Source organism: Eumetopias jubatus, unplaced genomic scaffold (genome assembly GCF_037043125.1).
Source record: "Eumetopias jubatus isolate StellerSeaLion01/CBP00866 unplaced genomic scaffold, mEumJub1_p1.0 scaffold_1, whole genome shotgun sequence".
Lineage (NCBI taxonomy): Eukaryota > Metazoa > Chordata > Mammalia > Carnivora > Otariidae > Eumetopias > Eumetopias jubatus.
In genome coordinates this window covers 197,841,268-198,857,532 of record NW_028274807.1, presented here as the reverse complement: position 1 = coordinate 198,857,532, position 1,016,265 = coordinate 197,841,268, and the positions used below count along the sequence as shown (strand labels likewise).

The window sequence follows — 1,016,265 nt, the reverse complement described above, 5'->3', positions numbered from 1 at the left end:
CCGGGGTTGTTCCTGGCAGAGGCGGGCAGGCGGACGGCAGGCTGCCATGGCTTCACGGGGCAGGGCTCGGCTCCGGGGTGATGATGAGCCAGGGTGTCAGGATAGCCTGTCCCCCCCTGCACTGAGATTCCAGCCGCCCAGGTGGCTGCATCCTTGGAGAAAAATCTTTGGTTGTGTGAGTACAGAGAAGCACAGTGTCACCTTCACTGCCCTTCACTTACCCAACTTAGGCAGGACGGCGATGGACATGACTGTCCAGCCAGAGGGCCTGCTCCCACCAGGAGCCCCTGTCTTGGTGGTCCCCATTCCTCCCCCCGCCCCCATAGCTGCTCCGGACAGTCTGCAGCTTTCCTCAGAGAGGTCTGGTCCAACCTCTCCTTTTACAGATGAGGAAACTGAGGACCAGGGAGGGGCAGGGCTTGTCTCAGGGTTGCGGTGGGCAAACGGACCCAGGCTGCAGACTCCGGTCTGTCCTTCGTGCCCCTCAGGGCATTCTCAGAGTTCCTCTTGGGAGAACCCTGACATGCACATCAGCCCCTGGCACTGCAGTGGTGTGCATGGCACAGTGGCCCAGATGCTGGTTTCGCCCCCTGGCCCTGAGGCCTGCATCCCACTGTGGCAAGAGAAAATGAGGACAAATAAAAGAGAGAAATTCTCCCCTCGGAAGAGCATTAGGTGTCTAAATGGCTTCCAAATAAATAAAAGTCTCCTCGGAGCCCCTGGCCAGCACTGACAGTGGCTCTAACTCTCCACGAGACATGTTTTTCTGCCTCCAGGTGGAAGTGAAGAGTGTCAGCGGTGGGTTAAGTCAGGCTCTGACGGAGGCTGCCTTCCATCACCGCCTAACGCCCCATCAGCGGAATGGCCACGGCAAATTGCCTCCTCTGATAGCCGCCCCCCGCCCCAGGCCCTCAGAGAGCGGAGATGAGCTGGTGCTGGCCTCCCCCACCGAGACCAGGAAAGAGAAACAACCTGTCCCCAACTTGCTCATTTTGCAAATGAGGGAACTGAGGCACGGAGGGCTTTGGCGACTCAATGAATGAAACCAGCAGGCCAGGGATGCGTCTCCTGAATGAGTTAGCTCTGCTCAATGTGAGCACAAAGTGAGAAGTCCATTTGCTGGGGGGCGGGGGGCGCTGTCTGAGGGCAGGTCCACACCTCATGCCATCCACCTTCCCCTCCCCAACAGCAGAAGGCACTTGAATGAGGGCAGTAAGTACTGATGGAACATAAGAGAGCCGGAGAAACAAACCAAGGCTAGACTCCAGGGAGTGACTCTTTGAGCAGTGGGCTAGGGAAACTCCCTGAGGAAAGTCCTTTTGCTTCTTCTGGTAAAAGCATCCCTTGGCTTTTGCCCTTCAACCCTGTAGTGGATTATCCTCTGCTAGATGGTTGAGGGGCGGACAGGACACAGCTCCACCCTCACTCCATTTAACTGATACCTGCCCTTCCTGTGAGGGGCAGTTAGCACTCCATTTGTTGAGCCTGGAAGACGGATGAGGCCGGGGGTTCTTCTTCTGTTACCGAAAGACGCTGATGCTATGGGGGGTGGCAGCAGGGCCAGGAAGAGCAGTGTGGTGTGAGAAGCTGGAAGGTCCCAGAGAGGCCGCCTGGTCCCATTTCATGAGGCCGCTGCCTCCTGGGGCTGGTGCTGGCACTCAGGACTCTCCCCCTGAGCTCCTTGGACACGAGGCAGGGAGGAGAAAGGAAGCTTTCTGCCAAGAACCCGTCCAGGTTTCCCATTAGCACAGGGTCTGAGTCTCCCCACTCTCAGAAGCACGGCTCTGTCTGCAGCCTCGCCATCTCCTGGGCTAGATCCTTTAAGACCTCTGCCTATTCTAGGGTCCGAGGTGAAGTGGGACAGGGAGCAGGGAGAAAGGAGGCATGGACTCCTCCCCCTCTGGTTGGAGTGGCCTGGGGTTGTGGATCTCAAAGAAGCCCCTCTCAGCCTGGACCTGTTGTCACAGAAGCCAGGACATTAGCCTCAAGCATCATGCAGGTGTACTTAGGAGGCAGCAACTACCTAGGCCCTTGGAGGAGCAGGAGATTTTTCCAACCCAGTCCCCTATGAAATCTTCAGTGGCACTGACTCAAGGAGGGGAATGGGTGAGCCATTAGGCTCTGCTGAGGAACGTTGTGTGGCTTGGAGGCTACTCTGCTGTCTAGGGGGTGCAGGGGAGACTAGGGGGCACTCAAGACAGATGGGCCCAGGCTGGGCAGGCAGCAGGGCTGGAAGCTCCAGCTCCTCAGGCCACACGAAGGGGCAAGCAGGGCTGTCCCTCTCCCTAGCCGGGGTGGAAACACGCTGCCCTCTTTCCTCAGCCAGCATGAAGTCGTACCAGGTTAGGCAAATGAGGGGGGCACCTGGTCTTGTTGAAGGCACAGCCTGTGCTGTGTGGCAGGAGACAGGGGCAGGGATGGGAGCTGATGGGACAGGCAGGGCAGAGGTGGGCCTGGGACCATTGTGTCCCAGGGGGGCTAGCTGACAGGGGGCATCACAGTCCAGAAGGTGTGGGGTGAGGGAAGGGAGGGCGTCCAGGCACAAGTACCACAGCTGACAGTGGCTTGCAAGGATTCTGGATCCCTTCCCAGCTGGGCCCAGGGTCCAGGCAGGTAAGAAACAACCTGGCTGTTCTGGAAATGATTGAGCCCCAAAATCTATTTCAAAGGACAGTAGGGAACCCCCAAGACAGAGCCAGGCCTTCTCTCTGCAGTCCGGACGTCAGAGAGCCTCGCTGGGCTCCGGGCAGGCAGAAGGGGCTGCTTGGGTGGTCACACCCAGGTAGGCCAGTGAGAGTCAGGGGGAAGACAAGGAGGCTTCTGCCTGTTTATATTGCCCCCAGCTGGAAGGGCTCCTCACCCGACCCACCCGGTGCCTACTGCCACGGCCTCGCTGAGCCAGGTCTGGCAGCTCCAGAGCACCATCTTGCTGAGGTCTTAATTTCTAAATGAGCGAGGAGGAGTTTTGGAGAGGCAGAGGCGGATGGAGAGACACACTGAGAGAGACCGAGAGAGACCTCGGGGAGGATCAGGATGTAGACTCAGCATTTTGCAAAAAGCCACTCAGGTCTTGCCTGAAAAGCCAAGCCAGCTGCCTTCGGATGGCGGGGAGCAGGCCATGGACAGGAAAGGCTGCCGATGAGTCAGGCATGGGGCAGGAGAGGGGGATGGTGAGCGAACCCAGGGGCAGTAGGTATGTGGGGCATGCTCCTGCCCCTCAAAGGGCAGGGAATTATCAAGTGTTAATGAATGACTAAATGACTATGTAATAATAGATCACCTCCATTGTGCTGGGGTCTGGAGTCAGGCTTGCCGTGTGACCCCTGCCAGTCCTACAGGTCAGATCCCCGGGAGTGAGATGGATGCTGCCCTCAGAACTCCGTAAAGCCTCTTCCCGGCTTCCTGTGCCACTCTCTGCCAGCTCCATGACTTTGATCGGACTGAGGGCCCCCGTAAGCCCCAGCCACTCAGTGCCCCCCCATCTGCACGCTATAGCAGTTCTGCTGCACACTCCAAGGCAGCTGTTGCCCATTCAGGCTGGCCTCAGAACACTGGCCTAGCTGCTCTTACAGGAGAAAGTTGGGCAAGTCTGGAATCTCCTCACCCCAGGCTCTGCGGAACCCCAGGCCTCCAGACCTGCTCTTGGCCGAGCCTGCGGACCATACTTTGACCTCACAAAGAATCTTGCTGCATCTTCCTGGTAAACAGGCGGTGAGGGAACTCACCCCACATCTGGAGTACCCCTACTCCCAGACTTCTCTGGGAACTGAGAACCTATGTTCCCTGTACAGAGGAAAGGCTTCCCCTGGGTCACTCTGTCTTTCCTGTGAATTTCCGGGGAGAATTCCTGACCCTTCCTCTTGAAAGTGAATGGGAATCATAAGCCCCATCACCATTCCCCCTCCCCTCCAGCCCCTCCTTCCGCACACATACCAGGCACAGCTGGAAGGATGCCTAATTCCCAAGTACATAGCATTGCCCCAATGAGTGGAGGAGGAAACTGAGGCTCCAATGGTTCAGAGTGAGTTGTTCCATTGGGCCTGGAAGCAGGGGAGATGGGATTTGACTCCCAATCCAGCTCCTCCTGGGTTGAATCATGAGGAGCCCACTGTGATCTTTAGAAAAAAATTTTAATAAGACCATCTTATCTCAATATGCAAAACTATGCACTTGGCATGCAAATTAGCACTTCCTGCCCACTTCCCGGGGTGACAGTGCAGACTTCGGGTTTGACCAGCATCTAACAGGCCTTGTCTCTCTTGCTTGGACCAAACCTCTCTGCTCCATTTGCACCCCCCCCCTCCACAAGGCACCTGCAGGCAGGGTTTGCAGGCAACAGTTGGGGATCTCTCCTCACGTGACCAGTGAGCAGGCCTCGGATCCCACTGGTGAGGCAAGGGCCCCTGCCCCACCTCCTCCCCCTCCCATCCATGGAGCCCCCCCCGCCCCGGCCCAGTGGAATTGAACATCAGTACTTTGGGGTGCATGAGAACAGTGACTGCTTTCTGCAGGGTGGTGGGGGGTGGATATGGGAAGGCTTTCTGGAGGTAGAGGAAAGGGATTCCAGGTGAAGGGAGCATGGGAGAACTAGGAAAATTGTGAAGGTAGGATCTGCTCCAGGGAAAGCCAGTGAAGCGTTTAAGGTCTGCTCTGTTTCGAGAAGTGAGTTCTCCATGATGGAGGAGCCCATGGCGCTGGAGCAGGCAAGCCAGGAAGCCAGGAGGCGGGTGGCAGAGCTGGATATCAGCTGTGGCTGCAAATCATAGGAGAAATGTCCCATGAGCACAGGGTGGAAAGGACAGTCATCCCCATGCTTGGTCTGATTCATGGCTGGGGAGGCAGCGGACATTCAGTGGGCCCAGGTGACCTTGAGCTCATTACCTAATGTCACTGTGCCTCAGTCTCCTTGAAAGTAATATGGGTCCAATAAACCCCCTCATCTTCTTCTCAGAGCTGCTGGGAAGCCACTGGGGGCTTGATCCATTGCTGAATCATAAGCAGGCATGGAAGGGCTGCCCCCGGGGCGGGGTGGGGCATGGAGAAAGGGGGGCGCCAGACCCATGGGGGGAGGAGGGGCAAGAGTACTGCTCCTCCGGTTGAGGCAGTGAGCTGGGCCCAGCACACACGGGGACGGCCCTAGACAGCTTGGAACCGAACCCCAAGCCGCGGTGGGACTGGGACCAGAGCACATTCCAGAGTGACGTGTCGGTGAGGTTGGGGTCATGTGCAGAGAACTTCTTGCCGCCCCTGAGGTACACAGGGAGAGTAGGGTGGCCTGTAGAGACAGGTGACAAATAAGAACAGGAGGTGGGCGGCCCAGGTCAGTCTGGAAGCTTATCTTCTGTGAGAGAGGGCCAGGGAAGGATCCCAGGGAATAAACAGATTTTTCTATGAAACGGGTCAGATGGGGGCAGCGGGCAAGTGGGAAGGGGTCCATGGAAATCTTGTCAGCCTCTTCCAGAACACTGGATTTCTAACTGTCTTTTTAAGCCATGTGGAATTAATTTTAAACTACATTTGATACAGATCCCCCATATATGACAGATTAAAGTGGGGCTGCTCTGATGGAGGATGGCAGGGGAGGGGGGCCCAGAGGCTTCCAGAACAGAGTTAGGGTGTACACCCCACCCCAAAGGTGGGTATGGGGAGGGATGGGTGCTAGGCACAAGGCCTTGGCTCCAAACAGGTCCTGACTTGTTTCCACCCTCTTTGGATGACCTTGGGAAAGGCCTTTTACAGCCGTGGGCCTCATGCTCCCATCTGCAGAATGGGTACCTTTCAGTACCTTTGTCCTCAGTTGCTAGAACAGAGGCAGAGACTTCTCCCCCCATTACGGAGAAGGGGTATGAGTAAATACTCATCTTCCTGAAGCACTGAAGTCTTGGGGAACTCATCTGCCTCCTGGCTCAGCTAATTGGAATCGCTTCCCCCTCTCCCCTGCCTCTCAGTAAATTATGCGAATTCCCCCAGTCAGAGGCCTGGGTGATGGACAGCCCTGTCACAGCAGTCTAAGTGTTTAGAGAGCAATTGTTCTGGGGAAGGCTGCCATTCCTCAAGCCTGTGCTGTGCAAGGCTCCGCGGGGAGAGCCAGCCTGGCCCTGCTCAGGCCCCAGCCCGGGCCCTTTCCTTGCCCAGCCGCCAGAGCCTGCTCCACCTAGCCCGCCAAGCACGGGCTTCCGGTACGTTATCCTTGTCATAACAATCAGAACAGCCGAGAGGTATTGCTCTTAAACCCTCAACACACATTTTTATAACCTTTCTGTTTAATAAGAAAGAGACAGCTCCAATTAGCTGGGAATATTCTGCAGAAATGGGATTATTTTAAAAGCTCCAGCAATATTATAAAATAGCTTCAGTAAGCGAACAGCTGTTGCTGGGCCCCGCCTGCCACGCACCAATGCTCCTCCCGTACCCTCTCACCCGGTGGGGGCCTCTCTCCCCTCGGCAGGCACCCCAGAGTCCCCAAGAACTCTACTCTGGTTGGCAGTCAGGATGTAAGCCATGGGGTGTGGGGTATGACGCCCTTGTCCTGGGCAGCTTGGACCTCCCCCTGTGTTGAGACTACGGCCTTACCGGAGTCCTGCCTTCTCTAGGAAAGCCTATGTGGGCACCCCAGCGTCCTCTCTAAAGGGCCTCCAGCCCACACTGTCACCCTGTGACCTGGATATATCCTCCTCTGTGGCAGGACCACCATCCACTGCTCAGACCTTCCTGGCCTTTCCATCTCTCCAATCAAAGGGGCAGGGTGGGGTTACCCAGGAACTTCATTATGGTTACTGTGCATATTCTGAGTCCACTCTGCCCAGACCTGCCCCAGGGCCAGGTGAGCATTGTATCTCAAGGCTTCCCCCCTCCTCTTTCTTGGGACCCATTGCCAACCCCTCTTTGGAGCCTCCTCTACTCCCACCCACATTCCTCTGCATTCCTTCTCTCCAGAAGGAATCTTCTCTGGGTCCCTGCCCACCACAGCTAGCAACTTTATTTCAACTGTATCTAAGCCTCCGGAGCCAAAGTCAAGGTCCCAGGGGTTCCGTCCTCTCCTCTTTCCACGTCTGCTGGCAGAGCTCTGCAGAAAGGGGTTCTCAGTTCCCATCTCCCAGTACTCTGGAGCCCTATCTCATCCACAGCCCCTCCATCGGCAGCCAGCGTCCCCTGGGCCACTCTGGGCCGTAGCCCCATGCTCCCTCCTCCCTGGAGCCAGCCCAGCCTCTATGGGGAGGGGCTGGAGGCAGGGGCTTTGGGAAGGCTGTGGGCCCTGTTTGGCCTGCTGGGCAGAGGCGCAGAGAGGTCTGCCTTCCCGCTACCTTCCCTCTCGCCCTGCCCACTTGCTCCTCGGCCCACCGTGGTGATGCCCTATGCTGCCGGGTCTCCCCAGGAGTCAGGCTGAGCAGCAGACAATACAGAACACCCTTCAGGGAAAGATAGACTTGCAACAGGCCTCAGTGTCTGGCTCACAGAACCTGCCGCTATATGGTTGGGGACACTGAGTCCAAGGGAGAGAAGGTTCCAAGGCTCTATTTCTAAGACAGGATGGGAGGCAGGACCCAGGCTGTCTGTGTCAGCTCTGGCAGTAAACCTGTGTAGGTGCCGGCACAAGTGGTGGGATCTGAAGCCTCAGCCCTGGTGTGTGGGACGCACTGAGCTCTGCCTCAGTTGCCCAGATGACCATAGGCAACTCCCTCCCCTCTGTGAGTCAGGAGCCCCATGAGGCCCTGCCTCTGAGGGCAGGACTCCTGGGGCTGAGATGAGTGATGAGACATTGGGGCAGCCTGCTGACCAGGTGGCCTTCTGTGGGTATTCTGTGTCAGAGCCAGGGCAAGGACTGGGCCAGAGAGGGCTCCTTGGGATCAGGCCCCTTCAGGCCTGGTCAGAGGGTGTGGAGCCTCAGGGTCTGCCTTGAGGCTACCTGGGTGGAACAGCTCCATGGCCCAGGGACCACCTAAACAGTCGGCCCCTCCCAGCCTTGTGGCCCTGGCCTCACCAGGTCCAAGTCTTGGGTGACACTGCCTGGGGAATGGGAACAATTTCAGGGCATCCTTGGGAGGAGACCGCAGCCCAGGAACTGCAGCACGATGCAAATGCACCATGTGCTAAATGGGGAAAAATGAATTTTACACCCAGACAAAGTGACTTTTATCATGTTAACGACCGTGGTTTGCTCATCATGTCTGCCGCAGTGAAATGGGGCCTGTGGATGTTTTTCTTTTAGTTCTGCTTTTAAATGGAGGCATTTTCCCCCCTCATAGCAGACAAGCCAAGCCCCTTAGATTGGGATGACAGAAGTGCCGATTCAGCAAAAACAAAATGGAGGGTTTTTTTTTTTTTTTTTAATCTTCATCTGTGCCTTCCAGCACAAATAAGCTCAGAATGAGGAGCTGGGGTGGGTGTGAGGAGCCTTGACCTGGAGAAAGGAACGTGGCTCTGGCCCAGCTCACCCTTAAGTCCCTGGGTGACCTGGGACACACCTCACCCCTTCCTCACCTCAGTATGCCCATTGGTACCAGGAAGGAGATGGGCTGGAGCCGCGGTGCTCACAGCCTCGCCCAGGTATCCAAGTCAAATTCATCACTCCTGGAGTGTCTGGGTCCAGAACTGCCTACTCCATTAGATGGACTCCCGGAGGGCAAGCCCGGGCAGAGTTATCACTGAGTTGGTGGTGCCCCCAGTGGCCGATACGAGGTCCTGCATGGATGGGACAACAGATGTTGGCTGCCGGAGCCGGGGCTACTTCCCTAACATCTGCAAGGAGTGTCCAAGAGAAGACTCCGTTAGCCAAGTCCCTGAGAGTCCCTCCCAGCCCTGTACCCCCACGCATATCACTGACACATGGCAACTCCATATTGTGCTCATCAAGAGTCAGGAAAACACCATCTGATGCTTTGTACAGCTGCCCAGCCCGGCACCCAGCTCCCCAGGAGGAGCCTCTGCTGTGCGCAGTTGGGGGGGGTGGTGCTCAGCTAAGGCAAATGAAGAGGTCTTTGGGACTGGCATATCTGGGAAACCTCTGCCCTGACACCATGCAGTACTGCTCTGGAAGGCTCGAACAGGTCAGGCGGGCAGGGCACTGGACGGGCAGAGATCAGCAGGCAATTAGCCAGCCCCAGCGGAGGTAATTAATCAACGTCCAAGGCCTTCCGTCTGGATCTGCTGTGATCACTGCTGTGCCGGTGCCCTGGAGGAAGTCAGGGCCTGGGCTAGGCTGACAGGGCTGGACTCCACTGCTGTCAGCACCCCAGGGCCAGCACCAACACTGTCACCAACACTGCCCCCTGCAGCTCGGCATTGCCGTCCCCCTCGCGGTCACCACCGTCATAGTGGCATCAACACCCAAGCAGGGACTCACTGTCCCCATCCCCATCCATACTCACCAGTGCTCACTCTTCCCGATTCAAGCTGCTTTCACACTGTCCCCTCATTTGTTTCTCCCCAGTCCCAAAGATACACAGGGGTCTCGCTGGTGGGGAGACTGAGGCATAGAGAAGTGAAGGCCTGGGGGGGGTGCTCCTGGCATACAGCCTAAACATCACTACCATCCCTCTCCTCCCCGCTCCCAGTACCACCTGCTCTCAGAGCATATCCCTCCTCCCCATACAAGTCAGGATAGGCTCAGGTAGGCTGCAGTAACAAAGCTAAAATCTTAGTGGCTTCAAATAATGAAGGCTTCTTTCTTTGTGTTGCTACCTGTGTCCTTCACAGGTAACCAAGGCTCTTCCCTATGTCATCCTCATACTGAGACCAGGCTGACCGAACAGCCAAAGTCTGGGAAACTGTCATGGAAGAGGGGAACAGGGTCCTGAAAGGTCTCACAGTGGCAATTAACTGCTCTGGCCTAGAAGTGTGGCTTGTGCTCATCATTCATTGGCCAGAACCGGACACGCAGCCCCACTTGACCACCAGGGGGCAGGAAGGGGCAACTCTACCCTTAGCTTGGAAGCAGGGAAACCGGGAATTTGGCAACTGCCAACAGGGGCCATGGGATTCCCCCTTCCTTCTCTCCCTCCCTTCACCTCCCAGACCCATGCACCCACATTCTCCAGCTGCTAGCCCAGCACGACTTTGAGGTTTGAGATGAGGCTTCCTCAGTACCCCTGGGGTCACAAGTTGGGCTTCCTGCTTCAGGAAAAGAAGGCCCCCCCACCCCTGCCCCAGGGGATGAGGCTGGGTGGACCAAGAGATCCCGGGAGCCCGTCCTGTCTTGGTGGAGCCTTGTGGGAACGGACGGAGGGTCCGTGCTGGGCTTCAGGCCACGAATGGCCCCAGGTGTGGTGACGGTTGGGATGGGAGACTGAGGCAGAGATCAGCCAGTAGAGTCTCATGGGGATTCCGCAAGGGCGAGGATGGGCTGGCTGCAGGTAGGATCCTCAGTACAGAGGCCACGACAGAGGAGAATGATGAATGAGGTGGCCAGCGAGGTGGCCAGCAGCTCTGGGTGACCAGCTGGCTGGCTAGTTCCGGACTGTGAGCTCATGGTCTGTGCCGGCATTTATAATCAGCCCCAGGGCTCCAGATTCCCAATCTAGTGTTCATTTTGCTCCACCACCATGTGCCAGGGCTGGAGGTGGGTGATGAGGTGGCAAGATGGGGAAGGTCTCTTTCCAGGCGAGGCCACATCTGGTTCTCCTGGTGCTGGGGTGCCTGTGCCAGGGCAAATGTGGCTCTTCCCACATCATCCATCACTGGGCCACAGAAGGCTGGTCATGATCAATAAAACAAACAATTATCCTGTCATTACTGATTGTGAGCCTGGGGCAGAAGTAGCAGTTGAGAGGGGAGCATTTGGGGTGTGGGGGAGTTTCTGATGAGGACAGCCCACACCTGGGGTGTTGGCCAAGTTTGGGGGCTGCAGGGGATGAGAACTGTGGAGGCTGCCAGGCAAGGCTGCCCAGGAGTAGGGGGGCAGAGCCCAGAACCGACAAAGCCGGAAGACTAAGCTCTGTCTGAAGGAGGTGGGAGGCGGGCCAGTCTCCACCTGGCTGGTGGAGGAGGCGGCTCTGAGTGGGCGGGCTGGCCCCACCCTCTTACCCACGCCCCCTCTGCTGGTGTCTAAGCACAGGGAAGGGGACCCATCAGGGAAGGTAGCAAATGTGAGCAACCCCAGCCACACATTAAGAACCATACTCTGTCCGCCTGTCCCACACCCCACATCTCGGGATTCCTAAATGCTCAGACAAAATAATCTTCCATCACCACTGCACCTGAAAGCATGTTGTCTTGGCTTTGCAGACTGGGGAGTACCCAAGGCAGTGAGTATGGGTCTGGCTGTGGGGAAGTGGGGGGGTGGGGAGTGCAGGGGGAGCAACCACCACTCTGGAACCTGGGTCCCAGTTCTGGAGAGCTGCTCTGCCTTCTGGCCTGGGGAGTGGAGGAACTGCTTGCTCTCTGAGCCCCTTGGAGGGTGGAGGAGGCCCAAGTCCTGCTGAGTCAGTGGTGAGGAGCCAGGGCAGCGGCACCACGGCCGCCTCAGTCCCCCAGTTCTGCTCCCTGGCCTATTCCAGCCCCACAGAGGGGAAATCTCTCTCCATCAGAGGGAAGGGACGAAAAGAGAAGTGATTTATTATTCTATTCCATTATGCCTGTTTCCAGAGAAACTAATTATGGTGCATTGTTGTATTAGATACTTTCAGAAAGATTACATTTTCTTACTTTGGCCGATAAAAAAATTAAATCCATCAGTTTTCCTAAACACATTACAGTAAAGACAGACTTGCTCCTTGTAATTATTAATCAGTCGGATTTGAGGATGCAAAGTGTTTGACTTAAGCTCAATACAGTCACGAACAATGTCCCAGGATCGCGTTTGGTATTGAAACAATTTTTCAATTTATTAAAAAGTCATTAAGGCACTTGGAGTGGGAGGTGCAGGGAGCTGGGCTAAGCCGCTGAGTCAGGGTTGTGGATCTGGGGGTGGCGGTAGGCAAGGGGACTCTGCAAGCAGGAGGAGGCCCCAGGTCTGTCTTGCTCCTAAGCCCAACTCTATCCAAGGGGCCTGTTCAAGGTGAAATGAGACCTTAAAAGTCAGTACCTGCCCCCACCCCTGTAACCCCGTCCTATGCCTATCCAGCTGTCTAGAGTCTGCCCCTCCAGACTGTGAGCTCCAAAGGACAGAGCAGTGGCAATAAAGGGTCCCTCTGGGAACAATTTGGCATACTGAGCCCTGAGCCCATTTTGCAGTGGTCCTGCACAGAGAGCCGAGAGTTTGCCTGACTCCTACCTCTGGCAGGGAGACCAGCCCCTCCTACCAGCTCAGGCTCTCAGAGCCCCCAGCTGAGGACATGTGGCTATTTGGAAGGACACCTGGTGTGGCCGGGTGCCTTGTTCCAGTCGCTGGCCCTGCTCACTCAATCATTTAATTACTCCTCTGACACTTCCTACTCCCACGAGGGATTTGCAGGGGTTTAGGATGCTGGCAAGCTACAAGCCCAGCTTAGCCTATGTCCTGGCTGGAGTGGGAGCTGAGGGGCAGCAACAGGACCTGGGATCAAGTCACAGCTCAAGCACTTACAAATTGTTGACCTTGGACAAGTCAGCTAACCTTGCCGCACCTCAGTTTTCATTCTGGGAGAAAGGGGGGGGGTTTCTGCCTAACTCCTCACATAGGGCAAGGGAGGTCACAAGATCTGGCTGTCCCTCCTGGTCTGGAACTCTGTCATGACATCCCTGCGCCCCTCTGCCATCAAGGCAAAGTCCTGGCTACTCCCTTGGGGGCTACTTTACCCGTATTGTTCCCTCGACTGGAACACCTGCCCTCTCCCATGGGTCTTACTTCTAGAGAATTCTGCCCACCCTTCCTTCAAGCCTCTGCTTTAAAGATCTTCCCTAAACCTGAATGGGGTCTCTAAGTGTTCCCATGGCCCCTGGGTGGTTCCCTTTTATCACACAGTGCCTGGCCAGGGCCTCATCTGCCCCCATTAGGAATGGCCTCAAGATAGTCAAGTCCTGTCCCTGACAACCACCGGCAGGGCCGAGACCTCATGCCCTCCCTCCACACGAGCCTCACCCTCACCTAGCCTGAGCCCTCTCTGGACTGAGCTGACCATTCTTTCTGGGGCTATGTTGGGAGGGTTAGAGCCAGAGGATCAGACAGTGCTGGGCCTTCACAGGCCGGCTTTATCCCGTGCTGAGAGACCCTACCCAGCAGCAAGACCTTACAGCTCTGTCCCCTACCATACCCCAGGGCTCTTCTCTGGTTGTGTTGCCAGGGAAGGAAGCCAACCCCACTCTCAGAATGTCCCATACCCACCAAGAAACTGAGGGGGGTGGGATTCAGGATGAGGCAGGGGCTGGGAACAGGACTTGCACTGCCACCAACTTCTGGGTTACCTTGATTAGCTGTGTCTCTATGTGTCTCAGTTTTCTCCACATTTATGTCCCCCCACCCTGTTAGCTGCACAGGGATGGAACCGAGAATTAAATATCTGAATGGAGGGAAGAGCCCAGGATAGCAAGGATCTGGGAGCAGGGCTGGGGTTTGAGCTTCAGCATAATCAGGGGTGACTGGTGAGGTCGAGGCTGGGCCTGAGGTACAGGGTTGGGTTCCAGGCCTGTCTGGGTCCCTATAGTCCTAGCCCACAGAGCCACAGAGAAGGATCTCTGGTGCTGGGCACCCTGTCCCCCCTCCCCAACTCCCTGCATCTCTCACCTACGGGCAGGTGGAATTGAGCATGTTCCAGACATTCCATTTCCTGGGAATTTATGGAGGATTTTATCTTCCCTCTTTGATCACCAGTGAGGGGAAAGAGAGGGCATGCTTGGCTCCCTCCTCTCCAGAGGGGCAAGGAATAGCAGCCTGGCCACCCTCAAGCTTAGAAAATACTGTCTGAATCCCACCTCAGCAACCCCCTCCCTTCCCCCTATGGGGCCTTGTCAGGGCCTGGCGAGTATGGGGAGGGGATGGCAGCCATTTAAGCTGTCACCAGCTCCATCAGAGGATTTAAATCACTGACACAGAGTAACAGCGCCGTAGATTACAGCACGTGAGCCACGCGGGCACAGCACGGCAGCAGCAGAGGAGGGGTGAGGGGAGTGAGGAGGTTCAGGCCAAGAGAGGCATAGCTTGGCACCTCTGTTGGGTGGGTGGGGGGCTCTCTGCAGCTGAGGCCGGCCCTGCAGGGAGCCCCTGAGCACCCTGCCTGCCCTTTCACTCAGACTAGCCCCCCACAGAAGCCTCCACACCTCTGGGCTGCTCCAGGGCCTCTCCCCAGCTGGAGGATCCATCCTTTGTGCCCTCCACATAATAGCTTGAGGCCATGGCTCATGTTTCTCCCAGGGTCTCCATGGACCTTACATTCAGAGGCCTCAGAGCCATGGGCACCCCTGTGAGTGGGTGAGGGCAGGAGGGGGGCTGGGGGCACCTGGCAGGGAGCTTGCCTGTTCCTGCTCACAGGCACCCAGCCATTGTCTCTGATTGCATGGTATTAGCCGTAAATTACAGCCTTTGGGAGTCCGCATGTAAAAATAAAACAAAATAAGTGTCAAAAGACAGAGAAAATATTGATTCTTCAGGGAGAAGAAAAGATGGCTTGGTTAAATTAAAACTTTGAGAGGAAGGAGAGTGTGGGAAGATGGTCCCCAGGACTAGAGAGCCGCCTGGGGCATGGTGCAAGTAGACTGGGAGACCGTGATTCAGCTGGTCAACAAACACACTGGTCCTGAAATCCTGGCCTGTCCTGGCCAATGTGCAGGAGACACAGGAAGGATGTGACACCACTCACTGAGGAGACAACAGACCCATGAGGGACCAGGAGGGACCCCAGCCACTGACTCACAGGTAGCGGGTTGTCTCTGGCTGGGGCCTTGTGGGTCTTCAGAGCTCTCCATGGTGCTGATGCCCATCTGCTAGGTGAAAGGGCTGCCCATTCTGACCTCCCAGCCCAGGGAGAATCCCACATCCCCACCTCTCTGCCTGGGTCTGGGACTTGGTGGGGAGTGGGGAACATGGGGGCCTAGTTTGTCCCACCTATCCGGTTCCCCCTCCACAAACACTCCTCTTCTGGTTCCTCCTCACCTTCTTCCCACTGAGAAAGATGGGATTTCCTAAGGCTGCCTCAGTAAGGGCAGAAACAATAGAAAGAGAGTGAAGGGTTGACAAAGGCCCTCACTGCCTGGGGCAGATGGACGATATCCAAAATGATGTTTCCATAGCAGGTGGTATTTCCCACTGGGGTCTGTTACAGATACTAGATGTACAGCACCTTGAAGCTAAGGCCAGGTACTTAGCATCCCTGCATCCCTGGGCCCGCGGAGTTGGGCTGAGGCAGGGAGGACACTCAGAGCATGGGGGTGGGGGGTTCAGGCCCAAAGGGATAGGACAGGAACCCCTACAAGTGTCGGCTGATAAGGGCTGGAGTGACAGTAATTGTCCTTCCCCCGACCCCTGCACAGATTGCCTGGACCTCTAGGGGGCCCCCTTGAAGGGACCAAGAGAATTCTGAGGTGGTGGCAGCTATTGTTCTAGAGGCTCCTGGGCCTCAGACTGGGGGACCCATTTGTTTCTTCGATAAGCAAAATGCATTAAAAGGACATCCCACTCCCAGCGATAGCCACTGGGTCCTTCACGCACCCCCCACAGCCATGGGAGGAGAAAGGCTCTAAGCTAGTCCTGCCAGGCTCCCTTTCCTATTCTGAAGGAAGCCACAGCAGGGACATCTGTAAGGTACTAGCCATGAAGGAACAATGAAGTGGGCACAGCAAGGGCTGTGTAGCTGGACAAGACCCGGGCTGTCTCCTGCCAGAGGTGGGGGAGGAGTTCCTGGGGGTGAGACACCTTGTCACCAGAAGCACCTGCCTGAACTTCTCCCCTTTCCCTCACCTACTGCCCCTGGTCCCACCCACCTAGCTGCTCCCACTTCTCAAGCCTACCGCCCAGTCCTGCTTCACCTCCAAGCATGGTAGGATGGGGCACTTGAGCAGGTCGGCTGGATAGGTCCTGGCCTGGCCTGCACTGTAGGGTCTGCCCCCCATCAGCAAGTGGGCTCCTGCCTGGGAATGCCCCCCTCTGGTGAAGGTGCCCACATGACACCAGGCATCTAGATGAAAGATGCCTGCCTTCCTGAAGTGGGGAGGGGAGCAACTTCTGGTGCCAGGAACATCTACTCACCTTCCTGCTCAGTAGCCTTGAAGGTGGTCATGTTTAATTCTCCACTGTCACTCAAGGCCAAAGCCTGGCTGGCCTCCTCTTTCCACTTGAGCTCCCTGACCCTGGAACCCATGTACAGCTGCCCTGGATGCCTGTATTGATGACAACTGCAGGACTCAGGAGGTACCAGGGGTGGGGGTCTCTTTGAGGGCCCCACAGAGATCGACCTCCGGTGGAGCCTGTCCTCCCCTCCCCATAGTTTGGCCCCCAGGGCAGCCTTTCCCCTCATCCCTCCTTCTTCAGGCTCCCTCACCCCAGAGCCCCTTTGAGTCCCCTTCTCTTAACCTCCTCCCCACTCTGAACTCCTCCCCTGCCCAGCCCAGGGGCCATGCTGGCTGATTTCACCTTGAAGCTCCCTTATCACAGCCTCCATCTCCTGTGGCCTTAGCTGGAGCAAATTGTTTTCTTTGTGCTTGCCCTGAGCAGTGGGGCCAGAGTGAGTGCAGGTATGAGACTGGGCCATGGTGGGTGGAAATTCAAGTCCTGAGCTCTAAGGGTCTCCTCTGCCTGCCTCTTCTTGCACCTGAATGCTGTCCCCCCACCCCACCCCCTGGGCCAGGCACAGGCCTGGCTTACCCCAATTTGCTATTCATGCCCACACTCATTCACTCCTTTCATCCTGGGCTGCATCCTGGGTAAACCCTTGGGTAACCCCCACCCCTGTGTGAACATGCTCCCCCCACCCCATGGGTTAGAATGCACACAGGCACATGCTCACGTTCCTTTGGGCCCCCATTTTGCACTTGTGCTCCCCACTAGGCAGGCACACGCTCCCCCCAGAACATGTACCCACATGCTTGTGTATATGCCTAACACAGGGCTCCAAGAAGATCAGAGCCCAGAGAAGCCCAGAAGTCTTCCACTTCCTTAACCCAGTCCAGATACCCTGTTGTACAGATGGGAAAGCAGAGGCCCAGAAGGGTGAAATGGAAGCAGGCATCCTGGGTGGGAGGTGGGGCTACAAAGTCCCAAGAAGAGGTTAGGATTAGGAGTCCACCTGGTTTCCCCCACTGCCTTCAAGACAGGCCTCTCCGCTGGGCTATTCACCTGGGCACATTCTCTCTCCAGCCTTTATTCCTGCCCAGAGCAATCAAGTTCTCAGTGCTCTGCCCTGGGGTGCGCTAGTCTCCCATGTTCCCAACCCCTGCCCTCCACTGTCTCCTCTCTATCCCTGGCTTTCTCTCAGGGCCACCTCCCCATCAGGAAATTCATCTCAGACCCCAGCCATGCTCTGGAGTCCCAGCTCCAGGATCCTGCTATATGACCTCTGGCAGGTCACCTCCCCTCTCTGACTCTCCATTTCTTCAGCAAATGCAGATGATAACAGAGCTGATCTCACAACCTCACATGATCTTATGAAGCTGAAAGACTTACCTGGAAAGGACTTAGTGCAGGGAGCAGGGTCCTGTCCCAATATAATAGTAAGAGCAATGGTAATAATAAAGCTGCTGGCCTTCCTGCCTGCCTGGCCCCGGCCCCACGCTTGAGGATAATTTCTCTATCAAACTTCTTGCAAGAGTTGCCTGCATCCCAGCCACCACTTCCTCCCGTTGCACAGACTCCTACACATGCGTGCCCACCCGTGGGAATGTGCCCATCAAATTCACATTCCCATCTAGTATTCACACATGCTCACAAACATGCACCAATGGTAAACCGAATATAATTCATTTGTAAAGGAGACTCCAGCCGCGCCATCCATCTTAAGCTAAAATTCAATACTTCCCAGTGTAGCCCGCTGGGTTTTGATGAATGGAGAGGACAAAGGCTCTGACCCACACTCCCTGCTCTCTGGAACATCTAAACACCAGCCACGAGGGGCCAAGTTGGGAGGGAGAGGCGGGGCAGCAGTCCAGCCATCCCAAAAGGGGGCTTCTAACTGCCTACCAACCCAGGTGGTGCCAGAGCAGGAATTATTCTGCATCTGTCTCCCAACTGCAGCCTCCCAGAGGTTCAGATGTTCCTTCTCTGATGCTGCATTTTTTTCTGGGCCTTTTGGGGCCAACGCAGCCTGACCAGAGGCTGGGTTGAGCCTCCTCCAATTACCTGGATGCCAGTCCCCACTCAATTCTACTCCTCTATTCCCAGCCTCTTCTTCCCTCAGCTACCCTCTCTGAAACAAAAGTTCCCCTCTCCCTGCCTGCACTCCTCCCCCTTAGAGCCTGTGGCCACTTCTCAAGTACCCCTTGCCTTTGCATTAACTGCCTGTTCCCCACCCCAGATCACCATTCCTTTCCTTCTTAACCTGGAGAACTCCTCTGTATGACTCAAGGCCCAGTTCAAATGCCCTTCTTCCAGGAAGCCAGCCCCGACCCTCCTGGAAACAAACAACTCCCAGGGAGCCCTGGTGACGGGAGCCAGGGGACTGGACACGCTGAGGGAGCACAGAGCCTCCGTCAGGGCTCCGCCCTGCAGGCCCCTGCAGGCCAGGGAGGGGGCTCAGCTGCAGTCCAGGCAATGGGGACCCAGGAAAAGGAGCAAGGGGGAACAGCGTGACCAACTGGGGCTCCTGGGTGTGGCTTTTAAAAGGATGACACCTGGCTGCGGAGCCCCGCCCGGGCTGTCAGGGTGCCGGGCTCGCTAAGTGCACATTCCTCGGCTTGGGGAGTTTGATGGCCCGCGAGGCTTCCTCCGCAATGGCCTGTGCTGTTTACGAACCACTCTCCAGCTTGGAAATAGACTGTCTTTCCTGAACGATTTTCTCTTTTCCCATTTACTAAACATTGATTTCCCCCCTCCTGCGCCTCTAATAGAGCAGAAACCAATACGTCTTTGTTTGCTTTTCTCGCGCGTTTGGGGCGCGGGAGGCTGCGGGGGGCGCCGCGGCGGTGGGGCCGGGCGGCGGCTCTGCGCATGTGCGTGGGTTCAGGTGGCACCGCGCCCCCCTGAGCCACCCGTCCGCCCCTGCACCGCTGCCCAGTGCCCGCAGGAGTCCAGTGCTTGGGGACACCGGGACGGGGGCGGGCACATGCGGGGCGGCAGAGCGGACCCGGAGCCCCAGTCCCCTGGGCTGCTGCGGGGGGTGGTGCCAGTGGTCCCGGCACCGGGAGGGCAACCTGTTCCTCACCTTCCAACTTTTCCGCAGTCAATTCCATTAGCATCGCCTCACCTCCAGATCCTCCTCTGAAGTTTTGGTGCTTCCGGAGGAGGGGTTCATTGAGTGCCTGGGGCTGCACTCAGTAGTGGCCCAGTGGAGCTGGGATATTCATTCCTTCTTACCTTCAAGCATTCAGTCACCACCAGACATGTCAGAACGTCTGCTCTGAGCCAGGTCTGTGCTGGAGGCTTGGCATGGAGGAGAGTGAGCCAGATCCGTGAGGTCCCTGCTCCAGGGGCTCTAAGGACAGACCCCACACTGCTTTGTCCTCAGAAGGGGCTGGAGCGGAGAGAATTCTCCAACTGAGGCCGTTCTGGCAGGGGAGTGAGGAGCATCAGATTCCCAGGGGTAGGCCCTGGGCAGGTCACCACTCCCTCTAAGCTTCAGGCTGTGCATCTGAATAGCTCCCTGAATAGTGTGGCTTCAGGAATTAAATGTTGCCCAGCATTGTGCCTGGCACAGTGTAGCTGCTCGATAAAAGTTCCTTTCCATCCTGGCCCTGCCCTCCCCCTGAAGAAGCAAACAAATCAGGGCAGGGAGGAAGGACAATGGAGTGTGAAGTCACCTGTGACCACAGCATTCTCCAGACCAGCCAACCATGCAAGCCCTCCCCTTGCATAGTGGGACCCATCTCCCTGCCACCAGGGAGCTGAGGAGCTTGGCAGATGGAGCCCCTGCTAGACCAGGATTCACATGTGACTTTGGCAAGTGCCTTCCCTCTCTGGGCCTTGGTGTCTCTATCTGGAACATGGGTCCAGGGTTCAGGTGAACCAACATTGCTGACCAAAGCTGGTGCTACCCACCCCCACCCTCAGGAGGACCCAGGCTCACCAGTACCCCCTAAACCCCCCACCCCCCAAGACGAGCTGCCACAGCTCTAGGATTAAATTCTACTCTGTTGTTATTGTCCTTTTTTTAAAAAAAAGATTTTAGTTATTTATTTGAGAGAGAGAGAATGAGAGATAGAGAGCACGAGAAGGAAGAGGGTCAGAGGGAGAAGCAGACTCCCTGCTGAGTAGGGAGCCTGATGTGGTACTCGATCCCAGGACTCCAGGATCATGACCTGAGCCGAAAGCAGTTGCTTAAACAACTGAGCCACCCAGGTGCCCCACCCCCTTTTTTTTAAGACTTATTTTTTTTTTTTTTAGAGAGAATGAGTGCATGCCCCAGAAGGAGGGGCAGAGGGAGAGGGAGAGAGAATCTTTCAAGCCGACTTTGTATGCTGAGCATGGAGCCCAACATAGGGCTTAATCTCATGACCCTGAGATCACAACCTGAGCCAAAACCAAGAGTTGGACGCTTAATCGACTGTGCCACCCAGGTGCCCTTCTGCTCTGCTATTATTAACTGTGGGCACTTAGGCATATCCCTTTTCTTTCTGGGCCTGCTGATGGTCCCTACTTCATAGGGTTATGCTGGGGATCAAATGGCATGAGATAGCCCAGTTCCTGAAACCCAGTAAAGACTCCATTTGTGGAGAGGTTCGAGGGGCTCAGAGAGCAGAAAGGTGGGCCTGGGTGAGCAGTCCCAAGGATAGGTTGAAAACTCAGCCCCTGGCCTCCCTGCCCACTAGTTATGTGGTTACATGTCCATCTAGAATGCCTATGAGCTTCCCAACAGCTTCCTGAGGGGCCTGGCAGAAACTGTGGTTTGTTCCCATTTTACAGATGAGAACGGCGGGAACTCAGAGAAGGGAAGGATCTTGCTGAAGTCACACAGCAAGAGAGAGGCAGACCCAAAAGAGGGCCCAGGCCTACTGACTTTATGTTGGGGTAGTCTGCAGCCATTGAATGGATCAAGGGGAAGAGCAGGCACATCTGGCAGAGATGCCTGCTGGGAGCAAAGATCTAGAGGCAAGAACATGTTTGACACAGGCTGGGGGAAGTCAGGTTCAATTCTGAAACTTCCAGGGAATTTGGCTCTGGCTTGTTGGTGACTGAGCAAAATGTCAGAGGGACCTCCATGGAGTTGTGCCTCATGGAGAAGGAAAAACCAGAAGTCTCAGGGGACAAACACCAAGGGAAGGAATGAGGCTAGGGCAGATGCAAAGAGGGGTTTGGGCAGACTGAACGGTAAACAGTCAGACTAAGAGACCCACTGATAAGCTGACAAACAGGCATACAGGCAGAGAGATGGACAGATAGATGCACAGATAGATCGGTTGACAATGCACAGATGGATAGACAAATGGAACGACCAATGAACAGAGAGCACTGAGCAGGATTCAGCAGAGCCGAGAAGAGGAAGGGTATCCCAGGCAGGAGTATCTGTGTGAGCAAGGGCTCCGAGATGTGAGGCTGAGAATGACCTCAAGGCTTTGGGCAGCTGGGGACGAGGCTGGTATCCCTTTCAGTAAACCTCGGAGGCCCAGGACCATGGGAGAGCAGGGCTGGGGTGGCAAGTGGTTGGGAGGTGGTTGCATCCTCCTTCACACCCCCGCCAACCCCAGGCAAGCCCACAACGGGACAAAGGCAGTTCTAGGGTGGGTTGGGTTACTCACATGCCCCAAGGATCACTGTACCCATAGCCCCAGTGCAGTCGGTGCCCAGTGTGTTTTGGGAGGATGGACCCAGATCCAGACGCCTTCGCAGCACCAGGAGCCGGGTGTGTGGCCGGCCTCCGGAGCAAGGCTGGGACCACCCGCGGCCGACTGGGGGCAGGTGGTGGGCAAGCGACAGCCACCCTGAGGGAGCCAGCTGCAGCCACCGCACAGGGAAACTCAGTGGGGGCCTGGACCAATTAGGAAGGAAGGGGAGACAGCAATAATTAAAAATTAAAAGCCAACAAGACAGCAGTTTAAAAATGGAAGGAGTGAGTAAAACAATTAGCAGAGATGAGGCAACAGGGCAGGCACCGTACAAATGGAGCTGATCACAAAGCACTAATGACATTGGGAAACCTAATTTTTACGGTGTCAGGCCTGTGTGATGAAGCACTGGGCCGGCTCCCTGGAACCAGCCTCGTGCTGTCTGAGATCGGTGGCATTTGGTCTCCCTCCCCACGCCTCCAAGGAGCCCGACCGGGGAAGCCAGGGGGCAGAGGGCACTGGCTGGTGGGGACGCTAGGAGGCAGGGAGGCCCAGAGACAGTGCTGGGGCCAGGGCCGCGAGTCTGGGAAACCGAGGCACGAACTGGGGGGGTGGACATCGGTGGTGGCAGATATCACCCCCTGGGTGGCGAAGTCACAGTCCTCCCCAGCACGCACCGGTTGCCGCGGAGACCAGGCGACCCTCCTGGCAGAGGGAGGCTGAGTCAGTTTGAGTAATGGCGGAGAACGCCGCCGCTGATGGGGAAAAATACATCTTCATAACAGGGTGAACCTTTTGGAAAATGGAATAAGTAAAATAATTGAGAGAAAGAAAATTGAGTTTTTATTGCTTTTTAAGTGTTTAAGTGGAGGTTTCATTTAGGGAAATTATCGTTGCTTTTATTTTTAGCCACCCGGTGGGGTAGGGCGGGGCCTGGGAGAGCTTTGATTCTGGCGGGGCCTGGGTTTCCTACCCCTCGTCCTACGGGCCCCCAGGGGCAGCTCCTTTCCCCCGGAGAGGAGAAGGCCAAGGCTCCTTCTGGATCCTGCCTTGCCTCCTGGGGTTTCTTGGGTCCTGCCATCAGGCTGCCCACCTCACCCCACCTCTTGTTTATTTCCTGACCGTGTTGGAATATCTCCCTTTACCCCCTCAGCTCTCGCTGCACAGTCTGGGAGGAGCTGCCCCCTCCTCCCCCCGCTGAGTCTCTGGATGCCTCGCTTTTAATTTCTTGGCTCCTCCTGACTGGTCCTGTGTCTCCTGTCCTCAGCCCTTGTTGAGACTCTCATCTGCTCCATCCCTGGTGGAGGAGTGGGGAGGGACTTAGTCTTTGGACCTGATGCCCAGAGGGTGCTTGTCGAACCTCTCTGATGCCCTCTGCTGAGCCTAGGGCTCCGCAGCCTCATCCAACGTCTTCTCATCCACATTTGCTCCCCTGTCGCCCCGTGGAAATGGCTCAGGGCAAGGCCACCAGGCAGATTGCACACAGTGGATGAGGGGGCCTGCCTCTCCAGACCCCACTGCCCAGGGGGTATAGCTCAGCGGCAGAGCATTTGACTGCAGACCCCACTGCCCTCGCCTTGCCCCGTGTCTGTCTGTTACTTGGGGTTCCATCTCTGGGATTGGTCTCTCCAAGGCTCCAGTCTTCCTAGGATCTTCCAGATTCTCTCCTGAGCCCCAAACAGAAGCCTTGCTGGCTGGTCTTCTTCACTCTTCACCAGACCCACCATCCCTTCTTGTTCAGTTCAACTACCCATTGGTTTGGTCCACAGACCCCCGTAGCTCTTGCCAAGATGGCAGCTCCAGCAGCTCCCTGGTCTCCTGTCTCCATCCTTGGGCTCCCTGCCCTGGCAGCTTCTTTCAATTCCTCAATAGTGTCAAGATTTTTTCAACCCCAGAGCCTTTGCTCATGTTATTCTCTCCGCTAAGAAAACGTTCCCCCCTCACTTGGCCTGGCCAAGCACAGGGGGGTACTCTCACCCTTTAGGTCACGAATTCGGAGGCAGAAACTATGACTCGTGTTACTGTAGTAACAAAATGGAATTTATTGGCACAAGTAACTGAAAAGTCCAGATCTATGAGCTTTGGGTGTGGCTAGATATAAGGGCTCAAACATTATTATCAGGACACAGCCTCTCTATCTTGTACTTCTCTGAATATGAACTCCATGTTCCTCCAGGACCTCCCAGTCCTGCCCCCTCAGAATACCTCATTCCTGTACCCCCAGCAGAAGCCTCAGTGTCAAGTTGGTCACCTTCCCATCCCTGAAAGTCACTATGGTCCTGAAGCTGGAGGAAGCTAATTGGCCAGGCCTACGCCAACGCAAGGAGATAGGGGGAGGACATGTGCTTGTCTCCAACCCATGGAGAGAGAATGATGGGGTCAGGGAGTCCCCGGGGATCCCGGGAGTGAGCACCTGATCAGGCTTGGCCTCTGCTGGGCCTATGCCCTGCCGTAACTTCCCTTTCCTTGATTCATTCCTCAGGGGGTGATTCTTTTCCTGTCTGGCCCCCTCTAGGTTGTGAGCTCAGAGGCAGGAACCAGGCTGTCTTGTTCACCACAGGATCCCCAGTGCCTATGATTGAGGGGGATGCCCCTCATGTTACAGATGGGGAAACTGAGGCAGCAGCCCGGCTAAGATCACACATTGCATGTTCGTGCTAAGGTGCCCTGTGCTCTGTTCCTCATGTCATCTCCGTTACCCTTCTACCAACCCCTCTTCCTGCCCTCCTCCCAGCCCTCCCACAGCCATCTCCCCCCTCCCAAGCCACCCCCATTCCCACACGTGCCCCCAGCTGTCTGCTTGTCTGTCTACTCATCTCTCCTAAACTCCTCCCATGGTGTCCACATTGTGATCTCTACTTCTTCAGTCCCAAGGCTGCCATATGCAGCTCCAAGGCCTTGGCGGTCCCCTGCTGATTCTGACATGCACACAGCAGCCCCTCACCGGCCTGTGGGTTGTTAGCGACTGCTTTCCACTTCACACAACTTCCTCCCCTCCCCACTTGGCTCCACTGCCTCAGCCCCTTCAGAAGTGTCTTCTTCCAGCTGTCCCTGGGTCATGCCCGTCCCAGGGCTCTGTCCCCGTGGCTGGTCTCATACCTTCTCTCCAAACCCATCCTTGCCTGTGGCCTCCCTCATTCTCATCCTTGGGCCCTAACACACATGTTGTTCTTCTGGGTCCTGACCTCTGATTCAAGTTACTCCGTGAGATACCTCCTCTGCTGAGCTCAGGATCGATGCCCAGACATGCTGCTCCCACCCACAACCAGGCCATCCCTCCTCCCAGCCCTGCACCTCCTACAGAGCCTCTGGCTTGGACAATCCAGCCTCCAGATGGGCCTTCCCATCCCACCTCCGTTCAAAACCATTCCCAGCTCCCTATTGCCCTCGTGACCAGCCTAAGCTCCTCTCTCCCACTCCCACCACGCTGAATGTTCCAACCCACCCACATGCCCTGACCCTGGCCCCTGGTCCCCACAGACGCAGTGCCACACGGAGGGTGTGCTCATTGGCCCTCTGCCCATGCCCCTGCTCTCTCCAATGCCTGAGTGCTTCCCCTTCCTGTCTTCTCCCGATACCCACTCCTTTCCCTGGTTAACTGCTCCTATCCTACCTTAGCTCAGAGATCACCCACTTGAAGGAGACTTCTGTGCCCCCTTCCCTGAGCCAGCCTCCTGTCTTGTCTTCTCCGCTGCTGTAGGATGTTTACCCGCATTTGCACTGACTCCTCTCGGTGTTTGCCTTTGCCAAACCCCGAGCCTGGTGCTTAGTGGGTGCTCAGTGCACATCATTGAATGAATGAATGAATGAATGAGTGAGTGAGTGAATGACTTTCCAGTACTAGGTGCTTTCGCACATGGGGCCAGTTCTCCTGTGTGCAAGATGTGGTCAGTCAAAGGGGCCTCCCAGGGCACCCTTGGCAGAGCCCAAGACCAGCACTGCCAACAGAACAGGTCCTAAAACATCCTGCAAGCTGGGTAATATGTGTGTATTCTTACCGCTGTCCCCTGCCCCACCAGGAGCGGACCCCTGAACAGCTGAGAGGGCACAAGCTCGTCCTCCGCCCACCTTGTGTCTCCTTTCCATCCTTCTTATTCTCTCTGCCACCACCCAGACCCGTTCTGGTCCCTTTGGTCAGTGACCTTGGTCATAGCTCCTTTCCCCTCCCCTTGGCTTCTGCTCTCTTCCCCAGGGTGCATTCCGTAGCTGTCTCTGGCAGCACCACCCCACCCCCTTTGCCCTGCTGGCCCCCATTCCTTCCCTGTGCTGCCTCTGTCTTCAGCAGCCCTGCCCTCCCTTTGCTGAGTACAGTGGCTTTCCTCTGAGAAGTTAAGTTGAATTGATCTTCTGTTTAATTGCCTGATGTGTTCATTGCCCACGTGGCCTACTGGCAGAGGTGGCTGAGGTGGTGGGCAGGCAGAGAGCTGGGACATTGCGGTGCCTGAGTGGGCACCTGCCTGTCCACCTGGGAGCACTACAGCACAGATGTGCCTCCCAGAGAGGCCAGGGCAGCAGCAGAGGAGTGCACACACCCACCCACCCATGCGTTCATGGACACACACAACACACACACACGCGCGCGCGCGCGCACACACACACACACACACACACACACACACACAGAGGCATACTGTGCTTCCAGCTGCAGCCAACAGCTGTTATCGCTGTCTCTCCTGGGCCTGGCATTCAAGGCCTCCATGATCAAGCCGCAACAGACCACACCAGCCACACCTCCTCAAGGTATCCCGGGACACACTGGGGGCATTTCATCTCTGTCCATCAGTCTGTCTGTGTGTCTGTCAGTCACTCTGGGGGCTCCACACTGCAGGCACTTCTCTCTGAGCCTGACAAGTGGGCAGGGCTGGGCCAGGCCTCCCGCTCACACACAATCTCCCCTCCTCTCTCAAATCAGCATTGGGCAGCACCTGGACTCTTCCCAGCCCTGAGCTGAGTCCAAGCTCTGGGGAAGGAGAAGGGGCGACCAGGAAGACATCCTGGAGGAGGCAGAAGTCAGGGGATGAGCCCTCCCTGAGCACCTGCTATGTGAGGAGCTTACACACCGGTATGGCTATTGTGTTTGGTTCTGGTCACAATCCCAGCCTTCCTGTCCCCTGCCTGCACACCTTCCGTGTCCCCCCCTTCCCCTTCCAACAAGCAGCGAGCTTCCTGGGGAGTGCCCTTCCCAAGTCACACGGCCCTGCTTCTCCCTGTCCAGCATTCCTTGGCTGTTTTTGCAAGGCCAAGGATAAATCCCAGTTGCATCTGCTCTTTGGGCCAAGCAGGAACCCCAGGGTGGGGGTTGGGTGTGGGCTCCATTGTCCCTTCTGCTCACTGCTAACCTAGGTTCATCTTGCCACGTCCCGCCATGATACTCTCTGGTCTTGCCTCCAATGGACAATGTCCACATGCCAGGCAACCCCTGAGTCCTCACAGGCCCTGTGGCAGAGGTGTGCCTCATGACCCCATTGTATACATGGGGAAAGTGAGTCATGGAGAGTTTAAGTGACTTGCTGGGGAGCTCACAGGTAGGAAGTGGCAGAGGCAGGACCTGACCCTGGGTCAAGTCATCATGGGGCTGGCTGGTATCCAACTCCTTCGACACCTTCTAGACAGGAAGATTGAAGCCCTGCAGCCAAGAGAAAGAAAGATACGGGGGGTCCCATGCACTGCAGCATGCATGGTATTCGATGCATGGTATTCTTTCCAAAGGACAAAGCTTCCTCCTGAGAATTTCCTGAGGATTGGATTCCAGATTTTTTTTTAAAGATTTTATTTATTTATTTGACAGAGAGAGAGAGACAGCGCGAGAGGGAACATGAGCAGGAGGAGTGGGAGAGGGAGAAGCAGGCTTCCCGCGGAGCAGGGAGCCCGATGCGGAGCTTGATCCCAAGACCCCCCGGGGATCAGGACCTGAGCCGAAGGCAGACGCTTAACGACTGAGCCACCCAGGTTTCCAGATCACAGGGAGTATGTCTAGGCTTCTTGGGGGTGGGATGCAAACCCTCCCAGGCCCCGCCCGGCTCACAAATGTATCCTGTGCCCTCTTACCTCCTCAGCCCCCAGGGCATCTCCTTTGTGGGGTGCCATTAGCTGTTCCTCCCCTTTGAAGGGAAGTGACCAAAGGGGTCTTTGTCCAGCAGCTGCCCTGGAAGACTGACCTTGGATGAGCAAGTACAGTGACCACAGTCCAACCCCCCCCCTCCCCCCGTCGGTCGTTCCCTAACTCCTTTCTCTCCCCTAGGGCGGAAGGACATGGAGGGGAGAGGAGGCGGAGGGGAGGAGGCTGGCAGGGAGGGAGGGGGGAGGGAGGAGGAAGGTGACGAGCGGAGAGGAAGCGGGAAGGGGAGGGAGGGGAGGAGGAGGCACCACCTGACCTGCAGGGAGGCCGAGGGAGGGGAAGGCTGGCCACAGGGGAGCCAGTCGTGGCTGCAGGAGATAGATAAGGTTGGGGAGAAAGACGTGGCTGATGGGAGCGCAGGGATTAGGGGCTCCAAGGGCCTGTCCTGAGCCTGTGGGTGGAAATTCAAGAAGAAGGGAGGCTGCCGTATGAGAAGGGATGAGAGAAAAGAGAGATCTTACTTCAGCGGGCCCTGTGCCCTTGGGGAGCAATGAGAAAAGCCCCCCACCCCATCATCTGTGCTGCCCAGTGAGCTGTCCAAGCAGGCTCAGACCTCTGGACCTGGGCCCTCGCCAGAGGCACAGGGCAGGCTGGAAGATCCCCTGAGCTCAGAACCCTCCCCTGTAAGGTAGGAAAAGTTATCCCTTCTTCCCCTGGGTTCTTTGGCTTGCCTAATAATTAAATTGACATAAGACTGATTAACAGGAGAAAAACATTTCATTTCATATGTATAGGAGCTCATAAAGTGTGAGACTCAAAGAAGTGACCAAAGCAGGCAGCTTTTATACCTTTTGGACAAAGAAATAATAAATTTGTGAAGAATTGACAAGACAAAGAAGTTTGGGCCAGGGGTAGGAAGTTGGTGAAGAAGTAACAAGTTGTGTTTATGCAGTCTTCTTGGCCCTGAATTCCCCATCTCTGGTGATAAGGATGTCTCTCTACCCCCTGATACAGGGAGGGTACCCTTCACATGGGAGATTTATTTCCTGCTTTCAGGGGGACAGAGGAGGGTCAGAGTGTCCTTCTTGCACCAACTGCTTCTTAAGTAACTTTAATTCAAGAAATCGGTATGCCAAAATGCCATGTTTCAGGGTGGCCTGCCCTGAACCCTATCACAATCAAAGAAGACAACTCATGGCTATGGCCCATCCACCACATGCCAGCCTGGCGTGCTCACACCCTGGCAGGCATGGGTGCCAGCCATGGAGGCAACAGGGACTATCCCTGCCCCGGTGGAGCTTAGCTCCCCTTTACACATGTGTCCTTTGCAACCGTGTCCTTACTGATGGCCACGCACAGTCTCTTGGATTCCCATACTCTGCTTGGAGCCTGTGGCCCCTCATCTGGGGCAGGGGGAGAAAAACCCATACCAGTCGGGCTGGGGCCCAGGACTAGGTGGGGTAAGAGCCCTGGGTGGCACGCTGTCATTCCCAGAGCTAGATTCTGAGGACATTCTTCCTCACCTCCTGAGGCAGGATGAAGCAGGCCCCTTGTGGAGGCCTATGGGCCCCTGGGGTTCCAAGCCAGAGGAGCCCAGCCCTGAGGCTCCCTGAGTTTGCACTGGTCATAAGGCTGGGCCTGGCAACCGGGTCCTTCCTGGCCAGGGGACACAGCTCAGTGTGGGTGAGGCTGGGACCCCTGCCTTGTTCACTGTGCTGTGCCCAGCACCCAACACATGTGGGCATGTGGTGGGCACTCAACAGATGTCTGGAGTGGATGAATCTTGAGCTCTTAGAAACTGGGTTTCCCTGGGGGCTTGGTGGGAAGGGTTTCCTTCTCCAGGCCCCTGCAAAACTGTGCAGGGACCTACCTGTGTGGCCTCCTCCGTGGGGGAGTCCAGCTGATGAGACTGGGAGTTAGGGAAGTGCTGCCCAGTGTCAGCCCCAAGGGGGAGATATAGGACCTGTTGGCTGAGGGCCTGGCTGCTGGGAGCAGCTGATGGAGATAAATGGTTCCTGTCTGGATGGGGGTCAGGGCTGGGTAAGGTGGCCTTGGGCCTGACAGATGACTGAGGGCTGGGCCAGGAAGCTGGGGAGGCCTCCTGCAGGAGATCTGCCCATGCAGCAGGGCCCCGGCTGTCCACAGCCTGCCTAGGCCACCTCCGCTGGGGGCTGAAGGCCTGGGGGAGGGGAGAGGCTGGCTCCACCCTGTCACAGGTGTGGAAGCTGAGGCCTTGCTGGGCCCACAACTGCCCAGTGGGCCAAGCCCCTGTCCAGGCAGGAAGTGGCAGGTTTTCCTGGACATATATGTCAAGTAGACCAAGACCCTCCTCACAAAGACCTCGGGGCGAGGGCTGGGCTGCTAGAGGGCCTGGCCCCAGGCCCCATTTGTTTGTTCATTCATTTACCTATTCATTTCTTCTCATGCCTGCCCCTGGTGTCCTTTCTGGCCTGCTCTAAACCCTTCTCCACCCAGTGACGCCAGGCCCTGCCCTCCCCTGGCATCTTCTGCCACATGGGCCTCTTGGCTATTTGCTCAAAGAAACCTCTAGACCTTTGCTTTTGCTGTTGTCATTTTCTCCATCTGGAACCATCCTGCCCCAGGTGCACGCGTGGCCAGCAACTCTTGATATTTAGATGTTAGCCCAGTGCTTCTGGTGCCTTCCCCTCCTGGAGCACCCATCTGAAGCTCCCCCTCCACTTTTTAGTTCCATACAGTCCTGTTTTGTCTCCTTCAGAGCCTAAAAGTACCTTGTTTATTGGTTTGTCTGTTTATTGGTTTGTCTGTTTATCATCTATCTTTCCCAGGCATTGGGGAACCCAAAGGAGCCATCACCTCACCAGGCCCTTCCTAGGAGCCAAGGCCTCAGCTGCTTTCCCTACTGGTCCATGAGTGGACCTTAAGCTTCTATGTGGGACCCTCAGACCCCTAGACCTTTGCTTTTGTTGTTGTCATTTTCCCCATCTGGAACCCTCTTGCCCCAGGTGCCCTGCCTGGATTAGGCCCCTTGGCTGGGGCGCAGAGACGGTGCATGTGGAGAATGGCACCAAGTCTGAGCGCCTCCTCATCCAACATGATAGAGATAAACGAGAGGCATCTGGAGCTGGAGTGGATGACAAGGAAGCTGGTGCAGCCTGAGTGATGCAGGGCTTGGGGAGGGGGGCAAGGCAGTGGAGGATGAGATGCTGGGAGAATCCATAAACCCTCCAGGACACCATCCCTCATCCTTTAGTGGAGAGAAGGGAGATGTGCTGGGGCTGGGGGAGGGGGCAGGGAGTGGTTCCTGGGCCCAGCTCAGCCTCAGCCCATGGATAAGGCAATACCGGAGCCTTTAATGCCAGCCTGGTGCTGAATTCTGGATGGGAGACCAAGCGGGGGGCAGCGGGACCTTGTCCAACAGTCCTGCTCCTCTCCCCACCCACCCCCACCCTTTTCCTTCTCCTTCCACCTTCCCAGGGTCCTAGGGCTCCGGGAAATATGCTCTCTGGCTACTGGCTGGGAATCAGTGGGCGTGGTCAGGGCATGGCTGTGGGTGTCTCAGGTAGCAAGCTCCTGAGGTCCACCCCAGGAGCCCCCAGTCTCTGTTCCCCACACCCAGCTACTGCTCCACAAGCCCCTACAGGAGTGGTGCTGAGAGAAGATTCAGGGCCACAGGCCCCTCATTCCTCTGAAATGGAAGGAGATCCTGTGCCTTGAAGATGTGACCCCATCTTGCCTCAGCTTATTGGAGGTCCAGGGCCACCAGATAACCTCAGGTTCTCTTTGGAGGTCAAGTCTACAGCTCCAAAGAGAACGGAGGGAACAAGGCACACTGTGGCTTCCACTGCTGCCACCAAGTGGCCGAAAGAGGTAAAACACTTGCTATTCCAATTTCCAGAAGGAGATGGAGGGAGGGACACTCCTCAAGGTTGGGGGCAGAGGCACAGGGGGTAAGATATGCACTCCTTCTCCCACCCCTCACTAGCATCCTGGCTGGAACCCAGGCCTTCACTTGTCCTGGGGCTCAGAGCAACCCCCGGTGCCATCAGACACGTACCACTAGAACTTCCCAGAATGCCTTCCAAGGAGATCTGGCATCAGAGATGGCCCATCCGGCCTCCACTGTATTAAGGGAGGACAAGGGGCCAGAGTGACATCCAGGATCACAGCTAATGGGTCTTGGTGGCAGAGAAGAGGGGCAGGAATAGGAGCCTAGAGGGAGGAGGGAGAAAGAGGAGCAGAGAGAAGGGGCAGCGGGGAGGTGGGTGCAGCCCAGCCAAGTCCTGCCTGTCTTCCTTGCCTTGCTCTCCAAGGCAGCTGGTTCTCTCTTTGCAGGATCTACAGTGAGTCCCATGAGGCTCTCCTCAGCACCCTGCAGCCCCTCACTTGTGTTGTAATAGTCTCCTTCCCTGCTCCAGAACTGGGGGGACTTGCACTTGCTCAGCACCCTTAGGCCTTGGCCAACTGGCCCCTCGAAGGGTCATCAGGAAGGAACAGATTTCCCTTCCTGCTGTCCCTTAATTTCCCACCACTCTGCCTGCGTCAAGGTTATGTCAAGGTCACAAAACTGACCGAAGGAATTCATGGTATGACAGGCAAAGTTAAAACTGGGTACCTAAAATGACTGTTTCCGGAGTCCGAGCAAAAATCAAATGCAGCCCCTAATGTGGGCTTCCCTCTTTTCTTAAAAGGGCTTCCCCTTTTCTTAACCTCCAAGGGATATATCCCACCTTGCCACCCTGTCCTACGGGGGCTCTTCTCCTGACACTGTTTGCCCCTGTCCACCCACCAGCCCACAGGACATGCTATTTCCCCAGTGGCACATTTCCCAAGTCTCAGTAACTCATTAAGATTAACCTCCAAGAAGAGATGGTGCTGAAATCACTGGGTGACAATTTGAGGGGAAAACTAACTTGGATCCCTACTTCACACCTTAAAACAAACACCAATTCTAGCTGGATCAAAGCTGGAGGAACCAGAAATGAAGAACACATTTCCAGAAGAAAACAAGGAGATTTTTGCATAGTTTTAATTTGATATGACTTTTTCTAAGTACGACCACCACAACAACAAACTCCAGAAAAGTCACAAGAGAAAAAAAAATGGGTACATTTGACTACATAAAAATCAAACATTTCCACATGAAAAAAATACAAGTTTAAAGACAAACAACAAACTGAGGAAAAAGTCACAAACTTCTATAATATATGAAGAGCTCCTATAATCTCGAAGGAAAGGATCAGCAATCCCACTGAAAAATGGGCAAAGAAGATGAACATACAGTTCACACAAAAGGGAATCCAAAAGACTCAACCACTGAAACCAAGCTCAACTTCATTCCCCTGAGAGAAATGCAAATTAAATAGGCAAAGCTGGGAAAGGTCACTTTGGCAGTTCACATTTTGGGAGAGCATGGGGGAGGCGGAAACTTGTAGGTGCTTCCTAGCGTGGAATTTGTATAACCTCCATGAAAGCAACTTGGCAATATCTATCCAAATTAAAAATGCACAGATCCGCTGACCTAGCACTGCCCACTTCTAGGAATTTGTCCTACAGATGCACTCACACACATGTGAAATTGTACCCCAGGATGTTCACTGTGTGATGTCTCTAAGAGTAATCGGTTGGAAACAGCCCGCCCTAAGGAGCCTGGCTGAGCGGATAGGGAGCATCCTCGTCCTACAGACACCACAACTGTTAGCTGTAGGCGTGGAAGAACAAGGTGTGGTATGTTACAGGATGCTAACCTCAGGCTTTTGTTTTGTTTGTTTTTTTCCAGTGTTCTGGAACACTGCAGTACCCTCCAGACCTCTCAGCCCCTGTCTTTCCTGCCCGGTCCGACGAAGTTGAGGTTTGCTGGGGTCTACTACCTGGCTGCGCCCACTGGTTTAGGGTCTGACCAATGAGAGCCCACCAGGAATTTAGCAGGAGGGAGGGGGAGGTCGTGTTTATTCCCTTGGTCCCTCCCAGGCCACCATCCTCCTTTTGATTTTTCTAAACAGAAATGTGGTCACATCCCTCCCTGTTCACACTCTGTGGCTCCCCGTCGCTCTCTGGATGGGAGCCAATCCCCACCTCTGACCATAAGGCCCCACATGGCCTTTGAGGGTCTGTTCCTGCTGGCTGCCCGTTCTCTGTACCTCCAAAACTCTCCCGGGCTCCTGGTCTCAGCATAGTTCCCTCTGCCTGAAATACTCCTTCCTACCTGAGGGGACAGCCTCAAAGGACCTCCTTGTCTTCTTCTGGCTGCTGTGCTCCTGCCCTCACGGTGTCAGCCCCCACTGTAGTGCCCGCTGCTAGGCTGGGCTCTGCCAGGAGGCTGAAAGCAGGGGCGCGGTTCCCTGAGCCCCACCAGTGCTCCTTGGAGTCTGGCCAAATGGACAGAGGTTCTGCAAGGCTCTTGGCCTCTGAAACCCTTCCAAGTCTGAGTTCTGTTGCGGGCCCAGCTCTGGTCCTTCCAGACTTTGGAAAGAAAGTGCCCTGCTTGACTCACCTATGGGAGGCTGGACCAAAAGAGTCCAGGGAGGACCGAGGGTACTGGAGACCAAGACTCAGGGGAGAGCCCTGGTAGGACAGCCTGTCTTACCAGCCTGTCAGGACAGGGTAAGGAAGAGGGCTGTGTGCAAACCAGAAGCCATGTTTTTAAAAATAACTCTGCTGTCGGGGCGCCTGGGTGGCTCAGTCGTTAAGCGTCTGCCTTCGGCTCAGGTCATGATCCCAGGGTCCTGGGATCGAGCCCCGCATCGGGCTCCCTGCTCCGCGGGAAGCCTGCTTCTCCCTCTCCCACTCCCCCTGCTTGTGTTCCCTCTCTCGCTGTCTCTCTCTCCGTCAAATAAATAAAAATCAAATGTTTAAAAAATAAATAAATAACTCTGCTGTCAGCAGTGGTGAAACAATATAATAAATATGAGAAATAATTCTCGTTAACATGTAATGAGCTGCCTTATTAATGTGTTAAACTTGTAAGAAATGCTTAAGTGTTTAATTGGCACCTAATGAGGGTGCCAATTAGGAATCATTATACATTTCTTTAAAAAATTCTAATTGGCAGGGGGCCATTTCAATCAATGCCATGGGGCTGGCTCCAAAGGGACTCCATCCTGGTCCCCATAGGGACCCCACTGGAGCTCACGGCAAGGGCAGGGCCCCCTGTGTTGGACTTGCCCCAGACCCCGCCAAGCACCGCAACTCAGTGGCTCCTGGGCACCGAATCCTACTGCTGATTAAAGCCCACCTGACACGGTGCCTCTGTCAGGAAGCCATCTCGTTCCTCCAGCCAGATGGGGGGAGTTGGTCTGTCTGGAGGCTTCGAGAGGCTGGGAGCTCATTGAGGACCAGGACTGTGGCTCTCCACCAGTGCCCAGCTCACAGGATCTCTGTATCCCTTACTCAGCCCTCCCAGAAGCCCAGAGCAGGAGGCTGAGCGAAGGCTGAGCTGGGGGGAGGGGCTGCCACGGGATAGTGAGCTCCGTGTAACTGGAAACAGTCAGACTGAGAAGCAGTGCTAAAGAGCATCCTGGAGCACCCCCAGGGCATCCCCAGAGGCGGAATCTGGGCCTCTCTCTTTCTCAGCTAAATCCCATCTTGGCCACCTTTACAAGCAGCCCCTCTGTGCCTGGCAGGGTCCAGGGGAGGGCAGGTGATGGATTCAAGGTGGATTCCATCCTCCTGCCTTCAGAGCTCAGCCCCCCTTCCCAGGAAAGTAAAGCCAAGCAGATCTATATTCCAGGCCAGGCCAGCGGAAGAGAATCGTCTTGAGCAGCCAGAGTGTGATTAATTACCAAATTAATTACCAAATTAATCACTCGGGTAATTGCCAGAGAGCTGGGAGGAGGGCAGGGAGGGAGGCTGCTGCCCACCAGGGGCAAGGTCCAGCCAGGGGCAGGGTGGGGCATAACCCCAGCCCAGGCATGGGGCCGGAGGACTGAGGGCTGTCGACGGTCTGAGCAGATGGCTTAGGCAGGGGAGGCAGCAGGCCGAGGGCCTTGGGGGCCAGACTGGAGGGCTCCAGAGTTCAGTGGAAGCCTTGCTGTCCTGTGAATGGAGGATGGAAGGGCCATGGGGGCAGTGTGGCAATAGGCATGGCTGGGAGCCCGGTTGGGGTGGCTGGGAGGCCCAGGGAAGATGACCAGGTGGTCTGAGTGGGCATACTTGTAAGACTTGGGTGGGAGGATGTACCTGGTCTTGGGGGCTACTGGTTGAGGGAGGGCCCCAGTTTCTGGCCTGGGGACTGGGAAGGCAGTTGGCATTCCGGAGCTGGAGAGAGAGCATGGTGGAACAGAGGCCAGCCCCTCCCCTGCAGCCTGCAGATGCCCAGGCCTCCTGGGCTCTGAGCACATCTGTGGCTCTTGTATTGGGAGTGACTGGGGAGTGGCCAAGCAGCCTGTGTCATCCTCTGGTTTTCAGGACCTGTCAGGAACTGGAGGGATTGCACCTGTCCCAGTGGAAAAACACTCGAGGTGGCCGCTTGGAGCCAGGTCAGAGGGCTCTCTGGCCCCGGAGCTCAGGCTCTGCCCTACTTGCTTGCCCTAGCTGCTCCCACTTGTTGCTCCCAGGCCAGATCCCAGAGGCTGAGCTGTGTTCCCAGGAGGCCCCAAGTCAGGTCAGGTTCGGAGAAGAGGAGCTAGGTGGGGCCATATGCACTGTGGGCAGAGGCAACGTTAGAACTTGGGCGACTCAGGAGGGTTTGGAGGGCAAGACCTTAGGAGGTGTAACCTGTACCAGTTGGACCTGTGGACCCCAGGGCTGCTGGAAGCCTGAGCCTATATGTGACTCCTCCCTCTCCTGCAAAGGCCCTGTACCCCGTCCCCCGCCCCCAGGGTCACCCTTTAGATCCTCAGTGTGTTATTTATTTACCTAGTGTTTCCTGTGTGTCAAGCACTGTTCGAGGCCCTCTACAAATATGAACTCTGAATTTTATCAAGTAGGGAGGGCCAGCCCCGCTTTACAGATGAGAAAACTGAGGCAAGAGGTTCAGAGACTTGTCTGGAGTTGCATAGTGGTTGAGCTGGGATTCAGAGTGGCTTGTTCATGCAGCAAAGGGCATTCAGGTGAGTCTGGTTGTCCCGGGGTCCCTGGGCCGGGGTCTCTGGGACCCCTGGTGGCAATGCCCATGGCGGAAGGCAGAGCAGACTCGCCATGAGTCATCGCTCCTCTTGTCGACTGGAAGAGGATCCGGGGCCAGTGGTACAACCAGCCCCTCCTCAGAGTCAGTCCGCCTGCTACCCTTGACCGCCAGTAATCACATTGCGGGAGCTGCTTGTTTCCTGCTCTCTGCCTTGTTGGAGATGATGTATGGGGCGGAGATGGCACAGCTCCTGCCCTCCCCAGCCATACAGCTTGGCTGCTGAAGGCAGCAAACGCCCCATCTCATGTGTTCACTCATGGGGATACTGGAGCTAAAAGGAGAGGTCCTCTCAGTGTATACCCAGGCATCTGCCCCAGGCTCGGACCGGAACGGATCCTGCCATGAGGGATGCAGGAATGAACCAGATCCATTCAGAGGTTGGCCACAGAGTTGGGCTCAAACCCTGTGTGATCTAAGACAAGTCACTCAACCTTACTGAAACTCAGTCACAGGCGGGACAGCTGATAGATCTCATGAGTTCAGGGGGAAAAAAGCCTCCATGGTGCGGGGGGGGAAGGGAGAGACATTTATCCTCTTTCCTTGTGATGCCCTGATGGGCACCGCAAGGAGCTAGGATTTGAGGTCAGGACAGGACCGGCATTTATAGTGAAGGCCGGGATAGGCACAGGTGGCAATGAGAAAGTTCCAGTAGGGAGTGATCTGCTGATCTGTGCACTTGGGCCATGACCACCAGAGGGCATGTCCCCCAGCTTCACCTCTGCCCAGCCTCCAGCCAGTTGAACCTGCCAGCGGGCCAGCCCTGTCAGGGACCCGAGAAGGCTGGCTCTGTTTCCTCCCTATGGAGCACTCCTGGTGAAGGTGAGGGGGCCCAGGCTCTCTGCCACCCTCAGTGCTTGGCACAGATCCCTGCTGTCCCCAAATATCCACAGGAATGCAACATGGAATGGTGAGGCCTTGGGGTTCAGTTTTTATTCCCTGCTGGGCAAAGCTGACCAGATCCTGGGGTGGGGCCCACAGCTTAGACCCCTAAGCCCAAGATGGGTGGGGCTTCTGGGGGTCTGCGCTCTGGGAAGAATCATCTTTCATAATAAAAGTGCAAATAACCACATACATTTATTGAAGACTCTCCATGTGCTTTTTATATGTTAACTCAATTTCATTCCCTATGAGGCAAGAACCACTTATCAATCCTCCATTCATTAAATAGCCCCGAGCACCTACTATGCACAGGGCTCATTCTGGAGGCTCAGGCCACAGACGTGAACCGTTTCCTTGACCCAGCAGCAGTCCAGACCAGTCCCTGGCAGGGAGGAAGTTCACAGCTTCAGTGCACCAGCCATCCAGAGTCCTGAAAAATGCCTCAAGGCCAAATTTCACTCAGAGCACAGCCCCCCCACCCCCCCAACCCCTCCGACCTCCACCTGCCGCCCCCCCCCCGCACCCCATAATCTGGGCCTGCACCGCCACCTGGTGGTCACATTGGGGAAGGGCTCCGAACTGAGCGCACTTGTCTCCCGGAAGGAGATGGTGCTGGCCCACGCACTCAGGCCTGGGAAGGTCACCACTTGGGGGTGGGAACAGTCCCTCCGGAGGCAGTGAAGATGGGTGTGGCCGGTCTGGGGGAGGCATTCAGCAGCACCACTGTCTGGGCGGTTCTCGCAGAGCAGTGTCTGATGGAGCTACTCTCGTACCAGCGCCAGCGCGAGGACAAGGGGATTACTCTGTAGAGGGGCAGGCGGTGTGGGCATGACATGTAGGCCTGGCCCGGCACAGTGTGGGCCCTCCATGCGTGCGGGGTCACCTGCTGAGCTCCCCATCCCTAGTGCCCTGGCTGTGAGGAAGCCCATTGTGCCTCACACCTTGCCCAGGCTGAAACATCCTCCACTCCCTGTGTCCAAGCCCGGGGCGAGGTCCAGCACAGAGAAAGCCTTGCATTGCCATGCCCCCAGTCAGAAGGGCTGCTCTTCCGAATTCTCCTGTCACCCGACCTGCATCTTTGTCACTCCCTGGGGAGGGGGTTGTTGTTGCTATCAGGGTCACTGTTCTGGCGTGCACATCAGGTGGGACTTTCCCAGGGCCAGCCCCTTCCGGGTGCCTCTCAGCTCTGGAGTCCAGCAGAAGGCCTGGAAGGGGACTTGGGAAGCAGTTGAAGGGAATGAGTGAGGGGCAAGAGGAGGGGCAGCTCTGTCTTCAGAGAACATTCTTTATTTCTTTGGGAGTGTTGGGTGGGAGCTCTGGGGTTGGCCATCTGGGGTCAAATCCAGGCCCTGCATCATGCTGAGCAACCCTACTGTTCTGTGCCTCAGTTTCCCCATCTGTAATATGAGGGCACACATGGGGCCCGGGCTCTGGGGCTGCTGGGGGATTATATGGGTTCTGATTCTGCCTGTGAGTGTCCCAGGTGGTTCACACACACACAGACTCCGGGTCGGGCCCACCCGCAGGGACTTACAGCGGGAGTCCTGCCCTCCTCCTTTGCCCAAGTCTTCACTTATTGAGTGTCACCTTACTGACCCGTTATCGAGCTGCTGCTAAGTCCCTTAAGTCTCTCATAATCTGGTGTTCTCAGCCTTCTCTGCATGAGGAGCATCTCCGTAAGCTCCAGCTAGGGCACAGGCCCTCACTCTCGCTGCATGGCCTCCTGTGGCCTCCAGGCTGCAGGCAGGGTAGTGGGGGTGCGGTGGGGATCAGTGCCTGCCTGCTGGGCCCTGACCAAGAGGGGCCTCAGCAGCCGGGCCGGGACGAGGATGAGGTGAGTGAGGCACCCGGGGCACAAACTGAGGGAGGCGCTCACACTCAGGTTGTGCCATGTCAGCCCCCGAGAGAGTGGCTGCTTACATTTGCAACCCTAGGCCCCCACTCACCTCAGCCTAGCCCTGGACTGTCCGATGAACCCCTGATGTGGGGCTTGCAGTGTGAGGGCGGTTCTCCACACCAAATGGGGGAGAGGCTGAGTGTAGGAGAGGGATTCAAGGATGGGGCCTGAGAACTGGGGCTGGTGGTGGTGAGCACCAGACACATGACTTGGCTGAGGGGTGTGGGGGTGGGGCGGCAGGAAGGCCCCTTGCAGTGCCTGTGGCCACCAGCAGGTTGCAGCACGGGCTGGCTTTGGAGGCTAGGAAGCAGATTGGGGACCCAAGTGGGCAGTGCCTTCAGGGTGCCCTGTCAGGCCCCAACACCCTCCTGTTCTTATGATTTGTCTGAGACTCCTTTCTGGAATGGCATAGGAGAAGAGCCAGGACCCTGGCTCTGAGCCTGATAATCTCAGTCTCTGGGCGCTGATCTCTTCCTCTGTAAGACGAATGACAGTCGGGTCTCACAATGGACACTTGGAATAAAGTGAGATTGTGTAGGATCATGCCCATCAGGGGTAACTGTTACGAAGACCAGGTTCTGGCCATTGTTGGGCTGTGGATACCTGTGAGCTGAATGGCAGTCCTGCCGGCACGGGGAAGTCTGACCCGGCCCTCCCTCCATGAGTGATCCACTGTGTCGGGCCCGTGGCGTGAGCTCCATAGATCACACGTCGTTATTATTTATTATTACTGTTATTATTAGTGGCATTGTTGTTACCCCGAGCTCTTTTATCTCTTGCTGCACCCCAGGAAGTAGAGCTGACTGCCCCTCCTAACCCAGGCCTCCAGGCCTCCCAAGGAAATGTACTAAGGGCTGGGTGGATTGCTAATGGCCAGGGCAAACACATCCTTCCTCCCCTGTTCAACCAGTAGCTAGAGGACAGGAGGCCCGTCAGCTCCAACGGCTAGGACGTCTGCCATTGTCCCCTCTCTACATGCTCCCAGGCCAGACCCCGGGGTGCAGCTGCGTATAGGAGAAGTTGAGGGGATTGGCTGGGCCTCACCCAGGAGACACTGGGGAAGCCCCAGCAAGTGGGCACATCAATCAGGAAGACAGGAGCGGGAGTAGTGTGAGAGACTGGGAGACCGGGCCTCCTTGACAGTGCCCTGTGAGGCCTGGGCGGCCTCGGGGGGGGGGGGGGAGATGCTGGCCCCTGGCGACCATGTATCAGGAGAACAGAGGACTGGTGGACAAGGTCATGGGTCCTCCCCCGCAATACTACACATGTACATGGACATGGGACCAGGATCCAGGCCGCCACGAAGCCTCAGAAGGGATCCAGTCCTAGCCCTTACCTAAGAAAGCTGGGCTGAATCTGGGGCCCTGTCCCTGGGATGCCCATTTGTAAGAGGTGTGGGGACATGCCCTGCCTCCTGCCAGGCTAAAGGACCAGGAAGGTGGAGGCTTGGAGGACTTTGCCCACCTCCCCACCCTCCCACCCCGTGGGTGCAGACAATGTTGTGCCCAGGCTGTACCAAGTTCAAACCCAGGCCCTGATGTGCCCTGCACCGACTGTACATGGAGCCCTGGGCTGCTTTCCCCTCATGGCTCAGTTGCAAGGTCCTCACTGATGAAATGGGAGTGAGACAGCCCACTTTCCCCAGCCATGGTGGGCATTAGACATGATGCATGTTGGTCCCTAGCCAGAGCCACTCTGGGCCTCCCTCCTTCCCCTGACCCCCAGCCCACACAGGAATCCCAGGCCTACCACCTTCATGGATCCATCCAGGCACCCAGAGAGTTACCTCTCAAACAGAACCCTGAGACAGAAAGGGACCCTCCAAAGCTGAGGGGACATCCTGCCCAGGGTGGGCGGTGTCTGCCCCAGAGTGCATTTCTCCGGCCAGGGGCTAGGAAAAGGAATCCCCTTCCCAGACAGGTCTCAGCCCCATCTGCCCCTCTGTTCCTCACCCAGACACCCTCCTGGCCTGAGTGAGCCTCTAGATGCCAGGGTTCCACTGTGGTGGAGGAGACTACCCCTACTCCTTGCCCCTCCCCCTGCACGCTTGCTGACCTTCCTCTGGCTCCCGCGGGTGTGTGGAGGTGGTCTCCCCCAGGGAGAACACACACCTGCCCTGAGCTTCCATGTGCAGAATCCAAGCAACCAGGGTGACGAGTGGGGGTGGGGGCCACTGCCAAGGGGCTTTGAGGTGGGGGCAAGGGAGGAGCTGAGGGCAGCCCCAGGTGCAGGTGGGATGGCATCCCAGCCTCACCCCTCTCGGCCTTACCTGAGGGTCTCCATGCTCTCCCCTTCCCCTTCTCCCTGCACCTTCTGCTTACATACTTCTTGTTCATTTCTCAGCATCGCTGGCCTTTCAAGAGCCATAGATGGCCCTGCACACCCAGAGATAGCCCTGCCCCCAGCTGTCCCCTGTCCCGAGCCCGCAGAGGCCAGCAGGATGGGGACGCCAGACCAGCAGCTCCTGCGGTTCCTTCGGATACCCTCAGCCAAGACCCTCCACACTGAGGACTGCTGAGGGGTGATGCCGGACAGGATGGGCTGGGGTCACCTGCCCTCGGCCTTTGACTGCTCCCCAGGCACACCTGGACCTTGTCCCTGTCTTCTTTTGCATAAAGACGCAGCTATAAAGACACAGACATGCAACGCGTGCATATATACACATCGCACACGCACACATTCATCCTTCGCTCCTGTTTGACACCTGCCTCCTCCCATCTCAAATGGAGATGCAGATACCAACCAATGGAGCTGGTTCACTGACAGGACCAGAGTGCTGGACTCAGTAATATTTCTGGAAGGAATCCACCACAAGGTCAGACTGCTCTACTGGAGTTTCTGGGCTCGCCTCCACGAGAACTTTCCTTTACATTCTGCAGGTGTTCCTGGCGTCTGCCTGCCGCCAGGCAACGGAATTACTGTATCCGCTTTGGCTGGAAGTTGACACTTCACTTCATTAAACTAGATGGCTTCCTCTGAAGGCATCCATCCACGTCCTCCCTCACAGCACCCACTGCAAGCTGCTGTAGCTTCTGCCCCGAAGCCCTGGTTGCTATTCATGAATAGGGGTTTCGCTGATGGATGTGTGTGTGTCCCGAAGGGGCGTTTCCCAAGGGCCTCCATTAGCAGCCGATTTCAGGAGCAGTAAGCATGGGCAGGTGACTGTCTCACTCTACTCTGTCTGCCTGGCTGAGGGCGGTGAGGGGCGTTCTGGTCAGCCTGCCAGGCCCACGGTCACAAGGACATGTCAACTGGATCCTTTCACCCCGATATCTATTGATCCCATGCTCTGTGGAAGACCTGGGAACTGGCGGGGAGTTCAGTTCTTCTCCAGGGCTGGGAAAGAGAGCTAGCAAGCAAGAGGTGGGGAGGAGGGAAGAGGAGGTGTCTGTGAGGGGACAGGGATGAGGCAGTGGCCCCGTCACCCACAGAAAGTTGCCCTGTCCACCACCTAGCCATGCCCACCCGTGGGAAAGGGGCACGAGGCGGGCAGCCCGAGAGAACGGGGATGGGGTCCTTCTGGAGCCTCCACCCTGGCCCTAGTCCCTAGCTGCTAGCCTTACTCTGCAGGTCCCATTTTTTTAGGGTCCCTCAGACATTGGGTCTTCTGTAGCTCCCACATTCTTAGATTGAGGGGTTACCCAATAGGATGGGGGAACAGAGCCCACCCATCCCTTCTCCTCTCACCCCATGGTCCTTAGGAATCCTTCTGTTAGTCTGCTGGGGGAGGGACGCCCCTCTGCAAGACCAAACAGACTGACAGGCCGGCAGTCTGACCCCAGTGTGGGCCTTTACTGAAGGCCCTGCCCCATAACCCTGGCTTCCAGCCCAACCCTCCACCCTGGAACTGGGGCGCTCACCCCGTCTTTGTTTCCTATACTGGCCTGAAGGCTCAGCCCTTTAGGAGAAGATCTGCATGTCACTTAGAGTCCTGGTTTGTGGGATTTCCTGTACTATAAATTGGGCAGCCCTGAGAGAACCAGGACAGTTGTTCACCTCAAATCCTTCTGAACCCCGTAGGTGGTTTCCACACAAATAACCTTAGCGCTTCCCACCCCCACCTCTCCCCTGCACCCTTGTGCTCCGGGAAAGACCACATTATTTTGTTCCCTTTTCTTCCACACCCAGTTCCTATGGATCCTGAGGCACCCCACCTCCCCCTGGACCTTGGGGCTCAAGCCCTCTCCCTCCTCAGGCCCCACAAGGTCCTGTCCACTTGGCTTTTCCACCCCGGGTGATGGCAGGCATTGTGATCCCATTCCACAGTTGAGACACGAGGCCCCAGAGCAGCCTGAACTCAGGGCCCGAGGCATTTCATCAGATAGATCGAGGAAAACCAGCCGGGCTGCCCGCTCATTGCTGGGATCCAAGTGACTGTTCCCAGGCCCCCCACAGCCCCTAACCCATCCTGTCCCTCCTGGGGTTTCACACCCCAAGTGTCACAGGCTCACACTCTCTTCGCGTAAACATCTTAATTACATCTTTAATGCTCTCACATGGAGGTGCCAAGTTCCGTTACAGCATCTGTGCGTCCCAAATCACCCGCAGCCCTCCAGTTGGTTCAAGTGCTAATGTATTTAGAGCATCGAGAGGAGGGAATACATCCCAAATCTTCCCCACATGGGTCTCCTAGCCCCTCCCCTCCTGACATGTGGTATTTGCCTGACAGAAGGTATGTGCTGCCACCCCCGTGTCCCCTTCCAACCAGCAGAGGACAGCGACGGCGGGGAGGCTGGGCACGGGGGCGGGGGGCATGCTTCTCTGCATGCTCGTGTGTGCATGCACGTCCAGAGGAGAAGGCTGCCCAGCTCTTGGGGTCTGGCTTGGTCCCATGCCTTGTCCAGATGCCCCAGACTGGTAGAAGAATTCCTGAGGGGTGTCCGGTGGGTGGACAATGGGTGGGTGGGCTGTGCTATCAAAAATTAGGTCTGTTTCCCATGGGGCCATCCCCACCCTCGTTTCAGGCACAGTCGGAATGTCCCCAGATAGCCCACAGCCTGGGACCACTGCCCTCAGACCAGCAGCCTCTCCTACAACCCTAGATCCCCCATATACACCAGGACAGGGAACCGTTTGCAGAAGCCGGTTCCCTGGCTTGTAGAGCCCAGTGAGGAGATGTGGTGGGCAGCAGGACCTTCACCTTGGCTTCCCTCTCCTTTTAGTCCTTGAACACTGAAGGCAGAGACAGTGGCCTATCCTGGTGCCCCTGCACACGTCAAGGGGTGGGGTGGACTTGGAGGGTGGAGCCCATGCAGAGGGTCTCCATCCTACCCTGTGCCAGGACAGGGACATATGCCTGCACGTGAACACATTCATGCACCTGCCTGGGGCCCTCTACACTATTCCCCCACCTCCCAGCTAGTGGCTGGCTGCCAGGGAGGGTGGCTGGGTGGCTTCGTGGACCCTCCAAAATACAGATGGGCCCCAGGTAGGAGCAGCCCTCTTCCTGGCATCCTCGCCCACCAGGCAGCTCTAGTCCATCCCTGGGCTTCTCCCAGGTGCCACCACATCCTGTCCCCAACACCTGGTTGATTGCCCCTTCCTACTCCAGAGGAGGCTACAGATTCCAAAGACATGTCTCTCCCTGACAAAGGGGAACCCCTCCCTACTCTCCTCCCCTGCCCCCTCCCATCCCATGTCTCCCCCCACTTCCTCCACATTAGAGGAGCAGACCGTGATGTGACAGGTCTGGGCAGGACACAAGGAAGCCAGCAGTGGCTCTCAACTTTCCTGATACGAAGGATGCCCTCTATGCCAGGGCCCTCAGATCAGGAGACCTCAGTAGCCAGATGTCTAGCCTGGCCAGGGCCCTCTCTTAGAGCCTAGAGAGTCAGCAGGTGGATCCTTGAAACAGCTGGGCCCCAGCAGGGCAGGTCCTGAGAGTGGGTCTTAACAATCAAGCTCAAGGGGCACGATGGCAGATGTCTTCATCAGAGGTCCGGGCCGGTCCTCGGGCCACTCACGCATGGATGGCATTGGCTACATCTGTGAACACCAGCCGGCTGGGCCTCTGCAGTGGGCCCTGAGAAGGGAGCGTGGTCTGCAGAGATACAGTCAAGGGCATTAGGGACCTCGACCAAGGCCACATACTCTCTGGCCCAGTCACTTCCACCCTTGCTTCCTGGTTTGCCTGTTTGCGCTTGGCACCAGCTATGCCTTCTGCTTGGAATGCCCCCCTTGCAAGCTCAGCCTGGAACTACCATCTGGCTCTGATGACTCCTCCCCGCCCCCCAGCCGTCACCAGCTTGCCAGCACGCGCTTACCCTGTGCGCCTAGAGGCTGGATGAACGATGCAGGCACTCCTCTCTCCCAGCAGAAGGGGGCTCACCTCTGCACCCCCCAGCCCTAGCACTGGGGCTGGACCAAGGGAGGTGCCCAGGAAACAACTGTCGAATTGTCAGTCGTCCCATGGGCTGGGTGGACCAAGGTTTTCAGCCTGATTTCCCAAATACCCCGAGTGGGGATGTATCCTGGTCAGTTGCCACAGAACTGGTGGCAAAACCAGGGGTTCTCTGGACTCCCAGTGTGGACTCTTCCTGAGTCCGGTCTCCTAATTCTGCCTCTGGCAGGGCCAGATGCCCCCAGCAACCTGTGGGGCCAAGGCAAGGAGAAATGCAAAGGGGTTTCATGGGTCAGGGAGAGACCAGGCCTCCTCATGGTGCTCTGGCCCTCGGGGATTTGGGGGGCTGTTGGCAACTGGCCACTGGCTCTGGCCCGGTGACCACACAGGTACCCAACCCTTTGGATGTAAGAGGCAAGTTTGGCTAGGGTCGCCATCCGCCCGGGGTCTGTCAGTTACTAGGACCCATGAACCTACTCAGAGGTGCCACTCTTCCAGAATCTGACCCCCACCACAACCGGCTCAGGAAACATGGGCCCTCAGGGGGGCAAAGGCACCAGGCTCTTAGCCCCCAACAATCTCTCCCATCAGCCCTCTCCTGCTTTCCTAGCCAAGCCATAGGGGCACAAAGGGCAAGAATTAGAATTTTCACTTGCAGACGAGAAAGCAGGGGCTCAGAGAGGCCAAGGGGGCTGCCAAGATCATGAAGCTAGCAGGGGCAAACCAGCTGGATCCCAGGGCTGCCCTGGCCTTGTGCAGTCAGTTTGTGGGTGGCCATGGAGAAATTCTACCAGTTTCTAAACAAACCTGACAAAACCTATGTACCTGAGAGCTGCCACCCAACCACATGGCGGGAGCTGGAAAGCTGCATGAGAAGGGAGGGAGGGTGGGGGTGGCAAAGTCCTGACCAGGCTGCTGGGGGAGCCCGTTAGTGCCCACCTTGCCCTGCGCGGCCTGCACAGAGGCGGCAGCCTGCATGGAGGCGGCGTCGCGCCCGTGTTCCAGCAGCTCCTGCTCCAGCTCATCTTGCTCCTCTGTAGGGTCGAAGCTGTACATGGGCATGAGCTGGTGGCGGAGCTTCTCCAGCCTGCGGGTGGGGGCAGAGGCTGCTGGGGGCACGGCAGGCCCTTCCCCTCCCGCCAGCCCTCCAGGCCCTGCTCACTAAGCGCCTGAGTCCTAGCACACAGCTATGCTGGGGGAGGCCCCCCCCCTCAGATTTCCCCTGGGATTAAATGAAAGACATTTTTTGTACTTGTATACCACCTCCACCCTTCAGATGGATAGTTACCCACTCCCGGGACCAGATGGGGCCATGGCCCACACAGGCATCATCTGTGGGATCCATGGGGACTGCCTAGGCCAGGCCCTTGTGTGATCCACAGCCTCTGGGGGCCAGGCAGGGGCGGGGAGTCAGTGACCTGGAGCTCGGGGCAGTGGAGCAAAAGTGGCTCAGCACTCCCCAAGGGCAAGCCGTCAACCCCAGCCTTCAGTGGGCAGAAGAGGAACTGGCTCTCTGACAACGGAGAGGGGCCCCGACGGTTGTGGGACTCTCTTTTCCCACCCACGGCCCCTGGAGTCCAGCCCAACACTGCCAACAGGCTGCAGTTTTGGGTGGCAACTGGGGAGTTACCTTTTCTTCTTCCTGATGTACAAAACCTGCAAGAGAAGGAGCAGTGTCAGATGGCTGGGCAAGGAGTCCCTGATTAACCAGCAGTTCCTTGGGACAAGGGACAAGCTGAGGCCAATGAACAGGAGAACTGTGGGTCCCCAAGACCTCTGGGATTCCCTCCCAGGGACACACACATCCTGCATTTGTGCTTCCTTTTGATGTGTACCAGATGCTGACGGTGCCTGGGCTATGAAGTGGGGAGCAGGCCTGCGTTCTCTCTGCCAATACAGACTGCAGCTCCAGCCACTCAGCACCTGCCTTGGACTCTTCAAGAGGGAGGGGAAGATTTCAGTGCCCCCCTTCCTCTCAACACCCCCCAGGCTTGGAGCCATGTATGGGAAAAAAGAACAGGGGACAGTAGTGGCCAGACTCTGCAGGGCAGTGCTTGAGGCAAGACTCTGGGTTTCTGGGGTTTCCATGGGAGGCTGATAGCCTTCAGTGGACAGGGGCTGGGGAGGAGAGCCCGAGTCCCTGGACAGCAGCCCAGACTAAATGGCAGAACCCAGATGCTGGAGGAAGGTAGGAAGGCCGCTGGGTCCTAACCTCCACTGTACAGACTTGAAGATAAAGGCCTAGGCAACCTGAGGAAACATACAAGACCCAAGTGCTCTGGGCTGGAGCAGGACATCCCTGTACAAAGCACTGAGAGATGGGGGAAGAAGGGGCTGACCACTAGGGCAGGGACTCCAGGGACCCCTGCCACCATCTGGCTGTTGCCTAAACTGGTAGTTTTTGGCCACCAGGAGCATGACCACTTCTGCCTGGGGGAAAGCCATGTCCCTAGACTCTGTCCCTAACTCTCTGTGGCTCTCTCACACCCTTTGTGCCTCATTCGCAGCTTGAATCTGGTTTGGTTTCCAGCCTGGCCCAGAGTTCCTCCTGCTGCTTGTTTCTTGGGAAACCCCAAAGGCCTGAAAAGAAACTGAGGTGTCCCTTGTTCTCCATCCCCTCCAGGAGGTCACACGTGGATGATACCCTTGCTCTCCTGTGGGCAGGATGCTGGAGGAGCTCCAGGTCTCAGACCCAGCCCCTACCTGCCCTGAACCGGCAGCTCCAGCCCCAGCACCCTGTCTCCCTCTACTCCCTGCCCTGTGGCCCTGTCCTAGAGAGGGATCTTCACAAGAGGCCAGAGCCTTTATCCAATCTCGTCTTGCCCCTGCTGTTCTCTCTGCCCCAGCTACCAACAGCACCTTCCCACATACCTTCCTTTCCAAATCTTCCCTACAGCTCACCATCCAGCTGCAGTCCTAACTCCTCCAGGAAGCCCACCCATACAACTCGGTCTCCGTGAGGCACACAGCCTGGCACTGATTTGCTCCTCCGGGTACCCAGCATGGCCCTGTTGTGGCCTGGCACGATGGCCTGGCACGATGGGGAGCCCTCAGGGAGCATCTCTGGACCTGTCCCCGAATGCCCAGGAGCTGTTTCCTGCCCTCCACTGCCTTCATCCCATAATTCTCCTACCTCTCTGGTTTGGGCAAGAAGGCCCTCTACCCTGGCCCTCTGAACGTTCCTCCAGAATGAAGCATCATGGAGTCCTCCTAAGTTCCTGGGACATAATCTCTGGCCTAGAGTTGCAAGGGCAGATTCCAGACCCCACTTTTTCCCTGAGGTAAGGCTGTTTGGGTTTGCTTCACTGCCACATGGGTGGCATGGGGAAACACTGGCGCTCCGCCTCGCCCCCGCCCCAGGAGGCCGCTCGCTCTGTGTGGTGCATCCTGGCCCTGCTTGCTGGCCAGCACTTGTTCGCTGACGGCGATCCGGAGCCTACAGGGCCCATATGGCAACCTTGGCTGGACAGCAGCTCCAGCCAGGTCATGGATGGACCATCCACAGCCCTATTTGCCAGAACAATGTGGTCCTGAACCTAAGGCTGGCCATCAGAGCCTGTGAGGGGCGGTGGCCAGGATGCCACCATTGTCAGGCTCCCTGGGGGACCTCAGGTGCACCTCCCCCCTTCCTTGTCTGAGCCAGCACCATCTCCAGCAGTCCCTCAGTGACATTTTGAGTGTCGTGTAGCAGATTAGGGGGAGGGCCCATATCTGCAGGGACAGACACCAGATCTGGAAACATCATATCCCCTATCAGGGGACACCTTCAGTCTTCACCCCAGCTCACCTCCGTTCAGAGGTCTGCCCAAGTCTGCCCCTTCTTGTGGTACTGGGGCCAGGCCTCCACCTGGGGCCAGGTCTCAGCTCTAATCTTGCCTCCTCAGTTTGTCCCTGACCACCTAGCCTAGAAAGTCTTCCTGCCCAATTCTCCAACTCAGTCCCTCCGGGCTTCCCTTGGCATCGTTGGCTTTATCGATCTCCTGTTCCCCGTAAGAACCGCCAGGCAGGCCTCAGTCTCCTTAGTCCCTGGGGACCTGAAGGTTCGGTCCAGGGCAGGGGCTTGGGAAATACCTGGCAAGTGAATGAAGGCTGCCAGCAGCCTGCCATGCCCGGAGCAGCCCACCCGCACTGTGGCCTGTGATCTATTCCGATCGCCTTCTAGCCTCTACTCTCACTCATCCCTCCCCGCCCTTGCCTCACTGTCCTGCCTGCTGTGCCCAGAAACTCCTGTCTGCCTCCAAACTTTCGCCCGTCAGGACCCTCCACCTGGAACGCCCTCCACCCCAACTCCTCCGTGGCCCTCATGGCCCAGTTCAAGATGCCATGTAGCCTCAGAACCCCCTCTGGTTCTTCCGGTTGGAGGCAGCGCCTCTGGTCTCCAGTGGACACATCCCTGGAGCAGGGGAAGACTGTGCTATCATTAACAGGCATTTGTCTTCTGATGAGAGTGTCCCCCCACCCCTCCAACCGACAGCCACCTGGGTCAGCCCCAGCCTACCAGCTCTTACCATGGCCACAGCCAGGCCAATCACCGTGATGATCCCAAAGGACAGAAGCATTGTGCCCACACCAGCTGTACCACCAGCCACATCAGGGATTCTGGTGTCATTAAAGCTGGTGGCTTCTGTGCTGAGGGTGGTGGTCTCAGAGGCTGGCCCCTCTGTGGCAGGCTCCAGGTCAGGCTCAGAGGTGGGTGGGCGGCTGCTGAGCCAGCCCCTGGCAGGCAGGATCCTGGAGTCCATGCTGATGCTGAGAGGGCCCTGGCTGAGAGACTGCCCGTGGTCAGTCAACCTGCCAACTCGCTCCTGACATGGGTAGTACCCCAGCCTGTGGCCCCTGCTATACTTCCAGGTTGCCACCTCCCAGGAGAAAGGGAGCTCTCCGGTCCCCTGGGTGCTGGAAGAGAAAGAAGGAAAAACACGAGGCTTAGGACAGGACTCAGTGGTGAGATCAAGTACCCCTAAGTTCTGAAGGTACTGGGGAAATAAAAGTTTGAGGGCAAGGGCAAGTTCAGGGGACATTAGGACATGTGCTTTACTTAAGTACAGTTCCCATGTAGATTTAGGAAGGTGAAAATGCCCCTTCTTTGAGGGTATGATAACATAGTGATCATACTTGGAAGATATGAAAGGTAGTCGGGAGGTTAGAAAGAAAAAGTCTCTCCCCTACATAATACCCATCCTTCCGCTCCCCTACTCCCCACATTTCCCACGCCCTCACTCCCTGCTCCCCATATCCCTCACCTCCTGCTTGGGGGAAAAAAAAAACACCGCAGCGTTTTCCTTTCCTGGAGGGAAACACTTGCCCAAGAGTCAGATGACCCTAGGCATGTCACTCCACCTCTCTGGTTCTCAGTTCCTCTGAGTCTAAGACCAAGATTAAAAACAAACAAACAAACAAACAAACAAACAAACAAACAAACAATACCCCACCTCCCTCACAGCCTCACAGGGTTATAAGGTCACTGAAATGTCAGAATGAACTGGTCCCTAGAAAAGACTTAGCTCAGAGTAACCCCTACCCACAGTAAGCACCCAGTGTATCGACTTCCCCCCCCGCCCCCGGCCAACACACTTGGGAAAGGGGGAGCCACAGGAGCCCCTTGACCTAGCCCGCTGTGTGATCCAGGCTGTGTTTGCAGGGGATGGGGGCCGGGGGGTGGATGACAGGTGTGGAGAGACCAGAAGACGGGAAGGGGAGAGAGCCTAAAGTCAGGTCCCCTGGTAGGGCTTCTCTGCAGGCTCTTAGGGTCACTGGACCCCCATAGGGGAGCTAGGGGCTGCCAGGGACAAGGAAGGTGCGCAGGGAGCATGGAGCTCCCACTCTGAGGTGCTTCTCCTCTCCCCTCCTCCTCTCTTGGGAACAGAGAATAAGAGATGTGGGGAGACCAGGGTGTGGCTTACCTCCTCCCAGGCCAGAGGCTCTGGGTAGGGCAAAGTGGGAAGGGGTCCCGGCCACGCTGCAGAAGGGTGGGCCTAGGGAGAGGGGGGTACACAGCTCATGGCTGCACACATACATCCCTGTGCTAGCTCATGGGTGTATGTGGGGTGCCTTCCTGTGCAGGTGCATGGGTGTGTGTGAGGTGTGTACACACTTATGATGGCTCCTTAGGAAGGGGCAAGGTTGGCAGAGGGATATGGGTGCTCATCCCTCTCTGCCCTCTCTCTCTCCAGGTAGGCTGAACACGTCAGCAATTCCAGGTTCTTTCTTGGCTCTGCCTCTGACCCCAGACATGACCTTGGGCCAGACCCTTAACTCTTGCTCTGGGCTCTGTTTACTCCTCGGTCCAAAGCAGAGAAAAGGCCCTGCTCATCACTGTCTGGTACTGCCTGAGGGTCCAAAGGGCAAGAGAAGGAAACGGCTGAGATGGGTTGGCACCGCGACCTCCGAGAACCCGCATACCATTCTCTACCAGGTTCCTCAGTCCTCCCTGCTCCAATCCCCATCCCCGCCTCTGCGACTCGGTGATTCCTCCATTCTTGCACAGAAGCTGCGACCTCAGCACTTACTTAATCCTCTCTGGGGCGCCGAGCTCAGCCGGAGAGGCTAGGGGTGGTGGCGATCGGCAGAAGGCCAGGGCCGGGGGCAGCGGGTCCGGGCCCAGGTCCGCCCTCCCAGTGCGCCCGGAGCCGCGGGCTGGGCCCGCTACAGCGCACCGTCCGCAGCCGCGAGAGCCGGCTCAGCCAGCCGGGGCTGGGACAGGCCGGGCCTGGACCCACCGCGGGGGTGGGGCCGAGGGGAGTAGCCCCGCCGGTCCCCCACGCTCCAGCGCCTCGCCTCCCTGCCGGCTCCGCGCCCCCGGCTCCCGATTGGCTGTCAGGCCCACAGCCTGCCCGACACTGGCCCGCTCGCCTGTCGCTGGATCTGGCTCCGCCCCCAGCAGGAGCCGGACACAGGGTCTCGGTTCGTGGAGACCACCCCTCACTACCTGTGGTCTACGCGGAAGTCGGGTACAGGGTCGTGGGTGGCCAAGCCCTTCCTGCACCAGAACTCGGGCGGAGCTCCACCTCCGCCGAGATAGATTCGTGCTCCCAAAACGGAGGCGGACGCTGGAGGCTCCGGGAGAGCCCTGGACTGGGAGTCCTTGGACCTGCGTTAACTCTGGCTCGCCGCTTTACTGCTTTGTGACCTAGAGCGAGATGTTTCCCCTCCCTGGAGCTCGGCTTCCTGCTCAGATGGGCTCTACTGAGAGGGTTCTTGGTGAACTACACCCAACCTGGGTTAGAAATGGGGTAGCTCAGTCCAGAGAAGTTGGGAGCTGTTGGTATTATTATTGGAGAGGTATTATTATTGGGCGGTCTGACACAGGCAAGGCTACATATACCCCTCACAATAGCCTCCATCTACGGCGCGATCGTCCCAGGGGAGGGGCCTTCAGATACCTTGTAATCCTTGGGTTCTCAAAGGATCTTACGAAGATCACCCCGAGAAGCTTTTGTTACAAATGTAGATCCCCGAGGCTCCCCTCCCCCCCACCCCCCACCCCCCCGTCTGGGACCGAGTCCGGGGAAACTGCATGTTTATTAGTTAACAGTGATCTAGTTAACAATAGATTCTGGTGGGGGAGGGCGTCGGCAGGCCACACTTTGTGGGACATTGCCATGAATTTTGTAGAAGGAGAAGCTGAGGCCCACAGAGTGAGCTGGCAACACTCAGGATTCGAACACAAGTCTCCTGTGTCCAGTTTCGAGTCCCCTGCTCCAAACCCTAAAACCCGGGAGCAAAAGGGTCAAGAGCGGCCCCGGGTTCCAGTGGCCACCTGGCCCCCAGCGCGACTCGGGCCACTTCCTCGGCCAAGTCCTGGACACCGGATCCCACCCTCAAATTGCTACCCGCCCCCAACACTGGAATCCGTCCACGTGCTGCTTGGCCGGCCTTGAGGCTACGCTCGACCACGCCCCTGGATCTCGCGCCCCAATTCTCAAACCCGGAGCTGGCTGGCGACACGCCCCCGCTCGGACTGACAACACACCACCGCGGCCGGGTACCCAAAAGCCAGGTCCGCGTAGTCCTCGCGGGCTGGAGCCATGTCCCTTCCGTGACCTTCTGGAAGAATCGAGGGCCCTGGCCCCCAGGGAGCAACCTCCCACACATCTATGCACTCTCCCACCCGTGGGGCTGCAGGCGTAGCCCGCGTGGCTTTCATAGCCTACCCAGCAGTCCGCTGGAACCCAGGAGCCCTAGGAACCCTGGAGCTGGGGGGTTGCTGGATCCGCCCGAGCCCTTTCTCAGACGCACCGACCCCGGAAGCGGGGCGTCCGAGGGAGGGCACCGCGAGTCATGCACATCCGGGAGCCGAGCCCCGGCAGTTTCTGCCGCCAGGAGGGCGGGCGGGGTAACTCTTCAGGCAGGTATGCCTTAGAAATGGGAACCGGGACGGGGGCCCCTGGACTGCAATACCTTTGGGACCCCCCCCCCCCACCCCGCGTTATGTAGATGAGGAAACAGGCTCGGGGAGAGGCGACCTCGCCTGGGTCATTAACGATACCTTGCAGAGCTGACAGGGAAGCGGCATCCCTGACTTCGGGCCTCGGCTCCTCCTGGGGCAACGCTCACGTGGTCAGAGCCGCCTGTGGAGTCCGGAGGACCTGGGGTTGTGTCCTGCCTGGGGCAGTTCTAGCTAGGTGATCTTAGGCAAGTCGCTTTCTCACTTGGAGCCTCCTTTCCCTCCCAGCTTGTTTTTGAAGATGTGACACCTAGCAGGTGCTCAGTACATGCTAGTTTGGACCTTGGTCCGTGTGAAGGGAAAGGGAGCCACTGATTTTAAACCTTCTGGTAAACCTTGTTTGTGACATCTTAAATATAAAGTTAACAAAAATTGTCAATTTTTTTTTAACCTGGGAATTTATGCTGATGTTTAGGCTTATGGGTCAAGTGGGGGTGGGGACGGAGAGTTTTAGCATACATATCAGTCACAATACAAGCAAAATGTCAAAAGCAAGGCCCCCCAAGCAAAGGCAGCCTCCTCTGTCTTGTATATTAGTTAAGAGCATGTAACACTGAGTCCCTTCTGTGTGTTGAGCCGGCTCTCAGGCCCTTGGTATTCATTGTCTAACGTACTGCTTGCAATGGAGTTGGTGTTATTTTCCCCATTTCATGGAGGAGGACACTGGAACTTAGAAATGATGATTTTTCCCAAGGTCACACACACTAGGTGGAACAGATCTGTTCAACCCTCAAGCCTGGGTCCGGATGCATCGCCAGGGACTGAGCTCTGGCTTCAGCCCACTTCAGCTAAAAACGTGAAGAAAACATAACTGGTCAAGACAAGAAGAATCAAATAGGTGGGTGAAGGTCTAATGGAGTTAAGGAGGTAGCAGAGCAAGAGCATGCCCTCTCTCAGGCAGCAGGTCAGAGGGGAGTGGGTCACATTAGGCTCAACTGTTCTTCTGGTTCTCCTTCCTCTCCCAGGGTGGCAGTCACATCTGGACCAAAGCCACCTTGAGGAGTCAGAGCCTGTGACCATCTCCACCTGGTTGGAGCCAGTGATCATCTTCAGCAGCTGATATCACAAGGAAGACTTAGGGACCTGGGAGCGCTCAGGAGAGTCTTTCCTGAAGACATGGAGCTTGGGGGCCGAATGCTCTGGGCCCTCCTGTCTGGCCCTGGGAGGAGGGGAGGCACCAGGGGCTGGGCCTTCAGCTCATGGCAACCCCATCTGCCTCTGGCTGGGCCACTGAATGCCACAGAGGTGGTCAGCCACTGGACTGCAGTCTTTGAGAAGAGGGGCATCCCTGAGGCCCAGGCATCCAGTGAGTACATCGTGGCTCATGTCCTTGGAGCCAAAACAGTTAAGTGCAGAGTTGTCAAGAGGGCAGAAGAGGGGGGAGGGAGGACCCTGGGGAAGAACATCTGGGCTTTTCTGCCCCACTGAGAGTGCTGAGAGTGATGGGAATTTTCTGAAGGAATGTCTTAGGTAGATACTTATTCATTCATCCAATGAACTATTACAGTGTGTGTCAGACGGTAGGGGTCCAGGGATGACCAAGGTGGCCAATGTTGGGCCCACAGGCATTGTCCACATAAACCTGGGTCAGGCCCCTAGATTGGGGAGCCAGCTGCTCACATTCTCTGTGGGGCAGTTTCAGAGCCTGAGACCAGTACTTTGGACCCAGCCCCTGACCTCTTGGCAGCTACAGTGCATCCAGGAGCTGAGTAGCCGCCGATTGCAAAGGTGAGCACCCATGGGCCAGACGTGAGGGCTCTGTGTGGGGAACAGGTGTCTGGTTTCCCCCAGCCCGACTAATTCATCGTCAGGAAGGAAGAAAGTATCCAACGACTGGGGAGGTACTGGTATGGAGTATTGATGAGAGGGGGATCATGCGAATGGAAAGGAAAAAGGGAGGGGGAAAGGCCTTGGCTTGGCGCAGAGTCCTGGGGCACAGGAGGCATGACCCGACCTGACATTTTTGGTATCCCACAAGTGGTATCTCTCAACCCAGTCATGGTCCTGTTGGTCCAGGCTCTGGCACTGATCACCCAGCTGCCCCCTTTGCAGGATGCCTTTGCAGTACATCCTCGGGGAGTGGGACTTTCAAGGACTCAGTCTGAAGATGGCCCCCCCAGTGTTCATCCCTCGCCCGGAAACAGAGGTAGGTGTGCCAGTAGGACAGGGCAGGATGGAGTTGAGGGTGGTGTTTAGGGCACCTGTCTTGCCCCGGACTTCCTCCAGGGGGTGCTGGGACCCCATGATTGTGGTTCTCAGAGGCCTTGCTCTTCCATACTGGTGTGTCCTGGTTGGCTGGGTAGGTGGGGCCAAGAGTGCAGGGGTCTCCTGCTGGCCTCCTTGACTGTCCTCATATCTCAGGCCACTGCCCCAGTACGCAGGCCTGGCCTACCCAATCCATGGTGGGAAAATGCCCTCCTCCTCCTCAGGAGGCATGGGTGAAGTGGATAGGGTTCCAGCTGGACACCCTGAGGCCTGGTACAGCTATGTGACCTCAGGTAAGTCACTGTCCTCTCTGGACCCAGATGATAAGAGGGTTGGGCCTTCGGACTAGGGAGGCTGTGGAAGGAATCTGTGACTTGGCAGTCCTCCTAGATCTACTGTCTGGTCAGGTAATCCCCTCCTATCTCTCAAATTACTAGGACTAGGGATTGTGTGGCCCTAGCATGCTGTCCCTGGGTGAGGCACCCTTATTCTGGGAGAGATGCTTTCTGTGGCCCTTCTTGGGCTTCCCCCTGACCTTATAAGGAGTGACAGAGAGCAGAGCAGGTGAATGGAGCCGTGTGTGGGCTGATGGGCAAGCTAGAGGGCACCAGGTTCTGAGGAGGGGTGTTTCTCGAAAGGTACCCAGGCATACAACCATTCCTGGGAAAGATCAGCCTTCATTCACCTGCCCAAAAAGGGACCCAGAGCCCCTCCTCACTTTCCTAGCCTGTCTCGCCCAGCCGAGAAACCCTCTGACCACATGCACTTCCACATCATGTGGTTGAGAAGCCAGGTCCTTGCCTTACAGCCCAGCGTTGGGAGGGACAGTAGGGAATCTGAGAACTTCCTGAAGTCACAAGGCTGCCAAGGGGAGGAGAATGGGGGCAGCGTTCAGACTTCCTGACTCTGGGTCAGGGCCCCAAACCTCCCGTGGGGCTACCCCATCTGGGATTGGACGAGCTGGGATGGGGTGCAGAGATCCAGAGCAGGATGTGGCCTGCCACCTGTAGCCTCTTGGGAGGCTACTGTGTGTCTTCCCCAAGCCTGTGACCTCTGGCTGGGAGGTCACTCACTGTCTCCTGAGGCTGCCAAGGGTCAGGGCATGGGAGGGAAGCAACCAGGATGACCTTTGAATCCCCTCAGGGCTGACCCGGCACCAGCCATGCGCTCCAGGGTTCTGAACGTTGGATGTGGACTTCTGGCTCCCATGTGGGGCCTCCCCCGCCATTCTTGTGTGGGTCTGGACCAGGAGAGCAGCTCTGCTGCAAGGAGGAGGGGGAGGGAAGATGGAGGGGGAGGCTGTGGTTGGGAGGTCAGGTCCTCACCTCACTGTACAGACATTTCTGAGAACTTGCCAGGTTTGCCCCAATGTGAAGCCGCACTGGGGGTGCTTTACCAAGAACTTGAGAGGACGTGGCCTGTGGCAGGGAGTAGGGAGAATGGGGGCAGGGAAGAGATCATGGTGCCTGTGTTCTTTCCATCCACCGAAGGGCAGTTTCTGATGACGGGGGCAGAAGTCAGAAATGCGAAGCTGTAGGTGGCATGTGGCCCGATGAGTTGGGCTTTCCCTGTGGGTGGGAAGGTGGCTCAGCCCTTAGCCTGGCAGTGTGTACAGTGGGAAACCCAAGGCTGGGAGTGTGAACCATTCTTATCCAGCCTGGCGAGGTGAGGCTCTGTGGGGTGTAGGAGGCTCAATGCCTTGTCTGTGATTGGCTTGAGGGAGGCAATGCCACCCTCCTCGGGCTGCCCACGCAGAGCATCCTAATGGAGGGTGCTCACAGCACTCAGGTCCTGCTGAGGCCTGGGCTGACCTTTTGAGGGGGTATAGGGTCCTGCTGAGACAGTGGCTCCAGCAGAGCCAAAAGCTCCCTGTTCCCCACATTCCCTCCTATCCCTATCCCATCATGGTTTTGGATTTTTCCCTTATTCACCTGGAGGAGGTGCCCTGGGTCTGTGACCACTTGGCTTTCAGCCTTCCCTAAACATTGTTTTGTTTTAAAGATTTTATTTATTTATTTGAGACATAGAGAGCATGAGAGGGAAGAGGGTCAGAGGGAGAAGCAGACTCCCTGCTGAGCAGGGAGCCCGAGGCGGGACTTGATCCCAGGACTCCAGGATCATGACCTGAGGCGAAGGCAGTCGCTTAACCAACTGAGCCACCCAGGCGCCCTCAGCCTTCCCTAAAGAGCCACCAATTTCAGACTGATGGAGGCTGGAGGATCTTCACTTGGTGAAGAGGAGAGTTTTTGGACTTTTGTGGGTGGTCTCTACCCTTAGACCCCAGGTGGTCCCATAGCCAAGATGATCCTCTGGAGTGTAACAGAGGGCACTGGTGGCAGTGGGCACCCAGTCTCTCAGCTTCACATGCTGCCCGGGGTGGCTGTTCATGTATGTGGTATGTGTCTCTCAGGTCAAGGGTGTCTTTGTGAGGAGGCTGGCCAAGAGGTCATTCTCCAACCAGAGTAGGTCTATCTGTGGCCAGGAAACCAGGAAATGCTCACACCCCTGACAAGTCTCAGCTCTCCTACCAGCCGCTCATACATGGCCTCAGCACTGAGACCACAGTCTCCACCACAGCCCTAGGCTGCTTGCACTATGTCAGTCCCAACACTGAGGGCCCAGATTGCTGCAAGCACCCTTAAATTCTCCAGTAGTGCCTGGTACAGGCCTGGTGGGAGCAGGTGGGGGGAATAGAAAGCGTCGGACCCACTGGCCAAGTTCTACCTGCCTTGGACTTGCTACCCTGGGGACAGGTGAGCTCTCTGCTCTGGGGATTGGGGGGCCTGGAAGGATGAAATGCCTTTTGGGACTCAGCACTGAGGAGCTTAAGTGAAAAATGGGTCTGAGCGATCTGGAGCCACTGAGCCTGACTGTTGACGTTGGAGATATGGGGGGACCTGGTGGGGGATCTGAGACTCAGGGTGGCTTCCCACAACCACTGAGAGCTTGCCAAGCCCTTGGGAAGTAGCCAAGAGGCCCCCTGAGGGTCAGACCTTGCCTCTGGGACACACTGATGGGTTGGATCCCTGGTCTTCCCATCATGGAGCCTTCAGTCTGGTGGGAGAGGCAAACCACATCCTAGACTTGAGACTCAATGGTGAGGAAAGCCATGAGAGAGAGCCTGGCAGGGAGTGAGGAAGCCTTTCCGGAGGAGGTGGATCTCTTTATAGATGAGGGAAGCACCCACTTGCTGATCCCTCTGCCCATTCCCTGAGCCAGCCCTGCCTGGGATCCCGGAGTCCCAAGTAGAGCGACCTCTCCTAAGGGCTGGCTGCCTTTGAGAATGAAGCACACTGCCCTTCCCCAGCTCCATGCCTGGCTACTTGGGCCCTCACTCCACTGCTCATTAGAAACAGTTGGCTTCTGGGCGGCAGCAGCCCTCCACCCTCACCTCTACCCTCTGTTGGCTTCCATGCACAGTCTCTGCAGGTGGCAGATGGTGGACAAGACTTGAAAGCCTATTGTTTCCAAAGTGACACTGTCTAGAAGTGTCCCCTGGCCCCCGAGACAGGTGTGGTGCAGTCAGGCATCTCCTGTCACATTGTGCCCACTTAACCTGCGCCCTGTGTATACCATAGTCCCTTTGGATATGGGGCTCAGGCAGGACTGTCTTCTCCCTACTGTGCCCCACCCCCAGGGAATTCCCTGTCCTTTTGGTCTAGAAACCTCCCTGGGGGTGTCCTAAGTCCAGCTCTGTGAAGAAGCTGGGAACAATCCGGCTCCTGGTAATTAGCAATTGTGAGCTGTAAGTTGGGCTCCAGGAGGGGACTTGGCTTCCTCAATGGCTGGTTGTGAGGATCCAACAGATTAATGGAGGGAAAGCTCTGGAAGCAGGGCCAGTCACAGAGGAAGTGGCCAGGGACCATCAGGTATGGTTCTTAGCATTGCCATGAGCACAAGATGGGAGGCTGTCTGTAAAGGGCCTCGCTGGGGTTTATTGAACACTTACCGTATACTGGGAATGGGATCCATGTTTCATGAGTGTGGTTCTGTTTAATCCCCCTGCCACCCGATGAGTTTGGTTATCCTCAGTTGCTCAGTTTTACAGATGGAGAATCTGAGGCATGGAGAGGCAGAGTGATCTACCCACGGCCTGACATGAATATCAGTCTGGCTTTAGCCACCCCTCTACCTTCACACAGGGCCTAACCATGCTTGGGCCTCTGTACCAAGACCCCCAGGGGGGCCAGGTTGGCACTGACTCTGATTCGGACCCCTCTGCCTCACAGGAGCTGGTTGAATGGGTGCTGGAGGAGGTGGCCCAGAGTCCCTGTACAGTGGGAGCCCAAGGTGGCCCCCTCATCCTGGAGGTGGGCTGCGGATCAGGAGCCATTGCCCTCAGCCTGCTGAGTCAGCTTCCCCAGGTGAGCCCCCTCTGCATCCCTGTGACCCCCCCATGTAGGCTGGGACTGCCACTCACTGCCCCTCCCACTGATCCCCCCCCATCTCTGCTAGAAGCACTTGGTGGGAGGTGGCCAGACATGGGAGGACAGGGCTGCCCCCAGCCCGTCATGGTCACAGCCCTCATCCCCTTTTGTCTGGCCAGACCCTGGCTACAAAGAGGGGACAGCTGTTGGGTATTTCCCTCCTCTCTGGTAGGGGGATGGAGGGGAGCTCTGGTATCCAGGCCTGGCTTCTCTGGGCACCCTGCCTCCTATGTGCCCTTCGTTTGTTCTTGGGGCAGAGCCGAGTCATTGCCGTGGATAAAGGAGAAGCTGCCATCTGCCTGACCCAGGAGAATGCTCAAAGGTAGGTGGACAGGGGTAAAAAGGGCCAGGATTGGGGAAGTCCAGCTTTGGGGCCTCTTCTCAATCCCTAGTTACCTTACTCACTGATGTCTGCTTTCCACTCCTAAGAAAGGGGAGGTGGGGTGGGGCGGCCTGGCATGGATCCCACAGGGTTATGAAGGACGGTGGGCACCAGAGACCTGTCAGTCCAAGAAGGGTTTATTCTCGTAGTCCTGGTAGCCATGGGTAGGAGTCTCCGCTGTGCTCACCTCACTTCCCATCTCTCCAGGCTTCGGTTGCTGGACAGAATTCGGATTGTCCCCCTCGATGTGACCTTAGGTATCTTCCCTACTGGCCTTCCCTGGGGGAGTGGATCCTGGGCACTGGTGCTGCTTGGTGGATGGGCACTCTGCAGAAATGGAAGGAGGGCTTTCCCACCATTCACTTATACATGCCCGTGCGTGCGTGTACACACACACGTACACATATGGGGGATCTCAGACCAATCCCTGCTCAGGACAGGCAAGTCCCTGTTGCCTTGTGGGCTGACCTGACCCGTGCAGGGACCGGCCACAGGGTCTTTCTTACTTTCTGAACCCCCCCATAACTAATGAGTTTTTAACTAGGTCTTGCTTGTTGTTGAGAGATAAGCAGAAGCTCAAGAGAAAGCCTTTAGGACCAAAATACTTTAATACTTTAGCTCCTGCCTACCCTGCCCCTGTGTCTGGCCCGGACACGGTACAGCTCAGCCACACCTTTGCAGAGTGTCCTTGGGTTCTGGCTCTGGTTCTGGCTGCATTACATATCCATAGGATCTTTGAGCCTCATACGTGCCATCCCTAGAGTGTGGTACACCTGGTGTAGCACACGGCATCTGGACAGAACCAGGAAACAGAGTTGCCAGGGATTGACTGACTGAAACCAGGCACGCCCTCCATACACTCAGTCCATATTTGCTAGGAGGCAGTGTATGGCAGGGCCAGTGGGGCTGCAGAGGACAGAGGCTCTTGCTTTGCCCAAGCAATCAGAGAGGCCTTCCTGAAGGTGGCACTTGTACTGAGTTTTGCTTATTGAGGAGGTTTTTTTTTTTTTAAAGATTTATTTATTTATTTTGAGAGAGTGAGAATGAGAGAGAGAGAGAGAGTACATAAGAGGGGGAGGGTTAGAGGGAGAAGCAGGTTCCTCGCCGAGCAGGGAGCCCGATGTGGGACTCGATCCCGGGACTCCAGGATCATGACCTGAGCCGAAGGCAGTCGCTTAACCAACTGAGCCACCCAGGCACCCTATTGAGGAGGTTTCTGACGGGAAGAAGAGAGGGCAAGGATATTCTAGGGGAAGAGCTGCCATGTCAGAGTGTACATGCTCCTGACCAGTCTGCTGGCTGGGGACCCTGGGCACTAATCTGCAAGCCTGGGTTATCAGGTCCAGAGATAGGCCCAGGGTGTGGCTTGGGGAGAGGGACTACCCAAGGGACATGGTGGCAGGTAGAGCTACCATCCATTCTCTGCTTTGTGTTCCCTTTGACTGTAGAGGGGAGCTGGGCGCACCTCCTGCCCTGGGGCCCCATGGACCTGGTCGTCAGCAACCCTCCCTACATCTTCCACCAAGACATGGAGCAGCTGGCCCCTGAGATCCGCAGGTGCAGGGTGTGATGGGAGGGAGGCTGGGCCTGAGAGGGCCTGGTAGGATGTGTCTGCCCTGGGGGACTACACCATTGGGAGGTACAGGGAGGGAGAAGGGACTGAAAGGGGCAGCGATGTTGAAAGAAAGGCTCATTCTGGAGCCCACAGACCTACTTGGTACAGCTTCTGCCTTCCCACTGAAGACCACTGGATAATCACAGAACCTCTCTGAGCCTCATTTCTGACCTTTGAAAGGGGAGTGGTAGACCTTTGCAGGGCCATAGGGAGGACCTAGCAATGACTCATGTATCAGATGTGGTCTAGAATACATAGAAGGTGCTCAGATGGGTACATCATTTTATTTTATTTTATTTTTTTTTAAAGATTTTATTTATTTATTTGAGAGAGAATGAGAGATAGCACAAGAGGGAAGAGGGTCAGAGGGAGAAGCAGACTCCCTGCTGAGCAGGGAGCCCGATGTGGGACTCGATCCCAGGATTCCAGGATCATGACCTGGGCCGAAGGCAGTCGGTTAACCAACTGAGCCACCCAGGCACCCCGGGTACATCATTTTACAGGAGATTGAGGCCCGGAGAGGAAAGATGTCTGGTCCAAGGTCATGTGGGGGCTTAGCAGGAAAGCTGGGACTAAGACCCTACTCCAGGCTTTGCACTGAACCGTCCTGTTCTCAAACGGTCTGAGAACCAGGGGTGGCCCAGAAGTCCTTGGACAGGCAGTGGTAATGTGGGTCAGGGTGCTGGCTCCCCTTTTCTAGGTTTTCAGGAGTGTTCTGGGCCAGCTCCAGGCCTCCCCAGACCAAGCATAGGAGCAGCCTTATTGTGGGGAGACCCTCATGCCCTGCTATCAGTCAGTGGGATTCACTGAGCAGCCCAGCACTGCCTGGTGGGGTGCTACCTGTAGGAGGTAAGAGAATCAGAGCTGCTATTTGGGGGTCCTCTCTTCTGGGCCCTCAGATTTTCTGAGGCTGAGAGTGTAAGTTCCACAGGGCCCCTTTGTGGAGGGCCCTGCTCTTCTCTTCCACACTTTTCAGAGGCTCTCACCTTCCTCTGTTTCCCCTTCAGCTACGAAGACCCACTAGCCTTGGATGGTGGGGAGGAGGGCATGGACATCATTACCCACATCTTGGCCCTGGCACCTTGGCTCCTGAAGGACTCTGGGTATGGATAGGGCAGGTCTCCTGGGTCTGTCCCAGTGTGTACTGGGCCTGCCCTAATAGTCATTCCTACCCCACCCCTCCCAGTCCAGGCAACACAGAAGTGCACGTCCCAACCCTGCCTGGTTGAGCTGACCCATCTCTCCCCCATGTAGGAGCATTTTCTTAGAAGTGGACCCAAGACACCCAGAGCTTGTTGGCAGCTGGCTTCAGAGCCGGCCTAACCTGTCCCTTGGTCTTGTGGCTGTGCGCAGGGACTTCTGTGGGAGGTGAGCTCTGCCCACCCCCACCACCACACTGGTCTTTCTACCCAGGCTGTCCGCAGCTCCGGCTGTGGGGCTGCAGGGAGAGTGCGCCGTTCCCACCCTGTGCATCCCCTGGGACCAGGCAGGAATCAGCCTCTTGCCCCTGTCTCCTTAGGCCCCGGTTCCTGCACATCCGGAGGTCTGGGCGACAGCGTGGCTGCCCCGCGGATGCCTGGCCAGGGCCTCAGGCTGCCAGAGTGCCTGGCTGATCGTTCTTCCTGGAGAGCCACTTGGAGGGAGGTGATGGTACCTTCCACAACCCAGATGCTTATGACATTTCCCACGGTTCTGCCATTCTACATTTCTTTACGTTCTAGGAGCCTTGGGGGTAGAAGCAAGGGTGGGGATATTTTTCCTGGGGTGGCACAGAACAGGGGCATCCATAGTTTGGCCCAGAGCTGAGCAGACCCAGGTTCCCGGTCTGGTTCCATCCCATCAGCGTTGCCAAGGGCAGGTTGCTCAATGTCTCTGTGGGTGGAATTGCCTTGGGGATGTTGGGAGATAGGGCCAATAAAGTGTCGAGAGATCAACAAGTAGTGATCTAATGTTTTGTTACTGTGATTTGTGGGCCGCCTGACCCCTTGTCCCCAGGCAGTGCTGGGGGTAAGAGCTTCCTCCTGCCCCAGCAGGGCTGGCCATCAGTCTCCCACCTAATGGGGGTGTGGGAACACGGCGTGGAAAAAGGCACATGGGTGCCCCTCCTGGGCCTTAGATGCCAGGGGCCTTGGCACTGCGCAGCTCACTCCTGGGGGTTGACTTAGCCCTCCACTGCCCTGGGTGTGCTCCCACACACTTCCCTGACTGGGCCTAGGCTCTGAGCACAGGAATGTCGTCTGAGCTTCAGCTCAGAGATGGCTGCCTGCTTGCTGGAGGGCAGTGGGCTGAGGGCCTGCACTGTTCTGGTATCACACATCCACGTTTATTTAACGGAAGGCTTGTGTCAGTGAGGAGTGAGCAGGGCTTATGTTTACTTTTTATTACCGTAGCTTTTGGTTAAAACATTCCTTCCAAATTGATCTTGGAGTTTCCGATCACCCCTCTGTCCCTGGTTGGGGCTGGGGAGAGCGAGAAGCCCAGAAGAGCGGGCACCTGGTTGTGACCTCCACCCCCGCTCTGGTCTGTGCAGATGTGTGGCCTCCTGGAGGCCTAGAGGCCCAGCCCTCCTGCCCACAGCAGCAGGAAACCTCCAAGTTGGCAGGTGCTGATGTGACCCTGCATCAGGTTGGGTCCTGAGGAACATGGCAGACCGAGCTGGCTCACCCCACTGGCACTTTCTTTTTCTTGTTTTTTTGTTTTGTTTTGTTTTTTGCCTTTTTAAAAATTATTAATGTATAACTTATTATTTATTTCAGGGGTACAGGTCTGTGATTCATCAGTCTTACACAATTCACAGCACTCACCATAGCACATACCCTCCCCAGTGCCCATCACCCAGACACCTCATCCCTCCCACCCCCCTCAACTCCAGCAACCCTCAGTTTGTTTCCCAAGATTAAGAGTCTCTTATGGTTTGTCTCCCTCTCTGGTTTCGTCTTGTTTCATTCTCCCCTCCCTTCCCCTATGATCCTCTGTCTTGTTTCTCAAGTTCCTCATATCACCCCCTGGCACTTTCAAGGGCCTGATCTGGTGGTGCGGTGGCCAGAGGCAGTGTGGTCTAGTGGGCGGCATCCTCTGCTGGGGCCAGGCTGCTGGGTTCCAGGGCTGTGTCTCCACTGGCACCTCAGGCAGCTCCTTTCTCTCCTGGTTCCAAGGGCAGCGCAAGGTAGCAGCTTCCTTTGACTCTCAGTCAGCCAGGCGGCATGGGTAGCTGACATCGGAATGCTCACTCTCCTGGCAGGCACTCCCCAAGAGAAGGTGGGGCCTCATACCCCATGGTGGGAGCTAGCCAAGTGGAGATGGGAAATAAGGTCCCTGCCTTTGGGGGTCTACACTGCTGGGGTCATACCTGGCCTGACTGACCCCCCACACACACACACTGTGGCTGGGGGGGTCACATGTGCCTTAGCAGGGGCCACACAGTGGCTCCCAGGGCTCCAGTATCCTGCCCCTTGCCCAGCCCCAGCTGCATGGACTCCTTTGAGGAGGAGCAGGAACTCCCTGTCATGGCTATCTGGAAGGAACCTGGGAGGGTGCTGTAGGGCAGAGTCAGAGTGAGGCTCCTGGCTTTCGGAGCCCCTTGTGCTCTCAGACCTCTGCCTGCGTAGGGCCTTACTGGTATTGCCCTTTTCCTCCTGCCCGTGCCCTTTGGCTCTTGCTGTCTTTGGCAGCATCTCCGGGCAACTGCCCTGAGCCAGCAGTCTGTTGCCCCTTGTCCCCCAGCCTGGGCCACACCTCAGCCAGTGCTGGCTTCCCTGATGGTCTCACTCTCCTGGCCTCAGACCCATCACTGAGGAAAGGTCTTGGCAAACATGTGGATATGGCACCTTAAGGTAACATCATGAGGACAGTAACAGTGTAGGGACAGCTGGGGTCACTGAAGTGGGAGCCATTTTTGGGGACAACCCTTCCCAGAAAACCGTGAGGCCCCTCCTGTCCCTCCTCACAGGGCTTGAATGCTCTGAGGTCCAGGCTACAATAGCCAATGGCTCTGCCTGGAGAAAGCCAGGCTCACCTGCCCTGTCTTCCCACCTTCCTGGGGCCAGAGCAAGAGATGAGTTACCCCCTCTAGCATGTGTCACGGAGCTGATGGTAGAGTCCAGGCTCTTCAGGCCCCTGAGGTCTTGAGGGATGTGTCTATTGCCCACCCAGCCTCCTTTAGCCAAGCCCTAAGCCTGGGCAGGGGGCGTAGGAGTCCTTGACTGATGTACTCTGAAAGCAACTCCATCCCCTCTGCTGACAGCTGAGGAAACTGAGGCTTTACCTCACAGCTGGATGCTTGTTCTAGCTGCCCATGGGCTTCTCCATGGGGGCCCATCTAGCTGCTCTATTGAAATGTGCCCCCCAAACCCTTTTCCACCACCCGCCTGTAGCTGGACCCTGGGCCATTAACTGCTGCCAATCCATGCCCTAAACCCTTGGCTGTCTCCTCATGACACGAGTGTGGTCGCTGTATCCTACAGAGTTCAGGTCTGAAGAGCTGGGGGAGGATGGCTCTGGGAAAGGCCCTGCAGACCCTTTCAAAGGCCCGTCAATGCGCTGAGTAAGCTTCCCTCAACAGCGGGTTCCACTGCTAACAGGCTTTGAGAACTGCTTTAACCTTTTCAGGCCAGCATGTCCTTCCCTGTCCGCTTTTGGATTCTTTAGTCTGCTGCCCTGGACCGCAGCCTCCCTGCAGAATTCTCCATTCCCTAAACACAACTCCTTCCCTTCACCCAGGCAGTGCCTTTCATCAGGAGTACCTTGCCCACCCCCGCCAGTCCAAATGATCCCCTCCTTCAGGCTGTAACACAGATGCTGCCTCCTCCAGAACGCCTGCCCTGACCTCTCTATTCTCGCCGCCAGCCCCTAGCCAACACCAGTGACATTCTGCCCCAAACCTCCCTCATCTCTCCGGGGCCCCATGGTCAGTAATATCCACTAATAAACCAGCAACGTATGTGTTTTCTAGAATGAAGCTGGGACTTCCTGTGCGGCTCACGTCTGATCTGACTGCAGCTTTTGCATACTTTGGCCAGTAGGGAGAAGAAGCCATGAGGGCCTGGCCGAGCTAGGCAGCTGTCCCAGTTGAACCATGGCTGCTAATGGGCTCAAGTGCACCTGATCTGTGCGCAGCAGCTGCGCCAGGAGTACAGGCTGTCCTTGGCGGCAGCAGGGGCAGGCGCCAGGTTTCCTGGAGCTCTGGGCTCCAGCCAGCCCCCAGCCAGAGTCTTGGCCGGAATAACGGCCTGATCCCTTGTCACTAATAGAGGCCTGATCCTCAGTCCTGGATCAGCCCTCTGGACGGAGCTGGGGACCGGCAAAGCAACCCTACCCCTCCTGTGGCAGATGGAAAAATGGCCCCAAAGATGCCTGTGTCCTAAATCCCCCAACCCTGTGAATGTGTAACCTTACATGGCAAAAGGAATTTTGTGGGTGTGATTAAGTCAAGGATCTTGAGATGGAAAGATTAGCCTGGATTATTCAAATGGGCTCAGTTGTAATCAACAAGTGTCCTTAGAAGAGGGGGGCCGGACTGTCAGAGGAGATGCGAGGGAAGCAGACGTCACAGGCAGCTGGGGGGAAAGGGCCGTGAGCCAAGGAATGCAGACAGCCACTAGACACTGGCAAGGGCGAGGAAATGGATTCTCCCCTAGAGCCTCAAGAAAGAACAGAATCCTGCCAATACCTTGATTTTCACCTAGTAAAGCTAATTTGGATTTCTGACCTCCAGAACTGTAAGATGATAAGTTTGTGTTGTTTGAAGCCACCAGATTTGCGGTAATATGTTATAGCAGCGATAGGAAACTACTACAGATGGTAGTACCTGAAGTGAAGTGCTGCTCTAACAGATACCTAAAAGTGGAAGTGGCTTTGGCAATGGGCAGGAGCTGGAGGGATTTTGAGGTGCATGATATTCAAAGCCTTGAATACCTCTGCTTTGAGAGCTGGGGTGGCTGCCGTGCCTGGGGTGGGGGGTGGGGAGCCCTGCTCCATCTGGAGACCTAAGCTGTCCAGGCCCCCCCATCCACAGGTCTCACATGTGGTAGAGAGCTGGCCCTTGCAGCGAAAAGGCTAGAAGAGTGCTCAGGGTGGGCCCTGGAGAGGCTGACCTGGCACCAGGGGCGGCTGGGGAATGGGACTGCGAACAAGGGAGGGGAAGCAAGGCTGGTGTCCACAGCCCATCTGCGGTGGCCTTCGGAGAGGATCGCAGAGACTGGATCTGAGCCTGGTCTTGGCCCCCGGGGAGTCACGTGGCTGGCCCAGCACCTCTTGAGTATGTGAACTCTCTGGGTTGCAGATACCATATCTGTGAAATGGGTACAGCAGTCCTTTACTTCAAGCTGATGGACCTGACCCCTCCATGTAAGCTGTGGAGGGTTCGGCTTCTTCCAGCCACCAGCCAGTGCTTAGCTCCTGCTACAGGCCTGGCCTGGGCTCTGTGGCTCAGTAGAATTAAGTCGTTCCTGGGATTTTCAGCCTGTGGTTCCCAAAGCTGAAGTGACAGAGTCCTTGACCCTGTCCCTGTCCAGGCTAGGACCAAGATTCCACTACAGATGAAGGGGGCTCGGGCTCTGCTGCAGGGAGAGCTACTGGGAGGCCAGACATGGGCTGGTGTGCCTCATGGCAGGTCTGAGAATGTGGATTCTCCGGATATACTTTGGACGAAGCCCAGAGGGGCCTGATCGTAATAGATGGGGTGGATTGTAGCAAGACTCATGTCTACTCCCTGATTCTCCCTCTTTCTATTTTTTTTTAAAGATTTTTTTTATTTATTTGATGACAGAGAGCACAGGTCGGCAGAGGGGCAGGCAGAGGGAAAGGGAGAAGCAGGCTTTCTGCTAAGCAGGGAGCCTGATGCGGGGCTTGATCCCAGGACCCTGGGATCATGACCTGAGCCGGAGGCAGTCACTTAACTGACTGAGCCACCCAGGCGCCCCCTCCCTCTTTCTAAACAGAAGGAAGGAGGTTACTCAGGGTCGCATAGCACTTGCCTCCTGACTCCTGGTGCAGTGCTCTCGGCCTCCATTGCTGCCAAGGGCCTGTGGTCATTTACTTGGGTGGTGTGACTCTTTCATATGACTCTTCAGGTAGCTCCTAAGGTAGCTCCTCATGGTAGCTTAACCATTGTTGAGCGACTGGATGGAGGAGGGGGTGGCCAGGACCACAACGGGCCCGTGACTCTGACTGGAGCCTGGGGTGCCTGGAGCCACCATAAACTGGGGAGTGGGGAAGTGGAGATAGTCAGCTTAAGAGTGTGGGATGCCATCAGGACATCTCAGAGGCAGCGTCGGGCAATGGGCAGGCATCGGGAGATCCAGGAGCGACCAGTGGGGGCAGAGGTCAGAGACAGCCCTTGAAGTGAAATTGGGAAGACCACTCTCCCACGCCTGAACACGGCCAGCAACAGTAACCGGGCATCTCCACGCGCCAGCTCGGGCCAGGTGCTGCACACCCTGGCATAAATCCTGTCTGCATATCAGGAATGGCGGCCTTGGCCGCTAGACAGGTGAAGAGACTAAGGCTTAAGTGGCCCAACGTCACACAACCAGGAAGTGGCCCATGGTGGGGTTTGAACCTAGTCCTCTGATGTCCCAGCTGGGGGCCAGGGGTGGGGGTGGGTGGGGGGAGGCGGTGAGCAGGCCCCGGAGGCTGACTACAGCCCAGGGCCTCAATTCCCAGAGAGGCTTCAATACCTGCAGGTGGGGGAGCGGCAGGGCTCACCGGGGCCTCCAGGCAAAGGGGAAAGTGGTGAATCATCCAGAAGCACCAGGTGTAGAGCAAGCTGCCTTCCCTCCCAGGTGCACAGCTTTCGTGCTAAGCAGGAGAGGAACCAGGCAAGGGGTCCTGCAGGCAGGGCAGGGGAAGGCAGTGAGAGTAGCTGCTACTGAAAGGAGACCGACGTCCTCCAGCTGTGGGGTGGGACTGACAGACCTCGGACTCTGCTTCTCGGCTGATAGGCAGGTGAGGAAAGTGAGTCCCATCTCAGCATGAGGCGGATGAAGCCTGCTGTGGCAGGCAAGGCGTTTTAGATCCCCAGGCCTGGGGGGTTCTGGAAAGAGGCGCCGGGTGGATGTGACTACCACCCTTCTTGAAGGTGTTCCACAGCTCAAGAACTGACTATATGTCCCTCTCTCCGCCTGCACAGAGGCCGCCTTCTCTTCCTCGTTCTGCCCAGCCACTTAGAGCCATGGGGCTTGTTCTTTCAAACCAAGTTCAGGGGGGAACTCAAAAATGTATTTTTACAAAGATAAAAAGTAGTATCTTAAACATAAATTTATTACTATTATTATTATTAAAAGATTTATTTATTTATTTGACAGCACACAAGCAGGGGGAGCAGCAGAGGGAGAGGGAGAAGCAGACTCCTCACTGAGCAGGGAGCCTGATGCAGGGCTCGATCCCAGGCCCCTGGGATCATGACCTGAGCCAAAGGCAGATGCTTAACGACTGAGCCACCCAGGCGCCCCAAACATAAATTTATTTTTAAAGTTCACATTCTCAACATCTCCTTAGCATTAAGTCCATCAAGAATAGCAGTGGGGGTGCCTGGGTGGCTCAGTCGATCCTGGGATCGAATCCCACGTTGGGCTCCCTGCTCGGTGGGAGGCCTGCTTCTCCCTCTCCCTCTGCCTGCTGCTCCCCTGCTTGCTCTCTCTCTCTCAAATAAATAAAATCTTAAAAAAACAAAAACAAAAACCCAGCAGTGAACACACGTTTGAACTGGGGGCTAGGATAGAAACCACCATCTTATGTCAGCCTCAGAGATTAGTTTCTCTCTGTGTTTGATTTCAGTGACACAGGACCAAGTGACCCCCGACTGTCACAGATAAGTGGTTACAAGTGGTGGCAGTGTTTCTGAAGGCCACCTCTCTGTCTCTTTCATTCACAGGGACAGCAGGAGAAGCCTTATTTCAAGCTCAGCACAAACACAGTTCTCTGGACACGTGTCATAATTTGGTGGTGTGCCCGTTTGAGTCTGTGTGTGGTTTTTTATTTTATTTTTTAAAAAGATTTTATTTGAATTTGTCAGAGAGAGCGAGTACAAGCAGGGGGAGTGGCAGGCAGAGGGAGAAGCAGGCTCCCAGCTGAGCAGGGAGCCCGATGCGGGACTCGATCTCATGACCTGAGCTGAAGGCAGACGCTTAACTGACTGAGCCACCGGGGGATCCTGTGTGTGGTTTTTTAAATTGGGCTCTTTATAATAACTAAAAATATGAAAAGAACAGAGAGGGAAAGCAAGAGGAAGAAGAAGAAAGGAGGAAGGGGAAGGGATGGGGGAGGGAACTCACGGGGCTCCTTTGGGTTCTTGGTGACGGCAGCCTCCGCCTCTGCCTCTCCCGGGAAGCCCGCCCTGGCTGGCCTACCCCTACACATCCTAGAGACTCCCAGAGCCTTCTTTCACCCAGCATCTGTCTCAGCAAGTGAATCTGGGCCACATGCCCCTGAGAAGTCTCAGGAATCCACAATCCCCTCTTGGCTCCAGTGTGGGTCTTCTAGGTACTCAGTCCCTGGTTCTGGGGCTGGGAAGAAGGCTCCAAGCAGGGGACAGGGACTAGGGGCTTCCCTGGGTCCTACAGTGGTGTCTCCAGGGGTGAGAGGACTGGGGAACCCAGTGCCCCTGAAAGCCTGAGGTTTCTGTAGTTCCGGGTACCTTCATTTCTGGGAACATGCTATGCTTTGGAAAGAGAGAAATGAGAAGCAAAACCCTAGGGCCCAGCACCACCCCCCCTTCCTGCCTTCCTTCCGCTGAGTCACAGCCAAGAGCCCAATACCTCAGCCTCCTCTTGGGGCCACTTGGGTGGGGTGGAATTCAGGGTCATGTGAGGATGCAGCATCTGGAACAAGTCCTCTTTTCCTGCCAATATCCTCTGTGAGGTTACTGAGGGCTGAGGCTACCTCCCAAGCTTGGGGAAGGGGTGACTGAGGTCCTTATCTGTCCTGACTCCCCTCCCATTGCCAGGCCCATTGTTCACCTGTAAGCACTGAGCACCAACTGTAAACCAAGCCATGGGGTGGGGTGGTTTAGGTGGGCCCTGTCAATGAGTAACTTGTGGACTTGGACAGGGACTCCTCCTGACAGGCCCCCAGTGCATGGCTGGGTCCTTAGGTTTTCTCTGGTCAGCAATGGGGAACCATGGGAGCCTTTAGGCTTTGGGGGAACCAGGCCACATTACACACATCATAGAGACCTGCACACCCTTAGGCAGGGACCCGTGTGCACATGCATATGCATAGGTGCGGGACTTGAGCGCTTTGCTCCATGTCCATGATCACAGGGGTCCATGCAGGGCCTCCCATGGTTGGGGGAGTTCTAGGCTCTGGGACCCAGGTCAGGACCTTGTGTGTGTGGGGGGGTGGGTGTCACCCTGTCTTGGAGGTCCAACCACTGTCTCTGAGTCATGGGAGCCCATGGGAGCTTGAGTACTGTGCCCCCATTTCACTGGAAAGAAAGCTGAAGTCCAGAGAGGGCCCATGCCTCAGCCAGGATCACATAGCAAGTTAGGGGAGATCTGGGAGGGGAGGGAGCCAGACCTGGGTGCCTTGCCCACATCCCTAACCTCTTTGACCTGGCACTTGGGGCTTGACACCCCCTGACAACCACACTGCATTAAACTCTGGGAGATGAGATCGGTGATTCTCCCAGCAAACGCACCTGAGGACCAATCCCAGGGTATCCCCGCTTTATGGACCATTGCCGGGGGTTTCCCAAACACCATGTCTCTGGTTGGGCTGTCCTAGATTCTTAGAATGCTCTCTCTTTCTGCCTCTCCCTCTCCCTCTCTAGTCCCTGAATGAAATCCAGACTTCCATATTCTAGTTAAATGCTTCCTCCACCTTCTCTGACCCCATGGAAGGTTCCCCTGTCTCTGGATTCCCCTGAGTTCTCTGTCTCTCCCCTTACTTCCACCTCCTGTTCACCCACCTACTAAACATAAAATTGACTAGAGGCCTAGGCTGGCAGTGGAGGGTGTTTGAGGCAGAGACAGTGGGAGCCACACCCAGGTCAGCCCAGCCCTTCAGACTTTGCCCCTGGCGGGGATGGGCCTGGAGCTAGGACGGGGAAACTGCATCACCTGCCCCCAGCTCCACTCCTTCTCTGAAGGCCCAGCAAGGCCCTGTGTGTCCTCTGAGGGAGGAGAAGACTGTCGGCTGACAGAGCAAGCCTGGGGCACTGCACTCGAGGCAAGATGGGCCCCTCCGAGTTTGCCATTCCGGGTTGTGTTTATTCCTCCGCACCCGGAGCGCCCCTCCGCACCCGGAGCGCCCCTCCGCACCCGGAGCGCCCCTCCGCGGTGGGCTAGGCCTGTGCCTGTGTTTGGCCAGATGAAGGGTGGGGGCTGACGACGGGTACAGAGCCCTCAGGTATGGTGGATGCTGTTCTTCCGTTAAATGGCCCCGGACCAAGTTCTCTGCTCCTTCGCAGAGCTCTTCCCTTCCACTTGGTCTCGGGAAGGGGACAGAGGGGCTGCCTTTGCCCCACGAGGCTGCCGGCCCCATCGCCACCTGGCCATGTCCTCGCTCCTCTTCACCCCTAAGAGCTAAGAACTCTGTCCAGGGCGACAGCGGGTGGCTTTGCTGTGTCTCCGGGAATGGACCCAGCTGGCCCAGCCTCTGGAACGGCTTAACTTGCGTCCAGCCTCTCGTGCAGAGGGGCCAGTGCAGGGGAGGACATCAGGATCTTGCCTGTGCACCTGGCTCGGGGCCCTGGAGAAAGTTTGGTGGCTCCTGGGGGGCAGGGGGGTAAACCTCACAGTCAAGAGGAAGGTGGTTTTCAGTTTCTCACGCCTCATTTCCTCCCCTGGCTCTCGGAGGCCCATGCCCCTCATGAAAAGTTAGCTTTGCTGCTTATCTATTATACAGTGTTTGTTGTTATTTATTATACAAGGGGATGGCCTAACTCGTTCTTGCTGATGCATGGGAAAGCTGTTAATTTCTGTATATTCTGTATATTTCTTATAACTGGCCACTTCTTGGTTTCTCTTAGATCTGTTGTTTGTTGCTTCTCTTGGATTTTTTTAAATTAAATTTTAGTTAGTTAAACATACAATGAGATATTGGTTTCTGGAGTAGAATTCAGTGATTCATCACTTACATACTACAACCCCCAGTGCTCATCCCAACAAGTGCCCTCCTTAATGCCCATCCCCCATCTAGCCCATCCCCCGCCCACCTCCCCTCCAGCAACCTTCAGTTTGTTCTTGTCGTTAAGAGTCTCTTATGGTTTATTTCCCTCTCTCCCTCTTTTCTTTTCCTCCTTCCCATATGTTCATCTGTTTTCTTTCTTAAATTCCACATGAGTGAGATCATAGGGTAGCATCTCTTTGATTTTCTACATTGATGTTTTACTACTGAAAATAATGACATATTTGCCTTTTCCTTTCTAATATTTATAGCTCTTATTTATTTTCCTTGTCTTTTGGCTTGGCTAACATCTTCAGTATAATATTGAAAAATAGTGATGGCTAGAGCACTTGTATCTTGTTTCCCACACATGGAGTGATGCCTCTGGTGCCTCTCTATCAAGTGTACCCGCTTTGATATTGGAGAGAGAGACAGTCTTTCTCTAGTTAAGGATGGCTCCATCTACTCCTGGCTGACTCCGCTTTGCTCATTTATTTTATCTTATTAATTTTTTTTTTAAAGATTTTATTTATTTATTTGAGAGAGAATGAGAGAGAGAGCGAGCACATGAGAGGGGATAGGGTCAGAGGGAGAAGCAGACTCCCCGCCGAGCAAGGAGCCCGATGTGGGACTCGATCCCGGGACTCCAGGATCATGACCTGAGCCGAAGGCAGTCGCTTAACCAACTGAGCCACCCAGGCACCCTATCTTATTAATTTTTTTAAAAGATTTTATTTATTTATTTGACAGAGAGAGACACAGCGAGAGAGGGAACACAAGCAGGGCGAGTGGGAGAGGGAGAAGCAAGCTTCCCGCGGAGCAGGGAGCCCGATGTGGGACTCGATCCCAGGACCCTGGGATCATGACCTGAGCCGAAGGCAGACGCTGAACGACTGAGCCACCCAGGCGCCCCTATTTTATTATTTTTTTTAAAGATTTTATTTATTTGACACAGAGAGAGAGAGTACAAGCAAGGGGAGTGGGAGAGGGAGAAGCAGGCCCCCCGCCGAGCAGGGAGCCCGATGCGGGGCTCGATCCCAGGACCCCGGGATCATGACCTGAGCCGAAGGCAAACGCCTAACCGACTGAGCCACCCGGGTGCCCCTATTTTATTAATTTTTAAAGAAGATTCTATTTATTTATGAGAGAGAGAGAGAGGGAGAATGGGCGGGGAGAGAGGGAGAAGCAGACTCCCTGTTGAGCAAGGAGCCCGATGCGGGACTCAATCCCAGGACCCTGAGATCATGACCTGAGCCAAAGGCAGACGCTTAACCGACTGAGCCACCCAGGCGCCCCTGCTCATTTATTTTAGAAGCTTCTTTACTTGCATCATTTGTGTAACAAACCTTCAGTGAATGTTTGCTGATGTCAGGCCTACCCTTGGTACCAGAGGATGAAGGAGACATTGACACAGATGCTGTCCATAGGGAGCTCACGGCCTAGTGGAGGATAGAGGCAAGTAAACAGGCCCTTGTCCTTGGGCCACATGACATGGCACTTGACAGCAGTCTGCTCAGCACCATGCGGGGCACTGGGGATGGCCAGTATTCAGATGAGGCCCTGCTCCCTTGGAGCCCCCGGTGGAGTCAGATCCTCTCCCACTGCAGTTCCCACACAGTAGCTGCCATGCTCAGCCCGAGGCCTTCTCTGATGCACAGGGCAGCTTGGTAAGTGGCTGAAAGCCCATCCCCTGGAGCAGCCCTAAGCCAGGGAAGGTGGGCATCGGCTACACACCCCCGCTTCCCCACTCCTTGGGTGGGGCAACAGTGAGGTGTGTTCTACTCCATCTCTCGGCTGAGGACTGTGCCTCAGTGGCCCACAGAGGGAACCCACTCATTAACACACCTGGCTAAGTAAGTATCCTTTCCTTTCCTGGCTCACCTCCCCTCTCCTTTACATCAGGAACTGGGAAGGCTCTGAGATTTTGCCCAACTCGCAGGCTAACAAGTTAGCCCCTTATATTCCTAAGGCTGCTGGCAGAAGGCACTAGACTCGTGGTTCGGAAATAAGGATCAGTTTGTTACAGTAACAGCAGGATCAGCATTTTCTTGCACCACTTCCCTGAACCCCAGTTCCCGCAGGGTGACCCAGGAAGCGCCAGATGGTGCCTGCACGTGCAGTGGGTTTGCATTACAGGAGAGGAGCCCTGGGGTCAGGGGCCTGAATGTTTTATAATAGGCTGCCAGCAAACTTGCCAACCTCGGACTCAGAGGGAGCTACAGTCTTTGCTGTGCTAGACAAGAAAGAAATCTGCCTTTTTCCCTAGAGGGAGATACTGTCTCTGTTTTCTAAGGCTGTTTGGTATAATAATCACCCTTGAAAAGATTGTTTGGACAAGGGAGTCATTGCCTCTAAAGGCAAGGATACAGAAATGGGAGAGAACCATGGAGAATTGTCTCCCAACGCTCTACTGGTGAGTCTTTTTAAAGTAGGCTCCATGCGCAGTGTGGTGTCCAATGCAGGGCTTGAACTCACGACCCTGAGATCAAGACCTGAGCTGAGCCGGGGTTGAACGCTGAACCAACTGAGCCACCCAGGCGCCCCCCTACTGGTGATTCTTGGCATCACCTTCCAAATAAGCTACTTGTATTTGGATCCTTGTCTTAGGGCCTATTTCTGGGGGAACTCTCTCCCCCCCTACCAGCTCTGGCAGGGAGATGACACTAAAAGGGCATTAATGATTTCTGACGTGACTCTCCTTTCCCCAGACTGACCTGCCCTGCAAATAATTCAGGGGAGCACATGAAGGAAGAAGAGGTTGCCTCACCCAGAATCAATACTGTCATGACCCTGAGGGAGGTGTTCTAAAGGGCTCTTAGGGTTTCTTTTTTCATGTTTAAATATTTAACATTTAGGGTGGTTGCCTCTGTGACATAGACATTGGACTTTTCTTTTTTTCCAGAGCATTCCAATACCATGTATTGGGTATTGTGCCCGGTCACTTACCGTTCTTTTCTCATCTGCCTCGGGCCTGTCATTTAGAGTGTATCACAAACACACAAATGATCGATTCACAATAAGTGGACTAAGACACATGGGCATCACCGACCCTGGGGATTTGATACTCAGCACTGACGCAGTGTGAGACAGACCCAAACACCAAACATCCACTCGTGGTGACACCATTTGGGCCCCGGGGAAGCGCAGGAAAGTTGTGACCCTGCCTCAGAGTTCACAGAAGATGTGAATGTGAATTGGGAAGGTTTACTTCTATAAAAATAGTTAACAGTGCATAAAAGTTTCAAAAAGTTAAATAAAGTTTTAGTTTTAAATCTTTTTAATTTACATGTTGACATTAGTTCACTGTAACTTACAATGTATATTTTGCCTTTTAATTTTATTAATTTTGATTATTGTTAAAAGAGCTTTGTGGAGTATATTTTAAATACTTTTCAGTTTTATTTATTTATTTATTTATTTATTTAGAGAGGGGCTGTGGGGAGGGGCAGAGGGAGAGAGAGAGAATCTTAACGGGGAGCCTGATGCAGGGCTCGATCTCACGACCCTGAGATCATGACCCAAGCTGAAATCAAGAGTCAGATGCTTAACTGACTGAGCCACCCAGGTGCGCCAATACTTTTCAATTTTTAAACATATTTAACTTAATTTATATTTTTGTGCTCTTTGAATATAATATTTCACTTTAAATCATTACTGCCAATAGGATAGTAATTATATGAAAAATCTTGATTATGATAACATAGCCAATAGTTTTACTGGAATAAAACAAGAACAGTGAATGTTACAGAACATAACACTTTATGAACTCGGTATGTCTTTATTTTCTTACTCATCTCATACCACAGTACACTTTGGACATGAGCAATAATCACGAACTCAATCATCTTTGATATCTGACTTTCTGATATTTTATGTGACTTCTAGACATAGAAAAACTACAGATTTATAGATTTTGTATTGTTATGAAAGTTTCTTTGCTGAATAGGAGGATAGAATATATTTTATTAGCAGTCCATAGCTTGATTTATGACGTAATATTTAGATTCTGGGGGCACCTGAGTGGCTCAGTCGGTTTGCCTTCGGCTGCCTTCAGCTCAGGTCATGATCCCAGGGTCCTGGGATCGAGCCCTGCATCGGGCTCCTGGCTCTCTCTCTCCTTTTTGCCGCTCCCCCTGCTCAGGCTCTCTCTCTCTCTCTGTATCTCTGTGTCTCAAATGAATAAATAAAATCTTAAAAAAATATTTAGATTTGGGGTGCCTGGGTGGCTCAGTCGTTAAGCGTCTGCCTTCGGCTCAGGTCATGGTCCCAGGGTCCTGGGATTGAGCCCCGCATTGGGCTCTCTGCTCAGCAGGAAGCCTGCTTCTCCCTCTCCCGCTCCCCCTGCTTGCGTTCCCTCTCTCGTTGTGTCTCTCTCTGTCAAATAAATAAATAAAATCTTAAAAAAAAATATGTAGAGGGCGCCTGGGTGGCTCAGTCAGTTAGGCGACTGCCTTCGGCTCAGGTCATGATCCTGGAGTCCCGGGATCGAGTCCCGCATCGGGCTCCCTGCTCAGCAAGGAGCCTGCTTCTCCCTCTAACCCTCCCCCCTCTCATGTACTCTCTCTCTCTCTCTCTCATTCTCACTCTCTCAAAATAAATAAATCTTAAAAAAAAAATGTAGATTCTGTAATGTGGGACTCCATGTGTCCTTTTGCCCAGAGCACTACGAGCGTCAGGCCTGAGCTCCGGTGGGAAAAGCAGACGTGTCTATGGGTACTTCTTGATGCAATGAGGGCCAGCGAAAGTGCGCTGCTGGGGCTCGTGTCTCCGTGGGCTCCTGTTAAGGGGGAGCGGAGGGGTGGGGTAGGACTAGGGAGGAAACCCCAAGGAGAAAGGAAATCACCAGATCTACATGTTTACTCCTTACCATGATAAAGGTGAGTGATAACATCGCCCCCACTTTACAGAGGGTGGCTCAGAGAGGGTTCGTGACTGGCTCAAGTCACGCAGGTTGCCTGGCTCTGAAACCACCTACAGCAGGTGTATCCCCCCTGCACCCGTATCCCCCTGCAAACCCAGTAGGTGCCAGCCAGCAGCTCTTCCCACTCAGGATGGGTGGGCTCCAGGTCCAGGTCTCTCATGGCAGCTTCTTCCCAGCCAGCTTGACCTGGGTGCAGGTGCCAGGGCCTCTGGCTGGTGGAGCACGCAGCCTTTCCCCCACCGCAGGCTTCCCCCCACTGCAGCCTTCCCCCCCACCGCCAGCTGCGTCAGGTAGCCTGAGAGTCAGGTAGCCTGAGAACCGGCACTCCCAAGCGCAAGCACAGTGATGAACTGGGTCCCTAGGCTGCCCCGCCATCCTCCTGCAGGGGTCAAAGGACCTCTCTGTCACAGCCCTGCCTCACAGCCCCAGGCACTGAACCTCAGGACTTCTCAATTCCACTTACTGGCCCTGGAGGATGGGTTGGGGGCCCCCTTCTCTGTGATGCGTTGGGGGTGGGTGGTAGCAGGCTTGGGGCTGTGCTCAGTGAGAGGCAAAGAGTGACTTGAGGGCATGAGGGGAGAGGCAAGTCCCTGCCCCCTGTCCAGTCTTGGCTAGGGAGGGTTCTCCATTCTTCTGAAGGCAAACATATCTTGAGTGGTCAGAAGGCTGCCCCAAGGCCACACAGCCAGAGAGGGAGGCCCTTACTTGCCTACTGCGCCGATCCTGACCTGCCCTCAATCCCCCCTCTGCCAGACTTCCAGGCTTCTGCTCTGACGGTGCTGACCCTGGGACCCCGTATTGGGGACACTGAGCCACACCCGCAAAGTGTAGCTGGACCCCAACCCTGCCCCAGACCCGGGTCATAGTCCCCAGGGCCTTCCTGGGAGCCCTATAGCATCTCCTCTCCATTACCCAGGCAGGGAAACTGAGGCTCCAACAGGCTGGATGTGTGCTGAAGGCTGCACAACTGGGCATTGGGCTGGGACGACTCTGCGTGGCCTGACGCTAAAAGCTGAGGCCTGTACCCCAACAGTGGGACAGGGATCTGAGGGAAAGGCCTGTACGAACGACAGGAGTGCTGGCCAGAGGCTGTCTGTCCCTCAGGAAGGGGAACTCTGTGAACCAGGCCTGGCCCCGCTGACCCCCACCTTGCTCTCCCTCCTACCCCCCTTAGCCCTTCCCAGCCTGGCTGTACATCCCACCCTCCCCTGTGTGCCCACACTGCATGCTGCCCCACTCCCCCCCGCCCCATGCACCCCCCCCTCCCCCGACTGTTTCTGGTTGTCCACTCTGTACCTATTCCTGGGCTGGACGCTGGGCACCGCAGAGGCTGTGCCAGAACTGGGCGTCTCCTGGGGCCCAGCAGACTTAATGCTGAGATGGCAGAGTCTCAGGAGGCACCTGCAGTCAGGTAGGGCTTCCTGGAGGCAAGGACCCAAGCAGAGGCCTCAGCACCCCCTCCCCCTCCCCGAGGTCACTGCCTGTCCTCTGAGCGTCTCTCCCTGGAGTGGCCCTCAGGTTCCAGGAAGTGTCCTCTCACCCTGCAGTGCTGATTCCAAGAACTACAGCTCCTGGCAGTGCTTGCTCAGGATCCTTTCCTAGAACACAGGCCTCGCCCCGCCCAGGCTGCTGGAGTCTCATTGGGCAGCTGGTGGAGGTAGTGGAGGAGGGGGGACCCTGGGAGGAGCCTCAGTAGGAACCAGACGCTGGGAGGGGGCGCCCAGGCTGCCAGCCCGGACGGGATGGAGGCCAGGAGGTCAGTGAGTGTGAAGGCACTTTGACCCCAGTTCACTGTGAGGGGGCAAGTCCAGTGAGTTCAGCTCAGAGCCTCCCCGCACACCCCAGAGCCTCGCTCCTTGGGCCCAGAAATTTGGCTGGCTGCTGCACATCCACACTCCATCTCCCTCTGCCCCCCCCCCCACAAGACCGGCACCCCAAGGTCCCACCCCCTGGACGAAATGCAAGGGCCTTACTCTGGCCTCAGAGCAGGCCTTCATCAGTGACTTCCAGAAGGACAGGCTGGGGACAGGCGTGGCAGGTTCTGAGCAGGGAGAGGGGAATGGGGCGGTCAGGCTTGGGGCCCTTGGAAGGATGTGACATCTATATTATTAATCCTGTTATAATGTCACCTAGCCTGGTTAGGACAGAGGAAGTCACCCCACCCCATACCTCAGCGAGTCAGGTCAGGCTGGTGGAGGTCTGGGGTGACAGGCTCGGATTCATGGGCGAGGACAGGGCCTAACTTCCCTCAAGGTCACTGGGCCTCTCCTCTGGGGCGAGTCCTCCACCCCCACCACCTCTGAGCTGGCAGCGCGCCTGCCTGCCTGCCCGCCTGGGACCTGCCAGATCACGTTGAGCAACCAGTTCCTGAGAAGCGTTGAAGGCTGTTTGGTTTAAAATTAACTCCCCCGCTCCTCCCTCCCCTGCCTGTGGGCCTCCTCTGAGTTCTTGGAAGAGGCGCTCTGCTCTTTCTTCCTGGGAAGAGGCCTCCAGCCACAGCTGCTCCGATTCTGGTGAAAACACCTCACCCCGGGTGGGGGTGGGGGTGCCTGCACCATGCCTTCTCTGCCCTCTGAAAGGCCCAGGGGTCCTCCTGGAGCCCAGCATGCCCTGGTTCACCCACTGAGACCCAGGGGAGAAAGGGGGTGATTGTCAAGGTGCTGATAGGGGTGCTACTGCCCCCAAAGTCCACAGCTACCAATCAGGGACCCGCTGGCCCCGAGTGAAGAGGTAAAGGGCTATAGAGACCCACCTTGGGCATCTCTGGGGTAGGGAGATCACGCACGCTGGCAGCAAACCCAGGACTTTGGGGACGCCTGGGTGGCTCAGTTGTTAAGTGTCTGTCTTCGGCTCAGGTCATGATCCCAGGGTCCTGGGAACGAGCCCCTGCATCGGGCTTCCTGCTCCGCGGGGAGTCTGCTTCTCCCGCTCTCTCTGCCCCTTTCCCCACTCATGCTTGCTAGCTCTCTCTCTCATAAATAAATAAAGTCTTAAAAAAAAAACCAACCCAGGACTTTGGCTACTTTGAGACATAAAGAGAGATAAACCAACATGCGCAGGGTCACCCAGCTTTGCTGGCCAGGCTGACAATAATGATGCCCAGGGGCAGCCCCCACAGGCACTCACATCCGGGCCAGAGTGCTCTCTGTGAGGAGGTCCTTGTCTCTTACCCACACTCCTCTAACTGCCCTGGGAACCCACCTTCTTTTCAATAGACCTTCATCTTCTAGTGTCTCCTTGGGCTCCATGTCTCTGGGGCTTCAGGAGAAAAGGTTTCCTGAGAACCTGCTCTCCTAATAGCTCCTCCTGCCATGGCCATCAACGCAAAAGAGCTGAGAAAAACAAAGGAATGTTGGCCAAGTGGAAAGGTCAACACACACACACACACACACACACACACACACACACAAGCTCATAGTGATGTTGCTAGAGGTGGGACTGGTGGGGGTAGGGTAGGGATCAGTGAAGTGCTCTTTGGGAGGAGGCTGAGGGCCTAGAGGCCCTTTCTAGAATAAAGTTTTGGCCCAGCCCAGACTATGAGTAAAAATTCTCACCTCTGATGGAGGAGGAGCCCAGCTCTGCTGAGGAAGAGCCCAATCTGGTTCACTGATGCTGTGTGAAGGGAGAGTCCTTGGAATAGGGTTCTGCCTGGGGAGCGTTTGCTGGGCACCACTCCCCTTCCGGCAATACCGCCCCAGGGTGGGGCTCGCTAGTGCGGACTGTGGTGGAACAGTCCTAGAGGACTGCCCGGAGGAGTCGTGGCAGTCCCAAGTTCCATCGACCCTCAGAGACCACTTCTAGCACTCTGCGCCCTGCCTGCTTCAGCCAGGCCAGGGTCATTGAAGCAACTATCTTTCCATTAAGCATAAAGCTTTGGCCACACCAAAAAGGCTCCCCCTGCTCCGGGCCTACCTCATCTCCTCTGGCTCATAGGTGAGCATCATTCCACTCACTCCACATTACCCCAAAGCCAGACCCAGCCATTCTCCAACCACCCTGGGGCACAGGCACTACCATTATTTCTGTTAGATGGGGACACTAAGACTCCGGGAAGAAAAGTCCAGGTCTGGACGAGTCTGAGGCGCCATGAACCAGGCTTTTCAAGTTGCCAGCTAGCAGGCAGCTGACTCCAGTTCAAGAGTTCTAGGGGGAAGGGGACAAGTCCTGGCGTGGGACTCAGAACCCTGGGCTCCAAGCCCATACCCTACTGCCTCTCGGTGACTATGGACAAGCAACTTTGCCTCTCTAGGTTTCAGGCTTGCATCTTTGAAATGGGGCAGACCCAGAGGCACCTGCCCAGCTCACCTCTGTCCCCTGTAGCTCACCTCTGAGGGCACAGACCACTGAGGGCCGGGAGAGGAATGGGCCTTGAAGGAGACCACCCCCAGGGTCTGGGGCAAGCGTAGCCAATGGCCTAATCTTCACTGTTGCTGTGAGAGAAGTTGCTAGAAGGTAGAGCTGGCCACACCTCCACCCTAGCCCATGCAGAGACCAGATCAAGGGGTCTGTTCACCAAGGACCAGAATCCCAGGTCATTGGCAACTGACGCCTGAGGGTGGAGGGTTGGGCTTAGAGGGCAGAGCTAATGGGGAGAGGGCCCATTTCTAGCTCCAGGCGGTCCCAGCCCAGCTCCCCTGCAGCCCCCATGGGGACCTCAGCAGACATTGACCCCCAGCCCTCCTCTCAAAAAAAGACAAAAACGATGGACAGGGAATAGTTACAATGACAGCTGTAGCAGCTCTCCTCAGCATCACCACATAAATCCTTCAGTGCTCCCCATGTCCTCTCCGAGGGAGGCCCTGTCACTCTCCTCACTTCACAGCCAGGCATCTTCTCAGGGTTAGTGAGGTTGAAGGAGACTCCTCAGAACCAAGTGCACGGCCCACAATCCAAACTGGAGTGCCAGGGGGGCGGTCGGAGTAAGACCGGGGTGGGGTCCTGTCGGCCAGGGCCTCTTCTTCTCGAGTCTCAGGTGTGGGAGACTCAGCCTGCTGGGCAAGGGCAGCTAGGCAGACCTCTCGGGTGGCTGGCTGCCTGGCCTGCCTAAGCTGGGGAGCAAGGCCCACACCGTGCAGTCGGGGTGGTGAGGACTCACTCACCGTGAGAGGTTGTGGAGTTTCTGGCAAAGCTCGAACCTGCTTTATATTAAAACTGGTCTAACAGGTTGGTGTGAAGGGACTGCCCAGGCCTGCACAGGTTCCACATCTCCTGGAGGAAGATGGCCTTTGCGAGGTCCCCAGAATCCTCCTGCTTTCTTGGTCGGGACTTATTTCAAGCGTCTGCCCTTACCCTTCACGGTGGGCCGCTGTGCAGGCTGGGAGCGTTCCTGCCTGAGAGTGCAAGCTGCCCAGCTCTGCCCCCAGCCTGATGCAGACTCGTGTTTGGCCTTGGCCCAGCGAGATTTACTCAGCTGGCAGATTAAAAGCTGAGCCCGGGTATAGGGGCACCGATGATCCTAGGGGTGTCAGGACGCTTGGTGATCGTGGGAGAAACATCCTAGTAAGACCTCACTAACGAGAGAAATCTGGATGGTCTGGTGGTATCTCTGTACCAAGTTCATTCCAGAAGGCTAGTATGAGTCTGGGGAGGGATACCACATGGGAGCATTCTCCAAACCCACCTCCCCATGGCCTGGCGGAATCCTCCAGGGCCCGGCCTCCAGCCCCTGCCCCTGCTGCCTCCTCCAGAAAGTTCTCCTGACCCCACTGGGTGAGCACTCAAGGACATAGGGGGATAAACCCAGCATCTAAGATCAATTTGCCGGAAAGCTGCCAACCCCAGCTGCCTGTTCTTTTTTTTTTTTTTTAAGATTTATTTATTTATTTATTTATTTGAGAGAGAGAATGCGATAGAGAGAGAGAACATGAGAGGGGGGAGGGTCAGAGGGAGAAGCAGACTCCCTGCCGAGCAGGGAGCCCGATGCGGGACTGGATCCTGGGACTCCAGGATCATGACCTGAGCCGAAGGCAGTCGCTTAACCAACTGAGCCACCCAGGCGCCCCCCAGCTGCCTGTTCTTGCCAGCTCATGTAGCAGCCCAGGGGCAGGGGGCCGTTGGGACCCCTCAAGGTAAGCTCTGCTCTGCGCCTCACTTCCCCAGCTAGTGCCTTGCCCCTTCTGGGCCTCAGTTTCCTCCTCCGTGGAGTATGGGTCATATTTAGGTCTATTCCCACAGTTGCGGTGAGCACCGCGTGAGGTGCAAAGCCCTCGTCCATTGCCAGCACCTGGCGGGCACCCTGAGTCACCCCCCCCCCCAAGACAATGAAGTTTGTGGGCCTCCTGCTACAGCAGCTTTCTGTCCAGGCCGTGGCACGAAGTGGGGAACACCCTGCCTTTGGCCCCTCTGTGTCCACTACTCACCCATTGGGTGACTCCGATCTGGAGGTGGGGCAGACAGAAGAGTCACAAAGGGGCTGAGATCCAGGCTGCAGCAATGAGGAATAGCAGATATCCCTGGCAGGGTCATGGTGACCTGGAGGAGGCATGCTGTCGGGCCCTGCAGCCAGCAACAGAGAGGGTGCCAGGCTGGGCACCTGGGCCTGGGCACTAGTCCCAGTAAAGTCAGCCTTCACTCACCTCTTATTCACTCTCATCCAGTATCAGCTCTATTCTTTGCTAGAACTATCTCCATGCCCACAAATTTCTGTGCCTCCACAGTTCTGGCTTTTTATCCCTTCCTGCTTCCTCCTTGTCATCCGTATACCACTCCTCACACCTTTCTGCTCAGTCTTCCAGCATTTGTCTCTTCTAATCATCTAATGCCCAAGAAAACTGGGAAGGTTAGAACTATTTCTAAAATAAGTGTTAAAAGGCTATAAATGAGTTTCAGAGGCGCTTTCCTGTGAGTTATTCAAGTGAAAGTGCAGAAAACTTCAGGACACAGTGGAATTTCAGGTACAGAAGTGTTACAAAGTCAGACCATCAGATGATGGAGAGTATTTTCATTTTAATCGCTCTTCCATCTACTTCTGGGGTATAGGGCCCTGAGAGGAGAGGGGTCCCCCCAACCCCAACTAGCCTGTGCCAGAACTCTTCCAGGTCCCACCTCAGGCCAGACCCTGCCAGCTTCTTGGCCACCATCCCCAGCTCCACTGTTCTGCCCCACTGCCCAGATGACCCTTCCCCATGCCTCCTTGTGGTCATGCCCTGGTACCTTTGCACTCCCTATACCTTTTTCTGGAATGATTGGCCCCGACTTCTCTGTTGGCCTCATCTCAAAAGACACTGCCTCCAGGAGTGGGTGTCCCCATAGCACCCTTCCCCCAGGATCCTCCACTTTGTCTTTAATTGACATCTCCTGTTTATACATGTCTCAGGTCGGGTGCTCCGTTGCCACCACCCCCAGCTGGCAGAGGCCTGGGCAGTGACCCTGCAGGCAGTCCTGCTGGCCTTCACCTCCTGCCTCCCGTTCCTCCAAGGGGAACAAGAGCTAGCAAGAGAGGAAGCCTGCTCCCTGTTCCCCTCCAACTTTTAGTGGGTCCCCTAGTAGGGCCTGCTCAGCCGTATAAGATCGCTGGGCCCCAGCTGACCCAGGTGTAAAGTGGGGGATAATAATAATATCAAACGGGACAAACTGTATAAGAACTCAAAAGAGGACCCACTGAGGGCTCCTTAAATGAAAAGTACAATTTTATTGTCGATACAGAAAATGTCAGTAGAAGAAAAAAAGACTACCGAACTGGGTTTTGCCTGTTATAATAATAATTATTTTATAAAGTCTTATCAGATACGTATTCCTTCCCCTCTCATGTGCAGGCGCCTTCCTGGGCAGGAAGTGGGCCCAGCAGACCCGGGGCCCAGCCAGACCAGCCCTGCGCAGGTAGGGCTCTGCCCTGTGAGGGGGTGAGCGGCGGGCTCTGCTGGGCACTGACACCTTGGCTCCATTTTCTTGTCCATTTACCCACCCTCCCAAAGCAGGGCTGGGGGCAGAAGAGGGGGGACACATTCACAGGTGGGTGGGTCAGCGCCAGGATATCCAGAACTGCCTTGGGTCCAGCAACAGGTCTCAGGATGGGGCTCTCCACAAGGAAGAACCAGAGAAGCTGGGGCAGAGCTGGGGTCTCCAGAGCACTCAGGGCTCAGGGCAGAGAGGTAGGGCTGGCTCACCTTGAGACCAACCCAAGGAGAATAAATAAATAAATACTGTATAACTTTGCCATCCCCCAGCCTGGTCTGTTCCCCCATCGGGGGACGGTCACTGCCAACCTCAGTTCCTCTGGCTGCTATCCCCCTGAGACAGGGTGGCTGGAAGGAGGGGGCCTGCCCCACCCTGTGGACTGAGAAACCAGGGCCGGCAAAGTCTACACAGTTCAGGAGGCCATAGCGGGCAAGTGGGGTCCTGGGCCCAGGCCACAGAGTGAGACAAGGTCCTGCCTGTCTCCCTCTCTTCTGACCCATGGCTCACCACAACGAGCCACAAGGGAGCTGGGGGGGGGGTTGACTTCCCAGCTGTGGGACACTTTTCCCTGCCCCTCACCCCCCAGCCTTTGCTCCTGCTGGCTCTTCCTGGTCCGGCCGCTCAGGGGCACGTAGTCACCGGGCTGACCGGAGGAGGGACAGCGGGAGCCCAAGTCCAGCTGGGGCCACTGTCCCCTCCGGGGTACGGCTGGGTGAGGCTAGGCAGACGCTCAGGCGCGTCAGAGCTGGAAGGGGTACTGTCGGAGGTAGTCGGCCATGCGCCGGGGCAGCGGCAGGCAGTCCACGTCAGCCGCCAGGCGGTTGATGACCAGGCGGCACAGGTGCTGCAGGCTGCGGGCGCTGCTTCGGCGCACGAACGGCTGCACCAGCTTCAGGTGCACGGCCGTGACTGCCGGCGCGGGTAGCGCCGGGTCTCCGGGCACGTCTTCCTTGGGGGTAGGCGGGGCCGGGGTAGGTGCAGGGTCAGGGCTGTCACTTCGGCTGTCGGCGGTACAGGAGGCCACATAGTGCTGCACCAGGCTGACCACGTCGGGGAAGGCTAGGATGCGCGGCCTGGATAGGCAGTTGGAGTCCAGGCGGAAGCTGGAGTCGGCGTACTCGATGCGCACGTTGGTGGGGCCTCGGGTGGTCTTGACGGACAGTGTGAATAGGTAGCTGGGGTGGGTGCTGTCTCGGACGAGGAACGTGCCCTCTGGCATCTTCTGCAGGTGTTGCCGGGCCTCGCTGGCCGTGATGGAACCCCAATACCAGCCTAGGCAAGTGGAGAGGGAGCCGAGAGACTGGTCACAGGGGAATTCAGCTGGGGGGCGCAACATAGGGCCGGGCAGGGCAGGACTCTGCCTCCCCCTTTACGCTTCCATGAGGGAGCACTGCACCTCCCCCATCAGACTCTCCTGGGCAGGGCCACATCTCTCAGATCAGACTCAACGGACAGAGCTAAGTTTTTCCCACCGGACTTCCCAGAACAAGGCCTGCTTCCCTCCTCAAACTCACCAGATTCCCGGAGGTAAGAGAAGGTCTTGGCTATGCACAGCAGATCCTCCTCAGGGTCCAGCACCTTGGGTTCACTCTCTGGCTGGGCTGGGGTCTCCTCTGCAACCTCCTCCAGAAAGGCCCCGGCAGGCAAAGGCTGCATAGCTGGTTCGGGCAGCTCCAGGGACTGGGCCCACAGGGGCCGCTGCCCGATCCGCTCCACAGCCAACAGAGAACAAGGTCTAGAAGACAGTGGATGGGCAGTGAGTGGAGGCCCTGTGCTCTCCCTATTTCCAGAGACCCCCTGTGCCCTGGACGGGCTACGTGACCTCTGGCCAGTCCATCTCGGTTTCCCTCTCCGCCCACTCGTGGGCTCAATGAGGTCAGCATACCACCTCCCAGCTGTCACCACAAAAGCCTCCTTGATGGCTTCCCCCAGGTGATTCTCTTTTGAAAGAGGCTTCTCCACCCTCCTGCATTTATTGAATAGTAATTAATCTCTCTATTGTGCACCAACCAAAAACACAGGTCATTCTCTATAGGCATTTCTAGCTCAGGATGGGCAACTGGTGTCCCCGCCATTGGTAGGATCCAGTGCAAAGAAGCCTCCCATTGGTGCCCTGTGGGCTGAGGGGGGGCCGATTAGATGGCACTGGTCCCACCTGAGCCATGGCCTGGGCCTTCATGGGGTGCTCCAGAGAGGCCCCCAAATTATGGTAGGATGCCTGAGGTCACATGCTACCTCCCCATGGATAGGGGTATCTGTCGGAGGGACCTAGGTCCACACTGGCCAGGGCTGAGAGGCTGGACCAATCTCCCCAAACAGGTCAGACTCCCATCCTGTTTTCTCCTCCTCCCAGCTGGGAGTCTGGGGTGGACACTGACCTCTAAAGGCCCTGGCAAGTCCCACCTCCCACAAACATAAGCTCCCCCCAAAGGGCAGGGTACTCACTCCACATTCCAGATCCCACCCTGGCAAGCCAGCCCTACTAGGCTTTATGATCTTATGCGAACGTTGTGTTCAGTTTCTCCACCCCCTAATGAGGGATGCTACCAGTCCAGATCCTGCGGGGTTTGGCTATACCATATTCTCAGGTGGCTAGAGTTGGGTTGCTGAGCCAGCCCCAATCTGAGCAGTAGCCTTTCTCTAGGGGAAGGTCACCCAGCATGGTGATCCTGGGGCTTCCCGGGAGTGAGGGGCATGGGCCCTGGATCTCAAGGAAGAGACTGCTGGTCCTTCCTCACTCCTCAGGAAATACATCCTCAGGCCTCAGTTCTGAGTCTGGTCCCCTGCTGGGCCTCAGGACACGAAGATAACAAAACCATGGGCCTTGCCTTCAAGGAGAACTTATAACCCAAAGTCATAAAAGCAAAGGGTGTCATGGGGGGTCAAGGTCTGCCTGTTCCTGAGCTGAGTCTGTGAAGCCAAAGGGAGGAGGAGGGGGAAGGCACTCCCTCCAGGCAGAGCTGACAGCACAGGTTAACAGTGCCAGGGATTTCTTAGGAGGCGGGAAGAGGTGGACAGAAGCCTTGGTGGGACGCAGGCAGACGAGCCAGATCTCACAGTGTAGGTTATAGGTGAGCATTAGAAGATTTTAACAAACCCGGAGAAGGGGTCACAAAACCCTGGTCCACCATAGTCTGTGTACTGCTTCTCCACAGCCACTCTGGGTGCATTACGGGTGCTCTGGAATCCTACTGGGGGAACCAGAGGCCAAGCTCTAAGCAACCAGCTGGTGGCCTGCCTGCTGGGTCCCCGAGTTCAGCTCAGGCTAGCCACCAGGCCAGTGCCTCCAGTGTGGCCATTTCCAGACAGCTTAGCAGGACACTTGTGGGTGTGGGCACCTCTAGGGTCAACATGGTGTCTTGGTGTGTGAAACAGCCGTACTGGTCTCTGCAAGCTCCTGGCCAGTGACCGTGTACCTGAGGAGGGGTGTGTCCACAGCTGTCATCGTCATGGCAGGGGCCATGGCTGGTGTGTTCCAGGTGTGGGTGGCCTGTACGTGTGTGTACCTGTTGTGGAGCCCCGCCTGTGAGTCCTGACTGGGGACACATGCCAGGGGAGCATACTCAGCCCTGAGGGTGGGCCCCTCAAGCAAAGCCGGCAGCTGAAACCTACATTTGGGAATCTCTGCTCCCTACCCCAGGAGGGCACCAGCTGGGTTGTGGCTGTGTATGTGGAGGTCTTAAAAATCTTGCTCCCTGACACCGCACACTGGCCCTGAGGTTCCAAGGGGCCTTCGTCTGGAACAAAGTAAAAGGAGAATGTGGGACCCCAGAATTGGGGGAGGGGTCCTGAGGACAAGGGTGTGGGGGTGTTCGGGAGTCCCAAAATTCAGAGGAGGGAGATGCTGGAGACAATCAGGGAAAAGTATAGTAGCATGGTCTTCCTAGGTTGCCTCCCTGGAAACAGGGCGGCTCAGGGCAAGGGGCACTTCAGCTTTGCCCCACCTTCCACCCTTCTTCACTTGGTACTATGCCAGTTCTGATAACAACAGCCACTGGGCCACCCAGCTCTCCCTGGGTGTGGACACTCACTCATCTCTCCTTTCTCTCTCCCTGGAGCTTTCTGAGTTCCTGTCAGATCAGTCTGGAGAACATCAGACCTATTGGTTGAAGGGGGATGCTGAGGCGGAAGGAATGTACCAAGAATGCTCAGCTGAGGCCAAGACTCTGTCTTATCAGCCCCCACCCCACCCCCGTCTTTGGGGAAAGTTGGAGAAGGGAGGCAGGAGCCAAGTCCTCACAACAGGATCCCAGACTGGGCCGAGAGGAGGGGTGACGCAATTGTGGGGGTACCACACACAAAATCAGGCCAAACTCAGGCTCTTCCAACAGCTGCTGGTCAGCAGGTGACAACCTGGCGGGGGGGGGGGGGTGCCATGGATCTCAGGCTGGCTTCCCAAGAAAAGCCTAATTGTTAGCCTGTGGCAGAACAGCGGATGATGGGACAGAGAGGGGCAGGGGCTAACCCAAGGTCATCAGTAGGCCCTGCGGCCTGCAGGCTACGGTAGAGAGCTCTGGGGCCAGAGGGGGTCTGGGCAGGTGAGCCACGTCTTGGAGTAGGCGCTTCGCGGGCGTTCAACTGCTCCAGCCAGAACCCAGGGTTAGGCTACCCCGTGTTCCTCCCGTCGCCAGCCGACCCCCAGTGTCACTACCCACAGTGAGAACAGAGGTAGTGACGGTGTTGACACCGCTCCCTGTCGTCACCGCGAGGTCCTTCCGCACTCGGTCATCTCCGACCCGTCAAGCCCTCTCACGGGCCCGCAGCGAGCACGAGGCGGTACGCTCCCGGAATGCCGGCCGCAGAGGCCGGGCGGGGGCGGCGAGCCGCGCTTACCCCTGAACGCAGAGGACCATGTCCCGGCAGCGGCAGCAGCAGCTCCGGAGCTGGGGCTCGGCAGGACGGCGGCGGCGGCTGGAGGGAGCCTGTGGGCGCAGGTCTCGCTCGCAGGGGAGGCTCCCTGGGCGCTCGGGCGGCGGGCTGGGACTGAGAGGCGACCGCGCGGGCGGGCCGGGAGGGCGCGGGGGGCGGGCCGGGAGGGCGGGGCGAGCCGCCTAATCTTTTGTCCTCTGTGTCCCAGCCCTTCCCGGAAGCGACGTCTTCCTAGAACCGCCGGCTGTGCTGCCGGGCCTGGGAGGGGCGTGGGCGTGGGCGCCGGCTCCCGAGCGTAGCGCTGAGGGCTGCTAAAGCCAACACCTTGACAGATTTCCAAGAACTTTCCAGGAAAATGGGGCGGGGTCCCGCTCGCCGACCAATCGCAGCTCAGGAGGCGGAGCCGAGTGGCCGGGGCGGGCCAATTGCAGCTTTGGGATCGTAAGCTGAGGAGCGAGCCGGGTTGAACGTGACCTAGAGACCAGTGGGGGAAGACCCGGTTGGAGGAGGCCAGGGAGGGGCAGGGGTTCTACCCGCCCGAGCCCAGACTACTTTTGGGCATTCTGTTTCGTTGGGGACAGTCCCCTTTGTCTCTCTGCAGAACTCATGGCTGCGCAAGGGCAGGGTCACGGACCTGTCCGCCCAGCTAGCGACTCCCCCAAAGCGGTCTGTCCGGTGCGCAAGCGCTCCCTGTGGGCCGCGTTTGGATCCCCGGACTCTGTGTGGGGTGGTGGGGAAGTCGGTGGCATCGGGTGGGGTTTGGAGAAGGACGTGGGAGGAGGGGAGGAGTGCAGAGGGGGGCCTCAGATCCGAACAGGTCCGCGGGGGTCAAGGATCCACCACAGCTAAAAGGATCCAGGCGAGAATGTTTTCTCTGAAAGAGTTGAGAGAGAAGGCACATCCCAATCTTGGGATACGGCAGGTGTGGCGACCTCATTATCCATTTGATGGCTGGGGCAATGGGAGACCCCATCATGGGGCACCTATGTAGGGTGCAGTCTCTTCAGTAGAAACTGTCTACCGCCCCATTACTGTGAAGACAAAGGGGCCTCATAGCTGCCAAGCAACAGAATTAAGATTTGAAGCTGGGTCCCTATGGGGCCAAATCCCAAGCTCTCTATCCCAGGACTACCTCTTCCCTTCACTGAACACTTTGGATGTGCCGTGTACTATCAGTGATTTCCAGCCTCATTCGTTGTCTAACCACTATATAATGTGTCCTCTTTACAGGTGAGGAGATGGAGGGACAGAGAAGTGAGAATGTACCCTAGATCTCACAGCTGGCAAATGGTGAGTTGGTGCTTGGACACCTGCGCCCACCCCCACCCCCCCGGGTTCCTTGACCTAACAACTCCTAGGTGTCCTTCAAGATCCAGCTTTAAGGTCCACAGTGAAGCTTCCCTGCCGCCAGGCCAGTCAGTGTCAGAGGGTTTTGCCCTCCAACCACCTTTGGTGACTTTGACAGAGTAATGCACCTCACCTGTGTGCATGGTCTATGGTGTGCCCCTGTTTTGCCCCAGGTGTTGTGGGTCCCTCTGGCCATCTCATTATCACCTCTCCTGCTCTGGCTGCTCCCTACCCACCCCTGCTCTGAGTGCTGGGCCCACAGTGCCACCCAGTGGCAATTCCTCTCATGGTTTCACTCGACACATTTCCTTATTCTCTCCAGGATAAGCCCTCCCCACACTCCAGGGATTGGCCTTGCTGCAGGATCTCCCTGCTCCTCCCCACCAGGAATAGTCGCAAGCTGGGTCAGTCACAATAATACACAGCGGTGCCTTCCTCAAAGTCTGGTTCATCTGGTCTCTCTGGTCTCATCATTTGCAGCCTTTCCTCTCCCAGAAGAAGAGTCTACATATGTACGTGTGTGTGTGTGTGTGTGTGTGTGTGTGTGTGTAGGGGCTATATTCAGTCCTTTACACTGCCCCCCCCCCGCCTCGCCTGATGCGTGCGCGCGCACACACACACTCACTGGACCCCTTCCTCACTGTAAGCTATTCCAAAGGCCTCAGCCCTCAGCCCCTTGGACAAATAGCTATCATGGAGGGCTGTGTGGCAAAGTCTGACACCATGAACCCACCCCTGCCCTGGCCCAGCTATCCCAAACAGTGAATTCTCCCATCAGTGTGCAAGTGGTTGCTGGAAAATGAGCAGCATTCTGAGTCTCTTGGGTTGAATGAACAGTTGCAAAACATCTGTCTATGATGGACCTACGAGGGAAATATGTGTGCTTGTGTAAGCATTGGCATTGGTGGTGGAGACTGCAAAGGGACAGGCGTCGCCATTGCTTACTTCTTACATTTCCCTATGGTTTGAATTTATTATAATAGGCAAGTTTTACTTATGCAATTAAAATTTGAATTAAAAAGAGATCAGTTTAAAAATATAATTTTAGGGGCGCCTGGGTGGCTCAGTCAGTTAAGCATCTGCCTTCGGCTCAGGTCATGATCCCAGGGTCCTGGGATCGAGTCCCACATCAGGCTCCCTGCTCAGCGGGGAGTCTGCTTCTCCCTCTACTTCTCCCCCCTGCTCGTGATCTCTCTCTCTCTCATGCTCTCCTTCTCAAATAAGTAAATAAAATCTTAAAAAAATACAGTTATAAAATGTTTAGAACAATTGTAATTTGATTCTGTTTTTAGAAAATAAGATAACAACTGCAGCATATACTGAGATAATTTGGCTGGGACAAGGAGCCAGGCCCCCCCCCTCTGCCAGCTGCCCAGCACTCTGCTTGTGAGTGGGACCCTGCTTGTCCAGAATGAGATCTTGCTCAGTTTTGGTTTCACCTGGCCCAAACCAGTCACCTCCAGAGGCAGGATCCTTCTCCAGTCTCCAAGCTGTGAAAGCTTCCAGATCACAGGGCTTCTTCCAAGTCTCTGAGATCTTGGATCAGATTCTCAGGTGGGGCTCTGGGACTGAGGTTCTGGGTCCTGCTGGGCATAAATGTCTGTATGCGTGTGGTGCACGTGCAAGCCCATGTATCTGGGCACATGTGCAAGTCTGCACTTGTGCATGTGTGTGCATCTGTGAACACGTGTAAGAGCATATTTGTACAAGTGGAGGTAGGAAGGGGGGCTGGGAGGCACAGGAGAGGAGGGTATCGTTCAAGGGTGAGATCGGGGCCCTGGAGTTGTTCTTTGGGGGTTGGGATGGAGACCCTGCCATGAGAGCTACTGATCTCAGGCAGGCTGCTTGATCTCTCAGGGCGTGTCTGTCCTGTGGCTATGTGGGGTGGGTACAGCCCTGCCTCTTCTGGTCCCAGTGAGGTCATGGAGTGCCCCGGTAGAACACCCACTCAGTATCTGGTCCGAAAGAAGGGTTTAGTCAGTTGAGGCCATCATCAGGGTCTCTGCTTCACCAAACCCTGCTAGCTTTAAGGTTGTCTCAAGGAGACAGGGCAGAGCCCTGGGTCCTTTCCTCTGGCTCTACGCCTGCACACACCGAATACCAGCTCTCCTGGGAGTGCTGGTCTGAAGAGCCTTGGACCTGCAGCCCAGGAATCCACGTGCATCCACATGCGTGCGTGCGTGTGTGCGTGTGTGTGTGTGTGTGTGTTGGAGTATGGGGAGGTGGGCGGGAGGATATCTGGGCCCGATCCCAAAGCCAGAAGAAGGGCTCAGAGAACCTGGTGGGACTGAGGCCTCAGTGCCTGCAGTCCTACAAGTGGCCTGTAGATGGCAGAAGAGGCCCGCGCAGGGACCCTAACCCAAGCCTCTCCTTCCCAGTCCCAAGTGAACCACCACATTCCAGTCCCTCAGCCTGAGGGTTGAGGAGTGGGCGGGGTGTGCAGGAGTAATGCAGATTTGTCACAGGAGAGAGCAACACCCCCTGCGGCTCTATACAAGTTGTTTCCTCTCCGGGGGCCTCAGTTTCCTCATCTGTGAAATAAGAGTTGTTTAACAGCCTGTGATGGGAAAACTGGTTCAAAATACCTAAGATCGTCTAAGATGGGCTCAGAATAGAGACCTAAAAGTGGAAGGGAACACCACATCGTTAATATAGAGTATATGGAGTGGGAGGAGGAGACTTTTTAAACAGGGCACCAAAAGCCCAAAGTAGAAGATGAAAAGTTAATGGATCTGACAAAATGGGAATTTAGGATATCTGGTCTAAGGACGCTGTATCCCAAGGGAAAAAAGCCACGGATATGAGCAGGAGATGCACAGAAGGTGAGAGACACCCAGAGCCCCCAGGAATTGGAAAGAGGCGAATCACAACGAAATGCCATTTCACTTGGCCTGATGGCAAAAATTAAGACTTTAGGTAGGCTGGCGGTGGGACACCACTAAGGAAGTAGCAAGCCTTACAAGCCTTGCTGGAGGGCCGTCTGCAGAGTGCAGGGAAAACGCCCGACTCAAGTGGCTTCCTGAGGCTCCGAGGGAAGCTAGACTTCCTGCACTGTCACTTCCTAGGTCGCTGGTAAACTCCGGGGCTCACACAGCCCTCGAGGGTGTCCCGAGCGCCTAGGTTTCCGCCCCCTTCGAGAAGCCACGCCCCCTAATCTGTCCCGGCGCCCGGGCGGGGCCAGCCAGGGCCTCCCTCCCAGCCCTGTCCTGCCAGGGCTCGCCTGGCCCTTTAAGGCCGACCGAGCCCGGCCCCAAGTCCAGGACTCACGGGGGATGGGGGGTGGGGGGGAAAAGGGGAGCGGTCACGTGGGTCGCCGCCGGCGCGACTCGGCTCTAGGAGCTCCCGCCGCGGGTTCCCGGGGCCCCGGTCCTTGCCCCTCGCCGGCGCCAGCCAGGTACCCTGTTGTCAGGGACGCTCTTGCCAGGTACGCCCTCATAGGGCTCGCTCCACCTCCTGCTCCCAGAACTCGCGGCCTCTCGGCGCCCAGTCCCTTCCGCTCTTGACAGGAGTCGGGCAGGACTCGCTAGTGCCGGGCTTCGCGACCACCGCCCCCCCCCCCCTCGCCTCCCGTCCGTACTCTCAGACCGTTCGCTTCCCACTCCCGGCCCTGTCTGCTGCCGGCCGCCCAACCAGGCTCAGGGGCTCCGGGCTGCGGTGTATTGGAAGAGTCTGAGCGGAACTCATTCTTCCCTTCTCCTCCAGGTGGCCCTGGACGCGCCAGGCTGGGGTCGCCTCTGAGCGCCCCGCGGGGGCCATGGATGGCGAGACAGCAGAGGAGCAGGGGGGCAATATGCCCCCGCAAGGTGCACCCTGCGGACCCGGCTCAGCCGGCGCTCCTGCCCTCGGGGGGCGGCGGGAGCCCAAGAAGTATGCAGTGACCGATGACTACCAGTTGTCCAAGCAGGTGCTGGGCCTGGGTGTGAACGGCAAGGTGCTGGAGTGCTTCCACAGGCGCACTGGGCAGAAATGTGCCCTGAAGGTCAGTGACCCCTCACTGCTCCGTGGGTGACCTGGAGGGCCCAACAGCAGAGGCCTGTGGGTGCACTGTGTACCCAGGACCCCTGCTAAGCTTCTTATGATCAGTATCTCCTTTCCTTCTTCTACTCCCCTGTAAGGTCAGGCTCCTGGTACTCCTCGCTTTACAGATGGGGAAAACAAGGCTTAGCCTAGCTAAGCTCTCTCTCCCGGAGAGCTAGGAGGTGGAGTCAGTATGAGTAGAGTCTGCTGGACCCGGAAACAGGGAAGGAGTGGTTCCTGACTCGGGTTATGGCTGGGCCTATGTGTTCCCTCCAAAGGGGGGGGTGCTCTCACTCAGTTTGGTTGTTCCTTCCACGAGAAGCTCTTCTTTTTTTCCATGAGAAGCTCTTCTGACTGGAATGGATCTGAGTTTCCCTCTACCTGAGGCTGAGTCCCCACCGAGGCTTGGGGTGGGGCTGCGTTGTCTTGTGGCCCCTGACTGCCTGGGCTGGAGTGCTGGGTGGGAGCCTCCCAGGGCTGGCTGGTGGGCAAGGATGGTGCCCATCACACCTGTGAGCAAGAGGTTGCTGATGGGCTCCAGCTGAGTCACCGGCCCTATGTCGTAAAGGGCAGGTCCTGCTCCAAGCCTGACTCACCCTGGTTCCTGGGCAGAGGGCGGGCCAACCATCTATCTGTGTCACACTATAGGCTCCCTGGAGGCCAAGAACTCACTGATATAGGTGGAATCCAGGGAGTTCTGGGGGTGGCTGATCTAGCCACATAGTTCTGGCTTAAGTCATTTAGTTCTGGGCCCAGGACCCTGCCCCATACCCAGAATGCCTTGAATCTGTTGTCACTGGGAACTTCACTCAACTGCAGTTTGTGCCAGTGGCCACCTGGACGGGTAGATCATGGCAAGGAAAGTTAGAATACAGCATAGGATCTCATTTTACAGACATTGCAATTATGAGCCTGAGTGCAGAGTTCTGTGGACGTGGCTCTAATCTCTGGCCTGCATTTGCCAGCTCCGTGACCTTGGACTAGGTCCTGGACTCTGGAAATCAGGTTTCTGCCTCTGTTCAGGGGGAAAGATAAGGAGTTGATGTGAACTTGGAATGAGATGATGCCTGTAGAGTAATTGGTACAGGGCCTGATGCAGGCCTGGAGAGGTTACAGGAATTATTTAGGGCACAGTGTCTGCAAGTATCTGAACAGGGACCTGGGTCCAACTCCCTGCGTCTTTCCTAGGGGCACGAGGGCTGATATGATGTGTCTGGAGGAGGCTCAGGGCTGGGCTGGTGAGGCTGAATCTCAGGCACAGCTTCTTCACCGACCAACCTAGCAGTGGAATGGGGTTGGGGGGGGGGCTTCTCTGAGTCCTTCAGGAGAAAATGGCTCTTCTCAGGAGGGAGTCTCTGCCCCTTCGCTCAGCACCACCTTAGCACTCTCACCTACACTGGGGTAAGGGGCAGTCTGGGTAGATAGACAAGGGGCCAAGTGAAGCCAGAAAACCTCTTCTTAATACCAAGGCTTTGGTCCTGTGGACCAGGGCTGAGCTCTGACCAGCCCTTGTGGTGTTCCAGATGCTGTGAGCAAGGCAGGGATGGAGTGGGAGGCCAGAGATCTTGGGCCCAGGCAGCACCAGCTTTAGGCAGGCCTGGGTCTAGGCCCTTCTCCATAGATGCTATGTCTGACAAATGACTTGGGGGAACTTCTGACTGTAACAGTTTCTAAAACACCTCCTCTTGAATCTGGGGCCTCAGTGCTTTCTTTGTTCCAGACTGGGAACTAAGACAGGCCTAGAACAAATTCCCCTGCTATGCCCCCTTAGGCTTTATGGGTGAGTGTGGCTAGGGCTACTGCCTTGGGACCTTCAGGAGCTGGCCCTAGGAGGACATGGATTAGATGTGGCTCCCACTCCAACACCTTTCTTGTCTTGCCCCCAGTCTCCCTCTGGTCTAGTGGGCGAGTCTGGAAGTTTTCTACCATCCGGCAGGTCTTTACCATCTTCCAAGATGGCGCTAGCACTGCTTCTGAAACATCATTTCTGAACTGTGAGTGGTGGCCCCAGCCTTGATGAGGAGAGTGGCATTTTTCTGCTTACCTTCTGCTCCCTGCCGTCTCTGCCCTTCTTGATAGTACAGGCCTAGGGCCCCGGCCTCTCTCCCGGCTTGTCCTCTCGGCGCAGTTGCTCCAGATGGCAGAGAGTGCTCAGCCTGAAGGCCGCTGTATCAGGCGCTCCTAAAACAGGAAGCGCTGTGGTCAGTGTCCCTGTAGCTGTTACTATTCCCTGGGGGCCCTGGAGGGAGGGCTCCTCCCCGGGGAGCTGAGCCTCTTCCCCTTAGCCCCTGACCACTGTTGTGGTCCATTTTGGCTTCGCTCCCACTCAGTGGCTCCTTCCCAAGGCCACTTCCGCTGCCGGTGCCATCCTTCCGCTCTCCATTCCTAAGCATGTGCTGCAGTCCCCTTGGCAGGACCTAGAGGGGACTGCCTGCCGGGTATGGGGGGCAGGGGGCCGCCTCCTACCGACATCTTGTGCCCCCTCCTAAGCCTCACTGATGAATTGGTACCCCTCAGTTTTACTCCTAGCTGGGCACAGCCTTGCATATCTGCCCCCCCCATCAGTCACCCCACCACATCCGAGACGCAACCCCTCCATCCTTATCACATATATGAAAACTGTGACTTGGAGTCAGTGGTCAGAAATCGTGTAGCTTGATTGGGATGACAGATTGTAGCAGAGGCCAGGGTCTCCTCCCCTCCCAACTTCCCGCCCAGCCCACTTGTGGTCCCCTGCCTGTTGGCAGGCAGGAGTGACCATGACACTTAGATAAATAAGCACGATGAAAGGTTTTGAGAGGACAGAGGGGTTCTGCGTGCGGGGAAAGGGGGGTCTTCTTTCCTGCCCCTGCTGTCCGGGCTCTGGGGCTTGGGGCCCTCCTCTCTGACCACTGGAGTATGTCGGAGGCCCCTGGGGCTCCCCGTGCCCTCCTCTCCTCCTCTTCATCAGACAGAGTGGAGTGGTGGGGTGCTGGAGCCGCAGGCCGGGGAGTTCCCCACATGGCTCCCTGGGTGGGGCCGGCCTGTTGAAGCTGGTGCTGCGGAGCTGGATTTGAGGTTGGGTGCGGCTGCCAGGCGGGCCAGGTACTTTCTCATTTAGCAGCTGCCGCCCCCTCACCTGCCATCTCCGGACCGGTCAGATCAGCCTTGGCAGGGCCATCTGTTACCGAGTCAACCAATCAGGAAGCGGGTGGAGGGGCTGGTAGCCCTGTCCAATGGAGGCCCCCAGTAGGGGTTTCACTGTACCCAGCCTCCTCCCCGGGCTGCCCCTCTGCTCGAAGGAAAGAATCGTTGGAGCTCGTGTGCTTCCAAGCCGGTGGAAGCTTCAGAACTGTCAGGGGTGGGCAACTGGCTGTTTAAACAAAGATCCTAGGAAGGGCATCAAACCCTAAAGAATGCAAGTAGTGGGGTTTGGGGCAGAGATCAGTTGTTTTGAGCTGCTTCACACCTGCCCAGCTGGCCTTGCTCACAGGTTTAGAAGCTGTGCTCGAAGCCTACACCTCTGCTGGGGATCCCCTCTGCTGGGAGTGCCAGAATCTTCCCATCCTATCCACGAGCTGCTGCTGTCTCTCCAGGCTTCAGGCCTTGGTGCTGTGGATTCTAATATTCTCATAGACGGCTAGCAGTTTTCCAGACTGTTCTGTCTGGCAGGCCCCGTCCCCAGTGCATGATACATGTTCTCTTACCTAATTCCTGTGGTTCCCATTTTATGGGTAATGTCGCTGATATTCAGTAAGGTGAACGACTTGCCCACAATGCACAGCGGAAGAGTGGCAGGGCTGTGATGTGAGCCTATGCAGTTTGATGCCAGAGTCTTCGCATTTAAGTCACCCCACGCCTCATGCTAGTTTCTGGGGACATGGGAGGGTCTCTAAGACTTGGCCCCTGGAAGTGTGCTGGCATCTTTGGCTCCACTGGGAGCCCAGGTGGTGGTGTTCATAGTTGTCTCTCTCTGCTCAGCTCTCCTCACTGTGCAAGACCCTGCTTGTGAGGGGACCAGTGGTCCCACAGGCCAGCACACAAGGCTGTGGGGCTGTCTCAGAGAGGTTGTGTGGTTCATCTCAAGCCTGGTGAGTCTCAGACAAGCCCAGCCCAGCAGAGCCCAGACTGCCACAGGCAGGAAGTGAGGTTGGTGAGTGGGCGAGAAGAAACTGTGTCTGGGCTGGGCGCGCCAGGGGAGACTTCCTGAGAGAGACTGCCAGCTTTAATCCAGGCCTCTGGTCTGAGAAGGATGTGGACGACAGAGGAGGGCACAGGATGTGTGGGACGGCCTGCCTGGTTTGCACCACTCAGCACCTGCTGCAGAGTACCATTTCCCCACTCCCAGCCGTGGGTCCTGGCAGGATGCGGCTGATCTCAGCGGGGCAGGCGTCCAGGCCCTGACAGATGCTGGGAGCCATAGAGGGTCTATGAGGACTCTGTGGAAGGAGAGGCTTTTACATAGGGCCCTTGAAAAAAGGTCAGCGACACCCCCCCCTCATTCTCCCACAACTCAGATTCATACTGCGCCCCCAGGGACCTCTGCCTGTCCTTGGTGTCCTCTCTCACTAAGTGGGCAGAAATCCTCCCTCCTTCCCCCAGAGCTTTCTTTCCTAACATCACCAGAACCCGCGTGGAGCACTGTTGCTTAGGGTGCTCTAGAGGCTCCTGGTCACCTGGACTGTCCTTTAGTTCAGGCCCTGTGGGAAGCGCCTGGTCTCTGTGACAACAGAGGTCTGTTATGTCTCTGCTGAGGTTTGCACTTGGGGAAGCTATTTCCCTACTTGGATCCCTCATCTTTTTCTCCAAGGGCCTCCTTGGGATATCATCACGGGACACCCCGGTGAGGGGGCAGCAGGTGGAGCACCTGGCTTTGCAGTCCCCTCACCTCCTTTGGTTCCAACCTGGTGACTGGCTGCTGGGTGTCCAAAGGTGGTGATCACCAGGCAAGAGTTGAAGACAGCGGCAATCCCTAGGTGTGGTAAGAGTGTGCTCCCAGCCCTCCTGTGTGTGTGGGTCTCCTGCTCTCGGGGCAGTAAGAATATGGCTCCCATCAGCCCCTGTGTTTTTCCCGGGAGAATTTTGGTTCTGCTGGCCTTGCTCCTGTCTATTTGAGATCTTACGTGTTCCCACGTGAGAGGCTGCCTGAGTGCATTTTGTTGGTGGCATGTTATTGGCCTTTAGGAGGATTCCCTTGGGCTCATCGTGCCCCTGGGGAAGCCAGCCCCTTGTGGGGTGAGAAGGAATAGTGTGAAAGGAATTTTGGGTCCTGGACTCCTCCCTACCCTCCCACCCTTTTGGAACTAAGTGGATTAGCCCTGTGTAATTGTGAATAAAATCCTGCTGCTGGGAACCTTTGGGGGGGGTGGTTTGCTTCGAGCAGGAGAACAAGAGGAGACTGCTGTTTGGGGGAACAAGAAGCCTCAGGAGGCCTTTCCAGCGCTGGACAGGCCAGAGATGCTGAGAATATTGATTTTGCGTTTTTTTTGTTTTGTTTTGTTTTGTTTTGTTTTTGTTGTTTTTTTTTGTGGGTTTTGTGTTAGGATTGCCTTTTTCTTTAGACTAGGGCTTTTGTCCTTGCTGCTTTCTCTCTGTGGTACTTTCTGTTCTCCTTAGCTCCTTGTCGCTTTCATTTCTTCTTTCCCCTCTCTGTTTCCCTTGATGTTACTTAGTTCCTCCCCTCTCTGGCCTTGCTACTCTCTGTCTCAGGAATTTCAGGCTTAATGGGCCTCTTCTCTGCAGCCCACAGGCTAAGGGCAGGCAGCGGGCAGATGGGGGCTGGTCAGGTGCTGGGGATTCATGCGAGTCACCCTGAAGGGCTCACCCTGAAGTCTCCCCCCACCAGGGTAGGGTGGGGTTAGGACAGGAAGGAGAAGCATCTGTACCCATGCCACTCACAATGTCCCCTCCTTGCTGCTGGCCTTGACCAGGTGCTGGTGGCCTTGGCAGCCAGAGAAGTGGCGTCAGGAACATTTGGGCCAAGCTTGTAACCCGAGGAGTCCCCTGTGGAGTGTAGGAAGTCAGCGTCGGCAGGGGCCTCCGCTGTTGGTTCTCCTTTTATGGCTCAATGGTCTGGGACTTTTGCTCTGGACAACAGTGTGAGATCAGGAGCACTGTGACTCCCAAGGATTCTCTGGCTGAGGCTGAGGAGAGAAGGGGCTGGGGTCAGAGCCAGAGCCTCAGAGCCAGTGGGAGGAACTTGTGGAGGGACTGGGAAGGCTTGGACATGAGGTGCAACCTCCCTCTACTCTAGGGGACAAAACTGCACGTGAGCTGCTGCGCACTTGCCAGGACGAGCACCCCAGAGCACCTGCCTGTCTAGCCTGCACTCTGCACCTGACCCCGTCACCTGTGACACTTGAGGCTGTTTTCAAGGGTGTGATGGGCCAGGGCCTGGACCTGCCACACTCATCACCCCATTCCTAAGGGTTCAGCCTCCAACAAGGGACTCACAACTTGTTCTGTAGATGTTCCCCCAACATAAACAAGCCCTCTTCTCAGGGTGTGGCAGAGGGACAGGCAGGTAGCCTCCATGCTCTCTGGCAGGCAGTGGCACATGGGGCAGAGGTTGGGGGTGGAGGGCGGGGATAAGAGCACCCACTTATCCCTTGAGTGCTTCCTACGTGCTGCACCCAGACACAGAAACATCTAAGAATGGATGTATCACCCCCGTGTCACGGATGCAGAGGCTGAGATTCAGGAAGGTGAAGTAACTCACTCGAAGTCTCAGAGTAGGGACATGCCCTGGCTGGGCTGGAACCCTTGGCCTTTCTGGCGGCCAAGTTGTGGCTCTCAGCTATCTTTGGGGATCAGGAGCCAGACCTCTCTCCCAGGCCACAGTCTACCCATCTATAAGATGAAGGGCTGGGCGCTCTGCTTGACAAGAGCCCCCCTTCTCGCTGTGCAGACCTTTTTAGTGGGCAGTGATTGTGGGCATTGCTAGGGAAGCAGGCAGGTAAATAGTGGTGCAAATAGACGGGCAGTGTGGAGACTGGCTAGAGGGGGCCCCAAGATGCCTCTCCTAAGCTAGCTGGTAAGTGGTGTTGCCAGGGGGACGGTCAGCCGTGTGACTCCACGAGCAAGGTCTGTGTTCAGCTACGGACAGGAGCTCTGGGGTTATGACTTAGGTTGGAAGACCCCTTTCCACTGTACTCCATTGCCCAGTTAAAGCCTGCAGTCAGGCTGAGCCTGTCCCAGGGCGCATCTTTACCCTAGGAAGGCCTGAGAGAGTGGGGATGAGTCACTGTTGCCCATTGCTATGGCAGGAGCATCCCTCAGTGGGGCCAGGCCACTACCCTGGCCTCTCCGAGGACTTCCCTTTCCTCACAGCTATGGCTCCATGGCATGATCAAAGACCGGGACATTTTCCCAGGAGTTGGAACACTCAGAGCCCTCTAGCAGAAGAGGAGCAGGAGAGGGAGAGCGACCAGGGGCCAGTGGAGGTTGGAAGCTCCTCTGGGAGGAGCCTGAGTGGGGCCATGGCAGCCTGTGCTCACCCAAGCCTGTGTGGGGAGCTGCAGGGACATGGATGAAGCCAAGGGAAATGGGAGAGATGCTAGGAGATATGATGTTGGCTGTTGGCTTCAGAAAGAGCAGGTCTGAGGGGTGGGGAGTCAGAAGGTTCCCTAGGGTCTCGGCACTATGCCTCTGGGAGTAGTCCAGTCTGTCTCCCCTCTCCCCCCCCGCCCCCAGCACACACATTTATTCCTTTGTTATCTTTGTGACACCTCCTCCAGGGGACAGAGACCAGCCATCGCTCTTCTCAGAGCTAGAGGGTGTTGGGTCTCCTGTCTCTACGGCTGGCCGGGGGCACGAGCTGCTGGGTGCCTCAGCAGGGGTCCCCCGGGCATGGCCTCACTTGCCCCGGTCGCCCCCTGCTTAGGGAAGGTAGCCACTGCCCTCTGTAGCCCCACTGGCTATGTGGGCATCCCTGTGGCACAACTGACCACTTGGGAGCACAGACTGTGGCTGGACTGGGGGTCTCTTCACGAGGAGGGACCATTAAAGGGACCTTGCTTCTGAGATGAGAATAAAACACTTGCGTTTGCTGAAATTTTCCACTCTTAGGATGAAAATGTCCTATTTTTACACTGTCATAGGAGAAATAGAACTAGGGTAATGTCTCACCGATAACATAGCTGATTTTGACAGGAAAAATGCTTTTTTCCCCTAAGAAGTTTAAGGGAGGGTAATAGAACCTGGACCCTCTGCGGAGGCGCTCTGGGGCCTCACAAGGCACCTGAGTGGCCTCTCCTCAAGCCCCTCTCAGAAGTCTCTGGGTGGGGTGCTGGGATCTGGTACCTGCCTCAGGCAAAGGGAGTTCTGGTCCTGCCACTTACTCCGGGTATAATCTCTGAGAGAGAGAGAGAGAGAGAGAGGATGTTGTAGCTCTCTCTGGGCCTCTTTCCCCTCCTGTGAAGTAGATGCTGGTAGTCACAGACCTGCCTGTCCTGTCTCCATTGCCATGTGTGAGGAGACTACACATCCATTTCCACAGACGGGGAGCTGGAGCTCAGAGAGGTTAAGGGATTGGCCTAGAGTCACCACACGCTTTGCAGAAAGGGACATTGCTCCAAAGGATGCACGGTGGCAGTTGCGGCGTCTAAAGGTGGCTGCCGCCTGAGAGAGTGAAGTTGTGCCCCTCCCCTAGTCTGAGAGCCGGGCTGCTTCCCTGGCTGGGGTCCCCAGGTCTCCACCTTGCTGCCTCACCCGACCCCTGGCCCCCTCCCCTGAGGTCAGCCATCTCATCCTCTCCCCACCCTGGAGGGTCTGTCCCTTCCCCACTGGGCCTTTCACAGCAAAGCAGGGTCCATAGACTCTTGATTCTTAGTCCATTTTTGCAAAGCCATGTCCAGTCCTGCCCCTCGCAAGACCATTTCCTGTGACCTGCTGGTTTGCAGGGGGTCTTTTTCCCCTTGATCCCAGAGGCTGCACCTGGATTTCCCCAAGTTCTGCAGGTGAAGAGTATGGGGCCACTTCAGGGCAGACCCAGGGGAATCCTGGAGCCAAGCAAACCTCAAGGCCCATTTCCACTCAGTAGGTACTTGGCACTGTGCTAATCTGAGCTCTCTCTGTGTTCTCATTCCGTCCTCATGGCCACCAGGGACCATGCGTACTGTCACTGTTCCCATTTTCCAGTTGGGACCAGTGAGGCTCAGAGAGGCTACATGGCCTGCTCAAAGCTAGGGGCAAGTGGAAGATGGCAGTCCACGTCTGTCTGCCCTGGAGTCCCGTGCCCACAGCTGGTCCTTCATAGTATATGGTCTCCGGGGGCACGGGGACCCCTGGGCCTGCCCCAGCTAGCACTTACGTTCCTGCTGTCCCTCTCCCTCCCTGCCTTGGAGCCCAGCTCAACTCCCTCTTTCTGGAAGCATTCTTCCCCTCTCCTACCCGTCTCCAGCCATCTCCCTCCCCAGACCTGGCACTTCTGCCTTTGTTTCCAGGTCGTCTGTGGCTGGTGGGAAACAGGTAAACTGAGGCTATCAAAATTTAGCAAGTGGAAGGAGTCTTGTGATCCTGAGACTTAACCATTTCCAAACGTGCGTTGGATCTCCTACAGGCTCAGAGCCTCAGCCATTCTCTCCTCTCCCGGGACTGTGGTGGGAGGCGCCCAGCCTATCAGCGGTCCTACCCTCCCTCCTGCACTCCACCCCCTGCCATCAGGTGCTCTGGCCTTGGCCTGGAAGGGGGTTGTTGTTTGGGGGCTCCTCTTCTTCCTGGGCTCCCTTGGCTGGGCTTCCCCGTCTTGTCTGCTCTGCCAGGTTCTGGCTCTAGAAAGAAAAGAAGAGGGAGAGAAGGAGCCAGGACCAGTTCCCTAGGGCTTAACATCCTCATCAAGCACTCTGATTGGCAGTAAATCATCCATAGACCCCCAAATCCTTGGGGGCAGAGTGCCCACGGCTGCATTCCTGGCCCCAGCTCTGGGCCTAGCCCTCAGGCAGAGCCAGTAAACGTTGGCAGAAGTGGGGGAGGGATCTATAAAATGGGCAGGCCTCCCTGGGCATGAGGGATGAATCTTGGTTCCCCAAAGACTCCCGGATGCAGAGGTGGCCATGTGTGAGCCGTGAGACCCCGAGAAGCCACAAAACCTCCCTGAGCCTCAGTCTCCTGGGCCACTGTTATGATAGCCACCAAGTGGCAGAGCCTTGTCTAGATCCCGAGGTGTGGGGCCAAACCCCACATACAAAAGGAGCAAAGCAGCCGTCAGCGTGGTCCCCACTGCCTAGAAGCCAACAGATGAGTTCAAGTCCTGACTCTCACTGCCCCACTGTGTGACTTTGGACAAGTCACTTAACCTCTCGGAGTCACAGTTTCCCCACAGTTAAAAGGATGATACTGGTTCTTCTCAGGATCTGGTGAACACTGAATGAGGTGGTGTCTGTGATCAGATGCCATGGCCAACACACCACTGCCCGAGCACCAGGGAGAGATAGCTGTCAGGAAGGGGTGGCTAAAATGGATCTGACGCTCTCAGTCCCTGAGCACCCAGCTGGGGCCTGGGCATTTGGGGTCAGTGGTGTCATGTGAGCTGACCTCCCTGGAACTTAGCCTCTGAGGAGGAGAGGTGAATGGAAAGGGAGAGCCAGAGGCCAGGACACAGCCAGAATGTAATGAAGTGAGGTCTGGTCTGGCATGAGGCCAGCTAATCCATAGCTGCAGAATTGGTTCCATTAGCGCCTTTAATGAGCTACAAAAGCTGAGGAAATGAGTGTATGTGGGAATAGTGGCACATGTCTGAGGCTCTAAATCGAAACTGTGGCGAAAAAGTGAGACTTGACACTGTCAGCAGCTCTCTAAATAGCACCGGCTCCCTCGGGTGGGTTTGGCGGGGGGCACAGCCTTGGCTTTATGAGAAGACACTGAGGCCAGAAGGCCTGAATCCTGAACTTGAGGTCAATCTATACCGTCCCATCCCTGAGGCTGTGGCCTCGGCCCTGAGGGGACGGAGCAGCTCGTGAGGATCAGGGGCTGGCCAGGGCCAGGGTGAAGTGTGCTGGAAGCCCTCACTGGTGCTAGCCGCACAAGGCAGGAGTGGTCTCAACAGCTGGCTATAAAATGAATTTAGCTATTCCAGTGGTGTGTCTCTCATAAAAGCAGAGCTCTGTCTAATGGGAAAAATAATCCTAAATAATCAGAACTGGGAGCCAGAAGGGACCTTAGACATGGCTGAGTTGAATGCTCTTGTCAAGGAGGGAGTGTGGTAGGTTCAAAGTGCTTTTTCTTACCCATGACCTCTCTCTGTGGAGAATAGAGGTTTCCCACAACGAACAAAATGGGAGTTGAAGACCTGTATTTTCCTATACCATTCCATTCAGTTCTGCTGCCCGAGCGTTTGGCGCTGAATGGGTGCACCACGATGCAATCCATAGCCCAGAAATGCCGCTCTTCAGTGTTCTGGTCTGCCCTTGCCTGAGGCTGGGATGAGGCTCCCAAGTGGGAGAAGGGGTGTTGTGGGGGGACAGACCGGTCCTTCTGCCTCTCTCTTCTCTGTACTCTGGCACAGGACAAAGCTGCAATCCCCAGAAAGTAGAGGGTCTGGCGATGTCACCTCAGGCTCCCGGTGGTTGTGCCAGGCTACCATGCCACACGCCGGCCTCAATTTTTAGGAGGGAATTTATATCAGATAAGTTCTTGTGAATCTTTCTGTATCTTGCAAAATTATTATTGAAGGTGTTGTCAGAATGTTATACTTTTCCCCCATGGAAGGTCTGATGTTAAATTCCTTTAAGAATTTGGTCTTAAGGGGCTCCTGGGTGGCTCAGCCGGTTAAGTGGTTAAGCGTCTGTATTCGGCTGAGGTCACGATCCCAGGGTGCGGGGATCGAGTTCTGCATCCAGCTCCTTGCTCAGTGGGGAACCTGCTTCTACCTCTCCCTCTGCCTCCCCGCCCCCGCCCGCCGCTTGTGTTCTCTCTCTCAAATAAATAAATAAATAAATAAATAAAATCTTAAAAAAAAAAAAAGAATTTGGTCTTGGAAAAAGTTCAATGAATGTCTCTGCTTCTCTTCATGGGGTGATAATAGCAGCAGAACCTATCTGGTTTCCTTCTTTGCCAAGACTCTCTGGAAGCTCAGAATTAAAAGATGTCCTCAATTATAGTTACGAGCTTACATGGGTTTCTGGTACATTTTATTTTTCTCTGTATTCTAAAAAGAATCTGACGTTTTTTGTTTTAGTCATGCTTTCAGGGTTATAAAATGCCTGAACTCCTGTTGTCAATGAGTAGAGCAGTGGAAATGATGAGACTTAGAGTGGCTCATTGGGCAGTGAGAGCACCTGGATGCCTGGCCTCCAGGAGGTTCTCTTTGCTGTAAGGATGATGTCTCTCAGGCTGTGGGTTGTCATGAAATCCGGAGTAGATATTTCTTAATTTGTTAGTGCCTCACTGATAGGAGAGATTGCAAGCCAGCTCTCTTCCCCCGGAAGGAGTGGGTGTTCCCACAGCGGCCACAGAGCAGCTTGGCCTGGGCTGTAGGTTAATTGGCTGGGAGTATGGAGGTTGGGTGAGGGGAGGCTTCCTGTCCAGGCTGGTGGCCTGGGGGACTCCTGTGTGTGAGACAGATGGGGAGACTGTGAACACTTTTTACTTGAGAAGAGCCCGGCCCCGGGGTTAGCTGGAGGTGGACACTAGATACATGGGTGAGCATAAGGGCCTGGGTAGGTGGCCCTTCTGGGGCTGGGAGGTGGCTGGAGTAGGGTGTTGGGGGCTTGTCCCAAAGTTGTCTCCTCACAGAGCCGCCACAGACATCCCAGTTCCGTGTGATGCTCTAGGAAAGCAGATGGAGTTCTTTCACACTGGGCAATGTGAGGTGATGCAGCAGACAGGGCCTCAGTGGGAGAGGAGGTCTGGGTGGAGGGGTCAGGGCTTGGGCAAAGCGGTCACAGGGTGAGTAGTGGCAGCAAGACCCCCAGTCTTCCTTGGGCACCTCTCTGTGCCCAGTACTCTGGTAGGCACCGGAGAGAGAGAAAATATTGGATGAATGAATGGACAGATGGATGGGTCCCACTCTCTGGGGGTTCAGAGTCACTGTTGCAGGGGTAGGACACACGCATGCCCATGGCCCCCACCCCCATGCTCCCTATACCCATGCATCCCCAGGACACACCCCTATACCTGCCTGTATCCATGTTCCCGTGCCCCCCACCCCCTGCGCACCCACACCTGTGCACACGTTCATTCCAGAGCAGGTCTCCCGAGGCCTGTAGCGGTAGTTTTGGTTGGTGCCACCCCATCCTCTCATTTCCCCTCAGGGAGGGGTTGTCTGGACACTCTCTTAAAAGTCCCTTCTTCTCCTTGTTCAGTCTTGCCACACTCCGGCTTGGTGGCCCCAGGGCTGTGACTTCATCCTCCTGAACCTCTCTTTCCTCAGTCTGTAGACTGGGGTTGCCGGCCCCACCCGGCTTGCCTCACAGGGCAGCGCCAGCATTCCCATGACATGAGGGGGGAGACTGTTTTGTAAACTGCAGTCCAATGTTGCTCTCGCTTTCCCCGCTCCTGGGCTGGGGAGCTCCTCCGCCCACATGTGAAGCCTGTCCTTGGGTGGGACAGGATGCGGCATGCAGGGAGGGAGGGCGCCCGGCTAGTCCTGGGCCTCCCAGTCTGCCTGGTGCTGCTGGGGGCGGAGCACATGGGCCCCTCGGCCTCATCCTTTGTCGGGGTCCACCAGGGGCGTTGGCAGGGGTCTTGGCCATTCGGCTGTAGGCTCTAGGGGCAGCTTGGAGAATTTGTCAAAGGAGAGTGAGGGAGAAGGGAGAGGTTGAACCGGCTTCGTCAAAGCCTGAGGCTAGAGCAGTGTCGTTTGTTCAAGGAAATGTCATCTCAGATTCGATGTTCATCTAACTTCACTGGGGGCCCACACCTCAAGTACAGCCAGGAGCCCCTCCCTTGGGAGAAAGCCAGGGTTCTGCCTCACGGGTGTGTGGGTACCTGCTGGGCGCTTGATGGAGCTGCCCAGGAGCCATCACAGACCCTCAGCTTTGGTGGAGCCCTAGGGGGCCCAGGGGACATGGGGTGGGAGTGAGGTTAGGGTGGGGTCTGCCAAATTGGCAGAAGGCCATGCCATCCTCTTTTCTTCCCAGCCGTAACTGGGAACCAGGTGGCACCCATCGGGTTCGGGCATTTGGATATGGGTCTGTGGAGCCTCAGGGACTGCTCCATGGGGGCGGTGATGTGGGAGGGGGGCTGCAGTAGTTACTTTGCAAGGAGCCCCTGACCAGAGGTTTCTGTTCCTCCAATCTAGCTCAAGCGCTGTAGCTCAACATTAGGGAAACAGAGGCCCAGAGAGGCAAAGGAGCCACCGAAGGTCACACTGAGAGTAAGGGTAGAACCCGAGCCTCCTATCTCCTAGCCCTGTGCTCATTTCCATGCCTGGGAAAATGGAGCTCTTGCTTGGGGACATCTTTTATGAAGTGTTGTGTGGACTCATGTACCCGTGTGAATTGCCATTTATAGCAATGGCCTTGTGGGCTGCAGCAGTCAGGATGGGCTCCTTGGGAGAGGAGGTACAGTCTGGTTCACCAGGGAGGGTGGGTGAGGTGGAGTGGGGAGCCAGTTTGGCCAGGTTGTCACGTCTCTCGTTGTTGAGCCTTCCTAGGTCTTCCTCAATTTAATCTTATTCTGTCCTCATGATGGGTTGTGAGTGTTTCTTCCTCTTAACCCCACTTCATGGATTTGTTCCATAAATCTACAAATATTACATCAGCCAATGCTCTGTGCCAGGCCCAGTACTGGGACCCAGGGATGACCAGGCAGGCTGGCGGTGCCCATTGCCCTTCCTTTACCTCTCTGGGCCTCTGTTTCCCTCCAGCCTGGCTGGGGCACCAGCCATGTAGTCTGGGATCAGTTAGTTCCCCTTGCTGTGCCTCCATTTCTCAGCTAAGGAACGGGGATAATGAAGCCCCTTGCTCCTAATATTTGTAAAGTGCTCAGAACAGAGCCAAGCACGTTGAAAGTGCCATACTTATATGTGTGTGTTTGTTTAAAGAGTTATCAAAGGAACACGCTAATTGTAGGTTGTGAGCCAGCGGGGCACAGGAGGGAGGTAAAAAGGGCGATGACGCGGGAGCTCGCTGGGAAGCTGGAAGTGTTTCTGTCTTGCTGGGGGTGTGGGTCATGGGGGCATGTGCAGCTGGTCAAAACTCATTGAGCTGCGCTCTTGAGACCTGTGCATTTTACTGTATGTGAGGTGTACCTCAACCAACAACACACACACACACATATATATAAAGAAAAGTTGAAGGGAGAATGAGGGATCCTTGAGGTCCTCTTCAGTCAGGGTGGTCAGGGAGGGCTTCTGAGAGGAGGTGATATTGGGGGGACTCCTGGAAGAGGAGAAGGCTCTGGCTATAGGGAAGGCAGATGAGGAAACTGAGGCTTAGGAGGTTTGGGGCCACACTCAGGGCCAAGCTGAGGGATCAAGAATGACAGCCCAGGAGGTTTCTTTGCAGCTGGGCCTGGGCTCTGGCCCCTGTGATCTCCCCTGCAGGGAGGCCAGTAGGGGCATTTACTGTGTTTTCTGGGGGCAGCCCTCTCCCCACTCCTGTGCCTGGTCTTAGGGTCTTGGCACTCAGAAAAGGACTATTTTAATCCATGTAGGAAATGGGTTCCTAAATATGGACTAAGTCGGGTGGGGGGCATTGGGAGGTTCCAGCTCAGGGCAGCTCCACCTGCTTCTCCACCTCAGCAGAGACAGGGCGCAGGCCCAGGCCATAAGGCCCTTGGGCCCCTCCTTGGTCGTACACTCCCCTCCTCCTCTCCCTCCCACACCTTCCTCCTAGCACCATGCCCACCCTCCCACCCTTTGTTTGTTCAGGAGCCCAGTGTTTTCTGTCCGCCCTAGCCAGGAACCTGCAGGCCAACCTGCCCTGATTTGCCCTAAAGCTGCTTTCAGCCTGGTGGGAGATATAGAGGCAAAAACCCTAGAGGGGAGGTGCCGTGAGGTCTTTCCAGAGGAGAAGACATCTGAACTGAGCCCAGAAACTTCCTCAAAAGGAGGGAGTTGACCCAATGGAGAAGGAGAATGGCAAGAGTGTCCGTGGCATAGGCAGAGTGTGGGCTGTTCGGGTCAGCAAGTACGTCATTCCGACCAGAACGGGAAGGGCCGGGGGCAAGGGATAGCAGGCAATGAGAGGAAGACAAGCCTGAAGGCCAGGGGAGGAGGTGGCCATTATTTGGAGGAATGGGGGTGGGGATGTAAAGAGTGGGGCCAAGGATAGGTGGGGCTGGGGACCCCACTGGGAGGTTTCCCGCTATGTACTTGGGAGTTTTTGAGAGGAGAGAGAGGACTCGGGGGCAGGGGTGAGATGCCAGAAGCAGGGCAGAGTGAGGAGGGGATCCAGGAGCCAGCCTGGAGACCCCTGCAGGACGCTGTCAAGTCAGGCCAGACTGGGGAGGAGATGGCAGGGGGCAGGGAGAGGTGTAGGGAGGCCATGCAGAAAAGGGTGCAGAAGAGACAGAGCAAGGAGGGAGGATGGTGCATCTTGGGTCCTGTGGCTAAAGACCGGGGGACCCCTGGCTAGAGTCACCTCAACACAGTGGGGGTGAGCTGGTGTGGTGAGTGGGGGTGACTGAGCCCCTGCCCCCAGCACTGTGAGCAAGAAGCTGGTGCTCAGGAGCTGTGTGGGCACGGAGCTGAGGACGTTCTGGGAGGCAAGGGCAGCATGAGCAAGGGACTCATGGTTTCCAGGCTGGGAGTCTGTCCACAGCAGCCTCTATGCACACCCCCATCCTGGACTGCTTAATGGAGCAGGGACCCCAAAACTGGTGGAGGGACTTGCCCGGCTTCTTGCACCCCCAGGCTAGGGTCAAGGTGTGCAGCTCCAGAGATGGAGGAACAGCCATGGGGCAGCAGATGCGAGAACCTACTGACTTCCCCCGTGCCTCAGTCTGCCTCTGCCTAGAGAGCTTGGTCCCAGAGTCTGCCCCACCCAGCGTCCTGGCAGAGGGAAAACCATCCTGCAGATGAGGAGACCAAGGCCAGGAATGGCCCCGGGTCCTGTGGGCGCTGAGCAAGACGAAGCTGCTCTTGAGCCCCAGGCTTGAGTTCTGACTCTGGTCCTCAACCCTGATTAACTAGAAAGCAAACGGGGTGGGGTCTCAGGTGAGCAGCCCTGTGGGAGGATGGCTTGTCCTGCTGTTCGCATTCTGGACCACCTCACCCTGCATGCTGACTTCTCCTCCCCTACACCTCCTCCTCTGAGCAGGACCACTCCGGGGCCTTGCTCGTTACTGGTGGTTGGCCTTCTGGTTGGCGGCCATAGCCTAGGGCTGAGTTAACCTGGGCAGGGATCCTGATGCCCGCCCACCCGCTGCGTGCCTTGCTGTGATGCATCCTGTGGGGATGGCTCTGTTATGACTCCATTTTACGGAGTTGTGGGCTGTGGCTTGGAGCTGTGAATGTTCACCCCTGAGGTCATACTGAGTCACTGGAAGAATTCAGCCCCAAACCCAGGCCTCACCTGACCAGGCTGTCACCTCCTTCAGCTAGGGTCCCTCCTGCCCCCAGACTCTACCTCTGGGTCTACAACTCTTGTGCCATCCCATTGGAAAAATGCAGTTCCAGGGATGTGTGGCCCCTGGCCTGGGGTCTCACATCTGATGTGTGATTTGTCTACAAAGCCCACGCAACTGCCACTCGACTTGCAGCCCCCAAGAAGGGAGGCAGGGCTTCTGTAAGCGGCCTCTGAGCCTTTCCAAGCTGTCAGCCACCTCCCAGGGCTTTCTTGTGGTCATTGGACCACAAGTCAGAGAGACCTGGATTTGAATCCTTATTCTGCCCTTCATAAGCTGGGCGAGTTGGGCAGGTCACAGGCCTCTCTGAGCTTACATATTCTCGTCTGTCACGTGAGGGCAGTGACATGAGTGGGGAGCTGCTGGGGAAGTGGGCTGTGTGCCTGACGCTCTCTGTGCCTACCTGCCCTCAGCTCCTGTACGACAGCCCCAAGGCCCGGCAGGAGGTGGACCACCACTGGCAGACCTCAGGGGGCCCTCACATTGTGCGCATCCTGGACGTGTATGAAAACATGCACCACGGCAAGCGCTGTCTCCTCATCGTCATGGAGTGGTATGCTGGCCCACCCTGCGTCAGGGCCTCACCGGTACTCCTGTGGCCCCCAGGCTCCCACCCTTCTTTAGGGGCCCTCTCTGCTCTCAAGATAGCAGCTGCGGGAGACACCCCAGTCCCTGAGGAGTAATGGAGGGGCAGTTGCAGGCCTTGCCCATGGAGCTGTGCAGCTGGCCACAAGGCCATTCCGTCCGTGTGGGAAGGGAACTCCAGGGGCTCCAGTATGGCCTCCGTGGATGTGCTCTCACTCTGTGAGGAGGGGCTGGAAGAGGGGTCGGAGAAGGCAGCCAAGCCCTGAGTGTGTGATGCTGGGCAAGGCCCTGCTCCTCTCTATGCCTCAGTCTCCCCCGCTGAACAAGAGAGGATGGGACAGTGTCCATACCCCAAGGACTTCTATGAATTCATAACACCTTGTCAGAGATGGACTGTCCCTGACCTTGAGATGGAGGCTTCAAAGCCTCCTACCTTGGGAGGAGCAGGACACACACCGTCACCTCCACCTTCTCCTTCCTACCTGGGTTTGGGCTCCCGTGGTCCCAGGAGACCACAGGGTAATCCAGGAGCCAGCAGCCTCTTCTACCTTGGGCTTCTCCCAACAGCACTGTGGCTCAGCCCTAGCCTTCCTCAGATGCTGGGTCTCGTGTCTGGACCTCGAGCTCCTCCCCATCCACCTTTAAGCAGCCTTCATCCTATAGGTTAGCAGCCCTTGAGTCAGATGTGAGGTTCAGATCCTGGCTCTACCACCCACCAGCTGTGTGATTTTGGGTAGCTCTTAACCTCTCTGAACTTCTGTAACTGCCATGTAAGAAGTGGAGGAAGATGTTAACGTGCTATTCGCCCTGTACCTGACTCCGTTCTTAGGGCTCCATGCGTACCGCTTACTCAATTTGCACAACTCTGTGAGGCTGGTGCTCTAAATCCCGTTTTACAAAGGAGGAAGCTGAGGCGCAGAGAGGTAAAGGGACCAGGCCAGGATCACATAGCGCTGTAGGTGTTCAGAAAACAGGGGTGATGATGATGACAATTGACATCTCCTCCCTTATTTGAGGGAACTGAGACTTGGATGAGGGTTGGGCTGCGCAAGGCTCAGCCAGGTGGGGGTAGCCCCCGTGGGAATACAAAGGTCCCCCCCTCCCCCCCTCGATGATCTGAGGACCTGAGCCTACCCTAGTTCTAAGAGTCCAGGTCAACCCACCCAAGCTGATGGCCTCCTACGCACCAGGTTCTGCAGGGCACAGGGAGGCTGCCCGTAACCGTTTCCCAGGGGCAGAGTGGCCGGGCCTAAGCTCTGGGCCCATGATTCAGGCCAGGGGCAGGCTGACACCTGATTCAGGGGGCCCTGCTTCTAGTTACTTTCTCTTCTAGCATGGAAGGTGGTGAGCTCTTCAGCCGGATTCAGGAGCGTGGCGACCAGGCTTTCACCGAGAGAGGTAGGTGTGTGCAGCAGGACCAGAGGGGGCATTCAGACTGAGACGGGCCGCACAGAGTTGCTGTGTGATGCTGGGCAAGGCCCTGCTCCTCTCTGTGCCTCAGTCTCCCCCACTGCACAAGAGAGGATGGGACAGAGTGTTCATACCCCAAGGACTTCTATGAGTTCATAACACCTTGTCAGAGATGGACTGTCCATGGCCTTGGGATGGAGGCTTCAAAGCCTCTTGATACCAACCAGCACTTGAGCTGGGAAGAGGTGGTCCAGGCCTGAGGAAAGAGGTCCAGGTGGGCTGGGACATCCCCAGAGGAAATCAGGATGACTGGGGTGGGGGTATAGGATGGGTCCTGGGTAGCAGGACTGCTCTCACCATCTTGTGCTGTTCCAGGGGGGATGATCGGGTGGAAGCCCCAGGCTGCCCGACCTTGGCCTGGCAACACTGGCCCTTCCTCTGTCTCTGTCTGCAGAAGCTGCAGAGATCATGCGGGATATCGGCACTGCCATCCAGTTCCTGCACAGCCAGAACATCGCCCACCGAGATGTCAAGGTGAGGCTCAAGGTTAGGGGACCAGAGAAGGGAGTACACAACCCCCAGTGGCTCCCAGCACCCACTAGATGGAGGCAAGCTTCCTGATTGGCATTCAAGGCCTCTGTCCCCTAGCCCAGACTGCTCTTCTCAGCCACTTTTCCCATGGTTCCAGCATACTTACCCTGCCCTAGCCAGACGGGTCTCCTTGTTTCTTTCAAACACTGTGTAATCCCAATAGGCTTTAGAACAACTGTGGGCCTACCTCAAGTCAGTAGGCCCTGACAAGCATCTTGTTTAATCCTCACATAACCCCGTGGGCCCGGCGCCATTACCCATTCTACAGATGAGGAAAGCAAGTCTCAGAGAGATTGTGTCTTGCCTAAGCCTGCGCAGATGCCACACCGGTATTCATTCATTCATTCTTTCAGCGAGGATTTTTTTTTATTTTAAAGATTTATTTATTTTTTTGAGAGAGAGAGGGTGAGGGGGTGGGCAGAGGGAGACAAACCTTCAAGCAGATGCCCCGCTGAGCACGGAGCCATCCCAGGAGCCTGAGATCATAGCCTGAGCTGCAATCAAGAGTCAAAGGCTCAACCGACTGAGCCACCCAGGCACCCCCAGCGCCAGCATTTTCAGGGAAAGAAGTCGTTAGCTGGGAGACGAGGGGGAACGAGCAGAGGTAGTTCCAGTTCCTGGGCCTGCTGGCCCTTTCAGTGGATGGGCTTCAGACATGTTCTGGAGGCTCAGCTCTCCAAATGTCCTGTCTAGGGAGGGCTGGGTCCTAGAGGTCATCTGGACCAGATGGGGAAAATGTGAACCGTGTGAGGCAGCCCCACATACAGACGCATGTATGTGTCAGCCACCATCAGAGCAGAATCTGCGAGTCCTTAGCCCGCTGCCCCAGGCCTAGAGCGTTACCCTGAGGCCTGTTTCATCCTGAGACTGGGCCGAGAGTTGCTGAGGGCCCAGCTGCGGCATCAGGTTCCTCCTCTGGCTGAGTACCAGCAGCCCGTTTATCCCTTGATTCTGGATGCACGTGGAGCCACGACAGACTCACCTTCTGAACCCTTGCTTTATTTTGGCCCTGCCTTTTTTTCCCCAAGGAGAGAACAGTCTTCTGTAGAGGTGACTCCCTTGTGTAGACTAAATGTGCTTTCCTGTTTTCACCCCAGTCCAAGGTCAGGTCATCTCAAACCGTACCAGAGAAAAGGCTTTCACTGGCCCCAAACTGGAACTCCATCCAACACCCTGTCCTTCTACCCCAGGTTTGCGTGAGGGTCCCCCCTTTCCTACAGGCCCTAGGTCCTACCCATTCATCAAAAACCAGCTTCAGGGCTGCCTCCTCCATGCAGACCTCCTTACTGTCCTCTCCCCTTAGGCCTCTCTGTGCTTTGCAACCAGGAAGAACTGCCTCTGTGCAGCTCCTGGGGCCTAAGGGGCAGGGGTCTTCTCCCTGAATGGCCTCAGGCAGGCTGCCCCACTGCCTTGTTCCGGTTTGGGTACCGGACAAGTGCTTGGCAACATGAGCTGCCTACCTTGCCTGGAACCCTCATTTTGGTATTTCATGGCAGCATCACCAACTCAGGCTCCGCAGTTCCTACCCCTGGGTTCTCTGTGGCACTTGGCTCTTCTCAGCTTTGGCTGAACACCTGCCTCTGTTTCCCTTCTGCTAAAGGAGGCATCACCTCCCAGCCACCTTGGTCTTCTCCATATCTGACCCACATTGTTGGTGACCAAGGCCAGGTCTTTTTAATGAGATGGAGCTGGCTCCTCCTGAATTGATTGGGGTGAAGGAAGTCTGCCTGAAGATCATCTTGGGAACTCTTCCCCCACCTGGTGCCTAGCTTCAGACCAATGCTTTATCTTCCTGGCCCAGCCTGAAAACCTGCTCTACACGTCCAAGGAGAAAGATGCAGTACTCAAGCTCACCGACTTCGGCTTTGCCAAGGAGACCACCCAAAATGCCCTGCAGACACCCTGCTACACTCCCTATTACGTGGGTGAGTCCTTGGGACGTGGTTTGTACGTCCCTACCTCCGCTGGACCCTCTTGCCGTGTGGGGCAGCCCGTGGGTTGCAGAAGCCAAAGGGTTAAAGCCCAGTAAGGAGGGAGGGAGGGATCCTGTCTTCGTGGAGGCGGTGACGTGGGGGGCCGGAGGCTGCAAAAAATATTCTCCCAAACTTCAGCTTCTGCTTTTGAAAATAGATCCAGGAAAATTCTGGCTGTGGCCTGTGAGCTGAATGACATCACAGCAGCTCTAAATATATATGTGATAAAAGGCTGCCACCAGCTTGGGACGGAGCCCAACCGCGGTTGTTTTTCTCCAGTTTTTATCTTTCTGGGATTCATATTCAGAAAGTAGGCAGGCCTTTCCTATTGCATTAGAAGGATACAGGGCACCAGCCCCTTGTCTTCAGGGAGAGGGTCCCTTAGGCCAGGGCAGGGATAGGCCTTGGGGGTGTCACATACCCATCCATGCTTTCTTCCTTGGAGAAGCTCCTTGCTCCCTTGTGAGCAGGTAGCCCAGATCTGGAAAAGCCCCTGCTGAAGGCGCTCCTTATCCAGGAGGGGTGATGACTCGCACTACAGAGGGTCTTTCCCCTCAGGGGAGACCTTCCAGGAGAACTGCTTAAGGAGTGGGGAGCCCCCGAGACAGCCGAAATGGTATCCTGTTTACCAGGACGTGTTTTGCAGTATTTTGGCTTAGAAATCCTCTGGCCTACCCATCTCATTGCACAGGTGGGAAGAGCAAGGCCCCATGGGATGGTCGCCAAGCTGAAAGCAGAAACCAGAGCCCTGCCCTGGCCCCTCCTTGCCCGTGGGCTAGGCTGTGCGTTCAGGGGGACAAGGGACACAGGGCTGCTGCGGGGAGGAGGCCCTCTTGCCTATGGCAGGACCCCACCAAATCCCAGACTGGCCTTTTCTCCCTTTCCTCCCTCAACAAAGGCCGATATCGGCCCAAAGAAGCTAGGAGGCTGTCATTCCTTACAGCCCAGCCTAAAAGTGGGTTTATTTTTTCTGGGAGCTGTTTTTCCTCCCCCAACTTCACACACATGCTGCCTTCCCAGAAGGTGCCAGACACCAGTCTGCTTTGCCCCGCCCCTCAACCCAGGCACCTGCTCCCCACCTTGCTCAGGCTTCAGGCTCCTGTCTGGGCCCCAAGACCCTTGGGGCTGAGAGCCCTCCTGTGCCCTCTGTCCTGGTAGCTCCTGAGGTCTTGGGTCCAGAGAAGTACGACAAATCATGTGACATGTGGTCCCTGGGCGTCATCATGTACATCCTGTGAGTACCACCACCTCTGCCTCCGTCGCCACCGGCCCCTGGTGCCCTCAGTACCACCGTCGTCACCGCCCCCTTGTGCCCTCGGTACCACTTCTGCCTCCTCTCCCCCAACCCTTGGTGAGGGACTTGAGTGGGTCATTCTCCATGCAGGCTGGGGACACCCCTCTTTCAGGGTGCCTGAAGGTCTCTCCTTGCCAAGGGCAGATGGCATTCCCAGGATGAGCCCAGAGTCCAGAGGGCTGGTCTTCTTGCCAAGGTGGCTACCTTGGTGGCTGCCTGTCTTCCCAGTCAGGGATGCGGGGAGGAGAATGGGTCCACCCTGGCACTGTCCTCACTCCTGTGCTGAATGCCCTCCACTCTCTCCCAGCCTGTGTGGCTTCCCGCCCTTCTACTCCAACACGGGCCAGGCCATCTCCCCAGGGATGAAGAGGCGGATCCGCCTAGGCCAGTATGGCTTCCCCAATCCTGAGTGGTCAGAGGTTTCTGAAGATGGTGAGTGAACCTCTCTGCCCCAGCTTGTTCCACCGGACCCCATTAGCCTTCATTCTGGGAGATACCACGTTGGTGTCAAAGCAACCTGTGTTCAAATCCTGGGTGCGTGACATCCCACATCCCATCTCCCTGCTAGGGACCCTAGGCAAGTCACCCAAACTTTCTGAACCTCAGTTTCTATATCTGCTAAATGGGCTCAAAACTTGCCTCCTCAAAACATCCTCTAACTCGTACCCCTTCTTAGTATTTTCCCTTTGGGGACCACAGACAAATTTGCCCTGTACCCATTCTCCATGGCTGCTTAACGAGTTACCCCCAAACACGTGGTGGCTTAAAATAAGAAACAGTTGTTAGCTCACTGTTTCTGTGGGTTAGGAATTTGGAAGCCCATGCAGACCTGGGGCGACTGGCTCTGAGGAACTCTGCAGCCTCCCCACTCCCCTGTCTTCCCCAGCCAAGCAGCTGATCCGCCTCCTACTGAAGACAGACCCCACAGAGAGGCTGACCATCACACAGTTCATGAACCATCCCTGGATCAACGTGAGTGCCTCCTCGTCCTGTGGTGGGCAGTGGCAAGCTGGAGGGGGGGCCGTGGGCAGGAGGGTGGTGGCTCCAGAGGCCCTTGTGCAGGCCACAGATATGCAGCAGGACCTCGCCGAGAGCCTGACTTTGCCCCTGCTCCAGTCAGGCTCCTTCACCTCCCTGAGCCTTGCTTCCCATATCTGAGACCAGGAGAGAGGGTGGGGCTGGGGAGCCAGTGCCATCTCCGGTGCTTGTTCTAATCCAAGGGTTTGGGGCTCCTTCCAGCAATCAATGGTGGTGCCGCAGACCCCACTCCACACAGCCCGCGTGCTGCAGGAGGATAGAGACCGCTGGGATGAGGTCAAGGTGGGTGGACGCTGTTGCTGTCTCAGTCTCCCAGGATTTTGGGAAAAGGGACTCCAGGGTGGTGGCTACCAAGAGCCTGGGTCATCATCCCCTCCCCCGGGGCGAGAGCCCGGGGTGTCACAGACTGCACCAGGGGTCCAGCTGGGGCACCCAGAGCACTGGGCCACGCTACTGCATTCAGGGTGGTGCTCCTGGCTCACTGGGACTTGGGGCCGGGGGCTCAGTGAAGGAAGGGGCTTTGGCATAACCCCCCTTACAATCTACATTGGGGAGGGTGGTCAGTCTGGTTTTAGCATAGGGGACAGCAGCTCAGAGCCCCAGGGCACCCCGGGCACAATCTTCAGGCTTTAGTGCCCTGTGTGCCCCACAAGTTGGTGTCCCCTGCAGGCCTGTGGTCCTTAGCAGGTGACGTTGGTCCAGGTCCCTGTCCTACTTACCCTTGGTGTGGTCACAGGGAGTCACTGCACTTTCTGTGCCTTGGTGGATAAGCTCAGTGTCCACCACAAAGCGCTGCAGTGTGGATTAGGGGACACAAGGGGATGGCCCAGTGCTGGGCATGCAGTGGGTGCTCAGGCAGCAGAAGCTGTTGCCACCCTCGTTGACATTAGTAAGGGGCTGGAGGCAGGAGGGTGATGGCTCTTGAGGCCAGTACATCCTGACCTCCACGGACATCTGTCACCAGGAGGAGATGACCAGTGCCCTGGCAACCATGCGTGTGGACTACGACCAGGTGCAGATCAAGGACCTGAAGACCTCTAACAACCGACTGCTCAACAAGCGGAGAAAGAAGCAGGCAGGCGGCTCCTCAGGCTCACAGGGCTGCAACAACCAGTAGCGCACCGGGCCTTGGATGAGGGCCTTGGATGAGGGCCTTGGATGGGCCCGGCCGCGCAGCCTGGGGACAGACAGGAGCGTGCTGACGCCCCGGGTCATTGTTTTTAACAAAAGGATCATTTTGTTGTGTTTTATTTTGTCACTTAGAACTTCAGGATGGGCGACCATGACTCCAAACCTCCTTAGAGAGGACCCAGGGCCCCGGAGTTAGGGAGCCACCTGCCACAGCTGCAGCGCCTTTGGCCAGAGCGGCCTGAGTGAGACGTAGCTCTGCTGGGCACGCTGGGGCATGGCTTTAGACTTCTAGGCCACCGGCAGTTGTGGCGGGCTTCCCTCCTCCCTTGGAGACACCCCCCTGTAGGGTGGGCAGATGGGCCTGGCCTTGGGAAAGGCATCTGGCCATTGGTTGCCATGGTGACCAGGGACCGGCTTGCTGTCTGTGAATGCTGAGTGAGAGAGCAAGGGAGGGAGAAGGGGCAATGGGGGTCTGCTTCTGCGTCCTTGGGGAGGCTGGTCTCCTTCACACTGCTCCACCCTCTCAGGCTCCCTCCCTTTGGTCTCCCGAGGCCCATGGTCAGTTTGCCTGCCTCGCTGGGTGGTCCAGCCCTATCTTGCTGCAACCCCGTCCCACAGGGCCCCTGGAGCACCCTCCCTGCAGAGTCCCTGGGCCTAGTGATGCTGTTACTACCCGTTACCCAAAGAGTGGCCTCTCATCTCAGGGGAGGGTGGGAGGTATTTTTAACCCTTTTCTACTTCGGAAAATGTCACTGTGACGAAAGCCAGTACACTTCTCCTGCCCCTACCCACTCACTGGTTCCCAGGCAGGAAAGCTTCTCTGTACCGGTTCGCCCTCCACCTTGTCCTGGTTGATGGCAGGGGCTGCCTCCTCGTGTACTTTTGTGAGAGTGGATGGCTGGGGGCAGGACCCAGGGGCTCCCCATTAATCAGGGATCTCTTTCTACGCTCTGGGTCAGACCCAAGGCAGTGGAGGGCTGCTGAGTGATGCTTAGAAGGTCTGGTTCTGGGTCCCAGCTTTGGCCTGAGTCGGACAGAGAGGATCCCTTCCTTGCCGGTCCAAGCTTACCCAGTCCCACGGCTGCCCAGGGTAGCCTCAGGGTTCTCAGTGCCTGATATGGGCCTGACAAGTGCCTGACACCCAGCCTGGTTCCTGACCTCTCTCTCGCTGGCTGGGAAACCCGAGCCCACGTCAGATAGGAAAACACTGCTGGGTTTTACATGTAGATAGTAATAAACACCATTTTGGCGTTTCCTCCTGGTTCCTGGGTTTCTCTGTCTACACGAGTGGACAAAAGTGGCCCAAGGGCAGCTGCTCACACCCACCAGTGATCCCCCTTTAGGCCTAGTAAGCATGCGGGCTGGCTCCAGGGCCACTGTGGCTTCGCCGGGCATGGAAAGGTCAGAGAAGCAGACGCATGGCAGCTTCCTCATGCCACCAGCTATGGGGCGCCCCGCGCACCGTGTGTGTGACACCCACCCCCGGGCCCCGCGTGCGCCAGCGTCTGCCCACAGCGGCCACCCCCAGCTGCATGCCAGCCTGCTGAAGGGCGGGCGGAGAGCCTGCTGCAGCGCTGAGCTATTTTCAGAAGCTGCCAGATTTCATTTGGCAGAGAGAATGTCGGGGAGGGGAGGGGGCGGGACGCTGGAGACTGTCTTTTGACTATTCCGGCAGTAGAGCACCCTCAGCCCTCGGAAGCCCCTGCGGGCAGCCTCGAGGCAGGGCCCTGACTGTGGCATATTCCCTCAGCTCCTATCTTGAAACCTCCCAGTTTCCCAAGAGCTCAACTGGCACCCGCAGCTCTCCCTCCACCTCCTGTCCCCTCAAGGCGTGGGGGAAGGGGTGGAGATGGTAGAAGGCAGGGAGAAGGCCAGCACTCCTGAGATGCGGGCTGCTTCCTAGCTTGGCGACCTTGGACAAGTCCCCCAGGTTTCCCACCTCAATTTCCTCAACTGCGATGGGGCGGTAGTGCCCACCCTGGGGAGTCATCTGGGGGATCCAGGCAGAGGATGCATGTGAAGTGCCTAGCAAGGTGCCTGGTGCATGGCTCGTGCCCAGGACCCATTTGCCACCCCAGCATCCTTAGCCATCAGGAAGGAGAGAGGTACCTGAAGTTGCTAGAGGGAAAAGCAACCCTGCCCAGATCTATCTCTGGGACTTTCCACCCCCCAAAGTCAGGCATTTGCCACCCATGGGGTTTTACTCCCAAGGGCTTGCTCTCCAGAGCAGCATCACCTGGGTTTCCTGAACCTCGGGCAAAGCCTTGGGCTTCAAGGAGGGTGGCCTACCCTTCTGAAGGGGCCCTGGGCTCCCCAGATGAATTCTGGGGACCTCGTGGAGCCTGTGGTTCAGACCAACCCTCGCCATGTACTCTGCCCAGTGCAATACTGGCCAGATGCAAAGGCAGATTGTCTAGCCACAGAGCTGCAGACAGACTCCCTTGCTGGGCCCTGAGCAGCCATGGCGCTTGAGTCCCCACGCTGGGTGCAAGGAAAGCATCAGTGAAAGCTGCACGCAGGGCTCTCACCTAAACTCCGGGAGAAGGACAAAACAGCACACAAATGCTACCAAATCTCAGGCTCGAAATGGTCTGTGGAGGAAGGGCGTGGCTTAAGAAGGAGGTGTCACGGGACTTTTAAGCCAAAGAGGGAACTGATGCAGCCCAGTGGCTGGGGAGGGTGTCTGATAGTTTATAGGACTGAAGACAGAACTGCAGGGACCTGGATCAGGGCCTTGGGGACAGAAGGACTCTACACCCCTCAGCTCTGCCTGTCTGTGCTTCTCCCTGGGGCTGATCTTGATCTTCTGTCCGTACAGCCTTCTCACATCCGGGACCGCAGCTTCCGCAGTTCCATCAGGGAGGCATCTGCCAGGGGCCTACACTCCAGGCCCAGGGAGGGATTCTAATTGGCCATACTTGGCCCATCGCTGTTGTGGGGAAGGGGGAGTGGCTAGGTTGGTGGGGGTGCAGCAGAGGGAGTTAGCAAAGGAGAGGGTTGGAAGGATTGCCCCCATATCTGCCATGTCTGCTCGGCCACTTCCAAGAGCTGAAGAGACGTGGGGTCCCCTGATCTCTGGCATCAGGCATGCTCTCATAGGCCAGGGCAAGGAGGCTGGGTGCCTGGCCAAGTCACACTCTTTGGGCCTCAGTGTGGCTATCTGTGAAATAGGAGCAAACCCCTGACAATCAGCTGGAATTAAGCTGTGTGGCCACTTGTTCTCATCAGCCTGTTCACAGGCATTTACTTGGCCACCATGCTGGCGTCCTGGAAGTTTTCAATAAAGAATCCATGAGAGGTGTATTCACATGTGTGCACGAGTGAGTGCACTTGTGTGTGTGTGTTTGTGTGTGACATTGCTTCCCAGTGCTTCCCAGGGATGCTCCCCTGACCCAGCTGACAGCAGAGTTCTCTGTCTTGCAAACCTGGTGCTGGCTGGCTTCCAGCAGCCTAGCTCATTGCTATTCCACACCAGCCCCTCTCTGCCCTCGATTCAGCCCCTCCACCGCAGCGCCAGAATTGAGCCTGGAATGCAGGCTGCCGCAACCTCTGCAGGGGGCTCAGTGCTCCCAGGCCTGCTGGAAACTCTCTCTCTCTCTGGGAGGTGTGGGGAGGGGCCATAGGCCCTGGGATAGCCATCTCTAGACCTGACTTCCTTGGGCTGAGCCTTTGCATCTCTAGTGGGTCCTTGCAGCTGCCTTTAAACCCAGCAGGGTAAAATTATTCCCTTTGTCCTACTGGGCATCCAACATATTAACCCCTTGGAATCAAAGGCAGGAAAGGGTCTGGAAAGTCCACCTCCCTCCCTGCGGGTGGGGTGGGGTGGGATTATTTAGCTTAGAGCCAGGATACCTGAGCTTTGGTTTACATGAGGATTTGGGCAAAACTGTTCCACTTTTTGAGGTTCCCCATCCTCATCAGTAAAATGAGACATTGATCAAGCAGGGCCAGATCCTTCCGGCACCCTGGGCAGACATGCTGCCACCAGTGGAAGGTTTTCTTGCCCCTTAAATGGGAGTAATCCTCACAAGGGTGGGCAAGGCTGTGGAAAAGGGGAGGGGGCAGCCAAGTCCAAAGGCCATGGTCAGCAATGTTGCCTAAGTGTCTGCTAGGCGACATGCCAAGGTGCCAAGACTCTGCCAGTCCTGCCCTTTCTCTGTTTCCCATGACCAGGAGAAAGCAGCCGGAGGCTCAGGGAACCAGTTTCCCAGGGCTCAGAGCATTTGGTCAAGGCAGGTTAATTGGGGTGTGGGGCCACCTGCTGGTCACCCGAGTGAGCATTCAGTAGATGCCTACTGTGTACCAGAGCCTGAGGGAACCATGGTCCCGCCTGGGTGGTGGGGGAGGCCATGACATCGCGATGAACAGCTACTGTTTATTAAGTGCCTACTGTGTGCCAGGACGGTGCTGGGACTTTACATGGACCATCTCAGTCCTCACAGTCCCATCTTACAGATGGAGAAACTGAGGCCCAGGCTCTCAGCCACTGTCCTCTCTGCTGGAGGTCAGAGGAAGAATGGTCAGAATGCTACTTTTGGCTGGGGACGAACATGGAAGGATTACCAGAACGCGGTGACATGTGAATTTGAAGGGCAAGTCAGATTTGGAAAGACAAAGATTTAGGGCAAAGGCGTTCCAGCTGGCAGGTAGAGGGGGAGGCAAAGCAAGGAGGCAGGAATGGGCTCGACCTGTGTGAGAAACAAGAGAACAAGTAGGTTTAATGGGTGAGAGGCAGCCATGGCAAGGAGATCTCTCAGTTTTTCATGCCGTCTCCTACAGGAAGGCAGAGTGGGGACCCCAGGGGTGAGGCAGTGGGCAGCTGATAGCCTCTCTCTCTTAGCGTTCCCAGGGCACTCTCGTGTCTTCCCCCCTCCCTGCATCCATATGCGCCTCCCCTAGAGATACACCCCATGTTTGATGCTAGTTTGTCAACCTGTCCACCTCCTTTTGCTGCCGTGGCACTTCCAGGTGGCTCCCGTGTTGCTTGTCAGGGGCCAGATCTTTTCACACCTACTCCCCAGGTCTTTAGGATGTGGTAGAAGAGTTCTAGGGCCCTCTACCCCTGCTTCCAACAGAGCTATTTTGTGTATTGGAGTTTCTTCCGAGATTTGAACAAGAGTTTATATGCTTAAAAAATTTTATGGACCATTGAACTAGACACGTAACAAACAATATTTATATCACATCCTGCAGGGAGGCATTATGATCCCATTTTACAGATTGGAAACCAAGGTTCAGAGTGGCTGAATGGCTTGCCGAGGTCCATGACTGGGCTCTGACGTGGCAAACGGACTTCAAGATTGTCCTTTCTCCACTGTCCCTGCCCTCAGAGCGTCCAGACTCCACGGGGACAGGCAGCAAGCCGCTGCCTGCACTGTCTGGTGGGCTGCAACCAGGTGCTGAGGGGAATCAGAGGTGACTGGTGATCATGGCTCTTGGAGACAGGCTTACTTTCCTCTTTCTTGTGGGGAGTTCAGAGAAAATTAGGACAAAGAGGAAGTGATGGGGATGAGGAGGCATTGGGCAGCCTACCTTATCCCCAAATACCTGCTCCTGTGGCAGGGGCATTGTGGATAAATCCACCTCCCCTCCCCGCCCCGCCACCCCAGCCTTCATCTGTGTTCACAGCAAGCCGATCAACTCTCAGACCTGGCCAGGATTCTCTGTGTAGGAACTCGGTGAGTTCTTCAGCCGCCCCATGGAGCAGCCCCATGTGGAGACCCTCCCCAGTACCTTCACTTCCAGCTGATGAGACTTTGACTCATGGGCCGTGTCTCCCCATCTGGGCTGCGGGGGCTGCATGGAAGGTCTCAGGGCCCACCAAGAAGAGGTAAGGTGGGTGAGAGGGCTGGGCTTCCCAGCTCTGGGCTTAGCCTTCCAGTCACATTTTGAGCCCATGTTTTGAGCACCTAGAGTGTGCCAGGAATGTCTCATACAAGATCTCCTTTACATTTCTTTCCTTCCAATAGCCCTCCTAGGCCGAGGTTATGCCCAGCTTGCAGACAAAGTCACTGAGGCTTGAGCAGATTTGGAAAGACAAAGATTTAGGGCAAGGGCGTGCGCTCTACCAGGATAGAGTGCACAGGTTCCTATATGTGGTATGTGGCAGGGCCAGGTCTGAACCTGGAAGTATGGGGCTCTATAGTCCCCTCCCTAAGAGGAACGCTATCTCTGTCCAAAGAGTCCCAACCCCCGCTGACCACTTCCCTGACCTGGCCTGACTGCTGGTGCCACAAACCTACCCCCTCTCTCCCCTGGTCTTCTCTGCCCCCGCTGCCAGAGGAAGGGCTCTTGGGGGTGACCTCCCATGCCTTCTAACCCCTGAACCTGGAAAGGGAACGCCAGTCCCCTCTCAGGATGGTTTAAGGTCAGGGCACCTCCCTGAGGATGAGAGAGAAGTTGGGCCGCGTCACGCAGCCTGGGGTCTCCTCCCAGCTCTGTTCGGTGACCTTGGACAACTCCCTTAATTTCTCTGAACCCATCTCCTCATTACAACATGTGGACAAGTGACACCTGTCCCCTGGACTGTGAGACTGTGAAAGGGGAGGCACAGAGCTCTGTAGAGCTCTCAGCATGTGTCAGGTCCTGAGAAATGTCCTCACACGAGAGACTGTGGGGTCTGATGTTGTCTGGGAAAGTGTTGAGTTTCAAGCTAAAAGCCTTTAGAAAGCAGGCTGTCTTGCTGGGAGAAGCTGCAGTCAGAGTCTGATTGAGCTGCCCACCTGCCCTTGGGGCCTCTCTCTGTCTCTGAAGGTTCCTGTCAGACCAGGGCCTAGTGGATTGTGCAGAGGGACTGGCCTGGGCTGTCAGGGGAGACAGGTGAGGCAGAGGAGGCTCTGAGCAATGGCAACCAGGCAAGTCCAGAGAACTCCTCCTCATGGGGTCATGAAGGGGCCCTGTGGGAAACAACACTGGTCACTACACCAGCCAGATGAGGGGATGAGCTGACTCAGAGTGTCTAATGTGGGCAAGCCTCTCTGGGCTATTGGGAGGGGCATGCTAAGCAGTTGGAACTCCTTTAGTGACACACCTCATAGCCAAAGTGGGGTGACAGACATAGAGAAGAAGGTCAGGGAAGGTCTCTGAGAAGGGGACACTCAGCTGAGGATGAATGACAAGGAGTTGGTTGTAAGAAGAGGAGGAGGAAAGGCATCCCAAAAAGAGAGAATAGCAAGTGCAAAGGCCCTGGGGCTCAAAAGACTTTCAAGTATCTGAGGAGCAAAAATGACCACAATGTGCCGAGAGAGTGCTGGTCTAGTTCAGCCTCCCTTAGACACAAGTGGATGTGTGGGCAGCCTTATGGAGCACCAGGAAATAGAAATTTTGGAGGTGTCTTTCTCCAGGCTCTGCCACTGACCATCCAGAATAGGGTCTGGCACAGGGCTCAGGACAGCTTAGACAGATCTGAATCAGCCCTCCCTGGGCCCTTGACTCTATAAATAGAACATCAGCTCTTGAGACAGCTTTAACATCTAATCGTTGGCAATAAATTGAGTCCGCTAAAGTGTGGATATAGAGCTTGCTGGGGCTGTTAACATCAGCAAAGCCAGTGGCCGTGTCTGTTTCCACACAGAGAAGATGCAGTAAGATATAATTTCTCTCTGGAGGCAGATGCTACAGAGATAGGGTGCAGCTCCTGGGCCCAGGAGACAGGGCTCGATTCCTGTTAATGAGCTCCTGTAACTGGGATTCACTCTTATTGGAGTTATGTGACTGCTCAGGTGGGAGATCCTGGGGTGGGGGGTGTGCAGAGATTCTCAGCAATAGTCGCTCACCATAATCTCAGCCAGGGGAAGAAAATGCCCTCCTCTCTCCAGACCATGAGTGAGTGCAGGCCGCCAGCCTGGGCTGGGAGCAATGCCAAGGGCTGAGGGGACCCCAAGGTATTCTTCCCAGGACAGGCACCCCACCTCCCACGCCTGCCCTTTAGGGCTTGACCCTGGAAGATTTTCTTCTTTCTGTTGCTCTTGAGGTCAGGTGGGTTTTCTCAGTTAATTCTGTGGAATAAATCCTGCCCACCTGAAGCTGGGAGGGCTGCCTGGAGGAGACAAAGGTGGAGTGGGTAGAAGGAGGTTTAGAAGAAGGGCAGGCAGCCAGGTTCTGTCCTCTGGGAAGGAGGAGGTCCAGAGGTCAGCTGGCTCATCCAATGCCACACAGAAGTTAGTAGTGAAGCTGTGAACAAAGGAAGGCTCCCTGGAAATGGCCATAAAGTTGGGGGTGTGGAGGAGAGCATCAGGATGGGAGGGGCCTAGAAGAGCTTGTGGGTTCCAGCTTCAGGGCTTCTCAGAGTCCGGTTATCTGGAGGGCAGGTGGTGCCTCTTCTCCTTGTGCCCTCCTGGATGGGCTAAACCCAGCCCTCCAAGTATGGAAGTGGATCCAGGGCCAGTGAAAGTCAACACAGATGTGGTTCAGACATGGTTTGGAGAGAAGTTTTAGGTTAGATCCAAGAAGGTCAGAGCTGGAAAGTGCCTTACTGTACTTAATTCCCATTTTATAAATGAGAAAGTTGAGGCTCACAGGACAGCCTCTCAGCCTAGACTGCTACCCCCACACTTCTACCCCCGCCTGTCCACTGGTTTGCCCAGGGGCCCTTCCCTGGCCTCAGAGGTCTCTCTCTCGGCCCTCTGGGCTCTCACCTCCTGCAGAGCTCTTTTCCCCTTTCACTTGCTCCTAAATAGGACTTTGTCAGCGACTTGCTTGGGGCTTCCATGGCTCTTACTTAGGCTTCCCTTCCAGGGGCCTTCAGGTGAGGGGAGTGTCAGTGCTTGGCTCTGGGAGCAGGGGTACGGGGCTGGCTATGCCAGGGGCATGCAGAGAGGGGCAGGTATGCGGGGAGACTGGTCCTGGGGGCACCAGGTTGCTCCGGCCTAGGATCCTGGAGGCCTAAAGGGGTGGGGGGGGCTTCTTTGAGTCTGAGACCTCTGGCTCCTGGGCTGGCTGCTGACGTCCCCCTCTCTGCCGCTCCCAGGACTGGGACTGCCTGAAGGCTAGGCATGTAAGCGATAGCCTAGCTGTGCCTTGAGAACGGAGAGAGTTGCAGCTATGGAAATGTTGGAAGCTGTGGCCTATTTGATCTGGAGTCCTGGCTTTGGGGCTGAAGGTGGGACTGCTCCCTGCAGGCTCCTTCAAGGTGGAGGCTCCAGAGAAGAGAACCTGCCTCAGCCTGGATGGCACCTACATTTATGACTAGCTCCTTGAGTGACCCCACTACTCAGCTTGGTTTGGAGACCTTGACCCCAACTGGCCGCCCCTAGTGCTCTCTCACTGGCCAGTTGTTGCCAGCACCAAGGGCCACCATCATGTTCCCCACTGCTCAAGAGGCCCTTGGGATTCTCTCTGCATCTGGGCAAGAGACCCCCGATGTGGACCACATCCTTGAGGTGGATGGGGGTGGGGGTGAGGGGAAAGCCTCCCCTCTTGCCCTCTCCCCCAAAGTATCTTCCAAAGCTTCCAGACTTCTCCCCGTGGATGTCACAGGGCTAGGTCCGCCACTGCCTATTCCAGGTTCTGCAGGAGGTTGAAGGCCAACCCCTCACAGACTGGCCACTGCTCTTTCCTGCTATAGAGAAGGGGTTTGGTGTCAGGAAACACCTGGAGCTTGTGGCTAGCTGCCGTGTGTGATCTTGGGCAAGACTCTTTCCCTCTCTGGAATCTTAGTTTTCTTGCCCATAAAATGGCCACAAGGATGCTCAGGGTTCTTGAGAGGATTCGATGTCAGAACGTAGGAGAAAACACCATAATCACAGAGTCTGCTGCTCCAAGAGTTGAGATAGTCCAACTCAACTGGACGGACCTGGGCGCTCTGGACTCTTTCTAGTGTGGGGAGGAGAGAAGGGTCTGGAGGGGAGGCGGCAACTGATCTGACAAGAGGGCCAGGGCAGCTAGGAATCCAGAGGCCCCTATGCCTTGTTAAGGGTTCTGCAGTGCAGACACTGAAGGTGATGTGCCATTTACCCAGAAGGGCTTCTAACAGCCAAAGCTTGGGGTCCAGGGAGCCAGGAGAAAACAGTGTTGGGAGCCAGCCTGGAGGAAGGAGAGAGTAGAGGGAGGGAGCAGGAGATGGATTCCTCTTCTCCAAAGACTACATGTGAACCTGAGTTCTCCCTCAGGCATTGGGTGTTGGAGAGTCAGTCTCCCACCTCCTGCCCACAGGACCAGTTGACAGGGATGACAAAGTTTCAGATTGGTGAGGGCCAAGGACCACCTCCAAAGCACAAGACAAACCCTAAGGGTACCAGCTGGTTCTAGGCCCAAGGGGGGAAAGACTTCGGCCCCAGGATACAGCCCACTACCTGGCAGTCTTGGTCCATCTCCTAGAGCACAGATCCATACCCACTCCTGCTCTCCAAGGTCAAATTTTCTTTTAAAAAGATTTTGTTTATTTATTTGTCAGAGAGAGAGCAAGTGAGAGAGAGCGAGCGAGAGAGCACACAAGCAGGGGGAGATGGTGGGCAGAGGGAGAAGCAGGCTCCCTGCTAAGCAGGGAGCCTGATCCAGGGCTTGATCCCAGCACCCTGGGATCATGAACTGAGCTGAAGGCAGCCGTTTAACCGACTGAGCCACCTAGGTGTCCCCAAGGTCAGATTTCTGAGCCCAGAAGTCAAGACCTGGGTTGGCCTGATGAATGAAGGCAGTCAAATACATGCTCTGTGTTCCCAGGCCTGATGTATCTAACCCTCCAGAGCACATCTGAGGTGGAGCTATGGAAACGTCCACACCTCAGTTCCCATGAGGAGTAGCATTGGGTCTGTGATGGGCTCTAAGAACAGTCCATAGGTTTGTCAGTTGGCCACTGCTTTGGTTAAACAAGTCGTTTCCAAAGTTTGTTTCTGCATTATAATTTATATAAAGTAAAATCTTAAGTGTAAAGGTAAATCATTTTATTTTATTTTAAAATATGTATTTATTAAAATATTTATTATATTAATTTTAATAATATTTTTAAGGACATACACATTTTTTCCTATTTTTCCAAGAGGTTTACTTTTTAAAAAATAATTTTCAAAAATCTGAGTATAGTTGGGGATCCTGGGTGGCTCAGTTGGTTAAGTGTCCGACTCTTGATTTCAGCTCAGGTCATGATCTCAGGGTCATGATGTCGGGCTTGTGTTAGGCATGGAGCCTGCTTAAGATTCTTTCTCCCCCACTCCCTCTGCCTCTCACCGCCTTCCCCTTCGCTCTCTAAAAAAAAAAAAAAAAAAAAAAAAATTGCATATAGTTGACATACAATGTCACATTAGTTTCAGGTGTACAACATAGTGATTCAGCTTCTATGTACATTATGCTGTGCTCGCCACAAGCGTCGTCACCGTCGTTCACCGTACAACGCTGTTACAGTACCATTGACTATACCCCCTATGCTGTGCCTTTTATTCCTGTCACTTACTTATTCCATAAGAGGAAGCCTGTATCTCCCACTCCCCTCCACCAATTTTGCCCATCCTCCCATCCCCCTTGTCTCTGGCAACCGTCAGTTTCTTCTCTGGATTTATAGGTCTGATTTGGCTAAGTTAGATCATTTTAATCTAATGCATATACTCACGTTACCAGGATCCCAGTCAGGATATAGGACATTTCCATCACCTCAGAAAGTGCCCCCAAACCCCCCATCACAGACGTTGATCTGATTTCTATCACCATATATAAGTGTTGCCTATTCTAGAAGTTTCATATAAGTTATACAAGTAGGTAAGCATGTAGCTTTTTGTGTCTAGTGCCTTTTGCTTCTTTTCAAGATGTATCCATGTTGTTGCAATTAGTAGTTCTTTCCTTTTTCTTATTGAGTAATAATACATTTTATGAATATACCACAATTTGATGGTTATTGGGCTGTTCCAGTTTTTGGCTATTATGAAAAAGGCAGCTATGAACATTCACGCAGAAGTCTTTATGTGGACATATGCTTGCATTTCTTTTGGGTAAGTATTTAGGACTGAAATGGCTCGTCAATACCTGGAGGTGAAATTTCTGGACATACATTAAGGATATATTTAACTTTTTAAGAAACGCCAGATTTCCAAAGTGGTTGTATCCTTTTATGTTCCCACCAGCAACTTATGAGACTTCTGATTGCTCTACATCCTCATTGACATCTGGTGTTATCAGTCCTTTTTACCTTAGCTCTTCTGATGGTGCATAGTATTTCATTGTGGTTTTTCATTGTATTTCACTATAGTTTTAGTTTGCATTTCTCTAATGGTTAACGATGGTGGGGACTTTTTCGTGTGACTATTGGCCATTTGTAAATCTGTTCAAGTCTCTAGACTATTTTCAAACATTGGATTGTTTGCCTTTTTATTATTGAGTTATGGGAGTTCTTTATATATTCTGGATACACATCCATTGTTATAGATATGTGATGGAAGTGTTTGGCTTATCTATTTGTTTTCTTATCCCCTTGTTTTCTTAATGGGTGCTTTTGATGAGCAGGAGTTTTTAGTTTTTAGTTTTTTTGAAGTTCAGTATTTATGATTAGTGCTTTTTTTAATCTTTAAATTTTTTATTGTTATGTTAATCACCGTACATTACATCATTAATTTGTGATGTAGTGTTCCATGATTCATTGTTTGTGCATAACACCCAGTGCTCCATGCAGAACGTGCCCTTTTTAATACCCATCACCAGGCTAACCCATCCCCCCGCCCCCCTCCCCTCTAGAAGCCTCAGTTTGTTTTTCAGAGTCCATATGATTAGTGCTTTTTATGTCCTCTCTAAGAAATCTTTACTTACCCCAAGGTCATGAACATCCTTTTATGTTTTTCCCCCCATAATCTGTATAATTTTAGCTTTTACATTTGGGGCCATGATTCACTCGCCATTGACTTTTTGAATGTGGAAGGAGCTTAGGATTGAGGTTTATGTTTTTCTTGAAGAAAAATAAACATTTCTTTCCCTGTTGAATTGCTATGGCACTCTTTCAAAAACCACTTGACTATATACGTGTGGGTCTAGTTCTGGACTCTGTTCTCTTCTGTTGATCACCTGGTTGTCTACATATCTGCCAATACCATATGGTCTCGATTACATTCAATCCATGAACATGGCATATCTTTCTATTAAGTCTTTTTAATTTTTTCTCAGCAGTATTTTATTGTTTGCACATCTTGCATTACATTAACTGCTCATCTTTTTAGTTTTTGGATGTTATTGTAAGTAGAATTTAAAAAATTTTAAATTTCCCAATAGTTTATTACTAGTTTATGAAAATACAATTGATTTTTTTATGTTAATCTTGTATTCGGTGACATTGCTAAATTTATGTATTAGCTCTAGTAGTTTTCTACATTCACAATAATGTTATCTGTGAATAAAGACAGCTTTTCGGGTGCCTGGGTGGCTCAGTTGGTTAAGCGACTGCCTTCAGCTCAGGTCATGATCCTGGAGTCCCGGGATCGAGTCCCGCATCGGGTTCCCTGCTTGGCAGGGAGTCTGCTTTTCCCTCTGACCCTCCCTTCTCTCATGTGCTCTCTCTCTCTCTCAAATAAATAAATAAAATCTTTAAAAAAAAATAAAGACAGCTTTTCTTGTTCCTTTCCAATCTTTATGCCTTTATATTTCTTGCCTGTACACTGACTGGGACTTCTAATACAATGTAGAATAGCAGTAGTGAGAGCAGAGTAGAGGCTTTGTTTCTTGGGAGGCCATTCTTTTGACGGGAGGAATGACATGCTGTGATTTACACTTAAAAAAAAAAAATTCCTCTGGCTGCCTGGGAAGAATTGTAGGGGCAAAAGTGGAAGCAGGGAGACCAACAAAAGGCTGCAGAGTTTTGAGTGAGAAAGGGAGTGGTTTGGCCTGGGATGGTAGGAGATCTGGAATATATTTGGAGTTGGAGTCATAGAACTCACTATAGAATGGATGGGGCTAGGGGAGGGAGGAGAAGGGTGTCAAGGATGATTGCTAGTGTTGCCAGGAGCTGTTGGGGTGATGGAGGTGTTGTCTCTTGAGATGAGGAGACTTTGGGGTATGCAGCTTTGGCCACCTTCATTTCAAGGTACTATTAAGACATGCCAGGTGTCAGGAGAGCAGCCTGAGTGATGGAGGTTGGGGCAAGGTATTGGGAGACAACGTGACTTAGATGGGATCCAAAGCCACAAAACCAGACAAGAAAAGAGAGAATGTGGAGGGGGATGGAAAAGGAGACTTAATCCTGGGGCAGAGGCCCCGGAGACTTGAAGGAGCCAGGAACATAGACTGAGAGGGAACCGTAAGGTAGGAGGAAAACCAAGCGTATAGTTTTTTGGAAGTCTCTTGAAGCCAGTGTTCCAAGAAAGGGATGGTTACTGTATTGGATGCTGCTAAGCAGGAAAGCGGGATAAGGACAGAGAGACAACCAACAGATTGTCCATCACGGACATCCTTGGTAGCCTTAACACAGGCATTTCAGTGGAGTGATAGAGCTTGAAGCCCAGCTGGAGAGGTGGGAGCTATAGGTAGGGCAGTGGAGACGTTGAGCTTAGTGAAGGGGAGTGGCAGCCTTTCTCCAAGCATCCAGTAGGAAGCCTTGCAGAGCTCTAGGTGTCTGCTAAGAGACCAAAGCCCTCACTGGCTGTGGGGAAAAAGAAAAATGGGCCCTGTGCTCTGGAAGTCAGGGGCTGCGCCAGCCAGTGTGGATGTGTAGACAAGACACCCTGGGGAGGGAGGAGAGGTTGAAACAAACTTTGGAATCCATGCCCAGTGCTGTCCCTGGCTCTCTATAATGGAAGTCCAGCTTCAAGAACTCCTCCGTGCTCGGGCGTCTGGGTGGCTCAAGTTGGTTAAGCGACTGCCTTCGGTTCAGGTCGTGATCCTGGAGTCCTGGGATCGAGTCCCACATCAGGCTCCCTGCTCAGCGGGGGGTCTGCTTCTCCCGCTGACCCTCCTCCCTCTCATGCTCTCTGTCTCCCATTCTCTCTCTCTCTCTCAAATAAATAAATAAAATCTTAAAAAAAAAAAGAACTCCTCCATGCTCATCACCAAGAGGAAATGAGCTCCAAGGAGGGTGGGAGGTGGACCCTAGGGCGCAGGGTACCAGAGTGCCCTGTGGTCCATTTCCATGTCCTGCCTGTGTGTGTTGTCTCCTGAGAAAGCTGCCAGCTCTGTACAGGTAAGTTTGTCCTAAAAGCAACACATACTCTGAGGAATTGCAGAAAAGAGGGAAAGGTTTACTTTTCGGTATATTTTACTTTGGTTTGTTTCCACATGCAATTGTTCTTGCATAATTCTAACTATGCTGTGAACAGAGTTTTGGGCATGATTATTTTTCACTGAATGTTATATAATAGGCATTCTCCATGTGGATAAATGACTTTCATTGTTGTTATTGGCTGCATAAAATTGCAGGGAGTAATGCCCCATGTTCAGTGAATTCATCCCCTACTAGTTAGTGGTCATTTGGGTTGCTTCCTATATATATATATAAAATATATACAGACTATATATATACAATATATGCAGTGAATATCTATGTGGATGGAGATTTCCCTCGATCCATTTTCTTTGTTTTGGTTTTATTTATTTATTTAAATTATTTTTTAAAAAATATTTTATTTATTTATTTGACAGAGAGAGAGCGAGCGAGCACAAGCAGGGGGAGAAGCATGCAGAGGCAGAGGGAGAAGCAGGCTCCCCGCTGAGTAGGGAGTCCGACATGAGACTCGATCCCAGGACCCTGGGATCATGACCTGAGCTGAAGGCAGATCCTTAACCGACAGAGCCACCCAGGCGCCCCTATTTATTTATTTTTATTTATATTTAATTATTTAACACCAGTATATTATTAGTTTCAGAGGTAGAGTTCAGTGATTCATCAGTTGCATATAACATGCAGTGTTCATTACATCACATGCCCCCCTTAATGCCCATCACCCAGCCACCCCATCCTCCCACCCACCTCCCCTCCAGCAACCCTCAGTTTGTTTCCTGTAGTTAAGATTCTCTTATGATTTGTCTCCCTCTCTGATTTTGTCTTGTTTTATTTTTCCCTCCCTTCCCCTATGATCCCCTGTTTTCTTTCTTAAATTCCACGTATGAAATCATATGGTATTTGTCTTTCTCTGATTGACTTATTTCGCTTAGCATAATACCCTGTAGTTCCATCCACGTCATTGCAAATGGTAAGATTTCATTTTCTGATGGCTGAGTAATATTCCATTGTGTGTGTTTGTGTGTGTGTGTGTGTGTGTGTGTGTGTGTGTGTGTACACACCACATCTTTATTCATTCATCTGTTGATGGACATCTGGGCTTTTTCCGTATTTTGGCTCTTTATTTTGTGGGTTTGTGATATCCACTTGCCTTATTGCTGGTGAGGGGGGTCAACTAGACCCACCCCACTGGGAGGCACCACATGAGGCAGCTTACTCTCATATACCTAACTGCCTGCACACTGTCATTTTTTTTTTTTTCTTTTTATTCGATGGACCAATGAAGAGGTCTTGTGGTTTCATTCTGTCTTTCTTTGATGGTTAGGGAAGATGCTCATTTTCCCATTTGTTCATTTACTTGTTCTATTTCTCTTCGCTGGGGGAGCAGATCCTATCAAGTGACCCACACTGTACCTTTCCCAGTGTGGCTCTCCCAGGGGCTTGACAGGCCCCGTCAGGGCTTTCCTCACCCATGACAGTGATCCACGGTCAAACCTTTGTGTCTTCCTGTACTGCCTCCCCCTCACCCGCTAGCCAGTTTTCATGGTCACATTCTTCCTCCTGAAGGCCTCTTGAGGTCTCTGCTGCCTGGTTTTCAGTGCCACTTCCCCAGATTAGGCCCAGATCCCAACATCAGGGACCCATGGGACAGTCACAGTAGCCTTTCAGCCTGCTCTGTACTTTCTCCTCTAAGCCATCCTCAACTCTGCCCCTAGTTACTTTCCCTGGACCTGGCAGAGCCCTTAGGTAACATGCCTTGACCGACTGACCAATCTAGTCTCTACTGACTGCTAGGGATTCTGTCATCTGCCTCCACCCACCTGCCACCTCTCCCAGAGAAATCTCAGGCTCTGGTCACACTGGCCTCATCATTGCTTTCCCCATGTCTTTGCTACTTCGTCTCTCTGTGCCTTCGTTCATGAGAACTCCAGCCAGAGTGCCCCCTTTACTCCTGAGCCATGTTCAGCCAGACTTAGTCCTCAGAGACCTTGCCTCCTCAGCCAAGCCGTCCTGGATTTTTCCTGTCCACTTGGCCTCCCTGCCTCTGAACATCCAACCATTCATAGTCTACGGGGGCTCCCTGAGAGGGCCCTCAATAAATTGTCCCCTTCTCCCATCCCACTTCTGAATAAGTTGAGAAATAAAATGCAGATGGAGGCTAAAGCATCACCTTCTTCACTGATGAAGGCTGGGGGGAGAAAGCAGCTTAGTGTGAGGCCGGTTGGACTTGTGAACTGAACCCAAGATGAAGCTGACCTCCTCCCTTCCCCTCTCCCCCCCCAGTGTCACTGCTCTGGGTGAGTGAGACCCAGGTATCACAGCCAGTGGAGACCAGCACGTGGAAACGAGCATTAGGAGTGAGAAGTCCACCCCTTCCCCACAGTCCGTGCCCCAGGGAGAAGTGCTAAATCCTGTCTTATTATTTAGTCACTTTCTGTGGGTTTCGTTGCTTCTACTCCACTGTGAGTTCCTTAAGTCTAAGGCCTGTATGGCTTCTGATCCTCACAGTGCCTTCAAGTGGGTGAAGAGAACTGGCTCTTAGCAAGTCCGTCTTTCCTCATGTGAACCCACTCCAGGGAGGTCTGCATTTCTGTTTGGGGGGCTTCATTTCTCCACTGATGCTGGCCTCAGTAGGTGGAGATCCCACGGGCGTAGGCAGCCGTGTAGCCACCACCATTCACTCAGGCTTCAATCAAGAGGGTAACAAGCCCTTTCCTTCCATGGGGGTGTTGGGTGTGGAGACACGATTACTCCTGGTGCTCTTGTACTAGGAATGAGAAGAGAACCAAACGAGCAGTTGGGGTGCTACAGACTTGCTTCGCTTAACTCACAATTGTGCTGAGTCTACTTTGGGCCTTTCTTAGACTGACTGATGAATGATTGGATCATCCAAGGCCTGGGGGATTAATTATTTTTGGCCGGGCAGGGGGTTCCATGGACAGAACCAGGTCACAAACTCCACTACTCCACTGGCTGCTGCTTTCTAGAGGAATCTGAGCCCTCACACAATTCGGAGCCCACCTGGTAACGCCTGGATCCCAGAGCTGTGGGTGCACACACATCATTGCACCATGTAGAGTTAGAAAAAGATTTCTCTAAAAATAACCACCGAGGAATATTTAATTTGATAGCAAGACTGTGACTAATGCATGAAACAGAGAGAGTCTGTGTGACAAGACACAGTACAATAATGGGGAAAAATTCATGTTTGACCTTTAAACCAGTGCAAAACGAAACGGATCTAAGCCTCGGCAGCTGAGGACCCTGGACTCTAGGGAAAGTGGCTATGAGCCGGGAATGTGATGGTCATGGAGGAAAAGAGAGGGGAATAGGTGGCTTTCAAGAGTGTTGCATCCTGGAAATAGATCAGGGAAATCAATACCTTTTGGTGTTAGATAGAGAGAAGGGGCTGGTGCTGAGCTAAGCGCTGGCTGGTGAGAGGCGGACGCGGGAGGCCAGCCCAGCTGGATGGGGGTGACTGAATCATAGGCTGGCTCCAAGGAGAAGCAGATTCCACAAAGACAAGGAGACCCAGCAGTTCCGGGGAGCGATTGGAGCTGGTGGGGTGGGGAGTGGGGTCCCAATGTTGAGCGAACACTTACCCTGTGCGAGGCTCTGTGTTGAGAGCTTCACAGGCATTCTCTTCCTAAACGTTCCTGACACGGAAGCTATTGTTCCCACTTGACAGAGGGCTCAGAGAGGTTAAGCTACTTGCCTGGGATCACCCGGTTGGGAAGTGTCTGGAGCTGGATGTGAACCCAGAGCCTTCAAGCTCTATTTGCTGCTACTAGGTCACTTAAACTTGAAATGGCCCATGAGTGACCGGCTGGGATTGGGGCAGGCTGAGTGTCGGTTGTGGTTTCAGCTGGGCCACATGGTGACGGGTTCTCATGGAAAATTGCCATGGATCCTGGCATGACAGGTTTCTGGACTGTGATCCTTACCCCGATCTTTCCGTAATTCATGACCGCATATGATAGACTCAGCTCCATCAACCTCAGTGCTAACTGGAGGAGAAAATAGTCTCCATTGCTTAGAGTTGCTCTTCTTCAGTGTCAATGGGAGTCCTGTTCCAGCTGTGCCTGGATGGGGGTCCTGCAGGTTCTGAGTACACAGCCAGGGTGTGTTCTCAGAAGAGAGTTCTTTGAGGATTTCTTTTTCTTGCATCCTCTACTATACAAATGTTCCTGATGGAAGAGATCAGCCCTGATTGGATTCAGGGCCAGTTGTTTCTTGGCATGCTTGGTGATGTTCTTTCTCTAGAAACCGTAGCATGGACAGGGCTGGACGTAACAAGCAAGGTGTTGATATTGCAGCTGAGGAAGGGGGCAGAGACCCTTCTAGACTTTGGAGAGTTGGCTTCTCTTCTCCTCTGAGCCTCAGAGATGAGGGCTGAGCCTATGCTCAGGTGTGCCATCAGGAGAATCAAGGAAGGATTGGCTTGAACAGGGGAGGGAATTCTGGCATGGTCCTGGGTGAGAAGTGGTTCTGTGCCACCTTTGTTGGGTGCTCCAAGGATTGGGGGGGTGTGCGCTGGTGCCTTTGAGCCCAGCACACAAGGGGATGGGCCTTTGCTTCTGTTGTTCTCCCATTAAGCCCAGGATCTCCTTGAGGATCCTGGTCTTAGGGCCTGGTCTTACTCACATCTCTCATCTCTGCTTCTGACCCAAGGCCTGGCAACGGTTGGTGTCCCAAGATCACGGGACCCAGCAGGGCCCCAGGACCTGGCCTGCTTTCCACACCAGCCACGTCTTTCCCCAATCTCCACTTGCTTGCTCACTTATCACATCCTGGTCACACTGGCCTTTCCATTCCTCAGAAACATCAAGCTCCTTCCTCACCCGATCTACCTCCCCAAATGCTGCTCCCTTTGCCTAGAGCACTTTCCTTCTTTACTTGGCTGATTTGTCTGCATTGTCAGGTTCCAGTATAAACACCATTTCCTCCAGGAAGTCCTCCCTGATTTACCAAACTAGGTCAGGCCCCTTGGCGGATGCTCCCTTTGTATACTGTACTCTTTTGTTCTAGTACTTAGGTCTCCAATTAGAGATGTGCTTGTGTGATAATTGGTTCAGTTCCTCTTCCCCCAACTAGGTGGTAAGCTCCATGATGGGAAAAACTGTGAACATCTACTCTGGACCTGGTCCATAACAGGTCCTCAATAAATATTTGCTGAATGAAAGGTCAAAATTTCCCACACTTCAGGGTGAAAAGTGTGAGGAGCTGGTGGGAATGAAGGTTCCCTTTCTAGCCCCAGCCCCATAGCAATTCAGAGATAAGGTAGGTGGTGCTACACCAAACAAACAGGTTTTGGTTTGCACTTAACTCAAGTGAATTAGTGAAGGCATTGCAATTGGTTGCTTTTTATGTGTAGAGAAATTACCTCTGTCCTGATTTGCAATATCCGTGCTATTTTGGGCTGTTTTTCTGTTTTGGGCCTATTTGTATTGGAGCAATAATTTCACCATTTGGCTACCCAGAGGCCCAATTAATATTACAAATATGGTCCCATAAAATTCACTTCTTGACATTAGAACGTTTTCTTGCTAATTACTCTCCAAGGTTTTTAATTTCAATTCCTCCTTGGTGACTGAGTGCAGAAATTCAAGGGCACAGTTATTTCCCCCAAAGGGAGAGGAGAACTGAGTAATGCCAAATTTCTATCTACTTGCCCTTCCTTCCTGGAGGGGGGAGGGGAGCGTAATTTGTTTTTTGTTTTTCATACTTTCTCCTCCCTCTTTCCTGGCCAGAAACAAACAAATAAAACCCGTTGTGTAAAAATGATATGCATTTCTGGAAAAATAAATAAAAGCACTCATTTGCTAATGTATTCATTCAAGCAATATTTACTGAGCACCTACTATGTGTCAAATCCTGTGTGGAAGGCACTAAGAACACCAGAAAGAACACAGCATGGTCTTGTCTCCAGGTAGCTCAGGGTCTTGAGTGGGCAGGGAATCTGAGGAGCCTGTGACATATCCAGGGCTGCTTCTCACGGTGGGGCTTGATAGCCACAGCCCATGCAGAAGTGCACATCAGGGAGGTTTTGGTCATTTCTCATTTGAAAGACCTGGGTTAACCGCAAGGAATCTGCATTTTAATAATATTTTGAATGGGTTGATAAAATAGGAACAGATGGTTAAAGTTTGTCATTTTAGGGAAAATAATGAAATATTGCACTGCTTAATCTGTCTCTTTTTCACACTCTTCCCTATCCCCTCCCCACCACGAAGATACTCAGATGCAGCAAAATTTAAAGCAAAATACTAATAATATCTTCTTAGTCACTTAGGTCTCTTACCTGAAAGGACCCTAACTTTGTCAGCCAGCTCTGTGTTAGCCTACTCTGTTAGCCCTTTGCTCCAATGTTGACTCCTGAGAGGAGGTTTCCAAAAAGGTGTTGCTTTGGGGGAACATAAGGGGTGCAGGTGAAGTGAGACTAGCTTCTGCATCTCTCTGCCATGAAGAAAACTAGCTTTGTAGATGCTTTGTTAACCAGAGCAGACTCACTCCTAGAGGATGCCAGCGGGGCAGAGGTGAGTGGGGTAGCAAGTGTTTCTGAGCCTCCTATCCATCTGCCCCTGGGCTGCATATGGGCATAAGCCCTCTAGCTGCAGGCACTGCCTGATGAAGAGAAGGCAGAATGTCACCACCATCACCTGTACTCTTAGATTTGCCTCTCTAGCCACTGCAGTTCTCTGAAATTTTCCCACCATTCTGCTTGGACAGAGTATCAGATGAGATCAACCACTGGGGGAGGGAGGTGGAGTGCTGCTCTGGCGCCGAGCACTGTGCGCCACTTGCCTACCACTCACTGACTTCAGTAGCCAGAGCCTCCAGGATGCTCCTGGATAAACATCATCTTTGTGGCCACACATTGTTTTATGAGCTGAGTCATCAGACTGGCTGACTCCTTAAATGCTGCTATCTGATTCTCCAGGCAGCAGAAAAAACAGGAGAAGATACGAAGTGTAGCTCATTGAGCTTTGTAGAGAGGGCTGGTCTCATTGGCCAAAAGTGATGGGGGGATTTATCATGATGGAGTTTGCTTATGTTAAAAAATTGTTGATTAACTTCCATTTGAGTGAAAAAGACGATGCTGTCTGCATTTCTTGTATGTTATATATAAAATCTGTTTGGTTATGGGTTATTTTTCATAGCCACCAGTCTTAAAGAACATCCTGCTGAAAACTTGATTCCTTCCTCAGTCAGCAAGTTGCAATTTATCATCTGAGGTAATGAGTTCAGTCCAAAAGTAATAGTGACATGTTAAGTCAAACTGTTTGCAGGGGAGACGAACCATGAGAGACGATGGACTCTGAAAAACAAACTGAGGGTTCTAGAGGGGAGGGGGGTGGGGGGATGGGTTAGCCTGGTGATGGGTATTAAAGAGGGCACATTCTGCGTGGAGCACTGGGTGTTATGCACAAACAATGAATCATGGAACACTACATCAAAAACTAATGATGTAATGTATGGTGATTAACATAACAATAAAAAATTTAAAAAAAAGAAAGAAAACTGTTTGCAGCCTTGTTTCTTAGATAAGAAACCATGTTTATCTTTTACATAGCTACTCAGTAAGATATCTCAATGAATTTTTAATTAAAGCCAATGTGCCTGTATCAAGGAAATTTACTCTTATTCATTCAAGTTTCTGAATTTGGAGACTTGTGACTTGCTGAAGTAAATTTCTCAGTTCTCTTTATAATGTATTGCATTATGGTCTCAGGAAACATACAGGTAGTTCATTCACCCAAGAGTATATGTTGACTTCCTGTTAGGTGGTAGGCATTATGTTAGTCTCTGTGTGGGGTAAAAATAAACGAAAAGCAATCTTTGCCACTGAAGAAGGAAACAGATGTTTGTCAACGTGCAAGGCAGACACATTTGATCTCTTGGAGGAAGGTGGGATGAGCCGGTGCTACAGGAAAGGTCCTCATGGGAGAGCAAAATCCCCTTCAGCAAAGGGCAGTTGGGGAAGCTTTCCTGGGGAGAGCGGCCCTTGGAGGGTGAGGAAGGTCCATGAGTTTCGAGAGGGGAGTACATGGGTTCAGGGATACTGTATGCAAAGGCCCAGCCACAGTCAGGGAAGGGCAGCTGCTCGTATCTGGAGTTGGGATGGCCCTGGGGACTTCTGGGAGAACAGTTTCTGGGAGGTGACAGGGTCAGAAACCAGAACTTCTGAGAGTCAAATGAAATTGCTTTGAAATAATCTGGAGTGGATGATTCTCTTTCAAAGACAGAGAGAGAGAGAGGACGGCGGATGAGGGTACCGACAGGGCAGATGTTCCTGGGACCACATAAGGAGCCTGTGGAGCAGAACTGGGTGAAAATGGAGTGCAGGTAGCAACAATGGTGTAGTGAGTTCCTGGGGATCCTGAGAAGGAGCAGATGGTGAAGGTGGGTGGTGGTGAAAATATAAGGAAGTGGATGGAGAAAAGGGGAGGGCAGGGCACTGAGGGGCCTGACTTTCAGAGGCAAGCTGAAGGTTGGCTCACATGCTGGGAGGGGTGTGTATGTGTGGGGTGAGAGTGGTCTGAGAGCATGAGGAAGGACTCAGAGTAGATGCTGTGGCTATAGGAAAGCAGGTGGATATCCCTGCTGAAGGCCGGTTCTCCATGATGTGCTCTATGCTCTTTGCTTCAAGAAAACAATCTAAATTTAGTACAAAGAGAAAGACTGTAGAGTCTGGGACTTATCAGATGTCCTTCTTCTCACCTTGGCCCCTTTTCTTTTCTCTTTTTCAGTTCGGATTAATGCATTCCCGTCTCTGAGCTGCGGTGTGTAGTTGTTGATTGGGACTGTCTTCATCCGGGGAAGCTGTCACCTAAGATGAATTCAGACTGGGAACAAGAGAGTAAACTTTGGGAAAACCAGTCCTTAGGCTCTGAGCCAGTGATCATGTAGATCAGCCAATGGGGAGGAACTAAGAGATGAAATAAGAGCTTTAAGGTTGTTTAGAAGGTCTGTATAACTTAACTTGGCCCACTTACTTGCTAGATAGCTCCCTGGAGAAAGCTATGTGGGAATGTGGCTTCATTCTATCATGACATTCCACAGTGGTACTGGGCAGGGGTCCTCCTGGAACAGTTAGCTACATAAATAAGGATACCTCTTTTATTATGTTCTTGGACTCCTCCAACCCCTCAGTGTATCTAACTGTTGAGAAACTCGATTATTTACAGAATATTTTCCCAGGACAGGAGTGGGCGGCCTTCGTTGCTGGGAGTCTGTAGGTCAGGAGTTGGAAGTCTGCGGCAACAATCCAGGTGAGCCTAGTTAGGCCTGGGAGGAGGAAATAATCATAAAGGGCATTATGAAAAAAGAAGCAACAGGATCTGTTTATTACCAAGATATTCTTGTATTAGTCTTGCTTCCTACTCTATAGGTGTGTGTCAGGTGTTAGGCAAGGTGCTGAGGGACCAGAAAGATAACTTTAGCCTGGAGCTTTTCTTTTGGGAGCTGACAGTCTTATGGGAGAAATAAGGCACAAATACACACAACTGGAATACTAGTCAAAAGAGGGAAGGATCCAGTCTGCTAGCTGTAGGATCAGGGAAGCTTTCCTGGAAGTTAGGCACTGATCTGGGCTTTAAGAGCAGGGGTGTTCAAGAGTGATATTGAGGGATGATGACACCAGGGTTTTGGCTTGCAAGTGCTGGTAACAGAGATGGATGGATCTGCTGGGATTAGTGCTGGGAACACAATGTGGTCCAGATGTAGGTGGAAAGGAGAAGTCCTGCAGTTGCCAGGATTATCCCGGTCTTTGGCGAATGGTTGACCTAGAGTCACAAGGTGATATTTGCAGAAGTAAGAGGGAACAGACTTTGTGGGGGAGGAAAGGGGAAAAGTTTTGGGACCGAGCCAGAAACTCTGAATAGCCTGAGCCTGTAAGGCAGAGACTTAGGGGCAGCAGAGGCGGTGCCCAGGGCAGGATTCAGACCCCAAACATTTACCGCATAGGCCAACTCAGCGACACTAGAACCAAGAAGGCGGCAGGATTTCGGCCTAGAAGGCATCCCAGAGATGAAGAGCGAGGGGCCTGAGTATGCTCCACCTTGTTCTTCCGCGGCGACTCCACCTTTCGGGTCTGGCGATAAGCAGGGTGGTTCCAGGGACCTTTCCGGCGAACGGCCGTGAGACCACGCTGTGGGTGACACTGGGATGGGTCCGAAGACAGTAGCCTTCCCTCTCTTTTCGGCCCTCCGCTCTCCGACAGGGGCCCCGCGGCAATCTCGGTGTGCCTGGCAGGAGGCACCGGACGCGCAAGCCTCTAGCGGCCTGGGGCTTCCCACCTGCCCAGCCCGCCTCTTCCAGCGCTTGCGGCCGCCAAGGGCGGGGGTCCGCGGAGGAGCCAGGCCTGGCCCCCGCGGGGCCGTCCAATCACCTCTCGCGGATTTCCCTCCGCTGGCGCGCGGCGGCGGCGCGTGGGCTCGCGCGCGGGCTCGGGCGGCGCGAGCCCGGGCAGCGCGAGCCCCCGCGCGCCGGGGAGTGGCGCATGCGCGGCCGTCCTGCGAGCCCGCTGAGGCGAGCCGAACCGCGGCGGCGCCGGGAGCCGAGCGGCGGAGCTGTGAGGGACTGAGCGGCGGCGCGGGAGCAGCGGCGACGGACAGGTGGAGAGCCCTTGGCTGCGCCGCCCGGGACTGCTGGGCCGCCCGCGGAGCTTCGCAGTCCGGACGTGGCGGCGGCAGCGGCATCCCGGACGGCCTGTGAGGGATGCGCCGCCCACTGCCCCGCGCCGCCTGACCGCCCCCGCTTCGGCTTGCGGTGCGCCACAGCCGGGCCCGCGGCCGTCCCCGCCGCGCTGTCGCCCGGCCGCCGGGCCCGCGGGGCCGCGCCCGGCCCGGCCATGTGGACCCCCACGGAGGAGGAGAAATACGGCGTAGGTAGGTGAGGCTCCGGCCTGGCCGCAGCGGGGGTGCCGGGGACGCGCCCGTGCTCTCGGCCCCGTGGCGGCCCCGCCTCGATTCGTTCCCGCGCGCCTCCGCCCCTGCCCGCAGGCTGCGCGGCCTCGGCGCGGGGCGAGCGCGGGGCGAGCTCGGGGCGAGCGCGGGGCGGGGGCGGCGCGGGCGGGGCGCGGGCGTGGGGGTGGGAGCGGGTCTTGGGGCGTGGGGAGGGCAGCAGGGGGCGCTGGTGGCGCGGCCTCGGCAGGTACGGCCCGCGGGAGGGGCGGGTAGGGTGGGCTGGGCCCCTGTGGCTGCGCGAGGTTTCTGGCGTGGGGCACGGGGCAGTTTTACCCAAGAAGCCAAATCATGAGAGTCTTGTTTTCTCCGCTCCCAAATCTCAATTTTAATGAGTTTCCGCACCTGAGTTGAGGAGCCCGATGACTATTTATTTTTGGTCTGGAACCTTTCAAATAAAAGGACAAAAAAACGTTGACATCATTTTTCTCCAGTTCAAAATTTTGCAGACATTTGACTGCAAATGTTTGATCTGTTTTAATCTGTTTTGCCTTCAGTATTAGAAATAATTACCTTACAATGGGAAGTGTTTTTGAACATGTCTCAGTGTTAAGTTTAGTATGTATTATGGTAACAGTTTTGTTAAAAAAAAACAAAACAAAACACCAACCAAACCTGTTTTCATGAGACCGTCATTTCTCTTAGAATCCTCTTTTTATCCGTTATAAGTGTTAAGCTCCTGAAGCTAAATAATTCTTGTAACATTAAACTTCTGTAAAAAGAATATTCGATAATTTAAGGGATTGAATGTTAGTTTTCCTTTTATAATGTTAGTGTTTTGTGGCAATAACGTGATAAAAGAGTTCAGCTACATTGCATTATTGTAAGTCATCTCTCATCTTGTTGGGTTAAAAACAGATTTAAAATGTTGAGTGTATGGGTTCCTCTCCCTCCCAAGCTTGTAATGGAAAACTATAGATGGGGAAACTGTCTAAACATAGACTTTTATTTTCCTTTTTTAACTGCAGTTCAATCAAGATTTAGCTCACAATTTACTACGAAATAACTTTTTAAACTGGCAGTAGTAACAAACATTTAGGAATACCATCAGGCAAGTTATCATGTGAAAATTGAATTTATTTAAATTTAAGGACCTGCAGAGAGATCTTCTGTGCTGGTAGAAAATCCTGTTTTGAAAGGTAACTTTCTGGAGTTTTTTTATTTTATTTATTTTTTATTTATTATTATTTTTTTTTATTAGCTGTGCTATAATGGCACGATTCCATACTAGGATGGAAGTGAAAAAAGGATCCCTAGTACTTGAGTCTCTGTTGAGAAGGAGTTAGGAAATGATGCAAAGAGCTAGGATTCACCTCTGGAGACATTTTACCCTTTTTCTTGGAACGTTCTCTAAATACTAAATAGATTTCATGATATGAAGAGTTGATGGTTTATCTTTTCCATACCTTGCTTTCAGGGCTGCTGAAGTAGAATAACAGATAATTGATGTGAAAGTGGTCAACTGTTCAGTGGCACCTAAGTGATAATTCCTTCTGGGGAAGAGCCCTTGAGTAGGGAATTAGCTGAATTCTGAGTCCTGGCTTCTCTTTTCTGGTGTTGTGGGCAAGTTATTTAACATCATTTTCTTAATGTGTAAATTGGGGGTAATATTTACCTACAGGGTTGTGAAAATCAAAGGAGAGCCTACCAAGTGCTTAAAAAATGTTAATTTCTTCTTTTCCCTCCAGTACTTAAAGTAATAGTAACATTAGGTATTTCCTCTGATGTGTTAGTTCTTAGAAGGAGGCAATGCAAGGTAATCAAGATAGGCATATGTGAATCTCAAAGCACTAGGATTTGGTGTGTGATTTAATCAGGAAGATGGAATGAAGTTCTTGCATTCTTAGGACTGTGAGTTTAGCTTTAGAAAAATGGTTATTTCCCGGGAGGGGCACTGCATTGGGCACAGGGCAGGACCTGAGTGCTTGGTAAATGAGAGAGACAGTTATTCTGATATTAACAGCTGTGATTTAGTGTAATTTAGATGCCTTTTCTGCCAAACAAGGCATCTCTTTTCCTGTTTCTCTTACAGCTCTCTTCTGTCCCTTCCTCAGTTATGATCTGAAAGATTGTTCAGAACTCAGGGTACATCTCTTTCCATAAACATGTTAGGGCTACACCCCTAGGCCTTTTGTTTAATAAAATCCAGTTCAGCCTATAAGTAGCTTAAATATTGTACTTATAATAAGAAAAACAGTGAATAAAAAATAGTATGCTAGCTGCATTATTTAATTGCTAGCTTGAAAATCTATTATCATTATTCCTATGAGAAAATATTTTGAGTTTCATCTTTGATTTTTATGACCAACTTGGAACACAGGTTTCTCTCTCTGCTTGCTAATCCATAATCCTTATAGCAGGGAGGGAAAACTTGTACCTACTTCCTACCAATTTGGAGAAACTGCTTGGATGTTAGTGAGGGAAGGAGTCCTCTGTTGCAGCTGTGCAAAGGAGTTTTTTTTTTCCTACCTCAGCTGTTCATCTGTATTTGACATTGGTAAGGTGTTTGAGATCCTGTAGAAATATCTTACTAGCTTTTAATTTTTTTTAAATATAGGAATTCTGTACAGTGTTTTCAAATTATTTGATTTATCCACTTCGAACTAGGTGATATCTGAGCTTTTGTTTTCCTTTTTATTTATTTTGTTGTTAGTTTTTAAAGATTTTATTTGTTTATTTGAGAGAGAGAGAGAGAGCAAGCGAGAGAGCAAGAGAGCATGAGCCAGGTGAGGGGTAGAGGGAGAGGGAGAAACAGACTCCCTGCTGAGCAGGGAGCCCAGTGTGGGACTCGATCCCAGGACCCTGAGATCATGATCTGAGCTGAAGGCAGACGCTTAACTGAGCCACCCAGGCACCCTATTTTTATTATTTTTTAATTAACATATAATGTGTTATTTTTTTCAGGGGTACAGGTCTGTGAGTCATCAGTCTTACACAATTCACAGCACTCACCATAGCATATACCCTCCCCAATGTCCATCACCCAGCCACCCCATCCCTTCCACCCCCCTCCACTCCAGCAACCCTCAGTTTTGTTTCCTGAGATTCAGAGTCTCTTATGGTTTGTCTCCCTCTCTGGTTTCGTCTTGTTTCATTTTTTCCTCCCTTCCCCTATGATCCTGTCTTGTTTCTCAAATTCCTCATATAAGTGAGATCATATGATACTTGTCTTTCTCTGATTGACTTATTTCGCTTTGAGCTTCCATTTTCATTGTAATCTGTGGTTGACTTTAGGTGAAGTGGAGGAAACTGTCCTTTTCTGAGGTTTAGTCATGGGCCAGTCAGTGTGCTGCTAGGGATTCTCACTTAGGTTGCACCATGTAGATTCCTAGAGCAGTTCTAATATAATCGTCATCATACTGATGAAGAAACTGGATCTTAGAAGTTGTTAGTGCTTTTTTGCCCTTCAACAATTGAATATTCCCCTTAATTTTCTTCCTGGCAATGGGCAATATTTTGTGATATAGTTGACTCTCTTGCTGTTCTTCTCTAGTATTAAAGGGACTTTTTTTTTTTTTTGAACTGAACTTGTTAGCTCAAGTTCTGATTCCTTATGTCTCTTTCCCTCTGAGGTTCTCTGCTCTCCTTCTGTTGCCATGAATGCTTGCAAAGCCCTGCATCTTTCCATTCTTTATTTTACCTTTCCAAGGTGCATTATGTGAGAACAATCCAACTATTTTTGTGAAACAGTCTTTTCCCATATTGATGGTGCCCAAACTACCAAATATGGAAACCAAAGACAAGAAAATACTTTTCTCATCCTTTAACCGCAGAAGCAGTAGCAGCAGCAGCAGCAAACACCAATAACAAATAAAACAAGAATGTTTATAATTAATTTCTAAAATAGAATAGCAGCAAAAGTTTGAGTACATATATACTAGTTTGGCATTTTAGAAGTGGAAGCTTGCCTCAGGTCATCATCTTATTTATTCTGCTGTCATAAGGTAAACATTTTTTAAATTTAAATTTTATTTATTATTATTATTTTTAAAGATTTTATTTATTTATTTGAGAGAGAGAGAATGAGAGATAGAGAGCACGAGAGGGAAGAGGGTCAGAGGGAGAAGCAGACTCCCTGCCAAGCAGGGAGCCCGATGTGGGACTCTATCCCGGGACTCCAGGATCATGACCTGAGCCGAAGGCAGTTGCTCAACCAACTGAGCCACCCAGGCGCCCTATTATTATTATTTTTTAAAGATTTATTTATTTGACAGAGACACAGGAGAAGAGGGAACACAAGCAGGGGGAGTGGAAGAGGGAGAAGCAGGTTTCCTGCGGAGCAGGGAGCCTGATGTGGGACTTGATCCCAGCACCCTGGGATCATGACCTGAGCTGAAGGCAGACGCTTAACCAACTGAGCCACCCAGGCGCCCCTAAAATTTTTTTTAAAATAACTCAGGGCATTTGTTGCTGATTTTCTAATATACACTTAGTAAACCATGACAATTTTTCCTTATTACTAACCAGAATACCTTATATTTTAGTTTTGTAATGTTTTGTTTATTTATTTGTTTAATTAAAAGATTTATGTTATATTTATTTTTATCTAATTTAAAGAGTAATTCATATTTTCTGCCTTACTTTTACCAGAATTTCTTTTGCTTGATTTTCCCCAGGTAGGAAATAAAAAGCATTAAAAAAAAAAAAAAAGCCCTGAGTCCTTAAAAGAAATTTACCTTGTAGAGATTCTGTGGTGCAGAGGCAGCTGAAGGTGGGGAGGGAATAGGTTGATGAAACCCAGTTGGAAAGAACCAGTGATCACAAAATTTCAGTAAACCTGTTGGTGAATAGGCTACAACTCACTGAAATAGTGTGAAGGCAGTGTTAGTTACTTGTTCCACGAGGGAATCCCAGTCTTTGAAGCCTCCAAAAGGGCCCCATACCTCTCAGAGGTAAAGACATCCACTAGGGTAGAGAAGATGTCATATACCAAAGACTTTATTTTGTCCTGAAAAGTGAGGATGTGCTTGATGTTTAATGATTGGGTTTTAGTGTTCACAGGGAACTTCCAAATCATGATTCTACTTGAACCTTACACCATAATATTACCTCTCCCCTCATTTTAAAACTGATGAGAAAGAAACTTTAGTTGAGAGAAGTTAGGTGACTGATAGAAGGAACTTAAGCCAGTTAGTGCTGAGTTGAGATTTGAACCTAGGATTTTGGGATTCTAAGCCACAGCTTCTTTTATTATATCATGTTGCTTCTGAAAGGAATTTGTCAGTAGTGTATGTCTTTTAAGACATTCTCTACAGACTTTTCTTTTTTTTTTTTTTAAGATTTTATTTATTCATTTGAGACACAGAGATAGAGAGAGCATGGGCAGGGAGAGAAGCAGAGGGAGAGGGAGAAGCAGGCTCCCCACTGAGCCAGGAGCCTGATGTGGGGCTTGATCCCAGGCCCCTGGGATCATGACCTGGGCCAGAGGCAGACGCTTAACCATCTGAGCCACCCAGGCGCCCTCTCTACAGACTTTTCAATTTAAATTGGATAGTTATACTTAAGGAATTTTATTTCTCTATTAAACATTTATATAAGACTACATGGTATTTATTGTTCTGCTTCTAATTGTAATGAGGTACATTGGTAATGAGTACACATTCAGGGCATGATGAGTCAGAAGGCAGGGTTTTTTTTTTTTTATGTTCAGTTAGCCAACATATAGCACATCATTAGGTTTTGATGTAGTGTTCAATGATTCATCAGTTGCGTATAACACCCAGTGCTCATCACAACAGAAGGCAGGTTTTTAAACAGCCCTGTAGAGTCTTTTGGTTGTATTGCCTTTTCTTTAGACACTGTTAGTTGAGAGGAAAGAGTTGAATTTAACAAATATTTATTGAGTGCCTTCTCAAACCAAGAGGTCTTTGTTTTGATCTGTCATTCTGTAAAGCAAACAGGAAATAACCAACAGGAAATTACCAACATTTTTAATAGAAAAGTCATTATGCAACTACAGAAGTAGTCTGTTCAAATGTTACAGTTCATTTTACCATGCAGTGTTACAAGAGATTGTGCTTTAGAAACATTAAACTAAATTATAAACATGACACCTTTTTCTGTCTAACATTTTTAGACACATTTGAAAGCATAACAGTCTCAAAATAATAGTCATTGAGGTTGAAAGTACTTTATATCATATTTTTACATTGGTGCTAAATTTTAATTTTTTAGTAGTTTGTATTTTAAATCTTTTTTTTGAAATTGTTTTTTTATTCTTGATGATAAGAATGATCTGAAATTGGGCGCCTGGGTGGCTCAGTTTGTTAAGCAACTGCCTTTGGCCCAGGTCATGATCCTGGAGTCCCGGGATCGAGTCCCACGTTCGGCTCCCTGCTCAGCGGGTAGTCTGCTTCTCCCTCTGACCCTCTTCCCTCTCGTGCTGTCTGGCTCTCATTCTCTCTCTTTCAAATAAATAAATAAAATCTTTTTTTAAAAAAAAGAATGATCTGAAATTATTCCCAATGTGTAAGCATTACTGCATATGCCATATTAGGGTTTTAATTCCAATGTTATGCTTTTACTCTAATGAACAAACCTGTTTATGATTATGTTCTCGATTCTTGCATAACCCCTCTTGACAGATTTTGTATGGAAAAGCAAGATTTTTTTCACATAAAGCCTCTAGGAACTTAAAACATTTTTCATAAACACACTGCCAAATGATGTTAGCTGTGGTCCAGGTACTTGCAGTTGATTTGCTATATCACACATTAGGATACTCTAGTAGAGATAATTACCATGTTGGGAAATGTCTTTCAAAGCTTCCTGTTTTCCTACTTTTCTGCAATGGAATAAAATCCCAACCTCCTGCTTCCATCTGTTTCCCCTTCTCTCTTAAAAACTCCTTCATGAGCTCTTACTCATTGGTGAGTGAGAACCAAAATTGATGGAATAATTAGTGTATGATGAATGCAGAATTTTATATTATAGACTTAGTATCATACCTCAGACAGATGTGCATTTGGCCTTTATTCAGATATATCTAGTGACAGTGCCTTCAGTGCCTTGTTTAAACAGTTATGATTTGAACATTCTTCCTTATTTAATAGACTCCCTGTAATTTCTTATAAGTCCATGTTCTGTGCCTACATTTAAATAATTTGCATCATAGCCCTTCAGTAATTCATAGCACTTTAGAACTGTAAAGGATCTTAAAGATACATGGTTTAAGACTCTAAAACTAAGTTAAGTCTAGTTGGAATAGTTAACATTCATTAAGTGTTTACTATGTGCCCAGCACTTACATATTATGGCTCAAATTTGCTTTTTTCAGCCTCATTTGCAGACCTACTTGTACTTTACACTTTAGCCAAACTGAACTTTCCCAAAGTCTTTCAGTCTCGAATTAATTATACCAGTGCTGCCATGTGCCAGAACTATTTGTCACCCATTAAACACTTCTTGTTATTTACTGCATCATGTCTTGTTCATGTTATTCCTTTTACATAGGGTCCTTTTTCTTCTCCATGTCTCAGATTTTTTCCTGCCTAGTGAGGCTCCTTTCATATATCTTTGTAAATCTTTTTCTAGACCCTTGACCCTCTCTTTCTTCAACCAGATTTTATTCTTTTAAATTCATGAAACTTTGTACCTTGCAGTGGTATATTTATTATGTCCTCTTCCACTAGACTAATGTCTTTCCAACTTTTGAATGTGCTCTACAATAAGAAATACATTTAAAATTGCTATCTCTTTTGCGTGTGTATCTACACATACACAGATGTATGTACATGTATATGAAAAAGTTAAAAGTTTGATGATATAGGACTGTGTACTTTGTACAGTGTACTCAGATATTTTCTATTCATTTCTACTTCATTAAGAAATATTGGTGTAAACTCACTCAGTGGATTTTGTGACCCATTGGATGAAAAAACACTGCTTTAGGCTATAAACTCTTAAAAGTAGGGATTATGCCATATTTATATTTATATTTTTGGCAGACATAACTCAGTGCCAGGCATGTAGAAGGTTTTATATATATTTGTAGCATTGAATTGGATGTTTTAAATTAATGTGGCACAAAGCCTGATCTTTGGCGACTTGGCTACCATTTCACACTAGTTATTCATATTGAAGTTATAGTAATTAAACTCTAGGTTTTATTTTACGTGAACTGAAGTCAAGCTAGAGCTTTTCAATCCTGAACTTCTATGATTGATAATAAACATAAATTTAAAATATTAGTTTCATTTAAAAAAGATTTTATATTTATTTCCACTACATTTCATCAGGGGGGAGCATATTTGATTTGCCCCTGTTGGTTCTAAGTTGGTAGGGGGCTTGATGTATTTGGCTCAGCAGTAGAACCTGTCAAATCTTTTTGAAACTTGAGTTTTTGATCCCACGTACTATCTTTTCTTTGAATCTTTATCTACACAATTGATAAACTTGTCTTCTTTTTCCAAGTGGCTGATAAAAGTGTTGAACAGAATCAGAAAAAATTTTATCATCTAGTGGGAAGTATCTAGTTTACATACAAATAGATTTTGCTATGTTGTGTTTTGAAGACAAATTATCTGGTTGACTACTGAACATTTTATGAAATTGACAGCTGTTGCCACCTTTGTGAACCTGATGGCGTTTGGGGTTAGGGTGGTCTTTATAGCCAAGGAAGAAAGATGTTGCTAAGAGGTCTGTGTGGCTGAACGTTTAAGTGTGGGGGACAAGGAAATTTTAGCATTAGAAAGATGTTAAGTCCATTTTCATCTTTTGTATGAAATTTCACGTACATTTCACGTACAGGAGAAAGGGTGGTACTAAACTTTCCTTGAGTTTTGTTTTTGACATTGTCTTCACATTTCCTACTCTAGATAAGGCTGGACAACTCAACTCACCTTTTCCAGACAGGCTTAGAACTTCCCTACCTTTGTCACTTCACTTAGGTTCTTATAATATGATGAATGCAATGATTACCTTTCCTGCCGGGGGAATGCCAACTTACAAAGCTTGAATTTCATCTCTTTGATGCTTTCTCCAGCTCTGCTGGATATAAATAAGTGCTGCTGCTTGCTCCTGCAGCAGTTGGTACCAACCTCTGGTATGGCACTTATCCCTTTAGGTGCTTAATTTTATCTCTTTGCCTCAGGGAATTGAGTTTCTCCAGGACAAGGAATTTTATCTTCATGTTTGTAACCCCGGGACCTAGCACATAGTGAGTGATCAATAAATGCTTAATTAGGAGTCCAGTCTAGTGAAGAGTTTTATTTTGCTTTGTTAATCCTGGTAGTATTTTATTTTATTTAATTAATTGATTAATTTATTTAAATAAAGATTTTTTATTTATTTGACAGAGACACAGTGAGAGAGGGAACACAAGCAGGGGGAGCGGGAGGGGGAGAAGCAGGCCTCCCGCTGAGAGGGAACCCGATGTGGGGCTCGATCCCAGGACCCTGGGATCATGACCTGAGCCGAAGGCAGACACCCAACGACTGAGCCACCCGGGCGCCCCTTTATTTATTTATTTTTAAAGATTTTATTTATTTGAGAGAGAGAGAATGAGAGAGAGAGCACATGAGAGTGGGGAGGGTCAGAGAGAGAAGCAGACTCCCTGCCGAGCAGGGAGCCCGATGCGGTACTCGGTCCAGGGACTCCAGGATCATAACCTGAGCCGAAGGCAGTCGCTTAACCAACTGAGCCACCCAGGTGCCCAATCCTGGTAGTATTTTAAACGTCAGGCTGTAAATCTAATAATATTTAGTTGTTAGAAATTTGTGCTTTCGTGAATACACATCTCCCCCCCCTCCCCGCCCCCAGCCTATTTCTTGAGCCTGTTAGGAAGGTTTACCCTGAGTTCAAATAACTGACTTTGGGTGGCAGCTTTAGAATTCCAGTGTGAATCCATTTCACCTTGAGTTTCACAGTTATCACAACAATGATTCAGAAATCTTGTAGCAGGTAATTGGGATGTAGTTTGAAATTACCCCAACAATTCTTCTTTCGTTTGACACCTTTGGGGAAGCTATGTTTTGGATGAATGACTTTTCCAGAGAACTCAAGGTTAAACCTTTAAAAGCACCAAGAAAAGATTTTGTTTTTTTTGTTGTTGTTGGAATTTTTTCTAAAGTATAATGTATTCTTTCCTGTATTGTGAATTCAGTATGTGGAATACATTCAAGCTTTCTCTTTTTCTGTGTAACATTTTCCTTTTGATTACATAAGATATATATTCATTAGAGAAATGTCAGTAAATATAGAAAAATATACAAAAAAGAACATAAGGGTGATATCTTACTTTTGTAACCCATATATGCCTCCTCTCAACCTATTAGTATATCTTTCTGTTTTTTTTTCTTTGTACACATTCAAATAGGCATTTAGGGGTGTCTGGGTGGCTCAGTCGATTAAGCATCTGACTCTTTTTTTTTAAATTTTATTATGTTAGTCACCATAAAATACGTCATTAGTTTTTGATGTAGTGATCCACGATCCATTGTTTTCGTATAACACCCAGTGCTCCATGCAATACATGCCCTCCTTAATACCCATCACCAGGCTAACCCTTCCCCCCACCCCCCTCCCCTCTAAAACCCTGTTTGTTTCTCAGAGTCCATAGTCTCTCATGGTTCATCTGTCCCTCCGATATCCCTCCCTTCATTTTTCCCTTCCTTCTCCTAATGTCCTCCATACTATTCCACAAATAAGTGAAACCATATGATAATTGACTTTCTCTGCTTGACTTATTTCACTTAGCATAATCTCCTCCAGGCCCATCCATGTTGATGTAAAAGTTGAGTATTCATCCTTTCTGATGGCCGAGTAATATTTCATTGTATATATGGATCACATCTTCTTTATCCATTCATCTGTTGAAGGGCATCTCGGCTCTTTCCACAGTTTGGCTATTGCAGAAATAGCTGCTATGAACATTGGGGTGCATATGGCCCTTCTTTTCATGAGGACAGCAGGGTACTGGCACAAAAACAGACATATAGACCAGTGGAACAAAATAGAGAACCCAGATATGGATCCTCAACTCTATGGTCAAATAATCTTTGACAAAGCAGGAAAAAACATGCAATGGAAAAAAGACAGTCTCTTCAATAAATGGTGCTGGGAAAATTGGACATCCACATGCAGAAGAATGAAACTCGACCATTCTCTAACACCATACCCAAAGATAAACTCAAAATGGATGAAAGACCTCAATGTGAGACAAGAATCCATCAAAATCCTAGAGGAGAACATAGGCAGTAACTTCTTTGACATCGCCCACAGCATCTGACTCTTGATACCAGCTCAGGTCTTGATCTCAGGGTTGTGAGTTTGCATCCTGCATTGGGCTCCGTGCTGGGCATGGAGTGTACTTAAAAAAAATAATATTAAGTAGGCATTTAAAATAAATTTAAGGCCATACTGTATGTATTATTTTATAATCTTTTATTTTTAAAATCTATTATGCTATGAACCTTTTTTAAAGTTTAATTTTGTTATGTTAGTCACCATACAGTACATCATTAATTTTTGATGTAGTGATCCATGATTCATTGTTTTCGTATAACACCCAGTGCTCCATGCAATACGTGCCCTCCTTAATACCCATCACTGGGCTGGATTGTTCATTGTTTTGATGACTGCTGTTCCATAATATGGACATACTATAGTTTACCTACTGCTTCTAAACAATTGGTTGTTTGAAATTAACTATTGCCAGGACAGTGAAGGTTATTATTTCTCTGCACCCTTGTCAGCTTAGGACATTATTTCCTTCACAGATTTGCATTTTTCAAAAATTCAAAATTGATATATGCTTGAGAGGGATAAATCCTTAAGCATTACAAAAATAAAGTGTTTCCTACTGCCAGTTCGATTTCTTGGGCATCAATTGTTTAACTGAACTTTCTGACTATTGGATATTATTAATAGAAACAGGTGATTATAATGTTAATACAGTGATACTTGTTTGCTTCCTTGTTGAAATCCCTAATTCTATTTAGTGATTCTCTTGTTTTCTCTTTTTCTCATCCAGCTGTGATGCTGTTAGAGAATTTGGGGTGGAATATGTGGGACTCTGACTCACTATTGATGACCTGAAAAATTCTTTTTTTTATTTCTGTTATTTCTATCTCTGTACATTTCTTTTCTTGGTACCTACTTTGAGTATCATCCTTTTCTTTCTCCTGTTTGTTAGCCACTCATTGCTGTTTTGCTTCTCTCTCCAGCCATACACTTGCAAGCTAGACCTGAATTGAATTTATTCAAGGGAAATTGAGTAATCAACCATGTGAAGAACTAAAGTGTGTCCTTTCCTCTCCTTTGGAGTGAGATTCAGTGCCTTTTTGATAGATTCAGTTCTTTTAAAAGAACTTTCTGACTCATGGTCAAGGCTGGGTTCTGTATGAAGGCCTGTCTTTGGAACAGAGGCAGTGCTCTGAGTGATAGAACCTGATGCAAATTTAGTCTGTGCAGAGGGCACTTTCCCTTGTGGATGGGTACATGTAGATAGGACATGATCTGGTACTGCTGCAACCTTTTTGTTATGAGGAGAGCTAGGAAGGTGGGGGTTTTGTTTTACTTTTCGGTATGGGAAAGGGAAAGAACCTTTGAGAAGAAAATCTTTTGATACCCTTTATTTTTATTTTTTTAAAGGTTTATGTAATTTATTTATTTTAGAGAGCGAGAGCACACAGAGGTGTGGGACAGAGGGAGAGACTCCTCACTGAGCACAGAGCCTGACCCAGGGCTTGATCTCATGATCCTGAGCTCACGATTCTCAGCTGAAACCAAGATTTGGACACTTAACTGACTGAGCCACCTAGGCACCCCTGATACATTTAAACATATTGAAATATTTAAGTTCTAACGAGACTGTGGTATATGACTATTAAGTAATGATACTGTGTTTGTCCCACAAAGCACTCATTGTTTTTATTGATTTGCTTTCTCAGATGCTGTAGCAGGTTTCTGTGTTAGTAGTGATCTGTTTTAATTGGTCACTTCTTTACTTCAGTATTTAAGAACTATTTTTATTGTGGAAAAATACATAATTTACTCATTTTAATTGTACAACTCAGTGACAGTACATTTAAAAATGTACATTTAAATTGTTGTATAATCATCACTACTATTTACTTCCAGAAATTTTTGATCATTCCAAACAAACTCTATACCTCTCCCTGCAGCTCCTGGAAACCTCTATTGTACTTTTTGTTTCCATAAATATGACTATTCTAGAAACTTAGGTAAATGTAATCATACAGTATTTGGCCTTTTGTTTCTGGCTTATGTTACTTACAGCATAATGTTTTCAAGGTTCATCCATGATGTAGCATGTATCAGACTTTCATTTCTTTTTATGACTGAATAATATTCCATTGTATGTATATATGACATTTGCTTATCTGTTCCTCTTACGGTGTACACTGGGTTGTTTCCACCTTTTGACTCTTGTTAGTAAAGCTGCTATATGCACACTGGTGTGCAAGTATCAGTTTTAGTCCTTATTTTCACTTCTCTTGGGTATATACCTAGGATTGGAATTGCTGGATCGAATAGTAATTCTATGTTTAGCTTTTTGAGAAATTGCCAAATCATTTTCCCTACTGGCTGTACCATTCGTTTTACATTACTAGCGGCAGTGTGTGAGGGTTCCACATCTTCACGAACATTTCTTATTTTCCTTTTTTGATAATAGCCATCTTAAGTGGATATGAAGTGGTATCTCATTGTGGTTTTGATTTGCATTTCCTTAATGATTAGTGATGTCAAACATCTTTTCACGTGCTCATTGACCATCTGTAGATCTTCTTTGGAGAAATATTCCATTGTATGTATATATTACATTTTGCTTATTCATTGTTTTTGGACACTTGGGTTGTTTCTATCTTTTGGCTATTACGAATAATGCTGCAGTGAACATTTGGCATGTGAATATCTGACTCCCTGTTTCCACATCCTTTGGATATATAGCTAGAAGTAGAATTATTTATCATATGGTAATTCTGTTTAGTTTTTTAAGGAACCACTATAGTTTTTTTTAAGATTTTATTTGACAGAGAAAAAGAGAGAGAGAGGGAGCACAAGCAGGGGGAATGGCGGAGGGAGAAGCAGGCTCCCCACTGAGCAGGGAGCCCGATGCGGGACTCAATCCCAGGACCCTGAGATCATGACCTGAGCCAAAGACAGATGCTTAACTGACTGAGCCACCCAGTTGCCCCTATACTTTTTTTTTTTTTAAAGTTTTATTCCAGAGAGAGAGAGTGAGAGTGAGTGCTGGGGGTGGGGGCCAGGAGGGGCAGAGGAAGAGAGAGAGAGAGAACCTCAAGCAGACATCTCTGTGAGCACGGAGCCCAATGCAGGGTTCGATCCCCGGACCCTGATACCATGACCTGAGCCGAAATGAAGAGTTGGACGCCCAACTGACTGAGTCACCCAGGCTCCCCCACTATACTGTTTTTCATAGTGCCTTCATTATTTTACATTCCCACCAGCAATGTGCAAGGATTCCAATTTCTCTAACTCCTTGCCAGTATGTTACTTTCTGTTTTTTAAAAACATGTCTTTATAATAGCTATCCAGATGGGTGTGGAGTGAGATATCGTTGTGGTTTTGATTTGCATTTCCCTAATAATTAATGATGTTGAACATCTTTTTATGTGATTATTGGCTTTTTATGTGATTATTGTATTATTATGTACACTCTAGCATTCTGGTGTTTTTATTTTTATGTAATAATTTCTTAAAACCGTTCAAGACAGAGAACTATTTAATTTTTTTGAAGAAAGTTGGAAAGGTCACTCCTCCCCAGGACTGTGGCTGGGAAGAGTCGGGCCCAGCGGCTCAGCATCCAGAAGCAGCCCCCCCCCGCCCCCGGGGCTGGCTAAGCATGTGGCAGCATGTACAAACAGGCAGCTCGGAGTCACCTGCAGTCTCTCCCCCAGGGATGGAGCCCAAACCCCCCTCCCTCTCCTTCACTCACCTCCCTGCTGCTGTTGCGACGAGGCTGTTCCGTACTCTCTATGGTGGTGTATATTGGGGTGGGGGGAACAGAGTGTGGAGGATGCTGATGGCCTTCATTTCTCAGCCAGCCTGACCTTTGAGAAAAATAAAAGTGCCCTTGTATGTTTTCTTTGGACAAATGTCTATTCAAGTACTTCGTCCATTTTTTTTCTTTTTCAAGTTTTTATTTAAATTCCAGTTAGGTAACATACAGTATAATATTAGTACCAGGCATAGAATTTAATGATTTGTCACTTACATACAACACCCAGTGCTCATCACAACAAGTGCTCTTCTTAATACCCATTACCTATTTAACCCATTCCTCTGTCCACCCTCCCTCCAGTAACCCTCAGTTTGGTCTGTATAGTTAAGAGTCTGTTTCCTGGTTTGCTCTCTTCCACCCCCCCACCCCGCCATGTTCATCTGTTTTGTTTCTTAAATCCCACATATGAGTGAAATCATATGGTATTTGTCTTTCTTTGACTGACTTATTTCACTTAACCATGGTACTCTCTAGCTCTGTCCATGTCATTGCAAATGGGAAGATTTCATTCTTTTTTATTACTTTGCCCATTTTAAAATAGATCTCTTGTTGTTGTTGTAGTTCTTTATATTTTCTGGGTGTTAATCCTTTATCAGATACATGGTTTGCAAATGTTTTCTCCCATTTCATGGTTTACCTTTTCACTCTTTTATAGTGTCCTTTGATACACAAAAGTTTCTAATTTTGACAGAGTTAATTTATCTGTTTTCTTTTGCTGTCTGTGCTTTTGGTGTCATATCAAAAAAAAAAAAAAACAAACAAAAACATGGCCAAATCCATCATGAGTCTTTCCCCATGTTTTCTTCTAAGAGTTATATAATAGTTTTAGCTTTTACATGTAGATCTTTGATCCATTTTGAGTTAATTTTTATATAGGTTGTAATGTAGGGGTCCAACTTCATTTTTTGGTATGTGGATATCCAGTTTTCCCAGCACTGTTTGTCGAAGAGTCCTTTCCCATCAAAAGATCTTAGCATCTTTGTTTGAAAATCATTTGACTGTATATGTGTTTATTTCTGGGCTCTCTAGTCCATTGGTGTATATGTGTCTTTATGCCACTACCACACTGTCTTGATTATTGTAGCTTTGTTTTTTTTTCTCTCTTTTTTTTAAATTTTATTATGTTTGTCGTAGGTTTTGAAATCAGGAAGTGAGTTCTCCAACTTTGTTTTTTCTCAAGATTGTTTTGGCTATTTGGAATTCCTTGAGATTCTGTGTGAACTTCTAGGATGAATTTTTCTATTTCTGCAAAAAATATTATTGGGATTTTGATAGGGATTGCATTGAATTTGTAGATTGCTTTGGGTAGTATTGTCATCTTAACAATATTAAGTCTTCCAGTCAATATCTGTGGATGATAACTTTATGTTTATTTTGACTCTCTTTAACTTCAACAGTGTCTTGTAATTTTCAGTGTACAACCCTTTCACCTTTTTGATTAAATTTATACTTATTTTATTTTCAGTGATGCTTTTGTAAATGGAATTTTTTCTTAATTTTGTTTTTGTATTGTTCATTGTTAGTGTATAATAATGCAACTGATTTTTGCATGTTAATTTTATATACTGCAACTTCTTAGTTCATCTGTTAACTCTGATTTTGGTGGCGGGGGTGGGGGGCGGGCGGCGTCTAGATTCTATAAGGTTGTCTACATATAAGAGCTTATCATTTGCAAAGAGAGACAATTTTACTTCTTCTTTTCCAATTTGGATGCTTTTTGTTTGTTTGTTTTTTTGCCTAATTGCTCTGGCTGGAACTTCTAGCCCTGTGTGGAATAGGTGAAAGCAGGAATTTTTGTCCTGTTCCTTATCTGAGGGGAAGAGCTTTCAGTATTTCATCACTGAGTATGATGCTAGCTGTGCATTTTTCTTATTTGTTATTTTTTTTCTTTAGCTGAAAATTAATTTCCATTTCACTTAGTTCGTGCTACTACTTGTTAGGGGCCCTGCCTTGCATGTTGTTTTAATCTGTGAAAGTATGTATCACCTGCATCTGGGCATTTGATTGATCGATTCCTTCCTCTCAGAATTCATGTCTCATTTTGCTGGTAGTTCTGTGCCCTTCCTCAATCCTGATTCTTTCTTACCATATTAGTTAATACGGTAAAGATACTAAAAACTTACTTATATAATTTTAAAGAATAATATATTTTTAAATAATTTATTTTATTTTTTAAACAATAATTTGAAATTACACAAGTTAACATGCAGTTATTGTTGGAAAAGTAAAAATAGAAGGATGGGTAAAACACACTTATTTAGCCCAGATCTTACAACCTAGAGATAGTGATATTATGGTTACCTTCAGGCCCTTTTAATCAAATGAAAATGATTTGAAAGTTGAATTTGAAGATAAGTTATTTAAAGTCAGTCTGATCTTCTTGAATCAACACATGAGTGGTTCTTGGGGGCCTGGGTGGTGCAGTTGGTTAAGTGTCAGACTCTTGGTTTCGGCTCAAGTGGTGATTTTGGGGTCGTGGGATTGTACAAAGTAAATAGTGGAATAATAATTTCAAACACTTATGTAGTATTTCCTTTGTAGTAGGTACTATTGTAAGTACTTTACATGCATTAACTCTTTAATCTTCACTGTAATTCCATGAAGTACATATTATTATTATCCCTGTTTTTAAAGATGAGGAAACTGGGACACAGGAAGGTTAAGCACCTTGCCTAAAGTTATACAACCAATAAGTGATAGAGCTAAGATTCAGACCCAGGCATTGGACTTATTTCGCTTAGCATAATACCCTCTAGTTCCATCCACATCATTGCAAATGGCAAGATTTCGTTTTTTTTTTTTTTTGATGGCTGCATAATATTCCATTGTAGATACATACCAGATCTTCTTTACCCATTCATCTGTTGATGGACATCTAGGTTCTTTTCATAGTTTGGCTGTTGTGGACATTGCTGCTATAAACATCGGGGTGCATGTACCCCTTTGGATCACTGCATTTGTATTTTTGGGGTAAATACCCAGTAGTGTAATTGCTGGGTTGTAAGGTAGCTCTATTTTCAACTTTTTGGGGAACCTCCATACTTTTTTACAGAGTGGCTACACCAGCTTGCATTCCCACCAACAGTGTAGGAGGGTTCCCCTTTCTCCGCATCCTTGCCAACATCTGTCGTTTCCTGACTTGTTAATTTTAACCATTTTGACTGGTGTGAGGTGGTATCTCAGTGAGGTTTTGATTTGTATTTCCCTGATGCCGAGTGATCTTGAGCACTTTTTCATGTGTCTTTTGGCCATTTGGATGTCGTCTTTGCAGAAATGTCTATTCCTGTCTTCTGCCCATTTCTTGATTGGATCATTTGTTTTTTGGGTGTTGAGTTTGATAAGTTCTTTATAGATTTTAGATACTAGCCCTTTATCTCATATGTCATTTGCCAATGTCTTCTCCCATTCTGTCAGTTGTCTTTTGGTTTTGTGGACTGTTTCCTTTGCTGTGCAAAAGCTTTTTATCTTGATGAAGTCCCAATAGTTCATTTTTGCCCTTGCTTCCCTTGCCTTTGGCGATGTGTCTAGGAGGAAGTTGCTGCGGCTGAGGTCGAAGAGGTTGCTGCCTATGTTCTCCTCTAGGATTTTGATGGGTTCCTGTCTCACATTTAGGTCTTTCATCCGTTTTGAGTCTATTTTTGTGTGTGGTGTAAGGAAATGGTCCAATTTCATTCTTCTGCATGTGGCTGTCCAATTTTCTCAACACCATGTGTTGAAGAGACTGTCTTTTCTCCATTGGACATTCTTTCCTGCTTTGTTGAAGATTAGTTGACCATAGAGTTTAGTGTCCATTTCTGGGCTCTCTATTCCGTTCCATTGATTGATGTGTCTGTTTTTGTGCCAGTACCATACTCTCTTTATGCTTACAGCTTTGTAAAAGAGCTTGAAGTCTGGAATTGTGATGCCACCATTTTTGTTTTTCTTTTTCAACATTCCTGTGGCTATTCGGGGTCTTTTCTGGTTCCATACAAATTTTAGAATTATTTGTTCCATTAATTTGAAAAAATGTTGATGGTATTTTTATAGTGGTTGCAGTAAATGTGTAGATTGCTGTAGGTAGCATAGACATTTTCACAATATTTGTTCTTCCAATCCATGTACATGGAACATTTTTACATTTCTTTGTGTCTTAATATCTTTCATGAGTATTCTGTAGTTTTCTGAGTACAAATTCTTTGCCTCTTTGGTTAGATTTACTCCTAGGTATCTTATGGTTTTGGGTGTCGTTGTAAATGTGATCGACTCCTTAATTTCTCTTTCTTCTGGCTCAGTGGTGGTGTATAGGAATGCCACTGATTTCTGTGCATTGATTTTATATCCTGCCACTTTACTGAATTCCTGTATGAGTTCTGGCAGTTTTGGGGTGGAGTCTTTTGGGTTTTCCATATAAAGTGTCATATCGTCTGCAAAGAGTGAGAGTTTGACTTCTTCTTCACCAATGTGGATGCCTTTTATTTCTTTTTGTTGTCTGCTGAGGCTAGGACTTCTAATACTATGTTGAATAGCAGTGGTGATAGTGGACATCCCTCTGCTGTGTTCCTGACCTGAGGGGAAAAGCTCTCAGTTTTTCCCCACTGAGAATGATAATCACTGTGGGTTTTTCATAGATGGCTTTTATGATATTGAGGTATATACCCTCTATGCCTATATTCTGAAGAGTTTTGATCAAGAAAGGATGCTGTACTTTGTCAAATGCTTTTTTCCTGCATCTGTTGAGAGGATCATATGATTCTTGTTCTTTCTTTTGTTAATGTATTGTATCACGTTGATTGATTTGCGGATGTTGAACCAACCTTGCAGCCCAGGGATACATCCCAGTTGGTCGTGGTGAATAATTCTTTTAATGTACTGTTGGATCCTATTGGCTAGTATTTTAGTGAGAATTTTTGCATCCATGTTCATCAAGGATATTGGTCTGTCATTCTCCTTTTTAATGGGGTCTTTGTCTGGTTTAGGGATCAAGGTAATGGTGGCCTCATAAAACGAGTTTGGAAGTTTTCCTTCCATTTCTATTTTTTGGAACAGTTTCAGAAGAATAGGTATTAATTCTTCTTGAAATGTTTGGTAGAATTCCCCTGGGAAGCCATCTGGCCCTGGGCTTTTGTTTGTTGGGAGATTTTTGATGACTGCTTCAATTTCCTTTTTCTTGTTCTTTCTTTTATTAATGTATTATTAATGCTTTAATTTCCTTGCTGGTTATGGGTTTGTTCAGGTTTTCTATTTCTTCCTGGTTCAGTTTTGATAGTTTACACTTCTCTAGGAATGTATACATTTCTTCCAGATTGTCTAATTTGCTGGCATATAGTTGCTCATAATACGTTCTTATAATTGTTTGTATTTCCTTGGTGTTAGTTATGATCTGTCTTTCATTCATGATTTTATTTATTTGGGGTCATTTCTCTTTTCTTTTTGATAAGTCTGGCCCGGGGTTTATCAATCTTATTAATTCTTTCAAAGAATGAGCTCCTAGTTTCGTTGATCTGTCCAGTAGTTTTTTTGGTTTCTATTTCATTGATTTTTGCTCTGATCTTTATTATTTCTCTTCTCCTGCTGGGTTTAGGCTTTATTTGCTGTTCTTTCTCCAGCTCCTTTAGGTGTAGGGTTAGGTTGTGTATTTGAGACCTATCTTGTCTTGAGAAAGTCTTGTATTGCTAATCACTTTTCTCTTAGGACTGCCTTTGCTGCATCCCAAAGATTTTGAACAGTTGTGTTTTTTTATTTTCATTTGTTTCCATGAATTTTTTTAATTCTTCTTTAATTTCCTGGTCGACCCATTCATTCTGTAGTAGGATGTCCTTTAGTCTCCATGTATTTGAGTTCTTTCTGACTTTCCTCTAGTGATTGAGTTCTAGGTTCAAAGCATTGTGGTCTGAAAATAGGCAGAGAATGATCCGTATCTTTTGGTCTCAGTTGAGACCTGATTTGTGACCTAGGATGTGATCTATACTGGAGAATGTTCCATGGACACTAGAGAAGAATGTGTATTCTGTTGCTTTGGGATGGAATGTTCTGAATATATCTGTGAAGTCCATTTGGTCCAGTGTGTCATTTAAAGCCTTTATTTCCTTGTTGATCTTCTGCATAGATGATCTGTCCATTGCACTGAGGGCGGTGTTCAAGTCCCCCACTATTATTGTATTGTTGTCGATGTGTTTCTTTGCTTTTGTTAAGTGGGCTTATATAATTGGCTGCTCCCATGTTTGGGGCATAGATATTTACAAATGTTAGATCTTCTTGTTGGATAGACCCTTTAAGTAGGATATAGTGTCTTTCCTTATGTCTTATTATAGTCTTTGGTTTAAAATCTAATTGGTCTGATATAGGGATTGCCACCCCACTTTCTTTTGATGTCCATTAGCATGGTAAATGGTTTTTCCATCCCCTCACTTTCAATCTGGAGGTGTCTTTGGGTCTAAAATGAAACAGCATATCGATGGGTCTTGTTTTTTTTATCCAGTCTGATATCCTGTGTCTTTTGATTGTGGCATTTGGCCCATTTACATTCAGGGTAACTATTGAAAGATATGAATTTAGAGTCATTGTATTGCTGTAAGGTGACTGTTAGTGTCTATTGTCTCTCTTCCTTTCTGATCTGTTACTTTTAGGCTCTCTCTTTGTTAGAGGACCCCTTTCAATATTTCCTGTAGGGCTGGGTTGGTGTTCGCAAATTTTTAGTTTTTGTTTGTCCTGGAAGCTTTTTATCTCTCCTATTTTCAGTGACAGCTTAGCTGGATATAGTATTCTTGACTGCATATTTTTTTTCTCTAGTGCTCCGAATATATCATGCCAGTCCTTTGAGGCCTGCTGGGTCTCTGTGGATAGGTCTGCTGCCAGTCTAATGTTTCTACCATTGTAGGTTACAGACCTCTTGTCCCGAGCTGCCTTCACGATTTTCTCTTTATCTGAGACCTGTAAGTTTTACTATTAGATGTTGGGGTGTTGATCTATTTTTTTTATTTTGAGGGGGGTTCTCTGTGCCTTCTGGATTTTGATGCCTGTTTCCTTCCCCAAATTAGGGAAGTTCTCTGCTATAATTTGCTCCAGTATACCTTCTCCCCCCCCTTCTTCTTCTGGGATCCCAATTATTCTAATATTGTTTCATCTTATGGTATCTCTTATCTCTCAGATTCTGTCCCCGTTATCCAGTAGCTGTTTATCTCTCTTTTTCTCAGCTTCTTTATTCTCCATCGTTTGGTCTTCTGTATCACTAATTCTCTCTTCTGCCTCACTTATCGTAGCAGTTAGAGCCTCCATTTTTTATTGCACCTCATCAATAGCCTTTTTGATTTCAATTGGTTAGATTTCAGTTCTTTTATTTCTCCAGAAAGGGATTTTCTAGTATATTCCATGCTTTTTTCAAACCCGGCTAGTATGTTTATAATCATCAGTTTGAACTCTAGTTCTGACATCTTACTAACGTCTGTATTGATTAGGTCCCTGGCAGCCGGTACTGTCTTTTGTTCTTTTTTTTTCAGGTGAGTTTTTCTATTTTGTCATTTTGTTCTGAGGACAACAGATGAACGAGAGAACAAAATGCTAATAGGGTAACAAGGACCCCCCCCAAAAAATACACAATTCCAGAAGGTGGTTGCTTTTCTGTTCATAGAGTTGCTGCTATTCTTTTCTTCAATCTCCTGTTGAGTTTGTAGGTGTTCAGAATGGTTTGATACTTATCTATCCGAATTCCAGGGACCAGATGAAATTTAGGTCTCCTAGTCCTCCGCCATCTTGCTCCTCCTCCTTTTTCTTTTTTTAAATATCATTATGTACTCATTGTTATTTATTTATTCCATATGACATAATCAGTCATTCTGATTGTAATTCTCAAATTGTTCTAATGCTTTTAAAGTTCTCCTGTGAGGATTTCTTCTAACTGTATAGACACCTGCTTTCATCTTTGTTTTGATTATTGACTGTATTTGGTCTTAGGTTCTAAAGTCTGTGCAGCATTACCTTAATCCCCAAACCAGGCAAAGACCCCATCAAAAAGAAGAATTTCAGACCGATATCCCTGATGAATATGGATTCCAAAATCCTCAACAAAATCCTAGCTAATAGGATCCAACAATACACTAAAAGGATCATCCACCATGACCAAGTGGGATTTATCCCCGGGATGCAAGCGTGGTTCAACATTCGCAAATCAATCAATGTGATAGAACACATTAATAAGAGGAGAGAGAAGAACCATATGGTCCTCTCAATTGATGCAGAAAAAGCATGTGACAAAATACAGCATCCTTTCCTGATTAAAACTCTTCAGAGTATAGGGATAGAGGGAATATTCCTCAAGTTCATAAAATCCATCTACAAAAAACCCACGGCGAATATCATCCTCCGTGGGGAAAGCTGAGAGCCTTTCCCTTAAGATCAGGAACACTCTCGCCACTGTTGTTCAACATAGTACTAGAAGTTCTAGCAACAGCAGTCAGACAACAAAAAGAAATAAAAGGTATTCAAATTGGCAAAGAAGAAGTCAAACTCTCTTTTCACAGATGACATGATGCTTTATGTGGAAAACCCAAAAGACTCCACCCCCAAATTACTAGAACTCATACAGCAATTCAGTAATGTGGCAGAATACAAATTAATGCACAGAAATCAGTTGCTTTCTTATACACTAACAACGTAACTGTAGAACGAGAAATTAGAGATACGATTCCATTTACAATAACACCAAAAACCATAAGATACCTCAGAATAAACCTAACCAAAGAGGTAAAGGATCTATACACTAGCAACTAGAGTGGGTGGGGGAGATGGGTTAGCCCAGTGATGGGTATTAAGGCGGGCACGTATTGCATAGAGCACTGGGTGTTAGACACAAACAATGAATCATGGATCACTACATCAAAAATAATGATGTACTGTATGGTGACTAACATAATAAAAAAATTAAAAAAGTCTTATGTATGTCCCAGCTTGTTTCTCAGAGTCCACAGTCCCTCATGGTTCGTCTCCCTCTCCGATTCCCCCCCCTTCATTTTTCCCTTCCTTCTAATGTCCTCCATGCTATTCCTTATGTTCCACAAATAAGTGAAACAATATGCTAATTGACTTCTCTGGTTGACTTATTTCCCTTAGCATAATCTCCTCCAGTCCCATCCATGTTGATGTAAAAGTTGGGTATTCATCCTTTCTGATGGCTGAGTGATATTCCATGTATATATGGACCACATCTTTATCCATTTATCTGTTGAAGGGCATGTCTGATCTTTCCACAGTTTGGCTATTGTGGACATTGCTGCTATGAACATTGGGGTGCATATGGCCCTTCTTTTCACTACATCTGTGTCCTTGGGGTAAATACCCAGGAGTGCAATTGCTGGGTCATAGGGTAGCTCTATTTTTTAATTTTTTCAGGCACCTCCACACTGTTTTCCAAAGTGGCTGTACCAAGTTGCATTCCCAACCACAGTGTAAGAGGGTTCCCCTTTCTCCACAACCTCTCCAACATTTGTTGTTTCTTTCCCTGTCCATTTTTGCCATTCTAACTGGTGTAAGGTGGTATCTTAATGTGGTTTTGATTTGAATTTCCTTGATGGCTAATGATGATGAACATTTTTTCATGTGTCTGTTAGCCATTTGTATGTCTTCTTCAGAGAAGTGTCTTTTCATATCTTCTGCGCATTTTTTGACTTGATTGTTTTTTGGGTGTTGAGTTTGAGAAGTTCTTTTTTTTTTTTTTTTAAAGATTTTATTTATTTATTTGACAGAGAGGACACAGTGAGAGAGGGAACACAAGCAGAGGGAGTGGGAGAGGGAGAAGCAGGCTTCCCGCCAAGCAGGGAGTCCAATCGGGGCTCAATCCCAGGACTCTGGGATCATGACCTGAGCCGAAGGCAGACGCTCAATGACTGAGCCACCCAGGCGCCCCGAGAAGTTCTTTATAGATCTTGCATACCAGCCCTTTATCCGTAGTGTCATTTGCAAATATCTTCTCCCATTCTGTTGGTTGTCTCTTTGTTTTGTTGACTGTTTCCTTTGCTGTGCAGAAGCTTTTTTTTTTTATTTTTAAAGATTTTATTTATTTGAGAGAGAGAACGAGATAGCACGAGAGGGGGAAGGGTCAGCGGGAGAAGCAGACTCCCTGCTGAGCAGGGAGCCCAATGTGGGACTTGATCCCGGGACTCCAGGATCATGACCTGAGCCGAAGGCAGTCGCTTAACCAACTGAGCCACCCAGGTACCCCTGTGCAAAAGCTTTTTATCTTGATAACGTCCCAAAAGTTCATTTTTGCTTTTGTTTCACTAGCTTTTGGAGATGTATCTTTTTTTTAATGTTATGTTAATCACCATACATTATATCATTAGTTTTTGATGTAGTGTTCCATGATACATTGTTTGCATATAACACACAGTGCTCCATGCAGAATGTGCCCTCTTTAATACCCATCACCAGGCTAACCCATCCTCCCACCCCCTCCCCTCTAGAACCCTCAGTTTGTTTTTCAGAGTCCATAGTCTCTCATGGTTCGTCTTCGGAGATGTATCTTGAAAGAAGTTGCTGTGGCCGATGTCCAAGAGGTTATGGCCTGTGTTCTCCTCTAGGATTTTGATGGATTCCTGTCTCACATTGAGGTCTTTCATCCATTTTGAGTTTATCTTTGGGTATGGTGTTAGAGAATGGTCGAGTTTCATTCTTCTGCGTGTGGATGTCCGATTTTCCCAGCACCATTTATTGAAGAGACTGTCTTTTTTCCATTGCATGTTTTTTCCTGCTTTGTCGAAGATTATTTGACCATAGAGTTGAAGGTCCACATCTGGGTTCTCTCTTCTGTTCCATTGGTCTATATGTCTGTTTTTGTGCCAGTACCATGCTGTCTTGGTGATCACAGCTTTATAATGCAGCTTGAAATCGGGCAACATGATGCCCTCAGCTTTGTTTTTCTTTTTCAACATTTCCTTGGCGATGCGGGGTCTTTCCTGATTCCGTACAAATTTTAGGATTGTTTGTTCCAGCACTTTGAAAAATGTCATTGGAATTTTGATCGGGATGGCATTGAAGGTATAGATTGCTCTGGATAGCATAGACATTTTAACAATGTTTATTCTTCCGATCAATGAGCGTGGAATATTTTTCCATCTTTTTGTGTCTTCTTCAATTTCTTTCATGAGTATTCTGTAGTTCCTAGAGTATAGATCCTTTACCTCTTTGGTTAGGTTTATTCTGAGGTATCTTACGGTTTTTAGTGCTATTGTAAATGGAATCATATCTCTAATTTCTCTTTCTCCAGTTGCGTTGTTAGTGTATAAGAAAGCAACTGATTTCTGTGCATTAATTTGTATCCTGCCACATTACTGAATTGCTGTATGAGTTCTAGTAATTTGGGGGTGGAGTCTTTTGGGTTTTCCACATAAAGTATCATGTCATCTGCGAAAAGAGAGTTTGACTTCTTTGCCAATTTGAATACCTTTTATTTCTTTTTGTTGTCTGACTGCTGTTACTAGGACTTCTAGTACTATGTTGAACAATAGTGGCGAGAGTGTTCCTGATCTTAAGGGAAAGGCTCTCAGCTTTCCCCACGGAGGATGATATTCGCCGTGGGTTTTTTGTAGATGGATTTTATGAACTTGAGGAATATTCCCTCTATCCCTATACTCTGAAGAGTTTTAATCAGGAAAGGATGCTGTATTTTGTCACATGCTTTTTCTGCGTCAATTGAGAGGACCATATGGTTCTTCTCTCTCCTCTTATTAATGTGTTCTATCACATTGATTGATTTGCGAATGTTGAACCACGCTTGCATCCCGGGGATAAATCCCACTTGGTCATGGTGGATGATCCTTTTAGTGTATTGTTGGATCCTATTAGCTAGGATTTTGTTGAGGATTTTGGAATCCATATTCATCAGGGATATCGGTCTGAAATTCTTCTTTTTGATGGGGTCTTTGCCTGGTTTGGGGATTAAGGTAATGCTGGCCTCATAGAATGAGTTTGGAAGTTTTCCTTCTGTTTCTATTTTTTGAAACAGTTTCAGTAGAATAGGTATTATTTCTATTTGAATGTTTGGTAGAATTCCCCAGGGAATCCATCAGGCCCTGGACTCTTGTTTTTTGGGAGGTTTTTGATCACTGCTTCAGTCTTGTTACTGGTTATTGCCCTATTCAGGTTGTCAATTTCTTCCTGTGTCAGTCTTGGCAGCTTATAGGTTTCCAGGACGACCTCCATTTCATCCCGATTGCTCAGTTTATTCGCATATAGTTGTTGATGATAATTTCTAATAATTGTCCTTGGTTTTAGTCATGATCTCTCCCCTTTCATTCATAATTTTATTAATTTGGGTCCTTTCTCTTTTCTTTTGGATAAGTTTCGCCAGTGGTTTATCGATCTTATTAATTCTTTCAAACAACCAACTTCTAGTTTCGTTTATCTGATCTACTGTGTTTCTGGTTTCTAATTCATTGATCTCTGCTCTAATCTTAATTATTTCTCTTCTAATTTGTGGCTTAGGCATCGTTTGTTGCTTTTTCTCTAGTTCTTGAGTTAGTTGGTGAAATCGGAATTTTTTTTTTTTTTTTTTTTTTTTTTTGCGTGAGGCTTGGATGGCCATGTATTTCCCCCTTAGGACCGCCTTTGCAGTATCCCATAGATTTTGGACTGACGTATTTTCGTTCTCATTGATTTCCATGAATTTTTTAAGTTCTTCTTTGATTTCCTGGTTGACCCAAACATTCTTGAGCATGTCTTCTGCCCATTTCTCAACTGGATTATTTGTTTTTTGGGTGTCAAGTTTAATAAGTCCTTTATATATTTTGGATACTAACCGTTTATCAGGTATGTCATTTGTAAATATCTTGTCCCATTCTGTAGGTTGCCTTTTAGTTTTGTTGATTGAATTTCTTTTGCTCTGTAGAAGCTACTTGCGAGAGAGCACGAGAGTGAGCAGGGAGAGAGGGAGAGAGAATCTCAAGCAGACCCTCTGCTGAGCACGGAGCCTGACATAAGGCTCAGTCTCACGACCCTGAGATCATGACCAGAGCTGAAATCAAGAGTCAGACACTCAAGGGACTGAGCCATCCAGGTGCCCTGCAGAGCTGTTTATTTTGATGAAGTTCCAATAGTTTATTTTTGCTTTTGTTTCCCTTCCTGCATGAGACATATCTAGAAAGAAGTTGCTATGACTGATGTCAAAGAGGTTACTGCTTGTGTTCTCTATGATTTTAATGATTTCCTGTCTCCCATTTAGGTTTTTAATCCATTTTTAATTTAGTTTGTGTATGGTGTAAGCAAGTAGTGTGGTTTCATTCTTCTGAATGTTGCTGTCCAGTTTTCTCAACACTATTTGTTGAAGAGACTGTCTTTTTTCCATTGGATATTCTTTTCTGTGTTGTTGAAGGTTAATTGACCGTATCATTGTGGTTTCCTTTTTGGGTTTTCTATTCTGTTCCATTGATTTCTGTGTCTCTTTTTGTGCCAGTACCATACTGTCTTGATGACTACAGCTTTGTAATAGAGCTTGAAGTCTGGAATCATGATGCCTCCAGCTTTGCTTTTCTTTTTGAAGGTTGATTTGGCTATTCAGGGTGGTTTTTTGTGGTTCCATACAAATTTTAGTATTGTTTGTTCTAGCTCTATGAAAAATGTTGATGGTATTTTGATAGGGACTGCATGAAATGTGTAGATTGCTTTGGGTTATAGAGACATTTTAACAATATCTGTTCTAATCCATGAGCCTGGAATGTCTTTCCATTTCTTTCTGTCATCTTCAATTTCTTTCATCAGTGTTTTTGGAGTACAACTCTCTCATCTCTTTAGTTAGGTTTATTTGTATCTTACTGTTTTTGGTGCAATTGTAAATGGGATTGATTCCCTAATTTTTCTTTTTGTTGCTTCATTTTTTGTGTATAGAAATGCAGTGGATTTCCATATATTGATTTTGTATTTTGTGACGTTACTGAATTCATTTATCAGTTCTAGTAGTTTTTTTTTGGTAGAGTCTTTAGGGTTCTCTACGTAAAGTATCATGTCATCTGTAAATTGTGAAAGTTTTCCTTCTTCCTTGCTGATTTGGATGCCTTTTGTTCCTTTTTCTTTTCTGATTGCTGTGCCTAGGACTTTCAGTATTGTGTTGAATAAAAGTGGTGAGAGTGGACATCCTTGTGTTGTTTCTGACTTTAGGGGAAAAGCTCTGTTTTCCCCTGTTGACTATAATGCTAGCTATGAGTTTTTTTTTTTTTTAAGTGGCCTTTATTATGTTGAAGTATGTTCCTTCTAAACCTTTGTAGAGGGTTTTTTTTTTTTTTAATCATGAATGGATGTTGTACTTTGTCAAATGCTATTTCTGCATCGGTTGAAATGATACTTTTCTTTTATTATAAATGACTTTTATGCTTCCTCTTGTTGATGGGGTATATGATGATTGATTTGCAAATATTGAACCATCCTTACATCCCTGGCATGAATGTGTGTGTGGTGAATGATTTTTTAAATATATTGTTGGGTTCCCCTTGCTAGTATTTTGTTGAGAATTTTTGTATCTGTGCTTATCAGAGATACTGGCCTGTAGTGTTCTTACTTGTTTTTGGTAGCAGGGTAATGTGGCCTAGAATGAATTTGGAAGCTTTCCTTCCTCTTCTATTTCTTTGAATGGTTTGAGAGGAATAGGTATTAACTTTTTTAAATGTTTGATAGAATTCACTTTGTGAAGTGATCTGAAAGGGCACTTGCACCCCAATGTTTACTGCAGCACTGTCCACAATACCCAAACTATGGAAAGAGTCCAGATGTTCATCGACAGATGAATGGATAAAGAAGATAAAATGTATTTGTATATATTATATATATAATGCCATCAAAAAAAAAAAAGAAAAAGATAGAAATCTTGTCATTTGCAATGAGAAATCTTATCGTTTGAAACAATGTGAGTGGAACTACAGGGTATTATGCTAAGTGAAATAAGTCAATCAGAGAGACAATTATATGATTTCACTCATGTGGAATTTAAGAAACAAAACAGGATCATAGGGGAAGGGAGGGAAAAATAAAATAAGACAAAATCGGGAGAGGGAAACAAGCCACAAGAGGCTCTTAACTATAGGAAACAAACTGAGGGTTGCAGGAGGTGGGGTGGGGGGGATGGGGTAACTGGGTGATGGGCATTAAGGAGGGCACATGATGTAATGAGCACTGGATTTTAAATACAACTGGTAAATCGCTGAACTCTGCCTCTGAAACTAGTAATGCACTATGTGTTAATTAATTGGATTTTTTCAAAATTTAAATTCAGTTAGTTAAGGTATAGTACATCATTAGTTTTTGATATAATGTTCAGTGATGCATTCGTTGAGTATAACACCCAGTGCTTATCGTATCACATGCCCTCTTTAATGCCCATCACCGAGTTACAGCATCTACCCATCCACCTCCCTTTCTGCAACCCTCAGTTTGTTTGAATTTATTTATTTATTTTTAAAGATTTTATTTATTTATTTGACAGAGAGAGACAGCGTGAGAGGGAACACAAGCAGGGGGACTGGAAGAGGGAGAAGCAGACTTCCCGTGGAGCAGGGAGCTCGATGTGGGGCTTGATCCCAGGACCAGGAGGGATCATGACCTGAGCCGAAGGCAGATGCTTAATGACTGAGCCACCCAGACACCCCTGTTTGAATTTAAATAAAATACGGTTTTTTTGAAAAAGAATTCACTTGTGAAGCTATTGGTCCTTGACTTTTGTTTGTTGGAATTTTTTGTTTTGTTTATTTTTAATTTTTTAATTTTTTTTTATTATGTTAGTCACCATACAGTACTTCATTAGTTCCCGATGTAGTGCTCCATGATTCATCATTTGTGCATAACACCCAGTGCTCCTTGCAATATGTGCCCTCCTTAATACCCATCACTGGGCTAACCCATCCCTCCACCTCCCTCCCCTCTGAAACTCTGAGTTTGTTTCTCAGAGTCCATAGTCTCTCATGGTTCATCTCCCCCTCTGATTTCCCCCCCTTCATTTTTCCCTTCCTTTTCCTAATGTCCTTCATTCTATTTCTTATGTTCCACATACAAGTGAAACCACATAATTGTCTTTCTCTGCTTGAGTTATTTCATTTAGCATAATCTCCTTCAGTCCCATCCATGTTGATGTAAAAGTTGGGTATTCATCCTTTCTGATGGCTGAGTAATATTCCATTGTATGTATGGACCACATCTTCTTTATCTTTATGAAGGTCATCTTGGCTCCTTCACAGTTTGGCTATTATGGACATTGCTGCTATGAACATTGGGGTGCATATGACCATTCTTTTCTTTACATCTGTGTCTTTGAGGTAAATACCCAGTAGTGCAATTGCTGGGTCACAGGGTAGCTCTATTTTTAATTTTTTCAGGCACCTCCACACTGTTTTCCAAAGTGGCTGTACCAACTTGCATTCCTACCAACAGTATGAGAGGGTTCCCCTTTCTCCACAACCTCTCCAACATTTTTTGTTTTTTGCCTTGTCAATTTTTGCCATTCCAACTGGTGTAAGGTGGTATCTCAATGTGGTTTTGATTTGAATTTCCCTGATGGCTAATGTTTGTTGGAATTTTTTGATTACTACTTCAATTTCATTGCTGGTAATAGGTCCGTTCAAATTTTCTATTTCTTCCTCATTCAGTTTTGGGAGGTTATATGTTTCTAGGAATTTATCCATTTCTTCTAGATTGTTCAGTTTGTTGGCATGTAAGTTTTCATAATTGTCTCATAATCCTTTGTATTTCTTTGGTGTTGGTTATTCTCCATTTTCATTTTTGATTTTGTTTGTTTGTCTTTTTTTTCTCTCTCTCTTTTGATACATCTCGCTGAAGGTTTATCAATTCTTACAATGATTTGAAAGCCCCTTGGAACTTTGGCTCCTGCTTACCTCTCCAGCTTCATTCTTTGTCACCGATTTATTAATCTGCTGTGTTGAACCTTTAAATTGTTTAAAAATTGCACCGTTTTCTCCAGCCTCTGGATCTTGGAGATTTGACCCTGCTGTATTTCTCTAACTACATAACTGCAAGCCTCACTCTCTTTAATTGTATTTAACCAGTCTACCATGTTAGTTTCTGACACTTTTTCTTTTTTGCTTTTTGTGCATGCTGTTCTAACACTTATTTTTTCACCCATTTTTGTCTTATTCATATTAATCCTTGAGTTTTCAGCTTAAGTTTCCTCATAGAGGCCTGCCTTGTCCCTAAACCAGGTTTGAGTACTCTGCTGTGTGCACCCATTGTACCTTTTATGTACTTAACATAGCACTGGACAGATTTTATAGGGATTGCTGGTTTTTCTTCTCCACTGAAATGTGAGCTCTGAAAGCCTAGCATCCAGGTCTGTCTTTTTCACTACTGTATCCTCTGCACCTGGCGTCTTGCCAGACACATGGGAAATGCTCAGTGTATATTATTGAAAGTTGACCAGTGAATGATATAATTAACTTTGCTTGTGTAGGTCAGGAATGTTTCAAAGAGAAGGAAATGCATGGGTTGAGGTTGCAAAATGAATAGAAGTTTTCAGGAGATTGGCATGAGAATGATGAGAGAAAGGGCATTTTGGAGAACACCATTTACAAAAAACACTATATAAAAAAGCTTGAAGTATAATGGAGCTGATTGCTCATAGTTCCAACCATGTCGGGTACAAATTTGAGGAATTGTTGAAAGATGAAGAGATCAGGTCATTGAAGGCCTGATACACTATATTCATTTATTGGTATTGGGAACCATTCATGTTGAGGGAATTTTACCATTTACTCAACTCTTACTATGTCATAGGATTTTTCTTAAAATATATTATCTCAGTGCTTAAAACAGTTTTCTTTTTGGCAACTGAATTTCATCTGAGCTGAGTAAAAGTTGCTGTCTTATTTATCCCGAAATACTTGGTGTTTATAATTATATCCTAAGCAAGATCATACTCTTTGAAGTCATGTTTTGTGTATTGCGCTTCTCTATATCCCACAGGGAGTTTAGATCAGTGTTGCTATAGTTTTATCTCTTCCTCTGGTTTTCGTATAGTCTTAGTATTTCTTTTAAAATGCCTCCCAGCTAGGCACAGCATACAAGATGTATCATGATCATTTATGTCAGAGTAGAATAGAACTTTTACTGTGTGTGTTCTGTGCCCTGAGTTCTTTGTTAATGAAGTTGACAATGACATTGACGTTTTTTGGGGTAGGCATTTCATGTTGTTTGTTTCTCTTAAATCACCAAATCTAACCAAGCTTTTCACATGAAATACTTTTTTTTTTTTTAATTAGGTAAGTTCTATACCCAACATGGGGCTTGAACTCAAGATCCCAAGATCAGGAGTCACATGCTCTATCAACTGAGCCAGCCAGCCGCCCCGAAGTACTTTTAAGATCTTTTGTATTTAAGTGATCTTTTGGAGCCTAAATTACGGATTTCCATCTTTATTCCTACTCAACTTCATTCTGTTGGTTTTAGTCCTGAATTCTAACTTATTTGTCTGTTTGGATATCTTTTAATTCATGTATTTGAATAGCTAATAGTCAGATGGCTTAAAAGTCCCAAGATAAAAAAAGCTACACCACCTAGTTCTTCACCTTTTTCACAGTTGTTCCATACATATTCTCCTGGAGTTTCTGTATGCATAGACAGAACAAGCAAATATTAATGTGTATTCTTATTTTTAATTATTTTTTAGCACTAAAAATTATACTTATTGTACTCCCTGTTCAGCACTCTTCCTCCTCCTACTTAATATTTCTCAGAGATATTTCTATATAGTCCATAGAGAGCTTCCTTATATTAGCATCTGCATAGTATTCTAGTAAATGGTTATGCCACAGTCCAATAACTGGTCCTTTTTTAATGGATGTTTGAACTATTTATATTTTTCACTAATCATTGTTGCAGTGAATTACCTTGAATATACTTGTCAACCTTTATTTACACTTGGCATGTGTATCTCTAGGATAAGATCAGAGATGTTAGAGCTGTTGGATATATGGGTATGTGCATTTGCCCTTCGTTGGTGCTTTAAATTTTTTTTCTATATAGATCTTGCATATTTTCTAAGTTTTTTCCTATTTATTTACCCTTTTGTTTGCTGCTGTAAATGAGATCTTTTAGATTGTTATATTTCTATTGATTCCATATGTTGATTTATATTTGTGTGTATATATGCATATGGATACAATCTTACTCTTTTTATTTTTTTAGTTTATTTTGTTGGTCTTCTGAGTATGTAAAATTAGTTACAGGATAGATTATTTTTTCTTTTTTCAAACTTAATTTTAGGGGTGCCTGGGTGGCTCAGTTGGTTAAACAGGTGCTTTCGGCTCAGTCATGATCCCAAAGTCCTGGGATCGAGCCCTGCGTCAGTCTCCTTGCTCAGCAGGGAGCCTCCTTCTCCCTCTCCCTCTGCCTGTGTGCCATTCCCTCTGCTTGTGCTGTCTCTCTCACTGTCTCTCTGTGTCAAATAAATAAATACAATCTTTAAAAAAATAAACAATGGATCGTGGATCACCACATCAAAAACTAATGACGTATGGTGACTAACATAATAAAATAAAATTAAAAAAATAAACTTAATTTTATTTTATTTAAATTCAATTAATGTATAGTGCGTTATTAGTTTCAGAGGTGGAGTTCAGTGATTCATCTGTTTGTATTTAAAATCCGGTGCTCATTATATCATGTGCCCTCCTTAATGCCCATCGCCCAGTTACCCCATCCCCCCCCCCAGCAACCCTCAGTTTCCTATAGTTAAGAGTATCTTACGGTTTGTCTCCCTCTCTGATTTTGTCTTATTCGATTTTTCCCTTCCTTCCCCTATGATCCTCTGTTTTGTTTATTAAATTCCACATGAGTGAAATCATGTAATTGTCTTTCTCTGATTGACTTATTTCACTTAGCATAATACCCTGTAGTTCCATCCATGTCGTTGCAAATGATAAGATTTCATTCTTTTTGATGGCTGAGTAATATTCCACTGTATATATATACCACATCTTCTTTATCCATTTATCTGTCTATGGACATCTGGGCTCTTTCCATTGTTTGGCTTTTGTGGCTATTGCTGCGATAAACATTGGAATGCAGATTCCCCTTCGGATCACTACGTTTGTATCTGTTGGGTAAATACCTAGTAGTGCAATTGCTGGGTAATAGGGTAGCTCTATTTTTAACTTTTTGAGGAACCTTCAATAGTGTTTTCCAGAGTGACTGTACCACCTTGCATTCCCACCAGCAGTGTAAGAGGGTTCCCCTTTCTCCACATCCTTGCCAACATTTGATGTTTCCTGACTTGTTAATTTTAGCCATTCTGACTGATGTGAGGTGGTATCTCACTGTGGTTTTAATTTTTATTTCCCTGATGCTGAGTGATGTTGAGCATTTTTTCATGTGTTTGTTGGTAAGTTGTGTATCATCTTTGGAGAAATGTCTGTTCATGTTTTCTGCCCATTTCTTGCCTGGATTATTTGTTTTTTTGGGTGTTGAGTTTAATAAGTTCTTTATAGATTTTGGATACTAGCCCTTTGTCTGATAAGACATTTGCAGATATCTTCTCCCATTCTGTAGGTTGCCTTTTAGTTTTGTCACCTGTTTCCTTTGCTGTACAAAAGCTTTTTATCTTGATGAAGTCCCAATAGTTCATTTTTGCTTTTGTTTCCCTTGCCTTTGTAGACATGTTTAACAAGAAGTTGCTGTGGTCGAGGTCAAAGAGGTTGCTGCCTGTGTTCTCCTCTAGGATTTTCATGCATTCCTGTCTCACATTTAGGTCTTTCAGTCATTATGAGTGTATTTTTGTGTATGGTGTAAGGAAATGGTCCAGTTTCATTCCTCTGCATGTGGCTGTCCAATTTTTCCAACACCATTTGTTGAAGAGACTGTCTTTTTTCCATTGGATGTTCTTTCCTGCTTTGTTGAAGATTAGTCGACCATGGAGTTGAGGGTCCATTTCTGGATTCTCTGTTGTGTTCCATTGATCTATGTGTCTGTTTTTGTGCCAGTACCATACTGTCTTGATGATTACAGCTTTGTAATAGAGCTTGAAATCTGGAATTGTGATGTCACCAGGTTTGGTTTTCTTTTACAGCATTCTTCTGGCTATTTGGGGTCTTTTCTGGTTCCATACAAATTTTAGGATTATTTTTTCCAGCTCTGTGAAAAATGTTGATGGTATTTTGTTAGGGATTGCATTGACAGTGTAGATTGCTTTGGGTAGCATAGACATTTTAACAGTATTTGTTCTTCCAATCCATGAGCATGGAATGTTTTTCCATTTCTTTGTGTTTTCTTCAATTTCTTTTGTAAGTGTTCTATAGTTTTCAGGGTATGGATCCTTTACCTCTTTGGTTAGGTTTATTCCTAGGTGTCTTACGGTTTTTGGTGCAATGGTAAATGGGATCGATTCCTTGATTTCTCTTACTTCTGTCTCGTTGTTAGTGTATGGGAATGCAGCTGATATCTGTGCATTGATTTTATATCCTGCCACTTTGCTGAATTCCTGTGTGAGTTCTAGCAATTTTTGGGTGGAGTCTTTTGGGTTCTCAATATAGAGTGTCATGTCATCTGCAAAGAGTGAGACTTTGATTACTTCTTTGCCGACGTGGATGCTTTTTTGTTGTTGTCTGATTGCTGAGGCTAGGACTTCCAGTACTCTGTTGAAAACAGTGGTGAGAGTGGACATCCCTGTCATGTTCCTGACCTTAGGGGAACAGCTCTCAGTTTTTCCCCATTGAGGATGATATTAGCTGTGGGTTTTTCATACGTGGCTTTTAAGATACTGAGGTATGTTCCATCTATCCCTACACCGTGGAGAGTTTTACTCAAGAAATGGTGCTGTATTTTGTCAAATGCTTTTTCTGCATCTCTTGAGAGGGTCATATGGTTCTTGTCCTTTCTCTTATTAATTGATTGGTTTGTGGATGTTGAACCACCTTTGCAGCCCAGGAATGAATCCCACTTGATCGTGGTGAATAATCCTTCTAATGTAATGTTGGATCCTACTGGCTAGTATCTTGGTGAGAATTTTGGCATCCAAGTTCATCAGGGATATTGGTCTGTAGTTATCCTTTTTGGTGGCGTCTTTGTCTGGTTATGAGATCAAGGTAATGCCTCACAGAATGAGTTTGGTAGTTTTCCTTCCATTTCTGTTTTTTGGAACAGCTTCAAAAGAATAGGTATTCTTCTTTAAATGTTTGGTAGAATTCTGCTGGGAGGCCATCTGGCCCTGGACTCTAGTTTGTTGGGAGATTTTTGATTACTGCTTCAATTTCTTTTTCTGGTTATGGGTCTGTTCAGGTTTTCTGTCCTTCCTGTTTCAGTTTTGGTCATTTATATGTTTCTAGGAATGCATCCATTTCTTCCAGACTGCTTGATTTTGGGGGCATATATTGCTCATAATATTCTCTTATAATCGTATTTCTTAGGTGTTGGTTGTGATCTCCCCTCTCTCATTCGTGATTTTATTTATTTGGGTCCTTTCTCTTTTCTTTTTGGTAAGCCTGGCAAGGGGTTTATCGATCCTATTAATTCTTTCAGAGAACCAGCTCCTGGTTATGTTTATCTGTTCTACTGTTCTTTTGGTTTCTATTTCATTGATTTCTGCTCTAATCTTAATTATTTCCCTTTTTCTGCTGGTTTTAGATTTTATTTGCTGTTCTTTCTCCAACTCCTTTAGGTGTAGGATTAGGTTGTGTACCTGAGACTTCTTGTTTCTTGTGAAAAGCCTGTGTTGCTATATACTTCCCTCTTAGGACCACCTTTCCTACATCCTAATGATTCTGAACTGTTGTGTTTTCATTTTCATTTGTTTTGAGGAATTCTCAAAAATTCTTCTTTAATTTCCTGGTTGACCCATTCATTCTTTAGTAGGATGCTATTTAACCTCCATGTATTTGTAGTCCTTCCGAATTTTCTCTTGCGATTGAGTTCAAGTTTTAAAGTACTGTGGTCTGAAAATATGCAGGGAATAATCCCAGTCTTTTGGTACCAGCTGAGACCCGATTTGTGACCCAGTATGTGCTCTATTCTGGAGAATGTTCCGTGTGCACTCATGAAGAATGTGTATTCTGTTGCTTCAGGATGAAATGCTCTGAATATATCTGTGAAGTCCATCTGGTCCAGTGTGTCTTTCAGAGCCCTTGTTTTCTTGTTGATCTTCTGCTTAGATGATCTGTCCATTGCTGTGAGTGGGGTGTTAAAGTCCTGCTGTTGTTGTACTGTTATCATTGTGTTTCTTCAGTTTTGTTATTACTTGGTGTATATAATTGGCTGCTCCCATGTTAGGGGCATAAATATTTACAGTTGTTAGATCTTGTTGGATAGAACCTTTTATTATGACATAGCGTCCTTCTTCATCTCTTACTGCAGTCTTTGGTTTAAAATCTAGTTTGTCTAATGTAAGGATTGCTACCCCAGCTTTCTTTTGATGTGCATTAGCATGGTAAATTGTTCTCTACCCCCTCACTTGAAGTCTGGAGGTGTCTTTGGGTCTACAACGAGTCTCTTGTAGAGAGCATATTAATAGGTCTTTTTTTTTTTTAATCCAGTCTGATGCTCTGTGTCCTTTGATTGGAGCATTTAGTCCCTTTTACATTCAGAGTAACTACTGAAGGATTTGAATTTAGTGCCATTGTATTACCTGTAAAGTTGCTCTTTCCTTAGATTGTCTGTGTTCCTTTCTGTTCTTTGTTATTTTTGGGCTCTTTCTTTGTTCAGAGGATGCCCTTTAATATTTCTTGCAGGGATGGTTTAGTGATCAGAGATTCCTTTAGTTTCTCTTTTCCTGGAAACTCTTTATCTCTCCTTCTGTTCTGAATAACAGCCTTTCTGTATAAGGTATTCTTACTGCATATTTTTCTCATTCAGTACCTTGACTATATCATGGCAGTCCTGATCTGTGTTCTGCCAGTCTTATGTTTCTGCCTTTTAGGTTAAGGACCACTTGTTCTGCACTGCTTTCAGAATTTTCTCTTTTAAGTCTGAAATTTACAAGCTTCACTATTAAAAGCTGAGGTGTTGACCTATTTTTATTGATATGGGGGTGTGTGTTCTCTGTGCCTCCTGGACTTAAATGCCTCTTTCCTTCCCCAGATTAGGGAAGTTCTCAGCTATAATTTGTTCAGGTAATCTTTCTACCTCCCTTTTTTCTCTCCTCCTCTTTTGGGATGACTGTTCTTTTAATATTATTTTACTTTATGGTATTGCCAATCTCTCATCCTCCCTTCGTGATCCAGTAATTATTATTCTCCATCATTTTGTCTTCTATATCACTGACTCTCTTTGCTGCCTCATTTACCCTAGCAGTTAGAGCCTCGATTTTTTCCTGCATCTCAATAATAACCTTTTTAATTTTGGCCTGATTAGATTTTAGTTTTTTTTTTTTTTTAATTTTTCCTGTAAGGGATTTTTAAAAAATTTTTAAGAAGAAAGTCTCTGAGTACTTACCTTTTCTTTGTTAAATAAATAACCTTATATTTTTTTCTTGATTTGTGTAGTCTAAATGATAAACTTTGGATCCCAGATGGAAGCAATCAGCAGATAACCTATCTCTCACCTTTCCCTTCCAGTTGTTGTTTTGTCATTTTACATTGCCAGGGCACGTAAAATTTATATTCTGTCACTTTCATTTCCACATTTGTTTTATCCTTATTTCTGCTGTTAAATATATTTAATATTTATTGTCAATTCTTTTTGTGAAGTTTCCTCAAATCTTCATCCTTTTATAGTTTCCTCATGAAAGGATCATGGACTATATATGCCTTGAATTTTGGATTGTTTAGAACATATTTGTAACTTTTGTATTTTGACTTCATGCTTTAAGAATACCTTTGTGGGATAGAACATACTTTACTTACACTTTCTTTCCTCCAGTTTCTTTAAAATGTTTCTCTAGTATCTTTCAGTGTTGACTTACTATCGAGAAATATGAGGCTAGTGTGATTTTAACCCCATTTCTTTCCTTTTTAAAGTTTTTAAAACTTCACTAAAATTTCTGGGCTACGTCTTATGTTGAGCATTCTGTATCGCTGTTTTGGCACAAAGTGTGTCCTTTAAATATCTCTCTTAAAATCTTTTTCACCCTCCCACAGGAAAACCTTCCCAAATTATATCTTTATAATTATATTCCTGAATTACATCTTTGTTTTGAGTTTAGGAATATCATTTAGGCACATATTGGATTCCTTTTGCCATTTCTCTAGGTATAATTTTCTCTTTAATTCCGTTTCAAATTTGTGGGTTGATGTTTTTAATCAGTTTTAGAAAAATGTCAGACATTATCTTTGTGAATATTCTTTCCTATTTTTTTCTGTCTTTTAAAGGGTACTAGTCTGTTTTTTAGGTCTTTTGTGTAAGTTCCACATGTCTGTTATATCCTTATTGTTTTTCCCCATTCTTTTCCTACCTGTGTTTCAGTTTAGGTATTTTCTTTTGATCTATTTTCTGTTTTATTTATTTATTAATTTATTTTTTAAAGATTTTATTTATTTATTTGACAGAGAGAGACATAGCGAGAGAGGGAACACAAGCAGGGGGAGTGGGAGAGGGAGAAGCAGGCTTCCTGCGGAGCAGGGAGCCTGATGCGGGGCTTGATCCCAGGACCCTGGGTTCATGACCTGAGCCGAAGGCAGATGCTTAATGACTGAGCCACCCAGGCGCCCCTGTTTTATTTTTTAAAAAGTTTTTAATAAGGTTTTTAGTTTGGAGTGATTTTAGGTTTACAGAGAAGTTGCATAGGTGGTGCAGAGGGCTCTTGTACCCGTTACTCAATTTCCCCTGAAGCCAGCTTCTCAGGTTTCCATAGTGCTTTTGTCCAAACCATGTAAGCAGCGTTGGTCCATTGACTGATGCAGGGCTCTTTTCCCTGGGCGTCCCTCTCAGGCCCAGCCTGGCCGGGCCCTACCTCACATGTAGCAGTTCTTCTGAGGCTGCTCTGGGCTGTGAGAGTGTATCTGTGAGCCTCATTCAGGGTCTAATGTAAGGCTAGGTTTTGGGCTTTCAGGGGGAAGACCACAGAGGTAACTGCCCTTATCACATCATAGCAGGGGAAATTTTGTAGTTTTAAATGCTTATATTGGAAGGAAAGAAAGATTTTTTTTCTTTTCAAGTTTTTACTTAAATTCCAGTTAGGTAACAATACAGTGTAATATTAGTTTTAGGTGTAGAATTCAGTGATTCATCACTTATATACAACACCCAGTGCTCATCACAGCAGGTACCCTTAATTCATGTCATCTGTTTAACCACCCCTCCCACCTACCTCCCCTCCAGCAATCGTCAGTTTGTTCCCTATAGTTAAGAATCTGTTTCTTAGGGGCGCCTGGGTGGCTCAGTCAGTTGAGTGTCTGCCTTCGGCTCAGGTCATGATCCAGGGTCCTGGGATCGAGCCCCACATGGGGAGTCTGCCCCTCCCCCGTGCTCGTGCACACGCTCTCTCTAATAAATAAATAAAATCTTGAAAAGAATCTATTTCTTGGTTTGCCTCTTTTTACCCCATGTTCATTTGTCGTCTTTTTTTTTTAAGATTTATTATTTATTTTAGAGAGAGAGCTCATGTGCAAGCATGGGGAGAGGGGAAGAGGGAGAAGAAGAGAGAGTCTCAAGCCGACTCTGCCCTGAGCACAGAGCCCGATGCAAGTCTTGATCCCACAAACCTGAGATCACGACCTGAGCTGAAACCAAGAGTTGGATGCTTAACTGACTATGCCACCCAGGCACCCCTTTTTGTTTTGTTTCTTAAATTCTACATTTGAGTGAAACCATATGGTATTTATCTTTCTCTGACTAACTTATTTCACTTAGCATAATACTCTGCCTCCATCCATGTCACTGCAAATGGCAAGATTTCATTCTTTTTGATGGTTGAGTAATATTTTATCACACACGTACACACCCCCCACATCTTCTTTATTCCTTTATCAGTTGATGGATGTTTGGGCTCTTTCTATAATTTGGCTATTGTTGATAATGCTGCTATAAACATCAGGGTGCATGTTTCCTTCAAATTAGTATTTTTGTATCTTTTGGGTAAATACCTAATAGTGCAATTGCTAGGTCATAGGGTCGTTCTATTTTTAACTTTTTGAGGAACCTTCAAACTGTTTTCCAGAGTGGCTGGAAGGAAAGAAAGATTTAAAGTGGACGACCCAAGCTACCTACTGGAGAAACTAGAAAAACAATAGGAAATTAAAATAGAATGAAAGAAATAAAAAATATGAGAGCAGAAATCAATTAAGTAGAAAATGGATGGAGACTAGAGAAATCTAGTAAAAGTAAAAGTGATTTTTTGAAAGGATTGTTAAAAATGATAAATCTTTAATAAGACTGAATTAAAAAATAGAATATATTCATAGTGAAAGGGGAAATTAGGGAATTTTATGAATCATCTTAAATTCCTTAAAAGGCACATTTGAACAAAATTGACATAGGAAATAGAAAATCAGAGTGATAAATACATTAAATAAATTGAATTTCTTTTTTTTAAAGATTTTATTTATTTGAGAGACAGAGCAGAGTGAGAGAGCACAAGCAGGGTGGGGAAGGGCAGAGAGAGAGGGAGAAGCAGACTCCCCCACCGAGCAGGAAGCCCAATGAGGGGCTCAGTCCCCCCCGGACCCTGGGATCATGACCTGAGCTGAAGACAGACACTTAACTGACTGAGCCACCCAGGTGCCCTGTGAATTTCTAATAAAAGAATTTTCTCACAAAGAATCAAGTCCCAAATGGTTTGACATGTGAATTCCATGAAACATACTTTTAGAAAGCAAAAGAGGATGAAACATTTCCTAACTCATTAGGAAGCCAGTGTAACCTTGATCTAAAAACCTAACAAGGAAATTAAAAGAAAATTGTAGACCAATATCTCCTATGCTTATAGATGTAAAAACTCTTAGTATAAACAAATATTTAATTTATATAAATATATGTAACCTATAAACTTTACATAATATTGGATTTATCAATCTAATAAAAGGCACATATGAAGAACCCACATCTAATGTTATGCTTAATAATGAATCATAGAATGTTTTTCTTCAAACTTCTGGAACAAAATAAGGACACCTGCCTTTACAGTTCTATTTAACATTGTTTTGGGAGCTTTGTTAGTTCCACAAATCAGGATTAGAAGGACAAGTATGCCTTGGAGATCTTGCAGGTTTGGTTTGAAGACCACTGCAATAAAGTGAATATCACAATAAAGTGAGTCAAATGAAGTTTTGGTTTCCCAGTGCGTGTAAAAGTTATGTTTACACTGTACTGTAGGCTATTAAGTGTGCAGTAGCATTATGTCTATGAAACAGTGTATACACCTTAAGTCAGAGAAAGACAAATAGCATATGATTTTACTTGTATGTGGAATTTAAGAAACAAACTGATAAAAGGGAAAAAAAAGAGAGAAAGGCACACCAAGAAAGAGTCTTAACTATAGAAAACAAACTGAGGGTTACCAGATGGGAGGTGGGTGGGGGAATGGGTTAAATAGGTGATGGGGATTAAGGAGTACACTTGTTGTGATGATCACCTGGTGTTGTGTTGGAGGTGTTGAACCACTGTATTGTACACCTGAAACTAATTATTACATTGTATGTTAACTAACTGGAATTGTAATAAAAACTTAAAAAGAAGAGTATTTAGAGTCCCCCTCCCCCATGAAGAGTGTCTGACTCTTCATTTTGGCTCAGATCATGATCTCAGGGTTGTGAGATTGAGCCCTGTGTTGGGCTCCGTGCTCAGCAGGGAGTCTGCTTGAGATTCTCTCTCTTCCTCTCCCCTTCTCCCCCTGCCCCCTGCTCGCTCTCGCTCTCTCTCTCTCTCTCCCTCAAATAAGTCTTACAAAAATGCTATCATCTGAGCTTTCATCAAATTACAGTATTTTTGCTGGTGGAGGGTTTTGTCTTATTAACAGCTGCTGACTGATTAGGGTGGTGGTTGTTGAAGGTTGAGGTGGCTGTGGCAATTCTTTAAATAACACAACAGTGAAGTTTGCTACATCAATTGACTCTTCCTTTTACAATGATTTACTCTGTAGCATGTGATGCTGTTTTATAGCATTTTAACCACAGTAGAACTTCTTCCAAAATTGGAGTCAGTCCTTTTAAACTCTGCTGCTGCTTTATCAATTAGGTTGATGTAATATTCTAAATCCTTTGTTGTCATTTCAACAGTCTTCACAGCATTGTCACCAGGAGTAGATTCCATCTCAAGAAACCAGTTTCTTTGTTCATCCATAAGAAGAAACTCCTTATCTGTTCAAGTGTTTTTTATTTTTATTTTTTTATTTTTTTTATCTGTTCGAGTTTTATCATGAAATTGCAGCAATTCAATCCCATCTTCTGGCACTTAACTACTAATTCTGGTTCTCTTGCTACTTATACCACATCTATTGTTACTTTCTCCACGAAAGTAGTGAATCCTTCGAAGTCATCCATGAGGGTTGAAATCAGCTGCTTCCAAACTCCTGTTCATATTGATATTTTGACCTCTTCCTATGAATCGTGAAAGTTCTTAACGTCATCTAGAATTGTGAATCCTTTCCAGAAAGTTTTCAATTTACTGTGTCCAGATAAAGGAGTCACTATCTATGGCAGCTATAACCTTACAAATTTGTATTTCTTTTTTGCCTCAAAAAGTGACATTTACTCAAAAAAATGACATGTCCATCCCTTGGCTTGCTTCTCTCCCCCTTCCTTGTCCTCTTCAGCCCCCCATGGACTGAACCCTGGGTAGGGCTAGGTAGCAGGGTAGCCCCTCAGATGAGGTCAGCAACACTGAGGGGCATCTCCTCAGTGGAGGTGTTTTAGATGGTCTCAATGTCTTGAAGAGGCCTCTTGTCTTCGTCTGTCACCATGTTAATAGCCATACCCTTACGGCACAATTGTCCACCATGACTGATTCTGTGGATGTAGTTTTCCCTGTTGGTGGGAAGGTCATAATTGTTGACTAAAGAAACCTGCTGCACATCAGTGCCTCTGGCCAGCAAATCTGTGATCAGTAGAGTGACTCCCTCGTGATAACATCTCATTCCTTTTGGTCCATATCTCGGTGCATGGTGGACGTGGTGAAGTCTTGGGGCTGTATCTTTTCAGTGAGCCAATCAACCTTCCTTTGGGTATTGATGAATATGACTGCCTGCATGATGGTAAGGGTTGCATACAAGTCATACAGTGTGTCCAGCTTCCACTCTTCTTGTTCCACATTCATGTAGAACTGGTGGATACCCTCCAGGGTCAACACTTCCTTCTTGACCAGAATCCAAATGGTATCCCTCATGAACTTCTTGTCACCTCAAGCATGTTGGAAGGCATTGTAGCTCACAGCAAAACTACCTGGGTATTGCTACTGAGCTTTTGGAATATGTCATAGATTTGGTCCTTGAATCTGTGGCTTAACATTTCATCAGCTTGTCTAGTACAAACATCTTGATGTCTTTGGGAGATAGTTATCTCTGGTTAAGCATATCAAACATGTGACCTGGGGTACCCAGAATGATATGGGGAACTTCCACCTGCAGCTTACGCACCTCAGCATGTACATTGGTCCCCTGAATGTAGGCATGGCAAGAGGCACCCATGTAATCTCCTAATGCCATGACTACTTTTTGTATTTGCTGAGCCAACTCTCTAGTGGGTGCCAGGACCAAAGCCTATGTAGCCTTTAGATCCGACTTAATCTCTTACAGGATCGATATGGCAAAAGTGGCTGTTTTTCCAGTCCCAGATTGGGCTTGAGCAATCACATCATAACCCTGATACAAGGAAAAATGGCTTGCTGCTGGATAGCAGAAGGCTTCTCAAAACGATACGAATAGAGGCCATGGAAAGGGACTCAGAAAGGTTCACATCATCAAAGCTGTCAATAGTTTCATTCCAGTTACTCTCAGTGACACCTTTGGGCTCCATCTCATTGGGGCCGTTGTGTCTGGATGGGGAATCTTGACCTGGCAGATATGATCTTTAGAAACTAGACAAAACATATTTCTTAAACAATAAGACTTGACAGTTGAAATCACTCCACAAACCATGGGCTGAAATGGATGTGTTAGCAGGCATGAAAACAACATTAATCTTATTGTATATCAAAGCTCTTGGGTGACCAGGTGCATTGTCAGTGAGCATTAATATTTTGAGAGGAACTTTTTTCTGAATGGTAGGTCTTAACCGTGGCCTTAAAACATTTAGTAAACCATGTTGTAAACTGAAGTGCTGTCATTTAGGCTTTGTTATTCCATTTATAGACACAGGCAGAGTAGAGTTAGCATAATTTTTAAGGGCCCTAGAATTTTCATAATGGTAAGTGAGCATTGGCTTCACCTTAAAGTCACTAGCTACATTAGCCCTTAACAAGAGAGTTAGTTTGTTCTTTGAAGCTTTGAAGCCAGGCATTGACTTCTTTCTACCTATGAAAATTTTAGATGCATCTTCCAATATATAAGGCCTTTTTGTTTACATAGAAAATCTGTTTGTTTAGTGTAGCCATCTTCATTAACTATCTTAGTTAGATCTTCTGGATAACTTGCCGCAGCTTCTATCAATACTTGCTGCTTCTCCTTGTACTTCTGTATTAGGGAGATCTCTTCTTTCCTTAAACCTCATGAACTAACCTCTGCTAGCTTCAAACTTTTCTTCTGTAGCTTCCTCATCCCTCCCGTCTTTGTAGAATTGAAGAGAGTAAGGGCCTTGCTCTGTATTAGGTTTTGGCTTAAAGGAATGTTGTGGCTGGTTTGATCTTTTATCCAGCATATATCATCCATATCAGCAATAAGACTGTTTTGCTGTCTTATAATTTGTGCATTCACTGGAGTGGTACTTCTGATTTCCTTCAAGAACATTTCCCTTGAGTTCACAACTTGGCTAAGTGTCTGATGCAAGAGGCCTAGCTTTTGGCTAGGCATTTTGCCTTCTTCACTAAGCTTAATCATTTCTAGCTTTTGTTTTTGTTTTTTTAAAAGATTTTATTTATTTATTTGACAGAGAGAGACAGTACAAGCAGGGGGAGCAGCAGAGGGAGAGGGAGAAGCAGGCTCCCCACCAAGCAGGGAGCCTGATGTGGGGCTCAGTCCCAGGACCCTGGGATCATGACCTGAGCCGAAAGCAGACACTTAACCGACTGACCCGCCCAGGGGCCCCCATTTCTGGCTTTTGATTTAAAGTGAGAGACATGTATCTTGAAAGAAGTTGCTGTGGTCAATGTCCAAGAGGTTACTGCCTATGTTCTCCTCTAGGATTTTGATGGATTCCTGTCTCACATTGAGGTCTTTCATCCATTTTGAGTTTATCTTTGGGTATGGTGTTAGAGAATGGTCAAGTTTCATTCTTCTGCATGTGGATGTCCAATTTTCCCAGCACCATTTATTGAAGAGACTGTCTTTTTTCCATTGCATGTTTTTTCCTGCTTTGTCAAAGATTATTTGACCACAGAGTTGAGGGTCCATCTCCAAAAGCTAGTGAAACAAAAGCAAAAATGAACTTTTGGGACTTCATTAAGATAAAAAGCTTCTGCACAGCAAAGGAAACAGTCAACAAAACAAAGAGACAACCCACAGAATGGGAGAAGATATTTGCAAATGACATTACAGATAAAGGGCTAGTATCCAAGATCTATAAAGAACTTCTCAAACTCAACACCCAAAAAACAAATAAGTCAAAAAATGGGCAGAAGGTATGAAAAGACACTTCTGTGAAGAAGACATACAAATGGCTAACAGACAACATGAAAAAATGTTCATCATCATTAGCCATCAGGGAAATTCAAATCAAAACCACATTGAGATACCATCTTATACCAGTTAGAATGGCAAAAATGGACAGGGAAAGAAACAACAAATGTTGGAGAGGTTGTGGAGAAAGGGGACCCTCTTACACTGTTGGTGGGAATGCAAGTTGGTACAGCCACTTTGGAAAACAGTGTGGAGGTGCCTGAAAAAAATTAAAAATAGAGCTACCCTATGACCCAGCAATTGCACTCCTGGATATTTACCCCAAGGACACAGATGTAGTTAAAAGAAGGGGCATATGCGCCCCAGTGTTCATAGCAGCAATGTCTGCAATAGCCAAACTGTGGAAAGAGATGAGATGCCCTTCAACAGACAAATGGATAAAGATGTGGTCCATATATACAATGGAATATCACTCAGCCATCAGAAAGGATGAATACCCAACTTTTACATCAACATGGATGGGACTGGAGGAGATTATGCTAAGTGAAATAAGTCAAGCAGAGAAAGTCAACTATCATATGGTTTCACTTACTTGTGGAACATAAGGAATAGCGTGGAGGACATTAGGAGAAGGAAGGGAAAAATGAAGGCAGGGGGGAATCGGAGGGAGAGATGAACCATGAGAGACTATGGACTCTGAGAAACAAACAGGGTTTTAGAGGGGAGGAGGGAGGGGGGATTGGTTAGCCTGGTGATGGTATTAAGGAGGGCACGTACTGCATGGAGCACTGGGTGTTATACAAAAACAATGGATTGTGGATCACCACATCACAAACTAATGTATGGTGACTAACATAACATAATAAAATTAAAAAAAATAAAGTGAGAGACCTGAGTTTTCCTTTCAGTTGAATATTTAAAGGCCATTTAGGGCTAGTAATTATCCTAATTTCAATATTTTTGTGTCTCAGGGAATAGGCCTGAGGAGAAGAAAAGAGAGGAATGGCTGGTTGGTAGAGCAGTCAGAACACACACATAACATTTATTGAAGTTTACCTGTCTTTTATAGGCACAGTTCATGGAACCCAAAACAGTTACAATAGTAACATCAAAGATCACTGATTACACTAATAATGATGAAAAAGTTTAAAATATTGCATAAATTACCAAGATGTGACGTAGAGACTGGAATTGAGCTAATGCTGTTGCAGAAATGGTACTGACAGACTTGGCTTGAGGCAGGATTGTCACAAAGCTTCAATTTGTAAAAAATGCAAAATCTGTGAACACAGTAAAGCAAAGTGCAATAAAATGAGGTATGCCTATAGCAAAGGTAAATACCAGAAGTAAAGAAGTAAAACCCTCGACTTCTAGATGACCATGATTATGTACATAGAAAATTGTAAATAATCTAAAAAGAGAATTAATTATGGAGTTTAGCAGGGTCTCAGAACAAGGCCAATATAAATAAAATGAGTTGTATATTTTTGTTTTTATAATGAACAGTTTGTGAAATTATAGAACATGCTTACAATAACATCAAAAACATTGACCACCTAGGGATAAATACAACAAAATTTGTAGGATATGTAGGAGCTCTGTTTTGAAAATAAGAAAACATTGCTGAGAAATTAAAGATCTAAATAAGTTGAGACATAGTATGTTCATAGGCTGGAAGACTTCATATTATTATCCCAATCAATATCTAGCAGACTTTTTTTTGCAGAATTTGATAAGCTAAAATTTATATAGATCTAGAACAGTCAAAACCGTTTTTAAAAATAGTGTTGGAGAGTGTATGCAGTCTGATTCCACAACTTCTTTTGAAGCTATAGTAAGCAAGGCATTATGGCATTGTGCAAAGATAGGCATTTAGATCAGTGGAACAAAACAGAGACCATATATACATAAGCCAGTTATTTATTTGTACATGGATTTGTGTGTACATTATTTATGTGTACATGGATTTATGTAATGGGGATTTTTGACAAAGAGACCATGTAATTCAGTGAATAATGAATGAACAATCTTTTAATCAAATGGTGCTAGAAGAACTTGATACTCATATGGAAAAAATTAGTCTTGACTTTTCCTCCACACCATACACAAAAACTAATTTGAAATGATTCATAGACTGAAAAATCCCCTTTTTTGCATTTCTGAGTCACTCTATTTTAGATGTGTTTTCTTTTTATATAAAGCATGTAGTTGGGTCTTGCTGTATGTATCAGACTGAAAATGTTTGTCTTTTAATGGATGAATAAAGCCCATTCACATTTATAGGTATGACTTAATTTTGGTCTCGACCCTGCTGTACTTTTTAAAAAATAATTACTATGTGAATTATATTTGTTATCTTTGTTATAGTGTGATGTTCTCTCCATCTTTTTGTGCCTTTTTTTCAATCTTGTGGATATTTAGCAACACTTATGTTTTTTATCCTAGTAATACTTTTTTTCAAATGCCCTTAATATCCTGTGTTACTATATGGTTTGCTATTTTCCAGTATTATCCTTTGTTCCTCACCTATTATACAATGAACAATAAGCTAATTTCACTTTTCTTCCTTTTCTCCCTTTCTTTAATATTTAGTTGCATTGTCATCAAAACGTATAACTTTTATATATTTACTCTCCCCTCTGACTCTTTTTATTATTAGATCTATAATTAAATATATTAGTTTTACAGTCATTTCCTTTATAGTTTTTTCTCCAGTCATCTTTTGGTTGGATGAGTCTTATTTAGTAGTTTGCTCAAGAAGGAGACATGGGTATAAAATTCTCTGAATTCTTGAATGCTCAAAATTTCAAAAAATGTCTTGGTACTTGAAGGACAGCTTGATTCATACTTTATTTCTTATGGTTTCTTGAAAATGCTGCTTAATTGTTACCTTATTTTTAAGAATTCTGATGTTAGTGTAGTTTTCTTGTGTTATTAACTGATTTGTTTGTTTTTGATGCGTTGAGGAGTTTTTTCTTTATCTTTAAAAGTCTAGTAGCTTTTTTAGGACATGTGTCAGAGTTTTTCATTGTGGGTCAGTTTCCCAGGTGCCTGATGAACAATGTCAATATGTAGATTCAGTTTTTATTTTATTTTAAGAAATCTTTCTCAAATTATAGTTTTAATTTTTAGACTCTTTCCAGTGTTTTGCTTTTAGTTTTTAGGAATTCCATTTAAACTTCCAAGTTTAAAATCTTGACTTGTTTTCCATTTCCTTTTTTTAAAAAGATTTATTTATTTATTTATTTGAGAGAGAGAGAGAGAGCGCGCACAGAGAGAGAGTGAGAGGGCGAAGCAGACTCCCTGCTGAGCAGGGAGCCTGATGTGGGGCTCGATCCCAGGACTCTGGGATCCTGACCTGAGCCGAAGGCAGATGCTTAACACCTGAGCCACCCAGGTGCCCCCTGTTTTCCATTTCAAGTGCTCTCTCTTTCACTTCTTAATCTCACTCATATTCTCGTTTCCTTGTTTTTCTTCAGAGTACCTTATGAAGTTTTCATTCAAATCTGGTCTTCATTTCCGATATGATTTTGGCTTTTCTTCTATTTTTCTTGGATTTTTACCAACTCTTGTTTCTTTCCTTCTTGTCTTCTGGTCCATTTTTGTTTTTATTTTTCAAATTTATAATTCAAGTTTTTTTTTTTTTTTTTTTTTTATCCCCATATATTAGATGCTACAAGTGTGTAGTAGTGAGTTTTCTTTTGCTCCATAGTTGGTTTTTTGGGGCAGGGGGAATGGGAGTTAAGACTTTTTTTAGTTGAAGTGTTTGAGCCTTTTCTTTTTCCTTATAGTAATTTCATATAGATGAAGAATGTTTCTGCTTTTGCATTTCATGAGCATGGCTGGTTTTTGGCATAGTTTATAAGATTCCTGGTTCAGAAGTAGTGTCTTATGCTGTAGCATAGTATGGTCTCTTTACTGGTTGTCTTTTGAATGGGTGTTGGTGGTGAAGGCTGTATGTCTTTTGACTTTTTTGTCTTTCTTTTTTTAAGTTTCTTTTTTCAGGACCCTAAATTTCCCCCTCTATTTTTTGTCCCTTCACTGTACCATTTAAAAAGATTGCCTCTCCATTATCCCCTGAATAAATCTCTTCCTAAGACTGCTCTTTTGAGTTCCATGTCCACATTTAAGCACTTTCTTTAAGTTTGCACTGATCTACCACAGCTCTTTTTCAGTATTTTCCCCCTTGGGATGGATTTTCTCTTTCTGGAGCTAATTTTTGTTCAATCTTAGTTCATCTGTTTTCCTCCCTTTTTTCCCCTGTGGCTCACCCCCACCACCTCTGTTTGATCTCTACATAGGGCTGGAGTGAGAATTCTAAAAACATCTCTGCTGGGAATTGGTATTTTTTTGTTCTACTTACAGGTAATTTGAAATTTGTAGTATTCTGTGTCTTCTAGTTGTGTTGACAACATGGAATTTTTGTGATTTTACTTCGTTTCCTTTTTGGTTTGTAGAGTTTGGGAGGATGTGTTGTAATTTGGATTTATGTAACTGCCATTACCTTGGCTACCCCAGAACTAAAAAATGGAAGCTAAATGACAGATTTGAAGGTTTTATAAACCTCAAAACAATATAAGAAGCAGTAATTATTATTATTACAGTTGCTACTGCTGTGTACCAAATGTTTATAATTATAAAAGCATTCAGATTGCAGTGGTGTTCAGTTGGTTATCCTTCTGCATTGTTGTCGTTTGAAAACTGCTTACTGCCCTGAATATACACTCTTGATTTCACAGTATGCCCTAGAACTCTTCTATGTAATGGGATCCTATTCTTGTCTTTCCCAAATAATATTGTAAACTATTTTCAAGTTACACATCTGATAACAGGGTAATATCTAAAATATGTAGAGAACTCATACAACTCAATAAAAAATAATCTGATTTAAAAATGGCCAGAGGAACTAAATAGACATTTTCCAAAGAACTTCTACAAATGATCAAGAGGTACATGAAAAAGGTACTCAACATCAATAATTATCAGAGAAATGGAAATCAAAACTACAATGAAATATCACCTCACACCTGTTAGAATGGTCATCAGTAGGGGCGCCTGGCTGGCTCAGTCAGTGGAGCGTGTCTCTTGATCTCAGGGTTGTGAGTTCAAGTCCCATGGTAGGTGTAGAGATTACTTAAAATCTTAAAAAAAATGATCATCATCAAAAAGGCAAGAGATGGGGCGCCTGGGTGGCTCAGTCATTAAGCGTCTGCCTTCGGCTCAGGTCATGATCCCAGGGTCCTGGGATCAAGCCCTGCATCAGGCTCTCTGCGGGAAGCCTGCTTCTCCCTCTCCCACTCCCCCTGCTTGTGTTCCCTCTCTCGCTGTGTCTCTGTCAAATAAATAAATAAAATCTTAAAAAAAAAAGGCAAGAGATAAGTGTTAATGAGGATGTGGAGAAAAGGAAACTCTGGTACACTGTTAGTGGGAATGTAAGTTGGTGCAAGAACTGTGGAAAATAGTATGGAGGTTCTTAAAAAATTGAAAATAGAACTACCATATGATCCAGCGATTCCACTTATGGGTATATACGTGGAGGAAATGAAATCACTGTCACGAAGAGGTATCTTCATTCTCAAGTTCATTACAGCATTATTTATGATAGCTGAGACATGGAAACTACTCTAAGTTTCCATCAACAAATGAATGGATAAAAAAATGTGTTATATGTACAATGGAATATTCAGCTATAAAAAAGAAGGAAATCGATGAACCATGAGAGATTATGGACTTTGAGAAACAAACAGGGTTTTAGAGGGGAGGGGGAGGGGGGATTGGTTAGCCCGGTGATGGTATTAAGGAGGGCATGTACTGCATGGAGCACTGGGTGTTATACGAAAACAATGGATCGTGGATCATCACATCAAAAACTAATGATGTATTGTATGGTGACTAACATAACATAATAAAATTAAAAAAAAAAGAAGGAAATCTTGCCATTTGCAACACGGGTAGGCCTTGAGGGCATTATGCTAAATGAAATAAGTCACACAGATAAAGAAGAATACTGTATGATCTCTAAAAAAAACCAAGTTCATAGAAACAGAACAGATTGGAGGTTGCTAGAGGCAGGGGATGGGGAATGAGGAAAATGGGTGAAGATGGTTAAAAGGTACAAACTTCATGTTATAAGAAAAATAAGTTCTGGAGATATAATGGGCAGCATGGTGACTATAGTAACAGTACTGTGTTGTATATTTAAAAGTTGTTAAGAGAGTAAATCTTAAAAGTTCTTACCACAAGAAAAAAAATTGTAACTGTGTGAGATGATGGATAGTAACTGAACTTACTGTGATAATCATTTATTTTTTATATATGTAATCATTAATTGTACAGCTTAAATTAGTATAAATTTATAGTCCGTTATATCTCAGTAACATTGGAAAAAAGATTAGAAAAACTAAAATACGGTTCTGTGAAATATTGACATAAACAAGGCAGAAAAGGAGAAACAGAAGAACAAAAAACAGGGGAGGTAAATAGAAAAATAACAAGGGGCGCCTGGGTGGCTCAGTTGGTTAGGCGACTGCCTTCGGCTCAGGTCATGGTCCTGGCGTCCCGGGATCGAGTCCCGCATCGGGCTCCCTGCTCAGTGGGGAGTCTGCTTCTCCCTTTGACCCTCTCCCCTCTCATGTGCTTGCTCTCTCTCATTCTCTCTCTCAAATAAATAAAAATCTTTAAAAAAATAGAAAAATAACAAAGGAACAATCCCAAACTCAGTTATATCAAAAATCGTATTAAATGTTAGTGCACTAAATATTCCAGTTAAAAGGAGGAATGAATTTTAAAAACAAGACCCAACCATCTATGAATGGACTTATATGTCTATAGACTATAGACTTACATGTCTATAAACAAAACTCACTTTAAATATATAAGTGGTGAAAGCAAATGGATGGAAAAAGATATACCTTGATAGCAGGAAGTATAAGGTATGGAGTGACTGTATTAATATCATAGAAATGATTTCAGGATAGAAAGCATTAACAGATAATGAACATTTTGTAATGATTAAGGGCCAATTCGTCAGTTTCTCCTTTCAGTTGCAATTGACATAACTAAAAAAGAAATCAGTAAAAACATAGATCTGGACATTATCAACTTACCTTGACATTGATATTTATAGGACACTATACTCAACAACAGAATGCAGATTCAAATGCACATAGTGTGTTTACCAGGACATATCCTATGTTGGAATTTAAAACAATATATAATAAATTCAGAAAGATTGAAGTCACAGAGTATGTTTTCTGACAACAGAATCAAGTTAGGTATCAGTAACAACTGGGAAAATCTCAAACATTTGGAAATTAAAACTCTTTTCAATAATCCATGATCAAAATTGAAATCATAAGTGATATTAGGAAATATTTGGAACTGAATGATAAATACAAAATATCAAAATTTGTGGGTTGCAGCCAAACCCAAAACTAGCAGGTAACGTATAGCTTTAAATGCCTATATTAGCAAACAAGAGATCTAAAATCAGTGATCTACAAAAAAAAAAAAATGATCTGAGTTCCCATCTTAGGTAATTAGAAAAAGGTAGAGTAAATTAAGTCCAGTGTAAGTAAAAGAATAAAGATAGGAGCATAAATCAGTAAAATGAAAACAGAAAAATAATACAGGAAATCAATGGAAATAAAAGCTTATATACTGAAAAGAGAAGGACACTAAGCTGACAGACTGATTTAGAAAAAAGAGTGGAGATACTGATTACCAATATGAAGAAAAAAAGAGAGTGTATCACTACAGATCCCACAGACATTAAAAGGATAATAAGGGAATATAATACATTTTATACCTTGAACTTTGCAACCTAGGTGAAATGGAAGATTCTTGGAACTATACAAATTAATAGAAGTTATTCAAGGAATAATAGGAAACTATGATAGCCCTATATCCACTAAAGAAATGGAATTTGTAATTAAAAACTGTGTCACAAAGAAAACTCAGGCCTTGATGGTTTCACTGACAAATTATATAAAACATTTAGGTAGAAATGATACCAACCCTAACAACCTGTTTCAGAAAATAGAGGAGAGAACAGTTCCCAGTTTATTATTTGAATTGATATTACCCTAACAAAATCAAACATATTACAAAACAAGACAACTACAGAACAAAATTCATCATAAACATTGACATAAAAATCTTTAATAGAGTTTTAGCAAACTGAATGCAAAGGTACATGAAAATGATAATACATCATAAGCATTTAGGGTTTATCCTGACTTACATTGAGCTACTATAATTAAGACGTGCGGTATTGGCATAACTATTGACATATAGATCAATGAAATTGGATAGAATCCAGAAGTAAACAACTGATGAATCACTAAATTCTACCTCTGAAACTAAAAAGAAAAAAAAAAGTAGACCCATACTTACATGCTCAATTGATTTTGATAAATATGCTAAGGCAGGTCAGTGGGAGAATGGACAGTGTTTTCAACAAAGGGTATGGGAACAGCTGGATTTCTGTATGAAAAATAAGATCCTCAGCCTTTTTCTTAGGGCAAAATTAACTTGAGATGTGTCAGAGACTTAAGAGCTAAAACTATTAAATTTCTAGAAGAAAATGAAGAAGAATATCTTTGTGGCTTTAGGTTGGACAGAGATTTCTTAAATAGGACACAAAAGGCACAAACTATAAAAGGAAAAATTTTGATGAAATGCACTTAATCAAAATTTTAAAAATTTGCTTTGCTGAAGACACAGTGGAGAAAGCTAAAAGGCAGTCATAGTCCTGGATAAATTATTTGCTAACCATTTATATGGCAGATGACCTGTAATCTCAAAACTCAGTAATAGGGTTTGTAGTAGGAAAAACAAAAAACAAAAATCTCAGTAACAACACAACAAAAGAATGGGCAAAAGACTTGAACAGTCTTCACAAAAGAAGACATACGAGTGGTCAATGAACTGAGCTGTTGGCTCATATGTGTCCCACATCTGCATCACCCAGTTGTCAGTTTGGCATTGGGTGAATAAACAAAGTGTGGTGTATCCACAGAATAAAATACTATTTAACAGTTAAGAGGAACGAACTGTTGATACATGCAACAACTTCAGTGAGTTTCAGGGGGGTTATGTTGAATGAAAGAAGTCAAAGTGGTTACATACTATATGACTCGATTTTTATGGCATTCTCTAAAAGGCAAAACTATAGTGATGGAAGACACATCACCAATTGCCATGGGTAGAGATGGGGGGGGAAGGAGTGACTTGAAAGAGATAGCATAAGGGAGTTTTTTTGGGGTGATTGAACTGTTCTGAATATAGTTTGTGGTGATAACACAAATCTATGCATGTGCTAAGATTCATAAAACTATATACTGAGAAAGAAAAAGTTTCAAATTGTAATTTAAAAAATAAATAATGTAAGTCTAAGATTCACCAGTGTTGTGCGTAGCTCTAATATATTGGACTTCATTAATCTTTCTGTCAGTTCATATTTATTTATTTTTTTCTTTTTTGTTATTAAGAACAGTGCTGCTTTGAACCTTCTTGTGTTGCCTCCTGGCGTACATGTTTATTTTTCTTAGGGTATGTGATTAGGAGAGGAGTTGCTGAATTAAGACATACGCATAGACCAATCTGAGAAGATAATGCCAGATTGTTTTCCAAAGTGCTTTCGGTTTACATTTTCCTCTATAGCCTTTAAACAATTTACATGTCTGAAGAGGTCTTCATTTTATCCTAACTCTTTATTAATAGTTTAGTTAGGTATAGAATGCTAAGTTAGAAATTATTTTCCTTCAGCATTTTTAAGGCATTGTCCATTGTTTTCTGGTGTGCAGTTTAGTATTAAGAAGTCTATGACTCCTGATCTTTTGGGTATGATCTATTTTTCCTATTTGGAAGCTTATTAATAGAACCATAATTCTGCTCCCAGGGTTCTGGGATTTCACATGTTCACAAATTTCACAGTATGTTTTTTAGGGTGGGTTTATTTTTGTCCAATATGTTGGGTCCTTGGGGGCCCTTTTTATTAACTATAAATGAATAGCATGAGAATGCCCGAAGGGTAAAAAGCCTAGGATACCAGAATTCTGAGCTAAGGTTGGAAGTTTTTTCTGTATATGTTCGTATAATCCTCCTTTTTTTTGTTACGCATCCTCACTCCTCAGATGAGCCAGGTGTCACCCAATCTTGGTAAACATCCATTCACTCTTTTGGAGAATAAACTTTCCAGTGGAGGAAAGGGGATACACTGAGATGTGGATTGGAGGAGGTGAATCTAATGATCTAAATGCTATCTAGAAATTTTAAATCAATCTTTTCTTATTTTAGCATCTCTCTTGAACTCCTTCCTCCTTCCCGCCACTTCCAGAGTTACGCGTTATTGCCAGTTCTTGAGCTTGTTAAGAATTTTGAGGTGTAAATTGGGTTGGTTCTTTTTACTCTTGGTGTGGGTTTGATTTTTCTCAGACTTGCCCATCTGTTTTTCAGCTTTTAAAATTATTTAGGTTTTGTTTCCTTTCCCATTTTCTTCATCCTGTGGGTTACAGGACTAAAAATAATTTTTTTTCTTAACTATGATTTTAGTTAGATTTTAGGAGGGAGTGAAATTGGATGCTTTTATTTGGCTAGCTTCCTTTGCAATTTAAATTTAAAAATTTTATGACCTAAGTATTTGTTGGAGCAGAAGAAAATGATGATTTCTAAACTTTTACATCCTAACAAACCCAGTAATTCATCAAGGAATTACTTCTTAGGTATTGGGATACTAATTATCAGTGGAGTATAGGGTGTGAAGAAAGAACCAGAAGTCCTATTTTCTTGAATGCTTGACCCAGGAATTTATGATCGAGTGCTATATTCTTGCAAGGTTTTTAGAAATCAGTGACTGTTTTCCATGGATGTCAGTGAACTTAGGTGCATGTTTCTCAAGGAATGGCCACAGCTTTCATCAAATTCTCAGGCAAGTTTCTCTGCTTGAGGCATGAAGTTAGGTTTTAAAGTGAAGTGACTTAGGGGTTTTCTTCTGTTTTCTATCATAGGTAAAGATTAGATCCACCCTTTGAATCCCAGCATTTTGTCAGTGTTGGCCTTTTATGCCGTCAATTACAGTGGAGGGACTGTTTCCAAATCACAATGGAAAATTGTAGGGTGTTTTTTTCTGCCTTAAATAAAGTATTACTTTATTTTTATTACTTATTTTCAGTTTATCTCTAATGAGCCTCATTTGTATTAATTTTCTAGGTTTGTGAGTTTGCATCCGTGGCCTTAAACTATCATATTTCAGATCTCAGTGTATGGTTGCAAGGTTTTTAAAAAAAATCATATTTTTTGTACTTCCAGGCAGAAACAATTCCTTATAATTATGCTACTGCATAATGACAGTTTTCCAGCTCAATAAACATCATATTGAGATTGTGTGCTATAATTATTCTACTAGCTTTTGGAGTTATGTTCTTTCACCTAAGTTTCTGGGGTTTTATTTAGATTTAGGTGTAGTGTATTTTTAAATAGTCCAGTTGAGTAATTTTCTCTAATATTCATCTCTTGCAGTTTTTTGTATCATCTTGCTCTCTTGTTTTCTCATTGACCTATAATGGGGAATGGTATAACTGTCCTTTAGACAGAACAGATATATACCAGGGAATTGAACAAAACTAAAATTTTTTTGTTAGGTGGAGACAGTTTACCATGTATCTTTCCCTTCTTAATTGTTTTTATTTTATTTTTAGACCAGCTGTTGTTTCATTGCTCCTCCATTCCCACCTGTCCTTTTCACATTAGTGACTGTGTCTTTGGTATTGTTCCTTTAAACATTTCTACTTTTAAAAAATTGAACCAACCCATTCCTTAACACTTCATTTTATTTTTCATCTTAACATGTACTTGACCATGTGATGTACCATGTAGTTTTGATTTTTTTGTAACCTGTTTATTCCCAGAATGTTTTAGCTCCACAAGTGTAAGGGTTTTTATATCATTTGTTGACTGCTATATCCCCAGAGCCTACAGTGGTGCCTGACATAATAAATACTTGTTGAATGGATCTCTTACCCATTCATATGCTTCTCTTCTTCAAAAGAAGTATGAAGAAAAAGGTCTTAATTACTACCCAGTCCTGGATTTGAATCCCGGTTTGACTTCTTACTAGTTTTGTGACCTGAGGTTGGCTGATTGAACAATTTGTTACCTTTTCCCTTCTCTATAAGACTTGGCAACTGAAACTTGTTGGATTTAAAGTGAGCCATTCCAGTTCACCTTGACTGCTTAAAAAAAACTACTTAATCAAATTCTAATTGACATACAATAAGTTGCCCCTATTTAAAGTGTACAGTTTGCTAAATTTTGACATATATATTCTTTTGAATCCATTATTATAATTACCCCCAAGAGTTTCTTTAATGCCACTCTTTCATCCCTTCTTTCCCTTCTTGTCCCTTTTCTCATCTTCAAACAACCACTGATCTGCTTTTTGTCACTGTACATTAGTTTGCATTTTGTAAAATTTTATAGAAATCAGTCATACTACATGTACTCTTCTTTTGCCTGCTTCTTTTTATTTAGCCTAGTTATTTTGAGATTAATCTATGCTGTTGCATGTATCAATAGTCATTCCTTGCTTAATAGTATTCCATTGTATGGACATACCACAGTTGTTTTATCCGTTCATCTGTTGATGGATATGTGGGTTGTTTCCAGTTTTTTGATATTACTATCTGTAAGCTACAGTGAACACCCATGTGTAGGTCTTGGAATGCTTTTTCATTTCCTCTTGGGGAAATAACTAGGAGTGGATGGCTGGATTATGTGGTAAATGTGGTTTAACTTTTTTTTAGAAACTGCCACACTTTTTTCCCCCTCAAAATGATAGTACCATTTTATAATCACGCCAGCAGTACATGAGAATACCAGTTCTTCCACATCCTTGCCAGTATGGTCAGTCTTTTTAATGCTAGCCATCTGTAGATGAGTAACAGTATCTCATTGTGGCTTTAGTTTGCATTTACCTAGTCACTAATGATGTTGAGGATCCTTTTATGTGCCATCTGTTTACCTTCTTTGGAATGAATTTCAAATCTTTTTGCCTATTTAAATTAGGCTATTTTCTTGTTGGGCTCTTTTAGTTGTCATTGTTTTTGAAGTTTTAGAATCACTTATTTAAGCCATGCTTTTTGTGATCTTAAAATTTTATGCCCCATATTTGGTTTTTTTTTTTTTTAAAGATTTTTATTTATTTATTGAGAGAGAGAGAATGGTAGAGAGAGAGCATGAGAGAGAAGAAGGTCAGAGGGAGAGACAGACTCCCTGCTGAGCAGGGAGCCCGATGTGGGACTCGATCCCGGGACTCCAGGATCATGACCTGAGCCGAAGGCAGTCGCTTAACCAACTGAGCCACCCAGGCACCCTGGTTTTTTTTTTTAACAATAGCTTTTAAAAATTATGGTAAAGCCAGCAGGTTGGGCATCGGTTCTGGTGCCTGTACTTGGGGAGGAGTAGGAGTGGATTTCAGATTTCTAGCATCGGCCTTTCTTCCTCCTCTTCTTCATTATTTTGACTGTTGGGAAGTGGGGGTCAGGTCAGGTGTGTTAAATTTTTGTCTATCTTGGACTGGTGGAGCAAGATGGCGGAGGAGTAGGAGACCTGGATTTCGTCTGATCCCAGGAATTCAGCTGGATAGGGATCAAACCATTCTGAACACCTATGAACTCAATAGGAGATCAAAGAAGAGAATAGCAACAACTCTGAACAGAAAAGCGACCACTTTCTGGAAGGTAGGACATGCGGAGAAGTGAATCCGAGGTGATATTCGGGAGGATAGATGGCGGGGGAGAGGGCCTCTGTCGGCAGCTTCTGGCAAGTGATAGAGCCACGGAGCACAAAATTGGAACTTTTAGAAGTCCGCTCTGCTGAGGGACGTCGCTCCAGTGGCTAAGCGGGGGGTGGAACCCTCATGGGACAGTGTGGTCTGAGGACCCTCAGGGTCACAGAAAGACTGGGGGTGCCTGAGTGCAGCAGAGCTCCCAGGTATCAGAGCAGGGAAGCTGGCTGCAGAGTGCCCATGGAACATTCTGCAGAATACATCCCATCCTAGGTCACAAATCAGGTCTCAACCGGTACCAAAGGACCGGGATCATTCCCTGCATATTTTCAGACCACAATGCTTTGAAACTAGAACTCAGTCACTAGAGGAAAGTCGGAAAGAACTCAAGTACATGGAGGCTAAAGAGCATCCTACTAAAGAATGAATGGGTCAACCAGGAAACTAAAGAAGAATTAAAAAAATTCATGGAAACCAATGAAAATGAAAACACAACTGTTCAAAATCTTTGGGATGCAGCAAAAGCAGTCCTAAGAGGAAAGTATATAGCAATACAAGCCTTTCTCAAGAAACGAGAAAGGTCTCAAATACACAACCTAACCCTACACCTAAAGGAGCTGGAGAAAAAACAGCAAATAAAGCCTAAACCCAGCAGGAGAAGAGAAATAATAAAGATCAGAGCAGAAATCAATGAAATAGAAACCAAAAGAACAGTAGAACAGATCAACAAAACAAGGAGCTGGTTCTTTGAAAGAATTAACAAGATTGATAAACCCCTGACCAGACTTATCAAAAAGAAAAGAGAAATGACCCAAATCAACAAAATCATGAATGAAAGAGGAGCGATCACAACCAACACCAAAGAAATACAAACAATTATAAGAATATATTATGAGCAACTATATGTGAGCATATTAGACAATCTGGAAGAAATGGATGCATTTCTAGAGATGTATCAACTACCAAAACTGAACCAGGAAGAAATGGAAAACCTGAACAGACCCATAACCAGCAAGGAGATTGAAGCAGTCATCAAAAATCTCCCAACAAACAAAAGCCCAGGGCCAGATGGCTTCCCAGGGGAATTCTACCAAACATTTCAAGAAGAATTAATACCTATTCTTCTGAAACTGTTCCAAAAAATAGAAATGGAAGGAAAACTTCCAAACTCGTTTTATGAGGCCACCATTACCTTGATCCCTAAACCAGACAAAGACCCCATAAAAAAAATTATAGACCAATATCCTTGATGAACACAGTGACAAAAATTCTCACCAAAATACTAGCCAGTAGGATCCAACAGTACATTAAAAGGATTATTCACCACGACCAAGTGGGATTTATCCCTGGGATGCAAGGTTGGTTCAACATCCGCAAATCAATCAATGTGATACGATACATTAATAAAAGAAAGAACAAGAACCATAGGATCCTCTCAATAGATGCAGAAAAAGCATTTGACAAAGTACAGCATCCTTTCTTGATCAAAACTCTTCAGAGTATAGGCATAGAGGGTACATACCTTAATATCATAAAAACCATCTCTGAAAAGCCCACAGTGAATATCATTCTCAATGGGGAAAAACTGAGAGCTTTTCCCTTAAGGTCAGGAATATGACAGGGATGCCCACTGTCACCACTACTGTTCAGCATAGTACTAGAAGTCTTAGCTTCAGCAATCAGATAACAAAAAGAAATAAAAAAGCATTCAAACTGGAAAAGAAGTCAAACATTCTCTCTTCCCAGATGACATGATACTTTATGTGGAAAACCCAAAAGGCTCTACCCCCAAATTACTAGAAGTCATACAGCAATTAGGCTTTCCTTTTTACACTGCATTTTGTGTCTTTTTAAGAAAAGCAGCTGCCTTTATATGTGTGGGTTTATTTCTGGACTCTATTCTGTTACACCGATCTGTTAGTCTATCTTTACATTAATACCATACTGTTTGGATTATTGTAGCTTTATAATAATTATTGATATAAGGTAGTGTTATTCTTGTTAACTGCTTTCTTTTTTATTGTTGTTTTGGCTATTCTATGTCCTTTCATTTCTATATAATTTAAAATATTGGTTTGTCAGTTTCTACAAAAAACTGGGATTTTGATTGAGATTGCATTGAATCTCTAGATCAATTTAGAAAATATTGTCATTTTAACAGTATGAAGTCTTTCAGCCAATGAACAGAGCATATCTCTCCATTTATTTAGGTTTTCTTTAATTTCTCTCAGAAATATTTTAGTTTTCACTGTACATATTTTTCCCCACCTATTTTGTCACATTTACTCCTATATGTATTATATATTTTGATGTTATTTTAAATGGTATTATTTTTTCAAAATATCCTTTTCTGTTTTCTGCTAGTATATGGAAATGTGATTGATTTTTGTATAGTGATCTTATAATGTGTAACCATACTAAACTCACTTACTAGTTCTAGTTACTTATTTGGTAGATTCCATTTGATTTTCTAGTAGATTATCCTATCATCTGCAAATAGAGTTTTACTTCTTCCTTTCCAATTTTGATGCGTTTTATTTCTATTTCTTTTTTTTATTATGTTCAGTTAGTCAACATATAGTATATCATTAGCTTTTGATGCAGTGTTCAACGATTCGTTAGTTGTGTATAACACCCAGTCCTCATCACCACACATGCCCTTCTTAATACCCATCATCCAGTTACCCCATCCTACCCCTCCCTTCTGTAACCCTCAGTTTGTTTCCTGGAGTCCAGAGTCTCTCATGGTTTGTCTCCCTCTCTGATTTTTATTTTTTTTTCTTGCCTGGCTGTGCTGGCTAGAATCTTAAGTACAATCTTGAAGGTGGTGAGAGTGGGCATCCTTTTTTCCCCCCCGATCTTAGAGAGAAAGGATTCAGTCTTGTAAAGTTGACTTCTGAAAATTAAACTAGTTATCACAGTAAATGTCAGCAGCCATTGTGGGGGAAAGCCAAGAGATTATGTAGAATGCCAAAGAGTTTGGAATGATCTCTGTAGGGAGCAAAGACTGCTGTGTGGTCACAACTGGGAAAGGAATGAATAAAGCCCCTATAGGTATAGCTTTAAATAGTCTTCCCTTACTCCATGGGGTACCTGGGCAGCATAGTCAGTTAAACATCTGACTCTTGGTTTTGGCTCAGGTTGTGATCTTAGGATCATGAAATCGAGCCCTGAGTCGGGCTCCCAGTGTGGTGTCTGCTTGAGAGTATGTCTCCCTTTCCCTCTGCCCCTGTCGTACCCCAATCCCCCTGCACCCTCACCCCCCACGCTTGCTCTCTCTTTCTCTGTCAAATAAATCTTAAATAATCTTCCCTTTCTCCAAATATCTAATTAAATATTACTCTGTTTCCACAGCTTAGGACAATTTAACATTTAATGTTTGCATAGCTGTAGACGATATGCTTTTTGTCACTTACGTTTTGCTGGAAGTACATTTCTAGTATGGTATGGCACAGGGGAATGGGAATAGGGAAGGAAAAATTATATTTAGGGCAAAGGGAAGTTGAAAGAAAAGTAAAATCTATAGTTTTCTTCTCTACCTGGTCTTTTAAATACTTTTAGTTTATTAGTAACTGTGTTTGTTTGGTTTAAGGGTGTAGTGGGTTATTAAGGATAGATAGTTTCATGAATCAATCTATAGTCAATATTCCTTTCCACACTTGTTTTTATACCTATTTTTCTCAGTCCTGTCAGTGGACATGATCTTTGATTACCTTTACCTTTCAGGATTAAGCATGACTTATAGAAAAATTCTATCATAAGTGCTCCGTATCACCCAGTAGCTATTCTAAAAAGAAAGGAAGGGATACCAGCCCTTTGTCTGTAGTGTCATTTGCAAATATCTTCTCCCATTCTGTGGGTTACCTCTTTGTTTTGTTGACTGTTTCCTTTGCTGTGCAGAAGCTTTTTATCTTGATGAAGTCCCAAAGTTCATTTTTGCTTTTGTTTCACTAGACTTTGGAGACTTGGCTTGAGACAGTGGTCTCTCTGGAGACCATTTATTGAAGAGGAGACTGTCTTTTTTCCATTATATATTTTTTCCTGCTTTGTCGAAGATTATTTGACCATAGAGTTGAGGGTCCATGTCTGGGCTCTCTTTCTATTCCATTGGTCTGTGTGTCTGTTTTTGTGCCAGTACCATGCTGTCTTGTTGATCACAGCTTTGTAATATAGCTTAAAATCAGGCAATATGATGCCCTCAGCTTTCTTTTCCTTTTTCAACATTTCCTTGGTGATTTGGGGTCTCTTCTGATTCCATACAAATTTTAGGATTGTTTGTTCCAGCACTTTGAAAAATGTCATTGGTATTTTGATCAGGATGGTGTTGAAGATATAGATTGCTCTGGGTAGCATAGACATTTTAACAATGTTTATTCTTCCAATCCATGAGCATGGAATGTTTTTCCATCTTTTTGTGTCTTCTTCAATTTCTTTCATGAGTGTTCTGTAGTTCCTAGAGTATAGATCCTTTACCTCTTTGGTTAGGTTTATTCTGAGGTATCTCATGGTTTTTGGTGGTATTGTAAATGGACTCTATTCTCTAATTTCTCTTTCTACAGTTACATTGTTAGTGTATAAAAAAGCAACTGATTTTTGTGCATTGATTTTGTATCCTGCCACATTACTAAATTGCTGTATGAGTTCTAGTAATTTGGGGATGGCGTCTTTTGGGTTTTCCATATAAAGTATCATGTCATCTGTGAAGAGAGTTTGATTTCTTCTTTGCCAATTTGAATACCTTTTATTTCTTTTTGTTGTCTGATTGCTGTTGCTAGGACTTCTAGTACTATGTTGAACGATAGTTTTGCCCAGTTTCCTCCTAGCCCTTGAGGAATATACAGTCTACTTCTTATTTTATTTTGCAGTGCTTCACTTGCTTTGCATGAGGTAGTGCTAAAGTAATAGTTATCATTTGGGAAAAAGGTGTGGATTACTTTGGCATTATTCATGGCCAGTTGTTTTGCCCCTTAAACCAGATTTTCTTTGCTATCCATGTCCTCCCAGGGTGTGTCCCTCCCTCATCCCATTGAAGGAATGCAAATTAACTTCATTATGGACCCAAACAAAACTTAGTTAAGAGGACGGTTTTCTAAGAAATCATGTATTGCCAAGCCAAACAAATTATTTTTGTTTGAACTATTTTTTTCTTCTTCTTATCTTTGGTATAGATAATACAGAAATGACTGTTATTGGGATTGCTTCTCATTTAATGTAATCGTCCTAGGATTAACTAAATAGCAATGCAGTAATGCTTGAAATGCAAACTCTTTTGATATTTTTTTGACCTAGAAGTAAGAAATATAGTATAAAATATGTAAGAGACTGATAATGTTTTTGTGAGTTTCTAAAGTATTACTAAGGTGATAATGTGGTACATAGTCTGTGTTAAAGCTATTTTTAAGGGGAAAAAATACCTTCAGGTGATTTTTTTTCATATGTCTTTCAACCTATAATGTGCTTGTTGCAAGGGCTTAAGAATAGTTGACTTTTTTTTTAAAGATTTTTATTTATTTACTTGAGAGAGAGAGAGAGAGCATAAGCAGGGGGATGGGCAGAGAGAGAGGCAGACTCCCTGCTGAGTGGGGAGCATGATGTGGAGTTCGATCCCAGAACCCTGAGATTGTGACCTGAACTGAAGGCAGATGCCCAGCTGACTGAGCCACCCAGGTGCTACAAGTTGACTTTTTATAATCAGTTTTATTATAATGAATACATAGGTATTACTGTTTATGTAAATAAATGTTAAGTGAAATTGATAGTTTTTCCTCCCTCCTATATTTGGTGTTACTTTTGTCACAAATTTTACTTTTCAGAATACTACAAATACACAACACGTTGGTCCTTTTTTTGTTTCAGACTAGGAGTTGGCAAATTTTTACTCTAAAGGACCAGATAGTAAAATATTTTAAACTTTACAGGCCAAGTGGCAAAATTGAAGTATATTATGTAGGTATACTTATTCAACAAAAAAGGAAATAAATTTCCACGTATTTTTTATTGATGAAATTGAAAATATAAAAATAATTGAGCACAACTTTTTTTGGTAATCTATATCTAATGAGAAGAATAGAGTTATTTTTTGGATTAATTAATTGTCTTTTAATGTTTATGTTCCCTATAATCAAAATCAGTCACAAATAAAATCTTTATTAATACTGATCTGTAATGAGGATTTTATGTTTTTCATCTTTATAAATACTTTTTCAGACAGGTATTGCCAATACTGATGTTTGTATATATTTTAATTTGAGAGTATTCATCACTTGGAAGGCATTTATGGAATTTATTAGCATCTTCTCTTGTTATTTGCCATTTAGCATGTAATTACATTGCAGATTAAAGTACTTCCAACTGATGGTTAGGTGGAAGTTCCTCAGTTGCACCGTTATATGGATTTTGAAATATGGAAATTTCCTCTGCAGTTACGTTGAAGTTTAAAAAATCTACAGGAACTGTATTTTGAACACAAAAATGTGTGGGATCCAAATTTGAGTTAGAATGGAGATGCTTTTTCTTTTCTTAACTTTTGAAAGTATGAAAAGTTTATAAAGCAGCTTAACATTAGTTGTGATTTGAATTGGCATCAGAGTATCTTTAATATAGGTGTAAGTTTCACAAGTTTGATTTTCAGTTGAATTAAGAAACATTATCAAGACTGAATCAAAAACTAATTTCCAGAGCCATTTATTGTTTAATTCACTACATCAAATCTAATGATATATTGTATGGTGACTATGTAACATAATAAAATAGAATAAAATAAAAAAAAATAGTGGATGAAGGAAGGGGCACCTGGCTGACTCAGTCAGTGGAGCATGTGACTCTTGATCTTGGGGTTGTGAGTTTGAGCCCCATGTTGGTTGTAGAGATTACTTAAAAATAAGATGTTTAAAAAAATAATGGATGAGGGAAGTTTTCAGTTACAGCTTGAAGTGCAATAAAATTGCAATAAAACTTTACTACTAAGCCCTCTTGCTGCTGTGCACTTGATCCAGTCAGGATACTTGCCTTCTGTTTTTCATAAAAATTCATGGAAGTGAAGATGCTCAAGTCCATGAGAGCAAATGAAGTTCTTTGTCAACTATTGGCAGGCTAACACATGAAAGAGTCATATAATTTTTGCAGAGTACTTGCTGATGAATCATACAATGAATAACCATAGATTTTAAACATCTTACATTTTTACAAGCTTTCTCAATTGGCCCAACTGTGTTATTTTCTGTCCATGTATATTTTCACTGCCTTTAATCATAACACATCTTAGTAGCTTCCACTTTAGATGGTACTGAGTTAGTGTTGTCTCAGCTTGTTCAGTCACTTCAGACCAGGAATTGACTTCTTGACTATAACGGAGCAGTATCAGTAACATTTGTTAAGTCAAGGAAAACCACTTGCATTTCTTTGCCTTTTAAAAAAGGTATTAAAAACTAATGATGTACTATACCCGGGCTAACTGAATTTAAATAAAAAGGTACACAGTTCAGGGTTTTAATGTATTTAGAAGGTTGCATAACCATCAACACTATCTAATTCCAGAATATTTTCATCACTCGATAAAGAACCCCTATACCCAACGACAGTCACTCTATGTTCCTCTCCAAGGATATGGCAGTTACTAATCTACTTTCTGTGTCCATGGATTTACCTATTCTGGACATTTTATATGAGTAGAATCATAAAATATGTGGCCTTTTGTGTCTAACTTCTTTAGCTTAGCATAGGTTTTCAAAGTTCATCCATGTAGTAGTATGTATCAGTACTGAATTCTTTTTATGGATGATAATATTCCATTGTATGGATATACCACGTTATTTATCCAGTCATCCATTTGATGGATATATGGATTGTTTCCACTTCTTGGCTATTACAAATTGTGTTACGAGCCTTTGTAGATAACTTTTTGTGTGAGCATATGTTTTCAGTTCTCTTGGGGTATATATGTAGGAGTGGAAATGTTGTATCATATGATAATTATATGTTTAAATTTTTGAGGAACTGCCAAACGATTTTTTACAGCAGCTGTACCATTTTACATTTCTACCAGCAATATATCCCTACAGTTTTATTGTCAATCTTTTTGATTATAGCCATCTTAATGGGTGTGAAATGGCATCTCATGGTTTTGATTAGCATTTCGCTAGTGACTAATGTTGAGCATTTTCATGTTTTATTGGCCACTTGTATATCTTCTTTAGAGAAATATCCATTCAGATCCTCTTTCCATTTTTAATTTTTTTATTGTTGTAAAAGTTCTTTTATATATTCTGTTTGCAAATCCTTTGTAAGATATATTATTTGCAATTATTTTCTCCTATTCCCTGGATTTTCTTTTTCACTTTCTTGATGGTGTCCTTTGCAGCACAGAAGTTTTTAAGTTTGATGAAGTTCAATTTATTCTTTTTTTTGTTTATGGTTTTGGTGTCATAATATAAGGAAGCACTAATTTAAGGTCATAAAGATTTACTCATATTTTTTTTAAGAATTGCATAGTTTAGCTTTTATATTGTCTTTGGTCCAGTTTGAGGTAAAATTCACATATATTGAATTAGTTGTACAGTTTTGCCTAAAGTCTTACACATTGTCAAACACTTTTCTGTCTTTCCAGAATATTCTTTTTGTGCTACCTGATCGGTCCATGTTTCTCTGGAGACAACTGGTGTTTTGATTTTATTTATCTTAATTTAGCCTGTTCTAGATCTTTTAGTAAATAGAACTATGTAGTATGTACACTTTTGCATCTAACTTCTTTTGTTCGGCATAATGATTGTGATATTCATCCAATGTGTTATTTGTATCAGTGGATCTTTATTTTTTACATCTAAGTGATACTGTATTTTTGAATATTGCATATTTTATCTATACTTATTTTGATGAACAGCTGGGTTGTTTCCATTTCTGGCTATTGTGAATAAAGCTGCTGTGAACATTCTTATAGAAGTTATTTGTTTGTTTTGAATCACTCTGATGAGGGGTTTATCACTTTTTTTGGCATCTTTTTTCACTAAAGTGTAGTTGACACACAATGTTACATTAGTTTTAGGTGAACAACATGGCTAGTGATCCAACAACTCTGTAGGGTATGCTATACTCATCACAAGGATAGTTACTGTCACCATATAAAATTACTGTAGTATCATTGACTAATATTCCCTATACTGTACCTTTCATTCCTGTAACCTATTCATTCCATAACTAGAAGCCTGTACATTCTACTTCCCTTCACCCATTTTATCCATTTCCTCAACCCTTGGCAATCAGTTGTTCTCTGCATTAATAGGTCTGTTTCTGCCTTTTTTGGTCCGTTTTGTTTTTTAGATTCCACACAGAAGTGAAATAATACGGTATTTGACTTTTTCTTTCTGACTTATCTCACTTAGCATAATACCCTCTAGGTCCATCCGTATTGTCATGAATGGCAAGATTTCATTCTTTTTTATAAGTAAAATTCCATTATACACACACACACACACACACACACACACACACACACCCCCCACATCTTCTTTGTCCATTCATCTACTGATAGACACTTAGGTTGCTTCCATACCTTGGCTATTGTAAATAATGCTACAATAAACATAGGGGAGCATATATCTTTTTGAATTAGTGTTCTCATTTTCCTTGCATAAATACTTAGTAGTGGAATCCTGGATCCTATGGCATTTCTATTTTTAGTTTTTTGAAGGGCCTCCATACTATTTTCTATAGTGGTTGCACCAATTTACAGTCCCATCAACAGTGCATGAGAGTCCCTTTTCTCCACATCCTCCCAACACTTGTTATTTCTTGTTGTTTTGATGCCACTCAAAGAACTGATTTTAGATTATAAGACTTGATATATGGTAGTAGAAGTCTTTTAAGATTGACAAGGCTATTCTTGTTTCTTTGTATTCTTACATAAATTTTGAAATCAAATTATCATTTTCCTAAAAAGAGGGGTTAAATTAAAAAATTTTTTTAAATTCCAGTATAATAACTTACAGTGTTACATTATTTTCAGTTGTACAATATACTGATTTAACTATTCTATACATTACTCAGTGCTCATCATGGTAAGCGTACTCTTAAATCGCCTTCTCCTACTTCACCCATCCCCCTACCCAACTCCTCCCCTCTGGCAACTACCAGTTCTCTATTTTTAAGAGTTTGTTCTTTTTTGTCTTTTTGTCTTTTGTTTTGTTTTTTAAATTCCACATATGATTGAAATCATACGGTATTTATCTTTCTTGACTTACTTCACTTAGCATTATACCTTTTAGATCAATCCATGTTGTTGCAAATGGCAAGATTTCATTTTTTATGGTCAAGTAGTATTCCATTGTGTGTATGTATATATACAGACATACTATATATAGATATATACACACACACACATACATATATATACACACGGATATATATACATACACACTACCTCTTCTTCATCCATCTATGGATTGACAATTGGGTTGCTTCCTTATCTTGGTAATTGTAAATAATGTTGCAATAAATATGGAATTCTGACTGGTATTATAGATTTTCTCTGTTGTACATTTGCTTTTTATTTCATGAATTTCTGTTTACATTTTTATTATGGGGACTTTGTTTCTCAAAGTATAATCATATTTACTTGGTGATTCTTTATAAAACTGTCTGTTTATATTAGATAAGAAGACTCCAGTGTTAATTTTTTCTTAAATAATTGAGACATATTTGCCCAGAAAGGACGGGTGAACACAAGTCATGCTGAGGGAAAGAGACTCTGTTTACAGAAGCATTTTCATACATATACTACTCAGGAATAATTTTGCCAAAATATACTTCAGTATACTGAGCTACTTTATGTTACTACTCAAAATATAGATTAAGTTGAAAGGGGCTTACATATTTGAAAGATGAATTAGTGAAGAAGGGAAAGTATATATTTAAGAAAATTTAGTGTTTGATTTCAATGACACTGACCTTGCTTCAGTATTTAAAAATGCTAATTGATGTGTTTACCTTTGTTTTCCTAGTGATATGCAGCTTTCGAGGATCTGTCCCTCAAGGGTTGGTCTTGGAAATAGGAGAAACAGTCCAGATTCTTGAAAAATGTGAAGGTAAGTATGGACCCATACAGTACACAAACAGTGATAATTTTGGGTAGTATTATATACATTTATTTTGTAGTGATAGATTATAAGCACTCATTTTGAAAGCATAATTAACCACATTATGATATATTGTTATAAAATCCTTCCTGATTTATATTTATCATAAATGTATGGGTTATTTTGGTTCTAATCTAATAAGAACAATTAAAGAACTCATTGTTGGCCCTCAGAATGTAATTTTTACACAAAATATGGTAAATGATTAATTTTGATTTTACAATTAAATAGATAATCTTCCACCCATGCTTAGCTGCATTTGAATAGAATTGAATTGTAATTAGTTCATTTGCATGTTTCTGTTTGATTGGCTGGATGTGATCAGTTATAATTAAAACAAGGCAGTAAATAATGCTCAAATGAAGTTTGGCTTGACTACTAGCCTCCTCTGTGATGTATATGGGTAGTTCTGTGGTAACATTTATGCATTATTGAAAAATGTAACATTTTTTAAAATCATGCACTTGGGGCTCCTGGGTGGTGCAGTTGGTTAAGCATCTGACTCTTGGTTTCAGTTCAGGTTGTGATCTCAGGGTTGTGGGATTGAGTCCCACATCAGGCTCTAGGCTCAGGACAGAATCTGCTTAAGATTCTCCCCATGGAGTACGGCTGGAGACCAGGGAGACAGGAGTGACTGACTGCTTTTCTCTGAGGGCTCACTGAGGAGTAGGGCCCTGAGTTCTCGGCTCCTCCAGGACCAGAGATTGGGAGGCTGCCATATTCATTCTTGTTCTCCAAAGCTGTACGGAAAGCTTTCAGGGGACAAAAGCTACTGAGAGCAAACCCAAGCAGATTACTTAGCCTGGCCCCTGGCAAGGGTGGTACAGATCCACGTCAGGCAAAGACATTTGAGAATCACTGCAACAGACCCCTCCCCCAGAAGATCAGCAAGAACATCCAGCCAAGACAAAGTTTACCGATCAATTAGAACGGCAAAACCCCAGAGCTAGGGGAATACAGCACATAGAATTCATGGCTTTTCCCCCCATGATTCTGTAGTCTTTCAAAGTTAATTTTTTTTTTATTTTTTAAAGATTTTATTTGTTTTTTGAGAGAGAGAGACAGCAAGAGAGGGAACACAAGCAGGGGGAGTGGGAGAAGGAGAAGCAGGCTTCCCACCCAGCAGGGAGCCCGATGCAGGGCTCGATCCCAGGACCCTGGGATCATGACCTGAGCCGAAGGCAGACGCTTAACAACTGAGCCACCCAGGCATCCCTCAAAGTTAATTTTTAAAAAATTTTCTTTATTTTTCTTTTTCTATTTTTTAGTTGAATTTTTCTTCTTCCCTTTTTCAAAAAACATCTTATCAATTTCTTTGTTAAAAATCTTTTTTAATTTTCATTTTTAGTCATATTTTATCCCTTCATTGAATTAAACCTTACTTTTTGTGTATATATAAATTTTTCTTTCTTTAAAATTTTGGGATACAGTTTCTTCTAACAGACCAAAATATACCTTAAATCTAGTGTATGATGTTTTCCTAGTCTCCCGCCTGATCACATTCTCTCCTTTTTAAAAATTTTTTTCATTCTTTTTTCAAGCAACTTATCAATTCTTTTTTTAAAAGCTTATTTAATTTTCATCTTTATAGTCATATTCCAACCCTTAATTGTATTTACCCTTATTTTTGTATGTATTTAAGCTTTTCATTCTTTAAAATTTTGGGAGACAGTTTCTTCTAACAGACCAAAATATACTCAAATTCTAGTGTGTGGCTCTGTTCTATTCACCAGCCTGATCAAATTCTTTTTTTGTTAATTGACCTTTCTTTTCCCCCCGGTTTCGAATCCCTTCTGATTTGCTTAGTGTATATTGTTCTGGGGTCGTTGTTACCCTGTTAGCATTTTGTTGTCTCATTCATCTATTCGCCTCTAGACAAAATGACAAGATGGAAAAACTACCTAAAAAAAAGAACAAGAGGCAGCACCGACTGCCAGGGACCTAATCAATACAGACATTAGTAAGATGTCAGAACTAGAGTTCAGAATGATGATTATAAATATACTAGCTGGGCTTGAAAAAAGCATAGAAGATACTAGAGAATCCCGTTCTGGAGAAATAAAAGAACTGAAATCTAACCAAGTTGAAATCAGAAAGGCTATTAATGAGGTGCAATAAAAAATGGAGGCTCTAACTGCTAGGATAAATGAGGCAGAAGAGAGAATTAGTGATACAGAAGACCAAATGATGGAGAAAAAAGAAGCTGAGAAAAAGAGAGATAAACAACTACTGGGTCACGAAGGCAGCATTTTAGAGATAAGTGATACCATAGAGCGAAACAATATTAGAATAGTTGGGATCCCAGAAGAAGAAGAAAGAGAGAGGGGGCAGAAGGTATATTGGAGCAAATAACAGCAGAGAACTTCCCTAATTTGGGAAGGAAACAGGTATCAAAATCCAGGAGGCACAGAGAACCCCCCCTGAAACAGGTATCAAAATCCAGGAGGCACAGAGAACCCCCCTGAAAATCAATAAAATTAGGTCAACACCCCAACATCTAATAGTAAAACTCACAGGTCTCAGAGACAAAGAGAAAATCCTGAAAACAGCTCGGGAAAAGAGTTCTGTAACCTACCTGATAGAAACATTAGATTGGTAGCAGACCTATCCACAGAGACCTGGCAGGCCAGAAAGGACTGGCATGATATATTCAGAGCACTAAATGAGAAAAATTCAACCAAGAATACTGTATCCAGTTAGGCTGTCACTGAAAATAGAAGGAGAGATAAAAAGCTTCCAGGACAAATAAAAACTAAAAGAATTTGTGAACATCAAACCAGCCCTACAAGAAATATTGAAAGGGGTCCTTTAAGCAAAGAAGGAGCCTAAAAGTAACATAGACCAGAAAGGCACAGAGACAATATACAGTTAACAGTCACCTTACAGGCAGTACAATGGCACTAAATTCATATCTTTCAATAATTACCCTAAATGTAAATGGGCTAAATGCCCCAATCAAAAGACACAGGCTATCAGATTGGATTAAAAAAACAAGACCCATCGATGTGCTGTCTGCAAGAGACTCATTTTAGACCCAAAGACACCTCCAAATTGAAAGTGAGGGGGTGGAAAACATTTACCATGCTAATGGACATCAAAAGAAAGTGGGGTGGCAATCCTTATATCAGACCAATTAGATTTTAAACCAAAGACTGTAATAAGAGATGAGGAAGGACACTACATCCTACTTAAAGGGTCTATCCAACAAGAAGATCTAACAGTTGTAAATATCTATGCCCCTAACATGGGAGCAGCTAATTATATATAAGCCAATTAATAACAAATCAAAGAAACACATCGACAACAATACAAAAATAGTGGGAGACTTTAACACCCCCCTCACTGAAATGGACAGATCATCTAAGCAGAAGATCAACAAAGAAATAAAGACTTTAAATGACACACTGGACCAAATGGACTTCACAGATACATTCAGAACATTCCATCCCAAAGCAACAGAATACAAATTCTTCTCTAGTGTCCATGGAACATTCTCCAAAATAGATCACATCCTGGGTCCCAAATCAGATCTCAACTGGTACCAAAGGATTGGGATCAGTCCCTGCATATTTTCGGTCCACAGTGCTTTGAACCTAGAACTCAATCATAAGAGGAAAGTTGGAAAGAACTCAAATACATGGAGGTTAAAGAGTATCCTACTAAGAATGAATGGGTCAACCAGGAAATTAAAGAAGAATTAAAAAAATTCATGGAAACCAATGAAAATGAAAACACAACTGTTCAAAATTTTGGGATACAGCAAAGGTGGTCCTAAGAGGAAAGTATATAGTAATACAAACCTTTCTGAAGAAACAAGAAAGGTCTCAAATACACAACCTAACCCTACACCTAAAGGAGCTGGAGAAAGATCAGCAAATAAAGCCTAAATCCAGCAGGAAAAGAGAAATAATAAAGATCAGAGCAGAAATCAATGAAATAGAACCCCCCCCCCAAAAAAAAACAGTAGGACAGATCAATGAAACTAGGAGCTCGTTCTCTGGAAGAATTAAGATTGATATGCCCTGGCCAGACTTATCAGAAAGAAAAGAGAAATGACCCAAAATAAATAAAATCATGATTGAAAGAGGAGATATTATAACCAACACCAAAGAAATACAAACAATTACAAGAACATATTATGAGCAACTACATGCCTGCAAATTAGACAATCTGGAAGAAATGGATGCATTCCTAGAGATGTATCAACTACCAAAACTGAACCAGGAAGAAATAGAAAACCTGAACAGACCCGTAACCAGCAAGGAAATTGAAGAAGTAATCAAAAATATCCCAACAAATGGGAGCCCAGGGCCATATGACTTCCCAGGGGAATTCTACCAAACATTTAAAGAAGAATTAATACCTATTCTTCTGAAGCTGTTCCAAAAAACAGAAATGGAAGGAAAACTTCCAAACTTGTTTTATGAGGCCACTATTACCTTGATCCCAAAACCCAAGACACCACTAAAAAGGAGAATTATAGACCAGTATCCCTGATGAACATGGATGCAAATATTCTGACTAAAATACTAGCCAATAGGATCCAATGGTACATTAAAAGGATTATTCACCAGGACCAAGTGGGATGTATTCCTGGGCTGCAAGGTTGGTTCAACATCCGCAAATCAATCAATGTGAAACAGTACATTAATAAAAGAAAGAAGAAGAACCATATGATTCTCTCAGTAGATGCAGAAAAAAGCATTTGATAGAGTACAGCATTTGACAAAGTACAGCATCCTTCCTTGATCGAAACTCTTTAGAGTATAGGGATAGAGGGTTCATACCTCAGTATCATAAAAGCCATCTAGGAAAAACCCACAGTGAATATCATTCTCATTCCCGTAAGGTCAGGAACACAGCAGGGATGTCCACTATCACCACTGCTGTTCAACATAGTACTAGAAGTCCTAGTCTCAGCAATCAGACAACAAAAAGAAATAAAAGGCATCTGAATTGGCAAAGAAGAAGTCAAACTCTTACTCTTTGCAGATGATATGACACTTTATGTGGAAAAAGACTCCACCCCAAAACTGCTAGAACTCATACAGGAATTTAGTAAAGTGTCAGGATATAAAATCAGTGCACAGAAATCAGTGGCATTTCTATACACCACCACCAAGACAGAAGAAATAGAAATTAAGGAGTCAATCCCATTTACAATGGCACCCAAAACCATAAGCTACCTAGGAATAAATCTAACCAAAGAGGCAAAGTATCTGTACTCAGAAAACTATAATACTCATGCAAAAAATTGAGGAAGACACAAAGAAATGGAAAAACGTTCCCTGCTCATGGATTGGAAGAACAAATACTGTGAAAATGTCTATGCTACCTAGAGCAATCTACACATTTAATGCAACCCCTATAAAAATATCATCAACATTTTTCAAATTAATGGTACAAATAATCCCAAAATTTGTATGGAACCAGAAGAGACCCCGAATAGCCAGAGGACTGTTGAAAAAGAAAACCAAGCTGGTGCCATCACAATTCCAGACTTCAGGCTCTATTATAAAGCTGTCATCATCAAGACAGTATAGTAGTGGCACAAAAACAGACACATAAATCAATGAAACAGAGTAGGGAGCCCAGAAATGGACCCTCAACTCTATGGCCAATCTTCAACAAAGCAGGAAAGAATGTCCAATGGAGAAAAGACAGTCTCTTCAACAGATGGTGTTGGGAAAATTGGATAGCCACATGCAGAAGAATGAAACTGGGCCATTTTCTTACACCACACACACAAATAGACTCAAAACGGATGAAAGACCTAAATGTGAGACTGGAATCCATCAGAATCCTTGAGGAGAACACAGGCAACAACGTTATCGATCTCAGCCGCAGCAACTTCTTCCTAGACAGATCGCCAAAGGCAAGGGAAGGAGGGCAAAAATGAACTATAGGGACTTCATCAAGATAAAAAGCTTTTTGCACAGCAAAGGAAATAGTCAACAAAACCAAAAGACAACTGACAGAATGGGAGAAGATATTTGCAAATGACATATCAGATAAAGGGCTAGTATCCAAAATTTATAAAGAACTTATGAAACTGAACACCCACAGAACAGTTAATCCAATCAAGAAATGGGCAGAACACATGAACAAACATTTCTGCAAAGAAGACATTCACATGGCCAACAGACACGTTAAAAAGTGCTCAACATCACTCGGCATCAGGGAAATCCAAATCAAAACCTCAATGAGATACCACCTCACACCACTCCGAATGGCTAAAATTACCAGTCAGGAAATGATAGATTTTGGCGAGGATGCAGAGAAAGGGGAACCACTCCTACACTGTTGGTGGGAATGCAAGGTGATGCAGCCACTCTGGAAAACAGTATAGAGGTTCCTCAAAAAGTTGAAAATAAAGCTACCCTACAACCCAGCAATTGCACTACTGGGTATTTACCCCAAAGATACAAATGTAGTGATCTGAAGGGGCACCTGCATCCCAGTGTTTATAGCAGCAATGTCCAGAATAGCCAAGTATGGAAAGAGCCTAGATGTTCACGAACAGATGAACAGATAACGATGTGGTGTATATATATATACAATGGAATATTATGCTTCCATCAAAAAAAATGAAATCTTGCCATTTGCAACGACGTGGATGGAACTAGAGTGTGTTATGCTAAGCGAAAGAAGTCAATCAGAGAAAGATAAATATCATATGATCTCATAGATATGAGGATTTTGAGAAACAAGACAGGGGATCATAGGGGAAGGGAGGGAAAAATGAAAAAAGACGTAACCAGAGAGGGAGACAAACCATAAGATACTCTTAATCTCAGGAAACAAACTGAGGGTTGCTGGAGTGGAGGGGGGTGGGAGGGATGGGGTGGCTGGGTGATGGTCATTGGGGAGGGTATGTACTATGGTGGGCACTGTTAATTGTTTAAGACTGATGAATCACAGACCTGTACCCCTGAAACAAATAATATATGTTTAAAAAAATAAAAACTCTCTCTCCCTCTCCCTTTTCCCCTCCCCTGTCTCTAAAATAAATAAATAAATCTTTAAAAAAATCATGCACTCAGATCAAGATATATGGAAAAAATAAAGTTGGAGAAATCACATAAAATCAGAGTATTGACAAAAGCAAAATTGATACCATGGGTAAGAACCTGGGCATCCTAGGCTGGCAGTTCAAATTACATAATAGAATGGAAATGTTGCTATGTGGGCATGGAGACAATGCCACGTAAATGGAGCTCTGATCCACTTTCCTACTCTTAAGATGGATATGGAAGTAAGTGTTAACCTACCATGACCCAGGAATTATGTAAGTTTGGGAGTGTACTTTTCTGGAAAGGGAGCTCTAGTGCAGCACTCATTCAGTATTTTCTTAAAACAAATGTAAATCAATACCCCTTCAGGATAAAAATTTTTAGCAAAATAATAGAGGGGAATTCTCTTTATCTGGTAAAGGATACCTGCTAAAAAGCCTACAGCAAATATCATTATCCAATTGTAAAATATTGAAAAATTTCCCACTGAGATCTAAAAACGAGACAAGAAGACCTGCTATAATCGTGTGTATTAAACATTATACTGGCAGTACTAGGTAGTGTGGTAAGAAAAATAAAATACATAGGGGTGCCTGGGTGGCTCTGTCATTAAGCGTCTGCCTTCGGCTCAGGTCATGATCCCAGGGTCCTGGGATTGAGCCACGCATTGGGCTCCCTGCTCCACGGGAAGCCTGCTTCTCCTTCTCCCACTCCCCCTGCTAGTGTTCCTTCTCTCACTGTGTCTCTCTCTGTCAAATAAATAAATAAAATCTTAAAAAAAATACGTAAATAATGGAAATATAAGATTGAAACTATCATTTGTACATGATATAATTGTATATGTAGAACATCCAATAGATTCTATAAAAAATAACTGGGAATAAATATGAGAACTTAAAAATATGATGGCTACAATATCAATATTTTAAATATATATTACTTTGTATTTGCAACTAAGAACTAGAAAATGAATTAAAGAAACAATGCTATTTATATAGTATCACAAACAATAAATGCCTAGAAGCAAAACTAATAAAAATGTAAGACACGTACATTAAAATCTATAAAAACATTGTTGATAAAAATTAAGGAAAATCTAAATAAATGGAAAGATATACCATGTTTATAAATTGAAAGACTCGCTGTCTTAAGATGTCCGTTCTTCCCCTATTGATCTTGGTTTAATGCAATCCAATAAAAATCCATCAGGTTTTTTTTCTTTTTTTTGGTATGGATATTGAACAGCCGATTCCAACATTTATATGAAAAAGCAAAAGGTTACAGATAGCCAAGACAATCATGAAGAAGGCAACAAAGTAGAAAATTTATGCTACCAGATATGAAGATTTATTATAAATGAAGACATTGTGGTTTTGGGGCAAAGACGGAATAATGAAACAGAATAGAGAGTCCAGAAACAGACCATCATGTATATCATGTATATCATCCAGTGATATATGAAAAAGGTAAAAATTGCAGTGCACTGGGGAAATGATATCCTTTGCAAGAGGTGATACTGGGCCACCTGGAATAAAAAATGATAGTCTATTCAATAAATGGTATTGTGTCAATATCAAAAGCAACGAATATTGACCTCTACCTCATAGTATTTGCCCCAAACACAGTTCCAGATGGATGCTACCTAAATGTGAAATGTAAAACCATAATGTACCTTGAAGGAAATATAGGAAAATATTTTTCTTGACCTTGGGGTAGACGAAGATTCTTCTTGACCTTGGGGAAGACAAAAGCACTAACCATAAAGGGAAACATTGGTAAGTTGTACTTTATTAAAATGAAGATCTGTTCAGAAGACATTAAGGAGAGAAAAAAGGCAAGTCACAGAGAGAGATACTTGATGAAGGACTTGTATTTAGAGTATATAAAGAACTATTACAAATCAAAAATAAGATATTCCAGTAGAATAATGAGCAGAAGGCTTGATTAGGCTCTTCACAAAACATATATTCCAGTGGCTCATAAACGTTCAGAAGGGTGTTTAATTTCGTTTAGCAGGGAAATACAAATTAAAACTACAGTGTGATAACACAACACAGCCACTGGAATGACTAAAATTCAAAACAGTGGCAATACCAAGTGCTGGTAAGGATGTAGAACAACTGTTACTTTCAAACACTGCTGGTGGGAGAGGAAATGGGATAACCAGTTTAGAAAAGTGTTTGGCACTATTAACTAAAGTTGAATGTACACGTATCTGATGATCCAGCAAATCTACTCATAGGTATGAATCCAACAGTAAAATACATGTATAAGATGTTAGTAAAAGCTTTATTCATAATTGCACAAACCATACTGGAGAAGAAACACATGTTCATCAACAGTAAATAAATTATGGTATATTCATACAATTGAATGTGACACAGAAAGGAAAATGAATGAATTACTATATACAATAATACAGATGATTATCACAGATCTCTCTTGACAGAAGTCAGATGTAAGAGTTCATGCTGTTATGGTCCTGTGCACATAAAGTACCAAATCAGGTAAAACTAATAACTGGTGATATTTATCAGAATAGTGGTTAAATAACCACTCTTCTATCTGGCTTCTTTTGCTAAGATTGTGTCTGTGATACTGTTGTATGTAGTAACAATCCATTTTCCTTTCTGTAGCACATTCAATTTAAGGGTGTGTGTGTTAGTGACTGAAAGAGACAGAAGTGGCATTTGGGATGCTGTTAATTTACTTATTTGAGTGGTGGTTGGGGGAAGGGTTAGCCCAGTGATGGGTATTAAGGAGGGCACGTATTGCTTGAAGCACAGGGTGTTATAAGAAAACAATGAATCTTGGATCACTACATAAAAGACTAACGATGTATGGTGACATAACATAATAGAATAAAATTTAAAAAAAGTTACCTATCAATAAAGAATTTAAAAAATAAAAGGACTTGGTAAAAAATTTTATGAAAAGTGTAGAGATGCTACAACATGGTTGCATCTAAAAAATATGTTGAACAAAAGAGCCAGGTATGAAAGATTACATTGTATATGATTCAACTTATATGAAATTCAAGAATAAGCAATACTACAAATCCTTGATGATAGAAGACGACAGCATGGTGGTTGCCTGGGAGAGTATTGGCTGGAAAGAGGCATGAAGGAGCTTTGAGGATGATTGAAGAGTTCTATGTCTTGATGAAATCCAGGTTACATGGGTGTTACACGTGTCAAAGCTTATAGAATGCTAAATTCACAATCTGTGCATGTCATTGTATGTAAATTATGCATCAGTGAGGTGGATTAATGTTAAAAAAGACAAAAGCCAACTTACTGGAAATTTTTTTTGAAATATAAATTACAAAGATAATAGAGAACTTTTATAAATCAATAAAAATAAACAACAGGTAAATAGAAAAATGAGCAGGGGCTCCTGGGTGGCTCAGTCAGTCAAGCATCTGCCTTCAGCTCAGGTCATGATCCCAGGGTCCTGGGATGGAGCCCTGCATTGGGCTTCCTGCTCAGTGGGGAGCCTGCTTCTCCCTCTCCCTCTGCCTGCTGCTCTGCCTACTTGTGCTCTCTCTCTGTCATATAAATAAATAAAATCTTTAGAAAAAAAGAAAAATGGACAAAAATATGACTATGGACTTCACAGAAATGCTCAATCTTTTCAGCAAAGAATAGCAAGTTAAAATCAGAGTGATGAACAAGTCCACATATATTAGTTTGAGAAGGCTAAAATGTCTGACATATCCAAATGTTGGCCCAGATATGTTTCAGTGGGAATGCTTATACACTGGGAGTATCTTGTGATGTTAGATGTGCATATCCTGTGATTTAGCAGTTTAACTCCTAAATTTATACTTTAGAGAAGTGTTTTTAAAGCTATCCTCATCAATCATTAGTGGGTTACAAATTCCATTTAGTGCTCACTATCAGCATTAATAAAAAATGTCAAGAGTGTGTTGCTGTATCAGTTACAATCCATTTATAGTAATAATTTGAATAGGGAATATTTAATATAAATGTTAACTGATAAAAAGGAATTACTAAAAGGGGTTAAAAACATTCAAAGGGTATAGAAGTAGCGGGTGTAAAAGTCAACAACTATTGAGGAAGAGCCAGCAAGCAAGGAACCAAGAATTTAAAAGAGCACTCTCTGCCTCAAGGCAAATATTCAGATCCTTTTGGAAAAGGGCATGGCTGCCCTAGGAACGTGTAGACTGTAAGTGGTGAAGAAACTTGCCCGAGGGCATGGAGGGCCTCCAACATGCCAGTCACCTGGCTAGGGTGCTGACAGTAACATAGCAGTGCATCAGAACCAAGAAGGGGAAGCTCCTTCTTTCGGCTATGGCCTTGCAGTTGTCCCATTAGTACCCTTTATTGACAAAGCTTAATGCTGGGTGAGTTGCCAAAGAAGAAATGTTGATATGGTCTATATTAGTTTGGGATTACCAGGAAAACAGAACCAGTAAGAGATACATTAAGTCTATGTATATATTTATTACAAGAAATTGATTTACATGATATGGAGTCTAAGAAGTCCCAAGATCTGCAGTTGGCAAGCTAGAGACCTAAGAGAGCCAATGTTCTAGTCAGATTCAGAAGGCCTGAGAACCAGGAGAGCTGATGGTGTAAGTTCCAGTCTGAGTCCAAGCCTGAAGGCAGGAGAAGGCCAGTGTCCTCGCTTGAAAATTGGCAGAGAAAGTGAAATCTCTCTTACTCCACCTATTTGTTGTATTCAAGCATTCAGTAAATTGGATAAGGCCCACTCATATTGGGGAAGACAATATGCTTTACTCAGTTTACCAATAAAAAATGTCAATATGATCCAGAAAGTCTCACATACACACCCAGAAAAATATTTAACAAATATCTGGGCACTGGGTGACCCAGTCAGGTTGAACCATAAGATTAACCATCATAGGGCTCAATTCCATTATTAAAAAACAGGATAGAGAAGGGTAGATTTGGTGCTGAGGGGTAGTCAATTGGTAACTGGCACAATTGCATGTAGCATCATTAAGTTTTTTACTTCATGAGATTTGCTTCGATTTTATGTATATGGGATTGTGATATAAAATCTATTTCTAAATCTGGGCCATGCTAAAAAAATATTTGTATTGATCTGGAGAAACTTTTGCATATGTACACATGAAGACACCTACAGCATTGTGTATAGTAGCAAAAAACTGATAACATCCTAAATGTCTACCAACAAGAGAATGTTAGCGAAATAAATTATGGGATCTAATGTACAACATGTGATTATAGTTAATAATACTGTATTACATACTTTAAAGTTGCTAGGAGTAGATCTCAAATGTCACTTACAAAAAAGAAATGGTAATTATGTGACCTGATGGAAGTGTTAGCTAGTTGCCCTATGGAGGTAATAATTTTGCAGTATGTAAGTGTATCAAATCAAAGTATCAAAAGTGTAATGTACACCTTAAACTTATACACTGTTATATGTGTATAACATATAACATATTGAGCTGTAATTGTACAGCTCAATAAAGCTGGAAAAGTGTAAAAAAAATAATAAAGAACACATGAAAAATAACATGCTTGTATTTCTATTAATCTTTTCCATTTTTTAAAAAGGTTTTATTTGACAGAGTGTGAGAGAGCACAAGCAGGGGGAGTGGCAGGCAGAGGAAGAGGGAGAAGCAGGCTCCCCACTGAGCAGGGAGCCCGATGCAGGGCTCCATCCCAGGACCCTGGGCTCATGACCTGAGCCGGAGGCAGGCTCTCTCAACTGACTGAGCCATCCACGTGCCCCAGTTTTTTCTTTCTTTAAAGTTATTTGAGAGAGACAGAGCAAGAACACGAGCAGTGGGGAGGATCAGAGGGAGAGTGAGAAGCAGACTTCCCATTGAGCAGGGAGCCTGACTCAAGGCTCAATCCCAGGACCTGAGCCAAAGGTAGATGCTTAACCAACTGAGCCACCCAGGTGCCCCTAATTTTTTCCGTTTTATTCTTATGTATTTACTCTGCAACAGAAGATAAGACTTTAGCTCTGTTATCCTTTCCCATCCCAAACAATACACAAACATGCTTCTTACTTCTTCCAATATACTTAGCATCCTTGTTAATTAAATTGGTATTTGTTTTTTATTACTATGATTAATTCATGGCTGATCTATATGGTATATTATTATATCTTGTATTACCATTTGTTTCTCTGGAATTAATATTTGACATATATTTAAAAATATATATAATTTATATATACATATATGACCTATTCTTGGTTCATTCATCCACTGATGGACACCTAGGTTGTTTCTTTGTCTTGGCTATTGTGAATAATGCAGCAGTGAACATGGGAAAAGAGATACCTAGTTTTAAGTTTTTGAGGAACTTCCATACTGTTTTCCTTAGTGGCTGTACCAATTTACATTCCCATTAACAGTGCACCAGGGCTCCCTTTTCTCCACATCCTTGTCAGCATTTGTTATCTCTTGTCTTTTTGATGATAGCCATTCTAACAGGTGTGAGATAATATCTTACTGTGGTTTTGACTTAAAATTTAGATTTAGAATTTTTATTTAGAAATTATTTTGTGAGAGCAGTCAGGCGGCCTCAGACTATTACTTGATTTTGGTTTGTTGGTTAACATCATTTTCCCTGTCATAAATAATGTCAGAATCTAATTGTTTTAAGAGCCTAGGTAGGTACTCTGTTTTCATTACATCCCAAGTCAGGAATTCCACTTAAATTCCTGGGCTCATGCTTATAAATGAAAGTGTGTAAGAAAATTCTCTGGCTTCATTATTGAGACAGTGTTTATTGCTTATGACATATGCTTTGTGCTGGAAGACTCATGTCAGTTATCCACATTGCGTCTGTTTGCTGATTTGTTGTCTGTATAGTTCTCTGAAGCCATCTTATTCATGCCCTGTTTTACTATCTCGATTCATGATCCATAGTCTGCTTTGACTTTGGGTTTTGTAAGTATTTGTGCTGTAGATTTCTCACTCAGTTCCAGCTTCCATTTTACCTTGAACATTTCTGTCTTCTATCCCCTTTCTCATGATCTTAGTCTGATTTGACTTAGCTGCCTATTCCTGTGCTGTCCTTAGCTCTAAAATTGATTCTGGCTTTTCTGTAAGAACATTTCCACAACTCTATGGTCAACTAATCTTTGACAAATCAGGAAAAAATATCCAATGGAAAAAAGCCTCTTCAGTAAGTGGTACTGGGAAAATTAGACAGCTACATATAGAAGAACGAAACTGGACCATTCCCTTACACCATACACAAAGATAAACTCAAAATGGATGAAAGACCTTGATGTGAGACTGGAATCCATCAAAATTGTAGAGAAGAACATAGACAGTAACCTCTTCGACATCAGGCACAGTGACTTCTTTCAAGACACGTCTCCAAAGATAAGTGAAACAAAAGCAAAAATGAACTTTTGGGACTTCATCAAGATAAAAAGCTTCTGCACAGCAAAGGAAACAGTCAACAAAATTAAGAGGCAGTCCACAGAATGGGAGAAGGTATTTGCAAATGACATTACAGATAAAGGGCTGGTATCCAAGATATATAAAGAACTTTTCAAACTCAACACTAAAAAACAACCCAGTCAAATGGGTGGAAGATATGAACAGACACTTCTCCAAAGAAGACATAAAAATGGCTAACAGACACATGAAAATATGCTCAATATCACTAGCCATCAGGGAAATAAAAATCAAAACCACAATGAGATACCACCATAGCCCCCAGTTAGAATAGCTAAAATTAACAAGACGGGACAGTAAATGTTGGGGAGGATGTGGAGAAAGGGGAACCCTCTTGCACTGTTGGTGGGAATGCAAGCTGGTACAGCCATTCTGGAAAACAGTATGGAGGTTCCTCACTGCCACTTTCTAATGGCATTTAAAAACTTAAGTTTTTGGATACTAACCCTTTATCAATATGTCATTTGCAAGTATCTTCTTCCATTCCATAGGTTGCCTTTTAGTTTTGTTGATTGTTTCCTTCGCTGTGCAGAAAATTTTTATCTTGATAAAGTCTCAGTAGTTCATTTTTTTGTTTTGCCCTGCCTTAAGAGACATGTCTAGTAAGAAGTTACTAGGGCTTAGGTCAAAGGGGTTGCTGCCTGTGTTTTCGTTTAGGATTTTGATGGCTTCCTGTCTCACATTTAAGTCTTTCATCCATTTTGAATTTATTTTTGTGTATAGTGTAAGAAAGTCGTCCAGTTTCATTCTGCATGTTGCTGTCCACTTATCAAATCAACACCCAGAAAATAAATAATCCAATTAAGAAATGGACAGAAGACATGAAAGACAACTTCCAAAGAAGGCATACAGATGACTAAAAGACACATGAAAAGGTGCTCAACATCACTCATCAGGGAAGTACAAATCAAAACTATGATGAGATACCACCTCACACCTGTTCAGAATGGCTGATGCAGAGAAAGGGGAACCCTTTTACATTGTTGGTGGGAATGCCAGCGGTGTAGCCACTCTGGAAAAGTATGGAGTTTCCTCAAAAAGTTAAGAATAGAATTACCTATGACCCAACAATTGCACTATTAGGTATTTACCCAGAGGATAAACAAATATACCCTGATGTTGATAGCAGCATTATCAACAATAGCCAAATTATGGGAAAGAGCCCAAATGTCCATCAACTGATGAATGGATAAAGAAGTGTTATCTATATATGGTCAAATATTACTTAACAAAAAGAATGAAATCTTGCCATTTGTAATGATGTGGATGGAGCTAGAGAGTATAATGCTAAGAGAAATGAATTACAGAAAGACAAATACCATATGATTTCACTCATATGTGGAATTTAAGAAACAAAAGAGATGAACAAAGGGTAAAGAAAGGGAGGTAAACCATAAAAGACTCTTAACTATAGAGAAAAAACTGAGGGTTGCTCGAGGGGAGGTGGGTGGGGGGATGGGTTAAATGGGTGATGGGTATTAAGGAGGGTATTTGTGATGAGCACTGGGTATTATATGTAAGTGATATATCATTAAATTCTACTCCTGAAACCAATATTGCTAAATGTTAACTAACTAGAATTTAAATAAAAACTTGAAAAAAAAATAAAGGCTGATTTTTTAAATTTATTTGACAGCACAAGCAGTGGGAGCAGCAGAGGGAGAGGGAGAAGCAGACTCCCCGCTGAGCAAGGAGCCTGATGCAGGGCTTGATCCCAGGACCCTGGGATCATGACCTGAGCCGAAGGCAGATGCTTAACTGACTGAGCCACTCAGGCGCCCCAAAAGCTTATGTTTTAATGAGACTTTATGGATAGGAAAATTTGCCTCTTATAAGAAGGTTAAAAGTATAAAAAGATTTTATTTCTGTTCACCTTAAGAAATAATTTATGTATGAAAATTGTCATAGAATTTCAAATCACAGTACTTATCGTACATTTATATAATATAGCTCTAAACACTTAACCCTGTTACTTTTAAATGACTTTGGCAGATTTTTCATTATGTTTGCAACTTAAGTTAATGTTTAAAAGTAAATAAGACTTTCATAAGACTCATTTGCTCTCTGCCTACCATGTTCTAGGCAATAGTGGTAGATATTATACATTTATTATTTCAGCTGATGCTCAAAATGACCTTTGAAACATCCCAAGCATGTATAGTAGGAATAGCTGGGAACCAACCTTATTAATACTGCAGATCCTCAAAACACATAGGAATTACAGCACCAGGTACTTTTGGAAATGAGGATGAAATTATATAGATCTTCTCCCTTACTTCATCTCATTTGGTGGCAGCTCCTCCCTCAACCTGGTAGAAGTTTTTTTTTTTTTTTTTTTTTTTAAGATTTATTTATTAGAGCATGCATGCAGTGGGGGAGGGAAAAGGGAGAGGAGGAGAGAGTACGAAGCAGACTCGGTGTTAAGCATAGAGCTGGATGCGGGGCTAGATCTTACGACCCTGAGATCATGACCTGAAATGAAGCCAAAGTCAGTTGCACCATCCTAGTAGAAGTTTTGAGGCTTATTTTTGATGGAGGTTAAATAAAGCATCTGTGGATTGGGAGACTTCATGCACAGTTCCATAGGAGATAGGCTTTGTATTGAAAACTGGGGATTAAGTGACAACATGCCTACTGAATACTGAATATAGAAACTTCTAGTCATCTCCCAGTTGGCTCTTGAAATCCTGGCAGCCAGACCTTTACCTTCCAAAACAGATTAGAGGACTCTTTCCGGACAGTCTGAATAGGGCAAGATGAGGGACTTAAAGATGTTGATTGTGCCAGTTATTGACTTACTGTCTCTGAGTTTTGAACCCGCCCTTCTTATCCCTTTATTATGATGCTAGAGCTGGAGATTTTGCATACCACGTTTCTTCTTTGCCAGCTGAATCTTTGTTAGGTTCTGCCAATAAAGAGGCACTGTAGGAAGACTACTTGCCTGGAGGATGAAGAAGGGACTTCGTTCTTCCTGTTTTTATTTTATCCCTGTAGAAAACTGCTCTGCAGGCAGTTGGTCCCTACAGTATTTTCCATGGCAAGCAGCAGTCTTGGTTTTGGTGAGTGGCCTCCAGAAATTCTCACTGTAGCAGTGAATATCATATTTCTGCAGTAGCCCACCATTTCATCAGAGATCAGTATCTTAGGTTTTTGGAATCCCTTTTATAAGTTACTAAGCTTTTTTTCTTGTTTACTTTTCACTTAGCTTTAAAGGTTGCAATATCTTTTCATATTTGCTACCTTGGTTATATCTTAAGAGTTCCCTTTTACATTTTAGTCATTTATTATCTTTTACCTATTTAATGATTTTTTTAATAATAAATGTTTTCCTGTTTGAAAGATTGGTTTTTGTCTCCTGACTAGACCCCAGTTGATACCCTGCTATCAGGATTTTCACAACAAATGGTAGCCAGATCTCCAAACAGTGAATCATAAGGTCAGCAAGATTCACCCATGCGTTTAGAGATTCCAGTTAACTTTTTTTTTCCTTTCTTTTAAATATGAGCAGACAACCAATGATACCAGGTATTTGAGGATGCTCTAATATGAAAGATGGCTCTTCTTCCCCCCCCAAAAAAGAAACTCATGGGAAAGAGACTACATAGGGTGGAGAAAGCTTAGAAAACAATCCTTATGAATAATTTCTTCAGAGATAAAGACATTGCATCCTTGAAACTAGAATAGGACGCTATTAAAAGGGAACATTAGACAACAGAAAGGAGTTCTTGGAAATTAAAAACATGATAGCAGGAATGAAAAATCTCAGTAGAAGGGTTGGAAGATAAAGTTGAGGAAATTTCCCAGAAAGTAGAACAAAAATACAAGTCATGGAAAATTGGAAAATATAAGACAATTCAAGGTCAGCTTCAAGAGGTCCATCATTTGGTGGAGGTTCAGAAACAGAGGAAAGAAACTGGAGAACAGAAATCAGCTATGAAATAACTCAGGAAAATTTTCCAGAATGGAAGGACATGGCTTTCCATATTGAAAGGACCCAGCAAGTACCTAACAAAAATGAATGAAAATAGACCCATACCATTGTGAAATTTCAGAATATTGCGACCAAGAAGAGTCAGCCAACATTCAAAGATAGAAAAGAGTATGGTATATACAAAGGACTAGACTTTAACTATGGAAGACAGTGGAGTGGTGTCTTCAAAATGTTGATGGAAAATGATTTATAACCTAGAATTTATCATTCAGCCAAACTATGAATTGAATATGAGAGTATACTAAATATATTTTCTGACATGAAAATTGTCAGTTGTCCTCCTATATAACTTTACTCATGAAGCTATGAGGGGATGTATTCCTGTAGAATAAAGCAATAAGTTAAAAGAATGGAAAGATATGGGATTCAAGAATCAGGAGAAACCAGCACAGGATAGACTCTTAAAGGTAATCCCCAGGATTGTTACACGAAAAAAAGCATGGATCACTACATCAAAAACTAATGATGTATTGTATGGTGACTAACATAACATTAAACAAAAAGGTAATCCCCAGGATGAATATAAAGGGTGATAGGATGACAAGTGAATACCAGATATAGAAAGTAATCAGGATAAATTAGAGCTGTGTGACTTAAGACAGAGACAGACCTATTGAAGGCTGTTTTACCATCTTCCTTGCTGCCATTATACTGCTTTTTAAAATCTGAGGACAGAATGACCAGTTGAGCTTGCCCAAGAATTTTACATGTACTTGACTTGTTTTTGACAAAGTTCCTACTCTGCTCCATACTCTGCTGCCTGTACAGCTGAGAATACTCATTCTACCACAGTAAGTCTGTGGGTAGAGTGCAAGGAGTAATCTGAAGAGTGTGTGAAAAAGAAGTGGCATCTAGAGGGGAAATAGGTAAGTAGGAGGAAGGTACCCTTTGGAGATATGGCAGTGAAGAGCTATCTAGTAGTGGCAGGAGCTTTAGAGTTACTTCTGTTGTAATATAGAATTTTTCACTGCGTAAATGTAGTTTGAAGTCCATAGTATTCTCTGACGGTAATGTTGAAGGCATTGATTTTATATGGCTTGATAAAGCTTTATACCCTCTATATGGTTTTATACCCTCTTTTTTGATCTTTTATATGTCTTTTTGGAGGCTATGTAGATTCAATGCCTGCCATTATTCTAGGGCCATGTGGAAATCAACCATTCTTTTAACTTTCATGTATTCTTATGTTTAAGTATGTGTGTGGTATATAAATAGCATGTAGTGGGGGGTTTATTTTTATTTATTCTGACAGTCTGGATTATTTAGTCTTTATGTAGTTGGTTTAATTATTTAGTTAGTTAGGTTTAAGGCTATCACCTTGGTCTTTGTGCCTTATTGCATTTCTTGACTTATCCTTTCTTGCATGCCTTATTAACCTATTTTGATTATTCTAGGTATTTTCCTCTATTAGCTTGTTGGCTTTAAAGTATTTTATTTGTAGTGGTCACTCTAGAGTTTATTTTTTATTTAAATTTTGTTAGTTTACATACAGTACAATATTGGTTTCTGGAATATAATTCAGTGATTCATCACTTACTTACAAAATCCAGTGCTCATCACAAGTACCCTCTTTAATACCCATCACCCATCTGGCCCATGCCCCACCCACTTCCCTCCAGCAATCCTCAGTTTGTTCTCTGTTGTTAAGAGTCACTTATGGCTTCTTTTCCTCTCTCCTTTTTTGTTTCCCCATTCCCATATGTTCATCTGTTTTGTTTCTTAAATTCCACATATGAGTGAGATCATATGGTATTTGTCTTTGATTGACTTATTTCACTTAGCATAATACACTCTACCTTCATCCACATCATCGCAAATGGCAAGATTTCATTCTTTTTGATGGTTGAGTAATATTCCATTGTGTATAGATACCACATATTTTCAGTCGATGGACATTTGAGGTCTCTCCATAGTTTGGCTATTGTTGATAATGCTGATATAAACATAGGGGTCATGTACCCTTTGAATCTGGATTTTTGTATCGTCTGGGTAAATACCTAATAATGCAATGGCTGGATCATATGGTAGTTCTATTTTTAACTTTCTGAGGAACTTCCAAAATGTACTCCAGAGTGTCTGCACCAGTTTGCTTCCCATCAACAGTGCAAGGGCATTTCCCTTTCTCTTCATCCTTGCCAACACTTGTTGTTTCTTGTGTTGCTAATTTTAGGCATTGTGACAGGTGGGAGGTGGTATCTCATCATAGTTGTGATTTGTAGTTCCCTGATGATGAGTGATGTTGAGCATCTTTTCTTTTTAAATTTAATTTAATTTTAAATCAATTAATTAACATATATTATTAGTTTCAGAGGTACAGTTTAGGGACTCATCAGTTGCATATAATCACCTAGTGCTCCTTAATGCCCATCACCCAGTTACCCCATTACCCTTCTCATCTCCCCTCCTGCAACCCTCAGATTGTTTCCTATAGTTAAGTGTCCCTTATGGTTTGCATCCCTCTATGATTCTGTCTTATTTTATTTTTCCCTGCCTTCCCTTACGTTCATCTGTTTCTTTTTTTTTAAGATTTTATTTATTTGAGAAAGAGAGCACAAGCAGGGACAGCGGCAGAGGGAGAGGGAGAAGCAGACTCCCTGCACTGAGCAGGGAGCCATTTATGGGGCTTGATCCCAGGACCCTGGGATCATGACCTGAGCCAAAGGCAGATGCTTAACCAACTGAGCCACCCCACCATGTTTTATTTCTTAAATTCCACGTGAAGTAAAATCATATGATAATTGTCTTTCTCTGACTGACTTATTTCTCTTAAAATAATACCCTCTAATTCCATCAATGTCATTGCAAATGGTAAGATTTCATTCATTTTGATGGCTGAATAATATTTCATTGTATATATATATACACCACATCATCTTTATCTTTTCATCTGTTGATGGACATCTGGGATTTTTCCATAGTTTGGCTATTGTGGACACGGCTGCAATAAACATTAGGGTACAGATGCCCCTTTGAATCACTGTTTGTATCCAGTGGGTAAATACCCAGCAGTGCAATTGCTGGGTCATAGGGTAACTCCATTTTTAACTTTTTGAGAAACTTCCCTACTGTTTTCCAGAGTGGCTGTACCAGCTTGCATTCCCACCAGCAGAGTAAGAGGGCTCCCCTGTCTCCACATCCTCTCCAAAATTTGTTGTTTCCTGCCTTGTTAATTTTAGCCATTCTGACTGATGTGAGGTGGTATCTCACTGTGGTTTTGATTTGTATTTCCCTGATGCCCAGTGGTGTTGAGCATTTTTTCATGTGTCTGCAATTTGTGTATCTTTGGAAAAATGTCTGTTCATGTTTTCTGCCCATTCCTTGCCTGGATTATTTGTTTTTAGGGTGTTGAGTTTAGTAAGTTCTTTATAGATTTTGGATACTAGCCCTTTGTCTGATAAGACATTTGCAGATATCTTCTCCCATTCTGTAGGTTGTCTTTTAGTTTTGTCACCTGTTTCCTTTGCTGTGCAAAAGCTTTTTATCTTGATGAAGTCCCAATAGTTCATTTTTGCTTTTGTTTCCCTTGCCTTTGTAGACATGTTTAACAAGAAGTTGCTGTGGTCGAGGTCAAAGAGGTTGCTGCCTGTGTTCTCCTCTAGGATTTTCATGCATTCCTGTCTCACATTTAGGTCTTTCAGTCATTATGAGTGTATTTTTGTGTATGGTGTAAGGAAATGGTCCAGTTTCATTCCTCTGCATGTGGCTGTCCAATTTTTCCAACACCATTTGTTGAAGAGACTGTCTTTTTTCCATTGGATGTTCTTTCCTGCTTTGTTGAAGATTAGTCGACCATGGAGTTGAGGGTCCATTTCTGGATTCTCTGTTGTGTTCCATTGATCTATGTGTCTGTTTTTGTGCCAGTACCATACTGTCTTGATGATTACAGCTTTGTAATAGAGCTTGAAATCTGGAATTGTGATGTCACCAGGTTTGGTTTTCTTTTACAGCATTCTTCTGGCTATTTGGGGTCTTTTCTGGTTCCATACAAATTTTAGGATTATTTTTTCCAGCTCTGTGAAAAATGTTGATGGTATTTTGTTAGGGATTGCATTGACAGTGTAGATTGCTTTGGGTAGCATAGACATTTTAACAGTATTTGTTCTTCCAATCCATGAGCATGGAATGTTTTTCCATTTCTTTGTGTTTTCTTCAATTTCTTTTGTAAGTGTTCTATAGTTTTCAGGGTATGGATCCTTTACCTCTTTGGTTAGGTTTATTCCTAGGTGTCTTACGGTTTTTGGTGCAATGGTAAATGGGATCGATTCCTTGATTTCTCTTACTTCTGTCTCGTTGTTAGTGTATGGGAATGCAGCTGATATCTGTGCATTGATTTTATATCCTGCCACTTTGCTGAATTCCTGTGTGAGTTCTAGCAATTTTTGGGTGGAGTCTTTTGGGTTCTCAATATAGAGTGTCATGTCATCTGCAAAGAGTGAGACTTTGATTACTTCTTTGCCGACGTGGATGCTTTTTTGTTGTTGTCTGATTGCTGAGGCTAGGACTTCCAGTACTCTGTTGAAAACAGTGGTGAGAGTGGACATCCCTGTCATGTTCCTGACCTTAGGGGAACAGCTCTCAGTTTTTCCCCATTGAGGATGATATTAGCTGTGGGTTTTTCATACGTGGCTTTTAAGATACTGAGGTATGTTCCATCTATCCCTACACCGTGGAGAGTTTTACTCAAGAAATGATGCTGTATTTTGTCAAATGCTTTTTCTGCATCTCTTGAGAGGGTCATATGGTTCTTGTCCTTTCTCTTATTAATTGATTGGTTTGTGGATGTTGAACCACCTTTGCAGCCCAGGAATGAATCCCACTTGATCGTGGTGAATAATCCTTCTAATGTAATGTTGGATCCTACTGGCTAGTATCTTGGTGAGAATTTTGGCATCCAAGTTCATCAGGGATATTGGTCTGTAGTTATCCTTTTTGGTGGCGTCTTTGTCTGGTTATGAGATCAAGGTAATGCCTCACAGAATGAGTTTGGTAGTTTTCCTTCCATTTCTGTTTTTTGGAACAGCTTCAAAAGAATAGGTATTCTTCTTTAAATGTTTGGTAGAATTCTGCTGGGAGGCCATCTGGCCCTGGACTCTAGTTTGTTGGGAGATTTTTGATTACTGCTTCAATTTCTTTTTCTGGTTATGGGTCTGTTCAGGTTTTCTGTCCTTCCTGTTTCAGTTTTGGTCATTTATATGTTTCTAGGAATGCATCCATTTCTTCCAGACTGCTTGATTTTGGGGGCATATATTGCTCATAATATTCTCTTATAATCGTATTTCTTAGGTGTTGGTTGTGATCTCCCCTCTCTCATTCGTGATTTTATTTATTTGGGTCCTTTCTCTTTTCTTTTTGGTAAGCCTGGCAAGGGGTTTATCGATCCTATTAATTCTTTCAGAGAACCAGCTCCTGGTTATGTTTATCTGTTCTACTGTTCTTTTGGTTTCTATTTCATTGATTTCTGCTCTAATCTTAATTATTTCCCTTTTTCTGCTGGTTTTAGATTTTATTTGCTGTTCTTTCTCCAACTCCTTTAGGTGTAGGATTAGGTTGTGTACCTGAGACTTCTTGTTTCTTGTGAAAAGCCTGTGTTGCTATATACTTCCCTCTTAGGACCACCTTTCCTACATCCTAATGATTCTGAACTGTTGTGTTTTCATTTTCATTTGTTTTGAGGAATTCTCAAAAATTCTTCTTTAATTTCCTGGTTGACCCATTCATTCTTTAGTAGGATGCTATTTAACCTCCATGTATTTGTAGTCCTTCCGAATTTTCTCTTGCGATTGAGTTCAAGTTTTAAAGTACTGTGGTCTGAAAATATGCAGGGAATAATCCCAGTCTTTTGGTACCAGCTGAGACCCGATTTGTGACCCAGTATGTGCTCTATTCTGGAGAATGTTCCGTGTGCACTCATGAAGAATGTGTATTCTGTTGCTTCAGGATGAAATGCTCTGAATATATCTGTGAAGTCCATCTGGTCCAGTGTGTCTTTCAGAGCCCTTGTTTTCTTGTTGATCTTCTGCTTAGATGATCTGTCCATTGCTGTGAGTGGGGTGTTAAAGTCCTGCTGTTGTTGTACTGTTATCATTGTGTTTCTTCAGTTTTGTTATTACTTGGTGTATATAATTGGCTGCTCCCATGTTAGGGGCATAAATATTTACAGTTGTTAGATCTTGTTGGATAGAACCTTTTATTATGACATAGCGTCCTTCTTCATCTCTTACTGCAGTCTTTGGTTTAAAATCTAGTTTGTCTAATGTAAGGATTGCTACCCCAGCTTTCTTTTGATGTGCATTAGCATGGTAAATTGTTCTCTACCCCCTCACTTGAAGTCTGGAGGTGTCTTTGGGTCTACAACGAGTCTCTTGTAGAGAGCATATTAATAGGTCTTTTTTTTTTTTAATCCAGTCTGATGCTCTGTGTCCTTTGATTGGAGCATTTAGTCCCTTTTACATTCAGAGTAACTACTGAAGGATTTGAATTTAGTGCCATTGTATTACCTGTAAAGTTGCTCTTTCCTTAGATTGTCTGTGTTCCTTTCTGTTCTTTGTTATTTTTGGGCTCTTTCTTTGTTCAGAGGATGCCCTTTAATATTTCTTGCAGGGATGGTTTAGTGATCAGAGATTCCTTTAGTTTCTCTTTTCCTGGAAACTCTTTATCTCTCCTTCTGTTCTGAATAACAGCCTTTCTGTATAAGGTATTCTTACTGCATATTTTTCTCATTCAGTACCTTGACTATATCATGGCAGTCCTGATCTGTGTTCTGCCAGTCTTATGTTTCTGCCTTTTAGGTTAAGGACCACTTGTTCTGCACTGCTTTCAGAATTTTCTCTTTTAAGTCTGAAATTTACAAGCTTCACTATTAAAAGCTGAGGTGTTGACCTATTTTTATTGATATGGGGGTGTGTGTTCTCTGTGCCTCCTGGACTTAAATGCCTCTTTCCTTCCCCAGATTAGGGAAGTTCTCAGCTATAATTTGTTCAGGTAATCTTTCTACCTCCCTTTTTTCTCTCCTCCTCTTTTGGGATGACTGTTCTTTTAATATTATTTTACTTTATGGTATTGCCAATCTCTCATCCTCCCTTCGTGATCCAGTAATTATTATTCTCCATCATTTTGTCTTCTATATCACTGACTCTCTTTGCTGCCTCATTTACCCTAGCAGTTAGAGCCTCGATTTTTTCCTGCATCTCAATAATAACCTTTTTAATTTTGGCCTGATTAGATTTTAGTTTTTTTTTTTTTTTAATTTTTCCTGTAAGGGATTTTTAAAAAATTTTTAAGAAGAAAGTCTCTGAGTACTTACCTTTTCTTTGTTAAATAAATAACCTTATATTTTTTTCTTGATTTGTGTAGTCTAAATGATAAACTTTGGATCCCAGATGGAAGCAATCAGCAGATAACCTATCTCTCACCTTTCCCTTCCAGTTGTTGTTTTGTCATTTTACATTGCCAGGGCACGTAAAATTTATATTCTGTCACTTTCATTTCCACATTTGTTTTATCCTTATTTCTGCTGTTAAATATATTTAATATTTATTGTCAATTCTTTTTGTGAAGTTTCCTCAAATCTTCATCCTTTTATAGTTTCCTCATGAAAGGATCATGGACTATATATGCCTTGAATTTTGGATTGTTTAGAACATATTTGTAACTTTTGTATTTTGACTTCATGCTTTAAGAATACCTTTGTGGGATAGAACATACTTTACTTACACTTTCTTTCCTCCAGTTTCTTTAAAATGTTTCTCTAGTATCTTTCAGTGTTGACTTACTATCGAGAAATATGAGGCTAGTGTGATTTTAACCCCATTTCTTTCCTTTTTAAAGTTTTTAAAACTTCACTAAAATTTCTGGGCTATGTCTTATGTTGAGCATTCTGTATCGCTGTTTTGGCACAAAGTGTGTCCTTTAAATATCTCTCTTAAAATCTTTTTCACCCTCCCACAGGAAAACCTTCCCAAATTATATCTTTATAATTATATTCCTGAATTACATCTTTGTTTTGAGTTTAGGAATATCATTTAGGCACATATTGGATTCCTTTTGCCATTTCTCTAGGTATAATTTTCTCTTTAATTCCGTTTCAAATTTGTGGGTTGATGTTTTTAATCAGTTTTAGAAAAATGTCAGACATTATCTTTGTGAATATTCTTTCCTATTTTTTTCTGTCTTTTAAAGGGTACTAGTCTGTTTTTTAGGTCTTTTGTGTAAGTTCCACATGTCTGTTATATCCTTATTGTTTTTCCCCATTCTTTTCCTACCTGTGTTTCAGTTTAGGTATTTTCTTTTGATCTATTTTCTGTTTTATTTATTTATTAATTTATTTTTTAAAGATTTTATTTATTTATTTGACAGAGAGAGACATAGCGAGAGAGGGAACACAAGCAGGGGGAGTGGGAGAGGGAGAAGCAGGCTTCCTGCGGAGCAGGGAGCCTGATGCGGGGCTTGATCCCAGGACCCTGGGTTCATGACCTGAGCCGAAGGCAGATGCTTAATGACTGAGCCACCCAGGCGCCCCTGTTTTATTTTTTAAAAAGTTTTTAATAAGGTTTTTAGTTTGGAGTGATTTTAGGTTTACAGAGAAGTTGCATAGGTGGTGCAGAGGGCTCTTGTACCCGTTACTCAATTTCCCCTGAAGCCAGCTTCTCAGGTTTCCATAGTGCTTTTGTCCAAACCATGTAAGCAGCGTTGGTCCATTGACTGATGCAGGGCTCTTTTCCCTGGGCGTCCCTCTCAGGCCCAGCCTGGCCGGGCCCTACCTCACATGTAGCAGTTCTTCTGAGGCTGCTCTGGGCTGTGAGAGTGTATCTGTGAGCCTCATTCAGGGTCTAATGTAAGGCTAGGTTTTGGGCTTTCAGGGGGAAGACCACAGAGGTAACTGCCCTTATCACATCATAGCAGGGGAAATTTTGTAGTTTTAAATGCTTATATTGGAAGGAAAGAAAGATTTTTTTTCTTTTCAAGTTTTTACTTAAATTCCAGTTAGGTAACAATACAGTGTAATATTAGTTTTAGGTGTAGAATTCAGTGATTCATCACTTATATACAACACCCAGTGCTCATCACAGCAGGTACCCTTAATTCATGTCATCTGTTTAACCACCCCTCCCACCTACCTCCCCTCCAGCAATCGTCAGTTTGTTCCCTATAGTTAAGAATCTGTTTCTTAGGGGCGCCTGGGTGGCTCAGTCAGTTGAGTGTCTGCCTTCGGCTCAGGTCATGATCCAGGGTCCTGGGATCGAGCCCCACATGGGGAGTCTGCCCCTCCCCCGTGCTCGTGCACACGCTCTCTCTAATAAATAAATAAAATCTTGAAAAGAATCTATTTCTTGGTTTGCCTCTTTTTACCCCATGTTCATTTGTCGTCTTTTTTTTTTAAGATTTATTATTTATTTTAGAGAGAGAGCTCATGTGCAAGCATGGGGAGAGGGGAAGAGGGAGAAGAAGAGAGAGTCTCAAGCCGACTCTGCCCTGAGCACAGAGCCCGATGCAAGTCTTGATCCCACAAACCTGAGATCACGACCTGAGCTGAAACCAAGAGTTGGATGCTTAACTGACTATGCCACCCAGGCACCCCTTTTTGTTTTGTTTCTTAAATTCTACATTTGAGTGAAACCATATGGTATTTATCTTTCTCTGACTAACTTATTTCACTTAGCATAATACTCTGCCTCCATCCATGTCACTGCAAATGGCAAGATTTCATTCTTTTTGATGGTTGAGTAATATTTTATCACACACGTACACACCCCCCACATCTTCTTTATTCCTTTATCAGTTGATGGATGTTTGGGCTCTTTCTATAATTTGGCTATTGTTGATAATGCTGCTATAAACATCAGGGTGCATGTTTCCTTCAAATTAGTATTTTTGTATCTTTTGGGTAAATACCTAATAGTGCAATTGCTAGGTCATAGGGTCGTTCTATTTTTAACTTTTTGAGGAACCTTCAAACTGTTTTCCAGAGTGGCTGGAAGGAAAGAAAGATTTAAAGTGGACGACCCAAGCTACCTACTGGAGAAACTAGAAAAACAATAGGAAATTAAAATAGAATGAAAGAAATAAAAAATATGAGAGCAGAAATCAATTAAGTAGAAAATGGATGGAGACTAGAGAAATCTAGTAAAAGTAAAAGTGATTTTTTGAAAGGATTGTTAAAAATGATAAATCTTTAATAAGACTGAATTAAAAAATAGAATATATTCATAGTGAAAGGGGAAATTAGGGAATTTTATGAATCATCTTAAATTCCTTAAAAGGCACATTTGAACAAAATTGACATAGGAAATAGAAAATCAGAGTGATAAATACATTAAATAAATTGAATTTCTTTTTTTTAAAGATTTTATTTATTTGAGAGACAGAGCAGAGTGAGAGAGCACAAGCAGGGTGGGGAAGGGCAGAGAGAGAGGGAGAAGCAGACTCCCCCACCGAGCAGGAAGCCCAATGAGGGGCTCAGTCCCCCCCGGACCCTGGGATCATGACCTGAGCTGAAGACAGACACTTAACTGACTGAGCCACCCAGGTGCCCTGTGAATTTCTAATAAAAGAATTTTCTCACAAAGAATCAAGTCCCAAATGGTTTGACATGTGAATTCCATGAAACATACTTTTAGAAAGCAAAAGAGGATGAAACATTTCCTAACTCATTAGGAAGCCAGTGTAACCTTGATCTAAAAACCTAACAAGGAAATTAAAAGAAAATTGTAGACCAATATCTCCTATGCTTATAGATGTAAAAACTCTTAGTATAAACAAATATTTAATTTATATAAATATATGTAACCTATAAACTTTACATAATATTGGATTTATCAATCTAATAAAAGGCACATATGAAGAACCCACATCTAATGTTATGCTTAATAATGAATCATAGAATGTTTTTCTTCAAACTTCTGGAACAAAATAAGGACACCTGCCTTTACAGTTCTATTTAACATTGTTTTGGGAGCTTTGTTAGTTCCACAAATCAGGATTAGAAGGACAAGTATGCCTTGGAGATCTTGCAGGTTTGGTTTGAAGACCACTGCAATAAAGTGAATATCACAATAAAGTGAGTCAAATGAAGTTTTGGTTTCCCAGTGCGTGTAAAAGTTATGTTTACACTGTACTGTAGGCTATTAAGTGTGCAGTAGCATTATGTCTATGAAACAGTGTATACACCTTAAGTCAGAGAAAGACAAATAGCATATGATTTTACTTGTATGTGGAATTTAAGAAACAAACTGATAAAAGGGAAAAAAAAGAGAGAAAGGCACACCAAGAAAGAGTCTTAACTATAGAAAACAAACTGAGGGTTACCAGATGGGAGGTGGGTGGGGGAATGGGTTAAATAGGTGATGGGGATTAAGGAGTACACTTGTTGTGATGATCACCTGGTGTTGTGTTGGAGGTGTTGAACCACTGTATTGTACACCTGAAACTAATTATTACATTGTATGTTAACTAACTGGAATTGTAATAAAAACTTAAAAAGAAGAGTATTTAGAGTCCCCCTCCCCCATGAAGAGTGTCTGACTCTTCATTTTGGCTCAGATCATGATCTCAGGGTTGTGAGATTGAGCCCTGTGTTGGGCTCCGTGCTCAGCAGGGAGTCTGCTTGAGATTCTCTCTCTTCCTCTCCCCTTCTCCCCCTGCCCCCTGCTCGCTCTCGCTCTCTCTCTCTCTCTCCCTCAAATAAGTCTTACAAAAATGCTATCATCTGAGCTTTCATCAAATTACAGTATTTTTGCTGGTGGAGGGTTTTGTCTTATTAACAGCTGCTGACTGATTAGGGTGGTGGTTGTTGAAGGTTGAGGTGGCTGTGGCAATTCTTTAAATAACACAACAGTGAAGTTTGCTACATCAATTGACTCTTCCTTTTACAATGATTTACTCTGTAGCATGTGATGCTGTTTTATAGCATTTTAACCACAGTAGAACTTCTTCCAAAATTGGAGTCAGTCCTTTTAAACTCTGCTGCTGCTTTATCAATTAGGTTGATGTAATATTCTAAATCCTTTGTTGTCATTTCAACAGTCTTCACAGCATTGTCACCAGGAGTAGATTCCATCTCAAGAAACCAGTTTCTTTGTTCATCCATAAGAAGAAACTCCTTATCTGTTCAAGTGTTTTTTATTTTTATTTTTTTATTTTTTTTATCTGTTCGAGTTTTATCATGAAATTGCAGCAATTCAATCCCATCTTCTGGCACTTAACTACTAATTCTGGTTCTCTTGCTACTTATACCACATCTATTGTTACTTTCTCCACGAAAGTAGTGAATCCTTCGAAGTCATCCATGAGGGTTGAAATCAGCTGCTTCCAAACTCCTGTTCATATTGATATTTTGACCTCTTCCTATGAATCGTGAAAGTTCTTAACGTCATCTAGAATTGTGAATCCTTTCCAGAAAGTTTTCAATTTACTGTGTCCAGATAAAGGAGTCACTATCTATGGCAGCTATAACCTTACAAATTTGTATTTCTTTTTTGCCTCAAAAAGTGACATTTACTCAAAAAAATGACATGTCCATCCCTTGGCTTGCTTCTCTCCCCCTTCCTTGTCCTCTTCAGCCCCCCATGGACTGAACCCTGGGTAGGGCTAGGTAGCAGGGTAGCCCCTCAGATGAGGTCAGCAACACTGAGGGGCATCTCCTCAGTGGAGGTGTTTTAGATGGTCTCAATGTCTTGAAGAGGCCTCTTGTCTTCGTCTGTCACCATGTTAATAGCCATACCCTTACGGCACAATTGTCCACCATGACTGATTCTGTGGATGTAGTTTTCCCTGTTGGTGGGAAGGTCATAATTGTTGACTAAAGAAACCTGCTGCACATCAGTGCCTCTGGCCAGCAAATCTGTGATCAGTAGAGTGACTCCCTCGTGATAACATCTCATTCCTTTTGGTCCATATCTCGGTGCATGGTGGACGTGGTGAAGTCTTGGGGCTGTATCTTTTCAGTGAGCCAATCAACCTTCCTTTGGGTATTGATGAATATGACTGCCTGCATGATGGTAAGGGTTGCATACAAGTCATACAGTGTGTCCAGCTTCCACTCTTCTTGTTCCACATTCATGTAGAACTGGTGGATACCCTCCAGGGTCAACACTTCCTTCTTGACCAGAATCCAAATGGTATCCCTCATGAACTTCTTGTCACCTCAAGCATGTTGGAAGGCATTGTAGCTCACAGCAAAACTACCTGGGTATTGCTACTGAGCTTTTGGAATATGTCATAGATTTGGTCCTTGAATCTGTGGCTTAACATTTCATCAGCTTGTCTAGTACAAACATCTTGATGTCTTTGGGAGATAGTTATCTCTGGTTAAGCATATCAAACATGTGACCTGGGGTACCCAGAATGATATGGGGAACTTCCACCTGCAGCTTACGCACCTCAGCATGTACATTGGTCCCCTGAATGTAGGCATGGCAAGAGGCACCCATGTAATCTCCTAATGCCATGACTACTTTTTGTATTTGCTGAGCCAACTCTCTAGTGGGTGCCAGGACCAAAGCCTATGTAGCCTTTAGATCCGACTTAATCTCTTACAGGATCGATATGGCAAAAGTGGCTGTTTTTCCAGTCCCAGATTGGGCTTGAGCAATCACATCATAACCCTGATACAAGGAAAAATGGCTTGCTGCTGGATAGCAGAAGGCTTCTCAAAACGATACGAATAGAGGCCATGGAAAGGGACTCAGAAAGGTTCACATCATCAAAGCTGTCAATAGTTTCATTCCAGTTACTCTCAGTGACACCTTTGGGCTCCATCTCATTGGGGCCGTTGTGTCTGGATGGGGAATCTTGACCTGGCAGATATGATCTTTAGAAACTAGACAAAACATATTTCTTAAACAATAAGACTTGACAGTTGAAATCACTCCACAAACCATGGGCTGAAATGGATGTGTTAGCAGGCATGAAAACAACATTAATCTTATTGTATATCAAAGCTCTTGGGTGACCAGGTGCATTGTCAGTGAGCATTAATATTTTGAGAGGAACTTTTTTCTGAATGGTAGGTCTTAACCGTGGCCTTAAAACATTTAGTAAACCATGTTGTAAACTGAAGTGCTGTCATTTAGGCTTTGTTATTCCATTTATAGACACAGGCAGAGTAGAGTTAGCATAATTTTTAAGGGCCCTAGAATTTTCATAATGGTAAGTGAGCATTGGCTTCACCTTAAAGTCACTAGCTACATTAGCCCTTAACAAGAGAGTTAGTTTGTTCTTTGAAGCTTTGAAGCCAGGCATTGACTTCTTTCTACCTATGAAAATTTTAGATGCATCTTCCAATATATAAGGCCTTTTTGTTTACATAGAAAATCTGTTTGTTTAGTGTAGCCATCTTCATTAACTATCTTAGTTAGATCTTCTGGATAACTTGCCGCAGCTTCTATCAATACTTGCTGCTTCTCCTTGTACTTCTGTATTAGGGAGATCTCTTCTTTCCTTAAACCTCATGAACTAACCTCTGCTAGCTTCAAACTTTTCTTCTGTAGCTTCCTCATCCCTCCCGTCTTTGTAGAATTGAAGAGAGTAAGGGCCTTGCTCTGTATTAGGTTTTGGCTTAAAGGAATGTTGTGGCTGGTTTGATCTTTTATCCAGCATATATCATCCATATCAGCAATAAGACTGTTTTGCTGTCTTATAATTTGTGCATTCACTGGAGTGGTACTTCTGATTTCCTTCAAGAACATTTCCCTTGAGTTCACAACTTGGCTAAGTGTCTGATGCAAGAGGCCTAGCTTTTGGCTAGGCATTTTGCCTTCTTCACTAAGCTTAATCATTTCTAGCTTTTGTTTTTGTTTTTTTAAAAGATTTTATTTATTTATTTGACAGAGAGAGACAGTACAAGCAGGGGGAGCAGCAGAGGGAGAGGGAGAAGCAGGCTCCCCACCAAGCAGGGAGCCTGATGTGGGGCTCAGTCCCAGGACCCTGGGATCATGACCTGAGCCGAAAGCAGACACTTAACCGACTGACCCGCCCAGGGGCCCCCATTTCTGGCTTTTGATTTAAAGTGAGAGACATGTATCTTGAAAGAAGTTGCTGTGGTCAATGTCCAAGAGGTTACTGCCTATGTTCTCCTCTAGGATTTTGATGGATTCCTGTCTCACATTGAGGTCTTTCATCCATTTTGAGTTTATCTTTGGGTATGGTGTTAGAGAATGGTCAAGTTTCATTCTTCTGCATGTGGATGTCCAATTTTCCCAGCACCATTTATTGAAGAGACTGTCTTTTTTCCATTGCATGTTTTTTCCTGCTTTGTCAAAGATTATTTGACCACAGAGTTGAGGGTCCATCTCCAAAAGCTAGTGAAACAAAAGCAAAAATGAACTTTTGGGACTTCATTAAGATAAAAAGCTTCTGCACAGCAAAGGAAACAGTCAACAAAACAAAGAGACAACCCACAGAATGGGAGAAGATATTTGCAAATGACATTACAGATAAAGGGCTAGTATCCAAGATCTATAAAGAACTTCTCAAACTCAACACCCAAAAAACAAATAAGTCAAAAAATGGGCAGAAGGTATGAAAAGACACTTCTGTGAAGAAGACATACAAATGGCTAACAGACAACATGAAAAAATGTTCATCATCATTAGCCATCAGGGAAATTCAAATCAAAACCACATTGAGATACCATCTTATACCAGTTAGAATGGCAAAAATGGACAGGGAAAGAAACAACAAATGTTGGAGAGGTTGTGGAGAAAGGGGACCCTCTTACACTGTTGGTGGGAATGCAAGTTGGTACAGCCACTTTGGAAAACAGTGTGGAGGTGCCTGAAAAAAATTAAAAATAGAGCTACCCTATGACCCAGCAATTGCACTCCTGGATATTTACCCCAAGGACACAGATGTAGTTAAAAGAAGGGGCATATGCGCCCCAGTGTTCATAGCAGCAATGTCTGCAATAGCCAAACTGTGGAAAGAGATGAGATGCCCTTCAACAGACAAATGGATAAAGATGTGGTCCATATATACAATGGAATATCACTCAGCCATCAGAAAGGATGAATACCCAACTTTTACATCAACATGGATGGGACTGGAGGAGATTATGCTAAGTGAAATAAGTCAAGCAGAGAAAGTCAACTATCATATGGTTTCACTTACTTGTGGAACATAAGGAATAGCGTGGAGGACATTAGGAGAAGGAAGGGAAAAATGAAGGCAGGGGGGAATCGGAGGGAGAGATGAACCATGAGAGACTATGGACTCTGAGAAACAAACAGGGTTTTAGAGGGGAGGAGGGAGGGGGGATTGGTTAGCCTGGTGATGGTATTAAGGAGGGCACGTACTGCATGGAGCACTGGGTGTTATACAAAAACAATGGATTGTGGATCACCACATCACAAACTAATGTATGGTGACTAACATAACATAATAAAATTAAAAAAAATAAAGTGAGAGACCTGAGTTTTCCTTTCAGTTGAATATTTAAAGGCCATTTAGGGCTAGTAATTATCCTAATTTCAATATTTTTGTGTCTCAGGGAATAGGCCTGAGGAGAAGAAAAGAGAGGAATGGCTGGTTGGTAGAGCAGTCAGAACACACACATAACATTTATTGAAGTTTACCTGTCTTTTATAGGCACAGTTCATGGAACCCAAAACAGTTACAATAGTAACATCAAAGATCACTGATTACACTAATAATGATGAAAAAGTTTAAAATATTGCATAAATTACCAAGATGTGACGTAGAGACTGGAATTGAGCTAATGCTGTTGCAGAAATGGTACTGACAGACTTGGCTTGAGGCAGGATTGTCACAAAGCTTCAATTTGTAAAAAATGCAAAATCTGTGAACACAGTAAAGCAAAGTGCAATAAAATGAGGTATGCCTATAGCAAAGGTAAATACCAGAAGTAAAGAAGTAAAACCCTCGACTTCTAGATGACCATGATTATGTACATAGAAAATTGTAAATAATCTAAAAAGAGAATTAATTATGGAGTTTAGCAGGGTCTCAGAACAAGGCCAATATAAATAAAATGAGTTGTATATTTTTGTTTTTATAATGAACAGTTTGTGAAATTATAGAACATGCTTACAATAACATCAAAAACATTGACCACCTAGGGATAAATACAACAAAATTTGTAGGATATGTAGGAGCTCTGTTTTGAAAATAAGAAAACATTGCTGAGAAATTAAAGATCTAAATAAGTTGAGACATAGTATGTTCATAGGCTGGAAGACTTCATATTATTATCCCAATCAATATCTAGCAGACTTTTTTTTGCAGAATTTGATAAGCTAAAATTTATATAGATCTAGAACAGTCAAAACCGTTTTTAAAAATAGTGTTGGAGAGTGTATGCAGTCTGATTCCACAACTTCTTTTGAAGCTATAGTAAGCAAGGCATTATGGCATTGTGCAAAGATAGGCATTTAGATCAGTGGAACAAAACAGAGACCATATATACATAAGCCAGTTATTTATTTGTACATGGATTTGTGTGTACATTATTTATGTGTACATGGATTTATGTAATGGGGATTTTTGACAAAGAGACCATGTAATTCAGTGAATAATGAATGAACAATCTTTTAATCAAATGGTGCTAGAAGAACTTGATACTCATATGGAAAAAATTAGTCTTGACTTTTCCTCCACACCATACACAAAAACTAATTTGAAATGATTCATAGACTGAAAAATCCCCTTTTTTGCATTTCTGAGTCACTCTATTTTAGATGTGTTTTCTTTTTATATAAAGCATGTAGTTGGGTCTTGCTGTATGTATCAGACTGAAAATGTTTGTCTTTTAATGGATGAATAAAGCCCATTCACATTTATAGGTATGACTTAATTTTGGTCTCGACCCTGCTGTACTTTTTAAAAAATAATTACTATGTGAATTATATTTGTTATCTTTGTTATAGTGTGATGTTCTCTCCATCTTTTTGTGCCTTTTTTTCAATCTTGTGGATATTTAGCAACACTTATGTTTTTTATCCTAGTAATACTTTTTTTCAAATGCCCTTAATATCCTGTGTTACTATATGGTTTGCTATTTTCCAGTATTATCCTTTGTTCCTCACCTATTATACAATGAACAATAAGCTAATTTCACTTTTCTTCCTTTTCTCCCTTTCTTTAATATTTAGTTGCATTGTCATCAAAACGTATAACTTTTATATATTTACTCTCCCCTCTGACTCTTTTTATTATTAGATCTATAATTAAATATATTAGTTTTACAGTCATTTCCTTTATAGTTTTTTCTCCAGTCATCTTTTGGTTGGATGAGTCTTATTTAGTAGTTTGCTCAAGAAGGAGACATGGGTATAAAATTCTCTGAATTCTTGAATGCTCAAAATTTCAAAAAATGTCTTGGTACTTGAAGGACAGCTTGATTCATACTTTATTTCTTATGGTTTCTTGAAAATGCTGCTTAATTGTTACCTTATTTTTAAGAATTCTGATGTTAGTGTAGTTTTCTTGTGTTATTAACTGATTTGTTTGTTTTTGATGCGTTGAGGAGTTTTTTCTTTATCTTTAAAAGTCTAGTAGCTTTTTTAGGACATGTGTCAGAGTTTTTCATTGTGGGTCAGTTTCCCAGGTGCCTGATGAACAATGTCAATATGTAGATTCAGTTTTTATTTTATTTTAAGAAATCTTTCTCAAATTATAGTTTTAATTTTTAGACTCTTTCCAGTGTTTTGCTTTTAGTTTTTAGGAATTCCATTTAAACTTCCAAGTTTAAAATCTTGACTTGTTTTCCATTTCCTTTTTTTAAAAAGATTTATTTATTTATTTATTTGAGAGAGAGAGAGAGAGCGCGCACAGAGAGAGAGTGAGAGGGCGAAGCAGACTCCCTGCTGAGCAGGGAGCCTGATGTGGGGCTCGATCCCAGGACTCTGGGATCCTGACCTGAGCCGAAGGCAGATGCTTAACACCTGAGCCACCCAGGTGCCCCCTGTTTTCCATTTCAAGTGCTCTCTCTTTCACTTCTTAATCTCACTCATATTCTCGTTTCCTTGTTTTTCTTCAGAGTACCTTATGAAGTTTTCATTCAAATCTGGTCTTCATATCCGATATGATTTTGGCTTTTCTTCTATTTTTCTTGGATTTTTACCAACTCTTGTTTCTTTCCTTCTTGTCTTCTGGTCCATTTTTGTTTTTATTTTTCAAATTTATAATTCAAGTTTTTTTTTTTTTTTTTTTTTATCCCCATATATTAGATGCTACAAGTGTGTAGTAGTGAGTTTTCTTTTGCTCCATAGTTGGTTTTTTGGGGCAGGGGGAATGGGAGTTAAGACTTTTTTTAGTTGAAGTGTTTGAGCCTTTTCTTTTTCCTTATAGTAATTTCATATAGATGAAGAATGTTTCTGCTTTTGCATTTCATGAGCATGGCTGGTTTTTGGCATAGTTTATAAGATTCCTGGTTCAGAAGTAGTGTCTTATGCTGTAGCATAGTATGGTCTCTTTACTGGTTGTCTTTTGAATGGGTGTTGGTGGTGAAGGCTGTATGTCTTTTGACTTTTTTGTCTTTCTTTTTTTAAGTTTCTTTTTTCAGGACCCTAAATTTCCCCCTCTATTTTTTGTCCCTTCACTGTACCATTTAAAAAGATTGCCTCTCCATTATCCCCTGAATAAATCTCTTCCTAAGACTGCTCTTTTGAGTTCCATGTCCACATTTAAGCACTTTCTTTAAGTTTGCACTGATCTACCACAGCTCTTTTTCAGTATTTTCCCCCTTGGGATGGATTTTCTCTTTCTGGAGCTAATTTTTGTTCAATCTTAGTTCATCTGTTTTCCTCCCTTTTTTCCCCTGTGGCTCACCCCCACCACCTCTGTTTGATCTCTACATAGGGCTGGAGTGAGAATTCTAAAAACATCTCTGCTGGGAATTGGTATTTTTTTGTTCTACTTACAGGTAATTTGAAATTTGTAGTATTCTGTGTCTTCTAGTTGTGTTGACAACATGGAATTTTTGTGATTTTACTTCGTTTCCTTTTTGGTTTGTAGAGTTTGGGAGGATGTGTTGTAATTTGGATTTATGTAACTGCCATTACCTTGGCTACCCCAGAACTAAAAAATGGAAGCTAAATGACAGATTTGAAGGTTTTATAAACCTCAAAACAATATAAGAAGCAGTAATTATTATTATTACAGTTGCTACTGCTGTGTACCAAATGTTTATAATTATAAAAGCATTCAGATTGCAGTGGTGTTCAGTTGGTTATCCTTCTGCATTGTTGTCGTTTGAAAACTGCTTACTGCCCTGAATATACACTCTTGATTTCACAGTATGCCCTAGAACTCTTCTATGTAATGGGATCCTATTCTTGTCTTTCCCAAATAATATTGTAAACTATTTTCAAGTTACACATCTGATAACAGGGTAATATCTAAAATATGTAGAGAACTCATACAACTCAATAAAAAATAATCTGATTTAAAAATGGCCAGAGGAACTAAATAGACATTTTCCAAAGAACTTCTACAAATGATCAAGAGGTACATGAAAAAGGTACTCAACATCAATAATTATCAGAGAAATGGAAATCAAAACTACAATGAAATATCACCTCACACCTGTTAGAATGGTCATCAGTAGGGGCGCCTGGCTGGCTCAGTCAGTGGAGCGTGTCTCTTGATCTCAGGGTTGTGAGTTCAAGTCCCATGGTAGGTGTAGAGATTACTTAAAATCTTAAAAAAAATGATCATCATCAAAAAGGCAAGAGATGGGGCGCCTGGGTGGCTCAGTCATTAAGCGTCTGCCTTCGGCTCAGGTCATGATCCCAGGGTCCTGGGATCAAGCCCTGCATCAGGCTCTCTGCGGGAAGCCTGCTTCTCCCTCTCCCACTCCCCCTGCTTGTGTTCCCTCTCTCGCTGTGTCTCTGTCAAATAAATAAATAAAATCTTAAAAAAAAAAGGCAAGAGATAAGTGTTAATGAGGATGTGGAGAAAAGGAAACTCTGGTACACTGTTAGTGGGAATGTAAGTTGGTGCAAGAACTGTGGAAAATAGTATGGAGGTTCTTAAAAAATTGAAAATAGAACTACCATATGATCCAGCGATTCCACTTATGGGTATATACGTGGAGGAAATGAAATCACTGTCACGAAGAGGTATCTTCATTCTCAAGTTCATTACAGCATTATTTATGATAGCTGAGACATGGAAACTACTCTAAGTTTCCATCAACAAATGAATGGATAAAAAAATGTGTTATATGTACAATGGAATATTCAGCTATAAAAAAGAAGGAAATCGATGAACCATGAGAGATTATGGACTTTGAGAAACAAACAGGGTTTTAGAGGGGAGGGGGAGGGGGGATTGGTTAGCCCGGTGATGGTATTAAGGAGGGCATGTACTGCATGGAGCACTGGGTGTTATACGAAAACAATGGATCGTGGATCATCACATCAAAAACTAATGATGTATTGTATGGTGACTAACATAACATAATAAAATTAAAAAAAAAAGAAGGAAATCTTGCCATTTGCAACACGGGTAGGCCTTGAGGGCATTATGCTAAATGAAATAAGTCACACAGATAAAGAAGAATACTGTATGATCTCTAAAAAAAACCAAGTTCATAGAAACAGAACAGATTGGAGGTTGCTAGAGGCAGGGGATGGGGAATGAGGAAAATGGGTGAAGATGGTTAAAAGGTACAAACTTCATGTTATAAGAAAAATAAGTTCTGGAGATATAATGGGCAGCATGGTGACTATAGTAACAGTACTGTGTTGTATATTTAAAAGTTGTTAAGAGAGTAAATCTTAAAAGTTCTTACCACAAGAAAAAAAATTGTAACTGTGTGAGATGATGGATAGTAACTGAACTTACTGTGATAATCATTTATTTTTTATATATGTAATCATTAATTGTACAGCTTAAATTAGTATAAATTTATAGTCCGTTATATCTCAGTAACATTGGAAAAAAGATTAGAAAAACTAAAATACGGTTCTGTGAAATATTGACATAAACAAGGCAGAAAAGGAGAAACAGAAGAACAAAAAACAGGGGAGGTAAATAGAAAAATAACAAGGGGCGCCTGGGTGGCTCAGTTGGTTAGGCGACTGCCTTCGGCTCAGGTCATGGTCCTGGCGTCCCGGGATCGAGTCCCGCATCGGGCTCCCTGCTCAGTGGGGAGTCTGCTTCTCCCTTTGACCCTCTCCCCTCTCATGTGCTTGCTCTCTCTCATTCTCTCTCTCAAATAAATAAAAATCTTTAAAAAAATAGAAAAATAACAAAGGAACAATCCCAAACTCAGTTATATCAAAAATCGTATTAAATGTTAGTGCACTAAATATTCCAGTTAAAAGGAGGAATGAATTTTAAAAACAAGACCCAACCATCTATGAATGGACTTATATGTCTATAGACTATAGACTTACATGTCTATAAACAAAACTCACTTTAAATATATAAGTGGTGAAAGCAAATGGATGGAAAAAGATATACCTTGATAGCAGGAAGTATAAGGTATGGAGTGACTGTATTAATATCATAGAAATGATTTCAGGATAGAAAGCATTAACAGATAATGAACATTTTGTAATGATTAAGGGCCAATTCGTCAGTTTCTCCTTTCAGTTGCAATTGACATAACTAAAAAAGAAATCAGTAAAAACATAGATCTGGACATTATCAACTTACCTTGACATTGATATTTATAGGACACTATACTCAACAACAGAATGCAGATTCAAATGCACATAGTGTGTTTACCAGGACATATCCTATGTTGGAATTTAAAACAATATATAATAAATTCAGAAAGATTGAAGTCACAGAGTATGTTTTCTGACAACAGAATCAAGTTAGGTATCAGTAACAACTGGGAAAATCTCAAACATTTGGAAATTAAAACTCTTTTCAATAATCCATGATCAAAATTGAAATCATAAGTGATATTAGGAAATATTTGGAACTGAATGATAAATACAAAATATCAAAATTTGTGGGTTGCAGCCAAACCCAAAACTAGCAGGTAACGTATAGCTTTAAATGCCTATATTAGCAAACAAGAGATCTAAAATCAGTGATCTACAAAAAAAAAAAAAATGATCTGAGTTCCCATCTTAGGTAATTAGAAAAAGGTAGAGTAAATTAAGTCCAGTGTAAGTAAAAGAATAAAGATAGGAGCATAAATCAGTAAAATGAAAACAGAAAAATAATACAGGAAATCAATGGAAATAAAAGCTTATATACTGAAAAGAGAAGGACACTAAGCTGACAGACTGATTTAGAAAAAAGAGTGGAGATACTGATTACCAATATGAAGAAAAAAAGAGAGTGTATCACTACAGATCCCACAGACATTAAAAGGATAATAAGGGAATATAATACATTTTATACCTTGAACTTTGCAACCTAGGTGAAATGGAAGATTCTTGGAACTATACAAATTAATAGAAGTTATTCAAGGAATAATAGGAAACTATGATAGCCCTATATCCACTAAAGAAATGGAATTTGTAATTAAAAACTGTGTCACAAAGAAAACTCAGGCCTTGATGGTTTCACTGACAAATTATATAAAACATTTAGGTAGAAATGATACCAACCCTAACAACCTGTTTCAGAAAATAGAGGAGAGAACAGTTCCCAGTTTATTATTTGAATTGATATTACCCTAACAAAATCAAACATATTACAAAACAAGACAACTACAGAACAAAATTCATCATAAACATTGACATAAAAATCTTTAATAGAGTTTTAGCAAACTGAATGCAAAGGTACATGAAAATGATAATACATCATAAGCATTTAGGGTTTATCCTGACTTACATTGAGCTACTATAATTAAGACGTGCGGTATTGGCATAACTATTGACATATAGATCAATGAAATTGGATAGAATCCAGAAGTAAACAACTGATGAATCACTAAATTCTACCTCTGAAACTAAAAAGAAAAAAAAAAGTAGACCCATACTTACATGCTCAATTGATTTTGATAAATATGCTAAGGCAGGTCAGTGGGAGAATGGACAGTGTTTTCAACAAAGGGTATGGGAACAGCTGGATTTCTGTATGAAAAATAAGATCCTCAGCCTTTTTCTTAGGGCAAAATTAACTTGAGATGTGTCAGAGACTTAAGAGCTAAAACTATTAAATTTCTAGAAGAAAATGAAGAAGAATATCTTTGTGGCTTTAGGTTGGACAGAGATTTCTTAAATAGGACACAAAAGGCACAAACTATAAAAGGAAAAATTTTGATGAAATGCACTTAATCAAAATTTTAAAAATTTGCTTTGCTGAAGACACAGTGGAGAAAGCTAAAAGGCAGTCATAGTCCTGGATAAATTATTTGCTAACCATTTATATGGCAGATGACCTGTAATCTCAAAACTCAGTAATAGGGTTTGTAGTAGGAAAAACAAAAAACAAAAATCTCAGTAACAACACAACAAAAGAATGGGCAAAAGACTTGAACAGTCTTCACAAAAGAAGACATACGAGTGGTCAATGAACTGAGCTGTTGGCTCATATGTGTCCCACATCTGCATCACCCAGTTGTCAGTTTGGCATTGGGTGAATAAACAAAGTGTGGTGTATCCACAGAATAAAATACTATTTAACAGTTAAGAGGAACGAACTGTTGATACATGCAACAACTTCAGTGAGTTTCAGGGGGGTTATGTTGAATGAAAGAAGTCAAAGTGGTTACATACTATATGACTCGATTTTTATGGCATTCTCTAAAAGGCAAAACTATAGTGATGGAAGACACATCACCAATTGCCATGGGTAGAGATGGGGGGGAAGGAGTGACTTGAAAGAGATAGCATAAGGGAGTTTTTTTGGGGTGATTGAACTGTTCTGAATATAGTTTGTGGTGATAACACAAATCTATGCATGTGCTAAGATTCATAAAACTATATACTGAGAAAGAAAAAGTTTCAAATTGTAATTTAAAAAATAAATAATGTAAGTCTAAGATTCACCAGTGTTGTGCGTAGCTCTAATATATTGGACTTCATTAATCTTTCTGTCAGTTCATATTTATTTATTTTTTTCTCTTTTGTTATTAAGAACAGTGCTGCTTTGAACCTTCTTGTGTTGCCTCCTGGCGTACATGTTTATTTTTCTTAGGGTATGTGATTAGGAGAGGAGTTGCTGAATTAAGACATACGCATAGACCAATCTGAGAAGATAATGCCAGATTGTTTTCCAAAGTGCTTTCGGTTTACATTTTCCTCTATAGCCTTTAAACAATTTACATGTCTGAAGAGGTCTTCATTTTATCCTAACTCTTTATTAATAGTTTAGTTAGGTATAGAATGCTAAGTTAGAAATTATTTTCCTTCAGCATTTTTAAGGCATTGTCCATTGTTTTCTGGTGTGCAGTTTAGTATTAAGAAGTCTATGACTCCTGATCTTTTGGGTATGATCTATTTTTCCTATTTGGAAGCTTATTAATAGAACCATAATTCTGCTCCCAGGGTTCTGGGATTTCACATGTTCACAAATTTCACAGTATGTTTTTTAGGGTGGGTTTATTTTTGTCCAATATGTTGGGTCCTTGGGGGCCCTTTTTATTAACTATAAATGAATAGCATGAGAATGCCCGAAGGGTAAAAAGCCTAGGATACCAGAATTCTGAGCTAAGGTTGGAAGTTTTTTCTGTATATGTTCGTATAATCCTCCTTTTTTTTGTTACGCATCCTCACTCCTCAGATGAGCCAGGTGTCACCCAATCTTGGTAAACATCCATTCACTCTTTTGGAGAATAAACTTTCCAGTGGAGGAAAGGGGATACACTGAGATGTGGATTGGAGGAGGTGAATCTAATGATCTAAATGCTATCTAGAAATTTTAAATCAATCTTTTCTTATTTTAGCATCTCTCTTGAACTCCTTCCTCCTTCCCGCCACTTCCAGAGTTACGCGTTATTGCCAGTTCTTGAGCTTGTTAAGAATTTTGAGGTGTAAATTGGGTTGGTTCTTTTTACTCTTGGTGTGGGTTTGATTTTTCTCAGACTTGCCCATCTGTTTTTCAGCTTTTAAAATTATTTAGGTTTTGTTTCCTTTCCCATTTTCTTCATCCTGTGGGTTACAGGACTAAAAATAATTTTTTTTCTTAACTATGATTTTAGTTAGATTTTAGGAGGGAGTGAAATTGGATGCTTTTATTTGGCTAGCTTCCTTTGCAATTTAAATTTAAAAATTTTATGACCTAAGTATTTGTTGGAGCAGAAGAAAATGATGATTTCTAAACTTTTACATCCTAACAAACCCAGTAATTCATCAAGGAATTACTTCTTAGGTATTGGGATACTAATTATCAGTGGAGTATAGGGTGTGAAGAAAGAACCAGAAGTCCTATTTTCTTGAATGCTTGACCCAGGAATTTATGATCGAGTGCTATATTCTTGCAAGGTTTTTAGAAATCAGTGACTGTTTTCCATGGATGTCAGTGAACTTAGGTGCATGTTTCTCAAGGAATGGCCACAGCTTTCATCAAATTCTCAGGCAAGTTTCTCTGCTTGAGGCATGAAGTTAGGTTTTAAAGTGAAGTGACTTAGGGGTTTTCTTCTGTTTTCTATCATAGGTAAAGATTAGATCCACCCTTTGAATCCCAGCATTTTGTCAGTGTTGGCCTTTTATGCCGTCAATTACAGTGGAGGGACTGTTTCCAAATCACAATGGAAAATTGTAGGGTGTTTTTTTCTGCCTTAAATAAAGTATTACTTTATTTTTATTACTTATTTTCAGTTTATCTCTAATGAGCCTCATTTGTATTAATTTTCTAGGTTTGTGAGTTTGCATCCGTGGCCTTAAACTATCATATTTCAGATCTCAGTGTATGGTTGCAAGGTTTTTAAAAAAAATCATATTTTTTGTACTTCCAGGCAGAAACAATTCCTTATAATTATGCTACTGCATAATGACAGTTTTCCAGCTCAATAAACATCATATTGAGATTGTGTGCTATAATTATTCTACTAGCTTTTGGAGTTATGTTCTTTCACCTAAGTTTCTGGGGTTTTATTTAGATTTAGGTGTAGTGTATTTTTAAATAGTCCAGTTGAGTAATTTTCTCTAATATTCATCTCTTGCAGTTTTTTGTATCATCTTGCTCTCTTGTTTTCTCATTGACCTATAATGGGGAATGGTATAACTGTCCTTTAGACAGAACAGATATATACCAGGGAATTGAACAAAACTAAAATTTTTTTGTTAGGTGGAGACAGTTTACCATGTATCTTTCCCTTCTTAATTGTTTTTATTTTATTTTTAGACCAGCTGTTGTTTCATTGCTCCTCCATTCCCACCTGTCCTTTTCACATTAGTGACTGTGTCTTTGGTATTGTTCCTTTAAACATTTCTACTTTTAAAAAATTGAACCAACCCATTCCTTAACACTTCATTTTATTTTTCATCTTAACATGTACTTGACCATGTGATGTACCATGTAGTTTTGATTTTTTTGTAACCTGTTTATTCCCAGAATGTTTTAGCTCCACAAGTGTAAGGGTTTTTATATCATTTGTTGACTGCTATATCCCCAGAGCCTACAGTGGTGCCTGACATAATAAATACTTGTTGAATGGATCTCTTACCCATTCATATGCTTCTCTTCTTCAAAAGAAGTATGAAGAAAAAGGTCTTAATTACTACCCAGTCCTGGATTTGAATCCCGGTTTGACTTCTTACTAGTTTTGTGACCTGAGGTTGGCTGATTGAACAATTTGTTACCTTTTCCCTTCTCTATAAGACTTGGCAACTGAAACTTGTTGGATTTAAAGTGAGCCATTCCAGTTCACCTTGACTGCTTAAAAAAAACTACTTAATCAAATTCTAATTGACATACAATAAGTTGCCCCTATTTAAAGTGTACAGTTTGCTAAATTTTGACATATATATTCTTTTGAATCCATTATTATAATTACCCCCAAGAGTTTCTTTAATGCCACTCTTTCATCCCTTCTTTCCCTTCTTGTCCCTTTTCTCATCTTCAAACAACCACTGATCTGCTTTTTGTCACTGTACATTAGTTTGCATTTTGTAAAATTTTATAGAAATCAGTCATACTACATGTACTCTTCTTTTGCCTGCTTCTTTTTATTTAGCCTAGTTATTTTGAGATTAATCTATGCTGTTGCATGTATCAATAGTCATTCCTTGCTTAATAGTATTCCATTGTATGGACATACCACAGTTGTTTTATCCGTTCATCTGTTGATGGATATGTGGGTTGTTTCCAGTTTTTTGATATTACTATCTGTAAGCTACAGTGAACACCCATGTGTAGGTCTTGGAATGCTTTTTCATTTCCTCTTGGGGAAATAACTAGGAGTGGATGGCTGGATTATGTGGTAAATGTGGTTTAACTTTTTTTTAGAAACTGCCACACTTTTTTCCCCCTCAAAATGATAGTACCATTTTATAATCACGCCAGCAGTACATGAGAATACCAGTTCTTCCACATCCTTGCCAGTATGGTCAGTCTTTTTAATGCTAGCCATCTGTAGATGAGTAACAGTATCTCATTGTGGCTTTAGTTTGCATTTACCTAGTCACTAATGATGTTGAGGATCCTTTTATGTGCCATCTGTTTACCTTCTTTGGAATGAATTTCAAATCTTTTTGCCTATTTAAATTAGGCTATTTTCTTGTTGGGCTCTTTTAGTTGTCATTGTTTTTGAAGTTTTAGAATCACTTATTTAAGCCATGCTTTTTGTGATCTTAAAATTTTATGCCCCATATTTGGTTTTTTTTTTTTTTAAAGATTTTTATTTATTTATTGAGAGAGAGAGAATGGTAGAGAGAGAGCATGAGAGAGAAGAAGGTCAGAGGGAGAGACAGACTCCCTGCTGAGCAGGGAGCCCGATGTGGGACTCGATCCCGGGACTCCAGGATCATGACCTGAGCCGAAGGCAGTCGCTTAACCAACTGAGCCACCCAGGCACCCTGGTTTTTTTTTTTAACAATAGCTTTTAAAAATTATGGTAAAGCCAGCAGGTTGGGCATCGGTTCTGGTGCCTGTACTTGGGGAGGAGTAGGAGTGGATTTCAGATTTCTAGCATCGGCCTTTCTTCCTCCTCTTCTTCATTATTTTGACTGTTGGGAAGTGGGGGTCAGGTCAGGTGTGTTAAATTTTTGTCTATCTTGGACTGGTGGAGCAAGATGGCGGAGGAGTAGGAGACCTGGATTTCGTCTGATCCCAGGAATTCAGCTGGATAGGGATCAAACCATTCTGAACACCTATGAACTCAATAGGAGATCAAAGAAGAGAATAGCAACAACTCTGAACAGAAAAGCGACCACTTTCTGGAAGGTAGGACATGCGGAGAAGTGAATCCGAGGTGATATTCGGGAGGATAGATGGCGGGGGAGAGGGCCTCTGTCGGCAGCTTCTGGCAAGTGATAGAGCCACGGAGCACAAAATTGGAACTTTTAGAAGTCCGCTCTGCTGAGGGACGTCGCTCCAGTGGCTAAGCGGGGGGTGGAACCCTCATGGGACAGTGTGGTCTGAGGACCCTCAGGGTCACAGAAAGACTGGGGGTGCCTGAGTGCAGCAGAGCTCCCAGGTATCAGAGCAGGGAAGCTGGCTGCAGAGTGCCCATGGAACATTCTGCAGAATACATCCCATCCTAGGTCACAAATCAGGTCTCAACCGGTACCAAAGGACCGGGATCATTCCCTGCATATTTTCAGACCACAATGCTTTGAAACTAGAACTCAGTCACTAGAGGAAAGTCGGAAAGAACTCAAGTACATGGAGGCTAAAGAGCATCCTACTAAAGAATGAATGGGTCAACCAGGAAACTAAAGAAGAATTAAAAAAATTCATGGAAACCAATGAAAATGAAAACACAACTGTTCAAAATCTTTGGGATGCAGCAAAAGCAGTCCTAAGAGGAAAGTATATAGCAATACAAGCCTTTCTCAAGAAACGAGAAAGGTCTCAAATACACAACCTAACCCTACACCTAAAGGAGCTGGAGAAAAAACAGCAAATAAAGCCTAAACCCAGCAGGAGAAGAGAAATAATAAAGATCAGAGCAGAAATCAATGAAATAGAAACCAAAAGAACAGTAGAACAGATCAACAAAACAAGGAGCTGGTTCTTTGAAAGAATTAACAAGATTGATAAACCCCTGACCAGACTTATCAAAAAGAAAAGAGAAATGACCCAAATCAACAAAATCATGAATGAAAGAGGAGCGATCACAACCAACACCAAAGAAATACAAACAATTATAAGAATATATTATGAGCAACTATATGTGAGCATATTAGACAATCTGGAAGAAATGGATGCATTTCTAGAGATGTATCAACTACCAAAACTGAACCAGGAAGAAATGGAAAACCTGAACAGACCCATAACCAGCAAGGAGATTGAAGCAGTCATCAAAAATCTCCCAACAAACAAAAGCCCAGGGCCAGATGGCTTCCCAGGGGAATTCTACCAAACATTTCAAGAAGAATTAATACCTATTCTTCTGAAACTGTTCCAAAAAATAGAAATGGAAGGAAAACTTCCAAACTCGTTTTATGAGGCCACCATTACCTTGATCCCTAAACCAGACAAAGACCCCATAAAAAAAATTATAGACCAATATCCTTGATGAACACAGTGACAAAAATTCTCACCAAAATACTAGCCAGTAGGATCCAACAGTACATTAAAAGGATTATTCACCACGACCAAGTGGGATTTATCCCTGGGATGCAAGGTTGGTTCAACATCCGCAAATCAATCAATGTGATACGATACATTAATAAAAGAAAGAACAAGAACCATAGGATCCTCTCAATAGATGCAGAAAAAGCATTTGACAAAGTACAGCATCCTTTCTTGATCAAAACTCTTCAGAGTATAGGCATAGAGGGTACATACCTTAATATCATAAAAACCATCTCTGAAAAGCCCACAGTGAATATCATTCTCAATGGGGAAAAACTGAGAGCTTTTCCCTTAAGGTCAGGAATATGACAGGGATGCCCACTGTCACCACTACTGTTCAGCATAGTACTAGAAGTCTTAGCTTCAGCAATCAGATAACAAAAAGAAATAAAAAAGCATTCAAACTGGAAAAGAAGTCAAACATTCTCTCTTCCCAGATGACATGATACTTTATGTGGAAAACCCAAAAGGCTCTACCCCCAAATTACTAGAAGTCATACAGCAATTAGGCTTTCCTTTTTACACTGCATTTTGTGTCTTTTTAAGAAAAGCAGCTGCCTTTATATGTGTGGGTTTATTTCTGGACTCTATTCTGTTACACCGATCTGTTAGTCTATCTTTACATTAATACCATACTGTTTGGATTATTGTAGCTTTATAATAATTATTGATATAAGGTAGTGTTATTCTTGTTAACTGCTTTCTTTTTTATTGTTGTTTTGGCTATTCTATGTCCTTTCATTTCTATATAATTTAAAATATTGGTTTGTCAGTTTCTACAAAAAACTGGGATTTTGATTGAGATTGCATTGAATCTCTAGATCAATTTAGAAAATATTGTCATTTTAACAGTATGAAGTCTTTCAGCCAATGAACAGAGCATATCTCTCCATTTATTTAGGTTTTCTTTAATTTCTCTCAGAAATATTTTAGTTTTCACTGTACATATTTTTCCCCACCTATTTTGTCACATTTACTCCTATATGTATTATATATTTTGATGTTATTTTAAATGGTATTATTTTTTCAAAATATCCTTTTCTGTTTTCTGCTAGTATATGGAAATGTGATTGATTTTTGTATAGTGATCTTATAATGTGTAACCATACTAAACTCACTTACTAGTTCTAGTTACTTATTTGGTAGATTCCATTTGATTTTCTAGTAGATTATCCTATCATCTGCAAATAGAGTTTTACTTCTTCCTTTCCAATTTTGATGCGTTTTATTTCTATTTCTTTTTTTTATTATGTTCAGTTAGTCAACATATAGTATATCATTAGCTTTTGATGCAGTGTTCAACGATTCGTTAGTTGTGTATAACACCCAGTCCTCATCACCACACATGCCCTTCTTAATACCCATCATCCAGTTACCCCATCCTACCCCTCCCTTCTGTAACCCTCAGTTTGTTTCCTGGAGTCCAGAGTCTCTCATGGTTTGTCTCCCTCTCTGATTTTTATTTTTTTTTCTTGCCTGGCTGTGCTGGCTAGAATCTTAAGTACAATCTTGAAGGTGGTGAGAGTGGGCATCCTTTTTTCCCCCCCGATCTTAGAGAGAAAGGATTCAGTCTTGTAAAGTTGACTTCTGAAAATTAAACTAGTTATCACAGTAAATGTCAGCAGCCATTGTGGGGGAAAGCCAAGAGATTATGTAGAATGCCAAAGAGTTTGGAATGATCTCTGTAGGGAGCAAAGACTGCTGTGTGGTCACAACTGGGAAAGGAATGAATAAAGCCCCTATAGGTATAGCTTTAAATAGTCTTCCCTTACTCCATGGGGTACCTGGGCAGCATAGTCAGTTAAACATCTGACTCTTGGTTTTGGCTCAGGTTGTGATCTTAGGATCATGAAATCGAGCCCTGAGTCGGGCTCCCAGTGTGGTGTCTGCTTGAGAGTATGTCTCCCTTTCCCTCTGCCCCTGTCGTACCCCAATCCCCCTGCACCCTCACCCCCCACGCTTGCTCTCTCTTTCTCTGTCAAATAAATCTTAAATAATCTTCCCTTTCTCCAAATATCTAATTAAATATTACTCTGTTTCCACAGCTTAGGACAATTTAACATTTAATGTTTGCATAGCTGTAGACGATATGCTTTTTGTCACTTACGTTTTGCTGGAAGTACATTTCTAGTATGGTATGGCACAGGGGAATGGGAATAGGGAAGGAAAAATTATATTTAGGGCAAAGGGAAGTTGAAAGAAAAGTAAAATCTATAGTTTTCTTCTCTACCTGGTCTTTTAAATACTTTTAGTTTATTAGTAACTGTGTTTGTTTGGTTTAAGGGTGTAGTGGGTTATTAAGGATAGATAGTTTCATGAATCAATCTATAGTCAATATTCCTTTCCACACTTGTTTTTATACCTATTTTTCTCAGTCCTGTCAGTGGACATGATCTTTGATTACCTTTACCTTTCAGGATTAAGCATGACTTATAGAAAAATTCTATCATAAGTGCTCCGTATCACCCAGTAGCTATTCTAAAAAGAAAGGAAGGGATACCAGCCCTTTGTCTGTAGTGTCATTTGCAAATATCTTCTCCCATTCTGTGGGTTACCTCTTTGTTTTGTTGACTGTTTCCTTTGCTGTGCAGAAGCTTTTTATCTTGATGAAGTCCCAAAGTTCATTTTTGCTTTTGTTTCACTAGACTTTGGAGACTTGGCTTGAGACAGTGGTCTCTCTGGAGACCATTTATTGAAGAGGAGACTGTCTTTTTTCCATTATATATTTTTTCCTGCTTTGTCGAAGATTATTTGACCATAGAGTTGAGGGTCCATGTCTGGGCTCTCTTTCTATTCCATTGGTCTGTGTGTCTGTTTTTGTGCCAGTACCATGCTGTCTTGTTGATCACAGCTTTGTAATATAGCTTAAAATCAGGCAATATGATGCCCTCAGCTTTCTTTTCCTTTTTCAACATTTCCTTGGTGATTTGGGGTCTCTTCTGATTCCATACAAATTTTAGGATTGTTTGTTCCAGCACTTTGAAAAATGTCATTGGTATTTTGATCAGGATGGTGTTGAAGATATAGATTGCTCTGGGTAGCATAGACATTTTAACAATGTTTATTCTTCCAATCCATGAGCATGGAATGTTTTTCCATCTTTTTGTGTCTTCTTCAATTTCTTTCATGAGTGTTCTGTAGTTCCTAGAGTATAGATCCTTTACCTCTTTGGTTAGGTTTATTCTGAGGTATCTCATGGTTTTTGGTGGTATTGTAAATGGACTCTATTCTCTAATTTCTCTTTCTACAGTTACATTGTTAGTGTATAAAAAAGCAACTGATTTTTGTGCATTGATTTTGTATCCTGCCACATTACTAAATTGCTGTATGAGTTCTAGTAATTTGGGGATGGCGTCTTTTGGGTTTTCCATATAAAGTATCATGTCATCTGTGAAGAGAGTTTGATTTCTTCTTTGCCAATTTGAATACCTTTTATTTCTTTTTGTTGTCTGATTGCTGTTGCTAGGACTTCTAGTACTATGTTGAACGATAGTTTTGCCCAGTTTCCTCCTAGCCCTTGAGGAATATACAGTCTACTTCTTATTTTATTTTGCAGTGCTTCACTTGCTTTGCATGAGGTAGTGCTAAAGTAATAGTTATCATTTGGGAAAAAGGTGTGGATTACTTTGGCATTATTCATGGCCAGTTGTTTTGCCCCTTAAACCAGATTTTCTTTGCTATCCATGTCCTCCCAGGGTGTGTCCCTCCCTCATCCCATTGAAGGAATGCAAATTAACTTCATTATGGACCCAAACAAAACTTAGTTAAGAGGACGGTTTTCTAAGAAATCATGTATTGCCAAGCCAAACAAATTATTTTTGTTTGAACTATTTTTTTCTTCTTCTTATCTTTGGTATAGATAATACAGAAATGACTGTTATTGGGATTGCTTCTCATTTAATGTAATCGTCCTAGGATTAACTAAATAGCAATGCAGTAATGCTTGAAATGCAAACTCTTTTGATATTTTTTTGACCTAGAAGTAAGAAATATAGTATAAAATATGTAAGAGACTGATAATGTTTTTGTGAGTTTCTAAAGTATTACTAAGGTGATAATGTGGTACATAGTCTGTGTTAAAGCTATTTTTAAGGGGAAAAAATACCTTCAGGTGATTTTTTTTCATATGTCTTTCAACCTATAATGTGCTTGTTGCAAGGGCTTAAGAATAGTTGACTTTTTTTTTAAAGATTTTTATTTATTTACTTGAGAGAGAGAGAGAGAGCATAAGCAGGGGGATGGGCAGAGAGAGAGGCAGACTCCCTGCTGAGTGGGGAGCATGATGTGGAGTTCGATCCCAGAACCCTGAGATTGTGACCTGAACTGAAGGCAGATGCCCAGCTGACTGAGCCACCCAGGTGCTACAAGTTGACTTTTTATAATCAGTTTTATTATAATGAATACATAGGTATTACTGTTTATGTAAATAAATGTTAAGTGAAATTGATAGTTTTTCCTCCCTCCTATATTTGGTGTTACTTTTGTCACAAATTTTACTTTTCAGAATACTACAAATACACAACACGTTGGTCCTTTTTTTGTTTCAGACTAGGAGTTGGCAAATTTTTACTCTAAAGGACCAGATAGTAAAATATTTTAAACTTTACAGGCCAAGTGGCAAAATTGAAGTATATTATGTAGGTATACTTATTCAACAAAAAAGGAAATAAATTTCCACGTATTTTTTATTGATGAAATTGAAAATATAAAAATAATTGAGCACAACTTTTTTTGGTAATCTATATCTAATGAGAAGAATAGAGTTATTTTTTGGATTAATTAATTGTCTTTTAATGTTTATGTTCCCTATAATCAAAATCAGTCACAAATAAAATCTTTATTAATACTGATCTGTAATGAGGATTTTATGTTTTTCATCTTTATAAATACTTTTTCAGACAGGTATTGCCAATACTGATGTTTGTATATATTTTAATTTGAGAGTATTCATCACTTGGAAGGCATTTATGGAATTTATTAGCATCTTCTCTTGTTATTTGCCATTTAGCATGTAATTACATTGCAGATTAAAGTACTTCCAACTGATGGTTAGGTGGAAGTTCCTCAGTTGCACCGTTATATGGATTTTGAAATATGGAAATTTCCTCTGCAGTTACGTTGAAGTTTAAAAAATCTACAGGAACTGTATTTTGAACACAAAAATGTGTGGGATCCAAATTTGAGTTAGAATGGAGATGCTTTTTCTTTTCTTAACTTTTGAAAGTATGAAAAGTTTATAAAGCAGCTTAACATTAGTTGTGATTTGAATTGGCATCAGAGTATCTTTAATATAGGTGTAAGTTTCACAAGTTTGATTTTCAGTTGAATTAAGAAACATTATCAAGACTGAATCAAAAACTAATTTCCAGAGCCATTTATTGTTTAATTCACTACATCAAATCTAATGATATATTGTATGGTGACTATGTAACATAATAAAATAGAATAAAATAAAAAAAAATAGTGGATGAAGGAAGGGGCACCTGGCTGACTCAGTCAGTGGAGCATGTGACTCTTGATCTTGGGGTTGTGAGTTTGAGCCCCATGTTGGTTGTAGAGATTACTTAAAAATAAGATGTTTAAAAAAATAATGGATGAGGGAAGTTTTCAGTTACAGCTTGAAGTGCAATAAAATTGCAATAAAACTTTACTACTAAGCCCTCTTGCTGCTGTGCACTTGATCCAGTCAGGATACTTGCCTTCTGTTTTTCATAAAAATTCATGGAAGTGAAGATGCTCAAGTCCATGAGAGCAAATGAAGTTCTTTGTCAACTATTGGCAGGCTAACACATGAAAGAGTCATATAATTTTTGCAGAGTACTTGCTGATGAATCATACAATGAATAACCATAGATTTTAAACATCTTACATTTTTACAAGCTTTCTCAATTGGCCCAACTGTGTTATTTTCTGTCCATGTATATTTTCACTGCCTTTAATCATAACACATCTTAGTAGCTTCCACTTTAGATGGTACTGAGTTAGTGTTGTCTCAGCTTGTTCAGTCACTTCAGACCAGGAATTGACTTCTTGACTATAACGGAGCAGTATCAGTAACATTTGTTAAGTCAAGGAAAACCACTTGCATTTCTTTGCCTTTTAAAAAAGGTATTAAAAACTAATGATGTACTATACCCGGGCTAACTGAATTTAAATAAAAAGGTACACAGTTCAGGGTTTTAATGTATTTAGAAGGTTGCATAACCATCAACACTATCTAATTCCAGAATATTTTCATCACTCGATAAAGAACCCCTATACCCAACGACAGTCACTCTATGTTCCTCTCCAAGGATATGGCAGTTACTAATCTACTTTCTGTGTCCATGGATTTACCTATTCTGGACATTTTATATGAGTAGAATCATAAAATATGTGGCCTTTTGTGTCTAACTTCTTTAGCTTAGCATAGGTTTTCAAAGTTCATCCATGTAGTAGTATGTATCAGTACTGAATTCTTTTTATGGATGATAATATTCCATTGTATGGATATACCACGTTATTTATCCAGTCATCCATTTGATGGATATATGGATTGTTTCCACTTCTTGGCTATTACAAATTGTGTTACGAGCCTTTGTAGATAACTTTTTGTGTGAGCATATGTTTTCAGTTCTCTTGGGGTATATATGTAGGAGTGGAAATGTTGTATCATATGATAATTATATGTTTAAATTTTTGAGGAACTGCCAAATGATTTTTTACAGCAGCTGTACCATTTTACATTTCTACCAGCAATATATCCCTACAGTTTTATTGTCAATCTTTTTGATTATAGCCATCTTAATGGGTGTGAAATGGCATCTCATGGTTTTGATTAGCATTTCGCTAGTGACTAATGTTGAGCATTTTCATGTTTTATTGGCCACTTGTATATCTTCTTTAGAGAAATATCCATTCAGATCCTCTTTCCATTTTTAATTTTTTTATTGTTGTAAAAGTTCTTTTATATATTCTGTTTGCAAATCCTTTGTAAGATATATTATTTGCAATTATTTTCTCCTATTCCCTGGATTTTCTTTTTCACTTTCTTGATGGTGTCCTTTGCAGCACAGAAGTTTTTAAGTTTGATGAAGTTCAATTTATTCTTTTTTTTGTTTATGGTTTTGGTGTCATAATATAAGGAAGCACTAATTTAAGGTCATAAAGATTTACTCATATTTTTTTTAAGAATTGCATAGTTTAGCTTTTATATTGTCTTTGGTCCAGTTTGAGGTAAAATTCACATATATTGAATTAGTTGTACAGTTTTGCCTAAAGTCTTACACATTGTCAAACACTTTTCTGTCTTTCCAGAATATTCTTTTTGTGCTACCTGATCGGTCCATGTTTCTCTGGAGACAACTGGTGTTTTGATTTTATTTATCTTAATTTAGCCTGTTCTAGATCTTTTAGTAAATAGAACTATGTAGTATGTACACTTTTGCATCTAACTTCTTTTGTTCGGCATAATGATTGTGATATTCATCCAATGTGTTATTTGTATCAGTGGATCTTTATTTTTTACATCTAAGTGATACTGTATTTTTGAATATTGCATATTTTATCTATACTTATTTTGATGAACAGCTGGGTTGTTTCCATTTCTGGCTATTGTGAATAAAGCTGCTGTGAACATTCTTATAGAAGTTATTTGTTTGTTTTGAATCACTCTGATGAGGGGTTTATCACTTTTTTTGGCATCTTTTTTCACTAAAGTGTAGTTGACACACAATGTTACATTAGTTTTAGGTGAACAACATGGCTAGTGATCCAACAACTCTGTAGGGTATGCTATACTCATCACAAGGATAGTTACTGTCACCATATAAAATTACTGTAGTATCATTGACTAATATTCCCTATACTGTACCTTTCATTCCTGTAACCTATTCATTCCATAACTAGAAGCCTGTACATTCTACTTCCCTTCACCCATTTTATCCATTTCCTCAACCCTTGGCAATCAGTTGTTCTCTGCATTAATAGGTCTGTTTCTGCCTTTTTTGGTCCGTTTTGTTTTTTAGATTCCACACAGAAGTGAAATAATACGGTATTTGACTTTTTCTTTCTGACTTATCTCACTTAGCATAATACCCTCTAGGTCCATCCGTATTGTCATGAATGGCAAGATTTCATTCTTTTTTATAAGTAAAATTCCATTATACACACACACACACACACACACACACACACACACACACCCCACATCTTCTTTGTCCATTCATCTACTGATAGACACTTAGGTTGCTTCCATACCTTGGCTATTGTAAATAATGCTACAATAAACATAGGGGAGCATATATCTTTTTGAATTAGTGTTCTCATTTTCCTTGCATAAATACTTAGTAGTGGAATCCTGGATCCTATGGCATTTCTATTTTTAGTTTTTTGAAGGGCCTCCATACTATTTTCTATAGTGGTTGCACCAATTTACAGTCCCATCAACAGTGCATGAGAGTCCCTTTTCTCCACATCCTCCCAACACTTGTTATTTCTTGTTGTTTTGATGCCACTCAAAGAACTGATTTTAGATTATAAGACTTGATATATGGTAGTAGAAGTCTTTTAAGATTGACAAGGCTATTCTTGTTTCTTTGTATTCTTACATAAATTTTGAAATCAAATTATCATTTTCCTAAAAAGAGGGGTTAAATTAAAAAATTTTTTTAAATTCCAGTATAATAACTTACAGTGTTACATTATTTTCAGTTGTACAATATACTGATTTAACTATTCTATACATTACTCAGTGCTCATCATGGTAAGCGTACTCTTAAATCGCCTTCTCCTACTTCACCCATCCCCCTACCCAACTCCTCCCCTCTGGCAACTACCAGTTCTCTATTTTTAAGAGTTTGTTCTTTTTTGTCTTTTTGTCTTTTGTTTTGTTTTTTAAATTCCACATATGATTGAAATCATACGGTATTTATCTTTCTTGACTTACTTCACTTAGCATTATACCTTTTAGATCAATCCATGTTGTTGCAAATGGCAAGATTTCATTTTTTATGGTCAAGTAGTATTCCATTGTGTGTATGTATATATACAGACATACTATATATAGATATATACACACACACACATACATATATATACACACGGATATATATACATACACACTACCTCTTCTTCATCCATCTATGGATTGACAATTGGGTTGCTTCCTTATCTTGGTAATTGTAAATAATGTTGCAATAAATATGGAATTCTGACTGGTATTATAGATTTTCTCTGTTGTACATTTGCTTTTTATTTCATGAATTTCTGTTTACATTTTTATTATGGGGACTTTGTTTCTCAAAGTATAATCATATTTACTTGGTGATTCTTTATAAAACTGTCTGTTTATATTAGATAAGAAGACTCCAGTGTTAATTTTTTCTTAAATAATTGAGACATATTTGCCCAGAAAGGACGGGTGAACACAAGTCATGCTGAGGGAAAGAGACTCTGTTTACAGAAGCATTTTCATACATATACTACTCAGGAATAATTTTGCCAAAATATACTTCAGTATACTGAGCTACTTTATGTTACTACTCAAAATATAGATTAAGTTGAAAGGGGCTTACATATTTGAAAGATGAATTAGTGAAGAAGGGAAAGTATATATTTAAGAAAATTTAGTGTTTGATTTCAATGACACTGACCTTGCTTCAGTATTTAAAAATGCTAATTGATGTGTTTACCTTTGTTTTCCTAGTGATATGCAGCTTTCGAGGATCTGTCCCTCAAGGGTTGGTCTTGGAAATAGGAGAAACAGTCCAGATTCTTGAAAAATGTGAAGGTAAGTATGGACCCATACAGTACACAAACAGTGATAATTTTGGGTAGTATTATATACATTTATTTTGTAGTGATAGATTATAAGCACTCATTTTGAAAGCATAATTAACCACATTATGATATATTGTTATAAAATCCTTCCTGATTTATATTTATCATAAATGTATGGGTTATTTTGGTTCTAATCTAATAAGAACAATTAAAGAACTCATTGTTGGCCCTCAGAATGTAATTTTTACACAAAATATGGTAAATGATTAATTTTGATTTTACAATTAAATAGATAATCTTCCACCCATGCTTAGCTGCATTTGAATAGAATTGAATTGTAATTAGTTCATTTGCATGTTTCTGTTTGATTGGCTGGATGTGATCAGTTATAATTAAAACAAGGCAGTAAATAATGCTCAAATGAAGTTTGGCTTGACTACTAGCCTCCTCTGTGATGTATATGGGTAGTTCTGTGGTAACATTTATGCATTATTGAAAAATGTAACATTTTTTAAAATCATGCACTTGGGGCTCCTGGGTGGTGCAGTTGGTTAAGCATCTGACTCTTGGTTTCAGTTCAGGTTGTGATCTCAGGGTTGTGGGATTGAGTCCCACATCAGGCTCTAGGCTCAGGACAGAATCTGCTTAAGATTCTCCCCATGGAGTACGGCTGGAGACCAGGGAGACAGGAGTGACTGACTGCTTTTCTCTGAGGGCTCACTGAGGAGTAGGGCCCTGAGTTCTCGGCTCCTCCAGGACCAGAGATTGGGAGGCTGCCATATTCATTCTTGTTCTCCAAAGCTGTACGGAAAGCTTTCAGGGGACAAAAGCTACTGAGAGCAAACCCAAGCAGATTACTTAGCCTGGCCCCTGGCAAGGGTGGTACAGATCCACGTCAGGCAAAGACATTTGAGAATCACTGCAACAGACCCCTCCCCCAGAAGATCAGCAAGAACATCCAGCCAAGACAAAGTTTACCGATCAATTAGAACGGCAAAACCCCAGAGCTAGGGGAATACAGCACATAGAATTCATGGCTTTTCCCCCCATGATTCTGTAGTCTTTCAAAGTTAATTTTTTTTTTATTTTTTAAAGATTTTATTTGTTTTTTGAGAGAGAGAGACAGCAAGAGAGGGAACACAAGCAGGGGGAGTGGGAGAAGGAGAAGCAGGCTTCCCACCCAGCAGGGAGCCCGATGCAGGGCTCGATCCCAGGACCCTGGGATCATGACCTGAGCCGAAGGCAGACGCTTAACAACTGAGCCACCCAGGCATCCCTCAAAGTTAATTTTTAAAAAATTTTCTTTATTTTTCTTTTTCTATTTTTTAGTTGAATTTTTCTTCTTCCCTTTTTCAAAAAACATCTTATCAATTTCTTTGTTAAAAATCTTTTTTAATTTTCATTTTTAGTCATATTTTATCCCTTCATTGAATTAAACCTTACTTTTTGTGTATATATAAATTTTTCTTTCTTTAAAATTTTGGGATACAGTTTCTTCTAACAGACCAAAATATACCTTAAATCTAGTGTATGATGTTTTCCTAGTCTCCCGCCTGATCACATTCTCTCCTTTTTAAAAATTTTTTTCATTCTTTTTTCAAGCAACTTATCAATTCTTTTTTTAAAAGCTTATTTAATTTTCATCTTTATAGTCATATTCCAACCCTTAATTGTATTTACCCTTATTTTTGTATGTATTTAAGCTTTTCATTCTTTAAAATTTTGGGAGACAGTTTCTTCTAACAGACCAAAATATACTCAAATTCTAGTGTGTGGCTCTGTTCTATTCACCAGCCTGATCAAATTCTTTTTTTGTTAATTGACCTTTCTTTTCCCCCCGGTTTCGAATCCCTTCTGATTTGCTTAGTGTATATTGTTCTGGGGTCGTTGTTACCCTGTTAGCATTTTGTTGTCTCATTCATCTATTCGCCTCTAGACAAAATGACAAGATGGAAAAACTACCTAAAAAAAAGAACAAGAGGCAGCACCGACTGCCAGGGACCTAATCAATACAGACATTAGTAAGATGTCAGAACTAGAGTTCAGAATGATGATTATAAATATACTAGCTGGGCTTGAAAAAAGCATAGAAGATACTAGAGAATCCCGTTCTGGAGAAATAAAAGAACTGAAATCTAACCAAGTTGAAATCAGAAAGGCTATTAATGAGGTGCAATAAAAAATGGAGGCTCTAACTGCTAGGATAAATGAGGCAGAAGAGAGAATTAGTGATACAGAAGACCAAATGATGGAGAAAAAAGAAGCTGAGAAAAAGAGAGATAAACAACTACTGGGTCACGAAGGCAGCATTTTAGAGATAAGTGATACCATAGAGCGAAACAATATTAGAATAGTTGGGATCCCAGAAGAAGAAGAAAGAGAGAGGGGGCAGAAGGTATATTGGAGCAAATAACAGCAGAGAACTTCCCTAATTTGGGAAGGAAACAGGTATCAAAATCCAGGAGGCACAGAGAACCCCCCCTGAAACAGGTATCAAAATCCAGGAGGCACAGAGAACCCCCCTGAAAATCAATAAAATTAGGTCAACACCCCAACATCTAATAGTAAAACTCACAGGTCTCAGAGACAAAGAGAAAATCCTGAAAACAGCTCGGGAAAAGAGTTCTGTAACCTACCTGATAGAAACATTAGATTGGTAGCAGACCTATCCACAGAGACCTGGCAGGCCAGAAAGGACTGGCATGATATATTCAGAGCACTAAATGAGAAAAATTCAACCAAGAATACTGTATCCAGTTAGGCTGTCACTGAAAATAGAAGGAGAGATAAAAAGCTTCCAGGACAAATAAAAACTAAAAGAATTTGTGAACATCAAACCAGCCCTACAAGAAATATTGAAAGGGGTCCTTTAAGCAAAGAAGGAGCCTAAAAGTAACATAGACCAGAAAGGCACAGAGACAATATACAGTTAACAGTCACCTTACAGGCAGTACAATGGCACTAAATTCATATCTTTCAATAATTACCCTAAATGTAAATGGGCTAAATGCCCCAATCAAAAGACACAGGCTATCAGATTGGATTAAAAAAACAAGACCCATCGATGTGCTGTCTGCAAGAGACTCATTTTAGACCCAAAGACACCTCCAAATTGAAAGTGAGGGGGTGGAAAACATTTACCATGCTAATGGACATCAAAAGAAAGTGGGGTGGCAATCCTTATATCAGACCAATTAGATTTTAAACCAAAGACTGTAATAAGAGATGAGGAAGGACACTACATCCTACTTAAAGGGTCTATCCAACAAGAAGATCTAACAGTTGTAAATATCTATGCCCCTAACATGGGAGCAGCTAATTATATATAAGCCAATTAATAACAAATCAAAGAAACACATCGACAACAATACAAAAATAGTGGGAGACTTTAACACCCCCCTCACTGAAATGGACAGATCATCTAAGCAGAAGATCAACAAAGAAATAAAGACTTTAAATGACACACTGGACCAAATGGACTTCACAGATACATTCAGAACATTCCATCCCAAAGCAACAGAATACAAATTCTTCTCTAGTGTCCATGGAACATTCTCCAAAATAGATCACATCCTGGGTCCCAAATCAGATCTCAACTGGTACCAAAGGATTGGGATCAGTCCCTGCATATTTTCGGTCCACAGTGCTTTGAACCTAGAACTCAATCATAAGAGGAAAGTTGGAAAGAACTCAAATACATGGAGGTTAAAGAGTATCCTACTAAGAATGAATGGGTCAACCAGGAAATTAAAGAAGAATTAAAAAAATTCATGGAAACCAATGAAAATGAAAACACAACTGTTCAAAATTTTGGGATACAGCAAAGGTGGTCCTAAGAGGAAAGTATATAGTAATACAAACCTTTCTGAAGAAACAAGAAAGGTCTCAAATACACAACCTAACCCTACACCTAAAGGAGCTGGAGAAAGATCAGCAAATAAAGCCTAAATCCAGCAGGAAAAGAGAAATAATAAAGATCAGAGCAGAAATCAATGAAATAGAACCCCCCCCCCAAAAAAAAACAGTAGGACAGATCAATGAAACTAGGAGCTCGTTCTCTGGAAGAATTAAGATTGATATGCCCTGGCCAGACTTATCAGAAAGAAAAGAGAAATGACCCAAAATAAATAAAATCATGATTGAAAGAGGAGATATTATAACCAACACCAAAGAAATACAAACAATTACAAGAACATATTATGAGCAACTACATGCCTGCAAATTAGACAATCTGGAAGAAATGGATGCATTCCTAGAGATGTATCAACTACCAAAACTGAACCAGGAAGAAATAGAAAACCTGAACAGACCCGTAACCAGCAAGGAAATTGAAGAAGTAATCAAAAATATCCCAACAAATGGGAGCCCAGGGCCATATGACTTCCCAGGGGAATTCTACCAAACATTTAAAGAAGAATTAATACCTATTCTTCTGAAGCTGTTCCAAAAAACAGAAATGGAAGGAAAACTTCCAAACTTGTTTTATGAGGCCACTATTACCTTGATCCCAAAACCCAAGACACCACTAAAAAGGAGAATTATAGACCAGTATCCCTGATGAACATGGATGCAAATATTCTGACTAAAATACTAGCCAATAGGATCCAATGGTACATTAAAAGGATTATTCACCAGGACCAAGTGGGATGTATTCCTGGGCTGCAAGGTTGGTTCAACATCCGCAAATCAATCAATGTGAAACAGTACATTAATAAAAGAAAGAAGAAGAACCATATGATTCTCTCAGTAGATGCAGAAAAAAGCATTTGATAGAGTACAGCATTTGACAAAGTACAGCATCCTTCCTTGATCGAAACTCTTTAGAGTATAGGGATAGAGGGTTCATACCTCAGTATCATAAAAGCCATCTAGGAAAAACCCACAGTGAATATCATTCTCATTCCCGTAAGGTCAGGAACACAGCAGGGATGTCCACTATCACCACTGCTGTTCAACATAGTACTAGAAGTCCTAGTCTCAGCAATCAGACAACAAAAAGAAATAAAAGGCATCTGAATTGGCAAAGAAGAAGTCAAACTCTTACTCTTTGCAGATGATATGACACTTTATGTGGAAAAAGACTCCACCCCAAAACTGCTAGAACTCATACAGGAATTTAGTAAAGTGTCAGGATATAAAATCAGTGCACAGAAATCAGTGGCATTTCTATACACCACCACCAAGACAGAAGAAATAGAAATTAAGGAGTCAATCCCATTTACAATGGCACCCAAAACCATAAGCTACCTAGGAATAAATCTAACCAAAGAGGCAAAGTATCTGTACTCAGAAAACTATAATACTCATGCAAAAAATTGAGGAAGACACAAAGAAATGGAAAAACGTTCCCTGCTCATGGATTGGAAGAACAAATACTGTGAAAATGTCTATGCTACCTAGAGCAATCTACACATTTAATGCAACCCCTATAAAAATATCATCAACATTTTTCAAATTAATGGTACAAATAATCCCAAAATTTGTATGGAACCAGAAGAGACCCCGAATAGCCAGAGGACTGTTGAAAAAGAAAACCAAGCTGGTGCCATCACAATTCCAGACTTCAGGCTCTATTATAAAGCTGTCATCATCAAGACAGTATAGTAGTGGCACAAAAACAGACACATAAATCAATGAAACAGAGTAGGGAGCCCAGAAATGGACCCTCAACTCTATGGCCAATCTTCAACAAAGCAGGAAAGAATGTCCAATGGAGAAAAGACAGTCTCTTCAACAGATGGTGTTGGGAAAATTGGATAGCCACATGCAGAAGAATGAAACTGGGCCATTTTCTTACACCACACACACAAATAGACTCAAAACGGATGAAAGACCTAAATGTGAGACTGGAATCCATCAGAATCCTTGAGGAGAACACAGGCAACAACGTTATCGATCTCAGCCGCAGCAACTTCTTCCTAGACAGATCGCCAAAGGCAAGGGAAGGAGGGCAAAAATGAACTATAGGGACTTCATCAAGATAAAAAGCTTTTTGCACAGCAAAGGAAATAGTCAACAAAACCAAAAGACAACTGACAGAATGGGAGAAGATATTTGCAAATGACATATCAGATAAAGGGCTAGTATCCAAAATTTATAAAGAACTTATGAAACTGAACACCCACAGAACAGTTAATCCAATCAAGAAATGGGCAGAACACATGAACAAACATTTCTGCAAAGAAGACATTCACATGGCCAACAGACACGTTAAAAAGTGCTCAACATCACTCGGCATCAGGGAAATCCAAATCAAAACCTCAATGAGATACCACCTCACACCACTCCGAATGGCTAAAATTACCAGTCAGGAAATGATAGATTTTGGCGAGGATGCAGAGAAAGGGGAACCACTCCTACACTGTTGGTGGGAATGCAAGGTGATGCAGCCACTCTGGAAAACAGTATAGAGGTTCCTCAAAAAGTTGAAAATAAAGCTACCCTACAACCCAGCAATTGCACTACTGGGTATTTACCCCAAAGATACAAATGTAGTGATCTGAAGGGGCACCTGCATCCCAGTGTTTATAGCAGCAATGTCCAGAATAGCCAAGTATGGAAAGAGCCTAGATGTTCACGAACAGATGAACAGATAACGATGTGGTGTATATATATATACAATGGAATATTATGCTTCCATCAAAAAAAATGAAATCTTGCCATTTGCAACGACGTGGATGGAACTAGAGTGTGTTATGCTAAGCGAAAGAAGTCAATCAGAGAAAGATAAATATCATATGATCTCATAGATATGAGGATTTTGAGAAACAAGACAGGGGATCATAGGGGAAGGGAGGGAAAAATGAAAAAAGACGTAACCAGAGAGGGAGACAAACCATAAGATACTCTTAATCTCAGGAAACAAACTGAGGGTTGCTGGAGTGGAGGGGGGTGGGAGGGATGGGGTGGCTGGGTGATGGTCATTGGGGAGGGTATGTACTATGGTGGGCACTGTTAATTGTTTAAGACTGATGAATCACAGACCTGTACCCCTGAAACAAATAATATATGTTTAAAAAAATAAAAACTCTCTCTCCCTCTCCCTTTTCCCCTCCCCTGTCTCTAAAATAAATAAATAAATCTTTAAAAAAATCATGCACTCAGATCAAGATATATGGAAAAAATAAAGTTGGAGAAATCACATAAAATCAGAGTATTGACAAAAGCAAAATTGATACCATGGGTAAGAACCTGGGCATCCTAGGCTGACAGTTCAAATTACATAATAGAATGGAAATGTTGCTATGTGGGCATGGAGACAATGCCACGTAAATGGAGCTCTGATCCACTTTCCTACTCTTAAGATGGATATGGAAGTAAGTGTTAACCTACCATGACCCAGGAATTATGTAAGTTTGGGAGTGTACTTTTCTGGAAAGGGAGCTCTAGTGCAGCACTCATTCAGTATTTTCTTAAAACAGAAATGTAAATCAATACCCCTTCAGGATAAAAATTTTTAGCAAAATAATAGAGGGGAATTCTCTTTATCTGGTAAAGGATACCTGCTAAAAAGCCTACAGCAAATATCATTATCCAATTGTAAAATATTGAAAAATTTCCCACTGAGATCTAAAAACGAGACAAGAAGACCTGCTATAATCGTGTGTATTAAACATTATACTGGCAGTACTAGGTAGTGTGGTAAGAAAAATAAAATACATAGGGGTGCCTGGGTGGCTCTGTCATTAAGCGTCTGCCTTCGGCTCAGGTCATGATCCCAGGGTCCTGGGATTGAGCCACGCATTGGGCTCCCTGCTCCATGGGAAGCCTGCTTCTCCTTCTCCCACTCCCCCTGCTAGTGTTCCTTCTCTCACTGTGTCTCTCTCTGTCAAATAAATAAATAAAATCTTAAAAAAAATACGTAAATAATGGAAATATAAGATTGAAACTATCATTTGTACATGATATAATTGTATATGTAGAACATCCAATAGATTCTATAAAAAATAACTGGGAATAAATATGAGAACTTAAAAATATGATGGCTACAATATCAATATTTTAAATATATATTACTTTGTATTTGCAACTAAGAACTAGAAAATGAATTAAAGAAACAATGCTATTTATATAGTATCACAAACAATAAATGCCTAGAAGCAAAACTAATAAAAATGTAAGACACGTACATTAAAATCTATAAAAACATTGTTGATAAAAATTAAGGAAAATCTAAATAAATGGAAAGATATACCATGTTTATAAATTGAAAGACTCGCTGTCTTAAGATGTCCGTTCTTCCCCTATTGATCTTGGTTTAATGCAATCCAATAAAAATCCATCAGGTTTTTTTTCTTTTTTTTGGTATGGATATTGAACAGCCGATTCCAACATTTATATGAAAAAGCAAAAGGTTACAGATAGCCAAGACAATCATGAAGAAGGCAACAAAGTAGAAAATTTATGCTACCAGATATGAAGATTTATTATAAATGAAGACATTGTGGTTTTGGGGCAAAGACGGAATAATGAAACAGAATAGAGAGTCCAGAAACAGACCATCATGTATATCATGTATATCATCCAGTGATATATGAAAAAGGTAAAAATTGCAGTGCACTGGGGAAATGATATCCTTTGCAAGAGGTGATACTGGGCCACCTGGAATAAAAAATGATAGTCTATTCAATAAATGGTATTGTGTCAATATCAAAAGCAACGAATATTGACCTCTACCTCATAGTATTTGCCCCAAACACAGTTCCAGATGGATGCTACCTAAATGTGAAATGTAAAACCATAATGTACCTTGAAGGAAATATAGGAAAATATTTTTCTTGACCTTGGGGTAGACGAAGATTCTTCTTGACCTTGGGGAAGACAAAAGCACTAACCATAAAGGGAAACATTGGTAAGTTGTACTTTATTAAAATGAAGATCTGTTCAGAAGACATTAAGGAGAGAAAAAAGGCAAGTCACAGAGAGAGATACTTGATGAAGGACTTGTATTTAGAGTATATAAAGAACTATTACAAATCAAAAATAAGATATTCCAGTAGAATAATGAGCAGAAGGCTTGATTAGGCTCTTCACAAAACATATATTCCAGTGGCTCATAAACGTTCAGAAGGGTGTTTAATTTCGTTTAGCAGGGAAATACAAATTAAAACTACAGTGTGATAACACAACACAGCCACTGGAATGACTAAAATTCAAAACAGTGGCAATACCAAGTGCTGGTAAGGATGTAGAACAACTGTTACTTTCAAACACTGCTGGTGGGAGAGGAAATGGGATAACCAGTTTAGAAAAGTGTTTGGCACTATTAACTAAAGTTGAATGTACACGTATCTGATGATCCAGCAAATCTACTCATAGGTATGAATCCAACAGTAAAATACATGTATAAGATGTTAGTAAAAGCTTTATTCATAATTGCACAAACCATACTGGAGAAGAAACACATGTTCATCAACAGTAAATAAATTATGGTATATTCATACAATTGAATGTGACACAGAAAGGAAAATGAATGAATTACTATATACAATAATACAGATGATTATCACAGATCTCTCTTGACAGAAGTCAGATGTAAGAGTTCATGCTGTTATGGTCCTGTGCACATAAAGTACCAAATCAGGTAAAACTAATAACTGGTGATATTTATCAGAATAGTGGTTAAATAACCACTCTTCTATCTGGCTTCTTTTGCTAAGATTGTGTCTGTGATACTGTTGTATGTAGTAACAATCCATTTTCCTTTCTGTAGCACATTCAATTTAAGGGTGTGTGTGTTAGTGACTGAAAGAGACAGAAGTGGCATTTGGGATGCTGTTAATTTACTTATTTGAGTGGTGGTTGGGGGAAGGGTTAGCCCAGTGATGGGTATTAAGGAGGGCACGTATTGCTTGAAGCACAGGGTGTTATAAGAAAACAATGAATCTTGGATCACTACATAAAAGACTAACGATGTATGGTGACATAACATAATAGAATAAAATTTAAAAAAAGTTACCTATCAATAAAGAATTTAAAAAATAAAAGGACTTGGTAAAAAATTTTATGAAAAGTGTAGAGATGCTACAACATGGTTGCATCTAAAAAATATGTTGAACAAAAGAGCCAGGTATGAAAGATTACATTGTATATGATTCAACTTATATGAAATTCAAGAATAAGCAATACTACAAATCCTTGATGATAGAAGACGACAGCATGGTGGTTGCCTGGGAGAGTATTGGCTGGAAAGAGGCATGAAGGAGCTTTGAGGATGATTGAAGAGTTCTATGTCTTGATGAAATCCAGGTTACATGGGTGTTACACGTGTCAAAGCTTATAGAATGCTAAATTCACAATCTGTGCATGTCATTGTATGTAAATTATGCATCAGTGAGGTGGATTAATGTTAAAAAAGACAAAAGCCAACTTACTGGAAATTTTTTTTGAAATATAAATTACAAAGATAATAGAGAACTTTTATAAATCAATAAAAATAAACAACAGGTAAATAGAAAAATGAGCAGGGGCTCCTGGGTGGCTCAGTCAGTCAAGCATCTGCCTTCAGCTCAGGTCATGATCCCAGGGTCCTGGGATGGAGCCCTGCATTGGGCTTCCTGCTCAGTGGGGAGCCTGCTTCTCCCTCTCCCTCTGCCTGCTGCTCTGCCTACTTGTGCTCTCTCTCTGTCATATAAATAAATAAAATCTTTAGAAAAAAAGAAAAATGGACAAAAATATGACTATGGACTTCACAGAAATGCTCAATCTTTTCAGCAAAGAATAGCAAGTTAAAATCAGAGTGATGAACAAGTCCACATATATTAGTTTGAGAAGGCTAAAATGTCTGACATATCCAAATGTTGGCCCAGATATGTTTCAGTGGGAATGCTTATACACTGGGAGTATCTTGTGATGTTAGATGTGCATATCCTGTGATTTAGCAGTTTAACTCCTAAATTTATACTTTAGAGAAGTGTTTTTAAAGCTATCCTCATCAATCATTAGTGGGTTACAAATTCCATTTAGTGCTCACTATCAGCATTAATAAAAAATGTCAAGAGTGTGTTGCTGTATCAGTTACAATCCATTTATAGTAATAATTTGAATAGGGAATATTTAATATAAATGTTAACTGATAAAAAGGAATTACTAAAAGGGGTTAAAAACATTCAAAGGGTATAGAAGTAGCGGGTGTAAAAGTCAACAACTATTGAGGAAGAGCCAGCAAGCAAGGAACCAAGAATTTAAAAGAGCACTCTCTGCCTCAAGGCAAATATTCAGATCCTTTTGGAAAAGGGCATGGCTGCCCTAGGAACGTGTAGACTGTAAGTGGTGAAGAAACTTGCCCGAGGGCATGGAGGGCCTCCAACATGCCAGTCACCTGGCTAGGGTGCTGACAGTAACATAGCAGTGCATCAGAACCAAGAAGGGGAAGCTCCTTCTTTCGGCTATGGCCTTGCAGTTGTCCCATTAGTACCCTTTATTGACAAAGCTTAATGCTGGGTGAGTTGCCAAAGAAGAAATGTTGATATGGTCTATATTAGTTTGGGATTACCAGGAAAACAGAACCAGTAAGAGATACATTAAGTCTATGTATATATTTATTACAAGAAATTGATTTACATGATATGGAGTCTAAGAAGTCCCAAGATCTGCAGTTGGCAAGCTAGAGACCTAAGAGAGCCAATGTTCTAGTCAGATTCAGAAGGCCTGAGAACCAGGAGAGCTGATGGTGTAAGTTCCAGTCTGAGTCCAAGCCTGAAGGCAGGAGAAGGCCAGTGTCCTCGCTTGAAAATTGGCAGAGAAAGTGAAATCTCTCTTACTCCACCTATTTGTTGTATTCAAGCATTCAGTAAATTGGATAAGGCCCACTCATATTGGGGAAGACAATATGCTTTACTCAGTTTACCAATAAAAAATGTCAATATGATCCAGAAAGTCTCACATACACACCCAGAAAAATATTTAACAAATATCTGGGCACTGGGTGACCCAGTCAGGTTGAACCATAAGATTAACCATCATAGGGCTCAATTCCATTATTAAAAAACAGGATAGAGAAGGGTAGATTTGGTGCTGAGGGGTAGTCAATTGGTAACTGGCACAATTGCATGTAGCATCATTAAGTTTTTTACTTCATGAGATTTGCTTCGATTTTATGTATATGGGATTGTGATATAAAATCTATTTCTAAATCTGGGCCATGCTAAAAAAATATTTGTATTGATCTGGAGAAACTTTTGCATATGTACACATGAAGACACCTACAGCATTGTGTATAGTAGCAAAAAACTGATAACATCCTAAATGTCTACCAACAAGAGAATGTTAGCGAAATAAATTATGGGATCTAATGTACAACATGTGATTATAGTTAATAATACTGTATTACATACTTTAAAGTTGCTAGGAGTAGATCTCAAATGTCACTTACAAAAAAGAAATGGTAATTATGTGACCTGATGGAAGTGTTAGCTAGTTGCCCTATGGAGGTAATAATTTTGCAGTATGTAAGTGTATCAAATCAAAGTATCAAAAGTGTAATGTACACCTTAAACTTATACACTGTTATATGTGTATAACATATAACATATTGAGCTGTAATTGTACAGCTCAATAAAGCTGGAAAAGTGTAAAAAAAATAATAACACATGAAAAATAACATGCTTGTATTTCTATTAATCTTTTCCATTTTTTAAAAAGGTTTTATTTGACAGAGTGTGAGAGAGCACAAGCAGGGGGAGTGGCAGGCAGAGGAAGAGGGAGAAGCAGGCTCCCCACTGAGCAGGGAGCCCGATGCAGGGCTCCATCCCAGGACCCTGGGCTCATGACCTGAGCCGGAGGCAGGCTCTCTCAACTGACTGAGCCATCCACGTGCCCCAGTTTTTTCTTTCTTTAAAGTTATTTGAGAGAGACAGAGCAAGAACACGAGCAGTGGGGAGGATCAGAGGGAGAGTGAGAAGCAGACTTCCCATTGAGCAGGGAGCCTGACTCAAGGCTCAATCCCAGGACCTGAGCCAAAGGTAGATGCTTAACCAACTGAGCCACCCAGGTGCCCCTAATTTTTTCCGTTTTATTCTTATGTATTTACTCTGCAACAGAAGATAAGACTTTAGCTCTGTTATCCTTTCCCATCCCAAACAATACACAAACATGCTTCTTACTTCTTCCAATATACTTAGCATCCTTGTTAATTAAATTGGTATTTGTTTTTTATTACTATGATTAATTCATGGCTGATCTATATGGTATATTATTATATCTTGTATTACCATTTGTTTCTCTGGAATTAATATTTGACATATATTTAAAAATATATATAATTTATATATACATATATGACCTATTCTTGGTTCATTCATCCACTGATGGACACCTAGGTTGTTTCTTTGTCTTGGCTATTGTGAATAATGCAGCAGTGAACATGGGAAAAGAGATACCTAGTTTTAAGTTTTTGAGGAACTTCCATACTGTTTTCCTTAGTGGCTGTACCAATTTACATTCCCATTAACAGTGCACCAGGGCTCCCTTTTCTCCACATCCTTGTCAGCATTTGTTATCTCTTGTCTTTTTGATGATAGCCATCCTAACAGGTGTGAGATAATATCTTACTGTGGTTTTGACTTAAAATTTAGATTTAGAATTTTTATTTAGAAATTATTTTGTGAGAGCAGTCAGGCGGCCTCAGACTATTACTTGATTTTGGTTTGTTGGTTAACATCATTTTCCCTGTCATAAATAATGTCAGAATCTAATTGTTTTAAGAGCCTAGGTAGGTACTCTGTTTTCATTACATCCCAAGTCAGGAATTCCACTTAAATTCCTGGGCTCATGCTTATAAATGAAAGTGTGTAAGAAAATTCTCTGGCTTCATTATTGAGACAGTGTTTATTGCTTATGACATATGCTTTGTGCTGGAAGACTCATGTCAGTTATCCACATTGCGTCTGTTTGCTGATTTGTTGTCTGTATAGTTCTCTGAAGCCATCTTATTCATGCCCTGTTTTACTATCTCGATTCATGATCCATAGTCTGCTTTGACTTTGGGTTTTGTAAGTATTTGTGCTGTAGATTTCTCACTCAGTTCCAGCTTCCATTTTACCTTGAACATTTCTGTCTTCTATCCCCTTTCTCATGATCTTAGTCTGATTTGACTTAGCTGCCTATTCCTGTGCTGTCCTTAGCTCTAAAATTGATTCTGGCTTTTCTGTAAGAACATTTCCACAACTCTATGGTCAACTAATCTTTGACAAATCAGGAAAAAATATCCAATGGAAAAAAGCCTCTTCAGTAAGTGGTACTGGGAAAATTAGACAGCTACATATAGAAGAACGAAACTGGACCATTCCCTTACACCATACACAAAGATAAACTCAAAATGGATGAAAGACCTTGATGTGAGACTGGAATCCATCAAAATTGTAGAGAAGAACATAGACAGTAACCTCTTCGACATCAGGCACAGTGACTTCTTTCAAGACACGTCTCCAAAGATAAGTGAAACAAAAGCAAAAATGAACTTTTGGGACTTCATCAAGATAAAAAGCTTCTGCACAGCAAAGGAAACAGTCAACAAAATTAAGAGGCAGTCCACAGAATGGGAGAAGGTATTTGCAAATGACATTACAGATAAAGGGCTGGTATCCAAGATATATAAAGAACTTTTCAAACTCAACACTAAAAAACAACCCAGTCAAATGGGTGGAAGATATGAACAGACACTTCTCCAAAGAAGACATAAAAATGGCTAACAGACACATGAAAATATGCTCAATATCACTAGCCATCAGGGAAATAAAAATCAAAACCACAATGAGATACCACCATAGCCCCCAGTTAGAATAGCTAAAATTAACAAGACGGGACAGTAAATGTTGGGGAGGATGTGGAGAAAGGGGAACCCTCTTGCACTGTTGGTGGGAATGCAAGCTGGTACAGCCATTCTGGAAAACAGTATGGAGGTTCCTCACTGCCACTTTCTAATGGCATTTAAAAACTTAAGTTTTTGGATACTAACCCTTTATCAATATGTCATTTGCAAGTATCTTCTTCCATTCCATAGGTTGCCTTTTAGTTTTGTTGATTGTTTCCTTCGCTGTGCAGAAAATTTTTATCTTGATAAAGTCTCAGTAGTTCATTTTTTTGTTTTGCCCTGCCTTAAGAGACATGTCTAGTAAGAAGTTACTAGGGCTTAGGTCAAAGGGGTTGCTGCCTGTGTTTTCGTTTAGGATTTTGATGGCTTCCTGTCTCACATTTAAGTCTTTCATCCATTTTGAATTTATTTTTGTGTATAGTGTAAGAAAGTCGTCCAGTTTCATTCTGCATGTTGCTGTCCACTTATCAAATCAACACCCAGAAAATAAATAATCCAATTAAGAAATGGACAGAAGACATGAAAGACAACTTTCCAAAGAAGGCATACAGATGACTAAAAGACACATGAAAAGGTGCTCAACATCACTCATCAGGGAAGTACAAATCAAAACTATGATGAGATACCACCTCACACCTGTTCAGAATGGCTGATGCAGAGAAAGGGGAACCCTTTTACATTGTTGGTGGGAATGCCAGCGGTGTAGCCACTCTGGAAAAGTATGGAGTTTCCTCAAAAAGTTAAGAATAGAATTACCTATGACCCAACAATTGCACTATTAGGTATTTACCCAGAGGATAAACAAATATACCCTGATGTTGATAGCAGCATTATCAACAATAGCCAAATTATGGGAAAGAGCCCAAATGTCCATCAACTGATGAATGGATAAAGAAGTGTTATCTATATATGGTCAAATATTACTTAACAAAAAGAATGAAATCTTGCCATTTGTAATGATGTGGATGGAGCTAGAGAGTATAATGCTAAGAGAAATGAATTACAGAAAGACAAATACCATATGATTTCACTCATATGTGGAATTTAAGAAACAAAAGAGATGAACAAAGGGTAAAGAAAGGGAGGTAAACCATAAAAGACTCTTAACTATAGAGAAAAAACTGAGGGTTGCTCGAGGGGAGGTGGGTGGGGGGATGGGTTAAATGGGTGATGGGTATTAAGGAGGGTATTTGTGATGAGCACTGGGTATTATATGTAAGTGATATATCATTAAATTCTACTCCTGAAACCAATATTGCTAAATGTTAACTAACTAGAATTTAAATAAAAACTTGAAAAAAAAATAAAGGCTGATTTTTTAAATTTATTTGACAGCACAAGCAGTGGGAGCAGCAGAGGGAGAGGGAGAAGCAGACTCCCCGCTGAGCAAGGAGCCTGATGCAGGGCTTGATCCCAGGACCCTGGGATCATGACCTGAGCCGAAGGCAGATGCTTAACTGACTGAGCCACTCAGGCGCCCCAAAAGCTTATGTTTTAATGAGACTTTATGGATAGGAAAATTTGCCTCTTATAAGAAGGTTAAAAGTATAAAAAGATTTTATTTCTGTTCACCTTAAGAAATAATTTATGTATGAAAATTGTCATAGAATTTCAAATCACAGTACTTATCGTACATTTATATAATATAGCTCTAAACACTTAACCCTGTTACTTTTAAATGACTTTGGCAGATTTTTCATTATGTTTGCAACTTAAGTTAATGTTTAAAAGTAAATAAGACTTTCATAAGACTCATTTGCTCTCTGCCTACCATGTTCTAGGCAATAGTGGTAGATATTATACATTTATTATTTCAGCTGATGCTCAAAATGACCTTTGAAACATCCCAAGCATGTATAGTAGGAATAGCTGGGAACCAACCTTATTAATACTGCAGATCCTCAAAACACATAGGAATTACAGCACCAGGTACTTTTGGAAATGAGGATGAAATTATATAGATCTTCTCCCTTACTTCATCTCATTTGGTGGCAGCTCCTCCCTCAACCTGGTAGAAGTTTTTTTTTTTTTTTTTTTTTTTAAGATTTATTTATTAGAGCATGCATGCAGTGGGGGAGGGAAAAGGGAGAGGAGGAGAGAGTACGAAGCAGACTCGGTGTTAAGCATAGAGCTGGATGCGGGGCTAGATCTTACGACCCTGAGATCATGACCTGAAATGAAGCCAAAGTCAGTTGCACCATCCTAGTAGAAGTTTTGAGGCTTATTTTTGATGGAGGTTAAATAAAGCATCTGTGGATTGGGAGACTTCATGCACAGTTCCATAGGAGATAGGCTTTGTATTGAAAACTGGGGATTAAGTGACAACATGCCTACTGAATACTGAATATAGAAACTTCTAGTCATCTCCCAGTTGGCTCTTGAAATCCTGGCAGCCAGACCTTTACCTTCCAAAACAGATTAGAGGACTCTTTCCGGACAGTCTGAATAGGGCAAGATGAGGGACTTAAAGATGTTGATTGTGCCAGTTATTGACTTACTGTCTCTGAGTTTTGAACCCGCCCTTCTTATCCCTTTATTATGATGCTAGAGCTGGAGATTTTGCATACCACGTTTCTTCTTTGCCAGCTGAATCTTTGTTAGGTTCTGCCAATAAAGAGGCACTGTAGGAAGACTACTTGCCTGGAGGATGAAGAAGGGACTTCGTTCTTCCTGTTTTTATTTTATCCCTGTAGAAAACTGCTCTGCAGGCAGTTGGTCCCTACAGTATTTTCCATGGCAAGCAGCAGTCTTGGTTTTGGTGAGTGGCCTCCAGAAATTCTCACTGTAGCAGTGAATATCATATTTCTGCAGTAGCCCACCATTTCATCAGAGATCAGTATCTTAGGTTTTTGGAATCCCTTTTATAAGTTACTAAGCTTTTTTTCTTGTTTACTTTTCACTTAGCTTTAAAGGTTGCAATATCTTTTCATATTTGCTACCTTGGTTATATCTTAAGAGTTCCCTTTTACATTTTAGTCATTTATTATCTTTTACCTATTTAATGATTTTTTTAATAATAAATGTTTTCCTGTTTGAAAGATTGGTTTTTGTCTCCTGACTAGACCCCAGTTGATACCCTGCTATCAGGATTTTCACAACAAATGGTAGCCAGATCTCCAAACAGTGAATCATAAGGTCAGCAAGATTCACCCATGCGTTTAGAGATTCCAGTTAACTTTTTTTTTCCTTTCTTTTAAATATGAGCAGACAACCAATGATACCAGGTATTTGAGGATGCTCTAATATGAAAGATGGCTCTTCTTCCCCCCCCAAAAAAGAAACTCATGGGAAAGAGACTACATAGGGTGGAGAAAGCTTAGAAAACAATCCTTATGAATAATTTCTTCAGAGATAAAGACATTGCATCCTTGAAACTAGAATAGGACGCTATTAAAAGGGAACATTAGACAACAGAAAGGAGTTCTTGGAAATTAAAAACATGATAGCAGGAATGAAAAATCTCAGTAGAAGGGTTGGAAGATAAAGTTGAGGAAATTTCCCAGAAAGTAGAACAAAAATACAAGTCATGGAAAATTGGAAAATATAAGACAATTCAAGGTCAGCTTCAAGAGGTCCATCATTTGGTGGAGGTTCAGAAACAGAGGAAAGAAACTGGAGAACAGAAATCAGCTATGAAATAACTCAGGAAAATTTTCCAGAATGGAAGGACATGGCTTTCCATATTGAAAGGACCCAGCAAGTACCTAACAAAAATGAATGAAAATAGACCCATACCATTGTGAAATTTCAGAATATTGCGACCAAGAAGAGTCAGCCAACATTCAAAGATAGAAAAGAGTATGGTATATACAAAGGACTAGACTTTAACTATGGAAGACAGTGGAGTGGTGTCTTCAAAATGTTGATGGAAAATGATTTATAACCTAGAATTTATCATTCAGCCAAACTATGAATTGAATATGAGAGTATACTAAATATATTTTCTGACATGAAAATTGTCAGTTGTCCTCCTATATAACTTTACTCATGAAGCTATGAGGGGATGTATTCCTGTAGAATAAAGCAATAAGTTAAAAGAATGGAAAGATATGGGATTCAAGAATCAGGAGAAACCAGCACAGGATAGACTCTTAAAGGTAATCCCCAGGATTGTTACACGAAAAAAAGCATGGATCACTACATCAAAAACTAATGATGTATTGTATGGTGACTAACATAACATTAAACAAAAAGGTAATCCCCAGGATGAATATAAAGGGTGATAGGATGACAAGTGAATACCAGATATAGAAAGTAATCAGGATAAATTAGAGCTGTGTGACTTAAGACAGAGACAGACCTATTGAAGGCTGTTTTACCATCTTCCTTGCTGCCATTATACTGCTTTTTAAAATCTGAGGACAGAATGACCAGTTGAGCTTGCCCAAGAATTTTACATGTACTTGACTTGTTTTTGACAAAGTTCCTACTCTGCTCCATACTCTGCTGCCTGTACAGCTGAGAATACTCATTCTACCACAGTAAGTCTGTGGGTAGAGTGCAAGGAGTAATCTGAAGAGTGTGTGAAAAAGAAGTGGCATCTAGAGGGGAAATAGGTAAGTAGGAGGAAGGTACCCTTTGGAGATATGGCAGTGAAGAGCTATCTAGTAGTGGCAGGAGCTTTAGAGTTACTTCTGTTGTAATATAGAATTTTTCACTGCGTAAATGTAGTTTGAAGTCCATAGTATTCTCTGACGGTAATGTTGAAGGCATTGATTTTATATGGCTTGATAAAGCTTTATACCCTCTATATGGTTTTATACCCTCTTTTTTGATCTTTTATATGTCTTTTTGGAGGCTATGTAGATTCAATGCCTGCCATTATTCTAGGGCCATGTGGAAATCAACCATTCTTTTAACTTTCATGTATTCTTATGTTTAAGTATGTGTGTGGTATATAAATAGCATGTAGTGGGGGGTTTATTTTTATTTATTCTGACAGTCTGGATTATTTAGTCTTTATGTAGTTGGTTTAATTATTTAGTTAGTTAGGTTTAAGGCTATCACCTTGGTCTTTGTGCCTTATTGCATTTCTTGACTTATCCTTTCTTGCATGCCTTATTAACCTATTTTGATTATTCTAGGTATTTTCCTCTATTAGCTTGTTGGCTTTAAAGTATTTTATTTGTAGTGGTCACTCTAGAGTTTATTTTTTATTTAAATTTTGTTAGTTTACATACAGTACAATATTGGTTTCTGGAATATAATTCAGTGATTCATCACTTACTTACAAAATCCAGTGCTCATCACAAGTACCCTCTTTAATACCCATCACCCATCTGGCCCATGCCCCACCCACTTCCCTCCAGCAATCCTCAGTTTGTTCTCTGTTGTTAAGAGTCACTTATGGCTTCTTTTCCTCTCTCCTTTTTTGTTTCCCCATTCCCATATGTTCATCTGTTTTGTTTCTTAAATTCCACATATGAGTGAGATCATATGGTATTTGTCTTTGATTGACTTATTTCACTTAGCATAATACACTCTACCTTCATCCACATCATCGCAAATGGCAAGATTTCATTCTTTTTGATGGTTGAGTAATATTCCATTGTGTATAGATACCACATATTTTCAGTCGATGGACATTTGAGGTCTCTCCATAGTTTGGCTATTGTTGATAATGCTGATATAAACATAGGGGTCATGTACCCTTTGAATCTGGATTTTTGTATCGTCTGGGTAAATACCTAATAATGCAATGGCTGGATCATATGGTAGTTCTATTTTTAACTTTCTGAGGAACTTCCAAAATGTACTCCAGAGTGTCTGCACCAGTTTGCTTCCCATCAACAGTGCAAGGGCATTTCCCTTTCTCTTCATCCTTGCCAACACTTGTTGTTTCTTGTGTTGCTAATTTTAGGCATTGTGACAGGTGGGAGGTGGTATCTCATCATAGTTGTGATTTGTAGTTCCCTGATGATGAGTGATGTTGAGCATCTTTTCTTTTTAAATTTAATTTAATTTTAAATCAATTAATTAACATATATTATTAGTTTCAGAGGTACAGTTTAGGGACTCATCAGTTGCATATAATCACCTAGTGCTCCTTAATGCCCATCACCCAGTTACCCCATTACCCTTCTCATCTCCCCTCCTGCAACCCTCAGATTGTTTCCTATAGTTAAGTGTCCCTTATGGTTTGCATCCCTCTATGATTCTGTCTTATTTTATTTTTCCCTGCCTTCCCTTACGTTCATCTGTTTCTTTTTTTTTAAGATTTTATTTATTTGAGAAAGAGAGCACAAGCAGGGACAGCGGCAGAGGGAGAGGGAGAAGCAGACTCCCTGCACTGAGCAGGGAGCCATTTATGGGGCTTGATCCCAGGACCCTGGGATCATGACCTGAGCCAAAGGCAGATGCTTAACCAACTGAGCCACCCCACCATGTTTTATTTCTTAAATTCCACGTGAAGTAAAATCATATGATAATTGTCTTTCTCTGACTGACTTATTTCTCTTAAAATAATACCCTCTAATTCCATCAATGTCATTGCAAATGGTAAGATTTCATTCATTTTGATGGCTGAATAATATTTCATTGTATATATATATACACCACATCATCTTTATCTTTTCATCTGTTGATGGACATCTGGGATTTTTCCATAGTTTGGCTATTGTGGACACGGCTGCAATAAACATTAGGGTACAGATGCCCCTTTGAATCACTGTTTGTATCCAGTGGGTAAATACCCAGCAGTGCAATTGCTGGGTCATAGGGTAACTCCATTTTTAACTTTTTGAGAAACTTCCCTACTGTTTTCCAGAGTGGCTGTACCAGCTTGCATTCCCACCAGCAGAGTAAGAGGGCTCCCCTGTCTCCACATCCTCTCCAAAATTTGTTGTTTCCTGCCTTGTTAATTTTAGCCATTCTGACTGATGTGAGGTGGTATCTCACTGTGGTTTTGATTTGTATTTCCCTGATGCCCAGTGGTGTTGAGCATTTTTTCATGTGTCTGCAATTTGTGTATCTTTGGAAAAATGTCTGTTCATGTTTTCTGCCCATTCCTTGCCTGGATTATTTGTTTTTAGGGTGTTGAGTTTAGTAAGTTCTTTATAGATTTTGGATACTAGCCCTTTGTCTGATAAGACATTTGCAGATATCTTCTCCCATTCTGTAGGTTGTCTTTTAGTTTTGTCACCTGTTTCCTTTGCTGTGCAAAAGCTTTTTATCTTGATGAAGTCCCAATAGTTCATTTTTGCTTTTGTTTCCCTTGCCTTTGTAGACATGTTTAACAAGAAGTTGCTGTGGTCGAGGTCAAAGAGGTTGCTGCCTGTGTTCTCCTCTAGGATTTTCATGCATTCCTGTCTCACATTTAGGTCTTTCAGTCATTATGAGTGTATTTTTGTGTATGGTGTAAGGAAATGGTCCAGTTTCATTCCTCTGCATGTGGCTGTCCAATTTTTCCAACACCATTTGTTGAAGAGACTGTCTTTTTTCCATTGGATGTTCTTTCCTGCTTTGTTGAAGATTAGTCGACCATGGAGTTGAGGGTCCATTTCTGGATTCTCTGTTGTGTTCCATTGATCTATGTGTCTGTTTTTGTGCCAGTACCATACTGTCTTGATGATTACAGCTTTGTAATAGAGCTTGAAATCTGGAATTGTGATGTCACCAGGTTTGGTTTTCTTTTACAGCATTCTTCTGGCTATTTGGGGTCTTTTCTGGTTCCATACAAATTTTAGGATTATTTTTTCCAGCTCTGTGAAAAATGTTGATGGTATTTTGTTAGGGATTGCATTGACAGTGTAGATTGCTTTGGGTAGCATAGACATTTTAACAGTATTTGTTCTTCCAATCCATGAGCATGGAATGTTTTTCCATTTCTTTGTGTTTTCTTCAATTTCTTTTGTAAGTGTTCTATAGTTTTCAGGGTATGGATCCTTTACCTCTTTGGTTAGGTTTATTCCTAGGTGTCTTACGGTTTTTGGTGCAATGGTAAATGGGATCGATTCCTTGATTTCTCTTACTTCTGTCTCGTTGTTAGTGTATGGGAATGCAGCTGATATCTGTGCATTGATTTTATATCCTGCCACTTTGCTGAATTCCTGTGTGAGTTCTAGCAATTTTTGGGTGGAGTCTTTTGGGTTCTCAATATAGAGTGTCATGTCATCTGCAAAGAGTGAGACTTTGATTACTTCTTTGCCGACGTGGATGCTTTTTTGTTGTTGTCTGATTGCTGAGGCTAGGACTTCCAGTACTCTGTTGAAAACAGTGGTGAGAGTGGACATCCCTGTCATGTTCCTGACCTTAGGGGAACAGCTCTCAGTTTTTCCCCATTGAGGATGATATTAGCTGTGGGTTTTTCATACGTGGCTTTTAAGATACTGAGGTATGTTCCATCTATCCCTACACCGTGGAGAGTTTTACTCAAGAAATGATGCTGTATTTTGTCAAATGCTTTTTCTGCATCTCTTGAGAGGGTCATATGGTTCTTGTCCTTTCTCTTATTAATTGATTGGTTTGTGGATGTTGAACCACCTTTGCAGCCCAGGAATGAATCCCACTTGATCGTGGTGAATAATCCTTCTAATGTAATGTTGGATCCTACTGGCTAGTATCTTGGTGAGAATTTTGGCATCCAAGTTCATCAGGGATATTGGTCTGTAGTTATCCTTTTTGGTGGCGTCTTTGTCTGGTTATGAGATCAAGGTAATGCCTCACAGAATGAGTTTGGTAGTTTTCCTTCCATTTCTGTTTTTTGGAACAGCTTCAAAAGAATAGGTATTCTTCTTTAAATGTTTGGTAGAATTCTGCTGGGAGGCCATCTGGCCCTGGACTCTAGTTTGTTGGGAGATTTTTGATTACTGCTTCAATTTCTTTTTCTGGTTATGGGTCTGTTCAGGTTTTCTGTCCTTCCTGTTTCAGTTTTGGTCATTTATATGTTTCTAGGAATGCATCCATTTCTTCCAGACTGCTTGATTTTGGGGGCATATATTGCTCATAATATTCTCTTATAATCGTATTTCTTAGGTGTTGGTTGTGATCTCCCCTCTCTCATTCGTGATTTTATTTATTTGGGTCCTTTCTCTTTTCTTTTTGGTAAGCCTGGCAAGGGGTTTATCGATCCTATTAATTCTTTCAGAGAACCAGCTCCTGGTTATGTTTATCTGTTCTACTGTTCTTTTGGTTTCTATTTCATTGATTTCTGCTCTAATCTTAATTATTTCCCTTTTTCTGCTGGTTTTAGATTTTATTTGCTGTTCTTTCTCCAACTCCTTTAGGTGTAGGATTAGGTTGTGTACCTGAGACTTCTTGTTTCTTGTGAAAAGCCTGTGTTGCTATATACTTCCCTCTTAGGACCACCTTTCCTACATCCTAATGATTCTGAACTGTTGTGTTTTCATTTTCATTTGTTTTGAGGAATTCTCAAAAATTCTTCTTTAATTTCCTGGTTGACCCATTCATTCTTTAGTAGGATGCTATTTAACCTCCATGTATTTGTAGTCCTTCCGAATTTTCTCTTGCGATTGAGTTCAAGTTTTAAAGTACTGTGGTCTGAAAATATGCAGGGAATAATCCCAGTCTTTTGGTACCAGCTGAGACCCGATTTGTGACCCAGTATGTGCTCTATTCTGGAGAATGTTCCGTGTGCACTCATGAAGAATGTGTATTCTGTTGCTTCAGGATGAAATGCTCTGAATATATCTGTGAAGTCCATCTGGTCCAGTGTGTCTTTCAGAGCCCTTGTTTTCTTGTTGATCTGCTTAGATGATCTGTCCATTGCTGTGAGTGGGGTGTTAAAGTCCTGCTGTTGTTGTACTGTTATCATTGTGTTTCTTCAGTTTTGTTATTACTTGGTGTATATAATTGGCTGCTCCCATGTTAGGGGCATAAATATTTACAGTTGTTAGATCTTGTTGGATAGAACCTTTTATTATGACATAGCGTCCTTCTTCATCTCTTACTGCAGTCTTTGGTTTAAAATCTAGTTTGTCTAATGTAAGGATTGCTACCCCAGCTTTCTTTTGATGTGCATTAGCATGGTAAATTGTTCTCTACCCCCTCACTTGAAGTCTGGAGGTGTCTTTGGGTCTACAACGAGTCTCTTGTAGAGAGCATATTAATAGGTCTTTTTTTTTTTTAATCCAGTCTGATGCTCTGTGTCCTTTGATTGGAGCATTTAGTCCCTTTTACATTCAGAGTAACTACTGAAAGATATGAATTTAGTGCCATTATATTACCTGTAAAGTCACTGTTTCTGTAGGCTGTGTTCCTTTCTGTTCTTTGTTACTTTTGGGCTCTCTCTTTGTTCAATGGATGCCCTATAATATTTCTTGCAGGAGTGGTTTAGTGATCAGAGATCCTTTAGTTTCTCTTTTCCTGGAAACTCTTTATCTCTCCTTCTATTCTGAGTAACAGCCTTACTGGATAAAGTATTCTTAGTGCATATTTTTCTCATTCAGCACCTTGAATATATCATGACAGTGCTTTCTGGCCTGCCAGGTCTCTGCGGACAGATCTTCTGCCAGCCATGTGTTTCTGCCCTTGTAGGTTAAGGACCTCTTGTCCCGCACTGCTTTCAGGATTTTCTCTTTATCTCTGAAATTTGCAGGCTTCACTCTTATATGTCGATTATTGATTATGGGGGTGTGTGTGCTTCCTGGACTTGAATGCCTGTTTCCTTCCCTAGATTAGGGAAGTTCTCAGTTATAATTTGTTCAGATAAACCTTCTGCCCCTTTTTTCCCTCCTCTTCCTCTGGGACCCCATTATTCTATTATTATTCGCTTTATGGTATTGCTGATCTCTTGAATCCTTCTTTTGTGATCCAGTAGTTGTTTGTCTTTTTGTCAGCTTCCTTATTCTGTCATTTTGTCTTCTATATCACTAAATCTCTCTTCTTCCTCATTTATCATGGCAGAGCCTCCATTTTTATTGCCTCTCAGTAATAGCCTTTTTGATTTTCGCCTGATTAGATTTTTGTTATTTCTCTAGTATGGGATTCTCTAGTGTCTTCTATGCTTTTTCAAGCCCAGCCAGTATCTTTATAATCGTTTTGAATTCTAATTCCAGCATCTTATTTCTTTCCATATTGATTAAATCTCTGGCAGTGAGTACTGCCGCCTGTTCTTTCTTTTCCATCTTGTCATTATGTCCAGAAAAAAATAGATGAAAGAGAGAGAAAATACAAAAATAGCAGGAACAACACATGAAAAATACAAACAAAACAAATCAGCAGAAAAAAGAAACAAAAAGAAGAAAAACTCAAACAAGAAGTAAAACAGACCAAAACAATAAGTTGGATATTGGGTGTATTTTGGTCTGTTTGTTGTTAGAAGAAACTAGATCCCAAAACAGGAATGAAAGAAAAACTTTATGTATATACAAAAATAAAATTGAACACAGTGAAAGGAAAGAAAAAATGAAAAAAATGCATATAGCATAATATAAAAACAAAAATGAAAAAACTTAAAAGATTTTATAAAATAAGAAAATAGCTGAAAAGGAAAAAAAATACAACTGAAAGACTAAAGAATAAGAAAAAAAGAATACCAGGATGTTATATATTGTTTTCCCCAAGAGCTGAAGTTTTGTAGTTCTCTATGATAAACTTGGTGTTAGCCTGATGGTCCTGCTGGTCTTCTGGGGGAGGGGCCTGTTGTGCTGATTTTCAGGTGTCTTTTTGCTCAGGTGGCACTGAACCCCCCTTGTCAGGGTCTGGGCTCAGTGTAAGCGGCTCTGGATTGCACTCTGTGGCTCTGTTTTCTCTTGGAAGGTTTTCAGCCCTGATTCGGGGATGAAAATGGTGTGCCTCTATCTCTAGTCTAGCTGAAAGTTCACGCCCCCCACTTTTCAGTGTGTGCTCACAGAAAAGCAGTCAATCACTCTTGTCTCCCTGGTTTCCATCCAAATTCTGTGTTCACCCAGCCTGTGACCAGGCTTTTTTATCTCAGGCATATGACCCTGTTTCAAGTCTCCAAACTTTACAGACTCCTGCAGTGGAGACTGGCGCTGTTCCTCCCAGGAGGGGGGGGGGCGCACTTCTGCCTTTTGCTGGGCCCCTGCTTGGAGAGTGGTCACCTGGTTGTGCAGAGTTTGGGGGTTTATGACAACACCAAGCTGAAAGCTGGCATCTAGACTTACTGTTTGCAGCTCCGATGCTTGGGAACTCTTCCATGCTCAGGCACCCCAATTTTTTTTTGACCCTGGGGATCTTGAGACTATGCTGTCCCACCAGGGATTCCACCCCACTTCACCCCCTGAGCACCTTTCAGGCAGGGGTGTTCCCCACCAGAACAGAGTTCTAAAAGTTACAATTTTGTGCTTGACTGCTTATAACCCTTTCTGGTAGCCGGCTTACAGAGGCTCCCTCCCCCCACAGTTTATCTTCTAGATACATGGCCTGGGATTCACTTCTCCGCATCTCCAATCTTGCAAAAAGTGGTTGATTTTCCATTTGTAGAAGTGCAGCAAATCTTTTCTGAGATCTCTGGTTGACTTGGCAGGTGTTCAGAATGATTTGATAACTATCTAGCTGAATTCCAGAGACCAGATGAAATTAATGCCATCTTAACTCCTCCTTGCAGCTCAAGTCCTGATCTCAGGATTGTGATGGAACCCTGTCTCCATGCTGAGCGTAGAGTCTGCTAACACTTTTCTCTCCCTTTGCCCCTCCCAGCCTTGATCTCTCTCTCTCTTTCTCTCACTTTCTCGTACTGCTCATCTCCAGGCCGTGAGCCCTGGGTGGGGCATTGCTCTCTTGTGGTGGGTGGTTTTCGGTCGTGTTCCCACCGGGTGGTCTCCCCAGCATCTTTTTATGTGTGTGTTAGCCATCTGGATGTATTATTTGGAAAAGTTTCTATTCATGTCTTCTGCCCATATCTTAACTGGATCATTTGTTTTATGGGTGTTGAGTTTGGTAAGTTCTTTATAGATTTTTGATATTAACCCTTTATCTGATATGTCTTTTGCAAATATCTTCTCCCATTCCATAGGTTGCCTTTTAGTTTTGTTTCCTTTGCTGTGCAGAAGCTTTTTATCTTTATGAGGTCCCAGTAGTTCATTTTTGCTTTTGTTTCCCTTGCCTCCCAGTGACGTGTCTAATAAGTTACTACGGCGGAGGTCAAAGAGGTTTCTGTCTATGTTCTCATCTAGGATTTTGATGTTTTCCTGTCTCACATTTAGGTCTTTCATCCATTTTGAATTTATTTTTGTGTATGGTATAAGAAAGTGGTTCGGTTTCATTCTTCTGCATTTTGCTGTGCAGTTTTCCCAACACCATTTGTTGAAGAACCCTTTTTTCCATTGGATATTCTTTCTTGCTTTTCTACCCTAGAGTTTAAAATATGCATTCTTGATTTATTGGGGTCTATGTTAAATGTGTACTTTTTCTACTTCCAGCAACACATGAACTTTGCAGTGATTTAATTGCATTTACCCGTTTCTTACCTTTTGTTACTACTCTTGTCATATATCTTACTTGTATCTATATTCACTTGTTTGTCCACATTTTTGGCTTTTCTAATGCTTTTCCTTACTTTCTTGTTTTTCGTGGTTCAACCTGGGATCATTTTCTTCTTACTGCAAGTACTCCTTTTAGTAGTGTTTCTTTTAGTGCAGGTTTGCTACACATTCATTCAGCTTGTTTATGTGTGTCTCTTTTTAATTTGTCATCATTTTTGAAAGATGTTTTCCCTGGATATAGATTTCAAGGTTGGTGAATATGTTCTTTTAACATTTTAATGATTTTACTCATTAATTTTTGATTTCTGTAGTTTCTGTTGAAAAGTTACTGTGCGTGTTTTATTGTTCCCCTAAAGGTAATGTGGCTCTGCTCAGTTCTTTAGCCTCCTGGATGTTGCTTTCTTCTGGGCTGTTTTGAGCCTTTCCCTGCATCCCTGTTTAGGATTTGGGCAGTCCTAAGAGTGGAGATTGTATTGGTAGCTCTCAGTGTTAACCTTTTTCTGCTTATCTCAGTGGGACTATCATTTTTTGCTGGGATCCTCTCATGGAAAGTCAGGTGAATGAGGATCTCATTTTGATGTTCCCTTTTCTATGGGATTATAGTACCTCGAGTCTTATCTATGATAGTTGCTCTCCAGTGCTCTTACACAGTTGTTTCATGTAGTCATTCAGGTTTATATTTGTTCAATGCAAATGGTTTGTCAGGGCTAAAACCAGAAGTTTGTAAATGTATTTTATATATTTTTGAATTCTAAAAGTTTTAAAACTTCTTAATCAATGGCAGTATTATTGAAATTTGTTTGTGGCTCTCCAAAGTGATTAATTTTAAGGGAAAAAGAACTCATTTGGAAGTAAAAGACCTCATTTTTTAATGTGCATTTATTTATTGCCAATTGTTATCTTTCATACTTACTGCAGATGAATGAAGATTGAAAATAGCACTAAGTTATGCAAATAAGTGGACTAGATCGTTCTTTAACAGTTTTCAGTGAAAATACTGGCAAAATCATTTTGAATGTTAGACCTTTTGAATAATTTTGTTTCTCTATTTGGGGGCTGAATTTTCTATATAAGTTTATACAAGTGTTTGGCACTTTCTTTCTTGCCTATTACATAATTGGAAAAGGATGAAAAATTGTGTGAGCTGTGCATATTTTTATTGATGTACAAAACAAAAAAATCAGTATTTTTAGATAATTACAGATTTTGGTTTTGGCCCTTGATTTTATAGTTGGTTACTTAAATGATTTCTAAGGTTGATCTACATGGAAGTCTGCCCTTCATAGTGAACCATGACTTTTCACTAAACTATTTTATTTTATTTTTATTTTTTAAAGATTTTATTTATTTATTTGACAGAGAGAGCCAGCGAGAGAGGGAACACAAGCAGGGGGAGTGGGAGAGGGAGAAGCAGGCTTCCTGCGGAGCAGGGAGCCCGATGCGAGGCTCGATCCCAGGACTCTGGGATCATGACCTGAGCCGAAGGCAGACACTTAATGACTGAGCCACCCAGGCACCCCTAAACTATTTTAAATCATGATATGGAATAGAAGAGAAGTTGTGGCTGTCATCTACCTGTCTCTATTTCCTGTGCTACTGCTCTCCCACGATAGTGGGTGGGTGGAAATAAATTTGCATTTGTTTTCCTTTTGTCAGTGAAGAATATGTTACACCTTTGAAATAAAAAGTTTGGAACTTCTTGTTGAGTGGTACTTTCTGCTGAACTGCATTGGTGCTTTTGATCTGACTTGATTGGTTTGTACCCAGAATCTTTGTAAAGGACTGCTGATTGTTGACTGTCACATGGCCTGATCTATATAGAGGCTTCATTCTTTTGCGTTAACACTGCTGACACTGTTCCGCAGCCTCTCTGCCAGTAGCCATTGTAGTGGTACTGTTGGCTCTTTTTGATAGTATAGCCTCACTTACATTGGGTGACTGGTAAGGACAATTCACGACCTAAATAATAATGCATATTTAACAAAGCAGTATTCAGCAGTGTTTGAGATTATAAATGTGAAAATACCTAGCACAGAGCATGATGCAGGGACAGGTGACCACTACTTTTCTTTTTAAAGGGAGTGTTTTCCCCAGCACTTTTTTATTTAAAAGTAAACTCTATCCCCAACATGGGACTTGAACTCATGACTCTGAGATCAAGAGTTGCATGCTCTACCGACTGAGCCAGACAGGTGCCCTGACCATTACTTTTTGCCTGTATGTTTAAGTAATTGTGACTTTCAGATGAATACATAATAAATATATAAATATCCATATATATATATTTATACTCAAGACCCAGAATGTTTTTCTAAATAGCCTTCCCTATTAATTAATTTGTATTTCCCTTACTTTTTGCTATTCTAACCTAATGGGATTAAATTTTTTTTAACAAGTTTCCTTTAAAAAAAATCAGAGTGAAGAGGAGCTAAGATGGTGGAGTAGTAAGGGGACCCTGAGCTTGACTTGTCCCTCAAACACAGCTAGATCAACATCAAATTATTTTGAACAACTAGGAAATTGATCTGAGGATTATGAAAACAATCTGCACAATTGGAGGGAGAGAACGTGGCACGTGCGAGGTTTAGAGATGCGAATTGGGGGAGAGAAAAGCCCCAGTGCTGTGAAGGGAGGGAATGCTTCTCCCCAAAAGAAATCAGGGAGAGAGGGAGAGAGCAGGAGAGAGAACAGTGTGTAGGGTCACCCCCCCCCCCACCCCGCCTTGTACAAATCTACTGATTGTAGAGTGCTCCAAAGCTTCAGCTTCAATTCTGGTGGAAATAGGAATAAGCTTTCTTTTTTTATCTTTTATTTTTTATTTTATTTTATTATTCATTTTTTCTTTGGAGTTAGTAACTGCTTATAGTTTTTTGTTCGTTTGTAGGTTTCTTTCCTTTTTTTTTTTAACATCAGGCTTTTTTTTTTCTTCCTTTTTTCCTTCTTTTTCTTTGGAATCAGGCTTATAGTGTTTGTTTGTTTGTGTTTTTTTTGGTTCCTTTTCCTTTCCCTTTTCTTGGATCAGGCTTTCCCCCCATTTTTATCAGGCTTTTATCGAAACACACCTAGTTAAAGGTCCACACACTCCCCACTGCAAGGAAGGAGGAACTCTGTGGAGGACTGATCTGTGGGAAAGAGCAGCCAAAGTACAACAGCAGAGTGCACACAGCATACACTAGAAACACTTCCTGAAGCGCCAGGTCGTAGACAGTGTATGACCCCTTCTTAATATAGTATTACTCTGGAGCAGGAAACATAACAAGCTTTCATAATACACAAAAGACAGAAACCTAGACATAATGACAAAATGGAAGAATTCTCCCTAAAAGAAAGATCAAGAAGAAATCACAGCCAGGGATTTGCTCAAAACGGATATAAGCAATATATCTGAACAAGAATTTAGAACAGCAGTGATAAGAATACTAGCTGGGCTTAAAAGAAGCATAGAAGACAGAAACCCTAGCTGCAGAGATAAAAAGACCTAAAAACTAGGTCAAAATAAAAAATGCTATAACAGATGAAAAATCCACTGGATGTAATCACAGTGAGGATAGAAGAAGCAGAGGATTGAATAGGTGATATAGAAGATAAAATTATAGAAAATAATGAAGCTGAAAAGAACAAAGAAAGCTATTAGATCACAAATATAGACTTAGGGAACTCAGCAATTCCACAAAGCACGACTATATCTGTATCATAGGAGTACCAGGAGAAGAAGAGCAGGAAAAAGTTTTATTTGAACAAATTATAGCTGAGAAATTCCCTAATCTGGGGAAGGAAACAGGCATTAAAGTCCAAGAGGCACAGAGAACTCCCCTCAAAATCAACAAAAACAGGTCAACACCAAGACATCATGGTGAAACTTGCAAAATACAAAGAAAAAGAGAATTCTGAAAGCACCTAGGAACAGAATGTCCTTAACCTACAATGGTGGACACACAAGGTTAGCAGAAGATCTGTCCACAGAAATTGGCAGGCCAGAAGAAAGCGGCGTGATACATTCAACATACTGAATAGGAAAATTGTGCAGCCAAGAATACAATATCCAGCAGGACTGTCATTCAGAATAGAAGGAGAGAGAAAGAGTTTCCAAGACAAGCAAAAACTAAAGGAGTTTGTGAACACTAAACTAGCTCTTCAAGAAATATTGAAGGGGACCCACTGAGTGGGAAAGAGACCAAAAGCAACAAGACTAGGAACAGAGACAATCTACAGGAACAACGACTTTATAGGTAATACAATGACACTAAATTCATATCTTTCAGTTAAGTACTCTGAATGTAAATGGGCTAAATGCTCCAATCAGCAGACATAGGGTATCAGAATGGATAAAAAAAATAAGACTCATCAATATGCTCCTTTCAAGAGAGACTCATTTTAGACCCAGAGACACCTCCAGATTGAAAGTGAGGGAGTGGAGAACCATGTATCATGCTAATGGACATCAAAAGTGAGCTGGGGTAGCAATCCTTATATCAGACAAACTAGATTTTAAACCAAATACTCTAATGAGGGATGAAGAAGGGCACTATGTCATAAGAAAGGGGTCTATCCAACAAGAAGATCTAACAATTATAAATACTTATTTATGCCCCCAATTTGGGAGCAGCCAAATATATAAATCAATAAATAACAAACTTAAACTCATGGATAATAATAAAATGGTAGTAGGAGACTTAACACCCCACTCACAGCAGTGTCAGATCATCTAAGTAGAAGATCAAGAAGGAAACAGTGGGTTTGAATGACACACTGGAACAGATGGGCTTCACAGATATATTCAGAACATTTCATCCTAGAGTAACAGAATACACATTCTTTTCAAGTGCCCATGGAACATTCTCCAAAATAGATCAATACTGGGTCATAAATCAGGCCTCAACCAGTAAAAAAAGATGGAGATCATATCATGCATATTTTCAGAACATAATGCTAGGAAGTCAACCACAAGAAAAAATTTGGAAAGACCACAAATACATGGAGTTTAAAGAATATCCTACAAAAGAATGAATGGGTTAACCGGGAAATTAAGAAATAAAAAAATACATGGAAGGAAATGAAAATGAAAACACGACAGTCCAGGGACACAGCAAAGGGGGTCATAAAGGGAAGTATATATTATTACAAGCCTTCCTCAAAAAGCAAAAAAATTTCAAATACAGAGCCTAGGGTGCCTGGGTGGCTCATTCAGTTAAGCGTCTGCCATAGGCTCAGGTCATGATCCCAGGGTCCTGGGATCGAGCCCCACATCGGCTTCCCTGCTCGTCGTGAAGCCTGCTTCTCCCTCTCCCTCTGCCTGCCACTTCCACTGCTTGTGCTCTCTCTCTCAAAGTCTTAAAAAAAAAAAAAAACAGCCTAATCTTACATCCAAAGGAGCTGGAGAAAGAACAGCAAATGAAATCTAAAACCAGCAGAAAAAGGGAAATAACTAAGATTAGAGCAGAAATAAATAATATAGAAATTAAAAAAAAACCCAGTAGAACAGATCAACGAAATCTGGAGCTGGTTCTTTGAAAGAATTAATAGATTGATAAACCCTTAGCCAAACTTACCAAGAAGAAAAGAGAAAGGACCCAAATAAAATCACGAATGAAAGAGGGGAGATCACAACCAACACCTAAGAAATACAATTATAAGAGAATATTATGAGCAATTATAAGCTACCATACAACCAAGCAACTGCACTACTGGGTATTTACCCCAAAGGTACAGATGTAGTGAAAAGAAGGGGCATGTGCACTACAGTGTTCATAGCAGCCATGTCCATGACAGCCAAACTGTGAAAAGAGCTGAGATGTCCTTCAACAGATGAATGGATAAAGATGTGGTTCATATATGCAATGGAATATTACTCAGCCATCAGAAAGGATGACTAACCACCATTTGCATCAACATTAATGGAACTGGAGGGTATTATGCTAAGTGAAATAAGTCAATCAGAGAAAGACAATTATATGGTTTCACTCGTATGTAGAATATAAGGAATAGCTCAGAGGATCATAGGGACAGGGAGGAAAAACTGAATGGGAAGAAATCTGGGAAGGAGACAAACCATGAGAGACTCTTGACTTTGGGAAACAAACAGGGTTGTGGAAAGAGAGATGAGTGGGGGGGTGGGGTAACAGGGTGGTGGGCATTACAGAGGGCATGCGATGTGAGGAACATTGGGTGTTATACGCAACTAATGAATCATTGAACATTACATTAAATCTAATGATGTATTATATATTGGCTAATTGGATTTAAATAAAAAAAATACAAAGACTCCACCAAAAAGGAGAATTACAGACCAATATCCTTCAGGAACATGGATGCCAAAATTCCCACCAAGATACTAGCCAGGAGGATCCAACAGTACATTTAAAGCATTATTTACTACGACCAAGTGGGATTCATTCTTGGGTTGCAAAGGTGGTTCAACATCCACAAATCAATCTGAGCTCTAGGGGTGGTTCAGTATCAACATGATACACGAAATCAATCAACATGATATACCACATTAATAAAAGAAAGGATAAGAACTATATGATCCTTTCAATAGATGAAGAAAAAGCATTTGACAAAATACAGTATCTTTTCTTGATAAAATTCCTCCACAATGTAAGGATAGAGGAAATATATTTCAACATCATAAAGGCCATATATGAAAGACCCACAGCTAATATCATCCTCAATGGGGAAAACCTGAGAGCTTTCCCGTAAGGTCAGGCAGGTGGCAGGGATGTCCACTCTCACCACTGTTGTTCAACAGAGTACTGGATGTCCTAGCCTCAGCAATCAGGCAACAAAAAGAAAAAGCATCCAGATTGGTAAAGAAGAAGTCAAATTTTCACTCTTTGCAGATCACCTGACCCTCTATATAGAAAACCTACAACTCTCCACCCAAAAATTGCTAGAACTCATACAGGAATTCAGCAAAGTGGCAGGATATAAAATCAATGCACAGAAGTCAGTTGCATTTCTGTACACTAACAATGAAACAAGAAAGAGAAATCAAGGGAATCAATCCCATTTACAATTGCACCAAAAACCATAAGATACCTAGGAATAAACCTAACCAAAGAGGTAAAGGATCTGTTCTCTGAAAACTATAGAACACTAATGAAAGAAGTTGAAGACACAAAGAAACGGAAAAACATTCCATGCTCACGGAATATAGGAACAGATGTTGTTAAAATGTCTATACTACTCAAAACAATTGACACATTCAGTAAAATCATGTCAAAATAACACCAGCATTTTTCACAGAACTAGAGCAAACAATCCTAAAATTGTGTGGTACCAGAAAAGACCCCGCATAGAGAGGAATGTTGAAAAATAAACCAGGGGTACCTGGGTGGCTCAGATGGGTAAGCGTCTGCCTTCGGCTCCAGTCATGATCTCCCAGTCCTGGGATAGAGCCCCACGTTGGGCTCCCGGCTTGGCGGGGGGTTTGCTTCTCCCTCTCCCTCTGCCTTTCTCTCTGCTTGTGCTCTCTCTGTCTCTCTCTGTCTCTCAAAATGAGTAAATAAAATCTTTAAAAAAAAAAAAAAGGAAAGAAAAAACCAAAGCAGGAGGCATCACAGTGCCAGACTTCAAGCTGTATTACAAAGCTGTAATCATCAAGACAGTATAGTACTGGCACAAAAACAGGTCAATGAAACAGAATAGAAAGACCCTCACCTCTATGTTCAACTAATTTTTGACAAAGCAGGAAAGAACATCCAGTGGAGAAAGACAGTCTCTTCAACAAATGGTGTTGGGAAAATTGGACAGCTACATGCAGAGGGATGAAACTGGACCATTTTCTTACATCATACACAGAAATACATTCAAAATTATATGAGGGCGCCTGGGTGGCTCAGTTGGTTGAGCAACTGCCTTCGGCTCAGGTCATGATCCTGGAGTCCCGGGATCGAGTCCCACATCGGGCTCCCTGCTCAGCGGGGAGTCTGCTTCTCCCTCTGACCCTCTTCCCTCTCGTGCTCTCTGTCTCTCATTCCCTCTCTCTCAAATAAATAAATAAAATTTTTTAAAAAAATTATATGAAAACAATGGATCGTGGATCACCACATCAAAAACTAATGATGTATGGTGACTAAGATAACAGTAAAATTTAAAACAACAAAACAAAACAAAAAAAATGGATGAAAGACTTAAATGTTAAGACAGGAATCCATCAAAACCTTAGACGCGAACACAAGCAGCAGCCTCTTTGACCTCGACAGCAACAACTGGCCAGACACGTCTTCAGAGGCAAGGGAAACAAAAGCCAAAATGAACTATTGGGACTTCCATCAAGATAAAAAGCTTTTGCAGATCAAAGGAAACAATCAACCAAACTAAAAGGCAACCTATGGAATGGGAGAAGATATTTGCAAATGTCTTAGACAAAGGGTTAGTATCCAAAATCTATAAAGAACTTATCATACTCAACATCCAGAAAACAAATAATCCAGTCAAGAAATGGGCAGAAGACATGAACAGACATTTTTCCAAAGAAGACATCCAGATGGCCAACAGACATGAAAAAATGTTCAGTCAGTATCACTTGGCATCAGGGAAATACAAATGAAAACCACAATGAGATACTCACAGCAGTCAGAATGGGTAAAATTAACAAGTCAGGAAACAGAAGATGTTGGCGATGATGTGGAGAATGGGGAACCCTCTTACCCTGTTGGTGGGAATGCAGGCTGGTGCAGCCACTCTGGAAAACAGTAGGGAGGTTCCTCAAAAAGTTAAATATAGAACTACCCTATGACCCAGGAATTGCACTCCTAGGTATTTACCCAAAGAATACAAAAATAGTGAATCGAAGGGGCACATGAATCCAAATGTTTACAGCAGCACTATCAACAATAGCCACATTCTGGAAAGAGCCCAAATATCCATCGACTGAGGAATGGATAAGAAAGATTTGATACATATATATAATGGAATATTACTCAGCCATTAGAAAGAATGAAATCTTACCATTTGTAACAATGTGGATAGAACTGGAATGTATTATACTCAGCAAAATAAGTCAGAGAAAGACAACTATCATTTATTTCACTCATGTGGAATTTTAGAAACAAAACATGAATATAGGGGAAAGGAAGGAAAAATAAGATAAAAACAGGGAGGTAAATCGTAAGAGACTCTTAACTATAGAGAATAAACTGGGGGTTGCTAGAAGGGAGGAGTGTGAATGGATGTCCCAAATGGGTGATGGGCATTAAGGAGAGCACTTGTAATGAGCACTGGGTGTTTCATGTAAGTGATGAGTCACCAAATTCTACTGAAACCAATACTATACTATGTATTAAATAACTTGAATTTAAATTAAAAAATCAGTTTGACTTTTTTTATATACAGAAAGTGTTTGGCATGACCAATCATGGTAGGTATAATCCAGAGTTGAGTTGACGAATGTATGTTCTTACACCTATGCCAGGTCATTCACACAGTAAGTACTTACTGAGCACTTACTTAGTGATAATAAGGACAGATACACACTAGTCTGCTACTCTCTGACTTCTGTAACAATTATCTAGTATTCTCAATTTCTTCTATTTCTTTGTACCTTATTTACCCTTTAAACAGTATAATGCTTTTGAGTTCTGTCATCTTTGAATGTATAGTGAAACCTTAGCTGCCTCTCTTTTTTTAAATTTAAATTAAATTAGCCAACATATAGTACATCATTAGTTTTTGATGGAGTGTTCGATGTGAGGGTGGTCTGGCTGCGACTTCTGTCACCCCATTGATCACGATGGTTGATTTGACTAATCTGGCTGGCTAGTCCCTTTCCTCCCTCACCACTCCATGTGCCTCTGTCCTGAAGCTGCGTGCTCAGTCCTTCTAAGAGGACAATCTTCCCTGATAGAGGAGGACTGTTCTTCGTTCTTAGGTCAAGTATATACGAGTGTCTGTGTTCCCCTCCTAGAACCTCCAAACAAGCTCTCGAGGTCCACTTGCTGTCTTTCTAAAATTTATAATTTGCTTCTTGCTCTTCAATATTATGTGGTTATACTTTTTAAAAACCTATTTTTTTATATATGTTTTCATCTTCTTTGTGGACTAATTGCTTAAGTAGAATACACTTTGAATAACTCTTAAATTCTAAAATCCCTAATGATGTCAGTATGAAATAGGATTTAGCACTACATCTCAGCTAGAAATTTAGTTTTACTTATTACCTTAATTTTTAATCACATATTATAAAATGACATTTTTTTAGAGCTTAGGCTTATATTTTTTAATGTAGAATTTTTAGATATACATTAATAAATTTTCTAATTTCATTAGTGTATACTTCTAAAATTTATTTTAGGTAATATTACCATTTTTAGTAAATGTAATCAATGATGTTTAAGTTGATGAAATGCATATGTGTCATTTTTTCAGTGATCTCCACTAGGATTATGTCTGGGTGAAAGAAGTTTACATAGCATGGGACTGTTTCTATATTAAATGAGGCCAAGACTTGAGAAATATGAACTCTATAAGCAAACTTTTTTATTAGGTATTTGTGCCACAGTATCACTATATGCTTTCACCAGGTTGCTAAAATCCAATATAATTTTTCAGGGTTCAGTTAATATCCTAGATCTTTTGGTTTTACTGTTATTTTTGCACGGTACTTTTCTATTTGTCATTTTCTATCTTGTTTTGTGAACCTTTTATAAGGAATTTTTTGAAAGTGAGATTATGATTTGCATTGATTTTTTTAAAGGTTTTTTTATTATATTAATCACCATACATTGCATCATTAGTTTTTGATGTAGTGTTCCATGACTCATTGTTTGTGTATAACACCCAGTGCTCCATGCAGAACATGCCCTCTTTAATACCCATCACCAGGGTAACCCATCCTCCCACCCCTCTCCCCTCTAGAACCCTCAGTTTGTTTTTCAGAGTCCATCGTCTTTCATGGTGTTTTTTTAAGTGAGATTACAATCTGCATTTTATTTTGTTTACTTGGTGCTAGTTCTTTTCCTGACTCTTCAGTAGAGGACGTTTTTCAGTAGCGATTCTTATTTCTTGTATCGATGACTTTGATGTTACAAAGAATTTTTGTAAACCTAGCTTAGAGGAAACTTCGTTTGGCTTTTCATGAAAAACTATACACCTAGTGATAAACTATACAGACTAAGAAAATAAGCTTATTCTCTTAGGTGAGTCTGTTTTAGGATATTAAATCAAAAGACACATTTTGGTTTATTTTAGCTCTCATATTCCTAATTTACTTTCTACATCTGGTTGATTTTGGTAGAAGTCTTTAAGACTGCCAGTAGATGGAAAGCTCTAGATAGTATTTTGTATGAAGGTGAATTATGATTAAAAGTCCGTTGAAAGCTGTAAGCGTGAGAGATGGCTTTTTAATAAGATTGTGGCTAAAATCAAATTTGTCAGGTAAATAGGCTCTATTAATGATCAATTATGGACAGATTATATGGTGAAAAAAATCATTCTTATTTTGTTAGAAGAGTTATTCACTAAAAAAAAAAAAAGAATTATTCACTTTCCATGGGTGTGGAGGCTCTTACACTCATTTACTCCAGTTTTATGTTCCATGATTGTAGTTTCTGTTGGAAGTGGTAAATCTTCTTTATAAGAGTGTATCAACATTTTGCTGGTTAGAAAAGAAGATGTGGATGTTAGTTCATGCACTAATTTGAACTTTTTTTAGATGGGTAAGAGTATTTTAAAAAAAATTTACATTCCTAGTTTTCCAAAAATGAGTTAAGAGATCTGTTTAGGAGTTTGTATTTTTGGACCCCTAATGTTTCTTAGAATGAATACCATTCATATTAAGAAAGTTTAGGCTGCAGTTATTTTATTTCATAAATCCAGTCTCCTCTGTAAAGTCTCCACTTGAAGTGTTATTTAGTGTATGAGTTAGTTTAGGGTTAAAGTTTTAGTGTATGTTATTCCTCTGTCACACCCTGCTCACCCCATAACTGAGTTATTACAATGTGTCAGACATTGTGCAAGGCATTTTACATATATCAATGCTAATTTTATCAGTGAACTTGCCAGGTAGGTATTATCACCCCGTATGTTACAGATTCATTCATTCTTTCATTCACCAAATATTTGAGTGCCTAATGGAGGTGAAGTACTCTTTTAGCTCCTGGCACTCAGCTATAAAAGAATAAAGCAAAGTCCTTGTTCTCATTGAGAAGATTAAGGAAGGGTAAAACAGGAAGTAGCAGAAAGAGTGTGTGCACTTGGGTGGGGTGGGGGGCTTCTATGTATTTATATAGGATAATCATGGAAGGTCTTTCTGAGAAGATAACATTTGGGCAGAGAACACATGGAGGTAAGGAAGCGATCCTGTGGTTTTCTGGGAGAAGAGCAGTGCAGGCATATGTGCAAAAAGTATAAAGGCCTGAAGTGGCAGCTTGCTTAGTGAGTTGAAGGAATTGAAGGGAGACTGGTGTGGCTGCAGTAGAAGGCTTGGTTGGGGAGGAGCAGGGAGAGTAGTGGGAGATGAGATCAACAGAGCCTGTAGTAAGGACTTTGGAATTTACTTTGAGTTGGGATGACATTAGACAGTTTGAGCAGAGGAATAACTGTGGCTTAAAGAGTTATAGTTTGCTTCTGGAATTTGAAGATAATACCCAAACTTTTCCCAGTATTTCTTGCATTGGAAAGTTTCATCATCAGACATTTGGGTGAAGTGAAGAATTCTATGTTTCTCACAATATTCCTGTGAGTAACGTCCCTAGCTTAGAAGTTAGAGTTGCAACCAGTTATTGAGGAAGGGAAAACCTGGTGTTTCTGGAGGCAACACTTGTTTAGCATTTCTTGGAATTCAATCATGATATTATGACTCAAAGATATACATGATAATTGATTCCCTGAAGGGAACAGTCTTTGTAGTAAATTATAATTTTGAATGTTGTAATAATGCCTTCCTTTCCTCATTCCATTTTCCATAAAAATTGAGATCTGAAAATGTTAGAGGATAAAAATATGTCTGAATCTTAAGTTCCTAATAGTGATCAAACCCCCATCACATGTGGACTTAATATGGGAAAGATTCCAGTATACTCTCCAAATAAGTGCATCTTATGACAGTGAAATTGATGAGGTCTCAGGCAGTATGACCAATAGGGTTTGACTTTGTGCCCCAGCATTGTGAAATCCTAGTAAGTCAAAGATCAATGAGGAAAATGGAAGGAGAGATTTTTAGCTACAAAGGTAGATTGTCCAGGGTTCTTGTAATAGAAAACCAGACATTTAAAAGATGCTTTATTGTGTTAGCTAATTAAAAACATCTCTTTCCTTCTTAATGATTTTGGAAATATTTGAGTGGTTTTTTGATTCTTTATCTGTGAAGTTATGAACTTTTGTTCTGTATGTAAAAGACCTAAAAGGAATGAATTCTCTATCTTCTTCCTTCTCTCTTTTCTTCTTATCCTTTCTTCACTCTCTTCAGTTCTAAATCTTGCATGGAATGAGCACATTTAGTAAAATTTGTAGCAGAAATTTGGTTTTAAGAAATGAAGGGAGGGGGAGCCGGAGGGGGAGATGAACCATGAGAGACTATGCACTCCGAGAAACAAACTGAGGGTTCTAGAGGGGAGGGGCCTGGGGGGAATGGGTTAGCCTGGTGATGGGTATTAAGGAGGGCACGTACTGTATGGAGCCCTGGGTGTTATACACAAACAATGAATCATGGAACACGACATCAAAAACTAATGATGTACTGTATGGTGACTAACATAACATAATAAAATAAAATTAAATTTAAAAAAATAAGAAAATGTGATACTTGAAATTCATTGAGCAAAGTCCTCATGACCCTCACAATGGTGGCATCCCATGGAGGTGATAATGTTGTGTTTTTGAAGCTGCTTAGTACTCTACAAAACTGATCTGTCTTCCTCTTCTCTGTCCCCTGACCTCCCACTGAGAAGCAAGAGTTTATATTGCATTCTTTTCTTTTCTTTTCTTTTTTATATTGTATTCTAATATAAAAAAAAGTTAATAAGGAAATAACTTCTGATAAGCAATATTTTGAGAATTCACTGGGTGAGAAATTACTGACCTTCTTAAACATGTTATCTGATTAAGTGTTTACATGAAATCTTGAGGTGGTGCTTCATCCTAATTATTCTCTCATTATCATTTTATAAAAACATAAAAAAATAAGTGACATAGTCATTTGTATCAAAACATGTTATATTGAAACATATGGATTACATGGTGCCTTAATAGTTTTTTGTTGAGTAGTACAGGGGAGATTCAGATGTTAACTAAATGGCATTGCAGTCAGCTCAAAAATGACCTTTCAAAAGATTTAACAAAGATATCCTCAAGGATTTATGAAATATGAGAAAGTATGGAAGGGTGACCAGTACTTTGATATTGTGTATAATATATTTAAGGCAACAGAGCATTCCTGTAAATGTTTCCTAGTGCATATATACAGGAAATTCTCTAAGGACATAATTCTCAAAGTTTTCAGACCCAGTGCTGGCCTGCCTTCTTTCCCTTTAAAATAGGTTTATTGAGATAAAATTCACCCTTTAAGGATGTACAATTCACTGTTTTTCTAGTATAGAGTTGTGCAAGTATCACCACGGACTAATTTTAGAATATTTTTATAACCTGAGAAAGAAACCCCACTCCTATTAGTAAACACTCCCCATAATTTTCTATCCCCAGCCCCTGGCAACCACTAATCTATTTTCTCTATCTGTGGATTTGCCTATTCTGGACATTTCATATAAATGTAATTATTTAATTAGTGTCTTGCTTCTTTTACTTAGCACAGTGTTCAAGCTTCATCCATGTTGAAGTATGTATCAGAACTTGATTTCTTTTTGGGCGCCTGGGTGGCTCAGTCGGTTAAGCATCTGCCTTCGGCTCAGGTCATGGTCCTGGGGTCCTTGGATCAAGTCCCATGTCAGTCTCTCTCCTCAGCAGGGAGCCTGCTTCTCCCTCTCCCTCTGCTGCTCCCCTTACTTGTGCTCTCTCTCTGTCAAATAAATAAATAAAATCTTAAAAAAAAAGAACTTGATTTCTTTTTATTGTTAAGTAGTATTCCATTGTAGGCATATACCATATTTTATTTATCCGTTCATCAGTTTACAGACATTTGGGTTGTTTTCACCTTTTGGCTGTTGTGAATAGTGCTGCTGTGAACATTTGTGTGCAGATAGTTGTTTGAATACCTGTTTAAAAATTTTTTTGTTATATACTTAAGGGGAATTGTTGGGTCATATGGTAGTTCTATCTTTAACATTTTTAAAAAATTTATTATGTTATGTTAATCACCATACATTACTTCATTAGTTTTTGATGTAGTGTTCCATGATTCATTGTGTATAACACCCAGTGCTACATTCAATACGAGCCCTCTTTAATACCCATGACCAGGCTAACCCATCCCCCCACCCTTCTCCTCTAGAACCCTCAGTTTGTTTCTCAGAGTCCATAGTCTCTCATGGTTCGTCCCCCCTCCAATTTCCCACCCTTCATTTTTCTCTTCCTACTGTCTTCTTTTTTATTTTTTAACATATAATATTTGTTTCAGAAGTACAGGTCTGTGATTCAACAGTCTTACACAGTTAACAGTGCTCACCATAGCACATACCCTCTCTACTGTCTGTCACCCAGCCACCCCATCCCTCCCACCCCCCACCACTCCAGCAACCCTCAGTTTGTTTCCTGAGATTAAGAATTCCTCATATCAGTGAGGTCATATGATACATGTCTTTCTCTGATTGACTTATTTCGCTCAGCATAATACCCTCCAGTTCCATCCATGTCGTTGCAAATTTCATTCCTTTTGATGGCTGCATAATATTCCATTGTATATATATATACCACATCTTCTCTGTGTATTCATCTGTCAATGGATATCTTGCTCTTTCCACAGTTTGACTATTGTGACATTGCTGCTATAAACATTGGGGTGCACATACCCCTTCAGATCCCTACATTTGTATCTTTGGGGTAAATACCCAGTAGTGCAATTGCTGGGTCATAGGGCAGCTCTATTCTCAACTTTTTAAGGAACCTCCATACTGTTTTCCAGAGTAGCTGCACCAACTTGCATTCCCACCAACAGTGTAAGAGGGTTCCCCTTTCTCCGCATCCCCACCAACATCTTTCGTTTCCTGACTTATTAATTTTAGCCATTCTTACTGGTGTGAGGTGGTATCTCATTGAGGTTTTGATTTGGATTTCCCTGATGTTGAGTGATGCTGAACACTTTTTCAGTGTCTGTTGGCCATTTGGATGTCTTCTTTGGAAAAATGTCTGTTCATGTCTTCTGCCCATTTCCTGATTGGATCATTTGTTCTTTGGGTGTTGAGTTTGATAAGTTCTTTATAGATTTTGGATACTAGCCCTTTATCTGGTATGTCATTTGCAAATATCTTCTCCCATTGTGTTGGTTGCCTTTTGGTTTTGTTGACTGTTTCTTTTGCTGTGCAAAAGCTTTTTATCTTGATGAAATCCCAATAGTTCATTTTTCCTCTTGCTTCCCTTGCCTTTGGCGACGTTTTCTAGGAAGAAGTTGCTGCGGCTGAGGTCAAAGAGGTTGCTTCCTGTGTTCTCCTTTAGGATTTTGATAGACTTCTGTCTCACATTTAGGTCTTTCAACCATTTGGAGTCTATTTTTGTGTGTGGTGTAAGGAAATGGTCCAGTTTCATTCTTCTGCATGTGGCTGTCCAATTTTCCCAAAACCATTTGTTGAAGAGACTGTCTTTTCCATTGGACATTCTTTCCTGCTTTGTCAAAGATGAGTTGACCATAGAGTTGAGGGTCCATTTCTGGGCTCTCTATTCTGTTCTATTGATCTATGTGTCTGTTTTTGTGCCAGTACCATACTGTCTTGATGATGACAGCTTTGTATAGAGCTTGAAGTCGGGAATTGTGATGCCGCCAGCTTTGCCTTTCTTTTTCAACATTCCTCTGCTTTTAGAGGTCTTTTCTGGTTCCATACAAATTTTAGGATTATTTGTTCCATTTGTTTGAGAAAAGTTGATGGTATTTTGATGGGAATTGCATGAAATATGTAGATTGCTCTAGATAGCCTTGACATCTTCACAATATTTATTCTTCCAATCCATGAACATGGAATGTTTTTTCATTTCCTTGTGTCTTTTACATTTCTTTCACGAGTATTTTATAGTTTTCTGAGTACAGTTTCTTTGCCTCTTTGGTTAGATTTATTCCTAGGTATCTTATGGATTTGGGTGCAACTGTAAATGGGATCGAATCCTTAATTTCTTTCTTCTGTCTTGTTGTTTGTGTATAGGAACGCCACTGATTTCTGTGCATTGATTTTATGTCCTGCCACTTTACTGAATTCCTGTATGAGTTCTAGCAGTTTTGGGGTGGAGTCTTTTGGGTTTTCCACATAAAGTATCATATCATCTGCAAAGAGTGAGAGTTTGACTTCTTTGCCAATTTGGATGCCTTTTATTTCTTTTTGATGTTTGATTGCTGTGGGTAAGGACTTCTTTTTTTTTTTTTTTGAAGACCGAAATATCTTTATTACATCTTTATTATTGGTAAAGGTATATTTTGGGGCAAGCAAACTTTTTTTTTCTACTTTAGATTTTTTTTGTTATGTTAATCACCATACATTACATCATTAGTCTTTGATGTAGTGTTCCATGATTCATTGTTTGTGCATAACACCCAGTGCTCCACACAGAACGTGCCCTCTTTAATACCCATCACCAGGCTAACCCATCCTCCCACCGCCCCTCCCCTCTAGAACCCTGTTTGTTTTTCAGAGTCCATTGTCTCTCATGGTTCATCTCCCCCTCCGATTTACTCCCCTCCATTTTCCCCTCCTGCTATCTTCTTCTTCTGTTTTTTTTTTTTCTTAACATATATTGCATTATTTGTTTCAGAGGTACAGGTCTGTGATTCAACAGTCTTGCACAATTCACAGCGCTCACCATAGCACATACCCTCCGCAATGTCCTTCACCCAGCCACCCCGTCCCTCTCACCCCCCCACCACTCCAGCAACCCTCAGTGTGTTTCCTGAGATTAAGAATTCCTCATATCAGTGAGGTCATATGATACATGTCTTTCTCTGATTGACTTATTTCACTCAGCATAACACCCTCCAGTTCCTTCCACGTCGTTGCAAATGGCAAGATCTCATTCCTTTTGATGGCTGCATAATATTCCATTGTGTATATATACCACCTCTTCTTTATCCATTCATCTGTCGATGGGCATCTTGGCTCTTTCAACAGTTTGGTTATTGTGGACATTGCTGCTATAAACATTGGGGTGCAAGTACCCCTCCGGATCCCTACATTTGTATCTTTGTGGTAAATACCCAGTAGTGCAATTGCTGGATCGTATGGTAGCTCTATTTTCAACTTTTTGAGGAACTTCATGTTTTCCAGAGTGGTTGCACCAGCTTGCATTCCCACCGTGTAGGAGGGTTCCCCTTTCTCCACATCCCCGCCAACATCTGTCATTTCCTGACTTGTTAATTTTAGCCATTCTGACTGGTGTGAGGTGGTATCTCATTGAAGTTTGGATTTGGATTTCCCTGATGCCGAGCGATGTTGAGCACTTTTTCATGTGTCTTTTGGCTATTTGGATGTCTTTGGAAAAATGTCTGTTCATGTCTTCTGCCCATTTCCTGATTGGATCCTTTGTTCTTTGGGTGTTGAGTTTGGTAAGTTCTTTATAGATTTTGGATACTAGCCCTTTATCTGATATGTCATTTGCAAATATTTTCTCCCATTCTGTCGGTTGTCTTTTGGTTTTGTGGACTGTTTCTTTTGCTGTGCAAAAGCTTTTTATCTTGATGAAATCCCAATAGTTCATTTTTCCTCTTGCTTCCCTTGCTTTTGGCGATGTTTCTAGGAAGAAGTTGCTGCGGCTGAGGTCGAAGAGGTTGCTGCCTGTGTTCTCCTTTAGGATTTTGATGGACTCCTGTCTCACGTTTAGGTCTTTCAACCATTTGGAGTCTATTTTTGTGTGTGGTGTAAGGAAATGGCCCAGTTTCATTCTTCTGCATGTGGCTGTCCAATTTTCCCAGTACCATTTGTTGAAGAGAGTGTCTTTTTTCCATTGGACATTCTTTCCTGCTTTGTCAAAGATGAGTTGACCATAGAGTTGAGGGTCCATTTCTGGGCTCTCTATTCTGTTCCGTTGATCTATGTGTCTGTTTTTGTGCCAGTACCATACTGTCTTGATGATGACAGCTTTGTAATAGAGCTGGAAGTCTGGAATTGTGATGCCGCCAGCTTTGCTTTTCTTTTTCAACATTCCTCTGGCTATTCGGGGTCTCTTCTGGTTCCATACAAATTTTAGGATTATTTGCTCCATTTCTTTGGAAAAAGAGGATGGTATTTTGATGGGTATTGCATTGAATGTGTAGATTGCTCTAGGTAGCATTGACATCTTTACAAGGTTTGTTCTTTCAATCCATGAGCGTGGAACGTTTTTCCATTTCTTTGTGTCTTCCTCAATTTCTTTCATGAGTATTCTATAGTTTTCTGAATACAGATTCTTTGCCTCTTTGGTTAGATTTATTCCTAGGTAGCTTATGATTTTGGGTGCAATTGTAAATGGGATTGACTCCTTGATTTGTCTCTCTTCTGTCTTGTTGTTGGTGTATAGGAATGCCACTGATTTCTGTACATTGATTTTATATCCTGCCACTTTACTGAATTCCTGTATGAGTTCTAGCAGTTTGGGGGTGGAATCTTTTGGGTTTTCCACATAAAGTATCATATCATCTGCAAAGAGTGAGAGTTTGACGTCCTCCTTGCTGATTTGGATGCCTTTGATTTCTTTTTGTTGTCTGATTGCTGTGGCTAGGACTTCAAATACTATGTTGAATAGCAGTGGTGAGAGTGGACATCCCTGCCGCGTTCCTGACCTTAGGGGGAAAGCTCTCAGCTTTTCCCCATTGAGAATGATATTCGCTGTGGGTTTTTCACAGATGCCTTTATGATATTGAGGTATGTACCCTCTATGCCTATACTCTGAAGAGTTTTGATCAAGAAAGGATGCTGTACTTTGTCAAATACTTTTTCTTCTTCTTTTGAGAGGATCCTATGGTTCTTGTTCTTTCTTTTATTAATGTATTGTATTACATTGATTGATTTGTGGATGTTGAACCAACCTTGTAGCCCAGGGATAAATCCCGCTTTGTCGCGGTGAATAATCCTTTTAATGTACTGTTGGATCCTATTGGCTGCTATTTTGGTGAGAATTTTTGCATCCATGTTCATCAGGGATGTTGGTCTGTAATGCTCCTTTTTGATGAGGTCTTTGTCTGTTTTGGGATCAAGGTAATGGTGGCCTCATAAAACGAATTTGGAAGTTTTCCTTCCATTTCTGTTTTTTGGTACAGTTTTGGAAGAATAGGTATTAATTCTTCTTAAATGTTTGGTAGAATTCCCCTGGGAAGCCATCTGGTCCTGGGCTTTTGTTTGTTGGGAGATTTTTGATTTCTGTTTCAATTTCCTTAGTTGTTATAGGTATGTTCAGGTTTTCTATTGTTTGGGTTCAGTGTTGGCAGTTGATACATCTCTAGGAATGCATCCATTTCTTCCAGATTATCTAAATTGCTGGCATATTTTTGCTCATAATATGTTCTTATAATTTTTTGTATTTCTTTGGTGTTAGTTACGATCTCTCTTTTGTTCATGACTTTATTTCTTTGGGTTATTTCTCTTTTTGATAAGTCTGGCCAGGGCTTTATCAAAAAATCTTATTAATTTTTTCAAAGAACCAGCTCCTAGTTTCATTGATCTGTTCTACTGTTCTTTTGGTTTCTATTTCATTGATTTCTGCTCTGATCTTTATTATTTCTCTCCTCCTGCTGGGTTTAGGCTTTATTTGCTGTTCTTTCTCCAGCTCCTTTAGGTGTAGGGTTAGGTTGTGTATTTGAGACCTCTCTTGTTTCTTGAGAAAGGCTTGTATTGCTATATAGTTTTCTATTAGGACTGCCTTTGGTGCATCGCAAAGATTTTGAACAGTTGTGTTTTCATTTTCATTTCTTTCCATGAATTTTTAAAATTCTTTAATTTCCTGGTTGACCCATTCATTGTTTAGTAGGATGCTCTTTAGCCTCCATGTATTTGAGTTCTTTCCGACTTTCCTCTTGTGATTGAGTTCTAGTTTCAAAGCATTGTGGTCTGAAAATATGCAGGGAATGATCCCAATATTTTGGTACCAGTTGAGACCTGATTTGTGACCTAGGATGTGATGTATTCTGGAGAATGTTCCATGGGCACTAGTGAAGAATGTGTATTTTGTTGCTTTGGGATGGAATGTTCTGAATATATCTGTGAAGTCCATTTGGTCCAGTGTGTCACTTAAAGTCTTTATTTCCTTGTTGATCTTTTGCTTAGATGATATGTCCATTTTAGTGAGGGGGGTGTTAAAGTCCCCTACTGTTACTGTGTTGTTGTCGATGTGCTTCTTTGCTTTTTTTATTAATTGGCTTATATAATTGGCTACTTCCATGTTAGGGTCATAGATATTTACAATTGTTAGATCTTCTTGTTGGGTAGACCCTTTAAGTAGGATATAGTGTCCTTCCTCCTCTCTTATTATAGTCTTTCGTTTAAAATCTAATTTGTCTGATACAAGGATTGCCACCCCTCTTTCTTTTGATGTCCATTAGCATGGTAAATGGTTTTCCACTCCCTCACTTTTCAATCTGGAGGTGTCTTTGGGACTAAAATAAGTCTCTTGCTGCCAGCATATGGATTGGTCTTGTTTTTTATCCATTATGATACCCTGTGTCTTTTGATTGGGGCATTTAGTCCTTGCATTCAGGGTAACTATTGAAAGATAGGAATTTGGTGCCATTGTATTGCGTGTAAGGCGACTGTTAGTGTTTATTGTCTGTGTTCTTTTCTGGTCTCTTTTACTTTTATGCTCTTTCTTTGCTTAGAGGACCTCTCTAATATTTCTTGGAGTGCTGGTTTGTTGTTTGCAAATTCCTTTAGTTTTTGTTTGTCCTGGAATCTTTTTATCTCTCATATTTTCATTGACAACCTAGCTGGATATAGTATTCTTGGCTGCATATTTTTCTCATTTAGTGTTCTGAATGTATCATGCCAGTTCTTTCTGGCCTGCCAGGTCTCTGGGTAGGTCTGTTGCCAGTGTAATGTTTCTACCGTTGTAGGTTACAGATCTCTTGTCCCAAGCTGTTTTCAGGATTTTCTTTTTGTCTTTGAGACTTGTAAGTTTTATTATAAGATGTCAGGGTGTTGATCTATTTTGATTGATTTTGAGGGGGGTTCTCTGTGCCTCCTGGATTTTGATGCCTATTTCCTTCCCCAAATTAGGGAAGTTCTCTGCTGTAATTTTCTCCCATATACCTTCTGCCCCTTTCTCTCTTTCTTCTTCTTCTGGGATACCGATTATTCTAATATTGTTTCATCCTATGGTATCCCTTCTCTCTCAAATTCTCCCTTCGTGATCCAGTAGTTGTTTATCTCTCTTTTTCTCAGCTTCTTTATTCTCCATCATTTGGTCTTCTATATCACTAATTCTCTCTTCTGCCTTATTTATCCTAGCAGTTAGAGCCTCCATTTTTTATTGCACCTCATCGATAGCCTTTTTGATTTCGATTTGGTTAGATTTCAGTTCTTTTATTTCTCCAGAAAGGGTTTCTCTTATTTATATCTTCCATGCTTTTTTCAAGCCCAGCTAGTACCTTTAAAATTGTCATTCTGAACTCTAGTTCCTACATCTAATGTCCATATTGTTTAGGTTCCTGGCAGTCGGTATTGCCTCTTGTTCTTTTTTTTTGAGGTGATTTTTTCTGTCTTGTCATTTTGTCAAGAGGACAATAGATGAACGATAGAAGAAAATGCTAACAGGGTAACAATGACCCCAGAAAAATATACACTAAACAAATCAGAAGAGACCTGGCACTGGGGGAAAAGTAAGGGAAAGAAAAAAAAGGAGAAAGAAGATAAAAAAACAAAAAATTATGATCAAGTATGAACACGCTGGTGCATTGATCAGTGCCACACAGTAGATTTTGGGCATATTTTGGTCTTGTAGAAGAAAGTGCCTCCCAAAATTTTAAAGAAAGAAAAACTTATATATGTACAAAAATAAGGGTAAGTATGATGAAGGGATGGCTTATGACTGTAAAATGAAATTTAAAAAAGGTTTTATAAAAGGAATTGATAAGTTGCTTGAAAAGAGAAAGAAGAGGATTTTTTAAAAAAGGAGAGAATGTGATCAGGCAGGATAGTAGAACAAAGCCATACATTAGAGATTTAGGTATATTTTGGTCTGTTAGAAGAAACTGTATTCCAAAATTTTAAAGAGGGAACAACTTATTTATATACCAAAAATAAGGTTAAGTACTGTGAAGGTTTAGAATATGACTGTAAAAATTAAAAATAAAAAAAAATTTTTTTAAAAAAAAGGGATAGATAAGATGTTGGTTGAAAAAGGGAAAAAATTCAAAAGAAAAAAAATTTAAAAAATTAACTTTGAAAGACTAAAGAATCATGGGAAAAAAGCCATGAATTTTATGTGCTGTATTTCCCTAGTGCTGGAGTTCTGCCATTCTCATTGATTGGTAATCTTGGTCTTGGCTGGCTGTTCTTGCTGATCTTTTGGGGTGGGGCCTTTTGTAGTGGTTCTCAAATGTCTTTGCTGGAGGCGGAATTGTTCCGCCCTTGCTGGGGGCTGGGCTAGGTAATCTGCTAGGGGTTGCGTGGGAGCTTTTGTTCCCTGCAAGCTTTCTGTACAGCTTTGGAGGATGGGAAAGAAAATGGCGGCCTCCCAGTCTCCACCCCATAGGAGCTGAGAACTTGGGGTCCCATTCCTCAGTGAGCCCCCAGAGAAAAGCAGTGAATCACTCCTGTCTCCCTGGTCTCCGGTGGCACTCTGTGCTCACCGAGCCTGTGACCGAGCGTTTCTGTCTCTGGCACCTGACCCCGTTTGGGGTGTCCACACCCAGCTGGTTCCTGTGGTGAGTTCCCGCGTCACTCCTTCCAGCGGAGGAAGGGGAGTCTCCCTGGATCTGCAGCTTTTTGGGTCCCTGCTAGAAGAGCAGTGGCCTGACTGTGCTGCGGATCACAGTTTATGTAACCCCAAGCTGAGAGCCCACTCCTCGGCTCCATCTTTGCAGCTGGCTTCCCTGCTCCAATACCTGGTAGCTCTGCTGCACTCAGGCATCCTGGTCTTTCTGTGACCCCGAGGGTCATGAGACCACACTGTCCCAGTGAGAGTTCCACCCCCTGCTTAGCCACTGGAGTGACGTCCCTCAGCGGAGCTGACTTCCAAAAGTTCCGATTTTGTGTTCCTCTGCTGTATCACTTGCTGGTAGCGGTTGACAGAGGCTCCCTCCCCCTGCAGTTATCTTCTCGAATATCGCCTTGGATTCACTTTTCTGCACGTCCTACCTTTCAGAAAGTGGTCGCTCTTCTGTTCAGAGTTGCTTGTATTCTTTTCTTTGATCTCCTGTTGAATTAGTAGGTGTTCAGAATGGTTTGATCCCTATCCAGCTGAATTCCTGGGAGCAGATGAAATTTAGGTTTCCTACTCCTCCGGCATCTTGCCTATCTTTAACATTTTGAGGAACTAGCAACATGTTTTCTAAAGTGGCTGCACCATTTAACAAACCTGTCAGAAATGTACAAGCGTTCCGATATCTCCATATCTTTGTTAATACTTGATACTGTCTGTGTTTGTCATTGCACCCATTTCGTTGGGGGAGAAATGGTATCTCACTAGGTTTTGATTTTCATTTGTGTAATGACTAATGATGTTGAATTTCCTTTCATGTTTTGTATCTTCTCTGGAAAAAATGTTTAAGTAAGTTATCTTTTCATGTAGTTATAAGAGTTCTTTATATATTCTGGATACTGGTCTCTTATCAGGTATATGATTTGTAAATATTTTTGCCCATTCTGTGAGTTGTATTTTAATTTTTTTGATGTCTTTTTAGGAACAAAGCTTTTAATTTTGATGAATTCTATTTTTAATTTTTGGAGGCACCTCCACGCTGTTTTCCAAAGTGGCTGTACCAACTTGCATTCTCACCAACAGTTAAGAGGGTTCTCCTTTCTCCACATCCTCTCCAACATTTGTTTCTTGCCTTGTCAATTTTTGCCATTCTAACTGGTGTAAGGTGGTATCTCATTGTGGTTTTGATTTGAATTTCCCTGATGGCTAATGATGATGAACATTTTTTCATGGGTCTTTTAGCCATTTGTATGTCTTCTTTGGAGTAGTGTCTGTTCATATCTTCTGCCTGTTTTTTGACTTATTTGGTTTTTGGGTGTTGAGTTTGAGAAATTAAAAATAGAGCCACCCTATGACCCAGCAATTGCAGTCGTGGGTATTTATCCCAAAGACACAGATGTAGTGAAAAGAAGGGCCATATGCACCCCAATGTTCATAGCAGTAATGTCTGCAATAGCAAAACTGTGGAAAGAGCCGAGATGCCCTTCAACAGATGAATGGATAAAGAAGATGTTGTCCACATACACAGTGGAATATTACTCAGCCATCAGAAAGGATGAATACCCAACTTTTATATCACCTGTGGTTGCGACTGGAGGAGATTATGCTAAGTGAAATAAGTCAAGCAGAGAAAGTCAGTTATCATATGGTTTCACTTATTTGTGGTACATAAGGAATAGCATAGAGGACATTAGGAGAAAGAAGGGAAAAATGAAGGGGGGAATCGGAGAGATGAACCATGAGAGACTATGGACTCTGAGAAACAAACTGAGCGTTTTAGAGGGGAGGGGTGTGGGGGGGAAGTGTTAACCCGGTGATGGGTATTAAGGAGGGCACGTACTGCATGGAGCACTGGGTGTTACACGAAAATAATGAATCGTGGATCACTACATCAAGAACTAATGATGTATTGTATGGTGACTAACATAATAAAATTTAAAAACATTTTTGATGAAGTCAAATTTATTTTTTCTGTTGTTGCTTGTGCATGAAAGCAGTGTTTAACTCAAGGTCATGAAGATCTATAGTTGTGTTTTCTTCTATGAATCTTTGCATTTTGAAAATATAAATATTTTTAATGTCTTTGGCAACTCAGACCCCCCACAGATGTCCAAAAATTTCTCGAAAATGCAGTAATATCCCCAATTCAATGCTACTCTCTAAGGGATAATATACAGAAGTAGAATTTCAGTGTCATACAATATGCATATAATAAATACTGCATTGTTTTTGAAAGTGCGGACCATTTATTATCACCCTCACTAGCAATACCTGATTGCTCTACATTCTCTTGCCAACAGCTGCTATTTTAGAATTTAAAATAAAAATTCTAACGAATGTGATAGATGTGAAATGTTATCCTGTTGTCTGTGTGTATGTGTGTGTGTTTGTTTTAGTTGGTTATTGGTGTATAACTTATGTGCAGTAAATGTCACCCTTTTTGGAGTACATTTCTATGAATTTTGATAAATGTATAATCTTGTAACTGTCACCACTGTTAGGATACAGAACATTTTTGTCACCCCCAAATGTAACATCAGGCTCTTTGTAGTCAACCTTCCTTCTTAATCCCCTTCCCCCAGCCCTGGCAACCACTGATTTATTTTCTGTCCCTCTAGTTTTGTGTTTTCTAGAATGTTAAATGAATTATACATCATATAGCTTGTTGTGTCTGGCTTTTTTTTTTTTTGCACTTAGCGTAATGCATTCATATTCATTCATATTGTATGTATCTGTGGCTTGTTTTTTTCTGAGTAGTATTTCCTCATATAGATTTAAGCCACATTTTAGTTATCCATGTAGCAGGTGATAGACATTTGAGTTGCTTTATTTTTGAAATTATGAATAAAGTTGTTATAAACATTGTGTATAGATTTTAGTATGGACTTTTTTCCTTTTGGGTAAATACGTAGAGGTGCAATTGGTGGATTATATAGTAAGTGTATTAAAAAATGGGCTTCATTTTTTTAGAGTAGTTTTAGGCTCCCAGCAAAACTGCCCAGAAAATATAGAGAATTCCCATATATCCCCTACCTCCACACATACACAGCCTCCCCCACTATCAAGATCCACACCAGAGTGGGTACATTTGTTAAAATCAGTGAACCTATGTTGGCATATCATTGTCACCCCAAATCCAAAGTTTACGTCAGGGTTCGCTGTTGGTGTTGTACATTCTGTTGGTTTGGATAAATGTATAATGACATATATCCACCATTATAGTATCATACAGAATAGTTTCACTGTCCTAAAAATTCTCTCCACCTATTTATGCTTCCCTTCCTGCATCCGTTGGCAACCACTGATCTTTTTACTGCCTCCATGGGGGTTTTGCCTTTTATAGGATGTCATATAGCTGGAATCATAAAGTATATGACCTTTTCAGATTGGACTTTCTCATTTAATAATATGCAGTTTAAGTCCCTCCATGGTTTTTTTTTTTTTTTTTTGGTGGCTTGCTGGCTTATTTCTTTTTATCGCTAAATAATATACTAGTGTCTGGATGTACCATAGTTTATTTATCCATTTACCTGAAGGATATTTTGGTTGCTTTCACATCTTGGCAGTTATGAATAAAGCTGCTATAAATATGCAGGTGCAGGTTTTGTGTGGACATAAATGTTCAGTTCATTTGAGTAAATACCAAAGAGTCAGACTTGTGAATCATATGGTAAGAGTATTTGTAAGAAACTGCCAAACCACCTTACAAAATGGCTGTACCATTTTGGATTCCCACCAGCAATGAATGAGAGTTTTTGTTGCTCCACATCCTTATCAGCATTTGGTGTTGTCAGTGTTTTGGTTTTTTGCCATTATGGTAGATACGCAGCGGTATCTTATTGTTGTTTAATTTGTAATTCTTTTTTTTTTTTAAATTATGTTAGTCACCAGACAGTACTTCATTAGTTTTTGATGTAATGTTCCATGATTCATTGTTGCATATAATGCGTAGTGCTCATTGCAATACATGCCCTCCTTAATACCCAACACTGGGCTAACCCATCCTCCCACCCTTCTCCCCTCTGAAACCCTCAGTATGTTTCCTGGAGTCCATATTCTCTCATGGTTCGTCTCCCTCTCCAATTTCCGCCCCTTCATTTTTCCCTTCCTTCTAATGTCTTCCATGCTTTTCCTTATGTTCCACATATAAGTGAAACCATGCTTGACTTATTTCATTTAGCATAATCCCCTTCAGTTCCATCCGTGTCGATGCAAATGATGCATTCATCCTTTCTGATGGTTGAGTAATATTCCATTGTATATAGGAACCACATCTTCTTTATCCATTCCTCTTTTGAAGGGCATCTCAGCTCTTTCCACAGTTTCGCTATTGTAGACATTGCGGCTATGGACATTGGGGTGCATGTACCCCTTCTTTTCACTACATCTGTATCTTTGGGGTAAATACCTAGTAGCGCAATTGCTGGGTCATAGGGTAGTTCTCTTTTTAACATCTTGAGGAACTTTCTATACTGTTTTCCAAAGTGTTTGTATCAACTTGCATTCCCACTAACTGTGTAAGAGGTTTCCCCTTTCTCCACAACCTCTCCAACATTTGTTGTTTACTGCCTTCTTAGAATTTTTGCATTCTAACTGGTGTAAGGTGGTATCTCATTGTGGTTTTGATTTTAATTTCTCTGATGGCTAATGATGTTGAGCATTTTTTCATGTGTCTGTTAGCCATTTGTATGTCTTCTGCGAAGTGTCTGTTCTTGTCTTCTGCCCACTTTTTTGACTGGACTATTTGTTTTTTGAGTATTGAGTTTGAGAAGTTCTTTATAGATCTTGGATACTGGCCTGTTATCTATAGTGTCATTTGCAAATATCTTTTCCCATTTTGTGGGTTGCCTCTTTGTTTTGTTGAGTGTTTCCTTTGCTGTGCAGAAGCTTTTTATCTTGATGATGTCCAAAAAATTCATTTTCGCTTTTGTTTCTCTTGCCTTTGAAGATGTGTCTTTTTTTTTTAAGATTTTATTTATTTATTTGAGAAAGAGAGAATGAGAGATAGCACGAGAGGGAAGAGGGTCAGAGGGAGAAGCAGACTCCCTGCTGAGCAGGGAGCCCTATGCGGGACTCGATCCCGGGACTCCAGGACCATGACCTGAGCCGAAGGCAGTCGCCTAACCAACTGAGCCACCAGAAGTTGCTGTGGCTGATGTTGAAGAGGTTACTGCCTATGTTCTCCTGTAGGATTTTGATAATTTGTAATTCTTGAATTACATTTGATGTTGAACGTCTTTTCATATGCTTTTTTGCCATCTGTATGTCTTCTTTAATGGGCTGTCTGTTCAGGTCTTTTGCTCATTTTTTTGATTGAACTATTTTTGAGTTTTAAGAGTTCTTTGTATATTTTAGGTAACAGTCTTATATGAGATATGTATTTTATAAATATTTTCTCCTGGTGTGTGGTTTGTCTTCTAATTCTCTTGACAGTATTTTTTTTGCAGAGCACTGGTTTTAATTTTAATGAAGTCTAGCTTATTGATTATTTCTGTGTCTAGATTTATTTTTTTTATGTCGATGTCAAGTTGTCCCAGCAGCATTTGTTGCAAAGACTGCCTTTTCTCCATTGTATCATCTTTGCTCCTTTGTTAAAAATTAGTTGACTGTATTTATGTGTGTTTACTTCTGTGCTCTCTATTCTGTTTTGTTGATCTGTTTGTTCTTTCTCTAATACTGCACTGTCTTGATTACTATAGGTTTATAATAGTAAGTTTTGAAGTCAGGTAGTGTGATCTTCCATTTTTGTTATTCTCGTTCAATATTATGTTGCCTATTCTAGGTCTTTTACCTTTCCATATAAACTTTAGACTCAGTCCATCAATATCCAAAAAACAGCTTGCTGAGATTTTTATTGGCAATAGGTTGTCTTTTCATGCTGTTGATTGTGTCTCTTGATGCACTGAATTTTTGAATTTTGATGTAGTCCAGTTTATCTATTTTTACTTTACCATCTTTTGGTGTCATGTCCAAGAAATCATTTTCAAGTTTACATCATGAAGATTTTCAGTGTTATCTTCTAAGAGTTTTGTGACTCTTAGAAAAGCAAAATTTTAAAACTTTTATGAAGATTACATTATTAATTCTTTTATAGAGTTTTCCTAAGAAATCCTTGTTTAACCCAAGGTCACAAAAATGTTCTTCTCTTGTTTCTGTACCAGTTTTACACTTTTACATTTTTTTAAAAGATTTTATTTATTTATTTGACAGAGACACAGCGAGAGAGGGAACACAAGGAGGGGTTGGGGAGAGGGAGAACCAGGCTTCCCATTGAGCAGGGAGCCCAATGCAGGGCTTGATCCCAGGATGCCAGGATCATTACCTGAGCCAAAGGCAGATGCTTAACGACTGAGCCACCCAGGTGCCCCTACAATTTTACATTTAACTCTATGACAGTTGTGTTTATAATATAAGGTATGGCTTGAGGTTTTTGTTTGTTTTGGTATATGTATATCCAATTGTTTCAGCACCATTTGTTGAAAAGACTGTTATTTCTGTTTGCATCTTTTTTGAAATCAGTTGTTCATTTACTTGTGGATTTTTTCCTGGATTTTCCAATGTATTGGTAACATTTTTTATTCCTTTTCAAAATTATTTTAACTATTCTAGTAATCAGTTGCTTAAATTTTAGAAAGAACTTAATACCTACCAAAATTTTTGATGGGATTTTCATTGGCATTACACTGAATCTATAGACCAATTAGGGATAATTGACATCTTAACATTACAGAGTTTTGCAATTCATAAACATGGTAAACCTCTTCATTTATCTTGGTCTTTTTGATTTCCCGTATTCTGTCCTCTTCAGGGGATATTAGTTTTCTGGTTTTCATCACTAATACGGGGTTTTTGGTTTTCAAGTCTGACACAAGGCTTGCAGGGAGGGAGATGGGATAGGGCAAGTTAAAAAGCTCTTTTTTCTCACCAAGATTCAGATTTTTTGAATAAATACTGTTTGGATTATTTCAGGTCTTTTGTTTACTTCCAGAGTTCTATAGAATTTGATTTTGACAGTTTTTGCCAGGATTCTTACTGCTTTTATTGAAGAGAGCCTTTTTGGAGATCCTTTTCTGCCATTCCTGCTGATACCATTTTCTATTCTGTTTGTTAAGCTATTATAACATGTCACATTTGATAAATCACTTTTTCTTTTTAATAAATGAAGATATTGAAACTCTCACGGTGTAAATTAAGTTATTCAAATTTATTATCTCAGCTGTTATACTAAACATAAACAGGATATTTCTTCTTTTATTGGTTGTTACGATTTCAGGAAAGTTGATTTTTTTCCTTATAGCTTTGTTGCAAGATTTAAAGGTTAATACATAGAGGCCTCATAAAACGAGTTTGGAAGTTTTCCTTCCATTTCTATTTTTTGGAACAGTTTCAGGAGAATAGGTATTAATTCTTCTTTAAATGTTTGGTAGAATTCCCCTGGGAAGCCATATGGCCCTGGGCTCTTGTTTGTTGGGAGATTTTTGATGACTGCTTCAATTTCCTTAGTGGTTATAGGTCTGTTCAGTTTTTCTATTTCTTCCTGGTTCAGTTTTGGTAGTTGATACATCTCTAGGAATACATCCATTTCTTCTGGATTATATAATTTGCTGGCATAGAGTTGCTCATAATATGTTCTTATAATTGTTTGTATTTCTTTGGTGTTGGTTATGATCTCTCCTCTTTCATTCATGATTTTATTTATTTGGGTCATTTCTCTTTTCTTTTTGATAAGCCTGGCCAGGGATTTATCAATCTTGTCAATTCTTTCAAAGAACCAGCTCCTAGAATATTATGCAGCCATCAAAAGGAATGAAATCTTGCCATTTGCAACAACATGGATGGAACTGGAGGGTATTATGCTGAGTGAAATAAGTCAATCAGAGAAAGACATGTATCATATGATCTCACTGATATGAGGAATTCTTAATCTCAGGAAACAAACTGAGGGTTGCTGGAGTGTTGGGGGGTGAGAGGGATGGGGTGGCTGGGTGATAGACATTAGAGAGGGTATGTGCTATGATGAGCACTGCGAATTGCGTAAGACTGTTGAATCACAGACCTGTACCTCTGAAACAAATAATACATTACATGTTAAAAAAAAAAAAGATAGCAGGAGGGGAGGAATGAAGGGGGGGAAATCAGAGGGGGAGACAAACCACGAGAGATGATGGACTCTGAGAAACAAACTGAGGTTTCTAGAGGGGAGGGAGGTGGGGGGATGGGTTAGTCTGGTGATGGGTATTAAAGAGGGCACGTTCTGCATGGAGCACTGGGTGTTATGCACAAACAATGAATCATGGAACACTACATCAAAAACTAATGATGTATGGTGATTAACATAGCATAATAAAAAAAAAAGGTTAGTACAAAGAACAACCTCTCAATTCCAGTACATGGAATTAAGAACAGTAAGATCTCAATTATTACTAGCTATTATCAGTCATCTCCTTTTCTTCATCATCCTCCTTTCAATACAGCTCATTGGAACTTTTTCCTCTTAAACCCAAACAGAGAAACTATTATAAAACTCTAAAAATAATAGATTGGAATTGAGAAAAGTTGGTAATGAAATTTCCTTTCTCTGAAAACTGTTTTTATTGTGTAATTGAAACTTAGATTATTATTGCTGTGTATGAATGCTGAGAGGGAATAAGTGAATCACAGAGGTCAATTTTAGCATCTGGAAAGCCAAGAAATGAGAGTAGTGTAGTTTTGTACATGGGACACTGAATGAGACCAGGAAACAGGAGGTCTGGGCTCTAGCCTCTAACTTCAACCAAAAAAGCTGTATGATTTTGGCATTTTTCTGCCCCTAACAATTTCATCTGTGAATTTTCGTACAGTTGAATTACACGTCCTCTGAGGTCTTTTTTAATTTTTTGGACTTTATTCAGTTGAAAGTTGTACCTTTTGAAGAAAATTGGAAATGTATTTACTGTAAGACTCTTCCTTTTAGAGTAAACTACTATTAATAAAGGCACAACTAGTGTGCCTTTACTAGAAAGTTTTGCATTAATTTTTTCCCTAAAATACTCACATTATGTTTTTTATAGGAAATAACAACAATATGAATTTAATATCATTTGTTTTGCTTTGTTTTAGGTTGGTACAGAGGAGTTTCAACAAAGAAGCCAAATGTAAAGGTAATGAAAAGTTTATTGTTACCTTTTCTAATGTAGGAAGTTACCTGTATGTTTATTTGATATAAAAATAATTATTACTTGTCTGTCTTTTAATCTTTTACAATAGCCACACTCATTCTTTCTTTACAGAGCTGTGTCAGACCCTGCTCTGTGTCAGCAGGATTAAAATGCTTTAAAAAATTTTTTTTTGTTATGTTAATCACCATACATTACATCATTAGTTCTTGATGTAGTGTTCCATGATTCATTGTTTGTGCATAACACCCAGTGCTCCACGCAGAATGTGCCCTCTTTAATACCCATCACCAGGCTAACCCATCCCCCCACCCCCTCCCCTCTAGAACGCTCAGTTTGTTTTTCAAAGTCCATCATCTCTCATGGTCCGTCTCCCCCTCTGACTTACTCCCCTTCATTCTTCCCCTCTGCTATCTTCTTCTTTTTCTTTTTTCTTAACATATGTTGCATAAAATGCTTTTTTTAAAGGACAGAAAATGCATGTATGATCATAGCTACAAAGCTTATTTTGAAAAAGCCTATTTAGGATATTTAATATTTTTTCCTTCAAATATTTGAGAAAAAGTAAATTAACCTCACAACCAACACCGAAGAAATACAAACAATTGTAAGAGAATATTGTGAACAATTACATGCCAACAAATTGGGCAATTTGGAAGAAATGGCTAAATTCCTAGAAACATATAAAGTACCAAAACTGAAACAGGATGAAATAGAAAACCTGAACAGACCCATAACAAGCAAAGAAATTGAAGCAGTAATCAAAAATCTCCCAACAAATAAGAATCTAGGGCTGGATGGCTTCCCAGGGGAATTCTACCAAACATTTAAAGAAGAATTAATACCTGTTCTGAAGCTTTTCCAAAAAATAGAAATGGCAGAAAAACTTCTAAACTCATTCTGTGAGGCCAGCCTTACCTTGATCCCATAACCAGACAAAGACCCCATTAAAAATGAGAATTACAGACCAGTATCCCTGATGAACATGGATGGAGATATTCTTACCAAGGGGATGCCTGGGTGACTTAGTCCATTAAGCATCTGCCTTGGGTTCAGGTCATGATCCCAGGGTCCTGGGATTGAATCCCACATCGGGCTCCTTGCTCAGCACGGAGTCTGCTTCTCCCCTGGCTGCTCTGCCTGCTGCTCTCCCTGCTTTTGCACTCACACTCTCCCTCTCTATGACAAATAAATAAAATCTTAAAAAATATTCTTACCAAGATACTAGCTAATAGGATCCAACAGTACATTAAAAGGATTATTCACCTCGACCAAGTGGTATTCATTCCTGGGTGGCAGGAGTGGTTCAATATCCGCATACCAATCAACATCATACATCACATTAATAAAAGAAAGGGTGAGAACTATATGATCCCCTCAACAGATGCAGAAAAGCATTAGATAAAATACAGCATCATTTCTTGATAAAAATCTTCCACAATGTAAGGATAGAGGGAGTATACCTCAACATCATAAAGGCCATATATGAAAGACCCACAGCTAATATCATCCTCAATGGGGAAAAACTGAGAGCTTTTCCCCTAAGGTCAGGTACATGACAGGGATGTTCACTCTCACCACCATTGTTCAGTATAGTGCTGGAAGTCCTAGCCTCAGCAATCAGACAACAAAAAGAACTAAAAAGCCTCTGGATTGGTAAAGAAGTTGAACTTTCACTCTTTTCAGATGACATGATACTCTATGTAGAAAACCCAAACACTGCACTCAAAAATTGCTAGAACTCATACAGGAATTCAGCAAAGTGGCAGGATATAAAATCAATGGACAGAAGTCTGTTGCATTTCTATACACCAATAATGGAGCAACAGAAAGAGAAATCAAGGAATCGATCCTGTTTACAGTTGTACCAAAAACCATGATACCTAAGAATAAACCTAACTAAAGAGGTAAAAGGTCTGTACTCTGAAAACTATAGAACACTTTTGAAAGAAATTGAGGAAGACATAAAAAAATGGAAAAACCTTCCATGCTCATGGATTGGAAGAAAAAATATTGTTAAAATATCTATACTACCCAAAGCAGTCTACACATTCATTGCAATCCCTATCAAAATAGCACCAGCATTTTTCACAGAGCTGGAAGAAACAATTCTAAAATTTGTGTGGAATCAGAAAATACCCTGAAAAGCCAAAGTAATGTTGGAAAAGAAAACCAAAGCTAGAGGCATCACAATTCTGGACTTCAAGCTGTATTACAAAGCTGTAATCATCAAAACAGTATGGTACTGGCACAGAAACAGACACATAGATCAATGGAACAGAATAGAAAACCCAAAAATGGACCCTTACCTCTATGGTTAACTAATTTTCAACAAAGTAGGAAAGAACATCCAATGGAAAAAAGACAATCTCTTTAACAAATGGTTTTGGGAAAGTTGGACAGCCACATGCAGAAGAATGAAACTGGAACACTTTCTTACACCATACACAAAATGAAATAAAAAATGGATGAAAAATAAAATATGAGACAGGAAAGACTAAATGTGAGACAGGAATCCATCAAAATCCTAGAGGAAAACACAGGCAGCGACCTCTTTGACCTCAGCCTCAGCAATTTCTTGCTAGACACATCTCCAGAGGCAAGGGAAACAAAAGCAAAAATGAACTATTGGGACTTCATCAGGATAAAAAGCTGCTGCACAGCAAAGGAAACAATCAATAAAAGTGAAAGGCAACCTGTGGAATGGGAGAAGATATTTGCAAATGACATATCAGATAAAGGGCTAGTATCCAAAATCTATAAAGAACTTATCAAACTCAACACCCAAAAAACAAAAAATCCCATCAAGAAATGGGCAGAAGACATGACCAGACATTTCTCCAAAGAAGACATACAGATGGCTGACATAAGAAAATATGCTGTATATCACTTGGCATCAGGGAAACACAAATCAAAATCATAAGACCAATGATGTACTATACCTTGGCTAATTGAATTAAAAAAAAAACAACACAATGAGATACCACCTCACAGCAGTCAGAATAGCTAAAATTAACAAGTCAGGAAACAGAAGATGTTGGTGACAATGCGGAGAATGGAAAACCCTCTTTACACTGTTGGTGCGAATGCAAACTGGTGCAGCCATTCTGGAAGACAGTATGGAGGTTCCTCAAAAAGTTGAAATTAGAGCTACCGTTCGATCCAGCAATTGCACTACTGGGTATTTACCACAAAGATACAAATGTAGGGACCCGAAGGGGTACGTGTACCCCAATGTTTATAGCAGCAATGTCCACCATAGCCAAACTGTGGAAAGAGCCAAGATGCCCATCGACAGATGAATGGATAAAGAAGAGGTGGTATATATACACAATGGAATATTATGCAGCCATCAAAAGGAATGAGATCTTGCCATTTGCAACGACATGGATGGAACTGGAGGGTGTTATGCTGAGTGAAATAAGTCAATCAGAGAAAGACATGTATCACATGACCTCACTGATATGAGGAATTCTTAATCTCAGGAAAGACACTGAGTGTTACTGGAGTGGTTGGGGGTGGGAGGGATGGGGTGGCTGGGTGATAGACATTGGGGAGGGTATGTGTTACGGTGAGCGCTGTGAATTGTGCAAGACTGTTGAATCACAGATCTGTACTTCTGAAACAAATAACGCAACATATTTTAAGAAAAAAGAAAAAGAAGAAGATAACAGGAGAGGAAGAAAAGGGGAGTATGTCAGAGGGGGAGACGAACCATGAGAGATGATGGACTCTGAAAAACAAACTGAGGGTTCTAGAGGGGAGGGGGGTAGGGGGATGGGTTAGCCTGGTGATGGGTATTGAGGAGGGCACGTTCTGCATGGAGCACTGGGTGTTATGAACAAACAATGAATCATGGAACACTGCACCAAAAACTAATGATGTAATATATGGTGATTAACATAACAATAAAAAAATAAAAAAAAAAGTTAAAAATAGAGCTACCCTATGACCCAGCAATTGTACTACTAGGTATTTACCCAGAGGATACAAAAATAGTGATTCAAAGGAACACATGCACCCCAGTGTTTATAGCAACAATGTCCACAGTAGCCAAACTGTGGAAAGAGCCCAGAATGGATAAAGGAGATGTAGTGTGTATAAATGGAAAAAACTTTTATTATGTACAGTTAGCCACTGTATGTATAGTACATAGTTTTTGATGTAGTGTTCAGTGATTTGTTAGTTAAGTAAAATACAAAAATGGAAAAACTTTCAAATAATTTTCAATTAGATGTCCTTGATGACAATATTCTTGTTAAAATATGAACTTAAACAAGACTTTTTATGAACTAGATTTTATATATTGTTACCAATTAGTATTAATTTGATCAAAAAATGTATTTTAAATGGCAGATATAATACACTTAGGAACATTTTTCTCTAGTTATGCATTTGCAAAAACTTCTTTCTACCTACTCTTTCATATAATTAATATTATCAGCTTTTATTATATTTTTTCTGTAGCTTAATATTAAATATATAATGCTTTTTTCCTATACAGAAAAATATTGAAATTATTATGTACTATTTTCATTAAAAAAGAAAATTTTTCAGAGTTCTAACTAATTTTGCCAGTAGAATCATTCAGTTTGTTAGTTTATAAGGTAATGACTATAAGAAGGCAGCATCTTCAAATTTTAATTCCTTCCAGCCAGGGCTTCTCATCCTTGGCATTGTTCACATCTTGGGCCAGATAATTCTTCATTGTGGGGGGTTGTCTTGTGCATTTTAAGATGTTTAGCAGCATATATGACCTCTACTCAGTCAATGTCAGTAACATTTCCCCCCCTCAAATTGTGGCAATGAAAAATGTCTGCAGACATTGCCAAAGTCCCCCCTCCCCTACCGCTCCCAGGGGTGGGGTGGTGGTGGTGGTGGTGGTAAAATTGCCCCTGATTGAAAACCACTGCTCATAGGTAATTTTTTAAAAAGATTATATTTATTTATTTGAGAGAGAGAGAACAAGCTGGGTAGGGGGGGAGAGGGGCAGAGTGAGAGGGAGAAGCAGATTCCTCACTGAGCAACGAGCCCAATGTTGGACTTGATCCCAGGACCCTGAGATCATGACCTGAGCTGAAGGCAGACACTCAACCAACTGAGCCACCCAGGTGCCCCAGTCAGAGTTCTGTCTTAGAGTGAAGAAGAGGTGCTCAGAATCTCATACCTATTTTCTAAATTCCTTTTCCTACAACAAAGGTGTTTAGAGACTATGGGAGAGGCCACTTTGTAATTAATCTTAGCAGTGATTTCATAAGCTAATCAAAATGAAAAAACCAAATTAAACTAATCTTAAGTGTTTGAGCTCATTTTATCTGATCAGACTCCTTTAATTTCTTTACTTTTGACTAATGTGGTACTTCTGAGATTGTGTATTTTGGTAATACCAACTTCATTTTAGAATCTTAGATTATTGTACATTTATTAATAATATATCTCTATACCTTTTAATAGCTTGCATTTGTATTATTTTTTGTACTGATATTCTTAAACTTTAAAAATTTAGCAGATGGGAATAACAATTTCATTTTCTGTGGCAATGATATTTTGTGGAACCATGGTGAAAATTCTTTAGTGTTTGTAAAATATAATCAGTTAGTGATTCCACGCACTTAAAGTGATAAAAAAAAGCATTTCTATGTCTTTTATTTGTCTTAATATTATAGTCACAATAAGTAAAAATTTCAGGAGGTTTTTCATAGCTGTTAGTGGTTAAAGAAAATTAAAAGGTGACTTATTACTATGTCTTGAGTTGTGTATGACTTATACTAAAAATAAAACTTGAAATAGCCCAAATAAAATAATATCTGAAGTAGATAGCAAATATAGTGTTCAGAAATCTTCATAAATGGTAAAACATTTCTTTCTATAAAACAGTTTTAAAAAGTCTCAAAGCTTAATTGTTTTGTTCTCTATGAATACTCTAATAAGATGTTACATTCTTAAGGGAAAAGTGGGATGATTATAAAATACCCTTTCAGTTATATATTTTTGTGACCACATACTAAAGTTGTACGTTTAAGAGAGGGATATTACATAGGAAAAATATACTACTCAGTTTTATTCTCAATCATCTTAAGGATGATAGGTTTTTGTATTTTGCATTTTTTGAAGACTTTATTTTTACAGAATACACTATAGTGTAGAACTTATTTTGGCTGTATAATTTTAGAAATCAGAAGTTTTTGAGACAATATTATCTTCTGGTGAAACATCATGTTACATAGTTGTTAGGCTTGCCATAATACTAGCTTTCTTAAGAATATACATAAAGAAAGAATAAGAGAGTAAGGTAAGATTAAGAAAAGGACAATAGATATTTGACAATAATTTTGTGTTTTTTTTTATAAAACATATGCTCAAGAGGAAAAGAATGACATTCAAGAGAGTTTATATTTCCCCTTTTGTAGTTTCAGGATCAGTGTTTATGTAATTACTGTCAACTGGATACCTAGAATTCTGCCAGATAACTACAGGGCCTTATAGAATGTTTTACATTGCAAAAGTAGAGGTATAGAGGCATGAAATTGCAAGAAATGTTCAAAGAATGTTAGATAGTCCAAACTGGCTAGGGTATAGTACAGGAAAGTGATGGACGGTAAGGCAGGAAAGGGAGGGTGGATCCATATTTGAAGACTCTTATATACCAAAGAATATAAGCAATGCTAAGGAATTTGGATTTTGTCTCTCTAGCAACAGGAAAACTGCCATTTAACAGAGGGATGGATCTACTGTTGCCATACAACATAATTATTATTATTTTTTTAATAGATGTACTTATTTGAGAGAGAGGAGAGAGAGAAGAAGTGAGCGAGTAGGGAGGGAGGGGCAGAAGTGGGGAGAGAGAGAGAGAGGAGAGAGAGAATCTCAAGCAGAACCCCTCACTGAGCGTGAAGCCCGACGCAGGCCTCAATCTTACGATCCTGAGATCATGATCTGAGCAGAAATTAAGTCAGACTCTTGATGTGCTCTTAATCCACTGAGCCACCCAGGCACCCACATGCAGCATAATTATAAAACAAAGTTTTGCCATCAGGGAAGTGCAAATCAAAACCACAATGAGATACCACCTTACACTTGTTCGAATCATGGAACATTACATCAAAAACTAATGATGAGTACTCTATGGTGACTAAATAACATAATAAAAAAATTATAAAAAAATAAGTGAAAAAGGAATAACAAATGTTGTGGAGGTTGTGGAGAAAGGGGAACCCTCTTGCACTGCTGGTGGGAATGCAAGCTGGTACAGCCACTCTGGAAAACAGTATGAAGGTTCCTCCAGATGTTAAAAACAGAGCTACTCTATGACCCAGCAATTGCACTACTGGGTATTTACTCCAAAGGTACAGATGTAGTGAAAAGAAGGGGCACATGCACCCCGATGTTCATAGGAGCATTGTCCACAATAGCCAAACTGTGGAAGGAGCCAAGATGTCCTTCAACAGATGAATGGGTAAAGAAGATGTGGTTCATATATACAATGGAAGGATGAATACCTACCATTTGCATCGACATGGAGGAAACTGGAGGGTATTACACTAAGTGAAATAAGTCAAGCAGAGAAAGACAATTATCATATGGTTTCACTCATATGTGGAATATAAGGAATAGTGCAGAGGACCATAGGGGAAGAGAGGGAAAACTGAATGGGAAGAAATCAGAGAGGGAGACAAACATTGAGAGACTCTGGACTCCGGGAAATAAATTGAGGGTTGCAGAAAGGAGGGATTGGGGGGATGGGGTAACTGGGTGATGGGCATTAAGGAGGGCATGTGATCTGATGAGCACTGGGTGTTATACACAACTAATGAATCATTGAACACTACATCAAAAACTAATGATGTACTACTATATGTTGGCTAATAGAACTTAATAAAAAAAGGAAAAAATATAAAATAGAGTTTATTGGAGAAGCAGTAAGCACCTGTTAAAGATATATATTGAAGTGTTTATGGATGAATTCTAAAATTGCTCTGAAATACTGTAGTAGGTAAAAATGTGTATGTGTGGATTAATAAATCAAGACTGGCAAAATGTTAATAATCATTAAAGGTGAATGGTAGGTTCATGTAGGCTCAGCACATTCTAATTCTGTATGTGTTTGAAATGGGGATAACATTATTACTTATTTCATAGAATTGTTACAAGGAATCAATGATCTTACATGAAGCTCTTAACACAGTGCTTAGCACATGATAACTGCACAATAAATATTTGCTTCTGTTGCTATAACAACTATTGCTATGATAGCATAGGGCTTGCAAATGAGACTTTAAAGACTTGACAACACCTTGGAGGACGGAAAAAGAGGAACTAGTACAAAGAGACTGAGAAATAGGGGTGAGAGTTGGCTAAGGAGAAGAGAGGTGTTTTGTTGTTGTTGTTTTTTTTTTTTAAAGGGTAATTAATGATTTCACGTACTGTGGAGTAGTCTAGTAGAAGGGGTACTGAGTAGGGGCTATTATGTTTAGCAATTAGAAGGCCATTGGTGACTTTTAAGGGAATCTGATTTAATAGCATGATAGTGGCAGAAAGCCAGAATCTAGTGAGTAGATTATGGGTGAAAGGAAGAAAGTAGATACAGATTCTAAAGAATGTAAATTTATTGGTTTGGGGAGTAGAAAACTCTTATGAACGTTTTGAATTTGATTTATGTAAAATTCTAGGAAATGCTAATAATTTATAATGCCTTAAGTTTAGCAGTTCCCTGCCAATAGTGTTGAAGAGATGGATGGATTACAAGAAGATATGAGAAAACTTTTGGGGATGGTGCAAATTTCTTTATTTTAATTGTGCCCATGATTTCACTGTAAATATATGCCAAAAGGCACCAAATTCTACACTGTTAGTATTTGCAGTTTATGGTATATCAGCTATACCTCAGTTAAGTTGTTAAAAAAACAAATGGCTTTTATATCAAACCCTGAAGTTGTGATTTTATATTTATTCTGAAAGTTATTTCACTTTCTCAATTTACTTTCTAGTTTTAGTGGTTAATTTTGATACAGACTTGGTCAAATATCAAGTAATACTGAGACCTTTCTAACAATTTTTTTATTTTTTTAAAAGATTTTATTTTATTTATTTTTATTTATTTGACAGAGAGAGAGACAGCAAGAGAGGGAACACAAGCAGGGCGAGTGGGAGAGGGAGAAGCAGACTTCCGGCTGAGTAGGAAGCCTGATGCGGTGCTCGATCCCAGGACCATGACCTGAGCCAAAGGCAGACACTTAACGACTAAGCCATCCAGGCGCCCCTAACAATTTTTTTTTAAATGAAGGAAAACTGTAGTTGTCATCAATAGTTCTCCTAACTGAAAACTTTTTTAAAGGTGACTTTTATCATTGTTACTCAGCATTGGAATTTTGTGTTTGTGATTTGGAATTTATCTAACAGCCACATGCTAAGTGTCCTTCATTGATGGGCCTTATTATTAGTGTGTTTGTATTATTGTAGGTGGGTAGAAAGTGGTAGATGTTGAAAAGAATGAAGGCTAGGTGATATTTTGTGCCGGGCTTACTCATTGTGTTTGGAAGTCTTCAAGACCACCCCTAGGTTTAAAGATTTGCTATGAGGACCCACAGGATTCATTATATAGTTGCACTCAAAGCTATGAATTACTACAGTGAAGAATACAAATCAAAATCAGCAAAGGGAAAAGATGCATGGGCTAAAGTCTGGAGAAATCAGGCACAAGGTTCCAAGAGTCTTTTCCCAATGGAGTCACACAGGACAAACCTAATTCCCCCACCAACACTTTGACAACACGTGTGAAATGTTGCCAACCAGAGAAGCTTGTTTGAGACCTGGTGCCCAGAGTTTTTATTGGGCACTGGTCACATAAACAGCCTCTACCTAGCATATAACAAAATTCCACACTCCCAGAAGGAAAGCAGGTGTTCATCATAAACTATATGGTTTGTGCAAAATAGTTTAGGCACAGTGAGCAATTCTTCTCAGTTAGTGGTGAGAACCCTCCCCAAATTTAAGTTTAAAATAGGTATAAGTGTTTCATTTGGCCCACATTTTCAGCAACTCTTTCCATTTTTAGTCTTTTAAATTTTAGCCATTCATATGGATGGGGTAGCAGTATCTTGTTATGATCTTAATTTTATTTCCCTGATGACTAAAGAGGTTGAACGCCTTTTCAAATGTTTACTGACCTTTCACCTCATTTTTCTGTGTAGTGTCTTTTCATGTCTCTCACTTATATTTTACTGTTTTTTAAATTGAATTATATGAATTCTTTATTCTGGATATAAGTCTTTGTAAATATACTCTTTTAGTCTGTGGCTTGCCTTTTTATTTTCTTAATATTATGTTCTGAAGAGTAGATTTTAATTTTGAGGAAGTCTAATTTGTCATTTAAGATTTTTTTGTTATGGTAGAGCTAATGTTCTATCTTTAGTATTATTGTCTAATTCATTTTCTGTCAGTTGAGTTAGTTGTGTTTTGCAGGAAATTTGTCTGTTTCATTCGTTTTTTATTTTTGTTATTATTCAAGCTATTTATTATTATTATTATTTTTAAAGATTTTATTTATTTATTTGAGAGAGAGAGAATGAGAGCCAGAGAGCACGAGAGGGAAGAGGGTCAGAGGGAGAAGCAGACTCCGAGCAGGGAGCCCGATGTGGGACTCGATCCTGGGACTCCAGGATCATGACCTGAGCTGAAGGCAGTCCCTTAACCAACTGAGCCACCCAGGCGCCCTATTTATTATTTTTTAATGTCTTTAAGATATTTAGTGGTAATCCCTCCTTCATTCCAAATTTTAGGAATTTATGCCCTTTTTCTTGATCAAATCTATGTAAATTTTTGTTTTGTTGGTCTTTAAAAAAAGTTAACTTTTGACTTTAAACATTTCTCTTTGTCCATTATTTCAAAGCTCTTTTTTAAAAATTTAAATTCAATTAGCCAAGGTGTAGTACATCTTTAGTTTTTGATACAATGTTTAGTGATTCATCTGTTCAGTATAGCAAAGCTCTCTGCTTTTTATTATCCTAGTCATTTTATTTATACTGGTTATTCACTTTTATTTTTAAAAGATTTTCATTGGATATACAATTCTAGGTTTACATTTAAATATGTCAGTCCATTGTCTTCTGGCTTTACAGTATTTCTGATGTAAAGTATTCTTACTTCTGTTTCTTGTACTAGTTACTTAAAATTTTTATTTTGTTTTTTCATTTCTGGATGCTTTTATGATTTTCTGTTTATCATTGTTTTTTGGCAGTTTGCTTATGAGGTGCTTTGGTGTTGTGTGTGTCTGTGTTTTATCCAAATTTATATCATGGTGCTGACAAATCTGTGGGTTTATGTTTTTCATCATTAAGAAATTAAAAAGGGGAGCCCTCTTACACTGTTGGTGGGAATGCAAACTGGTGCAGCCACTCTGGAAAATAGTATGGAGGTTCCTCAAAAAGTTAAAAATAGAACTGCCCTATGACCTAGCAATTGAACTACTAAGTATTTACCCAAAGAGTATGAAAATACTAATTCAAAGGGGCACATGCACCCTGATGTTTATAGCAGCATTATCAACAATAGCCAAGTTATGGAAACAGCGCAGATGTCCATTGACTGATGAATGGATAAAGATGATATGGTATATACATACAATGGACTATTACGCAGTCATCAGAAAGAATGAAATCTTTCCATTTGTAACGACATGGATGTAGCTAGAGAGTATTATGCTAAGCAAAATAAATCAGTCAGAGAAAGAGAAATACTGTATGATTTCACTCATAGGTGGAATTTAAGAAACAAAACAGATGAACATGGGGGGGAAAAAGAGAGGCAAACCGGAAAACAGACTCTTAACCATAAAGAACAAACTGAGGGTTGCTGGAGAGGAGGTGGGTTAAATGTGTGATGGGTATTAAGGAGGGTGCACTTGTGATGAGCACTAGACGTTGTATGTAAGTGATGAACCACCGAATTCTACACCTGAAACTAATATTACACTGTATGTTAACTAACTGGAATTTAAATAAAAACTTGAAATAATTTAGAAATTAAAAAATAATTTAGACATTTTTTGCTATGATTTCCTCAAATACTTCTTTGCTACTTTGTTTTTTTGGTATTCCAGTTACACATATGTTATGCTGTCTTATAATACTTCACAGTTTTTTTTTTTTACTGATGTTTTATTTTATTATTCAGCCTTTCCCTCAGCTCTCTTCTTTTTTTTAAAATTTTTTATTGTTATGTTAATCACCATACATCATTAGTTTTTGATGTAGTGTTCCATGATTCATTCTTTGTGCATAACACCCAGTGCTCCACGCAGAACGTGCCCTCTTTAATACCCATCACCAGGCTAACGCATCCTCCCAACCCCCTCCGGAGGCCTCTAGAACCCTCAGTTTGTTTTTCAGAGTCTATCGTCTCTCATGGTTCATCTCCCCCTTCGACTTACTCCCCTTCATTCTTCCCCTCCTGCTATCTTCTTCTTCTTTTTTTTTCTTAACATATATTGCATTATTTGTTTCAGAAGTACTGATCTGTGATTCAACAGTCTTGCACAATTCACAGCGCTGACGATAGCACATACCCTCCCCAATGTCTGTCACCCAGCCACCCCATCCCTCCCACCCCCCACCACTCCAGCAACCCTCAGTTTGTTTCCCGAGGTTAAAAAGTCCTCATATCAGCGAGGTCATATGATACACGTCTTTCTCTGATTGACTTATTTCACTCAGCATAACACCCTCCAGTTCCAACCATGTCCTTGCAAATGGCAAGATCTCATTCCTTTTGATGGCTGCATAATATTCCATTGTGTATATATACCACATCTTCTTTATCCATTCATCTGTTGATGGACATCTTGGCTCTTTCCACAGTTTGGCTGTTGTGGACATTGCTGCTATAAACATCGGGGTGCATGTACCCCTTCAGATCCCTACATTTGTATCTTTGGGGTAAATACCCAGTAGTGCAATTGCTGGGTTGTATGGTAGCTCTCTTTTCAACTGTTTGAGGAACCTCCATACTGTTTTCCAGAGGGGTTGCACCAGCTTGCATTCCCACCAACAGTGTAGGAGGGTTCCCCTTTCTCCACATCCCCGCCAACATCTGTTGTTTCCTGAGTCGTTAATTCTAGCCATTCTGACTGGTGTGAGGTGGTATCTCATTGAGGTTTTGATTTGGGTTTCCCTGATGCCGAGTGATGTTGAGCACTTTTTCATGTGTCTGTTGGCCATTTAGATGTCTTCTTTGGAAAAATGTCTGTTCATGTGTTCTGCCCAATTCTTGATTGGATCCTTTGTTCTTTGGGTGTTGAGTTTGGTAAGTTCTTTATAGATTTTGGATACTAGCCCTTTATCTGATATGTCATTTGCAAATATTTTCTCCCATTCTGTCGGTTGTCTTTTGGTTTTGTGGACTGTTTCTTTTGCTGTGCAAAAGCTTTTTATCTTGATGAAATCCCAATAGTTCATTTTTGCCCTGGCTTCCCTTGCCTTTGGCGATGTTTCTAGGAAGAAGTTGCTGTGGCTGAGGTCGAAGAGGTTGCTGCCTGTGTTCTCCTTTAGGATTTTGATGGACTCCTGTCTCACGTTTAGGTCTTTCAACCATTTAGAGTCTGTTTTTGTGTGTGGTGTAAGGAAATGGTCCAGTTTCATTCTTCTGCATGTGGCTGTCCAATTTTCCCAACACCATTTGTTGAAGAGACTGTCTTTTTTCCATTGGACATTCTTTCCTGCTTTGTCAAAGATGAGTTGACCATAGAGTTGAGGGTCCATTTCTGGGCTCTCTATTCTGTTCCATTGATCTATGTGTCTGTTTTTGTGCCAGTACCATACTGTCTTAATGATGACAGCTTTGTATTAGAGCTGGAAGTCAGGAATTGTGATGCTGCCAGCTTTGCTTTTCTTTTTCAATATTCCTCTGGCTATTCGGGGTCTCTTCTGGTTCCAAACATATTTTAGGATTATTTGTTCCATTTCTTTGAAAAAAGTGGATGGTATTTTGATGGGGATGGCATTGAATGTGTAGATTGCTCTAGGTAGCATTGACATCTTCACAAGGTTTGTTCTTCCAATCCATGAGCGTGGAACGTTTTTCCATTTCTTTGTGTCTTCTTCAGTTTCTTTCATGAGTATTGTATAGTTTTCGGAGTACAGATCCTTTGCCTCTTTGGTTAAATTTATTCCTAGGTATCTTATGGTTTTGTGTGCAGTTGTAAATGGGATCGACTCCTTGATTTGTCTCTCTTCTGTCTTGTTGTTGGTGTATAGGAATGCCACTGATTTCTGTGCATTGATTTTATATCCTGCCACTTTACTGAATTCCTGTATGAGTTCTAGCAGTTTTGGGGTGGAGTCTTTTGAGTTTTCCACATACAGTATCATATCATCTGCAAAGAGTGAGAGTTTGACTTCCTCTTTGCCGATTTGGATGCCTTTGATTTCTTTCTGTTGTGTGATTGCTGTGGCTAGGACTTCTAATACTATGTTGAATAGCAGTGGTGAGAGTGGACATCCCTGCCGCGTTCCTGACCTTAGGGGGAAAGCTCTCAGCTTTTCCCCATTGAGAATGATATTCGCTGTAGGTTTTTCATAGATGGCTTTTATGATATTGAGGTATGTAGCCTCTATCCCTATACTCTGAAGAGTTTTGATCAAGAAAGGATGCTGTACTTTGTCAAATGCTTTTTCTGCATCTATTGAGAGGATTATATGACTCTTGTTCTTTCTTTTGTTAATGTATTGTATCACGTTGATTGATTTGCGGATGTTGAACCAACCTTGCAGCCCAGGGATAAATCCCACTTGATCATGGTGAATAATCCTTTTAATGTGCTGTTGGATCCTATTGGCTAGTATTTTGGTGAGAATTTTTGCATCCATGTTCATCAAGGATATTGGTCTGTCATTCTCCTTTATGATGGGGTCTTTGTCTGGTTTTGGGATCAAGGTAATGGTGGCCTCATAAAATGAGTTTGGAAGTTTTCCTTCCATTTCTATTTTTTGGAACAGTTTCAGGAGAATAAGTATTAATTCTTCTTTAAATGTTTGGTAGAATTCCCCTGGGAAGCCGTCTGGCCCTCGGCTTTTGTTTGTTGGGAGATTTTTGATGACTGCTTCAATTTCCTTAGTGGTTATAGGTCTGTTCAGGTTTTCTATTTCTTCCTGGTTCAGTTTTGGTAGTTGATACATCTCTAGGAATGCACCCATTTCTTCCAGGTTATCTAATTTGCTGGCATAGAGTTGCTCATAATATGTTCCTATAACTGTTGGTATTTCTTTGGTGTTGGTTGTGATCTCTCCTCTTTCATTCATGATTTTGTTGATTTGGGTCATTTCTCTTTTCTTTTTGATAAGTATGGCCAGCGGTTTATCAATCTTGTTAATTCTTTCAAAGAACCAGCTCCTAGTTTCGTTGATGTGTTCTACTGTTCTTTTGGTTTCTATTTCATTGATTTCTGCTCTGATCTTTATTATTTCTCTTCTCCTGCTGGGTTTAGGCTTTATTTGCTGTTCTTTCTCTAGCTCCTTTAGGTGTGGGGTTAGGTTGTGTATTTGAGACCTTTCTTGTTTCTTGAGAAAGGCTTGTATTGCTATATACTTTCCTCTTAGGACGCCTTTGCCGCATCCCAAAGATTTTGAACAGTTGTGTTTTCATTTTCATTGGATTCCATGAATTTTTTAAATTCTTCTTTAATTTCCTGGTTGACCCATTCATTCTTCAGTAGGATGCTCTTTAGCCTCCATGTATTTGAGTTCTTTCCGACTTTACTCTTGTGATTGAGTTCTAGTTTCAAAGCATTGTGGTCTGAAAATATGCAAGGAATAATCCCAATCTTTTGGTATGGGTTGAGACCTGATTTGTGACCTAGGATGTGATGTATTCTGGAGAATGTTCCATGGGCACTAGAGAAGAATGTGTATTCCGTTGCTTTGGGATGGAATGTTCTGAATATCTCTGTGAAGGCCATTTGGTCCAGGGTGTCATTTAAAGTTTTTATTTCCTTGTTGATCTTTGGCTTAGATGATCTGTCCATTTCAGTCAGGGGGCTGTTAAAGTCCCCCACTATTATTGTATTGTTGTCAGTGTGTTTCTTTGCTTTTGTTATTAATTGCCTTATAAAAGTGGCTCCTCCCATGTTAGGGTCATAGATATTTACAATTGTTAGATCTTCTTGTTGAATAGACCCTTTAAGTAAGATATAGTGTCCTTCTTCATCTCTTATTACAGTCTTTGTTTTAAAATCTAATTTGTCTGATATAAGAATTGCCACCCCAGCTTTCTTTTGGTGTCCATTAGCATGGTAAATGGTTTTCCACCCCCTCACTTTCAATCTGGGGGTGTCTTTGGGTCTAAAATGAGTCTCTTGCAGACAACATATGGATGGGTCTTGTTTTTCAGTCCAATCTGATAGCCTGTGTGTTTTGATTGGGGCACTGAGCCCATTTACATTCAGGGTAACTTTTGAAAGATATGAATTTAGTGCCATTGTATTGCCTGTAAGGTGACTATTACTGTATATTGTCTGTGTTTCTTTCTGATCTATGCTGCTTTTAGGCTGTCTCTTTGCTTAGAGGACCCCTTTCAATATTTCTTGGAGGTCTGGTTTCGTTTTTGCAAATTCCTTTAGTTTTTGTTTGTCCTGGAAGCTTTTTATCTCTCCTTCTATTTTCAATGACAGCCTAGCTGGATATAGTATTCTTGGCTGCATGTTTTTCTCATTTAGTGGTGTAAAGATATCATGCCAGTCCTTTCTGGCCTGCCAGGTCTCTGTGGATGGGTCTGTTGCCAATCTAATGTTTCTACCATTTTGGGTTACATATCTCTTCTCCCGAGCTGCTTTCAGGATTTTCTCTTTGTCCCTGAGACTCGTAAGTTTTACTAATAGATGTCGGTGTGTTGACCTATTTTTATTGATTTTGAGAGGGGTTCTCTGTGCCTCCTGGATTTCGATGCCTGTTTCCTTCCCCACATTAGGGAAGTTCTCTGCTATAATTTGCTCCAATATGCCTTCTGCCTCTCTCTCTCTTTCTTCTTCTTCTGGAATCCCAATTATTCTAATGTTGTTCCGTGTTATCGTATCGCTTCTCTCTCGAATTCTGCCCTCATGATCCTGTAGTTGTTTATCTCTCTTTTTCTCAGCCTCTTTATTTTCCATCATTTGGTCTTCTATATCGCTGATTCTCTCTTCTGCCTCATTTATCCTAGCAGTTAGTGCCCCCATTTTTGATTGCACCTCATCAATAGCCTTTTTGATTTCAACTTGGTTAGATTTTAGTTCTTTTATTTCTCCAGAAAGGGTTTCTCTAATAACTTCCATGCTTTTTTCAAGCCCAGCTAGTATCTTTAAAGTCATGATTCTGAACTCTAGGTCCGACATTGTACTAATGTCCGTATTGAGTAGGTCCCTGGCAGACGGTACTACCTCTTGTTCTTTTTCCTGAGGTGATTTTTTTTTGTCTTGTCATGTTGTCCAGAGGAGAACAGATAAATGAGAGAACAAAATGCTAACAGATTAACAACGTCCCCAGCAAATATACTCTATACAAATCAGAAAAGACCTGAAACCAGGGGAAAAGAAAGGGAAAGAAAGAAAAAAGAAAGAGAAAAAAAAGAAAAAGAAAAAGATAAAAACAAACAAAAACAGAACAAAACAAAAAAACCCAGAATATGATCAAATATGATCAGGCTAGTGCATAGATCAGTGCCACACACTAGATTTTGGGTGTATTTTGATATGTTTGAAGAAAGTGCCTCCTAAAATTTTAAAGGAAGAAAGACTTACATATGTACAAAATAAGGGTTGATAAATGAAGGGATGGAAGATGACTGTAAAGATGAAATTTATAAAAGGTTTTATGAACGGAATTGATAAGAAGTTGTTTGAAAGAAGAAAGAAGAAGATTAAAAAAAAAAAGAAAAAAAATGGGAGAGACTGATCAGGCAGGATACTAGAACAAAGCCATACACTAGTGATTTAGGATATTTTTTGATCTGTTAGAATAAAGTGTATATCAAAATTTTTAACAGAGAAGAACTTATATATATATGCCAAAAATAAGGGTAACTACTATGAAGGGATAAAATATGACTCTAAAAATGAAAAATAAAAAATGTTTTTTTTAAAAAAGGGATCGATAAGATGTTGGTTGAAAAAGGGAAAAGGAAAAATTCAAAAAAACAAAAAACAAAAACAGTTAAAAAAATTAACTTTGAAAAACTAATGAATCATGGTAAAAAAAAGCCATGAATTCTATGTGCAGTGTTCCCCTAGCGCTGGAGTTCTCCCGTTCTCCTTGATCGGTAAACTTGTTCTTGGGTTGCTGGCTGTTCGTGCTGATCTTCTTGGGGAGGGGCCTGTTACCGTGGTTCCCAAACGTCTTTGGCCGGAGGCAGAATTGCCCCGCCCTTGTTGGTCCGGGCTAAGCAAGCTGGTCGGGTTTGCTCTCAGGACCTTTTGTTCCCTGTAAGCTCTCGGCACAGCTTTGGAGGACCAGGGTCAAAATGGTGGCCTCCCACTCTCTGCCTGGAGGAGCTGAGAACTTGGGGCCCTGCTCCTCAGTGCGCCCCCAGAGAAAAGCAGTCAATCACTCCTGTCTCTCCGGTCTCCGGCCGCACTCCGCGCTCCTCCGGCCTGTGACCGAGCGTTTCTATCTCTGGCACCCGACCCTGTGTGGAGTCTCCAAGCCCAGCAGATCCCTGCGGTGCACTCCCGCGTGGCTCCTCCTGGGGGGAGGGAAGGGAGTCTCCTCGGCTCTGTTGCTTGTTGGGTCCCTGCTGGAGGAGCAGTGGCCCGATTGGGCCACGGATCACAGTTTATGGCAACCCTGAGCTGTGAGCCTGCGCCTCGGCTCCGTCTCTGCAGCCGGCTTCCCTGCTCCAATACCTGGGAGCTCTGCTGCACTCAGGCACCCCCGGTCTTTCTGTGACCCCGAGGGTCCTGAGTCCACACTGTTCCGGGAGGTTTCCACCTCCCGCTTAGCCACTGGAGTGACGTCCCTCAGTGGAACCGACTTCTAAAAGTTCCGATTTTGTGCTCCGCGGCTCTATCATTTGCCAGAAGCGGCCAACGGAGGCCCCCTCCCCCGCCGTCTATCCTCTCGAATATCGCCTCGGATTTACTTCTCCGCACGTCCTACCTTCTGGTAAGTGGTCGCTTCTCTGTTCAGAGTTGTTGCTACTCTCTTCTTCGATCTTCTGTTGAGTTCGTAGGTGTTCACAATAGTTTGATCCCTATTCAGCTGAATTCCTGAGACCAGACGAAATCCAGGGCTCCTACTCCTCCCTCAGCTCTCTTCTTTTATTTGGATAGTTTTAATACTAGGTCTTCAAGTGTGCTACTCTTTTTTTTTACAAGTATTTAATCTGCCATTAAACACCTTGAATGAGCATTTTCATTTAGATGTGTTTTTCAATTCTTTTATTTCCATTTTGTTCCATTTTATATATTTATTGCATTTTCATTATGTTCATGTTTTCTTTTAAATTTTTGAGCAGATTTAAATAGCTGTTTTAAACTTCTTTTCTGTGAGTTCCCATTGTGTATCATTTTTGTTCTGTTTTTATTGATGGCTTATATTTTCTCATACCCAGTAGTTTTGTTTTGTTTTCTAGAATTTTGAAGTTATATTGTTGAATTTTTTTTAAAGATTTTATTTATTTATTTGACAGAGAGAGAACACAGCGAGAGAGGGAATACAAGCAGAGGGAGTGGGAGAGGGAGAAGGAGGCTTCCCACCAAGCAGGGAGCCCGATGCGGGGCTCGATCCCAGGACCTGGAATCATGACCTGAGCCGAAGGCAGACGCTTAACGACTGAGCCACCCAGGCGCTCCTATTGTTGAATTTCTTGATTTGAATTTTGTCATCTTCCTTTAAAGAAAGCTTAATTCGTGTTTTTTTTTTTTTTTTTTTTTTAAGTAAGCCCTGCACCCAATGTGGGGCTCAAACTTGTGACCCTGAGATCAGGAGTTACATGTTCTACCGGCTGAACCAGCCAGGTGCCCCTAAAAGTTTAATTCATTTTTGCAGACAATTAATTTACTTGTAATTCATCTTGAACCTTAAGGTTTGTTAAAGTATGTTTAGAGTAACCTTTACTCTAGGATTCTTTGACCTTACCCTTAACATGCCATCTTACTGAGTCTTTATTGAAAGACACATGTGTTCACTGAGTTGTTTCCACTCTGTTGGATTAGAATTTAAATGTGTACAAATTTTATGTTTGCTCCAGGAATTGTTTACCTTAAAGCTGCCCGTTGCCCGTTAGTTGCTCTTTCCCTGGCCTTGTAGAGTCTTACTCTGTGCAATTACAGCTTAGTTTTCAGGCAAAGCTCAAGGAGATCTCTATGAGGAATCCTTTAATTCTTGGTCTTCATGATTCTCTTCTGTTATGTTGCACAAAATCCAGCCCTCCCACACTTCTTTTACTAATGTTTGACAGTGTTTTGCTCTTTGCTGTCCCTTTCTGATCTATAAAGGCCTCTAGACAAAAAGTGTTGGAAAATTATGACTCACTTCATTTGTTTCCCTTCTCCTAGTGATCACATATTCCTGTGCTGCTGATTGTCCAGTGTCTGAAAATAGTTGCTTCACATATTTTGTTAAGTTTTTTTAGTTGTTTTTGACAGATGACAGATCATGGTTTTCTTTGTTATACTTTATATTTTTGAGATAATTAAGGAGTTATATGCAGTTAGATACCTTAAAGTCCTCCATTGATAATATTTTGTAAAACTGTAGTACAGTATCAAAACCAGAATAGTGACATTAATGTAATCAAGAGGCAGAACATTTCCATCACCACAAGGATCTCTCGTGTTGCCCTTTTATAGCCATACCCATGTCCCTCTACCTCTACCTGGTAATCTCTGGCAACCAGTAATCAGTTCTCTGTTTTTTATAATTTTTTCATTTAAAAATGTATGTAGGTGGAACCATACAGTATGCAGCATTTTAGAATTGGAAATTTTCCCTCAGTGTAACTCTGTAGAGATTTACCTATGTTTTTGTATATATTAATAGTTATTCCTTTTTAATTTTGAGTTATATTTAATGGTATGGATGTACCACTATTTAACATTTCACATTTTGAAGGTTATCAGAGTTGTTTCCAGTTTTTTACTATTAAAAGAGAGCTGTTATAAACATATGTATAGGTTTTTATAGTTTTGTGAACAAAAGTTCATATTTTTCTGGGTTAAATGCCCAGGCATGCACTTGGTGGCTTACATGGTAGTTGCAGATTTAGTTTTTTAAAAAACTGCCAAACCATTTTCTAGACAGGTGGTGCCATTTTACATTTTCACCTGCAGTGTATGAGAAATCTAGGTTCTTTGCGTTCTTGCCAGCATTTGATTTTGTCACTATTTTCTATTTTAGTCATTCTGATAGGTGTAGTGGTATCTCACTGTAGTTTTTTTTTTTATTGTAGTTAATTTGCATTTCCCTAATGGCTAATGATGTTGAACCACCTATCTTTTCACATGGTTATTTGCCATCTATATCTACTCTTCACGCCTTTTACCCATTTTCTAACTGGACTTTCTGTTTTTAACTGTTGTGTTTTGAAGTTCTTTATTCTGGATACTAGTTTTATATCAGATGTGTAGTTTGAAAAATTTTCCCTCCATCTGTAGCTTTTCCTTTTATGCTCTTGACAGAGTCTTTCATAGAGAACGTTTTAAATTTTGGGCGAAGTCTGACTTATCAGTGTTTTCTTTCATGGATTGTGCATTTGGTATAATGTAAACTTTAAGAGTTCTTCGCTTACCCCTAGTCTCCTGTGTAGAAGATTTCCTTTTATATTTTTTATAAAGTTATGAAGTTTTATGTGATCTATCTGAAGTTAATTTTTAGAGCAGGTTTGATAGGTTGACTTATCTATCTGTGACTGATTTTGGTATCAGGGTTATTGTTTTGCTTTTGGATGTCCAATTGCTCCAGATTCATTTGTTGAAAAGGTTATTTTTCCCCTATGAAATTGCTATTGTAAAATATTTAGGTATGTTTGTGAGGTCTAATTCTGATTTCTGTTCTCTTCCATTGATCTGTTTTTCTGTCCCTCTGCCAGTACTGCTCAGTCTTGATTTCTGTAGTTATATAACAAGTCTTAAAATGAGGTAGATTGGTGGAAGGAGCAAGATGGCAGAGGAGTAGGAGAACTAAATTTCATCTGGTCCCAAGAATTCAGCTAGATAGGTATCAAACCATTCTGAACACCTACAAACTCAACAAGAGATTGAAGAAAAAAATAGCAGCAACTCTATGAACAGAAAAGCAACCACTTTCTGGAAGGTAGGACATGCGGAAAAGTGAATCCGAGGTGATATTTGGGAAGATAGACTGCGGGAGGAGGGAGCCTCTGTCACCTGGCTACCAGCAAGTGATAGAGCAACAGAGCACAAAATTCGAACTTATGGAAGCCTGCTCCGCTGAGGGACGTCGCTCCAGTGTCTAAGCAGGGGGTGGAACCCTTGCTGGGACAGTGTGGTCTCAGGACCCTTGGGGTCACAGAAAGACCAAGGGGTGCCTGAGTGTGGCAGAGCTCCCAGGTATCAGAGCACAGAAGCAGGCTGCAAAGATGGAGCAAACGAGTGGGCTGTCAGCTCGTTGTTGCCATAAATTGTGATCCATGACACAGTTGGGCCACTACTCTTCTTTGAGCAGAGACCCAACAAGTGGCATATCCAGGGAGACTCCCCTTCCTCCCTGGGAGGAGAGGCACGGAAGCCCACCGCAGGAATTCTGCTGGGTTTGGAGGCTCCAGACGGGGTCATGTGCTAGAGATAGAAATGCTTGGTCACAGCCCAGGTGAGCATGGAATGTGGCCGGAGACCAGGGGGACAGGAGTAATTGACTGCTTTTCTCTGGGGGCTCACTGAGGAGTGGGGCCCTGAGTTCTTGGCTCCTCCAGGGCCAGAGATTGGGAGGCCGTCATTTTCATTTAAATACTCCATAGCTATACGGAAAGCTTTAAGGGAACAAAAGTTACTGAGAACAAATCTGAGCAGATTACTTATCCTGGCCCCTGCAAGGGCGGTGCAGTTCCACCCAGGGCAAAGACATTTGCAAATCACTCAAACAGGCCCCTCCCCCAGAAGATCAGCAAGAACATCCAGCCAAGACCAAGTTTACCTATCAATCAATGAGAACTGCAGAACTCCAGCACTAGGGGAATACAGTACATAGAATTCAAGGCTTTTTCCCCCATGATTCTTTAGTCTTTCAAAGTTAATTTTTTAAATTTTCTTTTTCTGTTTTCTTTTGAATTTTTCTTTTTCCTGTTTTCAACCAACATCTTATCAATTCCTTTTTTTTTTAAAGATTTTATTTATTTATTCATGAGAGACAGAGAGAGAGAGAGAGGCAGAGGGAGAAGCAGGCTCCCAAGGAGCAGGGAGCCCAATGCGGGACTCGATCCCAGGACCCTGGGATCATGACCTGAGCCGAAGGAAGATACTTAACCATCTGAGCCACCCAGGCACCCTTATCAATCCCTTTTTTAAAAATCTTTTTTAATTTTCATTTTTAGAGTCACATTCTCTGACTTCATTGTAGTTAACCTTGTTTTTTGTATTGTTTTTCTCTATTTAAAATTTTGGGATACAGTTTCTTCTAACAGACTAAAATATACTCTAAATCTCTAGTGTATGGCTTTGTTCTAGTCTCCCGCCTGATCACATTCTCTCCTTTTCTTCTTTTAAAATTTTCTTCTTTTTTTCTTCAACCAACGTTTATCAATTCCCTTTTTAAAATCTTTTAAAATTTTCATCTTTACAGTCATATTCCATCCCTTTATTGTATTTATCCTGATTTTTGTATATATATAAGTCTTTCTTTAAAATTTTGGGAGGCAGTTTCTTCTAACAGACCAAAATACACCCAAAATCTAGTGTGTGGCTCTGTTCTCTTCACCAGCCTGATCATATTCTTTTTTTTTTTTTTTTTAATTTCCCTTTCTTTTCCCCCCAGTTTCGGGTCTCTTCTGATTTGCTTAGTGTATGTTTTTTGGGGTCGTTACCCTGTTAGCATTTTGTTGTCTCATTCATCTATTCTCCTCTGGACAAAATGACAAGATGGAAAGACTCACCTAAAAAAAAGAACATGAGGCAGCACCGACTGCCAGGGACCTAATCAATACAGACATTAGTAAGATGTCAGAACTAGAGTTCAGAATGATGATTATAAAGACACTAGCTGGGCTTGAAAAAAGCATAGAAGACACTAGAGAATCCCTTTCTGGAGAAATAAAAGAACTGAAATCTAGCCAAGTTGAAATCAAAAAGGCTATTAATGAGGTGCAATAAAAAATGGAGGCTCTAACTGCTAGGATAAATGAGGCAGAAGAGAGAATTAGTGATACAGAAGACCAAATGATGGAGAAAAAAGAAGCTGAGAAAAAGAGATAACTACTGGACCATGAGGGCAGAATTTGAGAGATAAGTGATACCATAAAGCGAAACATTAGAATAGTTGGGATCCCAGGAGAAGAAGAAAGAGAGAGGGGGACAGAAGGTATATGGAGCAAATTATAGCAGAGAACTTCCCTAATTTTGGGAAGGAAACAGGCATCAAAATCCAGGAGGCACAGAGAAGCCCCCTCAAAATCAATAAAAATAGGTCAACAGCCTGACATCTAATAGTAAAATTTACAAGTCTCAGAGACAAAGAAAATCCTGAAAGCAGCTTGGGACAAGAGGTCTGTAACCTACAACAGTAGAAACATTAGATTGGCAGCAGACCTGTCCACGGAGACCCGGCAGGCCAGAAAGGACTGGCATGATATATTCAGAGCACTAGAGGACAAAAAATATGCAGCCAAGGATACTATATCCAGCTAGGCTGTCATTGAAAATAGGAGAGAGAAAAAGCTTCCAGGACAAAGAAAAACTAAAAGAATTTGCGAACACCAACCCAGCCCTCCAAGAAATATTGAAAGGGGTCCTCTAACAAAGACAGAGCCTAAAAGTAACAGACCAGAAAGGAACAGAGACAATATACAGTAACAGTCAACTTACAGGAAATACAGTGGCTGTAAATTCATATCTTTCAATAGTTACCCTAAATTTGAATGGGCTAAATGCCCCAATCAAAAGACACAGGGTATCAGATTGGACAAAAAAACAAGACCCATCGATATGCTGTCTGCAAGTGACTCATTTTAAGACCCAAAGACACCTCCAGATTGAAAGTAAGGGAGTGGAAAACCATTTACCATGCTAATGGACATCAAAAGAAAGCTGGGGTGGCAACCCTTATATAAGACAAATTAGGTTATAAACCAAAGACTATAATAAGAGATGAGGAAGGACACTACATCCTATTTAAAGGGTCTATCCAACAAGAAGATCTAACATTTGTAAATATCTTTGCCCCTAACATGGGAGCAGTCAATTATACAAGCCAATTAATAACAAAATCAAAGAAACATATAGACAATACAGTAATAGTGGGGGACTTTAACACCCCCCTCACTGCAATGGACAGATCATCTAAGCAGAAGATCAACAAGGAAATAAAGGCTTTAAATGACACACTGGACCAAGTGGACTTCACAGATATATTCAGAACATTCCATCCCAAAGCAACAGAATACACATTCTTCTCTAGTGTCCATGGAGCATTCTCCAGAATAGATCACACCCTAGACCAAATCAGGTCTCAGCCGGTACCAAAGGATTGGGATCATTCCCTGCATATTTTCGGACCACAATGCTTTGAACCTAGAACTCAATCATAAGAGGAAGGTTGGAAAGAACTCAAATACATGGAGCTAAAGAGTTTCCTACTAAAAAATGAATGGGTCAACCAGGAAATTAAAGAAGAATTAAAAAAATTCATGGAAAGAGATGAAAATGAAAACACAACTGTTCAAAATCTTTGGGATGCGGCAAAGGCAGACCTAAGAGGGAAGTATATAGCAATACAAGCGTTTCTCAAGAAACAAGAAAGGTCTCAAATACAAAACCTAACCCCACACCTAAAGGAGCTGGAGAAGGAACAGCAAATAAAGCCTAAACCCAGCAGGAGAAGAGAAATAATAAAGATCAGAGCAGAAATCAATGAAATAGAAACCAAAAGAACAGTAGAACACATCAACGAAACTAGGAGCTGGTTCTTTGAAAGAATTAACAAGATTGATAAACCGCTGGCCATACTTATCAAAAAGAAAAGAGAAATGACCCAAATCAACAAAATCATGAATGAAAGAGGAGAGATCACAACCAACACCAAAGAAATACCAACAGTTATAGGAACATATTATGAGCAACTCTATGCCAGCAAATTAGATAACCTGGAAGAAATGGGTGCATTCCTAGAGATGTATCAACTACCAAAACTGAACCAGGAAGAAATAGAAAACCTGAACAGACCTATAACCACTAAGGAAATTGAAGCAGTCATCAAAAATCTCCCAACAAACAAGAGCCCAGGGCCAGACGGCTTCCCAGGGGAATTCTACCAAACATTTAAAGAAGAATTAATACCTATTATTCCAAAACTGTTTCAAAAAACAGAAATGGAAGGAAAACTTCCAAACTCATTTTATGAGGCCAGCATTACCTTGATCACAACAACCAAAGACCCCACTAAAAAGGAGAATTAAAGACCAATACCCCTGATGGACATGGATACAAAAATTCTCACCAAAATACTGCCAATAAGATCCAACAGTACATTAAAAGGATTATTCACCACGATCAAGTGGGATTTATCCCTGGGCTGCAGGGTTGGTTCAACATCCACAAATCAATCAGTGTGATACAATACATTAATAAAAGAAAGAACAGGAACCATAGGATCCTCTCAATAGATGCAGAAAAAGCATTTGACAAAGTACAGCATCCTTTCTTGATCAAAACTCTGAGTGTAGGATAGAGGGTACATACCTCAATATCATAAAAGCCATCTATGAAAAACCTACAGCGAATATCATTCTCAATGGGGAAAAACTGAGAGCTTTTCCCCTAAGGTCAGGAATGCGGCAGGGATGTCCATTATCACCACTGGTATTCAATGTAGTACTAGAAGTCCTAGCCTCAGCAATCAGACATCAAAAAGTAATAAAAGGCATCCACATCGGCAAAGAAGAAGTCATACTCTCACTGTATGCAGATGATATGACACTTTATGTGGAAAACCCAAAGACTCCACCCCCAAACTGCTAGAACTCATACAGGAATTCAGTAAAGTGGCAGGATATAAAATCAATGCACAGAAATTAGTTGCATTCCTATACACCAAAACGAGACAGAAGAAAGAAAAATTAAGGAGTCAATCCCATTTACAATTGCACCCAAAACCATAAGCTACCTAGGAATAAATCTAACCAAAGAGGCAAAGAATCTGTATTCAGAAAACTATAGAATACTCATGAAAGAAATTGTGGAAGACACAAAGAAATGGAAAAATGTTCCATGGTCATGGGTTGGAAGAAAAAATTTTGTGAAAATGTCTATGCTCCCTAGACCAATCTACACTTTTAAAGCAACCCCTATCAAAATACCTTCAACATTTTTCAAATTAATGGAACAAATAATCCTAAAATTTGTATGGAACCAGAAAAGATTCTGAATAGCCAGGGGAATGTTGAAAAAGAAAAGCAAAGCCGGTGGCATCACAATTCTGGACTTCTAGCTGAATTACAAAGCTGTCATCATCAAGACAGTATGGTAGTGGCACAAAAACAGACACATAGATCAGTGGAACAGAATAGAGAGCCCAGAAATGGACCGTCAACTCTATGGTCAGCTAATCTTCAACCTAGCAGGGAAGAATGTCCAGTGGAAAAAAGACAGTCTCTTCAACAGATGGTGTTGGGAAAATTGGACAGCCACATGCAGAAGAATGAAACTGGACCATTTCCTTACACCACACACAAAAATAGACTCAAAATGGATGAAAGACCTAAATGTGAGAAAGGAATCCATCAAAATCCTAGAGGAGAACACAGTAAGCAACCTCTTTGATCTCAGCCGCAGCATGTTCTTCCTAGAAACACTGCCAAAGGCAAGGGAAGCAAGGGTAAAAATGAACTATTGGGACGTCATCAAGATAAAAAGCTCTTGCACAGCAAAGGAAACGGTCAACAAAATCAAAGACAGCCGAGAGAATGGGAGAAGATATTTGCAAATGACATCAGATAAAGGGCTAGTATCCAAAATTTATAAAGAACTTATCAAACTCAACACCCAGAGAACAACTAATCCAATCAAGAAATGGGTAGAAGACATGAACACATATTTCTGCAAAGAAGACATCCAAATGGCCAACAGGCACATGGGAAAGTAGTCAGCATCACTCAGCATCAGGGAAATACAAATCAAAACCTCAATGAGATGCCACCTTACTCCAGTCAGAATGGGTAAAACGAACAAGTCAGGAAACAACAGATACTGGCGAGGATGTGAGAAAGGGGAATCCTCTTATCCTGTTGGTGGGAATGAAAACTGCTACAGCCACTCTGGAACACAGTGTGTAGGTTCCTCAAAAAGTTGAAAATAGAGCTACCTTACAACCCAGCAATTGCATTACTAGGTATTTACCCCAAAGATACAAATGTAGTGATTGGAGGGAGAAGGGGAGTTGCTCCCTGGTGTTTATAGCAGCAGTGTCCACAATAGCCAAACGATGGAAAGAGCCAAGATGTCCATCAACAGATGAATGGATAAAGAAGATGTGGTGTGTACACACACACACACACACACACACACACACACACACACACACACACACTGGAATACTATACAGCCATTAAAAAAACGAAATCTTGCCATTGGCAGTGATGTGGATGGAACTAGAGGGTATTATGCTAAGTGAAATAAGTCAATCAGAGAAAGACAGTTTCATATGATCGCACGGATATGAAAAATTTGAGAAACAAGACAAGATCATAGGAGAAGTGGGGAAAAATGAAACAAGACGAAACCAGAGAGGGAGTCAAAGTATAGGAGACCCTTAATCTCAGGAAACAAACTGAGGGTTGCTGGAGCCGAGGGGGGTTGGAGGGATGGGGTGGCTGGGTGATGGACATTGGGGAGGGTATGTGCTATGGTGAGTGCTGTGAGTTGTGTAAAACTGATGAATCTCAGACTTGTAACCTGTACCCCTGAAACAAATAATACATTATATGTTAATTTAAAAAAATTGAAGAGGGCACTTTTGATGAGAAAAAAAGATTGTATAAAATTGGTGTTAATGGCTCAATAACTCTTTGGAAGAATTTTTCAATGAAGTCATCTGTGCTTGGTGATCTCTTTATCAAGAGTCTTTTAATTAAAATTTTAATTTCTTTGAAAAAAATCAGATTGATTTTTTCCTCACTTTACTCTTTTTAAAAAGGATTTATTTCTTTTCGAGAGAGAGAGAGAGAGCACAGCTGGAGGGGCAGAGGGAGAGAGAGAGAATCTTAAGCTGACTCCATGCTGATTTCTGAGCCTGACATGGGGATTGATCCCATGACCCTGAAATCACAACCTGAACTGAAACCAAGAGTGAGACACTTAACTGATTGCGCCACGAGGCACACGCCCTCATACTTTATTCTATTTAAAAATTCTTTTAGCTACTCTTGTTTCCCTCTTTTCCGTATAAATTTTAGAATAATCTTAAGTATATGTAAAAGATCTTGCTAGGATTTTATAATGATCATATTAATAAACGTGTATCAGTTTGGGGAAAACTGACATGCTGTGAGTCTTCAGGTTTCTATGCACAAAAATCTTTGATTTATCAGTGTTTTTGACTTTTCCGTATACAAGTTATGTACTTTTTTTGTTAGATTTACACCTAAATATATACTATTTTTGAGAGATTATATATGGTATTGTATTTTTATTTTCAGTGTGCATAGATTCATTGCTAGTATATAGAAATACAATTGATTTGTGTATGTTTATTTGTATCCTGTGACCTTGTTGAACTCTCTTACTGGTTGTAGTCTTTTTTTTTTTTTTAAGCTGCCCTTGAGATTTTCTACATTGATAATCATGTCATTTGTAATTAGGGTCATTTTTATTTCTTCATTTCTGAACTGTATGCCTTTTGTTTCCTTTTTTAAATTAGTGCCTTATTGCACTGGCTAGAACTTCCAGCACTATGGTGAATATGAGTGGTGAAAGTGGACTTCTCTGCTTTACTCCTGATCTTAGGGGAAAGTGTTCATTGTTTCACCATTAAGTATAATGCTTCTTTGTAAGTGCTTTTCATCAAATTAGGAAGTTCTCTTCTGTTCCTAGTGTTGATTTTACTGAACTTTTTCATATTGAGGTATAGTTGACAAATAAGTTTTATATGTCTAATGTGTTCAATGTGGTAATTTGATATATGTATACTTTGTGAAATTATTACCACATCCAGGTTAATTCAAACATCTGTTACCTCACATTTTTTTCTGTTAAAAATGCATAAGATGTATTCTCCTAACAAGTTTCTAGTACACAACCCAGTTTTATTAATAATAGTCAATATGCAATACATCAGAACCTCAGAGCTTATTCATTAGCTTATGTAAATTTCTTATTCAGCTTATAACTGAAAGGTTGTACCCTTTGACCACCATGTTTACAACCCCTGCACACTCCCAGGTCCTGGTAGCAACCATTCTACTCTCTGTGTGAGTTTGATGTTCATTTACTTATTGATTTATAGGTTCCATACACAAGTGAAATCATAGAGTATTTGTCTTTCTATGTCTGGCTAATTTCACTTAGCATAATGTTCTCCCATTTTATCTATGTTGCAAATGGCAGGATTTCCTTCTTTCCATTGGCTGAATAATAATCCATTGTGTGTGTATGTGTGTGTATCATATCACTTTATCTGTTCATACATTGATAGACACTTAGGTTGTTTTCATGTCTTGGCTATTGTGAATAATGCTGTAATGAATGTGGGAGTGCAGCTATCTCTTAGAGACGTGATTGAGTTTATAGTTAAGATTATATCTTGTATACGTGTATATATGTGTGTGTGTGTGTGTGTGTGTGTATCCTGAGTTGGATTCCTTGATCATATGGTAGTTCTATTTTTAATTTTTTGAGGAACCTAAATAGTGTTTTACACAATGGTTTACCAGTTTATATGCCACCAATAGTGTATAGGGTTTCCTTTTTCCACATCTTCACCAAAACTTATTTTTTGTTTTTTGATAATAGCCATTCTAACAAATGTGAGGTGATATGTCATTGTTTTGGTTTGTATTTCCCTGATGATTAGTGATGTTGAACACCTTTTTATCTGTCTTTTGGCCGTTTGTATGTCTTTGGAGAATGTTTATTCAGTTCCTTTGTCCATTTTTAAGTGAGGTGGTTTTTTGCTTCTGAGTTGTAGGAGTTATAGGAGATGTCAGATATATGCTTTGCAGATACTTTTCTTTAATTCCGTATGTTGCCTTTTCATTTTGTTGAGTTTCCTTTGTTGTATAGTGGCTTTTTAGTTTGATGTAATCCTAATTATCTATTTTAGGTTTTGTTGTTTATGCTTTTGATGTTATATCCAAAAAATCATTGCCAAGTCCAATGTCAGGTAGAATTTTCCTGTGTTTTCTTCTAGGATTTTTATGGTTTTGGGTCTCATATTTAAATCTTTAATCTGTTTTCAGTTGATTTTTGAGTATGGTGTAAGGGTAAATATTTATTCTTTTCCATGTATATATCTAGTTATCTTAATTCCATTTATTAAAGAAACTATCATTTCCCCATTGTCTGTGCTTGGCACCTTTGTGATAAATTAATTGGCCATATATTTATGGGTTTATTTCTGGGGTCTCTATTCTGTTCCACAGATTTATGTGTCTGTTTTTATGCCAGTGCCTTACTATGTTGATTACCATAGCTTTGTAATATAGTTTGAAGTCAGGAAGTGTGATGCCTCCAGCTTTGTTCTTCTTTCTCAAGATTGCTTTAGCTCTTCAGGGTCTTTTGTGGTTCCAGTGAATTTTAGGATTGTTTCCTTTATTTTTGTGAAAAGTGTCATGGGAATTTTGGTAGGTGCTGCATTGAATCTGTAGATGGTTTTGTGTAGTATGGACATTTTAAGGATAGTAATTCTTCTAATCCATGAACATGGAATATTTTTCCATTTATTTGTGTCTTCAATTTATTTTGTCTGTGTCTTGCAGGTTTTGGTGTACAGATCTTTCACCTACTTGGTTAAATTAATCCTAAGTATTTTTTTCTTTTTGATGGTATTGTAAAAAGATTGTTTTGTTAATTTCTGTATCTAACAGTTCGTTGTTAGTTTAAGAAATGTTTCTCCCTAATGACTTCCACAACCCCTAAAAATCTTCTCTAACCCTAACGCATTTCCCTTTCTGGACTATGAGCCCAATTAAGTAATCCAAACCCTGTAGCATTCCTTCCTCCCTGTTTCTCAATAAAAGATCTTTATCTCTGAAAAAAAAAAAGAAATAAAACCCATTTTTTGTATATTGATTTTGTATCTTGCAACTTTAAGAGGTTTATCAGTTCTGAAAATCATTTGGTGGAGGCTTTATGGTTTTCTTTTTTTTTAAAGATTCTATTTATTTATTAGAGCGAGAGCATGCACACGAGAGAGAGTGAGAGAGAGAGAGAGAAAGAACAGGATCAGGGGGATAGGTAGAAGCAGACTTCCCGCCAAACAGAGAACCTGATGTGGGACTTGATCCCAGGGCCTTGGGATCATGACCTGAGCTGAAGGCAGATGCTTAACTGATTGAGCCACCCAGGCACCCCTGTGGTTTTCTGTATATAAGATCATGTCATATGCAAAACAATTTTAACTTCTTCCTTTCCAATTTGGATGTCTTTATTTCTTTTCTTGCCTAGTTGCTCTGGCTAGGACTTCTATTTGAATAGAAGGGGTGAGAGTTGGCATCCTTGTTTTCTTACTGATCTTAGAGGTAAAGCTTTCACTGAGTATGATGGCCCTTATTATGTTTAACTACATTCTATCTATACCTGACTTGTTGAGAGTTTTTATTGTAGGTTGTTGAATTTTGTCAAATATTTTTTCTACATTTATTGCGATGATCACATGATTTTATCCTTCATTCTGCTAATATGTGTATCACACTGATTTTTTTATGTTGAACTATCTGTGCATTTGATAGATAAATCCCGCTTAATAACAGTGTATGATTCTTTTAATGTTCTATTGAATTTGGTTTGCTAGTATTTCACTGAGAACTTTTTTGCATCTGTATTCCTCAGGATACTGGCCTTTTTCTTTATCTTTTTTTTCTTTTCTCTTGTTTTCTTTTCTTTTCTTGTAGTCTCCTTGTCTGGCTTTGGAATCAAGGTAATGCTGACTTTGTAAAATGAGTTTGGAAGTGTTCCTTCTTCTTCAGTTTTTTGGAAGACCCTGAGAATGATTTTTCTTTAAGTCATTGGTAGAATCCATCAGTGAAACCATGTGTTTTTGAGAGGTTTTAAGTTTCTGATTTAATTTTCTTAGTCATAATTAGTTTGTTCAGATTTACTACTTATGGTTCTGTCTTGTCAGGTATATGTTTCTAGGAATCTTTCCATTTCTTTTAGGTTAACCAATTTGTTGGTATATAATTCTTCATAGTAGTCTCTTATGATCCTTTGTATTTTTGTGGTATCAGTTGTAGTGCCTCCTCTTTCATTTTTTATTTTATTTATTTGATTCTTTCTCTTATTTTATTAGTCTGGCTAAAGGTTTTTAAATTTTGCTTATCTTTTCAAATAGCTAGTTCTTAATTTCATTTATCTTTTTTATTGTTTTCTAGCATCTATTTCATTTATTTCCCTTAATCTTTATATATCCTTCCTTCTGCTAATTTTGGGCTTACCTCATTATTTTTATAGTTCCTTCAGGTATAAAGTTAGGTTGTTCTTTTGCTTTTTTTTCTTATAGGCATTTATCACCATAAATTTCCATCTTAGAGCTGTTTTTTTCTGCATCCTGTAAGTTTTGTGTGTTGTGTTTCCATTTCCATTTGTTTTGAATTATTTTTTTTTAACTTCTCTTTTGATTTCTTCTTTGGCCAATTGGTCGTTCAGGAATGTGTTGTTTAATTTCCACATATTTGTGAATTTTATAGCTTTCTTCCTGTTATTGATTTCTAGCTTCATATCATTTTGGTTAGAAAAGATAATTGGTATGATATCAGTTTCCTTGAGTTTAAGACTTGTTTTGTTGCCTAACATTTTATCTACCCTGAAAATAATCTGTGTGTGTTTGAAAAGAATGTGTATTATGTGGTTATTGGATGGAATATTCTCTATATGTCTGTCAGCTCCATTTTGTCTAAAGTATAATTTAAGTCTAATAATTTTTTAATTAATTTTCTGGATATATCCATTGTTGAAAGGGGGTATTGAAATCCCTTGCTGCTTTTTTCTTTTTTGTATTGTTGTCTATTTCTCCCTTCAGATGTGTTGTTATTTGTTTAATATATTTAGATGTTCTGGGGTTTGTTTTGTTTTGTTTTGTTTTAGATTTTATTTATTTATTTGACACAGAGAGAGAGAAAGAGCACAAGTAGGTAGAGCAGCAGGCAGAGGGAGAGGGAGAAGCAGGCTCTCCGCCGAGCAGGGAGCCTGATGTGGGGCTCGATCCCAGGACCCTGGGATCATGACCTGAGCCGAAGGCAGTCGCTTAACCAACTGAACCACCCCGGCGCCCTAGATGTTCTGTTTTTTTGGGTGTGTATATACTTCCAATTGTTTTATTCTCATGACGAGTTAACCCCTTTGTCATTATATAATCATCTTCCTTGACTCTTTTTTGTGCCTTGAAATCTAATTTGTAATGATGTAAGTATAGCTAACTCGGCTCTCTTTTGCTTTACATTTGCAGGGAATGTATATTGTTTCTTTCCTTTGAGCCCAAGTTTATCCTTAAAGTGAAGTGAGTTTCTTGTAGACAGCATGCAGTTGGGTTACATTTTTTAGTTCATTCAGCAACTGTATGCCTTTTGGTTGGAGAATTTAACCTATTTACATTTCATTATTAGTAGGTGAGGACTTACTAATATTATCTTGTTAATTGTTTTCTGGCTCTTTTTTAGTTCCTTTGTCTTTCCCTTTTTCTCTTGTGTTCATTTGTGAATTGATAATTTTCCAAAATGGTATGGTTTGATTTCCTTCTCTTTACCTGTTGAGTATCTGTTGAAGGTTTTTTTTTTTTTTTTTTTTGTGGTTGCTGTGAGGCTTACATAACACTTTTTAACAGTCTGTTTTATGCTGATAATATTTGGATTTCAATCCCATATAAAAATTATACCCTTTCACTCCTACCCACATTTTACATTTTTGATGTTGCAGTTTACATCTTCTTATATTGTATGTTCTTTAAGGAATTATTGTAGCTATAGTTATTTTTAATACTTTTGTTCTTCACTGTTTACTAGAATCAATTGATTAACATGCTGCCATATTACAGTTTTGGAGAAGTCACAATTTAAATATAAACTTACCTTTACAAGTGTGTTTTATATTTTTATTATATGTTTTTTATGTTACTAATTAGTGTCTTTTCATTTTAGCATGAAGAATTTCTTTCAGCATTTCTTATAAGGCACGTTTAGTTGTGATGAGCTCTCTCAGCTTTTGTTTGTCTTGGAAACTTTTTATCTCTTTATTTTTGAAGGACGTCTTTGCCGGGTGAAGTATTCTTAGTTGGCAATTTTTTTCTTTCAGTACTTTGAATGTATCATCCCACTCTCTCCTGGCCTGCAAGGTTTCTGCTGAATTCTGCTGATAGCCTTATGGGGGTTACCTTGTAAGTTACAAACTTTTTTTCTCTTGTTGCTTTTGAAATTCTCTTTGTCTTTGATTTTAGTCAGTTTTATTATAATTTGTCTTTGAAGTAATCTTTTTTTTGATGAATGTTTTTGGGGACCTGACTTCGTGAACTTGGATATTCACATCTCTTCCCAGATTTGGGAACTTTTCAGCTGTTATTTCTTTAAATCAGATTTTTGTCCTTTTTTTTCCTCCTTCCTCCTTCTGGAACTGCAGTAATACATAGATTGTGTCCCTTGATGGTATCCCATAATTCACATAGAATTTCTCTACTCTTTTTCATTCATTTTTCTTTGTTCTCTTCTGGCTAGATAATTTCAAAGTTCCTGTCTTTAATCTTGCTGATTCTTTCTTCTGCTGATCAAGTCTGCTTTTGGTACTCTATTTAACATTTTTCATTTAATTCATTGTAGCCTTCAGCTCCAGAATTTCTGTTTTCTTTTTATGATTTCTATGTATGTGTGAAACTTCTCATTTTGTTTGTGTATTGTTTTCCTGATTTTGTTTAATGGTCTTTCTGGGTTTTCTTATAACTTCTTGAGCTTTTAAAAAACAACTACTTTGAATCATTTATTGGGCAAATCACAGATCTGTTTCTTTGGGCTTGGTTACTAGAAAAAATTGTATTCCTTTGGTGGTATCACAGTTCCTTTATTTTTCATGTTCTTGAAATCTTCCATTGTTTTTTTGCATTTGAGGAAGCAATCACTTCCTCCATTTTTACTTACTGTCTTTGGTAGAGGGATAACTTATGTCAGCCATGCTGGGTATTCTGAGGTTATCTTAGACCTTTCCTTTGGATGCACCTGCTCCACACTTCTTGTTCCTTTTTGGAATGGAATCCTTAAGATTGTATGCTTTCTTTCAATCCCACAAAATCAGTCCAATTGCTAACAGTCTCTTGTTTGCTTTACCTAAAGCAGTGCTGAATGCTCAAGTTTCTGTGCTTTCTCCCAGTCCCAGAGTTGGGTGGCTTTCTGCATGTGCTCAGTAACCATCTGCAAAGGGTATATTTGTCATTGCACAAGGAGCTGGCCATGGAGTTGAGGAGTAGCTGGGGGAGGTGTGCAGTTTTTTGGGGGGTGCCTGTGGGCCATTTGAGAAGATTTGCAGGTAAGGTGTCCCCATTGGCTCATGGACAGGCTTCTTGATGGAGTCCGTAAAGTGATTATTAGGATCCTTTAATGTCTTTTGAGAGTCCTGGCTGCTCTCCTTCTGTCCCCTTCTTACCCTCCAGTTGTGTAGTACACTTCAGTATTCTGGATAAGGTTAGAAAGAAGTGGGCCTCTTCAGCAGCATCCCACAAAGCTGGGGAAAGCCTGGTGGTCAGATGCTCTCACTTTCCACCATGGAGAAATCACAGGTCAAGGAGGTCTCTCTTGGCACTGAGATGGGCTGCTTTGTGGGAGGGATAATGCAGGTAAAGTGAAATTGTTCTTCTTACCCTCTTCAGGGCATCCAGTCTCAGATTTTTTTTTTTTTTCTCCAACATTGTGCTGGAATTTTTCAACTGGACTCCTGAACTTCCACAAGGTCATTCTTGTCTGTGGTTGATTATTAAAATCAGTTTTCTTTGGTGGGGAAAATGATACAAAACTCCTACTCTTCCATTTTGCTTATATTACCTCTCTGTGATTTTGTTTATTTTTTTTCCCGAGAATCTTATTTTAGTCATGAATTGGTGTTGAGGTTTGTCATATGCATGAATACGATATGTTTTTTCATCATTAGATTTAATATGGTAGATTACATTGATTGATTTTTGAATTTGAGATGTCTTGCATCCTAAAATAAACCTCGTGGTGCATAAATCTTCTTATATATTGCTGAATTCTACTTGATAACATTTTGTTAAGGATTTTTACATCTATATTCATGAGGGATATTAGTCTGTAGTTTTCTTTTTTTATACTGTCTTTGATTTTGGTATTAGAGTAATACTGGTTTCATAAAGTGAATTGAGAAATTTTTTTTCCTCTTATTTTATGGTAGTGATTGTGTAGTAATAGTGTTCATTCTTCAATCATTTGATAGAATGAAGCAGTGAAGACATCTGGGTCTGAAGATTTTTTTTCCTTAGGAGTTTTAAAATATGAATTCAATTTCCTTAATGGTCACAGGGCTATTCAAGCTATTCAAATTATAGTTGATCCTTGAATAACATGGGTTTGACCTGCGTGGGTCCACTTCTGTGCAGATTTGTGATAGTACTATAAATTTATTTTCTCTTCCTTATGATTTTTTAAATATTTTTTCTCTAGCTTTACTTTATTGTAAGAACAGACTATATAATACATATAACATTCAATATAGGTGTTAATTGACTGTTTATGTTATCAATAAGGTTTCTGGTCAACAGTAGGCTATTAGTAGTTAAGTTTTTGAGAATTCAGAAGTTAATCATGGGTTTTTGACTGTATGGGGGGATTGGTACCCCTAGCCCTGTATTGTTCAAGAATCAACTGTATACATTTTGTATTGGCTGAGTTATGGTAGTTTGTATTTTATTTTATTTATTTTTAAATTTAATTTAATTTTATTATGTTATGTTAGTCACCATACAGTACATCATTACTTTTTGATGTAGTGATCCACGATTCATTGTTTTCGTATAACACCCAGTGCTCCATGCAGTACGTGCCCTCCTTAGTAGCCATCACCAGGCTATGGAACTGGTCAATTTCATGTGTTTCATCTATTTATTTGCATAGAGCTTTTGAAATATTCCTTTAATGTCCTTTTAATGAATGTGTAATATCCTGTTTCATTCCTGATATTGATAAATTGTGTCTTATCTGTTTTTTCCTTTGTTAGTCTTGGTAGAAATTAGTTCTGTTTTTTAAAAAAAGATTTTATTTATTTGACAGAGAGAGAACACAAGCAGGGGGAGTGGCAGAGGGAGAGGGAGAAGCAGACTCCCTGCTAAGCAGGGAGCCTGACTTGGGGCTTCATCCCAGGACCCTGGGATCATGACCTGAGCTGAAGGCAGACACTTAACTGACTGAGCCACCTAGGCACCCCTAGTCAGTTATACTGATCTTTCCAAAGACCGGCTTTATATTTCCTCTGTTGTTTTTCTTGTTTTAAATTTTGTTGATTTCTCCTCTTTTTGTTCTTTCTGCTTGCTTTGGTTTTATTTTGCTCTTCTAATTTCTTAAGAGAGAGCTTAGATTACTGATTTGTAATTTCCCTTTTTATTTTATTTTTAAAGTTTAAAAAAAATTTTATTTATTTTTTTTAAGTAGGCTCCATGCCCAACATGGGACTTGAACTCACAACCCTAAGATCAAGAGTCGCATGCTCTATTGACTGAGCCAGGTGGCCCATGCAGTTTTCCTTTTTAATAACATACGCATCTGTCTTTCTCTGACTGGCTTATTTCACTTAAGCATAATACACTCTAATTCCATCCATGTTGTTGCAAATGGCAAGATTTCATTCTTTTTGATGGCTGAGTAACATACCATTATATATATACATACACCACATCTTTTTTTTTTTGAAGATTTTATTAGAGAATGTGCGTGCATGCATACGAGGGGGGGAAGGAAAGGGACATTTGGGAAGGGGAGGGACAAGCAGACTCCATACTGAGTATGGAGGATGATGCAGGGCTTCATCTCACGACCCTGAGATTATGACCTGAGCCAAAACCAAGAGTCGGATGCTTAAGCTTAACCAGCTGAGCTACCCAGGTGCCCTCACATCTTTATCTGTTTCTAGCTGGTGAACATTTGGGCTCTTTCCCTAATTTGGCTATTGTTCATAATGCTGCATAAACATTAGGGTGTATGTATCCCTTTGAATCAGTAGTTTTGTATCCTTTGGGTAATTACCTAGTTAGTGCAACTACTGGATGGTAGGGTAGTTCTATTTTTAACTTTCTGAGGAACTTCCATACTGTTTTGCAGAGTGGCTGCACCAGTTTGCATTCCCAACAACAGTGTAAGAGGATTCCCCTTTCTCTATATCCATGCCAACATCTGTTGTTTTCTGTGTTGTTAATTTTAGCCATTCTGACTCATATGTGGAATTTAAGAAACAAAACTGATGAACATAGGATAAAGGAAAAAAAAAGAGAGGGAGGCAAACCATAAGAGACTTGGAACTATAGAGAACAAACTGAGGGTTGATGAGGGGAGGTAGGCAGGGGATGGGCTAAATGGTTGATGGGTATCAAGGAGGGGTGATGAGCACTGGGTGTTATATGTAAGTGAGGAATCACTAAATTATTCTCCTGAAACCAATATTACACTATATGTTAACTAACTAGAATTTAAATGAAAACTTGAAACAATAAAAAATAATATATGCATTTAATGCCAGTAATTTCCCTTTCAGCATTTCTTTGCCTGTGTCCTCGAGTTTTGATATATTGTATTGTCATTTTAATTCAGTTCAGTGTAATTTTTTTATTTACTCTAAAAAGTCCTCTTTGTTGCATGGATTATTTAGAAATATGTTGTTTTATATCCAAGCATTTGCAGATTTTTCTTATGTTATTTTTGTGTGATTGATTTCCAGTTCGATTTCACTGTGGTTAAGAAAACATTCTGTTTATGATTTTGATTGTTTTAAATTTGACATTTGTGGTTTTGCCCAGGATATGATTTATCTTGGTATATGTCCTGTGGGCCCTTGAAAAGAATGTGTATCTTCTTTTGTTGAGTGCAGTGTTCTGTATTCACAGAACTAGATCACTAGATCCTATTGGTGGATGGTGTTGTTGAGTTCTTTATCATTGCTCTTTTTCTGTTTAGTTGTTCTGTAAGTCTCTAATTGTGAATTTATTTTTATTTGTCTATTTTTATTTCTGTGAGTTTCACTTCAACATATTCTGTTGTTTAGTGCATATACATTTATGATTGCTATGTTTTCTTGGTGGTTGACTTTGTGTCATTATATAATGTCTCTTTTTGTATCTGATAATTTTCTTTGTTCTGGAGTCTACTTTATCTAATACTAACTCTTACTTTCCATTAATTTTTGCATAACCTGTTTTTTCACGCTTTTATTTCTTATTTGCCTATGTCATTATTTTTGTAATGAGTTTTTTTTTTTCCAAAACCAAAACAAAACTTTATTTACAATTGAAAACTTAAACAGAAAATCCTGGGTTCTTAATCTATGACATTTCCAAGGTCTCTAGATCAAAAAGGGCCACAGCAGGCGGGGAAGCAAACACAGGGGTCAGTCCGGATTATCTTACTCAAGAGCGTCACCCAGAGCAAGGGAAGGCCTGATCAGTCTTGCCCTGGACTATATCTCCCCACACTGTGAGATCACCACAGGCAGCTTGGGCTTACTGTTGGGGCCTGTGGGAACATTCTCAATCTTTTGCATCACTAGAAGTCCATCAATGATTTTTCCAAACACTATGTGCTTGGCACTATGTGCCAATCACATTTAGAACAGGTGATGAAGAACTGGCAGCCATTTGTACTGGGACCACTGTTTGCCATGGAAAGCAGGCCTGGAGCTGAGTGTCTAAGTTTAAAATTTTCATCTGCAAATGGTCCCCAGTAAATACTGGCAACTCCAGTACCATCTCCATTAACAAAATCCCCACCCTGGATCATGAAATCCTTTATGACCCTGTGGAAGGTGCTCCCTTTGTATCCTGTCAGAACCCCATCTTTTCTGAATTCTCCAGTGCAGAACTGCCTAAAATTCTCTGCTGTCTTAGGCACAACATACACAAAGAACTCGATCTTCATCTGGCCCACTTCCTGGCCACCAATGCTGACATCAAAGAACACCACGGGATTGACAGGGCTTAGATCTGCCACTGCCATGGCTCCGACCCAGAAGCAGAAGCTGTAACGAGTTTTTTTTTAAAGATTTATTTATTTGAGAGAGAGTGTGAATGCAGAGGGGAGGTGCAGAGGGAGAGAGAGAGAATTTCAAGCAGACTCCCTGCTAAGCGTGGAGCCTGACACTAAGATCATGACCTGAACCAAATCAAGAATCGGACACTTAACCGACTGAGCCACCCAGGTACCCCTCCGTGTTGACTTTTAGTACATTCATAGTGCTTTACAACCATTACCACTATCCAATTCCAAAATCTTTTCATCACCCCAAACATGAAACCTTACACCTATTCCCCTATCCCCCAGCCCTTGACAACTACTGTCTGTGTGGATTTGCCTATTCTGGATATTTCATATAAGTGAAATCACGTAATATGTGACCTTTTGTGACTGTCTTCTTTTACTCAGTATAATGTTTTCAAGATTCATTTTTGATGTGGCATGTATCAGTACTTAACTGCTTTTCTGGCTGAATTGAATGGACATACCACAGACATACCACATATGTTTGTCCACTTGTCAGTTGATGGAGACGTGAGTTTTTTCCACCTTTGGCCATTGTGAGTAGTGATGCTGGTTCTCTCTGATTTTAGTGAAAAATTCACTGTCATTTAAATATTGTTTTTTCACTAGAGGTAAGGTATTGTTTTCTCTTGTTACACTACTTTTAAGATTTTTTTTTTTTTTTTGCCTGTAGTATTTAGAAATGTAACTGTGTTGTGTCTTGATATGTGTTTGTTTTCGATTATCCTGTTTGGGGTTTGCTTAGCTTCTTCAGTATGTTGGCTTGTCTTTTGCCAAATTTGGGAAGTTTTCTGTCATTTTTTTAATTTTAAATTTTATTAGACTTTATTTTTTAGAACACTTTTAGGTTTACAGAAAAGTTGTACAAAAAGTACAAGGAGCCTCTCCCAGTTTCTTCTCCTATTCACATTCTACATTAGTGTGGTATGTTTGTTATATTGGTGAACCAATATTTATGTACTATTAATATTATTTATAGTTTACATTAGGGTACACTCTTTGTGTTGTATAGTTTTATGGTTTTGACAAATGCATAATGTTATGTATCTATCATCGCAGTGTCAAGAATAATTTCATTGCCCTAAAAATACCCCATTCTCCACCTATTTATTCCTTTCCTCATTCTCTTAGACTCTTGGCAACCACTGATCTTTTTACTGCCTCTTAAAGAATGCCATTTAGTTGCAATCATATAGATTATAGCCTTTTCAGATTGGCTTCTTTCACTCAGCAACATGCAGTTAAGATTCCTCCATGTCTTTTTGTGGCTTGATGGCTCATTTCTTTTTTTTTTTTTAAAGATTTTATTTTTTTTAAAGTAATCTCTGTACCCATGTGGAGCTTGAACCCACAGCCCTGAGATCAAGAGTCACACACTCTACCGAGGGAGCCAGCCAGGCACCCTGGCAGCTCATTTCTTTTTATTCCTGAATAATATTCTATTGTCTGGATGGACTATAGGTTGTTTATTCATTCATCTACTGAGGGACATCTTGGTTGCTTCCAAGTTTTGGCATTTACAGATAAAGCAATTATAAAAACATTTGTGTGCAGGTTTTGTGTGGACATAAGTTTTCAGCTCACTTGGTAATTACCAAGGAGTGCAATTGCTAGGTTGTATGGTAAGAGTATGTTAGTTTTATAAGAAACTGCCAGACTCTCTTCCAATGTGGCTGTACCATTTTGCATTCTCACCAGTAATGGATGAGAGTTCTGTTGCTCCATATTCTCACTAGGATTTATCCTATTAATGTACATTCTAAGCCTTGCCCTTGCGTTTTTCTTCTCCTCCCAGGACTTGATGACAAGAATGTTAGATATTTTGTTGTTGTTGCCATAGTCATATAGGCCCCTGAGTCTCTATTCATTTTTTTTCAGTCTATTTTCTCTTTATTGTTTAGTCTCTCAACACTTCTGACATAAAAAATGTGGAGTTTTCCACACCAACAACTGATTCTACAACTGTCTGGATACCCACTGTTAGACCTCACATGTTAAGGGCTCAGTCCCACAAGACCACCTTCACTTCAGATGCCAGTCTCAAGTCCTGGACTTCTTATACTTCTGATCAACCAGTTATAAATTGAGGGTTCCCATGTCCCCTTCTCATGTTTGATAATTTGCTAGAACAGCTCACAGAACTCAGGAAAACAACTTAATTACTATTATCAGTTTATCATAAAGGATCCAACTTAGGAACAGCCAAATAGAAAAGATGCTTAGGGCAAGGTATATGGCAGGACATGGAGTTTCTATGGCCTTTTTTGGCATTTCAACCTCACAGCAACTTCGTGTTCATTACCCTGGAAGCTCTCCAAACCCCATTGTTTGTTTTTATGGGAGTTACATTATGAAGGCATGATTTATTAAATCATTGGCCCTTGGTGATTAACTCATTCTCTAGCCCTTCTCCCCTCCCTGGGGTTGGAGAGTGGAGCTGAAAGTTCCAACCCTCTAATCACATGGTTCTCCTGGCATTTCCCATTCTGAAGCTGTCTGGGGGTCCACCAAGGGTCAATTCATTAGCATAAACCCCAGTACAGTTGAAAGTGGCTTATCATGAATAACAAAGTTGATGGTTTTCCTATTCTTCTTATCCAGAAATCCCAAGAGTTTTAGAAACTCCTGTGTCAGGGATTTGGGGATGAAGAAATATATATTACTGTATCACAATATTACAGTCAGTGTGTGTCATTTAAAGTTTTTCTGATTTATGGCTTACTGCTTCTTTCCTCTGTCCCCTCCATTCTACTGTTGACCCCATCCAGCATCTTCTGTTTCTTTGTTGAAACATTTTGTTTCTTTGCTGAGACTCTCTTTTCTTTATCTTGTTTCACACACATTTGTAATTACTCACTGAAACATTTTTATGATGGCTCCTTTAAAATATGTCAGATAATTCTAACATCTTTATTTTCTTGGTGTTGGCATGTATTGTTTTTTTTTCCCATTCAATTTAATATCTTCCTGGTTCTTGGTATGACAAGACCTCGACCTTTGGGTATTATGTTACGAGATACTGCTTTTATTTAAACCTTTTGTTTTATCTGGCTTTTGTGACAGTGCTGCTGTAGGGGAAGGACAGGATTTGCCTCATTACTGCCAAGTGGGGAATGAGGCCCATGTTTCCCACTCAGCCTCTGTTGACACTGAATGGTGCAGGCTCCTTGTTCCTGTTGAATAGGTGTAGGAATTCTAGCTTTCTAGTAGTCTTCCACTGATTATTCACTGGCTGGAAAGCATTGTAGAGCCTTCTGCTGTTCCCCATGTGGCCTTTGATACCACCAGGAGGAGGGTGGTGGCCTTGTTACTGCTGAACAATGGTGAAAGCCCCCACTCTCTCTTAGGCCTCTTCAGACACCATAGGGGAGTGATGGAGTTGTCTCATTAATGCTGGTTAGGGGTAGAAGTTTAGGTAGTCTCCACTGCCACTCAGTGGTGGTGGTTTGTTATTGCCCACTTGGGTAGAAAGTCTTGACTCCCAAGTTGGCCTTTTCAGCCACTATACCAGTGAAGTTTTGAATGTGTTAATTATAGTCCAATGAAGATGAAAATCCAATCTCTCCAGTTAGCCTTGCTTGTGTGGGTGAGAGTTGGACCATAGCTTTTTTTTTTCCTTTCTTTTTTGGTGATGTTTGGAAGCAATATAGTGGTTATTACTAAGGTGTTTTCTTTGTTGACAGGCTGACTCTTTCCTGGTTCTTAAGCTAGAGAGAACAGTCTTTTTTTGTCTGTGCCTTTTGGTGTTTCTTGGTTTCTAGCCTTTTCAGCTTCAAATAGTAGATGTATAAGGTAAAAGAAAATCTAGGGAATTCACCACTGTGTTCTTTCTTGCATCTCAGGGTCCCTAGTTGGTCTGCCTTTTTCTCTCTACCTTTCAGAATCTTCCTATTTTTTAAAAATATATTTATTTCTAGAGTTTTTTTATATATGATATATATCTATGCTTTATGATGATGTGTGTGTGAAATATATATGTATATATATATATATATATACTTATGTATATATTACATATATGTCCACAGTTTTTCATTGTACTTAGCAGAAAGAATAGTGAAAAGTATGTCTCATTCATCTTCCTGGAAGCATATGCTAATCGTATGCCTTTTTAACTCTTTACTATTCTTCCTTTATAGATAATGGGTTGTCATCATTTAGTTTTGATTGCATGCAGTTGTGTGTTTTATTCTATTTTAAGTCCATATTTTCCTGTATTAGGATTCCCCATTGGCATAGGTTATCTTTTATTATGGGCCAGTATATAAAATGTATTACTGGTATACTTGATGTCAGCATCATGGTGCCATAAGATGTCCCTAGTTTTTGTTCTCACTCTCAAAAACAAATATTCTGTATCCATCCACAAACAAAAGTGTTTTGGGGGACCTGTAGCATTCTGCATCATACAACAAGGGTCCCAGGAGAAGTCTCATCTACCTGTGCATTGGGTAATAGGCAGACGGATCTCAGTCCCAGCTGTGTACCCTGAAGTGACCCTTTTGTCATTTTGGAGCTTCTGAAGACAACCATACTTGGATGAGAGAACCTTTGTGGATGTCTAGGTTTCTATAGGTGAAGACCCAGCACTTTGTTGGAGCAGAAAGTAAGAGTTTGGATACATTGGAGTGGGTAATAGGAACAATTTCACTTTACCTGCATCAACTTTACCAGAGGGTAGCATTGATAAAGGCCAGAGGAAATCTTTTTAGGCCCGTAATCTCTCCTGTGAGGGCAAGAGAGAGCATGTGAGTGAGCATCCAGCTTCTCCAGCTCTGCAGATGCTGCCAGAGAGGCTCATTTCTGTCTTGCCCTCTCCAGAGTACTAAATTGGGAGTTCCATGACTGAGAGGTAGAAAGAGTTTGGGAAAATGGCACGTAGGATTTTTTGGTGGCAATAAGGAGACACAGAACCTACTGTACAGCAGACTCTATTAAGAAGCCCACCCATTAACTGCTGGGAAAGCCCCACCCATGGATTCCCCCACTGGCCTATTAGCATCCCAGTTTTGTGTGCCTCACACTACTCCCTACCCCCCATGCTGTAGCTGGCTCACTGTGCATACTCATTAAGGTGGTGGCAAGAGCAAGCTTTGGAAGACTGTTCATGAATACACATGGAAAACAGGCAGAATCTGCAGTCCAGAGACCACAAACTTGAGTTATAGTGCTACCTTTGGGAAGACACAAGAGAGGCTGTCAGCACTAGCCTGGTGCATTGTAGAATCAATAGAAGGCATTCATGCTGAAGAATTCTGCCACAAAAGTGAGCAAGAAACATGGAGCAGGTTCATGGAAGGTTGAGAAATTTGCAGAATCTCTAAGAGGAACATGGAAGGTATTTCTACCTTGATGGCAATTAGTAAAGACTGGAGGAGGTGACTGCTACTTCAGATGTGAAGACCATAACACAAGACTCCAAGAAACATGAAAAACCAAGGAAGCTAATTGAATTTAAATAAAAAAAGAAAAAGAAAAAGCAAGAAAACATATGACACCAAAGGACCACAATAATCTTCTAGTAACTGAATCCAAAGACATGGAGATCTACAATTTATCTGATAAAGAATTCAAAAAAGCTGTTTTAAGGAAATTTAATGAGCTGAAAAGAAAATACTGAAAGACAGTTCAGTGAAATCAGGAAAACAGTACATTAACAATATTAAAAAATTTATCAAAGAGTTAGAAATAATGAAAAAGGACCAAACAAATTCTGGACTTGAAGCATTCAATGAATGAAATGGAAAAAAAAAAATGCAGTAGAGCACATCAACAATAGGCTTGATCAAGCAGAAGAAAGAATCAGTGAAATCAAAGACAGGAACTTTGAAATTTTACAGTCAGAGGAAACCTGACTGGAAAAGAAGAAAAAAATGAGGAAGAGTGAAGAAAGCCTTCATGATAGGTGGACCAGTTTGTGAATCATTGGAGTTCTAAAAGGAGAAGATAGGGAAAAAGGGGCAGGAAGCCTATTTAAAGAAATAACGGCTAAGAACTTTCCAAGTCTAGGGAGAAATTTGGACATCCAAGTTCATAGTGTTCGTAGGTCACCAGACAAACTGAACATGAAGAGATCCCTTCAAGACACATTATAATAAAATTATCAAAGTCACAGACAAGGAAAGATTTTAAAAGCAGCAAGAGAATCAAAGTTTGTAACTTACAAGGTAGCCCCCCTCCTCCATTAGACTGTCAGTGTATTTCTCAGCAAAAATATTATAGGCCATAAAAGAGTAGGATAATATATTCCAAGTGGTGAAAGGAAAAAAAAACCCACCAACCAAAAATACTTTACCTAGCAGAGCTGTTCTTCAGAAATGAAGGAGAGATATAAACTTTCCCAGCTAAATCTGAGGGAATTTACCTCTAGACCTGCCTTACAAAATGCTAAAAGGAGTTCTTCAAGCTGAAATGAAAGGACACTAATTTAGGAACATGAAAATATAAAACACACTGATAAAGGTAATTGTATAGTCAGATTTAGAATACTCTAATACTACAATATGATGGTATATTAACTCTAGTATTAAAAGATGAGAGTATTAAAAATAGCTATAATAACTTTAAAATATAAAATACAAATACGGGTAAATTGTGACATCAAAAACAAAGCAGGGAAGAGTAAAAGGGTAGAGTTTTTGTATGTGATCAAAGTTAAGTTGTTATCAGTATAAAATAAACTGTTATAAGATGTGTTGTGTAAAACCATGGTAACCACAGAGCAAAAATCTACAGCAGAATCATGGAAGATGAAAGATATTGGAATCAAAGCATACCACTGGAAAATCATCAGTTCACAAAGGAAGGCAGCAAGAGATGAAAGGAACAAGGCAAGTATAAAAGAACTGGAAACAGTAAGATAGCATTAGTAAGTCTTTTTTTTTTTTTAAAGATTTTATTTATTTGAGAGAGAGAACATGAGAAGGGGGGAGGGTCAGAGGGAGAAGCAGACTCCCTGCTGAGCGGGGAGCCTGATGCGGGGCTCGATCCCGGGACTCCAGGATCATGGCCTGAGCCGAAGGCAGTCGCTTAACCAACTGAGCCACCCAGGCACCCCAACATTAGTAAGTCTTTACCTATCAGTCATTACTTTAAATGTGAATGGATTGAATTTTCTAATCAACAGGCCTAATGTGGCTGGATTGGTTAAAAAACAAGGCTCAACTAATTGCATGCCACCCATAAGAGACTTACTCCAGTTTTAAGGGTACATGTAGGTTGAAAGTAAAGGGATAGAAAAAAATATTTCATGCAAGTGGAAACCAAAGGAGAGCACAAGTAGCTATACTTACACTGGGTAAAATAGGCTTTAAGACAAAAACCATAACTAGAGATGAAGAAAGTCATTTATATAATGATAAAGGGATCAACTCATCCAGAAGATCTAACAGTCATTCATAAAGGTGCATCAGAAACTGATATATTAATATATAATAGATATATTAAACAGGTTTGAAGGGAGAATTAGATAATACACCAGTAGTGGGAGACTTCAGTAGATAATCTGGAGAGAAAACAAAGGAACATTGGACTTGAACTGTACTTTAGACCAATGAACCTCACAGATATAGATAGAACATTTTTATCTGGAGAGAAAATCAACAAAGAAGCATTGGACTTGAACTGTACTTTAGACCAAATGAACCTCACAGACATAGAACATTTTATCCACCAGCAGCAGGATATACATTCTTCTAAACTGAAGGTGGAACCTTCTTCAGAATAGATCCTATGACAGGTCACATAGCAAGGCTTAGCAAATTTAAGAAGATTGAAATTATACCATGTATCTTTTCAGACTACAGTGTATGAAAGTAGAAATCAATAATGGGAAGAAAACTGGAAAATTCACAAATATGTGCAGTAAGTTAACACAGTTCTGAACAACCAGTGAGTCTTAAAAAAATCACAAAGGAAATAAAAAAATACGCCTACAATATGAAAAAAGTAAGATGTCAAATAAACAACCTAACTTTACATCTCAAGGAACTAGAAAAAGAAGAAAAAACTATGCTCAAATTTAGCAGAAGGAAATAATGAAGATCAGAGTGGAAAAAGTGAAATAGAGACCAGAAAACTATGAGAAGATAACGAAACTAAGAACTGGTTTTTTTTCTAAAGATAAACAAAATTGACAAACCCTTAGCTAGATGAAAGGAAAAAAAGAAAAGACTCAAATAAAATGAGACATGAAATAGGAAACATTAAAAATGATATCACAGAAATAGAAAGGATTATAAGATAATGTTATGAACAATTAATGCCAACAAATTGGATAACCTAGGGGAAATGGATGAATTCCTAGAAACACATAACCTACCAAGGATAAATCAGGAAAAAATAAAATGTTAATTATCCAAATAGTGAGTAAGGAGATGGCATGAGCAGCCAAAATCTTCTAACAAAGAAGAGTCCAGGACCTGAAGACTTTACTGGTGAATTCTACCAAACTTTAAAAAGTCAGTACCACAGCAGCTCCTTTCAAGATACATCTCCAAAAGCTAGTGAAACAAAATGAACTTTTGGGACTTCATCAAGATAAAAAGCTTCTGCACAGCAAAAGAAACAGTCAACAAAACAAAGAGGCAACCCACAGAATGGGAGAAGATATTTGCAAATGACAGTACAGACAAAGGGCTGGTATCCAAGATCTATAAAGAACTTCTCAAACTCAACACCCAAAAAACAAATAATCATGTCAAAAATGGGCAGAAGACATGAACAGACACTTCTCTGAAGAAGACATACAAATGGCTAACAGGACACATGAAAAAATGTTCATCATCATTAGCCATCAGGGAAATTCAAATCAAAACCACATTGAGATACCACCTTACACCAGTTAGAATGGCAAAAATTGACAAGACAAGAAACAACAAATGTTGGAGAGGTTGTGGAGAAAGGGGAACCCTCTTACACTGTTGGTGGGAATGCAAGTTGGTACAGCCACTTTGGAAAACAGTGTGGAGGTCCTGAAAAAATTAAAAATAGAGCTACCCTATGACCCAGCAATTGCCCTCCTGGGTATTTACCCCAAGGACACAGATGTAGTGAAAAGAAGGGCCTTATGCATCCCAATGTTCATAGCAGCAATGTCCACAATAGCCAAACTGGAAAGAGCCGAGATGCCCTTCAACCGACGAATGGATAAAGAAGATGTGGTCCATATATACAATGGAATATTACTCAGCCATCAGAAAGGATGAATACCCAACTTTTGCATCGACATGGATGGGACTGGAGGAGATTATGCTAAGTGAAATAAGTCAAGCAGAGAAAGTCAATTATCATATGGTTTCGCTTATTTGTGGAACATAAGGAATAGCACGGAGGACATTAGGAGAAGGAAGGGAAAAATGAAGGGGGGGAATCGGAGGGAGAGATGAACCATGAGAGACTATGGACTCTGAGAAACTGAGGGTTTTAGAGGAGAGGGGGATCAGGGGAAGGGTTAGCCCAGGGATGGGTATCAAGGAGGGCACGTACTACATGGAGTACTGGGTATTATACGAAAACAATGAATCGTGGATCACCACATCAAAAACTAATGATGGTGACTAACATAACATAAAATTAAATTAAAAAAAAAAGTCAGTACCAGTTCTCAAACTCTTCCAGAAAATTGAAGAGGAGGGAACACTTCCAGACTCATTTAATGATGCTGGTAATACCCTGATACCCAAGCCAGGTAAGGACACTAAAGGAAAAGAAAACCAAAGGCAATATCTCTGATGAATACAGATGTAAAAATTCTCAACAAAATATTAGCAACCCAAATTTAACAGCACTTTTAAAGGATCATATGCCATGATTAAATGGAGTTGATCCAAGGGACGAAAGGACGGTTCAACATTATCAAAATAATAAATTTAATACACCTCATTGATAGAGTGAAAGACAAAAATCGTATAATCATTTCAGTAGATGCAGAAAAAGCATTTGACAAAATGTAACATCCTTTCATGAATAAAACTTAGCAAATTGGGTTTAGAAGTAACATACCTCAACATAATAAAGGCCATGATATGACAAGCCCCACAGCTAACATCATACTCAATGGTAAAAGGCCGAAAGCTTTTTCTCTAAGATGAGCAGCAAGACAAGGGTGCTCACTCTCACCACTTCTATTAAACAGAATACTGGAAGTCCTAGCCAGAACAAGCAGGTAAGACAAGGAAACAAAAGGTATCCAAATAAGAAAGGAAGAAGTAAAATTGTATGTGCTTGCAGATGGTATGATATATGTAGAAAATCCTAAAGACTCCACCAAAAAGCTGTTAAAACTAATGAAAAATTCAGTAAAATTGCAGGATACAAAATTAACACAAAGAATTTAGTTGTGTTTCTGTTCACTAACAGTGAAATATCTGAAAAAAGAAAGGCAACAGTCTATTCAAAATAGCATTGAAAGCAAGCAGAAACTTAGGAATAAACTTAAGCAAGGAGGTAAAAAGATCTACACACTGAAAACTGTAAAATGCATTACTGTAGTCCAGCTGCTGATGGTCTTGTCTGGTATAGATTTATTATTAGCAGTGTAGAGGCCAGAAAGTATAAAAAAATTTAGGCCATTTGTGCTTTATTTGAAGGGAGTTTCAAAACATCAGGAAAATGAATGAAGCACTGATTGGAAAACTTAATTGTTTTTAAAAACAATTCATTTTTTATCCCTTAGGAATCGAAATCAAATTATGACAAATATCAAAATGGAAACTCTAATGAAAGAGTAAAAGAAGAAATGTTTATAGAAACTTCCAAATTGATTCATTCTTGTGAATATAAATGTGAGCCAGAGTCTGAGAATTGTTTCTCCAGCTCAGAACTGGATAACATAGGTGATACTAGCTGGTTAGGTGACATTGTTGGTTTTATAGATGCATGCCAAGCTCTGTACATAAGTCTATATCCTGAGAGTGATTAGATGGAATATTTCCAATCTGTAACTTAAAAAATCTTTTTGATAGTTGCTTAAGATCACAGTTTTCCCCTGAGGATAGACTCTGAGTGCAAATGACAATGAAATTCCTATCTAATGTATGTAGTTTGTGCAACTTTGCATTCTTAATATGCAAAGTGGTTGCTACATTAAGATATCAACTGTATTGGGTTTTTTTAAAGATTTTATTTATTTGAGAGAGAGAGAGAGAGCATAAGCAGGGGAGCGGCAGGCAGAGGGTGAGGGAGAAACAGGCTTCCTGTTCAGCAGGGAGCCAGATGTGGGGCTCTATCCCAGGACCCGGGGTCATGACCTGAGCCGAAGGCAGACACTTAACTGACTGAGCCACACAGGTGCCCCTATCTACTGTATTGTTGATAGAGTATTTCCATCCTGAAATCTGGCTTCTATTTTAGCATATATGAGATGTTAATCACAAATTTCCTTTTCTAATGGGAAATCTTTTCTCTTTTACAGGGGATCTTTCCTGCAAATTACATTCACTTGAAAAAGGCAATTGTCAGTAATAGGGGGTGAGTAGTTGGTCTTACTATATTTATAATTTTTATAGGTTGCAGAGGAAGGATTTTTTCTTTTTGGCTTGTAGTATAAAATATGCTATTAATATGTTTTCCTGCCAAAAATAAATTTGCTTTATCAATTTATCATATATCATATATAATTCTGAGGATACAACTATTTCTTAAAATACTGACAACTTAAATCAGTTTTCTCGTATACTGGAAAGGTAACCTGGTTTGAATTTTATAAAAACAATTATGCATGCTGCATGGTTTTTACAGTTATTTACATTTTGAGAATAGTTTCTGATAGGATAACAAGTGCAATCTCTGATAGAAAAGAGACAAGACGTAAATATATCAAAATGTTAACATTTGTTATTTTTGCATATTCAGATTATGAGTGATTTTTAGAAATTCTTTACTGTCATGCCCTAATTTTAAAAGTAATACATATATATTATTAGAAAATTGTGATTTTATTTTTCAAAATTTATCATTTTAAAATATAAAATACTATATGATAGCTTTTGGTACTAGAAATAATGTTTTTGAGCAGAGGTTGAGAAAGCATCAGAGTTTAGTTAGGGTTGAGTCAGGAAAAGAGAAACTTATGAGTCACTTTATAAGCTAGAATTTAATGTAGGGAATTGTTTACACACATTTGGAAAAATGACAGAAAAAAAAGAGGATATACCAGTATAACCCAAAATAATAACTGCAGAAAGAAATCTATACTGTAATGGCTGGGGAAACAAAAGATAATGGGTTGGGGGTACCAGAACTCGGGAACTTGGAAGATGGATCTTGAGACACTGGAGATCAAATTCTGAGGAGACGACATCACATGGCTGCTGCTGGTATGTATGAAGAAGGGCAGTGAGGCTGTTTCTGGGAATGCCAAAAGCAACTGGAGGCTGGAACCAATTTTTCTTTGGTGGAACGGTTTACAGGAACAGCAGGAAACACTTTTTATTTCCTTTTCCCCAGTATTTTCTAGTGCCCCCCACCACACACAGGGGCTTGTGAGGCAAAGTTGGCAAATCCCAGCCTCAGAGTTGGTGCTTAGAAGGGTGGATTTACAGATGAGAGGTATTAGTAAATTACTGGTATGCCTTCTAAGATAAAATTTGTTACTGAGGCATAGTAAGATTATAACTAAGAAGATTCTGATATGAATGCATGACCAGCATATTTTTTATTGTTTCCCTTCTTCTTTTATAAAATACCAGACACAAGGATATAGAGACAGGAAACTTGAAAATCCTTTTAGTGAACCTTTGCAACATATAATCTACTACCTCAAATTTATAGGTAAGGACTAGCCAAAAACATCAAGATTGGCTAGAAGTTGTGTGGAAAAAGGAAAAGGGAGTGTCTAGACCAGGATCAGGAAGGCATATATTTCTGAAAGTACTAATAAAATACATTTTCTGAATGTGAATGGCTTACCTCTAAACATAAAAATAATACCCCTAATTTATAACACTTAGTTTAACAATGGGACTGATGAGAACTGAAATGTGGCAGAAACTACATGGAGGTGAGATGAGAAAAGGAGATAGAATATTTAGGGATCAAGAAATAGAGTGCCTCAGAAAATGCCAGCAAAATCATATATTTCTGATAACAAGGGACTCATCCTAAATCCAGGAACAATGTTCCCATTTATAATAGTTGTAAAGTAAATTGGGGACCACTTTGCTAGCAGAAAAATCCATACCTAGATTCAGTTTGTTTCAGGAAGGCAAAGGAGATACAGCTTAAAGAATTATACAGAGCAGCCATATTTGTTGGAAACACTCTTTCTCCAAGGAAGCAGAGAAACCGTCTTTTGGATGTACATCTTAGAAAGCTACAAGGAATCAATTTAGTATACAAACCTCCAGCAGTTTGATGGTCCAGAATAATATTTCTAAAATCTTAAGAAAGTATTTTAGAAAAACTGTTTTCAAGTGTTGAAGAGCAGTCAGTGTAGGAGGATGTTTTTTCCCCAAGTTTTTACTTAAATTCCAGTTAGTTAATGTACAGTGTAATATTAGTTTCAGGTGCACAATTTAGTGACTCAACACTTCCATACAACACCCAGTGCTTACCGCAAGGTGCACTCATTAATCCCCATCATCTATTTCACCCACCTTTCCACCCCTACCCTACCCTTGGCAATCAGTTTGTTCTCTATAGTTAAGAGTCTGTTTCTTGGTTTGCCTCTCTCTCTCTCTCTCTCTCTCTCTGTCTTCAGATGTAGGGAGGATCTTGAGGAACTTTGATTTTTAAAGGAAGGGGGGAATGCATATGGGAACTTTGGCTTTTTTTCCCACAGAGCATTCTTCAGTTTGCTGTGATGTGGTGCAGCAAGCAGATCCCAAACAGAAAGTGGTAGTCTTTCAGGGATGAGGAAACAGACATTGGAGTTTGGAACTCTCGGGAAGACTAATAAGAAGTAAGAGATTAAAACCCAGAGAGTAGAGAACCTCAGAAAATGGACCTTAATCTGCTTACAAATTTCCCCTAAGTAATTGAATGAGTTTTAGCTTCTTTTGGGCTGTGTAAGACTCAAGGAATCTTAGTAGAAGAGTACAACTAGCAAACTGAGTAGACTTTACCAGCCACCTGTTATTGGTGAGAAAAATATTAGAGTTCAAGGACTGGGAAGTTATAGGGGCCTTGGTAAAATATTTGGGCCTTCTGTTAAGATCCTTAAAAGAACATACCCTATATGTTGGGCCATGCCCTTGGATAAAGGACTAAACCAAAGGTATGTGGGCAAAAGTGAAATAGTCCATTCCTAACAAAGTATAAACCTCTGAAAACACAAGGGGTGTTAGAAGAACAAATAAAAACACTGAATACTGTCATCCAGAAATAGCAACTATAGTGGGTCAGTGTATTTCCCTTTTCTTAATGCATGGTATTTTTACTCTGTTCCCTGTTAGAAGTTGATTCTCCTTTATCCTTTTCCCCCCACTCTTATAAATATTACCTTGATGATATATCTCTTTTTAGCATCTTTTTTCCTCCTTAATTTCTATGACAATTCTTGTTTCCATTCTTCCTCTTGGGCCCCACTTTGTTATTCTTCTCAGACTCCTATTCCGAGCCCTTAAATACTATTAATTTATGAGCTTTATCTCTAATCCTTTACATGCAAAGTGTGCCTCTCTTGCTCAGGTATAGTAAGACAGATGGTTTGACTACAGTGTGTGGAGGTGAGGTCAGTAAAAGCAGAGGAGTCCAGAGTGGCAGCAAGGTGATAAATATTGTATAGGCCTTGTAGGCCATGTCAAGACTGTTATCTTTTATTGAATGAGCCAGGGAGCCATTAAAACTTTCAGAAAGAGAAGGGACATGTTTTATTTAATTTTAAAAGTGTTATTCTAGGCTCTTTGTCGAGACTAGAACTATAGTGGGGCAAGGTCAGAAGCAGGGAGACTTGGTAGAATATGCCATTCACTGAAATGTGGAAGTTTGGGAAGGGATATGTTTTGGGGAGGGAATCAAACGATTCAATTTTGTACATGTTAAATTTGAAATGACTCTTAGATTGTCAAGTGGAGATGTCAAGTAATCAGTTGACTATATGAATGTGGAGTTCTGGGGAGAGTTTGGAGCTTCAGGCATAGATTTGGAAGTCATCAACATCCAAATGATATTTAAAGCTACAGAGCTGGATAAGAACAGAAAAGGAATTACTATAGATAAAGAAGAAGTGAGGTGCAGACAGAATACTGGGGAACTGTAGTGTTTAAAGATAAGATGAAGAGGAGAATCAGTGAAAAGAATCTGAAAAGTTGTGACCAGGGAGGTAGGTAGGTAATGAGAAAGCAGTATCTTGGAGACCAATCAAAGAAAATATTTAGAGGATAGACTAATCAAATATGTCTGGTGTTGTTGAAGTTGAGTAAGATTGAAGATCTTGTAGAGTGGTAAGAGTGAAAGCCTGATAAGAAGAGATTTGAGAGAGAATGAAAAAAGAGGAAGTAGATAACAGTAAAGACTCAAGTTATAGCCCTTAAACCATAACTGAATGGCAGATGGGAACATACTTAGTTTGGGGATAATTTTTCTGTGTAGTCCTTTTAAAAAAATCATCTGGGGCATCTGGGTGGCTCAGTCGGTTAAGTGTCTGACTCTTGATTTCAGCTCAGGTCATGATTTCAGGGTCGTGAGATTGAGCTCCACATTGAGCTCCTCACTCAGTGGGCAGTTTGCTTGAGACTCTCTCTCTCTGCCCCTCCCCCTGCTCACTCTCTCTCTCACATAAATAAATCTTTAAAAAAATCATCTGATTCGAAATAAGTCAGTTAGAGAAAGACAAATACCGTATGATTTCACTCATGTAGAATTTAAGAAACAAAACAGATGAACAAAGGGTAAGGGAAGGAAAAATAAAATAAAAACAGAGAGGGAAGCAAACCATAAGAGACTCAACTTTAGAGAACAAACTGAGAGTTGCTGGAGGGGGTGTATGTGGGTGATGGGCATTAAGGAGGGCACTTTCTGTGATGAGCACTGGTTGTTATATGTAAGTGCTGAATCACTAAATTCTACTCCTGAAACCAGTACTACACTGTATGTTAACTAACTTGAATTTAAATTTAAAAAAATCATCTGATTCTTCTTATCTAATTTTTTATTTTGAAAAATTTTAAATCTATAGACAGGTTACAAGAATAATATAAGTAACACTTATATCCATTCCCCTAGATTTACCAGTTACCAACATTTTACCATATTGAGCTCATTTTCTTCCCCCAGCCCTGCTTTTAACATAAATGAAGCAGAGGAGACGAACCATGAGAGACGATGGACTCTGAAAAACAAACTGAGGGTTCTAGAGCGGAGGGCCATGGGGGGATGGGTTAGCCTGGTGATGGGTATTGAGGAGGGCACGTTCTGCGTGGAGCACTGGGTGTTATGCACAAACAATGAATCATGGAACACTCCATCAAAAACTAATGATGTAATGTATGGTGATTAACATAACAATAAAAACCCAATGATTATCAAAAGCAAAAAAAAATAAGTTTTAGACATTCTGAGACTTCACTGTTAAATATTTGAGTGTCTTCTAAGAAAAAGGACATCCTTTAACATAATCACAATATAATTATTATACTCAAGAAATTTAACATGATACAAATAGTACTTATAAAATAGCTAGTTCATATTCAAATATCCCTAATTTTCCCAAGAATGTCCTTTATAGCTGTTTTTGTCTGTTTGCTTTTTTTGGTGGGGGATCCAATCAAGAATTAAGTATTGTCAGGCTTCCAGTTACAGATTGAATAAATCATGGGAAATAAAGGTACAGTGTAAAGAATGTAGTCAGTGATACTGTAAAAGTGTTGTATGGTGACAGAACTTGTGGTGAACGCAGCATAATATATAGAGATGTTGAATCACTATGTTTTACACCCAAAACTAATGTAACATTCTGTGTCAACTATACTCAAATAAAAATTTTTTTTAAAAAGCTTCATTATTGTTATAGAAATGCAACAGATTTCTGTACATTGATTTTGTATCCTGCAATTTGATTGAATTCGTGTATCAGTTCTAGCAGTTTTTTTGGTGGAGTCTTGGGTTTTCTACATAGAGTATCATGTCATCTGCAAAGAGTGAAAGTTTGACTTCTTCCTTGCCAGTTTGGATGCCATTTATTTCTTTTTGTTGTCTGATTGCTGAGGCTAGAACTTCTAGTACTCTGTTAAACAACAGTAGTGAGACGACATCTCTTTCATGTTCCTGACCTTAGGGGAAAAGCTCTCAGTTTTTCCCCCATTGAAGATGATATTAGCTGTGGGTTTTTCGTCTATGGCCTTCATTTTGTTGAGGTATGTTCCCTCTAAACCCACTCTCTTGAGGATCTTTATCACGAATGTATGTTGTACTTCGTCAAATGCTTTTTCTGCATTTATTGAGAAGATCATGTGATTCTTATCCTTTCTTTTATTAATGTGGTGTATCACCTTGATTGATTTGCAAATATTGAACCACCCTTGCAACCCAGGAATAAATCCCACTTGATTGTGGTGAATGATTTTTTAATGTACTGTTGAACGCTATTTGCTAGTATTTTGTTGAGAATTTTTACATCCATGTTCATCAGGGATGTTGGCCTCTAGTTGTCTTTTTTAATGGGGTCTTTGTCTGGTTTTGGAATCAGGGTAATGCTGGCCTCATGGAATGAGTTTGGAAGTTTTCCTTCCATTTCTATTTTTTGGAACAGTTTCAGAAGAATAGGTATTAACTCTTCTTAAGGAATAGCACAGAGGATCATAGGGAAAGGGAGGGAGAACTGAATGGGAAGAAATCAGAGAGGGAGACAAACCATGAGAGACTCTTGATTTGGGGAAAAAAACTGAGGGTTGTGGAAGGGAGGTGGGTGGGGCGACGGAGTAACACGGTGATGGGTATTAAGGAGGGCACGTGATGTGATGAGCACTGGGTGTTATATGCAACTAATGAATCATTGAACATTACATCAAAAACTAAATGTCTTAGCAGTCTACAGGAACAAAGCATTTCTATCAACCTAGCTTCCAGAAGGAAATGTAGATAAAATAAAATGTCCTTATAACCTGCAGCCCATTGACAGATACTTGAAGTGGGAAGAATGTAATGTTCTTCCAGGAAGCTCCCGACTACATTCATGTTAATGCCTTGCTAGAGGGAAAAACAACCTTTACTTGACAATGGCAAGGCCTCCGGTATCCTGTGAATCTTTAAAATGAAAAGCTTTTTGAAAACCTCCCTTTTCCTTACCTCCCCCACCCCATAGTATATAATCAGCCACCCTTCACAACCCTGATGCAGCAGCTCTTTCTGCCCATGGGTCCTGTCCCCATGCTTTAATAAACCACCATTTTGCACCAAACAAAAAACTAATGATGTATTATATGTTGGCTAATTGAATTTAAGTTAAAAAAATAAATGATTATAAGCTTTCAGTGTAAATGGGTTCTGTGACTAAGTGGAAATTGACAGTTGTGCTGGTTCCTTGAGAAATTGTCTTCTGGGTATAGGATTCACTTTTGTTATGGGATTGTTTCTTAGACCATTTAGGAGAGGATACTTAGGGTAAGATTATTAATAAAGCACATGTTTTACACACACACAAAAAAATGGTTGGTTGAATTCCCCTGTGAAGCCATCTGGCCCTGGACTTTTGTTTGTTGGGAGATTTTTGATTACTGATTCGATTTCTTTTCTGGTTATTGGTCTGTTCAAGTTTTGGTAGTTTATATGTTTCTAGGAATTTATCCATTTCTTCCAGAGTGTCTGATTTGTTGGCATGTAATTTTTCATAATATTTTCTTATAATTGTTTGTATTTCTGTGGTGTTGGTTGTGATTTCTCCTCTCTCACATGTGATTTTATTTATTTAGGTCCTTTCTCTTTTTGATAAGTATGTTCTTTTTTCCTTTTATGATATTTATATGGTTGAAGTGCCCATGTACTTGGTTTGCAAAATGTCCCTCAATTTGTATTTGTCTAAATGTTTTCTCCTGGTTAGATTCAAGATTTTGGATTGCAATACTACGTGGATGGTGTTGTGAGTTAAAACATGCATATTTCTCCTGCATGTTGTACCAGTGCTTGATAAGATTAGAAAGACTGGGACTTGGGGCTCTACCTTAGTAAGTACTAGGCAGGAGCAAGGGCCTTTCAATCAGAGAACGTGCATTGTGTTTCTGTCATGTGCCTTCTTCATTGTATCCTGCCATACCTGTGAGAAAGATGACCCTGTGCTCTTGATGCTTCTTAAGGTTATCATCTGCTTCTTGGAAAACTTGTAGCATTTGTGCTGAAGTACTTTTTGTTTTTTATGTGGTTGACAGGGCATGAAATTACTTGACTAGGCTATCTGTGGAAATTTTCTTCTGGGGACTTTTATATTTTTCATGTTTTTCAGTTAGCTTTTAAAATTTTTCTTGGGGAAAAAAAAAAGGGCGCCTGGGTGGCTCAGTTGGTTAAGGAACTGCCTTCGGCTCAGGTCATGATCCTGGAGTCCTGGGATCGAGTCCCGCATCGGGCTCCCTGCTGAGCAGGGAGTCTGCTTCTCCCTCTGACCCTCTTCCCTCTCGTGCTCTCTCTCATTCTCTCTCTCTCAAATAAATAAATAAAATCTTTAAAAAAAATAAAATTTTTCTTGACATCTGGGTTTTCTCATTCTTAAAATGATTCAAGTAGAGTCATCACTTTTTGTAAAGTTTCATTGAAAAAATATACATTTGTAGGGGCGCCTGGGTGGCTCAGTCGTTAAGCATATGCCTTTGGCTCAGGTCATGATCCCAGGGTCTTGGGATCGAGCCCTGCATCGGGCTCCCTGCTGGGCGGGAAAGCCTGCTCCTCCCTCTCACACTCCCCCTGCTTGTGTTCCCTGTCTTGCTGTGTCTCTCTGTCCAATAAATAAATAAAATCTTGGGGTGGCTCAGTTGGTTAAGTGACTGCCTTTGGCTCAGGTTGTGATCCCGGGGTCCTGGAATCGAGCCCTGCATCGGGCTCCCTGCTTGGCGGGAAGCCTGCTTCTCCCTCTCCCACTCCCCCTGCTTGTGTTCCCTCTCTCGCTGTCTCCCTTTCTCTCTCTGTCAAATAAATAAATAAAATCTTTAAAAAAAATTATAAAAAAATCTTTAAAAAAATGTACATTTGTAGTAAATTTGAAGATTTCAGGGCTGATAAGAAAAAGGATATGACTATGAGATGCGAGTAACACATTATGAGCTTTATTTAGGTAGAGCTTTGACAGGTTAAGGTAAGTCCCTCACAGCTGGAGACCTCCCAGAAACAGCAGTGCAGGGCCATGCCTATAACAGGAAGAGGACACAGGAACCCTTGGGAGAGAAGGGATTTTTGTGTCTAGATTATATTATTCATCTGACCTCAATTTTTTTTTTATATTGTTAGCCAACACATAGTAGTACATCATTAGTTTTTGATGTAGTGTTCAGCGATTCATTAGTTGCATATAACACTCAGTGCTCATCACAACCTGTGCCCTCCTTAATACCCATCACCCGGTTACCCCATCCCCCCGCCTCCCTTTTACAACCCTCAGTTTGTTTCCCAGGGTCCAGAGTCTCTCATGGTTTGTCTACCTCTCTGATTTCTTCCCATTCAGTTTTCCCTCCCTTCCCCTGTGGTCCTCTGCACTATTCCTTGTGTTCCACATATGAGAGAAACCATATGATAATTGTCTTTCTCTGCTTGACTTATGAGATTATGTTCCTCATCTGAAAGATGGGAAATCTCTGGGTCAGAGAGCACCATAGAATAGCAGCAGTTTATGGTCTTCTATAGTACCAGGGTTTGTCTAACCTGTGGGTAGCAGGTATTGAGTGCAGCTTCATTAATGTAAAATGGCAGGCTCTAAATGGCTAAAAATATGCTTATTTGGGTTATATTAAAAGCAGTTGGATGTATAAAATTTTGGCACTGGTGAGCTCTGAGCTAATGGTGCTCCCTGACCGTGAAGAAGTAAATAACATAAGGCCCAATATACAGAAGGTCACTTTTGCACATTTATATAACACCATTACTTTATGAAGCACTTATATTTTTTATTTTTAAATTGAGGAAAATTAGGATCATGATTTAAATTAGGAATAGCCAACTTCTGTAGTTTTAGAAGTTGTCAGTTTTACTGGTCACTAACCAAATTTCAGTTTAATTGAAAAATAATTGGATGATGGGCATTAAGGAGGGCACTTGATGAATGAGCACTGGGTGTTATATGCAACTGATGAATCACTAAATTCTACCTCTGAAACTAATAAAAAAGAGAGAAAGAAAAGAAAGAAAAATATATCTAGGGTCAAATTATAATGGACTAAATGTATTTTAGGAGGGAGGCACCAGGTATTACAGATAGATCAGTGACATACTCCTCTTACGTTCTGACATACTCCTCTTACGTTCTGTTCAAGGAATTATTTGCATTTTATTATTTTTTGGATATTGCCTCTCTACTCTGATTTAATGAACCTGGTTTCAAAGTGGGGTGAGTGTGTGTGGGAGGATACACATAGGAGCATACATGTGCGTTGTAAGGAACACATGGGGCGCCTGGGTGGCTCAGTCGTTAAGCGTCTGCCTTCGGCTCAGGTCATGGTCCCAGGGTCCTGGGATCAAGCCCCACATCGGGCTCCCTGCTCCGCGGGAAGCCTGCTTCTCCCTCTCCCACTCCCCCTGCTTGTGTTCCCTTTCTCGCTTTGTCTCTCTGTCAAATAAATAAACAAAATCTTTAAAAATAAATAAATAAAATAAAAAAATGTTTAAAAAAAAAGAACAGCATCAATTTAAGTACTAGTTAATGTGTAACATTTCTTTTCTCTGGCACTTTTTGTTTGTTTTTGTTTTTCTTTCTTTTTTTCCCAAAGATTTTTATTTACTTGAGAGAGAGAGAGAGCGAGAGAGCACAAGGACAAGCAGGGGGAAGCAGACAGGGTGAGGGAGAAACAGGCTCCTCGCTGAGCAGGGAGCCAGATGTGGGGCTCCATCCCAGGACCTGAGATCATGACCTGAGCCAAAGGCAGATGCTTAACCAACTGAGCCACCCTAGATGTCCCCTCTCTGGCACTTTTATTTTTGTTTGTGTATTTGCTGAATTAACTTCTGTCTTCATTAGAAATGAACAGCAAAACTGATTTTTAAAGAAATTCCTTCTTGCAGCAACTTCTAAATGTTCCACTTTCCCTCTTTACTAATTTTCATCAGCTTACAACTTCTTGAACTCATTACTTTGTTTTTTTCACAGCAAAATTTCTCCAGAGTGGCTGTGCAACAACGCTTATTGAATATTATTAAGTAGTATATTTGGTACATTATGTTCATTTTTACTTCTTTATGTTTTTGATTTTTAAAAACACATATATATAATTCTGTAATGAAACTTATTTATACTATTGGAGTAAAACAGGCAAAGCCTACTAACTTGCTGATAGGAAAAACCATAACTTGTAAATGTTTCCTCAATATTTAAGGTAGAGAGAAATGTATGTGTATACACATACTATAGAACTGTATTAAATTCTGAATTAAAATTCATATTTTCTTTGCTCAGATTAAGATAATTATTTAAGTCCCTATTTAAGTATCTCTTTTGTTAGTAGCATTTTGCCTTATAAATATTCAGGAGTATGAAAGTAAATTTAATGTTTGAGAAGTGCTTCAACTGAACAGATGGTTTTTGAATATTTAAGGAAGAATGTGGTGCTTAATAAGAGTCATGCATTTACCATGACTAAGTCAGTCCAGTGCAATGGATATAATGTGTTTTGGTTTCTGCAAAGCATATGACAGTCTCCCATAACATACCTATGGATATATAGGTAAGATGCTAACAAAATTAAATGAATTTTTTAAAAAGATTTTATTTATTTATTTGAGAGAGAGACAGAGATAGAGCACGAGCAGGGAGGAGAGGGAGAAGCCTCAGACTTGCTCTGCTTATAGTTGTATGGATTTCTATTGCATGTGTTCTAGGAACCTTGTCATTATCATCACCACAGCTGGTTGGGGATCTGGGGGCTTGAAATGGATAGATAGATGAGAAGAGGGGATAGGAAGGGAATCCGTAACAATGCTCACGAAAGAAATATTAGAAGAATTATTGACAATCAGCTGCCAAAGAACAATGTGAAGGACTTGAGCATCTCAAGGGCTATGGGGTAGAGTTGTGCCTTGTACAGCATTAGGCGGCTGAGACAGAAGGACAAGCTTATGTCCTATCTTGTCACGGCATGATATGGAATGAAAAGTAGGGACTTTCTATGATTATACTTTCTTGCTTAAATTACCTCAGTGCCTTCTAACTGCTCTCCTCCTTCTACCTGTGTCTCCTTACAGTTTATTCTCAACTTAGCTGCCAGAGTAATTTTTAAAAAATGGAAGTTAGATCATGTCACTCCTGTGTTTAAAACTTTCCAATGGCTTCACTCCTTCTACTCTCCTTGTTTCTCATTTGGCTTCAATTACATTGGCTTCCTTGCTTTTATTCAAACATATCAGCTATGCTCCTGCCTTAAGGTGTTTGTTCATGCTCTTTCCTATGCTTGGAGTACTATGCCTGACTAAAACTCTGTCACTTCCTTCAGGTCTTTCCTCAAATCTCAATGAGACATAGCCTGACTACCATATTTAATTCTGCCTCCTCCAGCCCCCTCACCATCTTAAAACTGAATGCTTCCATAGAACTGCTGCCTCTGGAAACTGACTGTAGCTGCCACCAAGTTGGTTTCTTTGTAGTCTCTGCTGCTTTGGGTAATTGGTTTCCCTTTCTAAGTCTGGTGTAGATGGAGCTCAGGTTATAAGCCTGTGCCATAGTCATAGAGAGGCTGAGAAATCAAGTATCTATTATTTTCTGCTTGTATAGTGGAAGGCAACTCTGTCTCTACATTTGGGGTTTTTATCAAACAAAGAAGGGGTTTACAATGCTGGAGCTAAGGAAAAGAAAATCACAATTTTCTATAACACTGCCATTCTTTTCTCCTGGGAATCCTGTTATGAGTAGGTTGGAATTCTTTCACTTCTCCCTCATGTCTCTTAAGTACTCATTCATACTTTGGGTTACTTTTTTGCTCTGACCTACATTCTAGAGTGATTTTTTCATCACTACCTTGCTACTAATTTTCTCTTGAGTTTTGTCCAGCATGTATCCTTTCTGTTGAGGTTTGTTTTTTCCCACTGCTATTATTTTTTGACATCGTAAGAATTGTGGTAAAATATTCATAACATAAAATTTAACATTTTAACCATTTTTAAGAGTATAATCCAGTGGCATTAAGTATATTCATAGTGTTGTGCAACCGTCATGAGTATTCAACTCTGGAATTTTTCATCATCCCAAACTGAGACTTTGTACCTCTTAAACAGGTAACTCCCCATCTCCCCTTCCTTCAGCCCCTGGGAACTTTCTTCTTTCTATCTCTATGAATTTTCCTATTCTACGTACCTCATGTAAATGGAATCATGCAGTATTTGCCCTTTTGTGTCTGGCTTAGTTTACTTAGCATAGTATTTTCAAAGCTCATCCATGTTGTAGCATGTACCAAAATTTCATTTATTTTAGGGCGCCTGGGTGGCACAGTTGGTTGAGTGTCTGCCTCTGGCTCAGGTCATGATCCCAGGGTCCTTGGGATTGAGTCTCGCATCAGGCTCCCTGCTCTGCGGGGAGCCTGCTTCTCCCTCTGCCTCTCTCTCTCTCATGAATAAATAAATAAAATCTTTTTTAAAAATTTCATTTATTTTAAATATTGAATCATATTCCCTTATATATACATATTACATTTCATTATTCAGCCATCAATGGATACTTTGTTCATAATACTTTTCTTTTGGAAAATTTCTAGTTGGTTCTTCTGCATATTTATTGGCTCCTGTTTTATTTGTGTTTGCTTGTGTTTCATACTTTTCCTTTTTTAAATGGAAGTTACTCATTTCTCTAAACATTATAAACATATAATAATGTTTGTCAGACGTTTATAAAATTCTGAAAAGATTTTTTAATATTATTTTTAAACCTTGACCATTATATTTACATATGTTTTAGAATTTTTGTTTTTTGAAGTGAGAGATTTTGTTTTTCTCTTCCTTCTCTTCCTCTGAGCACATCTGTCTAGTGCTTATGCAGTTACTTCTGCCTGCTCCCAAGGCCCCAGTGTAGAACCAAGTCCTACAGCAGCATTTTAGATTTCCTTAGGCAGAGCTATGCTGGGACCAAGGCAGATCCTGACCTTAGGCTGAGTGGAGGAGGGGACTGCTTTAGGCCCAATCTGCTTAGCCCTAGAGCTTGCTAAAAGCCATAGTTCCAAGTGAGGTTCAGTAGCAGTTTTTTCTACTTGGCCTGTGGAACAATGTGTTTGTAATAATACTGTATCTGAACTTTAGTAGGAGTTTTTAGGATATGGTGTATTATGATCCAAGAAAAATAAGTCAGTTTTAGTTTCAACTTAGATTAAATTGAGGTGAGTCCAAACCTTACAATTTTAAAATAGTAACATTGTAAATTTCCCATAGATCTCCCTATTTGAAATAGCTGAACATGTAATAGATGAAACTTTCTACTTTATTCCACACATCATTTCTGTTAATCTTTTTTTTAAATTTTATTTTATTATGTAAATCACCATACATCACATCATTAGTTTTTGATGTAGTGTTCCATGATTCATTGTTTGCGTATAACACCCAGTGCTACATTCACTACGTGCCCTCTTTAATGGAGGTGATGCCCTCCATCACCAGGCTAACCCATCCCCCCAACTCCCTCCCATTTAGAACTCTCAGTTTGTTTCTCAGAGTCCATAGTCTCTCATGGTTTGTCTCCCCCTCCGATTTCCGTTCCCCTTCATTTTTCCCTTCCTGATACCTTCTTATTCTTTTTTTAAAAATATATAATGTATTATTTGTTTCAGAGGTACAGGTCTGTGATTCAACAATCTTACACAATTCACAGCACTCACCGTAGCACATACCCTCCCCAATGTCTGTCACCCAGCCGCTCATCCCTCCCACCCCTCACCACTCCAGCAGCCCTCTGTTCGTTTCCTGAGATTAAGAATTCCTCATATCAGTGAGGTCATATGATACATGTCTTTCTCTGTTTGACTTATTTCGCTCAGCATAACACCCTCCAGTTCCATCCATGTCGTTGCAAATGGCAAGATTTCATTCTTATAGATGGCTGCATAATATTCCATTGTATATATATACCACTTCTTCTTTATCCATTCATCTGTTGATGGACATCTTGGCTCTTTCCACAGTTTGGCTATTGTGGACATTGCTGCTATAAATATCGGGGTGCACATACCCCTTTGAGTCAATACATTTATATCTGTGGGGTAAATACCCAGTAGTGCAATTGCTGGATCGTATAGTAGCTCTCTTTTCAACTTTTTGAGGAACCTCCATACAGTTTTCCAGAGTGGCTGCACCAGCTTGCATTCCCACCAACAGTGTAGGAGGGTTCCCCTTTCTCCGCCAACATCTGTCATTTCCTGACTTGCTAATTTTAGCCATTCTGACTGATGTGAGGGTGGTATCTCATTGAGGTTTTGATTGGATTTCCCTGATGCTGAGTGATGCTGATCACTTTTTCATGTGTCTGTTGGCCATTTGGATGTCTTCTTTGGAAAAATGTCTGTTCATGGATCATTTGTTCTTTGGGTGTTCAGTTTAAGAAGTTCTTTATAGATTTTGGATACTAGCCCTTTATCTGATATGTCATTTGCAAATATCTTCTCCCATTCTCTCAGTTGTCTTTTGGTTTTGTTGACTCTTTCTTTTGCTGTGCAAAAGCTTTTTATCTTGATGAAGTCCCAATTGTTCATTTTTGCCCTTGCTTCCCTTGCCTTTGGCAATGTTTCTAGGAAGAAGTTGCTGCAGCTGAGGTCGAAGAGGTTGCTGCCTGTGTTCTTCTTTAGGATTTTGATGGACTCCTGTCTGACATTTAGGTCTTTCAGCCATTTGGAGTCTATTTTTGTGTGTGGTGTAAGGAAATGGCCCAGTTTCATTCTTCTGCATGTGGCTGTCCAATTTTCCCAACACCATTTGTTGAAGAGACTGTCTTTTTTCCATTGGACATTCTTTCCTGCTTTGTCAAAGATTAATCGACCATAGAGTTGAGGGTCCGTTTCTGGGCTGTCTGTTCTGTTCCATTGATCTATGTGTCTGTTTTTGTGCCAGTACCATACTGTCTTGATGACAGCTTTGTAATAGAGCTGGAAGTCCGGAATTGTGATGCCGCCAGCTTTGATTTTCTTTTCCAACATTCCTCTGGCTTTTCGGGGTCTCTTCTGGTTCCATACAAATTTTAGGATTATTTGCTCCATTTCTTTGAAAAAAGTGGATGGTATTTTGATGGGGATTGCATTGAATGTGTAGATTCCTCTAGGTAGCATTGACATCTTCACAGTATTTGTTCTTCCAATCCATGAGCATGGAACATTTTTCCATTTCTTTGTGTCTTCCTCAATATCTTTCATGAGTATTCTATAGTTTTCTGAGGGCATATTCTTTGCCTCTTTGGTTAGATTTATTCCTAGGTATCTTATGGTTTTGGGTGTCATTGTAAATGGGATCGACTTCTTAATTTTTCTTTCTTCTGTCATGTTGGTGTATAGGAAGGCCACTGATTTCTGTGCATTGATTTTATATCCTGCCACTTTACTGAATTCCTGTATGAGTTCTAGCAGTTTTGGGGTGGAGTCTTTTGGGTTTTTCCACATAAAGTATCATATCATCTGCAAACAGTGAGAGTTTGACCTGTTCTTTGCCGATTCGGATGCCTTTTGTTTCTTTTTGATGTCTGATTGCTGTGGCTAGGACTTCTAATACTATGTTGAATAGCAGTGATGATAGTGGACATCCCTGCTGCATTCCTGACCTTAGGGGGAAAGCTCTCAGTTTTTCCCCATTGAGAATGATATTCGTTGTGGGTCTTTCATAGATGGCTTTTATGATATTGAGATGTATACCCTCTATTCCTATACTCTGAAGAGTTTTGATCAAGAAAGGATGCTGTACTTTTTCAGATACTTTTTCTGCATCTATTGAGAGGATCCTATGGTTCTTGTTATTTCTTTTATTAATGTATTCTATCACGTTGATGTGTGGATGTTGAACCAACCTTGCATCCCAGGAATAAATCCCACTTGGTCGTGGTGAATAATCCTTTTATTTGTTTATTTATTTATTTATTTTTTAAAAAGATTTTATTTATTCATTTGAGACACAGAGATATAGAGAGAGAGAGAGCAGGAGCAGGGGGAGAGGCAGAGGGAGAAGGAGAAGTCGGCTCCCTGCTGAGCCAGGAGCCTGATGTGGGGCTCGATCCCAGGACCCTGGGACCATGACCTGAGCCGAAGGCAGACGCTTAACCATCTGAGCCACCCGGGCGCCCCGTGAATAATCCTTTTAATGTACTTTTGGATCCTATTGGTTAGTATTTTGGTGAGAATTTTTGCATCCATGTTCATCAAGAATATTGGTCTGTAATTCTCCTTTTTGATGGGGTCTTTGGTTTAGGATCAAGGTAATGGTGGCCTCATAAAACGAGTTTGGAAGTTTTCCTTCCATTTCTGTTTTTTGGAACAATTTCTGAAAAACAGGTATTAATTCTTCTTTAAATGTTTGGTAGAATTCCCCTGGGAAGCCGTCTGGCCCTGGGCTTTTGTTTGTTGGGAGATTTTTGATGACTGCTTCAATTTCCTTAGTGGTTATAGGTCTGTTCAGGTTTTCTATTTCTTCCTGGTTCAGTTTTGGTAGTTGATACATCTCTAGGAATGCATCCTTTTCTTCCAGGTTATCTAATTTGCTGGCATGTAGTTGCTCATAATATGTTCTTATAATTGTTTGTGTTTCTTTGGTGTTAGTTATGATCTCTCTTTCATTCATGACTTTATTTATTTGGGTCATTTCTCTTTTCTTTTTGATAAGTCTGGCCAGGGCTTTATCAAAAAATCTTACTAATTCTTTCAAAGAACCAGCTCCTAGTTTTGTTGATCTGTTCTACTGTTCTTTTGGTTTCTATTTCATTGATTTCTGCTCTGATCTTTATTATTTCTCTTCCCCTGCTGAGTTTAGGCTTTATTTGCTGTTTTTTCTCCAGCTCCTTTAGGTGTAGGGTTAGGTTGTGTATTTGAGACCTTTCTCGTTTCTTGAGAAAGGCTTGTATTGCTATATACTTTCCTCTTGGGACTGCCTTTGCTGCATCCCAAAGATTTTGAACAGTGGTGTTTTCATTTTCATTGGTTTCCATGAATATTTTTAATTCTTCTTTAATTTCCTGGTTGACCCATTCATTCTTTAGTAGGATGCTCTTTAGCCTCCATGTATTTGAGTTCTTTCTGACTTTCCTCTTGTGATTGAGTTCTAGTTTCAAAGCATTGTGGTTTCAAAATATGCAGGGAATGATCCCAGTCTTTTGGTACCGGTGAGACCTGATTTGTGACCTAGGTTGTGATGTATTCTGGAGAATGTTCCATGGGCACTAGAGAAGAATGTGTATTCTGTTGCTTTGGGATGGAATGTTCTTAATATATCTGTGAAGTCCATTTGGTCCAGTGTTTCATTTAAAGTCTTTATTTCCTTGTTGATCTTTTGCTTAGATAATTTGTCCATTTCAGTGAGGGGGGTGTTAAAGTCTCCCACTCCTATTGTATTGTTGTCGATGTGTTTCTTTGCTTTTGTTATTAATTGGTTTACATAATTGGCTGCTCCCATGTTAGGGGCATAGATATTTACAATTGTTAGATATTCTTGTTGGGTAGACCCTTTAAGTAGGATGTAGTGTCCTTCTTCATCTCTTATTACAGTCTTTGGTTTAAAATCTACCTTGTCTGATATAAGGATTGCCACCCCAGCTTTCTTTTGGTGTCCATTAGCATGGTAAATTGTTTTCTACCCCCTCACTTTCAATCTGGGGGTGTCTTTGTCTATAATGAGTCTCTTGCAGACAGCATATCGATGGGTCCTTTTTTTTTAATCCAATCTGATAGCCTGTGTCATTTGATTGGGCCTTTAGCCCATTTACATTCAGGGTAACTATTGAAAGATATGAATTTAGTGTCATTGTGTTGCCTGTAAAATGACTGTTACTATATATTGTCTGTGTTCCTTTCTGGTCTGTGTTGCTTTTAGGCTCTCTTTGTGCTTAGAGGACCTCTTTCAATATTTTTTGTGGGACTGGTTTCATGTTTACAAATTCCTTTAGTTTTTGTTTGTCCTGGAAGCTTTTTCTTTCTCCTTCTATTTTCAATGACAGCCTAGCTGGATATAGTATTCTTGGCTGCATATTTTTCTCATTTTGTGCTCTGAATATATCATGCCAGTCCTTTCTGGCCTGCCAGGTCTCTGTGGATAGGTCTGTTGCCAATCTAATGTTTCTACCATTGTAGGTTACAATCTCTTGTCCCAAGCTGCTTTCAGGATTTTCTCTTTGTCTTGAGACTCGTAAGTTTTACTATTAGATGTTGGGGTGTTGACCTATTTTTATTGATTTTGAGGGGGGTTCTCTGTGCCTCCTGGATTTTGATGCCTGTTTCCTTCCCCAAATTAGGGAAGTTCTCTGGTATAATTTGCTCCAATATACCTTCTGCCCCCCTCTCTCTTTCTTCTTCTTCTGGGATCCCAATTATTCTAATGTTGTTTCGTCTTATCATATCGCTTATATCTCGAATTCTGCCCTCGTGATCCTGTAGTTGTTTCTCTCTCCTTTTCTCAGCTTCTTTATTTTCCATCATTTGGTCTTCCATATCACTAATTCTCTCTTCTGCCTCATTTATCCTAGCAGTTAGAGCCTCCATTTTTGATTGCACCTCATTAATAGCCTTTTTGATTTTGACTTGGTTAGATTTTAGTTTTTATTTCTCCAGAAAGCATTTCTCTAATAACTTCCACACTTTTTTCAAGCCCAGCTAGTATCTTTAAAGTCGTCATTCTGAACTCTAGTTCCAACATCTTAGTGATGTCTGTATTGATTAGGCCCCTGGGAGTCGGTACTGCCTCTTTTTCTTGTTTTTTTTTTAAATTTTTTAAAGATTTTTATTTATTTATTTGAGAGAGAGAGAGAATGAGAGAGAGAGAGCACGAGAGGGAAGAGGGTCAGAGGGAGAAGCAGACTCCCCGCTCAGCAGGGAGCCCAATGCGGGACTTGATCCCAGGACTCCAGGATCATGACCTGAGCCGAAGGCAGTGGCTTAACCAACTGAGCCACCCAGGCGCCCTCTTGTTCTTGTTTTTGAGGTGATTTTTTCCGTCTTGTCATTTTGTCCAGAGGACAACAGATGAATGAGAGAGCAAAATGCTAACAGGGTAACAACCCCAGAAAAATATACACTAAACAATCTGAAGAGACCTATAACCGGGGGGAAAGAAAGAAAAAAGAAAAAGGTAAAAAAAAACAAAAACAAAAAACAAAAGGAAAGCAAAAAAACCCAGAATATGATCAAATATGATCAGGCTGGTGCATAGATCAGTGCCACACCCTAGATTTTGGTCGTATTTTCGTCTGTTAGAAGAAACTGCCCCCAAAAATTTTAAAGAAAGAGAAATGTATATATGTACAGAAATAAGGGTAAATACAATGAAGGGATGGAATATGACTGTAAAGATGAAAATATAAAAGATTTTATAAAAGGAATTGATAACGTTAATAAGTTGGTTGAAAAAGAAGAGGATTAAAAAAAAGGGGTGAGGGAGAGAATGTGATCAGGAAGGAGACTAGAACAAAGCCATACACTAGAGAATTAGGGTATATTTTGGTCTGTTAGAAGAAACTGTATCCCAAAATTTTAAATAGAGCAATTTATATACATATACGAAATTACGGTTAGCTAATATGAAGGGATAGAATATGACTCTAAAAATGAAAAATAAAAAAGATTATTTAAGAAAGGAATTGATAAGATGTTCTTTGAAAAAGGGAAATAGAAAAATTTAAAAGAAAATTGAATTAACTTTGAAAGAGTAAATCATGGGAAAAAAGTTATGAATTCTACGTGCAGTGTTCTCCTAGTGCTGGAGTTCTGCCATTCTCATTCATCGGTAAACTTGGTCTTGGTTGGCTGTTCTTGCTGATCTTCTGGGGGAGGGGCCTGTCGCAGTGGTTCTCAAATGTGTTTGCCAGAGGCCAATCTCCCCGCCCGTGCTGGGGGGCCGGGTAGGTAATCTGTTCGGGTTTGTTCTTGGGAGCTTTTGTTCCCTGCAAGCTTTCCGTACAGCTTGGGGGAGGAGACTAAAAATGGCGGCCTCCCAGTCTCCCACCGGGAGGAGCCGAGAACTCAGGTCCCCACTCCTCAGTGCACCCCCAGAGAAAAGCAATCACTCACTCCCGTCTCCCTGGTGTCCAGCCGCACTTCGTGCTCACCCGGCCTGTGACCAAGCGTTTCTATCTCTGGCACCCGACCCTGTGTGGAGGCTTCAAACCCAGCAGATCCCTGCAGTGTGCTCCTGTGCTGTTCCGATCCTGGGAGAAATGGCAGTCTCCCCGGTCTGCTGCTTGTTGGGTCCCCGCTGGAAGAGCAGGGGCCTGACTGTGCTGCGGATCACGGTTTATGGCAACCCCGAGCTGAGAGCCCGCTCCTCGCCTCCGTCTCTGCAGCTGGCTTCCCTGGTCCGATACCTGGGAGCTCTGCTGCACTCAGGCATCCCCAGTGTTTCCGTGACCCCGAGGGTCCTGAGGCCACACTGTCCTGTGAGGGTTCCACCCCCTGCTTAGGCACTGGAGCAATGTCCCTCAGCGGAGCCAACTTCTCAAAGTTATGATTTTGTGCTTCGCTGCTCTATCACTTGCCAGAAGCGGCCGAGGGAGGCCCCGTCCCCCGCCGTCTATCCTCCCGAATATCACCTCAGTTTCACTTCTCCGCACGTCCTTCCTTCCAGAAGGGTCGCTTTTCTGTTCAGAGTTGTTGCTATTCTTTTCTTTGATCTCCTGTTGAGTTCGTAGGTGTTCAGAATGGTTTGATCCCTATCCAGCTGAATTCTTGGGCCCAGACAAAATCCAGGTCTCCTACTCCTCTGACATCTTGCTTCTCCCGCCTCATTTCTCTGTTAATCTTACTAAAACACAGCACTCTTAAAACATCTCCCATGTCTGTTTTCATAGGGTTGAATTTAAATCTTTTAGCCTTGCCCTGACAACACTTTCTATCTTTTCAGTTTCCCATGTGTCCCCAGCATGAATTCTCTTTAATGTTTTGCTCATTATTTTCTCTGTCCCTTTTTTCATAGCTTATTAGAGCCAACAGGGCCCTCTCTCCACCTCCTTGTCTTTCAAACCTGAACTTTTTTTAGGAACATCACTTCCTTCATGAAGCTTTATCTGATCATCAGTTAAGAGTGAACTTTTTCCCTCAGAGCTACACTAGAACTTAGAGTTGATGTCACACAGCACCTATTTGTGCTTTCCATTTAAGTTTTGTTATTAAGGTTGTGACCTCCCTGATTGTTTTTATAAATCTCCTAATTATCTTTGTGGCACCCTTAATACATGATATATAAAAATAATTTCAGAAATTAATGTTTATACTAGTTCTCCAGTAGTTTGAGGAAATAAAGGATGTCTTTTCATTCAATTCAGTTTTGTCTGGTAGATCATGAAGACTTCTTCTTTCTCAGATCTGGCATTTGCCATTGGCTTACTCTCCATCTGAGAAGTTCAATTATGACTTTTTTTTTAATTAAACCATTCATTTCAAAACCATTATAGTAGTATTTGAAATAGTTGGTAAAGTTCAGTCTAAGAATTACTACCTTGGATGTTCTTGGCACAAGGAAAAAAGTGTATCACATTTTACTCTGAACAAGCCCTTAATGAAAGCTTTTATTTCATTTTATTTATTTTTTTAAAAGATTTTATTTATTTATTTGAGAGAGAGAGAATGAAAGATTGAGAGCATATGAGGGGGGGAGAGTCAGAGAGAGAAGGCGACTCCCTGCTGAGCAGGGAGCCTGATGCGGGACTCAATCCCGGGATTCCAGGATCATGACCTGAGCTGAAGGCAGTCGCTTAACCAACTGAGCCACCCAGGTGCGCCGAAAGCTTTTATTTTAAACAGTTTATAAATTTGATGAATATGGATAGTGCTCTGACATCAGTCCAAGAAGATTCTTTTCATTTGCTGGAATAAAGCACACAAAATAAAACAATAAAGTCATAAAACACCATCAAGTAACATTTGTTCATTGACAATCAATATTAATGCCCTGAGTCATCTTTGAATACAGTGGTGTTTTGTCAGCTATCTTCCTATGTAAAGACATAATGCAAAATGCTAATTTTGTGAAACATACTTTCTTTTGCTATTCCCAAGTGGTTGATTGTGGCTAACAAATAAAAATTATGGGTTCCAATCACTTTAGCATATCAGTATATAAAATTTTTAGTCCAGAGAACATTTCATTATCCCTTACAATTGGCATAGACATTGTAAAAATATTATAAAATCATGCCCATACTTTGAACAACTTTTCAATAACTTTTCATTCATTTACTTGAGTTAAGATCTGGAATGTTTAGTATCATTTGAAAAGGCCTGGTGAGAGCTGGCGTCAGCATTACCAACCTTTTTAAAGTTTTTTTTTTTAATAAAGATTTTATTTATTTGAGAGACAGAGAATGAGAGAGAGCGAGCACATGAGAGAGGAAAGGGTTAGAGGGCAAAGCGGACTCACTGCCAAGTAGGGAGCCTGATGCGGGACTTGATCCAGTGACTCCAGGATCATGACCTGAGCCGAAGGCAGTTGCTTAACCAACTGAGCCACCCAGGCGCCCTAAAGTTCTTGTTTATGTGAAATTCTTTCCCATTTCAGTGGCTTCCTGTATGCTGTTTCCTCTGCAGGTGGCACCATACCTGTTTCTCTTCCTACACACTTTTCCTGTCATGAAGTTTTTTCATCTTTTGGCCTTAACACTTCTTTAGAGATTTCGCTGATCCTTTTCTTTCAAAATCATGTCCCCCAGCTAAAATCACTGATTGTACACTTTAATTTCCTGCTTAGATTCATCACTGTTCATATCTGTATGTTGTGATTATTTGTCTGTTGATTCTCTATTCAGAGCAAGAGCTCTCTGAAGATAGGGAGCCTGTCCACTTTTGTTCACTGATAAATCCTTGGCAATTTAGCACAGGGAATGGCACCATAGTGGATGCTACTTATGAAGTAAACTGAGGGAATCCCAATACCTTTCTGATCCTTACCAGGATCAGAATTCCTCTACCAGACCCAGAATTCTGCTACTAACACAATTTTCTAAGAAAGCACAATACCAGTATAAGGGATAGTTTATAAAATGTTTCAAAAACCATTGTCTGGGTCCCCTTCCCTCCATTTCCATCAGGTCTTTTATACCAAGAGCATAAGCTAATTTGTATTACTAGTAAATGTTAAAGGACACAAATAATTTAAAAAATTAATTTAAGCAAGACATGGGCAATATATGGTCTTTCTTTAAAGAAAAAAATGCTCAAAAACAGTCTTTAAAATCTTTTTTAAAGTCAGTATTTCTTTTTTTTTTTAAGATTTTATTTATTTGAGAGAGAGAGAATGAGAGATAGCACGAGAGGGAAGAGGGTCAGAGGGAGAAGCAGACTCCCTGCTGAGCAGGCAGCCCGATGTGGGACTCGATCCCTGAGCCGAAGGCAGTCGCTTAACCAACTGAGCCACCCAGGCGCCCAGAAAGTCAGTATTTCTGAAAGTAAAATTGAGGACTTACATAGCAAAACTCAGGTGTTTTTTTCATTAATTTAGGTCATTTACACTATTGCACTATATTATGGCAAAAGAATCTTCAGTCAGTTGGATGTAGCTCTCCTTTGTATTTGCATGAATTTAAAATTTGAGTTACACACATTGAAAAGGTCAGTAGATAGCATTCTGGTATTTTATCAAAGATAATGTGGCTGTTTGTTGTGGCTCTGGTTCTAGGCAGTATGAAACTGTGGTTCCACTTGAAGATTCTATTGTGACTGAGGTTACAGCAACTCTACAAGAATGGGCCAGTCTGTGGAAACAACTCTATGTGGTAAGTATTGATAATTAGCTTACTAGATCTTTAAAGTTCCATTAGAAAAGTGAAAAAAAATTATCTTACATATGCCAATTACAAATTTTTAGATTTCTGAATATTTGCAACTTTATTCCTAATATTAACTGAAATATGGTATGCTGAGTGTTGTTCAACCTGAAGAGAACACATTATTTGTATGCCTCCAGTTCCATAACATCAGGGGTTTTAGCCGTCTTACTCACTGCTGTAGCCCTAGAAGCTTTCATAAAACAGGTGTGTCCTGAATGAATGAACAAACTTAAGAGTTTAATTGTGAACCTAAAGGTGGGTAAAGGCCAAGAAGTTATATCAAGTTTCTTAAAGCTACTAAGCTTATAGTATATGCCATATATGACATGTTTCACTAAGTCCACAATTAATAAAAAGATTAATAAAAACCCAATCCATATCCTCTGGAAACTTAGAGAGTAGAGAGAGATAGGACACAAAAAAATCTGGCTGAAGTAAGTGACAAGGTTTGGGTTCTGTTATTTCATCAAGATGGAATAAGCACATTCTGTTATACTCCTCTTACTAATTATAACAAAATCCTGGACAAAACCCATAAATAATCTACCAGAAAACTCTGAAAGTAAAGGAAAAGAAGGTGGACTGACTAGGGACATTTGAACTCAAGGATTGAGTGAGTTCCCTGATGGTTGTTTTTTCTTGCCTCCCATACTTGGCCTGGGCTTCTCTCTAGAGAAGCCCACCACCTGGAAATACTAATGGATGCACACAAAACGCACCAAAGAAAACCTTTTCTTTTTAGCCAAGGGATGGCTCAGAAGACAGAAACCTTCTTTTTCCTTCATATCGGACAGGTAATGTGCAGAGGTTGTAACAAGGTTTGAGTGAGATACATGTTATACAACGGTGTGAACACCATATCATCACGCTTATGAACTACAAAAGGATCAAGACAGAAACCTTTTAACCTATCCTTTATGTTTGCTAGAGAACATTGCAATAAAAGCTGCACTCCCTTGTACCCTCCCAAACAGGCATTACAATAGTGGAATTGGTGACCAGAACTCTCATCTTACACACCCACTCTTCCCCACACCTGCAATAACAAGGTGTCCTTCTCCAGTGGAGCCTTAGACCAAACTCTGACTTCTATCCCTCCCCACTACAGTAATGAGGCAGTGCCTCTCTTCAGTGGGGCCCTGCAGGAGGATTCTGACTGCAACTTCATCAGCACTTGCAAGGTGGCACCTTCCCCAGCAGAGCCTATGGTGGGACTCTGGATTTCACAACTACCCAGTGTTAACAAGGTGATGCCCTTATTTTGCAGAGTTTTGTGGGCAAAACTCTGACTTCCTCCTGTGCTCTGAAGTAAGGAAGAAGCATCCCTCCACAGAGGAGCCTGTGGTTAGAACTCTTGATTTCCACTTCCCTTGTAATAATGAGTGGGTCCGTCTCCAACTGAGCCTGTAGGCAGGACTGACTCTCACCCTCTCCCCATTAATGAGACAGTGCCCCTCTCTAGTACACGATGTGAACAGTACCCTGTTTTTCATCCTTGCCCTGCTGAAATGAGGCAGTGCTTCTCCCCACCCAAATCCATGCTGAGTATAAGTGAAGTGGAGTTCTGCTATCTAGGTAACACACTAATGGGGGAAACCAGAAGAGCACTGGAAAGACTTGATATACTAAATTGACATTTAAATCACAGCCCACAAAAGTAAGCCTAGGTTTGCCTTTTTAACTTAAGCAGATTGATCACCTGCTACAACAGAAGATTTAAATAGGAATCAGAATGTCATAGGATAATACTTAAAATGTCCGGTGTACAGACCAAATTTACTTCACATATGAAAAATCAGGAAAATCTCAAATTTAATAAGGTAAGATAATCAATAGATGCCAACTTTGAAATGATACAGATGTTGGAATCATCAGCAAGGATCTTAAAGCTGTTTTTGTAAAATTGTTCCACCAAGCAATTAGAGACACTCTTGAAACAAATGAAAACATAGGAAACTGCAGCAATAGAAGTAGAAAACATAAAGAATCAAATGAAAATTTTAGAACTGAAAAATATAGTAACCAAAATTTAAAAATAACTGGGTAGGCTCAATAGCAGAACGGAAAGGACAGAGGAAGGAATTAGTGAACTTAAAGATGGATCAATAGAAATTATCCAATCTGAATAACGGAGAGAAACTACATGGAAAAGTAAGCTTTGCCTAGGAGACCCGTGGGACAATAACAAAAGATCTAACATTTAGGCATTAGAGTACTAGATGGAAAGGATAGAATGTGGACCTAAAAAAATTTTGAAGAAATAATGGCTTAAAATTCCCAAATTTGGGGGCACCTGGGTGGCTCGGTTAGATGAGCGGCTGCCTTAGGCTCAGGTCATGATCCTGCCGTCCTGGGATTGAGTCCCACGTTGGGCTCCCAGCTCAGTGGGGAGCCTGCTTCTCCCTCTGACCCTCTCCTCTCTTATGCTGTTTCTCACTTTCTCTATCTCTCTCAAATAAATAAATAAAATCTTTAAAAAAAAATTCCCAAAATTTGCAAAAGACATAAGTCTACAGACTCAAGAAGCTGAGTGAACTCCAAACAGGATAAACCTAAAGAAATCCGTACACAAATTATTGTTAAACTTCTGAAAATTAAAGCAAAAGAAAAAATCTTTATATGCACTGTTGTATTTTTGTATTTAAAATACATATATATGTATATTAAAATTTTTATATATTTTTAAATTCCAAATTAATATACAGTATTAGATTATTTTCAGGTGTATAAGATAGTGATGCAACAATTCTATACATTACTCAGTGCTTATCATGAGTACACTCTTTTTTTCATGTTTTAAAAAAATTTCTTTAAATTTTACTCAACTAACATAGAGTGCAATATTGGTTTCTGGAGTAGAATTCATCACTTACATACAACACCTAGTGCTCATCATGACAAGTGCCCTCTTTAATACCCATCACCCATCTAGCCCATCTCCCACCTCCCTCCCTCCATTAACTCTCATTTTGTTCTCTGTCATTAAGAGTCTCTTATGGCTTGTTTCCCTCTCTCCTTTTTTTCCTTTCCCCCTTCCTATATGTCCATCTGTTTTCTTTCTTAAATTCCACATATGAGTGAGATCATATGGTATTTGTCTTTCTCTGACTAACATACTTCGCTTAACATAATATACTCTAGCTCCATCCATGTCATTGCAAATGGCAATATTTCATTCTTTTTGATGGCTGAGTAATATTCCATTATATATGTGTGTGTGTGTGTGTGTGTGTGTGTGTGTATGTCTGTGTGTGTCTGGGTTGTGTGTATGTACACACACATATACACCGTATCTCCTTTATCAGTTCATCAGTCGATGGACATGTGGGCTCTCTCCATAGTGTGGCTGTTGTTGATAGTGCTGCTGTAAACATCAGAGTGTATGTACCCCTCTGAATCAGTATTTTTGTATCCTTTGGGTAAATACCTAGTAGTGCAATTGCTGGATCATAGGGTACTTCTATTTTTAACTTTTTAAGGAACCTCCAAACTGTTCTCCAGAGTGGTTGTACCAGTTTGCATTCCCACCAACAGTGCAAGAAGGTTCCCCTTTCTCTGCAGCCTTGCCAACACCTGTTGTTTCTTATGTTGTTAATTTTAGCCATTCTGACAGTGTGAGGTGGTATCTTATTGTGGTTTCGATTTGTATTTCCTTGATGATGAGTGATGTTGAGCCTCTTTTCATGTGTCTGTTGGCCATCTGGATGTCTTCTTTGGAAAAGTGTCTAGATAAGTGCACTCTTAATCCCCTTCACCTATTTGACCCATCCCCCTACTCACTAAAGAAAAAATCTTGAAAGGGAAATGACACATTACCATTAGGGAAATGGCAGTTTGAATGACAGCAAATTTCTCATAAGAAACTATGGAAGACACAAGAAGGTGGCCGAACATTTTTTGACCCCTGAAAGAAAAAACCTGATGATACCTCAGATTTTTATATCCAGGAGAAATATACTTCAGGAATGAAGGAGAAATAAAGATAAAGGAAAGCTAAGAAAATTTGTTGCCAGCAGATTGGTTCTAAAATAGTAATTGTAAAGGAAGTTCATCAGACACAAAGGAAGAGATAATGAAAAAGATACTTGGAACATAGGAGTGAAGAAAGTAAAGGAAGGGATAAATTCTCTTTAGTTTTTAAAATTGTCTTTGAGGATACAAAGCAAAAATTATAACACTGATATAGTTCTCAATGTATATAGAAGTTATATTTAAGAAAGATGTATCTAAAGTGGTAAGGGAAAGGGACATAAATTATAGTAAGGTATCTGCATTCTATTTCAAGTGGTAAGATGTTCATACTAGTAGACTAATAATAATTTATGTATATTATAATCTCTATAGCAATCATTAAAAACATTGCACAAAGCAATATAATAAAAATACTATAAATAAACCAAATTGGAATACTAAAAATGTTCAAGTAACCTTATAAGAAATTAAGAAAGGGAAAACGGAGGAAGGTGAAACAGGGAACAAATACTAAAATGGTGGATGTAAATCCTAACATATGAATAATAAAAAGATAGAAATTGGCAGAGTTGATAAATAAAAAGGACTTAACTGTGTGGTGTCTGTAAGAAACTCACTTCATATATAATAACACAGGAGGTAAAAAGAAAAATATATACCATGCAAATACTAATCAAAAGAAAGCTTGAGTAGCTATATTAAAAAGAGATTATTATATTAATTATGGATTATTTCTTCCTTAAATAAATAAAAATAAAAATAATTGTGTTACTATAAGTGGGGTGCCTGGGTGGTTCAGTTGGTTAAATGTTCGACTCTTGATTTCAGCTCAGGTAATGATCTCAGGGTTGTGAGATTGAGCCCTGCATCGAGCTCCATGCAGGGAGTCTGCTTGAGATTCTCTCTCTCCCTCTCCTTCTGCCCCTCTCCCATGCTTGTACATGTTTTGTCTCTCTCTAATAGATAAACAGAATCTTTAAAAAATTATATTAGTATAAGAAAAAAATTGACATCAGAATAAAGAAAACAACCAGAGACAAAGGGACATCACAAAATGGTAAGAAGATCAATTCCCCAGAAGACATAATAATTTTAAATATGCATGCACCAAAAAACAGCTGCAAAATAAATGGAGTAAAACCCGAAAGGACTGAATAGAGAAAATGGGGAAATCATCTGTTATATTTGGGGATTTATAACCCTTACCCCTAGTAATTGATTACAACCACTTGACAAAAGTCAGCATGGATAGTTAAGAACAGAACAATGCCGTCAACATCAGGATCTAATTGAAAGTTTTAGAATGTTTCATCCAGTTAAATTAGAATACAGATTTTTTTCAAGCATACATGGAACATTCACCAAGACTGACAATATCTTGGGTCATAGAAAAACTGACAAATTTGCAATAACTCATGTCATACAAAGGATATCTCGACAATAACGGAAACAAACTGGAAATCAATAACAGAAAGACAACAGGAAAATATTGAAGCACTTAGAAATTAACACACTGTGAATTGTGCAAGACTGTTGAATCACAGATCTGTACCTATGAAACAAATAATACAATATATGTTAAAAAAAAAAAGATAGCAGGAGGGGAATAATGAAGGGGGGCAAATTGGAGGGGGAGACGAACCATGAGAGATGATGGACTCTACAAAACAAACTGAGGGTTCTGGAGGGGAGGAGTATGGGAGGATGGGTTAGCCTGGTGATGGGTATTAAAGAGGGCACGTTCTGCATGGAGCACTGGGTGTTATGCACTAACAATGAATCATGGAACACTACACCAAAAACTAATGATGTAATGTATGGTGATTAGCATAACAATAAAAATTTTAAAAAAATTAACACTTAAATAATCCATGGATCAAAGAGGAAGTCTCAAGAAATAAAAAATATGTTGAATGTAAATGAAAACTTAATGTATTAAAATGTGTGGGATGCAGGGGCGCCTGAGTGGCTCAGTTGGTTAAGCGACTGCCTTTGGCTCAGGTCATGATCCTGGAGTCCCAGGATTGAGTCCTGCATCGGGCTCCCTACTCAGCAGAGAGTCTGCTTCTCCCTCTGACCTTCCCCCCTCCCATGTGCTCTCTCTCTCTCATTCTCTCTCTCTCAAATAAATAAAATCTTCTAAAAAAATAAAAAAAAAAAAAATGTGTGGGATGCATTTAAAGCAGTGCTGAGGGGACATTTATAACATTAAGTGCATATAATAGAAAAAAAACATGATGTCAAATCAATAATTTCAGCTCCTACTTCAAGAATCTAAAAAAAAGAAGATAAACCCAAGTAAGCAGAATGCAGGAAAAAATAGAGCAGAAATTAATGAGATTAAAAATAGAAAAATGAGAGGAAAAAATCAAACCAAAAGCCGGTTTTTAAAAATATCAATAAAATTAATGAACATCTACCAAGACTGACAAAGAAAATGAGAGAAAATAATAATTACCAATATACTGGGACTAAAGAAAGAGACTCACTGTAGATGCCACAGACATTAAATGGGTAATAAAAGAATACTATCATATGTAAGTGAGAATATCTACATGAATAAAACAAATCCTTGAAAATCACAAAATCACCAAAATTCACCCAAGATAAAATTGGTAATCTTAATATCCAACAGCTATTAAAGTAAATTTATGAAAGTCCTTTCAAAAAAGAAATGACTAGGCCCAGACGGTTCCACTGGTAAATTCTACCAACAGTCTAAAGAAGAAAAACCAAGAGATCATATCATTGTCAGAAAAAGCATTTGAGAAAATCCAACACTCTTTCATGATAAAAACTCTCAGCAAGGGGTGCCTGGGTGGCTCAGTTGTTAAGCATCTGCCTTTGGCTCAAGTCATGATCCCAGGGTCCTGGGATCGAGCCCCGCACTGGGCTCCCTGCTATGCAGGAAACCTGCTTCTCCCTCTCCCACTCCCCCTGCTTGTGTTCCCTCTCTCACTGTGTCTCTCTCTGTCAAATAAATAAATCTTAAAAAAAAAAACCTCTTAGCAAACTAGGAATAAAGGGGGCTTTTTCACCCTGAGAAAGGGCATTTATGAAAACCTACAGCGAATGTCATACTTAATGGTGACTGTCTGCTTTGGGGAGCAAGGTTGAGGATGTCTGCTTTTAACAGGTTTATTCAGGTTAGTACTGGAAGACTTAACCAGTGCAGTAAGGCAAAAAAAAAGGAAGAAGGGACATACAGAATGAAGAGAAAAAGCTGGTCCTATTTGCAGACCAGACCTATTTGCAGAAAATACAAATCAAAACTACAGTGAAATATCACCTCGCACCAGTCAGAATTGGCTACATAGGAAATCCCAAAGAATCTACAACAAAACCCACTAGAGTGTACAAAAGATACTCCTAAAACATTTAAGTTTGCAGTTATAGGATAGCAACTCAAAATACTCTTTCTTTCAGTCAATTAATTAATTATATTGCCATATATTAGCAATGAATAATTGGAAACCAAATTTTTAAAACAATACTATCAAAGACCTAAATATGAGACATGAAACCATAAAAATCCTAGAGAAGAACACAGGCAATAACCTCTTTGACATTGGCCATAGCAACTTCTTTCTAGATACGTCTCCTGAGACAAGGGAAACAAAAGCAAAAATAAAGTATTGAGATTTCATCAAAATGAAAAGCTTCTGCACAGCAAAGGAAACAATCAACAAAAGGCAACCTATGGATTGGGAGAAGATATTTGCAAATTGCATATCTGGTAAAGGATTAGTATCCAACATATATAAAAACTTAAAAATCAACACCCCAAAAATGAATAACACAATTAAAAGATGAGCAGAAGACATGAATAGACATTTTTCTAAAGAAGACATATAGATGGCCGACAGACACACAAAGAGATGCTCAAAACCCATCACCAGGAAAATACAAGTCAAAACTACAGTGAAATATCACCTCACACCAGTCAGAATGGCTAAAATCAACAACACAAGAAACAAGGATGCAGAGAAAGGGGAAGCCTCGTGCACTCTTGGTAGGAACGCAAGCTGGTGCAGCCACTCTGCAAAATAGTATGGAGGTGCCTCAAAAAGTTAAAAATAGAAGTACCCTATGATCCAGCAATTACAGTACTAGGTATTTACCCAAAGGATACAAAAATACTGATTCAAAGGGGTATATGCACCCTGATGTTTATAGCAGCACTATCAACAATAGCCAAACTATGGAGAGAGCCCAAATGTCCATTGACTGATGAATGGATAAAGAAGATGTGGTATCTACATACAATGGAATATTACTCAGCAATCAGAAAAATGAAATCTTGCCATTTGCAATGACATGGATGGAGCTAGAAAGTATTATACTAAGCAAAATAAGAGAAAGACAAATACCATATGATTTCATTCATATGTGGAATTTAAGAAACAAAGCTATAGAGAACAAACTGATGGTTACTGGATGGGAGGTGGGTTGGGGGAATGAGTTAAATAGGTGATGGGGATTAAGCAGTGCACTTGTGATGAGCACCAGGTGTTGTATGGAAGGGCTGAATCACTAAATTCTACACCTGAAACCAATATTACACTATATGTTAACCTAAATTTAAATAAAAACTTGAAAAAAAATAATGGTGTTTTAAACAAAATACACATTTATTTCTTTTTCAAGTGAGCACAGGCATTCTGGATTTGGTATGGTGGCTCTACAGTCAAAGACTCAGGATCAGTAATGTTCTGAATAAATTAGAGCTGCTATTTGATGCAATATCTTAGAACATTTAAAATTTGAAAAATCTTTCAGGTGTGCTTTGAGGCCAGTATACTCACTGATTTTCTAGAGACATGGAAAAACTTGAAAGTGGGAGGCTTGTGTTGGAAAGAGGACAACTGCAAACAATATTTTTTTAAATATTTTATACCTAAAGTTTGAAATTGTCATGATAATTTTTAAATTTACCTTCTGATGAATGGAATGTTGGAATGTTGCCTTTCTTTGCCATTTTAACAAATTGCAGTGTTACTGGTTAATTCTTTTAAAAGTATTGTTGGGACGCCTGGGTGGCTAAGTTGGTTAAATGACTGCCTTCGCCTCAGGTCATGATTGAGTCCCGAGAAGCAGGCTCCCTGCTCAGAGGGGAGTCTGCTTCTCCCTCTGCCTGCTTGTACCCCTGCTTGTGCTTGCTCTCTCTTTGACAAATAAAAAAATTTTTTTAAAAATATAAAAGTATTGTTAATATGATAAGTGTCAAATGATTGTTATTCTATTATGAATGTAGGAGGTCAGTCATGTAGCCAGTGAAATTCAAAACAAATGAATACACATCTTCAAATAACTCTTTCTACTGGGAGAGAATAAAAGTTTGTTATATTACTAAAATCAATAAGAGAGCTAAACATTATCCTTTTGTTTTTCCTACTTAATTTCAAGCCATATAGTTCTTCTTAATCTAACTTTACTAAGAGCAAAGTAACTACCTGGCTGTCCTCTGAGAAAGAGTATACTTAAGAACCAGAATGAATCGAGGTTAACTTTTAAAGTCTAATTTATCTGATGCTGAAAACAAAAGAAAAATAAAAGACGAAGAGTAAGCTGAGAAACAAGTCTCAACATATTTAACATCTTTTTGTATATAGAGTACATAAAAATCAATAGGAAAACCAGTAAGAATACCAGTAGATAATCAGCAAAGATACAGACAAGCCATTCACAAAACAATACATTAAGGAAATACCCAGTCTCACTAGTAAGAGATGTAAATTAAATGAGTGACATAATGAGATAACCCTAACCATTCCCAGATATTCTCCTTCAAATTAACAGGCAAGAAAGTGAAATTTATTTTTATTTTTATTTTTTTAATATATTCAGTTAGTCAACATATAGTATACATCATTAGGTTTCAATGTAGCATTCAACTATTCATTAGTTGTGTATAACACCCAGTGCTTATCACAACACGTGCCCTCCTCAATACTCATCACCCAGTTACCCCATCCCCCCATTCCCCTCCCTTCTGTAACTCTCAGTTTGTTTCCTGGGGTCCAGTCTTTTATGATTTGTCTCCCTCTCTGATCTTTTCCCATTCTGTTTTCCCTCCCTTCCCCTGTGGTCCTCCGCGGTATTCCTTATGTTCCACATATGAGAGAAACCATATGATTGTCTTTCTCTGCTTGACTTTCTTCACTTAGCATAATCCCCTCCAGTTCCATTAAGAAAAAAAAAAAAGGAAGTGAAAATACTTGCTGGTGGATATCAAGTTTTAATTAAGCACATCTGAAAAATAATTTAGTAAAAGCCTTAAAATTCTTCAGACTTTTAAGTAATAAAAGTAATTCTAATTCTGGGAATTTGTTTTAGATAATAATGTTAAATATGAGAATGGAGTGACTATTTCATAAATATTTACATGGAAGCAGTATTTGCAGTAGCAAAAATAAATTTACTTATTCAAATGTGCCAGCTGTGGTCCAGTTAAGATATAGATGTGTTAGTGCTTACATTAAATAGTATATTATATACTATTATTTAATATAATATATATATTAATGCTTACATTACATAGTATATTATATATTATTATATAATAAAGTGAATTTATGTAGAAATTATAAAGTATAATCTCACCTGCATTATGAAAATATATTTGGAAAACACACAAAGAAAATGCACCATAATTTTAATGAAGATTAATTTAGGGGCCAAGATGTTAGATTCTTTTTCTGGTCAATTTTAAAAATTTTGAATTGTTATTATATATTAGTATTAGGAAAAATAAAACTTTCGTTGAAATAAATAATAAATGATATCGTGAAATACTACTACCAGTGTTAAGTGAAAAAGATAACATATACAAGAGATTAAGGTAGGAGATTATACTAGTTAATTTGCTATGTTTAGTTTTTATCACAGTATCAGCAAGTATATATTAAATTGTAGAGAAAGGGCTTTGGACATGGTCTTAAATCTGAGCCTTTCATCTTCTATGTTAGGCTTCTTATTAAATCATAGATTTATATTACCCATTTATACACAAAAATTATTTCAGAGTTGTTAGAGATGAAATAAAATTGCATATAAAGCTTCAAGCACTAAATCAGTGTTGATTATATTATCTTGTTTTTGATATGAATTATATGTCTCTCCAGGTATACATAATTGACATATATTTTCTGATATAGGTGATATTTAGAATGATAGGAGTTTCATCACTTAAGAAGCTTCTCTCTGTAGAGAAATAAATAGACTCAATGAAATGGACTTCATTTGTGTAATGAGGTATAATGGAGTGCTTGGATAAGAGTATGTATACCTGAGCCAGGATAGAAAAACCTCCATCCTTCTGAGGCAGTTAAAACCTTAATTTCTCATTCCAGTAACCTTATTTTGATATGAAAACCATCATTTATGGAAAATGGTGACATCATTACTCATTCCTGTCAAAAACATGATTGTGAAATTTTAAATATTTATGCTACAAGTACTTTTTGGGTTTTTTAAGCAAAAGCACATTAGAAATCACACATGGGGTCGCCTGGGTGTCAGTTGGTTAGGTGTCTGCTCAGTTGGTTAGGTGTCAGTTGGTCATGATCCCAGGGTCCTGGGATGGAGCCCCACATGGGCTCTCTGCTCAGTGGGGAGTCTGCTTCTTCCTGTCCCTTTGTGCGTGCTTGCTCTCTCTCTCAAAAATAAAAAAAAAATCTTAGAAAGAAATCATACACAGAGGTATCTTTCTCTTTTTGCCAAGATAAAAATTGAAGTCAATTATTAATAAAACTAGAAAATAAATATATTAGAGTTATCTTTATTCTTCATTTTTAGAGTTATCACAGCAATGGAAAAAAGAAAAATTTCCAACAACTAAGAAATCTTCATCAAAAAACTATATATAGTTGTTTCATTTTCTTTATTTAAATTTATTTATTTATTTATTTTACTATGTTATGTTAGTCACCATACAGTACATTATTTATTAGTTTTTGATGTAGTGTTCCATGATTCATTATTTGCATATAACACCCAGTGCTCAATTAGCCAAGGTATAGTATATCATTAGTGTTTGATATAATGTTCAGTGATTCATTAGTTCAGTATAATACCCAGTGCTCATCATATCACGTGCCCTCTTTAATGCCCATCACCCAGTTACCCCATCCCCCCACCCACCTCCCTTTTCACAACCCTCAGTTTGTTTTCCAGAGTCAAAGTCTCATATGGTTTGTCTCCCTCTCTGATTTCTTCCCATTCAGTATTCCCCCCCTACCTTATTGTGCTCTGCGCTATCCCTTATGTCCCACATCTGAGTGAAACCATATGATAATTGTGTTTCTCTGATTGACTTATTTCACTGGCATAATACTCTCCAGTTCCACCCATGTTGATGTCAATGGTAGGTATTCATCCTTTCTGATGGCTGAGTAATATTCCATCGTGTATATGGACCACATCTTTTTTATCCATTTGTCTGTTGACGTGCATCCCAGCTGTTTCCACAGTTTGGCTATTGTGGACCTTGCTGCTATGAACATTGGGGTGCATGTGCTCCTTCTTTTCACTACACCTTTATCTTTGGGGTAAATACCCAGTAATGCAATTGCTGGGTCATAGGGTAGTTCCATTTTTAACATCCTGAGGAACCTCCATACTGTTTTCCGGAGTGGCTGTACCAGTTTGCATTCCCACCAGCAGTGTAAGAAGGTTCCCCTTTCTCCACATCCTCGCCAACATTTGTTGTTCCCTGTCTTGTTCTATGAGTGGGTTTAACAACCAATTATACTTTCTGTTAAGGTGACACTATAGGGGTGCCTGTCTGGCTCAGTATAGCATGTGACTCTTGATCTTAGGGTTGTGAGTTCAAGGCTTATGTTGGGCACAGAGCCTACTTAAAAAAAAAAAAGACACTATGAATTAAATATAAAATGATATGTACTTGCATTAATTTTGGATTATGAATTTTCCCTCAAGTGTATAACTGCAGCATTTTATAATTGTAGCTAAATTGTTTTAGTCATTTATTTGTACTATTTTAGGATGACATGATACTAGAATTTTTGCTTTCACATTAAAAACTCACATTTATTTGAGTATCTGTAATGAAGTTTACCCTGTAGTTTACTTTTCCTTTTTGATAGAATATACCTTAACACAGCAATATTTTCATGTTATAGGAAGATATTAACACACATTTCTAATAGAACATAGAGATTAAAGATATGCTTTATAACAGTTCTACTTTGTATTGAATAAGAGGTTTTTAAATTTTTTTCAGGAATCCCTAAGAAATGAACATTTCCTAGATTCTATTAGAAATAAGGCACAGCTCTCTAAATTCTGCTGTATAATGTCTTTCTAATCTTTGGAAGATTAAATTTGTAAATTGAAGGTGGCATGTCATGTTGGGGTCCATGTAAAGAACAGAAGATATAAAATCCATTTTTATGGTCATCCTAAGAACATTGATTTGCCAGGTTTACAAACATACATTGGTTTGCTTACATCATCATATCTTTTGGGTCCAGTGAGAGGAATTCAGCAGAGAAACATTTTATAGTGACTAAGTACATGGGCTCTGGAGCGATACTCCCTGAGTTCAAATTCTGATGCTACAACTTGGTAGCTGTGTGATTTTGTGCCTCTTAGTTTTTTCCTAGGAGATAATAATGGTGTCTACCTCCTAGGGTTGTCATGTCGCTTAAATGGTATGAAAGTTTAGAATGGTACCTGGCACATTTTTAAATGCTTGATTAAATGCTTACTCATTATTTCATTTTTGTTGTTATTTAATAGGAATGATATTTACTGTTGTAGGAGTCTGTTCCTAAAGCAAGTCTTCTATCTTCTTTAGTCCTACATTTTTACAAAGATATGCTAGCCTCCATCCCACCTTATCCTAAAAATACTAATCTTTAGAAGTGCAAGCTCTTTCTCTTGCTGCCTATTCAAATATATTTTGTACATAACAAAGTGATAGTTTTAAAAGATTTTCTTTCCAAGTATATTCTGTAAATCAGTGCTTTAATGACTTTTAAGGCTGGTATTTTCAATTGAAGATAACTTTTAGTATATTTTATTATAGCTAGGTTTATAATCTAAGATAATATTTTGGCAGGCATCCTTGTGGCTATCCAGTATCTCCATTCCTCTTTTTCCTTATTAAAAGAGCCCCAAACAGTTTAGATTTGCAGTGTGTACAGCTAAAGTACCTACCTTTTTAGACTCCCTTGAAGCTAGGAGAGATGGTGTGATGAATTTCTGGTCATGAGCTATAAGCAGAAGTTTCTACAAAGTGGTTTCTGGAAAAGCCATTGTAAATCTTATAACAAGTGAATTTACTACATCGTTATATGCTGGAGCTGCCATCTTATTACTAGGAGATGGCATTTATGAGGTTAAAAATCACCTTCCAAGGATTGCAGAACACAAAAATAGAAGATATCTAAGATATTGCTGACACTGTACAATCACTGTAAAAGCCGTAGACTACTTTGGAATTTTTTGTTATGTGAAAAACTAATTCTCTATTTGGTTAAATCCTTTTATCAGGTTTATAAAATGCAGACAAACACAAATCTAATTGATTTATGAGGTATCACTGAAGGAAGAGTGAATTGACTCACTATATGACTGATTACCACTACTTTTAATTCACTAGTTTTATTTGTTTTTCTGTAAAACAGTGGACCTGCCTTCATTATTGTCTGTATCTGTTGAAATGGAAAGAAAAATATTTTTAAATTGTTTATATACAAATGCATATTTTAAATTTACTTTTTCTTTTAGATTTAAATTTCACTGACGAGTATTTTAATCTTATAATACATAGCTTTTATAGCAGACATATTCAACTTACATTTGTTTGGAAAAGTTATAGACTCCATGAAGACATGATAACTAAAGGAAAGATAACCTAAGTAGTAGATATTATTTCATTTTATTTTATATTGCCTTTTTTAATTGGCTAAATTTTCTTTGTGAAGTGCATTTTCATTTCAGTGTTCTTTTTGAAAGTATTTGCAAAAGAAAAGATAAATTAGGTTCCTAGATTACTTTTATATCATCATTGGGGAATAATTGTAATAAAATAATATAACATCAGGATAGTTGTATGGAAACAGAATGTTAGAATTGAACTATTTCTGCCTTACATACACTTACATCCTATTTTAAGGCCCAGGACTGCTCCCACTACCACCCACATGCAAGATATGCTAAGAAACTGTGAAGCATGTTTGGTTAGCAGTAGGTCAATTTAATGAAATATGTGTAACATTTGTCTACTAAAAACTACAATATATTACTGAAAGATTAAAGAAGACCTAAATAAATGGAGCAAGATGTCATGCTCGTGGAGTGGCAAACTCAATTTTGTTAAGATGTCCATTCACTCCAAAATTAATACATGCATCAACACAGTAAGTAAGAAGCAGAATTTCAGTGGGCATATTTTGGCAGAAATTGATTATGTTTATTCTACAATATATATATGGAAACATAAATGGCTGGAGTATCCAAAGAAAACTTGAGGGAGAACCAAGTTGGAGGTCTTTGTATATGTGATTTCAAGACTAACTATGAAGTATAGTAATCAAGACAAAAGGTATTGACAAAAGGATAGGCATATACATCAGTGGAATAGAGACAATAACTGACCAGACAGATATAGTCAATTAATTTTTTTCATTATTTATATATTTAAAATGAAGATTGTGTATAATTTAAGGAGTGCAACGTGATGATCCAATACATACATAGTTGGTGAAATAAGTACTAGAGGCAACCTCATTAACATGTCACCTCTTCACATAGTTACCATTCTTTGTGTGTGATGACTGTCCCTGAAATGTATTCTCTCAGTATATTTTTAGTCATCAGTGCAGTGTTATTAAGTATAGTCATCATGCCTGTATATTAGATCTCTGGATTATTCATCCTATGTAACTGCAACTTTGTACCCTTTCAGCAACATCTTCCATTTCGTCAGCCTTTGATACCACTGATCTACTCTCTGCTTCTGTAAATTATTCTTTTTTTAGATTCTGTATATGTTATATAAAAGTATATTTTAAAAATATTTTGGGGAGCCTGGGTGGCTCAGTCGTTGGGCATCTGCCTTTGGCTCATGTCATGATCCCAGGGTCCTGGAATCAAGTACTGCATCGGGCTCTGCTCAGCCTGCTTCTCCCTCTCCCACTCCCCTGCTTGTGTTCCTTCTCTCGCTGTCTCTCTCTCTCAAATAAATAAATAAAATCTTAAAAAAATATGTGGGTGTGTATATTATAATATCTATGTAATCCTAAATGATATACGCTTATACAGGTGTTTATATGGTAAAATTACTGTGTACAAACTTTTCTACAACTCCCTTTTATTTTATCTCTTAATGGTATGTTTTCACATTTATTCATGTTGTATTTTTTGTTATATTAGTAGTTATTCATTTCATGATTATATAGTATTCCATATGATTATGCCATATTTATTATCCATTCCACTGTTGGTTGACATTAAGGTTAATTCCTTTTTTTTTTTTTCCCATGTTCAGGAGTGAGACTGGTCTATAATTTTCCTTTCTCCAGTGGACTTGGTCTGGTTTTGGTATCAAGATCATACTGACATCATAAAATGAATTGGAGAGTTTTCTCTCTTTTTAGTTTCTAAAAATTTTTATGTAATATTGTGATTACCTGTTTCTTGAATATTTGATAGAACTACCTTTAGGATAGTGTTTTCTTCATGAGATGATTTTTTAAATTACTGATTCTATTTCTCTAATTATTTCTGAATCATTCAGGATTCTTGGGGTTATTTTTGATAATTTCTTTGTTCTTGGAATTTTTCTATCTCACTTAAGTTTTTAAAAATTTTTTTATTGTTATGTTAATCACCATACATTACATCATTAGTGTTTGATGTAGTGTTCCATGATTCATTGTCTGTGTATAACACCCACTGCTCCATGCAGAATGTGCCCTCTTTAATACCCATCACCAGGCTAACCCATCCTACCACCCCCTCCTCTCTAGAAACCTGTTTGTTTTTCAGAGTCAATCGTCTCTCATGGTTCGTCTCCCCCTGATTTCCCCCCCTTCATTCTTCCCCTGCTGATATCTTCTTCTTTTTCTTTTTTCTTAACATATATTGCATTATTTGTTTCAGAGGTACAGATCTGTGATTCAACAGTCTTGCACAATTCATAGCGCTCACCATAGCACAAACCCTCCCCAATGTCTATCACCCAACCACCCCATCTCTCTCACCACCCCCACTCCAGCAACCCTCAGTTCCTTTCCTGAGATTAAGAATTCCTCATATCAGTGAGGTCATATGATATATGTCTTTCTCTGATTGAATTCGTTCAGCATAACACCCTCCAGTTCATCTACGTCATTGCAAATGGCAAGATCTCATTCCTTTTGATGGCTGCATAATATTCCATTGTGTATATATACCACATCTTCTTTATCCATTCATCTGTCAATGGACATCTTGCTCTTCCCACAGTTTGGCTATTGTGGACATTACTGCTATAAACATCGGGGTGCAGGTACCCCTTCGGATGCCTACATTTGTATCTTTGGGATAAATACCCAGTAGTGCAATTGCTGGATTGTATGGTAGCTCTATTTTCAACTGTTTGAGGAACCTGCATACTGTTTTCCAGAGTGGTTGCACCAGCTTGCATTCCCACCAACAGAAAAGGAGGGTTCCCCTTTCTTCGCATCCCTGCCAACATCCGTCATTTCCTGACTTAATTTTAGCCATTCTGACTGGTGTGAGGTGGTATCTCATTGAGGTTTTGATTTGGATTTCCCTGATGCCGAGCGATGTTGAGCACTTTCTCATATGTCTGTTGTCCATTTGGATGTCTTTTTTGGAAAAATGTCTGTTCATGTCTTCTGCCAATTTCTTGATTGGAACATTTGTTCTTTGGGTGTTGAGTTTGATAAGTTCTTTATAGATTTTGGATACTAGCCCTTTATCTGATATGTCATTTGCAAATATATTCTCCCATTCTGTCGGTTGTCTTTTGGTTTTGTGGACTGTTTCTTTTGCTGTGCAAAAGCTTTTTATCTTGTTGAAGTCCCAGTAATTCATTTTTGCCCTTGCTTCCCTTGCCTTTGGTAATTTTTCGAGGAAGAAGTTGGTGCAGCTGAGGTCGAAGAGGTTGCTGCCTGTGTTCTCCTTTAGGATTTTGATGGACTCCTGTCTCACATTTAGGTCTTTCAACCATTTTGAGTCTATTTCTGTGTGTGGTATAAGGAAATGGTCCAGTTTCATTCTTCTGCATGTGGCTGTCCAATTTTCCCAAGACCATCTGTTGAAAAGACTGCCTTTTTTCCATGGGACATTCTTTCCTGCTTTGTCAAAGATTAGTTGATTGTAGAGATGAGGGTCCATTTCTGGGCTGTCTATTCTGTTCCATTGATCTATGTGTCTGTTTTTGTGCCAGTACCATACTGTCTTGATGATGACAGCTTTGTAATAGAGCTGGAAGTCCGGAATTGTGATGCTGCCAGCTTTGCTTTTCTTTTCCAACATTCCTCTGGCTTTTTGGGGTCTTTTCTGGTTCCATATAAATTTTAGGATTATTTGTTCCATTTCTTTGAAAAAAGTGGATGATATTTTGATGGAGATTGCATTGAATGTGTAGATTGCTCTAGGTAGCATTGACATTTTCACGATGTTTGTTCTTCCAATCCATGAGCATGGAACGTTTTTCCATTTCTTTGTGTCTTCCTCAATTTCGTTCATGAGTATTTTATAGTTTTCTGAGTACAGATTCTTTGCCTCTTTGGCTAGATTTATTCCTAGGTATCTTATGGTTTTGGGTGCCATTGTAAATGGGATCGACTCCTTAACTTCTCTTTCTTCTGTCTTGTTGGTATATAGGAATGCCACTGATTTCTGTGCATTGATTTTATATCCTGCCACTTTACTGAATTCCTGTATGAGTTCTAGCAGTTTTGGGGTGGAGTCTTTTGGGTTTTCCACATAAAGTATCATATCCTCTGCAAACAGTGAGAGTTTGACTTCTTTGCCAATTTGGATGCCTTTTATTTCATTTTGTTGTCTGATTGCTATGGCTAGGGCTTCTGGTACTATGTTGAATAGCAGTGATGATAGTGGACATCCCTGCCGCATTCCTGACCTTAGGGGAAAAGCTCTTAGCTTTTCCCCATTGAGAATGATAATCGTTGTAGGTTTTTTATATGTGGCTTTTATGATATTGAGGTATGTATCCTCTATTCCTATACTCTGAAGAGTTTTGTTCAAGAAAGGTTGCTGTACTTTGTCAAATGCTTTTTCTGCATCTATTGAGAGGATCCTATGGTTCTTGTTCTTTCTTTTATTAAGGTATTGTATCACGTTGATTGGTTTGCGCATGTTGAACCAACCTTGCGGCCCAGGGATAAATCCCACTTGGTCATGGTGAATAATCCTTTTAATTTACTGTTGGATCCTATTGGCTAGTATTTTGGTGAGAATATTTGCATCCATGTTCATCAAGGATATTGGTCTGTAATTCTCCTTTTTGATGGGGTCTTTGTCTGGTTTTGGGATCAAGGTAATGGTGGCTCCATAAAACGAGTTTGGAAGTTTTCCTTCCATTACTATTTTTTGGATCAGTGTCCTTCCTCATCTCCTATTACCATCTTTGGTTTGAAATCTAATTTGTTGATAGAAGTATTGCCACCCCAGCTTTCTTTTAGTGTCCATTAGCATGGTAAATGGTTTTCTACCCCCTCACTTTCAATCTGTGGGTGTCTTTGGGTCTAAAATGAGTCTCTTGCAGACAGCATATTGATGGATCTTGTTTTCTTATCCAATCTTATAGCCTGTGTCTTTTGATTGGGGCATTTAGCCCATTTACATTGAGGGTAACTATTGAAAGATAGGAATTTAGTACCATTGTATTGCCTGTAAGGTGACTGTTACTGTATATTGTCTCTGTTCCTTTCTGGTCTATGTTGCTTTTCAGTTCTCTCTTTGCTTAGAAGACCCCTTTCAATATTTCTTGGAGGGCTGGTTTCATGTTTGCAAATTCCTTTAGGTTTTGTTTGTCCTGGAAGCTTTTTCTCTCTCCTTCTATTTTCAATGACAGCCTAGCTGGATATAGTATTCTTGGCTGCATATTTTTCTCATTTTGTGCTCTGAATATATCATGCCAGTCCTTTCTGGCCTGCCAGGTCTCTGTGGATAGGTCTGTTGCCAATCTAATTTTTCTACCATTGTACATTACAGCTCTCTTCTCCCGAGCTGCTTTCAGGATTTTCTCTTTGTCTTGAGACTCGTAAGTTTTACTATTAGATGTTGGGGTGTTGACCTATTTTTATTGATTTTGAGGGGGGTTCTCTGTGCCTCCTGGATTTTGATGCCTGTTTCCTTCTCCAAATTAGGGAAGTTTTCTGCTATAATTTGCTCCAGTATACCTTATGCCCCCCCCCTTCTTCCGGGATCCCAATTATTCTAATGTTGTTTTGTCTTATGGTATCGCTTATCTCTCGAATTCTGCTCTCATGATCCAGTGGTTGTTTATCTCTCTTTTTCTCAGCTTCTTTATTTTCCATCATTTGGTCTTCCATATCACTGTTTCTCTCTTCTGCCTCATTTATCTCAGCAGTTAGAGCCTCCATTTTTTATTGTACTTCATTAATAGCCTTTTTGATTTCGACTTGGTCAGATTTTAGTTCTTTTATTTCTTCAGAAAGGGTTTCTCTAATAACTTCCACACTTTTTTCAAGCCCAGCTAGTATCTTTAAAATCATGATTCTGAACTCTAGGTCCGACATTGTACTAATGTCCATATTGAGTAGGTCCCTGGCAGTCAGTACTACCTCTTGTTCTTTTTGTTGCGGTGATTTTTTCCATCTTGTCATTTTGTCCAGAGGAGAATAGACGAATGAGAGAACTAAGTGCTCAGTAACAGCATCCCCAGAAAATATACTCTAAACAAATCAGTAAAGACCTGAAACTGAGGGAAAAGAAAGGGAAAGGAAGAAAAATGAAAAAGAAAAAGATAAAAACAAACAAAATTGAACAAAACAAAAAATAAACAGAATATGATCAAATATGATCAGGCTGGTGCATAGGTCAGTGCCACACACTAGATTTTGGGTGTATTTTGGTTTGTCAGTAGAAAGTGCCTCCCAAAATTTTAAAGAAAGAAAAATTATATATGTACAAAATAAGCGTTGATACCATGAAGGGATGGAATATGACTGTAAAGATGAAAATTATAAAAAATTTTATAAAAGGAATTGATAAGTTCTTTGAAAAAAGAAGAGGATTTAAAAAAAAGAAAAAAGGGAGAGAATGTGATCATGCTTGAGACCAGAACAAATCCATACACTGGAGACTTAGGGTATATTTTGATCTGTTAGAAGAAACTGTATCTCAAAATTTTAAAGAGAGAACAGCTTATATATATATATATGCCAAAAATAAGGGTAACTACTATGAAGGGATAGAATATGACTCTAAAAATGAGAAATAAAAAAAATTTTTTAAAAGGATTGATAAGACTTTGGTTCATAAAGGGAAAAAATAAAATTAAAAAAAAAGTTTAAAAAAATTAACTTTGAAAAAAGTAAAGAATCATGGTAAAAAAGCCATGAATTCTATGTGCAGTATTCCCCTAGCGCTGGAGTTCAGCCGTTCTCATTGATCAGTAAACTTGGTCTTGGCTGGCTGTTCTTGCTGATCTTCTGGGGGAAGGGCATGTTGCCGAGGTTCCCAAATGTCTTTGCTACAGGCGGAATTGCCCCGCCCTTGCCGGACTGGGCTAAGTAATCTGCTTGGGTTTGCTCTCAGGAGCTTTTGTTCCCGGCAAGCTTTCCATACAGCTTTGGAGTGCAAGAGTGAAGACGGAGGCCTCCCAATCTCCGCCCTGGAGAAACTGAGAACTTGGGGCCCCACTCCTCAGTGAGCCCCCAGAGAAAAGCAGTCAGTCACTCCCGTCTCCCTGGTCTCCAGCCACACTCCGTGCTCACCCAGCCTATGACTGAGCGTTTCTATCTCTGGTAACCCTCCGTGTGGAGCCTCCGAACCCAACAGATCCCTGCGGAGTGCTCCCGCACTGCTCCTCCCCAGGGAGGAAGGGGAGTCTCCCCAGATCTGCCACTTGTTGGGTCCCTGCTGGAGGAGCAGTGGCCCGATTGTGCCGTGGATCACAGTTTATGGCAACCTCGAGCTGAGAGTCTGCGCCTTGGCTCCATCTTTGCTGCCAGCTTCCCCGTTCCAATACCTGGGAGCTCTGCCACACTCAGGCACCCCCGGTCTTTCTGTGACCCTGAGGGTCCTGAGACCACACTGTCCCACGAGGGTTCCACCCCCCGCTTAGCCACTGGAACGACGTCCCTCAGCAGAGTCGACTTCTTAAAGTTCCCATCTTGTGCTCCGCTGCTCTATCACTTGCCAGTTGCGGCCGATGGAGGCCCCCTCCCCCAAGGTCTATCCTTCTGAATATTGGCTCGGATTCACTTCTCCGAACGTCCTACCTTCCAGAAAGTGGTCGCCTTTCTGTTCAGATAGTTGTTGGTATTCTTTTCTTCGATCTCCTGTTGAGTTTGTAGGTGTTCAGAATGGTTTGATCCCTATTTCCTGAGACCAGACGAAATCCAGGTCTCCTACTCCTCTGCCATCTTGCTCCAACCCTCACTTAAGTTTTTAATGGTAAAGACATAAATTGCCTTTTTCAATAGTTACTTCCTGTTTTCGTTTAATGTTCTTTATTTTTGCCACTTTATTCATCTCACTCAGACTTGCCAGAGGTTTGTCTATTTAATTTTTAAATTTTAATTTAGAAATTTTTTTTAAGATACATTTATTTGAGAGGAAGAGAGAGAGTGTGAGTGTGGGGAGGGGCAGAGGGAGAGGAGAATCCTAAGCAGACTCCCCGCTGAGCTTGGAGCCTGACTGTGTCCTGATCTCATGACCCTCAGATCATGACCTGAACCAAAATCAAGAGTTGGATGCTCAGTTGAGCCACTCAGGAGCCACTCTATTTTAGTAACCTTTTCAGGTAATACCTTTTGGTTTTGCTAACCCTCAATTATAGTCTTATTTTCAATTTATTTAATTTGTGTTCTTGTTTTTATTTCTTTCCAACATCTTTTTATGGGTTTAACCAGTTTTTCTTTTTCCAACTTATAAGTTGGACACATAGGTCATTTTTTTAAAAATTCTTTCCTTCTACTTGTCTAGCCTGCTATTTAACAAACCAAGAGTTCTTTGATTATATTTGTCAGTTCTAGAAATTCTTTGGTTACTTTTTAGAAGTATTTATGTATCTATGTATGTATTTATTTATTTGACAGAGAGAGACACAGCGAGAGAGGGAACACAAGCAGGGTGAATGAGAGAGGGAGAAGCAGGCTTCCCGCGGAGCAAGAAGCCTGATGCGGGGCTTGATCCCTGGACCCTGGGATCATGACCTGAGCCAAAGGCAGACGCTTAACTGACTGAGCCACCCAGGTGCCCCAGTTTTTAGAAGTTTTAATTTTAATTCCAGTTAACATACACTGTTGTATTAGTTTCTGGTGTACAATATAGTAATTCAACATTTCCATAAATCACCCTGTGCTCATCACAAGTGCACTCCTTAATCCCCATCACCTGTTTAACCTATCCACTCCACCTACTTCTCCTCTGGTAACCATTTTGTTCTCTATAGTTAAGAGTCTGATGGCTAAAATCAGCAACAGCAGAACAACAGATGTTGGTGAGGATGTGGAGAAAAAGGAGCACTTGTGCATTGTTGGTGGGAATGCAAACTAGTATGGCCATTGTGGAAAACAGTATGGAGGTTCCTCAGAAAGTTAAAAATAGAACTATCTGTGATTTAGCAATTGCAATGCTAGGTATTCACCCAAAGAATACAAGAACAGTAATTCAAAAGAGAATACATGCACCCTGATGTTTATAGCAACATTATTTGCAATAGCAAAGATATGGAAGCAGCACAAGCGTCCATTGATTGATGAATGGATAAAGAAGATGTGGTGTGTGTGTGTGTATGTGTAAATATACGTATATATGTATATACACACACATACATATAGTGGAATATTACTCAGACATAAAAAAGAATGAAATCGTGCCATTTATGACATGGATGGAGTAGAGGGTATTGTGCTAAGTGAAATAAGTCAGCAGAGAAAGACAAATACCTATGATTTCACTCATATGTGGAATTTAAGAAATAAAACAAGCAAAAGGAAAATAATGAGAGACAAATCAAGAATTCTTTGGTTATTTTTTAAGTCTGCCTGGTTAATTTTTACAGCCTTTTCTTCTTGGTATTTACTGTACCCATTTATTTCTTTAAACATATTGTAGATGGCCACTTAATATTCTTTGTATGATCATTTCAGTCTGTAGTTTTTGTTGTTCTGATTAAGTTGTCTTTTTATTTGCTGACTCTTGCTCATATTTGCTTGTTTAATCCTGGTTTTGGTGTTTTTTTAATTTTGAGCTAATGTTCTTTGGGGCTGTAACTCTAGGAATTCTTTAAAGCTAGGGTTAAAACATTTGTCAGAAAATTTGCATTTGTTTTTGCCAGGTTCTTGGGGTATTACCTATCTGGAAACATGCTAAAATTTAGATTGAGGTTTCTTGGTAGGAATTGCATTAAATGTGTAGATTGTTTTGGGTAGTATAGACATTTTTACAATATTTTTTTCTTCCAGTTGATGACCATGGAATGTTTTCCATTTCTTTCTGTCCTCTTCCATTTCTTTCATCAGTGTTTTATAGTTTTTAGAATACAAATCTTTTACCTCTTTGGTTAGGTTTATTCCTGGGTGTCTTATGGTTTTTGGTTTGCTGTAGTGATTAAGACAGTATGATACTGGTACAAAAATGGACACATGGATCAATGGAACAGAATAGAAAACCCAGAAAGGAAGCAGACTATATGGTCAATTAATCTTTGGCAAAGCAGGAAAAAGTATCCAGTGGGAAAAAGTCTTTTCAACAAATGTTGTTCAGAAAACTGGGCAGCAACATGCAAAATTAAAGCTGACCATTTTCTTACACCTTACACAAACTAAATTCAAAATGAATAAAAGACCTAAATGTGAGACAGGAAACCATTAAAATTCTAGAGGAGAACACAGGCAGTAACCTCTTTGACATCAGCCATAGCAACTTCTTTCTAGGTGTGTCTCCTTTGGCAAGGGAAACAACAGCAAAAATAAACTATTGAGACTTCATCAAAAGAAAAACTTTTGTACGGAGAAGGAAACAATCAACAAAGCTAAAAGGCAACCCTTGGAATGCAAGAATATATTTGCAAGTGACATACCTGGTAAAGGGTTAGTATCCAAAATATATAAAGAACTTATAAAACTGAAGACCTAGAAAACAAATAATCCAGTTAAAAAATGGGCAGAAGACATGAATAGACATTTTTTCCAAAACTGATGGCCAACAGACACATGAAAGATGCTCAACCACCCTGATCACAGGGAAATGCAAATCAAAACTGCAGTGAGATATCATCTCACACCAGTCAGAATGGTTAATATTAACAACACAAGAAACAGCAAGTGTTGGTGAGGATGCAGAGAAAGGGGAACCCTCTTTCACTCTTGGTAGGAATGCAAGCTGGTGTGGCCAGTCTGCAAAACAGTATGGAGGTTCCTTAAATAGTTAAAAATAGAACTACCCTATGATCTAGCAATTGCACTACTGTATTTACCCAAAGAATGTAAAAATACTAATTCAAAGAGATACATGCACACTGATGTTGATAACATTATCAACAAGAGTCAAATTATGGAAACAGCCCAAGTGGCCATTGACTGAAGAATGGATAAAGAAGATGTGGTATACACACAGACACACACACACACACACACACACACACACACACACACACTCTGGAATATTAGCCATTAAAAAAAATGAAATCTTGCTATGTGCAATGACATGGATGGAGCTAAAGTGTATTATGCTAAGTGAAATAAGTCAGTCAGAGAAAGGCAAATACCATATGATTTCATTCATATGCAGAATTTAAGAAACAAAACAGATGAACATAGGAGAAAAAAGAGAGGCAAACCGTAAAACAGACTCTTAACTATAGAGAACACACTGATGTTTACCAAAAGGGAGTTGGGTGGGGGGATGGATGAAGTAGGTGAAGGGGATTAAGGAGTGCACTTGCTGTGATGAGCACTGGTTGTTGTATGGAAGTGTTGAATCACTGTATTGTACACCATAATATTACACTGTATGTTAACTAACTGGAATTTAAATAAAAACTTGAAAAAATTTAGATTGGGCTTTCTTAAACTATAACAGTAGAGTGGATTCCCTCCTCAGACCCATGGGAGTGCTCATTTGCAGTTAGTATTCCTTCTTGTGCCTCATTCCATCCATAGCCAAGGCTGAGACCCATACCTTGTCCTGTGTCTCTCTCTGCATAGTGGGATTTTATTTCCTAATTTATTCACTGAGGGTATCTGCCTTCTAGAATCCTAGCCTTCCAGGGTTTAATCCCACCTCCCACCTAGTTCTGGCCTAAAGATACTTGGCTAAAACCCAGAGATTGGCTGGTGCCCCCAGGGTAAGTGCAGATGCAATGACAAATTCCCTGTATTTTGATGTTATAATAGTTTCTGGCTTTACTTTCTTACCCACTCAGCCATATATTAGATGTTTTGCTTTCATTTTGATGTTATTTATTATAGGTTTTATGTGAAGGGTTATCTCTATCTGATTTGTGATAGTCCTACATTTTAGAGTAAGTGTTCTATGCTTCTGAAAGCTGTTCCTTCTTTAAAACAGCTCTCCCCATGGGTCCTCTTCCCTTAACAAAAACTGACCAACATTTATTGATGGTCTCTATGGATTCAGTGCTGTTTATACATTTATAACCATTTTCTACTCATAGCAGCCTTGTAAGATGGCATTAACATTCTCACTTTATACTCTGGTAAATCACACAGCTAGGAAGTTACCTAAGGTGACTTGGTAACACACTACCTCCATTTTTCTTCCTCTCCCAGATTTTACTAGGTAGGATTTGATGGGTGGACAAATCTGAGGTGTTCTTTTTGCCTCAAACCTTGTCTCTAACCAAATCCCAGAAAGATTCACTGTATTTTTACATTGCAAAAGTAATCTTCATTACTTCTCCATATTTGACTTCATGTGAGTTCACAAATAAAAAACCAGTATCTTCTTCCAATATGAATTCTTTATGGACTACATAATGGCTTTTACTTTTTTAAAAAAATTTATTTATTATGTCATGTTAATTACCATACATTACATCATTAGTTTTTGATGTAGTGTTCCATGATTCATTGTTTGCATATAACACCCAGTGCTGCATGCAGAACGTGCCCTCTTTAATACCCATCACCAGGCTAACCCATCCCCCCACCTCCCTCCCCTCTAGAACCCTCAGTTTGATTTTCAGAGTCCCTAGTCTCTCATGGTTTATCTCCCCCTCTGATTTCCCCCCCTTCATTCTTCCCCTCCTGCTATCATCTTCTTCTTCTTCTTCTTCTTTTTTTTTTTAACATATAATGTATTATTATTTCAGAGGTACAGGTCTGTGATTCATCAGTCTTACACAATCCACAGCGGTCACCATAGCACATACCCTCCCCAGTGTCTATCACTCAGCCACCCCATCCCTCCCACCCCCACCACTCCAGCAACCCTCAGTTTGTTTCAAAGCACGCTTTCAATAGGAATGCACTTAATATTTCAGGCAAACATTGGTGGATTGGCTGGGAAGCTTGAGTTCTCTCAGAGGCAGCCCCAATGGGGTCGCATGTCCTCTTTGCAGAGCATTGGGTGGGCACGTCACACCCAAGGACATTCTTTCAATGGGGCATAACCACCTCTGAAGCTTGCTTTGTAAATTTGAGTTACAACAGCATCATATTTAAAAAGCTTAAAATATTACAATACTTTCTTAATTCCTGGGAAATGTTTTTACCTGACAGGAGCTGAAAGTGATTATTTCAGGTATGAAATGTTCAGTAAGGATCAAAAACTTGGAGGAACACAGCAGTTTTAGCGCTGGTTCAAAGGGTATAAATCTTTGTTTTTTCTCAAAAGACTAAATTGGGGCTAAGAAATTCTGTTATTATTGTTCATAGAAAAGAGTATTTCCAAGAAAGCAGATGTCTGCTTTTCTCAAAATTCTCTCCTAGAGAAGGACCCATTTAAAAAAAATAACCCTCTTTTAGAAGCTGCATATATTTTCTTGCTGTTATCCTTACTACCAGCTCTAAATGATGACTCTGATGTATGTGTGCTGTTAGCTTCTCCATGCCCTCTGAGGATGATGACACTTGTGCTGCAAATTATCATTTCAAATCAGTATTTACTCATTTGTGGGACTTCACCCAACCCACAGCTGAGCCTGCCTTGACTGTATTCTGACTTTTTTACTGAGGACAGCTGCATATTTCCTATGCACTACTTTTTTTTTTAAGCTCATCAGTTCATCAGCCACTCTTCTATTTGCATTTTGTTCAGAATTTAAAAAAATATTTTTAAAAAGCAGAACATGATTATATTTCAATATACAACTTCTGTACAACCAAAAAGTAAAACATCACAGTAAAATGTTGGTGCGAAATGTAGTATTTCATTAGCAATGTATGGCAAATGGTTAACATCCTTAGTCATAAAGATCTCTTAGAAACCAGTAACAAAGATGCTAATATTTAAAAATAACAATAACAGATTGCCTTTTATAGAAGATGTTTTAGGGAAATATGTGAAAATAGGAAAAAGTCCATGATTGGAGAGATTCCAATAAAAAATAAGAAATTTTAGTACCCATGCACTAGCTGTAACAAGAGTGTATTGGTGCATACAGATATTTTAAGAATCACAAATTGTTAAAGGCAGATTCCCTGAGTCTTCAGTATAACTTCTTAGATAATTAGATTCTCTCTTTACCTTTATGAGTCAGAATTGGGTTTAATTTATTTTGGCTATTTGTGATATGAAACTGAATAAAAACAACTAGCCTAGTATTGATTTTGTGAAATACAGGTTGAATTTTGATATGATTATGCTGCCGTATATTTGGTTGGTATGTTGCAGCTTGAGTGCTTGGCATCCATTTTTCCATTTTATCTTTACTACCTTCCAGAAGTCAGGCAAGGGAGATTGCTTTCCACCCCCCGCCTTTTTTTTTTTTTGATTAAATTTATTTGAGAGAGAGAGAGAATGAGAGAGAAAGCACATGAGATGGGGGGAGGGTCAGAGGGAGAAGCAGACTCCCTGCCGAGCAGGGAGCCTGATGCGGGACTCGATCCAGGGACTCCAGGATCATGACCTGAGCCAAAGGCAGTCGCTTAACCAACTGAGCCACCCAGGTGCCCCCCCGCCTTTGTTTTATAGATAAGGAAACTGAGAATTAGAAAATTAAGAATATCATAAGCAAACAGAAGGAGATAAATTTTGCCTAGAGAGTAGGCAAAATGGAACTAGAATCTAGGTATCCTGCTTTGACTCCAAGTTTTCCATGCTAAGAGGTTTAGAGTCAATTAAATTGAGCAAATTCACAGTACTTGTTAACCATTAATTGTAAAGATTTTAAAATTAACAAGTTGGTATTTTATATTAATTTTTCATTGTAACATCTGGATAATGCTAATAAATGGACAAATTATAATATTGTACTAAGCCCTTTTCCTTAATATTTATATATTTGTTTCAAATGTTTAAAACTTCAAGAAAATTTTGATCCATAATGTTACAAATAAATAGCTATTGTTTAAATATGGAAAAAGAACCTTTCTGCCAACAGAGAAAAAAATATTTGTAGCTAGATATTGATACTCAGATTAATTTGGATTCAAATTGAAACTTTTTTTTTATTCAGTTAGCCAACATACAGTACATCATTAGTTTTTGATGTAGTGTTCCATTATTCCTTAGTTGCGTATAACACCCAGTGCTCATCACGTCATGTGCCCTCCTTAACACCCAACACCCGGTTACCCCATTCCCCGCCCCCCTCCCTTCTGTAACCCTCATTTTGTTTCCCAGAGTCTAGAGTCTCTCATGGTGAAACTTAATATAAAATAACTTTCTCTTAAAAACTGACATTTAATGAGCATTAGGTTTCATTTCTAATTATTCCTTTAGCCTCTGTAATCTAAAATCACCTAGTTGGTGTTTCAACTCTTGGATGATTTTAGGATTGCCTTATTCTGAAAATAACTCTGCTAATATGTCAGAACCAAATGCTGGGACACTTTTCCATTGGGTGTTACTAAAAACAGAGCGTGGGCTTCTTTTTATCTCCTCATTTTGAGCACTTCCATAGCAACACATTGTTAAAGTAGACCAATGTATTTCAGGAAGGTTTTTTTGTGTGTGTTTGTTTGTTTGTTTTAAGACAGCATTTCTGTTTCCCAAATCTGTGGCACTCAGGTAAATATTTTAAGAAATGCTTCCATTGTTGAACACCAAACAGAATATCAGAATACACCAGATGGATACTTTCAAGTTTACATCCAGAAACCTTCTGATACACGACAGATTGTTTGTATTATTCCCTAAATATCTTTATTAAATTTTAAATATTGTATTAAAACATGCAACTGAGCAATGTGTGAGGATAATTCTGGTTCTTTTCATTTGTTTTTTTACTTCATTAGGTAAATTTAGAAGGAAGGATTTCTAATATACTTACTACTAACATAACCAAATTTTCACTCTATAACTTCCTCACTTTGTTCTCTTTTTGTCTCTCCGAAAGCTTATTTGCAACTTAATTTTTTTTTCTTTTGGTTTGTTTTCTGTTTTTATTTTATTGCCTCTTGGGTTTTTTTTTTTCTTTTCTGTAGATTGTTCTTTTTCTCTCCTACCCTGCAGCCATCATATATTTTCTCACCTGTAGCAAGTCTTCCTTTGATATTACTTTCGCTTCTCCTCTTTCTATCCAGTCCCAGTCCTGTCATCTGAAAATTCATCCTCTCTGGTAAGATTTAGTTTGTTTCTTCCTCTAACTATTCATGTCACTCTTCTTTTATTACGTTATTCCTCTACTCCTAAGCTCTCCTTGACTAGGTTGTCTTCTGTGGGAAGAATAGTGGCACATTAATTTTTTCTATATACACTGCCTCTGCTCATTCAGACTTGTGGTTTCACAAAAATGATGATTCTCAAGGTGTGATGAACCAGATCACTCTACTAAACAGCATCCCTTTATTTCCAGCTGCCTATTGGCTTGCTAGTCATATCTGCCCAGATGTACAATGGGTAGCTCAAGACCAACATGTCCATTCCAGCCTCTGGGCTCTCATCTTTTTTGTGTCGTCAGGCTCTTGTGAGGATCTACTATGATAATACATGTGTAAGTCTCAGATAATCATTGTTCAGGGTACACTTGTAGAAGGGTATGTGATTAATGGTGGGCAGTGCTGAGCGTCATACATGTTTGACATTCTTGTCAGAGGAAAACAGTAATTCATGTATTCAGTCGTTCAATGAATATTGAATGTTCAATACACTTCAATGTATTGTTCATTGTTCGGTACATTACAGTGTGCCCCACCTTGCTGCTAGGGATTCAGCAGTTAATAGAAAAGATAAAGTCCCTGCCCTTTCAGAGCTCACTTTCTAGAGTGGGAAACAGATAATGAACAAACAAGAAATGTATTTAATATGTTCTGAGATACAGGGTGTTTCATATTTCTGATTTATATCAAATTGGCAAGCATCTTTTAAGATAGTTTTGTAATTTACATAACTTAAAGGTCATGCATTTTATGTATACACTTAGATGATTTTTAGTAAATTTACCGACTAGTGCAAACATCACCACATACAGCTTTAGAATATTTCCATTACTCCAAAAAGGTCCCTCATGTCCATTTGCAATCAATCCACACTCCCACAAGGCCCCACCTGACCATTTGTCTGCTTTCATTCTCTGTAGATTTGCCCTTTGTGGGCATTTCATTTAAATGGAGTGATGTAATATATAGTCTTTTGTATCTGGCTTATTTTACTTAGCATAAATGTTTTGGGGGTTTATCCATGTTGTAGCATGTATCAATAGTTCATTCCTTTTTATCCTGGACTGTATCCCATTCTATGTGTATGTATTTGGGGGGGGCTGGGTACAGTATACTTTATTGATGGTACATGACAAGGTAGGGCTTCCCAAGCCCCCCTGCTTCTTCAGGGGGTCTGGGATGGAATCTATGTGTATGGATTTTGTTATCCATTCAGTAGTAGGTAGACATTTGGATTGTTTGTATTTTTTGGTTATTATGAATAATACTGCTATGGACATTTGTTTATAAGTCTCTGTGTGGACATGTTTTCATTTGAGGTGGGGGTAGATACTTAAGAATAGAATCTCTGGGTCACAGGGTAAATTTGTGTTTAACTTTTTAAGAAACTGCCAAACTTTTCCACAGTGTCTGTACCATTTTCCATTATTACCAGCAGTGTGTGAGGGTTTCATCTTCTCTGTATTTCTGGCAACACCTGTTACTCTCTGCCTTTTTTTAATCATAGCCATTCTGGTGGGTGAGAAATAGTATCTTATTGTAGGGTTTTTTGTACTGTTTTTTAAAAATTTGAGTATAGTTGACACAAAATGTTACATTAGTTTCAGTTGTACAATATAGTGATTCAACTTCTGTATACATTTTGCTATGCTCACCACAAGTGTAGCTACCATCTGTCACTATACATATAATGCTATTACACTCCCGTTGACTATATTCCCTATGCTGTACCTTTTATTTCTGTGATTCATTCCATAACTGGAAAACTTTATCTCCCACTCCCCTTCCCCTATTTTGCCCATCCTCCCACCCCCTCCCCGCTGACAACAATCAGTTTGTTCTCTTTACAGATTTGTTCTGCTGTTTATTATTTATATATTTTTTTAGTTTTTTTTTAAGATTTTATTTATTTGAGAGAGAGCATGAGTGAGCTTGAGTGGGGGAAAGGGCAGAGGGAGAGGGAGAAGCAGACTACCTGCTGAGCAGGGAGCCCAACCAGGGCTTGATCCCAGGACCCTGAGATCATGAGCTGAGATGAAGGCAGCCGCATAACAGACTGAGACACACAGGTGCCCCTGTTTTTTAGATTCTATATATAAGTGAAATTATATGTTATTTGTATTTCTCTGTCTGACTTATTTCACTTAACACAACACCCTCTAGGTCCATATATGTTGTTGCAAATGGCATATTTTGTAGTTGTGATGTACATTTCCCTAATGGCTAATACTGTTTGGCATCTTTTCAAATGATATATGAATGGCCACATTCAAATATCTTCTTTGGTAAAATGTCCATTCAGATCTTTAGCTCAGTTTTTATTGGGTTATCTGCCATCTTATTGATTTTTTTTAAATTTTTTATTGTTATGTTAATCACCATATATTACATCATTAGTTTTTGATGTAGTATTCCATGATTCATTGTTTGTGCATAACCCAGTGCTCTATGCAGAATGTGCCCTCCTTAATACCCATCACCAGGCTAACCCATCCCCCCACCCCCCTCCCCTCTAGAACCCTCAGTTTGTTTTTCAGTCCATAGTCTCTCATGGTTTATCTCCCCCTCCGACTTACTCCCCTTCATTCTTCCCCTCCTGCTATCTTCTCCTTCTTTTTTTTCTTAACATATATTGCATTATTTGTTTCAGAAGTACATATCTGTGATTCAACAGTCTAGCACAATTCACAGCGCTCACCATAGCACATACCCTCCTCAGTGTCTATCACCCAGCCACCCCATCCCTCCCACCCCCCACCACTCCAGCAACAACACTCAGTTTGTTTCCTGAGATTAAGAATTCCTCATATCAGTGAGGTCATATGATACATGTCTTTCTCTGATTGACTTATTTCACTCAGCATAACACCCTCAAGTTCCATCCACATCGTTGCAAATGGCAAGATCTGATTCCTTTTGATGGCTGCATAATATTCCATTGTGTGTGTGTGTGTGTGTGTGTGTGTGTGTGTGTGTGTGTGTGTGTATACCACATCTTCTTTATCCATTCATCTGTCAATGGACATCTTGGCTCTTTCCACAGTTTGGGTATTATGGACATTGATGCTATAAACATTGGGGTGCACGTACCCCTTTGGATCCCTACATTTGTATCTTTGTGGTAAATACCCAGTAGTGCAATTGCTGGATCGTATGGTAGCTCTATTTTCAACTGTTTGAGGAACCTCCATACTGTTTTCCAGAGTGGTTGCACCAGCTTGCATTCCCACCAACAGTGTAGGAGGGTTCCCCTTTCTCCACATCCCCGCCAACATCTGTCGTTTCCTGACTTGTTAATTTTCGCCATTCTTACTGGTGTGAGGTGGTATCTCAGTGAGGTTTTGATTTGGATTTCCCTGATGCCGAGCGATGTTGAGCACTTTTTCATGTGTCTGTTGGCCATTTGGATGTCTTCTTTGGAAAAATGTCTGTTCATGTCTTCTGCCCATTTCTTGATTGGATCATTTGTTCTGTGGGTGTTGAGTTTGATAAGTTCTTTATAGATTTTGGATACTAGCCCTTTATCTGATATGTCATTTGCAAATATTTTCTCCCATTCTGTCGGTTGTCTTTTGGTTTTGTGGACTGTTTCTTTTGCTGTGCAAAAGCTTTTTATCTTGATGAAATCCCAGTAGTTCAGTTTTGCCCTCGCTTCCCTTTCCTTTGGTGATGTTTCTAGGAAGAAGTTGCTGCGGCTGAGGTGGAAGAGGTTGCTGCCTGTGTTCTCCTTTAGGATTTTGATGGACTCCTGTCTCACATTTAGGTCTTTCAACCATTTTGAGTCTATTTTTGTGTGTGGTATAAAGAAATGGTCCAGTTTCATTCTTCTGCATGTGGCTGTCCAATTTTCCCAACACCATTTGTTGAAGAGACTGTCTTTTTTCCATTGGACATTCTTTCCTGCTTTGTCAAAGATGAGTTGACCATAGAGTTGAGGGTCCATTTCTGGGCTGTCTGTTCTGTTCCATTGATCTATGTGTCTGTTTTTGTGCCAGCACCATACTGTCTTGGTGATGACAGCTTTGTAATAGAGCTGGAAGTCTGGAATTGTGATGCCGCCAGCTTTGCTTTTCTTTTTCAACATTCCTCTGGCTATTCGGGGTCTCTTCTGGTTCCATGCAAATTTTAGGATTATTTGCTCCATTTCTTTGAAAAAAGTGGATGGTGTTTTGATGGGGATGGCATTGAATGTGTAGATTGCTCTAGGTAGCATTGACATCTTCACAATGTTTGTTCTTCCAATCCATGACCATGGAACGTTTTTCTATTTCTTTGTGTCTTCTTCAATTTCTTTCATGAGTATTTTATAGTTTTCTGAGTACAGATCTTTTGCCTCTTTGGTTAAATTTATTCCTAGGTATCTTATGATTTTGGGTGCAATTGTAAATGGGATTGACTCCTTGATTTGTCTTGTTAGTGTATAGGAATGCCACTGATTTCTGTGCATTGATTTTATATCCTGCCACTTTACTGAACTCCTGTATGAGTTCTAGCAGTTTTGGGGTGGAGTCTTTTGGGTTTTCCACATACAATATAATATCATCTGCAAAGAGTGAGAGTTTCACGTCCTCCTTGCTGATTTGGATGCCTTTGATTTCTTTTTGTTGTCTGATTGCTGTGGCTAGGACTTCTAATACTATGTTGAATAGCAGTGGTGATAGTGGATATCCCTGCTGCATTCCTGACCTTAGGGGGAAAGCTCTCAACTTTTCCTCATTGAGAATGATATTCGCTGTAGGTTTTTCATAGATGGCTTTTATGATATTGAGGTATGTACCCTCTATCCCTATACTCTGAAGAGTTTTGATCAAGAAAGGATGCTGTACTTTGTCAAATGCTTTTTCTGCATCTATTGAGAGGATCCTATGATTCTTGTTCTTTCTTTTGTTAATGTATTGTATCACATTGATTGATTTGTGGTTGTTGAACCAACCTTGCATCCCAGGGATAAATCCCACTTGGTCATGGTGAATAATCCTTTTAATTTACTGTTGGATCCTATTGGCTAGTATTTTGGTGAGAATTTTTGCATCCATGTTCATCAAGGATATTGGTCTGTCATTCTCCTTTTTGATGGGGTCTTTGTCTGGTTTTGGGATCAAGGTAATGGTGGCCTCATAAAACGAGTTTGGAAGTTTTCCTTCCATTTCTATTTTTTGGAAGAGTTTCAGGAGAATAGGTATTAATTCTTCTTTAAATGTTTGATAGAATTCCTCTGGGAAGCCATCTGGCCCTGGGCTTTTGTTTGTTGGGAGATTTTTGATGATTGCTCAATTTCCTTCGGGGTTATAGGTCTGTTCAGGTTTTCTATTTCTTCCTGGTTCAATTTTGGTAGTTGATATATCTCTAGGAATGCACCCATTTCTTCCAGGTTATCTCATTTGCTGGCATAGAGTTGCTCATAACATGTTCTTACAGTTGTTTGTATTTCTTTGGTGTTGGTTGTGATCTCTCCTCTTTCATTCATGATTTTGTTGATTTGGGTCATTTCTCTTTTCTTTTTGATAAGTCTGGCCAGGGGTTTATCAATCTTATTAATTCTTTCAAAGAACCAGCTCCTAGTTTCGTTGATCTGTTCTACTGTTCTTTTGGTTTCTATTTCATTGATTTCTGCTCTGATCTTTATTATTTCTCTTCTCCTGCTGGGTTTAGGCTTTATTTGCTGTTTTTTCTCCAGCTCCTTTAGGTGTAGGGTTAGGTTTTGTATTTGAGACCTTTCTCGTTTCTTGAGAAAGGCTTGTATTGCTATATACTTTCCGCTCAGGACTGCCTTTTCTGCATCCCAAAGATTTTGAACAGTTGTGTTTTCATTTTCATTGGATTCCATGAATTTTTTAAATTCTTCTTTAATTTAAAAGAAGGATTAAATTAAAGGATGCTCTTTAGCCTCCATGTATTTGAGTTCTTTCCGACTTTCCTCTTGTGATTGAGTTCTAGTTTCAAAGCATTGTGGTCTGAAAATATGCAGGAATAATCCCAATTTTTTGGTACCAGTTGAGACCTTTTTTGTGACCTAGGATGTGATCAATTCTGGAGAATGTTCCATGGACACTAGAGAAGAATGTGTTCCGTTGCTTTGGGATGGAATGTTCTGAATATGTCCGTGAAGTCCATTTGGTCCAGTGTTTCATTTAAAGTCTTTATTTCCTTGTTGATATTTGGCTTACATGTTCTGTCCATTTCAGTCGGGGGGGGTGTTAAAGTCCCCCACTATTAATGTATTGTTGTCAATGTGTTTCTTTGCTTTTGTTATTAATTGCCTTATATAATTGTCTGCTCCCATGTTAGGGGCATAGATATTTATAATTGTTAGATCTTCTTGTTGGATAGACCCTTTAAGTAGGATATAGTGTCCTTCCTCATCTCTTATTACAGTCTTTGTTTTAAAATCTAATTTGTCTGATATAGGATTGCCACCCCAGCTTTCTTTTGGTGTCCATTAGCATGGTAAATGGTTTTCCACCCCCTCACTTTCAATCTGGGGGTGTCTTTGTGTCAAAAATGAGTCTCTTGCAGACAGCATATGGATGGGTCTTGTTTTTTAATCCAATCTGATAGCCTGTGTTTTTTGATTGGGGCATTGAGCCCATTTACATTCAGGTAACTATTGAAAGGTATGAATTTAGTGCCATTGTATTGCCTGTAAGGTGACTGTTACTGTATATTGTCTGTGTTTCTTTCTGATCTATGCTGCTTTTAGGCTCTCTTTTTGCTTAGAGGACCTCTTTCAATATTTCTGGTAGGGCTGGTTTTGTGTTTGCAAATTCCTTTACTTTTTGTTTGTCCTGGAAGCTTTTTATCTCTCCTTCTATTTTCAGTGATAGCCTAGCTGGATATAGTATTCTTGGCTGCATATTTTTCTCGTTTAGTGCTCTGAAGATACCATGCCAGTCCTTTCTGGCCTGCCAGGTCTCTGTGGATAGGTCTGTTGCCAATCTAATGTTTCTACCATTGTAGGTTACATATCTCTTCTCCTGAGCTGCTTTCAGGATTTTCTCTTTGTCCCTGAGACTCGTAAGTTTTACTATTAGATGTTGGGGTGTTGACCTATTTTTATTGATTTTGGGAGGGGTTCTCTGTGCCTCCTGGATTTTGATGCCTGTTTCCTTCCCCACATTAGGGAAGTTCTCTGCTATAATTTGCTCCAATATGCCTTCTGCCCCTCTCTCTCTTTCTTCTTCTTCTGGGATCCCAATTATTCTAATGTTGTTCCGTGTTATCGTATCGCTTCTCTCTTGAATTCTGCCCTCGTGATCCTGTAGTTTTTTATCTCTCTTTTTCTCAGCCTCTTTATTTTCCATCATTTGGTCTTCTATATCGCTGATTCTCTCTTCTGCCTCCTTTATCCTAGCAGTTAGTGCCCCCATTTTTGAATGCACCTCATCAATAGCCTTTTTGATTTCGACTTGGTTAGATTTTAGTTCTTTTATTTCTCCAGAAAGGGTTTCTCTAATAACTTCCATGCTTTTTTCAAGCCCAGCTAGTATCTTTAAAGTCATGATTCTGAACTCTAGGTCCGACATCGTACTAATGTCAGTATTGAGTAGGTCCCTGGCAGATGGTACCATCTCTTGTTCTTTTTGCTGAGGTAATTTTTTTCGTCTTGTCATGTTGCCCAGAGGAGAATAGATGAATGAGACAACAGAATGCTAACAGGTTAACAACGTCTCCAGCAAGTATACTCTATACAAATCAGAAAAGACCTGAAACCAGGGGACAAGAAAGGGAAAGAAAAAAAAGAAAAAAAGGAAAGAAAAAGATAAAAACAAACAAAAACAGAACAAAGCAAAAAAAAACAATATGATCAAATATGATCAGGCTAGTGCATAGATCAGTGCCACACACTAGCTTTTGGGTATATTTTGGTCTGTTAGAAGAAAGTGCCTGCTAAAATTTTAAAGGAAGAAAGACTTATATATGTACAAAATAAGGGTTGATACAATGAAGGGATGGAAGATGACTGTAAAGATGAAAATTGTAAGAGATTTTATAAAATGAATTGATAAGAAGTTGTTTTTTAAAAAGAAAGAAGATTGAAAAAGAAAAAGAAAAAAGAAATAAAAGAAAAAAAAAGGGAGAGAATGTGATCAGGCAGGAGACTAGAACAAAGCCATACACTAGTGATTTAGGGTATATTTTGATCTGTTAGAAGAAATTGTATCTCAAAATTTTAAAGAGAGAACAACTTATATATATATGCCAAAAATAAGGGTAACTACTATGAAGGGATAAAAATATGACTCTAAAAATGAAAAATAAAAAGTTTTTTTTTTAAAAAAGGGATTGATAAGGTGTTGTTTGAAAAAGGGAAAAAGAAAAATTAAAAAAAAACAGTTAAAAAAATTAACTTTGAAAAACTAATGAATTATGGTAAAAAAGCCATGAATTCTATGTGCAGTATTCCCCTAGCGCTGGAGTTCTCCCCTTCTCCTTGATCGGTAAACTTGGTCTTGGCTTGCTGGCTGTTCATGCTGATCTTCTGGGGGAGGGGCCTGTTGCTGTGGTTTCCAAATGTCTTTGCGGCAGCAGAATTGCACCCCCCTTGTCGGTCCGGGCTAAGCAAGCTGCTCGGGTTTGCTCTCAGGAGCTTTTGTTCCCTGCAGGCTCTCGGTACAGCTTTGGAGGACCAGGGTGAAAATGGTGGCCTCCCAGTCTCCGCCTGGAGAAGCTGAGAACTCGGGTCCCCACTCCTCAGTGTGCCCCCAGAGAAAAGCAGTCACTCCCATCTCCCCGGTCTCTGACCGCACTCCGTGCTCACCCGGCCTGTGATCGGGTGTTTCTATGTCTGGCACCCGACCCCATGTGGAGTCTCCAAACCCAGCAGATCCCTGCGGTGCGCTTCCATGCCGCTCCTTTCGGGGGAGGAAGGGGAGTCTCCTCAGCTCTTCCACTTGTTGGGTCCCTGCTGGAGGAGCAGTGGCCCGACTGGGCCACGGATTATGGTTTATGGCAACCCCGAGCTGAGAGCCCGCGCCTCGGCTCTGTCTCTGCAGCCGGCTTCCCCGCTCTGATACCTGGGAGCTCTGCCGCACTCAGGCACCGCCGGTCTTTCTGTGACCCTGAGGGTCCTGAGACCACACTGTCCCGCGAGGGTTCCACCCCCCGCTTAGCCACTGGAGCGACGTCCCTCAGCGGAGCAGGCTTCTAAAAGTTCCGATTTTGTGCTCCGCGGCTCTATCACTTATCAGAAGCAGCCGACGGAGGCCACCTCCCCCGCCGTCTATCCTCCTGAATATCGCCTCGGATTCACTTCTCTGCATGTCTTACCTTCCAGAAAGTGGTCGCTTTTCTGTTCAGAGTGTTGTTACTATTCTTATCTTCGATCTTCTGTTGAGTTCGTAGGTGTTCAGAATGGTTTGATCCCTATTCAGCTGAATTCCTGAGACCAGACGAAATCCACGTCTCCTACTCCTCCACCATCTTGCTCCGCCCCCCTCCAGTACATGCCCTTCTTAATACCCATCACCAGGCTAACCCATCCCTCCACCCCCATCCCCTCTAGAACCCTCAGTTTGTTTCTCAGAGTCCATAGTCTCTCATGGTTCATCTCTCCCTCCAATTTTCCCCCCTTCATTTTTCCCTTCCTTCTCCTAATGTCCTCCATGCTATTCCTTATGTTCCACAAATAAATGAAACCATGTGATTATTGGCTTTCTCTGCTTGACTTATTTCACTTAGCATAATCTCCTCCAGTCCCATCTATGTTGATGTAGAAGTTGGGTATTCATCATTTCTGATGGCTGAGTAATATTCCATTGTATATATGGACCACATCTTCTTTATCCATTGATCTATTGAAGGGCATTTCAGCTCTTTCCACAGTTTGGCTATTGCAGACATTGCTGCTATGAACTTTCGGGTGCATATGGCCCATCTTTTCACTACATCTGTGTCTTTGTGGTAAATACCCAGGAGTACAATTGTTGGGTCATAGGGTAGCTCTATTTTTAATTTTTTGAAGCACCTCCACACTATTTTCCAAAGTGACTGTACCAACTTGCATTCCCACCAACAGTGTAAGAGGGTTCCCCTTTCTCCACAACCTCTCCAACATTTATTCTTCCTTGCCCTGTCAATTTTTGTCATTCTAACTGGTGTAAGGTGGTATCTCAGTGTGGTTTTGATTTGAATTTCCCTGATGGCTAATGATGAACATTTTTTCATCTGTCTGTTAGCCATTTGTATGTCTTCTTTGGAGAAGTGTCTGTTCATGTCTTCTGCTCATTTCTTGACTGGATTATTTGTTTTTTGGGTGTTGAATTTGAGAAGTTCTTTATAGATCTTGGAAATCAGCGCTTTGTCTGTAGTGCCATTTGCAAATATCTTCTCCCATGCTGTGGGTTGCCTCTTTGTTTTGTTGACTGTTTCCTTTGCTGTGCAGAAGCTTTTTATCTTGATGAAGTCCCAAAAGTTCATTTTTGCTTTTGTTTCACTAGCTTTTGGAGATGTATCTTGAAAGAAGTTGCTGTGGCCGATGTCAAAGAGGTTACTGCCTTTGTTCTCCTCTAGGATTTTGATGGATTCCTGTCTCACATTGAGGTCTTTCATCCATTTTGAGTTTATCTTTGTGTATGGTGTTAGAGAATGGTCGAGTTTCATTCTTCTGCATGTGGATGTCCAATTTTCCCAGCACCATTTATTGAAGAGGCTGTCTTTTTTCCATTGCATATTGTTTCCTGCTTTGTCGAAGATTATTTGACCATAGAGTTGAGGGTCCATATCTGGGTTCTCTATTGTGTTCCATTGGTCTATATGTCTGTTTTTGTGCCAGTACCATGCTGTTTTCATGATCAGAGCTTTGTAATATAGCTTGAAATTGGGCAATGTGATGCCCCCAGCTTTTTCTTTTTCAACATTTCCTTGGCGATTTGGGGTCTTTTCTGATTCCATACAAATTTTAGGATTGTTTGTTACAGCACTTTGAAAAATGTCATTGGAACTTTGATCGGGATGGCATTGAATGTATAGATTGTTCTGGGTAGCATAGACATTTTAACAATGTTTATTCTTCCGATCCATGTGCACAGAATGTTTTTCCATCTTTTTGTGTCTTCTTCAATTTCTTTCATGAGTGATTCCAAGTATATGATATTTTGAAAAAGGCAAAACTATGGAGACAGTAAAAAAAGATCATTGGTGGTTAGAGGTTTGGGGGAAGGGAGAGATGAATAGGCAGAGCACAGAGGATTTAAGACAGTGAAACTACTCTGACACTATAATGATGGATACATGTCATTATGCATTTATTCAAACCCCATAGAACATACAACACCAAGAGTGAACCCTGATGTAAACTGTGGACTTTGAAAGATAACGATGTATAAATGTAGGTCCATAAGTTGTAATGAATGTAGCACTCCAGTGGGGGCTTGGATACTGGGGGATGCTATGCATGTGGAGGAAGGTAATACATGGGAAATCTCTACCTTCCTCTTAATTTTGCTGTGAAGCTAAAACTGTTATTAAAAAGTCTTTATTTTAAAAACTATGCAAGTGTGGAATTACAATCTAAATCAAAACCCAACTATATTTTGTCCATTCGTTCCTCCGTATCATAAACCCCTTTAATAGTCTTTGATTTTGTCTGTGACATATATCTTCAAGAATGACAAATTCCATATTCAACTGTGAAGATGAGTTTGGCTATTATAAATGCCATGTTCAATATGTAAATGTGACTAATTCACACACACATCCTACTCTGTCCCCACCCAACTGCACAATGATATGATCTTTGTACAGTCTTTCTTAGGCTGGTTCTCATTCTTACTAGAATATCTTTTGGGATTTCAAAATGAACCTATTACAGTTTGCATTGTCTTTCTGAATGTTTTCAATAATCAAGTTCTTTTGGGTTTTCTCTCTTGACATTATGCTAGATCTGTTCTTTCTGCCTTACATTTGGCATGTTTTATATTTTAAAAGAATCGCATTAAAAATCTTTATGAGAGCAGATTAAATTGCATAGCATAAAAACAGTATACATTTACATTGAACTCTGTGTGTCCAATCTAAGCTCAGGCTTATTTCTTACAAGAAAGGGTGTTATAGAAGGATCCTAAAGTTTTTCAAGCATAGTACTTTGATTTGTGGGAAAAATATCATTTATAGAAACAACACATTGTGCAATCCTAAAAGTGCTGGAGCCTGGAAACTCATTGCTTAGCAACCACATACTAACTGTTTTTCTAGGCAACATTCTCCAATTTCCAGTCTTTTTTTTTTTTAAGTATAGTTAATACACAATGTTGCATTAGTTTAAGGTGTACAACATAGTAATTGAACAACTCTATACCTTATGCCCTGCTCACCACAAGTGTCACTACTCTCTGTCACCATGCAACTCTATTAAAATAGCATCTATTCCTTATGCATTGCCTTTTATTTCCATGATTTATCCATTCTATAACTGGAAGCCTATTGTATCTCCTTCACCCTTCACCCATTTTGCCTCTCCCCCCAGCCTTCTTCCCTCTGGCAACCATCAGTTTGCTCTCTGTTTTTATAGTTCTGATTCTGCTTTTTGTTTATTCTCCAGTCCGTTTTGAATGACTTGGTGTTTCATCTTTTTCAGCCATAGACATTTTAATGTTTTAGCAAGGATTGTTTCTTTTTGTGATTACCTCTCATAAAGGTCGTATGTCAAAGGATGTATGCATTCCTAATTGCTTTTGTTTCCTTATAGTCTCTTTATCACAATACTGATTTTCTGCTACTGAACACACATTGGTGGGATTGATATATTGAATCCATAACAAGTGTGTCTTTATTATTTCCTTCCAAGATTTTATTTAAATTTATTTAAAAGTACATTTAATAGATAAGAAGATCACTGGATGGTAGGAACATAGTAGGAAGTGTTTCAACCTAGAGAAAGTGAGCAGAGTCTCAGAATGTCAGGCCTTGTTCTTAGGAATAAGACCAAGATGGTGTGTCAATTTATTTAGCTATTTGTTCTCTCATTAAAGTATTGTCAGTCTCCTGTTTTCAAGAGTGTACGCAGGTTGTTGAGACAACGCCTAATGTCTCTTAACAGTTGTAGTTAGTTTTGGACATCAATTCCAATATAAGTATCTTTAAAAGGAATTTATTTTAATAACGTTGCTAAAGTTACCAGAAATGTAAAGGGCAATCAAAATTTCTTATATACAACTCAAGGAAGGCAGTTTTGTATAGGTGAAGTTTGAGAAGTGGGCATATAAAAATATCAGCCTGAAACTTAGTTTACGTTGCTGACTACATCTATGTTAGCCATCCCAAGTATAAACAGTTAAAAAAAAAAAAAAAGCAGGGGAAGGATTATTGTAGCTTTTAATACCTTCTTCACTTGAAGATACAGTTTCTTCTTTTTTACATTCTCAAGAGAGCTCTGTGTTTTCTGTCCTTTGGTGATTGTATCATTATGCCTTTTCTTCTTTAAGAATGAGTAGACTCTAGTAGACACTAGGCTGGTTAGCTAGTAGACCAGGAGCTCAACCTAAAACTTTCAGGCAACTAGCTGGCAAACGTATCGTGAAAGAGGTAGACTGTGGCTGGCATCTGTGTAGACCTGGGGGACCTTCAGCCAATTTTTGCCACACTCACATTTGTAGATACAGACTCACAAACAGACATTTATGCCCAAAATGTTAGTTTGCTTAACTTTTCCACATTTTGCCATTGTCGTAGTCTATAAATGAAAGTGTTATTTGGCTATTTTTTCTGCATCACAGCAGTTGTCTTTTCTAAAACAAACAAATAAACACAACTCCATGTTTTAAGAAAGGTTGTATAACAGAATGATTTTAAAGTTCCTGGAAGAATTTTGGCCAGAATCAAAAGCAGTACTAAATAACAACCATTGATGGTATTTTTCTAAGTTCCAATAGCAAGACGTTTATGTAGGCATTTCACTAAAAAGGAAGTACAAACTGCCAATAAATATATGAAAACATGCCCAACCATACATAGAAGTAAATACAAATTAAGAGGAGATATGAACGTTACTTATCAGATTGACAAACCTAAAAAGATTGACAATACCCAGTGTTTGATGTTGTTATAGCCATTTTGGAGTGCAATTTGACAATATCTATCAATCTGTAAAATGTGCACACCCTTCTACAAAGCCGTTCCACTTCTAAGACTATGGCACGGATAAGCCTTCCTCAGTCACTAAGATATCAGTAGAAGAAAATCTGTGGCATCATCTTTGTTAATTGTAGAAGACAGGAATAACCAAAAAGTCTTCAGGAGGGACTAGTTAAAAGAATTACAGTGTATTCATTTGTTTGATAAAGTTAAAATAAAATTCTCATATGCCCTCTTAGGAAGTTTTCCTCCCAGTCTTTTTTTTTTTTTTCCCCAAATCTGTAATTCCATTAAGGGTGCCGGGCACGTGATGTGATGAGCACTGAGTGTTATACTGAACTGATGAATCATTGAACATTTTATCAAAAACTGATGATGTACTATAACTTGGCTAATTAAATTTAAATTAAAAAATAAATCTGTAATTCCTTTTTCTTCTTCATTCTTTAAGATGTAGATAATGTTTCAGTAACCCCATTATTTCTGTCTTTGTAATTTATCTTGAGTCTCTCAATTTCTGTCCATCTCTGCTTCTTTTCTTACTGATTTGATTTCGGGGCAGGGGGAGGAATATGTATATAACTCTGGCCTAAGTTTTAAAAGAGAAGAAAAGAGGAAGTGGGATGTGAGTGGCATTTTTATTTTCTTTTCCCTTTGTTTCTGTCTCCACACTACAGGAACCATAATCTCTTTAAAATGCATGTGGGATCATTGTGTCCCTTCACTGGTCAGCCTTTCAATGGTTCCCATTGCATTTAGAATACATGCCAACCCTGGCCATGATCCCTGCCTGCATCTCTGTTTCCCTGTCCCATTTTCCAAAGCGCCAAACGGTTTCCCACCTGAGATCTTTGCTTTTGCTTGTTCTTCTGCATGGAATGTTCATCCCCAGGCTCTTTGCTTTCTGACTCTTCCTTATTCTTTGATTTCTACTTAAATGTCACTTGCTCTGAGAGGCTTTCCCTAGCAGTTGACAGAAGTAGATTCTCTGGTTATTTGTTATCACACTACCATGTGGATTACCTTCAGTGACTTCTTCTGTTTATAATTAAGCTTTCATTGTTTCCCCCACTAATCTGAAAATTCCCTGAAGATAAGCACCTATTTATCTTTGTATATGTCACCTGACAGTGTACCTATGTGTACACATATGTTCGTTCATTTTCCTAATAAATACTCATTAGGCCTAACATAAAAATACACAGTATCTGTTAAATAAATGAATGAATGTATTTCTGTTGAACTTAACAAACATTATGACTTTTTTTACTTAAAAAATTTTTTTCCAAGTTTTTATTTAAATTCCAGCTAGTTAACGTACAGTGCAATATTAGTTTCAGGTATAGAATTTAGTGACTCATCACTTACAAACAGAATAGAAAGCACAGAAATGATCTCATAGCTATGTGGGCAATTAACCTTTGACAAAGCAGGAAAGAATATGCAATGGAAAAGACAATATCTTCAACAAATGATGTTGGGAAAACTGGGCAGCAACATGCAAAAGAATGAAACTAGACCACTTTCTTACACCATATACAAAAATAAACTTTAAATGGACTAAAGACCTAAATGTGAGCAGGAAACCATTAAAATCCCAGAGGATTTTTATTTGTCCAATTTCTTCTTTGTTCTCTTTTCCTTCTTTTGTTTTTTGCCTTCTTTTGAATTAATCAAGTATTTTTAGGATTCCATTTCAACTCCGTTATTGGTTTATAAGCTATCATTGTTTATTTTGTTATTTTAGGGTTTGCTTAAGAGTTTATAGTATACATTTTTAACTTATTACAGGCTACATTCATGCAGCATTATACCACTTCACATATAGTGAAATAACTTTACAATAGTATACTTCCATTTCTTCTCTCCTGGGGGCAAATAAAAACCAAATAGAAAGATAACAGACTTACACCTAACCTAACCAAGGGTTAAATGTAAATGATCCAAACACTCCAATTAAAGGGCAGAGATTGTCAGGCTGGATTAAAATGTACTGCTAACAAGAAACACACTTTGAATATAAAAACACAAAGAGTTTAAAAATGAAAGGATGGTGGGGCGCTTGGGTGGCTCAGTCGTTGGGCCTCTGCCTTTAGCTCAGGTCGTGATCCCAGGGTCCTGGGACTGAGCCCCACATCCGGCTCTCTGCTTGGCAGGAAGCCTGCTTCTCTCTCTCCCACTCCCCCTGCTTGTGTTCCCTCTCTCGCTGTATCTCTCTCTGTCAAATAAATAAAATCTTAAAAAAAAAAATCACAGAGGAGAACACAGGCAGTAACCTCGTTGACATGGTCCATAGCAACTTCTTACTAGATATTTCTCTTGAGGCAAGGGAAACAAAAGCAGAAATAAAATGTTGGGACTTCATCAAAATACAAAGCTTCTGCACAGCGAGGGGAAACAATCAAAACTAAAAGTCAACCTTTGGAATGGAAGAATATATTTACAAATGACATATCTGATATTTTGGGTACTAACCCTTTAGTTAGTTTAGATATGTAGTTAGATTTTTTAGTTTATTATTATTTAGTTAGATATTAGTAGTTGGATACTAAAGGGTTAGTATCCAAAATATATAAAGAACTTATAAAACTGAACATTATGCCTTCTTTGTAAACAAGGGATTACTGAAATTTAATACACAAAGTAATAAAACAGAAGTTAGTTTAAAAATCTTTATTTTAGGGGCACCTGGGTAGCTCAGTCAGTTAAGCGGCTGCCTTCGGCTCAGGTCATGATCCCAGGGTCCTGGGATCGAGCCCCAAGTCAGGCTCCCTGCTCAGCGGAGAGCCTGCTTCTTCCTCTCCCTCTGCCTGCCTCTCTGCCTACTTGTGCTCTCTATCTCTCTGTCAAATAAATAAATAAAATCTTTTAAAAAATATTTTATAAACAAAAAACTATCATCAGATAAGAAATAGATTTAAATGCTAATCCTGGAGTTTGTTTAAATACATTAGATATATTTTTTCTTTTGGACATTGTTTTGGTTAATTTCAAACCTTGAAACAGTCATTCCAAAATGTTGGCTTGGAATCTTATCAATAATTGTACTTAAGTAATGTTCATCTGATTTTTTTTGAGGTGGGGAAAGGGCAGAGGGAGAGGGTGAGAGAGAGAATGTCAAGCAGGCTCCATGCCCAGAGTGAAACCCCACTTGGGGCCCTATCTCATGACCCTGAGATCATGACCTGAGCCAAAATCAAGTCACACTCAACAGAGTGAGCCATTCAGGGGCCCCTCATTTAATTTTTACTGAATTTTAAGTTCATATAACCAACAGTAAGGTCTCTTTAAGAATTAAAAAATAGAAGATTGCAGCTTTTTGTGGTATAGCATTTATTGCTATCAATTAAGCAAATATTACTAAAAAATTTTTCTGCTGAAAAATCCACAGATATACCAGAAAATGACAACCCAAATTGAAAATCTATGTTCAATATCAGTTACATATAAATACAGATAACAGTTGGTTAACATGTCACTTTTTCAACTCAGTTGAATTTCTAGAGAGGTGGCAAAGGCCTGTATCCTTTTTAAAAATTATTTAAAAGTTTATTGAGATATAACTCATATACCCCAAAGTCACCCTGTTATTTTATTTTTTAATTTTTAAATTCTGTTATTATTTTTTTAACATACAATGTTATTTTAGCTTCAGGTATCAACAACTATACTTTACTCAGTGCTCATCACAATAAGTGTACTCTTAATCCCCTTCCCCATTTCACTTATTTCCCTTCCCTACCTCTCCTCTGGTAACCATTAGTTTGTTTTCTGTATTTGATTCTATTTTTTTGTTTATCTCTTTTTTCTTTGTTCATTTGTTTTGTTTCTTAAGTTCCATATGTGTGTGGAATCATATGGTATTTGTCTTTCTCTGACTGACTTATTGCACTTAGCATTATACCCTCTAAATCTATCCATGTCATTGCAAATGGCAAAATCTCTTTTATCTTTTTTATGGCTGAGTAATACACACCCACCCCATATTTCCTTTATCCATTCATCTATCAATGATGTTTGGATTGCTTCCATAATTTGGCTGTTGTAAATAATGCTGCAATAAACAGAGGTGCATATGTGTTTTTGAATTAGTGTTTTCATTTATTTTTTTTGGTAAATACCCAGTAGTAGAGTTACTAGATCATGTGGTAATTCTATCTAACTTTTTGAGGAACCTCCCTTCTGTTTTCCACAGTGGCTGCACCACTTTGCTTTACCACCATCAGTGCACTAAGGTTCCTTTTTCTCCACATCCTCAAAAACACTTGTTTCTCCGGTTGTTGATTTTAGCCATTCTGACAGGTGTGCGGTGATCTCTCATTGTCATTTTGATTTGCATTTCCCTGGTGATAAGCGAAGTTGAGCATCTCTTCATGTGTCTGTTGGCCATCCATGTGTCTTCTTTGGATAAATATCTGTTCATGTCTTCTGCCCATTTTTAATTGGATTATTTGGGGGTTTTGGTGTGAGTTGTGTAAGATATTTACATATTTGGATACTAACCCTTTATTGAATCTGTCATTTGTAAATATCTTCTCCTATTCAGTAGGTTGTATTTTAGTTTTGTTGGTTGTTTATTTGCTGTGCAGCTTTTTTAAAAAATTTTTTTATTGTTATGTTAATCACCATATATTACATCATTTGTTTTGGTGTAGTGTTCCATGATTCATTGTTTGTTCATAACACCCAGTGCTCCATGCAGAATGTACCCTCTTTAATACCCATCACCAGGCTAACCCATCCCCCTACCCTCCTCCCCTCTAGAACCCTCAGTTTGTTTTTCAGAGTCCATCATCTCTCCTGGTTCGTCTCCCCCTCTGACTTACTCCCCTTCATTCTTCCTCTCCGTGCAGAAGCTTTTTATTTTGATATTGTTCCAATAGTTTATTTTTGCTTTCCTTGCCTCAGGAGATATATCTAGAAAAATGTAGTTATGGCTGATATCAGAGAAATTACTGCTTGTGTTCTCTTCTAGGATTTTAAGGGTCTCACATTTAGGTCTTCAAATCCATTTTGAGTTTATTTTTGTATATGGTGTGAGAAAGTGGTCCAGTTTCACTTTTTTGCATGTTGCTGTCCAGTTTTCCCAACACAATTTGTTGAAGAGATCCTTACTCCCATTACATATTCTTGCTTCCTTTGTTATAGATTAACTGACCACATAAGCATAAATTTATTTCTGTCCTCTCTATTCTGTTCCATTGACCCATGTGTCTGTTTTTGTGACAGTACCATACTGTTTTGATTACTACAACTTTGCATATCTTGAAATCTGGGTTTGTGATACCTCCAGTTTGTTGTTCTTTTTCAAGATTGCTTTGGCTATTCGGGGTCTTTTGTGATTCCATACAAATTTTAGGATTATTTGTTCTAGTTCTGTGAAAAATGCTGTTGGTAGTTTGATACGGATTGCATTAAATCTGTTGATTGCTTTGGGTAGTATAGACATTTCAACAATATTTGTTCTTCCAATCCGTGAGTGTGGGTATGTTTCTGTTTGTGTCATCTTCAGTTTCTTTCATCAGTGTTTTTAGTTTTCAGAGTACAGGCTTTTCACTTCCTTGGTTAAGTTTATTCCTAGGTATTTTATTATTTTTGGTGTGGTTATAAATGGGATTGTTTTCTTAATTTCTCTTTATGCTACTCCATCATTGGTGTATAGAAGTGCAGCATATTTCTGTATATTGATTTTGTATCCTGTGACCTTACTGAATTTATCAATTTTAGTAGTTTTTTGATAGAGTCTTTGGAGGTCTCTATTTATAGTATCATGTCATTCATATATAGTGAAGGTTTTACTTCTTCATTACCAACTTGGATGCCTTTCATTTCTTTTTGGTCTAATTGCTGTGGCTAGGACTTCCAGTACTATATTGAATAAAAGTGGTGAGAGTGGACATTTTTGTCTTGTTCCTGATCTTAGGGGAAAAGCTCTCAGTTTTTCCCCATTGAGTATGATGTTAGCTGTGGGTTTTTCATATAAGGGCTTTATTATGTTGAGGTGTGTTCTCTCTAAACCTACTTTGTTGAGGATTTTAATCATGAGTTGTACTTTCTCAAATGCTTTTCTGTATCTGTTGAAATGATCCTATTGTTTTTTCCTTACTCTTGTTGATGTGGTGTATGACATTGATGGAGTTGTGAATATTGAACCACTCTTGCATCTTGGGAATAAATCCCATTTGGTTATGGTGAATGATTTTTTTAACATATTGTTGGATTCAGTTTGCTAATATTTTGTTGAAGGTCTTTGTGTCTGTGTTCATTAGAGATATTGGCCTGTAGTTCTCTTTTTTTTTTGTAGTGTCTTTATCTGGCTTTGGTATCAGGGTAGTGCTGGCCTTCTAGAATGAATTTGGAAACTTTCCTTCTTTTTCTGTTTTTTGAATAGTTTGAGAAGAGGTGTTAACTCTTCTTTAAATGTTTGGCACAATTCACCTATGAAGCCATGCGGTCCTGAACTTTTGTTTGTTGGGAGTTTTTTGGTTATTGATTCAGTTTCATTGCTGGTAATTGGTCTGTTCAAATTTTCAATTTCTTCCTGATTAAGTTTTGGGAGGTTATATGTTTCTAGGAGTTTATCCATTTCTTCTAGATTGCTCAATTTGTTGTTATATAATTTTTCATAATATTCTCTTATAATTTCTGTGGTTTCGGTTGTTTCTTCTCTTTCATTCCTGATTTTATTTGAGTTCTGTCTGTTCTTTTTGTTGAGTCTGGATAAAGGTTTATCAATTTTGTTGATCTTTTCAAAGAAACAGCTCCTGGGTTCATTGATCTATTCTATTGGGGGTTTTTTAGTTTCTGTTTTATTTATTTCTTTTTTTTAATTATTTTTTTTTCTTTTCAAGTTTTTATTTAAATTCTAGCTAGTTAACATATATAGTAAAATTGGTTTCAGAATTAGAATTTAGTGATTTATCACTTACATATAACACCTAGTGCTCTTCACAGCAAGTGTCCTCCTTAATACCCATTACCCTTTTAGCCTCCCAGCCACCTTCCTCCATTTACCCTCAGTTTGTTCTCTGTAGTTAAGAGTTTCTTACGGTTTGCTTCCCTTGCTTTTTTTTTTTTCTTCTCTTCTCATATGTTCATCTGTTTCTTTTTTTTTTTTTTTTTTTTTGGTCTCTGATAAGACATTTACTTGTTATGTAGTAGCATTTCTTTTTGTTTGTTTATTTTTGAGGAACAATTTTAAAAAAAATTTTATTATGTTATGTTAATCACCATACATTACATCATTAGTTTTTGATGTAATGTTCCATGATTCATTGTTTGCGTATAACACCCAGTACTCCATTCAATATGTGCCCTCTTTAATTCCCATCACCAGGCTAACCCATCCCCCCACCCCATCTGTTTCTGATAAAGGGTTAGTATCCAAAATCTATAAAAAGTTATCAAATTGAACATCCAAAATATAAATAATCCAGTTAAGAAATGGGCAGAAGACATGAACAGACATTTTTCTGAAGAAGACAAGCAGATGGCTAACAGACACATGAAAAGATGCTCAACATCACTCATCATCAGGGAAATACAAATCAAAACCATGATAAGATACCACCTCACACCTGTCAGAATGGCCAAAATTAACAACTCAGGAAACAACAGGTGTTGATGAGGATGCAGAGGAAGTGGAACCCTCTTACACTGTTGGGAATACAAACTGGTGCAGCCACTCTGGAAAACAATATGGAGGTTCCTCAAAAAGTTAAAAATAGAACTACCCTATGACTCAGCAATTGCACTAGGTATTTACCCAGAGGATAAAAAAATACAGATTCAGAGGGGTACATGCATCCTGATGTTTATAGCAGCACTATCAATAATAGCCAAACTATGGAAAGAACCCATATGTCCATTGACTGATGAATGGATAAAGAAATTGTGGTAATATATATATGCAATCAATGGAATATTACTCCACCACCAAAAAGAATGATATCTTGCCATTTTCAACAACATGGATGGAGCCAGAGAGTATTATTTAAGCAAAATAAGTCCATCAGGGAAAGACAAATACCATATGATTTCACTCATATGTGGAATTTCGAAAACAAAACAGATGAACTATTTCATTTATTATTTTTTTATTTCATTTATTTCTGCTCTCATCTATTATTTCCTTCCTTCTACTGGTTTGGGGTTTTGCTTATTCTTTTTCTAGCTCCTTTAGGTGTAAGGTTAGGTTGTTTACTTGAAATTTTTCTTACTTCTTGAGGTAAGCGTGTATTGCTATAAACTTCCCTATCAGAACAGCTTTTGCTGCATCCTCAAGATTTTGAACTGTTGTGTTTTCATTTTCATTTGTCTTCGTGTATTTTTTAATTTCCTCTTTGATTTCTCTATTGACTCATACATTGTTTAGTAGCATATCATTTAACCTCCATGTGTTTGTGGTCTTTCCAGATTTTTTCCTGTGGTTGATTTCTAGTTTTATAGGATAAGAACGGAGGTATGGTGTGACTTCAGTCTTTTTTAATTTATTTAGACTTGTTTTGTGGCCTAACGTGATATGTTCTGGAAAACGTTCCATGTACTTGAAAGAATGTGTATTCCACTTTTTTTAGGATGGAATGTTTTGAATATATCTGTTAGATCCATCTCTAATGTGTCATTCAAAGTCACTGTTCCTTGTTGATTTTCTATTTGGATGATCTATCCATTGGTGTAAGTGGGGTATTAAAGTCCCCTACTATTATTGTATTACATTGATTATTTCTTTTATGATTGTTATTGGCTGTATTTGGGTGCTCCCATGTTGGATGCATAAAGATCTACAATCGTTATATGTTCTTGTTGGATTGTTCCCTGTATGATTATTTAGTAACCTTCTCCTTTTCTTGTTACAGTCTTAGTTTTAAAGTCTATTTTGTCTGATATAAATATTGCTACCCTGGCTTTCTTTTTACTTCATTTGCATGATAAACGCTTTCCATCCTTTCACTTTAAATCTGTATGTGTCTTTAAGTCTAAATGAGTCTCTTGTAGGCAGAATATATATAAGTCTTGCTTTTTTTTTATCCATTCTGTCACCCTGTATTTTTTGATTGGAGTGTTTAGACCATTTACATTCAAAGTAATTATTGATAAGTATGTATTTATTACAATTTTGTTCCTTGTTTTATGGTTGTTTTGTAGTTTTTCTCTGTTCCTTTTTTCTTTGTTCTCTCGTGTTTTGCTGGCTCTCTTTAGTGATATACTTAGAGTCCTTTCTATTTTGTGCATATCTCATATCTATTCCTGTTTTTTTTCCCCATTTTTCAAATGAATTTTTAATATAACTTTAAGGTCACATAGATATATTTTAGCATATTAAATAAATAGTTTAGTAATTATTTTTATGTTATTTATTTTTTATTATGTTAATCACCATTTAGTACATCATTAGTTTTTTTTCAGCAATAAAAACACACAATTTATTGATACAACAAACAAATAATTCAAATAATGCAACAACAAATAATTCAAAATAATAATGCTGACTGAAAGAAGCTAAATCAAAAAATGCTGCATGATTCTATTTATATGAAATATTCTAGAAAATACAAACTGATTTATACTGATGGAAAGTCGGAATGTAAGACAGGGGAAAAAAACAAACTTGGTAAATGATACATATACATTCATTTCCTTGATTGTGTTAAAGATTTTATGGAAGTACACATATGCCACCCAAATTGTATATTTTCAATATATATGCTTTATTATACCTCAGTGAAAAACACATGTAAATAAATAATTCCAGAACTCTGAGAACTTAAAATATTTTATCTTTTGTGTGTGTGTGTGTGTGTTTTATTATCTTATGTTAATCACCCTACATTACATCATTAGTTTTTGATGTAGTGTTCCATGATTCATTGCTTGCGTATAACACCCAGTGCTCCATGCAGTATGTGCCCTCTTTAATACCTGTCACCAGGCTAACCCATCCCCCCACGCCCCTCCCCTCTGGAACCCTCAGTTAGTTTCTCAGAATCCATAGTTCTCATGGTTTGTCTACCCTCTAATTTCCCCCCCTTTATTTTTCCCTACCTGCTATCTTCTTTTTTTTTTTTTTTTGTTTAACGTATAATGTATTATTTGTTTCAGAAGTACAGGTCTGTGATTCAACAGTATTACAGAATTCACAGCGCTCACCATAGCACATGCCCTCTGCAATGTCTGTCACCCAGCCACCCCATCCCTTCCACCCCCCACCACTCCAGCAACCCTCAGTTTGTTTCCTGATTAAGAATTCCTCCTATCAGTGAGGTCATATGATACATGTCTTTCTCTGATTGACTTATTTCACTCAGCCTAACACCCTCCAGTTCCATCCACGTCGTTGTAAATGGCAAGATCTCATTCCTTTTGATGGCTGCATAATATTCCATTGTATATATATACCACCTCTTCTTTATCCATTCATCTGTTGATGGACATCTTGGCTCTTTCCACAGTTTGGCTATTGTGGACATTGCTGCTATAAACATTGGGGTGCACATTCCCCTTCGGGTCCCTACATTTGTATCTTTGTGGTAAATACCCAGTAGTGCAATTGCTGGATCATATGGTAGCTCTATTTTCAAGTTTTTGAGGAACTTCCATACTGTTTTCCAGAGTGGTTGCACCAGCCTGCATTCCCACCATGTAGGAGGGTTCCCCTTTCTCCGCATCCCTGCCAACATCTGTCGTTTCCTGACTTGTTAATCTTAGCCATTCTGACTGGTGTGAGGTGGTATCTCAGTGAGGTTTTGATTTGGATTTCCCTGATGCCGAGCAATGTTGAGCACTTTTTCATTTGGATGTCTTCTTTGGAAAAATGTCTGTTCATGTCTTCTGCCCATTTCTTGATTAGATCATTTGTTCTTTGGGTGTTGAGTTTGATAAGTTCTTTATAGATTTTGGATACTAGCCCTTTATCTGATATGTCATTTGCAAATATTTTCTCCCATTCTGTCGGTTGTCTTTTGGTTTTGTTGACTTTCTTTTGCTGTGCAAAAGTTTTTTATCTTGATGAAGTCTCAATAGTTCATTTTTGTCCTTGCTTCCGTTGCCTTTGGCGATGTTTCTAGGAAGAAGTTGCTGTGGCTGAGGTCGAAGTGGTTGCTGCCTGTGTTCTCCTTTAGGATTTTGATGGACTCCTGTCTCACATTTAGGTCTTTCAACCATTTTGAGTCTATTTTTTGTGTGTGGTGTAAGGAAAGGGTCCAGTTTCATTCTTCTGCATATGGCTGTCCAATTTTCCCAACACCATTTGTTGAAGAGACTGTCTTTTTTCCATTGGACCTTCTTTCCTGCTTTGTCGAAGATTAGTTAACCATAGAGTTGGGGGTCCATTTCTGGGCTGTCTATTCTGTTCCATTGATCTATGTGTCTGTTTTTGTGCCAGTACCATACTGTCTTGATGATGACAACTTTGTAATAGAGCTGGAAGTCTGGAATTGTGATGCCGCCAGCTTTGCTTTTCTTTTTCAACATTCCTCTGGCTATTCGGGGTCTTTTCTGGCTCCATACAAATTTTAGGATTATTTGCTCCATTTCTTTGAAAAAAGTGGATGGTATTTTGATGGGGTTTGCACTGAATGTGTAGATTGCTCTAGGTAGCGTTGACATCTTCACAATGTTTGTTCTTCCAATCCATGAGCATGGAACGTTTTTCCATTTCTTTGTGTCTTCCTCAATTTCATTCATGAGTATTTTATAGTTTTCTGAGTACAGATTCTTTGCCTCTTTGGTTAGATTTATTCCTAGGTATATTATGGATTTGGGTACAATTGTAAATGGGATCGACTCCTTAATTTCTCTTTCTTCTGTCTTGGTGGTGGTGTATAGGAAGGCCACTGATTTCTGTGCATTGATTTTATAAACTGCCACTTTACTGAATTCCTGTATGAGTTCTAGCAGTTTTGGGGTGGAGTCTTTTGGGTTTTCCACATAAAGTATCATATCATCTGCAAAGAGTGAGAGTTTGACTTCTTCTTTGCTGATTCAGATGCCATTTATTTCTTTTTGTTGTCTGATTGCTGTGACTAGGACTTCTAGTACTGTGTTGAATAGCAGTGGTGATAGTGGACATCCCTGCTGCGTTCCTGACCTTAGGGGGAAAGTTCTCAGTTTTTCCCCATTGAGAATTATATTCGCTATGGGTTTTTCATAGATGCCTTTATGATATTAAGATATGTACCCTCTGTCCCTATACTCTGAAGAGTTTTGATCAAGAAAGGATGCTTTACTTTGTCAAATGTTTTTTTCTGCATCTATTGAGAGGATCCTATGGTTCTTGTTCTTTTTTTTTTTTTAAGATTTTATTTATTTATTTGACAGAGAGAGACACAGTGAAAGAAGGAACACAAGCAGGGGGAGTGGGAGAGGGAGAAGCAGGCTCCCTGCTGAGCAGGGATCTCGATGCGGGGCTCAATCCCAGGACACTGGGATCATGACCTGAGCCGAAGGCAGACGCTTAACAACTGAACCACCCAGGCACCCTGTTCTTTCTTTTATTAATGTATTGTATCATGTTGATTGATTTGTGGATGTTGAACCAACCTTTCAGCCCAGGGATAAATCCCACTTGGTCGTGGTGGATAATCCTTTTAATGTACTGTTGGATCCTATTGGCTGGTATTTTGGTGAGAATTTTTGCATCCATGTTCATCAAAGATACTGGTCTGTAATTCTCCTTTTTATGGGGTCTTTGGTTTTGGGATCCAGGTACTGGTGGCCTCATAAAACGAGTTTGGAAGTTTTCCTTCCATTTCTGTTTTTTGGAACAGTTTCAGGAGAATAGTTATTAATTCTTCTTTAAATGTTTGGTAGAATTCCCCTGGGAAGCCATCTGGCCCTGGGCTTTTGTATGTTGGGAGATTTTTGATGACTGCTTCAATTTCCTTGCTGGTTATGGGTCTGTTCAGGTTTTCTATTTCTTCCTGGTTCAGTTTTGGTAGTTGATACATCTCTAGGAATGCATCCATTTCTTCCAGATTGTCTAATTTGCTGGCATGTAGTTACTCATAATATGTTCTTATAATTGTTTGTATTTCTTTGGTGTTGGTTGTGATCTCTCCTCTTTCATTCATGATTTTATTTATTTGGGTCATTTTTGGTTTTGATAAGTCTGGCCAGGGCTTTATCAATCTTGTTAATTCTTTCCAAGAAGCTGCTCCTAGTTTCGTTGATCTGTTCTACTATTCTTTTGGTTTTTATTTCATTGATTTCTGCTCTGACCTTTATTATTTATCTTCTCCTGCTGGGTATAGGCTTTATTTGCTGTTTTTTCTCCAGCTCCTTTAGGTGTAGGGTTAGGTTGTGTATTTGAGAGCTTTCTCATTTCTTGAGAAAGGCTTGTATTGCTATATACTTTCTTCTTAGGACCACCTTTGCTGCATAACAAAGATTTTTGAACAGTTGTGTTTTCATTTTCATTTGTTTCCATGAATTTTTTAAATTCTTCTTTAATTTCCTGGTTGACTCATTCTTTAGTAGGATGCTCTTTAGCCTCCATGTATTTGAGTTCTTTCCGACTTTCCTCTTGTGATTGAGTTCTAGTTTCAAAGCACTGTGGTCTGAAAATATGCAGGGAATGTTCCCTATCTTTTGGTACCAGTTGAGACCTGATTTGTGACCTAGGATGTGATGTATTCTGGAAAATGTTCCATGGGCACTAGAGAAGAATGTGTATTCTGTTGCTTTGGGATGGAATGTTCTTAATATATCTGTGAAGTCCATTTGGTCCAGTGTGTCATTTAAGGTCTTTATTTTATTGTTGATCTTTTGCTTAGACAGATCATCATTAGTTTGATGCAGTGTTCCATGATTCATTGTTTGTGTATAACACCCAGTGCTCCATGCAATGCATGTACTCCTTAATACCCATCGCTGGGCTAACCCATCCCCCCACCCCCTACCCTCTAAAATCCTCAGTTTGTTTCCCAGAGTCCATAGGTCTCTCATGTTTCGTCTCCCCCTCTGATTCCCCACCCCCCTTCATTTTTCCCTTCCCTCTGCTTATGTCCACCATTCTATTCCTTATGTTCCACAAAGAAGTGAAACCATATGATAATTGACTTTCTCTGCTTGACTTATGTCACTTAGCATAATCTCCTCCAGTCCCATCCATATTGATGCAAAAGTTGGGTATGTATCCTTTCTGATGTATATATGAACTATATCTTCTTTATCCATTGTCTGTTGAAGGGCATCTCAGCTCTTTCCTGTTTGGGTATTGTGGACATTGCTGCTATGAATATTGTGGTGCATGTGGCCCTTCTTTTCACTACATCTGTATCTTTGGGGTAAATGCCCTGTAGTGCAATTGCTGGGTCAAAAGGTAGCCCTATTTTAACTTTTTGAGGCACCTCCACACTGTTTTCCAATGTGGCTGTATCAAGTTGCATTCCCACCAACAATGTTAGAGGGTTCTCCTTTCTCCACCACCTCTCCAACATTTGTTGTTTCTTACCTTGTCAGTTTTTTAAGCCGTATCAGTTTCAGGCCTATATATTTTTAATGTTTCATATTTCAATTGAGAACAGTGCCTTGTAGAGATGGAGTTAATCTGACTTTATATGTTCTTCATTACTTCATTTAAGAGTGATGACTTTCTTTATAGGTCACTCTGTCTTATCCTTCATGTCTCTGCTGATATTATAGACTCAGCCACAGTCTCCTGGTCACCATATTTAAAATTATAAATGTTCTCTCTCACACTCTTTATTTCCCAATCCTGCTTTTTCTCTGTAGTATCACCTCCACGATACTATATATTCTACTCATGTAATATTTTTTTTCTTTATACTGTAATGGAAGCTTCATGAAAGAAGGGATTTTAAAAAAATTTTGTTTTGTGCATTGCTGTAACCCCAGTATCTAAAATGGTGCCTGGCACATTGTGGGTCCTTAGTAAATATTTGATTAGTTAATGGATACCTTTGTTGTCAGAATTTCCCGGAGAAGCATCTATTTTGAATCTGTTAATTAAAAATCCTGTAAAATTGCTGATATTTGAATATTCGGACCTAGTAAAATGGCAGTTTCTTATTCAACCTAGTAAAATAACTGGTAATTTGGCTATCCACATGAAATATGACTAAGTAAGAATTTTTCTAAGACAACTTACACAGTTTATTTATTGTAAATAACAATTACATGATACTGTTATATAGATGCACTCTTGATATGAGTGATTTTGAGATTTTTAAGATCACTATTAATAGGATTCTTGTTTTTTGTTACTTAAAATTTTTTTCTCATTTCTTCCACACACAATATAAGGAATATATTGAAATTGTAACAGGTGCATTCTACCTTTTCAACTGCCATTGCTTAGGGACACTGTTGCTAACTGAATCTCAGGGGTACTTCTGAGTGATAATTGGTAGACTGGGTCTTAACTCCTTGTCAATACTTGCTGAAGAATGAATGTTCAAGAAGTACACTTGACCCTTGAACAATGTAGGGGCTAGGGATGCTGACTCCCTGCACAGTGGAAAATTCATGTATAACTTTTACTTCCTAAAAACTTTACTACTATCAGTCTATTGTTGACTGGAAGTCTTAACCAGTAACATAAACTGGTGATTAACTTATATTTTATGTGTTGTATGTATTATATACTGCGTTCTTACAATAATGTAAGCTAGAGAAAAGAAAATGTTATTAAGAAAATCATGAGGAAGAGAAAATACATTTACTGTACTGTATCAGAAAAAAAAACAAACCCGTGTATAAGTGGACCTGTGCAGTTCATGCCCATGTTGTTCAAGAGTCAGCTGCAGTCACAGAGTAAATTGAGTCTAACAGAAACCAAAGCTGTCCTCTCCACTCAGTATTGAGGAAGGGGGCCTGCAGGGTGCTCTTTTTGAGAGGCTTCTGTGATGACAGGCCCAGAGCACTCAAAAAGATGGCTCCTTGCACTTCCACTGCCATCATCCAAAAGACAAACCAGCTGTCTCTCTGGAACCCAGTCCAGGACCTGCAGTCTTGCTCTACATTTCAGTTTCTTACTTTCAGTATTTTCAAAAGGAAAAAAAAAAAAAAGCCCATGGTCTGAAGGGGATTTTTCTGCTGCCTTAAATGATGACAGTTTAGGGGAAGAAATACTAGAACTACATGAACATTTTGTTATTCTGTGGCAATAATAGTACTGATTGGGGGATCCTGCAGAAAATCTAGCTTATTTGATAGCCTTATCTATGTCTCACATTCTTCAGTATTCACCTACTCATTGTATGTGCATTTTGCTGACTGAAGTGTAAAAATGTGAGGAATTAAGAGTACTGAGTATTCTATATCTGGATATATAAAATACAATTATGTGAGAGTCTTGCTTCATGGGTTTCTCTTTTTCTGCCTCCCCCCTTAAATGTCTTTAGCCATGTTTTCTTGTCCATATGTATAATATCCTTGGGTGTTCTCATACATACCCACTATAGTCACATACTAAATTTCTATAGCTCCATCCTGGACTTCTGCCATGAATTTCTGACTTGTGTAGCCAACTGTTCACTATACTTCTCTACTAAATTCCATAGATACTTCAACTCAACATGTTTAAAACAGCTCCTCCAGTGCTCCCCAGTACAGTCCCCTCAAACACCTCATGAAGAAACATGGGAATCCTCATTGACTCCTCCCTTTTCTTCACCGCCTTTGAATGATCATGTTTCATCAATTGTTTCCTAAATACTTCCCAAATATATCACTTCCTCTCTAGCTGTAACTCCACAGACCTTCACCATTTCTTTTTTTTTCTTTTTTTTTTTAAAGATTTTATTTATTTATTTGAGAGGGAGAGAATGAGAGATAGAGAGCATGAGAGGGAAGAGGGTCAGAGGGAGAAGCAGACTCCCCGCCGAGCAGGGAGCCCAATGCAGGACTTGATCCCGGGACTCCAGAATCATGACCTGAGCCAAAGGCAGTCGCTTAACCAACTGAGCCACCCAGGCACCCAGACCTTCACCATTTCTTAACCTAGACTTCCTACCTAGTTTTATTGTCCAAGACTCATTCTCTCTTGCATTCTCCATCTCCCTCATCACTTGTATCCAACATTCTTCACACTACTTCCAGAGTCACTTCCTAAATCATAAGTATGATCATAGTATTTCTGATTAAATGCCTCAGTGGCTTGCTTTCATGTACAGAATGCAGCCCAGGCTCTGTAACGTGGTATACAAGGTGTTTTGAGATTTAGCTCTCCTTAATATTTTCCTATTTCCCCATAAACAGCCAGTGCTCCAAACCATTCTGGAAGATTCCAGTTCCTGGAGGGTGCTAGTTCTTCCACACCTCTAGTATCTTTTTCTCCATCCAGTTGATCTCTGCTCCAACATACCCACTTCTGAGAAACCTTCCCAGGGTTCAGTGCCCAGCTCCCATAGCTGCCTTTCTTAAATAGCACTCATTTTAGTATATCCTAACTTTCTGTTCATTCGTCAGGCCTTGTCACCAACCCTTCTGGACTTTGAGCTTCTTAAAGTCAAGGACTTTTTTTCATCTCTTTACAGTGTTTACCATGGGGTTTGGCACATAATAGGTGTTTGGTAAATGTGTGACTTAATGGATGGGCATAATGAAAAAGCAATAGATGAAGTCACATGAGCTCTCTGCCGAACAGTTTATTTACCACTACATGGAGATGTTAGTATTATCTCACAGTGCTGCTGTAATGGTTCTGTGTATTAGGGAACTCATTTGAGCTCTGGGTCTTACCCCTGCTGCATCCAAGCAGCGACCCTGGGTGAGTCATTTAGCCCTTCCAAACCTCTCATTCTTCATCTGTCAAGTGGAGGAGAGTACAACAATATCTGCCTTCCAGGTTTGTGGTGAAAATTATAAGAGATGTGTTTTGCAAGAACTTAGCAGTATCTGAAATGTAATTCAGGAACTTTGTATATTTTCCTTACTTCATGTTCCCTATTATTTAATTGCTACTTTCTTTCTCTGTTTTAACATTTGCTCTTGGGAATGCCAAAATCTTTCATTTTCAGTACATGCAAGTACTTTAAGAAATTACAGATTCTTTTCAGGAAAGGTATCATCTCTCCTTCATCTCTACCTTTTATAGACCCTTTTGAAACTTTTTTTTTCTGCAAGGGAATATTTTACTTTATCCCCATAAAGCTTATGATTCTTTTATACCACTTTATACCATAGTTATTTCTCTGGGCTTACAGTATTTGTGTGCTTTTTTAAAAATTTTATTTTATTATATTAATCACCATACATTACATCTTTAGTTTTTGATGTAGTGTTCCATGATTCATTGTTTGCGTATAACACCCAGTGCTCCATTCAATACATGCCCTCTTTAATACCCATTACCAGGCTAACCCATCCCTCTACCCCTCTCCCCTCTAGAACCCTCAGTTTGTTTCTTAGAGTCCATAGTTTCTCGTGGTTCATCTCCCCCTCCAATTCCCCCCCCTTCATTTTTCCCTTCCTACTATCTTCTTCTTCTTCTTTTTTAACATATATTGTATTATTTGTTTCAGAGGTACATGTCTGTGATTCAGCAGCCTTACACAATTCACAGCGCTCCCCATAGCACATACCCTCCCCAGTGTCTATCACCCAGCCATCCCATCCCTATTTGTGTGCTTTTAAAGGCTGGGCCCATTTCAAGGCTTACATTCTCCAAATTAAAAATGGAAGTGTTTTGAAAATTGGATTGTGATGATGCCTGCCCAACTCTAAAAATTTACTTTTAAAAATCATCGAAATGTATGCTTAAGAAAGAGTTTGCCTTTACTCTTTACAGTCATAAATTTACCTTTACCTAAGCCACACAGAGATACATTCTAGGGGTTAGTTTTTTCAACTTGATCTTCTGCACTTTGTTCTGTCTAAACTGGCACTCTGTCCTCCTTTTGAACAGAGGACATATGGCATATATAATTCAGCAATTGATTCTTTTAGGGCATTTGTTTCCTTAGCAGTCATACCAACTACTTTCTAAACTTTTCCACCAAACTCCTGCTGCTCAGGAGTGAATTCCAAATGGTCTGTTTGGGAAGACTTAAAAGAGACTCTAACTTGCATCATCTATTTGTCAGTCTCCTTCTGTAAAAAGAAATTATTCTAGTAACTTTATTCCTTTGAGGGACTTGATAATTTACAAAACCCAGATAATTTTTGAAGGTGGAGGTATGAATAGGAGAGAGACAGTAGTCCCTTCTCATGAATATCTTAAATATCCCAAGAAATGACAGTACTTTAATTTCCCAAATACCCCTATTATCTAAGACGGTGAAAGAAATATAAATAGAATAGAGCCTTTCCAGAAAGACTGGATAATGATGATTTGGAATTAAATTGGGTGGACTGTGAGTTCATAGGTCAATTCACATCTGTTTCTCAGGATTATGTCGTACATTTCCATGAAAGTATTAAAGGCTTTTGCAAAAATGTTGCAATATAATGATTGCAAGATGGAATGGAATTGCTGGGTTATTACCTATAAAGTAGGCAGTGTCCAACTTTAAAAGACACTGCCAAACAGCTTTCTAAATAGAGCAATTTACTTTCCTAGCAGCAATGTATGACAATTCAGTTGTTTCATGTCTTTTTTTCCATCAAAACTCTTAGCTTTGTCAGTCTTTTTAATTTTAGCCATTCTGTTAATCATGTATCAGTATTTCATTGTGATTTTATTTATTTATTTATTTATTGTTTGCTTATTCGTTTTCCTACTGAAGTTGAATGTTTCTTCATCAGATAACTAACTGGCCATTTCAATTTTGTAAAGTTCTGTTGTTTTTTTTTAATTTTCTGTTAAATTAAAAATGTTTTTATTGGAGCGCCTGAGTGGTTCAGTTGGTTAAGCATTGGGCTCTTGATTTCAGCTCAGGTCACGATCTTGGGGTTGTGGGATCGAGCCCCCAGTTGGGCTCTGCGCAAGGTGCAGAGCCTTCTTCAGATTCTCTCTCTCCCTCTCCTTGTGCCCCTACCCCCTTCATGCTTGTGCTCTCTCTCTCTCTTACCCTCTCTAAAACAAATTTTTTTATTGATTTATAGACCTTTTTATTTATCCTGCATAGGAATCCTTTGTCGTATATATTGTTAGAAATATATTACCCTACACTGCAGCCTGTATTTTTAATCTCTCTCTTTTTTTAAGATTTTATTTATTTATTTGACAGAGAGAAACACAGTGAGAGAGGGAACACAAGCAGGGGGAATGGGAGAGGGAGAAGCAGGCTTCCCCTGGAGTAGGGAGCCCGATGTGGGGCTCGATCCCAGGTCTCTGGGATCATGACCTGAGCTGAAGGCAGACACTTAACGACTGAGCCACCCAGGCACCTGTATTTTTAATCTCTTAATGTTGTTTTTTAATGAACAGAAATTCTTCGCTTCAGCATAGCTAATTTATCAGTCTTTTCCTTTATACTTAGCACTTTTTGTGTCCTATTTAAGAAATTATTGTCTAACAGAAATTCATGACTATGTTATAATCTTGAAGCTTTACTGTTTACTTTTACTTTCATGTTTAAATCTTTGTATCTGGAATTGAATTTTGGTCATGGAAATATGAGGTCAGTTGATCAGGTGACCCAGCACTGCATATCAAAAAGAAAATTTTCTCATTATATCGCAGTGTTACCTTTGCCACAAATCTCATGACCATATATGTTTGAGTCTGTTTATAGATTCTGTTTTATCCTATTGGTTTATTTATTTATTCTTCTACCAATACAGCATGTCTTAATTAATGTGGACTTACAAGTCTTGGTATCTGCTAGTATAAATTCTCCAGAGTCTTTAAGATTTAAGGAATATTTACTTATTTATTTATTCATTCATTTATTTTTATTACGTTCAGTTAGCCAACAAATACTACGTCATTAGTTTTTGATGCAGTGTTTAAGGAATATTTAAAAGATTTTCTTGGCTATTGTTGGCCCTTGACATTTCTGCCTAAATTTTAAAATGAGCGTTTCTTAGATTTAAAGAAATGTTAAATTTACTCTTTTCCCCCCTCATTAAATTCCTTCTGTGATTTTGATTGGGATTGTATTTGAACTTGTAGATCGTTTCTGGGAGAACTGACATTTTAACAGTATTAGATTTTCCAATTAATGAACATGGTCTATACCTCTTTCATTTATGTCTTTAATTTTTCTCAGCAATGTTTTGTAGTTTTCACTTTAGAGGTCTACCTACAGTTCATTAGCTTTATCCTTAGAAATATGTGTATTGTTCCTATTATAAGTTAAAAAATTTTTTCTCTTTAAATTTTTATTGTTATGTTAATCACCATATATTACATCATTAGTTTTTGATGTAGTGTTCCATGATTTATTGTTTGTGCATAACACCTAGTGCTCCACACAGAACGTGTCCTCTTTAATACCCATCACCAAGCTAACCCATCCCCCCACCCCCTCCCCTCTAGAACCCTCAGTTTGTTTTTCAGAGTCCATCGTCTCTCATGGTTCGTCTCCCCCTCCAGTTTCCCCCCCTTCATTCTTCCCCTCCTGCTATCTACTTCTTTTTTTTTTTCTTAACATATATTGCATTATTTGTTTCAGAGGTACAGATCTGTGATTCAACAGTCTTGCACACTTCACAGCGCTCACCATAACACATACCCTCCCCAATGTCTATCACCCAGCCACCCCATCCCTCCCATCCCACCCCCATTCCAGCAACCCTCAATTTGTTTCCTGAGATAAAGAATTCCTCATATCAATGAGGTCATATGATACATGTCTTTCTCTGATTGACTTATTTCACTCAGCATAACACCCTCCAGTTCCATCCATGTTGTTGCAAATGGCAAGATCTCTTTCCTTTTGATGGCTGTATAGTATTCCATATATATATATATATATATATATATATATATATATATATATATATACGCACCACATCTTCTTTATCCATTCATCTGTCGATGGACATCTCGGCTCTTTCCACAGTTTGGCTATTGTGGACATTGCTGCTATAAACATTGGGGTGCACATTCCCCTTCGGATCCCTACATTTGTATCTTTGGGGTAAATACCCAGTAGTGCAATTGCTGGGTCATATGGTAGCTCTATTTTCAACTTTTTGAGGAACTTCCATACTGTTTTCCAGAGAGTTCAGAGAGTTGTTGCTATTCTTTTCTTGAATCTCCTGTTGAGTTCGTAGGTGTTCAGAATGGTTTGATCCCTATCCAGCTGAATTCCTGAGAGCAGACGAAATCCAGGTCTCCTACTCCTCCACCATCTTCTGGGTTACTTTTTTATTTAAATACTTTCTAGAAGACATACAAATGGAGAAAAGATACATAAAAAGATGCTCAATATCATTAATCATCAGGGAAGTGCAAATCCAAATTGCAATGATTACTGGGTGTTATACGAAAACAATGAATCATGGAACACTGCATCAAAAACTAATGATGTACTGTATGATGACTAAGATAACATAATAAAATTAAATTAAATTAAAATTTAAGTAATTGCAATGAGATATCACCTCACACCTGTCAGAATGTCTAAATCAAAATGACAAGAAATAACAAGTGTTGGGGAGGATGTGGAGAAAAAGGAACGCTTGTGCACTGTTAGTGGGAATGTAAATTGGTACAGCCACCATGGAGAACAGTATGTACTTTCCTCAAAAAATTAAAAATAGAAATGCCATATGATCCAATAATTCCACTGCTGGGTAGAAAACAAAACAAACAAAACACTAATTTTATTTAGAAAACAAAAACACTAATTCAAAAAGATGTACACATCCTGTGTTTATTGCAGCATTATTTACAATAGTCAAGATATGGAAGCAACCTAGTGTCCATGGATAGACAGATGGATAAGGAAGATGTGTACACACACACACACACACACTCGTATGTGCACACACGCACGCCCACCACACATACAGGAATATTACAAAGCCCCTGTGACCCCCCCTCCTGCTGAAATCACCATTATCTGACTTTTGTGATAATCATTTCCTTCTTCTTTTTCTCTGTGATTTTCTGTGTGAGGAGTTTGTGAGCTTTTCATTCATTTCTTCATTCTAAAATAATTATCATTTATTACATGTCATACATTGTTATGGGTTCTAGAGATGCACCTGTAAGTGAAATAGACACAATACCTACCTTAATGAACTTTACAGCCTAGTTATAGGACTTCCATTTTGTGTTGAATTTTATTAAAATACTTCTCAGACAATCTGTAAAAAGATTTATTGAGTAGCATCATACCTATAGACCATTAATATTTTCTTTTTGTCTCATTATCTTAGTCATTTATCAAACATTGTGTACTTAAAAGAACTGTTTTATGCCTTAGAAAGTAGCAGTGAGCCAAAAGTGACAAAAGTCCCAGCCCTTATAAACATGTTAGTAAAGGAATCTGATTTTCTTTCTTGAAGACAACTTACAGATAAGGAATGAATCCCCCAGCTCTTTCAACTTATTTTAGCATCATCAGAGGAATCTGTTGTACGAGTGTTAAGCTAAATCATTATCTGCTATGGTCTAAATGTTTATGTCCTCCCCAAATTCATATGTTGAAAATCTAACATTTGATATGATGGTATTAGGAAGTGGGGCCTGTGGGAGGTGCTTAGGTCATGAGGGTAGAGCCCTATGAATGGACTTAATATTCTTATAAAAGCACGTATAAAAGAGACCCCAGTGAGCTCCCTAGACCCTTCTACCATGTGAAGACGCAGTCTGCAATTCGGAAGAAGGCCTTTACCAAAACCTAACCAAGCTGTCACCCTGACCTTGAATTTCCAGCCTCCAGAACTGTAAGAAATAGATTTCTATTCTATATAAGCCTTCCAATCTATGATATTTTATTATAGCAGCCCAAAAGGCTAAGACATTATCTTATCATGTAAACAAACAAACAAACAAACAAAAAAACCCCACTGCCTTTTTATTATTCTTTCTTCTCCCTAACCATTGATGACCTTGGTAAAAGCAACAGTATTGTACCAACTATATTAAGTCAGTCATTTCTAAGACTGAATATACAGAAAGGAAGTTGGTCTAGGTAAAGTGAAAAATTAACTGTAAGAATTCTAAAGAGAAGTAGTGTTGGGTTTTTTTTTTTTAGATTTTATTTAAATTTAAGTTTGTTGACATAGAGTGTATTATTAGTTTCAGGGATAGAACCCAGTGATTCATCAATTGCATATAACACCCAGTGTTCATTATATCATGTGCTCTCCCCAATGCCCATCACCCAGTTACCCCATCCCCCCACCCACCCCCCTTCCAGCAACCCTCAGTTTGTTTTCTTAACTATAGTCTCTAATGGTTTGCCTCCCTCTCTATTTTTTGTCTTATTTTTCCTCCCCTTCCCCTGTGTTCATCTGTTTTGTTTCTTAAATTCCACATATGAGTAAAATCATATGCTATTTGTTTTTCTCTGACTTATTTTGCTTAGCATAATACACTGTAGTTCCATTCATCACATCTTCTTTATCCATTCATCAGTTAATGGACATCTGGCTCTTTACATATTTTGGCTATTGTGGACATTGCTGCTATAAACATTGGGGTGCATGTGCCCCTTCGAATCACTATTTTTGTATCCTTTGGGTAAGTGCAATTGCTGGGTTGTAGGGTAGTTCTATTTTTAGCTTTTTGAGAAACTCCATACTGTTTACCAGAGTGGCTGCACCAGTTTGCATTCCCACCAACAGTGTAAGAGGGTTCCCCTTTCTCCACATCTTTGCCAACATCTTTTGTTTTCTGAGTTATTAATTTAGGCATTCTGACCAGTGTGAGGTGGTATCTTTGTGGTGTAGTGTTCTTTTTAACATGGGAAAGAAGCATAGCTTAGCATAGATCTCTTGAACTTTTGTTTCTCTTAACAAATATCTGAGCAGAGCTAAGAAGTTGGGCACATGTTGATTCATTGTTAATTATAGGGTATGGTGATAACAGGTTTGGGTATTAGTCATGCTCTCCTAGTGTTTGACAATAGCTCTTAATGCAAGAAGAAAAGGATTTTTTTTAAGAGAATTAAGAGGATTTCCAGTACTATTTCGTTGTATATGTTATTTCCTTGGATTTGAGACTTGAAATAGCTTTACCCGGGTATAATTCCAAAATAGACTTTTGTTTATTCTCCTTTGTATTTGAAAGTGATACTTGCTGATGAATTAAACTTACTTTTTATAGTCATAACATGACATGGTTTCTTTTTTCTAAGATGCAAGTAGATTGATTCTGTCATTAAAATAAGGACCGATACTGACAGTAATTCAAAGCTTATTTTTATCTGTTGTATTGTTCCTTACCTGATAGCAGTGTTGTTAAGGTGACAACTTCATGCCATTTAATATCATTTCTTCCTACTGAATTCCTGGTCCCAAAGTATTTTAAACTTTCAACTAAAGGGTAACTCTGATTTTCTGCTCATGATCCTTGAACACATAAAGCTGCTATAAATTTAACAAATGCTAATCAGAGTCAAAGGTCCCATAAAAAATATATACCGAGGATTAAGAGAAAAGGCTTGAACTGGGGAGGAATTCATTGCATCAAGTTAGTCCGTGACTCTAGGGAATGTCAGTAAGAGGCAATTTAGAGGCTGGGTCTTACTTCAATGCTGGATCTGGCCTGTAAAGCGGTAAAAGAAGGTAAAAATGAGGTTATCATTCCCAAGAACTTTTGAAATAAGAAAGTAAGTTTTCCCTCTGAGGGTTAATGACAAAACCGATATATAATTCTTCATAGCATACTTGCAATTACCTTAGAAAAATAATGCAGCCTACCAGACTTTTTAGAAACCAGTATGAATTTATCTAAAGAAAAATTGTTAGCCAGAAGAGTGATTTTTAAATGATAGAAACTTAGGGAAAAAAGGAATATCACAGAGTCGAATATTAGTACTCCCCATCCAGATACTTGATAGGGAAAAGGAAATTCTGTTAGGCTGGCCCTACCCCTTCCATTCTTGGGGCACATTTCATCTGGTAAGTTGGGGTGTATATGCTATGGGTTGGCAAGGTTCCAGGATCCAGGCAGGAGAGAACTGATTTTTCAGGAGTCAGCTATAAAATAAAGTAGAATTTAAGATTTGAGCCAGAGATAGGTAGAAAGCCAGGTACTACAGGAGAAACTAATTGTTCAGAATAATCAGAACCAATGGAAATTTCATGAGGCCCAGTCTACTGAAGAAGATAGGCATTTATACAGCAGAGAGAGATCTGGTTTCATTACATTGTGGAGATGTATGCATGAGACCATCAGACTATCCTTTGAATATCCAAATAACACATTTCCCATTGTTAGAGTCCATTCTAGGTATGCAGCCTTCTGATGTTTTGACTGTTTATGTATAGTGTTGCTAAGGCCAATGCTAACATCAGGCTCTCTTAATGTTTCTCATTGTAGAGTGATAATTTGACATATTGTTTTGTTTATTATATTTTCTTTTGAACTTCAGGTGAGGTTTGAGATATTCAAGCTTACTGGTTTATGGCACACTACTGTCATCTGTCACTTAAGGCTCCTCCCTTGTTTGTTTATATATGTTTTCCTATTATTCTCTATCTTTACTCCTCTTCTCCCACCACTACTACTGTGAGCAATTAACATATGTTCTTAAATATGTTATTGTTCCCCCAAAATTTTATGTGTTTTTAATTTTGCATAAGTTATTGAAATTTGTATTTCCCCAAAGAATATAATGTTGCTTTGTGTACATTTAGATTATTATTTCTTTTATTTCACTAATTTTTTTATTTTGAAAAATGCAGTTATTTTTTATAAAAACAGGATGTATGTTAAAATGTGTTTGTATTTATTAATTTTTAGTAATAGGGTTTTTAAATTTCTCCTTTTTTTTTTAAGATTTTATTTATTTTAGAGACAAAGAATGAGCGCATGAGCAGGGAGAGGGGTAGGGATGGGGGGAGAAGGAGAGAGAGAGAATCTGCGGTGTACTCCATGTAAAGCCCTGATCTGAGGCTGCTGACAGGAGCCTGGATCTCACAGCCTGGAGATCATGGCCTCAGCCAAAATCAGGAGTGGGCCACTTAACTGACTGAGCCACCCAGGTGCTCCTTAAATTTCTCCTTTTAATTCTAACATGGTAACTATTGCTTGAAAAAATTATTATTATTATTATTATTATTATTTGTCTTTGGTTTATTTCGCTTAGCATAATATGCTGCAGGTTCATCCATGTTGTCACAATGGCAATATTTCCTTTTCTTAGATTATTATTTCTTGCTTTTGCTCCTAGTTTGCCTCCAACTTCCTGATGCTACAAATAGTTCTGTAATAAACATCCTATAAAAGTTTCCTCAAGGACCTGTGTCAGAGTTTCTCTGGGATATCACTGCGAGTAAGGTTGCTGCATTGTAGTATATATGCCTATTTTTTCCAGATTTATTGAGGTATAATTGGCAAATAAAATTGTATATATTTCAAGTGTACAAGATGATCTGATATAAATATACATTGTGAAATGTTTTGCCACAGTCAAGTTAATTGACACATCCATTCTATCACATAGTTACTTTTTTTCTGTGTGTATGGTAAGAATCCCTAATCTGGCTTAGCAAATTTTAAGTATACAATAAATACAGTATTACCAACTATAGGCATCATGCTGTATATTAGATATCTAGAACTTACTCAGCTTATAAGGAAGTTTGGGCCCTATGACCAACATCTCTTCATGTCCCCAACCCATCCCACCAAGCAATGATTGTTCAATTCTTTGTTTTTGAGACTGACTTTTTAAAATATAATATGTAAGAACTTTTTTTTTCAATTTAAATTCAAGTTAGTTAACATATAGTGTAGTATTGGTTTCAGGAGTAGAATTTAATGATTCATCACTTACATATAACACCCAGTGCTCATCCCAAAAAGTACCCGCTGTAATACCCATCACCCATTTAGCCCATCCTCCCACCCACCTCCCCTCCAGCAACCCTGGTTGTTTTCTTAACTATAGAGTCTCTTATGGTTTGCCTCCCTATTTTTGTCTTATTTTTCCTTCCCTTCCCCTGTGTTCATCTATTTTGTTTCTTAAATTCCACATATGAATGAAATCATATGTTATTTGTCTTTCTCTGACTACTTACTTTGCTTAGCATAATACACTCTGTTCCATTTATGTTGTTGTAAATGGCAAGATTACATTCTTTTTGATGGCTGAGAAATAATTCCAATGTATATATACATCTTCTTTATCCATTTATCAGTCAATGGACATTTGAGCTCTTTCCATAATTTGGCTATTGTGGATAGTACTGCTATAAATATTGGGGTGCATGTGACCCTTCGAATCAGCACTTTTGTACCCTTTGGATAAATACCTAGTAGTGCAATTGCTGGGTCATAGGGTGGTTTTATTTTTAACTTTTTGAGGAACCTCTGTATTGTTTTCCAGGGTGGCTGTACCAGTTTGCATTCCCACCAACAGTGCAAAGGGGTTCCCCTTTCTCCACATCCTTGCCAAGATCTGTTGTTTTCTGAGTTGTTAATTTTAGCCATTCTGACTGGTGTGAGGTGGTATCTTACTGTATTTCCCTGATGCTGAGTGATGTTGAGTATTTTTTCATGTGTCTGTTAGCCATTTGTATGTCTTTGGAGAAATGTCTGTTCATGTCTTTTTCCCATTTCTTAACTGGATTATTTATTTTGGGGGTGTTGATTTTGATGAATATGGATGTAAAAGTTCTCAACAATATACTAGCTAATTGAATCCAACAGTGCATTAAAAGGATTATTCACCATGATCAAGTGGGATTTATTCCTGGGCTTCAGGGGTGGTTCAATATCCATAAAACAATTAACATGGTGCATCACATTAATAAGAGAAAGGATAAGAACCATATGATCCTCTCAATAGATGCAGAAAAAAGCATTTGACAAAATACAGCATCTTTTCTTGATAAAAACTCTTAAGAAAGTAGGGATAGAAGGAACATACCTCAACATCATAAAGGCCATATATGAAAGACCTACAGCTAATATCCTCAGTGGGGAAAAACTGAGAGCTTTTCCCCTAAGTTCAGGAACACGACAGGGATGTCCACTCTCACCACTGTTGTTCAACAGAGTACTGGAAGTCCTAGCCTCAGCAATCAGACAACTAAAGGAATAAAGGCATCCAAATTGGCAAGGAAGAAGTCAAACTTTCACTCTTCACAGGCAACATGATACTCTATGTAGAAAACCTGAAAGACTTCATCAAAAAATTGCTAGAACTGATACATGAATTCAGTAAAGTCATAGGTTATAAAATCAATGTACAGAAATCTGTTGCATTTCTATACACCAATAATGAAGCAGCAGAAAGAGAAATCAATGAATTGATTTCATTTGCAATTACACCAAAAACCATAAGTTACCTAGGAATAAACCTAACCAAAGAGGTAAAAGATCTTTATGCTGAAAACTATAGACCACTTATGAAAGAAATTGAGGAAGACACAAAGAAATGGAAAAACATTCTATGCTCATGGATTGGAAGAACAAATATTGTTAAAATGTCCATACTACCCAAAGCAGTCTACACATTCAGTGCAATCCCTATCAAAATAACACCAGCATTTTTCACAGAGCTAGAAAAAAGAATCCTAAAATTTGTATGGAACCAGAAAAGACCATGAATAACCAAAGAAATGTTGAAAAAGCAAAGCAAAGCAGGAGGCATCACTATCCCAGACTTCAAGAGGTATTACAAATCTGTAATCATTAAGACATTATGGTATTGGCATAAAAACAGACATATAGATTGATGTAACAGTATAGAGAACCTAGAAATAAACCCATAACTATATGGTCAACTAATCTTCAACAAAGCAGGAAAGAATGTCCAACGGAAAAAAGACAGTCTCTTCAACAAATTGTGTTGGGAAAACTGGACAGCCACATAAAGACGAATGAAACTGGACCATTTTCTTACACCATACACAAAAATAAATTCAAAATGGATGAAAGACCTAAATGTAAGACAGGAAACTATCAAAATCCTAGAGGAGAACACAGGGAGCAACCTCTTTGACCTCAACCACAGCAACATCGTACTTAGACACATCTCCGGAGGCAAGGGAAACAAAAGCAAAAATGAACTATTGGGACCTCATCAAAATAAAAAGCTTCTGCACAGCAAAGGAAACAGTCACTAAAACTAAAAGGCAACCTACGGAATGGGAGAAGATATTTGCAAGTGACATACCAGATAAAGGACTAGTATCCAGAATCTATAATATATAAAAACTTTATATATTTATATAAGAACCTTACACTAAAATATACTGCATATAATGATATACAATTTATGTACACTATGTCAGAACCCTATATAAGACCCTTACATCAGAATACATTTAGTATTCCCCTTCTGATTTTTCTATTATTGTTGTACATTTCACTTCTGTTTTTTGTTGTTTTGTTTTAGAGCTTTATTGAGGTATGATTGACAAATAAAACTAAGATATTTAAAGTGATATTTGACATTGTAATAGCAGATCCCCCCTACCTTTCCAAGGAGTGTCTCAGAAAAACATCAGCTTATTATTTTCTTGGTAGATTGAAAAGTTATAACCTCCTCCCCTCCCCTGCAAAGTGGGGCTCTCCCTGGCCTAATTTTCAAAATAAAGAATATAACATCTCAAAAAAAATTACCACAAAGTGACAATTGATAATTTTTAAAAAGTTTATTATAATTGACACCCAGTGTTACATTAGTTTCAGGTGTACAACATAGTAATTTAACTTCTCTATGCATTATGCTCTGCCTGCCACAGGTGTAGCTGACCATCTGTCACCATACAATGCTATTACAATATCATTGACCATATTCCTTATGCTGTGCTTTCTATTCCCACAACTTATTCATTTCCTAACTGGAAGCCTGTATCTCTTAACCCATTTTTCCCATCCTTCTGGCAGCCATCAGTTTGTTCTCTGTATTTATAGCTCTGATTCTACTTTTTGTTTATTCATTTGTTTTATTTTTTAGATTCCACATGGAGTGAAACTGTATGTTATTTGTCTTTCTCAGTCTGACCTATTTCACTTAACATAATACTCTCTAGGTCCATTCATGTTATTACAATGGCAAGATCTCATCCATATTTATGGCTTTATAATAGTCCTGTCTCTGTGTGTGTGTTTGTGTGTATGTATACACTCCATCTTCCTTATCCATTTGTCTATCCTTGGTAATTTAGGTTGTTTCCATCTCTTGGGTATTGTAAATAATGTTGCAATAAACACAGGGTGCATATATCTCTTTGAATTACTGCTTTCACTTTTTGAACTTCTTTTATTTAAATTCAATTAGTTAACATACAGTGTATCATTAGTTTCATATGTAGAGTTCAGTAATTCATCAGTTGCATATAACACCTAGTGCTCATTACATCATGTGCCCTCCTTAATGTCCATCACCTAGTTACCCCACCCCCCCACCCATCTCGCCTCCAGCAACCCTCAGTTTTTTTTCCTATATTAAGACAATCACAAAACAAGACAACCTACTGAGTGGGAGAAGATATTTGCAAATGAGGTTTCTGATAAGGGGTTATTTTCCAAAATATATAAAGAACTTACACAACTCAACACTCAAAAACCAAATAATCCTATTAAAAAATGGACATAAAACATGAACAAACATTTTTCCAAAGAAGACATACAGAATGCCAACAGACACATGAAAAGATGCTCAATATCACTGATCATCAGGGAAATACAAATCAAAATCACAATGAGATATCACCACACATGTCAGAGTGGCTAACATGAAAAAGACAAGAAATAACAAATATTGGCAGGGATATAAAGGGGAAACCTCCTGCACTGTTGGTGAGAATGTAAATTGGTGCAGTCATTGTGGAAAACAGTATGGAGATTCCTTAAAAAATTAAAAATAAAAATATATGAACCAAATTCCACTACTGGGTCTTTACCCAAAGAATATGAAAACACTCATTCAAAAAAGATATGTGCACCCCTATGTTTATAGCAGCATTATTTTTTTTAAGATTTTCTTTATTTGAGAAAGAGCACAAGCAGGAGGGAGAGGCAGAGGGAGAAGCAGATTCTCCTGCTGAGCAGAGAGCCCAATGTGGGCTTGATCCCAGGACGCTGGGATCATGACCTGAGCGGAAGACAGTCTTTTAACCGACTGAGCCCGCCCAGGCTTCCCATATAGCAGCATTATTTACAATAGCCAAGATACGGAAGCAACCCAAGTGTTCATTGACTGATGAATGGATAAAGAAGATGTGTGTGTATATGTTTATATATATTTGTATAAGTATATATTCATATTCAAATATATATTTATATTATGTTTATACATACATATAATGGAATATTACTCAGCCATAACAAAGAATGAAATCTTGCCATTTGCAACAACATGGATGGATCTAGAAAGCATTATGCTAAGTGAAATAAGTCAGAGAAAGAGCAAGGTTCGGTAGTAGGAAGGCAGGAGATTGGATAGATTTCAGTGTTTTTAATGGTTATAAACTTGAAAGGTAAATGGTAAAGGGTGGGATGGGATGGGGGGTGGTGAGTAGTTGTGTTTTTTGTTTAAAGTTTCCAGCTATTTTGTTTGTTTCAGTAGGTAAGACAGAGTCATTTAAAAGGGCTAGAGCAGACAAGGGTAAGATTTAGCACAACACAATCCCTTTATGCCCTTGGGATTATGGCCTAATGTGAAAATATTGTTTGTGATGCATCTCTAGATAACTGAATGCAAATGTGCACTTTTTGCCTTTTCCCTTTCTTGCTGCAGCAAAGGTTGAGTCATATCCTGAAAGCTTGGATGGCAGGGTAGCTGCTATCATTCCTGCCCAGTATATACTGTCACTGGAGTGTGAAAGCTGTGAATGAACAGAAACTATGCTGTAGTCAAGAGACAAGGCTTTCTCTAGGGCATTCTTCTGCTGTGGAATGTCTCCTTTCTCAACCACTCTGGGAATGAAATATATAAATGGTCTAGCTTTTTTGTTGATTCTGACAGGGGATCACTGCACTATTTCAGGTTTGATTGGTTTTATTTGTTAATATTTAAAGTAATAAACAGCAATGAAGGCTGGATTGAGACTCAGCTTAATTTTGTGACCCAGAGCAATCCACTTGGGGTAGAGGGTATAGGAGGACCTTTTATGGGAGGGGTTATTTAATTTCATCGTTTTAAAAAAATCAAAGATATATGTATATATGGGTTTTTAAATCGTGTATTAAAGACAACTGGGCTTTTAATGAAAAATAGTAGTTCTTGGCTGTCTCTCCACATTCCTGATACCCACTGCACACACATTTTATCCAGTTCTTTTAGCTATTTCTTCTGATAGTTCATATATCTAAATAATATTCTTTTAATGTGTATCTTGATTTTTTTTCTATTTTAGGCATCATTTCATGATCTCCTAGTATAGAAGATGAGAAATTAGGCTCTGAAAGTTCTTCTCCATATGTATATACTCTTCCCTCCTCCAATACTTACTAGTTATATTACCATTTTGCTGTTGTTGAATCAAAATGCAATTGCTACTATGCCTGTATAACTACTTTCACATCTGAGCCACACAGTGAACTAAGGTGACATTTCCTTTCTAGTTTGGTTTTTTGTAGTTAATAATTGTCTCTCTTTTCATTTGTTTTGTTTCCTGTTTTCTAAGTCTTAACCTTCTGACAGAAATGAAAATCTCCTTTGAATATGTTCAGACACTTTAGGTATTTTACCAGTTTAATTTTTTTCTCAGTGATATCTTATCTGGAACCCTCCAACCTCCTGTGTTAATCTGGCCTTAGAATTTTCTTTGCCCCTTCCCTAGGTCCCTCTGTCTCCTGGATTAAGTCAATGTCATCTTAATTTTTGATTTACTTTTTAATTTGATGAATCACTGTCTGCATAGCTTCCTGAGTAAAGTATATGGAGAATTTTTTTTTGAGATTTTGCATATTTGAAATGCCTTTGCCCTTAGTTTGGTTGATAGTTTGGCTTGATATAAAATTCTTGGTTACAAACAAATTACAGAAGTTTTAAAAGCATTCCTTCATTATTTTTTAGCTTCCAGTGTTGTTGTTGACAGTGTTGTTGTTGACATGTCCAGTGTCATTCTAGTTCCTGACTCTTTCATTGACAAGTTGTTTTCCGTGAAAGATTTTAGGATCATCTCTTTGTTCTCAGTGTTCTTTAATTTTACAATAATGTGTCTGAATTAGATCTTTTTTCCTTGATTATGCTGACTACTCAGTGAGTTCTGTCATCATAGAAATTCATTTCCTTCAGTCCTGGGACATGTATTAATTCCTTCCCATCTGTTTCCATAGTTCTCTCTTCCTATAATTTTTTTATTAGAATTGGATATCCTGGAATGATTCACGAATTTTCTTGTATTTTCTCCCTTACTTATTTATTGTATTACTTTTTTTGTTCTATTTTCTGGAAGAATTCCTCAACTTTCTGTTCTATCACTTTTATGGAATGTTGCCTTACATTACATCGATCTTATCTTTAATTTCAAAAAGGTCTTTTGGGCTCTAGATCTTTTTCTCCTTTTCTGTTATATCCGCTTCTTATTTCATGGATGTACTGTAATCTCTGTGCTCTCTGAAAATACTAATTATTGCTTTTTTGAAATTTTCTTTTACTTCTGGCATTGTTTCTGTTTCTCCAATTTCCATTTTTCTGATTGTTTTGGTCTCTTTACTTCCTGTTGGAGGTTTACTTCATTATGTGTTATTATTTTCTATTGATATTTAAGAATGAGGCATTAAAGTGTTGCCAGAAAGCTCTGTGAATGGGGCTAGTATTTACTAACCAGTGGACATTACTATAAAAGTTATTAGAAGAGGAACTGACTTTTTATGGAAGAAGGAGAGCAACTGTTAGTATTTCTGGGTCTTTTTCCCTAGGCTGAATTTTCCCAGTGAGGAATCTTGCCTACTCCTTCCTAGAAAGGTATAAGCCCGGCTGTCAGCATTTTGGGAGCTTATTGTGGGAAGGGCACCAGGGATCCCATTGTTTACTACATAATCTTTGACTTAATTTCCCTATGTTGAACATCATCAGCTCTGTTTGGTGCCCTCCAACATACAGACCTTGTTTTAACCTCTGTGGAGAGTAAACTATCACATGGAAAAATGTATCCAGGGGAGAAAGCCTGGCAGAATAGAGTTAGGGATAATGACCTGAAGGTCTTACAGACTTTTTTTAAATAGAAAAAAATAGACTCTTTAATTTTTTTACTTTAGAAAACTCTATTTTGTCTTTTTATTGGTTTTTTAAGTTTTTATTAAAATTCCAGATAGTTAACATACAGTGTAATCTTAGTTTCAGTGTACAATTTAGTGATTCAGCACTTTCATACAACACCGGGTGCTTATCACAGCAAGTGCACACCTTAATCCCCATCACCTGTTTCACCCACTGCCCCCCACCTCCCCTATGATAACCATCAGTTTGTTCTCTATAGTTAAGAGTCTTACAGACTTTTAAAAGACTTATAACCAGTACTATTTCCATTCCCCAGGTACATACTTCAGACCCACCACACACACACACACACACACACACACACACACACACACACACACACACACACACACACACACACACCTTCAGGGTTTCCTTATACCTCCAATCCCTGAGTCTTTCTGTATAGATAATAGACTTGATTCTTATTGATTTCCCTCCAATCCTCCTACCCTCCCCAACTGTATTCCCCCTCCTTGTCCCCAGACCTCAGTTTTCAGTCTTTTATTTTCTGCCAAGTTGCCTGCTTTCCAGCTTTTATCTTTAGCACTTGGAGGAAGGGATAATTATACATGGGGAGGATTGGGGCTGGTTTCTTAGTGGTCTCTGTATGTAAGAAGAAGATACCTCTTCCCCTCCTGCTTTAACATATTTATACATATTTAACATATTAAATGCTGTCTTTAAGTAGAGGTTTGTTCTGTTCTGTCTTGTGTAGAAGGGCTACCTGTGAGCCTGGGAATGGCTGAGCTGTCCACAGCCCACTGTCAGGTAAATTCACCCTGTTCGGCATTGTGAAGAGATGCCCTGGACATCAGCAACTGCCATCTCTATTTTTGGTATCACTAATATTTTCTTTACCTTTCAGTTGACTTTGCTCCCTTCTTATCAAGATTCTTATCTGCTCTGAGGAAAGATTATGATCAGCTTATTTAAACTGAAGTAGAAAGAATTTTTTAAAGTCTTAGCTCTCCTGCAAATACTTGTGTTATGAAAGAAGATTGACACTACAAAGGGTGTTATTTTGGTTATCATCAAGTCTGTGAGGGAGGATATGTTTGGGTTGAGAATGGAATGAGAAAGATACCCTGGCCCCTCAGAGGTGGAGGAATAAACATGTATGCCAGGCAAATAGATTGTATTAGATACATACCCATTGCAGCCACTCTGGAAAACAGTATGGAGGTTCTTCAAAAAGTTGAAAATAGAGCTACCATATGATCCAGCAATTGCACTACTGGGTATTTACCCCAAAGATACAAATGTAGGGATCCGAAGGGGTACGTGCACCCCAATGTTTATAGCAGCAATGTCCACAATAGCCAAACTGTGGAAAGAGCCAAGATGTCCATCGACAGATGAATGGATAAAGAAGAGGTGGTATATATACACAATGGAATATTATGCAGCCATCAAAAAGAATGAGATCTTACCATTTGCAACAACGTGGATGGAACTGGAGGGTGTTATGCTGAGTGAAATAAGTCAATCAGAGAAAGACATGTATCATATGACCTCACTGATAGGAGGAATTCTTAATCTCAGGAAACAAACGGAGGGTTGCTGGAGTGGTGGGGGGTGGGAGAGATGAGATGGCTGGGTGATAGACATTGGGAAGGGTATGTGCTATGGTGAGCGCTGTGAATTGTGCTAGACTGTTGAATCACAGACCTGTACCTCTGAAGCAAATAATACATTATATGTTAAAAAAAAAAAAAGAAGATAGCAGGAGGGGAAGAATGAAGGGGGGAAATTGGAGGGGAAGATGAACCATGAGAGACTATGGACTCTGAAAAACAAACTGAGGGTTCTAGAGGGGAGGGTGGTGGGAGGATGGGTTAGCTGGGTGGTGGGTATTAAAGAGGGCACGTTCTGCATGGAGCACTGGGTGTTACATGCAAACAATGAATCATGGAACACTACATCAAAAACTAATGATGTAATGAATGGTGATTAACATTACATTAAAAAAAAGAAGAAGAAGGTGGTGGGGAGGGAAGCTTTTGCCAGGCTCTTGTTGGCAAGCAATGGAAATAAAATGGCAGTGACCCCTGGATGACGCCATTTGGGGAAACTAAAAAAAAAAAGATACATCCCCATATTTGTGAACAGTTTAAAAAGAATTTCCACATTGCTGCTTTGCATTTTCATTTCTTGCAGATATGTACTTGAAGATCATTATGAAATAGCTTGGATTTAGATACTCTTTTGTTTCACAGAAATTTCTCTTTTGAACTCAGTTTCAAGCTTTGGCCAACTATGTTGTGGAACAACCGAAAATGACAGTCTAAATTCCTGGGCTTAAAGATATTTTTGGCAGAAGTGTCATTGGGGTTGCAAGTACTGTTATTTTAGATATTTTTATATTATACTGGGATGAGTTCTAGAGCTCTGATGTATAATGCAAATAGAATAGGATTAGAGGTTACTTCATGATAAGAGACTTTATTTAACAGCAGTAAAAAAAATACTGGAGTTGTTTTTTTTTTTAGGATTTCTTATTTATTTATTTGAGAGGGAGAATGAGTGAGAGAGAGAGCAGGAGTGGGGAGAGAGGCAGAGGAAGAGGGAGACGCAGACTCCCTGCTGAGCAGGGAGCCCTATGCAGGGTTCGATCCCAGGACCCTGGGATCATGGCCTGAGCCAAAGGCAGACACTTAACGACTGAGCCACCCAGGCAGCCCCAAAATATTGGAGTTTTAAAAATTTATTTTATTCAAGTATAATTCAAATACAATGTTATAATAGTTTCAGAAGTTTGAATAAACTCGTTTTTTTTTTAAAGATTTTATTTGTTTATTTGATGGAGACACAGCGAGAGAGGGAACACAAGCAGGAGGAGTGGGAGAGGGAGAAACAGTCCTCCCGAGGAGCAGGGAGCCCGATGCAGGGTTCGATCCCAGGACCCCGGGATCATGACCCGAGCCAAAGGCAGATGCTTAACCGTCTGAGCCACCCAGGTGTCCCTAAACACAAGTTCTTTTTTTTTTTTTAAGATTTTTTATTTTTTATTTGACAGAGAAAGAGTACAAGCAGGGGGAGCGGCAGGCAGAGGGAGAGGGAGAAGCAGGCTCCCTGCTCAGCAGGGAGCCCGATGGATCCCAGGACCCCGGGACCATGACCTGAGCCGAAGGCAGATGCTTAATCATCTGAGCCACCCAGGAGCCCCCCTAAACTCAAGTTCTTAATAATTAGTTTGTTTTCAAGCAATAAAGTGAGAAAATAAGCCATCTCCCTATATGTAAATAAAAGGATGTTCAAAATTAAGAAGTGCGGCAAAACGGAAAGAAGTAAAACAAAACAGAGATTGGGAATCTGCTCTTAACAACTTGAGCTTTAGATGTATTGTTTAACTTCCATTAAATTGGTCTGGACTCTGGGAAACAAACTGAGGGTTACAGATGGGAGGGGGGTGGGGGATAGGGTAACAGGGTGATGGGTATTAAGGAGGGCACATGTTGTGATGAGCACTTGGTGTTATACACAATTAATGAATCGTTGAACACTACATCAAAAACTAATGCTGGCTGTATCATATGATCTCACTGATACAAGGAATTCTCTAATCTCAGGAAACAAACTGAGGGTTGCTGGAGTGGTGGGGGGTGGGAGGGATGGGGTGGCTGGGTGATGGACATTGGGGAGGGTGTGTGCTATGGTGAGTGCTGTGAATTGTGTAAGACTGTTGAATCACAGACCTGTACCTCTGAAACAAGTAATTCGTTATATGTTAAAAAAAAAAAAAAGAAGAAGATAGTATGAAGGGAAAAATGAAGGGGGGGAATTGGAGGGGAAGATGAACCATGAGAGACTATGTACTCTGAGAAACAAACTGAGGGTTCTAGAGGGGAGGGGCGTGGGGGGATGGGTTAGCCTGATGATGGGTATTAAAGAGGGCACATATTGAATGGAGCACTGGTTGTTATGCGCAAACAATGAATCATGGAACACTACATCAAAAACTAATGATGTAATGTATGGTGATTAACATAACATAATAAAATAAAAAAATAATGCTGGCTGAACATAATAAAAAAAATTAAAAATTGGTTTTTACCTAAAGCTTTTAGTACTCATGGCAGGATACTTGTGCTTTTTGAGGATAGTAGTACTTTTGATGTAATTTTTAAATTTGATATTTATAATCTTTCATTAGCATCTATTAACCAGTCGTTGTGCATGTGTAGTTTTTAAAATAAAGCTAGCATCCTTGGTGATGGGCACTCAACAGCTTTGGTCCTTTGCTAACTGAGAAGCATCACTGCAGCACAGCCTTTCTACATTGGGTTACAAGCAGTTTAGTAAAAATAATTCTAAAATCAGGAGTATTAAGGGGAGCCTGGGTTGCTCAGTTGGTTAAGCATCTTGCCTTCGGCTCAGATTATGATCTCCGGGTCCTGGGATTGAGCCCCTTGTTGTGTCGGGCTCCCTGCTCAGTGGGGAGTCTGCTTCTCTCTCTCCCCTCTTACTTGTGCTTTCTCTCTCTCTCTCAAATGAATAAATAAAATCTTTAAAAAAATAAAATAAAATCAGGAGTATTAAAACTCACATTTTTTTTTCTGCCCAGTTCCAGGGATTCTTTCACAGTGGTGAGACAAATTCTGCTTGGCATGTGGTTGCAAAGTAGTTTAATTATTCTAAATTTATAGTTTCTGCTGACTGTTCAATATACTTCCCAAATATTCTGCAACTGTTCTTGACAAATATTAGACTATAGATCTTTTGGAGAGGCTGAGCATGTTGCTAAGATGGCCTATAGATTTCTTTTTCTTTTGATTTTTTTTTTAATTTTCCTGCTTTTATTTTAGCCTTAACAGGAACTAGGGATGATTGGGAAGGAAAGCTAAACCTTACCACCAACCTAATTGTACTGTTATTTTAATCTACCTAGGAGCAGGACTCTCAGTAGAATAGGATTGTTCAGCCTGAGGGGAGCATTCACCTGTCCTGTGGTGTCAAGTGATTCTAGGTCAGTTGTGTGCTCTGCGGCCAGTCACTCCAGATTGCTCACCTTGGGTGGTGAGTGTCTTTTGGTAGCAAATCCAAGAGTGCAGTGTGGTGTCATAGTGGTGCTGGTGGAGCAGCCTCTAGTGCTAGGGCCTCTGCTCAAAGAGGTCGTTAGGTTGGACTGGAGAAAGAAATTAGCACCATAGCACCAAATTGATTGTAATAATAGTTCTACTTTCTAATTATGTGATCCATTTCATTCTTAGTGCAGGAATAGCATTCCCAGCTTCATATAATTAGAAATAATAACTGATTTTTCTATTTGGAAAAAATACTGTACAGTTTTCCCAATTATCTACATAACAAACTACCCCAAACCTTAATGCCTTACAACACCTATTTATTATATTTCATTCTTCTCTGGATAGAGTGAGCACAGTTGGGTAGATTTCACATAGGGTTTCTCATTCTGTTGCAGTCAGATTTGTGTAGGAGCTGTAGTCCCCTGAAGGTTCTACTAGGCTGGGTATAGCAGCTAAGATGGCTCACTCATAAAGCTGGGACTGCTTACTGGAGTGTCTCCTTGTGGGCTCTCCATGCAGCTTGGGCTTTTCACAGCATGACAGCTGGATTCTGAGAGTGAAACTCCTAGAAGGAACATGTATTCCAAGAGGCAGGAGGCTGAAGCTGCCAGACAAGTGAAGGGCTGCTTCTAGAACTAGCTTTAGCTCCCTGCTCTTGTGTTTGATAGGTTGGAGCAGTCTCAGGGTCTCCCCAGATTCGAAAGTGTGAAGAAACAGATTCGATCTCATACTGGAGGAGTGTGAGGGTCACATTTGTGCAAAATAGTACTTGGGAGTTATTGTAGTCATCTTCGGGCAGTACAATCTGTTAGAAACTCTTGATCAATAAATGACTGTTTAATATTTTAAAAGACTATATTAGTATATTCTGGCATCGATACTATATATGTGTGCATGTATATGTTACATAAATATTTTGTATATATGTGCATGTGTGTATATATTTGTGCATAGATATACATGCACACACATACATATATGTACATACATACTTGATATTTCGGTATCAATATACATCATTACACTTTGCTTAAAAAATACACATAACCACACTTAAGTGTATACAAATCTCAAAACCATCTGACAATTGAACTACCTATCTCCTGCTGAGATTGTGTTACCCCTCCCTATGAAACTGTTTTACATCTTCTCTATTCTCAAATCTTGAACACCCTCTCCCACCCTATTCACTCTCAGCAGATGACCTTGCTTCTTATTTCCTTGAGAATAAGGCACCCAGAAGAAGAATTTAGTTCTCCTGTCACCAAATCTCCCAAATGCGTGTGTCATTATCTGAGTTCTCTGTGTTTCCTCTGTGATAATATATAGAATATCCAGCCTAAACGGGGCCTCCCTTTTGACCTGGGACCCATCTCTTCTTGGCTACTGAAGGACTTAACACCTGCATCATCAAATTTTTTTTCTTTACTAAATCATTCCCTTCAGCATAAAAATAGCCTGAAATTTCGTATCATTAAAAAAAAAACAACCCTCCCCTGATTGTACAACACTGTTCTACTACCTCATTTCTCTGCTTCCAATTACTGAAAATTCTAAAAAAGAGCTGTCTGTACTCTGTTCCCATTCTCTTCTCTCCCATTACTGCCCTTAGAGAAGTCAGTGATGGCTACCACAATTCCAGATGCAGTTGCTAACTCTCAGTCTGTGTTTTAATTTAACCTCTCAATGCATTTGACAGTCTTCCTTAAAACCTTATATTCAATACACTCCTGCTTTTCCTGTCATCTCACTGCTTTTTCCTTCTTAGTTCCCTGTGCTAGATACTATCCTGGCCTCTAAATGTTGGAACTCAGTGTCAAACCTAGCATGTCCAAATTGAACCTTGTCCTTTCTCCAGACATGTTCCCCAGGCCAGGAAAAAAGAGTAATCCTTGACTCCATTCATATCCCACATCTAATCCATCAGCAGATCCCAACAGCTCTATGGACAAAACATGTCTAATCTCCAAGTCCTAAAAGTTTTACCTTACTATTCTTAGCTTTCTCTTATCAACTGTCATCCTGTGGATTGTTGTAATAAAAAGCCTCCTGACTGGAACCCCTGCTTTCCTCTTTGCTTTTTCATGGTTTACTTTCACTCAGAGTGATGCTTTCAAGCTTTAAGTCCTATCATGTCACTCTTCTGCTCCCTATCTCCAGTGGCTTCCTCTCTTGCTTGGAATAAAAGCCAAACCCTTTCACATGGCTTACACAAGAGCCCTGCCTAATCTGGTCCCTGTTGCCTCTCTGACTGAATCACCACCACTTTCTCCCTTGTTCACTTTGCTGCAGGTGCACTGACATCTCTGTTCTCCATGAACATGCTAAGTTCACTTCCACAGCAGGGCATTTGTTCTTGCTGTTTCTTATGCCTCTAAAACTTCCCCAGTTTTTTTTCAAGTTTTCATTTAAATTCTAGTTAGTTAACAGTGTAATAAACTATCCCTGTTTTCCCAAATGCTGTCACCTTATTTCATTCAGGTTCCTACTTAAAGTTCTGCTTCCAAAGAAGTCTTTCCCTCACCACCCTACCTGAAGCAGTACCTTCCCCTACGCCCCAGCCAACCCACCACTGACCAGCTACTGACCCCACTCTGCTTTAATTTTCTTTTTAGAACTTATCACCACCATTATGTATTTGTCTCTGGTCTATCTCTGCTCTCTAGAATGAAACATGAATGTAGGGACTTTGGATCACAACAGAGTAATAGCACTCATCAGGTGCTCCGTAAGCATTTGTAAATCAAGTGAATGAATAAATGCTTATGTGTGTATGCAATAGATCACTGTGTGTGGTTTGATGGGAAAATAACTTTCTATTTTAAACTTAGACAGGTGGCCCTGTTTTATCAAAAAGAAATGCATGTGCTGGAAGCAAAGACCACATTGCCTTTATTGCTTACCTTAAGATCTCAATTTTCCAGATGATATAATTTGCTTAGGCCTTGTTACTTGAACTGGCAAGAATTTGTGAGTTCTGCCCTTCTGCCAGCATTGTGTGCCATCAAGGTACTTAACTTTTTTTCGTATGATCATCAAGTGAAGAAAGGACCGCATTCTATTTGAAATGTCATTAGAGTGTATGATTCCTAAGGTCTTCTACTTAAAAATAATTTCTCTATGAGATGGACCTTGAAAGGTCTCATGCTCTATTAGATGATTTCTAAGTAGCATGATGTCCTGAACATTTTAATCATAAGATCACTGCCACCTAAGAATATTAGCTGATTCTGCTAGTTTGTAATTTGCTTTATTATTAATTTTATTTATAGTTACTTTAATTAAGCTTATTTTGGCAAGGGTCTTTTTAGGGGAAATTCCAGATAGAGGCTTTCCTAACCCTATGGTACAGGTTGGTCTGACCTTAAAGAGCGTTCTTTATAGATAAGTTACATTCCAAGACTTTTAATTATCATATAAAATCATGCTTTTCTATAACAGAAACAGAAACCTAAATATTCCTAAACCAAGATTGTACTTGTGAGCAAATAAGACTTTAGTTTTTAAATCTATATTCTTAAGTAAATCTTTTTCCTCAAGCATCTATTGTCATGGCATTTATATTTTTTACCTGTAAGGTTGAAACCCCTGTAATGTCCATAATTAAGTTCATTAAGATGTTTCCACTTAACTCTTATAAAGGTGATAACTTTTTATTAAACTGAAAAGAGTAGAAATCTATGACACTAGGGACGCATATTGTTTACAAAAGCTAATTAAAACTAGATGAGGCCTGGAAACCTGGAGTGAATGTTAACTACAGAGACTGGCTTTTTATTGAAACCTTAGTTCCTTCAAAGTAGGGCAAGTGATTCTCTCACTGCCCTCCCCAACTTGAGTATCCCTCCTAGAGAAACCAGGGATGTTACATACGTAGGAACTTCTGACAGAGGAAACAGCTCTCTAGGCTCCTGTTTAACATTGTTCTAAGTTTAGTAACTCTGATTTACTGGAAAATGAATTGTCCCAAATGGAGTAGAGATAAATGGTACTTTGCATGATCCACATCAATTATATTACTTGTTAGATGTCATTATATAGAGATTTTTAGACAGTAGAAACTAAGGACTTTAAGATTCTTAAATATGCTCCTCTTTATATTGCCTTTTTTTAGAGGTTTAGAGAAACGAACACTTTTCATAGTTTAACTATTTCTTTTTCTTTTTTCATTCTCTTTCCATATCCCTTTTCCATTTCACCCAACACCAAAAATGCCCTTTCAGAAACACAAAGTAGATCTTTTCTACAAGCTACGCCATGTGATGAATGAACTTATTGACCTTCGAAGGCAGCTACTGTCTGGTCACCTTACTCAGGATCAGGTGCGGGAGGTTAAGCGGCATATCACCGTGCGCCTGGACTGGGGTAATGAGTAAGTATGAATATCATTTGGGCATTTCAGTTACATTTATGTTAACTCAATTCTTACAGAGTTTGTACCTGATCAAAGCTTCTCTTTAGTGATGAAAAGACATTGTTATATTCTCCACTAAATTTTGATCATTTTTACTATGAGTACTTGTTTCTTTTAGTTTAGCAAAGGACATTCACTGGCTCTACACACTGAAACTCTCTCAGTCTTTATTTTCACTTCTGGAAAATTAAATAATTGGACTGCATTATCGTCTGAGGTCTCTTCCAGCTCAAAATCCTTGATTCTAGATCTCAGTAATCAGAGTATACTTCTGTTTCATCTTTTTGTATCTTTATTTTTTCATGTGAATTCTGTGTCTTTTACATTTTATAGCCATACAATTAATCTGAGTAAGCATATACTACAAATGAGACCTGTCTACATCTGTAATTCAGAATATTCTTAACTAATTTGTCATTAAAAAATAGTCCTGCATTTATGCAGTAAGTATGATTATTTGCTGTTTTCATAGTATTCTAACTTTGGCATAGGAAGCTAGAGTAGATAGTATTCAAATTTTATTTCTTCCTAGACATAATAATTGATATAATTCTCAAGTGATTTTGTCTCATTATCTTAAAATCAAGTCCATTGAACTGTGAAGTGACCAGGTTGCTTCCTATTAAAGATACATATCACCTTAAATATATTTTAGTACAAGTCTTTAGCTCCTCTCCCTCTCAAGACATCATTGAAATGATAAAAATAAAAAGAATGCTAGGGGGCTCAGCAATAAATGGGATATACGAAATCATTTCTAGAAGCTGGAAAGTGTATAGAGTACTTAGAGATGGAGGAAGAAACTTTAGCTAATGAAAGAGCTGTTCTGTCCTGCAATTTGCAGAATCATGGAGGATAGGAGTGTGCCTTGGTACTTAAAAAGGAGGGATTGCTTAAAAGTATATAAAAGGACTAACCCACTGCCTGGAGTAGAAGGACTGGCAGCCAGGTGTTTGTTTCCCCTTCAGATAAACAAATACAATGACAGACTGTCTGGGGGGAATTGGGCAACAAGAGTGTGCGCTGGTACCTTACTGCAAAGCTCTCCATATTGTGCCATTTAAGGGTTCCAAAGTGTAATTACCAGATCCCTTCCACTTACTGCAAAGAGAAGCTTGCTAGTCACATGCAAAAACTCCCCGCTCTTCTAGTGCCTTTTAAATTGTGATGGACAATTCAGTATCACCAGGTATTTAAAAAAATCCTTCAACAGAGAAGAGAGATCAGGATAAACAAAAATACTTTGACCCCCAGGAAATAAGCTGGCCCAAGAGACAACTAGAGATTAGTAAAAAACTTCTAAAAAAAAAAAAAAAAACCTCTGTGCATCCTCAAAGAGAATCAAGACCCATTATGTAGAATAAAATACTCTGAAAAAGTAATGGAGAATGAGATTTCTGAAATAAAACATTCAAGATGAGAGCAGTAAGAAATTTTATGTTATCTCTGGGAAAATAAAACAGAAAGATGGGAAAGTTGAAGAAAGAAGAACAATACAGAGGTTCAATCCAGGGGGTCTAACATCAGATATTATAATTTCCAGAAAAAGAACAAAGGCAATGAAGAGGAAATTCTAAAGAAATGATAGAATTTCCCAGAGCCAAAGAGCCAGGAGTCTTAGATTGAAAGAGCCCACAAAATACCTAGTATAATGAATAGGGGGGAAAACCCACAGTAAAGCACTTTAAGATATTTTGGTATTGCAGAGATGAAGAGAAGATCCTAAAAGGTTTTCAGGCTGGAAAACAAGTCTTCTTACAAAAGAATAAGAATCACACCAACCTCAAAAGTTTTATTGGTAACGCTGGATGCTAGAATATAGTGAATTAATATCTTCCAAAACTCTGTAGGGAAATGGTTTGCCAGCCAGAATTTTATAAACAGCCAAACTATCTAATCAAGTGGAAGGGCCAGCCAAAGCCATTTTAAAGTATTCATGGATGTGGAAGTTACCTTTGATGGCCTATTTCTTAAGAAGGGGCTTGAGAATGTGTTCTTGCAAAAGTGGAAGAGCAAATCAAGAAAGAGGAAACACAGAATCTGATCTCAATCCAACCCAGAGTGGATCCTGTTCATCCGTAGAAAAGAAAAAAAAAATACAACCCTAAATTAGCTATATGTGACCTTTTGAAGTGAAAGCATCCTATCCTTGTTTGTTTCATTAAATTACACCCTTTCTTGACTGTCAGTAGGGTTGCTTGGCACACACCACAGACTCCTTCTATGATATAATGTGGCTTCAGGTGTACCATAGATCAGATAGTGTTCTCTAAATCTAACTTTGGGCAATAAAAATCTGGCAAAGTACTGGATGTTAGCTCACAGCATAGCTACTGATTCTGTCTCCTCAGCCCCAAACAGTACTATATTATAAAATGGTATTATTCCATTTATTTAATAAACTAATGATAGCAATAATTGCAAAAATTACATTTCTTATGTGTCAAGCAAATTGTAAACTTGAGCTGATGACACTAAGTTGTATAGAAGTCATTATGTTACAGTTTAGCTGCAGTTGTGCATACCAGTAAATGAAGAAGAGAAATATTCAAGAAATATCAATACCTCTTTGTAATAAAACTTAGGGAACAGACCAATCAGATTTTGCAATCAAATCTGAAAACTTAAAGATGATGGCTTGGAAATGAATTCAAATTATATTTGAAAAAGGGAAAGACCATTACAAATACCTGTCAAGTAAATTGCAGAGTTATCCCACCTTCATTAATAACTTTTTCTCAGCAAAGTGTATATGTGTGTTGAGGGGGAGTATTTATATGTCCATTTTAATAAACATAAAAATCAGGAGTGTAGTTCCATCCCCTTCCCTCTTTCCCTTCTCCCTCCCCTCTACCTCCTCTCCCAGCTTCTCTCATTTTCCCTCTTTTCTCTCCCCCACTCCACTTCTTTCCTCCCCCGCTCTTCCTCTTCTTTCCATTTTTCCCTTTACCCCCAGTGGAAAATATAAAAACTTGAATGAGAACTTTGTACATCTATCATTATTAAAGAAAAAAGGCCTATTTCCCCCAGAATCAATAGGACTGTTCTCTCTGGTTCTCACTTGAACTAACACTTCAAAAAATTTTCCTTCTTACTTTGAAGAAGAGATGGTTTACTGTAGAAGTAAAGCCACTTCGTACATTAGGTTATGTAAAGGAGACTTGTTCCACACAGTAGCTGAGCACTGATTACCGTATCCATTGTTCCTGTTTTATGCCCTGAGCATTCCATGCTGCTTCTCCCACCACACTTTTTTAAGGGCCATAAAATACTGAAGCTTTGCATACGTTGGCATGTGGGAGATGCACAATCAGTGTTTGTGGAATGTATTTTTATGTTTTAATTGATATAAGTAAATATTAATCGAATATAATTTTAAACTTTTATGTTTTCTTTTTTTATTATATTAATCACCATACATTACATCATTAATTTTTGATGTAGCGTTCCATGATTCATTGTTTGCGTATAACACCCAGTGCTCCATTCAGTATATGCCCTCTTTAATACCCATCACCAGGTTAACCCATCCCCCTACCCCTCTCCCCTCTAGAACCCTCAGTTTGTTTCTCAGAGTCCATAGTCTCTTGGGTTCATCTCCCTCTCTGATTTCCCCCCCTTCAATTTTCCTTCCTACTGTCTTCTTCTTCTTCTTCTTCTTTTTTAACATACGATGTATTATTTGTTTCAGAGGTACAGGTCTGTGATTCAACAGTCTTACACAATTCACAACGCTCACCATAGCACATACCCTCCCCAATCTATCACCCAGCCAACCCATCCCTCCCACCTGCCACCACTCCAGCAACCCTCAGTTTGTTTCCTGAGATTAAGAATTCCTCATATCAGTGAGATCATGTGATACATGTCGTTTTCTGATTGACTTATTTTGCTCAGCATAATACCCTCCAGTTCCATCCACGTTGTTGCAAATTTCATTCCTTTTGATGGCTGCATAATATTCCATTGTATATATGTACAACATCTTTATCCATTCATCTGTCAATGGACATCTTTGCTCTTTCCATGTTTGGCTGTTGTGGACATTGCTGCTATAAACATCAGGGTGCATGTACCACTTTGGATCACTACATTTGTATCTTTGGGGTAAATACCCAGTAGTGCATTTGCTGGGTCATAGGGCAGCTCTATTCTCAACTTTTTGAAGAACCTCCATACTGTTTTCCAGAGTGGCCGCACCAGCTTGCATTCCCACCAACAGTGTAGGAAGGTTCCCTTTTCTCTGCCTCCCCACCAACATCTGTCATTTCCTGACTTGTTAATTTTAGCCATTCTGACTGGTGTGAGGTGGTATCTCACTGAGGTTTTGATTTGGAGTTTCCCTGATGCCAAGTGATGTTGAGCACTTTTTCATGTGTCTGTTGGCCATTTGGATGTCTTCTTTGGAAAAATGTCTGTTCATGTGTTCTGCCCATTTCTTGATTGGATCATTTGTTCTTTGGGTGTTGAGTTTGATAAGTTCTTTATAGATTTTGGATACTAGCCCTTTATCTGGTATGTCATTTGCAAATATCTTCTCCCATTCTGTTGGTTGTCTTTTGGTTTTGTTCACTGTTTCTTTTGCTGTGCAAAAGCTTTTTATCTTGATGAAGTCCCAGTAGTTCATTTTTGCCCTTGCTTCCCTTGCCTTTGGCAATGTTTCTAGGAAGAAGTTGCTGCGGCTGAGGTCGAAGAGGTTGCTGCCTGTGTTCTCCTTTAGGATTTTGATGGACTCCTGTCTCACATTTAGGTCTTTCATCCATTTTCAGTCTATTTTTGTGTGTGGTGTTAGGAAATGGTCCAGTTTCATTCTTCTGCATGTGGCTGTCCAATTTTCCCAACACCATTTGTTGAAGAGACTGTCTTTTTTCCATTGGACATTCTTTCCTGCTTTGGTGAAGATTAGTTGACCATAGAGTTGAGGGTCCATTTCTGGGCTGTCTATTCTGTTCCATTGATCTATGTGTCTGTTTTTGTGCCAGTACCATACTGTCTTGATGATGACAGCTTTGTAATAGAGCTGGAAGTCTGGAATTGTGATGCCACCAGCTTTGCTTTTTTTTTTTTTGTCAACATTCCTCTGGCTATTCGGGTTCTTTTCTGCTTTCATACAAATTTTAGGATTATTTGCTCCATTTCTTTGAAAAAAGTGGATGGTATTTTGATAGGGATTGCATTAAATGTGTAGATTGCTCTAGGTAGTATTGACATCTTCACAATATTTGTTCTTCCAATCCATGAGCATGGAACGTTTTTACATTTCTTTGTGTCTTCTTCAATTTCTTTCATGAGTAGTCTATAGTTTTCTGAGTACAGATTCTTTGCCTCTTTGGTTGGATTTATTCCTAGGTATCTTATGGTTTTGGGTGCAATTGTAAGTGGGATTGACTCCTTAATTTCTCTTTCTTCTGTCTTGTTGTTGGTGTATAGGAATGCCATTGATTTCTGTGCATTGATTTTATATCCTGCCACTTTATGAATTCCTGTATGAGTTCTAGCAGTTTTAGGGTAGAGTTTTTTGGGTTTTCCACATAGTGTCATATCATCTGCAAAGAGTGAGAGTTTAACTTCTTTGCTGATTCGGATGCTTTTTCTTTCTTTTTGTTGTCTGATTGCTGTGGCTAGGACTTCTAATACTATGTTGAAAAGCAGTGGTGATAGTGGACATCCCTGCCACGTTCCTGACCTTAGGGGAAAGCTCTCACTTTTTCCCCATTGAGAATGATATTTGCTATGGGTTTTTCATAGGTGGCTTTTATGATATTGAGGTATGTACCCTCTATCCCTATACTCTGAAGAGTTTTGATCAAGAAAGGATGCTGTACTTTGTCAAATGCTTTTTCTGCATCTATTGAGAGGATCCTATGATTCTTGTTCTTTCTTTTGTTAATGTATTGTATCATGTTGATTGATTTGCGGATGTTGAACCAACCTTGCAGCTCAGGGATAAATCCTACTTTGTCGTGGTGAATAATCCTTTTAATGTACTGTTGGATCCTATTGGCTAGTATTTTGGTGAGAGTTTTTGCATCCATGTACATCAAGGATATTGGTCTGTAATTCTCCTTTTTGATAGGGTCTTTGTCTGGTTTTGGGATCAAGGTGATGGTGGCCTCGTAAAACGAGTTTGGAAGTTTTCCTTCCATTTCTATTTTTTGGAACAGTTTCAGGAGAATAGGTATTAATTCTTCTTTAAATGGTAGAATTCCCCTGGGAAGCCATCTGGCCCTGGACTGTTGTTTGTTGGGAGATTTTTGATGACTGCTTCAATTTCCTTAGTGGTTATACTCTGTTCAGGTTTTCTTTTTCTTCCTGGTTCAGTTTTGGTAATTTATACATCCCTAGGAATGCATCCATTTCTTCCAGATTACCTAATTTGCTGGCATATAGTTGTTCATAATTTGTTCTTATAATTGTTTGTATTTCTTTGGTGTTGGTTGTGATCTCTCCTCTTTCATTCATGATTTTTTTATTTGGTTCCTTTCTCTGTTCTTTTTGATAAGTCTGGCCAGGGGTTTATCAATCTTATTAATTTTATCAAAGAACAAGCTCCTAGTTTCGTTGATCTGGTCTACTGTTGTTCTGGTTTCTATTTCATTGATTTCTGTTCTGATCTTTATTATTTCTCTTCTCCTGCTGGGTTTAGGCTTTATTTGCTGTTCTTTCTCCAGCTCCTTTAGGTGTAGGGTTAGGTTGTGTATTTGAGACCTTTCTTGTTTCTTGAGAAAGGCTTGTATTGCTATATACTTTCCTCTCGGGACTGCCTTTGCTGCATCCCCAAGATTTTAACAGTTGTGCTTTCATTTTCATTGGTTTCCATGAATTTTTTTAATTCTTCTTTAATTTCCTGGTTGACCTATTCATTCTTTAGTAGGATACTCTTTAGCCTCCATGTATTTGAGTTCTTTCTGACTTTCCTCTTGTGATTGAGTTCTAGTTTCAAAGCATTGTGGTCTGAAAATATTCAGGGAATGATCCCAGTCTTTTGGTACAGGTTGAGACCTGATTTGTGACCTAGAATGTGATGTATTCTGGAGAATGTTCCGTGGGCACTAGAGAAGAATGTGTATTCTGTTGCTTTGGGATGGAATGTTCTTAATATATCTGTGAAGTCCATTTGGTCCAGTGTGTCATTTAAGGTCTTTCTTTCCTTGTTGATCTTTTGCTTAGATGATCTGTCCATTTGTGAGAGGGGTGTTAAAGTCCCCCACTATTATTGTATTGTTGTCAATGTGTTTCTTTGCTTTTGTTATTAATTGCCTTATAGAATTGGCTCCTGCCATGTTAGGGGCGTAGATATTTACAATTGTTAGATCTTCTTGTTGGGTAGACCCTTTAAGTAGGATATAGTGTCCTTCCTCATCTCTTATTACACTCTTTGGTTTAAAATCTAATTTGTCTGATAGAAGTATTGCCACCCCAGCTTTCTTTTGGTGTCCATTAGCATGGTAAGTGGTTTTCCACCCCCTCACTTTCAATCTGGGGGTGTCTTTGTGTCAAAAATGAGTCTCTTGCAGACAGCATATCGATGGGTCTTATTTTTTTTATCCAATCTGACACCCTGTGTCTTTTTATTGGGGCATTTAGCCCATTTACATTCAGGGTAACTACTGAAAGATGAATTTAGTGCCATTGTATTGCCTGTAAGGTGACTGTTACTGTATATTGTCTCTGTTCCTATCTGGTCTATGTTACTTTTAGGCTCTCTCTTTGCGTAGAGGACCCCTTTCAATATTTCCTGTAGGGCTGGTTTCGTTTTTGCGAATTCCTTTAGTTTTGGTTGTCCTGGAAGCTTTTTATCTCTCCTTCTATTTTCAATGACAGCCTAGCTAATTATAGTATTCTTGGCTGCATATTTTTCTCGTTTTGTGCTCTGAATATATCATGCCAGTCCTTTCTGGCCTGCCAGGTCTCTGTGGATAGGTCTGTTGCCAATCTAATGTTTGTACCATTGTAGGTTATGGATCTCTTGTCCCGAGCTGCTTTCTGGATTTTCTCTTTGTCTCTGAGACTTGTAAGTTTTACTATTAGATGTTGGGGTGTTGACCTTTTTTTATTGATTTTGAGGGCAGTAGTCTGTGCTTCCTGGATTTTGATGCCTGTTTCCTTCCCCAAATTAAGGAAGTTCTCCACTATAATTTGCTCCAATATACCTTCTGCCCCTCTCTCTCTTTTTTCTTCTGGGATCCCAATTATTCTAATATTGTTTCATCTTATGGTATCACGTCTCTCTCGAATTCAGCCCTCATGATCCAGTAGTTGTTTATCTCTCTTTTTTCTCAGTGTCCTTATTTTCCAACATTTGGTCTTCTATATCACTAATTCTCTCTTCTGCCTCATTTATCCTAGCAGTTAGCATCCCCATTTTTGATTGCACCTCATTAATAGCCTTTTTGATTTTGACTTGGTTGGATTTTAGTTCTTTTATTTCTCCAGAAAGGGTTTCTCTAATAACTTCCATGCTTTTTTCAAGCCCAGCTAGTATCTTTAAAATCATCATTCTGAACTCTAGTTCTGACATCTCACTAATGTCTGTATTGATTAGGTCCCTGGCAGTCGGTACTGCCTCTTGTTCTTTTTTTTTTTTTGAAGTGATTTTTTCCATCTTGTCATTTTGTCCAGAGGACAAGAGATGAAAGAGAGAACAAAATGCTAACAGGGCAACAATGACCCCAGAAAAATATACACAAACAAAGCATAAGAGACCTGAAACTGGAAGAAACAAAAGGGAAAGAAAGAAAAAATTAAAAATAAAAAATAAATATTATCCAATATGATCAGGCTGGTGCATAGATCAGTGCCATACACGAGATTTGGGGTGTACTTTGGTCTTTTAGAAGAAAGTGCCTCCCAAAAATTTAAAGAAAGAAAAACTACATATGTACAAAAATAAGGGTAAATACGATGAAGGGATGGAATATGACTGTACAGATGAAAATTATAAAAGATTTTATAAAATGAATTGATAAGAAGGTGGTTGAAAAAAGAAAGAAGAGGAATTTTTAAAAAAAGAGAGAGAATGTGATCAGGCAGGAGACTAGAACGAAGCCATACACTAGAGAATTAGGGTATATTTTGGTCTGTTAGAAGAAACTGTATCCCAAAATTTTAAAGAGAGAACAACATATATATATATATATATATACACACACACACACATATATATACATATATACCAAAAGTAAGGTTAACTACTATGAAGGTATAGAACATGACTGTAAAATGAAAAATAAAAAAAAGATTTTTTAAAACAGGGATTGATAAGATGTCGGTTGAAAAAAGGGAAAAGAAAAAGAAAAAAAAATTTTTTTAATTTTTAAAATTAACTTTGAAAGACTAAAGAATCAGGGGGAAAAGAGCCATGAATTCTATGTGCTGTATTCCCCTAGTGCTGGCGTTCCGCCGTTCTCATTGATTAGTAAACTTGGTCTTGGCTGGCTGTTCTTGCTGATCTTCTGGGGGAGGGGCCTGTTGCCGTGGTTTGCAAATGTGTTTGCTGGAGGCGGAATCGCCCTGTCCTTGCGGGCCCGGGCTAAGTAATCTGCTCGGGTTTGCTCTCAGGAGCTTTTGTTCTCTGCAAGCTTTCCGCACCCCTTTGGAGGACAGGAAAGAAAATGGTGGCCTTCCAATCTCCCCCCGGAGGAGCTGAGAACTTGGGGCCCCACTCCTCAGTGAGCCCCCACAGAAAAGCAGTCAGTCATTCCCGTCTCCCCGGTCTCCAGCCACACTCCGTGCTCACCCGGCCTGTGACCGAGCATTTCTATCTCTGGCACACGACCTGGTGTGGAGTCTCCAAACCCAGCAGATCCCTGCGGTGCGCTCCCGCACCTCTCCTCCGGGGGGAGGAAGGGGAGTCTCCCCGGATCTGCCTCTTGTTGGGTCCCTGCTGGAGCAGCAGTGGCCCAACTGGGCCGCGGATCAACGGTTTATGGCAACCCCGAGCTGAGAGCCCGCGCCTCGGCTCCGTCTCTGCAGCCAGCTTCCCTGCTCCGATACCTGGGAGCTCTGCTGCACTCAGGCATCCCCGGTCTTTCTGTGACCCTGAGGGTCCTGAGACCACACTCTCCCGCGAGGGTTCCACCCCCCGCTTAGCCACTGGAGGGACGTCCCTCAGCGGAGTCAACTTCTAACTTTTGTGCTCAGCTGCTCTATCACTTGACAGTAGTGGCTAACGGAGGCTCCCTGCCCCCGCCATCTATCTTCCTGAGTATCACCTCAGATTCACTTCTCCACACGTCCTACCATCCAAAAAGTTGTCAACTTTCTGTTCAGGGAGTTGCTGGTACTCTTTTCTTCAATCTCCTGTTGAGTTCGTAGGTGTTCAGAATGGTTTGATCCCTATCTAGCTGAATTCCTGGGACCAGACGAAATTTAGGTCTCCTACTCCTCTGCCATCTTGCTCCTCCCCCCACTGTGTAATAAGCCCTTGCACAGACATCATAGCTCTGCCTTGTCAAAACCTGTTTCAGAAGTTATTAATAACAGTTATTATTGAGTACATCTAGTTATATCACTGTGGCAAGTGCATGGTCTAACATGTGCATTTTTTAAAGATTTATTTATTATTAGAGAGAGAGGGAGTGCATGTGCAAGTTGGGGCAGGGGGAGAGAAGCCTCAAGCCTCTTCCCCATGGAGCGTGATGTGGGGCTCCCAGAACCCATGTGATAATGACCTGAGCTGAAGCCAGAAGTCAGATGCTTAACACACTGAGCCACCCAGGTGCCCCTAACATATGCATTGTTATAATGAAATTCTATTATGCTCTTCCAAGACAAGAGCTCTGTTTTACCTGATGAGGACACTGAGACTCCAAAGTACTTTTTCCAGTGTTGCATAGTGAGTGGTAGTACTGGTTTTTATACCCAGAACTGATCCCAAAGCCCATATACTTTATGCAGGACCTTACCATCTCTCTGAGTATTTTTAAGTATGAGTCTTAAAACCAAGCAAATTATTGCCAGTATTTCTAGTCTATGGGTTATTTGATCTTTGTTCTATTCTCCTAGTGTGAACACTGTATGTCCCATAGTATATATCTGATTTAACATTTACTTAGAACTTTCAAAGATAGAAAGTAAACTGGTATTATATACTCTTTTATTTAGAGTTTAAATTAAGTGCAGCATTCCACATCTACATAACAACAATTTTTATTTTGTTTCCTGAGATTAAGAATTCTTATTTATTTGGCAAAAAGAATTGAAGATCCCAGAATTAAATTTATATGGCTTATACTTGTTGGCCTGTTTGCATATATGTATACTCATTCCATAAGTAAAAATTACTAAAATTACATCGTGTAAAAATTGGCACTTAAAATGTTGTGTTCTTACATTTTTAGAAACTGAAATACAGGAAGGGCATAAAACAAAGTTGTGCTCAACTGAACTAGCCGTTATCTCTGCATAAGTCTCATATTCAAAGAAAAAGTCAGTTAATTACATCCTATCCAATGGAATTTTAAAATAATTTATCTAGCAATATAATTTCAATGTGTTAATATTTTCAACACCCTCCATAAAAATGTTGCTAAAAGTTTCTTCTCATTCTAATCTCATCGCTACTATAGCATACCTAAGTTAAACTCCTGTTAACCCAGGACCCACAGGTTAATTGATCTTTGCCTTAGAAAAATATCTAGGTAAGAAATGCTTTATTCATAGAATAATTTGTAAGATTTTTGTACTTCTTCTTTAGGATGAAAGTACAGATATGAATATGGTGTAAGCATTTTACAAACTTTTGTTGAATTAGAATGATGTTTCTGTAGATTATCAAATGAAATAATGCATATATTTTTATACTGAAGTCTCTACATTTAAGACAAATCACCAATAAATATATAATTTCTAGTTCTTATATTGTCTTTCTCTCCCTCTATCATAGTCTCTCTACTCCTCCTCTGTTTTTTACCCTCTCCCTCAGATTTTCATATATCCTAACCCACCCATGTCCCTTTCTTCACCCAGTTTATATCCTTCACCAAGGGAATTGTTTTTAGAGGAAGCAGCACAAGCAGAAGTTTGGGCTGTAGTATGCAGAAAATACCACCACCCCCTTCACGCCAACGAATTTCCTCTGAGTAGATTTTTAGCTAGGATTCAGAAGGGTTTATGGCTCAGTACTTTCCCTTTAAGGATGTGGTGATATTTTCCAGCTTCAGGACGCCTGAAATTAGCAGAAGTTTCCAAAAACTTCTTAGAGTTACTCTGAAACAGGGTGTTGTGCCCATCAATTAGTACCTTGCTATATCCAAGAAGTCTGAGATAACGATATTTAAAGTGTGCATGTGTCAAAAATCCTTCCATGAAGTTATGTTCAGATGAGTAAATCTCTCTCTTACTCACTCTTTGTGCATCTGTTTTGCTCATCATCATATCTTGCACTTAGCACAATGTCTGCACTTAGTAGGCACTATGTGAATGTGAATCTACCTAATAAAATAGATTTGTTCTTATGACTGGTGGCCCCTCATTCACCAATCTGTATTTGTTTCCTTCTGGATTGATATATTTGCACAAAATCATCCCTCAAACTATTATGACTGAATTGATTACAGTCCCTTATTAGTATTTAACTTTAATGGTTCTTAGTAGAAAGATAGCAGGTATGGTGGAAATACCATCGGCTCAGAGTAAGACAGACATAGTTTGAGACAAGCCCACCTCTGCCCCCTTCATAGTCCACTTCATTAACCTCTCTGGACTTTAGTTTCCTCAATTATAAAATGGATCTAATACATCTACATCTCATATTGCTTAAAGATGATATATATAAAATGCCTATCCCAAGTAAATGTTCAGTAAAGGGTAGCTCTTATTATTTATGTCTTATATTATTATATAAGTATAAACAAACTATGCTTTCATTAGTGTAGTTATTATCTATATGCTCTTTTTACTGTAAGTATTAGAAAAAGCCAGTACATAAGGCAAATCTTTTGTTTGTTTAAATTCAATTAGCCAACATATAGTACATCATTAGTTTTTGGTGTAGTGTTCAATGATTCATTTGGTGCACACAGGAAATCTTAGTATCTCTAGCCTTTCTCAGCCAATTTGGGGGGAAAACTGAGTCCTGATAACTTAAAATATCCATTGTTAATAATTAATTAACTTCGCATTATTTTCTATGTTCTGTGGTTCAGATGAGGAATGACAGAAGAAAAAAATGACAAGACAAAAAAAATGACAGAAGAAAAAATGACAATGGAAAATAGAATAGAATATAGAACATTCTAAAGAAATGTAAAATTCAAAGAATTTGATATAGAGATTCAGGGCCTCTTTTTAAAGAGGTGCCCATGAAAGAATGTAGGACCAGGAGTATCTCTTATTCACTGCTGTGTCCCTAAGTTCGGCATGAACCTAGCACAGAGTAGGTGCTAATAAATATTTATTGAATTATTGGAGTGAATGAGTGAGTGATCAATGGCAGGTGGTGAGACAACACTAAATGTTTTTGTGAAGACTGTTCACCTAAATAATTAGTAAGACCATTTTTGAAAAAGCAGCTCTATACTACATCTGTATATAGATATGCATAGATGTATATCTCCTGCTTGTGTTCATCTGCTCAAGAGTCTCTTTCAGACACTGTATCTCTTTGAACCCAGTCCTTGTACTTTAGGCCGTATTTTGGTTAATGATGTAACACATAATTATGATAATTATAACAGCAGTGGTAGTTTACAATTCCAGACAGTGTGCTAAATGCTTTCACAGCCTGTGATAGTAGAGAGGACAGTGTGCCCTGGAGGAAGAGCCGAAGTGCAAATCAGGCAGTCTGACACTAGAGCCCATGCTCCTCAGTACTCTGCTGTCCTGCCTCCCTGTGCTGGGAAGTCAGAGAAAAGACTAGATTAATCACTCTCTGCACCTGCTGTTCACTGTTCTTAGAGTAAACCACAGGGAGAAATAGCCAGAAACCTCTTTTCCAGAATGAAATTTGTAGTGAATGTGTGTGGCTTCTCACTGTACAGCATCTCTGCCTTTTTCCAGTGAGGCCAGTCCTCCAAGTTAGCTTTTGAAAACTACTCTTCCTCCTTTGAGGACTATCTCAGTAGAAGGAACTCAGTCTTCATTTTATCAGATCACCCATTAATAATTTTATTTCCTAAGATAATGACATCAAGAAACTAAAAGGTACTGTGCTCTACTGACTTCTAGGAGACAGAAAACACTGCTCCCAGATGAATATGAACATTTGCTTGACTCAAAACTGCTGTATTCCCTGTATCCAGGACCACTGGTGGGAAATAATAGGTCCTCAGAGAGTACCTGTGGGGTGAGTGGATGGGTGTATGCATGGGTAGATGAATGGACAAGCAAGCTAAGGGTGTCACAGTGCTAAGACAGAGTTTGCATAAATGCCAGTCTAGACAGCCCATCGCTGTGTGTGGTGCACAACCACAAAGCACATGCGCTCAATCCCAGCCCTATTGACTTAGGTCCACTGGGATTTTTTTCTAATGCTGTTGTTTTGAAAGTATCTGTTTTGATTGGAATATTCACACAGTCCTTTTTGTTACTTGTAATAGTTAAACTATTATATATTTTATGAGAACTAATGGTTAAAGAATATTTATGGAATTTGATTCTTCATTGTTGTATTTTAGAAAGTTTCAGTAGCTGACTCTTGAAAATTGGAAAGTGTTTTTTAGTGATCAAATGTATGATTTAATTTCCCTAATATAAATACTGAAGTCATTTTTTTTTACCTTTCCACTGTTTTTCTACATGCATATAGAAGTATTTTAAATACTTTGAGGTCATACCTGCAAAATTATCTTTATGATGTAAATTGCTTTTTATGACAAGAGAGGTAGAAAGGATGTGCTTCATCTTTCTTTTGCTTTCTGTGATGCTGCTGCCTTTACATGCAGTAAGTGCAGGAAGCCAGAGACCTTACATTATATTAGAGAAATTAAGAATAACTAATATGAAGTGACTAAATGCAGTATTTTTTTGATATAAGAAGATAGGATCCCAGTGGTAGAAAAATTAAATCTCTTATCAACTTAAGTACATTAACTTCAATAATCAGATTCAATAGCATGGTTTTGCCATTAAACAGTAAACTATCATAGTTAAGGCCAACAGTGTATTACTGATTTCATCATGCAAAACTGAGTACCAAAAGTTATTTCTTCTTTAAAAAGTCATGTTTTTCTCTCTCTCTCTCCCGTTTTTTTTTAAAGAAAGAGAGAGCACAAGCATGGGGAGAGGGGCAGAGGGAGAGGGAGAGAGAATCCTAAGTAGGCTCGATGCCCAGCACAGAGCCCAACATGGGCCTAGATCTCACAACCCTCAGATCATGACCTGAGCCAAAATCAAGGGTTGGATGCTTGACCAATGAGCCACCCAGGCACCCTATAAAAAGTCATGTTTTTGTATTAAAGGATGATATAAGTTATATAATAGAAGAACTTGAGTTTTTATCTTTTAGTAGAAAAACAGGTTTTTCCTTTTTTCTTGCCTGCTAAAAAGTACCAATTTGAATTTTGATTCTTAATCGTGGTTATCATATTAACCTATGCGATTAGTATGTTTGCTTCTACCTTTTTCATATAAGTTTGATTTTCTATTTTTGTTTTAGCAATCTTATTGCAACTTCTTTAACCTCTTCATATCTGTTCCTATAAATAGGTTATAAATTATAAATAAAACAAATGCATTTTGGATGTACACATGGTTTTTTTAATTTATTTTTTCACATGGTTTTTGGTTTTGGGGTTTTTTTTTTTAGATTTTTATTTATTTATTGACAGACAGCGAGAGAGGGAACACAAGCAGGGGGAGTGGGAGAGGGAGAAGCAGGCCTCCTGCTGAGCAGGGAGCCTGACGCGGGGCCTGATCCCAGGACCCTGGGACCATGACCTGAACTGATGACGGAGCCACCCAGGCGCCTCTCACATGGTTTTATTTTTATTTTTTTTAAAGATTTTATTTATTTATTAGAGAGAGAGAATGATATAGAGAGAGAGAGCATGAGAAGGGGGAGGGTCCGAGGGAGAAGCAGACTCAGGGCTGAGCAGGGAGCCCGATGCGGGACTCGATCCTGGGACTCCAGGATCATGACCTGAGCCGAAGGCAGTCGCTTAACCAACTGAGCCACCCAGGCACCCCATCACATGGTTTTATTTTAAATGAGTGGCAGTTTTATGCACAGAAAGAGCCTACAGAATTAGTTTTGCTAGTATTTTTTAACAGTGGTTCGTAGTCTAGTTGAAGAGAAAAAAATACATACTTCTCCTTTCATTGTCTATGGAATACTTTTGCCAGATACAGTAATTTATAACCCTTGTGTTGGAGTATAGGGTGGTCATAGAGCAGCTCTGAAACCCTGATGAGAGTTATAGACCCTCTCAGAAAAAATTCATACATGAACACACACACATACTGTTGAAAGCAATTTCGGGGTCCACAACCCCCTAACTCCATTTGACTCCAGATTTAGAGAGTGAGAAAAGACCTAACATTTACTGAACATAAATTATGTGCTGTATTTGAATGCAGGAGTTCTCGCTGTCTGAAGTTATTTACACTGCCTCATACTGCCTGCCGTATTTAATCAATCATTAATCACCATCTCTTATTCTTCCCTCCGAAAGTTATATCAGATCTTCCAAATACCTGGAGTATTTTTAGGAGTAGTACTCCTTGATTAAACTTTCATATAAAGTTTCTTAACATATTGGCTAATCATTGGAGAGTCAAAAATTGACAATTGTAGAACTTTTGATGTTTTACACAAATGAACATTTCCAGTTAGAATAAAGAATGTTATTAGCTTCCTTTTGTCTGTGAATTTAAGGAAGGACAGAGCATCTAAGATTTCTTTTTAGAAGTAAAAGCCTTGATCATCACCTGTGAGAGAAGAAAACAAGGAATTTAAAATGTATGGGGGAATAATAACCTTGTGTGCTGGCAATACAAATAAACACACATGGGTGAACTGAAAAAAAAAGTTTTGTGGTAAAACAAACAAACATTGGCTAATGTGTGGTAAAGTCTTTACTATAACCAATGCCAGTATTAATTAAATTGAAAATGAGATAAAAACTCAATTAAAACATACATTTTTTTTAGTTCACGATCTTTTGGAGGGTGATTTTTTATGTCTTTGAATTACAAATCTACTTGGACCCTGAATAATTTTTTCATCCTAATGAAAGTAATGCATGACTGAGCCTTGAGCATACTTGTAGGATTGGGAGGAAGAGAAAAATAAAACATGACTTATTAATAATCTATAGAAAATACATACTTAATGAACTCAAGCAGTCTCTTATAGACATGATACTGAATGAATTCTTTTTACCATCACAAAGGGGAACTGTTTGGTGATTAAAATTGTCAGTCTTAAAATCCCCAGCCTCATTTATTTACCTTAAGGTGAGCACAATTACGTGTTACTGGATAAAAGCATGTCCCTACTGGGGTAGTGTCTCAATCTCTGTCCGCAAGGTCATGGCAATTATGAGCTTCTGGGTGCATAAAGAGAGATGAGTAATCTGAGGACATGGCATGCTGAGTGTGTTCTTTCTGTTTACTAGGCATTTGGGCCTGGACTTGGTGCCCCGAAAGGACTTTGAAGTAGTGGATTCAGACCAGATTAGTGTCTCAGATCTCTATAAAATGGTAAGAAATCTAACACAGGGTAAGTTTGTTCCTGCACACCTCATTTTTTCTCCTCTATTTTCCCTAGTTACATTATGAAACAATATTGCTAAAGTTGTTCTTTTGTCTTTGTCCCATTGTATGTAAGGGGTCTTCCTTATTCTGACACTACATACCACCTTTGCTTTCTAAATGGAATTACTGTGTAAGGCTGTACCATAATATCAGGGGTCATTTATCTATTGGTTTTAGTGGTGAATGGAGCTCCTTCAGCCTGCAGCAGTTACCAAAATTCTGTCTCTCCCCACCTCTTAAAAAGAGAAGGTAGTTGAAGCTGTAAAGAGCCAATTTATTGGTTAATGTAATGATTAAACCTGGAAATAATGTACCAGTATTTCTAAGAGAGACCTGATACATCCTTAGCTGTCTATTGGCTGTTATTTTTTTAAATTTTATTTTATTTTATTATGTTAATCACCATACAGTACATCATTAGTTTCTGATGTAGTGTTCCATGATTCATTGTTTTCATATAACACCCAGTGCTGTTATTAATATGTTTTGAATTAATTAATGACCAAGATTACATTTTACAGGCTGAATGAGAAGTAACTAAAAGAAAGGTAAAAAATTTTGAGGTAAAACAAACAAACATCAGAAACCTCAGGTGACTATTAAGCTTAGACTAAGGGACTGGGTAAAACTTCGAGGAGTTATGTATTTGAGAATTAATTTTTGGTGAGAATTACAGGTTTTAGAAAGAATTATAAGTTTCTCTTTAAGAAAAATGTAATTTTTATAAGGAACTTCAAAGTTACGAAGTATGTTGCCTGGTTGAGGATCTTTGGAAATTTGCCTAAATAATATACAAGTAATATATCAATTGCTTATGTATATTTGCTAGTGTACAAAAGCATTTGTGTATAGTTACCCTAACTATGTGATGAGCATAGGATGTAGAGATTAAAGATGAACAAGACTTATCCCTTCCCTCAAGAATATCACCATCTGGAGTATTGGATCTTAACCCTTTCTGGGTCATGAATATCAGATAGAATTTCTTCCTAGGACAGCGCAAGTATGGTTTTGCATACAAAGTTTTACACTCAATTTTAGGGAATTGACAGTTCCTTCTGATGATTGTCCATGAAGTCTATACATGGCCCCCATGTTTAGAAACTATTCTAGTGGGATCAAATAGACCACAAGCAAACAATTGGAATATATGTGCTGCATATACACTGATGTTGTTAGAGGGAGTGACTGATTACTTGGGGCTGGAAAAATAATCAATGAAAGCTTCCAGTGGCAATAATACTGAAGGTGAGCCTTGAGGGGTGGACAGGGGTTCACCTAGAGGACAAACAAGGAGAGACATTCCAAAATGGCATAACAGCATAGGGAAGTGGTAGTTCCAGGAAACTATAAGATATTTGGTAACTTTGGCATGTAAGTATGCATGAGTGATTGGGATAGTAAGGTGCAGAAGGAGGCAAGGGTCAGATCATGAAGAGTTTTGTAAGCCCCAAATTGCACTCTCTCCAGTACTCTGATGTAACCATGGGAGTATCATGACTGGATATGGATATGGGTGTTTTGTTTTTTTTTTTTAAGAGAGGGAGAGAAAGAGAATCTCAAGCAGGCTCCATGCCCAGCATGGAGCCCAATTCGGGGCTCAGTCTCACAACCCTGAGATCATGACCTGAGCTAAAATCGGAGTCGGACACATAACTGACAGAGCCCCCCAGGCGCCCCCGGATATGGGTTTTAAATGCTGTCTCTGCCTATAGAAAATGTAAAATGCAGAAGACTGGAATCAGGGAGGAAGGAGACCACAGAAGTGATTTGGGCAATAAATAATGGCTAGACAGCAATAAGAATGAAGAAATGCAGTAGAGAATGTAGATGTTAGTAAATAAAAATCAATTTGATGATCAATTAGATGTGGAAAGTGAAGGGTGATTGAGAGGTTGAGGCTAAGAACTTCCCTCACAATGGTGGCTTAGAGGATTCTATTTTTGGTGAGGATTTTGCATTTTATTTAAAGCCTATGAAGGTATTTGAGCAGGGGAATCACATGATCTGTCTTTCATTTTAAAAGGATCCCTCCGGCTGATGTGCACAGAAGGACTGGAGTGGGGCAAAAATGGAAGCAGGGAGCAGTCATTCAAGCAAAAAGATTTTAATTTTCAGTATTTGGGCTAGAGTTGGAGCAAAGGAAGTAGTAAGAAATTGTTGGATTATGAATATGTGTTGGAGATAAATCCATTCGGAGTTGATAGATTGATTTTGCATGTGTGTACAAAAAAGATTGTATGTGTGTACATATGATTTGGTATGTGTGTACAAAGAAGACTGACTCCTGTGTTTTGATCTTCCCAATTTTGACCTTGTAAAAGTAGAATAGGAAACATTTTGGCAGAAGTAGGTTTGGGAATACAGCAGTGGGGATCAATATATTGGTCTGGTTTTTCCTTTCAAGTTTGAGATGCCTTTTAAACTGCCAAATTGAGATGTTAGAAGTCTGGACCTCAGAAGTGAAGTTCAGATATAACAATTTTAAAGTCATCAAAGTATATGTGGTGTTTAAAGCTGTTGGATGAGATGACCACTCCTTTTCCCCGACCTCCATACAGTAAAACCCAGTGTTCAGTAGATCCTACACAGCACTTCCAAACAGCCAAGCATCAATAAACATTGGAGGAAACCTCCCATAAAAGTTAGAGACCAGAACAAACACATGTGAAAGGAACTTGGAAGAAACAGACAAGTCAATAGAAGAAAATGATGGTTGTTGTACGCAAAGAGAAATGAGGAAATGACAAGGAGGAAGAGTGGAGCAATCTAAGAAGAAATCAAAGGAGTTCTAGAAAATTACAAATGAGATAACAGGTAAACTTGATATAAAGATTAGAAAATAGGGTGACAACAACAAAAAATTATCAATAGGAGAGAAATGTTAGAGGTTTGATGCAAGAGGTCCAATATCCAGATAATGGAGTTTCAGAGGAGAGAACAGAGAAAAAGAAAGAAAATTACTGAAGAAATCTTATTAAAAATTTTCCAGGGTGGTGATATCACCAAGATGGTGGAATAGGAGTTTTCCATCCTCTGTCCCCCATGAAGATCAACAATTATGAAAAATAGCTCTGGGAGAGCTCAGAAGAAAGCTATCACTTAAGAAGCTTCAGTAAGACAGTAGAGCAGAACCTCAGAATAACTATACAAAAAGGGTAGGAAGAACAGTTTCATTTTGCTGCGTCATTCCATACCCCAGGCTGGCACTGCTCAGCACCAAGAAAGAACTGGCTTAAAAGAGTTCCCCTCTCAGGAAAAAGGAGAGGAGGATGAGTAACCAGCTTATCCAGCCTTTCAGGCCACTGTATAAGAGGACCCACTTCAGTTTTACCCCACCCAGAGACTGGCAGAGGTGAGACATCTAGAGATATGTAGGAACAAGGAAAAGGGCAGGGGCTACCTGTATCAGCCATGCAGTGAGAGTTACCATGGTTCCCACTGGCCTGCTCTGCATAGGATCCCAGCGGCCTTCACTGCCGAGGACTTCAGCTACCCTTATAGATGCTGCAAACCCCTGCAGCTTTCATCACTGAGGACCTTGTCATGGACCCCAATAAACTGCTCACAGAGGACTCCAGCATCTTCCACCTTTGAAGAAACCAGTGGCCAGCGAATCTGCCACAGAACCCCTGCATATTTTTTCACCAAGTTTTTCACCCCACAGGTATTTGCATTCACAGATTCCAGCCCCCTGAGCACCTCCTGCTCTCTCCCCCCACTTCCTGGGGCATGAAATATGCAGCAGCCAGCCCCTGCCTCTGTGGCTATACACATGTAACATACCAGCCTAGACTCCCATGGCTGACCCCCATGGTTGTGCATATGTTCACGCCTAGCCCCGGTAGCTGTATACCTGCACACTGCTAGCCTGACTTCTGTCACTGGCCTCCACTGCCGTGCATGCTCCCATGGTGAACTCCTGTAAACACAGGAGTGTGTGCCAGCAGCCAAGACCCCCACAGCTGCTTTATGGGTCCATGTTTGCCCTTGACACTTGTCAATGGCCTGCATTGATGGGCTCACCCAAAGCTAGCCCCTGCATCTATGCACCTGCATATTGCCAGCCCAACTCCTGTCCCAGTCTCTACTGCCTCTACAGCTGCACAAATGCATGCCAATAACCAGGGCCCCTGCAGTTGCTAGTGCATGTGCAGTTGGCATCAGCCTCTTCTCCTGGTCCCAGCCCTTACCATTACCTCTGTGGCTGCAGCTTTCCCCTGACATTTTGCAGGTATCTGCAGCAGGGTGTACATACTACCAGCTCTGGCCACCACTGCTGTCTGCCCACATTCCTAGCTGCTGGACTTGGAAGAGCCACTGAGGACCCCAACAACCATTGCAGACACTGTGGACCCTCTGCAGCTCTCCACAAGGATCACGTGGTGATGTTGTGGACCCATGTGGCCTAAACCAGTGAGATACACACTCTTGGGCCCAGAGCTGCCACATGTACTTAGCACCCTTTACCGCTAGGGCCAGAGTCACAGCATTCTCTGGCATGCCCCCCACCCATTGGTGAAGGTCTTTCCTCTGTCTAAGTCAGTCAGTACAGTCTGGAAGAAGTGACTGCTCTTCACATGCACAGACAACTATTCAAGAGTATAGGAATCATGAAAATCAAGGAAACATGATACCACCAAAGGAACACAGTAAACTTTCAGTGACCCTAAAGAAATGGAAATACACAAATTTCCTGATAAATAATTCAAAATAACTGTTCTGAAGGTGCTCAGAGAGTTTATAGCTCAAACAGAAAAACAATCCAACAAAATCAGGTAAATAATATAAGAACAAAATGAAAAGTTCAACAAAAAGATAGAAAATATAAAAAATAACCAAATAAATTTTGGAGCTGAAGGATACAAATACTGAAGAATTCAATAGAGAGCTTCAATATCAGAAGGACCAAGCAGGAGAATCAGTGAACTCAAAGACAGATAAGTTGAAAAAGAATGAAGAAATCCTGTGGGACTTCTAGGACACCATTAAAAGAATTAATCTACACATTATTAGAGTACCAAAGAAGAGAAGGAGAAAGGGGCAGAAAGTTTATTTAAGGTGATAGTGTCTGAGAACTTTCTAAATCTGGGGAAAGATTTGGATATCCAAGTTCATGATATTCATAGGTCTCCAAACAATTTCAGTCCTCAAAGAGATCTTCTCCAAGGCATTACAATAAAACTGTTTAAAAATCAAAGAATCTTGAAAGCAATGAAAGAAGCTTGTCACTTACAAGGCACCCCGCATGATGCCATGAGCATATTTCTTAGCAGAAACCTTTTAGGCCAGGAGAAAATGGGATGATATATGTTCAAAGTGCTGAAAGGAAAAAAAAAAAAACACCTGCCAGCCAAGAATGCTTTACCCAGGAAAGTTGTCCTTCAGAAATAAAGGAGATATAAAGATTTTCCCAGACAAAAGCTGAGGGAGTTCAAAATTACTAGACTGACTTACAAGAAATGCTGCAAGTTCTTCAAGCTGAAATGAAAAAATGTTAATTAGTGGCATGAAAACACATGAAAATATAAAACACAATGGTAAAGATAAGTACATAGTCAAATTCAGAATACTCCAATACTGTAATATGGTGTTCTATAACTCTAGCATAAAGGTTAAAGGACAGAAAATTTTAAAATAACTGTAGCTAACACAAAAACAGACATATAGGTCAATGGAACAGAATAGAAAACCCAGAAATGGACCCACAACTATATGGTTAACTAATCTTTGACAAAGCAGGATATCCAATGGAAGAGAGTCTCTTCAACAAATGGTGTTGGGAAAACTGGACTGCAACATGCAGAGGAATGAATCTAGGCCACTTTTTTACACCATACACAAATATAAATTCAAAATGGGTGAAAGACCTAAATGTGAGACAGGAAACCACTAAAATCCTAGAGGAGAACACAGGCAGAAAGAGATCTTTGAGATCAGTCTTGGCAGCTTCTTACTATACACATCTCTGGAGGCATGGGAAACAGAAGCAAAAATGAACTATTGAGGCTTCATAAAAATAAAAAATTTCTGCACAGCGAAGGAAACAATCAACAAAACTAAAAGACAACCTTCAGAATGGGAGAAGACATTTACAAATGACATATCTGATAAAGGGTTAGTATCTAAAATCTGTAAAGAACTTATCAAACTCAACATCCAAAATAATGAATAATCCAGTTAAGAAATGGGCAGAAGACATGAACAGACATTTTTCCAAAAAAAAATCCAGATGGTCAACAGATACATGAAAAGATGCTCAACTTCACTTATCATCAGGGAAATATAAATCAAATCTACAGTGAGATATCATCTCACACCAGTCAGAATGGCTAAAATCAACAACACAAGAAACAACAGGTGTTGGCTAGGATGTATGGAGGGAGGGGAACACTCTTACACTGTTGGTGGGAATGCAAACTGGTGCAGCCACTCCGCAAAACATTATGAAGGTTCCTCAGAAAGTTAAAAATAGAACTACCCTATGACCCAGCAACTGCATTACTATGTATTTACCCAGAGGATACAAAAATACTGATTCAAAGGGGCACATGTGCCCTGAGGTTTATAGCAGTATTATCAACAATAGCTAAATTATGGAAAGAACCTAAATGTCCATTGACTGATGAATGGATAAATATATACAATGGAATATTTCTCAGCCATAAAAAGGAATAAAGTCTTGCCATTTGCAACAACATGGATGGAACTAGAGTGTATTGTGTTAAACAAATTAAGTCAAGGCAAATACCAAATGGTTTCATAGTGGAATTTAAGAAAACAAAACAGATGAACATAGGGGAAGAAAAAATAAAGAGAGAGGGAGGCAAACCATAAGAGACTCTTAACTATAGAGAACAAACTGAGGGTTGCTGGAGGGGGTTGGGTAGGGGATGGGCTAAATGGGTGATGGATATTAAGGAGGGCACTTGTTGTGATGAGCACTGGGTGTTATATGTAAGTAATGAATCACTAAATTCTACTCCTGAAACCAATATTACACTCTCTGTTAACTAACTAGAATTTAAATAAAAACTTGAAACATGAAAAAAATAACTATAGTTAGTATAATTTGCTAATGGATATACAATATAAAAACATAAATTGGAACATCTAAAACATAAAGGGGGAGGTGCTGAGTAAAAGGGTAGAGATTTTGGATGGGATTGAAGTTAAGTTGTAATTATCCTAAAATAGACTGTTACAGCTATAAGATGTTTTATGTTAGCTTCATGTAACCAGAAAGCAAAAACCTACAGTAGATACATGCAAAATAAAGAGAAAGGAATCAAAGCATACCACTATGGAAAATCATCAATTCACAAAGAAAGACAGCAAGTGAGGGGGACAGGAATAAAGGAACTACAAAAAGAGCCAGAAAACAAAACTTTTTTTTCAGAAAACAGTTTATTTAAATGGCAATAATGAATCCTTCCCTATTGAAATTACTTTAAATGTAAATATATGGTGACTAACATAACATAATAAAATTTTTAAAAAATTTATCATGAGATTTCAGCAATTCAAATATAGTAATAATGAAAAAATTTGAAATATTGGGAGAATTACCAAAATGTGACACAGAGACACGAAGCGAGCAAATGCTATTGGAAAAAATGGCACCAACAGACTTGTTCAATTCACGGTTGCCAAAAACCTTCAATTTGTGAAAAACACAGTATATGTGAAGCACAATAAGGCGAAATGCAATAAAAAAATGTAAATGGATTAAATTCTCAATCGAAGATATAGAGTGGCTAAATAGATTAAGAAATGATCCAAGAATATGTTACTTACAACAGACTTACTTTAGCTTTGATGACACACATAGGCTGAAAGGAAAGGGATAGAAAAAAGGTACCCAAAAGATGGCAGTGGTAGCTATTCTTATATCAGACAAAATAGACTTACAGTTAAAAGCTGTAATGAGACAAATAAGTGATTATATAATGATGAAAGAGTCAGTTCATTAAGAGCATATGACAGATGTAAATGTATATGCCCCCAACTTCAGAGCACCTAAATATAGAAAGCAAATATTAACAAAACTAAAGGGAGAAATAGACAACACAATAATAGTAGGGGACGTCAATGCCCCACTTTCAATATTGGATAGATCAGACAGAAAATCAATAAGGACACATTAGACTTGACTTAGGTCCCTATACTTAGGACCTGATGGACCTAACACACATATACAGAATATTCCATCCTAAAGCAGAGTAGGATATACATTCTTCTCAAGTGCACATGGAACAATCTCCAGGATAGATCAGATGTTAGGCCACAAGATAAGTATTAACAAATTCAAGAAGATTAAAATTATATGAAATATCTTTTCTTATGACAGTGATTTGAAACTAGAAATCAATAACAGGAAGAAAGCCAGAAAATTCACAAATATGTGAGAATTAAACAACACACTCCTGAATAACCAGTGGGTCACAGAAGACATCAAAAGAGAACTTAAAAAAAAAAATCTTGAGACAAAAAAATGGAAACACAGCATACTAAAACTTATCAAACATTAAATAAATAAATCAGTTCTAAGAGGAAAGTTTATAGTAGTAAATGCCTAAATTAAGAAAAATCTCAAATAACTGAACTTTATACCTCAAAGAACTAGAAGAATAACTAAGTCCAAATTTAGCAGAAGGAAGGAGATAAAGTGCTGCTAAAAATACAGAAAATGAACGGAAAAAACAATAGAAAACATCAAGGAAGGAAACTAAAAGTTGGGTTTTTTTTTTTTTAAGATAAACAAAATTGACAAACCTTTAGCTAGACTTGCCAAGAAAAGAACTCAATAAGTGAATTTATAGGTGAAAAAGGACATTACAACTGATACAACAGAAATATATCATAAGAGACTAGTGTGAATAATTATATGCCAACAAATTGGACAGTCTAGATAGAAACATACAACCTAACAAGACTAATTCGAGAAGAAATAGAAAGGCTGAACAGACTAGTAACAAGTAAGGAGAGTAAATCAGTAATCAAAAACTTCCCAACAAAGAAAAGCTGAGGACCAAATGGCTTCATGGGTGAATTCTATTGAACATTTAGGAAGAATGAATACCAGTCCTTCTCAAACTCTTCCAAAAAATTGAAGAGGAGGGAGCATTCACAGACTTATTTTACAAGGCCAGCATTACCCTGATACCAAAAGTCAGATAAGGACACTAAACTAAGGGTTACAGAAGAGGGGGGAATGGGGTAACCAGGTGATGGGTATTAGGGAGGGCATGTGTTGTGATGAGCACTGGGTGTTATACACAACTAATGAATCGTTGAACACTACATAAAAAACTGTTGATGTACTGTATGTTGGCTAACTGAACATAATAAAAAAAAAACAAGAAAAATCTACAGACCAATATCTCTGATGAATAGAGATGCAAAAATTCTCAACAAAATACTAGCAAATCAAATTCAGCAGCTCATTAATAGGATCATACACCATGAACAAGTGGGATTTATTTCTGGAATTCAAGGATTGTTCAGCATAAAGGTGAGACACCACATTAATGGAATGATATTTTGAAATCATATGATAATCTCAGGAGATGCAGAAAAAGCACTTGACAGAATTCAATATCCTTTCATGAAAAAAGCTCTCAACAAAATGGAGCACCTAGGTGGCACAGTCGGTTGAGTGCCCAACTCTTGGTTTCAGCTCAGGTTGTGATCTTGGGGTCATGAGATCAAGCCCCAACTTGGGCTCCATGCTCAGCACAGAGTCTGCTTGGGACTCTCACTCCCTTTTCCTCTGCCCCTCACTACCATATCTCTAAAATAAATAAATCTTTAAAAAAAAAAGCTCTCAACAAAATGGACATAGAAGCAACACACCTCAACATGATAAAGATCATACATGACAAGCCCACAGCTGACATCATGCTCAACAGTGAAAGGTTGAAAGCTTTTCCTCTAACATCAAAACCAGACTAGGGTGCCTAATTTCACCATTCCTTTTCAACATAGTATTAGAAGTTTTAGCCAGAGTGATTAGGCAAGAAAAAAAGAAAAGACATCCAAATTGGTAAGGAAGAAGTCAAATTGTTTCTATTTGCATATGATATGTCCTTATATATAGAAAATCCTCAAGCTTCTCCCCCCAAACTGCTAATAAATTCAGTAAAGTTTCAAAATACAAAATCAACACACAAAAGTTAATTGCAAAAGTCAGAATACACTAACAATGAACTATTTGAAAAGAAAGAAAACAGTCCCATGAACAATAGCATCAAAAACAATAAAATACTTAGGAATAATTTAATCAAGGAAGTGAAAGATCTATACACTAAAAATTATAAGACATTGATGAAAGAAATAAGACACAAGTAAATGGAAGGATATCCCATGTTTTTTAATTGGAAGAATTAATATTCTTAAAATGTTCATGCTGCATAAAACCATGTATAGATTCAATACAGTCCTTATTAAAATGCCAGTGGGATTTTCCAGAAATAGAAAAAACAATCCTAAAATTCAAATGGAACTACAATATACCTTGTATAGCCAAGTAATCTTGAGAAAGAACAAAGTTGGAGGTATCACACTTTCTGATTTCAAACTATATTACAAATTTATAGTAATCAAAACAGTGTGGGGAAAAAAACAAAAAAACAAAACAGTGTGGTACTGGCATAAAAATAGGTGCACAGACCAATGGAACTGAATTGAGACCCCAGAAGTAAACCCACATGTATATGGTGAACTAATATTTGACAAGGGAGCCAATAATATTCAATAGGGAAAGGAGAGTCTCTTCAGTAAATGTTGGGAAAACAGGATATTTACATGCAGAAGAATGAAATTGTACCTCTGTCTTCAACCACTCACAAAAATTGACTCTAAATGGATTAAATATTAGCCCTGAAACTGTTATCTCCCAGAAGAAAACAGAGCAAAGCTGCTTGACATTGGTGTTGGTGATATTTTTTTTAATATGACAACAAAAGCACAACAGCAAAAGTGAAAATCAACAGGTGAGACAACATTAAAACAAAATAGCTTCTGTACAGCAAAAGAAACAACAAAATGAAAAATCAGCTTACAGAATAGAAGAAAATATTCATAAACCATATAGGTGACAAAGAATTCATATCCAAAATATGTAAGGAACTCCTAAAGTTCAAGAGCAAAAAAACCAAATAATTTGATTTTTAAAATGGGCAAAAGATCTGACTTTTTTCCAAAGAAGAGACAAAAATTCATGAAAAGGTATTCAGTATCACCAGTCATTAAAGAAGTGCAAATCAAAACCACAATGAAATATTACCTCACACCTGTTAGAATACCTGTCATCAAAAAGACAAGAGGTACAAACTTCCAGTTATAAAATACATAATTCATGGAGTGGAAAGTACAGCATAGGGAGTATAGTAAATAATATTGTAATAACATTGGATGGTGACAGATGAGGACTACACTTAACTGTGGTGAACATTGAATAATGTATAGTATTGTTGAATCAGTGTTGTACATCTGAAACTAATGTAACATTGTATGTCAATTATATTTCAATAATCAAAAAATAAAAGAGAAATAGAGTTTTTTAAAAGATGAGATAAATAGTGGCAAGGATGTGTAGAAAAGAGAACTCTTGGGGCACCTGGGTGGCTGAGTCGGTTGAGCGGCCCACTCATGATTTCTGCTCAGGTCATGATCTCAGGGTCATGAGATTGAGCCCTGTGTCTTCAGGCTCCACGCTCAATGGGGAGTCTGCTTGAGAGTCTCTCCCTCTGCCCTTCCCCCCACTTGTGCTCACTTGCTCTCTCTCTAAAATAAATAAATGAATTTAAAAAAAAAGAGAACTCTTGTGCACTATTGGAAATATAAATTTGTACAGTCACTATAAAAAACAGAATGGAGATTCCTCAAAATATATATATATATATAGAAAATAGAACTACCATATGATCCAGCAATTCCACTTCTGGGTATATATCCAAAGGAATTGAAATCAGGATCTCAAAGAGATATCTGTACTTCCTTGTTCATTGCAGTATTATTCACAATAGCCAAGACATAGAAACAACCTAAGTGTCCATTGATGAATGAATGGAAAATCAAATACAGTGTATATACAATGGAATATTAATCATCCATAATAAAGACGGAAATCCTGCCATTTGTGAAAACATAGATAAACCTTGAAAGCATTATACTAAGTGAAATAAGTCAGAGAATGACAGATATTTTATGATCTCATATGTGAAATCTAAAAAAGCTGAACTCATTAAAACCAAGAGTAGATTGGTGGTTGCCAGGAGCTGGGGAGTAGGGGAAATGAGATATTAGTCAAAGGGTACAGACTTTCACTTGTACAAGGACTAAGTTCTGGGGATCTAATGTGTGAAGCATGGTGACTGTAGTTAACAGTAGTGTATTTTGTACTTGAAAGTTTGTTAAAAGAGTAGATCTTAAACATTCTCACCATGCCAACAACAGAAAGTAATTATGATAGACAAAGGATGTGTTAACTAACCTTACTGTGGTACTCATTTTGTAATATTATACGTGTATCAAATCATCATGTTGTGCACCTTAGACTTATATAATGTTAAATGTCAATTATATCTCAATAAAGCTGGAAAAAAACTTTTCCCAGAACATAGATATTAGTGTCCAGATTGAAAGGGCCTAACAAGTATTTAGCACTTAATTATGAAACTTTAGCTCACTAAAGCTGAACGCTTCCTGCAAGAAAAATGGGTCACCTCTAAGGATTTGTCATAAGAATAGCATTTGTCTCCTTAATAGCAACATTGAAAACTAGAAAATAATGAAATATTGCCTTTAAAATTCTGAGGGAAGGTAAAATTTGACCTAGAATTCTATTTTTATTCAGCCACATTATCAATCAAATGGGAAAGTAGCCTAAAAAAATTCTGGTCACTCAAATTTTCAAAACAAACAAAAAGTCTTTTCAACCCTTTTTCAGGAAACTACTGAAGGATAAATTATTTCTTTAAAATGAGGGAGTAGGGGCACCTGGGTGGCTCAGTCATTAAGTGTCTGCCTTTGGCTCAGGTCATGGTCCCAGGGTCCTGGGATCGAGCCCCGCATGCATCGGGCTCCCTGCTCCGCGGGAAGCCTGCTGCTCCCTCCCCACTCCCCCTGCTTGTGTTCCATCTCTCGCTCTGTGTCTCTCTCTGTCAAATAAATAAAATCTTTAATAAATAAAATGAGGGAGTAAACCAAAAGAGGCTATTATGTGCCATCCAGGAAAGGGATTCTGACTCAAAGGAGAGGTGCAAAGAATTAGGGTTACCGTTGGAGGGAGCTTCCAGGATGACAGTCATGCAATAGGCCTAGAGAGTAATTGGTTCCGGTGAAAGCAGAAAGGCAGCCAGGAAACCTCTCCAGGAGAAAAATTACTTCAGAGGATATTTGGTAGTTTTACCACATGGAGAATGTTTTTAAAAGGTATTTTTTAAAAGGTATTTTATAGAGCTGTAGGAGGGCATAAGAGAAGACCCAATAATTTAAACAAAACTGAGATTCCTAAAACAAAAGCAGAATGTAGTAGAAGAAAGGAAATGTAATTGAAGTACACTATTTGGCCCAACAGTAAACAATATTTAAAAGTTACAGTCTTATAAACAAGTTTTAACCAAAACTTGTGAGATATTAGGAAGATAGATGAAGGGAAATGGATATAAACAGATGTGAAAATCCTCAGCTGCCATTATAAGAAGCCAATAGATAAATCTAAAACTGCATAACAAGAGAGCAATATAAATGTGACGTTTAGAAATATTTGATAAATTTTAGAGAAAAGTTATAAAGAGTTGAAAGTACTAATCTCTAGGAAATAGTACAGCATGAATAGAGGACTGATAATTTTATTGCAAGACTTTTAGGGTTATTTAACTTTTAATACTATGTGCTTATATTACTTTTAATACTTTTAAATGTTAATTTTAAAATGTTGACTTCTCAAAAAGGCCAAAGAAAGTTTCAAGCCCCTTTTTATTTTCTCATTTCATGCTGTCTTTTATCCCATGTATTTGCTTTTAGATAGAAAGAACTAGATAGGGTGAAGAAAAACCATTTGAAACCAACCTTTTGAAAGTCCATAAATTTATTGAAAACCACTTATTTTTATGTTAAATTGCATATGGTAAATGCACAGTAAGTGTTTGGGTTAAATCTTAAATTTATCAACAAGTTTCAAAGGAATAACCTTTTGGAACCTTTTTGTATTAACACTTAAATCTATTACTGGAGATTATAAAGACTCCATGTGAAACTTTCTGATTTTAATACTCTTTGTCACTCATTTTACAAGAAAACCTTTATGAATAGGATCATACCTTAAGCTTACATTTAGAGCATTTTGTTTTTCCTAAAAAACAACAAACCAAAAAAAAACCCACAAACCAATCCCCTGTGCAAGTGCTGAATGGTAATAATTGATAAAAATCTTCTTTAAATGCACAAATGGATTTTCTCTTCTATATGACAAGAACCAGAGGAAGCCTCTAATGCTCCTCAGTTCTTGCTTCTGCATAACATCTCCAAACCCACTTTCAGCAACAGAGAATTGGTGCTGTCCAAACTAGAAAGCCTTTCAAAGAGCAACAACAAAGTATTTATGTTAATTTTAATGAGCTATGCCTCTTTGGGGAACGTAGACACTTGAAGATTATATAAGAGCTTCTAAATTGTGGGAAGATCTAACAGAGCACTCACATTATAACCTCCTGTTATGTTATTATCTTTCTACATTAGCATGTATTGGGAACAGTGTTAGTCTGTTATCTTCCAGTGCTATTTAATATTTTTATTAGATCAATGTTTGTACTTTCGTTTCTGGACTTAAATCAGTTGAATGGGTTATTTACTAATAATGAAGCATCATTTTATTAGTGATCCTGACTAGATATGTCTTATATTTCCTTGTAAGACCCACAATACTGAACACAATTCTGAACATATATAGTAGGCAATTAAATGTGTTATTCAGTTGAATAGAATGTTTAAAGTTGCAGAGTTTTTTTCCATTTTGGTAGACTTTTGTAGATTAAATGAACCATAGACTTTAAAGGGATGAAAATGCCTTCTGTATGGGGGCAATTTAGCAGTGCAGTAATGTAGTACATACATTTTTTTAATGAGAAAGGAGAATTTATTCCAAACATAAAGGATACAAAAGCAATCGTAACAGAATATTTTGTTTAATTATCTGGTAATAAATGAGAAAACTTGGATAAAATAAAAAAGTTTTCCTAGGAAAATATAAGTTACCAGTATTAACAGAAATACAGATTTAAAACCAAGAAGTGTTAGTATTTGGCTGGCCAGACAGATAGGCAGACAGACATCTGGCCAGCCAAATATTTTATATATATTCACAAAGGTCTTTGAATACTATGAAGTTTATAACCAGGAGACAAATTACTGAATGATTAGGTAATCACATCTTCAGCTTTAATATATTAGGCCATATTTTTTTCCACAATGATTATATATACTCCCACTAGTAAAGTCCGTGCAATTCTTAATTAATTTATATTTGATGTACATTGTACACTGCCTGATGTATTTAGGATATAAAGACGATTAAGATAGGGTTTTTTGCTCCCTGGGAGGGCAGTCTAGAGTTGGGTAGCAAACATGGAGACAATAATATTATAGCTCTAGTACAGGTGGTGATGGATCCGAAGAGGGACATATCAGCTGGCCAGCTGAATGCTGCCTGGTAACAGGGAAGTGGTTTTTCCTTATAATGCCATAAAAGATGTTCCAGAATGCCAGTTTTGATGCCTTTCTTGGGCCACCCATGTGGTTAGACTGGTTTGAAAGTTCTCCTCAAATTTGATGCTTCTGAAATCTAAAATGACATTCGTTATTGTCAACAGGGATGTTTTACACTGAAATAAGCTGTAAACTCCTGCATATAGTTATAACTGAGCATTTATGTTTAAGATTGGTAGTCATTTTTAAGAGTTAATCAGTAAATCCACTTGAGAATGACTTAGTGCAGCCCCTGAAAATAAAATAAAACAATGGAAAACATTTTAGGCCAATAACATTTCCAGTAGGATATGGGTCAGTAAACTGTAGAAAACTTGATTTTTTTTGAAAGCCTGATTTTTTTAAAAGCTTTTTTGTATATGATGGGTCTTTTTGTACATATACATTCTGTGTGATGATTTTCCAAGCTGGTGGAGGCCTATTTTATTATATTTAATATATATCATGGGAACATATAATCCCATGAATGGACATTAGTAGTCAATAATAATTAAGTAATGTAGCTAATAATACACATAAATATTTAATAATTAACAAATACAGCTAGTAAGATACATTTAAATTAATATTTAATTGTATTCAGTTTTCCAAATACACACATTTAACCCTAAATTAAATTAAGGAGGGAATGTGATGTGATGAGCACTGGGTGTTATATGCAACTAATGAATCATTGAACCCTATACCGAAAAGTAATAATGTACTATATGTTGGCTAATTGAATTTAAATTTTAAAAAATTGTTTACCCATTTTTCTATTGATGGACGTTTATGTTATTTTTACTTTGGGGCTTTTACAAATAAAACTATTATGAAAATTGTGTACAAGAAAAAAAAGAGAAAAGAAATGAAACCATTCTACTCAGCAACCATGCTTCCTACCAATGTGATGTAGAATGGTTTGCCAAATGAGTGCTGTCTCACACGTCTAGGGCCCAACAGGAGCAGATAGAAACTCTCCTTGTTGAGTTTACCAAGACCAGGGACTGAATTGTTGTGAATCCACAATTCTTCCTGGCCAGGGTTTCCTTCTAAATGTGACTGACTTTTCTATAATAACTACTTATAAAGAAGAATACCAATAATAATAAAATAAGAATGATCGGCCACTTACGATATGATAGATACTGTGGCAGGTTAATCTGCACAAAACCCTATGATGTTAAATTAATACCTATTCTTCTGAAACTGTTCCAAAAAATAGAAATGGAAAGGAAAACTTCCAAACTCATTTTATAAGGCCAGCATTACCTTGATCCGAAAACCAAAGACTCCATCAAAAAGGAGAACTACAGACCAATATCCTTGATGAAAATGGATGCAAAAATTCTGACCAAAATACTAGCCAATAGGATTCAATGATACAGTAAAAGGATTATTTACCACAACCAAGTGGGATGTATTTCTGGGCTGCAAAATTGGTTCAACATGTGCAAATCAATCAATGTGATATTATACATTAATAAAAGAAAGAACAAGAACCATATGATCCTCTCAATAGATGCAGAAAAAGCATTTGACAAAGTGCAGCATCCTTTCTTTTTTTTTAATTTAATTTTATTATGTTAATCACCATACATCACATCATTAGTTTTTGATGTAGTGTTCCATGATTCATTGTTTGCGTATGACACCCAGTGCTCCATTCAATACGTGCAGCATCCTTACTTGATTAAAACTCTTCACATTCTAACTGGTGTAAGGTGGTTTCTCAATGTGGTTTTGATTTGAATTTCCCTGATAGCTAATGATGATGAACATTTTTTCATGTGTCTGTTAGCCATTTGTATGTCTTCTTTGGAGAAGTGTCTGTTCATGTCTTCTGCCCATTTCTTGACTGGATTATTTGATTTTGGGTGTTGAGTTTGAGAAGTTCTTTATAGATCTTGGAAATCAGTGCTTTGTCTGTAGTGTCATTTGAAAATATCTTCTCCCATTCTGTGGGTTGCCTCTGTTTTGTTGAGTGTTTCCTTTGCTGTGCAGAAGCTTTTTACCTTGATGAAGTCCCAAAGGTTCATTTTTGCTTTTGTTTCACTAGCCTTTGGAGATGTATCTTGAAAGGAGTTGCTGTGGCCGATGTCAAAGAGATTACTGCCTATGTTCTCCTCTAGGATTCAGTTAGAATGCCAAAAATTGACAAGGCAAGAAACAACAAATGTTGGAGAGGTTGTGGAGAAAGACACTGTTGGTGGGAATGCAAGTTGGTACAGCCACTTTGGAAAACAGTATGGAGGTTCCTAAAAAGATTAAAAATAGAGCTACCCTATGACCAGCAATTGCACTACTGGTTATTTACCCCAAAGACACAGATGTAGTGAAAAGAAGGACCATATGCACCCCAGTGTTCATAGCAGCAATGTCCGTAATAGCCGAACTGTGGAAAGAGCCGACATACCCTTCAACAGATGAATGGATAAAGAAGATGTGGTCCATATATGTACAATAGAATATTAGTCGGCCATCAGAAAGGATGAATACCCAACTTTTACATCAACATTGATGGGACTGGAGGAGATTATGCTGAGTGAAATAAGTCAAGCAGAGAAAGTCAATTATCATATGGTTTCACTTATCTGTGGAACATAAGGAATAATTGCATGGAGGACATTAGGAGAAGGAAGGGAAAAATGAAGGGGGGCGGAATCGGAGAAGGAGAGAGTCTCCATGAGAGACTATGGACTCTGAGAAACAAACGAGGGTTTTAGAAAGGAGAGGGGTGGGGGGATGGGTTACCCTGGTGATGAATATTAAGGAGGGCAGTATTGCATGGAGCACTGGGTGTTATACGAAAACAATGAATCATGGATCACTACATCAAAACTAATGATGTATTGTATGGTGACTAACATAACATAATAAAATAAATTTTAAAAAATGGGCAGAAGACATGAACAGACATTTCTGCAAAGAAGACTTCCAGATGGCCAACGGAGACGTGAAAAAGTGTTCAGCATCACTCAACATCAGGGAAATACAAATCAAAACCTCAATGAGATCCCACCTCACACCAGTCAGAATGGCTAAAATTAACAAGTCAGGAAATGACAGATTTGGTGAGGATGTGGAGAAAGGGGAACCCTCCTACACTGTTGGTGGGAAGGCAAGCTGGTACAGCCACTCTGGAAACAGTATGGATGTTCCTCAGAAAGTTGAAAATAGAACTCCCCTACAACCCAGCAATTGCACTACTGGATATTTACCCCAAAGACACAGATGTAGTGAAAAGAAGGGCCATATGCACCCCAATGTTTGTAGCAGCAATGTCCACAATAGCCAAATTATGGAAAGAGCCAAGATGTCCATCAACAAATGAATGGATAAAGAAGATGTGGTGTGTGTGTGTGTGTGTGTGTGTGTGTGTGTGTGTGTGTGTGTATACAATGCAATATTATGCAACCATCAAAAAATGAAATCTTGTCATTTGCAAGATGGCTAGAGGGTATTATGCTAAGTAAAATAAGTCAATTAGAGAAAGGCAATTATCATATGATCTCACTTATATGAGGAATTTAAGAAACAAGACAGAGGATCATAGGGGAAGGGAGGAAAAAAATGAAACAAGATGAAACCAGAGAGGGAGACAAACCATAAAAAACTCTTAATCTCAGGAAACAAACTGAGGGTTGCTGGAGTGGTGGAGGGTGGGAGGGATAGGGTGGCTAGGTGATAGACATTGGGGAGGGTATGTGCTATGGTGAGTGCTGTGAATTGTGTAAGACTGTTGAATCACAGACCTGTACCTCTGAAACAAATAATACATTATATGTTAAAAAAAAAGAAGGGGCGCCTGGGTGGCTCAGTCGTTAAGCGTCTGCCTTCGGCTCAGGTCATGATCCCGGGGTCCTGGGATCGAGTCCCACATCAGGCTCCTTGCTCGGAGGGAAGCCTGCTTCTCCCTCTCCTGCTTCCCCCTGCTTGTGTTCCTGCTCTCACTGTCTCTCTCTCTGTCAAATAAATAAATAAAATCTTAAAAAAAAAAAAAGATAGTAGGAAGGGAAAAATGAAGGGTGGGAAATCGGAGGGGAGGATGAGCCATGAAAGACTATGGACTCTGAGAAACAAACTGAGGGTTTTAGAGGGGAGGGGGGTGGGGGGAGAGTAAGCCCAGTGATGGGTATTAAGGAGGGCACGTTTTGCATGGATCACTGGGAGTTATATGCAAACAATGAATCATGGAACAGTACATCAAAAACTAATAATGTAGGGGCACCAGGTGGCTCAGATGGTTAAGCATCTGCCTTCGGCTCAGGTCATGATCCCAGGGTTCTAGGATCAAGCCCCACATCGAGCTCCTGGCTCATCAGGGAGCCTGCTTCTCCCTCTGCCTCTCTCCCTGCTCATGCTCTGTGTGTGTGTGTGTGTGTGTGTGTGTGTGTGTGTGTGTGTGTGTGTGTCTCGAGTGAATAAATAAAATCTTTTTAAAAAATTAAAAAAAAACTAATGGTGTAATGTATGCTGACTAACATAATAAAATAAAATTTAAAAATAAAAAAAAGAAACTGGATCTTGCAGCTAGGTATGTGGTAGAGGGCGTGGAGAGGACAGTGTCAAAGCACAAATCCAGTAGCAAGCACCTGTGACTTGGCTAGGACTTTGGGCTGGAGAGGCTTGGGTTTGAATCCAGACTTTGCCACCTTCTTGCTGTATGATATTCAGCACATCACTTTCTTACACCAAGCTTTATTGCCTCCATCAAATACAAATAGCATTGTTCTAAAAAGGTTATCAGAATTAAGTGAGAACATATATGTAAGACTGCAGAACACTTAGCATATGGAGGGTGCTTAATAAAAGTTAGTTTCCTTCCCAGATGAGTGAATTTTTCTTTCTTTCTTTCCACAGCACTTATCCAGCCGGCAGAGTGTCCAGCAAAGCACATCCCAGGTAAGCAGCTTAAGTAGGCCTCCCAGTCTTTTCCTACAGCACTTTAAGAGATCACAGCATGGGGATGCAACAGGCAATGATAGCCACCACAGACATCTTGATCATGTGATGCCTTTCATCTAAATAGCCCTGACCTCCGAGCAGATATGGCCAGTCTCCCCTCACTCCTCTGTACAAATTTACATAAGCACAATTGAAATAATATAGACTGGGAGGCTAAAATGAATCTGTCTGGGAGAAAGTTAAAGTGTCATTTAGAATGGTATCTATTACCATCTAACATTGTAAATCAAGTGCATCAGGGTGACAGGATCTCCAAGCAGTAACTTTGAATTTAGAAGTTTATGGAGAATTTAGAAGTCTGTGACCTAGTGGAGATATTAAGTTCACTCATAAGTTGTAATTACCGTTCCCATAGTTCCTTCACTCAGTTTACTTCTCCCAGCGGCATATTTGCCTGCCTCAAACCAAGCATATTGACAGAACACTCCCCTACTAGCTAGCAGGGAAGACACCCTTCTGTCTCTTTTACATGATCCCCTTTGGTAGTATGAGGAGAATTAGTCATTTAGTTTTCATTTTATTTATGATCAATGTAGTGAATAATTAAAATAGGAATCACTGTTTTTTGCCTTCCTCATTAGGTAGATACAATGCGCCCACGTCATGGGGATACTTGTCGGATGCCAGTGCCACACCACTTCTTCCTCAGCCTGAAGAGTTTCACCTACAATACCATTGGGGAAGACACCGATGTCTTCTTTTCCTTATATGATATGAGAGAAGGCAAGCAGATCAGGTAAAAGTTACTAGAAGTTGTGGTGAGGTTGAGACTGTGTAAAGATGGTATTGCCTGGGTCATAAGCATCTCTGGCCTTCAGAGAAGATAGATGAACCGAGAAGGAAAAACAAGATAAAGTAACCTCTTACTTAGCTGGGAGTTTTGCCTCAAATCCCAGTGTACCTTGAAGTCACATGTGGCCTCTTTTTTATCCTATGCCTGTTTCCACATGGAAGTTCAAATCCCAGTCTTGGCTGTCACCACCTCAGGGAGAGAAAAGGATGCATCTATTCAGTGCCAGAGAAAATGCGTAGGAGAAACACAGAACAAAGCAAATTCAGCAGAGAGGCCCAGCTCTAGAATGCAAGAAGCCCTGGGCCCTGACTTGCTGCATGTGGAAGAGAGGGTTCACAGGGAAATAGGAATAGGCTGTCCTATTGACACCTGATGGTGTCCTCCTGTCTGAGAGCAGCCTCAGCCCTCAATGCCATTCCAGCCCTGCAAAGAGGAGAGCATCTTCTGGACAGAAGGGAAGGTCGGTCTTACTCCATCATTCCTTTTTGTCCTGGATTGGAAGACAGGCCACAGAATGGGGCTGATATGCAGTAGACCATGTATCTTGGTAGAGCAATGAAGCCTTTAAGCATGAGCAACTGCAGCAGTGCTTCCTTCTTGAAAGGTGCTGAGGAGTCAAGGAGACACTCTAGGCTTCGCTTTCTCTACAGGCCAGTAAGGCTCTGATGGGGTGAGATGATCATTGTAGCTAATTTAGGGAGGCCAGACATTTCTCTGGTTGTCCTCCAGGTGGGGCAGAGAGAAAATAAATTTGGGGATACTTTTATATTGCTTGGAAACTTCCTGTACTCAGAGTGCTATATGGATTTTTTATTTTGTTTTTTTTTTTTTTTTACTTAAAATTTGAAAACAACTGTTCCATTTTTTCCAATTGCATGTTATATGTAGGAAAATTTAAAATGGAAGTTATAACAATACAAAAGAAAAGCTGTTAATTCGCATGCTCCACAGTACCTCTGATCTTGACATACCTTGCCCTGAAAATTAAAGCACCTTGCTTCACTTTGGCTTAGAGCTAAAATGATACACTCATTGATGAGGGCATGTGGGTTTTCCTTGTCATGGCTGTCTCCCAGTATGTATGTCTAGAAAGGCTGTGGTAAAAGGCAGTTGTGGCAGGGATGGTAGCTACGCGTACTGGGCTGTGTGGGTGCAGATTCCGACGGCTCCTGTTTTCCTACTAGGCCAGAGGTTTGTGAACTCTATTACTTATTTTTGTATGTGGAAGAATCCTTTCTAAAAGCTAAATTTTTTGAGTAAGTTCAATAAATGAAACAGATAAAATAGAGCTACTTTACTGTTGGAGGGAAAAGGGAAATAATAGGAATCTCACTATTCCCCTTCCTCCACCCGGTACTGAGTATAACCACTGAAAGTCCCTGGGTTGCAATTTGAAAACCAGAGCATACTACTTTATCATCCTTGAGTTCTAGTGACTGTGTCTTCTCTTTCCGTGATCCCAGCACTTCACACAGTGCCTGTGCCCAGCAGAGATACCCCTGCTCTGGTTTGTTATCCATGCAGGATCATCAGTGCATCAGTTGTTTTATCTTTGGGCTTATTATTTATAATTGAGCCTCAAGAAACAATAAAACATTTTTAAAGAAGAAAGGTAAAAAAAAAAATTTTTGTAGAGTTGCTGGAAATGTTTTGGTCATTTAAAAATCCCTAGATATTAGAGAACTATACCAGCTTCCCATTCACATAATAAACTTGTAAGGTCCTTAATTAAAAATACTATTTCTTTAGTTTTAAGAGTGAACTAATACGCAGAATTTTAGATCTAGGTTTAATTGATAAGTGTTCCTTCTTTCCATTAGCATTTGTGTCGTTGTATAAGCCCTCAAAAATTTTAGTTCATTGAGCTGATGATACCAACTAAGTATGCTTTCCTAATGATTAAGTATTAAACTGGTCATATGTTACTGCCTTGAAGCAGTTATCAGAAATCATGAAAGGTTAGGGATGTATTATATTAGGTGCACAGAGTGTTGATACAGAGCAATCAGTTTACCAATCAAACAGTGCTAGTCTAGTGTTCAGTATTGTCAGGACACTCTCACCTCTGTGCCTGAGAACATGTGTGAGCAGAGGGAGCAGGCTAAAGAGAGGTCCGGATGTTCCTGCACTCTGAGTCTCATTGCTGATCCCACAGGCAAACCTAGAGAGGCTCCAGTGAATGACAAACTGCAAACCCGCATAGCACATCCTGATAGATGTTGACTGATGAGTATTAAACAATCTGCAGGAAAGAAGCAGCAGCAGCTGGTAGGGCCTTACTAGCTGTAACTGTTTTTGTGACATTTTATCATTCTGTACAAAATCATAAATATTTAGCTTTGAAATCTAAATCTCTGAGTGAGACCTCTCCCCTGAGCTTCAGAGTTTCATTTCCTTTTTCCTACCAGACATCTGCCCTTGGATGTCCCTCAGACATTTCTATCTCAGCATATCTAAACTCAATTCAGTTTCTTTCCTTACACATATACTTCCTTGTGTGCTCCTTAAATCAAGTGAAAGGCATTATCATTTGCTCAGAAATCCATGTCAGAAATTTTGGCATCCTCTTAGGTTCCTCTCTCTCTCTCTCCTTCCCTTCTCAATTAATCACTGTATCTTATCAACTTCTGACTCCCAAATACCAATCATATCACTCTCCCTATCCATCCCTGTTGTCACCCCAGATTCTCCACATTTATTCCCAAATGCGGACTCCCTGAATCTACTGCCTTCCTACCCTGAGTTATTGTCCACAGCACCACCATCCTTACCTCTTAAAAATGCAAACCGTTCACGTCAGCCCTCACTTAACCGAAAGCCCTCGTTACTTAGTGTGACATAAAAGGTCCAGCATGATATAATTTTATTTCTCTAACCTTATTTCCTGCATCTTGATGACTTAGTTGTCTTTCCCTAAACATGCCTTGCTCTTTCATGCCTCCCTACCCTTGCTGGCTTGGTAAACTCCTGTCCATTGAAACTCAGCTATATGAAACCTTCCTCACTATTTATGAGTATAATCAGGCCCTGAAACTTCATTGTGCCCCTGATAACAGTCTGTATCTAGCTTTATTCCATTACTAGATATTAAATTGTAATCATACATATGCATGTAGATTTCCCCCACTGCAATGGGAGCTTTCGTGTGTGTCTTTGTACCATCCCCCTCACCCCCCAGTGCTAAGCACAGGACTTTGGATTTGGAGCATTAAATAAATATTTATTGAGTGAATGAATGAAGAAGTGATCAAATAACCATTCAGTCCTCTGTGAATCAAGGAATTTTTATTTAATTGAACAGTTTAGCAAACATTTACTAAGAATTTCTTGTTTGTGAGCCCCTGTAATAACTGCTTGGGATTTAGAGGTTAAAAAGGAATGTCCGGGGGCGCCTGGGTGGCTCAGTCGTTAAGCGTCTGCCTTCGGCTCAGGTCATGATCCTGGGGTCCTAGGATCAAGCCCCACATCGGGCTCCCTGCTCCGCGGGAAGCCTGCTTCTCCCTCTCCCACTCCCCCTGCTTGTGTTCCCTCTCTCGCTGTCTCTCTCTCTGTCAAATAAATAAATTAAAAATCTTAAAAAAAAAAAAAAAAGGAATGTCCGTGACTCTGACAAGGTCTGAACAGAGCATTACAAAATTTCTAGAAGGTATGAAACATGTTTTCCTGATTTTAAGTACCAAAGCTAAGTGGAAAAGTAAGATTAGGGCATATGTCTTACTGACATGCAGCAAGACTTTAAGCACAATAAGCTGTCAGGAAAAAAACAAACAAAAATTACAACCCTTTAGACAAATTTTTACAGAGTTTTTTAAGCTAAAAAAAATGATCAGTCTTCTCTAAATCATTGGTTGTTTTATATTTTTTTTCTAATCAGTTACATTTTAGACCTTGCTTTGTATTTAGGATTAAACTGTATAGTTTGGGAAAGAAATATAGTCAACTTCACCATGTAATATACACTGAGAGAGAGGTCTTTTTCTGTCATGGTGAGCTAGATCGGTTGTCACCAAGCTTTTGTTTTCAATATTCAAAGAACTATTTTTTAAAAAGAAAAAAAGTCGGAGAAAAAGAGGATCACTGAAAGACTGAGAAGCCAGGCTCTTGGAGAAAGGGCTTTTGGAGAAAATGAAAGTAATTGAATTAAAGAGTGTCTAGGGTCCAGGTAGGGTACTAATTCATTTGTTCAGAGATTTATTAAGCACCTACTAGCTACTGGGCTAGAACCTAGGGATACTGAGGTGAGCAAGAGAAATATCTGCTTGTCTTCCTGGAGCTTATGATCTAGAAGAGAGACCACCTCTCTCTGCTAGAGAGATCACCAAACACATGATCATATGAATAAGTATGTAGTTTAAAAAGTGTGATAGGTGCTATAAAGGAAAATCATGCAGAGTGCCCTGAAACCTCATGCATATTGGAGTGAGGGAGGCTCTTATGGCATCCATGTTGAGGCTTAAAGTATGAGTAAACAGAAAGAGTGGATAATGTGATTTAGGCAGGGAAACCTTGGTATATTCAGAGAACTGAATGGCAGTTAGTGTTGCTGGAATGGTGCAAGTGAGAGAAGGAAAGGATGTCTCAAGAGGGGATTGAAGAGATAGTCAGGGACCACATTATATAGGGCCTTGCAGCCATGAAAGGATTTTGGATTTTATTGGAAATCAGGAAGAGAAGATACTCAAGCACAAAAAGTAGCAAAGGCAAAAGCATGAGTCAGACACAACAAAGGTATCAATGTATTGAGTTAGAAGGAAATTAGAAGAGGTGATGAGAGCTGGGAGATGGTTGGTATTGACAGTGAACTCCAGGTCTTGGAACCTGTTTCTTACCCAGTTACTCACAGCCCCTTGAACAGAGAAAGAACTCAGTAAATGTCCAATCAGAAAATGTGTTAGAGACAGATTAAATAAGTCTAGGATAGCCCTAAAAACCCTGGACACTGACTTAGATTTGTTGCATTAGGTAACCCTTAATGAATCCTTGAGCAGGGGGATGACGTGAATGACATGTTGAAGGTGGTGATTTGAGATTATCACAGGGGTAATATATAGGTTAAACTAGAAAATAGATAAGTTAGAAGCTGTTGCAGACATGAAGTGATAAAGCCCCAGGATAAGGAAGCTAGGAATAAGATTAGAGAAGATAGGGCATCGTGCCCTTTAAGATTTGGACTGAGCCTCATCACCCCTATAACCTAATTTCCTATCCTTCCCCCATTGATCAGTCTAGTTTACAATAGCCTCCTTGCTATTCCCTGAAAATATAACATGTTTCTACTTTAGGGCCTTTCTTTGCGTCTGCTATTTCCCTCAACGTGCTCATGGTTCTTGCATCCCCACCTTCTTCATGCTTTTACTCAAATATCACCCTTTCAGGCTTTTCCTGGCCACCCTATCTACAATTGAAACCACCAGGGGTTCCTGGGTGGCTCAGTCGGTGAAGCGTCTGCCTTCAGCTCAGGTCATGATCTCAGGGTCCTGGGATGGGGCCCCCACATTGGTCTCCCTGCTCAGTGGGGAGTCTGCTTCTCCCTTTCCCTCTGCCCTCCCCAGCTCCTCTCTCTCTCTCTCTCTCTCTCTCTCTCAAAATAAATAATAAAATCTTTAGAATTGAAAGCATTATTACCACCATCTCCCACATACACATCCATATTCTCAGTGTCTCTTCTTTGCTTTTTATTTTTCCTTAGGACCATATAGCATACTAAATAGTTTACATATTTACCCTTTTTATTTTCTGTGTTCCATCACTGGACTGTAAGCACTACGAAAACAGATTTTTTAAATCGTATTCACCCCCAAATCCTCTGAACCTAATAGAGTATTGGCATATGGTAGGTACTCAATAATTATTTGTTGAAAGGATGAGTAGTCTCCTAAATGTAACAATAAACTTATTTCTCTTATCACTTTTTCTTTCTATTTCTAAAACCTATAACTCAATGGGTTTTTGTTTTGTTTTGTTTTTTTACCTTGGAGACAAGGAGAATGGGGCTATAATTATTGAAGCCAGCTGAGTGAAGGAAATGATGAGTTCAATTTGGGCTATGTTGAGTTTGAAGTGATAGCCAAACAACCCACAGGTCATGAAGTGGGGGCATCTAGGATGCAGGTGAGATGTCACAGATGGAGATGAGAATTTTCATGGGAATAGTTTCTGCATGCAGAAACAAAGCTATCTGAAAAAGTGAGAACATGTGAGAAGAGCAAAGTGCAAAACACTTTGCACTTTGTGCAAAGTAGGAATATTTCAGTCATTAAGAAAACATTTTATGTATACCTAACATGCACAATGTACTACTGCCAAGTAGTTTAGGAATTCATTTAAGGCTGGGAAAATAAATGCCAGTAAAAGAGAAGAAACAGTTGAACACAGCTGGAAGCATCATTGTACTTGAAATAAAAAATACATTACAAAGCTACAGTAATCAAAACAGTATGGTGCTGGCATAAAAACAGACATAATGACCAATGGAACAGAACAGAGAGCCCAGAAATAAGCTTACACATATACCGTCAACTCATCTTTGATTAAAAAAAGAAAAGAAAGACATCCTCCCATTTGCAACAATGTGGATGAACTTGGAGGACATTATGTTTTGTGAGATAAGCCAGACATACAAGGACAAATATTACAGGATACCACTTATATGAGGACTCTAAAATAGTCAAACTCATAGGAGCAGAGAGTAAAATGGTAATTGTCAGAGCCTGAGTGGGGAGAGGAAAATGCAGAAATATTAGGTACAAATTTCCAGTTACATTAAGATAAGTTCTAGAGCTCTACTGTACAGCATAGTGCTTATGGTTAACAATACTGTGTTGTAGTCTTAAAAATTTGCAAGAGGGTAGATCATATGTTGTGTTCTTATCTCACACTATAAATAAGTAGTAATAATAATTAGAGAGGGAGGAAACTTTTAGAGGTGATGCATATGTTTATGTCACAGATTGTGGTGATGGTTTCATGGGTATATACTTACCTACAAACTCGTTCAGTGTATACATGAGATATATACAGCTTTTCATGTCAATCATACCTCAATAAAGTGATTTAAAAAAAAGAAATATGGGGAGATGTGAATTTTCCTAGCAAGTATTACACCTAATAACAATTTAAGATTTACTAAATAAAATGTATAAGTGTCACATAACCAGTATGACTAATGTTATGCAGATTTGCCTCACTTACACTCTGAAACAGAATTTTCTAAGATAACCAGTGATATCATTACAGGAAAATAAAATTGTCTTTCTTCTGGAGGAAAAAAAAAACAGAGGAGGAATTACCTTATTCCCTCTTTTTTAAATGACATTTATCACTTCCTACATTCTATATAGTTTAGTTACTTATTGTGTTTATCACTTACTGTCTGTTTCCTCATTTTGTCTTTTTAAATAAAAGCTCCTCCTGGGCAGTGATGTTTTTATTTTGTTCACTGAGGTACCCAAGTGCCTGAAACAGTGCTTGCCACCTAGTAAGTGCTCAGTAAATATTTGTTGAATAAATGAGTGTAGCTATCCAGAATGTAGCAAAGAGCTATAAGGAGATGAAAAATATGAAAGAAGTATTATGGAACATGGAGAACAGAATGAGAAAGGATAATAAACACCTAACTAGAATCACAGAAAAACAGAAAAGAATGAAAATATTCATCACTGATGAAAGACATGAAGACATAAATAAAAGATTGCTTATTTAAAAAAAAAATGTTGCTTATTTGCTTTGCTGTCGCAAGATTCTTCCATAGGAGCAGTGCACTCTTTGACAGTTGTCAGAGGATGGAGAAGCCAAGGTTGTTAAAAAGATCTTGTTCTCTTCCCCACTACCTCACTCTGTGGTAATGGTGAATTTAGAACACCAAGTTGGGCCAAAATGCTTTGGCATTTAAGATATAGTATAAATTGGGGGAAGACATGAAGCTCACTGATGATTTATGGTGTCTTGATTAAAGAAGGTTTCACCACCGCAACAATCAAAAAAAAAAAGACTTTTGAACTATTTGACTTTTAAAGCACTGTTGCACACAGATACAATTAAAATTAAATTTAATAAATAAAATTGCTCACAAAGAAACCCTTAGATTCCCTAATCCAACATAGAGTCAGATGTGACCTTAAATAAGGTCAAAGACTGCCGTTGACAGAGCACATCATATTACCCTCATGGAAGAGCCATGGTACAGCTGTTCCTTTGGCTGCCTCCACATGCTGGCCCTTGTGGCGGCTGCCCAAACACTGCATGAACATTTGTCAGCATATGGATGCCTTCCTGTGCCCCTGAGTTTTGCTGAGTACCTCCTCCATGTTTACACACCAACTGTTAACAAACCAGGTCATTGGCAAGTAACCCCTCACCCCCAAATAATGAAAAATAAATGATTTACATTTTGAGTTTGGGATGCTAGAAAAAGAAAAACAAAGTAAACCTAAAGACAACAAAAGGAAGAAAATAATATAATAACAGAACTTAAAGAAAGGGTCAGTAAAATAAAAACTGATTATCTGAAAAAAGAAACTTTAAAAAAATAGACATACCTTCTTTGGAAAAATGCCTCTTCAGGTCCTCTGCCCATTTTTAAATTGGATTACTTTTTTTGGTGTTGAGTCCTGTCAGTTCTTCATATATTTTGGATTCTAACTCCTTATCAGATATATCATTTGCAAATATCTTCTCCTATTCTGTAGGTTGTCTTTTTGTTTTGTTGATGCAAAGGTACAAAAGCTTTTTGTTTTGGTGTAGTCCTAGTACCTTAATTTGGTTTGGTTTCTCTTTCTTGAGGAGACATATCTAGAAAAATGTTTCTGTGGCTGATGTCAAAGAAAGTACTGCCTATGTTTTCTTCTAGGAGTTTTATGGTTTGTTGGTACGCTGCTGTTGTTGGGAATGCCAATTGGTGTAGCAACTGTGGAAAATAATACGGAGTTTCCCCAAAAAACTAAAAATACAGTAACATATAACCCAGTAATTCCACTACTGGATATCTACCCAAAGAAAATGAAAACACTAATTTGAAAAGATATATGCATCCCTATGTTTATTGTAGCATTATTTACAATAGCCCAGGTATGGAAACAACCCAAGCGTTCATCGATAGATGAACGGATAAAAGAAGATGTAGTATATTCAATGGAATATTACTCAGACATTAAAAAGAATGAGATCTTGCCGTTTGCAAAAACATGGATGGACCTAGAGGATATAATACTAAGTGAAATAAGTCAGACAGAGAAAGACAGATAACATACAATTTCACTCATATGTGGAATTTAAGAAACAAAGCAAACAGACAAAAAAAAAAACCAGACTCTTGAATGCAGAGAACAGACTAGTGGTTGCCAGAAGGGAGGTGGGTGGGGGGAGGGGTGAAACAGATAAAGGGGATGAAGAGTACACTTATCTTGATGAGCACTGAGAAATGTGTAGAATAGTTAAATCATCGGATGGTATACCAAAACTAATATAACACTGTATGTTAATTATCTTCAATAAAACAAATTTTAATAGATATACCAATAGCAAGAGTAATCAGAAAGACACAGATAAGCTATAAATATTAAAAATTATATGGAACACATTTATTTAAATTGAGGCAAGGTTGAAATAGCATAAAATTAACCATTTTTAAAATGAACAGTTGAGTGGCATTTACTATGTTCACAATGTTGTACAACAATCACCTCTGTCTAGTTCCAAAACATTTTCATACCCCAGAAGGAAGCCCTGGATCTAATAAGCAGTTGTTCTTCCAACTTACCCCTGCTTATAGCCCATGGCAGCCACCAATCTGCATTCCATCTTTATAGACTTATATATTCTAGATATTTCACATAAATGGAATCATATATATAATATGAGACCTTTTGCACTTGATTTACTTCACTTACAATGTTTTTAAGGTTCATTCATGTTGTAGCATGTATCATCAGTACTTCATTTCTTTATATGGCTAATTAGTATTCCATTGTATGGATATGCCACAAATTGTTTATTTGTTCATTCATTGTTGGATAGTTGCACTGTTTCTAACTTTTGGCTCTAGTGAATAGTACTACTGTGAACACGTGTATATATGTATTTGATTGCCTGCCTTCTATTCTTTTAGGTATATATCTAGAAGTGGAACTGCTGGGCCATATAGTATTTCTACGTTTAGCTTTTGAGGAACTGCCAAACTATTTTTCACAGAGACCTAACCATTTTACATTCCTACCAGTGATGTGTGAGGGCTCCAATTTCTGCACATCCACATTAATACTTGTTATTTTCTTTTTTTTTTTTTAATTCTAGCTATCCTACAGGGTGTGAATGTGAATTAGTACCTCATTGTGGTTTGATTTGCATTTTAATGGTAACTAATGATGTGAGCATCTTTTCATGTGTTTACTCACCATTTGTATATCTTCTTTGGAGAAATGTTATTCAAGTCCTTTGCCTATTTTTAATTAGATTATTTGTCCCTTTTTTAGAAATTTAAAAAAATATATGTATTAACTGAATGTTTTGTTTTGTGTCCAGTTTTTATTTAAATTCCAGTTAGTTAACATACAGTGTTATATTAGTTCAGGAGTAGAATTTATTGATTTGTCGCTTACATACACCACCCAGTGCTCATCACAACAGTGCCCTCCTTAATGCCCATCATCCATTTAGCTCATCCCCCCACCCACCTTTCCTCCAGCAACCGTCAGTTTGTTCTCTATGATAAAGAGTCAGACTGAGGGTTGCTGGAGTCGTGGGGGGTGGGAGGGATGGGGTGGCTGGGTGATGGACATTGGGGAGGGTATGTGCTATGGTGAGCGCTGTGAATTGTGTAAGACTGATGAATCACAGACCTGTACCTCTGAAACAAATAATACATTATATGTTAATTTAAAAGAGTCTGTTTTATGGTTTGCCTGTCTCTTTTTTTCCCCTCTATGTTCATCTGTTTTGTTAAATTCCACACATAAATGAAATCATATGGTATTTTTCTTTCTCTGACTGAATTATTCCCTTAGAATAATACACTCTAGCTCCATCCATGTCATTGCAAATGGCAAGATTTCATTCTTTTTGATGGCTGAGCAATATTCCATTGTATAGATATATCACAACTTTTTTTTTTTCAACTTCTTTATCCATTTATCAGTTGATGGATATTCGGGCTCTTTCCATAATTTGGCTATTGTTGATAATGCTGCTATAAACAACTGAATATTTTTTGAATTTTCATTCCAATGTAGTTAACATACAGAGTTAACATTAGTTTCAGGTGTACAATGTAGTGATTCAACAATATATCCCCTAGTGCTCATCATGACACATGCACTCCTTAATCCCCATCACCTATTTCACCCATCCCCCCCCCACCTCCCCTCTGGTAACCATCAGTTTTTCTCTATAGTTAAAAGTGTGTTTTTTGGTTTGCCTCTCTCTCTTTTTTCCTTAGCTCATCTGTTTTGTTTCTTAAATTCCACATATGAGTGAAATCCTATGGGATATTTGTCTTTCTCTGACTAACTTATTTCACTTAGCATTATACTGTCTAGCTCTATCCATGTTGATGCAAATGGCAAGATTTCATTCTTTTTTTATGCCTGAATAATATTCTATTATATATATATATATCACATCTTCTTTATCCATTCATCCATTGATGGACATTGGGCTACTTTCATAATTTGCTGTTGTAAATAATGCTGCAATCAACATAGGGGGCTTATATCCCTTCAAATTAGTGTTTTCTTATTCTTAGGGCAAATACCCAATAGTGCAATTACTGGATCATGGGGTAATTCTATCTTTAACTTTTTGAGGAACCTCCATATTGTCTTCCATAGTGGCTGCACCAGTTTGCATTCCCACCAGCAGTGCACAAGGGTCCCTTTTTCTCCACATCCTCACCAGCATTTGTCATTTCTTGAGTTTTTTTATTTTAGTCATTCTGACAGGTGTGAGGTGATATATCATTGTCATTTTGATTTGCATTTCTCTGATGATGAGTGATGTTGAGCATCTTTTCATGTGTCTGTTGGCCATCTGTATGTCTTATTTGGAGAAATGTCTGTTCATGTCTTCTGCCCACTGTTTAATTGGATTATTTGGGTTTTGGGTGTTGAGTTGTATAAGTTCTTTATATATTTTGAATACTAATCCTTTATCAGATATGTCATTTGCAAATACCTTCTCCCATTCCATAGGTTGCCTTTTAGTTTTCTTGGTAATTTCCTTTGCTGTGCAGCAGCTTTTTATTTTGATGAAGTCCCGATAGTTATTTTTGCTTTCGTTTCCCTTGCCTTAAGAAACATATCTAGAAAGGCTGATGGCTGATGTCAGAGGAGTCACTGCCTTGGCTCTCTTGTAGGATTTTTATGGTTTCAGGTATCATCACATTTAGGTCCTTAATCCATTTAGAGTTTATTTTTGTGTATGGTGTAAGAAAGTGGTCCAGTTTCATTCTTTTACATGTAGCTGTCCAATTTTCCCAAAACCATTTGTTTAAAGAGACTGTCTTTTGGGGCGCCTGGGTGGCTCAGTTGGTTAAGTGACTGCCTTCGGCTCAGGTCATGATCCTGGAGTCTCGGGATCGAGTCCTGCATCGGGCTCCCTGCTCAGCGGGGAGTCTGCTTCTCCCTCTGACCCTCTTCCCTCTTGTGCTCTCTATCTCTCATTCTCTCTCTCTCAAATAAATAAATAAAATCTTAAAAAAAAAAGAATAGCATCATACTATATTCTTAAAAAACAAAAAGAGAGACTGTTTTTTTCCCCATTGCATATTTTTGCCTTCTTTGTTGAAGGTTAATTGACCATATAATTATGGGTTTATTTCTGGATTTTCTATTCAGTTCCATCGATCTATGTGTCTTTTTTTGTGTCAGTACCGTACTGTCTTGATCACTACAGCTTTGTAATATTACTTAAAGTTTGGAATTGTGATACCTCCAATTTTGTTTTTCTTTTTCAAGATTACTGTTTGTCTTTTTGTTGAGTTGTAAGAGTTCTTCATTTTTCCAGGATACTAGACATTTATCAGATATATGATTTGTAAATATGTTCTCCCATTCTGTAGGTTGTCTGCACTTTCTTGATAACATCCTTTTTATTTTTTTAGTTTTTAGTTTCAATGAAATCTACTTTATCTTTTTTTCTCATTTTGCTTATGTTTTTGGAGTCATAGAATACATTTTAAAAATTGTATACATATACTATGAACAACTTGATACCACTAAACTTGTGTTCACATATATGAGTGTTATTTTTGTAGTAACAGATATCTTAAAGCAGTCTAAATATCCATAAGTAGAGAGATAACTAAATAAATAATAGCTTAACCTTTGAAAAGATTGAAGTGAAAAGAAGTGAGAGCAACTGAATTAGTTTTCAATTGTTGCACAACATATTACAGCAAGTTCTATGGATTAAAAAAAATACCCATTTTTTAGTTCACAGTTACGTAGGTTAGAAGTCTGCAAAGACATGACTGGGCTCTCTGCTTAGGTTACCACAAAGCCAAAGTCAAGGTGTCAACTGGGCTGTGTTCTAGTCTGAAAGCTCTAGGGGCAATAGTGTTCTAAGCTCTTTGGTTGTTGTTGGTAGGATTGAGTTTCTTACCATTGTAGGGTTGAAGTTCCCATTTCCTTCCTGGCTTTCACCAGGGAGCTGCTCTCAGCAGCTAAAGGTCACCTGCTTTCCTTGCTACGTAGCCTTCTTCATCTTTTTTTTTTTTTAATGTTATGTTAGTCACCATACATTACATCATTAGGTTTTTTTTAAATTTTTTTATTGTTATGTTAATCACCATATATTACATCATTAGTTTTTGGTGCAGTGTTCCATGATTCATTGTTTGTGTATAACACCCAGTGCTCCATGCAGTACATGCCCTCCTTAATACCCATCACCGGGCTAACCCATCCCCTCAGCCCCCTCCCCTCTAAAACCCTCAGTTTGTTTCCCGGAGGCCATAGTCTCTCATGGTTCCTCTCCCCCTCCGATTCCCCCCCTTCATTTTTCCCTTCCTTCTCCTAATGTCCTCCGTGCTATTCCTTATGTTCCACAAATAAGTGAAACCATATGATAATTGACTTTCTCTGCTTGACTTATTTCACTTAGCATAATCTTCTCCAGTCCCATCCATGTTGATGCAAAAGTTGGGTATTCATCCTTTCTGATGGCTGAGTAATATTCCATTGTATATATGGACCACATCTTTATCCATTCATCTGTTGAAGGGCATCTCGGCTCTTTCCACAGTTTGGCTATTGTGGACATTGCTGCTATGAACACTGGGGTGCATATGGCCCTTCTTTTCACTACATCTGTGTCTTTAGGGTAAATACCCAGTAGTGCAATTGCTGGGTCATAGGGTAGCTCTATTTTTAATTTTTTGAGGAACCACCATACTGTTTTCCAAAGTGGCTGTACCAACTTGCCTTCCCACCAACAGTGTAAGAGTGTACCCCTTTCTCCACAACCTCTCCAACCCTTGTTGTTTCTTGCCTTGTCAATTTTTGCCATTCTAACTGGTGTAAGGTGGTATCTCAGGGTGGTTTTGATTTGAACTTCCCTAATGGCTAATAATCATGAACATTTTTTCATGTGTCTCTTAGCCATTTGTATGTTTTCTTTGGAGAAGTGTCTGTTCATGTCTTCTGCCCACTTTTTGACTTGATTATTCTTAGCCCCCTTCATCTTTAGGTTATCAGCAATGCAATGAATCCTTTCCACGCTTTGAAGCTCTGACTTTGTTTTCTGCAAGTAGCAGAAGAAAATTCTGCACTTTTAAAAGATTCATGGCACCAGGTCATACTCACCCAGACACTCTCCCTAGCTTACGTTCAATTGTGCCATATAACATAACCTAATCATTGGAGTAAATGCCACCATATATACAGTCACAAGGATTATGAAACACCAGGAGTTGGGGAGGAAATTTGGGAAACCATATTAGAATTTCCCAACAGCAGGGATTATCTCTACGTAAGCACATTCTATATATTAAAAAATTAATGAAATATTGTTCGGGGGAAAGAGCAAGTTTACAATTTTATGTTTAGTATGACATATTTGTAGGGATAAACTACATATGTCTGTGTATATAACGTATATTATAATCTTCAGTAATTTTTTAAAAGACTAAAATTTCTAAAAAGAATTCTTGAACTGACAGACATTTAAAGTTTTGGTAGTGATACTTTCTTAAATTGGCTGGCAACTTAAGAGAGACAATTATAGCAAGTTATAACAAATACTGGCTTTGCTATATGAGTAGATAAATAGACTACAATGTTTCATTTATACTTCTCCCCGTCTTCAAATGGCCAGCTTCAGATGTCAGTGTGGAACAAACATCTGCTTTGATGTTGAGTGATAATGAGGTAATAGAAGAACAAAGTCTATAAAAGGCCAGAATTTAAAAGGTCCTTTGTATTTTTTCCTTAATATCATGGATTCCCCTATAAAAGGAATACATTGCCTAAGTTAAATTTTTTCTGTATACACATCTATTAAGATTGTTAACCATTATCTTAATCTATTTAATAATTACCACATAATTATCTCCTCAAAATAGTACAAATAATTTTCTTTTAGAATAGAATTTGTGTTATGGTTTGTAGTTGGTTCTGTATGGATTCACTTATTCTATTACGTGAATTTCCTTTTTCACACAAGGAGTATTATGGTGTAACTTATTTTCTATGTACCTCTGGTGTGCCTGTTAATATGCCGGGTTCTCTTGCTGGCTCTTTACCAATTTAGCGAAATGCTCTAAAGTCTCAGGGTACCAATGATTGATTTCATCACTCAACTGGCTTTCCCTAAGGAGTCTTCTTTATGCCAGGTTTTTCTGCTAGGCCTTGGGAACACAGAGTTGCCCTCAAAAACTTAATCTTTCTTGATTATCACATGAAAACACTTATGTTAGCTATCTTCTCATGGCTGCTGTGCAAAGCAAGCTAAAATGCTTCATTTCTTATTCTCCTGGAGTTTATTCAGCATTCAAAATACCCTTGCGTAGAATTAACTTTTTCTTGAAAACCAGCTGCTTCTGTAGTTGAAGTACAGAAATCTCCTTGAGAGTCCAGCATTCTACCCAAATGAGGTAATTTGCCTCTGTGAAAATCTCAGGTGCTCTAGAGAAGAATTTTCTTTTAAAATGATGTTTGAGAATTTTGTTTATTAACAGTTTTGCTTCCCTCTGCAAAAAAAAGTCATGTCTTAACAATGCAACTGGATCTTATTGGCAGGAGCTCAGGCAGCCAGTGAGGGACCTGCAGTTCAATCTTGGTCCTTCCACTTAGGTCCCTATGGTATGGTCTAGCCTGTCTTAACTTGGTCTGGGACATAGCCTCCAGCTCACTACCCAACATTCCCCCCAAGGATTTTCTGTGAGTCCCAGCAGGAATAAGAGGAGCTAATACCCTGGCTTAGGTGACTGTCAACATCGCTTTCCTTTTCTACTCTGTTCTCCAGTCTGTCATTGTCAATATGCATATCTTCCTTGGAAATTACAGAGATTTATGGAAATTAAAAATTAGCTCACTCTCGTAAAAGAAAGCCAGGGATCAGGATGCCTGGGTGACTCAGTCGGTTAAGCATCTGCCTTTGGCTCAGGTCATGATCCCAGGGTCCTAGGATCGAGTCCCGCATTGGGCTCCCTGCTAAGCAGGGAGCTTGCTTCTCCCTCTGCCTCTACCTGCCGTTCCCCAGGCTTGTGCTCTCTCTCTCTGACAAATAAATTAATTAGTTAAAAAAAAAAGAAAAAGCCAGGGACCTGTGCCCTATGGATGGAAAAACCCACACACAAATATTTAAGTGAATCTGTATGTAATCCAATTATCTTGTAAGTTTTTCATTAATATATTTTATTACATAACACAAAACTGAAAATACAGAATGAATGCAAATATGGTTTAAATCTAAATATATTGCATTCCAGGGGCCAAGCCAACCCAACATGCTTTCATATGTATGTCCAAGGCATCAGGTCTTGCTCAGAAACATTAAAGTTAAAATCTGTTAATGAATAGGCAAAGTGAAGTTTTCACTTTAGATATGTACTTGGTCTATTGTTAAACCTATGTCTTTTTTCATCTGAGAATAAGATCAGAAGCTACCAGTGGTTATTATGCTCTGAGTCTAGATGTCAGACTAGAGAAAATTTTTAATACAGTGTCCTATAGAGTTTAGTTGAAAACAGTAAAAGAAATGGTCACGTTCTTTAAGATCTTTGTTTAGAAGAAATTTGCCTTCTGCTCTGTCTAGACCATAATGCACAGTGCAACGTAGAAGAAAATGACTAATGGCTTCTGACCTAAGTTAAAAAGAAAAAAAATCCTCTGCCTGGAGAGGCTTGTAGAGAATTAAGGGGTATCAGAGGTAGAAGTTATAGTAGATTGGTATAGTCATTTATTTATGAGTCAGACATCTATTTTGCACTTACTATGTACTTCCACTGTTACAGTCTCTAGAGATACGGCAGCGAATAGAACATACAAAAATTCCTGTTCTCATGAAGCTTACATTCTGCTGGTGAGAGTCAGTCAATAAATATAATAAATAAATAAAGTATATGGTATATTTGGAGGGATAAATGTTATCGAATATAAAAAGTAAACTATAAGGGAGAATTTGCTGTCTTGAATAAAGTAGTCAGCATAGGCTTTACTAAGAACGTGAATATACCATGGGGCTATCTTCCAGGGGAAAGACCTCTTGTCTACCATCCTCACATCAGTGGATCTCAAAATGACTTCCAGGGGCACGCGGGTGGCTCCAGTTGGTTGAGCATCTGCCTTTGGCTTAGGTCATGATCTCAGGGTCCTGGGATCAAGTCCCACATCAGGCTCTGTGCACAGCAGGGAGTCTGCTTCTCCCTCTCCCTCTGCCTCCTCCCCCCCTCCTGGCTCATGTTCATGCTCTGTCTCTCTCCTTCAAATAAATATATAAAATCTTTAAAGAAAAGAAAGTTCTCTTATTTAAAAAAAAAAAAAAAGACTTCCAAACTAATAAGGTGGAGCCAAGGGATGAAATTGTAGTCAGCTTCCTCACCCTTGGCCATTTAAGGATAAATAAGTAAACTGGTTAGATAGATAGATAGATAGATAGATAGATAGATAGATAGATAAGAAATGAGGGCGGGTTGGATTTGGGCTGTCTTTTTTTTTTTAATTTTTTTATTGTTATATTAATCACCATATATTACATAATTTGTTTTGGTGTACTGTTCCATGATTCATTGTTTGTTCATAACACCCAGTGCTCCATGCAGAACGTGCCCTCCTCAATACCCATCACCAGGCTAACCCATCCCCCCACCCTCCTCCCCTCCAGAAACCACAGTTTGTTTTTCAGAGTCCATCATCTCTCCTGGTTCGTCTCCCCCTCTGACTTACTCCCCTTCATTCTTCCTCTCCTGCTATTTTCTTCTGTCTTTTAAAGGTAGAACTGTGCTGGTTTCATTTTTGGTATGGTGAAGTGAGCTCCTAACTGGCTAGCCCTCCCACAGTTACCTATTAACACTGGCTAAAAACCAAAAAACAATCACCCTAAGGTTCTGCAGAATGAACAAAAGCAGGCAGATACTGGAGGGGAGGAAAAACTTAGAGAAAGGAACCAACACATGGTGAATTTCCTGCTTTTATGGCTTTGGTCTGAGAGAATATCCTGGGGTAGCTAAAACTCCCAACAGAAACCCTGCCATATTTTTAGCCTGAGGAACCAAGATATGGAGCCTGGGGCAAGCATGACCACTGCAGGGAGTCTTGGAGAGGCGAGAGTAAGAGATGGACAATCCCAAATTCTATATATGAACTCTGCCCATGTCAGCAGGTGATCCCTCAAACACAAATAGGCAAGGCAAACTCAAGGCAGCTAGCAACTTAAGGCTAAAAGAAAACTGAGATTTGATCTCCATCAATCACAGGAGAAATATTACAGATTAAGTCTAATCAAGTTAATTCCTATTAAAATAAAAATACTAACTAACCCTCTAAAGAAGACTATAAAAGAATCAAGCATCTCCATAGCATAACAATTACAATGTCCAAGGTACAGTCCAAAATTTTGGGACATGCAAAGAACCAGGAAAATGTAACCCATTCTCAGGTGAAAAGGCAATCAACAGAAGCCAATCCTGAGATAACTCAGATGTTGGAATTATCAGACAGGGCTTTTAAAGCAGCTGTTAGGGCGCCTGGGTGGCTCAGTTGGTTAAGCGACTGCCTTCAGCTCAGGTCATGATCCTGGAGTCCCGGGATCTAGTCCCACATCGCACTCTCTGCTCAGCAGGGAGTCTGCTTCTCCCTCTGACCCTCTTCCCTCTCGTGCTCTCTATCTCTCATTCTCTCTTTCTCAAATAAATAAATAAAATCTTTAAAAAAAATAAAGCAGTTATAACATGTTCAATGAGGGAATAAATAGTAAAAATCTCAACACAAAAATACAAAATACTTTTTTTAAATAACCAAATGGAAATTTTAGAACTGAAAAATATAATATTTATATTAAGAATATCTGGAATAAAAATATCTCTGGATGAGGTTAATTGAACCAAGAGATCATAGAGAGAATCAGTGAATATAAACACCAATATGAATTATCCAGTCTAAAAAAGAGAGAAAAATATTGAAACAAAGCAAAATAAACAACAAAATCTTAAGGTGACAATTTCAAAGCTCACACTGGAATTTCAGAAGAAGAAGAGAAAAAGAATGGGTCAAAAAAAGCATTTGAAGAAATAAGGGCAAATAACTTGACCAAATTTTGTGAAAGACACAAATTTACAGATTTAAGAAGCTTATCAAACACCCAACAGGATAAATGACACATCATTGTCTAACTACTTAAAACCAATGAAAAAGAAAATCTTAAAAGCTGCTAGTAAAAAATGCCACATTGCATACAGGAAAACAATTCAGGTGATCATGGGCTTTTTATCAGAAATATAGAGACCAGAAGACAGTAGAAAAGCATCTTTAAAGTGTTAAATTTTAAAGTGTTGAAGAACAAATACAAAATTATATAGCTAATGGAAAGGGTCTTTCAAGAGTGAAGACAAAATAAAGACATTTTAAGATAAGGGAAAACTAAGAGAATATGTCACTTGCAGAATTGCACTTCAAGATATGCTAACAGAGGTTCTCCAGCCTAAAGGAAAGAATTGGAGGGAAACCCAGATTTTCAGGAATGATTGAAGAGCACTGGAAATGGTAAATATGTGGATAAATATAAAAGTCTATCCTCTTAACTTAAAAAAAATACATGACTATATATGGCAAAAGTTACATTTTTTGAAGGTATGTACATGTGTGTACATGTAGTACATGTGACAACTCTAGCAGAAAGGATGGTGGGGAGTGATAATTTAACCTCTAAAGTTGAAAATTTTCTACTTTTATGTAAAATGGGAAAATATTAACTCTAAATTTACCATGAATAGTTAAGGATATATAAACTAATGCAAAGAAGTATAGCTAAAAAGCCCATAAATAAATTAAGTGGAATTCTAAAATATTCTCGATAATGGGAAATTCCTAGGACTGTTTTGGTCCTTTGTTTTTTTCACATCCTAAGCTACATGTTCATGGTTTCTTAAAAGCCAACTCCACATTAAGGGAGTATGATTTCAGGTATCATTCATAATGGCAAAGATTTGCCTCTGTGGCTAAATTTAATTAGTCTTTCTTAGAAAATTGCTAGATTATAGACGTCAAAATCATCAAGACACTAGAGAATAAAAGAGATAACTTAGAGTAGAAGGAAAATCCTTTGTGAATAAAGTGGCAATAACTTTTGAACAAGTTTTTCAACTTAAATTGAAAACGAGAAAATTGCCATGATACAAACAAATTAATCCCTCCCTTACTTCTTTTTTAGAGTATTATTCGTGCAGACCAAAAATGTTACAGAGCCTGTGGTGAACTGGTAACATTTATCAAAACTAATGACTTGCTATAAACTCTCAAGATGGACTTCCAGCATTAAGGCTACAGTTGCAAAAATGACTTTGTGTAGAATCTAGATGAATTCAGATAAAAGGTACTCTTTCCCTCATTTCTACCCCTCCTTCAAGGCCAAAGCCACAGGTAGAGTGATCAGCCAGGTTAGTCACTCCCACTCCTGTCCCAGCATCTACTTGGCTGCACACCTTGTCCTGCTCATTTCCACCAGTTGCTGGTTAACAGAAGACAGTCCTCAAAGGATCCACTGCTCCATCCTAGTCCAACAGATCATTTAAATAACTGCTGTAGGCTTCTCAAGTACAGCGACCGCAGATCACAATCTGTTAGAGCCAGTAGAAAGCATCTGTCAGAGATGTCAGGGCCCAGGTTGGGATATCCACTGATTGCCACGAAGGGCTTTGTTAAAGAAAGAAATGACTCAGACACTTGTTAAAGACAGTATGGCAGACTTTCAGGACCACTGCAATGGGTGTAAGGACGACCGCAATAGGATTTTGCCTTAGAGGAGAGAGATTAGATTACAACAAGGAAAAATGAGAATTTATAGCCAAAGAGCAGGTTTGGGAGTCAGTGGATGGAAAATTACATTGAGACACAACAACAACCATTGCATTTGGAGATTGTCAGGGGAGGTTTTAAATGATGCGTTTTAACCATTGGATAAGAAGAAACTTAACAGTTGATTGAGGAGTGAATGGGCAGTGCAAAAATGTAGAGGCAGGAATGAGGATACTCTGAAGAAGTTAGGTAGAAAAGAATGGCACGGCTGAAGGGGCTTTTGGAAGGGAGCATGAAGATAGGGAGAAGAGAGAGTGCAACGGAGCATGGTCCCACAGGGACTGGGGAGGAGGGGTGGAAGTGCCTGGAATCACAAATAAGTTGGATTAGGCTATGATAAATTTGGAAGACATCCATATCCAATGATTTTTGTTTTCCAGTGAGGCTTAAGGAAAAATGTAGGAAAGAAATAGAAGGGGGCACGAGTGAACATTCCTTCATTGCATATGATGTATCAAGCCCCATGCCAGGAGCTTTACAATGTCACCTAATTCAGTCCCTGCATCTACTCTGAGTATGAATGAACAGTTTGCTAGTGTCCAGTCCAAGATTCAAGTCCTTATCTTCCCCCTACTTTATTTCCATTACACCATATTGTTACAGGGTTTCATGAGAGAATAGCCAAACAGATTGCAGGATCACCAGATGATAGAAATCAGGAACTTTTCAGGAGACCTAATCATAGTCATGGATTCCAGCAGCCAAGGGATCTGTACTTGATGACTGCCTACCATACCTTCCAAAAACAATAGGCAGATTTCTCCGTTAGCAATCCCCTGAGAAACAGATTCTTGATGCCTGAATGCTATATCACTGGAAGCACATCAGGAGCCCAAATTTAAGAGAAAAGCTGAGGGAAAAACTTACTGAGATCAAAATTAAACATTTATCTGCTCCAGAAACCCTGAAATATAAGTTGTTTTACTTCTTGGTTTGCTTTGAATTTTTTGCACTGAAACATCTTACTTCCATTAAGAAATTTGTGGGATAGGGGCACCTGGGTGGTGCAGTTGGTTAAGCATCTGACTCTTGGTTTCAGCTCAGGTCATGATCTCAGGGTCTTGGGATCGAGCCCCACATCAGGTTCCCCAGTCAGTGTGGAGTCTGCTTAAGACTCTCTTTCCCTCTGCCCTTCCCCTGCACCCTGCAATCTCTCTCTCTCTCTCTCAAATAAATAAATCTTTAGAAAAAGAAAATACATTTGTGGGATATATTAAGGCGTAAACTGATAAGGCTGAGTACCCTATGGATAGCTTCAGAATAACAGTTAACCTAGTTTATCTTAATTGGTTAGTGACATTTGTGTAGGGCTAAAAGTCAAAAAGTATGGCTATAGAGGAAATGGAGGAATCAGCTTGCAGTGAGCTCCCCACTGCCCAGAAGAGTATCTTGGTATCTCACATGGGCTTGCAAGATTTATGGATGAATGAAGACACAGAAGTAAACCAGGGAGAAAGAGTACAGGATCCTTTGGTACTATATTCTTGGAAGAATGTATGTGCACAGAGGCAGTAGACATAACCCCTTTACATCCTGCTTCTGAGGGAACACAGGGCTTCTGAAGCCTGTCTGATTCCACGTTGAGAACTCCCCTTTAAGGCACAAACAGCCCACTCTGGGAACAGACCTGTGCTATCTTAGTACTTATGCCTTGGCATCCACCTCATTCCATCTGCCTGTTCTGGCTCCACACTCTGATTCTAACCAGGGTGTGGTCAGCCACAACCATTCTGTGGCTTTATCCCACTGCCCCTGAGGATAATTCAACCTACCCATGGTTCATCCCCAATCCTAGTTCTGCCTGAGATTCTCCTGCCTCACCCCTATAAGTCAGGACTTATCAGGATTCCTGGGCTTGACCTCTAAGGTTTGTCCTTGCCCTTGTCTTAAACTCTCTGAACTCACACTCCTGCCAGAGCGAGCCTACATACCTTACCATGGTTAGTGCTGCCAAATAAGCTGGACTGCTTAACCCCTCTGTGCTTTTATTTCCTCAACTATAAAATAGTAGTATTTGCCTTTTCTCTGCCATCATGGTGTGTGTGGTTGACTGTTCCTTGCCATATCTTTTCACAAGAATTTCAGGATCAGGTGATTCCTGGCCAAGAAACAAAAGCAGAATCATCACATTCCCCAATGGATTTGGATGAAAACTGGTAATAAAATCAAGTGCAACTCCAAGAGGAGACATTGGAGAACCACCAAACTGGGTCTATAAGGAATCACACATGAGATGGCATACGTATTTATGCTGCATGAAGGTCACTTGCTCATATGGTATCACTCTGTAAACATCACTACTACCTGACCAACAGATAAGTTTTGTTGAGAAGATGATCTTTCTCTCTTACTATGCTGCTACACCAGTAGGTTGGTTCAGTAATAAATATGTAAGACCTTTTGTTTGAAAAAAAAAAAGTAGTAGTGTCTCCCTAATTAAAGTGACAATGCAATCCCTAGAACAGGGCCCTGGAAGATAGTAAATCTCAGTAAATATTCACAGTTATCATCTTTATTATACATGTTTAAGTTTTGCTGTTGAATCTAAACATCAGTGTTCTTTATATGCTTTAGCTGGGCTTGTGAAAGACAGGAAGGGCAAATAAAGGTCGGTTGCCGCTGCAAAGATTCTTCCCACCACAGAGACCCTGCTTTTGCTAGACACCTGGCAGGCAGCCTTCCCTGGGACCTAAACCTAAGTAGCAGGATCTCTGCGAGCTTTGCCTGGGTGACAGGACAGCAGAGAGATTTCATGACAGTAAGATGTCATCAGAGCCCTATGGCAGCAGCAGGCACATTCAGAATATTCATTTATTGCTGTGAAGCTCTTGAGACACTTTAAAGCAGGAAAAAGCTGTGTGTGTACAGATAGGAGCCTTCTGTGGGGAAAACTACCCCTTTATTATTTCTCATTTTGCTCTCAGCTACCTTGGTATTTTAATTGTGTTGTTCTTATAAACATAAAGTCATTAGAAATCAAGAAGATTTTATTAGGTAAAGTTTATTTTTGTTTAGTAAGTCTCTATAAGCTGTAAGCTTCTATGCTTGATTGTTTGAGGGTTGCAGGAGATACTGTCCCTGATACCTTGCAGACAAGGACACTGGACTTAAAGGATATGTTAGAGATCCCCAGGACAACCCCTATTGGCCATTCATTAGAAGGACTTTTGAGATTCAGCATATAGCTGTATTCATAGCTGAGATTCATTACAGTGACATAGGATACAGAGCTGGATCATAAGGGAGAACACAGGCAGAGCCTGGAAGAATCCATGTGCAGGCTTACTTATGCTTTCTCCTTCACATGAGGAGATCACACAGAGCACACTCCTCCAGCAATAAAAATGCAGCAATATCTGTGCAGTGTGTCAGCCCCCAGCAAGCCCATTTAGAGACTCAGCACGCAATGTTTATAGGGGGCTGTCACGTGGGCAGCCTTTGCTTACCATATAAAAATTCCCAGAAGGGAAACAAATGTTCAGCATAAGCCATAGTGCCCCACAGAAACAGTCTAGGCACAGTGAGCCACCCTTAACGGTTGGGAACTCTTCAAGAACCAAATTCCCAGATGCCAGCCAAAGGCTGACCTTGCAAGCATACCTTTCTAAGATAGCAGTCTCAGGCATGCTATGTTAACTCTCTTCTGCACAGAGAAGGTGTCACATATGTACACACCAGCTCTAATGCTAGCCTGTCAGAGGCACTGCCATAAATGGTTAGATGTTAGCAGAGGAATAGATCCTTTCTGACTGATGGGGCCATAGAAGCCTCCATGACCCTACATGTTTGAGCTGGGCCTCAAAGGATAGGCAGGGTTTGCACAGAAGAGAGAAGTGGGGAGATAGGATGCAGTGAAAAAAGAATACTTTTAGAGAAATGCAAGCAGACCCATCTGGCCTGAAACAAGGTATGTTGATGGAAATAAAAGAATTTAGGGAGACAGGAAGAAGACAGATGCTAGAAGGTCTGGACTGCCAGGTGGATGCTTTTAGGAGCTTCATCTACAGAGCTGGAGCAGCACTGAAGGTTTCTTTTTTAAGAAAGGAAGTCATATAGTTCAAGCTGTGTTTGCAGAAAATACATATAGGGGTGATAATTCAGGCTGACCTGGAGGTTGGAGTGCCTAGAGATGGAAGGCTACCAAAGATACCTGGACACATTCCCAGAGGGCCTGGGCTTCAGAATCTGCCCATTCATTTTTGGCCTACCTCACTCTATAGTAGATACATACAATACGTGGAAAAGGTAAACTGACTATGTACTATAAGAGTGCCCTCTAGTACCTTGGCTGGCAGGCCAGAGATAGCTAAGTATGTCTTAGCATGTGTGGTGAGTTTGTGCTACAACGCTGTAAATGCAGAGAAGAGATTATGTTTACTGAAAAATGTTGTATAGCCTACACTGATCAAAGTACTCAGAAACTGGGCGCCTGGGTGGCTCAGTTGGTTAAGCGACTGCCTTCGGCTCAGGTCATGGTCCTGGAGTCCCGGGATCGAGTCCCGCATCGGGCTCCCTGCTCAGTGGAGAGTCTGCTTCTCCCTCTGACCCTCTCCCCTCTCATGCTCTCTCTCTATCTCATTCTCTCTCTCAAATAAATAAATAAAATCTTTAAAAAAAAAAAAGTACTCAGAAACTGCCAAATCCCCATTCCAAGCCTGCACAAATATCTGGCTGCCTCGTCCCAGCCACAAGCACAGGTAGAGCAAATCTCTGACCTTAGTACACCTTCTTTCATGAGACTGCAAGTACCCTATGCACATATCTAGCTTTCAAGGCTGCCCCACTCTCAACAAAAAGTTCGAAAAGGGCCAAAGGGCAGACCACATGGGACCTGCTCACTGCCATTTCTTTATAGTCTATCTGACTTCCTGGATTCTTGTCACATATCCCTGGCTATTGACGTCTCAGACTGTCTCACTTGGGCCATGTGCAGACCATAGACTTCCTTATCTATGCCAGGTTTTCAGAGGTCAACTTACCTCTCACATGCCCATTTCTAAGCTTTAGGGACTGAGAACGCCTGCATCCGGGGAGTGCCATTCCTAGATCTGGCCCCTCTGAACACCTTTCCTCCAGCCCTCAAACCCCACCTATGTATACTGACTCTAGTGTTGCTAGCCTTATAATTTTGTTCCTTGGAATAGTGCTGCTATGCAGTAGTACAGAATCTTTTGTCCCAGTGACCCCCCCCCCACAGACCATGTAGAACTTTATAGGATGATAGAAATGTTCTGTATATAGCAGAACATTATGGTGTGCCTGGTAGCCACTAGCTTCAGGTGGCTATTTAACACTTAAAATGTGGCTAGTTTGAGAAGTGAATTTCTAATTTTACTTAATTTTAATTAAGCTTAGACACAAATAACTACATGCGGCTAGTGGCACTACCATATTGTATAGCATAGCATAGAACCTGGTAGGCTGAGTGATCTGCTGAACTGGTTGTGCTGGATCATGGCAGAAAGGATAGATTGAGCCTGTGTGCACAGAATACCTAGAGGAGGGAAAGACATGAAGCAAAAGAGGAAAATTAAGAACAAGAGAGTTGTTTGTAGTCTCAGATGTATACATTTGTGTACATTTATAGGTATGTAATATTTAGAGACATGTAGCTACTTTCAAGTGGTTTATTTCCTTTTGAGCAATATTATTATTTTCACCATTTAAGTATATATCAAGAAAGACAATTGGAATGAGTACAGGCTTTGGAGAATCCAGACATGAGTTGAAATCTTGTCTCTATACCTTATTAGCTGTGTTACTACAATATTGGGTTTTAAAAAAGATTTTATTTATTTATTTATTTGAGAGAGAGAGAGAGAGAGAGAGGAAGTGAAAGAGGAAACACAAGCAGGGGGAATGGGAGAGGGAAAAGCAAGTTTCCTGCTGAGCAGGGAGCACAGTGTGGGGCTCAATCCCAGGACCCTAGGATGATGACCCGAGCCAAAGGCAGATGCTCAACTGACTGAGCCACCCTGGTGTCCCTATAATATTGTCTTTAAAATAATATCACTAGGGGCTCCTGCATGGCTCAGTTAAGCATCTGACTCTTGGTTTCAGCTCAGGTCGTGATCTCAGGTTCATGAATCAAGCCCTGTTTCTAGCTCCATGGTCAGCAGGGAGTCTGCTGGATATTCACTTTCTACCTCTCCCTCTGCCCCTACCCCTGCCCACTCTCTACCTCTCTCTCAAATAAATAAATCTTTTAAAAAATAATATTGCTAATTGTCCCATATTAAGGGAGAATAAAAAAGAATTTGACATAGTTACATTGTTCCTATATTTTAAACTTCTTGAAAAAAATTAGAGCTTTTAAATACTGTCAAAGTTTTAGTACTTAGGAAATCTTTATTTGCTGTTGTTCCTTGAGATTATCCCTGGGCTTCTCAGCCTTATTCTTTAAAAGAAAATGTCTAGTAAAATGTTAGATTTATTTTTTTATTATGTTCCGTTAGCCAACATATAGTACATCATTAGTTTTTGATGTAGTGTTCAGTGATCCATTATTTACATATAACACCCAGTGCTCATCAGAGATTTAAATACTCATTTGGCTTTCAAGTTGGCTCAGTCTTCTAGCTTCCACTCAGAAAACAATCAAGATTTTTTCTATTTCTCCTGTGTATATTTATTTTGGTTTCTATAGGCTCTGCTATTCCCATCAGGATTCCCTCTTGACATATAATATGTTAAACAGAAAAATTTTGCCTCATTGAAACACAGAAGCAGCAGCAGAAATAGTAACAAAAGAACAAGTTAATAAGTATAAATAATGTATATTCTGGTATCCGTAAAGGACTTATGTAGTTACAATATAGGCCAAATCTATAGGAGAGAGAGAGAGAGAGAGAGAGTGTGTGTGTGTGTGTGTGTGTGTGTGTTAGAGCAGACCATGAAAAACCTCAGGCAAATGCTATGATTTTTCTTCTATATGTGAATATATATTCTTCTTGCTCTTTCTCATGCCCAGCAGAGAAAAATATGTGTAGTGAGTAAAGGAAGGAAATTTAAAAGACAAAATGTTCACATTCTGAACAAAGAGCTAGAAAGAACAGAACAAAAGATTATCATTGTAAATGTAGGTAATGAGGGAGGAAGGGAGCAGGGTCAGGAAGATAGTCTTTCCAATGACAATTTGAAGTACTCCTGCCAAGTTCCTGCATATCACATGAGGTAATGTATGAGAAAATGCTGACAAACTCTATAAAGTGTGGTACACGTGGTGATAACTGCTGTCATCCTGTTCAAAATCTTGGTGTGTGTTTATTCCATTTCCTTTATGCTGTGTAGAAATTCCGAAGCATAACTGCAAAGACTGGAGAGTTTCATGCACTGAATTCCTGGAGAGAGTGATGTTTGCTCAAAGTGTGTTTTACTTGCAGTCAGATCCTACTAGTGAGAGAGTGAATTTTTGAAGTTATCTTTTTCTAGTTAGTAGACTATCCATTAGGAAACACCATGATTGGACTATGTTATGTGTGGTTTTTCATAAAAGATAGTCATTTTTCTGTATTACTTACTGCCAAGACATTGTTTTTCCCTGAAGCCTTAGAGAGCAAGCACACTTTAGCATTTGTTTAAGTCTTTCTAGTTTGCATAGTAAATAAATTGGGAAACATTGTAATAAATAAATAGGAAAACATTGGATCATGTTATCAGTGATTTGCTCTTAAATGCTTTATTTTTCTATGATAATGCTTGGCCATATTTTTTTCTCCCTTTATTTTTTATTTTTTTTATTTTTTTATTACCATATAATGTTTGTTTCAGGGGTACAGGTCTGTGATTCATCAGTCTTACACAATTCACAGCGCTCACCATAGCACATACCCTCCCCAGTGTCCATCACCCAGCCACCCCATCCCTCCCATCCCCCTCCACTCCAGCAACCCTTGTTTCTTGAGATTAAGAGTCTCTATGGTTTGTCTCCCTCTCTGGTTCCGTCTTGTTTCATTTTTCCCTCCCTTCCCCTATGATCCACTGTCTTGTTTGTCAAATTCCACATATCAGTGAGATCATATGATAATTGTCTTTCTCTGATTGTCTTATTTTGCTTAACATAATACACTCTAGTTCCATCCACGTCGTTGCAAATGGCAAGATTTCATTTTTTGATGGCTGCATAATATTCCATTGTGTATATATACCACATCTTCTTTATCCATTCATCTGTTGATGGACATCTAGGCTCTTTCCATAGTTTGGCTATTGTGGACATTGCTGCTATAAACACTGGGGTGCACGTACCTCTTCGGATCACTACATTTGTATCTTTGGGGTAAATACCCAGTAGTGCAGTTGCTGGGTCGTGGGGTAGCTGGATTTTCAACTTTTTGAGGAACCTCCATACTGTTTTCCAGAGTGGCTGCACCAGCTTGCATTCCCACCAACAGTGTAGGAGGGTTCCCCTTTCTCCTCATCCCTGCCAACATCTGTCGTTTCCTGACTTGTTCATTTTAGCCATTCTGACTGGTGGGAGGTGGTAGCTCATTGAGGTTTTGATTTGTATTTCCCTGATGCCGAGTGCTGTTGAGCACTTTTTCATGTGTCCGTTGGCTTGGCCATATATTTAAGTATAGTCAGATAAATTACGAAGTAGCATTCTTTCTATACACTTGATGAAAGTGTTCTTAGCTAAATTGTTTTTTCAGCATTCATTTATTAATTTGTTTAGCATTTCTTTTAGAACTACTAGGTCTGGGTTATTCTTGGGAAGTTACAAAGGACCTATCTATGAAGGGTGCATTTGTCTACACCAGACAAAAAAGAGCTGTTCCTGAATACAGAGAAGCAACCACTGTCCTAACATTGCTTATTTGACATCAAGGGCTAGCATGGTTATTTTCTTATCACACTTCAGACTGCTTGACCTACAGCTGACAAATATAAGTGTGCTACTTCTGTAGACCTCAGAGACGTAAGTAGCAACACATAGAAGGCAGGGTCATTCCCTCCATGCCCCAACTTCCCCACATGGTTGTACAATTTCCTTAGAAGCGTTTTGACTTGAATGTTGGAGACAGCAAAGATGACCTGTTGTGCTGTCCTGTCAGCAGAACCTCATCCTCTTTGCACCCCCATTTATTCATCTACATGTTTTTATTGTTAGAATTGGGAGCCTGATCCTGGGATAAAAGCATAAATCATTAGAGTAAAAAACAACTGTAGCTTTTCACATAACTGATCATTAAGTAACCAGTTATTTTGATTTCATGAGAAGTATATGATTTCTAAAGATCCTTTAGGGGCTGTATAATTAGAAAAATGCTATTATAAACATTCAAGAATATGTGATAACAGGTTTACTCTTGTGTCTCTTTTGCTTTAAAGAACATGAAAAGAATCTATATCCTGGGATTGTTTGTCATTCAAGTCTCTGCTTCCAAATCAGGCAAACCATTGTTCCCATCACCTCTCAGTCTCCCGGGTCAGAGTGCCATAAATGTCAAACAGACTAGGTGTACCAGCAGAACTGGGATGAGGGCTTGGCATGAGTTTTCTAATCAGAGGGGTCAAGTGTTCCATGTAGGTACTAGGGATTATGGGGCTAGCTGGATTTCCTTCAGGCAGCACCTCTGGGAGCCTATGTGACACAGACACTGTGTGTCTCTAGGGCAAGATGTAGTTTGCAGCATTACCCATAGAAACCCCATCCACTCCTGCACCACTTTTTTTCCAATGAGCATTTAATAAGATGAAATACAGATAAAGCATGGGCTTTGAAGTCAAACAGATTCAAATTAGAATTCCAGTGTCACTGTTCTCTCTCTACTTTTTGATCTTAAGCCAGGAACTCTGCCCCTCTGACTCTGTTTCTTCAGAGATGAAATATCTGTTATGAGGATTAAGTACAATTAGGCAGGAAAAGAAATACTTTAAATAATGCCTGGTGCATAAAAGATACTCATTCAGCGGCTGCTTCTGCTGCTATAGTAAGTTGATGACTACCCAGAGCTTCATCTCCCACCCATGTCTTTTCCCTGAACTTCAGACGTGGGCTTTGATCTGCCTGTTTTTTTGTTCACCTACATATCCCACAGAGACTTTAAATTCAGTGTACACGTCTGAACTTTATATCTTTCCTGGCTGACTACCACAGCCAATCAACCGCTCACATCCATTCTCCTCTCTTCTGTTCCCAAACTGCATCATGGCTTGCTGGAGCTACTCCAGTTGCCGTTGGAGTATTTTCTATGTTACCAACTTGCTTTCAACCCTGTGGCCCAAGTGATCATTCTAAAGACTTAGGACGTCAACACTGCTTCTCATAGTTGAACTTTCCGGGCCTTTCTAAGGCCCATGATGGGGTTTTCCAAACTTTCTAATCCTAACAACTAAAACTTTTTTTATCTTTTACATCAACATGGTTGGGACTGGAGGAGATTATGCTAAGTGAAATAAGTCAAGCAGAGAAAGTCAATTATCATATGGTTTCACTTATTTGTGGAACATAAAGAATAGCATGGAGGACATTAGGAGAAGGAAGGGAAAAATGAAGGGGGGGAAGTCAGAGGTAGAGATGAACCATGAGAGACTATGGACTCTGAGAAACAAACTGAGGGTTCTAGAGGGGAGGGGGGAGGGGGATGGGTTAGCCTGGTGATGGGTATTGAGGAGGGCACGTTCTGCATGGAGCACTGGGTGTTATGAACAAACAATGAATCATGGAACACTGCACCAAAAAACTAATGATGTAATATATGGTGATTAACATAACAATAAAAAATTAAAAAAAAAACTAATGATGTATTGTATGGTGACTAACATAACATAATAGAATGAAATAAAATAAATGCAGATTCTTGCACTCTCCCCAGAAGTCCTCTGAGTCCTTTCCTCTAGAAATTCTGATCCAGAAGACCTGGGATGGAGTCCAGAAATCTGTATTTTAATAAGCTGCCAGTTACTCCTGATAATAGCCAAGTTAGGAAAACCCTCACATATAAGTCCCCTCTGGATTTGTCTGCTCTGTGTTGCATAGTACCTTTGACCACTCCCCAGTTCTCCAGTGCCCTCCTAACTCATGCTTGGAACCTTCCCACCATCAAGCTGCCTCAGACCTCTGAGAGTCTGCACTTGGAGCACTCTCCTAGAATCCCCTTCTCTCCATCTCTAACTACCCCTCACCAAATGCTGAAAGCCTAGCAATATTGCAAGAATCCTTTACAGTATCTCATTTGAGCAGCTTATCTCAGTAGAACTTGTCAGCAGCCCCTTTCTCTGTAATTATAGCATTTTTCACATTATGTTGCAATTTTGAGTTTATGTGTGTCTCTCTTCTAGTAGACTCAAAACCTTGAGGATAGGGAGGGACAATTTCTCTATTCCCAGTTTCTAGCTCAGTTTCTGAAATATGGTAGAGGCTAATGAACACTTGTTGAATGAAAAGGAGGGAAGAAGGCTGGAAAGAATCCTTGAATTGTAATAATAGCTTTAAAAGTGTTCTTTGGAGCCCTGAAGTGTCTCAGGGACAGGTGGTGATTAGGAGAAAGGCCTAAGTAGGGAGGATTCTTTCCCCCCATCCCCCCACCGCCCAATTCAACCAAAGTAGCTGTCTTTATCAATTTTTCATATATTGAACAGTGTGAGGTTTTGTTGAAAAGAAAAGCTGATACTAAAAATAAATTTGAAAACCACAGTACTGATTTGCCTTTATGAAACCCCTTTATGCATTTCTGCTCTTGTGCTTCAGAATGAAGTGGGAAAACTTGAAGAACTTGAGAAATAAAACCAAGTGATCTAAATTGGAAAATGAATCTGTGATGAAATACTAGAGATTTTTTAATCTGTTGATTGTGCTATGTACTATGGCCTTGGGGCTACTTGTCTGTTTTTAAGCACCTGGGAGGTTATCACAAAAGAGATGCTAAGTAGTTGCCATCCATCTCCACAGAGGACCAAATGAGAAACATGAAGATTAAAATGAATGAGTTACGAGAATTCTTCTGAAATTATATGAGGAGCATGCTTGTATTTCCAAAACAGAGTCTTCAGGAAATATTCTCCCTAAGTATCAGAGACTATCTCTGCCTCAACATAGGCTGGCATCTTATTGGTGGTCACCGAACATTTGCTGTAGGGGTGCATGAATTGCTATCCATGGAGATGTGTATGAATGTATGAATTAAAAGTTTCATAAGATCAAGTGATCTTAAAATTAAGATACTATAAGACTTGCCACAGATTCAAATTATGGAATTCATTTGTAGCAACTTGCCCAATAATATGAAATTATGAAATTAATTTAACTTCATATACTGTTCATGCGTAGCTCATCGTAAAAACAACTAAATATGGAGACGTTCTCTTATAATGTTGCTTATTGAAAAGTAAGAATTTAACACCATCTCTTTTTTCTTTTAAAAGAATTGGAGTTTTCTCGCCCATATTGTTTAAGAGAAAACCTGACCTGTTGCTCTCATATAGAGGATGTTTGTAAAATCTCATGAATAAATTTTACTCTTTTGGCCACAGTTCCTTTCATACCTTTGGGAAATATGAGTGGTTGCTGTAGCTCTCATTGGCAAGAAGATTCGATCAGCATTTATCAAACTTTGCACAGACTCCATTGCCTTACATAAAAGCAGCTTGTGGGGTCAGATGTCTTCGGTCCCATTGGTACCAAACACATAATAACATTTTAAGCCTCTGAGAACTTCCAGAGGGTAAAACCTTGTTTAACTGTGTTTAATGCAGTATTTTCCACTTTTTTTGACCACTTCAGGAAACATTGGATAGGTATTTGCCTTCAAATAGTTTGAATGTTAGCAGAAAGCATTATTTGTTTATCAGACCCATTGGAGAAGCTAGCAAAACAGGAAATAATTAGATGTGTACCCAAAGCCCTATGAAATGAGGAAAAAAAAACAGTTATTTTCAGTTTCACAAATTGTGAAGGCCAGGTGAAACCAGAAGCATGAAAGGCTCTAGGACATGTGAAGGTCTTGTGGGCACAATGAAAACTCAGGGACCTCCTCCCACTCTTGAGGAGAAAGGGAAGTTCTTGGGTTCTGTAGGGCCAGCAACCCTGTCCACTCGGGAATTTGTTTTATGTACCCTTTTATCTTTGGACCAGAGCTTGATGTAGCCCCTCCAAACCATATACCCTTCTGTGGGTCTAGCAGCTCCAGCAGCAGTCTGCTTGGTAGATGTCTGTCCTTGAGAGATTGGTAATGTGATAGTGAGAGCAGTTGCAGGTGTTCCTTCAACAAAGAATGTAGAAGTAATGATAAATTCTCTGGAAAAGACATAAACTTCCTAAAAATGTTTCTCTACTCATATACCAAGTTAAGAGCTAACTGAGTGGTTGTTAAGTGCATATATACATGTTAGTTAGGATAGATAACTACAGTAACAGAAAAATGTTACTTTGATGCTCTTATTTCCTATTTCTCTGATACACCTCAACTTTCCATTACTAAAACTACTAACTTATTTGTATCTATACTTGTTGTTTCCTCCTTGGTTCTTTCCTTGATTCTCTGAGTTTCCCAAGGAGGTGGGAACCTCTTTTTCCTTTGCCAATTATTTTTTCTCTTTCCTCTGTCTTCAGTATCTCACCATCTACGAACATTGTCCTATTAGAAGTAAATGTTGTTGGGTGTACCCCATCCTTTTTTGAAGTCAGGTTGTTGAACTGTAATTTACATGTAGTAAAATTCACTCTTTTTAATACATAGTTTGGTGAGTTTTGACAAATTACAGTTGTGAAATCACCACCATATTCAAGAAGTAGAAGATTTCATCACCCCAGAAAGTTCCTTCATGCACCTTTGCATTCAATCCCTGCCCTCCTTCCTCAGCCGTGACAGCTCCTGATCTGGTTTCCTTCCTTATAGTTTTGCCTATTCTAGATTATAACATAAGTGGAGACATACAGTATATGGTCTTTTGTGATTGATTGGCTTCTTTCACTTAGCATATGTTTTTGAGATTCATCCATATTGTTATACATATCAGTAGTTCTTTTTATTGTGAAGTAATACTCCATTGTATAGATATTCTATTATATGGATTGTCCATTCATCTCCTGATGAACATTTGTGTTCTTTACAGTTCCTGGCTATTATGAATAAAGCTGCTATAAATATTCACATATGGGTCTCTGTGTGGACATAAGTTTTCATTTCTCCTAGGAATAAATACCTAGGAGTAGAGTGATTGGATCATATAATAAGTGTACGTTTAACTTTATAAGAAACTGTCAGACTGTTTTCTAAACTGGTTATACCATTTTGAACTCCCCTCAACAGTTTATGAGAGGTCTAGTTGCTCTACATTCTCACCAACCCTTGGTATATTTAGTCTTTAATTTAGCCATTTTAATAGGTGTGTAGTGGTATCTCACTGTGCTTTTAATTTGTATTTCTTTAATGATTAAGGGTGTTTTCTTGAGCTTATTTGCCATCCCTGTATGTTCTTTGGTGAAGGGTCTATTCAGATCTTTTGTCCATTTTTAAATTGAGTTGTTACTTATAAAGAACTCTCAGAACTCCATAATATGTTCTTAATACAGTCCTTTCTTAGATGAGTGTTTGTAAATATTTTCTCAGTCTATAGCTTGTCTTTTTACTTTAATAGTGTCTTCCCAAGAGAAGATGGTTTTAATTTTGATAAAGTTCAATTTATCATTTTGTTGTGATTCCTGATATTCACTTAATAATCTGAGATCAAAGATTTTTCTCTTTTATGCTAAATATGGAAATACAAATGTGAATAAAATACACAAAGGTACTTGTCTTCATTTTTCTCCTGTATTTTCTTCTTACAGTTGTATAGTTTTAGCTCTTATGTTTAGGTCTATGATCCATCCAAGTTACTCTTTTGTAAGCAAGGATCAAAGTTTAGTCTTTTTCATATGGATTAGTAAGCACCACTTATTGAAATTACTGTGCTCCTTTACTTAATTTTGGTGCATTTATTGACAATTAATTAAGTATAAACATATGTATTATCCCACATGTTAATAAAGACCTCCCTCGGGGCGCCTGGGTGGCTCAGTCAGTTAAGCATCCACCTTCAGCTTGGGTAGTGATCCTAGGGTCCTGGGATCAAGTCCTGCATCAGGCTCCCTGCTCAGTGAGGAACCTGCTTCTCCCTCTGCCCCTCACCCTTGCTTGTGCTCTCTCTCTCTCTCTCTCTCTTTCTCTCTCAAATAAATAAATAAATGTTTAAAAAAAAATAAAGACCTCCCTCAACCCAACATGCCCATTCAACTATAAGTTTATGACTTCTACCTTTCCATAGCCATTTATTAAAGAGTAGCCTATGGGATGCCTGGGTGACTCAGTTGGTTCAGTATCTGTGTTCAGCTCAGGTCATGATTCCAGGGGCCTGGGATTGAGTCCCATGTCAGGCTCCCTACTCAGCAGGGAGTCTATTTGTCCTTCCCCAGCCACCCACCTGACCCCACCCCCAGCTCCTGCTCTTTCTAGCTCTCTCTCAAATAAATAAATAAAATCTTAAAAAAAAAAAGTAGTCTAGACTTACTATTTCTGCCTCCTCACTTCTTACTCCTCACACTGGCCTCTTTCTCTACCATTCCACTAAAACAGTTATTGCAAGAATCACAGTAGTCTCTGTTCTGAACAGCCAGGGGACACTCTTGTGCTTGTCTCATGTGTTTCTCACTAGCCTTGGACTTCACTGACCTCTCCCTCCGCTTTCAGACATTTTCTTCCCTTGACTAACATAGCATCCCACCTCCTCCTTATTTTTCTATTTGTCCTCATATGTCTACTTTGCTAGTTCTACCTCTTTTTTGCTAACTATCAACGTCCCTCAGGATTCTGACCAAAGCCGTTTTTCCTGCTCCTTCTATGCACATTCTCTCCTTGTTGCCATCCAACCCCCTGGCTGAAAAAAATCTCGTTTATATCTGGCCTAAATATTTTTTGAGCTTCATTTCTGCATATTTAATTGTCTACCAGGACCACAAGCTCTATGAAAAAAAGTACCTTGTATGTATCTTGTTCACATTTGTAGTCCCACATTTAGCACACAGAACTTAATAACTATTTGTTGACTAAATGAACAAATGAATACATGAACAAAGTAAGCAACCTGTGAAGTTGATATTATATCTTATAATTCTAGGACAATATTTTAATATTGACATATATGTGGTGAGTACGTGACTGTGGGCACAGGAGAAATAAATTACTTTCAGAATCATATACGTGGTCTTTGCCATGGCTCAGTTTTCCTGTTGCAGTTGATGGGGAGCCTTGTGATGAAGAGGTAGGAAACTGAGTCTGGGCAAGAGTGAGGGAGTGAGGAGACACCTCTCCAGATGTCACAAACACTGTATCTCTGGTTTTTTAATTCAGTAACTTACTTCAGGAGCTAACTTGTGTTGTTTGTGGAATAAAATGTTTTAATAGCCCTATTAAATTCTGATCGCAACTTTAGTTATAATACATTATTTCTCTTTGACTTTTTGCTCAAATTTTTCTAAGTCCCTGTAACATTTTTTTTCTTATTCCTGAAATGATTCTTAAGCGTTATATAGGAAGATGTAAATTGGGTAATGTAGATTTTTTTGGCTGGAGTATGGTGGATATTTTTATGATCTGAGTGTTCACATCAGAGAATGTATATGCTTGTTATGGGCCTAGCATTATGACTGGAGCTTTCGGGGTATTTGGAAAATAATAGAAGATAGTCTTAATTGCTCCTCTCAGGGAGCACACACCTTTAGGGAGATAAGAGTCACTACCAGCAAATAAACAGCAACAGCTGTTAGGCAATTTGTAGTGTCCATTGCATGCTGCTTGGCAAGAAAAATAGTGTCCTGCCATTAGACACGTACTTTTGGCCTTTCCTGTCACTATGAGCTGTTCTGAAAGTGTTTAGGGCTTCTCTATAAATGCCCTTTTTATTTGTTCTGGAGCATGTGGTCCCTTACATTTTTCTGTCTCTCTCTCTCCTACATTTCAGTGAGCGGTTTCTGGTGAGACTGAACAAGAATGGTGGGCCAAGGAACCCAGAGAAGATAGAACGAATGTGTGCCCTTTTTACAGTATGTGCAAATTCTCTTTCCCTTCTCTGCTGTTGACTCTACCCAGGGGCCTGCTATGTGGATATTGTCACCCTGGAAACGAGCATTTATTCTTACCTCCCCACACACTGGGGAGATTAGGACTTGATTTATGTTTCTATCAGGTTTTAATGAAATATTTAAAGAAAACTGAAATCAGCTATAGTTTTTAATTGATTTTTTATTAAAGAAATATAATCAAGTACCTTCTACTAATATAGATTTTAGAAGCTATTTAATATAACAGACAAAATCTGAAAGAAGTCTTTCTTACTATTCTTATTCAAGGCCACTGGGAATTTCTCTGATGTATAAGTATAGTTTCTCTAAAGGCATCCACCAAATTTACAGCTTTGTAGTTTTTTAGTGAGTGCGTATAAAGAGAGACAAACTAAGTAGTTCTTCTCTCTCACATACCAAATAGAAGGTCTTTTCCTACTATGATCTATGCTTTCATTTTTTCCGAATAACCATGCTGTCATTCATGGTCTCCAGGATCACAAACGCATCAGCTCAGAGAAGATGTAATAATCTGCTTCTAGAAAGTGCTCAGCCTCACAATACCACATTGCCTTGTGTATTCTTCAAGTTGATTCTGATTTACTAAATGTTTTTTATTTAGTTAAAAAAAAAGCTAGTGTGCAGCTTTGTTTATTTCAGTTTATTTATTTGCTGAAGGAGAAAACAAGACTGTGTTACAATTTTAAACTAGTTTTGACTCTCATGGAGTCTTTGATCTGCTTCAGTGCTACTGAGATACATTAAGACCCATTAACGCCCGGAGGTGTGATAGTCTCACAGTGCTACTGCCCTGGTGTGGGGTGCATGACTGGTGGGTGACAGGTGTCAGAGCTTACAGTGTGCCTCTTAAACACAAATGGGATTTAGCTAGGCATCTTATATGTGACTTTCTCTGGAAGATAAAACTGGATTTTTTACCTGACTTCTTTGTTCATTTACTACAACTTTATCTTTCAAAACTTCAAACAATGTTACTGCAGAATCAGAAGCCACTTTCACAGGGATAGCTTCTATCGAAAGTGCTCCAGATGTACAGAAACATTTGTAAGTTTAGTTAAGCTAAAGTGATTTTTTTTTTTTTACCCATCTTTGAGCTCAGCATTCAAACCTTAGGAGATAATACTGGAAGAAAGAGCAGGTAAAGCAGACCCATGAAGATAGTTAAGGGAATTAAGATGGTTTAGTCTGGGAAAAGCAACACTGTTTCTTCAGCAGGAAAAGAACAAGGGAAAGCACAAGTTGCAGTTAATGGGATTTAGGTTTGAATATTGGGAGAGAGCTTCTGAAGTGAAAGTGTCTAAACATTGAGATGGTTCTCTGGGGCCACCTTTCTGAAAACAGAAATAGAAACAAATGAGACACCCATCTGTCTAGAATGCCTCAGTGATCTTAGAGGTTTTTCTAGATCCTGGTTCTCTGATAAAGCAGCAAAAGAAACCATTGCTTCCTTGTTCTTTGGCATTGTGGAAACAGAGCTGTGTGCATGTGCTATCTTTGAATATGATGAGTACAGTCCTTGTCTCTTGAAAAACGAACTTAATTATGATGATATTTGAATGTAATTACAGTAAATCAAAATTTTCATTTTGTAGCATTTTAATTATCTATATGGGCCCAGAGGCCTACGCTGTAGCTGTGACTTGATAAATCAAAGATGCACATAACATTCCTGTGCTCTTATTCTGCCACAATGGGAAGACACAAGGCTGCTAAAAATACCACTTCTGTAGTTCCCTTTGTGGTACAGCCCTGGATTGTTTTTTAAGATCCTAAAGAGTGATTTGAGAAATTTTTACAAAGCACATGAAATTTTTTCACAAGATTGTCTTAGCCAGGATTTTCATGTCTTACTTTAAGCTATATGAAATAATAATTTTGGTGGAAACTATTTTCTCATCTAAGACTTGAGTGCCTCCTGTGGGCTAAAGGAGTTTTCCAGATTGACATACGTGCTACAGAGTTTGAGAGTAATGCACAAATATGCAGCCACAGCTGTGGTCAGTACCAACCTGATAGCTTACCTTAGCAGCAAGAAGAGGGAAGCCTACAAACTGAGTGGTTTTGCAGGATTACTTAAGCAGACTTCAGAGCCACATTACAGACCAATCACATTATTCATGGCTCAACCTTGTTCTCTAAAATCTGGATTTTTTCTGACCTTGTTAGATTTCAGAGCTTCCTGTCCAGGAAGAATTTTATCCAGAAGGAGGTGTTTCATATTTATGTGAATGTCTAATACAGTGAATATCTAATACAGTGATTTCCTAATGTTATCATTTCATGATAAACAATGGCTATGTGTATGAGCGTGTGAGAGCATGTCTGTGAATTTACTTATTATTAGACATCCAGTGCTTCACACACAGTGCCTGGCAAATACTAAGACCTCGGTAATGATTTGTTACATAAATAAATGAATATGTTTATTTTTTTATTATATTTGAGTGACCAACTCAGAAAATGAACTTGTGTTGTTTTCCCTGCATTCATTGGCATTATATTTTCTACATTTATTTATATCTTCTGTTTCTTTTATAGCCTAAGTATGAATAAATTGGCTTTGTTGTGTATTTGTAAATCCAATTATCTCTACAGAAAAAGGGCAGTTCAGGCACAGGAAAGTGAGTTGACTTTTCCGTGTTTCAAATGGAACATCAGCAACTGAGTCCCAAGATGTTGAGCCCTGAGTCACTGCCCTATGACTACTGTATAGTTGGGAACCCGCTTTTAATTATGTAGGATTGGAGGGTATGCTCCAGTGAATAAATCTAAATTCAAACTCTGCTCACCAAATGAATGGTGGGAATCCCTCTTCCCATCTTGGTTTTACAGGTCTTGTGAGTATTTTAATGTGGATAGCCACACTTGTTACTTAGTCGTGAGGAGTGTTTAGTAACTCTGTGGTAACTGTGTCTAACCATACACTTATATTTAATAGGATAGCTTTCACATTGAAATTATGTGGGACTCTCAATAATTTCACATAAAAAGTTTTTTTGCACTGATTATTCCCATTTTATATTTATTGACTTCAAATAAATACCACAGAGAGTTCTGGGTACCATGTACAAAATGGTCAAAAGGACCCCTACTCCATCTACTTGCAAAATACCATAAATTATATTTCCGTTTTCTTCCTTTCATTCACTTAGAACCAAGAGAGAGGTCCTGTGCTCATGTGTACAACTGATCTGATTAGTGTTTGATCATCTTTGGTAACTGGCTTGAATTCTTAGATGTAGGAATTAATCATCATACTGGTTATTTGATAGTTTGGATTAACACAGTCCAAGCTATGTAGAAGGAACCATTTCACTTTGAAATGTGTCAAACATTTCTATATCTTTCAGTAAATAGACATGTTTAAATCCCCCCAAAAGCACATAAAAGTGGTAATCTGGGTTTTTTTTTCATTTTATATGTATTTAGTAACCATTTTAATAAGTGTCAAAATACAGAGATATTTTGAGGGTATTATTTTAAATTCCATTTATAAATTAAAGGAAGTGGTGAAATGGAGCCTGAACCATCCTTTTTCAGTTTCAAAAGACAACTTTCATGTAAAAATATTTCTTTGTGATTCCAGAGTTACACATTTATTTTAAATTATTTTGTAACCTATTTCATTATAAGCAGATTTCATTATTCCATCAAGAATTTGATCAAATATCATAACCATCTAGAATCTAAAAGTTTCAATTTCACCATTGCACCTTACTTTTTAATGTCTCCTTTCCTTTCATATGTTTAAGACCATTCTACAGGGCAGAGCTGGGATTACGGTAAGGCAAGCAAAGCTCAGGATCCTGAGAGTAAGACCTCCTTTAACTTTGCACCCTGGGTGCCTTGCTTGCCTTACCCTAGTCCTAACCCTGCAACAAGGTATAAAAATAAAGCAAACATGGGGACTCTGGATCTCAAAGCTCATTTGAAATTATAACTGTCACTTGATTGTCCCTTTCCCTGCTTTTTTAAAAAGAGACAAGCATCTGGAACCAATCAAAAGATGGGAAGGACAGGGAACTAAGTAAGGGAACTTATCCTAGAAGCAAAAGGGAAATCTTGGGAAACTGTCCCATTAAGGACAGAGGTTATTCCATCAATCATCATCAATTCACAACAGTGTCTCTGAGTGAGCAGCGAGTTGACCTGGTGAGAAGTCTGAAACAGAGTATATATTAAAGTTTTGTTACTTTAAGTATGACATGTTAAAGTAAAATACATACCCATAAATGAACATTTTATTTCAAAATGTGTTCTAAACATAAATAATTTAATGTATAAAATTATTTTCATAACTTTAGTTTTAAAAATTACTGATTGGATCAGATTGTTTACTTAAAGGAAGCCCTTAGAATTTTCTGGATAAGGTTATTTTCAGCTCTATACTTCAGTACAAATGATGCATATCTAAATTTAGAAATGGAGATCAAATTATTGAGGTTTCACTAAGGCCAAATTAGTCTCTTCTCAAGGGAACATATCTAGTGTATAATAATCAATGTGGACCAAAGAATAAACATAAAATTAGTAAAGAGTAAACTTTTAGAATTTCAGTCATTAATAAGCTTATTGGTGTTTTCCCATTTTTTTCTGCACTGAACATTTCTTTTGTTACAAAATGTTTTTTATGTGATGTTAGAATAAACATGGATAAGGCAATATTATGAAGATTTCTAATGTGAGATTTCTTGTAGATATATGTTGGGTATTCTAAATAAAAGCTGGGAAAATATTATCAATAAAATAAACTTCGAGAGGCATATAAGATATTCACACTTTCACTGCAGGAATCTTACAAACACTAAACCACTATGTGCTTTAGTCCCCCTCCCCACCTATAACATATGCTAAAAGTAACAAAAGCAGATGATTATGAGGTTCAAAATGAAATTTTATTTTCAGTATATTCATTGTCTTAATTTACTTGTGTGTTTTTTTTCTTTTCTTAGGATCTGAGCAGCAAAGATATGAAGAGAGATTTGTATATAGTTGCCCATGTGATACGAATAGGTACTGTCGACCTTATCCGTTCACATGACTAAAGACCAGCCCACCTTGGGATAAGTATCTACTACTATGTTTGAGCTTTATCATCTCCCTAGCTCTTACCTGTGATGTCAGGTCTCAGGATGAGAGTCCAGCTTGTAGCAGAACTCTCCCTTAAGCTCAACTGCTATGGTAGCTGAGTTTGACATAAATGAAAGCATTTTTTTTTCACTTGAAATCTTCTGCTCCCTATTTGTTTTTGGACCCAAACTCTTTATTTCAAGTGGTCTGCTCTTTTGACATTCTTTCCATCACAGTGCCTTGCCTTTGTACCAGCTTTTCCCCTTCAGAGATCTTACAACAGGTTGCAGGTTGCCATCTTAACAGGTGGTGAATGGCCTTTGCTGTGTTTTGTATCCAAAAGTATGTATGTGTGCTATTTTCCACAAAATGAGAGTTACTATCCTTACTGCAGTCAATATATGGTATTTCACTTTTACCCCACCCAAGATGAAAAAAGTGAGTTTTGCTCCTGTTCTGTGGTTGATTTACTCAGCCTTATTTCGAGCATATGGCATAATTTGGGGGGCTATGACTAACCAAGTTACTCCATAGGTTTGGGTTCTGGCATATCTTGTACCTTTTTTGTCAAAGAATATTTTTTTAATCCTTTGCCAACAAGACACCTGTTTTGCTGTACTTCCTAAGCACTAGTGAGGTTCCCGTTTTGCTCTTGCAAGTCCTCCACTGTAGGCACAGCCTTGGTAGGCGGAAGAAGCAAACTCCCATTCTTTCTGAGACAACTTTCACTCCAGCAGAGGTTTAGGAGCAGCTTTGACAGCAAAATTTGGTTGGAAGAATAACACATTGTTCTTATTTTTGCATGCATAGTTTTTACCTGGCAACTAAAAATTCTGTATCCTTAATATGCCTAAGAAGTTTAAATCTAACACACTTGTTTTTCAAAGAAATTCATAAAACCACTGGTTCATTCTCATTTGATTAATAAATGGACTATTGGTATTAAGGTAGATAATAAGGATGATTAATTGAACGTGGTGCAGGGGAAGAGCCCTGGCCAAAGGCCTGTTTGGCATTCCTCCACATAAATATTCTGCATCCTTGGATGGCTCCCTTCTGTCCTAAATTAGTCTTCCAATTTAGAGTATCTCTAAGGTGCCTATAGCTTTGACATCCTTGGATGACAACCAGGTGATACTGGAGAGGAGCCTGGAGTTCTCAGTCTGACTGGTATGTTCTGCTGTGCTCCAGGCCGGATGCTCCTGAATGACTCAAAGAAAGGCCCTGCTCACCTGCACTACCGGCGACCATATGGCTGTGCAGTCCTAAGCATCCTGGATGTTCTACAGTCACTCACAGAATTAAAGGAAGAAAAGGATTTTGTTCTTAAGGTTTACACGTGAGTAATAGAGATCAGAAATATTAATAATTTACAACATAAGACATTCCAGCCCTACCCTTGACAGCAGCATGCTCAAGCTTTGTGGGATACAGAACCACCAGAATATGTAGGATAGAGAGTTTTTTAAAAATGTAGAGATTTTGATCTAAGGTCTATATATATAAGTTTCCCAGGTGATAAGTTTCCCAGGTGATTCTGAAGCAGCTGAATTTGGAAACTTCTATCCTAAACTAGAAGTCTGGTAGTAGAGACTTCTGTACTACCTCTTCTATCTAGGACTAACCAACATTATTATATATTTACAGGAAAACTAATAATATAATTTCTCATGTGTTTTGGATATAAAAGTATCTTCTTTGTCTAATATTTGCCCTCCAGATATGGTAACTGAGCTAGGTACCGATGCAAATTGCTTCAAAGAATGATCACAAGTCAAATTGAAGAAAAGCAAGTTTTTCTGAGGAGCTGTGGTTTCACTCTTCACTTTTGTGACCACAGATCCATAAGTCACACCCAACTAGTCATGGCATTATTTTTAATGTTCATTAACCAGAGGACCTACCTTATAGAAGCAGTGCATCTCCTCCTGATTCTTATTAAACAATAGAAGAAAGTAAATGAAGAAAAGGACCAGAATTCAGGCATATCCTCTGTCTTTGCTGATGCAGACTTAGGAATAGTAGTGCTGAAAACATGATCTGTGATGAGTTTAGTGAGTTTTTAAAGTGTTTCTAACTATGACAATTTTTTTTAAAAAACACCTGTCCTCTTCTGGTTTTAACCCAGTATTATTTTTCCAGATGAAATCTGATATTGTCCATCACTGTGTTAATGTATCTTCACCATAAATATTGTGTGAATATTTTTCTGTATTATCTGTTCTGATTCAGGCAGGAAATAAACTTAATTCACAATTACACTTAATTCAGGCCCTTGTCTATCAACCACATTTTATTAATTTCAAAATAAAAGTCCAGACCTCCTTATTACCTATTTTGCCTTAAGCACTGTTCTGTTCAGAGTTGTGTACTTATGGGATGAGGATCTTCCTTTGGAATAGTAACCTACAAAGGAAATTTTGGTGGGTTTTCTCTTCCTTTCATGCATCAGTCACAGACTTTCTCCATATCCCAAATCTCTTCATTGATGGCTGATGGGAACTGCTTTTTGATATACTTTCCTCCCTTTGAAAAGGACTAAACAGGAATCCAAAATCATCATCATTATTCTCTTCCTCTTACCCCACTCTGTGCTTCCCAAGGGCAAGGGGTTTATAGGTAGCACTCCCGAATTGCATCTCTTTGCATGTATCAGCTCTTCCTTGCTTCACTGCAAATTCTCATTGTGGATAAGGGCTTGCTCAGCATCCCTCTTGAAATCATGCTGTCAGGCTTAATTGGCCTAATTGCTTCTAAAACAACAGAAGATCATTACCAAAAAAAATTTTTTTGGAAGGACTAACAGAATCAAAATGTAGGATAATTTTTCCACTTGAAAATAGTAAGATTGTCAAATAGACTTCCAACTGTATGTTTGCAAAATTGATTTTGTACACAGTATGGAATTCCTCTAGGATTAGTGTTTTAAATCCACATCAGCACAGTGAATCCAGCCCTTAAGAGAAGCAATATTTTCCAATAAGTTTCATGGCACATGTTTGTTAGATTGAATTAGAAGCTTTAAAGATTTAATAATTGTTATTAATAGTGCTTTAGCCTCTGTTAGGACAGGATTTTGCAAAGATAAAAGACCCCTTGTATAGTTTTAATCAGTGAATTGGCAAAATATCTCATTAGTTGTTGACATTGTCATCATTTCTTTTATTATTCAGTCAGCTTCAACCAGCGAAGATTCAAGCTCCTGGGTGTCTCTTGCCAAAGCCATTCCTCTGGCTTAATAGATGTTGTTTAATATTGTGTGTGTGTAGTGAAGATCCCATATTGTTTTAAGAAAATCTCAACAAGAAGCTAGGGCCTGAAAACTAGGTTGCTTCCTAATGAGCCAAAAGCCTGAAAAATCACAAATAAATCATCACTCTATGCAATTCAGTCTGATATAGATATCATATGTTTCCTCTTGGCGAGAGGGACTAGGGTCACAGGTAAGCACAGGGCACGTCGAACCTGGAGCCTAGGACACAAAAGGAGAGGAGTGCTACAAAGCTAAAGCCAACACTAAGGTGAAGTCAAGGTGCCATAAATAATGCATGTGACCAAACACAAGATGCTTCTGCATATGCAGTGACTACTCTCCAAATTCACAGTGTGACACAGTCTAAAGAAACATTTTTAGGCCAACCTTAATGAAATAAATAATAACTACTTAGAATATTAAATCTATTATGTTAGTTATATTTTAAATCATATTATATAAAATGTATATTACCCATTACATATTCAACCACATGTTATATAAAATTGAGACAAGTATTACATTTTCCCCACTCTCATGTGTTATGAGAAAATTTTTTTCAAATTCGTCATATGCAACCATGTCATCAGGATTCTGTCAACATGAGAGCCACTTTCCGAGTCATCTGACACAGTTTTCCAAGGCATGGTCTTTCACTTCCATCAGGTTGGTTTTGATACATCACTCTTTGAATCCTTGACGATGCTTTCACTAGAAGTTCATGATGAGGCTCAATTACATTTTTCTGAATATTTGGACACTTGCTGGTTCTGTGTCTTTATTTGTCTTGTAGGCCCATGTATGTGACCTTAATAATACAGCTACTTACTATGCTACTTTTAAGGTGAGCTTTACAATAACATCCAGCTCTTCAATTTGGAAGTCATACCCAAGGGTAATTACTAAATCTGTGTAGTTTTGCTCTTAAAAAAAGAAAAAAAAAGTCTTTAACCAATTCTGTCAGATAAGTTTTATAAACATCTAAAACTTGCATTGATTGAGATCATTTCAGGCTATGTAACTTACCCAAAATACTGCTGTGACATTCAAAATAAAGGGATTCAGAGAATGCCCCATAACATGACAGGATTTGTGAGGGTGGAAATATAAGGTGGCAATCTCTTCTCTTATGTGATAGACTGGAAAGGACCCTATCCTTATATTTGAGGTAGGCACACATTTATTTCCTCTGAACACTGACTTTGGGGTCTTTGTTTCATAGCCACCTTATCCATGAAACTGCCTCAAGTTGAGAGTACTTGTTTAGGAGCCATTCTTGAATGGAGAACTGTTCTTAAATGAGTGAAAGGCCATTCGGCCTTCCTCATTTTAGTAGAGAAAAGAAGGCTCAAGTCTTTATATATATAACAACGTCAAATGAAAATACTGCTTCTCACTTGTGAGTCAGTTAAGGAAGTAGCTCATATTTCTCTCTCTCCTAGCCTAGGCCTTCCCAATTTTCCATGGATCATTTCCTTCCCAATTTTCCATGGATCATCATCCACCCAGGACTGTTACCTGCTGTGTCTGTTGTCAGTGTATGAGCATCTGCACCAAATGTCTGCTCAGGCCATTACAAAGAAGACCTAAATCCAGTAGGTCAATGCCCATGGAACTACTCTGTTTTGACTTGCAGTGCCCGCCACCTCTAGCCTTAGAGCCCAGTTAGATTTGTTCGTGTGTTAGTGCTGCCGCAAAGCAGAATTCATTAAATAATGGGCCAGAGTAAAGAAAGTCAACCTAGGCGACTCCTGTTCATGTAGAGGTGAAAAGGCTCACAACCCTAACACAGGTATAAGTGTTGGCACATTGAGGTCCTAAGTATTCTCTGCCACAGGCTTGGAAAACACACCTGCATTCTCCCTTCCTTTTCTGTTGTTCTGCTCCTCCAGGAAAGTCACATTGAAAGAATGATGGCTCTAAGAGTAGACAAACACAAAGCTGCTTCATATAACAACTTTGTTAACTGATTTAAAGTAGTCAGTGGTATGTATGATCCCATCTTGTTTTTTTTTAAGATAATACTTTCATCTCTTAAATAGATGGATAGATTAGATAGATGAGGTGGTTGGTAAACAGAAGCTGTGAGATTTGGAAAAATCACCCTAATTCCCTGAACTTCAATTTCCTCATCTACAAAATTGAAAAAAAAAAAAAGGAATAAGGTAATATAAGAAACCACAAAAAAATATCTATAAGAACTAGTGAATCAAACAGGAAAAAGGTGGTAAATAAACAAGAGGACCAGTGGTTCAGCAAATGAGGTCTAACCAAATAATGGGCATACTGCCTGCTATCTAAAAAGGAGTTTCCTGTATTTTTTTTTTTTTTTTTGCTAGTGACTCTTGGTTACAGGTAAGTTCCACCTTTACATCTAAACTGCAAATCCTATATAATTCCATGCACAATGTCTTTTTTTAAAGATTTTTTAAAATTTATTTGACAGAGAGAGAGACAACGAGAGAGGGAACACAAGCAGGGGGAGTGGGAGAGGGAGAAGCAGGCTTCCCGCCGAGCAGGGAGCCTGATGCGGGGCTCGATCCCAGGACCCTGAGATCATGACCTGAGCCAAAGGCAGTTGCTCAGCTAACTGAGCCACCCAGGCACCCCTCCATGCATAATATCTTAATTACCCCATGGTAATCACATAAAATTTCCCATAGTCCATGTACTTCAGTTTAAAGGAAGTTGACCAAATTCAGCCTTCTTAACTGGTGAGAGAAAGCAACACCAGAGCTCAGGTGTCCTTGCCAACATCTCTGCCTCCAGCTTGCAAGAGTTCAGAAAGCCCCTTTTTTTCCTCCACAGGGATAGAAAGAGCATTTTATACTGATACATGGTGGAATTTATAGTGGAGATCTAATTGCCATGACCCTTATGCATATAATAATGACTCAAAATTACTATAGTCAATTTATTAGAAATACAAAGAGAGCATAAAAGTACAATAAAAGCAAGAGACTTTAACATGCCTCTTGACACACAGAAAGACAAAAATGTATAAGGATGGAAATATTTAAATCAGGTAAATAACTCTGACTTAGAGAATCTGAATAAGGTTGATGCGACAGTTACTAAGTCAGCACCTTTGAATGCTCACCATGGGCTGTGATTACTCCTCTTTTATTGATAAGGAAACAGGCACAGAATGATGAGGCATGTGTGTGAGCAGCCTGATTAAGAGACTATGCTCTTAACCTCTTGCTCTCCTACCTCCGGATAGGGTGAGCATAATTTGTCATCTAAATCAGGACATTCTGATAGTCAAAAGGAGTGCTGTTGATGCCAGGACAGCAGGTGTAAATGGAGAATCCCAGCTCGCCAGGCCATATGGTCCTCCCAGCTCTAGACAAATCTTTCATCCAATAAACAGAATACATCTTTTCCAGTGCCTATGGAATATTTATAAAAATTATTCATAGAAAAAATTTCCATAAATTCCATAAGGCACAAGCCACACTCTCTGATCACAGTGCAATTAGGATATAATGCATCATATTAGTCATCCAAAAGGGAAAAAACATATAATCATCCTGATATCAAAAAAGATACTTGACAAAGGTCAGTCTTCATTCCCAACTTTTTTTCATTCCCAATTATTTAACAATTTTAGCTTAGTAAACTCAGAATAAAATGCTGTTTGTTGCAATTTGAGGGGGTTAATAGATAACAGTAGATTGGTTCTAAGAGCAAAATATTAAGCAGGTATAGATAAAAATGGATAATACAATACAGAGTGGCATAGATGGAAATTTGTAATGTGTATATATATATATATATACATATGTATATATACATATGTAAATAGTATATATAAACATGTCACTTTTATTAGCAAGAAAACTTATTTGAGATCACGGTTTGGATCTATCAGCCACGTGGACTTTTGTATTTGTTTCCTGTGACTACTATAACAAATTACCGCAAATGTGGTGATTTATAACACAGAAATTTATTCTCACAATCTGGAGGCCAGAAGTCTGAAGTCAAGATACCAGCAGGACCACACTCATTCTGGAGGCTCCAGGGGAAAATCTGTTCTTTGCATCTTCTGGGAGCTGTCAGCATGCCTTGACTTGGGGCTTCATCACTCTAATCTCTGCTTCTGTGGTCACATTGCCTCCTCCTCTCCTGTCTGCATTTTCTTCTCTTCTGTGTCTTAAATCTTCCTCTGCCTTTCTCTAAGGACATTTGTCATTGAAGTTGGACTCACCCAGATTATCCAGGATTATCTCCTAATCTCAAGATCCTTAACTTAATTACATCTATAAAAATCCTTTTTCCAAATAAGGTAACATTCACAGGTTCCAGGGATTAGGATATGGATATATCTTTTTAGGGGCCACCATTCAACCCACCACAACTTGTGATTAACATGAACCCTGAGTCAGAAAGACTATTGAGTCATCATCAAAGTGGAACCTGGTGGTACAGAGGGATTGTCTCTTCTCTGCAAATAGGTTGGCCCCAAAAGAGGAAAGAGGCATGTTCATGCCCAGGTCCTTCTAGAAGTGCTGGCCAAAGAGGTCACTCTTTCTCCCAGGAAAGTGACTAAATGGGGCAGAAGTGTTACTCATGGAAGCCCTTCTACCACCTGGAAGGAGGACTAAAACTTAGTATTTCTGTTAAAGTGTTATGTGTGCATGCTTGCGTGCTATTTGTCTTTTTTTAATACTCTGTACTAAAGTAAACATATATAGGTTGTAAAATAAATAATTTACATTTCTCATAAATAAAAATGCAGGGGCACCTGGGTGGGTCTGTTGGTTAAGCGTCTGCCTTCGGCTCAGGTCATGATCTCAGGGTCCTGGGATGGAGCCCTACATCAGGCTCCCTGCTCAGTGGGGAGTCTGCTTCTCTCTCTCCCTCTCCGTTTGTGTGCTCTGACTCTCTCTCTCTCTCTCTAGTTCTCACTCTCAAATAAATAAAATCATAAATAAAATCATAAATAAATAAATAAAAATGCAATTTCTCATGGCCATGACAGCACATCCAGAATGCATCAAATTAGTTTGTGTTAGCTTGGTCTTGGAGATTCTGTTCAATTAGACCATTTTTATAGAAATATGTGCTGTTTTTCTTCATCCTTATGGATACTTCTTTTTTTGCACTTTCATCAGGCCTTCATGAAACAGTGGTCAACATCAGTAGTATTTTTAAATCTGTAGGTTGTTGCCTATTTTCCAGCTTTTAGGACTTTAACCAAATAAAAGCCAAAAGAACACCCAAAGAGAAAGAATTTTAACATGGAGTATTTGCACTAAATTAAGTTTTACACCATAACCAAGACTCAGTAGTTATAATTAAGTAGAGACAAAATGGGAATGCTGACTGACATCAGGGACACAAGGACCCTGAAGCCCAGGGCAGGAGTAAGGTTTTCAGGGTTATAGTACTCAGCCTCTTTCTCTCTGCACCCCACCCCAACCCTGCCTGCCTGTCCTACTTTTGGGACCAAGCAGACCTACGTTTAGACTCTAGCTCCACTTCATTCTTCTCAGTAAAATGAACATTAGGAGAATTAAGTGAAATAAAATACGGGAATATACCCCAACCATTGCCTACCTATAGTAGGCCCCCTTCTAAAAATGCAAAGTTTATATGCAACTGATAATTTATTGAATGCAAAACGTTGAACATCTGAAACTAATGATGCGCCATATGTTGGATAGTTGAATTTAAACAAAAAATAAAATAAAAAAATAAAATGCAAACTTAAAGGTCTTACAAACAACCCTTTAAAATTTCTTAAGCATTTTAAACATTTTTTGTGTTGTTCGCCTTGGAGAAAGAGGAGAAGAAAGTTAGGTGAATAACCATCAGAAACACAGAAATTAAGTTAAGGAGATTGTAGGAAGAGGCAGATGCTAACGTGTGCTCTGGTACATGAGTGAATGAGAAGAGTATTCTGAACCCTGTTGAGCAGAACCCGAACTCCTGCTTCAGTGCTTCTGAATGCTTGGGAATCCCATGTAGAAAACCAAAACACTCTCACCTCTCTGTCTTCTTCCTTCAGTAAAATCCCTGGACATGTGGTAGTTGAAATGCTGTGCCATTTATCTCCCCTCTGAGGAAAGCAGACTGCTACAGAGGCATACAGACCTCTTTTAGATCACAATCCCTCATGTGTCTTATGATTGAGGACAAACTACCAACATCAGTAATCATGCTCTACATATTAATTTGATTGGATAGAACATAATCATGCTTCATTATAATCACAACTCATTTGATTTTTTAATAAATGCTCCCATTTATACTTTGTCCTTATAAAATAGCCTAGTGATTGATTAAAATATGCTGATGACAGCACATCCACGTATTTTCAGATGATTTGAGTAGCTCCTTGGCATTCAGGAAAGGAAGATATTTGAAAGATCAGTTAGGAGGTAATTACACTAGTCCAGAAGAGAGTTGATAGTGGTCATACCGAGGCCGTGAAGAGGAGACGTGAATGAATTAATACATACTGTCACTGTGGATGTGGTTGACAAAGCGCTGTCTCCACTATACTGCAAAAAAAACCCAAAAACCAAAAAAAACCCCACACATTAATGTTTTATTGGAGAAATGCTGAAATTACACCATCTATTGGAAGGAGGGAGTTAATTTTCAAGACTCTTCTTTTGAAGTGAGAGGGGCAGTATGTTATTTATGACAAACTGTAGTCAGATTTCTGTTAAAGAAAGTACTGATCTTGTAAACCTAGAAAGTGACAAAAAAAAAAAAACCTGACAGCAAGACAAGTCTTTGAATCCTCACCAGCTGGGCACTTCTCTGATGTACTGACTGGTTGGAAGAGATGAGACAGTATGCATGTCAGACAGGAAGGGCTGGATGTGCTGTTGCCAGCACCTCTCACTTTTGATTTCCAACTGGGTTGCTAAATCACAAGTGCTCATCCTGAAGAACATTCTCCCCCTTCCTTTGTTTGGAAGGAATTCTGTAAGTAGAAATTATCCTCCCAGCTCTGGACTACGAGAACTTCATCTTTGGTAATTCTTTGCAGCATCTCTAAGTGAGACTTCTTTATATTGATTAAGGAGTCCGAAGAGGGCACTGGGTGGCTCAGTTGGTTAAGCGACTGCCTTCAGCTCAGGTCATGATCCTGGAGTCCCTGGATAGAGTCCCACATCGGGCTCCCTGCTCGACGGGGAGTCTGCTTCTCCCTCTGACCCACTTCCCTCTTGTGCTCTCTCTCATTCTCTCTCTCAAATAAATAAATAAAATCTTTAAAAAAAAAAAGGAGTCCAAAGAGCCACTGATTGAGTAACAAAATTAAGCTAATGACTAATTTCCTTTATCTCTTAGTGGCTTCCATACAAACCCTTTTATTTAATTGCTCTTCACATTGCTTGTACTTCACACTGCTGGATGGCACATGATAAAACTTTTTTTCTGTTGTTAAGTCTTTATACTATTTTTTCAGGTCCTTACTCTTTGATTTCTTTTTTATTATTATTTGAATGTAGTTGACACACTACATTAGTTTCAGGTGTGCAACATAGCAATTCATCTTCTCTATACATTATGCTCTGCTCACCACAAAAACAGAAATATGATATGATCCAATAATTCCACTACTGGGTATTTACCCAAGGAAAACAAAAGCACTAATTCAAAAAAGGCATATGCACCCTTATGTTTATTGCAGCATTATTTACAATAGCCAAGATATGGAAGCCACTCAAGTGTCCATCAATAGACAAATAGATAAGGAAGATGTGGTATACACACACACACACACACACAGACACACATACACAGGAATATTGTGCAGCCTTAAAAAAAAGGACTCAAAGGGGCACCTGCACCCCAATGTTTATAGCAGCGCTGTCCACAATAGCCAAACTATGGAAAGAGCCCAGATGTCTGTCAACAGATGAATGGATATAGAAGATGTGGTGTGTATGTGTGTGTGTGTGTATATATATATATGTATATACACACACACATACCTACATACCATGGAATATTACTCATCCATCAAAAAGAATGAAATCTTGCCATTTGCTAGGATGTGGATAGAACTAGAGGGTATTATGCTAAGTGAAATAAGTCAGTCAGAGAAAGACAAATACCATATGATTTCATTCATATGTGGAATTTAAGAAACAGAATAGATGAACATAGAGGAAGGGAAGGAAAATAAAATAAGATAAAAACAGACAAACCCTAAGAGACTCTTAACTATAAGAAACAAACTGAGGGTTGCTGGAAGGGAGGTGGGGGGGGATGGGCTAAATGGGTGATGGGCATTAAGGAGGGCACGTGATGTAATGAGCACTGGGTGTTATATGCAACTGATGAATCAATAAATTCTACCCCCAAAAGTAATAATACACTATATGTTAACTAAATTGAATTTATTAAGATTTTATTTATTTATTTGACAGAGAGATAGAGCCATAGAGCACAAACGGGGGCAGGGTGGAGGGGCAGAGGGAGAGGGAGAAGCAGGCTCCCTACTGAGCAGGGAGCCTGATGCGGAGCTCAATTCCAGGACCTCAGGATCATGACCTAAGCCGAAGGCAGACACTTAACTGACTGAGCCACCCAGGCGCCCCAACTAAATTGAATTTAAATAAAAAAATTTAAATAAATAAATAAATAAATAAATAAATAAAATTTTTTAAAGATGAGATCTTGCTATGGTGATTAACATAACAATAAAAAATTTAAAAAAAAGAAAAAAAAGTGAAATAAAAAAAAAAGATGAGATCTTGCCATTTTTGACAACATAGATGGGCCTAGAGGGCATTATACTAAATGAAACAAGTCACACTGAGAAAGTCCTATACCGTATGATTTCACATGATAAAATTCTTACTGGGGTTTCCTATTTGAAGTGGCTGTGCTGGACTACACACTTCTGAGTAACCATGGAAAGATCCTGTGAGTTTTCCTTTGTGCCTGGGTCTTCCATTTTAGAGTCAGAAGGTATGGACTCATAAGTTCGTATGCAACAGGGGAAGGGGTGGGGCCAAGGCTCTGGGGACTCTTGGTGTCACATGGAATTTTCAAGAGATGACCCCAATCTCATTTCAGTTGTTTCATCAAAGTGTTTGCATTAGGATGAGGAATTCCTGGTCTCTGTTTCTAAACTATAGCAAGTACTTGTGTGGTGGCAGCTCTCTTGGTATTGCCCTTTAGAGGGGAAGACTCTGAAATGTCAGAAATTAACAGAGGTGCGATATTGTTCCTCTATTCTCTCTTTTGTCCCAATCCTGAAGCCCCTAGGGAAGGACTTTATATGTTTAGACATCAATCTTCTCTGCTAAGCTCTCCTTTCCCTTCACTACAGAGGTTTTCACAGTGGATCAAACTCACTACTCTCCTAAATTTTTCTTCCTTTCTTGGTCTGGCTGAAACAGCCACAAGCATATATCCATACTGCCCTGAGCTTAGCAGGATTTTCCTCTGGGGCCAGTATAATGACTATTGAATGATGGTACAAAGCCAATGCAAGGCATGGCAGTTCCTAAACAGTAGTTGTTGTTGAGAGGAACTGTTATTTTCCCTCTCAGGAACTTGCCTCTGGAACTAGTGTGTGCGTGTGTGTATGTGTGCATATGTGTGTGTGTAAGGGACTAGAAGAGAAGAACTTATCATGTGGGAGAGTGCTACTTCAGAGAAAAGGATATTTTGCCACTTAATATTTGTTGAGATGCATTTTAGAGTTAGAACACTTCCCTCAAGTGTGAATCTTCTATGGGCCTTAAAAGAAAACAAGCCTTGTCTAACTTAGTAAAACATAGGAAAGTGAGTTTGAAGTTTTCCTTCAAAGTTAGCCTTTCAGTTGGAACATCAGACCAGATGTTGAAAAGCCTTGAGAGCCATAATGCCTGTCCTTCTGTTGCAGGTGCAACAACGAGAGTGAGTGGTCCCAGATCCATGAGAATATCATCCGCAAGTCCAGCGCCAAGTATTCTGCCCCCAGCGCCAGCCACGGTAACATACTTCTCTGGCTAGAAAACTTTGTGTCGTGCTTGCTGTTGCTGATCATACAGACCTTAGTGAATTTCTGCTGATCAGCTGCCATATGTAAAGTTCAATTCCCTACAAACATTTATTCTCCTCCCCAGTCACTTTCTACTATTTTTTTGTGATAATATGAGATCTTTCCTAATTACTTCTAACCAAAATACATTTTCTGTTCTTTCTAAAATGGATTCCATGTGCTTTGATAGGTGACTTGAGTTCCAGTTTAAATCCAAAGTGAACAAAATTGCTGCAAGGTTTGTCACATTGTGAAGTCTGTTTTCCTGAACAAAGAATACACATCCTAGCCAAAAATAAAAGACAAATATTAATAATCACTTTTTCTATTCCTGTTCAGTGTTAGCATCACCAAGAAAGCCTGACACTAATGAGAATCAATGATTAATCTGCCAATATCATTCAGGAACTAGAATAGACAATCTTTATTTCACAGCAGCTTTTTATCTTAGTTCAACTTCTTTTCCTTTTCCCTCCTTTTCTTTTAAAACTGCTTAATTTCTCTTTAAAGTCTTGGTGCAATTTCACACATTAGAAAGATTGTATTTTCTAATTTGAACATTAATTGCTTGATTATATTAGAAGCACTATTTAAAAGCCTCTGAGCTTTTATGTACACTTGAAGATAGCTTTCAAATTACAAAAAACCATGTTTCTTCTGACAGTTTTAACCTCTCAATTATCTCATAATCTCTTTTACATAACTTTCTTTATTTTTTAACTTCCATATCCTTGTTATAAATAGAAATTGGGCCTTAAATAACAGTGTAAAGCCACTGCAAGGCATGGCAGTCTCCAAAGTTATTAAGAAGAACTAAGTTTTCACTACTAGGTATATATCCAAAAAGTACAAAAATGCTGATTCGAAGGGGCGCCTGTACCCCAATGTTCATAGCAACATTATCAACAATAGCCAAATTATGCAAAGAGCCCAAATGTCCATCGACTGAGGAATGGATGAAGAAGGTGTGGTATATAAATAAATACACACACACACACACACACACACTGGAATATTACTCAGCCATCAGAAAGGATGAATACTTACCATTTACATCAACGTGGATGGGACTGGAGAGTATTATGCTGAGTGAAATAAGTTAGAGAAAGACAAATACTATATAATTTCACTTATATGTGGAATTTAAGAAACAAAACAGATGAACATAGGGGAAAGGAAGGAAAAATAAAATAAAGAGGCAAACCATAAGAGACTCTTAAATGTAGAGAACAACTGAGGGCTGCTGGAGGGGAGGCAGGTGGGGGGAAGGGCTAAATGGGGGATGGGCATTAAGGAGGGCACTTGTTGGGATGAGCACTGGGTGTTGTATGTGGGCAGTGAATCACTGGATTCCACTCCTGAAACCAGGGCTAAACTGTATGTTAACTAACTTGAAATTAAAAAAAAAAAAAAACTTAATTTTTTCTTTATCAGGGTTAGCAGATATTCAACTAGGAGGGTCCTCAGAACAGCTCCACACCAGAGGTTGTAAAGTTTGAGACTCTTGGCTAGGAGAACTTGATTTCTCTAAAACTCTGGCATGGGGAGCCTTAGGATCTCTCTCACTATTTTTAAGTGACTGTGTATGTGCCTGGATGCCAAGGAGCTCCATGTAGTGTGCTTGAAGGGGAAGGGAGCCCGTATTTCTCATCTAAAATGAGGCTAAAGCAAGAAGCAAATAAATCTTGTTTTTAAAATATAAAGTTACTGGTAATTTGGAAGACTACCATTCACATCCATACGTAGGGTGTTCTTTGCTTTATTTACTTACTTGATTTGTAAAGAGCTGCCCCTGGCTACAAGTTCTTGGGACATGACATGCTTAAAATATGGAGAACATTATAAAAGTAAGATTGTAGTAATAATAACACTTTTAAAAACAATTGAAAAATTAGTTTCCACCATCACCTCCCCAGGTGAAGATGTTGAATTGTGTCTCACTTCTCAGAGCAGGGGCGGTGCCATCTTCAGTGTCTGTGGTTTTTATCCAGAACTCACAAACACTGGCCATTTCCAATCACACTTGCCCTAGTAAAAAAGGCACCTGCAGAGTGCAGGGGGGCACACAAAAAATTCAAAATAGATGAAAGACCTAAATGTGACACAGGAAACCATTAGAATCCTAGAGGAGAACACAGGCAGCAACCTCTCTGACCTCAGCCACAGCAACTATCTTGCTAGACACGTCTCTGGAGGAAAGGGAAACAAAAGCAAAAATGAACTATCAGGACTTCATCAAGATAAAAAGCTTCTGCACAGTGAAGGAAACAATCAACAAAACTAAAAGGCAGCCTACTGTATGGGAGAAGATATTTGCAAATGACATATCTGACAAAAGGTTAGTATCCAGAATCTACAAAGCACTCATCAAAATCAACACCCAAAAAATAAATAATCCAGTTAAGAAATGGGCAGAAGACATGAATAGACATTTTTCCAAAGAAGACATCCGGCGGCCAACAGACACATGAAAAGATACTCAAAAACATTCATCATCAGGGAAATAAAAATCAAAACCGCAATGAGATATCACCTCACATCTGTCAGAATGACTAAAATTAACAACACAGGAAACGATGGATGTTGGCTAGTATGTGGAAAAAGGAGAACACTCTTACACTGTTGATGGGAATGCAAACTGATGCAGCCACTGTGGAAAACAGTATGGAGTTTCCTCAAAAAGTTGAAAATAGAACTACCCTATGATCCAGCAATTGCACTACTAGGTATTTACCCAAACAATACAAAAATACTGATTTGAAGGGGTACATGTACCCCGATGTTATAGAAGCACTATCAACAATAGCCAAATTATGGAAAGAGCCCAAATGTCCATCGACTGATGAATGGATAAAGAAGATGTCGCGCACACACACACACACACACACACACACACACACACACGAATATTACTCAGCCATCAAAAAGAATGAAATCTTGCCATTTGCAATGATGTGGTTGGAGCTAGAGAGTATTATGCTAAGCAAAATAAGTCAGAGAAAGACAAATACCATATGATTTCACTCATAGGTGGAATTTAAGAAACAAAATAGATGATAATAGGGGGAAAATAGAGAGGGAAGCAAACCATAAGAGACACTTTTTTTTTTCTTTAAGTAGGCTCCACACCCAGCATGGAGCCCAACTGGGGACTTGAACTTACAACCCTGAGATCAAGACCTGAGCTGAGATCAAGAGTTGGATGCTTAGCCAACTAAGCCACCCAGGCACCCCTTAAAGACTCTTAAATATAGGGAACAAACTAAGGGTTGCTGGAGGGGAGATGGGTGGGGGTGGGCTAAATGGGTGATGGATATTAAGGAGGGCGCTTGTGTTGAGCACTGGGAGTTATATGTAAGTGATGAGTCACTAAATTCTACTCCTGAAACCAATATTACAGTGTACGTTACTAGAATTTAAATTAAAATTTGAAACAACAAAAAAAATCCTTTAGCTTTCTAGAACATTGCTCTAGAATAACATATACTTTCTGCATCAAAATTTTTCTCAAGAAAAGTGCTGAACTTTGCATATTTTCTTCCAGAAAAAAAAATATGACTCTTTATATCTTTTCTAGTACTACAGTACAGGGTGGAGATGTGGTTCTGAGTAAGAAAATGCTTTTGTTTTTGCAGGTCTTATCATTTCTCTGCAGCTTCTTCGTGGAGACATGGAACAGATTAGGAGAGAAAACCCCATGATATTTAATAGGGGATTGGCAATTACAAGAAAATTGGGATTTCCTGATGTCATCATGCCAGGTAGGCAGCCCTTCTTGGGCCTGGGTTGGGAGCAGGGTTAGAAGGATGTAATCTGGTGCTCCTCTCATGAGCAGATGGTGAACTATGCTGGGGAGGAGCCCTGCAGCCATTAAAAGCCTCTGAATCCAAGTCAGGTTGCTGACTACAATCTGTAGTCAGTGGCTCCTTTATTGGCATCTGTTCTTCTCCAGAAGCCCCCACATCATATTCACCCATGCGACATGACAATCCAGCAGATGGGCTTTGTTGTCTCCTGTAGAGATTGGATGGTAGGAACCAACATGAAACTCTTCATGGGGATGCCTTATACCCTCTTTGGCTCACAAGAGCTTCCTCTTTAGGGGAAGAATACACCAAAATATGTGCCTGTAGTATTGATGAATCCAATTCATGTAGGAAAAGCAGATACATTTTAATGTATCAGAAAACAAATCAGGCAAATGGTATGTTAGGCACTAGGAATAGTACTACCTAGCCAGTTTCTTAGGGATTGCTGCACTGTTCTCATCTAATGCCCAGCGGAAAGCCAGAGCAGAAAGTGGGAATGCATCAACCCTCATGTGTGATTCTAGAAGGTCAGTCTCAGGTTCATGTTTCCTAGTCAGGTCGATGAGGGCAAAGCTAGAGAAGTGGATTGAAATAGGCCATCAGAACCAAGGGGACTTTAGGGAATGAGGGAAGGTTAGAGGTGTGGCTCAGATGGAGGGATGGTGGTCTGAAAAGCAGAGGAGATATGAATAAAGAAGGGGAAATCAGAACAAGCAAATAGCTGGTTTTCTGAATGGATTACAGGAGTAGTGGATCTACCCTTCCCATTGAATTTTAATGATCTGGTAAAAGCTTGTTTGCATCTGTTTGAAGAGCCAGGGTAGGCCAGACTGAACTGACTGTGACCACTCTGTATATCACCTATTGGGAGTTCTTCATGGTGCTCTAAATCCCCTTGTTGGAAATATTTGTCAGCACACACCCAAGGGGGAGTATGGCCTGAGCACAGAAGGCCCAGGTGATGGATTCCAGCTGCCTTCCAACTTCTCCCACTGTGCCTGGACTTGTTTTCTCTTGCTGCATCCCCTCCCCATAGACACTGTGAATGCAGAGTAAGCTGCTGGGAACAGACCTCATCTCCTGCTCATGCACACAGAAAGAACTTTTGGGTGGGAAACCTGGGCCACTCAATCAATTCCATGTTTAGCTAAACGCTAGGGAGACTTCATGCTTATAAAGTGCCCCCATCTGACTGTTGGAGAGCAATATCCTTCATAGGACACTTTTTCCATTCTGTCCTGACATCATTCCTTAGCCCTGGTTGTCAGGACAAGAAGAGCCCAGGCAAGTTCTGGCTTCTTGGCAAAATGTCATGGAAGAAAGAAGAGTGGTTACCAAAATTGATCTGGTGATTTTTTATTTTAAGTTAGATATCCAGGCTCATGAGGTAGAGTAATACATTGTAAGAGATATACTTAAAGTCCTTCCTTTCTTTTAAGAACTTGTTTGCCTGACATTTAGACATTTCTTTCCTCTTAACATTCACAGTCAGAGAATTAAAAACCAAATGAACAGAGACTAAAAATGAACAAACTTAAGTCAAAACAATTCTTAAGTAAAGTTTGATTTCAAGAGTTATGTGGTCTAGCCCTCATCTATGGAAAGAAATCTTTTTGTGGAGCACCCCACATCTCTTTGCGTCATTGACAAAACAGTTTAGAAAGTACTTCTGGGTATGCTAGATGAGTCTGGGGAAATCAGTTGTATCAGGCACTGGTGAGACAAGCTAAGGTTAGGAGAGTTTTCCCTCCCCTGGGCAGTGAAGGGACCATCATATAATTTGCAATCCTGAAAGGTCCAGGCCTGGCCTGTGAGTATGCTGCTTCCTGGGTCGTCTGCCTTTGAGTACTGAGTGCTAAAGCTGAAAGTAAGGATTGGTTCACAGGCAGGACACAATCTTTTGTGCGTAATCTGTCTCCTCCTCTCCCTTTCCTCCCCCTGAGGAAAGAGCTTTTTTGCAAATGGCTACCCCCAGGGTTGTGAGCTAACAACTGACTGACAGATCTTTCAGTGCACCCCAAGATACCATCAGAGAGAGTTTGCCTTTCTCAGGCATGGTGATAGAGCTGGCCTGCAGCTTCTGGAGCAACAGGAAAAGTGTACAGGAATGTTTTACATTGCAGTCAACCTGTCTTGGGAAACCATATGCTCAGAAGTCCCTTAGTGAGACTTCTGCAGCTGAACCATGCTTCCCCCATGGGAATGTTGTACCTGGGCTGCAGCCCTGTCTCAGCCCACATAGTGCTGGTATGTCCAAGGTACAAGAAGTTGCAACTTCCTGATACATGGACATACATATGAGAAATGAACAAGGCAATGAATTATGTCAGTAACTGTGAGCATTTCAACACTTAAATTACAGAGTTAAACCAGGCTCCAGCCACACCAGTATCCAACATACCCTTTTGAAAAAGGTCTCTTTGATGGTCTCCCATTGCTCTCCATGGGTGTGTAACACACTGCATGGCCACTGTGAACCAGAGATGTGCTACTCTGTGCCACCACTGAGACTGTACAGCCATCCAGCTCGGCTCGTGACCCGTGGTAGTGAGCAAGAGGCAGGGGTGCTATCGCTCGTGCCCTGGGAGGTCCCAGAGAAGGCACCCCAACCAGGAGATGACATTCTTGATTATAGAAGAAGAACAAATAGATATGGGAATTTAAGCCTAATTTTGAAACTGAACACTCACAGCCTTTTATTGGTTGGTCACCATATTCCTGTGGGTACTTCCTCCTTCTCTCCAAACTCATTTTAGTCCAGTTCAGAAGCTAATAACTCCTCTCCTAGAATTTTCTTTTCAAGAAAATGGGCAGGAAAGACTAGAGCAGGACAAGTGTTCCAGGTGAACAAGTTGGAGTTAACATTGTTCCCAATCAAGTACCCAAAAGAAAACTGCAGGCCAAAACTGTAAACTGAAAGGAATGATTTAAAAGCTTTTGCTCAAGAAGAGGCTGTGCCCTCCTGCAGACCATGCCTGAGCCAGCAGAGCCGTGCCACCATCTTCTACATCCCTCTCGTTCATAGCTTTCCTCTAAAGCCTGTTCCCTGGAGTCAGTAGGAATACAGAGTTCTGTCATGGCTCTGTGGGAATTACATTTTACCTTATTGTATAAGCCTTGAATTTTTAAGGGTTTTCATTTCCTGTGGGCAAAATGGGCCGAGTTTCATATGAGTGACATGGTCTTCCATCGTGTCAGAAGAAACCCGCCCTTTGATTTAATGTGCTCTGACTGAGGACTAGGTTTTTCCCAAAGCAGTAGTTCTCTGACTTGAGTCACCTGCAGGGTTTGGAGAAACAGACTTCTGGGCCCACCCCCAGGAGTTTCTGATACAGTAGGAATGGAATGGGACCCAACGATTTGCATTCCTTACAAGCTCTGAGGTGATGGTAATGCTGCTAGTTTGGGAACCCTTTTGAGAACCATGTCCTAGGAGGGACTCTGCCTTAGGGAGGCTTTATCCCTTCCTGAGTCAGCCCTAGCACAAGGAGTGCTCCTCTCCGGGTTGCTCCAAACTTGCCCTTAGAAGGCAGCTTTGCAGGCATGGCATCCCTCTAGGGGACCCTCTGACTCTTGCCCTTGTGCTCAGAAATACACTCTGTCCTTTGCTTTGACCCTTGATAAAAAGTGCATGCTTCATCACCGACCTGCTAGTGATGTTTTTTTTTTTTTTTTCTCTTTTCCTGTTTGTCTTAATTGTTCTTGTCTCTCTCTCTGCTGTCCCCTCATTCTCGCCCCTTTCTTTCTGGTGCAGAGATGAAGATAGTTGGGTGTAAGTTCCTGCTTTTGTGTGCCCTGTCTGCTTTTTGCCTGCTTTGTTTCCATCTTCATTTGTTTCATGGAATGTTGCAATACTGGGGTGGGGTGTCATGTACATTATTAATCCTTCATCAGCCTCACCTTTTGGGGTAACTGACAAGACATAAAAAAAAAAAAGAAGCTACTAGCCCAGCCTAGAACACAGTATATTACTTTAGGTGTTCCTTAAAATCTGGGGAAACTAAGAACATAAGAACTAGCTGTATAGCTACAGGGGAAGATTTTTAGGAGACACGTCAGCTACTTCCACTGAAAAGAAAATGAAAGGTGCTTATCCCAGGCTACACAGAATCAGAAAGGTAGAAAACTTGTCTTTTCAGCTCTGTTGGACACATCTCACACAAAAGGCAAACACACAGAGACATAACTTTTAAAAGCAAGCTCTCCTCAAAGGGCGTGATGAAAGTATTTACCACAAGTAGATTTACAGGACTGTGGTCAGTCTGAGTGTCAAATGAGGCTTTGGCAATATCTAAGGGATGTTTTAGGAATGATCACTTCTGGTCCCATGACAGAATGGAAGATCATCACATCCTTGACCCAAGAAAGGAATAACCATATATAATGATGTCATACTATGCCCATTCCTGTCTTCCTGGTAAAGCAGAGAATATCACTGGCCTTGTAACAGTAGAAACCAGTAGAAGTGTACACTGAAGACATGGTTTAGAAGTAAAGAACCCATCTCTCCTGGATACTCTAGTCCTCCCAAGAGTCTTTCTTGGGGGGAAGAAGGTCTCTTACTTAAAATAAGAACTACAACAAAATAAAACGTTGGTCTATGCCTGAAACTGTCTAAGTTGAATGGTTGTTAATGTCTCCATATCTCCATGGTGCTGTCAGGAGACTTCACTCCTGTTCTGCCACGAGATAAAATTGGTGTCATCCTGAGCAGGTCGCATCGTCTGCTGAGAGAAGGTTAACTCTAGTTTCACATGGTCTTAAGGGAAAGAAAGCACTATCCTTCCTAATCCTATCTAGAAGTAGACAAGATATAAATAATATAATATTAAATACTGGTATCCTTGAACCCAAAGCCTCCCAATATGTGGTGTGACTAATTTATACAGAAGGAACATGAATATAATAAAGAGTCCAAACAAGTCTGAGTGCTCAAGCCTGTGTGGGCTGTCCTGGATCATTTCTCCTGGGATGGAATTCCACATAGGCTGGAACCATGTGGCCCCAAAATTCCTAGTAAGGCTGGAGTGTCTGGCAGGAGATTCTCTTGCTAACAGATGCTCTGGTGCCTGAGCCAGACCTCAGAAGTTCTGAAACTGCTAGTCTGCTCTCAGAAGAGAGGTGCAAACACATGGTGAGTTCTGTTTCTCCAGTGCCATACTAGGATGCAGGTCTTCAGAGGGTCACACCTGGCCACCAAGGCATGCAGTTCCCTGTCACTGTTGGCTGCAGCTCTGTCACAGTGCTCCCAGCCCCCTAAGATTTCTGGTAGCTGAAAAACAGTTTCCTTCTAAGACCTCTCGCTTAACATAAAGACCCCAGAATGTTTCAGGCCAATCCCTGACGTAATAAGGTGGCCTCAGGTTCATTACCTTGCTCCTTTCCAGCTGCTGCTTGTGTGGACTTACAAGAATCTAGATTTTTGATGTATAGTTGTGGTATAGTGAAACTGTCCTTGACACATAAACACTCCAAGTCAGGTATCAGGAAACTATAGTCCCTGGGCCAAATCCAGCCAGCAGCCTATTTTTGTACCACCCTGCAGCCAAGAATGTTTTTTCACATTTTAAAAGGGGTGTGAAAACAAAGAACATGTAACAGAGACCTATGTGACCCACAGAGCCTAAAATATGTACTCTCTGGCTCCTTACAGAAAAAGTTTGCCCACCTCTGCTTTCTCTTAAGTCTCCTAGTCTCCTGACATGCAGCTGTACCAACAGCTGACATTGGCTACTCTAGCAGACTGTGAAAAGGACAAAGACAATATACTCGGAGGCCCTCCTACAAGAACAACCTCATTCATTCATCTTTGTATTCCAGAAACTTGGTTGCATGTCAACTGAGCGCTAAGCATGCAGAGATATAAGGCATTGCTGATGCTGTTAAATGCTCTGCTAACCTCAGGAAGCAGAGGACATGTAACAAAGGGAGGCAGGGCCGCCCTCAATAATACCCACTCCCCCACCCCACAGAGAAACCTCCCCTTCCCAGAAGCCTCTCAGCATTCCTCGGTGCTGCCTAAGAGCTGCCTAACCCCCCACACGGAGCCAGATTTCATCAGCGTCTTTCCAGCGGACCCCATGGTCTGGTCCCCTGGCATTAAACCCTGGAGAGCATCAGAATCACCTGATGATTTTGTTTGTTTGTTTGATGTATGTACACAAACCCCGCCCAAGACCAACTGGAATCTCACAGGGTAGACGCTAGAAATCTAGTTTTAATAACCTCCCTAGGTGATTAGAATACAGCCAGCCAAATGGTGGTCTGCAAACTAACCTCACAAACCATTGCTCAGGCCTTCTCTTTCCCATCCTCATTGTAGTGTGCTTATCCTCAAACCTCTCCTGGTAATATTTCCTTGCAACTGGTGCTAAAGTTTACAGGAGCCTCCTGGAGACAGTGCCTTAACCCAAACACATGATTCCACTGGTGGGCTTTGTGAGCATATAACATGTAACAGGGACAACTGAAGAGCAGGGAACCTGAGAGGCTATCTGTAAGGCAGGCCTGGGTCATTAGATCCTGGGGGCTTTTCACAATGGCTGCTTCTTAGGTTTTCTCCTAGTTCCCGGAGAATTAGTAGAGAACTCTATTTAAATGATCCCCCAGAGAGCTTTTGATAAGAAGCCTCCAGCAACATTAACTCTCGCAGTTCTCGAAATCGAGGCCATAATTTGCAAAATCGCAACCTATAAAGAAGTCTAATTTCCATTCTGCTGAGAATAGCCCCAGTCTTAGGCAAGTCTGTTCTCCAAATAAAGAGCAGTGAAAGATCTGATGAAATCAAGCTGCTTCAGTCTGTACCTCAGAGGGTATGTTTACTTGTATTGATAAATTTTCTCAGCAAGATATCACTAAAGGCATTCTGTTTAAATAGAAAACTTGAAAAGAATGAAAACTGTAAGAATATCCAGCTCAGTCCTTCCATTTGAAATTGGCATTTTGATTTACAGTGCCCTGGAGTTGCTGCCCAGAAACCATGGGCTCACTCTATAAAATCAACACAGACCAAATTCTGTCATTATCAATCTCCTAGATAATGCCCACTTTTGTATGAGTATTCTATATCATCTGTTGCTAGGAAAAGTTTAAATGTTTCATTTGAAGGACACGTTTACTTATGACTAACTTTTTTATAGGGTCACAGAAATTTAAAATGTTTGTACAAGCTAGAATACTATTGCCAGTAGCCAGTATCTGCTTTTACAAGTCATGTGGATTATCTTAAATAATTTCTAGAGAGTGCTGGTTTAAACCAGAGTAATAGTTTTAAAAAAGTGCCTGTTCTTTAGATTAGACATTAAAATTCTCTATTCACTTTATGCCAAATCAGGCTAGAATTTTAATAATTACTTACATTCCATAGAAAAGCTGATGTTTAACTGAAAGACTTTCATCAAAAGAAGGTCTAAGATGTCGGTTTCAGTTGTTAAAAATTTAAGGTATCACCAACTCTCATTTATCCCAATATAATAGCAATTACCTATAGGAAAGTTCCCATTTAATTTTGAATTTTACTTTCAGGACTGATTTTATTCAGCTCCTGCCCATAGTAGCAAACTGATGGATTTGAGTTTCCCTTCTGCTTTCCTTTCCTAGCCTACCTGCACAACTGAGTGCTATTTTCATGATATGCTAGGAGGCCCAAGCAGAGATGTCCAAAGGAGGCAGATTCAAGCCAGACTCATGAAAATTCAAAGTAGAGGCTCTCCTCACCCAGGAGAGAAGTCTGTGTGAACTGCAGGGATAGACACCCTCTCGGCTGTCCTGCCTATCCAGCAGTTAGTTGCCTTTGTATTTGATTTTCAGAACGAATTTTCCTTTTTCTTCATGGTAGCCTCAGGGCTATTTGGGGAACAGGATTTTTTCACACATTAGAAAAAGTTCTCTGGGCTGTCAGAGAATAAGTAATTGCTTCTTATGGGCTGCTCTTCCCCACTTGAGCGGAAGTATTTTAAGAGCTTCATTATGCAACCAAATAGCCATGGCTGCATTCCTTGTATAGTAAGATGACCTGAAGAATAGAAGGTCTGGTAATGAAGACCTCAAAACCCAGGTATATGCCAGTCCTGGTCTATCATGTTTCATACATAAAAGATGCTAAGACACTTCCACAATCAGAGAGGTCATCTGTGCAGAAAAGGAGTCATCATCATGTATCTCACTTGCTAACCAGAAACAATACCTGGTTATGTCATTGTGATTCCAAGTAAGGAACTTTTAGATGTGCCAGTTTTGCTAAGAACTGAGGTAGAAAGAATATTCTCAATTGGCTTGTTTTGCAAGTTAATCATTCCATCACCTCTCAATTGAATTCTTCAGGCTGCTAACACATCTTCACTTTGGCCTTGTGTGTTTTCCTTTGCCATTTTTTTCCTTTGAAGATTTTTTTCCCAGAGACTTTACTATGTAGGTTTTTTTTTTTTTTTGAAAGTCAAAAGCCCTTCTTTAGAATGTATGAATAAAACTGGTCATGTTACAAAATTAGAAGTTTAGAGCAGCCCAAATGAACTCCCCTTATACATGAACAGACAGTCCCATTCCCCTAAAAAAGGCAGATGTGGTCATTTTTTAGGTCATTTCAGCTTGCAGTTTGAGCTTCTCCTGCCCAGTCTCAAATAGCAGTTATTGGCAAAGTGGGCAGGAGTCAAAGCACAGGGAAGCAACAAGAGCACAGCAGATTGTCACCCCGTGCTTTAGCACCTGTGATTCCGAAGAGTCATCTGCTCCCAGAGCACTTGCCACAAAAAGAAGAAAACATGATAATCCAGTGACCTCCGTCTGGCACTCCAGAAAGGGAAGTGATTTGGAACTAAGCCTTCAGAAGGAAAAAGTAGCGTATCCTCTAGAAAGACTCAGAAGGGTTAAGAGTTGAAAAAAGAAAACCTATAAAAGAAAAAGGAAACTACTTTTTTTTTCTTTTGGAGGGAAAGGAGGAGGGAGTAGTAGTTAAAGCACAGACATGATAATAATAAGTGTTATTCCTGTTGATTCTAAAATCTTTCCCCTTTGGAAGGCTCAGATTTCGGCTATTCTCCTGGAGGGTAGAGAGACTGAGTAGTCACCTATAAGAGGAGAGAAGATTCTCTGCCCCACATTTTCCCACCCTGGACAAGGTGTGGTGAACATCTTTAGAATTCAGACTTAGAGAGCACATGACTAACCAACCTAGTACCACTGCACTGATACTGGTAGATGTCCACCATTATTAACCAAGCTTGCAATGCCCTGAGCACCCACCTGAACCCTGGAGGACCCAAATGCTAGCTAGCTTGGTCCTCCATACAAATGGGGCAGTGTGGATTCTGTGGTCATGAAGACTTGGCATTTCTTTCCCCATAGGCGATATCCGCAATGACCTGTACCTAACCTTGGAGAAGGGGGATTTCGAGAGAGGGGGAAAGAGTGTACAAAAGAATATTGAAGTGACCATGTATGTGCTTTACGCAGATGGAGAAATATTGAAGGTAAGATTTGCCAGTCAGTTTGGAATGGAGGCTAATCCTGTAGTAATTCTAGTGACTCTATGGACCTTATCCAGAGACCCATTCTCATCAAGCAGACCTCACTCAAATCACTGCATATGCATTCCTCTCTGCCTTTTCTTTCTTCAGGGAAACCCTGATGATGACTTCCAGTGTCATACAGCCTGTGTAGAAATTCTTCCTAGGCACTATGAATTGTGCAAGACTGTTGAATCACAGATCTGCATCTCTGAAACAAATAATACATTATATGTTTAAAAAAAGAAGAAGAAGAAGAAGAAGATAGCAGGAGGGGAAGAATGAAGGGGGGAAAATCAGAGGGGGAGATGAACCATGAGAAACGATGGACTCTGAGAAACAAACTGAGGGTTCTAGAGGGGAGGGGGGGTGGGAGGATGGGTTAGCCTGGTGATGGGTATTAAAGAGGGCACCTACTGCGTGGAGCACTGGGTGTTACACGCAAACAATAAATCATGGAACACTACATTAAAAAAAAAAAAATTCTTCCTAGTGTCTGACCTCAATCCTTCCTGCTCCAATTTAGACCTATTCCCTCTAGTTCTGTCCTACATGTTACTTTTTCTGCCATTCTGTCTCTCATCAAGCTGCTTACTTTTGGTAACTGTTATTAGGTCCCACTCTTTTTGTTCCTTGAGTCAATAAAACTACATTGGCTTTTTGATCAAAGGTGGGACTTAGGCACTCACTTGCTGGTACCAAGTTATGTGTGTGACAAGGAACAGCAGAGTCAGGCAGGCTCTAAAAAGATTATTTCCAGCCAATGCCAGTATAAAGATGCAAGTATATATTCTGTCACTTTTCATTCAAAGTGAGGACCTGGAGTGCTGTTTTTCCACTGTCAGTATTTCAGTTGTTCCCTCAGTCATATCATGGTGAAGTCCCTGGCAAATAACAAGGCATCATTTGCATAGCACTTGATAGAAGGCAAATCATTCTTTTACAGACCTCGCTCCTGTATTTGACAATAGCCTTGTGAGGCAGGCAGAACAGGAATGATCATACACATTTTGTGGAATTAGTGCAAATTAGGTGCAATTAGTCAAAATCATCTCCCAAAGCTAGAAAGAAATAGAGAAGAATCTTTAATTGGTGGTAGAAACAATGATTTGTATTTCATTTTAAAAACCCACCTCCAGAAAATAAATTAACTTTAAAAAGAAGGAGAGGGCACCTGGCTGGCTCAGTTGGAAGAGCATGTGATTCTTGATCTCAGGGTCTTGAGTTCGAGCCCCATGTTGGGTGTAGAGATTTTACTAAAAAAAAAATAATAATAATAATTTTAAAAACCTACCTCAAGGACTAAGGCATGTCCATTGTTTGCATGGATAATGTCAAGGTCAGTAGAGTTGTCAGCTGCTCACACCGCCCTTGTGCAGACAGGGAGCTGCTCCTGATTGTATTACGTGCGACTTCCTGTCTTCCAGGAAGATGGGACTACATCTTCATGGCAATATTTGGAAACAGGGTCAAGTTAAATCTGGTTCTGCCTTATCTATATCCAAGGACAGTCAGCCAAGAGCAACCTAAAATGCCAGTGCAATATTGGGGTAAGGAAGATTAGAAAACAAGCTCTCCCTGCTTTATAAATTAATTAATTTTCTGATCGGGTAAAGTGTCATGTACAGTTGAATTCTCCTATGGAGTTCACTGTTTCCTTTCTGAATGCGAATGAGTGGTTCAGATACGCTGTTCAGCTTTCCTCCAGTTTATTGAGCAGTGTGTATGGTTACTTCTGCCCCAAGGAAAAGAAGGAGCATTGTTGACCATGGATTCTTTATGCTATCTACACAGTTGTCTCCAAAAGTATTGAATTTCAAGTCAAATGAATTTTTTCATCTTGTAGATTTGGCCTGATGGGAAAATAGGACCTGCACAAAGGAGAAAATGTCCTAGTGCCAGAGAGAAATCCAGGGGCTTCCTCCAGGAAGATGACACTTTATTTTGCTTCTCTCTTTCAGGATTGCATAAGCTTGGGTTCAGGAGAGCCAAATAGGAGCTCCTACCACTCCTTTGTCCTCTACCACAGTAATAGTCCTCGCTGGGGAGAGATTATCAAATTGCCCATCCCCATCGACCGGTTCCGGGGCTCCCACCTGCGCTTCGAGTTCAGACATTGTTCCAGTGAGTGAGACTTCTCTCCACATTCCTTGGAGGATATGAATATTCTCTTGTCTCAGAACTCTTTCCTCAGAAAGAGAATTCAGAGGGTTCTTATTATTGGGGCAAGAAAATGAGGAGTTCTGAATAAATGGGTACTCAGGCATGGGATGTCATCAGAGGTTGTTCTTTAGACAGTGACTCAAACCATGGGGTCTGGTACTGGCCCTTCCTAGTGTCTGACCCAGACACTGGATAATTACCAGTGTCATTCTCCTTTGGGTGTTTCCTTTCTACATATTAAACTGTTTCTTAAAGAGCCTCTGGTTTATCAAGACCAGCAATCAGTTTCTATTTCAGTCTAAGTAGCCTGTGTATCTTGGGATATAAATGGAAACTCAGTCCAGTACGTTTCTCATCATTACTGCAGTCAGGTAGATACCTAATTAATGAAAGCAAGGGACGAAGAAGTAAATGCGGGTGATAGCACAAGGGGAATTTCTGTTAAAAAAACAAAGTGAGGGGCAAAAACAACTAACACTTAGCTCTGGTTGCAGCAAAGGACAAAGGGGAAAAGAAACTCTTTGGCTTTGCATTCTCACCCCTGATGCGGGATGATGGCACCACTCTCTCAGATGACATCCATGAGCTCTATGTGTACAAGGTATGGAGCCTGGCTGTCTCACACCTCAACCCTCACACTCCTGAGACCACTCTCACACATGGTTCTCAGTTACATGGTTTTCAGTGGGCAGGCCAAAGGATCCAGGGTTGTGCGCTGGTGGATGACAGCAGGACAGCTGTGGGCAGGCTTTGTCTTCTAACTACAGTGGCCTCCTTCCCACAAGTAATGCCAGCAGGCCCTTTGTGTCCCACCTCCCACTTCACAAGTAATGGAAGTCTGTTACCAACTCTTCTGTGCCGCTGTGGCCTTGGCTAGTACATTCAGAGACCTGCCATTTGAGATCATGGTTCTGTCAGCTGTCACAACACAGCTGCCTTCCAGAGTTGCCCGCACACCAGGTAGAGGCCACCTGCCCCACCATGTTCTCTTTAAGAGGCACATGAGCCATTCTGGGGAGTTTCCAAACAGAAAGCACTCTTCTAAGAGGACCTGAGGCCCAAGATCTAGCCTCAGGAAGATGAGAGCAAACATCAACATAAAAAAAAATCTCCTGCGACCTTTTTACACATGGCATGGTTCAGGAAACATTCTGTGTTCTCTACCTTTGCCTACAGTGTGATGAGAATAGCACGTTTAACAACCATGCTCTGTACCTGGGCTTGCCCTGCTGCAAAGAGGACTACAATGGCTGCCCCAACATCCCCTCCAGCCTCATCTTCCAGCGCAGCACCAAAGAGTCTTTCTTCATCTCCACACAGCTCTCCTCCACCAAACTCACCCAGAATGGTAGGTGATGGGATCTGCAGAGGGGGCTGCCCTCCTTGTCCTCAGTGGCTGATTTCATGTTGCTGATGCATGCTAAGGGAGACAGAAATTTGTTGCTTTTTCATGCCACAATGAGGGAATTCTTTTCACCTGCAGTTGGAGGAACCACTTGGCAATAGCAGCCTGTAAGATTTCCCATGGTTTTAGTAGCTCCGGAGTATACCTCCAGATTTCACCTATGTGTCTTTGGCCTTGACGTTGGCACTAAAGAGACTGTTGTAATGCTTGTGGCTGTTTCTCTTCATCTAGATTCCACCGGGCAGGGAGGGTCTGGGCCTTGCTTGTCCTTGGCATGGCCAGTGTTCACCATCTTTTGCACTTGCTTTTTTAGTGGACCTCCTTGCTCTGCTGAAATGGAAGGCTTTTCCAGACCGGATCATGGACATCCTAGGGCGGCTGCGGCACGTCAGTGGGGAAGAAATTGTTAAGGTGGGTCTTCCTGAAATTCATACATGCTGCCTGAGCAAGAATCTGGGCAGAAGGCCTTACTTCTCCTTGATTTCTACCAGTATCCCTCTGAGACCATTTCTTGAAATATAACTAGATGAGTAGAAATAAAGTCGTTTTTCTTTTTTTCTTTTCATTTCTTTCTTTCTTTCTTTTTCTTTTTTCTTTCTTTTTTTCTTTCGTTCTCTTTCTTTCTTTCTTTCTTTCTTTCTTTCTTTCTTTTGTTAGCTTCTCTTTTTAAAGGAGGTATCACATCGGGCTTATTATCTTTCAGAAACTATATTTAAGTTATAAACCCTATTTTCTGACTTTTCTTCCTAGAAAGCAAAACAATAATTAGAGGGTAGTGGTCAAAGCATCCTCTCAGAAACACACCCGGTGCTTTGTGCTGCCTCCTCTCCTTTCCTTAGATCTCTTTCTCATTTTCCTTATTTGTAACCCTTTTACCACAAACCTAGCCTGAAGTTTTTCTGGCTCTACTGGCTTGATTATCTAGAAGAACTCTAAATACTCTCCATTAACCTATAGCTACTGATTTTGCCCAGTCTCCCCCACTTAGAGTCCATACTAGGGATGCCTCCCCACTCCCTGTCTCAACTGCTTTCTCTAGGTACCTTTGTGACATTTCCCATCTAATGACCTGAGCAGGCTGACAACACTACCAGTCCCCAATTGTCTTCTGTAGGGCTTCTCTGCATTGTGCAGAGTGTTTGCCCACCTGGTTTTAGCTCAAGAAAACTCCCAGATACCTCCTGATGGTGTAAGCCCCACAGGTAGATTCTACACAATGGACTGAACTCTGCTCAGGAAAATGGAGCTGCTTTGGATGATCAGCAAGAGCAGTGGAATGTAGGATAGAGACTAAATTTCAAGAAGGCAGCTTGTCGATCAGTGAGCTTTCTTAGTTCTGTCATTGTAATTACCAAATCAATGAGTACTGATAACCTTTCATTTTACAGGACCATTGACTCCGTAACATACACGGTGTCTCCAAACAAGAAACAGTTTTAAAGTCTGTATACCTCTATGTGTTTTTATGAAGTCTTGTCTGAATTTTGTTTTCATCAATTAATCAGAGTATCATCAATTTTTTAAAAAGAACTCTTAAACAAGCTAATACTAGTTTTGTTTTGTTTTGTTTTGCTTTGCTTTGCTTTGCTTTATTTTGTTTGGGGGGGTGGCAGAGGGAGAGAGAGAATCTTAGGCAGGCTCCACACCCAGCACAAACCTGACGTGGGCTCGATCCCACGACCCTGAGATCAGGACCCTGAGACCAGGACCCTGAGATCATGACCTGAGCTGAAATTAAGAGTTGGGCACGTAACCAACTGAGCCACCCAGGCGCCCCTACTAATACTAGTTTTTGAAACTGAAGATTGGTTTATTCTCAGGGCATTTTTTTTCTTCTAAACATATTAAAAATATCAATTAGCAAACAGAAGGGTATTTTAAAAAACCTGTAATCTTTTTAAGTCTGAGTTGTTGTATTCCTGATAAGAGAATATCCTATCAGCATATCTGGTTTTAGCATCAATAATTGATCTCAAGCCACCAGAAGAGAGTGTGAAAAGAATCTGCTAGAATTTTAAAATATTTTTTTTCCTTTTTTTTTTAAAGATTTTATTTATTAACCTGACTGAGAGCGTGCACAAGCGGGGGGGGGCAGGCAGCGGGAGAGGGAAAAGCAGACTCCCCACCAAGCAGGGAGCCTGATGCGGGCCTGGATCCCAGGACCCTGAGATCATGACCTGAACCGAAGGCAGATGCTTAACCGACTGAGCCACCCAGGCGCCTCCTTTTTTTTTTTTACTTTTTATTAGAATATTTCAAACATACACAAAAGTAAAATAGTAGAAAGAACCCTAGGAGTACCTATCACCTAGCACCAGCAATCATCAGCCTGTGGCCACTCTTGCCCATCAACACCCCCATCCACACCTGCCACTTTAGACACTGCTAGGAAATAAATTGTAAACATTGTATCATTCAGTTGCCTTTTGACCAACAAAATGTTAGATTTGATTTTTAAAGACTGTCAGTATCCATGAGTATTTATCATCCTCTGCCTTGGATTTTGCATCTTAGAAACAAAAAACAAGAAAACAAAAACAAAATGGTGCTTCCAGATCTTTTACCCTCATTGATAGCCCTCAGCAGCAGCTTTCTCCCTTCTCCTGGAATACTGATTTCTAGACCAAAACATGGTTTCTGTAGTTAAGGCCTAGCCTGCCACCCCTTCATTCAAGTGTCCTCTATAGAGTTAGGCCACAGCAGAGAGTAAGGGACTACTGCTCTCTTTGGAGTCCTGGGAAAGTGAGCTCTTTTTCTTAAAATGAATTTGGCATCAGAATCACTTACGTTGTCTTTATTTCAAAGTTATAATTCTACATGGGTATCCTGTGTTTTTTAGGTAATTGCTCTTTCTTTAGAAGTTTAGCACTCAACCAAGAGAAAGAGCCTCTCCAAATCTCTCTTATGGTCCTTTGGGCTGTACACAAACACCCTGAGTATACCTAGTTATCCCTTAGTTAGGTGGAGGTGGGATACTCAATTTTTTCTAAGTGGTGATTTGAGATCTTAGGAGATTTTTTAGTTTGTTTATTGGGAGATTAAACTCATTGGTGTATGGAAGTTTGACCATGTGTACAAGGTCCTAAGACTTGAGCCCTCTGATTTTTATGTTACAGTTTCTGCAAGACATTTTAGATACACTCTTTGTGATTTTGGATGATAATACAGAGAAATATGGCCTGTTGGTGTTTCAGTCTTTGGTAAGTCTCACCCTTTCTGACTTTCATTTTTGTTAGTTATTTCTGTCACATGTTTTTAAAAATCCAAGGGAAGCAGTTTATTAGAATGAGTCAATACAAGGTACAGATGTTTCCAACACAAAAGGGGCTGAGGAGTGTCACCCAAGGAAGACCAACCAACCAACTTCCCAGGCAGATCCCTACAACATCAAATTTGAAGAATTCAGCCTGGTCAGGTCTGGGCCTCAACTTTGTAGTTCTGATACTCAGTCTCATCACTGTTGCAGAGTTGCCTAGACCCTGAAATAGAGACCTACACCAACAAAATGCTCAGAGATGAATATAGGAAACCAGATGGCCTATTCTTTCACCTGCACAGTAGGATATAACCACCAGAAAGAGCAGAGACTCACCCATGCTGGTCTGAGCATCACACTGTCTCCCTGTGTACAGTTGTTTGGGAACCAGAGTCTCCAGAGGTTGCTTAGTGAGAATGGACAGTGGTTTGAATGTTCAGTGCATTTAGCTTAATAGATCCAGTCCCATAGGAGTGCTGTACATTCAAGAGGAACCACATACTATAAGTCTACCTAACAGATGAGGAGCAGAGGTAAGAGTTAAATAGTTTGCATAGTTTGGCCTTTTGGCTTTTCTTCTTCCTTGCTCTCCTGGCCAGCCAGCCCCATTTCTGAAGGGCACAGCCTTTCATAGGCTGAGCTGGCTCAGAGGATAATCTTTTTTTTCTCTCTTTTCCAAGTTTTTTGAGACACCTTTGTATTTATGCCACCATACACAGGTATCGTTTTGCTTTTTCCTAATCTATATTACACCACCCAGCATTATTGTGAAGAGATTCAGAGTAACACTGGCACAGACAGATGAGCCCCAAGTCCAAATTCAGAGGCTGGGGGCTGTAGGAATAGAACAGACAAGACAGAAATACAGACACAGAATAGAAATCTTACATTCTCTGCCTGTGGGCAACACTAGAGAAAACACTGAGAGTTTGTCATTCCTTAAAGAAGCAAGAATTCTGTTTTCTGCTGGAGATAAGTCTGAGGCCTCCAGTGAACCCTGGTACCCTCTATCTCCTCCAGGTATTCATCATCAACCTGCTCAGAGACATCAAGTATTTCCACTTCCGGCCTGTAATGGACACATACATCCAGAAACACTTTGCTGGAGCCCTGGCATACAAGTAAGTTCCATTTGGCATCATTATTAGGACTTGTGTTTGAATAGAAAGACAGGCTTAAAAAAAGTTCAGTGACAACCAGCATTCATTCAGCTGACCTTTTTTTTTTTTACTTAATTTTTTTCCAATTGTAGTAAAATACATAGAATATAAAATACCTATTTTTAAGTGTATAGCTCAGTGGCATTGAGTATGTTCACATTGTTGTACAACCATCACCACCATCCATCTCCAGAACTTTTTTCAGCTTGCAAAACTGAAATTCTGTACCCATTAAATATTAACTCCCCATCACCCCTTCCCCTTCTGCTGCCTCTGGGCAACCACCATCATACTCTGTCTCTGAATGTGCCTGTTCTACGTACCTCATGTCAATTGAATCATACAATACTTGTCTATTTGTGTCTGGCTTATTTCATTTACCATAATGTCTTCAAGGTTCATCCATGTAGCATGTGTCAGAATTTCCTTCCTTTTAAAAGCTGAATAGTGTTCTATTGTACATACATACCACATTTTGTTTATCTACTTACCCGTCGATGAATACTCGGGTTGCTCTCCCCTTTTAGTTATTGTGAATAATGCTGCTATGAACATGGATATACAAATATCTCTTCAAGACCCTGCTTTCTGTCCTGTTTGACATATACCCAGAAGTGGCATTACTGGTTCATAAGGTAGTTCTATTTTTAATTTTTTGAGGAATCACCATACTGTTTTCCACAGCAGCTGCACCATTTTACATTCCCACCAACAGTGTACAAGGGTGTTCAATTTCTCCATGTCCTCAAGCTAAGACTTGTTATTTTCTGTTGTGTTTTTTGGAAGGAGTGGGGGGTTTTATAGTAATAATCCTTAATTGGTGTGAAGTGGTATATCATCGTGGTTTTGATTTGCATTTCCCTAATGATTAATGATGCTGAGCATCTCTTCATGTATTTATTGACCATTTGTATATCTTCTTTGGAGAAAAATTTATTCAAGTCCTTTTGGGTGTTGAGTTTGAGAAGTTCTTTATAGATCTTGGATATCAGCCCTTTGTCTGTAGTGTCATTTGCAAATATCTTCCCCGTTCTGTGGGTTGCCTCTTTGTTTTGTTAACTGTTTCCTTTGCTGTGCAGAAGCTTTTTATCTTGATGAAGTCCCAAAAGTTCATTTTCGCTTTTGTTTCCCTTGCCTTTGGAGATGTGTCTTGAAAGAAGTTTCTGTGGCCGATGTTGAAGAGGTTACTGCCTATGTTCTCCTCTAGGATTTTGATGGATTCCTGTCTCACATTGAGGTCTTTCATCCATTTTGAGTTTATCTTTGTGTATGGTGTAAGAGAATGGTTGAGTTTCATTCTTCTGTATATAGCTGTCCAATTTTCCCAGCACCATTTATTGAAGAGGCTGTCTTTTTTCCATTGCATGTTTTTTCCTGCTTTGTCGAAGATTATTTGACCATAGAGTTGAGGGTTCATATCTGGGCTCTCTATTCTGTTCCATTGGTCTATGTGTGTGTTTTTGTGCCAGTACCATGCTGTCTTGGTGATCACAGCTTTGTAATATAGCTTGAAATCAGGCAATGTGAAGCCCCCAGGTTTGTTTTTCTTTTTCAACATTTCCTTGGAGATTCAGGGTCTTTTCTGATTCCATACAAAGTCTTTTGCCCATTTTTTAAACATTCTGTTCAGTGTTTTATTGTTGAGCTGTAGGAATTCTTTTTTTTTTTTATACTTTTATTTGGCAATCAGCGATTAGTTCTCATCTACATTAACTGTCTGTAGATTTTGAAAGTGGTGACAGGTACATAGATAACCAGTGTGTAGAGCTTGTTTAGTGAATCTTCATCCTCATTACGTTTTCTGAACAACTGCAGATGGATACAATATGGAACATTCCTTATTCCTTTGGCCCAGACATCTTTGTTGAGCCTGGTGTCGATGCGCACATCTGGAGTTCCCATCTCCTTTATGGCAAATTTCTGGATCTCTTTGAGTGCCCGAGGGGCATGCTTCTTGAAACCCACTCCATGGATGTGCTTGTGAATGTTGATGGTGTATTATCTGGTCACTACCTCGTTGATGGTAGAACTACCCTTCTTCTTCTTGCCACCCTTCTTCTTGGGAGCCATTCTGCCCAGCCCTGGTTGGAAAGGGTCTGTAGGAATTCTTTATATAATCTAGACATTAACCTCTTGTCAGGTACACAATTTGCAAATATTTTCTCCCATTGCCTTTCTTTCTGTCGATTGTGTCTTTTGATATATAGAAGTTCTCAATTTTGATATAGTCCTGCTTATCTATTTTTTCTTTTGTTTCCTGTGCTTTTGATGACATATCCAAGAAGTCATTGCTAAATCCAATGTCATAGAGCTTTTCCCCTATATTTTTGTATACAAGTTTAATTTATAGTTTTAGCTCTTACATTTAGGTCTTTGATACATTTTGAGTTAATTTTTGTTTATTGTGTAACAGAATCCAACTTCATTCTTTTGCACATTGATATCTAGCTTTCCTAATATAATTATTGAAAAGACTATCCTATCCCCATTGAATGGTCTTGGCACCCTTGTTGAAAATCATTTGACCATCTCTGTGAGGATTTATTTCTGGGCTATGTTATTCTGTTGATGTGTATGTCTGTCTTTATGCCAGTACCTTGCTGTTTTGGTTATTGTAACTTTGTAGTAAGTTTTGAAATCAGGAAGTATGAGCCCTCTAAATTTTTCTTCTTTTTCAATATTGTTTTGGCTATTTGGGGATCCTTGAGATTCCATAAGAACTGCAGGATGAATTTTTCTATTTCTGCAAAAAGTGCTGTTGGGATTTTGGTAGAGATTGCATTGAATCTGTAGGTCACTTTAGTTAGTGTTGGCATCTTAATAGTTTTAGTCTTGCAATCAGTGAACATGAGTGTCTTTCCATTTATTAATATCTTCTTTAATTTCTCTCAGCAACATTTTATAGTTTTCAAAGTATGAGTCTACAAGTCTTTCACCTCTTTGGTTAAGTTAGTCCTAAGTATTTTATTCTTTTTTGATGCTGCTATAAATGGATTTTTTTCCCTTCATTTCCTTCTTGAAGTACTCACTATAAGTGTATAGAAATGCAAATAATTTTTATATTAATTTTATATCCTGCAATTTTGCTGAATTCATTTATTAATTCTAAGAGTTTTTTGTGGAATCTTCAGTTTTTTTCTACATATAAGACCATATCATCTGCAAACAAAGATAATTTTGTTTCTTCCTTTCCAGTTTGGATGCCTTTTACTACTTTTTCTTGCCTAACTGTTCTTCCAGTACTATGTTGAATAGAAGTGGCAAGAACAGGCATCCTTGCCTTATTTCTAATCTTAGAGGAACAACTTTCTTTCACTATTGATTAGGATATTAGCTGTGGTCTTTGAGCTGACATTTTTTTTTCAATTTCCTCATTTTTTATTATTAACATATAATGTATTATTTGTTCCAGGGGTACAGGTCTGTGATTCATCAGTCTTACACAATTCACAGCACTCACCATAGCACATACCCTCCCCAGGGTCCATCATCCAGCCACCCCATCCCTCCCACCCCCCTCCACTCCAGCAACCCTCAGTTTATTTCCTGAGATTAAGAGTGAGCTGACATTTTAAACCATAGTTTACTACACAGTTGTCATACTTTTCCTTCTAATAAATGGTGGCAAAGCTAATAAAAGTTAATCTTGCTTTTTCCGTGAGAAACATGTGAATAAGTAAATATAGCACCCACAAATAAATGTCAAAGAAATAAAAAGTTGATAAAAGATATAAATAGTTAACATGGGAAACAAAGGCTGTCTAAAACAATTAAAGCAAAAAAAATTAAAATGAAAAAATAAAACCATTAAATAAAAATGTCACCACTTTCTTCTGTAGAATTAGCACAATTTTTTAAAATATAAGTAAAACCCAAGGGTGACGAGGCTGTGGAGTCACTGGAACTCCGGTGCTTTGATGTCACTCTGTAGAGCAGGCACCATGCTGTGCTTTAAGCGTGTCATCCTCTCATTAGTATTCACAATAACTTCAAAATGTACTATTGTTTTCTCTATATTTTAAATGAAGAAAATGGCACAGAAGGATCAGATAACTTGCCCAAGGATACATAGCTAGAAATTGATAGGCCCCAGATGTGAACCCTGCTGTCTGACCAAGGCCTGTACTTGACTTCTGTGCCCTGTTGCCACGTAAGGAACAGGCCTTCTGATCCTGTCATCTCCCTTCACTCAGGTTACTTGGTCCTAAGGAAATAAAATATATGAGATAAAGGGGGAGCAAGGCGGGGCACACGGGACTGGATACCTTTATCTGTGTCTACTATTTACTAGTCATTGTTGTATGTTCTAGAGACACAGCAGGTTTCGACAAAACAAAAATACATGCAAAATCCAGGACTTTGGGGAAACTTTCTTATAATCAAAGAAGAAATATGTCAGGGAGAGTGAGAAAGAATGATTATAATTGCTAATTAAAATGTAGCAACTCTATGGATGAGGTATGTTGTCTGAATGAGGTATGTTGTCTGGTCTAAAATGATCTGGAGATTCCACAACTGTAACGGATCCATCACTCCATTCTGGCTCATCAACAGCATATTATTCCTGTGCGGCTAATTCTGGGCTGCAAAAATTTCAAGCTGCATTGCTTCTGAATTAAAGTGGGGTTTCTGGAACTGTTCTCTTTCCCAGGGAGCTCATCCGCTGTTTGAAGTGGTACATGGACTGCTCAGCAGAACTGATTCGACAGGACCACATTCAGGAAGCCATGCGGGTAATGTACTGAGCTCACTATACATAAAGGGCCCACCCTGCAGTTGTTTGTCAGTAATGTCAGTGGTTTATAGTGTGCAGGACAAGTGTAGATATCCTAGTACACTGGCCTGCTTTCAGGAACGCCTTGGACCACATAATTCCCCTTTCTTCACCTTGATTTTGCCCCAGAAGATCTTGTTTGTCTTAAGGTGGGAAGGATGGATGATGTGCATTTAGCTCCTGGCCATCCTTCCTGCCTGGTTTTTGCCAACAGCATCCAAATCTGCTTCCACTGGCTAAAGTATCGTATCTCCTTCTAAACCAGTGTTGGTGGCAACATTGATTAGAATTAAGATCTTTCAGCACTTTTCCCTTGTTCAGTGGTTACTAAACATTGGTTTTAAAACTGTTTTAAGTGAAAAGAGCTGAGTGTGAATGCACTATATATGGATATGTTGAGAAGAAGATAATCTTAAAACCTTGACCTTTGGAGGAATCCAGGGTCCCCCATGACAGCACCCTTGTGTGGACAGGTCCCACAATAAGGCAGCCTTTTGCATTTCTGGGCAGCTCCAGTTTTCAGGGGATCATCCTCATTGTGAGTTAACTTCACTTTCTGGTAACTTCTTTTCATGGTACTGCTTCTACCATAGAGAATCATCTATGAGAATATTGATCCCTCTTTTGCTCGACAGTTCTCCAGATAGCTATTTAAAGAAAGCTGCCATATCCTCTGAGAACTCACAGCAAGTCTATGCTTTCTCCCTTTCTACCCCTACATTTTCTTGTTCTTGAGTTACTTTTTTTTTTAGTTGCTTTTTAAGCATGTCTTTCCTGCCCTTTCCAGTTAGCAATAAAAGAAGAATGGTAACAAAGCTGTTCTGCTTTTTCTCTGTTCCCTTTTAATTTCACATCATGGGCTATAAGTACTACCGGGCCTGTGATTTTGCTGTTCTTGCCACATGGTAACAAGTGAGATGGGGGTTTCCCCAAGCATCGTCAGATTGAAGAGGCAAAATCAAATCATAGGTCCATGTTCCCCTACCTCTTCTGTGTACATCCTGTAAAAATATAAGGCCACAAGTGTTATTTCTGTGCTCCTTCATATAATACATATCTACAAAGCAGTTAGCATCTGCTGTGGGCGCTAGGATGCAGAGATGAGTAAGACAGGCCTCTACCCTTGAAGAAAACGTCCCCAGTGAAGCGTGAGCTCAGGTATAGAGCAGGGTTCTGAGTGTGACGTGGAGGCAGGGCCCAGGGTCTGTTCTTCTCTCAACCCAGTACCTGTCAGGTGCCTCATACAGTATTTGAGGGGATAGAAATTGAGTTAAATGTAAAAGATGCTATGTGAGTCCCAAAATTAATTGCTCAGGATACTGGAGAAAGCATCACAGATGAAGTTGTTTTCTCCTAAGAATCATTCAGTCACTTGATGTTGCTTGGTACCTGCCATGTGTCAAACACTGTAGTAGCCCCTGGGGATTCAGCAGGGGCCCAAGCAGAAAAGGCTAGGCCTTCATAGTACTTCCATCCAAGTGGAGGAAAGACAGACAAACATGTAACACTGATAAATACACAAAGTCAGTGAAAAAAGAAAAAACTTGAGGGAGTAAACAGGATCATAGGATAGACTGGCTGGAAGGGAAGGTTTACTTGAGATCAAGGTTTTAAGGAAAGCCCCTCTGAGGAAGTGACCTCTGGGCTGAAATCAGCATGCAGGCCTGGGGGATGAGCATTCCAGACAGAGGAAACAACATGTTTAAAAGCCTCGTTGAGGGGTGCCAGGGTGGCTTAATTGGTTAAGCATCTGACTCTTGATTTCAGCTCAGGTCATGATCTCAGGGTTGTGAGATCAAACCCCACATTAGGCTCTGCACTGGGCGTGGAACCTGCTTAAGATTCTCTCTCTCCCTCTGCCTCTCCCCTCCCTCTCTAAAAAAAAAAAAAGGGCCTAGGAAGCTTGATTTTTTCAAGCAACCAAAAAGTGGCTGTTGTGACCAAAGCAGAAGATTTCAAATGTTAAATTGGATGGGAGGTGACAGAAAGGAAGAACTGAGGCTGGTTCCGAGGAGTCTGGCCAAATCTTGATGTCAGGGTTACTTTGGGAGATGTTCTTCAGGAGAAGATCAGGTTTGGGTGGAGAGAAGCAAGATTTCCCTTTGAGGGAGCACTTCTCTGAGGTACTTTCATACTTATTCTCATTTCAAGCTTGTTTGAATGGCATCTCATACTAATGCATCCAGTACTAAGATTTTATCAGGTCATTTCCCCTTCTTCATCCAATTTTAGTTGATAAGTCCTCTTGACTAAACCAGTAAGTCTCTGTCCAATCCTCTTTCCATCCTTCATGGGATACACAAGGTCCTGGCCTGGCAACTCTCATTGTGGTGTGGACCAGGAAACCTCTTCTTTATTACTCTTGATTCAATACATCTTGCCCCCCACACCCCATCTCTTCCTTTCACTTTCAAAGTCTTGGCTTTCTAAGAAAGTTTGACCACTAAGGAAGATGAAAATAAAGAGTCCTTTGTTTTCTTACTTGGTTCTTTTGTTTGTTCCCTTGTGAATGACCTGTAGGAGGTATCTTTGGTGAGTTCGAAGATGGTATTTGGCAAGGTGTTCTAAAAAGATAGCACATTTTCACTACATCAGGTCCCCCAGGGAACCATGAGGAGGAAAAGCAGGCACAGTGGATCTTCTTTGTGATGGAAAGGTTGTAATAACTCTTAGGATCTCTTTTCCTTTCGAGTTTATTAACTTAAGTGGAACTGGACAGCGCAGATGCTTCACCCACAGTTATGTGTTCCATTGTCTCCACACAGGGTGGGAAGCACCGTTGAATTTTGAATAAATTTCATAGGCTCTACCACTCATGACCAGGAACTGCAAGCAGTTTTGCTCTCTGGTTCTGCCCTTCGCTATGAAATGAGTAGATGTTTCAAGCCATTCAATATATCTCTGTGTTAGCCATTTCAAACTGGAAAAAAAAAAAAAGCTGGTCATGAGGAAAACATTTTCCTTTTTAAAATTAGAGTATGTAGCACAGATTTTCCTGGTTCTTTTCAGACCAGGCATTAACAAGCTACCAGAATGGAGGCTGTAGCATTCATGCTGATGAGGCCACACACCATAATTTTTTCTACTGGTACAAGCCTTGGAAGTTGCATTTTTCTGACCTAGCCATTCTACAATGCCAACTGAATTCTATATGGGCCACAAAACCAAACCAAACCTTGTTTTGTTTTGCCAAACCTTCTGATACATGCATAGGTCATAAAAGGTAGCTTGAGAATTATTTCCTATTATATATTTCAAGTAGCTGAACTCCATTTCTTTCATCCTTGGATAAGTTTCTCCCCAGTGTCTCTGCCTTTCCAGTGTCTGGGGAATCTGTGGCATTTCTTTGATTGGAAAGCATAGTCTTGGATTTTCATTCTGTTCTTTTAAAAGATAATTACTCTGCTCATAAGCATGAGCCAAGCTGCAGGGACTCCCCAGAATTAGATTCTGCTCCTACAACATGTTATGGGAGCTTCATCTTCTGCACTGGTCAAAAATTATGTATGCAAGGTGCTCTGGTTTGGAAGGGGCAAAGGACGTGTCAGGTCCACCTGGGGCTGTGCAACCTGGGACAAGTTTTCTCCAGACTTGATCCTCAGTGAGAAGGCTGGCACCATGTCAGGCCCCAGCTGTATCTCAAAGGTGCAGAAGATTCCTTAAGGACTTTTCCTTCATGGAACAAATTCAACAGAAGTTGCATCATTGCTTTTAAAGCCTCTCATTTCCAGATCTGAAAAAAAAAATGCAAAGAAACTTAATTTTCTTTTGATCCTGTATGTTCTTGAATTCAACTGCTCCCATAACAGTCTGTGGTTCCTAATTTCCAGAACCACAAAAACAGTTGTGAAATAATTTGGTGATTCTCTCAGGAAGAAGACAGCTGTGGCTCAGTGACCATTTGGACTTTTGAGAAAAAAAAAAATGCTTGTCTCCACAGTGGAAATTGTCCATTGCCCAATTTTGGTGTAGAATTTACGGTTTCTTTGCCCTTTATTCCCTGCTGTTACCTGTTGGCCATCTTTAACACTTCTCTATCCCTTTTGCTCCCACACTTCCAGGCCTTGGAGTACCTTTTCAAGTTTATAGTGCAGTCGAGGATCCTGTATTCCCGAGCCACCTGTGGGATGGAAGAGGAAGAGTTCCGGTCCAGCATCCAAGAACTATTCCAGTCCATCCGGTTTGTGCTCAGTCTGGACAGCAGAAACTCAGAAACACTCCTTTTCACTCAGGTCTGTGAGCTACAGGGAAGTTTTGCTGCTGGATTCTTGTCTGCCTTAGCAGGTGGTTTCTTTCTTTGTCCTCTGGCTTCTAGAGTTGAAGTAGCCCTGCCAGACTCCTGTGTGTTGGGTGAGGGTTGATTTGCAAGGAAATACCTAATAGAACAAAATGCTGCTTTTACTTCAAAGCCAGCTATGACCCAGCTTCCAAATATAAAACAGCCCAGTGGCTTTATGGTGGAGAAGAAGCACAACTTTATTCTCAGAAGCCCTCTTTAGGCCAAGTTTATTTAGTTACCACACTATTTGTCATTTATGAACATCTTATTTAAAGGGGATATTCAGAATGTATAGAGAATTTTGTTTCCTAGTCACTGTTTTAATTTTTTTTTAAACTTAATAAACTTTAGATTAGTACTTATCTAGTCCAGAATTAAGAATAAAATAGGCAGAAATAATTAGAAAACTTTGGTTAAAAATTAAGATTAGATTCTATTAGAAATACAGTGTGGGAAGAAAATTTGTTGCCTTATATTAAAAATTCCAGTCAGCAAATCTGTTACCTTTTCCAGGGAACCTCACCCTAGAAAGGATCAAGGATATTGTTTGTTAACCATAATCACAAGGGGGTTATTTTCTCTTATACATAAATGTCAGAATTTTATCCAATAGATGCATTTCTTTGATTTTTTTTAAACTAATTATTACTCAAAACCTCAAAACCTATCAGCAAAGATCACTTTCCCATCCATTCATTCAGTTGCTGCCAGGACTGTCATGAGTGCATATGTATGTTTAAATATCTCCTTTAAGATTAGAATAGTCTGCTCTTTTGTTTTCCATGTGACCCTATGCTGCCCCTGATGCCAATTGCCTTTAAGCCCCTTGGACCAGAGAACAGGTGAACAACTGCGAGCTAGACTCTATAAAAGAGTGGGACTTCCTCAAGGTTTTTAGGTGTCTCTGTAAGAAAGGGTCATTCCATGGTCTCCCTTCCAAAGTATCCCACGCAACTCATCTTCTTCTCACATCTCTCCTCCTGCCCCTCTGTTCCTGCCAAGAAGGGCCCAGGATACCTACTCTTGCCCTCAGCATACAGAGATATGGGGTGCTCAGAGGTAGCTAGCAGAGCAAGGCAGATATGCTTTCCAAGAACTTAGCAATGGCTTGTACTCCATGGCATATTCCTAGCACATCAGGAGAGTTCAAATCTAGTCTCAGCTTAGACTCAAGTCAGATCTGCTTCTTAGGTGCCAGGCTCATGTTTGATGAATTTCAGAACTCTCAGCAAGTCTGTGGTTCAGTCAGATTTTATGTCTTTGCTTTTGACCACTAAGAGATATTCAGATGCAAGTGTCCTTCTGTCCTGGTGCATAAGTATAGGAAATTTCACCATTTAAGAGAATATTTACTATTTGTTGTGGATTATGAAAGGCCTGATTTTCCCCCTTGTCTTTTATATCTAACTGCTTTTGATAATATGTTTTTGTGCTGTTCTAATTTCTGCAAAAAAAAACCCAAACAAACAAAAAAAACTCTTTGATATCCCGGGAAGTTAAAAATCTGTAGATAGAATTCATTTAAGTTCTGTCCTTGGGCCTAGCCTGAACACAGACTGCAGTATGATAACAGACCTGTTTCCCCATGGCATAAATTTTCACTCACTCTAGGCCAGTGTATACTGCCTGCCTGATGAAGCAGTCACAGAAAACAGCCCCCTGCCTTCATTACGTGCTATGTGGGAGGAGCGCACTCTCACCTTCTTGTCTCACAGTGACACTCCATTCCCCTGTGGGAATTCTGGGCTAATTGTGTATGAGGGCTGAGAAGTGGGAAAGCCTCTTTCATGTTGCTACCATGTAGACAAGAGAGAAGGAGGACCAGTATTTCTGGAAGGTTAATGATGTGCTGGCCACCGTGTTGGAAACTTAACTTCATGCACCTAATATTTTTCATGCCAATACCAGGAGACAAGTGATAACATCATCCTCATTTTATAGATGAGAAAACGGAGGATTAGGCAGTAATTCACCAAAGGTTATGTGACAGACAAGTAATAAAGCTGAGATTTGAACTCCTGTTTGTCTAATTCCAAAACCCGTTCTGTTTCTCCTATACTACTTTGCCTCTGAAAAGCTCTGGAACTATTATCAGATTGTCCTGAAGAGGCCACTTCATGGGTCTACCAGAGCCGAGATCCATGAAGAAAAGTCTCCAAACACACGCACTCCCACCCGTGCCCAGGCTGTCTTAAGTTGCTGAACTCTATGCCAACATAATCACCAGTCCTCGAGAGTTCCTAACTGACTGAATCCACACATTCTCCATCCTTATGGATTTATACTTGGCACTGCCAAGTATCACAGATGAAGGACACGATTTACAAAGTCTTCAGATTTCATCTTTCAAATAAATGTCTCTATCCTGGGAAAATGGTCCCGTTCTCAGAGCCGGATTGCTGGCTACAGGCTGTGAGTGAAGTTCAGCTCATGCTGCTCGGTGGTGCTCAGCTCTCTCTGCTGCACTTTCTTTGAGCAGTTCCTGGCTCGAATTTGAGACCAAAATTAGAAAGCCGAGGGTTTGATCATAGAGACCGACAAAAAATTTAAATCCATTTTGTGAGCAAAACAGCTATGGCTATTAAGCCATATTGAGCAGATTTCTTTTTACATTCCTTTCTCTTGCCAGCAAATGTATTGGCAAGGTATGAAAGCTTCAAGTGGCCTGGGCCCTGGCAAATTTTCTTGTTTTAGTTTCCTTTTTGCTCCTCTGTTCCATGCCCTAAAAGTGCAGCTGGGATGTGTGGAGTCAAAGGCCCGGGAGGAGCCCCCGTGAGGCAGGGATGCTGCTGTGACTTTTCAGCCTCTCACCTCCTCGAATGATTATCTGAGCATGTGAGATAGACACCTAACTCTGTGCTAACCACAGCCTCACTTGCTTCTACAGGCTGCACTCCTTAACTCCTTCCCAACCATCTTTGACGAGCTGCTGCAAATGTTCACCGTGCAGGAGGTGGCAGAGTTTGTAAGAGGGACTCTGGGGAGCATGCCCAGCACTGTGCACATTGGGCAGTCAATGGATGTGGTGAAGCTACAGTCCATCGCCAGGACTGTGGATAGCCGTCTGTTTTCTTTCTCAGGTAAATCAAGTTGGAATGAGAGTCAGACTCACCTTTCCTCCTTTCCAGGGTGTTACCAAGTGGTAATCAAAGGATCCGTTTTATCAGCCATCCTGCAAGCACCCTGTGGCCCTAAAAATGCAGACTGATTGGGAAACTATGTTAGATAATGCAGCCAAGATGGAGGCCTACTGCCTCACTCATGATTTATCCCTAGGGACCTAGTCTGGGCCATGCCCATGGGGTGGCCTGAAGAGCAACTTCCAGGCCCAAAAGTCTAACCAGCTGCCAAGCATAGGGCCTGCTATACTACCTGCAGGAGGAGAAAACAGAGGGAAGGGGGGGTGGGGGACAAGAGAGAAAGGTGTAGCTCAAGGGGATGAAGGTAAGTCAAGGAAATAAGAGAGACCCTGAAGGGGGCCCTGAGGACCCACTGTGTTTACTTTGTTCCTTGTCTCACCAGTCAGATAGATTCCTTGCTTGTCTTTGAAAGAGCCTCTAAGGATCAGATAAAGACATAGACAGTGAGCCCTCCGCTCCCCAAGAGGTCAAGACAGCCTAACAAATAATAAATAGCCCAGACTACTTTCTGAAAGAACCTCTGTATTCATACCTGAAATCACATTCAGCATGATCAGCCTGGCAGTGAGTGGTACCAAATACTCAATGTCCAAATGTTAAGATCAATATGAGCCTTAGCCCTTTAAATGCAATATCATGATCATAGAATAAACTTCTAGGTCACAGAAATGAATCTGAAATGCTAACAAAACAATTATTATTAGAATTTTTATAATTAGAATTTTTGGTAATAAAAATTTTTGTTTGACTTTTAAAGTGTAAGAACAATAATTTCTCAACCAAGTGCTACACATAGCAGTTGCAATACTAAATAAATGTTCCCTTTGACTTAACTCTGCCAGTGTAGGTTATTATTCATGGCAAAGCTGCCACCAAGAAAGTCAGCTTTTCTGTACCAGTAACTCTTCATAGTAAACACTTCTCCCTTCACCAGTTCCTGGGCTGGAGATTTTTATCACTGGTTTGGACGCATTGACCCTGAAGCCACAGCATACGTTCAGGCTTTGTGCACTACTTTAAGAAGATGCTTTCGAATATATGGGAAGGGGGACAGCAGACTGCCCTCACTGAGCTCCTTTATTTCTGATATATATGTATGTACTTGTGCTTCCCATAAACACTTAAGAAAAACTGTTCTTAAACTTTATGTGGCAGTGGAACTATGTAGTTGGATATTGAGATGACAAGCCCCCACCAGATTTTCATGTGCATCTCCGTTTCATTGAATGCTTGAGTTGCAGCAGCTCCCTTGAAGCGAGATTTTTACCACTGGTGTCTTTTAAGCAACACTTACATTCTCAGAGCACATCAGTCTCATCTCTTCTTCAGTAGGTTCGAGTAACAAACTACTTTTTTCTCTGCGGGTAGTTATTGGTTGTTATAAATCCTGCTCTATTGGCATTTTGGTCTGCAGAATGTATTATGAACTTCTCTTTTGTCCGAGCATCCTTTTAAATATAGAACAGCGGTCATTCCATTTTATTTGAATATGTTCTAAGTATTTGACAAGACAGCCCCCAAATCTCTTGTAAGTCATGTAATTTGTCTTTGGCTGAGAAAAAAAAAAAAAAAAGAAAGATTTTCTTTCTGAATTTCATCTGAAATACTTAATTATGGTCAAATAAATTCAAAACGCTCTGGCTTGTTTGTTTTACTGGCATTCTGACTACATCATGCTGGCCAGGTTAGAGGGTACCTACAGAGTCACACAGTCACTGACCACACAGGACACAGAACACCAGAAACATGTTCACACTTGTTTTTCACTTTGTCTTCTCATCACACCTGTGAAGGAAATGCAGAAAAGGCCATTAGCACCTCATTGTACAGATGGGAAAAAGCAAGCCCATAAGTGGAACCAACCTGCCTAAGGTCCCTTAGGGTGAGTTAATAAAGGAATTTGAACTAGGATTCAGCCTTCCTGACAAGAGTTCTAAATATAGTCATCTCCTGATGAAAATGTTGTTCAGGTAACATTGGCAATAAGGATTCGCTAATTATCAAAGGCTTGTGACAAGACAAAGTCCTGCTACTGTTCCCTTCATTGCTGTGGACATGCCAAGCCTGTCCCTAAGCCTGAGGGGAAAAGGAGGTAGACCTAATGGCTGCCATCAAATAAATGCTCATGCCAGGCCACCTAGCCAGAGCATCATAAAGAGTGACCACTTATAATCCATATTAAGTCTACGGGTTCAATCAGTATAGTTCATAGACCTAGGTGTGTTGTTTAAATGGAATTTTCACTGTAAGCTATGCTTTTAATTTGGAATCTAGTCATTAAAGAGATTTCGTTTGGAAGTAATCCCCTAATGTTCATCCTGCACAAAATGCCATAGATACCAGGCTTAAAAGGAGAAAGAAGGAGAGAGAGATGGAAGGATAATGCTGTGGGATATCTTAAAATGTCGAGGAAGTGGGCTTTTAGGCCTTCATAAGGGAAGGAGTGACCTCCAGCTTGGCACCAGTTTCAACCCCACTTGCTTTGAGACCAGTTAAGTCCCACAGTGCAGCTGGCTTCCAGAGGTAGCTAGTTCTCCTCTGAAGGGCTTCTTCACCTTTGTGTTTTCTCTCTCAGAATCCCGCCGCATCCTGCTTCCCGTGGTTCTCCATCACATTCACCTTCACCTGAGGCAGCAGAAAGAGCTGCTAATCTGCTCAGGGATTCTTGGCAGCATCTTCTCCATCGTCAAGACCAGCTCTCTGGTAGTGGCCCCACGTCCACTTCTTCCCGCCTCAGCTCTGCCCATCTTGTGTTACTTTAGCCAGAGGCAGACCAACAGAGATCACTTTGTACATTTCCCAGTCAGAGAAGCTTTCGTCAGTGACAGAGAAAGTAAATGGAGGCCTGTGTATGCCCAGCAGGCTTCTCTACACAACACAGTTTTCTATTTGAAAAAGTTGTGCTCCCATAAATCCATCCAGAAATGTAGTTATCTTTAACACCAGAAAGCCCAATGCTGTGCCATGTTCTATTTCTATCAAAAGGTATTAAGCCTGTGTTCCTGGGAGTGTTCTGAGGATACTCAGGCATAAGCACAGGGAGGCAGGCCCAGGCTGAGAGGCAGCTTGCTCATTCAGACTTTTCTGTCAGCTTCCTGGTGGCTTGATTCCACCCATATGGCATTCCTATACCATGCCAGATGAGGTCAGGATGTACGAGAGATCATTGTTGCCCACAAGAGCTCTGAGCCTCATGGGATGGGAGAATTGTACTTTAAAGATGAGGTTTTAACTAATAATGCTTTTGCCTATTTTCTTTCCTCTTTACTTTTTCTTCTAAAAAGAGATCTGTCAGGGGTCGGCGGGGGTGGGGGGGAGGAAAGACATGTAACCGGCATGAATAAGGGTAGGAATTTATTTTGATGATATTTATTTGATATATTTATTATAATAGAAGAAATGCACATTAGAGAAAATGTGTAAACTATAGGAAAGTATAAAGAAAAATTAAGAACAAGAATGAGTTTTTTAATCCAACATCTTACTAAATTGAGATCAAGTTTCTGGAGAATAAAATTTCAACCACATTTAAAATGAAGGCCAGTAGCCAGGTGATAAGAATGTACAAGGTTAGGCTATCCATGTAGAGCAGGAGAGGTCCTGAGAAAAAAGAGTGTGGTTGCTTTGAGCAGGATGTAGGGACCCAATAGGGTGCTCTGGTGTCCAGACGTAAAGTGCCATCTGGTGACAGGGACCTCAGTTGGCAGAGTGCCTATGGTGGTTGTAGTGGCCCTATTGTTTGCTCTTGGCTCCAGGCAAAGCTTGGCAGCTCTGCTTCCCACCAGGCCTCAGAGAGGTCTATCAGCAATCCAAGTCAGACTTGAGGAGGTGAGAGGCTTATTGCTAAAGGAAGGAGAGAAATTGAAGGGGAAATAGAGGGAAGGAGAGGAATGGAAGAGAAATGGAAACAGGTAAAAACCTGAAGGTCTGGTTGTTTTTGTGGAGCTAGAGTTGGGTGCAATTAGTTGCTTACAACTAGTCAGAGAGACGTCATAGGTTAGAGTGTTACAATCATTTCAGCAGATGAGAAAGAGGACTTTGGCCCCAGGAGCTGCTCAAATTTTTCATGTGGAATGGGGCACATTATAATTACATTGAACGGATGGGTTGGGGATGGAATTAAAGCTCCATGAGAGGAGAAATACTATCTTTCTTGTTCACCTCTGTATACTCAGGTTCACAAACAGTGACTGGCACATGGTAAATGCTTAATGAATAATGGATTGATGGATGGATGGACAGATGGACATTTATACCAGTAATAATATAAAGAGACTAGAGAAGGGGGCAATGGGAATCTCTGTAAGATAAATAAAATCAGGCTACAAGATTTGAGATTCACTGTGAGAGGTCTGTAAAAGGATAGCACAGACTCTTCCTAGATTCAGAGTGTGGTGGCCGAGAAGCAGAGCTTAGTGGGGAGGTGGGCTTTGTTGTTTCTGTGAGGCTGCCCAAGAAAAACACACTGAGACCAGAGTCCTTCAGGTGGACCAGGGAACACGAGCAAGAATGCTGAGGCGCTAGAAGTGAGATGCAGCCATACTGAGCAGCAGTTGGGGCCAGCAAAGCTTGGCCTCATCTAAGGAGAAAGCCCTGAGAAGAAACAGTCCTCTTAGAGACTGAGATACTTCTTTGTGCGTTAGCAGTTGCATTATAGCAGTAGGGAAGGTGCTACCACCACACCCTGTGGCGTGAATACTTTACCATTTTTTCAAAGGGTTAGTCAGCAGTGTTGTGCTTTCTCCTGACTTTTCTAGGGAAATCAAAGGAAACATGTAACTCAGGACCCTCGCTTCTGCCCTGTATATTGTAATGAACATATCTACCTGAGGTTCAGAACCGTGGGCGTCAGGTGGTGCTGGGTTAGGCGAAGGCCCCGGCCACCATCCCAGGGCAACAGAGGCGGGTTTACCTCACCTTCTCTCAGAGCCATTGTCTCAGGTGCCCTGGCACGGCGTGCTAGTGAGGCCGGGGCTCAGTGTTAAGAATCCAGGCAGAAGACCACTCCTGACGTCGCTGACTTATAGTGCTGCCAGCCGCATGACAGCCCGGCCTGCTGCTAACGGTGTGCTCTCTCGCTGCTCGCTCCAGGAGGCAGATGTCATGGAGGAGGTAGAAATGATGGTGGAGAGCCTCCTGGACGTGCTCTTGCAGACTCTGCTCACCATCATGAGCAAATCGCACGCTCAGGAGGCGGTAAGAGGGCAGCGGTGCCCGCAGTGCACAGCCGAGATCACTGTTAGTAACTAACAGCAGGTTTTCTTGCTTTCTCTTCTAACCTGGGGCTCCTCCACACCGACCCCCACCTCCTCATCGCACCACCTCCATCACCCCCCTTCCTGCATGGTTGTCAGCATGTTGCCCTCTTCCCCTCTCACACCTGGTTCCCATCTCCACTCTCAAAGCTCAAGGTTCATAGTCCCAGCAGTCTCACTAGAGGGCAGACGCAAGGAGTGCTCCTGTTCTCCTGCACACTGTCTCTGTTGGCCACTGCCTTTCTGCCGACTCGTTTTCTTTTATGTAGAATGACGCAGAGGCATAGTGAGGGACGGAAGGTGAAAAATGGACTTTTCCTTCGAGGAGCAGGCTCTCCTAAATGATGTGCTACATGGCAGAATAATTTTCTTAGAATTTGGTTATATCTACAAATTAGTTGGTTTTGTCCACAATGTTTGTATCCAAATGTCTAGCATCAGGAAAACTGTGATGAGGTAGAATTGCCCTGGCATTACTGGACAATTAGAAGAGAAGCAGCCCGGAGAAGCCTCTCAGGAGGGGCAGAGAGACAGCCCCCACTCCTATACCCAGAGTGGACTTCTTAACTCCGATGTTAGAGCTCAATAAACAGATTGCATGGGATCTTCCAGTTGGCAGGTGGGAGGCTGCAGTGATTTCTTTGAAGTAAATCCTCTGTGGGAGCAAGCCAAGCTCCAGCAGGCTAGGGAGAGCAGGGAAAGCAGAGAACAGGCATGTGTTCTGAAGCACTGGGCTTAGAAAGAACGTCTGTTCCCTTGGGAGCGCCTGTTGGGGGCACTCTCACTGCGTGTAAAAACATGCGTACCCTGCTATGTCCTGGTAACCCGACCTTCTGTCCCACAACTGCCCAGTGCCTACTGTACGCCAGACCCTGCTCTATGCACATTACAAACCCTGACCCATTTATGCCAAATCACAGAGATGTAACGAAGATGGTAGTAACTGCATAATTTACAGAGCGCATCTTAACGTACTGGACTTTTCCACTGAAAAGCTTCATGTACATTCATTCCTCTGATCCTCATAATGAATCTATGAATTCTGGCTTATTATGCCCATTTTCCAGATAAAACAGGTTCATATACATGTATATGTTCTGCATATGCATAATAATTTCATGTGTCTGGCAATGCTCTGAGAGACAAAAAAAAATACTGTTAGATTTCCATGACTTTAAAAACATTTGGTCAGTTGCCCCATGGCAAAAATTGACAGAAGATGGTGAAAGTCTTGGAGTCTGTAAAACAAGGTTTTCTTCCATGTTTACCACAGTTGGAACTTGAAGAAATTTTAACGATTCATTTTTTATCCTTAAATTTTTACTTATCTTAAAGCCCATAACTTGTCTTCTCATAAAGATCAGTTTTGACTCCTCTGCTTTCCAGAAAGTTATGTTGACCTACTATGTTCCATTCTCTTGGTCCAGTAGCCACATGTAAGTTCTGGGAGGTCCCCAGAGATCCTCGTAGAAGGGCTGCTCCAACCCAGCACAATGGGAAGAATCCCAATTCTGCCCAGAAAAGGCCGAGCACCCTGTTCTGAGGAACCCCTGTAGACTTCAACATGGTGGCCTGGCAACATATAGTGACAGAGGACTGTGTAGCCAGAAATTTCCTAGGAAAAAAAAAACTAGACTATCTGTCTCACTTTGTAGTACTTCTTTGTTACAGGTTAAGGTTTTTCCATTAACCCTATGCTGCCAAGGTCTCATTAAAACTCCCAAGCCCTTCAGGTCTCCTGTAGCAGAAAAGAAAACTCATTCTCAGGGCCAGAGTTCTCACCTTCCCTTTCATGATCATTGGGGCCATCTCAGACCCCTCCTTCTCTCCTTGCCCTCCTGTGGATTGGGGAAACACAGCCCATGTGATTAACTGTGCTGAATGGTTGTTTTTTGTTTTTGTTTTTGTTTTTTTTGGTTGGTTCCAGGGTGAGTACGTGTCCTGCCTTCTCTCGCTGCTCCGCCAGATGTGTGACACCCACTACCAGCACCTCCTGGACAACTTCCAGAGCAAAGATGAACTCAAGGTGGGCAACAAACCTACCTCAAACGAACCATGAGAGACGATGGACTCTGAAAAACAAACTGAGGGTTCTAGAGGGGAGGGGAGTGGGGGATGGGTTAGCCTAGTGATGGGTATTAAAGAGGGCACGTTCTGCATGGAGCACTGGGTGTTAGGCACAAACAATGAATCATGGAACACTACATCAAAAACTAATGATGTAATGTATGGTGATTAACATAACAATTAAAAAATGTAAAGGGAAAAAAAAAACCTACCTCAAAACTGACTTTTCACCCAGGACAGGAAGCATGAAGCTAAGACTGCCCAAGGGCTTTCCCCCTGCCAGGGGGCGAGTACAAATGACCAGTGCTGCCTAGGGTGAAGGATTCACCAGCCCCACATTACATCTGTGAGTGTATGGCTCCCAGAAGCTGAAAGCCAGCAGTGTTCTTATACAGACAGACCCCTGTAACATTGGCAAGTTTTCCCTGACTGATAGCAGCCCTATGACCACGTGCCTCTATGGGAGGCTGCTCTAGGCCATAGTAGTTGTCCCACAAACCAGAGCTCTTCTCTTTCTTATGAACTCAATAATCACCTTATATTTTGCCCCTGCAAACCAGACTTCACTGTTTAATAACTATAATTATAATAATGTTGAAGATTTTTCTTCATTAAAATGTATTTCTGGAAGTGACCTGTAGAAAGCAAAAGTGAGTACTGCCCATTGACGACCAGATTCTGGATCCAGACCACTGGGGCAGATAGTGTAGAGAAATGGGCCCATGATCCACACAACAGAAGAGCATTGCCAAGCTTCATATGGTATCAGCTGCTGACAAACTGCTGGGGCTTGTGTCTTTGCCTTAGAATGTGCTACTCAGTTCATCCCTGGATAAACAAACTATTGCAAATTTTAGTTGTATGCTCTGCCTCCATTCAGAACCAAGTCATTTGGATTTCATAGTAATGCATTGCACTGTTATTCATTTGTATGACCTTTATTAATCATACTGTAGCAGTTAGTATTAGGTGTCACTTTCTACTATCTGATCTTGCCTGCCTTTCCCCAGACATAGATCTCTGCAGATTGTTGTCATCAACTCATTGCAGTAAGGTCAGCCTATCTTCTTGGAGGGGTGAATTGACAGCCCTTGAAGTGAACCAATAGTTAGCCAGAGACCAAAGCAGTGCTTGAGCTGGGGTATAGAGCCTGAAAATCCAGGGTTGGCTCTTCTAGATCATTTTCATCCTTTGTGTGTTCTATGAACTGATTCGCAGTCAGAAGCTTAAGCTGACATCATTCTCTCACTTTTTGATTAAAATTTTTTTATAACAGCAATATGTACGCATTTTTTAATTTTAAATTTATTATTCATTTATTGGGAGCCTGCTATGTGCAAGCACTATACCCAGAACTTTATGGGTTTTTAAGTTTTTAATTCCAGTATAGTTAATATACAGTGTATATGTATACATAATCTTAAAAGCCAAAGCACATTACAAAGCTTGTAACATAAAATGGTGGTTTCCTGGTTCAACCTGACCCGTGTCCAGTTTCTATTCCCCAAAAGCAGTCACTTTGAACTCTTTTGCTGTTCTTTAAGCTTCTACTGCCATTTTAAATTTTAATAGTAGTTATTATCTATTTTCTTGTTCCCACGGAAAACAAGGGTGACTCTCTGTCTCCCACACGTCGTTCCTCTCATTCTCCCAGTACAGCTTGCATACATGTTTGTTTACATCAGTCACTGACTCTTCTCTATCACAGCTAGTTAAGTACTGTGGGAACCGCTGCTGTGCTGTTACACTTCCTTTCTTATAAAACTTTCTGTTTTTTCCTGGAATTATTTGCCTCTTTTGTTATTCACTTGTTTGTTTGTTTTTTTCTTTTAGTTTTCAAATGTGGCTAGGATTTCCTACTCCCTCTCTGTAATAAACTCCCTCTTCTTCCAGCTTTCCTCAAGGTCAGATCTGCCAGATACTGCCAGATCACTTTTTCTTTTCCTGGAAACTTGCCCTGTTTTTAATTTGTTTCAGTCTTTAACTTTCATGTTAGAGACTTTCCTCCTATATGTTGAGACTTCTGGATGTCAGTCGGTGTCTAAAAGTGAGGTGCTCCGGTGCTAATGAGAAGCTCTGTGTGTGTGCAGGGTTTGTCTCCAGGAGCCTTGCCTGTAGCTGACTGAAGAGGGTCTGGCCATTTGGTCAGAATATCCTCTAATTCCTGTATTTACTGGTCTGCTCTCTTGGACTTACCTATTTCCTGAGACAAGAATCCTTTTCCCTTCCTAGGAATGGAGTAGCCCACCAATATTTTGGGACCCAAATAGCAAAAAGGGACTGGGAACCTTCCAGTTCAGCAGGTGAACTTTCTCTCAGTGCCTGTTTTCATTTTGGCACCTCAGCCCTTAGCTGTTGCTGTATCCTTGAGAACAGATCCTCAGTGAATAACTACTCCAGAGAGCAGCCCTCGGTCTTCTGACAGGATGGGAAAAGCCTGGTCACCTAGGGACATGAGATGGCAGGAGAGATCTTGGGGAGACTGTAAATGAATCTTTCTGTTTTTAGCTTTCATATCCCAGTCACACAGAGGTACCTGGTGATGGCTACAGTTTCTGAGATTCTTGCTTCCTATTGCTGTCACTTCCAAAGGCTCTCGGCTGTCGTCTTTCTCAAGTTATATTAAGTCAGTTAGCACAAAGGCTTTCAAAATGTATTCACATCTTCTGATTACTGTGTTCTTATTTCCTGTTTCCTTTGTCTCTGTGGGCATATATATTTCTTGACTGTCATTTTAGAGGATTTGAGCTGAAACAGACATGAGGGAACATATGCAGTCCACCACACCAAATATAGAGTTCGGCACATTTATTCTTTTTTTATGACAGCATTATTGAGATATAATTTGCATACCATAAAATTTACACTTTTAAACTGTACAATTCAGTGTCTCTGATTATATCCATCTTGAAAGACTTATCACAAATTAACAAGATCAAGTTAATAATTTATAACTTCCCACCAAGAAAAGCCAAAGACCAGATGGCTTAATTGGTGCATTCTACCAAATTTTTAAAGAAGAATTAATACCAGTCCTTCACAAGCTCTTATAAAAAATGGAAGAAGCAGGAACACTTCCCAACTCATTTTATGAGGTCAGTAGTACCCTGACATGAAAACCAAAGGCAGACATCACAAGAAAAGCAAACTATAGACCAATACCCCTTATAAATATAAGTGCAGAAACCTTTAGCAGCATACTAGCAAACTGAATCCAGGAACATACTAAAAGAAGTATACACCATGATCATGTGGGATTGATTCCAGAAATGCAAGGTTGGCTTAACATATGGTAATCAATTAATGTAATACACCATTAAATAGAATAAAGGACAAAAACAGGATCATCATAATGGATGTAAAAAAAATCATTTTTAAAAGTCCACCAAACTTTCATGATAAAATCATTCAAGAAACTAGAAATAGAAGGGAATTTCTTCAGACTGACAAAAGGCATCTATGAAAAACCCACAGCTAACATCATACTTAATAACAAAAGACTGAATGCTTTCCTCTTAAAGTCAGGAACAAGAGAAATACATCTGTTCTAACCACTTATATTCATTATATTGGAGGATCTAGCTGGAGCAATTTGGCACAAGTTTGGAAAGGAAGAACTAGAACTATCTCTATCCTCAGATGGCATGATTTTGTATACAGAAAATCCTAAGACATCCATAAAAACACTATCAGAGAAGTCATAAACAAGTTCAGCAAAGTTTCAGGATACATAATTAACATACAAAAATCAATTCTATTTCTTAGCACTAGCAAGACCATATTAAAAAAATCAACTGGAAAGGGCTCGTAGACCTAAATGTTAGAAAGAAACAGTAGTATATCTTTATGTCATTGTATATATCTCCTATCCTTTTACTTTTGAGGTATTTATGTCTTTGAATCTAAAGTATGTATCTTGTAGACCACGTATAATTAGATCATGTTTATTTTTTATCCATCTTCCCATCTCTGCCTTTTGATTAGAATGTTTAATCCATTTACATTTACTGTAATTATCAAAAAGTTAGGATTTACACCTGTCATTTTGCTATTTGTTTTATATCTGTCTTATATCTTCTTTGTTCCTCTCTTCCTCCATTTCTGCCTTCTTTTATGTTAAATATTTTTAGTGTGCCATTTTAATTCCTTCATTGTTTCTTTTAGCATATTTTTTACATATTTTTTATTTTATATTATTATGTTATATTAATCACCATACATTACATCATTAGTTTTTGATGTAGTGTTCCATCATTCATTGTTTGCATATAACACCCAGTGCTCCATTCAGTGCATGCCCTCTTTAATACCCATCACCAGGCTAACCCATCCCTCCACCCCCCTCTCCTCTAGAACCCAAGACTATGGACTCTGAGAAACAAACTGAGTGTTCTTTTAGCATATTTTTAAAGTTATTTTCTTAGTGGTTGCCCTGGGAATTACAACTAACATCTCAATCTATCAGGTTCACTTTAATAGTATACAAAAACTTCACTCCAATAAAGCTCCAATTCTTTCTTCTTTTTTGTGCTGTTACTGTCTTATAAATTACATATTTATACATTATAATCTCATCAACATAATTTTATAATTATTGCTTTATGCAGTTGCCTTGTAAATCAAATAGGAAAAGAGTTACAAACTTAACATATATACTATCTTTTATATTTACCTATACAGTCACTTTTCCTGGTGCTTTTTATTTGTTCATATGGATTCAAGTTACTGTGTAGTGTCTTTTTAGTTAAGTCTGAGAGACTCCCTTTAGTATTTCTTTTAGGGCAGCTCTACTAATAACAAATTCTCACAGCTTTTTTTTTTTTTAATCTGAGAATGATTTAACTTCTTCATTTTTGAATGATAGCTTTGCTAGACTTAAGATTCTTGGTTGACGTACTTTGAATATGTCATTCCACTGCCTCTGGCCTCCATCATATCTGCTCATAAGTTACCTATTATTATTGAGAATCATTTGTACATGATAAAATTTTTTTCTCTTGTTTTAAAGATTCTCTGTTTTTGCATTTGACATTTTGACTATGATATGTCTGCATATAAATTTCTTTGATTTTATCCTGTTTGGAGTTCATTGAGCTGTTTGGATGTGTAGATTAAAGGGTTTTTTCCATCAAATTTGGGAAGTTTTTAAAATATTTCTTCAAATATTTATTCAAAATCTCTTCCTCTTTTTCTCTCATCTCTTCCTGACACTCCTATTATTTGTATGTTTTTACAATTGGTGGTATCCCACATGCTCTGTTTTTCTTCATTTTCTTTCTGTTCCTCTGGATAATCTCAATTGACATATCTTTTAAATTTGCTGATTCTTTCTTCTGTCAGTTCAAATCTGCTATTGAGCCCTTCTAGCAAAATTTACATTTCAGTTATGGTAATTTTAAATTCTAAAATTTCTATTTGGTGCTTTTAAAATAATTTCTGTCTATTTTATTGATATTCTCTATTTGGTGAGATATTGTTCTTGTACTTTCTTTTAATTCTTTAGGCATGGTTTCCTTTAGTTCTGTGAGCATATTATAACAGCTGATTTAAAGTCTTTTCCTAGTAAGTGCAACATTTGAGCTACTTCAGGTAAAGTTTCTATTGACTTCTCTTTTTCCTGTGTATGGGTCATACTTTCATGTTTAATTTCACATATTATAATTTTTTTGTTAAAAACTAGACAACTTAAATAATGTGGCAACTCTGGAAATCAGATCCCCTACCACATCCCAGTTATTGTTGTTTTTTGTTGTTTTGTTGTTGTTCTTGATATCAGTTTGCTAGCTTATTTAGTGACTTTCTTGGACTAATTCTTTAATGTCTGTATTCTTTGTTGTGTGCAGCCACTGAGGTCTTCATTCAGTTATCTTAGTGGTCAGCTAGTAACTGGACAGAAATTTCCTTAAATGCCTTAAGTCAGTAAGTCTTTGATACTTTGCTAAGTATCTGCATGTGTGTGTTGGGACTCACCTTCAGTGCTCCAGCCGTTTACATTACTGCCTTAGCCTGCACTTCCTGCTTCACATAGAGCCTCAAAGTCAGCCAGAGCGAGAGATAGGCTTCTCAGGTCTTTCCTGGGAAAATGTACAGCCCTGAACATGTGTGTGGACTTCTAGGTTCCCAGGAATATTTCAGAGCTTTTCAAAGTCCCCTATAGATATTTCATTCCCCAGATTTTTCTTTTAAGTCTTTTGGCAATTTTCTTAATGCCCTAATGACATGGCTGCTTCAAGCAACTTGGATGTTAAATTATTATGGCTGATTTTTTTTCCATATATGCCCTAGGTAAAAGGCTCTTCTCACTGAGTGAGCTCTGGGTCAGATCAGGGAAGCCCTCTGCATGGGGATTTCCCAGGTTGCTGCCAGACAGATAGAAAAGTAGCAATTTGGGGGAGGGTGTGGCACTTTTTCAGGAGCTCACTACCACTGTGGTTCTACCTTGCTTGTTTTCAAGGATATACCTTGGAGGTAGGAAGAGGAATGGGACAGGAATGGGACAAACTAAAGTGCAATAAATTTCACTGTTCTACTGAGATTCAGCCATTTTTCTTGACTAACACTCCTTGGATTGTTGCAAGTCTTTGCTTAACCTGCTTTGCCAGTGTTATCATTACTTTCATAGAGGAGCACATTTTGGAGGTCTTTACTCTGCCATTCCTAAAATGCTTCTCCTGTCAATGTGTTCTTAATATTCAAGAGAGCAGGTTCTTTTTAAGATTTTATTTATTTATTTTAGAGAGAGAGAGAGAGAGAGAGAATGTAAGTGGGGGGCAGAGAGGGGCAGAGGGAGAGAGAGAGGGAGAGAAGCAGACACCATGCTGAGTGCAGAACTCAATCTCAGGACCCTGAGATCATGACCTGAGCCAAAAATCGAGAGTTGGACACTTAAGCAACTGAGCCACCCAGGCATCCCCCAAAAAGCAGGTTCTTGTAGTCAAGTGCTCAAGAGCCATGGCTCAAATAATGAGACCCACAGACCCAGCTGGATACCAGTTCTGCTGGACTCTAGTCTTCCGAACACTTTGGGCTTTAGGCACCAGGCTCAGGGTGCAGAGCTGCCTCTGTTCTACCCAGTTTGGGTCTGCTCCCACCTGGCCTAAGAGAGTGCCTCGATCTCACTCTCATATAGGCCTCTAAAAGAAAATAACTCACAAAGGGAACTGGAATCTAACCCACTAGTCCTATCCATTCTCATGGTCTAGAAGTCAGGAGAGCCCTGTTAAGGAAATGCATGCTGTAGTGGTAGTGGTCGTGTCTCACATCAGATTTTCCTGCTGGATCAGGAATTCCTGCTGAAGATTTTCTGTGTGTTCCGGAACCTAATGAAGATGAGTGTCTTCCCTCGGGACTGGATGGTGATGAGACTTCTTACAAGCAAGTGAGTGTGGAAGGGCCCTGCACCAGCATCAACAGAGCTATTCTCAGACTAAGGAGAGAGAGAGAGTGTGTGTGTGTGTGTGTGTGGCAGAGAGAGAAAGCAAGGCAGAGATCATTGCCAAGGCCATGGGGACGGAAAAACAGGGTAAATTTGAAAAATGTTTGGAGGCACAATCAGTAGGACTTGACCATTTACCATAAGTTCAAGATGAAGAAAGTGTTAAAGATAGTTCAAAATGGAGTCTTAAGTGCCTGGCAGAGAGGTCATGGTAAGGATAGAAAAGGAAGGTAAAGATGTGAAATCATAATACCGAGAGAAGGTTTCTCCTTGAGGGAGCCCTGTTCCATGGACCACTGGCCTCTGTTGCTGTCTAGTTTCAGGCCGTTATCCCAAGCCCTCCTTTTGATTTGATTTCTGTTGTCTGCCAGACACTGCCTGCCTCCCACAGCTAGTGCTAATTATCCACCCAAGACCTGGCTGTAAGGCTCTGACCACTTCTGACTCCAGCAACAGAATTCACTCTTAGACTGCCCCCAGATTGTCTCTTCCATTCATATTTCTAGCCTGTGCTTCTAATTGGCAAACCAGACAAGTAATGCAGGTGGTAAGGTACTGGCTCACCTGGTTTCCCTCCACTCAGAAGAAGGCCGCCTCCACTCTCTAGCCTGCTGCCTTCTCCCACTGATCTGCTTTCTTTTTTTTGAGGGAGAGAGAGTGGGGGAGGAGGGGCAGAGGGAGAGAGAGAGAATCCCAAGCCAACTCCACACCCAGCACAGAACCCAGTGCGGGGCTCGATCTCAAAACCCTGAGATCATGACCTGAGCTGAAATCAAGAGTCTTCTGACGCTTAACTGAGGCACCCAGGCACCCTGATCTGCTTTTTATGTTGGCGTTATGCAGAATGTAGTGATATTATCTATGTTAGATATATTAGCAAGGTATCAGCATGGTTCCACTTTGTACCTTTTATAGGGCACTTTTTTCTTTTTTCAAAACTGCAAACATTTTATACAGAACTGAAAATGGTTATAACCAAAGTTGCACATGTTTTTTCTCAAATAGTGGATTTTCCATTTGACTCCCTCTTGTTTCTTTTTTTTAAAGATTTTATTTATTTATTTGAGAGAGAGAGACAGAGGTAACGACAGAGACAGCGAGAGAGAGCACAAGCGGGGAGGGGAGGGAGAAGCAGGCTCCCCGCCGAGCAGGGAGCGCAATGTGGGGCTCGATCCCAAGACCCTGGGATCATGACCTGAGCCGAAGGCAGATGCTTAACCGACTGAGCCACGCAGGCGTCCTTCCCTCTTGTTTCTATCTCTTAGCTCTCGTCTGATTACTTCAGGGTCCTCAGCCCATCCTACAGGAACAGCCTCTTCTTTTAAGGCTTTTACCTTTCAAATTTGTCACCTCCTGTGCCAGTGGGCTAGTCTCTCTAATGCACTGTTTTTGCCTTGCCCCTCTTCTGCACCAAAGACAGAGTGCTCAGTATTAGACATAGCTCCTTTGCCAGGCACCCAAGGCCCTCTGTAATCAAACCCTTACCTGCCTGTCCCACTTCCTTTCTTCTTTAACGTATGCCCTCGGCTCCAGCAAGCCAGCCTCCCATTGCTCCTTATATGTACCCAGGTTAAAATTGAGAGTGATATTCTAGACCAAAGGCTGAAAACAAATAACTTATAGATAAAAATAATAGCATGTGACAGCAGTAGGATTTAATCATTATAAACCCTTATAATCAAGTAAGATAATAAAATTATACTGTAAGTCCTCTGGTAGTCATACCTTCATTACCCAGAAGTCCTCAAAATACTAGAATCACTCTTTGAACTAGAAGAAATCTTAAAGAGCCAACTAATTCCCCCCATCCCCTCTTATAGGCAGGGAAACTGGGGCCTAGACAGCAGTTGTGCCAAGGCCAGGTAATGGCAGAGCCAGGCCTAGAACCCACTGATGTTCTATGGTGTACTGCCTACTGTGGGGCATTTCTCCAAGATCAGTTTTCTGTGAGGTTTGTGCCATCTATTCCTTTCCTTTATAGTCAGATCTTACATTAGAGAAAGTTGTACTCAAGACGTTTACTCATAGGTCATAGATGCTAAGCTGTCGGATGCCATTAACCCCTCCAACCAATGCCTTGTTCCCTTACTGCAGTATTATAGTCACTACTGTCCAGTACCTGTCTTCCGCACTGCACAAGAATTTCACAGAGACAGACTTTGACTTTAAGGTAGGAGCTCCTGAAATCCATCACTGTCTTTGTAATACACTAGAAAGCCAAAAAACAAGCTCACTGTTTTGTTTCTGGGGTTTTTTTTGTTTTGTTTTGTTTACTAAAAACAACCATTTTATTTTGCTCACAATTTTCCAGGTCAGGAATTTGAGAAGGACTCAGCTAGGTATCAGATGGGCGGCTGGGAGCTGGGGCAAGCTCACTGGTTTTTGCTTTATTAATATGTTCATTGTATTGAACCACTTCCAAGTTTGATAGTGACTAGGATATAACCTAAGAGCGCCCCTGTTGGAGGTGCTGGGAGCCAGACATCCGGGAGTAGGCTTTCTAGGCCAGAATCAACACTATGGGTTTCAAGGAGTCAAAGGAAAAAAAAAAAAAAAATTCTGTTTGCAAAGATACTTAAAAAGGAAAAAAAAAATCAAGATCTTAAAATTGTGAAAAAATGAATTCTGTGCTACATCTGTATATTTAGAATCTCTCTGCAGGGTTAAGGACTCAGGCTGTCACATGTTTTCTCTTTCTCTGTCTCTCTAGGTGTGGAATTCTTATTTTAGCCTGGCAGTTCTGTTCATAAATCAGCCAAGCCTTCAGCTAGAAATCATCACTTCAGCCAAGAGGAAGAAGATTCTAGATAAGTAAGACATATGTCTCTTCTTCACCTCCCTACCATATGCCCAGATGGGGTTATGTTTCAGTGAGAGGCTCCTCAGAAGTCCACAAGGTTCTCACTGAGTAGCTTCCCAAGGAGCCAAGTGTGAGAATTCAGTTGAGAGCCAAATGGCTTAGTTTTGGAGGAAGCATTAGAGACAGAGCTGAAGGGCTAGCCTTACTGGGTTTGTAGCCCTGCCTTCCTGAACTTTCTCCCACTGAAACCTGACTTCTGTGTTACTATTTCTAGGTATGGGGACATGCGTGTGATGATGGCTTATGAACTGTTCAGCATGTGGCAGAATTTGGGTAGGTCTTTTCTCCCTATCTTTCCCTTCCACATATTGCATAGCCAAATAAAAAGTAACAAGACTAATAACTTCTCCCAGGTTTTATGGATGTTAATTCAGACCCAAGAGACCTTTACATATCTTTAACGTAACACCTCAGCTGGCTGGTACAGCACATGTGCACAGAACTCTTGGCAGGGAGAGTTAGGCTGAGAAGCAAGACCCCAGTAACACATATGCACACTCCCTTTTTTGAGAACTAAAGTCAAAAGGAGAAGAATATAAAGGCTCTAGGAGTTTTTCCCAGCTTAAGAACTCATGCCAGTAAGATCTTCTGTGCTCTTCATGTCCCAGTGCAGATGTTGCAGGTTCAGAAGCATAGATCTTTTTTTAATTTTAATTCCAATATAGTTACCATACAGTGTTATATTAGTTTCAAGTATACAATATAGTGATTCGGCAATTCTATACATTACTCTGTGTTCATCATGGTAAGTATACAGAAGCAGAGAATTTGGAGATATTCAGCACATGAGCAAGGGCAGCTATTCATTTTCATAAATATTGGAACACTTTTTGGGTCTCTGGTATTCAGACCACGCAGATCAGGTTTCTTCCATGAAATGCATGAAGATTGCATGCAAGAAGGGAATTGCAGCCCCTAGGTGAAATTGATTTTAGCTCCCTTTCATTCAGCAGCTTCTCTAACATCCAGTGCTTTTGATCTGAAATTGTCCGAGTGCTTGGTAGAATCCTTGGATTGCCCTGGTGACTAGGAGAGTCATCCTTTGGTACTATAGGCTTCTAAGTGGCCTCTCAGGATGCTAGAAAAGCCGTTCCTCTTCCTAGGTATTACTCTTTTCAACTGAGCTCATGGCTCTGAGGCCTTAGGAATGATGGTTATAAAATCTTAGAGTCGTCCATTAACCATCTCAATCACTAACCCTGGAAGCAGCAGACGAGTTGTGAGGTATTCCTGCCAGTGAACACTAGGGCTTCTGTCCGTGAGTAGGGATACATTTCACCAAGCAGGCTTTCCAGCTTCAGTACTCCTACACCCTGCAACCAGCATAGTCAGGGTATAGATTTTAACCCTAAACTTGACTCTGAAATTCCCAAGAACACAAGGTACTTACAAACTGTACCAAATACCAAGATTGGAATATGTAGAGTCAGCCTCAGGGCTAACATTTGCTTTCACGATAGAAGAAATCAAAAAGATGCCAAGTTTGCCTGATAAAGCCATTCCCGCCTTTTTTTTTTTTTTTTTTTTTTGTGGAAATGGCATTTCTAGTCCTCAAGAACTGACTTTACTTGGCTGTAGCAATCATTATACAGGCCCATACTTTGTCTCCTTTATAGTCTCTGAAGGACTGAAAGCAGAGTTCTAAAAGATGGCTCACTCCGTTTCACCACTGCAAGGAAAAGTTCTGTCCCACAGTCCTCAGGACTGGTCCTGCCTTCTGGGAACATGCCCCATATTGCAGGCCACTCACAGGGAGACCTGCACCACCCATTTGTCATGGAAAGGCCTTATAAGAACGTTGGAGGATGTGCTGAGCTGGTTTGAGTAGATGTAGTGCTGCCATCAGAAGTGCAATGTGAAGACAAGGGGCAGGGATGGGGAGGAGTACAGACAGAGTCCCCAAACCATTCTGTCCAAGAAGGGCTGTGCAGGAGGCTCCTGCTAACTCAGGAGGAGGCCTCTTGGGCACATATGAGCACAGGCAGTGAAGAGGCTCATGAACTTCAGGCCTCTAGCGGCTGGACCAGGGGTTGTGAACATCTTACCACTTAAATTCCTCTGGGCTAGAGGTAGAAACCCTAGGGATAGGGCATTGTGTTTAAGCAGAAATATATGGATTTTTCTTGCTAAATCAACACTGAACAGAACAATCTGAACCTATCATAGGTTACTCAGAAATCCTATTCTGTCTAAAGTAGTAAACTCTGTTCCTTGACTTCGGAATGATTTTCAGGTAGTTTGCTGCATCTCCCAAAAATTCTTTGAAAAGGTAGTTTTTGCCTGTTGAACATTTGTTTTAGCTGGGCTGGGCCAGTTTCATCTATAAACTGTAAAAAGCCAAGAAAAGGAGTATCTCAGAAAGCCATAGTGGAGAGCTTGCTTTGTTCTCAGTTGCTTCCAGGGCATTTGAAAGTATGTACTGTGGCGCCACATGGGAAGCTTCCATAGAAGGTGCTAAGAACGCATAAATTAATATCTATTGGGTTTTGTTGTTCAGGTGAACATAAGATCCACTTTATTCCGGGAATGATTGGTCCTTTTCTGGGTGTGACACTGGTCCCACAGCCAGAAGTGCGGAATATCATGATTCCCATCTTTCATGACATGATGGACTGGGAGCAGAGGAAAAATGGCAACTTCAAACAGGTAAGACAACACCTGGCAGTGTTCAGGGTGCTCTCTCTGGATGGACCCCTTCTGCCCAGGAAGCTGATCCAAATGGCCAGACTGTGGTTCCAGTGGGAATGGGCTGTAGCTTGGCCACCTTGAATCCTGTTCGAGGGTTTTCCCTTACTTGCCAGCCAGAATTGATTTGTAGATTTTCTTTATGAAGTTAGAGGTCAGAAAAGAATCAGAGGAAAGGAATGGAACATCTTAGAAAGAACTTTCTGTTCGAGGAGAGAATGCCTTGAGACTGTAACCTCCCAGCTTCATTCAGGAGAGGGCCCTAGGAACATATTGCCCTTCCTCTCTGGTGCATGGCCCAGGCATTTCTAGGACTAGAACCAAGACCAGATGACTTCTCATGGCTCAGGGTAGCCCAGAATTTCGCAGACTCCCGCACAGACGGGTGGGTCCAGGAGGTATAAGCCCTTAGCTTCTCATAGCTTCAAGCTGTGCCTCTGTGCAAACCTTCTGCTACCTCTAAGGTGGAGGAGATGGCCCCTGCCTTTCTGTGTGTAGCTCCAGGGAACAGGACTAGGATCAATAGGGATCAGGTGATTTTAGGTAGTAAAAGAAATAACTTGCTAGCAATACGAACTGTCCAATGTAGGCTGGCCTGCTTTAGGGGATGGGGAGTTCCTCTTTACTGGTGATTCTCAGACACTCCCAGGAGGCCTCTAGGAAATTTCTGTACCGGGTTGGGGACTGTACCAGTTCCCCACTAAGCTCCCTCCCAACCCTGTGACTCTGGGATGAGCCAGTGATCTTAAAGTGAGTGACCATAACAGTGAGGAGCAGACCGGGCAAACAGTAATTCTTAAATTCTTATTTATTTATTTTTAAACTTATAGAGTAAAATTCATTCTTTGTGATCTACAGTTCTGTAAATTTTGGCAAACACATAATGAAACCACCACTACAATCAAGATTTTCTAAATTCCTAAAAATTCCATGTTGCTACCTTTTTGTAGTCAAACTTTCCCCCATCTTTAACCTATGGCAACCATTGATCTGTTCTCCACCACTGTAGGTGGGCCTTTTCCAGAATGTCATGTGAATGGAATCATGCAGACTGTAGCCTTTTGAGGCTGGCTTCTCTCACTCAGCATGCCATCGAGAGATTCGTCCATGCTGTTGCACGTGTCAGTTTTTCTATGGCTGAGTAGTATTCCATTGCAGTTTATTCACCATTTGAAAGACATTTGCATTATTTCCACTTTTTGTTGATTATGAATAAAGCTGCTAACAAACATTTCTTTACAGATTTTTGTATGAATAGAAACTTTCATTTTTCTTAGGTAAATATCTAGGAATAGGATTGCTGGATATTGTGGTAAATGTATGTTTAACTTTCTAAGGTGCTGTCAAATTTTATTCCAAAGTGGCAATACCATTTTGAAGTCCCAACAGCATTGTGTGAGAGTTATAGTTGATCCATATGCTCACCAGAATTCGATATCATCTCTTTACATGTTTATTTTAGCCATTCTTTTTTTTTAAGATTTATTTATTTATTTGAGAGAGCAAAAGAGAGAGAGAGGGAGAGCACAAGTGGGAAGAGAGGCAGAGGGAGAGGGGGAGAGAGTGAATCCTCAAGCAGACTCCCTGCTGAGTGCAGAGGCTGATGCAGGGCTCTAACCCAGGAGCCTGAGATCATTACCCGAGCTGAAACCAAGAGTTAATCAACTGAGCCACCCAGGTGCCCCTATTTTAGCCATTCTAATAGGTATATAGTTGTATATCATGGTAATTTTAATTTCCATTTCTTTAATGATTAATGATGTTGAGCATCTTTTAATGTGTTTGTTTACCATCTTTATATCTTCTTTGGTGAAATGATTATGCAAAACTTGTGTTCATTTTTAATTGAGTTATGTTTTCTTATTGTTGAGTTTTGAGGGTTCTTTATATATTCTGGATGTCAGTCCTTTGTTGAATATATGATTTACAAATATTTCCTCCCAGTCCTTAGCTTGTCTTCTCATTTACCACAAGCAGTGTCTTTCACAGAACAAAAATTTTTAATTCTTATGCAGTCCAGTTTCTATAGCTCATGCTTTTGGGATCATATCTGAGAACTCTTTGCCTAACCCAAGACCACAAAGTTTTTTCTCCTGTGTTTCTTCTAGAGGTTTTATAATTTTACATTTAGATTTATTAGCTATTTTGAGGCAACATTTGTATAAGAAGTGAAGTATGGGTCGAGACTCTTTTTTTTTCCCACATGGTTGTCCAACACCTTTTGTTGAAAAAAATTCTATTTTTTTGTCAAAAATCAGTTCACCGTATGTGTCAGGTTCTATTTTTGGACTCACTAGTCATCTATGTCTTATCTCTTACCATTACCACACTGTCTTGATCATGGTAGTTTTGTAGTTAGTCTTAAAATCAAGTGGTGTGAATCTCCAAACTTGTTCTTTTTTTTCCCCAATATTGTCTTAGCTATTCTAGTTCCTTTTCCTGTTAAGTCTCAGAATTAGCATGTCAATAACTGCAGAAATTCCTGCTGGGATTTTGATTGAGATTGCTTTGTATTTTATAGATCACATTGGAAAGAATTGATATCTTAGTAATGCTTAATACTTCTAGTCCATGAAGGCAATGTGTCTTTCCAGTTTTTTAGGTATCCTTTTATTTCTTTCATTAATGTTTTATAGTTTCCACATATAGATCTTGTACATGTTATTAGATTTATATGTATTTCCTATTTTTTGGTGCTGTTATAAATTATTCTGATTTTAAAATTTTATTTTTCAGTTGTTTGTTGCTAGTACATAGAAGTACAATTGTTTTGTATACTAATACTATTTTCTGCACCCTTGCTAAACTCACTTATTAGTTCCAGAAAGTTTTTGGAGATTCCCTGGGATTATCTATTTAAATAATCCTATCACCTTCAAACAGAGACAGTTTTATTTCTTCCTTTCTAATCTGTATGTCCCTTCTTTCCTTTCCTTTCCTTTCCTTTTCTTTTTTTTAGAGAGAGAGTGTATGTGCAGGTGCAAGTAGTGGGGGCAGAGGGAGAGGGAGAGAGAATCTTAAACAGGCTCCACACCCAGTGCAGAGCCCAATGCAAGGCTCAATCTCACAACTCTGAGATCATGACCTATTGATCATGATCCATTAGATCAGTAGATCGACTGGTTCAGGAGCAACAGGAGATCGACGTGGTTCGTCTCCCCCTCTGATTCCCCCCCTTCATTTTTCCCTTCCTTCTCCTAATCTAATGGATCATATTTCGACTCTTGAGCCGAAATCAAGAGTCAGATACTTAACCGAAGGAGCCACCCGGGCACTCCCTTTTTTTTTTTTTTCTTACCTTATTTCACTGTCTAGGACCTCTGGTCTGGTGTTAAATATGAGTGATGAGAGTGGACATCCTTGCTTTCCTCTTAATCTTCAGGGAGAGCATTTGGTGTTTCACAATTAAGTATGATGCTAGCTCTAGGTTTTTTATAGATGCTCTTTATCATGGGTAAATAGAGTTTAACATAAGAATCCTTTTTTGGAGTGTGCAGCTCTAATGCCTTTATTTCTTTGGGAAATAATAACTTTAAACAGAAAAGAACCGTTGCTTTTCTGTGTTGTCACAGCCTTCTAATTGTACAAAATTCACAACTGCCTAATGAGAGAACCTAGTTACCAGGAAGTAGATGGCATTGCAGAACTACACCATGGGTCATCTGAGTCCGTTAAAAGAGGGGCTAGGCCATTACTACTACTGAATAAAGAAGGTTACCTTTGTGGAAGACTAACTTGGAACCCATTTGTCTCACACTTTAAGACTCAGCGGTTAAGCTGTGTTCTTTCCCTCATTAAGACTGCCGTGGGGCACCTGAGTGATTCAGTCAGTTAAAAGTCTGACTCTTGATTTTAGCTCAGGTCATGATCTCAGGGTTGTGAGATTGAGCCCCATGTTGGACTATGTGCTGGGTGCGGAGCCTGCTTGATTCTCTCTCTCCAGGGGCGCCTGGGTGGCTCAGTTGTTAAGCGGCTGCCTTCAGCTCAGGTCACGATCTCAGGGTCCTGGGATCGAGCCCCACATTGGGCTCCCTGCTCAGCAGGGAATCTGCTTCTCCCTCTCCCTCTGCCCCTTCTCCTGCTAGTGCTCTCTCCCACCAAATAAATAAATGAAATCTTTTTTTTAAAAAAAGGATTCAAGGATTCTCTCTCCCTCTCCTTCTGCCCCTCCCCCTCCCCCTCCCCCAAAAAAGACTATTGTGAATAATTGATATTTGGCAAGTCATGTAAACCTTGTTATCCCTGGTTAGAAAAATCTTGCTGCTGCTTCCCTATCAGATATTTTAAAAGAGTGGTCTACTCTTTGCATCCCCCCCTTTCCACTTCCCACCCTCCTATCCCTCCAGTCTAGTGTGTATTGCGTACCCACTTCTGTTGAAGCTGCTCTCTTCAAGATCACCCATAACCTTCTAATCACCAAAATTCAATGACATTTTTGTCTTGATTCCAATTGTGCTTTCCACAGCTTTGGCTCTGTTAACTATTCCCCTACTTCCCACCTACTAACACTATTTCTTCTAATTATAAAAACAGTAGTTATTTAATGTAGAAAAATTAAAATTATGATAGGCTATAATGGAAAAAAGTTTTTTAATTTAATATTATTTTACTATGTTATGTTAGTCACCATACAATACATCATTAGTTTTTGATGTAGTGTTCCATGATTCATTGTTTTCATATAACACCCAGTGCTCCGTGCAGTACGTGCCCTCCTTAATACCCATCACCGGGCTAACCCATCCCCTCAGCCCCCTCCCCTCTAAAACCCTCAGTTTGTTTCCCGGAGGCCATAGTCTCTCATGGTTCGTCTCCCCCTCTGATTCCCCCCCTTCATTTTTCCCTTCCTTCTCCTAATGTCCTCCGTGCTATTCCTTGTGTACCACAAATAAGTGAAACCATATGATAATTGACTTTCTCTGCTTGACTTATTTCACTTAGCATAATCTCCTCCAGGCCCATCCATGTCGATGCAAATGATAGGTATTCATCCTTTCTGATGGCTGAGTAATATTCCATTGTATATATGGACCACATCTTCTTTATCCATTCATCGGTTGAAGGGCATCTCGGCTCTTTCCACAGTTTGGCTATTGTGGACATTGCTGCTATGAACATTAGGGTGCATATGGCCCTTCTTTTCACTACATCTGTGTCTTTGGAGTAAATACCCAGTAGTGCAAGAGCTGGGTCATAGGGTAGCTCTATTTTTAATTTTTTGAGGAACCTCCACACTATTTTCCAAAGTGGCTGTACCAACTTGCATTCCCACCAACGGTGTAAGAGGGTTCCCCTTTCTCCACAACCTCTCCAACATTTGTTGTTTCTTGTCTTGTCAATTTTTGCCATTCTAACTGGTGTAAGGTGGTATCTCAATGTGGTTTTGATTTGAATTTCCCTAATGGCTAATGATGATGAACATTTTTTCATGTGTCTGTTAGCCATTTGTATGTCTTCTTTGGAGAAGTGTCTGTTCATGTCTTCTGCCCATTTTTTTACTTGATTATTTGTTTTTTGGGTGTTGAGTTTGAGAAGTTCTTTATAGATCTTGGATACCAGCCCTTTGTCTGTAGTGTCATTTGCAAATATCTTCTCCCATTCTGTGGGTTGCTTCTTTGTTTTGTTGACTGTTTCCTTTGCTGTGCAGAAGCTTTTTATCTTGATGAAGTCCCAAAGGTTCATTTTTGCTTTTGTTTAACTTGCCTTCGGAGATGTCTCTTGAAAAAGTTCTGTGGCCAGTGTCGAAGAGGTTACTGCCTATGTTCTCCTCTAGGACTTTGATGGATTCCTGTCTCACATTGAGGTCTTTCATCCATTTTGAGTTTATCTTTGTATATGGTGTAAGAGAATGGTCGAGTTTCATTCTTCTGAATATAGCTGTCCAATTTTCCCAGCACCATTTATTGAAGAGACTGTCTTTTTTCCATTGCATATTTTTTCCTGCTTTGTTGAAGATTATTTGACCATAGAGTTGAGGGTCCATATCTGGGTTCTATAATGAAAAAATTTAATCTGTAATCCTACTATACTAGTAACGGGTGGGAGGGCAGGGTATGTCGTTTTTAGACTTTTTTTCCATACATCAAGGTTTTTAAGTTTAAAAATTGAGTCATTGTGTATATTGGGGTTTCGGGTACCATTGTGTATATTGACTTTTAATCTCCCTTTTTTAGTAGCAACTTGTCATCGCTGTCTCTTCCTGCCAGTTAATCCTCCTCGGTACCACACTGTCAGTTTAAAGGCCACAGAGTCTTCCACTGCATGGCTTAGATGACTATGGTTTTAGTCAGGCTCCTAGTTTTAGAAAGCTAGGTTCATTCCAGATTTTTGTTGTTAAAATTACAAAAAAACATATCCATTCCTAATTATTTGCTTAGGTAAACTTCTCACCTATAATTGCTAGATCAAAGAGCAAAAAGCCTTCCTTAAGTTTTTACAACACCACTTCTCAAAATGCTGCTGTCCACTGATGTCTCAGACTGCAGGCCACCCTCTCTGTGTGCCCTGTCCCAAGCACTGAGCATGCTGAGCTGAGTCAGCTGTTGTCCCTGCCTCTTCTATCAGATGATGAGCTAGCTGTTGGGAACCCAAAATGGTACCTGAGACATGCTAGATTCATGGAGATTAAAATCAAAACTAACATTCATTGAGCACTTCCAAGAGCTAGGGCACAGGGATACCAGAGAGGACTGTTAACCTCTGTTACTGCTTCATAAGAGAGGAAACACAGACTGAGAGAGGTAAATATCTTGTTCTGAAGTAGGCAACTGGTTGTCACAGGACAGATGTTTGTTGAATGAATGAGTAACAAGGTGTGACTTGTCACTTCAGGAATATTGGTTCCATAATATAAAAGTAACTATGCAAACCTGAAATTGTCAATATTACCAATTATGACACAATATACTTGAAGAACTTAGCATTTCATTTGACTTAAAGACATTGGTTTTGTATACATTGATCTTCAGCATTCCATATTTTGGATTTCTCCGTTTCTCCTAATAACTTCTTCCTTTATCAGCACTGCAGAGGGTGATGAAGTAATGTCCCCATTGTCTTCGATCACCAGCTCCTTTGCCTAACACAGAAGTTCTAACACTTGAATAGATATCAGAACTACCTGGAGGGCTTGTTTGAAACAGATTGCTTCTCTCCTGCCCAAGTTTCTGATCCACTGGGAGCCTGAGAATTTGCATCTATTTTTTTTTTAAGATTTATTTACTTATTTGAGAGAGAGAGTGAGAGAGAGCATGAATGCGTGCAAGTGGGAAGAGGGGCAGAGGGAGAGGGAGGGAGAGAGTCTTAAGCAGGCTCCACACTCAGTGGGGCTTGATCTCACGAGCCTGAGATCATGACTTGAGCCGAAATCAAGAGTTGGACGTGTAACCAACTGAGCCACCCAGGTGCCCCGAGAATTTGCATTTCTAATGACATCCCTGATGACTGATACTGCTGGCCCAGGGACCCATTTTGAAAACTCCAGGGAACTGCTGCACCCATGTGTGCGCTGTTATATTTTCTGCTGCTCCAGGCCCCCTTCCCTCCTTTGCCCTGTTCTGGAAAATACAATCTACCTGTACCTGCATGTGTGAAAAGAGATCCCTTGTTATAACAGACTCTTCTTCCCCTGGGAGGCTTGTGGCCAGCTGATTGCCCCAGTAAGACAAAACAAGATTTGAACTGAGAATGAGAGACCTTGGCCTCTGGGCTTGGCTCTTCCTGATTTTACATGACCCCAAGGAAGTCCCTGCTGAAGCCTCTTCTCCACACAGAGAAAGACGAATGGCATCTATCTCTAAGGACCCCTGGTCTCAGATTTTCTCTTTTCTCTGAAGGGCATATTCAAGCCACTGACTCATCAGGCCAAACATAAATGTATGACAGTCTCCATCCTGGCCACATAGCAGACCCCTATAAACAGGACCATATTTATTCATCCATTCTCATTTTCTGCTGAAGGGATTTCAGAAGCCATAATTGCCTTTGATGAATTTCTTAATTCAATAATTTTTTTTTTTTTTTTTACTTCATTGCCTTAGGACTCTTTGGCCCTATGTGAAGTGAGAAAATGCTTCTGTTACAGCTCATTAAAAGCAGCCATGCCATTTTTGTTTATATGAAGTATCTGTATAAATAATACCACAATACCACACTTTTTTTACAGTACCACATTTTAAAGGCTAATTAGGGGTTTAAAGATTTTTTATCTCACATCACTTACAACTATTTTCTCACCTCAGAATAAATCCAGGGAGGCTGATTAGAGAAGTGGCTGAGCCCAGCTGAGTGCCTTGCAGATCCATGGGGTGGGAACGAGTACAGTCTCTCTCCTCACAGTGTAGGAGTCCAGTAAGAAATGCGAGGGCCCCAGTGGTGAGACCGTGGCAGAGGCAGCAGCCCCAGCTCTTTAGGTCCTCTAGGGACAAACTGGAGGATTTTACCCTGACGGAGAATCTCTGAAGGAAATGCTCAACTCAGAGTCATGTCAGCCATTACAGTGAGGACTAGCCCTGCAGCAGACTTCCTTTGTGACTGGCTGGCTAGAGGGTAAAGTTCTAACCAAATGTATTTTACTCACACAATTTCTTTCGATTGAGCATTTTTTAAGAAAAAAAAATTGACAAAGGCCTTTTTTGGATCCAAAATACTTTTCTTTCCAGGAAATCCTTGCCTTTTGCCCCTAGACTGGGAAAATAGTATCTGAGGTGTATAAGTTCCAACTTTTATTTAAACCACTGGAGTAGAAGGCCTTCTTAATTGGGGGAGGCAGGGTGGTTTCTTGGTGCTGTAGATGAGATCTTGCCTTCTCTAGGATTTATTTGGTACAAGGAAAAAAATCAGGAAGCAGTTCCCCACCATCCTCACTTGTGGCAGGAGTTGGATTTCCCATCCTTCCTCTGAGGTCAGCTTGGGTTTACGAAGTCTCTGCTTCCTTCTAGGTGGAGGCTGAGCTGATTGACAAGCTGGACAGCATGGTGTCAGAAGGGAAAGGCGACGAGAGCTACAGGGAACTCTTCGGCCTGCTGTAAGCTGTTTCAGCCCCTGGCACCCCACGCTGGGGGAGGGGGTGAAGTGGGCTGATGAAGGGTAGGGGTGCAACCCACACTGGGCAGGCTTCAGAGGGTGGGTATCAGGAGAGACCTGATTATTCCTAGCCAACATGTGGGTCATTCCTAGTCAACAGGAAGATGGCATTATGGTAGCAAGCTCTCTCAGGGATTGCTATGGTTGAGTAAAGAGGTAGACACAGACGATAACTCTGAGCATGTAGATTTGCTGATAGGAAAAGGATCATCGTATGTCTTCATAGCATGCACTGGATCCAGTTGGGCAAACAGCCCATGGGGACTCAGTGAGGGCTCAGTGTTGGCATTTCTAAGAGGAAAAAAGTTAAATCCCTAGTTTGTAAGATAGTACAATCAGCTTGGAAAAAACACTACCATGGGTATTGTGACTTTAACAAGTTGTACCCACTCACCAGGTCAGTGTCCCTGTTTGTGAAATAGGTGGTTATACTGAATGATGTCAGGGGTTCTCCCAGGTCCACCATTCATAGCTTCTGTCTTGAACTGATGGAGGCCAAGAGACCTTACAGGACTTGCCACGGGGGGCTAAGTCTGAAGGAGAGACTCAGGGGAACCATGGTCCTCCTAGATAAATAGCGATGTTGGACACTTTATCTTCCTAAAGAACAAAATCTTAAGACTCTTATAGCTATAGAGTCCCTTCCCATCTTACTCATTATTTCCAGCTTTAATATTTTTCTTTTAGTGCCATTTTGAAGACAAGCCTGTAATGTATGTTTCCAATAATAATACTGTACATTTACTTAGAACTTTACAGTATACAAAATGTGTTTGACATTTCTTACTTAATCCTCACAACACACCTGTGAAGTGGGCAGGGCAGAAATTATCCTCATGAATAGAGGTGATAAAACTGAGCTCAGGGAAATGTTATCCTGCCCTCAGTTGAATGACCAGTGAGAAGCAAGTCTGTCGGAGGAAGACCCAGATCTTTCCATTTCAAGACGGGGTAATCTTCATGCTATGTCCTGCCCACTGTGTTCCTTGATGAGCCACACAATAAAATATGAATTTATTTGAAATTTAAATAATTATGATTTGTGAAAATGAATCCATACTTTAGTATTGTTCTTTTAGCTGAAGATGTTTCCAATTGTGGAAATAATGCAGAGAAATCTCTTCCTAGGTCACTAACAGATGATTTTACCGCAAAGGAAAAAGCACACAAATAACTTGCATTTACTAATTACCTGACCAAATAATGTTTCATAAATTCTTCTAAATCATGTCTGAGGGCTGAAAGTTGCTGAGAACCATGGAGCAGCATTTCCCAATTTGTGTTTTGGGGAAGATAATGAGTGGATCATGGGCTAATCAGTTCAAAAAAGATTCAATTAAAATTGAACAGGCCTCTGTATTGTAGGACTTCTCAAAGCCTACAATACAAAGAAAGTTGTGAAATCTCTCCAACGGGAGTGTGACCAGCACTTCCCAGGCTTGTTTGCTCACAGACACCTTTCTCAGTCCTCCAAGACAGCAGAGCTCTATAGAACAGTTCGGGAAATACTGACACAGTGGCTTCATCCGCACAGCTCAGAGGCCAGAGCAATGGTGCTACCCTCTCTCTCTAGTAACATGGGTCACGTGGGAAACCCTCACTTTCCCAGAAGCCTCGGCTCAGGCCACACACTGTGTGGAGAAGACCATCACCGTCATGGCAGCATGAACAGCAAGCCAGGCTGGGCCTCTAGCTGGGTCGGCCATTCCAGGTGACTTTCATGACTTTCAGGGAGTGAGAGACCGTGTAGAAAGGAATCAGAGGAGTGACACCTGCACCTGGGCTTATCACTGGAGCAAGCAGACAGTCCAGGTCATCATCCCCTAGGAGAGATCTGTGAGAAGGCAGAGAAGCCAGAGGCTGCCCTGAGGTACCAGGAGCATGGGCTGGCAAATGAGAAAAGGACCTAGGCATTTAGCTCCTGGCTTCAGTACGTTTCACAGGGAATCATCCCCTGACAGTGGAGATGACTAAGTCTAGCTCCTGGACTCACTCACTGCCCATCCTACTGGACCCTCAAGACTAGTTGGAACCTTTTTCTTGGTTTACGTGGAAAGGTTAGTTTGTATGTTTGCTGAGGATGCCTCTTGAGCAGTGATAGAGGTAGATGGCCAACTGCAAAGCCAGGTCCATCCTCAGGGCTCTCGCTCAGCTGCTGTTTCAGAACCAACCTCACAGCATACATCTAAAGGGCTGGGGCTTTAAAACCCCTTCCTCAGTCATTGGCATCCTTAGGAACTTAGATAGGAAAATGGAAAATATGCTCAGCTGTTCCTGCCAGTTCAGTAATCACCTTGTCTTTGCTTTCTGCTGCATGGAGTAGAACCCAGCTGTTTGGGCCCTACCCCAGGTAAGACTGCAGTGTGGTAAGTCTGCTGTCTCCAGATCCATCACAGGCCCCACGAGCTCTGGGACCTCAATCTGGTGCCCAGGGAAGGCTCATGAATTATATATTGTGTTTGTTTCCCCTACCCTCCTACCAATAGCCTACTGGAGAAGGTTGAACAAGAAACATGGCGTGAAACCGGCATTTCCTTTGTGACTTCAGTCACCCGCCTCATGGAACGCCTTCTTGACTACAGGTATCTTCTCAGGCACCTACCTACCTGACCTTCTCCGATCAGGATACTTTCCTCAGCAAGGACATCCCCTGACCTTAAAATTGAGACCATGTGGCCTTTAGGGGGAGAACTGTTCTGGTTTTGGGTGCCATCACCAGTCATTAGGAAGCTACCAATGGCCAAGGAAAGAGCCTTCTCCCAAGGGTGTGCGAGGGCTTCCTGGGATCCCTCCTAATATGTGCCCCCAGGGGGCATCCCAGGGACATGTAGCCATCTGACTTTCCATCCAGAAAGGTTAAGGATCAGAGGAATGGGCACAGCAGAGCAATGCAGGAAACAACTGTAGGTCCTTTGTGCAGATGTTCCTGAGGGTCATATGGCAGGTGGGCAGGGAAATGTCACCTGGTGCAGAAGTGGGACTTTGTTGGACTTCCAGTTGGTTTTTCCAGGGACTGGGGACCCTACTTTTCCATGCCTCTATTCTTTGCCTGAAGTCTATTTATTTCTGTCCCTTGGTCCTGGTCATGAATAGATTAGAGGAAGCAGACTGGGAGCTCAGAGATCTTTATGCTGTGTTCAGTCTGAGAGTTCATGTAAAATTAGTTTTTCCATGAAGTCTTGCCTTCTGTCATATCATGGCTTTTTAATTACTCCAGAAGTGGGAGCAAAGCCCCTATTGCAGGCTTATTCTCTCAGCAGAGTTCATGTGGTGGGTAAGGGTACCTTTTAGGAGCCTAGAGGAAGGTGATAGGGAATGAGGAAGAATGACAGAGGGAACCCATGGCCAAGCAATAGTTGTCTCCTCTGTGCTACAAGATGTGCACATGCCAAGAGAGCGCACCTATGTAGCAGGAAATGAGGGAGTTTAGGCCACCTCTGGCTGCTGCTGTATAAAGGGTCCTGCTATGCCAAGACTTGTGCTTTGCAAAGAAGACTCAGGTGTCCTGTGCACTAGCCAGGCATGGGAATGGAATTTCGAGAAATGGGCTGACGTCTCAAGCATCCCCTCTTCCTGTAGCACAGTTGTGCGTGTGTGAGTTTCAACCCATTTTTCCTGAGCCTTATGAGGTTACAAGTGGCCTTTTGGGGACCCCTTTTAGAATAGTGAACTCCTTTGCTCATGCCACATCCCCAGCCTTTTCTGCACCTACCATCAGACAGGGAAGAAGGGTGGACAAAATTTTATAACTTCCCCCTCACTGAAATGTTTACTAAAGGTCAGCTCTATTCACTGTGGCCTACCAGAAAGAGCTGAAATTAATTTCTTCTCCTAGTTCTAGCTGCCTGTTTGATTTTTGTACCTACCTTGTACAAACAACTCAAACTCATGGCCAAAATCAATCTCATTCTCTTCTATTTCTTGTCTCAAGAATGGTTCCTGAAAAACAAAGTTCATACTCTTTCACATGGCATCAAAGCCCCTTCATAAACTGGGCTTTGCCCACTTCTCCAGCCCTGTCCCCTGACAGTCCCCACTAGCCATTGCACACCCTAACCTCCTAGCATTGCTCCTTGTTAACACGAAAGGAAACACCTCAATGCTTATGATGGCTCTTATCTATTAAAAATGTACCACGTGCTCTGTGCTTTACAAACATTGTCTCTAATTCCATATGCAGCCCTGAAGGGTTATCCTTGTTTATATCAGTGAAGAAACACCATTGGTAGGGAATGCCATTGCTAGGATCTGAACCCACATCTGACTCAAGAGCCATGCCCTATCCCCTCATCCATGTTGTTACCACTCACATCCTTCTCTTCAGGCTTCTCTACATGTTGTGTCCTCCCAAGAGGGGCCTTCCTACCAGGCCCCATCAAGGAGGCTTTCCCAAATAGGAGCTTACCTGGATCTTTGCACATACTTCTTTCAAAGCATCGGTCACCTTGGATGATGATCCTTCCTCACCTTTCTGACTCATTCAATTGAAGAGAGTGGCTCCCTGAGGACAGGGACCTTGTCCTTATCTCCCTGGTGCCCTGAAGGAAGTCTTGATGGTCCTCTGGCACGTATATAGGACATACTGATTGATGGGAAGACCATGCAGGAACCAAGAAGTCTCTTCAACCCCAGTGCAGTTTAGTTCATCAAGAACCTACTAAGAAAATAGTTGTTGACAGTTAAATATATACACATTGATTATGCAAATAATTAATAGGTTTACTCCAGAATGAGCTGAACCTAGAGTGTAAGACTCAGTTTTAGACTAGCATGAACCTCCTCTGAGTACCTCTTCAACTAATGTTTTCAGCTTTTGTGTGAATGATACTCTATGTCAGTTATAAAGATGCTCACTGGTGGCTTCTGTATTTCCCGGGTGAGGAAGCAGAGCCCCTGGGGTTCGGGGGTGAGGGGAGTGGTTCTTAGTGTCCTGGAACATGCAGGGACAGAGCTAGAGTTGCCAAGCCCTTGGGGATTTAAGTGGAACCCTCCACCTAGAAGAGGAACTGGAGGTTATGGAGCCTTCCTTTCTCAGGCCTCTCCAGTCTCACTAAGGGCTGCCCTCGCCCTGGTCTGGGTCAGCACCAGCACAATGCTCACAGCCAGTTGCTTCAGAAGCCTCCTTAGGAGATTCTTCCCTATTCATCCTCCAGAGAAGGAGTGCAGAAGAGCAATGGCTGCACCCAAGTTAGAAGCTTTAAAAGGTGTCCTCTCTGTTGAGTAGCCACACAGAAGAGAAGAGTCGGTTGTTTAGCAGTACATGGGAGAGGTGGTCATAGTGCACAAAGGTGTGTAGGGAATGCCCCTGGTATCAACAGGTTGAGGCCAGTGCTTTTCTGTTTAATTGACTTGGCAGTAAAGTTCTAGTTATGGCCAAACAGAAGGTGATGCCTGGTAAGTGTTTCAGATGCTTTCTAGGAAAAAACAAACCATTTAATGCCAAAGTAGCTAGTTGAGATCTCACTGCCCTCTCTGGGGCCAACTTATTGGAGAGACAGATGCCTCCTGCCACTTTGTGTGTTGCTTGTAACAAGTTGACCATCTGGCCCTCCGCTTGAAAAGTCACAGCATTTTCCTGTCCCTGCTAGCTCCAAACGACAGACTCTGCAGTGGCATGTGCAGGACCCCCATGTCTGGCTACAAAGGAACCAAATGCCTATGACTGATAGGGAACCCAACAAGGAGGACCTTGGTTCCAAATCCCACATTGCTGCCAACTCTGATAGTAGCCCTCCATAATAGGAAAGCCACTTGACTTTGCAGAATACCATGAGAGTTGTGAGATTTTTCAGTATTCCTTTCTTTCAAAGAAGTCATCCCTCTGGGAGTTGGATTACAGCTGGGGAGGTGGGGATAACTGAGTTTGTCAAATGATCACCCAGAGCTTCAGTGACTTGGACTAGGGCTCCTGACTCCCAGCTGTGATGTTCCTCAGTGAGCCCCATGCCTGTCAACGGAGGAAAGCCAAGACACTCTCTCTCCGCCTGATCTTAGTGCTCCATAAACCCGCTTATGCAGCCTCTCCCTAACCCACGGCTGCACAAGGAACTGTATCTATATACTAGAGCAGTAAGGGGTTCCACAGAAGGAAGCACAACAGGCAGATGGGACTCTGTGCGTACAAGAGGCTTCTTGCCCGATTCACCAATCTGGTTCTCCTTCTCCTCTGTCTCTTTGTGCCAAGCCTCTGTTCCTTCCAGAGGAGCTTAGTTTTGACCTCTCTCCCCCTAGGGAAGGATCCATCCTCAGTGTTTCCATTGTCCTGTGTCTCACAGGCCAGCCCTGATCCCTCCTACACCCAATCCTGCCCTGCTCAGCTTAGCGTGAACATGGCCCCAGCCCTGGCTGAAGCTACCCCTAAGTCAGAAAGAAACTTCAAACGTGTGCTTCCCGCTAGTGCACAGGAAGGACAGCATAGGGAGAAAAGCCAATGAGGCAGTGAACATGACGACCACACCGTGGTTGCTATAGTCACAGGGTCCTGAATCTAGGTCCCTGGAGTGGAGCATCTTGGCTTCTGTTGAACATTATCCTACAAAGGGAAGGATATGTGCCTCCTTCTGAGGACTTGGGGATTCAACATTCTCCTTTACTGAACATTATCCTACAAAGGGAAGGATATGTGCCTCTCCTTCTGAGGACTTGGGGATTCAACATTCTCCTTTACTGATATGCTCTTCTGTGCTGAGGATATTGGTCGGTGCCACTTTATGCCCTAAAGAACGATCTGGGCTCTACACTCTGCCACCAGTTGAACAGAGATCTTTGAACCCTAGAAGTGGTTCCAAAGCTCAGAGGGAGCTCCCTGTACAGTCCCCATCTGTGGAAGCATTTTCTGTTGGAGAGCATCCTAATTTCGGGTTTAGTCATACTAATGCCTCCGTGACCCTGGAGTTCTATGCTTTGTCCCAGAGGCAGCACTTCATGCCATGGGACATTCATTTGTGTTCTCCCATCCAGGGACTGCATGAAAGGAGAGGAAACAGAGAATAAGAAGATCGGCTGCACTGTTAACTTGATGGTGAGAGGACACGGGCCCTTCCTCCTATCTGCCCAGTGGAATGGTTTCTGTCCTACATGGTGCTGGCCTTGGCCCTTCTACAGTGGCTGTTAGCCTAAGGGTTTGAGTCAGGATATCAGCTCTGTCACTGGTATCTTGGAGACCTGCACCTCATCAGTCACATTCCCACTTGGGAAAGGAACGACATGAGCTTCTCTTTGGACAGAACTCCACCCTGGCCTCTTGGCAAGGTCCAGTCAACCCTGACATACCTAATTCCCAATCTGCCTTGGCACTCTGCCTCTTTCTCACTACTTAGGACACCCACAGATCTGCCACTGGCCCCACCACACCTGGGGAGCAGGTGTGCCTTCTGGCCAGTCCTTTCTCTTTCTGGTGCCGGGTGCCTCCACGCCTGCCCTCCTTCTCCTGCCCAGCGCACCCAGGGCTTCGGCCAGCTGCCTGGAGCTCAGGTATGGCCACTACAGGTGGAAGCCTCTCTCATCTTGATGTGTATTTCCTTCTCTCTTACAGAATTTTTACAAATCTGAGATTAACAAAGAAGAGATGTATATCCGCTACATCCATAAGCTTTGTGATATGCATCTGCAGGCTGAAAACTACACAGGTGAGTGTAAGGGGTACAGCCATGCCTCCCCCTGAGGACAGACTGGACAGGGATGCACAGCTGGCAGAAGAAGGCTCTGAGCTGGTGCCTGCCAGACCTTAGCAGAGTGGTGTGGCCTGTGCGGCGCCCTCACCTCACTCCTTTCCCTCAACTCTTTCTAACATGTGGTGGAGAAAAGGCAGGCAGAAATTCCCCTTGTGCCGTCACGCCATGTCCTCTGCTGTCTGAGGCCGTTCTGTTCTCTCCTTGCCTCCTATCCACCAACTCTGAGGCCTCAAGGGTAACCTCCAAATTCTGATGTACTAGGTTCAGAGCATCCTGAGTTCAATGTCGCTCTCCATGAGCAGAGCCTTCCTGAAGACCTCCACAGCCAGAGCTATGGAGGCCACAACACAAAAATATCCACCTAACCCTGGGACTTCCAGAACTCACTGGCAGAACTGCCTTGCCATCGAGGCTCCTCCCCCTGCAACTGCACAGCAGCCCCACTTTGAGCTCCCAGTGGAGAGTACAGAGAATGTTCATCTGGCTTTCTGACAGGCCAGACGGGGATCCTTTCATTGTGTCTACAATTTAATCCATACAAAGCCTGTTCTTTTTTTTTTTTTTTTTTTGAGGGGGATGGGCAGAGGGAGAGAGAGAATCTTAAGCAGACTCCCTGCTGAGTGCAGAGCCCAACATGGGGCTCAATCTCACGACCCTGAGATCATGACCTGAGCCAAAATCAAGAGTCAGACACTTAACAACCAACAGCCACCCAGGCGCCCCAAGGCCTTTTCTAATAGAACAAATTGAAAAGCATTTCAGCCTGCCTGTCCCACTGTTTACTGAGCACTACTCTGAGTCAGGAGGGTATATGCATGCATGTGTCTCCTGCCTCATCACCTTGCGCAATAGTTCCCCCAAAATAGTCACCTTCTTCACTGTGGTGACCAGCCACTGCAGCCTAGCTCTTGAGCCATAAGACTTGAATTTGTGTGACAAACCAGGAAATTCAAGCTATTCTTGTCCATCAACATGACTAGAATTAGATGGATCTGTAGAAACACAGAATCCTTCCTTATCTCGAGATGTAAGAGATTGTTTGGCAAAGATACCACCTTTCCTGACCACACAGGTTGGCAAGAATGAAAATCTGAAATGACTGGGCTGAATCTGCCATTTTCAGTGTCTACTTCCACCCATGATTCCAGCAACTCTCTGAGAAAGTGGTGAAGTAATAGACTGATAAATTTCATGTACTATAGAGGCTTTTACTAAACTCCTCGAGGACTGGAACATGACTGAGAGGCTGGGTCAGGGATTTGGACAGAGAGAGGGTGCTGAGCCATGTCTCTGGTGGCCTCAGGAATAACATCTGAAAAAGATATAATCAGGAAAGAAGAAGATTTCTTCTGGTTTCCTGAGTTCCAAAGGGAGGCCTTGAGTGCCTCAGGGTCTTGTCCCCAGAAAGAAAGGACTCCTCGTCCAGGTCCAGTAAAGAGGCATGTGCATCCCTGGGCAGGAGGGCCCAGTGGCCGGAGCACAGGTGGAAAGGCAACAATGAGGAGCCTGGAGAGTGGCTGCAGGCAGGTGTATTTGGCTAAAACTGGAAGTGGGTTACGGAATAGTTAGAAATGGGATTCTTCACAGTCACGGGGAGTGGACTGGAGTACGGCCTGGAAGGGCAGGCAGAAGCTAGAGCTAATGACCTTGCCAGTAGGAGATGCCTACTAAGAATGAGCAAATAGGAGAGGAAAGAGCAGTGGTTGTAATTCGGTGTGACACATGCCTTCGAATTTAGAGACCCATAGTATTTAGTTGCTGTTGTTTTATATAACTGTCTCCAACAGTTCCACGTATAGGGTAAGGTGTCACTGGTCCTCTGCCCTGGGTCCAGCATCAACTTTAAGCTCCTCCAGGAACAGAGCTTCTGGGGGCAAGCCCATCACACAGTTACCACCATTTACACTCCTCTCTGGTCCTTTCAGAAATAGTAGAGATGAGGGCCATGCTGAGGTCAGAAAATGGTGCTGGAGGCATGGGGCTGGTTTAGGGTCAGCCTTGGTCAGTGCCTACCCATAAGAGCCATTCTGAGAAGGTTGGAAAGGAAGCTGTAGTCAGTGACCAAAAAGGAACCCAAGAACTCTCTGACATGTCAGTGTCTCCCAAAGCAAGGCAGCCTGTGCACAAACTCAGGTCACTGGGCCATACTTTTTCTGGAGCCCAGGATCAGTGCTCAGGCTATGGGAGGAAGGTGTCTACCAGGATCTTAGGCCCCTTAAGGCTATGGGCAGCCCCTCTATCTTACCTTTGGTATCCAGTGTCCCTGACATGGGCTGTACATGCCCTGCCCTAGCATGGTGCTTTGCCTGGTCCCCTGGCACCAGGCTACTCCTGGATCCCTGAGGAGAAGCCCCTGGACCTCCATATTTCCTGTCCCCACAGAGGCCGCATTCACTCTGCTCCTCTACTGTGAGCTGCTGCAGTGGGAGGAACGGCCGCTGCGGGAATTTCTCCACTACCCATCCCAGACAGAGTGGCAGCGGAAAGAGGGACTGTGCCGCAAGATCATCCACTACTTCAACAAAGGCAAGGTGGGTGTCATTAGGCAGGCCTTTCAGCTCTTCAGTTTCTGCTGTAATGTGTGGCATCTCAACACTGTAGGGACAGGCAGAAGCTAAGAGGGTGGTGTGTGGGGCGGTGAGTGGGTGGATGCCCATGTGTGTGCATTAGCTTTGGAGGCAGCGTGATTTTTCTCTGGGAAAAAAAACATACAGTTTAATTCTGTGGCTTGGAAGCCAATTCCAGATTGAAGGTGTCAGAGACAATCCCACAGAGCAGCTTGGCACATGCTAATGCTCCTACAGCAGGGGCTTCTGGGCCCCCACTTACATTTATTAGATTTACTTCAAGAACTGAGTAGCTTTCTAATCTGCTGTAGAAAATATAAGCTGTAAAAATGAGTGGATTTTAACCTTAGTCAAAGGAGGCCTGTCCTGCCTCTTCCTGGTACATGTTATCTTGGATTTCCCTCCCTCACAGCACAGACTGGACTTGTCTCCTTGGGGTTCTTGTCCATCGAGCTCGACTCTGGGGGATTGGCAGGCACCGTCAGCCTCAGTTTAGACCTCCCGGGGACTTGCCAGCCGTCCTGCTCCCATCTCCCAGAGGGCTCCTTGTGGGACCCTCTGACCACCTACTGTTGGCTGCGGCCATGTACTGGAAAGGCTGGTTGTGTGATCTTTTGATGCTGTTTGCTCATTATTCAGCTTTGAGTGTGCTTTAAAAAGCTGAATTTGGATCACTCAGGGAACTGTTGTGGCTGAACCCCTAACTTGAATGGAAATTGGGGTTTTTTTAATGAATTTTTTCATCATTAAAAAGAAAGCTTTAAACATTAATGGCTTTTGCCCATAAATCAGAAAATATCCATCAGTTTTATATAACATAGGAGAAATCTTTGTCGAAAGCATTCACCCATGCAGGAACCTTTCCAAACCCTTAGGAGCTCTCGGGTAACCTAGCCCAGAAAGGAGGCCCATGCTCAGCGCTTGGGCAGCCACCTGTGACAGAGCCACAGTGCCATCCCGAAGCCTCCTCTCCTTGCCGGTCCAGGGCTAGATTTAGGGCCCCACACCAGTACACTTCCAGGCCTGCCTTTCTGGCATCCAGCCCACCCGGAGCTGCCATCTACCAACATGCCCAGCAAGCCCTGCCAGCTGAGAGGGAGAGGCATGAGCACGGTGTGAGTGTGCCTGCGTGCTTTTAGTATAGTAGTTCTCTTTTCTTTCCGTGGGCATGGAGCACAGAGTGGAGAGTTAACCCAATCTGATGGAGCCTACCAGTAGGACAATGGTTTGGTTCCCCGCTTCACTCCACACTAACTAAACACTAGTGTTTAGAAAAGGACATTTATGGCTTAGTATAGACAAGAGAATCAAAATGCAAACCCTGCCCGAGTATTGTAGATGAGCAGGACAGGGGGAAGGACCAGAGGCTCCAGAGGCCACCTTCTTGAGGCTCTCCCACTTCTTCTAGCCACCCTGTTTTTGCTATGAGTTCCTGGGGGAACAGGTTCTGTGCTGAGTGCAGACCACTCAGTGAGCCCTTTCATAAGCTCATCCTCAAAGAGGTATTTATCAGATTCATCCTCTTGGGTTCATACAGAAGGTCCAGTTTCTGTGTTTCTGTTCCTCAGTACCTAATAGAACCAGTGGATAAGGCTAACCAGTTCTTGAAATCCTTCAAGGTTTTTTTTTTATTGACTCCAAAAATGCAAAACCTGGCTGTTGCAGAAAAAGTGTTCCTGTAGGGTTCTTGGTGCCAGGAGAAAAGCTACCTTGGCAACAGGAGGAGGGCAGAAAAGAAGACTGTGGGGAAGGACAGGTAAAGGGGTTTTAGCCCTCAGACTGCCAGCACACCCTGCCTCACGAGGCAGGCTCTCCGCTTTTCTTACACACACTCCAGCCTCTGTTATCTGCCTAGTACAAACAACCCAACATCCTGTGGTCCCATGTTTATTTCATGAGCACCCAGAAGGATGGAGTCAGAAGTTCAAATCCTGGTCATAGTCTAGCCCAGGGCCATTCTCTCCGGTGGTAAGGTGGTTAACCTGGGAGTCTGCCCCAAGCTGGACTGGGCTCCAGTCCACAGAGGGTCAGCACTCCCAGGCCAGACAAGGTCTAGCAGAGCGGCAGTTGAAAGAAAGAAGGAGAGGTGTGAAGATGGAAATTGGTCAGCCATCACAGGGCAGAGGGAGCAAACAGGAAGGGAAGCTGGACAAAGGCCTCTGACCCCTGCTTATCTGGCATATAGACCATTGGTACTGCAGCAGCCTTCTCTGTGGAGCTGGGCTTGGGCTCTCCTGACTGAGGGTTACTCTTGCCTATGCTCCTCTGAAGGAATGATGAATCTCTTGCTTCTAATAGGCTGTGTGTAAAAAGAAGTACAAGGACCACCATTCCGGAGTCACAGGCCTTTGCCTTCCTTTCCAGTTTGATTATAATGAGCCTGTATTGTATTACATATCAATGTAACGTGTGTGCTGTCCCTGTCAGAGGGGCCACAAGGAAGTGTAAAAGCATACATCTGTCAGAGCTGGTGGAAATAACTGGATTTCAGACATTAGTAAGGAGTTTTAGAGTTGGCTTTGCCTCCTGCCGGAAGGAAGGAGACCAAGAGAAAAGCTATAGCGGGGATGCGGTATACATGCAGCACATTTCTTCCCTGTGTTGAGAGGCAGCTCTCAAAGCTGCCAGACCCACCAGACCCACCAGGTTCCAGCCCAGTCCCTTAAGGCTGACAGAGGGTCTTCAAACTCTTGGTCCTAGCTCACTCTAAACATAATTGGGGGGTAGGTGAGAGGAGGGCTTGGAGCAGGAGGGCAAATTGCACAAATTAGGGCAGAAATGCCAGGAAGGCAGATGAGCATTGATCCCAGTAGGGGAGAAGACCTGCTTTACCTGGAGCTACTGTCAGCAGACCGAGTGCCTTTAGCCCCACGTGGGGCCCTCATCACCTAAATGAGCAGTTCCCCACGGGGCGCTCTTGGCAAGTTGGCCAGAAGTCTGTGCACAGCTCAGCTGCTTGGCCAGCCCCTATGGAACTGTCTGCCAGGCCGACCCTGTCGTGGGTACTTGGCTGACACCTGCCCAAGTGGCACTTGGAGCCAGAAAGAGGGCTGACCTGTCCCCCTTGAAAGATGCAGTATTGGGGGTGTAAGAGATTTTCTAGCCCCCTAAGTCAGAGGCACTGTATTAACTCAGGGAGCCAGAGTCTATTTAAAAATTCCCTTTGATTTGTTTTAATATTTTTAATTGGTCCTGCAGTTTGAATCCATATGGCATTAATTCTTTCAAAGGATAAAAATAATATGCTCTTTTTGAGAAACACAATCCCAAATGACAGAGTTGTCCTTCTCCCTGATGCTATTTCAAATATTATTTTTTAAATATAGTTCTTATTATTTAAACATTCATATTGAAGTATGACTGGGTGAAATTATATGATGTCTGAGATTTGCTTCAAAAACTCTGGGGGGCAATAAGTAGTTGGGGTATAAATGATACAAGACTAGCGATGAGCTGGTCATTGTTGAGGCTGGGTAATGAGTACCTAGGGGTTCATTCTTCTATTTTTCTATATGCTTAAAATGTCTTATAATAAAAAATTTTAATTAGCATTTAGAAATTGGGAGAAGAGCCTAGCTGAAATATCAAGTAAACCAATGATTCCCAATCTAACAAAACAAAGAAAGCACTATATTAAAAAGCAGAGGAAATAGGCAGTCTGGCCCTCAGTGAAGGCCCCTTAAGCCCTCCTCAGGCGCCTGTTATGTGGGCCTGTCACCATAACAGGAGCCACACCACAGAGGCAGCCTGGTACCTGACTAGGCAAGGATCATTTGAAGCCTTCTTTAAGACTGGAATATTTCTAAAAGGAAATTGTCAGGCCTACTACTAAGCGCTTGGATAGCCGCTTCCTGCTTGGCTTCCATACTTGTTTCTGAGCTTCAGTAATCTTAATTTAAAAGTCATTGTTTCCACTGATAGATGATGAATGGATAAAGACAAGGTGGTATATATACCCAGTGGAATATTACTCAGCCATCAAAAAGAATGAAATCTTGCCATATGCAACAACATGGATGGAGCTAGAGGGTATCATGCTAAGCAAAATAAATCATTCAAAGAAAGACAAATACCAAATGATTTCACTTATATGTGGAATTTAAGAAACAAAGCAAATGATTAAAGGGAAGAAAAGAGACAAACCAAGAAACAGACTCTTAATTCTAGAGTACCAGCTGATGGTTACCAGAGGGGAGAGGGGCGGGAGAGCCGTGAGACAGGTGATGGGGATTAAAGAGGGCACGTGCTGTGAGGAGCACTGGGTGTTCTATGAAGTGCTGAATCACTATATCGTACACCAGAATCTAATATTACGTTGTATGTTAACTAACTGGGATTTCAATAAAGACTTAAAAAATAATAAAAGTCATTGTTACCTTCATCAACTTACTAAATAAATCTTTATTGAGTACCTGCTCGTGCCTGGCACTGCTCTGGGCTCTGAGGATCAAGTAAATAAACGGGGTTCCTGCCTTCATGTAGTTTATCATCTAATCGAGACTCATACAACAGAAAAGTAAATACTTTTTTAAGATAACTGGAGAGTAATGAAGCAGAGAATGGGTGGAGAAGTTCCTGTCCTTGATGAGGTAATCAGGGAAAGGCCTCTTGGAGGTGGAGAGAAAGCTCCACCGTGAGCTAGAAAGCCACAGCACCGTGTGTTGTGTTCCGCAGATTCATCTTGAGCGGATGTTCTTTGTGACAGATGAGCTGCAGGGGGCTTTTGGTTGTGCCCTCTGATGTGTTCCTTATGAGCTGGGGCTGTTCTGAGGATGCCTGAGGTGCTGAAGCCTTGTCTTTCCTTCTGACACAGAGCTGGGAGTTTGGGATCCCATTGTGCAGGGAGCTGGCGTGTCAGTACGAGAGCCTCTACGATTATCAGAGCCTCAGCTGGATTCGGGTGAGCTTTGCCCCTTCCCCTACCCCCACCCTGACTGGAGGTGCTGACACTTCCCTGGCATCACTTTCTGAGTGAGCTCTGAGTGAGCATTCACTGTGGGCCTAGCCCTGGTTTAAGTGCTGTGGACAGTACCAGAGAAGTGGAGGCCACAGCTCCTGCCCCCAAGACCCTTGTAGTCTCACTGGGGAACTAAAACACACATCTGACCAACAATGGTATGATCCAGCCCCCAAGAGCCACTGGTGCTCAGGGAAGGGAGAAGCAGCATATACAGGATAAGATGGGAGGTTCAAGGAGGAGGTAGCAGCTCAATTTCATGTAGAAGCTTTTCCTAAATGATTTTGTTCAGGGATGCTTCATCTGAAAACTTTATAAAATCTTTCCATGCTTTGGCTTGTGGTCACTTTCAAGCACCTTGTTCTTACTCCCTTCTTTCATGCTAAATATTCAAAAAGTAACTGAAATGTCCCATAGACTTCAGAGGTCTCTACCAAACTTTTCTGGTTGCTGGTGCTGGGTTCTGAGTCATAGTAGCTGCAAACTTCATTAGCAAAGAGAAGTAAGCAGTCTCACTCTCCTCCTTGCCATGTTTCCTGCTCCAGGTGGGGATTTGGGTCTACATAATAGATGTGGTTCTCTAGAAGTAGTTTCTTGACTGGTCTTTGAAGGCCACTGTCTCCCTGCAAGCTGGCTTGATTGAGTGTATTAGAGCTATCTTCCCAGTCAAAATTCAGTGAGTTTTCTGAATGTGAAGCCAAGCCAACCAGTACTAAGAAACGTACTGACCTTGGTAATACCAGACATCATGGATATTAGTTCAACTTTTAAAGTTTAAAATCTCTTAAAGAGGAACAGTACCAGTGATCCTGGCAACTGAGACTTTCTCGCTGTGATTATTAGCCTCTTTAGTCAGATGATGGATGAACAAGAGCAGTGCAATTGGACTGATGGAAAACGGTGCTGAGAATAGCTATTAGCCACCTATAAGTAACACCAGCCAGAAGTCACTTGGTGTAGTGAGTATCAACCAAAACCAGAAATCCAAAGGGGTGGGAGGAGTCCATGCTCAGTGTGTGCCCCTGAAAGACAAAGAAGCCTGGATCTGTGTGGGATTGGGTCCACCCACTGGGTAGGAGAGTTTCCTCTTCCATCAGGCAGCAACCTGGGGAGAGGCTGATCATGGCCAGGGACTCCGTTCTACATGGTCTGTGTTGCCATGTTCTGTTTCCAAAAGATGATGTCTATTGGGCCTGGGAGAACTTGCTTTGGACACCACTTAGCAGTCAGGCCAACCTGAAGGCAACTGCCTTTCTCATTCACAGAAAATGGAGGCCAGCTACTATGACAACATCATGGAGCAGCAACGCCTGGAGCCTGAGTTCTTTCGGGTCGGCTTCTATGGCAGGAAGTTTCCTTTCTTCCTTCGGGTGAGTCCATTCAGGTAGTCACAAGAACTTATATTTTACACATAATTCATTTATAACCGGCTTTTTTTTAACCTTTCTCCCTATTCTACTGAATACTCATTTTGAAGGACTAACTAGTCCACAAAAGGCATTTGGCTTTATTTAACAGGACTGACTGCCAACTTTAGACTTTGTTTTACTCTGCTGTACTATTTTGTAGCTACCTGGGATATATGACGGTGATTTTCTTACCAAATCAAATTCCTGCAGGAAATGACCAGGGTCTGAGAATGTCCCACAGGTATGTTTAGAAACCTTCTAACTTCAAGTTTCAGTGCCTGGAATCCTTCATTGTGATTATTCTCAGGCAGATAGGACACCAGTACAGCCCTGACCTCAACAGTAGGCTGACCTCTTGGGGTTCATCATTTAAGATGATGGCTCTTCCCCCTGGCTGCACTGTAGGCTATGCAACCAAGCTGGAGAAACTGTTGATTTGAGAGAAATTTGTGGGAGCTGCCAAATGGGATCTGGCTGTGGAAAGCCTTTTCTAGGCAGCCAGTTCTCTGGCCCAGGATGGTGACAGCCATTTCTCCCCATCACTCCCTGGAAGGCTGAGCTGGGGTACCAACAGAACGAAGGAAAGACTGAGCATAGATATACAGACACCAGTTGAACGTTGTGATTCTCTTTATTCTGCAAAAGCCAGAGGCTCCAGGAGAAGTCATCCTGGGCTTGTAGGCTGTAGCCCAGAGGGATTCACTGTGCTCAGCTGACCTAAATGAAGCTGTGCTGATGAAAGGGCCTTGGGGCTGCAGTTGAGACCTAAGACTAGCTCTGACTGTCCCCAGTCCCAATATGTCACTAAAGTTCCGTGTCTATAAGTCTCAACAAGCAGCTGGGAATGTTCATAGACTCTCTTTAATATGTTTGGGATCCTGTTTTATCAGAAAGATTGCTTTAGCCAGTGAGCGATGATGAGCTTGATACCACATCACAGGTCAGTTGGCCTTAATGGCTCCTTAAAAAAAAAGAAAAAATAAAAACAGTCTGCTAGCAACAGAGTCCAGGCTAACCACATTTCAGATGTAAAGCAAGTCAACTTGCACATTTCCTAGGCAGTAAACATTCTAGGCTAAAAAGAAAATTGACTTCTGTAGGAACTAGTAATCCTGGCAGGGATAGCAAGCTCACTCTGCCTAATTGTGACCCCCAGGAAGGCTCCAATTCCATTCCACAGTAGCCCATTTCTAGCAGCAGAATGTAAATGGGGAGAGGGTCTCCCCAGGAGCAGGGAACTTGTTCACTCCCTAGGGACCATCTACCTCAGGCATTTCAGAAGTGGCCTCTTTGTTGCCCCCACCAGCATAGATCATGCAAAAGCAGTGGAAGTAGAGGTCAGCAGAAGGGAAAGAAGGAATCACACAAGAATCAGAAACCAAAAGTATCTCTAGGAAGTCCTTAGACAAACTAATGATTCTGGCCTTGTGACTTATTTCTTTCTCATTTTGTCTGCAAATTATGCTTTATTGTCATTTTATTTTCCTTGTTTAGCCCCACAATTTGTATATCAGAAACCAGATTTTACTCTAAAACGTCATTACTTTGGATATTACAAAATCAGGCCCTGGTATCTTCATTTCTGTCCCTGCCAGAGATGAGGTCTCTGTCACGGTTTGCCCTGGCTTCCACCACACATGCTTACGTCACAGGGCATCTCAGTGTCTCAGGGCACTCAGCACTTTCTGACAAGTAGGACCTGGCAGGGGACCTGCCTCTGGCCCATCCAAACAATGCTTGCAAGAGACAGTCTGAATGTGCAAATGGGGTTTCAAAGGTGCCGGTAATGGAGGAAAGAATAAGAGTGGGTGTTAGGAAGTATCACCCATCAGTCCAACCCCGTCTCCACACAAGGGGCAGTCCCTAGGAGCTGTGTTTCATGCACACAAATCTGCCTTGCAGAGCCACATGCTGCCTTCTCTTCCCTCTGCTGCTCAGCTCATGTGTGGCAAATGGAATAAGTCCCAGTGGAGGTAGCTATTTGCTTGGTAGATGGCAAGGACCAAGTACAAAGCAGTGGCAGCCAGATCTGTCTCACGTAAGGATGCTGGGGCTTTCACACAAGCAAACTGTAAACCGACAACCAGCCTCAAGGTCAGCGCTGTGTGCCTTCTTCCTGCTGGGTCTCCCCCAGAAAGCTAGGCTATTTCCTCACCTTCCTTGAACACATAGGCCATCTATTACTTTAGCTCTGTCAGCTTGGTTTCTCTGGACCATCTGCCTCCCTTGCTTCACAAATGTGATTATCTACTCATCTGCATGGAGACAGGAAAACATCCAGCCCTCCCTTCTTGGGGGATTTTCTGTTTCTCTTCATTTGACCCATGAACAGATACTGGTGAGGACTGTACATTTGCGAGTTGATATGAAAGACCAATTCTTTACAATTTTCTTTGTCAGTTCTGCTTATCAAGCAAGGGACTTAGAAATGTCTCTTGTCCTTTGACTATCGGTCTGTTCCACTGGAGAGGCCGTCCTGCTCCTCCCGGCCTTGACTTCCCTTCTGGTATTGTTATTCATTCCGATCCATCCAGACATGGGACCCAGCCTTAGCTGAGTTCTCCCATAGTAAAAGGGGAAGTGGAAAGGGGGCAGAAATCCTATTCCAAAATAATCTAAGGTCCTCCGAAGCCTGGCCTGGGATCATCCATGTACCGGTGAGTGTGCAGCTGGCCCTGTGGACCTGTCTCTCTTCCTCTGAAGACATGCCAGGAGCGGGTGGCAGGAGGGGGCAGCTGCCAGTCCCTGATGCCACTTTGTCAAAGTGGCTCTTAGGCAGCTGGGCAGGTAGACACATGTCACCAGAGGTCTGGACATGTGTTCCATTCACTCGGGACCAGCTGTGAAGTCGGTGAGCAACAGCGTGGAGGGTGCCTGACCTCAGCCCGCTAGCAGAAAACCTGAGACCTAACTCAAACCAAATATGATGTAACACAAGGTTTTAAGAAATGTGTAGTTAGGATGATGTCAGTTTGTTCTGCTGATGCAACTGCAAAGGAGTGTATTGCCAGTGCAGTAAATAATTACTGAATACCTACTGGACACTGGGCAATATGTACACTGTTTCTCCCAGCTAATAAAAGTGTCCTTCAAAAGCACGCACCCAGTCACCCCCTTGTTAGGACTTCTGTGGTGGCACCCCCAGCGATCACTCCTTGGCACACGCCTGCAGGCATCTTCCTCACCCTCCCACTAGCTCTCCACACATACCCTCCTCCCACTGCCCCTTTTCCTGCCCAAGCTGTTGTTGCCCTGGTTGTCACAGTACCCACACAGAGTGCCCTTCGCCGCTCCTCCCTCGTTGCTGACCCACGTGGGCCTTTCAGGACTCTCTTCAGGCATGGCTTCTTCTAAAATCCCACTCTGCACCTTGCACCCCTTCCTGGGTAAGGTGCCCTCCCTCCTCCAAGCTCCCCACAGCCTGTGTCCTGCCTCCAGGCTGCTACATCACAATGCAAGCCTCCCTTTTCCTGTCCCTCTCCCTTCTGGATCATCACTTCCCCTAGGGCAGGAACTGAGTGCTGTGTGACCCATGACTGTCACAGGGGGCCCTAGGACATGCTTATTACATGCGTAGCTATTGACACCCCTGTGGAGATGGGGGCTGGAGGCAAGGCAGAGAGCAGGCTGTCTTGTTTGTGACAGAACAAAGAATACGTGTGCCGGGGCCATGACTACGAGAGGCTGGAGGCCTTCCAGCAGAGGATGCTCAGCGAGTTCCCACAGGCCGTTGCCATGCAGCATCCCAACCACCCCGACGATGCCATCCTGCAGTGTGACGCCCAGTGTATCTTTTGATGCTTTGTGGGGGAAGGCGGGTTGGGGTCCTAGGAGGTGAGGTCCACCCAGTCAGCTGCCCCCTGCTGTGTTGTTGGCCTTACAGGCTAGGTTACCCATAAGTCCTGAACAGAGTGTGTCCTCATCACTGAACCCACACTTAGCAGAGGCAGCCATGGTATGCCCTTAGCCGTGGAGTGCCTGAAGCAGGGCTTTAGGGGGGATCTTTATCCCTAGGCTAGCTGTTACCATTACCTTAGTCCCCACCTTGCCCTATGAAGGACCTGCCTAGGCATCCAGGAGCAGTCACCCAACAGGCTGATTTGGGGTTCCACCAGGACTCTTGCCCCAGGGGTAACCACCACTCTGTGCCCTGCTCTGCTCCTATTTGTCAAGAAGACTGAGGTACAGCCCTGGGGGTGGGGAAGGATGGGGAGAGCCTGTGGTTTTAGTGGCACTTGGGAGTCTGGTAGCAAACACTAGCCTGCCCCCATCACCCTCACACAGCTTCCTTGGAGACCTCATGACAGTCACCATGATTGTACAAGCTTGTTCCAGAGAGGGGAGGGCAGGTGGACTCCCATGTTATCTCTCCACAAAGACCCCCAAAAGTATTTTTATTAAAAGATTGTTCTGCAGGAAATACAATTTACCTACAGTGGGCAGGCCCCAGCTCTTACAACTTTCTTGCTCTTGCAGGGTGGGCACCTGCATTCTCCTGACACCTCTCCCTTCTTTCTTGGCTGTTGACATCTCACCTTAGCTGAGTGCTCAGGAGATGCTGTGCTAGAGCAGGGAGAGGGTGCAGATAGGGAAATTTGGTCTAACTGTGCTTGGGTCTCGTCTGCACCTCAAGATGCAGCTGGTGCTACCATTCGGGAATAGGGGCTGGGGTGCTCATTTCTCCTTTAGCGGATGACGGGAGTCAGTACTCAGATCCATCTCTCTGGCAAGTCTGGGTTTTCCCTTCACTTCCTGCCCAGACTTGCAGATCTATGCGGTGACGCCCATCCCAGATTATGTGGATGTCCTGCAGATGGATAGGGTCCCGGATCGCGTCAAGAGTTTCTACCGTGTCAACAATGTGAGGAAGTTCCGGTACGACAGGCCTTTTCACAAAGGTCCCAAGGACAAGGAGAATGAATTCAAGGTGAACAACTCTAGGAAAGCTGGGGCGGTACTTGTAATAAGGCAAGGGGCAAGCCCCACTTTCTCAGGATCTCGTCACTGTGTCATCCTTCAGGCAGGCAGGTGTGGCAAAAATTGCTCACTGGCCTGTACCTCCTTCCAGAGCCTGTGGATCGAGCGCACCACATTGACCCTCACCCACAGTTTGCCCGGCATCTCTCGGTGGTTCGAAGTGGAGAGGAGGGAACTGGTGAGACACGTTTCAGATGGGGCTGATCTTCAGCCCTGGCTTTGGGGACCTTTCTCTAAGGACTGAAGACAGAAAGCGAGCGTCAGCCACCTGCCTAGCCTAGGTTGCCACAGGCCAATCCTGTGCCAGGGGCTTTGTACACCTTCTCTCCTTTAACCCTCACAACACCCCTGGGCAGCAGATACTTTTAATCTCCCAGTTTACAAATGTGGAAGCTATTCCCTGAGGTTTGGGAAGCCAGGGCTCTCTGACTTCAGAACAGGTGCTCTTCACTATTTACTGTGCTTCTGAGTGCCTACAGATCAGAAGAGAAAATTCAAAAGAGGTCAGGGAGTCTTAAGTCCACAGGAACAAGGGTGGGAATCAGCATCACTGGTCTTGGATCCCCACTCTCGGGACCGTGCTGAGGGAGGGGTTGTCATTGTGCCTGGGACGACACCGTGTGCTGTATGCCCTCAGGTGGAGGTGAGCCCTTTGGAGAACGCCATCCAAGTGGTTGAGAATAAGAACCAGGAGCTACGGGCCCTGATCAGCCAGTATCAACACAAACAGGTGCACGGCAACATCAACCTGCTCAGCATGTGCCTGAATGGTGTCATCGATGCAGCTGTCAATGGGGGCATTGCACGCTACCAAGAGGTGAGCGGGACCCTGGGCCAGACCCACAACAGGCAGCCTTGCTGGGAAGGCACTTCTCAGGCTCTTCTTGAGACTCCGGCCTCCTAGGGCAGCCTTCCCAACTCGCCCTCTCCTAGCTGTGCCTCCACTGACTGAGTGTGGTCCTGGATGAGGCTTTAAGCTCCCTCCCACTCCCCGTTTCTGCGGCAGGGCTCTCCCATGGGACCTTCTCTTCTTTTTTATTCCCTCAACTCCAACAGATGGGTAATCCCTCTGATTATGGAAGGTGGTAAGTGGCCTCCAGGAGGAGCCCTGGAGCCCAGCCCTGCAGGAGAAGCAAGTTGTGGGTGGCTAAGAGACTGGCCCCACACCCTGGCCACCAGCCCTGCCTGCCCTACCCAGGCCATCCAGGCTCCCTGAGGGACTGGGACCAGCATCCAGGCTTAGATTATTTGGCTACCTTCAGTCCTTCTTCGGCACAAAATCCACACCTGTGATTGCAGGAGGTTGGAGCAGGCCTGGCTAGAGATGGTGTATCTGTGAGGAGGCAGAACCTGCCTTTCAAGTGGCACCTGAGACTCAGGCTTCCTGGGCCCCCTCTAAGCAGTAGTCCTGGGAGGAGTCTTCCTGACGTAGCCTTTCCTTTCACAGGCCTTCTTTGATAAAGATTATATCACCAAGCATCCGGGAGACGCAGAGAAAATCACCCAGCTCAAGGAGCTCATGCAGGAGCAGGTATGTCTTGCAGGGCTTAGAGGCCAGTGAGCGGGAGGGAAAAGCTATGCACCGCAGGACGACTGCAGTTCTCAAGGGCTACCCTCTGGCTTGCAGAGTGGCCCTGTCTGTCACCCTAATAGGTCCATGTCCTTGGAGTCGGGCTGGCAGTTCATGAGAAGTTTGTGCACCCGGAGATGCGGCCTCTGCATAAGAAGCTGATTGATCAGTTCCAGATGATGCGGGCCAGCCTCTACCATGTAAGCCGACCCCTGCCGGGCCCCTGCTGCAGTAGAACCGGCTAGCATTTCCTGCAGAGTGCAGCAAGCCAAAGGAAGGGGGGAGGGGCGGGGAGCGCAAAGGAAAAGCTGCTCCCACCAGAGGGGCAGCAGGCAGAGGTGAGTGCTCTATCAGAGGAAGGATGCCCAGGATCCCCTCATTCACTCCCCTCCCTGAGGAGGAGTCAGATTCAAGGGCAAAGAATGTTTCTCAAGGTACTGCGCTGGTGAAGAGAGGTTTTCATATGAGGAGAAAAAGAGCTAAAGTATATGGCCCACATGTAGACATCCCTTTGGAGATGTTCTCCATCCTGAGAACCTACAGAGGTAAGGCATAACCTGAGTCAGCCCTCTCTCCCCATCTCCCTCTTTCTCTTCTTTCTCTCACCGTCCACTTGCCCTCTCCTCCCCGCTCCCTCCGCCTTCTCTTTACCTTCCCCTCTGTCTCCATTCCATCCTTCCCTCCCTCTTCCTCCAACACATCTGGTGACCCAGACTCCCATCTGACAAAGCCTGGGGTGAGCAGTATTTCTGTACTGGCTGCTCTTAGAGGGCTCAGCCGGGTTCTGAGCCTGCCCCAAGCTCCAGAAGTTCTCCCTGACTCTGACTTGACCCTTTGGCCTCCACGGCAGAGTCTGGCCCAAGGACTGATGCACACAAGCAAAAGGAGACCTGTATTCCAGGACTAGGGTTCAGTGGTCTGGAGCCCCCTGTTTATATACTCTCACACCATTTTCAACCATGAGGCTGATTCCAAGTGTTTTCTAGAGAAACTTACCTGCTAAACAGGTTGGCTGCCAGATCTCAAGGGGCGTGAACCCCGTTACCTGTGGCAAGGGAAGCAGGGCTGTTCGGTGTGGGGCAAGGCCATCAAGGACAAGGGGTTCCTCTTCAGGGATGAGCGCTGGCCCGAGAGAGGCTGGACCACTCAGATTCAGTGACCCTGACCTGTTGGGGTTGACTTGCCTTGGTCTTGATGCCGGAGCTTCTGGTCATCTCGGGCTCCCAGGGCAGGTCTCAGCCGTTCCTGCACAGGTAGAGGTATAGCACGAAATGGAAGAAGAGAGAAAGGAGCTCGTCCGTAGTTTGACAAGTGGGCACATCCTCCAGAGGAAAGCCCACAGGGCCTGGAATGCCCCCTTTCTGTGATGATCCTCCCACGGTATTTCAGGGTGAAATATGCAGAGAAGGGGAGAGTCTGGTGGGCACTCCATCACCTCTCGTTCCTGGCTGGTCTCTGCTGCATGCAAACTTCCCCATCACCACAGGCAAACTAAGCAGGCTAGAGTCTGGCCACTGGGGCAAGGGATGTCCTCCACCTTCCGAGGCTGTTGGGCCAGAAATACTCATCCGCGTACATCTAAGTCTCTAGGGCAGTGAGGAGGTGTCGTCTCCAGTTCACCCTTCTTTTTCATTTCAGCATGTTTTGGAAGAAGGGGTTGGAAAACCTGTTGCTTCTTCAGGCCAAGCTCAGAAGCATCCCCAGTAGGACTTAGGGCCCACAGATGGTGAAGGATTGAAGAAACCTTGTGCTTTGTTTCTCCAGAGTCACAGACAGGGACACAGACCAATGTGCTGTCACCCAGGAGGGTTTGGGTTCAAAATTGTCTGCAAAGATATCTATCTACTTAATAAGAATGTAATCATGCTAAAATAGAACTATACTATTTTTCAGCGACTAACATCAGGATTTGGGGTCCTATCTCCCCCATAGACTGTGTCACAGGCAGCTTAACCCAGGTCACTAAGAGCTGGGCCATTTAGCAATCCAAGAAACCCAGTTTATGTAAGAGGTGCCCACTGACTGACAGCTGATGATCACCTCTTCCTCTCTGGCTCTTAGTCCACTAATTCTGTACTGAGAATGCCTGGTAACACACTTCTGTGAACTCAGAGCAACGTCAGCCTCTTCCAGATGTGTCCTCTTAGTGGGGTCAACCCCAGGCCTCTGGGTCTCTGGTCTAGACTCCAGTGCAGTTAGGAGGGTGTTTAGTCGTGAAGGGGCCACTGCCCAAAATGTCAGCAGTTCAGGCTCAGCCAACAGTATCGGATTCTCTCTCTGACATTTTTACCACCAGCCTGCTCTTCCCTCTCACCCGTTAATTACTTAGTCATTCTTTACTCTGATGAAGGGGCATTCATTTCTCAACAGGAGTTTCCCGGTTTGGACAAGCTAAGTCCTGCATGTTCAGGCACCAGCACCCCGCGGGGAAATGTCCTAGCATCCCATAGTCCCATGAGCCCTGAGAGCATCAAGATGACCCACCGGCACAGGTACGGCCTTAGGGCTGGGGAGGGTCCCCTCCACAGAGGTAAGTCTGGATGTCAAAGATCAGAGCCAGGAAGTCTGAAATAGTAGGTGTGTGGACTCGCTCACATGCCCTCTCACCCATGCACACAGCAAACACACAGCTCCTGCCACAGGACCCTTGCTCAGAGCCAGTTATCCGGGCTGACAGAGGAGTGTGCATGGTACCGTGAGAACACAGAGGAGGGGGCATTTGGGGTAAGTCTTGAAGGATAAGTAGAAGTCTGTGAGGCAGAAACGAGCTCGGGTTAGGAGGGTGATGGAACAAGATCCGGGCAAAGGGACTGCCATGTGCAGGCGCCCCAGGAGGTGGACAAACCGACCTCGTCAACCCCACCAGCAGAGTCTTGTGGCTGGAGTACAGGGTTCTGGGGCATGGAAGGGGGCCAGTTCTAGCTCGGAATGAGCCGCCTTCCTTCAGGCCTTTGGACCCAGTCCCAAGGGGAATGAGGATCCCCAGTCGGTTTTAAGAGAGAGAACCGCATAGTGAGGGGGAAGCACATCAAGGCGTGGCTCCTCTGAACTCAGGAGTCCTGGTCTGTCTGGGCTCAATGGAAGTTACTCCAAGCAAGCCTCCAGGGCAGGAAGGCCAGGTCAGAGGAGGAGGCAGGGAGAGGAGCCTCTCCCTTGGGTTTGTTTTCCAATGTAAGCAGTAAATCAGCATAGACTGGACCTCCATAAAGGAGAAGGAATGAATGAATGAGGGGCTGTCTACTATTGATAGAGGAGAGTATTGGAAGGATTTAGAAGGAAGCCAACAGATGGTTGCCAACCAGCTATTTTGGTAGCTTGCCCATACCAGGAAGACACCCCTGACCTAGGAGCAGATCCCAGCAGGGGGTGGTTGCTGGTTCAGACTAGTGCTGCATAGCAAGGGGACCTGGAGTCTTCAACCTGATTCAGCATATGATTTTCAGTTGTCCTAACTGAGAAACTGCTGATGTCATGAGACTGATTGGCCATAAACCATTTAACTACAGGTAGAGACTTCGCCAGTCTACCCTTGGCCCTCGCAGACCAGGGGAACCCTGAGCAGCAGGTGAGGGTTCACAACTGCTCCAGGACTCAGATGGGCATAAGAATTAGCTATGAAACCCTCCAAGCCAGTGTTGGCTAAGGCTTCACAGACCCCTTCACACTGTCCTCCACCACCTAGCAAAGTTTCTCAGCTCCTGGCCTGACTCCTCCGTATTTCCCACTCTTGTTCACAGCCCCATGAACTTGATGGGCACAGGCCGCCATTCATCATCCTCTCTCTCCTCACACGCATCTAGTGAAGCAGGAAATGTGGTGATGATGGGGGACAGCTCCATGGGCGAGGCTCCGGAGGACCTATACCACCATATGCAGGTACCAAAGCTGTCCAAGGAGAATGGGCCAGGGCACCGTACCTGGAGGACTCGCCTTTCTGCTGGCTGATCTGGTCTGAGGGCTGGCATCCCTGCCTAATTCTCTAGTTTCTGAATTCAGAACATCCAGAGCCAGTAAAACTGCCTTCTCTCCGCACCACCCATGTCACAGTTCCCAGGCTTTATTTCCCAAGAAGGAAATCTAGCTTCAGGCCTGGTTGTTCTTCAAGATCCCATTGGAGAGATCCTCCTCCAAACTGCCCTCCTTCCTGGCGTTCCTGATGGCTAAGTCCTGCATCCTCTATGGGCAGCATCACTAGAGTCGACCCAACAACCCTGCTCCATGGGTGGTGTGGGTAACCCTTAGTGCCAGCCACCAGCCTGGCCTCCATCAGGACCCAGAGTACCACATCAGATACCGGGTCTGGGCATCTCATGGCATGAAAAAGCCAACTCTGGGCCAGTCCCACAATCCTGGCCATTCAGACCTCTGTCCTGCTGATTTTTCTCCCTTTGCAGCTCGTGTATCCCAACCCCAGGTACCAGGGCTCAGTCACCAACGTCTCTGTTCTGTCCTCGTCCCAGGCAAGCCCTTCTTCCTCCAGCCTGAGTTCCACTCACTCAGCACCATCCCAGATGATTACCTCTGCCCCTTCCAGTGCCCGAGGTAAGGAGGGCAGGGCGCTGCTTGCAGAAGGGCGAGGAAAGGGCCTCATGAGCCCCACTAGTCCTCCTCTCGTTTGTGGCTCTGTCTTTGAAAGTGGCCCTGTGACTTAGAGAATGCTCCCCTTTCAGCACTAAGGACTCGAGGGTTCCTAGCTCCAGCTCTCTCGGGCTGGCTTCAGACCCTGCTCTGAGCAGTGAATGCCATAGAGGTGGATGGATGTCACGTCTCCACCTCAGTAAGAGGACACACAGTCCATGAGAAAGCTCAGTTCTTTTCCATTGAAATATTTGCAAGAATAAAAATCAAAGTTAAGGCAACAGTGAGTCTTGTCTTGAGGAATCGAGCATGACTGTACAGTGTGAAAATTCAATTTGAAGGTTAAACTTAACCCTGGAAAAATATTATTCTAAAAAGTGACGACAACCAAAAAGACCTTGTTCAGTTGAGAAAGGCTTAATCAGGAGAGATGGTTCTGTGAAAAGCTATGTACTTTGCCAGTTATTGCCTGATTTTTTACCAGTTGGCTAAAATATTGTTCTCTGAGAGCCAGCATCTTTTTTACAGTCTGATCCTAGTTCTCACAGTGAAATCTGGTTCTCTGTCCTTTTAGACAGAAGAGTTTGCGGTGGAATGGTAATCAGCTGTAGGAACTAGATCCCAGGGTGGCTGTGTGGGATGGCGACAGAAGGGAGTGGTCTGAGCTCCCCGGCCAGTCGTTGGGTATTGCTGCAAGGCTTGCAGTCCCTCATGAGCCTGCAGTCGGATGTCACCTGGGGCTGGAGTCATCTAAAGTTTCAAGTAGGCTGGCTCACTCACACAGCTGGTAGTAACCGTCACCTGGGAGCTTAGCTGGGGCTATTGACCTGAGTCCTTACATAGGGCTTTCCCCGTGGCTTGGGCTTCTTATTACCTAGCCTTGGAAATCCCAGAATGTCCCTTTTGCCACATTCCGTTGTCTGGTCAAGTCCCTAAGGCCAACCTAGATACCAGGGTGGGGAATGAGGCTCCATCTCATGATGTGAGGAGTGGCATGTGTGTTTTTGGAGGGAAGGCATTGAAGGTTGCCATGACAGGAGCCAAACTCCAGGATATCGTAGAGAGAAAGGCTAACAGAAGCCCCTTCCCTTTCTGGAGTAGACATTAAGTGCCAAAGTAAACAAAAGGGCTAAATGGAACTGGGCCCAAAGCGGAAAATGGTGATGAGGGCAGAGGCAATGAAAAAAGAGCAGGGATTCACTTGGAGGCTACGCCCTCCATGCAAGCTTTGCGCAGGCCTCTCTGGAAAAAAACATGGGCCCTGTTTGGAGCCTACCAGCAGTAGGCCCTGTGAGAGAAGATGGAGAGAAGACCTGGACCCAACATTGCGGAGGAAGACTGATATTTTGAGATAAATGTGGGAGATGCAGTAGGCGATGCCCTGGGGGCACAGAAGGAAGGGAGAAGTCCACTCTGTTTCTGGTGTTCCGGGTGAAGGGAAGGCTTTCATGGAGAAGGTGTTCTGGAGGGTCCTTTGCATTGGAGGCACTTCCCCCACACCCAGGAATAGTCATGACACCGGTGGCCTTCTTCGCCAAGCCCGTTGACACTCTGATACATGACACTCTGCTGTGGTCCCTGTTGATTTGGAAACCTTCCAGAAGAAAGGCCTTGCAAGGCCTTTCTAAACGCTTGTAAACTCTTTCTAAATTCTTGTAGGTAGGCAGCTCCCCCTAATGGTGAAAACACTGATTGGGGCTAGAGAACAGGCATTCTGATTGATCCTCCTTGAAAAACTGTTGTTCTGGGACTTAGCCTCCCTTGGATTTACCCAGGCTACTCTCAAGTGGTGCAGAAGTCCTACACAGAAGCCCTTGTGGTGTTTAAATATTTTCACAAAAATTAGCTGTCGCTCCCTGCTCCCATGAGATTGGCTGCTGAGGGCTGAGGGCAGTGGGAGAGCAGTGGATGGCAGAGTCGAAAATGTCCACAGTAGCACCGCGCACCCCTTGTTACAGCACCAGAGGGCCTCCATCCCGCGGATTCAGATCCTCAGCAGAGTACCTGGGGCCTGCAGGCTGCTGTCCCTCCATCCTAGCCCCCCCGACCCATATCAGGACCTTGAGTGGGCAGATCTGAGGGTGGTCTGGAGAGCCAGTCTGTGAGCCCCGCGAGGTCGGGGACCATGGCCAGCCTGAGTGAGGCAGTATGCCGTGTTCCAGCCACATGCCTGGTGTGGAGTCGGCTATCGGTGCCTCGGTGTAAAGGTGCATGTCTCGTTCTGTGCACACTAGTGGAGGGGAGCTCTGTTCAGAGCTGTGGCTGCCAGCTTCCCTGCCAGCAAGGAACTATAAAAATCGGTGGGATTAGGAGCTCATTTCCATTTGTCTCCAAATAGCCACTACTGATTTTTATTATATTGACTTCTGTAAAGTATTTAAGCCTCATCTTCTGGGTCTAAAGTGAGCACAAGAGGGATATCTCAAGGACTCCGGGGGCAGGCTGATGCAGAGAACTTTTCAGTTGCGCCTGACGGGGCATGCACCACACACTCTAAGGCCCCAGGGACCCTGGGCTTCAGGAACAGAGCCTCCGGAGCCGCAGGTTCACCTCTCAGATGGAGCCCAAGGGCTCTCGAGTGTCACTAAGAGCACACCACAGAAGGCTTTCCACCACTTGAGCCAGCCGGAGGCTTCCAGGAGGCTAGTTTCTCATGGGCATGCTGGCGTCTGGCACGATGAGCAGTGCACATGTGGAGGGCCTTCCAGATTATCCGTTTCCAAGGAAAGCCAGCAAGTTATTCTCTCTATTTCTGTGGAAGGTCCCCTCAAGGACCATGGGTGACGGTGCCTGGGCCTACAGCTATGGGCTGTATGGATGGGGACTGGGCCACACCGCATCTGGCACTGTCTGGCCTCTGTAACAGCCCCTTGGGCCAGAGATCACTACAGAAGCCTCACAGGAGAAGAGCATGAACCAAGCCAACTCAAGAGCCTGGGTTCAAGGCCCACAGCTCCCAGACTAGCTCCATGACCCCCAAGTTCACCGAAGGGCAAGTCTCAGTGAGACTCCCTGGAGAGCCCCTGTGTGCAGGACCCCGGAGCCCCTGCCAGTCTGGCTCTGGGGCTGCAGCAGGATGGCCAAGAAGGGAGAGGCCAGGCTCTGGGGGCCTGGAATCTGGAAAGGAGAAGCCTCCGGGCAAAAGTGCTAGGGAGCTGACTGAGAACAGGGTCAGTGGTGTCCGGGGACGGTAAGTGTACGGGGACACAGTGTGTCAGTAAGAGCTGTGCCGCTGTGTTACCTGAGTGTCTCTGTCTCTGTGTGATGGTTCCATTGCAAGCTGGCCTGTGCCCATGCCTGGGCCCCTGAGAGAGCCCACATCCCGGCCACGCGCATCTCCCGAGAGTGCCGGGTGCAGGGGGCCCTTTGGGGCCTGGCTCCAGGCCTCAGTTCTCCTCATGACCTGCCTCTGAGCGTGGTGAGGGGGCTCTGTCAGCGAGCCTGCATTGCCCCCGTCTGCAGTTTGCCTGCCTCGGCCGGGACGTCAGGTGCCGCCCCCGCCCCCCCATCTCACCAGCAGGCTCTGCTTCATTCCTCCTGTGCTTGCTGAGCTCATCCTCCCCCCAGCTGCTAGGGGACACCGACCCTGCTTCCCTGGTCCCCAGGATGCTTGCCCGCTGGGCCCTCCATCTGTGGCTCGTCATCTGTGCGTGATTGTTCTCACTTGGTTACAGGCTCTCCCTCTCTGCCAGATAAGTACCGCCACGCCCGGGAAATGATGTTGCTGCTGCCTGCACACCGGGACCGCCCAAGCAGTGCCATGTACCCAGCAGCCATCCTGGAGAACGGACAGGTAGTAGACCCAGACTCCTGAGTGGCCTCTGCAAAAGTGTGTCGGCCCAGCCTTCTCTCGTTGCGTCTGCTAGGCTTTCTGTAGTGTCCTCCCTGCCCCCTACATTCTGCCCTGAGACCCTCAGAAGGCTGCTGGGCCCCCGGACGGGGACGGCAGTGGCTCTGAGGACCGGCGAGCCAGACGGCGTGCAGCTGTGGGGGAGGGGTGGCAGGTTGGCGCCCCCATTGCTTGTGTGGCTGTCCGTCCTTCTTGCCCGCCTCCTGGACTCCGCATCCTGAAAAAGTCTAGCAGAGGAACCTGGTTCTTTCCTGTCCCGAGAAGGCAGTGGTGGACACGGGTCTGGAGGATGGCCTTTCTCCCTGTGTGTGTGAAGGGCATCCTCACTTGGGCCAGCTCTGCCTCCTTCATCCATCCACCCATCTACCCGGAGCCCCTCGCTGCCTGCTGGGGCTGTTCCACACCGTTTACTGCACGGCTCTCCAGATACCCTACCTAGGGGCCTTGAACCAGAAGCTGTGGGGAATACCTCCTTCCCCTGCCCGGTCTGCCTGCCCTTCTATTCAGAGTCCATGAGAGTCACCTCCAAGCAACCGTTACCTAGTCCAGAGTGCCAGGAGTTTCTCAGCGGTACCTCCGGGTGCCTGGTCAGCCCTGCCAGGTGGAGGAAGCAGGCCTGCTTGGCAGCCACCCATCACAACAGTGGGTCCTGTCTGAGACTTTGTGGGCTTGAGGGCTGCCTTTACCCTCAGTGTTGACTTGGGCCTGTGTGGGGGCCTCCAGGAGACCGGGCCTGCCAGTGCTGAGGGGTGAAGGGGATCCTCAATCCTTCCTGCCGATGGGTCTCCGTGGCAGGACAGAGGGATGCAGTTAGATACTCTCAAGTGCCTGTGTCCTTTCTCTTGGCCATGCCCGAGACAGCTTGGAGCCCAGCCAGGCATGGTAGGGAGCTGCCTCCAATGTGGACATGGCAGCACTTGGAGCCAGATAGCGAGGACATTCTTCCTGTGGCCGGCCTGAGCTTCTCAACACGTCTCAAGCATGAGCGGTACCACTGCTTTGATTTCCCTGTCTTCTCTTAAAATATCCTGGCTCCTAGGCCCATAGCACCCCCCCTGAGGTATAACTGGTTGTTTTCACCCTCTTTGATATTTTTCTCCTTCCCTCAGCTGCCAAATTTCCAGCGGGCCCTGTTCCAGCAAGTGGTCGGATCCTGCAAACCCTGCAGTGATCCCAATCTGTCTGTGGCTGAAAAAGGTATTGTTCCCCTTCCCAGGTGGCCTCCCCCCATGTCTGTCCCCATCCTGAGCGTCTGACTCTTGTCCCCGAGCACCAGCTGGCCAAGCCTGTGCCATACTCCAACACCCAGGCCTGTCTGTCTGTCCAAAGTCCTGACCAACTCCTGTGCTCACTGTTAAACCGATGTCTGGCTTGATGCTAAGTTTGGATCCTGTTAGTTTGTATATCTCCCTCCCCAGGGCCCGCCCTCAGAGAGGCCCCAGCTGCCACCTGCCCTGAGCCCACCTTTATGGAAACTCAGGCTGCTGTGTTCAGACTGTGGGCAGTCACTCCCCTGGGCTCCTCCCAACCAGCCCCAGAATTCAGCAGGCCCTGTGGCCCCTTCGGTTACTCTCAACTTGAGCCCTCAGGTACCTCTCCTTGTTGCCCAGAATAGGCATATGGCCAAACAAGCCCCTAGAAGAATGGGAAGGACAGGCCGTGGCAAAGTGAATTTCCCAGAGACAGTCCTCTCCAAGGGAGCCCCGGGTCCTCTGAGGCCAGTCCTTCTGCAGCCACTCTGGCCGGCGGCTGCTGTGAGTCCATCTTCTATGTTGCGAGCCCATCAGCCCGGGCATGAGACTGGGCAGTTAGAACAGAGGCTGTTTGGATAGTGGACTTTTACCCGTGTTCTGCCACAGCAAGCTGATGGAAGAAGCAGACTCGGGCCCATAGGGCCCTGGCCCAAAGCCCCACAGTTGGAGGTCTGAGTTCACTTTAACACAGAGCAATACCTGTCTGAGGACTGTGCTAACCCACCTGCCACCCAGAACCTGGCCCCATACCAGCCCCACTCCCTGTAGTGTCCCCTCCCTCTCCTCCCTCTGTTGAAGTTCAGGGCACACTGAGTCCCCGGGAATACAACCTGCTGTCCCATCAGAACCTGTCCCTCCAAAACTGTCATCATATAGTCATTGCACCTCCTCACCAACTGCTGTCTGCTGTCCCCACTGTCATTGTTCCTCCCTCGCTCACCACAGAGGACAGGCCTCTGTGTCTTCTTTAGGGAGACCAGACATGAGGTCCACAGCCTCAGTGGCTGGTAGGCATCAGCACCAGGTGCTGAACCACAGAGGCCATGGAGATTCCGGCTGAAGATGCCTTCCTGGCCTCAAGGTGGCGCATCTCCGAAACATGCAGCCTCCCTGGCCCCTGCACCTGTTACAGAGTGCTTCAGTGGCCAAAATCCACTGTGCCTTTTCTTCACCTGAGAGGCGGAGCCATCTGACAACTAGCCAAGAGCACAGACGGGCTCAGAGCTCAAACGGGTGCCAGTTGCCAGACCCAGACCCTACACCAGCCGGACACAAGAGCATCGGGCCTCAAGCCAGGCTGCAGCAAGAAGCTGGACACGCCCACCCCTGGGTGTGGGCAGGAAAGAAGCTGAGCCCACCGCATGCATGCCCACGCCACAATGCCAAGGCTTCGAGGGCAGCAAATGAGACACATGCCTAGTGGGAGCACACAGGCCAGAGCAATCGCTCCCTGCGTCTTTACCTGGATCCTCCAGGACAGGAGCTATACATACCTGTCACCATTCTCTTGTCATCAGGATCCTGAGTCCCACGAAGCCTCCACCTCTCACTTGTGGTCATCTCTCTTTGCCAATGACTCCCAGCCCAGACAAGCCTGCCCTCAGGGCTGTCAGCTGTGCCGCAGGGACCTTGGGCCAGCACTGGACCCCTGTTAATAGAGACAGAGAGATGACCAGGCCACAGCAGGGGTCGCCCCCTTCTCCGAGACTAAGTCACTCCGTCTTAGCTTTTCCACTAGCCCCAGAGCCCTTGTGCCACGCAGCAGAGGTCCACGGGCCTCGTAGCTCCCGGACATCGGGCTGCAGGGTGAACATGGAGGGGCTCAGGCAGGCGTCCTTTGTAAAGCCCGGCAGCCTTGCCGGCTTTCTTCCCCCAGAGCCTCCCCGCCCGCAGGTTCCTTTGGGCTCTTGTGGGTGAGCTTCTGCGGCCCCACCATTCTTCCAGGGCCTAGATGTGCATGTAAGAGCGTGGGCTGTCAGCACCCCTTTGGGGAAGCTACCCAGACCCCCCTCCAAGCTTCTTAATTTCTGAGATTCGGTGGCTTTTTCCAGTGCTGAGGAGCCAAAAGCTCATGCCCCATCTTGAGGAGAACCTGTGTGAGAACGAGCCTGTCCTTTCTTCGGGTGCCCCTGGTGGCTCCCTGAGGAGGCCCTCTGGTGGATCCCAGCTGGTGGTGCTCATCAGATGCAGAGTTCTTTCCTCCCTTTAGGCCACAGCTGAGGGCCTGCCCACCCGGTCACTGCCACCAGCCATCAACCATCCCGTGGGACTGAGCAGTCCTGAGAACTGAGGCTGTTCAGATAGTGGAGTTCTGCCTTGTTTTCTGCTGCAGGCCCACACCAGTTCCAGACCGGGGGGAGGAAGAGGAGGGACATCACCACTTTCGCTAGACCATGTGGGCCCGGCCCCTCCTGACCACATCCTTCTTGAAGGCTAGATTCCAGCTCCTTCCCTTCCAGAGCCTCTTAGGTCCCATCAGGCCCTAGCTTTCCCTAAAGCTCAGTACCTGGAGCAAGGAGGGCCCACAGCCCAGGCTCCTGGGGCACAGTTTAGTTACAGCTGCCTGAGAACAAAGCCAGAGGCCAGGGCGCGGGCTGGGAGCCACTGCCCAGCTGCTGGCAGCCCAACAGGGAGAGTGTGCTTCCCTGCTCCACCAGACAAGAGGCACATTTCCTGGTAGTGGTATCTGGTCTCCAGAACGAGGTGGCCAACAGGATTTACATGTCCTCTACCGCTCTGCTCCTGCAGAGTGGCACCCTTGGAGCCCAAGGTCCAGCTATTCTTCATCTTATCACCTTCCTGCCAAGTCACTCACCCCAGCCATGGCTGGGGCCAGGGTCAGGGGGTGGAGCAAGTATTCTGGCACTGAACTCCTTCCTTAGCATAGGCAGACATTCTTTGTTTCCCTGTGTCCAAGGCCCACTCTACCCTGCATCCATGGCATGTGGGTGCCAGGAACAGGGGCCCTCTGCAGGCCTCAAAGCACCCATGGTTCCACAGTCCTCCCTCTTCTTGGGAAGCCACTGGTCCAGCCAGACCTGAGCCACAACTCTTGGGCTGTATATTCTTTCCTCCAGCAGGCACAGTGAACACCAGTCCTTGCCTGAAAACCCCTTGTGCTTCCCAAACCCAGTCAGTGGGCAGAGAGGCCGTGGGAGGGGCTCAGCTTGCTTGCTACCACAGGCCCTTTGGGAGCCAGCCCCTGCCTGCCCCCTTGGCCATTCACTAGTTCTAGGAGGAGGCAGTCTCTGCCTCCCACCCACCATGCTCCCTGCTTTTCCCACTGGGCCAGGGCAGTGGGAGAGCCCCGACTCAGTTCTGGGGAGGAGCTCTGTGGCCTGCCCTCTGTCTGCATTCTGTCTCCTCAGCCCGTTCCGCTCTGCTCTGCTCACTTCTGTTCTCTGTCCTCTTCCTGGCAAGTCCCAGAGGCTGCAGAGTTCGCTCCTTGCTGTCCTCTCAGCTTGCCTCCCCCTCACTACTCTTTTTTTTTTGTAAGATTTTATTTATTTATTTGACAGAGAGAGAGACAGCGAGAGAGGGAACACAAGCAGGGGGAGTGGGAGAGGGAGAAGCAGGCTTCCCTCCCACCAAGCAGGGAGCCCGACGCAGGGCTCGATCCCAGGACCCTGGGATCATGACCTGAGCCTAAGGCAGCTGCATAACAACTGAGCCACCCAGGCGCCGCCCCGCCCCCGCCAAGTACTCTTTAGACGTCCGTTCCCTCTGCTGCCATCCCCTTAAGCAGCTCCCGTCCTGCCCCTGTGGGCCACAGCGTCTCACTTGGCCAGAGCTTTGGGGGTTGGCATGCCCCTCGCACACGGGCTGGGCACGAAGCGCACACACCTGGAGAAGCCTGAGGCGGTAGGATGGGCTTCTCCCTGAGGACGGGAGTAACCTCCCTTTGTGCCGTCTGGTCCCACCCTTCCCACAGCCCCCAGCAGCTGGAGCCTGGATAGCGGAGCCCAAGAGGCCCAGCCCTCCCCGTCTGCCCACATGGGGCGCATCCTAGCCGCCCCCCCCCCAGGGCCTCCCTGAAGTCTGCTGTACGGTAAGAAGACCTCCAGCAGGTCCCCCAGATAGTCCCTGGTTTCAGACTCGACTCCGGGACAAGGGCAGCAGCCCTCCAAACTAAGAACTTGGGCCGTTGTCTGGGCTGACTCGGCCAAGGAAAAAACATTCCACCACAGGAAGCACCCTGCTGGGCTTTGGGGTCAGTGAGGTTTCCAAGTACAACAGGTGAGCTCAGGCAGGCCTTCCCCGCCAGGGGGGCCCGAAGACAGTGGAACCGACTGTGCCGAGCCCGTGACCCACCAGCTTGCCGGGGAGCGGCCAGTTGGCGGCGGCGCGCCGTCCCGCGGGCTCTGACGTACTCCACCTTCTTGACCTTTTGCGGGGCACAGGTGTCTTTTACTCCAGCAGCCTGTTTTGGAAAACTCCAGTGAAAAGAGAGGTTTTCCTGTGGCCTTCGATGCTCAGGGGTCCTCAGGAGACTCTTCCCCCAGCTGCGCAGTTGGCCCAGCAAGATGTGCTGACACACAGCCCTGGAGGGGCCCCAGCTGAGGCTCTGGTTCTGTTCCCTTTGCAGGTCATTACTCCCTACACTTCGACGCCTTCCACCATCCCCTGGGTGACACCCCCCCGGCCTTGCCTGCCCGGACTCTGCGCAAGGTAATGTACTGAAGCAACAGCCCCATCGGGGCGTGAGAGGAGGCTTCTCATCCGCTCTGGGGTCACCCTCCCTGCTCCTCTGTCCCAGAGCACCCAGCCCAGCGGAAGCTAGGGGTGGCCAGGGCCACACTCGAGATGCAGATGACTGATGCGTCCTGGAACCAATGCGATGGGGCCAGGGAGGTCAGAGGGTCCCGGGGACAGCAACATACAGTACCCAGAGTGCACAGGCAAGGGGCAGTGAGGGGCTGGGGGCTCCCTGCTGATGCCACGAGATATCAGCATGCTACAATTCAAGAAGTAAAGAAATACTCCCATAGTAGATGGTAGAGCATTTTAAACTAGAATCCAGTCAAAAGCAAGAGGCAGGAGGCAGCAAAGCCTTGTGAAAACTCACTCATTTTTCTGCACATTGGAAAAGACGAACTCAGTCACAGATTTTAGCAGCAGAGTCCATTCACCTGGCCATGGTCCCTGGGGTTCTTTCTGCTCTCCCCACTGGCCTGCTGACCCAGCACCCAGAGCCACGGGGTGCAAATGCCTAGCGGCCAGGGCAGGGCCATGTTTTTGCCCACAGAAATGCAGCTGATTCTGGGGCTTCACTGGCTCGCTAGGGGGCCCGGGGAGGGGGGGGCGGGTCTGGGAGGCGGCCGCCGAAGAGACGGTTGGGTGCCCGGCCCGGTCTTCGCACGGAGAGCCGTCCGCCTGTCTGCGGCGGGGGTTCTGACGTGCGCTCCCTTTGCCGTGCAGTCTCCTCTCCACCCTATCCCGGCCTCCCCCACGAGCCCCCAGTCGGGTCTGGACGGCAGCAACTCCACACTGTCGGGCAGTGCCAGCAGCGGCGTGTCCTCCCTGAGCGAGAGTAACTTTGGGCACTCCTCGGAGGCCCCACCCCGAACCGACACCATGGACTCCATGCCGAGCCAGGCCTGGAACGCCGATGAAGATCTCGAGCCACCCTACCTCCCTGTCCACTACAGCCTCTCCGAGTCCGCCGTCCTGGACTCCATCAAGGCCCAGCCATGCCGAAGCCACTCAGCCCCGGGGTGCGTCATCCCTCAGGACCCCATGGACCCGCCTGCGCTGCCGCCCAAGCCCTACCACAGCCGCCTGCCGGCCCTGGAGCACGAGGAGGGCGTGCTGCTACGTGAAGATGCCGACAGGCCTCGGGGCCTGCACCGCAAGGCCTCGCTGCCTCCCGGGAGCGCCAAGGAAGAGCAGGCCCGCCTGGCCTGGGAGCACGGCCGAGGGGAGCAGTGAGGGGCAGGGAGGCGGCCAGGACGCCGCCCGCCGTGACAGCTTGCCCAGCCACTCCAGGTCCGAAAAGCAAGTCTCCCCCACCCCAGGGAGCCGGAGAGGCCCGGCACTGAGGAGAGAGCCACCCCGAGTCTACGTTCTACTGCCGTGAACTCGTGTGTTGCCATGTACAGAGGCCACAGCAGCATGAAGGGTTGTGGCTTCTCTTTTTAGTTCATTTTCTACGTTTCCATTTCTATGGGTTTTCCTTTCTTTCCTTTGTGCAGTAGATGCTTTCTTCCTCCTGCAGTTCCAGACCACGTGGAGCTATACGGAGATATTGCACAGACAGAATTGCTTTGCAGCTTTGCAGGGCCCGGGCGTCGGAGCCCAGGCCCTCCCTGCAGGGCAGAGAGGCACAGAAGAATGGAAATTGCACTAGGGACTTCTTCCGCTGCTGCATGGACAGAAGAGCTCATGGTTGTATTCAGGGATTTGCAAGGACCACGTGGACTACACGTCACAGGTGGACAAGGGAGCTACAAGCCGTTTTGCACAAAAGCCTACCCACCCACCCACTCTTCCGTCCAGGAGTGTGCACCTGAGGGGCTGCTTGGGCCAACCTGCCAGCTCAGGCATGCGATCTAGCCTAACGGCACGCCCAGGTCACACTGCCAGGCTTCCGTGGGTCAGCCCTGCCTCCCACTCTACCTTGGATTTTTCCCTCCATCACTTTTATTTCTGACCATTTGCTCCCTTCCACTCTCTCAACACACCTCATGCCCTGCAGGAGCCCCCCTGGCGAATGGATCTGCAAAGGTTATCTCCTGCCCTCTGGGGTTTGAGTGGGGGTGTGGAGCCAGAGGCCATGGCCACCTTCCTCCCCCGGGGCCCAGGAGGCCAAGTGTTGAGAAGAGCTGGCATAGGAGTGAGGCTGGGGTGTGGCAGGGGCCGGAAATCCTCTGAGCTTTCAGAAGTGGCCAGAATGCCTGTCATCCAGCTCCTGAATCAGGGATTTTCAGCACTACCTCTGAGCAGTGGGGCTGGCTGCCCAGCCAGGCTTCCAGCCCTGAGGACTCGTGGTCAAGTTCAGCAAGGTCCTGGGTAAAGAGGGTAGGAGGGAGCTCCTCCTTTTGGAAGCAGAGAGCCATGCAGGTTGAATTATCCTCTCCCAAGTGGCCAAGTGCAGTCGTCGTCCCCCCTTACCCCCCAGTTCCCCCCCCCGCCCCGCTCCAGGCCCGCAGGGACCACCACTCAGGGTTCGGGGCGGGCAGGAGGCCAGTTTCTCCAGCCTCCCCAGTCTGTTGGGCAGAGCGCAGTGGTGTCTTTACAGGAAACTCTTTCAGGTCAGGGCACTGATTTTCCTCTTGGTTTATTATTGGGGGGATAGGGTGGGGTGGTAATAGTATTTTACCAGGGTGCTTCTAAGTTACTTAAAAATAGTCTACAGACAAAATATCTTTCATTTGCCTGAGTTCACAACTTTGAGGGTCACAAGGCGGCCTTCTCCTTGTTGAGCAGGTGTGTGCTCCCGTGGTTCTCTTCTGCTGGCCACACCCCGCGGCCAGGCCCCGGGCCCTGGACCCCATCCTCTCCCCTACAGTCCCTCTCTCCAAACAGACAAGGCCAGTCAGGGTGTTCTCGTGTACACAAACGCCAGCCTACTGAACAGGAATGCCAGCACGTAGCCTACTGGGAAAGATGGAGGGCCGCACTACCCTCAGGGCATCTGGGGGGTGCTTCTCACCAGTGTGGGTCCTGATACTGTAAGGATGGCTCCAGGCAGAGTGGGTCAGTCATGGCAGCCCCAACCTCAAGAGGGCAGGCCTGGAGCATCTGGTGTTCACAAGTGTTACGAGGGTCGGGGGCTAGTTCTGGGTGTGAGTCTTAGGTAGGAGGGCATCTTTAGATTTTAGGGCACTTCTGAATTATCAATCCCTGGACCAGGCAGTCATCACATAAGAACATCGACCTTCTCCATCTGGTGGCACAGGATGGTAGGGAGGGGAGTGTGGGTTGGTTTGGCCTTGCCTTTTTATGCAAGGTGAGCTAGGTTTGTTTTTTCCCTTTCCATTTTCCCTAACTGGATGAAAAGGACATAATCCAAATCCCTTTTGTTGGAGAACGCCAGTCTGAGGGGAAGTGGGAGGCCAGAAATGAGAATCCTCTGAAAAGATTGTCAAATACTGATTTTCATTCTTTCAAGCTTATTTGTAAATACTTATTTGAATGCTGTGTATTTGTACAGGAATTTGAGCAAAAAATGTATAGAGTGTGATGTCCAATTGGTATTCAGCCCTATAAATGTGTTTTTAACCTCTGGCATTCTGTGCTTATTTAAAATAAGACTTCTAACCATTTCTTTTGTGTATTTATGTTTAAAAAAGTGATTTAAAAATGATCTTACCTGTACCAGAAAGCAAAGTTAAAAGAAAAAAAAATTTGTACTAGTGTCCCAAGAGGTATTTTACTGTATATATTGTGGTAGCATGTTCTAAATCCAACAAGTAATGTGAATTTTAGATGTAAATATCTGCCACTTGATTTTTCCCCCCTTCCCCACTCCCTTGACTGCTGTGATGTGAATTAAAGATGAATACCTGATACTGACCCACTGAATTCACTGAATGGGAGCAGCCCAAGTGCCCCTCTCCAACCCTTGTAGCTGGGCTCCAAGCCCTTTAGCCCCATAGAAATCTCTCTGCCCGGAGCACAGAGCCAGCCTTTCCAACGTCCTGCCTTGACACAGGTAGCACCTGAAAGGAGGGCAGCCAAAGAGGAAACCCCCTCCAGTGCCTGTCTGCAGGATGGCACGCCCCTCCCTACTCAGGAGGCGCCCCCGGCAGCCAGGGGCTCCCGGAGCGTCCCCGCCGGAGGCGGCGGGCCTGCCCTTTAGCTCCCCAACGAGGCGGGCCGGCTCGGATCGCACAGCCACAGCGCCTAACCGGGCCAGGCGCTTCCCTGGGGCCTAGGACGGCAGCTCGGAGGGGGGGGGGGAGCCCTTCCCATGGGAAGTCCTCCAGCCCAGCGTCTGTCCACCCCGGCCGGTGTCCAGTCAGCCCGAACAAGGCGGCCTCCGGCCTAATGCGGACCTTCGGACCTGGTCATCAGGCTTCGCGGGCGCTCCCCAAAGCCGAGGTCCCCCACCCACGGGATCGTTTGAAAAAATGAAAAGGAAAGAAACTTCCCCGGAGCCTGCCCTCTGGGCCGCGGCTGACTCCAGGGCCGCTGGCCTGCGCCACGAGTCGGGACCCCGGGAGGGGAAGTCTGCGGGGTTTATCGGGCCGGCGTGGGGCCCACAGCAAGGGGTACTCGGGATAATTCAGCACGCGCGAGACTGCGGCCGAATCCCACTCCTGTGCGAAGCTTCCGGCTTCAGGCACCGCCGCTGCCCCTACTCAAGATGGCGGCCCAGGCCGCTTCCGCCACCCCCGCGGCCGCTTCCTGCCGGACGCCCTGGTTCAATCAGCGGCCGACAACTGTCTAGGACCAAGGGCGGGCGACGCTACCAGCCAATAGGGAAGGGCAGCGTGGAGCTGACCGTCTGGGCTCCGAGGCGCGTGGACCAATACGAGCGCGGCGTGTGGGAGGGCGCGGGGGCAGCCCGCCAATGGGGAACTACGGCGCGCGGCCGGGACCTGGAGGAAGCGCCGCACCGCAGGCGCGGTTCAGTCGGGCGGCGGCGGCGGCGGCGGCGGAGGAGGCGGTGGAGGATGTGGGCCACGCACGGGCTGGCGGTGGCGCTGGCTCTGAGCGTGCTGCCGGGCGGCCGGACCCTGCGGCCGGGCGACTGCGAAGGTGCGGCGGGGCCGGGGTCCGCTCGCCAAGGCCGGCCTGGCGGCGGCGCTGAACACCGATCCGCCGAGAGGCCGAGGCTGGAACAGGAGGGGGCGGCGGCCGGTCCCAGCGGGGTCCGCCCGAGGAGGGGCAGACGCCGGCTAGGAAACTGGTCCGACAAGAAAAAGTTGGGACTAGATCGTACAAAAAACTTGTCTTGACATTGAGATAACGGCGGAGTTTTTGTCCTTTCCCACCTCTGGGCAGAGGCTCTCCCTGGCTCAGGTCGGGAGCCCCTAGGGCCGGCTGTGAGCACCGCGCCAGGTCCAGTGGGCTTGCGAAGCCGCACCTCGGGGTTCGGTGTTGTATTTGGAAATGAGAAGCATTTGGATCGTTTTTGTCTTCTCTCTCCGGTTTGGCCTCTTATGAGGTCACAGTGAGTCCATCTCAAGGACACGTGTTCAGTCTCGGCTTAAACTTTGTGGAAGGAGCAGGGAGGAGCCGTGTGTGGGTCATTGGGTGATGCTCGTTCCCCGCGTGCCCTTGGGTGTACCAGGGGACCCCAGCAACCTGCAGCTGGGTTCGGCCTGTGGGTACCCGAGAAACCCCGGTGATGGAAAAACTCACCTCCGTGTCTCCTATTAAAATTGCTGACGGAGTTCCTTCCTGGTGGACTGGGGTGCAACTTGGTGATTGCTGAGCATCTCCTTTTCCTCTCTTTTCCAGTCTGTATCTCTTATCTGGGAAGATTTTATCAGGACCTCAAAGACAGAGATGTCACATTTTCACCATCCTCTATTGAAAAAGAACTTATAAAATTCTGCCAGGAAGCAAGAGGCAAAGAGAATCGGCTGGTGAGTAGTCTGTTCCCCTCCGTGGCTGGCCCTGCCCACTTGCGTTCAGGAGGTGCACTGTTGTGTCAGTATGCTGGTGTGGGACGCGAGTGCTTTCATGCATCCTGCAGTTAGGATGTTTTTTTCTCATGTTAGTATTGATTAAGCAACTACTGTGTGCTGGGCACTGGGAGGATCAGTGGGGAGAAATAAGTCAGGCAAATGATGCCATGGGATGAGTGTCCTGGAGAAAATGACTATGGTGCTCTGGCAGAGAGGGTGGGCGCTGATTTAGGCAGAATAGTCAAGAATCTCTCTGAGTAAGAGTCATCATTGTTTGGGGGGGGAGGGGGGCGGGGAAGAGCATCCCAGGCAGAGGGACCAGCCATTGTGAGCGCAGAGGAGGCCATGTGCAAGGACATAAGAAGACAACAAAGTGGGCACAGGATGGGCTAGGGCCGAATTGAGGACAAGAGCCCTAATGAAATGAGGACTTTGTAGCTTTAATTTCCCTGGCAGTCGCTGGTTTGTTTGTCTCTGTTTAAAGGTCTGAATCCTGGTAACTCGTAAACTTATTTGGAGGCAGTCAGCTCTGGGACCGAGCATGTAATAAGAGCCCGGGGTTTAGACTGACCGAATCTGACTGCCCGTACAGGCAGGGCGTGGGAACAGGAGGCCCTGCCAGAGGGAGAGGTTTTGAGCTGTCAGTGTGTTGCGGAGGAGAAGGCTCTCAAGTGGAACCGCCTGAAGGCCATTGTCCTCTCTCGCTGCAGTGCTACTACATCGGGGCCACAGAGGACGCTGCCACTAAAATCATCAACGAGGTGTCCAAGCCCCTGGCCCACCACATCCCTGTGGAGAAGGTCTGTGAGAAGCTCAAGAAGAAGGACAGCCAGATCTGTGAGCTGAAGTATGGTGAGTGTGGCCAGGCCTTACCCACCACGGAGCTTCTGCCCTCAGGCATGCTAGCTGGGGGAGGCGGGGGAGAAACGAGAGCCATGGCGAGTGCGTTCGGCAGCAGGGCCGGTGGTGCCGAGTGAGGGGTCGGGGGGGTACGGATCTGGCAGAAGAGGCCTCACGGAGGAGGTGGCATTCAGCAGACTTTGAAGGCGGTAGAAGATGGGCCAAGCGGAGCTAATGGGAGCACTGCAGGCAGAGGGGATAGGCCGGGGATGATGGGTGCACGGGTCACAGAGGGCCCTGCAGGTTGGTGAAGATTTGGCGTCAGGTCTTCAGTCTGAGTGAAGTTGGGAACATGGTTTGGTTTTGGTTTTGGTTTGTGGAGGGACCGCAGAGAGTTTTTTTTTTTAAAGATTTATTTATTTTAGAGGAAGAGTGTCGGGGGCAGAGGGAGAATGTCGAGCAGGTGCCCCACTGAGCACAGAGCCCGATGCAGGGCTCAGTCCCACGACCCTGAGATCATGACCTGAGCCAAAATCAAGAGTCAAGACGCTTAACCAACTGAACCACCCAGCCCCTGGGAACATGGGTTTTTGAGCGGAGAAGGGATGTGGCCTGACTTGGGTTTAATAGGCTCGTCCTGCTGAAGGCCCAGCGATCTTTCTTATTTTGAAGGGAAATGCCTTCAGCAGACAGGCAGGCCGGTCCAGGCGCCTGCGGCATCCCTTTTATCGAACAGGAGAAAAGCAGGCCAGGTCCTCCATGTCAGGACCAGAAATAGTTGTCCTTGTCTATAAAATTTAAACAACACCGACATATTTTATTGTGACTCGAGTGTCCAAGGGCCCGTGTTTGCCCACTTGTGTCAAGGATGCCTAGTCTCCCGAGAGGGACCTGGGACAGGTGCGGTTGGCTCCTGGTCTCTCTGTGCTCACGAGTGGCCACGGGGAGTAAGCTCCTGACCAGGGTCTGTGTTGGGAAATTGGAGCTAGGAGATCTGTCTGTTCTGTCACCCTGGAGCTGTCACTCTACAGTGAGTGACTAGTTGTCAGGGCACCTGGGGGAGTGGGAACCTCATTTCTCCTGTGAGGTTTGTCCTGTAAGAACCAGATGGCCTCCGTCCCGGGCCGGGCAGCACTGCTTGCCTGGGTGGACGCCGCCAGGGTGAGACCGGCCTTCTGGTGAAGGGGCCTGGGCCCAGTTCCCACAGGTCGGGGCGGTGGGCACTGACACGCACCGCAGGTGTCTGGAAATGTCTGTCCCCCTCCGACCAGTAGGACTGCTTGTTTTAAGGGTTGGGGACGCTGTGCAGGGGTGACCCATCCTGGGACTGGGGGCGGGGGAGGGGGTCTGTGGCCACTCCCACCAGCTCTCCCTGCTCTCTCCTCCAGACAAGCAGATCGACCTGAGCACAGTGGACCTGAAGAAGCTCCGAGTGAAAGAGCTCAAGAAGATCCTGGACGACTGGGGGGAGACGTGCAAAGGCTGTGCGGAGAAGTCCGACTACATCCGGAAGATTAATGAACTGATGCCTAAATATGCTCCCAAGGCAGCCAGTTCACGGACTGACTTGTAGTCTGCCGGACCCCTGCTGCACCTGAGGGGAAAGCAGCTCACCTGCCTCCTCCCCACAGCCTTTTTGTAATTTATTTTTTAGGCGGGCTCCTGACAATGTCAGGTGTGAAGCCTGGAGCTTTCCTGATGATGCTGGCTCTCCAGCCCCCCCCTTGGGGGGGATTCACTTTGTTCTGTTGCTGGTTTACTCTAGGACTTTAAAGTGTGTCTGGGAATTTTTTATTAAAGGAAGAAAATTTCTAGCTGTATTTCAACCCTAATGAAGATCCCACCAGTTTATGCTTTCCAATTCACAAAGAACTGATATCTTCACATCTGTCCCTCGGCGACCAGGGCTGGAGATGCCAGGGCAGGACACGGGCTGAGGCGTGTGGGGAGGGGGGCTGGTGCAGGAGTGGAGGCGAGCCCAGGACGTGGCTGCGCCTGATGCGCCACCCTGAGGAGACTTCAAGTGGAAGTCACAGGAGAGGAGCCGGAGGCTGTGCAGCGTCTTGCAGGGCACGGGGTGGGGGGGTTGGATCTGGTGTACGAGGGAGGGGATTTATCGGGGCTGTGCCTGAGCAGGACGGAGGGTTGATTTAGTGTGGCCTTCTGGGAGGATGACCTCAGTAACTGCCAGTGTTCAGTACCATCACATTTCTAAACATGCTCTTGGCCTGGCTACCTCCACCAACCACTGTCCAGATCTGGCCATCTACTTGGTCATCTGAGTTTGTGGCCTGGTGTCAGTCCCAAGCTTCTGATGCCTAATTGGGGTTTTGTAAGATTTGCAGGCGTTGGTTTATACAAAGTCAGTGAGAGGCTGCCTTTTGCCCTGTTTACCCAAGATAAGTCCAACTGATGAAGTCTCTCGTCCCGAGTCTGGTTTTTCAGTTCCTCTCCGGGGTTGGCTTTGGGAAGCCCAGTTGTCAGCATGAGCTGTGACTTGGTGGAGACCCCTCTGCTTCCTGGGCCTGCCGAGACCACCTGAAGGGAAGGACTAAAGCAGTGCTTTCCAAGGAAGACTTCAGATCACATCGTTTATGCTGCTAAATTCAGTTTGCCTCCATAGGCCTTGTTACCACCTGCTGTGGCATCCACTAACAACAGCCAGCACATCTTCCATACCTTGTTTCTAGGAGGGAAGCAAGAAGGTTGAGCTACTTCTCAGGCCAAGACCTCCTTGTTTGGGGGAATTAGGTGGGCTATTAAGATCTGACAAAGTGCAGTGTCCTGAGCCCTGAACAAGTGCTGGGAAAATCCACAGCTGAAGACAGAAGTCTTAGGAGGTGAATGGCCGTGGCCTACAGGCCACATTGAACACAGGCACAGGGAAAACCAACCACTACCGCTGCAGGGCTGACCCCTAAGGTGATCTACAAAGGGTTAACTCATTCTGGAAGTGGAGTTCAGATCAGGCAACGTTACCGGTGTTTCTTATAAGAGCTTTCCCCTTGCACCTGCCTCAGCTGCTCCAGGAGGTGCTTTATTTATTGATTGTGGGAGAAGGAACTGGTAGGCTCTTCCCCACCCCCACGGTTTCCTTGCAGAAGCTGAGTCAGTTTTTGCGATGCGTCCAGCAGCTCTCTGGAGAATGAAACCTTCCCAAGGGGGCTTGGGCACCTGGGCAGGATTCTCCCCGCACCTCACCTCTGGAGAAGTCCTGGCCCCGGAGGTGGATAGAAGAGCACTAGTCAGCAAGAGGTAAGCGTGGCAAGCTGTGGTTAACTACTGGGTTTGCCTTCTCTTCGCCCTTGGCTCCGTGGTCCTGCCCTTGCAGCCCACTATCTGCTCGGGAGGCCGCAGCAGAGGGTGGACCCCGTGGCGCCAGGGAGCCTATTCCCACTCAGTAAACGGGCAGGTAGGTTGTTGGCTCGGGTTTCTCTCTGCCTGAACCCAAACGGGCCTCGCCTTTTGCATTCATAGCCCATGGTCGTCGCGGCCTTTCTGGGGACCGCTGCAGGTGCTACCAGAACGCGGAGGATGTCTGCTTTGTGGGGCGTGGGTCCTAGAAGGGGCCTAGGGAGCGGCGTGCTTAGGTTCTCGCGCCTGTCGATCCCGGACCACAGTCGGGAGATGCTGTGGTGGGGATTGGGGAGATGCCACGTAAAGAGACCGCGCTGGGTCAAGACCAGACCAGGGAGCCCGGTGCCCACAGACGCTGCCACTCCCATTCCACGCAACGCGGACCCCCGAGCCGGAAGCGGGAGGCCTAGGGCCTGCAGCCCGCTGGGGTCGGGCACAGTGCTCTCGCGAGGTCCCCGATCTCCGCGTAGCCCGGCCCCTTGGCCGCGCGGTGGCGTCAGAGCTCACTGTCGGGCGGCTCTCGCGTGCCCGCCCCGAGATCACGTGACACGGGGGCGGCGCATTCAGATGACGTACGCCCGGCGCGGCTCTCGCCCCGCCCGCTGCGGAGTCACGTGATAGTCCGGCGCAGCCTGATAACGCGATGCCCAGCCCCTGGGCGCCGCTCCCGCCCCGCCCCGCTGCCACCGCCGCGCCGAGTCCTTTTGTCCAAGATGGCGGCGCCGGGGGCGCTGCCTCCTCGGCCGCCGCCGCCGCCGCTGTGAGGGGCCTGCGGGCCGCCCGCCCGCCCGCCGCGCCGGCGCCATGAAGAGGCAGAGCGAGCGAGACTCGAGCCCGAGCGGGCGCGGCTCGTCATCGTCGGCCAAGCGGCCGCGGGAGCGCGAACGGGAGGCGGAGGCGGGCGGGCGGCGGGCGGCGCACAAGGCCTCGGGCGGCGCCAAGCATCCCGTTCCAGCGCGGGCCCGTGACAAACCCCGCGGTAGCGGGGGCGGCGGGGGTGGGCATCGCGACGGCCGCGGCGCCGGGGACGCAAATCACCGTGCGAGCAGCGGCCGCTCCTCGGGCTCGGGCGCCGGCGGCGGGGGACGCGGCGGCAAGGCCTCCGGGGACCCAGGCGCTTCAGGTGCTTCACCCCGCGCGTCTCCGCTGCCACCACCTCCGCCGCCGCCCGGGGCCGAGCCCGCGGGTCCCGGCTCGTCGGCGGCCGCGCCCGAGTACAAGACGCTGCTCATCAGCAGCCTGAGCCCCGCGCTGCCCGCCGAGCACCTCGAGGACCGGCTCTTCCACCAGTTCAAGCGCTTCGGCGAGATCAGCCTGCGCCTGTCGCACACGCCAGAGCTGGGCCGCGTGGCCTACGTGAACTTCCGGCACCCGCAGGACGCACGCGAGGCCCGCCAGCACGCCCTGGCCCGCCAGCTGCTGCTCTACGACCGGCCGCTCAAGGTGGAGCCCGTGTACCTGCGCGGCGGCGGCGGCGGCGGGAGCAGCCGGCGAAGCAGCAGTAGCAGCGCTGCCGCCTCCACGCCGCCCCCGGGGCCGCCCGCGCCCGCGGACCCGCTCGGCTACCTTCCCTTGCATGGCGGCTACCAGTACAAGCAGCGCTCGCTGTCCCCAGTAGCCGCCCCGCCGCTGCGGGAGCCCCGCGCCCGCCACGCTGCGGCAGCCTTTGCCCTGGATGCTGCCGCGGCCGCCGCGGTGGGGCTATCCCGGGAGCGGGCCCTGGACTACTACGGGCTGTACGACGACCGCGGGCGCCCCTACGGCTACCCCGCCGTGTGCGAGGAGGACCTGATGCCTGAGGACGACCAGCGGGCCACGCGCAACCTGTTCATCGGGAACCTGGACCACAGCGTATCTGAGGTGGAGTTGCGGCGGGCCTTTGAGAAGTACGGCATCATTGAGGAGGTGGTCATCAAGAGGCCTGCCCGTGGCCAGGGTGGTGCGTATGCCTTCCTCAAGTTCCAGAACCTAGACATGGCCCACAGGGCTAAGGTGGCCATGTCGGGCCGGGTGATTGGTCGAAACCCCATTAAGATAGGCTACGGCAAGGCCAACCCCACCACTCGCCTCTGGGTGGGCGGCCTGGGACCTAACACCTCACTGGCCGCTCTGGCCCGGGAGTTTGACCGCTTTGGGAGCATTCGGACCATTGATCACGTCAAGGGAGATAGCTTTGCCTACATCCAGTACGAGAGCTTGGATGCAGCTCAGGCCGCCTGTGCAAAAATGAGGGGCTTTCCCTTGGGTGGTCCAGACCGGAGGCTGCGCGTGGATTTTGCCAAAGCAGAGGAGACTCGGTATCCCCAGCAGTACCAGCCCTCACCCCTCCCTGTGCATTATGAGCTGCTCCCCGACGGGTATACTCGGCACCGAAACCTGGATGCAGACCTACGGGTGCGGGATAGGACCCCCCCACACCTCCTGTACTCAGACCGAGACCGGACCTTTTTGGAAGGGGACTGGACCAGCCCTAGTAAAAGCTCTGACCGCCGAAACAGCCTGGAGGGCTACAGCCGGTCCGTGCGCAGCCGGAGTGGGGAGCGCTGGGGAGATGGGGACCGGGGCCTGCCCAAGCCCTGGGAGGAGAGGCGGAAGCGGAGGAGCCTTTCCAGTGAGCGCGGGAGGACAACTCACTCCCCTTACGAGGAACGGAGCAGGACCAAGGGTGGTGGGCAGCAGGTGGACCGGGGCTCTGACCGCACTCCTGAGCGAAGCCGTAAGGAGAACCACTCCAGTGACGGGCCCAAGGAGTCCAGCAGCAACTCCCTCAGCAACAGCAGACATGGGGCTGAGGAGCGGAGCCACCACCACCACCATGAGGCTCCCGACTCTTCCCACGGGAAGAAGACACGAGAGAGCGAGCGCAATCATCGGACCGCTGAGGCTGAGCCCAAGCCTCTGGAAGAGCCAAAACACGAGACCAAAAAGCTCAAGAATCTTTCTGAGTATGCCCAGACGCTGCAGCTGGGTTGGAATGGGCTCCTAGTGTTGAAAAACAGCTGCTTCCCAACATCTATGCACATCCTAGAGGGGGACCAGGGGGTTATCACGGGCCTCCTCAAAGACCACACTTCTGGGAGCAAGCTGACCCAGCTGAAGATCGCCCAGCGTCTGCGACTGGACCAGCCCAAGCTCGACGAGGTCACGCGGCGGATCAAGCAGGGGAGCCCCAATGGCTATGCGGTGCTCCTAGCCACCCAGGCGACCCCCAGCGGGCCTGGCACTGAGGGGATGCCCGCGGTGGAGCCAGGCCTACAGAGGCGGCTTCTCAGGAACCTGGTCTCCTACTTGAAACAGAAGCAGGCGGCGGGGGTGATCAGCCTGCCGGTGGGTGGGTCCAAGGGCAGAGACAGCACGGGCATGCTCTATGCCTTCCCGCCCTGCGACTTTTCACAGCAGTACCTCCAGTCCGCACTGAGGACATTGGGCAAGCTAGAAGAAGAACACATGGTGATAGTTATAGTAAGAGACACTGCCTAGCCCAAGCCTGTTTCCAGCTCCGCATTTGTGTCACAAAAGCAGTTATTTTAAAATCTGACCACCACCTCCTCCCCACATCCTACCCCCTTGGTTTGAATTCTCTGCTGGGTTATTTTGATTCATTTAATGGGGGACCAGAGTCCCGACCCCCCACCAAAACTAAGTTCTTAGATTTTAGGGTTGTGTTTTGTTTTTGTTTTTTGTCTTTTGTTTTAACAGCAATGAGAAAAGGGACTCCTGTCACGTTGATTTCTAGTGTACGAGATACTGTCTGCTGTGTTCTGTATTTTTTTATTTTTTGACTAACTGTATGGAAAGTTGTCAGTAAAGCCTTTGTCAGAGGATGGATTTTTAATCCTGTTCTCCTGGTTTAATCAAATTTTTCCTCAGTAAATGGAAGACTTCCCCACTACACGCATGCAAGTGCTCTGTCAACTTCCCAGCCCGGGTATAGCTCAGAATCCTGCCGTGTTGGTGGCTCTCAGTCTCTCAGCTCTTTGGGCCCAGTCAGGACTACGTTCACATTTGTTTTTAGCCTTGGCTGACAGCAAGTTCAGTTTGCCTCTGGACCCTCCCTTGCCTGCCTGAGCAGAGCCCTGAGCCTAAGCTCCATAGCCAGCAGCTTTGGTGGTTTCGGAGTTTTCGTTTTCCTGCCCTGAACGTGTGTGTTCATCTGCTTGAGCTGTAACTGTTGGACAACACGCCTAATCTTGAGGCCTTTTGCAAGCAGGTAGTCTTTAGCAGTTGTGTGGTCTTGTCATGGGGAAGACAAGTACAGTATGGATGCCACAGGGTCTCGGGGTCCCAGATCGACGCAGGCTCCCGCTCTTATTCAGCCTTAATGTGGCTGTTGTGGCAGCCCGGGAACACCCGGCTGGAGGCAGAGCTGCTGCCTCAGACTCCCAGGGACACCGGAAGCCAAATGCCAGAATGGAGGGTGGTGGGAAGGAGCTTCTTTTGGTTCATTCTTGAAATGTACCCAGCGTTTGTAAATTCTGGTTCTTCCTTGTTTGGGGGCTAATGTATCAGTGGGTGGGGGGCTCTGCCCAGTCACTAGAGCTTTTTGGGGGAAGGACACTGAACCCCTGAAGAATTTTTGCAACACGGCAAGGGAGCACGGTAGAGTAGGAAGATGCTCTTAACTGACGTACCTGTTTCCCAGGTGTGAGGTGAGCGTGTGCCGTGGCCTCCTGCCCTGCTGCTGAGGTGGGGCCACTGGGAGAAAGGTGCTTCTGTGGGGAAATGAAGTCACAGGTGCCAAGGCGCTGGGGCAATGCTAGTCAGAGCCATTCAAGCCCAGCTGGGGAGGGATGTGCAGGCACCCTCCGGCTGGGAGGGAAAGATGGCTTGAAAGAGTAAAATGTTGTCCTCCCTGGTCTCTAATGAGATCAGAGGGCAAATGAAGCCAGCACCATCGGGGACTGGGGAGGGAACCCAGTCACACAGCAGTTGTCACCAGAGAACACAGGCCAGATATACTACTCTTCAGTGTGTGTGTGGCAGTCTGGATGTCCCAAAAGAGCTGAGGGACAACAGCAGCCTCAGTAAGAGAAATGAGCCAACTGGCCAGGAACTCCAGGTTCTGGTGGCCACGCCACCCTCCTGGCCACAACCCCAGCCCATGCAAGGGAACACAGGTGACAGCTGGGATGCTTTGAGGTAGAGGAGGAAGCTCAGTGTGGACTGCCTGGAGGATACTTGCCTCCGCAGGGAAAGAGGTGGCTTTTTGAGACCTCGGAGATTTAAAATGAACAGGGGAAGGTGCCTGGGGAGATACTGCTCACCGGGCCACAGCGCGTGCTCATGAGAACAAGCACGTTCACAACAGAAAACATGCACAAAGGAAGTGTTAAGTGCGTTTATTTGCCTGTTTGTACTTGAGCTGTGGCCACAACTGCCAGGTGTCTGAGCACGTCTGTGGGGGACTCAGCTGACGACAGCTCCGCCATTCCAGGGTAGCTCGTACTGCCGGAAGCAGGAGTGGGCCTTACTTGTTCAGATCAAATGAGGTAGGGGTGTCTTGAAGGCACAATGCAGGGCTCCCTGCAGTTCGAGAAATGCCTGGGTCACACACAGGCCAGAGTTGCCTTGCCCCATGAAGTTCAAAATTTCTCTGGGCTGTTCTTCATAGAGTGGGTGCCCAGAACCCAGAATCGTGCACCACCCAGCAGCATTCCCAGATGTAAACCTGCTAGGAAATCTGGTTAGAGAAGACATTTCAACCCTTGCTTTGTCTACTCTTCAGGGATAGCCCCAAAAAGAACCAGAGCCCACCCGCTGTGACTCTCCTCCCGCGCCTCTTCTTTGACCCTCTTCTCAAGCACTTCCTTCCTTTGGCTCTAAGACAAAGCAGGTTCTGTGAACTCTCAGACCTAGCAGGTCAGGTGGTCAAGGCACCGATTGATTTCAGACTGTCCCAGAGAGAGAACAACTTAACTGCAGGTGTCCAGAGCCTCCACCTGGGGGTTCGGGTCGTGTCTGAGGTGTCGCTTAAAGGCAAAACAAAAAACAATCTGAGGCAAATTTTGCCTCACTGTTGGTTTGCTAGTATTGTACGTGTTTCTTCTAAGTGACTCATATCTTAAGCCCTGGTATAGTAAGAAAGAGGGCTGATGTCTCCTTAGCCTCTCAGGGCGTGTTGTCAAGTCAACCACAACTCTGCTTCCCTGTCGGAGGTCCCCATCTCCACCCCCGAGACCTGCAGGCCCTCCCAAGAGCTGCCGGCAGAGTTGAGGGAGATGGCCAGCGGCTCAGCAGAGTTCCTGACGAGAAGGGTGTTTTCGTTGACTTTTAACCTGTTTCCTCTTGATGCATCCAGCACCAGCAGTCAAGGCTACTCCACTGGTTAGGTGTGAGGCATGAAGCAACGTAAGGGCTGAGAGCTCTGCTCTCTAAAGGACCAAGAGGTACGTGTGACACAGGCCCGCCTCAGTGTGTGTGATCAACTGGATGGTGCTCCAGAGCCCAGCAGGGCTTTCCCAGCCCCTGGTGAGTTTTAGCCATCTTGTCTTGTTTACTTCACAACCACATCTGTCCCCTCTTCTCTCGGCAAAGGGAGAAAAGTCTCTAGCTATCTGATACCTACATAATAGAAACCGAGAAGCTGTTATTGGGGCAACTCAAAGGAAGAAACTGTGGTTTCCTATTTATTGTGGGAGGAAAGCAGGGTGAGGTGGGTTAAGTGAAAAGGTCAGAGCATGTGGCACTTTCCCTGGCAGTACCCCAGTTCCACCAACCACAGGCTGATTTTGGAGGCCTGAGCCCTATCTTTACACCTGGCCTGCCCAAGCCCCTGCTGCCCCAAAATGCCAAAAGTGAAGAACAGCTCTGGTGCCCTATTAACTCTCCCTTGAGGAAACAGTAATGACGGTCACCCAACTAACTATAGAGGTGGCCGCTCCTTAACTCTGCCAGCATGTTCCTCTGAAACTTCCCAGCTCCACCAAATCTGTACTGCAGAGCTGCCTTCTTAAGTCAGAACCTGGGACAGAGAGATGTGTCCACAGCACACAATGCCCAAACACCGCCTCCACCACCCCAGCGTGGTTCTCGGGCACAGACCAAGGTTAGACACTGTGACTAAGCTACTTTTCTCCCCAGAGTGCTTTATTTGGGCAGAATGAGTCTCACCACCATCCTGGACTGCCTCTCTCGGAAGGCGTCTTCTCTACTGGCTGGCTAGAGTTGCAGGGAAAGGGACCACCGCACTTTGGTAAAAGAGAACAGGGAAAGGCCATAAACAAACAAAGACAGACTTGTAGTTTATTTTGTATTTTTTTTTTAAATAAATACACTTTACATTAAAGAAAAAGGCCTTTGATTTGTAATTTCCACATTGGGGAGAAGGAAGAAAAAAAATTTTTTGAAAAACTGAATCACAAAGAAAAATAGAGGGAGTGAACTTATATCCTAAGTTCCCTCAACTCCACAAAACCAATATCCACAATGACCTTGCTGCCCCCAAACCATGAAGGTGGGTGAATCTAGGCATTTACTCAGCAAATAAGCACTGCCTTCCTCCCCACCTCTGGCAAGAAGGAAAACAACTTAACCTGACAGCATATGAGGCAACAGAACAGGTTAAAAAATCATATATTATATTTATAATAAAATATTCTTAATCCTTATCAATTTAAGAAACCACGATTTTCCTTTTCATTTAAATACGTATGTAAAAATGCCTCCATATTGTTCTTTAGACATCATTTTCTTCCATAGAAAATGAGGTGCTGGGACAAGAGACCTGGTGGATATAAGTTCATACCCTCAGTTATAAATGCCTGGTTTGTTTTTTTTTTTTCTTTTTAAATTTTATAAAAAACTATTTGTTCTTTAAGTAAAGAACGTTATACAAAGAAAATATATTGTGAAATAACCCCAGAGACATGTTTTTTTCCCCTTGAGGAAAGAGCTGTCCATCCTAGGAGAAGGGGGAAGCAGAATAGGGCCTAACCCCTGTTGTCTTTTTTGTGGTTGTTATTGTTTTAGAAGGACCCTCAGATTCCAGTGAGGCTCTCTAAGCCATAATCCTCTGAATGCAGGGCATGCAGTTCCTTAAAAGATAGCCCTGGGAGAAAGGGAAAGGAAGGTGTTCTCAATTCATCTGACTCAGTTTCTCGCCTGTCAGGAATGTCTTGCACACGGTGATGGCTCCTCACTCATTCAGAGATAAGATGATGTCATCTTCCAAATCAGAGTTGTCAGAGCTATCCGCTGAAAGGGAAGAGGGAGAGACTAGATTACGCACCAGACTTAGAGGAAGCTTTCAGGAAGGAAGCACCTTTATACACATACATTTATACCTAAGCAAAGTTAATTACCAGTTTCCAGAAAGAAGAAAACACATCAATTAACTCCTTGGAGCTGGCTCTGGAGAATATACTTGTTGGCAACAGTGACCACCCCTGGGACCTGTTCCTGCACCTTTCACAGGGCCTGGATGCAATGCTCTCTGCCTTCGAGAGGTTCTTCCTGACTGGGGGGCCCTGAAAGGACAGGGCAAACCCTCTGAAACTTCTAAATGGCTGCAAAAAGGGCAGGGCTGAGGGAGAAATGAGTGAGCCTCCGCAGTCCTATGGCCTTATGTCCTTCCAGGACAGGCGCACAGGCCTGCCTGACCGCCCCCCCCCCCGCCCCCCACACACACCCAGGGCCACTAAAAAGGCAGGCTGAGCCCAAGCAAGAATGAGATTTCTTTTAAACTCAACAACTCTCTTATCAGAAAACCCCATAAAGGTAGAGACTGTCAACCAAGGATTCTTTCCTCTGAATATAATCAGCAGGGAACAAGTTCCCAAAAAGGTACAGGCCAGCATGTGGTAATACCAGAGAATGAGTACCTAGAAACTCAAGGCCGTAGGCCAGCAGGGAGCAGCTAGAACATCCTGGAAGGGTAGCACCATGTCTCTGGCACAGGAGGAGACCTCCACTGGACCATCTGCCTTCTCAGGCAGTGAACAGACCACATTAACTAACACCTCTGGAAGGATCCACTGAGGAGTGAAACAAGGCAAAAGACCCTTCAAAATGAGATACATCATGTCCAACTGGAGAGAAACATAGTTACCTAGCTCCTAAGGACTCTAGTATTCGCTCTGAGTGAAGGTAAGGGAAAGGCCTTGGTGCCCCCTTTGACTACAGCTCAGGAAGCTGTGAAACCATTTTAACAAGGTCTCCAGGGAAGTGAGCAGACAGACTGTGAGCCCCCGGGCTGTGGACTTCCCATGCAGACAGAGACACCAATGGCTCCATAGCATTCCCCATCAGCCTTTCCCAGACACCTGACAATCGACTCTCAGGAAAGCTGAAGCAAGAACAACCCATGTTCCCAAACCTTCTGTCATTCACTACAATTTCCTTTACGAAGAAAACGGAAGTGGATAAAGGAAAATCAACGAACACATGGCTGTGATACAACAAAGTCCTGAACGTAAACAAGAGAGATGTCTGGAAAAAAACTGCTCCTGGGTCTAAGAGGGCACAAGCGTAGCCGGACTACTGGTGAGGAGCGGGGAGAACAAACACCTGACAAGCTGAGCTGAACAGCCTGGTCAGATTCCTTGCTGCAAGACCTCCAGAAGGAACCGCCAACAGGTAGGCCGGCACAACACAGCGTCCTCAGCCGTGGCAGACCTCCAGAGACTCCCCCAGGGCTCCTGCAATCTAGGATTCACAATGCCAGACCACCTGCCTGAGACCGGGCCACCAGCTGTGCAGCTGCTAAGAGTGTTAACCACTCTGCATCACACGTACAGAGTGTAAGTGCAGCTAGGAGAGGGCGGGGACACGATCTTCTTTACACAAATAACTGTCGGGCGCAGTGTTTGAGAGAACCTTAAGGGCCTGGGCACAGACTCCCTCTTGGTGGTCCCAGGGCTCCTCTGCTCTCCTTTCCTCAGCCTTTTCGTATCTTCAAGTGTTGAAGAGACCCAATCCCAGACCCTGGTCAGGACCTCTCCTGAGCCCTTTGAGGCAAAGGAAGTCTAGATGTAAATAATCAATCCCCACAATGTTTAAGCTCTTGCTCTACAACATACAGGCTTTTGGGGGAGGGAGAACTGACTGGACCAGAGAACACACACAAGACTTCAGAGTCAAGGTGTTTTCTCTTCCTAGGGTTGGGGTTCTGCATCTGAAACCAATCACTGGGTCTCTATGGGATCGGGGCCTCACAAAGTTATGGGGGGGCACAGGGGTGTGGTTTTTCTACAGTCTCAGTGACTCTCATCACATCGTAAAAGGCTCCATAAGCTCAGAAAGGTTAAGAGCGAATGCTCTAGATGATTACTGAAGCAAAATACCAGCAAACCAAGGGTACAGAGAACAGCCCCTCAGCCTGCTCTGCTGTACGCTCCTGGAGGCCTCTCTCAAACAGCGATGCAGGACATGCCACCCATGCCTCCTCCACATCACCACCTCAGTTCTAGAGCCCAAGCTGAAAAGTCCTCAAGTTGTCAACTATTATGGCATTTTCACATCATAAATATTCCTACCAAAATAAAGTGTTATCTCGTTGCTAACAGAATAAAGGTTTTTCCAGTACCTCTAAGGCCTAAAAGAATTTCCTAAACAAGTAAAGGAGGCAGTAATTTTACAGGCCAAATACAAATTTAGTGGCTTTATATTCAAATTAAGAATAAAAAAGTTAGTGCTTAAAAAAAAAAAGTTGGTGCTACTCTCATAGCAGGGTACCAGCACCAGTAGCCCTCCTGGCCTCCCTTGTTACTTGGAAGGAAACAGAACTTGTACCCAACATGGCCCTATTCACAGATGACAAAAAGGTCAGTAAAAACTGCCCCTTTACTCTTGATACTGTCATGTGTGCCTCGCCCTTTAATCCCTTTCCTGGCTCTCTGACCATGGCTAGGGACAAGGCCAGTCCTCCTCCAGTGAATCACCTCAACCTCCAAGTATGGAAATTGGTAAGCAGCAGATGACAACATAGAAGGCACGGCCCCTACACAGCTTCCTCTATATACAACTTTGGCAAGAGGACTTATGTAAGAAAATGTCTCCCCTAAGACAATCCTGCCTTTAATTGGAGGGATAGAAGCACATCTAAGATTTATCCCAAAGAAAATGGATTTGGGTCACTGTGAAATAGAATCTTTTATACATAGGCTTAAATACGTACTATCACCCAAGCTCCGCGACCACACACACACATGTACATGCACATTCCCCCTCCCACCACCAGACACCAATGATTATAAAAACCAAGCAGCTACTATGAAGAGGCTTGGCATAAGTTGGGCCTAGGCCGGCACACAGAATTTCCTGTAAATGAATTTCATGTAAATGTTCTGTATCTGTGCTGTACAATATGGTAACCACACACAGCTACCAAATACTTCAAATGTGGGCAGGAAATGACATGAATTTTTCATTTACATTTTAATGGCCACATGTGGTTAGTGGCTCCCATGTTAGGCATCATACCTGCCATAGTTGTGAGCATACTGGCCTGACTGGCTACATGAAAATGGCTGGGTATCTCAGGGATGACTCCCCATCATTTAGCCAGGGTAGCACAAGAACCAGGACCACAGCAAGCAGACGTCTGTCAACAGTGACATACGTCACAGTGATGCTGCTGGACAGATCCTCTTGAAGTGGGCAGAATATAACTGCAGAGCTAAGAGACTCTTAGAACTAGTAACTGGTTTATTCAGGATTCATTAGCACGGTCAGGAGAAAACCTGACTTCAGAAACCTGTCCAAAAGGGAAATTACTAGAAAAATTGGAGCTTGTACTTCATAACTTAGAGGGGGCGAGGAAGACCAAACAAGCCAAAGAGAAACATTTGTCGCCTGGCCTGTAAGAGGGCTTAGGCAAGAGCACACAGGAAAAGACTCCTCCACAAGAGGGCTTTTACTTTGTAACTGTAGAAAGGAGCAGGCACAGCACCCCAGAAGCAGCTGCCAAGTCTGGCTCCGCCCCTCAGGAAGAACCACCCTTTGGCCTTCCATTCTAAGGCTAATCCTTCAAAGCAGGAGTCAACAAACTACAGCCCATGGGCCAAACCAAGCCCACCACACATTTTTCTAAGTAAAGTTTTACTTCTAAAACACAGCCACGATCATTAATTTACACCTGGTCTCTGGCTGCTTTGACACTGTCACAGCAAAGCTGAGGAGCTGCAAGAGACCCCATATGGCCCACAAAGTGAAAAATATTTAGCTGTCCAACCTTTACAGAGAAAGTTTGCCAACCTCTATTTTAAAGACGAGGTAACAGCCTTTTAGTAACACAGTCTGGTGAAAGAGGACAAGATCAGAGATGTGAAACTGCTTTTCCTCAAGGGGCCAGTGATGAATCTACAGATACAGGGCACAGAACTGGTGGGGCTCGCTTGCCGGCAGAGTGCGGGGAAGGGACCTCCCCCGGGTGCCAAGGCTCAGCCTCAGGGTCGGCCCTAGACTTACTGTCCCCCAGGATCAGTTCCACTTCCTCGTCTGCATCAGAGTCTTCATCCTCCCCATCCTCTCCCTCCTCTAGAAGGTTTGCGAGCTCCTCGTCGGAGGGAGAAAAGTCATTGTCCCCATCCTCTCCCGCGTTCTCGTTGTTGTCATCCTCCTCCAACTCCGCCTCCAGCAACTGGTCAGTGTCCAGCTCATCTAGGTCATCAGTGTCGTCGTCATCTTCATCGTCATCTTCTTCCTCCTGTTCTTCCTCTTCCTGGTAAGAGAGCATGAGGCCCGTTAGGAAAAACACAGAGGCCTAACCCATGTGGGCCACATGGGAAGTCTTTCCCTTCTTCCCAAAGGACAGGGGAGGAAACTGTCACTAAAAAGAGTGGTCATCTAGGTAATCTAATGAAGACAAAGACAGCCACACACATGTTCCCCAAGATACTCAAAGCACCTCTCAGACAAGGATGAGTCTTCACTCCACAAAGGCATTACTGGGCACACAGCCCTTATCCAAGAAAACACACAATTCATTCACAGAGGTCTCAGCCATCGACATTCTAGGTTCCTAAATAACTAAAAAACCAAGGGAACTCCTCTCTCTCCTGCATCAACCAAACCAAGTGAAGTCAGCTGGGTCACTGGACAAAAGCTCCTACTGGAATCTAAAAAGCAACGCTTTAACAAGACAGAGAAAGAACACGGCTGCTGAGTCAGCTCCGAAGCCGTTCAAGGTCTTACCCTTGATCTTATAACCAAGGAGGTGGGTAAACCTCTAACAGTGCTATCTTAAGAATCCAGTGATCATCTAACTGTCCACCAAAACTGACTTTGCAATACAGAACATAAAAGATACCTACATCTTCTGTTACAAGCCACACACAAAAACCCACAAAAAGTGCTAGAGAAACTGTCCTTCCCTCCATTCTTAAGAGATCTTTCCAAAGTCAGGAAAACTACCAGAAAACTAATGAAATACTGGTTCTGGGTACCCTGGGCTTTATAAAGGATACATTCTAGCCTCTGCCACAGATTTCAACTTTGTGCTAGAATCCAAGTTGTGTCCTTTCCTGCTTGAAAGGAAACAAAGACACCTCTGTTTTGATAAGGATAACAGGTGTTCCCAAGTAAATGTGACCATCATTCATTTATCCTTCTGCTCAAACATCAACTGTCAACCTTGCCAGCAGCAAAAGGACTCTAACTCCTGCAACAATAATATATAAAATTCATTTATCAGCCTAATGAAAGTCAAGAAAGAATAAGCCCAACATACACAGAAAAAAAAAAACACATTTTTAAAGTGTTGCTTCATGCCAATCACTTAAAATCCAAATTTTGTGCTTTTTTGGCCACTAGTGTTCATCAGCTATAATATAAACTAGGCTACGCAGTAGAGTAGCCATGCTTTATAGACTTTTGATAATTCTGGAACCACCCTAGACTTTTTGATATGCTGTTTGACTTCAGACTTTTCAACAATTTCTGGCAGCTATATGGGAAAGACTAACCCCTTTACCCAGTAAACCTAAGGCATGTACAAATGTGTGTACTGTCTAGACCAGAGCTTGCACGTGCTTGTATACGAAAACACATGACAGCCTGAGGCCACTGTTCCACAGCTTAGGCCACGTTATCTCCTCCACACAGACGGCTACTATGCATTCACCTACTGGAAAGGCGTTGAGAGTGCTTGGAGGCAATAATGACAAACTGAGACACAGACAAGCTCCTTAGCCCCTGTAAGCATATCAGCTCATACAAATGCTGGCAAAAGGGAGAAGGGTCAAAATTCAGGGAAATAATCCAAAGTGCTTACCAGATTACAATTTTTACCTCTTTTTTCCACGCATATTTTTATGGCCTTGACCAAAATTAGTTCTAATCCATTAATAAAGTACCACAGTTAAAAATGAGTACATTAAAGAAAAAAGTATCCAAAGCTCTGTGTTTCTTAAGCCTCTATGGGACAATATTTAAAATTGAAAATGGCATAACTTTATTTTTAATTCTGAAATTAATGCATAGTTACTGATATGCACATTTGGCATTATTTAAAGAGTGGCACAGGAGAATATGCCCAGGTTTTGGGATCAAACACGCCTGGGTTAGAATCCTAGCTCTGCCAATTACATGGCATGTGAACCTGGGCAATTTACATGAATTTTCAATGTCCCATAACTTTTAAAGGTCCACAGCTGAGTATGTAAACAGTTACATGGTTCAAACAGGCATCTATTAGCCAGCAAATTTAGGAAGACCATTCTTTTTCATTTCTAAAAACATCAAAGCCTAGCTGATCCAGGAGAAATGCAAAAAAGCTCCTGAATCAAAAGCAATCCTAGAAAAATAGGTAAATCAGGGTCTGATATTCATCCCAGAAGGCCATGAGGACTTCTGTGACCATGACAAGACAAGGGAAATGAGTAGGAAGGGGAGGCTCTACCTGAATCTCAAGTAAAATACATCACTCCATCATTTAAACTCTATGGTTAATGACCAACGCCGGTTTAACATGTATTTTGTTACACATGGATATGGCCATAAACTCACTTTCTAAATTTTAAATCTGAAACCTGAATCACGAAACAGGCTCACAAGATCTGTCCAAAATACTGTACAATCTGGGGCGCCTGGGTGGCTCAGTAGGTTAAGCACCCAACTCTTGGTTTCAGCTCAGGTCATGATCTCAGGGTCCTGGGATCAAGCCCTGCATCAGGCTCCAGGCTCAGTGGAGAGGAGTCCGCTTCCCCCTCTCCCTCTGCCCCCCCCTCCACTAGTGATCTCTCCCTCAGATAAATAAAATCTTAAAAAAAAGGGGGGGGGGGGGAGAAAGAGAAAGGAAGGAAGGAAGGCAGAAAGACAAGAAAGGAAGCAAGACGAAGGAAGGAAGGAAGGAGAAAGAAAAGGAAGGAAGGAAGGAAGGAAAGAAGAAAGAAAGAAAAAGAAAGAGAAAAGAAAGAAAGAAAGAAAGAAAGAAAGAAAGAAAGAAAGAAAGAAAGAAAGAAAGAAAGAAAGAAAGAAAGAAAAAGAAAGAAAGAAAGAAAGAAAGAAAGAAAGAGAAAGAAAAGAAAGAGAAAACAAAATACTGTAGAATCTAATTCTGTAGCTGAAACCAAAAGAGGGTCCAGGAAGTAATTTTAGGAGCATTCTCGGCTGGTTTAAGTACCTGATTGGTAACATGAGCCCCTCTCTTTCATATCTAAAGATTTAAGGAGTGGTCAAAAGTAGTTTAAAAAAAAAAAAAACACAAAAGAAAAGAAACTAAAAATTATTAATGAAAAAAAATCTTGCTAAAATCCAGAATCATCTTCAACAACATTTGGGTAAGGTTTTAGATCTAGGAATGTGGTGTTTTAAAAATTCTCTACAACTTTAAGGCCTTGGAAACAGAATCAGAGGGACTCAGGGCCAGGATGTTTTGAACTAATAAATTTTCCTACAGGAAGAATACCCAAACTCTTCTCAATTCCACTGTTAATTTCATGGCTGTCCAAAACCCCAAACCCCTGCTGATTATCAACCCACTCCCCTCCTATACAGAGAAGTCAACTGGTATGAGCTCCCTCAGCTGCCCTCTGGTCCCATCTCCACATCTAAACCTGACTTAACCCTGGTCTGACTAGGAAGCCAACCTTCCACTCATTCTCTGAGTGGCAGTCCTCTCTGGATCTCATTACCACAGTCACCCACCTCACCCCCACATCCACCTTCACACTTCTCTCCACTGGCTTCTCATCTTCTCTGAGGAGGGCCAGGTTGCCCAAACCTAACCACCACTTCCTCCATCCACACAGGCTCCACATTGCTTCCAGATAAACCCTATTCCCAGCTTCCAGGTACCCCGCCACCACTTGCTCACTTATTCCCTCACTCTCTCTTCCTCCAACACTGGACAGTCTGGCTTTTGCCCACACTATTCCACAGGGCAGCGATTAATGGTGTTTGCTCTGGAGCCAGGCTGCTGCCACTGAACTCTACTGATGCAGTAACCGACTTTGGCATGATTTACTTTGCCTCATAGGGTTGTTGTTAGCATTTGAAGGGGAGTGGGGGGAACGTGTATGCATGTATGTATATAATCTCTTTGGAAAGTATCTCGCATATACAAAGTGTTCAACAAAAGTTTGTTGTTCCTGTTACAATGACCACCACCTTCCTAAAGGAACAGGAAGGCCTGGGTGGCCAACCGGGGGCTTCTCTATGGTGACCGACAACAATCCTGGCCTCCACACTGGGCTCATCTGTACCTGGTCTCTTGCAGATCTCCTTAGCACAGAGGTTCCTACAACTTTAATTTCTGCCTTCATGTTTCCACAAATTTCTAAATCTTTGAACTCTCAGACGACTCTACCCATTCGTACCACAGAAACTTAAAATCTCTTAATTCTAAAACTGAACTCAAAGCACCTTTAAAGCCAGTACCTTTTCTATACTTCTCCCAGGTGAAAATCTCAAACATCTTTCATTTCCCCACTCCTATGGCCTCATATCCAGTTGACTACTGTTTCCCACAAATGTTGGGTCCCCAGGACTCCCTCCTATCCACTCTCATTACACTCACTGAATGCCTTCTCCCTTCTCTTGCTCATCTCCAGTCTCTCCAGCTCTCTATGGTCTTATCCATTCCCAGATCCAAAACCCCAGGAGCTCCATCAACACTGCCCATGTTCCAGAATTACAACGGAAGTACTATTTGCTGGACATCTCTCTAATGCCAACTTCTGTGAATCTCAATGTCTTGTTAAAGAGGTGATTTAATTCAATCAGTGGCTCCTATTCAGATGTGATCATCAGAAGCACCTGGGAAAAAGTTTTCCAAAATACATATTCCTAAACCACTCCCAGGGTCCAGGCTGAACAGAACCAACCTTTCTAAGTGAAGCTCACACAGGTGGATTTGGTAAGTTTGCCCAGGAACTGTGAAGTACACCCCTAATGAAAAACCTCTGCACAAGATGTCCTCTGAGTACCTTCTGGTTCTAAAGTTCTCCTTTTCTGTAATATACCCTCTATCCACAGACTCCCAGTGACAGAACCAAAAAGGTAATACCAGGTATTCCACTGACCTTCTCTGCTACATCCAACTGTCTTGTTCTCTATGACTTAAATAATTTGATTTTTTTAATTAGTGCAGCATCTGTTTCTAGACCATTCAAAATTCTTCTTGAATACATGTCTCATTTTCAAGAGAAATAGCTTTTAGTCTATATTACCTTCAAAAATACAACCAACCTCTTGGAAAAACAAATCTCTGGTCATACTTTAAGAACAGTTAATCTAAAAACTATGATAGCTTTATAAAAATGTAATCAAAACCTGAACCTAGGGATGCCTCAGTTGAGCGTCTGCCTTCAGCTCAGGTCATGATCCCAGGGTCCTGGGTTCAAGCCCCACAGAGGGCTCCCTGCTCCGCAGGGGCTTGCTTCTCCCTCTCCCTGCTGCCCCCCCCCCCCCCGCTTGTGCTCTCTCTCAAATAAATAAAATCTTAAAAATAAATTAATTAAAAATAAATATAACCTGAGCATACTCTCTTGACAGTTCATTCAACATGTTTATTATAGGTAAACTCCTGCTTCTCCTTCTGACACTTGTTCCTGGTGTTAACAATCATTAAAAGGCTCATTTCAGAGTCATAAACATTTGTATTTTTCTCCTCATGGACAGAATCTAACAGACATTTTAAAAATTTAGGGGGGAGAAAAAGGCCTTTCAGGAATCAATGACCAGGCTTACAGCAGGTGTGTAATCAGTAAAGACTCTTACCATCCGCTTCTAGGCAGTGGAGAACACACAGGAAGCACAGCACACAGTGCGTCCCAGATTCCAAAATGGAGTGGAGAAAAGACAGCATTATTCCCTTGTTTTTGCTTTTTTAATTTAAGGTTAACTATAATTAGTTGAAATGTATTGCCTTTTCAAAATCTAGGAACAATGACAATTACTAATCTTAGGTTTTATAATTTTCCTAAAAGCCAACATCAAAGTTGACTGAATTAATTTGTAAAAAAACAACACAGATACCAAAATTCCAATGGATATAAGCTTTGATAAGTGACTGGTTTATCTCTGCTTTCATCAAATGCCTGAAAGGCTGGTGGACTAGCAACCTTAGGAACCAAATATTTATGGATGTCAAATACATCATCTATGTCTTCATTCAACAATATATTGATTCCATTCATCCCTTATTAATCTCCAAACTTACTGACACATAAGGGCAAAAGACAACCATTTTTGTGGTATGTAAATTATATCTTAATAAAGCTTTTTAAATAAAAAAATACTTATATAGGCACTTTATGCTGGACCATTTTATCAGGTGGCAGCTGACCATTCATACTCCTAATTTTATTCTGCTAAGGTGAAAAGGCAAATTCAAAGGTGTCAGTCACAGGTGCTGGCATCCCTGAGCCACGTAAGTCACACCTGGGACATCTGAGAAGACCTGAGGGCAGATATATAGACTAGGACAAAACTTTGAAAGGCAAATGACTTGTAAGAAAACTAAATCTCTAATTTTAAAATTAGGTGAAGCACACAAAGGAAAGTGAGTTAAAAATAAAATCAAGCTGGCACAGGGAAGAGAGAAATCTAATGGAGATAGTAAATGCTGCAAAACACTACTGCAAGATTCCAGGAGGACATGTGAATCAACAGAATTCAGGATACAAAGGAAATGTGCTTAGATAGATATGGCATATCCCCTAAAACACCTCAAAATCAAAATCAGTGGGCGCCTGGGTGGCTCGGTTGGGCGGCTGCCTTTGGCTCAGGTCATGATCCTGGAGTCCCGGGATCGAGTCCCGCATCGGGCTCCCTGCTCGGCGGGGAGTCTGCTTCTCCCTCTGACCCTCCCCTCATGTGCTTTCTCTCTCTCTCATTCTCTCTCTCTCAAATAAAATCTTTAAAAAAAAAAATCAAAATCAAAATGCCAAGGGCTTAAGAATAAAACCAGTTCTCTAAGGAGGTCCTTTAAATTTAAAATGCACCAGATAATCCCTAAGGACAGTGCTGTCAGTATGTAATGAAACAAGCCTTGAAATCCAGAAGCAATGCTAATTTACCTACATTGCCTACAAAGACACCTAGTCCCCTCCCAGCTAGAAGCTTTTAGGCTCTTCAATGGACAGGGCCCTAGGGCCACTCGTTAGGGCCCTCCTGAGCCTGCCCCTCTCGACTTTGGCTATCCGTGACAAGAAAGTCTCTCTTTTTCCTTCCTGCACCACAGACTCAGAAGTCCGAACTACTGTACCCAACCCATTTCTAATCTCTTTCTCTCTTAACCTCTCCAAAAGTAAAGTTAAACAGAAGCACAGGAGAAGAATCAAGAAATCCTTTCTCTTAAGTTGTTCCTTTATGGTTGTCTCTTGCTTCCATAGCCAGCCATTAGAAAATTCACCTTTCATCACTTCATGTCTGCAAAAAGAATGAGGCCAACCCCAAAAATAGCAGCCCTAGGGCAATGCTAGCTTCTCTTTTCCTGACCTCCTCCTCAAAGATAATGGTACCACATGGACTGGACCACAGGTGACAGTCCCAAGACTATTATTTCCATTCCCTTGTAAACTGCAAAGATATAGGAGGGTAGGAATAATGGTGTTCATAAATAACTTAAACCCAATTTTTGCTTCAGATTTACAGTACAACATGTAACATCCAAGAAGCCTGAGACAACTGATATGTGGTAATGATCTACAAGTGACAAGGGTAGTGATGAATGAAACCATAGAGGACGAGATGGTCTGTACCACTGTAATATACTGACAAATAGCTCAACAACATCATCTTCTAGATCTATTCAAGGATAAACTACATCACGTTTCATGACAGCTATAGTGGAAAAGAGTGTGCATTAAGGGAGTGGGGGTACTAAGGTAACAAGACGTCACAAGAATAAAAGAACAGACAACAGACACTATTAAGAAACCAAACCAAGGCAACCATATGACGTTTGGAGGATCTAATACCACTTACAAGCTCTGCTACCAAGAAACACTACCAACATGTACAAGTTAAATAAATAGTACAGCACTCAAGAAAATATGAAGATCCATGTCACAAACAAATCAAAGATCTCAAAGGGCGCCTGGGTGGCTCATTCAGTTAAGTGTCGGATCTTGATCTCAGTTCAGGTCTTGAACTCAGGGTTGTGAGTTCAAGTCCCACACTGGGCTCCATGCTAGGCATGGAGCCTATTAAAAAAAAAAAAAATCTCAAGTATCCTTCTGAAGACCTCTCCCTTTTACCCATATCTCAGAACTCACATGAGCTTTAAACAATACAGGCTCCTCTCACCCATGAAACCAAAGAGATCACTGAGGACTCTCCAAGCCATGCAGCTGGAAAGCATTAATAGAAATCCCCTTCCACACTAGGGAATCCCTAGTAGCATTGGGTGAAGTGGTTTAAATTCCAGAGCCTAATGGTCCTTTTTAATAAATATGGCATTCAAAAAACCAGGATACTGCTTCTGGTTTCCAGTGTGGCATGTGAGCTGAAAGTCACCATCCTTAACAAAACACCGAACAAATTGAAAAATCAACAACTCTTTTTAGATTTGACAGAGAGATGGGGTCACAGGGGCATCACTGCCCCCAAAACTAAAGACACCAACAAGAAAATGCAGAATATTGCAACTTGTCAGAGCATAAACCCAAAAGGATAAACCTCCATAGGAACCAATGCCAAGGTTGGGAAACCTGTACTGTAATTCACAAATTGCTAGACACAATTCTGAGGATAAATCTTAAGAAAAACTCCAGGGGGACCAAGTCATCAGGGCCCCCACACTTTCGTGAGTTTGACCTCCAGGAACGTGATCAGGTTCTCACAGTGAGTATCTGAGAAAAATCGCTTTGGGCTTCCCACAGCGGGGCGGGGGGGGGATGCCAATTTGAAATAATTCTGTTCTTAACAAGGCCTGCCCTCAGGAGAAACTATTTAACCACAGCCTAACCCGCTGGGACATTATCAGAGCCTAACTGACCTGAAGGAAGGGAAATACCCAACTGTAGTCCACTCTAGCCACCCTGTTCCTCCAAAAGGGGATGGAAAAAATTCAGAAGCATGTGTGAAGCTCACAGTACAGAGGTATAGACTCACTAAAACACTGAGCCCTACTTACAGGATTATAAAACACTTCCCTTCCCCCACACCTTGCCACCACATTACTAAAGGCCAATTTACAGCAGTTCTTTTTACCCAGCACACCATATCCAGCTATCAAGAAAAAAATTACAGGGCGCCTGCCTGGCTCGCTCGTTGGAGCATGCGACTCTTGATCTCTGGGTTGTGAGTTTGAGGCCCAGTCATCATACACACACACTGGGTGTAGAGACTGCTTAAAAATAAAATCTTTGAAAAAAAATTACAAGACCTACTAAAAGGGAAAAACACAGTTTGAAGAGACAGAGCAAGCACTGGAACCAGACTTAGATATGGCAGGGGTTATCAGACCAGGAATTTAAAACAACCATGATCAAGATGCTAAGGGAGCTCTCTAATGGATAAACTGGACAGCATGCAAGAAGAGAAAGGCAATGGGAGCAGAGAGATGGAAATTTGAAGAAAGAATCAAAAAGAAATACTGTTAATTAAAAACACTGTGACAGAAATGAAGAAAGGCTTGTAGACTGTACAGAGCTAAGAAAAGAATCTCAGAGCCTGAGGATATCTCAAAAGACACCACCAAAACTGAAAAGCAGAAAGAACAAAGACTGAAAAACAGAAAATATCCAAGAACTTTGCGATCAGTACAAAAGGTATAACATACACATAACAGGAATTCTAGAAGGAAGAGAAAAAAAGAAGAAATATTTGGGGGCAACTGGGTGGCTCAGTCAGTTAAGCGTCTGACTCTTGATTTTGCCTAGGTCATGATCTCAGGGTTGTGGGATCGAGCCTCATGTCGGGCCCCACGCTGGGCCATGGAGTCTGCTTAAGATTCTCTCTCCTCCATCTCCCTCTCCCACCACCGAAAGAAAGAAAGAAAGAAAAAAAAGAAAAGAAAAGAAAAGAAAAGAAAAGAAAAAGAAAAGAAAAGAAAAAAAGAAAGAAAGAAAAGAAAGAAAGAAAAAGAAAGAAAAGAAAGAAAAAGAAGAAATGAATCAATGATGACTGAAAATGTTGTCAAAATTAATGTTAGACACCACACCACAGATCCAGGAGCTCTAAGAACACTGAGCAAGATAAATGCCCCCCAAAAACCTAAACACAGGCACATCATTTTCAAACTACAGAAAATCAAAGATTAAAAAAAAAAAAAAATCCTTAAGGAAGCCAGAGGGGGAAAAGACCTTACCTAAAGAGGAAAAAAGATAAAAATTGTACAACCCATCTCCTTAGAAACCATGCAAGCAAGGAGAGAGGGAGTGAAATACTTAAAATGTTGAGAGACAAAAATCACCAACTTAGAATTTCATAACCCTGTCCTGTGAAAGTATCCTTCAAAAGTGGAGAAATAAACTCTTCTTCAGACAAAAATTGAGGGCATTTGCTGCCAGTAGACCTATCTTGCAAGAAATGTTAAAGGAAATTCTTCAGAGGGAAGGATAATGATCAAGGTCAGAAACTCCAATCTATATAAAAGAAGAGCAGTGGAGAAGGAACCAGTAAAGGTAGAATAAACATTTTATTTTTATTTAAGATTTTACTTATTTATTTTGAGAGAAAGAGCGAGCATGCATGTAAGCACGAGCAGGAGGGTGGGGCAAAGGGGAGGGAGAAGCAGACTCTCCACTGAGCAAGGACCCTGACTCGGGGCTCAATCCCAGGACCCTGAGATCACGACCTGAGCAGAAGGCAGATGCTTAACCAACAGGGCCACCCAGGCGCCCCTATTTTTCTTAGTGGATCTTTATACAGTAACAGTTTATCCAAAATAACACCAATAATGTGTGATTATATATGATTACGTATATGTATATATGTACATGTACTTATGTGTGCTTATACATAAGTAAAATTAAAGACAGCAATAAAACAAGGGGAAGGAGAGAAGAATTGGGATTATTCTATCATAAGGTACTTATACTACTGTAAAGAGGTAGTGTCACTTGAAAATGGACTTGGATTACTTGTAAAGGTATATATATAGCAAACTCTAGGACAACCACCAAAAAAAGTATAATTAATATGCTAACAAAGAAGACAGAATCCTAGAAAAATAATTAAAACCACAAAAAGCATATAAAGAGTAGCAGACAAAAACAGGAACAAAAAACAAGGGAAACAAATAAAAATCAGTAACAAGTACAGAAATGAAGCCAACTATACCAATAATCACTTAGAATGTCAATACTCCAAATACATCAATTAAAAGACATCACCAATATGGATCAAGAAACTAGGCCCAACCACATGTTGTCCACTAGAAAGCCACTTTAAATATAAAGACACATACAGATTAAAAATAAATGCATGGAGGGGCACCTGGGTGGCTCAGTCGTTAAGCGTCTGCCTTCAGCTCAGGTCAGGATCCCAGGGTCCTGGGATCAAGCCCTGCATCAGTGGGGAGCCTGCTTCTACCTCTCCCTCTGCCTGCTGCCCCCCTATTTGTGCTCACTCTCTCCCTGTCAAATAAATAAAATCTTTAAAATAAATGAATGAATGAATGAATGCATGGAGAAAGATACCATGCTAACATGAATTAAAGAAAGCCAGGATAACTATATTACTTTCAGACAAAGCACACTTCAGACCAAGGAAAGCTATCAGGAATAAAGAAGGGCATTATATGATGATAAAGGGGTCAATTTTCCAAGGAAACGTAACAATCCTTATCATACATGTGCCTAACAACAGAGCATCAAAATACAGGAGGCAGAAACTGACAGAACAGATGAATCCACTTATTTTAATTAGAGACTTCAATACCCCTCTATCAGAAATGAAAAGATATAGGGGGCACCTAAGTGGCTCAGTTGCTTAAGCATCCGACTCTTGATTTCAGCTCAGGTCATGATCTCGGGGTCCTGGGATTGAGCCCCACACCGGGCTCCAAGCTTAGGACGGAGTCTGTTTGTCCCTCTCCCTCTGCTCCTCCCCAGCTCATGCTCTCTTTCTCTCTCTCTCAAATAAATAAATAAAATCTTGAAAGAAAGAAAGAAAGAAAGGGAAAGATACAGCAGGCAGAAAATCAGTAACGACATAGTTGAAGTGATCAAACCATCAATCAACTGAGTATAGTGGACATCTATAGACTACTTTGTCCAACAACTCAATACACATTCTTCTCAAAGTCACATGAAACATTCACCAAGATAGACACATTCTAGGCCATAGAAATCATATAATGTTTGTTCTCAGACCACAATGGCATTAAAACTAAAAACCAGTAATAGAAATATAGCTAGAAAACCCCAAATACTTGGAGATTAAACAACACACTTCTGAATAGCATGAGTCAAAGGAATCTCAAAAAATACTTTGAACTAAAGGAAAATGAACACACACTTATAAAATTTGTGGGGTGCAGTGAAAGCAGTGCATAGAGGGAAATTTATAGCACTGAATGCATATCATTAGAAAAGAATAAAGACCTAAATTCAGTTAGCTAAACTTCCACCTTAGAAAACTAGAAATAGAAGAGCAAATCAAATCCAAAGCAAGCAGAAGAAAGTAATAGAAATAGAGATCAATGAAATTGAAAACAGGAAATTAATAGAGAAAATCATGCAGTCAAAAGCTGGTTCTTTAAAAAGACTGATAAAATTAGGGGCACCGGGGTGGCTCAGTCAGTTAAGTGTCTGCCTTCGGCTCAGGTCATGATCCCAGGGTGCTGGGACTGAGCCCTGGGTCAGGCTCCCTGCTCAGTGGGAATCCTGCTTCTCCCTCTCCCTCTGCCCCTCCCCTGCTCGAGCTCTCTCTCGTTATCTTTCTCTCTCTCAAATAAATAAATAAAATCTTAAAAGAAAAAAAAGATTGATAAAATTGATAAGCTTCTAGCCAGGCTAAGGAAAAAAAAAAAGGGACACAAATTACTAATATCAGAAATGAAAGTGGGGACACATCACTATAGATCCCATGGACATTAAAGAGATAAAAGAATTCTGGGGCACCTGGTGGCTCAGTCACTTGCACTCAGCTTGGCCTCAGCTCAGGTCATGATCTCAGGGTCGTGGAACCGAGCCCCAAGTCGGGCTCCACACCCCACTGCCCTTCCCCCTGCTCACACATGTGCACTCTCCCTCTCTCTCAAATAAATAAATCAAATCTTTAAAAAAATTTTTTTAAAGGATAAAAGAATTCTATGAACAACTGTATGCCCACAAATTTGATAACCTAGATGAAACAGACCAACTCGTTGAAAGACAGACACCATTTGCCAAAATGCACAGACGATCTGAATAGGCCTTTAGCTATTAAAGAAACTTAATCAATAATTAATAACCTTCCAAAACAGAAAGCACCAGGCCCACATGGATTCACTGATGAATTCTACTAAACATAAAAAAAATATATCAATTCTCTAAAATCTCTTCTAGAAGACAGAAAGCGGATGAAATACTTCCTCCTTCATCATATAAGCCCAGCACTATTCTAATACCAACTCCAAGATATTACAGTAGTACCCCCCTCCTTATCCAACAGGGATATGTTCCAAGACATCCCACCCCCAGTGGATGCCTGAAACTGAGGACAGTACCAAATCCTATATATATTTTTTGCTATACATGCATGCCTATGATAAAGTTTAGTTTGTAAATTAGGCACAGTAAGAGATTAAAATAACATATGTGAATATGGTCTCTCTTTCAAAATCTGATTGTATTGTACTCACCCTTCTTCTTGTGATGATGTGAGATGATAAAATGCCTACATGATAAAATGCAGTGAGGTGAATGAGGCACTGTGATATAGGCTACTACTGACCTTCTGACCATACATTAGAAAGAGGACCATCTGTTCCCAGACTGGAGTTGACTGCAGTTAACTGAAACCATGGAAAGTGAAACCACAGAAAGTGAAACTACAGATGGGGGGCTGGTGGGGGACGGAAGGGGGACTACTGCACAAGAAATGAAAACTATAGTCCAACATCTCTCATGAACACAGATGTAAAAATCCTCAACAAAATATTAGCAAATCATATTGCACACTGTATACAAAGAATTACACACCACAACCAATAGGATGTATTACAGCTATGCAAGGTTGGTTCACATTTTAGAATCAAGTAATGTCATTCATTACTTCAACAGGCTAAAGAAAAAAGATCACATCAACAGATTCAGAAAAAGACTAACAAAACCCAACACCCATAACTAAAAACTCTGAGTAAAATAGGAATGGAGGGGAACTTCTTCAACTAGATAAAGAACATCTATCTATAAAGAAACCACAGCTAACAATATACTTAATGGTGAGAAACTCAAAACTTTCCTAAGCTCAGAATCAAGATCACTGCTTTTCAACATCATACTGGAAGTCCTAGCTAATACAGTAAGACAAGAACAGGAAAAAAAAAGGGTACGGACTGGGAAGGAAGAAATAAAACTGTCTTTGTTTGCAGACGATATGACTGTCTATGCAGAAAATCCCTAAGAATTGATAATGAAAACCGGATTAAGCAATTATAGCAGTGCTGCCGGACACAAAGTTAATTCACAATCTTTCCTATATAACAGCTTTCCTGCACACCAGCAATGAACAAGTGGAAACTAAAATTAAAAACACAGTATCATTTACATTAGCCCCACCTCTCAAAATTAAATACTTAGGTATAAACCTAACAAAAGATCTGTAGGAAGAACACTACATTACTCTGATGAAAGAAACCAAAGAATTAAATAAATGAAGAGAGTCCATGTTCATGGACAGGAAGACTCAATATTGTCAAGATGTCAGATCTTCCTAACCTGATCTATAAATTCAATGCACTCCCATTCAAAATCCCAGCAAGTTATGTTGTAGATATCAACAAACCCATTCAAAAGTTTATATGGAGAAGCAAACAACCCAGAATGGTCAACACAATACTGAAGGAGAACAAAGTTGGAGGACTGACACTACACAACTTCAAAGCTTACTATAAAGTGACAGTAACCAAGCCAGTGAGGTATTGAAGAATATAGACAGATCAATAGAACAGTAGAGAACCTAGAAATAGATCCACATAAAACAGTCAAGTAAGGGTGCCTGGGTGGCTCAGTCAGTTAAGTCTCCAACTCTTGATTTCAGCTCAAATCATGATCTCAGGGTCATGAGATAGAGCCCTGTGTCAGGCTCCACGTGGGACATGGAGCCTGCTTAAGATTCTTTCCCTCTCCTTCTAACCCTTCCTCCCCCCCAAAATAGTCAACTGATCCTTGACAAAGGAGCAGAGGCAATACAATGGGAAAAAAGTCTTCAACAAATGGTATTTAAATTGGACATCTACAAGCAAAAAAAAAAAAAATGAATCAATAAACCTAGACACAGACCTTACACCCTTCACAAAAATTAACTCAAAAAGAATCACAGACCTAAGTGTGAAATGCAAAACTATAAAACTCCTAAAAAATAACAGGAGAAAATTTGATGACCTTGAGTTTGAAAACTTTTTAGATGCAACCACAATTCATGAAAGATAATTGATAAGCTGGACTTCATGAAGACAAAAACTTCTGCTCTGTGAAAGACACTGTCAAGAGAATGAAAAGATAAGCCACAAACTAAGATGAAATATTTGCAAATAACATATCAGATAAAGGACTATTAGCCAAAATATTCAAAGAACTCTTAAAACTCAATAAAAACAAAACAAACAAAAAAAACTCAATAAAAACACAAGCAACCCAACTTAGAAATAAGCCAATGACTTTGACACCTCACCAAAGAAGATCTATAAATGGCAAATACGCATATAGAAAGATGCTCCACAAGATATGTCATCAGGGAGATGCAAATTAAAATAACAATGAGAGCCTTCCACTTAGAAAGAAGCTTCCTGAAGTGGGGGAGGAGCCCAGAGGGATTGTGGAGAAAGTCTCCTTCCTTTTGGTCTGGTACCAGCCATCAGGAAGGGTGTCAACAGGCTCAGTTAAATCATTTTCAGAAAATATTTGTAGCAGGCTCGTAAGACTGCAAGACCTTAGTTCCTTTCTACTCCAAAAAATCAAACGACACATTTTGATTATGTGTAGCGGTTGTTCAACTAAAAGAATGTCTATTAATTTTTTAATTTAATTAAATAGTGATATATATATATATATATATATACTACTACATACCTATTAGAATGTCCAAAATCCAAAACACTGACAACACCAAATGCTGGCAAGGATGTGAAACAACAAGAATTCTCGTGAAAATGCAAAATGGTATACAGCCTCTTTGGCAGTTTGTCATTTTCTTATGAAATTAAATATAACTCTTCCCATATAATCTAGCAACAGCACTCCTTAGTATTTACCCAAAGGAGTTGAAATTTATGTCCACAGAAAAGCCTATACATGGATGTTTATAGGAGCTTTACGCATAGAGAATGTGGTGTGAGCCCAGCTGACAGGAAAGATCTGCTAAAAGTCAGAAGTTTAAGAAACACTTCAGAATGGATAGTGACACACCACATAGGCAAGCACCTAGACTATGACCATAACTTAAAATTCCCTACGAAAAAAAACTAAGATTCTGTGAGACATACTATCTACCCACATTAAATAAATGTTTAATTTCCAAAAGCGTCAAAATCTTCTTTACTTATAAGCTCCAATCCATTACTGTGAAAAGAGACTATGCCATAAAACTGAGAAAATGCAAACCAGACCTTTATAAAGCTTAAGCCATTTCTAAGACCCATCTCAGCAAACTGACTTTTCTGTTTTGTACTGACACTGGGAATATGAGGGCTGCTCTTTCTGAAGCCACACAGGGCACTGGTCCCAAAAGTGAGTTCAAGAAAACCTCCAAAACAATTTCTGAGATTGCTAACATCCAAATTAATCTACAAATGGAACTCACAGTACCATCAGGTACTGGAGTTAAAGTTTTATAATAACAAAAATCTGCTTTCTTCTGAGTTTTAGTTATTTTAGTAATTTTATGAATGATATGCCTGCAGAATATGCCGACAGGTAGCAAAGGCTGATACTAAAAAATCTTTATAGCAGAAAGCAGCAGAGCATAATATATTGTTTTATAAAGCACTGTTCAGCAACAAGAAATCTCAAAGACCACTGACCTGGTCCTCCTCTTCATCCTCATCCTCAGCCAAACGCTGCCTGCCCACTTCATACAGCCTGCACACTGTGTCCATATTCAGAGCATCCATGCTGCCTTGGTTCTGAAAAAGAATACCCAGTCCACAAAGAGCAGTTAGTTTTCAGAAGGCCCACATCTACATCTCAGTTATGACTGGCACCCATGCACTTTGACCCTACAACTGTCAAAGCTTCTGATACCCAAAATTCTTGAACTCACTCTGAAAATGTTATGCCTGGGACACAGAAAGGGAAAGAAAGCAGGATGAGAAGGCTGATCCCAGAGCAAGGGATACAGGCAAAAGAGAGACCACCATCCTTGGAATGAACTGTCTTGCTCTGGCAAGAGGTACAGGCTCCTCTAAGAAAGGGGTGACAGTGAATCCAAGATATTAGAAGATGGGACGGATTGTCCATGTTGTTTTAAATTGGGATTTCCTTATTATTTCTCTTACAATATATATCTCCCCATCAAATGAGTAGGTTATCAATAACCACTTTCGGAAATGCAACAACTTTAAAACATACCTTAGATCACCTTAAAAATGCCTGTAGTATAACTTGAAAATGATCCTAAAGATCAGAACAAAACAGCAGGGTTTCCGCTGGTTCCCTTTACCTCAATGACAGCAAGATAGCAGTCTTTGGTGTCTGTACACAGGTCAAAGATGTTCCGTTTCACATCAATGGTTGCTGGAAAACAGAATGTGACAAGATTCAGGACTGGACTATTGTTATGACCTTAAAACCAGCTCTTCCTCTAAAGGAATTTCAAGGTGATTGTTCATAACTATTTCCATAACTTCTTCACCTTTCAGTGAAAAATTACAGAAAAGGGATGATCTTAAGTAAGGAAAACCAAAACATAACAAAACGAACAATGTCGGCTCCTTCATGCTTACCTATAGGTTTGTAGTCGGTTGCATTAAATGTTCGGAATGATGATCCAAATGGGCTTTTCATCCTCTCTTCCATTAAGTCATCTTCATCATCTGCCTGCAGCATAGCTAATTGGGAGGAAGGGGGAAAGGGAGCCAAGGAGCAAAACACTATTAGAAATCAGAAACATCCCTTATTCACAAGTGCAGAAATATTAATGGACAGTCAAGACTTCAGTTTCCTTATAGTAGATTCACTCATCTAGTTAGTTCCTCTCGATGCATCCTCCTTGCATACCCCAAACGGTATCCTCAACCTCTCATCTAGCTCTCAACAAGTATTACAGCTAAAGGCTCACAACCTCACAAGACCACAAATGCAAAGATTCTTCAAGTTCATAATGAGATTGAGAGGATGATGATACAGATGGGAAATTAATGCATGAAATTTCTTTCTATTCAAGATTTACTTGTTATCTTCAAAGCCAGTGGCCTTTCACCCTAAATCAACATTATTTTCACCAACAAACTTTGTCACCATCTGTGCTATCATTTTATCTTTTATGTTACAACCTTTAAACGCTTTCCAATTCACATTTGAGAGACGTTTCCAAACAAAAAGTATCAAATTAATGAGAAGAAAGAGAAGGGAGAAAAATAATGTAGAAAAGTAAAAAGTTTATTACCTCCATACATCACTGTCCCCGTGTGGTTAAACACCACACGACACTGATCCAGAGCAGGAACTGTGTGTAAAAGATGGAAAGTGCGAAGATCCCACTAGGAAGAGGGCGGTCAAGGAATAAAACCTATCTTATACAAAATTTCTTATGCAACCTCACTGGGGAAATTCAGAAATGTCACTTTTTTCCCCTCCTGTGAGATATGAATGCTTTAAAGGTAAGCTTTTTTAAAGGTAAAATAAAAATGCTTTCAGAGTAGAACAAAAGCATATAGAATGTATATTACAGAATAATGTCCCTGAAAATCTCCTATGATATCCTCATATACGTGAAAGCGACATGAATTCCCATCCTCTCAATAGTAACACTTCATTTTACTCTTATGTCTAGCAATTGCTTTCTGTAGTGCAAAAGTAAAATCCTTCTGAAGACATAAAAGCCAGTTTAATATATGAAGAAGCACAAGGCACGAATCTGGTCACTCTTCTCAATACAAAGAAAAACATGCTAGTCAAAGTCATTGGTAATTATCAACCATTGGAGATTAACACTTCAAAGGAGAGGCACCTAATTATTACCTGTGTGGATACTTTAATAGGATGTTGGCAGAAAGATTATTTCTGCATCACAAACCAGCTAACAAATGGAAAGTAAGACACAGGTGTAAAGGATACAATCTCAGTATTAATGATGACCTCCAGTCCATTTGGATGGAAAACGCCACTGATGTTCATGTTGAACTTGTCAAACTTGTGGATGGCCTGTGCAGAGCGGACATCCCAGAGGACGCCATCATTTAAGACAAGATCATCTGTAGGATTAAAGGTGGCACAGTTCCTCTTGTAGTTGTTGGCAAGATCTGGGTTAAACAGAGTCAACAGCTTGTTGCCAGTCTGAATATCATAAATCTTTAGAGAAGAAGGGGTGGGAAGAGAAAAATCAGACCAATCCATCCGTTGACAATTCAAAGAGAAGCTGTCTAAATATCTCTCCATGCTTTCCAAATCCCACCAAAATCATGAAAGCCTTAATATTATAGAATACCTGAAAAGTAGGAAGACTACACCAATCCAAGCAAAGTTTAAGTGCTGTGGTTCCCATTCAAGGTTTGAAAAGTCTCTTTCCCACAAGAAAATGAAAAAAGAGGGGCGCCTGGGTGGCTCAGTCATTAAGCGTCTGCCTTCGGCTCAGGTCATGATCCCAGGGTCCTGGGATCAAGCCCCGCATCGGGCTCCCTGCTCCGAGGGAAGCCTGCTTCTCCCTCTCCCTCTCCCCCTGCTTGTGTTCCCTCTCTTGCTGTGTCTCTCTCTGTCAAATAAATAAATAAAATCTTAAAAAAAAAGAAAATGAAAAAAGAGATCCCAATAAAGATAAGAAAACCCTCTTCTACCCCTACCCCTTTCAAGAAACAGAAAATGTTTCTACAATTGAAATGGAGAAATTCATATGGATTGACCAATGATTACCCATGGAAACTAATAAAGGGCCACTTTTTGGAGAAAGGCATCAATCAAATTCCCCTTTCTCCTTAAAAATCTCCCAATATTATAGCCCTACAATACTAAAAGTTCCAAAGTCTACAATGTACAACCCATGCAGAGACCAGATCTTTCCCATCAGCTTACACATATGCTGTAATATTTTCAATCTTTAAAAAAAAAAATCCTCCTTTAATATAGGAACAAATAAGGAGACACCACAAGAAAACAAACAAATTGAGATCATGGGACAAGACAACTAGCCTGGTCTCTTCAAAAGTCAATGTCATGAAAACTGGAGAAATGGTTCTTGGCTTTAAAACATTAGTGAGACATACAACCAAATGCAATATGTGACTCTTGGCTGGATCCTGGTTCAAAAAAAACAAAAAGCATTTGAAACCAAACACATCAGGAACAATGGGGAAAACTGAATATGGAATGGATATCAGATGATATTTGGGAATTACTATAAATTTTCTTACATTTGATAACAGAGTGCGATTATGTAGTAAAATGTCCTTATTGCTAGAATATGCATGCTGTAAGACTCAGAGATAAAATGTCATGATATCTGCAACTTACTTTTTTAAATGATTCAGAAATACATACATAAATATTTAGACAGAAAGAAAATGGCAAAACATTACACCGCTGAATCTAGGTGGTAGGTATATGGACTACTCTTTCAACTTTATGTATTTTAACATTTTCAAATGAACAGTTTGAGAGAAACCCTCCCTTCACAACCCCATGTTTCCCACACACCCCTTCCAGCTACTACACCCCAATTCTCTGCTTTTTCAGCAAAAACACTTCAGAAAATTTGTGTCTACTGTCTCCACTTCCCTGTTCTCTCATGAACCTACTCCAATCAGACTGTCACCCTGGTGCATAGAACTAGCTCTTCATGTGGTTAACAATAAGCTCCACATTGTTCAATCAAAAGTACCTCTCAATTCTCATCTTATATACCCATCAGTAGTTTCTGACTCAGCTGATCAAGTATTCCTCAAAAAGATCTTCCCTTGCCTTCTGTGGCACATCTTTTTCCTAAGGTCTCCTGCTGCCTTACTGGCCATTCTCCTGGGTCTCCCTCCCAAGTCCCTCCTCATATGGCAAATCTGAAATATTGACACATGTCAGGACTGTCCCCACAGTTCTCTTCTCTAGCCTCCTTAATGATTTCATCCAGGTTCATGGCTCAAGACTATCGACATGTAGATAACTCCTGTATTTATATCTCCTATCCCAGACCTCTCTCCCGAACTCCCATTTCATATATTCAACTGTCCATTCCCTACTTGAATGTCTAATAGAATAACAAACTGCATGTGTCCAGAATCCCAGGGCCCAGCTGTTATCACTTCTCATCACCTACGCCATGCCCACCTGGGGCCAGCCCCACTGCAGCCCTCACATGTGGGCTGGCATGACACCCTCCTAACTGGAAAGCCTGCTCTTGCTTCTCTCACAGAAACCAGACTCACACTTTAGGACCTTTACATACAATCATGTGTCCTCTGCTCACCCTCCAGTGTCTACATCTCACTCAGGAAACATCAGAGGTCCTAACAACACCCTATAAGATGCTACTATGATATGTGTCGCCCCCTCCCAACACTGACCTGTTCCCCCCTCCTCTCTCTCTCACCTCCCAAGTAAGGGCTTTTCCCTTGACATTCCCTCCACATAAAACACTTTTCCCCCAGATATCTAGAGGACACCACACCACCTTCAAAACACTCCTTAAACATCACCCAATCAGTGATACTGATTATCCTAGATAAAATACACAAGTCCATCACACCACCACCACCACTTCCTACCTCTTACCCTGCTTCTTTTCCTTGGTAGCACTTACATCTAACATATCATATATCTGCTTCTCATATTTACTGTCTCCCCAGTGAGGCTTCATAAAGGCAGGGACTTACATTTCACCTAAAACTAAATAAGTATTTGAAAATAACTGCTGTGCTAATGACATCTTTCTCGAGTTGCCAGATGAGTTCATGTTTGGTCCCACGTAACTTAGAACTACTTTATTACATTTCTAGATTCTATCTAGAAAAAATATCGCTAAGTAATCTGTTATTACCCTTAGGACTGTGCTTCAGTCCAGAAGCTTTGAGTACAAACAAACTGGTATAATTAGCTTGAAAACAGTGGTTTCTAAAGTACTTACGTGGGCAATGTCTCCTTTTGTACCTATGACCCGATCCTGAGAATGCTTACTGAACTCAACATAGTGATCTTCTGTGAAGGAATGCCTACAGACAAACAACGGAAGTACTTAAGCGATGGACCTTCAGAACATACTCACTCAACCGACTGAAAATAAACATGATTCTCAGCCTCCTGCCTGACCATACCCATCTGAGGATTCCCAGCAACCAAAGAGAAAACACTGTACACTTAAGATTAAAAAAAAAAAATATTTCCTCCATGTTTGACCAAGAAGATCCAAAAGAATTAATCATAAGTAATTAACAGGAGTTACTTGGTTTAAAAAAATGGCTAATAGGCCACCCATGTCTTTGAAATATACACCAGCCAAGAGTGCAACTGTCATATGTGAACATGAGAAAATACACAGATGTGCCATTTTGGATTAGTGAAGGGTCAGTTGTGTGATGAGAGTGGTAAGAATACTTGTTAAGAATATCCTGGAATTAAAAAGGATACAATCTTATTAAACATAAGCCACAGATGAGGAAGAGAGAAATTAGCAATAACTCACAACATTTGTCTTTTCCCAAAAGGCTTCATTGAAGAATTGGATGAAGGAGAATATAAATTAGCTAAATTGTAGAACAGAAAGATCAGGGTTATAAAAGTAGTTACATACTTCATATCAAATACTGATTTCATTCCCCAAAGTGCAGACAGAGGCTGGCTCCAAGTAGCAGATGTCAGCAGTAAGGACCCATCCTAAAAGAAGAAGGAGGCCCACAGTGGGTAATCATGTGTTTATATAAATGCTCTCTGACATTAGCATTTTAAAATATAAGCTTAAAAAATATTGTCGTATTATAAAGAAAATAGAAAAACTCCAAAGAACCAAGAAATTGTTGAAGCTGCTGGAATTTAAGTATGTATACATGCAATGTCCTAAAAAAAATACTTAAATTTAAGAAAATTCTAAATCCTCCCGACTTTTAACAAAAAATACATTAGTTCCAAGGGTAGAGGAAGAGAAAACTTGGAAAGAAATCAAGGATGGTTCCTCCTTTCTTAATATTTGGCCATATTCCTCAGTCTCCCTCATCTGAAAAATCAGTCAACTGACAATATTTGCTAGACTTTCTTAAAGACTCTTACAATTGTTTCAAAAAAAAAAAAAAAAAAGCCCAATAAAAACTGAGTTTTCTTTACTCTAAAATCAGGAAAATTATCCTTGTCATCTTAATAGTCCTGACTTTTAGAAATAACAAAGGTATCAATTCCATCCATAGAATACTACTAATAAACCATGACCCACTAGAATCCCATAATGCGTTTCCTAAAAACTCACAGTACCTTGAGATTTTTCTTCCTGACACAAAAGGAAAACTTTTGTGATAATTGATAAGACTGTTTCCATCTGAGGCGAATTAAAAAAAAAAAAAAATACACCCACACACACCTCCCCCTCTTAGAAGAGGACTGGTAAACTTTTACTTGAAGGGCCAAACAGTAAATACATCAGGCTTTATAAGCCATACGGTCTGTGTCACAGCTACTCAACTCTGCCATTGGAGTACAGAAGCGGCCACAGACCATACATAGACGGATGAACATGGCTATGTTCCAATAAAAGCTTATACATAATGCCAGCCCACAAGCTCATAGTTCACCAACCCATCTAAGAAGAATGACTGAGAACAACCTAGGCACCCTTACCCTAGAAGGTTCAAGATGTGTGATAGCCGAGTTGTGACAGTTATAGCTGGCCTCCTCCTGTCCACTAAACACATTATAGAGCTTCAACTGCCCAGTGCAGGTGCCAAGCATCAGGAAGCGCTCCCGTGCTGAGAATGCACAACAAGTGAAGCCACTCTCATCCTCATTGGCTTCCCTGAACACTGAAATAGGACGGAACCTAAGCAAAACAGAATCAAAGACAAAGAATGCACAAGGACTCTGAAAATAGAAAACTTTGCTAGAAGGATGAAAGAAGAAAAACAAAGCATTTATATTTCAAATGGGTTCTTCCAAAATATCACAGTAACCTTCAGTGGTTCATTTTTGTTTTAAGCGAGAGAAAAGGACCTCTACTTCACAAATTTAAACAATAACAAAAATCCCCATGTTTAAAACCTGCAACCCCATCATCTTTATGTGCGATTTGTGAAGAATTAGAATAGGAGACAACTTGGACGAGCACAAAAACAAGTTTGGAAGTCTAGTTAGGCACAGCACGGTGCATGGGTTCTAAAAAAAAATACTAGTTCTAACAAGAACACAGAGTATCTTAACAATATACAACAATCACACAAGGAACCCATGCTTGACAAAAGGGGGTAGAGTCACATTACTCATGTATTCACATAAAGTGACAATCATTGGTATTTCAGGCCAACAAATAGTCTGGCTTTCTGGATTCATCACTCTACGCTGGTATCACCCCACATTTTGATTTAAATAGCAGAATCATTCCAATTCCCAGGGAGGTGGCCTCTCCTTACCTGCTAAAGATAAGGTGCCTATCAAAGCATCCGCCATCCACCCCTCCATACTTTGGAAATGATGCCCTGCGGTTTAGCCTTGAGGTAAAGTTTATTGGCGCTTGCCGCCTCTGTTTTGGCTCAGGACATTGATGAGGAGTAAAGAGAGAGAAAGGTGGGCAGGTGGCAACTGGGTTCTTGCAGCGAGCATGCTGCTCTCTAAGATATTCTGTGATGATACTGTCCAGCGTAGGCGGGGAAGGAAGATGTCTGTCCAACTGTTTTTTTATGGCTGGGCTTTGGCTGTAGGCGCCATGGTCCGACTTCTGCCGCAACACTCTGATTTTCCTGCCATTGCAGGGTGATGGCCTCTCTCTGATAAAACTGATCCTACCAATCAAGGGGGAATTGCCTGCATAAGATGGGCCAGGCAAAGCTAGTGAACCCTGGGGGGGCCGTGGCTGAGGATGGGCAGTGGGGGCAGGAGGGGCGGAGGCACCCACAGCAGCATGGCTTCCCAGTCGAGTTGCAATGCCATTGGCGATGCGAGGGGTTCGGGGAAGAGAGACAGGAGAAGCAGCAGCAGTGACTGGGGTGAAGGCAGATGAATGAGAGGCAGCAGTCATGGGCAAGTCAGCCTCTTTCGTCAACACAGTTGCTGTCTCCCCAAGCCCTTTAGAAATGAGATGGTTTCGTATCAACAGAAGCAGCTCTTTCTCAGGGAAGGAAATCCTTGATTGGGCAACAACATCTGCTTTTTGCAGTCGTGCCAGAGACACGTCTGTGCCAATGAGAAGTGGCTTTCCTGACACTCGTTCAATGAGCTCAGCAGCATACTTGCAGAACTTGACATGGTCACTGCGCTTGTCCTGCAGGACAGGCTCCTTCATCAGCTGCTGGATCTGGCAGCTGCTGAAAAGAGGCAGTTTGCTGATGATCTGCCGGACAGTGCTACTGCGTGACAGGCCCACTAGGGCCTTGCAGGCCAGAGCCCTTATCTGGTCTGCATCGGTGATGGGCATCTTGATGGACAGTAAGGACAGGAGCACCTTGATGCCATTGTTGGACTGGACCACATTCCACATCTTGGCCAGGGTGTGCTCGCTGCTTTTGGGAGTCTGAGGCAGCTTTCTCCGAGGAGTTCCAGAGATGAATTTGCCAATACTGGAAATTCGGTTATCTGGGCCACACACACAATTGATGATAATCTGAAGTGCTGACTTCTGAATTTCAGCATCATGGATAAAGAACTCACCCTCAGCCACTCCCAAAATAATGCTGATACCTATGGAGGAGAAATACAAAACATTTTATATTGTTCCTCATAAAACAGACAACTTCAATGATTGCTCCAGAGTGAAAATTTAGACTTCTATTCATTTCGTTCCACTTAAAACTACTATACCTCTTTATTAAAGTACAAGGAATTGTTTGAATAAAATACAATCAGTTCTACTACACTGTATCTTAATGATGCAATACCTCATACGCAGTTGTTAAATAGGGGAATGATGTCAGTATTACGTGGAAGACACCACGGGTCATGTGCAATTTTTCCTGGGTAAGGTGAGCAAAAATAGCAGGAATAAATTAAAACCTTTAGCAGAAAAGGGAAAAGCCCTCAGGTCTGATTGCCACAATGGCATCAGGAACCCTTTCTGCTATATATGAATAAAATTAAAAAAGTGGCTGCACCTCAGGCTTTCTCCCCAAAGTGGTGGTGCACCCCAAGACCCACAACCAGTCACACCACTTTGCATGCTCACCTTAGCAGGAGCCCTTACGAGTGTGCTGCTCTTAATAAAGTATATTTTCAAACAAATCATATTTTCCTTTTGTTCTTGTGTATGATAGCTTTGGTCCATTCTGAGTGGCTTGCCAATTACTGATTTTGTTAGGGCTCAGCTTATAAATTTGCTTTAAGATTTTTACTGTCTGCCCCAACCCATTTTTCCCATAAACTTTATTTTCAGCACAAGACTGCAGAGTACAAGGTTTTCAAGAATGAATACGTCCCATCATAGCACATGTACCACTCAGAAAATCTGAGTTCACTATCACAAATCCCTTAAAGTGTACAGCACAACTTAGATGGGACAAGGCACCCTCCACTACTACTTTCTGTTCTAATATTGCAAATTAAGTAAACAAAATAGACAAATTAAGTAAACAAAAACAGAACAGCAAATAAAAACACATCCAGAGCACGCAATCGCAAAAATGGAAAGGTACAACCTACCTACAGTGGAGACAGTGGAGCCAGCCTCATCCAGCACATCCACTGATTCTGCCAACTGGAGCTGGATTTTTGGCACAACAGTGAGAATAGCCAGGACATCCAAGGCAAAGCGCACAGTGTCATTCCTGGACAGGAAATACAATTACTCATATGGAAATTAGGATACAGCCAAAAGAAACAACAGTTGAGAGAGAGAGAGAGAGAGATACACAATGGATCAGAACTACTACCTGTGTGGCTCCATCCCTAGCCGTGACATCAAGAGAGGACTTGTAAGTTACCGTGATATTACTTCCAAAACAATGGGGATGGAATTTTCACCAATCCCCAATGCTGGTAAGGATGTATAAAGACAAATGCTCTCAAACTTTTGGTGGGAACAGAAATAGGACCCTCTTTTGAAAAAATAATCTAGAAACAGGAAACAAGATTTTTAAAATGTGTATAAGTTTTAGCCCAGGAATTTCACCTGGACGAATCTGTCCTAATCAAAAGTACAAACAAGCATTTATGTGTTAAGATGTCCATTATCGCATATTTAAAATAACAAAAGAATTAGAAAATCTACAAAGACAATAGGAATATACGTGTGTTAAATTATGGTACACTCATACGATGAACTATTCTGCAGCTACAGACAGGTGTTTTCAAAGAACTATAAAGGACAAAGGGAAAGACTCAAAATGCAACATTAATGAAATAGAAAACATAAGATATAAAATTTTGTCTGACAGTAACAGTTATTGAGAAAAAGGTAGAGAAATGAAAACTCCCATATCCTGCTGAAAATGGTATGCAACATCTACTAAATATGAAATGCAGGCGCCCTACAATCCAGATTATATATGTCATATCCTCAAAGAGACTCCAAAAGGTCTTCTGTGGTACCATTCACTTGATAGCAAAAAAAGAAATAACAAGCACTAATGTCCATCAACAGGATAATAAACTAGTATAGCAATATAAGAGTTCAAATAAATATCACATATAAATCTCAAAAACATAAGGGTGAAAAAAGCAAGCTGCAAAAGATGCATACCAGATAATATTTATACTAAGTTAAAAACATACAAAAAAGTACATCATTGTTTACATACACACACATATGTATAATATAAAAACATGAAGAGAATGCACTTCATAAGACCGGTCACTGTGGGGAGGCAGAAAAGGAACTGAGAAAGAAGTAAGTAATGCCACCACATGCCAACCCTGGGTACTGAGTAGTTGTTTTATTAGTCTCTGTACCTTTTTGTATTTTGAATTATTTCATAAAAAAGATGAATTTGGTTAAATGCTATGATCTCAATTATGTGTATTTACATATGTTATGGAAAAAAGACTGGGGAAATTATCAGTGGCTAAGAATAATTTTCTTTTCTAAGGTTCTGTATATTCTAAATCGAAACAAGTATTTAATTTTATTTCTAAAAATAAACTTTTAGGGGCTCCTGGGTGGCTCAGTCAGTTAAGCAGCTGCCTTTGGCTCAGGTCATGATCCTGGGGTCCTGGGATCAAGCCTCACGTCTGGCTCCCTGCTCAGTGGAGAGCCTGCTCTCCCCTTCCTTCTGCCTGCCACTCTGCCTACTTGTGCTCTCTATCCCTCTGTCAAATAAATAAAATCTTTAAAAAATAAAAAAACTTTTAGGGATGGCTGGGTGGCTCAGTCAGTCAAGCATCTGCCTTCAGCTCAGGTCATGACCGAGTCCCGCATCAGGCTCCTTGCTTAGTGGGGAGCCTGCTTCTCTCTTTGCCTCCTGCTCCCCCTGGTTGCACTTTCTCTCTCCTTCTCTCTCTCTGACAAATAAATACAATCTTAAAAAAAAAAACTTTTAAAGGATATATTCCAAACATATATTTTCTTAGTAATACAAATATGGATTTACCACTCAAAAAATGTATTTATAATCTTCCTAGTTCTCTTTAGAGCTTTCATCATCTTTTCAGCAAAGTTCAAGTAAATATAATAACCTACTTTAATACTCTAATAAAACAGTGGTTCACAAAATGTGATTAGGGGACCCCAGGGATCTCTGAGGCCCCTTCAGAAGGTCCTGTGATGTAAAAACTATTTTCATATTAACACCAAGGTGTTATTTTTCTTTCTCATTATCATTCTCTCATGAGTAGATACTGGAGATTTCCAGAGGCTAGGTCATATATGAAGTCACAAAAGAATGAATACAGAAGCAGATATGAGATATTAAGCAGACATTTAAAAACCCTGCTGAAATTATCTGGTTTTATTCTGGAAATTTTTCATTAAAAATGCTAATATGCAATGAGTTCAGATTATTTTTAAGTAAATTCATAAATATTTTTACATTTTCTCAGTTTTATTTTCTAATTGTTAACTATCAATAGATTTATCAAACACACACACACAAAAACTCAGAGGTTCTCAATAATTTTTAATACAGTAAAGCGGTCCTGAGACCAAAAAGTTAGAAAATGGCGGCTCCAAAAGTATCTCCCTAGATTTAATATCCTGACACTTCTCAAACAAGCCATATGCACCCTAAATAAGCCCGTCTTGTCTTTAATGGCAATGGCTGGATAGGGAAAGAAGGTAAAGAACCACTCTTTATAAACTTCGTTGCTGTCTTCTCTCCAGATTCTATTGTTTCCAAAATATAGTTTTCATTCTTTTACATCATCCTCAAATAGAACCCACCCAACCTCCTGATTCTACCACCTGTCCTTTGCTGAGCCTCATCCTGCTCTGCCCAAACAGCTCTTAACTGAATTGTGAAAATCTTAACAAAAGCACAAAATAGTTTTATGTGAGAGGAAGATAAACATTACATGTGGCTGTCAAGCAGTAGAGAGATATTTAAAAGTCTAAGTACCAAAAAATACTGGACTGCAGTCTCAAGACAGGACTTCAACCCCACCTCTGCAGCTTCTCTGAGAGTACAGATGTTGATCCCTGCCTATCGTGCAGTATTCATCATTGTCAGAACCATAAATATAAACAAGTACTCTATAAATTAAAAATATTATCCTCCTGGGGCACCTGGGTAGCTCAGTCGGTTAAGCATCTGCCTTCGGCTCAGGTCATGATCCTGGGGTCCTGGGATCGAGCCCCGCATTGGGCTCCCTGCTTGACAGGGAGCCTGCTACTCCCTCTCCCCGCCCCCTACTTGTGCTCGGCACTCTCTCTTGCTCTAACAAATGAAATCTTTAAAAAATAAAAATATCCTCCTTAATCTAGTTTCTCAGATTCATTCCCCAAATTTCAGTTCAGTTCAACAAATGTTTGCTAAGCATACGCTATATACAAACCAATATCAACTTTACCAAAAAGCAAAATCTAATTTCATTTAAAACCGCTCTCTAATCCCACCTTGCATAATAGGTCTTCCAATTGCAGGCAATAGAAATAAGCTGCAACAAGAGTTGAACACAAGAAAGTTTGAGGAAGACTTCAGCTGGTTCCCAATACAGTTGCGCTGGGCCATACTCTATCAAAAACTCCATCATTTCCACAATCTGTTCGTGAGTATATGAACACGCCTATAAGGAGAGATACATATCATTAAGGAACTCTATCACCTGCCTGCTACCTTCTTCTCCATCACAACTCAAAGGCCAACAGGTTTTAATAAAGCTAAGTAATAATAGCTTTCAAATTCCACAACTGAGTCAGCAGCCCACATGTGAAATAATGAATATATGTTTAACCTTTTATTTATAACCAGACTTACAATACATTTTGCCCAAAAAGGGTAACAGAACATTCAATTTGTTTGTGCATATGTTTCACAGCTAAAGAAAGATGCACCACATAAAATAATTGGTTTCTTCTCAATTTGTGATTTTTAAAACATGCAAATATTAATCTTCACTCCAAAATACAGCAACTAAGTTCAAAAATGATAGAGAAGTGGAATAACAGATGTATCCTTTCAGAAAAAAAATTCCACACAGAAGGAGGTAAGATATCTAGTACTTTTCATAAAAGAAAGCCCTTTTATACACACTCCAGTTCATCTTTTAGTTCTAATATCCCAGAAAAGTAGCAAGTTACAACTGGGAACAAAACAGATCCCTTGTACACCCATTTTCAAGTATTCTGCCTCCACACAGGGCAATTATAATCCAACAATGGACATCCCACACTGGACATGCCACACTGATCTGAATGAGTTTCAGGCCTAATACACTATGGAGAGCTAACAACTTTCCCTTTTAAGACAAGGTCCTCGGGCGCCTGGGTGGCTCAGTTGATGGGGCAACTGCCTTCGGCTCGGGTTATGATCCTGGAGTCCCAGGATCGAGTCCCACATCGGGCTCCCCGCTCAGCAGGTAGTCTGCTTCTCCCTCTGACCCTCTTCCCTCTCGTGCTCTCTCTCATTCTCTCTCAAATAAAAAAAAAAAAAAAAAAGACAAGATCCTCTCACCTTGTACGGGGGTTGAGGATGGACGAGAATGCCACCCTCAGTCCTCTGAAGTGACTGCTTCACTTGTTCCAATTTAATGGCCAGGTGGGCCTCAAAGTACTTGCGCAAGGCCATGCAGGTGTGTTTCCCAGTTTGGCGGCTGGCAAATATTTCATCATCGCTCAGAAGTGCACCCTGGTCTTCCAAATTTAGAATCTCCAAAGTACTGATCTATTAAGAAAGAGACAGAATGGGGCAAAAGGGGAGCAAGGGAAAAACAAAAAAAGTAAAAGGAAGAAAAGGATTACAGTAAATGTTTATGCTCAACAACACTGACAAACATCAAAGCTAATCTGTCTACACAACATGCTAAGAGTAGCCATATGAAAGCAAACCAGTTATTGAAGATAAAGTGTTTTTAAAAAAATATATATTTTATTTATTTATTTGAGAGAGACAGTGAGCGAGAGAGAGAGAGAGCAGGGAGACCAGCAGGCAGAGGGAGAAGCAGGCTCCCCGCTGAGCAAGGAGCCTGATGCGGGACTTGATCCCAGGACCCTGGGATCATGACCTGAGCTGAAGGGAGACGCTTAACCGACTGAGCCACCCAGGCGTCCCTGAAAATAAACAGTTATTGAAAAATTACATAGCTTGGGGTGTGTGGGTGGCTCAGTCAGTTAAGCATCCGACTCTTGGTTTCAGCTCATGATCTCATGGGTCGGGATCATTGGTCATGATCTCATGGGTCGGGAGATTGAGGCCCATGTTGGGCTTTGTGCTCAGCACAGAGTCTGCTTGGGATTCTCTCTCTCTCCCCCTCTGTCCCTCCCCCTACTCGCACACATGCACTCTCTCTCTAAATTAAATAAATCTTAAAAAAAAAGAAAAGTTACATAGCTTTTTAAACATGTTGAAAGATATTCTGGCGCAAAACCGCTGCTTTTAGGAAGATCAAGATTAACAACACAATTCCCCCTATGAGATTTCTATATTCAAGACAAGTCTACAATGGCACAGAGTCCTCTAACCACTTAAGAGGAAGAGAAACTTGTGAATGCAGGGAGGAAAAAGACTTCATTCACAAAGAATGACAGCAAAATTCCTCCAGTCAAAAGCTTCCTCTCAGGGTACCTGGATGGCTCACTTGGTGGAACATATGATCAAGTCCCACACTGGGTGTAGAGACTACTTATAAATGAAATCTCAAAGAAAAAAAGTTTCCTCCCTCCAACACTACTGAAAGGCAGCAAAGAGAAGCAGGACCCCTATTCCTCACAAAGAGAAGCCATTGAGAACCTCACCAAATTCACCAGACGACGAAGACCATCATAGCGGTCAAAGAGCTCCAACACAGCCCGGAAGGAGAAGCAAATTGAGAAAAACATGGTAGCATGGCAGCATCCTGAGGCATGAGAACATTCCATTAACCACAGGGTATAGTTCACCACATCAGACAGAACATTGTGGGGATGCATACAAACCTGCAAAAAATAAATAAAACATAATTTTTTAAAATTTGAGGCAAAGGAACCTTCAAAAGGCATGAAAAATTCACCAGTATAGCTAGGTATTTTTGCAGAATGCAATGTTCATTACTGATCCAGTCATTGTGAGTTTAAAGCTTAAGGTTTAACAGATGAAATTCTGTAACAATCTATTCCAAACCTGAAAACCCAAATTTAGATACATACTTAAGTCTGAGCTATATTTATTGAGTGCCAAATTTTGCAAATATTTACATCCTTTAATGATCTCAGTGCTTGGTTCCATAAGTATTAGGATTCCCCCTTAAAAGATGAGGAAGAGGGGTGCCTGGGTGGCTCAGTTAAGCGGCTGCCTTCGGCTCAGGTCATGATCCCAGTGTCATGGGACCAAGCCCCGTGTCTCAGGCTCCCTGCTCAGTGGGGAGCCTACTTCTCCTTCTCCCTCTGCCCCTGCTTGTTCTCTGTCTCTCTCTCAAATAAATAAAATCTTTTAAAAAAAAATAAAGAGAAAGAAGCTCAGAGAGACTTCCCCAGGGATTCCTGGGGGTGACTCCCCCAGGGTGATAAAAGTAAGTGGGTCTTCTGATACTAAAGTCTATCCAACACTCACTGATTCATTTCACACACATTCTGATGTCTCTTAGCAATGAATTCTAAAGCACTGCCCAGGTTCACTTTTTATTTTTACCTTAGCCATAATTAATTCTGTATATACATCCACAGATTAGGTTACTATTCTCAAGACTATATATCTTTGCATAATGTTGATCTCAAGAAGGAAAAAAATTAAAACTAAAACTTACCTTATTAATATGCAAAGATGAACCAAGACATAGCCCAAGAAGAATTTACCAACTTCACTCCACCAGAAAAGCCATACCACATGGAATATTAGAAAAATATTCCAAGCACAGAAATGATAAGAGCTTCCCTAGGTGTGTCTAGGGACCCATTATTTTTCCAAATGTTAACTCATAATTTTTTTTATCACTAAATAAAAAAGTAGCTGGAAAAACAGAAGAACCAAATGGGGAACCTCTGGAGCCCGAAGAACAACTGGAATTATTTTATCATCTCCACCACACGTTATTTGTTAACATACACAAAGCCTCATCTACTGTTTTTAAAACAAAATGACTCAAAATGCAAAATAGAACTTCATGAGGGATGCTTGAAAAGAGCCCCAAAACTAATACTAATTCAACAGAAATGGCAAAAACTAAATAAAGCCCCTAAACCTCAATTTATCTTGCTTGTTTTTATTCACAGAGTAAAAAAACGGGGAAAAATGACCTTTTGTAAACAATTTTACATTTATTTTTTTTAAGATTTTATCTATTTCACAGAGAGAGATACAGTGAGAGAGGGAACACAAGCAGGGGGAGTAGTAAAGGGAGCAGGCTTCCCGCTGAGCAGGAAGGATCCCAGAACCCTGGGATCATGACCCAAGTCAAAGGCAGATGCTTAACAACTAAGCCACCCAGTCGCCCCAACAATTTTACACTTTAGAATGCTTTCTAAAGGTCATATATTCATGCTCTTTGCTTTTTTAAGATTTTATTTATTAGAGAGAGAGAGAGACAGCGAGAGCAGGAACACAAGCAGGGGAAGTAGGGGAGGGAGAAGCAGGCTTCCCGCTGAGCAGGGAGCCCTATATGGGGCTTGATCCCAGCACCCTGGGATCATGACCTGAGCCAAAGGCAGATGCTTAACGACTGAGCCACCCAGGTGCCCCGCTCTTTGCTTCTTTCATTAAAATTTACTCCAAGAGGTGCCTGGGTGGCTAAGTCAGTTAAGCATCCAACTCTTGGTTTCGGCTTAGGTCATGATCTCAGGGTCCTGGAATTTGAGCCCCAGAGCGGCTCCAAGCTCAGGAGGAAGTCTGCTTGAAGATTCTCTTTCCCCTTCCCTCTGCCCCTCCTCCCCCTTGCATGTACTATTATAAATGGATAAATCTTTAAAAAAAATAAAAATAAAATTTACTCCAACTACTCATTTTTTCTTACCCAAAAGTCATTCTGTGAATGTGCTAGAGTGTCTCCCCACCCAATTCCATTTCCATACCCTAAACAGACTGTACTTACTCTTTCCATGGCATCCTGGTTGTAGGACAGGTAATACAAGCACATGGATACACCAGTTGCAGCCATAGAAGGACGAGGAATTTCCAGTAATTTCTGTACTCCACCATGTGCAACAAATTCTGTGGCAAACTTGTTATGGAGCAGGAGAGATGCAAGGTGCTAAGCAAAGAGGACACATGTTACTGTGAAACAATCCAGAATAATCACAAAATCTCTTCACAAAATATTAAATCAAGCTGCTAAATAACAGGAATCCTCTGAGGTAAACAACCGCTCCCTCAAAACAGAAGTAAAACCAGTATTGATGAAAGGAAACCCAAAAATCCAAAAAACTCTTAAGATTTCTTAACACTCCCTTCTAATACCAAAGGTTTTCCCAAAGGTGAAAAACAAGAAATGAAAAATACTTCTATATAATAACATATAATTCCATTACCATTTTATTATTACATAGCTTCCCTAAAGGATTTTTAACCTTCATAATCAGCTCTATATTCTAGTTTTGGCTCAGTCACTGACTCATCATCTAATATAATGACAAACTTTGTCTTCTTTTTACTGACCCCAAATATATTCAACTCCAAACGCCATCTTCAGTAAATTACCAAAACTAGTACATTTTTGAAATTTATCAGAAGGCACCTTAAATTGACCTTTAAAAGTTTGTTATCTTTAGGGACGACTGGATGGCTCAGTAGTTTAAGGGTCAACTCTTGATTTCAGCTCAGGTCGTGATCTCAGGCTCCCGTGGGATCTGGGATGGAGCCCTGTGTCTTGCTCACTGCTCAGCGGGAAGTCTGCTTCTCTCCCTCTCTATGCCCCTCCGCCTGCTCGCTCTCTCACACACTCGCATGCGCTCTCTCTCAAATAAATAAATCTTAAAAAGAAAAAAAGTTTGTTATCTTTAAAGCTTTGTTAACTTCCTGTTCAATTCCCACTAGCATCTCCGGGTGGACCTGATCTTCTGGATGGCCCTGATCTTTTGGGCAATTTTAAAGGCAGGAAGTACAATGCAAGCAGCAGGCTACTTAATGACTCTGAACCCAGGCTAATGTGTACAGGGCCTCAGAAGAACTAAAGCTCCCCCTCCTGTTTCTCCTACCAAGGTGTCTTCTGGGTGGTGACAAAAGCACAAAATATAGACACAGACTGGCAAGTACGGAATTTGATACAAATCTTGACAAGGTCAATGGCAAAAACAACAGGCATGTATCTTCTTCAGAAGTTCTCTCAACACCCATATTCAGACTAATCCTTATATGTAATTCCAATCCCTTCCCTCTTTACTCTTTTTATTGGTTACACAAGTCCATCCCCCAAGAAGTAGCTAAACCACGTTAACGGTTCCCCTCCAACCCTTAGGCCACCTGCATGTAGCTTTTCACATGTCACTACCATAAAGTGGCAGTTCCACTGCCAGGATAGGTAGGTAGGAAAACAGAGTAAGCAGGCTCAACCTTTACCAATACAAAGCCTATAATCTAGATCACTTCATTAGTGTAAGCAGATCCTATTTTCTCTCCTTATGTTGTATCTCCATATAAGGGCAGGTTCTTCTAATTACTATTTTAATCCATTTTGTTTCTACTAACTTCAATACCTGTCCCTCTTCCTATACAGCTGAGTCTTCCTTTTGAATAAAAGAGTACACATCCTTCTACATTACTTTTTTAAAGTTTTATTTATTTACTTATTTGAGAAAAAAAGAGAGCCCAAGCCGGGGGAGAAGCAGAAAGGGGGGGGGGGGATCTGAAACAGACTCCACACCAAGCACAAAACCGACACAAGGCTCTATCTCACAACCCTGAGATCACGACCTGAGCCGAAACCAAGAGTCAGATGCTCAACTGACTGAGCCACCCAGGTGTCCCATCTACAGTATTATTTCCCCATAAGAAAGATCTCTTTTGTGATTTTTCCCTATTCACCCTTATTTCATTTTCTTTAATCCTTTATATGACGCTGCATGGAAACAGTTGAATAATGACACCCATTATAATTCCTCATATATAACCTATAGATATAGCAACTGTCCAAATCCCTTCTCCCACTCTATCCTATTCAGGACAGGATGCTGCATTGGATAGCAAAACCTTTGGACTGGAGAGAATTCTGACCTCCAGCTTCATTGTTCAAAGCATAATGAATTTACACACACACTCGCTGCATCCACACATAGAAATATGTATTACTCCAGTGTATACCTGACCTCCTCCAAATTTAAAATTTCTGGGACCCGAAAGGCAATTTTCCTCATTTCTATTTCATTTCAAAATACTCTGGAACTGTGCTGTCCAATGCAGTAATCATTGGCCACATGTGGCTAATTAAATTAAAATTAAGATAAAAATTCAAACCTCAGTGGCACTGGCTACATTTTAAGTGCTCATACAGCCAGTAGACACTGTATTGAATAGCAGAGACACAGAAAATTTCCATCATTACTAAAACTTTTATTGGACAGCACAGCTCTGGAATATCAAGAATAAAGCTGTAACTTTTTTTTCCTTGAAGTTGTAACTTTAAAGAACCAGAGGGAGCATCATTTCTTTTTCAGAGGTGTTTTCTGGAAACATTTCTCAGGAAGAAGAAGCCACCCCTTCCTTTGTACCCCACACTTTTTTCACAACATCTGTAATACCTAAAAGAAATCATAAACGGTACCTTTTTTTTTTAAAGGATTTTACATATTTATTTGACAGAGAGAGACCCAGCGAGAGAGGGAACACAAGCAGGGGGAGTGGGAGAGGGAGAGGGAGAAGCAGGCTTCCCACTGAGCAGGAGGCAGCCCTATGCAGGGCTTGATCCCAGACCCTGGGATCATGACCTGAGCCGAAGGCAGACACTTAATGACTGAGCCACCCAGGCACCCCATAAATGGTCTCTCTTAACCAAACCATAGAAACTTGATTTATTCATCTTAATATTATAAACAGCACAGAAAGGTACTTCTGTTCATAAAGTTACCTGCTTGGTGGAACTATATGACAGCCACACTGTTATTCATTCAACTTCTCTCTCTTCATTCAGATTACCTTTATCATCATAGTGGGCTAGACTAACCTGCCCTCCCATATTTAATGCTTCTGCAACCTAAGAAATCATTTACCTCTACTGAATTGGGGTCTGCCTTTATTTCTTTGCTCATTTTCTGATTTATATTTTGTTCACTCTAGATAATCTAGTATCACACAGTGTGTATATATATATATATATATAAAATTAAGAATTCAGAAAAAGTGATGCTGGCTCACAGGGGTAAAATTTAAAAAGTAGTAGGATATAAGGTACTACACACAGTTTTCCATTCCTATTCAACAACAATAACTGAGGCCACTCCCACATTTAGATCCAGGTTCTACATGAATATTCAATCCCCTAGGACTGACCCCTGAATTTTTGTGAAGGCACCTGGTAAGCCTCATCTTTTCTATCTAAATAAGAAATTTTCATTTGTTGCTATTTTGACAAATCTGGCAATAGAAATGCCCTGAGCAATAAAACCCAGAGATGCTACATAGAGAAACACATGGGTACATCCATGTCAATAAAACGGTCAGTACATAATACTTTTAAAGAATTCTGGGGCGCCTGGGTGGTTCAGTTGGTTAAGCATCTGCCTTCGACTCAGGTCATGATCCTGGGGTCCTGGGATGGAGCCCCACCTGGGCGGAGGGGGGGAGTCCTTGCTCAGCGGGGAGCCTGCTTCTCCTTCTACCTCTCCCTGCTGCTCCCCCTGCCTGTGTTCTCTCTGTGAAATGAATAAATTAAATATTTAAAAAAAAAAAAAAAGGGAATTTTTACCCTGAGTGGGGCACCTGGCTGGCTGTCAGTGGAGCATGCGACTCTTGACCTCAGGGCTGTGGGTTCAAGCCCCACACTGAGTTGTAAAGATTATGTAAAAATAAAATCTTAAAAAAAAAAAAGAATTTTACCTTAAGGGCCTCAAATGTAAGCAGGACATCATTAGTCTGTTTCAGGTCAATATAGAACATCATCAATTCCCGTGATCCAAGTTGCATGAATATGGGAAGTAACTAAAATGAAGACAAAAATAAATCTTAACACTGCCTTTATTTTCCCGTATTTCCTATTCCACTATGAGGACAGAAGATTTTTAAAAATGAGGTACCTCTCCCCCACTCCTTTATAAACATACACACTTTTATCAAATAGACCTGCATCAGAAGTGACCTAAGACTTTACCAGTGGCATAAGACTTCACCAGTTTGGGGCAAAGACTTTTCTGTATTACAGTAAAAACATATCAAAGTATAAAATGCTACCATAAAATATCTCAGAAATAAGCACAATAATCCCAAAGTGTGAACACGGTATTCTTTCCAATAAGCTTACCTCCTGATATTCTCCTAGGGGGGTCAAATATTGTAGAATAAGTCGCTGCTCAATAGCAGGAGTCATAGGATAAAGGGTATAATTGGTGCCAATCACCCAAGGTGACATTTCTGACCAGCTGCTATTAGACAGCTCAACAAACATGCGATCTGGATCAGACGTTGAGAAACCTAACTTCTGCTTGGCTTTCCTAAAATTCTCTCTGTCACCCTGTTTTGCTGCCTTGTTTTTCCTCAATCCTCCTTCTTCAGGTTTGGCTGCTGAGTTCACTCTACTACTGGTCTTGTGACCTGAATCAAGATGGAAGGAGATCTCCATGTCCCCGGAGGCTTCCTCTTGTTCACCATCCACTACATCTACAGCCATATCGCCATAGTCCATATCCACAGCTTCTTCATCCAGAGGCAAAAGAGGTTCAGAGGAGAGCTTTCGTGGGCTGGGACGCTTGTTTTCTTGCCGCAAAGCCACTTCCTGAAGCTGCAGCTCCCTCAATCTTCGAAGTACAATTGCCACCTATCAACAGATATTGGAATAAAAGACATCTTAATTTAAGTGATTTAAATGATTCTCAATAAATAAATCTTATTTCCATTTAAGGAGAACTAAATCTTCACAGTTATCTCAATATCTAGAAATGGTAAAGATTTGATCAATATTTTGATCTGATTCCTATAGCTTGATGAAATAATCAAGAGCTAAAAGTCTCATTCCTCATAAAATGTCCCAGAAAACCCAAATTACATTTGCACATCACACATCATTCACAACTGATCTATCTGGATCAAGTTAGGCTGGACCATCACACCTGAAGAGGCAAATACCAGACATATCTATGATTTTTTTTAAAAGTGTCTTTGAAAATAAAACATGAAGTATGTGGAATTTAAGAAACAAAACACATGATCATAGGGGAAGAGAGGAAAAAAATAAAACAAGATGAAGTCAGAGAGGGAGACAACCCATAAGAGACTCTTAATCATAGGAAACAAAATGAGGGTTCCTGGAGGGGAGAGAGATGGGGGAATGGGGTAATTGGGTAATGGACATTAAGAAGGGAAAAAAAAAAAAGTGAATTTTACTCTATGTAAATTATACCCCAATAAACCTGACTTAAAAAAAACATGATGAAGACTTCTCAAACTTGTACCTGTTGTAAATTGTATTGTTAGATACTGCCACCTACATAATTACATAATCTATTTTTCAAGTTCACCACTTTTTCATTTTTTAAGTACTTATTTTTTGAAACAACACTAAAATGTAGTATTATGCTTAGTTTTAAAAAAAAGAGAGAGAAATTATCTGCGATTTACTTTGAACTACATAAAAAAAAAAAGGAATGGTGGATGGATGGGTATACAGTTAGTAAAATGTTCACAAACAATTTAAGTAGTATGTATACAGCTGTTCTCTGTAAAATTCTATTTTGCTATATATTTGAAAATTTTCATAATCCAAATGTTGGGAAAAGAAAGGGAATGGTACTATTCTTTACCTAGTATAAACTATCATGATCCTTGACAAGATGAAAAATGTTGTCAAGTTAAAAAAAGTAAAATCAAAACTTGTGAAAAGTAATCTTGAAATGTCAAAACTATAGCTATACTGCAGTACAAGGTAATGAATAAGAGCTACCTATTTGAGTTCAGGTAGCAAGAAAGAACTTGTGAATACTCTCCCATCTTATACAGAAAGTAATTCTAACATAGTCCTTACCAGCTGTGAATTCTCATCCCTATAGTTGGCAGCAATATCTTGATTCTCCATAGCACCTCCTAACAGTCCAGTAGAATACGTCCTCAATGGCTGATCAGCCTCTCGGGCCCATTTGAAAAGATTCTCAACGATTCCCTCCTACAGTAAAGAAATGAAACAGCACAATTCAGCAAAGACCATTTTCATAATTAAAGATATAAACAGATTCCAGTCTTGTGAAAAAAAAATTTTAAATATTTGTGTTGCTAAGATTAAAAAATGCAAGTAAACTAAGTGTCCAAGTGGCTTAGTTAAAATATCTGTGCATCTGTGAATAAGATTCCTAGTCATTAAAATTCAAGCTAAAGGGGCACCTGGGTGGCTCAGTCCTTAAGTGCCTGCCTTCAGCTCAGGTCATGATCCCAGCGTCCTGGGATCGAGCCCTGCATCAGGATGCCTGCTCTGCAGGAAGCCTGCTTCTCCCTCTCTCACTCCCCCTGCTTGTGTTCCCTCTCACTATGTCTCTGTCAAATTAATAAAATCTTAAAAATAAATAAATAAATAAATAAAATTCAAGCTAAAGAATAAACACAAAGAATAAACAATGTTCAAGAAAGTTCTTTTTCATACATATATGCAATGGGTTGCATGTAAAAACATAGTATGTTTCACAAAGTTTGCAAAACACTAAAGCAATGAGTCTTAAACCTAGCTTTGTGAAACACCAGTAGACAATCCGTCCAAAAATAATGATTTCCAACTCATTAATTTACCAGCTATAATTACATGTTTTTTAAAGAAGTAAAATATTGATTCACACCAAAAAATTTGCATAGGATACTTCTGAAGGATAAAGATTATCATGTAATCCAACAGTAAGGTCTCACAATGTCAAAGAAGTTTGTAATCTGTATTCTAGGACACTGGATTCAAGGTTATGTTATTTCCTATCTAATTTTCCTATGATTTTCCTTAATAATTCACTTCTCCCAAAAGAAATCAGTTATTAATAAACAAAACTGTTGAGGTGCCTGGGTTTCTATTCAGAAACCCAAGACATTTTCTTGGGTTTCTGAATAGAAAACTAAGAGTGATACATGAGGCATGATTCTGCACTGACACTGGTGTGTGCATTGGGCATGTGGAGGGAGAGAAAGATACCTTCCCTAACTCTGGGCTGTTGAGAAGTAAATGAGCAGGGCAAATACATCTAGTGTTCACAGCTCCTGAGACATAGTAATCGTTCAGTAAGTTGTAGCTGTTAGGTTTGTTTTTTGGAGGCCGGAGTGCATGATGCTTGGAAGCATGGGTCTTGGGGTCCACGTTTGGGGTTTAAATGCAGCTTCACTGTTCACTGATGGTTTGATCCTGAGGCAACTTAAGCCTCTAACAACCTTCATTTTCTCCAAGCTTTATTTTCTTAATCTATAAGATAGGGATGATAGTTCTTACATTTAAAAATGTTTTTGTAATCTTTGACTGAAATTAATTACGAAAAGTGCTTAGCACAGAACCTGGTACATGAGGGCTAAGTATTAGCTATTATTATTGTGTGTATTGTATTAACTCCCAAATTTATTTCTCAGTCACTAGTGTCTTTTCTGTACCTCAGATCATTTCCAGCTGCCTTCTAGGTATTTCCACCTGGATATCCTCCGCAGGCACCTTGAATTCCACATGTCTAATTGTTTGCTCTACACTCTGTTTCTCTTGTTCTCTAGCTCAGTAATGATGTCCTTTTCTAGACAGCTAGAAGTTATCCTTTATTTTTCCAAGCTCTCTTATTCAGTGAACTTACAGGTCTTATCATTCCCATTCCATTAACCTTCACAAATCCCTCCACTTCTTTCTGCCCTTGTTGCCAGACCTTAGTTTAGCCACTACCATCTCTCTCTTGGCTATCCCTCTTAACTGATTTATCATCTTGTCTTGTTCTCCTTCAACCTAGTCACTTTACAGCCCAGAAATATTTCTAAAATGCAAAAAGTGATGGCACCCTTTTGCTTACAGTCCATTAGTGGTTTCCTGTTGCTCTCAAGATAAATTTTAAATTCCTCAGTTTGAAATACAAACCCAATATCTCTCTCTGGCCTTTGTCCTCTCAATTTTAAGTTCTTGCCCTTTGGCTCTTCTCTCCTCCCTACTACTCCTTAGCTACTCCTGCTTGTCCTGCTTATGTTATTTCCTATCTAATTTTCCTATGATTTTCCTTAATAATTCACTTCTCCCAAAAGAAATCAGCTATTAATAAACAAAACTGTTGGGGTGCCTGGGTGGCTCAACTGGTTGGGCATCTGACTCTCAATCTCAGCTCAGGTCATGATCTCAGGATTGTAAGATCCAAGCCCTGCATCATGCTCTATGCCCAGCATGGAGCCTGCTTGGGATTCTCTCTCCCCTCTCTCCCCCTCTCTTAAAAAAAAAAAAAAGAACAAGAAACAAAGCTGTTCTTAAACTGCAGAAAACTTTATTGTTCAAAATATCCCTCAGTGTTTCTGACATCCAAAGGGTATTCACTTCATTCTAAATACACAACGATGAAACTATAAAGAACCAGAGATGATTTTCCTATAATGACAACCAGGAAACTTTTACAAAGCAGAGTAAAATCATCTGTTAATCTTCTACAAATCTTGCATATACAAATACACTGCTATAAACGTTTCATTTGCCATCATGGTTTTCAAAAGAATTCATATTAAAATATTTCTGACAAGCATATAGATTTTTTTGGTATCCCACAATGGTAAACTAACTGGAGATTTTTAAATCTAGTCTGTATACAGTACTGCAAATTATAGCATTAATTACACAACGTTATTCTCTAAAAGACTTTCTGTGATACAATTCTGTAATAAAATTTTCTTAAAAGTTAAATGAAAATCTACTTCCAAATCTTTCATTTGATTTATACATTGAACTACACTAAGACTTCCAGACTGTTTCAAAAAATTAAATTTTAATATCTTGGGGGAAAAAAAAGAAAGCCATGTGCAAATTTTTAATGCTGAGAACAAAATACCTATATTACTTCTAAAAATAGAGCAACTAATTTTTGACGTTTAAAGTACACACACACACACAGTCACTATCAAATTATCATTTTCTGGTCTTCATAGTACTTATTCTTATTTGAAATTATCAGTTTATTTGTGTCTGCCTTCCCAAATACATTATGTGAATGTAAGCTCCCATCTTGATGACAAAATATTACCAACACCTAGCATAAAACACAACACAAAACAAGTCTTCAAATATTAAGCAAATATTAAATACCACCCAAAAGAAAAAGAATTAAAAATTAAAAAATAAATACCACCAAGAGAATGGGCTTCCTCAAGGCAGAAATTCCTTCCTCACTAACGAAGACAACTCATCAAGAATAAGAGTTTGAATAAGATCATAAAACCATTCTAAAAACATATGATCTTAAGATTTTAAGAAATACTATAGCACCTAAGCAGCATGAAAAGTTATCCTTAAATTTTTCTTATTGCTTATCTTGATTTCTTATATTTCTACAACATATTACTATTGTCAAAGAATTCTATAATTATTTTAGCAAAGACAAATCAAACAGATCGACATTCAATTTAAAAATAAAATGACTTTTCTTTTTAGTAAATACCTTTTCTTGAAAGACAACAGCAGTTTCCAGCCCTGGCATGATGTCCAGTAGGAGTCTGCAAGCTGCAGTGTTTAAAGGGGGCTCTCGGCTTGTCATCACATATGCGTTCACCAGCTATAAAAAACGGAGGAATAATTTTCATCTGAAATTCAACACAGTAAAATTAATGAAGTCTAATACACCCTTAATATATTCCCATCACTCGCCTCAGGAGTATTAAGAACTAACGATTACTAATTAAACCTTTATAAACAGGATCCTGCTGAGTGAGCCATGATGGGATATATTATTTCTTCTGTAGCTTTAAAATCAAACCCCCCCCCAAAAAAACAACAAATCAGCAGCTACAGAATTAAAGCTTAAAGAGTATCAAGAAGAAATCACTCCGTATTTTTTTTACCCCTATTCTTACATACACTTTTTTAGAAGGATAAAGCAGGGCAAGATAACCCCTTCCCATTCTTGACAATGGTTAATGAAAAACTGAATTTTGTAATTATACTATAAATATATTTAATATTATACATAAATTATAAGTACATGTAAACGTATTAATAAAACTTTCATTTTAGCGCTCAAATACTACTGAATCTCCACTACTAACTGACACTGTGTTTTGTGCTGGGTAAACATCAGTGAATAAGACGCAGTCCCACCATCAAAGGGTTCATAATCCAACAGAGGTGACAGTTGGAAAAACAAATATCACTGAGTACAGGATGCTACAGAAGCCTGAAGGAGGCCACACAAACTCCCACAGAAGAATCAGAGAAGACTTTAGAGGGGAAGGGATTCTAAGCCAGAATGTAAAGGACAAGCAGGAGTAGCTAAGGAGTAGTAGGGAGGAGAGAAGAGCCAAAGAGCAAGAACTTAAAATTGAGAGGACAAAGGCCAGAGAGAGATATTGGGTTTGTATTTCAAACTGAGGAATTTAAAATTTATCTTGAGAGCAACAGGAAACCACTAATGGACTGTAAGCAAAAGGGTGCCATCACTTTTTGCATTTTAGAAATATTTCTGGGCTGTAAAGTGACTAGGTTGAAGGAGAACAAGACAAGATGATAAATCAGTTAAGAGGGATAGCCAAGAGAGAGATGGTAGTGGCTAAACTAAGGTCTGGCAACAAGGGCAGAAAGAAGTGGAGGGATTTGTGAAGGTTAATGGAATGGGAATGATAAGACCTGTAAGTTCACTGAATAAGAGAGCTTGGAAAAATAAAGGATAACTTCTAGCTGTCTAGAAAAGGACATCATTACTGAGCTAGAGAACAAGAGAAACAGAGTGTAGAGCAAACAATTAGACATGTGGAATTCAAGGTGCCTGCGGAGGATATCCAGGTGGAAATACCTAGAAGGCAGCTGGAAATGATCTGAGGTACAGAAAAGACACTAGTGACTGAGAAATAAATTTGGGAGTTAATACAATACACACAATAATAATAGCTAATACTTAGCCCTCATGTACCAGGTTCTGTGCTAAGCACTTTTCGTAATTAATTTCAGTCAAAGATTACAAAAACATTTTTAAATGTAAGAACTATCATCCCTATCTTATAGATTAAGAAAATAAAGCTTGGAGAAAATGAAGGTTGTTAGAGGCTTAAGTTGCCTCAGGATCAAACCATCAGTGAACAGTGAAGCTGCATTTAAACCCCAAACGTGGACCCCAAGACCCATGCTTCCAAGCATCATGCACTCCGGCCTCCAAAAAACAAACCTAACAGCTACAACTTACTGAACGATTACTATGTCTCAGGAGCTGTGAACACTAGATGTATTTGCCCTGCTCATTTACTTCTCAACAGCCCAGAGTTAGGGAAGGTATCTTTCTCTCCCTCCACATGCCCAATGCACACACCAGTGTCAGTGCAGAATCATGCCTCATGTATCACTCTTAGTTTTCTATTCAGAAACCCAAGAAAATGTCTATATTCCCAAGCTTAAAATCATCTTGCCAAAGGGATGAGCACAGATGCCTTGTGAGTCCTTACCGATATTCAACTCAACGAAGTACACACCAAAAAGAAAACACCTTGGCTACAACCAGGACTTTAGTAAGAAAGAAATCCAGGATGCTTATCTCATTGAACCAATACCAAAAAAAAAAATCTACCCACTCTATTCTCAGTTCTGTCAAGACCACAGGAGAAAGCAAACTATTTACAAACAATAAAGGTATAGCGTCTGCTGATGATAATCTCTGGAGAAAAATAAGAAGCAAACCTACTGCATTCATGAAATCATCATTCTTGAAGAGTATTCTCAGCAAGTGGCCCAGCATACACTCTGGATCAGCTCGACCTACCAAAAAGAAGAGGGGAGGAACAAATAAGGAATAAGTAAGTCATCCCAGTCAAGCAAGTTAAACCTCTGGAAAGGCACCTGGGTTGTTACAAGAACTATTAAAATGCTGCAAAAATAAAAGGAAACAAAAGATTCTTTTGATGAATTAGATTTCATAAGAAACATGCTCTAAAATTAAAAGTGACAATATAAAAACTTGAGACACTGCTCTCTAACTTTCCCATCTCCCAGCAAATTGCCTACACAGCAATGCTAAATTACATAAATGTGCACTAGACCCACACCAGCATTACAGTACACAAGGTCTAAAAAAGAATCATAAAGGAGACTTAAGAGAAAGAAAAACCCTGATTTCCCTGACAGATTAATGTAGGAAGCAAAACTTCTTTTGACGGGTGGACTGGAGGAGATAAGACTCCAAGTCCAAAATCCCTTTCAACTATAATGCCAACATACCAGAGATGAAGCCTCAAGCCTGTATTGATACCCGAGGTTGTGGGGGCAGGGCTCAGGAGGGGAATCCCACTAAGCAACTGCCAACTCTAAAGATATGGTAACCTTGGCCATCTTAACTTTCCAAGCCAGGAACCTAAGGATCTACTCAATACACAGCCTAAAGGTAAAAGAATTATTTAATGACTGGGAAAATTATTGGTTTTTAAAGCAGATACCATCTATTTTAATTTTCCTTTAAGATCATTAGAGTGGCAAATTTAGTCAAAGGATACAATTCAGGATGAAGAAAAGAGTGAGCTTCTAATTCAAAGTTTCTACCAAGCTGTAATTAGTATTCCAAAGTAAATCACAAAAGGAAAAGTTACAGAATGGTATCATATAAACTAGCTGAGGACCTCGGATTACCTAATTTTGTTTATAAAAGATGAAACTGACACCTTTTTTATGAACAGAAATTATGCCTAATGACAAATATTACTTAACGTAAGAGGTAGGGAGGAAAAGAGTCTTTAAATTTTCTACTGAAAAAAAGTGTATCATTCTGTCTCTCCCTTCTTCTTCATTACCATTTCATCCTTTCCAAGGCCTTTCCAAGGTCACTAAACATGATCTCTCTTTTAATTCTTTTCATAACCCCATACATTAACTTCTTATTTCACATTCACATTTGTACTTCTTCATGCTCTGACTGCTTTACTGAAGAATTAAATAGGTGAATAATACTCTAAAGTCACAAGTGCGGATGCTAGGACAAAGGAACAGGTATCACATAAATAACTGGACACTCAATCTGAAATGCCTAGCTTACTTATATTTGAAAACAAAGTCTAAGAGATAGAATTTAACCCTGTACCGATCAGGGTACTTATGTTATTTTTATAAGTCCCACTCATTCTCATATCTCTCCACATACAATATCTATCTCTTTTTTCCACAAAGGACTGCTTTTGACCTTACACAGAGAAAATTTATATGCAGCATGGGCCCATATATGATTTAAGCTTTGCCCACTGGTACTCCACCTTAGAGAAAACATAAAATGGCAAAGTCTCAAGTCTCATATAGCTCTGTATCATACCAAATTCCATGCCAAAGCAGACTGGATTGTCATGATTCTAATTAGCCCAAAATAAGCCAAATTAACATGAAATGGCATACTTTAGCTGATGAAATACTAAAGCAGACATTAAGAAACCTGTTTATTATTCAACGTTCCAAGTATCAATTTCATAACTGAAAACAAGGCACTGAATGCATTTTAAACTACATTTCCTCATTAGTAAAAGGATTTTTCTCCTTGAAAGAATCCAAGTTCATAACTGTTTCAAACTGTTGTTTGAAAGATGAAGACACAAAGGATAACCTCTTTGGGGTTAAAAGTCAGAAAGGGAGAACATTTTTCCCTTTTTAAGTAACATACCAATGGTGTCAGTAAGGTATACCTACATAATTTGGTTCCTTGAAGTTAGTTATCTTCTATTTGATATGTAAACATTACAAATATTTCAATTTTTCCAGGAATTTATTTTTCCTCACTACCCCCACCTTGAGCAATATTTTAACAATTAGATGATCTTACAACCTAACAGGAAAAATGTTATTTCAATTGTAAATTTTCCTATTAAGCTATTTTCTTTTGTTAGAAAATTAGAATCAGGCTTAAGAGAACACAGGTCTCACCAGGATGTCGGTCATCAAATGGGTCTGGATCTCCCTTACGATATTCTTCAGTTTCTTTTTCAATCAATTCAGACATCCTAGCACAAAGGGAAGACAGGGTCAACTCTAGACAAGCATACTAAAAAATGTACCACCACCTACAATATAGTCAATTCAACAATCAAGCTGTGAAATAAAAACAAAAAGTTAGAAAAAAGATATTTTCCCGATGAACACAGAGATCTAAACAACCATCTCATAAAACAATTTCCACTCCCAAACACATTCTTCTCTCCACTTTCTGGTCTCAAAAAAATAGCACTACCATCCCCTCAGGAGCCTAGGAGTTATCATTAAAACCTTTTCTTCTCATTCCCCACAACAATAATTCCTGTCAGCTCTACCTACAAAGTATTTCCTGACTTCAATCGTTTCTTTCAATCTTGACCACTCCTATCCTTGCCCAGAACACCATCAATTGCCTGAACTACTTGCAATAGCCTTTTCCCTAACTTCTTGCTTCAGTGCTTGACACAAAATTCATTCTCCAACTTCCAATGATTTACCACAATAACTTCAATTATACCCAAATATGTCATGGCTTACACTAACCCAGCTTCTGTCTGCATCTCTGACTTCTATTCTCCATTCTCCCTTCATTAAGCTTCAGTCATATGGCTTTCTCTGCTCTCCAAAGAGCCCAAGTTCATAACTGTTTCAGGACCTAAGTGCTATTACTTCAGTCTGTAACATTCTTTCCCCCCACCTAAGCTCCCACCCCTACCCCAAGCAACCAATTATCTGCTTTCTCTGACCAAAGATTAGTTTTGCCTGTTCTAGAATGTCATACAAATGGAATCATATAGACTCTTTTCATAACTGGCTTCTTTAGTTCAGCATATTTTGTGATCCATGTTGTTTGTTGCGTGTATCAACTCTTTTTTTATTCATGCTTTTTGAAACAAGAAAAATCACATTTTTGAACACCCTAAGCAAGAATGACATTTTAACCTATTATAATGACAATCTAATACAAGGTTATCATACTCTCCAACCTCTACAATGCTCTGTCCTGACTCAAACTCTCCTATATGTTTTACGTCCACAAAACCATACTTCCTATGGTGGTTCAACGGGTTAAGCATCTGCCTTCAGCTCAGGTCATGATCTCAGGGTCTTGGGATCAAGCCCCACATCAGGCTCTCTACTCAGCAGGGAGTCTGTTTCTCCCTCTCACTTTCCCTCTGTGCTCTCCCTCTCTCAAATAAATAAAGTCTTTAAAAAAAACAAAAGAAACAAAAACAAAACGATACTTTTAGTCTTAAAAGCTAAGCTCCCTGCAAAAGCTCTTGCCTACTCTGGCATATTTTTCCCTATTAAGGCTCAAAAATATTTCTACTTTTCTACCCTTCCCTTTAAACTCTGAAAATTCACTTTGCCACAAAGGGCTACCACACAAAATATGTTTACAATTACACATTGTAAGATCTACCAATAACTTCTGTTGAAGTTCTGTTGAAACTAAGCAATATAGCACAGTGGAAGTTAAAAGATTCTGGAGCCAGCTGGCCAGGATTCAAATCACACTTCTTCCACTGTGTGTGACTCTGGTCAAGTTACAAGTAACCTTTCTATGCCTCATCTGTTAAATAAATCTTATAGAGTTTCCTTGAGGTTTAAAGTAATATATGTTCTCTGCTTAAAATAAAACCTGACATGTGAGAGCTAATTAAGTATTGTTACAATGAAAACTGAGAATCAAAAACAAACAGAAAAACAATTTAAAGTAGATTTGACTGGGACAGGATAGGAAGGAGCCTTCTGGAGGCAGAACTCAAGTTGTTTAACTTGACGAAGGTGATAAATTTTGCAAGTAAAGAATCCATCAAGCAGAGTACTGTACAGTATATATCTAAGTAATATAAAAAAACAAACCATAGAACCTGGGTAATGCTCACACGGCTTGGCCCAATGCCAGTTCCTTTTCACAGAATCAAGTCAAAGTCTTGATTATAATAGATAATATAGGGTGCCTGGGTGGCTCAGTTGGTTAAGCGACTGCCTTCGGCTCAGGTCATGATCCTGGAGTCCCAGGATCGAGTCCCGCATCGGGCTCCCTGCTCAGCAGGGAGTCTGCCTCTCCCTCTGACCTTCTTCCCTCTCATGCTCTCTCTCTACCATTCTCTCTCTCTCTCTCAATAAATAAATAAAAATCTTTATAAAAAATAATAATTATAATAGATAATATAACAATAAATAAAAAGTCAAAGTTATAAAAAGCCACACACATTTTTCTTAGGAAAACTATCAAAAAATCATGAAATTTATGGCCAATAAAAGAATAGGCAAGCCTGAAATTCATTGCTTTTCAAGGAATATACCAAAACACCTACACCTGCAGCCAGTAGAGGTGGGGGAGGGGTAAGGGAGAGACCATAGACATGTGAAAGAACTTTAGGAAATATTCAGTGAACACACCCACAATCTGGATGATAGAAATTGCACCTTTCTAAAATAAACTATACTTTTAATTCCTTTTACTATCTCTTAACACTTCCTGTCTAACCTTAAAAATCTTTTAAAGATCCTGCTCCATGTAACTTTATTTTCCATTCCCACCGTATATTCATTCTCCACTCTGGTGAGGCCCATTTCCTCACTGCCACAAAAACATATCCCAGTTCCTTCTCCCCTCAATGCTTTTTTCAGTCACATTTTTCACTTTTCCTAGAAAACCTGACTCTCTGCTTTTCAACAAGCTGTATTCTACCATCTTTCAAGTCCCTATTCCAAAAAACCTTTACCACATCCTGTACTGGATGTACCACTCCTAAGTGGAGTTAGAAGTTAAAAGCCAAAATTTCAAGCTTAGCTTTCCACTATCTGGCTATGTTGTTTTTGCAAGTAGCTCCAAGGATGGCTGTCATTTAACAATGTAGCTCTCAGTAATACTTTTAGTGACAAATGAGGAAATTAGGTTCAGGGAAGTATCTGACAGTCCCCACACACAAAAGGTCCTCAAATATTTGTTGAGTGAATAAAAGAAACCGAGTCATTCAAGTTCTTTCCATTTTCATAACCCATGCAATATTTAGGAATCATACTGCCCAATTTAGCACCTCATTATATACTAATTTGTACTACTTTTCATTGTTTCATATCTGTTAGTTGCCTCCCAGACAGTTATCTCCTTGAAGACAGAGCCCCTCTACTTTAGGCTTTACACTACTGAGTATCATAGCACAGTGACAAAGTTGAGGGTCAAATATGATTATGGATGTGAAATAATCTTGGAAATAAAACACTATCTTTAGTATATGTACTCAATAAATATTTTTTCCAATTAAGTGAACCTACCACTAACATTAACATCCCTATTTATGACTCTCTCCTCTCACAGTCACACCAATAATCACATTTTAACTGCACAATACTTAGATTCTTTAAATTCACTGTGGCTGCATTTCAAGTATCTTGTGATTAGTAGTTCTTAATCTCTACTGCCTCTACAAATTAAAACCCACGTTCCACCAGTAAGCAATAATCCTGTTTCTAAAAAAAATGTATTTTTTACATGTTCCCCATGTATCGAGAGCAACAAAGCATTTATCCCCACTTAAACTTTCATAAGATCATAGTTCTCTTTATTCCTCTAGAATACATCATTGCACAAACAAAACGCCTTTCTCTTTGCTATATCAAAGATTAAATGTTAAAGATCCCCATGTTCCAGTAACCGCCTCCTTAGAAAAACCATGGGCATCCCTCTCCGGCCTTTATTTTTCACTCTCCTGTTTCACACATCATTCAGGAAAATTATGTCCCACACAGTTGCTATGTACCAGGCATGCACAAGTCATTGTCTGAGGAGACACCAATAAAAAGGTATAGTACCTGTCTTTAAAAAAACTTATAATTTAAAAAAAAAAAACCTTACAATTTAGTGAAATAACAATGCCAAAAAAAAAAAATATAGTACAATTTGGTTAAGAGTTCACACACACACACACACACACACACGAATGACTGGAGTATTAAAAAAGAAAAAAAGAAGGAGTGCCCAAACCTACCTGGGGATGTCAAAGTCAGAGAGTTTTACAGACCTGATTCTCAAACTGCTTCTCGAAAGGATGAGAGTTTGCCAGGCAGACAGACATACCAAGGAAAGGCATTTCAGGCCAAAGGAACAGCAAGGGTAAAGGCACACAGACATTAGAAAATATGGTACTATTCCTTACTGAAGAAGACTAACACTATGAGGCAGAAAAAAGAGGTAGAGGCCAAATCATAAATGGCTTCATAGGGGCGCCTGGGAGGCTCAGTCGTTAAGCATCTGCCTTTAGCTCAGGTGATGATCCCAGGGTCCTGCTTCTCCCTCTCCTACTCCCCCTGCTTGTGTTCCCTCTCTAGCTGTCTCTCTGTCAAAAAAAATTAATAAAACCTTTAAAAAAATAAGTAAATAAAATAAATAATTGGCTTTGTAGGCCACTCCAAAATAGAGTATAGGAAAATATTCTGTAAGAAAAATAGAGCCAGAGAAGAGGTATGATCAAAGGTATGACAATCAGATTTGTGTATAAGAGGACTGTTTCAGCAAAGAGGAGGATATATTAGAAGATGGTAAACTGGAGATGGAGAGAAAATTCACACTGCCTAAGAGGCCAGTCAAAACATGATCAGTATCTAACGAAGGAAGTGTAAGGGGGAATGGGGAAGAAGAGAAAGCAGAAATCCTCAGGGCCTGGGGACTAAACTGTGTTAGTATAAGAAGACACTGCACACCAAAGTGGAGAGTACAAAAGCACAAACGGTGAATGAGAAAGGAAGCAGAATGAAGATGATAAGCTCTATTGTAGACATGGTATGTTCAGGTGTCTGCAAATAGCCAGGTAAAGATGTGTACACTAAGCAGCTGAGAAAAAGGTCTGAAATTTTTAAAAAGAGGGATCTGAAGTAGAAATAATGATTTGAAAGTTAACCTAAGAATAATGTTTTAAATCATGGATAGGAATGAAACTATCTAGGTAGAATATTTAGGGTGAAGAGAAAAAAGAACCACCAACAAAACCCTAAGGGTGAAACACAGACAAGAGAAGAAACTACATAGGAGAATAAGGACCAACAGTCTGAGAAGAAAAGTAAGAAAGAGTTTCAAGAAGTAGTGAGATAAAGACTAGTTCTGAAAGAAAAAAATGGATTTAGAATTCAGTCAAGATGAAAATGTTCCCATACTATCCTCCAATTTTTCCCTTTTTTCAAATTAATTTCTAAAAAAACATAATTGTTCATACCTGGTAAGGATAGGTACCATGTCCTGTCCACTGCCATGTTCCTTTTCCCACTGCTCCAGCAGGGTAGTGAGCTCAGCTTTGGAGTCTACATGCACCGCTACTGTAGTCATGGCTTGGCCTAAGGAATCAAAAATATACATAAATAACATATGAACACAGGCAAATAAACCTGACATGCTTCCTACAGAAAAGTGAGAAGGGGGAGAAGAGGGATGAGTAAGCAACAAAAAACTTAACTCCCAGACCCTTCAGATAATTTTGAAACCCAGCATTGGGAGCCAGGATACTCTTCTTCAAGTCCTTTCACCCCCTCCCAACCTCGGTTTGCTCAACTGTCAACTGAGACAAGGAACTGGATCAAAATCGTGACTCTCACCCTTTCTAGGATCAGGAACCCCTCTAAGAAACAAAAAGCTAGGGTCTCTTTCGCTCCTCAGAAATGCATACACCTGCGGCGCCTGGGTGGCTCAGATGGTTAAGCGTCTGCCTTCGGCTCGGGTCATGATCCCAGGGTCCTGGGATCGAGTCCCGTGTTGGGCTCCCTGCTCCTTGGGAGCCTGCTTCTCCCTCTGCCTCTCTCTCTCTCTCTCTCTGTCATGAATAAATCAATAAAATCTTTAAAAAAAAAAATGCATACACCTGGGGCACCTGGATGGCTCAGTGGGTTAAGCGTTTGACTCTTGGTTTCGGTTCAGGTCATGATCTCCCAGTCATGGGATCAAGCCCTGCACTGATGAGCGAGGAATCGGCTTCGGATTCTCCCTCCCTCTCCTTCCCCCTCTGCCACTCCCCCACTCTAAAAATTATTATAATCTTTTTTTTAAAAGTGCATACACCTACATACCACACACACACACACACACAAATCCCTACTCTAGATCTCTGAGGTCCAAAACTTTGAAGCTACTTTCTTTAGTAGAATATGTAGCAAAAATTACTCCCCAAAATCTTCTGCTCTTCTAAGTCTTTGGAGGAAAGTTCTATGAAAGATAAATAATATGTCCCTGTCAATTTTTTTTTTAAGTATTTATTTGAGAGAGAGAGCAAGTGTGAGAGAGCACAAGCAGGGGGAGAGGGAGAAGCAGGATCCCCGCTGAGCAGGGAGCCTGATGTGGGGCTCCATCCCAGGACCCCGGGATCATGACCTGAGCCAAAGGCAGACATTTAATCGACTGAGCCACCCAGGTGCCCCGTCCCTGTCAATTCTTAACAAAAGGCCAAGAACTAAAGTGGGTATCATGAAAGTTTAGAAGAAGCATTATAATTATAAACCCATTTGTCCTTCAGGCTTCCTAACCTCTCTCACAGCTGATTTCCTAGAAGGAGCATGAGAGGCTGGAGATAGAGAAGTTGTTGGGTTGAGTGGTCAGCCCAGGGATATAGAAGGACAGGGAGCTGAGACAAGCTTTGCAGGAGCCGCCTGAGAAATCCACATGAAGAAAAGAGATTTATTTATAAGGGGCTCCAAAAGAGATAAACGAGACCCAAATGTTTAGATGGTTTACAGATCAACTTCTCTGTCAAAGCAGTCTTAGGATCAAAATGTCAGACCTTCCATGCAAAATTTGTATTTTCACAGAAACAGCAACAATTCTATAAAAAGTCTAACACTAGAAAGAGATTACTGGCGGATCTAGGATTATTACTGACTCTTCTAAAGATACCTACCATAAGACCAAAGGAAATACTTGTGAAAGATACCACCAACTCTCTAAAATGTAAACATTTGTGTTTTAATAAAGTAGAGGCAATTCTAATAGTGAACAGTGATTCATGTCACCCAAGGAGAATAAGTGTTTCAAAAAAAAAATTTTTTTTTTTTAATTTTAAGCCTTCTTTTCTACAGAGAAGAATCCATATTTTCAGTCTTTCTAGCTAGAGTCAGAAAAGGAAATGCTGCAGGTGTGACTAATGCGGACCTCTGACTTTAACTTAAAAATCCAGGCTGTACTTTTGACCGCAATCAACTAACTATGCATTTTTTAAAATAAACTTATTTGGAATAATTTTAGATTTACAAGAAAGTTGCAAAGGTATTAGAATTCACATATACCCCTTTCCCAGTTCAGTTTCCCCTAATGCCATCGTATTATTTTATAGTGGAATAATGTCAAAATTAAGAAACCCAACGTTGGTATATTATCATTAACAAAACTCAACTTGATTCAGATTTCACTGGTTTTCCATCCATGTCCTTTTTCTGTTCCAAGAACTCATCCAGGATACTACACTGCATTTAGGTGTCATGTCTCCCTCATGTACTTTGGTCTATGATAGTTTTTGAGTTGTTCCTTGTTTTTCATGACCTTGACAATCTTGAGGAATACTGTGGGGGAAGAGTGGGGGCATTTTATGATAAAGATCTAAAAACTGTGCAAAGAAGTTAACAGCAAAATTAAGCTCTTAAGATACATCCTAAAAGTGTAAGAGAGAGATGGCTTTACTGGTGAACTCTAATAGAATGTTTAAAGAAAATTAACATCAATCCTCAAATTCTTCCACAAAATAGAAGAGGAAGGACACTTCCTAATCTATTCCATGAAGCCAACATTACTCTGATGCCTAAACCAAATAAAGCCAACACAAGAAAACTACAGACAAATATGTTTTATTAATACAGATGCAAAAATCTCAACAAAAAACTAGCAAGCTGAATACAGCAGCACATTAACAGAAATACATATCATGACCAAGTGGGATTTAGCCTAGAAATGCAAAGGTGGTTTGACATACAAAAGTCAACTAATGTAACATATTAATAGGATGACGGGGAAAAAAAAGTACATCTGATTGATACGGAAAAAGCATCTGATAAAATCCATTACCCTTCTGTGGGTAAAAAAAAAAACAAAAAAAAACCCTCAAATTGGGAACAGAAGAGAACTTCCTCAATATGGTAGAGGGCATTAAAAAAAAAAAAACCCACAGCTAACATTATACTCAATGGTGAGACTGAAAGCTTCTTCCCTAAAATCACAAAAAAAGACAAGGATGCCTGCTTTCACACTTATATTAAACATCATACTAAAGTTCTAGCCAGAGCAATTAGGTAAGAAGAAAGAAAGAAAAGGCATCCAAGTTGGAAAAGAAGAAGTAAAATTATCCTTATTCACAGGTGACATGATTCTATACAGAAAGAATCTGCAAAAAAACTATTAGTGCTAATTAACAAATTTTAGCAGTTACAGAGTACAGATCAACACACAGAAATCAGGAATACTGCTACATGCTAGCAATGAACAATCCAAATATGAAATTAAGAAAACAATTTCACTGGGGCACCTGGCTGGCTCAGTCAGAAGAGCATGCAACTCTTGATCTCAGGGCTGTGAGTTTGAGCACCACATTGAATGTAGAAATTACTAAAAATAAATAAAATAAAATGAACTTTTAAAAAAAAACAGTATCATTTATAATAGCACCAAAAATAATAAAATATTAAGGAATAAGTTTAACCCCAAAAAGCACAAGATTTATACACTCAAATCTATGGGGCGCCTGGGTGGCTCAGTTGGTTAAGCGACTGCCTTCGGCTCAGGTCATGATCCTGGGGTCCCAGGATGGAGTCCCGCATTGGGCTCCCTGCTCGGCGGGGAGTCTGCTTCTCCCTCTGACCCTCCCCCCTCTCATGTGCTCTCTTTCTCTCTCTCTCTCAAATAAATAAATTTTTAAAAAAATCTTTAAAAAAAGATTTATACACTCAAATCTATAATACACTGCGGGGATAAATTAGAGAAGAACTAAATAAATAAATGGAAAGACATCCTATGTTCATGGATTAGAAGACTTAATATTGTTAAGACAGCAATACTCTCTAAAGTGGTCAATAGTCAATACAATCCCTATCAAAATCGTAATGACCTTTTTTCGCAAAAATGGAAACACTGAAAACCAAAACTATCTTAAAAAAAACCGAAGTTGGAAAATTCACACTTCTGATTTCAAAACTTAGTACAAGGCTACAGTGATCAAAACACTATCCTACTGGTGTTAGGATAGGCACATACACCAGTGCAAAAGAACTGAGAGTCCAGAAATAAAATCTCACATTTATGGCTAACTAATTTTCAGTTAAGTATGCCAGACCATTCAACAGGGAAAGAATTTATTGCAAGACCAGTAGACTGTTAGTAGAAAGACTAATGGTATTTCTACAAATTGTGCTGAGAAAACTGGATATCCACATGCAAAAGAATAAAGCTGAATCCTTGACTCATACCACATAAAAAAATTAGTTCAAAATGGATAAAGACTTAAATGTAGAAGCTTAAACTATAAAACTCTTAGAGGTAAACATAGGGGTAATCTTCGTGACCCTGAAACTGGCAAGGGATTTTTACTTGTGACACCAAAAGCATAAGCAACAAAACAACAAACAGATAAATTAGACTTCAACCTTTAAAACTTTTGTGCATCAAATGACATTATCAAGAAAATGAAAAGACAAACCATGAAATGGGAGAAAATATTTGCAAATCATATATCTGATAAGGATCCTGGATAGGATATACAAAGAACTCCTACAATTCAATAACAACAACAACAACAAAAAAAAAAACCCTGATTTTAAAATGGGCTGAAGGGCACCTGGGTGGCTCAGTTGGTTAAGCTTCTGCCTTCGGCTCAGGTCATGATCCCAGGGTCCTGGGATTGAGTCCTGCATCAGGCTCCCTACTCAGGGGAGAGTCTGCTTCTCCCTCTGCCCCTCCCCCCACTCATGCTCACTCATGTGCACGCTCTTTCTCTCTCGCAAAAATTAATTAATTATTTAAAATGGGCAGAGATCCTGAATGGGCACTTCTCCAAAGATCCACAAATGGCTAACAAGTACATGAAAATATGCACAACGTCACAGGCCATCAGAAAAATGAAAATCAAAACCACAATGAGATACCACTAACACCTACTAGAATGACTCTAACCAAAAAATCAGAAAATAAGCATTGGCAGGATGTGGAGAAACTGGAATGCACACTGCTAGTGGGAATGTAAAATGGCACAACTACGGAAAACGGTTTGGCCCCTCCTCAAAAAGTTTTAAGAAAAAGTTAAATATAGAATTACCATATGACCCAGCAATTCCACATCAAGGTACAGACCCAAAAGAATTGAAAACAGATATTCAAATAAATATTTGTACACAAATGTTCAAAGTAGCATATTCTCAATAGCCAAAAGGTGGAAACAGCCAAAAGATGTTCATCAAAGGATGAATGGATAAACAAAACATAGTTACATTCATACAATGCACTATTATTCAGCCATAGAAAGAAATGAAGTACTGATAGATATTAGAGCTACTAATGAGAACTGAAAATATGCTAAGTGAAAGAAGCCAGGCACAAAAGGTTGTATGTTGTAGGATTCTATTTATGTGAAACATCCAGAATAGGTAAATCTATCAGAAAGCTGCCTACTGGTTGCCAGGGGCTTGGGGAAGGGGAAAATATGGAATGATGGAAATTGGGTGATGAAAATGTCTTGGAACTAAAAGAGGTAATGGTTGCACAACATCATTAGTCTACTAAAGGTCACTGAACTGAACAGTCTAAAATGGTTAGTGATCAATTTATGGTATGTGAATTTTACCACAATTTTTTTTAAGTGGAAAAAAAGAGGTGCCTAGGTGGCTCAGTCAGCTAAGCGTCCAACTCTTGATCTCAGCTCTGGTCTCGATCTCAGGGTTGTGAGTTCAAACCCCACACTGGGCTCCATGTGCAGGGTGGAGCCTACTTTAAAAAACTAAAAATAAAAATAAAAAAATAAAGGGGAGCCAGGGTGGCTCAGCCAGATAAGCATCTGCCTTCTGCTCAGGGTCCTGGGATCGAGCCCCCAGACTCCCTTCTCGGTGGGGAGCCTGCTTCTGCTTCTCCCTCCCCCTCTGCCGCTCCCCCTGCTTATGCTTGCTCTTTCTCTGTCAAATAAATAAATAAAATCTTTAAAAAAAATAAAAATAAGGGTGCCTGTGTGGCTCAGTCATTAAGCGTCTGCCTTCGGCTCAGGTCATGATCCCAGGGTCCTGGGATAGAGCCCCACATCGGGCTCCCTGCTCCTCAGGAAGCCTGCTTCTCCCTCTCCCACTGCCCTTGCTTGTGTTCCTTCTCTCGCTGTGTCTCTCCCTGTCAAATAAATAAATAAAATCTTAAAAAATAAAGAATAAAAAAATAAAGTGGAAAAAAGATCAGGTGGGAATGCCTACTGGTTAACTTAAGTGATCAACATAGTAGAGCACATAAAGCCAAAGTTTAAGGAAAACATGACATTTAATAAAGGTCAACCCAAGAGCATTAAAATAACAATTTTAGAGTTCAATTTAGAAACATATTCTTTTGGCATAATCTTCAAAACTTGCAATTAATTATGCTTAAGAATAATTATAACTTTGGAAATGATCACTTGCCCAGGAAAAATATAAACTCAGACTAAAATAATATCAATGATAATTCATTTAATTATGAAAGATGATTAATATAAAATGTTAAAGGTGCAGTCATCTTGTTGTGCATAGACAGTGAAGGTACATTACTCAATTCACCATGTTTTAAAGTGAGCTCTTTAAGTGGTACACAGAATTTATGGCCTATCCAGTAATGACACAATAGTTACCAATTACTAAATATTAATATGAGACAGATACTTGGCTAGTTTCTTATGTTATTCTGAATTTTCACAACAACCCTGCCCTTTTTTTACAGATGATAGAATGGACCAAGAGAAGTCCCAAAGACCAATCAACTGGTACTTGGTAGAAAAGGGTTTCAAGCATTCACATGCCAACTCTGCAAATATACCTGTGAGATCTTGGTCAAGTTATTTAACTTCTCCAAATCTCGACTGCCTTATCTGTAAAATGGAAGTGGTTGTTGTGAGGGTTAAACGGTAATACTGTCCAGGCAATGAAATAAGATAAAGTCCTACAAAAAATATGTGGAACGTCTTCATCCTAAAGGTTGCCTGCCAATATTTAGTGGTCAGATGTGTCTGCAACTAATTTCCAAACGATTCCACAAAATAAGAAATACACACCACACCTATAGAGAAAAGATAACAAAATATCAATAATCATGAATCTGGATGAATAAACAAATGTTCATTTCACTATTCTTTCAACCATTTGAAAATTTCCATAATTAAGAAGTTGAAAAAAATTAAGACGCATTTCCTTTCCTAATTTGAACCAGCTCTCAAATATATGTCAAATGAGAAAAACAAAGTGTATGTATATGCATGCACCTGCCCCTTGAATAAAATATCTGTGGACGAACACACAAGAAACAGATAATACCTATTACTCTTGTGCAGGTAACAGTCTTTCTGAGGAGTAATGGTAGGATAAAGATTTTTCAGGATAGGTTATTAACCCAGCTCTATCATTTTTCCGCTATTTTGTAAACTTTTTAACTGTTTAAATCATAAAATCTGTCCTCCCCAAATACACAATACTTAATGGCCTATTCGGCAGAAACTACACCAAAGCCTAAAATCAAGTCCATGTTAAGGACAGATCTCAAAAGGTTAAAATCGGGAAACAAATGTCTTAAAGCATTCTTCCTTATTAAAAAAAAAAAAAAAGCGGGGGGAAGGGGGGAGAAATCCAAGTTTGGAGCTTCAAGTAAAATTTACCCAATAATTAATATGACATATAAGATCATACATTAACAATTTTCTATTAGCATCCATGACAATGACAAAAAAATAAGGAAACTGATATAAGCCCAATTTCATTCACTTCAAACTCTTGTGGTTCATTCTACCAGATTCGTCCCCTATTAAATTTAATAACTGTACAACAAGTAGAACAGTAAAACACTGTGCTCAACTACTCAAGAGATTTTGAGCAAAAATGACTTCTTCTATGTTCTCCACTTTCTGTACCTATTATCTCCTTAACATCCAAAATATATCACCACTCGAAAATAGATAATACTGGTATACACAAAAATCTTGACAGATCAAGCAAAAAAATACCGAATCAATTCCTAAAGAGTCTACATATACAAGCTTATATAAACCTTAAAGGTAAACTCCAATACACTGGAAAAGAAAATTACAGGACGACACTGCCAATGAACCCCTCACTCTGTACATTAAAGCGTGTAGTACAGTAAGATGATGCTAATAATTAAACGTGTATACTAATTAAAAGGCTTAACTGAAAAGGCAGAGTAAAGAAAAACTGAGGATAATGTGACGTATGCAAAGACGATTCATTTGGGATTCTAAAAGAACCATTACACACTCCAAAATTATTCATCAACAAATGCGAAACCCAAGCGCTAACACTTGGGTAAGAGGAAGTGAGACGGAAATCGTCTAGGAAGCCAAGAGTTAAGCAAATGCCTGTCACCCCAGTTGAAAACGACTAGAACCCCCAGAAATAGGCTCCCGGGAAGCTTGGCGGGCACTCAAAGGTTGGATTCCACGCTGCAAGACCCACACACCTCTCTCTCCACCCCTCCCCTCCACCAGGGGGTGGGAGGAGTGCCCGGAAAGCTCCGCCCCCCTCGCCCGGTCAGAAAGCCGGACGGGTGCAAAGGGAGGTGGCACGAGGCCGAGGGAGGGGAGAGCCCGCCCAGGTGACTGGAGCTGGAGGCGGAGACACAGCCTGGGAAGGGGGCCGCCGTACGGCAGGGAAGATGGAACCCCCCTGCCCGTACAGAACGGAAAATGGAAAGACTGGAAGGAAAAAGGTTGACGAGGGGAACGAGAGGCACCCCTCCTCCAGGCAGGGGCAAGCACACTCCTGCCCCCCAATCCGGGCGGAAGAGTTACTCTCGGGAAGCTTCTTTTGCGGACTGGGAGAAGAACGCGGAGGCCCCGCCCCCGAGCCAAGAATCTGGAGGAGAAAAAGTCCTGTCAGGCCCCGGACCCAGCCTCCCCGCCGGCCCGGCCCGCCCCCTCCCCGCCGGCGGCCCAGGCAGGTGCCGCCCCTCCCCCAGTCCGGCGCCCACTCTTCCTCCCGCCCGGCCACGCGCCCTGTCTTCTCTCGGCCTTCCCAGAGAGCCGTCTCCCTCCTTTCCCCACTCACCTTCCCAGGCGGCTCCGCCGCTGCCCGCTGACCCCGCCAGCGGCCACAGTTCACACACACCGCCTCAGGTCCCGCACTCACTCTCCCTCACTCACACACAGCGCGACCACAGATCCAGGGCGGCCCACATATTATGCGTCACTCGCGTGTTACGTGCCTCGCGCGCGCGAGCGCGCGCGCACCCCGACTTGGCGCGAGGCTCGCTGGCAGGGGGCGGGAGGAGAAATCGAAGAGCCGCGGGGCCGCCTGGGAAATGAAGTTCAGCTTGTAGGGGCGGGGCCTACCAGTCTTGATTGGTGCTTGAGCACTTACTCCCCGCGCATTGACTTCTGGGCTTTATAGTTTTTCCGCATTGACGCGAACTGCTGTGTACTCATTGGCAGCTTCGGAAGGCGGAAGCGAATAGAGAGGGATCCGATCCACCCAAGCCAGCGTTACAACCACTTGACACCTTCTCAGTACCTTATTCGGCTCTGTGTGACAGGGGTGAGCCTCTGTTCTATTCTCTCATTTGCCCCATTATACCTAGAGTATACCAGTATTTAGGAAAATATTTCCCACAAGCATATCAGAAATCACAGCACTCATTAAACAGAAGGCACTGGTTTTTCTTTGTCTTTATGTTCAAGACCTAACCTGTAGGATCAATAAGTATTTATCCAGGTCTCGTGTGGGGCAGAGAAAAGGGAAAAAATTAAAAGACCATAGATTAAGTCAGGGCTGACCTGAGAGTTCATCTAATTTAATTCCTTTATTTTGCAGCTGGGAAAATAAAGGCCCAGAAGGAGTGAATGACTTGCCTAACATCCCACAAGCAATTAGCAGTGGAACCAGAACGACTCCTGACTCTGACTCAGGTATCCCTTTTTAGGGACATGAAAAATAAATGTGACTCCACAGCTGACAGAATCTCTCCCTGACAAGATCCTACCCAGCCTTTCTTTCTCTGGGAGTACTGAGCAAGTTTCTATGCCTTTCTGTGGAGTCCTTACAGACAACATTTTAACAGGGGTGGGGACACAGGACACAGCAAGCCTGTTGCTGTGCTCAGGTTCCACAACTAGTAAGAAGCTAGCCAGAGCCTGGATGCAGGTCTCTTGATTCCGTTCCCTGCTTTCCAGAAAAGAGACCTCCCTCCTCATTTGTAATTTGGAGTAGCTGCTCAGGCACAAAATTCTAGAATGTGAGGTGGCAGCACCACAGACCTGTCACCTCTCCGCAACCCCTTCACCTGCCGTGACACACAGCTCACTTCTCTGTGCTTCTGGAACTTTGCCTATATTAGTAACGGGCACTACCATTTCCTTTGACTTTACAGCAGGCCCAGCTCTGAGCCAAGTGTTTAACCCAAGCTTTTTCATACAAACTTCACTACCACCCCCACAGGGTAGATACGGGTAGCCACCTATACACATGAGAAATCTGAGCCCAGAGAAGTGGCCCAAGGAACGGGGCGCCCAGGTTTGTGGGTCCAGAAGCTGTACTCACAACTTTCCCACCCCTATCCTCTAGCACTCCTACAGCTGAATTTCCTGCCATGCCTCCCTGAGCCATGAATCCAAAATGCGTGAGGTTGGAACATTTATTATTTTATTTTAGATTTTTTTATTTATTCATTTGAGACACAGAGATACGGAGAGGGAGAGAGCATGAGCAGGGGGGGAGAGAGAGGGAGAGGGAAAAGCAGGCTCCCCGCTGAGCCAGGAGCCCAACGTGGGGCTCGATCCCAGGACCCTGGGATCATGACCTGAGCCGAAGGCAGACGCTCAACCATCTGAACCACCCTGGCGCCCCGAGGTTGGAACATTTAAGCCTTAGATAACCCCCCTCTTTCTATGGTCTAGCTAGCACAGCAGTGACTTCCCTGCTGACTGGGGTCCTGAAAGAGCCTTTGTGGGAACCCGGGGTCCTGCTCACCTGCTCCTGGTGCAGCCTCAGTCTGCCACCAGATGGCACTGCTCCCCTTCAAAAACCCAGGCTAAGGCCCTGGGTCAATGATAGGATTGAAGAGTATCACAGAGGAACTTTAGAGAAGCCAGGACCCAGAAGGCTGGGAAGCAGAGCAGGAGCTATACAGGACCGATAGAGCTGTTCCCTCCAGAATCTTTGCTCCATAATGCCTGCAGCCTCCCTCCCCCTGCCAACACACACACGCACGCACGCACGCACAACTGATGGCACACCCAGCCTCCCACTCTGGGAAGGGGAAGGGACAGCACCCTGGTTTCCAGGCTCCATACACATTCCAGGCATGCTCACTGACACTCACTGATGCATTTCACAGGACAGGAACATGTGCCCGATACACAGGCATGCACACCTATGCATTGGCACCAGTCCTCACAGACAACACTTTCACACTCAGTACCTGCAAGCACAAACCCACACACCAGGCTTGGTCTGACACATTGCTTCTGAATCACTGAAAAGAGATTCCTTGGCCTCTTTGGAACATCTCTGGACTGTCTCCCTCTGCTCTGCCTGTGCCCAACCCCTCCCTGTGGTGTGCCTCAGAAAGCAGCCACCATACAAAAGGGCAATAAGTCATGCTTACAGGGCTGCCCGGTGGCAGAGAAAGAGCGAGAACAGCCCATCCCTAGCCCCAACACCAAGGGCTACAGACTTGGGTGTGCTCCACCTGCCCTCACCCCTAAGCATGCCCATGCACTGGAGTAGGAAAATCAATAGCACCAAGTCTTCTGAGCCTCAGGATGCTCCACCCCTGTCTACCACCCCTTCTCTGCAGTCACCTACTTCCAGGCCCACCAGCCCCAGGTGTTCTCACCAGCCCATCCCCACTCTGGTGCCGTACAGTTCCCGTACCTCCTCCTACAACTCCTTGGGGCCAGAAACCAAAGCCAGCTATTTCCACATCCACCCCTGCTTCACTGTTGGCTGAACAAGACTGTTGCTGCAAATGTCCACGGGTCACAGGAGCCACCCTGGAGAGGCTGAGGGCTGCCCAGCTCTGGAGACCCCAGTCCGGACAAAGAGGGAATTCCAAGTCATTCACTTGGTGCCCTCCCCCCGCCTGTGAACCCTGGCAGCCCCTAGAAAAATGTCCCACTGCCCCTCTGCCTATGCAGTGTGCACAACAACCACTCCCGTGTGAAAGCGTCCACATCTATCACTCTCATTTTGCAGAGGGAGAAATTGAGGCTCCACAAAAAACAAGGTTAAGCCCCACCTTGTCCAGTGGCCACAGCAGCTGTGGTCTCCAGAACCCAGTCCCTGCCTCCTGTTCCCAGAGGTACAACTTCACAGAGGGGCCTGAGGCTCAGGTGAGAAATGAAGCGCGATCCTCCCCTGAGGCCCACCCCAGCTCCCACCTACCAGGGTCCCAGCGAGACTGAGGAACCTCCAGAAGAGCACCGTGCAATCTTTAGAACATACTTGTACTTTTTTTTTAAATACAGTTTATCTGGGGTGCCTGGGTGGCTCAGTCATTAAGCGTCTGCCTTCGGTTCAGGTCATGATCCCAGGGTCCTGGGATCGAGCCCCACATCGGGCTCCGTGCTCAGCGGGAAGCCTGCTTCTCCCTCTCCCACTACCCCCTGCTTGTGTTCCCTCTCTCACTGTGTCTCTCTCTGTCAAATAAATAAAATCTTAAAATACATACATACATACATACATACATACATACATACAGTTTATCTGAAATTAAAAGTTAACTGGTCATCTTTATATTTTATCTGGCAAACCACTGCAGAATCACTGCTCAGCCACGGACCCCAACGACTCCCCACCAGTGGCCCCCAGAGCTTCTCTTAAATCATCTGTAAAATAGTTAGAAGCAAATCAGAACAGCTGTCTCCCAATGGGTCTCATTAAAGATTAGACAGGCTAAGCAGTCAAAGCTCCTTTAGCCACAAGCTGACAATGTGGGTGATATCAGGCTCAAATTCTTCCCTTCCATGCTTCTCTCTTTAACCCTATCACTTAGGGTCAGGAATGAGAAAATAGTTTTTCCTCTTTACTGGGAAGAGTTTGCAGAAGGAGACGGGTCAGCAGTTGGGTCCAGCTTTGGAAGAAAACAGACCTGCATCCTAATACTGGTGCTGCCCTTTACCAGCTGTGGGGCCCTGGCCTAATCCCTTCACCTCTTGAGTGTCAGTTTCCTTGGCTGGAAAGTGGGAATAAGATCTCCTTTCTAGCATTGAGGAGTAAATGTGATAATGCATGTAAAATGCTTAGCTTGAGGCCTGGCACACAGTAAATGCTAGGGAAGTGATAACTATTCCTATCTTGATTATTCTTGGTCTAATGCTGTCCCTGTTGCAGTTTTTTTTTAAGATTTTTATTTATGTATTGAGAGAGAGAGAGAATGATAGAGAGAGAGCATGAGAGGGAGGAGGGTCAGAAGGAGAAGCAGACTCCCTCCTGAGCAGGGAGGCCATTGCGGGACTCGATCCCGGGACTCCAGGATCATGACCTGAGCTGAAGGCAGTCGCTTAACCAACTGAGCCACCCAGGCGCCCCCCTGTTGCAGTTCTTCAGCTGGTTTCTCTTTGCCCCCTAGGACTGCCTGCTGGAAGAGCTTAGGTTTTCCTCATTTAAATGAGAAAAGAGCTCCTCACCAGGAAAATCCTAGGGCATATTTTCAGAAGCTCTGGGAAGTAGAGGAATAACCACCCTGGGGGAATCACCTGTCCACTCTCTGTCCCAGCCCAGAACGGAAAATTGCACGGATCAGAGGGTGGTTTAAGAAGATCTGCTCCTAGGCCTCCTCATGCCTTCAAAGGCTACCACCGATCAAGGGTGAAGGCAGTCAAGGCCAAGGAGCCCCTTGGATGTGAAGCCAGACATGTCACCCTCCCCAAACCAGCCTATCCACCCAGCCTCCCTGCTGGGATGAAGCCTGCATCTGGAACCCTTGCCCAGAACACTCTCACTTCTTTCCCTGGGTCCTCTGGCAGGATGGTGATGTCACAATCCAAGCAGAGGGCAGAGGGAGTGGCCAGATATGATATACCCTGGGCTACCCTCACAATGAACCCACCCAGCACAAACGAGGGCTATAGCATGAAGAGGGCCGGCCTCTGCCCTCCAGGTACCCCCCAGGATTTGTCAGATGTCCCAGCCTGGCTGCCAGTTAACATCCCTGTTGACTCCTTGGGCCTGCCCTTTCCAGAGGCTATGCTCCAGGTTAGAGGTTGGGGAACAGGTGCAAGGAAGGTAAAGAGAAAACATCCCCAACCTCTTTTGCCTGAGCTTCCTGAAATCATAAATTCCTTCAGGAGAAACAACAGTGGAGTCAGCACTGGAGAAAAAAGGCCTTGGGTTTTTGGCCATACCTGTTTGTGGCCACCAGACCTCTCTCTGGAATTCCAGGATCTCAGTCCTGACCCATTTGAAGGTATGCTGGAGGCTGCTGGGGCAGACGCCGATGAAGACTATGGGTCACATAAAGCTTCTATCAGTTTTTTCACTTTGCAAAGCCTGGAGAAGAATGGCTTTGTCTAATGGGAGGAGGCTGGTCTGATTCCAATTCAGAGGCCAGAGGCCCACCACTACCACTTGAAGTAACCACCACCTCCTGCCCCTCCCTAAACCTCACTGCAATGGGCCTGGACCTCTGAGAAATATTACCAGTGTAGCCAGGAACATACAGTTAGGCCTGGAAGCTGAAGTCATCGGGGAAAGGTGTCTCTAAGTGTAGATGTTTTGGGCTCTTACCATGAGGCAATTCTTCATTCCCTCAGAGGTGGGGGTGTCTCGCCATGAAAAGTCATAGGATGTTTCTGGAGGGAGCCTCTCAGCCCAGCTCCTGCTTCATCTGGTCCAAACTTGTCACAAGATAGCCTTTTGTGAAGTCACAAAGCTGTCTGCCTCCCCACAGGATCAGGGACCAGGACAACCAGGGATTAGCGGGCATGACTTGGGGGGTATGGAGGGCTTCAGAAGTGGCCTTTGGACTCCGGAGGGAGGTGTGGGGTCCGGAGGGGCTCAGGTTGCAAAGCATGAGGGGGTCAGTCAGAGACCTGGGGATGAGGACAGTTTCTCAGATCTTCGTCATGGCCAACAGGTGAGAAGAGCAGGAGCCCGGATCTGTGATGTCTTTGACCATCACACTGTGATGTCAATGACCAAAGACATTGATGTCTTTGACCGGTGATGGTCTTTGGCCATCACCCTGTCCCTGAGACCCAGGAGAAGAGGGGAGGGAAGAGAGGGCCTGCACAAACTTAGTACGTGTAAAAGTTCTGATCACTGATGTTCTGGATGTTCCATGGCAGAGAGAGGTTGAGACCTCTGAGCTGGGGACCCGCTCTTCCCCTCAGTGCAATACATTCATGGTCATTCACTTGTGGTTGAATGCTCTACCTGTTTCCCGGGCAAGCACATGCTCTCCAATTCTGCTGCACTGATAAGCAGCCCTGATGGCCTTGGGATGCCCTCACGCATTGGACTGCTCAGAGGAAGAAGGAGGTTAGGAGAAGACATGGGAGTGCCTAAAGCCCACTCTTTTCACCACCTGAGAAACCAACGCAGGAAAGAAGACAGGAGGGAGAAGAGAGTCTCGCTACATCTAGTGTGAAAAGTCACCCACTGTTGTGGAAGGGTCACAGTTTGTATGTGGGGGATGGGGAGAGCCACCTGATTGAAGTCTTGTTTTAAAAACAAATCAACAAAAAAAATATTTTCGGTGAAGTTAAGGATTCCTGAGTTCTGGCTCCATGCCTAGCCTCGTATCCTGTGCCTCTTGGGCTGAGGAGGATGCAGCACAAGGTAGAGATGACATGTCCTGGCCTCAAGGGCCCACAATCTAGGGATTGAGTGACTGTGCCCAGCTGCCTCCCTTAAAGAGAAGGCTAATGTCCCAGGAGGTGGTGGGGCAGCCGGGAACCCCGGAGCCCTGCCTCCGAGGCCAGGTCTCTACGTTTCCCTGAGGGTAAGAACGGACTGGAATCCTGAGGGCTTTTGACATGAGAGCCAGAGCAGCTTCCCCCCCTCTCAGGGCCTACAGTTCTGGGTCTTGGGTCATTCTTTCTGGTGAGAGTGGCCCTCCCCCACGTGGCTCCTCTCTTGGCCATTTTTGTGGCAACATGCAAGCCATGCCTCCACAGAGGGTCTTCTGCTGTCTACTCTGTGGAGCCTGTGAGTGAGAGGTGGAGATAGGCCTGGCCTAAGTAAAAGACTAGAGGGTGACCCAGGGCAAGTTTCCCATCAGAAGTTTACTAGATCTGTGGTTTTCAAATTTTGTTAGTATTGGGCACCTGGGTGGCTCAGTAGGTTAAGCGACTGCCTTCAGCTCAGGTCACGATCCTGGAGTCCCGGGATCGAGTCCTGCATCGGGCTCCCTGCTCGGCGAGGACCCTGCTTCTCCCTCTAACCCTCCCCCCTCTCGTGTACTCTCTCTCTCTCTCATTCTCACTCTCTCAACATAAGTAAATAAATCTTTTTAAAAAATTTTGTTAGTATTAGTTTACTGTAGAATCTTTTCTTTTCCCCCCAGTGAAATCTTGTACAGCTGTTCATTGAGTAGATAAAAAAAAGCCATGTTGGGAGTTGCAGGACATGGTGTGGCAGAGCTCCTACCAATTCTGAGGAACTCTCTAGGGTTCTCAGGAACTCAGTTTGAAAACTGTCCTTCATGTGGCTTCCAGACCCTTCCAGGCTTGACCTGCTGTGAATCTGTGACTTCAAAGCACAGGCTTTACAAAGAAAGAGAACAAGCCAAGGAACACCACTTGTAGAGGGTCCCCTCAGAGACCTATCCTGAGTATCTTCCCCCACCACCACTTCTAGTTGCTGGTTCGGGTTCAGCTTCATTACAACTGCCAGTACATCCTCAACTCACCTCTCACCTGGCCATCTGCTTCCAATTTTGACTCTCTTCTGTGGGTTCTGAAATCAACATCCAGGGCTCTGTAGCCCAGAGCTCCTGTCCTAGATCAGGAGCACATCAGGTCCCTTTCTGTACCTGAGTTCAGTAGGCAGGAGATAGGAGATTCTCAATCCCCAGGTAGCATTCAGATTTGCCCGACTCTCTTCTGAGATTCTTTTTTTTTTAATATTTTATTTATTTATTTATTTTTGACAGAGAGAGAGAGAGAGAGAGAGAGAGAGAGAGAGAGAGAGAGAGCACAAGAGAGGGAACACAAGCAGAGGCAGAGGGAGAGGGAGAAGCAGGCTTCCCGCTGAGCAGGGAGCCAGACGTGGGGCTCGATCCCAGGACCTGGAGATCATGACTGGAGCCGAAGGCAGACGCTTAACGACTGAGCCACCCAGGCGCCCCTCTATTCTGAGATTCTTGTAGCCTCCAGAATTGTCCTTGTCCTTTTTTGTGAATGCAGGACATATTTGATTTCACGGGGGCTGCAAGCCTTACCTAGGAGCCAGAAGATACCCAGGGCAGCCTGGGTGAAGAGCAAACCCTGCCCTCCCCCCTTCTTGTCACCCAAGATGCAAAGCAGAGGAGACTCGAATAAGGTGAGCTCCTTGCCCACAAGCCAGGCAAGACTGGATTCCAGGGGCTTTTGTTTGAAAGAATCCATAAAAAAGCATCATGGCCTTGGCTACTCTAAGGGGGATGGCAAATTCTCTGTAATGGTGCTGTGGACCTTGTTACGGGGAAATTTAGTTACATTTTACCTGAGAGCAAAGGCTGCTGTGGCCTTGTGGCTAGGGAGGCAGGGCAAAGAAGAGCAGACATTCCCTAGGGCCAGGCATGATGAAGCGACAAACAAGGCTCTTCAGCAAGCTGACAGGCTAGTACAAGGTTCTCAACCCTGGCTGCACATTAAAATCACCTGTGGAGTTTTGTGACCTCCCAGTGCCAGGACCCAATTCCAGATCAATTAAATCAGTATCTCTACAGATGAGTCACAGGCATCATTGTTTCCCAAAGTTCCACAGGTGATTCATCCACAGCCAAGGCAGAGAACTACTGGTCTGGGAAGAGAGGCTGGCATCAGACAGGATGTGGATGTGATGTTCTTCACCCTGAGCTGGGGCCTAGAGACTTGAAATCCTGGGGGCCAACTAAGCTGGGCCCTGCTGCTACTGGAAGCCATGGGATTCCCTGTTACCCACCTACCAACACACCCACTCACCCGCCACACACACACCAGAGCACACTCACCAATGCCGGACAGAAGGGTTGGTGATCCAGCCCCAGGGAAGGAGAGAATGCACCCTGGTTTAGAATCCTGCCCCTGCCCCTCTCTAGCTATGTGGCCCTGACAACCCTTCTTAGGTCTCAGTTCCTCATCTGTAAAATGGGGCAATAGTGCCTACTTTGAGGGTGGTTACAAGAAAGTACCCAGCTCACAGGAAGAGCACCAGAGATTGGGCTGCTAAGCAGCCAACGCCCAGATCCCCTCTGTCAACAGAGGCAAGGTCCTACTGATCAGCTGTCCAGCCCCGTGGTTTTTCACATGAAGACCTTAAAGTCCAAGGGGGAAAAATTTTCCCAGGATACACAGCCAGCCAGAACCCAATCTTCCCCTACCCCAGCAGCCTTCCTCTGTTGAGCTCCAGCAAAAGTCTGAACGTGATTGCTAGGGCTTCTAAAGAAGTCAGCCGGGATTTTAGAGTAACTTTTAGAATGTCTTATTGGAGATGCCTGGCTGACTTTGGGGTAGAGGGTGTATTCAGCCAATCTGGCCATTTGGCCCCATTTTGGCCTGAGCCCAGGGTTAGAAAGGAAGAGTGGGCAGGGCAGGGTTGGTTTTTCACACAAGCCTTTTTTGTACTCTAGCTTTGAAGCTACTAACCATGCACTGCTTTGGTAAAAATAAATTGTCTTGAAAACTAAAACTATATCTGTCACCATACATTTTTCCAAACCCATAGGACGTACAAACACCAAGAGTGAACCCTAGTGTAAACTATGGACTTTGGGAGATGGTGATGTGTCAGTCTACACTTCATTGTAGTTCATTGAACTGTGACAAATGTCCCACTCTGGTGGAGGATGTTGATAGTTGAGGAGGCTGGAGGTGGAGGGTGGGGCAGGAGGTTTTGGAGATCTGTGTACTTTCTGCTCAATTTTACTGTGAACCTAAAACTGCTCTAAAAACAGTAAATGGACAGACAGAAATAAAATTGACATATGCAGAAAATAGCACCCTTCCTATGGTGATTGCAAGGATTATATGAGCTAACGGACATAAAGGACTTAGCCTGACCCAGGTAATTGCTCAATATGAGTTGGCTTTTGTGTTTTTTTTTTTTTCTAAAGCTGTCTCTGTCCCGTGGTTTCCTCTCAGCTGCCACTCATGGGAGGGAGATGGTGGGAACAGATCTTTCCCACCCTTTATCTCAGGATGCTGAGGCACCAATGGCTTTGTCACTAGCTCAGTCACATGGTTTAACTGGTGATGCTACAGCCAGGCCTCTGGTGGCCTATACTGACCTCTGTGCAGCTTGAGTTCCTTGCTAGGTCCAGGCAGGCACCAAGCACCTCCTTTGAGCAAGGTCCCAGGCTCAGCCCCTCAAAGTGTTCTTTCAACACTCCTACAAGTTAGGGGCACCTGGGTGGCTCAGTCAGTGAAGCGTCTGCCTTCAGCTCAGGTCATGATCCTAGGGTCCTGGGATCAAGCCCCGGCATCAGGCTCCCCGCTGAGCTTCTCCCTGTCTCTACCTGCCACTCCCCCTGCTTGTGCTCTCTCTCTGTCAAATAAATAAATAAAATCTAAAAAAACAAAACAAAAAACAGTCCTACAAGGTAGGCATCATTGCTTTAACAGATGAGAAAGCTGTGGCTCAGCGAAGTTAACTAACTTGGGCAAGCCTGTTCAGCTTTAAGGATGAAATCCAGAGCTCCTGCTCTCTCCTCTATCAGGAAAGGAGGGACAGGAGGTGAGCATTTGGCCAGCACCCCAGAGACTGCTTAGCCTGTGGTACATACTCCCTCCTCCAGCAGCCTATTGAAGATGCCACCTTGGAGGACAACATCTTATTCCCAGAGGGGCTTGAGCAGCCCACTGGCCTCTACCAGGTCTATTGGGACCCCTGCCCTGGGCAAGGATGAGCAAACATCCCAGCCCCTTTCCTTTGGGGTCTGGAGCAGGGAGCCTGATTCCCCGGTCTACCTAAAAAGGCTGCCTAAAAAGGCAGTTCATGGCTCCCTGTGTGAACCATCTTGCCTACCTCCTTCTCCAGGTGAGGGGGAGATAGTGAATATGAGTTATCCTGTAGGCCCAAACCTTCAACGTGGTAGCTAGGCATAATCTGGGAAGGCTTCCTGCAGTTGGCAGGTGTCAAGGGCAGGCTTCAAAGAGTGGAAAGAAACAGATGGAGAGGACCATGGGAAGAACCCAAACGGCAGTTTCCCTCATCCTGCTTAGAACTGCAGCAGCATCTCCCTCCTGATGGTCACTCATTTGCTCATTCTTTCATTCATTCATGGAATACCATGTCCTGGGCAGGAAATAGGGTCCTGCCTCATGTTCACAGGCTTCCAGGCTTGAGAGCCACACAAACAGCCATACAATGTGACAAAGGCTGTAAAGAGGGTCCCCTTCATTGGGGGGACCCCAAAAGCTGCTTAAGAGGGTCAGAGCATTCAGGACAGTGGACATGCAGCTCTTTCAGGACAAAGTCTGTCTCCTAAACCCCAGATATGCTTACATAGGAAACAAATGCTTTTTATAAAAGCAAGAAATTTACTTTGCTCTCAAACAATATTGAGTGTTCCATTGTGTTTGTAACCCCATATCCAACTGTGGAAACATTTTTCTGGATCCCAGTAGTTCTCAACTCTTCTCTGTTTTTTTTATTATTATTATTATTACTGTTGTAATAAATTACATATAACATAAAGTTTACCTTCTTAACCCTTTTAAATGTACAGTTCAGGGGCATTAAATATATTGATAATGTGCAACCATGAGCAACATCCACGGTCTCCATAACTCTTCTTATTTTTTAAAATTGAAACTCTACGCCCGTTAACATTAACTTCCCATTCTCTGTCCTCCCCAGCCCCTGGCAACTACCATTCTACTTTCTGTTCTATGAATTTGGCTACTTTAGATACTTCATATAAGTGGAATCATACAATATTAGTCTTTCAAATGACTGACCTCAAGTTACCTCTATGTTGTAGCATCTGACAGGATTTCCTTCCTGAAATATATTTCTGAGTAATATTCCATTGTGTGTATATATCACATTTTATTTATCCATTTATCCATCATTGGACACTTGGGTTCCTTCTACATTTCAGCTGTTGTGAATAATGCTGCTATGAACATGGGTATACAAATATATCTTTGAGGGGGCACCTGGGTGGCGTAGTCGATTAAGCCCCCGACTCTTGGTTTTGGCTCAGGTCATGATCTTGGGGTTGTGACATTGAGCCCGGAGTCAGGCTCTGCACTCAGTGTGGGGTCTGCTTGAGATTCTCTCTCCCTCTCCCTTTTCCCCTTCAGCTCATGCTCTCTCTCAAATAAATAAATCTTTAAAAATAAATAAGTAAATATCTCTTTGAGACCCTGTTTTCAGTTCTTTGGGGTACATACTCAGAAGTGGAATTGCTAGGTTATATGGTAATTCTATTTTTAAATTTTTGAAGAACCACCATACTGTTTCCACAGTAGCTGTACCATTTTACATTCCCACCAACAGTGCAGAAAGTTTCCAATTTCTCCATGTCCTTGTCAACATCTGTTATTTCTGTTTATTTCATTGCTGATGTATAGAAATGCAACTGATTTTTGTATATTGACTTTGTATCCTGCTACTTTGCTGAATTCATTTATTAGTTGTAACAGTTTTTGTGTGTGGAATTTTTAGAGTTTTTCTACGTGTAAGATCCTATTATTTTCAAACAGGGATTATTTTACTTCTTTCCTTTCCAATAAGGATGGCTTTAATTTCTTTTTCTTGCCTAATTGCTCTGTCTAGAAATTTCAGTACTCTGTTAAATAGAAGTGGGAAAAAGGGGCATCGTTAACCTTGTTCCTGATGTTAGAGGAAAAGCTTTTGGATTTTCACCATTGTTATTTTTGCTGCAGGTTTTTTGTTTGTTTGTTTGCTTATTTGTTTGTTTTTTGCTGTGGGCTTTTTATATATGACTTTTATCATGTTGAAGTAGTTCCCTTTTATTACTAGTTTTTTTTTTTTAGTGATTTTTATCATGAAAAGGTGTTGCATCTTGTCAATTTTTTTTCTGTATCAATTGAGATTACATAGATTTCCCTCCCTTCAATTTGTTAATGTAGTGTATTACCTTGATTGATTGCAGTATGATGAACCATTCTTGCATTCCAGGAATAAATCACAATTGGATGTAATGTATATTCCTTTAATATACTGCTGAATTTGGTTTGCTAATATTTTGTTGAGGATTTTTGCATCAATGTTCATAAGGAATATTTGTCCAAAGTTTTCTATTCTTGTAGTGTCTTTATCTGACTTTGGTATCACGGTAATGTTCGCCTCATAGGATAAGTTGGTAAGTGTTCCTTCCTTTTCGTTTATTTGGAAAAGTTTGAGAAGAATTGGTATTCTTTAAACGTTGGGTAGAATTCACCAGTGATGCTATTAAGTTCAGAGCTTTTATTTGTTGGGAGATTTTAGATGACTGATTCAATCTCTTTACTAGCTATAGTTCTACTCAAAATTTCTATTTTTTCATGATTTAGGCCCTGTAGGTTTTGCGTTTCCAGGAATTTGCCCGTTTCATGTAGCTTATCCAATTTGTTGGCATGCAATTGTTCACAGTAATCTCTTACAATCCTTTTTGTTTCTGAGGATCATTCGTAGTGTCCCCACTTCCATTTTTTATTTTAGCAATTGAATCAAATTTAACACTCTCTTTTATTCTTGGTCAGTCTAGCTAAAGATTTGTCTACTCTATTGATCTTTTCAAAGACGTAACTTTTGGTTTCATGATTTTTTTTCCAGTTTTCTGTTCTCTATTTTATTTATCTGATAGGTCCTCACCGTGCTATGGATCCTTTCCCCAGAAAATTGCCATACATCTCAAAGTCTACATACATGCAGGTTCTTCACACATCCCTGAAACCCAGGGATCTCCACTTACAAATTTTGATGCCGAAGAGCTTAAAATTCTCAGTGATCCCCAACAGATTAAACTGGGTAGAGAGCAAGACAAGAGAAAAGGAATGGGGCTGACACTGATGACTCATCAGGTGCTGAATCAGTGAGAGCCTCTTGAACTTTATTGTGGTAGTTTGGGTTGGGTCCTTAGCATCTGCATTTCTAACAAGCTCTCAAGTAAGGCCAGAGCTTTTGGTTCTGGCCCCTGTTTTGAGCAACGAGGCTCTAAGCAACTATACCCTCTCTAGCTCTGCTTCTCTGCCTCTCAGGTAAGCTCCCCTCTCCACAAAAGGCATCTCCAGGTAGCCAGGTGTCACCCTGACTCCTCCCTTGCCTTAACCCCACTTTCAGTTACCAAGACCTTAGCCATGCTATTTCCTAAACAGCTCTGACTCTGTTTGTCCATTTGTGCCCTCCCCTCCCCTCCAATTTAGGCCAGCAACATCTCCTGCTTAGACCATCATGGAGTTCTCACTACCCCTGGTATGATCCCCTAGCCTCCACTCCTAGTGCAATTTAAATCGCAAGTTCTCCTAGACTTTCAGTGTGGCTTACAAGGGCCTGGGGTGACCTTGGCCTTGGTCACAGCTCCAGTCTTGTTTCTTTCTATCTTACTCCTGCTGTTCTCACCTCTTGGCCTTTGCCTGTTCTGTTGCCCCTGCTCAGGACCCTCTTCCCCGTCTTTCACTCAACTCTCACTCCTTCCCCTGACCTGGCCTGCCTGTCCTCTCCCCTCCTCTTACTCCAGTCTAGGTTGGGAGCCTGCCTGGCCACTCCTGCCTCCGTTAGGGCCATTGTGATAATGTCCAAAAACCCTGAAACTCCTCTAAGGCAAAAAAAGGTACTGATTGCAAGAACAGAATGGGGCACTTTTTGGACCCCTCAGGCAGGAGACTTCATGAGTCCTTTCCTCCCCTCTTCTGAGACTCTCAGCCCAGTGCCCTCGGACTGGTTGTTCCATAGCTGTCTATATCACTGAAACTTGACTCCAAATTCTTGGAGTATAGAGTCCACTTGGCCCATTTGTGATTAGGTATTCTCCCTGGGCCAATCAGCTACTACTGGAGAACTGAGACACATAACATAAACATAGTCTTCAGGTCTCACTCCTGAGTGGGTGGGGAGTTTTGGAAAGGGAGTATGGGCTAAGTAGTCCTCAAAGGTGTCTCCGGCAACTCCTATGGTATTTAATCTGGGCTTCCCTCTTGGAGTGGTCTAACTGCCTGCTACGGGTCTGCCTCCCCCCAGTGGACATAAACTCTTAGGACAGAGGCCAAGTTGTATAACTCTGTTTTCAAGGCTGAAACAGAATGTGACCCATAAATATTTATGGGTGACAAGAAAGCCCAGAGAAAGGACTGGCCTTCACATTCATGAAGGTCACCCAGATGAGATGACATTTGGGCCAGGCATTAAAGCAGAGTGAGTTTACTAACTGGAAATAGAGGTTTAGCAAGAGGGATGGTGGCTCTGTGGCCTGAATCGGTTCAGCCACACATTACTGAGCATCCAATGATTAACAACACATTGGGTGACTGCTATGGGAGCAGGGTAAGGCCTGGAAAGGGGCAAGGAGTAGCCAAAGGAGAGATTAGATTCCTAGAGTGTCTGAACCAAATATTTCCTCCTCTGAACCCCCACTGAAAGTTTGCTCTCACAGGAGTTAAGGCTGTATTATAATTATGTTTGTGTGCCTGTATCCCCCAGGAGCCTCAGGAGCTGTGTGCTTTTCATCTCTGCATAACAAATCCCCAGGGTCTTTTCAATGTAACTGAATCCCTTATGGCAAATGGGGACTGTGGACACCCCTAATATTCTGTCCAATACATGTTCATGGAACCCAATCCTACGCTAGACTTTGGAGCTACTGAGATGGACCAACCTGGTCCCCACCTGGAGGAGTCAGATACAATTTCCAATAAGAATGAAATAGGTGCCCAAGAGAATTGCAAAAGTACAGCTGAGTCTGGAAATCCCAGCCAATCTCTTGTAGAGGCAAGTATAAGCCTGAAATCTTCTCTAGAAGAAGATAGTGGGATTGACTTGACAGTGAAGATGTTAGCCTAATTTTTTTCTGAACTAAATAAACCTGCACATCCATTTAGCACTTTCAGTAATGTTTGTAGCCATTTTCTCACCATTCACAAGCATGTTATTCCCATTTTACAGATGAAGAACCCATCTCAGGGAGGTTAAGTGATTTACCCAGGGTCACACAACATGTGGGAAGAGTTGGTCCCTCCCCAAACCCCATCCTTGAGGAAGAACAACCCCCCCCACACACACACAGCTTGGAGGGAGTTACAGCTCCTTCCAGATAATCTCAAGTTCTCTCCAGACTTGAAGTCTGTAAATGGTGACCATTCTTCCTCCCCAGCTCAGAAAGAGAGCTATTGAACACCCACAGTCCAGAAGGCATCATTCCTTCTCCCTTGTAAATAATAAATCTCTCAGAAAAAGACCAGTGTCAAGTCATTTACCTTGGAAGTAAATAAATTCTCCTACTTTCTCACTGTATAACACATATATAAATATAAATATTTTAAAATATTTATTTATTTATATTTGAATTCTTGGAATTGGGTTCAAATTCTGACTCCATCAGTTACTGACTGTGAGATCTCATACAACTCAACCTCTCTGAGCTTCAGTTTCTTTCTTTTTTAAAAGTGGAGGTAAAATTCACATAACATAAAATTAACCACTTTTTTATTTTATTTTATTTTATTTTTTTAAGATTTTATTTATTTATTTGACAGAGAGAGATAGTGAGAGCAGGAACACAAGCAGGGGGAGTGGGAGAGGGAGAAGCAGGCTTCCCACCGAGCAGGGAGCCTGATGTGGGGCTCGATACCAGGACTCTGGGATCATGACCTGAGCTGAAGGCAGACGCTTAACGACTGAGCCACCCAGGCGCCCTATATTATTTTTTTTTTAAGTTTTTATTTATTTGACAGAGAGACAGCGAGAGAGGGAACACAAGCAGGGGGAGGGGAGAGGGACAACCAGGCTTCCTGCTGAGCAGAGAGCCCCATATGGGGCTCGATCCCAGGACCCTGGGATCATGACCTGAGCCGAAGGCAGACACTTAATGACTGAGCCACCCAGGCACCCCCAAAATTAACCACTTTAAGGGAACAGTTTGGTAGCATTTAGTACATTCACAATGTTATACAATCACCACTTCTATTTGCTTTTGAAATATTTTCATCACCCCAAAATAAAACCCTGTACCCATTAAGCGGTTACTCTCCATTCTACTCGCTGTCCCCTCCTCCGACCCCACCCTCCCCAGCCCTCGCAACTACCAATATACTTTCTGTCTTTATGGATTTACCTATTCTGGGTATTTCATATAAATGAAATCATACAATATGTGAGCTTTGGTGTCTAGATTAGTTTACTTGGCGTATTTTCAATATGGTACTATGTGTTATAGCATGTTGCAGAACCTCTTTCCTTTTGTGGCTAAATTATATTCCATTGTACGGATATACTACTTTTGTTTATCCATTCACCTGCTGATAAATTCTTGGGCTGTTTCCACCTTTCGGGTATTGTGAATAATGTTGCAATGAACAATGGCATACAAGTATATGTTTAAGTCCTTGTTCTCAATCTTCGGGATATGTACCTAGGAGTGAAATTGTTGGGTTATATCATAATTCTATACTTAACTTTTTGAGGAAATGCCAAACAGTTTTCCACAGTGATTTCACCATTTGACATTCCTATCAGCATCATACAAGTGTTCCAATTTCTCTACATCCTCACTAGCACTTGTTATTTTTCTGGTTTTTTTTTTTTTTACATTACTTTATAATAGGCATCCTAATGGATATGAAGTGGTATCTCATTGTGGTTTTTATTTGCATTTCCCTAATGATTAGTGATTTTAAGCATCTTTTCACATCCTTACTAGTTATTTGTATATCATTTTTAGAGAAATGTCTGTTCAAGTCCTTTGCCATTTTTTAATCTGGTGACTTGTCTTTTGTTGTTGTTGAATTATAGGAGTTCTTTACATATTCTGGATATCAATCCCTTATCAGATATATGATTTGAAATGTTTCTTCCACCCCATGGTTTATGTTTTTCACTCTGTTGATAGTGTCTTTTGATACATACTGGTATTTGATTTTCATGAAGTTGAATTTGTCTATGTTTTTCTTTTGTTGCTTGTGCCTTTGTTGTCATATCCAAGAAATAATTGCCAAGTTCAATGTCATAAAGCTATTGCCCTATATTTTCTTTTAAGAGTTTTATAGCTTTAGGTTTTACATTTAGGTATTCGATCCATTTTGCGTTAATTTTTGTGTGTGGTGTAAGGTAAGGGTCCAATTTTCTCCTTTTGCATGTAGATATCCAGTTTTCCCAGCACCATTTGTTGAAAAAACTCTCCTTTCCCCCACTTAATTGTCTTGGCATCCTTGTAGAAAATCATTTGACCCTATAATGTGAGGGTTTATTTCTGGGTTCTACGCTAGTCTATGGGTCTACATACCTGTCTTTATGCCAGTACCACCCTGTTTTGATTAGTGTAGCTTTGTAGTAAATTTTCAAATCAGGATGATCTTCAGCTTTGTTCTTTTTCAAGATTGTTTTGGCCCTTTGGGGTCCTGTGAGGCTCCACATGAATTTTAGGATGGATTTTTCTATTTCTGCAAAAAACAAAGAAACAACAACAACAAAAAAACCATTGCAATTTGATAGGGATTGCATCAAATGTGTAGATCGCTTTGGGTAGCATTGACATTTTAACAATATTAAGTTTTCCAGTCCACGAACACAGAATGTCTCTCCATTTCTTTGTATCTTCTTTAATTTCTTATACCCATGTTTTATAGTTTTCAGAGTACAAGTCTTTTGTCTTCAGTTTATTCCTAAGTATTTTATTCTTTTTGATGCTAATGTAAATGGAATTGTTTTCTTAGTTTCCTTTTCAGATTGTTCAGTGTTCATGTAGAAGTGCAACTGATTTTCATATGTTGGTTTTGTATCCTGCAACTTTGCTGAATATTTATTAGCCCTTTTTGGGGGATGCAGAATCTTTAGCATTTTCTACATATAAGATTATGTCATCCGTGAACAGAGAATTTTACTTCTTTTCAAATTTGGATGCATTTTATTTCCTTTTCTTGCCTACTTGCTCTGCTTAGGGCCACCAGTACTATGTTGAATAGAAGTGGTGAGAGTGGACATTCTTGTCTTGTTCCTGATCTTAGAGGGAAAAGTTTCAGTTTTTCACCATTGACTATAGGATGTTAGCTGTGGGCTTTTCATATAAGGCCTTTATTATGTTGAGGTATGTTCCTTCTATTCCTAGTTTGTTGTGGTTTTTGTTTTTTGTGTTTTTTTGTTTTTTGTTTTTTTAATCAGGAAAGGGCCAATTTGGATGCTTTTCATCTTTTTCTCGCCTAATTGCTCTGACTAGAACTTCCAGTGCAATGTTAAATAGCAGTGGGGAAAACAGACATCCTGATCTTGTTCCTGGTCTGCAGGAGAAAGCTTTCAGAGTTTTCAGTACTTCCCCTTTGAGTATGATATTAGCTGTGGATTTGTTATAAATGTCCTATATCATGTTAAGCAAGTTCCTTTCTTTCCTAGTTTTCTGAGTGTTTTTTATTGTGAAAACGAACCCTGCCTCTCGGAGTATCCATGTGTAGTGAGGGTAGGCAAATCCTCATGGCACTGGAGTCCAGAGTCCCTCACATTTCCCACCCAGCCCTAACACAAGGTAGGTTAAATAGAACCTCAGCCACCAAAGCTTTGGCTCTAAAGTGATCTTGGAGTGGCGACTGACTGAGCTATTGGGAGTTATACTGAGAGGCCAGGAATGACCCATCCCAACCTATTGAGCCAAACCCTGAAGTCCAGCTAGGATGACTTCTTTTATTTTTATTTTCTTAAAATAATAATTTATTTATTTTAGAAAGAGAGAGGGAGAGTGTGGGGGGGAGGGGCAGAGGGAGAGGGAGAGAGAGAAACTCAAGCAGACTCTCTGCTGAGCGTGGAGCCCAATGCAGGGTTCAATCCCATGACCCTGAGATCATGACCTGACCCAAAATCAAGAGTTGGATACTCAACTGACTGAGCCACGTAGGCGCCCTTTTTATTTTTATTTTTTTAAGTTTCTGTTTTAATCACCTGGTGCTCCTTGCAATGAGTGCACTCCTTAATCCTCATCACTTATTTCACCTATCCACCCACCCACCTCTCTTCTGGTACCTATCAGTTGGTCCTTTATAGTTAAGAGGCAGGATGACTTCTTTCTTATCTTTCTATATCTCTGATTTTCCCCATGCTATTCTGCTATCCAAGGCCTTATCCTTAAAAGTTCTTCTTCGGCAGATCTTCCATTGCATTACACTCCCTCCTGGTGCAAGGGAGCTCTTTCCTCCCCCTTTATTTTCCCATGGCCCATGATTGGGAGAAATCACCTCATTCTATAGGGTATCACATTTCAGGTAAGCTCTACCCAAAAGGTCCAAGGGACCCTCCATCCCTCTCCTTTCATCTCCAGCGCCTCACAGACCTGCTTCAAGGATAGGCCCAACACATATTCCTATTTGGTAAGCATATTTATTGAGCTTTCCTATACCTCTTCTAGCTCTTGGGGATCTTGGTGAAATTGACAAAGTTCTTCATTCCATGGACCTCACAGTCTAATTAGGGGAGAGAGATAATAAACCGATGAAGAAAAATATCAGATTGCACTAAATTCTCTGCAGATTGAGAAAATAGGGTGGTAAATGGTGATTGGACAGCTACTTAAACTGAGTAGGTAGTCATGGAGGGCTTCTCTGAGGAAGCTGATGAAGATGATGGAACTGAATGGGATTATTCTTTTTTAAAAGCAACTGTTTCCATGACAACGAATGTACATGGTCATTTATCAGGTATAGTAATCTGTGCTGCTTTCCTAGGACAGTTGATCAATGGCATCTTTCACACCCTTTCCAGTACCAGCCCTAAAAGTGATCCTTCAACACCCTGTAATCTGGGAACAGAGTTACAGGCCACTTATCTACTCTCGAGGATAGTCATCTGGAGTTCTCACTACACACCATGCTGCCCCTGAGTCCTGGTCCTTCTGCCTAGAATTCTCCTTCCCTGAGCCTTCACATGCATCTCTCTGGCATTCTTGGCATTCAGGTTTCAACTTACCTCATCACGGTCTTATGCAATTCCTCCCCTCTCCTGACTGCCTCTCCTATACAGGTCTCTGTTTTATGTTCTTTTCAGCACTCATTAGAATATGAAATCGTTTCACACTGCTTGTCTCTCCTGTTTAGAAGGTAAACTACTTCTGGGCAGAGACATGTTTTCTCTTGTTCAGTACTGTGCTCCCCAAGGCCTAGGTCAGCATCTGAAATACAGTTTGGGGACAATAAATGTTTGCTGAATGAACATCCACATGGAACAGGATTTTATTAACACTCTACTGATGAGAACCCTCCAAGCTCATTTTTAAGCATAGTTCTTCATTCACTTTAGCGCGTGGTCATAAGACTGGACTCTGGACCTAGATGTTCTGTACCCCAACCTTCTTCTTACTTTTCAGCTTCAGTTTTTCCAACTTTGAAGGGATGCTAATTGTATATACCTCACAATGTCAATGTAAGGATTAAATGAGTTAGTACCTATAAAATGCTTACAGTTATGCTTAGCGTATCTTATTACTATTCCCTAGCATCCAGCACAGTGCCTGGTACCCAGTAAAGAATTGCCAAACATGGCATTTTATGGTATAGCAATTTTGACAGGTTTTCATTAGACATTGGGGTGGATTTCTTTAAAAAGCCTCCTAGATGGGGTGGCTCAGTCAGTTAAACATCTGCCTACGGCTCAGGTCATGATCCCAGGGGACTGGGATTGAGCCCCTGCTTCTCCCTCTCCCTCTGCTCTCCTGCTCCCCTGTTCCTCCTCTCTCACTATCTCAAATAAATAAATAAAATCTTTAAAAAATAGAAAAAATAAAAAGGCTCCTAGAGATTATAATCTAGTATGAGGGAAGTGGTTTATAAGTAGAAAGTCTAAAAAACATCCTAAGAATAAGATGGCTATTGAAGAAAGAAATACTTTTATCTGCTACTTTGGAACCTGGTTCAGAGTGATCATGGCCTCTGGGATCTTTGGCATCCAGAAGTGGGGATGGGATGGAAGTTTGGCTGGAGGAGGAAGGATTAGGCTGGCTTCTATGGAAAGAGGAGGTGGTGAAACAGGGGAAAGGAAGGGGTGTTTTTTCCAGGTGTGAGTTCACAGTGATGGAGAAGGCCTAATTCTAGCTTCTGGTTGATTAGCAAGTTGCTGGTGAATTTTGTCTAATTCTAGCAGGAAGATCCCAGATCTTTAAACCTCACTTGAATGTAGGGCCATCAATAGGCAGGTATGCATGTAACTCACTCTAGGGACTCCCTCTAATAGAACCCATTTTCCTAGTAGCCACAGGACTGAATTGGGGATGCCAGGATCCCCAAAGGTGGTTTGTGAGGGCATAACATCATTCAAGTAGTCAGGGAAGCTCCTGGAAGGCAAGGAAACAGTGATGTCATAGAAGGGCAATGGCATCTTGGGAGGAAGGAATAGAAGGGGCTTCCATCACCAAGGGAGCAAGCCCTGGCCCTTGTTGCTCCAACCTCATTAACAAAGGAAGAAGGTAAGCGTGGGTGTCTTTGATGGTTGTGCATTTGGTCTTTTAGGGGGGAGATAAACAATAAGATTCCTTTTTCAAGCCTCTGCCCAGTTTCACTGCTCTTTTTCTTCTCCCTTTGGTCATCTGTAGGGTTCTTATCTAAACCTGCTTCAATCCTTGAGACCAAATCTTTTTTTTTAATATTTTATTTATTTACTTGAGAGAGAGTGAGCTAGAGAGAGAGACCATGAGCAGGGGGAGAGGCAGATGGAGAAGGAGAGGCAGACTCCCCACTAAGCAGGGAGCCGGATGTGGGGCTTGATCCTAGGACCCTGGGATTGTGACCTGAGCCCAAGGCAGACGCTTAACCGACCGAGCCACTCAGGTGCCCCACCTTGAGACTAAATCTGCTTTATGTGTCACACAGGGAGTCCAAACTAAGAGGCCAATTGGGAAAATTTAAGACCTGGAGCAAGGAGACGTCGGAATATTGACCTGATCTCAGGATGCTGAGAGAAGTGAATGAGCTTTTGAGGGATCCTTTGTCCTTTAAGAATATAGGATGAAGTCATCTTACTTGAGGGAGCAGAGAGCCTCCAGAGGCTTTGAGTGAGCTGCTTTCTAACCCATGAGCCTGCTGTTTCCAAATAGTTATCAAAATTCCTTTAGACAGGCAGAGCCCTTTTCCTTACTCCCAGGGATAATCTAAAAGGAAATATATATGTATATGTGTGTGACACAGTGACAAAATTTCATGCAGGTGCAAGTGACTGATACCAGAGCCTTTCTGGAAAGTCCCTTCAGACAAGAGAGAAGGGTATCAAGGCAAAATTTTCCTAGTCTTAGTAGCCACAGGACTGAGAATGGGACATTTGAGAACATGTGAAAGCTATAACACTTTTTGGAGCACCTCGGCAGATCTAAATTTCCATCAATAGTTTGGAACACACACTTGTATTTTTATTTTATTTTATTTTATTTATTTTTTAAAGATTTTATTTATTTGAGAGAGAGAGAATGAGAGATAGAGAGCATGAGAGGGAAGAGGGTCAGAGGAAGAAGCAGACTCCCTGCTGAGCAGGGAGCCCGATGTGGGACTCGATCCCGGGACTCCAGGATCATGACCTGAGCCGAAGGCAGTCGCTTAACCAACTGAGCCACCCAGGCGCCCCCACACTTGTATTTTTATAACCTAATTTGTTCCTAAAATAACTATGTCTGATATCGAGAGGTGTGAAGGCCCAGAAGAAAAGGGAAGTAGGGAAGAGGAAAAAAAAGTTTTTTTTATCCTCTTGATTTTATGAAGAAAACAAAACAAACCTTCCAAAAAAAAAAAAAAGCTCCGTTTTTAGAATTTTTCATCATCCTGCCAACGTTCCCTTCCTTGGAGGAGGAAGAGGAGGAGGAGGAGGAGAACCTGGGTCTGAGGAGGTGGATGGTGGAGGAGGAGGAGGAGGGGGAGGGGGAGGAGGAGGAAGAGGAGGAGGAAGAGGAGGAGGTGGGGGAGGAGGAGGAGGAAGAAAGTGTGTGTGGGGGAACCCGGCTGTAGTGCAGAAAGCTGGCACAATACACTCTTGAGTCCGCCTGGCAGCAATTCCCAACTCCCACCTCCCCGTGTCAGTGATTAAGAAAGCCCTTTCTTGACCCCGCTTCAGTCAACAGGAAAGGGGACAGGAGGTGGGGGTGGAGGGGGGAAAACCGAGAGTTACATGATGCGCATCAATTTCAAGGGTCCTTGAGCGCTGTGCACAACCTCTGTATGAGATGGTAGTAATAGCAGCAATCATCATTGACAGAATCACCAATGATCGGGCCCCAATGTTGAACCCCATATCTCCGTGCCAGGCACTTGCATCATCTCATTCAATCCTAACAAGCTTCCCCTAAGTGAGGAATGAGGAGGAACCCAGGTTCAAATTGAAGCCCTGAAGTCCTTAGTAGCCAGTATGCCTCTCTGGTGGCTGGCGGGATGCAAACCCATTCTGCCAGACCCACCCCGGAACCGTTCCCAGGTGGATTCAGGCCTGGGATTTTCGTGCCGCATTCACTCCTGAAACCGTCATCTGTAGCATAGATGGCTCTATTCAGGAACGAATCATGGTCCACCCGGCGCTGGGGAAGAAGGGCCTCCGGGCGGCTCTCAGCGGAACTTTACTGTCGGCGGCGCGTGTTCCCGTCCGGGCGGCCGGGCGCGCGGGCCGGGAGGGGGACGCATTCTGGCGCGGACCGCGAGCGGAGCCTGCGAGCGCCGCCGCCGGAGAAGACCGACGCTCGGCCAGAGCCAGCCCGCGGCGCCCGGGCCTGGCCGGCCGCTTCCCGCCTCAGCCGCCACCCCCGCCCCCGCCGCCACAGACGCCGCCGAGGCAGGAGAAGCGGGACGCGCAGCCACTTGTCCCTGTCCGGCCCCGCGCGGCCGGGAGCCGCGGCGCCGGAGGTGAGTGCCGGTGCCGGCCCCCGGCTCCCGGCTCGGGCCGCCGGGACCCGCAACAATGGGGGCCGAGTGGGGACGCGGCCCGGATCCATGGCGCTCAGCGGCCTGGGGCAGCAAGCCGGTCCCAGCGGTCCGGGCCTTGGGGCATGGATCCCCACTGGGAAACTCCAGTGGCCAGAGCCTTGGAGGGGGTCTTGGCCTCGACCCTGGGCCTTGGTGGCTTATATTTTGTTATCTTGGTAGCCAGGAAAGGGAGTCATAGGGGCACGGAGACTTAACTCCAGTGGTGTGCGCTCTTGACGCTTGATGCGGACGCCCTGAAGGGTGACCATAGTGGGGTGGGTGTGGGGGGGGGGGCTTACGTTTGGAATCCTAGGGGCCTCAGTGTGCCTGGTCCCTAAGGCGCATCGCTTATGTGTCTTCTCCCAACCCCCCGCCTCCTGAGATCTGTGAACTTGGCGGATTGGGATCTGGCTGGGGAGAAGAGGCACTAAGAGTTTAGCTTCTCTGGGGTAACCAGTGATTAGTTCCTGGAAAGGCAGAAGCTCAGCTGGGCACAGGGAAATTGAGCAAAGAGCTGGATTCTCCGGAGCCCAGATGCATCCTGGCGTTGAGGGGTTCTGGGGCAGGAAACTGAGTGTCACAAGAGTGCCACGGTGGGTAGTGTTGGCTACCTTGGCGTTAGGGTGAGGCCGGAGTTGTGATTTAGGGAGTGTAGAGGAGTGTTGGTAGGCTGCCGAGTTTGGTAGGCTGCTTTATGTGGGCCATGGTGGTAGCAGCCTGGGGGATGAACAAGAGAACTTTGCAGAGTGGGCTTCCCAATAGAGAATGACCTCTTCCTGCGGGGGAGTGGGTGACTCAGATCTGTTAGAATTCCTGCGCTTGCTAGTGGATGTGGCTGACTATATTAGTGCCTGGGCACCAAGGTGGACGGGGCTGGGAAAGGGCTTTTGGGGGCTGAAGGAGTTTGTTCCTGAGTAGAAGATAGTGTGAAATCATTCCTTCTCACTCCGAATCAGAATGGTAGCTGTCATTGACAATATTTTAAGCAAAGAATTTGTTTGTATTTGGATCCAAAGCTTTCTTCTCTTCATTTTTTTTTCCTCCTGTTTTTGGGTTGTGACTCATAATTTCTTTTCAGCACTGTGGCTATTGTTTGTAATGCTAGACAAATTTAGACACTGTAATATATGTAAATTCTAGGGGGTTTCAGTCCAATTCTTATAAATCTAAATTAAGAACCTGTTTTCACTAACTTGTGTGTCATTCTTGAATGTGTGCAACTCTAGTGGGGGATGTGAAGACCCTAACAGTTTATGTTGTTAAATGTTCTTCATATCCCCAAATCCATGAAACTTCATTTTCTGCTACTGCCATGAAGTCATTATGTTGAATCTGTTAAATCTTAGTGACTGCCATTTGAGCCCTCACAGGACATTATCTTCACTAGAAGTGTTATCCACCTTCAACGAATTTGGTCTGTACACTGTCTCTTGTCTGTTTTATTCAAAGGCAGTGTGCAAACTCCCAACTCTGAGGCCTGCAGCTGTGCACCAGAGCCCTGTATGTAGCACTCAGACAAAAGTTGGTGTGTTGTCTGTGGATGAGGTATCGAACTCTAGATAAAAAAAAAAAAGTATCAGAATCATTGTACCTTCTGAGTTTATTTAGAGTGTTAAGATGTACTGGAGTCTACTATAAATTTTCAGGTGAAATGTGAGGTAATTCTGACTATAATTGTGCTTTAGTTATGGGGTTTGGTTTTTTTTTCCCCCCTTAATCTATAAAAAATCACATATTTCCCTTCAATTCTTTCTCTTTCTTTTAAATTTTTCTATTTTAAATCATTAATTCTTCCATAAACCAATATCTGTTGAATTATGCCAGATACTGTGTTGGGCATTTCCACAGTGGTGATATTTTTGACTTTTTTTTTTAAGATTTTTATTTATTTATTGAGAGAGAGAGATAGAGAATGGTAGAGAGAGAGCATGAGAGGGAAGAAGGTAAGAGGGAGAAGCAGACTCCCCGCTGAGCAGGGAGTCCGATGCGGGACTCGATCCCGGGACTCCAGGATCATGACCTGAGCTGAAGGCAGTCGCTTAACCGACTGAGCCACCCAGGTGCCCTATTTTTGACTTTTTAATAGTAGTTCTTAATTCAGAAGTGGCTATAGGTCTGTGAAGGAAGAAGTGATTCAGGTATATCAAGCTTTTAATCAGTAAAGCTGTTGAATAAAGTTTTTATACAGTATTAATTTTGACTAGTGACAATTGATTATCTTCATATATTTCTGTGAAAAAGGTTAACTATACTGTGGTCACATTAGTATGGGATTGTTTTTGCATCATTTCATTTAAATACACCTGTTAACTTTAAGTATTTCTGTAGACAAACCACAGGTAACAGTTTGTTTCTGTGTGTCTGGATGAACAGTGATTTATAAATACTGTATATGTGCTTGGGTTCCCCAGGAAGCCGTCACACTTTCCTTTCCACTGTGGTTTGGGAGCATGAAGGCGTTGCTTACCCCCTTTGTCTGGTTCACTGTATGTAGGCTGGGAGTGTCTGCTGATCACTCGGAGTGCTGTCCCCTAGAACAGGAGGAATAAGATTGAGGTAAGGCTCAGTCTATTTGAAATTGCTTGCCTCTTGATATTCACTGCATAAAATATAATGTAAATTATATTTGAAAAATTTTTTTAATTGTTAATCTCCATTCTGATCTAGTAGAATGAAATTCTGTCTTTTGCTCTCTGTGTTTGTATTTTGGCCAAAAATATATGAAGAAATTTAAAATCAAGGCACTCACACAATAAATTCTTTGAAATACCTCTCATTTTCTATCTAAAATATTCACTTGATCAAAGAAAATAAAAGCTAGTTTACATATGTTGTTTTGAAAACAAAGTGATTGCTGAAAGAAATGTATTTGACTACCTCTTAGTCAAATGGATCGACTTCAGAAACTCTTGAAAAGAAGGCGGCTTAGGGTTTTTGCTTTCTTTAGGAAAATTCTGAGATGCCGAGTACAATAGGAAGGGCATGACTTTCGAGTCACCCCACCTCTCTCTTGTTTGCTTTTTGATGTGGGCAAGCTGTTAACCTCTCTGAGCCTTGTTTTTTATTTTATTTTTTTCATCTGTAAAATGGGGTCAATATAACCTTCTCTGCAGATTGTATTGAGGACTGGAGATGAGGCGTAGTGTTTTGTGGGTGGTCAGTGCTTGCTATTAGTAGTAGTATGTTGCTGTTAGTAGTTGTTAGTGTAGTTAGAAGTAGTAATGGGGGCACTACTCAGTAGTAGTAGTAGTAGGAATATAGCTGGGTGCTGTGCATGGATGAGAGGGGCTCAGTTTCTTTGGTGAGGAAGGCAGCCTGCTCTCTCCACCTGTTTGCACTCTGGATAGGTGAGAGAATTGTCGAGGTAGTCTTTATCTAGTACTGGTGGGCAGGAGTCCACACTATAAAGTCCAAGGTCGTTTCTGGCACTGATAGGTTTTTTCCTGGCATTTTCTATGGAGAAGCCAGGAGGTAACTGTTTGGCATGTCCTTGTTTTGAGAACCGTAAGCATTCCCATTGATAGAGTGCTAGAGTATGCCAGGCAGCATGATGTTCTGTGCAGGCCATGGTCAGGATGTTTCTCTAGCTTTAGTCTTATCAGAGACCTGGTTTTGTCTTTTTGCTAGGAAGACTGCAGATGCTGGAGAGATTTGTCATCTTTCTCTAATTTGGGCTATTTTGATAGAATATAGCACTCTGTTCAGAAATGTTTTTGATGAACAGAAGGTTCACAGCCTTTGTTACAGAATTGTTCAGTTTTATTTTTTCCCTGTGAGAGGAAAAAAAGTCAAGAGAAAAATAAGTATGAGCCAGGAAGAAGTGATTAGAAATAACTGGCCCTGGGGTGCCTGGGTGGCTCAGTGGGTTAAGCGACTGCCTTCAGCTCAGGTCATGATTCTGGAGTCCCAGGATCAAGTCCCGCATCAGGCTCCCTGCTCAGCGGGGAGTCTGCTTCTCCCTCTGACCCTCCCCCCTCTCATGCTGTATCTCATTCTCTCTCTCAAATAAATAAAAAATCTTTAAAAAAAAAAGTAAATAATATTCTTTTGACCTTAAAATACAGTGAACATCTAGATCCTGGTATATCTCTGTTTCAACATCTCACAAGGACCTTTATGACCCAGCCTCTTCTGTGTCTGCCTTTCTAGTCCCTCCTCTGCCACAATTCCTCTGACACTTGAGGCTCTAGTTATAGTGAACTCCTTGAGGGTCTCAGCATGCTCAGGCTATTCCTCCTGCTAATTTTCCTCCCCATTCTAGTGATTTTCTGTCTCCTAGGCTTGCATTTACCAGGAATTAAGACACCACCATCTCTTAAACGATTCTTTGATTCTTTGTAGATTAAGCTGAATGCCTCTCTTTTGTGTGGCCATTGCAGTCTGTCCAAGCATCTTTTATAATTTCACTGTACTCTTAACTTTTGATATATTTGTGTGTTTTCCATGCTAGGTTGTGACCTACTTGAGAGCAGAACCTTGTCTTGTTTATCCTTATATCCTAATACCTGACCATCTCTGGCACAGAGTAGCTACTTAGTAAATGTTTGTTGAATGAACAAATGAATGATCTCTGATATGAAGGGACAGAAAGTCGTTCCTTGTGGAGTTGGTGGTGTGATGAGAGTTCTGATTTTATGGCTGCATCTGGTGCTCGCTGAAACAGTGCTTCTGTCTTTGTACTTCCAGGTTGCTAAAAGCAGTATTTTGCTTGACAATGTGTTGCTTAATTCCGTATGTTCATGGTTTCAGGCTGGGGGGCTATTACTTGCTTTCTGTGGGTCTTGCAAAAGTTTGCTTTGGAAGAAATATAAGTTTTTCATTGGTATTATCTAGGTCTTCCTTTGGCCATTTACTGCTATGAGCACTTTGTCCTCATGTGTGAAGAAGAATGACTAGTCAGTTTGGGTCACCAGGTCTCCAGACAACCAGTGGCCAGCCTGGGAGTGGGTAATGGATTTAACACCAGGTGTTGTGACTTACTGGTGATGGACCTTTGGGAGTTGAGCTCAATATCACTGTTTTCAGGATACAAGATTATTTGCCCAAATTTTATTCAGGAATTTGAACTCAGTGACTATGGAATTATCTGTACTAGTTCTTTGCTCAGCCCAATACTGTACTAACACTGAAACTGATGAATTAATTCTTTGTTAGGAGGCTGTGTGTTCTGAATTACTAACCTAGAAATTAAGGAATTGTGCCGATCCATTAAGTCACCCTCTTGGTTCTTCGTGGTAAAGTAACCTGAGAGTGTACTATCTAAATTACTTTTATTTAATTCTCATGGTTGATCAGACCACATAGGAATCCCACTGAAGGCCAGGTGTGAGGAACCTTATTAATACCTACATAATGCAGTTCTTTCATGCAGGTGACAAACATAGCAGACTGCAGAAAAGGAAAACATGAAAAGTAACTGTAGTTAGATTAAAGATAAAAATTGATATGAGATAAGGAAAACTGAAACAAAGTATAAGACATTAAATATGGCAAGCAACTGTGAAGTTGAAGATATTTTGTGAGCAATGTTGAGTTTTTGAGAAGGAAATTGTTTTAATGCAGGTTAGAAGCAATACGAACAAGGATCATTTCAGCCAGCATAGATACATTGGCGATACTAGCGCCCACTTATGGTCTTATAACACTATTGATGAAAGTTGTACATAGGCAGACATGAAAACGTTTGCTTTATGGAAGGCAGCTATGCTAACCATTATACCACCAACGCTAAAATGTTTGCTTTAGATTAAGTATACTTTGCACACCTATCATATTATAGTTCATAAAACACTTTCGTATGCATGTCCTTTACTTTACCCTCCCAACAGCCCTGTGATGCAAGTAGCTCCATTTTACAGATGAGGAAGCAAACACAAAGAGGTGAAGTGGCTTGCTTTCAAGTGCACAAAGCCAGTAAGAAGAAAAGCTGGGACTTGATGCCAGGTTTTCTGATCCTAAGTTTAGGACCCCTTTTATGTCCTCATAGGATTCTGTTAGGTCTTCAGTTTGGGGGGATAGTTACTCTTTATTCCAGGCTTCAGGCCAGTAAAAGGTACACACAAAGAAGGCAGTTCCACACAGGGAGTAGAACATCTGCTCTGTTAACAGTAGCCCAGAAATTCTGAAGGGCTGGATGGGGGAGGAACCTAGAGGGAGCCCCACCCTCCTAACAGATCACTTAGTGCTCAGGAGAAAAACCCAGAACCAGGTGGTTTTCGCAATATTTGCAAAAACCCAGAACCTAGTAGTGATCTTCCTCCTGATGTGATGATGTGTAGAAATTGGACAAAAAAAAGTTTGGGAAAGAATTCTTTAGGGGTGATTCTAACTTGAGCTCAGGTTCTTTGCCTTCATTGTGCTTTCTAGTTCCACTATCTCCCCTACACCATCTCTCCACCTTTCTCTTCCCCACTGTTTCACCCACCTCCATCTTAGCTTGGATGCCGGTTTGCCATGGCCCACAGTTTCAGTGCTGCCTTCCCTGGGTCTGAGAACCATTTACCTGCCTGACTTTGTCTGCTCTGCCAGTTGCCATCCCTAAACTTTCTCTTCTGGCTTCTTTTGCTAACCCTAGGCTGCTCAGTGTTTCTGGGGAGTCAGGAAAATCAGACGTCTTATTGACAGCAGTTGCCACTGCCTCACTTGAGTTGAGCTCTGTCTGCTCCTCATCGTGCTCCTGTGCTGCCTTCTCAGGGTCCCATTTCTTTCACCAACTGCTTGCATGTTTCCCAAGGCTCATTTTTTCTTTTTTTTATTTTTTTAAAGTAATCCCTGTACCCAACGTTTGACCCAACGTCAAACCCATAACCCCGAGATCAAGAGTTGCAGCTCCAGCAGCTGAGCCGGCCAGGTGCCCCAAAGTTCATTTTTTCTGTAGGCCCTAGACCTGCCCTCTATCTTCCTCATTCTTGACCATGACCTCACTTTAAGGCTCCTGCTCCCTATTTTTTCCCCTTACCTTTCTTTTTTTAAAAGATTTTATTTATTTATTTGACAGAGAGAGACACGGCAAGAGAGGGAACACAAGCAGGGGGAGTAGGAGAGGGAGAAGCAGGCTTCCCGCGGAGCAGGGACTCCGATGTGGGGCTTGATCCCAGGACCCTGGGATCATGACCTGAGCCAAAGGCAGACACTTAATGACTGAGCCACCGAGGTGCCCCTCCCCTTACCTTTCTATCATGACACTTTCTTTTTCTTTTTTTTTTTTTAAGATTTATTTATTTATTTGGGGGAGAGAGAGAGAGAGAATGAGCGGGAGGAGCAGAGGGAGAGGGAGAGAGGATCCCGGGAAGACTGTGCTGATCACATGACCCCGAGATCACGACCTGAGCTGAATTGAAACCAAGAGTCAGAGGCTTAACTGACTGCGCCGCCCAGGTGCCCCTCTATCATGACACTTTCATGTTCAGAATCTCTTGCTTTTGGAAAGTCCTTGACTTTTTAACTTTTTTCCCCATGATTTTACCAGTAATATATGAGCACAGTAAAATTCAGGCATTTTTAAATAAGGAAAGGAACCCATAATCCATGTCCCAGTGTTAATCACCATTAAGATTTCAGTCTATTTCGGCTGCGGTGTTGATCTTGGGGTGGTAAGATAGAGCCCTGTGTGGGGCGCAGAGTCTGCTTGAGACCCCCTCTTCCTCTCCCTTTGCCTGTCCCCTGAGCGGGTGTGCAGGTGCACTCTCTTTCTTTCAAATAAATAAATCTTTAAAAAAAGAAGAATTCGTTCTATATTTATCCACATTTTTTTCTACTGGGTATGCTAACGTGTGTATGGGTGCATGTGTATGTGTGAGAAAAAGAGATAAAGTAATTCCTTTTTTTTTTTTTAAGACTTTATTTATTCGACAGAGAGAGACACAGCGAGAGAGGGAACACAAGCTCAGAGAGGGAGAGAGGGAGAAGCAGGCCTCCCACCAAGCAGGGAGCCCGATATGGGGCTCGAACCCAGGACCCCGGGATCATGACCCGAGCCGAAGGCAGACGCCCAACGACTGAGCCACCCAGGCGCCCCTAAAGTAATTCCTTTTTACAGAAGTGGGAGTACAATATATCTACTCTTCTGTAACTTTTTCATTTAATGCTTTTATCTTGGGCATTTTCCCATGTTTAATACCCAGATCTATAACGTATTTTAATAGTTACATAGGGGCGCCTGGGTGGCTCAGTTGGTTGAGCGACTGCCTTTGTTTCAGGTCATGATCCTGGAGTCCAGGGATCAAGTCCCACATCGGGCTCCCTACTGAGTGGGGAGTCTGCTTCTCCCTCTGACCCTCTTCCCTCTCGTGCTATCTCTCATTCTCTCTCTCTCAAATAAATAAATAAAATCTTTAAAAAATAATAAAAAATAAAAAAATTAATAGTTACATAGTATTACAGTGTATATTTGTATCAGTTTTTCTAGTCCCCTGGTGACAGACATTAGTTCCTGTCTTTGCAGCTAAGGAGCACCCTCGTGTATGTGTGTCTTTGTAGACTTTGTATACATTGTATACATCTTTCTGTACTTTGTACACTTCTTAGGATAAAACCCTACAAGTGGATTTTCTGTGTCAAAGGATATGCGTGTTTAAAATTTTTCTAGATAATACCAAATAACTGAAAAGATTGTGTAGTTCTCCTTTAGCACTGAACATTAGCAAATATTTTTAATCTTTACCAATTTGAAGCCTAATTTTGAACTAATTTTTTTGAAGCCTAGATAACATTTTCTTATTCAGGAGGATGAGCATCTTTTCATGTGTTTATTTTATATGTATTAATTGATTAATTACTTAGTCAGTGTCTCCTTTATAGCATCTTCCTGACCTCCTCCCCCCTTTTGGTTTTTATCTATATGCAAGGTAGAACCATGGTAACTTTACTTAGCTCTGGGCCTCTCATGCCACCCCAGCCTTCTCCTTCCTATCCCTGTTTATCTAAAATGCAATTTTACTGCCATTTCCTTACCACCTGTTTTATCTGTGTCTCTTAATGCTTTGCGGTCTGGCTTCTGGTCTTACATTTCTTCTGCACACTGTCTCTGAGGTGAATTCCTTATTGCCGGAACAGCAGGTTTTTTTTCTTGATGTTTGTTCTCCCTTGGTTTGACCAACTCCCTACTCCCCACCATCTTTGCAGGGAGGGAAGCCACACATGAGTGGACTTTTTATTATGGAAAATTTCAAACATATACAACAACAGGGAGTATAGTATATGAACCCCATGTACCCATCACCCAATTTCGACAATTATCAACATTTCCCCAATTTTTTCTTTTAATTGTCCTCCCCACTTTTTGGGGGTTGTTGGCATATTTCAAAGCTAAATCTCAGACATTGCACTGAGTGTATGTCTCTTACTAATAACATTCTATTTTTTTTAAAGAATTTATTTATTTGATAGAGAGCACACACGCATGAGCAGGGTGGAGGGGCAGAGTGAGAGGGAGAAGCAGACTCCCTGCTGAGCAGGGAGCCTGATGCAGGGCTCCACCCAGGACCCTAAGATCATGACCTGAGCCGAAGGCAGACACTTAATCGACTGAGCCACCCAGGTGCCCCAAGAACATTCTATTTTTTAAATATCATTACCTTGCCATTTTCCACCCTAATAAAAATTAACAGTATTTCCTGAATAGCGAGGACTTGATTTTTAAAAAATTTTTTAAAGATTTTATTTTCTAGAGAGAGAGAGAAAAAGCACAAGTGGGGGGTGGGGCAGAGGAAGAGGGAGAAGCAGACTCCCCACTGAGCCCGACGCGATGAGCCCAACTTAGGGCTCCATCCCTGGGCTCCCGGATCATGACCTGAACCAAACTCAGACGCTTAACCGACGGAGCCACCCAGGTGCCCCAGGACTTGATATTTAATTCTGCCTCTGATAACCTGCTGTTTAACTTGGGCAATTTATAAGCTTGTTTTCTCCTCTTGAACGGTAGTGAGGATAATCATAATTCCGTCTCATAGGATTGTTGTGAGATTATCTCATATACTCCCACATAAAGTGTTTTACCTACGTGGGGCACAAACATTTTTTGTCTCACTCTGTCTTTATTCATCCATTCATTCATTCAGCAGATTATTTTTTGAGCATGTATGTTTTAGCTGAAGAGGAAACACTGACCTTGGCTTCTAGGATTCTACACTGTCTTGATTCGCTGCCTACCTCTCAGATGTGCCTTTGTAAAAGCCCTTTTTTGGCCCTCTGGATATGGGTGTAGCCCAGGTTTGTTGTTTTCCTCTTCTGTTCCCTGTTAGCCTGCCCCTCAGAGACCTAGCTCTTTCACTCCCACCGCTCCAGGGTGTCCAAGTGACTCAGTTCTATGACCGTGGTTTCTTTACAAAGCAACAAACCTACATTGCATCCTGTCTTTTGGACATTTCTGTCTGAACAGGGGGATGAGTGTAAAGTGCACACCAGGGCTACAACTCCATCTCAGCCACTCACTTCATGGCTTGGGCAATTCAGTCATCTCTCTTGGTCTTGGTCAGAAGGACAGAAGGGCTGAATTAGAGTCTGAAGTCCTAGGCAGCTTTAGAGGCCTACCAGCTGTGAGAAAGTGGTTTTAGAAATGTTATCAGCATAGATGGAACCATAGCCACCATTCTGCTCCCCAAACAAGTTTCTGGCTTCCCCCACCTAGCCCCTTCTGGGAAATCCAGGCTTTACTCTGGCTCTTCTCTCTCCTTTGTCCTCAGCATAGGACTGGTTACCTCATGGCTAGATCTTCAGGTGATCTTGATTCCTGGCTCTTCCTGGAACACGTTGTTGGCCCCTTTCAGCTTTACATCTGTATTCACATTTTGTCCTTTGGTCGTGTTCATGTTGTTTCCCCTGAACCTGTGTTCTGGCCATTGAAATTAGGACCATCTCTGTAGGCTTAGTTCAGGTGACAGCTTCCTCCACATTGGAAGTGAGTCCTCCCTCTTTTGACTCTCATGACTGGCAGCATATCAGTGACATTTCACAGAATGCCTGTTTTCATATATTTGCCTAAGTTTTTTTTTCCTTTTTTTTCTTACCTTCTAGTTTGTAATCCCCTTTAATACAGGTACCACATTTACATTGTGTGTAATTTTGCATCATACAGTGTCTATCACAATTCATTGTGCTGATAGTTTTGCAATAAATACTGATTGAATAAGTGAACTTTTTCAATTTTTTAAGCCTCAGTTTTAATTCTGGCTCTGATACCTGCTGTTTAACTGGGCAATTTATAAGCTTGTTTTCTCCTCTTGAATGGTAGTGAGGATAATCATGATAATTCCGTCTCATAGGATTGTTGTGAGATTATCTCATATACTCCCACATAAAGTGCTTAGCACAGTGCTTTATCTACATGGGGCACACTAAAAGTCCACTAAAGTGGACTTTGCTTCAAGGTAAGAACATTTACAGAAATGTTTTTAGGGTGCCTGAGTGGCTCAGTTGGTTAAGCGACTGCCTTCGGCTCGGGTCATGATCCCAGAGTCCTGGGATTGAGCCCCACATCCGGCTCCCTGCTCAGCGGAGAGCCTGCTTCTCCCTCTCTCCCTCCCTGCTGCTCTGCCTACTTGTGCTCTCTCTCTCAGTGTGTGTCAAATAAATAAGTAAAATCTTAAAAAAAAGTTTTTAAACCCAGGTGTTCAAAGGATGTGATAATTACAGTCAAGAATGAAGAAGGCCTAGCTTGTGAAATGGTATAAATGGTACTAATTTAGGTACTAATTCCTTGATTCCAAAAATTCAAAGAATCCTCTGCTTTCCTGTCCTGTCTCAGAGTTGGGAGATTTTTCTGACTCTTGGATAATATGACTTAGCTTCTCCAAAGTGTCTCTGGTACCACTGTTGTCATTATGGAGTAGCTAAAGGTAATCAACAGTTATTGAAAGCTAACTTACTATGTGCCAGGCAATGTACTAATTATTTTTTCACTTTAAAAAATCTTAGATATGCACTTTATTATTCTCATTTTATAAATAAAACCTAGGTTTAGAGAAATTAAGTAACTTCTTCAGTGTCCTTTAGTTAGAAAGTGGCAATGCTGGGACTCTGACCCAGGCCATCTCATCTCAGAGCCCATATTCTTTTTTTATATTTTATTTATTTTTTTCAGAGACCATATTCTTAATTGATTTACTGCTTTCCTGTCCAAAACACATTTACTGCCAGTTAGCTCTTTGATGTTTATTTTTTACTCATCCCTTATCAGATACCTTGTGTGAATTTATTTTTTCCTTCCCAAACCAGCTATTCTTCTGTTCTTCCTGATTTTTGTGAAGAGATGCCATTGCTCTTGCAGTCATCCAGACTTTAAGCCTCAGAGTCCTATTTAATTCCTCCCTTTCCTTCCCATGCAGAAAATTCTGTTGAGTTTTCCTTGGTAGTGCCTTACCCCTGCTACATTCTTTCTGGTTTCTTTGCCTTTCCCTTAACCCAAGCCCTTCAGGTCTAGTCCTGGATTGTGACAGCTGATTTTCCTTCCTCCATTCTCTCATCTTTGCAGTTCTGAAAGGATTGTCTTTCACCCATCTATCTCCACTTAAAAATCCTTCTGTGGTCCCTGTAGCTGGGATTTCTAAAAGCCAGTTTTCAAATAGTGTCATAAGCACCTGTGGGACTTCTTTAAAGTGTGTAAAGTCTTCAGAATAACACTGTGAGATCAGTGCTATTATTTGCAGTTTAGAGATGAGAAAACAAGAGGCTTAACCAGACTGAGTCACTTATACAAGATCACTATTGGTGGGAACTGGGGAGCTATGTATTTTTAATAAGCTCATCAGATTCTGATGCCCTGAAAAATACCAGGTTTAGGAAACAAAAACCGGGCAGCCTTCAACTCCTTTCAGAATTCCTTCTCTAAATGTCTTTGTGGTTCCAGTGACCCCTCCATATGTGAAATTTCTGTAGCATTTGACTCTTGATTATGCCCATCTTACTGATGTCTTTCCTGAATAGCATACTCCCATGGCTGGTTCTTCCTCTGCCTCTCCCAACTTTCTCTGCAGACTACTATTCTCCACTCCCTGGTGATTTGGCCTGTTCTTGACTACCCTTCCCCCTCTACACATACTCCCTGAGTTTCCTGCATATTTGGGGCTTCAGCTACCTGAGTATGGTAGGAACACCCAAATCTGTATCTCTGATCCCGATTCATTTTCCAGCTGTTTCTGGCATTTTACTATTTAACAACACTATTACCTACACCATTGTTCAAGCTGGAAACCTGGGCTACAGAAGAGGTTGGAGTTAGAAGTCTAAGTTAATATCAAATGCTGCTACTTTCTAGCTGGGTATAATTGGGACAGGTCACTTAACCTCTCTAAACCTTAGATTTCTTCTTCATGGAATGGGGATAACATTACTTTCCTCATGGTATGATTGGGAAGATATTATGAGAGAATGTCAATAAGACATTTAACAATTTCATTAATTATGGAGCCCTTCCTATATACCAAGGACTGTGTTGGATGCTGGGGAGATAGTGGTGAGCAAGGCTGCCCTCCTGGGGCTCCGGTTGGCTACTGAAGCCTTACTGGTTTTGTCTCCTCAGTCTCTAATGTTTCCACTTTTCTCCTTTCTCATTGCCCCTACTATGGTTCAGGGTCTCACCACCTTTTGCCCAGTGTTACAGCAGCTTCCTACCTAATCTCCTTGCCTCCACGCTGCCACCAGAATGTTTTTTTTCTTTTTTACTTATTTATTTTTTTAGGGAGAGAGAGCACACGTGTGCAAGCAGAGGGTGGGGGGATAAGGGCAGAGAGGAGAGAGAATCTTAGGCAGGCTCCACATGGAGCCTGACTCAGGGCTTGATCTCACAACCCTGAGATCATGACCTGAGCTGAAATCAAGAGTCGGATACCTAGCTGACTGAGCCACCCAGGCGTTCCCAGAGCATTCTTTTGGGGAATTTAGATGATGCCACTTATCCTTCGGTGGCTCTCTTTAGGGGGCATATAGACTATGGGGAGGATTGCATGGAGATAGATACTGAGTCCACTTCTGAGCTCGGCAGAGAAGGGCTCAATAGTATAATGGTTATGTCTGCCAGAGATAGAGATAGGAAAGTATTGCCAAGTGCCACATATTTGCCAATCCTTGTATAGGACAAAGTTCGGACTCCTTAGCAAGGTCTTCAGGACACTGTTGGATCAGGATCTGGCCTGTCTACTTCTCATCTCTTGCAGTCTCCCCATTTACTCCCCAACCTGTAGTCCCATGGAACTGAATTTCTGCATGTGTCATTCCCTTTCCATGAATGACTTCATCCTTCTCTTCTTAAAGCTCTGTCCGTTTTTTCTTTTCTTTTCTTTTCTTTTTTTAATATTTTACTTACTTATTTGACAGAGAAAGACATAGCGAGGGAGGGAACACAAGCAGGAGGAGTAGGAGCGGGAGAAGCAGGCTTCCCTGCGGAGCAGGGCGCCTGATGTGAGGCTCGATCCCAGGACTCTGGGATCACAACCTGAGCCGAAGGCAGACGCTTAACGACTGAGCCACCGAGGTGCCCCAGTTTTTTCTTTTTTTAAGATTTATTTTTTTGTGTGTTTGTTTGTTAGAGAGCACGCGTGTACAAGCAGGAGGAGCGGCAGGCAGAGGGAGAAGCAGACTCCCGCAAGGAGCCTGACGTGGGACTCAGTCCCAGGGTCCTGAGATCATGACCCAAGCCGAAGGCAGATACTTAACTGACTGAGCCACCCAGGCTCTGTCCTTTAACATTCAATCTGTTGTCAGTTCTGGAAAGCCTTGCCTAGCCTTTCCAGGTAAAATTATTTCCTTCTCTGTCCTGTAGAACCTTAGTTTGTCCATCTGTCCGTCCTTCCTTCCTTTTTCTTTTTTTTTTTGAGAGAGGGATAGAGTACGTGCACACAGAGTGGGGGGAAGGGGCAGAGGAAGAGAGGGAGAGAGAGAATCTTAAGCAGGCTCCACACCCAGTGCAGAGCCTGATGAGTGACTCGATCTCACAACCATGAGATCATCACCTGAGCTGAACGAAACCAAGAGTTAGATGCTTAACTGACTGAGCCATCCAGGCGCCCCCCTCTTCAGTCTTCTGAAATATAATTCACATATCATAAATTTCACCATTTTTAAGTCTTTAATTCAGAGGCTTTTAGTACATTCACAAGGTTATACAACCATTACCACTATCTAATTCCAGGGCTTTTCGTTGCTACAAAAAGAAACCCATATTTATTAAGTCATCACTCCCTTCCCCCTATCTCCTGGTAACCACTAATCTACTTTTTGTTTCTATGGATTTACCTATTCTGGGCATATCAGATGAATGGAATCAGACAGTATGTGGCCTTCGGTGACTGGCTTGTTTCGCTTAGCATCATGTTTTCAAGGTTCATCCATGTTGTAGCATGTGTCAGTACTTCATTCCCTCTCAGTGCTGAGTAATATTCCATTCTGTGGATGTGCTACATTTTGTTAATCCATTCATCATTTGAACCTTAGTCATATGTTGTACTTGCCAGATTGCTCACAGTGTATATTACATATCTGTGTCAATTGATGGGATGATCCCTGGAGGGCTCTAGTCATCACTCTGTGACCAGGATGCTTCTTCGGTGCTTATCAGTACTGGTCAATAGTAGATGTATTTCCTTTTTTCTTTTAAGATTTTGTTTATTTATTTGACACTGAGAGAGACAGAGTGGGAACACAAACAGGAGTGGGAGAGGGAGAAGCAGGCTTCCCGCCAAGCAGGCAGCCCAGCGCGGGGCTCCCTCCCAGGACCCTGTGATCATGACCTGAGCCCAAGGCAGACACTTAACGACTGAGCCACCCAGGCACCCCTATAGTAGACGTTTAATCCGTATTCAGTGATGAATTGTTTTATCTCCCTTTCCAGAAAACCTGACACTTTCTAGCTTTTCAGCATTCCTCAGATCCAAGCTATGATTCCTGCACAGAGAATGTCCTTTCCTTCCTTCCTCACTTGTCTAATTCTGCTGTGCTTAGGGTTGTTTCAAGGTCTTCCTCCTCCAGAAAGCCTTCCAACAGCATTTAAACCTCAGATGCTATTGCTTCCTTCTCTGAACTCTGGTGCATTTGGGGTCTCCCTCATTCATTAGTCACTTAATAAATATAATCTTAACTCTGTCCTTAACTAGATTGACAGTAGGCCCACCAACACTGATTCCTTTTTTGCACTCCCAATAAAAAGCTACTCTAATTATGTAATGGAATTACATCTAACATTTTACCTTAAATTGAGCTCTTCTTTGCAAAAGGAAAGAAAAGAGCAAGAAATAATGACTTAAATAGTGAGGTAATTTCTACTCACCATTTTACTCAGTGAATGAGTACCCACAGGCAGTGTATGCAGGCAGTGTTGTTACAGTTAATACGACAAAATCTATACATTTAAAGAATTCTTGACCATTGGCAGAAGAGAAATTGTTTTGGTGGTGTGGTGATGATTTGGTAAGTATTCTACCAAAAGAGAAAGAGAAGGAAGAGAAGGAGAAGGAAGGAGAAGGAGAAGAGGGAGAATAAGAATAATGGGGAGCTACAGAGAATTGTTGATGTAAAAAGATTTGTTGGAAATGATAAGGAAGAGGCTGAATAAGGAGAGCCTGCAAGCTGGAATTTTCCTAAAATTACTGGACTGGTCCAAGCAGCAAAACACATGAGGGTTTATGGGCGCCTAGGTGGCTCAGTTGGTTAAGCGACTGCCTTCGGCTCAGGTCATGATCCTGGAGTCCCAGGATCGAGTTCTGCATCAGGCTTCCTGCTCAGCAGGGAGTCTGCTTCTCCCTCTGACCCTCTTCCCTCTCATGCTTTCTGTCTCGCATTCTCTCTCTCTCTCAAATAAGTAAATAAAATCTTAAAAAAAAACAACAACACATGAGGGTTTAATTTCTGAATACTATAACCTTTTGGAATTCAGTGTACATATCTACAGGAGTACATACATGAAACTCTATAGTGTATTTATGTGGGCAGTTGAAAAGGCTTTTCAAGGGTGACTTTATTGATATCTTTCGCTTTAGGCTTTCATGGGAGCCCTAGCTAAGATGAGGCCCCTGTAGTGGGTACCCAGTGAATTTTTGTTGGCAATATGAGAGTGTGGTCACTGGATGTGGACATGAATAGGGGCAGTCACAGCCTGAAAAATACGATGCTCCTAAGGATGGGGATGAGACCAGGGAGGATCTGTTCGCTGATTGCTTGGCTTTACAGAGAGAGAATACACGTAAAAAGATGAAATGTTGATTTTACAGTTACATATATTTTGTTTGTTTTGCTTTTTATTTTTATTTTTTATTAACATATAATGTATTATTTGTTTCAGGGGTACAGGTCTGTGACTCATCAGTCTTACACAATTCACAGCACTCACCATAGCCCATACCCTCCCCACTGTCCTTCACCCAGCCATCCCATCCCTCCCACTCCCCACCACTCCAGCAACCCTCAGTTTGTTTCCTGATTTTACAGTTATAAAGTCATATCTATAAAGTCATATCTATTATAGAACAAAAGAATAAAGAAGAAAACTTTTTTGGTAAAACTACCATCCAAAGATAAAAACGGTTAAACTTCTGGTGCATTTCTTTCGTGTGTGTGTGTGTGTGTGTGTTTCCTGTGCATATATAAGTACTTGCATGAGTGTTTTATATAGGGAGGATTTTTCATCTAGTAACTTTTTAAATGGGGATTTAAATATTAATAAGCTTTTTTGGTGCTTTTTATACAAAATTATATTGTAAAAATGGTCCTGAAGCTCTTCCCCTGAAATTTGCTACGTTCTCAGACTTCCTCTAAAGGTTAGAAGCCTCTTTGACAGAGCCATCTGTTTTATGTATTGGTAGATTTATTTGTTCATGAACCTTACCAGGTCTATCTTGCAAGCTCTGGTTAGGGCAAGTTGGAATTTACCCGATTGACCCAACTAGTGCTCTCAGCCCAAATTCCTCCATCAGAGAGACCTGTGACTTGGTCTCATCTGTCAGATGTTCCCTGCTAGACTTGTTTTTCATCTATTGACACTAGAGTGGGTATTTCAGATTAAATGTTTTTAAAAACATTTTAGAGATGCTTAGAGGAAGTCTTGATTTTTTTTCTTTTTTTTACGATTAAAATTAAATCAAAACCATGTGCTATGGCAGCGTCTTACAATTCCACGTCAAGGGCATTTTGGCTAGTTTTTCTCCCTTGAAGACTCACTTCTCATACTATTATTCCATAAGTGAAAGTAGCAAAGAATGCCTTTGTGAGGTATAAAATCAATGCATGACTTACGAGAAATCATATCTGTGAAACAGTAGCAGCATCAATAAAATAGCCTATTGAAGTTGAAACTGTTACTCTTTCACATTTAATATGTTTAAATTTTGAATCAGCTGATATTCTTCCTTTCCCAGGTTGTCTCTCAAGCTATCTAGCTTCTCATAAAGAATCTTGAATCTTCATGTGGGTAGAACATTTGGTTCTTACTGCTTACATAAATCTTATTTCTAGCTTAAAGGGAGAATATCTCTGTCCTGGATATTTTTCATCTAGTAACTTCAGTATCTTACACTTGGTACCTTTTGCCTCACCTGAGGGCTCCAGATCTGAACTAATGCATTCCAGAGCCCTGTTTGGTTCCCTTCTTCAGTGAGCGGGCCTTTTGGTGCGGGTTATTCTCACTGTTCCGTGTTCTTCTCTCCCCTACTGTTTTATTCACTCATTGTTTGTAGACTTGGTTTATCCAGTTTTGTCTGGATGGAAATGCCTATTTTCTGGGCTTGGGGCCAATTTTTTACTTAACTTTTGGGTAAAACTGTACAGTATCCCAGCTGCTGTCTAAAGAGATGAGCTCTCCAAAAGCAGTTTTATTTGTTTAGAAACCAAATAGCACATATTGTGGTGGAAGATGTTACACACATATTGGAAAGAAAAACAGGCTCTCCCTAAGTGGAACATGGGTTGTCTGTATGAGAACCAACATAGTGCTGTATACTGGGCAGTTTCACCTACTGGGATTTTCAAATGGGCTGGAGCTGCAATAAGACTAGTGTTTTCAGGGGCACCTGAGTGGCCCAGTCAGTTAAGTGGCTGCCGTCAGCTCGGGTCATGGTCTCAGGGTCCTGGGGTCGAGCCCCACATACCGCTCCCTGATCAGCCGGGAATCTGCTTCTCTCCCTCTGTCCTTCCCCCTGCTCATTCTCTCTCAAATAAAAAAATAAAATAAAGACTAGTGTTTTCATAAGAGACAATGTAAAATAAGTTTCACATCTATGTAGGATTTGTTTGTATTGTGCTAGGTTATTAAGTACTTATTATGTTGCTGGGTCATATGCTGTGTGAACCCTTACTGCACCTGATGTGGAGATGTCGTTACCCCAGATGAGAAGGTAAGTAATTTATTCCAGTTAACTGGTGCCTTTAATCTGGGTCTCTCAGACACCGCTCTGTGATATACCTACTGCCTCTTCAACATTGCTGATAGTAAAAGCTGGGATATGCATGACATCTGGTCTCTAGCCTGGACTGATGTCTGAGGAGGAGGTGACAGCAGCACCCTAGGCACTGGTTAGAGAAACCTGGAAGAGAAGCCTCCTGTGTCTTTTACTCTTTCATTAAGACTTGAAGAACAGTACTCCATTAGCTGTTTATTTTACCTCCTGAATGATTCTCAAGTCTGGCCTTTCCTTTGTCTTTTTAACTGGCTCTGTTTCCTGTTTTTTACTCCATCTTCACATTTCTTCAGTAAATTTTTTCCCCAGGCCATGTTTTGAACTTACAGTATGCTAAATACCGAGCTGAGTGAACCTCTACTGCTACTCAGTATTCTTTGTTGACTAGTACCCCAGGAGGCTGTATCCTTAAGTAATGGCTTTGGTTTCATATGGTGTTTGAGCTTTCCAAGTACTGCTTCTCAGTCATCACTTCTGTTCATTCTTTGAAGCTTCATAGAACAGCCTGATCCAAGATCTCAGAGCCTCTCTATGTCAGGGTACAGAGAATGTGCATTTTATTTTATTTTATTTTATTTTATTTTATTTTATTTTATTTTTTGTTATTTTAAAAAAATTTTGAGAGCAAGGGAACACGTGTGTGCATGCATGCACATGTGTGTACACACGTGGGGAGGAGCAGAGGGAGAGGGTGGGACAGTGCAGATCCTGTTCGGGGGGGTTGACCTCATGACCCTGAAATCATGACCTGAGCCAAAATCAAGACTCAGATGTTTAACCTACTGAGCCACCCCGGCGCCCCCAGAGAATGTGCATTTTTGTAAAAGAACCTCTTGGTTTGTAAAGTCATGGCCTCCACGCCCCTCTTCCCCCAGTGTGTTTATCAAAAATCACAAGGGTCAGCAGTTAGAATGTAGTAATAGCATAGTATTTGCTTTACCATTTTGCTTAGAAGGGGTTATTCCTTTTTTTAAAAAAAATTTATTTATTTGACAGAGAGAGAGAGAGATCACAAGTGGGGGGGTGGGGAGAGGGAGACGAAGAAGCAGGCTCCAGGCTGAAAAGGGAGCCTGATGCAGGGCTTGATCCCAGGACCCTGGGATCATGACCTGAGCCGAAGGCAGATGATGTTTAACTGACTGAGCCACCCAGGCGCCCCGGGGTTATTCCCTTTTAACTCTTTTCTATGTCTAAGCATTTGGTAGTACATTTAGTGAGTTTTTTTTTTCTTTTTTAAGATTTTAGTTACTTATTCATGAGAGACAGAGGAGGAGAGAGAGAGAGAAGCAGAGGGAGAAGCAGGCTCCCAAGGAGCAGGGAGCCCAATGCGGGACTCGATCCCAGGACCCCGGGATCATGACCTGAGCCAAAGGCAGACGCTTAACCATCTGAGCCACCCAGGCGCCCGCATTTAGTGAGTTTTAACTGATTGTTAAGTCTGCAGATAATGAAAGTATTGACTTTCCCTGACACTGGAAAAGGCTCAGGTGTGGGAGGATTAGTTACTAGGTGGTAGAGTATCGGCTTGTCCTCCACAGATCATAATCCCTTTCCTTTCACTAATGTTCCTCTTAATTCCCTAAATATGCTGTGGCTATTTTCAAATCTTCCTTAAAAATCAATTACCTTTACCTGTGGCGGCTATGTTCGAAGAGCCCCAGTGGATGCCTGAAGCTGCAGATAGTACCAAACTCTATATGTACTGTTTTTTTCTTATACATACATACGTATGATAAAGTTTAAATTTATGAATTAGGCACAGTAAGAGACTAACAATAAAAATGATAGAACAATTATCACAATATACTGTAATAAAAATTATGTGAATGTGGTCTCTTTCTCTCAAAATACCTTACTGTATTGTACTCACCCTTTGTGTAATGATGTGAGATGATAAAATGCCTGTGTGATGAGAGGCAGTGAGGTTAATGACGTAGGCACTGTTGACGTAATGTTAGGCTACTACTGACCTGACCATGTGTCAGAAGGAAGACCATCTGCAGATAAGGGGAGGATCACTGTATTTCCTGTCAAGTTAAGAGGCAGCCTAGAGGAGACACCTTTTGGGAAGCAAAATTAAATAATTGATTCAGCTATTGATGTGTTTTTCAGGATTTTGAGTCAGCTGGCTCTAGAGTCTTTACTCTGGTGTTAATGTGTTATATAGATAACAGTCTTCTGAAGTGTTTGAAGCTGCTGCCAGGGCTTGGTAAGGACCCAGGAAATCTATAGGCAAGGAGTATCTTTTCCAAAGCAAGGAAGGAATTTGTCTCTGCCTTACACAGGAAAACAAATGCCTACTGTGGGCCACAATTAGCAGATTACAGTAAACTTGGAGTCCTCCATATATGTAACTGAAGATGTGAGATTTGTTATCTAGGACGCTTAACCAAATGTAAACAGAGCAAGGAGTTAGAAATGGACTACATATGAGGTATAAGAGGTGCTCTTGGAGTCTTCCTTTCCTGGGTGCCTGATTGGCTCAGTCAGTAGAGCATGAGCATATGTCTCTTGATCTCAGGGTCTTGAGTTCAAGCCCCAGATTGGGCATGGAGCCTACTTAAAATAAAAATAAATAAAGGGGCGCCTGGGTGACTCAGTTGGTTAAGCGTCTGCCTGACTCAGGTCATGATCCCATAGTGTCCTTTCCCCCTGCTCTTGCACGCACGCTCTCTCTCTCCCTCTCAAATAAATAAAATCTTAAAAATAAACACAGAATCTTCCTTTCTTTAACCCTCTAAAGAAGAGGGTAATTAATATCTTAGGATTCAATACAGCATGTATATACACTTCTTGTCTAAACCAGAGATAGCCTATTGAAGAAACTAGTCCAGATGTGATACTTTAATAGGGGAAAAAGAGTTAAAATGGGGCAGTTACAGCTGTGCAGGAGCTGGTAGTGCCTGTTATTTATATGTTTATAATAAGATGCTGTTAAGAAACCGTTTTTCATTTGAGGATCATGTGTTTGATGCCTTTGTACAAATCCAAATGAGAGAAGCTTTATTTCTTCCCATTTTGTTGATGATAGTGGAAGGTATGGGACCTCTGAAGGCAGTGTCTAGAGGTGAGAACAGAGAGGCCTTTTCACTCCTTGTACACTACTCAGTCTAATTGTCAGTCTCAGATGCTCTGGGAAGCCAACATAAGTTGCCAGGATTGTGCTTCAGGAATGTGTATAAGTATTGAACTCTTTCAGTCCTTCTGATTCTTTTCTAACTGAGATTAGGCCTTTTGTCTGTAGAGTTGCTTAACACCAGTACCCCTGAGCCCCAGTTGTTTTGTTTTTAAGGAAAGGAGGCTTTGAAGTAGTACCTTGGCAGGTGATTGTCCTTCCCCAAGAGTAGTTACCCGCCCCCCCGCCACTCCCAACCTGACACTGTCTAGCACAGGCAGAGCAGGGCCTGCTGTTCTGTTTAATCAGCAAGTATGTTCTTCTTTCACAGCGTGTTTATGTCCATCAAATGTTGATCTTATTACTTAAAAAAAATCATTACATATCAATCTAGTTAGAACTAATGTGAGAATTTTAATAAGTGATACAGTTTGTGAAACATAGCATGCCTGTGGAAGCTCAGCAGATCAGATTGCCACAAGCATGTGTCCTAAGTAATTGATAAAGGTCATTTAGGGTTGGGTCACGAGCTGAAATGATGTGATGAACCTACACTTATCCAAGTTTCCATCATAAGAACTGGAGATGGAAGCAGACTCCACGCTGAGCATGGAGCCCAACTTGGGGCTCGATCCCATGACTCTGAGATCATGACGAGCCAAAACTAACAGTCAGTTGCTCAACTGACTGAGCCACCCAGGCGCCCCTGGAACTGATTTTTTTTAAACTAATTTTTAATGCCAAAAAATGATTTTTAGGAGTGGCTGCCTGTCAGAACTTTTATTTATTTGGGTGGTGGTTGGTTATTGTTTATTTATTTCAAACATATAGAAAAGTATTCAAAATAATATAACAAATGCTTATGACCCTCCAGCTTTGTCATATCTTAGTATATCATAATCCTGCTTCAGATATTCATACTTAAAAAAAACAAACCAGAGTGAAGATATTTAACTTCTTAGTCCCATTTACTTCCTTACCCCAGCAGTAACACTATTCTGAATTACATATTATTCCCATGCATGTTTTCCTTCTTTTACTGCATGTATGTTTCTTTACAACATTGAGTGTTGTTTTGTATATTTTAAAAACTTTATATAAGTGGTTATTATCATGTATTTATCTTTCTGTAATTTTCTTTTTCACTTAATATTATGTCATTGAAGTTTATCCATATTGATTTATGTTATATTCTAGTTCATTTATTTCAAGTTGTATAATATTCCATTGGATGAGAGGGCTATATATAATTGTGCATTTTTTTTTAAAGATTTTATTTATTTGACACAGAGAGAGAGCACAAGCAGGGGAAACAGGAGAGGGAGAAGCAGGCTCCCCGCTGAGCAGGGAGTCCGATGTGGGGCTCGATCCCAGGACCCTGGGATCATGACCTGAGCCGAAGGCAGATGCTTAACTGACTGAGCCACCCAGGTGCCCCGATTTGTGCATTTTCTTATTAATGAGTACTTAGATTGCTTTTTTTTTTCACCAGTCCTTACAATGATACAACGTAGATTCAAAATTCCCTTGTATATCTGTTCTAGAATTTTCCTAGGAGCAAAATTTATAAATCATAGTGCTGGGTATCTTTAACCTTGCTAGATATTTCCAATTATTCAAAGTATCAGTTTGCACTCCCACCAGTTGTCTGTAAAAACCCTTACTTAGTAGCTTCTCCAGCACTTTGTACTGTTGGACTGTGGCAAAAACTTAATCTAATGTGTGTGAAATGTTTTTTTGTCATTTGAGTTTTCTCTTCTAAGAGTTACCTATTCTTTATCTTCTTACTGGTTTTTAAGAGTTCCTCATATATTGTGGATCCTAATCCTTTTACTCGTTCTATGCTTGCAGATATCCCCCAGAGTATGGATTATCAGGCTTTGTTTATGATATTTTCTTACGCAGACATTTTCATTTTCGATGTAGTGAAATTTATTGATCTTTCCCTTTATAGTTTATACATTTTGTGCCTTGGGATTTTGATTAGAAGTGCATTGAGTTTTTAGGGAGAATTGACATAATAAGTCTTCATCTTGGAACATGTCACATCTTTCTGATTATTTAGGTCTCGTTAAGTGAGGTTATTATACTTTTTACCACAAAAGTTTTAGATATCTTTCCCTAGATTTATTGCCAGATAACAGTTACTGTTGCTATTCTAAATAATATTTTTAAAGTTATACTTTCTTTCTAAATGGGTATTGAATGCATATAGAAATAAGATAGATTTGGGGCGCCTGGGTGGCTCAGTCGGTTAGGGGCATACCTTTGGCTTCAGGTCATAATCCTGGAGCCTGGGATCAAGCCCTGTGTCAGGCTCTGGGCTTAGTATGGAGTCTGCTTGTCCCTCTCCCTCTCCCCCTCCCCCTGCTCACGCACGCCCTCTCTCTTTCTCTCAAATAAAAATAAAATCTTAAAAAAGAAGATAGATTTTTCTATATTGTTCTTCCATCCAACTGCCTTACTAAGCTCTCCTGTATTTCTAATAATAGTTTAACTGTAGATTTTCTATGTTGAATAAATAGGATCCTCTGTTGTTGACAGTTTTCTTTCTCTGTTCTGATCTTTATGCTTTGTGTGTGTGTGTCTTGTTTGTTTGTTAGAATCTCTAACAACTTGGGGGCGCTTAGGTGGCTCAGTTGGTTGAGAGTCCTGATCTCATGGGTGGTGGGATTGAGCCCTGTGTCAGGCTCCGTGCTCAGTGGGAGCCTGCTTTGATATTCTCTCCCTCTGCCCCTTCCCCTGCTTGCGCTCATTCTTTCTCTCTCTAGAGTAAATAAATCTTTAAAAAAAACTCAAACAATTTGATGTTGATAGAAATATTGATAGCATGCAACCATATCTCGTTCCTGAATTTATAGCATATGCTCCTAGTGTCTCATACTAAATGTGTTGTGGTGGCTTTAGGTGGATTCCTTTTATCCAGTGAAGTTTTCATTTGGTTTGCAAAGAGTTTGTTTGCTTTTGTCATCATGAATGGGTTTTAAATTTTATGAAAGTTTTTTCTGCCTCTTTTCAGAGAGTATATAGTTTATCTCTTTTAATCTGGTAGTTTTATTATCAAAAGTTTTTAGGAAACTAGTTTAGTCTTACCCTGTTGGCTCTTGCTTTTGTTTGATTGTTGCTCATGTGTTTGTACTTTTGGATTGTGAGCTCATCTTCAATAAGGCTTTATCTGTGACTCTTATGTGGCCTAAGTAGAGGTATGTCCCAGAGATGTTTTATATTTACTTCCAGGTGACTAGTGTGTATCACTTGCCTAGGATCACTTTAGTTTTTTAGTTTTTTTTTTTTTTAGATTTATTTATTTATTTATTTGAGGCGGGGAGGGGCTGAGGAAGAGGGAGAGAGAGTCCCAAGCAGGCTCCGCACTCAGCAGAGTGGGGCTCGATCTCATGACCCTGAGATCACCACCTGAGCTGAAACCAAGAGTTGGACGCCTAACTGATTATGCCACCCAGGCACCCCTCCCCCTGCTTTTTTAAAGTAGGCTCTATGCCCAGTGTGGAGCCCAGTGCAGGGCTTGAACTCATGACCCTGAGGTCAAGACCTGAGCTGAGATCAAGAGTTGGACGCTTAACTGAGCCACCCAGGTGCCACTGGACCACTTTAGTTTTTTTTTTTTTTTTAAGATTTTATTTATTTATTTGACAGAGAGAGACACAGCAAGAGAGGGAACACAAGCAGGGGGAGTGGGAGAGGGAGAAGCAGGCCTCCCGCCAAGCAGGAAGCCCGATGCGGGGCTCGATCACAGGACCCTGGGATCATGACCTGAGCCAAAGGCAGACGCTTAACGACCGAGCCACCCAGGCGCCACTTTAGTTTGATTAATTTCTTGGACCTTGTAGATTGGATACTTTTTTTCCCCTCCTCCAAACTAGGTTGACATAAGCTTTTATGTTGTCTTCTGTATTGGTGGTTAGATTTTTTTTCTACACCACTCTTTCCTGAGAATATAGCTCTTTAAGTTCCTGTCTTTATGTAGAGGTTGTAGTCTTTCCTTTTTAGCTTCTTTGAATCACAGGGCATTGTTTCTTATCTGACCTCCACCCACCCACAAGTTTGGCACCCTCTTCTGCCTGCCGTAGTGTCAGCTCTCAGGAGTATTTGTCTGTATTTTCAGTTTGCCTTTCATTCTTGGTCCTTGGTCTGTTCTGTTACTTTTTTTGTGAAAATAGCTGTGCATTTAAAATGGATGTGTATTGTATATAATTTTATTCATGTTTCTAGGTGTTTTGCAGTGGGAGAATTTGCAAGATCTCCTGTCTGCCAAGGTGCCAAGCTGGAAGCCATTGTCCAAATTGTTAGATGGACCTTGGTCATCGTGGTGCTACCTTGTTGGTTTCTACTAGAAAGCTCTAGAACTGTTAACCTGGCATCATCTTCTGGTGCTGTCCTACCTTCATGACTCTTGTCTACCTAGTATTCAAGTACTCACTCTCAGTTAATAATTTCTTTTGCAGATAATTTTATAGGCTTTGGGGCAAAGGTGTGATCAATAGGGATGCTATAAAATAGCACACTAAATCTTGGTTTTTACTAATTATAAAGTTTGAAATGGAATGTATTTCATAGTTCTTGATCAAGATAACCACAGCACTAAAGGCATTTGTAAAATGGCACGGGTTCTTTCCATACTTTTATGTTAGTATTTAGAAGTTTTTAGAAGTCTGACCAAGCTCAAAATATGTAATTATTCTTATAATTTCAATACTTTATTATAAAGAGTAAAGTACAGTTTGTGTAATACTAATATCAAGTCCAAAATATACATGGGGCACCTGGGTGGCTCAGTCAGTTAAGTGTTCGACTCTTGACTTCTGCTCAGGTCATGATCTCAGGGTCATGAGATCCAGCCCTGCATTGCTTCCAAGCTCAGCCTGGAGTCTGCTTGAGATTCTCTCCCTCTCTCTCTCTGCCCCCTCCTACTCGCACATGCACACACACACTCTCTCTCTCTTTACCTCTCTCAAACAAATAGGTCTTTAAAATATATATATATATATATGTATATACATATGTGTAGAGGCCTGCCTAGTGTGTCATATCCAAATTAGTGCAAAAATAATGATAACTTCATTAAGAGCAGCACTACTTTAAAATGGGACATTTGGAATGTGAAGAGGCCCACTTGTCAGAATTATTTGTTATGGAAGCCACTGTTTTTTTTTTTTTTAATCTTTAGTTAATGGGAGAGATGATTAGGAGATTCTGGAACTACCTGTGATGGTAGTAGTTCAGTAGTTTTTCGATTAGCTTGGCTGAGTAGCAGCCTCTAGCCCTGCATTTCTGCCGATGCCGCCGTCGACTTAGCTGGGTCTTTCGTTCAGCTTCACTGTGATGTAAGAGTGAGTTGCACGCATTCTTGCATGCTGTGGTGGGCAGGAAGAAGGATTAACTCCACATCCTGTCCTTTTTCTATCACTTACTTCCTTTCTATTTTTTGTACATTTTTATTTTGGCCATGGTGCTGGGGCAGTGTCTACTTGAGAACAAGCTACAAGAATGAGTAATAACTTCTTGTTGACTAAATGATCAAAAGATTGGAACTTCCTTAATCTTGCCCAAACACAGGCCTGGAGTCTCTGTCCTTGAGATTTGGCAGTTGTCTCTAGGTGTTCCACTTTTATTCTTCACTCTTAGTCAACTAGATTATTCTTGGATGGTGGTTGCCAACAGTTGTAGGTTGGCATAGTAAGTGCTGATGTGGCAGAGGCTTGTGGTTTAATTCCGGGGCAGCCTCACTGGTTAGAGAGAAACCACACAGGCCTAGACTGTACCCTTAACTGCACTAGGGTAAATGAGTATCTTGGGCACCAGGGATCAAGTAAGGAATGTGAATGTATTTAGGGCAAATGTTTAGTGTAATTAGGGGAAATAATGCATTGTAAATTTCTTGGTGGGACAAAAATGTCATTTTTCATTTTTGTATTAGGGATAACATTTTAAATTATGATTAGATTTGACTTGGTATTTGTTATTTACTCAAATTACAGACTTCTTTGGTGTCCCAAAATGACATTGTTCTTGATTCTTTCTGTTTTGGAGTCAGTCAGTCTTATGGCTTCTTGCTCTGCATCATTCTTTGAGACATGTATTTGTATCACTCCCACAATGCCTGGCATAGTGTCTTTATTATATCATACCCACGCTTTGGACTAATTAATTGCTAACCTTTCTGTCTTTTCCTTTGACCATTCTTTCTACAGAATAACCGTCAGCTACTTTTTTCTTTAAATTATTTCCTCAAACTTTTTGTTCATCTTAGTCTGTGACCTTTGTCTCCTCTACCAAGACAGTATCATGGCCCTAAGATTCTTGTGTGAATTATTTTGGTCTCTACCTCCTATATGGTGTAACGGAGTTAATGGCCTTGCCTCCATGGAATAAGCATCTTTATCTGAAGAGTGATGAGAGATAACCGGTTTGTTGTGTGCATCCACACAAGCCATGGTCCATTCTTTGAGAGATGGCTCTTCTTCCCAAGGGTCAACATCCATTATTTTCTGTTTACAGAGATGAGGTTTTCCTTTGCATCCTCTTCTTACTTGCAAAATCAATAGCCTGAGTTTTGTCCAGACTTCATATGCTTTTTCCCCAGAAAAGATATAGGAGTATTAGTTTGAAAGAAGCAGCTTTTTTTCTACTTCACTATATTGGCTTTAGGTCAAGTGCACATTCTTTTTCCCACTTATTTTTGCTAATCTTCAGATGTCACTGTTTTCGTCAATATTCATGTCCAGTGTTAGACCAGAGAGAGACACAGGGCAAGTGTACTTAAGTAAGTGGTTCAGTGGTATGAATCTTAAGCTACTTATTTCTGTAATGCTGAGGTGCTTGTGCACATGCATGTGTGTGCACTGTGTGTGTGTGTGTGTGTGTGTGTGTGTGTGTAGGAGCCTAAGAACTGGGCACAGGTTGAATAACCTTGGTCATAAATAATAGTGAAACACGTACTCTAGATAGATTACATAAGTCTCCTTAGAAGACTGTTCAGAATTGGGCCACATCTATACAAAGAGGGAGGGTGAGCTGGTGAGTCCAATTTCTACCTGCCTGTAGGGTGCTGTTTGTTTATGACATTGACTAGACCTAGAGCCTTCCAGAGGGAACCCAGGTGAGACTTGCCTCAGAGATGATTCCAGTTCCTGCTGGGCTCAGGGGAAGAGGGAGAGAGGCCTATCCCCTACCAAGAGGACATCCTGTCTGCGCATAGGGATGCTGGGAGGCTTAATTAGCCTTTTTAACCCTACGTTTTGTGTTTAAAGGAAAGGAAATTTCATACTAATTTGTTACTAATTAACTATAGAGAATATTCAGCTAGGTAATCTTTCAAATCTGTACTTTGAAATAAGATGTTTTGTACTTGTTAAGTGTTTAAATCTTTGGAGAACTAGGAATGGATGATTTTATTCTTTTGTTAAACTGTCTTTTAGAAAGTTTTTTATTTATTTTTACCTCTAAATACTTCATTGTGTATTTCCTAAAGACATTTTTTTAAAGATTTATTTATTTGAAAGAGAGAGAGTACATGCACACGCACATGAGTGGGGTGAGGGGCAGAGGGAGAGAGAGGGGAAGCACACTTCCCCCCTGCATGGGGAGCCTGATGCCGGGCTTAGTCTCATGACCTGAGCTGAAATCAAGAGTTGGAGGCTCAACGACTGAGTCACCTGGGATGTCCTGAGGCGATCTGGGGGCCCCACCCTAAGTCACTTCATTGGCACAAATTCAGGTGTGATCAAAAGGGGGCTCAATGAAAACAACAAAAGACACTCCTGTCACTCAGAAAATTCCAAGGGTTTTGGGAGCTCTGCCAGGAACCAGGGGAAAAGACCAAATATATTTTTATTTTGTATCATAGGCACCATAGGGGTCTGCACCTGGCTAGCATTACCATTTATTTTAGAACTATGAGAAGTTGAGCCAGAAGAGTTTACCTATGTTGGGGCTCCTGGCTGGCTTCGTTGGTAGAGCATGCAACTCTTGATCTCAAGGTGCTGAGTTCGAGCCCCACGTTGAATGTGAAGCCTACTTAAAAAAAAAAAAGATATGAAGAAGAGTTTACCTGTGTCTTTAAGGAGCTAACCACACAGAGTGCCCAAGTCACTTGGCAAAGCCAAAGTGAAAAACTTGAGTAACCATGTAAATACAATGATGTTAGTATATTAAATTTTTCCTGTAGAATATTTTGAAAATATGAGTATATGTCACAGAATAGTAGTCATCCATTAAAACTTTCATTTGCAGTTGATGCCAATTTAGGAAGAACCATAGTATGCAATCTGTATACCATGTAGTTATAGTTGTTTTAAAATGAATGACAATTGAGAATCTAAAGTGATCAATATCAACTCAGAAAATTGTGGTTATTGTTTGCATTATAGAAGGATTTATGTAGAGTTCTTGTTGTAGTCATTTTTAAAAGCTTTGATTTGTCAAAATGCTACTGGCACAGAGCTTTTCAGGATTGTGTCTAGTGGATAAGTTGACTAGATACAGAGAAGTCTTCACCAAAGTTTGTCAATGTTTGCAGGGCTGTGAAGGACAAACCACCCCCTCTCTGCTCAGCTTGTGTTTGTCTGGGTTTGTAGGCATCCAGTGTGAGCTCTATGGTTCAGTGATAGAACTCCTAGGAGAAGGGAGGAGCATCAGAGGGCTCAGGCTTTGGGAAGAGACTGGTGAGGGGGGAGTGGAGGTGGTTGTAGTGAGAGTTGGAGGGATGGGACGCCAACCATGGTTTGTCTTCTCTCTGAGCCTCTTCAGTCTTACCATCTAGTAGATAAACCTGGCCTATTTTTAGGCTGATCTGGACTCAGGGCTGGTGTGGGGTTCAGGAAACCTAGGGAAAGTAGGCCCTTATCTCTATCATCTCCACTTTAAGAATTGAGAGCTGGGTGGAAAGAGATACAGGGCTCACAAGTTGAAGGGTAACACATTTAGCCAAGATTGCTTTTACTCTTGCCTCATCCTCAGTATTCAGAGATCCTGGGACCTTACTTTCTTTTTCTTTCTTTCTTTTTTAATCACCCTCACATTATACTGATGGTTTAAAATGTTCATGTGGTGTGCGCACGCGAGTGTGTGTGTGTGTGTGTGTGTGGATTGAGAGCGAGGGAGAGGGGCTCCTGGGTGGTTCAGTCGTTAAGCGTCTTGCTCTTGGCTCAGGTCATGATCCCAGGATCCTGGGATGGAGCCCTGCATCAGACTCCCTGCTCGGCAAGAAGCCTGCTTCTCCCTCTCCCACTCCCCGTGCTTGTGTTCACTCTCTCTCACTCTCTCTGTCAAATAAATAAATAAATAAAATCTTTAAAAAAAAGAGAGAGAGAGAGAGAGAAGGAGAGAATTTTTCAGAGCCAAGGTCCCTCTGGGCAGCAGTGGCTATGTCACCTAGCCTTCTCGCAGCCAAAGCTGTCGCCCGTGCTTTAGCTCATATCCACCCCACTCAGTTGTTTGTCACCCTCCCTCCCCCTTTTTTTCCAGCTGACTCCATGGAGAATGAAATGAGTCTTTAATTGCTTCCCTCAGCAGTGGCCTTTTAGAGTTTTATTCCTACTTATTCAAGATGCCTGGGACTGACCCTGCAGGGATATGCTGCTCAGTCACCTCTTGGGTGAAGGACCTAAGTCAAGGGAGCTTTGGGGGCAAACACAAGGAACCTCAGCCCTTGGCCATTTTAAAGGGCATGTGGATAGCAAAGATTCAGTAATAAAAGTAAAAATTTCACTTTGCAAATGTAATACTAACTTCAGTCACTGAGAAAGTTTGCCCTTGATGGTTACATTTATAAAAGAATCTGTGTATATCATTAATAGAGTAATCTTGTACTTTTTAATTGAATATAGCATGGAACTGTTTAGATATTTTATGTTTATGTAATGTGGTCCTATCTTACATTTTTAAAAATTATTTTTTCTTTTTTTTAAGATTTTATTTATTTATTTGACAGAGACACAGCGAGAGAGGGAACATAAGCAGGGGGAGTGGAAGAGGGAGAAGCAGGCTTCCTGCCGAGCAGGGAGCCCGATGTGGGGCTCAATTCCAGGACCTGAGCGGAAGGCAAACGCTTAACGACTGAGCCACCCAGGCACCCCTACATTTTTTTTTAAATGCTAGTTTTTCTTTGTGATACCTGAAAATAAGGACTCTAAGACCATAGATCTCAAACTTTTTGGTCTTAAATCCTCTTATACTTTAAAAATTACTGAAGATCCCAAAAAGCTTTTGTTCATATGGGTTATAATGGTCAATATTCACTGTATTAGAAATTTAAAAATATCAATTTCTTTAAAAAATAATAAACTCGTGATTTATTAACATATTTTTTAATGAAAAATGACTATATTTTCCAAAACAAAAAAATTAGAAGAGAATTATTTTACACATTTGAAAGTTTGAAAATGTCTGATTGAATAGAGATAGATTCTCAGATCTGCTTCTGCATGTTGTGACTTTATTTTTTTGTTGACTTACTGTATTGTTAAAGTAGAGGAAGAACGTAGTTGGAAAAGGGAAGTTAGTTTTAGCAGCCTTTTCAGATAATTGTGGGTGTTCTTTGATACTATACCAAAACTCTGACATGTGGTAGTTTCTTCAAGGTTAATTGTAATATGGAATTTGAAACTATATCAAGGAACTTTTTGTATTCTGTTACATTAAAATCCACTGGTCTGTCTTGCACTTTGAATGGCTCTTTAACCCATGTGTGATTTGACTTTGTGGCTCCCTTGAAAGGGTCTTCAGGATCCCAGGGGTCCCTGGACCACCCTGTGGGAACTGCTGTCACAGAATCTGGAAGGGTTCTTGAAGACAAATTCTGGTCTGTCTCTCTCCTGGCTAGTATAAGAGGGATAATGGAAGCTGAGGGAGAACTGATTTGACCAAGGTCATGCAGCCAGTTTCCCATGGAGCTGTGGCTAGAATTTAGGTTTCTTGACTGATTTCTGTAAACATGGTCTAGTGCCTCTGTTGTGCTTGGTGCTGAGTCCCTGGACCTGGCTCCACTGCATTGCCTTTTAGAGAGAGTTGTCTCCTGTGGCCCTGCGCCTTGGAGTCCTGAATGTTTTGTTTCCCTCTTCCTTACTTTGTCTTAATGAAGCTCCATATTGCTGAAAGTCTCCTTAGATTTCCAAATAAAATGTATTGAGCTGTGTCACTTCCTAGCTTTGTGGCTGCTTTGTATGTATTAAATGCGTTTTTAAGTAACTGAAAGATAATCAAAAGGCATTTGGACTACATGTATGCATCGGGTTTTTGTCTTGCCCAGGAAAGGTGTTTTGAAATAACTTCAGAGATCCATAGTGGATCTTTCAGCAGGCTGGAAGAATCCTGTTGATACCCTTTGAGTACTGGAAATGGACTGAATTCTTTTTTTTCCCTTACGTCTTTGAATTATATAAATTGCTTGACTAATGCACTTCTTTGAAGAAGTGTTGCCTAAAGTTTTTAGACTGAATGTTTTCATGCTCTTAAGCCCCCCCCGTAAATTAGCATAAATGCATGGTTTTGTTTGTACTCTTAATGGAGAATGAAGTGTGCATGGCACTCGCTGTGGAATTGCTTTGAGATAATTTGAGGAAATTTAATACAACTCGAGGTCACCAAAATTAATGAGGACATGGCAGTTTGGAATGGTTTCTTTTATATCAAACACAGCATCAGGATGCTGCCAAGGACCAGAAAGACATCTCTGAAATTGCACGGGCTGCCCTGCAGTGGTGAGGAAGTGTGTGCCACAGTTTTACGATTTCAGTGTGGACTCTCCAAGCATGGTCTGCTTTGTGAACAAAAGCTTTGCTAGTTTGTGTGTGTCTTTGTGTTTTTCTCTTCTGTGTACTCTCCTCCCCAGAGGTGTGTCTTAGGGCTGTGTCTGCGTGTTTAATTTCACTGATTCTTGGCCAGGCACCGCTCTGTAGACAGGTATTGATGTTTTTGAACTTAGCAGGGCAGAGGAACCTTTTCCTTCACTCTCAAGATTGCTGTAAAGGACTGGAGTGGGATTGGCTGTGGGTTTCTTCATAATTATAGCCTCTTTTAGCAAACCCAACATATTAAACTGTAGACATTAACATATTACTTAGGGATTGAATATTTACTTTTCAGAGTGGTTCTTTTTAGAGCTTTTTTAAATAGCTCGTTCTCTAGTTTCATTAAAATAGAATTTGATTCCCAGAATTTGCTTTGTAAGAATACAGGTCCTCATTAAGGCACAGCACACCCATAATCTCTGCTAGAGTTCCTCTTCCCCGGAGTTTGAGACAGTTTCACGTGAGTTGGGGAGCAAATGAGGGAGATGCATTTTTTTCCTTATCAGCTTTTTTCCTCATGTCTGCCTAACAGTTCTACTGAGAGCTAATTTCTTGAATCAGGGCTGCCTTCCCTGTGTTTGAAAGGCTGTGCCCACTTGGAAGTGTTTGTATGTGTGGGTGGAGCCCTGTAGAGACAAAATGTAATTGACTGTGCTGCTGCCCGCCAAGATCAGCTTTTCTCCTGCCAGTTTCCCTTTGTTGCTTTTTTGAAGGAGATCCGTAACAGCAAAACCTGCCCCTTAAGTAGTTGGTATGATTCTGAAGAGCAGAGAAAAGAATTCATTGTGTCATCTCTGTAAAGAAATTTAGTGGCTCATGGAAGGTAGGGAAAGAGAATAACCAAATTTGGTAGGACTTAAATCCATCACTTTCCAGTTTATTTTCTGTTTGGGGCATCTGATCACCTGGGTACTATTTTAAAGTGTCCTGTTTTTAAAGTGTTTTGAGTAGGGGCCTGGACCAGTGTCTCATATTATAATAGTATGTGTGATTGTTGATGTTTAATTGCTGTTTGCTTCTATCTGTCAGGAGCTTGGGGCTGAGGTTGTTTTGAAGATGTTCATTAACTGGGGGTTTACAGGAGGCTTCTCCTTGTTACTGTTTACCTCCAAGTGATTGTCATCCTTCCACTACCACACAATTTCTTCTCTAAAATGACAGACATTCAGATTACCTAAAGGTACTTGCTAATTAAAAATTGTCCTCTAAAAGCCACTCCATAATCAGCCAAACACAGTGTAAGCAAAAACACTTACCTCAAGAAGTCTAGGGTGAACCAGAGGGTTTATGCTGATTACAAATATTGACTTCCGCACACAGAGTAGCTGCTGTTGAATTATCATCATACTCATATGCAGAATAAATTTCACTTTCAAAGCTGATGACATCTAATTGATTTATTGCTTCCTTTCTAAAACCTAATGAATTTAAAGACATAGGATGGTTATTCCCTCAGAAATTTGGAATCAGCTTTGTCACTCAGTGAATGAAAGTTCAGCATTAGTTATATTAATTTGTATTTGTGGAACACCTTTCTTCCCTGTGTCTTAACACCCTTTGTAGGTGTTTTTGGAAGTGTGTTATTAATGCAAAAATTTAAATTTTATTACTAAATCATTTTTACAGCTGTTTTTTGCTTTCATTGCCTTGAGAGGCTAGTACCTGACCCATCAGGACACACACACTCGTAATTCCTATGGTTGTTAACTAGACAGTCTTAAATTCTAGTTTTCCAGAACTCTAGAGGATTCAGTTTATTTCATTTTGTTTCTGTTTCTTTTTAGGAGAACATAAAAGTTCTGTTTCAAATTGTGTCTGGACCTTAATAAGAGATTTCAGTTCTGGAATAGTTTTTATGTTGAATAATTAGAGACTTGTGTTTTGGTTTTTATTTTGGGAAATGGGAGGAATTTTAGGGTAACCTGATTGTGGATGTGGTTGTCTGTAGCAGTTTGCCTTAGAAAAGATTATTTATTTTGTGTTCCTCCCCCACATTTTATTACGAAAAATTTGAAATATATAGAAAAATTGATAGAATTGGTCAGTGAATCTTTATGTTAACATTTTGCTAATGTTTGCTTTATCACAAAGTAGTTTATCTAGCTTTCTAATTATCTTTTTTCCTCCCTCAAGAAGAAATGATCTTTATAGCTAATAGTAAAGTAGAGCAAGCAAGAGAGAAAGAGACAGACAGACAGACATGTGCGCAGTACCTGGCATATTGTAGACATAATAGAGCAAGTTGACAAACAAGGGAGTAAATGTGAATGAATGAATTATCTGAATAGGACATGCTTCCAGCTCCAGGATACAAAGAAACAGTTCCCACCTAATTCCCTGCCCTTAGGGATTTACTGTCTGGTCTGGAAGTGAGAAACCACAGAAGGCAAACCGCTTTGCCAGGTAGTGCATATGGAAGGCTTCAGTGAAGGTCAGCATGGTCAAACATGGCTACTGGAGTTCAGAAGAGGGAATATGACCCCAGAAGACTGGGGCAGTTGACCAAGACTTCTTGGAAGAAATGGAGCTGGAGGGGCGCCTCAGTCGCTCAGTTGTTAAGCGGCTGCCTTCGGCTCAGGTCATGGTCCCAGGGTCCTGGGATCGAGCCCCGCATCAGGCTCCCTGCTCAGCGGGAAGCCTGCTTCTCCCTCTCCCACTCCCCCTGCTTGTGTTCCCTCTCACTGTGTCTCTGTCTGTCAAATAAATAAATAAAATCTTAAAAAAAAAAAAAAGATATGGAGCTGGAACTGAGCTAAGAGGTAGGGCAGAGCCTGAGAGCAGAGATGGTCACGGGCATTCTGAGTCGTGGGGAGTGTGAGGCTCCCCACATACTTGGGAGAAGTGGCAGTGTGGTGCCTGCTGGAAGCCGTCCGTTCAGGTAATTGGAGAGTACGCTATCTTCCAGGTTGTGCTCTAAGGCAGCTCCAGGCAGGACCCACTCCCTATTCCCTGGGCACTCCCATTTACTCTCACTCCAGGACTCTGTCCTTGCTGCTCACTATGCCTGAAACACACTTCCTCCAGATGTCTGTGTGGCTCCCTCTGCCCTCTGGCCTCTGCTCAGTGAGAACTTCTCCCTGATCTCCTTCTGGCATGCACCAACTCCCCAACATGCTTTGTTGTGCTTCCTACTGCGTTCCCAAAGCCTAGTGGTAGTGTCTGTGATTATATATCCTTAATGTGTATATGTATGGATATATAGAGATATAGAGAAGAAAATTGAAGGAATGAACAAGTGGGAATTCTGAGGTATAAGAGTGTGTTTGGTCACTTTAAGATATTTTCTTGTCCAAGCAGCGAAGAGAAGCTTGAGCTGGGCAGTCACCAAAACATATGTCAGGGTCAGTGCACTTGTGAGGAAGGTTGAAATTTGGGTATGGTTAGTTTGCCCCTCCAGGGCATTCATCTGTGGCATTTTCTCTTTGAAAGATTCATGTTCCTAAGTGAAGTGCTTGGTGATTCTGATGCCTCTCGTCCTCCTTCCAGGACCCCTGCAGTGGATCATGAGTCGGTAATGCCCACTGAGGACCTCTGGGAGCCATGTCAGACGAATCCGCCTCAGGGAGCGATCCAGACCTGGACCCGGACGTGGAGCTGGAGGATGCGGAAGAGGAGGAGGAGGAAGTGGCAGTGGAGGAGCACGGCAGGGATGACACGGAAGACCTACTGGATGGTGAGTGGCTCTAGTGAGTGACATAGGTTGCCATATCTTTTCTTCTCCTGGGTTTTTTGATGGGAGAGCATGGTGTTTCCAGTTGGATTTCTTAGATCATCAGTTGTGAGAAGGCAGAGACTGGGAACACAGCAACAATTAACTCATAGGCTATTCCTCAAGAAATGGGTTGTTGTCCCTCTACATAGATCTCACTTTAGATAGCATTTAACTCGTCTTTGACAGATGTGCAGATCCAGATCTAAAGATTTGAGAGTGGAGCGTTCTTGCCCAAGTCATGGAGGAGTCAGTGGCAGAGTCCTTGTGGCAAGACTTTGTGGTCTAGGGTCATGAATTCATTAGGTGGCCACAGGCAGGCATGGGGGTAACCGTGAGTTTCCTGAAATTATATTTACAATTCTGCTTGTATGGACATGAGGGGGTTATGTGGGGAGAGATTTTCAGATGATAGGCTCACAACTCCAGAAAGCTTATTGCATTTCCTGTGGTGCTGCTCTGCCTCCCAGCCACTTCCAGTGACTGCAGATTGCTCCTAATGGGAGAGAACTGCACCTCCATAGCTGGTAGACGCCCCTCTGGATTCCTGTTTGGCTCACCCCTTCCCTTGCCCCCAGCTTATTGAAGTGGCATTGATTTTTTTCATCTTCAGTCTAATATCAGGTCATCTGGCCAGCCACAGGGCTTCTCAGTTAATTCCAGCCTTTAATGGCACAGGATTTAGTTGTTTGTAAGCTTCCTATTGACTGAGGAATAAAGATTTGTCTGTTTATAACAAACCACCTTGGTAGGACTGAACATGGCACTAGATTATCACTGCTTGCATCTGAAGGAGCCTAGGAAAATGTGCTACTGCTTTTCTCCAGATTCAAGAAGAATAAACGTGGATTCTCTTTCTTTGCTGTACTGTCTTCAGTTCTCATTCATCCTACCAGATGTCATATGGTTCAGGGATCAGTTTTCCCTCATTTATACTGTCTAGGAGTCTCCGCCCCATTTCCACTTCACCTCTGGCAGGGAAATTACCATTTTCTTTTCTTTTAAAGATTTTATTTATTTGACAGAGAGACAGCGAGAGAGGGACATAAGTAGGGGGAGTGGGAAAGGGAGAAGCAAACTTCCCACGGAGCAGGGAGCCTGATGCGGGGCTCGATCCCAGGACCCTGGGATCATGACCTGAGCTAAAGGCAGATGCTTAATCGACTGAGCCACCCAGGTGCCCCTATTTTTTTTTTTCTTGATATCGTTTGCTAGTTTATTCAGTTGGAGTCTCCCCAACTGGTTCTGTAGTTCCTTTCTATAAAGTAGAATAAGTAGAAATAATGGAAGATAGTGCTGGAAGGGTACACCATCAGACTGCCTTGCTTGGCTCTCATGGTTCTTAAGATGGCATTAGAGTCCCTAGATACCTGCATCACTTTTTGCTTTTTATCATTTGGGTTCTCAGAAGTATATTTTCAGGTACCCCCTAGAACTCTTGTCAGTTTTAGATTGGATTTTAGATGCTGCTGGTGGGTATAATGGATATATACACATTGTCTTTTCTCTTAGCTTTTTGGAATTCTGTTTTCCTTGTAGGTTCTTAATTATTAAAAAAAAATCATATGCTTCAGCGGACTTCACTATTATTTAGAAGCGGCGAAAATTTTAATTGTGATTTGTCTCAGAATAGTGTAGCTGTGCAACTGGAGTGGGTTTTTTTGTTGTTTTGTTTTTTTAGATTTTATTTATTGAGAGAGAGATAGCAAGGGAAAGCATGAGTAGGGTGGTGGGGAGAGGGAGATGCAGGCTCCCTGCTCATCAGCAGGGAGCCTGACATGGGGCTCAGTCCCAGGACCCTGGGATCATGACCTGTGCCCCTGTAACTGGAGTTTTTTAAAAAAGAATATTGATACAATTCTCAGATGACATAATTTTTAAAAATTTGAAATGAGTTATTGCTTATGAAGTTCAGAGTGTTAAAAAAAATGTTCCATAGGTACTGTCTTCTTCTCTTGCTCTGCTAGGTTCTTGGAATTTGATCAAGGATCCTTTTGATGTTTCACAGTAGTGTTAGAGCTCTACTCACCCAATCATTCCCAATAGAATTGATACTTCTGTTACTTGTGGCAACTCTGCTGCTGTTTTAGAGCTTCTAGTTTTCCTGGTTTTCTTATTTTGAACACTATGCAATTTTGCTGAACCATCTGAGACCTGCCTATTCAGTCTTGCCCCTCCTGCCTTGGCTTGCTGGTCATCCCACAGTCTTAATGGGTAGAGCAGCCAGCTATTCTAAAATTAGAAATAGCTCTGAATAGTCTTAGCTGGTATAGTGTGATGTGGCCTTTTGTTGTCTTAGAGCAGTGGTTCTCAACCTGGGATGATTTTGCCTCCCAGGGGACAATTTACAGTGTCTGAAAACAGTTTTGACTGTCATGACTTCTGGAAGGTGAGGGAAGAATACTGTACATCTTGTGGGCAGAGACCAGGGATGCTCCTAAACATCTTACATTGCATAGGACGACTCCGTCCTACACACAGTTATTGTCCCCAAATGTCAATAGTGCTGAGGTTGAGAAACCCTTTCAAAAAGGAAACTGTTACTTCAGCTCTTTTTATTTGAAGTTTCATCTCTACTGGATGATAATAACTCACTTTTATAGTGCTTCCTCATCATTTATGCAAACATCTGAACAATCATACTAACCTTTTCAAAGAACTGTCTTTTGGCTTTAGTGATTCCCTCTATTTGTGTTTGTTTTCTTTGTAATTTCTACTTTATAATATTCTTCCTCCTACTTCTTTTTGGTTTATTTATCAGTACTTCCAAACTTCTTGAGAATGTGCTTACCAGGGCACCTGGGTGGCGCAGTTGGTTAAGCAGCCAACTCTTGGTTTTGGCTCAGGTCATGGTCTTATTGTCATGATGTGGAACCTCAGGCTCTGTGCTCATCAGGGAGTCTCCTTGAGATTCTCTCTGCTTCTCCCTCTGCCCCTCCCACTTGTGCTCTCTCTCTCAAATAAATAAATCTTAAAAAAAAAAAAGGATGTGCTTACATTTGTTCCCCTAATAAAAACAGTTAAAACTATAAATTTCCCTCTAAGTACTGCTTTGGTTCATCCCCTCACAAGCATTTTGACACACTTTACCCTACTTGATTATCTTGATAATCCTATGTGTTAGGTAGGGCAGGTACATTTTAGAGATAAGGAAATTGAGCTCAGAAAGGCAAATGGCTCACTTTGTATAGCTTTGCAAGAAAGTGGCAAAGCTGGGCCTTTGGTTTCCAAAGTGGTGCTCCTTTTTCAAACCCATGCTGCTTCTGAGACCATAGATTCATATCCTTCCCTTGCCTGTAATGGGTTGCTTTCTCTCTTAGTTGGTGCTGTCAAGAAAGAAGCTGATTAATACTGTTGACCAGAGATGATAGGACAATTAGAAGTAATAGCATGAGTAAAGGCATAGTAGAAGGGCAAGTATGACATATGCTAGAGAATGATGACCTCTCTTACTTGGTATAGCACTGGACACATTAGGGGGATGACCAGAGTGAGACTGGAGTGATAGCCTAGAATTGGGTTGAGATGGGGAGTTTAGAATTTGTTTTAAAGGCAGCATGAAATTGATGGAAGTTTTTACCAAGGAGCATTCATTAAAATTTGATTTTTAAGAATGTTATTTAGCAGTGTACAGAAGAGATGGCCTGTAGATTGTGAAGACCAGTTAGGTCTGTGGTAAAACTTTATGGGAAGGGTTAATGAGATTTTGAACTGTTAGGGTCAGCTGACCTGTGTAGGAGGAGTAAATGGTCAGGTTTGTTGCAGTGGAATTTATAGGACTTGGTGACTTATTGCATTTGTGGGGCAGGGTGAAGACAGAATAGGTGAAGCCTGGGTGGATGATGAAATCTTTACAAAGGTGGGAAGAATGGGGTAGATAGGAAGTGGATGGAAGAGTTAGGGATATTTTTAGCTTTGCTGCATTAAGATGGGGCATTATCTCCCCCTTGATACTGACCCTTGAATGTTGACTTGTAGGATAGTAGTCTGACAGCACAGAGGCTTTGGCTCTTGGGGAGCAGCACCATGATTTTGTCTTTAAAAAGGTGGGGAGAAGACAGTGCTTTCCATTTCTAACATATTGGGGGGCTCATGGCATGTTGTAAGACATTTTGGATTGTGTTTTCATTGCCCTGTTTTTCTCTTCTCCTAATGTCTGTGTTGGATTTTCTCTATTCTCTTGTAATGGTGGGAGAAGTTAGGTGTCAGCACCTTTGGGGTCTGTCATTATCACAGGCAGAAGTTCAAAACCTGGTGCCTCTGGGGGTGCCTATGCCTGGGTTGCTCAGTCGGTTAAGCATCTGCCTGCAGCTCGGGTCGTGATCCCGGGGTCCTGGAGTTGAGCCCTGCGTGGTGGGGGCGGGGGGGGGGGTCCCTGCTCTGCAGGGAGTCTGCTTCTCCCTCTCCCTCTGCCCCACGGCCCCCGTGCTTGTGTTCTCTCTCTCTCAAATAAATAAATAAATAAAATATTTAAAAACAAAACAAAAAACCTGGTGCCTCTGGAATTGGCTTTCCTTATGCAAAGTGGTTTTTCTGGTTCAGTATTTTCTTCTAGCTCAGCTTCGGGTCCAGTATCTTGCCCCTAATAAGGTACTTTGAAATATTTAGATGAAGGGAACTCCTAGAATAATCTAGCTTTTACCAAAAAAAGTTTGTTTTCAGTTGCCATTTAATGTGAATGTGAAAGTGTGACATGGCTGGTTCATGTCAGAGTCCTATGCTTACTTGGCTTTGAAAAGAGATTTTCCTTTGCCTTGGTGGTTTGTTGGCACATTTGTTTTCCTCAGTGTCACTCCACTCTAAGCCTACAGTAGATTCTTCCTTTCATGGCTTTGGCAACCATAAGTGAGAAAGTTTAGATCAAGAGATATTTCCAAGGGTTTTCCTGTCTACACAAATGGCAAAAATCTTAACATCTGTTTCCCCAAGGTAGCTTCTTGTACCCCTGCAGCAGGAAGACGTGGGAGAAAAGTAGCAAAAAACCTGGGTCTAAATATGTCCTTAAAGGTTGGATGAAAAAAAAAAGGTTGGATGGGCGGAGGAGATGCTTAAAATTTAAAATGTTTGTTTAGGGGTGCCTGGGTGGCTCAGTCGTTAAGTGTCTGCCTTCGGCTCCCGTCATGATCCCAGGGTCCTGGGATCGAGCCCCACATCAGGCTCCCCGCTCTGCGGGAAGCCTGCTTCTCCCCCTCCCACTCTCCCTGCTTGTGTTCCCTCTCTCGCTGTGTCTCTCTCTGTCAAATAAATAAAATCTTTAAAAAAATAAAAAAGTGTTTAACAAGAACTTCATGTGTTTCTTATTAACATTCATCTGGATTAATGGATCCAATTCCTGATTTCGCTTGTTCTGCAGGTGTATGATGAATCTTAGTTAATAATATGATTCCCCCTTTCACTACCACTTGCACTTCTTATAGGCTACCTTTATTCTTGTGAAATATTTGCAAGGAAAATCCAGATGCCCCACTTCTTTCCTGTGGTATTGGTATTTTTATTTCATTACTTGTGCGGGTTTCTCTGGTCTTCACCGGTTTCTCCAGCAGGGTTCTGGGGCCACCACCACCCTTTTCTTCTGAGAGCATTCTACTCATCCAAGCTGTTTGGCCCATGTTGTGAACAGCCTTGTTAAGCTAAGACAAGAGTAGGGCTTTTCTGAAGGAATTTTACTGGAGAAAAAACCAAAGCCCTAGCCAGAAACTGTAGACTTAAAGAACTTACTGGTTATTCTAAGAATGATTGCTTGCCAAAGGATTTTATTTCCAAACTTGGCTCCCTGGGTTGTGGTAGGCATATTGGGAGTTTATGGAGCTTCAGGATGAACACGACAAACCTTGTTGGAGTGCCAGTTTTATCAGGCAATTGGGGGAGTGGTGTTGGGGGTTGAGAGTTTAGTACTTTAACTGGTAAGGAATTAAAAATATTTTTGTAATGAAAATTAGGCATAGAAACCAGAATTCATATGCATTTTTAAGGTAAAATAGGATTTTTTTCAAATAAATGTTAGAGTTTGAGTACTTTTTGTTTTTGTTTGTTTTTTAAAGCTTTTATTTGACAGAGAGCACAAGCAGGGGGAGCAGCAGGCAGAAGGAGAGGGTGAAACAGGCCCTCTGTGGAGCAGGGAGCCCAGTGCAGGGCTCGATCACAGAACTCCGGGATCATGACCTGAGCTGAAGGCAGATGCTTAACCAACTGAGCCACCCAGGTGCCCCAGTTTGAGTGATTTTTGAACGGTACCCTGAGAGTCCCAGAGGGATAAGAACATTTTCTGCAGGCATTTAGGACTCCTCAGTGGAAAAGTTTGAGAAGTCCTGGTTTAGGTTAGTCAAGATCTGGACACAGGCTGCCTTGATGGGTACATATTTTTAGAATGTGAAGACCGCTTTTTTGTTTGTTTTATTTTTGTCTATTTTACATGGTGTATCAGGATACTGAGATACTGGAATTGCAACTAGATATGTTCCTTCTGGAACCTGCTTCATAGCCATCTTGTTGACAGAAAGCTAACCTCCTGCTTGTCAACTTTGGCCTCAGGCTGACCTCCTTCAGCTTGGACCACTGGGTAGGGAAAGCTGATCTCCTTCTTATCCCTAGATCTCTGACTCTTCTCCAGGGAGTTTGTTTTTTCTTTTTCTCTGACCCCTTTCTATTTGTCTTCTTTGCTTACAATGTAAAGAATCAGGGGTAAGGTGTTCTAGGCAGAGGGCCAGGGCAAAGGCCCTGGTGTGGGAACAAATGTGCTTATTTAAGAATCAGGAACGTAGAGGCCATGGTGGCTGGAGCATAGAGAGTAAAGGCCAGAGTGGTCTGGGATGAGATAGGCAGGGGCCTGAGCACGTAGGGCCAGTGGTGGCAGTTTGAAATATACCTGGAATCCTGGGTTTATTTGTTTGGGTTCTAATAGTTCCTCTTTCAGATTCTCACTGTGAATTCTGGACATATCAGTAAATAGTAGCAGTCTGCAGGAAAAGTCATGCTCTCTGAGCAGCTGGAAGTAGAAATGTGGGGGAATTTTGTACAAATCCAGAAATTTGTACTAAGATCAGAATGGGTGGTTTGTTTCATAAAGAATTGCACCTGGGAGGAGTGATTTCAGCAGTCTAATGGGAATCCTACTCAATGTTCTCTCCCTCATATGGAAGCCCCCAGAGCCCTCACAAGGCAGCATAGGTTATGGGGTTACGGTTCTCACCACTTATTATGGCCTCTCTGTCACATTAGACATCCTTATTTTGAGCCTAGATTTATTTTCTAATAGTTTTAAAGAAACGTTATGAACCCCGTGATTGCCTAATGTCCTAGATCCTTCTTTGGAGAGTGCATCTGGAATTTGGATAATATTTCAAAATCTATAATGCCAAATGGCTTATTGATTTTACTGTTTAATCACTTTGTGATTATGAGTAATATGTGCTTATTAAATAAATTTTAGAAATACAGAGTATTATAAAGAACACAAAAATCACTCATAATTCCATCAGCCAGTGATAGCAAGATATTTTGTTGTAGTTTTCCTAGTCTTTTTGCTATGCAAATGTGTATTTTTACAAAACTAGAATCCTATTGTGTATCCCTTTTTGCATGTGCCATTTAAAGGTCTTCATAATTATAATGGCTTTGTAATTCCATGGCATTTCACTCATTTATACTTTTCTAAGTTTTTATTAAAAAATGAAAAATAGGGATGCCTGGATGGCTCGGTTGGGCGTCTGCCTTCGGCTCAGGTCATGATCCCAGGGTCCTGGGATCGAGCCCTGAGTTGGGCTTCCTGCTTAGTGGGGAGCCTGCTTCTCCCTCTGCTTGTGCTTGCTCTCTCTCTCACTGACAAATTAATAAATAAAATCTTAAAAATTAAAAATAAATAAATAAAAATAAAAAGATCAGTGGTTGCCAGGGGTTTAGAGAGGGGTGGGGGGTGAATTGGTAGAGCACAGAGGATTTTTAGGGCAGTGAAACTACTCTGTATGATACTTTAATGGTGGATACATGTCATTATGTATTATCCAAACCCATAAAATGTACAACACCAAGAGCGAATCCTAATGTAAACTATAGGTTTTGGGTAATAATGATGTGGCTATGTAGGTTCATCCACTGTATACAACAAATGGACCACTCTGCTGGGCAATATTGATATGGGGGAGGCTATGCATGTATTGGGGCAGGGGTATATGGTAAATCTCTGTACCTTCCTCAGTTTTTCTGTGAACCTAAAACTATGGGAATATCCTGTGCCTCCAGTCTTTTACCCAGTGTTTTCAGTTTCCATTTATGATTCCTACTTATATCACTTATTAATATGTTGGCTGCAAAATGGTGATTTTGTGATTCTGTATTCCTTCTACATTTATTTGTATTTTTTGGTAAAGATGAGCTTTCCCTCCCCACTTTATTTTTCCTCTTCTTCATCATTATCATCATTATTATTTTTTTATTTTTTATTTCTTTTTTAAGATTTTATTTATTTGACAGAGAGAGAGAAAGCACAAGTAGGCAGAGCGGCAGGCAGAGGGAGAGGGAGAAGCAGGCTTTCCACTGAGCAGGGAGCCGGATGTGGGGCTCAATCCCAGTCATGACCTGAGCAAAGGCAGCTGCGTAACCGACTGAGCCACCCAGGTGCCCGTTTTTTTTTGTTTTTAATATCAGTAGGGTCTCAGATCCTTTTAAAAAAAAATTCAGTGTGATAGAGGCACCGGGTGGCTGAGTCACCCATGGTTAACCATCTGACTTTGGCTCAGGTCATGATCTCAGGGTCCTGGGATTGAGCCCTACATTGGGCTCCATGCTCAGTGGGGAGTCTCCCTCTCCCTCTGGCTGTCCCCCTGCTCATGCTCTCTCTCTCAAATAAATAAATAAAATCTTTAAAAAGTTCAGTGTGATAGAATCCATTCCTGTTGTTCATTTTGATGCTCAGATTGTCCCAGATTTGGCTAGTGGGAGTACTTTCCAGCCAACTTCAGTGTTCCTTTGACATGTTCCCTACAATTTGTGAGCATTTCCTTTTCTTTCTGGCACAGGAGTGTTCCAGGCCTAGCTTGTATTTTCTCTGTTCCAACCTGGGAATTGGATTTTTCTCCAAAGATTCCTGGTTTCTTTTAGAGGGAAATGGTACTTAGAAACCAAGATCTGAGCTATACATGTGCTCATTATTACTGGGATATCATTGATTATAGGCTCTTTTGGTCTTTAGAGCTAGGAAATACATTTATTTAAAAAATTGTATTCATACACAATGCCCTAAACTTCAATCCTTCTCCCATTCCATATTTGTATCTCCATTCTCCCAGAGTGAGAACCTAGTTCTCAGAATCAGTGTATTTATTCATTTGCTTGGTTTTACAGTAGGTTCAAAATAGTTTCAGATATTTCCACTACAAACAATAAATGTAAAGTTCGAGAGGTTTTTTTGCAGTTTTTTAAAAATATATCCCACTTAAGCTATTTAGTCAGAGTACTATATAATTGGATTTTTGTTTGTTTTTTTTCCAGCCTTATTGAGGTTTAATTGTATGCTAGGTATATATCCCCAGAACTATCATCGAAATTAAGATAATGAGCATATTCATTACCCCTGAAAGTTTCCTTATCCCCTTTTAAAGTCCTTCCCTCCTTTTCCTGCCCTCTAACCCTGTCCCTAGTGAACCACTGATCTGCTTCCTGTCCTTATTGATTATATTTTGGTATAAATGAAACCACATAGGGCATTCATTCTCCTTTGGGGCCTCTGGCTTCTTTCACCCAGCAAAATTATTTTAAGATTCATCCATGTTGTGTATATCAACTATTCATTTCTTTTCATTGCTGAGTAGTATTCCATTGTATGGATATACCCCAATTTATTTATCTATTCCCTGTGGGTTCTTTCTTCTTCCCTCCCTCCGCTTTTCCCCCCTCCCTCCCTCTCCCTTTCTTTCTTTGCTACCGTAAATAAAGCCACTATGAACATTCATGTAAAGGCTTTGTATTCGGTGCTTTCATTTTACTTGGATTAATGGATTTTGTCATCTCTATCAGCTATCCATGTCTTGGGGAATTGCATAGAACTGAGTGAGAATAGAACATAGTGACATTTTGCTAGAGACTTTCCTTTAGATTAAACATTAATGTTCAGTGAATAAGATTATTTATCTGTCTATAGATCCAAGTGACTGTTTTCTAGCCCACAGACCACCATCTATTTACAAGACTCTCAGGGTAGACTGTTAAATGCATTAGTTGAAATGAAGTTTTTTTTTTTTAATGTTTTATTTATTTGGGAGAGAGAGCATGAGCAGGGGGGAGGGGCAGAGGGAGAAGCAGGCTCCCTGAGGAGCAAGGAGCCAGACATGGGGCTCTATCCCAGAACCCCGGGATCATGACCTGAGCTGAAGGCAGACAGTTAATCGACTGAGCCACCCAGGCACCCGGAATGAAGTTTTTGTGAGAAAGGTACCTAATAGAGTCTTTTAGGAATCAAATTGTGTAAAAAGTTGTGTAGTCCAGTAAGTTTCAGTGCCTAAAAGAATGGCAGGTCCCAAAAAGAGCAGAGGACATCAGGAGAGCAATACAGTGTGCCACAGTGGCAGGGGAAAGGAATGCATTCATTTAGTCATTCAGTAATATTTATTGAGCACTTACTCTTTGCTAGGCATTGTCATGGGTGTTGGGAATATTGCAGGGAATAAAATTGCCTCTACAGATGGGATTTTCATTTATTAGGTATAGACAGATAAGTACATAAACAAGGTGTCAGAAGGTTTTAAGTGCTATGAAGAAAGGGGGACTAGGTAAAGTATAAATGTGGTGTTGTGCTATTTTATGTAGCATGGTCAAGAGAGACCTTACTTGATCAGGTGACTTTTGAATGAGCCATGAAAGAAGTTAGGGCTAGACTGGTGGTTGTCTAGGGAAAGAGCATTCAAGACAGGTAGGATAGCAAGAGCAAAGATCCAAAGGCAAGAGCTTTCTCAATGTGTGGAAGAAACAAGGAGCCATGGTAACTGAAGCAGAGTATCCTGGGATGATGGTGGTAGAAGAGAGGCCATGGGATCAGACTGCATGGGGCCTTATTATGTGAGGTGGGAGCTATTGGAGGGTTTGCGCAGAGGAATGAGATCTGGTCTAGGTTTTAAAAGATCACTGTCACTGGTATGTAGGGAACAGGCTAAGGGAGATAAGGTCAAAAGACTAATTAGAAGGATTCTGCAAAATCCAGGCAAGAGGTGATGGTGGTGGCTTGGTGCTTAGTAGTTGGATTGTGGATATGTTTTGAAGATAGAGCAATAGGACTTGTTGATGAAGTGGATGTAGATTGTGTGAAAGAGCGAAGATAAGGATGGAGTCCGAAGTTTTTGGATTGAACAACTTGAACATGCCATTTTCTGAGCTTGGAAAGATTGGGGGAGAGGCACAGATTGGGGACAGATAAAAGTTTAGTTTTGGAAACATGTTAAATTTGACATGTCTGATGCCTCCAAGTTGAGATGTCTAGAGGGCAGTTAGATTACGGAGTTGAAGTTCAGAGGAAAACTACATTGAAGATAAAAACATGGGCTATATCTGTATACATCATGGGACAGGATGAGATCTTCCCAGAGATAAGAGAAGCGGTCTGAGTGACTAAGTGCTGGGCACTCAAAGGTGGGGAGGGGGATGAAGATTGTCTAGGAAAGAAGATTGAGAAGAAATGGCTACTGAGGTAGTAGAAAAGAGAAAAATGCTATGGTTACCCACCTCCCTCAAAATGTATTTCACAGAGGAAGTGATCAACCATGTTACTTAAAGGTTAGCAGTAGGGCCACCCGGGTGGCTCAGTCGTTAAGGCTCTGCCTTCGGCTCAGGTCATGATCCCAGGGTCCTGGGATCGAGCCCCACATCCGGCTCCCTGCTCCATGGGAAGCCTGCTTCTCCCTCTCCCACTCCCCCTGCTTGTGTTCCCTCTCTCGCTGCTCTCTCTCTGTCAAAAAATAAGTCAAAAATCTTAAAAAAAATAAAAAATAAAGGTTAACAATAGCTAGGATAGTATAAGGAGTAAGAATTGACTGTTGGATATTTGCAATATTTGCAAACCAATCAACGTGATACATCACATCAATTAAGAGTAAGGATAAAAAACCATATCATTTCAATAGATGCAGAAAAAGCATTTGACAAAGTACATCCATTCATGATAGAATCACTCAATAAAGTAGGTTTAGAGGGAACATACCTCAACATAATAAAGGCTTTATATAAAAAAACCCGCAGCTAACATCATCACCAGTGGGGAAGGAACAAGACAAGGATGTGCACTCTCACCATTTTTATTCAACAATGTACTGGAAGTCCTAGCCACAGCAGTCAGACAACAAAAAGAAGTAAAAGACATCCACATCAGCAAGGAAGAAGTAAAACTTCTATTTGCAGATGACATGATGCTATATATAGAAAACCCTAAAGACTCCACCAAAAAACTACTAGAACTGATAAATGAGTTCAGTAAGATCACAGGATATAGAATCAACATACAGAAATCTGTTGCATTTCCATACACTAATAAAGCAGCAGCAGAAAGAGAAATTAAGAAAACAGTCCTGTTTATAGTTGCGCCAAAAATAGTAAAATACCTGGGAATAAACTTAACCAAAGAGGTGAAAGACCTGTACTCTAAAAACTGTAAAATATTGATGAAAGAAATTGAAGATGACACAAAGAAATGGAAAGACATTCTATATACTTATGGATCAAAAGAACAGATATGAATAAAATGTCTATAGTACCCAAAGCTATCTACAGATTTAATGCAATCCCTATCAAAATACCAACAGCATTTTTCACAGGACTAGAACAAATAATTCTAAAATTTGTATGGAACCAAATAGGCAAAGCAATCTTGAAAAAAAATTGGAGGTATCACAATTCCAGACTTCAAGTTATATTACAAAGCTGTCGTAATAAAACCAGTATGGTACTGGCACAAAACATAGACATACAGATCAAGGGAACAGAATAGAAAGCCCAGAATTATAATTATATAGTCAATCTTTGACAAAGGTGGAAAGAATATGCAATAGAAAAGGTCCCTTCAACAAATGGTGTTGAGAAAGTTGGACAGCTACATGCAAAAAATGAAAGTGGGCCACTTTCTTACACCATACACAAAAATAAACTCTAAATGGATTAAGGACCTAAATATGAAACCTGAAACCATAAAAATCCTAGAAGAGAGCACAGGCAGTAATTTCTCTGACACTGGTTATAGCAATATCTTTCTAAATATGTCTCTTGAGGGCAATGGAAAGAAAAGCAAAAATAAACTTTTGAGACTGCATCAAAATAAGCTTCTGCACAACAAAAGAAACAACCAACAAAATTGAAAGACAGCCTGCTGAATGGGAGAAGATATTTGCAAATGACATATTTGATAAAGGGTTAGTACCCAAAGTATATAAAGAACTTACACAACTCAACACTTGAACAGAACAAATAAGCCAATTAAAAAATGGGCAGAAGAGAAGAACAGACATTTCTCCAAAGAAGATATCCAGATGGCCAACAGACACATGAAAAGATGCTCAACATCACTCATTATCAGGGAAATGCAAATCAAAATAACAGTGAGCTATCACCTCGTACCTGTCAGAAATGCTAAAATGAAAAACACAAGAAATAAGTTTTGGCGAGGATGTGGAGAAAAAGGAACCCTTGTGTACTGTTGGTGGGAATGCAAACTGGTGCAGCCACTGTGGAAGACAGTATGGAGGTTCCTCAAAAAATTTGAAACAGGACTACCCTATAACCCAGGAATTGCACTATTGGGTATTTACCCCCAAATTACAAAAACACTAATTCAAGACATACATGCACCACTGTGTTTATTGAGGCATTATTTACGATAGCCAAATTATGGCAGCAGCCCAAGTATCCATCAGTAGATGAATGGATAAAGAAGATTTGGTGTACACACACACACACACACACACACATATACACGCAATGGAATATTATTCGGCCATAAAAAAAGAATGAAATCTTGCCATTTGCAACAACATGGATGGACCTAGAGAGTATAATGCTAAGTGAAATAAGCCAGTCAGAGAAAGACAAATACCATATGATTTCACCCATATGTGAAATTTAAAAAATGAACAAAGGAAAAAAAAAGACACAAACCCAAAACCAGACTCTTAACCATAGAGAACAAACTGATGCTTACTATAGAGAACAAAGGGGAGGTGGGTGGGGGCATGGGTAAAATAGGTGAAGGGGATTAAGAATAGATTTACCTATTTTTTTTTAAGATTTTATTTATTTATTTGACAGAGCAAGAGAGCACAAGCAGGGGGAGCAGCAGAGGGAGAGGGAGAAGCAGGCTCCCCATGAGCAGGGAGCCCGACGCAGGGCTTGATCCCAGGACCCTTTGCGATCATCATGACCTGAGACAAAGGCAGACACTTAACCCACTGAGCCATCCAGGCGCCCCAAGAATAGACTTATCTATTTTTTTAAAATATTTTATTTATTTGAGAGAGAGAGCATGCATGAGCAAGGGAAGGGGCAAAGGGAGGGAGAGAAGCATACTGCCTACTGAGCATGGAGCCTGATGGTGGGGCTCAGTCCCAGAACCCTGAGATCATGATCCGAACTGAAGTCAGCCGCTTAACCGAATGAGCCACCCGGGTGGCCAAAGACTAGACTTATCGTGATGAGCACTGAGTAACATGGAACTGTTGAATCACTGTAATGTACACCTGAAATTAATATAACATTGTTAACTACACTGGAAATAAAATAAAATTAAAATTAAAAAGAATAATTGGCTGTTGGATTTAGCAGTGTGGGAGTCCTTGGTGCCCTTGATGAGCAGTTTCAGTGCCATGATAGGGGCTTAAACAAGAACAGGTGGAGAGAAATTGGAGACCCCAAAAGTAGACAATGTTTTGAGGAGTTTGGTATACAAGGAAATGAAAAAAGCAGTAAGTGAAGGGGTATCTGAGGTCAAGGAAAGGCTTTTTTAAAAGTTAAAAGATTTTATCCTCTTGACTTTTTGCCAGTGGGGCTTATCAGGTAGGGAGGGAAAAATGGATGATGCAGGAGAGTTGGGGGGCAGTCCATACTGGCTCAAGCCAAGGCCTGGGAAAAAGCCTTTGCCTCAGCCTTAGTGTTTGATAGAGAGGAATGCCCCTCAGGGCAAGGTAATCATCTTCATCTAAACTTCTGTGATCTTGGGCAAGACCTTGCTGAGCCTCTAGGTTCACTTCCACAAGATGAAATTCTGCAACCTGAACTCTAGATCTGTTGTTTTCTTGTTCTGGATGAAGACAGGGAAGGATGTGCATGTTTTTAGGAACAAAGAAGAATCACCAAAGCAGAGAAAAGGGCTGTGAATCAGGTTGGAAGGCCAGTTTAGCCATGTAACTGAATGCAATACAGTTTAAATAGCTCTCTATTGCATTTCAGCATTTTTTTCTCAACTTAGATGACGAGCATCATTCCTTAAATTACAGATTTAAGACAGGGGCCCTTGGGTGGCTCAGTTAAGTGTCCTACTCTTGGTTTTGGCTCAGGTCATGATATCAGCGTCCTGGGATCCAGCCCTATGTCAGGCTCAGGGCTCAGTGTGGAGTCTGCTTGTCCCTTTCCCTTTGCTCCTCCCCCTGCTCACTCGCGCGCGCTCTCTCTCTCTCTCTAGAATAAATTAATAAAATCTTTTTAAAAAATTACAGATTTAAGACATCTCTTTTTTTTTTTTTTGGTAGACTTCATGCCCAGTGTGGAGCCCAATGCAGGGCTTGAACTCACAACCCTGAGATCAAGACCTGAGCTGAGATCAGAAGTTGGATGCTTGGGGCACCTGGGTGGCTCAGGTCATGATCCCAGGGTCCTGGGATCGAGCCCCACATTGGGCTCCCTGCTCAGTGGGAAGCCTGCTTCTCCCTCTCCCACTCCCCCTGCTTGTGTTCCTTCTCTCGCTGTCTCTGTCTCTGTCATATAAATAAATAAAATCTTAAAAAAAAAAAAAAGTCAGATGCTTAAGCAACTGAGCTACCCAAGGTGCCCCTAGACAGACCTTTTTATTATGTATTTGTTCTATCCTCCTTCTCTCTTGCCCCAGAAAGTTGTACCACCTTTTCCTGAGACAACTTGAATATTGTTGGACTGATTTTTCAGAATAACCTAAATCAAGAGTTTAAGGTGACTTCTGTTTTTTAATTTAAATTTTATTTAGTTAACAAACAATGCAGTATTGGTTTTTGGAGTAGAATTCAGTGATTCATCACTTACATATGGCACCCAGTGCTCATCACAACATGTGTCCTCCTTAAGAATGCAAACTGGTGCAGCCACTCTAAAGAACAGTATGGAGATTCCTCAGAAAGTTACAAATGGAACTCCCCTAAGATCCACCGATTGCGCTACTAGGTATTTACACAAAGGATACAGAAATACAGATTTGAAGGGGTACATGCACCCTAATGTTTATTAGCAGCATTGTCAACAATAGCCAAACTATGGAGAGAGCCCAGATGTCCATCAGTTGATGAATGGATAAAGAGGGTGTGTGTGTGTGTGTGTGTGTGTGTGTGTGTGTAAACAGGAATATTAGCCATCAAAAAGAATGAAAACTTATCATTTGCAATGACGTGGGTGGAGCTAGTGTATTTCAGTCAGAGAAAGGGTGATTTCTTGTTAGAAATGAAGTAGTGCCAATTTTGATACCATTTCCTGTCCTCCTTTTCTGCGTGCCAGGCTTTAAGACACAAAGGGGCAGAGTTTGGGTGTGCTGGGAGCAGAAGATTTTTTTGTAATCTGCATCAGGAAAGCATGTCAGTTAATGACCCATTTGTTCAGAGTGACTTTAAAGACCTTTAAACCTCCTTCCCAATAATCCAGGGGGTGGGAGCCTCTGTTTGTGGGTTTAGTTTGCATTTCCTTGATTACTTAAGTTCTTAGCCTTTTTCCATATGCTTATGACCAATTTCACTTTTGAGCGAAATTTTTGGAGCACTTTTCTTTCCTTTCATCTATTTCTTACTGATTTATAGAAATTCTTCATATCTGGATATGAATCTTATTGGGTACATGTAAACACACATCTTTCCCTTCTATGTTGCTTGATTTTTTTACCCCCTTGTGTTTTCTTCTTTTTGCAGTTTTATGCTCCTTTTTAAATTGTATTTTTGATGAATAGATGTGTTAATTATAATGAAATTGAATTTATTTTTTCCCTTTATGTTTAGTGCTTTAGGGCTACCCCAAGGTCATAAAGATATTCTGCTATTTTCTAGAAGCTTTAAATGTTTTACCTTCACATTTAGGTCAATGATCCATCATGAAATGATTTTTGTATGGTATAAGGTAGGGGTCAAGGTTCATCCCTCTCTTCCCCAAATATGGTTATCTAATTGATCCAGCACTCTGCATTGCATTTTCTTGTACCTTTTGTTGTAAAGCGAGGCATAGAACATACATAGTTCTGTCTCTGAACTGTTTTTTTTTCCCACATAACTTTCATGAAGGGAAATGGGAGTAGAGGAGAATTTATGCAGTGTGTTGGCTAAGAGCATATGCTCTGGAGACAGATCAATCATCTGGGTTCACACTCTCTCTATACTACTTACAGCTCTTTGAGCAAGTTTCCTTATCTGTAAAATGGGAATAATTGTGGCATCATCTACTTAATAGGGCTGGTTTGAGGACTGAATGAGTTAGTGTTATGTATGTATGTAGACCCAATGCCAGGCATGGAGCCCAATGTTGGGCTCAAACTTGACTGAGGTCAAGACCTCAGCTGAGACTAAGAGTCTGACACTTAACTGACTGAGCCACCCAGGCGCCCCAGTGTTTATGTGTAACATGAATAAATCTAACTGATAACAAGCATTACTGGTGGGGTGAGCCCCAATGCTAGTGACTGGAGCAGTTACTGTATGCCCTCGGGCATGACTGGGGAGGCAGTGCATTGGGTCCATATCTAGCAGGGCTCACCACAGACCTGGTGCTGGGCCTACAGCCATTCACCAGCTGCTTCATCTGTCCTGACTTCAGAGTTCCCAGCAACCTTCCTGAAGGGAAGGTCTTCTGAAGTCTTAGTCTTCGGTCCAGTTTAGAGTACAGAAGCAGGATGTGCCAGTTTTAAGTAAAAGTCCCCAAACAGCATACCAAGAGAGAAAGCAGCAATTAACCTTTTCTCCACAGATATATTGACAGGCACTGTAGCCTAGCAATGTTGGGCACACACTGAAATAAAAATAAAAAGGAAGAAACCTAGAGAAGGCTTTCAAGAGGCTAATCTTTAAGCAGAGACCTGAAAGAAAGTATGGGTTAGAAGTAAATTAGAATCTAACACTTACCTGTTAGATAAGGAGATGAGGAAAGAGGGACACAGCATCCTGCTTTTGAGACTAGAGAGCCTGGAATGGAGGGTGTGCTGGTGGAGGGAGGTAGTTGGTGGTTAGAGAGAAGGCTGGAGGCTAGCAATCAGGAAAGGCCTGATGGATTTCAGATTTTATCCTGAGGGCAAAAGGGACAATTATAAAGTGTTTTTATTTTGATTGATTGATTGATTTTATTTATTTGACAAGAGACACAGCGAGAGAAGGAACACCAGCCAAGGGGAGTGGGAGAGGGAGAAGCCGGCTTCCCGTGGAGCAGGGAGCCTGATGCGGGGCTTGATCCCAGGACCCTGGGATCATGACCTGAGCGGAAGGCAGATGCTTAACGACTGAGCCACCCAAGCGCCCCTTTAAAGTGTTCTTAAAAGATCCTGGGTGGGTAGAGACTGACTGGAGCAGATTCAGAAAACTCACTCTTTCTGCAGTGTGGATTGCAGGGGGAATAGTCAGGAGGCAGGGAGACTGGAGGCCAGAGCGGGAACCAGACCAGGTAGTCCAGTGGTATGGGGAGAAGAGGAGAGGATTATTTAGGTACCTTCTTCAGGCACAGAATTCATGACTAAATTTGAGGAGTGGAGAGAAGGAAGGATGAGGCTTTTTTCCCTTGAACGGTGACCGAGTATGGTGGAGGTCTAAAGAGTTGCTACTCTGTGGGGTGCAAGGTGTTGGGAGATACACTGTGGAATTCTCTTTCACCATAGAGACTTTGTACTTTTGTTCTTAGCCACTCTTTTTTTAATTGCCCCCCTCACCCATCAGGAAGCAAGGCTGCAGTGTGCTTCTGGATAAGTACGTATTTTCTTTGCATTTTCTACAGCCCCACAGAAAAGGTTTGTTGTTTTATTTTTAATATGATCGGTCAGAAAAGGCCTTACCTGTCTTTCTCTGGTCAGAGTTACTCTCTAGCCTTTTGCATTCATAGAGTTAACATTTAAGGTTACAACCAACAAGACTGTTCCGAAGGTCTGTGATGTGCGCTAGTTTATTATTTTGCCAAGGTGTGACTTTCAGTGATGCTCTCTTGAGGCTGGGCTGTGGGGACTGATCATTGGGCCCTGCCCTCGACAGCATCTGCTCCTCAACCTACCCTGTTCTCTGCTCTCAGATCAGAAATTCTGATCATTAAGAGTCTGAAGGGATCATTTAAATGTTTCAGTTATACATGAATTCATTTTGTGGAGGAAATTATGTGCTGTAGCAGGATTCTTTAATTGGGACATTTTACGAAGGTATCTTCTCTTTCCTCCTGTGCTTTCCCACCATGACGTTTGTTGTGAAGTCTGATTGACGCTGTGCTTGTGAAACCCCAGTCTTTGTTCACAGCCTCTTCTCAACTAATGAATCCTTCTGGGAATTTTGTGGTTTTATTTTTTGTGGTTTGTAGCGTCAGTGCTTTAAAGTGTTCATTGGTAGAATGGAATAGTAAAAGGGAGTTCTGTTGACTACCCTGCCCCCCCCTACAGGTTACTAGCATGCTTTTGTTTGTCCATTGGACCAGTTTTACTGTCTTCTTCACTCTTAGGTTAACAGATGCAAGAACAGATTTTGGAGAATTATCACCATATTGTGTGTACCCAAGTCCTCTCTCAAAAGAAAGGAAATGAGCTATTGGTATTTATTTCTCTTTGCTCATTCCCTCTTAAAAGAGGCAGCACTTATGCTCTCCTAGTTTCCTCTTGCTTGTTGTGGACACCCTTACATGGGGCCCTAGTGGAGTTTGCATGTTATGGAAAGATTAGTATGTTATTCTGTGTTTCTGCCACCATTTAAAATGGATTTCCAGGTGGGGGAATGGGTGTGGGGCTTTACCAGCCTAAGCTCCAAAGGGAGGGGCCACAGGTCCCCAAGGCCACAAACAGGCTTGTTCTCTTCATTCTTCCTTTAAAATCCCCGCTTTGGGATGCAGAGATCCTGTTTGCCCCTCTAAATCTCAGCTCTCAGGCTCAATGGGGATGCCAGGAGATTGCTTTCTAGCATCTTTGAGAGAGGCTTGCCAGTTGTAGTCCCCATGAAGAGCAGGAAGTCCAGCATGGACTGACATGGCCCTTGAACCAGCTCCAGTTCTGACACCTCTTTCTGGTTATATAACATCAGCAGCTGTAGCTTCCAGAACCACTTTATTCCTTGTAGTGCTGAATGGCAGGTGGAGGAAGCACTGACCCTTTAGTGATTCTGAAGTTTCCAGGAATAATTTAAGCTTGAGTATTTAATTCTATTTTTATTTCTCTCATGTTTGAATCACTCATACTTTGGGAAACAAGCATGGAAACATTCCATTGCTTCTGTCTTCCCATTAAGATCCCTAGCCTATTCCTTTTTACTGGAGAGATGAAGAGACCTTTGGGAGTAAAATTGCAAGTGGAAATTTTGAGGAAAGAGTGGCCAGTCTATTATCACTTGAGGCCTTTAGCAGAGTCTGGAAGGAAGAACCACCCCCCCCATCCCCTGCCCCAGGCAGCGGGCCACAGGTCGCTAGGTGCCTCAGTCACAATGTGCCTTGGCTCAGGTAGTGCTCTTGGATGTGCTGCAGCTGGTTTCAGATTGGCTTCAGCTCTTTCTACACCTCCACACCCTGGGCACTGGGGTTTCCTTTCCTTAATGTGTTGTGATGGCTAGGTGCGGGGTTGCTTTCAGAATTTTGGGAGGTGGAAGGATGGTATAAATCAGGCTGAGTGTGTGATTCAGCATTCATGTTTAGCGTGAAGACTTCAGTTAAGGAGAGACAAAATTAGTGGCTGTTTTCTCATGGCTGATGGAATAATAAAGTTGAGTGATTGGAGAAAGTGGGGAAATACTTCAAGAACCAGCTTAAGTTTCTGAAGTAGTGATTTCAGTTTTGACTACTAGAGGTACTGAAGTTTTTCAGATTTATAATTGTTCTTATTATATTCTGGATATACTAATCCTTTGTTATTTATATTGTAAATAGCATCTAGTCTGTGGCTTATCTCTTAACATCATTCATCGTGTTCTTTGTTGTAAAAAAAATCTGTAATTTCATTGTAGTTTAAATAAGCTTTTCCATTGTTTGATAGTCATCTATTTCATGGGTGAAAAAGTGAGAGGATATAGGAGAGGCATATTTTAAATATTGGGATGTGGTTTTCATCAGCATCTTTTGTTTTATTTGGATTTTTAAATTTTGATTTTATGAAATTACTTTAGATATTACCTTGTCTGTAAGACTTTAGTAGAGCCAGACATTTGCTTTACATTTTCTCATAACTCCTTAAATGTTATTCAGAAATTGGGCTAGACTTTTTCAAGGAATCAGCTTTAGTCTGTCTTCTTTTCCACCTTTTGCTCAGAGGTTCCTGCTTTCCTGCTTTGCTGAGAACCCAGTAATTCTTACCTGTGGTTGCAGAGATGGCCAAAACTCATCATGATTCTGAGCAGAATCAAGATTAAATTGGTCTGCAACACAGGGCTAGAATTTCAGATTGGTTGAAAAGATGTGTAGTTGTGTTTACAAATGATTGTTTCTTTATAGTTTTTGCCTTTCTTGTGCTAAAAGCGGTGGTTCTCAACAGGGAGTGGTTTTGTTCCCAAGGGGACATTTGGCAATGTCTGGAGACATTTTTGGTTTGTCACAACTGGGAAGGTGTGACTACAGTCTGGCTGGGGATGCTGCTAAATGTCCCGCAATGGACAGGACAGTCTTGCACAACAAAGCATTATCCAGTCTAAAATGTCAGCAGTGCTGAGGTTGAGAAACCCTGTGCAGGCTTGGTATCTGAAAATGATTTGCATTCCTTCCCCTCCCCTGTGAGAGCCAAGTGGGAAGGCTGGCCATTTCTTTTCTTTGTGTCTTAGGTTATTCATGAGTTAGTCAGAATGGTATTGGTTCCCTTGCTCTCAGATCTCATTTTTAAAACTGTGTTTAATTTAGAATCTACTAATGCTTTTTAGTATTAATACTATGAAGATTTATTCTTCCCAAGGAGCAAGTATGATGAGAATTTTTTTTTCTCTCTCTGGCTTCCATGACTATTTTGAAGGTGAATCACATTTTGGCTTGCATGAGTTTTAAACTTTTTAAGACCTATTGGCAAATATATCATGACATTTATACAGTCAGGGAAAGCTTGGTCCCAGAGAATCATCAATATGTGCCTACATATGATAAATAAACATATTTAATAAGATCTGATATACTTTAGTAGATTTTTTATTCATATATATTTTTCTCTAGTACCAATTTTTTAAAGATTCATTTTTTATTTATTTTAGAGAGAGAGTGTGTGTGCATGTGAGCGGTGGGGGGGAGGGATATAGCGAGAGGAGAGGGTGGAAGCAGACTCCCTGCTGAGGGTGGAGCCCACCACGGGGCTTGATCCTATGACTCTGAGATAATGACCTGAGCCCAAATGAAGAGTTGGTTGCTTAACCGACTGAGCCACCCAGGTGCCCCTCTAGTAGCAATTTTTATAAAAACAAGCTCATTAAAAAAAATTCAAGACTTTTTGTTGAGCATCTCTTAATGTGGCAGGCATTTTAAGTTTGGCTTTAGAGATACAGTGGTGAATGAGATGGACAGAATCCCTGCCCTGAAGGATTTACAGACTAGGAGAGACAGATGGTAAGTGTTGAATCAAATTATTAAAATACTTCAGATTTTGATAAGAACCATGTAGACCAAGGAAGGGAAAGAGTCCCAGTGGTAGGTAGAAAGGGTCTACTTTAGCCAGGGTGGTGGTGGAGGGGAGATTAGAGCTCTCTGAGGATGTAGCATTATGCTTGTCTTTTCAAAGAACCAACTTTTGGTTTTGTTTTGCTCTTAAAGTAGTTTTTCTCTATTTCATTCATCTGCTCTTATTGTTTTGTTTTGTTTTGTTTTGTTTTGTTTTGTTTTGTTTAAAGTCAGCTTCACACCCAGTGTGGAGCCCAATGCAGGGCTTAAACTCAGGACCCTGTAATCAAGACCTGTGCTGAGATCAAGAGTTGGACGCTTAACTGACTGAGCCACCTGGGCGCCCCATCTGCTCTTATCTATATTGTTTTCTTCCTACTGCTTTCTTTAGGTTTAATTTCCTGTTCTGTTTCTAATTTTTGAGAAGAAAATTTACAACATTGGTTTTCCCTATTATTTTTTGACACTGATTTTAGGCTGTGGATTTACCTTTAGGTATAACTTTAGCAATATCACAGTTTTTTTAGAAATCAATTTTAGGGGCACCTGGGTGGCTCAGTCAGTTAAGCATCTGCCTTCAGTTCAGGTTGATCCTGGGATCCTGGGATTGAGCCCCACATCAGACTCCCTGCTGAGCTCTCCCTCTTCCTCTCCCTCTGCTCTTCCCCCGCTCATGCTCTCTCTCTCTCAAATAGATAAAATCTTTTTTAAAAAAATCAATTTTTCTATATAATTTACATACAGTAAAATTCATATCTTCTACATGTATAGATTGATAACTGTTGACAAATATGATTGCCCTGATCAAGATATAGAAAATACCCTTTTTTCCAGAAAGTTCTCTCATGCCCTTTTGTAGTCAGTTTTCTGGGCAACCACTTGAATGGATTTCTGTCATTATAGATTGGCTTTGCCTGTTATAGAATTTCATATAAATGGAATTATACAGTACATATTCTTTCGTGTTTAGCCTCTTGCTCAGCATAATGTCTGTGAGAGTCATCTGTTGTTGCACATGTCCCTAGTTTGTTCGTTTTTATTGTTGAGTAGTATTCCAATTGCAAAAAGTTAAATACAACTTGTCTATCCATTCACCTGCTGATAGACATTTAATCTAATGAGTGAAGCTGAACATTCCTGTGAAGTTGACTAGGTTTTTAATAATTAGAGGAAGTTTTCAGTTTCCCTTGGATAAAATGCCAAGATACAAATTGCTGTGGAGGTATACATTTAACTTTATTAGAAAATGCCAGAATGTTTTCCAAAGTGATGCACCACCTTACACTCTTGCCAGTAGTGTGTGAGAATTCCAGGTGCTCCATATGCTTGTGAGCACTTGGTATGGTCATGTAGTCAAGTGCAGGGGTGCAAGAGCACCTGGCTCCAAACAGGGCAGGTTTGGCCACTTACTGCTGACAAAATCTAAAGGCAGAGAGACTAGTGGTGGTGAAACAAGAAAGGAATTTATTTTAGTGAGCCAGCATGGGGTAGATAGTTGAGTAGCGTCCCAAAGCTGTCTCCAAAGTGCTGAAAATACTTCCAGGTTTATATAAGGAAAATGTGGGACAAAGGTCAGTGGGTATGTGCAGGTGGGCAGTGAAGGTCAAATCAATCATTGTCTTGGAGTCAATCACTACTGGAGTTCTTGCTGGCTCAGGAAGGTCCTTATTGCTTGAAGTGTGGTAGTTTTGGTTCCCATCAGGGGATGCTTTTGCCTGCAGGGTCTTTTACCTGAGTTAAGAGATAAGCTGGAAAGAAGAACTTAATCAGTTACAAATATTGAGGTCAGAATGGAAGTAGTTGAAATCCTCTTTCAGCCAGTATTATTATATGTGCTACCGAAGCAAGCACATGAATCAGTATTATTAATTTTAGCCATTCTAGTGATTATCAAGTGGCATTTGATTGTAGTTTAAATGTGCATTTCCCTAATGATATTGAACATCTTTTCATGTGTTCATTGAACATATGTATATCTCTTTTGTGGAATATCTGTTCCTTCTCTTTTGCTTTTCTTACTGGGTTGTTTGTCATCTTCATATTGAGTTGTAGAGGTTTTTTTTTTTAAGATTTTATTTATTTAACAGACAGAGATAGCGAGATAGGGAACACAAGCAGGGGGAGTGGGAGAGGGAGAAGCAGGCTTCCTGCTGAGCAGGGAGCCCGATGAGGGGCTCGATCCCAGGACCCTGGGATCATGACCCAAGCCAAAGGCAGATGCTTAATGACTGAGCCACCCAGGGACCCCGAGTTGTAGAGTTTTTAAGGAATATATTCTAGGGGTGTCTGGGTGGCTCAGTCGGTTAAGCGTATGACTCTTGATTTCAGCTTGGGTCATGATCTCAAGCTTGTGGATTGAGCCCCATGTTGGCCTCTGTACTCAGCGCAGTCTGCTTGAGATGTTCTCTCTCCCTCTCCCTCTGCCCACCCCTCCCCCCCACCGCACATGTGCACTCTCCTAATAAGTAACTAAAATCTTTAAAAAGAAAGAATATATTCTGGATACAAGTCTTTTATCAGATATATATAGATACACACACACAGTTGATGTTTTCACAAGACTACAAGACTGTGACTTGTCATTTTTCTTTTAAGGATACCTTTTGAAGAGCAGAAGTTTTTAATTTTGATGAAGCACACTTTATCAGGTTTTTCCCTCGTGGTTCAAGCTTTTTGTGTCCTGCTTAAGAAATCTTTACTTACCCTAAAGTTGCAAATATTTTCTACTAGAAGTTTTATAGTTTAAGCTTTTGTTTAGGCCTTGATCCATTTTGAATTGTTGTTTCTGTATGATATGGAATGAGGTTAGGATTGTATCTATTGCAGATGGTGTATTGGAAGGATTATCTTTCTCCACTGAATTACTTCGGTACCTTTGTAAAGAATCAATTGACTATAAATGTGCAGTCTAATTCTAGACTCTATTACATTAATAAGTATATCCTTACTCAAAATCATAATTACTGTAGTTTGAATCGGGTAGTATAAAAATTCTAATTTCATTGTTGTCTTAAAAAATTACCTTGATTACTCTAGGACCTTTGCATTTTCCTAAAAATTTTAGACTCATCAATCTCAGTTGCAGTCAGATAGTGGCCATGGTTAAATAGCAAACAAGGTGGAAGCTACATTGCCTTTTATGCTAGCCTTGGAAGTTACAGTGTCACTTCTGTGTTATTCTTTTGGTTATAACCAACTCATAAGCCTACCCAGATTCAAAAGAAAAGGATTAGAATTTACTTCCCAGTAGGAGATGAATCAAGTTCAGACTGTAGGAAAGCATTGGGATAAAAGATACTGTTGCATTCATCTTTGGAAAAAACTGTCTGCCACATTCTACTCTCTGGCCACAGTAATTCACATCATCCCACATGAAAAATACACTGCCCCTTTCCTCAAGACCCCCAAAGTTTCATCCCAGTACAGCATCAGCTTATAGTCCAAGATCTTGTCCTCTAACTCAGATCCATGTGTGAGTGTGGCTTTCAGTTGTAGTTTCTTGAGTTCACCCCTTAAGTAGTTTTTCTTATTTGAAGACTTTTATGAACTAAAGAGACCAGGACAAGATAGATATCTCATTCAAAAGATAGGGCAGATGAAGTGGGGGAGAGAGAAGGGAATGAGGCACACAGCAGTCATTGATCTATAGCCGTTCTAAAATTCCTAGCTGTCGGGCACCTGGGTGGCTCAGTCATTAAGCATCTGCCTTCGGCTCAGGTCGTGATCCCAGGGTCCTGGGATCGAGCCCCACACCGGACTCCCTGCTCGGCAGGAAGCCTGCTTCTCCCTCTCCCACTCCCCCCGCTTGTGTTCCTGCTCTCGCTCGCGCTCTCTCTCTCTCTGTCAAATAAATAAATAAATAAACAATCAATCTTAAAAAAAATAAAATAAAATCCCTAGCTGAGCACATTTTGCTAGTTCCTTGATTAGAACTCAGTATTACTCATTGGGAACTCAATATTTCTCCAGTGCTTTTGGTGTTATCCTCTAGGATCTTAGTTCTGCCTTCTGAATAATCCTTCCATTTCACAAAAAGTAACCTGGATTACAGTTGAATCCCAGCTTGCTGACTGCCTCTAGAAGTTTGAGGGTCCAAAGCCTTCTTCATTTTGTAATGTTTATATCCCTTCCAGTTCAGGCTCATACATTTGCTTTATAAACTTGTGTATCAATATAAAATCTACTTCACTAGGTAAAAGCTATACCCACAAATCTCTTCAAGATAATTTCTTTTCTGGTTGGCCTTCTAGGGAGGCTGCTATAGGATAATACTCTTAAGATTTTTCTAAGTTTTGCTTTTTAACAGAGAAGATCTGCTAGGCATGCCTGCAGAATCTTTAGGAGGCCTTTTGTCTGAAAAGGCCTATGAGGCACTACTTTAAATATTTCTGAGATCATAACAAAGGATCTTACAGGTCTACCCTGGATTTGATCTCAATTTTCCTTTTTTTTTTTTAGGATTTTATTTATTAGAGAGAGAAAGAGTATGTGCACGAGTGAGACAGTGTGCATGAGCAGGGGGAGGTGCAGAGAGAGAGGGACAAGCAGACTCCCTGCTGAGCATGGAGCCCAGTGCAGGCCAATCCCAGGACCCTGAGATCATGACCTGAGCTGAAGTCAGACACTTAAGGACTCAGACAGGTGCCCCATTAATTTTGCATGTTACTGCTGCTGACAGAGTTGCTAAACTTTCTGAAACAGTGTTTCTTTTCCTTTAGCTTCCTATAACATTTTCCTTTAAACCTTCCTCTATAATCTCCTTGAAGCCCTTTGGGCTTTTATGACCAGTCTCTTCACTAACTTCCACTTACTTGACCCCAAACACGAGCCCATAGTTTAATTTTTTATTGAATTTTTAATTTTTATATACCCCAAGTACCAAGTTTCTGTTTCAGTTACTAATACTATGTCATAAGTTTCCCCCAAACTTAAGTGATTTAAGACCGTAACATTTATTATTTCTCATAGCTACTGCTTGGCTGACAGTCCTAACATCTAGGCCATCAAGGTTTCCCTCCCTCCGTCCCTCCCTCCCTTCCTAAAGTAAGGTCTATACCCAATGTTGGCTCGAACTCACTACCCCGAAATCAAGAGTTGCAAGCTCTACTGACTGAGCCAACCAGGCACCCCTAGATGTCTCTTGATTGTATTTTTGACTGTAGATATTTTTCCTGTTTCTTTGCACATCTGGTGATTTTTGATTAAATAAAATGGTCTTTGCACATAATATATAGGCTCTGCATTCTGTTATCTTCCTTAAAGAGTGTACCTTTTAGTTTTAGCAGGCAGTTCAGTTACTGATTGATTCCCTTGAACTTGTGAAGCCTTGGTTGTTTGCCATTTGGTAGGATTCAATCTCTAAATTCTCTCTTCTTGCAGACCATGTCAGGGCTTGGTTTTAGGCTTTGTTAGGGAGGATATAGTATAGGTCTTACTCTAGAGTGTGGTTCTTACTCTGAGGGACAGCCTTTCTTTTGTCTCAGCTGGATGGTAGGGGTGTTATATAAGATCTTAATGAGATCTTTCAATTCTGGCAAGTCTAGAACTCCCCAGTTCCCCTGGCACTGCTCTTTTCCTAGCACTGCTAGACTTCTAGTATCTCTATTTTGCTCTCATTGTGGCCAGATACATACTCTGAATGATTTCACATGTTTGAAATTTGTTGAGGTTTGCTTTATGGTGCAGTAAATGGGTAGTTTTGATAAATGGTGCATAAGCTGTTGAAAAGAATGTGTGTTTTGTCATTATCAAGTGAAGTGTTCTAAATATGTTTGTTAATTGTTTCATTCAGTTCTTGTATGGCCTTACTGGTACTTTTGTCTGTTGGCTCTTATTCTTGAAAAAGGCATGTTGGTCTTTTGTAGATTTGTAGATTTCTGTATTCCTTCTTTCAGTTTTGTCAGTTTTGATGTATTTTGAGGCTAAGATATTGTGTGCATACAGATTTGATACTGCTATATCTTCTTTGTACACTGACTTTTTGTCATTATGAAACGTCCCTTTTTATTTCTAGTGTGCTTCTTACCCTAATGTCTCTTTCACGTGATATGAGTATAGATATGTCAGCTTTTGGTTAGCATTTCTTAGTGTCTTTTTTTCAACTTTTTTTTCTATTCTCTTTCAACTTTTTTCCTCTTATTTAAGTTGTTTTTCATGCTAGCACCAGTTAGTTGGGTTTTGTTTTTTTAATCCAGTCTTAGTCTTTTAATTGGACTTTAGTTCATTTATATTTAATGTAATTATTGATATAGTTGTGTTAAAATTTATCATGTTGGTATTTATTTTCTATCTCATCTTCTGTCTTGTTCTTTTTCTTCCTTTGGATTAATCAAGTTGTTTTTTTTGTGTGTGGCTTTTTGTTGTTGTTTTAGATTCAGTTTTCTCCCTACAGGCTTGTTAGTTATACAGTCTTTTACTGTGCTTGTAGTGGTTATCCTAGATTACAGTATCTATCCTTGTCTAATATAAATCATTGCTTTTATTACTTCCCCAACTATATTAGAATCTTAGAACTTTTTTTTATTTTTAATTTTTAAGATAGATTTATTTATTTATTTATTTATTTATTTATTAGAGAGAGAGCTAGCACAAGCAGGAAGGACAGAGGGAGAGGGAGAGGAAATCTCAAGCAGACTGCTGAGCATGGAGCTTGATATGGGGCTCTATCTCACCACCCTGAGATCACAACCTAAGCCAAAACCAAGAGTCAGACGCTTAACCAACTGTGCCATGCTGGTGCCCCACCTTAGAACATTTTAAATCTGTTTACCTCTTTCCTGCATTTTATGTTATATATCCTTATTTTAATTCTGTATATTTTAAATGCCACAAAATATTGTTTTTCTCTGGTCAGTATTTATATTTTCCACACATAGACCCTTTTTGTTATTCTTTTCAATTTTTAAGAGTTTATTTGAGCAAACATCAAATCAAGCAGTGCCAATTGGAAATGGTTAGGAGCACTTCCCTTTTTGTTATTTTTCATTCCTTCCTTCATTTCTGTTTTTTGACTGAGATCATTTTCTTTCTGTCTAAAGGATTTCCTTTGGTATTTATTTTTGGGTATGTTTCTGGGCAACAAATTTAATCTGTGTTTTTGTTTGTCTGAAAGTTGCTTTATTTTGCCCTCATTTTTGAGTCATGTATTAGCTGGTACAAAATTCTAGGTTGCCAGTTATTTTCTTTAAAAACGTAGAAATTTTCCACTGTCTTCTAGTGCCTTTCATGTCTCAAGAATTCATTGTTATTCTGTTGTTGCTCCTTTGAAGGTATTTTGTTCTCCCCCACTCATGACTGCTTGTGCAATTTTTTTCTTTGTCATTAGTTTTCAGCACTTTTGCTATATAATCTGCCTAGGAATGGTTTTTTGTTGTATTTTTTTTTTTTTTTCTGTTTATCCTACCTGTCATCTATGGAGCTTCTTGATTCATTACTATATATGTTGTTTCTAGAATATCTCTTTGATTCTTTTTTTTAATTTATTTTTAAAATTTAAATTCAATTAACATATAATGTATTATTGGTTTCAGAGGTAGAGGTCAATGATTCATCAGTCTTATATAATACCCAGTGCTCAGTACATCACGTGCCCTTCTTAATGTCTTCACCCAGTTACCCATTCCCCCTCCCCACCTCCCCTCCAGGAGTCCTCAGTTTGTTTCCTATGATTAAGAGTCTCTTATGGTTTGTCTCCCTCTCTGGTTTCATCTTGTTCTATTTTTTCCTATTTTCCCCTATGATCCTCTGTTTTGTTTCTTAAATTCCACATATCAGTGAGAATTGATTCTCTTCTTTTATATATTCTGATTATCTGGTGACATTATCCATCTTTTCATTTATTTTCTCCATTTCTTTGTTTTTTTTACACATTTTATCCGTTTTATTTTTTATTTTTTAGTATCTAGATCACCAGTGATTTTGGTTCTATTGTCTGTTTGTCCTTCTTAGTTTTTGATCATTTGATCTTGTCTTCTGGCATAGCTGGTAATTTTTCATTGAATGCTGGGCAGTGTATATAGAAAGTTTTAGAGACTATGGATGATATCTTTAGAGAGTGTCCTTTTCCTCTTCTAGGCACATATAGTGGGGCTGGTCACCTTAATCCAGCGAGACAAAGTGCAATAAATGCTGATCATAGTTTAGAAGCATTTGTTTACTTCTGGCACACCCCTGTTTCTAGAGTGTGGTCATCCCATAAGTTCCAACTGAGAGCCAAGATGTTCACTGGGACCATCTGCTCTGATAGTTCCTAATTCTAATCCTTATCTTCTCTGCACCTCAAGATTGCAGAAACATCTGCTCTGCTTTTCAGTGGTATTCTGCTTAGCTTCTTAACCTCCATCTCACTCAGCTTTAGAGTGAAGTAAATGGCTTGAATGGAAATGAACTGGGTTTTTGCCTCAGTTCTGTGTTTCGCCTTTTCACCAGGATCGTGGTCCCTCATGTCTTCAAGTTTTGTCTTTTTAGTCCAGTGAAATTGTCAAAAGTTCTTCTGGTTTGTTTACTTATTAACAGCCCTCTGTTTGGGTGACTCTCAGCTTGCCCCAGCAACCAGACTTGGCGAAAGAGGAGAATAAATGGCAGTAGAATGCTGGCTCATCTCTTCTTACTTTCCCTTCCTCTGGAATCTCGTCCCTTCTACTTCTGGTCCTCTCAGCATCTCTTCAGTGCCTTCAAAAGGCTTTGTTGTTGTTGCTCTTGTTGTTTTTAAATTTGATAACATATTTCTAGCTATTCTTAGGGCAAGCATTGGTTTGCCTCAGGCTATTCCACCTTAGCTGCAAGCAGAAGCAGCAAGCTAACATTTAAAAATATGTATATATTCTTATTGAGGTATAAGTCACCATTTTGAAGTGTACAGTTCAATGATTTTTAGTATATCAAGGTTTTTGAACCATCACCACTGTCTAATTTCAGAACATGTTCATCACCCCAAAAAGAAAACCCCCTTATCCATAAGCAGTCACTCCCATTATCCTCTCTCTCAGTCCCTGGCAACCACTATCATACTTCTGTCTGTAGAGATTTACTTGTTCTGGACATTTCTGTAAATGGAATTATACAATATGAGGCCTTTTGTGTTAGACTTCTTTAACTTAGCATAATGACTAAGTCAACTGTGTGTGTTAAAATATATGTAACATACAATTTACCATTTTAGCCATTTTCATTTTTTATTTTTTAAGTAGGCTCCATGCCCAATGTGGAGCCCAATGCAGGGCTTGAACTCATGACCCTGAGATTGAGACCAGAGCTGAGATCAAGAGTCAGATGAACAACCAACTAAGCCACCAGGCATCCTATTTTAGCCATCTTAAAGTGTAGAATTTAGTGGCATTAAGTAAATTTACATTGTTCTGCAACCATCACCACTAACCATCACCAAAACTTTTTCATCATCCCATATTGAAACGCTATAACCATTAAACCATCACTCCATTACTTTTTCTTCCTACCCCTTGGGAACCACCATTCTACTTTTTGTCTTTATGATTTTAACTACCTTAAGTACCTCATATAGATGGAATCGTATAGTATTTGTCCTTTTGTGACTGAATTACTTCACTTAACATAATGTCCTTAAGATTCACTCATGCTGTAGTGTGTGTTAGAATTTCCTTCCTTTTTAAAGGCTGTGTACTATTCCATTGTGTGCATATATCACATTTTGCTTATCCCTTCATCCATCAGTGGATACTTAGGTTGTTTCCACATCTTAGCTATTATAAATAATGATGCTATGAAAACAGCTGTATGTCATGTCAAGACCCTACTGTCAGTTCGAGTATACATCCAGAAGTGGAATGGCTGGATCATATGGCAATCCAGTGTTTTAACTTTGTGAGGGGTTGCCATACTGTTTTCCATAGCAGCTTTGTCATTGTACATTCTTGCCAACAGCACACAAGGGTTCCAATTTCTTCACATTCTTGCTAATGCTGGTTCTTTGGTTTTTTTGGTAGTAGCCATCCTAAATGGCTGTGATGTGATATGTTATTGTAGTGTCAATTTACGTTTCCCTAATGATGAGTGATTTTATGCATCTTTTCAGTTGCTTATTGGTCATTTATAGATCTTCTTTGGAGAAATGTCTGTTTATGTCCTTTGCCATTTTTGAATCAGTTTGGTTTTTGTCACTGAGTCTTAGGAGTTCTTTATATATTTTGGATATTAATCCCTCATCAGATACATGGCTTGCAAATATTTACTCCCATTCCATGGGTTGTCTTTTCACTCTGTTGGTAGTGTCTTTTCCTGCCCACAATTTTAAGTTTTCATGAAGTCCAATTTGTCTTTTTTTTCTTTCTTTTGTTGCCTATGCCTTTGGTTTCCTATCCAAGAGCTCATTGCCAAATCCAGTGTCATCAGGTTTTACCGTTATGTTTTCTTCTAAGTTTTATATAATTTTAGGTTTTACATTTAGGTCTTTGATCCATTTTGAGTTAATTTTTGTATATGGTGTAAGGTAAGGGTCCAGTTTCATTCTTCTGCATGTGGATATGTGGTTTTCCCAGCACTGCTTGCTGAAGAGACTGTCCTTTTCTTGTGAATGGTATTGGCACTCTTGTTGAAAATCCTTTGACCATATATGTGAGGGTTTATTTCTGTGCTCTCTGCCCTATTTTATTGGTGTATATTGCTGTCTTTATGCTAGTTCCACATTGTTTTGATCATTGTAGCTTCATAGTAAGTTTGGAAATCAGGAAGTGTGTGTCCTCCTTTGTTCTTTTTCAAAATTGTTTTGGCCTGTTTTTGTAAACAGAATTGTGCTGGAACACAGCTGTCCTTGTTCACTTACATGTTTATGTATGGCTGCTTTTGAGCTACTCTGGTAAAGTTGAGTAGTTACAACAGAGACCCATGACCCACAAAACCTGAAGTGTTTACTATCAGGCTTTTTATAGAAAAAGTTTGCCAATATCTGAACATTTAAACTCTTTGCTCATTTCCCCAACTATAGTGGATTGTACCACAAATAAGTAAATCAAAAGGAAAAGTAATTTGTGCAAAGATATTTATGCCACTAAAGATACAAATAAAAACTAAGAGTGAGCCTGAATGACAAAGCATTCTGTGATTTACTGATAGCCTGCCATTAAAATGATGAGTATGTGGACTATGTCAAAGAAATATTTATATGTATGTAACATGTGACCAAAACAGAACACAAAATGATGTGTACTCATTGGTTACCAGTATAAACTATGCAAATGTATATTAACAAATGTGGAAAAGTTGAGATCTAAATAGTTTAGAGATTAGTGCTTATTATATTTTATCTTCTGTTAAGACTTCTAAAATTAAAATAGTTGTGGAGTTTTATTCTGGAAAATCTCAAATGAAATAGAAAAAGAGACAATAGTAAAATAAACCCTGTATTTCCAGTATTCTCTTCAATAGTTGTGAATACAAGGCTAGTCTTGTTTCATTTGTTCTCTCCAACCTTGGATTATTTGGAAGTAGATCCTTAATGTTGTAACATTTTATCTGTAAACTTCAGAGTGTATTTACTCTATCTTCTAACATTAAAGTCCTAGAAACAAAAACAAAAATAAACACAATACCATTATCACACTTAAATATTTTAAATCAATAATTCCTTATATCATGAACTATCTGGATAATCCCTGATTATCTTTTAAAGATTATTTTTACTGTTATTTCATTAAAATCCCTACAAATTCCACATTTAGTTTATTTGTCTTTTAAATCTGCTTAATCTGAGCTTCCCTTACTTCTTTTTCATTTTCTTTTTTTCCTTGCAACTTATTTGCAGAAGAAAAGGATTCACTTGTTACTGTAGTTTCATACATTTCTAGATTTTGCTGAATGCATCCTGTGGTCTTGCTTAACAAATTTAACATAATTCTTTTGTTTTCTGAGAATCATGGATATTATCTTTATTACATTGTCAGCTGATTCAAATACATCAATACATTGTCAGCTGGTTTTTTACTTGGAAAGCAGCTACCTGGATGTTCTAATACTGCTTTAACCATGTCTTGGTGTCTCAGCTAAGAATGCCTTAGTTCACCTGGAAATCCACCACAGGTACCGGCTGCTGCTGAAATCACTTCGGGCACAGATGACACTCTTGGTTGTTCAGTGAGGCTGTCCTTCTGTGTTTGACTTGGACTTCTACCTCTGGTACGTGCTGTCCTGTAGTCTATCTCAGGTGTAAGTGGTCCCTGGCCTGCTTCATCACACTGCTGGTTGCTCCTTAGAACAGAGTGCATACAGCTCCAGTGGCCACTCCACTCTGTCTGCATGGTCCTTTTTCCCTGTATTTTTGCAAACTGGTAGTGAGATCTCAAGGTGTGTTGAGATTCAAGTAATGTTTTGGCACACATACATAATAGTTGTGGTGTATACATCCCATTGCATCACATCACCGTAAGGCATATGGTAAGACTTGGAATTCACTGAGCTTTGTTTATACAGATGGGATTGGGAAGGAAGAAGAGAGAGGGTCCTGGAAGTGTGTTTGTACCTTATACTCCCAACAAATGAAACATAAGAGATTTTTCTTTCAATGTTCCTCGTTTAGCTAGTCATATTTGTCGTGGTGGTGTTCATAACTCATTCCTGAGAAGCTTATGTAAGTGTTCGTTGGTGTTTATATTAACTCTAGTGATTGCTGCTCACAGCTGGCTCACGTGAAGGAGAAAGTTCAGGGGTATTTGCGACCAGATCTGATTCTATGATCCTGAATTTGGGTGGTAATAATCATTGACTTTTTAAACCACATGTCTCTTTACCTCCTTGTTGACCCTTTTCTCTTTTTCCTTAGCGGCTTTTAGTGGATTATTTTCCAGAAGTTTAGGGAGGGCTATTTTTGAAAGTTAAATTAATGATTTTGATTAGGTTGTAAATTCACATGGTTCATTATTCAGAGGATACAAAAGAACATGCAGTGGAAAGTTGCATTTTGACTTGGGGAAAAATTAATTATAGAAATTTTGAAATAATAGTTTATTATTAAGAATAGTTTAAGATGTGGTATATATTATAGTGTTATGTAAAAACCAGAAACTTCATAATAAGCATCATGAAGCAGCAATGAAGCACTTGTAAACCATTGACTTACATGACAACAAACTTTAAATATTAGTACATCTGTAAACTAAAGCTCTTTAACAAGCAAACAGTGTTGTTGAATCCAGAAGCTGAAGATTCATTCAAAGAATACTGGTTGGTAAGGAGTTGGTTTAGACCTGTATCCTCTGTGTAAAGGGGAAACCTGTGTCTGAACTAAGTATACATGAGAATTGTATATACTTTGATCATTTTAAAATTGCTACTGTACTTGGCCACATTCAACCCTGAGTCAGACAGGAATTCAAAGCTAGACCTTACAAGCTGGAATGTTTGATTGTGAATTTGTCTGTGATATTGAAAGGTTATCAGATTTTGTTCTTCCTTCTCCCAGAAACAGCCCACTCTGCAAGGCAGAAACCAGAAAAAGGAAATACAACAGTTGGCAACAAATTCCCACTGCCCAGTAGATGAAAAGCAGACCCCTTGACCTGACATTCAAGGCCTGCCCTCTATACTCTGACTCTGTCCTATCTGCCTGCTTTCTAACCTTGCTTCCAACTGTTCCTCCAAGTGGTTACTCAATAAATTTGCTTGTGAAATAGAAACAAAAGGCCTTAAGGCCAGGAGAACATCAAATTTCATTATCGGAACCAGGTCAGAGGACCTAGCAAAACACCAAGTTGAGGTGTGCCAACCCAGCCTCAAGTGTAATTGTGTAGGGCAAGCTGCAGTATTGGTCAAGTAGCCATTTAGCAAGAGATATCCCCTCTTAGGGACTCTGCTGTCCAGCAATCTGTTCCTTTGGGATGAAGAATATGATAGCCCCCCGCTTTACAAGGGAAGAATTGAGGGCTATAAGTTAGGAGAGAAGTGACAGTAATACTCTGTGACAACGCCATGGAAGTGTCAGCTCTTTGGACGGGTGGGGGCCCGAAGCAATGGTAGTTCTTCTTAAGGAAAACAGAATTGCTGACCTTTCTTTCCTCGGGTAGTGCTTCAGGTAGAAATAGGAGAGGACTGTTTGAGGGGAGGGTAGCCAGTCAGATTTGCAGCTCCTTTGGAACTTCTCTTTCAGTTCTCGTATCTGGCTGGACACACAGAGCAGGAGCACCTTACTTTCTCAGTGGGTGGAAGATGTCCACAAGCCAAGGCTCGTGTTGTGTTCCCAGTGCTTCTTGTCACCGTGGACTCTGCTGTCTTTGGGAGGCCTTTTGTAAAAGGCCTGCTGTGGATCCTGTGGTAACAGAGAAGGGACTGTGATGTTTTAACCTCTCGCTCCTGTTAATGGAATTGCATTGTCCCCTCACGAACATTTCTTGTCTGATACCTCCCTTAGCCATTTCCCCTTTGCTCTTCAAAAAGCAAGGTATCTACCTAAAACCCTTCAGTGTTCTCTCAGTATGAGAGCCAAGGAAGCTGCTTCCACCGCTGCTGCAGGAGAGTGAATCACCCGGGGTACTTACATGTGAGTGTGTGTGCATTTGTGCACACATGTCCATGCCCACTACCCCCTTCCAGCCCCAGATTTTACATTGGCCACATTAGCTTCCTCTCCCCACCCAAACAGTTGTCAGTGGAATGTAGAAGGCTAGGAAGAAAGGGCCTTGGAACTAGTCCTCCCCTGGACAGGGGTTGATGTCTGTGCCAGGATGTAGGAAGGATCTTGGGCATATACCTTAGTCTGTCTTAGATGAGGGGCTCCTGGGGAAAGATAGGGAAGTGGTTGTTGGGTTGGAAGGCCCTTCCTGCTGCTGTTTTGCTTAATTAATTTTAGCCAGTATTGAACTGCATGTATTTTCTCAACTATTCCACCTTGTTTAAAGTATCTGTTCCTTTTGCTTATGTTCCTGTATCTGCCTAGAATGTTCTTTCTTTCCTTTTACTAGTTGGTGCCTACTTATTATATTAGATTAAACCCAGGTTTCACCTCTCCCAAGGAGGACATGGGAGGACTAGACAAAGTGCTGGAACAATGCTCAGCACATAGTAAACACCATATAAAACAGCCGCTGCTTTTCCGAGGACTACTACCCCCATGCCCAGCCCTAGGCAAGGCTGGATTGGGTGTCCTTTCCCCAAGTGTTGTTGTTGTTAGGTGCTCGCCTCACAGGTTTCCCCATGTGGACCATTCCACTGTGCCTTGGTACAGGGCCTGGTACTCAAATGCTCCCATGTGTGTTAGGCTAGACTAAAAGGCAAGGGGCAGGAGAGGCAACAGTGGCTAGTTTGTGGTAGTCTCATGTGGAGAGGTTTAGAACGAGGATGTGGTCTGCAGTTTCATGTGGCTGGTGTGTGTGTGTGTGTGTGTGTGTGTGTGTGTATACACATGTACCTGTGTATTTGTAAGAAATGCTCATTTTGTAAGAACAATGCAGTTTGTGTCATTTCTGCTTCTCCTTTTGCTTTCTTATTTCTGATTTTTGATTAGAATATATAATATATATAGAATATATAAAGTTTGAATTTTCCACATGAATAAATACTGCTACTCAGCATGGCTGAGCAAGCCCTGTAGCTTTGTCTGCTCCTTAGACTGTTCAGTGTGGTTGGGAGTATGAAGTTTCATGGAGTATGGCAGACCTGGGTTTAAAGAAGGATATTTTCCCTAAGAGAGCTGTTGACACCCCCATTTTACAAATGTGGGGAACTAAGGCTTGGAAAAGTTGAACTCATGAACATAGAGCTAGTAAGTAAGTGACAGCACCAGGATTCAACACTAGCACTGCCTGACCATGAGGCTTGTTCTCTTATCGGTCTGCTCCTGTTTTCCTACTTGGTTCCTATATACCCATAGGCAAGCTATTTCTTTCTTTCTTTCCTTTTTTTTTTTTTTTAACTTTTTAGGGCTTTGGTTTCTCACATTTAGAATGAGGGGAGCAAAATTCACCTTGCAGTTATCATAAGAAAGAGAGGAGATAAGAAACCAAACTCATTCCTTATAGCTGGAATGATAGTAGTCCTAGGAAAAGCAGCAGCTGTTTTATATGGTGTTTACCATGTGCATTGTTCCAGCACTTCGTCTAGGCTGTCTCACATAACCATCTCCTCAACTGTCAGGCTAAGGAATAGCATGACAGTTGTTATTCCCTTTATATAATTGAACAAATAAGGGACAGCTGGTGTCACACCCCAGAAGTCTGGTTTCAGTGTCCATAGTAAACCCCTATGCTTGGCTATCTCTCAGGAAACATTAGTTCCCAACTCCATGCTGTTCTAGAACCTGACATCCATCTGAAAGAGACCATAAGGAACCCACAGTGATAATAGGGGCTACACCAAACCACAGAAGATAAGCAGTGATAGAGTATCTGGAACACTCATGATTCTGTGACTTGGCCACTGGCTTATGATATAGTCCATTTGTTATTTTTTGGTGATTAAGTGCATATGATGATGACCCATGATACGTCTTTCTTTTGGTTTGGGGACATCAGCTTACTGGTTCACTCACTGAAGTCTATGGCAGCACTGTCTCCCTTTACCAAAGGCTACAGTGTTCAGTGTTTCTTACCCTACTGGCACCTGAGTCCATACTGATATAAACAAATGTTGAATATATAAATGAGGGAGAAGGGACAGATCTTCCTCACAGAAGAATTCCAAATAATGAATGTAGACATAAAGAGGAAAATGAAAAACCACTATTAGAACACCATAGTAATAATTCCTCCTGGTAAGATCCACTGATGAATGTTAAAATGAGTGGGTAAATTTTAAGAAACTGGATATTTGCATTCTCAAAGCCTCACAGTTCTCTACCACCCCAAATATTTGCATGTGATTTTGACATATGTCCAGAAATTCTTTGATGCCCCTCTCTCAGGAAATAGTGTTTAATTCTCTTCCCCTTGAATGTGGGCTGGGCTTAGTGATTTGCTTATAAAATATGGAAAGGGGGAAAATAGTAATTTTACAGTGGAGAAATCTGGCAGACACCACTTTAAACAAGTGATGAAGGTTAATATCACCAGTAGTAAGTCATATTGATAGCATGTATCCTGATAAGATGTGATGAGAAGGAAGGACACTTTACTTCTGTGGTATTCTTTCCCTGCAAAGCATAACTCCAGTCTGATCATGAGAAAACATCAGATGCTCAAATTAGGGGACAGTCTACAAAACACCTGACCAGTACTTTTCAAAAAACTGTCGAGGTCATGAAAGACAAGAATAGATTGAGAAACTGCCACAGTTTAGAGAGACTGAGACATGAGAGCTAGATGCAACATGATATCCTGAATGGAATCCTGTAGCAGAAAAAGGACATTAGTGGAAAACTGGTGAAATCCAAATAAAGTTTAAAGTTTAGTTAAAAACATGGGGTGCCTATGTGGTGTGGTTGGTTGAGTGTCCCATTCTTGACTTTGGCTCAGCTTGTGATCTTGGGGTCATGGGATCGAACCCCACATCGGGCTCTGTGCTCAGCATGGAATCTGCTTGAGATTCTCTCTCCCTCTCCCTCTGCCCACCCCCCACTCGTGCTCTCTATCTCTCTTTCTAAAATAAATAAGCAAATCTTTAAAGTTTAGTTAAAAACAAACAAAAATCATCCCACCAAAACCCTAGACTTCCTGAGTCCTTCCTGCCTGAGAGTGAAGTGGCATTGATCAGCCCATCTCAGTTATAGCGTTTATGTTCTAGCTTTACATTGCTCTTACCTTTAGGAAAGACTTTTTGGTTGTGTACTTCTTGTATCTGGGAGGCTCTGGTGGATTTGGAGACAGGCTTATGATCTATGTGACTGTCAAAGCCTGCCCATCGCATAAACAGAATGCTGCTCGGCAGGCTGAGGAAGAGGGTGTGCACTCGGACCCTGCTTTTCCAACCCCAGTCCTTGCTGGCATTTGATGACACAAATGACATTCCCTCCGCCAGGAATTTCCTCCTTTTTTCCCCTCCTCAAGGCAGTACCTTTAGACATTCTCACCTTTCAAGGCTTCACTTATATTTTACCTCTCATGTAATTCCTTGTGTGATCACACCACAAAGTAGTTGTCTTTCATATTCCTGTGACCCTAAGGCAATTATTCTTGATTTAGCTAATTATCTCTGGCTAGAAAAATGATGTCTTATATTTTTAAGTTCTTTAGGTCAGTTAGACTGCCCTTCCTGTGGTGTTTAGCACACCTTGCTTTATTATGTCTAGAAAACAAACAAGCTCCTTGCAAGGAAGAAGTCTTAAAAACATCCCTTGAAGCATCTTGGACAGTGTTTGGCATGTTGTAGGCCCTCATTGAATGGCCAGTGAATCGAAGGAGTGAATGCTTTAAAACACTGAAAGGAGGGATATTCCCCTTTTTGGCAGATGAGACACAAGTGAGTGTGAGCTGTATTTGGAAACCTGTTGTCCCTTTCAGAACATTCTGAGGCCATGAAGCTTCCTCACTCTCCTCAGAGTGTTAAATTATAGCAAGAGTGATGGCTGTCATTTGTTGTGAGCCTACTCGGAAGCAGGCTTGGTTCTAGACATGCACACTATTCAGTCCTCATAACAATTCTGAAATGTAGGCATCGCTATTCTCATTTTATAAATCAGTCCACTGAGATTCAGAGAGCTATAAAGTCACTTGCCTTAGCTTACCAGCTAATAAGTTGCTGAATTGAGATTGGAACCCAGGTGTGCCTGGCATCAAAACCCACTTTTCGGGATGCCTGGGTGGCTCAGTCGTTAAGCGTCTGCCTTCGGCTCAGGTCATGATCCCAGGGTCCTGGGATCGAGCCCCGCATTGGGCTCCCTGCTCAGCAGGGAGCCTGCTTCTCCCTCTCCTTCTGCCTGCTGCTCTGCCTACTTGTGCTCTCTATCTGTCAAATAAATAAATAAAATAAAATAAAACCCACTTTTCTCCCTGTAAAGGTCAGTCCCTGGCACCTCTCTCCCCTTGTCTTTTCAGACCCATCCCTGGGAGACATGTGTGGCACTGAGTGTGCCCAGCTGGAGGAAGATGGGCAGCGGCCACCGCGGTGCACTTCAACTACCTCATCTCAGTCTGAGCCTTCAGAGCAGCTTAGGCGCCACCAAGGCAAGAGCCTAGCCTCCGAGGACCCCAAAAAGAAGAGAGCTCAGAAGCCCTCCCACATGAGGAGAAACATACGGTGAGCTGTGCTTAGAGTGAGAGGAGAAGGGAAGGAGTAGAGGTATTACCTTCACTTGAAGGCTGTCAGCAGGACTGGTTTGAGCGGGAGAGTCCCCTTTCCAAAGAAGAAAAATGTAAGCTGTGTGCCCCAATTAATAGTGGAGATGCAGCTCAGGATCACCCCAGGCTGTCAGAGGTTGTGGGGCAAACGTGGTGGGCGCTCAGGCTGTGCTGGGGAGTCTCCTACTCTCTGGAGGCCCTGGGGGCAGCCCAAGGATGTTAGGTCGTTCTGGTTGGACTCTGTTTTTTCCTTTATTTTTCCCTTATGTTCCAAAACAGGAGGAGATAAAAGAAGTTGAATTCTCATTTTCTTAGAGCTCAACTTTGGTTGGCAGGGGACTGTCTGGTCCAAAGCAGGGCTTTTTCCTTGAGCTAAGTGAATGGCAGATGTGAGCTACCTTAACTGTCCAAATCCCCCACAACCCTTCCTTGTGTCACAGCCCTTCTTTTGCTATTGAAAGGAGATCAGTGTGGGGCGCCTGGGTGGCTCAGTCATTAAGTGTCTGCCTTCGGCTCAGGTCATGATCCCAGGGTCCTGCGATCGAGCCCCACATTGGGCTCCCTACTCGGCGGGAAGCCTGCTTCTCCCTCTCCCACTCCCCCTGCTTGTGTTCCCTCTCTCGCTGTGTCTCTCTGTCAAATAAATAAAATCTTTAAAAAAAGAAAGAAAGGAGATCAGTGAGATCTTTTTCTCCTCCTACCCGCATCTGTTTTTGTGTTTTTTTTTTTCAAACATAATGATAGCTTAAAAATTTTACTCCTGGATATTTACCCCAAAGACACAGATGTAGTGAAAAGAAGGGCCACGTGCATCCCAATGTTCATAGCAGCAATGTCCGCAATAGCCAAACCGTGGAAAGAGCTGAGATGCCTTTCAACAGATGAATGGATAAAGGAGATGTGGTCCATATATACAATGGAATATTACTCAGCCATCAGAATACCCAACTTTTACATCAAAATGGATGGGACTGGAGGAGATTATGCTAAGTGAAATAGGTCAAGCAGAGAAAGTCAATTATCACATGGTTTCACTTATTTGTGGAACATAGGAATAGCATGGAGGACATTAAGGAAGGGAAAAATGAAGGGGGGGGATCGGAGGGAGAGATGAACCAGGAGAGACTATGACCTCTGAGAAACAAACTGAGGGTTCTAGAGGGGAGGGGGTTGGAGGGATGGGTTAGCCCGGTGATGGGTATTAAAGAGGGCACGTACTGCATGGAGCCCTGGGTGTTACATGAAAACAGTGAATTGTGGATCACCACATCAAAAACTAATGATGTATCATATGGTGACTAACATAACAATAAAATAAAATAAAATAAAGTTGTATGGTGATTAACATAACATAATAAAATTTTAAAAAAATTTTACTCAAAGTTTGGGAAATAAAGATGCAGAATCATCTATATACTTTCCCACATAACAACTCTATTTTTTAATACTGTTTTTCAACTTGATGAATCATGAATTACTCTGTTTTACTCTTGATCTGTTATGTGCAAAGATGAATCTTTAGGGGCATGTCTCAGGAAGTTAAATAATATGAAAAAATATTAGCCCAGAATCACCTGAGCCTTATAGTCTCCCCCATTTTTTTTTTTTTTTAACCTTGCCTGTTGCATGGCTGTGTGGGACTGATGGGGCTTCTCTTTCCTCCTGCCTCAGATCTCTGAGCTCAGCAATGAGCTTTTTAGCTTGACATTATTACATTGCCCACATCTCAAGTAAACCAACCCAAGTACTCTTGTAATGTTTAGAAAGCTGCTCCGGGAGGATCAGTTGGAGCCGGTTACCAAAGCAGCACAACAGGAAGAGTTGGAAAGAAGGAAACGCCTGGAGCAGCAGAGGAAGGATTACGCCGCCCCCATTCCTACAGTTCCCCTGGAGTTCCTTCCCGGTAAGCAGTGGAGGTGGCGGGAAAGGCCCTGAAGTGTAGGGAGAAGAGGCCTTGGGCACACACACAGTGGTGAGGGGCAGATCTGAAATAAGACTGTGGCCTCTCAGGAATCTTTTTGAGTCATTCAGTTTCTTAGGAGCAAATGATCAGAGATATCTACAAATTTAAGATGGGTAAAAATGTACCCCTCGGGGGTCCCAGCTGGCTTAGTGGGTAGAGCATGAGACTCTTGATCTCAGGGTTGTGAGATCAATGTGGGCATAGACTTTACTTAAAAAATAATAATAATAATGTGTGTGTGTGTTTTTTTTTTTTTAATGTAACTCCTCGGATCTTACTTGAATTTTTTCTACCATAACTTTGGATCTTGACATGCCAAGGGATTAGGATCTTTTCTAGTGGTCAGGTGGACACCAGGAGGTAAGAACCAGTAAAGACAAGGGAAGTTAGAAAGGGGACTGAGGTATTTGGGACACCCCTCTGCTTCTCAGGGGATAGTCCCCTTGATAGCAACAAAGGAAGAAGGCTGAAAAGTCATTTGGGGAGGTAGGTTTGAGCTAAATGTGGTTTTGACATTCCCTTCCATCTTTCCTTCCCTAGAGGAAATTGTCTTAAGAGCAAGCGATGGTCCGCAACTGCCTCCTCGGGTCCTGGCCCAGGAAGTCATTTGTTTGGACAGCAGCAGTGGCAGTGAGGACGAAAAAAGCAGTCGAGATGGTAAGGTCGAGCCAGAGGTGCCTCCACGTCCTCCTGACTCAATGTTTACCCTGAATAATTGGCTGTACCTCTGAATTGAAATCAGTCCTTCCCCATTCGGTTTGGGGTCTGACTGTGACAAATGTCCCAGAGTCTCCTTATAAATGTAGGGTTTTCCCTTGTCTTAACTTGAAGCTAGAAGAGAGAAATAATAAAACTCAAAATTTTACAAGTTCTGACTTTGTTTCCATGCTGTAATGCTTTAATGATGGGCAGTAAATTATCTCCGCTCCCTGGGTTTTTGTTTTGTTGGCTGTCTCAGAGGTGATTGAACTGAGCTCTGGAGAGGAGGACACTCTGCACATTGTGGACAGCAGTGAGTCTGTCAGTGAGGAGGATGAAGAAGAGGAGAAGGGTGGCACCCATGTGAATGACATCTTAAACCAGCGCGATGCTCTGGGGCGGGTCCTTGTCAACCTGAACCACCCTCCAGAGGAGGAGAATGTCTTCCTGGCCCCGCAGTTGGCACAGGCAGTGAAACCTCATCAGGTACAGCAAATCTTGACTCTCTTCTTTGTTTCCTTTTAGCTTCCTTGCTGAGAGCATCACCTGCTGGTTGCTTTTAGCATCACAGCCTGTGAAGTACTTGTTTGGTACCTAGAGCAGCTTATTGGAAAGGCCTGTGTCCTTCCTCTTAGGAGTTGATGCTTCAGGATTCCTGATGAATGGGAAGGGCAAGCTTTAGGTTTGCCCTATTGTGTAGAAGGTACTGGATCTCTCGGCTTAATGATCTTGAGCTTCCTTCTGTGAGATCTGCAAGACTGATTGGGATGCTGTCTGGAGGGCAGTGCTTTGATTAGGAAATTGATTTGATTCTGGAAGTAGTTCCAGAAGAGATTTAAGAGTCAGAAGTCTGAAGGACTTCCTGATAGGAGGGAACAGAGTAGTTTGTGTTGACCCAGAGCCCTGAACCAAGACCAAGTGGTGTTCCATGTGGAACCAAGTGGAAGTTCCATGAAGACAGAGGTTGACTCAACATAATAACTCTTAATAAGAACTGCTCCTCATGGAATGGGCTATCTTGAGGTAAGCAACCAAGGGCTGAGTGAGAGATGCTGTCAAGAATTTGGTACTGCAGGAACTTTCCAGAATGCTCGGTGAGACGCGGAGGAGCGGCGGCTGCCTGAGCTGTGCCCAGCAACGCGCTCCTTCCTGCTCCCCCACACCGGCCTCGGCCCTCTCACCAGCTGTAGAAAATGGCGAAAGAAACCACTTACTATGATGTTTTAGGGGTCAAACCCAATGCCACCCAAGAGGAATTGCAAAAGGCCTACAGGAAACTGGCCTTGAAGTACCACCCTAATAAGAATCCAAATGAAGGAGAGAAGTTTAAACAGATTTCTCAAGCTTACAAAGTACTCTCTGATGCAAAGAAAAGGGAATTATATGACAAAGGAGAACAGGCAATTAAAGAAGGTGGAGCTGGTGGTGGTTTTGGCTCCCCCGTGGACATCTTTGATATGTTTTTTTGGAGGAGGAGGAAGGATGCAGCGAGAAAGGAGAGGTAAAAATGTTGTGCATCAGCTCTCAGTAACCTTCGAAGATTTGTATAATGGTGCAGCAAGAAAACTAGCTCTGCAAAAGAATGTGATTTGCGATAAATGTGAAGGCCGAGGTGGTAAGAAAGGAGCGGTTGAATGTTGTCCCAATTGCCGAGGTACTGGAATGCAAATGAGAACTCATCAGATAGGACCTGGAATGGTTCAGCAAATTCAGTCTGTGTGCATGGAGTGCCAGGGCCATGGGGAACAGATCAGTCCCAAAGACAGATGTAGAAGCTGCAATGGGAGGAAGATAGTGCGAGAGAAGAAGATTCTAGAAGTTCATATTGACAGAGGCATGAAGGATGGCCAGAAGATAACATTCCATGGTGAAAGGAGACCAAGAACCAGGACTGGAACCTGGAGATATTATCATTGTTTTAGATCAGAAGGACCACGCAGTTTTTACCCGGCGAGGAGAAGATCTTTTCATGTGTATGGACATACAGCTGGTTGAAGCACTGTGCGGCCTTCAAAAGCCAATATCTACTCTTGACAACCGAACCATCGTCATCACCTCTCACCTAGGTCAAATTGTCAAGCATGGAGGTATCAAGTGTGTGCTAAATTAAGGCATGCCAGTTTATCGTAGACCATATGAGAAGGGTCACCTAATCATCGAATTTAAGGTAAACTTTCCTGGGAATGGCTTTCTCTCTCCTGATAAACTCTCTTTGCTGGAAAAACTCCTACCTGAGAGGAAGGAAGTGGAAGAGACTGATGAAATGGACCAGGTAGAACTGGTGGACTTTGATCTAAATCAGGAAAGACGGCACCATTACAATGGGGAAGCCTATGAGGATGATGAACATCATCCCGGGGTGGTGTTCAGTGTCAGACCTCTTAATGGGGTCAGTGAGTAACACTGCTGGCATTTTATATGCGGTAGTGAATGAGTGAAGGACTATAATCATAGCTCACTGCTTGCTACTGTTTTTGTTTTAATATTCAACTACAGTAGTGTTTTAAAAGTTAAATGAAGAATAAACTCAAATATAAAAGCTAAAAAAAAAAAAAATTTGGTACTGCAGATTTTTGCCTTAGATGGGCCATTGTACCAGGTGAATGATTTTCTGTGTTTTCTCTAAGAAGACTGTCACCAGCCAATAGACTAGTCAGGGTTCAGGGAAACTTCTGTAGCCATCCACACCAACTGTCTGGTGTGGTATCTGCTCATTTACTTAATTCTGACTAATTCCAAGATGAATAAAACTAAAGCCCTGGTCTTTGCCAGCTCCTTTAACTATGCCCGTGTTTGTCCCTTGTCAGATTGGTGGGATCCGGTTCCTGTATGATAACCTGGTTGAATCTCTGGAGAGGTTTAAGACCAGTAGTGGCTTTGGCTGTATCCTGGCCCACAGCATGGGTCTGGGGAAAACTTTGCAAGTGATATCCTTCATCGATGTCCTCTTCCGCCACACGCCAGCCAAAACTGTCCTTGCCATTGTGCCGGTAAGAGTTGGGGAAGGCATCATTTAGTCAGCCCTCTGAGGAGCTCTGGGTTAATGCCTTGCTGGGTACTGAAAAGCTCAATGAGCTCAACTTTGAGCTTGTTTCTTAAAACTCTCTTCCTGGACTTGGCTTTCTGACAGGTTAATACTCTTCAGAATTGGCTGGCAGAGTTCAACATGTGGCTTCCAGCTCCTGAAGCCCTTCCAGCTGACAATAAGCCTGAAGAAGTCCAGCCTCGCTTCTTTAAAGTTCACATCTTGAATGATGAGCACAAGTAGGTGGCCTACCTTCTCCTCTTTGCTCTTTCCTTTTAGACTTCTTCCCGGGGTCTGGATATCAAGGCAATCTATTTTCATATGAACCCTGTCTTCCCAGATTCTTTTTGGTTTCTCGATGTGCCCCCTATCCTTTATTACTCATTTTTTCCTCTACCTGGCTTTTCAGTAAAGTCAGTTATGTAGCCTGGGAAATTTCTTATGTTCTGCTTGAAGATGCTTTTATATCCTGAAAAATGCATATATCGTCCTATTTTCCCATGTGGATAGTAAAATTCAACATGATGAAATGAAACTGTCTACCTTCTAACTTTTCACCTTTTACATTTCTCTTTCTTAGAAGCCTAATCAACAGTCTCTTTTCAGCACTGATCTACAGTTGACCTTTAATGGTATAACTTTCAAGCTTTGAAAAGTGCAAACTTTTGTTTTAGATGTAAATAAAATTATTTATATTTCCATTTCATAAATTCAACTTTATTTCTCAAATTCTAAAGCTATTTCTTGTTTCAAGCCAGCTATCCATGTTATCCTTTCCCCTCGCTGGCATGGATAATTGAGAAGATAGCCTTTGTTTTCTGCAGAGGCTGCCTTTTGTGATGTTTGGTCACACACATCAAAATGAGGAGACTGTGAGTGGCCTCCTAGGTGGTTGATCACCTGCTCTTATTTCTTGGGTTTCAGGACCATTTGTCCACATGCAGTTAATGAATTAGGGCTCAGTTGTTTAGGAGTGGAGGAACTGTGCTGAGTGTCATCTGGGCTCTGCTGCTCTTTCTCCTTTATTGCTTGTCCTTGGCTCTTTACTCACCAGGGCCCGGGCAGGTAAAATGCAGAATATTGTCCTTGCTTTTACTACCTTGTATTTATTATGGGAATAACTTGAAATTCTCTCTCAAATGTAGAATTGTAGCCATGCATGTATATCCAAGGGAGTTGTCACCTTTTTTTTTTTTTTTAAGAGACAGAGAGGGCGTGGGTGGGAGTGGAGGGAGAGGGAGAGAGAGAATCTTAAGCAGGCTTCACGCCCAGCACGGAGCCCAACACGGGGTTCAATCTCAAAACCCTGAGACCATGACCTGAGCCAAAATCAAGAGTCAGACACTTAACCAACTGAGCCACCCAGGTGTCCCAGGAGTTGTCACTTTTGCTTGCCTTGTGCCATTGCATTTCTGATTTTCTGCTTATTTAACTGTCATCAGTGACCCAGTCCATCCTCAGTGACATGAGCGTCTCTGGGATGCTGGGAAAGTCCTTGGGCAGCTGACCAGCCACGGTGATGCTGCCACTGAATATACATCAACATGGCCCTGATTGTGAGCAATTCTTCCTGGGGAACAGTGGAAGCAGTAATTTTTTCTCTGTTCACTCTTGCAGGACAATGGCAGCTCGTGCTAAAGTGATGGCTGATTGGGTGTCAGAGGGTGGGGTGCTGCTGATGGGGTACGAAATGTACAGACTCCTCACCCTGAAGAAATCCTTTGCCACAGGTAGATCGAAGAAAACCAAGAAACGTTCTCACCCAGTCATCATTGATCTGGATGAGGAAGATCGACAGCAGGAGTTTCGGAGAGGTGGGCAGCCTATCCCCGGGATACTCTTAGGGGTGGTGTTTTAGGAAAAAGGGAATAGTGTCTGTAATAGCACCAAGTCAAATTTGAAGATTATTGATGTGAGTTGTATTGTCACGAACCAGAAATCTTGGTCCCTAAGATCGGTGGGATGACCTCCACTGGCTCTCAGAAGGTGCTGCTTTCCTTGCCTCTGCGGAATTCTGGGTGGGCCATGCACAGGCTGGCTCAGGGAGACTCCCCTGCCCATTTGGCCCTGTTTCTCTCACAGAGCAGTTGGGAGAGTGACTGTTCCCCTCACCGCGCCCTAGAGGTGTTCTGGGATAGCATTAAGAAAATATTTATAAAGTATTTAAATCACTAGCATACAGTGTGGTAATAATAATATGAATTTATGAAAGAATTTACCTCCGTGTTTTTTTTAGGGAAAGCCATTCTTCTCATAGTTGTAGTTCTGTTTTCTCTTCTAAGGGGTTTTTGCCCATTTGGGGATGAAAATTTTTTTTAGGTTCAGAGACTGTTTCATTTTATAGGTCTCTTCATCTGTAGATTGTTCTAGGTTTGCTTCTGTGGTGGTGCTGGGATGAATTTGCCATTTAGCCATGACTGGCAGGTAACTCCAGGAAGATTCTATCCTTTAGCTAACTCCCTACCAGCCAGCCCACAGATGGTGCCAAGACGCTGACGAGGGTGAGAGCCAACTGCAGTGTCTGGATGATTCCCATCAGTCTCACCCAGACCCATTTTTAATCCTAGTCTGGTACTCTGTAAAGTCACGCTCTCTGCCACCCAGTTGGCATAAGCCCTAGGAATGAAAGGTGTTTCACTTTTAGCCTAAAGGAAAAAAAAAAGCAAAAATAAGGAAAGGAAAGAGGGAAAAGAGGTATTTACTGCAAGAGTCAATAGTCCAGGTTAACATGTCACACCAAATGCACAGGAGCCTGGATGTTGGCTCCCTTTCACTAATGGGGGCTGACTCTTGCTTTCCTGCTTCCTTCATTTCTTCTGTCTCCTCCAGGGTGCACCCCTACTTCTCATATTGTTGACTAAGAGCAGGCCCTCTCACCCTCTGACTCCGGATCCTCTTCCCTCCCTAGAGTTTGAGAAGGCCTTATGCCGCCCTGGCCCTGATGTGGTGATTTGTGACGAGGGACACCGCATCAAAAACTGCCAGGCCAGCACCTCGCAGGCCCTGAAGAACATTCGCTCTCGCCGTCGGGTGGTGCTGACCGGGTACCCCCTGCAGAACAACCTCATTGAGTACTGGTGCATGGTGGACTTTGTTCGCCCAGACTTCCTCGGCACCCGGCAGGAGTTCAGCAACATGTTTGAGCGCCCCATCCTGAATGGACAGTGTATTGACAGCACGCCTCAGGATGTCCGCCTCATGCGGTACCGGAGCCATGTCTTGCACAGCCTCCTGGAGGGCTTTGTGCAGAGGTGAGCCATCTTTAGGGCCCTGTCTTTTGAATCCTCAGAGAGACCTTGGTGTAATGGGCATGCAAAGCTGTCCCAAAGGGGAACTGTTAAAACAGGAGGGTCCCTTCCTAGTGGGTGATAGTAAAACTTCCCTTTTAATGAGTAGCTTTAACTGAATGGTGCACAAATGATGGGTAGCTGCTGTTTCAGTCCTCTGAAAGTTTGGCCTAGAAGTGCTTCCCTCAGAAGTTAATCTTTAAAGTTTCTAGAGATACCTGCCACCTGCTTACTTGCTGAGAAGCAAAAGAGAGCTAGCCTTCTGCTGACTTGGTGAAAACACAGAAGTGCTGGTTCTCAGGGCATGGCCTCACCAGTTTTAGCATCTCGGTAGATGTAGATAGGGTAGTCTAAAGCAATCCCCTTGTTTTTCCTTGTTAAGACGGCATGTGTGCAGAAAGCTTAGAGAAACGGCCCTGAATCTGGGTAGGAACCTGAAGTTTCCAATATCTGCCACCCAGTCCTCTTTGCTCTAGTTCTTATCCTTAAAATGAGTTTCCCCTGAGGGTCGCTAAACCAATCCTCATTATCACAAGGCTGCTGTGAATGTGGAGATCCTCAAGAGGAGGTGTGGCAGAAATGCAGAGTTCTTTTGTTTTCCTGCACTGACCCATCCTGGCCCCACAGGCTTGACAATTCTGATCTCTGCCTTTGTAGGAGAGGCCACACTGTGCTGAAGATTCATCTCCCTGCGAAGGAAGAAAATGTAATCCTGGTGCGGCTCTCAAAGATCCAGCGAGATTTGTACACACAGTTCATGGACCGCTTCCGAGACTGTGGTAGCAGTGGCTGGCTGGGGCTGAACCCCCTTAAGGCTTTCTGCGTGTGCTGCAAGGTATGTTGAGGCCTCAAGGAATACTGACATATGAATGAAGGGTGCACATGGTCCCAAGGGAGTTATTTCTGCTGGGAGTCCTTGATAAAGGAAGAATAAAGTGAGAGGGGCCACCTTTGGTTGGCTGCATCAAAGAACGGGGGTCCCCAAGGAGAGATGTGCCCGTGTGTGCCGCACAGTTCCTGGGGGTGCTAAGTCATAGCCTAAGATATAATTGGGGTGCTCCTTGCAGTTGTGCAGTTCATTTGAACAATTTGTACCAAATTTGAGAAATCACTTCCTTTCTCACCGATTTTTTTCCCTTGCAAAGAAGGGGTAATGGAAGAACATTGTAGGGCAGTTTTTGACTGCTAGTGTAATCAAGATTCAAGAAATATGTAGCTTAGACAAGTTATTGGGGTACCTTCTGTTTGATTCTGTGTTTAATGAGATTGAGATCTCTTTCGTCCTGATAATGATTGAGATGGTTTGAGGACAGAAGGGCCCAGGTATCTTTAGCACTAAGCTTCATGAACAGGTGAGCATTTTAGCACATCTTTAGTACGTGCTCCCTGTTGCGTAATGAGGGACCTGTTTCTTTGACAGCTCTCAGCCAACCTGTTGGGTATTACTCCCGACTGACCACTGCTTTAATAAGTCAGCTGAAGGTGTGTGTCAGGGGACAGATGGGATTTCAAAATGGTTTTGTTTTTTTTTTTTGTAGCTATAGTCCTAGACCAGGGCCAGGAAGCTACAGCAGACATGGTCTTTGCGGATGCTACAGTGCCAGCGTGCCCTTCCTGTCCCCCCCTACCCCACCCCTCTGGTCCCCCGCACCCCGGGAATTCTCAACTCCTGCCAGAAATAGCCCCTGAAATGACTTCTGGGTGGTCATCTGTAAGTCAGATACATTTGTCCATAGGGAGAGATTAGTCTTGTTTCATATAGTAGTCGGCCGTAGCCACGCAAAACGGGAACATTATTATTCTTATTTAAATAAGAAAGCAAGGCTTTTGACACAGACTTTCTGATTATATACCAAACATATGGGCATGCCCACTGGTAGGAACTCTTCCACTCGTGTTATGGCGATCACAGTTGGTTAGTTAAAATGAATGTGTAGGCTCTTTGGCTATGAGGGGGTTGGAGATAACTTTGATTTTCGATGTGACGGTGTATGCTGTGGGAGGTGTGTGTTTGAGCAAGTGCATGTTTCCAGACTCCCTGGGATGCCCTTAGACTGTTCTCTGCCCTGTGCCACTTATCCTTTAACTTGAACCTCAGATATGGAATCACCCGGATGTGCTATATGAAGCCCTTCAGAAGGAGAGTCTGGCCAATGAGCAAGACCTAGATGTGGAAGAGCTTGGCTCAGCGGGGACTAGTGCCCGCTGCCCGTCACAGGGAACAAAAGGCAAGGGGGAGGACAGCACCTTGGCCTCCTCAATGGGAGAGGCAACCAACAGCAAATACCTACAGGGGGTTGGCTTTAACCCTTTCCAGGAGCGCGGCAACAACATCGTCACATATGAATGGGTGAGTCAAGCAGATCCTTCTGTGCCCATAAACCACTGCTGAGAAGGGATGGTACAAATCCTATGTGGGGAAAGGGTGGGGGTTGCACAGTGTACTGTACTGCCAAGGTCTCTGCGGGGGATTATAAAGTTGTCCATGAGCTTCTGCTTTGGGAGGAGTAAATTTTATATCTAGTGTTCTGGCATGGACCTGCTCTAAGCTGCCTCATTTCTCTCTTGCAGGCCAAGGACCTTTTGACTAATTACCAGACTGGGGTCTTAGAGAACTCTCCCAAGATGGTACTGCTTTTCCACCTGATTGAGGAAAGTGTGAAGCTTGGGGACAAGATTCTCGTGTTCAGGTAGGAAGAGAAATTCCCCTATGACATTATGTGTCTGTAGTAGAGTGACACAGCCCCTACAGAGTGAGACCGTCTGGGGTCACCACAGCTCCCCCCACTTTTTTTTCTTCATGCCTCTGCAGCCCAGTGGTTCTTGTGAGGACCTTCTTGCATTTCATCTCTTTCTTGGAGTTTCTTATTTTGCCCAATGTGATTTCTCTGTAGAGAACAATTTAAACATTGGGGAATACTGACATCAGAGGTCATAGTCTAATCCTTCAAATTATGGCCCAGGTCAGATCTGGTCTGTGGCCTGCCTGAGAGCTAGTTTTTACTTTTTTTTTTTTTTTTAAGATTTTATTTATTTATTTTAGATAGATAGAGTGTGCGTGGAAGCAAGCTAGGTGGTGGGGGGCGCAGCCAGGGGGTAGGGAAAGGGACAAACAGACTCCCCACTAAGCGTGGAGCCCAACGTGGGGCTCACTCTCACGACCCTGAGAGCCAAAAGAGAGACCTGAGCCAAAATCAAGAGTCAGACTTTCAACCAACTGAGCCACCTAGGCACCTAGTTTTTACATTTTTAAAGGGTTTTTAAAAAAAAGAAGAATAGTTGACAGACTGTATGTGGTCTGCAAAGCCTAAAAATATTTACTATCTGGCCCTTTACAGAAAACATTTGCTGACTTCTGGTCTAATGTGCTTCGGTCTTTCCCCAGCCTTTATTTTTTTTTTTAATTAAAAGATTTTTGTGGGGGCACCTGGCTGGCTCAGTCCATAGAGCATGCAGTTCTTACTTTCAGGGTTTTAAGTTCAAGCCTCACGTTGGGTGTGTAACTTACTTTTAAAAAAAAATTGTTTGTTTATGTATTTATGTATTTATTTTTATGCTTGTATATAAAGTCAAATAAGTAATATGATTTGTTCCAGAGTCACATTCTCAGTCTGGCCAGAACTGTGATGTCCATCAAGGCCTGACTCCTCAAGGAAACAGACATAAAATTGATTGGTTTTTTTTGTTGTTGTTCTCACTAGATTATGCTCCAATGAGAGCTAAATGGCAGGAGCCTGGCTTGGGAGCCTCGCAGAGTGAGGGTTTCCATGGGTGACACACTTTGAGAGGATACCAGTGATTCTAACTGGGGGAGTCTAGCGTTCCAATGGTTTCAAGTTATCACTTCTGAGGAGACTGCCTCTCTCTATACCTTGAAAGCAGCCAAGTGATTCTGTCTCCTTAGTAAGACCCATAATATTGATTGTGACCTATAATTAGATCTTATGTATATTCATGTAATGTTTTTAAAGCTGATGCTGTTTGTTACTATGCACTGAGCTAAACCCCAGAATTTTTCATTTGAGGAAGTAATAGGGTAGCAGATTTAGTGGGGTGCTGACAATAAGTGTATAGATGACTCTGCTCCCATTATGAGCTAGGGAGAACACCCTTGGTGGTCTTTGTGGGGTTACCTCTCATGGGGTACAGGTTCTGGAAGCTCCCACCGTCAGAAGGCTGCACATGATTGTGAGCCCATTGGGGAACAAGATTCCCTTGGGTCTGCGAGCCTTCTGAACGAAATGTTGTCCCTTCCAGCCAGAGCCTTTCCACCTTGGCTCTCATCGAGGAGTTCCTAGGGAAACGAGAAGTGCCCTGTCTACCTGGTGCTGATGGGCAAGGAGTACAGAAGTGGGTTCGAAACGTCAGCTACTTCCGTGAGTTCATTGCTGCTTTGTTGCTGGAGTCTTGGCAGGGTCTCCTTAAGGGTTCTTTCTTTCTCTGCCTTTTTATCTTCTACTCCGTTCTCCATCAAATGTATAGGAGTATCTGGAGTAGCCAAGGAGCAAGGAGATATTGAGAGCAAGCTGCTGTGTGTGAGGCATTATACTAGGGGCTGGGAAGCTCGGGCAAGATAGGGGAGAGCCGAGAAGTAGAAGGCATAAGTTTTGTCTTCATCTGACAGCTCCAGGACAAATACAAAGTAGCACTGGTTGAGTGCCCTAACAGGTTCTAAGGAGAACAGAATCATTGCGGGGAGGATGGTTGGAGAAGGCTTCCTGGAGGAGGTGGAACTTGCAGTAGACTTGCAAAGATGGGGAGAATTTGAATATATAGAGTTAGTGTGGCCCAAAGGTCATTCTAAGAAGAAGGAGCAGAGTGAATATAAATAAGCTCAGATCATGCATTCTCTTTAGTGGAGATAGTGTCCCTAAAGGGGTGAAAATTAGTTCTTGAGGGGACAATTTTTTTTTTAATTTTTCACAAGTATAGAGCACAAATAGGCATGCAGTAAATAAACATATACAGTATATCTGTGGTATTTAAAAATTCTTGAGGGTAATGTTGATTAGGGTGGAAAATGTATAAAAAGGCTCCTTAAGGGGGCAGTAGTGAAAAACAAAAGTTGAGAAGCACTAACTTCAGGTGCTTACTGTCCAGATACTGACATTTGGGCCACATAATTCTTTTTGTAGGGAGGCTGACCTGTGCACTGTAGGATGTTTAGCAGCGTCCCTGGTCTCTACTCATTAGGTGGCAGTAGCATCCACCTAGTGATAATCAAAAATGTCTCCACACATTGCCAGATGTCCCCTGTAGGATGTGGGGGCAAGGAAATCACCCTTGTTGAGAAGCACTGGCCTAAAGGTAGTATTTAGAGAAAGGAGGGACAGGGGCTAGTAGGAAGACCCCCAGCACAGGGTCTAGCCCACAGCCTTGTGTTGACTATCGGCTTGCCCAGTGAGTCAGTGCTAAGCTGTGCTTGGAAATTGTGGGAACTCAGGTTGGAAAGGTAGGTTGGGTGTCAACTGAGAGAGCTGCTAGTACCAGGCAATTAAACTAAAGCTTCCTATAACAGTAGCAATCCAGTTCTCCATGTGGTGTTTCATCTCCTTAGTTTCACCCTTTTCTCTGGGGTGACAAATGTAGCCCCCTCCTCTCTTATTCATGCCTCTTCTTAACTGAAGGTTACTTTTTCTTCTTCCTTTGAACTTCCCACTTTTCAACCATATGCCCCATGCCACTGCTCCAGATCTATTCCTTTTAATGTCTCCTTAGAGCAAGTTCTTAATCATAGGAGCTTGTAACAGTGCAAATTCCTGATGGAGGGACATCATCCATATCAAAACAGAACTCTTGCTCCTTCTGCACTCACCAGGATTTACAGGTCTGAGGCAGAGAGGTCACCCTGAGCCAGTGTTTACCAGGCTTCCCTATTTAGGGTGATTCTTATGCCCCCTGAAGTCTAGGAACCCTGGCCTTAGAATTGACCTAAAATACTAAAGGGAGAAACATAGTTTATAATTCTTGTTGCACATGGGGGTATTTTTAATTATAGGTGTCTGGTTCTCACTGTAGACCCATGGAATGTCCAAGGGAGTGGAATCTGAGTATTGTAGTGTATTTGTTTCTTTCATTTTTAAAACACATTTGTCCAGTGATTTTCCTGTGTACCCCTGCCCTCATCTGTCCATTTCTTGTGGTTTTTCTTTTCTCCTAGGGCTAGATGGTAGCACCCCTGCCTTTGAGAGGGAGCGGCTCATTAATCAGTTCAATGATCCCAGCAACCTCACCACCTGGCTGTTCCTTCTGTCCACAAGGTGAGTGGATCCTGAGAGGGGAGGTCAGAGGGCTGTGTTCAGGGCAGTTGGTCACATAGGCAGATACCCAAAGGCTCATCAAAGTTCCATCAGAAGAGATCTGCTCAGGTATGTGACTTGTTTTTGAGGTCAGAGAGGAGACCCCAAAAGGAAGTTGTGTTAGGAGGGTAATCATGATAGTGTCATGAAGTTCTTTGAGACCTTCATTAACAACAGGCATAATTAGCTTTTTCTCTCAGGAGTGTTCTGAGCGTTAGATGATGTGATTAATGTGAAAGTGCTTTAAAAAGTGGAAAGTGTAAAAAAAAAAAAAAAGTAGAAAGTGTAATGTAACTGTAAAAGACTGATGGTAGTAATATTTGTCATGCCAAGCAGTTTGAAGGCTGTGCTGCATTCTGCCATCACAGTGCCCTTGATGGGTATGAACTAGTCATTTTCCAAGGCTGGTAGACTAAACACACCAGAAACATCTGCATGCAGACGTCTCCCTTCAAGTGACATTACTCTGTGGCCAGGATGCAGGGGCCCTACCTGTTACAGAGGAGTGGAGAGTGGGTTTTCTTTCTGAGCTGGTAGACACTTCCGTGTTGGATTTTCAGGGCATATTTTTCAGTGCTTGAGGAATGTACTGTTCATCGGCAGGACAGTAGAATCCTCCAATGTGTTGTGCTTAGGACAAAGGAGATAATACTGGGGCAGGAGTCACAGAGTGAAACCAATTTAAAATCTGTCTTTAATAACTTAAAGTTCTGTGATTGTTGGCTTGTGTTTTAAAGGGCCGGGTGCTTGGGTGTGAATCTGATCGGTGCCAACCGAGTGGTGGTGTTTGATGCTTCCTGGAACCCTTGCCATGATGCCCAGGCAGTATGTCGGGTGTACCGTTATGGCCAGAAAAAGCCCTGTCACATTTATCGCCTTGTGGCTGATTTCACCCTTGAAAAGAAGATCTATGACCGTCAGATTTCCAAGCAGGGCATGTCAGGTGGGGCATCTTTCAGGCTCAGTACTATCCTTATTGTATCAGTGGTGGGAGGAGAGGGGCAGGTTGTGGGAACACAGGTAGGCTTTGAATCACAGAAAGTCAGCAGTTCCTCCCATCTCATTCCAATTCAAATAATTGCTTTAAGGGGTGCCTGGATGGCTCATTTGTTAAGCGTCTGCCCTCGGCTCAGATCATGATCTCAGGATCATGGGATCGAGCCCGACATCGGGCTCCCTGCTCAGCAGGAAGCCTGCTTCTCCCTCTCCCACTCCCCCTGCTTGTGTTCCCTCTCTCGCTGTGTCTCTCTCTGTCAAATAAATAAATAAAATCTTTAAAAAAGAAAAATAAATGATTGCTTTAAGACGGGATTGACCTTAACTTGTCAAGGGCAGGTATAATGAAAAGAGCTGAGCTAGGTGTGCAGGTGTGTCTTTTTCAGTATTCCCATTTCACCAGGGCCCCAGACCCGGGCTCTACTTCCGGTACAGGCGGCTGAGGTGGTCTAGCTGTCAATGACAGTTACACCCCCGCGGCCTCTCTTCTCTGCCAGTCTTTGTAGCTGTGCTTTTGTAGTCTTCTCGGCCAGGTGGTGACTTTGTCCATGTCTTCTCCCTTCTAGATCGAGTGGTAGATGATCTTAATCCCATGCTGAACTTTACCCGGAAAGAGGTGGAGAACCTACTGCACTTTGTTGAGAAGGAGCCAGCTCCCCAAGCATCCTTGAACATAAAGGGGATCAAGGAGCCGGTCCTGCAACTTGCCTGTCTGAAGTACCCTCACCTCATCACCAAGGTGAGAACCTGGAGGGAGGCTTATCTGAGGTCTTGTTTCATGCAGAGGACTTGCACTAAGCTGATTCTTCTCCCTGCCCCATGCAGTCCCCCAGTCACCTAATCCCACCCCGGTCTTGTCCTAGGAGCGCTCAGCTCAGCCATGTGCAGTAATTTGGCCAGTGTGAGTTTTGCCTAGCAGAAAGAAGGGGGGAAATTGTAGAAATGTAGTCTGTTAATTCTCTGAACGCTCCCATCCTTTTGATAGAGAAGGCAGACTTGGGTTTTGTAAAGGTGTGGCTGGGTTAGAGTTGCGAATTAAGCTTTTGATAAAAAGACAGTAAACCCGCCTGTGTGTCTGTGAGCAGCTCTCTGCAAGTGCTGGAGCTAGCCCTTTTTCGTTTCCAGAGGAAGCCTCATTGTATTTCAGTCATGTTGGCACAAAGAGTGGTAATTAAATCAGCATCCTCCTGTGTCCCCAGGAGCCTTTTGAGCATGAGTCATTGCTCCTTAACCGAAAGGATCACAAGCTGACCAAGGCTGAGAAAAAAGCAGCAAAGAAGAGCTATGAGGAAGACAAGCGCACGTCCGTCCCCTACACCCGCCCATCATATGCACAGTATTACCCTGCCAGCGACCAGAGCCTGACCAGCATCCCTGCTTTCAGTCAGAGAAACTGGTGAGTCACTGAAATAGGAGGAAGGTCTGCTGCTGGGCCAGACCCAAACCTTTTGACTGGTTCTGTTTTTAAATAAAGGGAAAGCCTACAACGTGCTCGTTGGCTGTTGTGAACTGACAGGTTCTGATCTCGGATGAGGTGCCGAAGCAGTTCAGCAACCCTGGTGTTTTAAGTAGTGGCTCTGGCTGGAAGAGTGAGCCACTGGCCTTGTGACTCACAAGAGTCTTTCTGAACTCCTGGAGAAGGTGCAGCTTTCTAAGACACAGAGGCCCAACCCTCCCACACAGCTGCCTTCATATCCATAGTGCCTTGGGCCTAGATCTTGCTTAAGCAGTGAAGTTCAAGGGTGAAGGCCAAGTCTTTTGTGAGCCTTGGATTGCAGTCAAGGAATTCTCCTACTCTTAATGGGATTTTATTCCGTGGTTGTGCCATGATCCTGAGGAAAAAAAATCTTTTTCTTGAGTACAACTTCTAGAACTGTTCAGAGTACGAACACGTTGGAAGCCAGTTGCTGAGTGAAGAGAGAGGCTCTTTGTAAGAAATTACAGAACCTTTATCTATGTTTAATTTTTTTTTTTTTCATTTCAAGACAAAGTACCTCATAGGCCTTACCAGATTAGCTGCCTGAGTGGTTTGTTTAAAAACTTTTTTGTTATCTTGAATTAAAGATTATTATTTTATTTGAGGGGGATTTAAAACTTTTTTCTTTTTTTGAAAAAGATTATTTATTTTTTTGAGAGAGATTGAGAGAGAGCAGAGTGTGCAAGAACTGGGGCAGAGGGAGAGGGAGAAGCAGGCTCCTGGCTGAGCAGGGAGCCCGGTGCAGTGCTCAATCCCAGGACCCTGGGATCATGACCTGAGCCAAAGGCAGATGCTCAACCAACTGAGCCACCCAGGTGCCCTAAAACTTTTTTCTTATGAAGATTCCATGTTAAAAAAAAAAAACAAAAAAACCTGACAAATGAGATTCTAAAGGAGCTGAAACCATGTAAATTTTATGGAAGACTCTAATATTTGGTGAGTAAATTTGCCACTTTTTATGCATAAGATGCTTTCAAGAGAAACATTATTCTATTTCAAAGCCTTCAGACTTTATTTCTGTGTCATTTTCCAGGATACTGTTGCCTGGGAATGTTCTCCTTTCTTGTCTTCCACCCCTTTTGTTCTCTTTTCTGGCCTTTCCCATGTAACAACAGGAATGGATGAAGCCTGAACCCAGTGGGAGAAAAGCCATGTTGGGGGAAGATGTGACACATGGGCTGGTCTCTGAAGCGATGTCAGCTCCTTTTCTGGTCCAACTCTGGCCCCGTGGGAGGCACTAGCCTCTCACAATACTTGATGAGCCATACTATGATCCTGCTGCTTCCTCATCCCATCTGGGTGTATGTGAGGAGGGTTTCCTACCCAATTTCCTCGCTTCAGCTCTTCCAGAGTAGGGGGCTTGGGGCTGGGTTCCCGTTTTCCTGACTTTTACCATGATTTGACTTTGGATCCTGGGAAGAGTCCCACTGACATCTGACCAGAGCCCCTACCTCCTGAAAAGCCACCCTGGGCAGATTGAGGAAAAGGAACCCAGACGTGGTGAACTTGGGGTGCTATGTGGCCTATCTGGGAATGTGGGAGTCCAGACAGGGCCCAGAGGGCTGCCCAAAGGTGCCTATAGCAACCTCAGAGCAATGTTTTTCAGTCAGGTAAGGAAGAATATACCAGTCCAAGGAGGTTCTCCCCCAAAACTAAAGACCAAAGGCACGAAACTTCAGAGAGCTTATAGAAAAAAATCTTAAATCAGGAGTGGCTTTCTCAGGTACCAACATCCAGTTGAAAAGAAGGTGGAGAATGAGGAGTGCGTCACTGACCATTTGGCATGCTGGCATAAGATGTGCACAGCCAGTGCTCAGGCTGGCGATGGCCATGTGCCATTCAGAAGCCTGGATTCTGTGAACAGCTTTTTGGTGGCCACTGCTTTTGTGGTAGTCATGACTTAGAGGGGCACTTTGGACACTGGCCCCTGGAGGAGCCCAATGAAAGGTAATGTGGAAGAGAGAGAGGTGTCTGCATAACTTAGAGAAACTTGAGGTTCCAGAGAGTAAAGATGGTTGAAGTTGGACAGATGCTCTCTCAAGATCACCTGAATGTGTGGCATCACGTGGCCCTTTTTACTTGGGTGAGGGGGAAAATTCCACCCATTTGTCTTCAACTTGGCATGCACTGTGTTCTGAAGAACTTTTCCTCCCTTATTGCATCTTTACCTCTTCCTAACTTCCCTCAAGGACTAATTCCTAATGTATGTAAACAGTCCAAATTCTAAAGGAGTAAATGTCACCTCACATCTCCAAAAAGGTATTATTCCACCAACATCTGATTTTTCTTAGAATCTGAGAGGTTTTATCCCTTGTTGCCATTTGATCTTGGTCCTGCCCCTAGTCTCCTTTTGAACTGGCCGTACTCTGCGGGTTCTTTGATCCTTCTCAGCAGCAAGTGAGGCTGTAGAATGGGGGAATCAGGAGAAGATCTGCAGCCTTTGCAGAACGGTAAGTAAGGGCTCTTCTGCCGAACTCTTAGTGTGTTTGTCCTTCCCTCACAGGCAGCCAACACTGAAGAGTGATGAGAAGCCTGTGGCCAGTGTTCGTCCTGTGCAGTCCACTCCCATCCCCATGATGCCCCGGCATGTCCCACTGGGAGGCAGTGTAAGCTCTGCCTCCAGCACAAATCCAGCTATGAACTTCCCGATCAACTACCTGCAGCGTGCGGGGGTCCTTGTGCAGAAGGTGGTCACCACAACAGGTTGGGAACTCCTAGGTCCTCTTCCAGGGCTGCCTGTCCCTTTACTTTGTTCATTCAGGAAGTATTTATTAAACACCTTTTGTATTCTGGGCCTTACTACGTTAGCACTGTGGGTAAAAATAGAGAAGATAGTCCCTGATCTTGAGGAATTTGCATTCTAATGGAATATCTGAAGAATTATAACACTGGGCTATAGGACTGGGTTTTCTTAAATGTGATGTGTGGGATAGACTGTGAGCACTGCAGAGATTGTGGAAGTGTCACTGGCACACAGGGTTGGTCTGCGAGAGGTGTGAATGTGTTGAGTCCTGCCTGACTATAGGGTCAGCTGGGTATAAAGGATGACTGTCAACCTCCCTACTTAATTAGAAGACCTGAAAGTCACTTGCTTCTTTCTTTGTGAGTTTGATACAGGTTGAGCATAGTGGGCCTGTGGTAGGAGTCTGGCAGCCTGTCTGTCTCTGCGATTGGTTCTGTGATTGGTTCTGTGATTCAGGGTAATTGGGAAGGAAAGCATTTCTTAGAGCTGTGTTTCATCGTATTATCTAGAAATATTCATGGTACATAAATTTTAATAAAAATACTTTGTTTTTTTGAGTATGAAAATAATGTGGGTCCATTGCAAAATCATTGTGAAATGGGCAAAAACTAAAAGAGAGCCCCTTGAGATCCTCCTTCTCTGCTGATTCTTGAACATACTTTTTATTCTTTAGTTCGGTGTGGAGTAATGCCAGCAAGGAAGAGGGTGAGGCCATCTGTGGAGCCTAAAGTGGTGTGGGGCGGGTGGATGCAGATAGCCTAGGGAGGAAGAAAATAAACAAACATAAAAATAACCATCTGATCTAGAACTTTCTCCAAATTAAAATTCTATGAATTTTTAATTAGTGAAAGGAAATTGATCAGAAAGATGATTGGATTCCTAAAAAGTTTCTCCTTTTCCTAGTATTCTTTGCTAGACAGCTGCGAGAGGAGGCCCTGCTTGCCCCATCCTCCTTGGTTCAGACCTCCACTCCACTGAGAGGCTTTAGGAAAGCCACTGAGGAACAGGGGTGGATGTGGACTTTGCATCTTCTTTCCCTCTCAGTCAGGTAATCTAAATCTGAGGTCTATGTCTTCAATAGATATTGTTATTCCTGGACTCAACAGCTCCACAGATGTACAGGCAAGAATTAATGCTGGTGAGAGCATCCACATCATCCGTGGGACAAAAGGTGAGAGCCTGACTAAGATGCCCATCCTCTACCTTTGGTTCAGAGTGTGGGGCTGAGGAGCAGAAGGAATTATATGGCTTGAGCTGGAGGAAGGATAGGAATTATCCTATAGAGTGTCACATGTAGGAGAAGCATGAGAAAAAGACATTTCTAGGAACTTGACAGAGTTGAGGTGGGCCCAAAAGAGATTTGTCAGTGGCTTAAAAGAAGAGAGTTAGGGTCCGTGCATTCCCATATTTGCCATTGTTTTTATGGAGAATCTTGAGGTGGGTTTGGATAGACACTGTGTTTTATGTCAGTCTCAGCCTGTTGATAGTGATGCTCTCAGCTAGAAGTTCCTCACCACTCACCTAGTAATTGTGGCAAGCCCCCACAGACATTTGTCAGAGCCAGTGTCATGGCTGGACTGGCACTTGTGGTTCTTACCATGATTGCAAGATGTTACCTTAGCGAAACCATCAGTGAACTTTGAAAAAACAAGGTTTATTACTCACAGATCCTGGAGGGTACACAGCACCCCAGGGCCACACAGTGAGGTGATGGGTAAAGAGAGAGAGAGGGAGAGAAGACCTGGGGCTCTGTTAGAGTCCAGGAGTTGGGGTGCTTAGAGTTCTGTGGGTTTACTCTTCATTGGTGAATTTAAAACATAAGAGCTGGAATTAGGGCATGGGAAGGGAAAAGCAGGGTCCCTCAAGGTTCAGTTTTCTGGATTACTCTGGGATTTCTAAAAGGGGAACTTCATGGGTGGGGATAGCCTGGTTCCTTATCTAGTTGTTTAGCTAGTAGCTCTGTCATAGAGGTGCAGTTTGTTTATTCGAGATAGATACCTTGACCATCAAAAGCTTAATGCCTGGCACTTAAACTACACACAGGGAGACCAAAAGTGGAGGGAAGGAGCTGTGGAATGGATTATAAACTAACATGTATGTTATTGTGTCATCTTACCTACTTGCTCAGAGTGGGGTGGAGGTCTCCAACTAGGAAGTGTGTTGGGTGGATGAATTAGTATATGTGGGTTGCATGACAGATATTTTGAGTGTGGTAATTTAAGATTTATTTATTTATTTATTTTAGAGAGGGGTGGGGGAGGAGCAGAGGGAGATGGGGAGAGTCCTAAGCAGACTGCCTGCTGAGCGTGGAACCCGGTGCAGGGCTCGATCCCAGGACCCTGAGATTACAACCTGAGCCAAACCAAGAGTTGGATGCTTAACCAACTACACCAGCCAGGCATCCCTTGAGTGTAGTAATTTAAAAAGCCTGCTGCCTGTGGCCTCCTTACAGAGGGAGATGAGATTGCTGGAATGAGAATTCTGGACCAGACATTGTCAGGGTGTAATCTGAACCTATCGTTCATATCAGCCTTTACTGTATGAGGCTCCCTGAGGTTCTTTAGCAAGGAGATTTTACCCTAGCCTCTGTTGGGTCAAAGTACCTTTAGGCTCAGGGAAAAGATGCCATGAAGCACATGACACACAGAGATTATACCCAGCCCCCTTACTAGGCTCTTCCTAGTCCAGAGCATGGATTAGCAAACTATGGCCCATTGTCCAAATCCTGCCTGCTTCCTGTTTCTGTACCTGTGAGCTAAGCATGGGTTATACATTTTCAATAGGTTGGGGGGAAAAAAAAATTTTTTGTGGAACCTGAAAATTATATGAAATTCACATTTCAATGTCCATAAATAAAGATCTTTAGAGCTCAGCCAACCCCAGCTGTTTTCATGCTACAGTAGCAGAGTTGAGTGGTTGCAACACTTTGGCCCATAAAGGCAAAAATTTGCTCACTGGCCCTTTAAGAAAATGTTTGCTGACCTCTGACTTAGAGGCAGCCATGACCTTCCAGGAGATTGATCCAAAGACAGAGAAGGTAGGTTAGTGTCCTGTGGGAATAGAATGCTGGTCTTGAATTATTCTTACCAAGGGAGAAAAGGGTGTTGAGGCAATGAGGCTCTTTCCTCCCAGATCAAGAGGAGGACCCTTGCCAGAGTGCTTTGCCCAGAACCAAGGCAGCCAACTTACTCTCTCTCCCAGCATCCCGTTTATTTCCTCCATTGCATTAACCTTTCCCGGTATTTTCTGGCATCATTGTCTGTCTCCTCCCCATGAGACAGGGCCCTTTTCTGTCTTGTGTTCTTCAGTGTTTAGGACAATGCCTCATATGTGGTAATTGTGCCATGTTTGTGGAATGAATGAATAATACTGGGTCCACAGCTCAGCCACTACCCTTGTCATTTCAGGGGTCTTGAGAGAGGGTGTGAGACCTAATTTTATAGCTGTTTCCCAGCCCATGGTGCCTAAGCCTGGAGTTTCCCAGAGTTGGCTGATTGCATGTTGGCTTCTAGCAGTCTTCCTCCTGTTTTCTTCTTAGGGACGTACATCCGCACCAGTGACGGGCGGATCTTTGCTGTCCGGGCAACTGGCAAACCGAAGGTCCCGGAAGATGGTCGGATGGCTGCCTCAGGTATAGTGGCTTTTACTTTCTGTTGACCTACACGGCACATTTTTGTTTGTTTTGGTTTGGTTTGTAATTAATTTATTTTTTGAATAATGTGTACATGGTTCATAATTCAAAAGGTATAAGAGGGGTAAAGTGAAAAGTAAGTTCTTCCCCCTCCCCCAAGCACGCAGTCATCTATTGCTCCTTTCTGGTGGTGCTGCTCTCATTTACTTTTTTTAGAGACACGTTATACATATACCGGTATGTGTGTGTTCACCTGTGTGTGTGGGTGAGTCTCTGTGTTAAATATCTATACATAAGTTTTCTTCGTTCTTTTTTTTAAGATTTCTTTATTTACTTGAGAGAGAGAGAGAGAGTAGGTCAAAGAGTGTGTGTGTGGTACATTAACAGTGTTAAGAGGTCTGGCCAGGTTCCCCTCTACAGGAGTGGCTCTCATCTATCCTCCTGCCATGGAGTATGAGCACTACACTGCTCTTGTTCCCAATTTTTATTATGGCAATTTCCATACCTACAGACAAGTTGAAAGAATAGCACCCATGTACCCCGCATCTAGTCATCCAGTGACTGTTACTGTTCTCGTAAACTTTCTTCTGTCTCTCCCTTCCTCTTACTGGAACTCTCTGGAAGTTGAAGATGTCATGTCACTTCACCTTTAAATACTTCAGCACACGTCTCCTAAGAATAAGGCCATTCTCCTCCTAGCCACAACACCATTATCACACTAAAACAAAAGTTTACAACTCCGTAATATTACCTACTATCCAGGCCGTATCCCCACTTGTCCCAGTCATCTTTCACAGCCGTGGATTTGGTTTTGTTTTTAAAGCAGGACGGACCACTTTTTAAACTTCATTTTTTTGGGCGCCTGGGTGGCTCAGTCGTTAGGCGTCTGCCTTTGGCTCAGGTCATGATCCCAGGGTCCTGGGATCGAGTCCCACGTCGGGCTCCCTGCTCAGCGGGGGGTCTGCTTCTCCCTCTCCCTCTGCCACTCCCCCTGATTGTGCTCTTTCTCTCTCTCTCTCTCTCTCTCAAATAAATAATTTTTAAAAAATCTTTTAAAAAAAATAACCTTCATTTTCCTTTTCTCTCCCATCCTGGTCACTGGCTGTCTCTGCCCCTTCTCAGAAGGGAATCCAGCTAGTTATAAGAATGATCTCTTAGCATTTCATATTCATTATCTCCTAGGATTCACCTTGGTCAAGTTTCACAGTTTAGGGAACTGGGGTGCAGAGAAGTTACATGTCTTGTTTCCTAGATCAAAGGATTTCTTTTTCTGTGACTGGGAAAAGTTGACCGGAGGATGTTGTTTGGACATCAGACTCTTTGAATTTGGGGGACCACGGGACAAGATTATTTTTATGGAATTTTTCCTATACCCTCCTTCTTTCCGTGGCCATTCTGGTTCTCAGTTACCTACATTTTATTCTTCAGGTTCCCAGGGGCCTTCTCTCGAGTCCACAAGCAACGGCAGACACAGTGCCTCATCACCCAAAGCTCCTGACCCTGAGGGGCTGGCCAGGCCCGTCTCTCCAGACAGCCCGGAGATCATCAGTGAGCTCCAGCAGTATGCAGATGTGGCTGCCGCCAGGGAATCCCAACAGAGCTCCCCAAGCTCCAATGCCCCCCTGCCTGGCCCCCCAGCCCAACTTGTGGACAGCAGTGCTGTTCCTGGGACAGCTCTCGGGACTGAACCTCGACATGGGGGTCATTGCCTCAATAGTTCCCTCTTGGTGACCGGCCAGCCCTGTGGTGGTGACAGGAACCCAGTGTTGGACTTACGGGGCCATAAGCGAAAGTTGGCCACACCACCTGCTGCCCAGGAGTCAGCCCGCCGGCGGTCCAGGAAGGGCCACCTGCCCGCCCCCGTGCAGCCGTATGAACACGGGTATCCAGTTTCTGGCGGGTTTGCCATGCCACCCGTCTCCTTAAATCATAACCTCACCGCTCCCTTCACCTCCCAGGCTGGGGAGAACTCCTTGTTTATGGGCAGTACCCCCTCCTACTACCAGCTGTCCAATTTGCTGGCAGATGCCCGCCTGGTGTTTCCAGTGACTACTGACCCTCTGGTGCCAGCAGGCCCCGTCAGTTCCTCTTCCACGGCTACCTCAGTCACTGCCAGCAACCCCACCTTCATGCTCACCCCCTCTGTTCCAGGGATACTACCCAACTACTCACTCCCATTCTCACAGCCACTCCTGTCCGAGCCGAGGATGTTCGCGCCTTTTCCTTCCCCTGTCTTACCCAGCAGCCTGTCTCGGGGCATGTCTGTCTACCCAGGCTACATGTCCCCACATGCAGGCTACCCAGCTGGCGGCCTCCTCCGGTCCCAGGTGCCTCCATTTGACTCTCATGAGGTTGCTGAGGTGGGGTTCAGCTCCAATGACGATGAGGATAAGGATGACGATGTGATAGAGGTCACTGGGAAATAGCCGGGGAGCCCCTCTCCACCTCACTTGGGGCCCCTGGCAGGTTGCCCACCAAGCTGAAAGGCAGCAACCTGGGCTTTCTGAGAGTAGGGCACTTGGCAGGAGGGAAGAGGAAGAGGACAAAGAAAGGTGGTCGACCACAATGGCGGGGCTCTGTTGCTGTTGAACGAAAGAGGCAAAAAAAAAAAAAAGAAAGAAAAAAAAAGCCAACAGAACAGAGCAGCAATAGCGGGAAATCAGGGACCCAAAACAGGAACGGAGGGGCAGGGCAGCTTGCCTCTCTTCCTGCCTGCCTTGCTTACGCTGTGTGCTTGCTTGCTTGCCATCTGGGTGTAGAGGCTCACATCCCATTTCTGTCTTTGGGAACATTCTCTCCCAAGAGAGCTGCCTTACTGGGTGACTTCGCTTGGCCTAGAGAGGGGAGGGGCGGGAAGAAGGGTAAGTGAAGGAGGGTGGGCAGGGAGAACAGATTGAGATTTCATGTGAAGTGGAGTCCTTCTAGGGGCAGGAAAGAAGCAGACCAGGGTGTGTTGTGTTTGTGTGTGTGTGTGTGTGTGTGTGTGTGTATGTGTGTGTGTAACAGAGCAGGGGTGGAGGTGGGAGGGGAGGGTGGGAAAGACCAAGGGGGGAAACTAAAAAATGAATTTATTGTTTTTAAAATGGAAATCAGTGTGTGGTGGTTCATGGCAACTATTAGTATGAACATCGGGATGAGCCCAGGAGAAGAGCCATGGAACCCTTAAGTTTCCTTCTAGTTGGGTGAAGAGAAGGCCCAGCTAATCCAAGTCTCTGGTCTTCATAGCTGCATTTATTTTGGAATGTGGGGGAATTATGAGAGAAAATGGGCATTACCAATCTCTGTGTCTTTCCCCAGTGGTTGTCTCTGAGCAGATCTCCCTTCCCAGGGTGTGAGATTGTGTGTGTGCAGAGGCTGGGATGGGGATACTGCGGTGTGTGAGCAAGAGGTCAGGGAATTGTGACCGGAATAGACCTTCACAAGGATGGAACTGAGCCCCCACCTGCCTGTCCTTGTGGCCTTGCCTTTCCTTTGCTTCCCTGCTAGAAAGCTCCATGTTAATTTATTTTTTATGGGCAATTATTTATTATTTGGATTTTTCCATGTGTCTTGTTTTTTGGGGGGTAGATTTGGGGAGGGTAGGAGATAGGAAGGGAAATGTTAAGATCTCCCAGACCCCATAGGGGTAAATGAATCCCAGGTAGATGGTGAATTGACCAAGGAAAGAGAGTTAGGCTCGACCAAAGTTCACACTAAATGACTATGTTTTCGGGAAATGGCCTCTCAGGAAGATCAGAGAATCTTGTGACTGGATAGTTAGTGGGAGTGAGACCCATTCCACAGAGATTGAAACTTGGGATCATGGAGTTTGCTATTAGGAAGTCAGTGACCCCAGATCTGGAGCTGTGTCCTCCTGGAATGACCTTAGAGTCAGGCCCTCTGTGCTGAATAGTGAAGCTGTGCATACATAGGTGACTGCTGGGTTGAGAGAATAGACTATTGATTTCCTTTTGGGAAGTGTTTTGGCCTCCCCAGCCTATCAGATGATCATTATGGGCCTGGTGTCTGTTATCTTGTCGTCTTTGAAGGAACACAGAGCAGCCCTTCCTCTGTAGGAGTCTTAAGTCTGGCTTTTGTCTGAAAAAAATGCATCAGTCATTCTGGGTCTCCTCTTTCTTGTTGCCAGTGGTGGGGGGCAGGGCATCTAGTCTTTAAGCATAAACACTGGCTGTCTTCCTTTGACTCGTTTTCCCCCTGCCACCGAGACTTTGCTAGGCAGTTCTTTATGGTGAACAAACCTGTCTGGCTTTAGAGTTTTGCCACCTATTCATGGGTCCCTCCTCACTGAGCAGCTACTGCACCTCCTCTTACCAACCTGGGAGGCAGCTTAGCCAGGTCACCCTTCATAGTAGCTGCTTCTGCAACCCTTCTGACCAGCCTGTTTCCATTGTTGGAGGGCAGGAGATGACAAGGAGATGGCTGATGGGGCTGCATGCATGCGTGTGGGGGGTGTGTGTGTGTGTGTGTGTGTGTGTGTGTGTGTGTGGTGTGCGCGTGCGTTTGTGTGCTGCCTGGTTGCACCAAAAGTGGAACTTAAGGAGCTTTCACTCTCTTTTTTCATAGGTACCCTGTCAGACACTTAACTCTCCTACTCATAGAAGCCTTAGATCTACAATTTAGCTATGCAAATTATTTTAATAATTTTAAAATAGCAGTTCCAACCAGTGCTTTCTCTTCCAGATGCATCCCAAGAATGGATGCTGAAGGGACTCAGTTGGAGTGGGGCTCTCAGGTTTGAGACTGGTGCAGTAGGAGTGAGCTAGCCTGGATCTCTGATTTGCAGAGCACACTCACAACCTGGGCTACAATTGATAGCCTCTAAGGCCCCGGGATACTGGGATCCCAGAGACGTGTGTGTGTGTGTGTGTGTGTGTGTGTGTGTGTGTGTGTGTATGTGTGTGTGTATGTGTGTGTGGTGTTAGGGAAGGAGGAGTATGTCTGTGTTCACCTCTTAAGAAGTCACAGCAGCAGGCTCTGAGAATCTGGAAACTATCAGCAAGGAATTGAAACCAGTCACTGGAAGGATGGGCCTTTGAAGGTACCAGGAAGTGAATGGGTATTCTGAGAGGTAGCACATACCTTTACCCACTGATTCCAGGGGCTTGGGTCTTGCTTCAGGTCAGAAGAGGCAGTAGTTGTGGGAGGCTGACCTGGCTAGGGAAGGCTTTCTTTGATATGTGCAGCTTATATTGTATAGGGGGTATGGGGTGGGATCATGGGAAATTGGAATGCTACCAGTTTCATGCTTTGGGTTTTTTAATCTAAAAAACACTTTTCTGACTTTTCTGCTGTCTCTTTGTGTATGCTGGTAGGCAAGTGTGCGTGCACACCAAACATGAGCATGTGTGTGAGGGAAGCAGGAAATGTCTCCGAGCCTAAGAACCATGTTTTACAGCCTCTTTGATCAGAAACACTTGGTGGTGGCTTCCACCCACCATCCAGGCCTGAGTAAGGGAAGGGTGGTGATATGGGGTGGGAGGGGTAGGGGTAGGCAGTAGATCAGGCCCCTCAGCATTTTCCCTCACCATTGTCTTCCATAGAATGTTTTCAAGGGCCTCTCAAGCCCCATCCATCTGGTTTAGCCTAAATCCTCAGGCTAGGGAATATAGTACTACGTAATGATTCAGGATTACCATTTGTAATGATACTCAATTTCCTTTTCTTAACATTGTTGTGGATAAAAATTGAACCAGAGACAAAGTATCCATTTCAGTAAGAAAGTAAGTGAACCTTGTTGGATCAGATCTTTGGATATCTGCCAAGTCCTCACCCCCTTCAAGTTGTGCTTCTTGAGCATCTTTTTCTAGTCCTTGGAACTCTCTTCCCTAGGAATTAGTGTGTGGTATCTCTCTGTATATTTGTGATTCACAACTAAATATGAAAATCCCCTCTCCAGGGCATGAAGCAAATAGCTGGGGTAAAGTTTTGCTCCAGGCAAGTGGGCTATACACTTGGAAGCATTTCCTATGGGATAGGTTGAAACACTCAACCAAACTTCAGTCTGGGTAGAGACACTGTCACTCCCAAAGCTGTCAGCAGAGCAAGGCCCTCTGTCTCAGTCTGTTTAAGTCTGGCATTGCTCTGAAACTGAGTCCTCATCCCATGGGGAATGACGGGGTGGGGGTGGGGGGGTTTACATTCCTTATTCCTAGTGTTCCTGGCCATGACCCCCTTCCTCCCACTTGCCAGTTTCTTGTGATTCCTCAGAAAACCAGTCTCCCTTCTGAGCCATGGCCTCCTGTGGAGAAGAGCTCTTTCCCTCAACGGACCCCCAGGAGACTTTCTGGCCCTCCTCTGACTTGTTCCCAGGAAATCTGCACCTCAAGGCCTGAGAATGCTGCGCTTTCCACTCTGTCCCCTCCTACTGACTCTTCTGCCCTATGTGTTCCAATGTGACCCCTCATGTCTCTTCTGTGCCACTAGCTTGGCCCTAGGCCTTTTATGAATACCCAAGTCTTAACGATGAACTTTCCAAGCAGGCAGTGTCCAACTTCTTCACTCTTCAGGGACCTGAGTCAGCCCCTTTCCTCTCACAGGTTGGTTGGATGTAGTAATCCAGTGCACTGGGAAGAGGTAGCCAGGTAGGCTGCAGAGTCTAGTGCAGAGGGCTGGAGGAGATTTGGGTACTCTTGTTACCACTACTGGGGTGATATTCAGAAGAGGGGACCTCATACTGTGACCTGACCCAGGACCCTCCTGGAAGAGAGCTCAGCCCAGGTGTGTGTGCGCTTGAGTGTGTGTGCGTACGTGTGTACGTGCGAGATAGAGTGTGCACTTATGCACACGGGTGTAAACTGTTATCTGGTTTTGTTACTCAGGGTGGGCTGGGGACTCACGGGAAAAATCCCCCTCAGCCTGCCCAAGACTGGTTTTTTTCCTGTACCCTCTGCAGAAGGGTCAGGGGAAGGGGGTCCAGGTGGGTTGAGGGGGTCGCAATGGATAACCACTAAGGCCACACTGCTGCCGGGAGGAGTGGGGGGATATGAAATGGCCCCAGGGACCTGGCACCTGGCTTTGGTTTTCCGTCTTCTTTCCTCAGGACGCCCCCTGAGGCCTGGGACCTGCTGCGCCTGGCTTTGAGGAGCATCTGTGGCTGGGTGCTCCAGCTGCTGGTGTGATCATGGGCTTCCCTCCTCTCTCAGCAGGGCAGGTGCTCCTGCCCCAGAGACTGGGCAACTGGCTGTTTCTATGACGTATTTATTTTTACTTGTGTTTCATGTCACTTTTTTAAAAAAGCAAACAGAACAATTGTCAGTATAACTGCCTATCGGTTTTCTTTATTTCTCTTTTTGTAAAATAAAATTTAAACTCAAGAAGGCAGTGTTGTTTGATCAAGGAATTGAACAGCTGTTTGGCTGGGTGGTGGTGAAAGGGATATAACAGTATAGTGGGCACTGGGATGGCACTTGGGGTTGGGGGAGGGAGGGAGGAATAGAGGGCAAGACTGCTGGCAGGCTTCGTTGCAGGTGGGGTTCACTAGGCTTTTTCTGCCTTTGCTCACCTGAAAAGGGCCACATTTCCTGGCTCTAGAGCAAACAGTGAAACTGACTCAGAGTGGCCTGCGGCTAGATGGTCCTCAATCACAGCAAGACCTGCTAGGGCAGCCCTAACCAGACTGGGTGGCTGGGGACTGGGTACAGCATCAGTGCCTTCAGCGGGTGGGAGATGGCTGGTGGCAGGATCTGCAGACCATCTTACACTGCATATGCCTTCTCCATTTGTCCCCTGAGTTAGTGGGTCTAACCACTGCCTCACAGAGAACTAACCAGGCTTTGGAATATGAGGAGGTAAGGGAAGGTGAGGGTTGTCTACATTTTGTCTCTCCAAGTTTGGTCCCTGTAAGGGGAGGAGCCCTAGGGAAACAGTCTGGAAGTTTACTGAGGGAGAATTAAAGAGGCTCTGTGGGGATTTCTTGGACAGAGAAAGGCAGGAGGAGACAAAGGCCAAGTGTGGGCTCATGAGAGAATATATGCTATTGGGGGAGAGGACTGGGAGTGCAGTGTGTGTAGGGCAGTTGGCTAGGTGAACAGGTCGGCTTACTCTTTCTTCAAGAGGGAAGAGGAACGCTTCCTTTGGCGGCTTGTCTTGGCTGCTACCTCCTGGTGGCTAGCAGAGGTCTTGCAGCGATCCCTGCCAAGGGTTGGGCTTGCTCTGTTGGGAGGCAACAGAGATGAAGGTGAGGAGGGGAGCTTATGGCCAGCAGCCTCAGTCACAGGCTGACTCCATTCACAACAGAGGTGGTGAAGCTCCTAAGGCACACCCTGATTTCTGATGTGGGCCTGTGGAATTCCCCAACCAGCCTGAAGGAAGTGAGCAGAGAGGATGAGATGAGGAAAGGGCAGCTCCATACAATGGTTTCCTGGGAGAAACTCATCAGATTCTGAGAAACAGGAAAAATGACCAGGCAAAAGAACTGTGGGCAGAAGCTGTCTTGTCTCTGAACCATGAACTGGCTCTTATCCCATAGGAAGTGCTTCCAAGTGTATAGGCCACTTGCCTGGAGCACCTAAAGGGTTTGATCATGTATTTGATGTTCATAAGCAAAATAGAACTGCCATGACCCTGCCAACCTAGCCCTGAATGCCTGTGAGGGGCCAGCTGGCTCTTTCTGCCAGAGAAAGCTCTCTCCCAGACAGCTGAGGACAGGCTTGGCCCTGTGGATGAGGGTCATCCTTTCCTGCCTGTGGAAGGAACTGTGTGAAGTAGTAGGAAAGGAAGCCAGGAATACGACGAGGGCCTCTGTGTGCCCAGTCTGCCCTTTGCTAGTGCAGTAGTGGAATCCACGCTAAGATGATTCCCCTCCCAAATACCGGTCCTCCCTGTCAGGAGCACCAAGGTAGCAGGGCAAAGTTTCATCTCTGGGGCTCTAGGAGAGACTACTTTGTAGGTCCGCAGAAATAGCGGAAGATTCAACCTATGTTCAAGGAGCTTACACTTGATCCGGGAGTTACCTAGAATACCTTAAGCTAGAAGGGCAGACCAGCCTCACCCAAGCACATCCTGGGCTCTGAGAGAGAGGAGCCTGGAGGGGGCGGTTCCTGGTTAGCTCCGAGGGGGCGGGGCCTTGGTTCACTCGATATCCCCAGCCCCTAGAACTATCCATCCTAGCCCCTAGAACTATTCAACTATCCTGGGTGGTTGAATGACCACTCCTGTGCTCTGGTTGGGGTGGGGTGGGGTGGAGTGTTGGAGACATGACTGACATTTGCGCTGTTCCAGAGTTTGGATCCATTCGCTTCTTCCCTGCGTCCAAGTTTGGCGTCGGTTTCCTCAGTTGTAAGAAGGGGGCAAGTGGCCCTGCCCTGCTGGGTTCACAGGTCTGTCGGCAAGCTTCAGGAAGAGAAAGTGGCAGGACGAAGGGTGGTACAAATAAATGCCAGAGGCTGATACTGTTGTGCTGAACTTCCCAAGCCTCTTCAAACGCTCCGCTCTGGTGAGGGCTTCCTTGGACCCCAGCCTGGCTCTCTACTGTGGGCCACCAGGCTGACTTCCGTCCGCCCCCCACGTCTGGGGCCGGGTAAGTTTGTGGGAGGCAGGAAGGTGCTCAGTGGGCTCCGCCCCTGACGGCAGGGGTGTGGGGGGGGTGGGGAGGGAAATGGGCGCCGCTCGTCGCTATGGAGACCGGGCGGGGTAGGCCTCCGCCCTCCGGGTCCCGCGCGCACGCGCCCACGGCCACGGCCACGTCCCGCCGCGAGAGGGGGCGGAGCGAACGTGCGCGGCAGGCGCGCGTAGGCTCCGCGACCTAGCCTGTAGCCGCCTGCGCGGATCGGCGTCCGCGCCGGGCGGCCGCTGAGGTGAGGGCCGGACCGGAGGAGAGGGGTCCCGCTGGGGCGGCCCTACGCGCGCTGAGGGCCTGAAACCTCCGTCCGCCTGGGAGCGACCTCAGGGGCCCCCGCGTCCCCTCCGTGACCCCCGCGGCCCAGGCGGCACGCCCGCAGCTGGCCCCGACCGGGTCCAAAGGCCCGAACGCGACCTTGGACCAGTCTACCACGCTCGGTCGCCCGTGCTTCGGCCTCCGGTGCAGGGCACGCCCCGAGGCAGTGAAGCCCGAGCCGGGGGTGGGGGTGGGGAACTGAAGCAAGAACCGCACTTTAACTCCGCCCCGGCCCCTGGAGGCCGCGCCTCGCAGCGGTGGCTACAAACTTTAGCGTCTCTTAAGTTTCGGAGGTGTGTGAGGCCCAGTGAGGTTGTGGCTGAAAAGAAAGGGGCTGAGTAAATAGGCGAGGTGCGGGTAAGCAGGGCTGGACGCCCAGAGTGGGAGGCGGAGCACCTTCTTCCCGCGCAGGCCCCTCGGAAGCCGGGTCTTTCCGCTCCCCGCTGGCACCGAAGTTTAAGGGCCTGGCCCGCTGCCGCGGCGCAAGTGAGCAGCTCCAGGAAGCCCACGCGGGACAGCCCGCCCAGACCCTCGCCGGCAGCGGGCCAGAGGGGGACAGCCTGCCACATGTCAGCGGCAGGGGCTGTTTCAGAGCGAGGTGCGGTGACTGGAACCCTCCAGGAAGAGGGCTCTCCAAAAACGGGCATGAGCCTGGCCCCGGTAAGAGTTCACACTACGAGGCCGAGTTTGGCTTCTGATTTCCGGAAGGGGTGTGAGGACGAGGTAGAGGTGCAACCTTGTGAAGACAGAGTTAATGTAGAGGCCCTAGTGGGCTTTCCCTGAAAAGGGGACAGTCAAGGCAGGGTGCCCCGCTCAGTGGTGATTTTCTCTCTGCCCCCAGCACTGGAGCACTTGGAGCACTTGGTCCCTGCGGCGCTGGATGCCATGAGTTCCTAAAAGTGAGCCTGTCTTTTCAGGTGAGCTTCCGCAGCCCTTATCCTGCCTTTTCTCTTGCGTATGGGGAAATTCACTTTGCCCTGCCTCCCTTTTGTGCAGACCCAAGCTCTGGGGTGCATTTTCCCTCTATTCTGGGTAGTTTAGGAGGTGAGAGGAAGAGGGAGGTGGGAACTAAGTTGCTTTGAGGAGGATGGGGAGTGTGCAGCTGAGAGGGTAGGTCAAAGTGAGGGATGGTCACTCTCAAGGCAACGTGGAGACCTAGCTGCTGAGTGAGAGCTTCCAGCTGAGAGCCTTGGGTTCAGAGATGTCCAAGCATGGATTAGAAAAAAAACTTGAGCTTTTCTGGAAACCCTGTCACCAGGAAGGAGAACGTGGAAATGGGGCCTGGAGTCAGACTGCTTGAGTTCCCATTGCCTGCATTTTGGTCTAGGGTTCTATTTAGTACCTGTGTGACCTTGAGTAAGTCTCTTAACCTCCTGATTTACACCTACCTTGTCTTGAGGATTAATAAAGTAGCTGTGTTTCAACATTTAGATAGTGCCTGGCGTATAGTAAGTACTTGGTAAAAGAGGTATCATCATTATCACCAAAGAAAACAGGAATGAAACTAGAGGCAAGATGAGTAGGACAGCGAATGCATCCCAAAAAAAGCACACCTATGGGGCAGGAACACATATGGGTAAGAAGACCAGTGTGATGCATCTCAATTTTATGATATCAGAGATGTAGGAGTTTAGTTTGCCTCTTTGTGAGGCAAACACTATGTGTTCATTGACTCCAAAGACAATTTTTCAGTAAAAAATTTTGACACCCAGAACCCATAGGGAACAAATTATTCCACAGAGCTAAGTTTTCCATAGGGCTGAAGTATTGACTTTCAGCTCCCAAGTCTTTTAAACTTTAAATATTAATTTTAAATACTTGGGGTGAGACTGTTCCTCCAATGGGTCACATGTTTCCCTTCCTCTTTAAACATTCTTGTCTGTGCTGTGATTTCCACCCCCCCCACCCGGGCGACTCAGGTTAAACCTTCTTATTAAAAATATATAATAAACCTTCTTATAAGAGAGTTAGGCTTCTGGCCCCATGCTTCATGGAGGGCTGAACGGTCTGCCTTGAGTGGCTCACACGCCAGCCTCTGCTGTGTGTCTGGGCCTGCTCTTGAATAGCTTCTCTTGCTTTTTTTTCTCTTCATTGAAATGAGTGTCTTTATTGCTTGTACCATACAGAAAGGAGGAATGAGGAAAGGCCAGTGGGGAGGAGGGACAATTGTCAGATAAACGACATAAACACAAAAAGGAAAAAAAAGACTCCTTCATCCCACCCCATGATGCTTTTCTGCGAACTACCTAGTAGAGGAGGTGGGGTGGCAGGATCAAAACCACAAAGAATAATTCTGAACACCTGGAGATGCTGGTGGAGGGGAGGAACAGGGCAGCAAGTAGACCCAGCTGTGACCCCCCCCCGCCCCCCCCCAGGCCAGCACCCCTTCCCCATGGGATGAACTGCTTGGGCCAGGGAATAATTGTTCTCCCTGGTGTGTTTCCATTTCTAGCAAACTTTTCTTCCTCCTCCTAGTTTCTAACCTATGAGCTGGAAAAGTGGGATGTAGCTTGTTGGCACCAGTGGTTCAAGTCTGGGAAGCACAGTGCTGGACTTTGTTCTGGCTGCTCAGGCTGATTTGGTCTGATCTTCCCTTGGTTCTGGATGGGTGAGCTTGCTGGATACCAAGATTCCGAGGGCCAGGTGTACTTAGAGAAGGAGAATTTCCTGTGAGAGTCTCTTTCTGTGGCACATTTTCCCCGTGGGGTTTTTTTTCCTTATGGTTTCCCTATTTGTTAGTAAGTGATCGGACCCTGGCGCTTGCCCATCCTCCCCCTGACAGTGGTCCATGAGGCTTGGGGAGGCCAGGCAGGCAGTGTGGCAGTGTGTGGAAAGGAAGAGGTAATGTAGGGAAAAGGCAGCCTGGCTGACGTCTTGCGCATCTTGGGGGAGGTTGGTCAGGGCTGGAAGTATGTCCCTGGCTGACTCACTCCTGTGCGCCTCTATGACTCAGTTTCCCCAGGTGTGACCAAGGGCTGCCAGCCAACAGGCAGAGCTGTTCTGGGAGCCTCAACAATTGTGATTAAGAAATAAAGAGGCTTGTGGCTTCAGTCATCCTTTGTAGCTCTCTTCTAGGTCACTCTGTGTGTAAACACCATGGCCCCTCCCCTTCCTGGGTCAGAGCACCCAAGGCAGGACTGAGGTTGGGCCAGAAGTGGCTGGTGGGCAGGTGGGCACATTGGTCAGAGCAGCCTTCTCTCCCTCCTGTCTCTTTTGCAGCTGCCTGGGGGCACAGTGTCGGGGGCACAGAGCCATGTCTGACCTGCTCCTCCTAGGCCTGATTGGGGGCCTGACCCTGCTGCTGCTGCTGACACTGCTGGCCTTTGCCGGGTACTCAGGGCTACTGGCTGGGGTGGCAGTGAGTGCCGGCTCACCCCCCATCCGCAATGTCACTGTGGCCTACAAGTTCCACATGGGGCCCTACAGCGAGACTGGGCGGCTTTTCACCGAGAGCTGCAGTGTCTCCCCCAAGCTCCGCTCCATCGCCGTCTACTACGACAATCCCCACATGGTAAGGAGCCTCCTGTGCCCTGGCTGGGGTTCTGCCCATGGATGGACATGGGGCAGAGGTGTTGTAGTTTCTGAGAAAGGGGTGGGAAAATCTGTAAGCTGGTCCTACATACCACCTCCTCTCTGAGCTTGAAGCTCCTTCCAGATTTAACCTGGACTCCTGCTCCAGGCATCCTTTCTCCTTGCCCCAGGTCTGGTTCTCGGCTCATGGCTCCCATGGACTTCTGACTGCAGGGGGCCACACCATTGCGTGTCCCTAGTTTTTGCCAGTAATTTGGTCCCCTGCCTCTTCTTGCTGTGCCTCCTTCTTTCATCCCCATTAGAGGCCAGTGCTCTAAGGCCGGGCTGTTCAGATTCCACCCTCTCTCTGGAGTCATATCTTATCGTTTCTATGCCTTCCCTCTTTCAGCTTTCCTGCTATGGCTACAGCTCCTCAAGGGTTGAGAGAGCAGGTCCTGGGCATGGGGCTTAGAATCCTACCTCTTCAGCCATTCTGGTGGCCCCTGCCTCAGTGATATGGCATTTCTTTGGATGTTAAGCTGCCTGGTTTGGAGGGGATGGTCGGGGGGAGATCAAGTGGAGCCAGGTGAGCTGCCCAGAATGTCTAGGATGCTGGGGTCAGAGATGAGCCCAGCATTACTGGCACCCTGTGGGCGTCTGGCTGTACTTACAGCCCGTGGTGAGTCAGGGTTCACCATTGTGGCCTCTTGCCATGCATGGGGTGGTACTGCCCACAGCTGCATGGGCTGGCAGCTCTACCAAGAGTTCTTCAGCCTTCAGCTCTGAGTCTTGGCAAACAGACCATTGGGAATCCCCAGCTCTGGATTCCTTGCCTGTAGAGCTCAAGTAGGCAAGGCCTACAGCCTACCCACTGTCTCCTACCAAGCCTCAGTGGGACACTTAATAGAAACACATGTGTGCTGACTCTCTGTGCCAGGTTCTGCTTGACACCTGCACTCCAGAGATGAACAAACCTGGCCCTGCCCTCAAAAAAGCTTCACGTGGTTGGCAAGTCAGCACTATACAAATGAGTCTCTAATAGACACTGTACTTGATGCCTATAGAGCTTTGAGCTGTGGGTTTGGGGAGGGTACCTCAAGTTTGCCTGAGAAGATCACAGAGGAGGTGGACTTTAGCTGGGACTTCTCCCATGAGTAGAACTGCTCTACCAGGAGGGGGTCTTCTGACTGAGGGAAGTACGACAGTAAAGGCTTACAGACATGGAACGATAGGGGAAGTATAGCCAGTGGATATGTGGGGGGTGAAGAAAACAGTAGAAATGTTCGGTGGGCCAGACAGTGTGAGGAACAGCAGGTTGGGAGGCAAGGGGCAGCACAGTTTGCCCCCTGTGAGTTAGGAAGCTAACTAGATGGCAGGTGGAGGAGAGGAAGAGATGAGGCAGGGAGACCATTGAGGAGATTGGGCTAGGCCTAGGTGAGAGGTGACATTGGCCCGGTTGAGGGATGAGTAGACAGGATTTGAGGTCACGTGGTTGGGAGATGGCACTAAGTGGGAGTTGAGAGCGCTGGAGCCTAAATGACCTGGGGCAGGAGCTGGGCTTTGGAAATCTCCTAGACCAGATGCTGGACCCCCACTCCTGCAGGGCTGTGTCCTGTAAACCCCTGCCCCTCCTTCCACACCTGGCCCAGTTGGAGCCCTCTGCAAGGCCTCAGTGGGAAGGAGGAGAGTCCTTGCAGTTGCCTCTTTCCTCATCAGCGTGTCCTGTTCCTAAAGCAGCACATTGCCTCTTGGGTTGGAAATGCTAATTCCAGGATAGGAAAAGGGCCAAGGCAGCAGTGTACCTTGGGGTCAGTGCTGGAGGCTGATCCAGGGAACAGTGAGATAGAAGAATCTTGGCATGGTGTGCTCTCCTCATGGCTGGCCCAGCCACTGCCTCCAGGCAGCCCACCATATAGCTGTCTTTGGGTGGGGGGGTGGCTGTTTGGTTGGGTGCAGCCTGACTTGGGAGCCAGTCTGAGAATACAGCCTCAAGGTTGGCAGTCCTGGGTTCTGATTCTGGTTCATCACTGTCATGCTGTACGATCTTGAGCATATCACATCATCTCTCTAAGCCTCTGTTTCTTCATCTGTAGAGCTATGTTAAGATACCTGCTTCATATGTTGTCTGGCAGGAATTAAATTAGGTGACATAGGTGAGGCATTCATCCTACCACCTGGCTCTCGATAGCTGTTTAACAACAACAAAAAAGGGTGGACAAGACATGCTAATTAGGTGCACTTAGGCATTAGGCTGAGCACTCATGACCCAGGCCTAGACCCTTGGCCTGGTTGTGGACATCTGGCTGTCTCAGAGGATGAATGTATAGGTTAAAGTGGTCCCTCTGATCCTGTCCCTCTCAGTCCTGGGTCACTCCAGAAGACACCTGTGTCCACATTCAGAGCTAGGTCATACCCTGACACCAGGGATAGTGCAGGGATGCTTAGTCTCCACCTACTCTGGGAGCTGGGCAGTATATTCTCTGCCTAGCAGGGATTCTCACAGAGGGTTTAGGGGACCATGGACCCCCCCAGACTTCAGGTGCTCATGGCTATCACAGACTGTCTATAAGGACCTGGGGCCTCAGGGTCACACAGCTGATGTGATAGAGGAGGAGACTGAGGATCAGATAGCAAGAGTTGAGGTATTGATCTTACGTAGTTCACTCATACTTTTTGCTTTTATTTAACAAATGTGCCACACTGCTGGGCACTGGGGCACTGTGAAGACCAAAGGGCCCAGCCCTCAGGACCTCTCAGTGTGGGTGTATCAGGGTAGCCTGGGTGAGAGACCCCATCCAGTCCTGGGGAAGGCTAAGAACCCAAGCCTTCTCCCTAGGCTGCTTCCCTAAGCAGTGTCCAGCATGGGGCCCTGCATATTTTGGTTCACAGATGAGACAGGATGTAGGCTGAGCTGTTGTGTGGCCCATCCCCACACTTTCTCCCTCCCCAGTGAGCACAGTGGGAGCCAGAACCTGCTTCTGTGTGAGAGTAGGGAGGAGTGAGGCTCTTTCAGGTCTGTGAGTGGGCAGGGAGTGGCCAGGTGTGAGGTGGCCACCTACTGTCTATCAGTGCTGCCCTCCCCCTTAAGGTGTGGGCTGACAGCTCTTTAGCCACTTCCCTTCTAGGCCTCAGCTCCTGGCCTCAGCTGGACAGGGGGAGGCTGATTTCTGAGAAGGGCCTGGGGGAGGCCTCACTTGGTCTGGCTGTGGGCGCAGGAGTGACACAGGAAAGGGCACCACCAAGGCAAGGTCATGGCGATCGCTGTGGACTCTTTCATGTCAGATGCTGTTTGAGCATGTTTATAACTCGTCAGCTCTGTGTCTTGGAGGGTCAGCATATATATGTCAGTCAACTCCAGATCCTGGAGTTCTGTATGGAAGAAGTTGCAGGGTCTGGGCAGCTGGTTCTTGTTGGGCAAGAGAAAGGATTCCGTTCTCCATCCCTGAGGGCCTTTGGAGAGGTAGGAGGAGGAATGAGGGAACATGTGACAGGAAGTGGACCGACCCTGGTAGTGGCTCATAGGTGTTCTTCTCCTCTCCAGGGCCCAGCATTCTTGGAGTGCGGCCATTTCCTCTTCTAAGTACCAAGGGAAGGGGTGAGTTCCAGAGTCAGTCACTGATTTCTGCCTGCCCCCTCCCCACAGTGTACATGCGAACACACACGCGCGCACACACACACACATGTGCGCGCGTGCGCACACTCACACAGATTCAGTTCTGGTAAAGCTGGAGAAGAGTCAAAATTGCTCTGCCCTCAGCCCTGCTTCTGAGGTGGGGTGTGGGGTCTGCGGCCTGGTGCCTTGGGGAGCCTGGGGTTTTGGAGGGGAGGGAAAGAGCCAGGAGGACCCTGAGTGGCTCACTTGATCCTGGCCAGCTCCGGCCTGCAGATAGGCCCTTCTGGGCCAGCCGCTATCAGCGTGCCCATGGATCTATCCTATGTGCCATCCTGGCCCTCCACCCCCTGCTCCACCCTCTGCTGCTACCACCTCCACTGCAGCTTGGGCCTTAAGCAACCTGTCTGCCTGCCCTGTGGGGAGCCTGGCTGCGGCAGGTGGGGCGTGGCAGCCGGTTCAGTTTACCTGGCTGAGGCCCAGGTATGGAGCAGATGGGGGAGCTGGTGGTGCTTGGGTTCTGCCTTTAGTAAACTAGACTGTGCTGAAGCTCCCTTTTTCTCCCAGTCCACTGAGAGTCAGCCTCGGACCACCAAGTCTGCAGGGGCTAAGGCTGGTACGAGCGTTGATGTAGGCCTGTCCCACACTTCCCCTTTAGTGTGTGTGGGGATGGGGCCTCCCCTGCGGTCCCTGGAGGCACTGAGACCACTTGGAGCCTGGGAGGGCATGAGGGAGTAGGAGGATTGCGCAGGGCTGACCCCTCAACAAGGGCAGTGGGAATGTGGGCCATCTGATGCTTCCAGGGGCCCAGGCCATTCCCTACCCCAATTACATGTGATGGTTTTCATCCAGATGGAGTCCAGGCTTTCGCTCTGAAGCAGGTTAACTGGCGGGGGGGGTGGGGGGGGGTGGGCAGCCCTGGAAAGCAAAGCTGCCTTTGGTAGGGAGGAGGGCTGGGCTGTGGGAGAAGAGGGCTTTGGACTCTTTCTGGTTTGAATCAAGGCTCCACTGCTTACTAGAGTGTGATTCTGAGGGAGTCACCTGGTCTTTCTGAGAATCCCTAACTCAGGGGTTTTGTTTTTCTGGGGACTAAATAATAAGGATAAGGCCCAATACCTGGCCCCCAGTAGATGCTTAGTACTCTTGGTACCCCCTCCCCTGGGCCTCATGCCACTAGGACTTTGTGCTTTTGGGAATCCTGCTTGCCTGCCTCTGGCCTAGCCTCTTGCAGGATACCTAGGCCATGAGAGGAGGCTCAGCATAGGGATGCTCCATTATGCAGGCCGTTCCTAGCCAGGGCTTATTTCTTAGGCTCCCAGGTGGCGTTGCGTCCTGTGGTGCAGCTCTGGAGCCAGGTGCCTGGGTTCGAATCCAGACTCCAACACTGCCTTGCTGTGTGGCCCTTTCTGAATAGCTTTGCTGTCTGGGCCTCAGAAACAAGTTGATAATGGTACCTATTGCACAGTGTTGTTTGGATTGAATGAGCTTATATGTGGAAGGCAGCAACTGGCGCAGATGGTGAGCACCTTGTCAGGTACCAGCTCTTGTTAGGATTATGCTTGGGGGTGAAAAGAAGAAGACCTTGAAAGACTTCTAAGTGAGAGTTCCCAGAAAGTCCCCATTGGAGGGGGCATCCTGCTTACTCCCCTCCCCTCCAGCCTGAAATACGGGTCCTGTCCTCTGGCACTGCTGTCTGTGTCACCCATATCCTGACTAGTGCCAGACCAGCTTTTGCCTTTGGATACCACCTGCTTGGGGAATTTTGTGGGGCTTGGTGTGTTGACCTGCAGCACCCCAAAGGTTAAATGAACCCACTGTTCACACTCCAGTAATGAACAGCTGCAGCTGCTCTGTTCCCCCTCAGGGGTACCAGTGCCAGTGAAGGGCACTATCCCTACATGTCCCCTTACCTTGGGCAGCTTTGGGCTGGGTATGCTGGCCAGGAGGAGTCGAGGCAGCTCGCTGGGCCTGGGATCGGCAGGCATTGCAGCTGTCTTCATCAGATGTTGCAGGTCCTAGACTGGCCATTTCTACTGAGCCCAACATCTGGGTTTGGTCTGGACCAACTGACACCATTTTTCCTTCCTGGATCCTGGAAGATACCAGTCTTGTCCAGTTTCTAGACTCAGTGAAGTCTTAGCCAGGCAGGGACTCTCTTTTCACCATGGCCTCACCAACAGGGTCAACCTGGCACTATGAGACCTCTCTGGTAGGAGCACTGGGGCGGGGCCAGCTTGTACCCAGAAGCTTTAGGTTCCAAGCAAACTGCCTTCTTCTCACATGCCAGGACTCCAGAGGCCTCACAGCTCTCGTTCTGGGCACAGGTACCTAGAGAAATGACTGATATAGGGAGGAAAGAGAGCAAGCAGATGGAACTGGGAAGCCCAGGTTGACCTCCTATGGTCAGGCCCAAATAGAGGCATTGCATTGAACTAAGGTGGTTGGAGTTTCTAGCTATGAGGACACTCCTTTGTCTTCTAGGCCCTTGACCTCAGTGGGCCATTCTCCTGGAGGTGGACATGGGCTCACCAGGGAGCCCAGGGAAGCCTTCCCCTGCTCCTGACCAGCCTTGCCCCTCCCCAGCTGGTCTTCAGGCCTATTCCATCTCCTTGCTGGTGCCTGGTTCAGCTGCTGAACTCCAGCAGCTCCTGCTGGTACAGGGCTGCTTAGAATGTAGTGGGCTTGCTGAGTAACTTCCTAGGCTGCCCTTTAGCTACTGGCCAGGGCAGAATGGGGCAGGAGGTATCCTCACTCGTGGAATTGAGGGGTTGCTCAGGCAGAAAGGTAGGGCCGGAGGCTGATACACCTCCAGGATCTCAGGAGTCCTGTCTCCTTATTAGCTTCTTTTTCCCTTCCCTGTGATGGGAGTTCCTCTTTCGAGATAGAGGAAGAAGAGGTTTGCTCATGTGCAGGGCCCATGTGTGCATGTACAGGCATTCATGTGCTGTTGCTTAGCATACCCCAAGAACTTCATGTGTGCACAGGGTCCTGGACCTTTCTGCCTAGAAGCCTGGAGTGGTGGGGAGAGATGGAAGGACCATCAGTTACTGTGCAGCACAAGGCCTGCTCCTTCGGGTCGGCATTTGGGATCAGAGAGGAAGGGCTGCTTGGCAGGGACCATCAGAAGGCTTTGAGGAGGAGGGTTTAGCTGAATCTTGAAGGATGGGCAGGAGTTTCCCAGGCAGAAGGGACTCTGGAGTAGGGTGAAGAAGGACATTCCAGGCAGAGGAATTAGCTTACGCAAAGGCAGGAAGCATGGGAGGACGTGGCATGTTTGGGGAGCTGCAAATAGTTCCGTGTGGGCGTGTGCAGGGTTGTGGTGGGAGAGGAGGTTGGCAACGTGGGCTGGGCCTGAACCTGGATCTGTCCCTCCCTCTGCCACTCAGATACTCAGTGGACACCTGCCCACCTGGGTTCTGGCCCTTGCTGGGGCCTGGGGATGCAAAAAAAGTGCTAGGCAAGTGTGTGGATAAATCCAGGCAGTATCGTATGGACCACTTAAGACAATGTTGCATGCTGGGCTTGAGAGTTTCATCCTAGAGCAGAATTGGGAGCCACTGAAAAGTTATAAGCAGGGTCATCACGGGTGTTGTGGTGCTTTTTGCGGGTCAGTGAGGATGTTGGGCTTGGGAGCTCCATAAATGCTGCTGAAGTGATCCCTGAAAAGACCCAATCCCAGGTAGGCCAAAGATGATCAGTCAGGTGGCTTTCCATCCATTTCTCCATCATAAGTTGCTGGGGTCAGGATCATGGTGACTGGCATTGCCTCAGGCACTCTCCCTCTGTCAGCAGGAGGCCCTGGCAGCGCCTCCTGTCCCGAGCCTTGGGCGTGGATGGAGCAGCTGCACCATCTACAGACGAGAGATGGTACTGCACTTGGCTCCAGTGCCTCTGCCTGGGTGGGGTGGGAGGGGTGTCAGGCCAGTGAAGTGACTGCTACCAGGTGGAGTTGATGGAGGCAAGAGTTTACAGCAAAATGTTGGGGGGTGAGGTGACAGACACTGAGCTACCCTGAAAGGCTCCCCAGGAGGGTGCTTGAGCCTGAAGCATGGGCAGGGAGGAGCTACGTGTTCAGAGGTTGGGTGAATGGGCATTGCAGGCCAAGAGCCACTTACTGGGCCGTGTCATAGCTGCTAATAACCGACAACATTTACAGCACTTGCTGAGTTCTGTACCAGGCTGAGCCCTCATATGGAGTATCTCATTCAATACGTCAATTCTGTAAGGAACTTGCGCTCCAAGAAATGAAGGGACTTATCCAGAGTTTACACCCAGTCCTGCCTTTCTCCAGAAGTTGTGGTCCTGACCGCTGCATCATAGTGCCTGCCAGTAAAGCCCTGAGCTAGGCTTAATGACATAGGATGCAAGGGGGCCCTAGCTGCAGAGAGCTGAGAGTGACCCCCAGGGACTGCACAGAAGTGAGAACCTGGAGTCGATGCATGAGTCCCAGGCAAAGTGAGACTCCAAGGACAGAGCTGGGCTGGGCTGAGAAACCCCTAGGGGATTGTTGACAGGGCTTGGAAAGAGAGGACAGAAGCAAGAACAGGTAAAAATGACTTCATGGTGCTGGGAAGGTATGCCAAGAGAAGCAACTGGAGGTAGAGGGAGTTTGAATTTAAGGGTCAGTGGGCCCCAGGTAGTGGGAGAAAGGGACCTTCAAGTTGAGGGAAATCCAGGATTGACGGCACAAGGTCTGTGATGAGTGTCTTAGATTCAGGATCAGATACCCCTGGGGGTATCAGGGGCTGGTGTAGATTCAGGTGGCAGGAGATGAGACAACTTGGGTCCCCTTGATGCCAGAAGGAGAGATGAGTGCTGGGCCTTGCAGGCCTGGGGCCAGGCCTAGGAAGTGTTAGAGACTCACATGGAGCCCCGCCCGCCTTGAGTTTATGGGATCCGGGAGGGTGAGGGCAGCTAGGGAGGGGATCAGAGTGCAGTTACATACAGGTACTGGGGGCCCAGGGAGACTTGGAGGGGAACCAGCAGTCTCCACCTGAGCCAGAAGGGACTTGGCAAGTGTGTCAGGGCTTGGGATGGGGCACGGGTTGGAGAGGAGGTCTGGAGGCTCTGGTGATTGTGGCTGGCCCAGCCTGAGGGACTGGGGAAGAGGATCTCAGTTTCATCAGCAATCCACAGTTCAGTGTGGTCCCGCTTCCCGACCAGTGCTTCCTGCACCCCGTTCACAGCACAGGGCCTGGCATATTTGTTGGAGGCATAAAGGAAGGGATGGATGAGTCCTGCAGCAGGATGCCAGAGGCTGGGGCCACGGATCAGTTCCAGAAAGAAAATACTCTTCTCCATCGTGGTATCTGGGGCTGTGGCCTGTTGGAGCTGGTGGTTCTGCCAGGCCTGAGCTGGCACAGAACCCAGGTGGCAAGAGTTCTGAGAGCCCTCTTCCTTTGCCCAACCCTGACACCCCTGCTCTTCCTCCCTAGGTACCCCCTGAGAAGTGCCGCTGTGCGGTGGGCAGCATTCTGAGTGAGGGTGAGGAGTCACCCTCCCCTGAGCTCATCCAACTCTACCAGAAATTTGGCTTCAAGGTGTTCTCCTTCCCAGCACCCAGCCATGTGGTGACAACCACCTTCCCCTACACCTCCACCCTGTCCATCTGGCTGGCTACCCGCCGTGTCCATCCTGCTCTGGATACCTACATCAAGGTGAGAGACAGGCCTAGTGTATGTGTGTGTTGGAGGATAGCCAGTCCTTTGGGTGGGAGACAGGGAGGACTGCCTAGGCTGGGAGGAAAAGCTGCCTTTGGGAGGGCAATACCCTGGGGCCTTCATGGAGCAGATGCCTATAGAGCTAGGAAGATGGGCAGAGGCTGCTGGCATCTATCCCAAATGCCCAAGACCTTGTGGGTGCCAGAGCATCTACTAGGAGCATAGGGAGCTTGTTCAGAAACCTAGCCTGGTCAGTTCAACTCTGGCTTGGACCAGAGCCATTTTTAGTTCTCCACCTCCACTCCAGGCTCATATGGATGGACAGGTCCACCCTGACCCTTTCCTGCTGGAGGCCCACAAAGCAAGAGCCCTGAGGCTTCCAGTGGCTGGCAGGCCCCAGATGTTGATGTTTTGCCCCGGGCCTGGCGCCTGCATGGGCTTATACAGCAGCCCTTTCTCCTTTAGTTCCTGACCTGGTCATTGGCAATGCTGGCAGACTGGCCTACCTGGAGGAAGGAAGAGAGCCAACCACCAGGAGATCTGATCGGGGGTCTCTGTGTCCACAGAGATTTTTTTTTAATTTTTCCCTGTTGCACATCCCTCCTCCTCCAGAACATTTTGTAAACTTGGGTTCTAGGAAATGACCCAGTTGGGCTTGAAAGCAATTGTATATTCATCCATTCAGCTTGAATTTATTGAATGTCTATGTGCCATGTACTGTGCTGGACACAGTGTGAAATGTTGGTATATGAGATACACATTTACAGCAAATGGTAGAGGCAGGTAATAAATGTCAGACAAGGGGCGCCTGGCTGGCTCAGTCAGTAGAGCATGCAACTCTTGATCTCAGGCATGTGAGTTTGAGCCCCACATTGGGTGTAGAGATAACTTAAAAATAAAATCTTTAAAAAAAATGTCAGACAAAAATGGGATATGTGCTAGAAAAGAATGGTGAGGAAGGTCAGGGGACCAACTTGGATAGAGTGGTCAGGGACAGCCTCTTGGAGGAGATAACCTCTCAGGTGGAATCCTGAAAGAGCCGTTGGAGAAGGGGGTAAGAAGAGCGGAGTGGGAGCATGGGTTTGACCTAAAGATGGTGGAAAGTCAGGTTCCTTGCCAGCCAGGAAAGGAACACGTGATCTGAGTCTCTTAGCCACACGTGTACAAGACAGGTGCTCTCATCCTGCGCAGGGTGGGACCAGACCCCAGATCCCTGGGGCCAGTGGAGGTGCTTAGGAGGCTGTCAGGATTTCTACAGGAATGGTGGTTTTTTGGACTGGGCCAGTGGCTATAGAGATGCAGAAAAGGTGGGAATTTACAGTCTATTTTGGAGGCAGAACTGATGGACTGGTGCATGGATTGGATTGGATTGGATGTTGTGGAGGGGCTGGGAGGGCAACCAGCTCTGTAGACTGTGTAGTGGGATGCTGCCTGAGAAACAAACAGGAGAAGAAAGCAGGAATTTGAATTTGGTGGATTCGAAGGAACCTGATGGCTCTCCAGAGCAGCCTGGGGGAAAGGACGAGGCCTCGGTGGTAGAAATGGGAGCTCAGACAGGTGTTGGTTAAGGAGGTGAAAAGAGCTTGGTGTCAGGGCTGGGGAATGAATAACTGGGTCACCAGCTGTGGCCTTGGTGGTCAAGGACAGGAAGGGAAGAAACAGGACAGCTATTGCTGTGGTAGGGCAGGGGCATGGGGCGAATAGAGGTGGAGTTCCTTTGTGAGCTGGACGGTGGCAGCCAGAAGGGTGCTGAGGAGGAGGTGCTTCCCCGGGGGGGGGAGTCGGGCAGAGGCTGAGGGTGAGGTGAGGCAGGAGCTGGGGTAGCTGGCTGGCGGTAAGGGCAGGAAGGCAGACATTGGTGCCTGAGGCCCGCTCAGCGTGCGTCCTGAGGGGGGCCTCAACTGTTTCACCCAAGAAAGGCTGCTGGGCAGTGTCTCCAGTCCTGTTGGTGCCATCTTCGACCTCAGGATTGGAGGGGCACCCCCGGGAAGAGACTTTCTGGGTTCCAGACCTCAGAACAGGACATGTGGCATGTGGTGTGGTGGCGAGCAGCTCAGCCACCAAAGCCTTTTCCTGGCTTCAGGGGTTTATTTTTAGACACCTTTGTCCAAATTTCCCGGCCCCTGACAGCTTCACAAGTTGCCTGGTTTTGACGTCACTTCTTTGATGAAAGCCCTTCCTCCTTCCTCCTCCTCCCGTGGGAGCCTGTCAGCTGTGCTCTGGGCTTGATTCTCCTGGGGTGGGGGCTGGAAGGGGGCTACCATTCTCTTTCCTGCCTTCAACGAGAAAGCCAGGGGTACAAGAGAGAGCAAAGGGCTTGGATGTCTGTGAGGCACGCTGCTGTGGACTCAGCCACCAGCTGGGAGAGTGAGGGAGATGCCAGGCTGCCCACAGTAGAGGCATGGCCCAGGGTGCTCTGTTGGTTTCTTTAGGCAGAGGTCATCTCTGCCCCTGTGTTTAGCCTGATCTTATGTTCTGGGGAGCATACCACGTGAAACAAGGAAGGGGCTGAGCCTGCAGTGGACAGGGGGGGTGGCCCTGTGCCTCTCTCAGCCTGGAAAACAGAGAAGAGAACATAAAGCGCTCTCCCACACCTGCCCGCTTCCCCCCTGCCCTGGGACCAGAGAAAAGAGGCTGCTAATGAGCCTGTGGGCTCTTCTGACTCTCCCAACTCTGACAGCTGGCTGCCTCTGTGTGTGTGTGTGTGTGTGTGTGTGCGTGTGTGTGTGTGTATTCGTATGCGCACCCTTCTTTTTCTCCACTTCTCTGCCTTCTCTCTGGATCTGAGTCTGGGTCTGCTGTGGAGGTGTTTCAGATGGAATGACGGCAACCATCGACTTTCTGATTCAGGAGGGGTGAGGGGTAAGGGAGACCAGTAGCCCTGCTGCCAGAAGGATGGGAGGGAGGGCTTGGTAGGCTGGGGCAGGGGGCAGGGGTGAATGGTCTCAGAGCTTTGGGTGAGGGAGGTGGAGAGTAGCTGCTGTCCTGGCAGCTGCAAATGTGCCTGAGACTGGGGCAGAATTGACTTCATGGGACAGAAAGGTCCTCTGGGTCACCATAAGGAACCCAAAGAGAAGCATTTGTCACGTTTCTGTGGGGATTCTAGAATGATGTATAGATCCCAGCTTTGTGATCTGGCCAGCCTTACCCAGCTTGGCAGCCTGGCAAGCTGAGCCATAAGGGCTAGAACTCTGCCGTTCTTCACATAAACCACCAGGGGGCTCCAGGCAGAGCAATCTGGGACAGCTTCTGTGTGAGGGGATGCCTGGGTACCATGTGGCTATCATTTTCTGTGGAAGATGCCCCAGCTTTGTCAGGCTGCTCCACCAGAGTCCAAGGAGGTGGAGTCCTTGGACAGGAGGAGATCACCCCCCTGAGCCCCAGGAAGGAGAGGTCTTCTGGCAGCTGCAGGAGGGAACTGAGCTTCCTTCAAATTGTAGGGCCACAAAGGAGATGGGGCCCAGGCAGGTGTCAGCTCAGAACAATAGGCAAGGGCCCCAGAATTCACTGCAGGATAGAACCAGTCTTAATGAGTGTCCAGGGAAGCCTTGGGGCACCTAGAGCAGACTGGGACTGAGTGAGAGGTCTGGGGATCCTTTGTGTGTGAGAGGCCCCTGAGCTCAATCCCTGGCTCACAGCTATCTATAGCACTTGGCGGGGAGGTCATTGAGAGTGTTAGACTGCCCAGCCAAGCCCCCCGTATGTGACTTCCTCTCAACAGGATCCCTAATCTTCATAAACCCTTTACCCCAAGGTCTCTGCTTTCCATGATTTTTCAGTGGAGGGTCCTTGTGATGGTTGGCTATCTTCTCCTGAATTTAGGGAGACACAGGGCATTGTCCATGTGGAAGCTGGTTGGCTGGGAAGTGCAGGCAGGCCTTGGGGGTCAGATACTGGCTCTTCCTCCATAGAATTGTGGAGAAGCTGGGGGAAATGGGGGCAGGGTGGATATAGTGAGCTGCTTGGTTGGAGGGGATAGTCTTGGTGGTAAAGGTCTGGGACAGCTGGGTTGATGGGGTTGTCTTACTAGGGGGTTTAAAGTGGGCAAGAACCCCAGATCATAGTTCTCAGACCTCTCTGGGGCAGGAGCCTAAGGCTATGCTGAGGTGCCCCAGTGGCTTGGCTGCCAGGCGTGAGGGGTTGCACTTGGACCCTTACTTGCTTTAACTGGACTAGCTCTGCCTCTGGGTTTTAATAAACCAGATGACCTTGTGAGCTTTTATTTGGAGGAGGACATCTGAGATTTATAGTGGTTTGAGACCTCTGTCCTCAGAGAAGTACCCAGCTGGGCAGATGCCCCCTCCACCCCTGGCCAACTGCATGTCTGTTGCAGATCTTGAGGACACTGTGTGTGGCAGCTGCAGTGTGAGTGGAGCTGGGAGGCACCAGGGCTCATCCCATGTGTAGGCAAGGGGCAGGGCCCCCAGAAGAGGCAGTTGTTTCTGGGGGAGCATGACTGACTGGGAGTTGGACCTGAAGGGAGCCCTGCAGTTCTCCCTGGGGTGGTGGCGACTGAACTCTCGAGTGGTAGATGATCAGATGGTGTTGTCATAGGGCAGCCAGCTGGGGACTCAGCAAGGTGCCTGCGGGAGTGAATCAGCCTCTTGAGCTGTGGGAGTCTGTTGCTTCCTCCCAGCAGCATGGTCAGAGCCTGGGGTCCTGTCCAGTGGCTCAGAATCTTCTGTATGTGTTTCCCCTTAACCTGCCTGGGTAACTTTGAGGGAGTCAGTGGGGGAGGGGATTTGAGCTCACTCTGGGCCTAGAACACCAGTGGGGAGCAATATGGCCCTGGCAGTGGGATTCCAGGTGAGGATGCTCTGGTGGGATGTGAAATCTGGGGTCATCTCTCTCTCTGTGCCCATCATCTTTGCTGAGTAAACATGGGAGGGTTTGGAACTTTATTTTTCATAAGGAAGGCCCCCTGGCAGCACCTCAGCTCAGTTGTTTACTCAGCAGTTATTTACTGAGCCCTCTTTTATGCAGCATTGTTCACGGGATGGGGGAAGCAGTTAGAAGGCAATCATAGAGTCATAATCAAAGCCCACATTCCCATCATTTTACAAATGGGGAGGCGGAGGGGAGGTTACCCAAGGTCAGTGGATGAAGCTGTGGCTGAGTCCAGACTGGGTGCCCTGGGCTGAGGATCATTCTGATGGCTGTATGCTTTTTGGCAGTTTGCCACCGTCCATGAGTGGGGTTGGGCCCAAGAGGTTCGGGACCTGTCATGAATTTGGGATACACTTGGGATGGTCCCCAGGGTGGGCCTGGGATGACAGCACGGTGGGCCAGCATCTCATTGACCCTGTGTCTATAGGCCTGGTGGGCAGAGTCAGGGCTGAAGCTGCTGGTCTGGGATTCAGCTTGGGGAGCCAGAAGCAAAGGGCAGGAAGAGCCTCGCTGTCCATTTACTCAGCACGTGCCCATTAAGGGAGACATTGGTGGTTGCTCTGGGCACAGGAAGCAGCTGCTGCAGGTGCCTTACTGGGGCTTCACGGCCAGCTCACTTGCCAGTGCTGCCACCTGCTAATTGGCCTGTCCCAGCTCAGGGAGGAGAGCACTCTCAGCAGTGCCGGGACCTGGGGCTGACTGACAGGCCCCCAGAATTCTTTCCTCACCATTTCCCCCAGCCATAGGGTCTAGCCATGCCCAGGCAGAGTGGGGTGGGGGTTGGGTAATGGATTCACCAGGGAAGGCAAAGCAACCTTTGGAAGGTGGTGGCATTTGGGCTCAGCCTTGAAGAAAGGATAGCATGCATTCTCCAGGTGAAAAGGCAGGTCAGGCAGAGTCAGTGATTTGGGTGTGGTTTTTATGTACATTGTGACTGGAGTGCAGGGGAGGAGCAAGAGTTCGGACCCAAGAGATGAAGCCGGGTCCCGTGGCATGCTCTAGGGAGTGAGCCACTGATGGCGCCTGAGCAGATGAATGATTGCTTCAGGTTGGGCTTTGGAATAGGACTTTAGCACAGGGAGATGGGGAGGGAGAGCTGGAGGCCATGGAGCTGAGCTCCGAATGACTTTCTACTCCCAGATACCCTCAAGCCAAGAGAAGGCCCCCACCTGACCAGGGCTTGGCTTCCCTTACTCCCCTTAGGGAGCTGCCCCTGGATGCTGAGGTGTGGGGATACCCAAAGGAGGCTGGGTCTCTCCCCACTGCCAGCCGAGGCCCTGGAACCTGTTCCTCAGTCTCTCTGGCTTCACCTCTCCCCACTCTTATACCTCAGGACTGGAAGCACAAAGCCAGCCTTTGCTGGGGCGGGCGTGGGAGCCACCACTCTGGAAATACCAGCTCACATGTGGTAGCTTGGCAGCCCTGCAGGACCCTGGGGGCTGAGGCTTGTCTGGATGGTACTGTGGGGTTGGGCCATCACCAATCCAGAGGGAGCCTTCTTCCCCAGGCAGATGGGAATTACCGAGGAAGAATTCTGTTGCTCTTCTCCGGAAAGCTTGGGATTCCAGGAACGAGGGAAGGGGGCGGGATTTTGAGGAGGGGGCTTTCCCTCCAGAGCAGAAAACTCTGCCCTTTAGTGGAGCCCTCAGATAAGGAGACTGGTTATACAGACCGGAAACCTAAGGCTCCGGGGGAAGGGCTTTCCTGGGGCGGGGCGGGGGGGGGGGCCGGGAGTGGCTAGGCAGAGGGCAGAACTCAGAGGTACCAGTTGGAGATGAGAAATTCAGGGCTGCCGCTGCCTCACCTACCTCCTCTCCTTCCCCCTCTCCTCTTCCTCCTTACTTGCCCACCTGTCCTTCCTCTTGGGCACTTCCTGATGCCTCTGGCTCCCAGGTGCTAGGCTTCATGGTTCCATCTGCACTGAGCAGCCTTCCTGCTGCTGGATAATCAATCAGTAGCATTTTCATCAGCCTGTGAATGGGACAGGGCTCAAGGTCCTTGACTGCACAGATGCTGCAGAGAATGGCTGGATCTTGGAGAGAGGTGGGCTGTGGAGCCTACCATGGTAGCAGCAGCATCTGGGAGTCTGGCTCCCCTCCCAGATTTGTAAGGGAGAGTGGGGGATCCCAGGGCCAAGCCCCCAAGTCTCCCATAGGGCACTCACCCTCAGACTCCCCACACCCTGGTCCTGCTCCACAAGGGCCCAAGAAGGCCAGAGTGGGACTGAGCTAGGGTTGGGCCCTAGCGAGGGGAAAGGCTGGGCTTGGCTGCAAGGTCAGGGGCTTCCTGGTCCAGATAGGTACCAGGGTGCTTAAGGGTCTGGGTCCCCTGTGCCTGCTTAGAGGGAATCACCCTCCCTTGCTCCTCAGTGCCCCAGCCCACCCTGATCTGATGGCTGCTGAGGCCCCTTCTCGAGCTGCCCAGGAAGCCAGGGCCTGGGTGCACAGGAATATGAGCAGAGGTGTAAATTGCATGGCAAGCTGTCAGCTCTGAGGTGAAAATGAAAAGTCTTGAGGCAGGGGTGCCAGCAGGCACAGCAGGCTGGGGTGTTGGGCACGGCGCCCTGCTTCCCCACCCCCCTCTCCCTCACACCTTCCCCTTTTTGCAGTCTTCCCCAGCCTCCCGCCCAGGCCTGGCTCCAATGCCATCCCCTCCCCTGCCGTTTGAGGAGCTCCCCCATAGACCCGACCCCAAGAGAGCCTTCATCTGTTGCTTCCGTTATATTTTCTAACTGGCTTACTGGTGCACAGAAAACTGGGCTCTGCTTTTTTTGTTAAATTTGCGATCTTAACATTCGTGGTAATTTCTCCAATTGATTCCTTTTAGGTTTTTCAAGTATATAATTATCTTTCAGTGATGGTGTTTTTATTCACCTTTTCCAGTTTCTCACTTCTTTTAGGATCATCTGTTCCAATCTCTTTATTTTACAATTGGGGATATTGAAACTCAAGGAGAAGCTACCTATTTGTCAACGGCGAGGCTCTGGGCTCCTGCCCGAGCTCTCTCTGCCACTTCTGTGCCCTCACTTCCCTCCGAGGCAGCCCCATCTCTCTTCTTGTTTCCTTTGCCCATCATTTTCATAGCTTTGGCCCCTACTGCTACAAGGCGGAGGGTGCTCACCAGCCCTCGCAGGCTCTCCCTGCTGGCATGGCAAGGCCCCCAGAGCTGTCTCTCCTGCTGTCACCTCCCGCCCCACAGACAGGTTTAGGTTCTGGGCCAGAGGCTGTTGGGAGGCCCAGTGGGGATGAGAGGCAGCCAGGGAGAGGGAAGTTGACGGAAGTTCCTGGGCAGAATAATAACAGTGTGCCACATTCTGGCTGCAGCAGTGCCTGCTGCGCCCTCCCCCGTCACTTTGCACGTGCGAAGCAGACCAGTCGCCTAAAGGGCCTCCAGGGTCTGAGCCCCCACTTGCAGGGAGTGCTGTGTGCAGGCGGGTGCATGTTGGTGTCTGTGTAATTAAAAATGAGCACGCCTCACTTCACCCAGTGAGGAGATGCCGCCACCTCGGGTGGGATGCAACAGCTGTTTGCTGGCTGTGTGGCTGCCCAGCTGTCCAGCCTGGTGTGGAGGGATGGGCAGGACTGGGTAGCCCAGGGTGAACAGGGAGGCCAGGGCCTCTCACGCCAGTGAGGCAGGAGGTTACAGGGCCGTGATTGGGTAGAGACAACAGAGCAGAACTCATCTTTTTCTGGGGCTCAAGTGGAGGTGGGGGATGTGCGACCCAACCCTTGGCCTGCACCCATTGCCTCATCCTTTTGGGGATTTGAGGCCACCTAGCACCGAGCAGACCCAGCCTCTGAGGAGCCTGGGAGTAGGATCCACCCTCAGTCTCCACCTGGACCTGACCTTTTCTGCCCCACAACCCTTCCCCACCCCTAGCCAAAGCCAGGCTATGGGTTGGTTGGTGCCCAAAGGGGAGTGGTTCAGATCTTCTCTCTCCCCCCTCCTCCCTTCCCCTGATGCAGTATGAACTCCCCGGGGAAGCACTGTGGGTGCTGTGGGGAAACCTTGGCCATCTAAGCCTCTGTAGGAGTCCGGAACTGTGTGGGCCAAATTTGTGCCCCTCACCCAGGAATGAGCTCAGCCTGAGGTGAGAAGAGAATGTGTGGTGTGTTCCCAAGGTAGCTGAGGCAGTGGCCCCATGGCAGCCTGTGTATACCGCCCCTTCCCTGGTGTGCCAGCACTCCTGGTGGGGCAGGGGGGAGCCCATGTCAGCGCAGTAGGGGTATTGGGGGAAGTGCTGCTGACTGAGGTCCCCTGGAAATCCCTGCATTGTGGGTGGTGTTCCAAGTCCCCCTCTTGTTTCTGCGGTGGAAAGCAAGCCTTGGAGATGTCTTTGAGTGACTAGAACTCCTGAATCCAGTTTCTAGCAGTTCCTGGTGGCACCTTAGCAAGGTGACTTCTTCCTATTAGGTGGGGAGGATTTGGGATGTCTGCATTTCTCCTTCCTTGGAGAGAGACCTTGTGGTCCCCTTGATTCTGTGTGGGAGTGAGTTGCTCTGGGTTGTGGCTTCATCAGATGGCCAGTAGCTTCAGTGGCCAGAGCAGGCTCCCCTGTCCTGATGATGCTTCCTGGAGCCTCTGGCTGTCTGGGCTCTGGGAGGGGGTGTGCCCAGGGCTGGAAGGATGCCAGGCCCATTCAGGCCCCTTTTCCCAGCAGTACCAGCCCAGTGTGGCATTGACTTGGTGTCCTTGGCCCTTGGCAGTCTGTTCTGCCCAGGGCTCCCTGGGGCTAGCTGAGGGAGAGGCAGCTGGTGTTGCCTTCCTCCAATGATTTTCCAATATTTATCAGCTCACCGACATGCAGCCCAGGCCACAGCTCCTGCTGTGTAGCGAGGACCCGAGAGCCTGGCCCATGGTTACCCTCTCTTCCCTCAGTGTCTGTACCTGGCTGGGAGGGAAAGGTCTTGTCCTCTCCCTGATCATTTAGGGCCAGGGTTTATGGCTAGTCCTGTCCCTCCTCCCCTGTCCCAGTCCCCATTGGGCTCGTTATTGCTCTGGGGGCAGAACAGGGAGGGGGTCTTGAGAGGCCCCGGGGACAACTATAAACCCCTCTCTTGCCTGTCAGCTTGAGTTGGAAGTTTGCACCTTTGCCTTCTTCCTGTTCCTCTCCTTTGCCCCGAGTCTGAATTTTGTCAGGATCTGGCATGTGTTAAAATGATTTGAGGCTAAGCCGTCAATGAGATTTTTAATTAGCTCCATGCCTCCCTCCACTGGGGAGAGCCAGGGGCCCGCAGGTGGTAGGGGTAGGACCAGGCTGGGCTTGGGTGGGAGGCTGCTCCTCCAGGGGCCTGGGGGCAGGCTTGGGCGGCTGGCACTCCCTGTGTGGGATGCTGCAAGGAGGGAAAGCTAGGCAGGGAAGGAAGGGCTGTGTAGCCAGGCCAGTTTTCTCTCTCTCCTCTATCTCCCCGTTCCTCTATTCTCCCCGATGGCTTTGAGATGAAGGCGAAGGCAAGGATGGAGGATGCAGTTTCCATGGCAACAGGGCTGTCCACAGCCAGGCAACTTCAGAGCCGGGCTCTCTGGAGGAGGCAGATGCGCAGAGCAGCCGCAGAGCTGCCTCCCGCCTGCCAATGAGGGGGCTGGCAGAGCAGGTGGTAAGGGTAGCTGCCTGGTACTGCCCACCCTGATGCCCAGCCTACAGCAGAGAGTGAAAAGAGGACTACTCCCTCTTATCATCCCTGTTACTTCCAGAAGGGAAGCTTCAGGCAGGTGGCTTGAGTGTTGACAAGGGTTGGGGTAGGGTTCCACTGTCCCTGGAATTTCTTGGTGGTCATAGGTTCTGGTTCCTGGGAGTATCCCCCAAAACCAAATGTCTATAGCCCTTGAGAGTTGGGCCACCAGGTTGATGACCACTTAACAGATTTCCTCTGGACCTTTGGAATGCCTAGAGAGAGCATGGATGTGTTGGTGAAAACCATGCCCTGATTAGGTTTGGGGGCCTTTTTCTTCCCTCTAGCTACCAGGGAAGGACCTGGATCTTCTTCAGGGAGCCCCCTGACCCTGGGCTTGGTGACATGGCTCAGTTCACTGAATGGGGCTCAGGTTTGGCAGATGCTCGCTCCCAAGTGCTGGCCATAGAGTAGCCCCAGAGCCTGGCAGCTCCTGTTTCCTGACACCGTGTTCTTGTTCCTGAGGACCAGGGCTGGGTGAGTGTGTGGGCAGCTGGAGAAGCAGAGGCAGCCGTCAGTGTGTGCAGAGATGGGAGGGGCTGGGCATGTGGACTCATGAGGTGGCACAAAGAACACCCAGGTTGGCAGAAAAATCCTGGACTCAAGCTATTAAAAATAATGACTTTCCTTCACTGATCCTGGGGTGTCAGGGGTGGGGTGTCCTCTCTGTGTTTGAGCACATGAAGCCTTAGGGTGCAGGGCCTTGCTTGGGTTACCCATGCAGTAAGGCTAGCTGAGCTGCAGCTAGATTTTGGCCAGGCCGTCCACCTCCCCTATGGGCTCCTAGACAAACCCTGTCCCCCAATGGCTGCTGAACACCCTAGCTCATAAAACTTCCGGGCTCACCTTTCTTCTTGTCTTTCTGGGGGGGGGTTCATTTTTAACTCCTCTTCACTGCTTTAATTGGAAGGGGTTCCTCAATCCTAATGTTGGCCAGGCAGGCAGACAAGTGGAGTCCTAGAGTGGCTTCTCCCTACCAGGTGATAAGTCTTTCATTACTGCTAAGTGGAAGGCTCATTTCAGAGCTCCTGGTGAGAGCCGGGCGGGTGCTATAAATAGTCGTGTTGTGAAGGTTGGCGGGTGAGCAGTGACAGGGCAGGGGCCTCACAGTCATCTTAGTAGGTAATTGTGCTCCATTGCAGGAAAGGGGGGCAGGCTGGGGAGCAATATGCTCTTGACCCCTGTTCTGATTGTTCTTGCTTGCCTTGATGCAGCTCTGGCATGCATCTGTGCACCATTCCACACACACTGGGGGAGGGGAGCTTTGGGCTCTGGGTCCAGGCAGAGGGGAGTGCTTGTCTCAGAACTCGGGGCCCTATAAACTGGTACTTCGGCCCACTGGGGAGTCAGGATAATGTCCAGGGCTAGTTCTACTTGTCCTGCCTACCCCTCTAGCCTAGGGTCTGCCTCTTCCCCCTTGGCCGAAACAGTGTGCAGGTGCTAAACGAGGTTGGAACCAACCACATCTGATAGTCCTGAAGGCTGGCATAGACCTGAACTAGGAGGGAATGGGAGTGGAAGAGGGGTTTTGCTGGCCTGGAGCCCCTGTCTAGGGTTTGTCAGTAACATGTCTGCAAGGCCAGGGGCTGGAGGCCTAAGGGTCAGGGGCCCTGGCCTTTCCTGAGATCTTGGGGTCAGTCAGTATTGTCCAGGGTGGAAGGAAGTCACAGCCAGGGGATCCTGAGATGGGAAGACTAGCAGTTCAGAATTTGGCTTGGCTTGGCTTGGCTTGGGTGCCTGGGGCCGTAGTACATGGGGTCCCTGTCCCTGGGGTAGTCGGGTGCTAAGCATCATGGCTCCTTGAGACTAGTGCTTTTTGGAACAGCCTTTTGGTTGCAGACGTATAGATAGGTTGGTTTACTGGTGCCAGGGGCGGTGCCAGTCCCCTGGATTCTTTTTTTTTTTTTTTAAGATTTTATTTATTTATTAGAGAGAGAGAAACAGCATGAGAGGGGAGAGGGTCAGAGGGAGAAGCAGGCTCCCTGCCGAGCCAGGAGCCCGATGTGGGACTCGATCCCAGGACTCCGGAATCATGACCTGAGCTGAAGGCAGTCACTCAACTGAGCCACCCAGGCGCCCCCCGGATTCTTTTATCACCTGTCCTGGGGTGTTGTCTGAAGGACTGGTGGGTCCTTAAATTACTGCCTCCTGGAGTATGGGGCCCTGCCCTTAGGGTGCTTTGTGTGTGCTTCCCTCAGCAAGGGTTTGGTACTTGGGGGAGATTGAGGCAACAGGTGGAGCCAGTCCTCTGGGAGGGAATGAATAATAGATAATAGTTCCCAGGGCCTCTTAGGGACAAGTGGGTCAGAAGCCCTGTAGGGCTCATTCCACCTTCTGCCACTTTCTGACAAGGAGCGGAAGCTGTGTGCCCACCCTCGGCTGGAGATCTACCAGCAAGACCAGATCTATTTCATGTGCCCACTGGCACGGCAGGGAGACTTCTATGTGCCTGAGGTGAAGGAGACAGAACGGAAAAGCCGGGGGCCTGCGGAGGCCAGTGACACCCAGATGGATGGCACAGGTATGGAGGGTGGGGGCCTGTGTGGAGCCTATCCCTGGACATGGGGGGCATGGTAGAGGAGGCTCCTCTCTGGCTGGGCTGGCACTGTGGGTATCCAGGCTAAGATTGGCAGAGGTGGAGGAAGGAGACCTGCCTACCCCAGGACCCACATGAGAATTGCCTGTTTCTAGATACGTGGATCCATGCAGATTGGGTTCACATATGTTAGCCCTGGCAAAGATAAAGACACGGATACAAAGACCCTGCCTGAATTCCCTCCAGATGCAACGGGGAGTGCCCTTGGAAACAGATGCTCATGGGGGGGGGGGGGCTGCTCAAGAGAGGCATCGCTTGGGTGGGGCTCATCAGGAAGTAAGATTGGCACTGGATCTGGAAGGTAAAGAGGAGAACAGGGTGTTCCCAGGACAGAGCCCTACCCAGAGGCAGCTGCTTTCTCCCTGCTGAAGAACAACCAGAGAGCATGCGGGGGGGGGGCCAGGAGGTCAGTGCCCTGCCCCTTCCACCCCAGCCAGCCTTCATCCTCCAGGTCCAGGCCAGCTGGTAATTTGCCTGCTCTCAATCCACCTCCCTGCCATCACCTCTTGTGACCCCGGGCTGTCCCCAGGAGCAAGGGGGCCTGCTGCTGGAGCCTTGTGTGATGGTGGCAGTCTATGACCTGTGGGAGTGATCCACTCCCCCCAGTGGACAGCTGGGAGGAGAGCTGCTGTCCCTCCTTCTTTGGGAGACTTCTTCTGTCCAACCAATCTCCAATAGCCAAGGTCACCCTAGAGAGGCGTATGTTGTGGTGGGGGGTAGGGGTACTGAGAGGCAGTCTCTACTCCCTAGAGGCCGTGTCCAACACAGTTAACTTCATCTGCTGTTTAATTACCTCCATGGGGCACTGTTCCCACCCGCCTGGTAATGCCCGGCAGACATTCCTTCGGTGAGCACAAGACATGGCACAAGGTCAGCAAGCCCAGGCAGTCTCCAGGGCAGGAAGGGAGAGTGTCTTGACCTTCCTTTGACCTCCCTCTGCTGCCTACACCCCAGTCCTTGGCCCACCCACCCAGCTTCTCTCCCAAACACCGCCTGCCAGGGGTGTTGAAGGACTGCTTGGCACCCGCTACAGCTGGCTGCAGCAGGCCTCCCACGCCCCCAGCGCCTTGGCCTGTCTTCCCCACTAGCCTGCCCGCCCACTTCCTGGGGTGCGGCGGGGGTTAGGGGTCTGCCCACCTCTGACAGGGTCTGCCCTGACACCCAGGAAGGACTCTGAGTGTGCCTGCCAGGTGCATGCCATTTGCACGGCAGTGTGTGCTGGGCGCCTGGCTGCCCAGGGCTTGGCCTGCCCCTGACTGCCTCCCCACTAGGTCCCCCACTTGGGCTAGGAGGTGAAAGGGGGTGATTAGCTAGCTGCCTTATGCCTGTTATTACATTGATGTATTATTTAGCTCCAGAGAGGCAATGAATATTTGATCTCCTTGCACTGGCTGTGGGCAGTGGAGGAGGGAGAGACTGGGGTGAAGGTGGCAGCTTCATTCTCTGCCCCAGCAGCCCTGGAGACTTAGGTGCTGCCCTTCCTTGCCTGGCCTTTTCTGCCCTGGGACACATGCCCAAGACTCTGGAACTTCCTCTGGTGCAGACCTTGGTGGGACTGGAGGGATGCCATTTCCCTGCCTTGGACTCATTTGCCAGAAGTGTCCACATGTCCCCACAGGGGCTGGCCTCATATTAGCATACTGGGGGCCAGCCTGAAGGGGCATCCCTGGGCTCCATCCTCTGATCATTCCTAGCCTAGGAACTGGGAGAGGGAGGAGTCAGCCTCCTGGCAAGCAGGCAGGTTCCCATACCCAGGTCCCAAGAGAGCCATTGGGTAGGTGGGCTGGTGGAACATGACAGTTTAATGGGGCCTGGGAGCCCCATTTTATTTGCTCCTTTCAGACCTGCAGCCCCTGGGGCACTGATTATCCCCATTTAAGGAGTGAATAAGGGGCTGGAGTCCTGCCCCAGAGTCAGAAGGAACCACCCATAACTCAGGGTAAAGTTCAGGCTCACTCTTGGCTGCCTCTATTCTGGGAGCCATGACTGGGGCCCCAGCAAGAAGAGGTCCCTGGGCCAGTAGGCTGGCACTTCCAGAGCCTACCTCATCTCTGCCAGTAGACCCAAGGGGCATCTTCTCGGGGCCAAGGGAACTGGAGGAGCAGACCCCAAGTCCCCCCCCCACACTTATTTTAGTCCCCATCTGAGGTGCAGTGAAAGTTCCAGGCCAAGTCCAAATGCCAAGCAGTCCCCAGCTGCTCCTGGCTCAGGGCTGCATCACCATGGAGACAGGATCTGGGCAAGTTGGCCCATCCCTCACCTCTGATGTTTGACAGCTGCCCCTCTCCCTCTCACACAGAAGGGAGGCATATCAGCCTTCTCTCAATCTGGATTCCTACACAGTGGGCCTGAGCTCTTTGTCCCTCCCTGTCCCCCTCCCCCAACTGTTGTCAGTGCCTCTGATCTGGGGAGATGAATTGAGGGGTTGCTCCTGAACAGGGCAAATGAAGTGTCTACTTGCCTGGAGGACGTGTTAGGGTGGGAGGAACAGACTGGGAGGGATCTGGACCCTCAGCCCTGTCTCAGGGCTTTCCAGCTGCCAGCAGAGTGCTCTCATGGTCCCCTTCTGCTGCTTTGTGGCTCAGGAACCACCAGTAATGGTTGGGGATAATTAAGGGCTCCTCTGGGGTGACCCAGGCATAGGGGAAGAAAGCCCTTAAAATGCTTTATCCTAGTACCCTCCTTCCTTGCAACTGGTTTCTCCAGACTTCTCCATCCCACTTCTCCCTGCCCTAGCTGCCTCCTCAAATCAGGGCTCAATGGGGGCCAGAGGCTGAGGCCAGCTGCCTTCCTGGATATGGCTGTTCCTTGGGGAGCCCCACACGGGGGAGGGGGACAAGAGAGTAGGCCTCCTGGTCCATTCACCTGTCCTCATGCCTTATGGGCACTGTCTATAGCTGGCCTTGGACAAACCTCTCTCCAAGCCTGAAATGAGGTGTGGAGGAGGGGACATTACTTGAATCTCTTTGTTCTACCCTCAGCTCCTCACCTCAGGGCTGAGTGGTCCTTAATGGACTGTTGGGGGTGGGGAGCATCAGGCTTTGTGGGAGTGCAGGGAGCTGTGAGGCTAACTCAGGGGGAGGGAGAGGAGTGCACAGCAGGCTGCCCTCCCTCCCTCCCTCTCCCTTTGCCCTGTGCACGCAGCTCTGGTCAGGGCAGAGGGCAGCTAGAATGGGCCCCCTGAGCTAGGGCCCACTCTGTTATTCATGAGCACACTGTGCACGCTGGTTCCTGAGCAAGTGGCGGGGTGTCCGCCCTCTCCCTGGAAGGGGGCCTGGGGTCCTGGCTAACATGTGTTCCCTCTTCCTGGCCCAGGAGCTGATACGACGAGTGACACGAGTTCTGTGAGCCTGGACGTGGGTCCTGGCAGCCGGGAGACTTCAGCTGCCACACTGTCCCCTGGGGTGAGCAGCCGTGGCTGGGACGACGGCGACACCCGCAGTGAGCACAGCTATGGCGAGTCAGGCGCCAGCGGCTCATCCTTCGAGGAGCTGGACCTGGAAGGCGAGGGGCCCCTGGGGGAGCCAAGGCTGAGCCCTGAGGCTGAGCCCCTTGGGGCTTCCAAGTGGCCCCGGGAACCTATTACTCCAGAGAAGGGTGAGGAGTAGCCCTAGGCCTGCACCCTCCTGGGATGCATTTGCCAAGGAACTGAGCAGACTCTCCAGTCCTCTTCCTCCTTCACCTCTCAGGCCCAGGCTGGGGCCAAGGGTCTCGGGGGGACCTGATTTCCACTGCCCCGGGCCCTAGCTAAGCCTTCTTACTGCCCTCTCGGCTCCCAGGGCCAAAGGAGCCAGGGACTGTATTCTGCACCCAGACCCCGGGGCTTTCGCCCCTCTGACATGTTTTTTCAGATTCACATTGGAGCTTCCAGGACTCAGAATAAAGCAACTGATTTTCTCGTTTCACCTGGATTTGGGCTGTGCATTTGTGTGTGTTTCACCTCAAGGAGCCCTGTGCAGATAGGCCGGGAGTGGGCAGGAGTACCCCCAGCCTGAGGGGAGGAGGAAGTATGGCAAGGTACTCTGGGGTGAGCGGAGGAAAGCGGTATTGAAGGCCCTCCACTCCCGGCTTTGTGGCCCCAGGTGACGCCTGCTCATCCATTGCAGCAGCCCCAGAGGCTCCCCCAGGCTGCTGGGCAACAGGCAGAGCAGGTCAAGGGGAGAGCGAGCCCAGCATGCGGTGCCCTTCAGGGCTCAGGAGTGGGGAGCTCACAGCCTGCCTTTGCTTCCAAGGGATGCCTTTGTGTCTGTGGTTTGAGTGTGGCTGGGCTTATGCTGGTATCTGCTCAGCAGGTGAGGCGGTCGCTGCTTGCCTGCCCTTGTCTGTGTACCTGGGGGTGTACACGCACATACATGCATACATACCTTTGGCTCCGTGTGTGTAACCATGGATGCATCTGCTCATGGTTGGAAGCTGGGCCCAAGCAGGCAGTAGGTTATGGTTGGGGCTGGGTATGGCTGTATTTGTGCAGATGGCTACGTGGTTATGTGCACGTGATGCTGTTAACTGTATGTGGCGGTACTAAAGGGGTGTGAGACTGGCTAGCTAGGAGCATCACTCTGGGGGCTTTGTCCGTATACAGCTATCTGTGTGTAGCTGTGTGTCTGTGTACAGCTGTATTGTGTGTTCATGTGTAAAGCTGTGTACTTTTCTGTGTGTCCACATGTAAAGCTATAGGGAGTTCAGCTGTGTCTGTGAGTTTAGCTGTGTGTAGACACGTCCATATGTATGGCTGTATGTATGTGACTTTGTGTCCATGAATACAGTTGTGTGTCTGCATGCAAAACTATGTGTTACTGCTGCAGCTGTGTGTGAGGTTGCACGTACGTCTCTGTGTGTGGCCATGTCCATATGTGCAGCTCTGTAAGGCTGGGTGGCTGTCTTTGTGTGCACAGCTAGGAGTGGTGGCTGCATAGCTGGGTGCATAACTGCAGTTCCGCGCGCTACACAGGACTGTGTAGCCCACTTGCTGTGGGCCAGGTAATGGGCCTCTGGGACTGGTGCTGTGTTTAAAGCCCTGGGTGTTTTGTGAGGCTATCTTAGTGAGTGGGCCGGGATTGCTATGCGGCTCCTCTCACCTCAGCACCCTGCTGCTATCAACCCTTCTGCTCCAAGGGCCCAGCTCATCACTCACCTGCCCCAGGCAGCAGTTGCTTTGAACTAGCCAGAGCTGGAAGACGGTGTATCTGTCTCTCCAGCCTTGTCTGACAACTCTGAACCCTCGTCCTGCTGTCACCTCACCTCCCATTAGCAGTGGAGTTTGGGTTTGTTTGGGTTTGATGTGTTTGTCTGTTTCACAGCTGTGCTTTTCCCAGCACAGTGGGGCATTGAGTTTCTGTGTCCAGAGAAAAAGCCTGTCCTTCCTTGGTGACACCCCTCCCCCTTAACTGCGACACGCACATGTAGGTGTATGTGCCAGAGGGACCTGGGCTTGGCATGTGCTCATTAGCATGTGTCTGAGCTAGCTTTGTACTGACACCTGTGGAAGAAAGGGCAGTGCCGGGGGAGCATATGTAGGGATGCTGTGCGCCTTAGCACCTGGTGTGTGTACAGGCTCTGAGGCTAAACCTGGGTGCAGGCCCCCTCTCCAAACCCTTCAGCACATTTGGATGCTGCAGTTTATCCACCACCTTCTACCCAGGGGCATCCTCCATTCCTCTGCAGGAGAGAAGAAGAGTCAAGAGCATCTTCTCAGAGCTGTCCTCCCTCTGCTTGGGCTCCAGCTCCCATTCCCTCCTACGCAGCAGCCAGTTTCAGGAGACTCTTCTTCACCCCCCCCCCCATGCCAGCCCCAGCATGTGCCTTAGGGTTGACCCTAGTCCCTGGCCCTGCAGCACGCGCCCCCACATACACCCCAGGTTGATATCTCTTTGCCATAAATGCCTTTTGTATGTGAGGGTAGGGATTAGTGAGGTTGGAGGAGGAGGAGGTCAGGGCAGAGTGTGGGGGGGGGAGGTGGGTAGCAGCTTTAAAGGTCGTCTGCAGGAAGAGGAGGCCCCGTCCTCCTCTGACCACCCCCCCATCTCTTCCTCCTAGTGACTCAGGCCCCAGCTCTCACATGGGGCCAAAGATACGTGCCCCTACCCCAAGCCTGGCATGTGGACTGAGCTGCAGTCTGTGGATGAAGAGAATGGATGTGAGGACGGGGACAGACTTGGCACAGCAGGCTAAGCTCTCTACCTATCTCCCACGTGCCCCCTTAACCTATCTCCAAATGGCATCTTGCAACCCTCAAGCTAGCCCCTCCGCTCTCAAAGATGGGACCCGATAACACTGTGCGCACCTCCTGGGGCTCAGTGACCTTCCTGGCCCCGTGTCCCTTGCCCGCTGCTCTGTGGGCTGCAGTCTGACTGTGGGGTGGAGGGGGCCGATAGGCACCTGGTCCTGCGCAGAGCGGGAGCGCCCGAGGATTCAGCACCACGCGGTGGACAGCTCCGGGACGGAAGCCCCGCGAAGAGCGGTGCAGGAGTCGAGGGAGGCGGAGGCCCGGTTGGGAGCGGGGATCCGGAGTGGGGAGGAACGGAGGAGGGGTTGGGGGCGGGCCCGGGCCAGGGGCGGGGCGGGCTGCGATTGAAAGCGGCCGGGCGAGCGGGCGGGCGGAGAGCGCAGAGCTGCTGAGCGAGGGAGCAAGCCAGCGAGCGAGAGCTGGAACCCTGCGCCCCCGGCGCCGCTCCGCTTCTCTCCGCGCCGGAGTCGGGCACGCCAGGTAGGGTAAGCCCGTGGTGCTGCGGCCGCCACCGACCCTATCAATCCTGACCCCATGTCCCGGAGACCCACGGGCCCTCGAGTTCTGGGGCTCCCGGCCGGGGCGTCCAGACAGTGCTGGCCAGGAGCTCCGGGAAGCGGGAAGACAGCCCCAGGCATCCCGCCTTTCTTCCCCAGAGAACGCACGCCCTGCATCACGCTCCTCCGTTTTTCCTCTCCTTCCATCCTTTGGTCTGTCTTTCTGTCTGTGCCTCTTTGTGTCAGCCTCTTGGGCTCAATCACTCCCTGCCCGGATTTCGTGGCCCAGGCCACCGCTGCCCCCCTCTGGGGTTCTGTCTCCCTTCAGGATATTGTCCCTGTGGAAGGATTGGATTTCGGTCCTGGCTGCCCCTGTGGAAGGCTTGTGGTCTTGACCAGTTTGGACCTCAGCCCCCATCTGGGTCCCTTCCCCATCTGTCCTGGTCTTCATGCTTGCCTCTCTCTCCTGGTTGCCTGGTTGAGCTGCTTCTTTCTGAGTACCCACAGGATCCCAGTCCCCCTGCCCTGGCACCAGGGGGAGATTAACCCTGAGGAGCGGAGGGACAAAGTGAAGAATCCCAGTCTCTCTGACCAGGACATGGGGTCCTTGAACTAGTGGCTGTCCTTCAGCCTCAGTTTCCTTCTCCTAGCATTCCCAAGCCTGTGTGAATGTGAGAGCCTGTGTAGGGTGGGCATCTGGGAGGGTAGCTGGGGTACAAATGAAGCGCAGAGTGGAAGAGGGAAGGAGGAGTCCCGAGGGCCAGGGCCAGGGCGGACAGGGTGGGGAGAGGATGAAGATAGGGAGATGAGAGATGATGACTTTCTCGGCTTGGATCTGAGCTGAAGGAAAAACAGGGGCATAAAGTCTCAAACAGCATTCTATGCAGAGCTAAGGTGTCCAAAAGTCTCACCTTGAGCACTGTTTTGAGATTCTGACCAGATGAACTGCCCCTGACCCTGGACACATGTAGACTCGCATCTACTTTCCCTCTTGATTTAAGACCTGTGGCCACTTCAGTGTCCCTCCCTGGGGCCAGCCTCTCCACCTTGCTGTCAAACTCCCAGGGCCTAGAGTCTCTATTACTTCCTCAGTCAGGGGGCTCTGGGATGGATTTTTAAGAACTAGGGCCTAGGACCCTCGGGCGCTCACCTGGGCTCCAGTCTCTCTAGATGTTGGAAACTACCCTTTGGAGGCCTTTCCTTCCCTCTTCCCTGGTGGGTTTCAGCCACAATTGCCCATCTCTGGAAATGCAAGGCTCAGGATCGGGACTAGACCCCCAAGTTTATACTCTAACCTGGCCCGTGCTGTAAAGGCATAGACTTCGGGGTCCTGGGAAGTTTGTGCAAGGTCTTGGACACTCTTTGATTTACAGCAGGATTAGTGTTGGCTGGGGTCTCCCGACTTCTCTCTGCCTCCCTCCCTCTCTGCTGAGTATTCAATGGGCACAGAGCCCATTTACAGATCCAGATCAGGGCAAAGCTGAGAAACAGGCCAAGGGGTGTCCTGGAGCTTCTCAGCCTAGTTTGTGATACTACCTCTCCCTGGCTCCTTTGAAAAGTCCCGAGGGAAGGGAATTGGGGAAGGCAGAGTCAGAGGGGTAGCCACTCTTGGGTTCCACTTCTTCCTGTTTGTCTGTCTCTTTCTCTGCAGGAGCTGGGTCCCTTATCTTTCTTCCTGCCTGTCCTTTTCCTGGTCCCTGTTTCCTCCTTTCTTTGCCTTTGCTGCTTCTACCCTCATCCCCTGGAGGCCCGGGTCTGCTGGACCCATCCATCCCCTTTGGGACTATGGGATCACTGCTTGGGCTCCTGGCACTGCTGCTATGGGGCGCTGTGGCTGAGGGCCCCGCCAAGAAGGTGCTGACCCTGGAGGGGGACCTGGTCCTGGGTGGGCTGTTCCCGGTACACCAGAAGGGTGGCCCAGCAGAGGAGTGTGGGCCTGTCAATGAGCATCGAGGCATCCAGCGCCTGGAGGCCATGCTTTTTGCACTGGACCGCATCAACCGTGACCCACGCCTGCTGCCAGGTGTGCGCCTGGGCGCACACATACTCGACAGCTGCTCCAAGGACACACATGCCCTGGAGCAGGCGCTCGACTTCGTGCGTGCCTCGCTTAGCCGTGGCGCTGATGGCTCACGCCACATCTGCCCCGACGGCTCTTATGCCACCCACGGCGATGCTCCCACCGCCATCACTGGTGTCATTGGCGGCTCCTACAGCGATGTCTCCATCCAGGTATGTGGGGGCTGCCCAACTGCGGGCTGGGGAGGGAGTCTGGAGGCAGAGCCCAGAATTCCCTCTGAGGAAGGGCTCCAGGCTGCCATGCACTGGAAAATGGGCTAGGAGCTTCCTTTAAGTAGCTTTTTGTGGAATACTAAGAAAGTGCCCCTGTCACATAATGGGGGTTGATTTTTAGCAATTGTGTAAGGAAAACATCCCTCTTCCATCACACACACACATGCCTGAGGTTAAACAGCCCTGTGAAGCTTAGTAGCCAGGCCTCTTGAGTCAGAACTCCAGGTTTGAACCCTGGCTCCCCTGTGTACTATGTGACTCTGGGCATTATTTCTCCCTCTGTGCCTCTGTTTCCTCCTTATAGAATAGCAGGACTCAGAACACTTGCCACTCTTAGGGTTGTGGTGGAAATTTAATGGGATAATACATGCAAAGCATGTATTGGAGGCATACTCAATATTAGCTGCTGTTATTAGTACCCCATTTTATAGATGGCGGGTGCTGGCAAAGTGGAGACATTCCCCTAGCGCCCTCGCCCAAGGGCCTCCAGCTCTGTCAGATCATCTCTCCATGGCTGGAAAGAGGTGGAAGATAGAGGCCAGGAGCAGCCCAGAGAAGAGAAACAGGGTTGGGGACCCCAGAAGAAGAGAAGCAGAATGTGTGTGGCAGGGGGAGGGTCCCCTTGGGTCTTCAGGGTGTACGGGATTTGAAGGGATGGCAAGGTGAGGGAACAAGGCCTTCCCTCCTCCTGCTTTCTCACAAGAGGTAAGCAGAGGGTCCTGGCCCAGCTGATATCCCTGGGCATGCCTGGCTGCTTTAGCCCAGGTGGGATGCTCCCCTTCCCAGACTGGGTCCCACCTCTTGCCTGGACCCTTACCTGCCTGGTGTCCAGAATAGGCTCCCAGATGAGGCCAGAACTGGGATCAGAGTCAGGATTTGCAAGGAAGGCCTTGGCTGGGGCTTTGGCTTCTTTTAGGAGGCTGGCTTCTTTTAGGAGGGCACTGGGCTGAGGCCATTGCAATCAGAGGCAGGGCCAGGACCCCTGACCTGGAATGCTTGCTTATTCAGGAGAAATGAAGCAGGAGTCTGAACCATGGAGGAAGCTTCTGGCCTGGTCATCAGGCAGGCCTGCTCATCCCCCTACTGCAGGCAGTGAATTACCAGTTCTGCCAGTCCCAGCTACCGGAGGTGGTCGGTAGCAGCTTAGACAGGTGTGGCTGTGCCTGCACCTACATCTGCCACCTCCCACCTGCTGTTGTCTTCAGGGGCTCTGGGATGCCTTCCTAGCATCCACCCTCTCCACAATTCTCTTCAGGGCTCCATGCATTCATCTCCAGGAGCCCGGCTACCTTCCTCCCACCCCAAGCTGTCTGCCTCCTGTAGCAGGGCCCACACTTCAACATCGGTCTGTTTTTTCCTTGTCTGAGTCAAAACAAGGCCCAGCCCTTCATCCTTAGGCTGCACCTGCCTGTTCATCATTCCTCCTTATTCCTGCCCTTTCTCTCCTGCCCAAATCCCTCTAGTCTTCCATATGCCAGGCACTGTGGCCTCACAGGGATTCTCATTTTTATCTGCTCAGCAGCCTTGTCAGGCAGGAATGAGAAACTGAGGCTCAGAGAGGTTTGCTAACTTGCCCAGGGACACAGGCAGAAAGTACAAGACGGGAGGGTGTTGAGACTGTCAGAGTAAGAGCCTGTGTCCGAGGTGCAAAGACAGGACCTAGCTCCCTCCTGTGGAAACTGGGCTTTGTCCTGCTCTCACCTAACCATCCCACCAGGTCCTTATCTGGACCCCACTCTTGGGGTCAGGGCCCAGGCAGTCAGGGGTAAGCAGGAAGCCTTGAGCTCAGCCATCCAATGGAGACCAACTCTTGGGCTCTCAGGGCCATAGGGCCCACAGATCTGGGTTTTCTTTCCTGGGGAAGACTTTTCTTTCTTTCTCCATCATTCCATCAGTATGGTTTCTGGGGAAGGGATACCTGCTCCACATAGGTAGAGAGCCTAAGAGCCCTGAGCATCCCAGATGCCAGTTAGCGCCCCCACCCCGCCCTGTGCAGCCAAGTACCAGCCTCTTCCAGTCCCGGATTTGGGCCTTCCCTTGCCTCCCTACTTTTGCAACTGCTATGCATCTGAAGGGGGACAATAGAGGGGTTCTGGTGTGGCTCAAGAGCCTGGTACCTCAGCCCTAGGTCCTCTCTCCCCCAGCCCTTGGGAAAGGGTGGAAAACTCCCTGCCCCCAGAGGCAAGACACATCAAGACAGGATATAGGCCTTTGAGGAGAGGAAGACCTCAAGGCTGACTACACAGACACTTGATCCCAAGGTCGAGTAGCTGTGAGGAACACATCTGTCTTTGGAGTTTGACCTGATCTCTGATCTTTGACGGCTCTACCTCTCCCCCAGGTGGCCAACCTCCTGCGGCTCTTCCAGATCCCACAGATCAGCTATGCCTCCACCAGTGCCAAGCTGAGCGACAAGTCCCGCTATGACTACTTTGCCCGCACAGTGCCCCCTGACTTCTTCCAAGCCAAGGCCATGGCTGAGATCCTCCGCTTCTTCAACTGGACCTATGTGTCCACTGTGGCATCCGAGGGTGACTATGGCGAGACAGGCATCGAAGCCTTTGAGCTAGAGGCCCGCGCCCGCAACATCTGCGTGGCCACCTCGGAGAAGGTGGGCCGTGCCATGAGCCGCGCAGCATTTGAGGGGGTGGTGCGAGCTCTGCTGCAGAAGCCCAGTGCCCGTGTGGCTGTCCTGTTCACCCGTTCTGAGGATGCACGCGAGCTCCTCGCGGCCACCCAGCGCCTCAACGCCAGCTTCACCTGGGTGGCCAGCGATGGCTGGGGGGCCCTGGAGAGCGTGGTGGCAGGCAGCGAGGGGGCTGCTGAGGGCGCCATCACTATCGAGCTGGCCTCCTATCCCATCAGCGACTTCGCCTCCTACTTCCGGAGCCTGGACCCCTGGAACAATAGCCGGAACCCCTGGTTCCGCGAGTTCTGGGAGCAGAGGTTCCGCTGTAGCTTCCGTCGGCGAGATTGCGCAGCCCACTCGCTGCGGGCCGTGCCTTTTGAGCAAGAGTCCAAGATCATGTTTGTGGTCAATGCGGTGTATGCCATGGCCCATGCGCTGCACAACATGCACCGAGCCCTCTGCCCCAACACCACCCAACTCTGTGACGCAATGCGGCCTGTCAATGGGCGCCGGCTCTACAAGGACTTCGTGCTCAATGTCAAGTTTGATGGTAATGGGACTGGCCAGAGGCCACCAGGTTGTTGGCCTTTGGAGGATGAGAGGGAGTGGTCCCCCACGTTCCACTACTTGGCTAAGAGAATGTAGCCTACAGCAAGTAGGGGGGCCCCCCAAGGGGCTGGCAGAGCCAGGATGAGGTTGGCTAGACAGGGAGCACTCCCACCAGAGCCAGGACTGGGCTTCCTCTTTCTGGCCTGGTGGTCCTACAATTTCAGGGTCTCTAGTTCCTGCTTGGGCCTTGCTCTCTCTCTCTCCTGCCTCTTTATCATGCAGGGAGTGGGGACTTGCGGCCCTTCAAGCAAAACAGTGAGAGTCAGAATAAGGGTGGGTTGAAAGTGAGCATCAGGGGACACTCCATTTTCTGGGAAAATTCTATTCCTAGACCTGATTTTTCATTCGGGATGGCCACAGTCTCTTCATACCAAAATTTATTTTTATAGACATTTGTTTATTAATATTTTATTTTTTGAGAGAGAGAGCATGCACGTGCATGAGTGGGGGAGGGGCAGAGGGAGAAGCAGTCTCCCCACTGAGCAGGGAGCCTATGATCCGGGGACCCCAGGACCACGACCTAAGCCGAAGGCATATGCTCCACTGACCTAGCCATCCAGGCGCCCCTATAGACTTTTAAAAATATATATTTATTTATTTTAGAGAGAGAAAGTGCACATGAGTGGGGGCAGAGGGAGAGGGAGAGAAGCAGACTCCCTACTGAGCATGGAGCCTGATGCAGGGCTGGATCTCATGACCTGAGATCATGACCTGAGCCAAAATCAAGAGTCAGATGCTTAACTGAGCCACACTGACGACCCCATACCAAAATTTATTTTAATCAGTGTTCCAGCTTTACGAACAATGAATGCATCAGAATCATCGCTGTGCTGCAGGAAGCATCACTGTAGGATCCGTGGGAGAGGGCCAGGGCCCCCAAAGCCTAGTGGCCCAGGGTTAAGACGAATAATAATTCCAATGAGATTGACATTCAGAGTTGTGGGAAAATTGGGGGAGAGGTTAGGATTAGATTCAGGTGCATCAGGTTGCTGTTAGAGCAAGGCTCCATTCAGCCCGCTGGGCTGGGTGTGATTTATGGGAGGGCTCGAGTTGGATGCTGAGGACTTTGAGGCTGGCTGGAAGGAGCAGGGGCTGCAGGGGACCTGCAAGGGACTCCAGGCTGCACCATTCACCATGGGGCCTTAAGCACATCATCTGCTAGTGCAAACCCCAGCTTCTCACTGGGACCTGGGATGACAGGGGTCCTGCTTCCTCCTGAGACTGGCTGGGAGATGTAAGGTTCCTGGGCAAGGGGAGACGGGGAGTAGAAGTGTCTTGTGAGCTGCCTGATGAGCACATCCTTGTGAACATCAGTGGTTATAGGTGATCACTGAGGTTGGGGTTCGGCTAGGATTGGGGTCAGTATTAGGACTAGAGGGGCTGGCTTGTCATTGAGAGGCTTAAGTGGGACCAGGACTGGACCTGAGGCCGAGTTTAGCTGTGAGGGAGTCCCTGTTAAGTCTGGAGAGAGGGCTGTGGTGTGTGTTGTGATAAGGTTGGGGTCTGGGGTCTGGACTGGAAGGTATTGGAGACCAAGTGTAAGGTTAGGTTTTAGGGAGTCATGGTTGGGGGTTGGTGTGGGCATTAGGTTTGTGGAGCTGCCTGGGCTTTGAGGTTGGGGTTCTATCTCGGGTTTAGAGTTGAGATTTGTTGTAGCTTCTCATCTAGAAAAATGGCTGGTGGGGGAGGGAGGCCAACTTTAGTGTTGGGATGAGGCTTGGGAAGAATGGGGAGTGGCCTCAGGTCTGGGGTTTGGGTTCCATGTAGGGTGACGGTTGAGGTCACATCAAGATTACCCACCAATTCCACCCTTTCTTCCCTCCCCAACTCCAGCCCCCTTCCGCCCGGCTGACACACAGAGTGAGGTTCGCTTTGACCGCTTTGGTGATGGCATTGGGCGCTACAACATCTTCACCTATCTGCGGGCGGGCAGTGGGCGCTATCGCTACCAGAAGGTGGGCTACTGGGCAGAAGGCCTGACCCTGGACACCAGCCTCATCCCGTGGGCCTCGCCCTCGGCCGGCCCCCTGCCCGCCTCTCGCTGCAGTGAGCCCTGTCTCCAGAACGAGGTGAAGAGCGTGCAGCCAGGGGAGGTCTGCTGCTGGCTCTGCATCCCCTGCCAGCCCTACGAGTACCGGCTGGATGAGTTCACTTGCGCTGACTGTGGCCTGGGCTACTGGCCCAACGCCAGCCTGACTGGCTGCTTTGAGCTGCCCCAGGAGTACATCCGCTGGGGCGATGCCTGGGCCGTGGGACCTGTCACCATCGCCTGCCTGGGTGCCCTGGCCACCCTCTTTGTGCTGGGTGTCTTTGTGCGGCACAATGCCACTCCGGTGGTCAAGGCCTCGGGCCGAGAGCTCTGCTACATCCTGCTGGGCGGTGTCTTCCTCTGCTACTGCATGACCTTCATCTTTATTGCCAAGCCATCCACGGTGGTGTGCACCTTACGGCGCCTCGGTTTGGGCACCGCCTTCTCTGTCTGCTACTCAGCCCTGCTCACCAAGACCAACCGCATTGCACGCATCTTCGGCGGGGCCCGGGAGGGAGCCCAGCGACCACGCTTCATCAGTCCTGCCTCGCAGGTGGCCATCTGCCTGGCTCTTATCTCAGGCCAGCTGCTCATTGTGGTCGCCTGGCTGGTGGTGGAGGCACCGGGCACGGGCAAGGAGACAGTCCCGGAGCGGCGGGAGGTGGTGACATTGCGCTGCAACCATCGAGATGCGAGCATGCTGGGCTCACTGGCCTACAACGTGCTCCTCATTGCACTCTGCACGCTCTATGCCTTTAAGACCCGCAAGTGCCCCGAGAATTTCAACGAGGCCAAATTCATAGGCTTTACCATGTACACCACTTGCATCATCTGGCTGGCCTTCCTGCCCATCTTCTACGTCACCTCCAGTGATTACCGGGTGAGCTCCCTGCTACAGAGTGGCAGTGGGGGAGGGGGCGGACACTGGGCCTTCTGTTTCCCGGTATCTTGTTGACTCTTCCGATCACTCTGAGGCTCCAGGAGGCTGGATGCTCACCCAGGGGCGCACAGCTTGCGGTGACCCAGCTGGGACTGGACCCCAGGGGGAGGTGGGAAGGTTGAGTGGGGCCTTAGGCAATGGCCAAGGAGGTGGAGGAGTTAGAGCTAAGATTTCAGGATTCAGATGTCACCCTTGAAGCTCGAGGAGATGCATGTGCTGAAATATGTCCAAATGAGCCTCCCTGCTCCACTGAAGTGTTGGCTGCAGAAGGGAAGACCTGGTCTAGTGGGTGGGCGATCAGGGGATCAACTAAAGAACTAAGTCAGGAAATGTTGCTGACTTGTTTTGGTTGACAAAAGGTCATGGGAGGAGCACAAAAGAGGGAGGTGTGTGTGTGTGTGTGTGTGTGTGTGTGTGTGTGTGTGTGTGTGTGTGTAGAGAGAGAAAGAGAAATATGGAGGGCTTCTTAGAAGAGGAGTCCTTGAATCGGGCTCTGCAGGATAGGCAGGTTTGAATAGGTTGGGCAGAGAAGATAGTGGGGAGCAGCCAGTACAGAGGCTGACTGGAGCAGAGGGTGGGCACTGGCCTCCCTTGTTGAGGAGGGGAGGCACAAATGGTGGAAAGGAGGCAGAGGTGAGGGTGGACAGTGAGAGCGGGAATGGCGGGGCTATCAGGCCATGCAGGCCCAGAGGGCACAATGCTCTGATGCCCCGCAGAGCCGTGGAGGGTGGCATGGCGGCCCCTGGAGCTGTGCAGCTCTGGGGTTGAGGGAAGGAAGCAGGGACGGCAGAGAAGGTGAAGCACAGAGCAGCAACAGATCAGGGATCTAGGGCTGAGGATGGTAAAAGCAGGAGGAAACTGTGCCCCAGTTTGTGGCTTCCAAGCAAAGTTCCAACTGGCACTGAGTGTCTCACTAGGTCTCCTCAGCTTCAAGGGGGCAATGGCTGCTTCAGATGGGTTGGTCAGGGCAGACCTCTTTGAGGAGGTGAGAGGTGAGCTGAGCTCTGGAAATAAGAGGATCATTTTGGTGAGTCCTCATGACGCTGGAGTAAACTCCATGGCTCTCCCCATTTTACAGACGAAGAAACGGAGACTCAGGGAGGTTCAATCCCTTGCCTAAGGTCACTCAGCTTGGGAGTGTAGAGCAGGGTCTGAACTGACAATCTTAACAATTAAAGGAGCAGGAAAATCGAGACAAGAGCCCCTGCAAAGGCCCTTTCCCCCAGGACAGAGGTATGGTGGGCAGTGCTGGGGGCCAGGGCGGCTGGGCTTGGCTGCTATTGCACCTGCTGGGCCACCTGCCTGGTTGGTGGAGGCCAGCGCTGGGGAGGGAATCTGCTCGGACTCAGCCTGCATTTGCATATGATTTGCATTTGCATGCCAATCCTAGGTGGTTAAGGACTGACCTGGACATGCACACAGTACCCACACGTGCACACATGTGCGTACGCACACACGCACACACATATATCTGCCCACATATGCATGCAGATACACACTTATACACACACGAGTACATACACTCCGATGCACACAGACACCCCTGCACCTTGCATGTTCATCCCCTCAGCTGGAATTTTCATCTCCCGGGAAGGTGGTCCACGGGCTGACGCTGGGACTGTGCCCACCTTCCTAGAAATCCTTTGGGGCTTGGCAAATGGACCAAGGCCCAGCGCTGGATGCTTACCATCTCCCCCCGCCCCCAACCCCACAGCCTGGGCAGGGGTCCTGGGGCCAGACTCATCCTTGACTTCACCCATTCCAGGTACAGACCACCACCATGTGCGTGTCAGTCAGCCTCAGCGGCTCTGTGGTGCTCGGCTGTCTCTTTGCGCCCAAGCTGCACATCATCCTTTTCCAGCCGCAGAAGAACGTGGTTAGCCACCGTGCGCCCACCAGCCGCTTCAGCAGCGCCGCCACCAGGGCCAGCTCCAGCCTTGGCCAAGGTCAGCATTCACCCTAAGCAGCTCTGGCTCCACCTCAGCTCCTCCGCATGGAGGCCACTCCTTGGGTTGCTGGGATTCCTTGGCTGGAGGTGGAGTGCTCCTTAGATGAGGCTGGACAAGAGACGGAGGGGTGAAGTGGGGAGGAAGCCTCCTTCCACACTCCTGCCTCCTCTGCAGCCTGCTCTCTGGGAGGGACCTCAGGCTTGGCCCCAATCTCTGGCTTCCTTTCCTAGGGTCTGGCTCCCAGTTTGTCCCCACCGTTTGCAACGGCCGTGAGGTGGTAGATTCAACAACATCGTCGCTTTGAGGACCCCACATTCCTGCCCCGACTCAGCTGCTCCCTGGGACCTGGGGCAGACCCGCATCCAGGCCAGGAGGAAGTCAGCTGGAGCACTGCAATAATGCCAACCCTACACCCACCCCCAAAGCCACCTACCCACTGACTCCAGCCCTTCAGAGTCAGAAGTCAGGGTCCTTGGCCCAGGCGCCTCTGCAATAACCACCAACTGCCCTTGCAGCGTGTCCCCTCCTTGCTAAGCCCAGGACTCGGAAGGGAGCAAGCCAGGGTCTACTCCGCCCTGGAACGGGAAGGCAGAGGACTGCCGGCTCCAATCCCCAATCAGCAAAGGTGCTTCCAGCCCCACCCCTCCCTCCTTCTAGGGCCTTTTTAATTTTTTACATAAGTTATTCCGGGATGGGGAGGGGGGTTCTTGTGGGGGCCATCCCTCCCCCTGCATAGTAGTTTGTCCTGTGGTTTATTTTGTACTATCTGTAAATAAAGTGTCTTTATTAAAAAAAAAAAAAAAACACTCATTACCTTTGACCCAGGGAGACCCCTCGTGCCCTCCAGAGCCTCCCAATCTTCCTTTCGATAGTATTTGTTGACTCTGCTCTGTGCCAGATGCTAGGATCTGGCAGCCAGCAAGACAGACCCAGCCTTGCATGATGGGGAGACAGAAAATGAAAAGGAGCCCCTGCAGAGCGGCCGAGGAACCAATGGGGTGATGGCAGGGGGCTTCAGTGGACACAGGCTCATCTGTCAGTCCAAGGGAAGACCTGGATGGTGTGGGCGGTGGGGCTGGAGGGACAGCTGGCTGTGACCGGTAACTGCGGGCTTTTCCACACTGGCCCGCCTGGCACTTGGAGGAGCCACCAGTTAGCACGGAGGCAGGCTAAGTGTTGGTATGGAGGGAACCAAGAGGAGACACAGCTGAACATCGCCTGTTCATGTAGCGCGTACAAAGCGGGAAGGAGCTCAGGGGGAGGGAGGAGAGGAAGCAGGAAGAACAGAGACTGGGCAGCTGGAGAGGCCACCTGCTGTCAGACTCTGGGAGAGGTGGGAGAAGGGGACTTTCTCCGTTCTTGGAGGAACTCTCACCCAATAGGGGGGTTGTGGAGCCCAGAGCCCTCGGGCACCCTTCCGTTGCAGTCTGGGGCTCACCAGCAGAGGGCGCAGTGGCACGGCCTCGACCATGGGGCTCAGCCAGGCAACCACTGCCCTCCTGTGGCGTAGGGGCCAGTGGGCGCAGAACCCAAATGGGAGCAGATCCCGGCATCTTTTGGGGACCGCCCCCCCACTGCCGCATCACGGAGGGACAAGGTCCTGTGTTGGGAGATGGGCAGGCCAGGGACATTGGTTATCTTGAAGCTAACTCATTTGCATTTACAGGCCAGCAAGTCTGTGGAAATTGGGGTTAACAGTTTTAAAAATGTAAACAGAAAACCGAAAAAGAAAATTGTAGAAATGGCATTTCCTCTCCAGCAGACTCCTAAAGTGTAGGGGTGCCACATAACATGCAGAACGCCTAGTTAAATTTGAATGGGGTGTAAACAACGAATGATGTTTTAGTATAAGTATGCCTCGTGCTACATTTGGGACATACTTGTACTAAACATTTTTGTTGTTTATCTGACATTCAAATTTAACTGGGCATCCTGTATTTTCATCTGCTGGTTTTGGCAAGCCTACTGGAGTGTCTCGTTTCCAGCTTTCTGGTCTTGCATGACCCAGGCCTGGGGGTAGCCCTCAGTGGCTGAGCACCAGGGCAGTGTCCCATGGGAACTGCGGTGCTGGTCTCTGCCTCCAATGTGGCCTTTTCTGGGTCTTCCTGCCAAACCAGACCCAGGAAACATTTGCCCATCTTCCCAGTCCCTGGACAGGCCAAGATGGGCTCTGATGCTTTTGCAAGGGGAAAGCAACCCTCCGTTCCATGGCTTCGGCTATTTACCTTAAAACGTAATAATAATAATAATAATAATAATAATAATAGTCTTTAAAAGGTAATAATTAACATGGTTCATGGCTAAAGAAGTACAAGGGATATTCAGTGAAGAATCTTCTATCTCTGTCACCCATCATCTGCAGCAGGAGGTGGATGAAGGGTTCCTGAGGGCCCGTCCTGACGTCTGTCCACCACACCCCTTTCCTTCCACCACCACCCGTGCCTTGCCTTGCCCCCGCCCCCAGTCGTCCTCCCGGTCCTGACTAGCCTGGCCTTATATATCTGCTCTCCACCACGTCCATGTCCCACGAAGCCCTGACACCTCTGTCTGGGAACCCAGTGGGGAATCAGTGGTCCCTGCTGGGTTGGCCCAGCTACTGTGAGACTTGGAGTCCTCCAAGGAGAGCCTGGCCCTTTCTGGGGCCTCACAGCAGAGATGCCAAACATTTGGGGTTCTCTCCACCCAGACAGAGCTGCCCATCAGGGTGAATTGACTGTCCTTGAACCAATCAGTCTGCTTTGCTTGGGCGGCCCAGTTTACTGTGGGGCATTGTTCTCTCCCGTGGCTTGGCTCACAGCCCCTCCCTGCCCCTCTGCCACCCCTTCACCCGCACCTTGTGGTCCTGGGCAAGCTACAGCAGATTGGGTGGGCCTGGCTCTCTCTCTCAGCCAGGAGTTCCTGTGGCTTGGGTGAGGCCACTCCGTTCCCTGCTCCCCCCAGTCCTGGCACAGAGTAGGGGAGAGCGAGCCCTCTCCAGAGGAGACCCTTGAGATAGGATATGGAAATCTAAGAAGTTGGTGGTGTGTTGAGCAAAGGTGTTGGAGACAAAAGAATAGAGCTGAGGGGAGGATGGGGAGCCAGGCGAAAGATTCAAGCTCTTCCCCATCCCTGGGTCCTGTGGAGAAACTTGCTCCAGAGCTACCTTCCTGCCAGGGTTCTCTCCCCATTCCTCCCACCGGACCCGGGCTGCTCTCGCCTCCGCCCCTGGTGTTGGGGGTCATGAGAAGTAGAGGGGAAAGGAGGGGTCACTGAAGGTCTCAAAAAAACCTTCTGAAAATGTCTCCCCCCAACCTCCTGCAGAAAAGGAAAGGAGCCTGGCCTCCCTACACCCAGGGACCAGCAGGCGATTAAGTACTAAAGATGGGGTGTCCTCAGTCTGGGGGAGAGGGGCTAGATCTGGGGAAAGCAGGAGAAGGAGAAAGGTGGGAGTCAAGGGAGGTGAGAAGCTGGGTGGGTGCAAAGGGAGGGGGGGAGAAGTGGGGGGGCAGGGGCGGCCGGAGAAGAAAAGTAAGAGAGAGGCTTTGAACCCCAAGGGGTCTCACCAAGACGTCAGGTTTGTTTAAGAAAAATCACTTTATTCTTTTATCGAAACAATATACACTCCCTATAAACGGTTTAAGCATTGCAGAAAAGTAAAAAAAAAAAAAAAAAAAAAAAAAATGTATTAGCTCCAGTTGCATCATTCAAATATAACCCTCATTAACATTTCTGGTACAGCATCCCAGACATATTTCCACGCATTTTTACAGATAGGAGGAGGGATAGAAATACTTTCATAAAAATGGGATCATGCCATATGTCTATTTTTTTTGGTGAAGATTTAATTTTACTTGATTCTAATTGAAGAAAATGAATCTGAAGTAAAACTGAAGGAATTCTTGAACTTCACAGACATTTCTTCAACACGCAAGAGATTTTCCCTCTGAAAGATCCCCGTGAGTTGAAGAGGGAGAGTGATAGTCAGAGATAAACATTCCGGTCGTCTCAGGGGATCTGAGGAGAGTCTGACCCCGTGGCTGACCTTGCCCCGTGAAGGAGAGGAGGGTGGGCCCTTCCCGATGCACACTGCTCCTGTCCAGAGGGGATTGTTCTCTACGCGGCCACAGTGCACTGTCACACGGAGGCAGACACCCCCAGGGGCCTGGTGGCTCGCGTGTATCTGTAGTTCAGCCATGCCACGCACTCACGTCGGTTCCCACTCCTCAGGTGTGGTGGTGTGAGACACCGTGTCTTGGCACCTGAGGGCCCTGGGGTGCGGAACTCCCTGGGGTGCATCCTTTCTCCAGGCAAAATAAACCAGGCGCTGGGGCAGCCTCTTGGTCACAACATCGGAAACTCTCTCTCGTGGCCTTCCAGCATCATGATGTTTTTATTAACCACAGTTTCATTGCAGACCATATGGACTGATTCCTTGTTGAGAAATTGAGAACATTAGCATTAGCTAGTAGTTTTACGTTGTTCAGTGTGATTGCGTCCAAAGTCTGTTTGGTAAGAAGGGGTGACTTAGTTATTCTGCATTCATTCTTTGTCCTATGTGTTCAAAGGTCGCTTTTGACTTACTTTTAATTGTTGGAATTTTATTAAGCAGTTTTTCTTTTTCATGGAAGGCTTGTGGCCCCCATATTCTGAGTTTTTTTATATTTGACAAGGCCCTTTCCCCCCATGTTCCATGAATGTTATTACAAAGATTTTGTCTTATTAGCTTATTTTACCAATTTTTTTTACCAAATTATAATGTAACTCATCTTAAGAAGATCTCCTTGTCTGTAATAATTACTTCCCTTTTTTGCTATGAAAATTTTATTTACAGGGCGCCTGGGTGGCTCAGTTGGTTAAGCGACTGCCTTCGGCTCAGGTCATGATCCTGGAGTCCCGGGATCGAGTCCCGCATCGGGCTCCCTGCTCGGCAGGGGGTCTGCGTCTCCCTCTGACCCTCTTCTCTCTCGTGCTATCTCTCATTCTCTCTCTCTCAAATAAATAAATAAAATCTTAAAAAAAAAAAAGGAAATTTTATTTACATATAAAGAAGTAGAATGCTTCCACAAACCCAGTACCTACCTTTTAGAATTATCAATCTCTGGCTAATATTTTTTCACATAGACATCCATTCTTTTCCTCCCACCCCCTCCCGAATTTTTTAAATGTAAAATTCAGGATGTAATCTTATCCTTTTAATTAAAATAATATAGAACATTTATTGAGCATTTACTGTGTTCTGGACACTCTTACTGTATAGATATATGTTATTGCACATATTGTACTTACGTTTTCATTTAATCCAATGTTAGGTGCATTCTTTTAATGTACTCATTTTACAGACATGAAACAAAAGTTTTATTGAAAAATGTACACATTTCACAGAGGTAAATCTCAAAGAATTTTTTTCACAAACTGAACACATCTTTTAACTATCACCCAGATTAATGATGGGGGTATTTTCCTCTTAACTTTTTTACTTGAATAAAAACGGGCTGGTTTTAGTATAATTGGGGTGCACGCTCTTTTTAAAAAATTTTCATGTTTTTATTTTGATATACTTTACATTTTAAAACAATTTTTTATTTATAAGACGATTGTAAGGGTAATACAGATAGTTCCTCCATGCCCCACACCCAGATTTAACACGAGTAAATTAGTAACAAATAGTAACATTTGTTACAATTACTGGGCAAATATTGATACCTTCTTATGAACTAAGACTCCATAGTTGATTCAGATTTCCTGGTCTTCCCCTAACACCCTTCTTCTGCTCCAGGATCCCATCCAGGATACCTTGGAGGCTCTGTTGAGGAGGTCTCGGGGAACACGTGGTCGGCGGCTGACCCGCAAGCTGGATTCCCGCCTCAGAATGTGCAAGAAGCCCACCATCACACCGTCCGAGCCATTTTCAAGCAGGAACCCTTGAGAGAGCGGCGTGGTGCTGAGAGCTCCGGAACGGGGTTTGTGACCGACGGCTAAGTCCTCAGATCCCAGTTTTCCAGGGTCCCAGATAAGCCTGGAGCCTGTAAGTGCGCTTGCTTCTTTTTTTTTTTTTTTAAGATTTTATTTATTTATTTGACAGAGAGAGATACAGCGAGAGAGGGAACACAAGCAGGGGGAGTGGGAAAGGGAGAAGCAGGCTCCCCACTGAGCAAGGAGCCCGATGCGGGCCTCGATCCCAGGACCCTGGGATCATGACCTGAGCCGAAGGCGGACGCTTAACGACTGAGCCACCCAGGCGCCCAGTGTGTGCTTGCTTCTTAAACTTGCCACCTACCGATCTGGAGTGGCCTGCCTCTTCCGTCCCTCTCTCCTTGCCCTTCCCGACCGCCACCAGTTTTCCACCCAACAGGCTCCTCTTTTTTTTAATTTGTGATTTATATATATATATATATATATATATATATATATATATATGTATGTATGTATGTATATCTCTTTCCCCCCCCCCCAGTTTTATTGATATAATGGACACACATCTCTGTGTAAGTCTAAGGTATACAGCAGAGTGGTCTGACTCACGAATATTGTGCAATGATTAGGGCAGTGAGTTTAGATAGCATCCATTACCTCATGACGAGGAAATTAAAAGGTAGGCACCTGGGTGGCATAGTGAGTTAAGCGTGGGGTTCTTGATCTCAGGGTCCTGAGTTCGAGCCCTGCATTGGGCTCTGCGTTGGGCACGGAGTCTACTTAAAAAAAATGGCAAAACAAGAGAAAGAACTTTTCTCCTTGTAAAAACCTCTTTTCCTTGTGACAAGATCTCTTGGGATCGACTCTCTAACAGCTTCCCTCTATACCACACAGCAGGCGTAGCGATGGTCACCATGCAGTGCGTGACACCCTAGCACTCCTGTACCTCCTAACTGGAAGCTTGCTCCTTCCACCACCTTCCTCCTGGCCCACACGCTCTCCCTCAGAACTCGGTGGACATTTCTCTGTCGTCTTCTAGCTTTGAGTGTTGCTGTAGGGAAGTTTGATACTTGTCTGATTTTAAAACAAATACTGAGTGGTATTCTGCATGCTTTAAAATGCACAGATTTTAGGGGTATGATTCTGTGGATTTTGACGAACGTGTACACCCTGGCAAACGTCACCCAAATCTAGACGTAGAACTTTCTTGTTACTCCTGAAAGTACCCCACCCCCCACCTCCTGGAGACAACCATTGTTTGATTCTCATCAGCATTGTCTAGTTTTGCCTCTTCTAGAGCTTTCTATCAATGGAATCATATTATATGTACTCTTTTGTGTCTGAGTTTTTTCTCTCGGTCTGTTTATATGATTCATCTGTGTTGCTGTGGGAATCAAATCTTTGTGCCTTTTTTATCACTGAGTAGTATTCCAGTGTACAAATACATTGTAGTTCCATTATCTGCTTTCCTCTTGATATATACTGATCCTTTCTAATTTTTAAATCTCTTATAAATACATCTACAATGAACACTTCTGAGTAGCCCTTTTTGTGGACATAGGTTTTCAGCGTTCTGTAGTAAATGCCAAAAAGTAGAATGGCTGAGTCATAGAGTCAGTGTTATTTTAATCTCGATTGGAAATTTCCAAATGGTTTTCTTATGTGTGCCATTTTACAGCAATATATGAGAATTCCAGATACTCTTTACCACTTGTCAGTCCTTTTAACTGTGGCGGGTATGTAGTGGCATCTTATTTTGGTTTTAATTTGTGTTTCTCTGGTGATTAATTATACTGAGCATTTTCTCATATTCTTTTAGGCTATTCTATATCTTCTTTTTTGAAGTATCTCTTCAAATCTTTTGCCCATTTTTATCGGGTGATTTATTTTTTAATGTTGTTTTGTAGGAATTCTTTATATATTCAGGACGAGTTCTTTATCAGATAAATGTATTGAGAATCTTACTCTGTGGCTTTGCTTTTAATTATCTCACTCCATTAATGAGCAAAGAAATTTTGCCGAAATACAATTTGTCAATTTTTTATTTGAAACTAATGTAACATTGCGTGTCAACTTTATCATGTTGAGGATCTTCCATTCCTTGGTTTCTGAATATTTTTAACATGAAAGGATGTTGGACTTGGTCAAAATTTTCACAGCATCAATTGAGATGATCATATGATCTTTCCCCTTTGCTCTATTAATGTGTTGTATTACATTGAATGGTTTTTATGTGTTGAACCACCCTTACGTTCTGGGGCTCACTTGGTCATTATGTACAGTCTTTTTAATATGCTTTTGGATCTACTTTATTAGTATCTTGTTGAGGATTTTTTTAAAGGTTTTTTTATTTATTCATTTGAGAGAGAGAGTGAGCAAGCCAAAGAGCACAAGCAGGGGCAGTGGGAGAGGGAGAAGCAGGCTTCCTGCTGAGCAGGGAGCCAGACGCAGGGCTCGATCCCAGGACCCTGGGATCATGACCTGAGCTGAAGGCAGACGCTTAACCGACTGAGCCACCCAAGGCGCCCCTTGTTGAGGATTTTTTCATCTGTATTCATAAGGGATATTGATCTGCAGTTTTCTTTTCTTGAGGTACTTGCCTGGCTTTGGTATGAGGGTAATATTGGTCTCATAGAATGACTTAGGAAGTGTTCTCTCCTCTTCTATTTTCTGGAAGAGTTTGAAAAAGATTGGTGTTAATTCTTTAAAATGTCTAGTAGAATTCACCAGTAAAGCCACCTGATCCTGAACTTTTCTTGTTGGGAGGTTTTTGATTACTGATTCAATCTTTTATCAGTCTATTCAGACTTTCTATTTTTTTCTGGGTGTCAGTTTTGATGATTTGTGTGTTTCTATGAATTGGTCCATTTCATCTATGTTTAGTCTGTAGATAAGTATACACCCATGAGACTGTCACCAAAATCAAGGCCATAAACTTACCCGTCAGCTCCAAAAGATTCCTTCTATTCTCTTTATTTATTAAATTACATTTTTTTTGTCTTTTGTGGTAAAAGCACTTGACAAAAAAGTCTATCTTCTTCACTAAGAAGATATTAGTAAGTAAGAACTAGTATTGTTAATTACAGGCTCTGTGTTGTATGGTAGATCTCTGGAATTTACACATCTTGCATAACTGAAACTCTGTACCCTTTGGCTGACACCTCTTTGTTTCCCCCTCCTCCCAGCCCTAGTAACCATTATTCTACTCTCTTTCAGTTTGACTATTTTAGATTTCTCATAAAAGTGGGATCATGCAGTGTTTGTCCTACTAGAGAGGGCTTGTTTCACTTAGCATAATGCCCTTCAGGTTTATTCATGTTGTTGCAAATGACAGGATTTCCTTCCTTTTTATGGCTAATAATATTCCAGTGTGAGTGTGTGATATGATATATATCACATTTTCTTTCTTTTTTTTTTAAAGATTTTATTCATTTGCCAGAGGGAGAGAGAGAGAGAGCACAAGCAGGAGGGAGCAGCAGGCAGAGGGAGAAGCAGGCTCCCTGCTGAGCAGGGAGCCCGATGTAGGACTCGACCCCAGGACCCTGGGATCATGACCTGAGCCGAAGGCAGATGCTTAACCAACTGAGCCACCCAAGCATCCCTTTCTTTCTTTTTCTTAATTGAAGTATAGTTAACATACAGTGTTATATTACCTTTAGGTGTACAATATAATGATTCAACAATTCTGTATTTTCTCACCGCCCCCACAGTGATTCAGCAATTCTCTACCTTACTCAGTGCTCATCATGATAAATGTACTCTTAAACCCCTTTACCTAATTCACCCACCACCACCTACCCCATCTCTCCTCCCGCAACCACCAGTTTGTTCTCTGTATTTAAGAGTCAGGTTTTCAGTTGGTTTGTCTCTTTTGTTTTTTTGAATTGTTTCTTAAATTCCACATATGAATGAAATCATATGGTACTTGTCTTTCCTTGACTGACTTGTTTCACTTAGCATAATACCCCCTAGGTCCAATCATGATGTTGCAAATGGCAAAATCTCATTCATTTTTATGGCTGAGCAATATTCCATTGTGTATATATACCACATCTTCTTTATCCATTCATCCTTTGATGAATACTTGGGTTGCTTCCATATGCAGGATTGTAAATAATGCTGCAACAAACATACAAGTGCATATATCTTTTTGAATTAGTATTTTTCTATTCTTTGGATAAACACCCAGTAGTGGAATTACTGGATCATATGTTAATTCTATTTTAAACTTATTTAGGAACCTCCATACTGTTTTCTACAGTGGCTGTACAAATGGGCATTCCCACCAACAGTGCATGAGGGTTCCTTTTTCTCTACATCCTCGCCAGCATTTGTTATTTCTTGTGTTTTTGATTCTAGCCATTCTGACTGGTATGGGGTATGAGGTGATATCTTGTTGTGGTTTTGATTCGCATTTCCCTGATGATGAGTGATGTTAAGCACATTTTCATCTACCTTTTGGCCATTTGTATGTCTTCTTTGGTGAAATGTCTATGCAAGTCCTTTAACTATTTGTTTTTGTTTTTGTTTGTTTGTTGCTATTGAGTTGTAAGAGTTCCTTATATATTTTGGATATTGACCTCTTATCAGATAGATGGTTTGCAAGTATTTCCTCCCATGCCATAGGTTGCTTTTTCAGTTTGTTGATTGTATCCTTTGCTGTGAAGAAGATTTTTAGTTTGATATAATCCCACTTACCGATTTTTTCTTTTAATGCCTGTGCTTTTCATGTCATATCCAAGAAATCATTGCCAAATCCAGTGTCAAGAAACTTTTCCCAATTTTTCCTTCTAAAAGTTTTTTTTGTTTCAGCTTTTACATTTTAGCCTTTAATCCATTTTGAGTAGATTTTTATATATAGTGTGTAATAAAGGTCTAATACCATTCTTTTGCATGAGGGTATCCAATTTTTCCATCACCACTTATTGAAGAGACTGTCTTTTCCCCATTGTGTATTCTTGGCACACTTGTCAAAGAAGGGTTTGATCATATATGTGTGGGTTTATTTCTGGGCTGCCTATTCTGTTTCGTTGACTTACATGTCTGTTATTATGCCAGTACCATACTGTTTTGATTACTATAGCTTTCTAATATAACCTATAATCAGAAAGTATGATACCTCCAGTTTTGTCCTTCTTCCTCAAAGTTGCTTTGGCTATTTGGTGTCTTTTGTGATTCCAAATGAATTTTAGGACTGTATTTGCTATTTCTGTAAAAAGAAAATGCCATTAGGATTTTGATAGGGATTAAATTGAATCTGTAGTTCACTTTGGGTCATATGGACATTTTGACAATATTAATTCTTCTAATCCATTAACATGGGATATTCTTCCATTAACTTATGTCTTTAATTTCTCTCATCAATGTTTTATAGTTTTAAGTGTACATGTCTTTCACCTCTTTGGCTAAGTTTATTTCCAGGTATTTTATTCTTTTTGATGCTATTGTAAATGGGATTGTTTTCCTAATTTCCTTTTCAGATAGGCCATTCTTAGTGTATAATATTGTTAGTGTAAAAATATTGGCCTGATTTAAAAAATATATTTATTTATTTATTTACTTACTTACTTGAGAGGGAGAGAGAGCGTGTGAGCAGGGGGAGGGGCAGAGGGAGAGAGAGAATCTCAAGCAGGCTCCCAGCTGAGCATGGAGCCCAATGCGGGGCTCGATCCCACAACCCTGAGATCATGACCTGAGCCCAAATCAAGATCATGACTAAGCCACCCAGGACCCTACCCCCCTTTTAAAAAGATTTATTTAGAAATGCAACTGATTTTTATTTGTTGATTTTATATTCTGCAACTTTACTAAAAGTGTTTATTAGTTCTAACAGGTTGTATGTGTATACATGCCTCTGTGTGTGTGTGTGTGTGTGTGTGTAGTCTTCAGGGTTTTTAACATATAACATCATGTCATCTGTAAACAGATAATTTTACTTTTTTCTTTTGGATTTAGAGTCCTTTTATTTATTTATTTTTCTTGCCTAATTGATCTGTCTAGGACTTCTGGTACTATGTTGAATAGAAGAGAGAAGAGTGGATTTCCATTCCTCATTCCAAATCTTAAGAGGAAAAGCTTTCACCTTTTCACCACTGAGTATGATGTTAACTGTGGGCTTTTCATAAATGTCCCTTATTGTGTTGAGGTAAGTTCCTTCTATACCTAATTTGTTGGTTTTTTTTAATGATGAAAGGCTGTTGAATTTTGTCTAATGTTTTTCTGCATCTTGAAATGTAATCATGTGACTTTTATTCTTTCTTCTGTTAATGTGGTATCTCACACTGATTGATTCGTGTATGTAGGGATCTTTGCATTTCAGGGATACAGGGATAAATCCTACTTGGTTATGGTATATGATCCTTTTAATGTGCTACTAAATTTGGCTTGCTAGTATTTTTTTTTAAGGTTTGCATTTTTTAAAGACTTTATTTATTTATTTGAGAGGTAGAGTGCAAGAGCCAGGGGAAGGGCAGAGGGAGAGGGGAAAGCAAACTTCCCACTGAGCATGGAGCCTGGCGTGGGGCCCAAGCCCAAGACCTTGAGATCATGACCAGAGCCAAAGTTAGACGCTTAACCCGACTGAACCACCCAAGCACCCTGGTTTGCTAGTATTTTTTTTTTTTTTGAGGAGTTTTGCATCTGTATTCATCAAGAATATTGGCCTGAAGTTCTCTTTTCTTGCGGTGTTTTTGACCTTTGTATCAGGGTAATGTTGACCTCATAAAATAAATTTGTGAGCGTTTAAGTTTTGTTATTAATTTTTCTTTAAGTGTTTGGCAGAATTCACCCATGAAACTATCTGGTTCTGGACTTTTATTTGTGGGATTGTTTTGATTGCTGCTTTCACCTCCCTATTTGTTATTGGTCTGTCCAGGCTTTCTATTTCTTGGTTCAGTCTTGATAGATTGTATGTTTCTAGGAATTTTTTCATTTCTTCTGCATTGTCCAATCTGTTGGCATATAATTATTCAAATAGTCCCTTATGATTCTTTTTATTTCTATAGCATCAGTTGTAAAATCTCCTCTTTTACTCACAATTTTATTTATTTGAATCTTCTTTTTCTTAATTAGTCCAGCTAAGGGTTTGTTGATTTTGTTTATCTTAAAAAAAAAAAACCCTTAGTTTCATCAATTTTTAAATTTTTCTATTCTGTTTCATTTATTTCTGCTTTAATCTATTTTCTTCCTTCAACTAATTTTGGGTTAGTTTGTTCCTTTTCTAGTGCCTTGGGGCATAAAATTAGGTTGCTTGAGATCGTTTACTTTAGGTAGACATTGATTGCTATAAATTTCCTTCATATAACTGCTTTTGCTACATCTCGTAAAGTATGTGGTATATGGTCTTTTGACTTCTGTTTGTCTCTCAGTATATTTTCTAATTTCCTTTTTTATTTCATCTTTGGCCCAATGGTTAAGAGTTTGTTGTTTAATTTCTATGTATTAGTGAATTTTCCCCTTTTCTTTCTATTATTGATTTCTATTTTCGTCGCATTGTGATTGGAAAAAATACTTGGAGGGAGTTCACTCTTCTTCAGTTCATTAAGATTTGTTTTGAGACCTAGCATATGATCTATCCTGGAGAATATTCTATGTGCACTTGAGGAGAATGAATGTGCTGCTGCCTTGGGAGGAATGTTTTGCATATGCCTCTTAGATCCATTTGGTCTATAGCGTTGTTCAGTTCTGCTGTTTCCTTATTGATTTTCTGTCTGGATGATTTTCCCATTACTGAGGGTGGGGTATTAACATCTCCTACTACTTTATTGTATTGGCGTGTGCTGGGTCCACTACCAAGGGTGTGAGTAGCGCTCCTGCCAGGTCCACAGGTGGGCTGGACTGCTTTAGGTCTGTGGCAGCAAGCCCACCACTGGGGTATAATTCTTTTATCTTTAGAGTCAGTAGTAATGGACTCATTTTCTTTTTTTGATTTTAGTTATTTATATCTCTCTTTCTCTCTTGGTAAGTCTAGCTAAAGTTTTGTCAATTTTGATCTTCCCAAAGAACCAATTTTTTGTTTTATTGATTCTATCATTTTTGTATTCTCTATTTCATTTATCTCCACTCTAATTTTTATTATTTTCTTCCCTCTGCTATGTTTGGGTTTAGTTTGCTCTTCTGTTTATAGTCCTAGAAGATTTAAAGTTAGGTTATTTAATTTGAGATATTTATTTTTAATATAGACATTTTATAATAGTAATAGTGCAGCTATTACGGCTCTTTTGTTTACTATTTTTTTAAAATCTTATTTATTTATTTGACAGAGAGAAAGAGAGAGCACAAGCAGGGGGAGTGGGAGAGGGAGAAGCAAGCTCCCCACTGAGCAGGGAGCCCGATGTGGGACTCGATCCCAGGACCCTGGGATCATGACCTGAGCCGAAGGCAGACGCTTAACCAACTGAGCCACCCAGGAGCCCAGATGGTTTTGTGTATTTTTAAAAAGATATTTTCTTAGCGTTTATGAGGGGATTAATATTAACATCCTAAATTTATAACAATCTAATTTGAATTGATACCAACTTAGCTTCAGTAGCATATAAAAATTTTGTCCAAAGAGCTCCATTCCCCCAAAGTTGTTATTGCCACAAATTCTATCATTATGCATTGTGGTCATTTACACAGATATATTATTTTTTCATACATTTGTCTTTTAAATAATATAGGAAATAAAAAGAAGAACTACAAATGAAAAAAAAAAAGGCCCACACAATAATAGTAGCTTTTATTTTTTATGTGTATAGTTACCTTTACTGGAGTTCTTTATATCTTGATAAGGCTTTAAAATACTGTCTAGTGTCCTTTCATTTCAATCTGAAGTACACCCTTTAGTATTTCTTATAGGGCAGTCTATTTGTGGTGCTCACTTTCAGCTTTCTGGGAATGTCTTAATTTCTCCTTCATTTTTGAAAGAGAGTTTTGCTGAATATGGAATTTTTGGTTGACAGATTTTTCTTTTAGCCCTTTAAAACTATCATCCTACTCCCTTCTGGTCTCCCTGGTTTCTGATGAGAAATCTGTTGATTTTACTAAGGTCTTTTATGCATGATGAATTTTTCTTTTGCTAATTTCAAGATTCTCTTTTTGTCATTTGCCTTAGACAATTTAATTATGAAGTGTCTCAGTGTGGGTTTCTTTATGTTTATCCTTCTTGGAGTTTATTGAACTTCTAGGAGATTTAGATTGTTTTATTTTATTAAATTTGGGAAGTTTTTAGCCACTGTGTCTTCAGATATTCTGTCTGCCCCCTTTTCTCTTTCCTCTTAATCTGGGATTCCTGTTATGCATATTTTAGACTTTTGATGGTGTCTCATTCTCTTAAGCTCTATTCATTTTTTTCTGTTCTCTTTTTATTTCTTCTCAGACTGGATAATTCAGTTGGCCTATCTTCAAGTTCATGGATTCTTTCTTCTGCCTGCTTAAGTTTGATATTGAAACCCTCTTGTAGTTTTCATTTTGGTTATTGTACATTTCAACACCAGAATTTCTATTTGGTGCCTTTTTATAATTTCTTTCTCTTTGTCAGTATTCTCTATTTGTTTATACATTGTAGTCCCAGTTTCCGTTAGCTCTTTGTCCATGGTTTCCTATAGCTCTTTGAGAATATTTAAGACAGTTGATTTAGAGTCTTTGTCTGGTTGATTCAATGTCTGTGCTTCCTCAGGGACAATTTATGTTAATTTCTTCTGTGAATGGGTCATACTTTCCTGTTTCTTTGCATGTTTTGTAACTTTTTTGTTGAAAACTGACCGTTTTGATTATAATGTGGTAACTCTGGAAATCAGAATCTTCTCTCTCCCCAAGTTATCTTTTTATGGCTTGCTGTGGGCTCTAGTTGTTTGGTTATTGACTTTTTTAAATTATTATTTTAAGTCTGTGTTCTCCTTAATATGTGGCCTCTGAAGTCTGTCTTCCTTTAGCTGTGTTCAGCTAGTGATTTACTGGAAAATTTCTTGAATGCCAGGAGGGAGAAGAAACAAAGAAAAGAAAAAGGACTCCCCTGGTTTTTGCAAAGTGTTTCTGCACTGGGACACTCCTTCAACACTTAGCCAGGCCATGTAGAACTCTGCCTTAGCCTTCACTTCCTGTTTGCTTTTAGCTTAGAGATCAGAGAGAGGTAAAAGCTTCAGGTCTTTGCAGGTGTTTTCAGGTCTTTGCAGGTATTTTCTGGGCATAAGTCTTACCCTGGTCATAAACACAGCTTTTTAAATCTCCCAGTATACACAGGCACTTTGAATGCCCTAATTTCTGAAAGAAACTATCCCCAGATTTTCCTGTGAGGCCTTTAGCACTCTATTGTATGCCTCAACTATAATCTTTTTCCCCAAGCAGCTGAGGTTGTTCACCTGCCTTATATTGTTCCAGGAATGCTTACTGCTTTTCCACCCCAAATGAGCTCTGAGATAGGCAAACCAAAAGCAAGTGCCTTGCATTAGTCCTTCAGGTAACACCTGGACAAATTAGACCAGCAAACACAATTCCATGGGAGTATGGTCTGCTCTGCTCTGGAATCAGTAACCAGTTCCTGCACTGAGGATGTGGGCTGCCATCTTCAAGACAGCCCTCATTCTGTAGACGGGGGGTAAGGGAATGGAACAATGGCAGATAAAAATTCCACAAAATCTTCCTACTGTTTTTTTTGTTTGTTTGTTTTTAAGATTTTATTTATTTATTTATTTATTTGAGAGAGAGAATGAGGGAGAGAGAGAGCATGAGAGGGGGGAGGGTCAGAGGGAGAAGCAGACTCCCCGCCAAGCAGGGAGCCCGATGTGGGACTCGATCCTGGGACTCCAGGATCATGACCCGAGCCAAAGGCAGTCGCTTAACCAACTGAGCCACCCAGGCGCCCCTTCCTACTGTTTTTACATTGTATTTTTCTTTGGGGTACCTGAGTGGCTCAGTTGATTAAGTGTCTGACTCTTGATTTCAGGGTCGTGAGTTCAAGCCCTGTGTTGGGCTCCATGCTGGGCGTGGAGCCTACTTCAGAAACAAACAAACAAACAAAAAACACCTTTTTCTTTAATCAACATTCATTTGGTTGCTGTAAACCTTTGACTGTTTTCCAGAGTGCGAACAAAGTTGATTCTGATAGTTTTTGTCAGACTTTTTGATATTTCTATGGAGGAATGGGCCCTTGGAGCTACCTGCTTTGTCATTTTCACTGATACTGCTCCACTCCTGCTTTTTATCTAAAAACTTTTCTTTTAGCTCTTACATTTGGGACTCAGATCTTTGTTGAATTAATTTTTGCTTGTGATGTGAGATGGGGTCAATATTAGCTTAATCCTTATGGATATTCAGTTGTTCCAGCATCTTTGTTAAAAAGACTCTACTTTCCTCACTGAATTATATTGGCACCCTTTTTAAAAATTAGTTGACCATAAATGGGTGGGACTATCTCCGGATTCTATTTTGTCTCATTGATGTATTTTTTTACCTTAATAAACACCACACTGTCTTAATTACTGTAGCTTATGGTAAATCTTGAGGTCAGGTCAGGTAAGCCCTTCAATTTTTTTTATTTTTTTCAAGATTGTCTTGGTTGTTCTAGGTCTTCTGCATTTCAATATAGGTTTTTAAAATCAGCCTTTTGAATTTAACAGAAACAATCTTTTAGAATTTTGTTTGGGATTGCATTGAATATATAGATCAATTTGTGGGAAACTGTAATCTTAATAGTATTGTCATTCAGTTCATGAATGTGGCTTATCTTTTTATTTATTTCAGTCTTTAATTTCTCTCGGCAGTGTTGTATAGTTTTCAGTGTAGGAGTCTTCTATTTATGTTGTTTCTTAGGCATTTGATTTTTTAAAGATTTTCTTTATTAGAGAGAGAGAGCATGAGTGGGGGAAAAGGCATAGGGAGAGAGACAAGCAGACTCCACTGGCCAGATCCCAGGACTCTGAGATCATGATCTGAGCCAAAGTCAGATGCTTAACTGACTGAGCCACCCAGGCAGCCCTGCATTTGATTTTTTTGATGCTATTGGAAATGCTTTTTTAAGTTTAATTTCAGTTTGAAGTTTGTTGTTAGATACAACTTACTTTTTTACTGTGGTAAAATATACATGACATAAAATTTGCCATCTTAACTATTTTTAAGAGTACATTTCTATGGGGTTAAATACATTCACATTGTTATGTAACCATCACTACCATCCAAATCCAAATCTGTTTCATCTTCTCCACCTGACTCTGTACCCATTAAACACTAACTTCCCATTCCCTCCTCCCCTTCCCCTGGCAAACACCATTCTACTTTCTGCCTCTATGAATTTGACTACTCTAGAAGTTTCAATAAGAGGAATCATACAGTGTTTGTTCTTTTGTGACTGGCTTTTTTCATTTAGCATTATGTCCTCAGGGTTCATTCATATGGTAAATTATGTCAAAATTTCCTTCTTTTTGAAGGCAAAATAACGTTCCACTTGTGCTACATCTATCAATGGACACTTGGGTTGCTTCCACTTTTTGACTATCACAAATATGTTGCTATGATCATGTGTGTATGAGTATCTGTTGAATTTCTTCTTTCACTTCTTTTGGGTATATACCCAGAATTGGGCTTACTGTGTCATATGGTAATTTTATTTTTAATATTTTGAGAATTGCCATACCATTTTCTACAACAGCTGTACCATTTTGCATTCCCTCCAGCAGTACACAAATGTTCCAATTTCTCCACATCCTTGCCAACACTTGTTATTTTGGTTTTTTGTTTTTTAATAAAAGTCATCCTAATGGGTATGAAGTGGTCTCTCATTGTGGTTTTGATCTGCATTTCCCTAATGACCAGTGATGTTGCACATCTTTTCATGTGCTTGTTGGCCATTCGTATATCTTCTTTGGACAATTGATTTTTGTATCCTATGACTGTTCTAAACTCATGTATTCAAGTAGCTTTTTGGGTAGATTCTTTATGACTTTCTATATACATAATCAGCCTGTTTAAAAATGCAGACAGCCTTAGCACTTTTGTTCTAATCATTATGCCTTTTATTTTTTATTAACAGATTTTCCTTTTAGAGCAGTTTTAGGTTTATGGAAAAATTGAGCAGAAAATAGAGTTCCCATGGCTCCCTGCTCCCCATCCTGCTGCACACAGTTTAACTTATTATTAACATCTTGCATTAGTGTGGTCCATTTATTATAACTGACAAACTGATATTGATACATTATTATTAACTAAAGTCCATAATTTATATTAGAGTTCATTTTGTGTATGTAGCTCTATGGTTTTTGTCAAATATATAATTTCATGTATCTGCATTTATAATATCATACAGGATAGTTCTAATACCATAAAACTCTCCTGTGCTTCGCCTATTTATCCCTCATTCCCTCCACCAAACACCTGCCAGCCATTTACCCTCTCTATAGTTTGCCTTTTCCAGAATGTCATATAGTTGGAATTATGTAACATGTAGCCTTTCCAGACCACTTTTACTTCACCACATGCATTTAAGTTTCCTCCATGTCTTTTTCGTGGCTTGACAGCTCATTTCTTTTCCTCACTAAATATTCCATTGTGGTGTGGATGTACTGCAGTAAGTTTATCAGTTTACCCTTTGGAAGGACTTCTTGGTTGCTTTCAACTTTTGACTATTATGAATACAACTGCTGTAAACATTCATACGCAGATTTTTTGTGTAGGCATACGTTTTCAACTCACTTGACTAAATTCAAAGAAGCTCAATTGCTGGCTCATATGGGCAGCCTACTTTAGTTTTGTATTAAACTGCCACACTGTCTTCCAGAGTGGCTGTGCCATTTTGCATTCCCACCAGCACTGAATGAGAGTTCCTGTTGCTCCACATCTTAGCCAGAATTTGGTGCTGTCAGTGTTTTGGACTTTAGACTTTCTAATAATAGATGTATAAGGTTATTTCATTTTTAATTTTCAATTCTGTAATAACATATGATGTTGCACATCTTTTAATAGGCCAATTTGCCATCTGTACATCTTTGCAGGTGAAGTATCTGCTCAGGGCTTTTCTTAATTTTTAATGAGTTGTTCATTTTCTTAGTGTTGAGTTTTCAGGGTCCTTTGTCTTTTTTAGATAAATCTTTATCAGATGTGTCTTTTGCAAATATTTTCTTCCAGTTTGTGGCTTGTCTTCTCATTCTCTCAGCAGTGTCTTTTGCAGAACAGAAGTTTTTATTTTAATGAAGTCCAGCTTGTGAGTAATTTCTTTCATTTCTCTAGGAGTACTACACTTCTGTGATCCATTTTGAGTTAACTTTTGTGACGGGTGTAAGCTCTATGTCTAGCTTCACTTTTTTTTTTTTTTTTTTTTGCATGTGGATGTCCAGTATTTTCGACATCATTTGTTGTGAAGACTTTCTCCATTGGATTGCCTTTGCTCCATTTTCAAAGTTCAGTTGACTGTATCTGTGTGGGCCTATTTCTGGGCTCTCTCTTCTGTCCCATTGATCTATTTGTCTTTTCTTTCAACAATACTGCACTGTCTTGATTACTGTAGCTTTACTGTAAATCTTGAAATTGCACAGTGCCATCTCATTCTGGGTTTGCCATGTGGGACAGAGAGAAGCAGAAGACAAGGCAGGATGGAGACCCTGAATGGTGGGATCAGAACTGAGGTTGGAGATGTATCGGGTGAGGGGCTTGAGAGCATGGGGTGGGCATCCTGGGAGCAAGGAGATGAAATGCCACCTGGGAATCCTTTCTCAGGGCTGGAAGGGACCACTAGGGGATGGGCCCTCACTTGCTGAACTATCTTCTTAGGGGCCCAGTATGCTGAACCAGTCTGAGGGTCATTTCATTTCTTTGTTGATCAGGCCTAGGGCACATATCTCTTGGGACACAGTGTCATCTCGGGGAGGAGAAAGAATGGGGATACAAAGTCCTCCAGAGTGCCCTTAGGCCCCCTCCTGCCCCAAGGCTGCAAGCATCACCCCCCCATCCTCACTTCTGTTAGTGTAAGGGAAAGTTCCTTCAGCAGCTGAATTCTCAATGACCGTGAGGAAGAGAAGGGAGGGTCTGTGATGATCTATGAGGTGTCTGCCCCTGAAAGCTCCATCTGCAGCCTCACCTCTGTGGAGGAGGTATCCGTGGCTCTACCCACCCAGGCCAACTCTAGCTGACCTGGCTGCTAAAGGGGATCCTCTCTGTGGACTCCCATCCTATGTCTCATTCACTTCCTCTGCCTGGGGCTGGGAAGGGCTTAACTCAGCGGTTTCCAAATCATGGCTGCACACTGAATTCCAATGCCCAGGCTTCTCCCCAGACTACTTAAAGCAGAATCTCTGGGTGGGCCCAGGCGTTGGTGTGTTTTGTATCCCAGAGGAGTCCAATGTCCACTCTAGGTTGAGAATCAGAGACTTAAAGCCTTGCCAACCTTGACTTTAACTGCTTCTCACTGCAGGGGTGGCGCCTGCAGGCGTAGTTATGCAGAATTCCATCATGTTCATCTGCAGACCCAACTAGTCTCCTACCACTCATTCCTGCAAGGCGGGCAGGTGAGAGCCATGTCCAAAGCTCCTGAAGGGGCTCCTTTGGAAGAGCAAGGTACCTGGCTGCATCATTGCCACCTGCAGCTACTGAAGGCGTTGGGTGTCAGACTGATCCCTGAACCCCCACACCTGCCATAGCTGTTCTGGAGACACCCTCCCCTGAGCCCCAAACACACACACGCTCGCAAGCATGCACGCACGCACGCACACACACAGGCGCCCCTGAAGGGAGGGAAAGCCTAACCCAGCTGCAAAGCCCATGAGGACCTCTGACATCTGTACACCTCCCCAACTGGCCCTCCCACCCCTCGGGCAAGGCCACCCATCACAGACCCCTAGGGAGGGTCAGAAGCCTCAGACTTCCAGGAGGCAGGTTCAGAGACAAAGAGCCGAGGGACCTGCTTTAATGCTAAAGCAGAGGCTGTGAGAGACTGGTACACAGAGGGCTGAGACTAGACGCTGAGTGTTGGCAGGAGACTCAGCCCTCGGAAGCCCATTGGCAGCCCCCTGAGGCGGGCCTTGCAGAGGCTGTGGCAGTCTGTGGGAGGGTTGGGGCCAATACGGGGGATCTTGGGGGGGATGCCAGAACAGCTGCTTCTGAGGATGTGGTAAGATTTAGAGGTTGTATCCCCAAACCAATGACTTCCAGTGCCATTGGGACAGTCCTGCGCACCCCACCCCCGCCCACCCCTACTCTCCCTCCGCTTGTTTGCTCAGCCCCACCTCCTTGTACTTTCTCTCCCCTCCCTCACCATACCTGGTTCTCCCAGGGAGAGGCCAGCAGAGGGGAGGAAAGACTTGTCTCAGCCCCTGGGACCGAAGGGGCAGGCACAGCTTGCCGCTCCTCAGCTCCTGCCCTGGCCTTCCCCAGGGCTGACTCTGGCGGACTATCCCCCAGTGAGGCACAGTGCCTGGCCTGCTGTTACTCAGCTGGGTGCCCTGTCCTCCTGGCTCCCTGCCAAGCCTGCACAGGCCCTGAGGGCCCCACCCCGCACAGGGCTGTGGAATCCTGGCCTTCCCAGCCGGGTCTGGCTGCAGCCTGACTCTCTGGTGTCCTCCCCTGAATGGAGAAGCCCAGGGAGGGGCTGCAGAAAGATTAAGCCCAGTGCATAGCCCCGCTTGTGGAGCTGGGATTAGGCTGGCTAAGGTGTCAGAGCCTATCCTGGGCCCCTGGGGTCTCTTTTGGGTGCAAGATGGCTCAGGTTTGCAGTAGGTGCAAGGGCCTAGGGTGGCATGCCCTGGGATGGGCTCTAGACCATTATTTAGGGGCCGATCCCTCTTTTATGGGTCTGATTTCCAAAGGGCAAGACTGTGGTCAGTAAGTGTCTTTATTGGAAGAGAGATCCAGTCTCCTTGGCTCTGCTAGCTCCCTAGGTCAAGAGGATTTCGATGTCAAGCTCCAGCCGGCTGGCTTTGACCTCATAGCGGCCCCGGATCAGGCCCCGGGTTTGGCTGGTATGCCAGCGCCAGTGAGACTGGATGATGCAGGCTGCGTGGCGTGCCTGGAGAAACCGTCTGCGGGCCTGCCACATTCGAACCTGTGCCTGCACCTTCACCACTGCCCACTCCTGGCAGGTGTAGAGTCTTAGTGCCAGGCGCCGTCTCTGCTCCAGCATCTTGGCCTGCATCGACCTCCACCAGCACTGGATGACCCAGGCCCTGAGTGCCGTGTGCAGTAACGTCCGGCGCACCATGTTGCCACGCCACCATGACTGAATCTTTATGGCTGCCTTCTCTGACTGATCAGGGGAGGGAAGAACACGGACATGCTCAGTGGGGTACCCTCCCCTTGCTGTCCCCATCTGTGGTGCTGGGAACAAAGGGGGCCTGGCACAAGTGGCCCTGCCCCCTCGTTTCCAGGCCCATCCACCTTATTTCCAGTCTCCCACTCATCTGGAGTCACTGCTCATCATCCACCAGACAGACCCCAGCCATGCGGGCCTTACTCACATTTTGTGTGTCCATGGCCCCGGTCTTCAGAGTCCACTCATCTATCAGTTAGGACACCTTAGTCTTTAGCCCCGCCCTCAACTGTTAGTCACCCCCCTTCATTAGACTCCGCCCACCTGCACACAAGGCTCCCCCTCATCAGGTGTTATCCATACACATTTTTGCCACATCTCTCTCCTCTTGTTCGTGTCTCCTTACGGACTGACCAGTCCCCTCATTTGTTGGTTCCCATCATTTGGGGGGCCTGCTGTTATCTCTTGCTTGCAGTATTTTTCTCAGATCCCACCGGCGTCTTAAGTCCTGTTCTTTCTACACCTTCCAGTCACTTCTTTCTGCTCCTGCTGGTGGCAGCAAAGAGAGAGGCACACAGTTCTCCTTCAAGTAAGGGGTTTTACTTTAGGAATACCCATAGGCAGTTTGGATTTCCGGAAGCTTAAGTGGCAGAGCCTGCGGGAGGGCCCTCAAGCACTGTGTTCACAGGCGAGTATGATTTTATGTAAAATTTGTGAAAGCAAAATCCTTTAGCTGCAATTGGAGAGAGGCTCTGTCTCCACCTCTCTGATGCCCTTTGTCGCCCTTCTATCGGGGGTTTGGGACAGGCTGCAGCTTCTTTGGGGACATGACTAAGGAGAAGCAGAGCTAGGATGTGCGTACTTAGTTTGGGTTAAATGAGGCAGATTTATCTGGTTCACAGGCACGCCTGGGAATTAGACATGTCCTTGCTAGCCATTCTGCTAGGACATGGCTCCTACCAGTTACCATGCCACAGGATGAATTTGTGGGGACAAAGGCTGCTACGGTGGCATGAATGATATTGAACGTGTCCTCCAGCGCCTGGTACCAGAAGTAGGTGGGCGGGGGAGGAAGAGGGAGGTTTGAAAAGTGTGGAGACAAGAGTCGGTCTGTAGAAGGTTCTTCCTGTTATCCATTTATGTAAAACCACAAATGGAAGATTCTGTTCTCAGCTAATGCCTGATTAAAACTGAAGTTTTGTCTTGTTGGGAATATACTTGATAATGCAGTGAGATAATTATAGATTTTTATTTATTTGAGAGAGCGAGAATGAGAGAGAGAGCACATGACAGGGGGGAGGGTCGGAGGGAGAAGCAGACTCCCCACCGAGCGGGGAGCCCGACGCGGAACTCGATCCCGGGACTCCAGGATCATGACCTGAGCCGAAGGCAGTCGCCCAACCAACTGAGCCACCCAGGCGCCCAGCAGTGAGATAATTACAAAACATACCATTCTTTTTTCTTATTTGGCTTGAATTTTATGAAAGAGAATTGATCAGAATTCCTATGATTTCAGGGCAGCAACTAGTAGAGCTACTATGAACAGTGCATAAGGCAGCGTGAGAAATAACATTTTATGCATCTGGAGCATCCATAATAAACATGTTTTTATCAAAAATGATATTGCAGGGGTGCTGGGTGGCTCACTCTTTAAGCGTCTGCCTTCGGCTCGGGTCATGATCCCAGGGTCCTGGGATCGAGCCCCGCATCGGGCTCTCTGCTCCGCGGGAAGCCTGCTTCTCCCTCTCCCACTCCCCCTGCTTGTGTTCCCTCTCTCGCTGTGTCTCTCTCTGTCAAATAAGTAAATAAAATCTTTAAAAAATGATATTGCAAAATCATACGAAGAAGTAATCACAGATTATGCTGCAAAAAATGTTGGGAAAACGTGATAGAGGTGGGACACTGACTTAATATAAACATTATGTTATGCTTTGGTATTTGCCAAGTTTTGAAAATTTACAATTTGTTGTGGTTTCTTTGTTTGTCCTACATACTCACTTGCCTAATTTTAAGCCTGTAATTTTGCATTCTTTTTCTTAAAGTAGGACTTCCAAATTATATAAGCTTCAGGTCCCACAAAACCTGGCTCTGCCCTGTCTTGTGCAGCCAGGTCTCCTGGGAGCTCAGGGAAAGCTTTGTTTCTAGGATTCAGAGTTAGGACCGGAAGTGCAGACACAGGTGATGCAGAGATGCTGGGAGTCCTTTGGGATTTGGAAGGCCATTCTGGCTCTGGCTTTAGCCTGTGTCCTAGCATTCATTTTTCTGCATGTGAGTTTGCTGGGGGCCCACTACTTGCTGGGCTATGCTCTGTCTGTGGCTTCTGTTTTTGTGTATTTGAGGCACTGGCCATTGGGTGTCTCACAGGTTCTGACCCTGTTGTCAACCACACAACCACTCTTGCATCATGTTAAAAGTCCTAAGCGGCAGACCCTATTGCTTCCTTTAATGACTGTCAGTCACCAGCGCTGGTATCAGTCTCTCAAAGGCCTCCATCGCTGCACTAAGCTGTGCATCAGGGGGCATCAGGGATCTATCCACTCCCAGCCCAGTCCGCCAGACTGTGCAGAAGGGATCCACAGGCGAAGGGTGTGGCCGGTGCTCTGAGGCTTAGTCCATCTGGGCCAGGTTGCCATGGTCAAGATGCCAGATCCCACTATTCCTTGTGGATCTCTCCCCTGCTCCAACTCTGGCCTGGTTGGGTTGTTGCCAGAATATTCTGGCTTTGTCTCCTTCTTAGAAGTCTCTGGAAAAATCTGCTCGTCCCTTTTATGTTCACGTTTTTGCAGGTATTTACAAAGGGGCAGCAGATGAGGCCGAGGGGTCAGATCACAGTGCACGAGCCTCGGTCTCTGTTTCATCAGTTCTCCCCTCCCCAGCTTCCAGCTCTCTTCTGCTTGATTTCTTGCTCTGATTATAAATATGGTATACCTGTTGCTAAAATTTCAAATAATGCAGAAATATATAAGGTGGAAAGTGAATTTCCCATGAAATTTGGCCCTGAAGTTCTTCCTCCGGAATTTATACCATGCACAGACTAGCTTAAATTTTCTATTAAAAATAATTTATTTATTTATTTATTTTTAAGATTTTACTTATTTATTTGACAGAGAGAAAACACAAGTGGGGTGGAGGGGCAGAGGGAGAGGGAGAAGCAGACTCCCCACTGAGCAGGGAGCTCAATGTGGGGCTCGATCCAACCAAGACCCTGGGATCATGACTTGAGCCGATGGCAGATGCTTAACCAACTGAGCCACCCAGGTGCCCCCAAAATAATTTATTTTTAATTCATACATCTCATACTGAAATGCATACACTTCAAGCTGAAATTTCCCTTGGCAGTCCTTTACATTATTACTATTCCCCGCTAGGAGGGCATCCTGGACAATGAGTTATGCTTTTATATGTACCTAAAGAAATGTAAAACTGTTTTGAGTGTTGTTATGTATCTTTTTAAGTCCATTGGGGTAAAAATCATAGAACCCAACATTGACCATTTTTAACCATTTTAAAGGATATAATTGAGTGGCTATTTGTACCCACACCGTGTTGTACTACCATTGCCGATATCTACTTCCAGTTTCTGTCTTCAACTTGCTTTAGTTCTAATTTTGTCCCCCCAGACAGAAACCATGTAGCCATTACACAGTCACTTCCCATTACCTTTCTGTCACCCCAGGCCCTGGCAACCACGAATCCGCTTTTAGTCTCTATGGATGTGCCTATTCCAGATGTTGCATATAAATGGAATCAGAGGCCACATGCCTTTTATGACTGGCTTCTTTCACTTAGCTTGTGTTCCAGATTCATCCATGGCATATATAGCACGTGTCAGTCCTTCTTCAATTCCTTTCTATGACTAAATACTATTCCACTGCATGGATAGACCGCATTTTGTGTGTCCATTCATAACTCGTCCGGTATTTGAGTGATTTTCACTCTTTGGTGATTGTGAATAGTATTGCTCTGAGCATTTGTGTACAAGTATTGGTTTGAACACCTGTTTTCAGTTCTTTTAGTTATATACCCAGGAGTGGAATTGCTGGGCCATGTGGGAATTCTGTGTTTAACCCTTTGAGGAAACATCATACTGTTTTCCAGAGCAGCCAGACCATTTCACATTCCCACCGGTCTCCACAAGCTTGCCAATGTTCATTATTTCCCATTTTTAAATACTATAGCATCTCATTTGGGGTTAGGATTTGCATTTCCCTACGGTAAATGATGTTGAATATCTTTTCATGTGCTTTTGGGGCATTTGTGTATTTTTCTTTGGAGAAATGTCTGTTCAAGTCCGTTGACCATTTTTTAATTGGCTTCTTTGTCTTTTTGTTGTTGAGCTGTAAGTGTTCTTTATATATTCTGGACACTAGGTCCTTATCAGATATATGATGTGAAAATATTTTCTCCCATTTTGCAGGTTGTCTTTGCACTTTCCTCATAATGTCCTCTGATGTACAACAGTTCCTAATTTTGATGACATCCAGTTTATCTATTTCTTCTGTTGCTTGTGCTTTGGTGTCATAGCTAAGAATCCACTGCCAAATCCAAGGTCGTGAAGTATTACTCCTGTGTTTTCTTCTAAGAGTTTTATATTTTATTTCTTACCTTTAGGACTTCAGTTATGAGTTAATATTTATATATGCTGTGAGATAAGAATCCAATTCCATGCTTTTGCAGGGGGTCACCCAGTTGCCCCGGCACCATTTGCTGAAGAGATTATTCTTTCCCCTTAGTCTTGGTAGCCTTGTTGAAAATTAATTGAACATAGAGCTATAGGTTTGTTTCTAGTCTTTCAATTCTAATCCATTGATCTACATGTCTGTCTTTATACCAGTACCACACCATCTTGATTACTGCAGCTTTGCAGTAAGTTTTCAAATTAAGAAGTTTGTGTCCTCCAAATTTATCTTTTTCAAGATTGTTTTGGCTATTCTGAGACCTTTGCAATTCCATATGAACTTGAAGATCAGCTTTCTATTTCTGTAAAAAAAAAATAAAAGGCAGTGGAAATGAAAGGGATAATGTTGACTCTGTAAATCAATTTGGGGAATATTAAGTCTTCTGACCCATGAACACAGAATGTCTTTCCATGTATTTAGGTCTCCTTTAATTTCTTTAAACAAGGTTTTATAGTTTTAAGTGTACAAGTCCTGCACCTGCTTGGTTAAATTTATTCCTAAGTATTTTTATTCTTTTTGATGCTACTATAAATATAATTGTATCCTTAATTTCATTTCTGAATTTTCCATTACTGGTGTATAGAAATACAGATGATTTTTGTATGTTTATTTTGTATGTTGCAACTTTGCTGAATTAGTTTATTAACTGTAATAATTTTTTGGTGGATTCTTTAGCATTTGCTATATGTAAGATCATGTTATCTGCAAGTAGAGATAGTTTTACCTCTACTTTTCTAGTTTGGATGCATTTTAGTTCTCTTTCTTGCTTAATTGCCTTGGATAAAACTTCCAGTACTTTGTTGAATAGCAGTGATGAAAGCTGATATCTTTGTCTATTCCTCATCTTAGGGAAAAAACTTTCAGTCTTTCACCATTAAGTATGATGTCAGTTGTGGGTTTTTCATAGCTGCCCTTTATTGGGTTGAGAAACTTCCTTCTATTCCTAGTTTATTGAATTTTTTTTTTTACCATGAAGGGCTATTAGATTTTGTCAAATTCTTTTTCTGTATCAATTGAGATGATCATGTGATTTCCCCCCCTTTATTCTATTAACGTAGATTTTCATATGTTGCACCTACCTTGCTTGCATTCCTGCGATAAATCCCGTTAGGTCACAGTGTATAATCCTTTAAATATGCTCTTGGATTTGATTTCCTAGTATTTTGCTGAAGTGTTTGCATTGCACTCATAATTGTTGTTGGTCTTTAAGCTTTTTTTTCTGATGGTATCTTTGTCTGGCGTTGGTATCATGGCAATACTGGCCTCAAAGAATGAATTAGGAAGGGTTCCTTTCTCTTCTGTTTTTGGGAAGCATGTTAGAACGAATGGTATCAGTTCTTTAATGTTTGATAAAATTCACCAATGAAGTCAACTGGTCCAGGACTTCTCTTTATTGGAAATTTTTAAATTACTGCTTCAATCTCTTTCCTTGTTATAGGCCTTTTCAGATTTTCTATTTCTTCTTTAGTCAGTTTTGGTTCTTGGTTTGTGTCCAGGAATTTGCCTATTTCACCTTGGTTATCTAATTTGCTGGCATACAGTTGTTTATAAGACTCTCTTATGATCTTTTTTATTTTATAAGGTCCCCACTTTTTTTAAAAAAGATTTTATTTATTTATTTGTCAGAGAGAGAGAGCACAAGCAAGGGGAGAGGCAGGTAGAGGGAGAAGCAGGCTCCCTGCTGAGCAAGGAACCCGATGTGAGACTCGATCCCAAGACCCTGGAATCACGACCTGAGTCGAAGGCAGATGATCAACTGACCGAGCCACCCAGGCGCCCCAGGTCCCCACTTTCATTCCTGATTTTAGTAATTCAAGTCTTTTCTCTTTTCACTTGTTCTGTCTAGCAAAATGTTTGTAAATTCTCTTAGTCTTTTTAGAGAATCAACTTTTGGTTTTATTGATCTGTTGTTTTTCTTTTTTAAAAAGACTTATTTATTTATTTGAGAGAAAGAGAGAGAACATGAGCGGGAGGGGCAGAAGCTCTCAAGAGGGAGAGAGAATCCCAAGCAGACTCCATGCCCAACATGGAGCCCAACGTGGACTTGATCTCATGACCCTGAGATCACAACCCAAGCCAAAACCAAGAGTCAGATGCTTAACTGGCTGAGCCACCCAGGCATACCTATTGTTTTTCTATTTTCTATTTTGTTCATCTCAGTTCTAATCTTTATTATTTCTGTCCTGCTTCCTTTGCATTTAGTTTACTCTTCTTTTTTCTAGTTTTTTGAAGTGGAAGTTTATTAACTTGAAATTATTCTTTTTTTAAAAGTTTACTTATTTAAGTAGGGGCCCCTGGGTGGCTCGGTCAGTTGAGTGTCTGCCTTCAGCTCGGGTCACGATCTCAGGGTCCTGGGATGGAGCCCCTCATTGGGTTCCCTGCTCAGCGGGGAGCCTTCTTCTCCCTCTCCCTCTGCCACTCCCCCTGCTTGTGCTCTCTCCCTCAAATAAATAAATAAAATCTTTAAAAAAATAAAATAAAAAGTTTATTTAAGTAATCTCTACCCTGAACATGGGGCTTGAACTCATTACCCTGAGATCAAGAGTCACATGTTCTTCCATTTGAGCCAGCCAGGTGCCCTGAGATACTTCTTCTTTTTTAATTGAGGCATTTATAGCTATAAATTTCCCTCTGAGCATGACCCTTCATTTGGGGATGTTGTGGGTTTTTTTTTAATCATATAAAGGTATTTTCTAATTTTTCTTGTGACTTCTTTTTGACCCATTAGTCATTTAAAAGTGTGGTTTGTTTTTGTTTTTTTTAAAGATTTTATTTATTTATTTAGAGAGCACATATGTGAGCTGGGAGAGGGGCAGAGGGAGAGAGAAAGAGAACCTCAAGCAGACTCCGAGCTGAGCACTGAGCCTGTTGTGGGGTTCGATCTCATGACCCTGAGATCATGACCTGAGCCAAAATCAAGAGTCGGATGCGTAACTGACTGAGACACCTAGGTGCCCCTAAAAGTGTGTTTTTGATTTCCACAAAGTGGTGAATTTTCCAGATTCCCTTCTATTTTTTAAAAAAAGATTTTATTTATTTCCTTGACAGAGACAGACACAGCAAGAGAGGGAACACAAGCAGGGGGAGTGGGAGAGGGAGAAGCAGGCTTCCCGCCGAGCAGGGAGCCCGATGCGGGGCTCGATCCCAGGACCCTGGGATCATGACCTGAGCCCAAGGTAGACACTTAATGACTGGGCCACCCAGACGCCCCTAGATTTCCTTCTATTATGAATGATTAATTTTTATTAATATTCTGCTATTCATATATATTTCTATTCTCATTCCACTGTGGTCAGAAAAGATACTCTGTATGATTTCAGTCATTTTCAATTTATTGAGACTTGTTCTGTGGTCTAATATATGGTCTGTCCTGAAGAATGTTTAACATGCCCTCCAGGAGAATGGGTGTTCTGCCGTTGTTGAGTGGGGTGTTCTATAGAGGTCCGTCAGGTCTGGTTGCTGTATAATGATGTCCACATTTTCCATTTCCTTGTCCATCTTTTGTCTAATTGATCTATTGGTTAGTCTCCAACTATTATTGTTGAACTTTCTATTTCTCCCAAGATTTCTGTCAGGTTTTGTTTCCTATATTTTGGGACTCTTGTTATGTGCATATGTGTTTCTAATTATTACATATTCTTGATAGATTGACCATTGTATCACTATATAATGTCTTTTTTATCTCTTATACAATTTTTGTCTTAAAGTCTACTGTGTCTGAGGTCAGTATATCTACCCAGATCTCTTTTGGTATATGGTTTGCCTGGGATATCTTTTTCCATCCTTCCACTTTCAACTTGTGTTTTTGGATGCAAAGAGAGTGTCTTGTAGACAGAGTATAGTCGGACCATGTGTTTTTGTTTTTAATTTTAGAGAGGGAGAAAGGGGGAGGGACAGAAGGAGAGGGAGAGAATCTTAAGCAGGCTCCATGCCCAGCTCAGAGCCTGACATGGGGTTTGATCTCACAACCCTGAGATCATGACTTGAGCCAAAATCAAGAATTGGATGCTTAACCGAGCCACTCAGGCACACTGTTTTGTTTATAAGTCTATTCTGCCATTCTCTGCTTTTTGATTGGAGAGTTTAATCTGTTTAATGTAATCATTGATATGAAAGAACTTCCTTCTGCCATTTTGCTGTTTGTTTTCTATATGTCATATCTTTGTTTTTTTTTTTTAATTCCTCCCTTACTGCCTCCTTTTGTGTTAGATTTTTTTAGTTTACCATTTTGATTCCTTTCTTGTTTCCTTTACTGTATATTTTTAAATGTTTTGTTAGTGTCACTCTGAGAATTACAATTAGCATCTTAAATTATAACAACCTAGTCAAATTAATTCAATTTAGTTTCAATAGTAGATAAAAACTTTGGTCCTCTATCGCTCCACCCTATTTTATGTTGTGTTTGTCCTTACATTTTAATTTATTCTTAAGTATTTAATAGTTTGTTGTGGTGGTGGATGGAATGTTTTATCCAACCCAATTTCAATTTGGTTACTATTAATACAGAGAAACACCACTGATTTCTATATATTTATTTTATATCAGGCCACATATCAAATGTTCTGTTATTTCTCATTGATTGTTTTTTCTCATTAGATTCTCTTGGAATTTCTAGGTGTATGATCATATCAGCAGCAGAAAGAAATAATTTTTATTTCCTTTTCGAAATTTATACTGATTTTCCCATTCTATTGCATTTGCTGGAACCAAAACACTGTGTATAATAGGAATGATAGAAGGCATCCCTGTCAGGTTCCTGATTTTATTGGTAATAGTTTTCTTTCCTACCACCATCTAGAATGCTGTTTGCCTCAAACAAAACAAAATAAGTTTTCATCAATTTTAAGTAGTTTCTTCCTATTCCAGTTTTATACAGAGTGTTATTAAGATTAGCTGCCGAACTTTATAAGCATCCTTTTTGGCATATATTGATTTGATCAAGAGGCTGTTCATTTTTCCTTTAAATTGTTTACTAAGGACATATGCTAATACTTCTGATATCAAGCCATTCCTGGAATAAACTTTAATCTTATTGTATTGTTCTTTTGACATATTGCTGGATTCTATCTGGTAATGTTTTATTTTACATTTTTACATCTATAATGATTAGTGAGACTGGGCTATTACATTGGTCATTGGTCAGCAAACTACTGCTCCCCCCACCCCACCCCCATGGCCAGGCCAAGTTTGGCCCAGTGCCCATTTTGGTACAACCCACGACCTAAGAATGGTTTTCACATTTTTAAATGGCTGAGGAAAAAAAAACAACCAGAAGAAGAAGAATATTTTGTGACACTTGAAAATTATATCAAATTCAAATTTCAGTATCCATAATAAAGATTTATTGGAACATTACCACACTCATCTATTTACGTAATGTCTGTGGCTGTCTTTGTGCTCCCACACAGAGTTGAATAGTTGCAACAGACACCGTATGGCCTGCAAACCTTAAATATAGACCATTTGGCTCTTTACAGGAAAAGTTTGCCAACCCCTGGTCTATCTAGCCTTCTTTTTGGGGCCTATCTTTATCAGATTTGGTGTTAATGTTAAGTTGGCTTCATAAAATGAACTGGAGAGTTTTCCCTCTTTTTTTTCTATTATGTGGAATCATTTAAATAGATTTGGAATTGTCACCTCTGTAAATGTTAAATAAGACTCAGCCATGAAACCATCTGGTTCCCAGGCAATATTTAATACATAATAAATATAATCTTCTGTGGTAATTGATCTATTCAAGTTTTCAAATTTTCTTGAGTTGATTTTGATAATATATGTTTTGCTAAGAAATCATCCATTTCCTCAATAGTTTTGAATTTGATTAGCCATAAAATTGCACAGAATATTCTCTCCAAATAATTTTAATCTTCCCCACATCTGTAGTCATTCCCCAGCTCTCATTTCCTATCTTGTATATTTTTACCCTCTCTCTTTTTTAAAAAAATCTGGCTCATAGAAGTTTATCTATTTTATTAGTCTTTTTCAAATAACAGCTTTTAAGCTCATTTATATTTCCTGTGTGTTTTTTTTGAAGGGGAAGAGTTTCTGTTTCAGTAATTTGAGCTTTTAAAAATTATTGTTATCTCCTTTGTCCTCATTTCTTTTTTTTAAGATTTTATTTATTTATTTGACAGAGAGATAGAGCCAGAGAGCACAAGTGGGGGGAGCAGCAGAGGCAGAGGGAGAAGCAGGCTCTCTGCTGAGCAGGGAGCCGGACGTGGGGCTCAATCCCAAGACCCCAGGATCATGACCGGAGCTGAGGGCAGCCGCTTAACCAACTGAGCCGGCGTCCCTGTCCTCATTTCTTTTGGATTCTTCTGTTGTTTCTGTTTTTGTTTTCATTTGAGGGATGAGTACTGGGTTTCCACATTTTTGGTCTATCTTTCTTGATAATTGGAGGCATTCGAGACTATGACAGCCCTCCAAGCCCAGGCTTTGTTAGGAAGTAGTCTCTTCTCAGAAAAAAAAGTAGTCTTCTTTTTCTTTTTGCTCTTTTGGTAGTTTGCAGTTTTATTTTGGTTTTGCCTTCCATCGAAGGTTTTCCTTAATTTCCAATGAGATGAGACTTTTAAAAAATTTTAACTCATTTGTTTCTGACATAATTAGACATGATCACTGATTATACTTGTAAATTAAGCTTTTCTTGCTGGCCAAGTGTGTGCCACTCCTTTGTAAATATTCTGTGGATGTATGAAATAAATGATTACTCTATTTGAAAAATCTAAAGTTCTGCATGTGTCTCATGAATTTTGTTTGTTATTATTTATTCAGTTCCCTTATGTCCTTAGTTTTGGCTACTGATGTTGAAATCTCTTACAATAATGATCCTATTCTCCCTGCATTTCATACATCTAACAGTTTGTTAGTTAATTCTTTTGTCCTGAACACTGACAACTAATACAATTTGAGGAGCGTAGAGGTGAGAGATACGTAAATGATAAATAGATGAGGAAATTATATTTTCAAAGTTTTAAGTGTTCAGCTATAAGTTTTTGTGAGTGAACGTTTTGGCAACAAAATCATGTAAAGGAAATGTTTCAAAACATCCATCTTGCCATTTTCCATGGCATCTTATTTTGGCTGATGAGGAGCTCCCTCCAGAGGCTAGAAAAATTTCATCACCAGGATTTCGTTGGGTGGCTTGTGCTTGTGAGTTAGTAACACTTCTGTGTAGGATTTTTTTGCAGGAATCTTTGTAACACACTTGCCGTTGTTGGTGAGAGTTAGCATTGTCAAAACTAGACAGTGTGATCCATAAACCCTTTTGTCAGTGCACAGCAATCACAAATGGTCATCTGTCCCAATGCATGGAAAGCACATTTATTTGTTGGTTTGTTTTCCTCTCCGGAATGTGACCTCTATACAGGTAAGGACTTTCTCCCTGTCTTACTCTTTGCTTTAACAATTACCTATAATAGTACCTGGCACATAGTAGGGGGTTCAATGATTGTTGCATGGACGAATGAGTGCATCTATGAACAAAAGTTCTTTGCTTAGTGTTGCTTGGAATCCATGACTAGGCCCTGTGGCCCAGGGAAGGCACTTGTCTGTGTCCCAAGGCTGGTTGGATTCATTTTACTGGTTTGGACCAAATATATCCACTCAACACTTGTTTATTGAGCGTCCACTCTGTGCCACAGTGTTGTAGAGGCTGGGGATCCAACAGTAAAAAAAAGCAGGCGAGATTCCTGTGCTTCTGGAACAGTTATGTAGAGAGTGTTTGGATAGTAATGTTATGAGGAAAAGTCAGGCAGGGGGAGACAGAGCATGCTGGATGGAAAGGAGGACTCACTTTTATATGGTGGTCAGAGAGTGGGTGAAATCACTTTGAGGTGAAGGAGGCGGGGAGGAAGCTCTGCAGGCATCTCGGGGGGTGGAGAGGTGTTAAGACACTGAATCTGGCATGTTTGAGGGACCCTAACGAGGCTGGTGTGGCAGAAGCAGAGGAAGAGAGGGGGAGGGGGAGGAGGTCGAAGTCAGAGAAATTTAGGAGATGTGCTGCCACAGAGATGTGAAATGCCTAAAGAGGATGACTGAGATTTTTCCAGCAATGAGGAAGGACCTTGTGAGTCAAGGGCAGAAGCGGGGCTGGGCTCTTCCCACAGACATCTCTACTTCCAAAGGTGGCTTCCAAGCTGCCTTGTCAGAGATCCTTTCCTTGGAAAGAGTCTGATCACAACTATGAGGTGACAACTCCTGAGGTGGTGATGATGTGGCCCACATGTCAGGAGATGGGAGGCATGCTGGGATGGCACAAGGTACGTGAGGATGACCGCAGAACCAGATTCTTGCTGAAAGAAGTTGAATTAAGAAGAGAGCACCTTAGGGGTGCCTGGGTGGCTCAGTCGGTTAAGCATCCAACTCTTGATTTCTGCTCAGGTCATGATCTCAGGGTCGTGAAATCGAGCCCCACGTCCAGCTCTGCGATGGCTGTGGAGTCTGCTTAAGATTCTCCCTCTCCCTCTGCCCTCCCCTGCAAAAGAGAACACCTTAGACCCCAAGGGTCAGGGCTGGAGGGACCATTACTCTCTCTCAGCTCTTGTCTGCAGGGCATCTGGTCAACATCACCCAGACTGCCACCACCACCCTCACTGACCAATGAGAACCTTGAAATGAAAACTCTCAAAAACCACCCCAGCATCTGCTGATTCCAGAAAGGAACAGCCTCCATTTGAGAAAACAGAACAAGATGGACTTTCGGAACACTAGTATGATTCCCTGCAGCTTCATCCTGTTTTTGTTGGACTCTTTTATACCTTTTCACAGACTGCTAATCGTGCTAAGCTTTCTAGTGGGATTGGTGATAGACAATGGCATTACTCTGGGCTCTCAGTTGGCTAGGTGAGGTTGGGTGTGTGCTTTTGCCAACATCTCTGCCGCATCTGGATGAATGACCTACTCAGCTGGCTCGGCTCCAGACTGCAGAGCATGGCTGCAGTCCAGTATTCTCAGTGGGCCTGATCACCCACCTGGGAGTCATGTTACGGTCATTCATCCAATGCTGCCTTAAGACAAATAAGGCTTAGGCCCCAAACTGCACAACAATGAGGTTATGGAGTGGCCTGGGCCCCTGAGACATCTTAGTGGACACATGAGAATCAGGGGATGGAGCTATAGAGGAATGATCTTGCCATGGCAGGCTTGCATATATCCACATAGGTTATGAAGGCAGAAGCTTGAACCACAGGGAATCTGAGTCTTGGCTGGATGCCTTGAGATCCTGCCAGAATAGGAGAAGATGGGGGGCTTATGAGGAGCTGCTGTCTTCCCTGGAAGGCTATCATGAGACAGTTGCCTTCTCCCACTAGGTTCCAATGAGAAGCAGGGCTCTCTGGCCAGCCTCCCCCACAGTAGGGCTGCAGAAGATAAAACCACTAGGCCGCAGCCTAGATCAGGCTCCTCAGCAACAAATTGCACTGCTGTCATCTGGCCCTTTTATTTCATGTCATCCCTGTTGATCTATGGGACAAGAACCACAGGGACCTGGCATTTTGGCTAATCTTGCTTTCACTGTCTACCTGAGTCATAAACTGTCTGAATCTAAGGTGGCCCACTGTATCCTTACCAGTAAGACCAATCAGGCCTTGGCCTCAGGTTTCCCTTGTCATGTGTCTTGAGTGTGCTTGACAGAAAGCCATGAACCAGGGGCGGGTTATCTGTCTTGGTTACTCTGAAACTTCGGGACTGGGAGAGCCGCAAGTTACAACGCTGACCTTGTGACTGTGGGACTGGAATGATGTAAAAGACCAGCAGGCAACTAAGAGACAGTTCTCTGTGCCAGGATGCTCCTTGTGGGTGGACGGTGGGGAGGAGCAAGAACCTGCATGCGTGGGCTCCTGAGGAGACTGCCATTGCCATGCGTGCTGATTTCCTGGCCTGCATTTTCTATAGAGCTAAGTAAACTTCGTGCTAGATTAAAGTCCATTGTGTCTTGAGTTTGATGGCTAAGCTACCCTGCCAAGGGTGGGACAGATCTGAACTTTCAGACGGAGGACAGAAAGAAGTCCAAATATATTAGCAATCACCATAAGTGTAATGCATTCACTCAGCAATTAAAACGCAGGTTCCTAGGGGGGCAGAGCAAGACGGCGGAGGAGTAGGAGACCTAGATTTCGTCTGGTCTCAGGAATTCAGCTGAATAGGGATCAAACCATTCTGAACACCTACGAACTCAACAGGAGATCGAAGAGGAGAGTAGCAACAACTCTCTGAACAGAGAAGCGACCACTTTCTGGAAGGTAGGACGTGCGGAGAAGTGAATCCAAGGCGATATTCGGGAGGATAGACGGCGGGGGAGGGGCCTCCGTCGGCCGCATCTAGCAAGTGATAGAGCCGCGGAGCACAAAATCGGGCCTTTTAGAAGTCGGCTCCGCTGAGGGATGTCGCTCCAGTGGCTAAGCGGGGGGTGGAAACCTCGCGGGACAGTGTGGTCTCAGGACCCTCGGGGTCACAGAAAGACCGGGGGTGCCTGAGTGCGCCAGAGCTCCCAGGTATCGGAGCGGGGAAGCCGGCTGCAGAGACGGAGCCGAGGCGCGGGCTCTCAGCTCGGGGTTGCCATAAACTGTGATCCGCGCCCCAGTCGGGCCACTGCTCCTCCAGCAGGGACCCAACAAGCGGCAGAGCCGGGGAGACTCCCTTTCCTTCCCCGGGAGGAGCGGCGCGGGAGCGCACCGCAGGGATCTGCTGGGTTTGGAGACTCCACATGGGGTCGGGTGCCAGAGATAGAAACGCTCGGTCACAGGCGGGGTGAGCACGGAGTGCGGCCGGAGACTGGGGACAAGGGAGTGACTGCTTTTCCCTGGGGGCACACTGAAGAGCGGGGCCCTGAGTTCTCAGCTCCTTCGGGTGGAGATTGGGAGGCCACCATTTTTGCCCTGGTCCTCCAAAGCTGTACTGAGAGCTTGCAGGGAACAAAAGCTCCTGAGAGCAAACCGGAGCAGCTTGCTTAGCCCGGACGACAAGGGCGGGGCAATTCAGCCTCCGGCAAAGACATTTGGAAACCACAGCAACAGGCCCCTCCTCCAGAAGATCAGCACGAACAGCCAGCAAGCCAAGACCAAGTTTACCGATCAAGGAGAACGGGAGAACTCCAGCGCTAGGGGAATACTGCACATAGAATTCATGGCTTTTTTTTACCATGATTCATTAGTTCATCAAAGTTAATTTTTGTTGACTGTTTTTTTTTTAATTTTTCTTTTTCCCTTTTCAACCAACATCTTATCAATCCCTTTTTTTAAAAAAAACATTTTTTATTTTTCATTTTTAGACTCATATTTTATCCCTTCATAGTAGTTACCCTTATTTTTGGCATATATATATAAGTTGTTCTCTCTTTAAAATTTTGAGATACAGTTTCTTCTAACAGATCAAAATATACCCTAAATCACTAGTGTATGGCTTTGTTCTAGTCTCCTGCCTGATCACATTCTCTCCCTTTTTCCTTTTTTTTTTTCTTAAATCTTCTTTCTTTTTTCAAACAACTTCTTATCTTATCAAGTCCTTTTATAAAATCTTTTATAATTTTCATCTTTACAGTCATCTTCCATCCCTTCATTGTATCAACCCTTATTTTGTACATATATGTCCTTCTTCCTTTAAAATTTTAGGAGGCACTTTTTTCTAACAGACCAAAATACACCCCAAATCTAGTCTGTGGCACTGATCTATGCACTAGCCTGATCATATTTGATCATATTCTGCTTTTTTTGTATTGTTCTGTTTTTGTTTTTATCTTTTTTTTTCTCTTTCTTTTTTCTTTCTTTCCCTTTCTTTTCCCCTGGTTTCAGGTCTTTGCTGATTTGTATACAGTATATTTGCTAGCGTTTTGTTCTCTCATTCATCTATTCTCCTCTGGACAAAATGACAAGATGAAAAAAATCACCTCAGCAAAAAGAACAAGAGGTAGTACCGTCAGCCAGGGACCTACTCAATACGGACATTAGTACGATGTCGGACCTAGAGTTCAGAATCATGACTTTAAAGATACTAGCTGGGCTTGAAAAAAGCGTGGAAGTTATTAGAGAAACGCTTTCTGGAGAAATAAAAGAACTAAAATCTAACCAAGTCGAAATCAAAAAGGCTATTGATGAGGTGCAATCAAAAATGGGGGCACTAAATGCTAGGATAAATGAGGCAGAAGAGAGAATCAGTGATATAGAAGACCAAATGATGGAAAATAAAGAGGCTGAGAAAAAGAGAGAGAAACAACTACAGGATCACGAGGGCAGAATTCGAGAGATAAGTGATACAATAAGATGAAACAACATTAGAATAATTGGGATCCCAGAAGAAGAAGAAAGAGAGAGAGGGGCAGAAGGTATATTGGAGCAAATAATAGCAGAGAACTTCCCTAATGTGGGGAAGGAAACAGCCATCAAAATCCAGGAGGCACAGAGAACCCCTCTCAAAATCAATAATAATAGGTCAACACCCCGACATCTAATAGTAAAACTTACGAGTCTCAGAGACAAAGAGAAAATCCTGAAAGCAGCTCGGGAGAAGAGATATGTAACCTGCAATGGTAGAAACATTAGATTGGCAACAGACCTATCCACAGAGACCTGGCAGGCCAGAAAGGACTGGCAAGATATCTTCGGAGCACTAAACGAGAAAAATCTGCAGCCAAGAATACTATATCCAGCTAGGCTGTCATTGAAAATAGAAGGAGAGATAAAAAGCTTCCAGGACAAACAAAAACTAAAGGAATTTGCAAACACGAAACCAGCCCTCCAAGAAATATTGGAAGGGGTCCTCTAAGCAAAGAGAGAGCCTAAAAGCAGCAAAGATCAGAAAGGAACACAGACAACATACAGTTAACAGTCACCTTACAGGCAATACAATGGCACTAAATTCATACCTTTCAATAGTTACCCTGAATGTAAATGGGCTCAATGCCCCAATCAAAAGACACAGGCTATCAGATTGGATTAAAAAGCAAGACCCATCAATATGCTGTCTGCAAGAGACTCATTTTAGACCCAAAGACACCCCCAGATTGAAAGTGAGGGGGTGGAAAACCATTTACCATGCTAATGGAGACCAAAAGAAAGCTGGAGTGGCAATCCTTATATCAGACAAACTAGATTTTAAAACAAAGACTGTAATAAGAGATGAGGAAGGACACTATATCCTACTTAAAAGGTCTATCCAACAAGAAGATCTAACAATTGTAAATATCTATGCCCCAGACATGGGAGCAGCCAATTATATAAGGCAATTAATAACAAAAGCAAAGAAACACCTTGACAACAATACAATAATAGTGGGGGACTTTAACACCCCCCTGACTGAAATGGACAGATCATCTAAGCAAAAGATCAACAAGGAAATAAAGACTTTAAATGACACACTGGACCAAATGGACTTCACGGACATATTCAGAACATTCCACCCCAAAGCAACGGAATACACATTCTTCTCTAGTGCCCATGGAACATTCTCCAGAATTGATCACATCCTAGGTCACAAATCAGGTCTCAACCGGTACCAAAAGATTGGGATCATTCCCTGCATATTTTCAGACCACAATGCTTTGAAACTAGAACTCAATCACAAGAGGAAAGTTGGAAGGAACTCAAATACATGGAGGCTAAAGAGCATCCTACTAAAGAATGAATGGGTCAACCTGGAAATTAAAGAAGAATTTTAAAAATTCATGGAAACCAATGAAAATGAAAACACAGGGGGCGCCTGGGTGGCTCAGTTGGTTAAGCGACTGCTTTCGGCTCAGGTCATGATCCTGGAGTCCCGGGATCGAGTCCCACATCGGGCTCCCTACTCAGCGGGGAGTCTGCTTCTCCCTCTGACCCTCTTCCCTCTCGTGCTCTCTATCTCTCATTCTCTCTCTCTCAAATAAATAAATAAAATCTTTAAAAAAAAAAAAAAGAAAATGAAAACACAACTGTTCAAAATCT

The 1,016,265-nt window shown here is 43.1% G+C and overlaps 11 protein-coding genes, 1 non-coding gene and 5 pseudogenes across 24 annotated transcripts; 8 read left to right on the top strand and 9 right to left on the bottom strand.

Annotated features, from left to right (window-relative positions):
• Nucleotides 1–44,173: 44,173 nt before the first annotated feature.
• On the bottom strand, nt 44,174–52,694 carry CUNH3orf18 (chromosome unknown C3orf18 homolog). 2 transcript variants are annotated; one of them, XR_003612491.2, is made up of 6 exons: nt 52,549–52,694; nt 50,548–50,935; nt 47,670–47,695; nt 46,979–47,126; nt 45,963–46,288; nt 45,650–45,739 (listed from the first exon to the last, which is right to left on the bottom strand). XR_003612491.2 is itself a non-coding variant. In XM_028124236.2 (5 exons), the coding sequence occupies exons 2-5, from the start codon at nt 50,779–50,781 to the stop codon at nt 45,659–45,661; spliced, it is 489 nt and encodes a 162-aa protein (XP_027980037.1). In that variant the 5' UTR covers nt 50,782–50,935; nt 52,549–52,694; the 3' UTR covers nt 44,174–45,658. The 2 variants fall into 2 exon arrangements, 1 of the variants encoding a protein (XP_027980037.1); XM_028124236.2 differs by lacking the exon at nt 45,963–46,288 and having other exon boundaries at nt 44,174–45,739.
• A 1,590-nt stretch (nt 52,695–54,284) lies between these two features.
• HEMK1 (HemK methyltransferase 1, mitochondrial release factors N(5)-glutamine) lies at nt 54,285–65,051 on the top strand. Of its 2 annotated transcripts, XM_028124495.2 has the most exons (12): nt 54,285–54,390; nt 55,180–55,323; nt 55,451–55,829; nt 56,122–56,213; nt 56,538–56,631; nt 60,920–61,054; nt 61,375–61,439; nt 61,707–61,756; nt 62,948–63,056; nt 64,122–64,217; nt 64,369–64,482; nt 64,634–65,051. In XM_028124495.2, exons 3-12 carry the CDS (start codon nt 55,602–55,604, stop codon nt 64,725–64,727), a joined length of 1,077 nt encoding a protein of 358 aa, XP_027980296.1. In that variant the 5' UTR covers nt 54,285–54,390; nt 55,180–55,323; nt 55,451–55,601; the 3' UTR covers nt 64,728–65,051. The 2 variants fall into 2 exon arrangements, with proteins under 2 accessions (XP_027980296.1, XP_027980297.1); XM_028124496.2 differs by lacking the exons at nt 54,285–54,390; nt 55,180–55,323 and having other exon boundaries at nt 55,618–55,791.
• A 22,666-nt stretch (nt 65,052–87,717) lies between these two features.
• Nucleotides 87,718–93,033, bottom strand: CISH (cytokine inducible SH2 containing protein). Its single transcript, XM_028124447.2, has 3 exons — nt 92,870–93,033; nt 89,551–89,771; nt 87,718–89,308 (listed from the first exon to the last, which is right to left on the bottom strand). Exons 1-3 carry the CDS (start codon nt 92,887–92,889, stop codon nt 88,776–88,778), a joined length of 774 nt encoding a protein of 257 aa, XP_027980248.1. The 5' UTR covers nt 92,890–93,033; the 3' UTR covers nt 87,718–88,775.
• Nucleotides 93,034–93,184: 151 nt separating this feature from the next.
• On the top strand, nt 93,185–127,085 carry MAPKAPK3 (MAPK activated protein kinase 3). Of its 5 annotated transcripts, none has more exons than XM_028124249.2 (12): nt 93,185–93,346; nt 94,136–94,195; nt 97,955–98,231; nt 116,170–116,309; nt 117,675–117,739; nt 118,206–118,285; nt 120,144–120,267; nt 121,474–121,549; nt 121,917–122,041; nt 122,496–122,581; nt 122,849–122,929; nt 123,612–127,085. In XM_028124249.2, exons 3-12 carry the CDS (start codon nt 98,007–98,009, stop codon nt 123,762–123,764), a joined length of 1,155 nt encoding a protein of 384 aa, XP_027980050.1. In that variant the 5' UTR covers nt 93,185–93,346; nt 94,136–94,195; nt 97,955–98,006; the 3' UTR covers nt 123,765–127,085. The 5 variants fall into 5 exon arrangements, with proteins under 5 accessions (XP_027980050.1, XP_027980049.1, XP_027980052.1 ...); XM_028124248.2 differs by lacking the exon at nt 93,185–93,346 and adding an exon at nt 93,403–93,580; XM_028124251.2 differs by lacking the exon at nt 93,185–93,346 and having other exon boundaries at nt 93,730–94,195.
• A 22,318-nt stretch (nt 127,086–149,403) lies between these two features.
• Nucleotides 149,404–707,778, top strand: DOCK3 (dedicator of cytokinesis 3). Its single transcript, XM_088022140.1, is given in 56 exon segments — nt 149,404–149,791; nt 222,223–222,306; nt 342,398–342,438; nt 395,438–395,493; nt 419,917–420,013; nt 509,536–509,684; nt 527,285–527,369; nt 548,037–548,078; nt 548,723–548,877; nt 587,376–587,457; nt 592,449–592,509; nt 593,758–593,905; nt 605,682–605,770; nt 609,455–609,580; nt 613,383–613,400; nt 618,971–619,095; nt 621,093–621,255; nt 621,789–621,895; nt 622,471–622,642; nt 623,013–623,110; nt 625,816–625,899; nt 626,976–627,076; nt 631,767–631,848; nt 635,951–636,121; nt 639,056–639,248; nt 641,884–642,011; nt 644,400–644,546; nt 646,491–646,589; nt 653,914–654,008; nt 656,160–656,235; nt 656,776–656,876; nt 657,140–657,198; nt 659,423–659,571; nt 668,550–668,635; nt 671,018–671,044; nt 671,181–671,276; nt 675,655–675,715; nt 676,229–676,322; nt 678,750–678,898; nt 683,748–683,834; nt 685,157–685,261; nt 688,946–689,087; nt 690,061–690,227; nt 690,369–690,455; nt 690,915–691,094; nt 691,725–691,808; nt 691,931–692,047; nt 694,218–694,339; nt 695,585–695,723; nt 696,242–696,389; nt 700,100–700,218; nt 701,385–701,477; nt 701,858–701,864; nt 705,460–705,576; nt 706,114–706,196; nt 706,947–707,778. Coding segments are annotated over 56 exon segments (6,591 nt in total). The 3' UTR covers nt 707,457–707,778.
• LOC114224981 (eukaryotic initiation factor 4A-I pseudogene) lies at nt 194,536–196,677 on the bottom strand (annotated as a pseudogene).
• LOC148165124 (eukaryotic initiation factor 4A-I pseudogene) lies at nt 253,405–255,573 on the bottom strand (annotated as a pseudogene).
• Nucleotides 383,415–383,982, bottom strand: LOC114225112 (peptidyl-prolyl cis-trans isomerase H pseudogene; annotated as a pseudogene).
• On the bottom strand, nt 420,852–420,955 carry LOC114225134 (small nucleolar RNA U13). Its single transcript, XR_003612508.1, has one exon. It is a non-coding gene; the product is annotated as a small nucleolar RNA U13 (small nucleolar RNA).
• Nucleotides 707,779–711,108: 3,330 nt separating the features above from the next.
• Nucleotides 711,109–714,777, top strand: MANF (mesencephalic astrocyte derived neurotrophic factor). The gene is made up of 4 exons (XM_028124536.2): nt 711,109–711,230; nt 711,936–712,063; nt 712,816–712,957; nt 714,334–714,777. The coding sequence occupies exons 1-4, from the start codon at nt 711,146–711,148 to the stop codon at nt 714,516–714,518; spliced, it is 540 nt and encodes a 179-aa protein (XP_027980337.1). The 5' UTR covers nt 711,109–711,145; the 3' UTR covers nt 714,519–714,777.
• Nucleotides 714,778–717,047: 2,270 nt separating this feature from the next.
• Nucleotides 717,048–720,137, top strand: RBM15B (RNA binding motif protein 15B). The gene has a single exon (XM_028124294.2). The coding sequence runs from the start codon at nt 717,107–717,109 to the stop codon at nt 719,780–719,782; it is 2,676 nt and encodes an 891-aa protein (XP_027980095.2). The 5' UTR covers nt 717,048–717,106; the 3' UTR covers nt 719,783–720,137.
• A 3,393-nt stretch (nt 720,138–723,530) lies between these two features.
• Nucleotides 723,531–792,281, bottom strand: DCAF1 (DDB1 and CUL4 associated factor 1). Of its 2 annotated transcripts, none has more exons than XM_028124293.1 (24): nt 792,169–792,281; nt 783,141–783,258; nt 777,871–777,947; nt 775,658–775,731; nt 773,432–773,545; nt 769,825–769,962; nt 768,109–768,621; nt 767,688–767,789; nt 763,753–763,911; nt 761,486–761,665; nt 760,206–760,415; nt 759,149–759,318; nt 755,803–755,927; nt 753,585–754,848; nt 752,800–752,998; nt 751,766–751,848; nt 751,103–751,187; nt 748,111–748,344; nt 747,440–747,533; nt 746,778–746,882; nt 746,495–746,568; nt 745,857–745,958; nt 728,708–728,960; nt 723,531–724,495 (listed from the first exon to the last, which is right to left on the bottom strand). In XM_028124293.1, the coding sequence occupies exons 2-24, from the start codon at nt 783,248–783,250 to the stop codon at nt 724,437–724,439; spliced, it is 4,524 nt and encodes a 1,507-aa protein (XP_027980094.1). In that variant the 5' UTR covers nt 783,251–783,258; nt 792,169–792,281; the 3' UTR covers nt 723,531–724,436. The 2 variants fall into 2 exon arrangements, with proteins under 2 accessions (XP_027980094.1, XP_087884352.1); XM_088028226.1 differs by lacking the exon at nt 792,169–792,281 and adding an exon at nt 789,932–790,376.
• Nucleotides 792,282–817,082: 24,801 nt separating this feature from the next.
• On the top strand, nt 817,083–961,306 carry RAD54L2 (RAD54 like 2). Of its 5 annotated transcripts, XM_028124503.2 has the most exons (30): nt 817,099–817,250; nt 819,722–819,866; nt 855,098–855,284; nt 897,230–897,431; nt 899,236–899,375; nt 899,976–900,092; nt 900,394–900,620; nt 902,942–903,124; nt 903,265–903,398; nt 904,777–904,973; nt 906,068–906,410; nt 907,104–907,281; nt 908,545–908,796; nt 909,018–909,136; nt 910,704–910,822; nt 912,607–912,706; nt 913,483–913,688; nt 914,308–914,480; nt 914,941–915,137; nt 917,722–917,921; nt 919,043–919,132; nt 921,500–921,592; nt 923,021–923,474; nt 932,308–932,387; nt 932,553–932,562; nt 934,291–934,307; nt 934,718–934,977; nt 944,022–944,243; nt 957,158–957,326; nt 960,717–961,306. In XM_028124503.2, the coding sequence occupies exons 3-30, from the start codon at nt 855,152–855,154 to the stop codon at nt 961,007–961,009; spliced, it is 4,908 nt and encodes a 1,635-aa protein (XP_027980304.2). In that variant the 5' UTR covers nt 817,099–817,250; nt 819,722–819,866; nt 855,098–855,151; the 3' UTR covers nt 961,010–961,306. The 5 variants fall into 5 exon arrangements, with proteins under 5 accessions (XP_027980306.1, XP_027980307.1, XP_027980304.2 ...); XM_028124505.2 differs by lacking the exons at nt 932,308–932,387; nt 932,553–932,562; nt 934,291–934,307; ... (2 more) ...; nt 957,158–957,326; nt 960,717–961,306 and having other exon boundaries at nt 817,083–817,250; nt 819,805–819,866; nt 923,021–924,594; XM_028124506.2 differs by lacking the exons at nt 819,722–819,866; nt 932,308–932,387; nt 932,553–932,562; ... (3 more) ...; nt 957,158–957,326; nt 960,717–961,306 and having other exon boundaries at nt 817,083–817,250; nt 923,021–924,594.
• Nucleotides 890,292–890,502, bottom strand: LOC114225089 (SNRPN upstream reading frame protein pseudogene; annotated as a pseudogene).
• On the top strand, nt 901,328–902,519 carry LOC114225088 (dnaJ homolog subfamily A member 1-like; annotated as a pseudogene).
• A 4,592-nt stretch (nt 961,307–965,898) lies between the features above and the next one.
• Nucleotides 965,899–975,227, top strand: GRM2 (glutamate metabotropic receptor 2). Its single transcript, XM_028124519.1, has 5 exons — nt 965,899–966,356; nt 968,758–969,595; nt 971,488–972,563; nt 974,389–974,569; nt 974,803–975,227. The coding sequence occupies exons 1-5, from the start codon at nt 965,910–965,912 to the stop codon at nt 974,874–974,876; spliced, it is 2,616 nt and encodes an 871-aa protein (XP_027980320.1). The 5' UTR covers nt 965,899–965,909; the 3' UTR covers nt 974,877–975,227.
• Nucleotides 975,228–997,301: 22,074 nt separating this feature from the next.
• Nucleotides 997,302–997,920, bottom strand: IQCF6 (IQ motif containing F6). Of its 2 annotated transcripts, none has more exons than XM_028124332.2 (2): nt 997,882–997,920; nt 997,302–997,670 (listed from the first exon to the last, which is right to left on the bottom strand). In XM_028124332.2, exons 1-2 carry the CDS (start codon nt 997,894–997,896, stop codon nt 997,302–997,304), a joined length of 384 nt encoding a protein of 127 aa, XP_027980133.2. In that variant the 5' UTR covers nt 997,897–997,920. The 2 variants fall into 2 exon arrangements, with proteins under 2 accessions (XP_027980133.2, XP_087878239.1); XM_088022113.1 differs by having other exon boundaries at nt 997,302–997,666; nt 997,821–997,896.
• Between the last annotated feature and the right edge of the window lie 18,345 nt (nt 997,921–1,016,265).

Bases quoted from the DNA above. Each gene is read 5' to 3' on its own strand.
- HEMK1 (XM_028124495.2), top strand. From the start codon at position 55,602: ATGGAGCTTGGGGGCCGAATGCTCTGGGCCCTCCTGTCTGGCCCTGGG. The intron at 55,830-56,121 runs GTTAAGTGCAGA...TCTGTGGGGCAG, and splicing joins ATGTCCTTGGAGCCAAAACA to TTTCAGAGCCTGAGACCAGT. The intron at 64,483-64,633 runs GTGAGCTCTGCC...CTGTCTCCTTAG, and splicing joins CGCAGGGACTTCTGTGGGAG to GCCCCGGTTCCTGCACATCC.
- RAD54L2 (XM_028124503.2), top strand. From the start codon at position 855,152: ATGTCAGACGAATCCGCCTCAGGGAGCGATCCAGACCTGGACCCGGAC. The intron at 903,399-904,776 runs GTAGGTGGCCTA...TCACTCTTGCAG, and splicing joins ATCTTGAATGATGAGCACAA to GACAATGGCAGCTCGTGCTA. The intron at 923,475-932,307 runs GTATCCAGTTTC...CTCTGCCCCCAG, and splicing joins GTGCAGCCGTATGAACACGG to CACTGGAGCACTTGGAGCAC.
- DCAF1 (XM_028124293.1), bottom strand. From the start codon at position 783,250: ATGACTACAGTAGCGGTGCATGTAGACTCCAAAGCTGAGCTCACTACC. The intron at 767,790-768,108 runs GTAAGCTTATTG...TCTTCATTTTAG, and splicing joins CCCTAGGAGAATATCAGGAG to TTACTTCCCATATTCATGCA. The intron at 748,345-751,102 runs GTAAGTACTTTA...TCTTCTCTAAAG, and splicing joins CAAAAGGAGACATTGCCCAC to ATTTATGATATTCAGACTGG.
- CUNH3orf18 (XM_028124236.2), bottom strand. From the start codon at position 50,781: ATGGACTCCAGGATCCTGCCTGCCAGGGGCTGGCTCAGCAGCCGCCCA. The intron at 47,696-50,547 runs GTAAGAGCTGGT...CTTCTCTTGCAG, and splicing joins TTGGCCTGGCTGTGGCCATG to GTTTTGTACATCAGGAAGAA. The intron at 45,740-46,978 runs GTGGGCACTAAC...GTATCTCTGCAG, and splicing joins TGCAGGCCGCGCAGGGCAAG to ACCACGCTCCCTTCTCAGGG.
- GRM2 (XM_028124519.1), top strand. From the start codon at position 965,910: ATGGGATCACTGCTTGGGCTCCTGGCACTGCTGCTATGGGGCGCTGTG. The intron at 966,357-968,757 runs GTATGTGGGGGC...CCTCTCCCCCAG, and splicing joins ACAGCGATGTCTCCATCCAG to GTGGCCAACCTCCTGCGGCT. The intron at 972,564-974,388 runs GTGAGCTCCCTG...CACCCATTCCAG, and splicing joins TCACCTCCAGTGATTACCGG to GTACAGACCACCACCATGTG.
- CISH (XM_028124447.2), bottom strand. From the start codon at position 92,889: ATGGTCCTCTGCGTTCAGGG. The intron at 89,772-92,869 runs GTAAGCGCGGCT...ACTGTCTTCTAG, and splicing joins ATGGTCCTCTGCGTTCAGGG to ACCTTGTTCTCTGTTGGCTG. The intron at 89,309-89,550 runs GTGAGTTTGAGG...CCACTTGCCTAG, and splicing joins CTCTTACCTCCGGGAATCTG to GCTGGTATTGGGGTTCCATC.
- MANF (XM_028124536.2), top strand. From the start codon at position 711,146: ATGTGGGCCACGCACGGGCTGGCGGTGGCGCTGGCTCTGAGCGTGCTG. The intron at 711,231-711,935 runs GTGCGGCGGGGC...TCTCTTTTCCAG, and splicing joins GCGGCCGGGCGACTGCGAAG to TCTGTATCTCTTATCTGGGA. The intron at 712,064-712,815 runs GTGAGTAGTCTG...CTCTCGCTGCAG, and splicing joins GAGGCAAAGAGAATCGGCTG to TGCTACTACATCGGGGCCAC.
- MAPKAPK3 (XM_028124249.2), top strand. From the start codon at position 98,007: ATGGATGGCGAGACAGCAGAGGAGCAGGGGGGCAATATGCCCCCGCAA. The intron at 118,286-120,143 runs GTGAGGCTCAAG...TTCCTGGCCCAG, and splicing joins TCGCCCACCGAGATGTCAAG to CCTGAAAACCTGCTCTACAC. The intron at 121,550-121,916 runs GTGAGTACCACC...ACTCTCTCCCAG, and splicing joins GGCGTCATCATGTACATCCT to CCTGTGTGGCTTCCCGCCCT.
- RBM15B (XM_028124294.2), top strand. From the start codon at position 717,107: ATGAAGAGGCAGAGCGAGCGAGACTCGAGCCCGAGCGGGCGCGGCTCG.